The sequence below is a fragment of the Castor canadensis genome, chromosome 10, assembly GCF_047511655.1.
Source record: "Castor canadensis chromosome 10, mCasCan1.hap1v2, whole genome shotgun sequence".
Lineage (NCBI taxonomy): Eukaryota > Metazoa > Chordata > Mammalia > Rodentia > Castoridae > Castor > Castor canadensis.
In genome coordinates, this window is record NC_133395.1 from 9,361,867 (window position 1) to 10,259,420 (window position 897,554).

Consider the following 897,554-nt stretch of genomic DNA (forward strand, 5'->3'; position numbering starts at 1 on the left):
TGTCAACTCCCTGTATAGCTATCCTTATCTCAACCAGCAAAAACCCTTGTTCCGTCCTGTTATTGCTTATACTCTCTCTACAACAAAATTAGAAATAAGGACAAAATAGTTTCTGCTGGGTATTGAGGGGGTGGGGGGAGGAGGGAGGGGGCAGAGTGAGTGGTAAGGGAGGGGGTGGGGGCAGGGGGGAGAAATGAACCAAGCCTTGTATGCACATATGAATAATAAAAGAAAAAGGAAAAAAAAAAGAAATAAAATCAGTCAGAACTTTGATCTAGGACTTCTCAGAATAAACATCTAAAATAAATGTCTCCTGCCTAAGCCTCCCAGTCTATAGACTAACACAATTGGTGTCATGCAGACAGAGCTGAAATCTAGGGACTCAGAGACAAATTTCCTCACAGTCCCACAGGCTTGCCAAATTCTAATGTGCTGGCTGGCTCAATGCCAGAAATAAAATCATCAAACATGAATGATATAGATTTGAAAGCATTTTTAATAAGCAGTACAATTAATCCTCAAATACATTAGTTTTAGATCAGTGGTCTATTCTGCTTTGGGTTGAATGCCACTCAATGCTGACTTTTGTATTTTAAGATAAATATTCCTTATGTGCAAGAGGTGAAATTTGGTAGATTGGAGAGATGCAGAGCTTGAGAAGAGATGCTCATACAAAGAATTTAATTTCTTCAGTGGTGAGCACTCAGTTTTAAAGAAATGACAGCTAACTTTCAAATATCAATATCATGATCTGAACCCTATGGCTGAACTTCAAGATTCATGTTGGCAAATTAATTGGAAAATACTTACATTATTTAAATAGATGCTCTTTTGCCACTTGAGTACCTTAATGTATAGAGACATTCTGTGAAAGCCAAATAATACTTACTTATTTATTATATGAACTACATGAAATACACCAGACTCTAATTTTTTATCCACAGAAAGAGCTGGGGATGTTTTGCAATCCTTTTTGTTTTAGGATGTTTTTTCTTTCATCTCTTCCCTAAATTTCTATTACAAGATTTGTTAATTTTTATTTTTATCTGATTTAGTAGTCATAGACTCAAGGAACGTGCTAAGCAATATCACTGACAATAAGTCTAGACAAACTGGCACTCCCTGAGGATGTTTTGGTAATTGTGAATATGTATTATAACTTTTAAATATTAGCACTGAGAAAAATAAATTTCTTGAATTTATGCAGAGATGCCATTGCAAGTTTCATTCCTATGCTATTTGCTTTCAGTGCATTGACTATATTTCACAAGACCTTAGATTGCTACGGTAAGTGGGATGAAGCTGAACTAGGTGGGCCTTTGAAATGTAGAGGTTGAACTTATGCAAAGCCTTTTACAAAGAAGTAATAAAACTATTATTATACATAGAAAGAATAAAGAAGGAACTATTCAGTACAACCTAAAAAATCTTAATATTAATATGACTTTAGCAAGATCCCTGAATTTAAGGTGGATATACCCAAAAAATTAAAATTAATTTAGTAAATAATACTCTTTTCAATAGTAGGAGAAATTTCACCCATCTCGGAAGAAATCTAATAAAAAATGTGCAAAATGTTCACATATCCTACTAAAAGGTTCATGAGATACTAAATAGAGGAATACACTATATTCATGTAACTGAAGATTCAATATTGTAAACTTGTCAATTATACATGAAAACATGAAATTTAATGGAAATATCTCCCCCAAACCTCAATATACTTCTCTTTCTTTTTTTGTTTTTTGGTATTGGGTTTGTACTCAGAGCCTACACCTTGAGCCACTCCACCAGCCCCTTTATGTGTTGGGTTTTTTTGAGATAGGGTCTCCTGAACTATTTGCTTAGGCTGGCTTCGAACCATCATCCTCTGATCTCTGTCTCCTGAATCCCAACATATTTTTAAATGAAATGCTCAGGCTGATTCTAAAATTTATATGGAAATATGCAGGAGCAAGTATAGTCAAGGCAATCCAAAATAATAAAACTAGAGGAATTGTGTTATACTTCCAGAAATCAAGCTATGTTAAAAAATAGCAATTAAGCAAAGTGATCCTTGGTGCGATGACCAACAAATTTATAACAGGAAAAAAGTACAGAATCAAAAACCCATTACAGCAGTAGAACAATCGGCTCTATTATTACTGATTTATGAGAAAATATCAGTATCTTACAATAAAGATAAACGAGTCAATTGTATATACATGTTGGAAAAAATATAGATTGATCCCTATATCACACCATACACAAAAATCAATTTCAGATTGACTGCAAACCTAAGTGTAGCAGGTAAAATAAAAAAGTTTTCTAAATAGAACATAGGAAAACATCTTTATGAAGTTGGTATAGGGAAAAATTTTTAAATAGGACAGGAGAAGCAATAACTATGAAGAAAAATACAAACTATAATAATAGTAAGAACTTTTGTACAAGAACTTACTCTTAACCCATCTACATATGAAGATAATATAGTGCAGTGTACCGTAAGCTTCTGTATCATAGGGGAGCAGAGAACTAGAGAAAGAATAAATAATGGGGGTGGGGTTAATCTGATTAAAGCAGATATATATGTGTCTGAAATGCCAAAGTAAAATCCCCTTGGGCCATCAGTATACACTTTAAAAAATGAAAGATGGAATGTAAAACAGGAGCTTTCCAAGGGTAAGTACAAGTGGGAGGGGGAGGGTATAAGGAAGGGTGAAGCAGGGCAAATATGGTACATGTATTATGAATTCACATGTGAAAACAGAATATTGAAACTGCTGAAATTGCCCTAAGAAGGGGGGATGGGAGATGAGGGAGAATGGTGGAGGGGGTGAATCTAATTAAGATATATTGTAAGCACATATGTAGCTATCATAGTGTACCCCCCTGCACAACTGCCACATGCAAATAAAAAAGAACTCATCCTCAAGAGAATGAAAAGTCAACCAACACAGTTACACCTGTACCCACACCCAGGAGTAACACATTCAGTGTCTTTCAAAAGAGATATGCAAGAACATTCTCACTGGTACTAATTGTAATAGCACAAAACAAGAAGCGATCCCAAAAAGCCATCAAAAGAAAAATGAATACATTTTCCTATATTCACACAGTGGAACAGAATATAGTAATGATAAGGAAAAATTATAACTAAGTCTCTATGAACATTTAGATGAATTTCATAAACTAAAATATTCAAAAGAGAATAAAATAATCACAAATAGCACATTCTGTGTGATTTCAGTTATAGAAACATTAAAAACAAGCAAAATTAATCTATATTAATATGAGAGGAGATGTTTTACTTCAGGGAAGCGATGGGAAGATGGTGTCTGAGTGTGCTTGTTCCTTCTTGCTTTGCGTGCAGGTGACACAGCTGTATAGAAGATTTGAAAATTCACTGGACAACTGTGAAGCAAGCACATTTCTTTGCTTTGTTTTGCTTTTAATTAAAATTTGAAAACAAAAACCAGCCCATCAAACATGAAGAAAATGTCAGCTGGGCATGCTATACACCTGTAATCTCAACTACTCAAGAGACTGACACAGAGGATCACAAGTTCAAGGCCAACCTGGGCAACATAGTGAGAGCTGTCTCAATAATATTTACAGAAGAAAGAAGAAAGGAGAAGGAAGAGAACAGAGGGAGGAAGAATAGAATGGGAAGGAGAAGCTGGGGAGAGGAGGAGGAGAGGAGAAAGAGGAAGCAGAAGAAGAAGCCCTTAAAACTTCAAATAAATCTTGGTGTTCACACAGTAATACTCCTTTGTCTTCCATCTGTGTTCTAAAATGCTCACTCGTTGAATCGTGAAGAGTTTTACACAGATTTACTGTGCTTTTCACTCCAATATTTTTTAAAAAATCATAACTATTTAATAATCTAAGTCAAAAATGACAAACTTAAGAGTTCTCACTAATGTCACACTACACATAAATGAGATAATCTGAAATTCCAAGGAAAGGAAAAGGTTACGTGTGATCTAACTAGATAGAAAGAAGAATTTATGTTGAAATTGAAACTCTTCGTTGTACAGATCACCAATAATTATTTTAAATACAAACATTTTAATTGCCATCAGCAGTATCATGCAAATTGACTTCAAAACTTGTAAGATAAATTTGAAGGATGTGTTGTTGAAATTTATAAATTTAGCTATCTTTCAATTTACTCAATACTCTTTTGAAGTGTGCTGACTCAAGATTTAGAGAATTCTCTTAGCTTGAAAGACATAATTTTGAAACTGATATGCATTCATTTCAAAATTGCATTACTTTTTTTTTTTTGTGGTATCTGGGTTTGAACTCAAGGCCTCATGCTTGCTTGAGCCACTTGGCCAATCCTGAACTCAATTCTTATAAAGAAATTCCAGCCAGTTTTGTCAATGTGAGTAAGAATATCAAGGGAAGAGTTTTCTTTGGCAATTTGGTCACTGGAAAATTTAAAGTATATTTTGAGTATATTTACGACAATTTTATGAAATTTTAGCATTTTAACAGAGATACACTATAAGTCTAAAATTCATACTGGATTTTGAAGACAGTACAAAAATATCCTAAAATACCTCATTAATGACAATATATTGGTTCAGATAAATTTCACCATTTAATTTTTTCTTTTAAAATATTACCACTAAGGTTTTATTAGCATACATTAATAGCATAAGGGGATTTCATAATGATAATTCCATGGATGTGTACAAGGTACTTTAACGAATGTGTAACTTATGTTATATTTTGTTGGACACTGATGATATAGATAATTTTTATGACAGTGTTAAAAGAATGAACCTAACTGACTTTCAATATTCAATTCACCCAACTACTATATAATATACTATTTTTCTTCAGTGTCCATGGAACATTTACCAAAATAGAATAAATTCTGGGCCAAAAAGTCACTCATAACATAATTCAAATGATTTGATTATGTTAAGATTTTTTCACTGACCACAGAGAAATTGAAGATAGAAATGAGCATTGAGAAAAGAGACAACCCCATATGCCTGACTATTAACCAACATGCATAGCAAAAAAACAGGGGTCAAAGAAGGAGTAACAAGATGAGCTAGCAATGTTTTAATTGAATAAAAATATGACATCAAAACCTATAGGATGTAGCTGAAGCAGCCCTTAACTGGAAATTTATGATCATAAATGCATATATTAGAAAGGTCAGTAGTCTAAACTTCTTGCTCAGAAATTGAGAAAAAGAACACCAAATCAAATCCAAAGACAGGTGAATGAAGATAGGAGGACAAATCATAAAAATTAAAAATAGACCAACAATAATTATAACCAATGAAAAACAAAAGTTAGGAGATTAATAAAATTAATCTCTGGTAAGAATGATTCCTTAAAAATGATCAAACTTAAATTACATTATCAGGAATAAAAAGGGGATATCATTGTTAATCTTTTTAACGTTTTTATTAGTATACAATAGTTGTACAGAGGGCTTCACTGTGACATACCCATATCTGTGTACAATCTACCCTGGTTTGTTTCATCCCTTCCATTATTCTTCCTCTTTCCTGTCTTAAAATGACTGACAAGTGTTGATATTTCATATTCATACATGTGCAAAAATACCTCAATCATATTGACTCCCTCCCCTCCCCTCCTATACCACCATCCCCTTAATATCTCTGTTTTGCATTCCTATCCTTTATTGTTTGTCTGTTCATTGTTAAGTGGGTAGAGATATTAAAACCCTAAGACGAATTTTTCTTTACTTTTACAGTATAAAGGTTTGAACTCATGGGCTTGTGCTTGCTATGCAGACACTCTGCCAGTTGAGCCATTCCATCTGTCCTAAAAAAATCCCAAATGTGTATATTTTAAATATACTTATGCCAATTCAGTTAGATAACATAAAAAGTCCCTTAAAAATATAACAAAACTGACATAAGAAGTAGACAATTTCAAGTATTCTGTACTTTTTAAAGAAATTGAAGGTATAATTATACAATGTATACATATATCTATATGCCACATATATGAGTACAATTTTATATTTCTTATGCTTAGAAAATTAAATTTAAAAAAAAAAACCTTTCCACAAAGAAAAATACCAATTCAGATGGCATTGCTGGTGAATTTTTCTGAGCATTTAAAAGAAGTAATATTAATCTTACACAAACTCTTTTAGAGAAGAATAAAAGAGAGCTCACTGTAATTATTTAACCTAATACAATAAAATTACAAGATGGTGCTTCATTAAACATTAAGGACTTCTGGTAATTAAAATCCACCCTTGGAAACTGAAAAAAGCAAATTTTAGATTGAGAGAAAGTATTGGCAATACACACACACAACAAAAGTTGTGTACCCACAATAAAAGACTTCCATACATCAATAAGAGAAAGAAAACCTAATTTAAAAAACAGCCAAATAACTTGAAGAGCTATCTTATAATGAAGACCTGCAAATAGATAATAAGCTTATGATAAAATGATAACCATGACTGCTTGCCTGGAAATACAAAACAAAAGTACAATGAAGCACCACTGTACCAGAATGTCTAAAATAAAAGAGAAAATTTCAGTATTGGTGAGAATGTAAAGAAACTGTAACTCTTTTTATGCTCTTTGTGGGAGCACAAGTTTTCAGTCATTTTGAAAAGTTGAATATGCAGCTAACCTATAGTTCAGTTGCCTACCCAAAGAAAGTCAGTTGCTACGTCCATCCAGAAATGAAGGCTGTGTATACTTCAGACCTGGAAACTAAACTAAAGTCCATCCATAACAGTGGGAAAGCAAATTGTGATAAGGTCAACTATGGATAGATGGATAGACAGTGACGAAAATAATTCACCAGCAGTACATGTAGCAATACACTTGGGTCTCACAGACACTATGTTGAGCAAACAATGCCATACACAGAATGGTTCCATTAGATATAGAATGTCAAGTAACCCGTGGTAAAAAATAAAATAGGGGTGGATGTGGATGTGAAGAGGAAGTGCACCAGGCCCTTTTTGAAGTTCTGCAAATCTTCTCTATTGTGTGTGTGTGATGGATGCCCAAATACAGACAAATGTAAAATAATCACTTTCTTTTTTAAGCTCATATACTTCTTTGTGTGTTATACCCCTGATTTTAAAAAACAAAGATGAGGAGAGTAACCATGAACAATTTTGGAGACCGAAAATATGGAAAATGTTAATAAAAACATTTTTATTCCCAGTCTCTGCCATTTACATAGAAATTGCAGCATGTTTTCTCCAGTTTTAGTATTTCTTCTATTCCATACAGTGTCTCTTAAAATCCAGGTGCTTTTACAGTAAAATGACCCTCCCCTTTTTTTGGAGTCAGTTTTTTTTCTCCAGATCTCCTTCCAATTATGGATTCATTGGGCCACCAAAGAAAAGTCCTGCTCACTCCATTTCTTCATTATTTTCATTCTGAAGCTTTCCTGCCATGTTACCCCAAGTCCTGAGTCAGCTTGTATCCCTCCCATACTCAGAAGACTCCTGGCTCAAAGACACAAGACAGTAAAGCATAAAAGGAGTAAGGGCTATGGAGTATGACCACTCGTGTGATATTTTGGTACTATTGCATAATGGATAGGATTTTGTAAGTGAGTACCTTCTCCAATTTCTTTGAGAACTGAGTTCCTTCAGTTATAAAATATCTTACCATTTCATAGTTATCATGAAATGTCACAACTTATACCCATCAGAGTGCTTGATATGTATTAAGTGCTCAGTAACTATTAACTATTGCTACCTAACATTTGATTTTGATTTGAGCAAGATAAAACTGAGGATATTCACTAAGTAGATCCAAGACTTACAGTTCAGGGGGTGCATTTGTTAGGCTTTGGGACTATCATGGATTCTATGTGGCACAGACCATGGCCCTACAGATTAAAAATAAGGCCACAATCACATGGTTCCTTAAAAATGCTCTCAATAACCAAGGCAATACTGTGTTTTCTGAAGAAAAGAGAGAGTTTGTTCCCTAATTTTGTGTTATACTGTGTAACATGTGGCTCAAAGTATACTTACTTGCTATGTGCTACAAAAGTATACTCACTGGCTGTGTACCACATTGGACAAGTTACTTAGCTTCTCTGTGCCTCAATTTTCCTATTTGCAAAATGAAGATTATAAGAGCACCTACCTCATGAGGTTTCAGTGAGAAGAGCTAGCAAAAATTCAGGCCCCACTAAATCTATTTATTATCATCTTTGTTATTGTTATCATCACATTTTGTGGTGGTAACATCCCACTTTGCAAATTTCTCTTTTCTGTACCCCAAGAATCAGTCTCTGCATCACCGAGACTTCTCTGTCCTCTGCCTTCAGTTGAGTTTGGTAATAGAGTTAGCATGTGAAGAACAGGGGGCAGAGGAGGAAAATCAGGACATTTTTTTCCATATGTCCTCTTTGGTCCTCCAGTTTGGTCACCAAGAGCTGATGATGTCACACTCTTCTTCCGTTATTCTGTCTCTCCCAGAAATATTATGCCCCCATTTCACCACGTTAACAGAAGAGTGGAAGCAGTTTCCCATTGTTGCTCTTGTTTGGGGGACTTCATCATTTGTTCATGTTACTAAAAATCTCTTTAATAAATTCTCATTGGTTAAACTTTTCTGAATAGAACTGACCTCTTACTGAGATTTTTCTTTTTATGAAAATAGAAAAATAAAACTGACCTGGTGTCCTCATTTTATTCTCCAGATTCAGCCAAGAGTCTATGGAAATTTGGCCATACTCTATCAATTTCCTCTTACTGTATTCAAAGATCACAATCCTTCTGAACTGATTCATGTTATGAACACTTCTTTAAACGTAGGTTTCCTTGGTCTTTTGGACACTTCTCAAGGGGCTTCTTGGTCCAGCAGTATATAACATAGGCAAGAAGGCCAAACATTGAGTGCTCTGTGCAAAATAGAAAACAGACTCCTCTGGCTAGACGAATTAGAAAAAAAGGCAACTTTCCTAGGTTAACCAATCAGAAAAAGAATACACTTTGGGATGACCAAGTAGAAAAATGTACTATTTTGAAGGACTAATTAGAAAAGGACAGCCTCTGGGGTGACCCAATCAGAAAAAAGATGCCCTTTCTAGTCTAGACAACTCTCTCTTTACCAGGATACTGGTTTGGCAAATGGAGAGCAAGCTGCATTTTAGTCTTAAGGCCATCTGGATCATCTGGTGCTTTAAAGCTTCAGTGTTCAGGGTTAAACAATGATGTTTTGCTGCAAATGGGGTGGGGTGAGTCTTACTCCTTATATTCTGAAAAATAGAATGGAAACATTTATGGGTTTTTAAAATTCGATTGTGTCTTTTTCTTCCAAAGTGTTCTTGATATTTTAGTTCCTATTGCTGTTAATATTTCATTGGATAATTTGATAAAATATGGGATAAGTTTTGTCCCAAAAATATATTAAGTAACTTTAAGTTGAATTTAACACTGTTTCATGTGATTCTGCATTGAGGACCATAACTTTCCATTTTCCACTACCTGAAAGTATTTGAAAATCTTTCTTTAAAATATTAGCTTAATTAATAGAACAGGTATTAGATTCATCTTCCTAATGGACTGTTAAAACAGATTCATCCAAAAACTTGAGGATAGCTATATAAATCATTGATTATATAAAATATATACAAAAATGCTAATGTATATCAAAATTTGACTAATATGTATTGATTAACAGAAATGATTGATATTAACATTAACACATAATTTTGTGTATTTTTATTCCAGTTTTACCTAAATCATAAATATATAAAATATAACCTGAAATATTAACCTGTACATGCTTGATGAATTAATTTTGCATTTTGTCATATTGATTCTAAAAATTAAAACTATTAATGCTAAGTAGTAGTCATACTGAGCCATTACACATCTGTGTACGTATTCTGTTACTCATTTCATGTAGGCAAATAGTAAAGTAAAATTACCTTATTGTCCAGGTGCCAATGACGCATTAAACCAAATTGATGTCAAGTATTTTCACAGTTGCACAGACAGCAATTCAATTAGGTGCACTTAAATCTAAAATATTGTGTATGTTTACAAGGATGTATGTTGATGTGAAATAGGACTTGGTTCTCATAATGTAATCTTCAGATTCTAAATTTGTGTGGAAATTAAATATTTAGGACATGAATAACAAAATACATGTATGACTGGGATTATTAGGCCTCTGGATTAAACAAGTTAAATAACCTTAATTTTTTAACTCTGGAAGCTTATGGTCTTTGGAGTATAAATTCTTTTCAAGCTGATATTTTTCTGCCTTTTTTTGTAACCTAAATCAAAAAATATGTGACTTTTTTTTTGGAGATTGCAAGTCTCACATTAATTTTGATAAATTGTTTTATAAATGACATATTTTAACTTTATGTCAGGAACTTTCAGTTTATAGGTCAAATAATTATGTGGAGTTGAATTTGAGTCTATAAACCCCCCTTTTTGAGGAAATAGAAGAAATAAGTCCAACTAAGTCATTGTTATTAAATTTAGTGTGAAGTGAAGCATGATACAGATTCTACTTGATTGTCCCCAAAAAAGTGGTCTGTTACAACCCCATGCTGGGTGCTCAGCAAACTCTCGTGGAACTGTTTGCATGTGTACGGGGTGGGATAAAACACATGGACAGTGCACTGGAGGTCTCATTGTCGTACTAGGTGTTTAGGTATCAGCAATGCAATTCAAATTCTTTATCAATAAGTCACCTATAATAGCTTTGAACCTGGTCAGAAAAGCAGTATGTACTGTATCTACTTGAGATCAGTCCAGAAAACTGAAGCTCTTTGATGTCTTCTGGTTTTAGTGTTTCAAAGTAGGAATTGGGGACTTAGAACTATTGGAAAAGTAGGCAAGAGAAAGTCAAAGAAACCCTCACAATCCCAACCCAAAGCCCTGAAAAATGGATGCTGTCAAGAGTTGGTAGGGGGAATAGCTGGAATTCTTAGGAATTTTAGTCTGCAGCAACAAAGTGTGGGTTCTTAAGGACATGCCGGGAATCCATAGTGCATCCTACACTGGCCGGCAGCTGTGTTCAAAGAGTAAGGACTTCTCCTTCTCTCCTGTCACCCAAATCTTACTTGAGTCTCTCTTGTTGGGGAGACCTAACCTGAAGCCATACAGATGACATACTCTGTTAAATCTTTTCTTAATTTTTTCCAGTGAGCCTGGAACAGGGTGTTGGTGGTAGTGGTGGTGGGCTGACTACAGGAAGGTCATCATATAGAAGAATGTTCTTCTGTGCAGGCACATAAATTTTATAAACTATTATCCAGAGTAAACATTCTAAGTTATAGAACAAATACGCCTTTCCACAAATTGAGAAGTTTCAGTGGACACATTTCTCCTGTAAATTTAAAATGATAGACCAGAAGTTGTTCTACTCAGTAGCTACAGAAATGAAGGAACTGGATTCTAGGTACAGAAAAATGTAGTCTCTCCTTAGAATAGTTCAAATCATTTTGAAAATGATGTTGAGCTGGGGACATACTTCCTTAGAATAAGGCATAAATTTTGGGGGGTAAATAGGGAGAAAGTAGAGAATAATTTGAAGTAGTCTGTAAAAGTTATCATTGCTTTTAGTTTTAGTTAAGATATTATTTCATATTAAAAAGTGTAGCACATTGAAGGTTAATACATTTATTAATAGGAAGTATGGAATATAAAGATCGAGAGACATTGGTGTAATGGACCATTTGTACATAGATCCTCAAATATTAACTCCTACCTGCTCTAGAGATTATGAAAAGGACTCCTCTGAGTTCTTGTAGGTCTGGACAAGGAATCAGGGCTTTATTGTCAGTCATTGCTCTCTGATCTGAGATAACGTTAATTTCAGTGAGAAATGAAGCCTTGTGGCACATTACCAAGAGACACTCATATTTCTGAGGGCTCAAGGGGATTCATCTGCTTTTTTCCTGCTTCTATTGGCAGGTTCTTCACAATTTTATCATCATATTCTCTGAACATAAAATGAACAAAGAGAGGAAGTTTTCTTACACTATTTTGGGGGTCAAAAGAGATGATAGTTGTGCCTCTTTCTCCCACTTCTGAGATCAGGTGCAATTAAGAAAAATGGTCATATGAGTTAGGAAGATGGACGTAAAACTATTGGTTATACTGCTGATAATTTGTTTGAGGGAAGGAAATTTGACCCATAGAAAAGAACTGGAAGCTACAGTGACGATCTGAACCCTGTTTTCCCTCTCTCAGCTTGATTTTCACCAGAAAACAAAGATTCCAGTACAGGTAACTTATTTGAGAGAAAATACAGGAAAGAGGAGAGGGCCAATAACATGGTGATAAACTAACCACTAACCCCAGTGGAGACCGTGTCTGAATTCCACAGGGAGGTTCTAGGAAAGTCTATAAAACACATGCTTCATCATTATCCCTCCCAAGAGGCAAGAAAGCTAGAGTACTTGGTGGGGAAATTCTCCTAGCGAGTGTTAATTACCGGGCTTTCCTGTCATAGAGAACTTCTGTGGCTTGAACAAAAATCTCTGAGGCTCAGGAATGGACATACCGACAGCTGGAGGTCAACCAATGCACGCAAAGAGAAAGAGGAGGAAGGGTCTGTGGAGGGCACTGATGTCTGTCACAAGCCTGCAGAGTGTTTAAAGAGACACTGGTCTTCAGACCTGCTTCTAGAAGGGAAGCTGTAGGCTCTGCACTGACCAATGCTTCCCACATGAAGAAGAATGGGAAGTCTGAAAACTTTTTGTAAATAGACATATTACAAAGATAGCGAGAGAAGAAGGGTTTTTTTTTTTTGTTTGTTTTTGGTTTTTTTTTTTATATATAGCAGTAGCAGTTTCACTGAGCATGAGAGAATGAGAGAATATGAGTGAAAGCAGGAAAAGCACACTCCCCAGGAAAGGGGGGAGCAGGCTCTGAGCAACATGGCTTAAGAGCAGTACCTGTAGCTCAAGAGCATCAGTGCCTTGGTTTGGATGGGTATTTACATCAATGTCAGCAAGGGGAGGAGAGAAGAAGGGTTTTGGTCATGTAAGTCCATGAGTCATTCCCCTTCCTTGAGAGGGTAGGAAGAGCAGACAGAGGGATTGAAGGGAACTTCTCAGACTGTCCTCTCGGTAGAGAGGAATAAAGGTTTTTTATGCTATGGGTCAATGTAGGAATATGGGGAGGAAAAACAGGGTACGAAGGACTAGGACCAGAATGTGAGATTTAGAATTATGACTTAAAAAGTGATAATTATTATTATCACCAACAGTAGGAAAGGAATACATGTGCAAACAACAAAAGGCTTCATATTTTTGAAAGAAGTTTACAAGGCAATGTAAATAGACATGGAGGTCCTTGTATACACCTTGGTCTTCTTGGTGGCACTGGGGTTTGAACTCAACAGTTTATGCTTGCTTGGCAGGTGCTTTACCACACCAACCCATGTTAGTCTTCTTCTTCTATGTTTATAACCAACTCCTCAATCACTTTCTTCCTTGCTCTTCTTCTTTTTCTAGTGATCAAGGCATTTTCATCAAGAGCCCTAAGATATGAATTGCCATAGGTTATAGCTGATGGACCACGGGCAGGGCAGAGAAGGAGAGAAGTAAGATTCTAGAGTGAAAAAGTTTGCACTGGTGTTGAGGATAACCAAGGGTGGTTTGCAAGAGGAAGTAAAGAAATAAGTAGATGCCACAGTTAAGGGAAAAAAGAATGGAAGACTGTGGATAAAGCCATCGGTTATGTGGTATATATGTCTCTTCCTTATGCTTTTAAAATAAACACCCCAAATACGTGTGTAGTTATTAATATAAGGCCAATTCATAAGATATAAAAGAAGATAAACTGTTGCAACAAGTTCATACAAAATACAGTGGCTATGACTGTAGTTCATGGATTATGGAGTGCTTGTGTACCTCCAAAATCCTTATGGTGAAACCAAATGCCCAGTGTGACAGCATGGAGAGGCAGGTTCTTTAGGAGGTGACAAGGTCATGAGAGTGGAACCCTCATGGATGGGATTAGAGAAGAGGCCAGGGTAACTCACTGTCACCTTCTACTCTGTGAGGAGACAGCTAGAAGGCATTGTTTATGTGGGAGCAAGCCCTCAACAGATGCTCAATTTGCTGGCACCTTGATCTTGGGCTTCCTAGTCTATAGAATTGTAAGAAATAAATTTCTGATGTTTATGTGTTACCTAGTTTTTTGCCAAGACAAGCTAAAATAAGATAAAAGTTTCTTTTTCTGTCATCTAACCATTGTGGAGTAAGGTAGTCATTCTGGTTGGATAAGTAGTTCTGTCCAAGCACCCAGGATTCTTTTATCTTCACATTCTTGGTAGGTGATCCCATCCTTGCCGTCAAAGCTGCTCATGCCACCACTTTCTAGCTCACAGAAAGGATGGAAGAGGAAAGTGAAAGGCAAGCCACTTCCTTCAAAGGATGCGAGGAGGAACTTGAACATGTCACTTCTGTGCAATCTCCCTAGTCAGATCTAGTTATATGAGCAGACATAACTATAATGGGGTTGGAAATTATGGTCGCTATTTGGGAACTCACATGTCCTTCCAAAATTGTGATAGAAAGGATGAAATGGAAGAGTGACAATTGGGAACAAAGATGTAAAAAAAAAAAAGAAAACATGCTGAGATAGTTTCACAGATTTTTGTTGGCTAATCTGAAAATTTTACAAGTCCTATGTTAGAATAAAATGTATTATCTTATTGTGTCATGAAATTCTGCTCACTATACTTACATTTAGGTTTGTTTACTGAAGGTAAGTTTAATTTTTAAATGAAATTGACTATGAGTACTGGTTTAATTTGCTTTAGTCTCATAAAGACATTGTCTTTTAATTTTTAAAAAACTAATGTACTACAGATTTTACTGTCAACTCTTACAGTTTTAGTGAGGATTTCTTTATTTTTACGTACATCCATTTTAAAATTTGCATTTCTTTTCTGTTTTCATGTAATATTGATTTGAATAGAGAGTAGCAAAACAAACATTATAACGTCTTCCAGAATGAAATTTAAATAATAGTCTAGAATTCAGGTCAACAAAATAATTATCTGTGAATCAGCCCTGATCTGAGATGGAGGTCTCCCCAAACCTGAGCTAACACCTAGGCCATCTTTGGTCTTTACTGTGTCCGTAAAAATCTGGTTCAGGGTCACGACCTAGTATTCAACGCAGAATTCTGTATAATCACTTTCACAAAGTAGATGCTCAATTAATATTGGTTGAACGATTGAATTAGGCCCACCAGAGCTCATCAGAAATTGTGGGTCCTTTGGACCAAAAAGAAACCCAAATTGATGCTAGTAATCTCTTCCATATAAAAATAATGCTTTTTTGATATTTGCTTAGGGAAGTGAATAACAACCTATGTAGCATAGGTAAATAATGTACCAGTAAGTACAAGAAATGTGGAAATATCAAAATTTCATACATGATAAAAATGATTTCTCCTTCTTTTAAACAGAATAAAATATAACAATTCATAAAATACAGCAACTAACACAATGCCTGGTATAATAGATTCTCAATAAGTACTAGTCATAAGTGATTACCTTTCATGTTATTCCTTAGGTCACAGGACAAAGAAATGGCAAACTTTTTTTTAAAGCATTTTGCAATTGACTGTTTTTTTTTCCATTTTTATTAGGATATATTCATTGTACAGGGGGGATTCATTGTGACAATTCTAAATAGACTTACAGTGAATGTTGGTTAGATCACCCCAACCATCTCCCTCCAAACTCCCCCAAACCCCTCCCTGTCCCACTTCAAGCATTTGCAAGAGGTTTCATTGCTCTGTGTCATATATGTGTAAGAAGCCCATCAACCATAATTGCCTTACCTAGAAATAACAAGTTTTCTACCAACAGGTAGCAATGCAGACCATAGCTTTCTGGCAGTCATTCTTTATTTTAATAGGGAGCAAATTTACTTCCACATTGTAGAGAAGAGAGTGGAATTTGGATTCTAAGAAAAGCTAGCTGAGAAATACTCTTTATACAGACAGCATATAAAAAGATCCAATGATTACAGAACATCTCCCCAAATTTTACTCTATTTGTGAAATGCCCCAGGGAACTCAGCAAGCTTTTTCAGAACCTTAGAGCCTGGTGAGTTCCAAAGACTTTGGTGAATATCTTTTCTTCAGCTGTTTCTCTAGCATTTGTCAGTGGTAAATGTATTAGGATATTCTGGAACCCCCTAGAGGACACCAGAATGTTATAGAAGCAGCATATGGTATCTGTCTCTGATTGATATAAAAAATTATTTCCTAATTATTTGGCAGTGCTATCTTACTTTTCCTCTTGGAAAAAGAATTCTACTTTTCTTATTTTTTGTCCATAGTAAGTCATTTGACATTAAATTCATGTATTCCCTCTTTCTTTAATTCCCAGACTTCTCAGGATTGCAGTTAATCTTAGTAATATCTTCAAGCCATATGACATAGTTCTTTTGACATGCAGAAAGAATCCTGATGGCTTTCCAATTTCTTTAATAGAAAGCACTTTTAAAAAATTCTTCCTCTATCTTAATGTAAAATTCACTAACATTTCCCTAAAGGTCAGGATATTTGCTGTAAATTTTTGTATCTCGAAATATGTTTCCACTATTGGAACACTCTGGGGGTGCGAAAATTGTTTATTACACTTTTATTTTTTATTAACTGATAATTAGGAAGTTTATTTTTAAAAATCAGTGTCTTCCATCCATCCTCAAATACGTAAATCTACATCTATTATTTATAAAATAGCTTGATATACCATGCAGTAGCGGTAGTAATTTTAATTTTTTTAAAAAAATTGACCTGAATGTAAATGTATATTTTAAAGTTAGAATTAATTTTATGTTAATTTTCCTATTAAAATTGGCATAACTTTAATTCATTCACCTAAAGAGAGTGAGAGCAGTCAATTTCATTCCTAACTCCTCAGCTCACAAATATGATTAAATGCAAATTTTTATGAATTTAGGGTTTGAGGAACAAACTATTATTCTTCCCAATGGTGGTATATTGCATTTTTCCCCCAAATAAAAACAAATCAACATCTCTGCCCCAATCTTTTGATTTTTGGGGATAAGTAGAAATCTGGGTTATGAAAACACTGTGCTCATTTTGTTGAGTTGCATTGTAGAGTGGGTGATATGCAGGGATGAGAAGTAAAGGAAAAGTGAATTTAGTGTTTCTTCAATTAATGGGAGCAGAAACAAGCAACTGCTTAGGGTATGGTTTAAATCAGGGTGTTTTCTACTCAAAAATTTATTTCAAAATAGTGCATTGTCTGTCTCAAAAAGGCATAAACTTTCTCCTGTACATATGACTGTCCCCACAAAAACACAGTTTGCTATGTAGATTTTAGTGGCTGTCCTTTTAACAGACTGGTTCTAGAAATACATATTTGCCATACATCCAGTTTCTATATTTCAAACAGCACCTTAAGTAGGATTCAGGTAATAAGAGTTAAAGGAACTTGAGTTGTCCTTAATGTTTGAGTTGCTCCACATGTAGCTTTTGCAAATGGAACTGTATGAAGTGGTATTAAACTCCCGATTCTCTTCCTCCCCCCCACCCCCACTTGCATTAAGGTTCGCTCATCATAATTGTTAATTTTCCTTTTCAAAATTCACTTTGAACAGAAGGCTGTTAGACTGGCTCCAAGAGCAAGCAGCAGGCCTCCCGGAGGCCGGTGGGGAAGGGAGAGGGTCTCGCGGGGGCCCTGGCCTAGCCGGGCGGGCGGGGAGCCCTGGGGGGCCGGCCCGAGACTGCAGTGCCTGCGCCCTCCCCGGGCTGGTGGAAGCACCTCACTGGTGACGGGCCTGGGCACGTGGCTACGTCATGGAAAGCCAGTCTTTTCAATGCAAACTTCAACTCCTCCTCCTCCTGCCAATGCCTGTAACTCACATCCGAGGCTGGGCGAGGAACCCGGAGCGGAGATCTTCCCCATGCTCACGGTGGCGGCTGGAGGCTGCAAGAGTGAGAGCAAGGAGGAAGGGGATTTGTGGCGCTCTTTACCTACTACGAGACTGACCCAGGGAGGGGGCACCTACGTTGGCACCTTTTCTTCGTCGTGACTGAGAACTGCAGGTTCAACCCCATGCCACTGAGCTCCGGCGATTGATTATAAAAAAAAAAGAAAAGAAAAAAAAAAAAGAAAAAAAATCTCGACACTGGGAGGCTCTGTCTTCGGCTGTCAGATCCAATCTCGGAGGTGGCATTGGTGTGTGAGTGTGTGCGGTGGTGCTTTTTTTTCTTTTCTTTTTATTATTTTCTTTTTTTTCTTTCTTTCTTTCTTTCCTTTTTTTTTTTTCTTTCTCTCCTAGGGTCTACACAATGGCAGTCTTCTCTCAGTAAGATGAATCCTGGTTTGCCTTCTGCAGATCCACCCATCCTCATAGCGACCAAGTAAAAGGCTATGGTTTTCTCTTTGGGGATCTTTTGTGCATTACTGTTCTCCCTGGTTAGTTTTGGTCTCAGTTGGGATTTCTTTGCTTTTTTGTTTGGCTTCATGCTGAAAAAGGATTTTTTTCGCCCCCAACCTTTTGCTTATCATCTGGTGATGATCAAAGGGGAATAAATCATTCACCCTGGCCGAGAAAAAATCACTGAGAAGTCTCAAAGAAACATACCACGTGAGGGGAAAAAACTGGGAGAAGATCCGGAAAATTATCGTTTTTCCTATGGTAAAACCGGTGCCCCTCTTCAGGAGAACTGATTTCAAATTATTATTATGCAACCACAAGGATCTCTTCTTTCTCAGGGTGTCTAAGCTGCTAGATTGCTTTTCGCCCAAATCAATGTGGTTTCTTTGGAACATTTTCAGCAAAGGAACGCATATGCTGCAGTGTCTTTGTGGCAAGAGTCTTAAGAAAAACAAGAACCCAACTGGTAAGCAAAACATGCATCCTGTTCTGTTTTTCCTCGTAATAACCTGTCTGTTGCTCATCCAGCTAGATCTGCAGTTCTGCCATGCAGGAAGGCAGGGAAGCAAACCAGTAAGCAGGACAGTGTTGCATATAGAGGTGTTGCATCAATAAACAAGTAGCAGCTGGATCTGCGCCTGTGAACCCGAAAACCATGATCAGCATCTCTTGATTGTGACACGATCTATCACTAGGAGGGAGGAGGAAACTTTTACTCCCCTCCACCCCCCCCCCCCAATGTATTTGGTTGCCCGTTTTTGGTTGGGATATGGAAGGGCTATAGCTTAAGGTTGTGCCCGAGGCAGCTGGAGCTTCGGTAGTTGCCAGGAGAAAGAACGGCGAGCTCTTCTTACTTCTGCTGCTCGTTGGGGACTAGCCCTAGACTTTCTGATCACCTTGCACATATTCGCCACCCATCACCTTTACCAGAGTAACAGCGGCCCCCTCCCTGGCGGCCCCGCTCGGTCAGCCCCCGCCTCTTCCCCGGTCTAGCTCTGGGGCCCAAGTATTAACTCATTCCCCTTGTCTGCCTCTGACACATCCTGCTGCTAGGGAGGCTTGAGCCGGGTTCCTGCCTGGAGGGAACCCCGGGCCGAGGAGACAAGCCCGACCCCTCTAGTACATGGCATTTCGACACCCCCCGCCCCGCCACCACCACCGCTTTCAAAAAGAGTGTCAAAACGCTGCGTGCGGGTCCCACAGGGGCATGGGGGGTAGGGGATGAGGCGGGCGATCTTGAGCCCCATTCCAAAGGGCTCCAGCAGTGAAACTTGCAGTGCATTACATAAGAAATGCAAATAAATGTATGTGATTCGGGGAACCGGGTCCAAGGGTTCACTTGCCCGCGACTTAAGTCTAGGTTTTTTTGGGGGCGGTGGCAGAGCCTTGTGCGAGCAACCCGGGGGCGGCCAGGCCGGAGGGCGGCGTGGTGGTGGTGGCCGAGGAGGCTGGGCGCAGCCTTTCCTGGAACCGTGCGCTCTGTCTGTTGAGGGTGTGTAGCATCCCCTGGCAGGGTTCAGGCTGGGGAGGGTCCCGGGGCAGCTGTTTGTGTCTGGAGCTGTGTCGGGAGGAGGGGCGGGGGACCAGCCGTCCTGCGGTAGCAGCCCGGGCAGGAGCTGGAGGCTCCAGAAGCCGGCACTGCGGTGCGGTAGATCACGGCTCTCCAAGGCCGCCTGACACCCCGAGCTCAGTCGGGGGCCACACTGGCACCCGGAGCCCCCACGGCTGGGCAGCAAGTGGCTGCTCGCTCCCGGCCGTGGAGCTCTGCAAATGCAACGCTGCTGGAGTGCGCGCTCCAAGGGGGCGGCCGCCTGCGGGCGCAGCAGGAGCCGAGGAGGAGCAGGAGCGGTGGTGGGCGGGGATGGAGGCAGTGGGTGTGGAGGCTGAGCACCCTTGGCGGCCGCCACTTCTGCTGCAAAGCGGAAAGTGCGAGTCGGTAGACTGTCCAGAAGGCAGGTGCTAGCGTGCGTGAGACTTGAGGGTGGCGATCGAGGTTCTGGTTGTGGTCTTTGGCTGCCCAGTACTCTGTGCCTCTGTCCTGGATCCCTTGTCCCTGTGTCTCACCATCCTCCTCCTCCTAACCCTGTCCTTTTACCCTTCTCTGGCTTAACTCCTCAGCATTAAGCAACTCTGAAATGGGAGCGCCATGCTGGAAATTACCAAGTGGACAGCGCGGTCACCTTTCCATCCGCATTTATAATTCAGTTCTGAGGTATACCCCAACCCCAGGCATCCCACCAACCCTTGCTGATGCCTGGTTCATACAAACTAACCTACCTTGCAACACTGTCTCATGGCCCTGGATGAAGTCCCTTTTCACAAGACTTCCCAAAGTGGCACAGGCCAAGGACTGCTTTTGGCGGGGGAGGGGTTACTACTTCAGGCAGTAAAAATAGTGACTGTTTAGAGCCTTCTATGGAAAGATTTAACTCCTTTTTGGGAAAGGAATACTAGAAAAGCAGTTTTTTAGAAAAGATTTGGCCATTTGTTTAGGGACCTTGAAGTCAGTCCTTCCGTAGTACTGGGGAGTAGGTAATAACTCAGCAAGAATAAAAAAGTTTCTTTTCAGGCCTTTATTTTTTGGTAAAGAATTTTGTCCAAAACACCAATTGCCCCCTGTACAGGATTCAAGCTTCTTATTACACTTCCTCCATTCCATCCACTTTACTCTCTCCTTGAAATAGTTACTCCCCCCCTTCCATGGTGTTTTGGAAGGTGTTAAACAAATGATCATCTATTTTTAGAGCAATTTATTTGAATGCTAAAGTACTTGTGTATGAAGTGGTGGATTAACTCGAGGTGTGTCTGTCAACATCACCAACTTCTCTAATAGCATAGCTAAGTCTCAGATTGCCAAAGATTAGAGTTCCAATTTGGGATTGGAACATTTAGTAGATTTTTGAAAAATATGACATTAGTGTGTCACACTGTTTATCTCAGCTTCTAAAAGTTTTGGTGTTTTAAGCTTGAATCAAATTCCGGCCTAGCCATTTCTTTCAGTATTGTACTTGGTGAGTTCCACTCTAGTTTTGCTATTAACAGGAAGCCTACAATCTTTTGCTGTTTTTTTTTCTTTTAATCCCAAGATAGCAGTACAACTAAGAAGTTAACTGGGTAATTAAAATAAAATAAAGACTTAAATCCTCTTAACTGTTAAAACCAAAAAGAAACAGACTGACTACTACCTATTATGTTATTTTAAATTTAAAGAGGACAATTAACTAGTTTCAAACTAAAAAGCTTGGTAGTATACTTTGAAGTACCAGTGAATTTGGTGTAAATCACTTCTTATTATTTCATAGATAAATATGAATCTTCCCTCCTAATCTCCATAAATTATGAATTAATTTATTGACTAGTCTCAGTTCTTTAAATTGTTGGAAAGTGCAGGTAGTGTGCAGATAGTTTGGTCAAAGGTTCCTGGAAGGAATTTCAAAGCAGGTTGGAGTGAAAATAAGCAGACAACAGAGGTGTGAATTTAAGGGTGAAGTTTATTTATCTACCTAGAAGCTTTAAGTTAGCTCCATAGTACATAGTGTTTTGTAGCTGTTTTTATGTAAAGTTTAATGGAAAACAACATACAGAATGTGTTTATACTATACATACTCTTAAAAAAATAAACTGCAATAGCATAAAAATCCTGAATATAAACTAAATTTACTATTTTCATAAAAATGACCAATATCTCACAGTACAGTCAACATCAGAGATCACACACAGGAGCACAAGCACATGTAATACTTCATGTCCTACTTCCCGCTACTTTCCTAGCAGAGCAATAGCTGTACATTTAGAATAAATGTTACTGCATGAGTCATGCAAGGTGACTGTATTTTAGGCAGTCATTAAATAGGGAAGATTAAGTCAAGGCTCCTCTTTCTCCCGGAGGAGGCGTGGTATGTTTCTTTGAACCAGTATGGTAGTTGGGACTGATCAGTGTATGTAACAGGCTGGTTTAGGATTTAATCTAGGTCACGGCTCTTAAAGCAAAGGGTGATGAGGAATGAAACATGGTTGAAAAAGAAAGTCCAAAAGAAAGGTCATGTCATTGCTGTCTCTTCAGACACATGATATAAAGCAAGCAAAGGAAGATAGGGACTCTCAAATTCGTCCGCCCAGTAAACCACAAGCAGAACCGCCCCAAACCTCCTTACTCTGCTACAATTTTGGAAAGCATGGATTTCCATTTATTGTGGATTTGCAAAGCATGGATTTCCTTTTATTGTGATTTATGATAAATCTCAATCTACAAGAGAACTTTATTGAGGTCAAGTGTCAGGTGCAAGGAGGGTATGTTCAAAGCAGATGCCCTAGACCTAATTCTGCAGAGCACATCAAGAGCATCTCACAAGCTCTTGACTCTGAGTGTCTCCTTTTCTGAACTCAGTCTCTTCTGCCTTGCAACTCTGCACGGGGTTTGGGAAGATCCACTAGCAGTGACTATTTCCTACTGCTCTTCTTTTGCTTTTCACTAAGTGGTATACCCAAAATATTTGGAACACCACTATTGCTCATTTAAATATACATTGTTTTTGAAAGGTACTTGCTTTACATCTAGGGCAGACATAATGTTTTGAAGTGAGAAAATAGGGAGAAAGAGATGGAAAAAAAAGGGAGTAAGCACTTTTTATTCCTTCTTCAGAGACTGCCAGCCATTCTAGAGCTGTAGTTCCTGTAGAACCCAGTGAGCCACAAATGGAACACAAGCTCTACACTTCTAAACACTTATGTCACAACCTAAGACATCAAATTCAGATAATATGCGTGGAACATCAAACAGATGTAAGGTTCTTTTCTGACATGCTTGGCTTTGGAGTGGGATTCTGTGTAAGATGAGTTGGCCTTGGACTCCATCCAGGAGGCTTTAGTTACTGAGGTAGCCAAATAAATTGTGTAGAACAATGCTACTTCACCAACCAAAGGATGCCATTTTAGATAGGCTTCCAGGTATTGACTTTTCCTTTATAATAGCTGATATCCTAGTTAACAGGTGTAAAATTCAATGCATAATAATCTAAGCTTTAACAATGAAGATGACTTTGGCTTATATGCAGTCTGTTCTTATCTTAAGACAGTGTCCTTGTTCAAATGATACACTGTTTTCAGAAGGGGTGAAAACTTCTTCTATACCACAATTCATGTTTCCCACCATGAACCATTCCTTTAAAATATTCAAACACAGCCTTCCATGTTTTAGCAATACAAACACTGGAGACGTCTGTAAAGTGTTTTTATATATATGGTAACAAGGACAACAAACAATGTTTTCACTCCTTTGCACATTTTGGCATCCTACTTCACTCAGATTGACTCAAAAGTTGTCTATAAATATGTCCATTTCTCAAAATGGAAGTATTTATTCCAAAGTTTCTTATGCCTTAAGGGGAAACAATTGGGATACTTAGCAGTATAGCAGGAACGATTCCATTAAATTTAAACCAGTCATTGCATTGTGAGTATATTTTTAATAAAATCTTTGAGTTCCAGTCTTGGGGAATTGTCCGTCAGGGAAATATCTGCTTACCTGTAGACCTACCTGTCTAGTGGACATCTGCCTGTTCATTGCTGTGGTCTGTGTTGTGTTCTTTTTTCTAGTTTGTGTACCAAGCATCAGATTTAGTTGTGTTAGCATATAACCTTTTGAAAGACAAGGAGATTTCTCAGTTCCTCAATGTATCTCTCACGATGCAATACCATTTTCCTATGTGCTTTTGAAGGAACTATATGCTGTATTTCTCTAGTTGCTACAAAATAATGTTTTTGATTTGGTCAGAATGTAAAAGTTAGGATGATGAAGGGAAGTGAAAAGGAGGAACTCTTCGCACTTCCTAAACATGACGGCAAAAAGAAAGGAATACAGGTTTTACAGACAACATTGAAGTTTTGTTTGTTTAATCAAGTAACATCATATAAGGAAGTCACCTACTGCCCTTATCATCATCTTCTGACAAAAACTCACTTTCTCTTTTTTTTTTTTTTGGCAGTACTAGGGTTTGAACTCAGGGCCTCATGCTTGGTAAGCAGGTGCTCTACTACTTGAGCCACTCCACCAGTTCTACGATTTATCTTCAATATATTTTAGAAAAATGAATAGTAAAAAGTAGGTGTTTCTAAAAAAGTGAACTGTGGGACTATGAAAGTGGCAGTTTCACACATTTTTACTTAAGTTCATTTAATGTGCACTCCTTTTCTATAGGGCCAACTAAGAATTTGATTTCTAAATGATAAAAATCAAAGAAGGAAAAGGAACATCAGTCCTCACTTCCGGCTCTTCACTCGCCAAAACAGGCGACCCGAAATCCCTTACAACATTTTATACTCCCCTAAATCTGGAAACCTGGGGCCTGCAATCTATTCTTAACACCGAAAACCTTCCTTGAACATACAACCGCTGTGGGGCCAGCTGCATCTCCTCCTCTGGCATTTGGCCATGAATAAAACCACACATGCTAGGCACTGCTGGTTTCGCATCTGTCCGACCCTTGGACCCTTGATTCTTGTCCTCTTCTCTCGTGGGCTCCTTCCCCTGGAGATGGCTGGTGGCCGCCTCGTGGCCCGCTTCTGTGGGCGGTGCGGGACGTAAAGGCCGCCTGACTCCCGTCCCTGGCAGGGGCGGCCTTGCCCTCACAACCGTGTTCTTTCGCAGTTTTAGAAGCGGTCATTGCCCAGCTTCTCGGCTCTGCGCTCCGTGACCAACCATCCCTCTTCCTCCCTCCGGGAGTCAGGTTAACAGGTGGAGGGCGGAGGCCGCTGTGCCTCGGAGCGGGAGGCGCAGCTGTGTCGGGTGCACAAAGTTTGGCGGGAGCCCAGGGCTGGGCGGAGGTCCCCGGTTTCCCGAGAACGTCACTCACTGGTTTTCTGCAAACCAGGCGCGGGCCAACGCCGCAGCTCTCGCGCTGCTCCCAGCACCGAGCCCTTGGTACCGTGGCCTAAGCTGATGCCGGGGACAAGCAGGCGAGGGACCTGGTGGCCAGGGACCCCTGCCCCGCCGCCGCCGCCGTCCTTGGTCGCGGGGACCCGCTCCCAGCGCCTTCCCGCCTCGGAGGGCTGGGGCTCCGCCACGCAATGCGGCGGAAGCGGCCCGGTAGAGCCGCCGTAGCGCGGGGTTTCCGTTGCTGCGGAGATGACCTCTGACCCTGGGGGCGTGTCTAGTGGGCCGGCCGCCGGCGCAGCCGTTGCTATGGGAACCACGGCGGCCGGAAGCCGAGGCGCCGGAGTCCCGGGCGCGCTGGCGGGACGTGTGGCTCCGCTGGCGGCCGTGCTGGGAGCCCGGGCTCTGGTGGTTACGGCGCACCTGCCGCCTGAAGGGTTGGGAAGGAGGGCTGGTCCCCGCACATGGCCGCCTCCCACCGGCTCCCCGGCGCCTGCTCTGGTGCTCCGGCTGACTTCCAAAGAGAGGGCTCCGCAGGAAGGAGCTGGAGTCGCCGGACTGGGACCGGAGGAGCTGAGTCCTGGTCCCAGTGTTCCCACTTGTCACTAGGAGATGGCAGGCAGGTTGCTGTAGTTTCCTGGGCTTCAGTCTTCTCCGCTGCAAGAAGATGGGTGCTGGTTAGAATAACCTTAGGTCAGCCCCAGCTCTGAGGTTGATTTCTGTAACTGTCACACCTATCCCTCGACCCCAAGCTTTTCCTGTGTCTCCCCTGGTCTAGGTGGACCGTGTTCTGAAGTTGTAGTCTGCAATCAGAGACTATCAGACATAGAGGACCACCGTGAGGATCACGAACAACCTGCTCTTTTTGCGAGCAGGACACCTCCTTCCTTCTGGAGGACTGGAGGAAGTGACTTCCCATAACGGGCTCTGGAAATGCAGGCGCAAACCCAGGCACAAGCACGCGTGGCAGCTTTGAGCCTTGAGGGAAGAAACACTTGTTTTACTTAATGACACTATGGAGAGATCCTCATGCATTTATTTCATCGAGTTGGTGCTGAAATAGATGGCATTCATATATATCCATTATATTCCCCCCAAAGGTTTTTTCCTTAGCAGTTTTGAGGGGTGGTGTATCTATCTACACTGGCTTGCTGTTCCTTCGGTTATCTTTGGGCCACTGGGAAAAATCACTTAAGCTTTAAATACTTTTTATAGCCTCATTTGTAAATTAAGAAGTAGAAAAAGGTTATTTTCAGAGCCTATTTTAATTCTGAAATTTATGAAGTCAGTCTTTGCAGGCCACATGTTCTTTGTCAAATGTTAGTGACTATAATCTCTTTTTAAACTTACTTAACACTTAAAAAGTGCCGCTGATGCTGAAGGTGCAGGGTGAAGAAGACTTCTTCCCTCAAGGGTTTTTCAAGAAAGGAGCTGGATTGGTTCTGATGGTGTGATTTGTGCTATTGACCGTAGATGGAGGAAAGCGCTTTAGGGCCAAACAAGAGGCCATGGAAGTCTTGCTGGAGGGAATAAAGCTGAGTCATGAAGACTAACTGTGAGTTAGGCACATGGGAAAGGTATTGGACAGCCTGCAAGAGGAGACAACCGTATACTTTAAGCTTTGGGGTGTGATCGAATGGTGCATACTAAGAACTGCAAGTACAAATGAAGAACAGTAGGGTTTTGTAGGCAGTGGCACGTGGTAGAATTAGAAGGAAGTCAAGAACAGGTCATATGTTCTGCGTGGCATGATCAGATTTATTCTTTAGACAACTGTTGTGGTATGATATGGATAACAGCTTTGAGTCAGGCAAGACTGAAGGTAGGAAGGCCATAGAAGAAGTAACTGAATTAGTGAGACAGATGAGGTGGAAAATGAGGTGCCCCTGAGGAAATGGAGTCTAAGACCCAACTTGAATTCAGAAAGGAAGTGGAAGGAAGAGTCTAGAATTTTCTTCCTGTAGATTTTTAATTTGGACAACTCCTGTTGGTGCTCTAATCCTTGGCCTTTTGTCAATAATATATCCTTTTCCTTGAACTATGGAGTTAAGATTTCTGGAGTGTCCATATTGAGAAGCTGAGAGGAAACTTTTAAGAACAAATCAGAAACTTTGACAAGTTTCTAGTTCTAGATTGAAATTTAAATATTTCTAAGAGACTTGCACTAGAACAAAGTGTTTATTTTTCTTGACTTCATCTGAAAATCCTTAAGGATGGAAAAATGCTATTTACAATTAAGATAAGTCAAAATATCGTTTTATGATTATATTCATTTCTTTGTCAATAGCAGATGTTTTTGTGTATAATACTTTGTTCAGTTTGAGGAGTCAAGCAGCACAGTTAAAAGCTAAGTTTGCAGATTTACTATTCAGGTCTGCCAAAACAAGAGAAGGAAGTGTGAACTTTTTGAATTTACATATGTAAGTGTACACCTGCTTTTTAGATAAGAATGAATGTAATTGTAATTAAAATGCCTCCCCCCCCAACATTTTGTTGCCTGCACAATTACAGTGGGTCACTGAAGTGTGTGCTAACCTCTTCTGCGGTGCTGCCTCTTAGATAAAGTGTAGCTTGGGTGGGAGGGATTGTCATTTCCATTCTTCCTACTTCCTGTGTGCAACACGCAGCATGCTATTGTTGTACTTAAAAAACTGAGAAATGTGAATATAAGAAGGCCTAAAGACCAAAAGTAATAGCACTTAATTGTGACATTTTTTTAACAGCCACTTACAGTCTAAAACTCATCTTTAGTTGTATTACTTTTGTGTGGCAGGTGTTGTAATACTTAAGCAAAGAAACTGCCCTGTTTGCTAGGAGACCTGAGTCAGCTTCCTAATTAAACAATCAAGAGTCACTGTCATTCTGCCTTCATGTTTTATTGTTGGACAGATTGAAAGCAGTGACCCAGTATGTTCACATTTCCTCCTTTGTCATCAAATAACTTGCCATTATGACTTTCATTAACTTAATTATTTGTTCTTTTACATTAAAATATTTTCCACTGACATGATAATTAAGTGAAGTAAAATTCCTTTATCTCAGACAAATAATAACGTATGTTAAATGTAGAAAATTCTTTTAAAAGTTTATTTAACTGATCATTAAAACATAGAAATTATACATCATAATGAAGCATCAGGTGATGTTTTGATGAATTTATTCATTGTGTAATAACTTTGGAAATGTTTTATTGGAATGGATACTAAATACTAGAAATATCCTAATGATGCAGTAACAGTTTGATGTAGGGTGTCTTGATCTAGTTTCTGTTGCTATAACAATACCTGAGAGTGGGTAATTTAAAACAAATGCAGGCACTGACATCTGTCAACATCTGGTGAAGTTCTCTTGCTGCACCACAACATGGCGGAAGGTGTCATGTCATGAGGAAGAGCAAGGTAGCCGGAGAGCTCATTTTATAACAGGCTACCTCTTTACAAAGGCAGAGCCTTCTTAACTGTATCACCTCTTAAAGGGTTCACCATCCAACAATGGCAATTAAATTTCCACCTGAGTTTCTGAGTGACAAACCATATTCAAACCAAAGTGTTGGGTAAAAGTTTTTTTGCATCGTTACTGCTTCTGGTTTTATCTTTCCTATATAAATGTCCTTTTAAAATACTGGGAAAAATTTTAATGACACAGTGCTGAGGTGGTTGTGGTACATTTGTGGCATATATGCCTTTGCATTGGGACACTAACCAGCAACATATATGCTACAGATGGAGCACGGCCTGACCCACAGAGCCAGCTCCCCCACCACTGAGAATTCATCTGTGTTGTCCTGCTCTAGATTTCCTCCTCTCACATACTTCCTTTGTCACGTCTTTCAAGAGTTTTGTCATGACTTTACTTTTTATACAAAGTCAGGATTAATTCTCAATTGGCTTCTCAACTTTTGTATTCAGTACATTGGAGAAATAGGCAAAAAACACCAAAACAGTGGTCTTCTCCTATCGAGAAGTTGATGGACAGATCTGTCTGAACTTGAAACATACCTAAGTGACATCACTTGGCTTAATTTTTTTCTTTCTGTACTTCAAATTAAAATGTAAAAGAACTGTGATGTGGATCTATTGTCCCATTAGATTAAGTAATGAAATGATTTGGGGACTATTATAAATAAACATCCCATTAATGGGAAACTACTTTTCTCATTAATGAATACACAATAAACATTAGATTTGTAAAATGCATTACTCTTGCTTTAACAGAAATATTCTGAATTATTTTGAGTCGTGAGTTACCACTCTTTATGCTATAAATAGGTAATAATCGCAATTACGTTTTAGAAAATGCTTTCTACATACTAGGCACTCTACTTATATTACCTGATCTAATCACCAGAACCACGGGTAGGAACTTCTGTTATAGTTGTCTAGAAAACTATGGAGCCAAGCATTGAAAGGTTAAGGAAGTTGCTTTAGAGTCCCCAGCTGGCAATCGAAAGATCTGGGAACCCACCCAAATAATCTTATTCCATCTTAGATACCTTTAATCCCTACATTGCAGCTGCCTCTTCAAAAGGGTGTCAACAGCATGCATGTGAGACTCATCAATATCTGTATTTTTGTGAATCATTTTGACCTGAAACTTAAAAGGACTGCAACATTTCAATGTTTAAATGTCTAGAATTTTTAAGGCTTTCTTATTAAGAGGTGGTTTATATACATTAAAATGCACAGTTCCTAACTTCATTGTTTGATGCATTTTGACAATCATGGGCATCATTGTGACCATGAACCCAATCAAGGTATAGAACATTTACACCACCCCAGATAGGTGCTTTCGTTTCCCACCCAGGCCCTTCGTAAGAGGCCTCCCGATTTCTCTCTCCTTAGCTTGCTATAAAGCTGAAACCAGAGTTTTGAACCCAAGGCCTAAACTGCTGGGATTACACATGTCAGGTCTGGCCACTTGCCCCTATATGCCAAATAGAGACATGGTGAAGGGCCCAAGAAATGCCATGGGAAGAGGCAAAGTAAGCACTCAGTCCTTCTTCAGCTATTTTGGGGGTACAGACATGAACTTTAGCTGTAAATAGACAATTAGTGGCAGGGGGAAAAAGGTATGTATAGTTAAACAGTCCACTTACAGGTGTTTTCCAATGGGGCCTGGTTAACCATTATCTCAGTCCTTGTTCTTCAGGGGTTCTGGAGAAGTTGCTATCCCTGTCATCACTTGACTGGAGCAGTCTGGTTCCCAGGACAGGATTACTTCTGCTCTAGGATGTAGCCCCATCATTATAGGTAATGGTCCTGATTTGGAGGACTGATCTGTCTTGCAAGGCTCTGCTGTTCCTTTGGGGTATTGCTTCAGTCCCTTGTCATAAAGACATTATTAGTTCTGTGCTTCCTTGATTCCAAGGTGTCTACAGGGTAGAATGGCTCAGAGCAAAGGACAATAGGTACAAAATGGAGACAGAGATGCCAGTATTTTTTCCTGTTTTTAGTTAATTTGTGTGCCCAAGTAAGGAGTCAGTGCTTTTCAGCAAAGGCAGTTTAAGCACCTCTCACAGAACCTCACATCATTCAATCATGAAATCCTCATACTTTTGAATGTGTTTCTTTCAATCAACATATTTCTTTTGTTGATGTAAAACATAGCTCTTGCTCCAAAGGGCAAAACAGGACAGTTTGTTCTGAGCCAAAAATAAGTGATCAAGGCCCTGGAGCAGCAATTCAGGTTACCCTAAATAACCTGCTGCACTTGGAAGAGGTTGTATGAACTTTTATAGTCACAGAACAGAAGAAAGTTGTAGACCAACACATTTCCCAATACATCAGGTGGGTAGGCTACAGCAGAGCATGGAAATGCCTTTGATAGGTTACAGATGTTACAACATTTTTAGCATTATGACTGGAGAAGGCTAGTGATGTGCTAAGTTTAACAATACATTCCAAAAGTTTTACCTGGTAGTCACAGGGTGTTAGATCAGATACATAAATTAATAGTAAATGGCTTTTAGTAACATCGAGAAGTTGTCACAAACTAACCAAGTTTCAAGGTTTACAGAGTTTGCTAGCCTGTCACAGTTACACAGAGGCTGGTAGAGAACAGGAGACCTCTGGGTCAGAGACAAAGGACCTTCTTACCGAGGGCATAGCAGGCAGCGTGAGCTTCATGTTCTCATCAGTTCATCTTGTTCCCCCAAATCCCTCAGGGGCAATGCCTAGCAGCCCAGTAGATGTTAGTACACAGTAGATTTGTGTCACAGCTGAGGAAATGAGTTTGGGAAATCCCCAATCTTTCAAGGGGCTTCTAGCAAAGCTGCCTAATCTTTGCTCTGCAGGGAGACATTATAGTTATTATCCTGGTCAGGAAACAAATGTGCCCTCTAACCCTGAAGGAGAAAATATCCCTAGATTCCAATGTTGTTTGCTATGCAAATATTTTTACAAAGATAGTCTGGTACAAAAGCTGTTACAAGACATGCAGAAATGCCAAGGGTAAGTTGTCATTTAAATCTATTTCTGCAAGGCAACTCTTTCTTCCTGCTCTGTGACTCTCAGTAGTGCCACACCAGTCTCATTGCTCCAAAAATGCACTTCATCTTTAGCAAAATATGTTTTAGAAGTTGTTTTAAAAATGATCCTGAAGTATTGTGATGATAGACAATATACAATCCTATATGATAGAATAATCAGCATTTATTTACTAAATAAATACATAATCCTTTGTGGTAACACTTAAATAATGAAAATGTGTTTTAGTACATGTTAATTTTTGGGAGAGATTTAAAATATTTTATATTGGTCCTTGACCTGTAACTCCTTCAGCTAAATGTGCATAGTCTGAAAGTCTGGCAGAAGGGTTAGACAAGAGGGGTAAAAATTAGTGAATTGGAGAATATTTCCAAAAAGGGAAATGAGATGATTGAGAATTGTAAGATTACAGTTGGAAAGTGTAATTGAGGTAACTGATTGTGGGGAGGGATAGTATTATTTTGTAATAACAAAGAAATTAGATGAAATGTACTTCTGTCAATTGGAGATGGGAAACAAGAGCTTGGGTAAAAGGATGGTTCTGGGTGTTTAATATGAGCAGGAGGAAAATGGCTCATGGAAGGCATATATTGAACATTAATTACAGAACAGGAAGGGCTCTGCTTCCTCTGAGCTTGGAACGATGGATGAAATAAGGAGGTGTAAATGAGATATGTAGGACTCATTGTAGTCTCTGCAAAGGCTCATGGGAAAATGACCTCAATCTACACTTCGAAGTCATGGATGATTTGTTGAGAATGTGAGATAGGAAATGCAGCTAGTGGCTACATTTATGTCCTTAGTTACATGTAGTTGACAAAGGATGAGCATGTGTTGTTTTCTTACATAATTTGAGGCCATGTTCCTAACTCTGGTGCCTTTCTTGGCTTTTTAAGTAAGGGCAGAATGGCTTTCAATACTTTCTTCCAGGTATGGTACTGAACCACTATGCATTAAGTACTCTTCTAGACAGTAACTTATTTCCCTGCAAGATGATGTTTTCTAGTGAAACACCATGACTGTCATAGGTATTTGGATGCAAGGAACTAACTTTTCACCAATTTGGACCACTTCCCCCCCCCCCCTTTCTGGAATTGGGAACTGAACTCAGGCCTTCCTGTATGCTAGAAAACCCTCTACCAGTTAAGTCAGACCCCTATCAGGAATTCTAAGATGCTGCTTTGGCTTCAGTAGTGGAAGCTCTCTACCAGTTAAGTTACACCCTTCGCAGCAATTCTAAGGTGCTGCTTTGGGCTTCAGTAGTGGTAGGTCATATGTTTTCATGACCCTTGCTGATCATTGCTTAGTGGAGACGTGCATTAAAAAACAGTTTACTAAAAGTACAGGGTTTGTAAAGGAATGTCTTTCTACTCTCTTCTGTTTTAAAATTTAAACCGTATTTTAGGGGATCAGTATCTTAGACCTGGATGTTTTAGCAATTGAGCAGATTTTAGGGAAGATAATTTCTATTAAAATCAGAGCAATTAACTTATTAATGGCCATTCAAAATTTATGAAAAATGTAACTCAAAATGCTTTATAATTAGTAGTTGCAACTTTTTTTAAACTTTAGTGCTGGGTCCTTACTAGAGGTCGTAATTTCTAACACTGGTATCTATATCTGTCTGTCTGTCGATCGATCTATCTATCATCAATCATTTATGCTATCTCCACAAGCATAATTCATGCAAGAAGAGGAAGGGACTTATTTTTAGGTGGTGATGGCAGCAGTAGTCAAACTTGTGGGAGCCAACTGGCAGCTTCAACCTGACTTCTGAATTCTGTTGCTTCAATGGGTGACTGAATAGTGATTTGCAAATTAGGGTAAAGGCAATAGACACCTGCCCAACACCAAAGGTCTGAATGCTGCAGCATTAAGGAAGCTATCTGAATGTTTTGCATTAGCATATCTTTGAATAAAGAGTGAAATGTACACCCTTCACATAAGGAGATGACACTTCAGAATCACAGCTCAGTTTGTGTCATATGGATATGCACACATTTTCTCACCCAGTCTTGGTGCTCACTAACTTGTATTTGTGAGAGCTTGGGGGAGGAAATTTAATGTTGTTCTGTTGCCTCTGTGACTTAATCTTCCTCTTTCTCTTGTTTTTTTTTTTTTTTGTACTGGAGTTTGAACTCAGGACTTGTGCTTATAAGGCAAGCATTCTACTATTTGAGTCATGCCCCCAGTCTTTTTTGCTTTTAGCTATTTTTTTTGAAAGTGTCTCCCATTTTTGCCCAGACTGGTCTTGGCCTGTGATCTTCCTATTTATGCCTCCTGTCACTCACGGTTTTTTGTTGAAATTAGGTCTTGCTGTCTTTTGCCTGGGCTAGCCTTCAACTTCAAGCCTCTTCCTCTCCACCTCCCAAGCACTTTCCTCTCCTACTCCTACTAGCCAAAGCATAGGAACCATCGTCCATCTCTATGCATTTGCATAGTAGCTTTTGCCTAACCATGCCTTTCATTTCATTGTCATAGTTTTAATATAAGACCAATCCTTGATCATTCATCTCCCATTCTTTAAATTTTATAATTGATAGCGGTACTTTTAAATCACATCATGTATTTTTTAGGAACTATTCTTACCATTTTCCACCTTAAAATTAGGAGAAAATTAAGGAAAATAATAGAAGTTTGCACTGCCAATAAACCTGCCAATATAGGTGCAAGGCAGTTAAAAAAATTGCAGAAAAGTGATTTTCAGGTAAAAATACATTATATTTATTTCCTAGTTGTTATATAACATTATGGCAATATGTCTATATTTTGAACTACTAAATAGTAAAATACAACTTTATCACAGCATCTCACAGATTAAGGTGTGGTTTGAACTTCTCCAATGTTAAGGGCAAATACTAAGCAAGTTGAGTATATTTATGGGTATGTATGTACACTAGTCATTTAGTTTGTGGCTAAATCTTGGATGTTTGTGCTCTTTCCCCATCTGTTGGCTATTAGAGATTTTTACCCAAGGGAGCCATTGAGGAAGGGCTCATATTAACAGTAATTTGAATGCAGAAAGAAAATGCTCAGAAGTAGGCTCAGTACAAAAATAATATTTTATGTGTTTAAATTCATTATTTTGAAATTGAAAAATTATTTAATATTAACACTGGTTCATTTTTTATGGCTTTCAGGTAATTTTGGTGAGTTTTTTTGTTGTTTTTGTTTTTACTCCTGGCTGGTTGATCGAGATTATTTTATAGTAAAGTTTAGCTGAAGAGGGCTACATCAAAGGATATAATAACCGAATAAGATACTATAAGTATGTTTAATTCCTTTATCAGTCTTATTAGTCAGCATCTTGGTTACTGATATTTATGGGTTGATATAGTATAAGCAGCACATGAACTTCTGAAAAATAAGTAACTCAACAAGTTAAGAGCTGGAATTTCCAAATACACCATGTATCTAAATTACACTATAGTTTCTTCTACAGATATCAGTGTTGTCTGCTGTCATTCTCTTATATACTGACAGGTATTAGAAGAAAGCAGAAAATAAGACATGGAATCAAAATATGCAACCAAAAGTGCTTTTCTGAACAACTTTTGGTAGCCTTGTCTATGTATGGTCATCACAGGGTTCCCACATGTGGTTCATATGATAATAGTTGCCTTTTTTTTTTTTACATTATAATATCCTAAAGACTGCTATGATTATTTCCTATCTCCTTGTTAATCAATTTTAAAGAATAAAGAGCAAAAAAACCTTCTGGTTTAATGCTAACCTGATTTTTTTTGATGATTTTCTTTTAGTTTCATTTTAGCAAATTGAATAGGAAGGAAGACGATAACAGCTGTGGTTATCTTCTTTATCTTTTTTATTCATTTATTCATATGTGCATTGTTTGGGTCATTTCTCCCCCACTACCCTTACCCTCTCCCTCTCCCCCCAAAAGATCTTCTTTAAATCAATCACCTTATGGTTGCTTTGGGAACTAATCTCTGATTTGATTAGAAGTGATATTTTAATAAAACAAGCAAAATGTGTAGATTTGTGGTGTGTATCTGCAAGGGTAACAGTTAACTGGCTCTTTTCTGGTTAATTCTGTAGGATACGGTAATCTCACAGAGTGATCTTTCATTTCTATGACTATGGTGCTATAGGACCCAAGAAGAGGGCACAGAAGACTTTCTTGTCTTCAGACAGAGTCATGGAGAACAATTAGTAGTTAGTCAGGTGGGATAGGCACTTGGTAATCTTTTTTTTTTCTTCCTTCTTTTATTAGTGTGTGTTAATTGCACAAAATGACAGGTTTCATTGTGACATTTTTATACATGCATACAATGTACTTTGGTCATATTCACCTCCCATAGTACCCTCTCTGATTTTTTAAGGAACAGAAAACAGTGTACTTTAGGCTATGGATCTTGAGAGCGTGTTATGAGTATAAGGAATATATAGTATAATACAATAGACCATTTTCTCATTTCCTGCATATTAAGGATAATTTTCTCATGTCTAGTATACTCTTTTATTTTCAATAGTAGGGTTTGAATTCAGCCTTGTGCTAGCTGAGCTGGTACTCCATCACTTGAGCTATGCCCCCATACCTCTAGTGCACTTTCATGAGTAATGCTTTCCTGCCCAAAAGTTGTACCTTCCTAATTTCTTTATATCTAAAGAAATAATACCACAAATAAAGAAAAGCATTATTAAAAGAATATATTTTAATTATATATAAAGATAAATGTTGACAAACATTGGACATTTTTCATGAACAAAGTACATGAGCAGTATCTTGCAACAGATCATGCATGGGAGGGATGGGACATGATGATTGAGAGCTCATGGTTTAGATTTGAGCATCTGAGGATTGGTCCCCTTTGAAAAAAGATACTAGATTTTTGTAACATTTTCAACACACAATCCCATTCTGTATAGTTGGTTCAAAACTCAACACTTACTGAGTTCCTTCTACAGGAAGAACAGTGCACTTGGCATGGATGACACATAAATCACACAGGCGGGTAGTCATTCTAGAGGGATAGAGAATATTGGAAGGTTGGATAAGGTAGACGGGTTGCTGGAGTGGTCAGTCCTGGAGGTAAAGAAGCATTATTGGTACAGATGAAGGAATAAGCTGATCAATCCTCCTTCCCTTTTTCTCTCCCACTTCTTTTCCAACCATGTCATTGAAGATAAATTAATGTGTTCACTTTCTGTCACTACAACAAATACTTGAGACAATCAGCTTATAAAGAGAAAAGGTTTATTTTGACTCACAGTTTGGCAGGTTCAGTTGATGATTGGTTGGACTCCTTGCTTTGGGGACTATGGTGAGGCAGCACATCACAGCAGAAGTACATGGTGGGGCAAAACTGCTGGGATCATGACCAGAACATGATAAAAGAAAGAAAAAGGGATATTTTAAGGTCCGACTATCTTCTTTCTGTGGATGCCCAAGACCTAAACACCATGCCCACTGATCTCAAGACCACCTGTTAGGCGTCATCTCTTAAAGGTTCCACCATCTCCCAGTAGTGCCTTCCTAGGGACTAAGCCTTTAGAACTTGAACTGTTGGAGGAAACAAAGATCCAAACTATAGCAGTTGGATACATTTTATGTTAAAAAGTACAATGAGAACAGTAATAGTTGTAAAATAAGCCATGATCAGAAATTTGTTTATTATTGCACAAGGTGTACTGATAATGTCCTTGGAGTTTGCCCATGTGAGCTACCCCCCCAACCCTTTTTTGCTCTTTTAAATTTGCTTGTTTGACTATAAATAAAATATTTACCCAACGAATAATAACATTTTCTGTTCTATGAAAAATCTAAAATAGTATGTGCTATAATTATAATATTATTGCGGTCAGATTTCTCAAATCAATATTGCATTCTAAATCTCATTTTTATTAACAGCTTTATTGATATATAATTCATATAACATAAAATCCACCATTTTAAGGTATTCGATAGTTTTAATATATTCACATAATTGTACACTGATTACCACCACCTAATTTTAGAACATTTGTAAAAGGAAAGTCCATACTTATCCACAGTGACTATGTGATACTATATTTACATCTAATTTATTTAGATTTACTGGTGATTCAGTGAAGATTAGTATTCATCAGGAGATATAAGTTATACTTCTTTTAGTTCATTCTCATTCACTTATTGAGTCTCTGATATAGAACTTAAGCACTCCTTTTTTTTATTCATTCTTTCATATGTGCATATATTGTTTGGGCCATTTCTCCCCCTGCCTCCCGCCCCTTTTCTTTCCTTCCCACCACCCCCTGGCTTCCAGGCAGAACCTGTTCTGCTCTCTTCTCCAATTTTGTTGAAGAGAAGACATAAGCAATAATAAGAAAGATAAAGCATTTTTGCTAGTTGAGATAAGGATAGCTATACAGAGAGATTCCTAGCATTGCTTCCATGCACAAGCGTGTTACAACCCAAATTGGTTCATCTCTACCTGACCTTTTCACTAGTTCCCTGTCACCTTCCCATATTGACCTCTGTTGCTTTAAAGTTTCTGTATTAGCTCCTCTGCCATGGGGACATCAAACACTTTCAAATTTTGGGTTTCCTACCTATCCCCATACCTCTCATATGTGCTCTCCCCTTAGCGTGTGACCCAAGTCCAACAACATTGCTGCTTTTGCCCTAGATCTAAAGTCTGCATATGAGGGAGAACATACAATTTTTGGCCTTCTGAGCCTGGCTAACCTCCATTTCCTTGTGAATGATAAGATTTCATTCTTCATGACTGAGTAAAATTCCATTGTGTATAGATACCACATTTTCTTAATCCATTCATCAGTAGTGCGGCATCTTGACTGTTTCCATAACTTGGTTATTGTGAATAGTGCTGCAATAAACATGGGTGTGCAGGTGCCTCTGGAGTAACCTGAGACCCATTCCTTTGCGTATATCCCCAGGAGTGGGATTGCTGAATTGTATGGCAGATCTATGTTTAGATTTTTAAGAAGCCTCCATATTTTTTTTCCAGAGTGGTTGCACTAGCTTGTGTTCCCACCAGCAATGTACGAGGGTTCCTTTTTCCCCACGTCTTCGCCAACACCTGTTGGTGGTGTTTTTGATGATGGCTATTCTAAGAGGGGTGAGGTGGAATCTTAGTGTGGTTTTAATTTGCATTTCCTTTATGCCCAGAGATGGTGAGCATTTTTTCATGTTTTTTTTTGCCATTTGGATTTCTTCTTTTGAAAAAGTTCTGTTTAGTTCAGTTGCCCATTTCTTTTTTGGTTCATTGATTTGGGGAGAGTTTAGTTTTTTGAGTTCCCTGTATATTCTGGTTATCAGTCCTTTGTTTGATGTATGGGTGGCAAATATTTTCTCCCACTCTGTGGGTGGTCTCTTCAGTTTAGAGACCATTTCTTTTGTTGTGCAGAAGCTTCTTAATTTTATGAAGTGCCATTTGTCCATCCTTTCTCTTAGTTGCTGAGCTACTGGTGTTCTATTGAAGAAGTCCTTGTCTATATGTATTACTTTCAGAGTATTCCCTGCTCTTTCCTGTACTAAGTTCAGAATTTTGGGCCTGATATTAGGGTCCTTGATCCATTTTGAGTTGATACTAGTATAGGGTGGTAAACATGAATCTAGTTTCAGCTTTTTGCAGACAGATACCATGTTTCCCAGCAACATTTGTTGAAGAGGCTGTCTTTTTCTCCATCATAGGTTTTTGGTGCCTTTGTCAAAAATAAGGTGGATATAGCTGTGTGGATTCATTTCCAGGTCCTCTGTTCTGTTTCACTGGTCTTCATGTCTGTTTTTGTGCCAGTACCACACTGTTTTTATTGCTATTGCTTTGTAATATAGTTTGAAGTCAGGTATTGTGATACCTCCAGTGTTGTTCTTTTTACTGAGTATTGCCTTGGCTATTCTTGGTCTCTTGTGTTTTGAAATGAACTTTACAGTAGATTTTTCAATCTCTGTGATGAATGTCATTGGAATTTTGATGTGAATTATATTAAACATATAGATTGCTTTTGGTAGTATAGCCATTTTTACTATGTTGATTCTATCAATCCATGAGCACGGGAGATCTTTCCACTTTCTGTAGTCTTCCTCGATCTCTTTCTTCAGGGGTTTGTAGTTGTCCTTGTAGAGGTCATTCACATCCTTTGTGAAGTTTACTCGTAGGTATTTCACTTTTTTTGAGGTTATTGTAAATGGAATTTTTTCCATATATTCTTTCTAAGTTTGTTCGTTATTGGTGTATAGAAAAGCTAACGATTTTGTAAGTTGATTTTGTATCCTGCCACCTTGCTGTAGCTGTTTATGGTGTCTAGGAGTTTTTGAGGATAGTATTTTGAGTCTTTACAATATAGGATCATTTCGTTTGCAAATAAGGATATTTTGACAGTTTCTTTTCCTATTTGTATTCCTTTTATTTCTTCTTCTTGCCTAATTGCTCTGGCTAGGAATTCCAGTACTCAGTTGAGTACAAATGAGGATAGTGGGCACCCTTGTCTCATTCCTCATTAAGTATGATGTTGGCTGTAGGTTTGTCATAAATAGCCTTTACAATGTTGAGGTACATTCCTTCTATTCCTAGTTTTCTTAGAGCTTTTATCATGAAGTGGTGTTGGATCTTATCAAAGGCTTTTTCTGCATCCATTAAGATGATCAAGTGGTTTTTATCTTTGCTTCTATTAATGTGCTGCATTACATTTATAGATTTGCATATGTTGAACCACACCTGCATCCCTGGGATGAGGCTGACTTGGTCATGAGGAATGATTTTTCTGATATGTTATTGGATTCGTTTTGCCATATTTTATTGAGGATTTTTGCATCAATGTTCATTAAGGAGATTCACCTACAGTTCTCCTTTTTGGAGGTGTCTTTGTCTGGTTTTGGGATAAGTGTAATACTGGCTTCAAAAAGTGAGTTAGGCAGTGTTCCTTCCCTTTGTATTTCATGGAAAAGTTTAAGGAGAGTTGGTATTAGTTCTTTAAAGGTCAGATAGAATTCAGCAGAATATCCATCAGGCCCTGGACTTTTCTTTTTTGGCAGACTTTATTGCTGCTTCAATTTCATTTTGTGTTATAGATCTAGTCAGGTGATTAATATCCTCTTGGTTCAATTTTGGGTAGTCTTATGTATCTAGAAATTTGTCCATTTCTTTAAGATTTTCAAATTTATTGGAATATAGGTTCTCAAAGTGGTTTCTGATGATTCCCTGGATTTCCATGGTGTTTGTTGTTATCTCCCCTTTTGCATTTCTGATTTTACTGATTTGGGTTTTTTCTCTCCTCGTTTTGGTCAGGTTTGCCAGGGGTCTGTCAATCTTGCTTATTTCTTCAAAGAAACAGCTTTTTGTTTTGTTGATTCTTTGGGTGGTTTTTGTTTGTTTCTATTTCATTAATTTCAGCCCTTATTTTTATTATTTCTCTCCTTCTTCTTGTTTTGGGTTTTGCTTGTTCTTGTTTTTCTAGGAGTTTGAGATGTAGCATTAGGTCATTGATTTGAGATCTTTCTGACCTTTTAATATATGCACTCATGGCTATAAACTTTTCTCTTAGGACTGCTTTGCTGTGTCCCATAGGTTCTGGTAGGTTGTGTTTTCATTTTCATTAACTTCCAGGAAACTTTTACTTTCCTCTTTTATTTCATCAATGACCCATTGACCATTGAGCAATGTGTTGTTCAGCTTCCAATTGTTTGCTTGTTTTCTACTGTTGTTTTTGTTGTCAAGTTCTAGTTTTAATGCATTGTGATCAGACAGAATGCATGGGATTATTTCTGTTTTCTTATATTTGCTGAGGTTTGCTTTGTGCCCTAAGATATGATCAATTTTGGAGAATGTTCCATGGGCTACTGAGAAGAATGTATATTGTGCAGAATTTGGATGAAATATTCTATAGACATCAGCTAGGTCCATTCATCTATGGTGTGATTTAGTTCTAAAATTTCTTAATTGATTTTTTGTTTGAATGATCTATCTATTGATGATAGGGGGTATTAAAGTCTCCCACTACCACTGTGTTGTAGTCTACATATGCTTTTAGGCCCTTCAGACTATGTTTGATGAAATTGGGTGCACTCATGTTGGGTGCATATAGGTTGATAATTTTTATTTCCTTTTGGTGTATTTCACCTTTTATTAGTATGGAGTGTCCTCTTTATCTTATTTGATCCATGTAAGTTTGAAGTCTATTTTGTCCGAGATAAGTATTGGTACCCCTGCCTGTTTTCGAGGGCCATTGGCTTGGTATATCTTCTTCCAGCCTTTCACCCTCAGCCAGTGCTTATTGCTGTCAATGAGATGGGGCCTCCTGTAGGCAGCAGATTGTTGGATCTTCCTTTTTAATCCAGTTTGCGAATTGGTGTCTTTTGATGGGGGAGTTAATTCCATTAACATTCGGTGTTAGTATTGATAGGCATGTGGTGGTTCCTGTCATTGAGTTGTTTTTTTTTGTTTAAGGGTTTGATTGTGTGCAGCTGAATCAATGTTACTCTCTGATTCCTTGTCTTTTCTTCTGTGGTTTGGTATTGCCTGTCCTTTCTTGGTTTTGTTTGCTTTCACTTTCTGTGTGCAGAATTCCTTGAAGAATCTTTTGTAGTGGTGGCTTGGTGGTCATATATTGTTCTAATTTCTGTTTATCACGGAAGACTTTTATTGCTCCACCTATTTTGAATGATAGTGGGTAGAGTATCCTCGGGTTGAAGTTATTTTCATTCAGTGTGCAGAATACCTCACTCCAGGGTCTTCTTACTTTTAAGGTTACTGTAGAGAAATCTGTGATTTTAATGGGTTTACCTTTTTATGTTATTTGGTTTTTCTCTCTTACAGCCTTCAGTGTTCTTTTTCTATTCTGTGTGCTTGTTGTTTTAATGATAATATGTCTTGGGGTAGTTCTATTTTGGTCAAGTCTGTTTGGTGTCCTGGAGGCTTCCTGTACCTGAATGGGCATAGCTTTCTCTAAATTTCAGAAATGTTCTGTTATTATTTTGTTGAATATATTACAAATTCCTTTTACTTGCACCTCTTCTTCTTCAATGCCCATGATTCTCAGGTTTGGTGTTTTGATTTAGTCGGATAGTTCTTGCATATTCCTTTCATAGGTCTTGAGTTGTTTGACTCATAGCTCTTTAGTTTTTTCTTTAATTTCCATTTCATGTTCAAATTCTGATATTCTGTCTTCTGTTTGTTCTAGTCTGTTGGAGTGGCTTTCCATTGTGTTTTTTATTTGTGTTTCATTCTTTTTTCTGAGGTTTTCCATATCATGGATCACTTCCTCTATAATATTTTCAGTTTTCATCTTTAATTCATTTCTCTCTCCATTTGTGATGTTCTCTGTTTCACTTTTGTGTTTATTTAGGGCTCCTATGAGTTCATTTATTTGTTTCTGTGTCTTCTCATATTCTTTATTTTTGTTGTCTTGGAATTTCTTGAGTGCCTCTTGTACATTTTGGTTAATGATATCTAGTAACATCTCCATGAAATTCTCAGTGATTACTTGCAGGATTTCTTCTTTCAGATTGTTCTTGTGGGCTTCATTGGGTTCCTTGGTGTGGTTTACCTTTGTTTTGTTGGAGTCTGTTACTGGGTATCTCTTTTCTTCATTTCCTTCTGAATCCTGTATTAAATTATTTTTGGGGGGAGATTATTTTTCCTCTTCCCATCGCTCAACTTGGTACTGTGCAACTGTGTTCTTGATAGGCTATTGGTGGTATCAGTCACCTATTTTCTTTCCCTTGATTTAATTTTGTTTTGTGTGTGTGTTGAGTTTTAGGTTAGTGTATGTATGCTATTTCTGTCCCTGGTCTGTGTGTAATTTAGTATTAGCTAACTCACAATAGTAAAACTAACAAAACAAAGAAAGAAAAAAAATAGAAAACCAAAGAAATCAATAGGGAGAGGTGGACAAACACATACAGACAAACAGGGAAAAAAAACAAACAAAAAAGAAACACATAAAAAAATTCCAGGTTTAGGAACAATAGAATTTCATTCTTAGTATTTCTGGTGTTACTCCTTCAGCATCCAGTCCTGGTGTTGGTATTTAAGCAGAGGCTCTGTCTTAGTCTCACCAGGTGGTTGGGGAGACTCACCAGTTTTTTTTTTTCCCCTGTCTTTCAGTGGCAGCTGCTTAGTCAGCTCCTCCCTCAGTGAGGTGTGGCAGTTTGAGTTTGTATGTTGTCTTCAGGTTCTGGAAAACAGCTCTGTAACCCACCAGCCATCCTGCTTTGGAGTTGGGTTTTTGCTATGTTGGTTTTATTGGGGGCTTGTTTCTTTGCCTTGTCCCCTTTCTATGGGACAAGGTCAGAGGTCTGTCAGCTGGCTCCCTGCTATCAGCATGTTATGCTCATTTGCTGATTGTTTTCCAATTTTGCAGTGCCATTTGACTTTGGATGTTGCTCACTGGCTCAGGAGATGAGCTTTGTGGACTGCTCTCTGCCCTATTTCAGGCAGTGACTTATCACCTGCCCACTGTCAGCCCTTCTGCCTTTCCAGTCTTTGTTTACTGAAAGTTCACATGGAGATCAGCTCCTTGCTCCTCCCCCCTTCTCCAGTGTGCTTACAACACTCCTCCCCCACATGTTCCTTTTCAGTTCCTTGTTAATTCAGTCTTTTTTTTTTTTTTGCCTGGGGCAAGGGGGTCAGTCTGTCCAGGGAGCTATGCTGGTTTATCCCAGGGGTGGCTGTGGGGATATCGCATGATGCTTATTGGTTCACCTGTTGGTCTGCTGGATGTCTCCCAAGCAGGTTTGGAGCCAGTGTCTGGCAGTGTGGGAGCCCTCCTGTTTTCTCAGTGTAACATGACGTGGAGAAGCTTTGTGTGGGCTGGGGGTTCAGGGTGTCAAAGTTTTGATTCTTCTTGGTGCTTTTTTTCTGCCAAGTGTGGCTCCAGCGTCTCAGCAAGATTTTTGATTTATGGAGCTCATGCTGTCTGCTTCTGCACTCTAGTTGCCATCTTGGATCTTCCTCTTAAGCATTCCTTGATATGAATGTTATCCAAAGTTGTAACAGAACAAAGTCTTCTGCTGAAGGTTTCTGCACCTTGTTAAAACTCATTTTATTATCCAGGAGAATAAAGCTGTGCTAGGAAAATAGGTACAACCTCTCTGGAGGCAGGTAGATATTCATAGGCCAGTCGCCTAAACTCAAACCCTGAAAGTGGCAGGTAACTAGATAGGAAAATCTTGGGTGTGAGCCTTTAAGTTGCTAGATATAATTAGGAATTTGGAGCAGGTTGGGAGCTGAGAGGTTGGCATTCATATGTTAAATTTTAAATTGAAAATATGTATATGCTAGATTATCCCTTCAATGATACTGCATGTTGACTTCCTTTGTGTTATATCCAAATATTCAATTACCTTTTATTTAAACATCGCAGCCTTACTTTGACTGTGCTCTAGGGGAATTATGAGAAGGGATGTTTACCTTTGCTGGAGTCCAATATTGCATTCACAGTAGTGCCAATGTTCTTCTGAAGCCCTCATTAGTGAGGTATCCAAAGGGGAGGAAGAATCTCAGGAGATACGAGTAAGGCTATAAGAATCCTGGCTGGCTTTCCAGTGAAATCCTTGGAGGATCTTGGTTTTGTTTTCTTAAGGAATGTGGCAGTTTTTCTCTCCAAGGTAAATGTTTTTGTTTCAAGACATCAAAAAAATTTCTTGTCAATTACATTGCAAGAGAAGAGTAGCATTGTGTCAGATGACTTTTGCTTCACCTTTCTAATTTACTTACTATCTCGGTAAAAGTAAAGTAGTTGGCTCCCAAAGTTTAGAAAAGGGTATGATTGTTAACATGAGACTGTTAGCCTGTTAGTGTACTTTGTTTTGCCATAATATATATATGCACATTTAACATCCATAGACATATAGTACATGTTTGACTATTGAGTTCTGAGTGTACATATATGTAGGGTATGTGTGTGTGCACCTGTGTGTGCAAATTCACATTCCCTAAATGTAAATCAGAGAATTAGGCACAGAGATGTCTTTTTGCTTTATTTTTTATTGCCTGTGTCAGAAATGTTTAGTGACATCTAGCAGATATACAAAATGAATACAGTTAGAACAAGTTTGATTTTCTTGAATATAAGGATATTTTCATTAATTTGCATATCTACAACCTAAACTTAGATGTATAGCTAAAAGCACATATAACCATTTTAATAGTGGTTTTTGATGATGCTGTCATAATGTTGAAAAATATATTTAAAAATCTGAATTTTTATTTGCCTAGATATTTATCTTTAACAGAAAATGCTTTCCAGAACAACAACAAGAAGAATCTTTTATTTTTATTTTTTTATTATTCATATGTGCATACAAGGCTTGGTTCATTTCTCCCCCCTGCCCCCACCCCCTCCCATACCACCCACTCCCTCCCCCTCTCCCCCCCCCAATACCCAGCAGAAACTATTTTGCCCTTATCTCTAATTTTGTTGAAGAGAGAGTGTAAGCAATAATAGGAAGGAACAAGTGTTTTTGCTGGTTGAGATAAGGATAACTATACAGGGAGTTGACTCACATTGATTTCCTGTGCGTGTGTGTTACCTTCTAGGTTAATTCTTTTTGATCTAACCTTTTCTCTAGTTCCTGGTCCCCTTTTCCTATTGGCCTCAGTTGCTTTTAAGGTATCTGCTTTAGTTTCTCTGCATTAAGGGCTACAAATGCTAGCTAATGTTTTAGGTGTCTTACCTATCCTCACCCCTCCCTTGTGTGCTCTTGCTTTTATCATGTGCTCCAAGTCCAATCCCCTAACAACAGGAGTCTTAATCTTCTATGTCCTCCTTCATACTACAGATGAGTCTCCTGGGTGTAACTCTATCCAGATGCTTGTGTCTTTTGTCTTGTGCTGGTCCAAATGTCCTCAGTCCTGTTGATCTAGATAAGCTGGTTTTGTGTGGTCCTGCCTGTAGGTCACTAAATGTCCCTGTCTTCTTATTTCCTTCCTTGGACAGTTACTATTAATATTTGTATGTTTAAAAATAATTTTTATGCTATTAATTTTCTTACTGATTAGGAGATAAGTGTATGAACTTTGGAGTTAAAGATTAAAATTCTAGTATTGTAAATGTGCTTCAGATGTGTTTTTGGTTGTTTTGTCTTTGGTAGTAGAAGTGAGAATTCTCCTTTATATATTTGTAGTTATGTAGAACAGCTCATGCAAAACCTTACATGTAAACATTTATTTATCAATTCTTTTTTTTCCTATTTTCTTGTCAGAAACAATGTTAGTTTCTTTCCTTTATTCTCAGGTAAGAGAATGATGCTAAAATCAGTGATTTTTATTAACAGAATATTTAAAAATATTTTCCTATAGCTAGTGCTATAGGGTGACTACATATTTTTTATTTTTAAGTAATTAATTTTTTAAAGAAAAGTTTTAACTTCACAGCAGAACTGAGAGTAAAGTATACAGATTTCCTGTATGCTTTTCCTAACACATACATAGCCTTCCCCCATTATCAGCAACCCCCAGAGCATTCCATCTGTTAAAAGCGATGAACCTACACTGAAACATAATTATCACTCAGAGTCCATAGTTTACATTAGGGTTCCTTCTTGGTGTTGTATGCTCTATGACTTTGGACAAATGTACCCACCATTACATTGAAACTAATGTCTAAGTAAAGGCTGAAAGTGGACACATTTAGAGGCCAAGGAAAGCTAGTTCTCTTGCTGAGCCTCATTTTATACTTTACAAAGCTAACCAGTTTTTTACTTGTGAGCTCTTAGGATTGAAAGGAGCCTAGAACATTTTGTATTTTGTGTGGTCCTAGTGGGACTGGCTGCAAGCAAACAGTTTTCCTCATTATTCTTGAGATTTTAAAGAACATTTTCAAATATTTCTACTGTCAGAATATTAGTGTTTCTGCTTTTCTTACATGTATTGTGAAGTTGGGTACTAGTTACATATATACACCAAACATATTTAAAATTCTAGGCTTTTTCAACATACACATTTCTTTTATTATCATCCTTAATTGCTTTCACCTAACAGTAATCACCTCAGAGGCTTTGAGGTAAACTTTGTGGGTCTTTGCCATTCTCTGATGCTTTTCACCCTAGTTATGAATGGATGGAGTACATTTTAAAGCAACCATTTTGCATTATGGTTCTCTTATCTAATGAGAGATGTGCCTTTACTTCTTTGGATTTAAAAGAATCTCATTTGAGGCTTTGAACTGTATTATGCAGTTGGGCTTTTTATTTCTTTTCACAATTCCCTCCCTTCCCTTACTTTCTTCTTAGTTGTGCCATTGGTAATTCTCACCTGCACACTGCAAATAGTCTGTCTGCCAGTTTTTATTATTCGTGCAAATTATAGCCCTTTCCTTTATTCTTACTTGATGACTTAGGGCTCTGCATTTCTTTCTTTTCCTTTGGGGGGGGAAATGTTGCTGAGATATTTGAAGTCTAGTTTGAATTTGCCTCTTTCAAAGGTCTTGTGGGAACACTCTGCTCCCTAAATAAGCAGAGGCAGTACTCTGTGAGCACACTTCTCACTCCAGCTTCAGGTCACTGGGGCTGTGTTTTGCTGCCCTGTTCCAGCACACTTGCTTTATGGAGAAACAGGAGTGAAAAACATTTTGTGACTATCTTCCTTCATTTTATTGCGTGACTCAGTTAGTTGTTGGAGCCTTTCCCTACCTGCCTGGCTTGTTCCTCACTCCTTTTTTTTTAATTTTTATTTTATTCATATGTGTATACAATGATTGGGTCATTTCTCCTCCCTTCCCCCTATCCCCTCCCTTAACCCCCCCCCCACCTGCCCTTACCCCTCGCTACCCGGCAGAAACTATTTTGCCCTTATCTCTAATTTTGTTGAAGAGAGAGTATAAGCAATAATAGGAAGGACCAAAGGTTTTTGCTAGTTGAGATAAGGATAGCTATACAGGGAGTTGATTTGCATTGATTTCCTGTACATGTGTGTTACCTTCTAAGTTAATTTTTCTTGAACTAACCTTTTCTTTCTTTTTTTTTTTTTTTTTGCTAGACCCTCTTCTTTTTTATTTCATTTTATTTTTATTTTATTTTTCATATGTGCATACAAGGTTTGGGTCATTTCTCCCCCCTGCCCCCAACCCCTCCCTTACCACCCACTCCGCCCCCTCCCTTGCCCCCCCAATACCCAGCAGAAACTATTTTGCCCTTATTTCTAATTTTGTTGTAGAGACAGTATAAGCAATAATAGGAAGGAACAAGGGTTTTTGCTGGTTGAGATAAGGATAGCTATACAGGGCATTGACTCACATTAATTTCCTGTGCGTGTGTGTTACCTTCTAGGTTAATTCTTTTTGATCTAACCTTTTCTCTGGTTCCTGGTCCCCTTTTCCTATTGGCCTCAGTTGCTTTAAGGTATCTGCTTTAGTTTCTCTGCGTTAAGGGCAACAAATGCTAGCTAATGTTTTAGGTGTCTTACCTATCCTCACCCCTCCCTTGTGTGCTCTCGCTTTTATCATGTGCTCAAAGTTCAATCCCATTGTTGTGTTTGCCCTTGATCTAATGTCCACATATGAGGGAGAACATACGATTTTTGGTCTTTTGGGCCAGGCTAACCTCACTCAGAATGATGCTGAACTAACCTTTTCTCTAGTTCCTTGTCCCCTTCTCCTATTGGCCTCAGTAGCTTTAAAGTATCTGCTTTAGTTTCTCTGCTTTGAGGGCAACAAATGCTATCTAGTTTTTTGGGTGTCTTACCTATCCTCACCCCTCCCTTGTGTGCTCTCGCTTTATCATGTGATCAAAGTCCAATCCCCTTATTCCTCACTCCTAATATCTCAGCAGGTCGGGGCTTCTGGTGGATACTTACTACTTAGGAGTGACAAGGAATAATAATAATAAAATAATATAATACTAAACTCCTCTTTTTCTTGAGAATGCTATCAGAAAACATGCAATCCAAATGTGCTCAGAAAATTAGTGCAGGTGAAGATATGATTTAAAATGTCAGTCATGTAATTAAATAATTTCCTATTGAATATTAATTATAAAAGCTTTAGCTGAAGCTATAGGATTTGGAGTGTATTAAGTTTTACTTAAAGAAATAAAACCCAACTGCAAAATAAAGAGTTCAAAGCTACACATGAGATTGTTTTGAATCCAATGAAGTAAAGGAGCAAGAAACTCTTATTAGCTAGCAGAGCAGTGATATAAAAAGTTGTCTTAAAATGTGCTTCACTTATAACCAGGTTAAAAAGCATCAAAGAATGGAATATTTAATATTCCTTGAATATTTAGAATTCTGTTGTATTGCTTTTTTCCAGGAGAGGCTGTGGGTGAGGAAAAATATCTTTTTTTTTTAATTGTTGTGCTGGTGGGAGTATATTGTGGCATTTGCAAAAGTTCTTACAATATATCAAATATATCACACTAGAATTCACCCCCTCCACCATTCTTCTTTATTCTCCTGTCCCCCCCATTCCTGGAATAGTTTTAACAGGTATCATTTTTCCACTTACTCTACATGTATACACAGTATTTACACCATATTCACCCACCCATGCCCTTTCAAAACCCCTCCTCTGCCCTCCCACTAGTACCAATCCACCCCCAGACAGGACCTGTTCAGCTCTCCTGTTCTCTGATTTTGTAACAGAAAAAAAAAAGATGTTTTTGTTTGTTTCAGATAGCTACACAGGGAGTTTCCTTGTGACATTTGCATGATTATAATCTGAATTAGTTCTTGTCTCCTATTTTTCTCTATCTATTTTAGTCCCCTTCTTATAGTGATTTCAACAGGTTTAAAAATTCTGTATTCATTCTTGTATAGCGAGTACATCAATCATATTCACCTTAACTTTCTCCTTTTACCCTCCTTCTCTCATGTGTGACCTCCCCTTAGCATGACCTGTTTTACATAGTATTGCTGTATTTGTATTAGTTCTGTATTCTCTATATGAGAGAAAACATGCAGCATTTTGGCCTTCTGAACCTGACTAACTTCACTTAAGATGATGTTCTTCAGTTCTATCCATTTATCTGCAAATGACAAAATTTCATTCTTCTTTGTGGCTGAATAAAATCTATTGTATATAAATGCCACGTTTTCTTAATCCATTCTTCAGTAGTTCAGCACCTTGGCTGTTTCCATAGCTTATTCACAATAACGAATAATGCTGCAATAAACATGGGTGTGCAGGTGTATTTGTTGTAATCTTTCTTACAGTCCTTCAGGTATATCCTTAGGAGTGAAATTGCTGGATCATATGGCAGTTCTATTTTTAGTTTTTTGAGGTGTCTCCAGACTGTTTTCCACAGTAGTTTTACTAATTTACATTCATACCAGCAGTGTATGAAGGTTCTTTTTTCCCCGCATCCTCACTAACATTTGTTGTCATTTGTGTTCTTGATGGTAGCCATTCTAACAGGAATGAGGTAGAATGTTAACATAGTTTTGATTGCATTTCCTTTATGGCCAGGGATGTTGAACATTTCTTCATGTGTTTTGGCCATTTGGACTTACAGGAAAAAATATCTTAAGAGACTTGTACACTAGGCAGTTGTCTACCCTACTCAGAAGAGAGCCTGGCCTAACTAAAGACATGGTGGCACCAGCAGTGTTTTGTGTAAAAGTGAAACTTAAGAAAGAATGAGTTAATATTGGCATAGGGTGATAAACATGGATCTAGTTTCAGTTTTTTGCAGACTGCTAACCAGTTTTCCCAGCAGTTTTTGTTGAAGAAGCTGTCTTTTCTCCATCATATATTTTTAGCTCCTTTGTCAAAGATAAGTTGGTTATAGTTGTGTGGTTTCATATCCAGGTCCTCTATTCTGTTTCACTGGTCTTCATGTCTGTTTTTGTGCCAGTACCACACTGTTTTTATTGCTATTGCTTTGTAATATAGTTTGAAGTCAGGTATTGTGATACCTCCAGTGTTGTTCTTTTTACTGAGTATTGCCTTGGCTATTCGTGGCCTCCTGTGTTTCCAAATAAATTTAACAGTTGATTTTTCAATCTCTTTGATGAATGTCATCGGGATTTTGATGGGAATTGGACTTTGATCACATGATAAAGCGAGAGCACACAAGGGAGGTATGAGGATAGGTAAGACATCCAAAAAACTAGATAGCATTTGTTGCCCTCAATGCAGAGAAACTAATGCAGATACTTTAAAGTGACAGAGGCCAATAGGATAAGGGGACCAGGAATAGAGAAAAGATTAGTTCAAGAAGAATTAATTTGGAAGGTAACACACATGTACAGGAAAGCAATGTGAGTCAACTCCCTGTATAGCTATCCTTATCTCAACTAGCAAAAACCCTTGGACCTTCCTATTATTGCTTATACTCTCTCTTCAACAAAATTAGAGATAAGGGCAAAATAGTTTCTGCCTGGAAGTGAGGGAGTGGGGCAGGGAGAAAGAGGGCGTGGGGTAGGTAAGGGAGGGGGTGGGAGGAAGAGGGGAGAAATGACCCAAACATTGTATGCACATATGAATAAAAGAAAAAAAAAGAAATAATGAGGGCACAGAAAGGAAAGCAAGTGAAGAGAAAAGAGCACAGAACAGGGTCCTTGGAACATTTAATGAACTAATGGGCCCAGACAGGCATTTTGGTTGAGAGCAGAACCATTGTTCTGTTGATATAAGTGTGAGAAATGAACTCAGGCTACTACAGCTTCAGAATTCATAGATTCTTTTTTTCATTTCTGTCAGATTTGAAATCAATGAAGAGAGAAGATTATTTAAAGTTAAGATACATTAGCACATCTTGTTCTTTTGGTCATGATTTTTGTCTTTATATGTATAGTTTTTAATCTGTTGAACTTTTTAAGAAGCAAAACTAAAAAAGTGATAGATTTTTTTATTGGCATTTTATTTGCTAATTTGAGGTTGGCTTCCCTAAAGACTAAGAATTGGTTAACTTGTTTGAAAGAAAGTCAGGTTTATGTTTTCCATTACTGGAATTTGAAAGACAATCATAATGTAGAAAGTATACTAAAAAATTGTAGCTTCCCACATAAGCAACCTTATTGTCTGAATTTCAAGTGTTTATTTTACTTCACTTAGAATTGTTTTGTTTTTCATTTATAAAGATTTCCCCTAGTCTTCTGAGTTGTGTCAAAGAGATGCCTTCCGAGACATTAATCTATTCTCCAAAGTCTTATCCCTTCAGCTAACACACTTTTTATTTATATCACACTATATGCTAGCTCTGATTTGATCATAGCTGTGATTTGTACACTCACTAAAATGAGGGGACAAGGAACACAAAACATTTTAATCCTGCCTCCAGCTGAACATCATTCCCCTGGATGGATCCTGCATGTAGTTCTGAAGATTAACTAAGTAAACATGAATGTAGATTTCATTTATGCAAGGGTACTACTTTTTTTTTTTGTCAGAATGTGTGACTTTTCCTATTACTCTCTGTTTCTGGTTCCATTTGGATATAGACAGCTGAAATGACTGGCCAGATGTGGCTCATTTAGCCAAAAAGTCTTCCTTGAACTCTGGTTCTATTACATCGCTCTGCCTTTCTAAATAATGCTTTGTTTAGATTAAATAAGCAAATAAAAACGTTAAGTTGTCTGAAATAGAACTTAGCAAATGAAATGTTTATTAACATTCATATCTTGAATATTCTGTATAATCAGCATAATTCACTAGAAGCTTGTATTTTGGGGAAATTGATTCAATGTATTAGGAATTTAGTTAAAATTGCATAAACTACCAATATATCTTGACTCACTTTAGAATATTTCACTTTAGTTCTTGATTGACAAAATCTTTAGGTGGGATTGATTTGACTTTATGTAACAAAATTCTTTGTAGTAAAAGTTTAATGAGGCTAAATAATCTTAAATACCTACTTACTCATATATATTCATGTATGTACTTATAAAAAGAATTATGTGTGTCTGCATTATGGCTCTTCACTCTTGAGCATAGACTTTGTTTTATTAGTATAAATTAATTGTACACAGGGGTTTTATTGTGATATTTCCATACATACATATAACTGAACATAATCTCTCAAATGAACCATATGCACTCAGGTTTCAAATGTACTCCCTTACTTTTGTATTAGAACCATATATGCCTAAAAAGTTGTCAGTTCCAGCAAGATCTGAGGTTCTGGCTAATTCATCATTGAATGTTCAAAAAAACCAATAGGAGTGTTTTTCAGGTAGTAGATACTCAGTAGATATTTAAAAATTGAATTGGTCAAATTCTTTAATTTTGATATCTCTCCAGTATGTAATCAGAACCCACTGAAGAAGTGTAATCTAGGAAAAGTACGACTGCAATAATTTATTCTTAATTTGCACATCTAAAGAAACTTCAGGTCTGGTCTATTGTGAATCATAGCAAAATTGACATGGAAGGTCAAACACAGAGTCACCGAGTTGGAAGTTCACTGAAGGTCGTAGATCACAACTTTCCAGCGAAGGCTTGAGTTCTTTCTGCAGTAGTTATTTTCAGTCTCAGCCATATATTAGAATGACTTAGGAAGTTAAAAAAGTCCCAGTGCTTAGGCATCATGCTAGTCCGATTGAATGAGAATCCCCTGGGTTGGAACCCAAGCTTTCGCATTTTTTAGTTTTCCTTTGGTGACCTGTGTGATTCCAGTGTGTAGTGCAGGTTAGGAGCAATTGTTCTATAAAATCTATGAAGCATTTCCCAGATTGATTGAACTCCTTTGGAGATGAGCACCTTACTAACAAAGTTAGCCTTGTGTTACTTCATTTATTGACATAGTAACTTAATTATAAGAGTGTTTAAATTATAAACTGGTTAAATCACATAACAAAATTAAGCTCACCAGTTTGTTACTCAGTTGTAGATAAACAACTCTGAAGAGTGACATTTCAATTTGAATTATTTTCTTTGAAGTAGTATGCAGCACCTTTGAATGAATTCCAAAATATTGATCTGAAAAATCACTTCAACATTTTCAAATTTTACTTTAGCATCAATCAAGTTATTTGGTGGGACTCAGAAGAACATTTTTACTCTATCTTAGAGAAATATAATCATTTTATTTTTCAGGACCCAGGAAAACAGAGAAGTGATGGACAGATTATCTTTGTTTTTACCTGTACCTTAATTTAACTTCCAGCATTTATGGTTAAAATTTAGTTGGGGTTCTTTGGTAATGTACCGTCTTCTTAGGAAAGTGATGTATCAGGTAGGAAATGTCAAAATAAAGAACTTAGGGCAATAGAGAAGGTTTGGCTTTTTAAAGCTCTGATTTTGGAGAAGAATTTTTGCAGAGGCTGAATGTAAACATTATACCCAAATAAACAAACCTATATCCTTGCATAGGAAATTATCTTTCCTGAGACCATCTACTTCAATGCCAACTATTTTGAGCAAATTTGCATTTCCTCTAGTACTTTAGTAGAATACTGTTAGAAAAAGTCAATATACAACATCATTGTTTTATGTTGAAGCTCTGTAGCCAGACAGACCTAAATTTGAGATTCACCTCCATCTCTCCTCATGTGTGGTTTTGAGAAAATTATAATTTGTCTAAACTTCAGTTTTCCTATTTGCAAAGCAGACGTAATACATATATCTTATATGGATATTATGATTGTTCAATGGTAATAAAGGCTGTAAAATTTCACAATAGCCCCTGGGTTTTAGGAAGTGCTCATGAGCGTAAACTGAGTATTGGGTTGGTACATCTCCAGCATTGTTGGGCAAAGAACAAGGCTTATAAAATATTTTAAGAGAGTAGCAAGACAAAATCCTGAGGATAGTTCTGTGGAGAGCATTATCTTTACTGTCCTTTATAAAAAAAATACAACTATTCTCAGACTTGATCTTGAGTTGTGCCTTTACCAATTTGAGTTTCCTACTGAGAGTCCTAATGCCATCTCACATGTGGAGGGAAAGGTCTTTTTAAGGTTACAGAGCATAAGAGATGGTTGAGGCCCTTCTAGGGTATCAAAAAGCCTGATGGTGGCATGGGTCAACTAACACCTTATAGCATCTCCTTATTGCTGGTCTCCTTGCCTGCAGCCTCCACAGTTGCCAGATAAAGTAAAGGACATTATTTAAATTTGAATTTCAGATGAATAACTCATTTTTAGTAAGCATGCCCCCAGTATTGTATAGGACTTGGTTATAAAAAAAAATTATTAATTATTTACCTGAAATTCAATTTTAAGTGAGAATCTTGTTGATTGCTTATTTTTGTTTTATTTTTTTTAAATCTGGCAATGCCAGCTACATGTTAATATTTTGGATTAAATGTTAGGCAGATTGTGTCATAAAGTGCTATTATTTTTGAATAAAGTAGAGACAAGTACTGCTTAAATAAGTGAAAAGGCTAAATTATATTAAAATAGCATCATTTGTTGAAGCATTGTAAGTTTAATTTTAGAAATTCATACTAATAAACAAAATTAGACAATAAGGGCCCAGATAGAAACATTTACCTATTTCTCCAATACCAAGAACTTAAGTGCATCCTGAACCTGAGTCTCTCCCAACTACATACTTAGAACATATTAAAGCGAATATATGATAGCATAAGTATATCCTATTTTAAGAAAGTCTTAGTAATAAGGGTTAAAGTGTGAAAACCTAAAACTTGAATGTGGTTGATGTGCTTACTGTAGAGGAGTGAATACAGTAATCTTAAACTGGCAGAGGCCACTATGGGAAGGGTACCAGGAAGTAGTGAAGAGGTCTGGCAGAGATGAACCAATGTGGGTTGTAATACATGTATGAATGGTAACAACACTAGGAATCTCACTGTATAGCTATCTTTATCTCAAACTGGCAAAAACACTATGTTTTTCTTATTATTGCTTATGTTTTCTCTTCAACAAAGTTGGAGAACAAGAGGGTGGAATAGGTTCTGCCCAGAATTGGGGGGAAGGTGGCCCAAATGTAAACACATATAAGTAAATATAAAAATGACAAAATAAAATTAAAAAACATGTTATGGACTTTTATTTGCATATATTTTATAGGTATTTTAATGTAACAATTTCTGAATGCTTTTTAACACATTGGATTCTCCCTTGAACTCTTGAAATGCTTATTTGGTTTTTATTCATTCACATTAACTAAGCATCTTCTGTGTACCAAAAGTCATGCTTGGTACTGAGGATGTAAAAATAAAGAACTGAATATCTTTCCCTGTGGGGTTTATGGTATATCTTGGAATTGAATATAATATTGACATTATAATGCAATATAGCAAAAATTGCAACAATAAAATGAATTGCTTTTAAATCCACAAAAAGAATAGCATGAAGAAGGCCTCACTGAAGATTTCATGTATGAAGTTGGTTTCCTAGGATGAATAGAAATTTGCCTGGTAAGAAGAGAGGAGAAAGAGAAATAATAAAAATAACTAAATAATAAATAATAATAAAATAACAAAAATAAAATAATACAAACCAAACTAAATCCAGAACACAGTGTCACAATCTGTGAAAGAACCTGGTACAACTTGGAAATACCAAATGGCAGGTGGAGAGTACATCTTTGTACTTGGTTGTGAAGTTTAAAGCAGTAAGAGGAGTCTCTGAACAGCACTTACAGCAGATGGTGGGTTTTGATTTCATTGCATCATCACCTCAGCTGGTTTTGAAGTAATACTGAGGTTTTACATCAGTGAGACCTAATTGTTTATTTCAGGAATATACCTGGAATATGGAACATGAAAAGGAAGGTGGCCAGAAGTTGTTTATGACATATGCAAGATGACAAGAGAAAGAGAGCAGTTTTACTAGAAGTAGAGAGAGCTTGAATTTGCAAGTTAGAATTAACAGGATTTAAGCACCCTCTCCTCCTCCATTGATTCTGCAGCGCAGAAAGTGTGAGTGTAAGAGATGGTGAGAGAGAGAGAGAGAGAGAGAGAGAGTGTGTGTGTGCTTACAAGGTTATTCCCCAAAGGCCTTAACATCATTTGAGGCAGGAGTCATCTAACAATATTCAATAAATTCTTACTAAGTTTAAACAAGAAACACAAACTGTGTAAGATGGAGCATATTTCTATGTTTCTACCTCATTATTATTTTGATGAATCTATTAGCTACTACAGGAATGACACAGGATGTGTAGTGACAAATCCATTTTTCATCCCACTTTGTAAAATAATCCAGGTGTCTGATACATAATTATCTTACCAAATTAACCTTTGTCTTTAGTAACTTCTGTCTTGTAATAGTGATCATTTACCTTAAAATGTAATTATCTATAGCTCTTTTAATTTTTTTATTGTGTCAGTAGAGTTGTTCTTCTTATTTTACAGTTAAAGAATTCAATGCCAGGGAATCTGAGATAGACCAAGTTGTGGACTTTGAGTTTACGGTTGTACTTTGGAGCTCAGTTCTTGAATCATAAAACCCGAGACAAAGAAACAACAGTGATGCTGACAGGATTTTCAGGTTCCAAGAAGAGTATTACTTTATGTAGAACACAATTAATGTATTAATTATTGCATAAATTATATATTCTGAGGCTTTATTTTTCCATATTTTTTAAAACTTTCATGACATTTAATACTGATTTAAACTGCTATTGTCAGTTCAGTTTTATGTGGGTGCATGAAGGTAGGCACAACATTTGATGAGGTTTTGGGTGAGGTCTGCAAGCACACCCAGACTCTAAGGCAGCAGTACTTAACCTGAACAGGTGAAGAGTCACAGGGCCAGGTGTAGGGTTGGTGTGACACTGTCTGCAGCAGTATTCTGTGTCACCATGACTCAGCACCACTCACACACTGATTCCACAGCACAGGGAGCACACAGGAGAGCAGAGCTGGGCTGTCAGGTGGCAGTTCATTGCAGACACCGTCCCTGTATTCTCAACATGGCTAATCTCTCATTTCCCTTTGTCTTTGGCCACAGTGGGGGTAGTAATTTATTTTCTCACTTCTGCTGAGGAGAGGGAGAACAGGAAAATGTATACTGTTCTACTTGTCTGAGCTGCAGTGGGTGTGATGGCCATTGCTGAGAGCCCTTCACTGAAGATAGTGACAGAAGCCTTAATTGTCAGGAGCCTTCATGTGGCTTCAAAGCCCCATTCCAGCATCTCCTAATAGCCTTCGGCTGTGAGACCTGGGCAGGTAATATGGACCAACTGATTCTAGGGTTGACATCATATAACTCATTTTTTAACAAAGTACAGATAGGATGTACGAGTCTGTTGATTTAGAGCTCATGACACATTGGTGGTGAAATCTCTCTGGAGCGCACCTTGTGGAACAGTGTAATGACTGTTGGCACACAAACAGCTAGATTCTCTTAAAGAAATATAATTCCCTTTACTGTCTCTTACTCATCATATTCACTGAAAGGATCCAGTTATACTTCAGCTTTTATGTTGTCGAGTTTAGAGACCACACAGGTATCTTGCACAGTTCTCCTTGTGGGATAAAAGACCTGATTGAACAAGGTTGTAATTTTGGTCTTTCAATGTCAACATTATAAAGAAGTTGAACTGCATTTTCTTTATATGTAAAAGATAATGACTAATACAGAAGTCATTGAATTATTATTAGGAATGGTAAATCTTTTAGTTGAACTATTATTTCTATCACGTAGCTGAATTTTGTCTTAGGTAGAAAGCACGGTTTTTTTTTTTCCCCAGTGTTGGGCGTCAAATCCAGGGCCTCACAAATGCAAGAGAAGTATACTTTACTACTGAGCTACATCCTCCTAGCTATGCGGGAGGCCATAGGTAGTAGGATCATGGTCAGAGGCAGAAACAAAATATTTTTTCAGGAACGATCAAATGAGTCCCGTCTATCAGCTTCCTAGGGAAGTTGAGATTTGAATGTTGAAGTGGAGCACCACTGGGCTGAAAAAGACCTTCTTAGCCACCCATGGTCACAATTCAAGGAGAGGAAAACCCCCCTGAATATTTATTGAATATTTGTTAGCTCTTTACTATGTAGTATGAATTTTCACTTTTTTTTTATACTGGGGTTTAAACTCAGTGCCTTGTGCTTGCCTCTATCACATGAGCCCTGCCCCTAGTCCATCCATCATGTACTTTACTTCCTTTACTTTTGAAAGAAATTCTGATAGTTAAGTATTTTTCTGATTTTTTTGCTAATGAGGAAATGGACTGTGTTGATCATCAGAAAGTGATGATCACCAATCATGGTTTATTTTGCATTAGGAACTTAACAGATTTTTTTCATTTTATTTTCAAAATAAATATTCTTTTATATATGTGAGTTAAAATAAAGTAGGTTATACCATGCCAATGAACAGACTCAATATTACCATGGCCTAATAAAATAAAGGTTTATTTTCTGGAAATAGTTCCCTCTGGTGCCAGGTGACTTTCCTAGGCAATTCCTTCCTGTGGTTACTTGCAGTTAAGGCCAATGGAAATACCACCACCCTGTAGTTTCACCATTTGGTTGTTGCATAGGGAAATGCAACAGGAGACTAGCACATGGGTTTTTAAGGCCTCAGTGTGGAACTCATGCTTTCCCTCACAGTCTTTTGACCAGAGCGCTAGCCACATGGACCCACTCCACTGTAAATAGCACATACTTGGTAGTTGGTAGATTTAATTCTTAAATGTAGGTCACTTTAGGGCCAGGCATTGTGGTGCATACCTGTATCTCAACTACTCAGGAGGCAGAGGTAAAGGATTGTGGTCCCAGGTCAGGGAGAACTTTTTCAAAAAAACTAAATACAAAAGTACTTGGGTGTGCCCTGAGATCAAGCCTATCTTCAGTACTTCTAAAAAATTAGGTCACTCAGAATATAAAGTAGCTCTTTATGCTCTGCAGCCCCTTCTCCTAGGAGTTTTATCTGGACCTATGGCAGCCACTCTGCAGGATGGCTCCTGTGATCTGGTCTTCCAATATTCATGCCCTTGCATAGTTCTCTCCTTCCCTCTGGATGGATGACCTATGCAACGAATATAGTACTGCAGAAATAACGGTGTGACTTCTGAGCCCAGGTCATGAATGACAGTGGTTTGCTTTCTGTTGGATCAATTGCTCTGGGGAAAGCCAGCTGTTATTATGTGAGGACACTAGAGAAGCCCTGTGGAGCTCCCCCATGGCAAGGAGCTGAAGTCTCCTGCCAACACTCGGCCAATGTGCCATTTATGAGAGTGAGTCATCTTGAAAGTAGAGGCATCAACCACATGCCCCTTTGGATGACTGAGCCCAGGCCAATGCCTGCCTAGCCAGCTCCTGAGAGCCGGCCACAGATACTCATCTAAGCTGCTCCCAAATAATTCTTGACCTAAGAAACTGTGTAAGATCATAAGTGTTTAGTACTGTTTTAAGTGGATGAGCTTTGAGATAATTTGTTATATGTTGTTATAGTTTAGCATCTTATGTGTCCCCCTAAGGCCCATGTCTTGGAGGCAGGGACCCCAGGAAGGCACTATTGGGAGGTGGTGGAATCTTTGAGAGGTAGGGGCCTAGTGGAAAGTAAGATATGGGTGGCATGTCCTTGAAAGGGGGTGTAGGATTCTGATCCTCTTCACTACCTCTCTTGCTTCCTGGCTACGAGGCAGAGGTTTTGCTCTGTCATGCACTCATGATGTACTGCTTCACCACAGGCCAGGGCCAATTGACGAGGGACTGAAATTTTTAGATCTGTGAGTCAAAATAACCTTTTCCCTCTTTATAAATTGATTATCTGAGGTATTTGGTATGGAGATGGAAAGCTGACTAACAAGTGTGAGAATGAATAATAATACTGGTCTTTTTTGATTTCTTTCTTTGTGTTTTCCTCTCTACTCTGGTGCTCTCCATTTATGGCAAAGTTTTAAAATTAGCACAGTACTACTTTATAATGGGGTTATATCAGTTCCAATAATCTAAGTTACCCTAAGTTGAAAAGGCATTTCACACATCATGGCTTAGCCATGCTTACCTTAAACTTGGTCAGAGTAATTACATTAGTCCATAGTTGGGGAAAATAATCTAATGCAAAGCACGTTTTTTAATAGTGTTGAATCTCATGTAATTTGTTAAAAGCAATACGGAAAGTGAAAAACAGAATGGTTATATTAGTATGTTTTCATGTTACTGTAAAGTCAGAAAATCCTAAATCAAACCCTCAAACCACCTGTAGTATTTTACAAATTTTAGTTGAATAAGCCTTATTCACTTTATTCTAGTAGCTCTAGGCCAAATTTGTATTTTTTTTGTACTAAAAATGACATACGTTACTAATTTAGAAGAGAGAAATTTTGCTGTTTATTTTCCAGCAAATGTGTACTTTTCTATTTTAAAACATTACCTGTTTCTCTGTATTTCATATTTCAAATTACATTGTGACATTTTGAGAAAGAACAAGCCATGGACATTTTTATTTACAGTCTGTTGCTGGAAAGAAGACAATACAGAAATGACTGCTTGTTTCTTGGTGATGAGGACTGTTTTCGGTGTTCCAGTGATTCTGTTTCAATGACTCTGAAGCAGGATAGGATAGAGAAAAAGCAGAATCCTGTTGTGTAGCACAGACAGCCACAAGGATCCTCGCTACCACTGGCACCATGATGGACAAAGATGTTCACCAAGTCCGCCCATGGATCAGAATTGCATCCTGTAACCAGAGCTAAGCCTTAGGCTGACTTCCCCAAAGCCATGGAGTGGCTTCTGGTCACCAAGGCAGTGCATGCATATTGTGGGGTTACTTTTACCTTCTCTATAAGTTGTACCAAAAATCCATTTAAGTTCTTTAATTTGTACCATTCCTTCAAATAAAGATATTTGGTACCCAGCTAAAAAAAATAAAAAATTAAAAAAAAGAAAGAATTGCATCCTGAATGCCATGCCTCAGCATTGCTGCACAATGATCTTGGATTATTAAAGAACACATTATGTTTACAAATAATGAGTTTCTGAAATACTATAAATCGATCTCCTGAAGACTGTTGGGATATATATTTACATATTGTGCTTTTAAGTTTTTAAATCATTCATGTTTTACTCTTAACATGCAAACCTTCAGAAATGGGCTCTAAGCTAGGGATTCTTGTATTTCTCAGGGTACCATGAGGGGAAGTATGGGTTTAAGCAAGCTGTTGCTAGAGTCAACTGTCTATGAACTCCAGTAAAAGGCAACAGGATACTATTTCTATTCCATTTAACATTTTCATTATATCTGTTTCAAAATCTTTGCTGTCCTGTTAAGATATAATTTTCATAGCAAAAACCTTTTTATTGGCTACTCATGGCCATTTGTTCCCTTCCTCCATTAGCAAATACTCTTTACATAGGGCACACTCCTAATTTTCTATCTTAGCTTAAATTGTCAATGACATAAAGAATGTCATTTGTATGGAACAATACATTATTGACAGCTACCTCATAGAAACAAAGGTAAGTCAAGAGAATAATAAGGAGTATATATCATATTTGCACATATAAATGTAAAAAACACAGGCATATGAATATATCCACTTACGACAGTGTATGTTTATAACATGTTGGAGGAAGCAGTGCTTCCAAGGAAGAATGAGGTTCAGACATGAGGATCTTAGCAAGGTGGGTGGACAATGAGAACTGATGAGAAGAAGTATTAAAGGAGCATCAAACAGATTTTAGGAGACAAAGGAAAACAATGGGTCAAGTACACTCCAAGGTTTCTATTTACAAGACATAATTTAACTTGCATAGGAAATATAATTATAAATGTTGATATACATAAGAATTTTTATTAATAGAACCAAGAGTGGTAATAACAACAGGAATTATGATCTCCATTTTATAAATGAGAAAGCCTGGCCCAGATTTTCTTTTTTCAGTGCTGGGGTTGAATTTTTTGTGCTTGCTAGGTAGCTGCTCTACTGCTTGAGCCACTCCTCCAGCCCTTTTTGCTCTGGTAACTTAAAAAATAGGGCCTTGCTTTGTGCCCAGGCCAACCTGGTCCTTGATCCCCTTATTTATGCTTCCTGCTACAGCTGGGATGACAGGTGTATGTCACTATGCCCAGAGTTTTCTTTTGAGGGATGGCCTTGTGAACTTTTTTGTGTGGGCTTCCTGGAACTATGATCCTCATGATCTCAAGCTCCCTTGTAGCTGGGTGACAGGAGTTCACCAATGTACCCAGCTCTTAGGTAAGTTGGAGGTCTTGTTCACTTTTTGCAGGCTGGCTTTGAGCCATGAGCCTTCCAGTCTCAGCCTCCTGAGTATGTAGGATTAAAGGCTTCACAATTAATAAAGGACAAAACTAGGATTTGGATCTGGGTTCTGATTGCAGAAATACTTGGGGATCTCCCCGTTTTCCTCAGCTGTGTGGTCAACACATGGACTTCTGGGGTCCATGAAGTGCTAACTGTCATGTACCTGTGTGAATTTTCCTCACTAGAGGACCCAGACTTTGAGATCCTCAAAGGGTGAAAACTTACAGAGTTTATGGACTGTCCTATTCTTTGGTGACTGCCTGACTCTCCTGACGAAAAGGATGATGAGGTGGGAGGGGCTGGCCTACTTAATAATTAGATCATGGAAAGTGCATTGCCAGAATGGAAGGATCCAGTGGAGTGAAGAATTCTGATTGTGGACCAAGGAAAAATAGTAAGAGATTAGAATTTAGATAACTTTTCAAAGAATTTTTATGTGCATTTACAAAAGTTCTTACAATATATCATACTTGAATTCACCTCTTGGAATTTAGGATCCCTTTTTAAGGGAACAATTGATTTGAGTTTGGCTAGCTCTGCATCCCAGTTAGGAAAACAGGTCAGACTTGGCCACATAGATGTAATGATTAAGCAATGCACTTGTGCCTCATCCATGTACACAGGGTTTCTAGCTTATTTGGACATTTCTACCATAAACATAGAGTTTTATTCTGCTTACACTGATGACAGATTGCTGAGTAGCTGAATGGAGAAGTGTGAAGAGTGTGGTTTCTAACCACTGGTTGTGGTGCTGAGAAGGGTATAGTGGAGGATGGGGATCTTTTGTTGAAACTAGCTTAGACTTTGTTATCAAGGGTAGGTCTCTGCCATTTTGAAATTGAAAGTCAGATCCATTTATAGCCTTTCAATTGATACCATTCCTTTTTTTCTCAGGGGTAATAAAGAGAAAAGCACTCTTAAGCATGAAATAGTAAAAAAATTAAAGTGGTAGGACTGGACTCTGAAACTATCTGAACAAATTTAGCCTATGGAAGAATTTGTCTTTTGTTTAAATGATTGTGAAAATGCTTGCTACTTTCTTATGTTGAAGTGAGGTCACTGTGAGGTTCTGGACTATTCTCGAAAGTTTGAAATCATGAAAACAATTCTGTATGAAAGTGATGTGTAAAGTGTCCCTGGTTACTCCTAACTTCCAGCATGGCACCTTGGAAAATGTCACACAGCACAACTGTTTTTGATCCCTTGAATGTTTGCGAAGGAAACCAGAGTCATCACCTCATTACAGATGTGGTAATTAATTTTAAAAGTTGAGAGCAGAGTTCAGTGATACTGAGAGCATCTTCCCTATTACAACACAGTAGCAATAACACAATTTTAAATCTACTGTTATTGACGTGGATATCTAAATAATCTAAATTGTTTGCTTAGCTCTGTCACTGTTTGAGGTGGAGACAAGGAAGATGAAAGTGTGTTTCAGGGATGAGATAATCACATGTGACCTTCCTTCAAGAAAAGACCCACAGAGAGGCTCTTGTCAGAATCCTGCAAGGCACTGAGTTCCATTCTTCTCAAAAACGGAAGTATCTGTTTAATACTAAACACGAGAGTAAAGTATCTTGCTTATAAATTTGTGGGCTGAATAGAGAAGAAATCAAACTGCTCAAAATGGAGACAGGACAAATAAAGAGCTGCTGAAAGGTGTCGTAAGATGATAGAGACATAATGTTAAAATGTAGAGGAATAGGCCTGGTGTGGGGAATCAATGCCAGCAATCCTAGCTACTTGGAAGGCCATAGGTAGGATTGAGGTCTGAAGCCAATCCCTGGGGAAAACAAAAAACAAATACCTTACCTCCCCTAAACCCTGCCCGAAAAATAACCAAAGCAAGAAAAAGTGTGTATGGGGGGATGAAGCATAACTAAAGGGTTAGTGTGCCTGTTTTGTGAGAGGCCCTGAGTTCAAATCTCAGTATTTACTCCCCAAAATTACATATATTGAGTATATATACATATATATATATATATAATATTTTCTTCAGTTCAAGGAGATGTCTTTTATCCTTTTGGAGTAATAGTGAACATCAGTCATAATGGCAGTGTCATGCTATGGGAAAAGAAGGCATTGGTAGCAGATTGTGGTGGAGATGCATTTGAAAGTGTAGTGTTCTAACCAAGCATGTACAGAACTTGCCTTTTAGTCCTTTACAGTTTGCTAAGCTCTTTTATCATTTATTTTCTCACCCAAATAGGCTGCAGTCCTATTTCTGATTTCCCAGTTGACCATGTGAAATACAAAAAAACTGCCAAGTTTCCCAGAATCACTGTTTTCTTAGAAATTAAGAAAATTAACAAGTGGGTTTTTTCCCAAGTGAACAAAAACATGTTTCTACCTAAATAAATTAGCTACTGCAATGACTGAAGGCCCTAACTAATGGATGTAAATACTGAGCAAGTTGACCATTTCCTTTGAACTTTGGAGTATGTTAATTTTATGTATCGTTGTAAGAGTTTGGTGCAAAATTACACTTCAATTTCTCTGATACTTTAATGTTTTTTCTCTCACATCTATTTCTTTAAACAACCATCTTTATTGGGTTTTACATTAGCACAGTGGAGCATTATTAAAGTTAAATCAATTTATAGTAGATTGAGAAGCAGTATGGCTTAATTAAAGCATGCTCATTGTTTTAATTATTTTTCCTATGGAAAGTAAATCATTTTCTTTTTCAACACTTCAAAAAGGTAATATTTTTAACATGGATTTAATTAACATAATACAATAAAAATAACACAACTAAAATACAATTAAAATAATATAATTAAAAATAATTCAGTATTATTTTAATCTGGCTTTTAAAATTTTACACTATAATGTAGTTATTCAAAATTTGAAGTTTTCATATACTTGTACGGACTTTAAAAATGACTGTCAAAATGAGATGCTTTTTCTTTCTTTTGCCTTTAAATGAAATAATGGTGTGGGATTTCTGTTCTCAAGGAACTTGTAATTTGATGGAGAACAGAGACACAAACGCGTTTGTTAAACATATAAGTGCGGTGTTAACAAAATGCTATTGTACATAGAGGCAGAACAGCGGATTTTACTTGCAGGCAGCTTTCAGCCCCTGTACTCCTCCTTCTGTATTGCAGTCACCCTGTTGCTGCTTGCTTCTGCATTCAGATGAACAAAGCCCCATGACTTCTGCTAGGTGTTTAACCTCTCAGGGCAGAAGCATTCTTATTTATCCCCTTATATCCAGTCCTCATATCATATATGCTTATTTAAATGCTCACTGAATTCAGTTTGGTGCACAGAAGTTAGAAGGTAATAGGAAGCATTTAGCAAATGAGATAATATTCAGGGAGGGTGATAAAAGAATAGAAGAAAGATGAGGACAAAAGTTCATCGAGCCCCAGTTCAATCATGAAGGAAAAAATGCTGATGTAGCATTGGGAGTGACTAGCTGTGGAGCAGGAGTGGTAAACACAGGCCAAAAGTATAAAGGTCTTGACTCTCATGGTCATCAATTTACACTGTTCTGGAAACAATCATACCAGACCAGCTGGGACCAGAAAGAAGGCCCTGACAGGGTCCAGATGAGAGTAGATGAAGTCCTCAGCCAAGCCAATGGACATGGAAATCCAGAAAAAGACAGTGAAGCTTGGCAGAGCCTGGGGCCCTGATACCATGAATCTGTCGTGTCAGCCCTGTACTGCTTAGCTGTAGACTCTGATTTGAGAGAGAAAAAAAATTCTTATTTAAACTAATACTAGCTTCTCTATTACATCATTTAAAATTATAAGGTAACTAATCAAAGATAGCCAGTCAGTTTGAGAAATGTGGAATCTGAGTTTGCTTCAAGTGTCTAGTGTTCACAATTGCATTCAAAAGGAAAGGCAAAATTTTAGAAATGAATTCCACATAAAAATTCATAGTTGAAGCCATGAGAACCAGTGGCTCATGCCTGCAATCCTAACTACTTGAGAGGCAGAGATCATGAGGATCCAGGGCAAATAGTTCATGAGGCCCTATTTTGAAAATACCCAACACTAAAAAGGGTGGGTAGAGTGGCTCAAGTGGTAGAGTGCCTGCCCAGTAAGTGTGAGGCCCTGAGTTCAAATCCCACTTACCCTCCCACCCCTGCCAAAAAAAAAGACTTCTCAGGAAGAAAGAATAAAGCCGGAAGAGCAGAGAGCTGAACGATGAAGGAGAATATCAGCACTTAAAGCGTGGGCAAATAAAGGGGTGTACAAAGGGTACAGAGAAAGAATAGTCTGGTAAAGGAAGCAGGATTTCAAGGAGCAGTGACTGCTACTGTCCATTGCTACAGAACATTCAAGAAGAATGAAGATTGTGAAGAGGCACTGTATTGGGGTCACAGGGGACACAGATCTCAGAGGCAGTAGTTTCAGTCCAAGTTGGTGGGTAGAAGTTAGTTCATGATGAGTTACTACAGAGTAAATATGAAGTAGTTTTGGATACAAAGAGAGAGTATTGTAATCTCACAGTTTTTAAACTAAAGGAAAATTCTGGGTCATAGTAACCAGAGGCTATCAGAGGTCTTAGCCTTGGATCCTGGTTTGAACAAGCCAGTAGAAGACATTTTAGGGTCAATTGTGGGGAAGGGGAGAATCAGAATATGACTGGCCACTAGAAAATACCAAGAAACTTATTTATTTCTGAGTATGATAATGTTAATTTGAACAGGTAGGAGAATATTATCAAAAATTCATTTCAAATAATTTGGAGGTAAAATGTTCTAGTGGCCATAATTTACTTTAAAATGTCTCAAAATACAAAAAGCACAGAGATTAAGAAGAGAACACCCACAGAGTGGGAGAAAATATTTGCCAATTATACATCAGACAAAAGACTGATAACCAGAATATACAGGGAACTTAAAAAACTAAATTCTCCCAAAACTAATGAACCAATAAAGAAATGGGCATGTGAACTAAACAGAACTTTCTCAAAAGAAGAAATTCAAATGGCCAGAAAACACATGAAAAAATGCTCACCATCTCTAGCAATAAAGGAAATGCAAATTAAAACCACACTAAGATTCCACCTCACCCCTGTTAGAATAGCCATCATCAGCAACACCACCAACAACAGGTGTTGGCGAGGATGCGGGGAAAAAGGAACCCTCTTACACTGTTGGTGGGAATGTAGACTAGTACAACCACTCTGGAAAAAAATTTGGAGGCTACTTAAAAAGCTGGACATCGATCTACCATTTGATCCAGCAATACCACTCTTGGGGATATACCCAAAAGACTGTTACTCCAGAGGCACCTGCACATCCATGTTTATTGCGGCACTATTCACAATAGCCAAGTTATGGAAACAGCCAAGATGCCCCAGCACTGACGAATGGATTAAGAAAATGTGGTATCTATACACAATGGAATTTTATGCAGCCATGAAGAAGAACGAAATGTTATCATTCGCTGGTAAATGGATGGAATTGGAGAACATCATTCTGAGTGAGGTTAGCCTGGCCCAAAAGACCAAAAATCGTATGTTCTCCCTCATATGTGGACATTAGATCAAGGGCAAACACAACAAGGGGATTGGACTATGAGCACATGATAAAAGCGAGAGCACACAAGGGAGGGGTAAGGATAGGTAAGACACCTAAAAAACTAGCTAGCATTTGTTGCCCTTAATGCAGAGAAACTAAAGCAGATACCTTAAAGCAACTGAGGCCAATAGGAAAAGGGGACCAGGAACTAGAGAAAAGGTTAGATTAAAAAGAATTAACCTAGAAGGTAACACCCATGCACAGGAAATCAATGTGAGTCAATGCCCTGTATAGCTATCCTTATCTCAACCAGCAAAACCCCTTGTTCTTTCCTATTATTGCTTATACTCTCTCTACAACAAAATTAGAGATAAGGGCAAAATAGTTTCTGCTGGGTATTGAGGGGTGGAGAGGGAGGGGGTGGAGTGGGTGGTAAGGGAGGGGGTGGGGGCAGGGGGGAGAAATAAACCAAGCCTTGTATGCACATATGAATAAAAAAAGAAAAATGAAAAAAAAAAAAAAAAAGAAGAGATGGAACTTTTCATGGTTTCCACTCAGATCTGTAAGTAAGAGCAGAAACCTGAGTTAACTGTTGAATGTTTAGTTACTCTCTAGTGAGCCGATTGCTCCTTCAATGCCTTAAGTTGCTTCCTACAAGTAAAGAACAGTCAGTGAAAGAAATCAGGTCCTGTCGGTTAGTTGTCTTAAAGTTTCTTGTAATTTCTAGAATGCATCTAACTTCTTAGATAATTTTTCAAAGGTTTTAAAGAACATAAAACAAATCATGACCACAATCAAATTTCTCCATTTACTTCTCCATATTTTATTTAATTATCTCTGGAGATGAGGAATCCAAAGCTCAAATAATTAATGTTATTTCAAGTCCCAGATAAGAGTTGAAAAATCACATCAAAACCATCTGATTCCAGTGTCTTTTCTACTACTTACAATGGTGCTTTCAGATTTAGTTGACTAATAAGTTGGAAAGGTAATAAAACCTTAGTGTATGAACAGACCTTGGAGGCATCTCTCTCCCATCTCCTCTTGCCTCAGCTTCCCAGCTGTTGTCCTCCATGGCTCATATGGCTGAATTGGATATCACTGTTGATACCAGGATCCTCAGCTTCACTTTCTAGTTCTGCTGGCAGTGAGACCCATAATGTAATGTATTAGAAAGAGTCATATTGTCCTGAGTCCCAGCCTTTCCCACTGTTTGTCCTCACTCTCCTCTTCCCTTGCTCCCCTGGTCCTTTGAACAGGGGTTTTGTCATGGTCCCCATTCTGTAGTCAGCCTCAAATTCTCATCACCTCTTAAGATGACTGCCTTGTCCTAAATCCCACCTTGCTCATACCTAATGTTATGCTAAGATCTTTAACTTTGCTTTACCTGGGCATTGATGACATCAGCATACCTTTGGAAATGATATTTTTATTCAAAATCCAGTCTGCTATGTATATTCTATATGCTAAAGCATTTTCTCCATTATACTTAGGTCCCAGAAAAAAAAAACTGTAAATTTAGAAAAACAAGTGATTCCCCTGGAGGACAGCTGTGTTTTTAAACATAAGGTTAATTTTAGTTAGTTTCTTTTCTAAACAACTGTAGCAGCTTCCAATGGATTTATGTTTAGACTTTCAGAAAGTTAAAGGCAGTAAATTTTATTTTTCTCACTCCACTTAATGCAGAAGTTTCATTTCATAGGAGAATTTCACTGAGGTTTGAAGGATTAGAATGAAGTTTTATTTGGAACAGCAGCTTGCAACTTTAACTAAACTATTGAATATTTTCAGATGCACAGTTATCAACTTCCAACTCATATTACTTTGGCTGAGGGAAACAGTGATAAAAGAGTTGCCTAGTATTAGAAAGAGATGCAAAAGTGAAAACTAGCAAGAGGTATAGGAATGCACATTTCCATTGTATGTGGACTACATCATCAAAATGTGAGAAGAACTATCTGTCTTAAAAAGTATGAGAATGTGGAGAGGAAGACCCAGGTACAACAGCAGTTTACATGTCTGTTTAATGTATGTAAATCACATTTTCATTATGTTTGGCACATACAAGGTAAATATAATCATGTCTGAATTTGACTAATAAAAATTTTTGTACAGATCAACTAGCATTCATTATATACCTGTATCTCAGATGAACATTTACATTTGAAAAAGGAAATATTATCTGAATTCTTTTCAGTACCTCCATTATTGTGTTAGCTTTCCATTGCTGTGACAAAATTCCTGAGATAATCAATTTAGAAAGACAAAAGGTTTATCTTGGCTCATAGTTTCAGAAGTTTCAGTCTAGACTGGGAAGTAGTGAAGAGGTCTGGCAGAGATGAATCAATTTGGGTTGTAATATACATATGCATGGAAGCAACGCTAGGAATCTCTCTGTATAGCTATCCTTATCTCAACTAGCAAACATGCTATGTCTTTCTTATTATTGCTTATGTCTTCTCTCCAACAAAATTGGAGAAAAGGGCAGAACAGGTTCTGCCTTGGAAGTGAGGGAGGTGGAGGGGACAGTGAGGAGGCAGGGGAGAAATGGCCCAAACAATGTATGCATATATGAATAAATAAAAAAAAAGAAGTTTCAGGCTATGAGAAGTACTGCTTTTGGACAACCGAGATGAGTTGCCTTGCTCTGAGGTGGGAGCTTGTGGTAGAGCAAAGCTACTCACCTCATGGCAGCCAGGAAGTGAGAGAGAAGGAAGAAGAAGGAGCCAGGATTCTAATATCCTAACTTCTTTCCATTAGGCTACAGCTCTTAAAGATTCTACCACCTCCCAATACCAGCACAGGCTGGGAATCAAGTTTTCAACACACAGGGCTTTGGAGGACAGTTATTCAAACCCTCACAGTTATAATTAGCACAAACTGATATATGTTAAGAATTGTGTTTTGTGGTCTGTTTTTGTGTCAGGAAGTAATATAAACATTTGTCAAAACCTGTTGCTTTTTTCAGGTGACTAAAAACACACACACATACACAATGCTGCCAGTAGATACTCTGATAACCTCAAATTATAAATGAGTTAGTCTTGACAGCTCATACACAGTCCCCACTGTATCCCTAATCTTACTTTGTTAGCACCGGAGTGTATTCACCCCTCCTGGCGAGATAGTATACAGTTAAATGTTATAAGTTAGGAAATCTCATTCGATTGGGAAATAAAATCCTTGTCATTACGATGGTGTCAATGTCTACTAAGTTTCAAAAACTAGTATAAGATGGCCTTTGGCAAAGGTTATGCACAGTAATGACAGAGAAATCCTTTGTTTCACATACCAAGTCCAATAAGGTTCAATTTAATGATTTTTGAATTTTTCAATGACATGAAAGTGATACATGATAAGTAGTAACCATACTTCAATTTTGTGATTAATTCTCACTATGTACTCTAGGCTTGCCTTGAACTCATGATCCTTATTCCTTAATCTCTCAGGTTGTTGGGATTATAGGTGTATATTACTGTGCTGGGCTTAAAAGGTACACAAATGCATATTTTTTGCAATAGTGGGCATCAACCCAGGTCCTCCTGCATGCTAGGCAAGTACTCTACTTCTAGGCCACATTTTCAGCTCTTGTAGTTCAAATTTTGAATTTTGATTTGTTCCCAGACCTCTGCTATGTGGTGGGACACTCTGGAGAAGCTGGGCTGCAGCTTCCATTCAGCCATGTGACCCCGAGGTGCAGCCCACACACTGCAGGGTACTGAGCTGTGATGCAGTGCTGAGCTGTGATGTCTGGGAAGTTATGTATGCAATGTAGATTAGATTCATGTTGCCTTCACCTTACAATGAGTTGATCAGGAATGAACCCCATTGTAAGTCAAAGAGTACCTGTAATGTATGTATTCCTGTACATATATACCATATATGCATATATGAGCCAAGTTTTTATTAATATTTCATATTTCTACCGGTTTACGTGGAATCACTATTTTCAAAACACCAAGGCCTTTAAGAGTTATATTAAATGATCATTTTCAAAGGCAAATAACCACTTTAATTTTTTAAATATGTGGGTCAAATTTTGCCCATTAGAACTAAGATTTTCCTGATGTGAAATACTCCTGTCAACGTGGAAATAATTTAGGTTCCCATTGGTGGAAACTCCTTTGATCCTAATATCTCTACTTATACAATTGTTTGGCAGGTAATTTCTGGTATAATTACCATGCACCAATGGACATGTACATCTTCTGAAAACAATAAGCTGGACCTTGAGGTCTTTTTTTTTTAAAAAACAGCAGATTAATCTGATTAAGACACGACATAAATTAATTATAAGTATGAAAGGGCATACAGTACACCATGTTTATGAAGAAGACAATATTAAGTACATTTTGTATTTAAATCAACCTATAAACTCAATTTAATTCAATCAAATATTTCTCCTAAAATTCACATGAAACACAAAGATGTTGGCAAACCTAAGATGATTTTTAGAAACAAAAATTAAGAGGGGCTATTCACACCTCTGGCTAGAGAATATGTTAAGACACAAAAATCACAAGATATTTACCAAACATGGATGTATTTGATTATATCAAAACTCAGAACTACAAACAATATTAAAGATCAGTAAAAAGAAATATTATCCAAACATACAAAGAATTCTTGGAATTCAGTAATTAAAATATACTAATCCAATTGTAAAAATAGAAGAAAAGTATTTGGCAAATGACAAATGCTAAGTAAATATATAAAAAGTCACTCGACCTCAATAACAGTCATGAAATTTCTGATTGAAAACATAGGGCAGTAATTTTCATTCATCAAGTCAAATCAAGTCTGATAGTATAAAATGCTAGTGAGACTGTGAGAAAGAGGAATATCCATATACTCGCATGGAAACAAACGCTGGCACAGCCGTGGCAGAGGGTGGTTGTACCAGTTTACCTGGTAAATCGTTATGATAAAAATATCACATAAGAATTTTTTTCAAAAAAGATTTATATATAAATACAGATTGAATTTACCAAAATAACAAATTACAAAAAGCAAATAAAATACATAAACATTGATCTGGAGCATAGATGATATATGTATATGTATTTTGTTTTGTTTTTCATAAAGGAATGGAAAAAGAAAAGTAATAGAATTTGCCTCATTTTCTCCAAGATTAGATTTGTGGGAAGTCTAGCTGAATCTATAGTGTTTCACTCAAGAGAAAAAAACAGTAAAAGCAGTTTATGATAAAATATTAACATTTGTCAATACTAGATGAACAAAAAGTAGGAGATGGTATATTATTCATTCCCATCCATTCTTCTTTAAAATGTCTTAAAGCTTTAAAAAAATCAATGTTTGCATAATAAGCAGTAGTGATAGGGAAAAATAATTAAAGAAATCTTTGGTCATCTCAGATACAAAAGCAGAAAAACAAATCATAAGTCACTTGGTTGGGGAATCTGCCTTTCTTGTCAGATACAGCCTGGAGATATCTAGATTTTCTTTTTTATAGGAAACATAAATTAAAATGACTTAAGCTTTAAAAAAGAGAGAGACAGACTTTTGTTGGTTTCCCTCATATAACTCCCATCTGAAATATTTGTTTTTTTTTTAATTTTATTATTCATATGTGCATAAAAGGCTTGGTTCATTTCTCCCCCCTGCCCCCACCCCCTCCCTTACCACCCACTCCACCCCTCCCGCTCCCCCCCCTCAATACCCAGCAGAAACTATTTTGCCCTTATTTCTAACTTTGTTGTAGAGAGAGTATAAGCAATAACAGGAAGGAACAAGGGGTTTTGCTGGTTGAGATAAGGATAGCTATACAGGGCATTGACTCACATTGATTTCCTGTGCGTGTGTGTTACCTTCTATGTTAATTCTTTTTGATCTAACCTTTTCTCTAGTTCCTAGTCCCCTTTTCCTATTGGGTGCATGTTTCTGTCTGAACTTGGCCAGTCCAAAACATTTATAAAGTGGATCCAATCAGTTAGTCCATTTTCAGTAATACCAGCCCCCACGGTCTACTCATATAGAGACAAGAACACTAGCAAAAAGTGACACTTATTAAACACTTGTGTTTCAGGCACTGCTCTGAGCATTTCATCAGCACTAACTCATTCAAACACTTCAATGTTCCTATCACTGGGCATGTTTTGCAGGCTATAGAACTGAAGCACAAAGAAATAACTTGCTCTAAGTCCCCAAGCTAATAGCTGGTGGGTGCAGGATTTGAATTTGAGTACCCTGACTGCAGAACATTCTGTTTTAACTGCTACATTGAGTTGCTTTCTTTGCAGAGAGAATAAGACTTCTAGAATTAAACTCTGTATCTATTTCTGGATACTTGTCTACTGCTATTGTTAGAACTTCTCTGTATCCTGACAGAGTAGACCTGTCAGAATAGACCAGTGGGTACCACCTCAGAGGCTCTGCAGTATGTGTGCAGGTGTGGTCCTGATCTTCATGGATGAGATCTTACGTGTACATAATGAAGAGTCATTATACCTAAGGATTGCATGCTGTAAGTATGATGTACAGTTCATGCTCTTGGAGGCACACACCTGGTGGCCTTGATGGTATATGAGGAATCTTCTAGGGGTAAGAATTAGGGCACTGCCCTTTAAAATATTATAATGAAAGAAGTCTATGTTAACATCAAACAGCTCAGGTTTGTGATTTAAAGAATATACCTGGACCTTGCTTCTCTACCACTTCCTAGAGATAAGTATTATTTTTAATAGTAAGAACAGAACTTTCCAGATATTTAAGATCTACAGATATGAACTTTATTCTCTCTCTCCATATATATATATGTATATATATATATATGTATACATTAGAGTAAAATTATACTTTACATTTTGTTCTGATATATTTTTTCACTTAATAAACTATAAATATCTTTCTCTTTCCATTTCAGAAGTCCATGTCAGGATATTGATACTTAGTTCATTTTTTAAAAAATAGTTGCTGAGTATTCCATCATATGAATCTTTTCCATATAAATCATAAAATGAATGGCAATTAAAGTAATAAAATAATTATTCAATTGGTCTCTTCCTATAGAAAATTGGGTTGTTCCACAATGGTGTGATTCAGTGGGACACTGGACAGTGTGACCTGGTTTTTCTGTATATAGAGCCATTTAGCAAATTTTCAAGGTTTCCCATTAGTCACAACAGATTTTATGTAACATACAACTTTCTGGTGGGGAAACTTAACAAACTCTACATGGCTAATACAGTTAATTTATTGATTACCCCTCACTATACTTTTGCCAGGCAGCAGGTAGGAATTGCTTTTCTGAATAGTATGCTTTTAAAGATTAGGCAAATACAAAGGCTCTGAAGTTCTAGGTTTATGTCTGATTGCTTCAGATTTATTCCTCTCATGGAAGAAACTCTTCCCTCTTATTGAAGGTTACATGATTGGGTTTAAAAACATCTCACTTTTAATGGAGCAAAGAGTTGTGTTAAGGAAGAGGAAGAGGGAATATTTTCTGGATATAGCTTTATGATTTATTCTACTGAGATAGCCAAGATGTTTCAATTGCTTCTCAGCGAGGAGATTAAAGTCTCCTTTCTTGGACCTTTGTTGAAATATTCATTACTTTCTTTTTCTCTGGTTTTCCTCTTATACATCTGTTATAACCTAGTATTAGATAGTCAAACTATTTTGTGCAAAGTTCTAAATATAATAATCCCTAGCAAGTGACTTCTAAGTAGCATTACAATTGATGTCCACAAGAGGTGGAGACTTTGTGCTAACTCAACTGTCACTCTACCTGTGCAAAGTGGCCTGAGACCTTAATGGCATAGGTTGTTACCTGAGAGGGAGCAAAACTCTTAAGAACTGAATTAATTGTAAAATAATTTGTTTTGTATTATTTTATTGAATTGGCATGAATACTTTCTATAGATTTTATAAAAATTAATCTTAAGAAATAACTAGTGTAAATGAATTCAAATGTGTTCCATTTAAAGTACATTGAATGAGATTTTTGGCTTACACTGTCAATATATTATAACTTTATAACAATGGCAGTATATCACTTACAATTTATTCCTTCTACAGAAAAATTCATGTTGTCTAAATTTGGTGGGACATGCAAATTATGTTAGTTTGGGTAGTGATTTCACATCTCCTTCCTGTCTCATAAAAGGCTGGAAGGGGGTGGTCAGAATCAAGCACTTCCTCTTTATTGAAGCTCAACTCCCACCAGTGATGAATATATAACTTTCCAGGAATCCCCCCCTGGGAGAGGCCTCAACAAGACAGCAGCACCCTGTATAGTTTATACTTAACTCACCCACTTAACTTATTCTTTGGGATGTGTCACTAGAATCCAAGCAACTTTAGACAGAGGCCTTTGGTATTATGGTTTCACTAATACCTGTGAAATACTATAATATGTACATTTCATTGAACATTGTGTTGATGGGATTTAAAATGCCAAATACATTTATTCCTTTGTTGTGAACTCTGTAAGTCCATGCTTTGTTAGAATCTATGTTAGAAAACATGTTAGTTTATTGTTCTGTTATTATTGCAGCATTCTGCTTCTTTCTTCATTCACCTGTCATTCAACAAACTTTATTCCGTCCCTTAGAGCAGTAGGTGGTCTTAGACTTTGGGAATACAAAGATGGAAAAGGCATGAATCTATTTCTCAAGGCTGTGGCAAAGGAAAAGAGTTACATTATAGTGAGAAAAATATGTAGGACTATGGATCAGGATGGCACTCAGAAGGATGGGATCAGCAGTGGCTGGGATGTGAGGAGAGGTAAAGCAAGCTTTTACAGATAAGGTAACCTTTAAGCTAGGTCTTGAAGGATGAGCAGGTTTTGCAAATAAGTGAGAAGGAAAAGACTTTCTCTCTAAAGAACAATAGGCACAGAGGTATGTAGCCAACACAATATGTCAGGAGAATTGCAAATGATTCTTTCAACAATGTTGGTGAAGTATATAAACTTCACATGGTTGTGGAGTTGGGCTAAGAGTGGGAAGAAAGTAGAAAGACATCAAAGTAGAATGAAGTCAAAATAGGCCTTGAATAACTATGAAAATGAATTTAGACTCTGTCTGGTGGTAGAAATGGAAACCAAGGAAGAATTTGAAATAAATGCCTAGCATAATTAGAAAAAAACCCTTTAGTTGTAATGTGAAGAAAGGATTTGAAGGGTCAGGAATGTGGGAAGGGAACAGGCAATTAAGAGCTGCTTGCAATCAATAGTCCAAGTGGGAGGTGATGAGGTCCAGAAAGTGGGGATGGATTGAAGAGGTCCAGCTACTTTGCAAGAAAGTAAAGTGGGAGTGAATTGGTGATTGACTCAATATAGAGAGAGTGGAGGTGGGAGTGGGAAGCATGAATTTAGTGGAATTGTACCCAGACATGGATAGAATGGAGAGAATAGTTGCTCTTGGTTTAGGACATTTTGAGTTTGAGGTCAAAGTTTGCTATTGGATATATGTGTCAGAGGCTAGGAGAGGGGCCTGAGTGAGGCACAGTTCTGGAGTGATCACAGTTAGCTGGTACTGAAGCCCTGGGAGGTGATGAGACCACCTGGGAAAGCACTTCAGATGAGAAGAGGACCATACACAGAACTTTGCATGACATCAGTAGTGAAGACTTGGATGGTGAAGGAGAGCCAGCAAAGAATTCACTTGAGAAAGAGAAGAACAAGCAGTATGTCAGCAAACTGAATGTTGTTATTTTTCATGTCCCTCTGCTGTCATGGGTTTTGTCTGACATTTTTTCATGTGGGTCAAGTATACCTTCCTATTAGGTATGTTGATTTTCTTTTTAGATGTCATGGTTCTGCTCCTCATGAACTATTCCTTGGATTCCAGTTGTTTCAGACAAGACACTTTACAGTGTAGGCTACATTCTTGCATGTGGCATTGATAGAGGAGGAAAACAATCTGAATTCTTTTGGTTCTAGGCACCTTCTTTTCTTTCAGGACAGCACAGATATGTAAAGGGATTGAGAAGGAGAGGTGGGAATTAGAGCAATCTGTTATGAGAGAGAATATTGACAGAGGAAAATATTATCTTCTGAAGACTGATTGTTCTCTTACTAACTGTATCTTATAGAAGCCCTGGATTACTGTGGCTGATGGTGGACTTGTACTTGTGTATGAGTAAATGTAGATAAGATTTATAAGCTGTTAAAGCAACTTGTATCTTTAGTAGCTAAAATTTCCTTTAGATTTTCATTGGTGAATCATGTAATCTTTTATTTTCTATAGAATACTGTAGATATCCTATAGTTCCAAGTTTTGGAGGTGTTTGTGTGTGTGTGTATGTATAAAATGGGAGCTTAAAAGCTGCTTTTACTGAGAAACATGGTTTCCTTACTTGTGCTCTTGAATTAACTGAAGGTAGGTTAAAAGCTAGGCATTCCAGCCCCCATTATTCATCTGTGTCTTTTCTCTAAGCTATTCTTTCTGCAGTTATTTTACAATCACCTTGGGTTTCAGAAGTGTTATGGCTAGCATGTTTACAAGGAAGGATGGAGAAAACTGCCCCCAAAGGAAGGGAATATTTTCTAATGGTGAAATCTATGAACTTGTAGCTTTCAACAAGTGTTGAACGAGTCTCAATAACATGTGATAGTACTTGGCGACTTCCCGACCATAGTCATACATTATCTCCCTTTCCACTTTGTTTTAAGCATTTGCTTGCAAATAGATTGCAGAACATATTTCTCTATGGAAATAATGTGTCCTAAGTAGAACTTGCATTCAAGACTTGCTTAATGTGGTGCTTTGAAATATGTCCAGAAATTCTTCAACACATCCTTCAAATGGTGGAACTAATTCTTCTCCCTTTAGCTTGGGCTGGATTTAGTGACTGACTTACTTTTAATGAGTAGAAAAGAGAAGGAGGAGAAGGAAAAAACAGCAGAAATGACTGAGTGTGATTTTGGAGACTGGATGACAAAGTGCAGCTTGACTCCCTTTCTTCCTTTTCTCCTGGGTTCATTCACTGGGGAGAAGCCAGCTGTCATGTCTGAAGGATGCTCAGGCAGTCTGTGGAAAGGCCCGCAAGGTGGCAAATGAAGGATCCTGCCAGAAGCCCTGTGAGTGAGCCACGTCAGAAGGGGATCCTCTGTGTCAAGCCTGGAGATGACTGCTATGCCAGTTGATAACCCAACATCACCCTCATGACAGACTCACCCAGAAGCAATTGTTATAATTGTTATGCTTTATTATTAATTGTTGTTATTCTCTTACTGTACCTAAATTTTAAATTTTATCATCAGTTTATATGTGTTGGAAAAATAGTATATATAGGGTTTGGTACTATCCATGGTTTTAGGCATTCCCTGTGCTCAGGGAACATATTCCTATAGAAAAGGGGAGTGTTGCTGTACTTTATACAAAATCAGGATCTTTTTGGACTCATGTATTAAAGAAATATGAAGAAAGATTGAGAAGTGAGGAAGAGTGGTTTTCCTAATGCAAGAGTTGGGAGAGAAGTGGAAAGAAGAAGGGATTAAAGAGAAGTCTGAAGTAGAAGTTTGGGAGCCCAGGAGCTGTCAGGGACAGAAGGAGCAGAGTATGGCACATGGGATGGAAAGGAGCAAAAGTGGTGCTGATGCAAAATTTTCAACCTCAGATGAGGAGAATCTTGCTGAAGCAAGTTAGGTTGGATTGACCTTGAATGTGGTGAGAGGGAAGCAGTGGCTACTGAAGGTTCGAATGTAGAAGGTGTATATAAGTTGAGTGTGCATTTGAGGGAAATGTCTGTGAAATACAGTGGGATCTTATGCTTCTCTTTACCTTGTTTATGTAAACTTTGTTATTCCTGCCTGGCTTCTTTTGAATTCCCGTATCTTTGCTTTATACCAGAGTACCTGGAAGGTTGTCAACTGCCTGTTGGCCCCCACATGTGTTCTGTATAAAGGCCATGACAGGCAGCTTGATTTTTGCTATAACTTACTGTCCAGATAAGTTCTGCAACTTGCTAAGGGAGATATGTTAACTACCCAGAGACAGGAAAATAGCAGTGGTAAAATGAACCATGTTCAGAATTTCTGCTTGGGCTGGAAATGTAGAGATGCAATCTGCCAATATTCCAAATGAGCTCTAATGATAATGTTTAGAATGCTTGGAGGTTCTTTCTGTAAGTACTTTGGAGAGGTGATTTTTTTCTCCTTTTGGCAGAAACATACATTTTATTTATTTTTATTTTATTGTTTTTACATTTACTCACATGTGTATACATTGTTTGGGCCACCTTCCCTGCCCACCACCCCACTTCTGGGCTGAACCTCTTCCACCCTCTTGTTTTCTGATTTTGTTGAAGAGAAATCATAAGAGATAATAAGAAAGGCATAGTGTTTTTGCTAGTTGAGATAAAAACAGCTATACAGACAGATTTCTAGCATTGCTTCCATGCACATGTGTATTACAACCCACATTGGTTCATCTCTACCAGGTGGAGACATGAATTTTTGAGGATGGATGGTTTTGGTAGCATTTGGGGGCAGCCTCTGTGTTCAGATGAAAATGATCACTGATAAATTAACAGCTATGTGCTATCATATAGCACTTGGGTAAATATGGTATCAATTCATCAATAATAAATGTTGTCACATGTATGTGTTGTAATAGGTTACCATAGCCCATAGTCACTCTGGTCTCCTTTTTCTTCTTGGTGTGTATTTGAAGGTAGCAGGTCATAATTGTGTGTATTTGCTTTGTTTTTTTTTCTTTCTCTTCATATTTTTTTTTACTCTGAAATAGGAAAATAGAATCTAGCATTTCTATAAGACTACTGATTAGTGAAAATAGAACTTGTAAAATACTTTACAGACTTGTTATCCCATGATCTCCATCTGGTACTCAGAATTTGTACTTAGACCTGTGGGTTCATAATTGTTATATTTAGGTACAACGAAGGAACCAAACGTGTTTAGGGTTTTAAACTTTCTCCCGAGAAAAATTCAGCTCTCAGCTTCCTGACTTTGAAAGTTCTATTGATAAAAATTTAAAAGTGAAAACTATTTCTGTAGAGACAGGTATTTTTATTATCTTTGTGGAACTAAAATTTATAGATTTTATGACTCCCCACCAAGTGGCATTATTATGGAAATGTTCTTAATGTGTTTGTGCAACATGTTCAAGTCAAAAAGATAAACTAAGAACATGACATCTATTCGCTTTGGGGATTTTTAAGTAATGAAAATGAATGTTACTTTCATTTTTTGATCTGGACAATGCAGCTCAGAGGGCTGTGTCACCTAAGAAAAGTCACATGTGATTAAGTTGACTAGATGGAGGGCAGATATGGAAAGCTTTGTGTAGAAAGGGAAATTGACTTTATCAATGGAACCACGATTTTTAAAGTATTAGTGGAATCAATTTTGGCTGGGGGAATGGAGAAGCCCATAGATTTTGTCTGATGTGATTCCGCACCCCCTCCTCCCCAGGCAACTGACATCAGTCATGGTTTCTTAATAGCAACACTACTGACATTTTGAGCTGTGGAGTTCTTTATCATGGGGGCAGTTGTCCTGTGAATTGGACACTGTTTAGCAGTGTCCTCTACCTAACAGACACTATTAGTCCCATGGCAGCTTTTCAGTTTTGGCAAGCAAAAATGTCTCCCACTTTGACATATGCTCTCCAAGGGGCATAATTCCCAAAACTGAGAACCAGTGGTCTGGATAAGGCCATTGGGAGGCGTTATCTTAGGGTAGAAACGTGGTTTAAGTTTATAGCAAAAGAGGATTGCTTTGTAAGAAGTACCATTTTGCAAAAGAAATGTAAAAAAGTTTGGAGAGAAATGAATGATTTTCCAATGAGGCCCCCATGCAGACCCCTCTTCTCAGGTAATCACTCAGCCCTTGGTGGGTGTCTCCTTAAGTTTTCTGGAACCTTTTATCTTCTACAGTAGTGGTTTCCAAACAAATGTATGTCAGAATCACCTGGAGAGCTCATTAAAATACAGACTATGGGTAACCAAAGTTTCTAATCCCATAAAACTGAGGCAAGGCCTGAGAAAGACTTTGAATTTCTTCTTAGTTCCAGGTGATGCTTATTCATCTCAAAGAGACCACATTTTGAGAACCACTGTTCTAGAAGTACCTGTGACACTATTTGATGTTGGCCCTTTCTTCAGTATCTCTGTGGTTCTCTTTATGTTCTGACTTGCTACCCTTACTTGTTACATTTGTTCTTACTTTTTAATGTTTGCATTTCTTGCTGCCTGTGGTCCTTGGTTGTCTTCCTTAATTCCCATTTTATACTAATGGATGAAGGGAAAATGCCTCTTTTTTTCATTTTTTCTTTCATTGGGTGTATTTTTTCTGTGCTTCAGCATGTGTGAGACTCAGTGTTCCTCATACTGTGTCCTTTACAGCTGCCTGTCTTAAGAAACCTGTTCCCTAAGGGTGGGCTATCTAAATGCACCATACTTGTCAATCATTTTGGGTTATTGAGCATTTTATATGCTGTTTTGACAATAGTAACATATTTTTAGTAAATATATCTGACATTCAGAGCCTCTTCTGAGCTATAACTAATTTCTTGGAACTCATTTTTCTATAGGGGACATTTGAATTATTTTACATAAATGTATAATTTTACACTTGCCCACATCAAAGCTTATCTGTGAATTTCTTGCCCACTCGCACATCCTCGTGTGATGTCCTTATCAGATTGCTTTTCATTACCCAAAAATGCATACTTAGAGTTATGTAGATTCTAGACATATTGCTGTATCCTATCTTCTATCTTAGTTCCTAAAATGATTTTTAATGGCTATAGATTGACCCTTGTTTATGTTTTTATGTGTCCATTTCCTTTGATGCAAGTTCCTAAAGAACCCCCTATCTGTGACAAGACAGAATCACATTCTAATTTTTGGTCAAAAGTAGACTATTTCCTCTCTTATGCCACCTGTTTTCCGTGAGCCTGATTATCCTTAAAGAGGTGACCCTGGTAAATCATCTGGTAGTTTGTCACTCTGGATCTTGCAGCATATTCACTTTGGGTGTGTTTTGTGGCCAGAGCCCTTTGGTTTGCAAGCCCTGTTAGGAATGATGGCTCTTTATGCGACAGTGAGCATGGAATTCATTGATTTCTGCAACAGGCTCGCCCTCTCTGCACACTGTGAAGTCATCTTCTGTCTTTGCAAGCTGGGTGACCTCTTTGCCGAGGTCACCTGGCTTCAGGTGTTCACCTCACTACCCTGTAAGGTATTACAGGGTCTTCCATGACACCCAGCCAAACCACCATGCCAGGTGTTCTTCCTTTGCAGGACATGATGCATAGTGTAGTAATTATTTGTAATAGTCTGGTGAACCACTCACTGGTCTGTGAGTTCTGTGAGGACAGTGACCATTTCTTGGGCCTTTGTAAGTCATTGATGTCAAGCATAAAGGTGGCACCTGGAAAGACCTCAATATTTAATGACTGGTGGGTCCATTTAACCTATGTGCTCTTTTGAATAACACTAAAAAAAAAATAAATAAAAAACCCCTGCTTCTAAACTTTCCTATGTTGACCGCCATGGTCACATCTCTCCTTTATTTTCCCCCATTGTTTTTAACAGTCTCTAAGCTCTTCTCAGTTTCTTAGCTTTGCTTTAGAGGACATTCATCTGCAGACCTTGTAACACTCTGGCTACCCACTTTTGGATGTTCTATTGCATACAGTGCTCTGGAAATCGCACAAAAACAAGGAAGTTTTCTCTTCCTATTCAGGTACAGTCCCTCTCTAGAATACCTCAGGACTACTTTAATGATTTTGGCACCTGAGAAACAATGCTGATTCATGCTACAATTCTAATTAATGTTATTGCCTCAGGTTTTCTCATGATGTACTTTAATTATACCAGCAATATATGATCATTATAAAAAAACTAGAAATTCAAATAAAAAACAATTTAAAATCACTAAATAAAGCCATACATCATCCAGAAACACCCAGTGTTAAAATTTTATAACCTGAAAGAATTTTCCCATGAGCCACGTATATTTTTATGTGTGCAAAGATATGCACAGATTATATGTAATATGTATGTGTATATGTATATGTGTATATACCGTGAGTGTGTATATACACAGAGATATATTGCGTATCTGTATACTGTCATATGTTATGATATCTCTTTATGCCTGTAACATAGCTCTATTCTGCTTTGGGAAGCAATGTAGCATAGTGCTTAAGAGTTTAGGATTTGAATTTAGCTTGACTGGGTTTTATATTCATTACTTCATAGCTGTTCGACTTGGGATGTGTTGCTTATACTTTTGAAGCTATAATTGCAGAGTTATTTATAGTTAGTTATATAATTATTTAGTACATAGAGTTACATAGTTATATAACATTCAAATAACTATATAACTTTCCACTTTATGGGTATACTTATTTACAACATCTTTAAAATAGCTCTTCTTCACACTATAATTTAATTTTTTGAATTCTAAATCTGATATTTATAGTTTTATCTTATTGATTTCAACCCAATATTTATGGTGTTGGCATAATTCTGAAATATATTTCAATCTTTGCCTCTTGGATCTGTTTTCATACACAAATTTGGTAAACAGACACTTGATCCAAATTATAGAGAGAAGTGTTAAATGTAGTAAGTGTAATAGAAGCCTGCTTGTCACACCATAACATGTCCCATTGTTATCATTATACTACATTCCCCCATTGTCCTAGGGATATTAATTCACTACTAACCAATGCACTGTGCTTAAGGTTATTAATTGGTGGTTAATTGATATTCACTTGGATAGATTCAATATAGACAGACTGGATAGCTTGGATATATACTCCTGATAATGTCTGTCACTAGTCCCAAGGCAGAGCTAGAGAAATCCATCCAGACATCCTGATAATAAGAATACCTTTGCAGCATTCTCAAATCTATCTTTCCAGTAAGAGTTTTATAAATGTAAATGTGGTTGAGTTGGTATGATAAGTTTTTAGTGAATGCATATGAACTCCTGAGGATTTCACATTTTCTTAATAATCTAGGAGATATTAACATTGTCTAATATCATTATGCCTCAAATAAAGCAAAATCCATAGCAACACATCCATACTGGCATACAAGAAGACCGGTTTCAGTTTTTTACTTCAGGAAGGAGTGGGGAGAAAGGTATACTTTGGAGGGAGAAAGGAAAGAATGGGGAGAAAAGATAGGTTGAGAATATGTAATTTTTATTTGCTTCATTATTTTTCTCTTGGGACAACACTGGGTCTCAAAAAAGAAAGGAAGGATATGACAAAATAGTGTCATGTTTAATAAAATCACAATAGCATGAGGTAAATATACATATATTCTGCCCTTATATACTGTAACATGGGGGTTTGTTATTTTTTGTTCACTTGAGGTGGTTCACTCTATGCATGATAATTACTATTATTAAAATAATAACACTTAAATAATATTGTCATTTCCAAAACACTGTTTTCTTTATTAACTTTTTTGATTCTTCAGAACACCTCTATTGATTGGTAGAATATCTCTCAAAGGCAAAAAATACATGGAAAGATTTTCCTCAGAGGCTCATTGCAAGTTAGAAGTAAAACTAAGATCGTAAAACAGAGGCTATACTACTAACATTCTCACATTGAATTCAGTAAAATGTCCCCTCACTCTATTCTAGGAGAGTAAGACAGGCACATGCATTGGTTCTAGATGAACACCCAGGACCCTCAACCCCATCAGTTTCACAGCCTATCTCCCCCAGCTCTTCATTCCACACCTCATGTCCCAGAAACATTAGTTTCTACACTAATTGCACCAGTGTTTCATGCCTTGGACCATACAGATCTACTTAAATAAGACTCATTGCACTTATCTTAACCTAAAAAAGTACTTACTCCTGTATCAGACTGTAACTCCTTCTTTGATCCTGGTATGCATGGCTGTCTTAGGTCTTCATCTTGCAAAGCATTTGGTATTGTACTTGACATGACAGTGATTCCTTCATGTGTGTCTTCCTACTTTGCTATGATTTCTTTGTACATCCAGAGGCTAACATGAGTGAGTGCTCAAATACTGAGAACATGGGCCAAGCTGATAGGCTTTGTCGAAAAGAATATGTGATCAAAACCCAAGTCAATGTACAAATAAACACTCTTGGACAGTATTCTATTTAGAGAGAAATTCAGTTTGATTTTTGCTAATATGTACAATTTTCAAGTAATTGCTCTAGTAATACACATTGTTTATGTTGTTATACATCTAATTAGTGTTTTGCTTAAGTCAGCAAACAAGGACATTTTTTATCCATAAGCAACATGTGTTACAATCTCAGTGGCTAATTGGTTTAGTAAGTTGCTTTGGGGAAGTGATTCTATTTAAATACAGATTCCTTGAGAAGTTGGAGGAATCTTAAATAGGAACTATAGATGTCTGACATCCATCTTTCTTTTTATAACATTCTGACATCTAAGTGATTGAACTTAGTTTTTAATAGGTATGAGGAATTTAAAAATATTATAGCCACAGGATAATGTATTCATGGAGAATCATTTAATAAGTGATGAATTTTATTCTTTTCTGTTTTGGTAGATGTAGAAAAAGGTATGTGGATTACTACTGCTAACTTAATAATTTTACTGATAACTAAGGACAGCTCTCACTGTGAATTATATAATCAGCTTAAAAAGCACTCCATATTCTTTCTGTGACAAAATATGAAAAACAAGACAGAAAATATGGTTATTAGAGATTTTTTTCCCTGCAAAAGCTTCACCATGTTGTATTTAATAGTGCAGTCTGAGAAAGACTGGGTTAGAATGATCAAAAACATTGCTCAAGAAACATATCTTAATGCCAGCCCCAAGTGGCTTTTCTTTTTCTTGCTAAGGAAATCTAACAGGATATTAAAAAACTTATTAACCTTCAAAATATGTTTAGATTCTTTTATGCTTCTATAGCGGCAATATGAATGTAAGGGCTATGTTTAGTTGAAGGGTTGACCAATAGAATTTGTAGAAAAAGGTCACTTAAATTTAGTTTGAAAGCTAACACTCTCATATGACTATCTAATATCATACCTCCAAAGCATTCTTCATGCAGGTGGTTATCTTTCTACAATCAAATCTGATTATGTGACTTATCTGCATGGAGATCTGCAGTGGTAGAACCACTGCATCTTAGCTTGGTAGATCAGGTCCTACCTGAACAGGCCTTGGACATTTTCCCTTGAAACAGCTCTGGAGCTGAAAGGAGTAGCTCACAGTGCCTGGGACAACACAGCCCTTGGCTCTTTACTATTATTGTGCAGTCAGCTTTGTCTGTGTGGAATGTATGGTCTCTGTTCACTCCCCTGGAATTGATCACTCCCTCCTTTATCTTCATAATCTGCCCCATATCACAGCTCTTTCAAGCCATTCCTCACAGTTTGTGTGTTCAGTTACTTCTTCCCTCCAAGAGTCCAAGCTCTTGCCATCTCTGTGTGGTGATTACCTCGTGGTGGGCCTTGACTGGCACTGGGCTGAACAGATTTATAAATGGATTCACTGATACTTGAGAGACATGTTGAATGTGTCTATTCTCAGAAACAGTATCCTCCATAAAAGTGTTGCTAGAAATTTCAAAATACATTGTCTCTCTTTTGGGATGTTTCACTGAGCTTTTCTTGTTATACTTTCTGATTTTGTATGAATGTGTAGTTGAAAATATTGCAGATTAGTAGCAACACTTAGATTCTTTCAGCAGAACACACTTTTGAAAAGAAGACCAACATAGCAAAATTCTCAATTTTGACCTTTAGAATAACAAAAAAACAAAAACACCATGTAAATGGCCTTCTGAAATGGGCCCATTGACCCATTTTGAATGAGTTTGGGATTTATCAGAGAGAAAATATGGAAAAGGCATTGCTATTTTTAGCTCGATTCCTAAGGATGGCTTCCTTATGACTATTTAGGGTAATTCTATGTTACTTTGTTATCACTACTCTTGATTACTGGATTATTGTTTGACTTACTTAAATTATTTAAAGTCATGTATTAGCAGGCTAGGTGTTATATATAGCTACAGACTTAGTCATTGTCTGGAAGTTTAAGAGTAACTACTGAAGTAGATGCTGTTCAATTTTGTCCATCTTCCTTTTTTTTTTTTTAACCTTCATTCAAATTAAAAAAACAGAAGCCCAGAATGTTAAGTAACTTAGGTAGGATTTCATGGCAAAATTCAGAGAAGTACAAAACCTCATGCAAAGCATTTCCAAAATATCTCCTTTGCCTTTTGTACTGGAGTCCTTTCCTGTGGACTTTAATGGAGGCACTATTTTGGAGAGACCAGGCTTGGGGCTGGGAATAATACCACAGCTCATTTTCATTGCGTCTGTTGCCCCCCCTTTGCAGAACATGAATAATTAGCCTTCAGTGAACTGAGAGACAAGGCATAAAACTGCCTTGTAAATTTTAGATACTGTCTTAGAAATATCAGAAAATACTGAGTTTCTACTTGAATCAGCAGAAACTTTGACTAGGTGAGTGAATATTCCCAGCCTGTGATTACTTTTGTTAGCAAGACTTTTGCTTTCCTAGTTTATGAGACCCCACATTGAGCAGGTTCAGTTTGAATGACAACATGGAGCTATGGCTATACTAACAACAGAGGCAAGGGAGAGAAAATAACTCAGAGAAAAAATGCAAATCGTCTTGGGAGTCCTGTCTAAATATGTCCACACACCTGTCCCTGCATGGCACCTCTCTGGTATTCTTCCTCAATAGGTCAATGATTGTTGCCAGATGGCTTTAATCATTTTGCAATTTTGAATTAAAAAAAGAAGCAAGACCATATTTGCATGTAAGCATTCTGTCTTTTATTCACAGAAAGGACATGAAAAGTGCTTGAAAAATGCCCCATCATGGAAACTTGTAGGATGGTAGCCATCTCAATCATAAAATTATTTCAAACAGAAGCTTTGCCAGCCTTCTTGTTTGGAGCTTATAATAGGGACAGTAAAAGGGTGGAGAAGGGGGAAAGAATAGTCTTAAATTACATATCGGCAGCACTTTAATGGAAGGAACTATATATATATTTGTATCCATCAAAGCTTACTATTATCTTAAACACACAATCGGCACCTTAAACTGTTTGTTGAATGAGTGACTGGTTGGATGGATACTGATGGATGGAGTTTGTAAATCTAATTTATGTCATTGTGAATGACACAGGATCTCTAAATTAAATTTGTCTCCTCAAAGTGGAATGCTTTTTGATTGGCATAAATAAAAGAATTTTTCTCTTATTGTTTTCTGGTCTCATATGAAAACATTTTCTCCTCTCTGTAAAGCACTCCACCTTTATTCTGGATTACATCCCACTCCACTTCTTTGGGACCTTTCTTGATCCCTAACTTTCCTAGTTACTGTACCTCATGAGGCCCCTTGAAGGTGTGGGAGGTACCTAGTGACCTCTCTTCTTCTTAATTCCCTTCTAGCTTGGCTCAGACTCTTTAAGGATGGATAGCCCAGGTGAAAATGGAAGCAATAATACTCCTTGGCAAGGTGGCTTTGAATATTTGGGCTGGGCATAATTGATAAGTGGTTTCTTTAACTGTGATGACTTTTCTTTTGACAAGTATCAAAAACAAAATTTTGTTTCTCTCCAGGGTTGGGAAATCTTTCTTTTTCCCTTTTGCTTTTTAAAATTTTTGTCTCAAAGGCACAGCAAAAGCATACCTCTCTATGAAGCTTCTCATGGTTACTCTACCCTACTGATAATTAATGCATATTTAGTTTTCTTGTATTATGTATTATATGTATTATAAAACATTTTATTTAAAAAAAATCAACATCTAATTCAGTTCTGAGTGCCTAGTATTTAATTAATTAATACTTCTGATTAACCAAACCATTCTACACACCTGCTCTTTTAAGTCAATCTGATTGCCATTTGCCATTTGATTAGATTCTGGATGCCTACAAAAGTACATTCATCTTGGCAATTTAATGGATTACCCTGTCTTCTAATAACTAAAATAGCCTTAGCTATCTTAATAAGAAATGTTTTGGGTTTTTACTACTACCTTCTTGATTCACGTATTGATTTTAAGGTTTGTTTGTTGGACACTTTACTATATTCTTTTTCACATATAAAAGGCCATCCTAGCTGCAAATTATTGTTTCAGAATTAGGAAACATGGTTGTTAGACAGAACGAGTGATGAGCTAATAGTGCATCTTGGTTGTAGATGCTATGATATTTTAACTTCTTTGGGGTGTGTGTGTGTGTTTCTGTGAACATGCATACTGGAAGAAGGATGTAAAGACAAAGGATTGCTAACTTTCCTATATGTAGCTCAAAGGAGAAGCTACACTGTTGTTTTTCTCTCTGTCAAACAAAGATACATTTCCACATGAAAGTAATTAGGTTGGGGGCATGGCTCAAATAGTAGAGCACCTGCCTAGCAAGCATGAGGTCCTGAGTTCAAACCCCAATACTGCTAAAATAAATAAATCCGTAAGTAAATATAAATCAGTCCTTAAAAAGAAAAGCAATTGCTTCCAGTTCCAAACTACATGGCTTCCCTCTAAGATATTTATGAGAATGGCAAATGAAGTGGGGGGTGGGGCAATTCCAGTAGAATTAGCAAGAAATTCAAGGCCTTAAGTGGACAGAATAATAAATTAACTGAATTTTTTGGAATTTTTTCTAAGTCTAAGACATGCTAGGGATCTGAAGATATTATTGGTTTTTTGTCCTCCCCATTTTAGTGATTTAAACAGATCCAAGTGCTTTTGAAATTCTAACAACCTTTTATCTAAAATCCAAGTAGACTCTTTCATTGGAGAGTCATTAATCCTACCTACCAACTTAGTAAAAATGGAAAAGGACTTTGGCACTTTCCTTTTCTATTCTTGTTTACTGTGAGCTATGCAGTTCATGCTATCATGTCAGAAATGTCTTTAACCTTTTCATGTGGGACCCTTTATTTCTAGAATCTGACTTTCTCTCTGTCATGACTTCTCTGGAAAGGGGAATCTATGACATCACATGTCTAAAAATTTCTTTATTCCACCCTCATACTGGATTGGTAATTTTGTCTGGTGTAAAATTATAGAATAAAAGTTATTTTAAAAAAAGTTTGACGGTATCACTGCATTGTCTTCTAGCTTCCAATGTTATCAATAACAGATGTGATACTACCTTTTCCAAATTTTTGTATGGGACCGTCTTTTTTGTTCCACCACTCAAATTTTTAAGTATATGATGTGAATCAGTATTGATTTTGTCAGACATTTTCAACAACTTTCTTATTTGGAGTCTCACTTCTGTTACTTACAAGAAATGTTCTTGTATTCTGCCTTTGATAATTTCCATAGAGAGTGTTTTGTTTGGTGTTTCTTGATTAAACCACTATTTGTTGGCATTTGGATTTGCATCCTTTTTGTTTAAGTCCTGCCTTTGTGTTTTTGTTCCTCTTTGGTACAAAATTTCTTGTTTTTATCTTGTAAGTCTCTGAGTAGATTAAAAAGTTTCCATGTTCACATTTTTAATTTTGAAGAAGTCTTTCTGATTCATGGATATAATATCCTATATTATTGATAATATTAATTCTAGATATTTTGACATTTCATTTTTCTTTCTTTTTCTTCCTATTTCATTCTCTTTTTTTAATTTAGAGACTTTTCTCAAACGTGGTAATTCTTGCTTGTCTCTTCACCTTCATACTAAAACACTGTCAGGTAGATTTGTGAGAAAGTTACCATTGATCAGTTTTTCTGTGACCAGCCAGGTCAGTTTTGGTTGGGATGTCAACCCAAATGTCAGTATGTGCTCATTTCCCATCAGTCTCTCCAGAGTATGACCTTCCTACCTCCTTTTAGGGAGGGATAAACCTAGCTTCTGCCCTCCTAGAGCTGGGCAAGAGAAGGGGCATGCTGTGTCCATGCTTTCTGGACCTTACCTTCCAGTGTCCCTGAGGTCTTTGAGTTTTGAGAGCATGCTCAGTTTATCCACAGAATGTTTCTTGACATTCTGTGGGACTGAGGCGTGGATAATCATATAATAGGTTATGATGGAGTAGGAATGTGGGGAAATAAATGGTCCTTATAGAGACTTTAAATATATGTCCCTGTGATACTGGATTATTGATCCTGAGTTCATGTCTGGGCAAAGTCAATGATTAAAGATGCCAGACCAGGATTGAAGAGTAAAGTAAAACAAGGTTTATTGAAAGGACAGCAAAAGTTCCCAGCACAGGAGGGGTTTAGGGAACTAAGCTGTGGTATAGCTGGAATCTAGGAGGAATATAGGGTTCTGCTTGACTTAGGTCCACCTATTCTGCCTTGAAACTATGTTTGTGATTGGATGTAATCTAGTTGACTTCCCACTGATGTCTACTACCTGGTCACTCCCATCCTTATTGAACTCCACATTCTAAGAGGGTCTGTCAGCTGGTCCTGGGCTTGAGGCCCAACATTTATACTTTGTAGCTACTTTTTGTTATCTTCATGAGAGGTTTGCTGTTTTACTTTTCTGTGGTGCCTGCTTCTCAGGTCTCTGTAGATGTTTGTTTTCAAAGATGCCTCCCTGTCTCCCTTATCTAAGATAAAGGCAGCTGCATTTAATTATCTTGGTGAGAGGCCTGCTGTTTTACTTCTTTGAAGTAAAGGCATGCTCCTTAGATATTTACTTTTAAAGATGACTTCCTGTTTCTCTTATCTAAGACAAAGTCACTTTTGTTATTTGCTCCCCTCACATTGTTTCTTAGTTTTCTCACTCCAGGTTATTCTTCCCTTATGTGGTAGCTTCTAACTCCTGAAGTTTTTTTAGGCTCACAGGGGTATAATGGAGCAAATGTCACAGGTGTCTTCTTTCAGTAGGTACTTGGGCTTTAACTCTTTTCTACTAAGTATTTCTTTCTTTTCTCTTTTTCCAGTGCTGGGATTGAGCCCAGGGTCTTGTGCATGTTAAGAAAGTGCAGTACTCTATTAACTATTTTGTTTCTTGGTTGGAGTAGGATTTGGGTTATGTCTGCTAAAATTACTTGACCTTAAAGTTCTATTCTTGTTGAGAAGTCTTGTGGTTATATATATATATATATAACAGCAGTAGACTGAACCAAACAGTCCATATGGAAATTATTAAAGAATGAGGAAATGAAGGCTAACATGGTGCATTAATGTATCTATGATGTATTTATTCTTTCTCTTTCTCTAATACCTTTGGAGATTGTCCAAGTAGAATTGGGAGCCTAATAGTAAAGGGAGACACATAAACTAAGAGATGTAAAATATTAACAAGTCACCATGAATTAGTTTTCATGCAAAAGACCTATAAAGAATAGGATGTGTATATGCACTGATGGGAAAGTAGGGTCAGGTAGAGGGTGTGTAGAAGAGGAAAAAAGCAGAAGATGTGAGGATGGTTCTAGCATTGTGGCTTCTAATCAGAGAGGGTGCTTCCAGGTCCCTTTAGGTCTTAGTGTGGATTAAAAACAGTTGCTCACTGAGGGCTGAGTGGTATGATAACAACACATTTGCCAAAATGGCCCTAGATTCCAGAAATGTCCTTTTTATCATCTGGGTTTTCAGCAAGATCTAGAGTATTCTTCACAAAGTTGTCTCAAAGATAACTACCAATGCAAGACACATTTTAGGAGACAAAAAACCAAATTTAAAATACCTTTCAAAGCCAAATTACTTCCTGTTGAGTTCTCCAATACTGTGAATATAACATGAAGGTAGAATTCTATTCACAAAAGCTGTATAGGAATGCATGCCTTTATCCCAACCTCATTTGTTGTGATTGGCAGTTCTCTGTGATAGATCATGAAACTTTGTGAAACAGGGTGATGTTGAGGCAAAAGAGAACATCTCCTTTGGTTTTATTTCACTGAGCAAAGCTACATGACACCACTGTTTCTGAAGAGTGGCGGTCATTAGCATGCATTGCTGCAGACAGCGTTTGTGACTGCAGCTATTTAGGGGCATCTGAGAACTGAGTTTGAAGGGACACTAATATTCCACTAGGGAAGCACTGAGCGTGAAGTCTTCTGAGGTTGGCAGGTTATTTGCAATGTGCATTTCTACTGAATCACCAGATCTACCCACCTGCATTACTATAGGCTGAGATGTTCAACTCAAGATTTGCCTAGGGAAATCAACTTAAAAAAAGAAATTGTGCCAGCACCAATCTATGACTTGATTAGCCCTGGCTGCTAAAAGAGCAACTGAGTGGGTGGGTTGCCTGGGCTGGGTCTTCTTGTTCACCTCAGGTGGCTCTTTCACAGGGCTGGAGCACACCCCTTTGACATCATCTTTTTGTGTTTGGAGAGACTGGGACTGAACAGATGGCCTCGATATGGTCTCTCATGACTACCAAGCATGCCAAGCAGACAGATGAGTGATCTGGCTTGTTCTTTCTCTTTTAAATTGCTGTCAGCTAGGGAAAAGTGGTGAAAATAAATCAATGGCTCCCTCCTCCAGACCCAGCATGTACCTTTCAGTCATCAAAATAAGCAACATCCTGTGGCAGCTGTTGGGTGATTTCTCTGGTAGGAAGAGCCCTTCACACACTGGAGATTCATGTAACAAATGATCGTGTCATGTCTCAGAAAGGATACTTTTTTTTTTTTTTGGCCAGGGACCAAATGTTGGCACTGAATGGACAGTAGCAGGTTTACAGGGAGTGTTGTTTATTCAATCCCAGATGCTTTGCGTCCTTGGACACTGGGTTCAGAATTTGTGGTAACTGGTTGGTAACTGTTTACATCTCCAATCAGGAATCATAAACAGGAACCCTGCTGAATAACTTTGTCAGCACCTTTGTGTACCTTCTGTACCAAAACCCAGGGCCCTCTTCTTGAGTGACACCCATGGCTTTTCTCTAAACAAAACAAAAAAACAAAACAAAACCTTATAGCAAGGGGCTCAGTTTAAGATGAATGCATAAGCTTGAACTTTTGTTTAATCTTCAGATAACAGGTTGAGGCTGGGATGGACTGTTTCATGGCCCAGTGTCCTTTTATGTAGTATAAGACCCCTCCTACCTTGCTTACAAATCTATGACTCATAGTCTGAGAGACACAAAATGATTTTCCTGTTATAAATCATGGACGTTTGACAGGTTTTCAAACTGTAAACATTTTACATATGTGAGAGCCATGTTGGGTTAAGATAGAAGGGAAATTTTACTTTATGGAATGAATTTTAAATACATATGCATATATATGTATTTATATATAAATCAAGAGGTTTTTCAATTTTGGAAGTTTCATATGGCCCGTGGGTGGCCTGTTGGATATCCCAAGACTTACTTAGTGCAATATGATAATCTATATCCCAAATTTTACATAGCTTAACGCATAGGATTTGTAATGTTTCTAGAAATGCAATGTATAGAAATACCTTTGAAAGCATTCTGTGTTGTAAGAAGCTTTCAGTTAATTCTCATTAGTTAGCTAGAAGAGTCATAAGGTAGTCAGGTCCAGGAGTTATAAGTCAGACTTCAGGTCTTATTTTTGATTTGGTTATGACTGAATTTTTTCTTGAGAAATGTCACTTACCATGTCTCTTCAATGATGACAAAATAAAGCTGTGTAATTTGCAAGGCTGGCTCGGAGGGGTTTCTTTTATAAATGTTAACAAATGTATAAGTAAAAATTTTTATTAATGACTGAAACACTTAGACCTGTCAAGAAAGATGGTAACATTTCAGCCAGCCCTCAAGAGAAGACAGGTCTGCTGTGAGTTAGTCATCCTCAGTGGATGATGTATTTGAGGACATGATGCACAGAAGTTGAATTTCTAAAAAAAATGTTGGTGAAGCTCTTTTTGGAGGAATCATGGATTGCAGCCTTACATTCTGGGAAAATGGAATTTTCCCTCAGTTCTACAAATGTGGCAGAAGGGATCTTCACTATTTTGTATTCGGATTCTCATTAATGTTTCATACACACACACACACACACACACATACACACAGTGTCAATAAAATCTGTGATAATTGAGAATCTTATTTAGATTTAAGATACATTTAAAATATTAACATATCATGACATCTCAAAAATGAGCATTTTACTTCTAGTATTTTATTTCTGCATTTTTTGGGGGGGAGATGAATATTCAACTACTTGCTTATGCATACATTTTAAAAAATATTATTTTCTATATATTGAAATAGAATGTGACCTTTAGGCTCCCAGGGATAGCCCTGGGAGTTTTAGCAAAAAAATCTTAAAGTTGTGTCTTGTCCTTCTACCCTTACAATTTATAATTCCAGCTAACATGCCTTAAAGTAGTGGACCCTACTGTAGACTCTCATATGAAGTACAAAAATGAAGAAAATGAGACCAAAGAGGTGAAGTAACTTATCCAAGGAAAGATTGAGCAGAGCCATGACCAGAATTCAGGCAATTGTACTCCTGATTCAGTTCTTACACAAATATTTACTGTGTTGGGTACTGTGCTGGTTGCTAGTTCTGTGTCCTTTCTATTCTATTATGCTGCCTGCTGTCTCTGCTGTGGGAGATTTGCGGTATGGAAGCTACTTTCCTTCCTAGGGAAGCATTTTCTCAAGGCCCAGTCTTTTCATATAAATTCAGTGGACTTCCTCAGTGTCCTCATTCATAGAGTGAAGCTGCTGGTGACCAATTCCAAATTTTCATATCTCTACCATTCTTTCATCAACAGACATGAACAATGCATTTGAGTTCTGAAGATCCTGTGTTGTGTGTTTCATGAAACACAGAAAGCTGTGTTCAGAAAGCTGTGTTTTAGTTATTTTTGCTTCCTCTCTTTATTTCTTAAAGATGACATGAGAAATAATTCTATAAAGCCCTTTGGTGATACAAGGTTCAGACAAAGGAGTCAGTTATTTGAATTGGATGATTGTGAATCTGTGAAGCATCCAATAACCATAATGATTGTATGTGCTTTACTGGGTGTGTGTACCACATATTAGTAGCATTGTGAACTATCATTTTCAAGGCCCAACACAATAATGGAGCAAAGGTTTAATTAAGAAATGCAAGACAATTATGCACGTATGTGATGGAGTTAAACAATATTTTCAACATCAGCTCCTGGCGTTGGGATTATACCAACATTTGTATTAAATTATAAGGTGGAATTAGTCGTTGGGATCTTGGGATAATAAAATATTAGAGAAAGAATGGAGTAGTTTTGGATATAATCCTTGTAAATAGTTATGCCTTTTGACCTGGGATAATGTCAAGGTGGCCATCACTTTGCTAGTTGTTTGCTATATTCCCAGGATTTTTCTGACTGCTTTACAAATAGAATTTTGAGTATTGTTTGAATGATTTTTATGACATAGCTCATTATCCACATTTTACAGCACAGAGAGGTTAAATGATGTATCCAAGAACCTAAAGCTACTATTCAAATGGAGGATGGTTGATTCCAAAGCCTTCATGTTAATAATGTACCTTCCTATAATTAATCCACTAATTCTTCCTTCACCACGTATTTATTGGCATTTTAGTGTCTTAGATGCCAGGAAAGTAGCAGATGAGATAGTAAGCAAGTAATCCTAATCTCATGAAGCTTATAGTGGTGATGATAAGTGAAATGTATGGGATATCACATTCTGTCATCCTTATAGCTCCAACTCCTTAGCAGAATCACAAAATGGAATATACATAGCAGAAATGAGTGAAGATCCCTAGGATGTCTGGAGCAAAGGCATGAGCAGAGGCATAAGTGAATTGGGATTGAAACCCTACTGGAGGTGGTTTTACAAAACAACTGGGAGGAGAGGAATAGGAGAGAGTATTAGAGACTGCTCTTTGGAGTCTGGTAGCAAAACATTGATCCTATATAAGAAAGTATGGGATTTTTTATTTTTTTATTTTTAAAGATTTTAGATAGCATAGCATGATTGATAGATAAATGGTAATGGTATATAAGAAAAGGAAACTTGATGATGCAAGAGAGAGAGGTAAGAACTGCTACACCACTGTTCTTGAGTAGATGAGGTAGAACAGGACCCAACACAAAGTGGAGAACTTGGTGTTAGAGAGGAACAGAAAATTGGTTCACTGTAATAGGAGTGAAGGCAAAAGGTAGGAGCACAGATGCTGGTAGGTGATGAGATGAACTTGTGCACATTCTCTTCTGATTACTTCTATGTTCTCATTTGAAAAGCAAAATCAGATCTTGAGCACAGAGTGTGGATGGAGGAGGCAGCACTGGAAATCTGAAAAGGAATATAGAATTGTCCTTCAGAAAAGCATTAGAATGGCAGAGCACAACTCTGTGGTCTCCTTACCTGTCAGCATTGAGACTTCCTTGGGTCAGCTGCTGTGTGTTCAGAGCAAGAATGTGCTCATGGATTCAGGGGAGTGAGCATGCTGCTCAAGTCAGGCTCAGAAAACTCAGAGAAGCTAGGGGAAAAGGTGGCTTTCACTGTGGTCAGGGTTTTGCTGGAAGAATGTATTAAAGAGATAAAAATGATATAATTTGAGCTGAGTGGTTGGGAAGTAAGGATATAAAGGGGTAGGGTGAGGGGTCGCAGGAAAGGTGATGAGATCAGTGGGTCATAATCATGGTAGGGTCAAGCGTGAGAGAATGAGGCAAAAACAGAAGGTGGTGGTCAGAGAGTAGGCTATTTGATAATAAGGTAATTCATGATAGCAAATCTTCTTGGACAACTGAGGTGGAATAGAGGACACCTTGGAGGGAAGGCTCAAGGACCTGAAAGGCCACCTTAACTGGAAAGGGAAACCACCAAGAACCATTTTGGCTGTTCTTAGAGAGATTGATGGTGAGCTAACAGCTTAAGAACTCCAGTGAGAGAAAGAAGGACTTAGCAGGTGATTGCCGAAGCAGCAGGTTGGTGATAGGTTTTGATGGAATGAGAACCACTCACAGAACCCAGGAGCTAGGTTCTTTTCAGAGGGGGAAGGAAGAGTTGCTCTGTCTAAGAGAGACAAGAAACACATTATTAACCTTGCTTTTCGCACCATCATTTTGGCAGTGTGGTGAGAAAAGCAACCTCACTCATGGGGCTAAGAAGAACTTGAATCCTAAGAGGAGAGCTAAGAGGGCCTTAGCTTTGCAGCAAAAAGTGGAAGGCAAGAGTCAGAGAAACTGAGCAAACAAGGAGTTGTGCTAAAAGGCCATGAGCTTGGTAAAATACAGTGGAAGAGCTTTGGGAGTTGGTGGATGGGGCCAGAGAAGAGGATGTGTGTTGATAGTCTGAGAATGAAGGAATGAACTAGAACTGCACCAGGCTTCTTAAAAATGGAAAGTAAACTTAGCCTTGATAGTCTCTAGGCAGATAGTGGTGGGAAAGCTGGGTGTGAGGAGGGGAGAGGAGGGTGGGAGGCTTGTCAAGACCACAAAGGTTTCAAATGATGGTATTACTTTTACCAGGAACACCAAGCTATCTGGAATGTTCTTCTAGCTCCTAGGATATGAGCAGTGTTAAATTTTAAATTAGACAAGATGTTTATACTTACAAACTCATTTTCTTTATTTGTGAGAATGCTCAATTATGGAACCTGGGATATTTTTCCCCTTGACAGTCTGTTATCACTCCTCCTTCATGTACACACTACACAGCTAGTATAAGCATCTACATTGCATCAGGAAGTTGCATCAATGCTTTCAGTGATGGAGTGGGAAGGAGCTACATGGATGGTTGCAGTCCTTACATGGAGGAGTTTTCAGTCTAGAAGGGTAGAAAGATATTCTAGTGAATGCCTACAGGGAGGAGAGAAGCCTGTGGCAGTGCTGTGATTGCAGTAAGGAGCAAGCTGGTGATAGGCTTAGGGGAATGCTTAGCCATCAGTACTTGAGAGCTGGCGTGTGTGTGTGTGTGTGTGTGTGTGTGTGTGTGTGTGTGTGTTTCAGATCAGTTTTCCTAGAAATACAGAAGATAGAACATCTTATCTAGAGAACCGAGTTCATCCATTTTAGCCAGCTCATGAACAGAATTTTACAATATCTGTGAAGAATTTGATTTCTATCAAATCTCCCTTTAATTGCAGAAGGGGGAATGAAGGAGAGGAGACCATTTGTGCTCTGGTTTGACCTTCATTTTTTTTTTCCTGTAGTAGTGGAAAGGAATGGGATCCCTACCCTCCCTGCTCCCCCAGGGTTACAGTTTCTCAGATCTCATCTTACTATTTCTATTTGTTCTAAATCTTTTGGTTGATCCTTTCAGTTCCCATTATGTTGCCTTCTGTTTATAAAGTATTTTCTTCTAGAAATGAGCCTGTTCTTGATTATCTCTCCTTTCAGGATAATAGTGCAGTTATCTCCTGCTAGATAAAAGAGACTTAGGTGAGGGATTTGGCAACCTGGCTAACTTCATTTATTTGAATTAAAGCAATATTTGGAGTTGGAGGAATTTGACACATATTTTCACATAACACATATTTTCTGTGGCATCACGGCTTGATGTAAGAGCTCATATAAAGCAATTTAAATCAGCACTGATTTTTAAGTGATTTTATGTTGCTCTGAGACTCTCCTTGTCCTTTGTGTCCTCTAAGTAGTTTGAACCTTGTGTCCTGACAAATGTATTGTAAAACAGGCAAATGTGAGTTGTGTATATTCTTTATATTAGCATCACTGTTAGTTGAGACAGGTACTTAAATGGTTTGTGCCATTTTGGAGGACTAGAAAGCCAATCCTGGTACTTTTGAAATTTATTTTGATGAGGAGATGAGCACAGGTGAAATGTGAGCACAGATTCTGGGAGGCTAGTTATATATCTAGGTAACTCTTTCGTTTTGAGATTTTGGATTTTTGCAGTGCTTGTCCTGGACTAGTCCTAGCTCTTTTTCTGGTTTTAACATGTGAGCTGAATGGAACCTTCCATTCAGGTATACCTTCTATAGGGTGTAATTGGGTTATCTTGACTTTTTGTGCCATTCATATTCTACTGATATGTAACTTCAATAGTTTAGTTTTATGGACCTTATTTTTCATTCATAATCCACGGGACACTGGAAAATTTGTTTTCTTCGCATGCATTTTTTTGACTTTTTATCACTTTCCTTTTAAATTAATTAATGAATATTAATTAATTAATTGTGTAGAAGTAGCCCAGCAGATTTTAAAGTGCCTTATATCAATTTGAGCTATTTTCTTGTGTGCATGTTTATTCTGTCACCACAACCCCTCTTAATAACCAACTTAAGAATAGACACATGCTTCTTTCTTCCTTTAGTGATAAAGAAAGGGTGCCAAATATTTATGCTATTCACTATGTATTTATCAATCATTACCTTGTCTCATGAAAATAGTTCACAAGGCTAAGGAAAGCATAAGAAGGGAGGTCAGCATTCTTCATTCGATTTATTTAAACTGAACTTATACTATGGAATAAGTCTCTACTGAGTTTGGCTCAAATATTACTGATAGTTTCATTCCTATTGTGCAGTTTGTAGCTATAGGATGTTGAATGGAGTTAAAAAGTTTGGCTGCCGTGTTTCAGTAGAGAAATTTCTTATCTCTAATTGCTTTCATTTGACATTTTGATTATTGCTCCTTGTTTCTCATTCTGTTTGCAGCTAGTTATTATTTGAAATTAGGCTTCAAAGCTTGAATTGAATAATAGTCATAGAGATAGTGATTCATCTCACATTTCAATCACATAAATAATAGACACTGTACGTTTTTCTTTTTCTGTTAAGAATGCCCAGCCAGAAACAAGCACAAATCCTGTTCTGTTTGTTTGACTTTTCAGCATCACCTGTGTTCATTGGAGCAAGTGTAAAAAAAATTAATAGCATTTAAATTTATTGAACAGAGATTTTTGTTTGTTTACATCAATGCGCTCACATGCACCCAGGGTACCTCAATGAACAGATGGACAAAAACAAAACAAAAAATGTTTCTTCACTGAGCTTATATTCAGCTTGGGGTAAGCAAAGGAAACAGACAAAATTAAAAATAAGCATGGTAGATAAATACACTAGATGATGTGATAGAGGTTGGTAGAGTCAGGAGAAAAAATAGAGGAGGGTGGGGAGGGGGGAATCAGAATGCTTAGGCCAGGGTGAAGTTGCAAATTTAAACTATAAATAGTAAAATCAGTGCAGGCTTCTTGAAGCACAGTTTGAGGTGAAGGCATTTCCCATGACACGATGTGTTCACGGTGGTAGCAGGGTATCAGAGCCACACCAGCATGCTCATGGATAGACGAGCCACGTGGACAAGAGGGTGAAGGAGGAGACAAAATCAAATGGAAGTGATCATCCAAAGGAATCGTTTGCCTTTGAATGGCCCAAAATAGTATTGCAAGGGCTGTTGATATTGTTTCTTATCAATAGTAAGAGAAAAAATTCTTTTCATAGTCATATTTTTCTAAAAGTGGTCATTTTCTTCTGTTAATGACTTTGGTCTGACTTCTGATTGGATGCTCTGCTCCTTTTCAAAATTCTTTGAATAACAGGTTTGATTAAAATTTAATGTAATCTTCTTAGTTTTCCCTTGGGCTCCTTTATTCTTTGCTCTTGTGGGGTGATGTTTTGTAGTTGTTTGTGGAAATCTGGCCTCATCTCTTCCCTCTAAGTTCTTTCCATTTCTTTTCAGTATTTTCTTTTTGATGTACAAGGATCTCTCCTTCTTTTTAAAATTTTTAAATCTTACAACTCTGCTACACTGAGCTTTTGTGTTTACAATATTGGATTGAGAATCACGGTAATGTTTTGAAAGTTCAACTTTGACCATTTCTAAAATTATCAACAGAAATAAATAATATCAATTTGTGGTTGGCAGGCAATATGATATGGTTTACGAGGATAGGTTTTAATGAGTTATTACTAAATGTGTTAATATGTGTGTTTTGCTCAGAACACACAGAATTTCTTATATAAAATGCAGCATTTGTTTTTAATAAAGAAAGAAGACTGTGAATGAGCAAGACACTTTCACCCAATTAGTTCGGTTTCCCTGCATGTAAAACAGAGGAAGTAAAGATTTTACACACTTGTAATTATTGGAGGTCATACATACATGCGTCCAACTCATGTGGCAGCTGGCACTCATGTGGTGGGCTGGTATTTACTGAGGTTCTGCTCTGTTCCAGCCATTTTGCCAATGGTTTTGCTTCTGTGATCTGAACTGGTCCTTGTATGCACACGTGATGTTTCCAAGAGAGAAGAAATCTCAGTGTTGTTCACTGCTGCATCCTAATGCAGAGCATAGTACTCAGTAGGTGATAGGCACTGAATACATATTAATTAAATGAGTGAACATAAATGCCCACTTCTCAGATGAAAAAACTGAGGTTTGGTGAGATTATACAAATGACTCAAGAGGACACATGCAGTAAATCGTGCTGCAGATTGAGCACAGTTAGTCTGATTCCAGAGCCGGAACTCTCAACTACAACACCAGTAGGCTCTTATTAGTGCTGTGTGGGAGCACCAGAGAGACGGCTCTAACTTCATTCCTTAACTCCACAGATCCTCTTCTCTATTTTTATTTTAAGGTGAGGGTATGGTGCTTTGCACACTGAATTTAGTAGATAGGATTATTGTCCATGGTTGTAAAAACATTATCACATCTTATTTCCCCTATAATATCAGAAAATAAAACATCACAGTGTTTCAGCACATGTGCATGTGGTCACATGTACCATCAGACACACAGCAGCATACATACACACAGACATGCATGCACTGGATGCTCACTGGGATCCTTTGAAGGGTCAGCAGATATATAAATTTTGTAACATACCGTTAAGCAGTAGTTTGAGGCCTGGTGAAATAATTGCTGATGTGGACTAAATTAATAACAAGTGAATAAGGAACAAATTAATCTCAGAACCTTAACTTGAATCCCCCAAAGAATGGCATTTCATTGCTACTGGGAGGTTAGTGTTTGTTATTCCAGTTTTTCCTGATTGATAGAATATTGATTGTTGTACATTGTGTATCTTTTTGAATGCTCAAAAGTTAAAAAAATAGAAGGAAGTCTGGTATGACCTTACTGTTTATATTCACAAAGAAGTCAATGAAGTTTTTAAAAAGAAAGGACTCTTGGTATAAAACTAATCTGGATTAATAATATATGATTTCAATTTGACTCTAAGGTTTTAAATGGTGAAACCGGGCTTTTTTGTATTTATTTGCTAGATAACACATAGAAATTATAAAATGGACTTTGTAATGGTATTTAATTACTTCTTCAGTGACAAAGACAGACAGCAAAAGAGACGGGTTAATGAAGTACAGAAACTATATTTTTATAAATTTGTTATAAGTGCATATGGTCTTGATTTAATTTGTGACTCAGAATTCCAGATGTTGTCATATCTGTGTTTAATGCAGCTCAAAAGATCTCAAACTGTTGTGGAACAATTTTCTTAGTACTTTTAGCAAACCAGAATGTGTCAAATTCTGAGACAGTATTAACAATAATAGTTGTTGCAGCAACTATTCTAACTTTGCACATGAGTAAAAAATAGAAAAGCATCATTGAATTCAATATTAACCAAATTTATGTTATGGACAGAAGCCACAGGACTTCTTTTTCTCCTGTGCGCTGTTTGTCAGTTTCAGAAATGCTGTCAAAGGGGTCAATTTGGGAGAAAAGCAAGGACCAAAGAGGTCACTGAAGAACATTTCTTTAGTTTTTATCTTTTTTTTTTGTTCTAATATAATGGGATGAAAATTTCTTTTAAGTGTGATCAATAGGGAAGAGGTAGAGATTAGAAAGAATGAGAATGGATGCATTCTTTAATAAATGTGTGGAATCAGGACATGTTACAATGTATATTTTAAGGATGATTTATATGCTTTTTAGTATGATTCTACAAATGCATTCCATTCTCTGAAATTATCATGTTTCCATGTTGGCTTGTGTTTGACATTATTTTTGCAGTTAGTTATGATAATTTTACTAAAAGGGAATTATGCAGGGGCAGGGAGTGAGATATTGAGCAAAAACTTATTTATTTACACATATGAGTAAGTTCAAATTTTAGTGAAAGTGTTAGATTTTTCTTTTCTCCTAAGATTATGAGCATTTCAAGACACCAATCAGTAGTCACTGAACTACTCGATCTTTGTTAAGGTCAATGACTCAATGCCAGCCACTAAAATCACAGCAGTTATAGGATCCCCAAAACCTCATGGGTACATTATGCATTGGTATCATGTGATGGACAGGCCCAATGTGTTTTCCCTACCCAATAGTAGTCAACACAGTCCTGTGCTCTGAGCCAAAGCATTTTTTAAAAATTTTTTAAATTATTCATCTGTGCATACAATGCTTGGGTCATTTCTCCCCCCTCCACCCACCCCCTCCCTTACCACCCACTCAGCCCCCTTCCTCTCCCCCACACCCCCTCAATACCCAGCAGAAACTATTTTGCCCTTATCTCTAATTTTGTTGTAGAGAGCGTATAAGCAATAACAGGAAGGAACAAGGGTTTTTGCTGGTTGAGATAAGGATAGCTATACAGGGAGTTGACTCACATTGATTTCCTGTGCGTGGGTGTTACCTTCTAGGTCAATTCTTCTTGATCTAACCTTTTCTCTAGTTCCTGGTCCCCTTCTCCTATTGGCCCCAGTTGCTTTAAGGTATCTGCTTTGAGCCAAAGCATTTTTATCGACACCCTCCAAATACCATCTTGAGCCTCAGTCTTGTAGAGGGTGCTTTAAGCACTTGCGGCTTAATGTTAGAAAGTCTCAAGTAGTAAGCCACTGAGTTTACTGCTCAACAAGTTCATGGCAATCCCCTGCACATCTTGGTGTGATATTTAGAAAGCAATATGTAGGTGTGTTTAGTAAAGTACTGCTTCAGCTCTTACTAGAAGGCATATCTCCTGCCCATTAGGTTTTCATTCCAGTGAGTAGTGAAAGGTGCCATCCTTTCTGTGCTTCAGTGTTTGAATGCTTCTCTCCGATCCTGCCTCTCTTAGGCTTAATTGATTCCTCTCTGGGCCAGACCATCCTGGATCTAACTGAAGAAATTTAGTTTGGGCTGAAAAAAGGTCACTTTGAAACTTTGGGCTTGAGAACAAAATGTGAGGTTATTGGGGGAGTGGTCAATGTAAATTAATTTGAGCTAATTAACCAGGATGAAACATGCTTCTGTATTAGTTATAAAATCACAAACTACTAAGAATTTAGAGACAAATTACATTAGCTGGTGCTAATGGCTTTCAGCCAGATGTGGAATTTACCTTTGTTGTGTTCCAATGTCCTGCTCAGTTTAGAAAACACGTTAAGGGCCATCAAACTTAGCACATTTTGGCAGTTGTTCAAATGTTCAGTCACCTTCATTTCAACAATCTCACATACATGTATATACTTTTGCAATATAAAAAATAGAAAAGTCCAACAGTAGCATTTATTAAAGATTTCCATTTACTAATACTTCAAGATTCATTAATAAGTGAAAATTATAGTTAATAATGAACTTGAGAGGTATTATTTTTCAAGTTTATTAAAAATTTATATTACATGTAGTTTCAGTGTTAAATACATATTTTTTGCATTGTAATTCTTTAAAAATTGATAATTATACATAACTCCACTTATGAAGTTATATGATAACTCCAAGTTAACAAAAAAAATTATCATCTCATTTATCTGATGCTAGAGAAATTAAAACAGTACATCTAACTTGGATTTCAGCTTTCTTTGTCTTCTCTCTGTCTTTCTTGGATATGTCTATCTATCCATCCATCCATCCATCCATCCATCCATCTATGTAGTTATCATAGTCTACTTAACCTTCTTGTTAACATTGAATCAAGGAATATTAGAAGTATAGGTTTCAATTTTGTCATTTTATTGATGAAAAACTATGACCCACAGCAAGGAAGTCATATAGCTGTTGGACAGTCAAGGAGAGAATGTAGCTTGGCATCCAGACTTGCAAATTGATACACTTAGCTTTACAGCTGGTCTTATATGAATCAGAAATTCTATCACTTTTAAATGGTCTAAAATTTCTCTGAATTTGCACTGTACCAACTATCCTGGTAATGAATTGACCCTTGTTCTATAAAGGCTGTTTAGACTGTGGCTTACTTGTCCCACATGAAGTCTATTTTATGTAAAGTTTGTAAGAATTCCATGTGGAACTGACAGGGGAATAGGAAATAAGGTCTCACTCCTTTAGAGTTCACAAAGAACCCCTATCCCTTTATCATATTTTGATAAAAATATTCCCAGATTTTTAGCATTGAATGTGACATTAGGTTTGTAGTCCAACTTCAGGGGTTCCATTTGTCAGGTCCAGCCACTCACCTCTATGATGCCAAATAAAGAGATGATTAATGGTGAAGGACAGAGAAAGGAGGTTTATTATGTGAGGTGGGCAGCTGGGGGAGGAGGCAAAGTAAGCATCTCAGCTCATCTTTGGAATAGAAATGTGAACTTTAGGTTTACGCAGACAAAGGATTTGGGTTAAGGGCAAAAGGTATGTATAATTATTAAACAGTCCTGGTCAGAGTATGTCCTGGTTGGTCATCAGCTCAGTCCTGTTTTGGTTTTTTCTGTGTGTGTGTGTGGTGGGGGGTTGGATTCCAGAGATGATATTATTGCTGTCATCTCTCGAGGGGACCAATCTAGTCAGGATAAGCAAGTCATTGTTACCTTGCAGGTAGTCTGTCCTGAAAAGGTTCTATTGTTCCTTTGGGAGAGCAGTTTCTGCTATACTTTGTTGTAAAGATGTTTTCCGTCCTTCCTGATTCCAAGGTTGCTGCATAAAGAATGGCTTAGGGCAAATACAGATACAAAATGGAGACAGAGGTGCTTTTCTCCTGGCTTTAGTTAATTTATGGACCCAAGTAAGCAGTCAGTGCTTTTAGCAATAGTAGTTTCTAAGTACTATTAGAAATATAGGCACACTCGGGGGGCAAGTTCATATAGGCTTGGGGTATGTAGGTGAATAGAAGATGCTAGTTGGATGATTCTCTCTGTGTGTCCATGCTTGTCTGTGCAGATTTCCTCTCAAAGATCACATACTTACATCAGGAGCACTGCCCTTTGTCTCTGTCTCCAGCATCTAATTGTGAACAAGAAATCCAATCACTTTTCTTTAAGATTACTTGAGGGAATGAGTTTGCCAAAGAGGAAATGGGCATGGGAAAGCTGAGTGGGGCACAGAAGAGGAACTTGGTCTATTCACCATTTTCTGTTGGATAGCTCCAGACTTCTGCAAAGGCAATTACAGGACAACTCCAGAGCAGTGCCAACTGGATGGATGCTGGGAATGTACCCGGAGTATCTTAGGGTCAGCAGGGGTCCATCTTGTCTGAACACAGGTGGCCCAAAACTTTTACCCTGCATTTGTTACTTTTGCTGACCCCTGAGCCTCAAAAGTATCATTTTATTTTTATAGTTCACAAGGTGCTTTCACACAATCTCTTTTATGTTCATACTTTGGGTAGTAGAAATCATTCCTTCTATTTCTCATTATTGGCAGGACTGGAACTCAAACCAAGGACTTCTGAACAACTCTCAAAGCATTATTCTGTGAGGTGCTCTGCAATTGTTTTGGAAGCACACACACACACACACACACACACACACACACGTATGTATGCACTCAGAGGGACATGCATGCATTTTGAAGGTAAAAGCCGTACAGATGTGTCTGTCCACAGACACACTTCATTAGGTATATCAAAAATAGCCTCAACAATGTGCTTCATGAACTTGGAAGCTATATTTCAATGGCAATTTTTGGGTATCAGCAAAGTGGTTTTCATTAATTATACATATAGACTGACATACACCTATATATGTACGTGTACATATAGCATTTGGCACATCTATTTCTACATCTGTGTCTACATCTCTATGTGATGTATATCTATACCTGATCTATATCATTATCTATATATCAATCACTATCCTCAGTTCATGTCCTAATTGTACTACAGAAGATGGACAGAGGCCATGAAACATAAGCTTAGAGCTAATTGTTTCAAAGTCGACGAAGAATACAGGTAACCTGTCATTCGATGAGATTACTTAGAAAGCTCCTATACATCTAGGACTTTCCTGACCTTGCTTACATTTCAGTAGCAATGACATCCCATCACAGCTACATTTGTCTTGCAGCAGAGACAACAAAATTGTTTTATCTTCTCACTTCATGGTCCATGTGTTCACTATTATTCCTCACCCTGGCTGTCCTTGCTGCAGTGATGCTCAGCTGTGCCATGTCTCTGCAGTGTGCTTTGGGGGATGAGTCTCAGTGAGGATGAGTGACGTAACTAAGCTTATGAGGTGGGAGGTTCAGCACTTACAGGACCTTGTTGCCAGGTTTTTGCTTTTGTGTGCAGAGTCTGCATGGTGTTGCATGAGGTTCCCGATGGCGTTTGAGCTCCTGAGCTGAGCAGGAGGCGTGCTCCTCAGTCCAAGCATGCAGTTTCTAACCTTTGCCAACTATGATTAGACATGTAATTGTGCAGCTGAATTTAGTCTACCATTTGCATATGTAATTAATTATAATATAGTTAGTTCTCTCTGGGCTCCCTTTCCTATAAATTGAATTACTCAGGGACTGTTAGATGACACTAAAGTCTTTTTTAAAAGTACATGTGACATTTTGAAGGATAAAACTAAGTGCCATTTATAGCACTCCAACTTCAAATTCAGAGCCTTCTGCTATGATCAGAGAATGAGGAGGGCCTCAGTCTTTTAGGATGCAGCTCAGAAAGCTTTCTACAGCATCAGCTTCTCTTCTCAACAGGGTTCCGTGTTCAATGGTGATCATGAAAATCACATCACCCCAAACCAGAAAGGATCACTCTTTTGTGCATGCATTTATTTAACACATGTGTGTTTTGTACCCATTATTATGTGCTGTCTTAGTATGTCATTCCTACTGTTGTAGGTTGAATTGTGTCCCTTCAAAATTCATGTGCTGGTGTCCTACCTCCCATTATGTCAGAATATGACTGTATTTGGAAATTGGGTTGTTATAGATGTAATTAGTTAAGATGAAGTCATATGGGACCTTAATCCAAATGTGACTGTGTCCTTATACAAAGGTAAATTTGGACACAGGCACACACACAAGAGGAAAACTACATGCAGATGGCAGAGATCAAGGTAATGTTTCTATAAGCCAAGGAATGTCAGAGATTGGAAATTACTCACCAGAAGCTAGGAAGAGGCATGGATCAGATGTTGTCTCACAGCCCTCCGAAAGAATCAATTCTGCCAGCTCCTTAATCTCAGACTTCCAGCTTGCCGAGTTGTGAGACAATAAATTTCTGTCTTTTGAGCCACTCAGTTGATGGTACTTTGTTATGGAGGCCCTAGCAAAGCAACACATCTGAGTACCCAGTTTGGGTGGGGTGAGGCATTCTAAGGCTGAGGATTAGGGTCAGGATCCTCTCTCACTGACAACTCACACAACACCCAGAATCTCCTTTTGTGGATAGAGTCCAAACGGCACTCTGGTAATTCCCAGTGGTTCAAGGCTTCCCCACTTCTGGGCCCTGCATGCCTAAAGGTGTGCTGGGGAATTTATCTTTTCAGCCTCCAAGGAGAGACCCAGGTTACTGAAAATGCCAAATGCTGCTAACAATTCTTAGGTAGGACAGATGATAAAATAATGGAGGAACATTTGAAAAATCAAAAGTCAAGCATGATTGGGTTCCATTTTGCTTTCCAGACAGCCAGGGTTCAGGACAGCATTAGACTTCTATGTTGCAGTGGTCTGCAGTCTTAAAAATATTGTGGAAAGGGAAGATTTATCTGCATCCAGAAAATATACTTTAAATAGGGCAGTTTAGTGGAAGGAGCTGGCAGGAACTGCGAAAAGGTTTCCACTTGGTCAAACCTGAATTTGCAGCCTGGCTGCTGCCCAGGCAGTGTGTGGGAGTGGATAGGAAGTCAGTCAAGCAGTGGAAGGAGGGCCAGGAAGGCCAGTGGTGGTCACAATAGTGGAAGATAGATAGGGTGGGATACTGTTCCCCAGTAGTGAAGGAGGTGGTAGGTTCTGCCCACATGGGGAAAGGTATGCAGTTCTAAACTTCCTATGTTTGCTCACTCCTCCTGGACACTCTGAGAGTGTGGTCCTATGTTTTGTGCAGAAAAAAAGGTTTGGAAACCAGCACATCTCAAAGCTATAGAGAAAAAGTATAGTCATTTATATTGAGGTGATTTCACTTGTAACAGGGAGAAAAGAGAGAAAAACCAAGAGAAAGAATGAGACAGTCTCACATCCTTCTTAAGTGTCCATTGGTTCCTCATCTGCATTTGCATTTAAATTCCTTTTGCATCATTTTCCTAATAATTATTCCATTATACAGAGCACAGGTAGGAATAAAGGAATAACAAAGGAATATAACTTGCTGAATCAACGTTGTAAAGTTTTTACATTGCTCAAACACTTTACTTACAAGAAAGATCTTAAGAATCTTCCTTAAACCTATTTATTATTCTTACTTTAGTCACAAACTGATGAGCGGTGTCATGTAATCCCATGTCTTATTGCAGATTAGATGTCATGAGGTTAGGGAAGAACAGGCCCCAGTCTGCTGAAGGCCGACTGACGTCAGCAAGGTACCCGCTCTATGACAGTCTCAAAAGGTAAATGAGCGCAGGAGATGAATTAATGGGCCCACAAAACAATAAGCAGTCGCTATCCTATGGCAGATCCTCATACATAGGAGTTATCCTACCATACTCCATCATCCCAAATGACGGTGTAACATTGATGATCGTGATGATGGCTTGGGGAAAGGATTATTACCTTATTATAAGCTCTCAGATACCTCAGGGCTTGTATGATTAGCCTTAAAAAAGCAAGTAAAAAAATCTGATGCTTAGTGAGGCCCGCAAGGCATCTAAACAAGAGAGCAAATTCTATAATATCATGGCAGAAAATCACATATACATATTTTTACTATTTCTGGCAATTTGTAATTGTATTTTGCTTTGTCTTAAGTGGTTCTCAGTGTTCAAATGCGTTTAATTTCATAGTGAGCATGAGTGATCCATGACATTTTTCCATGTTTGTTCCTCTATCACATGGAAACAAATGTGTTGGAATGCCTGTGACGATGGTGTTGGAGTGATAACTTTGAATATGGTTTGACTTACTATAAACACATTATTGGCAAATTTTATGTTTTACCAGTTACCAGTCACATTGCTTTTGACATGCTGTACAATTTTTGTAACATAATAGTAACTCATGAAGATATGATTGAGTACTGTGGCTAAAGGGTCAAGGGTTCAGGATTTAAGAGAGTGAAATTTCTTCTCCAGGCACCAAACTTACTGTTCTGTTTGTTTCTGGTACATCTCAGTCCCCTGGGTTTAATTTGGGATCCCAAAGGGCCTCTTAGTTTAACCCCTTACCTCTTGGTAGGGCATATTTTCCGTAAGCAGATGTACTGCCTCGTGTGCTTTATTCTTCTCTGAGCATTGTAGCAGTGGGATTGCATGCTGTTTATTATGCACCTAAGTAGTTATGTCCTAGTTTCTGCTCTCTCACAGTGCTGATATATTCATGAAAGTGTAATGTAAAATACATCAGGTTTTTTTTTTTTATCCTGGGATATTGTAAAAGGGAGTAATGGGCTAGAAAGGTAAGAAAAGGGAATTAAAACTCCAATAAATCTGTGTTAGACTCACTGCCTGGCTGCATTTGAGGTCTTACCTAGTTTATTTCAGGCCTGGGGTGCTCCCCAAGATACATAGGACCCAAGGTAATGTATTTTAGAGGCAATGGTATCGGGAACAGAAACTTCCAACTGCAGTTTTGATATGCTAGGGGATCCTCAACTCTTTCAAGAGGGATTACAAAGTAGCTCAAAAGAAAATACATTTTAAGTTTCTTTAATATAAAGGAGTAGATGCCATTGAGGCCACTTTTCTACAGGGGTGGAATTTGACCCGGACTGAGTTAAGTCTCAGACATTTAGATACCAGTGGCTCACAGAGCCAGCCACCAGCAAACATAGTCAAGTAAAACAGTCCTGGGAAAATGCAGTGCAGTGTTACAGGTTCTACTTCCAGGATAGGGTTTGTGGAAGTGCTGGCTCTTGAACTTTAGGCGGGATATCAGGGGAGAGATCTAGTCTTTGCTCAGTCAGGCTGCTGGCTTGGAGATACCTTAGAACTGGCCACTTGTATCTATGTAAGTTTGGCTAACTCTTAGGACAATCTGTGCCTCTTTTTGAAATATCCTTTTGGCAAAAGAGGGAATAACAGGTTTTGTAACATTTTTTTCTTTCTACTCATTTCTTTGATTTATTTATTAGCAAATACATGTGTTTATGTGTGTATTATATATAATATCCATACGATGTACACATGTATGTACCATATGTTAAAACATATACATATGTACTAACATATGTATGTGTGCACATTTGTATGTGTATATGTACATATGCATATCACATATATTTTGTAATATGTCTATGTATATTATATGATAAATACATTACATATCATATGCAAACATATACCTGATTATAGATATTATATCATATACATTTATAGTTTTCTTGCTAAAGCTATAAGAAATGGATCAACAAACACTATATTTATTCCAGTGTGTGGCAGGTGTGACTAAAGACTTGCTTATAGACCCTAGTAAGAAATCCACAACAGTTAATACACGAGACAATTTTTTTCTGATACCAGAAATTAACTTGTAGAATAAAAATAGCAACTCTCATTGACATTGTTGAGAAAGTGGTTGTAATTTGTTTATTTGTATGCTCAAGTATTTGCTGAGTGCCTACTATGAATAATTGCTTTGTGATAATAAAATACCATGGTAATATAACAAGGCTGCCAGCTCTCTGAGACCAGGGATGATTTCTTATGAATTGTTGGATCCTTGGACCTGGTACACGTCCTGGAAAATATAAACATCATATATGTTTGGTTGGTTGAAGTAATCTGTCCTGTGAAGACACATGGACATAGTCCTTTTAGTTTAGTTCAGGAAATGTGTACAGTTCAACTGAGGATACACTCAGAAGGAGCTAGTATGGAAAAAATGTTTTGGGCCATTGGTGGAAAGAGAAGACAGTTCCAACTGAGTAAAACACGATGATTCATATGTGGATATACTTTATTGATGGCTTCAATTTGCAGAATTCTTACATCAGGCAAATCTCAATATTGCTAATTGACTGATTCAAGATAGATTTTCTATTATTGTACAAGCAGTAGAAAGAAATGTCTGCTCTCTTATTTTCCAATTGACCTCTCAGAAAATGAGCCATATCTTCTCAGTATGTAATACTTTGTGAAGATGGCTTGCAGGGCTCACGGAGTGCTTAAGTGCATTGGTAAATGGAAAATTTTGAATAAACATTTGTTAGTATTGGCTGGGTCTGCCCATCTTAATCTGGCAGACACCTTATAAAATTGCTACACTTTCTGTCTGAGTGATGGAAAACAAGTTTGGTAATTTCAGAGAAACGGTATTCAATAAATTATTTAATTGTTGGCTTTTAAAGCTTATTTTATTTCTCTATCTTGAATACCCATGAGTTACTTTGTAGGGATTTGGAGAGGGGATGTTTGGGTGATGCTAATTCTTCCATTTGAACTGTTGAAGAACTCATAGGGGTGGATAACTATGAATAATTTTCTGTGGAGCATAACCTGAAGGGTGTTTATGAATACCTGCTTTATTTTCATTTTATTTATTTATTTTATTTGTTATCATTTTTTAAGACAGGGTCTTTAGCAGGCCTCAAACTTATGATCCTTCTTCCTCAGCTTCTTGAGTGCAGGGATTGGGGCATGTGTCACCACATCCAGCATGAATATCTTCTTTAATTAAAAGAAAATGTTGATCATAGATTCTTGTTCTTTCTCTAGAGACGACCTTCCTTCAGTGTATTGAAAGTGTATTCCTTTCCTAATAAACTTTACTATAATCATTTAAAAACATTAAAAAAATCATTTAAAAAGAGAAAATGTTATTTATCTTTGGGTTGGAGATGGAAATAGACTTTTTTTTTTCCCTTTGGTGTTGATACTACAGGTTGAACTCAGGGCCTTGTGCTTGCTAGGCAGGTACTCTACTACTTGAGTAACTCCACTATCCCAGAAATAAACATTATTGATGTCACTGTTATTAATTTAAAAATCTATTAAAATCAAGAATTTGAACTGTTTTGATTCCCTTCCCCTCAAGGTGTAACTGGTGTATTTCCGAGAGAACGACTGAAGTCCCTGTTTGGGTCACCATTGGCAGTTTCTACACTAACTTTCTTAACATTTCCTATGACACTGGAGCCCTTTCAAGAGTAATAATGTGAATTCTCATATACCTTTCCCTGTGATCAAAATGCCCTTACCCCTCTCCACGGATACACGCCTGCTTATCTTTCAAGATTGAGCTCAAATGTTACCTTCTAAGACTCAGACAGATTCTGAGACCTCCACTTTGGTTGTAATTTATAAAAAGCCAGGCACACAATTATAATTTAACTATGGATATGCCAGCCTTCCCTGCCTGGGAGTTCTTTCTGGCTCAGGGTTGTGTTACAGTGAGTACCTTCAAGGCCCAGGGCCATGTTCTTAGGGCTTAACTCATTGTTGAATTGATTGTTGGACAGATGAATGTGAACCTTGCCTTTTCTTATTCCTTGGAGGAGTACAGGTCTGCTGATGCTCTGAAGGTTCTCAGCTGTCCTTGAACTAGATTTCCTCCTGGTCAGAGGCTCCAGAAGGGCAGGCTGGCCTGCAAACCTGCTGGCAGAGAAGGACGACTTCCTTGTCATTCTGTAGGTTTCACATCCTTTTTGCCCCACCTGACTTTTCATACAGCCCCCGAGTCACTTCCGAGGGGAGTGCTACACTGAAGGGACATGTATGGTTGAGGACAGACCAGAACCAGTGCTCAGACATTAGGGTTAGTTTCTGTGTTTCCTACACGTTTCTGAGGACATGGTTGATAGCAGAAAATAATCAGCAAGAGCATCCTTCTTAGGAAGCTTTCAAACCTGTGCCCTGAAAAGAACAATAAACCTCCTTTCCTTATAAATAATCACTCATATTTTTCCTTAGGGCTGACACTGAGTATCTCTAGTCATTTAAGCCACCACGGGTAATTGCTAACAGAGCTGAATTAATAGTGCAGTGATATAATAGGGATAGGACTTTGGGTAGATTTGATTAACTTATAGAATAGAGATATTTTAAACCATTGGCCCAAGTGTTGTTCCTATCCATTCTTTTAAGTAAAAAATTTTGAGTGACCTTGGATAATCATTTGATTTCCCTATTGGTAAAACAGTGATGAATATGGGCCTTTAAAGTCTGTTAGGAGAGTTGAGACTAAATCGATGAGCCTTTTTAAAGATATGAGTATTGTCATGATGGAATTTATTGATGTAAATTTTTCTCACTTTTATTTAACTGAACAAGGAGGGTTTACCTTTCTTTTCTGGGCCTTGCTCATTGCTCTTTAGGTAATATAATGGGAACTTAGGAGTACAAAAGAGAGGACAGTAGTGGTTTTGTAAATCATGGCCAACCATGAAGAGGATAGAATTCTTTACTTAGCAGATGAGAAACTGAAAGTCAGAGTACATAACACCAGTTTTTAACAGCATAGCCAAACTAAATCTCAGGTCACTTGGTTCCCAAATTCAAATTTTATTAACCTGTAAATATGAAAGAGTAAATTGTGTGAGATAAATTAAACAAATGTTGGAAAATATGAGACCCTAGTAATATCTAAATACTTATTTCTGTTAGGCTTCCATCAACATTTGCAAGAGATTTTTTAGTGTAACAGAGTTTTCTGTTTATTATTACTTTATTTGTTAAATGTGATACATCTTTTGTGTTTCTAAGACATCTTCAAAGAAGGGGACAACTTGGTTTGCCCTCACCTTTGATCATGGGTATTTGAGAAGATGGTAGCTGTCACTGAGGAGAACTCCATGTTTTGTTCATTTAAAACACTGTCTTAGTGCTACACTATTGTTTTCTTAAAATGCTTTGCTTTGCCTGACTCTGAATCTCTTCTGCTTACTTTCCACTGCTCCCCTCACCTTTCCACAGATGTTTTTGGTTATTGGTAGTATGATAGCATTCCTTTAGTGGTAGTGTTTTTTCACAGCACCAACCTGCTCCTCCTGCACGAGGTGACTTTAAAACCAGCCAGACTCAACTATGGGAAGCAGCAGGGACACTTGCCAGCAGATGTAGCCACCATCCTTTCCTGGGAGCATCATTGACAAAACCTAATTTTGCTTTAAAGAGTTCACACAGAAAATACATTTTCTTCAGCATTAATCAGATAACTGCACCAAGTAGATCATAAAGCTGCTCAACTCTCTGGAGCTCAGAAACCAGGGCACAAGAAACTCCGATTGCAGTGTGATCTGTTCATGACCTTGTTAGACAGATCATCTCAGGTCTCCCTCAGGGGTCTGTTTTCAGGTGCACCTTTTCTCTCACCCTGAAGAAATAACCTCTTCCTTTGGGCCACATGGAATGTAGTGAATGGCAGAACACTAAATGAGAGTGCAATCAGAGCAGCTAGAGTCCTTAGAGGGCTGGCCAAATCTGTTTTGAATTGCGTGTGTGTGTAAAATGTATGTGTGTACACTTGTGTGTAAACATGAAGGGAAGTGGGCCATATGGGACACAGTTGGAGATGGAGGTAATGTTGGCATCCTGGAAGGACACAGACTAGAATTAGGTCATGCCCTCGATGCAGCTCTCAGCTCCTAAAGATGAGACCCTGGCAGTCACTTCCCACCCCCAACAGGGAACAATCTGGTCTGGAATCTGACTCCAAATGATTGGTTCACTACTGAGACCAGGGGCATTAGACCTGGAGGCCAAGCTTCCTTCTTCTGGACTTTGGCACCTAATACCTTATATGTAGAGGGAGGGGTAGTCAAACACCACACACACACACACACACACACACACACACACACACACAGAGTCAGACAAAGATGGAAAGGAAGTTTTATTTATTGCTTTCCTCTCTCCTGACCCAGAAAGACACTTTTCTGTTCATTATGGCACAAACTCTTGCTGACAGATGCAACAGAGATGCACATTAAAGCTCAGATCATGCACAAAGAGAAACAACTCCATTCTAATTTGAAGAGTAAATTCTCTTCCCCTTTAATATCTATCATCTCCATTTATTCCACTTTTCAAGTTCTGGGATTCTTTGTGTTAGAACTTTTCATTTTAAATAGTTGTAAGTCAAGTAAAGAAAAAGAAAAACAAAAGAACTTTACATAAGAAAAGGGGAAAAGATTGTGTGTCTTTTGTGTCTGGATATGTGTGCTTCACTTTAACCAAACAAATAGGGCAAGGATAAAAGTACCTCTAGTTTTCCCTTCTTTTCATCCCCTCAGCTTGTTAATGTTGAATCCCTTCTTTAACTTTTTACAAGACTCTTCTCTAAAATTTACCCAACCCAAAGCTACACCATTTAAAGGAAAATTGATGCCAGAATCATAGGACTCAAAGGAAGCAAGCCATCTCACTTTATAGGGAAAGAAAATAAGTCCTAAGGCGGTGAAGCAACAACTTAGAGTCATGCAGAAGTGTTTGTGGACTGTGAGTGCCTTGTATATTTTGTGAGTGGTATCTTTTTGCAGGGGTGAAAAATTAAAGGTCATGGAAATGCTAACAATTGTTTGCATACAGAATTTGCTATATTCAAATTTAACTGGATCAAGAGTAATTGAGATTCAACAACTGAACCAAACCAACTTCATCCTGTGATGAAGATTCAGGGAGGTTCCTGTCATCACACATGAAGAAGGAGGGAAAATTCAACAAAACAAAATCCCCCTCCACCTACAAAATAGGAAATGTGCTCTAAGAAGATTGTTATTTGACTGTAGAATTTTCCTTAGCATAATCTTTTTAGTGGGTGAATTTTTAACTGATCCTTCTTTTGCAATTTTGTAATAGATAACACTAATTTTTAACATACTGTTTACTGAGCAATTCAGTGCTTGTAGTATTTCTACAGTTTACTACTGAATTTGTATTCTCCTGACTCTATGCTTTGTGCCCAAACTGCACAATCCTTTTGTGTAAGAGACATCACTTATGGGAATAAAATGCAACTTTCTCCTCTCTTTAATTCTTTCCTAGCAGAATCTATGAAGAATTCCTTCTGCTCTTTGGTACTGCAGAGTGGGCAATGAAACTGCCTTTCCCTGGGTCAGCTAGTGCAGGCTGAGAGTCCTATCATTTCAAATAGTTAATCACATGCTATTACTTAGTTGATAATCACATTGGGGTTTGGAAAGGTGCCAGGGCCTCCCTTATGCACGGAGAGAAAAGTGGTAGCATTTCCAGGTGTGCTATGTGCTCAGTGAGTTTGGTGCAGTGCAGCAAGCTTGTGTAATAGGAACATGCTGATTGGCTCGTTGCTCCAGTTGAAGGAGTGGGAAGAGCTGGCTCCTTGCTGTGCGAGGTGCTGTGTGTGTATTATATGCATGTATGCATTTGTGTGGGTGCCTGTTTACTTTCTTTTAAATCTCATTAACCAAGTGTCAAGTACATCTGCCATTACACACTTAGCAAGGTTACTATTTATGGTGTCCCATTTTTATTCAGGTCTTGGAAAACTCACTACATATTTGCTCTTTTCTTCAGGGTTTATTTTTAAAAGAAATATTACTACATACATGAATGGCCCTGGGTTGGCTGTTGGCCATCGTCTGCCCCTGGTACTACCCTACATGCTAGGCCCCACACCAGTTCCGGTGCCTAACACCTGTCCAGAAAACTGCCTGAATCTAATATCTCCCTCATGTGAAGGCACATTGGCAGATTTCAAAGAGTAGAATCACAGAAATCAGAATGAGGAAGCTATTTGACATTTTGTAGACCAGTCCTTCTGTTTTATAAGTGAGGAAAAGGAGGCAGATAGGTGAAGTGACTTGTTCAGGTCAGGTAGAAAGAGTCCAGCTAGAAACTGGGTCTGCTGACTTAGTTCAATTCTTTGTTCTGATACTATTGCATTGTTATTTTTAGAATATTATGATAAGTTGATTGAATCTTTCATGCCCCCCTGACATATCCTATAGGTTTCTTTAGAGCCAAGATTGTTACCCAAGAAATCATTGAAGCTCTTTCCACTTCTCTTGAAAATTATAATCAATATACTTAGAGAAATGATGTCTGTTTGGATGCTTGTGAATTCTTGATATATGATCTACATATTATAGGTGCCTGATAAGTGTTGAGTCAGTTTTGTAATCAGGATTGTATTTGAATTGAAAAGGGTGAAGGTGAATGAACATTTTTGGTTTTTTTGGCGGTATTGGAGCTTTAACTCAGGACCTACACCTTGAGCCATTCTGCCAGTCCTCTTTTGTAAAGGGTGTTTTTGAGATAGTGTCTCATGAACCGTTTGCCTGGGATGGCTTTGAACCGTGATCCTCCCGATCTCTGCCTCCTAAGTAGTTGGGATTACAGGAATGAGCCACTGGCACCTGGCTGAATCTTTTTATAGTTAGGTATAAATATTCCAAGTTTCCCAGTTGGCATTTTTGCAGTTTACTCCACTGCAAAGATCTGATTTGGCTCAGATCTCTGTTTGGAGGGTTTTTAACTGAACTATTCCTCTGACACAAGGCCATCCTCATGCAGTTGTACATTTGTGCCATTGGTCCAGCTTTGCTGGACTTCTCTCGATCACACTGGACAATGGGAGAACTGTTTGAAGTCAGTTCTAACCTTAGTTGCACTGTGTGACCATTGTGACACCAAGAAAGTTACAAAACTTCTTGGCTCATCTGCAAAATGGGATGCTCTTGGACATTAGTGCACTAATGAATGGGATGTACTTGGTCCTGTATCTGAATGCCGTGTCCCATAAATTCCTGTTTCTATGAGCAGCTGCTGCAGGGTTGATTACTGTCTGCATGACCTTCCTTGCTTGTGTCGTCTGGGTCTTGGTTTCTTATCTGTGAAATGGAGATGGAAATGACACACTACATGTAAAGTGCTTAGGAAGTCTATCACCTACAGCCATACATTTACATATGCTCAAAAAACTAGCAATATTGCTATGTAAATCACTTGGCACAATAATAGTACACATGGTATGTCTTCAAGAAATAGTACCTCTTGTTATTGCTACTTTTACTCCTTCTTCCTTTTTAGAACTAGTTCATAAAGATAAGTGGCATCATAGTAGCAACATTTATAAGTCTTGCATAATGTTTAGTTTTATAAGTTCAGGTTATTAAGTCCATTATTGTATATCCATCTTTAATAAGAAAACCAGAACACACTGGTGTTTTCATTTCCTAGTACTGCTATAACAAATTACCACAAATCAAGTGGCTTAAAATAACAGAAATGTGTTACCTTACAATTCTGTATGTCAGAAGACTCATAAGGGTCTCATCTGACTAAAATCAAGGTGTCAGAAATCTGTGGCACTTTCTGGAAGGTCTAGGTGACAGTTTATTTCCCAGTCCTTTGGATGTTGGCATACAGTTCCATGTGGTTGCCAGACCAAGTCTTCATTTCCTTGCTGGCTATCAGCTGGGGACACTGCTTATTCCCAGAAGCCTCTCTCCTACCCTTCAAGTAGGTTCTGATACCTAAGAACCAGCAAGAGAGCCTCAAATCCAGCCCCAACTAATTCTCTTAGGCCACTGCCAAAAATATGCTCTGCTTTTAAGGCCTCCCAGGATTAGATAAGAGCCACCTTGATCAAGCAGGAACTCTCCCCATTTCAAGGTCCTTAACCTAATCACACCTGTAGAGTCTTCTTTGCCATGTATGATAACATATACAAAATTAGCACATAGACACATTTGCAGGGAGTGGGCATTATTTTGTGTACCATGGTAAGAATACCAACAAACTACCAAAATAACTCTGCCCTACGAGCCTGATGGGTTATAGACGTTCAAATGAAGTATACTATGAACTCCAAATGTCATTGTTCCAAAAGTGAGAAATCCTGAATGTTGTAAGAAGACACATGCTACTTTCTCTGCTCCTGCTTTTGATCTGATGGGCCCAAGACATATTTATTTGTTGATTATTCTTTTAGCAGTATTTTCAGCACTCAGTCTCATCTTATGGAAGCTGGACTTTTGTGGGGTAGAGTCCTCTATCTCACAGGTGACCTTCAAGTTCAAAGGTCGTTTTCATAAAATAATTTTCTGTTGTGCCCTGTTCAGTTGATCTGTCCCCTACTTCTTTTCAGAATATGTCTCTTAATAATAATATATTTTCTTTTCTTTGAGTCTGTTTAGGTGTATACCTGTGGTGTGAACTGAATACAAGCTCCTCCACAGCTAGGATTCTTCTTTCCATCCTCCCACCTTCCCTCCATCCCTCTCTTCTTCCTTTTCTTCACTTCCTTTCTTTCTCTCTTTCTGTTTTTTTTTGAAGTTTTAGCAAGGATTTATTTTAGTATAATGGAATAAAGAAGGAAGAAGTGTGTGGGGAGGGAAGGGAGAAACATTTTCTGCTGCTCATGCAGAAGATGAGAGTTAAGACACCCAGGATTGTTTCCTGAAGTGTTTTGTGTCCTGAGAGCCTAATGCAATACCTGACAGAAGATAAGCATGCCATGTGTATTGGTTGGGTTTTAGTGCACTGGTTAGAAAATGAGTATTTGTCTAATCTGCCACTCACCAGTTATCTATTGGCCAAACACAAGATGCAAAACTTATGGCCAGAGGCAGAGCCATAAATAGACACAGTTCTGCCCCCTGGGGGTTTACAGCCTAATTTCTAGGGATACGTCTCTGACAAAATGAGGTGTACATCCCTCAGGAGGAGATGAATGCTAAAAGCTTTATTTGAGGGCAGGACAGGCCATTGAAATTATTTAACTTTTATCTCCTAAATGTTTCCCGAGAGCTACAAAGAGAAGCCAAAATTATTTCAGATATTCTGTCTCAGTTTCAGATTTATAACCCTATTTCCTATAATGTGTGTGATATTAAGACCAGAGTAAATACTGATGATATTAGGGGCCTCTCTAAGTTGGGCACCTACCATTTCACCTGTTTACTTATAAATCTGAATACCGATTGCAATTGGCCATTTGTGCACTTAGCTTGGGTCACTTTCTTTAACATCACTTCGAGGAGGATGTGGTTAAATCAGGGAAGAACAGGATTCATGAAGACTGAGTGAACTCATTTGTGGAATGGCTATGTTCAGAGTTCTAATAGGCTTCTTATAGCAAACTTGTATTTACATAAGAAAGTACAATGCAGATCTAATTACAATGCCTTTCTGGTATTAACACCAACTTTTCAACCTTAGGCAAGTATTTCTGTCTTGATCCTGATAGAGCTATTTTATTTTATAGTCATGGCCTGACCCTCATCTTTCAGCTTCTGCATTGTACATCTGTTTTTATCCCAGATAATGCACATATGAATGGTAATTATTATATTTTAAACCACAGCTGCTGCCTTTGCAGCCAAAAATTATATTTCTTAATGTTTTTCAGAGTTCAAAGTTCAAGCTCTGTTTTCCAGAGTTTAGGCTATTTGTGCTATTACACAAATCTATGGAAATGCTGATAATTGAGGTTCTAATGGAGGTCAGTAAAAGACAACTGTCTTTGAGAAAATCTGTAATTAAAATGATAAGTTTTGTAAAAGGACAAGTTCTTATTTATCTATCTTATATTTTCAATGCTAAGTTGAATTTTTATACAATTTTTATCATTTTAAGGTTTGTGGATTTAGGTTTACTTCCCTTACAATGAATTAAAACATTTTGGTTGTGTGTGTGTGTGCATGTGTGTGCGTGTGTGTGTGTTTGAGACAGAGTAGCCCAGGTTGGCCTCCAACTTGGGATCCTCCCGAGTGTTAGGATCACAGGCATGACCACCACGTCTGTCTTACAATGCATTTTGTGTGCACATTGTTTTAATTATTTTTTGCTGCAAGAATGAACACTTATCTGTTCACATAATTTCTGTGGGTGAGGAATTCAGCAGTGTCTTAACCTGGCGGGTCTGGCTCAATGTCTTTCCTGAGGAGCAGTTAACTATAGGTTGCCTGGTTTGGGTGGCTAGCAGGTTGGTTCTGGTTGTGGCAGCATGCCTGAGTTCCTTGTGAAGTGGACTTCTCCATAGGCCTGCACTGGGGTTCTCATGGCATGATCTAAAATGGGTCAGGAAGCTATCCCAAAGTCCTGTGTAGCTTCATCTCAGGAGCAAGATTCATCAGGAGCAGACCATCAATGCATGTGAATGCATGGAGGTGTGAATCGTCACTCTTAAAGCCTGTCTATCATCACTTAATTTTCTTTCTTGCTTCTTAAGTCTGTCTGGCTGAGTAATGCTGATTGTACTTACTTAGAAAATATAATTAAATTTCCTTAAGCTGGAAGAGAGACCCATGTTAGGTAAGCATCAGGAGTCAGTAGCACAGAGGGTTCATACCACTGGAAATAGTAGGGCAGGATTCGGAATCAGAGCAGCAGCAGGAATCTGGGTCAGGAAGACAGGTCCAGAACAAAGCAGATTCTGAACCAAGTGGTATCTCAGGCTGCTGCCTCCTTTGAGCAAGGGAGTTGGTTGGGTTTGGGAGGAAGACAAGCCTGTAGAGAATGGGTCTCAGAGAAGAGAGCAAGACATAATCTCTGCGGGTAAATGTGGTACCTAGCAATCTGTTAGTTATCATTCAGTGTTTTACCTACCGTGTGGACTTTGATGTTTTTAATGACACTAATTGGATATGCTTAGGTGATTTATAAAACAACAAACTGTTGGGGAAAGCATGACTTGACTGTCTGTCTCAAGTCCACCTTGAACGTGCTATGGCTGTGGGGCATTCTGTCAGTTACTGCACCACCTGTAGCCTTCCTTGCCTCTTCTGTAAAATCAGGGATCAAAAGAACACCCAACAGGATTATTGTGAGGGTTTAGTCACGTGTAAGACATTTAATGAACCACATGAGTACAGAGCACAGTCTAAGTTAGCTTATATATATATATATATATTTCAATATAACCATTTACTTGACAATTACTTATTGGTTTCCTTTTATGTACCAGGCATATTTTGGGGATTTGGGAAACAGAAGTGAAAAAACAGTCAAAACCCCCATCCTCATGGTGTGGTGTTTATAAAGTAAGAACAGAAATATAGAGTACATTAAAATGACGAAAGATTCTATAGAGAAAATAAAACGGAATGATGGAGTGAGTGATGAAGCTGTAGAATGACTGCTGCTTTATAGGCTGATTGAGGGACTCTTCACTGACAGCTGCCTGGAGGACTATAAGGAGGTGTGCATGAGTCTGGATAAGACCTTCCAGTCAAAGAGGGACCAAGTACAAAGGTCCCAAGGTGGTAAAATGCTTGATGTTTGGCGAATACGTCAGGAGTCCACCTTGGATAGAACAGAGTGTGTGAGGGACAAAGTGGTACAGGATGATGTCAGAGAGGCGGTGGGTGATCAGTTCACTTAGGGTTTTGTAGGTCATAGTGCGGAGTTTGCCTTTAATTTCTGAGGGGTAGGAAGATACTGGATGATTTTGATAGAGGTATACATGAGCCGAGTTGTTTTTTATAAGGATCATTGTGACAATTGCATTGGAATAGATACCTGGGCTAGAGTTAAAATCTAATACTTAAAAAAATCTAATAATTTAAAAATAGTCCAAGCACAAAATGATGGTTGCTTGATCCAGGGTGGTTTTGGCAGAGGTAAGAGGAAAAGAGGTCAGATTCTGGATGTATATTTAGAGCAGAGTCAAGAAGAACTTCAATTTTTCTTTTTCAGGTTTTGGCTTGAGCAACTGGAAAGATGGCATTATTACTTGTTGGGATGGGAAAGTTTGTGGGAAGACATCTGGGTCTTTGGTCAGAAGTCTGGTTTCAGACTTGCTAAGTATGAGAAGCAAAAGAGACACCCAGGTGGAGGTGGTGAGTATGCAGTTGGGTTTCTGAGTCTAGAATTTAGAGGATAGGGTAAAGTTTGTAGAATTAAATTTGGGATTTGTTAGAACTTTATTTAAGTCGGACTAGCTTTTCCTTGTCTCTGTGACGAAACATATCAGAAAAATAATAACTGAAGGGAGGAAAGATTTATTTTAGAGGTTTCAGTTGAAGACTGACTGGCTCTCCTGCTCCTGGGCTGTGGTGAGGCAGAGTATCATGGCCAGGAGCTTCTGGAGGAGCAGAGATGCTCATCATGGTGGCTGGGAAGATGAGAGAGAGGAAGAGAGAGAGGGGGAGAGAGAAGCTAGAGACAAGATACAATAAGCCCACCTTAGTCATAGATATGTTATATATGGTTTTGATCAAGCACAGTCAAAAAAATAAATAAATAAAAAAAAGAAAATTCAAGAACAAAATTTTAAATTCCTGCACCTGCCTTAAGCCGTTCAGTTGATGTGAGAAGTTCTATCAGCCCCACATTATCATCAGTTGTGTATAAATTGTGTGATCTCAGTGTTTCCCTGCCCTGAATTTTACAAAACTCCGCCTCCCAAAAAACAAATGGTGCCTGAAAATCATGGCAAAAGTAAATGTGCTTAATGTGATAGAAAATGAAAATTTTAGATTTGTTGAAATGTGACGGGTCTCTAGTGGAAGCTGACTGCGTTATGGGAAACACGAATCAAGCATCTTCGGTACAGCACTGACCTCTGCATGCTGAGTAGCTGTAGGTTTTTATCAATGGCGGTCTCCTTGTAAGCTTATACCATGGGTACCAGAACTCATCAACAGATTAATATGCTGATGAGGTTAGTGCTCTCCTGTACTAATCACCTCTCAGTATGCCACCATCTGGGAACCAAGCCTTCAACACATGAGCCTTTTGGGGGTCACTTCATGTATAAGCCATAATGTAGTTGAATTCACAGCTCTATCTGGGGCGTCAGTGTAGCTAGGAAAAAGGAGCCACTGGCCTGCCGCTGTTTACTGCACAGGGACTTAAAGGGGGACTGGACCCCTCATGGAAGGACCAAGAAAGCATAGTTCCTGAAGCCACATGAAAGATTTATTTTGGCTCACAGTTTTAGAGGTTAAGGAAGAGGAAAAGAGTAATTATATTAAACGCTGCTGATTGCTCCAGTGAGATAATGACTGAGATCAGCCACTAATACATCTCCACCATGGTGAAAGAGTTGCTCCCATCCACCTCTGCAGAAAGCAATGAAAAATGCTGATAAGATATTTTTGAACCTTTTTGAATTCTCCTTGAGTTGGCAAGAAAGCAAGGAGAAAAATTGCTATGGAGATACTCTTGAGTAGGCAGCATGCAAAAGGCTCTGGGTACAGGTGCAAGAGGTGGCCTTATATGAAAGTTTGGATATTTCAGCAAAAGCAACAGAAAGGCACCCTGTCTAGGTACAGACACAGTTTGATAAGATCTGGTAGTGGGACTGTGTTACTGTCCATATGATTTCTTTTTTCTCAGCAAAATCAGCAGTAAAGCAGGGCTTTGGTGGGTGTAAGAACTGGAGTTTTGAGAAGAAAGGAGGTATCAGACATCTCTGGGAATATTGTCAGATGGTCTTCCAGCCCCAAAGGCCCACTTGAGGCAAATAATTATGGATTTTAAGGGAAGTCAGTCAGTAATGCGTAGGGTTTTCTGAATTCTGTTTACCTCTATGTGTATGCAGATGTAGAGTAGGTTTTGACTATGGGTGAGGGGTTACGTAAGGCAAGATGAGAGGGCCAGAGGGAAGTAAAGGGACTCAGAAGTCAAACCCTCTGTTTTTCTACTTTGTCATTGATTACATTTCTACCTTCTCTATGAATTTACATTTAGCTCTCTCTCCCTCAATTGTTTATGAACTCACCTTACTGTTCAATGTCTATAGCAGAATTTTTTTTCTCCAAAGTAGGAAATCAATAACAGTCAATTGAGTTGTGTTTTCATGTTTTTCTTAGTCATTCTACAACAGTTATACTATGTGAAATTTTATCGAAAACTCCTTTTTTAAAAAAGGCAGCTTCCTATAAATATGTATAAGAAAACTATTCTGTTCCAAAATGTCATTTTGATTATAAATGTATCTGCAAAGCTGAGGTAAATTAAAATTTTAACAATGTGATCAGTTAAGTGGATGGATGAAACAAAATATTTCAATAGAAGATTTGGCTTAAACTATTTGATTTGACTGTCTATATTTCATCAAAATGACCTAATGCTTGCCAATTTCCCATTTTACTTTCAGGAAAATCTAAATGAAAAAACCAATTACCTTTCTTTCTTTAAGGTAATTTCTTTTTTTTTTTTTATTTGAGTCTTTAATCCATTTTGAGTTGATTTTTATAACTGATGAGAGATGGGGGTCTGGTTCCTTTATCTGCATGTGGATATGTGATTTTTCCTAGCACCATTTATTGAAAAGAGTATCCTTTTTCCATTAATGCTCTTAGAACCCTTGCTCTTTCTACTACCTTTGTTCTTAGTATAAGGTAATTTCTTTATAATGCTTATCCATTTGAAATTTTGTTTAGCTTAGGTGAATAGGTTTTGGAAGGAGTTGGTGGGGTCAGGAAGAGAACATGGAATATTTAAAATAGCTCAGGGATCAGTGATTGGAAAATGACCTCTAAAACTATACCCTCGTGTGTGATTATACCTACCATAAAATACTGAACAAATAAAACCACTGTCTTGAGGAACAGTAAGAAATAAATTGAATCAACAAGTATGTATTGCGTATCTTCCTGTGCCGGTGACTGTAGGTTCTGAGCAACAGCTATCAAACCGACATACAAATAATCAAAAGTAAGATTCTTGTTATTGTGGAATTTAAAATCAAATGAATTTGTTAATTAGAACCTTTGTGGACTTAGCATGGGTACACTGATGAGACATGTAGGGTCAGGGTCAGACATGAAGATTATAAAGATCATTCAGAAGTTTTGATCTTGAATCACCGAGAAGATGACGTTGGCATTGACCAATGTAGGAAATACAAGAGGGCTGTAGAGCCCAGGAAGAGGTGCTGACTTAGACGTTGAGTAAGTAAATGTTGAAGGTACATGCAGGGTGTGTACAGACATTTTTTTGGAAATATCTAGTAGGGGTTAGGTGAGATTCAAGGCATAGAAAACAATTAGTATGAGAAGAAGTCAGGAAAGTGTGTGACAGTGCTACAGTTTTCAGGTGGGGGGAGGGAAGTTTTGAAGAAGCCACAAGAAGGCTTATAAAAAACAGGAGTTACAAGCCAGTTTTTAAGGACAAAGAATGGTGGTTGTTGTTCATTTAAGAGAAAATCATATTTTATATTCATATATGTAATTGATTCCAAGGTTTGAATGTGAGGTTTGCATTTTCTTCACACAGCAAATTTGAAATTATATGAGTTTGCAGCAGAAAATAGAAATATACTCTAAAATTGCAATTTCAGTGATAGAACATGTAACTTTAAAATATCAATAAATAAAAATAAATGTAAAACACATGAAAGATGGAATATATTCATAAATACAAGTTCATTTTGGGATAAGGCCAGTGAACTTTTAAAGGGTCAACTCATTTTGTTTTGTTTAGTGTATGTGATTTTATCTACCTGATGCTCCTAACATATGTCTGGGAGATACTCACATTTTATGTTACCCCAGGTGCTGTATTCTCAGAATTTAACCTTCTGCTGGCCCAGGAAATTTCACCTGTGCTGTCCAACTCTTTGGGTCTGCCTTTTTCTTTGTGTTGTGCTTTTAGTCTCAGGGAGAATACTCATAGGAAGCAAAGAAGAGGAAAGAGAGAAGAGACCTGTGTTAGCCTGAGGTTTTGCTTCCCTTCACTCACCTTGCTATCTATCTCCCTTCCTCCCCACTTTCCACTGAGTTATCCCACCTTCCCTGTGGAAAGTGGGAAATGCTGGGTGCAGGTGGAAATGCAGCCAGCCCCAGTGGTTCTTGTTCTATTTTATTTTCCTCTTGACCCCTTGCCTCCTTGCCAACCTGTACTCCTGGCAATGGGTTGCTCACGTTGGAAATGTAAACAGTTCAGACAAACCTGTGCACAAACTGAACATTATCCTAACATTTAAACATGCCCACTACTTAATCCTAAATGCATTGATTTCCGATTCTTTGTACTGTTTTATATTCTTAAGGGATAGTTGCCATCCACTTCAACCCTTCTGCATTTGATTCTGAAGTATATTTTTATATGTTCTATTTAAAATTTACTCCTCAGAAGTATTTTCCAGAGTGAAGCATACTAATTTTTATGGGGATTATTTGTGTGTGTGTGTGTGTGTGTGTGTGTGTGTGTGTGTGTGTGTACAGCTAAATTTGTAAATAACCATTTTAATTCCATTACTTGTATCTTTGGAGCATCTTGCTCTCCTTTTGCTTAGAAAATTTGAACAGCTTGATGCTATTAAACTTTGATCAGAATGAGTTTTCTACTCATGTAGAAGGAAATAGCTTTGTCACTGTCATTGAGAAAGGTGGATTCTGTTGGTGAAGGTAAAGTACGTCTTGGAGATCTTGCTTTCAACATGAGATAAGGAACAGGTTCACACTGAGGGTAATCCATTTGGTACAGAATTTGTTACCTAGAAGCCCAGAGAAAAACAGAACACATTTATTCAGTTTTCATCTCCGCTCCTACTTAGAATACTTTCAGAATAGAGTCACTTAATCTTAAGGAAATTATGTTGTTTTCTTAGACACTGAATATAAAAGATGTTTTTCTGCTCTTTTGTTTTTGGGGATTTTTTCCTACAGCTTCCACCTGGCATATTACACCGTTCATCTAAGAAGCCACTTTAACAAGTTTGCTTCTCATAAGCAGCACAGTATAATTAGGCAATCACCCTTGTGTCTAGAGTCCACCAGGGAAAAGAGGTGACAGAATTGCACAATGGGTTCATTATGAAACGGTGCAAAATAAAAATCTGAACTTACCAAATGAAGGTATGTTGGAAAAAAGCATTCTGTGAGATATTATTGCACAGGAGAGAAACAAAGATCATCTTCAATAGAATATCTTTGTTCGTCAGTTGGGATCAATAGTAATTTGTTAATTGGAAAGAAACTAACAAAAAGGAAGTAAAGCATGGCAATTATTAAAAATAATGCACAAATGCCTTAAATATTCTATTTCACATTAAATATGTAAATACATCAATACTTTGAGGTTGCTCCATGCTGTGGTCTTTGATGATGGTAGAATTGATTGTAGTTCCTGCAGAATCACACCCATGGTCTGTAATTTCTAACAGTCTTTAAATGGAACTTAAAGGACACAAGCAAAGCCAGTGCCAATCATCCCCCTTCACCTCCTCCTCTTTCTTCTTCTTCTTTGTACTACTGTAGTTTAGACTCAAGGCCTCGTGCTTACTAGGCAGGAACCACACTTCCAACCGAAATCCTTCTTGATACTTTCCTGACATTTTCTTCCAGTCTTCATGGTATAAGAAAATACAGATTCAACCAAATATTTCTAGCCATTTGCATTTATCAAGTTTTCCCAAATCACTTTATCTATTTTTCATAGAAATAACAACTTTCCTTTGCAATTAGGTTTGTCATTTCAAGAATAATGAAATTACAGAATTAAAATAACAAGTACAATTCGTGTAAACAGGACTGGGAGCGTGTGTTGGTAAGAACAGAAGAAGACATCCCCACCTCTAGGCCTGCTTTCTATGGCCACTACCATATTGTTGTATAAGACAGAAGAGTAAAAATAGGTTTGGTCAACTAAATTATTCTGGTACATAGAAATCATGAAAACAGAAGGAATAAAGTTTTATTGTAATAAATTTCTTATTTCAGAGTTATTTTAGGTTTATGGGACCATTTCAAAGATAGTGCAGAGTGCCCATTATATACTACACAAGTCTTCCCTCACTCAGTCTCTTACATAGCACTGCTGTGTTTGTCCCAACCAATACTGATGCATCATTACCAACCAAAGTTTGTACTTTTGTTAGGATTCCATTAGCTTTTTTTTTTTAACTAATATCTTTTTTCTATTCTAGGAGCCAATATATGATGCCATGTTACATTTAGTTGTTTATCTCCTTGGGGTCCTTCAGACTGACAGTTTGCAAACTTTCCTTGATTTTTTTGGGCTTGACAGCCATGAAGCTCCCTGGTCAAGTATTTTTGAGATTATTCCTCAATTTTTGTTTGTCTGATATTTTCCTCCTTATTAGACTGTGATTGCAGGCTCGTGGGGAGGAAGGTTTCAGAGGTAGACTGTCATTCTTCACATCACATCGAGATCATCTGCCTGAGGTAGTGTAATCCTTTCTCTATTGTAAACTTACTCTAATGTTTGGTTGTTTTTGATTAATTGATTCTACTAGGCAGACCACCTAAGAGAAGCTCTATGCTTAAATGATTTTTATAGTGGGATGGTTTACAACTCTGAAATAGGAACATGTAAATTCTTTAACCATGCTGTCTCCATGATGGATTTCAATAATTTGGCTTATTTATGAGAATTTTGTGAATAGTTGAGCAAAAGTGCACTTAATGTCACCTTAGTGCTGCTGCTGCTGCTGCTGCTGCTGAATTCCACTTTCCTGTGTTGTTCATGTTTCTTGAGCTTTAATATCTAGTTGAAGGTATGACAGACTCCAAAGTTGCTTTTTTGGCAATAGTTTGGAGGATAACGGAGTACTATAGCACAATTGTGCTTTTGCAGTTGTGTTTTTTAGGATTTCAAGTTCAAGACTGAAATATACAATTCCTTGGTTCCATTTTATTTGAATCTGTGCTTAGCATTTTGATGGCAATTAATTTTTTTCTTATTCCTTTTAAATGCAGTTAACAAAATTTACTAGATAATTGCCTTGCAATATATCAGCAGATGACCAAGGCCAATCCAATGCCCATGAGACCATTGCCCTGTCCTATAGGCTAGCCCCAGATGAAAGTAATTCCAATATAATGCAAATAGGGTTTTGTGCATGAAGCTAAAAATCACAATAGCTCATACTCTTATACTTTACAGAAGAAGTATAGTATAAAACTTAAGAAAAAAATTTAATAGAGAGCCAGACTCCTACACAATGTGAATCTATTGGAAAAAATGTAATTTAGAACATAAAGAGATCTCTAAAACTCAGAGACCATCTGTTGTCTTTGTATGCCTGGGAGACATGATGAGGATGGCACACAAGCTTCTTTTTTTACCTACGTTTCTGTAAAGGGGTATGAAAATTTCACTTTAAAACTGAAACTCACTTACCTTATTTAAATAATAGTGATTTTCTAATACCCACAAAGGGATAGTAATAAGTTCTATGGTTTAAACACAGTCTTTGGTTACTAATACAAATGAAAAACCAAGTCAATTCTCTTGCTTTTCTCTTTTGGGGTCCAAAAGGACTTCATTTCTTGAGTCTATCTTGGGTGAATATGGAAGTCCTGCACCTGTTTCCTCAATATCTACATCATTTAGGTAGTCAGTGTGAACTTAACACAGAGTTGTAAAGGGGAAAACATCTTGCTGCCCACTTAGGCATTATTTTATTGTTTCTATGCTGTTGTTTGGTTCTCTGCCCATTGCCAAGGTACTTGCTTCCACTGAAACCATTGTATGAAGCAACATGGTTTGGGGAGAGCAGTGTAGAACTATGCAGATGCCCTAGAGAGGAAACCCTAGGACTTGATCCTTGTTTCTCTCCTAAACTTTTCTTCTGTGATCCCAGGCCAGATACTCTCCTCCAATTCTCAGTGTGGTGACAGAGGATGAGGGGACAAGTATGACTACCTTGCTACCTTTAAAAAGGTGGCTTTAGGATCCAGTATGTACTGATTGTGCAACTGTATTATAAACCATATACTGCTGTCAGTCAAAGGGAAAGAAAGAATTCCTGGCTGCTAAGGGTGAGGAACACCTGTAACAGCCAGGAGCCCTTTTTGTTTATACCATGAACTATTAGTACATGGTAGTTTGAAGATGTACTCTATTCATAACAAAAAAGTGGATAAAAATGCTTGGACATCTTTAAGGCCCAAGCTTTGATTACAAATACACTTCAGTGGTATCAGGATCCAGGAGAATTACACATAACCATTAGGTGCCTGATTGGGGATGTGACTTGAGTGGTAGAGCACCTGTCTAGAAAGTACAAGGCCCTGGGTTCAAACCCTAGTACCACTCAAAAAACAACAGATGCCTAGTTGAAATTAATTACAATGATTCAGAACCCAATATAGAAAAGTGGAAAGTAGATAACATTGTTTTAGGGTTCTTTCTATCTTCAAAGTCCTGCACATATTCAATTTAAAGTAAACCAGTTATCTGAGTGACTTGGCAAATACCTCTAATCCTGGCTGCTTAGGAGGTGGGGAATGATGATCATAATTCTGGCTAGTCTGGGCAAAATCAGGAGACCTTATCTGAAAAACAACTAAGTAAAAGGATGGGGTACGGTTCAAGTGGTAGAACCCTGGCTTGCCTTAGCATGAGGCTCTGAGTTCAATCCCCAATATTGCAAAAAGCAAAACAAAACAATAAAATCATTTACCTAAAGCAGCCCACAGGCTAATGAGAAAAAGACATACAAATAGGTATTTTGAAGTGTTTTGAATAGTAATATACTCACATGTAAGTTATTTTAGCCTTCAGGGTAAGAACATTAACACAGAGTTTACTCTGGAACAGTCATTGTCCTTTATTCTGTGCTGACTCATTTAATTCTCATAGGATCCTTAGTTGGTAGAAAGGAACTGAGGCACAGTAAGATGTCATTTGATAGAGGTTATATAGGTGGATTCAGGGTATCCAGAACTTGGAAAAAAAAGCAACCCAACTGTAAATGCTAAAGAAAAACTGAAATAGCAAGACATTACCAATGCAGTCGGGGGATAAAAAGCTATTTTGGCAACAGGAAGATTAAGTGGAAGTAAGAACAAGAAATGCCAAAGTATAAGACAGGGAATTCCATGGGACTGAAGGCATGTCCTGGAATTAGTACTTGTAATGTATTTTTAAGTGTAATATAGCTCATTGCTAATATTTAAATTTTTTGAATAAGGCAGTTTAAGTAGCTTTATCATTTTTTTAATATCCCAGAGAAAGACCAGTGGATGCCAAACATTAAACCAGAGAACGGGCCTAACTATTATTTTAAGAAAAATTAATTGTTGAAAATTAACAGGAAAGATGGTTGATGGTATTTGAGTAAATATGATTTCTCATTGACTTGAGTTTGTTAGTTGTACCAAATCATTCATAGATTTATGCTCTGGGATTTTGACTAGAGAAACCACTTGTGTTATGATTACATAAAAATTGTTATGTTCCATTTGTTAATAACTTTTGCCTGGTGTTTTGGATGTTATGTACTTATTTTTTCATATTTCAGCTTTCAACAGTTCTACCCTTGAATACTCATGAAAAATTGCAGTACCTATGACAGGTTGCATGATTTTTTTCCCCCTCTGTGCACTCAATTTGTGTATTATTGTATCATATGACATTTTGAATCAAGGGCTGCTGGTCCCAAGCTGCTATCAGCCGCTGATGCCAAAAATATTCATTATAACACTTCTCAGCCAGCATGCAAGCGAGAGCACGTCACATCACAGTGGCAGAATTTACAGGCATTGTTCTTTTCTTTTTTCACGTATTATACAGCCAAAAGAATGCAAAACAAAGGAGGATTTATTAGAAAATAATACTGGGGTAAAAAGTGATAAAACATGAGATGAATTTTTTGTGAAATTCAGAATTTCACTAGAGATACCTTCTCAGAGGGCTTTTTTTTTCCTTCTCTTTTCCTGAATGTTTTCTAAGCAGTATTTTTTTTCAGTCTTGATTACATGAAGGTGCAAACTGCTTACACATCTGGAAATAAGCAACACCTTCAACAGAGAACCAGAAGGCTAAAGGTGCATGCTGGTGTATGCCGTCCCTTTGTGTTAACATGCTGATCAGGAAAAAGGCAGTACTCAAGGCAGCCAGAAGAAGAATAAAAGACTTTGTTTACTAAGGGAGGACAACAAGCAATTAATAAATAAGGTTTATCGTCTTCTAAGATGGGAGACTGCTGAGCTAGCAATATTGGAACAATTGCATCTAAACTAATTCCATTTACAAAGTGAGCTGAGACTTGGAAGCCAGCTGACAAGATGCCAGGAAACATCACGACACAGAGGAGAGAACTTTCAGGGACAATTTTAAATACCTGAACTCTCCCTGTCACCATCTTTTCCAGAGGAGGAAGCGTAGAGACTTTAGGTTGGGGAGGAAGAATAGATATGGATACCAGGCAAGGGAACATGTGGTTGGTGAGAAAAGCTGTATTGTGCTGATTCTCTTTCTATTCCCTGAAAACCTAGGTGGGGGAATGATTTTGCTTCTCTTCCTCACTGATCCTGGAGAGAATGAGCAAAGGGCAGGAGTTGGACAAAGCCAATCTTTACTTCATCTTAGTGAATCCATGCTGAGTGCTCTTAAAACTGTAGGTTCTGGACACAGTGATGTGACCTTAGTCTAAAAGAAAGGACAACACAGGCCAGATTGGATGGAGTCAGGACCATTGGGTGGTAGTGTTCGAAAGAGATGCCCAGCCCTGTCACTGACTCTCACTGTTGTCTTTAATTTCACCAGCTTCTTGTTGCTACCTGGGTGGACTCCATAGTCCTCATGAGTATCCTCAAGTCCATTGTTGAATGTGAAGTGGTTTCCTTTTTCTGTCATATGATGTTTTGCTAACTTTTCCATGGAGATCAGAAGGACTCACCCAAACCTTAAAGGGAAAGCTAAGAACTCATGTTTATTAAGCATCTAGGCAGTGCTGAGACTGTAAAGCCCTTCTCTATGAGAACCCAGAATAAACTGGTATCCATGCTCATGTCTTAAAAATGTAATTATCTAGTCTTACCCTAAAAAACTGTTGAAGATACAGATATCACATTTTCCTATTACGTCTGAAATTTTGGAAGAAATTTTCTGAGAGATTTACCTTTAAGAAAAACAATACATTAAAATCTCCTGTTTTCATCAGACTTTGAAATGTCCATATTTATTTTGTTCTAAAGTGTAAATTAGGAAAGGTTTGGAATGTGACTTTTTTAAACTCTGAGTTTCTGTCAATTTATTAAAATTCATAACAAACAGCCCTTTATTAACAAGAAAACCTCACAAAACAGGAACTTTCTCTAGTGGAATGTTATCAAGGCAGTTTCAAAGATCTCAGAATTTCTGGGATGTCAAAAGGCAGAAGAGGGAAGTTTTAGGTTCATATTGACCACTGATTCATGTGAAGTAATTAAGCACAATCCAGAAGGACAAATCTGCACTGGCTCTGGTCAGCTGGTCCTTCTGCAGGAGCTGGGATTGGGCAAGAAGGAACTCCAGGTCACAGACAAGGCTGGCTGAAAGACAGATAATTATGGAGTCAGCATTAAGGTGCTGACTCACTGCAGTGATGCTGAAGTATTTCTCTCCTCTTTTAAATCCCTCCATATTTCCTAGGTAGAGATGACTGAGTGAGCACAAGGTGGTCAGGCAGGAGGAGCAGCTGTGGTCCCATAATCTTATTTTAGGTGGTCAAAACTGGAATGTCACATGACCCATTGTGTTTTTTCAGGTGCACAGAAGATGCTGCTGGTGTGTGAGCTTTGTCTTTTTTGCTAGCCTCATTCTTAGGATCCTGTTTCATTCCATTTGAGCCTCTGAAATTCTTCCCTTTCTTTCCCCTGGATAACTTGGGATCATGGCAGGCAATCTCAGTTGGTGAATGGGATTTTGTGATTTTAAAACATTTTATTTATCAACCTGTCTGTTTTAATTTATGGCAATATAGTTATTTTGGCAAGTGGTATACATGTGTCTGGCACACACATCAAGAAACAAATTCTATTGGGGTTCTCTTGGCACCACTGTGTAAAATCATACACTTTTTCTCCCAAGGCTTCTGAAATGCTAGCAAGTTCCTCTCGTTATTCCACCAAGAACTTGAAATGCAATTTCCTTGCTCTGAAGGTAGTATCAAGCCTCATGCAGAAAACGCTCAAGATGATATTTGTAAAGATAGTTTCAAACAAGAAAATGTTTAGTTTTACCTGGTAATTGTGACTCACATAGGAATGTAGATAATTTATATGGTTATTTTGAGTAAGTTAAATAATGTGAAGTTTGTGGCTGAAAAGTTAAAATCTATATCAATTATGCTTTATAAGAAACATCTTTTTATTGCTTTTAGAGTCACATACAGGAAAGCATGCCGCTTACTACATGTAAAATGTTATTACTCAATTTTAATACTTTGTTTTGATTTTTTATGTGCAATGATAAAGTAAAAAAGAATAAGGTTGTTTTCAAAATGTTATGGTATATACTATACATTTGATTTCTGCAGCATTGTACCTTTCTCTCAAGGATAATTACAGACTGTGTAGTTTTGCATAGATCCATAATGCAGTTCTCATCAAAAGAAGATTACTCTCTGTTGCAAAATGGTGTGTCATTTTGAAGGTACAGTAGAGGTGGCAAAAACTGGTGACAATCATCTAGGGTGAATATGTCTATCTGATTGAAAGGAAAGATTGGGGAGGGACAAGACAATAAAACTACTCTGGAAAAGGAGACAGTGAGTCTTGGACCTTCCTTCCAGACCTAAGCTGAAGACCACAGCCAAGTCTTACAAATGCAGAGTACACAGTGCTACACTGAGGCCTGGGCTCAGGCACAGCATTAAAATTTAATGAAATAATTGGAAGTTGGCACCAGAACAAAGTAAATAAGGTCTAGAGAGCCAGAAGTGAGGGGCTACTGACTGTTGAGTTTAGAGACTGTGCTGGGCAGGTAGCAGCAAAGACAATTTCAGTAATGTGCAGTGTGGCTTATTCATTGTGCTAGTCTGCCTACGCTGCAATAAAAAATACCATACAACACAAATTTATCTGACATGGGTATAGAGGCCAAGTAGTCTAAGATCAAGGGACTGGCAGCCTGAGTATCTGTTAAAAGCCCACAAGTATACAGATATACCTTCTTGCAGTGTTCCCACATGGTAGAAGTGGTCAACTAATTCTCTGGAGTTCTTTTAAATGAGATTAGTCTCATTTGCACAGTTCCCCCCATCATGGCCAAATCACCTCCTACCGGCCCAGAGTCTTGATACTATCCCCTTGGGGTAAAGATTTCAATATATGGGGGAGGAGCAGGCATGAGCATTCCGCTCATTGCAATATTTGACTGATTTAACTGAATTTTCCTTTGACAATTAAGTCATTTTCCAAACATCCTGAAATAAATAGAAATAATTGTCCTCTTTAAGGGCACATTTTGACTTCACTAATGGTACAGAGAGGAAGATAAAGAAGGTAAAGGGAGGGAGACAAAAGGTACCAATAAATTCACTCACATATAAATAAGCTAACCAGGGTATTAAGAGAACCAAAAATAGTTTGCAGTAATTCATCCAATAAACATGTTTTGAGTGACTTCAACATTTAGATCACTGTTTAGGCCTGAGTCTATGCTGTCACTGAAGGATAGCAGAGAATCTGTTCTTGTCTTAAATGGGTTAATGCAGAGTTAGCAAACTCTACCACCTGTTTTTGTATAGCCCATTGTTAAGACTAAAAAAAAACACAAAAAACAAAAGAAGACTGATATTTTGTGACACATGAACAGTTATAAGAATTTAAGTTAGGTGTATAGACACTGAAAGAAAATTTTGTTAGAATATAGACATGCTCCATTTTGTGTATATTACCTGTTTCCATGTTACAATGGCTAACCTGAATAGTTCCAGGAGAGGGCTGTTGGTCCACAAGGGTTAAAAATATTTAACATCAGCACCTTTACCAAAAGAGTTTGTCAGTGGATTTTCTACGGGGTTAGAAAGCCATTAATCCGATGATCACACCATTAAAATTACACATGCTGGGCAAGAATGATGTGTAAGTATGTGAGCATGCATAATGAGACACAGAAATGTAGTGGAGGCATTAAGACCGTTGTCACTTTCTGTGGGCTGACAAGAGACCATACTCAAAGAGTGGTGAACAAATTGTAATGCAGATGTAATTCAGTAATGCCAAGGGTTGTGGAGTTTCTAACTGAACCTGACTGTTCTAGTGTTGAAGATTTTGTAAGGCAAGGGGCAAGGAATAAGTTCCACATTGTCATTCACCAACATGACACTTGTTGGTACTGCAAATGAAGACAAAAACAAAAGCAAACAAACAAAACCCAGACATTTTCTCATAGTATAGAGAAAAATGTCAAAGAAAACAAACTTTTAAAACTGAGAAAAGACACCACCTGTCCAAACGTATGAAATCATAGAAATGTATTTTACTCCACCAGTAAATAAAAGGGTACATTTTGTGTCATGAGGTATCTATTTAAATTTTAATTATAATAATACTTTTCTTCTGAAAGTTTCAAAGCACTTGTTTTGTTTAAATTCTCTGAACATTATTATGGAAGAGCAAAGAATATGAATCTTTTATTCGGTCTTTAGAACTAATACAACCTGAACCTTTGAATGAGTTTTCCTGATAATTATTGAAAATAAAAGGATGTGTGAAAAGAAAAACTTCACTTAATTATATTCATACATTTGCAATGGGCTTCAGTTTGCAGTATTGTATACACACAATTGCTTTAATGCGCTTTCCTGATCATGATTGTGAGAAATAAAAAAGCTTGATAAGATAATTGTTTCAGAGTGGTATTGATATAAATAAAATGTCAGAGTGGTATAGAAGAGCCTTTGAACTTTTTGGTTCTAGACAGATACAACTTCAAAGACTACTCTATCCTTTGATGCAAGTATTTTTTATCATCCATCCTCAAAAGATTTCAGTTCATTTGTGTTTCTTCAAAAGACTCTTATTTATTCATCCATCAAACAATTATCAAGGGTCAGCTGTGTGCCAGGCACAGTGTCTGATTCTTGGAAAAACAAAGCAATTAAAGAGGGGTCATATAGGCTCAAATAGTGGGGTGGAGAGACCAAGGTCTGCTGGCCAAACAATTATTCTCTCAAACATAAGTCTTTGTAATGGAGTGAAGAGTTTAGTGCAGAAGTAAATAGAGTAACATTTCTATAACAACAGTCATTTTTAATTTCTCATTAAATTCCATCTGATTTATTTTCATTGTGTCTTCTTAGGCCATTTATATTAAAAGCAAGAGAACATTTTAAAAATTAAGCGTTCACTATTCTAAGTTTGATCAAGTAAACTATTATTGTAGAGATATGAATTGTCACGTAATCTGTCCTACTGTTCTGGGCTGAAATTTAAATAAAACACAAGCAGAAAACATTATCTACTTGAAAATAAGCCTGGTTTCAAATAGAAATGTTTTCACATAGAATTATCCCCATGTCGTGCTTAATCTTAATCCTTGGCTTGTTGGATTGAGACATGCCTGGATTAATGAAGCATTCCTCTGGTTATGTCTATAAGGGAATTTTCAGAGAGGCTTGATTGAGGGGAAAACACTTGCTCTGAAGTTGGGTAGCATCATCCAGTAGGCTGGAGACCAAATGGAGTACAGGCAGGAGGAGGAAGCCAGCTAGGGTAGGCATTCTCTTCCTGTTGTCATAATGTGCCATGCCCTCCCCACCATGGTGGACTGAAACCTCTGAAACCACAAGCCAAAATAGATCCTTCCTCTTCTTAAGTTCTTTGCTCAAGTATTTGGCCATAGCAACATAAAATTGACTAACACATGCCAAAATTGCTTGTCTATTTTTTAGCAGATCCTATGAAGCAGATATGTTAATTAATAGTGATTACATCCTAAACACTGCCATAAACTAAGGTGGCTCTGATACCTAGTCCCAGTCACATTTAGTTTCACACTCACAGTGTAACACCAGGTATAGTATATGCAAAGGTACTCTATGCATACACAGATTTACAGAAAGGTCAAAGAAAAGCCCAAACATATTGATGCAAGGAATTCTAGTTTTGAGTTTCTAGTCTTCTTACTGATAGCTCTCACTATTAAAACTCCAATTTCTCAGTTATTGTCAGCTATATGTCAAAGATATGGCAGATTGATCAGGGATAAGAGATGGTCTCAAGGGCTCCAGGGAAGAAGGAAAATATTTGACTTCTTTAGAAATGAATCCCTGCTCTTGTGTCCACAGTGCGGATTTGAAGGATTACAAATACAAATGGACACATTGTATTATTCATTTTAAACAAGTTCCAAATTATGATTGTGATATTTTGTTTTAATGCCACAAACAATTTCTGACCTATCAGGGAAGTAGTTAATTAAAAAAGATTTCCTGAGCACTTTTTTGTATTACAAATAATGGTTAGATGGCGTCCCTTGATATATTCATTTCACAAATACCCTTTGGATGTGCAAGCCTGTATGAGTTAGAGGAGAAGCCATACTGCATAACCAATGGCTTCTGTGGAGTTCCAGGTGAGATACTTATGCAGAAAAACAGAAATGTGTCAATGAACTATGTGACTGAGTGAAATACACAGACAATCGATGCCGTAGGTATTTCAGTATTTAGGAGGGGAGAGGATTGTGTGAAGAGGTGGAACTTGATCAGTGCCCACATGATTGGCAAGCTTTGTGTGGCAGGACCTCGCTTCAAGGGAGGGCAGGTGTGGGGAGAGAAAACGCAGTGGAGAGAGGAAATGCTCCTCTTGTTCTTTCATGAGAGATGGCATGGACACATCTGGTGAGAACGCACAACGATTTCTTAGCAACCCTGGCCCCTCAATTTAAAAATATTAGTTGGTGAGATTACTTAATTCCATCCACAGGTTGGTGCCTGTCTTAAACTGAGAGGCCAATTTTTCTCTTTGTCAGAGAATGTTTTAGAACATGGGTCAGAGACATAGACTCGAGTTCATTTTCCTCCTTTTGATATTAGTTTGTCTTGGAACCATGCTCCATGAAGGGGATCTTATTCTTGGTCCTTGTCTATCTTGTAATAATCCCAGCAACTATTCTACTACTCTTTTCTTTGTCTCTATATTTCATTTATAAGGTGGGAATAAAAAATAATACCTACTTGATTGAAACTTTTAAGTGTTTAGTGTATTTAGAAAAGTGTTAGGTACTAGTTAAGTACTATAGAAATATTAAAGGTCATCAAAGTTAGGCTAGTTCACAAAGATTTAGATTATCTCTTAAGTGACAAATAGATCCAAAAGAAAAGAGAGTGTGTGAAGAAAAATCTTCAGAAATTTTGGAATTCGGTGCTCTCTCAAATAGTTTGATATAAAAATAAAGAGGAATTCAGGGCAAAGATGTAGGTTCTTAATTCTTAGTGTAGCCTTTCAGATTATTGAAGAACAGGCTTAATGTCAACAGGCTAGTTGACAAGGGTCAACTAGCATTATTTCAGCCATGGTTATTTCATCCTCATTCCTGATATATATGCATGGAAATCATTCCAAGTAGGTTAATTTTCTATATCTTTTATTATCTCTAGAAAAGCAGCTCCAAGAATATATTTCATATTATACGCAAATATTCTGGAAATTCTTCTTAATGAAGTAATGAACTCCATTATTAAAGGAGCATATATAACCAAAAGGATAGAATTAATTCATTCACCATGAACATTCATCATACTAATAAAGTGATTATTAGGGAGGTAAGAATATTGTCATGTGCTCTATAAAATTTTGCCTGAAATTATGAAGATATAACTAGATGAGTTCTTACAATTATAACTTCTAAATGAATAACCATATTCAATTATGCGATCCTCCAAGATTTATTGTACTTTTTTCATTATTTCTTTTATGGATTTGGTGGCCCACATTCTCCTTTATGCAACATATAAATAATATATAGAGCTCAAACAAAGTGGTGTGTGAGAGAAGAAACAGAAAGCGAAAGAGAGAAAAGCTGTACTCAAACATTGGATTCTTTGCAGTAAGAGACAGTGTTTTTGTTTTTATTCACCAGTTAGCAAGAAATGCCAACTGATTTTCAAAGTAGCATTGTTGGCATCATAAACATAAACCAGTGTGTAAGTTAAATATCCTTGCTGAAGTGCTTCAGTTTTGTTTGTCATTTTATTGAGATATACATTTATCAAACTCAAATGTGTTCCTGAATTTGTATCACTCTGAAACGAATACTGAACGTTTCTTAAAATTTTAGAGCAGAAAAATATTTTATAGAGCATCTAGCCTAATTCCATTACGTTTAAAGTTAGAAATTATAGTGAGAGGTCCTTGCACTGTTTATTCCCCGAGTATTCATATTGTGCAAAGGTTATACTTGAGCCATGGGATAGTTTGCTAAACCATTTTTTTCCAATAGGACTTTGCCACATTTATAATTTCACTGGATTCTATCTTATTTATCCAACTGTACTCAAATATTCCCTTGGCCAGTACATTTTATTGAGGACTTAATCATAATTCTTTCACAGGAGAAGTGAATAGAGTAGGATAGTCTTCAGAGTTTTTTTTTTCTTTTATTCATATGTGCATACAATGTTTGGGTCATTTCTCCCCCTCCCCCCACCCCCTCTCTTACCTATCCCACACCCTCCCTCTCCCTCCCTACCCCCTTGCTACCAAGCAGAAACTATTTTGCCCTTATCTCTAATTTTGTTGAAGAGAGACTATAAGAAGTAATAGGAAGGAACAAGGGTTTTTGCTGGCTGAGATAGGATAACTATACAGGGAGTTGACTCGCATTGATTTCCTGTACATGTGTGTTACCTTCTAAATTAATTCTTCTTGAACTAACTTTTTCTCTAGTTCCTGGTCCCCTTCTCCTATTGGCCTCAGTTGCTTTAAAGTATCTGCATTAGTTTCTCTGCATTGAGGGCAACAAATGCTATCTAGTTTTTTGGGTGTCTTAATATGATTATGAAACATTTGACATTTGGAGATGTTTTGGTATGCTATCTGAAATATGCTTTAGTATGTGTGAGATATGTTTCTTAGGCTTTGAAATGAAACCCAAGGTATCAGCCTATTCCAGAAAACTCTTCAGAAAGGAAAAAGCATCTGTTTATTACAATATTTCCTGAAATCCCAGTGCCAGTAATGTATCTGCAACACCTACGCTTCACTATTTTTTCTAGAAAGAGAGAAGGTTAAAGATCATCTAGTAATAATATCTCTTTTTTTCAAGTGAAAATAAGTGCCAACCATGATTGAATACCTACGGCATGCTGAAATCTATATGCATTACTCCATTTGCCCCATAACAGTACTGCAAGGTGCAGAGGTTATTTGCATTTGCAGAGGAAATGAGACCTGGAAATTGAAAAGTGGAGCAATTAACTGACCAGCCCAGTGTTACACAGCCTGTGAGTGGCAGACCTGAATTTAAGGGTTAAGGAATGAAGTAAATTATTCAATGTCATTTAATGTTTCCCTTTGGTAATCAAACATTAGAGAAAAGTGATTTCAATTTTAGTTTTTCAGTGTAGAATGGTTGAAGTGGATAATGAGTTCAGAAAAATGGTTTAATGTAAATCTTTGAAAATCCATATTTTAAAATACTTTAATAAAAGAATTTTCTTAGGATGATTAGAATCTACAGTAAAATCTGAAAAATGGGGAAATGGAATTCATGGCAAATTACTGTTTTTCAGTGTGAACTTTTGGATAGGTTTCCTGGTGAGACAATCCTCTCTTAGTTCACTCCATATGCATTCTTCATAATCTTATTCACATTTGTTCTTTAGAACAAAATGGGTTTTATAGCAGAGACACTACTGCTTCTCCTTTCTTTTGTAGTAAGAGAGAGTGTAAGCTGAGTACATGGCCATGTCTTTTGTAGCTAGTAGTGGTCATGCAATCCGGTCATGGTAATGGGATATGTGGGAAGAACTTCTAGTACGTTTGCTTAAAACAGAAGGTGTAGTTTGTCTTTCTTCTCTTGTTTCCACTAAGTAGAACATGAGTGTGAAGACCAGAACCAGAGCAGTCATCTTAAGACATCAAATTAAAATTGCCTCTTGAGGACTTCAGAGCAAAAAGATAAAAGGAACTTGGTCCTTCATGCCAGCAGTCACATACCGGCCTTGGGCTACTTACAAGCTCTAAAAGAAAGAGATAATTGGCTATCTTTTTTGGAAACACTACCATTTTTATATAGCAATATCTTGAAAAAAGGGAACTGTAGATAAGAATTTTTTGTTATATTTACCTGAACAACGTTAGCTAGATTTCTTTTTATTGCACGACTTCTCAGAGCTTTTATTATATGAGAGTTTCTAATAGTAGATTATGAAAGTTATATTTTAAATGAGGCATCCTGTGGACTTGCGTATGCAGAGTGCATTTGGAGAACTGCAACTTCAGGAAGCCCAATTTTAGGAAGTTTTTAGTGGTTGAGCTTAAGATAAATGCTGAGCCATGAAGAAGAACGAAATGTTATCATTCTCTGGTAAATGGATAGAATTGGAGAACATCATTCTGAGTGAGGTTAGCCTGGCCCAAAAGACCAAAAATCGTATGTTCTCCCTCATATGTGGACATTAGATCAAAGGCAAACATAACAAGGGGATTGGACTTTTAGCACATGATAAAAGCAAGAGCACACAAGGGAGGGGTGAGGATAGGTAAGACACCTAAAAAATTAGCTAGCATTTGTTGCCCTTAACGCAGAGAAACTAAAGCAGATACCTTAAAAACAACTGAGGCCAATAGGAAAAGGGGAACAGGTACTAGAGAAAAGGTGAGATCAAAAAGAATTAACCTAGAAGGTAACACCCACACACAGGAAATCAATGTGAGTCAATGCCCTGTATAGCTATCCTTATCTCAACCAGCAAAAACCCTTGTTCCTTCCTATTATTGCTTATACTCTCTCTACAACAAAATTAGAAATAAGAGCAAAATAGTTTCTGCTGGGTATTGAGGGGGTGGGGGGGGAGAGGGAGGGGGTGGAGTGGGTGGTAAGGGAGGGGGTGGGGGCAGGGGGGAGAAATGACCCAAGCCTTGTATGCACATATGAATAATAAAATAATAAAAAAAAAGTAAGCACACTGGAGTGGGGAGGGGGCTGAGGGGAAGAGATGATGGGGGCAATATAAATAATGCACAATGTAAAAAAAATAAATAAATGCTGAGGGTAGGTGGTGTGGGCAGGAGGAAGTTGTGGTCTTGAGAGCCATCCAACATATCAAGATGCGTATCTGTAAGAGGAAAAAAATCAATTAGTATTATATTTACCCAGCTAATTATAGTAAGACAGATGGAATAATTTCTAAATAAAGAAGTGGTTTGAGTTGTTTATGTGATAAGCTATAAGAAAATAGGAGGAGGGGCAAGGATACTATCCAGGGCATCCTCTGAATTTACATACAGGTGGGACTTTTGAGTCAATGTATGGCTAGAAGACGGTACTTAAATTTCAGTACAAAGGTATGATTTTGTTTCTTTGGTATAGTTGTGAGTGGTGCCTGGTGGAGGCAGGATAAATCTTCATCTGGTCGTCCCTTCCTGCCACCAATGTTTGGGAATACAGATAGCTTGTTATTTGACATCTCTTCCATTACTCTGGGCTCTCTGTGCACCTCACAGGGTAGTCGAGCTATCAGTGGGCTTTGCAGTTTTCACGTAACACATCTCCTCAGGTCACTCTCCTCTGTTTAAAACAATATATACAGGTATTTTCCTAAACAAAGACAGTTCTCTCCTTCAGGGAAATGCTGGTGCCAGCTGTTAAAATGACATTGCCCCCTAACCTGCTACATAATTTTTTAAAGATAAATATGTTATTTATTCTTTAGTGGCTGACATGTCTGGATTATGTTGAAATAATTGCCTATTTTTCCTGCCGCATGTGGTCTGAGTAAAGACTATTATTGGAGCAGAGTGAAAAAAGGAAATAATAATAATTATTTAATATGTACAGAGCTGCATCCACAATGTGTGTAAATGTGCTTATAATTGTGTACCATATATAAAGCCTCTTTCCTGACAAATTAAGTCATACACAGGATGTAGTAGTGTTAGACTCGGTCTGTGAGCACGGTGCCCCAGGTCAGCATCGTGTGCGGAAGGAGATCCAGGAGGCTTCTTGGTGGGGTGGGTTGCCCACAGCGTTCACAGGGCCCCGGTACATTTCAAATGGAGTTTCCAAAGGAACAAGACATTGATAGATGTTTATAAGAGCTTACACTTTTCGACTGTGCTGTTTCCAAGTAGGGTTTCGTTTTTACTTATTTGCTTTTTTGAGGGAGCAAAGCTGATGAGCAAAATGACATGTACATTAGGCACTGTGCCATTTGCTTTGTATGTGGCATTTGACTTCATCCTCCTGGTAATGCTGAGAGATAGGTTACTGACCCTTTTTCAGGTTAGAAATGTGGCACTAAAAGAGGTGAGCATGTATTATTCTATGATTATGCCTACAAACGGATTCAGCTCTGGTCTGATTACCCCATGATCAGAACATGAGGATCGCAATTCTCCATTATTCACTTCTTGAATTTAAGACTTTGTATTCTAGGCTTTCCTTGAAAAATATGGTCACAGTGTTTTGTAATTCTACAAGAGGAGGAGTAAGACAAATGTCACTGGGAAGGGGGAAGCTGTTTCAATGAAAGAGTTGAGTCACTATAACTATTGTCCTCCATAGGATTTTTTTCTATTTATTAACTAACTCCATCAGTATTCCTGTTCTTCCATGCTACTTAAAAATGTGAATTATATTAAAACAGCATGCCTAAAAAATATGTGCTCTTATCCTTTAGAGAAATGATACACTTAAATAATTCAGAGCAGGGGCCTAAGTGTCACACGCCTGGCTTCCAATGACCTACCCATCCTGTCCTAACCATGGGATCCCAGAAACACTGTAGTGGGTTTTCTATGGCTTAGTTCTCTCTTCTCTTTAAAGATGATAGAACATAGTAATAGCACTAGCTCATGAAATTATTATGAAGATTAAAATGTGTAAATATGTGGAATGTGTTTCGAATGGCATGTGGCATATATATTTTATAAATTGTATAGTATAATTTAAACTCATTGAAATATTGTAAGTTGATGAGGGTCAGCAGTCAATAGTGATAAAGACCCTCACATAATAACTCAAAGTTGGAACACTAAGAAGAAAACCTTGACAACTGAACTGATTAAGCATAACATCTACATTGAGTTAAAATTTTGGTAATTGTAGTATTATTTTAATAGCCAAAAGATGGAAATGATCTGAACCTCTAACATAGAAAAGTAGTCAAAGTGATAAACTTATATATATGAGGGTGACTACCAAAATGTCTTTCCCACATAACAATACCATGTAAATATATTATGTGGAAAGGAAGAAAACAGTGCACAAACCTAATGAAATCTATTATCTATCTATCTATGTATTTATGTGTCTATTTATCTATCATCCATCTGTCCATCCATCAAGCCATCTACTCACCTGCTCATCCAACCCCACATTCTCACATGTAGGACTGGAAGGAAATAGAGCTGTATGTTAACAATAATTTCTTACTAGAGTGTATGAATATTTTAAAATTTTTTACTATCAGTTTTCCTCCATGAATTTTCAATGCTTTTACAATCATAAAATAAAATTGAAATTAAAAAAGTGAATCCTATCAGTATATGTCACTGAATAAATAATGCATATTGTCACATCTTCTTCATGTGAAGCGACCACCCAGAGTCTTGAGACACTCCGTGTTTACATTTTATCATTACACTCTGAGCAGATGGCACTAGACCTTCTATATCTGGTAGAATTTGATTTTTTATTTCACAATTGCTATTTGCTTTCAATCATTTTTGCTTCAGACTTAACAAATGAACATTAAGATTGCAGCAGAGAATAATTTTTCAGAGTAATACATACTCTGGAGTTCTGGGAAGTATTTTTTTCTTACACAGAATGTTTGTAGAGTAAAACTTACTTGTAGGGTCATGTGCTTAAAGTGCTGAGTTTGACAGTAACTTTATTTTCTGAGGGAATGATGCATTTTAAACCTATACTCAGTCACCCCTTGCGTAATCTGCCCAGTCAGCTGGTTAGATGCATTAGCTCATAACAGAATAACTTTGGAAATGGCTATAGTCAATGTCAATACATACCACTGTTTTGTTCCTTCTTATCTTAGAAGTTGCCTTTCTAAAATTTTTAACTTGTTTGCTGCTTAGCCTATAATGAGCAAACTCTGAGCCTTGGGAGCTGGCTGCCAATTATCTCTGTAATTCTGCACAAGTGTTTTTTACCTCACCAGTACTGGTTGTTTTTCATCTATGAACAGAACCCTTAGCCTGTGGCTCAGGTAGCCTCTGTTGATGGGCTGTGGATGTCAGTGGAATCACCTGAAAGATTTCAGCTGCATTTTGTGCTGTTTTGTTAGAATTTGATTATAGAACCTGGTAGCAGAGTCATTTCAGCTGAATGAAGGTCAGGCTCTCACCTTTGCTGCTTTTCTTAATGGGGCTTCTCAAAGACCACTGTAGATCAAGAGAAGCGTTCAATTTAAGGCTTGCATTTGGGCTGGTGTATGTCTGAGCCAATCATTCTGCAAAGTGAAATGACTGTGTGATTCCAAGTGTGCATAATTTGTAGTCCAAAGGGGTTAATAGTGACCTGGTCAGCGATATTAAGGATGCAAATTAAACAAATATACACATGCAATTAGATCAGTTCTGTAAGTAGGCTAAGAACACACTGGTGTGAAGGAGAACTTCATGGTCTCACTGTAGTGGAGTCAATATGTCTCAAAGATGGAATGAAAAAGCAGTAAAATTAATGAAAAAGGCAGAGCTCAGAATTCAGCTGTCTTCTTTTTTTTCCCTCAGTGCAATCCATTAAATGACTGAGGTTATGGAAGGTCCTTCCTCTTCCTCTCCCTGGGCTGTTTCTCAGCAGGATAATGTAAGGCGACAGAAAAGAGCCAAGGGCTGGCCTTGATCCCAACTGGGGAGCCTCCAGGGCCCTCCACCCCTGGGAATAGAAGGGTTGAACTAGTAGGTCCAGTTCATGAGGAACATTCTAAATAACCCCAGTGACATGGGACCAAACATTTGCCATTCCTACATGTTAGGGAGGGATTCTTTCTACTGGACATTTCCCAGAGAATTGACAGGTAAAGGTGATAGTGGGGAATTCTCTCCTTTAGGACAGTAACCTGTTTTTTTCTAAGCTTCAAATAACTTTCAGCTTAAGTCTAACTTGAGAATTAACCAGGAATGTATAAATTTAAAGCAACAAGACATTGTATTGTTTAAATGCAGAATATAAGGTCAATAATGATTTCTAAAATAGATTTTCTTGGCAGTAATTCTAAAATAGATTTTCATTAATCATTATCTTTTCATTGTCCAGAGTCTGTTTAGAAATAAGGTAAGTAAAATTGACTAGATTCTGGTAATGTGGCAGTTGATAAAATTAAGGTACAAAATATGTGGACAGATAAAAGAATTGAAATTAAAAATGGAGAAATGGAGGCAAATAGTAACTCTTCATATGCTGAGATGCTTATGACAAGCAACCTGGGCTTCATAATTTGTACTTCTTGGCGTCCATTAATTTAATAATTAGTGACCATCAGCATAGGTACTCATACACATGCTACTGAATTAGTGACAACTATACTCTCCTACTACTAATGGCAGCACTAAGACCTTCTAGTTGACAATTTTAAATGTCACACATGTAACTAAACACATCATTCATGTATTTCTGGTTGCTTACATAAGCTATTGCTTTAATTAAAGAACTCTAAAAATCTTCAAGGCCCAAACACATACATCTCTACAGTGCTTCAGAAGGAAGACTATGTCATGACAGGTATGTGTTTCTGAGGCAAGTTGCATAATGCAGCAAGGGCTTCAAAACTCTTTTTAAAAGGAAAAAGTTCTTTGAACTGACAGTGAATAAACAGTCATATCAGAGCTACCGAATTTTTGTTTGATGGCCTATATCGAATACAATAAACTACAAGAAACATTCTTTACTCTAAATATGTCACATTTTGGAAAAGATTCCAAGAGCTCTTTCTGAAGTGTTTTTGATTTCAGCAATGATGAACTATTGGTGTTCATCTACAAGCTAGGCAGATAAAATTTCCAGAAATCTCTAGTTAGTATTAGTATTATTCAGTAGTTAAGTTAAGTCACTGTTACTGAGACCTCATGTATGCAATGATGCTCACTTATATTATCTCACACATTCTCAGGTTAGTTCGTGCCACCTTTTTATAATGGAAAAATGAAGTCTCAGACTGAGAAATTTGCTGAAACCCATTCCATGGGGTCCGACTCCAGAGATTATAGTCATTTCATATCCTATAATACTTCTTAAAAATAGTATGTACCTTTGCACAGTAGAAAAAGAGTAGCTTAAAATGTATGATGTGAATTTTTGTTTGTTGGTTTCTTACTGTTTACTGTTCTTAAATTCAGTTTAAGATTGCTGCTTTTATAGATATCATCAGTCAGTAGTCTCATTCTGTCTTGTATCTATACTTCATGTCTAATTAGGCTTTTTTTGCTACTTGGAAGGCTTTTGGAGCGAATTAAATTGGAGTTAGAGCAGTGTGTAGAGCTAGGCAGAAGAGGAACTTGGGGAGGGATATTTCCTTTAAGAATCCTGAATCCTTTAGACTCAGTACTCCCAGGACAAGACTTTAGGATTATCATTGCTGTTCTAAAGTCTACAAATTCATAGGAACAAAAGTCTGAGATTCAAATTCTGTATCTAGTATTTGTTGCAAGATCTATATAAGCCATTGTGCTTTTTGGTAGGTTATTTCCCAATGAAAAGCCTTCATGTCTGAAAACTTAGCTCATTATGCTTAATGTTTACCTCCTTTACTTGTAAAACATTTCAAAAGTTATTTTTAATGTAAGAATTAATAGAGGAATTCCTTTAGTTTTAAATGAAAAAATTTAAAGGTTATGAAAAAGTGCAGTACCCCCAGTACAGACATTGTGATTTAAATTATTCATTACACAGTATTTTTGCATATTTAAAAATACCAAGAATGACCTTTTGCAGTTTTAGAGTGGCAAAAGAGAGAGGTTGTGTCAAGAGGCAGCTGGGGATATTCTGCAGGACATTATAGGAATGTAGGTGGGAGTGAGAGGAAAATAGTTAATCTCAGACATAACAGCACTCTGGAGAAAATGCTTCAAATGTATGCTGAGATTTGGTCACAGGCAGCCCAGAAAGTCAACAAATGTTTAATTATTGTAGCATTTATAGATATTTATGAGTTGGTTGCTATCACCATTATTTAAAATTTTATTAAATAACAATGAACAAAAACTTCACACAGAGCACAAAGTATATGAACTAGTCATGATTTCTATATTTCACAGCTGAGACGCAAAGGAGAATATGCCAAGTGAGACATTACCAGAATATGGGTTAAATCAGTGTATTGCAACATTTGTTCTGTGAAACACCAAAGGTTTTTTAGTGTATACTCTTTGGCAGATTTAAATCTCTAAATAAAATTCATTCTTTAAAAAAGAAGGATTAGACATATAAGTGTTAATCAGAATTTTTAGCAACATTGGAAAAATTGGCATTTAAATATTTTTACTTACTGGTCAGGCGAATTTTGCTAAACATACCATTAAAAAATCCAAGCAAATAGGGCTGGGGGCTCTAGCATGCATGCTGCCCAGGGTTCAATCCCCACCACCACATGGACAATCCCCCTTCCTCCACCAATGCAAGTAAGTAAATTTGATCCAAACAAGTATTCATTTACTGCTTGAATGAATTATTGTAGTAGGTGTGTGTGTAGGAAGGGCAAATAAATAACTGATACAATTCCAGGTCCATTAGAAAGAAACTTGTTTTTTAGCTAGCATGTACATGATTGCTTTAGATCCATGTAGTATTTCTGTGGCTTTTAGCAAACTAAGCCTTTCTGACTCTCAGAAGTACAGGGGAACATGATGGGATCCATTTTTTTATAGCAATTATATATTTGGGGTATTGTTGTATTGAGTACCCTAAGTGGATATTTAAAGAGAATGTATGATAAAGGGAAGGGAACAACGAAGTGCGGCACCCCTCACTCGTGTAGACAGGTATGAGTTCAGGACCAATGATGGATGTGGTATTGATTGCTTTACTTTGTACCAGATACTTTTCACAAAGCACACACAGTACAATTCTTGACAAAACCCCTTAGGTATTATTTCACCATTTTTCATCTGATAAAGTGAATCTTGAGAAACTGGATAATTTGCTAACGATCCCATAGTTACAAGTGGCAGGAACTGGGTTTGGATTCAAATCATGCCTTGACCAGACTTGATATCGTATTATGCAATAATCAGATGTTTAGGATGAAGTGGGAAAAGCAAAAGTGAGAAAAAAAGCAGAGAAAGAAACAGTTAGTGAAAAGAGTTGTCAAAACTGGACCTGCAGAAAAAGAAAAGAAAGTCAAAGGTGTTTAAGAGGAGAAAGTATTTACTATGAATTGGGAATATAGCTTGATCATCAAGAAAACATTAAAAATCACTGTTTTCTGCCTATTAATTTCAGGTGTCCTAAATTAGTACACACAGACTATCTGTTGCTAAAATTAAGTTTTAGAATGTAACTCTTTTTTTACTTCATTCTTTAGATCTCAAAATTTACCTTTCAGCTAGCAGAATATTTATTTTTAGCGTGTGGCACACAAATGCCTTTAGTGACTCTGGCAGTTGGCCATTCTAAATCTTATGGAAGACAAACATCTGAACAGGTGGTGAGTCTTCAGATTTCCTCTGGTGAAGGCTGTGCCCAGGGAAGGAAATTACATGTTGTAGATTATTTCTCTACCATGCTGCTATTTCTTCTTCTCACGAATTCTATTTCCTATAAACACCATTAGCTGACGGATCAGTGCTTGGCTATTATTAACTAGATTAGGTATATTTTTTTGTGTCCCTGTCCAAAAGTCACTCAGCATGGTTTGAACCACACCATATGTCCAGCGTTGCTAGGTTTTTGTCCAAATGATGCAGTGCAGCAAAGTCTCACATATTCCCTTCAGCTAAGGAGAAAGTCTTTGTCTTTTTCTAAGGAAAGACATCTCATATCACACTGGTTTTTGTCTCATGATAAATAAAAAGGTAGCTTCAACAGTAGCAACTTAAAACCTGCTTTATTTGCAAAAATTTCCTTCCTTGGACTTATGAAATGGATTGTTTTATTAACTCAAAACACATTAAAAATAGTCTTAAAAATCTAATTAAGCCAGGGATGGTGGTACCTACTTTTAATCCCAGGAATTTGGGAGGTTGCAGCAGGAGGATTGGGAGTTCAAGGACAACCTCAGCTACACAGAGGAACCCTGTCTCAAAAGAAAAATTCTTATTGATGAATTTCTCCCTTTGCTTTAAAATGAGATGCATAGAGTACGGTGCTACTGGTGAGTAATGATGAAATAATCTGGTCCCTGTCCTTAAGGATCAGTCTCCTAGACTCACGTGTGGTTTATCTACAAAATTGCTGGTCAGGCCTTGGCTCACAGGCTTCATCATAACCCAGAAGCTCTAAATGCATGAAGTCCATCCATGTTTTAAAGATTGCCAATGTGGTAACTTGATTTGCCCAAGAAACTCATAGTCTCCTTCCTTATGTCTGGACAGCATTCTCTATTACATAATTTAAACTCATTCTTTCTAATACTGTTAATAATGAAAATTGATACATTTTTATATAATAACCCACCTAATATAAAAAATAGAATTATACTTTGGTTTTCCTAGAAGAACCTCATGCTCTCCATGCTGAGAGACATTTTCAGAGCTAATGAAGGAAAGGACTGTGTTTTGCAATTGTAGTCTCTTCCTAATCTTGTCATTTGTGATGTGTTCATGGAAATTGCCTTCACATGGATCTGGTTGTTCTCCTCATAACATTTGAGGCTTTTGGTTTTCCTGATGCATCGTTTTTCATTTTAATGCATATTGGTGCTTAACAAATCCTTTGTTGCCTGTTTCAGATTACATTTTTCTTTATTAGACTTAATTATTTTAATTCCTTTTTCTCATTTCAGTGTTTTTGAAACATTAAATAAGAAAGTTGTTTCTCCAGATTGGTAATTGTTAGGTGATAAGCTACAAAATCGAACATTTATCCCAGCACATAAATGACACCTCTATCTTCTCAGTGATGTGTTCGATATTATTCTTGTGATGAAAGCAGATAAAATTGGTTGCCATGGTGAGTTTTTCATTAAACTTATTACAGGACGAGTCAGGCTTTTGATGTAAATATTTTTCTTAATTTGTTTCTGTTTAAATAATACAGCATGTCTTCCCCCATATAGTTTAGTAATCTAATTTAAAGGTTTATTGCTATAAATTTTAAGATGACATCTGGAGGCTTTGTTTATTTTCAATTTAAATGATTTCAATGATAAAATTAACATATTCACTGTAAATGTCTGAAACAAGAAATAAAATTCTTTTCATATCATTTCCCATTTCATTTATTAAAACCTTTATTGAGATTTTATATACATTTGTACATATGATTCAGAAATTTTCCTGTATATACAATATATGTGTGTAAAATGTGATATTACTCACATAGTCTTTACATAATATCTATATTTTGTTTTTACTTAAATGATATTACAGAATAATATTCTTCAGTGTTACCATTTAATAAAATAATCATGCAAAACTTTTGGGGGCAGTCAGTGTTAGGTCATCCTTGTTGTTTCTTGGTGGTCTGTCTCTAGTCCTTAAAGCGTGAGCCAGAGAAACCAGTTCCTACAAAGAGCTGGGACCTTTGTAGGGTGGCAGGGACGTTATGCTGAAGAAGGGACACTGGGTCAGTCCTCAGAGGGCTCACACTCTTGTGCCTTTACTGATACTATTATATTCAGTTTATCGCTGTTGCACCATTTTTTTCTCTTAATGATTTAATTCTATTTCTATCTTTCCAAAGATTTCAGAAATGTATTTTGTTTGATTCTGATATCATAGAAAGCTGTAATAGTCCATGACTTATTGCTTTCCTTTCTATTTTTACCTAAGTTGACTGTTTTGTTTTTATACTTTCTGAGGCATAAAAATACGTCAGCTGAACCAACCAGTTTTGTTTTTCTTTCTTTTTTTGTAGTACTGGGGTTTGAACTCAGGACCTACACCTTGAGCCATTCCACAAGCCCTTTTTTGTGATAGGTTTTTCAAGAGGATCTTGCAAACTATTTGCCCAGGCTGGCTTCAAACTGAGATTAAACTGGGATTACAGAAGTGAGCCTCTGGAGCCCAGCAGTAATTTTCTTAATATCATAAGTAATACCTTTTAGCAATTCACTTTTTCTAATTTCTGCCTACCTTGAAAAATGAGAGAACTGCTATGCTTACATTTTCATTTATTCCCTAATTTCAGTTTTTTTGCACAGTGATTTTTATAGAATCAAGGATGATAGCATTTGTTCTTTACCCATAATTCTTACAATTCTTTAGATCTAGGTTTTCATTTGTATTGATTCAGCAGGAGCATTCACCCTTCATATAGCACACATATTTTTATTTAAAACTTATTGGACATACACATATATGAATGATATATGTTTTTTAAAAGAATAGTGCATTTCTAATGTACTGAATGTTCATATGTTTTTGGGGTGTTCAAAAATTATTTTTTGTCTATATGCTTAACTGAAAATTCTTGGCTGAGTATAAAATTTAAGGCTTATATCTTTTTCTACTAGAATTTTGTAGGCATTTTTCAACCATTTTGATCATTGGAAGTTGGTGCGGCAATGTCTAACACCTGTCTGAAAAGCTCCTTGTTTGTTTTCCTTAGACCACATGGTCTAGGCAGAGCGTTAGGAGCTAGAGGCACAGGGTGAACAAATTTCAGACGCCATCATTGAGAAAATCCCAGACTAGGGCATGGTCAAGGTCAAATCAATCCCATGACTCATGGCATCATTTTGACCCAGTAGCTTGGAATGCAAAGTTCACCATTTGCTTTAAAGTTCATTAACTTCACCTGGATTTTCATTCTTAGTATTCTACATAGTTTCTTTGTAAACAGAGTGTGACTGATCTTGTTTTTTATTTTAAGAAAAATTTCTGTTTTCTTTGAAATTTTTTTCTGTTCCTTTTTTGATTCCTTCAGGAATATCAATTTTTAACATTTGCTTTTTGTCTTTTGTACTATTATTTTTTTCCAAGGAGTTTATATGCTCACTCATACATCCACATACACACATATACACATACGCACATATTTGTTTTGTGTCACTTGCTTCTCAAGGTTTATGTTTCTTACCCATTTCAGCAGTGTATGTTCGACTATTCTCTCTTTCAAATATAGTTCTCATCTAAAAATGATTGTATTAATGTTTTCAATTTCCTTCTTGGCATTCACAACTGAAATTCAGAGTTCACTTTTTATTCCTGCTGCCTTTGGTCCCTCTTGTCAAATTCTTTACCCAGAATCCATATTCCATATTCAGTCGTTAAAAGTGTTATGCAATATAAGTTTGCTTTTGTTTTTGGGGGCAATTCGTTCCTGAAATGTAGTATTTATGTGATTTTTTTCCCTCTCTCTTTTCTGTTTTCTCTCTTTGAGTTCTTACAGAGATTATGCTTATTGTTATTGGGCATTTAGATCACATATTTTGTTCTATAATTTACTTTTTGTCACTGCTCTGATGCATTTTGTTAGCAACTACAAGGACGGACATTTTCCTCTCTTCTCTCCTCCTAGCTCCGTATTGGCAGTAGAAGTCTCAGTGGGAGACAATAGAGATTATCCATTGTATCACACATATTTAGTTCTGCCTTCTTCTCTTTTGGGAAGGCTGAGACTTTTTTGAACTATCAGTTACTTTTAATAAATCTGTATCTTGGTCAAGATATGGAGACATGAATTGTCCAGTGTCTTTTCTCATTTGGTACCAATTACTTTGCATTTTTCAATAATCTTTTTTATTTTTCTTATGAGGTTATTATAGCTTCCTAATATTGCAATTGTAATTTTACCTTATTTTTAATTATTTTCAGCAATTTTTATAAGTGATAATGCGAGAAATGAACATCTTTTCTTATATTTTTTCTCCAGAAATCTCCATTAGTATGCTATAATAGAGTAATCAGAGTATTTAATTGAAAAATATTTGTTTGGTTCAAATAAAAACATTTTTCAGTATTTTCAATAGTTCTTAAAGTATTTCAATTACTAGGGATAACAATATTTGTGTTGAATATATTCTGGATTCTAATTTTGACTTCTTTACCTACCAGCTGTGATTCTTCTATTTAGTCATTTAATTCTTAAGTCTTAAGAGGATAAAAATCCTACTTATTTCACAAGGCTATTTTTGGACAGTCAAACAGAGTGAGATATATAAAAGTTTGTAATGCTACCAATTCCAGTGTGTCAGGTACAGTCAATATTTACATCTTAATATGGAAACAAAATCCAAGTGATGGTTAATAGAGGAAAATTTGATTTTTTGCTTTGAGTTATCTCCTGATGAACTCCTATTTTTTTACTATGTATTATGTAGACATACTCAACTATATATAAGTGAGTTTGTCATGCTGCTATTCTCCATTCTCAATGCCCTGTGTGTTTGCTGTTCCCCCATCCTCACCTTACCCTATGTTTGCTAAAAGAGATAGAGAACCTTCCAGCTATTTGTGAGCACTTGCAAAACTGAAATGCAGTTGGAGAGAACTGCAATGGAGTTGGGAGTTTATACCAGGAAGATCCAATATTTGCTTATAAGAAAAAGTAGTTGCCAACTACAGGATTTCATTTTGGAGAGAGGTTTTGATCAAGGGTAAAATGAGAGAGGAAGAGAGCAGCCAGGGCAAAAATCCAGAATATTATTTCAGAGTCCATAAAAATACATTGAGACTAAGTTACTAATACTGATAAGTAAAAAAAAAAAAAGCAAACTGTTTGGTATATTTTTTACAAAAGTTGGTACAAAATGAGAATATTGGCATTCATAGTCTCATAACCTCTCTAATATGCATGCACAATAGATATTATCTCTATTTGGGTGCTCTTTATGGTTTTTTGCAGTAAAGAAGAAAACATATAACTCTTAGCACTCTTGTATTAGTTGCTTTTCTTATCACTGTGACAATACACCTGATTGAAATAACCCAAGGGAGGAAAGGTTTATTTTGGTTTAAGATTTCACAGGTGTCAATCCATTATTCTAGTAGGACATAGTGCAGCAGAGCACTTCACATCATGGACAGGAAGCAGAAATAGAGACAGAGGGGGCTAGAGCAAGATACAGTCCCCAAGAATACATTCCTCAGTGACTACTTCCTCCAACTAGGCCTCACCTCCTATATTCTGCCACCTTCTAACAATGGCATGTATTAGGACTTCATCAAGGTATGAATCCTCATGATCTAATCATCTCTGGAAATGCCTAACAAACATACCCAAAGGCATGCTTTACTAATCTCCTAGGTGTTTCTCAATGTCATCCAGTTGACAAGCCATTAGGACTGAGCATGGTGACACACACCTGTGAAACCCCAGCTAATTAGGAAGCATAGGTAGGAGGATCATGATCCCAGGCTGGATCTGAGAAAATTCTGAAAAATAAATTAAGCTAAAAAGAACTAGGGGCATGGCTCAAGTGGTAGAGCAAATGAATAGCAAATGTGAGACCATGAATTCAAACCCCAGTACCACCAAAAATCCACTATCACCATTCTTTTCCTCAAATTATAATATCACATAAATTTTCACTGTTCACTGCTCCATTTCCTTGTCTTTAAGGTGAGATAAATCCACCTTACTTAACCTCAAAGGAGTATCTATCAATTTGCTATTTAAAAATAAATCACTGACTTCTAAGATGATATGAGATGAAAGCATCCATAAAACACAGGTAAAAACGAACCACTTAGGGGTTCATAGAAAGGCCAAAAATACCCAGGAAAAATGTGTTATTTCCTCAATAAATGAGAGTCCACTACCTAACAATGTTTACCTGTAAATAGGTGCTCAATTTTGGCTTCATTTGGCTATATTGAATTATTATTATATGATATAACAAATGACTGTGGAGTTTTCTTAGAGCTATATTTACATAAAAAGGAGAATGATGGAGCAGGAATATTCAATCTGCTCCATATTGTAAGAACTTATGTAAATGTCACAATGTACCCCCAGTACAACAATAATAAAAAATTTTAAAAAGATAAAATAAAATACAATGCCTATGATTGAAGACCAAAAAAGAATCTATCACAAACACTCACCCTGATAGGATTTTTAGAAAGACTATCTGAAATAAACAGCTGCCTATGTAGAAATAGCCTGGCAGAAAGGGCCAGACAGTGATAGGAATTGCAGAATGACTTCCCTTTTTAAAGCTCTTCACAGGACAAGGTGAGCAGGGAATAAAAGAAGACTTTTTTTCTGGTTTGATCATGAAAGGGAAAGCCAAGCAAGAGTAGGTAGAAAACAATGACCTGAATTTTCATTTCCACTGTTGACATGATTGCTTCCAACAGTCTTCAATGTGTTTTACCTAAGCATTTGATCTTAAGCATTTATGTTTATTTTTAATGTAAAAATTTTAAATGCTTCATCTTCAGCATTTATGAAATTAAAAAGTGCAACTATTTTATGCATGACCCGTGAAGAAAAGCTTTTTCCAACAAAGTAATAGGGAAGACAACCTCTGTCCTAAATGTTCCACCTAGGCCTCAAGCCCCAGCTGGTGCAGAATGAAAGCAGGAGCCCACTGCTTCTAGGGAGAATCACATAGCCAAAGGCTGGAGAGCTGATATGGGCAACCACCTTCCTTGACTCCTAATACCATCGCCAATGAAGCCATTCAGCTCATCCATGAATCATTTTGAATCATCACAACAAAGAGGCCGTGGGCAAAAAGCCTCCTATTTATCTCTAGCTCAATAAAACTTGCTAGTTACCCTCTATTTTTAGGGTGATAATCTTTTTCTTTATTTGAAATGCAATAGGAAAAATCATTTTGTGTCTAAATCATTATGCAATTGAAAATAGACCAGGGCTAATTTGAATTCTAGGAATATGCAAAGTTGATAGCCACCCTTGTTAGGAAGGAACCATTTTGTTATTATTTTTGAGGCCTTCTGTCATCTTCCCTTCCCTAGATTGGGAAAAAGAGGGTAGTATAATGGGTTATTTTGGAATATGCAAGACGTGCTGATGAGCTGTAATTACACAGTGACATCTTGGGAATTGCTCTTTGGAGGCTGCTTCCAGCTAATCTATAATTCTTTAAAGATGCTGCATTCACATTGGTTTTCATTTACTTTCATTAAAAGTGGGAGCACTGCTATTGGTTTAAATACCTCAAAAGTTTTTCTCTTCAACATGTTTGCAGCTGAGCTAAGACTTCTCCCGATGGCCAAGAAGCTAAAGGTAAAGCTCCTTAAGTATTCTCCAGAACCCTCTAATTCTCCTTGCAAAACTTCTTCTTTGGTTTTGGTGCTTCATTGGTCTTCGCATAAAACAGAATGAATTTGACTAGCAGAGGTAGGTGGATTGATGTCATTTTCCCCAGATACTGATCTGAAGTCAAAGTGTATGAATTTGTCTACATAAAACAACTTAAAATTGTCATTTTTCAGATATCTGAGTGTCATTGCCAGTAAATAACTGACAATTTTGGGGAAGAGGCAGGGAAAAAGCTACCACAACAGTGGCACCATGAAGACTCCTAGGGATAGGCCTCTCATCCCTCTGACGAGTCAGGAAATCTCTCTGCTGAGGCATGTGGTACCACTGTGTTATCCAGACAAAGGAAGGGTAAGGAAGTGTGCTGTGGGCAGAGGAACTGCAATCTATCAGCATGGAGGTGAGAGAACAGGACATTTGGGACTACTGGTAGTTGCTGGGTAGGATGAAGGGCTCCAAAGGCTCATTCAGTCCATTTCCAGAGTGTCTTAAAATATGGGGAGTTATTTTCCTCTCAATTCTGTCCATTTTGCTTTCTGGCATCCTTTTTTTGTTGTTTTGCTTTGTGACTACATAGCCTAGGTTGGCCTAAAACTCAAGATCCTCCTGGCCTCTGCCTCCCTAGTGTCAGATTACAGACATGTGTCATGATACTAGGCAACATTCCAGCATCTTTCAGTGCAGTGAACACAAGTCATTGTGATGGGGGAATGTTGTAGCTTTACTTATCATTTTGTATATTGTAGTGAGTTGGGGAAGCTGCTGAAGGACTGCAGAGAAATTCAAAACATGGCAATTGCTGATACTCCCTTTGGACGTATCACGAAAGCTCAGCACAGAGCAGATCAGGAGAGCCTGGCAGACAGCATGCTGGCTTAGAGAATCACTTGGATCTGCACTTGCTCAGTCTTCATCAGATACTGAAACAATCTTAATGATTTCCAGAAAGTGTAGTTGGGGTTCCAAAACTGATGGTGGACTGATCTATGTTTTATTTGAGGTAAGTTGATATTTCATATTTACTTGAAATATAAATAACTGAGGATTTGGATGTCAGTTATCCATTCAAAAGACAATTAGACTTCAAACATGTCTTTTAAGATTTATGTAAAGTCATTCTCCTCATCTTTCTTCTCTCCCTCTCCTCTTACTTTTCTTCTTTCTTCTCTCCCTCTCCCCCCTTCTCCCTCTCTCCTGAAGATCAAGAGCTTCTTCTGTGACTTGTTCTTAAACAATATGCAAATCATGGATATTCTGAAGAATCAGACAGAAGGGAATCCTTGAGAATGTGGGTAACAGCTTCTCCCATCCAGTGAGGTCTACAGAGACAGTATTTATATTTATGTTTTAAAAAGATGCTCCCCCCAATACAGTAAGAAGAAAGAAAAAGGAGAGAGAGAAAGAGAGAGAGAGAGAGAGGGAGAGAGAGAGAGAGAGAGAGAGAGAGAGAGAGAGAGAGAGAGAGAGAAAGAGAGAAAGAAAGAAAAAGAAAATGGCTAAAAAGAAAAAGAAATGACTACAAGAAAAATACCACTGGAACCAGAAACAAGTTCCTAGTTCTGGCATCATATCAGCCTACCTATGAGGCATCTTAGACACACTATTTTATCTATAACATAATATTTGGATTGTGTAAGATATTCAGTGTTTTACCATTAGTGTTCTATAATACTAATTTCATTTGTTTATTTATGTAACAAACACTTGTGGAGAAAATCTAGAGGTTCCAGGTGCTATGCTGGTTTCCAGTTAAGCTCTACCTTCAAAGGACAAAGAGCTGGTGAGGGGAGAACTTGCACAGGAGAGATGCATCCAGACATAAACAAACACATGAAAGAAGATGCAGGGGGATATGTGTTAGGAGATCGGTGTACACAGCAGCTACAAAGACAAGGAGTGTCACCTAACAGAGTCACTGGAACATCCAGGCTACATAAAAGGAAGTTTTCACAAGGAAAAGGAAGTTAGTTAACACAATTCATTAAAGTTACCTAGGTGGAGAGGTGGGAAAACATGCTCACAGAGGGAAGTACCGTCTATTTGGGGAAGTCAGTCTGCTGTCCAGGTCATGTGTGCTGATGGGTGGTAGAAGTGACACCAGAGAGGCCAAACCCCACTCAGCCTGGCATGCTATGCTTTGGATCATATCTGGAATATGTGAGGGAGCCACTGACATCTTCTCCACTGGATATGAGACACTTATATTCACATTGCAGGACAATCTTTTTGTGCTTTGGTTGCTGTCTTTAGAAAATGAGCAGATGATTGAGATGGTTGCTAACTTTTCAGATCATGTTCTCTTTTGAGCATAGAAAATGCTCTTTGGAAAAATGCACACCCAGGTACAAGTATACATAAAATTGCCAGGATCATAAAGGAAACTGATGCCAACATTCATCTGTGGATCACAGGTGAATCAATGCCCAGCCATAACATTCTATGTTTAGTTTCTTATTAGTTTGACTTCAAAGGTATATGTCCCAAACCTGGTGGACTGATCCCGATAGTTTCACACTATTGCTTGTGTGCTCCTCCATTCAGTTAATGAAATTTCCAGCTCATCTCTCACAAGTTCATGTGTAGACCCTCTGGCATTACTCACAACACAGAATAGATGGAATAAATAATTCATTGAGACAGCTGCCACTCCAGGGAGCTCATACTCAGGGCATGTTGGGTGTCATTCATCTGCTGCCACCTGCCACCATGTTCTTCTCATATGCTTCCAGTCCTCACAATGAAGGTACAGGGGGACCAGAGATGGCCACTAAAGAAAGGATTTGGCATTCAATACCCAAGCAAGCAGGCCAGTGTCCAGAAAGGTACTTAAAGGGATATAAGATAGAGTGCCTGAGCTGAGAGTAGCGTAAGGAAGGGAAGGGGTGAAGGCGCACTACTTGTGGCTGACTGGCCTCCTCACCTTACCCCAGGAGGTGGTGCAGGAGACACAGATAATACAACTCATGCATGGGCTGAGGTTGCTGCTCTCAGCTAGAAGCATAACTGGTGACAATCAAGTGGTCTTGGATACTTATAATTAATGTATATACATTTTTATTACTGTTTAATTTCAATTGCATTTTCTAAAGCCTACTTTCTGTGCTAGAATTGATCAAGCATGCCTTGAGGTATCATGATAAGAGATGGTTTCAAGGAAGCAGGCATGGGTGTATCCTGGTTACAGTCCCAGACAGGCTTACGCAATCACAAGATTAGCTCTAAAATATTAGGTGAAGTGAGTGATATTTTCCTCTCTGCAGGAGTATGGTCTTAACTCCAGTAGAAGCATAGTGAATCTGGTGGTAGCAGCAGGTGTTCTCCCAGTGGAAGTTCTAAAGCAGAAGAAAGGTTGTTTTCCTTTATTAAATTGCACCCCCAGCAGAATTCCTTAATCAGATAATTAGTTAAAACCTACACAAAAAAATAACATTTCTTTGTGATCTTGCCTCATTTACAAGCAATAGTAAATCATTAGTAGGATTGCACATGGTAGTCAGTCTTATTTCCTCTTTTATAACTTGAATTTATTTCCTTAAATGGATAGCTTCCCCTCTAACCCTGGTTTATTTCCCTTCTCTTTGGACTGTATGTGTGTGAGTGTTTGTATGTTTATTGACTGTCTGTAGCTTAATAAAAATTTCTCATCACTCTATTTAATACTGAAAGATGGCTGAACATTTCATCCTGGTTTTCCATTCAATGTCTTTCAAATTGTTCTCAAATTTAATCAGAATGAGTAGCAATGGGAGTTATAGACTATAAAAGAATCAATTGAGATGAAAAGGGAAATTCTGAAGTGCCTTATACTATTTACTGATTGACAAGAGCCAAATTATTCAGTTTTGATAAGCAGATTTAGGACTGAGAAAAATGATCAGAATTAAAGAGGTTTAGACTTTGTACTCTTGTTTCAAAGCAGAAGTCATTATGGTAAATTTAATTGGAACTCTCTCAACTGATCAATGACTTAGCAGTACCACCTAGCTATTTTTCTGAAAAGGCCTATTAACAATTAATTTAAAATAAAGCAAGTTGATATGAAGTGTCAGTAGCATGCAATTTGTCACATTTTCTCCAGGCCTCAAGCTACACCAATGGCTCTCAAATGGGAGCATTCATTCCCTACAGGACACTCGGCAATGTGTACACATTTATATTATTGTCACAATTGGAGGATGGCTTCTAAGGGGGAGAGGACAGCATTGTTGCTAAGCCGCCTACCATGCCTAGGACACCCTGCTTCCACCAGAGAGAGAAATATCCAGCCTCAAAATGTCAATAGAGCCAATATCGAGAATCCCTGAGCTGTAGCAACTGCTATGACCAGATGTCAGGAGTCCCTCACTCATATCCTCAAACAGAGATCTGTCTATTGGAGACTTCTGGTCATCAGAAGTCCTTAGATCCTTAGAAATCCTTAGAAATCTTAATGAAGTATAAAATGGTTACTGGTTTGGGATTCTTTTGATTGATAAGAGGTTCTGGAGCTCTCCTGCAGGTTCTCACGTACCCCACTGTAAGGATCCTGGTTTAGCCTCTTGGATTCACCTCTCACTTATTTCTAGTCATCAGCTTAGGACCAATCTAGAGCTTCAGTTGACTCCCCAGGCTGACTTGACTCCTTCCAGAATTTTGGGGCAATTCTAAAATGCTTCCAAACACCCTGAATTGTGATCTGTGCCAAGGACATTTACCATGAAACTAACCAAAGTATTAGCTGGATTATGAAGGCACTTATTCGTGGTATGGTTTTGGAAGTCTGGCATCATTAATTTCATTAATGTTCTCCAATAATGGAGGAATTAACCATTGCCAACATGGTTACCCTTGCCCTTTATTACTGAGGGTGCAAATTCCTATTGCTCTTCAATGATATTAATGCATGCTGTGTTTTATAGCCTACCTTCCACCTGACCTACATAATATGAAGCTGGGGAAAGAATCTACACCTTATTTACTTGAGTGTGGGATCACATCAAGGGCATGGAATTCTCTTTCTCCGGGTTACTTCTAATCACAAGGGCTGTAGATTTAAGAGGCTTATATGATATTTATTTGTGCAATTTACAAAGCTTTCACCCCATTTATTTTAAGAACTCCTAAGCCTGCAAATAAATCATTACTATCATCCTATTGCATTGACAAAGAAACTGAAATTCAGGAAAGATATCCAGTACTTACGTAATAGAACCAGAAACAAAATACTGTTTCTTCCCCCAAAACTACTTAGTTCCCTCCTCTTGCAAAGCTAGATTTACTTTGTTGACCTCAGTCTTAGAGGTACCTGCACACTAATCCCTAGGTTGCATTCTGATTTGGCATTCTCAAAGCAACCTATGTTGAGCAAGTGCCTTATCTTTTCTGTTATGTTGTAAAATGTGCAAAATACCTTTCCCAGCTCTCTTCTTTCCAAACCTGGTCCAGACAGATTGCATTAGCCCTGAAGATGTTCAGGTGTCTGGGGTCAGTAATAGATTGTGAGTGGGTATAACATTATATTGATTTAATTAAATTTATCCATTTGTGGTCATAAGCACTGTAAGCTGAGATGTAGAGGAACAAAGAAAATGGGTTTTAAAATTAGAGATAAGGGCAAAACAGTTTATGCTCGGAAGTGAGGGAGTGGGGGGAGAGGGAAGGGGTGGGGGAAAAGTGGGGAGAAGCGGGGGGAAATGACCCAAACATTGTATGCACTTATGAATAAAAGAAATAAAATAAATTAAAAAAAAAGAAAATGGGTTTTGTGGGTGAATATATTTCATATCAAATTTATCAATGATACTTAAATAGTGGTGTACTTTTGGCAATAAAATTATTTGAGGATTAAATTAGCCTTGGTATAATTTAGATTTGGTAATATTATTTGGAGGATGAGAAAGAAAAGTCTAAAAAGAACTATGCAAAGGGACTGGCATATGACCTTCACCAAAGCAACAGGCCTGTTGGGTTGTTACCAGACCCAAGGGTACCTGGGGATGAATTTGGGCAAGGTACATTCTCTGACCACTAAATAAATATCCTTAAATATATTTTGGAGGATAGAGACCTATTGATGGTGCACATATCTACAGCAATGCTTTTTAATGAAAAAACATTACTCAGAAAACTATTTGGGCGATACCAGGATTCACAAAGCAAGCAGACTTCTTCATCACAGGAATTTTTAGGAAAGTTAATATGTTAACATCCATCCTGGATCCCCAGGAGAGAAGCAATACTGTGTAACCTCTGCCACACTCGTATATAAACTCACGACTGAAACTTAACTCCATTCTGCCTACCTGGTCCCTTTACACATTTGGTGGGGGATGACCTACTTTTTTCTGGGAAGCTCTTTGGATCATATTTGATCATATTTGATCACTTTCAGATGATAATACTCCACTTGCTATAGTAAAGACTGATTCCAGAAAATATATAGTATACTATATAGTAACTAAAGTTCCAAACAAGTACATTAACTAAATCTTGGACTTCTCACAGGTCAGAAATGGCTCATATTGGAAGCCTGTGTCCCAGGGAAGGGTGGCTGTCGTCTTCTTGCTTGCTTTCTCCTTTTGGCCACTGCCATCAAGCCCCCTGGTTGGGTAGGGTGTAGATAGGTTTCATTCTGTTGCACTCTCTCTCATATTGGCTGATGTCAAATCTTCTCCCTTCTCTACTGGTGTGCTTTTAGAGGCTTCCTCTCCTCCACTCCCTTTGCTAGTCTTCCTATCCCTCTTGGAAATCTCATTCATTGTCATAGATGCTTTTAAATCTTCATCATCAAGCATTGACTTGTGCCCTCCATTTACATGTCTTCCACAAACATTTCATGGTTCTACATAGATGCCCCCATATCTCAAACTCCATAAATCTCAAATTAAACTGTTTCTTTTTCAGGGCATTCCTTCCTGGACTCCCTTCATCCATCACTGACACCATTTTCCTTCTGTCCATCTGGGCACAAACTTCTGGAATATGGACTTCTTCTGTATCTTTGTTGTAGATGCAATCAGTCATCAAGCCACAATGGTCCTTTCCTTTTCATGTTTTTTTCATCCTTCCTTCTGTTACCTGAATTGATCAATCATTTCTTATATCAGTTTTAGACTTGTCTTTACATTGTTATCTGCCTCCATTTTTTCTTTCTATATTCAATGTGTTCTTCATATTTCACCTGAAGTCAACTTAAAATACAGCTTCAATTCTATAAATACCTAGTTTAAAATGAATGTATTTTCACTGAATAATTTATATATTGCCCCAAATTTACTTAGTTCTTTACACAAATGCTTGAGTCAGACTGGGCTCCACTTTTCTGTTGGCACTTTATAAAAATGGACTTCATCATGACATCATATTTCAGATATTACCCTCTCTTTCCTCCCAACTGGTCCCTTTTCCCTTCCCAACTAGTCCTCCTTCTACTTTCCTGTCTTTTTTATCCCTTAAATCTAGATTCAGCATGTGAGGGAAAACGTGAAATTTGCTTTTCTAAGTCTGGCTTTTTTAGCTTATCATGATCTCCAGTTTCGTCCATTCCTCTGCAAATGACATAATTTCATTCTTCAAGGTTAAATGAAACTCCATTGTGTATTTCTTTGTGTATCTGTTGATAGGAATCCAAGCTGATTACATAAATGGCCTCCACATTTTTTATGATTTTTTTTGTCTTTTGGAAGTATTAGGTTTTGAACTCAGAGCCTGTATTGCTAAGCAGGCACTCTACCACTTGAGCCACACTCCCCCCACCAACCCTTTTTGCTTTAGTTATTTTTTGGATAGGAGCTTGTGTTTTTACCTAGAGCAAGCCTCAGACTGTGATCCTCCTACATATGCCTCCCATGTAGCTGGGGTTACAGATGCATACCACCACTCCCAATGGTTTGTTGAGACAGGGTCTTGCTAACTTTTTTTCCTGAGTTGGCCTTGAACCATCATCTTCCCCAGGTCTACTTCCCAAGTAGCTGGGATTACAGGCATACGCCACCATGCCTGGCTTGGTCTCCACATTTTACACTGAACACATTGTGTCCGTTTCCCTCTTGCTGGAATCTTCAATATCTCAAAGAAAGACTTGTGTACTCTAAACTTCTGCAAAATGCCTATCTGCATCATTGCCTTATTTTATCTTTTTCCTCATTCTATTTTGTCGTTAAAGTAGTACACAGTGATAATTTTTGAGCGTCTACAAGATGGAGACAGTGGTTTCTTCTTCTTCATGTATTCCATAGTTTTGAATGCAGTGCTGTGCAAACATTAAAGTAATTTAATGTTGATCGAGTGAAACATAATAGAGACAGCCATAAATTGTCTAACAAGCCTGGATATGAAATTTCCTATTTCCCTCCACAGATAATGAGGATTTACACCAGACTTTGCTCTGCCCTTTGCATTAGTGTCAGCTCCATCTCTGTTAAGTGCTTCTGCATGTGTGTGGATATCACTTAAGTATTTCCATTATGTTTGCAAACCACTCACCTTGATCTTCAAAAGTTGACCCAGATATGTTTGTGTAGCATTGTTTGCTTTCCTGTGTTTATTCAGCATTAAGAGTTAGTGTAATTTGAAAATCTTAGCATTATCATGGCTGGTAATGTAGTGATCACTTGCTTTGCAATTCTCATATATGGTATGACTATTATTAAATTTTCTGAGAAAAAATGAATTCTGGGAATAAATTTCCCTTTAGCCTGGTAGATATTTTGGCCAAGTGACGACCTTTTTGTGCTTGGTTTCTACGACAAGGGAAAATGAAAGTATTCCCCTATCACATTATCTGTTTTAAAAAGAACAGAATAAAAGGACATAGTTACTATGGTTCATGTACTGTGTTCAACTGCAGGTAAAAGTTTTAATTTATAGGTAGGGAAAATGAAGGGATGCAGTTTTCATTAATTGTAAGTTCCTGTATTTTTAAATCAGACACAATGTGTCTGTCTTGCACATGACACAGTCATGACATTTTAAATATATGTATCAGTTATTATTTGCTTTTTAGATGATAGTCAAGCCTCTCACACATGTAGTTGTGCTTATTAGATGACATAATTCTGTCAGATACTCATTTAGCCCAGTGAAGAATCCAGTGTACAGTGAATCTGGTTAATTATTATCACATATACAATCATTTTTCATAAGGTCCATATAAGAATAAAAAAACTACATGACATTATATCAAAATATTAGTGACAGTTGAATTAGACATAGTATATGATTTTCTGCCTCTAAGATGTCATTAATATTTAAATCATTCTTTCCCTATTTAGCAACATTTCTATTGAATTCCTCTTTTATGTCAGACACTAAGACCTACTCATTCAAATGTGGATAAGACTACAGGGGAAACTGCATTTCAAAAACACTGACCATAAATGCTTTAAAACAAATTTCCAGTAATCATTCTCTAACGTTTTCTGATAGCAGTGTGTGATTTACATCTGCTATAGGCGTGGCAGGAGACCCCCACATGATTCTTTTGTAAGTTCTTATGCTTACCTCCTCAGGGAGGCAGTTCAAATGTATCATGCCTTTTCTAGCTATGACTCAATAACTCATTCAAGCTTCGGTGGGCAATTGATGTCATTTGGGATCATTTAAAGAAGGGGCACACATACAAGGCTGACTTGTCTACTGGATGAGATTTCTGAAGAAAAGATGAGATAAAAATAATCTCTACTGCCATTCCATAAACAGTGGGCAACTGCTTTGCTTTTCTTTTGACATTGATTAGAGATAGCTGGTAGTTTCCACATTTTATGTAATATGGACAAATTGGTGGTTTTTCTACTACATTATTGAAGGGCTATTATCGTGAAGTTACTTCATTCTCTGTGCCCTTATGTGTGTTCACAGAAACAGGTGTTTCTTCCTTGGATAGTCACAATAATGAATCAGTCTTTAGGGTCTTTACTGAGTACAAAACTTGGTCTCATTCACTGTGTTGAATCAGGCACATTTTATTGTTACTTTTAATACCTTTTATTTGTGAAGAAGATGTGTTTGCTTTATAAAACCACTCATAATCAAATAATCAATGTGTGATCAAGTGCCACCTAATTTTCACCTAGTTAAACATTCAGCTTGCTGCAAACAACAGCACAAAAAGCCTAAAAATCTTGAGGTAATTCACAGATAATTAAAATCTGTATGAGTATATACATATAATATTAAGAGAAAATTTTTTCATTCAAAATGCTATTCCCCCTCTTCCAATTGTGTGTGAACTGGTCAAAGAACAGTACTTGGGAAACCAGAGAGGTTGTGAGAAGCCCATGAGAAGAACCAGTCAAACCCCTATGCATCAAGGATGAGGTTTCACCTCACATCCAACTTTCAAGTTACACGGTCAACAAGGAAGAACTCAGTACCAGTACAGAATGTAAAAGCACAGATTTCAGACAGAGCTACTGTGCCCCACAAATGCCAAGAAAATATAATTCTAGAATAATCAGTATTAGTTTGGACACCTGGAGAATGCAAAACTCCTCAGTAGAATTCTTACTTAAAACAAGAATTTAGGGAAAACTTTGAAGCAATTGCAGGCAAAGAAGTAGAATTTACTAAATGTAACAATGAGGGACTTTGAAGGAGAAAACATTCCAGCACTTAACACCTGCATTGAGACAGAAAGACATCCTCAAGAGCACTGGCTGAGTCTAGACAACCTGACGGGAGGAAACTGAGTGGGACCAAAGTGAAGGAGTCCTTATCAATACAGTTGCCAAAGCAGTTTTAGCTGTGTTTGAGTGCAAAGGGCTGCTCTTTTAGCTGCTGCATAACTGTGTTCATTAATTGCAGTACTAATAACCGAGGCATATAGTAACTACCTGTTTGCTGGCAGTTCATTGTTATCATAACCTCGCTAAAGACATTATGCTACCAGCTATCGCATGGCCAGGTGCTCATTTTGCATTCATTATACTGCCTTAAGACTAAGAGGAATTAAGAAACATGTCCCAAGTCACACTGAATCAGTTGTGAAATCTTGAATTTGAACCGTATTCTGCCTGACTACTTTGCATTTTACCACGTTGACATCCTCAACTTACTTTTTAGCAGTAGTTGGTCCTTCCCCTATTGCTAGTTTTAGTTAAATAATTTAATTGTATTTTATTATAAATAAATGTCAGGCCTAGATGTTTATTTGTTGCCAGTGAACTGGGTCTCAAAAATTAATCTGTTTTGAAGTTAATTTTTGGAATACCAAAAGGTCATAATTCAAATGGAATTACTGCCGGGAAAGGCAGTATTCTAAAAAGCAGAATTTGGTTGAATGAATTGATTTCTTCTGTATTGCTGCAAACAACAGCAGTGAGAAAGGCTGAGCTATGCCAAAAAAGCCCCAGGTGTCAGTCACTTAAAGAAGGTAGAATTCTATTTTCCCCTTGTGTTATAGCACAATTTAGCTTCATAGGATATATCTCTGCTTTGTGATATCATTCAGAGACCCAGGGTCATTCTATATTGATGCTGTACTACTCTTTAGGTCTTCGTCCTTGTCTCCATCGGCATTGATGGGTCACTTCTAGATCTCTCTTCTAGTTAATGGGAAAGTGAAAAAGAATAGTTGAGAGCATGACAAAGGTTTCATGGCCAAGGTGTGGATGTGGTATGCATCATTTCCATCCATTTTTACTAATAGGAACTCAGCCCACAGGATCACGCCTAACAACAAAGGAAGCTGGGAAATACTGTCTCCAGCTGTGTACCCAGGTGCCTACAGCAAGAATACAGAACTGACTTTGAGGGGATACTAGCAGTCTACCTATCATTTGAAAAGACATTACACTAAAAAAATAGGATTTCCAAGAAAAATACTGGGACCAGAGCAAAGATATATAAAGTTGATATATTCAGAAAGGGTGATACCATGTGTTACAGATCAAATGTGTATCCTAGACAGCAAGTGTTGGAAACTTAGTCTCCAATACAATAGTATTGAGAAACAAAGCCTGATAAGAGGTAATTAGTATGAGGTAATTAGTATGAGGACCTTCACTAGTGGACTCATGCCATTATTGGGGGAGTACATTTGTTTTCTTCTCTCTCTTTCCTTCTCTTTGCCCATTCACCATGGGATGACACAGCAAGAAGGCCCTTGCCAAATGCTGGTCCTAATCTTTGACTTCTCAGTCTCCAGAAACGTGAGCCATAAGTTTGTGTCTAATTTAAATGACTCGTTCAGATATTTTGTTTCAGTGGCTCAGATGGACTAAGACACCATATCACTTCATGGCATAGTCAGGTCTTGGCTCATCCTATGAGTCAGAGTCCTTTTGTCATAATTACGAGCTTAAGTATAATTTAAATGGAATATTTTCCCAAATGCCTGAAGAACACTAGAGAAGGAGGGAATAGGAGTGGAATCACCTGGGGTCTTTGTGAGTTAATGACTTAGGCAATTTACAAATCTTTTATATGAGTTTTATTTAATTTTAGCCTTGAAAAGTAGGTTATTCTGGTGATATTCATTATACAAATGTTTTATACTCCAAATTCAGGCCAATAAGTGGAAGGAATAGTGGTTCCTTCCCATAATAAGAAGCCATTGTACCTTTCACTACCCACATTTTGGGGTCTTAAGACCTGAAGAGGTCATTTAATTTATTTTCCATTTTCTTTGTTGCCAAGAACAAAGATTCTTTAAATCTTAAATACAGAGCTAGCAGAACTTGCATGCCTTGTAGAAAATTATTTCCTAACTAAAAATAAGACTTCCTGGCAGGAACTATTTGCTGGATCAGAGCTTTAGGGCTTTTCATTGGCAAAACTTTGTCTCCAGTGGTTTGTCTCTTCTTATTGTACTCTAAACAAACTCTTCCTTTCTTCATTAAGTGGACAGTTCTGAAGGTAATCAGAGGACAGGATTGCTGCTACTCATGCAAAGGATTTTTTAATAATGAAAAAAGAGACTATCTTGATGTCAAAGTTCTTGAGCCCAAATTAGCAAAGCAGGTGCACAGATCATATTTTTCTCTGAAGCATAACTCCAGGGGGATTCTGAGCTGTTTTTGGTAGTTGTCCCAGTTCCTTTGACTGAAACTCAACAAAGAAATATGAATCTTTTAACTTTATTGTTGTTTCTTCTAAAGAAACAACGGTGGGGCAAAAGCAGGCTACTGTGTTTGGCTACATGTGCTGTATGGAGCATGATTCCAGGACAATCTGATAAGTGAAGGTATCAAATGACCCCTAATTTATTTATTAGAGTAATAGGGTCTGGAATTTGGTATTATGTTCCTTTTTTCACAGGATAACTCAAACATGTTTGTAATCCATCCTTTCTTTGAGAAAGGTTTCAAAAAAGCAGAAATTAGGTTGCCGCTGACATAGATTCTTCTAGCTGAGATGTCCAAGTGTGCCCTTCCTCTACAACTTTCAAATCATCCACTTTATCACTTATCCAGTGGAAAATACACATACTAATTATTTTAATTTATATTTTCCTGATCACTGGTAAGGTGGGGCATCTTTACTAAGGGGTAAATAGGTTTATTGAGTATTTTCTTTCCTCTCCATAAAAATTCTTTTCAGAACTCTTATTTTATATATTGAGTTGTTTCTTTTTCTGTTAATGATTTGCAGATGTGCATGCTATGGACTTAATCACTCTCCTACTGTTTATTTTGATACTATTTCACCTAATCACAGGTAAAAATTAATCTTTTATATTGTTTCTCCTGATTGTATTTTTTCCAGTACTGTTTATACTCACAGTCCTCCTGGAATTTACTTGTGTTTTTCTCTGGAGCCACTTCTCTTCCATCCACTGTAGCCATTTTCCCTGACAACATTTATTTCATGGGTAGTAGCTGTGGAAAACTGAGACTGTGGTGTTTGAACTCTCAAACTGTGTGCCTTTCATGATGCTACTCTGTAAAAGAGAAGACTGGAAACTAAATGTAGCGGGAAACAGAAAATTGGCTTATTATTTCTTAAAGATCAGAATTCACTAGAAAATATTTTTCTAACATTGAGCAATGTTTCAGAAAGGTAGTAAGGAAAAGCATGCTTTGCAGAGTGCAGACAAATATTTATTACATAAGGTATGAAAGGGAAAAGCTTCTGTTTTGTAGTATAGAGAGTGGCAGAGATAACAGAATGGCATTAATTGGTCAAAGGCTTTATATTCCATCTTGAATTATGATCACTATACGTAGAGATATTTTATCTGTACCCTCTGTTCCCTCTAAGCTCCTGTTCATAATCTTGCTGAGATTTATGTATGCTTTCTATAAGGAGGATTTTCTCCTTGTATGATGCTAATAAAAAAAATGTAATAATGCAGGTGCAAAGAGATAGCCAGAATTTTTGGTACTATCCTTAAGATGGGTTGTGCTGGGAAGTGGTAAAGGAATTGTGTTACAGTTTCCACCATAAAATAGCTCATTTTGGAAGTGCTCCTTTTAAAGAATGAGTCTTTTTCTTATCAGAATAAACATCGTGAAAGTGTATTTTAGGTTTTCATTGGAAGTGTATTTTGGGTTTTCATCCTAATGGCATCATTTTGGATGATTTCCCCACTGCCATCAATGCTTTTTAAAGGCATATGGTTTTACGTTTTGTGTTGAAGGAAAGGCTTTCTTGTCCTCTGTGTGGAAGGTGGATTGTTCTGAGGGGGTAAATCAAAAATAATTAAGAGAATGTTGTGGGGAGCTCAGTGAGAAAAGTAAATGCTAAGTTATAAAAGTACAGGAAGGGGTATCTAGGTTTTCTTAGTCATTTGGTAGCTCAAATCATTTGCTGTAAATTCTGGAATTCAAGGGGCTCACTTTTGGTTAGGGGCCTTCTTTTGTAATCTCTCTCTCTCTCTATATATATATATACATATATAGATAGATAGATATAGATACATACACACACACACACACACACACACACACACATATATATACATACAAACATGTACATAGGTGTGTATAAAACTTGCAGGAAATCAATGTGGGGGTCAAATGAATAGTCAATGCTTAATGAATATGCCTCATTTAGCAGCTTAGCCAGCCTCACTCAAATCCCAAAGCTGAAAATTGGTCGCATTCCTCCACACACTTTGCTCCTAGGTGTGCTCCCTGGGCAACAGCACAACTCGTGCTGAGTGCTTGCTAGGAAAACCCCACCAAGACCTAGGGAGTCAGAATCTGCGTGGTTTTTGAGGCAAATGTTGTGAAACACTATTCTGCAGTATCAATAGAGCACAAAAAGGTTGGACCTTAATTTTTACTCTCTCTAGGCTCATCTAATAAATGGTATATCAGATATTTCTTTGAACAGAACAAAACAAGGGAAAAAACCACTAAGAAACCAATGAAACAAACAAAAAACAACCTCCAAAAGCAGTTTGGCCAGAGTATGATAAATGGTAAAATGCGTGCAGTGACCAGGTAAGAGAAATTCGTTCACTGCAATTGCTGCTTGGGGCTTTGCAGTCTTGGCAGACTTGAGCTGGAAGTCTGGCTCTGTGACTTACCAGTTTTGATATCACAAGTTATTTATTTCCTTCACCTCAGCCAGACGTAAAGCTCTCATTCTCAGTCCCCCAGTCTTTCGTCTCCACTGTAATTTTACTACATTGAGTGGAGAAACAGTAAGGTTCATGGGTGTATAGAGTGATGTCCAATCATGTCTTCTTCTCAGTAACTTCTATTTCATTTTGTATATATTGCATTTTAAGGGCAGAAATATAAACCAGACACATTAAAAAAAAGAACAAGGGGAAAGGGAAATCTTTGTAAAATCCCTATTACATTGTTTTAATAGTTTAACATTAATAAATCTCGAATTACATTATTAAGTCTCCAGCTAATTTGCTCTAGAAATGAATCAATGGTCCTGGCTGTCTGCCATATCACCATCTATACTTCTAGTCTGACTTCAGTCAGTATGGGAAAAATTTCTGGTGCAAATATGATCCTCTGAACCACTGACAAATTTTAAATACATCATTCTGAACTTTATGTTTAGGTCATTAACATCGTAAAGAAAGGCAAAGGGAAGTTCACTTCCTTTCTGAAATAGCATCTGATGGAGATGTGACCTACGTAAATGACTTTAATTGAAAAAAACACAGTGCCAAATGCGCTGATGAAGTGTACATTTTGTGTACTTTAGAACAACACTCCAGAAAATAAAGACGAGCTATGAGAGAAAGGGTGCAGGTAGAAAGATAGGCCATATAAGGTAGTACAGAAGATGGAAACATGCTTTATAGTCTGTACATTTTAATTTGCTCTGGTAACAGGCTCTAACCTGTTTTATCTTGATTTTTGGCATTGGTCCTTGGTATTTGTTGATCACTGGATTAACCTTCCTTTCATTCTCCTGAAGCTGTCCCTTCACATCTTCTTGTTAAACTACTTCTTCAATAGACTTCACAGTATTTTGACTCAGAGCAGCCTTTTACAATACAAATTGCTTATGTCCCAATTATTTCATTTAGTAAGCATGTCGATTTAGTTAAAAGACAAATTTAATGATGATAAAGAAAATGTAGCCTTTTAAGCACATGCTGGGTACATAAGTGGTAATTAACCAGGTTTGGGAAGAATATAAATAACTGTATAATTAAAACTTAAGTAAATCTTAAAAACGTGATTATTGTGTGGTTATATGTGTCCCTACTACCAGTTTAGAATAAATTCCAGGGTGCTGGTTTACTCCATTGGATATGTTCCAAAACTGCACGTGAATCTATAATACTATAGTAAATCAAGTCACTTCTCTGCTGAGTTCAACATTTTATATTTAAAGGATGTTTTAGATTTTTTATGTTAGATTGACAATTATTCATTAATTTACAGAAGCTTATAGGGTTTTCAGGGGTTATTTCTATACAGTAAATTTTTTCCTTGAAAGCCTGAAGACATCCTATGAACCTTATTTAATTTGTAGCCTAGATTGCTTAAAAATTTTTGGTAATCAGGAAATTGATTTTTTTTTTAAAGCTGTAGTTGAACCTGGGTTGAAATCTTTCTCTCTGAAGGGTAAAAACTCTAGATTGTTTTTTCCTTGCTACCTGTTAAATTGTGACACCCACCATTTCTCACAGGGTGGAGGCATTCTATTTGCTGGGACCAGAGTGTTCAGGAACCTCTTCTCTGTGATGTAATGCAGGGTGGTCACCCAAGAGGGAAGGAGAAGGAGAGGGAGAGGGAGAGGGAGGGGGAGGGGGAGGGGGAGGGGGGAGGGGGAGGGGGAGGGAGAGGGGAGAGAGAGTCCTCAAGAAGTGTCATGGCATTCCTACAGCCTGCCTTGTCATCCACAGACTGGAAAAAAAAAGTTGTTCTCCCACTACCTTTTGTATACCTCACTCAGCTTCAGTTCTCCACCAGGCATTCATACTGCACAGAGGTCCTGGTGAGCACCTGCCTAGCTCTGCAGCTGCAAGTGGCATGCATGCGTGTGGGGGAGGCCTGTGTGATTCCTCCAGCAGGGCTCTTCTTCCTACAGCCCAGAGCTTTTTGAGTGATGCCTGGTATGCTTGCCACTAATCACTACTCTTCTATGGGGTCAGGCTTTTTGTGTAGTTTACAATAAAGAAAAGAACCCACTTCCTGTGAGAATTCTTAGTCTACCTGCCCAATGGGTGAGCAAGCACTGATGACGTGTGGTTCCCTGCAGGCAGAATTCTACCTGATGGTGAGGCAAGATTTTCCTTCTGGGGAGGCCTGTCATGTTAGGCCATTGAGAATTATTTTTTCCTAATTCACATCTGTAATCTGATGATCTAAAACTTTAAAGATGGGGTCCTGTGTCAAAACATCCAGTTACTTGAAGAGAAAGTGTGTTTTACCAGCTAAGAAGCAGGGATCAAGATATCAGAAAGATAAGCAAGTGTTCTTCATTGTTCTAATCCTTTTTGGTCATCAGTTTAGAAGGTGTTTATTATATGGTTTTGCATATCCTTAAGCAGTTCTTCTCAAACCGTAAGGCCACACACAAATCCCCAAGGGATTTTAATTTCCCCGTGGGAAATTAAATGATTCCTGGTAGGGTTTGGGGGTCTTCATACCTAGCAAATTCCCAAGTGACCTGGTCACGACTGGCCCATAGACCAAATTCTGAGTAGCAAAGACCAAAAGCAAAGAATTTTCAGTGAGTAATTGTATTTGGTTGTTTTGATAGCTGAGTGGAGATTAGATCTATGAATTATTCATAATATTTAATTTATTCATTTGTAAAACTTTAATGACATTCTGGAACTTTAATATTATCTTGCACGGTTAGTAAGTCATATTATTTAGTGATTAAGCAGTGCAGAAAAGTAGGAATAAATACTGAAATATAATTCCCAAAGGAATAAATGCTGCCAAATAATTTTTTGATTCCTCTTTTAGAAACTCACTGAGCATATATATAATAGAACTGGTGAATAAACCAAATTTATTTTTCACTTTTTTATTATCAGACTATTGCTGTACTGGGGGCACATTGTAACATTAACAAAAGTGCTTACAAAATTTCTTAGTGAAATTCATCCATCCATCATTCTTCTTTATCCTCCCTCCCCCCATTCCTGGAACAGTTTCAACAGGTCTCATTTTTCCATTTTTATACATGAATACATAATATTTCTACCATATTTAGCCTCCTACACCCTTTCCTTATATCCTCCCCACTCACACTGGTGCCAACCCCCCATACAGGACCTGCTTTACCTCCCTGTCTTCTGTTTTTGAAAAAAAGACATTTTTGTTTATATAAGAGATCTATACAGAGTTTCATCATGACATTTCCATGTATGTGTACATTGTATCCCAAATGTGAATAAACCAAATTTATGAGTCAGATAATTTCAAATGATACATTGATTTGGCCAGATAAGTTAGATCTTGGTTTGGGGCGAGACTATCTCAGCATGAATGTGGACAGACTAGTATATTCTATGTGATTCATAGACACTGATACACGTGGAACAGAGATCAAGTTCCTTAGATAGTCATAAGATTGTGCTTCTTCCAAACGGTGCTTTAAAGTATCACCCACTCCTTCAGTCTTTTCTACACACTATTTCTCTGCTTTCAAAAAGTAAATGTGATTCTAGGATCCAATGTCTAAAATTTCATATACAGCACTGGGGAGATATCAGATGTTTGACTTTTATGAGCTCATATGTAATTTATTAATACTGTATTTAATGTAGCTGACATACAAATATATGTGCATATATCAATAAAATGTTACAGAACTTGAGAGAATAATCCTGAGCTCTTTGAAGAAAGTAACATAATATTTCAGAAAAAAAATGTCAAAAATCACCCACTATCTTAAAATTGTTTTATTTTTAATTGTGGTAAATACATGCACCATAAATTTGCCATGGTATTTTTAAATGTGCAGTTCCGTGGTATTAGTACTTTCATGTTGTTGTATGATTCCAACCACCATCAATCTCTAGAGTACCCATGCTCTGTGCCCATTGCACAACTTCCTTTTCCCTTCCCCACAGCCACTGGAAACCGCCACTGTACTGTCTGTCTGTCTCTCTATCTCACGTAAGTGGAAAAATATCTACTATTTAATATCCAGATGCTGAAGAGCATGGTTTATTTAGCAGTTGAAGACAGGTATTTAAAATTTTAATAGGAAATCAATTAAACTGACTATCTTTTTTTTACAATAATATGGTTTTAAACTCAGGGCCTTGTGCTTGCTAGACAAGCATTCTACTACTTGAGCCACACTTTCAGCCCTTTTGCCTTAGTTTATTTTTCTGATAGAGAGTCTCATGTTTTTTGCTAAGTCCAGACTCTGACCGAGATCCTCCTAGCTATACTTCATAAAGAGCTGGTATTGCAGGTGCGAGCCACTGTGCTCAGCCCAAACTAAAACTTTATATTAGTATAAAATATAAAAGTAATTTTACAAGCTGGGCGCCAGTGGTTTAGGCCTTTATTCCTTGCTACTTGGGAGCTAAGATTGGAAGAACCACATTTTGGTGCCAGTTCAGGCAAAGTTCATGAGACCCCATCTCCAAAATAACCAGAGCAAAATAGACTGTAGGGTGTGGCTTAAGTGGTAGAGAGCCTGCTTTATGAGTGCCTGCTTTACAAGCATGAAGCCCTGAGTTCAAACTCCAGTCCCAACAATATATATATATACATATATATGTATATATAAACAATTTTACAGTGTTTCTTAATATTCATATATAAGCAAGTTTTGACCTATTTCATGTGACATGTGTTAAATAACATTTATCTTTAAAGTAGTTTTAAGGAGAAACATGAATGGAAAATTTCAAAGGACAGTCCATCAAGTTCATTTTTGTGACTAAATGTATGTCAAAGTAATGCTAAAATTTGTCAAGAGCAAATCCAAAGTACTCTCATGACTGAGAATTTAGAATGCTTACATTTGTTCATAAAGATCAACTGGTTAATTATTCATAGTTTTGTGTTCTATTTCTATATGTCAAAATAGAAAGAAGGGCTCAGGTTAATATTTGAAAGCAGTATTCTGAAAGTAGCACACTACTGGTAGCTTTTATTTTTAATAAATGATAAACCAAATTGGATGTGATAGGCACAGAGTGTTCACTTACTATTACTTGTTTTTAAAGTTGTTGTGCTATTACTTAGGTAAAGTTGATATATGAATGTCAAAATTGTTTTTATTCTTCCTATCAGTCTGAATCTTTTTTTAAAATAAATTTTTTTTCTTTTCTTTTATTATTCATATGTGCATACAAGGCTTAGGTCATTTCTCCCCCCTGCCCCCACCCCCTCCCTTACCACCCACTCCGCCCCCTCCCTCTCCCCTCCACCCCCTCAATACCCAGCAGAAACTATTTTGCCCTTATTTCTAATTTTGTTGTAGAGAGAGTATAAGCAATAATAGGAAGGAACAAGGGTTTTTGCTGGCTGAGATAAGGATAGCTATACAGGGAGTTGACTCACATTAATTTCCTGTGCATGTGTGTTACCTTCTAGGTTAATTCTTTTTGATCTAACCTTTTCTCTAGTTCCTGGTCCCCTTTTCCTATTGGCCTCAGTTGCTTTTAAGGTATCTGCTTTAGTTTCTCTGCGTTAAGGGCAAAAATGCTAGCTAATTTTTTAGGTGTCTTACCTATCCTCATATCTCCCTTGTGTGCTCTCGCTTTTATCATGTGGTCAAAGTCCAATCCCCTTGTTGTGTTTGCCCTTGATCTAATGTCCACATATGGGGGAGAACATACGATTTTTGGTCTTTTGGGCCAGGCTAACCTCACTCAGAATGATGTTCTCCAATTCCATCCATTTACCAGCGAATGATCACATTTCGTTCTTCTTCATGGCTGCATAAAATTCCATTGTGTCTAGATACCACATTTTCTTAATCCATTCTTCAGTGGTGGGCATCTTGGCTGTTTCCATAACTTGGCTAGGATATATTCATGATATGGGGGGATTCATTGTGACAATTCCAATTAGACATAGATTGTGCATTGGTTACATTGCCCCCATCATCTCTCCTCCTCAGCCCCCTTCCCACTCTACTTAAAGCAACTGTAAGAGGTTTTCTAGTTCTGTTTCATATAGGTATATGGAGTCTATCTACCATATACTGTCACCTTAATCTCTTCTTCCTTCACCCTCCCCCCTCCCACTAGTACCCCCCCAGGCACACACTGTACCTATTTTACAGTCCTGGTTTTCATAGTTAATATTTGAGTTGACACTCAGAGGATGTCTCAGTGTATGCCCTCTGTGGACGTGCTTTACTTTGGTCTGTTCAATCCTTTAGAACACTCTCCCTTACCCATTTACCTTCAACCCACTGTTTTTCAACATCTTTCAATGTACATTCTTGTATCCTCTACCTTCACATCTTGTGGTATGGGATATTACTACTGCTCTATAATTCTCTTTTCCTTTCCCTCTTTCCCCACTTTCCATAGAGTAGTTACACTGTTATAAACATGTTCTATAAATGATTATGTTTATTTTCGTGTATATGTTTATCTTTGGATCTATCTTCCATGTATAAGAGAAAACATGCATCTTTTGTGTTTCTGATCCTGGCTAACTTCACTTAACATGATGTCCTCTGATTGCATCCATTTACCTTCAAGCCCCATGTCATTATTCTTTGTGGCTGAGTAATGCTCCATGTGTATATATACCATAAATTCATGATGCATTCATCAGTTGCAGGGCATCTGGATTGTTTCCAGAGTTTGGCTGTTGTGACTAGTGCCACAATGAACATTCGTGTGCAGGTGTCTCTGCTGTATCCTGTTTTACGTTCTTTTGGGTAGATGCCCAGGAGTGGTATCACAGGATCATATGGCAGTTCTATATTTAGTTTTTTGAAGAATCCCCATACTATTTTCCATAATGGTTGCACTAATTTGCATTCCCACCAGCAGTGTATAAGGGCTCCTGTTTTGCTACATCCTTACCAGCATTTGTTGTTTTTGTCCTTGATTCTGGCCATTCTAACTGGAGTGAGTTGAAATCTAAGTGTTGTTTTGATTTTATATCTCTTTTATAACCAGGGAAGTTGAACACTTCTTCATCTATTTACTGGCCATTTGTACCACTTCCTTTGAGAATTCCCTATTTAATTCATGTGTCCATTTCTTCATTGGGTTGTTGATTCTTTGGGGGCTGAGTTTTTTGATTTCCCTGTAGATTCTGGATATTAGATCCTTATAGGATGAGTAGCTGGCAAAGATTTTCTCTGTACTTCCTACTGCTTCTTGGAGTTGTTTCAAAGTTTCTGGCCTTATATTAAGGTCTTTGATCACTTTGAATTGATTGTGGTACAGGATGAAAGACAGGGATCTAGTTTCAGTTGTCTACTTATGGATATCCAGTTTTCCCAGCAGCATTTGTTGAAGAGGCTGTCTCTTCTCCATTGTGTGTTTTGGACTCATTTGTCGAAGATCAGTTGGCTATAGATGCGTGGGTTTTTGTCTGGATACTCTATTCCGATCCATTGGTCTTCCTGTCTGTTTTTGTGCCAATGCCTTGCTGTTTTTATTGTTATGGCTCTGTAGTAGAGTTTAAAGTCTGGTATCATGGTGCCTCCAGTATTGGACTTTTTGCTCAGAATTGCTTTGGCTATTCAAGGTATTTTGTGTTTCCATATGTACTTCACAATTGATTTTTCTATTTCTGTGCAAAATGTCATTGGAATTTTGAGAGAGGTTGCGTTGAACATGTATGGCCATTTTTCCCAATGTTGATTCTACCAATCCATGAACGTGGAAGGTCTTTTCATCTTCTGGGGTCTTCTTCAATTTCTCTTTTGGTTTATAGTTTTCATTAAAAAGTTCTTTGGTTCTTTTGTTAAATTTATCCTGAGATGGTTTATTGTTTTGGGGGCTATTGTAAATGGGATTATTTCCCCGATTTCTTTCTCAGTCTGTGCATTGTTGGTGTATAGAAAAGCTACTAATTTCTGTACATAATTTTGTATCCTGCTACTTTGCTGAAAGTTCAGGCTGAATCTTAAAATCACTGTGACCTTTTCTGTCTGCCTTTATTCATTTAATAACTGAAGTTTAATTGTTTCGGTACTGGAGATGGAACTTGGGTGCCTAATAAATCACACCCTAGTCCTTTTGTGTTTAGTCTGTTTTTCATTTAGAGTCTTGTACTTCTGCCTGGGCTGGCCTCAGACTGCAATCCTCCTTCCTCTACCTCCCAAGTAGCTGGGATTACCAGTGTGCAGAATCACACCTGGATTTTTAATTTAAAAAATGTAAACATAGTGTTAATTGCTTTACTCACCTTAGTTATGGTATATAATTTTGGATATTTTGATGTAAAATATCTTGGGCTTCACTTACTCAGTTTCACATTGACAGAAGTCTTCCTCTCTCTGTTACTTCAAAACAAGTTGGGGAAAGGCTTAGGAAAAAAAATCTGTATATGAGCCAAAGAAAACAATAATTGCATATAGTTCACACTTTAGTCTTAGAACATGTTTTTCTATCAAAATTAATAACAAGTAATTACAGTACTAATGTTTACTGACCATTTATTATGTGCCAGAATTTTTCCATATATTCATTTATTTAGTGCTTAAAATTGTCTTGTGAGCTTGAAAGTAGTGTTATACTTACAACACAGTAAATAAATAGAGGTTTAGAAAGCAGAGGTAATTTTCCAGAAAGAAGTAAGGTGAAGTATCTGAATTAGCCTGTTCTTCTAACATCAGTGGACTGCTGAGAGTTTCTTTTCCTGCAATCTGTCCAGCAGGTCCTCATGAGTAAAGAGATAACCTCCTGTCAGGAGGCATGATGTGCTGTCTGGCTGTTTTGTCAATTATTGAATCTGTAAGAAGTATCATAATTCCAAAGCAGCATAATTAGGATATTCATGTCATAAATCCCAAGCATCATGCCTTTCAGTTCTTTAATTCTATCTGTGGAGATGTCTTATCTCATAAACTCTGCCTTGTGCTCCAGCATTAAACTTTCTCATCTGTTAATATTATTATCTCCTTTTCTGCAGCTGGCTCCTCTCCTGGCACTGCTGTTCACAAAGAATATTTTCCTAGCTTCACAGGGTATGAAAAAGCCAGAGAGATTACTTGTTTAAAAAAAAGATAAAAATGTACAATAAGGTGCTGATCTTATGTGATCTTGATAAAATGTTGATTTGCAGACTGTCATTCTATGTGCAGTTTGCTTGCCATTCATTTAAAATTCAGGGCTTTAAAAATATCCATATATTCTACCACATATTAAATCTGTATCTGAGAGAGGGCAAAAGAGACAAGTACCTTAATCTACCAGATTAGCATACATGAAAATATGACATTACATAAGGTTAGAAGTGTGGCTCCAGTGGTACAGCACCTGTCTACCATGCATGAGGCCCAGAGTTCAAATGTCAGTAAAACCAAAATAATCATGGTATTACAGAAGAGAAGAAGTGAAATAGTTTAGAACCAGGGTAAAGATCAGTTAGAGATGAATCAACTTGGGTTGTAACACATGTGTACATGAAAGCAATGCTAGGAATCTTTCTGTATAGCTATCCTTGACTCAACTAGCAAAAATGCTTTGTCTTCCTTATTATGCTTGTGTCTTTTCTTCAACAAAATTAGTGATAAAGGCAGAACAGGTTCGTCTGGAAGTGAGGGGGGGAATGGGAGGGGAGGAGAGAGGAGAAATGACCCAAACAATGATTGCTCATGTGAATAAATGAATAATAAAAAAAAAGAATTTGTTTTAAATCAAGATATGCAAGGTCAGATTCCATCTTCTCCACTTGCTACCTCTGAGACCTTGAGCAAGTCATTTGAGATCTTTAACACTGGGTTCACAGGTGAATGATAACTTCTTACTTCCTACTTTGACTTGCGTATTTGTAAGACACTTATAAAACATGATTTTATCCATTTTAGCTATACATTTATTTAATGTTTCAACTAGCATTGCAAATCTTTTTCAATGCTCTGTGAAACAATTACATTGTATTACAAATAAATGCTCAGAGTGTTCCCATCTTCTCAATCTTTCACTAATTTAGAGATATTAGGGGTTTTCAGGAATAACCAACACAAGTCCTTTTTTTTTTCTCTCCTTCAAAATGGGAGGAAGTGAAGGTAGGAAACAAAAGGGTATTAGAAAGAAGTCATTAGAAGAAAGAAGATTAAATTCAGTAGAATTTTCAGTTTAAAATCAATCCAAAATATATTTGAGACTGTGCTTAAAAATACACTTAACCATGGAGGAGGCTTTGTATTTTAGTGTTTAGCTTGCAAAGGTCAGAGGTGTGCTATGTTTAGAAGAACACGTAGCAGGCTCTCAAGAGGCTCTCTCTTCTATAGTCAGTAAAATGTGAGCCCCAGATTCAAGCTTTGGCACTTATTTACTGTGCGATAAGGGGAGTGGGGTTTCCTTCATTTATTTAAGCTGCAGTTTTCATTTCTGTGAAATGAGTGTTATAATAGCTAAATCCCTGGGTTTATCTTGAAGATAAAACTGAGTAACATTAACAAAAACCCTTAGTAGAGGATCTGGTCCATTTTCAGGGGTCAGTGAGTCCAGATATCATGACAATATGATAGATGGGTAAACCAATAGATGGATGGATAGATAGATAGACAGACAGACAGATAGACACTGTTTTCAATCCCAGGCATTACATAGGAACTAGGCAATTCTAATTTTAGAAGTCACTTAATGGCTTTGAGTAGGTGTAGAGGACAAAGGCCACGTTCAGTGTCAGATTGGAGAGGACCCTACTGAGAATTTGATTTAATCAGTGTTCTACTAGTTTTTCTTTCACCATTTCCTAAATGGTATCCTTATCATGTTAATGAATTTTTTTAAATTTAAGCTATTGTTAAGCATTTGTATTTGTAGAGAAGTAAAACTCTCTACCATAACTAGAGATCAAGAGAGCAGTAAAGTTAGCATCCCCCATTTGGGGAGGAAAAATATCTTGGAAATAGGCAAAAGTGCCATGAAAGCACATTTCCATTGCATCGTTTGCAGTTAGTAAACATGGGGGTGCTGGTGAACTATATGCTCATTAAGACAAGTTACCTGTTACTCAATGAGGAGTGGAGGTGGTCTGTGCAGAGTTTTCCTTTGTGAAGATGTTTCAAGTAAAGAAATCTGGAAGTGTATGCAAGTCAAAAGTGTGATACATACAATATATGATGTAAAACAAAGACGGATGGTTTATGTGGTTGAGCAGACAAGAAGCCAGATGGTGAGTATGCCTGACTGAATGGCACCCAAGACAAGAAGCCACCCACCTGTTATTCTGAGAACACAATAGGCAGAATCAGAGACTTTCCCACCCCCTTCATTCTCTTATTTTTCATACTCAATGTTTCTATATTACTGGTCTTTATTATTCTAGGTTGCAATAATACAAAAAATATTGTTTTATTACTTGATAAGTATTAGTAAAGCTTGGAGGTAGAAGGAGATATGTGTCTGATGAATGTATGTCCAGTGGATAGATTTGTATGATGTAGACTGGTACTGTGGTACTACAAATTTGTGATTATATTTGCAAACAAGGATACCTACTACATGTAAGACATTGTGATAACTATCATGTGGGGAATAGGGGGGAACTAAAAACAAAAAATATTGTTTCTACCCTAAGAAAGATTATAAGTAGAGGAAGAAGACTCAATATAGAAGTATAATAAAAGCAGGTGCCAAAAATTGGTGTGATTAATTTTGACTGGAAGAGAGTTTTACTGAAGAAGACAGTCAAGGAGCACTCTGGGGAATGAACAGGTAGATCTCCACTGATAGGTGAGTAGACCAGAATATTCTAAGTAGAAAAAGAAACCTTTCATGAGGAAAGACAGTGTCTGCTAGCCCTGAGGAGCAGCCAGGAGCGACCACAGGGCAGGATTCCCTAGTCATGGAAGGGGAAGTGGATATTGGCAGGCCTTGGATATTATTCCAATAAAGCAGGCTTTATTACGAGAAAATGGAGATCTGTTGAATACTGAAGTGGGAGGGAGATGGCTGGAGCTAGGCTTTAGGCAATATGACTTTAATATAAGCTTCAGGAGTTTGAAATGGTAAAATATAAGAAAACTGGCTCTTAAATGTGTATTGGAAGAGGGAGTGTGAGAATGTGGATTGAACTGTGATTCATGGACATCAAGTGTGAAAACAGGTGCCCTTCACTAAGATAAGGAGAGCAGAAAGAGAAAAGAGCTAGGAAGGAGCAGAGGAATGAGAATAGCTGTGTGGTTTAAGCCAAAGATCATTAAATTTATTATCTGGTGGCTCTTCATGATGAGATGTGCAGATAGCATTAGAAATGGGGATTTGATGTAGGGAGCTCGAGGATCATTGGAGTCAAAGTGGTAACTATAAGTATGAGAGGAGGTGATGATGTCTGAGGAGATCAGGTACCATGAGAACAAAAAAGGCTAAAAACTGAAAGAAAAAAAGGTAGATTTCAGAGATGAGAATAGAATTTATAAAAGGAAACTGAACAATGTTCAGAGACATAAGAGGAAAATCAGAAAGAAGCATTGTTGCAGAAGTATTGCAGCTGAAGTGTTGAGGAACATTTCACAATTATTACATTCCAAAATATTACCTGTTGTCAAAAAATTGAATAGGATAAAAACCAAGAGAATATTGAAATAGACATTACTAGACAGTAGTAAGAATAGTTTCAAGTAGATACGTGGGATAAATTTAAGGTGAATATAACTAGCTATTATTTATTGAGCCCTTTTTTTTCTACCCGGTCTATTAACTCAAATCCTCACAATACTACAATGAAATAGGACTCATTTTTCGTCCATTTTTTCAGCAAAGGAAACTGAGGCATGGAAAAGTTAAATAGCTTCTTCAAGAACATATAGCCAGGACTGGGGGATATAGCTCAGTAGCAAAGAACTTGCCTAGCAGATGTAAGGCCCTGGAGTCAAACCCCAACACCACAAAACAACAACCACAAAAGAAATCAGGTGTGGTGGTACACTCCTGTAATTTCAGTTACTTGGGAGGTGGAGCTAGGAAGATTGTGAGCCAACACTGACCTGGGCAAAAGTACTTCTTCCTACCTGAAAAACAAATTAAAAGCAAAAGGGTGGGGGAATGACTCAAGTGGTAGAGCCCTTGCTCCGCAATGGTGAGGCCCTGAGTTCAATCCCCAATTTCTCAGACATACAAAAAAGCCAAAACAAAAAACCCCAAAAGTGTCAGAGCCCATTTTTTAAACATTAAGTATAGGAACTTGGAATGAGAAGTCAGGTGCAGCACTGGAAGGTGTACTGAATGGGGACGGCCAGTCAGGTGCTTCCCAATGAGAACATAAGGGCAGAGTACAATCTACAGGATGTCAGCTGGACAGAATCTGTAGAAGTGAACAGGAACTTCAAATGGAGCTGGAAAGACATTTCCAGAGTTGTGCTCACAGTTGAAATGCACAAAGATGGGCCCACAGGCTCAACTCTGGGACTGTCTTAAAGATAGTTGCCTCAAATATTCATTACTACTTGTAAATGCCATAAGCGAAAAAAAAAAAAATCCATGACAACGTCTTCAAGGGAAATAGGATTTGCTTTATTATCCAAATGTTCATTTCTTCACCATAGCTCCAAGAACTAGTCTGGCTTATAAACAACAAGAAAAACCTGAAGAGAAACATTGTTTCCTGACTCGAGAATCAAAACAATTTTTATAAATGCTTTGAATCACTCTTTTAGCTGTAATTTTCCTCCATCCTGAACACATACTCTCAGGGAGACTGATATTATCTAGTTAGAGGTGCAAAACGAAAATTCCAAGTTGGATGTCTCTAGCGTAAGTTTAGTGTTTGAAATAAATCTTTGAACTGATGGAGAAGCATGCTGTTTGCATTCATAAGAATTTATTTTCTCTGGCTCATCATAAAATAATGGAAAATAAAATAAGGGTTTGAAAGGGCTTGACATAATTAGCCTGTCCAAAGTGCCCACACATCTAGTCTAGCCCGGAATGAGTGCAGAGTTAAAACTTGAGGCAAAGTTACTGCATCTTCATGTGTGGAGGTGTGTGGACTTGCTGGGGATTTACGGGAAGGCAGGGTCAGAGGAAGTCTTTAAAGACAGAGGGTGTCTCCATGGGGGCTGAAGGGATCAGTGAGGAGAAGATGGTGAGGGAAAAATATCGAGGACATGGAGAACATGTTAAAATTGAGTTAAAACATTTCCTTTCCAGGTCATCTTTTTTTTTTTCCTCTTTGGCAGGCACTGGGGTTGAAAGTCAGGGCTTCATGATTGCGAAGCAGGTACTTTACCGCTTGAGTCACTCTGCCAGCTCCCTCCAGGTCTTGTAAGATACCAATAATTATTGATCAATAAGATATTTACTTCAAGGGGATAAAACTAAAACTAATGTTTGAGCAACTGTAACATATCCTCTGTCTGATGGAGACATATTTCATGGTGTAGCTTGATTTGATGCAGAGACAGCAGAAGACTTACAGCAGCTATCTAATAGTTTAGATAGTGAAGCGATCTAAAGTCCACCTGGTGTACATCACACAATTTCCTATCTAAAAATACAGTCTTTGGCAATGCTTGGGGGTGCTTTGTAAAAATTAATTTTTGTTTCAGTTGGAAAGGAGCCTGGATGTTGCCTTTTCTTTATCCTAGGACCACCAGCGGAAATGATGAATGGGGTCCATTAAATTGACATGTCACCATTTGAGTGTATTATGTTCTGGTACACTGAAGAGTCAACACCTTTGTAACCCTGAACATAGTGCAACTGAAATTATTCATTATTTATGGAAAGAGCTCTCCTCTAGAGATTCCACCAAAGGACTGATTCTGAAATTATGTTAAATTTGAAATTTCTTTACAAAATGTCTGGAGCCTGCCAAGACGATGAGACAGGGAGCATCCTTCATCTAAGGGCTGTGGTAATGTCCAGTAACGTACAAGAGCATTTTAGAGATATATTTTCTATATTCCATTGTTTCTATTAAGAATAATAGGGAAAAGTTATAGGATGCCAGTAACTTTGATAATATTTTGCAACCAAATATCCTTGTTGGTGTAAATATGTTTATATATGAAAAGAAAAGCCAGATAATAAAAAAAGAATCCTTTCTGAGACTGTAGAAACTTCCCTATCCCCATTCTAATTAATCTGTAAATCAATCCAAGCCTTTTTCATTGAGTTATTCTATCACTTACAATAGAATGAAATATCATAAACATTCTGCAATGTATAATATTCTATAATGAAGTATCAAAAACCTTCATACAATCTATTTTTTTATTCATTTATTCACATGGGCATACATTGTTTGGGTCATTTCCCCCCCCCGCCCCCCTCCCCTCAGTTCCAGGCCAATCCTGTTCTGCCCTTACCACTAATTTTTTTGAAGAAAAGACACAAACATAATAAGGAAGACAAAGCATTTTTGTTAGTTGAGTTAAAGATAGCTACACAGAAATATTCCTAGCATTGCTTTCATGTACAAATATGTTACAACCCAGGTTGATTCATCTCGAACTGATCTTTGCACTGGTTCCTGATCCCCTTCTCATGATAACCTCTGTAGTTTTAAGGTTTCTGTATTAGTTCCTCTGGAGTGGGGACATCAAACGCTTTCATGTTTTGGGTTTTCTACCTATTCCTATATCTCCCATATGTGCTCTCCTCTTGTCATGTGATCCCAGTCCAACCACATTGCTGCATTTGCCCTAGATCTAATGTCCATGTATGAGGGAGAACATATGATTTTTGGTCTTCTGAGCCTGGATGACCTCGGTCAGAATGATGTTCTCCAGTTCCATCCATTTACCTGCAAATGATAAGATTTCATTCTTTTTCATGGCTGAGTAAAATTCCATTGTGTACAAGTACCACATTTTCTTGATCCATTCGTCAGTGGTGGGGCATCTTGGTTGTTTTCATAACTTGGCTATTGTGAATAGCACTGCAATAAACATGGATGTGCAGGTGCCTCTGGAGTGACCTGTGTTGTATTCCTTTGGGTATTATCCCCAGGAGTGGGATTGCTGGATCATATGGCAGATCTATGTTTAGATTTTTAAGAAGTCTCCAAATTTTTTTCCAGAGTGGTTGCACCAGCTTGCATTCCCACCAGCAGTGTACAAGGGTTCCTTTTTCCCCACATCCTCCCCAACACCTGTTGTTGGTGGTGTTGCTAATGATGGCTATTCTAACAGGTGAGGTGGAATCTTAGTGTGGTTTTGGTTTGCATTTCCTTTATTGCTAGAGATGGTGAGCATTTTTTCATGTGTTTTTTGGCCATTTGAATTTCTTCTTTTGAGAAAGTTCTGTTTAGTTCAATTGCCCATTTCTTAATTGGTTCATCGATTTTAGGAGAGTTTAGTTTCTTAAGTTCCCTGTATATTCTGGTTATCAGTCCCTTGTCTGATATATAGCTGGCAAATATTTTCTCCCACTCTGTGGGTGGTCTCTTCAGTTTAGAGACCATTTCTTTTGTTGTGCAGAAGCTTTTTAAGTTTATGAAGTCCCATTTATTTATTCTTTGTCTTAGTTGCTGGGCTGCTGGGGTTCTATCGAGGAAGTCTTTGCTTATACTTATTAGTTCCAGAGTGTTTCCTGCTCCTTCCTGTAGTAAGTTCAAAGTTTCAGGTCTGATATTTAAGTCCTTGGTCCATTTTGAGTTGATACTAGTACAGGGTGATAGACATGGATCTAGTTTCAGTTTCTTGCAGATGGGTAACCACTTTTCCCAGCAACATTTGTTGAAGAGACTGTCTTTTCTCCATCTTATATTCTGGGCAATTTTGTCAAAAATGAGGTGGGTATAGTTGTGTGGTTTCATATCCAGGTCCTGTATTCTGTTCCACTGGTCTTCATGTCTGTTTTTATTGCTATTGCTTTGCAATATAGTTTGAAGTTGGGTTTTGTGATGCCTCCAGCATTGCTTTTTTTGCTGAGTATTGCCTTGGCTATTCACGGTCTCTTGTGTTTCCAAATGAACTTTAGGGTAGATTTTTCAATCTCTGTGATGAATGTCATTGGGATTTTGATGGGAATTGCATTAAACATGTAGATTGCTTTTGGTATTATAGTCATTTTTACTATGTTGATTCCACCAATCCATGAGCACGGGAGATCTTTCCATCTTCTATAGTCTTCCTCGATCTCTTTCTTCAGGGGTTTGTAATTCTCCTCGTAGTGGTCATCATACAGTATATTCATAGGTGATGCTGGTGAATCACAGAGCAAAATTTAGAATGGATATGAGTATAAATTGAAACAGATAGGGTACATGTGAATTATGACAGCAGACTGAAAAGGTAGGGTAAGACCCTGATGACTTTTAAATATGTAAAATAAGGTAAAACTTGTTTGAAAGGCACGAACCACAGTATATGTCTATCACCATGCAGACAAGAAAGGCAGAGGAAAATTATTAAATTTATTTCAGAGTTAGACAAGAGGGCCCTCACAAGATTCTAATACCTTTTAGATGATATTTAAACCACAAACTGATAAGAATTTTTGCTGTAGTACCAGGAACAGCATTTGAAACAGAATTAATTTAGAAGGCATAAAATCTACAAATTATTTTGATCCCCTTTGGACCTCTAGTAACTATGGCAGTTTTCCCTGTGGAACTGAAAAGCTCCTGATTTCTACACATTGTCCTCTAGCCCTCCAAACCCTGTGTTCCTCCATCTGGTCACTGATGTTGCTTCCACTGAGACCCCAACCATATCTGGAATGCATCCTTACCCCCTACCCATGCCAAATTTTTGGTGAAGTTGTAAATTTTTGGCTTTAGTATTTTTCTAGGATGGTTTTTCTCAAGATAATTTGAAACCTATATTTGGAACTGTAGCAAATGAGGTTTTAAACAAAGTGAAAGCTAGCATATTCCAGGACAGTTGTACTGACCCAGATAGCATCGGATAGATGATGAAGGTCTTCTGCTGAGCTGCTTTCTGCATAGTTCCCTAAAACATGACTTTAATATGGCTTCTCCATTTTCTCCAAAGTGGGGTTTTGGGCTACACTTGGGGAAGACTGGACCTGGAGTTTGGAAGGCTATCAGCACTGTGGACTGCACAGATGCCTAAGGGAATGTATCTGTTTCTGATGCTATGTTTCAAGAACGCTGTGAGAGTTGTGTTCCTTGAGCATGACGATTTGATGCTCAGGGTGTGACTGAGTTTCACAATACGTGAATGCTATTGGTATGGAGGAGGGAGAGTTTGAAAATCTACAAATAATTCCACAATTGTATTAGTTGTTACTGTGCATCCAAATGTGTTATTGCAAAAGATGAAGGTATCTCTTCAGCCGTGATTAAAAACTCCCAGTGTCTATAAATTAAAATGATTTAGGACAATCAGCCAACACATATATTAGATACCGACTGTGTTCTAGTTAGTACTGAAAATACAACCACAAGATGCAAACATTCTACCTCCAAGGAACTTATAGTCAGGAAAGCAAGCAGTGATATAAAATTATTAAATAATAATTCAAAATATGACATGTTTAATTAACATAGATCTATATTTTTAGTTGGACTTCAACCACAACTAACTTTTCATCCCATTTCTTTGTAAATTATCTTGTAGTTCAAGAACTTATGGTGATATGTTCACTTAGAATTCATTTTCCTTCTATGATATCATCCACATTCACCCATATCTCAACTGTGTATTTGGAAAGGTAGAAATGGCTGTGTGCATGTTTCTATTAAGTGCAGTCTCCTTTGTATTCATTTGTGTATTTTGCTCTGTATCTTGCTCCTGTCCTCTCTTGATTCTTAGCTCCTAGAGGGCTTAGTTCATTTCTTTTGGGCCCTTTCATTAGAGCAGAAGTAGACAACAGGTTCAGAGCTAATATGTTATCAAATGCACTTGTTCTTTTACTCTGTGTTCTTAAAACAAGTATATTTTCCCTAATTTAGTATTCCTCCTTTGTTCTTGGTGGCTTTGAGTTCATTAGATTATGAAGTCTGATTTATTTCATAGAATTCCCATCTGAAAAAGTCAGTTCATTCCCACATTTTGTTTTCTTATAATAAGAAGTGCTTTCATAATGCAATTTCATTAAAATCACATGGGCATGTTTGTAAAATTCTTAATTTTACCTGTTGGCACTGTAAAGGTGTTTAGAGTTAATTGGACATCAAAGACCAAGGATTCACATAGAAGAGTCTTTCAGAGAATTTGTTGTATGTCTGCTCTCCTTCTGGGATGGACGTCATGGCTACCGTATCCCATTTATGGAGTGCTGTCAGACTGTTGTTCACTTTGATGCTTATTGTCACAAACCTCCTGTGTAGTGCATCTCTTAATTTTTCAGATAAGAAGAGGAGTATCAGGGAGGTTAAATGGTTTTTCCAAAATTGTGCAGCCAAAGAGGGGCATGAACATTTCAGTTCCAGGCTCACTCCTCCTGCAGGCACAAATAACTCATGGAGTTAACACATATTCCTGAGCTCTCAGATGTGTGTGTACCATGAGTCATACATTACACATGAGTAAGGGGCTCTTGATAGCAAGAAAGATACAGCAATGAACAGAACATGCTTTTGGAAAATATATGAAAACATTCGCCATTTTAGAGCAACAAATACCAAATATTTTGCTTTTGTGCATTAGACAGGGAAGTCTAACTAAGGAGGGCTATAGCAATATTTCAGTCATTTCTAGGGACTTGGACTGTGTTTTATCAAGTGCCACAGGTAGAAACATTTCCAGCACCTTCAAACTTCTGGATATTTAGCTTTTTCCTTAGATTTTTGCATCTGTTTATAGAAATGACTAAAATAAAATATACAATTTGGGGTTCTATGTGTGGATCTAGTGTTTGTCCTGTTGATGACTAAAAGTAAAGATTTTTAGGATTTTTTTCTTCATAATCTATCTGCCTCATGAATTTATACACTTTTATTTCCCTTCTTAAATGACAAAATATAACCCCTTTATACAATTAATATATGCTGATAAAAATTAAAAAATAGAATCACTAACCTAAGATTAAACTTAGGATCCTTTCTTAAGTAAAAACGACTTTTATTGTCTATGCAGCTTTGGGTCACAGGAGCAGAGAATTTTAAGATTTATAATGAACAAATATAAAAGAAATGTTAAAAATGTGATTTTATTTCAACTTTCAGATTTTATGGAAGGAAATAGAAATCCAGAAATGTGAGGTCACCTGCTAAAAGCTGTACATTTATGGTTTGAATGTGACATTTGCTATGCAAACACTATAGTGATAAAAATTAAATTAAGCTATATCAACCAAGCTATACAGTAATAAGCCCCAGGGTCAGGTTCAGTGAATAAATATATTTTTTGTGTGGTACTGAGGCCTTGCTTTTGCAAGGGTTCTACTACTTGAGCCACACCCCAAGTCCTTTCTGTTTTAGTTTATTTTTCAGATAGGATCTCTCACATCTGTCTGTTCCTCTAACCTCCATCCTTCTAACTCTACTTTTTGTGTAACTGGGATTACAGGTATGTGTACTTTGCCTAACCCTAAATACTTCTTAAGAAACTCTGAATGCGGTCTGGTTTAAAAGCAAAAATTATTGGCTCTGCTATGATCATTTTATATAATCCAGAGTTGTGAGTTGCAAGTGGGGCTTAAGATGCATTAACAAGTATATTTTAATATTAATTTCAACAGCTGAAGACTGCCAGAAACGGTAAGCCAGCCTTATAATTCCAGGAGGAAATTAATAAGTAAGCATTATATATATATCTCTTCCTGAAGCTTCTCTGTTTTCCTTCCATGACTGAGAATATTATATATCCAAATTCTAGACCAATCCCTACAAATTCTGAAACCTCAACTCCACAAGAACTTTAATATGATTTGAAATGGAAGAATGACACTTGACAGAGCATGGACTAATATCATTAATTAGGGTTAATTATAATTAATTATTATTTAATAATTATTTTATAAAATAAAATATTATTTTGTATTATTTTATAATTATTAATTATAATTAATTAGGATATTAATTATCATTAATATCCTGCTGTCTCTGGGATAACCACTGCAAGGAAGGAGCAGTCCTACTACCCAGTAGGAGTCCATGGGAAGACTCCCTAGATGTTGGTAGTATATAAAGCACCCAAGGAAAAGCCCAGGGGTAAGAAATTGTCCTATATCTTATCAGTACAGCTGGTTTGAGGCAAGGAAAATGCTGGTAATGAAGGGTGTTTGGAATATTATGCAGGTTACAAAAAGTAATGTGTTAATCACAAATTTTCTAAATGAAAAGGGCAATTTATTATCTCAGGTTTGTAAAATAAAGAGAAAAAATCTCCATGTTTACATTTTTACATACTCATATACCTGCCTCGTGTATGTCAATATATTTTATGAGCAAGCAACAAGATATGGAGAAACCACACCAACAAATAACCTTTGAGAGGAGGCCACTGATGTTCATGGGAAAAGTGAAAAAGAAAGCTGAGAGTCATGGTGTCCTAGCTTTATTTCATGTCTTTTTAAGGTAGAAGTGAGCTTTAACTCTGAGTACTTGGATGTTTGCCTTATTATATTTCCTTCCTTTAAAATTTCTTGCATTAACTAGAACATTCTGAGCTCTCTAAAATTCAACCAGTTAAATTTTCAAACCAAAACGTGTTCTCTGACCTCTAATTCTAATGTGCTCCAGGAAGCACTGAATAGGTCAGATATGGGTTTGGCAGTCCCTTTTCTCCTCTGGTGAAGTGCCATTCTGGTGTGGTTAAAGCGTTGGGTCTCAGTATTATTTGCTAAATGAGTCCAATGAGAGAAATCGCTACTTCCTGGGCAGTCGTTTTCTATTCAAGTAGAAATCTGGGTTTGAGGAGAAAGCTAGGGATTTGAAGAGAGATCTTACTTCAAGGTGGGATTCATTCCCCCCAAGAATCAATTTGCATTTGCAGAGCTGGGCAAAGCATAGTTGGTGATGGTCCAAAAGCAGATGGTACTAGAAAAAAATATGGAACACATGAAAACTAGGAAGAGTTCCTTCTCGAAACAGGGTCAGAATTTTGCTTTTTAGGGGAATTTTCTAAATCATTTTAAGTACTAAATTTTAGATATTATTATTACTATTATTATTTACTGTGCAGTATTGGCTTACTCTTCACAATGGTGGTTGTGATGAGTGACCCTGAACCTCATCTTTGTTCTCCTTGGCTTTCACAGCTGACTGTTATCAGCATTCCCCATCAGCACCTCAGTAAGGGCCCATCCCCAATTGCCAGAGGAACTCATAGCTGTTGAGGCTGATTGCCTGTTGCTCTTTCTGTGAAGCTGTGTAAGAGAGGGGTGTCTTCTGACATACCTATGAACTGCCTTTCTCTTTCTGAGTCAACACTTTTTGCCCGTGACTTTCATGTTTGCTACCATCCTGCTACTTAAATGCTAATTTAAACACATAGAGTAGGCTTTTATTTGATTCTCATTAATTGAATGAAATGTGATTTCTTAACTACTGAAATGTATATTCATCTCATTTTTAGCAAATGATCTCTTAACATTCAAAAATGAATTTTTAGCTAACAGGTTGAAGTACTCTCTACACAATGGTTATGACACTGAAGTTGGACTCGGAAGTTTCTAAATTGCAATTTTCCTTAAAACAGAAATATGCTGCTATTAAGATTTTAAGAGTCCTTCCTCCTTGGAAGAAGATACCAATCTCTCTCTCTCTCTCTCTCTCTCTCTCTCTCTCATTTTTAGTTCCAAAGCATCTTAGAATTGTAGTCCTCTAAAGTGGTCTTCAGAGAGCACATTTTCTCCTCAGGGAAATTAGTGGTTAGCTCATGAAATTTTAAATTTCCATTGTATTAAATATGTTCATCATTGAATTTTGCTTTTACTCTTACTGAAATGTGTTGGCTCCATTACTTAGAATACAGTGTGTAAAGTGATGATAAAGGCTTCCATATAATGTTTGCTATTGCTCCTAATTCTTTACATATGCTTCCTCAATCCATTAGGAATATATGATTGTCCCTACTTGAAGGATGAGTAAACAGGGTTTGAGGAAATCTGAATGACTTGGTAAGGTCACCAGGTGAGTAGTTGGCAAGGCCTGTTCTGTCTGGTTCAGTGGTGTGGATTTCCTGAAATTCATCCCCCAATCTCTCAGAGCCCATCACAGATTGAGCTTCCATTTTGACAGACAGACAGTAGCAGAGAACACCCTGTGTCTCCCAGCAGTGGGAGCTCTCCTTTCTTCTCTTGCCAGGCTTACGTAGGCTTTCTGGTTTTTCTTACTCCTACCACTTAACTTTATGTTCCATTTAGTCTCTTGGCTCATTTCTATAAATATTCTTTTACTTCTCTTGTGGCTTCAGTTCACATTTTTGGGTCTATCTGGACCTCCATCTCTGACTTTTCTTTCTCCCACTCCATCTGCTCCAGGTACTTGAAAATTACAATGTCAATTCCAGCTCAACACTCAGCGAGAACAGAAGAGGAGACGTGTCTAAAATAATAGAGCATCCCTATTCCACTTCCTCAGAAATAAGAATCATCAAGCAAGTTTAGTTGAATATCACATTTATGACACTATGCTTAGAAAAGTAGAGTTTGAGATGATCCAAAAACCCAGAGACTTCTTTTAAAAGAGTATCATCTCAAGAAGAACATGGATGTTCTAATCAGTTTTATAAGCAGCCTGACTGCATACACAGGAACACCAACAGTGGCTAAAGGGCTTAGGTTCAAGATTAATGTGTGTTGGTTTTATCTGGATGTTGGGGCCACACATGGCTTAGTTAGAAAGGTTTTATTTAGGCATGGGGGCAAGACAGGATTTTTATTGGAGACCATCAGCTGTTTAAAAGAACTCTTTTTACCTTTTCTGAGTTTGGAGCCAATTTGCCTGAAACATATGTTACATTTATATTTTATTTTTAAGAAGTATAGAGAACAAAATAAAGAAGTAAAAAGCAGCACCAGTTTCTGCTTAAGAGCCTATTTTTAAAAAGCTGGAATCAAATCAGTGAACTTTATGTACACATGTTATATTATCAGTCATCCTAACTCAAAGTCAGGAGATACTGACACATTCAGTTGCCAGGAGCAGGCTGACCTCAGAGTCTCTCTTCTCCACCTGTGGTACCTCAGCCTCAGTTTCCCTACAGTTAGACCAAAGGAACAGGGAGCAATTAACCTGTCAGTGTCTCCCATTTTTAGCACATTATAATTTGCATATGAGCCAAAAATGAAATAAACTGTAAGATATTAAACTTAATTTTCCTAGAAAAGTGAATAGTGATCTACCTTTTCTTCACAGAATGTGGGTGGTGACATTCAGTTGGCACTAAAAAAGAATATCTGTTTCCCACTCCTTTGTTCACAGGTGAGTTGTTCTTTCAGGATCTATGGGAAAGCTTCAAGCTGATGAGTAAAATGGTCTTTCCATACCAAATATGAACAAGTCAGGCAAGAGAGAACACCTAGAATTCACTTTCTCAGTCCTCACACTATTAGCATTTGGGGGCTGGGTAATTCTTTGTTTGGGGGACTGTTTTGTCAGTGTCAGAGGGTTAGCAACACCCCCTGGCCTTTACCCACCAGTTGTCAGGAGAAGCACTGAAGTTACAGCAACCAAAAATGTTTCTAGCAGTAGGCAACTGTTCCCTGGGGGAGAGGAGTAAAGTTGCTCCCAATTGAGATCCTTGATCTAGAAATATACATTGTAAATAGTGAACTTAATAATAGCTTAGTGGGAAGAGAACATTCCAGATGGTTTCTTGGCTTCAGCAGGGAGTGACAAGGGTTGGAACTAAATGGTATTCCAGGGAGTATGACTCTAAATGATGAATATAACCAACCTAATGAGTGTTATATTTATTGTATGATGACCAGTTTGCTCATACAGTTTCAGAGAAGGCTATACATTCATCTTTGGATTACCTAATGATTTATTCCCAGGAAAGAAAACACACACACACAATTTTTATTTTTAAGGTTTTGATTCTTAAATGAGGAGTAAGATCCTCAAGTTAAAAAATCTAAGGAGACAATGAACTGACTCTCTATCGTTGCTTCAAACTAAACAGAAATTTTCCTACTGTCAGCACCTCATCATTTGGTAGTAAGTAATTAAAGGATGAGCAAGTCAGGAGAGTAGAAGGATCTTCTCCTGGGATGGCAGTAAGTGATGCTGTTAATATTGCCAGGTGCAAGAAACTCAAATATTAGAAATTACATATTGCAATTCAAGACAGTGGAAGGAAGGTCAGGGTGAGACTGGTATTCTGCAGTGGGTAGACCCAATGGTTGTTTCACAGCTTGTTGGTCACTCCAGGAGAGGGGTCGTATTGCAACCCGAGTTCTGAGTGATGAGCTGAATTCTTACCTGGAGGTTCTGTCAGGTGAAAGGCACCATCAGTCTTCTTCCTTTCTCAGGCTGGGGCATTTCAGACATTGCCTATTAGTGCCACACCCTGAAACGTCTCCTAATTAAAGGCAATGGATAGAATTACAGGCTCTTGTTCACTAGTACATCATGGCTACACACAGAGGTCTTTGGGGCCTAGGGCGTACAGGGCAGTGCTCTCTAAGTTGGTGACTGGCAGGTAGAAACAAACACTGTTGAACTTGCTTGTTGGGAAAGAAGGATGAAGAATACTTGTTGAGTCTATTTCATCTTACTTATCAGTGCCAGCCTCTGATTTGTTACCTTCCTCATTAATATCGACAACAACAATTATTATCTAAACAAATATAGTATTTCAGAGTTTCCAGAGAACTTTCTCCTTTGGGCTGTGATTATTAGCAGATACTCCAACAGATTCTTAACTTTACAATCACTTGAATCTTTTTTCTGCACAACTGAAAATTGATCTGGCATATGTGCTCCATGATACATCTCTTATATCTATCCTTTCAATGATTCTTTGATCTAGCCCCAGTCCTGCCAACAGCTAGGAAGTGTAAAGTGCTTTGAGAATCACAAGCAAAAAGAAAATGCTAGGAGGAGTGATGTTATTTTCTAAGTACCAGGTTCTAAACTCTTTCATTTATATTTTTTCCCCAGGGTGAATTACTGTATTAACATATGGTACTTCTTAATGGAAAAGAAGTAAGGCTCTGTTAATATTTCTGCTGTTTCTGAAAGGTAATGGCAGAATTCCCTGGACACTTCATTTAATGTGCACAGATCCTTAAATTGCAAAGCAGGCTCAGGAGATGCTGGCTGCAGGCAGGAACCGCCTGCTGAGCAGGCTGCTTTAGAGTCCTCTTCTAAGAAATATCTATCTTTGTACTATTTCTTTCAAGGTGTTGAATAATTTCAAAAGTGGCAGTTGCAAAAATATGTAAAAAAAAAAAAAAAAAGCTGACAGCTGGCAGCATTCAGCTTACTTTTCTGTCCCTTTCCTTGAAAGCTAAGTGTGTTTTGCACTGTGCAGGGGAGTCGAGTTTCAGACTTTATTTGGATTTAGGCAAATCCTAGAGTCTGTTTAGAATAAAGACCAGAGTGATGCATTTTGCGAACCTTGTTTGGTAGTATGGGTAAAGGCCCATCTATCTTCAATGGCTGACGTGTTAAGATAGCTGCTCTTGACAGGGTATATGCTTATTTTGAAGGGGAAGATAGTTGTTTTCATTCCCTAGTGTTCATTCTTATAATTAGTTCTTGTTAATGTGATAATAATGTCAGAACCACAATTCTTTGTTTTCGTCATTTAATGCATATTTTCAAAGCTGAGTCCAGAGTTGTTATTTGTAACTCTCATTGAATCAAGAGAAGGAGAAGGCCTCAGCAACAGAGCTTAAAGGTGGGGGGAGAGGAAGGCAGATGCAGAAATGCCGGAAACCATACTGGATGGACAGCACCACTGAGGGAGGGATCACAGCACCTTTGGAGCTTTCAAGTGGGGTGGGGGAATCCAGGGTTAGGTATGCTTTGAGATCCCCACGATAAGTTTTGGGGTCTTCACTGCATTTCCGTGAATTTGAGGGATGCTCTAGGTTGAGACTCCTTCCATTTGCTTATAGAATAGGAAGCAAGTTGGCCAATGTTAGTGCTTTAAGAAAAACGCATGATATTAAGCAAACAAACAACAAATTTTGGAGGAGACCTAGGACTGCTGAGAAACAAGTCAGTGGGAACTGATGAGAAAAAAAAAGTGCACTTGGGAAAGTAGCTGAGGAGCTGGTTAGGGAATCAGAAGCAGGGCCATCTGTGCACTCCCTAGCATTCTTCCATGAAAGAAAACGTAGAGGAAGGTGCTCTCAGGAACACCCCAGGAAATAACTGAGTAACAGGGAAAAGGAAGTTTAAGCAGGATCAGACAGCTTGACTTAGAATAATAATTTTGGATGGAAATGTGGAAAATTAGGCAAAATCAAGCACACATCAAGAAATAGTAATAACCAAAGGAATTCTCAAAATTGAAGTCCTACTTATGAAAATCAGTCTAACTTGTATCCCCAGCTGGTGGTCACCTGAGACATTTTTCTGTCAGTTTCTAGGCTGTTTTTGGTAAGTTTTCTGAAGTGTGAATAAAGTCGTGTATATCTTCATTGATTTTTAGGTTGTTTTGAAATAGTGTTTAAAAGAGCACCAAATTTCATTAAACAATATTGAATGAAATATAAAGTCAATTTGAGATAAAGGTCACAATTTTTCCAAGCCTACCTGGTGGCACTTGGGGTCCACTGTGTTTTGTTATATTTAGGTGGCAATAGAGTTACTAAGCAGGTCAATTTGTATGGGATTTTTGTCCCTTAAATTCTAACTTCCAAAGAGCTTACAGCTATTTGAATCAAAATGGCAGATGAAAAATAATCTTTGGAAACAATAAGGGAGTCATAGGAACATAAATTCTGATTAGAATGAAGGGAGTAAGTAGACTTACAGTAAGGATGGAGTGTTCTTTCAAATGTTCGATGCAATAGAATGAGAGAGTGAACTTACAGAAGTAGATGGAGAGCCCCAAGAGGCTCACCAAGTTGTGCTAGTGAGTGCTTTTCTCCTGTGGAGCCTCTCTTATGGTGGAAAAATTCCAAATGATTTTATAATGTCCATTTTAGCATTACAATCATATTTTTCTTCTCTCCTTCCCTCCCTCTCTTCCTCCCTCCCTTCCTCCCTTCCTTCAATAGGACAAGGGGAGGAAGGAGAGGGAGAGAGAGAGAAGAGAGAGAGAGAGAGAGAGAGAGAGAGAGAGAGAGAGAGAGAGAGAGAGAGAGAGAGAGAAGAGAAGGTAATAATAAAGACAGGAGGGACAGTAACAAAAATAAACAAAAGTAGCCCCACTGGTACAGAGGTCTCATCTTACTAGGCACTGTCTGCACTGTCTACCTCCTAAGGCAAGAGATGCAGAATTAAAATTAAAAATACTGAAGTTACTCAGGAGGCAGAGGCAAATAGTTCACGAGACCCTCTCTTGAAAAACACTTTGCAGAAAAGGGATTGTGGAGTGGCTCAAGGTATAGGCTGTGAGTTCAAACCCCAGTACCACAAAAAAAAAAAAAGTCATAAAAAAAGAGCTGGTGGAGTGGCTCAAGCTGTAGGCCCTGTATTCCAACCCTAATACTGCAAAAAGAAAAAAAAATACTGAATTGTTTGGGCATACACTGTGATTAGGACCTGACTACACTTGTTTTGATTTGATACGATGCAAGAAAATAAACTTCTTTTTGAATTTGATCACATACCAAACCCTCATTTTCAAACCATTTCTCTCCCAGGTTGTTTTAATGTGATCAGTTTTAATCCCTTCACCATGCTGAGGAAGAATTTTTTATGGGGGGATTATTAGGTTTGAATTCCAGTTTAAGTGCTCTACCACTTGAGCCATGCCCCCACCCCTTTTTGCTTTAGTTTATTTTTCAGAAAGAGTCACTCACCTTTGCCTGTGTCAGCCTTGGACCATGATCCTCTGTCCTCCTCCTCCTGCATAGCTGGGATTACAGATGAACCACCACACCCACTTTGTTTTTTAAAATGGAATCTTGCTAACTTTGTGCTCTGGCTGAACTTCAGTCTTCCCATCACTGCCTTTCAAATAGCTGGGATTACAGGTGTTTGTGTGCTGCCACGCCTGGTCCCTGAGCAGGATTCTTAAAATGCTTCCTTGACATTTCGTTAAGCATATTTGCATTGGTAGTTCTAACATGTCAGTATAGATTTGGGCTGGTCATTTTTTTCTAGCGTTTGTGGTATTAAATACCTGTATTCATCATGAAGACTATGGTTGAAAATACAAGCCATCCTTGATAAACACTCAGTTTGAGTATTTCCTACTGAGTCAATAGCATTTGGTTATACCTTGGTTTCTCCACCTTTCTCTCCAGTGTGAGAAACAGGCTAAACTTGAGTGTGTAATACATCCAAGTATGGGGAAGCACACTTTTTAATTGTGAGAGGGTCAGACAGGGAAGGTCTGTAAAACAGGTGCTCTTTAAATTCTTCCTTTCATAGTGCTGAACCCCAAAATAAATTTGAAAAATCTATCTCCTTATTCATTATTAAATGAATCCTAATATTAATATATATGTTTAAGTACACAATTCCAAATTATGTAATTTTTAAAGAAAATGTTTCCATTTGATAATGAAAGTGTTTCATCTCTTTTTTAAGAGTATGTGGCACGTTTGGGAAGTAGAGACTTGCTAATCGCCACTCGCCATTTTAAAAATACAAGAAAAATCTCTTCTTAAGATTGGGAAATTTCCAATCTTCTCCTATTTTCCATAAGCTTATATTGTCATCAATTCTTTCACAGAATTTAAAGTAGTAGAATTACATTCCAAAGTCTTATATTGATCATGCTTTTATACTATATAATAAAAATACTTACATTACTTTAAAAATACTATTTTTTCAGGAGTGGAGGCATGGCACAACCAGCAGAGTGCTTGCCTAGCAAGTGCAAGGATCAAAGTTCAAACCCCAGTACCGCCAGAAAACTACTTTTTCAGAATTAGGTTTTCATTAGAATCATTGTCAAAACAACATAATTTCAGATTTCGATGATTAATAAACATAAAAGTAAAATTTTTAAAAAATGCTTTTCTTGGTGAAATGAATGGTATATTAAAAATCCAAGAACTTCATCTATCTGGAGTTAATATGATTTATTGCTGGAATGAGAAAAACCCCACTATTAATGCCATTTTAAATTTTCATTTTTATAGTTGAAGTGCAGAGTACATTTTTTCAAATAGATGCATTCATGTAAAAAAGATTTATCTGTCCTTCCTGTTTACTCTCTCTTCTGTTCAGTAGATGCTTATTTTTCATTTACTAGGTACCCTTAGATTATTTTAGGTCTTAATGTTTGACAAGTCAAAATTTTACTTGACTGTGCTATAATGTTCTTCCCAGATCCTTCTGTCAGGTCAGAAGTTTCACCTCTGGATGGGAGAAGGTAAGAAAATGAGCCATTGGTGGCTTCCAGCTTCTCCCCTCAGTAGGATTTGTGCTAAGCCCTAGGAAACTGCCTGGGCCAAGGTCAAGCCTGCAGCCCACAGCCAACGTCCAGCTGGTACAGGGGTAGAAAGGCTAGCTTCAACCAGGGTCAAGACTGAAAGGTCCCACTGCTTTTAGTGCTCCCTGTAGAATTGGCCTGAGGCATCCATGGTTACTATATCTAGGGCTCAACATTCCCTCTGCCCAGCCTGCCTGTCTCACATCTTTGCAGGTGTGTTCCTGGGAGCTCCTCTTATCCTTCCCGTTGTCTCAGAGTTTGCTCCCAAGAAACTCATTGTAAAACATCCTTTTACCAAATTGCATATCAGATGTGAGAGTCTCCTGAAGGTGGGGGGAAAAATTCACTCTAATGTGTGCAGAAACTATATCATGTGTTCTTTATATAAGTGACTTTCGTGCTTATTTTGGGTGGGTTTTTTTGTGGTATTTACGGTACGAAATGTCTATATTCAGCAGTGAGACAGTAATTGAAAATATGATATACACTCTTCTTAAACATTCTTCTTGAATTTTCCCAAATAAGTCAATAACATTTTGATTATGCCTGGGTTATTCACCCTTCCTTCCGGTGTGAGAAGTGGGCTAAACTTTGACTGTGCAATATATTCAAGTTTAATAGCTTCATGGATCCTTGACTGAAAATGCCTCAATGAAAGCGATGTTAGGGTTGAAGGTTTGCTAACAGGGAGCACATGCACAAACACACATATTCCTAATAGCATGGAGCCAAGGGAAAAGGCAAACACAGTTCATGAATAATGCAGAATTTTGCTGTTTATGTCATTTCCATCTGTTGTGTGTTTGGTATTTATGATATTCACAAGATAAACTGATAAGAGTGTGTGATCTGCTAATATGTATATTTTTAAAAGCTTTAATTACTGTTTTTATGGTAGAATGATGCCATGTACTCCAGGGATATGAGAATTAGAAAATAAAACAGACCATATAAACACTGCCGAACACCCAGGCTTTTGATCTTTAATTGAGTGATGCTTGGCCTGTGTCTTACCACAGTCCAGAACCTTCCAGTGCTGGCCAGTGTTGGCTTCCAATGACTGGCTCGATGACAAAGGAGAAGTTGAGAGTATGAGTCTGTCTTTCCCTGACACCTTCCCCCAGCTCTGCCTTTCAATGGCAGTGTGAGTCAGTTGAATGAGGGGGACTACTTTTCTGCTTTCAAATGGAAATTATCTTGGAAATGAAAGTTTTAATGAAATGAAAGTCCCTAGAGAAAGCAATTGAAAAACACATTTTCCTTCTCCAGAAACCAAAGCACAATCCCCCAGAAAGACATTTGGTTTATGATTTATTGATTACCCAAGTAGATGAGCTTTAGTGAAAGTAGTGTGAATGGAGGAACTGGTTTCTTCTATGACTGGCTAAAAAAAAAATTACCAGTTCACTGTGTGGCTGAGACAGAAGTCATTTAACTTCTTTGAACTTCACTGATGTAATTAGAAAAGTGCACAGTTTGGTCTGGATGACTTCCAACATCATTTCACTACAGAAGTCTTCAAAAATCTTAAATATTCATGAATTTTGCTGTTCAAACATTTGCCTTGGGCTGTTATTCATGGTTTGTGGTACTGAAGATTGAACCCAGACCCTCGCATATGCTAAGCAAGTGCTCTACCACTTGAGCCATTCCTCTAGTCCTTCAGTTTTTATTTTGTGTTTGAGGCAGGGTCTGACTAGTGTCCTTGGGGCTGGTCTGGAACTCATGAACGTCTTGTCTCCTCCTCCCAAGTAGCTGGGATTACAGACATGCACTGCCACACGTGGCATCAGCTGTTATATCTGAGAGACCTTCTAGGTCCATGGGCACTTTCTGACTTTTTTTTTTTTTTTTAAAAAGAACAGAAATATAAAACAGAACAAAAACCTTTTCTCTTTCTTCTTTCTTAAGGAAAATTGGGAAAGATGTTGCAAAAACTGTCAATATGTCCTTGTTATTTTTTTTCCATATCAGTATTTTTTAAATGCTTCTCATATTATTTGATTCCTAACTTTTGGAAAAAGTTTCTAAATAGCCATGGTCTTTATTTTCATTTTAAGCTTTATTGTGGTTTGGGGTAGTCTGTTAATGTCGCTCAGCCTGGTCTCTAACTCAAGCTCCACCTGCCCCTTTCTCCCAAGTGCTGGGATTACAAGCATACTCCACCATGCCTTGCTGGCTTTCTCCACCTTTTCATAAGCCAAGAACTTTTCAATTTACTTGTTTTTCAAATTCGGTTTTCTTTTTTTGACTTTGTTTTGATACTTGTCCTAAGTGTAGACATTTTGATGTGTACAATGGTTTCTGAGGTGTCTTCTCATTAACCAAACTGAGAAAATGTTAAATCCAAAGTGCTGGAAGGAAATATTTGTTTCTGACTGTTTTGTCAAGTACAAATTTTTAGGCATTTGACCTTTGGGTTTTTAATGGTGTGGTCAGATATGAGACGGGCCCAAAATATTTCTCCCACCTGGCCTGGAATTTCAGTACATACTATTGCCTTTGGTCTGACACCATCGTCTTTGAAGAAGCAAACAGGCTAGAGTCGTGTGTGTGTGTGTGTGTGTGTGTGTGTGTGTGTGTGTGTGTTGAAGTTTCACTGTTGTGAATGAGTTAAATGCTTTGTTTCTACTTAAATTGGCTTAGCCTGGAATCATCACAGCAATAATCCATTGCATTTCCTCACAACAGGAAGGGTCTTTAGCTGCTTTCTGGAGGCATCAATGTCCAGAGAGTGGTCCATGTCCCCCAGCTGGATACTCTGGTGGGCGCTGCTCCTCACGGCTTCTAGTATGAGATTGCCAGACACACACTCCATTTTGAATCTGCTTCTCTAAGTTTTTCAACAAACTGTGGAGGCTGTGGGGAAAGTGGGAACAGTTGATCTGTGGAGATTTCTTAATATCTCGCAGCCTTTCCTTGGGAAGAGATGTCGATATGATTTCATGGTTATTTCCTTTTTGAAGACATTGCATGACTTTTCCAGTCTAGTGCTCTCCATTTTGGGGCTCTTTCCCTTTGGAAAATAAATGCCAGGTTAACAATTTTTTTCGTGGAACTTATAACCCTCTTCCCCTGCAAATTGAGATCAGGGACCATATGTTACATTTTGAATCTCCCAAGCCTGATACATATTACATATATGATATTCAGTGTCTACATACAGCATCTCCATGTACTTTTGTTGACTATGCCTTGTTTTATGTTAAACATTTCATGTGAATCATTGTATTTAGTCTTTATATTAATTATGTAAGGTAGATAATAGAAATAACCTGCGCTTTATGGAGGGAAAAATCCAGGCTTACAGAGGTTAAATGGCTCACTTGGGTCAGCACACATGTGTTCATGCGTGCACACGCACATGCACATATACACACAAGCCATATGCCAAAGCCTTTCTTCTCTCTCTTTGGCCCTGTAAGCAGAGAGAAGAAAGCTATTCCCAGATTTCTTAAAGATGGGTCTGAAGGTTTATGTGTAGAAGTGATGAAGATTTCCACTTGAATTTCATCCATTTTTTCCCGAAAATACAAAATCAACTTAGCTTGTACCTAGACATTTCACCTCTTATAGAATATGCCTCCTCTACCTTATTCTATCATAGTAGTCTTGGTCATATAATAACCTAGGCTTTGTTCTGCTAAAATCAGACTTGTTCCTTTATCTACCCTAATATTTTACTTTAAAGATTCCTCCCCCAAGCAAATAAAAATACTTGAGCCTTTACCAGTCATATGATCGGCACTACAGCATCCTTGCTCTATCTGACTCCTGTTTGTGCTTCTCTGATCACTACAGTGAGGCTTGGCACAGAAGGGCAGTTGTACAGAGTGAGATGGGAGGTGGTTTCAGTTCCTTCAATCTGAATATAAACTGAGATGGGGCAGGACGGGTATAGCAGGGAGGGCAGGTCTTCCACTTGGGAAAATGGACTTTGTGGACTATTGGCCAGGTGTTTCTGGACATCCATAAGATATTGTGAGGAGCAGACAAACTTGGCTGAAAAACGCAAAAGCAACTGACCCCTCGTTTTACCTAGGTAATATCAACTCTGATTGAAGCTGAGTCAAATCAGTTTTGGACATAGTTGCCATGGATTCAATGTGCCCTGCTCTAATTAGATACTTTTAATTGGTGCACAAAATAAAAAATCTACAGTGTTCTGCAAGACTAGAGCCCTCCCCCATATACAGCGGCTGACCATACAATCTTTTCCAAGAGTATAGTTAATCTAGTTGTTCTGACAGAAGCCACTCACCTAATTAAAGGAAAAGTGCAAGTAGGTAACAATTAAGCCTTAATTAGCAGTTCTTTCCAATTGTACAGTCAAATTTTAATGGGGGGGGGTGAACGGTCTCATTGAATTAAATTGTATTTGCACTAATGCAAATTGGTGTCAGAACTTGTGTTAATTGGGAGAAAAAAATAAGGAATTGAAACCTCATTCCAAAACAAAACATGACACCTCAGGAAGTACACTTAAAAGCAAAGTGGAAATGTGTTTAACATCAGCTGACTTAATATAATTTTAATTTTTCTTAATATAAATATCCCAGATTTGATACTGCTAGATTTTAAATATAAAAAAAAATAATGGAATTCTACTAATTTCTTCCTAGGGTCTTATTTTGTATTAAAGCCCATAAGTTATGTAATTTACTTTCAAAGTAGTAATAGATACATCTCACTAAATTGTAGCTAGAGAATATAAGGAAAAAGAGGGTCTCTTGTGTGATGGACTTGGATCACCCAGTGACTCTCATTTTAATACTGTCCTGAAGTTATTCCACATTTTAATTTTCTTATTAAAATTATACCAAAAACTGCATATATATCAATTCAAGATTTATAACTATATTTAAAAAACAAATTCTCTTTGGTCAACCACTAGCTTTCTGGGGGCTATTTTGCTTCATCAGTTGTTGATATCTACTTGGAAGATGCAAACTAATTTATTGCAATATTTGCATAAGCAAAACATAATTGAGGAGGCAAATTTAGTTCTATCAAAACAAAGGAAAGCACAGACTCAGCTTTGAGGCTCCGCATAATTACTCTGGGTGGGTCTACTACCTTACATGCTGTAACTCTTCCACGATTGGACACAAGTAAAGCCTTTTTTGGTGATTCGTTATCTGTGGTGACATCGAAAGGATTCAAGGAGGCTGTGGAAATCCTAATTACTTAAGAAGAACCCTGTTACTTCCTTCCCTTCCACCTCCTAGGTCATTTTGGATGGGGCATTAAACTTAAAATATTCTGAATCTGAGGTCTTTTCTTGCTAGTGGTTAGAATAATGCCATAGAGTTCAGAAATGGAAATATTTGTTGGATCATCTACTATTTGACAATACCACTTCTGTGCAAATGCTTTTGAGGTTCTGGAATGAAGAGTGAAAAAAAAAGTAGTAACTCTAAATACATGGGGTTCAACCTTTCCTCAGATTATTATGCCCTCAGTATGCAGCTTGTAAGGTCAGCAGTGGCAATAAGACTAGATAAATCTGAAGTCTGTGCAAGGCTAAGTAGGATTTTCCCTAGATACAGTAGCTTATGATCTGGCATCAGCAGAATGTTTGCCATGTAGTGTCAACAACAGGCTACTGGTGATGGGAGATGATCTGTTGTTCCTCCTCCTGCCCTGTGGCCATCATGTTGGTTCCTGGCATTCCTGTGTGTAGTACAATGCCATGACCTTGCTTCTTCCTAATGAGCCCCCTTTCCTTGCAGAATGAGAACAAGCGTTACCAACTTCTGCATCTCCCCTGCTTATCAATGTCAGCATCCTGACAGACATTTTGCAGGAACTCACTGTTATGAGGATCACAGTTTTCCCATTGAGTTAGCTTATGGGAAGCACAGCTGTCCTTCACTGGTAATGGAAATAGGAACAGGCTAGCCTTTAGTTTCAATCCTCACCTCTCCCTAGATATTTTCCCTCCTTATTAATTTCAGTATCACAACTACACCAGTTTAATATTTTTAAAACATTCCCCCTTCCATTTTCTACATCTTGTCTATGTCATGTTCAGTACTCCATCACTTAACTCATGGATTATTCAAGCTTTAGCACCCTCTACACTCTTGCTAAAAAATCAGGTGTGCATGTCCAAAGGAAATTTCATCACCTGCTCCAGAAAGGATCTTTGATAAAGCAACAGAAGAATTGAGGTTGAGGACTCTGTGTACCTCAGATACTTTTTTTTCAAACATTGTCTATTCTAAAGGAATCTAAATTTGTGGGGATAGGAAAAAGATGACAGCTCTTTTCTTTTGTACAAGGGTGCCATTTTCTCTTTTTTCTCTGTGAATTGCTCACAGATATATTTCAATAATTTCTTAAGCATCTTTATTGTTCTTTTCTGACTCCCACCATATTCTCTGTGCTTGTCAAGTTGGGGGATATTTATATAGTGATGGATTTAAAAACTAAGTGATGTTTGCTAGCATTTGGACATTGTCCACCAGATCTTAAATTTCAACATTCTCATTTTAAACTTCAAGTAGACTTTTGATAAAGAAGACATTAAGTTTTTTTAATATATGGTCTTCTTAATGATGTTGTTTATATCTGCCTGCCCACATCTTCAAGTGCTCAGGGCTGTTTTGAATTGCAATGACACACTCCAAATGTAGTTGACACTCCACCTACTTGGTGCTATCCACAAACAAGGACTGCATTTTTCTGAATGTCATTAGTAAAAATTAAGTCCAATTCAACAAGGATGATGCTGAAAGAATAGCCTGGGTTGAAAAAAAATTAATGAGAATTTGGCAATATACAATTACGGAGGACTTGTTGCCTGGTTCCTACTGATGTTTCTTTAGTCACCACAGATTTCTAATGTGTACTATGGAATAAGGATTTTTTTTCTAGGAGTCTTGGAAACATTTACATTCAAGTACTTGCTGGCCATTCTTTTTTGTTTATAGCACTATGCTAGAACCTGAGAAGAAGGGTATCAGTGAAAGAGGTTTCCACTCTCTAGCAACTAAGATCTAGATGAGGAAGCAAATTATACATATTTAAACCAGTTAAGTAATAGGAATGTTTGGGGATTGAGCTCAATGTTTTGGGCTTGGTAAGCAAGTACTCTGTCATTTGAGCCATATCTGCAGTACTTTTTGTTTTATAGATAGGATCTTTTGCTAACTTTGCTCAATCCTTCTGTCTCTGCTTCCTGAGTAGCTGAAATTACAGTTGTGCACTAGCATGCTTAGCCCAGGAATGATTCTTTGCTCTTTAGAGTATTTTTATTATTATTGTCGTGCTGGGTGGGGATACATTGGAGTATTTGCAAAGAATCTTACAATGTGTCAAATATATTATACTTGAATTCAGTTCCTCCACTGCTCTCCTTCATCCTCTCTCTTCCATTCCAGGAACAGTCTCAACAGCTATCATTTTTGCATTTACTTACATGTGTATACATTATTTGGACCACCTCCTCTTATCTTCCCCCACCCCTCCGCCTTCAGGCAGAACCTGTTCCACCCTCTTGTTCTCTGATTTTGTAGAAGAAAAAAATAAAGATGAGAAAAACATGATGTTTTTGTTAGTTTGAGATAAAGATGGCTATATAGGGAGATTCTTTGTGTTGTTTCCATGAACATGTGTATTACAACCCAAATTGGTTCATCTCAACCAGATCTCTTCACTGCTCCCAAGTCCCCTTCTCATCGTGGCCTCTGCCAATTTAAGATTACTATACTCATTCCTATCCAGTGAGCACATCAACCACCTTCAAGTTTTTGGTTTCCTTCCCTTCCCCTATCCCTCCTGAGCGGTCTTCCCTTAGCGTGTGACCCATGTCCAATAACATTACTGCATTTGTCTTAGATATATAATCTGCATGAGAGGGAGAACATATGATTTTTGGCCTTCTGAGTCTGGCTAACTTCACTTAAGATGATGTTCTCCAGTTAGAGTATTTGATTAAATGAAATCATACATGAAATTATATGTACATAAACATTTACAGGTATCCATGTATATATGTGTGTATATTCACAAATTCATTTCATCTTTACAGCAACCCTATAAGGCAGATGGTAATGATCCCACATCACAAGTACAAACACTGAGGCTACATGACATTAAATAAAATTGCAAGTAACACAAGGATTTCAGCATTAGCCTCTGGATCCCAAGCCATGTGGTCTTTCTGGTAGATCTTGAATTCTTTTCTTATACCAGGACAGAGATGAGCCCCCACAGTGTAATATAACCAGAAAAGGCTATACAGAACTTGCTTGGAGGAAGTGGGGCTGAAGGAGAATCTTGGGCAGGGCTGCCTGGATGGGGAGGGGGCATGCACGTGGAGGAGGAGGAAGAACATGCCTTACTGAAGGTTTCAGTAAGGATATGGATATTATTTTGGTGTATGGGGTATGTGAATGTGAAGAATATGTGAGTTTGTATTTTTTTTCTTAAGGATTGGATTACAACAGGAAGTTCATGAAAAAATCAACACATTTGAGGGTAGAGTGGAGACTCTGTGGGGTGGGTTATAGCATTGCAACAGAGAGATGACCTGCAGGATTTTTGCACCCTCCCAGCCTGAAATGCTGAACATGAACTACGGAAGCTGAAGAGAAGAAGCCTTCTGGCTTCTAGCGTCAGGAATGGGAATTCTAACTCCATCTCTCCCACTTTCATCACCTAAAGAGCTGGTATCCTCAGGAGACATAATAATACCTGCTTCACTGTGTTGTTCTGAAGATAAACAAAATAATCCACATAAGTCTTACCTTAACCCGATACGTACCATTTATAAAACACTCACTAAATGTAAGCAATTTCTTCTATCATCAATCTATCATACATTCAGAGTAAAGTGATAAGAGACATTTACAAGTAAAATCTTGCATGAAAATGTTTTAATTCCTTGCAGGAAAAATGCTGTCTTAAACCAAGACACAAGGTTGTTTCATCTAAGAAACCTCCATTACCTGCCTACTCTGTGGATAAGATTTATTTTACTTTGGATGGACAATTTCTACCCTCATGTAATATCAGTGAGTCATGGCAAGCAATAAATGTGAGAACCACCTACACATCTTTACAAACCTTAAAAACTATGTAGTAGTGGAATAATCGTGCTCTGTGTTCTGATTGTATCAGCTTGAGCCGGTTGTTTGTGTATTTCAGAACCTTTGTCACCAGGGCGACATTTAGCTGTAAGAGGGTACATGGGGCTTCCTTGAGACTGTCTCGGTTTTAGAGCTTGGTAGAGTGAGAAGTAAACACTGAATTTTTACCCAGTGAGCTTAAATGTTTTAACCCTATGGAAAGGTGTGATGCCCAATATCTGCTCCATGTATTCATTAGGAAGGTGGGGAAAATTCCACTCATTCCATAGGGCTGGTATTTTAATGATCCTTCAAAGCATTTGAATAATCAAATCACTCAGACAGATTTTCCTCTCAATATTTACATGATAGTCAGTTCCAAGAGCAAGATTTTAAAAATCCAAAAGGAAATAGAATTTGTCAGGTGGAGCAGAAACCGTTGGTCCCCAGAAGAAGAAACTAAAATTACCACACCCCCATGTTCCCACTAAGAACTATGCCCTGTTCAGTGTCAGCCTGAATTGCCTGGCCACATTTCTCAGTCTGGTCTCCTACTTCTTACAGGCAATTCTAGGAGTAAGCAGTTGCCAGCAGAATGAAATTTGGCAGAAGCAGAATGGAGGCCCACAGGCTGCAGTATCCACTCTTTGAATCATTATCAGCGAGTAGTCATCCTCTTTAGTGGACTACAAAGTGTGGAAGTGTTGTATTTTGCGTTGGTATGCACTGGGCTGTCCTGGAGTTGTAAACTGGAAGTCACCTTATATGCCAGCACAGTCTAACTTTGTCTTTCAGCTGGGCCAGGAGACCCCTAGCCTCAGAATACCATCTCATTCTTTTGGTTCTTGTCTAGCAGCGCTGGTAACGCATGATTGTGAAATGTTCCCACCAGGGACTTAGACTCGATACTCATTGTAGAAGGACCAATAATTGGTTTAGGGAGGACGTAATAAAACTTCAGTAGGAAAACTAAAGAAGGTTAATTTGCGTCAATTGCAAATGAATACCTGTTCTTAAGGTTGACTAGAGTATTTTTTTTAATTATTGTTGTACTAGGGGTACATTCTGACATTTACAAAGTTCTTATAATTATCATAGTGGAATTCACCCCCTCAATCATTCTCTTTGATCCCCCCATTCCTGGAATAGTTTCAACAGGCCTCATTTTCCCATTTACATGCATGTGTACATAATATTCCCACCATATTCACCCTCTTACACCCTTTCCTTACATCCTCCCCCATCACACTGGTACCATCCCCCCCAGGACCTGTTTTGTCTTCCTGTTCTCCAATTTTGTGAAAAAAAATGACATTTTTGTTTGTTAAAATAGCTATATAGGGTGTTTCATTGTGACATTTCCATGTATATATGTCTTATAACCCAAATTGGTTCATTCACAACTGTGATCCTGAGGAGCTCTCCTAGTGTGTACCATTCTCAGAAACAGGTCTTTTTCTTCCATTTTTCCTCATCATTGAGCCCTCTAGTCTATATCTTGCTTTAAGTTTACGCTGTAAGGGCAGGAGAAACAAAATCTGTGCTCACTTTAGTCTTTACAAGGATAACCTACTAGTAAACATTGTTTTAGTTTCTACCAGTATGGAGAAGAGGGGCTGGGTGTGGGGCTGGGGTGAGGAAGGAAGAGGTGCTGATCAAAGGGTACTAAGCTTTGATTAGATGGGAGGAATAAACTTTAGTGATCTATTGCCCATATGGTGACTATAATAAAGAATAATGCGTATCACCCTATACCAAGATTAACTCAAAATGGATCAAGGATCTTAATATCAGACCACAAACTCTAAAGTTGATACAGGAAAGAGTAGGAAATACTCTGGAGTTAGTAGGTATAGGTAAGAACTTTCTCAACGAAACCTCAGCAGCACAGCAACTAAGAGATAGCATAGATAAATGGGACCTCATAAAGCTAAAAAGCTTCTGTTCGTCAAAAGAAATGGTCTCTAAACTGAAGAGACCACCCACAGAGTGGGAGAAAATATTTGCCAACTATACATCAGACAAAGGACTGATAACCAGAATATATAGGGAACTTAAAAAACTAAATTCTCCCAAAACTAATGAACCAATAAAGAAATGGGCAAGTGAACTAAACAGAACTTTCTCAAAAGAAGAAATTCAAATGGCCAAAAAACACATGAAAAAATGCTCACCATCTCTAGCAATAATGGAAATGCAAATTAAAACCACGCTAAGATTCCACCTCACCCCTGTTAGAATAACCATCATCAGCAACACCACCAACAACAGGTGCTGGCGAGGCTGCGGGGAAAAAGGAACCCTCTTACACTGTTGGTGGGAATGTAAACTAGTACAACCACTCTGGAAAAAAATTTGGAGGCTACTTAAAAAGCTAGACATCGATCTACCATTTGATCCAGCAATACCACTCTTGGGGATATACCCAAAAGACTGTGACACAGGTTACTCCAGAGGCACCTGCACACCCATGTTTATTGCGGCACTATTCACAATAGCCAAGTTATGGAAACAGCCAAGATGCCCCACCACTGACGAATGGATTAAGAAAATGTGGTGTCTATACGCAATGGAATTTTATGCAGCCATGAAGAAGAACAAAATGTTATCATTCGCTGGTAAATGGATGGAATTGGAGAGCATCATTCTGAGTGAGGTTAGCCTGGCCCAAAAGACCAAAAATCGTATGTTCTCCCTCATATGTGGACATTAGATCAAGGGCAAACACAACAATGGGATTGGACTATGAGCACATGATAAAAGCAAGAGCACACAAGGGAGGGGTGAGGATAGGTAAGACACCTAAAAAATTAGCTAGCATTTGTTGCCCTTAACGCAGAGAAACTAAAGCAGATACCTTAAAAGCAACTGAGGCTAATAGGAGAAGGGGACCAGGAACTAGAGAAAAGGTGAGATCAAAAAGAATTAACCTAGAAGGTAACACCCACGCACAGGAAATCAGTGTGAGTCAACTCCCTGTATAGCTATCCTTATCTCAAACCAGCAAAAACCCTTGTTCCTTCCTGTTATTGCTTATACTCTCTCTACAACAAAATTAGAAATAAGGGCAAAATAGTTTCTGCTGGGTATTGAGGGGGTGGGGGGGAGAGGGAGGGGACAGAGTGGGTGGTAAGGGAGGGGGTGGGGGCAGGGGGGAGAAATGATCCAAGCCTTGTATGCACATATGAATAATAAAAGAAAAAAAAAGAATGAAGAATGCATAGGGTTTTTTTCAAAATTACTAAAAGAGTAGCTTATGTTTTCACCACAGAAAGCAATATGCATATTGAGGAGATGGATTTTTTAACTAGCCTGATTTAATCCTTATTATAAACATGTATCATTATCACATTGTATTACACAAATATATAATTATTTGTCAATTAAAAATAAAATAAAAAACCCAAATGACAAATCCCTTCTTTTTCTTGGATAGAGACTTCATTAGAAACTCTCCAGGTCCAGGCTGATTGAGATCCCTGAGGACAGAGACACTGGGAATGGATAGTTCTTCTTCCTCCAGTCTTTTTCCTTGAGTCCACATTTATTTACAAATGACTCTTTTCTCCTGCCCCTGCCCACTTCTGTGGCTGTTCTGGGGAAAATAGCCAGTGCCTAGAAGCCACAAGTCCAGGACACTTAACTCAATATGATACGGTTAGCTTTGTTTCAAATTAAAATCAGAACCAGTAATGTCTTAATTCTCTTGTCTAGACAATTGTCACGGCTATAAATTATCATCATAATAGCCACTGGATGATTTCTAATGACCTTAGCAAAACACTATTTGCCAATCTTATAACCTTCAGAACATGCTTTTTAGTTTATCCTAATTGATCTATTAAGAGGCGATACCCCCTGCTTCCTCCCTCCAAAGTGACATTTGTAGATTTAATTCCTTACTTGTTGCTAATACTATCTGTAATCTCACTGCTGATCTAATTCTGTCTTCTGTCTGTCTGCAACAAATTTAATCAGAACAATCATTAACCCAATGCTATGTTCTTTTGTGTGTATGTTCTAGACCATGGCTATTGTGTGTATAGACTCTTGGTATTGACCTTCCTAAGTGATTGACAGCTGTTTATGTACATTTGGGGCAGGGTAGGGATGAAAGTGCATAGCACAGGCTACTAAGAAGTGTGTGCAAGCACGAGTGTAAATGAAATCTTTCAACCAAGAACTTGGAGTTCAAAATGTTCAGAAGATAGCCTTGTCCACAGAGTACATAAGCAGAGTCTTTAAGCCAATCTGAATAAGGAACCATTCACTTTGAATGTGTGGGGCCACTAAGTACATAGAAGTTTAGCTAATGTCTCAACTGCCTATCCCGAATTTCCCGTGTGTTGTCAGTGATAATGGTGGTCAGGATGACACAGGCTAAGACACTCAGAAGATAGAAAGCAGACATCAAAGGCTATGAAGAAGATGTCTAAAATCCTGATGGCGGACTTGACTCTTTTGTCTGGGGAACTTACATTCATCCTTTGTGTCACTTCCTCTTCTTTTACCAATGCACCTTGCACATCTCTCTCCATTACAAGCTTCTTTTACTGGATAACAATTTTTATCTGCTGTCTTCCTATCAGCAACATGTGATCTCAATTAACTAGGACATTATGACTGCTAATGGCTAAGAAATCAAAAGATTCCAGGATAGATTTTGTCTTTACTACATTATTTTCCTAGCTGGGAAATTTTCAGCAGGTTTCTCTGCCTCTTTAAGCTTGCTTGATTCCTTCTTCTGAAGACCTGGGATAGTGTTAGTATCTTCTTCACAAGATTATTGTTAACTGATCTTAGCTAACATGACAGTGGACATTTCCTATAAGTGGAATCGTGCAAGATGTGGCCTTTTGTGTCTGCCTTTCATGTGACATTAGGCATCTGGAAAGCAGTACAAGGTTCACCTAGGGTGTATAAATAATTTATTTTTATGGCTGAATAATATTCCATTCATTGTATACAATTTAGCTATTTATCAAGTGACAGACATTTTGGTTTCCCTTGTGTTTTGTCTTTTACGAATAATACTGCTATGAATATTTATATGCAAGTTTTTGTGTGGGCATATGTTTTTAATTATTTGGGGTAAAGTCTTTTATATTTTCATCAGCAGTGTATGAGAATTTCTGTTTCTTCATATCCTCTCTAACAGTATTGTCTGGTTTTTTTTTACTGTAACCACCTTATGAGAGTAAAGTATATGTCACTGTGGTTTTGGTTTGCATTTCTGTGATATTTAGTGATGTTGGGCATCTCTTCATGTTTATACTGATTATTTCTTTATCATTTTTGGAGAAATACATATATTTAAATCCTTTTTTACATTTTCACTTTGGTTGTTTGTCTTTTTATTGTTGGGATTATATAAGTTCTTATTACAGTCTTGACAAAAGACCTCCACATATATAGTTTTGTTAATGTTTTCTATAACTGTATGAAGAGAGGTCTTTTCACTTTTACAATGAAAGTGAAGCACACAGCCTTTAATTTTGATGAACTCCAGCACACGTACCATTGTCTTTCGAGAGCACTATTGTTTGGTGTCATACTTAAGAAACCATTGCCATCCAAGGATATGAACTGGTAGCTCTGATTTCTTTTAAGAGTTTTCTAGTTCTGGCTTTTACATTTTGTTTTTTATGCCCTTTGAGTTTTTATTTTTGCATAAGATATGAGGTAAGGGTCCAACTTCATTCTTTGGCATGTGGATAGCCATTTATCCAAAGACCATATGTTGAAGGAACTATTCATCTTCATTGACTTGTCTTGGCACCCTTGTTGAAAATCAATTGACCATAAATGTTAGGGTTTATTCTTGGCTCTCAATTATATTCCATGGATTTATATGTCTCTACTTATGCCAGTACCAGACTATGACAATCACTTTAGCTTTGTAGTTCATTTCAAAATCAGGAAAGGTATGTTCACCAACTGTTGTTTTTCAAGATTGAGTTTGTTATTTTTGGTCTTTTTCATTTGGATAAGAGTTTTAGGATCAACATCGATTTATGCAAGGAAACCAGGTTGGATTTTCATCCAGATTTTATGGAGTCTGTAGATCAGTGTAGGATTATTATCATCTTAATAACATAATATCTTCTGATTTGTGGAAATAAGATGCATTTCTTACAATGATATGTAATAAACTTTAGTGTACAATTTCTACACTTTTGTTAACTATGTTCATAAATGTGTTACTCTTTATGATTCTATTTTAAATAAGTTTTCTTTTTAAATTCAGCTTTTCATTGCTATTGCATAGAATCACAATTAATTTTAAATAGAAATTTTACATCCTGCAACCTTGCTGAATGTATTATAATAGATTCTTAATGGATTCTGTATGATTTTCTACACATAAGATTTTATCATCTATGGACAGAAATGGTTTTACTTCCTTATTTGTAATCTAAGATGCTATTTGTTTATTTATTTTTCTTGCCTGATTGCACGGGCGAGGACCTATAGTGCAATGTTGAATGGAGGTGCTGAGAGTGGGTGTCCTTATTTTAGGGGATGGAAAGCGTCTCATCTTTCACCATTCAGCATGAGAATGTGTTTTTCCCCCCTCTGCCAAGTTGAAGAGGCTTTTTATTTCTGTTTTGTAGAGTGTTTTATAAACATTAAAAGATGTTATATTTTTGTCAAATATTTTTCTCTCTATTGAGATTATCATGTGTTTTTGTCCTTTATTCTTTATAATTTAAAGCTGCATTCTTGACAGTTGCTCTGAGGATTGCAATTATTGTCTCAGCAGTCTTATTCTGGACAATACTGACTTAACGCTTGTAGTATACAAAACATTGCTTCTATAAAGCTCCATCTTCTTCACCTTCTTTTTGTTTTTATTCATTATAAGTAAAATACTGATGTAAGTCCATTAACATAGTTTTAAAGTTATTGCTTTGCACAGTTATATTTTTAATAGAACAGAGTTATAAACCAAAAGTACTTTAATTTTGTCTTTTATACTTACTATATTATTAACTATAATTGTAATAATGGTAACAATAATGGTTATTTAACATTTTTCATGTGGATTCTACTTATTGTCTAGTTTTTGTTTTTTTTTTCCTTGAAGAAATACATTTAATATTTCCTTTTTTTTTTTTTTGTGATACTGGGGTTTGAACTCAGGGCCTACACCTTGAGTCACTCCACCAGCCCTTTTTTGTGAAGGGTTTTTTGAGATAGGGCCTCATGGAATTATTTCCTGGGTTATTGTTTAAACCATCCACTCTATGGTACTTTATAATGACCTACTAAGTCTGAGCAACCTAAGACAAACTCTATGTATAGCTCATTCACCAAAATTTTCCTATAAGATGTTTGGTCACTTTCTTATTTTCCCCTACTCTAATAGCTGCTTCAGGCAGCCATAATGTTGAATAGTTACTACCGATTAATTTTAATATGTGTCCTGGGGAAAGGTTATTTACAGAAGTGATCTCTGAGCCAGATCGGGTGAAGACAAGCCCTGCTAGTGTAGGTTTGTAGGAAACTATGAAGTTTAGCAAATAGTAACATCTAGTAATGGTATGTGTGTAGGAGGGGAAGAGGGCATCCAAACCTGTTTTGCTTTCTCTAGTGGCCCATAGGCTGCTAGTTTTATGGCTGTGTCTTTCATGTTTGCAAAGCTCTTGATTCTCAACGCTATTCTGGATCTGGGGACAGACATGGTAGGGTGAGTTACAATACAACAAGGCTCAGTGCTTTCATAGAGATTTAGCTATTTTTCTAACAGCCCTTGGAGTCTTCTTGTTAGGTAATTTCTAGAATTCCTAAAATGTTGATTTTGGTAATATTGCTAGTGTTCTCATTGTCACCATGGAGTAGATATCTGGATATTCGGAGGGGGTGTGTGTGTGTGTGTGTGGTGTGAACTCACAGCCTCATGCTTTACCTCTTCAGCTACACCCTCAGCCCTGGAGAGGTTTTTACTTCTATATTCTGCAGTGCTACTCTACCTAATTAGTTTTTTAACAGTATATTTAGTAGAGTTTGTGTTGTTTTTTCCAACAATGTTTTCCTTTTCTGGTCAAATGAAGTTGAGTTTGAACTGATCCCACCCTCAGATGCAGGAATAGCTATCTGGGTTTTAACCTAGTGTCTTCAATCTTGACACTATTAAAATTTTGGGTCCAATTATTCTGTGTCATGTGGAGATGTCCAGTACATTGTAGGATCTTTAACAATGTCTCTAGACTTGACTACATCAGCCATGAAGTCTACAAAGTAGTCCAGACATTGCCTGTGTGTCTTGCTTGAGAATCACTGTCCCAAGTACATTAATACAGTGTCATCTTTCTGACATAAAGATGCTTTTTTTCCCTGAAACACATGATAATTCTCAGACTCAGGAATGGAAGAATGAAGGTGTAACCAATTCAAACCAAGGAATTGCAACAGAAGGTTGTTGGAAATGGCTGAAGGAAAAATTTCTGTCCTTCTCATTCTGGGATGCATTGTGTGAGGATGTGAAATCCACAAGGTATCCAGCTTTCGCACGGAGCTAAAATGGTACATGAGGTGTGCATGACACTTAGTGCAAGTTCATTATCATTATTACAATTCAGATTGGGCCTTTTTTCTTCACATGAAGTCTATTTTAATTAATATCTTTGAACTTAAAGGTGTCATTGAATTATAGTAGATTCTACCTCCATAATATCTCTCTCAAATCCATTACCGTATTTTTATCAGTTCAACTCCCAACTTCCCATTTTACCTCTTAAGTAATTGGCGAATTGGAACACTTTTCATGCAATTCTGTTAAGCTTATCACTGGCGATACTCCATTCATTATCACTAAAGGTGTTATCTGTTTTGTAAGCTGTCATTCATGAAGCGTTCTCTCTAGGTTTTACTTCTGGCCTTTTCAGGTCATTTGGCCATCCTGTTGCAGAAGTTTCAAGGTTTCTTTACTGTCTGCACACTAAATCATTATTTCAGCCTGTTTTTCAATTTGACAAGAACCAACTTTTCAAACTCATCAATCAACCTTCACTTTTCCTCCACAATCTAAACTTTAAAGGAGAATGGTCACCGTTCTTAGAGTAGATTTGAAATTTTTTGTCTATATTCATTTTTTATGTTATTTCTGGCTATTAAAGTAGCAATTATATTGAAAAGAGGCAGCCTTTCTTTAGAACTAGCCTTGTATCAGATGGTGTGCATTATCTCATGTAATTCTCCAAACAAAAAACAAAAACATTAGGTACTGCTATTTGGCCTTCTGGCACTAGAATGATCTGAGGATCACATAGATAATAAAAAAACTGGCGATTAAACTCAGATTTTTCCATTTGTCCATTTTTTTTGTTCTTAGCCACAGTAATACCTTGCTTTCACTTTGCTCAACTTTGTTGTCTCTCTTCTATCATTCTGTTGCAATTCTGCTTTTTTTTTTTCTAGTCAATACTTAACCAGGAAACATGTCCTGTTCTCTTAATCAAGAAAATATCTTTCCCCTCTTTGGTCTTTCACTGACCCCAATATGATGCCTGAGATATCATGATAGATGATCAATGTATGTTTTAAATTAAGGAGACAGACTAATAAAACCTGGAGCTGATGTAACTTTTATTTCACAATCGTTAAATTGAATGAATTGCTGAAAATTCAGGAGATCAGACTGCTGGATGTCTCTTTCCTTTTTTTGCTTCCTTTATGTAGACCATAGGTAAGTAAGTAAGAACAAAACATGAAAGATTCTACTTTCATTTGAAAGTATTATTCATGTGAAAGTAGAATTCATTATGTGGAATGGCCATGACTTTCTGTGTTAACCACACAAGTAATAAAGCCAGGGTGTCTATTTATTTTGCAGTTAATAAAGGAAAAGGGCCTGTCTTAGTTGTTTTCAAGTGTATTCAGAATTTCCAGCTCAGCAATTGGCTAGTAACTGTGGCTTTCCTTACACGGAGGAGCTGTTTTATAAACTATCAGTTTGAAAACATCCATTCTAATGGTATGTCTGTTTTTGTCCATTCCAAAATGTGCATGGTTTTTAAGAAGAGCAGGGACACACAGGAGCACTAAGGTGGAGAGGAGGGAAAGAAGCCAGCCAAGAGAGGACAAAGGGCAACGATGTGCACTTAATCCCATGAAGTGTGAGAGTTGCCAACCCAGGGACGCGGTTGCTGGTGCTTTGGTGTGAGATAGCAACATTAGTCAGTTATTTAGATTTAGCCAAACTCTGGCACCCCACAGGTTCTGTTCAAGTCAGGAGTTCCGTGATGTACTTCACAAGAAAACTTTTCAAACTGTTTGCAATTACAGCATGATGTAGATAATAGCATTCCCCAACAAGAGCATATGAACATTTTCTCATTTCTTTAAACTGTGTGTTCCCCAAGAAAATGATCAATTTCAGAATTACATTTGTACTTCAGACAGAAAACAGTAATGGAGGCATATATCTCATGATATTTTTGTATCACATATTTTGCTGGGATTGATGTTCTGATTAGCATGGAGTAGTGGTGTTTATTTATCATAGGTTAATGAGAAAAGACTAGTTATGTCCTCCCTATGTAAGTCAGGTATTTCCTGTGTGTTCTTGATAAGCAGAGCACATGTATAGATCAGGCATGTGCCTGTTTGTGCTCCATACATGAACTACATGCATCATGCGAGTGAAAATTTCATGAAAATTGAAGTATAGACAAATGTTGAGAAAATTCTGGTTATTGACATGTCAATATTTACATATGCACAGGTACCATTACTTTCTTCAAAACAATGTGATCCTTACTGTTAATGTTACTGTTTTCACTTTATTTTTGTTTATAATTTATTATTTGATTTTTAGCTTTATTGTAAAAGAACCATAAGAATAAGCATGCGGGTTATATCTCACAGTATTACTATGAAAATAATTTGTCTACATTGGCAGTTAGTAAGAAGACTGTAATCCTTTATTTTCCATTACTAAGTTGGAAAGAAACTGTACCATTCTATCTTAAAGTATAAGTAAGTCCTAAGTAAGTATTGACTCCAGTAAGCTATTTTAGAAAAAGTACTGTTTCCATTACCCAGTGAAATATTAAGTCTACCAATGTCAGTACTCCATTTATTACAGTAACCGTTACCTGCTTTATAAATCGTCAACTCCAGTTATTTGAATCACATATTCTTTTACTTACAAAAAAATCATACAGTGTTAATCTGCTAAGGCTGAGAGCTTTCTACAGAGCAGCCACCAGAGTTTTCTTTCAATATTTTCTTCATTTGAACGAATGCAGCATGTCAACAGAGTGGAGAGCCTCAGCCTTTTCCCCTCTTTTGCTGTAAAGGAGTTAAAGTAGTAACCTTCATAACATCATGCCATTTCACCATTTGTTCTCTCCTGTCATCACAAATCATGCTGCAAGGGTGGGGTCAACTCACTTTCATGCTGGACAAGTATGGAGGTCAAGTGGTTCAGAGAATTGTCCTTATCCTGTATCTCATAGGTCCCATTCCAAGCACAGGTGCTCTGACTTCAAACCTTAGGTTCCCTTAACTTCATCATGTGCTTTTCTAAATTAAATGTAAACATTGTCTAGGGAAAATATAATATTACCTCATATGGAAATCTTTAAAAGTTAATTTTAATATACCTGGTATGCCTCGTGTGAATATATGCACATATGTGCATATAATAGATATGTAAGGATTTAGATAAGACAGTACTGTAAGACAGATCTTTTAAAATTGTGTTAAAATATGAAAATCAGAATATGAAAGTCAAGTAACAGAGTGAAAAAGCAAAGGAGTTAATAAATTCTCAAAAGATCTTGGCTCAAATAGTTAACATAGTATACATTTTTGCCCTTTTCCTGATGTTGGAAGAAGAGGTTAAGATTAAAACTTTTATAGTTCAATGAAAATTTTTGGTAGAGAGAGCACTTCAACCTTAATCACAACTTTTATTAGTGATAAAATAACTTTACACATTATCTCAGTAGACAGAATATAAGCTAGGTGTTTTTCTGAAGTATTAATTCCACTATAATCTATTTGATTAAAATGTCTGAAAATGAAAAATGCCACACTACGGGGCATATAATTCGAAGAAAGGTTTAGACAGTTTCTTTTCCTAGAAATGGCTCCCTCTTTAAGAATTTGTGCTACTCTCTCTTTAACTTCTTTCCTACTGTCTCATGGCTTTTTGAACATCAAGGTGGTATAAATAAAATTATTTTTCCCTGGACATCTTGTTACTTTTCTTCACATAGACATAAAGCCTGAGATCTATGAAAGAAAACATGAGAACAGCTTGCTTTCATCTTGGTTTTTCTTAGTTTTTAATTATTTAAGCTTAATGTTCTTTTCTGAACTTGAAGATGATGTATGAACTTTGTAAAGCATTTGGAAAAAATGAGAAGAATCAGGAAATGTGTGCTCATAATTACTGATTTTTAAAAAAAATTAGCTTTTATGAGAACATATACTTTATTACTTGACATTTTTAATGTGATTAAAAACTTCCATCTTCAATGTCTACTAAGTATTTCACCATGTGTAAATACTCTGGCTCATTTAATTACATCCTAACATTGAACGGGGGTGATTTCCAATTTCTTACTGTTACAAGACCTCTCTACCTGACTTGTATGGGCTTTTGGCATATCTTCTATGAAAGTTTCTAGGAAAAACTAACAGACCAAAAGATAATTTTTCTAAATAATTTTGATAAATATTGCTTTCCAAACTTATGGCCACTTAGCATTCCATCAGTAAATGTCTGAGTGAGCTTCTTTCACTGTTTTCCTTTTTTCATGTGATAGGCAAACATTGCATCACATTGACTTAATTTGCATTATTCAAAACAATGAACTTGTTTTTGTTGTATTTACTAGTCATTTATTCTCTTCTATTGAAACTTTTCCAAATTATCCTCCTACCTCTGCATCATCATTTATTACCACTCAAAATACAGAATAATGCAGATAAAAGAAACAGAGTTGAGTTGAGCATGGTCAACTCCTCGTGACACATGAAAATCTGAATAGTTAAGGAGACTGGATTGGAGCTAGTCTCTTAGATAATCAGTGACATGCACATCTGTATCTCCTGCCTATCTTGATTTTTCTCTCACTCTGCATTCTACTTTTGTCTTCCATTGTTCCATGCATCTTTCTTCATTATTTTGTTCTATTCTCAAATTAATATTTGTGACGTCCTTGTAGCTCTTGGATTTAGCGATGATGGAAGTAGAGACTGCAGCAATACCACTGCAAGTGAGAGAATCTAGTGAAAACTGTGGTAATAAAATTTCATGATCAAACTCCATGAGGAGCCCCAGATATCCCAGGTATGACTTGCATGAGAACTGGAGTAAACTCAATGCTCACTTTTTCTCCAGTTTCATCCGATGTGCTTTTATCCACCTGTTCACTTGTCGCATTTTCACTGTCCACACCTCTGTATCTAGGATTATAACAGGGTCTTCATTCCTCAGTCCCTTCTAAGACTGAACCTAGCAGCTCAGCAAGAGAGCTACAAGGCTAAATGTTCTTTTCATTGTCTTCTCTACATTAACTTTAGCCCCTCCAAAGACATGCATATTTAAATTTTTCTGAGTACCTTGTATGATAAGATAGCTTGGTGTGCTTTCTGTCAGTCCTCATGACAATACCATAAAGGAGATGCTGTGATCCTTACTTTACGTCTGAGCTCCAGGAAACTGCTCCTTACATGTGTGAGACTTTCCCCACCTCACTTCTACCCTCACTGTGTAGCTAAGAAAAACAGTGGGTTTTATCTAAGTCTATCTGACTCTGTAGTCCATGCATGGCCTCTCTGCTATATTTCTTTGCCTATTTGTCCAAGAGTGGGAGCACCTCAGCTTGTGCACCCCCCAGATGGACTCATGTGGGTGGTGCAGTGGAGTAGGAAGCAGATGTTAAAAGTACCTTCCATTCTGACCACAAATATCTGCGTTCACAGAGGCTCAGGGACACGTGTGGGTTTCCTGCTCCCAGCATGTAGTAGACACTTAATAACTATTTATTATTACTGAATGAAAGATGCTTTCATTAAGCAACTATGCCTTCTCACATAAAAGCTGGGTTAAGTCCTCTGCAGGACAGGGACAGTCTGGTGAGGCTGGTCCCATTTTAATGACTCAGCTCTTCTTCAGCAATTCATTTCTGCCCTCTTAACTTTCTGATCTTCAAAATGAGGCTACCAAAATCCAAGTGGAGTGATTAAGATGAATAAGTTTTGAGCTTGTTGAACACACGATTAACAAGTAGGAACAATGTGTTATTTAACTTTACCAGTAACCCGAATCAGAATTTCTGAGTTCTAAAGAAATCCTGTCAGGAATGAATTTTGAACATAGTATAGACAAGTCTCATTTCTCAAATAGGAAATTATTTATTTTCCTGGTCTTGTTCGTTCCTGTCACATTTGTGACTTTCCTACAGTGCTACACAGAGCCAGTGCTATAACCCTACCGGCCCTGGTAGGGATGGGTGGGTGGGTTGGAAGTGGGTGGAGTCCTACTCATCTCCCTGGGCTGAGTGGGTTCTCCTGGGGTTCTGCAAACATTCATCCATCCTTGCCTTTGTTCCAAGTTGTCTGCTATCTTACTCCAATGCTACACTTACATGTAGCTGCTGTCCCAACTTCACAGTAGTGGCACATTGAAAACTGCTCTAATAAAATTTAGGAATGAATAAATACAGTCATAGTAAAAATAGCTATGCTTCCTTTAATTCTTTTTTAAATTTGTTTTATTCATATGTGTAAACAATGTTTGGATCATTTCTCCCCCCTTCCCCATGCCCCCTCCTTCTTACCAGGCAGAAACTATTTTGCCCTCATCTCTAATTTTGTTGGCGAGAGAGTATAAGCGATAATAAGAAGGACCAAGGGTTTTTGCTAGTTGAGATAAGGATAGCTATACTCACATAACTTTCCTGTACATATGTGTTACATTCTAAATTAATTCTTCTTGAACTAACCTTTTCTATAGTTCCTGGTCCCCTTCTCCTACTGGCCTCTGTTTCTTTACAGTTTCTGCATTAGTTCCTTTGCATTGAGGACATCAAATGCTATCTTGTTTTTTTGGGGTTTCTTGCCTATCCTCACACCTCCCTGTGTGCTCTTGCCTCATCATGTGATCAAAGTCCAATCCCCTTGTTGTGTTTGCCCTTGATCTAATGTCCACATATGAGGGAGAACATACTAGTTTTGGTCTTCTGGGCCTGGCTAACCTCACTCAGAATGATGTTTTCCAATTCCATCCATTACCAGCGAATGATAACATTTTGTTCTTCTTCATGGCTGCATAAAATTCCATTGTGTATAGATACCACATTTTCTTAATCCATTCGTCAGTGGTGGGGCATCTTGGCTGTCCGTAACTTGGCTATTGTGAATAGTGCTGCAATAAACATGGGTGTGCAGGTGCCTCTGGAGTAACCTGTGTCACAGTCTTTTGGGTATATTCCCAAGAGTGGTATTGCTGGATCATATGGCAGATCTATGTTTAGATTTTTAAGAAGCCTCCAAATTTTTTTCCAGTGTGGTTGTACTAGTTTGCATTCCCACCAGCAGTGTAAGAGGGTTCCTTTTTCCCCGCATCCTCGCCAACACCTGTTGTTGGTGGTGTTTCTAATGATGGCTATTCTAACAGGGGTGAGGTGGAATCTTAGTGTGGTTTTAATTTGCATTTCCTTTATTGCTAGAGATGGTGAGCATTTTTTCATGTGTTTTTTGCCATTTGAATTTCTTCTTTTGAGAAAGTTCTGTTTAGTTCACTTGTCCATTTCTTTATTGGTTCATTAATTTTGGGAGAGTTTAGTTTTTGAGTTCCCTATATATTCTGGTTATCAGTCCTTTGTCTGATGTGTAGTTGGCAAATATTTTCTCCCACTCTGTGGGTGGTCTTTTCAGTTTAGAGACCATTTCTTTTGTTGAGCAGAAGCTTTTTAGTTTTATGAAGTCCCATTTGTCTATGCTATCTCTTAGTTGCTGAGCTGCTGGGGTTCCATTGAGAAAGTCCTTGCCTATACCTATTAGTTCCAGAGTGTTTCCTACTCTTTCCTGTACCACCTTTAGAGTTTGGGGTCTGATATTAAGGTTCTTGATCCATTTTGAGTTAATACTGGTATTGGTTGATATACATGGATCTAGTTTCAGTTTTTCGCAAATTGCTAACCAGTTTTCCCAGCAGTTTTTGTTGAAGAGGCTGTCTTTTAATTCTTTTAGAGGTACAACAACTATACCACTCTTTATAATCAATCTGCTTCCCTAAATTTCGTAAACCAAATTTGGTAAGAAAAATTTACGAATAAAAGATTGCTTTATCTTTTTAACAAATTTGAAACTTGCTAACACTTTTAAACCAGAGGTCAAAAAACTTTGGCTTGGCAAGGAAGCACACACCTGTAATTGCAGCTGCTTAGGAGGTAGAGATGATAGGAGTTCTAGGCTAACCAAGCAATGTTGGGGAAACCTTATCTGGGAAACAAAATAAAAATAAAAAATTCTGAGGGTGATTCAGGTGGTAGAGTATTTGTCTGGCAGGGCCTTGGTTTAACTCCTAGTAAACAACAACAAAAGAAAACTCTTTTTCTGAAAAAGCCAAGTAGTAAATATTTTAGAGTTCGTGGGCCAAGAGGCAAAGTTGAAGATATTATTTTTTAAATAAAACACATTTCCACAGATTTTGATGAAATTATAGTCATAGTAATAATGACAACTGAGAGCAAAATTTTTATTTTTCTTGTAACATAAGCCTATTTTAATAGCTTTTTATTATAGCCATAACAAACTCGTCAACCTAGTGACTTATATCATATAAATGCATTGTTTTATAATATCATACTGGAGGTCAATGGTCCAAAACAGGTCTCAGTGGACTGAAGTGATGGTGTTGGAGAGCTCTCTTCCTTCTGAGCCTCCAGGTAGAGTCTGTTTTCCTGCCCCTTCCAGATGCTCAGATACCCTGCACTCTGCAGCCCATGCTCCCTTCCTCTGTACTCAAGGCCAGTGTCATAGCATCTCTCTAAACCCAAGGCTATCATGATTTTTCCTTCTTCTCTACAACCTGGGAATGTCATCCATTTTTTAGGATCCATGTGATTATAGTGAGTTCACCTGGAATCCAGGCTAATCTTCACAACTCAGGATCCATGAATTAGTTTCCCAGGGCTGCGATAACAAAGCACTAAAAAATGGGTGGCAAGTTCTGGTGGCTAAAAATCCATAATCAAGGTCCCAATCTCTGAGATACTGGGTAGAATCCTTCCTTTCATGTCTAGCTTATGGCTGAGCCACTTCACCCCTTGCATTCCTGGACTTGCACTTGTGTTGCTCCCATCTCTGCTGGTGCCATCACATATGGTACTCCCCTCTTTGTGTGTGTCTTTGTCCCTTCTTCTCTTCCTACAAGGACATAGTTATCGTGGGTTAGAATCCCCTTATGACCTCATTTTAACTCAATTACATCTGCAAAGACCCTATTTCCAATTAAGTCTTATTCACAAGTGTCACAGGGATTAGGCCTTTGACATAGTAGGGACATAGTCCAGCCCCTAACAGTATAACCATAAGGTTATAATTTTAGCTACATCTTCCAAATTTCTTTTATCATGTGTCATATTTATAGTTTCTGGCAATTAGGGCTTGGATATCTTCAAGGTTTTCTGTCTATTGCTTCTACTTAAGAACATTGGGATTCTTTTTTACTGTTTTTTTTTTCTTTTTTTTGAGATAGCATTCCATTTAACTGAGATTTGGAGTAACATTCCCTACCATCAAATTGATTTCAAGTCTGGAAAGTCATTCTTAGCTTTGGATCATACAAAAACAGAGAGACAGATTTGTCCTAAGGGCTATAGCTCACTGACTCTTCCTCAAAAACCTAGTAAAGTGTTACAAGAAATGCCAATTTATATGATCTAAGCATGATTTTAAAAATGTATTAAAATTAGTCCCAGTTGAGTTGGAATACATATGTGGGAGTGAACCACACAATAAAACAGACACTTTGGAGAAATTGGTAAAAAGTTTGCCAGATTTAGGAGTCATAATTTATCATTTATTTATTTCAAAGGAATGGTAGTATTCCCCGGTAAGTATATTTGTTGCTTGGGTACCATGAACAACACAGAAACAGAATTTCATATACGATGCATGTACATTCTTCCCAGACAATTGGTATAAGCAGGAAAAATATTTCCAGACTTCATACTTGGGAAAATACCACCTAATTGGCAAAACATGTATCTTTTATCTAGCTCATTTTAATCGATAGTGACAAATTTCACTATTTGTGCAGAATTGCAGTATGGAAGTGAAAGAAAACTGTCCTAATGATTAACTCTCATACTGTAAACAGAAAAACATCATCAATTTCAAACAGTGTTTCTTTTAAATAAAGAAATTATATCTGCTGACATTTAACTGGGTAGTCCATGGTCTTGCCTAAGAAGTCAATGCTAACCTTTCTCTTGATTGATTTCCACAGAAACTCTCTGATTGTCTGAAATGCATTTGGATTTTTTTTCACACTAACAATAAAATGTGAAAACAGGCAGATCTAATCAGGAGCATAAGTGGTTAGGTAGAGATCAGAAATGATCATATTTATAAATCTGATTAGTTTTCATTGGCAAATATATTTTAGAATTCATATGATATAAAGAAACTGAGTAGCTAAAGATTTTTGGAAAACAAATTGGACTATGGTCTGCTCCATCCTGTGATAAAATTATCTTGTGGGAAGAATTCTATTAAAATTTTAGTTATATATTTGAGCTCCTTTTCATTTATTATTAAGCCTTACCTCTTGGAAATTAACACATAACAGTGGTTAAGAACATTTTCTTTGGAGCTAGACAGACTGGTATAAATCCCAGATCTAACACTTCCTAAAAGATCACTTCAAAAGTTCAATTTATTTCTCTGTGAAGTGTCTTGAAATGAAGTCCTAAGTAGAAAGTGTTTTGGAGAGTTCTTGGTACATAACGGGCATTATTATGTGAATGCTGTTCATTTATTCAATATTGATGATGGTGGTGGTGGTGCTAATTTGGTAGCTGGTATTCCTGAACCAATCTGTTAAGGAACATGGAAGGCTAGGGCTAGCAGAAGATTGTGTGCTCCAAAGCCCATTAAGAGGTGAACAGGTGTTCAAAGACCCCAGCTTTTCGTGGAAACACTTGCATCAGGACTGAGGAGAGCAGGTGACAGGGATAGATCATCATCTGTTGGGCTAGAGAATGCTGGGGAGGAAGAGGCAGAGACAGGTCGTTGGCAGTTACAACAGTTATTTCTTGGGAAAAATAGGGTATTTTGCTGTGGTATCTACCTTCCCACTTCCCTCCCTCCTTCCTTCCTTCCTTTCTTTTTTCCTTTCTTCTTTTTTTTTGAGACAGGTGTGTGTCACTACACCTAGCTATCTACACATTTCTTTACCTATTCTAACTTGCTGAAATCCAAGTATGAGTGGGACTTCATGTTACAACTCAACTTCTGTGTTACTTGGTATATGGTTGCATTGTTGCTGCAGGCTGTGTGACTAAATTCTGTTCTGCAAGCTGCCTTTGGGATTTCTTGTAGCTTTCTTTCCCCCAAGGGATATATAATGCCATGATTACAAAAGTGGATCAGATAAAATCTTTGCATTAGATTTTAAACTATAATGGTAAATGCAATTTGAAATTAAAGTTAAAGTAACCATAGTGAATATTCAGTGGTTATATTGGAGAACCAGGGAATTGCAGTATTGGTGACCTAAATCAGCAAAGCCACTTTTTAGTAGCCATTGGGGTAATGCTTTACAGGGCTAGAGGATTCTGATTCAGGTTAGAGAGTTTTAGCTTTTCAGCTGCCTAAATCATAATGGTGTTTGTGCATTTCCCATCGGCAGTGGCTGGTCTCTTTCCTTCCCAATCCTCATTTCATTCCCTCTTTATTCTGCCTCTGCTGAAGCAGAGCAGAGGTAGTGGGATTTGGGCATTCTAGCTATCACGAATCTGAGCTAGGGAGAGGCAATGGCATTTGGGAAACTGGTCATGAAGACTTTGGCCCTACATTTGTGCTGGAGATGAGGGTGTGATATTTCAGACTGCTGGTTTGAGATGTCCATGGGAGGTGCTGTGTGTGATGCGATTGGGCACGCATGGGGCATGAGTTGAGAGAGACAGGTGCAATGGGCTGATAATCACGGGCTAATATGATGGCTTGTGATATTTTTATATGTCCCTGTTGGGGGTATAGTTAATGATCTGTGTATTTTCTTTAACAATAGATTTAAAAGAGTGTGGTGAAGTCAGATTTTAGATAGACATCATGAAATGAACTTTTTCTGAGATGTGAGAGCCTTTTCATTACAATGTCTTCTGTGTCACACTTGACTTAAATAGCTCTTGGTAATAAATTCCCCTTTGCATGAATGCAGGATTTCAATGAGTCATAAAGTTACTGAGAAATCACTTAAGCAGGCCATGAGAATTTGGGGTTTTTTTCTCCTATAGATCACTTGCTATTAAAACAGTGTTGCATAGATTTGGTGCAGACAACATCAGATGCAAAATCAAAAATCAGAGGTGCTACAAAAAAGCAGTAGACATTGTGCCACATATTAATTGAAAAAGCCAATGATTTTCCTTCAGGGAAATGCACATTGAGCATTATTCTATGTGTAAAAGGAGCAGTTTGCAACCTAAAGAAATGACAGTCATACCAGAAGGTTGTAGAAAGGACCTCGGGGCTAAACTCTCATGCCATATGAATTTAGCTTGGTTCTTGTCAAACACTAGGTGGCTATTCGCTTCAGCTGTGGCTATCCTCTCTTCACTATGAATGAATGGGGAAACAATCCCATCAATTTTCTATCAAATTTAAATCTCCCAAATTAATTTGTTTCGTTAATGAAGGTTAAGCTTTGGAAAGACTTGTTTCCATTGAAGTCGAAGTGTGTGCTTTTGATCTGAGTTAAAGTATTTGTCCATAATTCACTATGAAATTATTTATGCACCACTCAGCCTTTGTCCATTGGTGTTCTTACAAAGCAGTAATTGCTCTGGCCTTAGCTGGTTGACTCTTCTTTTTTGAAGACATATGGTAAACACTGGACTAAAAATGAGAGTATGGTCAATAAATTTTAAGTTTGTGCAAGTTTTTGAAGTATAATCAGCATATGAAAGCTGCATATACTTAATGTATACATTTTTATGAGTTTGTACAGATGCATCAACCCTGAAACCATAACCACAACCAAGCTAATAAGCATATTCATTGCCTCCAAAAGTTTCCCTTTGCCTTCTTGTTTTTTGTTTGCTTGTTTTCCTATTGTTTTTCTGTTGTAGAAGCCAGCATGAGATCTACCCACTCAACAAATTTTTAAGTACACAATGCACTATTCTTAACTGTAGGCACAGCAGATCTTTCAGACCTCCTCATCTCATAACTGAAACTTTATGCCCATTCCAAAACAATTTCTCACTTCCCTCTACCCCTAGTCCCTCTCAACCACCTTTTCTATTCTCTCTTTCTGAGTCAGACTCTTTTGAGTTGTCTTTATTATCTTCGCTATTGTGAATAATGCTTCAATGAACATGAATGAGGGTGAGATATCTCTTCAAGATGACTGATTCCATTTCCCTTGGTTTATCCCCAGTAGCAGGATTGCTGGATCTTAGAGCAGTATTATGTTTAAGTTTTTGAGAAATTGCCATGTTATTTTCCATAGTGGTTCCACCATTTTACATTTCTACCAACAGTTCACAAGGATTCCAATTTTTACACATCCTTGCCAATGCTTTGTCTTTGGGGTTTTTGATACTGGCCATCCTAACAGGTGTGAGGATATAGCTCATGGTGAGCTTGATTTGCATTTCCCTGATGAGCAGTGATGTTTTGAGTGCCTTTTTATATATCTGTTGGCTATTTGGACATCTTTTATGGGGGAAATGTCTTGTTGGGTCCTTTGCTCATTTTTAAATCAAGTTATTTGTCTTTTTTCCCATTGTAGGTATATATACATACATACCTACATATACATATACATATACATATATATATATATATATATATATATGTATATGTATATATATAATGTTAGCTATTAGGCCCTTTTCAGATGCATGGTTTGCAAGTATTTTCTTCAGTAGTTTGCATTTTCATTCTGTGGATTGGTTCTTCTGCTGTGTGGAAGTTTTTAGTTTGATGCAGCCATGCTTGTCTATTTTTGTTTTTATTTTCTGTACTTTTGGTGTCATACCCAAGAGGTCATTGCCAAGATCAATGCCAAAAAGATTTTTTTCCTGTTTTCTTCTTGAGATCTACTTCATGTATTTTTTAAAATATTTGCTCTACATTGCTTCAAATATTGTAGAGGTTTTTTTTTTTTTTGCAAGTATATGATTACATTTGAATATGAGATGCTTTGGATTAGGTAGAACCAATTGATAAAGTATTGTCTGGGCTGGTATATAGCTGGTAGGCTCCAATTCATCTGTCTTGGCTCTTCACAGCCAGCAGAAGGCCTGTTAGGTTTTCACGTCTACTTGGTGTTGAATATATTAAACATCACCCACACTTGTCAAATGACCTATCAAGAGTCTAACAGTCCAATGAAACTTTAAGACCATATGACAGTTTCCTACCTGGGTTTCTGGGACCCTCTCTTATTGCCTTATATTAGCGAGATGATCTGTAGCTCCAGATGGAAAGTACAGTGGATTTGATGGGAAAAAGTATCTGTCTTAGGGAAGCAAGCAGGACTTTTAAGACTGAAGTCCCCCAGTGTGGTCTGAGCACATGTGATCCCTGCAGCATGGTAGCATCCCGAGTGTTACTCCGACTACAGAGATGAGTTCTAGTGCCTCATGGGTCACAGTTCCGGGCCAGCTAGGGCAGAAACTTAGCAGGACCCCATCTCAATTTCTAACCCAAGCATGGTGGCGCACACCTATGATCTCAGCTGCACAGGATGCCATAGTTAGAATGATATCAGTCTGAGACCCACCGTAAGTAAAAATGAGAGACCTTACCTTAATAATAACTAAAGCTAAAAAAGGCTGGAGGTGTGGCTCAAGTGGTAGACCTCCTGCCTAGCAAGTATGAGGTCCTGAGTTCAAATCCGAATACAACCAAAAAAAAAGCCAGTCGTACGAGGTGCTTTGTGAACATTTTTACACAATCACCAAGTTTCTCTAATTGATTTAGGTCCAGTTGTGAGTGGAGTGAGTGAAAAATGTTCATCTTCAAATTACTGCACAGACCCTATGCTACCCTTAGTCCTCTGCTTTTCTCCATCAGCATGTCTCAAATTTATCCATTCAGTCTTGCCTTCTTTTTCTTGTCCCCAGCCTCGCCCTCCCCAGAGACTCTTCTAAGGGTTTGTAATTATGGGCATACTAATAAAATAGTATTGAAGGAAGATAGTTCCATGATAAACTAGAGAGAGACTTTAAAAAAGCAGATTTATTTTAAATCATTAGTAAGAATTTATTTAATATCTATTTTTTCTTCCTGGAATTCAACAAAAGAATATTGTAGTATGTGTTAGAAACATATAAGTTTAATTTTAAAGGTAGTTAGACTTTTCTGCAAAGTTTACTTTGAAGTCTTTAAAAATATACAGTGTCCCAAAATAACAACAGAAATCTGAAAGATTTGTGATTCTGTTTGCTGACAAGTAATTGGAGTATGGGCAATGCCAAATCCATGAATGTGTGAGGATAGCTTGTGGTGTTTCTCAGTAGGATACGATTTTCTTAAAAATAAAAACTCATCTTAAAAATGATTTACTGACTTGGTAACATAAATTTTTTCCAATAAGGATCTTTTTTACCCAACAAAACATAAAATTATTTTCAGAATAATAGAATGGACTTTCTTTTGAAGAACTACTTGTGGCTTGCAATGGTTTTACATTTTGTGTACAAAGAATAAAATAGATTTCAAGAATCGAATGAGAAATGAAGGATACTAAAACTCCAGGGTTTTATTTTTTGTTACTTCATATGATAGAAAGAAAGATAAGCTTTTTATCTCTTCACAGAAAAATTTCCCCACTATGTTAAGCAAACATTAACCTATATGTAGAGTTCATTTGAAGAAGCCTGATGTTAAAAGCTGCATTATTCTTTGTTCTTTCTGATGAATGTAAGTACTTAAGTGTCTAGATTTTTTAAAGATATTGGCAACAAGCCTGTTTCTGGAATGCTTTCCCTGAAAATCTTTAATTCGGTCATTACTGATCTGCTGTTCTAAGGAAGTGGTATGAGTCTGAGAGCTGACTATCCGTCTTGTAAGAATGACAAAGAAACAGCACATCCTAAATGTTGGTCTAGAAGTGAGGGATGTGACTGACATATGTTTGTTACGTATTTCTTACAAATGCCCATGTCCACATTGTGCCAAATTTTATGTTTATTACCCAGTTTATAATTATTTTTGAGCTATAGGATGTTTCCTTTTTGTTAAAATAACTTTAGCAAAGCCAAACACTTTTAAAATTCCTCCTTCCATTTTTAAAAATCCCATTGTTATTTTTTTTTAAACAATGTTTTGGATTGTTTTGTGTACTCTCCTAAGCTTCATGAGTTATTCACATGAAGCCTTTGGCATGAAAAATTGTTGAAAATGTAGATACAAAGAAAGCAGAAGTTAAAGCAGAAAAATATTAGAAGATGTAGATATGGATTAGCTCCTTGAAGCAGACAACATAAAACTGCTGATACTTTTGACCATCAAAGAGATTTTTTTCCTTTGGTTTTCATGGTCTGGAAGAATATACTGCTGGGTAGCTTAATTTCATTGGAGGTTTTTTTGTTTGTTTTGTTTTTTAGCAAACCATTTTGAAAGAACATCTTGGGTCATCTATTGCTTTACGTGGACAAAATTAACTTATGTTCTTGGTAATTGTTGGTCTTTTAAATTGCAACATTGAACTGATTATTAAAAATACTTTTGTGATGAGATGTGTTTAGAAATATACCGTGCTTCTTCTGTTGCATTTGTCAGTAAATGACTCTCTATAAGTTGGACCAGGACAGCCATTTGCTTGGATAGAGGACAGAAACAGTAACTTTACTGTAAAATAAGGAACGGCAGGGAAAGGAGGAAGAGGAGGAAAAAGAGGAGGAGAAGAAACTATTTCAGCAGGGAGTAGGTATTTGTCCACGGGTTATTCTGCCTGAGGATCTCTGCTGTGTCTTCCCTGGGACTCTGCAGGGTTTGGTTGGCCTCATCTGCTTTTAGACAACCACCTTACCTGGCTTAGCTGAGGACAGAGGAGTTGCATTAACTATGTGGTCTTACTGATGCCCTCAGTTAGAATCAGAAGCCAAGAGGGGCAGCCTTAGAGCCAAGGGTAAGAGGAAAAAATAGCTTGACATCCTCATTTCTTATTCCCTGGATCATCCCTCCTCTCATTCCTCCTCCTACCATCCCCCTCCCTCCCTCCCTCCCTAAGTCCTGTCCTTTCTTCCTTCCTTTGAATTGCAAAACTGACTCCAACCCCAAGAACACTGTTATGGTCGCAGAAAAATAAGCATGTCGTGCTATGTTCTGCCTAAATCAATTTTAAGGCAAACCTCCTCCATGGTAAAATATTAATGTGTTAAATAAATGACATGTGAGTCCATGGCTTATTATACAGCAGGTCAGAAATAAGAAATCCAACTATTATCATGCTGTGCACTGGGTTTATACAAGGCAATTTCTTAAAGTAGTTTTTAGTTCCTGCAGACTGTCTCACACATTAATCAAAGGGTAGCTGTGCTCCAAAACCGCAGCTTAGGCTCAGTAAACTTGCACTGATGCAGCCACAAGAAAAAAATTAATTGCCCTGATGCCATCTTCCCCTACATTTGAGAGGGCTTATCAAATATGTGCTCATTGCTTCTGAAAATAAAATGAAAGTAGTTTCTGGCTCCTTTACTCAGTTTTCCTCTCTTTTCATTTTTGTATGACAAATATGGCAGCTGTTTTTTTGTTTTGTTTTGTTTGTTTCTTTGCTTGTTTTACCATGAAAACAAATATATCTCTTTTTATTTTAGTTTTTTTTTTCTGTCCTTTATGTTGTGGCTTTAGTTTAGCAGAAGGATGATAACTGTTATTCAGGTTGATTTGCAGATAGGAACATTTCTATTGCCACATTAAACCTGAATTTTCAGAACATGTTTTGCACAAGTTCCTTGGAGTGTGAAGTCCTCCTTTAGGAGCATTTTTTTTTTAGGAAGAAACAAGATCGATTAAACCAGAAGCCTCCAATTCGACATTTAAAAGGAATGCCGTCCACAAAAGGAAAAGTGATATGCTGTGGAAAATTGGGTCGCATAAAAAAAAGAGAAAAAAAGCCCATATACCTGCTCACAGTGTACCAAGCTGTGTCATAATTAGCAATAGTGTCAAAGGAAAGGACATGTGATAGGAAGTTTCCTGAAAGCTGAGGGAAAAGAGAATCAGCATGGTTTCCATTGTATGTATTCATAGCTGATTTTGAAGCCAATATTATTTATATTTTAATTTACCAATATTAGTTATATCTTAATTTACCGATATTATTTGTATCTTATCAGGTCTCATGCCCATGAAAATATAACATGCATCATTAAAATTAGAAGACTATTTATAAACTAAGGGACAGATGATCTTCCTTTTAATGCATATATAGATGGCATTTAAATCGATGATCTGTAGGAGACAAACTAGGGAATAAATTTGTGATGACTATACAGTGTGAGTGTGACCTCAAAGTTTCAGGACAGATGGTGATTTATACCATTGTATCATTGTTGATTAAAACTTGAACATGTATGCAGGCACAGGTCTCCCTGGTCCTGGTGACTACCATGCATTCCTTTCTCAGTTGAGCTTTGCTGCTTTGCTGCCTTAGTTGGCTTAATTCTGCCCAGTCATTTAAAAACATATTTTGTCTTTGCCTGTGTATTCAGGCAAGCCTTGATACATAAGGGATAGATACAAAACTAGGGCTGTCATGGCATTTTTCAGTGTGAGAGTTCATCAGAGTTCTAGGAGATAGGTCTTGTAAATATTTTTTGTTATTATTATTTTATTATTCATATGTGCATACAAGGCTTAGGTCATTTCTCCCCCCTGCTCCCACCCCCTCCCTTACCACCCACTCCGTCCCCTCCCTCTCCCCCACACCCCCTCAATACCCAGCAGAAACTATTTTGCCCTTATTTCTAATTTTGTTGTAGAGAGAGTATAAGCAACAATAGGAAGGAACAAGGGTTTTTGCTGGTTGAGATAAGGATAGCTATACAGGGAGTTGACTCACATTAATTTCCTGTGCATGGGTGTTACCTTCTAGGTTAATTCTTTTTGATCTACCCTTTTCTCTAGTTCCTGGTCCCCTTTTCCTATTGGCCTCAGTTGCTTTAAGGTATCTGCTTTAGTTTCTCTGCGTTAAGGGCAACAAATGCTAGCTAGTTTTTTAGGTGTCTTACCTATCCTCACCCCTCCCATGTGTGCTCTTGCTTTTATCATGTGCTCAAAGTCCAATCCCATTGTTGTGTTAAATGTCTACGCAGCTTACTGAGCACTCACTGACTTGACACCAAGCGGGGAAGAGGGACCACAAAAAGGAAGTATTAGACTCAATCCTAGGTTTTAGGACTTTGTAACTCTGGTGGTTTAAGATGTGACCTATCCTTCCTTATATGTTATTTTGTTTTCTGTATTCTTCCAAGTAAAAGATGAAGAAATCGAACTTTACAAAAGCAGGGTGAGTGACTGATTGATTCATTGATCTCCCTTCAGTGAGTTCATTCATTTAACAACTGTTTCTTGAACACACCTGTACTATGAACAAACTCCATGTACTAAGAAGGTAATGGTGAGCAAAACAGCATCCCAGCACTCCTGAACCTCACAGTCTTCTGGAGAGAGGATCATTAATTAAAGATACACTCAACTGAACATCTTAAATAGTTAAGAGCTTGGAAGGAATGTTTAGGAAGCTAAGAATGGATGTGGTGATAGATGAACTGGCATAGTGTGTTGTGACACAGATCTTGATGTATGAGTGCAATTTTTTTAGGTACTGAAGATTTGACTTTTTTGCCTGGTTCTCACTTTGATTTTTTTCTTCATTCCCCTGGAATTGTTGACACTAAAGTAGTAAATACCTTCTAGTTATACCGTAATCTGTAGTACTATGCAGACATAAACGTTCATGCTTAAAGGAATATAGTGGAAGGTTTGCTTCATATATCTCCCATAGTCTGTGTGAAAAACGTGAAATATATGTCTTGGGTTTTGAATTTTATTGACAGAGATTTTATTGAAAGAGATTTAGTGATTACATACACTAAAAAGCCATGACAGAAAAGGAAAGAAAATTAAATTAGAGATCCTGTATGTGTGTGTGTGTGTGTGTGTGTGTGTGTGATACCTCATTTATTTATTTACTGTTAGGGATTCACCTCAAGAATTATGACATATATCTCATTTTCTCTTATAAGTTGAATCTTCCTTTGGCATATTCAGCATCTTTCAAACCATATTTTTTAAAAAGACCTGGTATGCCAGTTTCTAATGCCTTAATGAGGATCCTCTAATGAATTTTTCAAAACTCAAGGCTTATAAAGGAAATGCAAATTAAAACCACACTAAGATTCCACCTCACTCCTGTTAAAATAGCCATCATTAGCAACACCACCAACAACAGGTGTTGGCGAGGATGCGGGGAAAAAGGAACCCTCTTACACTGTTGGTGAGAATGTAAACTAGTACAACCACTCTGGAAAAAAATTTGGAGGCTACTTAAAAAGCTAGACATCGATCTACCATTTGATCCAGCAATACCACTCTTGGGGATATACCCAAAAGACTGTGACACAGGTTACTCCAGAGGCACCTGCACACCCATGTTTATTGCAGCACTATTCACAATAACCAAGTTATGGAAACAGCCAAGATGCCCCACCACCGACAAATGGATTAAGAAAATGTGTTATTTATACACAATGGAATTTTATGCAGCCATGAAGAAGAATGAAATGTTATCATTCGCAGGTAAATGGATGGAATTGGAGAACATCATTCTGAGTGAGGTTAGCCTGGCCCAAAAGACCAAAAATCGTATGTTCTCCTTCATATGTGGACATTAGATCAAGGGCAAACACAACAAGGGGCTTGGACTTTGATCACATGATAAGTGAGAGCACACAAGGGAGGGGTGAGGATAGGTAAGACACCCAAAAAACTAGATAGCATTTGTTGCCCTCAAAGCAGAGAAACTAAAGCAGATACTTTAAAGCTACTGAGGCCAATAGGAGAAGGGGACCAGGAACTAGAGAAAAGGTTAGTTCAAGAAGAATTAACTTAGAAGGTAACACACATGCACAGGAAATCAATGTGAGTCAAATCCCTGTATAGCTATCCTTATCTCAACTAGCAAAAACCCTTAGTCCTTCCTATTACTGCTTATACTCTCTCTTCAACAAAATTAGAGATAAGGGCAAAATAGTTTCCGCCTGGTAGCAAGGGGTAAGGGGGGGTAAGGGAAAGAGGGGGCTTAAGGGAGGGGGTGGGGGGAAGGGGGGAGAAATGACCCAAACATTGTATGCACATGTGAATAAAATAAAAATTAAAAACAAAACAAAACTCAAGGCTTTCTGGGAATAAAATACCATGTGTAGACAGTTGTTAACTCAATGGATTCAGTGTATTGCTTATTTTACAGGCTTCCAATTTGCTAACTATTCAGATAGAGAAATAAAGTGAAAAATTAATCCAGGTTGAATGATTCATATAGATACACAGAATTATTCTCCTATGTTAGTATCTTTTTAATTTAATGTATAACTATTGAATGTATTGGTTGGATTTTAGTAATGGTAATTTAAAGAAAATAGTTTGTGCATGCATGTAAAAAATCCAGTCACCAGTGGCTACTTCCTTGTGACTTTGAACAATCTTATGTTTTAATTCAAGGGAAATTCTGGTCTGGAATTTGGACCATGTTGATTGTAATAGGGGAAACCTGAGGTAACCAATAATTTGCTCTTACCAGCTACTTAGTGCCCAGCTTCTGTTATTCTTCACTTTTTTGCAATATCTTTTTCACATAAATTAAATTCTTGATATTCATGATAGTTATTCTTTAAAGTCACCAAAATCATTAAATCAGAAAATACTAAACCATTATACATAAGGGAGATACAGGATTAGGTTCTTGTGAGCATCTGGTCATAACATTTTCTTCAATCAATCAATACACAACCTTGTTTTATATGAAGTGTTGATTTATTAGTATTGAAGTCATGAACAAGTACACATGAATTTTCTCCATAATGCATTTCATAGTCTTCTATGCTTAGGAACACTGGATAAAACTTCAATATTATGGTTAGTGCCATTTTAAACAGCAAAACTACTAAGAAAAAGCACTAAAACTAAACAATATGAAATTAAATAGACCCTCAAAAGACACTTGGTTACTGTTTGCATGCTGAAATAATAAGGCACAGCATCACTTTTGTTGACCTCAGCTTCAAATGTGCACATTTTTCAGGTGACTGAAAATTGTCTCCATTTTGCTTATGTCTGCTAATGACTGAGAAACACAAGTATTGATTCGAAATTGCAGATAAATTTAGTGAGTGGGAAAATTTGCAAACACAGAATCCACAAATTATGGGACTCGACTACATCTTTTTTTGTGTGTGTGTGGCAGTACTGGGGTTTAAACTCACACATCCTAAACTGGTGTTTTACAATTTAAGCCATGCCTCCAGCATCTCCCTTTTTTAATCTATTCTTACCATCTTCATTTTGATCTAAGTCCCATCTTTCATCTCTTGTTGCAAATTTTCCTCACTATTCTGTCTAAACCTTATCTCTTCACTTGCTTTTATGTTGTCACTACCCTTCTCAAAGTTTGACTTTTAAAATGAAATAGAATGTTATCCAGGCATTCCAGGACTCTCAGATTCTAATTTTTTTTCTCATTTCATATCTTAATTCTCCTAGGCTAGCAATGACCAGTAGAAATTTCTGCAGTGGAGTATTCTGCAGGAGTATTCACTATCTGCACTGAGTTATCCACATTGCTGTTGAGTGCTTGAGCCATTGCCTGCTAAAGTATTATAGGTGTTGAACAGTGTAACAATAGCCACCTTTTAAGAATGATCTGCTCGTTGTGTCCCAAAGATGATGCACAAAGTTCCCATTTCTTGCACATGTTCACATCACTTTTCCCTCTCCTTGTCCCCCATCTTGATCTTAATCACTTACCCTCTTATCATCCCTCTTATCATTCCACAATCCATGACCCATCCTCTCTAGAAGGAAGGGTACTTATGCTTTCTGAATTCCCAAGGTATTTTTTGTTATTGATTAATGTTATCTCTACCTAACATGATTGCAAAGTCTCTAAAGGCAAAAACTAGTGAGAAGTAAGCAGTGTCTAATATCCAAGTAGATGTCCAATAAATATTGATTAATCTATGGATTATTCAACAAATATTTATTGATTGACTGCTTTTTCCACTGCTCATCTTTACAACCTTGGAAAATCATGCCTAAGACCCTGGTGCTTACTAGATCCTTCTGCTGTATATGGAGGATGAATAGTGAAATTCCTATCTGGGAAAACATGACTTATTACATAAAATTTTGTACTTGGTATATCAGATCTCTTTGCTAGAGGATAATTTATAAAATAAAAGGAGAGAGGCTATGATAGCCATAAACCATCCAGTAACACTTATCTCCATAGATGTAATTTATCTATGAAAGGTCATTAATAGAACTGTGCAGGAAACACTTAGAAGTATTTATATTTACTGAGAGTTTCACTGTGAATTTACCACTTGTGCCTTTTAAGAAATGAAATAAACATTTCACATATTCAAGGAAACTGTTATGAATTTCTCCATATGAAATATGTGATGTGCTTTTATAGCATAGTAATTTATTTTAGAGACATTTTCGAGTTAAGTATGTCTCTCCAGGAACTGGAAATATCATTCATCTTCTTCATTGTCTTTCCCAGTAAGCCACATACAAATTAGAGAAACGCCACGAGCCATTGTTATTCACCAGTGGAAAATCACCCAGTCTAATAACATCCTCCTAAAAAATGTCTTTAATGAGCATATAGTGGGAAGAAGGTGACAGTTTCTCATACACAAGTCTGGGGCACATTTCCAACAGCAAAACCCAGTGAACCATTTCAACAACTTCTTGGATAACTTACCATCTCTACCATTTCCGTTTTTAAATCAAAGTTCATACCCAGTTAACACATGGAAATGCACATGTCTGGTCCTACTTGGAGATTTCAGAAACTTTGTTGGTTCTGAAGATCAACAGAGCTGTCCAGTAAGGCACTCAATATTACGAATATTATAAACTTGGTACCAGTGCACTCTTTTTTTTTTTTTTTTTTTTTTTTTTTTTTATTTATTTTATTTTTTTTATTTTTTTTTTTTCATTTTTCTTTTATTATTCATATGTGCATACAAGGCTTGGTTCATTTCTCCCCCCTGCCCCCACTCCCTCCCTTACCACCCACTCCGCCCCCTCCCGCTCCCCCCCTCAATACCCAGCAGAAACTATTTTGCCCTTATCTCTAATTTTGTTGTAGAGAGAGTATAAGCAATAATAGGAAGGAACAAGGGGTTTTGTTGGTTGAGATAAGGATAGCTATACAGGGCATTGACTCACATTGATTTCCTGTGTGTGGGTGTTACCTTCTAGGTTAATTCTTTTTGATCTAACCTTTTCTCTAGTTCCTGGTCCCCTTTTCCTATTGGCCTCATTTGCTTTAAGGTATCTGCTTTAGTTTCTCTGCGTTAAGGGCAACAAATGCTAGCTAGTTTTTTAGGTGTCTTACCTATCCGCACCCCTCCCTTGTGTGCTCTCGCTTTTATCATGTGCTCATAGTCCAATCCCCTTGTTGTGTTTGCCCTTGATCTAATGTCCACATATGAGGGAGAACATACGATTTTTGGTCTTTTGAGCCAGGCTAACCTCACTCAGAATGATGTTCTCCAATTCCATCCATTTACCAGCGAATGATAACATTTCGTTCTTCTTCATGGCTGCATAAAATTCCATTGTGTATAGATACCACATTTTCTTAATCCATTCGTCAGTGCTGGGACATCTTGGCTGTTTCCATAACTTGGCTATTGTGAATAGTGCCGCAATAAACATGGATGTGCAGGTGCCTCTGGAGTAACAGTCTTTTGGGTATATCCCCAAGAGTGGTACCAGTGCACTCTTGATTCAACACTTTGTGATGCTTTTCGTGCTGCAAAGTACTCACTTAATAAGCCTGTATATTAGACTCCATCTCCTTGCATCTCATATAAAGAGCTAATTTTTAATGTAATGTTTATTTATTAATTGCTTTGGAAATTTGCTCCATGGGCTTTATAATTCCAAGGACCAGAATAGCTCATGGTGGCTTTCGCCAAGAATCTGTTTTTTTCTAAAAGCTTTCTTTTCAATTGCTTTCCAGTAAATAAATTCCTGCGATCCATTCTTATAATTCATCATAAAATGACTAAAATAGCAGCCTTTGTTCAGCCTGTGACCAAGAGACTCTGAAACTTCAGTTGCCATCTGAAGCAGCATTGTTTAGAAGCATTCTGCCAACCAACTCCCCACTGGCTTCTAGTTGGGGAATCTGTAACTGAGTCTAGGCCCTTCTCCTAGCATCTCTCAAAACCCAAAGCAGAACACACCTTAAAAAGCTTGTTAATTGATAAGATGTCTCCAGGTGTCAGATTCTTGTTTCATGCTACTTTTGCACTTAGATTCTAAGGTACAGAAATGCTTGCTGTGATGCTTCTTGAACCACAACTGCTTGCCTTTAGGATGAAGGAAAAAAGATAAGATTATGATTTTTCTTGAAAGGAATATTAAAATCAATATCCAGTTTGGTGGGCCATAGATGGTAGAATCTAAAGAAGAGTCAGGGATGCTGGGAGGCACCAGGTCTCCCAGGCCAGATTTCTTGCATGGGGAATCTTAAAGGAGCTCCTACATGTGCTTCCTTTGACTTCCTACAAGGACCAACAAAGAAAGAACCAAAAATGCACCTTCTAAAATTTCTTTCTTAAAGGCTCAGTATTAGAGCCTAGGGGAGCAAGGAAGAAGAAGGTGTGCTAGGGGTAGAACATCCTGTAGAGGGAGATCAATGCCTTTAAAACAGAGACCAGAGGGAAGTATTAAACTGACCCATACTAAGATTTAATGACAGATTACTCTGCACAGCAGGGAAAGACAATTTGGCATAGCATATTTAAGAATATTGAAAAAACTGACACTGTTTCAATGGCACATATCATTGGATGACACTTTTATATACAGGTTATAAATGGTAATTTTCTTGGTATCTGACAGAGAAAACTGTTAATCGTAAGATTTCTTACAGAGATAATTTAAAAGAAGAAGTAAAACCTTAATAGAAATTCAGGCAATGCTGATCGTATATTGTAATTTGTAACTTCATTAATCAAATGTGGTGAAATTCTACTAGGGGTCAGTTATCATGCAAGGTGCTTGGCATACAAAATAAATAAGGTAGGCTTTTGTAGAGCAGTAAGTACACAATTATGCTACAATTTGGTGAGTAAGAGTACAGACTGCCAAAAGGGGGATATGCCTCTGATTTTATTGCTGATAAGTCTTCAAAAATTCTAAAATGCCATGGTAGGTTTTGTTACCTGCAAACCCATTTAAGCTATAGTAAATGGGAGCTCTACCAAACATTTCTCAGTTCTGTCCTCTACACTAACTTTGGGTTATTTCTTTTATCCCTTTTCCCTGTTTTGAGAAAACCTACTTATCCTGAAGCCAATACTGTAAAGTTTCCTTGCCTTTAAATTTGGTTCACTTCATTAGGTATTACGTTTACCACATTGAGTTGTGGCTACTTTTTTCATATTGAAGTATATGTGAACTCCTTGAATTTCATTAATAATGGTAAATAATATATTTTTGATTGCTAATGAATAATTTATAGTAGATTTTGATTCTACAAAATAAGTTACAAATCAATTCATAGCTCTCCAAATCCAAGTTTTGAAGGCTCAAAATGGAGGCACTGGTTAAGTTCAAAGTTTTAGCTGTATTTAACTTCCTGTAATCCTCCCTGGACACTTATAGAACAGGAGCTAGGAGCATAGATAGTGAAATTAAAAACAAGAGACAAATTTTGTCTTTGACTCTTATTTCCTCAAACATTGCTTTAGTTTCTTCCTTCTAGCAAGAATAAAGAAAACAATGCTTATCTCAAAGAATTTCTGTAAGAATTATACAAAGCAATATTTATACATTCATAATAGAGTGCCCAGATATAGTAAGAGATTATTAAGTCTTAGTTGTTATAATTGCTTCTATGATTATTTGTGATTACTCTTTTCTCTCATTCTCTGAGATAGATGAGTTTCCAACTAGAGAAAGGAGAAATAGAGCCATTGGAGTGCTTTGGTTTGCAAGTGTGAGCCCCTGCCCTTTTCCTCACCCTACCAGTACCATAAACAAAGAAAAAAATAGAAGGCTTTACAAGATTTAAAACTCTTCTCTACATAGTGGTAAACTCATTCCTTTAAAAAGTGCCTAGTACTCCTATTATGGAAATGCAAGTTTCATTTAAATGTGGATTTGGGCTGATTGTTAAAATTTTGAAATATATATTCAAGAGCTTAAGACAGAATTTGTTTTCAGGAAAATTAGCAGAAAGCTATAGAAAATGAAGTTAGTCTTCCAGAAATATATTGCGAACCAAAATTCCTCTCAAAACAGTAATTGTTTGCAGTAGCATTTTACTTACTGTATCTCATTTGTTCCATATAAAACCTGTAAAATAGACTGCTCTAAGATTATTAAAACTCTAGTGCTTATGAAAAAGTGATCCTGAAAGAAGGTAAGCAATTTTCCCAAGAGCATTCAAGGAGCAAATGGTGGACTTGTGGGTATAATCTGGACTTTATGATCCAAGAATCCAGTTCTTTCTATTCCTATAATTTGCTGTTATTATATGGATCAACTGCCATTATTGTTATTTCAAAGAAAAACACATAGCATATTGGAGGTGTCCACATATAAAATTCTAGCTCTTTCTTGTTCACCATCCACAGAGCAGCACCTAACCTTGGCAGTTATTTCCCTTCTCTATGATATCCTTTCTCCTCTGGACTGTTGATCTTTAGAAAAGCTTTGTCTTATTTGAGATAATGCTGAATTCAGCTAATCACTTCATTATATAGGAGAAACTCAGGTTAATATACCTGGATATAAATAGACCATGGCCTCTCAGCTTGCAGCAGCTGCAAAGAAGCTGTGCACTGCCTGATGTGAGCAGGGACCTGGGCTTGTATAGTGTAGGAGGAGAATGAAGTCACGTAGAAAGTCAAAAAGTGAATTCCCAAGCAGCCAAAAACAGACCTCTTGAGCAGCCCCCTCACATCTTTTAAAATTAAATGTTCAGCAGAACTTGAAACATTACTAGATTAACATGTCAATACATTTTTCACATCACTGCACAAAGGTAAGCTCCAAGAATAAAATGTACTGTTTAGGCATTTTTTTAACAGATAAAAAAATTATAGGTAAAAGCAGAACATGGCATAACTCTAAAAAGATCTTTCTATTTTGGAATTGAGATTTTAGTTATTCATGGGATCCAGATCTGAGCTCTAACAAATTCCTTGATGCCAGTATCTAGTTAAGGAAGTCAGTATAGGCTGAACTGGGCTCCCCCAAAATTCATATGTCATAGTCTTAACTCCTAGATTCCAAACTGTGTTTGGATGTAGGGTAATTACAGAGGTGATTAAGTTAAAGCAGGTTATCAAAATGGGGCTTAATCCAGTTTGACTGGTGTCATTATAAGAAGAGCTGATGACAAACACATGCAGAAAGTGAACCATGTGGACACACAGGATGAAGAGGACCATTTAGAAGTCAAGGAGAGAGCCTCAGTAGAAGCAAACCTTGATGTTGGGCTTTAATGTCTCAATTGAGACAAAATAAATCTCTGTTGTTTAATCTGCCCAACCCATGGCACTTTGTTATAGCAACCCTGGCAGATTCATACAACCCTGAAGCTTTCATGGTACTGTGAGTTCTTGCCAGTTCTTAAATTTCCAGAGAAATGATGGTATGGTCATTGGCAATGATGAGCTGGCCTCTCTAAGTAAAACCACCGTTTTCAGAGGCAGAGAACCAGCCTTTGTTTCCATAAGTGTGGGGAAGGATGAAATACCGTAAAGATCTGCTCTGTTGTACTTTATATTGTGTGGTGTGAAAAAAAATGGCAACTAGGGAGTAAAGATTTACTTGAAGATTCTGTGAGCTGTGTGAACTTAAACTTCCTGAGTACTTTCTCATTAGTTAAAAATGGGCTAATAAGGTAGTGTTAGGTATTTCTGAGATGTAAGTGAACTGATAGCTATGAAAACTGTGTCACAAATAAACTATGTAAGTTACATAAGTGTTACATAAAACTATGAGTGATTATTCCACTTGGACCCTTTACTTGAAGGTTAAAGTTGAACTAGAGGCATTTTGTGGTACTGGTGTTTGAACTCAGGACTTACACTTGCTTAGGTAGGTGCTGTACCACTTGCGCCACTCCACCAGCCCTGAACTAGAGGCATTTGAAGCTTAACTTATCTTCAGCATATGATTTCACATTGATGTGGATGCACCCTTGTCTTTTGTGGAGAGCTTGTTAAATAAGGTATAAGAAGATAGTGGAAGCCTCCCAGCAAAGGTGAGAAAATGGGTCATTGCCTTGCTTTGGGTGAGCTGGGTCCCTCAGCATCCTGTAATCAACATAGCTCACAGCTCTGATTTCCCTTTGGATTTAAGCTTTCTCTATGACACATACAGTCCTTATGGTATGAAAAAAATCAAAGAACTTGAAAATTAGCACCAGGATGATCTATCTGTTGATGTTATAGCACAATAAAATCCCCAAAGCCTTGAAGTTTCCTAGTAACATTTCTTCTTTTGTTCTATCACACAATAGGGAAAAAATTTAAAAGTAATAGTTCACTGAAAATCTTTTAAAATGCAAAAGAGCTTTAAAAAAGCGTAATCCTCCTGATCTTATCACCTACTGGTAATGTGTCAGTTTCTGTTAAATTTCCAACATAAAGTCTTTGCTAAATGGCAAACTTCCATCAGGCCAGAGTTCCATCAGCTTTGGCATTAATTTGTTGTGGGGATGCTTTGCAGGTGCTTTACATCCACTTCTGCTCTCTATGTACAAGATGTCAGTGGATTCTTCTCTCCAAGCTCTGACTACCATAAAGGCCTCCAAGTTGCCAAATATTCCTGGGTGGGAAAAATCACCCAGATCTGAGCAGCATGGTCCTAGAATGAAGGACCGATGTTTGAGGCTTCTAAAACAGTATGAGATGAATAGGTTGCTGCCGAGATGAGAAAAAAAATCTTTATTCATCCTTCAGTCCTTATCTTCCTATGTCCCTGCTGAGAAACATTTTTTGTTTTTCTTAAGTCAGGAGAATAGAGAATGATAAGGCAAATATGATCAGAAAGCCAGCCTGAAGGGAGACTCATGACTTGGGAGAATCTAAGTGAAAATGGTGAGCATGTGAAAAACCTGGAGCCGATGTTTCCATGCTTGGGGAAATAATGGACCAATTTACATTGGTGTAGTCTTTTATACACACTAAATTCTTCTATAAGTTCTGCCACATAGTTGTCATCTCTACTACATACATATCACAAGATTTTCTGTTGTTATTTGAAAAACTACAGACTAATAAACACTATTCTAAACTACTAAAGAATCCTTAGACTGTAGACACCCAGCCACATCTCTGTCATTAATGATGAGCTCTGTGACTTATGAAAATGCTGAAGAATTTGCTGTGGTCATGTAGCTGGTTGAACAGGGACCAGAACTTAGTTCTGTGCTCCCTGATCAATGCTTTTACTATTTCATATTGCCCAAACCACAGTAGTATTTCCCCTCAATTCATGTAAGATGGGTCCAGGCACACTGTTAATAATACTAGATCATCTACACACGTGCTTACATATATGAGGATTTTTGTCTTTGAGTTAATTAATAAGCTTCTTTTCCACAAGGAGAACTGTCCTATTATTGCTAAATAGGGAGTGTACCACAAGAGCCAGTGATTGTCTATAATCCTCCATAAAGGAAAGAACAGATGGCTAAAAGAAATAGTCATCAGCATAGGGCCCCCGTTATTACTCCAATCCTTAGCTTGAGTTACAAAGCTGAGATCTGACCTGGTTGCTTGTGCTGTCTTATTTCCATCCATTTACCTTGTCCTGCCTTACCTCTATGCCTTTGTTCCTACCACTTCATGCAACTCCCCCCTCTAATCCAAGTTGAAAGTCTCCTTTTTAACAAATTTCAAATCCAATTTCCTTTTGAATACTTCCCACTCACTTGTCACTATCGTAATATTGTACCTTGAATCTCTGTAGTGGTTTCCAGAGTGCACTTCATGGAGTGATAGGTCAGAGATGGGCTCTAAGATGTAGTGTGTCTTTGGAAAGAGTGGATGGGGATGGGAATGTCTTCAATCCCTCATGGCTCATGCATAGGTTTTTAATAAAGACAATAAGAGGTGCTGTAGTACAGAGACCTGTTTGACTTCCTTAAGGAAGATTAAGATTTTATGTGCATCCAGAGAACATTTGTTCTTATTTGTCAAAGAACCTAATGCTTCATAGAATTTACCATAGGAGACACCATTTTATAGGAATGAGTCCTTCAAATATTTATTTATAATTACTTTGATAAGTAAAAAAATAACTACATTCATTATTTTAACATAATTGAACATTATTTGATACTAATCATATTACCTCAGTTGTCTTAATTAATGACCTATTACCAAACCATTTCTATTTGACCAAATTACGTTATTATTAGTAGTGAAAGAATCCAGATGTCACAGTTGGTGCATAACCTGACACGTAATTTTTACTCAGTAAATGTGCAGTTTCCGGTGTCACTTTGATCAATTAATCCACATCCTAATAGATATCAAAATGTGTGTGGGTACACATGTGCAGCATAGAGGTACACTGTATATTCAAAGAATCTGCTGGTCATTGTTCACAAAGAGGTTCACCACTAGATTCCAATTTAGGATCTAATTCAGATAACCAATGAGTGATTATTTGTTTAAATAGTATCGTAAAAATAGAATATACACAAGACTTTGTTTTAAAACTCAATGCCTAATACAAATTCTACTCTCTAACTCTGTATATTACTATGATATTTTTCAAAAAAGCAACATTGATCCTAATTGCAAGATTTAAAAGGCACATAAAAATGCAATATTAAAAATTCAATTAAAAATTTTTGTTTATAATCAGTATGACAAAGTGATTCTGTTTTTCTTTTTTGCAAAAGTAATTCTGATTGCCTAATAAAATTCTCAGTTTGAAAGTTAAAAATGATTTGGTTCTCCCCCCTCCACAATTATGTTGAACTTAAGTGTAAGATTTTAGAGAGCAATTGGACATTATAGGCATTTTCTGTACAGTAACACTTGCATTTTTCTTTTTTTTGGTGGCACTGGAGTTTGAACTCTGGGTCTATGTGCTTGCTAGGCAGGTGCTCTTGGTGCTTGAACCACTCTGCCAGCCCCTGACATTTTCATTTTTGACACAGTGACTATTGACACATTATCTATTATAGCCTAGGAGGTTCTATGCTTGGCAAAACACTTTAATTCAGATTTATTAAATAAAGATTTTTCAAAAAATTGCATACCTTCCAGGTATGAAAAAATTGGTACATTTTGAACATTCACCAAGGTTTGAAGAGTAATTATTATTTATGTTGTATGTGCTCTTAAGACAGTCTCTGTAAGCCTGGCCTAGCATTCAGATTAGACTAAATACTGCATTCTTTTTCCTTATTAAACGTCACTAACAGAACCATTTTTTCCATGTAAAATCCTCCTAATGGGGCAAGCACAAGACCACAGACCAGAAGTGAAGTTTGGTTCTTTTGGTCCCTTTTGGTTTTTTTCTTACTGCTCCCTGCTTCAGTTAATCTGTCAGAGAAACCACCCCCATGCCAAAAGCCTCTTGGCTCCAGTGCTGGAATATTTGCATTTCAAAAGTCTAAATGGGTACTACAAAAAAAAAAAGCATTTTTGACATGTATAGGAAAGATGCCTTCGTTGGTATCACATGAGCTCTTGGGAAGTTGGCATTGTTTTACAGAACACATTCCTAACCAGGATCAGGCACATGGAAATGCTACATAAAAGACTGACACTATAAATATATCCACTTGCATATTTATAAGGCCTGGACTGTTTTCACAAGCTCCTGAATCTTAACTGGTCAACCTCAGAGTAGAAAAAAATCTGACTGAGAGTTCAGAAAACTGGATTGGAATCCTCTCAGCTACTTCCAGACTCATCTTGGGCCAGTGAGTCCATCCTGATTCTTATTTTCTACATCTGCTAGGGAAGAATTTTGATTCTTTTCAACAAATAATGGATTCTTTTCAATAAATAACTTGTCTAAGTGTGTTCTAAAGTAATTCAGCAAAATACTTTATATCCAATAAATAATGCCACAATTCAATCTGGAGTATTGGTATTATATAAGCCACAAACTGTGGGCAGAAGCTAAAATGGAATCAAAGGTTGATAATTAAGCTTTCATTAGTACTATGGACTTTATTCCTTTTCCAAATGGCCTGTTATTTTCCTCGTGGTTTAGTTTATACATTCCATTTTCACTAATGCTCTTTATGAATGAGTCAGACCATGAGGACTGTTTTGAAAGAATATTCTCTTTATTGAAACTCATACTTTTGCTTGTTTAATTAACTGTAGATAGTCATCTGCAGGATTTTTATGTTTTCTAAGTAGCATGGTGTATCACAAGGAATGATGGTCTGGGAGTTGAGATTAAGGCTGGAGTTTTTTTGTTTTTTTTTTTAACTGACACAAATTTATTTGGTACATGGGAAATTCTCAGAAAATAATTAAAATGAGGTGTCACCAGATTTTTTATTTTCATTTTCTTCAAATTTAGAATGAAAATGGAAAGAGGGGATGGAGAGACAGGAAGTATGCAAGTAAATAAGAGCTCTAGTTAGTAAATTATGTTGTTGCTAGTCGGTTAAGAAGTGTGCTCTTGCTGGGAACCGGTGGCTGTAATCCTAGCTACTTAGCAGGCAGACATCAGGAGGATCACAGTTTGAAGACAGCCCGAGCAAACAGTTCTTGAGACCTTATGTTGAAAAAACCCATTACAAAAAAAGGGCTGGTGGAGTGGCTCAAGTTATAGGCCCTGAGGTTCAAACCCCAGTACTGCAAAAAAAAAAAAAAAAGTGTGATCTTGTGAGAAAATGACCCTCAGAACTTTATGGGGGAAAAATCATATAAAAGGAGAAAATAAACATGAATCCAAAGCAGTAACCACATTAATTAGGTATATGTGTATATTAGTTAGGTGCATGGCGGGAAAACAACTGGTCTTTTCCAAGAATAGATTTCCTCTTACACACATAAGTCATACTTGACTTCTTTCCTAATGAGTATTATCTTTCTGTATAAAAATAATTTCCAAAGAGGTCAGATAGAGATGAATCAATTTGGGTTGTAATACACTTGTGCATGGAAGCAACACTAGGAATCTCTCTGTATAGCTATCCTTATCTCAACTAGCAAAAATGCTATGTCTTTCTTATTATTGTTTATGTGTATACTTCAAGAAAATTGGAGAGGAGGGTAGAACAGGTTCTGCCTGGAAGCGAGGGGAAGTAGGCGGGAGAGGGAAGGGGCAGGGGACAGGGGGGAGAAATGGCCCAAACAATGTATGCACATATGAATAAATGAATTAAAAAATAATTTCCAAACTAAGAAAGACAGAAACCAGAGGACTTGACTCCTATATGGGCAGAAATATTTACTTTGTAAGACAAAATAACTCAAGATCACAATACACAGCAGTTATTTATTCAGATACTTGAAAAGGTCAATGATGGAAAAAATAGGTTTATCATGAGAGTTTATATTAATTAGATTTATTTTACCTTTTAAAAAAGTGCTGCCTCTAGGTTATCCTAGCCAGATATAGAATAGTTCATGACACATGCAGTACTTCATATACTACAATAGACACAGCCATTAGACAATGATTGACACTCGGGAGGAAATTCAGCAGTAGTAAGGTGACTTGTTTATTTAAACTAAAAATATTGAAAATATACAAATTGTTTTTCTTTTTTTTTTTTCTTTTATTACTCATATGTGCATACAAGGCTTGGGTCATTTCTCGCCCCTGCCCTCACCCCCTCCCTTACCACCCATTCCGCCCCCTCCCTCTCCCCCCAACCCCCTCAATAAAGGCCGGAGTTTTGATGCAATCAGTGAAGACTACACTGCTGTTCATTGGCTCAGCTTACTGGGACTCATGTTTTCACTTCAAGAGTGATGGGAAAGAATATCTTTTAGCTATGATATTTATGATATTTGTTACTCTATGATGGATTCATATGCGCAATCTCTAAAGTATTTTTTGTACAAACTGGGGGATTAGTGAAATATTACTGTACTTAAGTTATCTTGCCCATTTCAAGCATAGAAAAGGGGACAATTTTGTTATTATTATTATTGCATGAGCAAATTGGGCTGTCATGTTATATAAATGCTTATCTTAGAACTATGTGGCTTTGTTGCTCATTCTACAAAATGCTTTGTCAGCCATTAAAATCAACAAACTGACTTCTTCAGAGTCCTGTCACAAGCTATTAGAATCAGTTTCAGGTAACAAATCCTACACATGAATGACATGTTATACTGAAAGGTAAAATAAAACAGAACAAAACTCTTTTACCCCCTCTGATATGGATAGCCAACATGTGGTAGTGAATTCCAACAAGCAATAAGGAAGAATTTTATGAATGATAGGAACAAGATTTTCAAAATACAGAAGTTCTAGAGTAATTTTCTTGAGTAATTTGCTTTACTTGTTAGAGTGCTAATGGGTTTAAATTGCTCTTTTATGACATACACCATGTTTTTGTTTACCTCATGCACAATCTTTGGATTTTAAATAAAGCACTCTTGAAAAATTAAGAATGATTTTACAAGAATGGTTTCTAGTTTCTTTTTTTCATAGCAAATGTGAAATTATTTATTAAAAAATGTAATAATTGCATACATCTCTAAATACTCTCTGCTCTGCCTTTTGGTTGAATTTCTAAATGTATCAACATAACCAAATACACTGATTGATATTATTAATGTACCAATGTTTCATGAGATGTCTTTTGAGACTAATGTAGCTCTTGGGAAAGAACACATATATCATTTGTTATTTATGCATACCCTAAAAACTACAGAGATTTTTCTGTATAAAGACTGCTACTAACTGGTTCTATTGAAGGAAAGTACATATTTAGAATAGAGAGGGGTCATATGATTTATCATACTTTAATATGGAAAAATCAGAAAACCTAACTAAATTTTGCTTAAATATGAGAAAGTATGGAGGTAGGAAAATTCTAGAGTTGGTTAATTCAGCAAATCAATTACATTCATCTAGGTTCTATTTTTTTCCAAGCCACCATGGTAGATTGGCTTCTGACCTCACAGTTTCAAGATGGCTTCAGAAGATTGAGATGTCATTCAGCAATGTCCAAAGCACCCTTCATCCCTTGTGGGCTTTCTCACATATATCTCTGACCAGAATCATGTCCTATGCCAGTCATTGACAAGGAAAACCACTGGCCATGATTATCATAACTTAATTAAGATTTTCACATAGTAATGCCAAGAAGAGTTCAACCTCCTCCAAGTATATGATTTAAACTCTCACCCACGATATCTTGAACAAAACTGAGTTTCAGCTAAAATTGAAGAAAGGAGATAATGGGTGATAGAAACCAGGATCCTCTGTCACAGGAGTCAAATAGGAATGTTTATTTTGGAATTTATGCATCAAATAGTACCAGAAAATTACTTGATAGTCCTTCTATATTCATTTTGCTTAAAAATAGGTAGATAGAATCATAAGTGAAAAGATGAATAGATAATTCATTATTAAAATGATTTAACTTCTTACTTAGATCATATGTTTACAATATGATTTCCATTGTTTCAGTTGAAAATTATTTGAAGAGCATGTACTTTTGATGTTGCATGCTATCAAAAGGATGAGCCAAATGTATTTCATTGTGCATTTTGCAGAAGTTAGAAAGTATTATTAGGGTGAATGTTATGTTTAGGAATACATGTGGCTTATCTACAATGCTTAGGTGGGCGTGGAAAAGTGGAAGTAGAAACTGACATCACTCCCTGTTGACCTCCAGTAACCATAAAGGCAACATTTATTATCTTACCTAGAGTTTTCAAATGGCACCTCAAAAAATAATAAAAAGGTATGGAAATGCTTCATGGGATCTGCTAACACTGTGCTTGAACTTATTTTTAAACATATATTAAAATCCATTACAGCTACAATAAATATTATATATTGATGTATATCAAATTTTAACATGCCAGAAATCAAAAACTTGTGCTGCAAGTTAATGTTACTTCATACATGACTGCCTATAGTTAATTTCCTTATAAAGTGTGATTAATTGTAAAAGTTCTGTTTCTACACTCTTCTCACTCTTCTTAATTTAGGCTTGCACATGTTCATTATGTAACATAGCACATTTGCTACTGCAGATACACCCTACCTAACCGAATGCAGGGCAAGGCTCAGGAACCATATGGCATCGCATAGCCCCGGCATACACGAAGAAAGTATTACAACTTAGATAGCTATGTGCTTATTTAAGAGTGTAGGTACCTTTTTTATATGAGGATATATCTGTTTGTTAGGTCTGCCATAACAAGTTACCATAGACGAGATGACTTAAATAATGGAAAACTCTTTCTCCCCGTTCTGGAGTTTGGAAGCTTAAGGCTCAGGCTCTAGCTTCATGAAAATGTTGCTTTCTTCTTGTGTCCTCACATAGTGAGGGAGAAGAGACAAGCTTTCCATGCTCCTCAGATGGGCACCCATTCCATCCTGAGAGTCCCCTACTGTTGAGTCTGTGTATCTCCTATCTCTTCCCAAAGCACATGTAGCCCCCACTGGAAGGTAGGCATCAAAGAGAGTTTTGGTGACATGTAGATATTTGTCCACACTACCTGGTAAAGTTTCGCTCAATGATAAATGCTGTGATAGTTCAATTTCTAGACAAAAATACCCTATCACTCTTCTCTCAGGCTCCTGAATCAGTATAATTGATAGGTGTTTTGATTGCCTGGCAAACTGTTAACAATGATTACCATTTACAACTACTTACTTGAATGATTTGGTTTTTTTTCAATTCTCTACATTTAAGGTATAATATACAAATAAAATGGAGGAACACATGGAAGAAAAGCTGTAGCTATTTCAAATTTTTGTACAAATATGGATGCTTTTCAGTTACTTTATAGTTATTATTTATCACAATAATTTATATCAATAAAACATAACTAATCCTTTCATGTAGTTCTTTATCTATGATTTCCTTTGAATGACAGTTCAATGTAAAAATCTTGATCTAATTAAATGTTTTAGAAGGAAAAATGGAGAATTAAGGATGTAATAGAACCATTCAGAGATTAGGCTATAAAAAAAACTGGTTTAGATTAATTTATTCCTTAATCATAACACTCATGTGTGTAATGTTATTGTTTTAAGACTTCAGAGCATGCCTCATGATAATCTGGACTAGAACTTTGTAGGAAACTATATAATTATAAACACTGCCATCATGAATAGCAGGGTAGATGCTTAGGTGGCCTATGGAATCGAATCCATAAGCTCAGACGCTCCAGGTGTGACAACCAAGACAAACCAAAGAAGTACAAACACCACCCAGGCTAGATATTGAAGGATCTGGGAGGAACATGCTTCTCTCTTACTGGCTGGTCCCTGCTGCCTACTGCACACTCACCTCTCATCTTCTACTTCTTATGTGATTTGGCAGCAAAGTCGATCTCAAGTCGTTCCTCCTCTTGTTTTGCTAGATTCATCCTAAACACTCCCAGTGCATGCATCCTTATCTCCACGTGGGGTTCACTCTACCGAAAATAAAGTCATTTCATTTTGTCTTTTCCTTTGCAAAAGTCTGTGACATAGTCTCTTTGGGGTTAAAATAATTTGAAGTCAATTTGACTATACCAAGTCAGTAGAAACATGAGTTAAAGCTTCTGGATTCTCAAATCCAGGAACTATTAGGAAAATACAGACTTCCTTTTGTCTCTGTCCAGTGGGCTGATACACTCGAAAATTAAGCGGAAAGATAAAAACCATGTGTGATTTTGTTTTTTGTGGGAGAGAGCAATTTGGATGGTAATAATAAGTTCCAGAATTTTTCATCATACTCTTCATAGTTTCTCTCAAAGGGTTGTTAACATTTCAATTTGCTAATTACTATTATATTTATTAATATATATAAAACCATATGTATCATATACACATGTATGCAAGTTAAAAAAAGCTGTGCAGGAGGAGTAATAGCTCTTTTATCACGTGCAAACCGTTTCCTCAGCCCTTAAACATGTGAAAATCATTAATTCTAAAGAAATCCTACAGGACAAACTTGAAAGCATTTGATGGAGGGGCTCTACTTTCAGGCTCATGTTTTAGAATAAGGTATTTCTTGAAAAGGATACTTACTGCTACTCAGATGCCATCAATGGGAAGACAAGTAGCTATCAGTGTCCTTACTGCCATTTCCTGTGCACTTGTTCACGTGTGGCAATGACCTGGCACAGCATCTCAGGTAGACATCAGGGCAAGAGTGACAAACTCTGGATCAGGAAAGAACAAGTTTCCACCAAAAGAAAACATTCACAGAAAGATCAGATTTATTTCTGCAGAAGGCATGCACTAAATTTTTAGAGCACTTTAAAAAGAATAAAAAATATGATTTAAAAAATGTTGCAAGGAATTAAGCTGACTGTGAAAAATGTATAGCTCCTGGTATATAACTTTAAAATTTTCATTTAACATAAATATCAATAAAATGAACTATGTATATTGATCAAGATGTTTAAGGCATTAAAAGCTACCGAGTTGTCAGTTTTATTTGATTCACTGCAGCGTTTTCACTTTCATCACTGAAGTCAGATAATGCTGTTTGCCTAACTACCCTTTCTCTACCTTTAAAGGCAACTCTGCAAGCTTTGCACTCTGTTTTAGTTTTATTTCCAGTACAGCGATTGGCTCTAGAAAGGCTGTGTTTCTTGTAAAATACTGAAAACAAATTGAAGGGAGAGATCAAACCTGACTATAGTTATTAGTCCTTGTCAGACACCCAGAGTGACAAGATTAGGAACTGTTTGCTTATTCTGGAGAAGTTTTTTTTCTTTCTTTCTTTTTAAGGAGTAAAGCAGCTGTTGAAGATGGAGGTACTCTGTAAGCGTGACTCAGACACAGTACTGTGTGAAGACAGCAACCAAACCATATCCTATTTTTACCACAGTGCTACATTTGCTAAGAGATGCAATATATACCTGATATTTACAAGTCATACAATCAGTTTCGTGAACTGTTTTGTGCTTGATGATTTTAGAAGAAAATTGCTCCAAATATTCTAATTGTGGTTTATACAAGCACGAAGACTTTTGTTAAGTTGTGTTATTTTGTCATGTTGCTGAGCAGTATTTTATGTGTTGGTCTGTCTTTTTTTTTTTTTTTTTGGCGGCACCTGGGTTTGAACTCAGGGTCCCACACTTGGTTGGCAGGTGCTCTTACCACTTGAGTCATTCCACCACCTCTGGTCTATCCTTCAATAACCATTTAACTTTACTAATTTTATTTACATCTGAATTCTTATGAGTCACTGATATTTCTCATTCCTTTCAAGCACGCATAGCTCTTTTTTTTTTTTTGAGAGATTTAGAGAGGGAACAGAACAAAATGGTATGTGGGTAAGTAAGAATGTGTTTTGATTTTTCTTCTCAGATTTAGAGAAAACATGCATATCTATGTAGCTTAACTCAGCAACCATTCCAAATAGGGAATTTGATCATTTTCAAAGTTCTTTTCCCCAAAACCAGCCTTATTTGTGCCCTCTAGTGGTTGATGCATAAACTTATGCAGTAAGCCAGAAAGAGCTGACATTTTTTTGCTTTTGGTACATAGTGATTCAGCATCCAATACCTAAATACTAATGTTAGCCCCTATGTATTCTTAGACAAAAATGTTACATAATTCAACTTAACATATCGTCCAAATATACCAAAATTGTATATTGACAAATTAAGCCCACCCAATACTTACACAGCTAGGTAAAGTTCCTTATGATTTTTTATGGTCCATTTGTCCAGCAAAATGCTGTTAATATTTGAGGAAAATAAGCACATTTTCTATAAAGGCATTTTCTCATCTTAGAATCTGTTTTATGAAAACCTTTCTAAACTGCTGCATTAGTCTACAAATTATTTCTTGTTTGATATCAAGAAGTATCATTACAAAGCTACATGAAATAGATTAGCTTGTTTATCATACCAAGAATTAATGATAGAAAACTCCCAAATAGAGATGAATCCTGGTTTAAAGGCCTCACTACACAGCTATAGGATTGGTACCTAATTCTTTTTCCTCCTCCTAAAATCGCCACTGCCTTCATTGGATACATATGTTTTCTTATATGACCAAAGTTCATAGGAACCAGGCATGGTCTCCTTATCCAGTCCAAACTGATTAGGAAGTTCCCTTAGGATTTTTGAAACTAAATCTGAGAAAGAGAGTGAATCCATTTCTAATATCTCAAGCCCTACAATACATATATCTTTGGAACTTTCGGTGTCCAAGTTCACTGTTAGGTTTTAGTAAGAGAAACTTAGCAAAAGATACAAGAAACATTTTGGTGGCGTTCAGATCCCTGGTTTCTGTCTCTTCTGACATACAGTGTTCTAGCCTTTCTAGCTCTACTTTTCTGTTGTTTGGTTATTTAAGTCATCCTTGGATTTGATAATCCAATAAATTCTAACTTTGCTTAGAGTAATTTGAGTTTGAATTTGGTTTCTTTCATTTTTTTTCCTAAACTAACACAAAATTATTATAGTGTATGCTGTCTAGTTTCTTAAAATTTTTCATGGCCAAATTTACAAATGGAGCATTGACTGAGAGGTTAAAGGCAGGGTTTCTGCTCATATGGTAGTCAGTTCCCCTCACGAAATTACAACTATTTTCATATTCTTTGTGAGTTAATAAGTATAGTTTCTGTTATTTCTCCCCTCTTTAAAAGTATCATGTCTCTTTCCTTAAATGCCGTGACTCTTTCTTCTTTCTCACTCTCTTTTATCAAAACTTGGTATAGCAAATTACAAGCAACTTAGTTCACGCATAGCAATGTGTTATCTCTTCCAGATAATTTTCAGCCTTTTGCCTCTCAAACTGTGGAATGATAATGGCGCTGGGATTTAAACTCAGGGCCTACACCTTGAGCCACCCCACCAGCCCTTTTTTTGTGATGGGTTTTTTTGAGATAAGGTCTTGTGAACTATTTGCCTGGGTTGGCTTTGAACTGCAATCCTCCTGATGTCTGTTTCCTGAGTAGATAGGATTACAGGTGTGAGCCACCAGTGCTTGGCAACTTTGTCTTTTTTGAAGTAATTTTGAAAGGAAAAATGGGAGAGGAAAAGTATGAAAATCCCTGGATAAGCTGAACACTCATTTCTTTTCCTCTAAAATAAGCCAACATCTAACATCATATCTAGTTTACAGAAAACATTTGATATATTTTGTGGTGAAATGTTATAGCAAAATGTTAGAATTCATAATCTACTATATGTTATGTACTGGGCAGTCATTGCATTTTTAATTTTTACAACTTTTAAAGGTTCCCATAATTATTCCATTATAAGCAAGTGAAGTTGGAGAGTTTTCCAAGACCACACAGTTTATAGATGTTCTGCTGTCTCCAAATATTTACACTCTGTCACCATTTATAATCAAACATGGATAAGTGATCACTTTAAAAGGTCTTGAAGAGTTTTATGGAAGGCTGCCACCATAAACTTGATAGCACTTTAAGACGTGTACATAATGAAATTTGTGTGAAATTTTCAATCTCACTGTTCATTATGAGACAACTATATTAGAATGAAATTTTTAAGTGTATTAGACTCTCTTGGGAAGCATGCCATGCTTACCCTGGCTTGGTTTATAGTAGGTTCTTGAGCTGAGAGAGAGAATGGATGAATTAGTTCAGTGGCTATCCTGCCTTATGTACCAATCTGCAGGAAATTTTTTGGATAGAAACCTCCGATGTTTCCCTGTTTCCTCACACAACTCACTATGATTTGTTGTCTCACTCCTCTTAAGTGTAGCCTCTGACTCAAGAATAAGAACCTGTTCTAGGTCCATTTCCTTCCATCCTTGACTAGAACTGTCTCTTATTTTCTTCCACTTGGCAATAATCAAGCTCCCATTCAAGAGGCTTGGGACATATGAGGGGATGAAAGGGAATAATCTCTCTGGATTAATAGTTCATTTTATCATCTGATCACGTTGCCAAGCATTTGGCATATTTGATTGCTAATCTTCACACTAACCCTACAAGGCATTTTTCCATTTTGTAGATGAGGAAACTAAGACTCAGAGAAGTTATGAGCTCTTAAATTCTTCTAACCTCCAACGTGGAAGAACCAAGACTCATATTAGGACTGTTGAATTTAGAGATTGTATTATTTTGCCAATGGTAACCACCTCTGCCTTCCAAAAGACCACAGGGACACTTTGATGCATTGTATCAATATAAGCCCGGTGTCAGAGGGAATTCTTATATTAGACAATAAGAACTGCAACATTGGTCTTAAATGTGTATTGTGAGTAGGACCAGGCATATAGTAGCATATATCTGTAATCCCAGCGTTCTGGATGCTGGGGCAGGAAGATCACAAATTTGAGGCCAGCCAGCTACATACAGAACTCTTATAAAACAATGTGTATAGTGATCAATAATTAAAAAGTACATGGTACTTGGGAAAATTTGAGGCTTTAAGTTTGATCATAGATCCCAGGACAATTGTATTTAAAACACCGAAAGGTAGTTTCATTGTGTAAAGACAATAAAATTATAGTTATTTATGTAAGCTACTAACCACATACGAACATCTTGTACCATAAATACGCTCATAGAATGCCACAAACCATTCTTGGACTTGTTGCTTTCAGTCAGTACCCTTTGAAGTATGCCTGGCTACTCCTCTTCAGGAGCAAATAGCATCCTTCTCCTCTGCCCTCTCAGGACCCTGAAGGGCTGTCTCAGATAATGAGGTGATGGAGCATCCTCTCTTCACACCCAGCAACCCACTGGGAACAACCCCTACTGTTGTCACTCTTAGTCACGGATGACAGGCACCCAGCTCTGTACTGTGCTTCCACCGTGAACACGTGGGCTCTTCTTAATTCGTACATCACAACCAACAAGGAGAAATTGTGCAAGTGTCTGGTGCTAATGGGGCCAACAGAAAGGACAATATGCAGCTTTTGTCTTATCAGGCTTCCTTTCTCACCTTAGAATTTGTGTCTATATGGCACATGACAGCACAATCCGTGCAATAGGAAACTCTTACTCTGCCTGTAAGGAGTCTTCAATACATCAGCGTCTAAGTCATCCCAAAATCCCAAACTTAGGACAAGTGTTTTCCTACCCATCACCCTACCTAAGCCCACCTCCTGGGTTACCATCTCTTAGCCCGTTCACACCTCTCATTGATCGACAATGAGACCATCATTTCTTTCAGACCAAGCTTCAACCACTTGAAAGATAGGACTTGACCTCTGGCCTTAACACAATAGTGTCACAATAGTGAAATATCTATACATTTTCTAAGGCCGGGTTACCACATCTAAAAGGTACATATATATTATGAGGGACAGATGTTTGAAGAGAGATTGCTTCAGGATTACTACGTTGTTCACACTGGAAAAATAATATGAAATCAAGTTTATTAAGGAGTGCCTGCTAGACAGTAAGTGCTGAAGGAATGATTGTGTGACTGCCTATCTTACGTACCACTCAGGGAAGCAACAGCCCTGCATCAGCATCAAAACTCGGCATAGTTTAGAAGTGACCTCATTGCTGCTTCTAAAATATGATGGGCAGAATGGCCTAGTTTCAGATGCTAACCATTGTCACACATTTTGTACATGCTAGCTAAGCAATCTAATGTACCAGCTTTCACCCTTGCCTTGATAAAACCTCCGCATCTGCTCCATTAGACAAATATGGCCCTGAATCAGTATTTTATTTTTATGTGGAATAAGCCAAACATATATATGAGCTACCTGATAACAAATATGGAGACAGATAATTACCTTTTTTTGCTAACTGGAAACAGTAAATTTTAATACTAATATTAATTATTATTTTGGATTATTTCACATAGTCAAGCCCGTGGGCTCACTTTATCAATCTCAGGTTTTTTTTTTTTTTTTTTAGAATTTGTTTATTTAATCTGTGGGCTGCTTTATAGTTAGGCATGCTGCCTATGTTGATCCTAGGAGAGTTAATTCTTCCTAGAGGACTACTCTGGTTGCTATAGTGCCTTTTGTAATTAAAGCTTTTTGAATAATGGAGCCCGTTTTCAAAGCAATGTTGTGGGTATGTTGGAGCTGATTATTTTTTGTGGACTTTTTTTTGTGGTTAATATGACAGGCAGAATAGCATAGCAATCACGAAGTCAAACTTGTAATGAGAATAACTGAGGTCAAGCTTCAGCTTTGCCACCTGATGTGGCACTTAAAACTCTATGCCTCAGTTTACTAATCTATAAAATATGAAAAATAAAGTAATAACAACTTCACACAGGTGCTGCGAGGATTATATGATTTAAAACTCATAAAGTTTAAACTAGTCTTTGTAGTCTAATAAACATATAGATATCAGCTATCAATTTCTGCATCCAGATATGAATGGCATTTTTATTGTGAAGGCACAAAATGTCATATAATGAGTACTGAAGCTAAAAATCTCTCATTAGTTAAAGAGTTCTGGGTTACACTATGATTTATTTCATGTTTGGAGACCTTGCTTCTTTGGGGGGAATACTCTATAGCTTTGATAAGTAAGGTAAATAAAAAATTTATAGTCAAACTGTTACTTAAAATCCCACTGGGATTAAATTTGAAATCTCACATGTAGAAAAATTCTGTTTACAGTCTTCCAAATATACACTCTATCATCAAAAGCCCTAGTATCTTGTTCATTTTTAACTGCCTTCATGCTACTTGTAATAAAAACAACCAATTAAAGGAGTATTTAATGAAAATTCTGAACTTAACTTAGAGAAAGTTTCTCCTAATTGCTTTCCTGCAAATGTGGCATTTATCCAAATGGCTTGCAGAAACTAAATGTTGCTATGCTTTCTCCCAGTGCAACAGGACTTAGTTTTGCTAAATAGCTTGGTAGTTGATTCAGTTGTGATATAGGAAGAGATTTAAAGGTAGACAATGCCACATTTATCAAGAGAGGTATCACATTTTTCTGGTGTGTGTGTGTAGATAGCTTCTAGGAATTTTCTTCCTTGGCTTGATAAAGAAACTGGGCCTGAGGATACCTTAAATATGTTTGAGCTTAAGAATCTAGAAATGATCTATTTGTACCAGCAGAGATTTATTTTAGCTTAATTTAAAAATCCTGAGTTTAAGCCACTTTGTAAGTGGATAACCAATAAGTATTTAATTTTAAATTCATCCACTTCTAGATGCTATTCATTCTTCACTGTGTTACTGTGTTTCAGCACAGCGCCCCAAATAACCATTATCAATTAGTCCAATTTGTCACTTGAGAGGAAATCTGTTGCTCACATTTTTTCTGCTTATTTTTCTCTAATTTTCCATGTCAACATTATTACTATTATTAATGTTATCATATGCAAAGATGCAGTTCCTAAGACAGGCTGAATAATGTTTGTTGCCTGTAATTATTTTCATTACTGACACCCATGGAGTGTACATATTTGCCTGTGTGGGAATGGATGCCAGTCATAGCACCATATTCCATGGACTCTACTTTTTTATCTCAAGTGAGATGACATATGCCTAACTCATTCTCTTGAGAACATTGAGGAAAACCTCAGAGATCTGATCAAGCAGTGCTATTTGGTGTAGAGAGGGTCCTCTTTCCTAAGCTTTGGAAAGACTAAGGAGGCATGAAAGGCAGGATTGAATTAACTCAGAGCTTGGACTTAACATGGTTCTCTCTCATAGATTGTGGCCTTCTTTGCAATGCATGGCACCTGCATTTTTTTATTTGTGTTTGATACTCAGTGTGTACCTCAATGTCTTGTGCCAGGTATGTAAACAATGTATGTGTTTTAATGTAGTAAACACTGCGTAAGAAGAAGTAAGATGACAAAATAAACTGAAGATGTTTTGCTTATTACTTTTAGTTTGTATTGTCTCAGACATTTGCTTGATTTGTGTTTCTTTCAGAAAGAGATCAAAGACAGTGAAGTGTGTCAGTTTTCCAAGAATAGACAGCTGGGAAACATATCAAATGTTCACTCCCTATGCAATCAGACCAGGGTCCCAGTAGGGCATTAACCTCCACATGACAGAGGCCAGGAGTTCTAAGCAAGGCAGTTCATGGCGAACTCTGTTATATAATAAATACAACTAAAAGTGTGCCAAAATGAAACTGTTTGCTATGTAATACACCTTGTTTAAATCCATTGTTAGTTACAACTAATTGATCAAAATTGTTGAGACTTTTTTTGCATAGAAAAAGTAGTAGTTTGAACTCAGGGCCTAACACTTGCTTAGCAGGTGCTCTACCACTTGAGGCTCTCCTGCAGCCCTTATTATGTTGGCTATTAGTTCATTTTCCTGACCAGCATGGACTGCAATTCTCTTGTTTGTGTGTGTACCTACATAGAGGGAATGACAAGAAGACAGCATTGTGCCTAGCCATTGGTTGAGATTGGGTCTCATGAATTTTTTCCCTGGGTTGGCCTCAAACTACAATCCTCCTGATCTCTGCCTCTCAAGTAGCTGGGATTACAGGTTTGAGCCACAGTGCCAGGTCTTGTGAAGACTGTTTTAACTAGATTTTCAACTCAACACATCATGATTGATCGGCAAGAATGAATATTTTTAACTTTCCTGGGAAATACTACCTTCTCAATTTTCATTTATGTATGTCCTTCATATATTATTCTCTACAGTAGTTATTTTCCATTTACCATATATGTATATATATGTAATATATATAGTCTTCTGTAGTTACATATATTTTTATAATACATATACAACATACACACATTATGGAGAACTAATATGACATGGTATAAATTTTAGCCCATTTCAATAAGACTTCTGCAAAGTTAAAGAGTTAATTCCCTTTTATTTATTACAGTGTGAACAACCTTTCATATATACCTTTTATGTGTACACTTGTTTAATTAGCAGAAGCTACTCCAACCTGATCATCATTATTCTAAATTTTATGTAATAATTATGATCAAAGAGTATACCTTGTCAGATCAAACTCACTGCAGACATACAATCAGAATAGTAAAAATAATTTTTTAAAATAAGGCTTCCATTAAAATGTTATAGTGCTGTGTTGGTGGGAAGTTGTTGATGAAAGTAAATGAGTTGAGGGTAAAAAATTATGGTCAGCAATATATTCCAAGTATAATTAGAAACATTGGAATAGAGCCTTTTGATGGTTTTGATAGCAGAGATTTCAAAGCTCCCCACTGGCTGTGTTTTCAGGGATAAATGCAACTGTTCAGATGGATATGTATTCAGGTCAGCAAAACACCTGAAAGTCTTTTAATAGTTCTACACAATGTTCAGTAGTCCATTTTAGATTTACATAATGGGGAAGTAATGTTATCTAAGGTCAAAAGTAAACCCTCTTAAAAAAACAAAAAACATGCTTATAACTTTTGTCCTTCTGTTATTATTTTAAATTTTCAAAATTTTAAATTGGTATGTATTAATCGTACATATTTATTGGGCTACTGTGTGATAATTCAGTGCATGTATGGAATGTTTAATGAGGAAATGAGGGTAGTTTAAAGGAATACATTCCTAATTTCTGTGTATCTTCATCTGTTTGCCTTTTGTTCCATATACCTTTTCAGTTTGAACTTCAGACTGAAATAATCATGCTTAAAATTTAATACGATATTAAAAAGGGGCTTTTCAGGCTTCCAAATCTCTCTCCTTTCTCTCTCTCTCTCTCTCTCTTTCTCTTATGATTATTTTCTCCTGTTATATACACTATCTGCTAGTGCAGCAGTTCAGTGTCTTCTACAGTTCCTCCTCATGATGGATTCTGGGCAGAAAGACAACCATAGCAAACACTTCCACCATGCCTCCTGTTGAATATGGTGAAAATATCTCTGGGTCACGCACACATGAGTGAGAACACTCTATATTAAGGCAAACGTATCTTAATTTAATAAATCCTGCCCATCTGACCCAGAATGGCTGCACAACCTTGTATCTGCAAGCACTTTAGAGTTCTTGAGCCCCTATGCCTTTATTTACAGAGGTTGATATTGACTTTCCTGATTTCTACCGTTTTGATGGTACTAATGTGTTACTTCATTTTTCTCATTGTAATTCATGTTTCTGTGATTACCACACAGAATTTAGTATTTAGTTCTGTTTTTTGTACTGAAAGAAACATGAGACAAGAAGTGGAATATAATCTAATGGTGCCTAGTGCGTGTCTGAAGATCAGAAGCACAAAACAAATTAGGTAGCAATCTTTATGACAGTCAGAATTATAGGATTTTAAGGTATAATATTAATCCAAATTGCATTTGACCAAGGCTTCATAAAGGAATGAGGTTTGAATGGATTTCTTTGGAATTATTTTGAGAAAATACATTATTGCAGGCCTAATAACATGAATGAGATCATGAGGAAGAGAAAGAGTTTACCATACATCTGGAGCAGTGAAAAGACCGAGGGGAGGGCAGAGGATCACTGTGTGAGCTAATCTTTAAGAAGTAAGGAGAAATCCATATTACAAAGAGAACTGAAACTTTAGTTTGGGATAATAGTAAACATTAGGAGTGCTATGGTTTCTTGAGGTAACGAGCCTCAGTTCAGAGAGAAATTTAATGTGCTCTACCTCTTTGGTTTGAAACTACAACTTGTCTACATGATGGGTTTCATAACTTGTGTAGAATATATTTCAAAAGTACCAAGAGTGCCAGCCTTGTATCCCAATTTGTCAGCTGCTTATTTTCAGCAAAGATTTAATCTTCATTGCCTGCTGTCTTGGGCACAAACATGGGGAGAGGCAAAGGAGGGAATTCAGGTCTATTTGGGGACACAAGCAACATGTCAGTTGATTTTCGCTTTTAACTTAAACTAGCTGAAAGTTACCTCTTAAGACGTGTTGGCTTTTCACAATCCAAGAATGTACCTGGTTTTGCTGTGTTTCTTCATTTGATAGTTCTAGCTAACAAGCAGGAAGATGAAGCATACATAATTCATTACTCTGGGGGCACCCTTTATCCTTTCCATAGCCTTTCTGGGAAATAAATCAAAGAATTATCAGTGTAATTATAGTCTGCAAATATAGTAGATTTCATCCCCAAGGCTAGCAAGGGTCTGTCCTTCTCTTATAGAAGCATTAATATCCTATACACTCCAGTTTTTGGAATTCACTTTAGCAACTTAGATCAAGACAGGTGGACGTGATGTTTGGGTATTATCTTAGGGCATTTGACTTTTCCTTATACTTTATTTTCCTTTAAACTCTGTTTCCCTTGCTTCTTACCTATGCTAGGTAAAATAGTGGTTAACCAAATATGTATGATCTATTTCCCCAAACTTTTGAGTATGCTCTGTTACATGGTAAAGGAGAATTAAATTGTCAGATAGAATTAATGTTGCTTATCTGTTGTCCTGAAAATAAGGAAGTTATTCTGGATTACTCAAATGGGCCCAATGTAACAATGAGGAAGAAGGAGGCAAAAGAGGCCAGAGTGAGGCAATGTGTGCAGGAGATGGCCCACAAATACTGGAGAAAGGTGGAGTAAAGAGACATAACCCAAAATACAGACAACATTTGGAAGCTGGAAAAGGCAAGAAAATGTTTTTTCTACAGTGAGCAGGAGAACGATGAGTCTCCTCACACCTTCACTTTAGCCCAGAGAGACCCATTTTGGATTTTTAGTTTGTGGTAATTTATTTCAGGAATAAGAGAAAACTAAGACAAATATTCTATTGCTCTATGGAACCCAAGTAGAATGTGTTCTATAATCCAGTAGATCTGAAGTGAGGAACTCCAGGTTAGCAGATTGTGTCTTAATTCTTCAAAAGTAATTACTCATTGTACACATTGTTCTGCCATCTTCCCAAAGAACAACTAACATGTATAGATTATAAGGGATTGAGGGATGGAAAAACTCATTAATATACATTCCTTTATTAGTGCCAAATAAACTATTCAGAAAACTATTCAAGTACTGCAATTTTAATATCAATAATCTCTCCAGGTTTGGGTAAAAGGGGATAATTTATGCCAGGTTCAATGCTGTTCCACTACATGGAATTCTTCAAGGAGTTATAGAATTATATCACAATGAAATTATTAATGAACTGCTCTTCTTAATCATTGTCCCCAGAAATAAATTCAACATGAAGTGAACAAAGTACTTAAATGGAAGTTGCACTTTTCAAATTGTAAGAGAACTCAGCATTGAAATATAAAGCTGCCTGTGGCCAAAGCCATTACCATTGACCTCTTTCAACCAAAAGCAGGTCTTTTTTTTTTTTTCATTTTTCTTTTATTATTCATATGTGCATACAAGGCTTGGTTCATTTCTCCCCCCAACCCCCGTCTTTTTGACACACATCCACCAGGGATCCTGAGAACCAACTTCATGTTTTCTGTATTTCTCTTTATCTTTTAGATGCTATGAATTTTCCCAAGGGGGAATGAGGGTGAGGTTTTCTGAAATCAGCATTCACCCTGGTGTGAGTGATATTAAAAAGCCCAGTAAGTTTGATTTGTTGGAACTAATTCAAATTTCCTTTCAGGAGAGCATGGGTTCAGTGTCAGGTAGGAATTGCAGGAACTGCTTTAGTTTCTGTTAACATTAGCACCTCAGAGAACAGGAATGTCTCCTGCCTCTGCTTGGCCAGCTTCTTACAGAGACTGGAGTTCCTGCATGCCTGGCCCACTTTGTGAGATAGTGTTAATGATGATAAAAATAATAGTTGCTAAGGACTACTGAGCTCTTAGTATGGGCTACTTCAAGGGGTCTTCCCTCTTAACACTTATGAGTTAAGTGTCCCTATAATCATCCTTTTTACAGATGAGGAAATTGAGGCATGTAGAAGTCAAGCAACTATTGTAGTTTCCTGTATTAGTAGAAGGTAGAGTCAGGATTTGATGTGGGGTGATATAGAATAGACTGCATGGTGGTGGACTCTGCCTCTGTGTGGGAGCTGAGGTCAGCAGTACTCACTATGATTTCTTTTCTCCTGGTGAGGTGCAGGTGCTTCCTCCTCACTGAAACTGGGTAGGAAGAATAAGCTCAGGCAGAACCAACAAGTAAGCTCTGTTTGCTTGTGCTGTCATTTACAGTCACAGTCATGTGATAACTGACAACTGAGACCACATAATGTAACAGGATAGAAGACTCTTTGTTATTTTGATTTATAGCTGTGTCAACACTCTCATTATAAGAACCATTCATTTGTTTATTTAATTTAGTTTCTTCTTCTTTTGAGCCATTGGCACGGCTACCAACATTTCATGAACTTACCACTTGTAAAAGAAAGGTTAGAATTTTGTCAAATTAAATGGTTTTAAAATATTTGTGACTCTCTGGTTGATTTTTAAATTTTTTAATTTTCTTTTTGAATTAGCATACATCAATAATATGAGGGAATTTCACTGTGATAATTCTATATATGTATACAGTATACTTTGAACAAATCTACTCACTCTTATAAAATTTTATTTCTATACCCCTTTTTAAGCAGTGTTTAGTGGGTTTCATTATGGTTCTAAGTGTGGAGAAAAATTATGCTAACTTTTGTCTGATTTTCCTCCCTTATGATAAATAGTTATTACAGAATGAGTTAACATCATGGATTTTGCATTTGGGCAAGTGTAGAGTTGAAGCCTTCCTTTACAACATAATAGGGTGTGTCCTTAGGCAAGTCCTTTGATTTTTCTAAGACTTGGTTCACACTTCATCTAGAAAGTAGAAATGAAAATAATAGCTCATAAATTTTTTGAGAAGTTAAGCTAATGCATATAAAACATTTGGTTTCATGCTGAGTACAAAGACATTAATTCAGAAGTAATTTTATTTATAATTGATCTCAATTTTTATTTATCTTTCTCCTTCTAAAACAAGTAGACTTTCATTTAAGAGAGAATGTAAGTTTATATGTATGAAATGGTCACAGTATTATACATTTTGAGGAGCAATGGGGCAGACAGCCTGGTATAATGACAGCACTGAGCAAGTCATCAGCAAGTGATACTTAGAGCATGAACTCTTCTGTTGTGATTCATCTAGTCACTAGGACCTTGATTCTACCTGTAAGTAACAGAATTCAAATTTTCTTTAGGTATTCATAGAGACAGGATTTACTTTCTAATCCTGATTTTTGTTACTTGATTTTTGTTAGCCTCCATTTATCTCACTGGCAAAATTGGGTTAATGAGGATAACAACTGCACAAAGTTGCTGAGAAGATAAGACAGGATGCTGGCAAATGGAAAGTGCACAATAGAGTTTAAGCACTTATATGAATTTGTTATTATTGATATTTTTAAATAAATTTTTATTGTCTAAATTTGAAGTATGGTGGTATGATTTAAAATTTTGACAGTTCCTCAAAAAATTAAAGCTAGAATTCCATGTGACCTGACAACTGCAATTGTAGGTAATAACCAGAAGAACTGAAATTAGGAAATAAACTGATATTTGTACACCAGTTAACATTGCTCATAATGACCAAACTATAGAAGCTACCTACTCTCTATCAAAACATGAATGAATAAGTGAAATGTGGTCTCCACACAAAATAGAGTATTATGCTGGGCACTGGTGATGCCTGTAATCCTAGCTACTCAGGAGGCCAATATTGGGAAGATCATGGTTCTGGGCCAACCAGGGAAAATGATTTGAGAGACCTCATCTGCAAAATAACCAGCATAAAATGGACTAGAAGTTTGGCTCCAGTGGAAGAGTGCCTGCTTTGTAAGTGTGAATCCCTGAGTTCCAACCACACTACCTCACAAAAACTAGAATATTATACAAATTGTAACAAGGAATGAAGTTCCAACCTGTGCTTCCATGTGAATGACCCCTGAAGATATTATGCTAAGTGAAATAATCCAGGCACAAAATGACAAATATTTTGTGATTACACATATATGAAGTTCCTTGGAGAGGAAAAGTCATACAGATTCAAAAGGGTGTTAGAGGATTCCAGCAGCATGGAAGTCAAGAGAATTGGGAGTTATTTTTTAATGGGTACAGATTTTATGTTTGGGGTGATGGAAAGTTTTGGAAAAACTAGTGGTTTTTCCAAATGGTTGCACATTTTGAATGTGATTAATACTTCTGGGTAGTACAGTTAAAAATGGCTGTTCTGGAGAGAGAGGGAAGAACAACGTCTCTTTGACTTGGGTAACCAAGTGGATGGCAGCACTAATCCATTCTATGGGTAAAACTGACTTTCCTTTGGTGTTAATTTTTTTGATTTCAAGGAATACCAAAAAATCTGTTCATATAGAAATTTGGCCTTTTCTCCCTGACTTAATAGGGGGATATTCCATTTTCTTGTGCTTTTGCTACAACTGAATTCCAATTATGCCTCAATCTTCCCCTCCTGTCAGGTATTATAATGTGGGTCAAGTGTGGCTCAAGTGGTAGAGACCTGCCTAGCAAGTGTGAGAATTTGAGTTCAAATCCCAGTACTACCCCAAAATATGAGAATTATAATGATTTCCACTTGATGATAGAAATTAACAATTGATACTCTATAAAACCCCATCTTATTTCACATTCTATAAATTATATCTTCTTTAAATTCCTAAATCTTTTGTCTTAGATCCACATTTCTCAGTTCATAGTAACTTTTCCACTTTTCTCTTAGTAATCCAGTTAATACTGTCAAATGGAGCATCTTGTTAAATTTTGGCAATTATTAATCAATGCTACTTTCTATCCTTCCCTCCCTTTTTAGTACATTCTTTGTTTCCCTGAGTTTACATGAAGATGAACAGTTCTCACTCTTCTTTTCATGATCAAATTCCCTTTATGCCTCCCTTCTTTTTTATTTATATTCTATTGCTTTTGCCTGGATTTTGGAGAATATCTTTTACACATATGTAAGTCTACATCTAATTCTGAACATTGCATTCTAAAGAAGTGCTGGAATATGGTATGGCAGTATTTTTATTAGCTAAGGTCACTTAAGTGTGGTTCTAAGCTCAAAACATTTCAATTTTAAAGACTCCTCATAAGTGACTATTGTTATTTTCTCATGCCTTTTATGTGCAGGGTCTTAGCTCTTTAAAAATAAATCCTCTCCTAGTCTCAAAGAGCTTAAAATGTAGTTGGAGGGGCATGAGACCACCCACAAATCACCTAGCTTTGACACCAGCTACATCTATCACATAAACTCCTTTAAAGAAGTGGAGCATACAGATTGATGATTATTATTCCCTTTTGGTCTATTTCCCCTTTTATTAGTATGGAATGTCCTTCTTTATCTCGTTTGATCAATGTTGGTTTGAAGTCTACTTTGTCAGAGATCAGTATTGCTACTCCTGCATGTTTTCGGGGGCCATTGTCTTGGTAAATCTTCTTCCAGCCTTTCATCCTAAGCCTATGCTTATTTCTGTCAGTGAGATGGGTCTCCTGTAAGCAACAAATTGTTGGATCTTCCTTTTTAGTCCATTTTGTCAAGCGGTGCCTTTTGATGGGTGAATTAAGTCCATTAACATTAAGCGTTAGTACTGATGGGTATGTGGTGATTCCTGCCATTTAGTTGTCTTAGTTGTTTGAAGGTTTGATTGTGTGTACCTAAGTTGAGGTTACTCTCTACTTTCTTGCTTTTTCTTTTCCTGTGGTTTGGTGCTGCCTGTCTTTTCATGGTTATGTTGGGTTTCACTTTCTGTGTGCAGAATCCCTTGCAGAATCTTTTGTAGTGGTGGTTTTGTGGTCACATATTGTTTTAATTTTTGCTTATCATGGAAGACTTTTATTGCTCCATCTATTTTGAATGATAGTTTTGCTGGGTAGAGTATCCTGGGGTTGAAGTTATTTTCATTCAGTGCCTGGAAGATCTCACCCCACGCTCTTCTTGCTTTTAATGTTTCTGTTGAGAAGTCTGCTGTGATTTTGATGGGTTTACCTTTGTATGTTACTTGTTTTTTCTCTCTTACAGCCTTCAATATTCTTTCCTTAGTTTCTGAACTTGTTGTTTTAATGATGATATGTCGTGGAGTATTTCTATTTTGATCTGGTCTGTTTGGTGTCCTGGAGGCCTCTTGCATCTGTATGGGAATATCTTTCTCTAGATTTGGGAAATTTTCCATTATTATTTTGTTAGATATATTACGCATTCCCTTCGCTTGCACCTCTTCTCCTTCTTCGATGCCCATGATTCTCAAGTTTGGTCTTTTGATGGAGTCAGTGAGTTCTTGCATTTTCTTTTCACAGGTCTTGAGTTGTTTAATTAATAGTTCTTTGGTTTTTCCTTTAATTACCATTTCATCTTCAAGTTCTGAGATTCTGTCTTCTATTTGTTATATTCTACTGGATTGGCCTAAACTAGATCTATGTATATCACCCTATACCAAGATTAACTCAAAATGGATCAAGGATCTTAATATCAGACCACAAACTCTAAAGTTGATACAGGAAAGAGTAGGAAATACTCTGGAGTTAGTAGGTATAGGTAAGAACTTTCTCAACGAAACCCCAGCAGCACAGCAACTAAGAGATAGCATAGATAAATGGGACCTCATAAAGCTAAAAAGCTTCTGTTCATCAAAAGAAATGGTCTCTAAACTGAAGAGAACACCCACAGAGTGGGAGAAAATATTTACCAACTATACATCAGACAAAGGACTGATAACCAGAATATATAGGGAACTTAAAAAACTAAATTCTCCCAAAACTAATGAACCAATAAAGAAATGGGCAAGTGAACTAAACAGAACTTTCTCAAAAGAAGAAATTCAAATGGCCAAAAAACACATGAAAAATGCTCACTATCTCTAGCAATAAAGGAAATGCAAATTAAAACCACGCTAAGATTCCACCTCACCCCTGTTAGAATAGCCATCATCAGCAACACCACCACCAACAGGTGTTGGTGAGGATGTGGGGAAAAAGGAACCCTCTTACACTGCTGGTGGGAATGTAAACTAGTACAACCACTCTGGAAAAAAATTTGGAGGCTACTTAAAAAGCTAGACATCAATCTACCATTTGATCCAGCAATACCAATCTTGGGGATATACCCAAAAGACTGTGACACAGGTTACTGCAGAGGCACCTGCACACCCATGTTTATTGCAGCACTATTCACAATAGCCAAGTTATGGAAACAGCCAAGATGCCCCACTATTGACGAATGGATCAAGAAAGTGTGGTATCTATACACAATGGAATTTTATGCAGCCGTGAAGAAGAACGAAATGTTATCATTCGCTGGTAAATGGATGGAATTGGAGAACATCATTCTGAGTGAGGTTAGCCTGGTCCAAAAGACCAAAAATCGTATGTTCTCCCTCATATGTGGACATTAGATCAAGGGCAAACATAACAATGGGATTGGACTATGAGCACATGATAAAAGCGAGAGCACACAAGGGAGGGGTGAGGATAGGTAAGACACCTAAAAAATTAGCTAGCATTCGTTGCCCTTAACGCAGAGAAACTAAAGCAGATACCTTAAAAGCAACTGAGGCCAATAGGAAAAGGGGACCAGGAACTAGAGAAAAGGTTAGATCAAAAAGAATTAACCTAGAAGGTAACACCCACGCACAGGAAATCAATGTGAGTCAATGCCCTGTATAGCTATCCTTATCTCAACCAGCAAAAACCCTTGTTCCTTCCTATTATTGCTTATACTCTCTCTACAACAAAATTAGAAATAAGGGCAAAATAATTTCTGCTGGGTATTGAGGGGGTTGGGGGGGAGAGGGAGGGGGCGGAGTGGGTGATAAGGGTAGGGGATGGGGCAGGGGGAAGAAATGACCCAAGCCTTGTATGCACATATGAATAATAAAAGAAAAAAAAACAGGATCCTATTGCTAGCAACTAAGAAAAAAAAAAAGAAGTGGAGCAATATGAACTAGAAAAGTAATGGGAATTATGGGAAAATTGAAGGATCATATGTAAGGAGTTTGAAAGCTTCATATTGTTTAAATTTAGAAAATTGAGTAAAGGCTTAATCATTCGTGTTTTAAGAAATATTTACCACCATATCTCTTCTTTCTATTCTGAACATAGTGTGTCTCAAGAAAAAAGTTGTTACTTAATCTTCATCTTTATAATAAATTCCTCTAGCAGCAGCATTGTATGCATTTTAATTGCTCTAATGTTTTTCTCTAATATTTTATATCCGAACTTAATTTAATTATTGATTAACCTTGCATTCTCCCTCCTACCATCTTTGTAATTTTTCTTAGGAAAGTGCTTATAAAAATATAGCTTTTTATCAACTAGAAGCAAACATGGCCAGCTTTCATATGACCTAGAACTTTTGTTCCAGGCTTGATTTGATAACTTGCAACAAGTTTCTTTACCTTTCAGTGCTTTGGTTTTGGTGTACCTATTGATAAGCTGTATAATATGGAGGTGTCTTCTTCATTAGTTCATTTTATCTATCTATCTATGATCTGTCTATTATCTATCATCTCTCCATTGTCTATCAACTATATATCTCATACCTACTGATAAACAACATTATATGGATTTCCCCATTAGTTCATTCTTACCATCTATGTGTCTATTATCTACCATTCTAACTCATCATCTCTCTGTCTGTAAATTCTTAATAAATTTTTTTCATCTTAGGAACAAATCCCAATTAATCCTTTGGTTGGTCAGTGAAGCATCTCGGCCAAGTAAATTTTATGGATGACTTAGCACCATTTGTAGACAGAGGGCAGGCTTTGCAACCAGACAGCTTTTGTTCAAACCACTTGCCACTTCTGTGGCCTGAGGTAATTTTGTTAAGCTTTCTCTTTAGAGTCAATTTAATGGAAAAAATATGAGTTTCTACCTCATAGAGTTATTTGGGAGAGCAAATGCTTTAATAAATATGAACTATTATATGGAATATTTGGAACAAATGGAGCATTTAAATCCTCAACCAGTATTTGCTATTATTAGAAACATTTATTTCAAAATTAATTTTAATGCAAGACCAAATTTTCACTTTTCTGTCAGAGGAAATACAACCTAGGGGATACAACTAACTTATTCTATTATGATCAAAATGCTTATAAAAAGCTGTGTTTTAATTTTTAGCAATGTAAAATTCTGTCAAGTAATCAAGTAATACAAAGCCTGAAAAATGTCTGTTGGCTTTAACAATAAGGTAAAGACAGGTATTTTGGAGGGAAATCCCTGGAAAGGGAACTGGGTATTTCCCCAGAGAACAGGTGGAAAAATTCGCCATACATAGTAAGATATTCCTGTTGTCAGGATGTCTGTCAAAGAGGACTAACAGATGTGGGTAAAAGTGAAGCAGAAACTTGTTGGCAGAAAGCCATTTGATAAAAGTTTAAAATGCCCCTAACAAACACAAGAATCTAAGTTCAATTGTCAGAACTGCCCCCTCCCTCCAAAAAAAATCTGAGGCCTACTGGAAGTCTGAGAGGAGACTAGTAATGGGTGGAATGTGATTAGGGTTCTAAGAAAATGAAATTTGAAGAGCCTTAGAACACCAAGGAAGAATTCCAGCTAGGACTAGAAGCTGTGCTACCAATATGTGTATAATCAGTAGGTATAAAAAAAAATACCAGCCTGATAACACTGCTGGGAAACCAGCAATTTCCTCAACAAATGAAATTCCTTAGTGTGTTGGATAACATTTTGCTTGGGTGAACATGTGAATAAAATAAGTTGCTTTTTAATTTGTTGCTTCTAAATACAAACTATCTCAGATGAATACAACCCATGACTCTAATATATCCTGTTGGACGTGTTGCAACTACAAACAATATTTCAGTCCTTTATGGTTTTCCCATTTAGACTTGGTCAATTTACATTTTGTTTCACTCAACTGAAATGTTATTTCTGAATGCCAAAATAAAGTCCCCTTAGCAGAAAGCAGCTTCCTTAGGCTACCCCTCAAAGCTACACTGATATTTTTGCTTATCTTAGATAACTTGAATCCATGTTTAATTGCATTTAAACCAGATGAAACAAATCTTTGATTAGGAGCCCGATGACATTTGCATTCCATTAGCTGTACTCTAAACATAAATGTTTCTTATTACATTTCACCTTCAATTCAAAGACATGCTCCCCAGTCTTATAGGAATATTTGGGCATATATAACTTAGGTACTTTAGACTATTTTCATAGCAAACCACAAGAGTATATAAATTAATATAAGAAGATATTTCACCAGATATTTTAAAACTATAACACATAGCTTCCAGCAACAAAATTTGATGACAAGAAAACTAAATTAAAAAGTTTCCAAGGCCTAAAAATTTTCCTATTATAATTATTACTAGTAAAAAAACATTCATCAAAGTAGTATCCTTTTTCAACATATTTAGTAAGTGTTAGTATAAAAGCTACATTTTTCTAGTATGCATGTCTTACTGGGATTGATGAAGAATGGTGACAAATATGGTCCCTTGGAAAAGGGAGACTTATCAAACCAAAATATTTTTAGTTACTCCTTGACAAGAGTTTTCACCCCCAGGCAATGGATTCCCCATCCCCAGTAAGATTCATGGTCAGGCATACTTTTCCTCCTGTACTTCACTTTTCCTGTGAAGTAGAAGACTATTGACAGAGAAGAGGACAAGTGGCAACAGGTTTGGAACCAGTACAAGACCTGCAGGACAGTGCTGTCTCAGGCAGAACTATGTTAGACTGGAGTTCACAGCAAGGCTGAGAACTTGGAATCTGATCCCTTAAACTCTGCTGAGGACCTTGGAAAGTTCTTCATGGTAGATAATACCATGTTATGTTGTTGAGTAGTCTGTCAATGCTCAGATTTTGCAATGCTAAGTAGGTCTTTGAAAAGCCACATTTTACCAGAGTTCTAGAAGCCTTGGAGGAGTTGGTGAGACAGGACATCTGGGAAAACCCAACTGGGCTGCTTCCAAACATATTTTCACCAAAATGGTGAAACCCCTGCTATTGAACTAAGTGTATCCACTTCACTCGGTTCTGCTGCATTCCAGCTATTGAATCCCCAAGACAAAGGTTTTCTTTTTCAAACTGCTGACATACTGAAATCATAATGTCAATGATAATGACATGTTTAATTCATAATCATGACCTCACAGCTGTACTTTGGATTCTCACTATACCAGTTTTCTGGTCTCTTCACTGTTCTAAGTCTTTTTTACTCAGTTGACTACTGCTTTGCTTAGTGCTAGGGTTTCTCATGTATTGCAGTTTCCTTGAGGAATGTCTTTGTGATAGGATTTTGTTTAACCTTGTGTTAAAAAGCACTTAATAGTGAGTTGAAGAAGTAAACCCTCCAGGAAGGCACCTGAAGACTTTATTCAGGAACTCTGAGGAGTTGTCTGTTCTGTCCAGACATGTCAGAATCTAGCAAGGTTGGGTGGCAGGAAGGTGAAGCATGAAGGCAGGGAGAAGGCACAAACCTGGATATACATCATTATCCCACAGAAGTTCATTAGCAGTGCTGATATCCAAGTCTTACCCTGGCTAACTGGAATCTCCAGGGGTAGGCCTAGCAGCTGTAATTTTTCTTTTATGATGAAAACATTCAAACATAGAAAAAGTTGAAAATTGAAACAATATACCTCCATATTCTCTAGGCAGCTTCCACATTTTTTAGCCTTTTCTTCTTATAGGTGTGTAGGCTCACATGCATGGAAGTGCACACACATTTACATATAAAACAAGCATGTATATTGACTAAGGATGCAGTCAAGATTCATGCATTGCACTTAGTTATGTACCTCTCCCAATGTAAAACTATCTCTGGTTCTCCCTCTCCTCAGTCAGTAATATTGTCTGTTTAAAAGATGCAGCCACTTGTCTTATAAAGTACTTAAGGTTGATCTGTGTACTTGCTCTGAGTTTTAATTGATTTGTTCCCATCTTCTATATTCTCTAGAACAAGGAAGTTAACTCTAAATGCTTGGTTAGATTCAGCTTAATCATATTTGACAAGAATGCCTCCTGGATGATGCTGTGGACTTCCTATCCAGCACAGTCCTATGACATCACTGTTACTGCTACTGAAGGTGATGATGGCCAGATCTCCCTGGAATAAAGACCTTCCTGTCTAATCACAATGATCTCCTGAATCAGCTAACTGTGTTATTGAATTTACTAGGAGATGTATTAGTTAATTTGTAATTCTAGCATTTCCTTACCTTTACTAGCTATCAAAGAACTACACTTACTCCAAAAGCATAATTATCTTTTTTGAATACCAGTTTTCAGAGTAAGGATTATATAACAGTTATATCCAGTGGTTTCGACTGAGATTTTTTTAATTTACTTTCCTTGGAATAACTGAGAATTTATTTTTTATTTAGTCTACATTTAATAAACAAATATAACATTGTTTTTTGCTTTTCCAAATTTGCAAAGTGGCAGTCCCTATAAGCACACTTGTAGGTCCTTCTGAAAAGCTTTGTTGATGTGGGAGTCATTACTTGCATTCTGCACAAGCTGTTTTGAGCTTCTCTTAAACTTCATAAAATCAATGGACTGCCATTTATCTAAAAAGCCCAGGTCCCTTGAAGGGTGGAGTAACATCTTATAGCCAATACCTGAGTGATAAATTTCTCATGGCTACTGTAATATTATTGTTCCTAGAACCTTTAACTTGTTAACATCTTAAAAACTTAGTTTTAAATCAAAATCTAATAGTTCAATTCAACAGTATTTTCTTAAATTACTTGCTTGCTTATTTCTCTTTTTTAAACATTAACATCTTCGTTTCAAGTAACAATATATTTACTCCATTTATTCTATAATATAAATACAATAATTCAAAAATTACAACTTCAACATTACTTTTAACAATAAATCTATTGCTAAATCTCACATTAGATTTTCTTTTGTCTTCAATACATACATTGAATTCTATCTTCACTTGAAATAATTATGTTGATTTGTGATTTGTTACCAATTTGGCATATGGTTTTATATTCATTTATCATGTTTTATGTTTCCAGTATGTAAAGTATATACCTGACTCAAAGTCAAAATTATATTAAATAGTCTACAGAGCATTATAATTTTTTCCCTATCCTGTTTACCCCACTTCTGCTTCACCATCAGTACCCACCTGGATTATACTGCCACTGCTTTGCTATGCAAAGTTAAATACACTGATTTAAACATTTAAAAATTTTTCTTTCTGTTCATAGAAAAGGAATGTACTATATACTTTTTTTCTAATCTCCCTTAAAACAGGAGCACTCCGATAATGGAATCTTTCTTCATCCTTTTCTCTGGCTGCAGAAGGAACAGATGTGCCATAATTTCTTTAGCCAGTACCCTAGGGATGAGCATTGAGCTGTTTCCAGACATTTGCTATCACAAACAATGTCTCCTTATGCATATGCTATTTTACACTTCTTGAGATAGCTCTTTAGGTTTCATTTTTACTGAGTCTAAATATTTTTAAATACTCTACAAGATCTTCTAATAGGAAGCTGGGTTGAGGATTCCAGCGATAAAGTTTAGGATTATGAACTGAATGACATACATACTCTGCAGTTAGGACCACCACAGAGAAGCTTATGTGCCATTCACACCAACGGGACAAAGCGTGGTGTGAATCAGGAGTGTAGGACTGCTTGACATGCAAATATGAATAAGAGTAGTTAGTACAGGTAAAGGGAAAAGCAAAGAGAAAAGAAAGTAGAAAACTCAGGTTGGTACCTGCAAAGACTTGTGCCAACCACCAGCACCAACACAACAAAACCTACAGAAAACAAATAGGCAGGTATGGTGAGTAGACATACAAATGAGTAGTTCCAAACAGCTGAAAAGGACCTCTGGACTAAAACAAAAAGTAGGTTTTGCTAGAAAACTCTTTCCCTTAAGAAAGTGCCCAACCCTTCAGCCCAGCTAGCAGCTGCCCAGGCAAGGCCAATAGCTATGTGTCCTTGTCTTCCTGTTTCTTGGAGTAAAGGGATAGGTAGGAAAGATTTCAAATGTGGCTGCACAGTAGGATCTTCCACTGGGCTTTAACAAATATAGCGAGGAGATTCTGAATTTATTAAATGTAGGTATAGGCCTGAGTATAGGCCTGGATGTGTGTATTTTGAAAACGTTCCAATAGTGACACTCACTCAAGCTTTGGTAGACTTGTTGCAGAATGGTTACATGTCCATAAATGAATTATAATTAAGATGCTCTAGCAACAGCTATCCTTAACAGTGAATAATCCCTAGGGGTTTCTGTGGTTTAAGGAAGCATTCTACTTATGCTTTGCCCTGTCCCTTCATGACATTTCTACAGAGATTGATCAATTTCCCATCCCTGAAAGATGTACATCTGCCAAAGAGGGAGTGGTGGACATGTAGCGAAAGCAACGAAGAGATGTCCTGGCTGAGGGTCCCACTGAATACAGCATCAAACCAAATGAAAGATGGTTCCTTTCTCAAATTGATTCTGCTCTTTTCATCATTACATCAGCAAATTTAGGTCAGATGGGCTCTAGTTTAGCCTTCAATGGAGAGGCATGGTTTGTTCATGTAACTTTGGTTCTTATTACCAAGTACTTGTCTTTACATCTGTTCATGGGGTTAATTGAAGTAGCAGTTTAAAAAACAATCAAAATAATTGTACGCTACAGAGTAGCAGCTCCTGGCAGTAAAGTAGATGATAAATGTTGGATCTTTCCTGTAGAATTATGAGCTGCTTTTACAAAATTGCAAAAGCTATGTCTTACAGGGCCTTATGTCCTCAGTCTTTAGAGTTCTGGACATGAACTTGGAAGAGCTCAGTGAGAGAACCCTGAGACAATTGCTCAAACTTAATCAATCAGTGTATCTGTCTGTAATGAATAGGATATACCTACCCTGAAGATTGTTTTTATGACTATCAGAAGTTAAAATGTAAAGTAGAGAAATTATAAAGTACTGCTGGTGTTTTGAAATAAAATAATTTATAAATTAATTTACTATTATCATTATTAAGGATTTTATTAGTGTAACCCAGAACCATTACTATTTAATCATGTCATCTCCCAAGATAATTTGAGAAACCATTTTATTTGTTCCAAGCACCAACTCTCATTCTTCATTGGACCACAAGAACCCTTAAGGAGAGTGCTGTGGTGTTAATTCTCTGGCAATTAGGGAAAACTACCAGAGTAACCTTCCTTTGTCAAAGACATGCAGACATCAGTTCTTGGAAAATATCCCTGAAAGGGGAAACCACAGAGATACGAAAAAGGCACTGACACTATCTCCCAGAACATGGAAGAAAATAACATAAAATATAACTTAAAATTTAAATGGGACTTTTGTTGATGTATAAGAGGAGTAAGAAGGTAAAGTATTATTTCCATGTGAATAGAAATGGGTGCATGAAGGAAAACAAAAAAGGAAACCTGTAACTATGTAAGCCCTGGGTGAAGAGGAGCTGACTGGGCAAGGTTAGGAAGAAAATGGAGCCAGCTTGAAACTTTCCTTGGAAGCTTGGGTGACGTGGGAGATGAGGGGAGAGAAGACTGTAAGCTGAGAATCACTGTGACAAGTGTCTATGAGTGACATTTAGAAGTCAATGAAAGACTAGATTGGCAAACTTGTTCTGTAAGTGCAATTTAGTAAATCTCAGCTTTTTCATGCTCCATGAAAGCAGCCCTAGGCAGAATACATAATAATGAAAATTTATGTCACAAGATTGTGGATTCTGATGCATATCTATTGGATCTATTCATTTGTCTCTAATTTTATTTATGTTAGTCATACGTTAATTGACAATGTAATATTTTGCATTCTCAAAAGAATACTTATAGGCAATTTTATAGTTCCTGTTTTTTAAAAAATATTGTTTATAAATTTTTAAAAATAAACAATTAGATTTTATATATTTTTACTGTGCAACATATTTTAATATATGCATGCATTGTGAAATAGCTAAATCAATGTTAACTGCTAATTGATATATGTATTGCCTCTATTCTCTTAGAAAATTTCAAGTATACAATGCTTTGTTATTACTATAGTCACCATGTTTTACAATGAATTCTTGAACTTATTCTTCCTGTCTAAATGAATATTTGGTCAACATTACCCTTGCCCAAACCCTCAGTAACTATTATTCTACTCTCTTTCTGTGGTTTTGGTTTAAAATCTTGATTTTTAACTTTAGATTAATTGAGTTTGAATCAAAGCTATTTGAGGTTAAACATAGTGGAAAGTCTCTAAACACTGTAATATTTTTGAGTGTATGATGAAAGACCTTCTCCCTAGAAAAGTGTGTGCATGGGTGTGTTCATGGGTATAAGCCTAGGTTCAATTTCAAGTGTTCACAAATCATCCATAGATTTCAGCTGAAAGCCTCTGTTTGAAGTTTTGTCCCATTTAGTGATCTAAAAGATGAGCCATTGAGAGGTCACTGACATTATACCCACAAAAGAATAAACATAGTGTAAAACAATATTGTGTTAAGTTGCAATACCTTATTATGTTATATTCTGAGTCATGTAAGCATTATTTAAAGCTAACATGAGATTTTTCTTTAACATCTTTTGGACCTGTTTGTTTCTTGGTTTATTAGGCAAGTCAGAGTAAAAAATTATGTCTCTAAGAATGGAAAAACTACACCTATGAACAAAGATTACTTAATTAAATGGGCAATTTTACATGCATAATCCTATACATAAAGTTATACACACACTTATGCATCTATGCATGTGTATCTGTCTACACATATAGATTTAAGCATACACTTAAGCACTGGGGAGATTAAGATATAGAACCTATCTTCAAGGGCTAAGAATCTTTACAATAAGCAGACAAGTGTATTAGAATGGTTCACATCTAATCTGATTCCAGTTTTGATTCTTTAAACACAAATCTCTTCTTTTCTGTAATTTCCAATATTTTTCTTGCTTGACCAAGTTCTCTGCTTTCCAGATGCAGTGTTAGAAGTACAAATACCTGTAAGACATGACCTTGTGAGGCAAATCACTGAGAAGCAGATGCATGAGGCTAACTCTCTTTTCTGTTATACTAATTAGGAAAATTTGGGTGGTTCATAAAGAACAAGGTTTCATGAATAATATAATGTTGATGGCATGGAAAGAAAATAATTTCCATTCTGATTTCCTCTAATTGATATAATAGATAAAACAAAAAATCAATCCAGAGCACAAAGATAATTTTTATCATTTTCAAAGAAGAAAAAATCACATAAATGATGTAATCTCTATATAATAAGTTCATATTTAATGATTACTTAATGAATTTTATGTAATGCAATTCAATTTAATCCCATTATTTAGTCTAAAAATTTATAAATGCCATGAAGAAATATTATAAAATATAATTACATAATCCTTTAAAGCCATTGAGAATATTTTATATGTATGTATATATATATAAAATGAATTCTCAAATGAGATAAAATGTCTTTATGATAACAATAAAAAATAAGTCTATCTTTGCACATGTCCTGTAGTTTCTGTGTGATATGTCCTTGCTCAGGCAGTTCCATCTGCCTGTAATGCTGTCCTTTTCTTCTTGGACTTCAGAACCATACCATCCAAAGAAAGTCCAAATGCCAGCTACTTACATTCTTCCATGAGCTATACTATAGATGAATTTCTTTGAATGGTTATATGAACTACTTGGGTTGTCTTTAGTACAGGTATAAGCCTCTTGACTATTTTTTCTCATTTGCAAATAGCACTTACTTTAAAGGGTTATGTTCAGAGTTTAAGTAAAGATGACGTTAGTATGCAGTTAACTATTTACTAACTAAAAATCATAGTGTATTTCCTCTACATTCTTCAGAAACCACACAAGCATAGTGCTAGTTTCTCTTAAACTAGCTTTGTAAGAAACATGCAAAGCTATTCATGAAGATAGGTAGAAATGTTTGTGTTCAACCATTTATCTACCTTGTGATCATGCTCTTTAAGGGTAAAGATTTTTCAGTTATTAAGACTGATTTGTTGTTAGATTTTTTATATTCTTAGCAGTACATGCAAATTAGTATGGGTATTTTAGTCTCAATCACTGAGCACCATATTGATTTACTGAACATAAAATAATCAAGCTAAATGTTATTGTATAAAGGAAAACATTTATCTTGGAAAAAAAATTTTGAAGTTAAACCATTTTTTAGTTCCTTTTTGTGTTCCAATGTAAAAATCTTTGATCTATTTGAATGTAGAGACTGTGTAACTAATGATGACCTGAAATACTTGACCATTATCAGTGAGTGACTATTGAGTATGTAAAATATTGATCGTTATATGTTGCAATATAGTAGCACTTGGCAGTAATTAATAGATAATGATATTGATTATTTAAAACAAAACACATTAAGCATTTAATCCACTATCTCATGAGATTCACCCTACCTATCTTTTGAGTGTACTAAAAGGCTCGCCCATAAAATGACAGGCAGTTCCTACTTAATTTTTTTTTCTCCTTAAAAAACTACTGGTTCTGAATCACTGAATGCATTGCAAGAACAATGTGTCAGCCAAACCCTGCTGGAAGAACAAAAAAAATGAAATGGGCTTTGCGTCCCTCTTAGCTATATTTAACATGGTACTCTTTCATACATTTAGAAAGCTACTTTTCAACAGTGCAGAAAACCCTCCACTAAAGATTCTGATTATCAGGGATAAAAATGCCTAGAGATGCCTTAGAATTTCTAGCAATTAGGAATTCATAAACATTTATAACCAAACTAGACCTTTTTGCCATCTTGTCAAATATTGGAAAAGGCTTGAAAATGGAATGAAATAGGTCAGTGGTTCCTCATGAAAAATTTTAATTGTCTCCAACAGAGGTCAACCATGGTCAATTAAATGATCAGGGGAAAACGCCTAATTATTCCTTTAGACCTACTTAATCTTGGCAGTAATTTTCTCTTAAAAAATAAAGATTTTTATCTAAAACAGTGGTAAAATACTTCATTTTCAGTCAAAATGTGGTATTCTAACCTCCAGATCAGGACACTCTGCCTTCAGGACACAATCATTAGTTTACTGATGTTAAGAAATGAGCGAAGTATCCCCAGTTCTCTAAATTCCTTAGCAGATGCCTCTCAAACAAAGCAGCAGGGCAGCGGTGTTGTGGAGCAGAAATTGACATTTTCCTTGCATATGTTTTATCTTGCTGCACACCCTGCATCGGTTTGGACAGAGTCCTTGCTGTAACCTAATTTGGATTCTGAGAATGTGTTTTAATTTTGATTTTACATGTACATATCCCTTCGTGCTTGTAAATAGTGCATTGTGTTACAGATTGTCATTTCAGGGGCCTTTGTGATAGTGGTAGTAGAAGCTGAAAAATCACCTTGTAGGTCATATCCCCAGCCCTTTCCAGATAGGGTCTCATAATTTTGCCCAAACTGGCCTTGGACCATGATCCTCTGCCTCCCAAGTATCTGGGATTACAGGCTTGCACCACCATACCCAGCTTGCTATTCCTTTCATTATTGAAACCTTTTTGCAACTTCAGTATGAATCCTGAACCTAGCTCATAGTAAAATCTTGTTAGTATAATGATAATGGCTGGCTTAAGGGAAAGAACAGAATTAGAAGACCCTTGTCTTCACCCTTAATGAAGACAAATACATTGTTTTGTAGCTTTAGCTCAGGCATCCCCTGCTCGATGTCCTTTTTGGAGGCGTGGATGTGGAAGTTGGGGAAGGAGAATTACAGGGATGGAAAGCAGTAAGTATAAAGTGGTGAAAGGGAAATCCTGAAGGAGGGAGTTGAAAAAATAAGACTGAGCCTCAACCCCAGTCACTAACTTGCTACATGACCAGGGTGAAATTCCCAGATCTTAATAATGCAGAACAACCCTTGTGACACTAATAATTCTTGATTCTTGGTGGTTGGTGGTATTAACCTGTGGCAGACACAGTTCAATGCAGAGGAGAATAGGATCTAAAGTCCCTGAAGAAGGTGTCACTTGGACTCAGTGTATATACACATGGACCACTTGAAGACTTTGTTACAATGCAGATTCTCCTGGAGGAGATCTGGCCAGGCTTCATAATTGCCCTTCTAGAGAGTTCCCAAGTGCAGTGGCCAGTCCTCTAAAAACTGGTGGTAACCAAGTGTGGAAGGGGATAGAGACATGATTTGGCTTATAACTTGAGGTACTCTACACCTTTAGAAAAACAGAACATGGATTTGGTTAATAACAAACAAAATCTTATTAGTATCCTTTCAAGGCATAGAGAATTGGCATCTTGATTTCACAAAAATGGTTGAAATGCTTACAGTACATCTTAAGGCAAGTCTTTTCCTCTCATTCTGTAAGGTGTGTGACCTAAAATCTTGTGGCTATGTTCATTAGCCTCTGAAAATGCTGAGGATTTTTGCTTCTAGAACTTTCATTTTCTTCTTGAGGATAGATATTTTTAGCAGATTCTTATCTGGGAGCCCATGATTTACCACTGGTATCTATTCTTTTGCTTTACCAAGAGTTAAAATCAGGGATCTTACTTCTTCTTTGCATCCCCTGTTGTTTCTGCACACCTCCCCTCAGCAAATTTTCTCAGATTTTTAAGGCTGGCAAGTCACTAGAGCTTCAACAGCATCTCTGAAAACTGCACTTTTTTGATAAATAGAATTTTGCCAGGCAGATTTTACAGAGGTTCCCTGGTAATGTAAATCTTTCCCTACAGTTCTTTCCTCCTGGATTGCAGTGGAGCTGGGGCTTGCCGGCTTGGGAGCTGGCCAAAGTATCCCTAAGTGTGTATGAGGATGAAGGACGATCGCTCTGAGATTCCACAAAGACAGTGTCCCAGGAGGGCCAGTTGATGAGGATTGGGGGGCAAGGAGGTCAGGGTGTGAGTTATGTCTCTGCCACTATGTGACTCTGAGCATCAGCTACTGTACCTGTGAAATGGAGTACCAATTACCATGCCACTCACACACAGGGTTAGAAGGATACCATGGGAATTTCATATGAAAGTCAACATATACCCCAATTATCTATTGGTGTAAGGAGTTGAGTTGCATGGGAGTTTCTGCCATTCACTGCTTTGACAGTCCGTGGCAAGGCAAGGCTCCCTAAGGTCTTGATTAATCATCAAGGCTGATCAAATCATGGGTAAAATCCTGACTCAAAAGAGGCTAGGCAATAGCTCCCACTACTCAGCTTTGCTGCTTACAACAAAGAAGCGGGATACTTTCCCACTTCAGTGTCATGATGAAATATAGTTCTCCACAAACAATATTTTCCTTTTCCTGTTTTCCATTACCATTTGGTTCCAAATAATCAGTTTGTTAAGTCTCAAATTGGTAGTCACTGAGAATGGTAAAAATCTAACTTCTCACTCCATTAAATATCTTGGTAGCTTTTGGCAAGAAAATGGCTTTTGTTGTCATTTTCTCTTATACTTTGCTCATGTTCTTATGATTTAGAGTTTTCTCAGATTGGCTTACTGAGAGCACCAGGCAACAGCTAATATATGTGTTATCATTTGTGAAAAATTTATCACTCATGTCAAGTTAATTAGATCAGTTTAAAGTAGGGGTTGTCTTTTATCCCTCAAAAATTGCTCATTATCATAAATATTTGGCTACTTATTTCTGTTGGAGGCTGTCTTTCATAAAACAAATATTCATAGAATAGTAAGTTAGCACTCCTAAGCAAGGTATGTTACAACCTGATTCTTATTTATCTACAGATTGTTAGCCTTTTTTAGGCAGTTTGGGTAAAGATAAACCAAAGTATGTTTGAGATATGAGTGGGTACAGTCTATTTGCTTTAAAAAAAAACTATGTCATTACTTTAGTGCTTGGCAATTAAATAGGGCTTAAATGTGAATGCCCCATGTTTTGTGAAGTATGTCCATCTGTTTGCTCATCTTTTCTCATGGGTCTCTACATTCAGAGGGAATTCTTTGTTTACCATATCATATTCTATTGGTACACAAAACAGTTATAGGGAAAGGGCCAACTATAGTTGTATTCACTGAATATTTTGTCATGTTTCTAAGTAACAATTTTCTGGATAAAAGATCATTATTCAGGAGTTCAAGAAGAAATATGATAGATTAAGCTGAACTGAGAAAAGGGATATGAAGGACCACCTGGCATAGAGGAAATAAGACTGTGATGTGTGATCTTGGGCAAGCCACTTTACCTTTGTAAGTTGTAGGTCACCCAGCTTTAAGATATGGAATACACAGTTCTTGGATGTGTTTTACAAAGTTTAATGAGGGTATATTAGAGGTCTGCAGTGTATGCTTCCTTTACATGATATGTCAATGAGGTTGCTTTAAATTGGAAGATAACTTATCTCCAAGACACAGCTCATCTCTTGCAGAACCCCACCAAAGAGTCCCAGATAGAAAATATTTTGTTACTGATGCTTGGACCCTTATTTCTGATCTTCAGTCGTCTACATTTCTGTTACTACAGATGAGCCTTCTTTCTGCACTTCATATGCTGTTTGGACAGGTTAAGCTGTATGAAAGCACCGCCACGCCTCTGTAGTCAGGAATTTGCCACTATTGCAAACTTGACTTGAATGATAACCCCCTTCCTCACCTCACCTGCAGGGCTTGGCAGGTTGCTGAATATTGGAGAATGGTTCTGCTCTTGTGTTAATGATCATGGCCTTCAGAAGGGAGGGGCTACCAGGCACTGGTCGTCTTCAACCTGGATACAACAATGAGCTTGACTTGTAGAGGTCCTGACTCTGGGTCATACCTTTCTCTTATGATGCATTCTCTCTCATGAGATGAGTAAAACCTGGCTTTTATCTTCTCCTTCAAACTTCTTCCCATTTTGTCAAATTGTTCATATTTGTTCAAGCCTTGAAACTTGAGTCCAATGTTGGTTTTCTTCAGAAGGCTCTGAAATACCTATATAAATCTGTGGTTGAGAATAAATGTTCTAGGGAGAGGATTTGCCCTAGATGTATCTAAATATCAAATCTCATGTTGCTAGGGTCTTACTAAAATAATAACTTGTCTTATTACTTTACTTTTTTATTATTCTTACTAAATTACCTTAGTAAGAATTTTCTTGAAAAAATATTAAGAATATTTATCATCAAATATAATACTAATAAAAGTATGCATTTATGCACAAGCAATTTGATAACAATAGGACATCTTATTAATAGATACAAAATTGCACTGTTGAGGTATTTTCAGAGAACTGGGAAGAAATTGGGTTTTGGACAAGCCAGATTTAAATCCTTGCTTACCAATGCTCATTATGTGACACTGAGTAAGCCACTTATCTTTTTATGTTAGCCGAGAAAAAGGGGCCAGTAAGAATGTTCTAAGAATTAGATGATACAGTGTGTGTGACATAATAGATGCTTAATAAGTTGGAGCCACTTTTATTTGTCAGTGACAATCTAGTTCTAGGAAATCATGCATGGTCAACAGGCAGACGACTGAGGACTTGAGCAAGTGGATGTGGAGATGTTTGGAGGACAGTGTTTAGCAGAGCAACTGCACACTGTTTCTCTATGCATAAATACCCCATTTTGCAAGCATTTTGCTATTTTGTCCTTTTTCTACTAACTTCGGTCCTCATAAATGACATAGTTCTTTTTCTTTTCCACTCCATTTATCTTCCCTCTGTGTACATTACTATTCTCCCTGCAAAAACAGTATGTCTTTGGGGCTATGTAAATATGATATATGTAGAAGGCCATTGTCTGAGAATGTGTATAGCTAAGAAAAATAATTCTATCATGTGTCAAAACTATAAGGTGGCTACCTCAGAGCCTTGGTCCTCAATGTTATATCCATTTTCTTTTCATAGTGGTCTCCTTTCAACCTGATCTATCTGTCATACCTTTCTAAGAAAACTAAAAGAAAAACATCTGTCCTTTACATCTAAATGTATACCCAGGTCAATCTGTTTCCTCTTCTCTCAATGTTTGTATTTTGAAGTCTAAGTTTAATTTAGTGTAAAAGGTTTTGCCCTTGTTAAAGACATTTTAGGCAGCAGGCCAATTGGAAGAAACCTGGGAAGGAGGATAACCTTTTCTGACCCAGGAGCACACTAACCAATGTCTGGGATAGGTGCCTTCCAAAATGAGGAGGTACAGCACTCCCTCGTCCTACACCAGGATTTCATTCGCCCTTTGTTTCTGACATCCTCTACTCTAAGTTGCTTTTAATAATAACATTTTTAACCTCTCCTGTTTTCTGAACAAATTCTTGCTTGTGTCATTATTCAGCATCTACTCTCATCAAACCAATTATGATCCACAGTGTATTTGTATAAATATTTCAATAGAATGCAGCAGGAGTGACTTATTAATTGCTGTCAGTAGAATATTGTTGAGAACTGTTACATACTGCCTTTAGCAGAACCACAACAAACTTACCTATGAATTGTTTAAGATAAATGCACACTGGATTCTGAAGAATTTGCTTAGAAAAAAAGTGATGGATCTTTTATTTGTAAAGGCTAAATCATAGGAGAGTATCTAGGTATATCAGTCATATCATTCTAAACATAAATACACAGGGTCATGACTTTCTGGAAATGGGGAACTAAACAAAAAAGCAAACTGGTGACAGACTCAGGGAGCATGAGGCGGGAAAGAAGCTCTTATTTATTATTGATGGTGGTATGCAGAGCCAGCTAGTGGGGTTTTGAGGTGACTTCATCAAATGTGCAGAATGACAGCAGATCTAATCACAGGAGTCCAGGTAATGCTGGGGATGGAGGAGGCTGCCCTGGAAGAGCCTGAGCAACACATGACTAAAGATGTATTTCAGGCTGCACTGCGAGTCACTGTAGCCAGTAAGCATCCCTGTCCCCGGCTCCAGCTAACACTCAGCATTTTTCCTTTGGGTGACTGCTCCTCAAGACAAATGGGATTAAGGCTTTGGCTCACAGTTTACACACCAGTGTGCTCTGCAGTCCTCAGTAGTGAGGTTTACACACTCAGCACTTGTTTTGCTTTGCTTCTTTCACATCGCTCCAGCTCTGTTCGCACAAAGCAGCTTCAAACACTCCTCAGAGTATTGTTTGACAGATGCGCTCCAGGCCAAAAACAACTTCCCTGTGAAGGAGGAGAGGCTGATGATTTGCAAATAGGAAAAGAGCAAAGCCTTTCAATCATTTTACACCTCCCGCGAGTTTTTGACGTCGACAGTTTGGCTCTCAGCTTCCACGTTACTTTTGTGCATGAGACCGGTTGAGTTAGTCTAAGATTCTGGGCTCTTAGCCACTTGGGTCATAACGAATATGTCTAAGTGTCAAATCTGTTCAGGAGAGAGAACTGCTGCCTGCTTAAGAAGGCATGATAAATACGTCTGATTTGGTACAAGGATCCAGTAGACAAAAGGATTCATTAAGTTTACCGTAAATGTGTCTGGAAACATATCGGGAAACTATTCATCCCAGACAGGCCCATTGGGGGCAGTAGATTTCTAACAGTCTTGAGCCAAATGGTTTTGTTGTATGGCATCACTGGAAATTTGGGAAAATGTTGAATTCTGGACCCTCCTGCTCTAAAGCCTCAGACATTTAGGATAAGAGGCGCATGAATCTATTTTGAAAGGAGCATGCTGACAATTTAGTCTGGCATGGTGAGCACAGTGAAGTAAGGAAAGTTGTCCTGGGCAGTTTGTGGCAACTACCTGGAATTTTGGATTTCCATGTGGAAGGAAGTTTTTCAAGAATACAGTGAGGGAAAAGATTGTGCTCTGAAGTAGTTTGCTTGAGGCAGACAAAAGCCATTCTTTGCAGATATGTAAGGGAGACTATGTAAGGACAGACTATGCACAAATAGGCGATTCTAGACAGGGGCCTGCGGCAGACCAAAATTAGTCTAGCTTAGAATCTCTCCCACCATGATTTCTTATGTTCTGAAGTTCCTATTATCCTGGGACGGACTGGCTTATCCTTGGTCCTGTTTGCCTTTTCCTAGCTGCCTATGAAGTGTACATTCCCTAGTTAGTTGCATTTCATGCTATTCCTCTCTCTGGAAGAGTAAGCCAGGCATGTTAAATAGAAGAGTGAAATCCAGAAGCTGGGGCTGAAACCTCATACACGGAAAAGTCAAGTACAATCTCTGATTCTCTCCTAATCCTGAGGTATTAGTTGTTCTTATGGAAGTTGATTTTTCTAAGGTTTCAAGCTAGGGGACCATGATCCAAGTTCGTTTTTAGAATTAAAAAGGAAACCACTACTAAACACCAGGATGACAGGTTTAAGTCAGGACTGCCCTTGGTATAGCAGGAAGTTGATTACTCAATTCAAAAGGTCCAATTCCCAAGTCTACTGTGGTTAGGGTTTCACAATTTAGATACCTCATCTCTTCATTTGGACAGAAGTTTAAACTGACCAGCAGCACTTATAATTTTTTTTCAGCTGACTATCCCTGCTCTGTAAAACCTGTCATGTATTGAGTCGATCTTTGTTAAAACCCCTCGTTGTTTCCATTTAGTCTAATAACTCTTCTTTGATATACAAATGAATGTATCTCAACTATAATAATTCATAATATGATAGGAAAGAGAATCTCCTACTTATGCCAAAGAAGTAAAGAGAAATGTGCAGTTTTTATTCAAATATAAATCTGTATCCAGGCAATAGATTTTCTGAGTGAAATGCATGCGTATATCACAAGTGTGCGTTCTCTCCTGACTCCACTCACAGTTCTAGGGCTCCCTAACCCTAACCTTATGACATCATGCTACATCCTAATTTGCCAAACCTTTACTAGACAGCATCTTTTCTATGATTCAGAATCACTATTTTTCTTTTTCCTTTCTGTTCTCAAAGCTTAGCTGCCTCTCTGTTGTTATGTGGTAGAGCCCTGCAGAATAATTAGATTGATAATCGTATTTCTTTTGGTATCTAATGTAGCTCTACTTAGGCAATTACAAATTAGTATGCATTAATATTATTGTTAACTAATATATGCTTTGTTCTTATTTCTTTCTTATTAAAATTACCATGTTATACTGACTTTAAAATGAGTTTTCTGAGGGTAACACCATTATATTTTTCTTAGTGTGTTAGACTTTTCAGACAAACTATCATCATTCCTATTTGGATTTTCAAACTTTTGTCAAGTGCTAAGAAGTCTGAGGAGAGACTCTGACAGAGTGGAAGGCCAATGGTGGGACTTGTTTCCCACCTCAGTTCACAGAGGAAGGTGCCTCTGCTGCTCTGGACTTACTTGATAAAGTGCTATGGATTAGGTGTCCTTCACCCAAAATGCTTGGGAGCAGAAGTGTTTTGGATTTGGAATTTCATATTTTTGGGGGGTAATTTGGAACATTTTAACATATATATTTACATATATAATGAAATATCTTAGAGATGGTGCCCAAGTATAAACATAAAATTCATTTTTGTTTAACATATACCTTATGCTTATAGCTAGCAGGTAATTTTATACAATATTTTTAGTGGGCCTGTATTTTGACTGTGGCCCATTACAATGAGGGCAAGTGTGGAATTTCCTACTTATGGTGCTCAAAAAAAATTTAAATATTAAAGCAGTTTTGGATTTCAGAGTTTTAGATTTGACTTGCTCAACCTGTGCTCTAAGACATGACTTTAGAGGTCATGGAGGCAGCTTGGGTGCCCCTGATAGAAACAGTGTCTGAGTACTTGGTGGGAAGAAGGCAAGAGTCTTCAGACATCCAGCAGTGCAAATGCATGAGACCATCCCACATGAGGAATCTTTCCATGTTTCACCTGGCTATCTTTTACATAAAAACATAAAAATGCTTTTTACCACTTTAACAAATGTGATGAGCTTCCTAGGAATAAATCTACATCATAAAAAAGGGGAGACTATGGGTTTTTTTTTTGTTCATTGAATATGTTCTCAAGGGTTGTTTATCACTTTGTTTGTTTTGAGACAAGGTTTTGCTATGTAGTCCAGGTTGGCCTCGAACTCAAGATCCTCCTTCTACCTCTCACGTGCTGAGTGCTGAGATTATGGGGATGCACCACCATGTGTAGCTTAAGTTTTACTTCTTTCTTTTGTTTTTGTAGTACTAAGGATTGAACTCAGGACCTTGCACATGTGAGGCAAGTTCTCTACCACTGCACTATATCCCCAGTAATTCACCATTCTTGAAAATAGCATCATCATTGGCAAGGTTACTGGTGACTTTCCAATCACCAATATGTAATCACTGTATTGGTAACAGTCATATTTGTGATGATTTTATGTGCATGTATAAACTTATTTATTACTTATTTCAAATAAGAACCAGTGTTGACACTCTTTAGTATATGTAGCAGTCAGGGGTCACTCGGGACAGAAATGATAAGTCATTTGAGTAGAGAAAACTTAATATAAAGAGTTCTTAATTAGTGAACAGTTGTCACTGGTATGTTAAGAGGTGAAAAGGAATTAGCAACTTCACGAAGTGGCTATTACCACTGGAGGTGAGGGAGCAAAGGGAAAAACTTGACTCAGGGACTAGGGATTTTCAGGGTTCCAGCCCAGTGACAGTGACAGAAAGCATGGCATGGAAGAGTGAGTTTAGAAGGCACATGGAGGAAGTCCCATGTATACCATCTCTATGGTGGACTCTGAGTGACCACCATGGTAGGGCACGGGCTTTTTATAACAGTCATTTTCAAAAGACAGTATTCCCAGTTGAGGAGGTTCTGCAACAGTTAAGCACTCTGTGGTGGGTTACACACACACTGTATTTACTCACAACAACTGCTAGGTAGTAGATACCATCCACATTTTATAGGGTGATCACTGACTTCAGACAACTTAGAATATTTACCTAAGTTCACATGGCCAGCTATTGAGAGATCACAGCTCCACACTGCCTGTTTCCATGACTTGAAGTCACTTTTGCTCTGTTTTCAAATAGTAATGCTGATATTTGACCTATTATTTATGTTGGCTTATTTTTGCAAGCCATACAATTATTTTTCAACAGTGATTAGTTGAAAAATTCAATAAATCCATAATATAAATGCCTAATAGAAGTTGCAATTTTGGGAAATGCATGTTTATATATTGTAAGTGTATCTATAACAAATTTTTGCTGTAATGAAAATTTTCAAGTTGATTCATTTTGTTATCAATCTAGTTTTTCTAAAGTCCATCATGTAGATAGAAGAGTTTGTGACCTACCAGTAAAAGACACTTCTTTAATAGGATCTTTTTCCATTTTAGTTTTAGATATGACAAATGGAATTTCACAACACAAAAGAAAAAGAGACAAGGACTTTTGAAAGATATTTCTTTCCAGAGGTTTTTCAAGCACAAACCCTGAACACAAAACAGAGGGCACTTTAATATCTCAGAAAAGAAAAGAACTACTTGGAAGATAAAACCAGGAATTAAAGTGAACCAAATCAATTATATGATTGATAAGTACTTGTCTCAGCCACTCAGGAAATCAGACTTTTCAAAACCACCATGGTTTTCTATTTCTATGTCCTAAAATTCAATGGTGCAGATTATCTTTGAAGCCTTGATGTCATGAGGAACATTCTGTTCATAGCCACCTTTGAAACACTGTGTCATTGTTGACAGAGGGGACTTTCATAGCTGATGGCTAAATGTAAACTTCCTTGATGGTAAAAGCCAGGGAAATTGGCACCCTTAGGTAGCAACATTGATTAGCAACACACTCTTCTGCTGGCTGTTAAATTTAGGGAGCTCATAAAAGTACTAATGTCGATGTTCAACAGATCATTTTATTCATGTGTTCTATGTGTACTAATGTTCCTTGTTGGCACTTTGCATGGCAAGAAAGGAAATACATTTTACTGAAAAGACAGTTATTACATTTGAGCTTTGCTTCCTTCTGTCCAAAATATCAGATAGTAGGTTAAATGTCAGCCAGTGCCCTCTTCTGGGTAGAATGAGATGCATTTGCAGACCTTATCCATCCTATTTATATACTGGGCAAAGCAATTTCTCCTTGACCTCAGAGAATGGAAAAAAATTGATAACAGAATGTAAATTAGTTATATCCTGTGTAAAAGATACACTGTACTAGAATGCAGACAAATGTTTAAAACATATTACCTCTGTAGTTTTTCTTCCACTCTTGAATGCTTCATTCTAAAATTTGATTTTCTTCTAAATTCTATACCTATAAGACAGAAAAATAGATTTAAAAAATATTTTCAACTAGAGTTTTAGTTACAGTTGAACCAAAAAATCTTCCTTTTACAGAAATTTGATCTTGAAATCCTATCAACTAGGTACAATTTTTATTAGTACTTCTGTTCCCTACATGAATCAAGAACTGTAGCTACTTTATATGGCAATTATGGGGACTAAGTGAATATATTATTGTTTTCATGCCAGACCTATGACAGCAATTTCTACAATATCTGCTGTGATAAAAATTTGTATGATACAAACACATGTCTCTTCATATAAAGTGTCCAAATTAGAAAAAAAATGACTCCAGATTTATATTTATATTGTATATAAGTATAATATAAATATATATTTCTAAATGTTAGATTATAGAATTCCACAACTATATTTTTACCAATTAAGACATGTTTACATTTTCCAGTTGTGTATTTTAAATACCTTTATGGACTGACTGACTTATCAAGAAGGAAAGACTGCAGTGAGGTTTTTTTTACCATAAAGCTTATGAAACATTTGTGTTATAAATATTATTTGATACCTTGAAGGATGAAAAAAGACTCCATTTGGTATATCTAGTTTCATAAACTTCTAAGGTATGCAAGTGGCACATTTTGACAGTAACTTGTTTTTGAATGCATAATACATAGATATATGTCACTGTGAGATTCATTTTCATTAATATGAAATAAATAATTCTCTCTGATTATCAAATTTGCCATTTGTATTACTCTCCCATCTTGGTAGTGATCATTTTAAAAGTAATTTTTATTAAATTACAGAACTTCTAAAACTATACAAATGTCAGACAAGATAACTTAGTTTCTGATGGATTACAGGTAGACAATTGAGTGCCTTTGTTAACTGTGTATCAAAAAGAAATGAACCAAACAAGAAAGCAAAGTGAAAATATGATTTTGTCATATGACACAAATTTTTTCTTACGTAAGACAAGATAATAATTTTAAATGGGTTAGTAGTGAGTTCTAAAAAGTGAAAATAAGATTTTGTCATATGACACAAGCTTTTTCTTATGTAAGACAAGATAACAATTTTAAATGGGTTAGTAATGAGTTCTAAATGGGAGAACTAACATAAAGTGAGTTCTCAGTATACATCATTGTCAATGTAAAAATAATTACAAGCATATGGAAAAGCAGGAAAGCCATGGGCTTTGAAGTGAGACAAACATCTGCATAAATGTCATCTCCTGTATCTATTTCTGAAATTCACATTTCCTACCTGTAAGACAACTGTGCTGATGTGTACAAAATGGTTAGCGTGGTATCTGACCCATAAAAACTGTGCAGTGAGTAAACAAACAAACAAACAAACAAACAAAACTTCTGTTTGCTTTTCTTGGGACTGGGGTTTGAACTCAGGGCTTCACACTTGCAAAGCAAGCACTCTACTGCTTGAGTCACACCTCTGGTCCAAAAACAATGACAAGTTCTAATATCATTTTTACGTATTACCACTTTGAGCCAGGCCCTGCATTGAGAGCTACAATCTCTACTATTTTTTAACTTGCTCCACTTGTTTTTTATTGTAGCAAAACACACATAACATAAAATTAAGTACAGTTCAGAAGTGTTAACTATATTCACAGTATTATGAAACACAGTTGTACCTTTTTCACCTTGCAAAAATACTCCACTAATACTACCCTGAAGCCCCAAGAAAGTTTTCTTTATTTTCTCTGCCTTAAGAAAAGTTTCTAATGTGCATTTCATAATAGGGTACACAAAAGCAAATCTGGTGTAATTTTCCATTTGCTGTAGTCAAGCTTTACTTCTTACAGCTTTCAGTCAAAGTAGATGCGAGGAAGCTTGCCCTAGGTCATCATTACATTGCTTCAGTTCTCTTTCCTTCTTTTCTTGATGCTTAACTCGGACTGTGTGCTACTTTGGGCTATCCAGATCTTCGATCTTCAAGGTTCATCGTAATAAAAAAGTTCCTGAACTGTACAATGACCTTTTATAACTCTAATCCCATTAATTTTGTCATTTCTGTGTCCTATTTCCTGAGCTAACTAATCTGATGAGCTAAATTATGACAGGGCTATTTTTTAATTTGCCTCTCAAAGATGGTTTCTTCTGCCTCAAATCCTATGAATCAGGCATTTAGAGGATCCTCCAGGTAACATAGAAGGTCAGCAAAGAAGTCTTTGGGGTACTGGTTCTCATTTTATCCCATATCATAGGGATCATAGCTGCCTTCTTAGCATTTACCAGTTGAGGGATTATGAGAAAGGGAATTTTCATTTCAGGACTGCTCTCAAATTCAGTGAACTTGCATTAAATACAGTCCCTTGAACATAAAGAGAGCTGGATGACAGTTGCTCAGATCTTCCTCATCAGAGCACATGAGTGTCTGCATGCACACACAGGAGGCTGGGGGCTGGAGAGAGAGCACAAGAGAGAAATAAATTTAGCTTTAGTCTTAATAGAGTTGAATTTAATGAGAAAAGTGTGTGGGGAGTATATGACACAACGTGGGCAGAGGAGAGGTGGTAAATGTTAAGACCAATTATACCACTTGTTCACTTCCTTTGTTTAACTTTGCTTTGTCTCATATTTGGTTAATAGTAATTCCTATGAGAATTTCAAGTACCAAAAGGTAGCTACTAGGAATTTTGTAGGAGCTTTCCATTTAAAGAATAGGCCAGAAATTGTAATAGTAGCAGGGATTGGGAATCAATATTAAGGAGAGTTTGGAGGAACCATTTCTGACAGTTTAGCTCTTTGTGATAAGTACCATCACAGAATTTCACTAAACAAAGTAAACATCCAACATGCTAATGAGAGCGCACACCTGGGCAAGGAGGCTGTCCTCCTGCAAAATTTACTACCATGTGCCGATTATAATTGGAAAGTATCTGGGGAGTACGTCTGCAAAGCATTTGCTCCCTCCGTCCCATGATTGCCTCCATTGCTTCCTGCTTCCTTTGATTATATATAACTCATACCATTATTATGATGATACTTTGCTCTCAGTGCCAGAGCAGACCTGAGTTTTGTGCCCTGTCCTGAAATGATCAGCAGATAGGCATTGTAATTAAAGCCATAGACAAGGCTTCTGCTTGAATCTGTGTTAGAAAATGAAAGGAAAGTACAAACATATGAAAGTTAGGAAATAGTAGAAATAGGAAAGTTAAGAACAGTAGGAAAGTTAAGTCAAGTATCTCTTCATTGTTTCAACAAAAATTTGCCACAATTTAGTTCTTGGTGCTGAGGATAATCTATATTCATAGATTTATGAACCCAAAAAGACTAAAACAACTTAGCAACATGGGATTTATGTTCTAGTCAGGGAGAAAAATCACAACAAATAAGATCAATGTAGAATATATTTTTAAATATTAGGTAAAATACAAAGGAAAACGATTAATACAGTTAGGGTTTAGGGGAGGTGAGAGGAAGCTGCAATTTTAAGTAAAGTAAACCTTATGGAAGAAATGATATTTAAGTAAATATTTGGAGGTCAGGAGGGAGTTCTCATAAATATGAGGAAAGAGCCTCCTGGGATGTGAGGACATCCTGAGCAAAGACTCCAAGATGGAATGTGATTTATGTGGAAAACATAGCCAGTTCCTAGAGTAGAAAAGTAGAAGACGAACTCTGAAAGGTAAGAGAGACAAATCCAATAGGGTCTTTAAGGCTATGATAGGAATTCTGGCTTTTAGATTAAATGAAATGAAAAATTACTTATTGCATGAGCTTGAGCAATGAGTTGAGAATTTGCCAAATCTTTTAAAAGGCTGCAGAGTTGAGAGTAGACCAAAGGAAACCAAAGGGGGTGAGGACAGTGTACAGTACTTGCAAAGCATGTGTAATGTTCTGGATTCAATCTACCTGTGTGGGGGAGGAGGGATGGAATAAAAAAGGAAAAAAAAAACAGTAATTTCAGACCAGGAAGCTTTTTTGGTAATCCAGATAAAAGATGATGGAAGCTTGGGGTATTGACGACAATGAGTAACCCTGATATATTTGAAGATAGGGCAGACAGAATCTGTGGATGAATTAGGGGTGATATTGATAGAAAGGGATCAAGAATGACTCCATTTCTTGTCTTAAACAGATGCAACATTGTTGAAAGTGGATGAAGGAATCATGTCAAGTGACTGTACAGGAAAATTGGTTCACTTGAATTGTTTGAGTTGCTGAGGTGCCCTCCAAGAAATGGCCCATTAATTTGAGTTTAGAATATTTTACTTATTATTCAAGGCACAAAAACTTCTGCATCTATTTTCTTACTGAATGTTGACCTTGTTTTCATTTTTTCCTCTCTCGGTTTTGAATTGTATAGGATTTAAAAGCTATCATGTAAATAGCCATGTATCTATTTTTGTTACTGTTATTGACATTCTGGTTTTGACTCTGTTTCTGAGACTGATGAGAAGTAGTCTTTGGGAAGACGAAGGAAAGTCATTTGACAAATGGCAGTTCTACATTGTCTGTTATTTCAGAGTTCTTTTCCATAATGAACACTGCTAATAAGAGAAGACATGGCTTCACGTTTTTCATAATGCTAAAAGAAGTTTTGTTGGAGGACTGCTGCATTCTGACAACTGTACATTGCAATGTTGGTTTCCCTTTTAAGTTCTTTGTCTGAGACGATAGCATTTATCTGCATTAAAACCTCTTTAGAGTGTTGTTCACAAAATGTTATAGTCTTAAATCTTTTGTTCTTTTTCCATTTTGAAACCACATCGTAATTTTGCTAGTGATAATTCTAAATATAGCTTCTTTATAGTCATGTCATAAGGGGTAAATTCAAACATCCTAGAATTATTAGTTTCCCTGTTTATTTTGGCTGCTTGAATAATTATAGCTAATTTTAAGGAAACCAGTGTTACTTGGAGATTTTAGTTGAAAGAAAAATAGCATCATTATGATTTCATTTATAGAAATTAAATCTGAAACATTAGAATTATACACTTAGCTCATTCTAGTTTTGCCTTTACAATTTTTACTATTTATATTCTTAATTAGTATGTAGGTGTGTATAATACTACATGAAAATTTAGGTACATTTTCATAATTAGGTGTTATCCCTACATAATAAGAGTTTGTAGAAAGTAATTTTATTCAGCTTTTAAAAAGAAAATTATGTAATTTCCAAGAACTGGAGATTATCATGTTAAGTGAAGTAAGTTAGACTCAGAAAGACAAACACCACATTTTATTTAATATATAGAGTCTAGATTTTAAAAAGAGATATGAAAGTAGAAGGGATCTATTTAAGGAAAAGGAAGGGAACCAGTGAGTGGGGAGACAAGAGAAGGTATGAGGGAGTGAATAAGATTAAGGAGCATTGAAATGTCATGATGAAATCCACTAGCTTGTACAATAAAAATATTTAAAAAGAAGGGGAAAAGTCTACAGTTTACACGGATTCCCTAAAATTCCTCCTCACTAGTTGATGTTTGAGTTCTATAATAAGAATACTATTCCTTTTCCTGAAATCTTCAGTATATTTTTTCAGACTTCTAACTGAGATCTTCAAGGGTCTGAATCATAAGGCAAGATGAAGTAAAGGTTTTGCTTTGGCTGAATTTGTGGACAAGAAGAGCAATAATTTGACTTTAGCTAAATAGCAGGTAAGACCTTTCTGATCCTCATGCACATTGATTCAGATTCTTTTGAAAGCTTTTTTTATTTACATGATTTACTATTTTTCTTCCTGCTATTTCAATCTTCAGTAAGAAAATAGATGCATAAATCCTTGTGCCTTGAATGATAAGTTCAAAATATTTTAATGATTTTTGGAAAGTTAGAATAAGGTTTCAGGCAGAATAAAGTCATTTAGAACATCTCAGCAGCTCTCTTCCAAGGGGATGGGTCATTGACTCAGAGCCGGGAAGACAGTCATGTTCTCCTTGATCATGGATGCCTAGTGGCTTCCCCTCGGAGTTTTACTGATAACTTTCTGACTCTCTAACTTTCTGCTGAGAGGAAATGTTATTTTGTCTTCAATTCAATAGCACAATATGATAAATCTAGTAGATACACTTTTTGAAAATGTGGGCAAATTAGATTACCCCAGACATGATGAACTCTTCCAGAACCAAGCTACTTCTCCATTCTGCTGTCTGTACATTGAGAATTCGTTCTGGAGGGAGGAGGCTGTGTAGACAGAATGTTAAAAATTACCCCTTCAGGTCATAAGCACCTAGGACATTTTAAACAGTGGTTTAGTTTTCCCAAATATTGTACACATTAGGAATGCAGATGGTTACATTTTGGAAGAAAATGGTGTTCAGAATGGAAAGAGTCATGCTTAAATGTGCTAGTCTTAGAAGAAAAACAGCTAGCAAGGGAGTCAGAGGTCACAGGGTAAGACAACATTTAGAGGAAGATCCCAGCAGACTCATCTGAAAGGCTGTTCAAGACTTGTCCATGATAATAGCAGCACAAAACCTGAGAATCATTCTTGACACGTTGGTTTTTATCGCTCTCTGTGGACATTTCAAAACATATCCAGAATGTGACATCTGCTCATATATACATGGCTGTACTTCCAGTCCAATCCTACCATCTTCTGGATTATTCCCAAAGCTTCCTAACTGTCTGTACCCTTCCCTCTGGCATTTTGTTCTCAACCCAGAAACCTGAGTGTGCCTGTTCAAGCCCAAGTCAGACAGTATCTCCTTGACAAAAATACTTCCCAAGTCATGGAGAATGAAAGACAGAGGCCTGTGATCTACTTCTTCACTTCATTCGTGCCCAGTGCTTCACCAAATTCATCTCATGGCTTTCTTGTCTTTTCTCACTCTGCTCAGCTGTGATGGTCTGCTGGCAAGTGCTTCTCTTGATTCTGCTTCCAAACTACTTTCATTACAGTTATCTATGTGCAACTCCTGCTACATCCATTAAGTCTTTGCTCAAAGGCCACCTTCACAATGAGGATTCCTGTGGTACACTATAGCAATTATGTCCCTTTTATCACCATTGAATCTATTATATTTTGACATATCCATGTGTATGTGTGTATACATTGTCTGTATATGCATGTCTAATATATACATATATAGAGAATCTGTTCCCTCTCAAAGAATGTCAAATTCCTGAAGACGGAATGTTTTGTATGTTTTTTTTCTTTCCACTGCTATCCCCCAGCACTAAGAACAGTGTCTAGAACATAACAGATGCTTAATAAATATTAATTGGTCAATGAATAAATTACTTTTGTTTTTAGTATGATTTTTTTCTGGGGAAAAATGTGCCAATCCCTCTTTCCATGGTTCTTGAAAGTTCAGATTTAATCTAATTTCATTTTTCAAAGCAGAAATTTAAAATGTTGATTTATCAAAAACAGTAAGTGCTAAGGAAGGAAGAATTTCATATATGAGAAGATTCTCTGTTCTTTCCTCATTGTATGTTTTTGGCACTTTTGTTGAAAATCAATTGACCACAATTGGCCAATGTACTTGTTTCAACATCAATCCCATGCTGTTTTGATTATCATAGCATTGTAATATGTTTTGCATTCAAACAGTATGATGTCCCTAGCTTTGTTTTTGTCTGCTTTTTGATTAAGACAAGACTGCTTTGGCTATTTGTGCTTGCAAATTTAGGATGAATTTTTCTAGGTCTGTGGAGAATATCATTGGAATTTTGGTAGGGATTGCATTAAATCTCTAGTTCACTTTATGTAGGACATTTTACAACATTAATTCTTCCTGCTTATTAACACAGGAAATCTTTCCATTTCTTTGTGCCATCTTCAATTTATTTCTTCACTGCTTTATAGTTGTCAGTGTAAAAATGTTTCCCTTCCCTAGTTAAATTTATTCCCAAGTAATTTTTTAGATATTGTAAATTGTCTCATTTTCTTGATTTCATTTTTGGATTGTTTGCTATCACTGTGCAGAAATACTACTGATTTTTGAATGTTGGTTTTGTGTCCTGAAATTAATTGAATTCACTTACTAGTTCTAATAGATTTTTAAGAGTCTTTTAGGGTTTCCTATATATAAGATCATGTTTTCTACAAACAGGGACAATTTTAACTTCTTTTCCAAATGAGATACTTTTAATTTCTTTTTCTTGACTAATTATTCTGGTAAGGACTTCCAGTATCGTGCTGAAGAGAAGTAGAGAGACTGGATTTCCTTGTCTTTAATCTGAACCTAGAGGAAAAGGCTGTGAACATTTTACCATTGAGTATGATGTTAGCTGTGGGTTTGTGTCATGCAGTCTTTGTTATACTGAGGTGCATTCTTCTGTATATAATTTGTTAAACATTTTCATCTTAAAAGGATGTGGAATTCTGTCAAGTGCTTTTTCCTGCACCTACTGAGATGACCATATGTTTTGTTCTGTTAATGTGGAATACCATATTTGCAGATCTGTGTTTGTTGAGCTATTCTTGCATCCTTGGTATTAATCCCACTTGATTAAAGTGAATGATGCTTTACTGTGCTGTTGAACTCACTTTGCTGGAGTTTGCTGGGGATTTTGCATCAGGAATATTGGCCTCTCATATTCTTCTCTTGTCACTGCCTTGTCCAGACTTGTTATCACAGTAATTGGTCTTTTAAAGTGAATAGAAGTATTCCCTCTTCTCTAATTTCCCTCTTATGCAACACTTTTTAAAGATGTGGACTAAATAGGCCTTATTTACTATTGTGTTTTCAGTGGCTAACACTCCTGTCACATATTAGATATTAAAGACTTGTTGAATCAATGATCACATTTCACCACATGTCAAAATCCTAAAGTCACAATCTAGGATAATACCCCTCAGGTAAGGGGTTGAGTGAAAAATAAGACTTCTTCCAGCTGAAAATAAAACTTTAGTTAGCTGAAATTCTCAGACTTTGTTGGAGTACGAGGCAGAGAATTAGGTTGAGAGAATGAAACAAATAATTATCCTGCTTTTGGAAACAAGTGCTTTGGGGGTCTTTCCTTGGCTCTAGGAAATTATTCATCCTTTTCAGATCAGGGCCTTCATCAAGATGGGGTACCACTCATGCTCTGAGCAAGGAAAAGAAAAGCTCACTAGATGGAATCTCAGAGATGAAGAGCCAGTTTTCAGAGGTGCGAGCACTGTTGAGTGAATGAACAAGGGATGAGACATGCCCAGAGACCACCAAAAGTGAGAATCTTCTAATCCCTATGTCTAAAGGAAAGCATTAGCAGAGCCCAGTGAGTGCTGGCACTGCAGGAAGGGTCTCCCTTATGGGAGCAGTAATCTGAGAGGAACGGAGTCACTGTCACACCAGGGATAGGACAGTACAGGGAAGAAATCCCCCAATCTGTCCCTCACTGTACTCTGCTCCTTCAACTGTCTCTAATCTCCAAAATCAAGTAGAACTGAAGGGCAAGAAAGCCAGCTCTGTACAGACCCATAGGACTCACTGCACATCCTCCTCTAGCAAAGAGAAGAAAGAGAAATAGAGAAGCATAGTGGATGAGATTAAGAGTGGACAAATAGAGTATAGCGCAGAGAATCAAATAGCTTTTTATTCAGAACTTTTAGCTGCATACTTTTTCACCCATGGAGAAGATGCCCAGGTTTTATCAGGAAACACACATTAAGTGAGTGAATGGATAGAAAGATCTTTCCTACAAAAGAAAGACAGCCTAAAATAATGACCATTGATTATGCTCATCATAGAATTTAATAATACAAAAAATAATCTACTAGGAAATCATGTCTCAGAGATAACTCTATGGGAGATATTGATATATGTGCTTATGTGGTTGAAATCATGTTGTAATATGCTTTTTTCTTTGAACATGTCATTATGAGGCTTTTCCTAGTAGTCAACTACTTTTGAAAACATGATTTTAGTATGTATGTGTTATTTGAATATATACTTGCCAGAATGAATATAATTATTGTGTCATTTTAAACAGCTTAATTCTTTAAAAACTGTATACAACTGTCATCAACATCCCTGTGCATATCCATAATATTTTCATGGTTCTGATTACTTAGCATGATTTCCTTGATATGGAATTACTAAAGCAAAACTATGAAAATGCTCAGACTTTTAATGCCAATTTTTTTCATAAAGTAACAACATATATCAATAAAATGGAGACTAACCTCCTTGTGTATTTACCATAATTAAATATTTTTTATATCTTTCACCAACTTTCTAGGACAAATAAAAAATTTGTAGTGTATGTATTAATGTTTAATTAATTGGTGCGTATCCAAATTATGTCCTTTTGATGTTTTGCTGTTGCAATATGCATCTTACTGATCTTTAAAGACTTTATCTAATAACGATAACAACATTTTTCATATTTATAGCTTACTAGTATTTTTCCTTTTATACTTTTCCTTTCATTTATAGTTAGAATGCATGATGTGGTCACACATATATTTATTAATACAATTTTTCTTTTTTATTTTGTCTTCTTTTTTGGTGCTGGGATCTAATACAGGCCCTCACACATGCTAGGCAAGTTCTCTACCAATGACCTACATCCCAACCGTGATGCATCTTTTCTTGCATTACTTTGCTTAAACATTTACCTTTTTAACAATTAGAACTTACTCTGGAAAAAGGCTTGAAACAAGTGATAACCTTAATTTCCTATTTCACTGGTGGCCTTTGGAAAAGAATCTTGAGGAAATGTGTTCCATCTATTAACTGATAATCAGGGCTTGGGGTATTTGGATTGTTCAAACAATCTACCATTAATATTCTGAAAGAAAAGTGATGTGTGTGCACATTGAATGATCAGATTAGAGACTTATTGAATTGTATCTTTACAATAAATTTTTATAAGTAAATTATTTAAAAAAAACATTTCTTAACAATAATCTATATTCATTGGCAAAACTTTAGAACAATACTTAAAATATTAATTTGCTTTATGTGTAAAAAGATTACATATACTTTATAGGAATTTTGATTATAAATAATACTAAAAGAATCTAGAATTTTATGACATATTTCCATAAATTTCCTTTGTCTTTCTTTTTCCTATTAATTTTTACATAGTTTCATTAATTTTTAGATATATGCTATATAGTTCAACTATAAATACAGATTTTTAAACTTTGGATTGCAGGTATATTCATGGCCCTTTGAAAGAAAGTTATTCTAGTTGATAGTTATTGCTTTTTCTACTTACCATAAAAAATTTGGCCAATTAATAAAAGGGTTCAGGAAGCAATTAGTCATGGATTATAAATGTATTAACTTTTCTCTTGCAGCAAAATTGACAAAAATGTTTCTCTGCAGCTTAAAAAAGGGAAAATGTGTTTCTTGGCACAGCACTTCAATCATGTATAAATGTTAGGTTTCATTAGCTATTACTGGAATAGAACAAAACTTGTGATTATTTTAACCCACTTCCAAAGGTGGTACTCAATTTCACACGAACTCTGTGATAAAGGACAAGGTTTGATACATGGTATGCACTGGAGTAGGTGTGGATGAATAAAAAGGACAAGTTGGGAAGTGATTCAAGCTTGAATGCTAGTCACTAGCTCAATCTACTTGATAACCCAATAAATGACTGACTTTGGAATGTGAACCAAGGAAAGAAAAACAAGAGTTTTGCATATTGGAGGCAAAAATTAATGTCCCCTGGCTAGGTGGAGACAGCTGATATGGTATATTTTCTACATTTGCATTTCTTTGTCTTTAGATGGGGTGTAAACTCTCTGGTTTGCCACAAATATCTCCACTTGACTGCTTTCCTTCAGCCAATTTACACTTTGATATTACTAGCTTTCTTCCAGTAAGACATTTGATTTTGAGACTTCAATTTACAACTTCTATTTTCCTATTCCCTAAGTTCTCTGATTTTATTTTTCAATTATCTGAGTGAGATTTCAGGTAATTTTTTCAAGAAGTGTCAATGAATGATATGTAGGTCAGCCCTTGTTTATCTAAAAACATCTTTTTGTTTTCCTCACATCTTAAAGCAGCTTGGCTGTGGGGAAATTAATGATTTATAAAAGTTTTTTTTCCTTAAATGGCACATGTCATCACTGTCCTATAAAAGCTGACTGAAAGTGCTGTTAGGGTTTTGGGGGAGGAATATAATTAAGTTTGTTTACAGATTGCATGGCGCTGTAGCAAATGATTCCCATCCGTTCAGAAGCATTTCTTTCCTCAGGCTTTGGATTAGTACTTGTTTTGAAGATCACTAATGGATCCTATGGATGTGAAGAATATCTTTCTCTCCACCCTTTATAGCTTCTGGGGGAAGATTCAGTGACTCATGAGTTAATCCTACTCTTACCTGTCTCCAGTGAGGATGAGGATGGCAATTTTGCATTCACAAACTCAGATCCAATGGTCTTTCTCCCATCTGTCTCTGCATCTTATTCTAATATCTTTATTCTTTTCCTTTTCCTGTGTTATGGTTCCTATTCTTCTTTCACAAAGACAGTGTTCATCTGTATCCTTACGAGGCTCCATGGCAGCCCTGTGCTCTGCCTCTGTATTCTTATGCTTTCCTCTAGTTCTGAAGAAGTGTTCATGGAACCATGGTGTTATATTCTCCACCTTCTTTATGTTGGGTGGGGGAAACAGTTCTGGTCTCATTCATGCTTTTCCCAGTAACAAGTCTGTTTGCAGAACGTAATTCTCATAACTCCTACAGAAGGTTTTCATCTGTTATTATTTTTCAGGACTAAAATTTATCTTCCTTATCCTTATTGCCCAAATCTCTCTGTAGTTTCATCTTGAATAATAAAAATTAGAAACAACTTCCACAGTATTATTACCTAGTAGGTACCTTCTGAAGAGAGATGAAGACTAGAGAAAGATAGGATGTGTCTGTGTTTAGTTATGTGCCACTGGTGTACAAAACAGTAGAAAACTACAATTCATGTGATACAGAATGGGGGAAGTAAGCGAATTCCTCTCTAATACATCTAGAAAAATTGCTCATACGAAAGTGCACAAGAAAGACAGTAATGAATCAGTTTACTGTTGTTTTTGGAGGACATTTTTTGCTCTGTTATTGAATCTTGACATGATGATTATTTAAAAAATATCAAGAAGGAGGAGTAAAAGTGGAACAAAATAGTAATCAGAGGGAGACCAGTAGAAAGCAAAAAAGGAGGCAAGTTATATATCAGATAGATTAGGATCATTAATTTAAAATGGAATATCCCCTGAAGGTGGCTGGAGCTACAGATCATCAACCCCAAACTACCCTAGTACACATCTCACAGCATGTATAATGGAAAAGTTGCTTTGGCCATTTTTTCTTTGTTTACCCACAAAGACACTATTTAAACATCCCCTACAATTTTCATCGGCTCTCTCGCTTTAGTTGTTATGCTATTATTTTGCCACCCACTCTCTGCAAACAAGTACTTCCAATGTCAGCAAATAACTCTTGGGTTTTTCTTTCTTTTTTTTTCCTCTCCTAGTGTCTACCTATGACATAGAGAGGAAGTAGACTGCGTGATTTTGCTGCCAGTGTATGTTCGCTATTATTTATCTGAATGCTAAAGTTGTAAGATGTTTGCCTTTCCCTCAGATTATCTTTGAAAAGTCCTCAGTGATTTCTTTTCTAGCCAGTAAGGTCACACTTCATAGTTAGAGAACAGTTACCAAGTTGAGTTAACATCTGAGTATGTGATTTGTCTTTATGGTGCTATTCAGGAGGAAGGATATGACAATGTAGGTCTTTGTATTGCATATAACAGAAGAAAAACTAAAATCTTATTTTAGAATGGTTTATTTCACACATATATATCCTATTTGTCTTGTTTTCTGTGAAATTTTCCTAGGTTCTTTCCTTTGTCAAAATATTGCTGTTAGAGTTTAAATAGATGTTTCTCACGCAATCACTTAAACCTGGTGTTGAAAGAGTGGAAACTCAGTAGTTTTTCATTGGATAATGAAAGCATCTCATATTATTCACCACTATTATCAATTCTAAATTATCCTCATGATGTGAAATAACTGAAAAATGGTGTTTCTGTGAGGCAAAATTCTGGTTCTCATTTGTGGATATGTAGCTGGATGATCGTGCATGCACCCTTCCTCCCAACTAAACATCTGTACTGATAAAATGAGAGAATGAACTAGGTGATTTCCAAGTGGTCTTTAGACAATCCTAGGACTTGGAAGAAATCCAAATCTCACAGGCATGTTGTTTGTTTTATGAAAATTTCAGTTGGAAAAAAACCACAATAGGAAGAAAGGTGTGATTTCACATTGAGCTCAGGTATGCTCAGGAGACATTTCTAGAAGAGAGGTGGAGACAAAAGTTTTGGTTGTCAAGTGTTAAGAATGTGGTGAGAAGGCAAGTTAAGGTCAGGCTGTGCAGAGCTTTGAGCATAATTTTTCCTGTAAGCCACAGGAAGCCATGCATCAGAGAAGGCATATTTCATGACTAAAGTAAAAAGCTAGGGGCAATGTAGATGGGAGGAATTGGAGACAAGGAACACTGACCTGGAAGAGTCTGCAAGTGTCTTATGATGAAGTGATGAGTATACCACCAGAGAGGGACAGGGATTCTGCCACCAGAGAGAGATTCTTAATTGAAGCCTTCAGAAATAATTATGGAGTTAGTTTGAGAAAAACTAACTTGGACTCAGGACCAATAAGGAGAGAGATGTATGATAAGAGGAATATATCCTTGTAGAAACTGGATACACTGAATGTATCATTTAAAAATCCAAAAGCATATTGTAGGGAATACACGCTGTCACTTACTTGGCCCCATACACAAATAATAGAGCTAGTAATCATGAATCCAAACAAGGGATCTATATTCTATGGTGAAATACTCACACATGTCAGTGTCCTTACTGTTTTCTGTCTTTGGTAAAATTGTATTGTTATTGATAAGGTGATTTTACTGCTCCTTCTATTTTTAGAGTGCCCAATTCATTTTAAGTTGAAAATTAAGAACTTGATGCAAATTAGATGTCAAAAAAGCAATAGCTTTTTAGGTTGTTATCAAATCACATGCCACAGTAACAATGACAAAGAACTCTCAGAACACAGCAAAGCTCTTATTAGACATCGAACTAAGATTAATTTTTCAAGTAAAGTCACTATTATGAATTAGCCATCTATTTTAAATTTGGAGCATTCCACCATTATAATTAGTATGGATTCATAACACATTAATAACCCCCTGCTTAAAATCAGAGCATATTTTAAGCCAAATGTTATTATTAATGTATTAAGTGTATTCTTGTGTGCTGACACTCTTAACTAGCTATATCTAAAACGTAGTTAAATAGAATCAAGAGACATGTCTTCTAGTCAAGATCTTCATTGAAAGTGACTTCATGAACAAGCTGAGCACTGTTACAACATTAAATATCCTTGTTAATGATTAAGATGATTGATGGTTTATTATTCATCACACTGCTTGGTGATTTGTTAAATTTCTGGTCAAATCATAATGATTCCAAGCATTTCTTATTTATTGTTCTGCTTATGCATTTTTGTCTTGTTTTTCTGAGTCTGGGTCAAGCAATGTAATTCCTGGGTGAGGAGGAAGCAGCATTTCCATGCTGGAAATTTCTAGTTGTTCAATCTCCTTTCTCCTTCACATGAAATCCATCCAGGCCTAGCAGATGAAGATGAATCTAGCATCTGAGCACAAGCTGGTTATCTCAATAATGATATTATCTGGAACACAGGATGGGGCTTAAACTTTTAGAACTGTGTTTCGTGGAAACATCAGTTTTAAAGAGAGAATGACATAATATCCACTGACACTTGAATAGAAATTAGTATTCGATCGTCTTTATGCTTCACATGTTATTAACAGACTCAATTATGCACAAGAATTGTTTGCTATATAATATGCCTCAATTCCTAATGCAACCAATTATTTTCACTTCATATTTTCTCCATGAATATATAGTTTTATTAAGTTTTACATATACCTTTTTTTTGCAATGTGCATAGTAGAATTCATATTTTTTTTTCTTTTGAAATCTTTAAAAGACTTTCTTGAAGGACATCAATTTGTATTAAATGTGATGAAAATGTAACAGAGAAGTGGACATTTTCTGACACCAGAATCTGTGTGTTCATATGTCACATTCTTGATATGAATCTAAATAATACATCTCCTTTAAAATGTTAAGAATCAGAGGAGAGGGTGAGTTCATGTGTGATACATTTGATACATTGTAAGAACTTTTGCAAATACTCCAGTGCACCCCCACCCAGCACATCAATAAAAAATGCTAACAAAAAATATTAAGGAGCATTAAGTCACTTCTAAGCCCAGCCCATATTTGAATCACATTGTCTTTGGACCTGTCACCAAAAACAGGTGAGAGTTAAAACCTCTTTCAGCCACTAATAACTATGGCTCACTTTGCACATGTCTTCAGCGCACAAGCAATTTTTTAGTTATGTTAAATTTTTTATAATTTTTGTAATTATGTTATATAATTATGTTATGATTTTATAATTATGTTAGCGATCAGGTCAGTGTACTCGAACTCAGAACTTGCCTGAACATAGTTGTTTCTGGATCTGATTGTCTCAATGACACTTTATTTATAGGTCTTCAGTGTTGACTCTGACTTCTGAAAAGTTGTAGTATTTTTCCGTGAAGAAGTAATGTCCCCCTTTGGCACTTCGCTTATTTTCTGAGACCAATCATAAATATCTTTCCTCTAAAACCATTACTTAGATGATACAATTCTCAACATCCTTCTGCTAGTCTGGATGTTGGGGTAAATTAAATGTCCTTAAACAGTTAACTATAGAAGGAAGAAGAATGACTTTTAGAAGAATGACTTCAGTTTGGGTTATACGTTATTTACATCTATTTCATCCACACCAATTAAGTGAGAATGTCACAGAAGCTACTTGCATTTGGATGTATCATCAATACCAATGCTATGTGAAGTCATTGAGTGGTACAAGATCATGCAGTGAACATAGTGAGATGAGAAAACTAAGAAAGGACCCTGAGACTACACTATATTTCAGGGGTTGCTGGATAGAATAAAAGGCCAAATTAAGATATAAGATATAATTAAAACAAAAGTATGATTATACCAAGAGTGTATGCTTCCTTTAAGTGATATGGGCAATATGAAAAGCATTAAAAAAAAGTAAAACTGAAGTCCCCTATGACCTGGTGGACTAGACACACCCAAATTAAGAAATATTTTTGGTTATTTCACAGGGTAACGGAATGAAGGTACATTCTTGTGGTAGCATAGCATCTGTCTTCACGAATGTTAATTTTCTTTTTAGTTGATAGGGAAGGTATTCTTGATTTCTTTGGCAGTTCGGTATCATAAACCATGTGAGAGGTCTAGATAACAAAGCACATAAGAGGCATGTCAGCTAAAATAATGTGTGATCCTGCATTGAATTCTGAGTCTGATAAACCAGCAATAATAGACATTTTGGGACAAATTAGAATAAGAATTGGTATTTGATGGTGTAAGAATTCATTGAAATGGAGATGTGGCTATTCTTAATTGAAAAATAATTGCAAAACTTATGTGTTATCTTGTCCTGAAAAAATTCACATACACACGGATTTTTGTCGATGGGAATGTTAGGCTGAGAGGTAATAGTGGCTCACTCTAACATGACTTGTTTTCTGCCTTTTCTGTATCTGCCTTTCTTTTTCTTTAATTCATTTATTCACATGTGCATACATTGTTGGGGCCATTTTTCCCCTCGTCCCTCCTCCCCTCCCTTTCCCTTCCACCCACCTCGCTTCCAGGCAGAATCTGTTCTGCCCTTATCTCTAATTTTGTTGAAGAGAAGATATAAGCAATAATAAGAAAGACAAAGTGTTTTTGCTAGTTGAGATAAGGATAGTTATACAAAGAGATTCCTAGCATTCCTAGCATTGTTTCCATGTACAAATGTGTTACATCCCAAGTTGATTCATCTCTAACTGACCTTTTCACTAGTTCCTGATCCCCTTCTCATATTGACCTCTTTTGCTTTAAGGTTTCTGTGTAAGTTCCTCTGCAGTGGGGACATCAAACACTTTCATGTTTTGGGTTTCTTACCTATCCCCATACCTCCCATATGTGCTTTCCCCTTATGATGTGACCCAAGTCCAACCACATTGCTGCATTTGCCCTAGATCTAAAGTCCGCATATGAGGGAGAATATACAATTTTTGGTTCTGAGCCAGGCTAACCTCGCTCAGAATGATGTTCTCCAGTTCCATCCATTTACTTGCGAATGACAAGATTTCATTCTTCTTCATGGCTGAGTAAAATTCCATTGTGTATAAATACCACATTTTCTTGATCCATTCGTCAGTAGTGGGGCATCCTGGCTGTTTCCATAACTTGGCTATTGTGAATAGTGCTGCAATAAACATGGGTGTGCAGGTGCCTCTGGAGTAACCTGTGTTGTGTTCCTTTGGGTATATCCCCAGGAGTGGGATTGCTGGATCATATGACAGATCTATATTTAGATTTTTAAGAAGTCTCCAAATTTTTTTCCAGAGTGGTTGTACTAGTTTACATTCCCACCAGCAGTGTAAGAGGGTTCCATTTTTCCTACATCCTCACCAACACCTGATGCTAGTGGTGGTTTTGATGATGGCTATTCTAACAGAGGTGAGGTGGAATCTTAGTGTGGTTTTAATTTGCATTTCCTTTATGGCTAGAGATGGTGAGCATTTTTTCATGTGTCTTTTGGCCATTTGAATTTCTTCTTTTGAGAAATTTCTGTTGAGTTCAGTTGCCCATTTCTTTATTGGTTCATTGATTTTGGGAGAGTTTAGTTTTTTAAGTTCCCTGTATATTCTGGATATAAGTGCTTTAATGTATAGCTGGAAAATATTTTCTCCCACTCTGTGGGTGGTCTCTTCAATTTAGAGACCATTTCTTTTGTTGTGCAGAAGCTTTTTAGTTTTATGAAGCCCCATTTGTCCATCCTTTCTCTTAGTTGCTGAGCTGCTGGGGTTCTATTGAGGAAGTCTTTGCCTAAATCTATTACTTCCAGAGTGTTTCCTGTTCTTTCCTGTACCAACTTCAGAGTTTGGGGTCTGGTATTAAGGTCCTTGATCCATTTTGAGTTGATACTAGTACAGGGTGATAAACATGGATCTAGTTTCAGTTTTTTGCAGATGGATAACCACTTTTCCCAACAACATTAATTGAAGAGGCTGTCTTTTATCCATTGTATATTTTTAGTGCTTTGGTCGAAAATAAGCTGGTTATAGTTGTGTGGATTCATATCCAGGTCCTCTATTCTGGTCCACTGATCTTCATGTCTGTTTTTGTGCCAGTACCATGCTGTTTTTATTGCTATTGCTTTGTAATATAGTTTAAAGTCTGGTATTGTGATACCTCCTGCATTACTCTTTTTGCTAAGTATTGCCTTGGCTATTCGCAGTCTCTTGTGTTTCCAAATGAACTTTAGGGTAGATTTTTCAATCTCTGAGATGAATGTCATTGGGATTTTGATGGGAGTTGCATTAAACATGTAGATTGCTTTTGGTACTATAGTCATTTTTACTATGTTGATTCTACCAATCCATGAGCACGGGAGATCTTCCCATCTTCTGTACTCTGCCTTGATCTCTTTCTTCAGGAGTTTGTAATTCTCCTTGTAGAGGTCATTCACATCCTTTGTTAAATTTACTCCTAGGTATTTGAATTTTTGAGGCTGTTGTAAATGGAATTGTTTCCATATATTCTTTTTCAGTTTGTTCGTTATTGGTGTATAGAAAAGCTGGTGATTTCTGTAAGTTGATTTTGTATCCTGCCACATTGCTGTAGCTCTACCCAAAACATCTAGGAGTTTTTGGGTAGAGTTTTTTGGGTCTTTAAGGTATAGAATATCATCTGCAAATAGGGATATTTTGACAGTTTCTTTAACTATTTGTATTCCTTTTATTTCTTCTTCTTGCCTAATTGCTCTGGCTAGGAATTCCAGTACAATGTTGAATAGCAGTGGAGATAGTGGGCACCCTTGTCTTGCTCCTGATTTTAGGGCAAATGGTTTCAGTTTTTCACCATTAAGTATGATGTTGGCTGTAGGTTTGTCATATATAGCCTTTACAATGTTGAGGTACTTTCCTTCTATTCTTAGTTTTCTTAGAGCTTTTATCGTGCAATGGTGTTGGATCTTATCAAAGGCTTTTTCTGCATCTATTGAGATGATCAAGTGGTTTTTGCCTTTGTTTCTGTTAATGTGGTTTATTACATTTATTGATTTTCGTGTGTTGAACCACCCCTGCGTTCCTGGGATGAAGCCTACTTGGTCATGGTGAATGATCTTTTTGATGTGTTGCTGAATTCGGTTTGCCATTATTTTATTGAGGATTTTTGCATCAATGTTCATTAAGGAGATTGTCCTACAGTTCTCCCTTTTGGAGGTGTCTTTGCCTGGTTTTGGGATAAGTGCAATACTGTCTTCATAAAATGAGTTAGTCAGTTTTCCTTCCCTTTCTATTTCATGGAACAGTTTAAGGAGGGTTGGTATTAGTTCTTCTTTAAAGATCTGATGGAATTCAACAGAGAATCGATCAAGTCCTGGACTTTTCTTTTTTGGTAGACTTTTGCTGCTTCAATTTCATGTCATGTTATAGATCTATTCAGGTGATGAATATCCTCTTGGTTCAATTTTGGATGGTCATAAGTATCTAGAAATTTGTCCATTTCTTCAAGATTTTCAAATTTATTAGAATATAGGTTCTCAAAGTAGTCTCTGATGATTTCCTGGATTTCTGTGGTGTTTGTTGTTATCTCTCTTTTGATTTTACTGATTTGGGTTTTTTTCTCTCCTCATTTTAGTCAGGTTTGCCAGGGGTCTGTCAATCTTATTTATTTTTTTAAACAGTCAAATTTTGTGTCTTTGATTCTTGGTATTTTTGTTTGTTTGTTTCTATTTCATTGATTTTGACCCTTATTTTTATTATTTCTCTCCTTTCTGCTTTTTTTGGGATTTGCTTGTTCTTGTTTTTCTAGTAGTTTGAGATGAAGCATTAAATCATTGATTTGGGATCTTTCTGTCCTTTTAATATATGCACTCATGGCTATAAACTTTCCTCTTAAGATTGCCTTTGCTGTGTCCCATAGGTTCTGGTAGGTCATGTTTTCATTTTCATTAGCTTCCAGGAACCTTTTAATTTCCTCTTTTATTTCATCAATAACCCATTGATCATTGAGCAATGTATTGTTCAGATTCCAATTGTTTGCATGTTTTTTACTAGTGTTTTTGTTGTTGAGTTCTAGTTTTAATGCATTGTGATCTGATAGAATGCATGGGATTGTTTCTATTTTCTTATATTTGCTGAGGCTTGCTTTGTGCCCTATATGATCAATTTTTTAGACGGTCCCATGGGCTGCTGAGAAGAATGTATATTGTGCAGAAGTTGGATGAAGTATTCTGTAGACATCAGCTTCTGCCTACCTTTCTTTTTTTTTCTTTTTTTAAAGTTTTTTCTTTTTTGTTGTTTCTTAACTTTTTTTTTCTTTTATTATTCATATGTGCATACAAGGCTTGGTTCATTTCTCCTCCCTGCCCCCACCCCCTCCCTTACCACCCACTCCGCCCCCTCCCTCTGACCCCCCACCCCCTCAATACCCAGCAGAAACTATTTTGCCCTTATTTCTAATTTTGTTGAAGAGAGAGTATAAGCAATAATAGGAAGGAACAAGGGTTTTTGCTGGTTGAGATAAGGATAGCTATACAGGGCATTGACTCACATTGATTTCCTGTGCGTGGGTGTTACCTTCTAGGTTAATTCTTTTTGATCTAACTTTTCTCTAGTTCCTGGTCCCCTTTTTCTATTGGCCTCAGTTGCTTTTAAGGTATCTGCTTTAGTTTCTCTGCGTTAAGGGCAACAAATGCTAGCTAATTTTTTAGGTGTCTTACCTATCCTCACCCCTCCCTTGTGTGCTAAAGCTTTTATCATGTGCTCAAAGTCCAATCCCATTGTTGTGTTTGCCCTTGATCTAATGTCCACATATGAGGGAGAACATACGATTTTTGGTCTTTTGGGCCAGGCTAACCTCACTCAGAATGATGTTCTCCAATTCTATCCATTTACCAGCGAATGATAACATTTTGTTCTTCTTCATGGCTGCATAAAATTCCATTGTGTCTAGATACCACATTTTCTTAATCCATTCATCAGTGGTGGGGCATCTTGGCTGTTTCCATAACTTGGCTATTGTGAATAGTGCCGCAATAAACATGGGTGTGCAGGTCTGCCTACCTTTCTATAATGTCAACATACTGTATTTTTTAAAAAGAGTATCAGTCTTACTTTTTAAAAGAAAGAATAATACATATTGATAAGTTCATAGGCCCATGTAAAACCCCTGATGAACATGTAAGCAGCCAATCTTCCTCCAGAAAGGAAAAGGACACGCAGACAAACTTTTAATAATTATCTGATAAAAATAGGTTAGAACTGCTGCAGAAATTCATGCACATGTTTTCTGAGTGACTGGCACACAACTAGATTTTATTTTTGCATTATGCAGTTTCCATATATGTGTCAAGGAAATGATTAAAAAGCCAGGAATTGTATTTTCTGCATTTGACTAAAATCTCTGTTTTTATTAATAACAACTGAATTAATATAAGCTGGATTCATTTTGTGATACTGTAATTTCTCCATGTGCTGAACCACAAGATTACCCTCTTCATCATTAATCAGATTTGTAATTCGTGGAAGCCTGTAAAAATCCTCCAAGAAAAATCACATTACTTTATTGTTATCTCTTGCCACCAGCTCAGAACATGGACTTTGCCTAGCACATGTTCAAAGTAGATGGTCATAATGTCTATGATGATTTTGTTATTTTTATTAAGGTACTGAAAATATTAATCCAAGATCTAAAATACTCCATTAATTAAACTGGGATGTACTCCTTACATTATAGTGTAACCATTCATCTGTTTATTTATTCATTCACTCATTCAAACATTATGTATGCCACAAATAGGTATTTACAACATTGCACTGGCCACTGACAATACAAGGTTAAGATAGATAAGAAACCAGTCCATATATATTCTAGTTAGTGGTGTCATATGTAAATAAATTTATATGGATATAATATTATTATTAATAAGAAAATTGCTCTTTAAGTGTGGGTCCTGAAACAGGAGTACAAATTTAGACCCACATAAAGAGCTAAAGTTACAAATCAAATTCACATAGTGTTGACTGAAATATATTCTCCTAAATTGATAAATGAGAAGATTTTAAAATATGCATAAAACTATGAGATTTGTATAACTAAGTTAGCAAAATATTAAAGGTGAACAAATTTAGTTGCTTATATTTGTTTGTCATATTTCTGTGTTAAAGGGTCAGTGTTCTTGTACTGATAAGTTAATAAAAACATTTTAAAACAATTATATCATTTCTTTTTAGAATACATTTTTCTTGCTTTCACTTCAGCAAAATTGTTAAGTGTGCATAATAAAAAAGTCACCTAATTTGTATTTTCTTGGCATCAGTGGTCTAAAGGATAATTTTTATTATGTCATCATAAGTAAGAGTCAAAATAAAAGTTTGAATAATTTTAAAATTTTACACAATTTCCTAAATAATTGTTTTTCTGAGATATTAAGTTAAAAATTTTAAATTACCTATTATATTAAAAGGGAAAGCTAAAATATTTTTAAAATTTAAACCTGTGTTATCTATTGTTATAAATGTAACATAATGTTCATTTTAGTTTACAATGTCTATATTATATTGCATAAATATATTATTATATATAACTCAATATTAGCTAGTTATGAGGCAAAGAGGACCATGCCTTACCTGTTTCAGCTAGACCTCCTACTAGTACAGAAATTTAGAACTAAAGTTATTATTTTTTTTTGTATTACAGAATGTTTCTTAGTTGCAATGTGCAAAGGTTGCATAGTGTACATTAAGGAGTACTGAGGAACCACAGATGAGAACATGAAGAGAAGCAAGAAAATGTACACTTACACATGGGGAAAACGCTGTTCTATTATGTAGCTATCTACTGAATTCATTATCTCTGAGAGTAAGGATGTGACCAAGTAATTAATGTGTCTTTCTCGTGTCTAAAGCACTCAAGCCCTCGGACTCCAAAGAACTGCCATCTCTGACTTAAGTGGTGGCTCAACCTAACTTTACACCACTTGGATGGAAAGTAGCCTTTGTTTTCAGCACAAACACCTTCAGAAGTATTTCTTTGGGCCTGAATGAAAGCAGTCACAAAAGCAGGTTATTGGAATAGGATCCTGATAGAGATTGGCAAATTTTCTTGTTAAGGGCCAAATAGTTTTGGTTTTTCAGCCAGTAGAATTTCTAAGGACTACCCAGCTCTGTCGCTGTAGTGGAAAAGCAGCTTTATGCGGTGTGTAAATGAATGGCTGTGGTTATGTCTCAAGAAAGCCACACCCATTTAGTTTTTTCAAGAACAGGCAGGCCAATCTATCCCCCAACATGTGGTTTGCCCCTCCCTGGGCTGTGCTGTGCCCTGACTGAAGACTGGATTCTGTGTGGACAGTCATCCATGTGTTCTTTCATAAATGTTATGGATGGGGTTTCTAAATGCTAGCAGGTGGGGGAGGAAAGTGGTCCTGCTATCTAGTTCTAAGGGAGGCTATGCTAGTCAGACAAAGCAAAAAATTCAGATTTTATTCTAGTAGAACCAAAAGCCCTTGGAGGGCATTCATTAGGCATAAGGTATTATCTTAGCTGTGTTTTAAAAAGATTCCACTGATGGCAAAGTACCGAGAAAACTGAGGAAAAGAAAAGACAAGAGTTTAGTTCTTCTAGGGGAAAGCAATAGGTGTTTCACAGAGCCACTGATACTTGACCTGGTTCACAAATTGTGATCTGGCGGTCATTGAGTCAGGGAAAGGTATTTCAGACAAAAGGAACACAGGGAACAGTATGTGCAAAAGCAGGGAACCAAAAGGGACTCAACGTATACTAGAGACTAAAAAAATTCAAACCAACTAGAAAAACATGTATATGAAGTATACAGCTTAAAATAAGACTAAAAAGCTAGGTTGGATCCTTGGATCCTTGTCCTACAAATGGGGCAATGAGCAGTGAGAAAGAATCAAGGAACTGGCAAAATTTTGGGGTGAGCAAGGAAGATTTTATTGCTAGCTAGAAGACTAGGGCTGCAGGGTGGATAATGAACTGGAATGGGAGGACAATAACTCAAAAAGACACTGATGAGAACTGAAATCAAGGCATGGGTGTGGGAACAGAAAAGGGAGAGCTGATTTCAGAAGATACTGTGGAAACAACACTGATGAAACTTGGTGATTGGTTTTCATTTTATGTTGGGGATGAGGTAAAAGGAGGGATGATGCTGATAACCACTTAGGGAAGCACCAGCACTTTTCTCCTTTTTGGGGGAGGCAGAAAAAGCAGAAGATGAAAGAAACATAGTGACTTCTAGATACCCTAAGTTGAATTTGTGTTGGAATCTCTAGGTGCAAGGTAGAAAATAACAGATGTGGAAATATTTGAGAATTGGCAGAGAAAGGGTGGTAGTTAATGCCACCAAAAGACTGGGAGAAACCAAAGATAGTTCAAAGACCAAGAAGAAAACAGAGAATGGCAGTCTCACTAGCATTAGCCACTGAGAGATGGACAGGGAGGAGAAAATGGACACTTCCTAGTCCTACAAGTAATTCTGTGGTTCCAGTGTGCTTTCCTTATTACCTTACAAGGGAGACCGCCAACCAGAGATGTAGGAGTAGCTCCCTAACAATACTAAATAGCTTTAGTTAAGTGTAATTTAAATGTATAGTCCACAAATGATATCCATTATAAAAGGGAAACTAAAATTCCAGGAAAGAACACTTTTAAATAGACTAATTTAAAAAATATTACATGGAAATAGGTTATGTCCTACCACAAAGGTATGGTTAGTAAGTTACAGCCTTCCCATATTATAGTTAACTCTTATTTCTCAAAATGTAATCTACTCTTTAAGTTACATTTTTAAAAAGTAGCTCAATATTCCCTTATATAAGTCATCTTTTCCAGACTCCATGGACTAGTTTTATTGTGTAAAGAACTTCCCTTAAGGTGTGCATGTGCGACAGGGGGTTGGGGGTGAGGAGGGATGCTTGCTGTGTGGTTTCACCCATTGAGGATACCAGTTGTGTCTTTGTACACAAACGCAGAGGTCATGGTCAATGAACATTGCAGCGATCTTATAAATGGCCCATTTATTTTCCTCTTAACACATTTGAGTCATCTACTCAGCCTTGAAAAGAAATAAGATACCTTAGACATTGCCTTTCTCTCTCTCTCCTCTCTCTCTCTCTCTCTCTCTCTCCTCACACTCTCTCTCTCTGTTCTCTTCTTCCCTTGAAAATAGTATAGCAAGTCTCATCAACACACTAATGGGACAACATCTGTATTAATTTTCTAGGAAGAATGTCATAAGACTGTGCCAAAACCAGGCTGAATCAACTAAAAATGATTATTTTAGTTCTGGAATCTAGTAATCTGAAATCAAGATGTCAACAGGATTGATTGCTCCTGAAATTGTGAGACAGAATATGTTCTTTGCCTGCCCCCAAGATTCACTGATTGGCTGGCAATTTTAAGGGTCCTTGGCTTGTAGATGCCTTTCCCCAGCCTCTCCCTTTATATTCACATGACATCTTGTGTGTGTGTGTGTCTAAATCTTCCCTTTTTTAAGGATGCTAGACATAATGAATCAGGGGACATCCCCAATATCATCCCAGCTTACTTTAACTAATTATATCTTCATTGTCCTCATTTCCAAATAAGATCACATTCTAAATCTCTAACTCACTGGGATTCAGAACTTCAGCATGTGAATTTTAAGGGTACATAATGCAAACCACAATGCACAGGCGACAAAACAATGCATATTTAACGATTTGCACTTTTTATTTAATCCTCTGTCTCCTAGTGTTTTTTGTTTGTTTGTTTGTTTGTAATTGAAAACATTATAAGAAGACTCATCCAAAACAGAAAACAGGATTTCAGAGTGCCTGTGAAGTCCAGTGGCATTGGGTCAAGACTGGCTCTCTATCCTAGGACAATGATTTCAAAGTTAACAAGAAACTGGATTTCCAGATTCATTTAGGTGGAGAAAGAGCAAATTTATTGACTCATTAAACTCAAGAATGTGGAGGTTAAAAAAAAAGACATTGGTTTGTGCAAGTCAAAGTTTGTGCCTTTTATTTTATATAGTCCACAAAGATTTATTGATGTTTGAGATTAACATGTTCTTCAAATTATATTGTTTTTTTCTTCTAAAATATTTTTATCTTAGGGATGACCACAGTTTCTTTAAGGGTTGATTTTTACATTATTTTTTCAGGATACACAAGGTTTGCTTTTTTATCTTCTATCATAATTTTCCCCTTTCTTTAAATTTAACTTTATTCTCCCATTGTCAGCTGAAAGAAAGCAATATCAAAGACTTCTTTGTGAGGGAGGGAATTTATTTAGATTTGAATAATTATTATGGCATGTCAGAGGAATTGGCGTTGGAATCCAGTGTAATGAATAGGAACACCTTTTCATACATAGCCAGTAAAACAAAGATTTAAAAATATTATGAACGTGCTCACGTAAGGATAATCTTGGTTCTGGAATTAGATGCAAGCTATGCCTGTTAGGAGGGATCAAAGGCCACTGCCACTCCCTCTTGTCAGGATCTTCCCATTGGATTGTCCACCCTCTGTCACCGTGGTGCAGTGTCGTTGCTCCCAGCTAACACCCTGTTGGTGCATGGTATTGCCCAGGCAGGAAGAGTGGTAGAAAGTAGTTCGGATTTGAAATGAGAAGATCATCAGAGGAGTTAGACGTGATAATGAGCAAGTCACCAAACCTTTCAGCCTTATGTGACCAAGTTCATAGATGGAGATTATGATCTATCTATCAATGTTCTTGTGAGCATAAAACACAGGAAACCAAAATGGAAGATATAACAATGAAAGACAGTTACTATATTCTAATCTGCAGCATATCAGACACTGCACATTGCTTTTCAGGCATCCATCATAACGCCATAAGATTTTCACAGCAACCATGCAGTGCTTGTGTTTAATAATATCCCCATTACTGAGGAGAGAAAAATAAGACTGATTACCATGCCCAATGTCACAACAGCTTATATGTGACAGAGTCAGGTTACAACGGCCATGGTTTTCCAGATTTTCTGTATAAACAGTTTGCACTAGGCCATTCCAACAAAACATCTGATTCTGTGAGCCTAAAGTAAATCACTTCATGGTTATAAATTCTTAATCTCTTCAGAGTAAACTTTAATTAAAATGAGAAAATTTACATCAGTTGTTGCTTCTAAAGAGACATATTTTCTTTGTTTTCCTTTTTTCTTGGTGCTGGGGATTTGAACCCAGGGCCTCAGGTTCCTAGGCAAATGATCTACCTCTTGAACCATGATCTCAGTCTTTTGGTTGTATTGTTGTTTTGAGATAGGATTTCACTATGTTTTCCATGGCTAGCTTCATACTGCAATCCTCCTGCTTCCAAGTAATTGGGATGATAGGCAAGTCATACCACACCCAACCCAAGTTCTTTTCCTATAAATATATCAGTTTTGCTTCTATATAGAAAGTCAAAAAAAGACATGGGTTTAACTTTCTTTTTTATTGCTGAAAAATGCTAATAAATAGGGTATTTAAAATATTTCAGTATTTATTCTATACTGAATAGGCCAGGGAAGAAAAAATTAGTATCTCCAAAAATCTTTTGAGCACAAACAATTAAAATAAGAATCTTTGAAGTTTGCAATTTCAGAACTATTCTTAAAATAAACAAAAGATGTGAAACTTCCAAGATGTGTGTGTATTTGTGTATTTGTGAGTATAAGCAAGGCACACTTTTCCAATGATTTTTTTTATGTTATCTATATAAATTTCACTTTCAAATTTCTCATTTAAATGTCTCATCATTATCTTCTTATCAAGAAAAAGCATAATACTTCATGGTTTTGAGATTTGAATTTTGAATTCTGAGTATAGTTATAAAATTCATAGCAAGACTTGCATGTGTTTGGGTCTTTGATTGTTATAAAGTATCATACTCAGAACATTTTTATGCTAAGATGTAACTCTAATCTAACACTTTCCCAGTAAATTCATTTGATAAGGTAGTTGGGTGGCCTAATTAATATTTTTCCTAAATAACTATGGTAGTGGCAGCATGGAGAGATCTGAGTTATTGAGGTAGCATCATCTATTCTGAACTAAATTATTGATGTAGAATTCATACTTCAAGTCCTGCATATATGTACAGTTACATTTTAAATAATTCTCACTTGCTGATGGTAGAAAAGAAATTAAGGCTTCCAATCTATCAACCTGTGCTTTCAAAAACTATCTGAAGAAGAGATAAAGTAGTTTTAGAAAAACCTTACAAGCTATTCCTGAAAATATTGATTGTCATTGCAGTGTTCACAATTTGTTAGTCATGCTCTTTAAGGGAGAAACAATGAAAGCAAAATGGTAGCATAATAAAATAATGCATTAAAATGAGAAATGAAGATCAATAAGTAAGATACCAAATTTAAACATCAGCATCTATGCTGACTTTTCATATTTTCAGCATTAACAGTCCTGATCTTTGTAGTTCTTCATATTTAATTCATGTTCCTATGAAATAGTAATAATTGTGAGAGCTATTCCATTAGTATTTTTAAAGCATACTAAAAATATTTCCTGATAATACATATTAGCTTTTACTAATCATTACAGACAAATGTACATTGTGGATACAGTTAAACCCAGTGCACTTAGGTTTAAAATTCTGTTGCACGAATATATCTTTCTCACGTTAATAATTTTAGCATGAACATTTTTCCAGAAATAAGCTTCTATGAAATGACTAGAGAGGCTTGTGAAGAAGTACTTAAGGGGTTGGGTAGCTGGACAATTGGGGTCTCCTGATCAGGACAGGATAAAAGGTATGGATTTTTTTTCTTATGAATAGAGTACAGGGCAGATGAATGGTTAAATACTGACATTAGCAGAGATGGTTTGTGAGAAGGGAAAAGGCTGTGATCATTTAGTGACTGCTGAGTGATCAGCCTCCAATGGAATGGAGAATGTGTGTTTCAACCTTCATTGTTTGCCATTACCCACCGTGATTGTTAGATCAGACCCTTCTATACAAATGCCACTTTAATGCTGCAGTACCTCCAAGTGGCAGCCAGACTGACTCTTCTAGAGGCCAAGAGCAAAGGTTTTGAGATTAAATTGAGATGCTCGGCTCACGTACTTTATTTGTTCAGTTTGAAACATGCTACCAGCATCACTGGGAAGAGATACAGTTATTCCCTATCTTATACTGTGTCAAACATCACCTATTATTACTGATCAGATACACGTAATGTGTGGTTCTTCCTTTCTAATAATCTCTGTGTACGATGTACTGTGTTCTGCATCCCCATTATATGCCCCGGCAGGGATCTTTTTATTCATTGACAGCTTGCTAAGAAGTCTTCAAGATGGGTATCTCAGTTGCAGTCTAGCAATCAGCACTGGGGAAATGAGGTCCATTGTGTTTTCTTTACATGTTAACTGAATCCTTCTAGCTCAGCCTCTTGTGTATTTTGCATATTTTCATTACTCCTTAGGAAATTCTGAAACATAATGTTTATGGAAGAGATCATTCCTGTTCTGGGGCATCCTGGGAGAATTGAGAGTTCTGTGTATTTACATATGATTAAGTCTGTGGTTACTGTCTTTTATCTGTACAGCAACTTTTCTTTGAATCATTCCTAGGGATTCACATTTAGCTGATGCTTGAACAATTTCAGTCTCTCTATATGCTCACCCAGCTGCTTGATTGGAAGCATCTGAGATGATTCTTAGAACTTCGTGCTCTGGTGTACGTTTTCACAAAGTAAATTGAACATCAGAATTGCCAGATAAATGAAAAAGTCAAATGACAGTTTTTGAGGATAGCTTAACTGACATGGATGAGGAATGTCAGTGAGGTTATAGCCAGATTTTTGTCACATCTGCCACTGTGCTCTTATACAACATGACAAGAACTGGGCACTTTATTTACAGGACATTTAGAGGGGGTCAGAATATATTAGTGATATTTCTTCAGTAGACCTAGAATATTTTGCTTGACAAGCATTCATCAATATTTTCACTGACTAAAGGTGACCTGCATGTACCTGATCAAATACAGTGGTTGTGATTTTGGCATGTGAAAGTGATAGGGGACAGTGTATTTCTTGCTTCACCTAGAATGCTGGATGGTAATTGGAGGTGCACTCATTTCCTTAAAGTGTCTCATGCAACAACTAAATAGCTTTGAAGGATCATAGGATTGGAAATAATTTATGTGTTGGTCACTTTAAGACCAGGCTAACTCAAATCTTCCAGTCTTCTCATGTCACCCAAAAGCTACAGAAAATGTTATGCATGTGCATCTTTAAAGGGAGGGGAGAGTTTTTTATTCATTCCCTTTTCAATATTATCAAATATCTGAAAAGCAGTTACTGCTCTAGGATGAACATTTAGCAGAAGTTTTTATGAACTACTACTTATTTACGTATTTCTTTCTTCCAAAAATTAAAGGAGTTAATGTGATTGGTTTAGTAAAAGCAGTTGTCATAGCTCCAATCTCTTTTGGCAGTTGGGAAGATTACAGAAGTGTATTAGTTATCTTCTCTTGAATAATTAGTAATTAGTGAAGCAGTGTCAATAGGAGGAGGTGAGCTCCTGTGCAAGTCGAGACTCCTTCAGAAGGCTACTCAAGTGAATTCCCTGCTGAGCCACAGGGGTATCAGTTTCCAGTCAGCTTAGCCCAGAAGAGACTCTGAGGAAAGCACAAGTCTTTTGGAGGTGACCCCATGAGAGTGGAAGGCTTCAAAATCAATTAGCACAGGGGCCACATTCACTCTGCCTTGACCTTAGCTTTCATATTATAGTGTCATTTCTATCCACTCTTAGCATCTCAGAATTAAAGCTTAATAGAACACAAGCCCTGGAAGCTCAGAGGTTGTGTAATAAACCTCTGGTGCTATATTACACAAGGACAGGGCAACAGTGCGACAACAGAGGGGTGGTAAGAAGTGGCAGCTGCACTGATGTCCAATAGTCATTTGTTTTTCATTCATTCCGAACTTTTTCTAAAAAGCATCTACCGCATATTAGGCCTCGTTACTGATTTTAGGAATATAGCACTGAATAAAAGTGGTAAAAATCCTTTTTCTGTTGTAATTTATACTTCAGCTATTGGAAACATGCTTCTTAGCCTTATGTTTAAATGCAAGAATAGACAAGGGAACAATAATTATGACCTCCTGAATTCACTGAGCTAGACTGCAGTGACTAACAAGTGAGAAGGAGATGAGTGAACTGCACTAATTCCTTAGTAGTCAGATGAACTAGCACACATTTCACAGGCTAGTGTCACGCATGGAAGTGCCCATTTCACTAAGTGATACCATATTTTTATTAGCAGGCCTGTCAGCTGTCATGCAGATGCAGACTACCTTGTCATCATCTTTTATTGGACTTGTGGGCTCCTGTCATGTGCTAGGTCATAGGTGAACCAGAATTTATGTGAAAAATAGATTATATCTTTTAGAGAAATGTTGTATACAAAAGAAAATGACTCATGAAGAAAACTTTTCTCTTCTTTGGATATGTTTATATTTTAATGCTTTTTTTGTATTGGGTATGAGATGAGCTCCCCAGTTGAGCTTTGGCTGACCTGTCAGGAGATTAAGGTGTGCATCCTTGAAACTCATTGAAATTGTTTAAAAAGGGAGGTGGAGAAACAAGAAAGTAGAAGAAGGGGTAAATCTGATCAAAGTACATTTTATTACAATGAAGTCCCTTTATAAAATTAATATATGCTAATAAAAAAGAAAATAAAAGCACAAAAAATACTGCCACCAAATAGATATATTTTAAAGTGAAGGATTGTCCTACACACTGAACAATTGATTACTTGTCATACTCTGACTTTCAAATTCCCTGCCATGCTTCAAGTAGAGGAAAGACTTGTTAATAATAATAAAATCAAATTCTTTTAAAACACATAAACAAAGTGATTTTGTACAGTTTAATATATGCTGAATTTTAAATAACATACCTATCATGTAAATTAGAAGCAAATGCTATTTTTGTTGAAAGCTTTATCAAGAGTTCACCATTTTTAGTATTGCATCAAATTATAAATATTTGCACAGCAAAGGAAACAATTAACAGTGAAGAAAAAGTCTAAAGAATGGGAGAAAATCTTTTCCAGCTATTCTTCTGACAGAGGATTGCTTTCTACAATATCTAAAGAGTGTAAAAAATTGAACAACCAAAGCACAAATAATCCAATCAACAAATGGGAAAATGAACAAAACACTTCTCAAAAGAAGAAGTACAAATGAGCAACAACTCTATGAACAAATATTCAACATCTTTAGCCATCAGGCAAATACAAATCAAAACTATATTTAGAGCCCAATGCAACCCACTCAGAATGGCTATCATCAAATATACACAACATAAAAATGCTGATGAGGATGTGAGGAAAATCCTTAAACACAGTTGGAGGGGATGTAAATTAGTGCTACATTATAGGAATCAGGATGGAGTTTCCTTAAAAACAAGCAAGTAGAACTACCATATGATCCAGGAATCAAAGTCGGAATGCAAAAGGTAACTGCATGCCCATTTTTCATGGCACTATTCACAACAGACAAGTTATAGAATCAGCCTTGGTACCCATCAATGGATGGATAAATAAGGAAAATGTGGTATATATACCCAAAGAAAGATTATTCGTCCATGAAGAAGGACAAAATCATGTCATTTGCAAGGAAAATGAATGGATCTGGAGATCATCATAGTAGGTGAAATAAGCCAGACTCAGAAATACAGGTAACACATGTTTTCTCTTAAATGCAGAATCTGTTGGGGACAAAACAATGACATGAAAGTAGAAGGCAGACTATTAGAAAAGATGAAAGGAAGTGGGGAGGGAAGGCAAGAACGACAAGGAATGAACACGATCCAAATATACGAATATGCATTTATTTAATGAAAACAATGAAATCCAATATTCTGTGTGATTAATATTCACTAATAGGGAATCTAAAAAAAAGCCCAGCATTTTGAAAAATTTTATCCAGATAACCACACAATAGAACATACATGTATCAACTTTAATTTGCAACTATCACAGTCACAATGATTCTCCAAACAGATTATAAACTTATGATTTCACTCCTTATTTTCTAAAGTCAGTGTTATTACTTTAGGACACGTAGCTTAAGAGGAATTGTTTCTTCCAGCGTAGTCATGCTCGATCATTTATAGATTGAGATATCCTTTCCTTTTAAATAAATATTCATTTATTTCTCCTTCACATGTATAACTAAGGCATTATGTTGAATTTTTGAAAATACAATTGTGAGGGAAAGTTGTATGACTTTTTTTTAAATCAGAAAATTGGAACAATATATAATATTTGATTTTAAAAGGAGTTGCTGGGTCTACTAAATTAGGAACCACAGCCTTAAGGGGAGGGGCTCAATTCACTCCTCATTTGTTGAACACCTGCTGGGATTGGTAGTGTGGTTCAGAAAACATTGTCTCAGCCTCAGCAAGGACACCAATCTATGGTAGGATAAGAGAGAGGGGGCAGTTTTTATTACCAAGGATAGGCAATAAGAGAGGTGGTCTTAAATCTTAATGAAAAACCAGTCTTGTCATAGACTTCATGGAATGAGCACCATGTAAACTGATAAAATGAAGAGTCACTGGATCCTATGGAACCAGCAGGTGAGGTGAGGATTACAATTTTTGAGTTACATCTGAGTTGACTACCTAGAAAGAAGACCAAATGACCAAAAGGGCACACTGTAGCTTTTCAGTTGCATGTGTTGGCCATGTTTGCAGAATTTTCACGATTTAAACAAGCTGAAACAGAGTCAAGAGTTTAGTACATAGACAGTCAACACATATTGACTATTTATATGTGCAATCTATCCTTTGTAATATATCATTTCCCCAGTGTTTCACTGCATTTTTTTGAAGTAGTTTTGATTACTTACATTTTACAGATGTGTCATCAGGGCTCACTAAGATAAAGTGATGTTAGAGTCTTTGTTACTCTTTCTATAGAAACTACCATTGTGGAAATACAAAGTTTTCTAAAATTCTTGACAGTAAATCTGTCAATTTGTCAAGGATTTAATCAGCACCCTCTCTGTGAAAGGCATTGTATATTTGGAAATGTGAAAGACACCAAGACAAGTGTAATTATTCTCTGTGCCCACAGAGAGTAAAACGTGAGATCATATGGAAGAAAGATTTGATCACAGAAATTATAGGGCATAGTATAAAAAGCTCAACAGCACAGAGAAAAACAATATACTAGGAAGCCGAGGAGCAAGAGAGAAAATTTTAGGGTAACATAGTTTCAGACAGAGATGATCCTAATTTAAAATGGCTTAAGTAAGAGATAAGATTTTGATAAGACTGAGACTATAAGTTTCAGATGAAATTTTCAGAGGTCAGTAGTATGGATTGACTTTGAAACCCCTCACATGACAGGCATGCCAGAAGAGGAAGAGGCTCCCAGTGGAGGGCTGTGTGTAGCTGGGTAATGTAGATTGAAGCAGTGCTAGAGTTAGGGGGCTCCAGAGTCCACGAGCACGAGGGATTTCTCTGATGGGGAAACCACCCAAAAAAGTAAATCGGAAAATACAGCATTCTCTTTCCAGGAAATAAGAGACTTATGAGTTGTGTTATGCCCCAAAAAGATATATTGAGAACCTAACTTGTCATTATTGTTATTTTTTTATTGAACTCAGGGCCTCACACATGCTAGGCAGGTACTCTGCAACTGAAGCCATTCCCCGCCGCCCAACCATTTTGTACAAAGAAAACCCCTAACTGTTGTAGACTAGCCTCAAACTCAAGGCAATCCTTCTGCCTCCGTCTCCTGAGTAGTTGTGATTACAGGAATGTGCAACCAAGTTTGGCTCTTGAAGTCCTAAACTTCTAGTATCTCTTGATACAGCCTTTCAGTCTTTGTAGATGTAACCAAGTTAAGATGAAATCATTACAATAGCCATAATCTAATGTTACTGAAGTTTTATAAGAAGAGGGAAATGTGGACAGAGACCCACTGAGAACACGGTGTGATGACAGAAGCAGAGGTTGGACTCAGGCTGCACAAACCAAAGAACACCAAGCATTGCAAGCAAACACCTGAAGTGAGGAGAGAGTCAAGGGATGGATTCTGCCTCAGATCTCCAGAACCAAGTTGCTTACACTTTGATTTTGAGCTTCACCTCCAGAACTGAGACAGTAAATTTCTGTTTCTCCGAGCCACTGTTTGTGACCTTTTGTTCCAGGAGCACTGGGAAACCCATACAAGGACTATGAAATTTTTCTTCTGTCAGACAAGATATTACCACATGGATTCTATTTCTTTCTGTCTGCTTTGCAAAAGGAAAAGTTTGTTATCTTAAAACAGGAGAACAAAAGAGAAAATAAGAGTGATTCAGAAAGTTTCTGTTTCATTAATGAGAGCAACCAGAGTAGATAAAATATGCGAGGGTGTGGGTGAGAGAACGAACTTTGAAATTGAACAGACTTGAATTTAAGTTCTAGTTTTGCTACTTTACCATGGAGGGACCAACCTGTGTCATTTACCTGAGTTTTGCCCCATTCTCTATTAAATGATGAGTTTAAAAGGAGCTATCTGAAGTTTCTGGTGAAAGAACAAAGTAAAAACCATCCATGCAAGAGAATATCGCACCTAAGGTTGTACACACTGAACAACTGACAACCAACAATACTTATGGTAGTAACTGCACTAGCAAATGGGACAGGAAAGCTTTTTCTAGAACTCATGTAAAAGCTACAGGACCGGCTGCTATGGACCGGATGGAAAACAGACAAAATTTTGGTTGATTTAAAGTGACATTTGTTGAACCCATGTTATCCAAGATAAATGGAATGGAAGTTTTTGGTTCACATTGCAAGAATCAGGAAATTCGAGATTGTAGGGAAAATGGCTACTATAACTGTTCTCACTGCTCACTGGCAAATGTCCTTCACATTGGTTTATGGGGTTTTGCATGGCCTAGGAGCTGGACCTCAATCTGCTCTACTTTTATGAGGATAATTCTAGGGCAAAGATCAACTTAAAAATTTCTCAAAATGGCTGTAGGTACTAAGAACAAATATTCTATTCTAAAACAGACTGTTGTGCTAAGTGATACTATTTCCTTTCCATTTTGGAATGAAAGAAATTAGGAAACTTTCAGTGGTAGCTGATCAAAACCATTGGAATTTGTTTTGAGAATGAATTTATGGTCATATCATCCAGTAGAGGCAGTTCTAAACTTGGATTGTGCATCACCTTGTGCAGAATACCAAGGTCTTCCTGTGACTCCAAGCCTACAAGTATTTAATTGGCTTCTCAGTCATCTCTCTAGCTCTACCTTATCACCTTTTACACCTCACCTCCTCTTATATTTATGAAAAAAATCAATTTTATTCATGTTTTTGTCTCACTCACATTGTCTTTCATGGCTTGTTTGCTTAAAGCATGGAGGAATCAATTGTTTGGTATAAAGTGATCATGATGGAGTTCCTGTCATAACAGCTACATGGGAGGCTGAGATTGGAGAAGTTTCATTCCAGGCCTGCCCAGGCAAAAAGAAAGTTTGCAAAACCCCATCTCAACAGAAACAGCTAGGTATGGTGGCACAACTGTCATCTCAGCTATGGTGGGAAGCATAAAATAGGAGTATCATAGTCCAGGCTGGCCTGGGTACAAAGTGAAACTTTATCTCAAAAATAACCAGAGCAAAAAAATGGGCTGGAGGCATGACTCAAGTGGTAGAGTGCCTGCCTAAGCAGCACAAAGCCCTGACTTCAAATATCAGTACCTCAATAAAGAAAAGAAAATGGTTTGATGTAATAGAAGGGATATTTACTCTTTTTTGAGAGTTACATAAATGAGGTGACTTGTTGGACAAGTAGGGTGTGAACAAATCAGTGAGAAAATGAATGTCTCCATGTTTTATCTCCAGTGTGAATGAAAGTCAGCAATGCAGCACATGTGAAAATGTAGGCAAAGGTCCAGTGACAGCTGTTGATTGACTGACTGTCCTGGCACAACCTGGGGCTTGGTGCAGTAACCCCCCAAGTCAGTGGTGGTAAAATCAACAGCTCCTTCATGGGTAGTGTCCATGTCTATGTCAAGGTCACACATACCTGTTCACTCATGTACAGTTCAGAGCCCAAGTGTGAGCCTAGTGAGAACTAGATGGGAAGTTGCTGATCTGAGCTGTAAGATGCTTCAAGACAGGACAGATGAGCCAAGGTTTCTGAAGCCCTTCTCGTTTCTTTGAACTCAGCTTCATCCAAACACATGGCTGCAAATAAAAAGTAAGCAAACAATACAAAAAGGGAGCCATGCATTTTTCTTTGCCTCCTCTTCTTGTGTCCAGCTCAATGTCAGCTTGAATACCCTTAGAACCTTAATTCTGACATAGATTTTGTAACAGGTTCATATACTAGGATACATGGCATCAGAAGCCCCGCCCCCCCACCTGCCGACTTCTCCATATTGTATCAATTTCTTGGAATGCTTCAAAGTTTCCATACAAGCTTCATTATCAGTAGATAATAATGTGACAGGTGAGTAGAACACAGAAGATGGAGTCAACACCCAGAGCCCAAATCCCGGCCCAGGTACTTGACTTATATATGAGAACCTTAGTTAATTCATCTGTAAAATGGAACAATGGTGACCTCAGAAGCTTGTGAGTATTAAATGGCCTGGTACCATACACAGACTGTAGTAGGTGCTATAGAGCAATGTGCTCAGTTTCCCTAGAGCAGCTTCTGTGCAGCGATCCTGTTCCTTGTAACGAACAGCATCAGAACTGGATGAGGCAGGTCAATTGAGAGGTGTAAATAAAGGGTCACTTCCTGTTTTTAATTAAAATATGATTCTTCACTTACTATGACTATTTTCACTAATTTTTATTCTTATAAATATGGTATTAGAATACTACCTTGATTAATGAGTTTTTTGGCACTCTATGAAACTTTGTGCACTACAGCCCTAGTAAGGGGAGGAGATGGGGGAAAGTTGCTTTTCCTTATTTCACAGACAGAAAAGTGTACATGTGACTAATACAGCTGCCAGCATCCTGTTTGTTAAATAGCCAGGATTTAGGCTATTTATGTAGCCTAAGGTATATATACAAAGCAACTGCCCCACAGCTAAGCTTTTAACTCCTCAGAGCTTTCAGTCATTGTTCTCCCCACAGCAATGGGAAACACTGTGTCTCCATCAGATGTTCCCACTGACTTATAACAGGATGACTTGTCACGCTTCACTGAGTCAGCTCTATCTTATTAAGTTGCATCCCCGAGTCCTGGGCTACTGGAGGTGCGGTCTCTAGGAAAATGAGTTGTAGTTTCTGCATTAACATTCTCTCCTTTTGTGTCTGCTGCCACAGTACGCAATCATCTCCTTTCCTGCTGTTAGATAAAATAGTGCATCGATCCCAGAAAGAAGGAAAACACAGCTGTAGAAGTCATGGCAGAAGCGCTGCTTGCATTTTTCTCCGAGGTGTGGGCCTCACTTTTCTGGGCTCATTCTCCTGAGATGCAACATTCTGCTATGAATGGCTTTTCAGGAAGATGGCATGTATGGGCCCCAATTCCCTATACTGCACATCTCTATGCTGGTGAACAGAGCTCATAGAAGTGTTGGTTTCAACTGCATTGAGTTGCAATTGTGAAATTATTTCAATGTCTGTGTTTTGTGGACTTCAAATGACTCTGAATAAAAAAGACTTAAAATTGATATAAATGCCTTGGAAGCAGTGAGTGTTCTTGCTGAATAGTTGTTGCGTGTTAATATAGTAAGTGCCAGGTTCTGGTCTCCCTTCTTAATCATACGTTTTAGCACGATTAGCCCAGATCTTGTCCTGAGAGGGTCTTTACAAATCAGGAGAAAGTAATGCAGAGGTGAAAAACCTAAGTGTATAATCCCTTTTAGTCCCCCTGATTTTGATGGTGGCATTGCTTGTGTGTGTGTGTGTGTGCAGGTGTGTGTGCGTGTTGTGTGTAGGCTGAAATATTGATTTGGATTGATATGTTAAACTTAGTGTTTTGTTAAAATACAGAGTGTTTCTTTTGCTCCAGCATAAACCTTCCTTCATTAAGAACCCCTTTAACCATTCACTTCTCACAGTGATCCTGTTACAGACCGATTCTATTTCATTTGTATTCTATTGTATGACTTGCTACTGTTTGGCACACTGTAGTTTTACATGGTTAGTTATAGTCAGATGTGATTCAAAATGTTCTGAAAGTCAGAATATGCTTGAAATGATAATATAAATTCTGGACAGACTATAAATGCTAATGTGGTTTTCATGGGAAGAGACCCCAACTTTTAAAGTCTAGGCATATACTTATCACAGATTTTTCTAGTGAAAGAAAAAATTCCAGAAATTCAAGTGAGGTCTTCATTGTTATCATTAAGTTTATTTTTTTGAAGAATTTTGGCCATAATTTGGCCTCTATGACCTCCTTTTTATGGTTCCTTCTTCTGTAGATTTCATAAAGAGAACTCCCAGGAAATAAAATGGCTGGTTGGAAGGGAAGCTCCGTGGAGAGATGAATAGCACACATCTGGGATTTTTCATGTCTTCTCTTAGGACCTTTCCTTGTGGATGACCTCAGCATGATGCCCTAGTGATTTCTTTGTGATAATGCACCTCCAAGGAACAGCATTGTATGAGAGAGGAACAGGCAGTTAGTGGCAGTCTGTCCTAAGCTTAGATTCTCACCAAACTGTGCAATGCTTTTATATACCAGTGACCCACACAGTGCAGCCCTAAAGGGATATAATCATTAAAGGTCACACACCAAATGCAACTATGCAAATATATATATATATATATATATATATATATGTATACATATATTCAAAATACTATATATATTATTCAAAATATCTCAAAGTCTCGTTGGTTTTCTCCCCACACAACTGCCTTCCTGGACTATGACTGCTCTCTCACCTTTCTTCCAAGGTTTTGGTCCTTTTTTTCTTTAAAACTCCTCCCCCCTCACCCCTTTGCCCCTCCTTTGTTTCCTTTCTTTTCCTATTTCTTTCTGGTTTTTAGACACAGCATACTAGTCACATAAATCAGTGCCTACCCTGGGGAGAAGAAAGAAGAGGCTGAAGGTCACCAAACAGAAATCAAATTTAGTGGTCTATGGAAAGGAAAGAGTTGCATTGCAGGAACGTTTATTCTGCCTTAGCAGAACACTCCCAGTGGGCAGGGGCCAGTTGCTTGTGTGAAGGGAGGTGGATCTGTGGACCAGCAGAAGTTTTGGGGTCAGGCATCAGTTCTTTCACTTATTATAGGGAGAACAACATATTTATAACCTTTACAATGACATTATAAATTCCACTCCCCTTCCCCATCATATTTGTCATTCTGCTGCTTGGAAGCTAATGAATAGATTTATAATGTTAGCAATGTACAGCAGATTGTGCGAATTTCATTGCTAGTCAAAAGAACTTTGATGAACAAATGAATAAAATCCTCATTATCACTCTTCTTTAAATTGGTGCTTCATTCCTTAAATACTCTATGAACATAATTTTATTACAGATTGTGCATTCATTTTGCCTTAAGAAAATAAATTTCTAAAGGTCACATAAGACCCATTCATGAGCTGACAATTGTTCAAAATGGAGCACCAATATTTATATGGCTATGCTTCTTTATTTTGATGTTTTATGCCTTCATTGTATTTTTTCTGGGATTCTAGCCATAATTCAATCAAATAAGAAAATACAGTTTTTCAGTCTCTAATCTGGAGGAATATTTACATTTTAATCTCATAACAAGCTAAAAGTGTCAAAATTTACCAAGCTCTTAGGAATTTGAGAATAAGAAGAGGCACTTTTAATGAAGAAAGTGTGGGCTTCATAGTAACTGAGAGCTGAGGTTTGATCCCAGCACTAGCTCTACAAATGTGGCAAATTACTTAAAATTTCTGAGCCTCAAGTATCATAAGTGCACAAGAATGCTTACTTCATTATGAGGAACAAATGATGCTTAGTATGCTACTAAATGCATTCATTCTAATATAGCAAAATAGAAAATACTCTCTTTGAATTTCACATCCCAGGCCTACAGTTAAAAAAGATTCAAAATGAATGTGTGGAAGGGGAGGAAAATTAACCAGCAGATACGTTCTTTGTGGGTGGTTACATAATATGACAATGCACAAAACACTTGGTAAATCATAAATGTAAAACATGAACATTTTTGCCACTTATGATTTTTATGTAACTGTGCAGGAGGCACGGAAACCAATTTTATTTTGACTTATGTTACAAAGCTGTTACCAAACACCCTGTGCTTAAGTCAGGGTTCATGTGGAGATAGTAATGCCTCGTGCATTTCTGTGTAATATGGATCTTAATTTTTTCCTGCAAGATCAGAATTACAGTATGATTGCACTGAAATTCACACAACACGTTCATTTATACCACATTTTTGATGGAGACTAGCCTCAGGGGTCTGGGTGGCAGTGGGAAGGAAGGTAAAATCGTTACTTAAAGTGAAGGAATGTCAGCAAGGGAGGTAGCTTCAGGGACATTTGTACCTGCTTCTGCCATCCTCACCTTTCCTTCTTGCTACCCCAATGATCCTGTGCAGGACTCAGCCTAGCGTGTGAGTAGCAAGACAGGTGATCAAACCAAGACCTCAGTGAAGTTGGATGTCTGCACTCTCCTTGAAATGGTTTTATATTACTCTTCAAGATTTTACAGAGGATCATAAACCATCTTAAGACCCTTTTTCTGGGTTGGAACCATGGCATTTGTGTTAACCTTTCACCTGAATTAATTTATTCTAGTCCTCTATCATTCCCTGGTGACTATCCCATGTTCACTGCCCTCCTTGTGCCTTGTCATTTCTGTCTGTTGAAGGTTGGTGGATTGGAGGCAGCTTTTTCATGATGAGGTTACACAGAGCCATGCTGCAGAGACTGTGGCCTGTGGTTTCTCCGTCTTACCACTGAAAGCATATGAGGGCATGTTCTCCCTAGGATCCTGATTCTATGAACCCTAGGATATCTCAGTTAGAGAAGTATATTAATTTTTTTTAACCACCAAGAAGACTTTATAAAGTCAAGGTATATTTTTATTGACCTCCAGACAAAATTATCCATATGTTTCCTTTTACTAAAGTGTTTCATTTTTCATAAGAATTTTGGTGCTGAATAAATAATGGTATTATGAGTCAAAACCCTTCATCCAGTTGATTTAGTGTTACTGAAAATTATATTGTATAGTTGACACATAATTCTCTCTACATCTAAATGAGAAGAGTCCATAATCAATATATCTATTGACTACTTCTCCTGCAGTATCATAAGCATTATGATGATAAGAAAAATCATTTATTTGTTGCTTACTTCCATCTTCCTAGCATTCAACATGGAGCTTAATTCTAAGTGAGGCTCATTATATGTCAAATAATTTAACGAGCTGAGCAATCTAGAGCTTTCTCCACCATTACTATTAAATAGCAGTCCTTGATTCCCAAAGAAAATATCAATTCTGTGTCCATTTTGGCCACTATTTTAAGTGGATAATTAGTGGAAGCAGAGAATGAGAAAAATTATAAATCATACTATTTCAAAGATTTTCATTTATTTCTTTTATAAAATCTCAAAATAAAATATATAACTCTATCTTCTGTTGTTTAAAATCATAGGATGAAGAGTTACAGGGGAGAGTTGGGATCTTATTGTTTAACGTTACTTAAGCTTTGAGTTTTTTGTAACGACACAATTCATGTCAGTCAACTACATGGTATCATAGTGACTCAAGTTGTTTCATTTCTCAAAATGCGTTAAAATATTTTGTTTCATTAGAACTAGTGTAAAGTGCAATATTTGTGATAGAAGTATTTGATAGAGGAATGCTTCATTTCCATATTGCTTCTTCACTTTACTATTGAAAATAACTATTAAAATAGAGAGCATATATTTTATACTTCCTGATATTCATGACTTTAACTTGTATGAGGAATGAATATTTTAAACTAACTGCCTTCTCCCTGGGCCCCAGAACTTGTCACAACTCATATTAACCAAGCTTCTGTTGCAGGTTCCCAATGCTTCAACAGTCAGCTGAGCCCTGCAAGTCCTTGGAAGGAAAGCTTGTGTCATTTCACCAGTTTATTCGACCAAGAACTGAACATAGTCAGAGCAGACCTGTTTAAGGGGGAATTTATAAATATGACAAGATAATGATGAGATGGGAGGTGTTTTGCATACTGAGTTCTTATTATTAAATGAAAAGTATCTTATGCATAACAACTGCACATTAACCAAATGAGCCTTTTAGACATAAGAACATCTGTTCTTAAGTAGATCTGGCACTGGCTATGAAAAAAGACACAAATGCAGACCAACAAAAGAGTTCTATCCTGCTCCCTTCTTTAATGTGTTCGTTAGTTGATATTTCCCAAGCCAGTGAAGTTACCAGGTGTGCCATGACAATCGTGGCAACATTGTTTATATGTAAATCAGGCATGTGTGGTTTTTGCACTGATGAGCTGTGGATTTCTAGTGTGCACAGATAGTACATTCTGCTTGGCCTTGTCTTCAGGTGAGTGCTCTTTCCCCTATAGAAAGGGAAGCTACATTTTTGTCCATAGAGCTGAAATCTAACAAAACAATATACTTACTAAGCTGGGGAGAGAGCCTATTGCTGGGTAGAAGATTTATAATCTGGGAAGCTGTTACCAAAATAATTTATTCTATGATTTTTTTTATGCATCCCAGTTTCTCCTTAGTCAATCTTTGTTTACTCTAAGATAAGCTTAAGAAACAACAACAAATAAAATCCCCAAATGTGAAGACTTAAGAACCATGAAAAAGACTGATTTTTGCAATGTTTTTCTCAATTCATGGAGCATTTTCTTTTATGTGGTGAAGAAGTCTAACCTTGTGGTAAGGAGGAAGCATTTGATAATTACTTTAGTAAGTTCAGACTACTACCCCAAAGATGGCATGAATGGATAGCGTATAAACACAAGAGATCTGTTTCTCATCATTCTGAAGGCTCAAAAACTCACCATCAAGTTAACAACAGATTTTCTGTCTAAAGAGGGCTTTCTGGTTCATAAATGGTGCCTTCTCATTGGGTCCCCATATGCTGCAAGGGGAGAATGAGCCCCACGAGCCACTTTTACGAAGGCATCAACCCCTCATGACCTCATCATCTCCAAAGGTCCCATCCTTTCATGCACCTCTGAATCACTTGTGTGATCAGATTTCAAAATATGAATATTTGGGTAGCACAAACATTCAAACCATAGCAAGGAGGAAGGGAGGAGGAGAGAAAAGGCATCAACATAGCTGTCCTTTGAAAGACACTTTCCTTTTCTTCTTTCCTTTTGGGGTGATCGAATAGTGACAGGTAGCCAAGTTGTGTTGTACCGTAGAGAACAGCTATGAGAGAATTTTAAGTGTGTTTGAGGTCATGTCATATTAACTCAAGACACAGAACTTATCAAAAATTTTGCCAAGTAAATGGTGATGAATAATCAGAGAACATAAACTCCTATTAATTTTTCTATTGAAAGAATAAGCATCCCTAAGATTGTAACAATCTCCTTGGTGACACAAAAACAGCAACAAGAATGTTACTATAGATTATAATGTCAGTCTTGAAGAAGGTGATCCACTAGCTTCACACACACACACACACATACAGAGAGAGAGCTGAATTCCATCTGAATGTCAAACTACTCTTTAAAAAGATATGGGCAACAAATAAGATTATAAAGTTAAGTAGAGAATGGATAGTTTAAAAAATGCGATAACCAGACCAAACATGGTGGTACACATCTGTAACCCCAGCTACTTTGAAGGTCAAGATAGGGAGGATTATAATTTGAAGCTAATTTTGGCAAAAAGTTAGTAAGATACCATCTCAACCAACAAGGTGGACATGGTTGTTCACATCTGTAATCCAGCTACAGAGGAAGAATAAATAGGAGGATTACAATACAAGGCTGATTCCAGACAAAAGACATGAACTCTTTTCTGAAAAAACAAAAAGCAAAAAAGGACTAAGGGCATGGCTCTATTGGCCGTGTGCTTGACTAGCAAGTGTGGGGCCCTGAGTTCAAACCCTAGTACCACCAAAAACATAAATGAGGTCAAAAGTTAAAATTTTCAGAAACTCTAGTATAGATTTGCCATTCTTCACAGCTTCGTGAAAACCCACTTGCCACTTTAACTTCTTTTAAATGAGTGAAATGGGAAATTTGGGGAGGGAGAGTTACTCGAGATAGTGGCAACCTTTGGAAGATAGTGTTAGTAATGATAATTTGTTATGGTTTTATGTGTTTGACTATATAGATGTGGTTAAAATTATTTTACTGGTAAGCTAGAGGCTGTGGATCCCACCTATAATCCTAGCTCATTGGAAGGTAGAAATTGAGAGGATTGTGGTTCAAGGACAGCCAGAGCAAAATGTTTGTGAGACCCCATCTCAACCAATAAAAGTAGACATTGTGGTGTGTGCCTGTCATCCCAGTTATGGGTAAAGGGTAAATAGAGGGATGAAGGTCCAGGCAGGCCCAGGCATAAATGCAAGGCCTTTGAAAAATATCTAAAGCAAAAAAAGGAGTGGGGGCTTGGCTCAATGGTAGAGCACCTGCCTAGTAAGTGCAAGGACCTAAGTTCAAATCCAGTACTGCCAAACAGAGAAAAAAATATACATAATGCAAACACTAAATCTTTACTTTGTGTTGTGACAAGTCTTTACATAGTATCCAAAATCATATAAAGCTTTTATACAAAGATTTTCTCTTTTTTACAATGTAAAATGGAACTTAACATATATTTTATTTGAATATTATTATATTATTATAATTCTTACCATTTTAAATGAATGATTCCTTTGCCTTTCATTTGCATATTAAATTGAGCAAATTTACTTACTACCTGAGGCTGGATCATTCATTATGTTCTCTGAGTTTCCTCCCATTAATTGATAATTCAGTAGGCTTCATGCCAGTTCAGAAAGACTTGATTCCCCTGAGCAGATGGAGTGAGGGAAGAATAAAATAGCAACTAGAAAGAGGTTGGTATTGCTCCCTTTGAGAGAGTTACCTCATTATTTCAATTGGGTGGAATTCCTTGCTCTTAAGATCTGAAAGGAATGTATGTGGATTTTTCAAGAAACACTTCCAACTGTACCTACTTTGCTAAAACAGATGAGTTCTGGCACCAGAAAGGTATCATGTTTGTCTGTCATTTTTTAGAGTGCCAGGAAGGCAACCCACTGTGCATCCTCTGAAGCTTGGAGGGCTTTTCCTTTACCCTAAGCCAGTCATCCTCAGAAATTATCCACATCCAAAACCAGCTGTTCTCTGGCACAGCCTACTCTCCCTCCAGGCTTCTTGTTTCTCTTCGCATACTAGGACCATTATTCTACAAGCCTTCTTTGGAGCTCCATGTTCTCTGGCCCCTTATTTTCTCTTTGTTTTCTTATGTGTCACCTCAGTGACCTTCAGGTCAATGCCTGAAGCTAGCCTTATGCTGAACATTTGCATTTCACAGCAACATTCCAACTGTGTAGCCATACAGTTCATTTTCAGCATTTCTGACATCATCTGCCAAATGCTATAAAGTCACCAACACTGGGGCCAACTTCAACTTTGAGTGCTACCCAAAGTCCTCCCATTTCTCTAGGCATCTTTTTATTTTGGGAGGTCAGCACTAGGGTTTGAACTCAGGGCCTCATGCTTTCAAGGTAGGTGCTCTTACCACTTGAGTCACTCCTTTTTTGTGATTGGTTTTTTCGAGATAGGCTCTTGCAACCTATTTTCCTGGGGCTGGCTTCAAACCACATTCTTCCTGATCTCTCCCTCCTGAGTAGCTAGGATTATAAATGTAAACCACTGGCCCCAGCTCTCTAGGCATCTTTCCTGCCCTGCAAATATCTGATCTCTCCCCTATTCTCTGTATCACTCTTACTTCCTAAAGAATTTTTAAAAATTTTCTCAACTTTCCACTACCAAAGCTGTGATGTTAGATACATCTGAACCACACTCATATCCCCTCTTCAGTAAGCCCCTTCCCTACACACTTCCTCCAAATTCCATGCCTTTCTTAAGAAATTCCAAGAGTGTACTTACATTATTTGTCATCAGTGGCATCACACTTTATAAAAACTTACGAGTATTTTTAGATAATGCAGTCTTTCATGCTTTTATTTTATTTTTGCTGTAGCCAAATACCTAACAAAAGTGGGATTATTCTTTCTTTTTGAGTTAAATGTCATCTCCAACTGGAGGCATCTACAACGTTGCACCTGCAGTGGAAAATGTGATGACCTTCCTTCTGGACAAGAATACAAGACCAGCTCTCATCCTTTAGTAACAGAAGATCATTCTGTCTCTCCTAGCTCTGGTATTTGAAGAGTGTGGTTGTTACATAAACAACAGAACATACACATTCAGTACAAGTACACCATGGAGAATTCGAACCCCTGTGCCATCACTTACACTTACATGATTTTAAACATGATATGACTTCTCCAAGGGAGAGGCAGGACTGAAGGCTTATCCAGGGAAAACTGGAATGGTTGTCCCTGGTGGTAACTGGGTGAGGCAGACAACATTCTGTGGAACAGGAAACTCAGGATCCAGAAAGTCTGGATAGCAAAGGAGCTGGTGGCCAGGCACATGGATGTCCTGGTTCTGCCTGGAAAGAGAGTCAGCAGAACCAGATTCTTCAGGGTTATAGATCAGCAGCAAAGGCTTCACAAGCCCTACTGGTTGTTAAGGTAAAAGATACTGGTGTCATCTTGTGAAGGAGGGTTGTATGGACTCCAATTTGCTTGGAGCTCTAGAAGATGACCTGGAATGGGTTAGAATGTGAGAACAGGGTTTGACCAACTAAATACATTCTCAAAATTTGTCATGACTATGTCAGGTTGTCCCATCACAAATCTAGCATGCTGTCATAGTGCCTTGCAAAATGTCTTCACTGATAAAATACTTAGAATCTGACCATCTTATATTCGGAGGAATGATGCATAAGGAGGCATTTGAATGTGGTAAATTATAATGATGATGCATTATATTCATCTTTAGCTAGGCATGGGAGTCATTGAGGATATTTGTAAAACTTGCATGTTCGAGTCCCATTCTTGAAGGTTCTGTTTACCTCAGCATTTCTGGAATGCTATCTGGTAGCTTTTACTTCTTTGAGCTCCACTGTGATTCAGACATACCACATCTAAAAAAGAGCTGCCACATTTGAATATATTGCTCTCTGTGTTACCTGGTTGAAAACCTGGATGATACAGTTCATCCCATAACCTGGGCTTAGGGATTTGTGTAGACTTGGATCCCACAATAAAAACTCCTAGGAAAATCATCTTAGCTCTTCCACACTATTCCTTGTTTCTTTTAAGTGGCCTTGTTTGGTTTTCTATTTTTTTAATTTTAAATATTTGTTTTACATTACATTTTGAATTTCAAAACCTTTTCAAATTATCCTGTTAGCAGGTTAGTTAAAATTTCTAATTACATGTAGTCATGCATATTGTAATGTGGGAATATTGGGAGTTTTTTCACTTCCCAAACCTCCATTTTCTCATCTGTAAGAGAGAAATTATATAAACTAAAACTGAACTGCCTTCTCGGGTCATTTTGGTGATTAAATGAATGGAAATATTTAAAATGGTGCCTTGGCTTTTGTTGGCCACTCAAATGTTAGTTGTTATTCATGAAAATAATGCATTTGGTTTTCTTTTATTGAGTAGAAATATTATTTATGCCAAAATCCTCATAATTGTCTTGCAAGGGAATTTTGGAATGGGGGGCTGATAGTTCTGTATTCTGTCACTCCATTTTGATGACTAATGATGTATCAAATTTGAGAGAATACTTCTATTTCTTTTAGTGGTTTTTTTAACCTTAGCATACTGCTTACTGAGAATGCTATTGAAGCTGAAAAGTTAAGCATGAACTAAGACTATATTCAACATCTGTAGGGGAAGAGATGCAAACTGTGTGTTTTTTTAGGCAATTTTTTTCCATTTAGGTAACAGCATGCATTGGGCTTTTAATTTTATTAAGACTGTTGCTTTAGATTCTTTGGAAAAATAGCACAGAAGGGAAGGGTATTGTTCCTGTCATCACCTCCTCCAGGCCTTGACCTTGTGAGGAACTTACAATCTGGATGTGACACTGATGCATGGCCTCCACATTTGATGTGAATGAAAGAATTTGTGGCAATCAGTCTACGTGCCACATCCAGGAACAAAAATTTAACAGCCTATCACAAATTCCTTTCAAGGGAATCTATCTTTAATGGCTTCTATGTATACCATTGGTAGAGGAGAGCAATTAATGTATAATTAGCAGATCATGTTTTTATTGCTAATCTTATAGGTGATTGATATTTGAATTTGTTCTATGAATTCTTGGCATCCATGCCTTTGTACTTACTGGGCTTGTGAGATTAGCAGGTTAAATATTCACACAGTGTTACAACTGCAGAAATGTTTACTGTCTATCAGAGCAGGGAAAGAATAAGTGTGTGGTGAATAAAAGTGGCTAGAAATGTAAACAAAGTAGCCTTTAAGGCTGTGCTGGGATGCAGCAGCAAGCAACCCAGAATAGCCATCTCTCACAGACTACAGGTAGGAGCCCTTGACATAGACACAGTACTCAATCATACTAAGCATTTATGTTGTTATGGATGGAATTATGTTCGCCCCCCAAAAATTCATAGGTTGAAGCCTCACCCCAAAGTGACTGTGAATAGCCAAAGCCTTGAAAGAAGTAAATAACTTTAAGTGAGGACATAAGGGTGGGACTTTTGTCCAAAAGGATTAATGCCCTTGCAAAGAAGAAGAAATTCTGGAGCTCCTTGCTGTCCCCTCCCCTGATGGGTACACAGGAGTGTATGTGGATAGAAAGCAGCTGTCCACATGGCAGGAGAAAGGCCTCAGCAGATACCAACCCTGCCGTTCCTTAATCTTGGCTTTCCAACATTCAGAACTGTGAGAAAATAAGTTGCTGTTTAAGTTAAAATGGGGGGAAAAGAAGAAAGAAATATAAACAAAGTTCACATTTTGCTGCTGTTCCTCATTATAAATTTTAGCAGAAAAAATTAATTTCACTTTTAATGGATCTGGACTTCACTCAAATCATATACAAATTATGTTTCTTCATTCTTATTTCCTTTTCACTACTTTGAAGCATGACAATTATACTTTTAAGGAAATCTTATTTCATTTATTGTATTTCTAAGCTGTTCTATGCTATGATATAATCATTTACCTTGTGAAATGAATTATTATAGGCTAGAAAATGGAGGTCTTATGGTTTTTAAACATGAATAAGCTCTTTTTGTATCTTGAAGGTTCAAATTATCAACTTCTATGACTGAGAAAATAGCTGAAAGTTTGGGTTAGCTAAGCAGAGAACTCAGTCAATGAGTTTATCATGATGTATATAATGTGTGGACAATCTCCATGATTTATTGGATATTTTTTCACACTTAGCTACCTAGATAAAATTTTTTGTAATAAAATTCATTGTTAATTAAGGGATGGGTTCTTCAAGGGATCTTGATGTTCACTTTGGGAAATGGTGTACATCATCTCTCTCTCTCTCTTTCTCGCTCTCATTTTATGTTACCTTCCTTTCTCCCTTTCCTCTTCCTCCATCTCCTTCTGTTCCTCCCCCTCCTGCTCTTCCCCTTCCTTCTCTTCTTCTCCCTCTCTTTGTCCTTCCTTCAATGTTTCATAATAGACCTTAGTATACTAAAAAATTTGAAAACTACTGCAATTTGAATAAAATTGTTATTTTTATTTAAAACATCATGTTTTTAGTGATTAAGGATTTTTTGTATAAATTACAGATTTTGCATTCATATATTTTCTTCCTAATCCATGATTTATCCAGGAATAGAGAATGTAACTACATTTATAACTTCTGATATGACTTTATTGCCTAGTAGAACAATGTTCTGGGAGACAGCAGCTATTTCCAGCTGTCCTCTTTTAGGGCTGGTTTTATTATAGGTCATGATGAGAATGCTAAAGATTCATAAGAAACCAACTTAATACTTGCAACAATATTTTGTATTCTTGTTATGGCTTTCAAAGTATATTTGGGTATATGATCTCATTTTGTTCTCCAAAATACCCTATGATATTATCATTCCTACTTTACAGACCATAGCACTCACGCTCAAAGGATAAGGGGGCATTAGTGAGGATGTGCACCTAATGACAGCTGTACTAGCTGGGATACAGCACTTTCTAACACAGGGATCCCATGAGTATATTCACAAAAGAGAAGGTCTTACTGCAAAATTCCAGTACCTCCTCTCTTTCCTGATCACTTTCATTGCAAGAATGGAATATACCCTTTAAATTATGGCTGATTATAATCAATCTATACCTAAGTGATGCTATACTGGATATCATAGAGTTGTTAAATTGGTGTAAAGAGAGTTTTGAGATTAGCATGGACTTTTTAAATGTTTACCACTTGTTTTCCTCTTGCCAGTCATATGTTCAGGTAGTAGGGGTTGTGATTCAAAACTTAGACTATGAAGCCAGACTTCCCAGATTCAAATCCTGGCTCCACCATCTAGTTTTTTACATTAGGTATATTGCCTTAACTACTCTGTGTACAAATTGTATTTAAAATAAGGATTTTATAGATTCTTAAAATCCTTGCAAAGATTATTGGTACATTAAAAGTACCTGGCATATAGAAAGCATTCAATAAATATTAGCTATTATCTTTCTTTATATACTTTCTATTGAGAATTCTCTTTCTAAACCTAATTTGGCTCCTTACAAACTGTTAGACTAAATCCTGTCACCTCTCCATTCATAGAGACAAAATGTTGGTTTGACACAATTGTTCTCAGGATAAAACTAAATGACACATGTGACATCATGTAGTATGTAATAGGGGACAATGAAATAAATAGATGTCAGGAGTAACTCCTTTCTAAGCCTTGTACTTCTGCAGCAAGTTTGAGAGGGAAGATGGTTAAGGAAGAAAATTGTACATCATATTTAAGTTGTCAAATTGTGCTGCTGATGGATTCTATAATCCACAAATTGTGCAACTCCCTTGGGTTTAAGAATCTGTTTGCTTATAATTTCATGTTTCAGTGGAGGATTTCAAAAAGCTCCCTAGCAAGACAGCAGATAGTTTGTGAGCATCTCAGAATTTGTAACAAAAACTTAAAATATTATTTGAGAGTGTTCCCTTCCAAGAAAATGATTCCTAGAAAAAAACTAAAACATGTAATTAGTAATATTTCTTTAAATCTTTGGATTCTTGACCTTTATTTAAGTGGTTTCCCAAGACAAGCTTACGATTAGCCAAGTTTTTACAAATTAAAGTTTAACACATCTTGATAGGAAATCAAACATGTGAAAGCTGCCAGGGCTTTTCATCTTTACATGCTTTCCTTCACCATCTTCTTCCCTTCTTCTCCTGCATCTCCTTCTTCTCCCTGTGTGTGATTACATTTTAGCATCTGTATTCTTCAACTAAAAGGAATGATAAAATACTTTGAAGAGGTAATGATCACACCTGTAGCATCATTAATACCTCAACTTGCATCAGATCAGTGGTTGATTACTTGACATCACTTTGCATCATGAGCAGAGATGGGCTTAATATGGGGCCCAGGTACCCAAATGAAGCAAATTTCATGCAAGTGAAATAAGGAAGAGGATGTGCCTTGGTGGAGCTCTTCCTCACAAGCCCCCACCTTAGCATGACTCCTCTCCTTGCTCTTCCCAGCTTAATTTGGTCAAATTCTGAAAGCTCATGACTTTAGTTTTCATCTATTTAATGTTTTATTTTATTTGCTATTAAGATTATTTCATTTCAGTGTAAAGAAAATCTGCTGTAAAACACCCTGATTGTACACTCCCTTTTATCAATTGCTTCATTTCTGTCTGGCTATATCCTGCCAGTGACTGAAATGACTTAGACAACTAGCCTTGGCCGGAGGGTGTGTCTGAACCCTCTGTGTGTAGACAACATAATCCAGAGACGATTTCCCCACAGACCTGGACAAGGGCCTTTATAGAGATCCAGATAAGTATCATAGAGTTGCTACAGGTTGTCCTGTTAGCATCAAATACTTCAGTTTCGTTTTCCAAACCAAGGCACGAAGAGTGAGAAATATTATTCTGACCGTGAAAATTAAATTTTTATACTATTCATAGAACTGTGCAGCTGATTCCCTGGTAGTTTCTTCATTCTGTTCTTCTCTCATTTCTACCAGGCACTCTCAGGTCACTGGGTAGGAAAACTGAGTAAAAAATTCAAGACTGAATGTGATACCTTCCCCATTGGCAGCACAAGTGATCATCACTATTTTCCATCTGTCCCTGGCTAAACCTAGAAAAATCTCAACAACCAATATTATTTTGGGTTGCAAAGAGCAATAACTACATTACCACAAATTACCATTCCCACATGAAGCCATGAGTGATAGCTGGAGCTGGATGATTTGCCTCATCTGTCATTTGGGTAAACAGTTCTCCACTTAATTCAAGTGTGGAAAAATATTGCCTTGTTTAATGGGTGAATTGGAGATAGGTGTTTATAAAATCATGGTAAACAGACATACCACTGCAGACAATGCTCTGACAAAACTTTGTACTGCTGTGATTTTTCCAGAAACTCTTCAATGGTTTGCCACTACCTAGATGGCAAAGCATTTTTAGAAAACATTTTTTTCTTTCATTTTTCTTTTATTATTCATATGTGCATACAAGGATTGGTTCATTTCTCCCCACTGCCCCCACCCCCTCCCTTACCACCCACTCCGCCCCCTCCCTCTCCACCCCCCAATACCCAGCAGAAACTATTTTGCCCTTATTTCTAATTTTGTTGTAGAGAGAGTATAAGCAATAATAAGAAGGAACAAGGGTTTTTGCTGGTTGAGATAAGGATAGCTATACAGGGCATTGACTCACATTGATTTCCTGTGCGTGGGTGTTACCTTCTAGGTTAATTCTTTTTGGTCTAACCTTTTCTCTAGTACCTGTTCCCCTTTTCCTATTGGCCTCAGTTGCTTTAAAGTATCTGCTTTAGTTTCTCTGCGTTAAGGGCAACAAATGCTAGCTAGTTTTTTAGGTGTCTTACCTATCCTCACCACTCCCTTGTGTGCTCTCGCTTTTATCATGTGCTCATAGTCCAATCCCCTTGTTGTGTTTGCCCTTGATCTAATGTCCACATATGAGGGAGAACATATGATTTTTGGTTTTTTGAGCCAGGCTAACCTCACTCAGAATGATGTTCTCCAATTCCATCCATTTACCAGCGAATGATAACATTTCGTTCTTCTTCATGGCTGCATAAAATTCCATTGTGTATAGATACCACATTTTCTTAATCCATTCATCAGTGGTGGGACATCTTGGCTGTTTCCATAACTTGCCTATTGTGAATAGCGCCGCAATAAACATGGATGTGCAGGTGCCTCTGGAGTAACCTGTGTCACAGTCTTTTGGGTATATCCCCAAGAGTTGTATTGCTGGATCAAATGGTAGATCGATGTCCAGCTTTTTAAGTAGCCTCCAAATTTTTTTCCAGAGTGGTTGTACTAGTCTACATTCCCACCAACAGTGTAAGAGGGTTCCTTTTTCCCCGCATCCTCGCCAACACCTGTTGTTGGTGGTGTTGCTGATGATGGTTATTCTAACAGGGGTGAGGTGGAATCTTAGCGTGGTTTTAATTTGCATTTCCTTTATTGCTAGAGATGGTGAGCATTTAGAAAACATTTTGAAATGATGCACATGTTTGCTTGGGCTGGCCTTTGAGCTCTATGGCTGAGATAAGTATTTGTGAAGCATTTGGAAACTGTACACTTAAGTTTTTGCTCTCATGTGTGTAAGAAAAAACAAGGAGTGTGGGTGAAGGTTTTTGAACACTTGGGGTGAATTTTATTGTAGGCTCCATGAGAAAAGAATTAAAATATATTACCATAGTAATTTTATTCTACACAGTGCTTAGTAGAATATCAGAAAAAATTAGGCAATTGATAAAATATTTTTATAACAATACCATCCTAAATGATTCTCAAAAGAATAAAATATAACAAAGACAATATCTTTTGAGTTTTTCAAATAACATTCCCATGGAGATAGGATTCTCAGCTTCTCATAAAGGGCACATCACTAAAATAATACATGAAAATGAACAATGGTATTATTAAAATAGAAAACCTAGTCTAAGCATATTCACTTCTTAAATTTTAACATATTCTGATTTATTTAAGCAATCGTGAGAATAAAAACCTATTTCGGTTTTCTTTAGCATAATTTTTTCCCACATCCTCTTCTTCCTCATTCCTACCCACAGATGATTGAAACTGAGCAAGTGGTTGTCACTCTGATGTATTATCCATTATTTCTTATCTCCCACTGTTCCATCCTGTCTTGGATGCATTATGTACAGTACAGTACTCTGGCAAGGAGAGCATCATAATTTTTATGTTTATTCTGCTGAAGAGAAAGCTGAAATTAAGAGAAGTTAACATTCAAATATTAGTGGTGGTAAGCAGTAGTAAAGCTAGGTTTTGTACTTAAGTCTCCTTGATTTTAAAACCTAGCATTTTTTGAGAAACTGAACTATAATCATATTCCAGTATCTCATTTAGCATTGATAACAAAAGAAGTTTAATAAATGCTTATTTTGTAAATAAACAAATGCACTTGACTTTGCTTTCATAAAACATAAATACACTCTGCTTTTCTTCTCTGTTTACGTCTAAGAACAGGACGTAGATTCTGGGCAGAACCGGTTAGACTCAGTTGTGCTACCTAATATGTGTGTCTCTGTATTCTGAAATGTGGGCCAAATTGGGCCACAACTGCACTGGAGGCTCCTTCCCACTCTGCAGGAATTACCACTGCTTTCATGCACCAGAGACATATGCTACCATTTTAATGGTTTGGTTTAATGGCTTCAGATTAACCTTATTTTCTGTTTCAAGCGTGTTATATAATATAAACCCACTGTGAGAGAATGTTCTGTTTCTAAGCTAAAGTGAGGAGTTATGCTATTTCAACCATGTACTTAGTAAAAAAGAGAATGGTTCATTTAACGTGTGAAAGTAACTAAATAAGGCCCAGAGGTAGCACCAGAGCCATCTTCTTTTCCTTTTACTGGTGGAAGACATGACTTTCCTCCATTTCAACTTGGATAATTTTTCATTACATGAACTTCAATAGTTTTGGGATAATGAAATTTTGAGGTCAACTCTGGCAGGGTTTTATAAAGATTTGGAAAGGATTAGTGTTTTTTGAATTGCCTCTGTCTGTCTTTAGAAAGTTTGGATAGTAAGCTCTATATTACTAAGGTGTATTGCGTGTGTGGTGGAAGGAGAAGAAAAGAGAAGAGGAGGTATGTATTACTTTATATTATTTCTTTTAAAAATCTGGTAACTACTCCATAGTTCACCAAATCATAAATGAATTGTATCTTTTGTTAAAAATATTAACATATTAGGATGTTAAAACAAGACAGAAATATTTTTAAGAGATAGTACTCAATTCTGAGGATGGGTAGGTAAATTTAAGCTCATATGCTGGAGGTAGATGTTTAAATTGATGGAGAGTTTTTAAAAGTCAATTTTTAAAAATGTTTATAAAAGCATGTATTTTGACTCAACTTTTTATTTTCCAATTCATATCCTAATTGAATAATTCATAACGTGTACAGATATCCCAAATATATTGATTACAATGCATAATGAAACTACAAATTCATGTATATCAAACTCATAAAAAATTCTAACCACTTGACAATAAGAGATTGGTCAGAAAGTTTACAAATAGAATGGAATACTATTTATCCAACAAACATGATGCTGTAAATTATCTATCTAATATCTTTTTTTCTGTTGATCTGGAAAGAGGCTTATGATATGCTATGTAATAGAAAGGGATTATAAATGTGACCTTAGCTATGAACTTAGAGCACACATTCATAAATGTGCATGGTAAAATCTGAAATAACATACAAAGCACTAAAAATGTAAAAGTATTTTTAATCTGTATTTTCTGGGTTTTTTTCCAAGAATATGAATGGCTTTTATATTAAAGGAGAATCTTTTTTTTGTAATTCTCTCAACATGCCAAAGATGTTGGCCTGAAGTTTTAGTTTTATGTGAGTCATAAACAATGAGGTATATTTGATCCTCACTGAGGATGCAATATGGATTTAAAATTGCTCAGATTAGAACCTAAAAGAGAAATAATATTAGACAAATGATTGCTTCTCAATCTTTTCCACCTGCCGATTGTGATGTGTTGTGATTGTATATCAGTCCCTGGTCATAAAAATCCCTACTGAAAATGTGTTTGATTTATATTAAGTAGATTAGCTCCCATAGCGAGTTCAAGAGAGCCTTTACACCCACACTCATACTTCCTTTGTTCAAGAGAGCAAAGTATCACATAGAAAAAACCTGGAAAGGCACCAATCATCCTGCTATTTAAAGACAGTCAGCTACTTGAGTGTCTTATGGAAAACAAGACACATACATGTCTGAACACCAGTATCTTCATACATTTCCCGTGCCACATATCAGGTCTTTCTAGCATGTGTCCTATAACACAAAGTTTAACAGAAAGACGTATTTAACCCCAAAACATAAAAATGTCTAAGGAAGTGAAAAATAACTTGATTATGTTCTGAGGTTGTTCATCAAGTGGACAGTCAGCAGAAATGACCTTAATAACAATGGAGTGATTTGGAGAGGTCTTTTGCACTTGGGAAAGAAGAAATTAGTAACCTTGGGCAATGAAGAGTGGATCAATACGTTTGCCAGGCAGATAGATCAGAAGATCATTCTAGAGTTTTCAGCTACAAAAGGTTTACCTCAGTCTCAGCAGCTGGTGAATGCACAGAAAATTTTTGGAAGTATTATTTTCATTTTTATGAACATGTATCTGTTATACACAGGAGTTTCTTTATGATGTTGTATCCACACATGCATACAATGGACCCCATCAAACCCATCCCTCTATCACTCCCTCTTGTTCTGGAACATAGTCAAAGGTTTCATTGTTCTATTTTCATACATGCGTATAGAATACTTCAACAGTATTCAACTCCTACCCTCTCCTTCACCTCCCTTCCCACTGGTACCCACCCCACAAAAACAGTACCTGTTTTACATGCCTGTCATTCAGTTTTAAGAACTATATTCTGCAGATGAGAAAGAACAAGTGGTATTTGTCTTTCTCTGTCTGGGTTATTTTGCTTAACATGATGGTCTCACGTTACATCCATTTCCTTGCAAATGACATAATTTCACTCTTCTGTATGGCAATATAATCCTCCATTGTGTATATATACCACAATTTGTTTATCCATTCATTGGGTGATGAGCACCTAGACTGATTCTGTATTTTGGCTATTACAAATAGTGCTGCTATGAACATGGGAATGCAGGTACCTCAACTATATGTTGACTTATTGTCCATCAAATATATGCCGTGATCCTATGGTAGCTCCACCTTCAGTTTTTGAAGGAACCTCCATACCGATTCCATAGGGGCTGCACTAATTTATGTTCCCATCAGCAGTGCTTAAGTGTCCCCTCCTCCACATTCTCACCAGCATTTGTTGTTTGTTTTCTTGATGATAGCCATGCTGACTGGGGTGAGATGGAACCTCAATGATGTTTTGATTTGCATTTCTTTTATATCTAATAATGTTTAGTATTTCTTCATACATATCTCTTAGCATTTGTATTTCTTCTTTTGAAAACTGTCTATTCAATTAATTTGGCCATTTATTAATTGGATTAGTCACTGTTTTGGTTTTTAATTTTTGGACCTCTTCATATAATCTGTATTTTAATCCTTTTAGACACAAAGCAATTAGATGAAGAGTGATCACATGTTGTTCTTCAAATTTTCTCTTGGTGGTCATGAGAGAATTGTCTAAGAAAGTAGAATTAGAGGATATCTAAACTTCTAGAAAACCGATATTCCATTTGTTTGTGATAATTTCTACCCGAATTCTGATAGGTATTCAGGAGATTGGATAACTGATTTGTCATCTGTAGTCTGCTTTCATCTCCACCTTTATCCTCAGTGAGATTTAAGTTTTTTATTTATACCCAGTTCCCTGATGTCTTTTTCTTCATCTGCTCTAGTTTATTCTAATGAATACAAGATGTCTTGGAGAACAGTAGAACCTCATTATAGCTTTCTCATTATATTAACTTAAACATATCACAGAGAACTGTGTCCTTGGAACTTTACAATACATAGGGAAAGGTCAATAACCCCAAGTCATTATTTTGATGAAAACTACAGACATTGTCATAGCTCTGCCCACTTCCAAGTAAGCTCTCAACAGAGATGAACTCCTTGCCATTTCATTGCAGCACAATTTGATTGATAGGAAGTCTGATTACCATTTGAGGGAGTTAGAAAATAGAAGTGATTCACAGACTCCCTGAATATCACTCTGCCGGGTAGTGTCAGAGCATGCATGGGAACTCCCCTCACCATCCTTACTCTTGGTAAGCAGCTTTTGGCTAACTAGAAGTTCAGAACCATACTTATAATTCTACACTCTGCACACTTTTCATTTTATCCCATCTCTTGCATCAATATTATATGTATATACCTGTTTTTTGATTATTGAATATATTTCCCTCAAAGGAAAACTCATTAATAATGTCTCAAACTTGTTTAATCATATACTGCTATTTATATTCAGTTTATACCACCTTATGATTCAGAGGGAATAAGACTTGAGATTGTCATTATTCATAAAACCCCCTTACTTCCTGTTCTTTCCTTCCACATCTTCTATAACAAATATGGAAGACCACGGAACTAACATAACTGCACCTGGAATTATACATAAAATTTTTGTTTATAAAACTGTCATTTCCTTTGTTTTCTGGAAAGTGGACTTCTTTCTGACCTTTTGGAATTTAGCAACACGCTCAGAAATAAGATTTTGTGATTCATGTTCAAGACCTTGGTATTTTCCAAGGCTTTTGGCTATTGATTTTGGCTTATTTCTGGTATTAAAAAGGTACAATGTACTTCAAAATCCAGTGTGACTACTTTAACTTTGTTTCTATGTTTGGCTAGAATAACAGGGAGTCACCTTTTATAAAAGGTAGGTAATTTCTACAAATTTCTGTGGCATCAATGACATTTGTAAAATTAGCTTGCCCTTCAGGGTTTGTTACATAATCATAACAGAGAAAAAGAAGTGGCCCATACTGAGGCAGAGTTTCACCAAATCTGCATCCTTGTTACCTGGATGACTTACTCTGAACTCCTCCAGCACATACTGCCCTTATCAGTGACTATTTTGTTTAATTTTGACTGTCAACTTGATTGGAATAAGAAACACCTATAGGTGTGTCTGTGGGAGCATTTCCAGAGAGGATTAGTTCTGACCTAATGAATAGGTAAACCCCTTGGTGGATTCATAACATATGACATTATAGATGCGAAAAGGTGTTGCCTAGTTGGAGTCAGTAGGTCACTGGAGACATATCTTTGGGGAATACATCTTTCCCTGGCCCCTTCCTGTATTCTCTTTCTCTACCTGCTGTCTGCCATGATGTGAACTGCTCTGCTCCACTTCACCTCCCTGTCACAATGGACTGTAACCAATAACCAAGAAACTGAGGCAAAATAAAAAATTCCCCCCCTTGAGTTGTTCTAAGGTATATTATTCATACTGACACAAAATTAACTAATACATTGATTGACAATTAAGAAGAGCTACTTGTTATTAATAATCTTCCTCAAATGCCTTATTTATGGATTTTCTCTTTATAATTCCATGCGGGTAGATTTTATTTTGCTAATAAGATTTTTTAATAAAAATTTAGGAGAGAAATTATTTCAGGGTTACAGAAAATTAGAATGTATGGCTCCTAAACATACCCTCCCCTTTGTTAACATTTTCTCTAATAAGACTTTACACTTCTTGACAACAATGTCTGTTTATCTCTAGAGCCTCTGATAGCATGAGAACTTATTTTGCATCTAGTATTTGTCCAGTGGGTTTCGTGAAATTGGGAGTGGTAGGGCCAGGTATGGTGACATATACCTGTAATCCCAGCTACTGTGGAGGGAAGAGATTAAGAAGATCGCAGTTCAAGGCCAACCTGGAGAAAAATGTAATGAGACCCATCTCCACCAACAAGCTGGGCATGGTGGCATGAGCATGTAATCTCAGCTATATAGGAGGCCATAGATAAGAAGATTGTGGTCTGATGCTGGCCCCCAGGAACAACTCGAGAGCCTATCTAAAAAATAACTAAAGCATAAAAGGGCTGGGCATGTGGCTCAAGTGGTAGCAAGAGCAAGGGCTTGAGTTCAAACCAAGAGTACCACCAAGAGTAAGAAAAAAGAAGAAGAAGGAAAAGGAGAAGAACTTTGGGGTAGACAGAGTGCAGAAGCACGTTTTAGCTCTTATGTACAGATAAATAAGAACAGTGGTTATATTGTTTACATTTGATGCAATCACCTAATATAATTGTAATTCAGGAATAAGCTATCATTTAAGTTTTCTTATGTTTTTCCCAAGTGATTACAATGGTGACTTGTTTTGCCAAGGTTTTACTTATTTAACTTGGAAATGCTTGAGGCCAACGTTGATCCTTTTCTCCAAGTTAATTTTCAATTGCCTCAGGAATTATATTTCAGGAATTACTGGTACTTAATTCATGTATCATATTAAGTTGATATATTTTAAAGCGAGTTACATAAGATGAATTATGTCACTGCACTTTTTCCCCTTTTGCTAAGTGACAAGATGACCTTGTAAAGATGTGTCACCCAATTTCCTTTTTCAGATGACTGAAATTCCTAGAGGTCATCTCTGTAATATTTTATTTATGTGACCATGTCAACTAGATAGGGTATGTGTGATGTGCACTGGACTTCAAAAACCAATCAGAAAAACATACACAGCTTATTGGAGAGCTCAGTGAACTGACATTATTCCTGTTAAGTGTAAAGAGAGATGGAAAGCAATAAAACCTTGAAGGCTATGCTACATTGAGATGTGCTGAACAGTGCTGGCATTGAACAGAGAAAGCTCTGCTAGTTTAAAAGCTGTATTTGCATAGAGAATGTTGTAATTGAAAAGCAAAATAGACATTTCTTGGGCTCATTTGCATTTGATTATTTATCCATGTAGATGTTTTTACAACAGCATCACAAACAGGATATGAGAACTGAAATGAAGTCCCCTCTGTGGAAAGTAGATGGTAAAGCAAAATGTGCACAATTTGTATTAAATTTTGAATTTTTTCCTTAGAATAAATCCCAGGAATAAATCAATGCCCAAATATCCAAAATGCCACCCATTTCCTGACATTCCTAATGCAGTCTCTTCTTTGGAACAGAGTTGATGCTCCCTATAGATGTCTGTATCTTGACAGGCAAATTAGCCGTGACAATTACTGAGGGGTGAGATAACCCCACATCCAAATGCAGGAGTTAATCAGGTTAATCGTTCTTGGAGGGATGATAAGATGAGCTAGGCTGTTATGGAGAGAAAGCATCTCCAATGTTGGCAGACATTTGTTTCAGTAGAGATTAGGTTGCTTTGTTGCTTGTATGGGACACTTTGGCTACAGGTCATTGGTTCCAACAGGAGGCTTCAGGTCAAACTTCTATACCTGCTAGGCCTGAGTCCATAGGACAGTGAACCTCATACAGCCCAGATCAATCTTATGAAGCAACTGTGTTCTGTTCCTTTGCTGAGTCCTACAAACAACATTCTGAAGTCACTCATCTCTCCCCAAACATAACCAGACTGATAGAAAATGTTGAGATCATTTCTGATCCTTTTCTAATAAAATCCTATTAGAAATTCTCTTCCTTTCCCTCTCTGCTGAAGGCACTGGATGCCTTTATCTTCTAACCTGACAGAACAATACTGTTTTATTTTTATTCTTTTGCTTGAATAATGCTATTCAACATGGAAAGTCAGGGTACAGTTCTCTTGCTTGTATTCTTCTGACTGTGGGGACTACACAGTTAACACTCTGGGAGAGCTATGAGAAAGTAGAGGAGAAATTTGGGACAACAAAAAAGCACCAGACAGTGAGTTGAAAGGCTAGGTCTCATCTCCATCTGATTAGTAACCGGATGGCAACCACTGTTCACTGGCTAAATTTAATGTCTGTTTATTCTGGCTCTGCATATGGACATTAAAAGTGTTCTGAAACTCTACTTGTTCCAGTTAGAGGTTATCATTTTTGAAACCAGAAGAAAGCTGGCAAAAAAGAATGGTCAAGCATTGGTCCTTTGTGCATTTCTTTGCATTAGGTGAATTTTCTATGAAAATTGCTCCCATGCTTACTTTTAAAAGAAGGGAAAGAAAGCTAACCCTTTACAACTAAAACTGGTATTTGGTTAAACCCTCTTTGCTGTAACAAGGCTTGCCTATGGCTTAGAGTCTAAAAATATGAATGTTCTCAGTTTAGCCCCCCAGCAAAGAGACATGGTTCCTCAATCAGCTCATCCCCTCCATCCCTGTCTACCATCAAACACACAAACTCCCACATCTGTAACGCTCTCAGCTGTATCAAGTTTATTCCAACTCCTCAAAGTTAATCTATATTTTTACATTAAAATTTTTATTTTTTCATTGAAGCAGTCAGTATTAAAATAGGTATGTGGAGTCACATTTATTTCCTTGGAATTTATAAGGAACACTCCATTCACTGTGCATTTCATGGACAGCTCTAAGTAATGCATTCGATAGAATGGTTCTTTCAATTGGGCAAAAACTCCTGCCAAGAAAGCTTTAGTTTGTCACACTTGACCAAATAATCAGGTGATTCAGTGTTGCAGATGTCAATGCTTCTATTTTTGTCTACAAATACATTAATTTCCAAGTGTGACTGTTCATATAGCACATTAAAGCAAGTGTTTATATTAAACTTTGGAGGCTTACATCTATCCATTTCCAAGTTTGTCATTCTTTGGATTTGCTATTTATTCCAGGAAACAGGATCTCATCTGTTGGGTTTATTACTTTAATGTAATTATCAATTTGATCTTCATCAAATTGGAAATTTGATTTACTATTCCATGGCAATAACAGTCATCAGTATTTTGCAATTCAGACTGGGAACACTTTCCAATGGATATTTTCTAGGAAGTTGTGCTGGTATTCCTAATCCCCTGATAAGGTTTTAACAAAGAAGGTACAACGGCTGTAAAATACTAGGAAGTAAAGTGCAATAGTGACAAGTGATAGTCTGGCTAATGTTAGAGCTATTTCTGGGATTTTTTTAAAGTGTCCTTTGACTAAAAGGCCAAGTCTTCTGTTGGCCAACACGTCCCACTTAGGTTGGACAGCATTCAGCGTTTTCACAAAGAATTTCAAATTTTCCATTCTATCATACTTCTTTTTGGTTGAAGAGAAAGTCTAGTTAACATCACCCACTCAATGGTAGAACCCTCCTCTTACACTTCCTCTGGGAGCATATTTTATAATTTTTTCATCAGATGCAGGTTACTTTCCTATCAAAGAGTAATCTTTGCACACATGTCAGAAAGACACACCCTTTCTACATCTAAGTCTACTATGATTGCAAGTGAAAAAAATCTGTTATTTTACGACTGTGTTGTTTTACATTGCAATTTCTTAAAAGCATCTCAGCCTCAATAGGAAAACATTTCTTTGACTATCTTCCACTATTAACCATCTTTCTCAGTTTTAGGAAGTGATGTCTAATTTTTATTGGATTAATAAGTTTCTAAATCAGTAAAGCACACCTCTGGGTGTATCTTTGAAGGCATTTCCTGAGCGGATTAGATCATGAGAGCTCTGATCGAATGAATGGATTAGTCTTTTGATAAATTCATAATACGATGGAATTATTGGGAGGTGGTAAAAAGTAGGAGGTGGAGTTCCTATTGGAAGAAGTCATTGGAGATGTATCTTTGGGAACAACATCTCTTCTTAGCCTCTTCCTATATTCCCCTTTTCTGCTTCCTGACTTCCAATATGTGGGCTGCTCTGCTCTGCCATGTTCTCCCTACCATGATGGTCTATAACCTCTGAAACTGTGACCCAAAATAAGTAATCCTCCCTCGAGTTCTTTCTGACAGGTATTTTGCTCACAGCTATGCAAAAAGGAACTAATACACAGTAAGATACAACAGGTGTACGGGGGGAAGGGCAGAAATAAAAAATAAAAAGGACTCATTGTATCTTTAAGTAGAACAGAGTCTGGGAGGAAGTCATGGCCTGTGATAAACAATGACGGTCAGTACAGTCCTGCTAATTATACTGTCATCAGTACTGGAGTCTTCCAGTGGAGGTGTAGATAGAAGAGTTGGCTGTAGTCCGCTATTACTTGTAAGACTGATCTTTACAATGAAGATCAGGCATTAGAATCTCCATGATCCAGTATATCAACCATATCAGTGATCCAGATATCTCTGAGCTGAATTTTTGCTAGCTTTTCTGTCAAAAGTTTTCTTAAATAAGATTCCATCATTTAAAAGTTTCTTCCCTGGATTTTATCCCTCTTTTGAAGCCAGTTATTATGCTTAGGATGACTTTCCTTATTTCTAATCATAAAAGAGCATATTGAGAACGTTTTTACTGGGTTCTTTTCTGAGAATTGTTCTTTTGTGTCTTTAAAAGATGAAATTAAAATATTTTGGCCATGGGTTCATCGAAATGTTTCCAACTTATTTTTAATTGTATTGATTCTGCTGCTCTATATAAATAATCAAAACTTAATACTGTTTGTTTCTTCTTGTTTCTGTGACATCATATCTTTTGCTATTTTTTCTCTTTTCCTGACTCTATTTTTCATTCCAGCCCTATATAGTGAGTGGCTCACTATATAGTGAGCCTTGAAATTCTGTTCTAGTCTCTTAGCCCTTTATGAGTTCCTTAACTCACTAGTCTCTGTAAGTAGGTAGTAGTCCAGCCCTCCTCTCTAGCCATAGCATTTTGCATATGGTTTAGGGAGGTCACAGACATTTCCACTGGAACGTTCTGTCACAGCCACATCATAGCATTGTGTAATGGAGCCCTTGGATCCTCTGAGATCAGAGGTGTAATGATCAGGTAAGCCAAGAGCACAATGAACATTTGCCTTTGGGGACACTGAGCAGAGATAGCTGGAGTCAGGGGTGAATATCTGGGGAGAGAGGAGTCAGGGAAAATGGGAAGAAAGTCAAAATCAATGGGTCAGAAAAGGCCTGCTAATAATATTGGCTCACAGAGATACATATTTCTTATCCAGCTGTTTTGCTCTTATAATTACAGAGCTCATATGTATTTTTTAAGAACATACAGAAATCATAGAAAGTACAACCAAGGCACTAATTTTACTTGCAAAATCTCCACCTAAAGTTAATGGTCATTAGTATTCCATAATATACTTTCTGTATATCCTTGTTACATTTACAAGTATTTGCATTAGAATATAACTATGTTTTATAACCTGCTTTTCAAACAATATATCAAAAGTATTTTTACACACTGTGAAATATTCTACAGTATGATTTTTTAATGGATATTCTGTTTTGTCTTATAGGAGTTATATAATTTATTTAGCAAACTCCTTATTGTTGAATGTTTGTGTTAAGAATGACTTTTGAGAAATCCAAGAATTCATTTTTGTGATCTATAGAGACTCTTCCACTGAGCTGATCCTGAGTGCAAAGGTGGAGGAGACACAGTTTGACCCACTAACAGAAAAATAGCTCCAAGTCAGAAGATAAGGTTTTCACACTTCATTTATCATCTACATGACTGGATATGTTAGCTCATATTTCTGGGATTATTTTCCTTACCTACAAAATTAGGGTCTTGAGTTAGTTTACCTTTCAGGGTTTTTCAGCTCTGACATTTTAGAATTCTTAGTTAATATATAAGGAATGTTAGCTGTGAAGCTTTCAATTCTTATGGAAGCCCAGAAATGTGAACTCAGAGCAAAGCTCCTAAACTCTGAATTTGTAAAACACCTGCTCACATAAGGATTCTGCTCTTCCCCCTTTCCCTCTTCTCCATCTCTCATAGGCAGATACTGCCACCATGAAAAGTTACTCTGCAAAATAGTTTGGTGCTTATAGAAAAGAAAATCTATGTAAGATGAAAATGAAATAAAGAAGCCATAAAATCATAAGCAGCTTTGTGTCAGGTGATACTGGAGTCCCTGCCTACCACTCTGGGGCTCCCTGTTCTGTAAATCACTCTACACATTGCTACATTATTTTCCATTTTCTTTGACTCTTATCCAGAAATTCAATTAAATATGTACAGATTCTGTTAGAGTTTTTCATCTCTTGCAAACCTACATCACCTTTGATGAAGAGTTAAAGGCTCATGTTCTTTGTTAATGAAATGTCAAATTATAACATGAATACTGTAACTGCCTGTATAACAAAGCTGAGATATTCTCATTGGTTGTTTCCTAAATTATGCTATCTTCCCTTCCTACGTGTTTCTCTCACTCCATATTCTGAGAAGTATCCTTGAAATCACTTAATAAATTATATAAAGCTCTAGAATAATAGGGTAAAATTTTTGCTTTGTGGACATTTTGGAAAGTATTTTGAAAAACAAATAAATAAATGTGAAGGTAATAAGCACAGACTGTGACGCAGGCAATGACAGGACAACCTGTGCTGCCAATGTCTGTAATTTTATAGGATCCATGTTCCTGTCTATCACTTACCCCTGGGACACAAAGGTACAGAGAGGCCCAAAGCCACACAGCCCACCTGGGATTTAAACTACATCCTGGCCACCACAATCCTGTATATGAATTAAATGGGAGCATCTAACCCTCGCTCACATATGAAGATTTTCAGTGCATGAGGGTGAAGTGGAGGATTGTCTGAAAGTCTTGCATAGCCACTGTCAAATTTCAGAAATCCTTCAGAATGATGAAACAAAAACTCCAGCAAATAAACAGCAAACTTCTAGATCTGCTTTTAATCTAATACAATTTCATATATCTAGGGTGACCATGGTCCCTTTGATGGTCCTGTTTGTTACCAATTAGTACAGCACTTAGTATTAATGTCTCCTTCAGAAGTGTTCTGATTTATCTTATAAATAATAGTATCCCTGTATTTATCTTTAGTTTTTACAATCTGTGTGGACTTAGGCCAGAAGTCAAAAAGAACCCATACATGCCTGCTACTTGGAAGACAGAGATCAGGAGAATGGCAGTTCTAGTACAGCCTGGGCAAAAAGTTAGTGATACCTTGTCTCAACCAACAATCCAGGTGAGGTGACTCACATCTGATATTCCAACTACTGGGAGACATAGGTAGAAGATCTCAGTTTAATGTTGATGTGGGCAAAAATTCAAAACCCTATCTGATGACTAAATAAAAGTGAAAAGGGCTGAGGTGTGGCTCCATTGGTAGAGCATCTGCCTAGCAAGTGTGAAGCTCTGAGTTCAAACCCTGTACTGCCAAGGAAAGGGGGAGGGGTGGAATGAGGCAAGATATCACCTTAAAGAAATTCACAAGGCCTTACACAGCATCATTCACAAGGAAACCAACAACCTGTGATAGTGTCCTCGTGTTGTCCTTACGGGAACTACAAGTCATATGGTACATTCTCCTAGCAAGACTTTTTATTGCTTTCTATTATGTCCTCAGCAGTCTTTTAATGCAAATTACTGTTTCTGAGCAGTGTAATATAACTGAATGAAATGGAGTGTCATACTTTCATCCAATTAACAAATCAGCAGAGATCTTGAGTATGAAAGAGTTCTAGGTATTTTAAGAGTAGGTTATATCCAGGATTCTTGCTAAGTGAGTAGATTTTAGCTGCTCTTGTCATATCTAAGATAAAAAGGTCATGATATAGAATGATGCATGTGTTAATTTGCTTACCTATCTTAACTGTTTTGCCATCTGCAGGTATCCCATACATCATGGTACAAACCTTAAATAAATACAATAAGTATTATTCCAAAAATAAAATAAAGGAAACATTTTAGATATAGATTAGAAAACTGAAATCCTTATAGACTCTTCTCTTTGGAGCCCACTCTTGCATCACCAAGATACTGAAACATCTAAGTTCCCTAATTAGGTGGACTTCTCTCATGTCTCTGCTGTGATTTCATCATAGCTTATAATGCATTGGTTCTCAGCATTTGCTCTTCATTATCACTTGGGTGCTCTCTAGAAATTTAAAGTTTTGGAACCATCCCAAATCTACTGAATCAGGCCTTCTAAGCCTAGGGTCCAGCCATCTGTTCTAAAAAGTAATTCCTGTCAAGCTAAGGTTAAAAAAAATACTATTGCTGTGTCAAGTAACTATCACATCAGTTGACTCTGTGAGTTCTAGCAATTAGAATTTTATTTAAATTTAGTAAATAAGAAAGGACATGGTTGTCCTATGATTGAGAGTTACACATGTCATCATCAACTTGAGAATTCTTTAAACAAGGATGTCTGATAGCTCCAAGTCCAAAACAAAGGGTGCATCCATTCATTTCATTTTTATTTAGAGCCCAATGCATAGTGAACACTGTTCTAGAAGCCATTGGTACAGCTACTAGCAAACCAAAGGCCCTGTTCTTATGGAATAGTTTGTTTTTCTACTCAGGGAAGAGAGACAATGAACAATAATCCCATGCATTCATGTTGCGTAGTGTATGACAAGAAGTGTTAGAATGTGCTGTGGAGCTGAGTAAAAGTAGACAATACCTGGGTGAGAGCACCACTAAGTCATCAGAGACAATGTAAGTGTAGTTAAGGGGTGAGTTCTGCAGATAGATACCTGGTATGCACTTGGTTCAGGACACTACAGGTGCAAACACTTTGAGGCAGGAAAATGCTAGGCATCATAAAAAAATTCCTTCTTCATAATCAAAATGCTGTCAGGTTCTGTTGGTTTGTTTTGTATTTGGGAGGTGGAAAAAAATTGTTCCTTGTAATAGTAATTACAAGCTGTACACACCTTCCTCATGTTCACTCATAAGTGTGGAAAGAATGGTAGTGGAAACCTTAAAGATGCTTGACTACTCAGGTTATAGGAGTGCTTTCAGTTATAGACCACCAGTTTCTAACCCACATGCAAACTAGATTTGTGAGTTGGCTATAACATGAACTCATGAGGCTCAGCTCTTTATTCTTAGATCTGCTCCTCTGTGTGTTCCATTTCAGAGGCAAGATTTCAACCATGAAAGAAACCCAAGCTATCTTTGATCTCATCTTGTCTACTACCTTCACCTAACCCAAGTTTGTCAATTATATCTCCTAAAATATTTCTGTGACTATGTCCTCTCTTTTTTCTAATTTTCTACATGAATTACTCTCAAAGCCCCCTAACTAGTATCCTTGTCATCAGTCTCTAAATCCTCTATTATCTACTAGGGTCTAATTCCAAAATCATAAGCATTAGTCACAACCACTCTCAGAAGAGTTCTCTATCCACAAGATGCTCAAGTCCAGTCTATCGTGCACTAAAACCAAGTTCCTTCAAATTCTTCTTCCCAAACTACTTTTTCATTCTCATGTCCTGTACAATTCATACCAGTTTAGAATCCACAGATGCTGACCCTTTCATATTTCAAGGCCTGGTTGAAATGTCAGCTTTGAGTCCCATGAGGAATGTCATGATTGTACAACTAGAGAGGATTGGTATTCTCTGCTCCTACTGTGGCAAGTTATTTTCAGCTAGTACACAGACTTGTATTAAAAATTAGATGTTGACTTCTCTGTTACCCCTCATTAGATTCTGATCTATCTGGAGTAAGGAATCAGCTTTAGTCATTGCTATATCTCTTCAATTCTTATAAAAATGTGAACCACTTAATATGTGTAAAATTGTTTTCAATTAAGTACTGAAAGTTGACAGCATTTATGTTATAAATACCTGAGTTAGCCCTTCCTTACTCAGAATATTTGACTCATCGTATCATCCTTGCTCCACTACAGCTGGAAAACAATTATCTTCTTTTCAAAACAATGAAGCCAAGTGCTGGTGGATCATGCCTATAATTCTAATTACTTGAGAGGTTGAGATCTGGAGAATCATAGTTCAAGACCAGTCCAGGCAAATAGTTTGCAAGACCCCATCTCCAAAATAACCATGCCAAAATGTACTAGAGACATAACAAACAGTAGAACACCTACATTGCAAGCACAAAGCCCCAAGTTCAAACCCCAGTCCCACCAAACACAAAAAATAAACAAAACAACACCACCAAAAAACCCCTACTGAATTACTATTTCTGAATTGTAGTAACTGAGATCTTTTACTTTCCCTAAAACAGAACCTTTTGTTTTGTTTCATTTTGTCTTGTTTTTTGTTTAGGTCCATGCTGCTTAGAGAAATTCCACATAAATCCATCTTATATTGAATAAAACACAAAAAACCCAACCACACACAGGCAAAATTCTTCCAAAGGATGATGAAACAGCAAATAAGCTAAATCAGGCATTCAATGATGTTTTAGAAAATTGCTGCTCTTCACATATTTTTATGAACCATTTACACATGACAGCTGATAGCAGACATTAGAATTCTCAGTTTAACCAGCAGATGTTCCATTCAAATTGCAATAATTATTCTTATCTTGTGATTACTATACCAGCACAAAGGATTTAAAGAGGAAAGATAGGTGTTTAGAATAACCTTGCAGTTTGATCATCCATCTTTTAAGGTGCCATACCTAATTACGCAACATAATTCATGACAGTTCCACAACAGTTCTTTTAATCATGTTGAGAATATACTGTAGCGAGCAGCCGTATTTCATAGTACAAGGAAATTGACTCAGAGGGCTTAGTTGTTCAATAAGGAATAGAAAGAGATATAATTGTAAATTTAGTAAAACGTGTTTATTAGCTCATTTTTAATTTAACATGCTACTAATTTTATTTCCTGCAGTTCCTATAAACTTCAAATTGCTTCTCATTACACAATTATACTACATAGGAAGTAAAACAAAAATTGCACAATTGTGATTTATGAGTTTGTGACCTGTAGCTGATTATTTGGTAGTCTCTTGAGGCCCAAATCAACTTATAATGGCATTCAGGAAATTGGAGTAAAAACAAGCAGCAGTATCAAACACAACTCTTGTTATTTGTAAATCTAAAAAACAGGTATCATTCAGATCATTGGCAAAAGTCCTCTGCCTTACCACAAAGGATACCCTAAACATTAGAATAAAGATCTTTATCAAGAACTTTAGTGTAAACCCTATTCTCCAACACATGAACTAACCAAGTCATTAGTTGATTAGTTGACAATAACTAATCAAGTCATTCATTTCTCCAACCTTTTTTTTTATCATTTTTTGAGCATATAGGAACTTGAAGGAGCCATACACTAAATACCATAAAACCATCACTTAGGTTCAGTAATTACTGAATTTTGTTCTATTTACTTTATTTCTTTAATCATTTATCATTATCATGGAAAAAAATGAATGAATGAATTTCTTAATGTCTTCTAATGTCCACATCAAGGCCATATCAATCTTTTCTCAACTTACCAACGTCTTTGAAAGCTTTTCTTTTCTTCTTTTTCTCCCCCATTATTTGTCTGCCTTCTCTGATTTTAACTGGGCTTTCTCTAAGATCCCATTTCTTTCCTACTTGAGATTATTAATTGCATTTTTTCTAAAATAATAAAGTGATTGTCCAGGAGTTTGTAATACACATTTACAATTAATGTAAATTCACTTTAAAACAGTACCACACCACTTCATGTGTCTATTTGTAAACACCTCATATTTTGTTGCCCAAAATATTTTTAACAAAACATTATCTGTCAAATCAATTAAGGTACTGCAACAACTAATAGATTTTATTTTACTTTCACGTGCTATTTCTTTAATGCTCTTCATTCAGATCCAAGTTCATCACTTCTGTTATTTTCTTCCTCTCTTAGAGATTCTTTTCACATGTCTTGTAAGGCAGGTCTACTGGTAAAAAATTCTCTCAATTTTTGTTTGCCAAAAATCTATGCCTCCTTCAAAAATGAAGGATATTTTTGGATACAGAACTGTAGGTGATGGTTATTTGTTGTCCTTTTGCCACTTGAAATATTTCATTCTATTCTCTTCTTACCTGTATGCTTTTTAAAGAAAAGTCTGATGAATTTGTAACCTGGCTTCTCTGTAAACAAGATTTGAGTTCCTTTGACTTCTTTTAAGGTTTTCTGTTTGTCTTTGATTTTCTGCAGGTTGAGTATGATATGCACAGTGGTAGATATTTTATCCTGCTTAGTGTCTTCCATAATGTCTGGATCTGTGGTTTGTAATAAATTATTAAATTTGGAAAATTCTCAGCTTAGTGTTATGTCAAATATTTATCCTATTTCTTCCTTCTTTCGGTATTCAAAAAATGTGTATGCTGCACTTTTTGTAATTATACCACAGTTTGTGATATTCGCCTGCTTCCCCTCCTCCCCCCATTCAATTTTCCTCTATGCGTCTCACTTTGGAAAGCTTCTATTGACTTGTTTTTAAGCTTAAAGATTCTTTTCTTAGCCATGTCAACTTTTCTGAGGAACCTCTCAAAGGCATCCCTCATTTCTGTCTCAACTTCCTTTTAAAAAAAAAATTATTTCTGGCATTTTCTTTGGTTCTTTCTGTTTATATTTCCCAACTATTCCTGAATCTTGCCTGTGTTTTTCCATTAGATTCTTAGAAGAGCAAAGTTACTATTAAATAATTATTTTAAATTCCTGATTACCCCAAATTTTCTGCTACATCTGAGTTGAATTCTGATTTTTGTTTTGATATTTGAAACTGGTGAGTGTGTGTGTGTGCGTGCATGCTTTCCTTTTTTGCCCTTTATTGTTATAAAATTTTGGGTTGAAAGTAGATATGATGTATTGGGTAGAAGGAATTAAAATAAATACCCCACAAATGTGAGGTTCTATGTTTATCTAGGTAGGAGTTAGGTGGCATTTGCTATAATTGCCTTAGAGAGTAAAATTTCTTCAACTGTGTTTATGTTTGTCTCCCCTATTATCTTTGGATTTTCCAAGAGATTCCTTCTCAAAAGGTCTCTGAGGCTTGTAGTTCTTCCATTTGTAATTCCTTGTTTTTATATAGGAACTGTAGTCCTATGGTGATAAAATATCTGAGTAGAAGAATGATTCTGTAGTCTTACCCTTAGGGCTTTGATTGGTGAGCAAGATCTTCTGCTATGTGACATTTACAAGTATTCAGTAATCTGAGAAGGGTAAAAGTGGCTGTCATTGGGTATTTACCTTCCTCCACATGAGTTATGCTATGATAAAATAGTTTTCCTAAGTGCAGAAATTGTTAAGGAGAACCAAGAGTTTTCTATGCATTTTGAAAATGGTTCCTTTTTCCTTCTCCCTTCTTAAAGCACAGGGAATTTTCTCTGAGAACCTGGTGAAGCTCTTTGAGGTATCAGAGTGGAGGTTCCTTCCCTTAGGAGAACCCACTTCCTCGGGGTTTTTAATTATCATGCTACTCCATACTGAAATTCCTGTTATTCATCAATTATAGCTTAAAGGTTCCTATTGGCACTGCTTCAATCTATAGGATTCTGGTCCTGAGTGTCTTCTCCCAATAAGCTATGATTCTCTGTACTCACCTTTCTCCATAGTTTTGAAGAATATTGAATTTTATAGTAATTCATACCTCAATGAAGTTATTTTAAAAGTATATGTTGAATATAGGACTAGTCCTGAAAAATTAATCTACAAAATACACAAAACAAAATTTTTGAACTGCAGGGTTAAGAATTGCTTTAATGTTTGTAGGAATATTTCAGTATTGTTCCTTTTTTACTTAAATTCAGATTTTATTCTGTTGTATGGATGTTGATTCTACTTGTTTCCTTTATTGCTCATTGTAACTTTGAGAAGGGTGTTTTATTATTCTAAAGCTACATGAGAAAAACTGAGACTCCAAGAAGAGTGTTACTTAAGATCACTAGACTAACAAGTTGGGATTGATTTTAACCATTTTCTTTGGTTATACTGTCATTTGTAGTTACTTAATGATGTCGATCCTCTCCCACTCCTACAATTCAAATTGTCTAAGTCAGAATTCCTAAAGAACTATGAACAACTCACCCCAGAGTCCCACACAAATGAAGTGACAAAGATGATTAAGGTCAATTGCCACTCAAAGTCAAACAAACTTCAAGTGGTTGGTAAACTGAGTTTTTAGTACAGAGTAGGACATAGAAAATTTAATTCAAATAAAAATTAAACACATTAAAGTTTTGATAGCTATTCATCCTAAATTATTTCAAATGGTTAAAAATCACACACTCACTTTCTTAAGCACACAGGCCTATGCCACTAAGCCCTGAATCAAGCTTCTAGTTCAAGGATAGCAAGTAGATTTCAACTTGATGGGGATCAGTGCAATCAATCTGTAGTGACTGCCTGTAGAAGCTCTCTCTGTGAAGAACTGTGAGTCTAAAAGAGGTTTGTAATCCATGAACTTTATCTGCTGCATTTGGGAAGTAGAAAGTGGTAGTTACCAGGTCCAGGCTTTTCCATCCATACTCTGATTGAGGCCCCTTTTGTGAAATGTGGACAAAGATTGGATTTGAATGCTTCCTGTTTATGTGCTGAGTTTTGACACATATTTTATGAGCACCAGAATACATATGATTTTGGAAAGTTATTCCCAAAAAATTGACAAATGTGTTTGGAAGAAACTGTAAGACACAGCTCTCTTAGGGGTAATGTATTAATCTTACAATAAATTGAGCTTGTGTTTGGAATGAGTAATGGAAAGAACTTGGCAAAAAATTATAACTAGAAGTTCTTGGTAAAATAACTTCAGGATGATGTCCAAAAGGATAAAAACAAAGGGTGCTATGCGATATTTAATTAACTGTGCTGTACCAGAGAACCCAGTTAAAGCTCTCTATCTGTTATTTTGGGAGAAATCATAAGGTTTGTTTGCCTGTTTGCCCTACAGCTTAACACTAAGACATTTATTAATTAAATTAATAAATCTATGAATCTAATTGATGTATTTTTAAACTTCAAATGAACTATATATTTACGTATAAGAATGCATGCTTATGTGACATAATCTATGAAAGCTTTTAAAGGAATAGTTATGGGATTTTATGGACCTGTTAATTATCTCTGTCTAATGAATTAAAGAAATAGTTCCTGTGAAATTGACTAAGAATATTCCAGAATTTGTTTAGTAGAACATAATGTAACATGATATAGCAAACTAAATGTATATAATTCTTCTTTAAAAATCAATGTAACTTTCTGTAATCTTTCAGAAAAATGAGAACTCGTGTAATTATTTTCTATGTAGGGTATGAATATGGAAGATACAAGATTACACTTGACAATTTTATTTGAGAATTGAAACTTTCAGTGATTACAAACTAAAATAACAACTTTCTATACATTTCAAATAATGAAGTTTACAAATAACCGTATATCCCTAACAGAGAGGACAATGAATTACCTGATTATTTAAAGCTATATTGTTCAGTCATTTATAGTTCTTTTGAAAAAAGCATATCTTAGGTGAAATAAGTGATTATTAGAAGATCATTTCTAAATTACTGTGATTAAAAGACTGAGTAAGACTGGCAAGAGTTATCTAAAGAGCTTTTCTCAATCAACCAAATGAAAATTCAGGAGTTTGTCTGATACTTGGGAATCAGATCCAATGTAATATATCCAGGTCCTTGAAAGCAGTGATATTTTATCTCAGAGTTTAAAGAATTCAGGCACAAGTTGCTCTCTATGGGTAAAAAACATTTAATTGTGTTGCATTGAATGTATGGTGAAATGGTTCTTCATTTAGCCCTGTCCATGATATTAGCTACCCTTTCTTCTTTTCTCTATTTTTATTTTTCTTTCTCTCTCACTCTTTTATTGTCTTTCTCTCACTAAGACTAATTTCCACTGATTTTGATCACCACTTGCTTCCATTTTTGCTGCAGCTAACTAATACTCTAAGTTATCTGTCTTTGCTTAATAACTCAGAAACTTGACACCTTCCTAAATCTAAATTTCATTTTTCTATAAAATTTAGTATCTTTAAGAGATTTACTTATGGCTTATTAAGCAAGAAATATTTTTTCCATATGTTTCATTTATGGTTCTGAAGTAGGAATGAAAAAAAATAGAGCTATGCATTCAACATTTAACAAATGTTAATCAGTTCATGAGTTCCAGGCTTGGTGATATATCCATGAACATGAAAAAATATACCCCTGTCCTTGTGATTGCACGCTCTGGCAGAGGGAGAGGATCAGTTTGACAATGAATCAGCTAACGTATACTGTGAATTTGCCTTAAACACATAGAAAGATTTAAATATCGTGTCCAAATTGGTTAATTCAGTGAATTTTACTGAACACTCACATTCCAGGCACTGCTCTAGGTTCTGAGGATAAATGTGTAAAACAAAAGCAGATGAAATCATTGTCTCATTGACCAATATACTAGTAGAAGGATACAAAAATTAACTAATGAAAACATAAATTTGTAAAATTGCATGCTAACTCTTGCTATGAATAATTAAATCAGGGAAGATAAGAAGAGAGATAAACTAAAACTTTTAAGTTATGATAGTGAGGAATGGTTTCTCTGCCAATGGGACATTTGGGCAGAAACAAAAAAAAAGTGAAGAAGTAAGAGGGGCAGATATCTTGAGAGGGAGCAAGCCAGACAGAGGCAGATACTGCAAGCATGAGCAACTTGGTGTATTTGAGGAAGGGCAGGGAGCTCAGTGCTAGGAGCAGAAGACTGTTGGGAGATACCCAGCACGTTGGTGTCATGGTGAGAACGTGGGTTTTTACCCTGGTTGGGATGGGTGTTATCACCCATCCTTCTATTTTTAATAGAAGGATGATATACTTGAAATTATATTTTAGAAGGAAGAAGGTACTATGTTGAAGTTAGATTGTAGAAGAGAAGAGTAGAATTAAGTGCAATATTTAAGGAATTATATAATCTAAGCCAGAGATGGTACGGTCTTGGAGTAGGCTGGCAGCAGTTGAAGTAGTGAGAAGGGATTAAGTCCTAGATAAATTATGAAGGCAGAGTAAACAGAATTTCATGAAGGATTGGAGTGTGTGTGTGTGTGTGTGTGCTATAGGCAAGGGACAGAAAGAGACACACAAAGACAAAGGTGTCTCTAAACTTGGCGACCTGAGAATCTGAAAAGCCGATATTGGCACTTAGAGAAATGAGAGATATTAAAAAAATAGATGACTTTTGGGGGAAGAATGTTGAGAGTTTAGTTTTAGAGGTTTAACACATCTGTTAGACATTCAATAAACATTTCTCAAAATACAGATGGATAGTTAATGTGTTTTCTGAGAGTATCTCAAAGATGTTACTTGCTTCTGAACTGTGAGCTAGGTTTGCCTTTATAAAAATAATTTCCATGCTTTTCTTAAACATTCTTAGAAATCCAGCAATGAAGACATAACAAAAAGACCTATTTGAGTCATTGTTTTCCTTCTTTATTTGAGCCAGAACATTCTTTTTTGTGGGGGGTTTCTGTGAACATTGAACCAAACACTTTATCGTGAAAAGATATTAATAATTCTTGTGTTGGAGTGCTACAGATTCAGTAAGGAGAAAAAAAATGAATTATTATCATTTGAAAGCTCTTCGGTACATGTTGTCAAGAACTAGAATGGACCAGTAGGAAATCAGAAAACATTTTTTTTTTCCAGAAAAGGAGGCAAAGAAGACATACACTGTTAAGCTTATTCACTACTTGCTTTTAAGGGAAAGTGCTCATGAAAGCTACAGAAATATGAGCAATATCTAGAATGATCCTACTTTGCCCAGATAACAATAGCTAGTTATTCTGTTAATAGACCTGAATGATTGTCAACTTAACTTTTAAAAAAACAAGAAGTTTTAAGTATCGAATTAGGTATTTTTCTCTAGGCAAAGTTAATTTCCTACTCTTGGAATTGCATTTGTCTCTGCTTCATCTGTTTTCTGAGTATACATAAATCAGTCGTTATGAATCAGGATGTAAAACCTAAGCTTAGGTAGCAGCTGGGTGTCTTCTGCACCAAACAAATTTGGTAGGAAGAGTGAAAACAGCAGAGCCTATTAAGTAGCTGTTTTGACAAAACTTTGGAGAAAATGAGAAATTGTTTATCATTTTATTTTACTTTGAAATATTTAAACTGCATTAAAGTCCCTATGCTTACTCAGCTTATATTTTGAGTAATTTTTATTGTCAACTGAATAGTAATGACTATTGAAAAAAAAAAAAAAAACCTGTGCCTAGCATTTTACAGGATGTCATTTGGTCCTTTTTGGTGCTGCAAAAAGGACCAGAGATAAAGATGAAAGCCACATATTTTTCATGTTTCTTCATCTGAGCCACAGACTTTTTTCAACAAAGTAAAAGCTATTACTCTGGTAAATGTTCTCGTACCATGAAGGACAGCACTAATGCATTTGGAATATGTCATCTATGATTAATGCTGATGATTCAGTGAAACACAGCAAGACACTGAAATAATGAGATTTTTCTGCATTTTAGGAATGCAATCATTTTAACACATGGTCTGTAGTATATTTTATTGAATGTGTTCATTTATTTTTGATTTTTAAGTTATTTAACATGATAACATAATGAGTTCTGTGAAAATAAAATATACATGTCGTTCTTTTTCTAAATAGAAATCACATGAAGATATTGGACTTTAATCAACTTATTCATTTAAACTAATTTAGAAAACGCTAGTAGTAGATTGAGGACTCCCTCTATACCTTAAGCATCTATCTAGGGCTAAAGCCATTTTAGAAGGTTATAAAGAAACCTATAATCTGCCTCTATAGGAATAAAAACTGCCTTGTAATGCAAATTTTGGAGATAATTTTGATATCATTGCACTACTAATATGGCTTATTAATGCAGTTGTTTTTACCTTTTAGGTGTTTATCTTTCCTAATCCTGCAAAATCACAGACCTTAAACCATAGCCTAAATGAAACTTACATAATTTTAGATTTTTAAGCACATTTTTGTTTCTTTGCTATAGATTATACAGAATCTACCATGATTCTGTATACATGCTGCCTACATGGATATAACTAATATTTTTATAACTCAAGCCCATCTCCAAGAATATTACTTTTCTTAAAATTTTGCCAACATGTGTCTTCAATTCAATTTAGTTGCCATGGTTTGTTTTCAGTTCGAGTGTTTATCTTTGGAGAATACAGAGAGGCCTCTAAAATGGCCTCTACCTGTGGGAGCATCAAATGTTGTAGGTGTTAATGATTTTGATGGATTTAAAACCCATATTATTTAGCTTTAGTTAAATAACAATGCTGTAACATAGAACAGAGTAAATTCTTTCTTTAGTATCCTTTGAAATGCAGTTGGAAATAAGTTCTGGTAATATATTTGATTCATTCATATCTAAACAAATTTGAGAGAAGAGTAATTCCATGGAGTTCCCCATCTTATTGGACATATACAAGGTAGCTTTTTAAAAAGAAAGTTTTTAAAACCTTGGTTTACTTATATTTTTAATATTCAAGGTAACAAGAGATGCAATACAGAAAAGACACAAAACTGAATACAATCACAGTGCCAAACTTGAGCCTTATTTGCAGGCACTTATGGAATCAATCTAGAGGACAATCAGGTGTTTGAGCACCTATTACGTAGTCGTTACTTGGCGTATATTGGTTTGTTTAGTCCCCACAGCATGATATTACCTCTGTTATGTGGGTGGATGAGCGGGCCAAATGAGAAGCTTACTGATGTGTGCAAATTCATAAGAATAAATGGCAAATCTGGACTTTGAATTGAGATCTCTCTGACTCCAAAGTGTAGATGGGCACCTGTGACCAAGCAGTAAGCCCAGATCATTAAGAAATGCTAACACCTGTGTGGCCGCCAGCCTTTAAGCTCTCCTCTTACTGGAATCCCAGCTGGTGAAGCAGTTTCACATGGATGAGAGGCAGCTAGATACTGGCAGAGCCTGATCCTTACCCAAGCCAACATCCTTGTTTGACTTTTTGGGTAGTTGATGTGTGCCCAGTAATGACTTAGGGTGGCTCTGGGATGAATCTTTTGAAGCATGCATTCTATTAGTGTGGCCTCAGGGCTCTCCTGGGACAATATAAGGACAATATCTTTGGATCATAGAGATAAAATATTCCAAAACATGGGGCAACTATCCCCAAGAAAACAAGGAGAACTTCCCCCAGAAAATACATTTGACTCAGTCTTGCTATCTTAGTGGGTAGCTTTGGGGCTAATAATAAAGATTATTCACTGCTTATTATATTCATTACTTACTACATTATTGTACTTCTAACAGGGATTACATTTTAAATATTTAAAATTTGCTTGTAACTGGTGTTTGCAAATTGCCCAAAAGCTTAAATATCAAGGTATAGAATTAGAAATATTTTAATGGTTAAAGGATGGAATATGTCACAAAGACAGTTCAATATTTAGTGGAAGCTCTTACAATCCTGAAATAAAGATATAAAATTAACTCTGTGGTATATGTTAATTCTGTTTTCAAGAATACTGAATGACATGGTACTGGCTTGGAGAAATATAGGATTACAAATGATTCTAGGTAATAAGTAGCTACACACAAATTTACATCCCAACAAGTTAGATCTGAAAACCAAGTTATTATCACTCTAAAGAAACAATACAGAAACAACCCCTCTTACTGACTATTGACATTATTCAATAGATATGTTGTTTGGGGCATCTGTGTTGTTTGTATTCATGAGGACTTTTGAGTAGTAAGTTTATGTGTAGAGGAGCACTGCTGCATTTCACTGAGTCTAGTGTGTCATGTCTCTGAAGCACAGTTACCCCTCCATATCTGTGGGTTCTGCACCTGTGAATTTAATCAGCCCCTGATGAAGTGCACCTGTATTAAACACATACAAACTTCACTAAACAAAACGATATATGACCTATTTATAGATTTATCTGGTATTAGGTGTTAAAACTAATCTGGAGATGATTTTAAATATATGAGAGGGTGTCATAGGTTATGATAGTACCATGCCATTTCATATGAGATTTGAGCATCCATAGATTTTTGATGTCTTCTGGCACTCTTGGCATCAATTTCCCATGGACACTGAGGGCTAACTATACCATGGTTTTGCACAAGAAGATATTCTTTCCAGTTTTCCCATATGTTTGCTGAAAACTTAACTTGGTTAAAATAACTCAAATGCATTAGAGACTCCTACATATTTTTCCACGATAGTTTGATCAGACAATAAATAAGTTTTTAATTTGTCTAGTTTGTCTTTCTGTTCTTGAGGAGAGGGCAAAATAAGATACTTCAAAAAAATGAGTATAGGGCTTTGTTTCTCTATAACACAGGTTCTTAGATTTTTTTTTCTGAGATCCCAGCATGAATAGCTCCAAAACATGTTTAAAATGCAAATTTGCACTTTTAGATAGTCTATGAATTGTTGTGATATATTTTTAAAGAATATTATGCAAGTTAGACATGCATATAAAAGATGTTAACTTTTAATTTATCACTCTGCAGGGTGCCAAGGTGTATACACTCTAATTCTCTTTTATGATTCTATCTTATACTGTGGCACATTTTTAAACATTTCATACTGCTAAAACTTAATACTTAGAGAATGAATTTAATTTTTAAAATAATTAAATACCTTTAGATCTAAATTAGATGTATGAAATGGAAAGAGATCATTTTAAAAACACCTGTTAATTAGAAATATGTATTTGATATGTTCAATAACATGGATGGAGCAAAATTTTCTCAATCTGTTGAACCAGAAGAATTAGTCTGGTCTCTTTGAAACTGCTCTTCCACCATAGCTATGGCTAGCAACACATTTCTAAAGGATATTTTTTGAATGCCAAATTTTAGGGTCACTCTATTGATTGGGGAAATTAGAGGAATCAGTGGTTTCCCTGACCATTAACAGTGAATGCACTGGACACTGACAGGGTATTCATTACCCTATAATATACTATTTCCTTTCCAATCATCCTTTTCTGTTTTTCCTAAGATATCCTGAAGAGGAAGTAGAAATGATCTTGGTAGCAAGTCTATAGAACTGCAGGTGAGTATTATAAAGGCTGAATTGCTAACTTGGCTTAATGTCTTTACCATATCCTTTTGGCTATTTGGCCAATGAGTAGCTAGTTTGTCCCCTGTTTGGCCAAGAGTCTAAGGAGTGTGGCTTGTTAGTTTTTTGAGGAGGCTTTCTAATCTTCAATGGCTTCCCAAAGACCACAATAGAACTATGCTTGAGAATCAATGATTCTTTCTCCCACCTTAACACAATTTTGAGTTAATCTTTTTCATTATGGCAATTTTCTATCGTGTTTTTCATCTTCTGCTCTTTCTTGACAGTGCTTGCTTGCTTCACTATAGTGTTGGTCAGGCCCCAGCTCCTTCCTTCTCTGTCTCATGTTATCATAGTCCACTTGGTTTGCTATAGCAAAATATCACAGATTAGGGATAGTTTATGAATAGCAGAGATTTATTTACTTCATTCTGGAGACTAGGAAATCCAAGATTGGGGTTCTGGCAAATTCAGCACCCCGGGAGGGCCCATTTCTTGGTTCATAGAAGGTACCTTCTTTATTGTGCTCTCACACAGTGGAAGGGACAAGGCAGTCTGTGGAGCCCCTTCTACATAGGCATGACTCTCATTGATGAGCTCTCTGGCTTCATGACTTAAATATCTCTCCATGACCCTACTTCTTAATACCATCACATGGTAACTTAAGTATCAATATACAATTTTTTGGCAGGGAATGCAAACATTCAGACAATGAATTAAATCAGTTGGTTCCAAAAACTGTCATTGTCTTTAGGTCCTTCCTTCGGAGTTCTGTTCATTTCTGAGCAACGTAGATGCAACATTAGGAATTTTACTTTAATGCCTACCTCTCACTGAGGCTTGCTGACACTTTTTCAGGAGAGAGGTCATATAAGAAGATCCCTTGATTATTGCAGAAAATATATTGGAAGATATTGGGGCCCAAAAAGAAAATTTTAGAGAAGTAGCCATTTCTTAAACGTCCTATAATTTTTTGATGAATCAAAGTCTACATACAGACATCATTCATCATTTCCTTATCAAATGCTTTGTAGTAGAAACCCAACCAAAATCATGTGCTGCTGTAGTTACTCTAATGAATAATATTATAAAACCAACCCCTATATCCATGTAAGTCAAATGAAATATATATCCATAGAGTAAAGGTGACTTTGACAACTTAAAATATTAGAAGAATCTACCTCATTTTTTGTAATTTTATTTATTAAATTAGACTTCATTGTATATTTATCAGTCCATGAAGTAACAGGTTGTTTCTTCTATTTTCCAGGAAAATCTCTGTCACTGTTAGGTGTGTCATGATAAAGAGTGAGAACTGGCCTTTACAGAGCTGGGGAATAAACTACTGTTCTCAAAAAAGGGCTAGCTCATCCTCTAGAAGTACTGTTGTAATTCTTGTACCACAGTACCCCTTGGTGCCTGACAAGAGCTAATTTATGTGTTTTAACAGAGATGCTCAGAAAGTACATCTGGCATTTGGTAGAATTATTGTTTTTCATGAGTGTGTAATGAATTCAGATGATATTAGCAGCACAGTAATATGAGATGCATTCTTGTTTGGTTTTATACTTACCCTATTTTAATGCTTAAAAAAACCCATTTGGCATTTAATTTGAAAGCCAGCCCTTTATTTTTTTAACAACATATGCAAATGACCACATTTTTTATCATTTGCCTTGGCCTTTAAAAAGCAATGGCAAACATGTCTTTTATAACAGCGTTTACTGGGTGTTGTTTAGTGGCACTTCTAGCTCCATGCAGTTATAAAACCAGAAGGTAGGATGAGATGTCAGCTTTACTATGTAGATGAGACAGAGACAATTAAAAGAGTATCATTATAGTAGGATAGAAATGTCAAGGAAATGCCACATCAGATAACCCCATTCTTTACAGATTATGGGTAAGTGGAAAACTTCATTAGCAAGACAAAAACAGCAAGGAAATTCTACGTGGAAAATGCAACTCCATTAAAAGGAGAGGTTTGCCTGTTACAGGTAGAAGTTTGCACTAAACAGAATGGTTTAAAAGGATCAAAAAACACCCCAACTTTCATTAGCCTCTTTAAATTTCCCTTTGTTTTTTGCAAGATGTATATATGGAGGGTTAATTGTGGAGCCCTAGAAAAATGAAATTATTATAATAAAAGCTGGCTTGGCTGATTTTTCTTTCAAATGAAAACTTGAATTTACTAGTGTTTTCTGTTGGGAAGATGATATTGTAATCTTTTCATATCAGAAACTGGGTTGTTTTATCAACATTATTGAAGTTTCCAGTTAGCTAATGTTTAGTTGACCTTATGATTTAGTAAGCATGTAAGCTGTATAAAGAGCAAGTTCATTGTGTAACTCTATCTAGGGTTGCTTGTAGCTTTTATATGAGGTCATGCTATCTTCATTTCAAAGATGTCTTAACTATGAAAACCTGCATTTCTTTTTGCAAGCACTGCAGTAAAAACTGAGTACTACATAAAAAAACAATGAGAAATAGGAGCTGAGGGAGGCATGGTGTCCAGTCTGACTCCAAGACTCAAGAATTGTGCAGTACCCAATACAAGTCATATCCTATTTGTATCTGTGGTCATGAATGAGATAAAATATTACTGTATTATTTTTGTCAATTGGCTACTAAATTTTTATGACATCAATGCTTATTAAATTGCTAGGGCATAATTATTTAATTAATGTAATTGCTATGTATTCCTTTTGGCCTAAATATAGTGCAAAAGCTATTGAGATACTAAAAGTGCTATAAATGAAGAAAGTTTGGGAATAAATGGATCATTCTCATTTTGAACTGGTCAATTAGCTTCCATTCTTTGACACTTCAACAACCAGGTCAGCAAATTAATGCAATCAAAAACCTAATTATGTACTGTCCATTTTTCTGTCTTCTATATTTAATGGATGAAAGGTTCATTGTTCTGAGCACTAATTATCACCCTGGACTTTAGACAGGCAGGTGCTCAGGGTTCCAGATGCTGTATTTATCAGGTCTTCAGGCTCACATGTGGCTGAGCAGGGCTGTTGACATGAGCATGTTTTAGGATAATATTATCAGGCTTCTACTTCATCTAGCTGGCTTTTGTTTGTCCTATCACAAAATAGGACACATTAATGGAGGGACCACTGGCTTTAGAAAACCTGTGTTAGGATTTTAGTTTCAACACCAGTATTTTTAGTTTTTTTTTTTTTTTATTCTACTAAATTACCTCTCTAATGCACCTTTGGTGTGAAAAGAAGCCAGGAAGACCTATGCCTTAGTGTGAAAGACTTATCAAAATGCCTGGCACATGACAGGGACTTTGAACACCATCAATACACCCACTTATAATGTAGCCCTTATGGGACTCATCTGTGCACAATCCCGTGGAGACTAAAGCCATGTGGTGAGAACATATTCTGTCTTCAAGAAGCTACAGCATGTAATAGAGAGTGCTGGACTACGGTTAAATAATGAGGGCAGAAAGTGGAGATCACACTAATGGAGGCTTTCAATAAAGTGAGAATAGAGGAGCCAAGAGTTGTTTCTGAAGGAAAGTAATGGGCAGCACTTTTTGGAGGAGATTGCATCCACAGTGTGGTTTCAGGTGTGAAGGGTTTACCAGGCAAAGGTGGGGTTGAAGGCACATGGGATGGAGGGAATAGGTCAGCAGGGCTCATGGCTGAGAGAAGGGGCAGGGTAGACAGCAGGCCAGGACTGATTTCAGCACAGTTGAGGCAGAAGAAAGAAGGCAAGAAAAGTCTGGAATATAGCTGGAACAAGATGGGGTCAGTGTGCATCATGATTTCCTCACTATATTTTCTGGAAATTGAGATACTCATTATTATTTTCTGGAAATTGGCCTTGATTCTGCAGTTGAGGATTTTGAGCTGAGCCAGCTAAGGCTTCAGTAATTGCAGAAAGTGATCGCCCAGAAAGGGTGGGCAAGAAGCCAGGAACACATCAATAAACGCCTCCCTCATTATTTTGTCTTTTCTCATCTTCTTTGCTTATTATTTTCCTCTCTGCTTTTCAGCCTAACCTCCTACCCCTGTATTTAAGCTTATTTCTCACACACATATATTTCTTATTTTTCAGCTTTTAGCTCAAGAAGTTTGGCTTCTTTACTCATCCTACTCAATTAAAAAGTTCTTATTTCTAGCCTGGGCCTGCACACATCCACTCATTCAACAGGAATTTATTACTGTGATCTTGGACTTGTGAATTATCCAAAGAAATATTGGAGGGATACTGCATGCTGTTCATAAGTTTTTCTTTTTTTTTCCACTGCTGAGGGGATTGCTCTTTAATGAGTCAGTCAGGAAGAATTTGTGCCTAGCACCATTGTGAATGGCTGTACAAGGTCTGGAGAATATTATTCCAACAGGGACCATGCCTACAGAATATGATGGAATGGCAGACCCTGGCATTGTGCAATGTGAAGTCCCTGATCCACACAGTGGCTGTATATTGCACAGGGTAATTTAGATTAAAATACCTTGATGTGGCATTTCAGTTTAATATAAGTATACAACTTTGACAACTTGACAACTAGCTTGTTTATTTCTGTATTCCCTATGTCTGGGTATAGACCTATCTCTTTTGACTATGTCATAGATGCTACAAAACCCCAAATGGATTAACAAGCTACATATTATATATTAAACTTTAGCATTGTCAGTACTATAGTATTCAATGATTGTAGTGAATGACACTGAATGAAATACTTTATTCTAATAAGCAAAAATAAAAATTCAGACCTTTAAAGGAATATCTAGGGAAGGAACTAAAACCCATAACTAGCAAATGAACTGAACAATCACCACCAAATGGGGACTTTTTTACCAAGCTTTAAAGGGAAAGTGAAATAATTATGTGGCAGAGAAGGATATCTCCAAGCCAACTCATTATTTCATAAAATATTTATCTTTGTTAGTGGTCTAAAGTTTTCCTTTGAAAGAATGGATATATTTTATTTCAGAGTATTAGAACATTTCCATGACTATCACCTCCGTAGGAAGAGGCTAACTTTTAAAAAATTCCTGTGTATTATTCAGTTCCTATTATGTACCAAGCCAGCTGGTTCAACAATTTCTCAAGAATTTTAAACCACAGAAATAAAATAAAAATGAAGTACATTTTGTGATATAATTTTCCTGACAAAACATTTTTCTCTGAGCCAAAAATGCTGTGTAACTTTAAAGACACTGAACTGAATTAAAACTTAATTTTGCATAGAGAATTTCTGTAGGCCCCATTAGGTAACTGGAGACATCACCAAAGAGCACTATAAAATCAAAGTTATTTTCTCATCTAGGATCCTAGGAGCACGTATTCGATTAATCTAAAATGTCACTCAAGGGATCCTCTAGACAGAGCAAATGTTAAGATAATCTCGAAATGTTTTTTGCACAAGAACAAAATATATTGCTATGGGGTTCAGGGTGTAGTTCAGTGGTAGAGTACATGGTTAGCCTGTGAAAGGCCCTGGGTTTGATCCTTAATATCAGAAAAATAAAATGTGTACAGAAGGCAACTACTCCTAATCATATACTAGGAACAAAATGAATTGAATAAATATTCTCTAGTGTTCTAAAGAGAATCTGAGTTCAAAGATTTGAGTTCAAGGTCTAGAAGCACCATGCATTGTCTCCACTAAGAATTGACAGTATGTAGCCTCTGTGAGCCTCAGTTCCCTCATTACTGAACTGTGAGGCCCAAATGTGTTCCCTCAGGTTTAATAGCCAATGGAGAGAAGTGGAAAATGCTGCCAAATAACTGTAATTTATTTCGAATATACTAGAAGATCAAGACAGGTTAAGAGATTATTATGGGACAAATGACAACAAGGGCAAAAGAAAAGGGATCCAAAATACCCTGACCCATGAGCAATGAATGTCTGTTACGTGAATGGATAATGAAAACAAAAGAACACACCTGATGGTGATCTTTGTCAGGATGTGATGTGCTGTAAGCGCTAGAACAACAGAACAAACTTCTGCTCAGTCCCCACTTCCTCTTCCAGTCATCATAACTCATTTTTAAGCAAGTAAAGATTCCTTTTATTTTCTTATGCCTATTTAGCGTTCCTTTTTTACTCCAGGCATCAAATTTTCACATAAAAGATAGCATAAACCAAAATTTAAAACAGATAAATGTGTGCCAATGTTTAATTGGGGATGAAAAATAGTCATAAAAATGCTTACATGGATGAAGTGTATATAGTGATGTAAGAAATGAGGAGATAGAACCATTATCCTATTGCATGGGAACTACTCCTTTTACCCGTATTCCTTCACTGAAGTGAAAGTGAATGTTTAGAAGGCACTAGGGACCTTCAAAAGCTGTGGTGTTTTGGATTCACTTGTGACTATTCAAGTGAGAATACTCAGAAATACTAGGTTATCCACAACCCAGGACCAGATGCAATTGATTAGCTATTTGTTGACATGCCAGAACTTTCTAAGTGCTATGATGAGCTAAGTATTGGTAAAGGTAGCCATGAAGATTTGGGTAGTTCTTCCCTACACAAAAGAAGATTCATGACTCTTTCTAAGACATGGGTCCATTGTCCAGACTTTTCCCACTTTCTCTTCCATCTTCAGTCTCCTCATCTTTCAACTGGTGAGGTCTGTGCTAACTTCAAGCTCCAGGTGTGTCCTTTCCTTCTGTCCTTCTGTGCAGACAAAAGAAATCCTAAATTGAAATTATGGATGGAAAGAAATATGAGTATAACATAAAACAAACAACCCTTCCCAAAAAACTGTATACACATGTATACAAATAGAAAAATGATACCTGCTGAAACTATTCCAGAAATGGGGGGAAGGGGAAATAAAGGAGAATGATGGAGGGGGTGAATTCAACTATGATATATTTGATCTATTGTACAAACGTTTGTAAATGCCACAATGTACCCCTAACCAGCACAACTATAAAAAAAAAAAAAAAACCTGGTTACAAAAAATCTACCTACAGAAATTAGTGTCCCAGCACTGCAAAAAAAAAGAAGAAAAGAAAGAAATCCTGACCCAAGAGTATCCTCCCTATTCCTGAGCTCCCAGATAAGTTCAACTCAAACAATGTCTAGATCAAAACAGTCTGTTGATAAAAAGAACAAATGAAAGAGGAATAAAGGGACTGTGAGAGAAAATATAGTTTAGTATTGGTGTGCCCCGACTCTTCTGTTGTTGGTTAATTCTTAAACATACAATACTAGATGTCTCAAGCTGCAAAATCTTCCTGAACATTTTCTTGTAAAAAACATGTCTGGTAATTGTTATGAGAAAAAGGGTTTTGTGTACCAACAGTTATAATATTTTATTACTGTTGGTTAAGTTGTAAGGAAATCAAGTAAATGATTTTCAGACTCTTGTCAGGTTTATGATGACAGCCTAATAAATTAGATATAGCCATGACATCACAATTTCCCCTTTATTCATTTGCATTAATCTATCTTCATTTCTGAGACAATGTTTATCACTTATTGTTGCACTTTCCCCATGTGAGTAACAGAGATTGGTTGTAGAATGTAATTAATTATAGCTTTTCCTCCAAGTCATCAATCTTAGCTAGTAAAATGCAGACAATTCTTTTAAATGTTGAAAAAGAGCTGCAAATTCAAAATATGATCATTGGCCCAGTGACTCTTTTCATTCAAGTTATAGGTGAGCTTCCAACTCAAAATAAAGGAAATGTTATCTCCTGACACCAGTGTGTCCAAGCCATCACCCATTTTGTCCCAACAATATTCATGTATCATATTTTCCTCTATCTGATAAGGCAGCCAGAATTTATTGGGCTTTTAATGTGTTGATGGCATGTGATAAGTATTGTGGAAGAGTCATATGAGATGCAAAGTCATCAGGAACAAAGACATGGTCCCTATCCACAAAGACTGTTCAGTATCATAGAGATGGTAAGGCACAGAGGCATAAAAATCTCAATATTTATGGTCTGTATAAAAGTAACTTTGACTTAGAAGAGGCTACGAAAAGACACTTGAAGAGCAGATTTGTTTACTGATGATGTCTAGTGTTTCTATTGTTTTTCTTGCAATTTTTGCACATTATTCATAAGGAATTAGAGGTTCTCCCATACCATGTAAATGTTCTTACCACATGACCTTGAAATAACATGCTTTTTCCCTACTGCAGAAACTGATATCCGTACTTATTTAGATTAAATTTTTAACTTTCTCATAGTCACCAGGAAAATACTATGGAGCCTGTCAAGTAAATATAAGGCAGTAGTTCTCAAACTTTGTGTTTTCATGGATTATCTGAGAACAGCTAAAAATGACTTTAGACATTCTTATGCACTAGAATCCCCCACCCTTGGATACCACTCTGATTCAGCCCTGGAAAGTTGAATTTTAAGATGCATTCCAACTCTCCTGGGAACAGAGACGAGACATCACAGGATAACTTACATCACCATATGTCTTTGTGTTGTGTGTTATCGTCACAAGGATGACACTGGGCTCCGATTCTTTTCTATTTTGTTTTCTGCTCTGAGAACAGGTGGCAGATGCTGCTGTAAGACAGGATGGAAGCCCCCAGTTGTTTTTCATGGGTTGATAGTCTTAGTTCCCACTTTCATAGATCAGATCGGAAATCTGTATAGCAACTTTCTGTTAAACATCATTCCTAGAAATATGTTTGCATTTCATATTCAGTTGTGGGACACACATTTATTAGTAGAAATAATAAGGATTTAGTCAAATAAGAGATTCAAGCCTTTAAATACCCATATAAAAATAAAATATTTCTAAAGCTAAAAAGCCATTGGGACAGTACATTTCATCCCAAGAGAGGAAATCTATAATTTAATATTTTAATAAATTAACCAAAATTAAAACTTATTTCCTAATTATCGGATGCTGTTTATAAGCCTATAAGCCAGATATCTAACTTTTACTCTTATTATTTTGCTGGTGAATGATTGTAGTTCTAAGATGGTCATGTTTCATGATAAATTCCCTTGATTTAAAAATAAATCATGTGTATTAAGCTATGGTATAGATGAAGTTTTCGTTATTACAACTTATTATTGTTTTGTATTTTGTCTCTTCTTAAACAAAGTATATCAATTGTTTTTTACCTATATATTATACTATCCTACTTTAAAATGAAATTTGTTGCACTCTTGCAAATATAAAAATTCCATATATATATATGTCTCAGGTTTTTTTACAATTGAAATTTCTCTGCATTTGAGTGATTGTCACAGTACATGGAGTACAGTAGGTGGTAATTAAATTTTTGTTGTATTACAATGAAGCAAATCATTATTACATTCATTATTTGCACAGAATGAGTTTGGTGGTGCTACCTAAGCCAGCATGCATGGCCAAGAACAACTTTATTTACACAGGAGGGTGACAGAGAAACAACTCATCCCTATCATTGGTTCCTTGAAAGGCATGGCCAGATGTTCAGGCATTTTGGTGCAGGAAAATGGAGAGCTACTACATAGTTTTGGTTTTGAGTGTATCTTAGAATAGAAGGAACTTTAGGCAGAGGAGGAAAAGTTAGAAAATCATTAGTTTATGATCTGGGGTAGAAAAAGTGTGAAAAAGAGACCCAGAAATGTTAAAATTAGAGGGACAACTTGGAAAAATGAAGACAGTAGAGAAAGAAGGAAACAGATCACCCTGCTGCACTTAGCAAGAACACAGAAATTTAAGCAAAGAAGGAATGAAAGGGCAAGGAAGTACCTAGATACATAAAATGTGGAATTGACATTCCTGTCATAGAGAAATCACAGTTGCAATGACACAGCAGTATGAAGCAATTGTCATATGATCTAGGTCGGTTGGAGCAAGGGTCATTCACAATGGAGTGTCCACACTGAGAGTCAACATGAGAATGCCATTGCACAAGGTCCTGCCAGTAACCAGGACACTTTGAATGGCTTTAAACACAAGAAACATGATAATATCTGAAGTTAGGAGAGAAGTGATGGAAGAGTTAGAAGGAAGATTGTTGTAATAACAGTTAATGCTTATCTTCCATTTCTATGAACAAGTTGCTATGTCAAGTAGTTTCTGCATATTAACCTAATCTTCATAGAAAATAACACAGTGAGTACTGCTCGGAAGAGGGAGGTGAGGCACAATGAGATTAAGTGACTTGACAGTGATTACACAGGTGTCAGGGAGCAGAGCCTAATTCAAATCCAGAAGCCTGGCTTCCGTATTTCCCCAACAGGGCATCAAGAAGGAAAGCACATGTTATATACAACTGTGATCACGAGGTCATCAGAAATCTTATATTCAAAATATGGGTAATTTAACTGGAGCTATTTGAAAATTATATTAGAAGTCTTTATAATTTATTTTGTTATTTTAAGAACAATGATCTTTGTTGTTTCCCAAATTGATCTTTGATAAATTTCTCTATATCCCTTTTTCAGTAAGTTTTTTTTAATTTACTATTGAGTGCCTTTGATTTCCATCACAACTTAGGTATTTTGTGGAATACTGGCCCACAAATTAGGTTATTTCATGTTTTCAGATAAAAATTGTAATCTGATTAAAGATGGAAAAAATTAAACATTGATTTAAAGAAAATTCTCAAAGTCAATCTACATGCTTACCAAATAATCAGTTTAAATACATGTTGAATTTAAAAGAAACACCTTTGAGTTGAGGCAAGAGAAACTTGAATTGTGTCAGTTAATAAATATACTTGATAATTTGACCTTTTAAGTCCAGTAAACCTTAACTTCTTTGCTGTAACAAAGATTAAAAGACATAACTAGTTTAGCTAAGGTTAATAAATGAACTTAAATTTACCTCTCAGAATTTTAATACTAATACAGCAATTTGAAACTTCAGCTCCAAATTCAATTCAGCAAATACTGATTAAATTTTTATCATACATGAGACTGAGAGCTGGTCAGTCACCAGGGAAAAGGGAGATAGAGGTGACATGACTAAATTCTCAAGGAGTTTCCAGAGCTAGTGAAGAGGGAAAAAAGTACATAAGTAACTGCAGTGCAACATTTAAACTACTCTAGATTAAATGTTGAAAATGAAGTATAAACAAAGCATCAAGGAGAAAGTGATAGGTCTTAATTGCAGAAATCAGAGAAACTTCCTTATAGAACTTAACGAGTTTAATGATAAACTGTATTCTAATAGTCAGGAGTTGCAGGAAAGTTGAATTAATAGCTCAGCACATACAGAGCTGTGAAAATACAGAGCACATTGAAAGAAGTACAAGTCATCCAATGGGTTGGATATGGCACTCAAAACCCCAACACCAGGTCCAGAAAGATATTCAGCATCACACTGAAATTGCCAATGCCCCTCAGACAATGACCACCACAAGTCTCATTCCTATAGGGTGCAATAAGGGAGAACATACAGCATAGGGAACTGTGGAGGATCTCAATAAAATGGTACTAGAAGGAGCTAGTTAAGGGCTTTGAGCTTCACTTGAGGAAGGGTCTAAACAATGGGGAATGTGATCTAGAGATGGTGCTATCAGAAGGTGAGAGAGGTCTATGACTGAGTGACTCCACGGAGGGGAATGGGGAAGGAGAAGTGAGTACCTCTATAAGGTACTCACACTTGCCAATTTCGGTCAAGAGAGGGTATTTGGTTTTTTTTTTTTTTTTCTGGTAGCACGGTGGCCTTGATTTTGTCATTGATTAGGAAAAACTATGAAGTGCCCTTTCTTTGTCTCTTTTCATAATAGTCTAGTGTAACTTTCACCTGAGGTATATGTTCTGTGAAGTTGTTTATGCACAAGAGGATATCTGAGTGCCAGGCTAGCTTCTTTAGGACAGTAATATTCAGCACATCAGTAGTTCATGCATCTACTCCTAGATACTCAGCAGGCAGAGATCAAGAGGATAGCTGTTTAGAGCCAGAGAGGGCAAATAGTTTGTGAGACCCTCTTTTGAAAATACCAAACACAAAATAAAGGGCTTGGGGAGTGGTTCAAGTGGTAGAGTATGTGCCTACCAAGAATTAATTCCCAAGTTCAAACCCCAGTACCACCAAAAATGGATAAATAAAAAAATAAATAAAAGACAGGAATATTTTGTTTTTTCCTTCCTTCATCAAGACTTATAATAGTACTCTGTAAGTAATGAGAACTATGGAAGACTTGTGAGTTAAGAAGCATTCTGACTTCATTTTTCCTTGAGGTGCAGCAAGGAAAGTAGGGCAAAGATAAAGACCAGGCATCTCTTGCAATAATTCAGACAACAAATACGGGGTTCAAACCACACTGAACATTCAGAGGCACACTTGGAGTACAGCAGGTATATGATGGTCTGGGACTCAGAAGTGTATCAGAAAGAAAGGAAACAAGGGTTCTGATAAAACTATTTTACATCTTCAAGTTCCCTGCCAACACTGGGAGCTGCCAATCACAGGTCACTTTTGGTTAACCTTTTTCCTTTAAGTTCATGAACAGCATTGCTTCTGAAGGAATGGTAAGGCCTTATTTTATAAATTGTCAATACTGCCGACATAAAACATGATTTCAGGAAACTCTGAATTTGGAGAAATTCTCAAATTCCATGAAAGCCATATGGAAAAACAGTATTTTCCCAAATATAGATGTTCAGGTAAGAATTGTTTTGGGATATTAATAAGGCCATAGGCATGGTCTTATTAGCCATATTTTAATTTGTGATTTTGGATTTATTTGCATTTTCATTACATGTCACTTAGCACATGTAGTCATGTATGGTAACTGTTAAGGGACCAGTTATATGGTACAATTCTCTGTGGAGTTGAGTCTCATGTTTTGGGCATATAAACACATAGTAGGTCTGTGTAAATGGAGAATGGCTATCTGGTTATGAGACAATGGGATACAGGGAAAGGTTGAGCTCTAAATCTGAATAAACTGAAAGGGATGGTTCTAATTTATAGCTGTTCAAAGACTGACATGCAGATGAGCTACTTGGAGGTCTTGTTAAGATGTAGATTCTGACCTAGTAGATCAGATGAAACTGAGCTTCTATGTTTCTAACCAGTCATTGAATGATACATTACTGCTGGTTGGAGACACTTTGAGTGGCAGGCAGTTTGTCTTGGTACATAGTTTATTGACTATTTAAAACTCTGTGAGCCCTGTTTTAATTTCTCCTAAGGTTTTCTTCTCCTCCTGTCTTTGGCTAATATATGTGGTTTCTCTTCCTTATTTTCTTCTATTCTCACCTCTGCTTTCTTTGCCTCAAAAGAGAAATCTTAATAAATTCACTTACTTCTGTATTTTATGTAAAAAACATACCTAAGTTTTGAAATTAAGACAAGAGAGGTACAGCACTCAAGGGACATGGGCCAAGAGCTCTTTCTTTTATGTTCTATCTAGCATTGTACTTGTCACATGCAAGTGAAAATTGGTGTACCTGGAACCATTTCCATTCACAAAGCAATTCTTGAGTATATTTCTACATATTATCTTAATGATCTTAAATATTTTTATTACGTTTAGCTATGGTCTTAGTCTCACAATTAAATATGTCATTGTAGTAGAATTTAAATTTTCTACATCTGAAATAGAATAATGAAAACCATGGGAGGAGAAGAGAGAGGGAGAAGAAGAGGGAGGGAAGGAGGGGGGAAGGGAGGGGAAGGGAGAGAGAATGATAATAAAATACTTATTCTGAGAGCAACTCAGCAGGCTGTTGCTTTATAGTCTTGAAACTTGGCAATAAAAACATTTTTCTTTTTTTTTGGTAAATTGAATAATATATGAAGTTCCCAGGGATCTTCTCATTTAAACACCACCAAACAGTGGCTTCTTTTGCAAATCAAACAATACTTATAAAAGTTACTCTGTATTATGTTTTGCCATTTTAATAGCTGGTGGATATTACATTTTTGCCTATCAACTCTGCAGATATACAGGTTGGGCTTCACTGTCATTTGTATTTTGTTGAAAACTCAGGCTCAGAACTAAGGTGAATCCCTCCTTTGAGTCTTGCAGATGAGGAGTGGAATCAATAATAAATGTCCAGGCTCTTAATAAACTCCACCAACTGGAATGATTAATTCTTAATATAACTATTGGGTGAATTCAGACTTTCCTCTGCTTGCTTTAAGGAATATCCACTACCATAACATAACTACCTGAAATAAGAAAGGATTTGCACAATAATATGAAATGCTGAATGTGTGTGTGTGTCTGTGTGTTTCAATACTCATATTAACAATGCAATTTACCACATGAATTTGTGAACCAATAAGCCTTTTGCTCTATCTTGGTAGAGATTTTTCATGTAGCATTTCTCTTATGTCTTAGAAGCTGGTGGAATTAACTTGTTCCCTCAGGAAGTTTCAGGACTGTAGAGGAAAAATGACATGTTAGGAGATGATGAAGTTACAATTTTATCACAGATAACTTTATTCTTCCTTACATTTCCCTCTGGGTCTTCACCAATGAACCTATTTGCCAAATATTTGAATGAAAAAGAAAATATAGAACTTGGTTCTTACCCTTCCACATTGTCTGAATAGTGGGAGGCAGCAACTATCTTTGACTTAAGTGTCAAAGTGAGGCTTATTTGTGTGTAAAAATTCAGTTAACGAATAAAAGTTAACTTTGGTGATGAATAGCTATTCACGCAATTTTGCCTTAGTCCAAATACGTCTTTCCTGTTATGTTGGAGCAAACGGTCTTGATTCTGTAGCAATAAAGGCCATATAGTTGCATTTACCATAGAAAATATTATTCTGAAATGAACTGTCCACATGGCTTCTGCCATGTGTTGGACATTCATATCTCACCCCTCCTCTCAAGTGTCTTGAACTTGAAGGTCTCGTGCAATGTACATGTGAAACACTGTCCACTGTTACAACACATATAAATTTAAATACAGACATATTTCATTGAAAGAAAGCAGAGAATAAATCTCTTTGAACAATAATTATCGTGACTTCATGAGCTTATTTCCTTGCTTCAAAAATTGAACTCCATTGTAGTTTCACAAAAAACCCAGCTTATCCATGGCTGAGAAAGCAGGTCATAAAACATAGTCACAGTCATGAAGGCTGTGGGCCCACTGACTGTGAGAATAATTGAAGCCACCTAGACTAGCATTTTAGAAGTTAAACTTAATTGCAGTATAGAATGGTTTCTGGGCAATTGCCTACCCATTCAAGGCCATTCCTTAAAGTGAGTCTCATGTGGAAAATAACATTGGAGTATTGTTGTAATTTTCAGGCATCTAAAATGAAAGTGATCAGGCTGAAATGAACTTTAAGATTATCAATTCTAGATTGCTAGATCTACCTACAGCCTCCAACATGGAGTGACCCATTACCTCTGTCCCAATTCAGAGTCCTCTGAACAGGTTTTGTTCAAATGAAGGAACTAAGAACACTGAGCCACAGCAAGTACGATTCTTTTATTTTTTTATTCTGGCAAAAGTACTCTTCATTTCAGATTTAATTTGAAGAATAGAGGGTGATTAGTCAATAGAGGCCAAATTAGCTAGTTTATTCCTCTTGCTGAAACACTCTCCTACAGACTAGACATATTAGCTGAGAATCTGTCACTATGCCCAGTACTGATTTCCTTCAGCCTGTGAACTTCAATAGCTGTTAGAAGTTGATGTCTGCTTACCTCAAATGTTTTGTCTGTGGTCTACACATGGGCAAACACACCCCTGCCTATTCACATACACACACACCATGAATTCTAAGCTTTGCAGAGTTTCCTCAGAGACCATAAAAACACAACTGAGTTACTTATGTTTTATATGTTAGACTCTGCCATAACATTTTATGGAAGAAAGTGGCCTACAGCTAAGAAGTATATAAACCACTAGCCTGTTTCGTATTCATTTTTTCAGTTTCTTGCAGATATAAATTATAATTCATTTTTTTTTCTACTGCCAGCTACTCCCCAGTGCCTCATACATCGTTGATGCCCAATAAATATTTACAGACTGACTAATTTTACTGGCCAAATCAAATCAAGTTCAGACCCAGTCAGGTTTTCCTATGGTGCAAAAAGATTAGGTCATCTGCTTCCCTAATGATTAGATGACACATTCAATTTTATGGAAATGTTTTCAATACTAAACATTGAATAGTGAAACCTAATCCAACCTTGCATTCATCTGCTTCTTCAAAACATTAGAAGAGGACCTGTTTGTTGTCAAATCCACAGTAAATAACTTTGCAATGTAAGTACTTTAGGCTGCATAAAGTATTAGAACAATCTCTAGTTACTTATTCAACGTAATAATAATTTTCTGGTTGAGATATAGACAAAGGGTGATGGATGTTTTGAGCTAAGATATATATCAATAGGTTGGTAAAAATTTGGAAATCTATCAACTGATCAAAAAATGTTTCATAGCATCCTGGACAATGAAGAAGAGACAGGGCCTTTGGAAGAGAGGGGGCCTGGGAGTGAATGTGACATCACCTAGGTGGGGTACAGGAGTCACTGTCACTTTGCTGCCACATCCATCTCTGTTGGATCAGAACAGTGCCCAGATCTCTGGCTAGGTTGGATTGACGCTCATGTTCATTTGAGTTGAGAGAGAGTTGACAAGTGTGTACAGGAGGTGGAATGAATTTTTAAAAACACAGAAAAAAATCAAGCGAAATAAAACTTTGTGCACAGATGAATACGAAGAAACGATGATTTGCAATCTGCTGAAACCTGACAGGTGAAGGTAGAAAAGGGGGGCCTGAAATGATGACTAACTCCTCAAAGTGACAGAGAACATTTTTGACTCATGAAATTGCTACTCAAGCAACTCTGGCCAAATATTAACGGGTGGTTACAAAATGGTTTAGCTGCAAAATTTTATGTGATAATTTTTTAAATTTATTATAATTCACTTATCAGAAATGGTTTAGGAATAGTGTAGGTGAGATTTTAGTGCTAGGTTTTCTGGGGTGTCGTTTTGCATCATTTACCAAGACTGGATAGCATCATACAGAGGTGTTTTTCCTTCTGACAACAGTGACTCAGGGGACTGCTTGATGAGGCAAACAGCCTTTGAGAGAGCTGGGAAGCCTTGCTGTTTAGTCTCTACTTCAGATTCAGCAGCTGAGAGGGTCTACACCCACCTCTATACTCAGGCATGGGTGCTCTATAGAGGCTTTATTACTTATTAAAATAATAAAAATACCTTTTCATTATCTTTATAATGAAAAGTCTTATAATGAAAAGTCTTATAGTCTTCAAAATAATAATATTTTAAAGGGTCAGTTTTATAAAATCACAAATATTGAAGTAGAAATAAAGGCAAATACCTTTTAGACAATTCTTCTACATGGTACAGTAAGAAATTTTATCTTCTCTAGTGAACTTCTATTTGGCTATCCGTCTCTGGATGATATTTTGTAAGGCTGTGTTACTCCTGTCTGTTCTGAAAAACACGAATGTTTCTTGACACGTTAGGGGAAATATTTAATGAGAATTTTGGATTTATTATTCCTATGTAACAGACTAATAATCTGGGACAAAACAGGCTTTACTTGGATTTTTTGTGTATGTGTGTCTTTCTGATGATGCCGAAAGAAGAGGAAATAAATTAACAAAAGAGGAAAGGGGAAGAATCATGAGGACAGTGAGAGTCATGGGTTAAAGAAAGATCTACAATTAAAGGAGAGTCTAAAGAAGCCCTTTTTTCAGAGTTTATCTTAATGCACAACAAATAGGAACATCTGAAAATCATACAGTAGGGAAATAAGCAAATGATGAATTCATAGTGAGGATATTGAAGACTGTCCCGACTCTACTCTTCAGACTGTTGTTACACTGTGGGCAAGGTATCACCCCGCCTTACATTTTCTTTCTACCAAGGATTGTAACCCATAATTTGCATGATTATTGTAAAGATAAATGAAAAATGCATGAAATATCTTCCCATATTTAATATTGGACCTAACAAATGTTAACGGAATCTAATTACATTTACCATAGTTGTGAAACACACATTACCAGACAAAATGGAGTAATTTTATTAATGTAATTAGAAAACTCTATGATATAAACAGTAGATTCAATATGTTAACAATTGTCAAATAATAAGTGATTCAAAGAAATTTAGCATGTATTCTCCCTCAAGCACTAACAAATTTAAGTGAGAATTGGAAAAAGTTAGAATAGTCTGAGTTATTAATATTCTTAACAACAATAATGATAAATAAATAATTATGATGCACCCTATTGCTGGGAGGACATGGTCACATAATTTATCAATGGGATCTCTATATGGAATTCTTGTTAAAAACTCATTATTTGGAAATCATACTAATTGCATACCAATGATGTGTGGAGTCTTGAAATTGAACTAGTTTGAAAACCAACAATCTCAAGCATTCATGACACAGATGAGAAAACGTTGATGCTCATTTCACAGAAAGGAAACTTTGGAAATATTGTTTGAGTATAATTCCTCTATCTTGTTCCTTAGTGTTTCCAAGCTCCTGAAGTTCATTTAAACATAAAAGCAGTGATTTATCTCCTAATATAATTTTTTAAATTATTCACTTTACAGATTATAATTGAGTAGCAGAAAACTTAGAAAATGAATTAAAGTCTTTCCCCTTCCTATTTCTACTGCAGTAGTCTATCCTCTTCTTAGACTGGTAAAGACTCAACTTACACTCATATTGTTAATGATACCTTTTTATTAGTGTAACCATGTGCAATGCATGCATCAGATTAGATTAGAATAACTAGGTGGCTACAAAAAGTACCTATTAGGTACTTTTGCATTTTTCTTAATAAATGATGATATATCAAACTGTAAGATCTTGTATGATATGACCTCAAGTTGCTGCTTACCCTATATTCCTTTGTAGTATATATTTCTTCAAAACTCCACACTGTTGCTTTAGCTATGCACTTTAGTTAGACTCCTTATCCTTCACTTCCGCTTTAACCCAGCACATATATATTTTACATATTGAGACCCACTTAACTTTCAAACCACAGCTCATCTCTTTTCTCCAGAGTATGGGAGCATTTCAGTCAGGCACAACTCCTTTCTCTTTCTGCTAGCATACCATTTTTTCAGCTTAGCCATTTTAATTCACCATTGTTTTTCCATTTATACAGACCTGTTTTTCGTTTGTTTGAAAACTAAAAGACAAGAGTTAAATAATTGGATTATCTGTTTAACGTGAGAATCAATCTGAAAAGTTAAAATTGACATTGACATTCAAAAGCAAAGCCTGCTGACAGCAGCCGTTTCTTAACTAACTTTTCCTTTTAAACAAGAGGTATTTTGAGGTTGTTACCACACAAAAGGTGTTTCTGAGAGGCTGGTTCAATGATCCTAACTTGTTTGACATTACATTTGACAGATAATTCAAATTCTAGTTTAATATTTCTTAAGCACTTCCCTCTAGGTGTAGTGTTTAGAGACAGGTTATTGAAAGACAGTAAAAGGCATACTTCTACCAATAAAGACTTCACTAATTAAGGAAGAAGATGAAAGTGGCACAAAACACAAGAAAATACAGTATTTCTGCTCCTGGAGGAGGTCTTCAGTTGAGCCTTTCATGGATTGCTAATGCTACATTGTAATCACACCCAGAAAATACCAAAGTGTGTCCATTAGGATGCATTCAGTGACAATTACCAGAGTGACCCCAAGTTCTAATAACTTAATTTATAAATATATATTGAGTTATTGGATTTGTTTGTTTAATTTGGAATGTCTGGAGAGAGGTCATGATAAGCTCGTTCAGTGGCTCAGTAATGACTTAGAAACTCAGGCTTTTCCTACCTTCACTGGGTACCTCATAAGTACAGGATGACTTCCACAGCTCCATCTCTTATATATAACAATGTCTCAAGCAGAAAGGAAGAGGCTGAGTAGAAATGGGTTGTCATTTTATCAAGGAGGAAAACTTTAAAAAAAAATAAAAAATTTTTGCAGCATTGCTCCAATTTACTCCCTTCCCATTGACTAAGAATTAGGTCCTATAGTTGCACATACCTGTAAGGAAAACAGATGAAATGAGTCCCTAGAAAAGGGAGGTGAGTGAATATAGTTATTTAGAAAACTGTTTCAGTCCTTGACTTTGAACACATTACCACAGAGAATAAAGAGGTTTTCTAACAAAAATAGATGGAGTGCTATTCTATGAAAACTTTGTCTGCCAGACCAAGCAACTCAAAACACTTTGCTAACTCTTCTTTAGGCCTTTCAGTAGGTTTATATCTTTCTGGGGAAAATGTAGGCATTTAAGAATGTGTGGGCTCCTTTAAGTCCCTAGGGCAACAATGAAAGGGCATGCATTTCTAAGCACTAATGTGCCTTGACTGAATTTTTCTGTGTACTTTTGAGCACTTACTAAATTAATAGTATTTGTAAACAGCATTCATTTACTAAATAGTACCCTAGTGGCCCCCAAAGACCTACTAATGCAGTCCTTAAGTGAGCAGGCCACACAGAAGCAGCTGTGCAAGGCACTCAGGGTGAATACTAAGATAAGGCTGCCCACCAGTCCTAATCAGAACTGTGTCATCCCTGAAACTCGTGCTAGACAGGTATTGCCTGAAGGACTAGGGTAGTTTCAAGTTATTACTAGGAAAGGCTTCTGGCAGAGAAAAATGTTGGGCCACTGTGTTAGTTACTTTCGTGTCACTGTGACAGATACCTGATATAAACAACTTAAGGAAGGAAGAATCTATTTTCTGCACAGCCTCAGAGGCTTTGTTCAAAATGGAAGGGAGGGTATGATGGACTAGAGATGTTTAACTCATGACTGCTAGGAAAGCAGAGCAAACCCAGGAAGATGCCAGGGCAAGATGCGTCCTTCCAAGACTATTTCCTCCAACTTGGCCTCATTTTCTACCACTTCCCAAAAGTCTATTCGAATTTTGAATTCACCGATGCATTAAACAATTAAGACAGAGACTTCATGATCCAATCATCTCTGGAAAAGTCCTCAGACACACCCAGAGGTGGGCTTTTCCAATCTCCTAGGTGCTGCTCAGTGCAAGCAAGTTGACCATCAATATTAACCATCATAGCAACCTTCTAAATTTATGCAGAATTGAGTCACCTCAATGCAAGGTCCAGTGGTCATTTCACAGAGAAGAAACTGCTGTACAGACATATCAAGCTAAATGTAAAACAGAACACATGGTGAAGGATGAAGGAGGAGCAGACCATTATTTTGCAGCCCATCATAGGATTCATCTAACTGTCCCCCAACACACATACGAATGGAAAAAAGAAAGAATCCACCTTCTCTCTTTGAATCTTCAAATTTGTGAAAAGAAAGCCATCACAATCACTTGAAATGGACTTAGTGTACAGAGTACTGAGGTTAAAAAACAGAACAAATCCCAAAATGTTTGCAAAGTTGGAGAGAATTATGTTCATATTTCAAATTTTCAGAGCAAGTTAGAACTGGCTCGTGTCCTAGTCTAAGAATATTTGATGATTGTGTTAGGTTTAAACTTTCTGCAAATATGAACACAGAGTATCAAACTCCTCTTTGTTTTGTTGTATTTTGCTTTTTTTAAGGAAAGAAGAACACTATCTTTTGCTTCTTTGTCATTAATGAGGCTTGCACATTGGAAACTCATTTAATATCATTGTTAATGAACTCATTTTAATATCTGTATTTGTGATTAAGCCAATTTCATTAGCAAGACCTAGAAGTCTGCCCTTTTGATAGTGAAACTGTTGTGCAGCTGTGCAAAATACGTCAGCTTCTTCTTCCCTCCCCTCCCCTTTCCTTTCTCTACTCTTCTTTCTCCCCCCCCCTCTCTCTTTCTGTCTCTGTCTCCCTATCTCTCATTTTCTCACTTCTTTTCTCTCTCTCTTAGTGTTTTCTAAAGAGTTGTTTAGTAACATAATCCTCAAGGTGTCATATGTTAAGCAATGAAACCTAAGATATTTTCAAATTCATTTGGATAAATAACTACTCATAGTAAAAAAGTAAAGTCCAATAGTAATATATATGTATAATATATATTCTCCAAAGATGTGACTTTGTCTTGGCTTTGTATAGACTTTTACTGTGCATCCTTTCTAAATTCTAGCATATTTGAAGAAATATCTTGAACACAACTCTAAAAAGTAAACAAAAGATAAGATGGTAGTAGAAATGGGCTATTGGCACCACTACTTTCAGCAAAACGCTTCTTTGTTTAAAACATGAAGTTAAAATTTTATTTGAGTTAACTTTCTTTAATTGCTCTGGAAAAAACTTTCCTATTTAAAAGTCTCTTTTCCATAATTATTTTGTATTATTATTGTTATTATTATTGCCTTCTACATGCTACTTTGATTTTGGGAAATGACTCATTCTTAAAGGAAAAATCATTTGTAGAATGGTTAAAGGATCTCAGTGCTAAGTGATGAAAAACTCTGGTCATGAGTTATTCCTGGATGTAATATATAATAACCTCATAGGATGCAATATAGAAAAACATTTGTAAAGTTAACTCTCTAGACAATGTAACAGTGTTAAACCACAAAAGACAACATCTAACTGTTCACAGCAACTCTCATCAGAGCTGTATTTCACATGAGTGCAACTGCTTTGTAAGGAGGGATGCCCTTGAGATTAGGAAAAGCCCATGTGCTGAAGTCAGGTGTGTGGAAGTGAGGTCAAGGACAGTAATGGATGGTGTTCCAACACACTTTGGCGCTGTCTCTGCAGATGAATGGAAAAGCCATTGTTCTTAAGGCAGAATAGTGAGCTAGAATCTGCATTTTAGAAAATTTGCTCTTTCAGTTTTGTAGATGAAGAATTGGGGTGGGAGGCGGGATAGAAAGGGTACCTGAGCAATAAAGAATGAAGAAAACCAATGAAGTTTTACTCAATAGCATTTAGATCAGAGGTCAGCAAAAGACCTGAGAATAAATGTGTTAGGCTTATGTGCTGTCTGTCATAACTGTTCCAGTCTGTGTTGTGATATGAAAACAAGTAAACAAATGGGCATGACTGTGTTCAACTTAAACTTTATTAAAACAGATGTCAGGCCAGATTTGGCCTGAGGATCATAGTTTGTCAGTTCCTGAATTAGACTATTAGATATTCATTAAAGATTAAAACTCAGTTACCATATTAAAACTTACTATTTATACCCATGTTCACTGCACATTACTCACAGCAGCTAAAAGGTAAAAGGTACTCAACTCTCCATAAACAGATAAATCGATTAGCAAACTCGGTATAAACACACAATAGAAAATCATTCAATCATAAAAAGGAAAGAAATTCTGGCTCATGTTACAGCATGGATGAATCTTGAGGATGTTATGCTAAGTGAAACAAGCCAGTCAGAAGAGAACAAATTCTGTATCCTTTCCCTTATATAGGATGCCCAGAGGCCAAAGTCAGAGAGGTAGAAAGTAGAATGATGTGTTCCAAGGGATAGGGTTATAGAGAGTGGATGGGTTAGTGGGCACAGAGTTTCAGTTTTGCAAGATGCAAAAAGTTCTAAAGATAAACCATATTGGTGGATGCACGCAACGTGAATGGGTTTAGTGCTACTAAATTGTGCACTTAAAAATAATTGCAATGGTAAATTTTATCTTATGTATATTTTAATTAAAAATAAGATCAAATGAAAGGGCCAACCTCTATTTACTATTGCTCTCTTCCAGTTCTATCATATACTGACTGTTGTCACAGGTACCCACAATCAGTGCAGCACGTGGGCTGAGACCTCTGTTGTCAGATTGGATGTGTTTTGACAGCAATTACAGAGATCTTAAACCTAATTGGAAAACGGGATGAGAAAACTGGTTATTTAACAGTCAGTCAGTCCAGGGGGCATGTGATTGACAGGCAGATTCAGTAGCCCAACTGTGTTTTTAAATGTTACACTCACACCTGCCCATTTCCCTGGTCTGTAATTGGCTTCCTCCCTCCTTTAACTGGCAGCAAAATGATGACAATCATCCCTGACATCCAAAACCATTACACTAATATTAAGGAGGAAATGAGAGTGTCTCTTCCTAGGACTACTCAGGAGTGAAATCTCTTTTCCCCAGTCCCCTGAGTTCCCTGGCTGGGATTAGGTCATGTGGCTGATGTAAATTCTGCCACTGTTGGGATGCATAAAACTGAGCCAGATTAATCCCATGAATTTGGGGCATGGGGTCATTTCCTGAAGTGCTTGGCTGCCTGAGCTAAGGGTAAAAACCTGGAAAATATTAAATTTGATTTGGGGAGAGAGGAATATAGTTTGTGAAGAGTGAGGTTTGCACAGGAAGAAGGCAAAACATAATATGGAGGTCCTTTGGAAGATTGGGACAATCATTTCTGGGGATGTGTTGAGTCGGGCATTGTGAGAGCATCTTTTATTACCTCATTTAATCTGCAGGAAGACTGTGGAATAGAAATTCTCCTTTCTAATAGATGAAGGAAACTGAACTAGGTGTGGCTAAGGACTCTTTCCCTTTGACTTCAAAGTCTGTGCTCTTTCTGAGAGCCAGGGTTCAAAGGCAGCCTCTTATTCTCCAGCGGGAATTCTTAGCCTCGCACTGTTAACATCTTGACCTAAATCGTTCTGTGTTGAGTTTTCCTGAGCATTATAGCATGTTTAGATGTTTATAAGCATCCGTGAATTATGCCACCTGTATGCGAATAGCACCCCTGTCCCTGTTGGGCTAACCAAAGACGTCTCCCAACCTTGCTAAATGACTCAGGTTGAGAACCACTCGTCTACATCAATGTGTCCGCACCATGCTGCTCTGATTATCTGCCATGCAGCAATTCACAAGCTAGTATGCAGGAGAAGGCATATGTAGTTAAGGACAAAGCAGGAGCTTATTATATGGATAATCATTAGAGGACCCAGAAGAAAGATGAGAGTGAGTTTAAGAGCATCAGCCTTCCATGAGACTATCTAGATTCAAGATTCAGATTCAATATTCATTAACTGTCACTTATGGGCTTGTTATTGATGTTCTATGCCTCAGTTTCCTCATCTGTAAAATGGGAATAATAATACCTACTGGACAGAAAGTAAATGCCCAACTCTGCAAGCTGAGCCCTCCTGTGGTAATAGGGTAGAAGTGGGGAGTGAGTGATTTTGTATTTTGAGCCCATTCCTGATTTTCATTAGCTCTGCAGGTTGATTTACATAATGTTTGCCCCAAGGGCAGGAGCTTGTATTTCTGGCCTCATTAAGGAAGGAATAGCTGTTCTATGTGGCTATTTTCTGGATGGATATTAAACAAATAACACCTTACCTGATTGTGCAAGCATAACCAAAGCTTTTAGTTCCAGTCTGTCCTGGGAGAGCTACAGAAACAAAGACATCAGTGCAGGAGTTCTTGGTGACTGTCCAGTTTAGGTATTTCATTTATAGACAGGAGATGACCAAGATCAAAGAAAACTGATGGTCTGCCTAAGGTTGCAGAGTGAGATCCTAAAAAGCCAGTACTGAGACCTAAGCCAAGGATTGTCAGTTCAGTGTGTTTCTTGCTCCAATTGTCAGCACTTTCTTGGGGCGACATCTTTTGAAGATGCACAGCACACACTTGAGAGTGCTGATGACTAGATACTCTGCAGCTGATCGATATGCTCTGAAATTTACAAACCAAAATCAAATGAGTAGTACATTTTTAAATAGAATTGTTAATTTCTTAATAATCTTTGGATGTCCAAGATGAACATTGGTATTTTTTCTAAAATTTGCTTTATTATTTTTCCAGAATACTTGCCTTTGTTTCTGATGTCTGCTCTGTTTAAGGGAATAAAGAGCAGGCTTTGCTGGAGACAAAGCAGGCTTTTCCCTCATCCCTCCATAGTAATATCTAGAGTAACAGTGTCCACTGCTGGCAAATCAGATAATTGCACCACACTTTACTCAGCAGCTGTGTGTGTAGATAACTCTTTGCCTTCACTAAAAAACATTTCCAGGAAGGAGTTTTAAGGCAGGCAATCCAAAGGAATACTGTTTTGGCTTTAAAAAAAAATGTCAGTTTTGTATGAGTCCAATAATTGATTAGTTGTTGGTAATCAATGTGCCTCAACAAACCTAGGAATACAGCATAGTAACAATTCCTATTGTGAAATAATTGAGGTTTAAAATATTAAAAGATTAGAAAATACAATTTTACACAGAGAAGTTCATATTTAGTGCTACCACATAAGCAAAATCAGTGAACTCCTTCTGATAGTGTTACTGATACTATTATCATTTAGAACAATAATCTACCGAAAATTTACCTGGGCTTGTTCTTTGGGGAACATTCATCATAGGTTTGGAAAAGGAAGATTAGAAAACTATTTGAATGGGATTTATCCCCTAAATTTAATCAAAATATTTAAAGTCACTTCAATTTCTTAAACATTTGAAGCAGTTTTTGTAATCTAAGAATTTATTTTATTTAAGTGGACACTTGAATAAGAGCTTAATTAGAAATTTCTTCTTTTCCAAGATTCCCACATACTTTAGAAAAGCTCCTGGGTTCAATGCCAGAAGCAGGCAGCAGAGGGCCCAGCAAATTTAACTTATAAATGGCAAAAACTAGAGTTTCTTTGTCAAAGAAAGAAAATCAGGAAACATGGATAAAATGGTTTTATCATGTTCCTATAATTTATGGAAATCTATAAGTAGCAATTTATTCTAGTTATCAAAAAAAAAACAGCTTGGATCGTCAAGTGGTAGTGTGGAATTCCAGTGTTGATGGGCTTTGAGATTGGGTAATTACAGCTTCAGCAGCAAGCATACATCTGCGAAGACTTTGCATATTGATGAAGGTTGTTAAATTATATGGAAATGCTATGGCCTGGTCTCTGCTCAGTCTGCTCTTGCCTTGTGATGAATCTTAATTTTTGAGACTTGGAGCTGTTGGATCACATGCACTAGGACTGGGTAAGCTGATAACATAAATACCCACAATTTTACTGCTATTAGTTCATGAGTTTATTCTCTGGTGACTCTTCAGGGCTTTGCTTGATCTGCCTGACCAAGTTCTGTCCCTCTCTAAGTCTTAGAGCCTCCCAATGGGAGTCCCATCTCCCTGAGGGCTTAATCTGTTTTTAGCATATTCTGTATCCATTTCCTTCTTCCAGATCTTCCCACATGCAAATATGATCCCCAGGTTTTCTTATGCATTTATCCATTTTTTTCTTTTAACAAATATTTATTGAATTTTACTCTGTGCCGGCATGGGCATGGATGCCTCTCTGAGGAGGTGGGATTGGAGAGGGAACCTGAATGACAGGAAAGTGTAGGCCCTATGGACTACTTCAGGTAGTAAAAAGCAATTTGCGCAAAATTGCTTCAAGGCAGCACAAGCATTTCATGTCTGAAGAATGGAAAGTAGGCCACCCTGTCTCCCTGTGCTGTTTTGCATTCCACCTTGAAAAGGACAGGTGACCGCAGGAATGTTTCTCTTTCCTCTCCCACTGGAGAACTGCAGCTCTACCATGTGCCTGCCTGTCTTTCTGTCTCCTTCATCGCTGCCTCCCATGTGCTTCCAGAGGAAGAGATGACCGCATTTGGGAGACCTCTGAGCCACCCTTTTAAAATGCCCCGCTGCACTTTCTCCTAAGTAGGAAAACCTTCTATTTAGGCACCCTGAATACTGAACTGCTCACTAGCCAACCCAATACATAGATATGACTATCTATTTACTGCAAAGAAGGGTCTTAATCAACATCATTCAAGTCCCCCAATTTGCAAGTGCAAAGAGGGGAGAGAATTGGCCAAAGATACCCTGCCAATTTAAGGAGGAAAGAGAACTAAGGAATTCTGCTTCCACTCCAGACTGTTTGAATGACCCTGTTCTGTCTGCTATTTTATATCCCTTTGCAGAGGTCTATTTTTCTCCCCAACCACTCTTTGGCCCTCTCCTCTGGGATCTCCTGGTTCTTTTACTTTCTGACCCTTATATTTACCCTATTTCTTTCTCAAGCATGACATTTCTTCTAATAGGAGTTTTTGGAGGCCCTTGGCTGCAAATACTTTTCCAGAGAAAAAAAAGATAAAATATGAATAGTGAAGTTACACGTGTATTTGTATGTGTGAATCTGTCTGTGTGTATGTGTGTGTGTGTGAATCTGTGTGTGTGTGTATGTGTGTGTGTGAATCTGTGTGTGTGTGTATGTGTGTGTGTGTGAATGTGTGTGTGTGAATCTGTGTGTGTGTGAATCTGTGTGTGTGTGAATCTGTGTGTGTATGTGTGTGTGAATCTGTGTGTGTGTTTGTGTGTGTGTATGTGTGTGTGTGTATGTGTAATCCTTTTCCTGGTGAGATCATTTCAGACAGATAACTGTTAAACAAAAACAGTGGCATTTGTAGTCTATGAATCAGGAAGAAGGCAGAAGGTAGAATAATGTATTATCAGTGCATCATGAGATCTTTACAAATCTTAGTGCTCAAGATGAGAATCTAACCAAAACCAATGGTACATTTTAAAATCCTGCATTACTCCAACCCCCTGGGACCTTTCTGTCCTACTTGTAAGTTCTTCATTCAACTTGGGTCAAGATGGGAGTTGAGCTGATAAGCTCAACTCAGAGAGGAATGCTTTAACTCTTGGGGCCAGGGAAAGTCAGACCAAAATTAAGTAGGGAATGGACTGGTTACAGCTGACTAAAACCGTTTTTAATCATCACTTAAATGAGTTTGTATATAATGCTACTGTTAATAACTTAAAATCTATTTCCAGGAAGACTAGAGAAACCCTGCCACTAATACTCAGAAAAAAAAAAATCAAACCCAGAACATCTATGAAATTTGCAGGATAGCATAAGAAAAGTTAAAGATTAATATAGAACCTGGAACTCATCAGGCTCTATTCACTCATCAAACATCCAATATTTTACCATGGCCTTATCAAGCCATTCTAACATTGCAAATGTGCTAGCTCTATGGCAGGGCTACTTAACTTAACCCTTGAAATTCTGAGCTGGCTGGAAAGGACTGACTTACCTAATGTACAACGCTCAGCAGCATCTCTGGCCTGTACCCACTAGGTGCCAGTATCACCCATCACTTCATTCCCTAGTTGTGGTAACTAGACAGATGTCTCCAGACATTGCCAGACATCCCCTGGGTGACAAAATTTATCCCCAGAGAACCATTGCTCCTTGCTGAAGGCACTCCATTTTCTCTAAAGAATGTCTGATTATGCATCCCATATAATTCCAGAAAAGGATTTAAAGAAACTGATAAGGGACAAAAGTGCTCTTTGGTAGAGTTTTCAGTTTATGACTAAAGATAAAACGAAAGAGAGACAGGCACATATCAGACATCTAGGCTGAGGATAGCAATTATGTTTAAAGAAGACATTTACCTTTGGGATTCCAATGGGTTAAATTTAAAATGAGGGTAGATTACATCATTCTTACTAACTGACAAATTGGAAAAGTAGATACTAGTTTTGTTTGTTTCGTGGATGAAACACAGGGCCTCATGAATGATAGATAAGCTAGCATCTATTATTGAGCCACACCTCTGGTTCTGGATATTAGTTTTATATGATTGAAACTTTCTCCTTGGCCAGGATTATATTGGGACACAAAAGGCACAAGGATATTTTAGTAGCAATTGTTATTAGGAACTAAATTTTCTTCTGGTGTTCATTTCTAAGAAGAGTCTAAGAGATAAAAGCAGAAGGAATAATTGTAAACATTAATTTTATGCAGATAATTTCATCAGAATTAATTTTAACAGTACTTGCAAAACAGAAGTACTTGCATTCCTGGCAAATATAGGACAGGGCACTCTTTGTGTCGTCAGCTTCTTTGTTGTATAATTGTCAGCAAACGCTGACAGTGGTACCTGCCTGCAAGGGGCAGTGGACTTGGTCTCCAAGTCCAAATGGTGAAGTCCTAAATGAAAGGTTGGTGCGTTGACTGTGGTTGTACCTATTGTTGTCATCACAGAGGTTCCATTGTTGGCAGTGTGCTTTAAGGGTTTGTCCTCAGTGGCACCTTGTCTGAAAGCCTATATGAAGCAAGTACTTGTCTGAGTGTTTTCTCATGAATGAAAGCAACTTCTTAAAATTTTGACAGGAAGGCAAGTTCATTTTTACATAATGTATTGATTTGCCAGGGTTACCCTAAACAATCTGAGCAGCTTAAAGAACAGAAATTGTTATTATTATTATTTTTTTTATAGATGATGGGGCTTGAAGGCCAAGATCAAAGTATCTTGGGTACCGGTTTCTTCAGAGGTCTCTTCTTGGCTGCCTTCTCCCTGTATCTTACATGGTCTCCCTGTGTTGTCACTCCTTGGTGCCTCTTTGTGTGTCTAGATTTCCACCAAAACGTACACTGTTGGATTGAATTAGTGGCCACCCAAATGACCTTATTTTAACTTAATCATCTTGTCTCCAAATTCCTCATGTTCTGAGGTAATAAGGTTAGAGTTTCAACATACGCATTTGTAAGGAAGATGTAATTCAGCCCACAACAAACAGCTTGCACATTAATACCAATAAGTAAGGAATTATTCTAACACATTCATTACCCTTAATTAGTTCCATTAAACCAAACAGGGTCATAGATTTAAAGAGAAAATGTTACCCGCAGTTGACAGTGGATTTGAATACTTCTCAAATATTTTTTAGGGCTGAGGTTTGGAGGTGCTGTGACAAATTAAAATGCCATCCTTTTTATGCCTGTTTCATAAATATGTGAGTTGTATAAAACACAGACTTCATCCTGCGGGTGTTTCAGACTCCCCCTTCAATCTGATGTTTTTGAGCTGATTTGTTTCTATGCAGTCATAGATTTTTCTATCTGAAAAAAGAATATATATTTACCTTTAGCCCACAAAGGGTAATTTGAGGCTCTCTAGCTTCTGATTGGCTTGCAATCTGATCATATTTTCTAGTTCATTTAATCTTCCATTGACTGTATGTGCCAACTATTGCAAGGAAGACAGTGAATAATTAATAGGACTTGCTTTGCACTGGAAAACAGGAGAAATAGACAAGAGAACTATAGGAAGAGTGCACTGAGCTCCCTGAGGATGGCTTTCTGGTACTGACTTGGAATGGTGGTCCAATATTCTGGATCTTTTGGGCCAAACAATAATTCAAACACTTTAACCTGTGATCCCTACAAACTTGAAATTTCCCTGAAATGCCAACATTTTGATATACACAGTCATCCACCACTTGCTATTAGAAGGCTGATATTGGTGACTGGTTTCTCTGATTTGGGTTCTGGAATTTGTGGCAACTATTACACTGCATTGTGAGGTGAAGCATCGCCCTTAGGGTCTATGGAAACTAGAAGCAGCACAAGTGCATCACTATAAGTCAACCCCTATCATGTAATCGCTAACAAATTAGCTGTGGAATTCTTTTCATTCCTTTACCACATAGATATCCAGAGCCTTCATTACTTGGCTACTAGAGCAGTTTCCACCTGGCCTCAGCAGACTGCAAATGTCATGACCTTACAGCATATTCACTTTCCTCATCAGGAGAATGGAAGTGAGAGTTCCCCTGCATGAAGTTATCTCAAGAATTAAATGAGATAATATATGCCAGAAGCCTGCTACTGCTACTCAGTAGATGTTAGTGTATGAATGTTGTTTCAGATAATAGGAAGACCTTTCTACCATCACTTTCAATATTTTCTCCTTTCATTGACTTGCACAGGGCTACCAACATTTATGCTTTTGAGATAACACACCATGTCTAAAATTCTCTTAAAAATTAAAGCATCTTACTCAAGCAGGAAAAGGTAATGGATTTAATGCCTTCTAAAAGGAATTGGTCACAGTGATTAGAAGGTAACTTAGAAGTCTTGTGGAGAAAAGAGACAATGTTCTGTGTGTATGTGTGCGTGTGTGTGTGTGTGTGTGTTGGATAGGTTGGAATTGGGTTTAGATTAGCTGGAGACTCAGAGGCACACAACTGGAGTGCTAGTAGAATGTGAGGTGTCAACCTTGCTTGCTAGTTGGTGAGTGATCCACACTGGTTAACAGAGGGACTGAAGCCAGGGCCCAGGATCTAAGTATGCAGGTGTCACCCCAAAGTATAGAAAGAAAGATGCTGTCTCTCATCAGCTCACTCACAATTTGCCTCTGCCTAATTTTAGAAAGGGATAAGCTTCTTATTATCATTTCAACTTTAGTATGAAATATTTTTTCTTGGGAATAATTTCCCTTCTTTTCCTTGACTTCAATGTACTATATCTAAGGCCTCATAATCTCCTTTTGTATCTCTGTGAGCCTAAAACAAGTTAGCAAGATTAATAAATTTTAGAAATCTGTGCTACACACTTGCACCTATAGATAACAATACTGCAGTGCCCACTTGGAAATCTACTGAGGGCAGATCTCATGTTAAGTGTTCTTACCACAATAAAATATTTTAAAAGCTGAAAACAGAAAGCCCAGCTAGAATTGAGCTGCCATTGAAACACTTTGGACCATGGAACTATCCCACCAGGGACAATCAGTCTGAGGCTGGACAAGATTGTATCCCTCAGCCTTATCAACATCAGAGGGTCTCTTGTGTGGCTAATGGTGGTGCTGAAGGTGGATGTCATGGACTTCCAGAGCGTCATTTTGTGCTGAAATTTGGCACAGGATGACTTTCTAATTTGAGTGGAGGCTTTTGATTTGATGCTCATTGGAGATCATGTTGTTTATTTTTTAGTACCACTTTATTGAGGTACTAAAGATACAAAGTAAAATGCAACTAACTTAGATGTGCAGCTCAGTGAATTGTGGCAAATGCATACAGCCTGTAGCCATTACCAAGATCAAGGCAAAAGATATTTCAGCACCCCAGAAACTTCTCTCTTGATGTTTTCCGGCTGAACCTGCCACCTCAGACATAAAGACTCTTCTGATATCTTTAGATAATACATACCTTCCATTTTTAAAATAGAATCATGATTCTGCTCTTTTGTGTCAAGTTTCTCAACTACTCAGTCTAATATTTTTTAAGTTTATTCTTGTTGTTGTGTATACCAGTGATTATTTTATTTACTGGCAAGTAATACTAAAATATGTGAATATACCACCATTTGTTTTTCCTTCTCTTGTTGATGGACACAGGTTGTTTCCTTCTGCTGTGTTTTGAAAGACCAGTTGTTACCACATACCATGCAGCTTGGTAACTGCTTTCTGATGTTGCAAAAATCATATTTATTTACCAATTTAAGATCTTCCATCTTAGGGATCCCTGTTTCATTCAAGGTCTACTTCATGCCTTTGGTGATTTATGTAATTATAAGTTTGAAACTAGCAAATATTTAAAATGTTTCTTATCTTTCCATTATTTCTTGGTGATTAGAAAAGTCATCACTTGAGAAATATTAGCCAAGTTAAATATGGGAATTTATAATTTCATGCTTTGCCAACAATTATAATAAAAATTAAATTGTGAAATCCAGGTTTGTTTCTCGCTCTGAACAATGTGTGCCTGTACATTGCTTAATGACAAGTTCTGAGAAGTGTGTCATTAGGTGATTCTGTTGTGTGTGACCATCATAGAGTGAGTGTATGAACATATGGTTATTTGGCAAGTCAGTTGTTCCTCGTGGCCCTTTGATGCAGTCAGCACAACATATATTGGGTGTCTGCCATCATGACATGCCATGCTGTTTTACAGAAAATATATGCTTTTATAAATAGAAGGAACATACTCTAATGATAAAAGCATAGAACAGTAAATACATAAATCAGCAATGTAATCATGTATTATTAAAATTATATCTCTCACTGGACATAACTGTGTTTGCTGTTCTCCTGTGTGGTTGGCAGGGCAGTAGGTGTGCTTGCACCATCACTACAGACATGCGAGTAATTCTTTTGTCATGATGCTTTTCATGAAAACCACAGTGTTACTAAGCATTGGGAAATTTCAGCTTCATTCTGATCTGATGGGACCATCATTGTATTTGAGATCCACCACTGACCAAAACCTCATTATGTAGCACATGTCCATATATTTGCATCAGATTTCATACACGTGCATGTATATTTATGGATACAAAAGCAATGATAATATTTAGACTAATATTAAGCCACTTAAATTGATTATGATATGTAAAATTTGAGTCACAAATAAGAAAAATAGACTAGTATGTTATTAATAACATTAGTTCAATCTAACTCAACAAACATGCATTTGCAAGAGACAATTCAAAAGTCTTGTACTGGAGAATTTCTTATTTATTGCTATGCAAGCACTTGTTCAAAGAGAATGGGAAATCAGAGTGGGTACAGGAAAAATGGTATTGGTCGTTTTGCTTAGCTTTGTTTGAAGGTGTTTTGAGGGATTAAAATAATTCAGGTTTGATAACAGAGTACTATGTGAAATATTACTAATGTAGTTAACGACAAGCCAGTCATTTCCATGTCATGATTAATGAAGAGAGATGGAGATGGACACATTAGCAATTTATGGCTAAAAGAAGATATATTTATTTGGTGTACTGGAGTTTGAACTCAGGGTCTTGCACTTGATAGGCAGGCACTGTATCACTTGAGCCATGATCCTCGCCCTTTTTGCTTTTTTATTTTTTGTGGTACTGGGGCTTGAACTCAGGGCCTACACCTTAAGCCACTTCACCAGCCTCTTTTTTGTAATGGGCTTTTTTTTTAAGACAGGGTCTTGTGATCTATTTGCCTGAGCTGGCTTCGAACTACGATCCTCCTGATCTCTGCCTTCTGAGTAGCTAGGATTACAGGTGTGAGCCACTGGCAACCAGCCCAGCCCTTTTTGCTTTTAATTATTTGTCAGAGAGAGTCTTACTTTCTGCTTGAAGCCAGCCTCAGACCACAGTCATTTTACCATGCCTCCCACATATCTGGGATTACAGATGTACAGTCACATGACCAGCTTGTTTGTTGAGATGAGCTCTTGCTAACCTTTTGCCCAGGCTGTCCTCAAACCATGAACCTTCTGATCTCTGTCTCCCAAGTAGCTGAGACTACAGGCATGAACCACTGTGCTTGGCAAAGAGGATATTTATACATAGGATCACACACACATACACACACACAAACACACACAGAGACATTTGAGAGTCTTCTAAAATATTTCCTTCATGATTCTAATAAGCAGCTCTTTGGAGCTCTACTGGATTCAAAGAATAAACGAATTTATAATAGGAAATGATATGAAGAAGACTTAGGGTGCAAAGGGCCAAGTTCAGATGAGATCGGGTGCATTCAGGGTGGTATGGCTGTAGACGTAGGGCCAAGATCAAAATGAGTCCATAGTGCTCGTCAGGCACTTTGTACAGTGACAGGAGCAAATCCATGGAAATCTTATTTATCACTGAAGTATGCGTTTCAGATGGGGTGCTTTAACATGGTCATCAGTACCCTGTCCAGCTTGTCCAGAGGACATGAATCTTTCAATATTATCCCAAAGCTAGTCATTGAATGGCTTCTTGGGGCCAAGCAGGATGCTAGGCTCTGAGAAAAGAAGGAAGAAGGCAAAGTCCCTGAGTCAGTAAAACTGAAAAGCTCCATCATCTTTCAAAATGTAGTGGAGGAGAAGAAAGAAGAACAAGCAGTCTAAAGATTTTAAGAGGACTGGGATAAGTGAAACCTCACTTTGATGTTTCCTAGTGTTTGTGACTTGAGGGAATATTTTAGTGTGCATTTTGAGTGCAAAAGAACAGCAATATGAACTACACATAAGTTGCCAGTGAAACATTCTAGAAACAAAACAGTTGTACAGACTCAGAGCTGAGACAAGACAGTGGATGCAAAGACCTAGGAAGTCAAGGACAAGGAAGAACAAAGAAGGGAAGATGGAAAAGGTCCCTTTGAATGCCAGACACTAGCTGAGAAAACCTGCAAGCTTGTATGTCCTTGACATACAAATATTACTGAACAGTTCTAAAACAAAGGGACAGAATTAAACAGAAGGGTGTGGTTTTAGCCAAATGTTCAAAGATTCCCATGTGGATGAGGAGAAAATATTTTGCCTCAATGAGTATTGTGAAGTGAGGAATGACTAGATATTTTGGAAAATAAAGCTTTGGGCCTGATTCTGAAAAGGGAATTCTAAAATTGAAGCTATCTGAAAGAGAAGGGTGACTGTCAGGTGCCAAGCCACTGATGTATTCAAGTGAAAAGCAAGCAACTCTCTACAGGGTTGTTATAACAGAGCAGGATTAGGTGGTGGTAAGACCAATTTCTACGGAAATTTTGAGCAGAAGAGTAACAGGGTCTCAGAAACTCTGCGTGGAAGCAGTTACTTTTATTTCTGACAGATCTGTAGAGTTTAGCAATATTACTTTATTTCTCTCTCTCTCTCTCTCTCCCTCTGTGTGTGTGTGTGTGTGTGTGTGTTTTAACCTATACTGATTATACAAGGACTGTTTCAGTGTGAAATAAGTTTTATTTGAAGAAAATAAGATCAATCTGTTGGTAACAACTAGCCCAGGGAAGGAAATGGGGTACACTAAACAAGTGACCATATCCTTCTAAGCTGAAGAGTAGACCACCCAATGATGGTGCAGCCGCACAGGGAGCACCATGAACCTGAGCATTCTAGTGGTGGAAGTTTATTTCTGTGCTTATCAATACTGTCCTAATCCCATAAGTGTGACAGAAATAAAATGGAGCATATTCACCTAGAAGCCAAGGTACAGGCACACAGACAGCAATGTTGTAATGCAGGAAATTAGTTTTGCTCTTTCTGACATCAGACCTTGTCTCCCAACCCATGATTATATCACTCATTTCTCCAAAAAGCTATTCTGAAGGATGTCTCAAAAGCTACAACTTTGATTTCTTAAGGTTAAATTTTTGTATCATTTTGTTGTTTATTTCTGGTTTGTTTTCCTTAGAATCACCTTGTCAGAACAGTCATATCTTATATCTCTGAAAGCACAAAGGGCAAAGGAAAGATTTCAGTGTTTAAGAATTTTCAATGGATAGTTTTGATACAAAATAAGTAAAATACTCTCTGACATTAAAAAGATAATATGATCAGATAAAGTTTAGGAGAAAAACCCTTCTAATTAGCTAATGAATATCCACAGCTCACTCCTCAGCAATGCTTTATATATGTGTTGCCCTCTTCTATATTTTCTAAAGCAGCATGGCTGTTAAAAAAGTCAACATTTTATGATAAGGAGATAAAATTACTTCACACTGATAAATAATACTTTTACTTTTCTTGTAGTCTATGTCTCTCTCTCTCCTTGCTCTCTCTCTCTCTCTCTCTCTCTCTTTCCCCAAGTCCAAATACAAATACACACGCATACACAGACAGAGAGAGAGAGAGAGAGAGAACATTCATATATATATATATATATATATATATATATATATATGCAATCTAGGTACATTTTAACTACAATGCATGTATCTCAAATTCTAAAAGTATGAGGGAAGATCAACCTGAGAAGCGCTAAGATTACATGAAAATATCCACTTAAGTAAGTGGATCTCATTGATCTTATTACTAATTTTTATGGCAAAACATGGTTCCCCAAGAATAGTTTCATATGGATTTTCTTTCTCCGAAGCCGTATCATAATTTGGGGTCTCTCTCACTCGACATTGTCTGTTTGGAATCCCCAGCCACCCCTTGTCTACCTGGTGAGTACCTCCCATCTTTTAAATCTTAGCTGTAAGTGGTATTGCTTCCATGAACTCTTCCCTGATCCAGACCAGGGAGAACTGACTCTGCACTGTTTTTGCACAGCTCTACACCCAGAGTCTAACACAGTCACACATAACCATCTTTCCCACTCTACTGACAAGTGAAATCATTCTTTATTGCTTGAATATGGTTCTAGGGATGGAGAGTACTCATTGTTCTTGATTAAATGATTTAATGAAAAGATGAATAAAATGAGGATTCAGCATATAAAGCAATATATTTGCCTTTATTAAAATAACCTTTTTATGAGCATATTGCTTGAGGGGGGCCTACTTTGCAAACATCGGGTGTAATAATTCAGAGACACCTCAAATTATGTTTAATAGGGAGGAAAGATAGCTGTGTTCCAGAAATGCTCTGGAGGGTATGCAGTGATCACTCTCCTAGAGTATACCCAAAGATCTTCTAAGAAGTACAGAGAGGTGACAGGGAGACCCTCACACACGCAAGACGTTAGGAGGGTGGAACTCCAGCCTGGAGCTTCTTCCAGTGAATGGCGTGACCTTTGCAAATTAATTAACCTGCGTGGACCTAAGTTGAGAAGTAGACTTATAAAATACTGTTACTATATCAGATTGTCTCCAACTTCTTGTCAACCTATTAAAGGTAGGGAATAATATTATACTATGGTGGATTAAAATTTCAATTCAGAATCATTCATAATTAATAATGAAAAATGAAATAAGATTCTGATGCACAGTGATTTTTCATGTTTATTAAAATCAGACATGACACAGACATACATACACACAATTCCAGAATGCTTTATTTATTACATTAAAATTTGCAATTTTATTAGTTTTCAGTAATTTCAATAGAAAAAATGGCCTTGAATTAGTACATTAGTAATTAGTTACTGAAATATGACTTTCTTTTCAGCCTCATTATTATCAAGGAAGCAGAGAGCTGAGGTTCAGGTGATAGTGGTCCTTGTCTTTTGCACTTCATTCCCTTTTATTAAAATTTTAGAACAAAACACGGACAGTGTCATCTCCACTTCCTCCTATATCCAGAGTATCTGAGCTTAGAGTCTGAAGACCTGTACCACTCCTCAGCCTTCTTCTAGTGATCTAACTGAAACAGCAGCTTATTTTAGAGAGGTATTATTTTGTAGAGCTTGTGAAAATCCCTAGTATTACCTGGGATAAGAAAGGGAGATGAGACCAAGAGGTTTTACATCAAAATGTGGTTTTACCAGTGGGTAGACATTCAAAGGGATCTGGAGTCCAGCACCTCATCCTATTCTTTTCTTATCTTCTCCATCACTTTGACAAATGCTGACTATGTACCTAGGTGTGCCTGGCTCAGGTGAGACAGAGCCCCAGAAGTCAGTGATCTGAGCAGGGAAGGCTGTGAGTGGTTGGGGCCTAAAGGAAGATCCTCAGAGGCAGAGGAGTTGGGCATTGGTGGGTATGAATATACTGAGGGAAGGAAGGATGACCCTTTGAAATGCCATAAATGGGCACTGGAGAGTCTTGAAAACAAGACCCCCCCCCCAAAAAAAGGGCTGGGAATCAGGACACCTGCACTTCAGGTATCTGCTTTGATTCACATACTAGGAGGTAAGGGTTAAAATGTAAACTTTATAATGCAAAAATATGTTATGCTACAGTCTACTGTTTGTAGCCCAAAATCTCTGGCATCAATGAATCTGAAACTTGTCCTGCCAGAAGTAAATCTCTTGAGAGATTCTCTAAGCCCATTTTATGGAGAAATGAACACAAGCTGTAAGCATGGCCAAGTGTCTTCTCCCTAGTGCAGCTGAAGGCATCGATGCAGTATCTTAGGAAGAAAATTCTTTTTGGACAGTTCATCCCTGCTTGCTGCTTGCTTCAACTATCTCATATACGTATGAAATGTATATATGTGTTAAATGTATATGTAAAAGAAAACTTATAAAGTAGAATAACTGATATTCTTGACTCCCGGCCAGAGACTTTTTTAGCAATTGGATACTCTTCATCTATCAGACAGTTTCAGCTGTCTATGAAGATTCAGGACCCAGAGGAAGGTTGAGAGAATAACAACACAGAAAGGACCAAGAGGGCACAGGAGTGAGCAAGGGAAATTTAGGGAGCTGGTCTTCTTCTAAGGCCATGAAATTTGTTTATTTAAAAAGTCCACCTGGTGTTTTTTGACTGAAATTCTTATTTCTCCCTGTTCATGTAAAACTCTGAGAAATATTTTTTGATTCCATTAAAAATCTTTCACTTCAATGATAGCTTTCATTTGTATCAGTGTCAAACTACATGGTTAAGGCAACTTCTTACCTAAGAAACTAGGCTAAATTTCTGAGACAGAAGAACAGTTATCTAGTATTCTCCTTACATAAAAAAAAAAAGAAAAAACAAAAATGGAATGGGGAAAAAGACTTTCAAGATCGATTTTCTTCATTTAGTGATAGCCTTAGGCCCTAAATCTCATTTTGTAGAGCAACACGTCTACCTTTAGTTTTATTTAGCTCCATTCTATGGCCCTAATTTCATGAAAGCCATGTCATAAACTCAAGAAATTAAATTTTTCATGGATTTATGTGGGATTTAGAAAATACATTCTCACAAGCCACAGGGGAGCATAATGGTTCTGTTTTCCCAATTGCTGAGAATTGCTGAACCTTTTTCTTCTGAGAGATGCAATAATTAAAGCCATAAGATATTCTGGCAAGCAGGTGGTACCAGAGTCCAGCAAATGATTATGTGTCTTTCTGAGCAGGGAGTAGAGCAACTAGGGAGTAGTCAGAGATTGAATCAAATAAACAGCTGGTATTAAAAAAAATTATACTGGTAGACTCTCTTTTTAAAAGTGATACTCTTGTTCTGTCCATAATAGTGGGATTGAGTGGATGACTATCAATTGCTGGGCAGAGTTCTATTTCCATATATTTTAGGTCTGAGTAGGTGTGAATAATATCAGTCTACAATATCTCCCAAAGATTCCCACATTCTTGTCTCTGTAATTTGTGAATATGTTAATTTGTATGGTAAAAGAAACTTTGCAGAAGTGGTTCTGTTAAAGATCTTGAGTTGTTGATCCTGAATTACCTGTTTATGCCTAATGAAATCACTGTGGTCCTTATAAGACAGAGGCAGGAGATTAAGAGTCAGTAGTAGGAAATGTGACAGTGGAATCAAGAGTTTGGGGTGATGCAAGTGATGGCCCATGAGTCATAGAATAAAGGTGGCCTCTGGAAGGATTATTTTTAAAGCAAGAAAGTGGATTATTTCTTCAAAGCCTCCAGAAGGCTGTATTGATATCTTGACTTAATCCAGTGATGGTGATTTGGAACTTCCTACCTCCAGAACTGTAAGAAGAAAAAAAAAATGTGGCATTTTTGTTACAAAAGCATTAGAAAACTCATACTGCAGATTGTGAAAAGACTCAGGAGGATAATTTAAGCATCTATTTTTTTTTTCAGTGCTTTCATACAAAGTAGTAAGTAGGCTCAGGAATAAGGTCTCATTTTATAATTATAACACTTTCTGAGTACATGTATTTTGGAAATTACGTTCACATTCTTCTTTCAACTGTAGATTATAAGATCAGAAACAGACTAATAGCAACTTTGCCTGAACCCCGAGGCTTCTGGTGTTTAGCTAGATTTCCTAGGACCCTGTATGCTAAAGAGTTCTAGGGATCAGAGTCTGCAGGGTATTACTTAGAAAGACAGGCAGAGAGTGTTTGGAGGACTGTACAACATACTAATCCCCAATGCACTTACAGTTCATATACGTAAAGTACATATACAGTGGATTTTACCTCAACTGTAACTTTTCAGTCACTAAATTGTGCCAAAAAATATGATAGAAAAACTATCATGTGAAATTATTCTTTTAAAAAGGTGGAAAAGTTACACCAAAACCTTGAAGATGTTTTTATTTATCTCTTATTATATTCCAGAGTTTTCTCTGTGAATATGCATTACTTTTAAATCAGGACATATAGCATTGGATGTTGTATGTTCATTCTTTCTTTGCTTCCCTCTACAGCTGTGGGTTTTTATTCTTGTCTATCCTTATCTTAACTAGCAAAAATGCTCTGTCTTTCTTATTATGCTTATGTCTTCTCTTCAACAAAATTAGAGATAAGGGCAGAACAGGTTCTGCCTGGAAGTGAGGGGGGGTGGGGGGCAGAGGGAGGGGACGGGGGTCAGGGGGGAGAAATATCCCAAACAATGTATGCACATGTGAATAAATGAATAAAAAAATTTAAAAATTCAATGAAAACTGTAAACGTTGATGCCATAAAAGTGCATATGTATACTCTTTTTAGCATAAACTTCAAGGAGAATCATAGATCATCTTAAACCCATTAACGAAGGTGACAAGAGTCCTTGCTTTCCATATGAGCACCCCTATTCTATACCGGATGGTGTGATTAGATTTCTAATAGCTGACTTCTGGGTAGAAAAAGCATGAGCTTGTGATCCGGTCCTTCTGCTTCCTAGGGCTTAATTCTCTGACTGAAATATATCCTCTAATTTATTACTAATTCCACTTAAACACTATGTAGAAAAATTTTTTCCATTTTCATTGACACATAATAACTATATGTATCATTTAATACACATAAACATTTTAATACGTGGATACAATGTGTAATGATCAAGTCAGGGTAATTAACATTTCTATCTCATTGCATGTTTATGATTTCCTTGCATTTGGATCTCTTGAACTCCTTTTTGTAGCTTTTCAAAAAATATAAGTAGATTGTTGTAAATTATAATCATCCTTCTACACTGTAGAACACTCAACTTATTCCTGCTCTCTTAGTTTTGGTATCCATTACCTAACCTCTCTCTATTTGTATCCCTACTACTGCTGCTAGTTTCTAGTAATAACTCTTCAAAACTTTTCTTCATTGAGATCAACATTTTTGGCTTCCAAAATTGAGTGAGAACACATAATACTTATCTTTCTGTGTTCAGCTTGTTTCATTTGACATAATGCCTTATAGTTCCATCCATTTTGCCATAAATAGCATGATTTCACTTTTTTGTATGACTGGTTAATATTTCACTGTGCATATGTACTGTATTTTATTTATTCATTCATCTTCTAATGCATAAAACTGCACATGTACACATTTTAGTATAAACTCCCCATACTTAGGTTATTGTTACGAGTGTGCAGTAAATGAGAGTGCAGGTAACTCTTTGATATGCAAATTTCATTTCCTTTGGATGAATACTCAGAAGTGGGATAGCTGGATGATTTGGAAATAATAGTTTTAATTTTTTGAGGATCTTCCACACTGTTCTCCATAATAGTTGCACTAATTTATAATCCTACCACAGTGTATTGAGTTCCTTTTCTCTATTTGTTATTGTTCTCTTTTTTGATGGTAGTTATTCTGACCGGGCTGAGATAATTTACCATTGTAGTTTTCATGTGTATTTCCCTGGTGACTAGTAATGTTGAACCCTTTTCATGTACTTATTGATAATTTATCTTATAGATAATTTATGTCTATTCTTATCATTTTTCCATTTCTAATCTAATTATTTAGACTTTTGCTGCTGCGTTTTTGATTTTCTTATATATTCTGTGTAAAACTACCTACTTTCATAAGTCGGTAATGGAATAGGATTATAATAAGCACTGAACTGGAAGTTCAAGGACCATTTTTCTATGGAAATTGCCAATACTTCATAATTATCTTTGACATAATCAGAAACTTGGTTGCATGATTTGTGTGACTATAAATGTATGTGTGCTGATGATTATATGTAGTTAACCAATATATACTAAGTGCAAATAAGACAACCTCAATCTAGAACACTTAATTCATGTGAAAGTGTTCTCTTAGTAATCATTCAATAAAACGATTATAGTGATTAATATATAGAAGATAGTATCATTGGGCACACACAGTCTTTGCATTGAGCTTATAAAAGAACATTTATTCATCAAAATTTTGAGAAAATTGCATATTTTTTCTGTTGATAGAATCAATAGTCTTCAAAGTCTACTGATCTCATTAAAATTGATATTATTATCATCAATGTAAAATTTAGAATAAGGAAAGGTACATTAATAGCCACAGCTCTGAAATAAATGCTATGTGCATTTTCAAATCACTTTAATATAGAAAGCTGGAATCACTAAGAATATTTCTTCCAACTTATTAGCCAGATTTTAAAAATACACTAGATTTGTAAAGCTAAGCCATCTGTTAGCATCAAGCTGGTATCGCTTCTATAGGGAAAAATGTTCACAAGTTTTTAGTATCAATAATTTTCACTTTTTCTTTGTTGAATCAAAATATTAAGCAACAATTACATTCCTTCCAGGTTTTTTAAATAGATGGAAATCTGTTGCCTACCAGAAATAAATACATCCAGGAAAATTAATCAACAAGGGTGTTGCACCATTAATGCAATCACTTAATTCTGGATAATCTAAAGTCCTTTACTATTCCTTTAGGTTATCCTTCAAATCTAAAATAAAGGTCAAAGACACTATCATAGAAAAATGTGACTTTTGAACTTACTGAGTTCTTAGACATTCAGTCTAAGAACTAGTTGGAAATTGGTCTCAAGTGCATATTAAGATCACTATTTCATCTTCCAGATGCATGAAAAAAATGAAAAGGGATCTCAATATTAAGTACATTTCAAGCTGTAACTCATACATTTTTAAACAGAAACCATTTATCTGGAACAGAAGCTAAACACAAATACCAGTATACCCTTTCTATTCCTGTTCAAGCTCAATCTAAATTAGTTTACAATAATTTGATTGTGAAAAAATAATGTTGGATCTTCATACTTTATCCTCAAACTAGGGAATGTTTAAGAATTTAGATCAGTACAGTAGAACATGCCTAAATTCCAGCTACATGGGATGCAGAAGTAAGGAGCATCTTGGTCTGAAAAATAAACTGAACCCAAAAGTCTGGAGGCATGGTCAAGTGGTAGAATGCCCGTCTAGCAAGCACAAGGCCCTGAGTTCAACCCCTAGTACTGCCAAAAAAATTTTTCAAAAGAGAGTTGAAATATGTTGTGTGTGTGTGTATATATATATATATATATATATATATATATATATATAGTATGTATATATGAATGAACCATATATATAGTGTATTTCATTATATATTATATATAATGAAACCAGAGAGGAGTAGGAGGGAGGAGGGTTAAAGAAATATAATAGAGGGAGTGAACATATTCAAAGTACACTCTATGCATCTATGTAATTATCACCTCTGTGTATACCAATGAAAATAGTAAAAATAAAATTAAAAAGTGATTGGCACAAAGGAAGCCATGTGACAAAGTGGAGTGAGTCACTTGATAAATTTGGGGGGTTGAATTAACATCTGTGGAAATGGAAAAGTAGGTATATTGTTAGTCTGAAAAAATGAGGTGAAAAAATTTAATATAGACATCAATGCACAAAATACATTCTTTGGGTTTTTTAAAAGAAGAATGAAAAACAATTTTTTCACATTTTTAGTAACTCATACAAAAACTTATCTATTTGGAACTCAAGCAGTTTATATAAAATCACTTAGAACATGAAAACCCAGAAGGCAAAGGAGAAAAAAACTGGTCAAATAATGAAATCAATACCAATAAGGAAACTCTTGTTTTTATACTCTTCTCCACCATAGCCATTTATGTTGGCATTTATAGATAATTCTATCTGGTTTCAAATTCTGTGATGGATTGGATGCAGCATATTTGAAAAGGTACAAATTATCAATTTGTCAATATGCAACCTGAAAGCAAGAGAGAATCCATGGTGTGTGTGGGGAGTGGGGACTGAGTTACAGTGATCAATAGTAAGGTCCTCTCACATCCAAAGGGAATCAGTCTGACATGCTTCCCAAAGCCCTCCTATCATTCAGAACTCAAACTACATATCATGTCCTGTTGAGCCCAAACCGTCAGGCAAAAATAAAAATACTCTGTCTATTCCATTTATGAGGCTGAGACTGTGTGCTCCAAGTGGAATTTCAGATATCTTGGTGCTTAAAGAGATAAAGAACCAGGAGGTGATTCATCCTTGTCAACCTAGACTAAGCAGGATTTTCCGTTCTTCTTACTTGGTATTAATTGTCTGTCTGTCCATGTATCCAACTCTTAATCTTTCAATAAACAAGTATTTATTGAGCACTGACTCTGCCTGGCACTACTTTAAACACTAGGTATGTGTCAGTAAACATAGAGACAAAATCTGTATGCTTACAGGCTTATATTTTGAAAGAGGAAAGCAGGCCAACTAAACAAGAGAAATGTATAGAAATTTTAAAAGCTTTAAGCACTGTGGGGATGCAGAAAGCAAGAAAGCAAGAAGGGACTGTCTGAATTTAGGGGTTGTGACATTGAAAAGCTTTGTGAGTAAACGTGGAAGCAAAGACTTGATAAAGGTGAAAGTCAGATAAAACAGAAAGTATAAAACTCTTGCCATAGGAGCATACCAGGCAGGTTGAGGGACAGAAAGCAACAAGAGAAGAAAGAGTAATCGAAATGACGTCAGAGAACAGTTGAAGGCAGAGGTGAAGCACAAATCATATGGGATGTTGTAGACCACTGTGAAGACTGTGGTTTTTGTTGAGGTATAGGATTTGTGATATAACCTAATTTTCACCTTCAACACTGTGGGCATATAAAAAGAGGATGGTAGATCTGGTAGCAGTAGAGATAGAGACAGTGATCATGTTGGATATATTTTGAAAATAAGTTGAATAGACCTTGTACCAGAAGATGTGGGGTATTAAAGAAAGAAAGATACTAGCAAGATATCAAAGTTTTTGACCTGAGGAAGAAAAAAGAATGGAGTTGTCATTCCAGAGATGAGAAAGACTAGAGTGCATGTTTAAAAAGGAAGAAAAGTAGTTAAGTCTTGGTGTTGTTAACTCGGAGAAAGCAATTGTACATCTTTGTAGGGATGTCAGTCTAGCTTTCTCACTCAATTAACAAATAGTCAGTGTTAATGTAGATATTGTGAATGTATTTAGAAGGGACACTGGATTGGACATTAGTTCAAGATGGTGATGGGGTGAGTACTGAAAAGGCTTTCCAGAGATATCAATGCTGTAAACTAAGCCAGGCTGTAAACTTCATGGGGGCAGAGCCCACAACTCTCTTCACTTGAATTTTTTTAATTTAAAAATCTCTTGGCTCATCTACTACTATTTTTGACATATAGACAACATGATCATTGACTAAATGAATGTAAGTGGTATAAGTTCAGTGACTACTAATATTTACTATCTATTGAATTTCAGTTGTGTGCTTGAAGTATTTAATATAAAGTTTCTCATTTGCTTCTCATAGTAATCTTGTTGTATTATGATAATTTTATAGAGGAAGAAACTGAGGCTTAGCCATACATAGTCAAACTTCTGTTACTCTTACTCCAAGTATGGATTTAGCTACTGCTTTAAATTATAAAAATAAGTGGGAGAAAGGGGCGGTGTAATTGTTCCAGACTGAGGAAACAATATAAGCAAAGTTGGAAGTCCAATGAGACAATCGCATGTTTTGGAAATCTTCAAGCACCATGAAGTAATGAGGTAGTAGACTAATTGCTGTCCAAAGAACTTTTTTTTGTGGCTTCTTGGATGTAGAGCCCATGCCTCCAGTCCTGAGCTCATGCTGTTATGGCACATTGTACTTTTAGAAATAGTTTCCCATAGGCACTTCTAACAATTCCTGAGAGGTAGGGTAATGTTTTGACTTGTTTAGACTTGGACTTCTTTCACTAAAACTTAATTTCTTTTGCTTCTATTTAACATCTTGTTATATTGTGGGGTGAGGGTATGTACATGGGGATACATATATTTTGATACTGAAAAATCATGGAGGTTGGAAAAGAAGACCATGTACGAGGTAATAAGGATGGCTGACATTTGTTGACACTTAGGATGGCCTAGCCCTGTACTAGCATCTTTATAGTCACCAGAATTGAACAGACTCTGTTATCTCTTATTTAAGAAATGGAGAGATTGAATCTAAGAGAAACTAAAGCAACCAGGAAGTTGCACAGTCAAGAAGTCAACCAAGAGAGTCTGAAATCAGAATTCAGACATCTAACAGCTTGGTCAGGAACTACACTACCTGGTCAGCCTGGTCAATTCTTTCTTTTCCTCCCTCCCTCCCTCCCTTTCTTCCTCCTCCTTTCTCCTCCTCCTCCTCCTCCTCCTCCTCCTCCTCCTCCTCCTCCTCCTCCTCCTCCTCCTTCTTCTTCTTCTTCTTCTTCTTCTTCTTCTTCTTCTTCTTCTTCTTCCTTCTTCTTTTCTCTCTCTCTCTCCCCCCCTTCCTCCTTCTTATGTCTCTATAAAGTCCATGGTGAAATGAACAACACTGAGGAGACTCTCATGAGTAAGAAGTTCTTTTGTGCATTATAGTAACGTTTGGACTTGTGTTCACCGGCTCTGAATCGGGTTTCACTCTAGTTCTGCACTCTCTTTTATCACAGATTAAGACAGCAGATGGCTCTCTTGCATTTTCTTTCACTTATCTCTGTAAACAACTAAACAGTGTTTGAGGGAGGTAAAAGGAAAAACGCAGGAATTAAGCTAAAAGATCTCGGTTATCCCTTTTCCAAGCTTCCTTAAAATAAGAAACCACATACAGTAAAAATGACCGCTTGAGGTCTGTGAAATTCAGAGTCTGAATCGACATCCAGAGACTGGGGAGTCAGCTCCAGGCACTGCGCCAGGGGTCAGAAGGCATCAAGGAAAGAAGCGGAGTATTTCTCGTTTATCGAAAAGCAGAAAAGCTGGAGCTCCAAGGTGTGTTATTAATGTCAGTAGAAGCTGTGAGGATTAATTTCCTTTCCATCCGGAGGGGGAAAAAAAAGGAGCGAAAAAAAAAAAAAAAACACCTGCTTTTAAGGAAGGTGAGTGTCAAGAGACCCTGGACTGTGCTCTCAGAGCTGCCTTGGGGCAGGTCGCTGTCCGCGGTGCTACATTCCTGTAAGGTCACCAATCCAAGAAAGGAGGGGCCTGAAGAAGCCACAAAGTGACCTCCCTACTTAATACCCCAATTCAAAGATTTGGGAGAACGACTGCAGTGTAAGCAAATGCCTAGAAAGAAAACAATTAACACAGTTATAATAACAAGAAGCTTAATCTCACTCTTCAAATTAATATAGTTGCTACATAACAAAAAACCTTTAAAATCTTCAGAACAAACTAGATGTGTTGATTGGTGGAGTTGTGGTTACTGGTACTTAACATTTATTTCTTTGAAAACAATCACTACCAAAAGCTTTAGACAAACCTGTTTGTTTTAATCAGCAAATCATTCTGAAATTCCAAACTAGAACTTTTGAATTGTCCAAATGTCTTCTCTTTAACAATGAAAGCCAGGATTTAGGAGTGTCCAGTACAACTTTTTTTCCAGTGAATTAGGAAAAAGCAGATAGATGTCAGTAGACATGTGCATCTCTCTATAGATGGCCTTTCCTTTTTAGGCAGGAGCATGGCAACACAACATGAATATACACTTACTAAAAATGGAAGGACAAGCCAGGCATGGCAGTGCACACTTGTAATCCCAGCACTTAAGAGGCTGAGGCAGGAGGATCTGGAGTTTGAGGCCAGCCTGGGCTGCCATAGAAAGACTGTGTCAGAAAAATCCAAAACAAAATATAAAAGGGAAGAACAAAGAAATATGTAACAGAGGGCTAGCAGAGTGGATCAAGTGGTAGCATCTGCCTAGCAAGCACAAGGCCCTGAAATCAAACCCCAGTACCACTAAAAAAGAAGAACTATGAAACAGAAAGTGGTAAAGCTAGCGTGCCCTTTGCCTCACTTTTACTAATCATAGGTGATTAGGGAGTAAATTTTGGGCAAAATAACTCTGGCACATTTCTCTTAATAACTGTAGGATTGTGTAGATGTAACAGCAAAGTGGTGAAAATAAACTTACAAAGTATGTTTTTTAATATTAAATATGGTATACCTCACCATAAAGCCAATCTTATCTGCATTAGTTCCAAATCTTCACACTCCCATTAAATTAAATTCTCTGCCCCAAAGAGACTTGTTAGTAAATACGGAGTGGGTGTAATGAATAGCAACCTAGCAAAGCAGTACAGCTTACTTGGAGAGGTAGTGAATAAGTTATGTAGAGCAGGTGTCCAGCCTCCCTGTAATCAGCCCTGGACTGCACTTGTCCCACCTGCTTAGTGGAGAGTCTTTGTGGTACTTCCTGTTTATTCTATTCCCGAGACAAAGAGAAAGTCTGTTTGGGTTCAGAAGTCTCCCATGGCTGCCAGCACAGTACAGCTTCCCTTCTAGTTTACAGCAGTAACGGGTGAAGACTTTAACAAACCTCTCAGTTACCAAATGAGTTTTCTATCTCTGCCTTCACTGGTTTGTGAGATGTCCATTTTTTGCATTCCTTTTCCTTTGCCTTCTTGTGAGGACAGGCAAAACAGAATACAGGGGAGAGAAAAAAAGTAGGAAGCCTTCAGCAAAACCTACACTTGGTTCTGTCACTCGGCGTATCCTAGATACGATGGGTTGTATTCATCCAAGCATGAAATGCTTCTCTCCCAACCTCTTTTTTTTTCCAGGTTCCCTCCACTCTCTCTTTTCCTCCTTGGACCTTCAAATTTTTCAGCTACCCAAGAGACAACACTGTCAGGTCATAGTGAGTAAACTGAAGGGAGGAGGCAGTAGCTGTTATGTTTAAATTTCAGATACAGTCCATGTGGCTTTGCTCCCTGACAGAGCTTTTCTAACCAGGGACGCCAAAAGAAAGCAGCTCACTTTGGAGTTGTCCTCAGTCTAGCTGCTTTTTGCTGTCATTAAAATACTGTGACACCCTTTCTCCCACCCACCATCCCTGATAATTCTGCACTGACTTCTTCAATATTCTCCTGCTGGTTGTCCTATCTAGCCGCTGGCTGTTTTGTACTGCTGCAGTGGCTGTCATCTCTTCCAAGTGCTGTGGAGCAGATTTGGGAATGGGCATTTCAATATCATAGCATAACATCTTTCTTCCCCCCGCTTGCTTCTTTTGGCTCCTTGTTGCCGGTTCAAAGATGAGAAGCCTACCCTTCCAGACAACAGAAGGGAGAGTCCAGCAAGTTTGAGTGGACTAGATGAGGAGTGGAGACATCTCCTTCCTCCGGACACACTCTCCTTCTGCCTCCTCTTGGGGTTAGGGGGGCTTTGGTGGAAAAGGACTAGCCTGAGAGCAGAAAGCACCTTCCCCTCCAACTGCTGCGTAGAGTTTCCGTGGACCAGGAACCACGTTAAGACCGAGAAGCCCCAGCTATGCCGCGGCAGCCTGGGAAACCAGAGAGTGTCTTCTAAGAAAAACGCATAGCTATTCCTTCAATCCACCCGCTGCTCAGCCTCTTGGCACCCCACCCCCTGCAATCCGTTTTAGGTTTATCATTATTATTATTATTTGAAGTCATTGTTATATATACTTTCTTTCTGAAGAGATACATAGGAGGGGACCACCTAGGTGGTGGGGGTGTAGTGGGGTGGGAACGGAGCGCTTTGATTAGAGATCTCGGGGGAAAGATTGCTCTCTCCAGATGCTGATTTCCAAAGCACTTGACAATCACGGGCAGAAGCCGAAAGCGGGCGGCAGCGGCGGCACCTGCCCGGGGGCAGCTCAAGCCCGGCGCTGAGACCTGCCCACCGCGCCTGGGACCGACAGACGCGCAGAGAGGCACTACCGGGACCTGCTCTCCATCCAGTGCCCAGGAAGGAAGCAGCCGGCTCTACCTCCCTCCTGGGAAGCCGGCCGGACAAGAAGGCAGAGCTTGTGGCGGTGGCGACCCTTGAGAGGGCTTCAGAGACGCAGGGTGACCAGCAGCGCCTGCAGCTGCCCTCCCGCTCTCCACTCCGACGCGACCGGGCGGCGGCGGCCACGACCTCCAGCTCCCCGGGTTTGGCCGGCTGCGCCCCGGGCGCATCTGCGCGCCTGGCCCCGCGCTCGGCGACCGACAGGGCGATGGGTCCTAGGCGGGACTGAGCGTCCTCCCCTCCCTCCCCACCTCGCCAGACCGCCCCTCCCTCCGCTCCCCCCAGGGCGAGCGGCGGTCTGCGCCGCCCCTTCCTTTTCTGGTGCCCCCCAGCTCCCCTTCCTTCTGTCCCCTCCCTCCCCCGGACCCATTCCCTGGGCCACCATGGCCGCGGCCATCGCTAGCGGCTTGATCCGCCAGAAGCGGCAGGCGCGGGAGCAGCACTGGGACCGGCCGTCTGCCAGCAGGAGGCGGAGCAGCCCCAGCAAGAATCGCGGGCTCTGCAACGGCAACCTGGTGGATATCTTCTCCAAAGTGCGCATCTTCGGCCTCAAGAAGCGCAGGTTGCGGCGCCAAGGTCTGTGTGGGTCACTGTGGGAAGGTGCTCCGCGGATTTCCCGGTTCCCAGCCTGATGGAGCTGATTCGGGTCCCCTCCCTCCTGCCCTCCTCGCCTTTCTGTCCATCCCACCCCAACCCCCTAGTCTCCCTCCTGAGCGCCCCAGCGCCTTCCACCGGGAGCTGGGAATCTCTCTCCAGCAACCTGTAGCCGCTGGGAACTCAGCCCGCCAAGAGCCCGCAAGTTGGCCGGCTCCTCGCTGGTCGGCTCTTGCCCTCGGTGTCGCTTGGGGCTCTAGCAAAGCTGTTTCTACACTGAGACTTGTAGGGTCCCAGGAGCACAGAGCCTGGCCCTACAACGCTGGCGGAGAGGCTTCCTTCCTGCAAGCCTGGGGTCGTGCTCACTGCTCCCTGTCTGATTTGAGGTGTCAGGGATGTCTGTGTCTTGCTTTCCTTGGCCTCTCTGATCTCCTAAAACCTCCTTGGTTCACAGACCTTGGCGAAATGCCCTGATCCCCAGCCCGGGATGGTATGAGAAGTGAAAGACAGGGGTGTGTAAACTAAGGACTAGTTAGAGTGTAATTTACTAGAAAGCTGGTTAGCGGGCAGCACTGAGCGCTCTGAAGACCCTCAGCCAAATCTTGGGATGGGGACAGGGACATAGTGAGTCCCAAGAAGAATAAGCCTGAATGGGGAGGCAAATGGGAGAAATATAAATCTCTAAAATGTGTCAGTTTTAGTTGAAAACCAATGAATTGCCTGAACTAAAGCAAGTAGTTGCTACATAAAGATGACTGGATTATTATTATTATTGTTATTATTATTACTATTATTAGAAACAACTAGAGCCCACGCGACCGACCTTCTTTCCCTGCCTCTAAAATGTCAGGGTCTGAGAAGGCAGCTCACTCAGGAGATGGAGCTCAGCCACGGTGTCCCTCTCTCTCTGCTTCTCTCCCCATCTACTTGCTATGGGTGGTGGTTTTTAGGAGAGGAGGTGTTCTAAAACAGAAAAGGGGACTGATTGCTTTTCATAACCAAAGTGTGCTTGGCAGGAAACAGAAAAGAACATATTTATGTTAATGGGAGTATATGTTTGCCCAGCACATTATATTGTCGTACCCAGCTGTGTTTGTTTTAAATGCCCTGTTGTTCTAAAGAAGCATATGCGAAGGGTGTGTTTCTGTGTGGAGTGTGTGTGTACATTTACAAATTTATGATCGGAAGTGTCAATCCTCATGTTTTAAAAGACTAACCCTAAATATTTAAAAAGGACAATAGCTCATGGTTACAATAAGATATTAGAGATACCTTGCTCTTATTATCAAGCTTAAAAGGCAACATCTGAGAAATCTCAGAGTGAACATTCTAAGGAAAATAAAATTATATAAATGTAACAGGAGAAACTTTTGGATGCAGAATGTGGGGACAGGATTTTTCAAACTAGTGTACAAGCTATTAAGAAAAATGACTTTATATTTTTCACTTTGGCCTAGAGTTTTGCCAGCACACCTTGTATTATGAGAATATGTGGACTGCTCTGATCATGTAATGTACATGATAATACACACTGAGTGTCCCATTATCATGACTGAAGTCATTTGCTTCTCCCCATCTTTCATCAAACAGATCATCTTTTAAGCTAATTTTCAACACAGAGATCTCTGATTTTGAATTCTTTTAAAATTAAATTAATTTATTCTCTTCTAAATAGGCTTATTTTAGTGAAGCAATGAGTAAAAGTGATTGTGTATATTCTTTAAACCTATAAAAGAAGAGTATTTTACAAATATGGACAATCAATCTTGTGTGCCATTTTGGGTGAAGAAGGAGGATTTGTTTTACACCTAATAAATTTTAAGAGGGTTTTACTTTTTATAGTATAAAAAAATAGCTAAGCTGCCTAATGGTCAATTTCTCTGCTTTCAGCCTTGACTGCTTTCTTGATATTCATGAATTGGAGATGATACACATGCCTCAGTGGTCTGTAAGAAAACTATATTTGGAGTCATTTTCCTACCTTGTTTTTGGTGGGAAAATAGAAGAGAAAGTAGGTGAGAAGGAAATTTCATCAGAATTTTTTCATATTTCTTCATTTAGGAAAATGTGTCCCTTAGTGAAGAAAAATATAGATACAGCTCTTGAGTATCATAAAGGAATTCACTTATTAGTATTATTAATTTTAAGCAAAACAAATATTAAAGCATATTATGTAAATTATGTATAAACATCTAATATGCTCTTTATTATTATATATAATTATATATAATTATTTTATTAAATAATTTTTGAGGGTGATATAACACATATTTACCTTTTTCTTACACTCTTTGCATTGGAGCTGCCTCCAGGAAACTTTTAAGATCTGAATTGTCAATAACCTTTATATATCTTTATATTTGAAAATCATTAATTTGACAAATAAGTATTGAAAATTAGCAATGTGTCATGACCTACTGCAATTTTTAGATTGGTGAACAGAACTTCTTATCACAGTGAAGTTCCTCCTGTCATGGAGCCCACAAACATGGGGCAGAAAGTCACTGGACACAGGAAGGAAACCAGTAAGAAATTACCAAATTTAAAGTTCTGTAGACTTGTAAAGGCAGAGCGCAGCAAAGTTCAGAGCTTGGTGTGGAGAGGGTTCTAAGGAGATGGAGTCAGGGAGATCCACACTGACATCCACAGGTGGAGGAGTGGCATCGGAGAAGCATACAGAAAGGTTTAAGAGCAGGTAGGAAGGGAAAGGTGTGTGCAAAGACCTGCAGTGGGAAAAATCTTAGCCCATTTGGAGAATCAAAAGAAGTATAGAAATCTGAAGCACACTGTCAAGTAGAATACATGGTGACATGTTTTGACTTGCTCTTGTATGAAGGACAACGTTTGCAAGATGGCTACTAGTGATGGTAGAGGGTGCTGTGACTCTATCCCACATTTGCAGCTTCATTTCCCTCTACGCATCCCCTACTTCCATAGATTCAAAATTCAATTTAGTATCACTTGAAGTAACTATATGCTTCCAAATCCCTGTACTGTTCATGTGTGTGTGTGTTTATACTGTGTGCTGGTAATCTTTCCTCACTTCTAAATTCACCTGTTGAAAATATTTCCATGTCTGAAAGCTCTGAGGAAATGCCATCTCCTCTCACAAGCCTCCCTTCATTGTACAGAATTAAAAGTAATATCCTTCAGTGGCATTTGATAACTTATTGTTCTTGTTTCTACCTGATAATAACTATTCAACACACATCTTCACTTGACTGTGTTTAAGAAGCAAAGTCTGGATTTTCTGTATCTTCTTAAGTTCTCAAATCTTGATAGAATGTTGTCTGGGCCATTGGTGCTCATCAATGCCCTTGAATTGTAGTGAAATAAGGAAGGTCAACAGGTCCAAATCTCAAAAAAATGTGTCCTTGAATCTAAGTGCTCTAAATAGATCATGTTAGAACTAAAGATACTTTCCAAATCTTTAAGTCTTTTTATTTTTCCTAAGTAAATGCCTATAATTTGTCCTTTTAAAAAAGAGATTAGAAAGTGAGGACATATTTGAGTGTTGTTAACAAGAAAACAAGAATACAACCAACCTCAATTTATGGTTTATACAATATATGAAAATACATATTTAGATGCTATGTTACTAAAGAAAGTAGAATACACAGGAAATTCACAGTTTGCAAATAGCTTTATTATTTGGAATCTTAACATAAATGAACAGTAAAACAAAAGGAGAATGCAATCATGCATAATGAAAATTTAGTCATAAAATGGTTGCATTTATAGTATGAATTTTTAAATCAAAATACCCTTTCAAAATCTTGGCGTGGTTAACACAATTATTTTTTCAATTTGCTTTTTATTTTTTGCTATTGTCATAGGAGCCACGAAATTCTGTACCATGCATGTGGGTGTGTGGGTTTCTTACAAACATATCTTACCTAAAATAAATTAAAGGATGTCATCAAAAATAGGGAATGAAAAATGAGCTACTAAAATGTGCTTTCAGAGTTATCTATAATGTAAAAATAAGACATGTCTGTACATTTACATGGACAAAATTAATTTACTCCAAGATGATAGTGAAACCCATCAGTTTCCTAAGAAATGAGGTGTCCTCCTTTCTTACAAGGTACTGTGTAAGGAAAATAATGGATGGTAAATAATGAAATGACCACTAGTATTTGTGTGTGCTACTGTATCACAGCCTTACCAGGTGCACACAATACGAAGAACACATGCTCATTTTAGCTGCTTATGTTAAACTAAAGCAAGGTATTTACCCCTCTAAAGCACATTGCTTTTTTTTTGGAAGTGTTTTGTTTATTTGCTTCTTCTTTATCGTGTTTATTTTGTTGTAGTGGTTATTGTCTGCTTTTGAAGAACTTGTGAGTTTTCCTTTTGACAATACCTGTTGCTAGCTTTTTAATCATCAGAGTTCTATTTTTTTGTAAGTTGTATTATGATTAGATAAACTTATACTGTTTCTAAATTGAAATTTATAGCTGTCTTTTAAAATAGGGACTATCTTACAATGCAATTTCTAAGTAAGAAACCTGGTGAAATATTACTGAGTGGGTGTATTAAACGATGTTATAGACAAAAAAGTATACATTGTTTGTTTATATATCCTTTCCTTGTGATTTGTTCTGCTATGAACATTTCATATTTGCCATAGTTTCTAAAAGTGGTTAATACTTCAGTGATATAATAAATTTTAAAATGGTGGTGTTAAAAAAGTGTAAAATAACTTACTTGGTTAGGTTAGTTTGTTTTGTGTTGAGTTACAGTCATAGATTGGGTCGAGTTTACACATACCTAAAAAGTAGTTAATACTTCCTGGCCAGCTGTCTGGTGAAGAAATCCTTCCATTCATTTTAAGAAATACAAATTTGTTTTAGTTTTCATTTTTTCAACTAAATTTATTTTTATAACTAATACACAAAACATTAAAATGTACATATTTAAAGTGTACCATGTGGTATTTTAATACATATATACATTGTGTAGTGTTTATCAAATTAAACATACCTAATTCCTCCAAATGCTTATCATTTCTTTATGGTGAAAATGTTCAAAAATCCTTTCTAGTAGCTTTTTGAAATTCAAGGTATACTGGCATTATCTATAGTCATATAGCACACCAGAGCATCACACTCTTATTGAACTGAAACCTACCAACCATTATTCAACCTTCCCCAAACCCTCCCTCCCTGCTACCCTCTGGTAACCACCATTCTACTCTCAAATTCTGTGAGAGCAACACCTTTTATCCCTGCATGAGTGAGATCATGTGGTACTTGACTTTCTGTGCCTGACTTATTTCAATTACCATAATAACATCCAGTTTCATCCATGTTGTCATAAATGACAAGAATTCATTCTTTTTATGACTGAAATATATTCCATTGTACATATGTACCATATTTTTTCATCCATTCCTTAGGTGATGGATATCATAGATTGGTTTCCATTTTTTGACTATTGTGAACAGTACAGCAATAAGCAAGGGAATGAAGATGTCTCTTCCATTCTTTCTAATGTTACTTTGAGAACAGTTCCTCTTCTAAACTAAATGTGAAACTACCCTTGCTCCTCACATAAAAGTCTACTACATTTTATTTACTTATCTTTTTTTAAAAAATAGCAAAAACATGGGCTGAGGACATAGCTGTGGTGGTTGAGAATCTGCCTAGCAAATATGAGGCCCTGAGTTCAAAACCCCAGTACCACAAAAAAAGTCAGTAAAAATAGCAGAAATTGGCAGGGAAAATTTTTTAAATTTGATTTATTGACTTAGTTCTAGATTTCTAGTTTTCTTTTTAAAATATACCTTATATTAACTTCTTCCCAAATAATGAGAAACTTTTAACCATAAAGGACTGTGATATTTAGATCACATAAATTGCATATGCTTTTTTGGATATTGTTATTTTAACACCCAGATGCTAAAGAAAAAGCTCATAATGGTAAGCTCACATATGGAAGAGACCATTTTAGAGAAGTTAACACAATTTAAAGCCAATCACAGTTTTGGCACAATTGGGAAACACTTCGTTTAGTCATTTGATTTATAATGTTCCCATTCTTCATTTTGAGAAACTCAGATCACATGACTGCGCCATCTTTTGCTATTTACTTTTTCCTGGGATGAGAGAGTAGCAGGAATTGCTGTGTATCTAGACACCGTTTCTAAGCTACATTTTGACAGTTTCTTCCTTGCCATTCAGAGGAATTTCTCCTTTCATGAGGTTGTTTCATTTTGTGAAATACTTTTTGTGGAATGTGTGTTTCACCTTATGTGTTTAATATTAATATTGGGATTATGAAGCACTCATTGGTGTGATCATAGGTGTTAACCAGTTAAGAGTCAGGGCCTCACTTTGTTCCTGCATACAACTAACACTTACCAAATACTTGTTGAGTAAGTGAAAGATTCTGTGTTCTCCAGAACAATGTAGCAGTCAAGAGTGACAGTTAAGATTATTGCACACATAGCAATGGCTATAACTGGTGGGGTACTTATTACTGTGTAACATCTACCTATATGATGCATGTTCTGTGTCTATTAAGTCACAACAAACCTATGTGATAGGTGTACTATACTGTGTGTCCACATCCACTAATACACTAACTTGTCCATTAGTGGATAAAACTAGCATTAACTATCTATTCACTTTAAAACTGAGGTATCTGAGACAAACAAACAAAAAAATCCACTAAATGCTCGTTTATGTAATTTTAATGAGTGGAGAAAGGAATTTTTAACCCAGGGTAGTAAGCTGACTGTAAAGTCAGTGCTCCTGGCCAGTGTCGATTCTTTATTGCCATGTATACTGTTTCATTATCATAGCTAGTTGAGATTCATCACCAATACACACCCAAGAAACTGAAGCTCAAAAAGTTGCAGTTTTACCCAAAGATTCACACCTAGCAAGTGACACAAGTGGTATTCAAGAGTCTGCCTAGCTGTAAATCCTCTATCTTCCCAACTATGTTACAATCTTTCCTTTATTTATGACCTTGTAACTCTTCTTAAATGGAAGTCAGATAACTCATAGAGTAAAATGATTTGCTTAATATATGCATCTGTTGATGAGATGAATAGTATCCAGTTACTGTTGTTATTATAATGGTAATCTAATTACAATTATTGTAATAGTATATTATTATTTAAAATCAAGGATGTAAGAAAGTTTACCCAAAGCTAGAGAGAGATTGGTTTGTAAATTTTAGGAAAAGCAAAAACTAAAATTCCTGTGTTTTAAGTCACATTGATCTGAAAAGAACTACCTGAAGTGTTTTAAGTATTATGTATTGAATTTTATGTTAAGTATTTCATTACTTTTTCTTGTTTTCTTTATTGTTATTATTATTATTATTATTATTACTATACTGGGGTACATTGTGATCATTAGCTTTTAATTGTCCTGTAGTATATATTTTAAATATTTTTCATTTCTAATGGCATGACTTATTGGCTTTATTCTTTATTGGACTTATTGTATATTTAAAAAATGAAGCAAATCACCAAGGTTATAGGATCACAAATTAAATATGAAAATTACAGACTGTTAGATGTCTCAATATTGTGTATTTCCCTGTATTTTAATTAGTAACATTGGCTCATTGTCCTTTTCTAATGAAGTATTATATCTTATTCTTAATCTAATGCTAGAAAAACATTATGTAGTACAGTCTAACTTATTTGTATATTGCATTATTCACTTCATGGAAATTGCACACAGATGAGCATTTGATCCAGGGCCTCCCTTACAATCCAATTGTATGCTATTTGGAAGTGTTTTATTGACTTGTATTCCCTGGATCTTCTTTCCTTGTTACCTTACTAACATGATAAAGTAACTGGGTAATTGAATCGCCCACCTACTTTGTAGGAACCTAATTTGTGCCTACATCTACCCAGTTGATTTTGACTAAAGAAAACATACAGGACCTGAATTGGTTCTACTTCAAATTCAGTCAATAACCTCAAGTGGTCCCTGTGTACATTTAAAACAATTCTATTTCCACTTAGCCAAATATGTTTCTTATATACTTTCTTTGCAAACTTCTTATAACTTCCCCCATCCTCCCTCTCAATGATGACCTTTCTTTTTCTTTGAAAAATCACTAGAAATAATAAGAACTAAGTTTTCACATGCTCCACAAAGACTTCTAGAAACCTATCTAAAAATCATCCATTTATTCATCTTTTTCATGCTGAACAAAGGGATGAACTCATAGTGCTCCAATCTAAGTCAAGTCCTCCTCAAGTTGAGCAGTGTGTTCTTTCTTATCTAAGTCATCAATCCAATCACTTTTCTGTCTCTTCTGCACCATAAAATTTTCACACCCTACTTTATTATTCTCATCAGCATATAAATATGTAATATATCCCATCATAAAAAAGTATCTTCTCTTGATCATGCATTCCTCTCAAGCTATTGAATCAATTGTCTAAAACTGTTTGAAAGAGACATCTCCAACTTCCCTTCTCACATTTTCTTTTGCACACTTTCTAATCAGTTATTGTTTGGCTATTGTCAAGTAACTGTTGAACTGCTGGTGATCAAACCCAGGTGCGTGTTCTCAGCCTTTATCCCTACTTTTATAACATGAGGCATTCAAATTTTCCCAATGAATTTGTATTTCTTACTATCATGAAATAAAATTAGCATCACAGTACTTTTAACTTAACAAAAAAGAATCCTTTATTTGATGACATTTTCATACTTATGATATATCTAGATTTCAAATTGAGTATGTTAATAGGTTAGCTATTGTCATCAAGTGACATGGTATTTCACCCAACACTTCTGGCACTTAGTTCTTACTTGGTAACCATTAGAAGGCAATGCTTGGTGTTTCCTTTTGTGGTAAGCATATGTGTGGATTGAGTGACCTGTCTCCATAATACAGAGAGAAAATTCTGAATGGTCTTTCTAAGAATGTCTTTAATTCTTTTGTCTTTATATTAAAAAAAGGATTTGTCATCTTCAAATATTTCAAATTCTTTAATTACTATCATAGCAAGTAATATTTGCAAATTAAAATATTGAGTAGTCCACTTAATGACATATCAAATTCAAACATTACATAGCATAAGTAGTATAAACTTATGAAGGATTATTTCACAGTTTATTTTCTGTTTGTGGAATGCTTTCATTGATATAGTTACCTTTTTTTGCATCCCAGAAACTTTAAGTAATGTTACTATGTTCTCTTCTGGGGCCTTTGTTGGTAGTGGGGTTTGAACTCAGGGCTTTGCATTTGTGAGGCAGGTGCTCTACGGTTTGAGCCATGCCTCCAGCCCTCTGCTGTCCTCTTCTGCACTAATCTAGTATATAGAAATATGTTATTATGAGCTCCAGTGACAAAATTTAGGTAACATTTTTACATTTCTGTTTTCGATTTTTTAAGTTTTATTTCCTGTCAGAATAACAAAGGGTTCCTAAGCTAGTTTAAATGGTGTAGAGCTTGCAACTGGCTTGTAGGAATTCCGTTGCAGACAGAGTTCTATTATTTCTTCTGTTAGATCCTCCAGGAGTGATGGGCAAGGATTGGGTTCAGTCACTAATACACAGACATAGTATCTTTTCTCTGGAAACGCTTGAATGCTGGTGGCTAGGTAGCTATTGACTTATTTATTTCCTCTAAAATCCAACAATTCATTCTCTACCTTTTGAAATGGTCTCTAAAACAGTCAAGAATTGCATTGCTTAATATCTTTTTATTCTACCACATGCCTCATTTTATCTCTCTAAATTTCTGTAAGTAATTCCTGCCTATCCTTGGATACATCATGCCCTTTAAATATTTGTTCATGGCTTTTTTATCCTTCTTACCATTTGGCCCAACTTACAATTGTTTAACTCTATTTATCTTTCTGCATAAGTAAATGCCACCAGCTCCTTAATCATTTATGTGGCTTAGATTGTTCAATAATTATCTCATCCTTATTCCAGAAAATGAGATGACTGCTGTTTTCATGAACTGAATTTCATGCAGAGGCCTGACTTGGTGGAGAAAGAACTGAATGCATCTGCTCTCTCCCTTCTCTCTGGGGTGGAGACTGACTTGAATGAAAGGATGAGGGAATTGGACAAATCTATCTGTACAAGGCAGAGTTGTTCTCTTGGCTTTGTGCCTGACAAATTTCAGGAAAATGTAGGGAAAGTAACCAAACATCTTTACCGTATCTGCTAGGCTTAGCAGTGCTAATTCTCATAATTCAACTCATAATTCTCCCATCACAGGAGGTAGGTGGTGTTATTTTCATTTTCCTGGATGAAGGACTCATTCTTGGCGGAGGTAGTACTGGAACACAGATCTGCTAGATGCAGGGTGCACGGCCTTATAATGAACTCAGTAGACACCAAATGATAATAGTGGTCAACATTATATTACAGTTTTTGTAGATTCAGCCTTGAATGTCAACCACAACATCTACTGCCCACTCCTCCGGGTTCATGATGAGGGAACATGGATGGGTACTGCTCCATCGCTTTGACCAGTGATGTGGCAGAAGATATGATAAATGTGTTGTAGAGAAATGCCGTCTCTGGCTCTTATCACCTTTTCCATTTCTTTCCACTGCATGGGATGCCAGATCAGATTAACAAGCTGTCCGGGATTAGCTAAGCCTAGACACAGCCATTCTATTATCTCTTCAACTTTATCTTTGGACTAATCCATCAGAAAGCATGTGACAATGTTGGAGTTTCCTGTAACACAAGGAGCATTTCATGTTCATCCAGCTTTTATTTTCTTCATATAAGGCCTTTGTATTTTTGAAAATTATAAATGTTACAAAGGTTGCTGAAACTTCAATAATACAGCACTAATGAGCAAAGGTTTCCTGTTCCCACACTGCTGAGCTGATGCAATTATTATCATTATGAATGTCTCTGGATTCCAGACATCCCCAAAAGTGTTGTAATTTTTTACTTTCTGAGTGGATTATTGGTGTAGAGTGAAGCAAAACCAATATCCATAGTAAATAGTAAATGTTTGTACCAACAAATCAGTCTGAAGGTAAAATTTTCCTTCTTGTGAGTGCTTTTCTTTTACTCCGTGACAGTAGGAGATAATTTCATTATGCTTGCCCTAGGTAAGCATACATATTCTTGGATGGTGACTTAAAAATAACACTTTCCAACATTGCAGTTTTTAAATACTAACTGAAGTATCATTGCAGTTGGTTGACCTCATGCTATTTGCTGCTGTTCCTTTCTTTCATTTCTTTTTTTTTTAATGTTCTATAGAATTTTTATTGTTATCTTCTAAGGTAGGCCCATTGATCTTTTCCCTTATAAACTAAATGTAATAAAATACCCAGATCTTTCCTGCACTGTCTGTCATGGCTTTCTAACTTCTACCACTGCCCTTACCACAGCCCAATAATCCACAAACAACTGTCCACTCTGGATCAATGGATCCTAGTAGGCAGTCTGGATACAGGCACAAGAGACTCTAGGCCTCACACTGCCACAAACTGGCTGGAAACTTGTGAATATGAGGGGAGTTCTATTCAATAGGCAGGTTGGACAAGTGTTTCAAGCCTTAAATTCTTCTTTTGCTACTTCTTTAGAATCTCTCCTGAGCTCTGTCTTAGAGAAATGAGATAGAGCTTTGCCACAGGGTAACACCTTACATAAAAAGGTTGTGAAGAGAGCAAAACAGTCCTCTTGATCTAGTCTCAGTGTCTGTCACCTTCCCCTGAACCAGACCCCATCTTTTCATAGTTCCCCAGCCCTTGTGCCTTAGGATTTGTTCTGACTCCATACTTTGTGCTGAGTGCTCATCAAAACAGCCCGAAAATAATTATTTGATTAGTCCTGTGTATGTGTATGCATATGTGTGTGTGTGTATGTGTATATAAGCTAAACAATCTATAAACTAAACAACTATCTCAACTATTGACATATATTGTTCAGATTGAGACAGTTGTTGCTAATGCTTTTCTTATCTGTGTGTGTGTGTGTGTGTGTGTGTGTGTATAAAGAACAATTATGTGAAGCATGCTGTGTGAAACAGGTAAGACATGAGATATATAAAAAAAAAAACAACCAAGTACTAAGTTTAACTCCATATTTATAGAATTGAATTTGTTGTAACAAGACCTTCCAACTCCCCATTTACTCACCTGTCACTCTTTGGACATGTAAAGGTAGCAATTCTTTTACAGTCACAGATATGAATATTAAGACAGAAAACACAAAGAAGCAAAAAGTCAATTGAGTGCCTCCCAGTATTTATAGAACTCAATTCTTCCAGACAACTTTGTTTGCTTTACCTTAGCAAGCCTCCTTATATTCTTCTAGGATTAAAATCTGTGCAGGATATTTTAAGAATTTATAATCTGTGTAACAAGAGCCAGTCACACTAGGTGCCAAGTTGAAAACCATGTGAAGGAAATAACGTTTTAATGAGGAAATATGGAAATGATGGCAATCTTGGGAAAAGAATGATCACATACCCAACACTTACCGTATACACATACACACACAACATTCATCACACACACACACGCATGTACACACACATACACACAACTACTCTAATGAATGCCAAAGTGCCTCAGAAGACTTTCACATTTTCAGTTGGAAATCCTGCTAAGTAATATTGAGCATATCTCCCCAAGGAATTCCTAACAAGTTCCTCAAGAACCACTAGCAGGCATCTGAAGAGACTGATGAAGAAAAGTCATATAGATGGCAGTATTGGAAGGGCACTGGACCTTAAACCCTTCAGATTGGCAGCTGCAGCAAGCTTTCTTTGGAAGAGAAGGAGAAGTGCTATATAAGCGAGTTATTAAAATTAGTCAACATGGGACTCAAGCCCCTGGATTTATATTAAAAGAAGGCCAGACTAATGTGTTTCTGGTCAGCAATCAGCCAGTGAAACTTCAGATTCTCAAAACCATGATGGGATTTAGAAAAACATCCCTTGGTAAAAGTCTCGGTAAATGGCAATTTTCCTAGTGAATAAAGTAATTATAAGTCAAGAGGAGTCCTTTATGGCTTCAGGGAGTTATTCTGTGGTTATGAGCACTCACATCCAAGGTGATTGATTCTATTTAGAGTGCATTACACACAGGTGTTTGATTACACATACTGATTTAATATTGGCTGTATTAATACTGGCTGAAAGGATCATATTTCATGAGGAAAAATGGGGATGGTCCATCCTCTGCATATCTTCAATGGGATTTAAAGTTGCAGTTAAGAAACCACATAACATGGAAATGTGATAATGAACCTCCTTACTTTGTATAATTAATACATGATAGTAAAAATGTAAAGTAACAAACTCATCCAAAAATATAAAATAAACTTAATAATAAATAAAAAAGAAAACATATAATGCAAAAAGGAATTTCAGATACTTATCTGTTGGATTTGTTCTTAAGAAATATAGGAGCCCCTTTCATTCAGATATTTCTGGACACCACAAGTAAGCCTTAAATTGACACATTAGCATGTACTTTATTTTTCCTTTTGGTGCTGGAGACTATAAGCAGGACCTGGAGCAGTTACTATCCAGAAGTTAAAAAGAGGGCAGAACAAAAGGACAGAAAATATAAAAAGGGAGAGAGAAACCTCTAAAATTCCAACCAACAGCCAAAATTCTTGAGGATAGGGACCATGCATACTTTTATATGCATTCCTCTGGCAGAGTGGCTCTATGTATCTTTTCCTCTGTATTTCTTTTTGTTTGTTTGTTTGTTTTGAACAATCTGAGCTGGTAAAGCTGAGATACTCCTATTGTTACAAGTAAAAATAAGATAATCAATATTATAGCTCCTAACACTTTACCATTATCTGTGTTGAACTTCACAAAAATCTTGACTGCAGTGATTTTATCACACTATGTGTGTAAGCCTCCAACTCATCAGAAGGGTTACATTAAATATGTGCATTTTCTATACTAATTATAACTCTATAATGCTTTAAAAAAACTTTAATGTAGACAATATTATCTTAATTTTTCAGGCAAAACAGTAGAAATGTATGGATGTTCAGTAATTTTTCTTGGGCCATATAGATTTTCCACGCAATATTAGTAATAGGGTTGCAGTTCTGTATTTTGAGATTCCTAGAGCAAGAGTCCATTATGATGAGAAAACCTTCTTCCGTGAAGTTTGTGAACCCCTAAAGGAAAATATGCAGAGGACCAGATTCAAGAACCTTCTTCCCAATCTAGAATGTTGTCACTTGGAAGTGGGAGGAAGATGCTAAGAGTGGTGACTTTACTTCACCTTTTCCCATCCCTTTCTCTTACATGTAGCTATTTAAGAGTGAGCAATTTCACTCTGTTTTCCTTTCTTTTTCGTGATACTAGAGTTTGAATGCAGGGAGTGACACTTGCTAGGCAGGAACTCTACCACTTCAGCCATACTCCAGCCCTTTTTGCTTTAGTTATTTTTTTTGGGTAGGTTTTGTGTTTTTACCCAGGCTGGCCTTGGACTGCCAACCTGCTACCTCCTCCTCCCCAACAGCTGGGAATACAGCTGTGCATCATCCTGCCCAGCTTGTTGGTCAAGATGGGATCTCGCTTTTTCCTGGGATAGCCATGAACCACAATCCTTCTAATTTCTGCATCCTGAGTAGCTAGAAATGTAGGCATGTGCCACCACTCCTGGCAATTTCACTCCATTTAAAAAATGTATCTTCATATTGTCTTGTTCTGCAGAGTTTGCAAGGCCAAGAAGTCCAGGAAACAACCTAACGGAATAAATGCTCTTCCCTAACAGTTGGGGAACATTATTTGTTCTCTTTTTTGACAATCTCAGCTTTTTTTTTTAAATAAAGGCATTTATTATTTTTTTTATTAGAAATCCACCTCAATATTTCTTATGCAAAACTACAATTGAAGATGTGGAATACTTCAGGAAGTCTGTTAAATGATCTATATAGTGAAGATATGAGCATGCCATCAGATTCTGTTTCATAAATTTTATAGCAGGCTCTGCATACAAAATTCTGTTTAAAAAAGCATTCTTGCAGTATAATGTGCATGCTTAAAAGTACATAAATTACATTCAACATAGTGAATTTTCACAAAGTGAAAATTCTATGCTTGTGCAAAGACTACCTAGACAAACATTAGAACATGGCTAGGTCCTCAGAAAACTCACTCACTCCCGTTTCAATCAACAAACATTGAAGATCAGTGCTCTCTTCACATCTGACACAATATATTAGTTTAGCATGATTGAAACTTTATATAGATGATATCATTCAGTATGTACTCTGGATCTGGCTTCTTTTCCTTAGTAGTGTACTTGGGGATTCATTCATGTAATCGCTGGTCATATTTCATCAGGTCTGTAGTGATACCCCCTTTTTCCTGATATTAATAACTTAAGGTTTTCTCTTATGTGTTACATTTTAAAATCTTTTGCAAGGAAGCCACTTTGGCTTAGTTGAGTTTTTCTATTATATTTTTGTATGTTATATAAATTCCTGTTCTTTAATATTATTTTTCCTCTTTTATAACAACGAAATTTGCTTTTTTTTAAAACTTCCTAAGAGTAAAAATTGTAAGCCCATTGATTTTAACTTGTTGAGGAATTTTAGCATGTGTATGATTTACCTATAGCCATGGATTTAGCTGCATAATACAGCACTGTTCTATGATATTTTAATTTTTATTTAGTAAAATCTTCCAGTTCCCACACGACTTCTTCTATTGATGGTTACTTAGAAATTCTTGGTCAGTTGAAACATATTTAGGAATTATCTAGCTAATTCTTAAAAAAAAAAGTCACTAGATTTCAAAGTTAAATCTAATCAGAGAGCAAGTGAAATATGCAGATTGAAAATGTTCTTAATTCTTAATTGCAACATTTAATGTGTGACAATTACATCAAGTTTGTTAATTATTTCTGGTGTTTTTAAATTTTCTAGTGTTTTTTAAAATTTATTTTCTTGTCTCTACTTTTGTTAGTTCCAAGACACCTGTATTAAAATTTTCTCACTAAGATTGTGGGTTTTTTTAATGTTCTTTAGTTCTGACAATCTTGGCTTTCATTTGTCATAGGTCAACATAAAATCATCATATTTCTAGTATATATGCCTCTTATGATAACATCTTGCTTATTGCTTTGATATTTACTTTGCTATTAGTATAATAACACCAGATTTCTTTGGTTTGGTGTTTTCAAGTGAGTATTTTTCACAATTCTAACTGTCTTTTTAGGTGGTACCAGGATTTGAATTCAAGGCTTCATACTCCACCTTGAGCTACACATTCAGCCCTACAACCTCAACTTTTCTGTCTCCTTATATTTAAAGCAAACATCTTGTAAGCATGGGGTTATTTGATGTTGTTTTAAATCCATTCTGAAAATCTTTGTCTTTTAATTGTATTGTTTAGTATACTTGAGATTAAATCTGCCATCTTAATATACATTTTCTGTTTGCCCATCCTCTTCCTTTTAGCTTTGTTTTTTTTCGTATGATTTTTTAAGAAAAATCAAAAGTGGTTTTATTGATTCATTTTCTACCATTACTAGCTTGTGGTTTATAAACCCACTCACTACCAAATGTTTTGAAATTACCCAAGGTATTAGCACATTTAATGCTGACTTAATGGAGTCTAGTATGAATTGAATACCTTACACCTTTTAAGACAGTAATAGGGCCTTAGTATACTTTCTCAACTAATCTCTCTGAACTTTTGCTCCTCAATACCATGTTTTAAAAATTTCTAACTGTACTAAAAGTCATCGAGTAGTTTTATTGTTTGCACTCAATATTTGTTTAGATATTTACTCTTTCCATTGCTCTTCCACTCTTTTGCTTTTGAAAATTCAGCTGTTATTTTATTGTTGTTCATTTGCAGTTAATGTGTGTTTGTTTTAGTATCTGCTTTTATCTTTTATTTCAGTAATTTTATTATGCTGTGTCTAGGTGTGGATTTATTTGAATTCATCTTGTAGGAGGTTTGCAGCTCATTCTAACTCTGGGATGGAAGGTTCTATGCCAGCTCCAGAAAGTGTTACTTGACCATACACTCAGTTCCATCTTCTTAGACTTCAGTTAAATTTATCTTAGTCATTTTCATTATGTGCACATGTTTTAATACTCATTTCTAAATTTTGTACACTTTTATGCTTTGTGCTTTAATATGGTTATTTTCAAATGAATTATTTCCAAGTTATTATATTTTCTCTTCTTTTGACATTGAACTCACTAATCAAATTTTACAGAGTAATATTCGTTCAGCTTTAGAACTCCTATTTGGTTATTTCCATTCTTTGCTTAGATCTCCAACATTTTGGGGGCGTTTCTTAAATGTATTCATTGTAGTTGTTGTAATGTCTGTACCTACGGTCTCACATTTGGACCACCTATACATCTGTTTCTATGTTCCTCTCTTGGTTCTTTTGTACTTTCATTATGGATTTTGGTATTTTTTATTAGGTGTTGTACATTTTGGGTAGAAAAGCAAAGAATTTTCAATGGTTTTTATCTTCCTTGGGGAAGATTTTATTTTCTTTTAGCCAGGTATCTAAAGTAGGAATATAAAATACTAATTTATTCTAGTATGAGATATGTTTGATGCTGGTTTTCAGGGGTGTGTGTGTATTAGCTTGTTTGTTTCTAGTTTGGGTTTTGGCTAGTATTTAGCTTTAAAAGGTTTCCAACAAAGAGTCTGGATTCTTACCAAGGCTATTCTAAACTACAACTTTTGTCTCATTTCTGTGGACTGTCAAAAGCAAATACAATTTTCGTCTTTATGCCTTCCTATACTTTTGAAACAGCAATTTCTTAAGATAGTGACATGGAATATGGTGCCCACTTCAGTGGGTTTTCCTTTTTATCTGAGCATTGGTCCCTCAAGTTCTATTTGCTTTGGGAGCTCTCCAGTATTCTATGACATTTATTTTTGCTTCTTTTCTTGCTTTTTAGAGTCGCTAGATTTTATACTTGGTGGGAGAGTCAGTCTTATATTGATTAGTTGTTTATAACTAAAAGTGAATTTGCTTTCCTAATTTTAAGTCATAACTTCCAGAAAATGGCTATTAGGAAAAATCTTCTTTTTTGGTCCCTATTTCTTGAATACAGAAAGAAAATCAATATCATAACCAAAGTTGAGAGAGTTTTTGTGGTATGTAGGTCATGACCAAGTCTTCAGCTTCAATTTTTTAAGGAAATCATTTGGAGTTTTAGGAAGACAATTATTGGCCAGATTTTTATTTGATTTGATCTTTTGGGAAGCATCTACTAATTATAGCCATATTCAGTTCTAAAATCTAATGAAATCTGGGGCAAAAAAATAAATTTTTTATTAATAATCATTTCTGGATAATTATCTTTTGTGTATTATGTGTTTTGTGCCATTGTGCTGCTGGTACTGCCGGCTGAGATTATTTTAAGCCTTTTGTGCTCTGTTGTAAAAATTGGGTTATTTTTTTCCTCTTCAAGTACATTTCCTGGCAGTTGCTAACAGCAACAAAGTTTGGAGATTATCAACACCCCCTTCCAGAATGTTAAAAAAAACACCTGTGAGCTTACCTGAGAAATGCAGTATAAGAATTTTGCCCAAGCTTCTGAAGTTTATAAGCAAGAGGAAATGGCAGATCTCTGTTGGAGGCTAGTACAACTCTGGGCAACAGGTTTGTTCTAAACCCACACACCCACGAGGAACTGGAACAGTCTTGAGAAGAAATGAAGCATTCTCACTTGAATCTTGTGGCACCCTGAGCTACCTGAGTCTTGTTGAGCTCTTTCCCAATAGTGCTGTGTGCTCGTGGAGCAGTAACTCAGTTTCTCCAATCTTCAGTATTCTTATTTTTCTTTTCTCACAAGTAGGACTCAAATAGGAAAAGCATGTGAGAGTGTTTTGTATGTTGTCAGACTACATACATATATCACAAGGTGGACGTCCCTAGAATGTATGCAACTAGTTCAGACCATCCATTCATCATAACTTTCTCTATTTCACACATCACATCATCTCCCCTTGCATATCAGGTTTCTAATTTCATGTACAGAAATATTAATATAAATAAGTTTGAAAATCTAGGTTGAGATTTATTTCCACATTTCTAATTTTTATTTGAACTATATCTTCCCTAGAAGGAGTTTCAAAAATAATCAGTTCAACCAACTTATTTTATAGATAAAGATATAGATAAGGCTCCCAAAAGTCAATTCTCCTCTTATGATCTCTTGGTCAGTCATTGACACAACCAGATAAAATTGAATTCTCCTAATTTTCTTTGATGATATACTGTGCTGTGATGCAGCACCAAGTCATTTCAGATAAAGTACACACAATGTAGATGTGTCAACCCACATGCACACATATATACTTAGGCACACACAAAAAAATACATTTCCCCAGGCTGCGAGAAAAGAACTGAATGCATTTCTTATCTCTTCTTCCATCTCATAGAGACAGGAAAGAATGGATTTCTTTCACTGCAATTCTTCTGTTGAGGGTATTAATAACTTCTTGGAATATTTAACTGCCTTCCAGCTAGCATATTTCTCTCCATTGTGGTATTACATTATGAGTTCAAATAGTAGAACCTATAGTGTGTAAATATGATCCGTGAAACAGTTAAGAAACAGAGTCAATGAACAGCAATGAAAATGGAATAAGAAGCACTGGAATTTGGGCAAATATAATTAAGAAAAGACACAGCACCTAAGTGTTAATGTGATCATTTGTACTCAAAGGTGCAGGAAAGATTGACTGGAAAAAACCAAGCTATTTTGTTGAGACTTCCTTGATGTCATGAACACAAAATAAGAAAAAATGTTCAGGGACCATGATCTTTCCATTTTAACAAGAAATAATGTTTTCCGCTAGCTTCCATACTCTGCAAATGGGAATGGATATTCTTAGGGAAACCAAGCCATATATGGGTATGAAAACACATAGAGCATACCTTTGTGTAGCATCGATATTAGTTATGGTAAATGTCTAAAATATTTTACAATAAGTACAGACATGTTATTGAGTAGAATACAAATGTCACAATTGTCAGGTAGAATACAAGATTCCAAAAACCCCCATTACTGGGTGTTGTTTGAGGCTCCATCCCTCAAACTCACCAGTGAACATGACCACTTACCTCCCTGGACCATCAAAAGTAAAGATATCTGAGAATCACTGGAGCGTTTGCATTATAGAATGTGTGTAGGCCCCTAGATAATTCCTACCAATCTTTCCCTCTACTTTTATGTCTTATTAAAATCAAACGTCAGGAGTTGCCTTTTCTAGTTCTTATTTTAAAAATGTAGGAAATTGACTTTCTGCAAAATGATGTATTCTAATTTGCTAAAGTGACTTCCCTTGGGAAGCTACATGTGTACTCCAGTGACCAGTTAATGAAAATAATTATTACATCTGGGTTTTTAAGATTTTACCATTTTTAAGGATTCCTTGCATAGCATGAGATATCAGTGTTAATATCCAGAATAAGTACAAGACATTTTATGCATAAAATCACTTTGAATAAATGAACAGGAGCAAGAAATAAAGGCTAAAAACAGAAACAAGTCATAAAATGCTTCTCCTGATAGAATTATACACTGGAATAGATGTCCTTACTTTGTATTTGCAAAGGATGCAAGGTATTTGAACAGAAATTAAATGATCAGACTTCAAAAAATGTTGAAAAGCCAGTGGCTTCCTTATAACAATGTACTTTGTAAAAAAGTAAAGTAATCCTTCTCAAGCAGTCATTAGGAAATTAATGATGTATTAAATCTCTGATGTATATAGTCACATCAAAATTATGATAAAAAGAAGTTCACATAGAGTCTGATTTAAAGAAATATAGAGTTAGATATTAATATTAACTAAGTTCCCAAAGCTAAATTATCCAAGATATATTAAGGAAATAATTTTACTTGAAGTCACAGTGTTAATGGTTTGAAACAAATCTCTGTATTATATAAATTATTGTGGCCTTAAAAGGAAGAGATTTTATAAAATATTTTACTTCGTTGTCTAAGGTTAGAGTAGAATTTTTTTTTCCATTTCCATACTAGTTTTTTAATGAACCAAATGCAAATTGTGCTGAAAATGCAAAACCAAAGATGGGATGACTGGTGCTAGAGTAAGATGGTACAATGTACTCAACAGTTTTAATTACTAACACCATTGTTAAGTGGAACTGTTCATCTTTTTTTTTTTTCATGCTAAGGGATCTTTTTTATTCTTTAGTGGCTTAAAGGAGAAAATTTATTATGTTATAGATATCACTGCACTAGGTTCAAGGTGTCAGAAGGGCACATTTCTTTCTAGGAAGGTCCAGTGGAAAACCCATTCCTTTACCCTTTCCCCCTTCCACCTGCATTCCTTGGCACCTAGCCCCTGCCTCCTACTTCAATCAGCACCTTCACTTCATCCTGATAATGACTCCATAGCCATATCTCATTTTTACTTTCCTTGTAAGAACCCTGCAATTACACTGGGACCAGTCAGTAATTCACAGTAGTCTCACTAGTCGTGGTTCTTAACTTCTTCCTGTATGAAAAGGCTCTTTGGCCATGTAATGTAACATGCTTACTGGTATCAGGAATTAGCATGTGGGCAACTTTGGGGAGCCATTATTCTACCCACCACAACTAGATGGTCACACAAAGAGATAAGCATACTGTAACACAGTTAATGCATGATGCAGGCTGGCTTCATGCAGCTCCAGGTACAGGGGTAAGAAATTCCTGTGAGAGGAGATAACAGATGGAGAGTTGATGACAGGGTGAATAGGAAACAGCCACTTGAAGAGATATGGAGGCTGGCTGTACACAGCAGGCAACCAATACAGGGAGTAAGCCTCTGTTAAAATGCATCCCATCATTTCTGGCTCTTGCATTGGTCTTACAACTATGTATTTACCACAGTCCCAGTGCTCTCATCTCAGAAAAAGTCTGTGCAACCTACAGCATGATCACAGGGATGATATTTTAATGGTACCAGACCCAACAGTTCTGTGACCAGAGTTCTACTCTATCATCTACATAGGACCCTGCCATTTGCTGGCTTGAATTCATCCAGCCACCACACTCTCAGGATGCAACTCCTTTCAAACAGTATTAGCAGCTCTCTTAAGATATGGGCACTTGCCACCTTTTCTAGCCTCATTCCTTGATTGTGTTCCTCATTCCTTTAAAATCCTACGTGAGATTTATAGCATCCTGTTATGCTAGTTGGCAGGTATTTTTATGTCCACTTTACAAAGAAATCTGAGAAACTGTGGCTTACCTCAAACTACCCAGCTCACAAGTGAGTCAGCTCCAGTGTTTTCCCCACTGTGCTATAGGGAGGCAGCCTACTGCCAAACATTAGATTTTGTTCCTGGAGATTTCAGGATGAAATTGGGAACTAACTACCTCCTTGTTTTTTGCAAATTCATTTTCCCTTCAGGTAGTTAACACTAGGTTGGAGTATCTTGGCGGCATGGTAGTGAGTCATAAGTTTAATTCCTTTCACTTCACGTGTTCAATGGCCCTTGTAATTTTAAAGCACAAGGGATTTCCTCTCTGCTGTTGAGGGAATTATCACGTTAAGAATGTCTTCATCTTAATTAGGTTTTTCTAGGCATTTCTGATGCCCAAATAATATATGTGGCTAAATGGTGAACAATAAGGGTAAGGATCACTTTCCTTTGTTTCTAAAACACTTTCTGAAGAACGTACAAAGACAGCTTATGTAGAAATATTCATATCAAAAGTCTTTATGCAATATGTGACACTTCAGAAGAAAGTAAGAGCTCACACAGGGGACATATTTTTAAAAACAAAAATAGTGCTTCTTTTGCATTTTTGCATTGAGTTGTCCATTTCTTATTATTTTCTTTTTCTTGCCTAAATGCTAGGTATCTTAAATTTTAGGCAACAATTATTACTATAATTATAACTTATTCTGTTAGAACTGTCAAGTAGTTGGATGGTTTTTTCTTTGTGTATGTTTCAATCTCCGTCCTGCCGACATACACTCTCTGATTTCTGATATTTCCCATCTTAAACTTGTCACAGAAGGCTCTGTGACTGGTAGAGTAAAATAATGCTCTATAGTTATTTAGTATTACACCCAGCAGCTTTGAAAAATAGACATCAAAGCCTAGATTTACAAGTTATTAAGTGTGTCAATATTGTCAGTTTCCTTATTGGCTTAAGTCTATCTGTCTATCTATCTATCATCATCTATCTATCCATATTGATTTGTATGTTTTCCTGGAGATGTCCTGTCATGTTTATAAAATTCTTAGTAGGGCACTTGGTGCACAGCAATAGCTAAATGATGGCTGTCATGGTTATTATCCTTACTTTACCATTACCATTGCTTCTAGGACAGTACAGAGAAGTGCATAAGGCCTGGAGAGGGAAGAATGCATTCCCATATAATTTCTAGGACTGAGGGCACTTTTTAGAAGGAGACAGCTACGAATTATTCTTATGGGGTCCTATGTGAACACTGGAAGGCAAGGTGACCCATCTGAAAAGGAAGCATCTGGAATCAGGTCATTTCCACACAGTTGGGGAAAGGACAGGCTGAGCACATTGTGACAGCCCAGGTGTCTGGAATGTGGTCACAGGAGGAACTCTTGTAGAAGAGACACAAAACAGAAGGTAGTGAATCTCCCCATGCAAAATAACCACCTCACTATATTATTGTTGCCAATTCCACTGGATATTTGGAGATTAAGAATTCTAATTTGAGTTCCCATAAAAGAAGTAGTGAAAATAAATGGCCAAAGAGGAAAATGTGACTTCATCTTAGCCTCAACTAAGTTCCAAATTAGGTTCTCAATCCACTGTATGCCTTATCTCATTCAGAGGTCCTCCCTTAATTTAGTGACCCTGACTTCTTTTCAGACATTTTCCCTTGTCTTTTTATAGATGAGAAAACAGTCTCCTGAAATGTTAGGCTCCTTATTCAACTCATCACACTGTTGAGTCAGCAACTAATTCCACCTTTCCTCTACTTGAAGTTCTTTTTCCTTTGGCCCCAAGTTCTCATCTTGCTGTGGTCAGATCTGTAGATGTCTGAGCAGGGCACTAGGATATACCTGAGTCCCATGGGCCTGGACTTTGCTATTCCTGGTATCACCAGGACGGTGCTTGGTACCAGGACCCCCTTTGATCTCTGTGTTTTCAGCAATGCACAGAAGTGTAAATTCTGTACTCTGACTGGGAAACATTTTGTTCCAACTCTGAGGCTATGTAGGAGTATTATTACAATCAGCATCATCATAACCTCTTTTATGCTGTCCTCCCTGAGATTTGAAAGTTTCCTTTAAGCTTTAATTGTATTTAAAGTTCTGCCTTCTGGAGTGACCTTATGGATATATCTTATTTTCATGTGGGAGCTGGGATGAGCTGCAGACAGCACGTGGTCCTTTCTTTACACTGGGAAACAAAGCAGACACAAAGGTCTCAGGAAATTCCTGAGCAGTCAGCATTAGTCTGTTTCCCTGAATGCTGTTTTCTCAGCTGATGCTGTTTGCACATGGAGCTGGTTGGTACCCCACAGACGTGCATGTCTTATGACACAAACAAAGCCATCATACAAGAATGCTCCAAACCTCCTAGAAAAGCTCTGGAATCTGTACACTAGCATTTCCCATCTTATGTTTAGGCCTTGGCATAAGTCACACTTTGCATCATAACTTCACTGTAACATTTCTCATTCTAGAGAATCAATGCCTCTTGTCTTGCTTTTTCTTTTGCATTGTACTGTTTATGTACACTAAATTTTAGAACTTAACAAAGATAATTTGTTAACATCTCCAAATAAGTGTTTCTTGACAGGGAAGATGAGAGACCATTTCACAAGGAGGGGGATAGTGAGGCTGGACCTTGATATAGGCCATATTTTGGCAGGTACGGAGACATAGGAGATAGTTTGGGTAATGATATATATTACGCATAAAAGGAACTATGCATAGGCAAAGAGCACCACAACACAGAGGTAGAACCCCAAAACACATAAAATTCAGAGTTAAATTTACATCTCACTAACTGGTAATTTGGAGGCAAATTATGTGTGTTCTCAGATACAGGTTTTCATTATATTTTATATGAATTAGGTTACAAATACAAATATTGTGCACTGAAAGTTCTGAGGTCAGATTAGCACATTGCTTTTGAAATGCTGTTTGCAGTTTATTTCCCAATGTATACATGGATAGATTTCTTCAAGTGAGTTTCCATAAGCACCTGAGTGTGTTGTTTCTATTTATTTGTACATCTCATGATTAAACTTGAGAATATAATTCATCTAAACTTTAAGTCTAGAAAATATATTATAGTAATTACATTGAAACAGAAAGTTGAGATTAAATTCATTTCTTCAAATATTTTAGTACATGAGAAAAGACAGCAGCTAACTGGGGAAGTGGGAGTTACAGATCAGATTTTCCCCCATCTTTAGCTTTTAAAATGAAGCTAGTACAATCTCTAAATTGTAATAGTGATAATGATAGTTAAACTTTTTGAATCAACAATCTCTGTATTAAACCTACTAGACATGCCTTAGCAAAATACCACAGACTGGAGAGGCTTACACAACAGACATGTTTTCTCATACTTCTGGATTAGAAGTCCAAGATCAAGGTGTTGCCACAATGGTTTCTTCTGGATCCTCTCTCCATGGTCTGTAGATGACTGTCTTCCTCTTATGTTCTCACATTGACTTCTTCTGAGATTATTTGTGTTCTAATCTTCTTTTAGGAGATATTAGATATTAAGTCAAGAACCTCACTAAAGACCTCATTAATGATCTTTTTAAAGTCCCCATTTCCAATACAATCCCATTCTGAAGTACTGCCAATTAAGGCTTCAACCTGTGGCTTTTGGGGTGACGCTATCCAGCCTCCCTTTGAGGCTCTCACACCGTTGTACATAAGTAGGTAGAGACACATTTTTAAGAAGTATTGGCATACGTTACGAGGTAACTGGAAAAGAAGGGGTCTTCTAAATTTACCTGCCTTTCAGGCAATTGTGAATTGTTAATTTATTGAGCTGCATGAACACATTTCAGAAAAAAAAATGTTGACAGAGAATTAAAGCTTTGTTGTTTTCTATTAATGATCTTGTTACATATTCTGCCATCATGAAGCAAGAGTAAGCTTGATTAAAAAATTACTTAAATTAATCCCCTGTAGAAATGACAGCAGGAGTCATCTGCCATCACCTAAAAGTCACAGAAATTCTTAGTGTATCCCACTGTACTTTAAATTTCACATACATGTGTGTGCATGTGTACACAAACACTCACACATGCATACACACGCGCGCGCGCGCGCACACACACAGAATGTTAACAGCCGCAATGGAAAAATATCAGAAATTTTGGATTTGGAAATCTGGAAATACAATCAAGTACACTTCTCAGATTAAAACTTCAAATTTTATTTTATCAAACATTAGTTGGGTAAAGAACAATAGTTTATTCCCATCACCATTTAACAGTTTTCTCTAAAATGTGGCTTTGGCAGGTGACTTTTTAATTAAGAGGAATTAGATAAAGCATGTTCTCTCTCTCCAGTGCCTAACAAATTTCACATAGCTTAAAGCCGCGGGCAGACTACCACCTATCTTGCCTACCATAAACCCCAAGCCCTCCACGCCATTGTTTCAATCAAGATGTCTTCAGAAAATACATTGGACTTTCCGCCATGAGAACATCTCCTTACCTGGCCAGCCCCTGTCTCATTCAATCTTTACCCTGGTCATCTCTGATCCAGCTTATGCAACCTTGCATTAACTACCTGGGCTAGAATGGCCAGTTTTTAGCATTTATGAATGCACCATGCACTTTACAGTTATCTGTAAAGGATAGCCACCTTCCTTTGACCAGAAGCAGTATATAAATGAATGCTTAAGAATTTTTAAATTTTGGATTTGATTTCTGCTTAATCCAGTTTCATTTTCCATAAAGCTGTAGACTACTAGGCAAGCACTCTACACTGAGCAAAGATGTAGATTCCTTATTATGAAACTGCCTTAAAATTCCTAGCAGATTTGCATCTTAGCATGTGGTTTTTGCAAAATGTTTGGATTAAATGAAAGTTTAATTGTTTTTCATACACATGTATTAAAGAATCAAATTAAGATTTAAAAACTAGTAAAAATGTTAGAATTCCAAAACTCTATTATAAAAAATGGGCACAGGTATATAAAAATTAAGCAGTATTTCAGAATACAGTGTTTTAAGTGTTGCATTTCATGTTCCCCTTGCTATTCCTCACCATGGAAAGCAAGACTCCTTGTGTCTGGCTGAAAACCTTCTAGACTGTGTCCTTCCCAGATCCTGGCTCCCCTGGCCTTATTGGTTCTCCAGAACTATGATATTTGCAGATGCCTTTGGCACACCACGTATAGAACAGAAAGTCTTTTGGATAAAGGGAACCTCATGCACTAAACACAGAAAAAAAATGAATGTAAAAGTACAGAAGCCCGAAAGACAAGACAGTAAGTAGTTACCTGTGCCACTTCTAAAGAAATGTGCCAGCATATTCTCTCAGAGCAGTGCCTTTCCTGGAACATTTTTCCCTTTTCAGAAACTAAAAGTATGGATCTGATGCCAAAGTACAAAATATGAATTCAATATAAGCAAAGGAAATAAAGACGCAGGATTCAAATGTATGTCAGAAGGGGTAGAATGATTCTGTTTCTAAATAACTCCCAGTGCTCCTCATTCCTCCCAGTCTGCACGTCTGAAAACATGTCCAAGCAGTAGAGCTGATTATTAAATCGGTGCCCTGTAATTATGTAGAGTTAAAACAAAAAATTAAAATGCACAATTGAAACACAAAAAATGAAATACAAAAAAATAAAGTCAAAACACATGATCTAATGCAAATTTTCAGCCAGATTTGAGTAGATTTAATTCTTTTTAAAGCAGGTCTGGCTTGTCTACAGTTCTCCATCTCACAGTTTGCTTTAAGAGGTATCAAAACATTCTCAAACTTTCAACTGCTACAGATTTCCATATTTTTACATTTTTTTCTCTAATAAGCAAGGTCTGTTTTCCTGGAACAGCTTGGAAACTATTTCTCCCTCTTCTCATTCACTCTTCCTTCCTTACTAACTACTCATGGCCCAGCTCCTAGGAAGGGGGAAAAAGAGACCGGTTCATGCATATGTGTGAGGGTTGGTGTGTCTGAATGTGTGTATGCGTGTGTGTATGTGCGTGTAAGGGGCATAGGGAGCGAGCAAGTAGGGAAGCAGTGTTCCAAGCACCTCAAATGGTGATGGACTTCCACTTTTAAATAAAGCCTGCTTTTTTCTTACATTAGTTTTCATCTTTAGATAATTTTTTTTCAAAGCAAGCTTGAAATTTGAGCATGCAGTGCAGCAATTCTTCACCCAATTCCTTTAGGAGATAACCATCCAAATTCTTCTGGAATGCTTTCAGGGCCAGGAAACTCATTACTTTTGGAAGAGTTGGCTCTTCCTTTCTCCAGACAGCTAAGAGGGTTGGACATTTCTCCATCTTTATTAACTCACTTGATCACACATTTATCATGTATTTCTTGAGTGTCCACTACATGACAGGCTTTATTTTAGACACTTGGAATCTAGCAATGACCAAAGAGATAACAATCATTCCCCTTTATTTATGCCCGATCTTGATATCACTGTATGTGTTTGTCCTAATTCTGTCTTCTGAAGCAATGCTAAACAATTCTATTCTCTCTCTTCATGACAGGCCCACAAATGTCAGCAGATATCATTTCATTGTCTTCCAAATGAACATTTCTAATACACGTTTTCCAAGACCCACCATGTCAGTCACCCTAATCTGTCCATGTCACTCCCTGTATGTTTCCAGTAGTCCCATGTGATCTGGGAATTCTGGCATCCTACTGCAAAGCAGAGCTGAGTGGTACATGATCTGGCTGGAGGGGCCAGACTAGCTCCCTCATTTCCTTATTGTGTTGTTCTTGGGCAAATGACATAGTGGCACTGTGCTTCAGTTTCCTTATCTTTAAAGTGAGACTAACCATGTACCGTCCTTCAAAAGTTGCTGTGAGTACTAAATGAGATAACACAAACAAAGCAGAATAGTTTCTGGACCAAAAGTAGGTGTGCAGAAAATAATAGCTATTATTCTTGTTACTGTTTATTTAATGTTGGTTATGCATTTTCTGTTTATGTAGCCTCATTGTGTTAGGGTCTATATTACTGTGTTGGCTTACTTAGGTGGGGAACAATTGACAGCAATCCACTTTGGCTATAAATTCCTTTTAGCTCCTAATAAAGAGCCTGGGACAAAGTAGATGCTGAACAAATGCCTGCTAAAATGAGCACAGTAAATATCTTGGTATTGAAATTATCCATAAACAGAATGTGGGAAGAATTTCTCCTCTTATTTTCCAGTAGGAACTGATCTGTCTCCTTAGCTGTGTTATACAGTTTTAGTGATTGATGTACCATGAAGGATTTGTTGAGGCAATTTTTATGAAGTGCCATTCACTTTAAACCTTATAAAATAAGAATGGTGGAGTGGCCTCACTTCCTGATAATAAAACATGCAAAAGCTTTGGGTTATCAATATACATATACCTGGTCACAACTCACCTCCAAATTCAATACCAAATTCTAAATCATCCTCTGTGGAATCCTCACATTGATTTCTAGGAGGTTTTTTTTTGTTTTCTCTCTCTCTCTCTTCAAAGCTTCCAGCTTAAATATTTGTACTTTCTCATTAAAAGTGTCTATGTCTTCTTTGGAGTATAGATATCTCAGAATGCCTTCACTTTCCTCCTCCTTACCTTGCTGGTCAGGTGGTTTTTTAGGGAACAGCATTTTTAACAAGAGTTTCTATCACTCCTATATCCCAGAAGCAGCAGGAAGATTGATGTCTGGGAGAAAACCTTAGTGGGAAGCAGAGCACAGATGCCTGTACCTTTCTTCCATGGAAACAGACTTAAAGTAGTTATCAGTACCAATTCTAGCTATCCATATAGCCAGTTTTATCCACTAAGCAGAAGTTTCTGAGTAGTTCTAGACTGAAACTAGAAAAATGATGTCTATATCTGCTTTGAAGTAGTTCCTCAAATGTATGAGCCTTGCCCGAAGGACTATACCAATTGTTTCTTGTTATGTCCTTAAATTCATCTATTGTCTTGTTTATTTTCTTGGCAAAATGCATCTAGGGATAGGCTTACTGACCTTAAAGGAAATGTGCACTAAAACATTAACCATTTTCATGTTCTTCCCCCACATTCCCAGTTTACTGCTATATACTTGCTCTTAAGAAAACTAATACAACTGCACATCTGCTGTAATTCATATTTTCATGTTTAATGTGATATCCTGTTTGCAATATAACTTTCATCGAAAGGCTTTTGGTAGTGATTTTTATTAAATAATAATGCACTTCAATTTCAATGAGTACCCTTGACTCTTTAATATCATACTTTTGTCATGCTTATCCTATATTTCAGACAATGCATTAGCTGGAGAACAAATTAAAACAGTCTGCTATAGGTCTGACTGGCTGTGAAAATTCTATGAATGAGTGAAATAGTGATTTTTCAGATTCTTTAAATTTAGAGAACTCCATTTCTAGTTTCTGAACAATGTGAATCAGACTATGTAGTAATTTAGCTGAGTACCTTAAATTTATGTATTAAATTTAAAATATAATACTGTAAGCCTTAGACATTTTTCTATATTCTTATTGATTTTCTGTCTATTTTTATATGTCATTTGGGAGCATAGAGTTGAACTTTTTAACTATAATCTCAAATTTTTCTATTTCTCTTTTCAGTTCTCTCAGTTTTTACCTCAATTTGAAGCTATAAATGGATGAATAACTGTCCAGGATTGTCATGCACTCTTGATAAATTAACTTTGTCTTATGAGTTGATTCCTTTTGTTATAAAATCTGCTTTGTCCTTTATTAATATGGTTTGAGTATTAGCATGGTATATTGTTTTCTATACTTTATATAATTTCCAAATTTTATGCACACACACATATATAATCCTTATTAAATATAATACTATGTATGCACTCATGTACCATATAACATTGTTTCTGTTGATGGGTTGCATCATCTACTGATGGTGGTGACATAAGATTGTATCTCCTGGTGACATTGCAGCCATCTTAGTTTGTACACATTCAGATGTTCACATAGTGATGAAATCATTTAAAATGGATTTCTCAAAATGTAGCCGCATCATCGTGACACATGACTACAGCGCTATGCAGTATACACATATACCTGTATATGTATGGCACCATCACCATGTTCAGAATTCCAAATTGCTCCATCACCCCAAGAGCTTCCTTGAGCACCTTGGTATTCCTTACACTTGCAACCTCCTGCCCTTCTATCCCTTCAAGAATATCTAGTCACACATTCTGTTTTTGTCCTTATATACCAGTTTACATTTTACATAATAAATGAACATAATAATGCAGTGAGAATGAATTTATTCAGCACAATTATTTTGCATTCATTCATTTTGTTGCTTCTATCAATAGTTCATTCACATTATGCTTAGTAGTTTCCCATTGTATGAATAAATCACAGTGCATTCATCCATTCATCTGCTAAATGGACAATAGGGTTTTTTCTGATTTTGACTATTACAAACAAAGCTGAGATAAATGTGCATATATATGGTTTTACATGACCATATGCTTTTATGTATAATGAATAAATACCTAGGAGTGGAATGGCTGATCATGGCTGGGTTATTACTGGACTTTTTCATAATCTTCAAGAAGTTTTCTAAAGTGGTTATAACATCTTATATTCCTGCCATCAGTCTATACAACTTCCAGTTTATCCATATCCTTGCCAAAAATCAATATGATCATTCTTTTTCATTTTAATCTTTCCAGTAGTATGTGTAAAAAATATGCTTTTAATTTTAATCTCATTAATGACTAGTGATGTTGAGTTTTTCGTGTACTTCTTGTCATCCGTATATATCATCTGGTAAAATTTTTCACAATTATTTACCCCTTTATTTAATTGTGATCTTTATTTCTTATCATTAAGTTTGAAGCCTTTCTAGAAGAGGGTACACACTTTTAGCTATCTAGAAAACATATCAATACCTTCACTCAGTCTGTAGCTTGTATTTATATCTCTTTTCAAAGAGATGTTTGTCTTTTGATGAAGTTCAGTTTATCAATATTTTCTTCAATGGATCATGTTTTTGTGTCATATCTAAGAAATGAGACAGGTTACATAATTCCAAAAGCCTAGGGAAAAATGAAAACATCGGGTGTGTTGTAGAACAATGATTAAGACTTTCTACAAGGGGTCAGGAGAGCACTTCCAAGTATGAGGTCTTTCTAATATTTGTAGTGTGGATTTCAGTATATACTACACATTTCCATTTCCATTCCAATATTTGTACTATTTTTGTCGTGCATTTTACTTTTACATATGTTAAAGATCTCACTGTATGCTGTTACTATGTTGCTAAAACAGTCTACTTTAAAAGATATAGATAATAAAAATATGTATGCATTGACTTGTGCATTTTATCATCTCCAGGGCTTTTGGTTTAGATTCATGTCATTCCTCATCCCTAAAGAACTTGTTAAAATATTTCTTGGCATGGAGGCTTGCTGGTGGCACATTCCTTCTGTTCTGTCTGTTTGAAAACATCTTCATGTTACCTTGGTTTTGGATGATGTTTCTGTTGGGTTTAGAATTTGGGGACAGCATTGTTACTTTTTTTCCATTTACTAAATGTATTTCCATTGACTTCTTGCTTGAGTCATTGCAAATAACAAAAGTACTTTATATGCATGTATGAAAACTAGAATAATTAAAATTGTTTTAAAATGGAGGAACAGAAGCTAAGAAATAGTAATAGAGGGGATGAATTTGATCAAAGTGAATGATCTGCATGTGTGGAAATATTGCTATGATATTAGTTTGTACAGTTAATATAATTTAAGAATGAAAATGAAAACAAAACAAGAAAGAAGTCGGCTGCCTTTCTGACCCTTATATGTAAAGGACCTCTGCAATAAAGTATCTCTCCCTCCTTAGCACTATTTTGAGAACTTTGTTATGTGCCTTGTAATAGTTCTCCTTTATTTTTCTTTTTTCTTTCTTTTCTTTTATTGTGGTACTGGGATTTGAACTCAAGGTCTACACCTTGAGCCACTCTACCAGCCCTGTTTTATGAGGGTTTTTTTCTTTTTTTATCTTGCAATATTTTATTTTGTTTACAATACACTTTCCAATATGTGATCTTATTTAATCTTCACAGTATCCATGGATGAAACAAGCAATTGTTTGGCTCATATTGATGCCTTTTAAAGTCTCAGAAGCATTACTTAGCCAAGATCACAAGGTTATTAAGTTGTTTACAGGAAGAACCCAATGTGACTTACAATGTAACAGTTGCATTTTTATGAGTTTTTATAATACATTTTTATTAGGATATATTCATTATACAGGGGGTGATTCATAGTGACAATTCTGATTAGACTTTTATTGTACGTTATTTATGTTGTCCCCATCGTCTCTCCCCCTCAACTCCCTCCCTACCTCATCTAAAGCAATTGCAAGAGGTTTCTTAGTTCTGTTTCATATAAGTTTATGAAGTTCATCTATCATATACCGTCACCTTAATCTCCTTTCTTCACCCTCTTCCCCCAAATACCCCCCCACATATTCCCCCACACAAACTGTACCTATTTTACAGTCTTTGCTTTTGTTATTAATATTTAAGCTGATGTTCAAAGGGGTGTCTCAATGTATGCACACTGTGGGTGTGCTTATATGATGCAGTGATATCCGTCCTGGGCATCTTCTCAAAGGAACATAAGACAGGATACAGTAAAGAAAACTGACACCAATGTTCATCGCAGCACCATTCACAATAACCAAGCTTTGGAAACAACCCAGGTGCCCTACAATTGATGAGTGGACCAAAAAACTGTGGCATATATATATATATACACAAAATATATATATATATACATATATATACACAATGCCATAAGGAATAATGACATGTGATTTGAAGGTAAATGTTTGCAATTGGAGGACATCAAGTTAAGTGAAGTAAGCCAGAATCAGAAACACAAAAGCCACATGTTTCTCTCATACATGGAAGACAGATCCAAACATAAACATATATACAAAAACAGGCATGATAATATACAAACCCAGGTCTAGAACATGTTCGTAACAGTGGAACTTCTCTATGGAACTTGGGGAAAGGGAAAGGAAAAGAAAATGATAGAGCATCAGTAATATTGCATAATATAATATAATATAATATAATGTGTGAAGGCAGAGGATATAAGGATGTGTATTGAAAGCTGTTGAAAATGGGGTGTGGGAAGTAAAGGGATAAGGGAGAGTAATGGAAGGGGTTGAACAGACCAAAGTAAAGTACACTCACCGTGAAGGGTTTTTTCAAGATAGGGTCTTGAGAACTATTTGCCCAGCTGGCTTCGAACAGTGATTCTCCTGATCTCTGCTTCCTGAATAGCTAGGATTACAGGCGTGAAACATTGGCGCCTGGCCTTGTCCTTATCTTTGAGCTTATTGAGTTACTCAAATCTTTGTACTTATAGTTTTTATCAATTTGGGCAATTTTCAGCCACCATTTCTTCAATTACTTTTTTCTTTCTTGTCTTCTTGATATCCTTATCAGAAGACTCTAATTAAATTTACCTCATTACTTGAAGTTATCCCCAGTCTCCCTGAGGCTCTGCTTTGTTTTCATTTTTTAAATTACCCTTTTCTCTGGGTTTCATTTCTACTGCTATGCCTTCAAGTTCAGTATTCCTTTTTTGCAATTATAATCTGCCATTAATCTCATCTAGCATATTTTTCCAGTTCACAGATTGTAGTTTTGTTTTTATCTCTGTAAGCAACTTTTGGACCAATATTATACTAACTCTGTACTGTACTTTCAGTGTATGGAATACAGTTATGCAGTGTTTGAACTTCTTATCTAACAATCTTACATCTAGGTCAGTTCTCATGTAGTAATTCTTCTTCTTTTATGAATCATCCCTCCCTGTAACTTTGCAAAATTGTAATTTTTTATTGGATTCTAAATATTTGAATTTTATCTTTTTTGGGTGCGAGATATTTTTGGAGTCCTCCAAATATGTTTGAGCTTGTTCTGAAATGCATTTAAGTTACTTGGAAACAGTGGCTTATTTTAGATATTAATTTTAAGATTTGGCAGGTAAGACAGAATCAGAAATCAGACTAATTTTCCACCACCTATTGAGACAAGACCCTTATTTGTACTCTACTCATTGCCCCATGAGTTGTGATGTTTTCAGTCTGGATCAATGGCTCCCATTTCTGTGTGTCTGAGGCAGACACTCTCTCATTGCTCTTTTCCCAGCTGTGAGTAGCTTGTTTCCTCACATGCAATTGCTTATTAATACCCAGGAGAATACTCTAGGGGACCCCCTGCAGACTTTCTCTCCTGTTAAGTCCTCTATATGCTACTTTTGTTTTTTCTGGATTCTTGGTTCCAACTGCTCAATTTAGAGAACCTGCCAAGCTCCTCCTGAGTGTCCTCTTCTTCCACCACTGAAATCTAGATTACTGGAATCTAATCTCTCACAAGGTTTTAAATTCAAGCAAGAGGAGGACTCATCTGTTTTGCTTCCCTATCTCTCAGAGACCAATGCTTTCATTTCTGATGTTCAGCGTCCTGCAGCATTCAGTTCATCAGGTCTTTGGGTTCCTCCACTCCATGGTCAGAAAGAAGTTGCTTAGTCTTTTAAAGAAAGTTGGATAATTATTATGTTCTTAGATTGTAGTTTATGGTTCATGTAAGAGTCACACTTTTTAACTTAGTTCCAGAATTAACATTTTTCATTATGTTATTTGATTATAAAATACTAGCTAATATTGATAAGGTTCTTAGGCTTTTGCTAGTCAGTTACACTCGACTAGCCTTGATTTTTATGAAGAGCATGTAATAAGCACAATTAATATTGCTCATATAATTATATTTTTACAATAAAATGTATAAATGCCTTTTATGTTGTAAAAGAAAAGGAACTATTAAAGTGAATGGATGTGATTTTGACCACCTATGTGTCAAAATAAAAAAAAATTTCTCTCCTACTCTGCTCTTTTATTCTTTCTCTCTCTCCCTCTCTCTATTTCTCTTTCTCTCTCCTCTTTGTGTGAGTTCTGATAAGGTACATAATTTAGACGTAGAACTTGCAAGCATTTCAAGATGGTACAGTTTTCTTTCAGGATTAGCCATCCCAAAGAAGGTCTGTAGCCACTATTTTCTGAATGGTTTTCTTAATACCAAGTCCTATGATAAGGAAACAGAAAGAATGTTGTCACTAAATATTTGCAGGCTGGTTGAATAAGCATGGAACATTCTGGTTTATTTAACCAAAAAACTCTTAGTATGCTTATAGCAAAAATATTACTAAGAATTTGAACACTGTATCAGGAATCTTATCTGAAAATGACAGTAGTGACACAAAGTCCAAAATGTATATCTATATCTAGAATTTAAAAATAACATTTAAATTACAATTAAACTGAAATATTTTATATTGTACTCTGCATGACAATTGCACTTGAAAATTTGAATAAAATGCCTAGCAACTCACTTAACCATGTAGGAAATATTTATGCTGTCATGTAGTTGGCAGCACAAATCCTCTGCGTATTTGTGCTAATATAAGGAGAATACATAAAAGTTCTTGAAAGTAATCTTAAGTGTCTTTTAGAACTTGCTGTCATTGACTATTAACAGGGAATTCAAAGATGAGTAATGTGCCTGTCTGTGAACGCTGCATATCCTGACTGATTGAAGCAACAGCAAACTGAAGGAGACAGAGCATAACACTCTTGCATTTGCACTTGGGTGTTTTAGCACGGCACACGTAGAATCACTCAGAAACTAGGGATACCTGGCATACTATGCATCCAGGACAGTCTTCTTGAAATGTAGTAATAAAGAGGGGTTCATTTTCTGAATGCTGTTACTGCAGGACACATTATCTTTTTACTGAAATGTGCATAAGAATTTTGTATATTTTCTTCTTTTCCAATTACACAATTAACTTAAAATAGGTAATTATAATTTAGAAGGAATATAAGAATGCCAAGCACAAAATTTTTCTTTTATCATTATTTTCTTTTTTTCATTATTTGTAAGTAATAAGCAAGGTGTAACAATAGAGCTAATACTTTGACCATTTTATTCTCCAATTTTTGTGCTGTTGGGATCCGTAGGAGTTCTAATATATCTTCAGTATGTTAAGATTTTGCAATTAGAGAATCCTGTTAAGAAATGGTGTTGGTAAAGAATGATGTTATAGCAGAGCTCCAAATAATTACTTCCTTCTGGGACTTTTAGATGTTGGATGTTTAAGGAGCTAGTGAGAATTAAACTCTGGAATCTTGAAATACCACTGTTGGGTCCGCTCCTTGGATGTGTTAAGGATTCTGGCTGCCTGTCTTCCATTTAATAAGCTCTTCAAACACTTTCCCCCAAAAGGGTTGTAGCCAATATTTTCTTAATATAATTTATCAAGCAGGAATTAGTTTTCTCGTAATTACTTTTTTGGGGGAAAAACATTTACAATTATTGGTATTTCATTTCCAACCCACAATTAACCTTATCTCAAACATGTTCTTTTACTTTGTCTCTCAAATAAGATATAAAAACAATGCATTTTGCCTTGAAATCCATTTAGGGCTTTTCAAGATCCTCTTAAAAATAGACAGGAAGTGAATTCAATTCATTAAATTTGTGTTGAGCATCTCTCCTGTGTAAATTACAGTGGCAGGCTGTTTTGAGCAACAGGATGGGTATCTCAAGGGATTTGTAATATATTTCGGGGGAGAAAGGCCTGTAAACCCACTAATTTAACACACTAAATTAAAGCCATTTTATATGTCCTCCCCAGATCCCTTTAATCAACAGCATAGAGATGGAAGGGTGTGATACCTTTTCTTACCTATCATGGGGTCATGGCCAACACATAACAAAAGATAGCTTAACAAGAGAAAAGCATAACCTATTCATTCAATCAAAACTTTATGTGCTGTGGGAGCTTTCAGAATTGAAGACGTAAAGACTTAGGGAAAAGTGTCTATTTTATGTTCCGTGAAGGTGGGACGGCCGTGTAGCAAGCCATGTGATTGGGCAAAGCATTGCTATCTAACGGAAACTGAGGTGACTCCCAAAAGCACATTCTTTTTGGCCTCTACATAGCATTCCGTCTTCCTGGATTTGGGGTAGGATCCCTCTAGACTGAGGGTCCTCAAGGGAGAGGGAAGAAAATGACCTTTTTAGGTTTTTGGTCTTGCTTTGGGAGAATGTAGTTCTGAGTGTCTCTGGCCCACTTTTGGGAAGAGAAGTTCTGGTTTCTGTGACTCACGTTGAGTAAGTAAGTGGACTGAGAGACAGAAGGACAAGAGAAGGGCAGAGACAACCTGCCCTGAGAACTTCCAACATCCTTTAGTTCAGATGGTGGGATGATTACTCACTCTACTAAAGTGCCCTGCTAGGGTATTGTATTCTGAGTTCTGAAAACAGCATGTTCTTTGAGGACAAAACCCTTTTCTTTAATTTTTTATTTTTCTATATAATCTTCGATCCCTAGTGTGTGCAGGTTTGGGATTCTGAAGGGCAGAGCATGGTGGAAAACTTGCTGTCAGTGTAAGCCACAGTTAGAAATGAACTCACACAGCACCGCATCAGACTGAGGAGTGGGATCACTCTGGAATGGTTGGATCACAGTTCTGAGAGGATGGGGTTCTTGAGGTAACTCTGGGTCAGTTCACAGAGGAAACTGAATGTCATCCAAGGGATAAGCAGAAAGACTTAGCAGATTTTCTCAGGTCTTTAGTTTTAGTATCATTTTCCTTAGTATCCTTACCCCACCCCTTTTTTCTCAGCCCTTTGGAAGAGCTCCTGGGCTTGGTTTATTTTTATGGTTGGATTATATGATAATTTATAGCTCTGGGAAAACTATTCACAATACTATTTTCTACTTCTAGTAGTGCCAAAATCTAATTAGATCTGCCGTACTTTCCATAAAAATATATATTCTAAAAGTTGTTTTTACCCTGTAAAAATGTGTATTTTTATAGCTAATAAAAGACATATAAGAATTTATTCTGATATCCAATTAGTACCAAGATTTATATATACATATATACAATACCTATGATATGATACATTAATGTATTTGCTATATAAAATATATGCCATATCACTCATTTTCCAATTTAAATAATGCTTATACATCACTTCATGGTTTGTCCTGACTTCTCCTTTGTCAATCTGCACATTGCATGAAAACAACTTATGACAGTGATTGATTTAATTGAACCCACTTCTGAGAGAGTGATTGTTTTAATTAAAAATTTGGGGCATTTTTCCCCTGTATCTGAAGGCAGTTGGACTGATTTGCATTTCTTTCAGCTCTGAGTGTTGAGGATAATCTATTATGAAACACTTTTCTTCCTGTGCATACACATTAGCGTTCATTATTTCCATTTTAATTAATAACAGCAAGCACAGTTAGCACAGTTTCATGCAAAGACCATCTTCAAAACATTTTTAGTAAAAAGAACTGGCATGGTAAATAGAAAATAAAAGACAAAACTGTGGGAAAGGACAAAGAAGAGAGACTCAGTTATATTTTCTTAAGCAAAGTAGATATTCTGAATACATAAACTGTTTTACAAGAGAATAAAGAGCTCCAGCATTTTGGAAGTTGAAAAGTATTTTGAGATTGTCTTACTAGCTGGCTAAAATTTGGATATAGGACTTCATATATTTATTCATGTTTCAATTATTATTTGGGACCTGATTGGTAAGAGTCTTGGGATACACGAACACAAAAAGCAAAAAAATTTACTAAAGGAATATCATACAAGCCTTCTTACCCCATTAATTTAATGAAAAACATAAGTATGTACCTAAATGTAAGTTTGTTTCACAGATGTAATATTCTCCCTGTTTTATATTTGAAGGCATGTGTTTAAAGGTAAGAGTCTGTTGTTATCATAACTGATATATTATTACAGATTGTCCTAATATTTTGAGACTCTTGGATAACTTCATGATAGATCTGAAAAAAAATCTTCATTTACTTTGTTACCTTCTTGTGTTCCATTTTAACCACATAATAGGACAGAATATATTTGTTTTTGCTGATTTTATTAACTACCACCTTCAATCTAGATTATCTCTGTGGGATTTGTCCCCCCTTCAGCCATCCAAACTTTAATTAAACTAGGTAATATAACTTGTAAATCCACTTCACTAGGAACACATAAACTTCAACATACGGCAAAGCATCCAGTGGGAAGGTCTGACAGAGGCAAGGATCCCTGTGTCAGCACTTCACAATTATAGGGTGCACCAACCTGCCTCAGGTGTCTCAAAGACTCGATGTAACATGTGACAGCCTGAAGACACCGATGTCAATCCATGTGTTAAATAAATAGCCAAGACTGATTTCATTCTCATTTTGAAAAATGATAAACAAATAGCAAGTTGACTATTGTGTCTTTGCCACCTTTTATGCTCCCTGTTTAGGGAGAGACACCCTACTTTGGCTGCCATAGTTTTGAAAGCATCTGACTTTATGGTGGTTACTCATGAGGGTCCCATCCATGCTAGCAATTATGGAAGATTTTCTTGGCCTTTCTTTGACAAGTTTTCTTTCACAGTGTCATGAAATACCAGGTAGGTGAGTTGTCCAGCACATGTTACACTAAAGTTGAGATTTGTCGTGAAGTGAGGGAGTGAAGTGTCAAACCCTCTCATTCTTTGTAGATGTGGGAACTTTGTCACATTTTGCCTAATAAAGACTCACATAACTGATGTGAGTTTTTTCTCCATAATTTTTTTCCTGTTATGATTATTAACTTGAACACTTCTGACATTAGGTAAAAGTTTTTGTTTTATTTTGCTGTGTTTTCATCTTGGAAAGAATGACTTTAAGCTATAAATAGTGACATTACACTATGCTAGTTTTATAAGCAATGAAGGGTCATATTGAGTGTGCCCAAAAATAAACTAATAAATGGAATTTTTAAAAATTTGGACCATTTATGGTATAATAATGTTTTCAGATTCTGTGCATATGACTTCAATGTTATTTATAAGTTTATATGAAGTTTACTCATTCTTCACCAAAGTCATTAATAGATTATGTTAAAATCTTTGCATTTCAGTATAACCTTAGTATGCCTTCATTATAAAACTCAAGTGTCTCAGCAGCTAGGAGAAAGGATGGACAAATGGGACTATATGAAATTAAAAAGCTTCACAACAAAAGAAATGGTCTCTAAATTGAAGAGGCCACCTACAAAATGGGAGAAAATCTTGCTAGCTATACATCAGACAAGAGACTGATAAACAGACTACACAGGGAGCTCAAAAAACTAAAGTCCCCAAAAATCAATGACCCAATAAAGAAATAGGCAACTGAACTAAACAGAACTTTTTCAAAGGAAGAATTCCAAATGACTACAAATCACAGAAAAAAAATTTCACCATCCCTGGCCATAAAGGAAATGTAGATTAAAACCACACTAAGATTCCAACTCACTTCACTTAGAATAGCTACCATCAAGAACACTACCAACAACAAATGTTGACGAGGACGCAGGGAAAAAGGAACCCTCATACTCTACTGGTGGGAATGTAAGCTTGTGCGACCACTCTGGAAAACAATATGGAGGCTGCCATATGATCCAGTAATACCACTCCTAGGGATGTACCTGAAAGAATGTGACTCAGGTTATTACAAAGGCACCTGCACACCCATGTTTATTGCAATACTAGTCACAATAGCCAAGCTATGCAAACAGCCAAGGTGCCCCACAACCAATGAATGGATTAAGAAAATGTGGTACTTATTCACAATGGAATTTCATTCAGCCACAAAGAATGAAATTTTGACATTCACAGATAAATGGATGGAACTGGAGAACAGTATCTTAAGTGAAGTTAGCCAAGCTCAGAAGGCCAAAACTCACATGTTCTCCCTCATATGTGGATTATAGACCTAAAACAAATGCACAAATACTATTGGACCTGGGTTACACATTAAGAGGAGACCGCACATGGGAGGAATAGGGAAAGGAAAGGAAAGCAAAAACTTGAAAGCAGTTGATGTGCTCACTGTAGAGGGGTGAATATAGCAATCTTAAACTGCCCAGAGGTCACTATGGGAAGGGGAGTAGGGAGTAGTGAAGAGGTCTGGTAGAGATGAACCAATGTGGGTTGTAATGCATGTCTGCACAGAAACAACACAAGGAATCTCTCTGTATAGCTATCTTTATCTCAAAAGCCATGTTTTTCTAATTATCTTTTGTGTTTTCTTTTACAAAATCTGAGAACAAGAGGGTAGAACACCCAGAGGTGGGGGGTGTGGGGGCAGTGACCCACATAATGTATACACATGTAAGTATATGCAAAAACAATAAAATAAAAAAAAAGTAAATAATAAAAATTTGAAAAATAAATATTTCAATTATTATCAAAACACAGCATATTCTACATTTTGATGTATTCATTCCTATCTACTTTTTTCCTAATTGATAATGCTTTTACATCATCGTGCTTCATATACACATAACTACTGTTAGGATTTACACAAAGCTTTACAATGCTTAGGATTTATCTTTAAGTTAAAGGTCTGGAAAGTGCAAATACCTGTCAATTGGGGACACTTTTAAGCCTTTACTGGAATTGCCATCTTGAGTTTTCATGCTGTTGTTCCAGTTTTGACACTTACCAGCAAAATATAAAATTACTTAATATTTTACTATCCCCTGGTCAGTATTCAGTTAACAAATATTTAATATACAGCTTCTGTTTTTCTGGATCCTGGAGACATAAGGTGAACAGTATCACACATTTTCATTTTTCTTCATGAATCTTACAGTCCAGGTTGTAAAGCAGACATTAATTATATAATTATACAGATATAGAATTATAATCATGAATGATAAAAGTGAACATCTGTTTAATAGCAGTGGTAGATGCATGGGTATACACTGTAGTGTTTTCTATACTTTTTAATTATTTAAATGCTTCAAAATAAAATAATTTTGATGTTTAACAAATAAATTAAACCTATGATGACACCATAAAAGCATCTAAAGGAGGAATTTGTCCTTGCTTGAGGTGTCAGGAAAGTGTCCCTGAGGAAGTGAAGTATTGATTGCCCAGCTTGGGAAGGAGGAAAAAGCTAACTAGGCAAAGATGTGTGCAAGTGGTGCATTCTTGAGCAGGTGTGCTGGGGCATTTTTACGCAGGTGTATTTGAGACAGCTAAGGTAAAGGGGACAGGATAAATGTGCAAGGTTGTGAATTGCTTGTAAGATACCTAGGTGATGCTCCAGGAAAAGGTTGGGGAAGGGGGGATAGTCATAAACAGGTCAACAGAAAGGATGAAGCCTAATGATGTGGAATGTATACATAATGTGTACATAACACATGGGATATTCACAGTGAAATAGTAAAAGGAAGAAGAGTGAGGAGCACTGTGGAGAAACAGCCTTACAAACTGGACAGCTCACTAGGCGAAAGACAACACAAGCATCATGTCCAGGGGACCAATGCTATTCATGGAAAGGGTAAAGTCAGGTAGAAACTCCTTTTGGCTGGAGTTGGTGGTGGGACAGTGACAGTGATACTGCAGGGGATTTAGACTAACCATACTGAATTTGCAATTTGTGTGAGGCCTTCACAGAGTAGAAATTTATGGGTAATGTGGCCAATGATAAAGTAGGATGTATTTTAGAAACAACTTTTAAGAACTTTGATCCTTTCTAACCCTTGTGTTATGACTTTGTATCATACATTCACCTCTGTGTATACAAGATTTGGGTTCAGGCACGACTGTGGCTAATCTTTGAAATTTTAGGGTTTTTATTTTTGCCTTTGTTATTGTTTTTAAACAGATTGGCTTACATTTCATTGTAAGTTCCTAAGAGGTTTTAGTTTAATTGTTCAATTTATGAAGGCCACATATCCTGGCTGTTATGTGGGCAGGACCCAGCACTCTGTACTCATGTTCAGCCTAGTCTTATGCTATTAGGTATGTACCCTTTGTCAGATGACCTAATTGCTCTGTATTGATTTCTCATCCTCAAAATTGATTCCTGTTAAGTAGAATTATACTGGTGAGTCAATGGATTAACCATAGTATTTTCTGAGAATAGTGGCTGGCACCTAAGAAGAATACAATATTGTCCTATTTTTAAAAATAAAAATAGCATGTAATGTGAAACTAGATAAATCAAACTAATTTGCCTTTTTTTTAAATGCAAAGGGAGCCCCCAAACAGACCTTTGTGCTTTATTTTTACTCTGTCAGCAGAAATGAGGCATGGACTCTTGTGATCTAGTTAGCTTCACTCCAAAAGTGCTAGCTAAAACACAGCATTATTTAAACATAACCAATGTCTGCACATGAAGGTTGCACAGTAAAGTTGTCAGTCTCTAAAACTCTCTGTATGTCTTCATGGCAATCCAGCAATTTGCCCCCACTTTGTTGCTTGTGTTTTCTTCTCTCCTGTGCTCCCTATTTTTAAAGAAGAGCAAAAGTAAGATCCAAAAAACTCAGGAAAGAAGTCTTCAGTAGATAGAGTTGATAGCCACTCTTACTGGGTGATGAGCAGATGAAGGCACAATAGTAATTTTTTTCACTGGTGCACATCTTTAAAATTATGTGATTTTGAATACTAAAGAGCAAAGAATATATGCAATACTATCCCAATAATCATTTAGGCGTGTCTTTTTAAAATCCTAGTCTTTTAAGAGCATTTATCTGGTGATGTGTAAGTCACACTGATGTGATATGGTATTGTTTATACTTTGTTTTCCAGAGGGTTTTTTCCCTAGTATCATACCATTATTGAAGCAAATGTGTTCAGTGTAGTTGACATTCATAGAAACAGTTACTGACATTCTTTTTTGTGTCTCAAGGACTAATCCAAAGCCCAAGTTTATTCTATTTTGGGTAGCTTTGCATTTCTGCATGTACATTATTTGTGTTCAACTGTTTGCAAGTCTGTAGTTATTACAGAGGCCGGGTTTCACCATTCAGTAGCATCCTACTGTTTGGAAAGCATGATCATATTTGCATGTCCCCTTCAGCCATTGTAGAGAGAAGCCAGTCACCATGGCAAGGATTATGATGCCTCACTCCTATCTACTGATTAGGATGGTCTTTGAAAAGCCACATGCAAATATTTATTTTCAAGGATACAGCTGGCTCTTTGGGAAGCAAGGTTACTAGGGGAGTTTCTTTTACTATGAATCATCAAATGAGAAGTCTAAGACATGTGATTCCTCTTTTGTTATGATAGCTTTCACTGCCCTCTACTTCATGCTTGTTGATCAAGAATCAGATTATGATTCTGGGTGTAGTGGTTAAGGCCTATAATCCCACCTATTCAAGATCTCAGCTAGAGGCCAGATAGACAAACTTAGCTCAAAATCCTATCTGAAAAACAAATAAAAGCAAAAAAACTGGGGGCATAGCTCAAGTGGCAGAGGATCTGAGTTCAAGCCCCAGAACTGTAAAAAAGGAAAAAGAAGAATTAGATTCCATATTGTATAATTTGACTGTCCTTTTCATTTATACAAATTAATAGTGTTTGTCTGTTCATTCTAGCTTGTCCAGAGTACTGCCTCAGAGCGAGCTCCCTGCGTAGGTTTGTGGTTTGGATTTGATTATGTTTCTTTTTGGTTTTGGTGTGACTGGCTTACAAATGTGAAGCACCCGCCCTTCCACAGGGCACCCCCAGCCCTTCTGTGTAGTTGGTTTGCTTCTGTGCCTCACTCTGACTTCAAAAGTGGAGCCATCCACCTTCATGTGGCTCGTGTCTGAACACCACAGGTCCTTCTATTCAAGTTAGGGGGACATTCTTCAAATTGGAGCTTTTCTAAGGATTTGTATGAAATCCATTCAGGGGTTGTCAATTTAACGAAAAGGAAAACTCCATGTAAAAGCCCTTAAGAAAGTTTCTTAGAGTCACAGCTCTGCAGAACTCCTGAACTGCTATCCTGAATGGCAAGTATCAGGTTGTATTAATTATAGTTTACATAATAATTAAATTAATAGCTTAATTAGTTTGATAGTTTGAATAAAGAATTGAAACGTACATAAATTAGTTCCATAAAATACAACAGTGAGCATTTCCTTTAGCTTTGATTAAGATTGAGTTTTCATTGTTAAAGCACAGATGACTCTGGGAGACATAAAATAAATGTGGTATTACTACAAAGTGTCCTCTTACTTCTGGAAAAGAAAGATAAAGAAACAGAAAAGAAAAATAATAACTCTATGTTGACACATTGTGAGGCTTATGATTACTGTGTTTGTCTTTCAGATCCCCAGCTCAAGGGCATAGTGACCAGGTTATATTGCAGGCAAGGCTACTACTTGCAAATGCACCCTGATGGAGCTCTCGATGGAACCAAGGATGACAGCACTAATTCTAGTAAGTGACAACTTCAGGCTGCCAGTTGACTAACTTGGGAAAGATATCCTCATAGAGATACACTTGCAAATACCTGGTTATGTTGGTTTATTTTTACAAAAATTAGACACCAGTATGCCATTTCTAACTTTACCAAGACCATGTGGTTGACAATACTAATGCAGGAGCAAAATAACCCTGTGTGTTCAGGACAAGTATAAGTCAATAGTTTTGCTTATTTCACACAGTTGTCATGCCCAGAAAATTATTGTTTCTTTTAATTTCATTATCATAAAAGTCATGTAAATATACTAGTATATTGAAATGAAAACCAGTAACATGTTCTCTCTGAATGTATTTTTATTAGTTTATTAATGAAAATCATTAATTATCATAAATTAATCATTACTAATGATTAACTTAAGAGCTATAAGGATTAAATTGTTTCAAATAACAGAAATGTAATTTTTCAATTTTTTTGTATTTTATAAGAAATAATAAGAAAGATGTCTTTCTTATAGAGAGGAAATGCAGGCTATGTACCTAAATGCATTGTACATAGTAATGTTTAACTACATTACAGAATTGGGTCTGTGATAATATATTTTATTAAAAATTTTAATACCTGTCTTCCTTTTACTATTTCTTTATATTTAACTTTTCTTTATTTGATCTGTCTGGTGATCTCCTTACTCAACTGTTTTCCTTTACTGTCACTTGACTCCTTCCAATTTAGTATTAGTTCTAAAGTAGACACAGTTTTTACTGCTACAGTCAGTGAAACAAAAATTGCTGCTTTCTTAGAAACATATAATCAAATGAAATATCCATAGTACATCAGGAATAGATGTGAATATTCCCATCCATTGTTTATTTATTCTTTATAAAACATCATTCCATAAAAAGAAGGGAGGATTTAAATACACATAATAAAATTATAGGCACCCCTTGTTTTAAAGTCTAGTAATGAAATTTTCAGTAATAGATTTTGAGTCATTAATGCTGTAAAGTATTAAAGTATTCTACCTTTACACTTGATGTTTCTATACAAAAAATCAATATCTTCCCAATCATTGTGTTTACTTTTATAAATTTTGGTCATTGCTTCACTTTTTAATTTTCCTTCAATTTTTTTTTATTTTTCCTTATTTGCATTTTCCTTCTTTTCAATATTTAATGTTTTATATTATATCTTCCTTCTTATTTTAAAAATACTCCCTAATTTATTCATGGGCTCATTTTTTGCCTTATAGTCTCTTTTTATTTAGGAAAAGAGAAGATTAAAAATAAGGCACATGAAATAGAGAAGACTTTTTTTTACAACCTATGTCGAACATTGTTTATTTGTTGGGATTTTGTTATTAGGGTGGACCTATTTAAATGATCAATACTTGACCATCTTTGACCTACAAAAGATGTCAGTTTCTTATGGTTCAAATTTAATTCCTATTTATCTGCTCATTCTCTTTTCCCATCCATAATGCTTTACCCATTCTTTGACCAAAAGACATTTCCTGTTCCTTATATCATATAGTTATGGCGAGGCTCATGGAGCATAGAGATAAATTCCAGTACCTTCAAAGTTCTCTGATTGTCTTTGGACGGAGTCTCATTGAACATGAGAACTAGTTTTCCGTGGCTTCTCACTGTATGAGCTGAAATCTTTAGAGAATAGTGTCATCCATATTATGACAAAAAACTGTTTCAAAACTACTGCTGCAAGAAAATGCTGCTTCGTGGGACTACTTAGAAAAGGCTGTTATTCAAACAAGGTTTTATGAATTTTCTCTAGCTTTGCTCTTTCTTTTGGGGGTCTGTAGGGGCTAAGGCCAAACAACCTGATTGCCTTTAATGATAAGAGTTAATGTCACATTTAGATGTCTCAAAAAGATACTATCTTGTAAAAGCTTTACACTTGAATCAGTAGCACAGTAACGTCTAGATTATGAAAGTGCAGGTGTCGACAGTGTATACATACACACAAAGTTGGGTCTGAAGATTATCAAAGACTAAACTGTAAGCCTCACTTACTGAACAGTACTCTACCTTCTGTCTTATAAATGCCTGTGGCATATTCCTTCTGTCTTGTATCTATACTGGAAGGAGCAAAAAACACTGGGCAACTCTTCACAGGCCCTCTATTCCCCTGAACACGGTTGAGGAGCAGTCCTAAGAAGAACACAAGAGAGGAGCCCCAGCCTAAGAGCAAATCAGAAAAGACTCACAGAGGCCCCACTGAAGGGACTTGAATTCCTATGCAACAGTCTTGTCCATAGCTTCTTTTCTTCTGCTTATTTTGCATTTTATATGCAGTGTAAGCCAGTTAGGTCAGTTTTGTTACCATTTCAATTATTTGCAAAGATGTTTAAAGACTGAAACAAAGGTTCTCCTCTCAGAATAGTATTCATATTGTGGGACTTAAAATGTAATAAAAATTTGCAGGGTTATAGTGAACCTGTAAAAGAAATGGGAATTGCTAATTAACTCCTCTTTTGTGTACTGTTACCCTTTTAAGTTGAAAACCATCTTTTTTAGGGTAAACTTTAAGGTTGTTTTTCCTCTGGCGAATTATGGTAGTCTTTTGAACCTTAGGGCAATTGTTAGCAATGAAATGAATATTTTTTCAGAAATAGGACTACGCATTAAATATGCTGACTTGTCCATACTGACATAGCACTTGAATTTAGCAACTTTTTATCATGAGGGAATCTTCCAAGTACAAGTTAATGTATATTCCCTAATTAAAATATAGCCCTTTTAATTTAAGGAGGGTATGATATAATAATTCATAAATGCTTCCTTTTTAATAATTTCCTGACCACAAGCCAAGGATTATTCATCCACAAATAGAAAAAAATGAGAAATAACCTAAACTCACCCCTAAAGTCACCAAATAACAAAACTGAACCCTTGAACCTTCAAATCTTTATGATTTGAGTTCAGTGAATATCCCACTAAATACAACATTATTTAGGAAGAAAAATTGGTAGCACCCTGCTAAGCTGCCTTTTGTCTAAAATTTTAGAGTTAAGAAGAGGTAAAAGGGGAAATTGCCTAGTAAACCTTGATACCCTGTCTTCCAGGGTTTCAGACTGAGACCTAGAGATCTCTGGGAAGGAAAAAATGAATAGGAAGTCATTGATGATGAGTAAATGGTCCAAGTGGAAAAGATCCTGTAGCAACTTGATTGCTTACCAGTGGTTGCCATGCTCTCTAGACAGCTCCATGAAAGGAAGGGAGCGCCCATGTTGCTTCCTTGCCACACTCATTTCCAGAAGTATAAATTCCTTTAACATTTTGCTAAGTGTCAGCATTACCACAACTTCAGCATTTACTAAGGAGTGGCTTTTCCTTCCTTCTAGTGTGCCTTTGGATATGCTAGGGATTCTTTTCTGTGTTCTCAAATCGTATCTCCATTACCAAACTTAATAGATACCACAAGCCAGATACAATCATATAGATAACAATACACTAATAACTACGGCATTGTTAAAACCTCACAAATAATTCCTCTCACCCTGGAAATGCTCAACCTGGTAACGTGATGTGCAAAAATTTGTGACCCCACCACACGGGTTTTAGAATGTCAGTTCTCACTTAGACTGCATATTAGGAACTTTAAAAAAATCCTTATGTCCTGAATCTACCCTCAGGGATTCTGATTTAGTTGGTCTGAGGTTGGGCCCGGCAAATTTTTGTTTTGGTACACAGACAGTTTTAATGCTCAGCTAGGGTTAAAAAAAAATCACTGTTGTATGGAGAATAGAATATTGCACAGGATAAACACAGTCATGGGAACATCTTCATTATTCCTGCTCCTCTAGGCTTTGTGACATTGCTTTATAATTTAAAATTCAGAGAGTGGAAAAAATAAGGTCTTAATTAATGCATCTGTGATTTAACTAGCACCTCAGACCCATCATGGTTAACTCCAAAGGTCCTCCACACTACAGTGTTCTGTGGATCCTCTATTTATTATCATTCTATGAATTACAATAATATATTTTATAATTCAGATCCCTATCCCACCTGGAAAAATAGTACAGTTTTTAGTACAGTTATTTTTAAATTATCTTTTAGAACTTTCCCATATCACATTACTTTGATGAGTTCATGATTCACTCACCTTCTAAAATTATATGAACTACTGTACGAAATATATGGCACTCACAAGTACTATAAGTGTATGATTAAAGTAATGAGGTTTGAATTGGTGAGGCTAGATAGGTCATATAGACAGGCATATGATTATGTCTTTATCTCAAAATATTGCATAACAATCAGGAAATAAATAAAATCAGAATTTGTCCTATGGTACCCTTTCGAAATATAAGAGAGATGGAATTGTAGACAAGAGGAAACATGGTCTTCTCCCACAAAGAAAGAACACTGATAGTTACAAAGGCAAGGCACCTCCTAGTATTCAACAATGCTACATCATATTTAAAATTAAATCATAGAAATGAGAAAATAAAACCCTCTTTCTTCCATAAAGGTATCATAATCTCCCAGAATCCTATAGAAGACAGTCCAATGTTAGTTGTAAAGTAAAAACTAATATCCAACTAACCACACATTCATACCCCAGGCATTCTTCCTGGAGTAATTATCCTGCTATTTTCCTTTCATTATTTGTGAGGCACAGACATCTTCTGATCTTGGGAACAGTAACATGTAATCATTGGAAGAGAGGGTGTAGCTTTCTCCTGCCTGTGAAGAGAAAACATGTCCTTGAGAAAAAAATAGAGCATGAATATAAGTTGGTTTTTAATTATGCACTGAGTAGACTCAGAATGAAGTCACAATTGCCCACAACTGTCAAGGCATGTGTCCTTTGTGAAACAGATGAACACCAGAAGTTAAGATGTTTTATTTACACATATACACCAGTATCTTAGTGTCTTCAATGCCTGTTCTGGCCTTGTGCTATTGCTTAAAATTAGATTTGAGTTAAGAAGGGCTTGAGTGGGGGCATATAACCTCTATGTGGATAATTAACAATTCTCTTTTAAATGCATCTATAGATCCTATACCTTAAAGAACCAAAAAACTCTACTCAGAAGCTCCTAGACAGCATCAATAGCTATAGCAAGGTAGCAGGATATAAAATCAACATAGAAAAATCATTAGCATTTCTATACACTAATAATGAACAAATGGAGAAAGAATATATGAAAACAATTCCATTTACAATAGCTTCAAAAAAAAATCAAATACCTAGGTGTAAACCTAACAAAGGATGTGAACGATCTCTACAAGGAAAACTATAAACTTCTGAAGAAAGAGACTGAGGAAGACTATAGAAAGTGGAGAGATCTCCCATGCTCATGGATTGGTAGAATCAACGTAGTAAAAATGTCTATGCTCCTAAAGTAATCTACATGTTTAATGCAATTTCCATCCAATTCCAATGACATTCATTAAAGAGATTGAAAAATCTACCGTTAAATGTATATGGAAACACAAGAGGCCATGAATAGCCAAGGCAATACTCAGTCAAAAGAACAAAGCTGGAGGTATCACGATACCCGACTTCAAACTATATTACAAAACAATAACAATAAAAACAGCATGGTACTGGCACAAAAACAGACATGAAGACCAGTGGAACAGAATAGAGGACCCAGATATGAAGCCACAAAACTATAACCAACTTGTCTTTGACAAAGGAGCTAAAAATATACGATGGAGAAAAGACAGCCTCTTCAACAAAAACTGCTGGGAAAACTGGTTAGCAGTCTGCAAAAAACTGAAACTAGATCCATGTATATCACCCTATACCAATATTAACTCAAAATGGATCAAGGATCTTAATATCAGACCACAAACTCTAAAGTTGATACAGGAAAGACTAGGAAATACTCTGGAGGTAGTAGGTATAGGTAAGAACTTTCTCAATGGAACCCCAGCAGCACAGCAACTAAGAGATAGCATAGATAAATGGGACTTCATAAAACTAAAAAGCTTCTGTTCATCAAAAGAAATGGTCTCTAAACTGAAGAGAACACCCACAGAGTGGGAAAAAATATTTGCCAGCTATACATCAGACAAAGGACTGATAACCAGAATATATAGGGAACTTAAAAAACTAAATTCTCCCAAAACTAATGAATCAATAAAGAAATGAGCAAGTGAACTAAACAGAACTTTCTCAAAAAAGAAATTCAAATGGCCAAAAAACACATGAAAAAATGCTCACCATCTCTAGCAATAAAGGAAATGCAAATTAAAACCACACTAAGATTCCACCTCACCCCTGTTAGAATAGCCATCAGTAGCAACACCACCAACAACAGGTGTTGGCGAGGATGAGGGGAAAAAGGAACCCTCTTACACTGCTGGTGGGAATGTAAAGTAGTACAACCAGTACTAGTTTTTTGCCAGGACTGGAAAAAAATCTGGAGGCTACTTAAAAAGCTAAACATTGATCTACCATTTGATCCAGCAATACCACTCTTGGGGATATACCCAAAAGACTGTGACACAGGTTACTCCAGAGGCACCTGCACACCCATGTTTATTGCAGCACTATTATGGAAACAGCCAAGATGCCCCACTACTGATGAATGGATTAAGAAAATGTGGTATCTATACACAATGGAATTTTATGCAGCCATGAAGAACGAAATGTTATCATTCGCTGGTAAATGGATGGAATTGGAGAACATCATTCTGAGTGAGGTTAGCCTGGCCCAAAAGACCAAAAATCGTATGTTCTCCCTCATATGTGGACATTAGATCAAGGGCAAACACAACAAGGGGATTGGACTTTGATCACATGATAAAGTGAGAGCACACAAGGGAGGGATGAGGATAGGTAAGACACCTAAAAAACTAAACTAAAGCAGATACTTTAAAGCAACTGAGGCCAATAGGAGAAGGGGACCAGGAACTAGAGAAAAGGTTAGTTCAAGAAGAATTAACCTAGAAGGTAACACACATGCACAGGAAGTCAATGCAAGTCAACTCCCTGTATAGCTATCCTTATCTCAACTAGCAAAAACCCTTGGTCCTTCCTATTGTTGCTTATACTCTCTCTACAACAAAATTAGAGATAAGGGCAAAATAGTTTCTGCCGGGTATCGAGGGGGTGGGGGAGTAAGGGAGGGGGTGGAGGAAGGGGGAGAAATGACCCAAACATTGTATGCACATATGAATAAAAAATAAAGAAAGAAAAATAAATGCATCTATAACAAAATCTCCAACATCGTCAAGTAGGTATCATAAGAATGGTATTAGAAGACACGACTCTCACCGTGTGACACTGCCATGGAAATTCATGACAGTGGTAGTAAGATTTAAAAGTACCAGTTTTAACATTACTGTTCTACTGTGTAAAATATATGGTAATACTTCATTAGCAAGGGAATAAACAAAACATGGAAACACAAATGCTTCTTATCAATTAGGTGGGTAACATTGAGCACTTTGCCTTTTTCATTTTTACTCACAGTTTTATAAAATATTAACAAAGAAAATTGTGTTACTAAAAGGTGCATGTCATTCAGTTTGATTAGTTCTTCCCAAAGTTAGCCCATTGGCTGGTGTCCACCTTCTCTTGACTTTGCTTAGCAAAGTTTTGCAAAAGAAATTTAGTTTTGGAATTACCTTTTTAACTTCTGGCATATAGAACATTGCAGTAGCAATTCACAGCTTCTATATGAAAAAATAAGAATCAGCATTTAACTTGGACTTTTCAAACTCTCTTCTTGAGAATCTGCACAGCTGATTCCTTCTGGAATGTAATGGCGTCTGAGACTGTGATACTGGAACCATGTTACAGGCTTGGTTGTGTTTATTAGTCCCTCAGTCTTCAGTATGCTGTAGGCAAGACTGCTAAGCAGATTTACAAATGAAAGCTGAAGTGCTAATTTTGCCCATGGCAGAAACTTCTTCATTATAAAAAGAAATTAAAGTTCTTTAATGAGAACTTCTTAGATAAAGATGATGTTTCTTAAAAGAAGAAAAAACGTTATTGCAATCAATGCTTTGCTTCTTCCTGCCCACTCATGACGGACTACGTTTATCATTGCAGCACTGTTCAACCTCATCCCAGTGGGACTGCGAGTTGTTGCCATCCAGGGAGTGAAGACAGGGTTGTATATAGCCATGAATGGAGAAGGTTACCTCTACCCATCAGTAAGTAACATGACAAAAGTCTTGGCTACCTGTTCAGTGTTTGTACAACAGCAGCAACAACAACAAAAATCAAAAGTCCAATCTACTGAGTCTACCATTTTTGTATTAGTATTTGGTCTTTATTAGAATATGGTAGGAGCTGTTTTATTAGTCACCAGTTTGATAATATGAATATATCTAAAGGAAGAAAAATTTTGACTTGTGCATTTATCATATGAACTGTGTGTCTACCATATTTTTAAAAAATGACAGCGTGTACAGAAAATAATATTGAAAGAGGTAGTGTTAATATAGGCTTTTTATCTTTATTTAGAAATACATTTGATTTGTCTTAGAGAATTTCTTGTAATTTTTAAAAAATTCCATGGATTTTTTTAAATAAGTGATTTTTAATTGATAGAATAGTTGTGAATATTTAGAGGGTATGATGTGATATTTTGATCTCTATATATGTCATAGAAAGATTCAGTCCAGCAGATTAACATATCCATCCATCGTCTCACCAATATTAATTTTTTATAGTGAGAATGTTAAAAATCTGTTATCAATTGTGAAATATACATTATTATTAAGATAGTCATCATGCAGGAAAATTGATTGCTGAAATTTATTCTTTCAGTCTAACTGAAACTTTCTACCCTTCTAGTAACTGTGGATTGAACCAGGGCCTTGCATTTGCTACCTGAGCACTTTGCCACTTTAGCTATGCTCCCAGTCCTTTGGTTTTTATTTTTGTTTTTGAGATGGGGTTTCACTAACTTTGCTCTAACTAGCTTCAAATTCACAATCCTCCTGCCTTCACCTCCTCAGTGGCTTGAATTACAGGTGTGTACCATCAAGCTTGGCCACTTTCTACACTTCAATCAACACCTTGTCTTTGACCACCCCTTCTTCTATCTCTCAGTCTCTGCTAACTACCTTTCTAGTCTATAGCAATGAGATTTATGGTTTTTGATTCCATGTAGAGTGTATGATCTCACTTATATGTGGAATCTAAAATGTTTAGTCTTCAAAAAGAGACATTTAATGTGAAAACTAAAGGAGAAAAGAGGAGAGTACAGTTGTCCCTCCTTCTCTGTGGGAGCTTGGTTCCAGGATCCCCCATGGGTACCAAAATCTGTGGATTTCAAGTCCTTTTCATAAAATGGCATAGTATTTGCAGGTAACTATACAAATCTTCTTACATGCTTTAAATCATCATTCAATTACTTGTAATTCTAATGTGATAGGAAGCTATGTGAGCACTTGTTACACTGTATTGTTTAGGGAATCATGGCAAGATTAAGTCTGCACGTGTTTGATGCCAGCACAACTTCTTTTGAGTATTCTTGGTTGGTCTGATTAGTTGAATCCATAGATGTTGAACCTCTGGAAAGAGATAGCCAGCTATATCTGTTTTAAAAATAAGAATTCATATAGATTAAATTTTGGACTGGAAAATATTTATAATTTTAATGCACATGTTTCAGGCAAGTCTAAGCATGACTTTTTGTTTCACTTTAATATTTATTAGAAGTTTAGCACTTTTCTAACCACATAGTCTATACTGGAATATTTCTATTTACAAAAAAATCTCATTTAGATATACTATATCCATATATTGTAATACAGTTAGAATTTGTTTCTTTTGCTGGTCCAAACAATAAGCTCTTAAATGAAGGTGCTTCTTTCTAAAATTCCTTAAGCATAAATTGATAGATTAAAGTTGTAAGCATTTTAAATGTATTCTTCTTTGAATTCACTTTTCATGTTCATATAAATTCTTTACAAGTCTGATGTTATTCAATATCACCAATGAGAATAGCTGTGTGTAAGCATAAACTCATATATATGAGTATTTGTGTATATAAATCTTGTATATATTACACAGAATCTTTGGGGCCTTCCATGAAATGTGATCTACTTTCCTCAGCAAATCTGGGAATCCCTGTCAAAAAGAAATGAGATTGGAGCTGTGAATTCCCCTCATGTTGAGACTAAAGACAGCAGAATCCTTATCTAAGATCCCTGAAGGGTGTTCCTGCTCAGAGAACTAGGTCTTAAATTCTGCAAATTGCATTCTGCTGCTGCAGATGAAGCCGTAGCACGTTGTGAGCAAGAGCAAGCTAGAATTTCTTTCCAACATCCCACTTAGAAAACACCAGTATGGATAAAGCTCATTCTCTATAGATGACACATTTCAGATGGAATTCAATTTTACTGATTTGACACTTTTTTTCTGTCATTTTGTTTCTTTACTTTTCCCTCAAGTAACCTTTGAGAATTCAAATTACTAGATACCAGATCCCCCATAGCCTCTACTTCGTTCTTTCTTTTGGTAATTTAACACATGGTTGAGCTCTGGTATGTATGCTTTTGGGGGGGGGTGGATATTTGTTTTATCATTTTGCCTCTGAGGGAGATGATTTTCTGTTTTTTTCTCATGAGATTATAAATTTATACCATTCTTCTTTAAAGATAGGGTATATCATCTTAAGTATGTGTCTTAGCCTAGAATGAAATTAAGGTATGTATAGCACAGTCTAAGCAGAAGTGGAAGGGCACTGCCTTGCCTAGCTTAGTTCTGTGCGTGTTATGTGTGACTTCCCAGCCCTGGCATCAGATCTCATGAAGGAACTGTGGCACCTGTGCAGGCATGCTAGTAATAATTTCAGCTTCTTACTTGATTCATTTTCTTCTTCTGGTTCTCTGATACTTGGTCTCTGGGCCCCACATGGTAACTTGATTCTCTGACTTACAAATCTTGACACTGTGCTTGAACCCAAGATCTGGTCCTGGATGCTATTCACCCTGCCCATCCTAGGAACTCTCCTCTGCCCATGTGATGACTTTAGCATCCTCAGTCATCTTCCAGGAAAAGGACCTGAATAAAAACTCAGAGTAATTTCAATTATTTGCTAATGTTCCATAGTTAAAGTGCTCTGTTTATGTTGATGTAATAAAATTTGAGCTTCAAATATTTCAGCATGAAGAATATTCATGGTTATTTATTCCATAATAAGTTACTGAGAGCTTAGTAAAGCAAGGATACAGAGTACAATATAACAATTATTTACTATATAATAATAGCCATATTTATGTAATATAGCAGTATTTGTTCACTCTGCTTAGACTATTCCAAGCATGAATTTGCTCCTCCCAAACACCATTCCAAAAGCAAGTACAATTCGAGATGATGAACAGACAGCTTAAGGGTCTGCCCCAAGTTGCCCAGGTAGCAGGTAGAAAAGATAGGAGGTAAGCATAGTTAGTCTGACTCAGGAGCTTACATTTTTAACTGCTTTACTGTACTGTTTCCATGTGCCAGACATTTTCATAATACAGTCTCACACCTACTCTAATAAGAAGCTACAAACACATGGTGATGTAATTAAAACCTTCAGGGGATAGTTCCCTGACAAATAAACTTCATTTCAGAGCAATTATTTAGAAGAATAATTTGAAATATAAGTGTTTCATTTGGAGATTTTGAGTTAAAAAAAGTCACAAAAAAACATATTTGTTGGAGGATAGTTCTATAATATATAGTGAATACTTTCTGGAACTCAAATAAAGTTCATTCTTGAACTTTATTGCATTTAACATTTGAGCTTAAAAAATTTAAAAGCCATGGCAAAAATCTTTAGCCCATCTTAGAAGCTTTGAATTGAGATGAGTAAAAATTTCAAAATAACAGCTCTTAGTCAAGCTCAGATCTAATAAATTAATGAAGATTTAATCTGGGAAAGTGAGTAATCTGTTTTTTGTAGAATACACTAGTGTCTAATATGGAGCAGAATTTGATGGAGAATCGATAGACTTTCCATAAAATAGGTCAAAGTGAATTCTATTCAATGAAAATTATACTAGTGATGTGGCTCCAGGGGTATATTTCTCTATTTCTGTTTGAGGAAGCAACTCACAGAGCCCCTTGCCATCCAAATGAAAATATTCAATGTGTCAGATATTGGTCTCTGGGTGACCAATAAAAGTTATCTTGATTGGAATTTCAATAACTGCATTTTTCTTGCTAAAAACATTTGTTTGCTGTGGAATCTTCAACATGACAATAGTTATTTCTTTTGTACTTATAAGGGTTGTAATATATTATTTGATAAGAGTCTCAAGAGAGTTAATATCACATGTAAACCATTTGCTTGAAGATGTGGTACAAGCTGCAAGGTCATAGAACAGAAACTGACAAATTTTGTTCAAGAATTAGTCAGCATAAACCAAGCACAGTGGCTCACGCCTGTAATCTTAGCTGCTAGGGAGGCTGAGTTTGGGAGACTCATGGTTTGAGGCCAGTCTGGGGAAAATGTTTAGGAGATGCCTTCTCAACCAATGACTGGGCATAGTGGTGCATGCCTATCATTCCATCTATAGCAGGAATTATAAATAGAGGAATTTGGTCCAGGTTGGCCCAGGCAAAAAGCAAAACCCTATCTCAAAAATAGACAGAGCAAAAAGGGCTGGAGGTATGGCTCAGTGGTAAAGTGTCTGCTTAGCAAGTGAGTTCAAACCCCAGTACCACTGAAGAAAAAAAAAGTATCAGTGAGTTTAAAACGATATTTAGGAAAAAAAAGTGTGTTTTAACCAACTATAAACTATGTATAGTGTGGAGTCGTTTTGTTTTGTTTTTCAAAAACTTTGAAAGGCTAAGAAAACCCCCTTTGGAAAGCCAAGGGTTAGAATGATAATTCCAAACACTAAAGAAAACCTTGGGACTGGAGGCTTGGCTCAAGCGGAAGAGCACCTGCTTTTCAAGAACAAAGCCCTGAGTTCAAACCCCAGTCCCACAACAAAAGAAAAAGAAAAACTTGGAGTGAAAACTTGTTAAACAGCATTCTTCTTCTGGGCAAGGAAGAAATAGTTGAAATCAGAGTGTGCTTCTGATAAGGAGAAGAATAAGGAGAAGAGAAGGAATAAAGGAAAGGCACCTGATAGTACAGTAGACAAAGCCTGAACTTTTAATTTAGAGTATCTGGTTCCCTGATCCACAACCAATGCCTGGGTTACAGTTGCCTGGTATCCCTGTTCTGGTTCAGCTTTCATGGGATGCTGGTGTTAATTTGGGAGTTTACAATTCTGTTTTTAGTTTGATTGATTTTTCTGAATGATGATGTAGAAATTTTGACAAAATACATTTTTCATTATTTTGACATTTGTAATAGTATTATTTTCCTGATGGTACTATAAATGTTTCTGTTAGCCATATACTAGTAGATGTTCATGTTCTCCTGAAATTAAGGTCCTGAGTCTCCTAAGCTGTTGTTTTAAGTGGAGGGAAAACTGATCAGTTTTCATGTAGATTTTTTACATGAATCAAGGAAATTCACGGGTACAGTGTTTTGCAAATAACATGGCTCCAATCACATGGGAAGACAAATGTAGATCCCTTGGGTCAATCTTTAGATATTTCAGTTCAGTGGGTCAGATGGAAGTCCCAGGAATCTGTAGTTTAATAAGTATCTCCCTCCCTTGCTCCATCTGGTGATTCAAAAGTTGATATTCTACCCATCACCAACCAACACAAGCACTGCAGTGGTCCGTGGGGGATGTGATGTTGACTCTTGATCAAAGTGGTAAGACTGTCGGTGAAGAAGCCTTGAGCTGGGACCTACAGTCTTCAGTATGTCCATGGTGACTCCATTCCTGAATTTTTATTAACCTTATTTCCACATGTATGCTTTCTTTGTTTCTGGGCTTGGAAACATTAGTGTCTGGTACCTCTGAGCTAAGGGGCCATAAAAGATGAGAGATGTGTGAAAGTGTTTTCTATAGCATTGTATGAAGAACTGCATGGCTGTCTGCTTATAGAGGTCATGGCTTACTCTTGTATGACTGGCTCAGAACAAGGCCAGTTGTGATGCTTTTCACTGATGAAACAACATCCAGAAAGAGGAGAGGGTTGGATAGAGAAAGACACTGTATTTGGTTTTGGAACTGCTTGATTTACACACCAAGAACATCCAGTGGATGATGATGATCTCATTTATCTTGGGAGAATGGATCAAGGCCAACTGCCATATTATGTAGGATATGCAGATAGAATTGTTCTGTGACCTGTGGTACTTATTTTCCTTTTCTTTCTGCTTCTGAGACAAAGATGAAGAAATGGGATCGATGGTGGTCATAGTAAAGTAAGATACCAGAAGGAGCTTTATCAAATAACCCTACTTATTGGAAAAGCTTTCTAGTATATTTTACTTGATTCTTAAGTACATAGAATTTATAGAAACAATTTTGGATGATAAGGTAGAGAACGAGCTGATTTTAATCCTGAACTTGTACCCTTATGGAAAATAATGCTAATACATAAGAGAAGAATATCTAGTCTTCAGATCCATTCATAGTGGTTCACTAACCTTAACCTACATAAGACTTACTCAGGTGGCCTTGTAAATATCAGATCTCAGAACACTGATGCAGCAGATTCCCAGAACCAATGCAAAGATTTGGACATGCTTCCAGAATAACAAGTTTCAACTTGTATCCCAGACATTTTTGGACCGAGTATCTATAGGAGTATACTTTGATGAACACAGGACTCCATCATTGTCTCACAACCCACAGCAGACTGTCAGTGTCAACAAAACTGAGTTGCTTTGATAATTAATGCTTTTTAGATTTTTTTGAAAATACAGATATCTATATTTAGTAAATTGTTCATTTTCTCCAGTCCTTTACTTCCTCTGTGACTTGATTTTGTTTCTATCTAAGCAGGATATTCCCACACAAGTCCCATTTGGGAGGAGAATGAACTTCCTTCTCCTTCTTTCACTGGGAGACCAGCATGTCTCTTGGGACAGCACAATGCAGAGCCTCCCTTTGAGCTCCCTTTACTCAAATTCTGTATGGAGAGAGGTTTGATTCCATATGAGCCCACCATTACACAACATCTTACCTATACCTACAACCATAATTTCTATTTAACAAAAGTAGACATTAAAAGTTCAACACATATATGGTGAACTCAAAAGGATCTTCAAGACATATGTGGAAAACGATTTTAACTCATTGTAATCACATATATATTCAATAGATATATGAATGAGAGAGAAAGACTGAAAAGTTAAATTCTCAGAATGGATTAAAGGATTAATTTACTTATTTAGCAACATTAATTGTGTATCTCAATTGAGAGTTAATGTACTAGATGTTCTGGAGTTTCAAATTTAAGTGAAAAATTATGGTCTTCTAACAAACAAAACAAAGTATTAGCAGAGAAACTATGTCTGTTTATTTCTCAAGTTAGAATCAAAGAAAAGTGCTTACTTGCACAGTACTTTATTGATATTCCATATCTGCATCTTAACCTGGCCATGTTTGCACTAGTGAGGTGATTGGTAATGTTGTCTTCAACTTCATGAGAATCCTGGTGCTAAAAATAACCCTGATTTCCAGACGTGTTGCCATCACTTAAACTTGAATATTTTAAAGCAAGTGAATGAATGGTGATAATGAGAGACAGGGCTTTATTATTTCTACCTGTTAAAATGACATGAAATACTCGTTTCTTTCTTTCTTTTCAGTGTCAAGAAAATGTCATACATTTCACTCTGTTGTTTACATTTTTATCCTGATTTTTTCTGGAGTGAAAACTTTATAAAATACTATAAATACAGTATTTTAGTTAACCAAAATATTCAGAAATTTTGCCTGTATTTGTCAAAGGTATATAGTAGGTGGTTAAAGGAAATTTTGTATGTAAGGAATTTTAAAGATGATCTAAATGATTGAGCCCTAAAATGGTAGATGAAACAATATTTAGGATTTAATCATCTTTTCTTGCTCTCCCTACATCACAAAAAATTGCAAAAAAAACCAATCCTACATTTATGTCACGAGTATACTATACAATGAGTGACAAATCAACTTTAGCATTAAAACAGTCCTAAATAGCTACCAAAATTTGGAAAAATTGTGCTCTTTAATAATTATTTGTATGTGTTGGAGGCCTCACAATTAAAACTAACACAGTGTTTTTTCTCAAGTTAATTTAATATTGTTTTCTTTCCAATTTCAGAAAGTTATTTACCATCCTACTTCTGGGAATAGGTTATCTGGCAGGTACTCTGAAAACTCTAAGCTCCTAGCAGGAGTTAAGTATTTTTCTCAGCATCATTGATGCATCTCAAATCATTTGTAACCTTAAATCTTAGTCACTTTGGCATTAACAAGATAAAAATAATTTTAAAATTCACAAAATATTTTAAACTCCTCTTTGTTTTGTCCAGAGAAAGAACTGTAGAAATAACTCTTAAATAACCAAACTGGCTGTCCTCCTTCATTTATTAAATACTAAACACTGGCAAAATTATTCCCTTAATGATAATTTTTATTGATTCCTCTTCTTTGTGCTCCCTGGGTATTTCTACTGATTTTTAAATTCTAGTATTATTGATAGAGTAGCAAATTAAAATAATTTATTTGACTGAACATATTGGCTGCATTTCCATTCTAACATTATCTATTAGTCAACATTGATCCAGCACACAGTATGACCTAAAAAAAAATGATGGAAAAGACAACACAGCCATAGCCTCACAGAACTTGCACTATCTATAGATGTGAGCTCCAAAGACATTGCATTTTAACTGGAAAAGGCATATTGTGCTCTGAGCCACTTAGAGGTTTGCTGAATGTTGGTTGTTGGTTGTTAGACGACTCACTCACTTTGGAACTCAATTTTATGAGAAGGTACACAATGCACTTATCAGCAGGACATATTAGATCTCATAAAAGTGCTATCTGGAGTTCAATGTTGGTTTTAAGATCTGATCACTGTATTAAGTGAAGAGAGATGAGTCACATGTTATTAAGCATGCCCCAGCCATGCAAAGGCAGCATAATTTCTTGCTATTTACTGTTCAAATAGCAGTAGAGATAGAATGGGAACAAGACATTTTTATGAGGCTTTGGAATCACTATATTTTGGTACTCTGATAAGATGGAGATATTTTATTTGGTTATTAATTCTGGTTCTTGGCCATTATTTAGCAGTCTGGTACTGCAGGCAAATAGGTCACACTATTTTACTTTACTTTTAAGCTGGCACATCTAGTACCTAATAGTACCAACCTGATAAATGGTGAGTATAGGTTTATGTAATAAGAAAAGCATTTATTGATGCTACAGAACAAATTAACTGGATATGCCCTTCATGAGGGTGTGATAACATAAGGTTTAAAGGGTTGAACCTCAATGACTCCCTATGAATGTGAACTTCTCCAGTGACCTCATTTGTCTTTCACCTATGGACAAATCATAACATTGTTTCAACTGCTTATACATTAGGCTCGTGTCTGTCAAAGCACATTTCCTCTGTGAGTGATCCTACCATTGTGGTTTCTCAATATTGGTCATCTGCGCTGTGAATCAGAGAGATTTACAGTGTGTCTATAAATCAGTATGTCTCCTGATTATAGATACTGAAGAATAAAACTGGCACATGATGACATTGGACCTTGAGAATTGCATATTTATTGTGGTATTGAGAAATAACTGTTTTATTAGAAGCCATGTAAAATGCTCACATTACAATGCTTCAAATTAATTTGCAAGCATAATCTCAGTAATCGAGATTATGTTAAATAGTAAAAGAATGGCTAAAATATATAACTCTGAAAGATGTCATATTATTTGTTTTATTGCATTTATTTAAATATTGCTATTTTAACATTTTGCTTCTTATTTTATAAGCATATATTATTATCAACAGTAGAATGGAAATTTTTGGTGTTAAGAATAACCACTTGTCATTTCCTGAAAAAGATTCTCTTTCTTACCATATATAGTAATGAATAAATAGTATAAATTATATAATTCTGCCTACTTCTCAAAGTTTGCTAATATGACTAACTCTAAATTATTTTATTTCAATATCAATTAGATATTTTAGCAATATTAATAACAAAATCTAATTACAAACTGTTTGAAAGTTTTGTATACAGTTTTTAACTGGTGACCAGGTAAAAGGAATTCTCTTTATGCCCATGGAGAAATAAACTCTAATGTGAAATAGCACATTAAAATAAAGGAGGAGATTATTAAGAAATTGTTCCACGGGTGCCATAAATGGCTTAGCTATTTTCCTAATGCAATTTGAGTCATTTGAAAGACTATTTTATAGAGTTAGCGAAACCAAATGAATACCTGGGAGAAATAGCAGCAAGCCTTTATTTAATTTAAAATTGCATTACACAAGAAGGGTTGTATATTGAAATGGGTAGATAGAAGAATTACCTTGGGCAATAGTTCCTCTGTGTTTATATTTTTAAAAGTCAAATACCTTGTAGGAATTGGAATGAAGACAAAGCTCATATTAATTTTTATGCATCATTTATTCAATGACAACAACCAGAAAAAAGATAAAAGAAAGAAAGAAAACCAAATCAGAAAAACATAGTTGTTTAAATGCACAGGAAGTTCTGTTGCACTTTGGTTTTCTGAATTAGAAAAACCCGTCCTAACTTAATCTTATGCTTCATGTTCAGTCCTTAAGGCCAATTATAAATTCCTCAGCATTAGTAATCATTAGTAACCAAAATATGATGCAATTTAAAAATGTTATGAAGACTAACATCATTAAACATTATGTTTATAATAGTTGTCAGGGGAAAATGGCAAAGTATGGCTCATTGCAACATGCAATTTCAATGGATAGATACTCCACTTGTTTTCTGTACAGGAGTCTTGCCCAGGGATCTGCTAAGCCACCTCATATTAGGCAATGATTTATGTCTACTAATTGATACACAAGTAGAACATCACCATTCTACAACAAAGGGTTCTTGAATTGTATTTTGTGGTTATGTCAGTGAATCTGGTGCTTCAGAATAATTTTTGGCTTTATAATAATTGGTAGCACCTGAGGTGATTTAACATTTGAGGCAGTAATGATAAGGACAGCATGATAAAGATGAAGACACATAATGTCTAAGCTTGGCAAATGCATGGAATGTAAAGCCCCAGAGTCATTTTAATGTATTGATAAATCATTCTTGTTAATTGCACTTCAAAATGAGTTTGTTAAGGGTAGTTCTGTAACCTGAAGTGATCATACCCATATGCGTACTGGGGAAAAGTTGAGTTATTTTACATGTGTAGTGTGTGTGTGCATTTCTGCATAACATTTATTTTAATGTTATATTAGTATGTATGAACATACTAAGATTTTTTCTGCATAGCAAAAAAGGTACACATATAAGAGTTAATGTTCTGATATGTATATGTAGGAAATTTTCTTCTCTCAGTCTTACTTGTAAAGCATTCTAAAAGGAATCTTTAGAACTATGGTACAAGATCTATAATTCACATTTCCTGTTATTTTTAATTCTTTAAAGAATGAGGAAATGTTTAATTTTTTAAACAAATGCTGAACTGCAAGGTGAATAGTTATAATGGGGGAAAATTACCCAGTCCAGAAGACTGAATGCTCAATAAACATGACATACCCCATCAGCAAAATGAAGGACTAAAACCATGTGATTATTTCAATAGATACAGAAAAGGCATTTGATAAGATTCAATATTCTCCATCATAAAAATGCTGAACAAGTTAGATATAGAAGGAATATACCTCAACATAATAAAGGACATACAAAATGAGGAAAAAAGGTCTGGAAAAAGTGTGTAGAAATTTAACCAAAGACAGGGATGGATTCTACAAAGAAAACTATGAAATATTGATGGAAGAAATTGAAGACAACACCAAAGAAATGGAAAGACCCCATATTCATGAATTGGAAAAATCAATATTGTTAAAATGTCCATTCTACCCAAGGCTTTTTACGTATTCAATGCAATCCCCATAAAAATAGCAAGGACATTCTTCACAGAACTAGGAAAAGAAATTCTAAAATTTATATGGAACCACAGAAAACACTGAATAGCTAAAACAATCTTGAATAGAAAGAATAAAGTCGGAAGCATTACACCAACTGACTTCAAAATATACTACAAAACTGTAGTTATCACAACAACATGGTGTTGACATTAAAACAGACACAGACCAATGAAATAAATCACAGAGCCTAGAAGTAAGCCTAACACAAAAACAGCTAGCTGATTTTCACCAAAGGCATGCATGAGAGAAATGAGAGCATTGTCAATAAGTGGTGTGGGAAAAATTAGATATCCACATTTAGAAGAATAGAATACACTCCTATACCTCAACCAGTTACAACTCAAAATGGATTAAAGAGTTAAATTTAAGACCTGAAACTATAAAACTACTAGAAAAAACATGGGAAACACTTTAGGACATTGGATGGGCAAGAATATTTTGGAAATAGATTTCCAAAACAAGAAAACAAAAGCAAAAATAGACAAACAGGATTACATCAAACTAAACAGCTTCTTCATAGCAAAAGAAACAATCACTACAGGTAAAAGGGTAAAAGGCAACCTACAGAATGGCATAAAATATTTAAATCCTATGCATCTGACAAAGAGTTAATATCCAGGATCTATGAGGAACTCAACAGACTCAATAATAAAAAGCCAAATAACTTAATTTAAAAATGGGGAATAGACTAAATAGACATTACTCAAAAGAAGATATACCCCTTAGAGTATTTTGTTGAAGTGTTGCTTTAATTTTTTCTTCTAAAATATCCATTTGTCATAAAATATACAATTAAATGCTATTTGGGCATTTTTTCTCTTTTTAAAATGTCTGAAAATATATTTAGGGGAATATAATCCTTAGATTTAAAGAGTTGGTTTTGAAATAGTTTCTAAAATGCCCTTGGAAAAAACAAAATAAAAGATATACAAATCATCAACAAGTATATGAAAAAGATGCTCAAAATAACTAATCAGTATGAATATTAATCTTGATTTTCCACTTGTTTGGGTAGAGAAATTCCCAAGAGATTAGTAAAGCATACCTCTGGGTGTGTCTGTGAGGACATTTCCAGACACCATATGCTCTTTAGGGCTCTGACTTAATAAATGGTTTAATTCACTAATGTATTCAAATTTAGAATAGACAATTGGGAGATGATGGAATTTTGGAAGGCAGAGCTTAGTTTGATGAAGTAGGTCACTGGGACCATGTCCTTGAGAGATACATCTTTCTCTGGCCACTTCCTGTTATTGTTCTGCTCAGCTTCCTGGCACTGCACTGCCACAGGCCCACTGCCAGGATGGACTAAAACCCTCTGAAACCATGAGCTAAAACAAATCCTTCCTCCTTTAAGTTATTTATGTCATGTTGGTCACAGTGACACAAAATTAATTAACAGAACCAGGGAAATGCAAATCAAAACCCAATGTGTTATCATCTTACTCCAGTAAGAATGACTATTACAGAAAGACAAAAGTCAGTAAGGGCTGACTGTGATCTGAAGAAAAGGGAATACTTGCACACTGTTAGTGGGAGTGCAAATTAACAGAGCCATATGGAAAATAATATGGAGGGACCCCAGAAATTACCAATAGAAATAACATATGATCTAGCATTCCCACAGCTGGGTATATATATTTAAAGGAAATGAAATTGGTCTGTCACCAAGATATCTGCATTACCATTTTTATTGCAGCACTATTCAAAATATCCAAGAGGTGGAAACCACCAAAGTATCCACCAATGGATGGATGGACAAAGAAACTGTGGTGCGTATACCCAATGAAATACTATTCAGCCATAATGGAAGAATAAAATCCACTTGGATGGAACTGGAGATCTTTATGTTAAAGTGAAATAAGCCAGGTACAAAAAGGCAAATTTCACAGAATTTCACTCATACAAAATATTAAAAAGTTAATCTCATAGAAGTTGAGTGTGGAACAGTGTCTACTAGAGGCAGGGGAAAGTGAGGGATAGAAAAGTTTGATCAATGGGTAACTAAGTTACAATTAGACAGAGCAGAAGTTCTGGTGCTATTGCACAGTAGGGTGACTATAGATACAATAATGACCTTGATATTTCAAAAAAGTAGCAGAAAGGATTTAGTGTTTTCACCAAAAGAAAATAAGTGTTTGAGGAACTATATATATTAAGCCTGATTTAAACAATACATAATGTGTGCATATATCAAAGCATTACATGATGTCACATGAACATGTACAATTTTTACATATCAGATAAAATTAAATTTAAAAATAATCAGATAATAAATTTATTTTGAAACAAAATAAAAACCAAAAGAACCACATTAATAGTCATTAAAGTCACTAGTCATCATTATAGCTTTTAATTTCCTTACTGTGGTCATTAATTTAAGAAACTTAGAACGAGAGCTGGCTGGTATTGCTACCAGCACTAATTTAAGCATTTGGACCTTGTGGGTGACCTTGAGAACTTTGAGTGACATTTTTATAACCTGATGATGACATTTGAAATGCTTTCTGAGAAATAGATGAAACCCTCAATTATGTTTTGTTTAATCTTCAGATGTGGTTATGTTCGGGAAGGATGGTAGCAATTAATGACATTAGGTCAGTAAACATTGCCGTGCCTATTGTATCCACATGAAGCAAGAGTCAGAATCCCAGCAGCTGTGCAGTTGGCCTGGTGGGCACAGTGCCAGTGGCTGAATTTTCCTTCTGCCATGCTTCTTTTATCACCAAGAGGCCTCAGTGAAGAAACAGTGACTTCGTAGGGAATTAAAGGATGCTTTTCTTATTCTCTTCTATATGCTCCAGAACTATACTTAGAAATTCTGAGAAGACCAAAACTAAGATAATTGCAATGGCATTTATACTTATGTATGAGTGTGATGTACTTTTAATAATCTCAAATAAAGGTTACATTCAAATATAAGGTTCTCTAAAATAGTTCTCACACTATTTGATATTTGTAAGACATCTGTCAATGTAGCCAGCATAACAGTTTCTAACATTGTATTTGCTTGCATTAAGAATGTATCTCAGACGTAGTGCAGTGCAATATAAAATAGACAGTTTAATGGAATTTGACTTATATTATATGGCAGTTATTTTAAATATTCTTCAGAAATAACAAATGTTATGGTGGTGCAGAGATGTTTGAGACTGAATTCAAAATTGAGCCATCAATGCATACAAGCAGAGCATTTTGAAGTCATGTGATGAGTTTGAAACAAAAATAATAAAGAAGCTTTTTCTTTTGATAAGGGAAAAGTATATACAAGGGACATTTGAACATGAGTCCACAATATTTTTATCTCCCACAGTATGTACTTGTGAGGGCCATAATGTATGGGATATTCTAAAATTTATATGCATAAATTTATCATATGTACGCATCATCATTGCTTTCACTGGAAAGAAAAATTGAAAGTGGCTGTCCCTCTCTTTCTTTGCCACTCCCAAAGGGTTGAAGAAGGAGACACTTCCCAAAGAACCAGGTGACAATAGGGTGATAGGAACAGCATCTTGGAAATAGAAGCCAGATCTTGATCCTGTATACTTCTCATAATTACTTTGATCACATTTCCTATCCTGCCTGTTCTCTGCACTTTTTCGAGATCACAGTAGTCAGCAACCATCCTTTCTTTCTTTCTTTTCTCCTTTTTTATTATTGTGCTGGGTGGAGGTACACTGTGGCATTTACAAAAGTTATTACAATGTATCAAATATATCATACTTGGGTTTACCCCCTCCACCATTCTCCTGGAGCAGTTCCAGCAGGTCTCATTTTTCCATTTACATGCATGTGTACACAGCATTTACACAATATTCACCCTCCCATGCCCTTTTCCACCTCTCCCCCTCCCACTGGTACCACCCAACCTCCCAGGCAGAACCTGCTCCACACTCCTGTTCTCTAACTTTGTCAATGAAAAAAATGACATTTTTGTTTGTTTAAGACAGCTACACATGGAGTTTCCTTGTGACATTTCCATGTATTATAACCCAAATTGCTTCATCTCCTCTATTTTTCATCTTTCTACCTTAGTCCTCTTCTTATGGTAGCTTCAAACATCCTTTCATTGTGTCTCTTAGGCACTAGGACCGTAGTGGCCCTAAGTTCTGAATATTCTGAACTAATAGCACTAATTCTATAGGACCTTCTGAAAAAAATTAATTTCTTTACTATACTCATTAAGAAACTTTGATTGTAAGTGTACTTTGCTTTAATTACTGGTACTTAAAATGGTCACCTAAATGGCATTGTGAGTATCATATGAGCATAATCAAGAACTTGATATTTTATGCACTATGCTCTCTGGTACTTAAAATATTTAAATGACTATGCATTAAACAAAGCACATGTTTGCATGTGCTACTGGAAAAATGGATGTTTATTACCATGAGTCATTTCCATGTGAGACTTGGGTCCTAATAGGGGGAGAATGAGGAGTTTTGATATCAAACGTTTAGCTGTATATCTTTGGATTGTTGGGATTCCTGAGCCCTATGAAAGACATCTACATTATGAGATTGTCATAAAACTTAAACAAACAAAATATACATTGGGGAATGACCGTGTGAGAACACAGTGGGACTAAAACCACCTGTAAACCCAGGAGAGCAGACATAGAAGTCCACAATCCTGCTGGCACCCAGATCTTGGACTTCCAGCCTGCAGAACTCATCCCACTGTGCCATCAGGCTGGCCTCAAACTCATGACTTTCCTTCCTCAGCCTCTGGACAATTATTTTATTGTGATTTGATTTTTATAAACCAAAATATGCTCAGTTCTGAGAATCAGAAAAGTAGGATAGCTGACAAGCAGCCACATCCCTCTGCTGAAGAACAGCCCTCATCTATGATCAGTTGATCATTCTAAGCCTTTTACCTTTGGTCACATGTTCACAGAGGAATGATAAGGAATGGCAAGACAGACAGACAATTTTTATTAAAATTCAATCATATTCTGCATTCTGTTATTAACAAAAGCAGCAGCATCAATTTTAATTTAACAGAAGAAATCAGAAATGAAATTAAAGGAAAAAACAAATTAAAGAATTAATGGCTATATATAAAAGTACTTGTCCCATAATGCACACTAAGGGTTATGACTGCAGACAGTTACATATGCAAAGGATGTTTTTGTCTGTGTTGACATTGTCATTTCATTGACATTTCCTTTTTCCATTGGGAATTTTTTTCTTTTCTCCATTTGGGATTTGAGTTTATATGGAATTCTACTTACATATTTAATTTGGAAAAGTCTACAGCTGTTGGAATTTTGGCATTCATGTTATCCCTCCTCTTACTTTTATGATTGAGGATATCCCAGAGATGCAGAATGGATTCCCCAAGTTCACACCATTATTTAATGAAAGAGATGGAGTCAGACCTAGACTCCTGATTCCCAGCAAGTCTATTTTAAGGGCTTGAATTACCTCTTAGCCATGTATCTGTTTGACAGGCACAGGATTCTTTATCACCTCCCCAAAGGTAGGCAGAAAACACCTATACCTCACTTAGCCACATTGATGTTCAGTAATCACTTCTCATATTTCTCTATCTTGTGTCTTATAAGCAAGTCAGAAATTTTATACAAATAGCATGAAAGTAGTTGTAAAAGATGCTGCAGGATTATCTAAGCATAATCAGGGTACATCTTATATATCAGGGTTTTCTTCCTGGAGAAGAAAGCTAGATCTTGACTTTCATAGTTCACCGCAGCTACCCCGTGGCCTCAGAAATCTTGAGTCAGAGGCCCTACTGCTTTTATTCACAAACACTTGCACATGTTTATCAGGAATAATGGAAGAAAACTGAGGAGTGAATGCAAAATTGAGGAACAAAAATGTTCCTCAGTTTCATAAAGTTTTAAAAAAAGAAATATCAGATTTTGCTATTTGTAAGCACTTGGGTTTCAGATTGCTGGTTATGATTTTGTACCCCTCACAATGCTCCCCAAACTCCTTTTCCCATTCTAAATGTTGAACATATGCCTGTAGTAGTGGAAATATTCAAAGTTGCTATTCCTTGAAAGTACAGATGTGTGAATATGTTTTTCCACAACAGAGACAGGAAGAAAAGCAAAACTAGTGGCACATGGCAATACCAAATAATTGACATTACATAAAAATCCTAGCTTGAGCCAAGTACTGGGAGAACTGAAAAAGGAAGGGAGAGAGGGAAAGAGAACAAAGGCTATAGAAACAAGAGAAAGGAGATGGAAGGAAAAATTCTAATAATTTGTATGCATGAATTATTCCAAAATTTATTTCTTTTTTCCAGTTAGTTTACAAAGTAAAGAGACTATGAACATTTGGAGGAATTTCTGTGTGAGTTTCCTTTATTTAAATCCCAAACTAACCTTGTTCTTTATTTTTTATTTTTCATATCTTCAAACTTATAGGAGAGTTGTTTAAAAATATACCATTCATTCAGGTTCAATAATTGTTTAATGTTTTGCTACATTTACCAATACCTCTCCCACTCCCTTTATATTATTATCATTTTATTGAATAGATAGAATAAGAATCTGCTTGGTCACTGCTCCATCCCCAAGCAGCCTTTCTGTGTTTTTCCTCTCTTTTCTTTAACTAGAGGCTGGAAAATCCATCCATAGTTCTTGATTCACAAATCCTCTAAAATATGGAACAATTTAGAATCCCATTTTTATTGAAGAAGAGTGTTCATTTTTGGAGTTACTCCCTTAGCTTCCTCCTACCTCCGTTTTTCAAACTTCAATTATTATATGACACATTTCAAGATTTTTGAAACATGACACTTTGCTAACTAGAATACAAGGGAAAGACAAGTGGAATTGGAGTCTGTAGACTTGTATTCTAATTCTGTGGTATGTTACTTTAATGTTCTAATTCTTTGTTTGCTCTTTTGGTAAGTCACTCAAGTATTATAAAAGGTAAAATTCAGCTCTCAAAAGGCTGAGGATTGTGAATTCAAGGCAAGCCTGGGCTATATAACAAGATCCTGTATCAAAAACCCAAAACAAACAAAAGAGGTAAAATGCCTGCCTTCTCTAACAGGATTAAGGAAAAGATAAAATGATATAATACATATAAATATCCTTCATTTCCCTGATTATTTTCTTTAAAATGTGGTTAAGTCTTCCAAGAGTTATTAAACAGTTGCTTCCCCAAATGAAATGTTACACTTAGAAGACTATAGTAATTATCTGTCTAAACCGTTTTGGAAACTCTAAATGAAGATTAATATTCCCTTCTTCCTTTGGCAAATATACAAGTTTTTCTACCACATGCACTTCTGGCTGATTATATTGCTCTTCTAAAGACAAGATAGACCACATATTATTCATACTGTATTTCTTTACCTCAATTCTTTCTACTTTATGTCCTCATTTAAACTGTTTTCTGTGTGTGACTAGGAAATGCTTTAACTCTTTTAGTAAGCTTTAAATTTCACTGAATTCTCTCAGCCTGAAATAAGTAGAATTGTGCTTTTTATAACGTGAGACTCTATAAAAGAGATTTCTTTCTAAAATGAACTCTGATATTCCTCAGTAACTGTAGCGTTGAGGATACGTTGACAAGACCTGGGGTTTGGAAGGATGGAAATAGCTACTTCATTCATCTTGTAGTGTGGCATAAAGTTTTTATCAGAAACTTGGTTACCATCAGTGACCCATTCCCTGGGTAGTTATCATGTGTGTGTCTATGGACAAAGATACACTTAATCACAGACATACATGACACCTTAGTAACAAACAGAAACACGGATAGAGTTCTCTCATTTTTTCAATCAGTAACTTAATATTGCATTTGTTTCCATGACTGAAAATATTTTTGATCCAAAGAAAAAGAGAGAAATTATTCTTAATTTTAACATTTAAAATGACCCTTGAGTTCATTTTAGGAAAAGAGAGTTGACATAGGTTAAGTGTCAATACTCAGGAACTAAGAGGATTTTGAAAGGCATTCATTTGTCTGAAATCAGAGGCTCCATCCCCCAACAGTGATGGCAGAGATATGAAGCTGCTGTTGCTTTTTATAGTATTCTCGATCTTTATCATCCCACATTGAGTGTTTCTTCCTTATTTCTAATTTAAATTCTAATATTGTTGTCTAAGGAGGCCATTTTTTTTTGCTGTGTTTAAAAGCTAACTGTCGGAGTGTTGAATTTTAGAAATAAGAAGAACATGAAGGCATAATGTCTCAACTTCTTTCAGTTTAGAGAGGAAAAACAAAAACAAAACAAAACTGAGGACTAAGAATGAGGAAAGTATTAAAAGACCCCATGGAAAAGGGAGGTCTGGAATCATAATTTTCCATTATATCACATGAGTTCTTCCCCTAGTTAACTACTATGGAAAATATACCTGCCAGATGTTGTCTTTCCAATGCCCTTCTGTCTTCCCACATACTTCTTTGCTAATGCTAACTTTGATCCTCCACTGACTGAGCTCAATGCCTCTTGCACACTTTTGAAGTCACTGAGGATTTGACCAAGGTTGAAGACATTTATATGATAAATGAAGAACCAGTCATTCTGGCTACGTTGATATGTATGCATTAAGTGTGTCAATTCAGCATTGTAAAATCAGTGTTGGGTAAGCTGAAGCTATCCTGTGTGCCTTGTGAGTCGTTCTGCACCTCAGAGCCAGCACCACTAAAGAAATCAATTAGATTAAATTCCAATTTAATTTAGGCAAAAATGCAGTGGGTTGAGGGTGTAGTCAGTGTGGACTGCACGCTTTCTGTTCCAGAGGAAGAGTTGGTTTATGTAGGTGGAAAATGCCTGCCTTTTTAGTAGATCTTATTTTGCTCACATGCTACTGAGTAATTCACAAATTTTTCTAGTTTTCTGAGTTTCATATAGTCTAATGAGTTTTAAAGAGAGCTGAAATAACCTTTGTTATGTAATATTCCAATTAACAAAGTGACAATGACTGTAGGAAAGAAAATCTGGAATTTTTGGTCAAAATCTCTTCTTTTCTTTTTAATGGATTTTCATTTCAGTTCACTTCACTGGTAGACCTGGTGATCTCTTTATTTCATGCCTACAGTTATAATTACTGTCTTTCTGTTAACATGAAATTACTTTTACTTTGTCATTGAAATAACCTTTAAAGAGGTGCCATAAAATCACATCCTAGGTGTTCTAAAACTAGAAAAAATAGAGATATAGTATTAGTAAATATAGTCTAAGTAAAATTAAACTAAAAAATTGTGCAGTGTTCTAAGGAGAACTTTTTATTGCTTGTACAAATTTATTTATTTGGAAATTAATTTATTTAATTTGTGTATAAGATTTGAAAGAGAGTATAACTTCATAGTGATGATTATTTTTGTACAGTTTTTTTATTATTATTATTAATTTATTCACATGTATGTACATTGTTTGGGTCATTTCTCCCCCCTGCCCTCCTACCCTACCTTTTTCCCTCCTCCCCCCTCACTTCCAGGCAGAACCTGTTCTGCCCTTACCTCTAATTTTGTTGAAGAGAAGACATAAGCAATAATAAGAAAGACAAAGCATTTTTGCTAGTTGAGATAAGGATAGCTATACAGAGAGATTCTTAGCATTTCTTCCATGTACAAATATGTTACAACCCAAGTTGATTCATCTCTAACTGATCTTTACACTGGTTCCTGATCCCCTTCTCATGTTGACCTCTGTCACTTTAAGGTTTCTGTATTAGTTCCTCTGGAGTGGGGACATCAAATGCTTTCATGTTTTGGGTTTTCTACCTATCCCCATATCTCCCTTTGTCATGTGACCCAAGTCCAACAACATTACTGTATTTGCCCTAGATCTAAAGTCTGCATATGAGGGAGAACATATGATTTTGGTCTTCTGAGCTAATATGTATCCTATATCAAATCCTTAAAATGGCCATTTTTTCACCTCACCTGGAGAAGAAAAATTTATTTTTGTGTAAACTAAATGTATTTTTTTACGTTGGTAGTTTTAAAAACTTAATTTATCCAATTATGATATGTTTTTGAATCTTTGTGATAGGGATCATCTATTTTAAAAAGCTACCACAGCTCTGCTCACATTTTGTTGGAGAAATAGCAACGTTACAAAGAAAACACTAATATTTAAGTTGGTAATCTGTGTGTAATATGAGGAAAGTGTTCGTGAACATTCATTGCTTTCATTATATCTACCATTTAATATAGTTCTGCTATAATGGAATTATAATTATTTTCATCCTATTTGATGTATATATGACAATCAGGTAAATTTCTGGATACTCAGAAAAAATGAATGAAATATTAATATTTTATGTAAATGGCAATGAAAAAAATCAAGAAGAAAAGTATGTATTAGTTCAGCTTAACTCCTTACAAATTTTAAAGTGGAGAAAAACAGGCAATTATAGTTCAACACATTTATATTTTTCTTTCTGCTAAAGCCTTTTTGCAAATTTCTACATTTTTGTAATTTCATTAATTTTTTTTCTAAGTGCTGGTAAAATTTAAAGTAGTCATACTGCAGGTAAAACCCATTTTATTGCATTCAACTTTAATGCATTGTTTTTGCAGATAATGTGTTTTTATTGAAGATTTGTGGCAATCCTGTGTCCAGCAGGCCTGTCAGCATCATTTTTTCCAACAGGGTGCTCACTTTGTGTCTTTGTCATGTTTTGGTAATTCTTGGAATATTTCAAGATTTTTCAAAATTATTTTTCGTTATCTCTGATCAGTTATCTTTGTTGATATGATTAAATTGTTTGGGGAACCATAAACTGCATCTGTATAAGACAACAAACTTAATTGATAAATATTGTGTGTATGCGTGTATATGACTCCTCAACCTACTGGTTATTTCTCCTTCCCTCTTCCTCTCTGTAGGCCTTCTTAGTCCCCAGGACACGGCAATGTTAAAACTAGGACAATTTATAACCCTACAGTGCCCCCAAGGATTCAAGTAAAGGGAAGAGTTGCGTGTCTCTCAATTTAAATGAAAATCTCACAATAATTAAGCTTTATAAGAAAGGCACGTTGAAAGCTCAGATAGACTAAGAGCTAGGCCTCTTTTGTCAAGCAGTTAGCCAAGTTGTGAATGTAAAGCACAGTTATTTGAGGAAATTAAAATTTTACTCCACCAAATGCATGAATGATTAGAAAATGAAGTGGTCTTCTTATTGATATGGAAGAAAATATAGTGGTCAAGAAAGATCAAAGGAACAACAACATTCCTGTAAGCCCAAGCTCATTGAGAGCAAGGCCATCTCTCCTGAAGCTAATTCTCATTCACCATTCTAAAAATGAAGGCACCCTTAGTACCTAGTAATTATACTAAACCCATTCTACCTGTGTTCTGTGAATGGATCACAAAAGCCTGGATTATAGTACATCTATTTACAACATGATTTAGTGAATATTTTAAGTGCAACGTTGGGCTTATAGCTTAGAAAACTACAGCTGTCATAGATAGTGATTCCTCTGACGAATCTGGGAAAGATAAATGGAAAATCTTCTGGAAAAGAGTCATTCTACGTAATGTGATCTTCTAATAGGAGGAGGCCAAAATGGCAACCTTTATGGATGACTTTGAGGGGTCAATTACTTCAGTGAAGGAAGTAACTTCATATGTGGTGGGAATAGGGACAGAACTAGAATTAGAAGTAAAGACTAAAGATGTGACCAATTGCTGCAATCTTGTGATAAAACTTTTGATTAATGAGGATTTGTTTCTACTGATAAGCAAAGATAGTGTATCTACAAATAGGATCTACCGGTAAAGGTGCTATATACATGGTTGAAATGACCAGAAACGATTTACAATATGAAATAGATCAGTTGACAAAGCAGCATTAGGGTTTGAGAGGATCAGCTCCTCTTTTGGAAAGGAGTTTTACCGTGGGTAAATGCTATCAAATAGCATCTCAGGCTGTAGAGAGAATTTTTCTAAAAGGAAGACTCAATAGATGCAGAAAACTTCATTGCTATCTTAGTTTAAGAAATTGCTATTCCACACCAACCTTCAGCAAGCACCACCCATATCAGTCAGGAGCCATCAACATCAAAGCAAGATCCTACACCAGCAAAGCCATTATGATGATCGTTAACATTTTAGTAATATTTTAAAAGTAAGGGATGTATACTTTCAGACAAAGTGCTATTGCACACTTAATAGACTCCAGTATAATGTAAGCATAACTTCTATATGCACTGGGGAAAACCAAAAAATTCTTGTAGCTCTCTTTATTGTGATATTTGCTTTACTGTAGTGGTCTGGAACAGAACCTGCAATATCTCTGAGATGTGCCTGTATTCATACTAGAAATAAGGTAAGAAGACACAACTTTGGATTGTATATTTTTGTATACATTCATTCTTGATCCTATATTTTATTAGGTATTTTTGAATTTTCAGTTCAATATTAGACATCATGATATCACTATTAGTGAATTACATACACCAAGCAAATTATATACAACCCCTATTATGTAAGGTTGTTTTACACAAAATTTCAAGCAAGATGCATACAGCAATAAGTAGAAAAAAATCACAATTAAGCAAATTGTTGGTACTTGGACGGGTTATGTTCACTTTCCATATGATTACTGTTTGACTGATCTCTGCCACCCCAACCACCATAGGGTAGAGTGAAGACTCTTTCTTTGGGCTGGAGATGTGGCTCAAGTGGTAGAGATCCTACTAAGCAAGCAGGAGGCTTGAGTTCAAATGCCAGTCTCTCCCCCAGCACACAAAAAAAGACTCTTCCCTTGAATTCAAAACTTTCTGTCACCCTAACCTACGAAGTCTTCCCCCAGCCCCTTATGACATTCTGAAAAAAAAGTATGAATTTTTTCTCCTTTTTCAATATGCATAACACTTATCTTACTTTCTTAATGGGCTTAATGCTATTCTTTATTTGCAAAAAAAAGCATTTGATAGTAAGTCCAGATTCTTTATTATCTTATCATTTTTACATCCACCTCCTCTTTCTTATCCCTAATTTTTTCCTGTTTCCCTCAGTGTGCCTTCATTATGGTCTCTGGGCTTTCCACTGTCTCCAAGTCCTTGAAAGTTTTGACCAGTGGATATTTTGAAGTTTACCATTCACCTTTCCATTTGTCTTTGTAAATCACTATAGTACTTCTGTTCTGTGCCAGCAGAAATCCTCCTTTTCCAGATGCTGTAATTAAAGGTATTTTTCTCCCCAACCTTTCATATCAGAGCAGAACTGTTGTTTTGCAAGTTCTGTGCAAACGAAGATTTATTAAGCAAATCATTTATGTCTATGATTAGAAATGGTTCCAACATGCAAACAAAGGCTATGATAACTGCTCTGATGATTACTAAAAAATCCAATGAATTTCCAATTTTCACCTAACATTAAACTTGTCAAGAGACTTTGCTTTCACCAGTGAAGCCACGATGTTAGTTACAACTGACGTAGTCCATTTTCTTAGCTCAGATGTCTAAGAATATCCCCAAACTCTAAATGCTTATTTAGTTAATGACTTTCTTTGAAATGTATTACATTCTCATTTTCTGATTATTTTCTGCATTGCTGCCACGACATAACAATTGCAGTGTGAGTACTAGTAGATACATGGCATGGTGATAAATATCTCATATGACAAGTAAATTCCTTCTGGGCTGAGAGCTCCCACTTCAAGTACATCATGGAGACTTACTGTTATTCTATCACACACCAGAAAGGATTAGATTAAATTTAAGAAAGATTTTTCTGGATCTAAATCCATGCTGGAAGTTTCTGCATTGCCTGAGCACATAAGGGAGTTGTTTTCTGAAATTTGCAGGATGGTGTTCTAGATTTCTCACATCATGAGTTGGTGCTTCTAGTCAGTTGATTTAGATTTGCCAAAGGATGTTCAAGTACATTCAAGTACCTCCACAGAACTACCTCCCAACAGAAAGCTGACCATGACATAGGTAAATTAGAGTCTTTTTAAAACTAAAGTTAATTGGAGTGTACACTGAGAATGTGTTAAATGATTACATTTATCTCTTCACATTTGGGAATTATAAAAGGAGAAAAGCATAATCGTGCGTTGGTGGTTAGGTTCTTCCACAGAGCAAAGATTTAAAAATCAGAAGACACTAAGCCACACTGCAAGAGATCTGTGAAAGATGATTAAGTGTATGGGCAAATAAAATGCCAGAGCTTTTTAAAATGAGCTTTAAATTAGATTCTTTATTCAGCAAGGCTCCAAAGTGAAGAGGTTTTTAAGGGACGTGATGTTCTTCTGTATGATCTTCCAAACAATTTCAAGAAATAATGTCTTTTAGCGAGATTAAGAATGTAACAAACAATCTTTTGGGAAACTCAGTCCATGTACAGTGATAAAAATGTCAAAAATCAGTGATTATACTAGTGTTGCCATGTGTCTGGCCTTCCTTATTCTAGTAAACTCCCCAAATGGCCAGCAATGCAAGAGTCAACTTTCTATTTTGTCCTAATTTCAAAGATGTTTTATTTTAGAGGAATCGGTTTGTGTCCTAATGTTTACAGTAACAGAGGACACATGAAAGACTTTTTGTTGTTAAAGAACTTATGTCTTTGAAACTAACTCTGTCCCTTAATAGTCACTTTATTTATTTTATTTTTCTCATCCTGTCTATGGTAAGTCTTTTCAATATGACACAATAGGTTAGTTTTGAAAGTCTTTTATTAGGGCTCCTTCCTTCTCATAATAATTCAAATGTAAAAGATATACATTAACTTTCATTGATTTTATTTGTAAGCCTATGTAATAGTAAGTCCCTTGGACTTTGTTCATGTAATTTATTCTGTTTCAATGTCCTCACTTCTCTCTCTCTAGGCTGCCATTCATTGACTCTCTCAGGAAGGCTTCCATTCATTGACCATGGATTGTGGCCAAGGCTATCTTCATTGACCCCCTAAGAGCTGAAATACTCAACCATGTATTTTCACCCTTACCATTTCCCAGTAAAATAAGATTCTTTTGACAGCCATTTTCTTGCTGCAGAGTAGTTTAAGCATTTCTACCCAAGCATTCAGGATTACTTAGCACTTGGCTTTTGGAACATGTTTTTACATTAATTCACTCGTCTTCCCTTCTGGGTCTGAATTTGACCTGGTGAAGTCATCAGTCTTCTGCCCAACAACTACTTTTGCCTATTTTCTCATGGCAGAGAGAATTATTTGAAAAGGAACAAGAGAAATTTGATAACTAACAGAGCTTAATTGCTTTTCCCCTATTACATTGCATCTGAGGTTCCTCAGAAAAGGTTACATATAAGCCTGAAACTACACCAAATGAACAAAAACTCTATAATTGAGTTACCACTAACAGATCATAACATTACCAATGAAACCTTGAAATATTTAAAATTTAATACAAAATTATGTGCATAATTAGTTTTATCCTACATAGAAGTCAGGTGGTTTGCATAAATGATTGTCTAGTAATTATTCTTTTTACATGAAAGAGTGAATGCCAGCAATCTGTTGTAGAAAAGGTGGGAAGGGGAAGAGCAGATCTGAGTAAAAGAAAAATGCTTGCATTTGTAATTCAGAGGCACTCAGATAATACAAATATCACATTGGTCCAACAGAAAGTTTAATAAGTGATTCAGAATGAGAAGCGACCAAAAGATAGTTTGTGAGAAAAGAAGTTATGAGACAGTGACGAACCTGTAACTGCTATGAGGTCAACCATAAATTTCCTTCTTCCTAATTCTAGGCACACTCTTGGACTGCTTTCCAGCTCTGAAGACATTTCTTACTACTGGTCTTAGATTTTGTGGCTCCCTACGGAAGATGCTGCATTTGTTTGAGTTTAACAGGATGGGCTATTGTATTGTGTATGTTTAGTATCATATACGTATGCTTACTAGTAAATTATGTTAGAAGACAAAACTATTATTACTAAAATCTACCTAAAATGCACTAACTCATGGCTCCTTTGACTTGGCCGGCAGTTTAGTTTCTAGAAAAAGGAAATCCAGATATATCTTTGACTTGGACACTAGTGAGGGAGTACAAAAGAGATTATCCTTTTCTGTCCAATTGGTAGCATATTGGGATCTGTTTTGGTAAACCGCTCCCATATTCATGTTTCCAGAGTATTCTGTAGGGTAAAATCATACAGAGATAAAATAAGCAATCTAATAGTTACTTAGTAGTTACTTTCTTGTTTAATATGGCACATAGGATTTTTTTTTAAGTCAAGGGATAACTATTACCCATGGCAAAAGTATCAATTTTCATCTTAAATACCAATGGGATACGTATCTCCATATATAATTTAGAATTTTCTGACTTCATAGGTTCACATAGGAAAATATGATTAGCACATTATATTTACTGAGGAGGACTTTTTCACTTAAGTTCCGTATTCAAAATTATAAACAGTCTAATATTTGACAGTGTGGACTCCTCATTACCTGGAATCTTTGAAAATAATTGCCCTGATAGTGATATTTTAGTACCAGTCCATCTTAGAGAGAAAAAATAAAACTGCTAAATTATGGTTAGAGAATTTTGTAAAGCATAGTGAAAACATGTGCTCCTGATTCCATCTCAATACATAAGTTTGGAATAGTTAAGGAATAAAAGAAATGCTTTAAGCTACCTTATGGGAAAATGCTCTGTGGTGTGCTCTTAATTACCCATGTGTTGTTTGGTTGCCATACATATGTAAAACGTGACATTGATTACTTCACATGAAATATTTAAATATAAGTAGCAATTCCTTTGATCTAAATCTATGCTTCTAGTCAGTATTATTTCAATCATATTCTTCTGTGCATTTTAAAAATATCAATTTGTAAATGTAGATGTTGTAGCTATCAAGTCTACAAGCTGTCACATTGCTAGAAATCATGTCATTATACTCAGGGGTAAGAGAGTTATTAAACATCACTGAAAAGACATTCATAAATATTTTTAAATAGCGATGGCAAAATAATTGACATTTAAGATGCTTAGTTTAAATAATTGAGAAATAAGGAAAGACAAATTGTCTTTAAATAATAAAATAAGTTATATAAAATTATGAAGTATTCCTCCATAATGTATTTTAAATGAGGGGGAAATTACACATATAAAATGACCGTATTGATTTTTATGAATTGAGTACCATAAACTACAGAAACTGCAAATTATTTCACAATTTAAAACAAAGTTAGAATCCTTTTAAAATAGAAATAGTATTTCTTCTAGATAAGCAAATTTGAAATAGCAGACGGGATCCACTTTACACTGGAATTAACTGAAATAATAGTTACATTTCAGGACATTTTGTCATTGCCAGAAAGAGATTAAGGTTTAACCATACTTCAATAATGTCTTACTGGGCACTGAATTATAATAATTTATTAAGCTGTCATTGTTAAGGGGACACAAAAACATGCAGTCATTTTTGCTGAGCAGAATAGATTTTATTTTTTGCCTTCTCTGTTTAAGAAGGCAGGTTCTACACTTAATTTTATGAGTATATTTTCACATCTTTTGTGCTAATTTTAAGCAGTGGATTTCAGACTTGACTACAACTTAGGCAACTTCTAAATTATAATGACGTCTGTGGTTCTGGTATAATGATTAGGAAGGGGTATAAAAATCTGTGCTAATAATTTTCAAAGCTGCCTAGATGATTGTAATTGAAAGCCTGAGGTTTATCTACCTATGACTCTAACAGTAGACAAATAGAAGAAAAAAAAAACCCTTTGTGGAAAATATAGGTTTTTGCTTGTTGTCCCTTGGAAATATCACCTGGATATTATTTACTCATCAATTTCCTCATTATTTGGGAGTTTTAGGTAAAAAAAACATGTGCTCTAGTTGCTGCTTCTCATGAAAACCTGTGGGTTTTTTTTTCAGTTTCCTTGGGAGGTCAAGTTCATATTATTAACAAAGTTTATTTATGCGAGGATTTTATTTTTTTGTCACTTTGTACAATGCTAGAACTTTTTGTTTACTTACCTTAAATCTTTATAAAAAAAAAAGTTAAAAAGTACTTTCTTCTCAGAAGAGTTCTTTTTTTTTATTTTTTTATTATTCATATGTGTATACAAGGCTTGGGTCATTTCTCTCCCTGCCCCCAACCCCTCCCTTACCACCCACTCCATCCCCTCCTTCTCCCCCCCACCCCCTTGATACCCAGCAGAAACTATTTTGCCCTTATCTCTAATTTTGTTGAAGAGAGAGTATAAACAATAATAGGAAGGAACCCTTTAAGGGTTTTTGCTAGTTGAGATAAGGATAGCTATACAGGGAGTTGACTCACATTAATTTCCTGTGCATGTGTGTTACCTTCTAGGTTAATTCTTTTTGATCTAACCTTTTCTCTAGTTCCTGGTCCCCTCCTCCTATCGGCCTCAGTTGCTTTTAAGGTACTCAGAAGAGTTCTTATGAAGGTTATTTCCAAGTGACCAAAATTCTTTGCATAAGCACTCATTAGTTCTACCAGCAATTCTCTTTCAAATATGCATTTTAATCTTTGGATAGTGATTTTAGCTTCAGGCTTCATGCTGAACACCCAAAAGAGCAGCCGGGGATTGCAGGGAGCCCTCTCTGTCTCCAGGTCACCTCCTAGGAAGAGCAGAAGATCAGAGAACAAAGCTCCTGAGAGCTTCAGAAAGCTACAGGGTCAGAGAGAAGCCCCCTCCCCATTGTTCTTCTTAATATGAACAGCATTGGGAAGAAGTTCCTATCAAGGATTATAATATTTCAGAATATATAGAAGATCGTGAAAGTGAATGTTATGTGGGTTTCTTTCTTTTAGGAAGTTTGATGTTGGGCCCTAAACGTAGGGGTATAGGCCCAGGAATCTTGTTAGAAAGTTGTCTTTCTTGGAAGAATTTCACAAAATCAACATAAAAGCTTTTAACACACCATTGTTGTTAGGCATATGTTTCTCTTCCTGTGGGAAAGCCCTGAAACATTCGTAATGATACCCATCACTTACACAACACATGTGATGTATCAAACACTCTCACAGGTGCCTCACATGAACTTCTCATTTCATTCTCATCTGTGCAGAATCTGGACTTAATACAGTCGAGCAAGTGGCAGTGCACAGCTGGAATTTAAACTCAGTGTGTCCACATATTTTAAAAGCTCAGGTCTATTATAGGTGACAAATCTGACAGATAATGAGAAAGGTACTGGAAAACTAATAAAAATAAACATATTCACTTTAAAAAGTGACCAAAATTACCTTCTTACCAATCTCTGCAGAGTGCTCAAAAGCTTGTGCGTTTGGACAAAGCTGTTTGCTCAGGATCTCCACGTGTGTAATACAGCAACTCACTTTGGAACCTACGGCCAACCTGCGCCTATTTTTATCTTTGTATTTGAACTACAGAAGAAGCCATCAAAAGAATCATATTTATTATTAAGTTGTGGCAACTTAGAGTCAACCAATAAAACTGGCAGTGTAAGAACAAATAACTGCAAATGTCATGTAAATAACATTCAGGGAAATTAAGATAAAGACACAGTAGCTTGTCCATAAGGGTAGCAAAAATTAATCACTGAAACATACTTACTTGCAATCACCCAGTGTCAACAAGTTTGTGAGGAAATGGGCCCCCTCGGGTATTCCTTACAGAAAAATAAATTGCTGTATTTTTAGAGTGAGTTTGTCAATTTCTATTTTTCATTTTAAATATGGATAACCTTTGATTTAATATCTTATTGCAAAGAAGTAGTTGTAAAGAATAAAAGTGAAAAACAATTGGAATTTCTGGTTACCAAACATTGACTTCTAGAGCAAAATCTGTCAGTAGCATGAATGTCAATAAAGTTAGTTTGCCTATACTGTGGGATGTCATGTAGCAATTATAAAGAATGAGTTATATCACTTTGGCTTGAAAAAGTACATTAAAATTTACTTTAGTGTAGTTACGTATAAAAATACTTTGTAACTTATTCAGAACAAATACATTTGCATCTAATTCTGAGCTAATTCTTAAAAAGCTCGGTTCCTCCCCAAAAACTTTCTGATTTAATTGCTTTGGGGGTACAGTCTAGTTAGTCATTAGGATTTTTTGTTTTAATTTTTAAGTTACTACATAAAATTGTACTTATTTGTGGAGTTCTATGTGATGCTCTGATACACTTTACATTGCGTAATGTTCCTATCAGTAAAAACCTCCTCAAGAAATTTTCATGTACTGCAAAATTTGTGAGGCACTGATTTAAATCTTAACCCCATCTATTGAATTACACTGTCTAGATAAATGTGGGATCTTTGCTGTTCATTTTCAGAAGAAGGTGAGATGGTGCTTATGCACACTAAACTTTGATAGCCACAGGTTTTAGGGTATGATTTTCTTTTCCCAAGAAAATTTGAGTCTGCTATTAAACTCTGCTGTTCTTATTTCCATGGATTTATTCTTATTTAAACACCATCTATATTTATTCTCTATGTGTCAATTCAAGTACATACTAGGTATTCTTAGAGTTGCTACTGGCTCTTCCATTTGAATCAAGGTAATGTGATAGAGCAGATGAGCTTTGTAATTTGACAAAATTATAAAAATTAAATTAACTAAAATTAATTTAAGCTTATTAAATAGCTTAGCAATGGCAAATTAAATATTATGGAAGGGCATTGGTGAGTATGTTGAACTTGATCAGAAAGCTTGTTAAATCTAATCTCAAAAGTTACTTGGGATCTAGCCTTGGGTTTTTCAACTAAGCATTTCTCATATGTGACTTGGTAGTTTTAATAACTACCTCTTAGGATGTGTTTTGAATAAAGCAATGATACACTTAAGTACTCTGCAATCTGTGAAGTGCTTCACAACTTTTAGGTGTAGCTGTGTCTATGTGGAATGAAGAACTTTCATGTATGAGGTCACCTAAATTGCAAAAATCTGTGATTCTCACTTGGATATACCCAATACATATTTGTAAACTCCAAAGGATTTGACTTATAGAAGGTTTCCAAAGTATGATCTTGATCGATTATGAGGGAATTGAAGGATTAATTTAGTGTGGATCCCTGTTCCAGCACCAGGAGTTTTATATTCCTTCTATATTTCCTTGGTTTTTTTTTTTTTATGTTTTCTTTTTCTGATGAGGGAAGTGAGAGAAATTTTTTGTTCTTTCTTGGTTCATCTGTTGGCTGTTCAGGTCTGTTATAATGAGGAAAACTGTTAGAATAACTTTTCAAAAGCATTAAAAACTTTAAAATAATTCCTAGTACAATGCATATTATTAAAAATGGGTAGTGATTTAAATGAGATCATTTAAATTAAATGTGAATTTTATGTAGCATTTCTGTTCAAAACTTACCCTAAAACATGTAATGGTAAAATGATTGATTTTATTTTAAAATATGATAAAGAGCAATGATTCAGTTTTCACAAAGAACATTGGAAGGCTGTAGTTGAACACTTTCTGTAAACTTTTTTGAAAAGTGAGATTGATCTAGGTTAGAATGTAAAAGGTACTATCTGGAAATAATTGAGAAATATTCCCAGGGTTTGTAGTATAGTCACAGTGATTTGCATTAATATTCACTGCATGTTTTTAAATATGCACTGTGATTTTTATTGATAAAGGATGTAAGATCAGCTATCTTAGAATAAAAAAGTTATGAACCATTAGCACAAGGTTTGCTGGAATTTCATGGGTTGTTTGTCAAATATAAAATTTCTTTATTATAAAACACATAAAGGTTCACACAGTCCCCATAAATGCAACCTGCCAGTATTTCACAGAACTATTTAATGTACCTGATTTTTTCAGTCAGAAGGAAGAAAAGAAGGAAGGAAGGGAGGGAAGAAGGAAGGAAGGGAAGGAGAAGGAAAGAAAGAGAAAGAAAGAAAGAAAAAAAGAAAGAAGCAAGAATGTGGATGCCTGTTATAGGTAGTTTAACTTAGTAGCTAATTAAGATTGGGTCAATATCACAGGCAACCTCCAACTGAGTAACAATAAGTATCCATAAAATTTTAAAAATATGCTTATGTAGGCAATTTTTATACTTAGAATATAGCAGCACAGACAAGTAATGAGAATGTGAAATAAAAAATTAGCCAGAAGACAGGATTGGATGTTGGGTGAGTATCTGTGGAAAATTGCCTACAGAAAGAGAGAGAGAGAGAGAGAAACAGATTTTAAATATTTATTCTTTATTTTTATCATATAATATTTGTATGGGGGATACATTATGATATTTGCATATTATAATATCTTAATTAGATTTACCCCTGTCATCAGTCTCCCTCATCTCTCCATCTCTCCTCTCCCCTTCTTAGAACAATTCAATTGGTTTTATTATTCTATTTTCATACATGAATACAAAATGCATCCACCGTTTTCAACCTACCGCACTCTATATGCCCTTTCCCCTCCCACTGGTACCCACTCTCTGAAAGGACCTGTTTTTCCTTCCTAGCCTTCATTTTTTAAAAGTGTGTATTGATGGTCCAAGGGAGTTTTGCCTTGGTATTTTAGACATGTATATATTGTTTTTAATCAGATTAACATCCCCCCTTTACTTACTCCTTCTCTGTCTCCATGCTCCCCTATTACTCAACAGGTTACAGTTCACTACGCTACATTATCCTCAGACATAGGTAGAATGTGTCAATGTTTTTTCCTCTCCCACCTCCTATAGTCCCCTCAGACAAACTCACTAACAGTCTTGCTCTCTCTCTCTCTCTCTTTACACACACACACACACACACACACACACACACACCTCAGAAATCTAAGTGGATACAACATACTTTTTCATCTTCAGAAATGTTTATTGCTAATCCCAAAGCATCAATCTAAATATTTGAGGCTTTCATGTATTAAAACAATAAGAGAAGCTGAATATGGTTTATCATAAGTAATTTCAAGTGTAATACATTTTCTTTGTCATGATTTACATTTTTTTTTCTTGCTCCAAGTATTTATATGTCCTCATAGTTAAGCTTTCTCCTTGTGGAACCAGCATTAAATATTTTCTGCCTAGTCCATATGCAGCTTGGCAAATATGAATAATCTCTAAGAATTTTTACATATTTACTTTGGCTTGATTAAGATTAGTAAGAAACTTGGGATGCCCAATTAGCTTAACAAGTGTATTTGGGACCCTAACATACTCTCACTCATATCTACTTATTTGTGGCTCAATCATCTATCAGACATAGAAAGGTAGAATTACATCCATGTGGTTCTTCAGTTGGGAGTGGAGAATTAAGAGTTCTGTTTTTCTCTCTCTTATAAGTCCTACTTTTTCATGAATGATACACAGTCTTCTTATTTTCATGTTGAAAGGAATAGCACATACCACTTGCCACTTAGTACATAAAAACGGATGTGTGGAAGAATCGTTGGCTTTGTTTCCTTCATTTAATGATCCAATGCTGCATTAATGAGAAGGTTATATCTTTTATCATGTTTTGCCTATCTATGGCTTTGAACCACCATATATTAGCATTCCCTTTGTTTATGGTTTCACTTGGAATGCCTCATTGTATTTGTGGATAGAGACGTCTTCAAGGGACCTACATCCATCCCCAAATGCTTAGATTATACCAAGGATTTGATGCAAATGTGAAAAGTATCCAGAAATCAACATGATAATGATAACAGGCCATTGCTTTGTAAAGTTAATGAATTTTGTGAAACAAGAGAGAGTCTATATCTGATAAGGATGTGTTACCCAAAGCTCAAAATCTGTTAGGAGCATTTTAACATTTCACTTCAAGTTCTACTGTTTCTCCTTTTTAAACCCATATGCTGTATTCTCTCTTGGAAGTAATTGTTTGGATCATTAGGGGAGTATAATATTATTTGTTTGAGAAATGAGTAAGGAAAAGGTGTTCTCTTGTGCGTGACACTATGTATAAATTAGGACTTTGATCTTGTTTGGGTAGAACATTTCATTATTTTGTGTCAGGATATAACAAAATGCATTCATCTTAGGAGGTTTCTTAACTTCTGCATTTAGGATAAGTTTAGTTACTCCAAGTCTACAATTAAGCAACAAGACACAACAGGCTTTGTATTTTAATGGAAATTGGGAAGGTACTGAATTGGAATTAAACAAGAGGAGATAAAGAATGATTTAAAGATTAAAACTGCTTGCAGACTATTCAACAGCAAGCAAATGGGCTAAAATTCATAGATAGATAAATATATAGGCATAGATAGATAGATAAATATGGAGATGATGGAGTCTTTAGGAGGTAGTGTTTAATGGGAATTCTTCAAGTCATTGAGAGCATACCCTTGAAGAGAATAGTGGGACCCCTGGACATTCTTCTTCCTCGGTTTTGCTTCCTGGCCAAGTGGCTCAGTACTTTTGCTCCACCATGCACTCCTTTCATGATATGCTACCTGGCCAAAAGCAACAGAGCCATTTGATCTGTAACCTCCACAACTGTGAGCCAAAATAAACCTTTTCTTTTTATGAGTCAATTATCTCTGGAATTTTGTTACATGAAGCTAACCAACACACCAAGCATTGAGTAGTTTATGCTCATAACAACTATTCAGTCAGCACTATTGAAAATGTGTCTTAAATTGACTTCCCACTCACTTTGTTTTCCTCACAAGTTAAGAAAAAATATATAAAAGAGCAATGGAGTTGTTAAATACCTGTCTTTTTACAGGCATTTATCACACAAAATCCTCCCATATGAAAAGAATTTTTGTATCAAAACTAGCATCATGGCTGCATTGGTACTTTAAAAAACAAGTATGCTTTCAATGTGGTGCGTATTGTAAAGGTGTAGAAGGGTCTGTGTACTGTTCGTACCTCCTCCCTTCACTAACCTGAGCAGCCATCTTGAGCAAAAGTAAAGACTAAAAAATGTCAGCTGAGTTGCTTGGAGCAGTGAAGTGATCCCTGATCATAATCAGCCTTCCCTAACTGTGCTTGCTTCATAAAAGTTGTACCCAAAAGATCAAAATCATAGCTAATCCACTTACACAGAATGGAGCAGAATCTGAGTCAACCACAGGAGAACAGACACATCCACACGTTCTTTACAGATATGCAAATTCTGAGCCCTTTTATGAACAATTCATATCTATCTTCTTTATCTTAATTTTTGTGATATAAACTTATCCCATACCACTCCCAAAACCTTCTTTCAAAAACTCTTACAGCTCCTCATCTAATTACTTTTTACAAGGCCATGTCTTTCCTCTCCCATGATATCATTATCATGGATCCGTGTTCCCATATGCAGAATGTGCTAATGAAGGAAGAGTAGAAGGACTCAGACTCAGCTTCCATCTTAATTCACCTTGCCCTTAATTCACCTTTCTGTCCTTTGATTCCCTCAATTCCTGTGGTTGAAAAATGCCAGCTGACTATCCTTTCTCTTCTTGTTTTGTCTCTTCCTCTCAAAGTCTAGATGACTTTAAAAATTTCTTCAGAAATGACTAGCTTAGCTCTCTCTTTAGTAAAAAGACTTCTGTTTCATTTAATATTTGGAATTGCTTATTTGATTAATATAGTCTGTATTAGTTTCCTGTGACTACTGTAACAAACATGCTCACTTGGTAGATAAAACAACCAACATTGATTCTCTCAGCTTTTTAAACCAAAAAGTCTGATACCAGTTTCAGGGAGCTAGAATCAGGGCGTTTGCAGTACACACTCCCTCCAGGGAATACAGAGAGGAGTCTGTTTCTTGTCTCTTTTAGTTTTTGGCGATTTCTGGTTTCCCCTGACCTGTGGCCACATCCATTCAATCTCCGCCTTTTGGTCGCATTAATGCCTGCTCATCTGGGTATGTGTAGTCTTTCCTTCTGCCTCTTTCCTGCAAGGATACATATGTAACAGAACTGACATCCAGATAATAAAGGGTAATCTCCCAATATCAAGATCTTTAATGCAATCCCATTTTCAAAGCTCCTTTTTCCTTAAAAAGTAACATTTGTAGGTCTAGAGATTAAGATATATCATCTTTGGTGGTCCTGATTCATCCTATTATATGACCTATTAAACACTATCATGCCCAACTTTGGATATTTAATTTCTAGCAAGCTTTCTTTACTATCCTTGAAGTTTTATTATTCCCCTATAATCTTATCGATTTTACTCTAGTGCAACTATTTCTGCCTGTTTGAGTGTTGCAGAATGTATGATAATTGACCTTATTTTAACTCAGGAATTGATCTTCCAACTTTTCTAGCTCATTAACAGGTGAACTGAAGCAAAGATCATGAAGGTAATTGCATAGTAATTGAATGAATAAATTCTCAAATGCAGAACATCTTTCAGTTGCCAAAGGTATTTGATATCTCCTGGAAAAATCTTACCTTTCAGTGGCTTAGGATGCCAACTTGGTTTCAGACGTGTAGAATCTCTGTATGTGTATGGCAGAGTCCCCAAATCTAGGAACACTGAATTAGCCTGTGTTTCAACAACAGGAAATATTAAAAAAGCATTTTGTAGAAGGTGCAACTGAAAAAATATCCTTTAGCCCCCTCTGGTGAGAATTCAGTAATATCTATCTATCTGTCTATGTATCTATATTTCTATCTATCTACTTATCTATCATCTATTTATCTACCTATCTTACTGTATGTCTAGTGTTTTTCTGAATGCTTGGCACTTATGATTTCATTTAATTCTCTCAAAACCACATCAGAATAATGCCTTTGTAAGACACGCACATACTAATTCCTGACCTGTGACTATGTTACCTTACATGGCAAAAGAAACTACCCACCATATGTAATTAAGTTAGGGACCTTGAGATGAGATCACTCCAAGTCATCTCAGCAGATCAAATACTTATAAGGACAAGAGTTCTTAAAAGCAGAAAAGAAAGGCAGAAGTGGTCAGAGTGAAGTAGTGTGATAGGACCCAGCTGCCATTACTGGTTTTGGTGTTGGAGCTTATAGAAGCTGCAAACTTAAAAGGCAGTTTCTCCACCTCAAGTCCCCAAAAAGGAAACATAGCTCTGCCAATCCCATGATTTTAGCAAGGAGGCCAGACCTTTACACTGTGAAAATGAAAGGTAAATTTGCATTGTTTCAAGCCTGTGTCTTATGTTATAGTGCTAATAAGAGATGAATACAGATAGTGACCATTTTTCCCACTTTACAAATTTATGAAAAGGTGTTTCAGAGAGTATAAGTGACTTGTGTAGAGTCAGACAGCTAAGAAGTAGTAGAGCTGAGTTCAAACTCAGGTAGTCTGCTTCTAGTGATAATGTTCTAAAGCTCATATTGTTTTGCCTCTTCACCTATCTACATCCAAGAACCAATCTGTCCAAGATGGAACCACTTGCTGCAGCTGTAAAATTCTGGTCCATGAGGTACTCACACTTCTAAGGCACTTGACGAATGATGGAACATCTCCAGTAGCTGTTATTGCTGACATAAAATCTCTTTGCTTCTTCTCCTTTCTATCCTTCATCAGAGCTCTTTTTTTACTGCTGCCTCCTCCCCCAATCTGTAGATAACTGTAGGAAAAATAATATCTACCAAGAAGTAAATGGTGGAAATAATTGCTGACCTGTTCTCACCCAGTGCCGATGCTATAATAAAAAATACCAAGGTTGTGAAATCTGTAGACTTGGTTTGATCCTAAGGCATGGATGGTACTTACCAGCTTATAGATCACAGGAACATCACCTAACCTATGAGCCTCATTTACAAGACCTGCAAAAGAGCACTAAGATCTTACCTCATATATTCTTATGAGGACTAAATAGGGTAAGCTACTGAGCTCCCTTTAGCAATAGTTCTCTTACATGCCAAAGTTCTGTCACTAGGACCATTGCTGCTTTCTAAGTAGAGCTGTGGTGCCTGCGATGAAGCAGTGGCTCTATAGAAGCCTGAGAAAGCACAAATCTGGAAGTATAGTATTACCGTTTTATTTTTTTCTTGACATCATGGTCATAATTTTAGAAAAGACTCTTATAGCTATCTACTAATTGAGAAAGAGTGATTAGTGCTAGTGCTTAGTTTAGATGAAAATTTATTGTATTACTGAGTTTGGTACTATCTGAAAGTTCAGGCACCCACTGGGAGCAGGGATCTTGGAATGTATCTTCCACAGACAAGGTGGAGCTACCATATTTTCTTTAGCTCTAGGTCATCAGTTTCCCTAATAAACCATGGATTTGTCATAATGATGCTGGAAATGGGTTTTAGCTAGGGTAGATTCATTTTGCTCCCAGCTCCAGAATGGTTGAATAATGATGGTTTTGAAGTGTGTTGTGATGCTGATTGGTCAATGTACTCTTACAGGGAACAAGAGAAACACAATTCACTACTTTTTAAACCACTGTTAAAACTCTTGTTTTCAGGCCCTCACTGTTTATAATTATGCAATTTTTATTCTCTCTTGTCATGGTTGGTGCTTATTTGTAAATTAAACACAGGAGGAACCTATGCAACACCTTATGATATTGCACAGAACTGATTTCACACAAATTCAAGTTGATATCACTCTGCTCCTTGACACCTGCCTTTGAAAGGTGCCTCCCCCACAGGGATGTGCAATAACCAGGCTGGCTGTGAGCCAGCTGGTTTCTTTTCAGTTCATTTGTGTTTCTGCAAACACTTTTGGATGGTAATAATATTATCTTTTGATTCTGTTTTTATCTCCTGGATGTCAATGTTCACCTGCATGAGATCTATCTCCCAGTCCAGGGATAAACTGAAAAAGTTTGAATTCAGAAGAGATAGGAACCCAGCACTTACAGACTGAGAGGCAGAAACCACAAATGAGTTCCCTGACCTTGACTTAGATTACCATCAGGAGTTTCTATTACCTACTGGGACACTGGTAATAAGTTTCTAATGAGAAGACAGGGAAGGTGGGAGAGAGCCAGGATGGAGCTGGACAGTTCTCTTTGCTTTCTTTTCCTGCACACATAATATAAAAATAAATGCAACCAAAGCAAATCAGGAGAGTTTTGTTTTTTAATGTGTTCCTTCTGTTTTAAAGCAAAAGATATTTTTATCTCCACCCAGCAAGCATAATTGGTATAAAATTAGAGCATGTACAGAATTGAATTAATCCATGAATTAAACCCATCCATTTGGAATATAATGGTTATTATGGGTCTAATCTAAACATCATTGTTGGCCATGTGGTTTGTGCAGCTCAGTGCTGGATGAACACTAAGGATACAGGATGTCCTGTCAGTCTTCAGCTTGGAAATGTCATGATGATATCATTGATTATTAGGTAAACTCAGAAACAGTTATTATAAGGCATGCTTTTTCTCATCTCCTTGGCAAAAAAAAAAGTCTTTTATTTTTAAAGTCTTTGAAATAGCTCTAAGAACTGTTTGAGAGTTAATGAGTGTCCTAGCATGACAGAAACAGTTATCAGGGGTGATAACTGCCTTTTCAAAGGCTTGGAGGCAGGATCTGCTGAGTATATTCAATTCTCAATGAGCAGTCTTACAGAAACAATTTACTGAACTAAATTTAAATCAGCCATGTAGAAGCAAACCTATTGGTATTTTGAACACACTGAGATAAGCAAATTGCCATGTAGTAGGCAGCACAATGACTGTATTAAAACAATTGGAAATCATCTCATCTGGCCTGTTGTCCTTTTCAAAAGAGTCAGAATAATGCACATGAAAAAACATGTGCATGCATGTATACATATATATTATATATATTATTTGTAATACGTAACTATTTATTTGAACTAGTTATACATGTGATCAAAGAATAAAAGGATAGTTTTCATAATTCAAACATGACACTGAAATCTGTATCTTGATATTTCTAAAGTAAGTAAACCAGTGTTCTCTTTGTACAAATATGTAATATACAATATTACACACATACATATATATGTATATATATAATCCAAATTTGAAAGTGACTTGCTTAAATTCAGTTGTAATTACTCAGGCTAATGCCGCTAAGTCATTGAAGATAGGAAGGTTTCTTATTACATAGTAAAGCTCTACATTAGCATGATTGGTCAATTAAAGTAAAGTGTAACACTGTGATTTAGTTTTATTCTAAGGGAACAATGAATATTCATTCATGTTTCATAATTATGGTTTCAATGAATGGTCTTAATTCATGGACAGTCTATGCTGTGAGAAAGCCTAGGTTAAAAAATACCATTTTCATTCTCAAGCACTTGTTTATAATAAACCTCAAAAATAACTGGAACAATGAATTCCACTGGATGCTTTCAGTGGTATTTTTCCACATATATTTTAGAAAAACACTTACTCTTTCTTGAGATAAAAGTACAAAAAGCATTTACAAGAGAGTTTAAGAAAACAAATTAAATGGCTTTAAGTAAAATACATTTTAGAATGTAAAGAAAATTTTTATTAAATTTGGAATGCCAAGCTTCTGGATCAGTAGGCGCTTAGTATAACATTTTTTGTGATTTTTTTTGCAGATATGTCCTTATATTTTGTATTTTGAAAATTCATTTATTTAGTGAATATTTACATTTTTCTCAACATGGTTTCACAATGACTACATCACCATAACATCGCAGTATTGTATATGCTCCTTAATATTTTTAAAATATGTTCACCCCCTCTTATTACATTGCCCCCTTATTAAACAGCATCTGGTGTGTTTCATTATGTTGTTTTCATAACTATACTTATAAAATGCCTCAAACCTCTTTACTCCCCCTCCTGGTATGCTCTCTTCTTTTGTGGATTCCCTCCAATAATCCCCCTTTAATATTCATGTCCCATTTTCTTCATTATTATTATTATTATTATCATTTTAGACCTAGTTTTCACATATGAGTGAAAATAGGCAATATTTGGCTTTTTGAGCTTTACTTCTTTTTCTCAATATGATTGATCCTTATATTTCTTAAAACTTGAATATTTATTAATGCAACAGTGTTCTCTCGGTATCAGCCATTTACACTTTAAATGTTATAGTCATTTCCTACTGCTGCACCAAGCCTATTTTTAAAATATGATATTTATTTGCTTTTATTTTTACTGACACAAAAAACAGAACTATTTTTGTCTCGCTTAAGAATGTCAATTCATTTTTTCCTTTCTTGCAAGTAGAATTTACTGTTTTAACAAATGTTCATAACAATAGACTACTTCTGCCTCTATGGTATCTTTTGTTAGTAGTTAGTACTGGGAATCTTGGGGCAATGGGTTGTTTCCAAAACAACAACACTTTGCAGTGCTACTTATTAATCAAGCCAGAGAGCAAGTTCTGCTCTGCACCAGTCTATGAGAACCTCACCAAGCTAACATTATATATGTTGCAGGAATATTTATAGATGAGGCCATTAGCTTAATACTTTATACATACTTTTAAATGTACCCCAAGTCTAGAATAATTCAAAACTAATTAGTTATATCAATTGTCAAACTTACTTATCTGGCATCAAATTATGTATACCATTTGAGCCAAAATTACCAATTGATAGATTTATTACTTAAGAAAATGAAACTTTTCTATTTATTTTATTTTTTAAAAATTATAGCAGGATTCTGTGTTCTTTCCATTTAATATATTACATTTTCATGAAAAATAGAGAACATTGTACATGGGCTATGGGAAGTTTGAGGTGATAATTGCTGACTGCTGTAAAGGAAATACTAACTAGCCAATAGTTTGAACTACTGGCTAGTTAATAGGTAGAACTATCTCATTGATGATTGGCTTATGTTATGGTTACTTAAAATTTGATTGAGGTTAAAGTGGGTTTTAGTGATAAGATGGGCACATAAATCAAATAAGATCCAGCCTAGTAAATTTCTGTGGAATGAGCCTCAGAGTAAAGCTTCATTGCTAGATGCTCCTGGGAGACAGGAAGAATTCTGAGGTAAGAGTATTAAGTTATCACAACACTGAGAGAATGGAAGAAAAGACTGAATGATGAAAATATTCATGACTCTATCTTATAACTAAAAATAAAATTCTTTTCTAATTTCTTGAAATACATATTTTATATTCTATTTCTTTTCAAAAGGGAAAAGAAACAGCTTAATGATGGGCATAATTTACATATATATGCATTTATCTCATAAAAACTGGATTATGATTTGGCAAATAGTGTGTGTTACAAATATATGACAAACATATTGTGTAAATGAATAGCATGACCTTATAAACCAATTTTTAGAGGACTCCTTGTATTGCCTTTTAGGGATATATGTGGTATGACTCTTATTTTTAGAATTTTATCTTCATATCAAGAAATGTCAAATTCATCTCCCTTACAGTTCTTACAAGATGCATCTAATCTGATTCAGGTACCATACTTCATATAAGAGTGGATTATCCTACAAGACTAACTATGGTGATTGTCATTATGCTACAATATCTCACAATATCTACCTGGGGGTTGTATAAGCCCCACATATTCAGTGGTGAGTTGGACAAGAATGCCCTCTATTTCAGACACTAACTACAAATACTGGTCTTTAGAACTTCTGACCAACTGGCTATAAGTCATACCTCCTCCTTGGATTCAGTCACTTGTCTACAAGGGCTTACAGAATCTTTGAAACACTTTACTATGATGCTTATTTATTATCTGGAAAAAAATTTGGAGGCTTCTTAAAAATCTAAACATAGATCTGCCATATGATCCAGCAATCCCACTCCTGCGGATATATCCAAAGGAATGCAACACAGGTTACTCCAGAGGCACCTGCACACCCATGTTTATTGCAGCACTATTCACAATAGCCAAGTTATGGCAACAACCAAGATACCCACTACTGATGAATGGACAAGAAAATGTGGTATTTATACAAAATGGAGTTTTACTCAGCCATGAAGAAGAATGAAATTTTATCATTTGCAAGTAAATGGATGGAACTGGAGAACATCATTCTGAGTGAGGTTAGCCAGACTCAGAAGACCAGAAATCATTGTTCTCCCTCATATGTGGACTTTAGATCTAGGGCAAATACAGCAATGTTGTTGGACTTGGATCACATGACAAGGGGAGAGCACATATGGGAGATATGGGGATAGGTAGAAAACCTAAAACATGAAAGCATTCGATGTTCCCACTCTAGAGGATCTAATACAGAAACCTTAAAATGACAGAGGTCAACATGAGAAGGGGATCAGGAACCAGTGTAAAGATCAGTTAGAGATGAATCAACCTGAGCTGTAACACATTTGTACATGAAAGCAATGCTAGGAATATTTCTGTATAGCTGTCCTTCTCTCAACTAGCAAAAACGCTATGTCTTTCTTATTATTGCTTATGTCTACTCTTCAACACAACTGGAGAAAAACACAGAACAGGTTCTCCCTGGAAGTGAGGGGGCAAGGGGAGAGATGGTGGGGGCAGAGGACAGGGGTAAAATGACCCAAACAATGTACACACATGTGAATAAATGAATAATATAAATAAATAAATAAAATGAAGGACATACAAGGAATACACATGAATAGTCAAATGAAGTCATGCATAAGGTGAGATTTTGAGGGCTCCCTGACGTAGGAGTTTCTGTCTCGTATATCATTGATGTAGGAATTGAGCTGCACTGCCCTCCATTGTACAGATGCACTCTGCAACATGTAAACTCTCCAAATCATCTTGGCTGAAACCTGCATCCCTCCAATCACATGATTGGTTCCCAGAGCAACCAGTCTCCATCATGAAGTTGTCTAGTAGCTCTCCCACCATCAGTCATCTAAACTCTACACACCCCTTTGGACATTCCAAGGGTTTTAGGAAATATGTGATGACACAAAACTGGGAATAAAACCAAACATATCTCTTATTATAAGTCATAGTACCATAATCCTAAAATTATTTTATGATGCTACTATCAAAAATTCATTTACTATAGAAGAACATGACATAGTAATATTAAAATCAAACTCAAGTAGTGACATCATCTCAAAAAAGAGAGATAGGGTGAAGAAATAGATGTTGAAGAGACTATCTCTGAGCAAACTGATGAACAAAACTTAATTCAAGGTCAAAGAAGATTGATCAAAACTCAGGAAACCTCAAGGAAGGTAAGTACAAAGAATATCAAATATCAGCTCATCATATTCAAATTGTTGAAAGCCAAAATAAAGAGGAATTTCTAAAAATTTCTCCTGCAAAAAAAAGGCATCCCCAAAAGAAAGTATAAATCCAAAAGAGAAAGGAAAGTCAACATTAAGTATTAGAGATAAATCTAACTAAAATATCCTATGCCTCAGCACTGAAGAACGACACACACATCATTGAAAGACATTAGTGAAGAATCAAATACATATAAACAAATGTTTTTGCCCTAAATTTGAAGATCCAATATTGATAAGATATGATACCTCACTAAATTAAACTCAAAATTCATTAGGAGCAAAATGAACATCTTGGGAGTTTTAAAATAGAAATTATAAGGTGATTCCAAAATTTATATGGAAATGCCAGTAATATTAAGAACAAATAAGGACTTAGCCTCTCAGATCTGAAGACTTCCTATGAATATGTTGGAATAAGACAGTTTGTGCTTTTGGGACAAGTATAAACAAATTCAATAGTGTAATAGGCTATTGATCTTAAAAACTGGCAAGTGTATGGTTTCCTGACTTATGATAAAGTCACCACTACAATTCAGTGGGAATGGGATAGTCTTCAATAAAAATATTCTGTACTAACAGTTCATCCATATGAGGAAAATTATCTGTATTTTCATTATATTTATCCATATATGCAAATATGAAATGTAGTCATAGACCTAAATGCAAAAAGGAAAACAATTCTAAAAAACAGCATCAATGACTATATTGGTGTCTTACAAATAAACAAAGTTTTCTTTGAGTAAATAAAATGTAGTAACTACTTAAGAAATGATTGTAGAAAGAAAAAAAGAAAATGAGACATTTTTGCTTTTTTGAGGTAAAGGTAGCTACACAGGGAGTTTCCTTGCGATATTACTTGTGATGTATTATAACCCCAAATAGTTAATCTCCTCTATTTTTTTTCATTCCACCTTAGCCCTTTCTTATGGTGGTTTCAGCCAGCTTAAGAATTCTGTGTTCATTCCTGTATAGACAGTATATCAATCATATCATCTTCCTAGTTTCCTTCTTTTACTCTACACCTCTCCCTTAGTGTCACCCTAACTGGTCACCCCTTAGTGTGACCAGTTTTTCATGATGCTGCTGTATTTGTATTAGGTCCATATTCCACATATGAGAACAGGAGGGCAGAATAGGCCCTGCCTGGCGAGAGGTGGGGTAGTACCAGGAGGCGGGGAGAAGTGGCAGGGAAAGGAGGTAGGAGGGCGATTATGTGCAAAAATGTATACCCATGTGTGTAAATGCAAAAATGATACCTCTTGGAACAATTCCAGGAGTGGGGAGAGGGGGGATAAAGGAGTGCAGTGGAGGGGTGAACTCAAGTATGATATACTTGATGCACTGTAAAAACCTTTGTAAATGCCACAATGTACCCCCACTCAGCACAACAATAAAAAGAGTTTTCTTGAAGCATTGATTCAGTTGATAGAAATGTCCTTTCCTGCTTGATATTGATGTGAAAGGCTCCCTGTGGCAATAAAATAATGTTAATTTAGAATTAAAAAAAGAGAAAGAAATGGTTGATTGGAGCTGGAGGTTTGGCTTAAGTGGTAGAGCATCTGTCTAGCAAGTACTATCAAGAAAAACAACAACAAAAAAATCTGATCATCCAACGTTGTCAAACCTAAGAATTTCTGTTCAGTAAAAAACAGAATTGTGATCATGAAAAACAAGCACAGTCTGGTATAAGATATTCATAATACTTATAGCTGACAAAGAGCTCTTGCCCAAAATATAGGGAGAACTCTCTCCTACGAAACAATATTGCAAAAGACTGACAAGTAACTTAAACATGGGCAAATAAATTGAAACACTTCAGGGAAAAGTATAGCCAATTAGCTTATGGAACAGTGCTGAACATAATTACTCATCAGAAAAAAATATTAAAATTACAAAGTACTATCTCTGGACTCCAGAAAGAATCACTAAAATCAAAATGACCGAGAATAGCCAGAGTGAGCAATAATGTAGAACAGAAAAAATAACAAACATACATTACCATTGGACGTCAGTTGATAAAATGGTTTATGAAGACATTTTGGCAAAGTTTGTTAATGTCAAACTTCGGTATACATTAAAGCATAACACATCCACTTCCGGGTATGCAGACAAGAAAGATGAATGCTTGTTTCTGCTAAAATGACATGTCCAAGAATGTTAGTATAACAGATCAAACTGGAGTGGATTAAATGTCCATCAGTAGGAGAAATGCATAAATGAATTTAAATCTGTTCCTCCCATGGTATAGTACATAGAAATGAAACTAGATGTGCTACTGATACACAGAAGAACTTAGATGGGTCTCACAGACATCGCACAGAGCAAAGAAGCAGATACTAAAGAATACATGTATTACTGGATCAAATGGTAGATCGATGTCCAGCTTTTTAAGTAGCCTCCAAATTTTTTTCCAGAGTGGTTGTACTAGTTTACATTCCCACCAACAGTGTAAGAGGGTTCCTTTTTCCCCGCATCCTCGCCAACACCTGTTGTTGGCGGTGTTGCTGATGATGGCTATTCTAACAGGGGTGAGGTGGAATCTTAGCGTGGTTTTAATTTGCATTTCCTTTATTGCTAGAGATGGTGAGCATTTTTTCATGTGTTTTCTGGCCATTTGAATTTCTTCTTTTGAGAAAGTTCTGTTTAGTTCACTTGCCCATTTCTTTATTGGTTCATTAGTTTTGGGAGAATTTAGTTTTTTAAGTTCCCTGTATATTCTGGTTATCAGTCCTTTGTCTGATGTATAATTGGCAAATATTTTCTCCCACTCTGTGGGTGTTCTCTTCAGTTTAGAGACCATTTCTTTTGATGAACAGAAGCTTTTTAGTTTTATGAGGTCCCATTTATCTATGCTATCTCTTAGTTGCTGTGCTGCTGGGGTTTCATTGAGAAAGTTCTTACCTATACCTACTAACTCCAGAGTATTTCCTACTCTTTCTTGTATCAACTTAAGAGTTTGGGGTCTGATATTAAGATCCTTGATCCATTTTGAGTTAATCTTGGTATAGGGTGATATACATGGATCTAGTTTCAGTTTTTTGCAGACTGCTAACCAGTTTTCCCAGCAGTTTTTGTTGAAGAGGCTGCTATTTCTCCATCGTATATTTTTAGCTCCTTTGTCAAAGATAAGTTGCTCATAGTTGTGTGGCTTCATATCTGGATCCTCTATTCTGTTCCACTGGTCTTCATGTCTGTTTTTGTGCCATACCATGCTGTTTTTATTGTTATTGCTTTGTAATATAGTTTGAAGTCAGGTATTGTGATTTAGGTGTCTTACCTATCCTCACCCCTCCCTTGTGTGCTCTCGCGTTTATCATGTGCTCATAGTCCAATCCACTTGTTGTGTTTGCCCTTGATCTAATGTCCACATATGAGGGAGAACATACGATTTTTGGTCTTTTGGGCCAGGCTAACCTCACTCAGAATGATGTTCTCCAGTTCCATCCATTTACCAGCGAATGATAACATTTCGTTCTTCTTCATGGCTGCATAGAATTCCGTTGTGTATAGATACCACATTTTCTTAATCCATTCGTCTGTGCTGGGGCATCTTGGCTGTTTCCATAACTTGGCTATGTGTTGCCCTTAATGCAGAGAAACTAAAGCAGATACCTTAAAAGCAACTGAGGCCAATAGGAAAAGGGGAACAGGTACTAGAGAAAAGGTTAGATCAAAAAGAATTAACCTAGAAGGTAACACCCACGCACAGGAAATCAATGTGAGTCAATGCCCTGTATAGCTATCCTTATCTCAACCAGCAAAACCCCTTGTTCCTTCCTATTAATGCTTATACTGTCTCTACAACAAAATTAGAGATAAGGGGAAAATAGTTTCTGCTGGGTATTGAGGAGGGGGAGCGGGAGGGGGTGGAGTGGGTGGTAAGGGAGGGGGTGGGGGCAGGGGGGAGAAATGAACCAAGCCTTGTATGCACATATGAATAATAAAAGAAAAAAAAAAGTTAAAAGGACACAAACCTACCTAGAAAAAAAAAAAAGAATACATGTTGAATGAGCAAGATACATGACACTGGAACGTAGATGATAGAGGCCACATGGTGGTTATCTTTAGAGAGAGAATACTGATTAGGAGGAAGGATAAGTGTTTGCTAAAAGTGTTTTACTTATTGAGGTGGTATCAGTGTGTATGTGCATTGTAGCTAGGCTATGAACTTAATGTTTGAGAACTTTAATAAGTGTAAGTTATACTTTAATTGGAACAGAAAAAAGAAGGTGTCAGCATAACTTTATAAAAGCTCTTTCTGTGTCCCTTTTCACAATCATGTTTGTATTATGATAGATATTTCCTCTCCTTACATGATAAAAAAATGACAAGGGTATTTTGACAAGCTTTTAGTATGGGAAACTCAGTGCTTTTTTAATTCAAATTTAACATTTCTTCTTATATGTGAATTATGGATTTGCTATACTATTTGGCTTAGACTCACAAGTTTAACATGAAAGCTAAATTTCCACTTGGATATGTTATTTTTTGGTCCCATTGTACTAGTTTAATTTTATTGTTAACCAATACTTATTCAAACATCTTTTCCATCATTTTAATTATACAAATATTAAAGAACTGATCTATTCACCTTTGGTGTTGTACATAAAGAAACTTTCTTTTAAATAGCATGTCTGTTGAAATTTCTTATTTTCTTATACAATCTTGTTACAGAACACAGCATCTTTTATTGATCTAATGTGTTTTGTCAAGCATCAGAAACATTTGGTTCATTGATATATTGCTACTGCCTTTTCTCTGACATTTTATATCCTTTGGGGCCAAAGGGCAACTCTCCTAGGCATGTCCCTTGCTAGCTTTTTATCAGTGTAATTAATTTTCATCTTAAATCTTTTCACCTGCTGTCAGTCAAGAAATAGCTAAGCACAGCTGATCTGTCAAAAGTTTATGGGTCTGACGACAAAAGCGTGGAGTTGAGACTCAAGCATCATCCTTTTTTCTGATACTAGCCTGTGCCATGGAATACCTGCCAGTCACATGAATCAGGGAGGTCCTGTCCTCAGAGGGGCATGGGAATGTACTAAGTGAAGGTAGGTTCAAGTTCTGATAAGGAAGACATAAAGACATGCTTTCTCTCTTATCATAGTGGTTTTAGCTGATCTATCATCTGTCTTCATAACCCTTCTAAAAGTCCAAATACTGATGGCTTTGGGGATGAATAATGAGAGATAAAGGAAAGGGGAAGTATCTTCATTTTACTCCAGAAATAAAATCACAGAGTTGATGGTGATACAGTCATTTTGAAATAACCTAAATGACTCAATTTTACATCCCAACTTTAAATATCAAAATTGTATGGCATTATTGCTTTTCTATTTATTTGCAAGCTAGGTTTTCTTTTAAGTTATCAACAAGTAGAAAATAATGACAAAAGATAGCTATCTCTTTAATGAAATATGGACTTTCTCCTTTTTACATCAAGTTGGTGGACCCATCTTTGTTACAAGACATTCTACTGCCACACCTGGTGGTGATAATGGACCACTTTACTGATATATGCTGCCTTCTGGGTCTCTTCATTGTCTATTTGATTTTTTCATGAGAAAAATAACTAACTTATAAATGAAAGGATCTTAGCTGTATCACTCTATCTGTCTCCCTCACCAACATCACCGTTTTTTGACTTCTCCAGACATTTTAATTCATCATAAACTAACTTAATATCTCAATTAATGTAAAGGTTACATGGTATTAGATGATTTTCCTAAACTGAGCTTTGGTTTTCTCTCTTCTAAGTTTCCGACAAATAGTCCCTATATCATAGGCCAAGTAAAAGGAATAAATGGATGCAAAGCATTCAGCAAAGGGTAAATGCTTAACAAATAGCTTACTCTCAGTTTGGGAGACTTTTTGATGTGTAACTGCTATTGAGGGCCCAGGCTGTACGTTGGGAGGTTAGATTTACATGAAGAGAGCTGAAGAAATATCCAGGAGTAACAGGTAGATAATGTGTAGATGAGCTTAGTCTGAGAATAAAAATCCTGTTCCTAATATCACATCAGGTAAGCGCAGGGTGACACAGGCTTTTGCTCTTGTTTATTATAACTATTAATGCATATTAATTATACTTATTACAAAGTTTCACTGAGACATTTCCATGTTATGTCACAGTGAAACCCACTAATATGTGTATATCACGATTGTATCTACCTATCCATCACTCTCTCTTAGTTCTCCCCCCGCTCCGCCCCCAATTGCATTTCCATAGTAGTCCCTTCATTACTTTCAGGTCATCTTTTTTTATTCTAATTCCCACAAATGATAGAAAACATGCCATATTTGTCTTTTTGGGGTCCCACTTGTTTTGTTTAACATCCATTTTTCTGCCATAAGTAAATGCAAATCAAAACTACATTGAGATTCCATCTCACCCCAGCCAGAGTGGCTCTCCTCAAGGAAATAAGCAACAACAAATGCTGGCAGGGATGAGAGGCCAAAGGATCCCTTATACTTTGTTTGTGGGACTATAAATTACTGCAGCCACTATGAAAAACAATTTGAAAGTTTCTCAAAAAACTGGAAGCAGAACTACTGTATGATCTAACTAAACCACTCCTGAACACATACGTGAAGGAAAAAATGACAGCATATGGTAGAGATATCAGCACATCCATGTTTGTTATGGCACTATTCACAATAGCCCAGCTATGGGATCACAGAATTTTTAAGGTTCCTGACTTGCCTCCTTTCATAAGATAAACCATTTTTTTTAACAAATCTTAATTTGATTGCTTTTCTCTTTGAAAGCTTATAAACTCTTTTGGAATGGTCAGATATATAATTAATTAAACTGTGGTGGATTGTTATTCTACATACTTATTACTGTGTGTTAATAAAACTCTCCAAACTATTTAAACACTTGAAAGTATAGTTGTGATGCCAGAAGAAACCATGAGGATTTCAAATTAATGTCTCAGTTGTGGCAGGTGTTCCCCATTGGTTTCAGTCTTGCACCAGCTAGCAGCAGTGCATATGTGATGCATACTCTCCCTGTCCCCAATAGGCCTTTGACTATTATAAGAAAGTGGGAGGTTTAGAAGAAGCTGGGGAAGAAGCTTACCAAGTATAGCCCATGCTGCTGAGGGAAGGCTTGTTTTGTTAGGCATCCTAGCTCAGGTCCTTTGGAATGGCCTGTGCTGATGCAAAAATGTATTGACTGTTTAAGAAGGATTTCTTTATCCAAATTGCTGAGCTTGGGTTTGGTCCAAGAAAATTTCCATCTAAAGAAGTTTTAAGAAAACAAGAAGCAAAAATTATCTCATTCCTGACAGTCTGACACAGAATATTCTTAGTGAATCCAAGCTTCACTAAGCTTTTGAAGGTTTCATGTGTCAGCACAAATTTTCCCCTCAGTTAAAAGCTGAAAACAAGAGCATCTTCAAGTCATGGTTCATGTCTTAGTCACCTTAACTTTCCAAGAGCTTTGCACACAGTTCCAAGTGTATACTAAGCTCTGAACAGAAGCATCTTGACTGAGTGAATAAATGAGCAAGTGATTGAAGAATGATGAGATAACCTCCAATTCGTCTGCATCATCTCTGTTCTGTCTACATGATACATAGCAGCTAAATTCTTCCCATGTGTTTCTCTTGATTTGATCACTAAAGCCCTAGTTGATAATCCTCTGTGGACCAGAGGGTAATGATATTTCTCAGACTATTACTTTTTTGTGAGGTGAATTTTACTCATGTTCTCTGTTTTATATATAATCTCACATTCAGGCAGGAGCTAGATCTTGGTGGCATCCAGAATGTTAATTAAATTTACAGGAAACAATTGTGGAGTATAACTTTACAGAGCAGCCTTACCCAGAACTTCAAACGCTACATTTCACCTCTTTTCCTCATTTCTTACCAGTAAATAATAAAAATTGAATTGAAATGAAGAATAAAAGTTTAGTTTAAGGGAGATACTGAAAAAACAGCAATAGCCTTAGTCAGAAAGAAATTACGCACTTGAAGATATATTGGATAGAAAGAATATAATTGTGCTGCTTGTGCCTTGCTCTTCTATGCAATTTTTTTATTTATGAGAAGTACCGAATAAGCATTTAATGTCTAAATTTAAGGCAAAGTTCATATTTGAGTTCTACTTAGGTTATTTTTTCTTTATTTCTTTATGTTGGGGCACTTCAAAGCTTCTTTGGTTAATTAACTAATTAATTAATTAATTGGAAGAAAATTTTCATATTTATTATTAAAGTGAAGAACCAGGAAAAGGAAAGAGGTGCTTTCCAAAAAGCCAATTACAAAAGGGAGAGAGTGTAGCCTACACATGTCACTATCTGGTGCTCATTGAGAAACCAGAACCCCCATTCTGGGAGATGATAATCCAGGATCAGTTCCAGCTATTTTGGGAAATAGCTAGAAATGTAAGTTCTCAGAACATCCTGACAAGAATGCTCTAGCAATCTTCTTACAAAATTAAGGGGCAAGAGAGATGTGGCCTTAAATATTTTTTTGAAAATGATTGTATATAGCTTTTAAAATCTGCCTGTTTAGTCAAAATTGTTCAAAGAAGTTGAGTTTAGCAAAGTCATAATTACACTTAGTATGACAATAGAGGAAATTTTCCCATTGTTAACAGTGATTAGCTTTGTTACATAGAAATATAGTGACTTCAAAGTATATTTCCTATATGTGAATATGTATAATTTTATGTTCTAATAAAAACAAATGCTATAAGTGATATTTTGGATTTTCCTATATTTTAATCTAGAGTTTTGTAATCAAGCATCTAGACAATAGAATAACACTTATTATGAGAGTACAAGAAGGTTAATGAAATACACAAATAGCATGCTTTTCTTTATTAAAATATGTAAAAATCATGCTGAGATGGACTGAATTTTTTCTAGTTAAAGTAAAATATTATCTAGGATCTGTAATTTTTTTCTGGTCTCTAGAGCAATAGGCTTTTCATGTAATTTTGTTTTATTAAGCAATTAGATCAAAACAGTGACCTAGGTGACTATATTTTAGGGAATAAGTATATGTTAGGTTATTTGTTAACCAATGGTGTACTTTTACTTTTGGGTGAATTTTAAATCCCTGTCTTTCACCACAGGTAAGGAAAAGAGGAGGTTCCAAAAGTCAGAGATAACTGTCAAATGAAATTTTTAAATCTTAAGTCTCCCTTTAGATTTCAAGTAAACCTACTTTTTATAGCATTAACACTGCTACCAGAATGATCAGGGTTTAAATACACCTGTGTTAATTTAGATATGTGGCCAGCTTAGCCTATGCCTTCTCTTGCTCATAACCCACTGCCCACCTGTCAGCACCATACCCTGCAGTTTCTTCTTCCTGTCACCCTTGACTTTTGCACATCCAAGCACTCAGAACCACCTGGATTTTTTTGGTTTGGTTTTTCTTTTTTTGATAAAGTGCTAAGGTAAAATTTACATGAGGGAGTATTACCCTACTGGCTGAACCTCTTCCTCTAGTTACAACTGTTTAGCACCTCTAGGGGAGCTGACAAGCAGATAATCACACCACTTTTAAGTCATTGGAGGGAAACAGTCATTGATGATGTCTATTACCTGGTTTCAAATACACTGCAAAAGTGTATGTAACCTGCTTTTTAAAAATATTTTCAGTAGTTCTCAAAATATAAAGTTAAGGGCAGTCTCAAGTGCCCAGTAACTTCAGATTCATGAAGGAATCCCAGGTGGGCATCAATGACCTATTGGATAACCTGTGATTAGTCCTCTGGAGGTGCCATGTGATTTACTCAATGAGCACTCTGTAAAGACCTACCTGTGGTCACTCTTAGGAAACACATCTTTTATCTTAAAATTTACTCTTGAGTGTCTTCCTTTCACTGCCTTTCACAAATATCTGCCATTTGCTTCCCGGATTCATTTCACTCCACCCTTCTTTCTCACCTCACCAACCCAATTATTGGAATTTTTCCCAAGGATGCTTGATGTAGACTTCCACTTTTTTTTCCTGTCCATCACCCCATATATCAGAATGCAGCTCTAGTAGCAGTCACTGGTTCTCTATTGCTCACATAGATTACACAATCCCATTCTTTCCCCCACGTTACAGCAGGGGCTCTCTCTCCTCATGCAAATTTTCCACTTTACTGGCACAAAATGTGTGTATTGCTGGAATAACCACCAAGGACACTAATAAATCTATTTAAGTCTTTCATTTTTGTTTTATTTTTTACTTACATATTACTTTTAAATCAAAACCATTTTTGTAAGAATACAAAGACTTACATGCAAATGTTCATACAACATTATTAAAATAATAATCCCAACACTAGGAAAAAACAAATGTCTATCACTTGGAGAATTGATAAACCAAATGTGGCATATAAACTGAATGCAATACTTACCTATTGATTTGCATTGGTGCACCTGAAAAACATCATGGTACACTAAAAAAGGTAAGAACAAAACATTAAACTTGTGTGGTTACATAGATAAGAAATTTCCATAAATGACACAATTATAAGTACAAAACTAGATCTCTACTTATCTAGAGTCAGAGATAGAAGTGGAAATTGACTGTAAAGAATCAGGAAAAAAATTTAGGGATGATGGAAGTGTCCTATAACAGAACTGGAGTTATGAGTATTTTAATGTATAAATTTACCAAAATTCATTAATTGTGCCCGTAAGGGGAAAATTGTGGTATTGAAGTTATGCTTCAATAAAGGTGCTAAAATTCATAAAACCATACTTTATGCAGTGCCATTCCAATATATTTTTTAATTAAATTCTCCTTGCTCTTGACTTCTTTTATTCTTTGGCTACTGTTCTTGGGACATGATGTCTTAAACTTTAATGTGCATATGAATCGCTTGTAGGTCTGTTTTTAAATGGGATTCTGATGCAGTACTTGTGGGGTGGGAAATGGGATTCTGCACTTCTAACCAACTTGTAGGCTATGTTCTGGGAATCACACTGTGTCAAGTAAATGTTTAGTTATCATCTCCATTTGCTGAGCCTGTAGGAGTTACTTGACTTCTCCTGTAAATAAGTTGAAACAGGTAAAGTTTCATCCAATGGCTACAGGATAGAAAGAACCTGTGGACTGAATAAATTCTTTAGAGCATATTGGTTCTAGGTCCTTTGACCTTTAAAATGTTTGTTGCTACCTTGCACTGCTTTCAGTGGCCATTGAAATTCAGCCCAGCAGTTGTTCTAGTTCATTCTATCCCCTGTCAAAGGGCTGTTGGTAACATGGTTTTAGGCACAAGTGTCTCTAGAAGAAAGAGCCCTGAGGAAGCAGCTTACATACACAAACTTTTCCTTTAGAGGCAATGCAATTCAAATATTTGATGCTTTTATTTTTAAATGAATCTAATTCTGCAAGATTTTATTCTAGGTCATGAATGTCTTTTTTTTGTCCTACCTAAATACTGTTTTAGGTTCAAAAATCATGGGTATTGTAAGTGGTGATTATTTTAGTCAGTCTGTGTAGCCAAAACAAAATACTTGAGGCCAGTTAATTTATTAAAAAGCAGAAATTTGTTGTTTACAGTTCTGGAGGCTTGAAAGTACAAGATGAAGACATCAGCATTTGGTGTCTGGTAAGGTCCTTTATGCTTCATCTTTATATGGTGGAAGGGGCAAAAAGAGCAAAGGGGACAAATATTGTGTTGTTACATGGAGGAAACTCACTCCTTCAAGCCTTCTGTAAGTGTCCTTGTACCATCCACGAGGGCTCAGACATCATTACTTCATCACCTCCTAATGTCTCACATTTACAATTAAGTTTCAACACAGGAACATTAAGGCATGCATTCAGACCATTCCAGTAACTTAGACAGCATTCTGGCAGAAAAGACGCTGGCCTGAAATTTAGATGACCTAAATACAAGCAAAGGGTCTGTTGCTCCCTGCATTGCAGGTGAGGATGCTATCATCTCTCGGATTCTTTTTGCCCTGAACTTCACCTTTCTGGAAGTCTTTTGAAGCCTTCGACTCCATGCAAAAATTATGAAATATACACAAGCATGTAGGCTTGCTAAAGAAAGTATATATATTATATATATAATATATATATTTTATATTTTGAAATACAGTTTTCAAAATATAAAAAAGGTACAGTGATACATGTGCCTTTAGAAATTAACACTTTAAATAAGATCTATTGGCAAATCTAATTTGGCAAGTATAAATGTTTTGAGATCTCTGCAACAACTAAATATAATATGGAAATACTTGTATTTCTATTGAGACAAAACTTTTAGGTGATTTGCTGCTTATTTTCACAATTGAATGAAATGCTAAAGTTCAGTAAGAGACTAATGGAAATAAAGATTGATTGTTTCACATTTTAGTTTGCAAATCCTCTGAATTCTATTTGCTGACAGCTTGCGAGCCTGTGGTTCCCAGATTAAAAACATCTGCACTAGAAACTCTCCAAGATTCAAAATTTAGCAGTTAACTGACAGTGATTTGAGTCATGATTTAAAGTTGCTAATCCTGTAACTTTTTTAAGTAATTTAGAATGCTGTAGAGTTGTGTAACTGGTTAGTGACAAAACTTTTGGAACCACTCTGATAGTTTGGGGGACTCTTTTTCATATTAAGAAAATTAAATAGCTGACATTTGTTTGATTTTTCTTTGAATATATAATTCCAACACTAACAAACTTACTTGTTTGAGATTTTCAAAGGTAAAAACTAAACAATAAACTCAGTATTTAGATCAATCATTTCATTTTACAGATAAAAAAGTGAGACTGATTAAAGCAATAATATTCCAATATGCGTGTATTAGAATAATCACAATCTAGAATTTTGAAAAAAATGCTGGTAAGGTTGTGCAGCAGTGGGTATTCTCAGTCATTGCTGGTAAAGATACAAAATTTTATAGCCACTGTGGAAGACAGTTTGGCAGTTAAACCTATCTTCCATTATGTTCCTCAGTATCTACCCAAAGGAGCTGAAAATAAATGTTCCCATAAAAATCTGCACACAGATGTTGGTAGCAGCTTTACCCATAATTGCCAAAACTTAGAAGCAACCAACATGTACTTCAGTAAGCATATGCATGAACAAGCTATGTACTTCCACACAATGGAATACTATTCATCACTAAAAGATAATGAGTTATTGAGCCATGAAAAGACATGGAGGAACTCTAAATGCATATTACTTAGTACAAGAAGTCAATCTGAAAATTGTACAAACTACATGACTCCAACTGCGTGTCATTGTAGGAAAGAGGGTTGTTGAAAGAAAGAGTAGATAAAGGCCAGAGAATTTTTAAGGCAGTAAAAATATCTCTGTGTGATATAGTAATGGTGGCACATGCCATTTTATATCTATGCAGACCTACAAAAAGTACAACACTAAGACTGAACTCTAATATAAACCATGGACTTTAGGTGATGATGTATCTGTGTAGGTTCTGGTGGGGATGTTGATAGTGGAGGATACTACAAATGTGTAGAAGCAGGAGTATGTAGGAAATCTCCATTACCTTACTCATTTTGCTGTTAATCTAAATCCTCTCTAAAAATATAAAAATTGTTCTTTTAAATAATAAGTAAAGCTTACAAATACCAAATGTCATGCATAAGTCATGGGCTATGCTTTTCCAGTTTTACCCTGCAGCATCTCATCACAAAGAGGACAGGACTGAGAAGTTTCTCTGCAAATCCAAGGTCAGAAATCTTTGAAAGAACAGAAAACATTTTGGAAACCATAAAATAAGGCTCCTCTTTGTAGGAATGAAATATGAGCCAACCCAAAGAAAAATCTCTCTTGAAAATTGGCCATTGACACGATGTTCTGAGCAGGTTTGCAATGCAAGGAGGAGGCTGTAAGACAGAGATGGAACAGAGCCATGAGGAAAGACAGCTGAGGGATGTGGAAGACTGGGATAAGGAGATAGTAATCTGACTTCGTGTCAACTGAGTACATTGCTAAACTGCATGGCAGGCTAGCAGTGGTGTGGCAGTAGTGCTCAATTGTGAGAAAAGCACGCCTCATCTAATGCAATGAACATTATATACTGTGAGTCATGGTATCAGCCATTTCAAATAAATTATAACAAGAATGGAGCTGTGACTATTAAACATATATCTTTAGGAGTTAATGCTAAGATGAGATTTGAAATTATGTCATAGTACAAATGTGTCCAGTGTCCAAAGGCTGCTAATCTGTAAATGTTATAGGATTAGCTGGGCACCACTGGATCACGCCTGTGGTCTTGGCTACTTGGAAGGCTAAAATCAGGAGGATTGGAGCTCAAGGTCAGCCTGAGCAAGTAGTCCCAAAAATAACCAGAGCAAAATGGTTTGGAGGTATGGCTCAAGCAGTCACCCAACACACACATGAAAATTAAAGGATTAATAAAAGCTCAGTATACACATTCATATTTCAAGAAGCTGACAATCTGAAGTCTAGCTCTTTATTCAGTTTCCATCTATGCCAATCCACTAGCTGATTATCTAGTTGTGTGACCTTGAGAGTCCTGTCCTCATTAAGATGTTGATCATCTCTAAGAAACCTTTTAGGCTTGTGTGAGAACTAAATGAGCTTTTGTATAGCTGGTGCCTTTGGATTGACAGCTGTCAATCAGCTCCATGACCCACATAGATACAAGTTAATCTGTATGATCTTCAGTGACTGCAAAGCTTAAGGGTCCTACACAAATTTGGATAAACTTTTCATGCTCTGTCATAATGAAATTTTTTAATCCACCATGCATTGAAACTGGGTCTTTTGCCCCAGATTCAGAGTGTTCTGAGCTTTTTACTGTTTTTCTGTAAGTCTCTACCTATTTAGCTTTGTTAGCTTGGCTTATCTCAATTGTTACCTGTTTAACGATTATAAATTTTGATGTTTTTAGATTTTTTTCTTGGCATTTTATTGTTTTTAATGCTATTATGAATGGGATTGTTTTCCTGATTTCTTTCTCAGCCTTTTCATTATGGGTATATAGAAAAACTACTGAATTTTGTATGTTGATTTTATACCCTGCTGCAAAAGTGTTTATCAGATCTAAGTTTTCTTTTTTTGGTGGAGTCCATAAGATATTTTAAGAATATTATCATGTCATCTTCAAATAGGAGTAGTTTGACTTCTTCCTTTTCTGTTTCTATTCCTTTTATTTTGTTCTCTTACTGACGTGGCTAATTCATACACTACATTGAATGAATAGAGACAGTGGATACCCTTCACTAGTTCCTGACTTTAGAAGAAATAGTTTCAGGTTTCCCTTGTTAAATATGTTGTTGATGCTGACTATAGGTTTGTCTTATATAGGCTTTTCTATGTTGGGGTATGTTTCTTCTGCTCTTAATTCCTTCAGGTCTTAAGGATGATGAATTTTGTCAGGCTTTTTCTGCATCTATTGAGATGATCACATGGTTTTTATTCTTTATTTTTGTTTTGTGCTTTATTTTATTTGCTGATTTCTGTATGTCGAACATCTTTGCATCCCTAGAATTAAACCAGCTTGGTCATCGTGTATGAGCTTTCAAAGTGTTGTTGAATTCGATTTGCAAGCATTTTCTTGAGAATTTTCACAATTATCTTCTTCAAGGAAATGATTCTGTAGTTTTCTTTTTGTTGTTCCCTTATCTGGTTCGTAGGTATAGAGATAATACTGGTTTCATAGAATGATTTTGGTAGCAATTTTTCCCATTCTACTTTATGTAAAAGTTTGAGGAGCATTTGTACTAGTTCCTTAGAAAGTCTAGTAGAATTCAACAGTGAATCCTTTTGATTCTGGGATTTTCTTTGTTGCAGATCACTTGATCTATGAGTTACTATTTGCTATTTTTTAAATCTTCATTCATCAATAAATATGAACTTATTTCACTCACTCAATGAGCATATTCTTTAGTTCCTAGACACAAAGCACAATACTAAACTTTGTAAGGGATAGCAATGTACAACATGTCTCTTTCTTATTAGCCTTTATGTGCAGCTCCTTCAACTACTTTACCCTTTAAACCATTACATCATCCAGTCAGAATAGACTGTGTGTGTCTGCTGACACAAATTGGATCTGGGCTATGCCAGTATTATACAGAATATCGCTCCAGATAAAACCCAGATGAAGGCTTGAGATTTCAGCATTTTTCTTACTTCAGTGACATATTATTGTGAAAGTTAAAATGGTAATCATAAAATTGTAAGCTCCAAGATAATTGAAATACTCCTTAGAGCAGCAAGTGACAATCTTTCTAACCACCCCTATTTAAATCTGTAATTCTAGCTACTTTCTTTCCATTTGTTCCTTCATTTGCAAGTGATATGCAATAGGCATACTTTTCTGATTTTAGAAAACATACATATATATTTAAATTATATATATATGAATTATATATAAAATTATAAATACATATATCTTTGAATATATATTTAGCAATGATTTTCCCTGACCCAAGAACCATGTGTTCCTACACATAGCATGGTCCTTTCTTCTCTTCATATTATAGAATGCCATAGTGGAGAAATGATGCTTCAGTCAAGAACCCAACATAGCAAAATGCACATGCATACCAAAGAGAATTAAAGATCTTGCTTGTTAGGAAATAGAAAAATAAATATGAGCATCATAGGGCTTTGGTACCTTTTAGCTTTCAGAAAGAACACTCAAAGTGAGTAATCTTCATCCAATCAAAAAGAAACTATAATGCTAGGACTCTTGGGCTCCTATTTTTCTACTAGAGCACAAAGTGGAGATTCTGCTCAGTAGGATTAGTGACTGGGAGCATTTATACATTTATGCGTTTACTCAAGAAATAAGTTAAAATACTTATGAGATTTTAGTTCTCAACAAATGGAATAGGAACAAATAGTGGCTACATATTGGGAACTGATGGAAATTATTATTTTGTGTTCTGAATTTGTGACTGCTCCACTAAACCTGGTGTGCTGTCTGGACTGAACTTGGGTAAAGTTCTAACATTCTTATCTTCATTTAATTCCTCTGTTCTACTTGTGGCATCCCTTTCATTTTTCTTTATACTCTTCCCTGCCTCTTCTATCTGATTTTAGTGGGCTATATTAGGCTGAATAGAAGCTTGCATGAAAAATTGTAAGTGGATTTTATTCCAGAGAAAGGAAAAGAATCTTCCTGATAGTTTTTCAGTGTGACCATTTCTAATTTGAGAAGATCTGTCACTATGATAGAACCCAGGATTTGTGTGTGTGTGTGTGTGTGTGTGTGTGTGTGTGTGTGACTGTGGTTTCAACTCAGGACTTCATGCTTATAAAGCAGGCACTCTACTACTTGAGCCACACCTCCAATCCATTTTGGCCTGGTTATTTTTAGAAATGGGGCTCTTGAACTATTTGCTTGGGTTGGTATCAAACCTTGATCTTCCTGTTCTTAGCCTTCCACATAGTTAGGAACCTCCAGTGCCTAGTGAACCCAGGTATTTTTTAGGAACAGTAGTCTTTGCTCCCCCAAACACAACATTGTTGGCTACTTTCACTTTAAGAATGTTATTAATGATTTTATTATTGTTAAAAAAAGGAGTCCAGACTTGTTTTATTTTAATACTTTAATAACATTTTCAGGATGCTATAATGCAATTTTGTAAATTATTACATTCCAGTAATTAAATGATACTATTAAGCTTGACTTTTTAAAAATTTGTGTCCCTTTGAAAAACATATGATTTGTTATTGTCTCTGACATTTATCAAATATTTAATTACCTTATAAATCTCAGATATCCAGATGTTCTTTAATTACTTTTGTTGATATTTTGACTTGAAATGAAAATTATAATTAATAGTACACTGTGTGTGTGTGTGTGTGTGTGTGTGTGTGTGTCTGTAATGCATGGAATAAAATGAAGTATATAAGTGTTACATAAAATAATTTTACAAGGGATAAACATTTTGATATATCCAGACAGTTAATTAGCATCCTATAAGGAAGTTGTTGTATGCTTTGTAAATAAGATATATGCCGTAAAGTTTATTATAAATAACTTTTGTGAGTGTAGATATACATATGCAGTATATTAATGTTGGTACACATATTTATATACCTGAATGATACATGAATTTTATATATTTATATGCTGATACCTATTTATATATTATACAACTTTATATACATTGGTTATATATGCCATGTATATATTTAATATACATTAATAAGACTTATGAGCATGTGTATTTATATATATAGACATTTTATATACATGTGTTTTATATGATTTATCAGTATATGTAGCTTTAATATACACAACTTAAAAACTCATACATTTACCTTGCTTTAGGTGATTCTTTCTTTTGTTTGTTTGTTTGTTTTTCTTTTTGAGAAAAGCTCTCACTATGTCGATCAGGCTGGCCCCAAACTCAAGACTTTCCTGTCTCTACTTCCCAAATGCTGGAATTAGAGGTTTGTACCACCACACCTGCCACTAAAGTGGATTTTATAGCTACATTTAGGCTGTACTGTTTTGAAATATTTTTATTCTAGTCTTCTTTGATTTGGATTGTTTTTACATTGACTTCATATATAATTGCAATTTTATAGAATAAGTTCAACTGACCTACAATTTTGAGATGGGCGAAATTTAATAACTGTTGTACACTGCCTGTCTGTGCAATTTTGGCAGCAAAGTTGATCATTCAGAATTACTCAGACAGAGAAGGGTCTTGCTCAGCCATGTTTGTAACTGGCAGAGGCTGGAAGCTCTGACTGGCACACAGATCTGTAACAACTCCACAAGAAGACACTATTGCAAGTTTGTTCTCTTCATTGGCCCATTATTGCTCCCAGGACTGCCTGCCTGGATTTATGCATCTGACATTGGGTAAAAAGTTTGTGTTTCTTACTTTGAGGAAGCAGCAATAAGCACAAATTCCAAACCCTCTGGAACCAAATTATAGCTGTTGATAACTTTTATATTTCTGAAGTTTATAAAATACAGCCAGTATTAATAGAAATTTCTGTAACTTTTTAGACATACTGATTTTTAATGATAAATATCCTTGTTGACCTCGCCTGATGTTCAAGGTCTTCTAATCAAGGCAACCACTTGGACCGCTGGTTTTACTTACTGAGGCAAATGAATCTTGTCTCTCTAAGGCCCCCCTGGTAAGGCAAATATGTGAGACTGCCCCTGCCCCTACTGTCTTATTGTGACAGTCATAGACATTATATCCTGCTTGTGTCAAAAAAATTTAAAAACAGCTAATGTAATATCCTACTAGAATAGAAATATTGGAGTACTTTCAAATTTAAAAATATATATTTTGACATGTAAATTCTGAAGCATATGCCCACAAGAAGATATATGGATATGTTTCTACCAAAACCGAGATCTCTTTAAATGAAAACAGTAAATGCAGATGAATGTAGGTATATTGCATTGAGTACAAAGGTACCAGTAATGGGAGCACCATCAAAGATGCAATTTTCTTCTATCTTAAATAATTTTTGGTTGGTTGAATAAAATGAAAGATGGTATTTCTTTAATTATTATGGGCATTATATTTTATAATGACTTACTTATGCATTTATTAATGTATGATATATAAGTATGTGTGTCTGTCTGCATATGCATATATGCACATATGTATGCATAAAGTGTAGTTACAATTTAGGTCTAGGTCACTTTAATTTGTTCCCACATGATTTTATGTGTATTTGTGCTTATTTATGATGAACGGAATTGTGATTTAAGAGCAGGTATATATAATTAGGGCTTTCATCTACACAAGTGTCCTGTGGGCACTGAAAACTCACCCAGGATGTAGAATAATTCCTTCTTACGCATGGGACTCTCTCACCCACAGGGAGGCACGGTATCTGTGGCTTCTGTATCCCAAATGCCAGTGGCACTTTACAAACCAACAAATGTGAGACTACATTGTTATTTCTCCTAATTATCATCATTGTGGATTTTCTGACCCTACTTCATTCTAACACTTCTGTATAGTCTGCAATTTACTTTAATCTGGCTCCCACTATTTTCTCACTCATCTATCCCAAACTCAAAGAACTGTAGTAAAAAAAGATTCTCACTAAGATGCTCAAGGACTGCAAGTTGATAAATGTTCGTTATGTCTGGCTTTTAAGAAACCTTAGACGAGGATTTCCCACCTCAGCCACCACAACAGCCTTCTTGTTAGCAGAGTTCTGATGCTTTTCTAAGTAATCTTTAAATAGTGTGCTTCCTTAGGGCTTGATCCTAGGCCCTTTCTAAATCTTCTTTAACTCTTTCCATGATTTAAATTTGCAACTAAGTGCAAGTGGATTCTATATTAGTAGTTCTAGTTTAGATCTGTCTTCTGATCTCAAAACCTGTACATTAACTCGACTTCCAACTCAAAAGTTCCAAAATGCAGTAAGTCTGAGGCTGAATTCACATTCTTCTGCCATAAACTTGGATTCTTCTCATGTTTTCTGGTTTGGTCAATGTAGCTTTTGCCCAATTCCTTGTATCACAAGTCTAGTACCATCCAGGCACACTAGGAGATCTTATAGTCAACCTATTACCAAGTTCTGTGCATCCTCCCACTTACATCCATTTAATACTCTCTATTCTACCATCCACATGGTGGTCTATCAAAGTTATCCTCTATTCTTACCAGGGTCAGAATGGCAAACTCATTCTTAACCTGGCTTTCAAGTGCTCTCACTTCTTCTAGCTACCCACTCCAAATGGGTTGGTTGGAGTGAGCTTTCAATAACACCCACATTACCCCATTTTTCCCTCTCTCTTTCTTTGACACATTAGAGCAGGGATTTGCAGGATATGATGCTGGGCCCAAACCTGTACCATCTCCGAGATTTGTAAATAAAATTCTACTGAGACACAGCCATGTTCATTTGTTCATGTAGTATCTGTGGCTGCTTTCAAGTGACAGCTGCAGGGCAGAGTAGCTGCAAAGAAAAGTGTATGTCTCACAAGACTCAAATATTTTCTATTTTGTCTTCTTAAGGAACAAGTTTTCCAACTCTTGCCTTAAGCACATATTAAATATGGGATAAACAATTCATTGATTGTTTGTATCATTTTCTCCAAATACAGTATAAGGATCCTTGCTGAATGGGTCCTGAGACTCTAAGTGGCCTTTTACAAGTTTCCTTGTAGGGAAAGACCTTAGACTCCATTCAGACTTTGTGTTCTGTTCAGACTTCAATCAAGTGAAGAAAAAAACTATGCATTGAGCACCAATGATAAAAGAGCTCAAAAAAGAGTTATTTGAGGTGGCTTTCAAGTGTGTGCTCTTCTGAGCCAGCTTCTGTCTAACTGTCCTTCACTCGGTCATTTGCTTCTGGCTTCCAGTTTTGACATTCTTTTCAAAGGGAATGCCAGTGTATTATGTGATATTTTCTAAAATGGTTTAATAGACCATCCTCAGGGTGAATTCATTATTAAGTTAATATTTCTGAAGGTTCAGGATGTTCTGTCTTTTGATTGTTATTGTACAAGGTTTTCTACAAAGATGCTGACTCTGTAGCCACAGCTCTCTACAAGGAAGGATGCATAGTCCAAGCAGCTGAGCTGCACTTTGTCAGGTTGTCTTGCCACCAATTCAACATGTGCCAATTGAGAGTGCACAGACACCCACGCTTTAGGGACTGTTGATCAATTTGATTTCATTTTGAAAGCAGATACCTGTTTTATAGATGGAAGGGATTTTTTACTATTATGGTCAGGAGAAGGATTAGGATCAGTTGCTTTCTGTGGATATATTAGGACCAAATTTTCAGACTAATACAAAGAACCGTTTTGGGTTTAGTACATTTTATAATTATTTTAATATACATTCTTAGTTCAATTATTACATTCATATATTATTCATATATAAACTTTTATTAACAGTTTTACTTATTAAATTTACAGAATACATATCAATTCCATTTGAGTTTACATTTCTAAGTAGTTTTTGAGGGAGGAAATAGTATTTAAAATATAAATTACTTAAGGATATGTTGCTCTGAAAACCACTTAAAAAATAAATGAGATAAGGGAGTGTAACAGAGGGGGCTGAACTGACCAAAGGGAAGTACCACTCACAGCAGGGATACATCAAGAAACCCCTTCAAACACTGACTTTGGAATTAATAATGAAAGGCTGAAAAATAGGTACAGTGAGGGGGTACTTGTAGGAGAAGGGAGGGTGAATGGAGGAGATGAAGGTGAGGGAATATGGGTGGTGGTCTTCATATACATATAAGAAACAGAATAATGAAACCTTTTGCAATTGCTTTAAGTGGGGTAGGGAGGGGTTGGGCTGGGAAATGATAGAGCAATCTAACCAATGTACAACGTAAGGCTATTCAGAATTGTCACAATGAATCCTTCCTATAGGAATGACTATAACCTGATAAAAATGGGGAAAAAAAGAAAAAGAAAAGAAAAAGCAAATGGCGAATAGTCCTATAGGAAAATAAAATTAATATTTAACCCATGATGATTTTCCAGGTACTTAAGACTCTGGTTGTGTGTGAAAATTCTAAAGTATTAGCTCATTAAAATACAAAACCATTTTATATAAAATTTACCTGAAAGGTCATCCACTTGCCTAAACTAGATCTAAGGCTGATAAAAATCCATATACAGCCTTCTGCATGTGTTATCATATCATGCTCACTGTAATTTCCATGAAATCCTTCCTGTGGCCATATGAAAGACCACTTTGAGGCATTAACCTCCTCTTGGGTTATTCTTTTTATGCATTTTATAAAGGCCTTACTTCCTAACGTCAATTGTATCACTGTCCTCTCACTGATCTTTTCCTTTGAGTAGTCTTCTTAAGAATAGTTAGAACCATTCTAAGAATAGTTACTTTGGGAAGAGAATGGAAAGTGGGCTTCCAGGTGAGCAGAATCAACACTCTTACATGCAAAGAGAGAAAAAGGAATGAATACTGCAGAATCCCACATATATACTATATATTTATAAATTTCTCCAAAAGAGTTGACTTCTCAGTGTTTCTGTCTGTGACACACATTATTCAAATTGACCTGAAGCCATGTTTCTCTGCCTTAAATCTTTTTTTTTTCCCAATACCAAAACTATACAGAGCAGTCCTTTGTGGCAGCAACTGCCCAGCAGTACATTAGCCTTCTCTGCTCACAGGCACCATTTGCTTATCAGGAGAACAACAGCAGAGTGTGCAAAGGAGAAAAGGAGCTTCTGAGACAACACATCAATGTCACACAAAGGCATTGATGTGACTTCTCTATCCTTTGGGCTCCTAGATCCTATGAAACTTCAGATATGAGAGACAAAAGGGATATCAGAAAGAACAGCATGAATTTGAAATGAGAAACATCAGACAGGGCAAAAAGTGTCCATCTTTCCTTCTCTGAATGGACTCAAGTAAAAGTTGTCAAATAGCACTGAAATTTAAATAGAAGCAGACCAATTCTGTACACTAAAAATTCACAGGAAGTCACTTGTATACAATAAATAGTTATTTTATGAGTACCATATATGTACAAGACAATCTTTACTTCAGATGAACACAATGCCCAATGATTAATGCTTTAATTTTATACTTGTCTAATAGCAGAATATTATAGTTTTATTAACAGTACTTTAAAATTGCAGTTCACATATAATTTTGCAAATGTCAAATCAAGGTTAAAGATTATTCTTTCTCTTTGTTTTTTACAGCCCACAGTCATAAGTCTAACACACCCACACGCAAACACAGACATACACACACAAACACACCATTCTACCTAGTCCCATAGCTCAGTTACTTATATAGGCACATATATGAATAGTCTTCTCTTAGATGAAGGGAAACAAACTCATGGTCCCACACAGACCTTAAAATGGTAAGTTGGAAAATGCATACAATTTAAAAATTGCATTAGCTTGTTCTTAAAAAGATTGTCCATTACCTTATGGGCATTTTCAATTTTAACTCCCCTCTACCCACTAAATAAAAATGAATATTTAGACATGTGAGATGTGAAATAGTGCTATTCAAAGTTCAGCTCAGATTTTTTTTTGCTCACCTATTATTTTCTGCACCATATAAGTTGCAATGTCAATAAAGTCAACTATGACCCAATAGAAGTGAATTATCTTAATGTCAAAGTGTTTCATCTGAGGATATTTTGCAGATCAAAGGCTGAGATAAAACCAGCGAATTTCCCAGGGTGTTTCTGGAACATGCATCCTTTATTAAAAACTGAATTCCTGCACCCTTATTTGTTGGCTTTCCACAACAGCAAGAAATGTCCCTGAAATTAAATTGTTTGCTACATGCTCTTAACATGTTTTATTTTTATTGCTATTCTAGGAAAATGTATGAAAAAGATGTTGAGCCTGGGATTTGTCTGTTGTTGTTTAATAGAAAAACAGCCTTTTCAATTCAGCTTTTTTTCCTTCACCATAAAAAAAGAATCCCTTAATAACCAAATATGAAAAAGAAAAATATATCATTCAACAGCACTAAGAAGAGATAAAAAGGAAGACATGGCAGACTTCAGCTTATCTGGGGGCAGCAAATGCTATTAGCAAACACTTTCATAATTTAAAACCTTACCATTTACTGATAACCATCATGAATTTTCCTTTTTCTTCATTGCCTTATAGTTTTATGTCTTGGAATTAAAAAAAACACATTTTGTAAAAACTTCAAGGCAATGAAAAGATTATTGGTTTTTTGAAAGACTCCTAATTTTCAAAATGCCCTTTTGCTAATGACTTTAAATATCTATATTTCCACTGAATATAAAAACAGACACACACACACACACACACCACAAACAAATGACAATCACTTTCACTTATCTCCAAGATTGAAAATCTTCACTTTTCTTTGGTCAGTTAATAGATTTTAATAATGAAGAGATGGAGTAAAATATTTTTTGTAAAATAATTATGTACATCGAAAATCAGCTGCTGAAATCAAAACCTGGGTATATTCTTTCTTGATTAATCAACTCCAATAAATATTTGTTCAGATAATTTTTGCTGTAGTTCCCCCCACCATTTATATTTTGTAGATATTTTATGAGAAACTTGACCACTTACTGATCTATAATATTCCAGTCACCAACACTTCACAAAAGAGTGATCATTATATGTGACAAATTGATCATTTCATTAACTTTTATCCACTGAGTAATAATTGAGGAGCTATAGCAAAAGAGTTGTGCTAGGTACCCTGTCCAGAAAAATGGCCACAACCCATGTACCCCAGTGTCATGCAATCTAGAAAAAAATGAAATAAAAATCAAAACCACAAACCTTTAAACATAAGGTAGCATGGAGTATGTTCCAAATCAAGAAAAATACATCCAATAAACTTATCTGTAAAGAACCAGAAACTGTGTCTCCTATTGTGAGGTGGATTTTATTATCTTAATTTTAGAGTTGAGAAAATTAAGGTTTGGAATAATGGTCATGTTCCAAAGATCAATGAACTAGTAAACAGCAGAGTTGGGAATGGATCTGATATTCGTGTTCTAGTTCCAAGCTCTGCAGCACAGAGAAGAAAAGACTTAGTTATGCCTGGAGATTTGGATTTGGAAAGACTTGAATGAGGAGACATAGACTATCCTGGACTCACAAAGTGGATCAGTAGCTTGAATGTTCTTAAAAGAAAGGATCAGCAGTGAGGATGTATTAGTCTGCAAGAGCTGCTGTAACAAATTACAGCTGAGTAGCTTAAACAGGCTGAAAGTCTGAGGTCATGGTGTTGGCAGAGTTGGTACCTTCTGAGGTCTCTCTCCTTGCCTTACAGGTGGCTGTTTTCTCCCTGGGTGCTTACATAGCTTACCCTCTGCTTTTGTGACCATGTCCAAATCTCTTATTATTATTAAGACACCAGTCACATTGAATTAGGAACCATCCTTAATGACTTCTTCAATGAACCTATCACCAATTATAGTCACATTCTGAAGTACCAGGAGTTATTTCAACATATGAATATGGGGTGGGGAGCACCCCTCTGAGCCCATTATGGAGGTAAAAAGTCACCAGACACTAGACACAGGGTGTGGGGTCTATACACTCCCGGTGGCAGCTCAAACTGAAATCTATAGCAAAGTAGACAGGGGTCAGATAGTAGGTGAGCACCAAGATGAAAAGAGAAAGGTGAGGCAGGACCAGTGGAAGGGTCTTGATGGCTTTAGCAAAGCATTTTACCTAAAGAATAGTCTCAGGTTCTTACTAAGAAATGATAAATTAGAGTTAAAACAAAGTGAATTTTGGCAACAGTTTTGACAGAGACATAATCTTAACTAAAAAACATAACCTCTTAACGGAACATTATATTTTACAACTTCTAAAGATATTGTTAGTTATTTTTCTAGGAATGTTTATTGTTTTTGAACATTTATGCTATATTATTTGAACATATATAAAATAACTTTTTAGTAAAATTATGGGATTATATTCAGCATCCCAATGAAATTTACTTTATGTAAACTAGCTTATACTTAGCATTTCCCTCAACTCAGTAATATTTTAAGATAAAAGTCACATGATGATCAACAGACAACAAATCTTGGTGAGGATGTGGGGAAAAGGGAACCCATGTACACTGTTGGTTGGAAGGTAAATTAGTATAGCCTTTATGTAAATTAGTATGGTGGATCCTCAGAAATATAAAAATAAGACTACCATATGATCAGGCAATCCACTCTTAAGTATATATCCAATGGAAATGAAATCAGTATATTGAAGAGACGTTTGTACTCCCGTGTTACTATGGGATTACAGAGCTATTTCTATACTTACTAAAATACTATTTAATGATTTCTGTATATAGAAAAATCCAATTTTGATGGACCTCGTGTTCATCACACACAAAACATATGCAAATTTATTCCAGTGTATTACAAGTTTTGTCTATTCTCACATTGCATATGGTAATTGGTTTTGCATCCTGAGAAGTAATTCCAGTTTGGATCATGTTTTTGGGTAAACATCTTCATGGATTTGTCCCTCTAGTCTGCTTCTGTTTGCTTTGTGCAGCTTCTAACTGATATTAAGCTGGTATTTATATTTTCACTTTCTACTTCTGATGGTTCAGGAATATGAAAGCAAAACAGAAAGAAGCGTTTACTGCCGTGGTCCCATTCCTCCAGGATAAGAATTTGGCTAGGAGAAGCAAACCTCAGGTATTTACCAGATTCAGTTTCCCACTTCTACATCCCAGGGGCTCAAAAAGAAAAATAATTGCCAAGTGGAGAAGAGTTTTAATAAAAACACTTTTTTATTTTTTTTCTTTAAGAATACACTTCTTGAATAGTCCTGAAAGAGCTTTCTCTCTTCTTAGAGCTCTACAGTCAATAACGATTTAAAAGATGGAAATATTAATTAGCATGATTTAATCATTAGCTTTTTATACACATATTGAAATGTCCCACTGTTCCAGATTAACATGTGAAACTTTACATGGTAATCAAACAATTTTTTTAATTGCAAATTATAAAACACCATGTGATCTTGGTTAAGTTAAGACCAACAATAAGAACAGCAGTTTAGGGCAGCATTTGACAAACTGGCTGTTGGCTAACCCTGGTTCACACAAATGAAGTATTACAGGACATGGTCACACCATTTATGTCCTTGAGCACTGTCTGTAACTGCTCTGGCTGAGGTAAGTAATGAATGCAGAGGATTCAGAACTTGAATTACTATCTGGCCATTTACTCTGGTTTAGGGTACTGGCACGTGTCACTGTACATATTCTAATGTGTGACAATAAAGATTTCATTGCATTCATGCAGTACATTTTTCTCAAATAATACCAACAGTAAAAAATGTAATTCTAAAAACTTTCATCAGCTTGCAGATTTTAGTTGACTTTCTCATATTAAGGAAACACCTACATTTATAGAATAAGATGTTTTAGAAGCTCTCTGGTTTATAGGAAACAGTATAAATATATGACCATTTCAGTACATTTCCAGTAATAAAAATACACATTGTTATTGTGAAGTTGTCAACTTTTCCATATTAGAAAACCTAGCTGACTATAACATAGGTTGATTTGGGATGTTTGTTGGTTTGTTTGTTTATTTCCTTCTGCTAGGTGACTCTAAACCCCAGAGACTCAAAAATGAGGAACAGAATAGAACTTTCAGGTTTTGAAGTGCTGGTAAAGCCTAGAAATGCTGTCCACCTATCAGTTCATGTGTCAAAATGCTTGTTACTTGGCACTGGGGAAACAAGCCACAGGCCGCTCCTTTTATATACATTGTCAATGTCTGTTTGCACCATGTATCCATTCATCTTCCTCACTTCTCATCGAGACCATGAACTAGTAACTGGGTGAGTCGAAGCCCCTTAGGCTTCTCATGTCTCTTAGGAGAAATCTCACCAGTAGGAGCACTCTGCAGTGTATGGTACCTGACTGTAGACCACATCAGATGCATTCCCTCAAAGATTTAAGAAGTAGAGAGAGTAAGGGAAGACTGAACAGTGGGAGGGATGACTGGAGACTTACACAGAGAACACAGATCTGGCAGAAATATTTAGTGCTTGTCAGCAGGAAACAGAGATAGAGAGTGGAAGAGAGGACGGGGGGAAGAAGGGGAGAGGATCACAGAGGTAGGAAGAGGAGAAGGGAGGAAAGAGGGAGAGAGGAAAGAGAGAAGGAGAAAAAAGAAGGGAGAGAGGAACAAATATGGTAGAGAGAGAGGAAGCAAGGAAAGAAACTGAGTCAGAAGAATGAAAGGATAACTATGGTCCAGCCAACTTCATCCACTTCTGTGGAGATAAGTAACTCCTCGAGTTTCTGAGTGTCATTGAAAGGGTGTGTGTGTGTGTGTGTGTGTGTGTGTGTGTGTGCATGTGGCAGACAGAGTTACAATTCTTCCAAAGGTATCTGCCCATCTCATATACCTCTATGTATATTTGCAAGAAATCCCATAATATGCAACAGAGCTACAAACACTGAAGTCCCACAGAACACATAGTTAACTGTAATTTTCCAAATAAAATATGGAGGCAATGAATCACAAAACAACACTGTTTATAGTTTAGCAAAAGATCTCAAACTTAAATTTCCCAAGGCCAAGGTCAAAGGTGAGTGAGTCTTGGTATGGGAAACAAAAGGCAGTAGCAGTGACCAGAGTGAAGCAGCTCCAGAAGACTGTTGTGTCAAAGCCTATACTGTAGGACAAAATTGCTAAATCTTTTGATTTTTCAAGAGAAGCTAGACATAATTTTGAGTTCTCCTGGTTTTTAAATATAAGGTCAATTGATTTTAAAAAGAGAGCCACCATGAGGAGAAAAGAAAATATTCATGTTTCATTTTGTTGCCCTCTTACAATGACAGCGTGTGCTGTGCCTAAATCAATAACTCTCTTCCATAATTTTCCCCTTCACAGAAATGGCCTGGATGCCATGAAATGTCAAGTGAGATCTCACTGTGTTTGCTAGAATCTCTCTCTCTCTCTCTCTCTCTCTCTCTCTCTCTCTCTTTCTCCCTCTCCCTCCTTCCAAGGCCCGTAGATATAAGTAAGACAGCCAATGATGAGTTGTGACATGGATGCTATGCATCAGTTGTCAGCCTGAGTGAAGAGCTGTCATTATGTACCAGAAATCACTTTGAAACCTCTTTGCTTTATTTCCTGTTTTTTCAACAGTCTGAAGTAAGGGTAGAGTCTGGGTGTGGACCAGGGCTGTTTAACTCCCATGTAAGGATTTCATATGACAATGAGAAAATAGCATTAGTTCACTGTTATTCATTGGTAATCATTTTGTCGTGCCCCCCAAATCTGGTTTTCTTCTTAAACTTTGCACTGTCAATAAAGTAGTTTCTTTTTTTAATATGATTGCCTGCAAAAATTATAGGTGCTTTACTGTGACCATCTTTATTTACATTTTAATTTCTTATATGTCACGAAGACCAAATTCAAGTTCAATAATATTTTCTATTAACCTTTGTTGGATAGTACGTTTAGTTTCACTCACTCTCAAGGGAAAGTCAGTACTACTTTAATTTTATGTTTAAATAGCCAATATAGAAATACATCCAGCTGGCCATTGAAGACCAGGGGAACTTTACTTTTCAAGTAGAATCTCCAGATGAATGAGCAATACTCAGTGATTTTGTTTCCTTAATCTTCTAACAGTTGTCCAACTGTTAACACTTTGGGTCTCAGTGAACATTTATAATCTTTACTCGAAATTGGCCATAAAAATGTTGAAAATTAACAATAATAAGTGGAAGACATATAGTAAATAAGGTCAATGATCTTGACTGGAGCCTAGAGTTTTAGAATTCTGCCATTTAACAAGGCCAATCATACCATTCTGTGGCAGGAGGTCATGGAAGTTTCCTCACTAGTAATAATCCCTTTGCTGGTAAGGAGGACTTGTAGAAAGGAATTATAAATAAGGTGAGCAACAAGAAAATTTGAGTGGTTGTGTGAGTGCTTCTAAAAGCACTTGCACAAAACTTTTATTGAACAACTGTTCCCTGTAGTCAACTTTAATGTGGGGAATTTCAGAGGAATGAGATGAGGTTTTTGAGCTTACAAAAATTGTAATTTAGATTTGGAGAAGGGTTATGGAAATGAGAAAAGAGCAAAACTCTCAGCTCCTTAAGGCTAGAGGAATATATACTACATATTATATGCTACACATGTTAATCTATGCCATGTATGGTATATACTTAACATACTATATTAAATCTCAACACTTCACATCTCAAAATATTGATGCTGCCAATTTTGTGTTCCTGCTTATAGCCTCTTACAGCACATTCCATTTGATATGCACAATGGTTTTTTGTAGTCATGCCATTCCCCTATGGAACAAGCAGGGGCACAAGTTTTGAGAGATTTCGTGTTTATCTAAGGACAACAGACAGAGACAGAGAGGGCCAGAATGGAGCTCAGGATTTCTTTGTATACCTACTGTTCCTTCTTAGTTACCCACAGGAATATCTAGCTCTTGTGTTGCTCATAGCAAATATTTCTCCTGAATGCTTTTACAATCCCTTTCTTTATCTGGCTCATGACTGAACAAAATAAAAATAGTATGTACTTTCTAATATAGGCACATATAGGTACTTGGCACAAACATCACTACCAAATGCACATTATTGTTGATACCTATGAAAACAAATGTGACAGATTGTAGATACTCTAAAGAAAGACAACTAATTACTTTTATCTAATCCTTTATCAATATTTATGAAAAATGTGAGCCAATGTTCAGATGGACCTAAATAACATTGGATTCTTATTTAAAATTCTCATTCTCAAGCCCAAAACTATTTAACCAATATTTCTGTGCTAGGACCCATAAATAAGCCTTTTAACATTTTCCCCAAAAGGTATCATCAATTTTTCCAAAAGGTATTATAATTACACCAATATCTGAAAACAAGATCTAGCTAATGATATTTAGATGCCTCATATATAAGCAGTGTTTTTAATTTATATTTAATTATGGAGAATGCAATATAGTTAAACAGAAATTAATAAAACCAGTAGTACCTCTACTCAAATTCTTGTTACTTTCACCCAAATATGGTTGACTATGCTTCATAAATTAAGAGTGGCCACTTTCTTACATGTTTTTTGCAATTAATTGTATTGGGAATATTATAAAAAGGAAGGAACTCCTGGGTTATAAAATGAAAAAAAAAGATGTAAAGTGGGTAGCAGAGAGTGAAAGGAGGTTAATATATAGTAAATGAAGCTTAGTAAAAGTGAGATTTAGGGAAAATTAGTAGGTTAGAATATAGGTAAATAACTGAAATTATTATAATATTTGATTGTGGACATAGGTCCCAGGAGGTAGAACATATGGGCCACAAAATCAGTGTGATACTTCACATCTGCTTGAAAGCTGAAGACAAGGGGGGGAGCCTGTCCCAACAGTGTGTATTATTCCCAATAAAGACAAAAATGTAAAGGCATTTCATTGAAGTGTTGAGATTCTGAAAACTGTTTGATTATCAAAAGAAGACAATTTTCAATATATAGTCTTTATTATCTTAACATTTATGCATACATTATTATTTTTATTTAATGAATTCTTTATTTCTCCTCAAGAAACAAAAGTACTATCTATAAGGACTGTCATATATTCATTGAAATCTTTGGCTTCTCACATAGTTTTAGAATCTTAAGCCCCAAAGATATTTTTAATTTTCTGGAATCTTCTGAATTGGAGAACAATAAAACCAGTGCAAGATAGCTTGAGCTTTAAATTTTAAAGTGATTCAAATGACTAGAGAAGACTTTGGAATATTTCCCTGAGTCAACTTGGTGATGACTGGAGAATCTATGAGAAGTTTTAGGAGGAGAGAATCTGATCTCAGAGAGTGAAAGGCATTGTTTTCCAAGTGAATTGAAAGTTAGGATTTGAGGTGGGAAATGAATACCATGTCTTATAAGACTATCCTGGAGGTCAGACACTAGGAATGAGGGTTCTTGGAAGCCCCAAAAAAGCTTATGCTTGGACCTTGAAACCTTTGAGGGAAGAAAGACCTCTTATGGGTTTCAGAATTACATGCCTGCAGATGCAGAAAGGAATGGGAATGACGGGAGCCATCAAAATGAGAATTGGGGCAAGGCGTGGTTATGCGTGCCCCACAACCATAGCTGTATTCCTAGCTATGTGGGAGGCAAAGGTAGGAGGATCATGGTCCAAGGCTGGCCCCATGTAAAAATGTGATCCTATACAGCACCTGCCAAGCAAGCATAAGGCCCTAAGTTCAAACCCCAGTACTGCCTCCCCTAAAATGAGCACTTATTTCTTAACTAAGTCAGACATTGTTAATTTTTGACATTGAAAAATTAGAATGAAAACAGTTCTGCACATGTTCAAATACACCAGAATGAAGAAGTAGGAGAGTCTGAGATCAAAGATCTCTGTGAATCACAGTGGTAAACAACTCATAAAGGAAGACGTATATGGGGAAAGGGAAATCAAGTCATTGGTTCTTCTGTGGGAAGAAGGAACAGAATCTCATGATAGTCAGAATATGCATGCGTGTAGTCAAAATGTGCAAAGAATGACTATGGAATAGGTTTATCATTAATCGGGACACATTCAGGGAAAAGAAAAGGTGAAGAAATATGCCCACACAGCCCATGTAAGTCTGGTGATGCCTCCAGAACTGAAGATCAGATCCTTCTGTTTAATATTGCAAACATAAAGTAGGGAATCACATAGAAAATGCACTCTGAAAAATCAAATTAAGTGTCTGTCTCTCCTCCCCTTGTTTTGGTTTTGAACTTGATCACATTCAAAGTAAACAAGGAAAGCAAGCATGTAATGTCCAGGTCACATTAAAGGATCGATTCTGTCTCTCTGATAGCAACATGCTTTGGGTGCATAATCAGTTAAGTAGTCCAGCATTCTGTCTTAGGACTGTTGCTTTTTTATTTCACTGGCAGATATCTCTGAATTTTTCTTGGTACTTACTTACACATGTGTAGATTTCCTGGAGGGAGGATGGTGATTACAGTCCCTCAATTAATTTTCCCATTCGGAGTCCTAATTACCAGTTAATTGCTTTAATCTGGCAGAGAGTCCTGGACAGGAAATCCGAAGGCAGACATTTCAGCAACCTCAAATTAGCTGGGTGGTTTTCCCCAAGTCATAGAGACATGAGAGTGCCTGCACTGTAAGCATACTAACAGAATCACCCCAGTGATCTTAGAAAAAACATGAAAAGGTAAGTGGAAACTGCAGAGAATTTCTGTGTTTTAAACTTCTCTGTGGGCAGAGGTGAGTAATGGGGTGAAAAGAAACACCAAACCCATTAACAATCCCACACAGTGTGAGGTCGCAGAGTAAGGGCATTGGAAGTGTGGATGGATGGAGGCTGTGAGGTATCTAGGGAGGACAGAGAGAGGACAGGATGTCTCAGTATGAAAAGCAGACAGACGTGCTCTGAGAAGAGGTAGTCAGTCATCTAAAAGCACAGCAAGTTTCTACTGAGAACCATTGTGGGGTATGCATTCAGGAAAGAGACCTGCTGCAGGTGTCATTCTTTTTCCAAAGGGATTATAACCCTGTGGGAAAGCAGATGAGTAAATGTGCAAATAGATACGGCATTCTGAACACTGTAGTAATGGTAAATGCACAGAGTTTAAGAATGTATGGGAAGGGCAATGAATTAGATTTGAGGTATAAACACAGTGGGTCCTCCATTTATTCATTCAACAATAATTAAAATGAACAATGATAGTACCATATGGCTTTCAAGGTACAATTGCATAGATTCTAGCTTTGTTTTTTGCAAAAGTATTAGAAAGTTAGGGAAAATCTCATTGACTTAATTTTATAATATACACTGGTATGTTGAAGGCTATACCATTAGTTAGTAGGAGGAGTGATGTCACATCTTCTGAATTATTGTCCAGTGCTTCCATATGTTTGTTCTATATTTTGCATAATCACTTGGAAAATGCAGGACAGAAGTAGCTTTGGATTTTGGCTTTTAGAGATAACTTAGTGTACTGAAGGCAAAACAATTGTGTATACTGAAAGGTGGGACAGGATTGATGGCAACGTGGCATGTTCATGACTGACTTTCCTGACTTGTGTGTTCACAAAATCCATGAACACAGTTGATTTTCTTTTAATGTTCTTAAAAGACACATATACCATCAGCCTCACAGAAGCCTATATAAATGTTATGTGGTTTAATAGTTGACAAATATAGGAAGAAACCCAAAAACAAGACAAATTGGGAAAATAAAAATATTTATGGGCCAAATTGTGTTCCCTCGGTACCAAATCCTTATGTTCTTCAACATAACTAACTCTTGGCATGATGTTATTTGGAGATAAAACCTTTAAAATAATTCAATAGAATTAGGTAATAGGGTATCCCTAATCTGGTCTGACCAATGTCCTTATAAGAAGAGGAAATTAAGATGCAGACATATACAGAGGGAGGACTTGTGGACACAGAGAAAGTACAGCCATCTAGAAGTGGAGGTGAGAGGCCTCAGCCAGGACCAGCCTTGCTGACCCCTTGATTTTGGCCTTTGGGTCTCTAGAGCTGAAAGAGCATATATTTCTGTGTTTTAAGCTACTCCGTCTGTGGTACTTTGTTATGGCAGCCCTGACAGATTAGTACAAAAGTATCTTATTTCCTGTTGAGGGCTGGTAGAACTCTGTATGTAAATAGAGTCTTTGCCTACATGAAATCCTTGCCTTTGTAGAAAAAAGGAAGAAAACAAACAGGAGTTCATGATCAGAAACATATTTTGTGAGGACAGTACTTCTATACTCCTGTGACATGGGGTAAGAGACACCCTCTGAGCCGTAAGCTAACACCTGGTTATCAACTCTTCAGGCCTTTGATCATGGTTCTGAGCAGCCCATCCTCTTCCATTGGTGCAGAGTAAGAGTGACATCCAGTGGCCGGTTACATCAGCCAGGCTCCCAGACAGGGAGTATGCAGGATGCTCAGATAGTGCTTTAGGAGCACTGATGAATTTTCTGTTCAGTGCAGCTCTTGGTAAGTATTAATGAAACTTGAGCAAACAGTTATATTGCTGTATGTCTTAAACATAGAGAGTAGGGTTCCCAAGTATCATTATTAGACATTAGGAATACATTAATAGCAAAAAAGTAAAACTATAAATTGGCTTAGTCTTTAAGACATCTTACACTTGATTCTCTCTACCTCATAGAAAAGCTCCAGAAATGACTTAGGGAAGGAGTATGAAGCCCTTTTAACAAATAATTACTATGGAGCCACCCTCATTGATAAAGAAATAGGTTGCATGTATGCCATGCATCTTAAAATTACATATGTCAGCTTATAGTACCTCATCACTAAATTAATGTCAAAAATGGGTGAAAAGAACATTTAAAGCTGAAAAACCTACACATCAAACTTTCCAGCACTCAGAATTAGTATTGTTTTACCTTACACATTTTCACTGATTCTGCCTCCATTTTTAGCCTGCAAGGGAAACTGGACTTTGAAATTTTGGATATTTAAAGAGAAACTGTCATCATCAACTGGGTGAAATGTGTGTTACAAAGCAGGAAGAAGGGATGATCCTTGCCTAGTTTATGTATCTCTATGTAATTCAAAAATTTAAAAAGCAAAGATATAAAGATACATAAGTTCATATCCCTGTGTACATTGCATGTGCATATTAGGAAGAGGTATACTCACTTGCAGGATGTAATGATTGTCCTTCTTGCTCTGCTCAAGTAAGAAGACTATCCAGAAGGTATTAGGGAAAACAGATGCAGATGTGAGGTCAGTTTTTCCCTCTTCATGGGTAACAGTGTGAAAACAGCTAGAGGTGACCCTGAGAGATATTCGTGAAATAGGTAGCTGGAGCTCATACTGAACATTTTAGACCTTGTCAGCCCACTGTCACAGCCCATCCCAGCATCTGGTACCCCTGTCCTGAAACACTGGTCTCCTACATTGTGTGTGCAATATATAATTATGTGAGGGGTGTCTTTATTTTGCACCAAAGCAAAAATCCACTCTGAATTATTCAACACTGTATATCTATTGTCTTAAACAATCCAAGACACAGCAAGTGTTTAATAAATATCTGTTGACCCTGAGAAGCCAGAAGGAAAAGTGAGAAGTGAAGAAAAAGAGGACTAGGCAGAATAGAAAAAAATTGATGGGCAATGGAAACTAGCATTCAGCACATGGTACAATTCAGGCATTGAGATGATTAATGAATCTTCAGAATGGCATCAATTACATATTACACAAGAGTAAAGTCTAAGTGGAAGAAAAAGTAAGTCAGAGAGTAAACAAGAAAAATGCTCCCTGGAACACAAATTGTTAATGGTGTCTCCTAGGATCGAGCAATGTGGCAATCCAATCAGAAATGCTTTGAGAAGGTGGCTCAGAAGCTGAACCTTGAGGGATCTGAATGAATTGAGAGTCGGCACTGTATTCCAAAGAGTGGTCAGAGTGCAGACAGAGTCCTGGCAACAAAAAATGAATTAAACATTTTTAGAAGACTTCCTTGACCTAGAGAATATAAAGGAATAGAAGAAGTTAATGATGAAAATGCACATTGGGACCATAGTGTAGATGACCCCTTCCAAGTTATAGTTTTCAAACTTTGAGCAGTGAGCATTGTTTTTTTGATAGAACTTTAAGGGATATTAATTTGGCACTAATGTACCAGAGGTATTCTCATAGCCAGACATGGGAAACAGAGCAATTAAAAAGCTATTATAATAATCCAGGTACAAGTCCACATGGACTTGAAATGTGATATTGGCAATGGGAATAGTAAGGATAAGATGAGTATGAGATACAGACATAACTTAAGCAAGAATTGATAGAACATAATGAATTTTTGATTAAGTAGTTAAATGTAGCTAATCCTGCATGCTTGAACTATGATCTCAGTGGAAGAAAAAAATCAGGACAAAAAGCCAGTTGAGGACATAGAGAAATATTGACTTTGTTTGGATACATGATGGCAGAAACCCAAAGTGAGGAGGTTCATTAGACATTCAGAGACAGGGCTGGAATTCAAATGGAAGGTCCCTCATAGAAATACAGGAAAAAAAAAAAAAGCAATGAGTTCTCTATGACCCAAAAGAACAAATACTGAATCTTAAGGATGACTAAACTCAGGATAAGTTGGAAAAGAAGGATAGCCAGAGAAGAATTAAAAATGTTATATTTATTGATTCAATTGCTGGTTTTGTTCTCTGCCTACATGAACACTTACTTAATTAGTAGTTCTCTTTATCATAGCTTCTGAATCATTTACCTTGCAGTATTAACTACTTAACTGAAATTTTAAAAAGTCTATAAGTCTCTCCAAATTTCTTTTAATCTTGTTTTATATCCATGCTATGTCTAGACAAAATTACCAAATTTGGAGTTTAAAAACAAAACTGAAATTCTAGCCATCACTTGCTACGTGAATTCAGAAAGTTTCAATTGAGAAAGTTTCTGAAGTTCTAAAATTAGAGGCTTTAGCCATAAAATGATGAGAAAAGATATTCTGCAATTTTTTAATAATTAAATATCAAAATGCAAATAAAGAGACTTGGTTAGGCCTTTGTCAAGTTCAGTAAATGTCAATCCCTGACTCTTCTCTATTTTCTTAGAGGATGCAACATAGACAAGTCTACTATGCAATATTTATGCATCATACTCATTTGCTCATTGAGTCTTTGAGTTTCTGTCATGATCAGGCACAGTTCTAGATGCCAAGGACACTGAAAAAGAGACAGTCTTGTCCTGAGGTCATAGACTAGTGGGAGAAAAAGAAAATTAAAAAAATAAATTAAAATTACATACTTATATTCAGGCAGTGATAAATGCATTGAAGGAGAGCAAAGCAGAAAAAGAGAATAACAAGATTTGTGGGGGAGTATCTGTGCTTTAGATGTGATGCTCAAGTACACAAGACTTGAATGAAATGAGAGAAAGAGATAGTCATGGAAGAATGACAGGGAAAGGAAAACAGACCAAAGAGCATGGGTGATATCTTGAGATGGCAAACATAAGGATTAGCAACAGGCCAACCAGGGTGGATGAAAAGTGGCCTGAGCAAGGACCAGACTAGAGGTCAGAGCTGAGGGCAGTAGTAAGATCACCCCTGTGTAAGTGTGATGGGAAGTGACTGTGTTCAAGTGAAGGTAGCATGGCCAGCTTTGGAGGAAACTTTGCATTTATAAATTCAGGTAAAGAAATGGTCACTAGACTTCTACACAGTGCTTTTTCACACCTCCCATTTCTTCCCCTCCTCAGTTGCCTATATATATACATACTGTGCTGTGAATTCATTCATAGGCAAACTACAAAGACACTTCAATGTTCAAAGGACAAGAAAAAAGAAAGCACTCTCTTAAAAGATTTAGGAAGGTTTTACTTAAATAAGAAAAGTAAACAACAACAACAAAAAATGTCAAAGGCACCAGATCTTTTCCTTGCCCCAGTCAAATTTTCAAAAAGAAAATGTTATTATTTAGAATAAGTCATTATATAGAATAAGTCACAGAAGAATTTGCCTTCCTGTTTAAGAACAAAAGTAGGAAAGACTTTAAGTTGTAGATTGGCATCTGCATAATGAATCCTGTTTTTAAAAAAATGATGCTAAAATTTCTTAGGAAAAAAAAACCAAAAACCTAGAGCATATGGTGCTTCACAAGTGCCTGCTGTAACATCATAAAATCAACAGCAATATTTCTGGCTGCTAAGACACTGTGAACAGCTACCTCCAAAAGATAGAGGGAAGCTAAGGAATGGGGGACGCCTTTCTAACTCCACATGCTTTGTAGTATTTTACGACTTGTTTATCCTTAAGTGCAACAGTAGCTCAACTGAAATAATTTCTTGCTAATGATTTGATGTACCCCATCTTAATTTCAAATAATAAGTATTACATAATAACCACTCCCACCCTCTCCTCATCCCCAACCATTCAAGATACTGAAGCCCATGTTCACTGAGATTAAGAGAATTTCCTGGCACAGCTCAGTGAACAAGTGCCTAAACCAAGACATGAAGTAAGTGCATTGGTTTCCAAAGTCTATGCTCTTTGTTTCTTATCATAAAACATCATAGTAGGAGATTCTTCAGGATATTATACTTATTAAAAGTTAAGAAATGCTACCTTGAGTTAGTCTAAGAAAAAGTTACCAGAGAAGCAAGTAGCTTGTAGAGTTTATTTCATTGCTCTACCACAGGTTATTCATAGCTAGAAAAGAAGGTGTCACACTCTCCTTTTGAAAATATAATAGTCAATTCGAATTGCCATTGGGACACATCAAATAAGTCAAATTACCATTGAACATCAAAGGAACATATTAAGATAATGATAATAATGTTTTCAGTGCAATATTCAGATTAATAGTTTAAACCCAAAGGATTTGTAAGTTCAGAGTAGATGCATGCAAATTGATTGATGTAGGTTTTTTGAGTGGTTTTATTTTTTCTGAGAAATATTTAAGAAGCATTTTGAAATGGAATTAAAATTAAAATTTTTATCTCAAAATATTATGAAGGCATATTTTCCCCTTAATTATCATTTCTTTGAAATGATTATTAGTCACTGGAAAAGATTGGAAAAAATGAGGTATTTCACCATTAGGCTTTCACCATTAGGTTTGCATTTTTTTAGTGCTAGGGATTGAATTCAGGGCTTGTTTGCTAAGCAGGTCATCTACCACTTGAACCATGCCCCATCCTTTGGCTTCTAGTTTGCTTTTCAAATAGGGTTTTGTGCTTTTGCCTGGGCTGGCCTTACAATGTTCTGCTACCTCTGCATCCCAAGTACCAGGGTGTAGTGTGTACCACCACCCTTGACCTGCCATTTTTTTAATTGTAATGAAACTATGTTCTGACCTCTAAATTATGAAGGAAGTTTTCTTATTGTTGATACATACAAATAACATCTGTATCTGCCACCGTCTCTGGCTCTTTCAAGTGATTCTTTAACCTTTCAAGGTTAAAAAGCAACCTGATGCTTTGACATCCTCTGCGACTTTTTAAATCATTTTTTGTTAATTAACAGATCTCAGTAGAAAAGAGGTAGAATGTAACTAATCCTTGGTTGTTGGGCATATTTATGAAGACAGAGGAATTTACAAATTGCTTTCAGATATTTTAAAAGAAACAAAAAGTAGAAGTTGTTTTATTTAAAAATTGCAATTTGTGTCTCTTGCATATTCACACGTTTACATGAACACACACAAGCACATTCGCAACCCTTAGAACAGTCTCTAGACACTTGAGAGAGAAGGGAGAAGGGGAGGGTGTGGAAGTAACTCAGTGACAGAGCACTTGCCTAGCATGCAAAAGGACCTAGGTTCAATAGCCAACACCACAAAAATATAAATAAAGAGGAGAGTTTGTGTGGGCTGAAAAAAGTTCAGCTTTAAAGACAGAGGAGAACTTAATGGGACCTTGAGGAGGACAAGCACTTGCTAATAGGGCTCAAGGGACAAGTAGGATGCTGCATTTAGGAAACACAGCACAGGTGAAAACAATGACACCGGAAGCAGTCATATGTGCTGAGAGCATTGCATGTGCTGGCCAGCAAGGCCAGTGGAGCTGGTAGGCTCTGTGGGGGTGGGGTAGAAGATACAGGAAAGAGTAGGAAATACTCTGGAGTTAGTAGGTATAGGTAAGAACTTTCTCAATGAAACCCCAGCAGCACAGCAACTAAGAGATAGCATAGATAAATGGGACTTCATAAAGCTAAAAAACTCTGTTCATCAAAAGAAATGGTCTCTAAACTGAAGAGAACACCCACAGAGTGGGAGAAAATATTTGCCAGCTATACATGAGACAAAGGACTGATAACCAGAATATATAGGGAACTTAAAAATCTAAATTCTCCCAAAACTAATGAACCAATAAAGAAATGGGCAAGTGAACTAAACAGAACTTTCTCAAAAGAAGAAATTCAAATGGCCAAAAAACACATGAAAAAATGCTCACCATCTCTAGCAATAAAGGAAATGCAAATTAAAACCACGCTAAGATTCCACCTCACCCCTGTTAGAATAGCCATCATCAGCAACACCACTAACAACAGGTGTTGGCGAGGATGCGGGGAAAAAGGAACCCTCTTACACTGTTGGTGGGAATGTAGACTAGTACAACCACTCTGGAAAAAAATTTGGAGGCTACTTAAAAAGCTAGACATTGATCTACCATTTGATCCAGCAATACCACTCTTGGGGATATACCCAAAAGACTGTTACTCCAGAGGCACCTGCACACCCATGTTTATTGTGGCACTATTCACAATAGCCAAGTTATGGAAACAGCCAAGATGCCCCACCACTGACGAATGGATTAAGAAAATGTGGTATCTATACACAGTGGAATTTTATGCAGCCATGAAGAAGAACGAAATGTTATTATTCGCTGGTAAATGGATGGAATTGGAGAACATCATTCTGAGTGAGGTTAGCCTGGCCCAAAAGACCAAAAATCGTATGTTCTCCCTCATATGTGGACATTAGATCAAGGGCAAACACAAGGGGATTGGACTATGAGCACATGATAAAAGCGAGAGCACACAAGGGAGGGATAAGGATAGGTAAGACACCTAAAAAGCTAGCTAGCATTTGTTGCCCTTAACGCAGAGAAACTAAAGCAGATACCTTAAAAGCAACTGAGGCCAATAGGAAAAGGGGACCAGGAACTAGAGAAAAGGTGAGATCAAAAAGAATTAACCTAGAAGGTAACACCCACGCACAGGAAATCAATGTGAGTCAATGCCCTGTATAGCTATCCTTATCTCAACCAGCAAAAACCCTTGTTCCTTCCTATTATTGCTTATACTCTCTCTACAACAAAATTAGAAATAAGGTCAAAATAGTTTCTGCTGGGTATTGAGGGGGGGGAGAGGGAGGGGGCGGAGTGGGTGGTAAGGGAGGGGGTGGGGGCAGGGGGGAGAAATGAACCAAGCCTTGTATGCACATATGAATAATAAAAGAAAAATGAAAAAAAAAAGTTAATGTAATGCCACCTAAGTGGGTATTATTAAAAAAAAAAAAAAAGAGCACTGGCAACAAGCTGACTGAAGTGAGTTGATAAGGATCAAGATTGTTCTAAAAGGTCCTTCACACAGGAAAACCACTGTGGCAGGGCACTGTTTGGTCCCATGGTGTGTGTGGTATTAGCATGAGGGGGACTACAGCCTAGCCTAGATGCTAGCAACAGGCATCTTTTGATGAGAAAGAGTCTAGCAATATTTCAAAGGAAAGACCAATGGATTGAACTCTATTTGAGCACTGGTATAGACAGACAATTCCAATTAGATAGAAAAACACATTATAAGCACCTCCAATGTAAATCGTTTGGCAGCCTAGACTTTCCTTTGCCTCATTTACTGAAGCAAGAATCAACCATCTGATTTATCAGTCGCTGTCACCACACAGCTCAAGGACATGCTTCCGTCCACATGTCTAATCACAGTTTCATTGCAGGAGACATACAGTTTTCCCCGCTGGGGCTCTAAAGGGCATTTGAGGTTTGGAGGAAGTTTAAAATCTCTCTTTCTCTAACCTTGAGATTAAATTAAAGTTATTTTAGACTCCAAACTTTCTCCTGCACATAGTAGATAATTAATGTAATTGAAAAAGATTTGAATCCCAGATGTTTATGCATTTGTGATCCAAAAAGCCTCCCTTGAGGGAGCCATTCTCATTTGCAGTTAGAGACACAATGGAGAGGCAGCCTCAGAGCAAGCAAACAGTGTCAGTTAAATTCAGATGTCAAGCCTGGCTTTTGGTGACAGCCCTGGAGTGTAACATGGTTATGCCAGGTCTCACATCAGCTTATGAATTTTGCCAATTAGGTTGTCACAAAGACTGCCTCATGAAGGCTGGCATCTTAATGAATACCACTCTGAATGACTATCCCTACTTTCTTCACTCATGACAGACCAAAATCTTTACATAACAAAGGGAATTTCTTCTGACTCCCATCTAGAGATGTGTCAGTGGAAGAGGGGCTACAAACAGGGGTGTTATGAGACAGAAATTTAGAAGCCAGAGAGATAAGACAAATACTAAATGTTTCCCAAAAGTCCTATCTCCTAATACCACCACCTTGGTGATGAGGATTTCGACATAAGAATTAGAAGAAAAAACTTTCTGACTGTAGCACTATAGGAAACCTGAATATACAAAACATACCCCTTTTGGAAATGGCTATAATTAAGGGCCAAAGAACAAAGGTCTTTGGGAATTGATTAACCCATAAGAGTGCAGCCTCATAAATGAGATTAGTGACTTTATTTTAAAAAAAAAAAGAAGCCAGAGAGAAATTTCTTGTACCTTCCATTGTTTGAGGACACAGAAGGCACTATGTCTGAACCAGAAGCCTTCATCAAACACTGAATTTGCCTCTGCCTTGATCTTGGACTTCTCAACTTTCAGAAGTGTAAAAAATACATTCCTGCTGTTTATAAGACACCCAATTCATAGCATTTTGTTATAGTTGTCCAAAAAGACTAAGACTGTGTAATAAGAATTACCAGAGGACCCTGAAATGTAGCTTTAGAATGTGTTGCAGGTGACCAGACTGCACACAGGGATGTGCTTTTGAAAAAGTGTTATTCAGTGGCTGGTTTTACTTCTGCTCCTGTTAGCTTTCCATGACTCCAACCAGAATGATGGCCTTCTTCATTGTGAAGGGCTCAGCTTGGAACCTGAGGCCCCACACTGATCTGCATGTATTAGGAGAGGATTTAATGTATTACCTTGAACTGAAAACTGAGTCCCTGTGTGGCAAGCTTCAGGAGAAAATGAAGGCTAGTTAATGCCCATATGCTACCTGCATTGCCCTAGAGAAACGCATCCTAACAACTATGGCTTTGAGTTAAGATGTCTATAATAACACCACACGGTTTTCATTTTTGTGTTCTACCTTTCCAGAGCCACATTCTAAATTTTAATATTTTCACATTCTGTCTGATTAGCTGACAAACACAGTTAAATGACAAGCTTTTACTCAGAGAGAGATAATGCAGAGAGAAAACTGCCCTCTGACATTTCCACTGATGATGGGGAGACCTGTGTCTAATTTTCATCTACATTAATGGAACTTTCAAATGTGTCCTGTGAATAAAAAATGGAATTATGGAAGGTAGTTGCTGCTGCTGGACTGCTTTTTAATTTCAGAGCCCTGCAAAATGCTTTCCTGAATTTTTCTACTCCTTGGAAAACCATTCCTATATTTCATAATTACTCTCAGAAATACAGTATTTCTAATTGAGAAGGCTGTGTATGTTGCTGGAACATTCCAGCTCATGTGTATAATTGGTTGCAATGAATAATTTTGAAGGGTAAAATGTGTTTCCCCTTGGATAAGTAACTATTAATATCAAATGAATGCACATTTGCATCAAAGCATCAGGGGAAGCACAGCTCTCTTACCATTCTATCTTCCTTTCATCTATGTACTTCTAGGCAATCCTTTGGGCATAATTGCACTTTTTCCCAAGGATCCTTCATCTTCCCTTAAGGCTTCCACTCTGCTACACTAATCTACACAGACACAGGGAAATAACTCTGAGTGCATCTTTGTTCTTTCCTAAGATATGTTGCTTAAATGTAAGAGAAAACTAAACTACTTGGCGACCACACACACACACACACACACCAGCGCCTCTCAGAATTTCTTCTTCACAGACTGTGTTTTCTCCTTATGGTGAAGTTGATATGATTCCATTTATAAAAATAGCAGCTATTTAAATGGGAAGAGGTTTCCCGCCCATCATCTTGGAGCCAAGTGTTTTTCTAAAACATACATTCTTTTTCTTTTTTAGCAGAGAAGACAGACTCTAAATGGATTCAAGTTTCATCAGATGTATAAGAGTTTTCCATGTGTTATTGTATTAAGTTCCCATAAGTGTCAAATGAAAATAAGTGAATTAAGAACTGTTCTATGTAATTCCTTTACATATGTTTGTATATATTTCATGAATAAGCTTTATTTATACAAACTGACATGTTTGTGAATCTACGCTTTTATTTATTTTGTATATAGAATTTCATATAGTGATTTTTTTTGAGGAAGGTGGGAGGTGTAGGCAATATAAATTGCTGCTTAAAGTCTGCTTTCTCCACTTCTCAGAAGCAAAAAGAGGAGCTTGTATCTCTTCTTTCTAGTCCTTTCAAATCTCACTTATTTGTTGCCACCTAGCTTACACTCATAGACCTGCCATTGGATATGAACTTCATGCTTAAATATTCAGTGGAAGATTCCCTCTCTTTAAACATTTCCACCAATAACTATGTCATAGTGTGGCCAGAGAGAGGGTAGGAGTTGTGGTAGGCAGGGCTTCAGCATTATCTCCTTCAGATCCAAGGTCACACTGAATATAAGCAGAAGCTAAGTAAAGCATTGAGTTCAGTGAATGATAAAGTGGGCTTCTTCAAGTGAAATTCCCTACACTTAGGTATAGGTAAGAACTTTCTCAATGAAACCCCAGCAGCACAGCAACTAAGAGATAGCATAGATAAATGGGACCTCATAAAACTAAAAAGCTTCTGTTCATCAAAAGAAATGGTCTCTAAACTGAAGAGAACACCCACAGAGTGGGAGAAAATATTTGCCAATTATACATCAGACAAAGGACTGATAACCAGAATATATAGGGAACTTAAAAAACTAAATTCTCCCAAAACTAATGAACCAATAAAGAAATGGGCATGTGAACTAAACAGAACTTTCTCAAAAGAAGAAATTCACATGGCCAGAAAACACATGAAAAAATGCTCACCATCTCTAGCAATAAAGGAAATGCAAATTAAAACCACACTAAGATTCCACCTCACCCCTGTTAGAATAGCCATCATCAGCAACACCACCAACAACAGGTGTTGGCGAGGATGCGGGGAAAAAGGAACCCTCTTACACTGTTGGTGGGAATGTAGACTAGTACAACCACTCTGGAAAAAAATTTGGAGGCTACTTAAAAAGGTAGACATCGATCTACCATTTGATCCAGCAATACCACTCTTGGGGATATACCCAAAAGACTGTTACTCCAGAGGCACCTGCACATCCATGTTTATTGCGGCACTATTCACAATAGCCAAGTTATGGAAACAGCCAAGATGCCCCAGCACTGACGAATGGATTAAGAAAATGTGGTATCTATACACAATGGAATTCTATGCAGCCATGAAGAAGAACGAAATGTTATCATTCGCTGGTAAATGGATGGAATTGGAGAACATCATTCTGAGTGAGGTTAGCCTGGCTCAAAAAACCAAAAATCGTATGTTCTCCCTCATATGCGGACATTAGATCAAGGGCAAACACAACAAGGGGATTGGACTTTGAGCACATGATAAAAGCGAGAGCACACAAGGGAGGGGTGAGGATAGGTAAGACACCTAAAAAATTAGCTAGCATTTGTTGCCCTTAACGCAGAGAAACTAAAGCAGATACCTTAAAGCAACTGAGGCCAATAGGAAAAGGGGAACAGGTACTAGAGAAAAGGTGAGATCAAAAAGAATTAACCTAGAAGGTAACACCCACGCACAGGAAATCAATGTGAGTCAATGCTCTGTATAGCTATCCTTATCTCAACCAGCAAAACCCCTTGTTCCTTCCTATTATTGCTTATACTCTCTCTACAACAAAATTAGAGATAAGGGCAAAATAGTTTCTGCTGGGTATTGAGGGGGGGGAGCGGGAGGGGGTGGAGTGGGTGGTAAGGGAGGGGGTGGGGGCAGTGGGGAGAAATGAACCAAGCCTTGTATGCACATATGAATAATAAAAGAAAAATGAAAAAATATATATATATATATTTGCAAAAAAAAAAAGAAGTGAGTTTCTTCACTTCTAATAATAAAAAAAAAAAAAAAAGAAATTTCCTACACTTTCCTGACTCTACTACCAACGTGCTCTCGTCTTTTAGCCTCTCCAATGAGAAAATCTAGAGTCTAAGTTGGTTTCCACAACTAGAACAAGAATTACAAAAATACATTCTAATTATTACAGACACTGTCCTTACACTGAGACACATTTGTCTGGCCTAATTGGCCCAACCACTTTTCTGGAACAAGATGGGGATCCAAAATCATTTAAATAAAGTATTCCTTCAAATATTTGGAGACAACTATAATATTCTACTAGTCTTAGCTTTCCCAGTTAAATTATTTCTGTTTATTTAAGCCTTCTAGGTAGCTTTATTAATAACAGTAGTAATTGCTTAATGTCTATAATACTTCAGCATATCTAAAGAGTTTTTTTGTTTTACATTCACAGCAATAACTGTGGGTTCTTAATATTAGAAATGGGGAAATTGTGGCTCAGAGACATAAGTAACATGCCTTAATAATTGATTCAGCAAGTGCTTATTGAGTGTCTATTGTGTGCTGGGCACAGTTCAATAGCTTGGATATCGGAAGACATACAACAAGAATGAAGCTGCTTTCTCAGTTTTTATGCTCTATTGAAAGAGGCATATTTCTTTAAAAAATCATCACAAATGCTACTCAGATTATAGTCACAACTGTGTCAGAATTAGGATTTGACACAAGTCTGCCTCCAAACCAAACTCACAGAGGCTATTGCCATCGCTGCAATAGACACTCCACTTGTATTAATGACACCTATTTAAATCAGTCTCTTGGCAACCAGTGCTGTTGGCATAAGTCCTTCTCAAGTTATACCCTCTCCATTGCATAAGTGTAAAATTACTGGGCGTCTATGTCTTACATGGTGAATTTGGAGGAAAACTTTACACCAATTTCCACCAAATTTTGTTATCCTATTTTTTTTTTTGTCATTACTTGTACCTGCCAACCACCTTTTAAACTTTTATGTCATCCCTAACACACTAGCACTTCCTCTCAGCTTTTTCTGCAAGATGTATTATGTCCACATGGAAAAAAAAAATCCACAAGCATTTGGTATGAAAGAAAGAGCATCATACATCTGTCATTAGCTATAAATTAGATTTCCTATCACCTACGTGACCTTGAGCAGATAACATCCTCTCACACAGCTTCTGATTACTCATCTGTGAAATGAAGAAATGGGGCTGGAGAATTTCTAAGGGATTCCCCTGCATTAGAAGTTTCTTGATCCAGTATGCTTTAATGTGTTATGCTGACTTTTAAAATCCTTTTCTTGTGAGTGTGAAGAGAAGAAAATGCAGAACACACATTTATAAGACTGACAAACATCACCTCCTGCCCCACTGATGGAAGGAAACAAAGCAGCCAACACTGGCCTGAAAGCCATACAAAATGGACAGAGAAATTTAACAGTTCCCAAACCTTGTCTTAAGCTAAAGGAATGGCTCTGTTAAGTCCCTCATAGTCTCTGTTGCTCTTCTCATATTTTTTAATATTTAGAAGCTAAAATTATACATAACTAATATATAACTAAACCAAATTAGTTACTTAGAAATAGTCCATAATTTAGGGACTCTAATGAATTCTCTATTTTCCCTTTACGCAGGAAAATTATTTTTGATTCTATAAACAGTACCCCTTAGGCTTCTTCCAAAATTTTGCCTAGTAAAACAGAAATTTGATTTCATAACTTAAAGCTACAATTTATTTTTGTCTTAGAGCTTCTACAATCTGTGGGCTTTTCTTTCTTAATATTTCACTGTCACATAGCATATCGGTTTTACATCAGTTCTATTTTGGTTGTGTTATGTGCTATAATTTATTCCTGTCATTGTCTTAAACTTACTAATTAGAGAGAATTCAAACTTAATTAATAGCAAATTTCATCCACTCTCAGCTAGGAATAAATGGGAAGTAATTTTAAAAACAAAAACCATTTTACCGTGAGAGATGAGAAAATAGAGAAAGCACCTCCCCAAAATGGCATGAATCATTTCTCCTATATGGAAAGTTCTGCTGTGATAACTGTGGCTTAAAACATATGACACAAAATGCATGTCTATATAGAAAAATATTGGAAATACTTTGTTTCTCCATTCAAAGATGACTTGATGCCCAAACTGTGCTTACTTTTTAAAGAGACAACAATGAATTGGTTTTTAGATTGCATAGTTTAAAAAGTCCTCTGACACTTTTCGGTTTCTTAGTTCTTTGAAGCATTTTCTGGTAATTGTAGCCATGTTGTCTTTGATCTAGGAAGCTTCTCCAGTGTCATGTATTAGTCACCTTTCATTACTGTAAAAAAATACCTGAGGTAATCAACTTATCAAGAGAAAAGGTTTATTTTAGCTTACTTTTTTAGAGGTTTCAGTTCATGATTGGTTAGTTACATTGCTTTTCAGCCCATGGTGAGATAGGACATCTTGGGGAGAGCCTATGGTTTAAGAAAGTCACTCATCTAATGGCCAGAGAGGAAAAGAAGAGAAGAGGAACAAGCCAGGGTCCCACATGCCCCCAATGACCTAAGACCACCCACAGGACTCCACATCTTAAAAGATTCAGTTCCTCCCAATAGCACCCCAGTCTAGGGATAAGCCCTTTAACAGATGGCCCTTTGAGGGACATTAAGGGTGCAAACTAAATCACATAATAAGCACAATGATATGTGACAAGCTCCAACCTTGCATTTTCTTTCTTAGAAGTCTGAAAGGCTGCTGTACATAAATATCTTGCAATATTTACTGTATTTTTACCAAAATGTGTCAATTAACAACAGCAAATAAGGTCTTGTGACAGTATTATTGTTTTATACATTATATGCACAAGAGGTACATATAAGCTCTCAAATTTAAGAGAAAATTTTAGACACTCTCCTGTAAGTTACATATTTTTATTTTGGAAATCATTAAAGTGTATTTTTAAAAATGAACAAGAGGGCAGAACAGGTTCTGCCTGGAGGCGGAGAGGGAAGGGGGAGCGATGGCCCAAATAATATACTCACATGTAAACAGATGTTAAAACGATAAAGTAAAACTAAAAAATAAAAAATAGTTACAACCATATATATAGACTCCCCAAAATTCTATCAAATTCAAATTGAGAAAACTTCAAAGAGTTTTGCCTGAATGGTAAAACTGTTATCTCAGTCCATTCCTTAAATTTATAAATCAGAAAACCAGCCCATATATTATCTATTGTAGATCAAATAAATATTCAATACTGCACTAGCCCTAATTGAGTAAACACTCAGACATTTGTCTAAAATCCAAAGTTCTTTGTAAGTACAATTTCACTGAAGCTTTTGATGTCATGTTCAAAGTCTTCATTTTGATAACGTAACTACACATATTAGTAAAATTGGTCCACATACATCATAATTATCTACTAATGCTTTTACCCTGTTTTCTAGATGGGGTATAATGAAAAGAAATCTTCTCTCAGGTCAATATTCAGAAAAGAGAAAAAGGCCATTTCTCACATTAAATAATTAAAACTTTGCAACATAGTAAATTAACCTTTCAGCATGTGTGTTTTCAGCCTCAGGGTATTTCCTGAGATTTTTTTTTTTTTAACCCACTCCATGCACATAGAGGTAGAATGCTAATGCCCTAATAAAATGGCTATCAAGTGGAGAGAATTCGGAAGGGACTTGACAAGGTTTTCCTAGTGAGGAGGTCTGAAGTGCCATGCTAGCTTGCAACAAGATGTCCTTCTGCACCATAGCAACATGTGGGCTGTTTTAATGTGGTCTTCATGTAGCTTTAAATCCACGTCTTTTCCCAGTGTATGGCATATATTTTCCCCAGTCAGTTCTGTGGCATTATTTTACTTAATCAAGTTCTGAGAGCAATGCAACAAATCTAGTACTCAAGTGTTACTAATGAGGTTGGTTATAAATGCAGTGTGTTCTATCCTTCTCCAAATCAGTAAACAATTTTAGAAGCATATCATTGCATATATAAACATTATGTTAATCCACTTGTTTTTTTATGTTTTTACTTGCTATTATAAACTATATAAATTAATACTAGCAACTTATCAATATATGTTTCATATTTCTTTCTTGTTCTGAACTTAGAGAAACTTTATAAAGAAGAAAATTGAGGAGTATGTTTTGTCTTATTAATAACTTAAATGCTTTAATCCAGATTAAGTAATGGGGCTAACACCAGTATTTTAGGCTATATGTTTATTTTATTAATTATGGAGTGAAATCTAACTTGCTCTGCACTATCCATACATTTTTTGAAAGAATCCCACTTACTATACACTATATTTAAGTTTAAATGTTTGAGTTCATTTTTAATTGTTTTACTAAAATACACTGGGACAAAATGAAAATGCAAATATGTAGCAAACACAAGGAAATTACTACTACTGTTTATTGTTAATGTAGCTCACACATTAGCCTCAATGACAAATGATACAAACTACTATCACAACTGAAGAAAAATCCACAGGAATAAAAAGTTGAATCCAAATGTACTTTTAAGATGACCTCAAGCTGGTCGCTGTGGCTCATACCTGTAATCCTAGCTACTCAAGAGGCAGAGATCAGGAGGATGGGGTTCAAGGCCAGCCTAGGCAAATAGTTTGTAAGACCCTATCTCGAAAAAGACCCATCACAAAAAAGGGCTGATGGAGCAGTTCAAGGTGAGGCTCAAGGTATAGGCCCTGAGTTCAAACTCCAGCACTGAAAAAAAAAAAGAAGACCTTATATTTTAGTGCACTTTTAGGTCCATATTAAAACTAAGAAGAAAGTAGAGATACTTCCCATATACAGTGCACTAACTCTTTAGCTCAAGTTCAAGGAACTGACATATTGACAATACTGACTCTTCCCATCCATGAAGATGGAATATCTCTCCAATTATTTTTTTCTTTTTGATTTCTTTCCCTTTTCTAGAGTTTTATAGTTTTCCTCATATAGGTCTTGAACATATTTTGGTGTGTTTTTTTAATGATTGAGACAGTCTTATTGCAGCATAATATTTTTAAGGAAATATGATTCTAAAAGAGCATTTTATCTTACATGAAGTTGTAAACTTCCCTGTTGACAACATAATACTTGTATGTTGTTGACTTATCATGGTTTCCTTTATGTCAGGTTGGGTTTCGTTTCTGCTTTTTGTTGTTGTTATTTTTTCAGTATCATGGTAGGATTTGAACTCAGGGCCTTGTGCTTGCTAGGCAAGTGCTCTACCACTTGAGCCATGCCTCCAATCAGACACTATTGTTTTTAAAACTGAAATAATGACTGGAGGCATGGCTAAGCAGTAGAGTACTTGCTAAGCAAGCACAAAGCCCTGAGTTCAAACCCCAGTACTGCCAAAAAAGAATCAAAAAAAATGCTCTTCTCTAAACTATGTAAACAATAAAATAATTATATAAGCAGCAAAGACAAAAATGAAAGAGCTATTTCAAGCTGCAAAAATATATTCTTTGCTTTGTTCTCAAAATACTTCATTTGTACAAAAAGATAATGTAAAAAAAAGTGCTATAATAATTTCTGAACATATATTATTATAATAATAATGATAATATATAGTCAAAGTAACCTTTTTTTTCCTGTTTTAATTGGAGTGTCTAATTACCTGTTTTATTCTGGAGAGTTTTTCCCCAATAGAGTAGTATGTATGGTGATTCCTGTTTCACTTTTGCCTTTAAATTCTTATCCCCTTACTTCAACCACTCTGGCTGAACCACTTTCTCTATCCCAATCTTCGATCTGCTCAGCCCCTAGCAATGAGATATTGCTCTTCTGATGCAGGTCACATTCTGTTATCTTTGATCTTCCCCATTTCTATTGCAATCATGATGAGTTAAAATATAGCATAAGTTTATAAAAGAGTTTTAGTAAAACATAAGTGCAAATTTAGAGCTTATTCCTGGATCTTATTTGCATTATCAACTTGTGCCTTCAGAAGTTATTTCACATTCTTTGCTTCAGTATATCTGCTTTGAGTAAAGCTTTGCTCTGTATTGGTAGTTTTCATTCTGTGCTACACTCCTGCAACTCTGGAGTGCTTAAAAAAAAAAGTTTGATTTAGGATCATACCAGACCAATTAAATCAGAATCTCTGGGGGCTGGCATTCTGGCATCAGTACTTGCGGCAGATCCCCTGGTGATTCTCAGAGGCACTGGAGGTGGCAAACCACAGCTTTATACAATGGAACAGGCTGCTCCTTTATAAATATTAATCACCGTGTATATTAATTCATCATTACATAGATGGCAAGAAGAAATTTTAGAACAAAGGGATAAGGGGCCTGCAATAATTTAGGCTGGTGATCTCTTACTTTAGTTTTTACTGTTATTTTTATCTTCTAGCAATACAAATTATGGCTAAACAGACAAAAATATAGAACAGTGATAAATTTTATTTACAGCCTGATTAAGTAAAGACTGTTATGTTTTATACTGAAAGATTACACTTTTAAGTCTTAATATTCTTACATAGGATCATTTCTAGAGAGAAACTGAAAGGAGTTCTTAAGCCTTGCTTTAGTTTTCTAGGGCTGCTGTGAAAAGTCACTATGAAATTGGTGGCTTAAAACAATGAAAATTTATTTCTCAGTTTAGAAAGTCAGACATTTGAATGTGTGGGAGGGGAGAGTTGGTTCTCTCTGAAGGTTCTGGTTGAGTTGTTGTTGGTTGTCTTTGGATGTCTTTGGCTTGTAGATGAGTCACATAAATATCTTTTTCTACCTTCACATGGCCTTCTCCTCTGTGTGTCTTTGCCTCTGTCTTCTCTTCTTTCTAGAAGGAAACAAGTGATGAGTTTTAATCCAGGATGACTTATTATAACTTAACTAATTGCATCTGCAAAGACCATACTTCCAAACAAAGTCATAGTCTGAGATCCAGGTGGACCTGAATTGGGTAGAGCACTATTGAGCTCAGGACAGTAGTTATATTGTTTGATTTCTCCACAGCTGCAAATGCTATTCAAAACACCTCCAAGAACTCTGTCCTGTGTCCTGTGTTTATTTCACATTTTTGGTTTACTTCCATCATATTGTTCCTAAAAATGTATTGCAAGACTCCACCTTGTGCCTATTCCTTACTACATTATGTGAAATTCTAGATGGCAGGGGAGTGAGTTATTCTAGTGTATATGTGAATATTTGACCCATTTTTTTTTGGCTTACACAAGCCTTCTATAAGCAGAGAAGAAAAAAAGAAAGGAAGAAGAAAAAGAAAGAATGTGAGGTCACTCAACTACACGTTCCAGTAAGGCCTCCCCATTCATTAGCATCATCAGGAAACATGCATGCATCTTGAATTAGTGAATCTCTACAATTTATTATTTATTGGTATTTCTTATCCATATTAAACATCTTACATAGGAAGATACCATGCCAACTCGTACAGCTTTGGCTTATAAAATTATAGGTTAGGATCATTGACTATTGAGGCCTCAGTGTTTTGAAAGTGTAATCTCCATAGATATGTGCAGGATATAAAAGGCTTCTCCATATGAACAAAAGGAATTGTTTTATATGCTGATCAGCTTCTTTGATCTTCTGTTCCACAAATTATGAATCTGTCTGTAAGGTGAAATACTTACCTGACAAATAGAGCTTTTATCAGTGGGAAGGTATAACTTAGGTCAATTATGAGACTTCACCTAATCAAATGATTTACCTTCACATCTCACTACAAGCTTTTGTTCTTTTCTAGCACAATCTGAAAGTAACAGCAAAATACCTTTTATACCACTGCTATCCCAATTCTTGCAACCCATAGAGTCATACATAACTTTTTGGGCCAAGTAAGAGTCTGCATTTCATTGGCATTTCCATGAAATGTTCAAGTTTTCTTCCCTTTCCTTTTCCTTTTGTGTGAGTCTTTCAGTGGTCAATTCAATTTTCATTAACTGCAACCTCCTCCTACTGAGCTATGAAGCAGGGAAGGAAAAAAAAGAGTAGAATTAGGAAAAGGAAGACATGTTCTGGAGCGGGGAGTAATGTGTAGATCGATCTCTGTTCAATCACAGTGATCTAAGTCATTCTTTTCTACTGCTTCCATATATAGGTTGTCAAATAAATGAACACAATCGAAATGGAACAAGGAGAATTGTTTACGCACAAAATAACTATGCTGTATTGGGTATAGGAGTAAAGGACTCTTGGACTCCAGTGATTTTCATATGAAAACAGTTGAATTACTAACAGTTAATAGTATATTAAAATGGTTATTACCATTAAAAGTCAAATTCAACTCCATATAAGTTTTAAAAGTTGGTTGCTTTTTAATAAAAGTAACTTGAGATTATGTAGAAATAATTAAATAATGCACTTGAAATTTTTTTGGCTTTTTTGCTCCTCTTGTTCTAAACTATGGAGAACAGTCGTTCTCAATCTGGTATGATTTTGCCTCCTCCAGGGCACTTTAGGCAATGTATGGAGATGATTTTGGTTGTCACAACTTGGAAGGTGCAGGGTGTGCTACCTCCTGGATAGAGATCAGGGATGCCCCTAAACCTGTAATACATGGGGTAGTCCCACAACAAAGATCTACCTGGCTCAAAATGTCAGTCATGCCAACATTGAGAAATTGCTTAAGCAGGAATACGAATAACAGAATGAAGAAGCCACTCTCAAGCTAGTGAATCTGATCTTGCTGATTGTTGCCCTCTTTTGGTAACATTTGCCAGTTACAGGACTTTTGTAAATGAAGAGTCAAGGTGGTGTTAGAAGTTTTCAGTTTTCCCTCTCATTCACTCTGCTTTACACCTCAGATAATCAAGTGTGTAACTGCCACCATTTGCTTGACAATTGTAGAACACTTTCTCACCTATTATCACATTTCATCTTCAAGGTCCTGTGAAGTAGTTGGGGCAGGTGCTGAAATCTTCATATGCAAATCAGAGAACTAAGCTTGGAGGCAGATAGCTTAGAGACCTAAGGTGGAGGAAGACTGGAGGGGGGCAGACCATAGGAATTGTCCTCAGCTTCAGGTAAGAAGAGGGTACATTGCCTGCAAAGTGTTACATAATAATAATAGTCAATATAATAAAACCAACTAACATGTACTGTGCTTTTTGTTATGCTGACAATTCTAAACAATGTCACTGATGAAAATGTCACTATGCTACATGGGGCAAATTTCTCACTAGCTCCTCCCACATTTCTTGGCCATTGTTCTGGGGAGATTAGTGCTTCACTTCAAATTAAAACTAGATTGGGAAGAGTAATGCATAGAAAGGACCAAATTCCACATCTGATGTAGCCTACCATAAGCTCCTTCACCATTTCAATCTCAATGTCATCATTTAAGTATTATGCCTTTTTTGGGAAAGAACAATGAGGCCCTTAAAATACTGGTAAATCCTATAAATTGAGCAGATTACATACTCACAGTGATTGTTCCATCTAGCTGGGTGAATGACATTTTGACACCTATCAGTGATACTGACTTCCTGCTGGCCTCACCACTACTGGAGATAATTGCCTGAAGACTTATGGGTCTCTGATTTTGTTATAGGTAAAATGGTGCTTATACCTGTAATCACAGTTCCCTGGGCAATGCTTTCCACTTTACTCTTTATTCTAATTCTAACCCCACCTGACCCAGTAGGCCAGAGTACTTACTTCTGTGCACAGAAGTGTATAGGGCACACTTCCACATACCCTGAATTTGACTTTTCTTGTGATGAAGAAAAGAAATGGCAGTTAGTAGTCTGAAAGATGCCCTTGACCTTTCCATATTGGGACTGATGTCTTGAGGCTGGAGTCCAGTGTGTGTTTGGTGCAGCATTAAAAGATACTCCCTATGGCGGTGTCAGAGCACACTGGAAAACAACTCACTGACTAGCATGAGATCATATCTCAGGGCAAGAAGAAAAATGTGACCTGGCAGGAGGCAGGGTTTGACATGATACAGATTTGGAAAAATAAAATGTGACAATTGCTAAGCCCATTCAATTCAATAAGAACTGGCACACTCAGGTTCCCAACAGGTATTTGATATTGAACTGTAAAGAGTATTGGTAAACTAACTGTGCTGACAGCTGTGGTTATCTCCATTCATCTAGGGGACTACATAAAACAGTGCCCCATGGGCCAGCTGTTTGACACATTGTTTTATTTTTTCAGCCACATTATATAAATACTCAGAACAACAGCACCTGCCTGGTTTATTAGTGTATTATATATATTACTTATAGTTATTTTTCTATTAGTCTTTCAATGAACAGAGCAAAGCAAATGGAGTGCAAGGAACAATTGTGTCTATACATGCTTTTCTTGAATATGATGCTCCTAACAAAAAATTGTGTATGCATAATAAATTTGTGAGTTTTTTTTTGAAGGATCTCAAATTTGGTCTGAAAGTGTGGATTTTCCACAATAGAGTTAAAAGAGTTCATTGAAAAATTTATCCAGTTGGTGGCAAATATCATCAATTATAAGCTTAGGACATGCTATTTCATATTATTGCATTACTGGCTAAGTTTTAGTGCAGTGCTCTGTGACTTAACTTTCTTTCTCATAGGCATACATCCCTACAAACTTTTTCAAGACGTTCTTAACAGGGCTGCTAGAAACCAGATAAAAATGGTCAACCATTTGGATTTGGCTTCACCAAGTTCAACCATATCCTCTAGATATGAAAGAGCCCATGATACTTCCAGCAGGGTGAAGTGCCTGGCAGTGTTTGCAACACAGATCGGCAATACACACTGGTTTTTGTTCAAAATGTCAAATTAAATCAGCAGAATGAAAAAAGACTGAAGTTGACTGGCTTATCCTAAATTCTAACTCCTTGATAGTCCCTCTCTCACTGACTCTTCTGGTGGTTTATTTTCCCAGTGATGGAAGCCTTTGATTTTGATTTAAGTCATTGAATTATTAGCTAAATTCTTGTAGAGATATGCTCACCAGATATTGCTGCCAGTGAGTAAATAAAGGGGATTTTTCATTGCTGAGAATTTGACCAACAAACTTTAAGAAGTGTTTCTCTGTGATCAGCCTTCTTGCTTGCTTCAGAATACTAAAACGAGACTTGTAGACTAGGGCTTGTATATGTTCCGAGCTTTGATCTTTCCTCAAGGTGACCAATGGAGAGTTATCTCAATTTTCTGGCACTACCACCAATTTTTACAAAACCATAAATGATCACATATTATAGTTGTTCCTGTAAAGTTGAAAACTTGTAAACAAATAAACACTTGCTGGATTTAATACTATGGAAACTAGAAATTATATCATTAAATACAAAGTGAAACTAAACATAATATTATCACTCACTATTTGTTGTTGGTATAATTTTAAAGAAAAGTCCTAACATTCTTTTAAGTAATTGTTTTGACCAAAAAAACCAAATCTGACACAGAAGAATATTAGTTCTCTGTTACCCTGATTTTTAGTGTTTTCCTTCATTCTTTTTTAATTTTATGAAAATGAATCATTGCATTATTTTAGTTTTTAATTTTTTTAAATCATTTTTACATTTACTCACATGTATATACATTGTTTGAGCCACCTCCACCCACTTCCAGGCAAAACCTGTTCTACACTCTTGTTCTCTGATTTTGTTGAAGAGAAAACATAAGAGATAATAAGAAAGACATAGCGTTTTGGTTAGTTTGAGATAAAGATATCTATACAGAGAGATTCCTAGCATTGCTTCCATGCACTTGTGTGTTGCAACCCACATTGGTTCATCTTTGCCAGACCTCTTCACTACTTCCTGGTCCCCTTCCCATAGTGGCCTCTGCCAGTTTAATATTACTATATTCACTCCTCTACAGTTAGCACACCAACCACATTCAAGTTTTGGGTTTCCTTCCCTTTCCCTATTCCTCCTGTGCACATTCTCCCATTAATGTGTGACCCATGTCCAATAATATTACTGCATTTGTTTTATGTCTATAATCTGCATTGAGGGAGAACATGTGGTTTTTGGCTTTCTGAGCCTGGCTAACTTTGCTTAAGATGATGTTCTCTGGTTCTATCCATTTACATGGGAATGACAAATTTTTATTCTTCTTGGAGGCTGAATACAATTCCATTGTGTAGAGATACCATGTTTTCTTAATCCTTTCTTCGGTAGTGGGGCATCTTGGCTGTTTCTATAACTTGGCTATTGTGAATAGCACTGCAATAAACATGGGTGTGCAGGTACCTTTGCAGTAACCTGAGTTGCATTCCTTAAGATATATCCCTAGGAGTGGGATTGCTGGATCATATGGCAAATCTATTTTTAGTTTTTAAAGGAGACTCCCATTTTGTTTTCCAAAGTGATTGTACTAGCTTACATTCCCACCAGCAGTGTATCAGGGCTCCTATTTCCCCACATCCTCACCAACATTTGTTGTTGGTGATGTTTTTGATGTTAGCTATTTGTGAGGTGGAATCTTAGTGTGGGTTTGATTTGCATTTCCTTTATGGTCAAGGATGGTGAGCATTTTTTCATGTGTTTTTTGGCTTCCTTCATTTTTAAAATGAATATATAAAATATGCATTTACATTCATGGATAATAGTCATAACTTTTCTTCAATGAATTTTGAAGAATTGGGTTTATGATTCTATTGTTAACAAGAATCTCGAACAGAGACACAAGACACCAAGACTCTTCAAGAAACAGTATTTATTAGTTTGCTGGCAATGGCTCAGCAGCTTCACATCCAAAGCCTGAGCCCCGAGAACAAAGGGGTCTCACTTTATACACCCTTGCAAGCAGGTTACAGAAACAAAGAGCAAGGTTTACCCCATATATGGTTGCATGCAGCTCTACTGGCTACTTCACCCAGTGTTATGTGAACTTTTTTATGTTTAGATTCTTTAGTTTTATCTCCCTGCTGTGCCATCCCCTCCCCGCTGCTACATTATCAGAACACAGACTTGCTTGTTTCTTTTCTGGCCCTCCTCCCTGCTTCATTATTTCCCCCTTTGATTCTCTGACACACCTAGGGCCAAAGAACATCATCTTGTTTTAGGGATTTGTATTTTCATAGCATCATTATATGGGTAGCTGTTTTTTTGGGTTTTTTTTCTTTTTTAATCAATAATGGCCTCTATAATGGTCCTGATGGATCACAGTACCAAAGGAACCAGGCAGGGTAGCATCAAACATGCTCCCAAGACAAGGCCTATTCCTCTGCTTTCTATTACAAATGTAGCCTGTATTGTCTTTTTTATTCTGGGACTTTTAGTATCGCTTACTGGCAACCTTGCAAACCTGGGAAGTATATGAACCAATGTAACACTCGACCTGTTGGTGGGTGGACGATACAAAGTATGGCTGTGTGGAGGTCCCAACAATGGCTCTCTTACCACATTTAGTACATCGGGAAACCTTGCAAAGGCCAACCCACAAGGTAAGAGTTCAAGTGTGTAGAGGAGAGCAGGGGGCGGGTGCATCCCATGTTTGAGCTTCTGCCCTGTGTAGACTAGTCAGCTTCAGGAGTGACTAGAGCAGGGCTGTTGTTCTGTTGTTCATGGTCCCCTGTTGTCTCCTGGGAACAGGGTCCTGCTAAGGAAGGGCGCAGGCATTCTGGAGGGTGATCTTGCATGGTGAGGCTGGTCAGGGATGTTCTCCCACTTGGGAAAAGCTGGCTTTACTCAGCTGGTGGATCCAGGGAGCAATTTTTGCTACTTTAGCTGCAGCTGGGATAGACAAGATAACCACAAAAGGGCCCCTCCAAGCGGGTTTTAATGTTTGAACATTTTATGTTTTTACCCAGACAGTATTTTGGTTTTTTTACTGAGTAGAATTACCATGGCAACAATATATTATCAGTATACATGTCCAAGAAAATACATTATTTAAAAACACCAGTTTTAGAGCCAGTAAAAATAGCCATTTTGTCTCTATTTAAGTAGAAGACCCTGTCTAAAGAATATGAGTTTGTGTTTGGAAGGGCTTTAATGCCAGATAGCCACACATATAAGAGCCATTTCTTTTTTTTTTTTTTTCATTTTTCTTTTATTATTCATATGTGCATACAAGGCTTGGTTCATTTCTCCCCCCTGCACCCACCCCCTCCCTTACCACCCACTCCACCCCCTCCCGCTCCCCCCCCTCAATACCCAGCAGAAACTATTTTGCCCTTATCTCTAATTTTGTTGTAGAGAGAGTATAAGCAATAATAGGAAGGAACAAGGGGTTTTGCTGGTTGAGATAAGGATAGCTATACAGGGCATTGACTCACATTGATTTCCTGTGCATGGGTGTTACCTCCTAGGTTAATTCTTTTTGATCTAACCTTTTCTCTAGTACCTGTTCCCCTTTTCCTATTGGCCTCAGTTGCTTTAAGGTATCTGCTTTAGTTTCTCTGCATTAAGGGCAACAAATGCTAGCTAGTTTTTTAGGTGTCTTACCTATCCTCACCCCTCCCTTGTGTGCTCTTGCTTTTATCATGTAAGAGCCATTTCTTTAATCCTCTTATCCTTGGTTATTTTTGAGAGGTCTGGCACGAGTAACTCCATTTGAACTTTGATGGCATTCCCCCCTGTATCCAAACTGCTTGTCTCTGAGCAGTCTCCTCTGAAGATCTGTCTTCATCCAAGTACTAAAGCCAGCCAAACCATGCTTAGCTTTCCAGACCAGACAAGATTGGGCGCGCTCAGGGTGGTGTGACTATAGACTGAAGATTTTTCTCAATTGGTCATTTTCTTCCCTCATTGTGAGGATTTGTTATTCTCTGGATTTTTGATTTTGTTTGGTCTGGTCCCACGCTGGGGGTGAAGTAACAAGCAGATCAGGTGTCAGTCAGTGCCAATTAGACCCTTCCAGCCAAATTTAAGCAAGAAAGAGGCATAGAAGGAATGGCTCTTAGGCAGTGGGCTTCTAGACAAGGACCATACAAAACAAAATCCAACAAAAGCAGATGTCTAAAAAGCTAACCAGGTTGACACATAAGCACTAACTAGAGTCATTTTTTATGGACATCATTGCAAATGCCCCAGAAGGATCAGAACTCTAATGACAAAAACTTTAAAAAGCCATGTTTAAAATTCTGATGTACAATTTAGCAACTAACAGAACAGTATATCAGTACCATTAACTTTTTGTTACTGTGTTTATCTAAATTTTGTATTTTAGAAGGCTTGATGTACTTGAAAAATATAAATATGCTTCATATACAGGAACCAGCCACTGCATCACAGCTCTATAGAAGTTATATATACATATTATAAGTTTAGTTGTTGCTTTTGAAGTAAAACCTTGGATTTTTTTCTTCATCAGTTGGGGGGTAGGGAGAACAGTGTCAGTGACCCCAAATAGCCCAGTCACAGACACATATAGGGTACCAACTGCATTTGAATCACCCAAGACATCAGTTGATTAACCATGAGGTCATCTAGAAAATTTTACATAAACCAACTCTTAAATGAACTTTTATTTAGTTGTGACTCAGTTACCTCAGTAGTCAAAACCCTGACAAAAATCACCAGAGAAATATTGATGGGGACGAAGTGTTGAGTTAAAAAACCTAATGGCCAAGAAACATGGGTCAGATGTTGATAAGGGTTCACATCCCAGATTGTTGACATTAAAAAGTGGCTCATGACATACAGCAGGACATGACATACAGCAGTCAGTGGAGCTCCCCTAAAATAACAGGCCCGATCTGGCCATCCCACACCAAAAATTCCTTCCACCTGCCATGTGGAAGGGGTGGGACTAACATCTCCACTCTGTTGACTCCAATGAAAACTGGAGGTCTTGACCTCCAGTGTAGTGCTCCTTTAAAAGTTTTTTTTCTTTCTCTTATCTGGAAGGTGCACTTTGACTTTGTTTTTTCACTTTGCTTCATGTAAGTAAATCTGTCTCAACCCTCATATCAGTGCAGCAGCAGTCCTTGTGCTCAACTGCCTCTGTCTCTCTGTGTTTTAATAAACTCTTGTTGTCTTGATAAATATGTGGATTAACCTGTAGCATCAAAAATTCCTGACAGTTATTTTGACAAAACAAAAACTGTCTTAAATAGTTTTTTTGTAAATGTTATCAAGAATAATATAATATGTTTAAGATATAAGCCTTGTTATTATAAGCTTAGAGAATTAAGTTTTAGTTTAACATCAGTACATTAAATTTTGACCTTGCAAAACCTTTAATGTAACTGGATTTTAGTCAACTCAATCACTTACATACGCATTTGTAAGCTCCATCTTTTTATAACAACTTACTTTGTACCTTTATGATAACTTATTTTATATCCCCTGGGGGAGCTTGTCTTTATCTTTTTGTTTATTTAAAAGTATTTTTTAACCTATTATTTTTAAAAACCATATCCTTAATACTGTATATATATATATATATATATATATATATATATGCTTTTTTTTACTTGTTGAAAATAACATAAAGCCTTTTAACTTAGAACCTTATATTTGTATGAAAAAACCAGAAAGAAAACAACCTTAACATTATTTCTTGTATAAAAACAATTTATAGAAAGCTCATTTGTTAAAAGACCCATGTATTATAAAAGAGAATTAAATCCCAGATTTTATTTATGACAGATTGAAACAGGCTAAGGTCATTTTTTTTAACTACCCATATTTTAAGATTCTTGCAGCAGGCTATAGCCCCCACACTTATCCTTTCTTTATTTCTCCCTCTCCTCCTCCCCTCCCCAGTCAGAGTGTTAACCCCTGAATGTCTGCATCCTAGTGAGACCTTATTGAAATAAGCTGATTCAGGGATTCACATCCAAAGGCTGAGCCCCAAGAACAAAGGGTCTCACCTTATATACCCTTGCAAGCAAGTTACAGAAGCAAAGAGCAAGGTTTAACCTATGCATAGTTGCATGCAACTCTATTGGCTACTTCACCCCAGTGCTAAGTTCTTCTTAAACATTTAGAAAGTTAAGACCTTCTTCACGTTTAGATTCTCTAAAGTTTTATCTCCTGCCATGCCATCCCCTCCCCCCAGCTACATTATCAGAACACATACTTGCTTGTTTCCTTTTTTGGCCCTCTCCCTGCTACACTAGCACCACATTTGTTTCAATAAATAATGAAAAATCAGGTGATAAGGCTGAAATGTTTGTATTGCAGGAAGTAGGACAGAGAGATCACATATTTGCCTAAAGAGTTAGTTTATATAATTCTTACCTTAATCATTTTTATTGTTGTGCTGGGAAGGGCTACACTGTGGCATTTACAATAATTCTTACAATGTCTCAAAGATATCATACTTGAATTCACCCTCTACTTCATTTTCCTTTATCCTCTCCTCCTCCCACCCTCCCAAATCCTGGAATAGTGTCAACAGGTATCATTTTTCCGTTTACATACATGTGAATTCAGTATTTGCACTATATTCACCTTCCCACATCCTTTCCCCACCTCCTCCTCCCTCTGACTAGTCTAACCTTCCACCCCAAAAGGATCTTTCCACACTCCTGTTCTCTAATTTTGTAAAAGAAAAATAATGACATTTTTGTTGTTTGAGACAGCTACACAGGGAGTTTTCTTGTGCCATTTCCATGTACATATGTACTATAACCCAAATTGGTTCATTTCCTCTATTTTTCTTCTTTCTACCTTAGTCCCCTTCTTATGGTGACTTCCACAGATTTAAAAATTCTATATTCATTCTTGTATAGAGATTATATCAACCATATTCACCTTCTTGATTTGCTTCTTTTTCCCTCCCCCCAGTATGTGACCTCTCCATTAGCGTGACTTGAAGGGCAATGATTTTCTAAGACACCAAGTAATGAAATAGATTTCACAAGTACTGTGCCAATTCTAAATATTTTCTTTGTAAAACAAGAATTTATAATCCAGATTGAGAGATGAAACACACATAACCACACTCAGAATATGGCCAGTCTAATTGTAATGAAATTCTAAGAACCGCTGTTGGGAAAACACAGAGAACTGTTCATTATAGTTGGGATATTGTAGAGTGATTCACAGAGTAGGTGGCACTGGAGGTGAAATGAGAGGGTGTTTCAGATGGATGGAAATATGGTAATGAGAAATTACCTTGTGCTGTGACTGGAGTGTGAAGTAGGTTAGAAAGAATTGAAAAAAATAATTGTACCAGGCAATTAACATGGAACAGATGCTCAATAAGCCCTCGATAGCATTTACATGAATAACTGGATGGATGTGATTGGTTAAGCCATTTTCAGCATGTTACATATCAAGACAGAGTTAAGTTGTGGGAGCCATTGATGGCTTTTGGCCAACTGAACTGCATAAACAGTGATTTAAGCACCCTCTTAAAAGTGCACCTTATGCTTACTTTCATCAATTCTGACACCACTTCAATTCTTATGACAGTCTTTGTGACTCAGAAAATTATGTGCATAGGCAACATTTGTCCATAGGTATCAATAGGGTATTAAGTCACGAAATAAGCAGAGGTCTTGCACAAAAAGCTGTTTTCACAGAGAGTGGAAGCTAGACAAGAAGCCATAAACATAAAGTAAGCATGTTGTATTTCCCAGAAAATGCTTCCAAAGAATTTAATAGAAATAGTCTCACCTTTCATTCTCAGGTGCTGGCTCATATTTCACTCAGGTTTGTTTCTGTCAAAAGTAGTTCCCTGCATGGACACTTGGCTACCCTGCATTGTCTAAAACATAGATTTTTCTCTTTAGTGGCTAGTACTGTACTCTGTCCAAAAAAAAAAATGGAGACACCTCTACTTTTTATAGGCTCAGGAGTTAGTATTAGATGAGACATGAAATTTCTCTGTCAGTTGGGAAATCCTTTTTCCTCTTAGGAGTTTATTGAATTATTTAGCTGCTACTAAGTTTAGCTTATAAAAAGAAATGGAAGCAGTCTCTGAAATTTTCAGGCCAATCCTTTTACCTCTGTAGAAAAGGGCGAGGTAATAAATCTAATCCTCTTTCCTTCACAGTGATAGCTCCTATGTAAGGGCAATTATAAGACTAAATAGGATGGGATCTTGAGGACTGAGAAGTGCTGAAGCAAGTGATCTTTGTGTCCTCCCTCTTAATTTTACAGCGGAGAAAACTGAGGCTCAAAAGATCAAATAATTTTCCCACAAGTAACCATCAGAGAGGTCAGAAATAAAATTAAATAATTTTCCCACAAGTAACCATCAGAGAGGTCAGAAATAAAATTAAAATAGGTGAAACAATTATTTATTGACTGGTGTGAACTGTCTCTCCAATCTAGGGATCAGAGGTGAAAAACTATAGGATGCCTCTAATCCCAGCTGCTTGGGAGGTGGAAATAGGAAGATCATGGTTCAAGGCCAGTCTAGACAAAATGAGAGAGCCTATCTCAAAGAACGGGCTGGGTGTGGTGATGCACACATTTGTAATCCTAGCAACATGGGAGGGATAGGTAGGAGGATCACAATTCAAGGCCAGCTCCGGGGTGGAAAAGCAAGAAACTCTGCCTGAAAAATTAACCAAGACATGTCTCAAGTGGAAAAACCCTTGCTTAGCAAGCATGGAGCCCTGAGTTTAAACTCCAATATCCCTTCCCCCCAAAAAGAATTATACAAACATGTTGCCAGGGTAGTGGACATTCAATCTATATAAATGCTGCCCAGCCAGAGGCAGTCGGCATGTCATGTGCCAGTGTTTCCATTTCTGCTGGCCACTCTCAACCTACTGATATCATCACAATTTTTCATCATCCTAGTCCTTTAGATTGGCCCTACAACTTCATCTACACCATGGTATCTCAAGACACCTGTTAAACCTTTAAGTCAGAGCATCTCAAAGCACGTTGGAATGCCCCCTATGAAGAGTTATCATTCATGGCTATAAAAGTACACTCCTCTGCTCTCAACCCAGAACTGCTCAAGGAATATCTGTGGATCTGAGCGAGAGAAGCACATGGGATTTTGAGAACCACTTGATCTATAGTGAGGGTCACTGTGTATGTTTCTGTAGAATATCACATCCTCTGACCAACTCCTTCAACTTATCACCATCTAAGAACTAGAAAATTAGATCCAGAAAAGAGAGGAAGTTTTATCTTTAGATTTCCAAGTACAAAGCTTATGCATTTAGTTGTTACTCTCTTTATCATACCTATTTGCATCTGCAGCTAGTCTGCCATGCTGTACAAAAGCACAAAAATAAAATATATTACGTTTTTACTTGGACTCATCATCACCATGCTGAAGGAATTTGTTGGGAAAGTCAAATATGCATTCTAACTTGGAGTGTTGGCTTTCAAAGTATGGTTCTCCAGACAAGCTGTGTCAGCATCCCCTGGGAACTTGTCAGAAATGCTTAGTCTCACCCACTCTATCCCAGTCTTATGCCATGGCTAGCTCTTTACAAATTCTGATGCTTGCTGCAGGTTAAGAACTGCCACTCTAAGAGTCCATTCCCACGCCTGTTATCCTTTCCATTGTCATTACAAAACCAAGACAATACACAAAGAAGTATTTTGCCCAAGGTAAGTAAGTGTTCAATAAATAATAAAGGTGCTACTAAACCTAGACTTCAAGGCTGCTGTAACTTTCTAATTGCTTAATTTTAATTGGTCCATAGGTTGCCTTTAATACAAAAAGCCATGGTAGAAAGAAGTACTAGAAGGGGTCCAGTTGTTATAAAAATTGTGATACTTGATGAGGAAAAGGAAGTTTATGTTTATTTTCCTTTTTTTGCACATAGGTCTGTCCAGGTTATCTATTTTTCTACTGTCATTTAATGCCATTTGAAGATTTATTTACTGGTGACTTAAACATGACATTAATAAGCTTAGTGGGTCTTTAAATTTCTTAATTCCAGTTTCTTGGGGTGAAATACAATAATCTGTACTCTTCATCCTTGACACCCAGATACAAATGCCTGACTGCTGGTTATGTATTTCATTTCAAAGCCAATCTTTTTGAGACTCGAAGGCATGGCAAGTGTTTCTTCTCCAAGATACTGAGAATTAAGTCTGATATATGTATCAACCCCACTAGAGGGTGACCTTTACCTAAATCCTGGTGCCCATAAACCAAGGGCATCCTTGCAGCCATCTTGAGATTGGATTGTATGGCTATTTACTCAAGGTGAGGGAGTGCTACATAGTGACTCACACCTGGCAACTTCCTACTTCCAAATAACCTAGTCTAGTCATCTGATAGGGACACTTAGGATGACATTGTGGTATATTCTCTGTATTTTTAGTAAAAATCTTTTATTAACAAGTGTAAGTCATAATCTGCTTCAATTCTAATTTCCAAATATATTTTCTGTCCTACACTCCCCCCCCAAAAAAATACACAACCAAAAACATGAAAAAAGAAAATCCTGTCCTTGTTTTATAAAAATAGGAAACAAGAGGCCATAGGACTTTGTTAAATTCTATTTGGTGATTTGGAAATAAGACCAACATATTCTCTAGATACCAAAACACAAGAATGTAATCAAAATGTTCACACTGTGATCTGAGAGCTTTGTTTGGATCAAACCCTACAACCAATGGTTGCTCTTGCATAGCTGAGTGTTAAGAAGTAAAATATTGGTTAATGTCATAATAATAACTCCCCTAAAATTTCTCAGACATTAGAATTCAATGTTATTTTAAAAGACATTTCAGTAAATATCTTTTGTAGCATTTAAAAGTAATTCAACATTTTCTTAACAGTGTCAATATAAGCAGCATTTACAAATGCTGGATGCTTTATATACTAATTTCCTGTGTTTTCTAAATACGGTTTTTACTAATTTTTAACAGGAAAAATCTGAGCTTTTTAGGCTAGTGTCAATTGTATGAAGCACTTGTAGGTTGTAGTGATACTTGCTTTTTTTTTCTTACATCATTTTAAAGACTCTTTCTAGAACATAGAATAGTTATTCCACCAACAAGAAAACCAATGAGCCTCATGCAAAATAAGACTATAGTCAGTAATTTGAGTTCTCAGATACAAATGATTTGCATCTTATTCTGCTTTATAAAACAAGAAAATACTATGTAATAAAATGCATTTGTATTAAAACACAAAGAAAGATTTTATTTGACTTGATTTAATGAAAATTATTTTTTAACTTGCATCTAAGTTCATGAGATCAGATTGCCTTTGGAGAGAAGCAAGTCTTTCTTTGAAGGATGGGTGGTTTTCGTCATTATTTTATTCTCAAAGCAACAGATCACAGCCTGAATTGAAACCTTTATTCCCTCAAAACTAAGCCTGCTGTGCTTTCATATTAAAATCGTTTCTGTGTACAATGGCGCATGCTTCTGTATAGATTTGGTCAGGCTACTCTAATGACATTTACAACTCTCAGGACTTCATGAATTATTTACCTGAGAACATTGACTTTTATGCTAAGGATTACATATTTTCCATAAATTAAACAATTTCCATTTTAAAACTCCAGAAGACATTCTTGAAAACTGTATGTGGGTTATGTATAAGCATATTCACAACCATGCCAGCCTGAGGGTGATAATGTAGCAAAACTCTCCTTCGTAAATTAGCTAGAAGAGGAATCCACAATTTAATTACTTCTTGAGGCAGCCATCCATACTTTCCCTCAAATTATAAATGAAGCATATGACTAAAACACCTAATTGTCTATCTGCTGAGGTGAAGCAGGTCTTGTGCATATGGAGAGCAGCTTGTCAGTGTTTTCAGTTCTCTCTCCAGGTTAAGATCAACTTGCTCCAGTTTTTCTGAATTCCTTGAAAGTTAAGGCTTCACTTATTTATGATTAGCCAACTGTCTTGACTCTTTGTTTTTAACATAGAGGTAGAGAAGCAACTGGCAGTCATCAGAAAGTCAGGAGAGAGAAAGACAATTAGGAGAGAGAGAGTTAGGGTGAGAACTGTCAAGTCTTATTTTATTCTTACCCTAATCATCTTTCTGAGGAAATGAAGATATCTTTAGCTATTTTGAATATTAGTAGAGTGTATTCCCTGTATGTTTGTAGAAGTTAATATGTACATACGTTTTATTCATTTCCATTTTCTTCAAAGAGTGCTGAAGTGGCGTATAAATACTCTACTTGGACAGAAAGATATCATTTTATTTAACTTCCATTTCTTTGGGGAAGTATATTCTACTTAGCATTTTAACTCTAGTTCATGCTTAAATGAGAATACTGATTTTTTTCCTTCAAGTTTAAGATCTCTTGATTGTGATTAGTAATATTTTGAATTTTCAGTGCCTCCATTTATAGAAGGGAAATCACAGGCCCTATCATATTACTTTTATTTTAAGAAGACACAACATTTTTAATCATTAGAACAAAGATGTACTATGTGGATTAGATGCATCAGGACAATGTAGTAGGAAGGGTAGCAGGGCAAAGAGCCCTCTGGGCAGGGCTCTGTCATAATTCTTGGCAACACAGAAGACGTAGGCAGCCTTTTCTCTGCTATGTGTTTTGCCTCATGCATGGCTACAGTAGGCAGGAGGAGGCACACAGATGCAGTTGTGCCTGATCACCTGCCATCTGCACTGAATTGCTGACCTGGACTAGCCCCTATGAGCCTCAGCAGCAAGGAGACCCTGAGTATCTGACGCATTTAAATCCAGGGAAGCAGAGAATCAGCTGAGGAGGCACCCAACACATTTCTAAGTCAGAATGACAGTAGCATTCATCCTCAGACAAGGACAATTTTAGGAGTACGTGTAATCTAGCTTGTACAAAACACAAAGAAACTGGGCTACTCCAGGCACACTGGCATATTTGGTCACCAGATTTCCTTACCTTCTCCAAACATGGCTGCCTGTCTGACATTTGGACCTCTTACGTTTGCCAGGAAGTCCTCTACCTACATTTGGGATATGTAAGGGAATAAAACATAGATATTAGCCCTCATGGAGATTTCATGACAGTGGAAAATAAGCAAAAAAAATGTAAATAGTAATTAAATTGTATTGCATCAGGAAATAAAGAATAAGGAGAGCAGGGTAAGTAAGTCCTGGGAAAATGATAAGGAGATTGCAGTATCAAGTAGAGGCAAAGAGTAAGCAAAGCAGAGAACCTAAGGTATGAGACTGTCTGGTGTGCATGAGTCCCTGGGAAGCTACTGAGGCTGGAAGGAATGAAGGAAGGAGACAGTGGTAGGAGGTGAGGTCCAGAATGAAAGGGAAGGTAATCAGATCACATAGAGTCCTCTGGCCACTCCAGGGTTTTTGTCTCTTGCACTGAATGCAGTGAAAGCTGTCATAGTTTGCCATGTGTCTGATAAGCACATCAGAAAGTGAAATAATTGTCCGCTCATTTTGATGACCAAGTTGAATGATGGAGGAGAAACCTCACTGTTTTTTTTTTTTGTGGGCGAGATATACATTTGATTTGGCCTCAAGTTTATCCTTTATTGGAAATCGTTTGTTTTAAATTTTTTTTCTATAAAATGATGTTATATATCTGTTTTCTTCTAGAGATTGTCTCTAATCAGTGCCTTTGGTGAATTCATGTATGATATATTTGATACATTGTAAGAACCTGTGTAAATGCCACAATGTACCCCTACACATCACAATAATAAAGGAAATAAAATAAAAGGAATTTCAGGAAGAAAAAAATAAATAAAATATATACTAGACCAGGACTCACATTCTCCTTTGCAGGTTATTTGAGACCAATTTCTGACCAATACAGAGGAAAATAGAAAGTAAAACCAAATAACAGAAAATAATCCAAATATATACCACACACTTAACTTTGGAATATCTACCCACCACCTACAAAAATTAAAGAGGGGCATGTGAACTCATGTGTTTGCTTAGATTGAGAGTGGTACCAGTGTGTCTATCCTGAGCACTCTCCAGGTCATAATGGGGTGGAAAAAGTGAAGAGGGAGGGCACCAAGCATCCCTCTGTATTAGAGAACATGTGTGGGCCTCCACATATATTCCAAACCCAAATTACTGACAACATAGGTTCTCCTGAAATCCTTGGATAACAGGTCAATGATCTATGACCCCACTGCTTTTATACACTATAAAAGCTAAGAATAATTTTAAAACTTTTAGTGAATATAAAAATCAAAAGAATATTAATGTTTTACAGCACAAAAATTGTATAGAATTCAATTTTCAGTGTTGATAAATATGATTTTATTGGAATTCAGCCGCACCTATTCATTTAAAGTGTCATTTGTGGCAGCTTTTATTCCACAACACACCTGAGTTGTTCTGGCAGAGACCACATGGTCCACAAAAACTTAAAATCTTTCTGGTTCTGTCCAGAAGGAAGTTGGGCAACCTCTCACCTGGATAATCCAAGTGAACTTTTTTGCCATTTTTGTGCTGTGTCTCTAGCCAATTAGGCTGTTAATATCTACTTCCCTGGTAACTTCTGTATATTACATAATAGCATTATATTCCAGTGACTTTTGAGCAAAGAAATCAATTTAATATCAATTAATTTTAATGCTTAATTAAATTATTTATTTGAAATAGTGACCAAGGAACTATTTAGAAAGGAGAGTAAAAAATATTTCTGTGGTTGAATGAGTGCCTCTCTATGACATTCTGGTTTATGGAACACTTGAGATAACAGACAGACATCATCACCAAGATCTATTTAGAGAAAGTTCGTACCTAGTGAGCACATGGCCATAATTTTTAACAATGAAAATGTTTCCTTTCTGACAGGGAAAAAAACTTGTTACAAGTTTTGTGAAAGCATGAGTGGTTCTGATTTTAGCTACATAATAGAATTCTTCCTGCTTGTGTCTATAGTGGGAATAGTAGTAAGTATACAATCCAGGAAGAGCGATATACCTGATAGAAATGCACACAGGAATCATAATCCTACAAATCATAAGTAAGAATAGTTTAATTAAATTTTCAGCAATAAAAATTGCAAATCACAAAATCCAAGTGGACAAAGGCAATATTTAGAAACAAAATAAAAATGGATTAAAATCCCTTTTGTTACAATTCAAATTGCAGTCCAAATAAATAGATAGGTAGACAGATATAGACATACATGTGTGTATACATATGCATTTATGCATATTTGTACATGCAATTATATATGATTATACATGGCATACATGCATACACATAAGTTTGTATAATTATAAATGCACAGATATATAATTTTATATATACATATAATATGTGTACCACATACAAGTGTTTCAAATAGATGAGATACAAAGAAATCATACCTTAAATAACTTATCACTCACACATTTTTAAAATATTGCAAGAGAAAGATAAAGTTTAGTTTAATTTAATGATACCTAAATTCAAAAATAATTTCTTCTTCCTCAAAAACAGAATCCCACTTTCACTAGGGATCCACATGCCCAGATCCTGGAAATTAATAAGGCTTGGTTTGAATATTAAGCTATACACTCATCATTATGGCCCCATTTCACTTAACCAGCAAGACGTGGTCTTGTACCCTAGTGATGACCACTAAAATAAATGATAACTTCTATTAGGAAGCCTCTGAGAAAATATTTCATCCTGATAAAAATGAGGCAGCTCTTTTTCCACTTTCCCTTTTCCATTCTGTAGGGATGCTGCTTTGTGAAAATGTGATTAGAGCTACATCAGCTCTTACATGAAAGAAAGTCACCTACATTCAGAATGGCAGAGTGAGAAGAGAGAGAGCAGCAGCCTTGAAGAAATCAGAGGCACTGGTGCAGCCTCAGAAACTTTAGTCTCTGAAGATATTTTACATGAAAGGATTCAATTTCTGCTGTTTAGGCCAGTTCAATTTAGCTAGTCTATTCCTGGTAGTTGAAAGTATTTGAAAATAAGTATTCATGTATGTTTATTTGCACATACATAATTACATATGTATATGAATGTGTATATTGGCCCATATATAATACTTTGACTGACTTCCCAAGTTCTTTTAGTGATTCATACAAGTGATAATTTTTATGTCATTGCTCATAATATTAAGTTTGTTTGCTATTTTCTGCATGTAAATTCTTATTCTTTAGTTTCCTATGCAACTGACTATAACATTTGTATTGAATTATTTGAGCACTTACTTAACCAAATTCTATTTCCTTTTTACTTCTTTAGTCAACAGTCCATGTGGCCATTGAGAGTATAAATATACAAATGTGGTTTTCAATATTGTTCCTAGTTAAGCAAAAACAAATGCTTCAGATTTCTATTTTCTCTTTAATAGCTGAAACTTCTTTAATTACACATTTCATTAGAAATTTACCGATAGGAGTTAAAGTATATCAAGTGGATAATTAAATAATAGAATATATAATGGCAAATTCTGCTCAGTCTTTTATAATTGGATTATCTTAATGAGTCAACATGAATATTATTAACTTTCTACATCAAGCTGGAAAAAGGTCTTCAGAATCTTATTCTCAACGTTCAGATAATCTCAGAGGAATCTGGCCATGGATTGAGTTGCTTTGCTTTTTTAATTCTTAAAGAAGGTTTCCATATTTCAGTAAAATGAAGGAATCTCATGAATGTTAACCTCAGCAAGCCCCAATAAGAATATAAAGGGTCCCATCAGCAAACATTTTCTGTAAAGGGCTAGATTAATAATGTATTCTGGTCATGGTCTCATGGTTCCAGTTGCTACCTTAGCTGTGGTGGCAGCTCAAAAGAAGCCTAAGAAAAATGTATCAATGAACTTGGCTGTGTTCCAATAAAACTTTATTTAAACAAACAGATGGTCTCTTGAATTTGACCTGGAGACTATAGTTTGCTTCTCTCTTATCTAGAGGTTCTATTTTTAGTTCATCAACCTGGGCCTTCATATATTGTCCATGAGAACTGTATCTCATGTTCATGAGAATTGCTCATGAGAACCTACGTGTCTTCCTAGATGCATAACTACAGAGAATTCCCAGCATGGAATTCATTAAGACATCAAGGGGGCAGCCTGTGCAGAGCCTGTAATACCTCTGCCTTCAGACTAAAATCTTCTTCCATGTTGAGTCATCCATTTAAAAAATATCCAAAATGAAACTTTTTAAGATCAATTTGGGGTTCATAGGAAAGTTGAATAGAAAGCACAGTGGACTTCAGACTACTTTGTGTTTACTATCACACAATCTCTCTAAAAAGAAGCAAGAGAAGGAAAATCATCTGTTTCTTTACTTAGTCACTTAGAGCAGGAACCTTAATTAGACTCTCTAGGGGCAAGTGAACATATTAAGATTATCCTCAACATCCTATAAGTACAAATATTTTTTCTGGAGAAAGCACCATTGGACCAGAGAGAGTTTGAGTAGCTTTGAATAATAAAGGCTGGCTGTCTAGACAGGTGAGCAGGGAGAATGTTGGCTGGTGACTTAGGGCATAGGTTTTCTGTCTCTGTGTGCTTGCACATCACTACTTGAGAGTTTCAATCTTAATCCAATATCCTAGCTACTTTAAAGGTAGAGATAGGGAGGATCACAGTTCACATCCAGCATGGGCAAAAAGTTAGCAATAGCCTATCTTAAAGAAAAAGCCTGGCATATAGTCCTGCATGTATGTAATGGCAGCTATGGGGGAAAATAAGTAGGAGGATTGTGGCCCAAGGCCATAGGCGAAAAGCACCAGGCCTTATCTGAAAAAATTTAAAAAGGTCTTGAGGAGTAGCTGAAATGGTAGAATGCTTATCTAGCAAGCAGTAGGCCCTGAATTCAAACTCCAGTACTGCTAAGACCAAAAAAAAAGAAATGCATCAAATTTATCTCTATAAGCAAGAGTCTTCCTGTTCCTATTTGTAGAATTTCATCATTGATAAACAGATCTTAATTCTTGTTCATCTCCCTCACAATTACATGAATTCTTAGATGTTATTAAGATTTTCTTCATCCTTAGTCTTTTGATAACTAACACTTAGTGAGTACACACTATGCACCAAAAATTACTCATTCTCACAAATCCAATCATTCTTTGCAGATAAGTATTTTATTTTGGAGGCTAAGTGACTTTTCCAAGATCATCCTTAGTAAGATGCCAGAGTGGGTCTGGAAAAAAATTTGGTGGCTGCTTAAAAAGCTAAACATTGATCTACCATTTGGTCCAGCAATACCACTCTTGGGGATATACCCAAAAGACTGTGACACAGGTTACTCCAGAGGCACCTGCACACCCATGTTTATTGCAGTGCTATTCACAATAGCCAAGTTATGGAAACAGCCAAGATGCCCCACCACTGACGAATGGATTAAGAAAGTGTGGTATCTATACACAATGGAATTTTATGCAGCCATGAAGAAGAACGAAATGTTATCATTCGCTGGTAAATGGATGGAATTGGAGAACATCATTCTGAGTGAGGTTAGCCTGGCCCAAAAGACCAAAAACCATATGTTCTCCCTCATATGCGGACATTAGATCAAGGGCAAACACAACAAGGGGATTGGACTTTGAGCACATGATAAAAGCGAGAGCACACAAGGGAGGGGTGAGGATAAGTAAGACACCTAAAAAACTAGCTAGCATTTTTGCCCTTAATGCAGAGAAACTAAAGCAGATACCTTAAAAGCAACTGAGGCCAATAGGAAAAGGGGAACAGGAACTAGAGAAAAGGTTAGATCAAAAAGAATTAGCCTAGCAGGTAACACACACACACAGGAAATCAATGTGAGTCAATGCCCTGTATAGCTATCCTTATCTCAACCAGCAAAAACCCTTGTTCCTTCCTATTATTGTTTATACTCTCTCTACAACAAAATTAAAGATGATGGCAAAATAGTTTCTGCTGGGTATTGAGGGGGTAGGGGGGAGAGGGAGGGGGTGGCGTGGGTGGTAAGGGAGGGGGTGGGGGCAGGGGGGAGAAATGGCCCAAGCCTTGTATGCACATATGAATAATAAAACAATTAAAAAAAAAGATGCCAGAGTGGGGAAAAAAAAAACATAGATCTATTTAGTTTTCAAATCTTCGATCTCTTAAAATGAAGTAATTTATTTTCACCACACAATCTCCAAAATGTTTTCCCTAAAGGAATTATCTGCTAAATGCTCTGGGTCTCTTGACTGCATCAGTTGTAAAAAGACCTATTGTATGTCTATCAGCCGCGGTCCATGACCACTGGCCTTTCATCTCTTACTCTCTGTCCTCTCCCTTCTCTCTGAGGAATTCATATATGGTGGTCTCTAATTCTCTGACCCCATGGCTTATTTAGTTGTTCTTCTCAGCATGTTTATATACTCATGCTAAGTGCAGCACCTCAGAGACTACTCAGTTCCCCAAGGGTCACTTCTGGAGGCCATGTGACAAGGTATACCGATACCTGTGGATTGGATTTAAATTTTCCTCTTTAGAGGGCCCCATAGCAGTTGGTCTTTTTAGTTGCAACAGCAAATTGGACTCATGAAGTGAATACAGAACTAATTTATGAAACCATGTCTAAATGTTGACACAATTCTGCTTGAAATTTAAATGTGGCAAGTATAGGATCAAAGTATATATGTTAATGAAAGTCAGGGGAGTGCAGTGATGGTGTTCTTTTTCTTTCTTACTGAAATAAAATGTGAAAATAACAGCCATCTTTTATTTTTATTGGCATACAGTAGTTGTATAAAATAAAGGTTTCATTATGACATTTCCATACATGTACACAATGTGTTTCAATCATATTCATCCCATCACCCTTTCTTGTCCTCTCATCTCAATGGGTCCCTTCCCACAAAAAACTATCTTCCTACTTGCACTGCATTTTTATAAAACTCTGGATTCTGCGTATGACAGAAAACATGATATTTGTTTGAGCCTGGCTTATTTAACTTATCGAGATCTCCAGTTTCCTGCAAATGACATAATTTCATTTTTTTACAGCTGAATAATACTCTATTGTGTATATGTACAACATTTTCATTACCCATTCATCTATTGATTGGCACCTAAGCCTACATGATAACTTTTTATTGTGAGTAGTGCCACAATAAACACTAGTGTGCAGGTATCTCCATTGTATACTGACTTTGAGTCTTTCAGGTGTATACACAGGAATGGAACAGTAATATCAATTTTTGTCCTACTTTTAGCTTCTTAAGGAACCCCCATACAGAATTCCACAGTGGTTGCACTAATTTACATTCCCAATAGCAGCTCTGTTTGTTTGGGGGTGCATACTATGCTGTGAACTTGAAGTCTTGCACTTGTTAGACAGGAACTCTACCACTTGAGCCTCTCCCATATCCCTATTTTACTTTAGTTATTTTTCAGATGGGTCCTAAACATTTTATCCAGGACTGTGATCCTACATATACCTACCAAATAGCTGGAATTACAGACATGTGGCACCATCCCTGACATGTTTGTTGAAATTGGAAATCACTGAATTTTTGTCTATGCTAGCCTTGAACCATAATCCAGCTGATCTCTTCTTCCTGTGCAGCTGGGATTACAGTGGTACACTACCATGCCTGGTCCCTGTTGTTTGTTTTCTGGATGACTGTCATTCTGACTGGGTGGAGATGGAATCTCAACATCATATTTGATTTGCATTTCCTTTATGGCCAAAGATGTTGGATCCTTCTTCATACATTTATCAACCAGCATGTTTATTTGCCCATTTATTGATTGGATCATTCTTTTGGTGTTTTTGAGTTCTTTATATATTCTAGATATTAATACCCTGTTGGATGAACAGCTGGCAAAGATTTCTTCCCATTCTGCAGGCTGTCTTTTCACTCTAATAATTGTTTTCTTTGATGTGCAGAAGCTTTTTAATTTGGTGCAATCCAGATTAAGAGCAATTTGTGTTGCTCTTATTTCCTGAACTATTGGTGTTCTGTTCAGAAAGTTTTTGCCTGTGCTGACATCTACAAGTGTTTCCCTAGTAGGTTCAAAGTTTCAGGTCTTACATTAAGATTTTTGACCCAAGTAAGTCTGTCTGAGGGGACAACAGGGAGAGGGAAGAGGAAAAAGAATGATAGAAAATAATATTTAAATGCATTGCATTTGTATATAAAGATAGCACAATGTAATAGGGCAATAGAGAAAGAGTAACAAAGGGAGTTAATCTGATTAAAGTATGATGTATACATGTGTGAAATACCAAGCCAAAACTGCCTTGAACAATCAATGTACACTTAAAAAAATGAAGGACAAGAAGGTAAAACAGGTCCTGTCTAGGTGTGGATACCTGTGGGAGGGGGAGGTAATGGGGGGGCACTTTGTATACGTATATGAAAGCATATGAAAATGAAACAATGAAACCTATTGAAATTGTTCTAAGAAGGGGGAAAGGAAGATGAGGGATAATAATGGAGGGAGTGAATCTAATCAGGATATATTATGAGCACATACGTGGGTGTCACAATATATCCCCCCAGTACAATAATTATGTTAATAAATTTAAAAATCTTGGATCCATTTTGCATTGATTTCTGTACTGGTTGAGAGACAAGGGTCTAGTTTCAGCCTTCTATATGAGGATATCCAGTTTTCCCAACACCATTTGTTGAAGAGGCTGCTTTTCTCCAACATGTGCTTTTAGTGCCTTTGTTCACACTCAGATGAAAATAGCCGTGTAGGTTTATTTCTCGGTCTTCTATTCTCTTCTGTTTGTCCACTTACCTGTTTTTATACCAGTACTATGCTATGTTTGCTTACAATGGCTCTGCAGTATAATTTGAAATTGAGTATTATGATTCCTACAGTATTCTTTTCTCCTCAGGATTACTTTGGCTACTGAGGGTCTTTTGTGCTTCCATATGACTCATATGTAGGATTTTTTTCTATTTCTGGGAAGAATGTCACTGGAATTTTGTTGGGAATTGTAGCGATTTTGTAACTTACTTTCAATGGTAAATGCTTTGTCATAATATTAATTCAGCTAGTTCATGAAGATGGAAGTCTTTCCAGATGGAAAGATGAAATTTTTTTCTTCTTCAATTTCATTTTTCAGTGTTTTATTGTTTTCATTGTAGAAGTCCTTCACCTTCTTGGTTAGGTTTATTCCTAGGTATTTATTTTGAGGCTATTGCCAATGGAATTTTTTCCTCATTTCTTTCTCAACATGTTTGTTATTGCTATATACAAAACCTACTGATTTTTGCATATTGCTGTATTCTGCTACTTTGGTGCTAGTTTATCAGATCTTATAGTTTTCTGGTGGAGTCTTTAGGTCTTTTAAGTATAGGATCATACAATCTGCAAATAGTGATAACAACTTGACTTCTGTCTTTTCTGTTGGTATCCCTTTTATTTTTTTTCTCTTGCTCATTTCTATGGCTAAGAATTCAAGCACTGTACTAAGTGAGGTGGAGAAAGTAGACACCCTTGTCTCTTTCCTGGTTTTATAGAAAGTGTTCTCAGTTTTTTCCCATTTAGTACAATGTTGGTCCTTGGTTGGTCATATATAGCCTTTATTATGTTGAGATCTGATCCTTGGATTTTTCATTTCATCAAAGTTTTTGTCATGAAGTAACAGTTGAATTTTGTCAAAGGTTTTTTCTTCATCTATTGAGTTGAGCATGTGATTTTTGTCACTGATCCTATGTATGTAATGTATTACATTTATTGATTTGGATATGTTGAGCCCTCCTTACCTTCCTGGATTGAAAACATCTTGACCATAGTATATTATCTTTTTAATGTGTTGTTGAATATGTTTTGTAAGTATTTTAATGAAGATATTTTCATCTATGTTAATCAAGGAAATTGGTCCCCAGTTTCTTTTTTATTGCAGTTTCTATAGTTTCTCTTGCTATTCATTTCAGTTTCCTGGGACTACACTGATTTTCATAGTGGTCACTCACTTAACCAGTTCAGAGGTGGAGGCCTTTGGGGTTTGGAGACATAAAAATCCATGTTCTGCTCTCCCTGGCTTAAAGGCTTGACTGGAAGAGCTAATCTAAGATGATTTCCCTAGAAGAGCAGGGGACCCCTACTCTGATGTCTGCTTGCTGCACATTACACAGATCTCCCATCTTAAACTTTAATTTTGTGGAGTACTAGTTTGCATAACTGTAGAGCTCCCCAAGTCTTTCCTTTTCTCACAACCACATTTTCATTTTTTTTCATTTATTTAGTGAGACAATTGAACTCAGGGCTTCATGCTTGCAAAACTTCCACCACTTGAACTACATTTCCAGTCCATTTTGCTCTGGTTATTTTTAGAAATGGAGTCTCATGAACTGTTTCCCCAGGCTGGCCTCAAACTGTGATCCTCCCAATTTTAGTCTCCCAAGTAGATAGTAGATGTGAGTCACTGGTGCCAAGCGCTGTAATCATATTTTTAAAGGCTCAGGTAAATTCATGAATGATGGATATGATAATAGTGATTGAAAAACCAAGTATCCTGGAGGGCTACCTCTAACCTTTTACCCTTAACATTAGTGAGAGTAATCATATCTTATATATTATTCCAAAAAAAGCCACAAATTTTACTTCTTTTGGCAATTTTCAGGCTATTTGCTTATGGGTTTAGCAGATTCACTGATTGGGAATAGAACTGCTTCCTGCTATACTAAGGTTTATGTTTTTATTTGCTACTTGCTGTTAGTAAGCTAAGAGTTTACTATTATCATAATGCTTATGACAGGAACCTTTTGTAAACTTTTCTTTCCTTAGCTATTGTCCTCTTGTTTTAGTGGTGGTCTGGGAACCTTTTTGTTTGCTGACTGGGATTTTATTCTTTAGATAAAAACCATAGAAAATTTAAAGAAATCAGTCTCCCCAATTTCCAGTCCTTTCTATTTCAACTTCATTTGTTTTTCAAAAAATAATATTTACTCAACTATGATTTTTCTTTGTTTTAGGAATACATAGATCTTTAGAACTAATCTGGAATTTAAAAAAAAGAATACCACCAGAAAAGCAGAGTACTTAAGAAAAAATTAAACATAACATTGTGGAAATTTTCTCTATGGATATTTGAAATAATATTTCATAAAAGGACAGAAAACATGAGGTAAATTTATGTTACACACTTCAGCTTTATTTTGCCCATGAATACAAAGCTGCAGGATTTGACCTTTCAGAAACAGCAGTGAACACATCCTAAATGTCACCTAGCTCCACAAGCAAGAATCCTCCACAGTGCGTTTGACACTCCTTGCCCCTACACTGCCACATACACTCACGTGCACTCACTCTTTGACCTCTCAAGTGTTTCTCCAACCATCCAGTATGTCTTCCTATTTCCACTGCCGATGCACTGGCCCACACAACAGTGTCTTCTGCCTGGGGTTGCAATAGACTGCTAGAATTCTTGTAAGTGGTTTTACTCTCTTCAATTCTTCACACTTTGACAAGAGTAGTATTTCCAAGTTTGTACTGGATTGTGACATGCTTCTGTTTGAAAACGTTTAATGTCTTTTCATTGCTTTTAGAGAAAGGCTAAAACCCAAAACAAAGCTTAACCTTGTTTGGATCAAGCCTAAGACCCAAATCCCAACTCGCTATTCACAACTTTGCACTCTGCATTCTGATTTTACAGTTTGCTTTTTGTCTTTCAAATCTTCTGTCCCTGCCTCTGGGCCTTTTTTGCACGTGATGTCACCTTTTCCAGGAATATTCTTCACCCTGCTCTTAACCTAAATAGCTCATACTGGTGTTTCATAATTATTGCAAAATTATTTGTGTATATGTGTTTCAATAAAATTTTGTTTGAAAAACCAGGTGGCAAGCCAGACATAGTTCATGAACTATAGTTTGCTACCTGCTGATCTAACTCAGTGATGATTAGTTCTTCATAGTCAATGAAATATTTCTTCAAATAAATATTAGGGGATGAAACTGAAAATACTGGATGAAGAGTTGCTCTAATTGAAATAGTTTGAATGCAGCCACCTTCTGCTGAATCATGCATATAAGCAAATATTAGATTTGTTCATATATATTTCACAGTTTAAGATCTGCTATATGGGAAGTTTCATTTTTTGACTATTTAATTAAGGACTGACCTGCCCTCAGCAAACCTACACTACTTCCATTTTAGGTGTAACCCAAGACTTCCTAAGATGGACTATGCTATTTTTTCAAATTGTTTGAAATTAATTAATTAAAATTTTTGAGGAAATCTATCAAACGCTCTAAAATTTTCACATTTTGTTTTCTTCCTCTACTAAGTGCTGAGACTTTTCTGACAGGCTTTTGTTAGAAATGATGAGAAGAATACAGTGTGTATCCTTTCTTCTCATAGAGCGCAAATGACAATTATTCTAGTTCTCCTTTGAAGAAATGTCTGATCTTAACAGAGGGAAATAAAGTTCAAATCAAATAGTTCTTTTTCTTTGTTATCTGTTGAGATCCTGTAACCATTACCAACTAAGGAGTTACTTCATTTTTTTATACTTTCTAATATAGAATATTTTTAATATTCAATGTTTTTTAGTTGCCTGAGCTACTTAAACGTCTATGCTTATTTTAAAATACCCATCCTTTGATAAAATTTCTTTCTCCTCTGAATTTGACTTCTTCTCATTTCACCAAAGTTAAATATTTCTACAAGTTTTAGTATGATCAATTACTGCCTCCTGTGATCCTCTAATATTCAGAGGCAATGATTTGCAATTCATTCAGCTATTTTGGGGGGTTTTACTGCTGTATCTTTTACTTATACCATTGTTGTTATATATTTTATTTTGCTATTCTGTTATTTCCATTATGCTTCATTTCAGATATGATCCAGGACTTCCTAATATGAATTAAGTAGATTTCACTCTAGGTAGCATTACTGGTAGCTAGATCAGTAATAGGTAATTATGCTGCTATAATTTTATAAATATGATTTATAAAATCATATTTATATGATTCAATCATATATGAAATATTCAATCATATATTTTATTTGTTTTCCTATTGGCTTATTTTTACTTTTTCTGTTTAAAATAATTTTATGTCTATAGTTATCAATTTTCTCTTTTTGCATACGTGAGGGAGTGTTATTATGTAACTATGCCCATTCAATAAACTTTGTTACTATTATTTTAGTGGATATACTCATCTCAGAATTTAATGCCTTTGTTTCCAAACTCACTAGGTTGGGCTTGTTTGTACGTTCTCCTAGAAATCACTACCTTTCTTAGTAGAGCTTGTCTTATTTTGTAATGATACGATCATTTGTGTAAGCAACTGTCTCCCTTTAAGAGAGAACAGAGTATATCAACTTAATCTCATTGCAACATTTCAAGGGCAACAATGATGACTCCCACATACTATGAGTTCACTAAATCTTTTTTGGATAAATGAACGTGTGAATTTTAGATTTCATTAATCACAGAATAAATGAAAATTTGTTTCCATGTATATACAGTACTAAAATTCTCCAATTTATAATCTAATATCTGGGACTGGTTTAGTATTTGTAATGGTAGACTTTCTAACCAATTTTAATAGTCATTTTATAATCTCACACTCTCAGCCAACAAACTGGAAAGTAAGATAATATAATTCCTTCATTCTTATAAACTTTCATAACATGAAAATAAATCAGTGCTAGCTTAGAGGAAATTAAACCTATAGCAAATTTAGCTTTAATGGCTATCTTCATTTAGTTGGAGCTATTTAATCAAGAGATTGACATTCTCCCCTTCTCAGTGGTCTTTTTTCCCCAAAGGGTATTGCCTGTCTTCCTGGGTTCCTGGCCTCTCTTCAGTGTTTAATGCTTGCCCTTTTATGTTAACCTTTCAAATTATCAAACAAATTGTTACCAAAATCTGGGGAATCTTGACCAAAGTGTTCCTAGCTAATAAAGTAAAATTAAGAGGAAAAAAGCCTTCAGGGTTTCATTTCAGCATTACCTCAGCTTCCTCAGCATTCTACACATTAGTGTTGGTGATTCTTATCACATGCTCAACTCTCACGTAATCCAGGAGGATGATATATTTGATGTGTTGAAAAGAATTAAACCCTTTTCATTTGGATCATATTTTTAACACTACCATTAATAAATATTTACTAAGTAGCAGATGTATGTGAAGTATCACATGAATAGAAATAAAAGCATCAAAGTCCATTGTTTATATTAGTGACCTCCCCACTAAGATGTAAAACCACTATGTATGACATGGGGCTGCTTCTACTTTTCTTCCTAAAGCATTTTACAGCATGTTTGGATCCAATAAAAACATACATAAAGAGTCTTAGAAAATCGACATCTCATATAGAAATTATTGTGACTTGATGAATATGGCATTTTAGGAGTATTGCAGAAAGTACTTATAGTTTCTTCATTTTTCTAGGGAAGTTTGCATTTGAAAGAAGATATTTTGATCCTTTTGTTTTACTTCACTTATTTCGTATTTATACACATAGATGATTTTGATTGGGTCAGATTTTATTAGGGAAAGCCCACAATAAATACACTTAATACAATAAAGTTTTATGAAAGGTCAAATTTAAAATGAGGTTTAAAGAAAGAAGGTATGTTTGACAAACACAGACAAGACTAGTGAGAGACACAGGTGTAGTTGATAGAATAAAATAAAATACAATCAGACAGTTAAGTGGAGGGACAGGTGGATGAAAACAATTACATACTCATTCATAGACTTTAGCAGTGTAACAGCCACTGGGTAGTGATTTTTCTCCAAAACATATCATTTTGAAATTTTCAAAGTGTGCCATTTTGTATGCAATTACTCGAGATGAAAGAATGGGCTGAGAAGGGCAAGAAGATAAAAGACAACATTGATAAAAGAAGATGAAGCAACCAGACTAGGTCTTGGTGGAACATGGCATGATATTAAATTGAAATTTAATATTAATTTAATAATAAATAATAAATTTAATATAGTCCTAGCTATATTAACTAAAAACATCTTATTTTAAACAGCAAATTCTTTTCTTGTTCTGGCTAACAAACATTCTAGTACAATGAATTAAAAATGTGACATTTCTGTCTAGTTAGGAATAAAAGACTCGAATATTCTCTGCAGCATGTGTTCAGTTCGGGGAAGTCTTGACTGTAGCTCCTTCACTTCCACACCCAAGATAACCATCACCAGCCACAGTAGCCATGTGGTCACTAAATGCTAAGAACATGGGCTTTTAGTATATTTTTCTTCCAAAGGCCTTGAATCTCTTAATTGTGTACTCTCATTTCCTAAATTATACATAACTTTATTTCTTTCTTCTATTTTTGGTGTGTGCAGTCTAAAAAATTTAGACCAGATTGACCATTGCACCAGGTCAAATCCAACACTCATGAAATGTTAGGTAAAAATAATGAAAAAAGGTCAGAAAATAAAAGCAAAGATTGATAATCTTTTGAAATAATTAATCTAAATGGGTCGCATAATCTTTTTAAGCCTCTTTGATGATCTTCCTGCCTGTTGTTCAGCTGCGTTACTCCATTTGAGTTGCTTTTAGAGCCATACGGGGATGAGAAGAGGAAAAATTAGTGATTCGGAGCTCATGCCATAGACTGGATGGGCTAGGATCAAAAACCTGCTCAACCAAACAAATTCTCATCAAGATAATGAATATTAGCATCATAGTTTGTTAAAGGGAAGGCAATGAGACAATGTATGTAAAACACATACCATTGTGATTTGTTTATGTTAATAAGTGTTCATAATTACTAATTCTCACATTCCTTTAGTTAGACATACATTCGCTTCCATGGTGGTCTGCTTGGATACTAAATGTAATAGAGCACTATCCAAATATAATACAATACTGTCCTTCAGACGATCTATGGAGAAGGGCAGTGTTTTTTTTTTTTAAAGATTTTCCAATCTTTTGCACAGAGATAATGTCATAAAATGTAATACAATTCAGTTACTAGAAAAAAAAATTTTTTAAACACAAAAGAACAAACTCAGTTTTTATTTTCATATTTAACAGATAATTTAAAAAGTCCTCTGTCAAACTTTTAAGAGTTTATGTGTTTTTCCTGCATTTCAGTGCTTGTTTTACTGCAAATGGGAATTGTAATTTATAGGCACAGATCTGTGGACCATGTTAGATATCACTATTATAGAGACTATATTATAGAGACTTATTACTTTCCTTTTAAATGAAATATATCTCCATTTTTAAAATTTTCAAAAGTTCATTGATATTGTCATTATATACATATGGCTTAATGGGATATCATAACAGAAGCACAAATCACTAAATGGATGAAAAGTCCTTGAAAAGGTTGCTGAGGCAGTGCTAATGATCTGCCTTGGAGACACCACTAATCTCTACTTTGATACCTTTGGGTGTTTTTTAGACAAAGAAACTCTGTACATCACTGTGTACATCTGTTATCTGGTGACATTATTCACTCAGGTGGTCCAGAAAAAATAAATTAAACTCTTTCAGCACTTTTTCTTGATTTTGTAACATACATTCAGTGAGATTTATGTTTATGAGTTATTTATATTTTTCTTTCAGGACAAAGTCCTCTGTAACTAGTGTATATCCCTACATATGTCAGAGAAGTGTACCATTGGGGACCTAAGGGGCAAGAAACACATTTGATACAAGAGCTCAAGTTGAACTCACACCATCACCCACTATGATACCCTCAACCCATCCCAGCCCTTTGATGGGGGATTTAAGACATTCGTGTTTTTCTAAGGGGATCTCTGGCTGCAGATAAAGGCTAACCCAATTTTTACTGTTCTGTTTTTTTGATCAGTAGGAAGGAAACAGTGTGTATAGGTTGGGTGAAAGGGAAGAGAGATTTATTTTGCATGCTCATATATTCTCTGATTACTTTTTTAAAAAATTCTTTTGAGAATAAACTTTTTCTCTCTACATTTTTGCTCACTTCAATAATACTTATTTCTTCACAGAAATGTGTCACCTCTGTCAGTGTGATCCCCATCTATATTTTTCCATATATAGGAATAGATGTAGCTAATAGTCAACAATGTAACACATATAGCTTCTGCTTAACTGAATAAGTAATTCAGGTGAATTTATAATTGTATCAGTTATCAAGTGCCTTCATGATAACATATAACAAACAACCACAAAACTTGACATATGACGTTTACATTGCCGAAGCATCGAAAGTCAAGTGGGCCTGGCTAAGTTGTCTCTAGTTCTTGGCAGGAATTGGTCACATGTATGGGAATTGGCTAGTTTAATTGGAGCCACTTGACTCTGCTTCATAGGTCTCTCTGCTTCAGCCAAGCCATTCCCTCATTCTCCCATGGTAGTGGAGCAGGCACAAGAGAGAGGAGCAGACAATGCCCACTGAACAAGTGCTTGTGGAGTTTCCACTTTCTCCATCTTAGCTTGTAATGAGAGGACACTAGTTGCCATTAGTTTGGGACAATGGGATGAAGAAATGGGACCAATTTTATAACCACTCATATATTTAAAAATCATTTCGATGGAATAACAAAATGAGAAGAGTTAAGTAGTTATATTTATCTTGGTGAAAATAAAAACACTTGAACAATTTACTTAACTTCTCTAAATCTCAATTTCTTCATTTCTGAAGTGGAGATAATAATAAGTGTACTAATCCCATACAGTTATAAGGAGTGCTAAATTATTTGGTTGTGTAAACTGCAATAATGGCTGATATAAAGTTATACACAATTAAAGTGTTAACATAGTTACTAATTAGTAATGTTGGAGCAGTCACTCTTGAATACTGACAAATGTGTGAAAATGATATATAGTTGCCTCAATACTTTCTTAAGCACATTTAATTTGTGATTTTTTTTGCTAATATTTATAGCACTAGAGCATCTGTTCATATTATAAAATTATAATTTGGGGAATTTATACATGTCTATATTCCAGAGAAACAGATTTAACATTATAGTTCCAGTTGGAACATATTTTTATTTATGAATTTAAAACTTCTCACTTATAGATGAGCTATAAATACTTCAGATTTTTGTGTCCATTTTCTTGCTTTTGTAAATTTTGTATTAACTCTAAGAAATGGATAGAAAACTAATGCATCAGGCTAATTTAATTGGAATTTCTCAAACTGTAATGATCACTTGTTCCTTTGTTCTGTATGGTAGTGAGAACATGTGGCCGTGCTTCCCACACTTGACTGGTCATCAGATCACTCAGGATCTTGTGAAAATGCAGATGATTATTCTAGAGGTTAGATCTGCAATACTACTGGACCCAGAAGACCACATTTTAAACATATAACATATACATTTATAATCCTTATGTGTATTTAAATATTATAGATGTAGTTATATTTTACATATTTTAAATATGTAATATATATTTATATTATAGCATTTATATTGCATAAATTAGATATTAAATCAAATCAATTATTTATTTATTTTTAGTCATTAAAATAAATATATCATACAATATATAAAATAGAAAACCAAAAGAAAAATACAATATTTAGTAAATAATTAGTATATTTAATGATGCATTCATCTCTAAATGTTAAGTAACATCTTTACTAACGAAAGCTTTCATTTGTCATTTTGTTTCCTTGGAAACAACTTGAATAAAAGCATTGGCCCTATAAATATAATTATTTATGGAGCCTGCTTTGTTGCCGAGAACATACTTAAACTCACTGGGTCCTGTTATCAAATCAAAGCTGTCTCTCAGACACATGAGGAATTACGTGTTTAAATTACATACACAATTTGTTTAAGGTACACACAAAATTTACTATTTTTCTCCTCTGCAATATTAAGCACATTCCAATATTATAAATTTTTCATTATATAGAACTCCAAATCAATATTAAGCACATTCCAATATTATAAATTTTTCATTATATAGAACTCCAAATAATAAAATATATTAGTCAACTTAATTCTCCATTTTTGAGAATAAACTATAAATATTTTCTATTTCAAACTCCATGACACTAAAATCTTTATAACTTATCCACTTTCTCTATCTTAGCTTGTAGTGAGAGGATGCTGAAGATTACATACTAGCTGCATTTCTTTTGAAAGAACCCAGTGGTATCACAACAGTTATCATTAAAAGTCATAATTCCTTTGTAAAAGGGGAGGAGATGAAGGAGATTGAGATAAATCTCTGCTGACCTCATGTTAACCTTCAGTAAACCACATCTCCAAAAAGTAGAAGAGAATTCATCTTAAATATATCATTAGGATTCCCATCTAGACTGTGTCTAACTTGAAACCTGTTAAGAATAAAAAACAACTTTGTTGCTGATAACAACTAACATTTGACTTGGAATTTTTGACTCAATGTAGCTTATAAATATATAGTATACAATTTAATTTATAGATTACAAATTATTTCTCACTTCGATTTGTTACTACTTCCTCAGTGATTTGTTACTACTTCCTAAGTAAGAACTTAGAACTTGGGCTTCCTCCTTCAGTTTAATCCTTAAGAGAACACTACTGGGTCATCATTGAGAAAGGGATGGGTGTTTTGATGACTGTGGAAAATATTAATAGCTAGTATTTATCTTGTATTAATTATGTGCTATTTTCTACTATATATTATAATTTCTCAATTCTCTCTTTTTAATCTATTTTAGAATTGCCATATAGTCTAAGAAATGTTGTAAAATTGTCAGAATGTCCCTCTTTTAATTTTCCTTTTGAAATGGTGGGGGTGGACAAACCTGGAGGTATTAACAAAACTTAATTTTCACTTATTCTTAGATCACATGATCTAAGATACTAGTCAGATGGCATTTGTGGGCTATTAAGTACTACTATTGGAAGCCAGGGTCACAGGAGAACATACAGACTTTTCCAAGGCTCAAACTGTATGAAAATTCTTATTAAAATCTTATGTGTTTGTGCCAGGCACCACTGGCTCATGCCTGTAATCTTAGCTACTCAGGAGGCAGAGAGCAGGAGGATCTTGGTTCCAAGTCAGCCCTGGCAAATAGTTGATGAGACCCTATCTAGAAAAAAATTCATCAAAAGAAAAAAGGGTTGGTGGAGTAGCTCAAGCAGTAGGAACACCTGCCTAGTAAGCATAAGGCCCTGAGTTCAAACCCTAGTCCTGCCAAAAATTCAAAACAAAGCAATGTTTTATGTTTGCATACATGAAAATACGTGTAATGTAAGTTTAATATTGGGAACATTTACCTTCTTGGGAATTTAATGTTGTATTAATAACTCTTCCCTTAATTACTTAAGTGGAAAAATCCTCAAATTTTACCTTAAATGAGGGTTGGCAAACTTCCTTGGCAAAAGATTATCTCCAGGAAGGTATTTAGGAAAGGGAAGATTTCCCAGATAGAAGAGGAGAACACTGTACTTCGTTTTCCAAGCCCACTGTGACCTTCCAGGAATTCAGAAAAATGACAAAATGAATTTTGAAGTTATTCTGGGATAAGGCACACAAGGTAGCAGGGCAGCAGAAATGTATTTAGTGTAGGAAGACAAAGCAGGGTACAAGGAAAGAAAAAGAATAAGCTAGCAGCACCTTCTGATAATCAGAAGTGTGGAGAAGAGGGCTTCAGCAGTTGTGTTCATTTCTGGGAATTTATGTCCTCTAACTGTTCATCAGGATGTATGGTCACCTGGCAACTTCCCAATTATCCTGTTTGATATTATTTTAAAAACATTTTTATTAGTGAGTGATAGTTACACAGGGAGTTTTGTTGTGACATTTCCATATATATATATATACTATATATATATAGTATACCTGTTAGGTTCATCCCTGCATTATTCTCCCTCTTCTTCCAATCTTCTTAAATGACTTTGACAGGTTTCAGTGTTTCTTATTTATGTATAGACAGTACTTCAACCATATTCACCTCCTTTACCCTCTTCATTTATCTTCCCCTACTTGCTATCGCCCTCCCCTTCACATCACCTGTTTTATATTCCTGTCCTTCACTGGGGTCTGTTCATTTTTCAGTGATGTTTTACCTTGGTATTTTAACTGTAAATATAGGGTACTTTAATCAGTCAAATGCCTTCTGTTACTCTTCCTTACCCTTTCTCTCTACCCTCTACTGTCACTCAAGCCTGGAGACAAAGAGTCTGGGTCAGCCCTACAACCAAGGAGTCTTTTGACATTTAGGGCCATTGTAGCTCATTTAACATCTAAAAGAAAGGAAAGGATCATGGAAAGAATGGAGTCTGTGCAATCTTGAGTCCTTGATTCAGTTTCTTGCTGTTCTATTGATTTTTCAGCCTTATTTTCTGATTCTGTCTCAGTTCTCGAACCTGGCTTAATTTTTGAAATATTTCCTAATTTTCCTGTCACTTTAGCCTAGCCATCCTGCCTCAGAACCATATAGAACATTCTTTAGGGTTTGTGGGCGATAGGATCTCTGTCTCAGCTGTTCATCTCTGAATCTTGTAGCATGAATGCAGTCACTGCAAACAATATGTGACCTTGTAGAGGGTGCCTGTCTTTCAGTAAGATATATTTACAAAAACAGGTAGGTGTGAGCTGGTTTTGGCTTGAGGGCCACAGTTACCCTGACTACTAGGTTAGATTCTCAAGGTCACTTTCTGTGATGAGGTTGTGGTTCTGCCAAATCATCTGGATTCATGGCTAATGCATTCCATATGAGTTCTGGAACATGGGTCCTATCTTCCCTGCATTCTCTCTTTTTATTCTGAACCCAGAAGTCTATCTTTGTACATGCAAATGGCCCATCAGGGTGTTTTCCTAAACAAAGACATTTCCCAGAGAAGAGGAATTCTGCTGCTACTGTTAAGATAATAAGTACACCACAGATGGTGCTTTCATTTCAACAACCACCACAACATAAAAGGGGATATGAAATTTCTGTTTTAATTGTGATGGGTTTTTTTTCCTATTCTATGGTTTGATGATTTAGTTTGGCATTGGTGCAAATTAATACTTAAGCTTCTGCTGGAATTCAGCTGTTGGTTTTATTGTTGAGGTGGTGGGTAGTTCTAAATATAGGCAAGCAAGAGGAGAAGGCACATCAAATTCTTTATCTATTGCATTTTGGCAGTTTCGAAGAGTTTATATTTAAGCCTAAATTTAAATAAGCCTTCTTGTATTATCACTGCCAGCTTTAAAGAGGTTTGCTGTCACAATCACTGTATTAGTCAATCGTATAAATAAAAGGTGTACATTAGAGCTGCACTGTTGAGCAACCTAGGGTCCCTTCTTTTCTTCTTTCTTTTCTCACCACTCTCTATTGGAGGTCTCACATTTCAGGCTCACAGGATTCATTTCAGCCCTTTGGCCCACTCAATATTAAGGTAAAAAATCTAAGAAATAGTTGCAACTGTTAAAAGGAGATTTTGTGTAGAAACCTGTATTTCTCACTTCCTTTGAAAAATCAGATCTACTAAAGACCCATGGATTTGTATTTTCGCATGAGACAGTTGCTTCTTTACCATGGTTTCCACCACTCTCTGTCTTCCCAGCACAGAGCCTGAATAGGGAGCCATTTATTCTCATCATGATTGTGCCAGCTTGCTTCACTCCTGTATCTGCCTGGTCATTACAGGCCTTTGTAGTTGTGGCTCCAGTTGTACACATGAGCTCTGAGGAGCTCATCAATTACAATTATTTCAAGTTCTACCTATTGCACTTTTTCAATTCTATCTGTCTCCCTACAAAAGCTCAGATACAAAACTATGGTAGTTTTTACTGTCAAAAGCATTTTTCTTTATTTTGGTCAATGTCACTTTTATAGGTCCTTTGCAAGGAAATACCTTTGAGACATTTGTTAAAAGGGAAAGGAAATATTTTCTCTCTTAAATAATATTTTTTAGCATGTTGTCTTTCTCCTTTTATTCTGCCTACCAGAAATTTCAGAAGTCAATACTGTGTCATAATTCTGGTAATATTTTTTCCTTTCTTTGTATTCTATTTATTATATTAATTCTATTAAAGTAAACACACATATACATATTCTATAAACAACTTTGTAGTCCATTTTGCAAGATTGGGAATCATACACCAGAATTTTTACTTGTTAAATCCATCTTCCACATTGACAACAGATTTGTATTTATAAAATACTAATCAGGCCATATTGTCACTCCCCTGCTTATCCAGAGTTCCACATGTCTTCCTCTCAATTTCAAAAGATCTAATTAGATCCTTCATTGCATTTCTTCTACCTACCTTTCCATTCCTGTCATTCTCTACTTCTGCCCCACAATGTCTGTATCTCATCATAAACCAATAATAATTCTCCAGTGCACCATGGCATTTCCCATCTCTTGTCTTTCATAATACCATTTATTCCACCTATAACACATCTAATATTTTAAATGTAACAAATATTACAATATTTAAATGAAAACAATGCCTAATTTTATTTTTTTGGTATATTTGATGGTGAGCCCAACATTTGGTGTAAAACTTGCTTATTGACTAAGGATTTAGTTGATTTTTGATTGGCTGAAATCTTCATAGAATTGAAATAACTGATGGTAGGAGTATTTTTTACTATAAATAATGGAGAATCTATTTCAGAATAATTATTGAATGCTTTTTGTATGTCCTGCTCTTCTAACATGTTTTAATTCACTCAATCTTTCCAACTACCTTTTTATCCTATAATTTTTATCCTCATTTTAGAGAACTGAAACTTGTAGAGATTAAGCAATTTCTGTAAAGACACACAGCTAGTAATGAATGGGACCTTGGCTGCATTTTGGAGGTCTGGCTCCACAAATGGTGTTCATCTGCTCCATTGCCTTCCATTTTTATTTTGAAAGTATATTTATCACTTATGACAACAAATAAATTGGTAACTAACCCCAACTTTCTTTAGTTCTATCAGTTCTCCTGAGATTGCTGGTGATATTTGGAACTCCAATCTTTGAGGAATAAAGTTTTTGAAAAATCTTGAGATAATGTATTAGACAATAGCATCTTTGAAAGTAGCATATATTTATGTCCATGCACATTAACTATGTAGCCAGGAATAAAGATGTCCAAAAATGTACCACCTGTCTTCACTATTACTGTGAAGGTAGTGGTTCTCAGTTATGGAAAATAAAAGAATCACCTATTTGTGAAGTCTCAGATGTAGCTCAAAAAAGGGCTATGTAATTGACTTAAAATTTTAAGATACATCTCAAAGATGTACTTTAGATGTTCTTAAGGCAGCCACTAAAAATAAATTACTTCTTCCACATCAAGACTCTCCTCTTTCACATTCAACTGAGTCCATTCAGAGTGGAGACAGCACATTCCCAACTGGCTGATTGTGTTGTGAGCTGCCTATACCATATTTGTACCTCATGACAATGGTGATCGGATAAGAATGGAATTAGATGACCCTATGCATCCACATAGAGCTGGAGGTCCTAGTATGCATAAATAAAAGATGGGAACCAGTAATTCCCTCACTAATGTGAGCCAGGCTATAGACAGAGCTCTGATATCTCCAAAGGCAAGTGCCAGCAACCCTGACCTCCAATGAGTGACCTACTAGGCCAACTCCTCCCATCCCACTTCTAGCTGGTTTTGAAATAGACTCTAACTAATAGATAGTATGCTTGAATGCCTTGATTGGCCTCAACAAAAAGACAAGTGACATACCAAAGTTTAATCTATTAGTCCTAAAAGGTATAGTTTCAAACAATATGATATTATTTTTAATCTCTTGGAGATGAGACAGATTTATAGAATTTCATTTTGTTTTCCTGACCACTAAATGTGTGAAAATACACTATTTTGTCATCTTTCCTGTGAGGCACGGCTTGGACATAGATTCAGTGATGTTATCACTTATAAGAGAAAGAACTAATAGGAGGCTAAATAGAGAGATGGAATCTAGTGGAAGACCAAGACATTCATTTGGGTGAGATATTATTCAAACTTGAAGCAGCTTTGTGTTTAAGAAATGAATATCTATGCAAAGCCTTTTGTGAAGGGCTAGCTTTGTCTGTTGGCTACTTTAATGTCATTATATTGATCACTGTATCGGTCATTTGCCATTTACAAAATCCATTTCCCCTTGGAAAACTCTTAAGTGAATTAGCTAAAGTTATGGAGCATGCTGAATAGGTTGTATCCTGGAGAAGACAGCATTTGCTGATTCATATCTATCAGAAATATAGAAAGAAATTTTCTACATGCAATTATGGCACACTCCTTATTAGAATTAGCATAATTCAACTTTTAAAGACATTTTTAGCTCCCAAATGATGTCTTTTTCTAATGTGTATTGAAGATATAGTGTTTTAAAAGAAAAGAAAACTGACTTTCTGCAATAGTAAATTCTATTCAAGTGAAATGAAAATCTTGTGTATATTTTGAGTGCAGTGATATTTTTAAAAAGCTCAATAACCATTAAGTTCTATTTTACATCTGTGTTTCATATATTTACAGAATAGCACAGTGTTGACACTAACTAAAACAGCTAGGAAAACTAGCTAAGTGTCTTCTATAGTCTGTAACTAGGAAGACTGAATTTTAAAGTCTATCAGAAATGCATATGGGGGCAGGTATGGTGGTTTGTGCCTATAATCCCAGATATCTTAGACTGAGACAGAAGCATCAGTCTAAGGCCAGCCTAGGCAAAAACATGAAACTCTATTTGAAAAATAAACTAAACCAAAGTGCTGAGGAGCGTGGCATAAGTGGTAGAGGCCCTGAGTTCTAACCCCAGTACTGTCAAAACAACCACCACAACAAAAACCACATGTGTGCATTTTTATGAATATGCATGTCATCATAGTCACCATTATTCATTTCAAAATGAGAATTTTTACAAATATATAAAATAATCTGTGAATATTTGTGATATTAATGATAATTCTACATAGTAAACTTTGTGTTACCAACCAATGCACATCACGGCATAGAGCCTAACAGTATTTAATACACTAGTTTCTTTCTAAAAGTGAGGACAACTTTTGATGTTCACCTTCAAGAATTCCAACAGGGCTCCAAGCCAGGAAATTAGGTAATTATTTTCAGCTCCTGTCACTATGACCATCTAACATGACACCTGGTCTCAGCTGGTCATACAGTCGGCTTAGTCAGCCCTTTGGCTAGCTTGCATGCCAGCTAATTGTTTTCATTTCTAGCTGAGGTTAGTTTGTTTCTTTGTAGGAAAAATGTAATACTCTATAATACCAGTGATCCCAATAATAATGGCAAGTAGCAGAGGATCACATGATTGTCCCTGTGGAAATATGTAGAATAGATCACAAAATGAAAACAGTTTCATTTACTTTCTTGTGATTATATGACACTACCTTAATGCTTCTTGTCTGATTATACTGTGATTGAATTTAAGTGAAAGTCTTCTATGTTTGTTGAAGACATCTATACTTTTGTATATATATAAATGCGGATATACCAGATTCTTCTTAACCATTTTGTATTGAGAAGAATTTATGGACAATTATTGTGTCCAGGAAGAGGGATATCTTGGTTTCATCCCCTGATACTTTTATCACGTTGGAAGAATTTCTGGAAGACAAATAGAAACACTGAAAATCCAATTCATACCCTTAACTTTCTTCTCTTCTCTTAATAGGAACTTTTTACCCCTGAATGCAAGTTTAAAGAGTCTGTCTTTGAAAACTATTATGTAATCTACTCATCCATGCTGTATAGACAACAGGAATCTGGTAGAGCCTGGTTTTTGGGATTAAATAAGGAAGGGCAAGCTATGAAGGGAAACAGAGTAAAGAAAACCAAACCAGCAGCTCATTTTCTACCGAAGCCATTGGAAGGTGAGTGTTATGTGTGCTTTGTGCATTATCCTTATCTGACTTATTTCATATTCTGTTTCCACATTGATAAGTCTGCCATGGCTACAAGGAACCTTCCTTAAAGTGATAGAAATGCCTTTTCTCTTGATTGGAAGTGTGTTTATACAGTTGTCTACTTAAGTTGTTCATTTTAGCTTTGTTGGGCTACAGGTGTAGGTCAGTGGCTGAGTATGTTCTTAGCATGTGCAGGACCCTGGATTTTTAATCCCTACCACCAAGGAATAAGAACAGTAGATTTGTACCCTTTATTCTAATGTCACAAATCCTTGTTGCCCCCAAACACTCTAATCTCTAAGTAATTTTGGCCAATTAATAGAAAAAAATGAAGTCTGTAATGATATTACAAATATGTGATGATAACTGTATTAGAAAATACAAGCTTTGCATATGGAATCAAAAGTATTTTCTCATTTTGATGTTATCTGGGTAAAATGACCTGTGAATTATTATAATTATTGAAAATAAAGTGATAATAACTTGACCCTTGAAGAACTAGTTGATGTTACATACCTTCTTATAAACTGCATAAATTATTTTTTACTAAGCTATTTTTCTTTAAATAAAATAATTTATTTGCACTCATCTGTAAAAAAAAGAAAGCTTTCCCATTTGCTTTGATTAGATCCCACGGCTCAGACTACAACATTTTGTCAATTAATTAGAAACATTTGTACCTTGCACATTAGTGATCCTGCCAGAAAGGTCATTTACTTTTATCTGTGTAACATTTGTTTAAGAACTACAAAAAAATTATGTTGAGGGTGTTTGAAAGTGTTTTCTAAGGGAACAAATGAGAAAGTGAAGAAAGAACAAGACTCTGAGTTCAGAGTCCCTCAGGTCAACAAAAACAGCTTCCCGGGCTAAAAGAACCAAGGGCCTACCAGGAACTTATATAGGTGCAGGCAGTGGTTACTTATATGGTCACAGAAAAACCAAGCTGGGAGGGAGTAGGTGATCCACAATGGATGTCTTACATTAGTCTCAAGACTACACTATTTTTTTTTTAAGTGGGGACTCCAAAGAGATTTTTTTAATGTGGTTATGATGATTAATATTTACCTTATTAGAAACTTAAACCTGTAAGATGGTTTTGTGGCTTTTAATTTCTAGTTTGAAATTTGTGATAATTATTGGTTTTTTGAAAGCTCCTTATATCTACATTTAAAATAATTTAATTCCTTTTTCTTCAACCTGACTGTTTTCAATGAGACAAATTCAGTAGTTTTACAACACTATTGACAGAGATTCTCCTTGATTAAATTTAGACTCTGTAGCCCTCTACCTTGGTATCTGTTATGTCTGGTCTGCATTGTCCAGGTGTAGAAAGAACATTGCTATGCCAGAATCTCCCACCCTTAGAATCTGAACACCCCTGATATCCTATCAAGTCATTATCTCCCACCATTGATATCTCTGAACTGCTTATCAGAATTCTCATCCTTGATGTTTCCTTTCAGGTCTATTTTCACCCACTAACCTCAATCTTGCCCCTGGGCTGGGAGTCCCCACCAGGTTGTGCTGTATTCAGAATGGAGCCTGGTTTTATACTGAGGTCTACTCTATTGCAGTCATTTTTTAAAAAATAAAACCTGCTTCTACTACTTTAAAAAATGTTTTCTATCCAGATAATTTTGTTTGCTCTTTCAGAGATGGTCAAATATACAAGATCTGAAAAAATACTTTAAGAAACCTTAGTCAGTGCAGTTTGCATTTTCTTTTATATTTCTACAAGAAAGTCTTAGCCATCAAGACAAAATGCATTGATCTTGTAAGGCAAATTTCCTATATAGGAATGGGATAACATGAAATTTTGAACAGTCAATGCATCATTATCTCTGAATATATAAATAAAGTTTTAGTTTGTCTAAAATTGGAAAAGCCATACTTGCTTGATTAATGTTACCTTCATAATCTCAATGATGTTAGCTTCCCATCACCATTAAATTCATCTCTCAAATGATTCACTGAAGCCCAAACAATTCGCTACCAGGAAAAATTATTCCAAAGTCTGAAATAAGAGTGAATGATTCTCATTCTGTGGAAGCTCAGAAAGCAAATGAGACTAGAAAGAACATAGATGTTTCTCTATTCCTTCCAAAGAATACATCCACGGTATGAGCTTATTGCTTCCAGGGAATGGTGATGCAATTCCATCATGCTTGCAAATATTCGAATGCAAATTAAAAATTAATAAAAAGCAGCTCATACTAACTCTACAAAGACCTTGGTGCATTTTCCACCTTGCTTTGTCTCTTTTCACTAATTGTACATTTTGAATATAGACGAGAATTGTGTAAATCTCTAAGACCTCTTATATGCATGAATGTAATGAAAACAACATGGGCTCTTATGGCACTTAACTGTGGTAAAATTTGAAGGCCAGTTATTTTATACATCCGATAGGCAATAGCTGCGATTCTAATGGTGTGGTATAATATATCGTGTGGTATTTCAATCTTATGTTGAACTGTTGTGTGTGCGTTTTGTGTATGTATATGCATGAGTAAGACAGAAACAGCATGTTTTCAAATAATTCGTGCACTAAAGTACTCTAAACATACAAGAGAGTGGACACTGAAATCACAGGGGTTATCACATAGTTTACTTGGTAGAGGAAAATTAATTTCAAACTTGCAAAATCCATATGGGAAGTAAATTATATAACTAGAAATGTTAGGACAAAGTAGATACTCAATTATTATTACTCTACAGCATTGGTGTTCCTTATACAATGTCACTTCACAGATAATCAAAGTCAAGGCTTTAATGTTATTATCTCCTATTTTAATTAATACGAAAATGAAATCTTGGAATGTGCTTCAAGGATATGGATTAGTTTCTTTTACTACATTATTAAGTCCTTTAATATAAGCCTGAATGCACATTTGAATTTTGAAGTATGTGAGCTGTTGAAAAATCCCATGATGCACTGATGCAAAGGTAAGATTCTACCTGCACACAAGGAAGATACATATAATAGGTCTTCCTAACTTAACACAAGGGCTCTTCATAAAATGCCTTAACCCTTTCAAAACCTAGGCAGCTCTACTGCACTTACATTTCTGATAGCAGATGACTTTAACTCAACAAGCTTTTCCCAAGTATTGAATACTCTTTACTCTTAAATGTCCTTTCCCAGAACTCACTAAAATCATTTTCTGCAAAACCACATGAACTTTGGTGATACCATGTACCATCTGGTCATCTACCATTAGAGAATTCCTCAGCCTTTTCTCAGTCATCAGTCTCAGTTGCTGTGTCTCCATTCTGTCCTTCTGCCCTACATGAATCAATTATTAGATTTTTAATAATATGCCAGAAATTGAGGCATAAAAATATGTTACCTGCAGTTGTTTAAGGATCTCTTTCCATGATTGTGGGAAAGAAAATCAAAACAGTATTCTCTAGAAGACCCTGGCTGGACCGGAGGTATGACTCAAGTAGTAGACTGCCTGCTTTGCAAGTATGAAGCTTTAAATTCAAACCCCAATCCCACAAAAAAAATAAATAAATTTTAAAAAAAAGTTAAGTCAGGAAGGCCCTGTCTAAATGCAAGGGAGTTCTTCGTTATTGCTTTGTGTGGCTTTGAAGTTGACACTAATGTGACTATCTTGCCTTGGAACCACTTGAGAGAAAAATAATTTAATGATACAGAGTGCAAATACCTCAGCTCAAAAAAATGAAGTGGATTGAGTATTTCAAAGGTTGATACTAGTGTGCAGTGGAAGGGACGTCTGAATTTTCCTTTCTAGACAGAGAAGTAGAGCAAATGCTTGTCCTCCTGTACTTTGTGTGTGTATATGTGTGTTTTATATTATAGGCCAACAAAGAGGACATAGCTCCCACTTAAACCTTTTTCTTCTAAACAAAGACTCATATGTGTGCACTCGTATACTTATTTTAGGTATATAAACCAGAGAATGTGTTGAAAGTGACTTCCTCTGTTACTGCCTTAAAACTGGAGTCCTTTGTCCGTGGGAATGTGTTCATCAGGGAAAACAGAAACTGGACAGTTGCTGAAGTCTGTACATGTAAGAAGAGCGATTCTTGCAAATAACCAAGTAATGTCTCCTTTTCCTCCTCCTTTCTCCGCATCACTAGTTGCCATGTACCGAGAACCATCTTTGCATGACGTTGGTGAAACGGTCCCGAAGGCTGGGGTGACACCAAGTAAAAGCACAAGCGCGTCTGCAATAATGAATGGAGGCAAACCAGTCAACAAGAGCAAGACCACATAGCCAGATCCTCACAGGTGTTGTGACTTACTCCCTGAGCACAGTTGAGTGATTTATCCTTACAGACCTTCTGGCTCCCGGGGCTGATGAGCAGCAGAGAAAGCAAGCTGATGCTTGCCCTTTGCTGTCTCAGAACTTCTTCGTTGCAAGTGGATAGATCTCAACCTGTGGGCCCCCCACAACAAGAAGACACCTGGACAACCAGCTAACTCAGACCATGGAATGCCCTACCAGATATGGAATGCCTTTTTAATATCTTTTCTGTGACTGTGACACTCCATGTGAATGACATACTTCACAAGTACACTCGATACCTTGCCTGCTGACAGCTACCCATAATCCTTTTGAGTCCTGTTTCCACGAAATCCATGTGTTTAAGTTCAATTTTGTAGCACACAAATAATATTGAGTAATTTCTAGTTAGACGCTGTAAACCTGTGCTATTATGGATTTCTCTTCCCGTTTTTACAGGGCTGCTCGCTCCACTGTCTGTGACCTTTTGCAGTGATTGTGTTCCTCTAAATCTTAAATGTTGCAGTTGGCTTAGATTGGAGAGCAATCAAGGAATCAGGAAGCCTTCTAAACCTATTATTACAAATTGCATCTATAAAGATTAAGGTGGTTGTCTCTGGCTCACATTACTGATTAAACACACATATACACTCTATCTAGTAGCAGATACTGGGCTCCCAAGGTCGCTGTTGCCTGGGTGGGACAAGGGTCAAACACAGACATGGGAAGCTCTCTACAGTAAGTGTTTGACACCCCTTCTAGTTTCTTTGTGCGTGTGTGTTTTATACATATCACAAGCTTACTGGTAATGGTAACATTTGCCTTGCCCAGCGAGCAAGACCCACTGGTTTTTGAGAAAGTGGGTCCAAAGAATTCTGTAGGCCTTGTGGGCCTGATTAAGGTTCATTTTTCATCTATTAGTCCTCATTATTGGAAAAAAAAAGGAAAAATCAATCATTACAACCTACAAGAAATGTGCTACCTAAATCCATTTGTGTTCCACTCCTTCCTTCCTGTTTTTAATGAACCAAATCTACATTGTTCCCTTTTGAGCTGCGTTCCACTCATACTCAGCCAAGCATGGGCAAGGCGGCTGTTGAGTTCTTTTCTGCAGCAGCAATGCAAACGTTAGTTATAAATTAGACTTTAATATTTTTGGTGTTTAATGACAAGTTTTTAAACTGGACATACGAGGAAAAATATTTTTTTTAGCTCAGCATGCTGAGTCTGGTACTGTGGATCTCACCAGTACATACCTCTAACTCAGCTTTTGGGGGCCCATGTTGGCTGGTGGCTGAGTTAGAGGTGCCTTGCCATGATCTCAGACTACCCTCTGTCGAATATTCTAGATAAAAATAAAGCAAACCAACACTCTCAAACATCAAGTTTTTGGGCCATTTGATTTATTTGCTTTGTTTTATTTTGCTCATTTAATTTCCTTTTGGATTGGATACTACTAAACTCTGAGCTTGGGGAAGGCAACTACTAAGACAGGCCATGAATCGTTGACCATACAGTAGAGATTCCACACAAAATATTCAATATTGGATATAAAGAGCTTCAAAATGTTTCATACTAAACTGTTTGGAAATATATTTGTTAACTCTGTGTACACTTAATAAAATTCAGTGTTTTCTTCTCAGAAGAGTTGAGACCAAAGTGAACCTCATTTAAAGAACACACTTGCTGGTGGTATCAATGCACTGGCCTCTTGTTGTATTTCCATGTGGAATGATGACCCCATTGCCACTTATCCCCATCTGCAATGTATTTACTGGGAAATTATTTTGTCACTGCTTTCATAAATCTCCATGACAGCCCTTGCCCAGCATTTAAAAATTTTGGCCTGCTTAGCTGATAAAAGTTTCAGTATAAATTTAACTGTCTATGCTTACTTCCTTTTCATATTGGATTCCATTTTAATAAATAAAAAGTTAGCATAACGTTTGAGTAGATTTATTGTTCATAATGCTAAATTACAACACTGCAACATGGTTCCTTTGATCATTCTTGGTTTGGTATTATGCTATTCTAAAGGCTATTGTTTTTAGGAAGAGAAAATACATATTAGACTCCATTAACCAATTATTTAAGGATGACATATATCCCATAATATGTGGTAAACTATGAATAACTTATAATTCCAGTTATGTACGCTTATAGACACTGCTTACACCACTAACCACACACACACACACACACACACACACAGACACACACACTCCCCAAACAACCCCATTTGTTTTTTGATAATCAACCCTACTCGAGCCCTACTTGAGGTTTCTTTCTCTCCTGCAAGCCTGCATATTGGTTAAAATTAAGACGAGATTTATTTTTGTAAATGACTGGGATTTATGTAAATGTGTATCTCTGCTCTGTTTTTAAGGGTTGTCTATAAGGGCATTTATCTCTATGAGTGGATGTCATAACACTTTCTTCTAGTGTGTGTTTAGACATGTTGCGGAGGGGTCCTTGTTGTTTGTGCTTTAGTTAGACCACTTTTGTGTCTGGTCTCACCTGTTGCATGGGACGAGGACAGCACTGATGAACTGCATGTAGTGGGACCTGTATATCCAGAATTGTTGGTATGTATTACTTGATCCACATACAAGAGTTTGTCTGCATTGTACAGTTTCTGTGTTTATTATCATTTGTTGTATTTATAAATACAACATATTGAATAAATATTTATATGAAGGCATATGAAAAATATCAAACCACTTTATGTAACAAAATAGCATTGTATCATCCCCACATATAGAAATGTCATGTAAATAAGTTGGTAAACTCAATTTCCCCTTTTACCATGCCAAAGAAAATTTTAGCTCTTTGATGATACCTCTCTTGCTATTCTTCCAGGATAAGACTTCACTATTTATTTTCCCTCAGAAGTTAAGTTTGCTCTTAATTAAAGTACAGTCTGTCATTATTGATGTTCTGTATAGTAAATCTGATGGAATTCATTTGTATTCAAAACCGTGTGTTTTGTACCTCCATGTACATATGTCCATTGTGTTAAGTTTCAATAAGAGCCCATTCTTTCTGCATGCATATCTGGTGTGGGAGGGTTACTTCTATTGATTTGTCATGGCAGCCAATTGCTTTGCCCATCCCTTAACAATGCTCAGAAATGTTAAGTCTTTTGATTTTGAGTGATATTATTATTGTTTTCTAGTAAGTTTATTTTCTAAAATTCACTACTACTTTATTTGAAAAAAGTTATAGAAGACATGAAAATAGTCTACCTTCTGTAAAAAAAAAAAGCATCATTTCATCATAAATTCTGGAGAATTTTCAGATCCATGCTCTAAACATTTGTTTGTTCAGTGTTTGGAGTAGGAATGACAAAGGACATCCACAATGGGCCCAATCTGCTCCAGTCCTTCTAGCTGCTCTCTCTGTGAGTAAGCAGAGTTTCTTTGTCAAACCTAGACACTTGCTTAATGCTTAAGACATTAAAACAGCTTTTATTTTTTTTCAGGATGACCAATATCAGATTTGGTTCTCTTAACAAAAACATACAACAAAAGCTGTCTTATTCTGTAAGTTAGACATGCATAATTTCATTTGAAGTTTCTCCCTAATATTGCAGAGATGATTAATGTCTTATAACTCCTTAAGAAGGAGTAACAAGATTGACTAAGATTCAGTTTAGAAGGAGGTGTAATAATTAAGATATATTTTAAATTTTATTTTAGAAAATGGATATAGCCAGGGTAAAAAATTTTAGACTAAATGTTCAGTTATTTTCCAAATACAGGCATCACCACATTCAGAATGTAAATCAGGTTGTTTAGGAGTAAAATACATCCATAACTTAGGTTTCTTAGCTAATAAGGTGACAAAGAAGGCCAGGTGATGCTCTAGAATACAGGGTAGACTTTTGAAATTGTGATAGTTGAGTCTGCAGACTAAGGCTGAGTTACATTTTGGTTTTGTTACTGGTTTTTATTCAAAGTCTGATGATTCCTAGCAGAGGTTGTGTTTGCATTTCAGCTGGTGGAAGTCATTCCTTCCAAGATGCTGTTAGAAATAGATGAACTCAGAAGCCAAAAACTTAGTAGGTATAATGGTTCTCTTCTTGTGCTTGAGGACTTTAGTTGACTTCTGTGAGTGCTGTGAAGGAATTCCTCTGTAATACTTTGCCAAGCAAGCAGTGTGAGTGCCACCACACCAGTAAACATGTTGCATTGTGTCCAGTTGACATTGGTCCAACTGTGATGTTTAAAAAACATGAACAATATTTGCTTATTTTCTCCCATCCCTAACAAATGTGATCTTGCCCTTTGTTAAAGAGGGAGTTTCTCTTAGTCACAGAACCAAAAGTCAAGACACAAAATCATATTCAAGAAAGTCATAACTAGTATTTTCATGTCATTTTGCTTATTTTTTCCAGTGTCAAACATATTTATTCAATCACTTCTTTATAGTTATATTAATGTGGTATTGCTAGAGTCCAAACTCACACAGATACAGACACACACACACACACACACACCTGTCATAGAAAAAGCATTCATTAGAGTTTAGGTACCATGTGACCTAATATGGGGATTTTATTTCTACAATTTGTAATTCAAGGAGCTTCAGAATATGACTAACTAGAATTTATTTTCATCTTTGTTCAAAAATCAGGACAAATCGCATTTTGAGCTCTACGGAATAATAATTTCTCCAAATCTAACCTTTTTAGAAGGCTGAAATGCAAGGATATTTTTGATGCTTTCGTTATGTGAAAATATAAAGAGAACAACACTTTTGCTGTAGTTGCCATTGATGAAAAGGAAGAATATAGAGAGAATTATAAGAAAAGTATGTCTCACCTAAGGTTATACATAGGGCCATAGGGAATTACAGGTAATTTCACTGGGAAGAGTTAGGCAAGCTACTATCCAACTGTGAGCGAAAGTCAGCCCTAATCTATTTTTGTATTCTGAGTCTGGGAGCTCAGAATGTTTTTTTTTTTTACAGTTTTGAAATATTAAATACAAATAATCAAAGAAGAATATGCTACAGAAATGTATGTAGCCCAAATACATTTCTAAATATTCCCAGTCCTTTATAGAAACCCGGGCCCTGCAGTAGGGGAGCCTGAAGGTCATTTGTAGCACAATGGGGAGGTAGCTCAATGAATTCAAGTGTTTGTGCATCATCAAATAAGTAATGAAATGGCTACTAAATAATTATAACAGGTTTGTTTGAGGCTGAAAATGTTTATGTAGAGGAAAGGAAAGAATATCTGTACTATTTCTTGGCTACATACATCTCCCTCATTTTACAAAACTGATTCATCAATTACCATATACAGGAAGATAAATACAACCAATATGGTTGCCCACCTTAATCTCAGGCTAGAGATAACACTTTTATAAATCTGTCAAATTATGAGAACATTATTAATTCTGTAAAAGCAGTATCAGTTAAATATTCAAATAATTTTCAATATTAAATTTTTAAGTAAGTAACACAGTGGATGCATATTTTTCTTATTTTTGGTTATTCCACTTACAATGTCCAAGTCATAATGCTAGAATAATTGCATCATTAACACAAAACTTCCAAGTAAATTTTTTCATCTTAAAACATACAGCAGTCATTTTGCTATGTTAGTTTAGAATTTTACAAAATAACTCACATTTAGAAAAGAAAGGTGTTTTTCTAGCTCTAAATAACTAAAGGTTACCTAAAATAGTGTGTGTAAGTAAATCTAATGATATATATACATATTTAAGGGAAGTCAAGTACTACACATTTTCATAATTCAATGTGAATTTCATATAGTAAAATTTTGTCATTAAGAAAGTAAAAATTTTATTCCTATCACTGAATTAATAGTTGCAATTTCTACTTAAATCATGTCTAGATTTTTAGGCCTTCTGAGCTTTTGAGAAGGGTGCCATCTTTTTTTTTGTATATCCCTGCTGTTCCATAGGAAAAAAGAGAATATTGTGGGGGAACAAATGCATATTTCAGGCTCATCATATTTCAAAGCAGATTTTATCTTTTCAAAAGGCCTCACTATGGGGATAATTTAAGTAGTGAAGTATCTGGCTTCTTATACATGTAACCCCTGACTCATTTTTACAACGTGGTCTCTTACATATAAGAACTTAAAGTGGATATTCTTGAATAACAATTTATTTTTGTTGTTTATGTTAATGATCAGTAGGTAAATATATATTGACACAGAGTATAAACAACTTTTTTATTAAAAATGTTAAATTGTACATTTTTTATTATTTCTTCCTTTATCTTAAGCGACTCTTCTGAGTTTAAAGTGAGATCAGACAAAGCCTAATGGCTAAAAATGACCAATCCTTTCCCTTCTGAAGCACTCATGATCTAGTGATCCCACCAACCCAAGATCATACCTCTGTCTTTGTCTTCAATGTCCCCATATGGAAATGCTGAGTCATTTGTAATCCTAGAAAAATCTGGTGAATTTATGTGAAAATGGCTCTTTTCCTTGGATTCTAATATGATATTGCTGGTGCAGGAATTAGATTTCTAAAAAACATGCAATCTAGTACTTTTCTACTCCAGCACCAATGACCGGAGTCAGAAAATTATTTGTTGTGGGGGCTGTCCTATGAATTGTGGGGTGTTTAGCATCTCTACCTACTAGGTGCCTGTAGTACACCCCCCTACTCCACCCAGTGTGACAATCAAAATTTTCTGTAGACATGACCAAATGTCTTCTGAGTGGCAAAGTTGCCCTCATTGAGAACTAACGATGTTAGTTACAGAAGAAAAATTCTTTATAATGTCATTTACAATATAATTTGCTTAACTCATTTCTAATGGGTACCCAGTTTTCATTCAGTCAGAAATAGAAAAAACATACAATAGTCTGTCAAATCTGTCCTAGTGGCGATTACACATGGTTTCCTCTGCTTTTCTATGTTCTAAAGTGATCCAGAAAAATAAGAATCCAGTCCTCTCCCATGGAATCATTAAGGATATTCGGTGCCAAGCCAGATTTCACATGCATTTCCATTCCATCCATCCCAGCATTCACAGTTTCCACAGCTACATATTCCATTTCCTGTAACAAAATACACATGGGGATCATGATCAGGCTATATCATTAAAGTATGCTATTTTAAGCTATAAATGTCCATAAGAAAACCGCATTTATCCTCTCTAAATTTTCTTATTGTGCAATGATATTATTGCATTTTATAAAGCAGCTGAGAGAAATCTCATCTTTCAATTAATGGCATCTATTTGGTGCCATGATCTGTGAATTAAATTGCTACCATCCTGTATCACTCAGCTGGGATATCATGTCACAGTTCTATTTTCCTTTGGAGAACAAATTATAAATGACTAATGAATTAATACTGAAAAACATAAAGGTCCTTGACATAACATGAAGCAGGCCAGATAGTCAGCTAGAAGAGAACACTTGAATAGTAGGGATGGACTAACGGTGGCAATACAGATATTAATTTTTTACCTTTTGCTAGAAATTAAGAGATCGAATCTACATGTCTTTATTTCCCCCATAACTTGTTTAAACAAATATGTTTTATAATAACTTATTAGGGCTCCAAAAATTAGGTATCAGTAGATTACACATCTCAACCACTTTCATACCTTGCTCCTACCTCTTCCTCCTCATGCAATAGAAATATCCATTCGGTTCTCTGAAAGCAACCAACACACCAACTAATGGCACCTGGGTTCTCCTTGAAATAATGGTCTGTTTCCTACACCATAACCAAAATAGGATGGTTGTCTCTATTTAGTATAAGCCTCATTTGTGTTATTTCATAGGGTCAGTTACCTTGTGGAAGTTTCCCAGTAATCATATGATCTGGCTCCATTCTTTTGCATTTTTCTTTGCCTAGAAATAATGTTAGTGTCTATTCACAAATGTCCACTTCCTATTTCAGTTATCTCAGATTAATAGTTATCCTTGATTATATGGAGCTGTCCTGTTTGCTGGGTGTTATTTGGCTCTATTGTAATGTGACACAGAACAACTACAGTAGCTCAATACTGCACCTGTGCAAATGAGACCATCATGCTTGTCACAGTCTCTGTCATCACAGTCGCAGAATTCCCCTGAAATAAACCACTCTTCGGCAGAACAAATGCACTTCCCACAATGACAAGAACCTGAAATCACAAAGAGCATTACTCACTGTCACCATATAACTAAAGGTTTTCATGCAGAATAGGATATCGTAGACATACTGACAATAGGCTTCTAATAACCTATCTTCCAAAGGTAGAAGTTTATTGAATAGCTGGTTTCTCAGAGGGGAGCTTTACTTACTGTAATTCATAAAGGTCATCCAGGAAAGCCTTCATTATGGATCTAGACAGTTGCAATTAGCCTTGAGCAAATGTTCCCTGGCCCAGTCTCGTTGAAATGTCAATGCGAACAAAATGTGGCTGATTCTTATAGATGGGCTCCCAGAAAGGTGTTCAAAAATAGGTGGGTTTTTTTTTTTCACTTTTTTTCAAGTTGAATCATGTTTGTAAAGTGCCTGTTCTTTAAAGGAACCCAATAGTAAATTCTATTAAATGAGGGTACAATGTATAACTAAAATAACTACTAAATTTTAAGCTCGTCATTTTGGATGTTTGTTTACATGGTTTTCTTAAAGTAGGGACATATACACACAACTGCATATAGAGTGGCTAATTAAGGTGCTAAAAATGCACACATAATCACTCTTGTATGTTTGACTTATCTGACTTCGTCATCAGGATTCCCTACCATAATCAGGGATGTCCAATTTACTCCAAATATCTTCAGTCCCTTTTCCCAACACTTTACTGATTTCTCCTCTTTTTACCTCCTACCTAATCGAAAAAGTATTTGGCCATTAAGATGTTTTGGATTACTAAGAATTTTTTTAAAATCAAAGAAAATATGAGACATATCACGTTCCAAGGAGGACAAAGTTGTCTCAATCTAAACATCTTTCAGGAGAGAATAAAAAAAAGTCTTCTTGTGGTAAAACTGCTTCCACTACAGCAAGGAAGACAAAAAAAATTCTAAAGAATTTCCCCTTCCATTTCTTTAATTATTCTTTCCAAAAGCAATTTCCTTTTACCAAAGGAAATTTTCAGTTCAAAAATCACCTTGACAGAATGTGAAGTAGCAAAAGTATTTTGACAGATTTAACAAAATCCAAACTTGGCAAGCTCAAAATATATTTGAGGGGAGAAGGAATCAATCATGAGTGCTTCTACTGAAACATAGTGACTGAAAAATAATTGAAAACCTGAGAAAATGGAGATTAGGAAACCTGTGGGTTGGGGTAACAGAATTATATTTACCATGTGGATCATAAAAGAATTCAAGCTAATGTGTCCCAATATTAAGTGCCCTGTGGTATTCATATCATGGAAACCTGTATATGATTTTTAGTTGAAAGAATTCTCAATGACCAAATCAAACTTGTACCATTCTTTGTCACGAATCTCAATCTCAATAGTGTAGTAAGAATTATATTGTGAGAATTGTTTTTCCTTTATTTTTGATTTCTTGTTTAAATGAAGCATACATTCAGTCTTAACTTGTTTTCTGAAGAGTCTTTGTTAATTTGCAGGTACTTCATTAATGTACAAGCCATCTTTCAGTTCTGATGAGTGACTGACAGCCTGATGGTTGCTTGAGAACTTGGAAGCTGGCCCTCTAGGGCAAACAGCAAGGGATAGGGTCTCATTTTAGTTTAATCAAGATACAGTGTTTCCTTATTTTAGATATTTATTTATCAAGACTTTCAAATTTCTAGGCATGAACATGTTCAACACTCAACTGCCTGTTTAACAAATGGTTAGTAATATATCTGCCAACAAGGAAAACATGGCCCATGACATTGGCTATCAGAGAGGTTTCTTCAGAAGGCACCATATTTAGTGTTTTATTTTCATAAGTGGAAGAAGACTATTTGGAGAACTTGACCATTTTTAGTTGTTTCTAAAATAGTATCTCCCTTGCACAGCAAATGTATTTTTACAATAGAAATAAATGATTTTATATGTCCATGATATTCATAAATTATACTTTTTTCTTTCACAATTCATGAAAGAATTTCATATTTCATCTTCCAACTTATCCCCTAGTCCTGAAACTATTTTACTCACTACTCTAGCTCCTGATATGCTCAATTTTAGGCCACAGCAGGTATGTTCCTAAAACTGGTAAGCTCAGCTAAAGTTTATATGGTGTGTACTGATAAGAATATTTGATGAGTAGATTCCAGTTACAGAGTCTATGAGTCACAAAACACTTAGAATAAAGAGTAAGGATTGCTTTTGTATGTGCCATGGAACAGTAGCTTTTCTCAGTCATCATTTTCCCAGCCATGTTCTTCCCTGTATGTCAATACTCAATGCATCTTAGAGATAGGAAATTCTTCTGTTGCTTGTATAACTAGGAATATCATAGCATGTGATAATAACACAGTATGAACAGTTATTAGGACCTATTATAGCACCTTTCTTGTAGAGTGCTCTGGCTGTTAACCATCAATAACCAATAACAAGGATGGATCAACCCTCTCTGGAAAGGGAAACTTTTAGAGAGAAGATTTTATCTAAGACATAGACTACCTGACTACCCAGAGGTCAGAAATTGTTCAACTCAGCTGGCTGGTATCCATTCACCCCCAGAGACCCAGCCCCAAATGAGGAGCAGTTAACCCATCTTGCCAGAAGCTCTAGGGTGGTAAGGTCACAACCACAATTGTTTTCTTTCTCAATGTAAAGACCCTTAAGAATGTTCCTATCTCCCTCTGTGTTTTTTGCTGGCATCCACCCCTGGAGAATCACCCACATTTCCTCACATGTCTTCAGAGCATCCTTAAGACTTAAGAAGGGGAAAGAAATGAACTTATTCAGCCTTCAAATATGAGACCAGAAGACCAGAGAGGATAAGGGAATTGCATAGGACCACATAGGCAATAATCAACAGTTAATATAAGATTTCCATTGATTTGATCGACACCCTAGCTATCTGCTTATCTGTGATGTCTCTCACAGCAAACACTTTCACATAATTTCAGAAATGAACTGTTTGTTTCTGCAGATTTCAACAGACAGCCATATTGAATGAAGCAACCAGAACACTGGGCTGAAGCACAGCTTTCACCCATTCTCTTTTCCTGTGGGACCAGGAGCTGGGTGGGTGAGAGATAGGACAGTGAGTGGGTATACTCTGGACTTACTGGATGATTTAGGACCAAATGAGTGTCACTGTGAAGATTTAAGGAGACATTTAATGATGTATGTTTATAGCCATTGCCACATAACAACATCTGTGAGAATATTAGAGATGATTACTCAGATCTAGGTTGAAGTTATTAAGGTAAAAATGTTGCAATGTCATCCTGGATCCAAATAAATAAATCCCCAAATAAACAAACAAACAAAATCTTATGAATATTCCACAAAGGTAGCTAAATATAGGGGAGATCTGGCCACTAAGCTCATCTCTCTTGGTTATTTACTAAAACAATTTGAGCCCAAGGGCAAGGCACCTTTGTTAGTTGCCCAATTCCATTACTAATGTTAGACTTTCTTTTTCTTTCATCATGCCTGACAAAATGCTGCAACTCAACATCCCAGCAGGCAGTTTTCACTACTGTACTAATGACTCCATCTGTTATGAAGGTCACAACAATGTATCTTGTTTTAAATTTTTCTATGGAGTGATTTATTGTCTTGGCTATAAATTTGTAAAGAAATAAAATGCTATTTCTTCATCGTCTCCTGAGGTGACAGCTTTATTCACAGTTCATGGCATGTGCACATTTCAGACATCATTTTGGTGGGTATGTGTTGCTGAGTACACACCATGGTTATCGCAGGACCTGGGCTCACACCTGTCCCATAATCAGAAGAAAAAGGGCTGGATATCTTTCGTGATCATAGGATGAGGGATTTTCACTTACAAATTTGAAAAAAAAATTATGCATAATTCAAACAAGTTCATGACACTCAGATATTCATAGTTCCAGTCAAATGCTTTGAACAGCTTTCTCTTTTCAGTCACCATGTTGAAATACTGTGGTCTACTTCATGAGGCTGTTTTTTGTTTCTCAGGGCAGGACGTGGGATGATGCTTCTCATAGGGACCAAAAACAATTGCTACATCCCTGAAACAGACACAGTTGCATGATCTTAGTGCATAATCTAGCACTGATGTCCCTAGAATTGGAGGAAAGAAAGAAGCCCTCAACTAACTGCTGCCTGTCCCTACTGTGCATGGAAGCATAGAGCCTTGGGGCAGTCTTTACTACTCAAATTTACCAGAATTTGAAGCCTCTAAAGCATTCTACCCACTGAGGGATAAACATTTAGACAAATATGCTTTCAACCCTTCCTTGATCCTTGGATATACTTACAGCACTCATACAACTTGGAAAGGCATTAACTGGAGAGACATTTTTGGTTTTATTTTATTTGAGGCAATACCTTTAGGTCGCTATTTAATCAACTTTTTTTTTTTTTTTTTGCATTTTCTTCATTTATGATGGTAAAAAGTAAAAACCTTCCCTTAAACTCTAATGAATTTAGCAGGAACTTTTATTCCTTCAAAAGAAACCACTTTTTATATGAAAGTCAGTTTAGGATGTGGATTGTTATTCACTACACTGGTGAGTATAGTTTTGTGTTTTCTTGCTGTACTTACAATTGGACAGGACTTAGAAAACACCAGGTGATAGACAATTTTAATAACTTAATAAGATGTTTAGTAAACACAAACACATGTACGCAATGGATGGTTTTAAAAATAAACAAATACAAATAAGCACACTATGTTTTAGTATGAATGGGGTCCTCATTTGATACAGTTTTGTGAAAAGCCTATATCCTTAAGATCTAAGGATAAGGATATAAGGATAATGGCCTTCCAGTGAAAAGGCCATTAAGGAAAACCATGCAAGCTAATATCTAAATTTTAAAGCTCTGATTGGAATTATGTTCATAATAAACAATCTAAACCAGGAAATTTAAACACTGCCCTATGATCTGATAACACCTCTTTCTTCCTTCTATTTTTCTCTCACAGGTTAATTTCATTCCCCCCTTCCTAAAGTTCTTTATTAATCACTTCCTCTCCAATTCCTTGCCATTGTCTCTTCCTTTTAACTTCCCTGTCCTCTTTTTTTGATTCTTTTTGTTTGTTTGTTTTTGTAGCAAGGGAGGTAATAGAGTTTATTAAAAGTTATAGAAAAAGTTACAAACAGTCATGATGATGGGCCAGGTATGAAACAGAAGCAGAGAAAAAAAAGCCTTTTTTGATTCTTCCAACACAGCTTGAAACCAAAGCTGGTGTTTCAGGGAGCAGCAATCTCTGAGAATAGAATTGGTGCAAGGTTTGTTTGGAGCTTGTGATTAGATAGAATCTAACAGGAGAATAAACAGAGGGAACAAAGTGCTTGCTTTAAATTCATTTGAGTGCTACCTGCCTGCTGAAATGACATTAGGTTGAAGGTATGATTACTTGTCTGAGTGTACTATAAGGAGAAGTCTGGAACACAAAATTCCTGGAAACCAAGGACACAGCTGCCTATTAAATGATCACATTCATATCTGTTTTCAGTTTCCCCCCAGGCACCAGTAGTCAGAGCAACCATCTGCTTTTCTGTCTGAAGTTATGTCAAAAAACTTCTTTCAATTGTGCCTTGTGTGATGAAAACACATTACCCATAGGACATCCTGCTCCATGAGGTTTCTTTCATAGGCCATGTGGCATCACTAGGGTGTCATAGAGCACTACTCAGTGTCTCAGGTATACATTTCCTTTCTTGTGTCCTTTGCACAAAGGGATCATGTGTTTAACCTGCCCCAGAATCAGTGTTAGGGGTCAATGGAGCTTCAGCTAGAGCAGTACCATGTCTGAAGGGGGTGCAGAGTCTGTTCTACAAGGCGGTGATGAGCTAAGAAGAGAGCTGGGACACTCCAAACTTCCAGCTCTATGAAGATCAACTCCCAACATGCCAGGAGAATCCTTAGGCTTAGGCACCAGCAAGGTGGACAATGGTATCCCTTAAACATGTAATATGTGCCAAGATAGCAGAATATAAAAGTGCCTTCAAGAACATTATACATTCATAATCTTTACTCAGGAAAAATCTGCCTTGGGTTTCCTTTTGTGTGTGTATAGAGGAAGGAAAAAGGGATTTGCTTGTTCCTCAAATCTGTTTCTGTGATAAGTGTTTGACTGGCTTGCTGACTCCTTTTCAGTCAGTTTGCAGGACATAACTATTCTTTGCAAGTTTCATTTTCCTTTTTCATTTTATCTTTCTATATATTAAGTCACAAAAGCTTTCTTGGAAAAATTGGTGATTTTCAGACCAAAGAAAACTGCAGAATTGAGACTTATACTCTTTTTTCCTTCTTCATGGAACTAAATATTTAGTCACTTTTTCTGTTTTCCTCACACACCCTCTCCTTCCCTTTTCTACATACACTTCTTAGAAGTTCCAAGAATCATATGGTTGTCACTTTTCTATAATTCTCAACTGCTATTTCAGAGGTGACCTCAGCAATCATCCCCTTTTTTCCCTGGTTTTTGGTCTGTTCAGTACCCAGAATGTTGTGGTTCTAATTCTTTATAGTTATCCATTCTATTCCTTTTGGCCACAACTTTGAACACAAGTGGCTGATGATGTTTTTTTGCATAAGTTTCTCTCATATATTTCATTATCTTACACCAAAAACCTCCCATAGTTAATGTTCAAGCTCCAAGTTTGGCACCAGGCAGAGCAGAGTGGCTTTCTTCCACACTAAAATCAGTCTGCTACTTGCTGTTCTACAAGCCATGTGTCAGAACAGGAATCTAATCCAGGCTCCGGCAGAGATACTCACCCTTCCCCGAGCACAGTATGCCATCTGCTGATTCACACAGACTCTTGCTTTGTTCTTCTGTCATGTTGCACTTCCGTGGATGTTGGCAGAGTTTGCCAAACCATCCTCTCTCACAAACGCAATGACCACAGGAACATGTGCCGCGGCCTGCGAAGCAACCATAGGACAGAGAAGGGGCAAGAGGAGGAGATGGGTAAAAACAAAACAAAACAGTGAAATTGGAGTATTTAAGGAAGAAATGTACAAACCGTAGGGTCTAATCTCCCAAATACTCTTTCCTTTTATACATAGTCAATTTGACATGTCATTGTTTAAAAGAATGTCACAACAGAGATCTAGTTTAGCATGATAAATCTGAATGTCTCATAGGAGATGGGCTTGAGAGAAACACTGAAATAATTTAAGATGGAATTACGCCATCCTTATTTGAAACAGAATACTTCCTCATTTGCATTTTATCAGTATGGAGTCTCAGTGCTATTCTTCACTGTGCATACCATGATACCCAGACCAATTTGTAAGGCTACGCACGTAACCATTATGTGAAGCACTGATAAGTTGCTCTCTTACGGCTTGCTAATAAAAACAAAAGACATTCGGTATTACTTTACCTCTGTAACTTCTACTAAGAACAGATAGAAGTATAAGTAGTGATGTTTCTCTACTAGTGTATAGAAGTTAAAAACAACCCTGGACTTGAATTCACATTTGTCTTTGTTTTTGTTTGTTTCTGACATTGGTTTCTGGTTTTTGAGATGTTTATCCTTTGGCATATGATCAACGTTGTGTTTGTGACAGTTTTACATGGCATATATACCTGTTTGCTTGCTCACTGCCCACATTCCACTAGGTTGCATGATTTTCCAATTTAATTTCTTGTTTTCACTCAGTGCTTTATCCCTTTTCCTGATATGTGCACTATCTAACAGCCTGACTTCTGTGACTCAGTTATTTACCTAAAAAAGATTTCCTGAAGATCTATTATGAAGAGTACTTTTGCTAGGTTCTAGGGGACATAAAATCAAACGTGATGGACATCGTGATCCCTGTTCTTCTCCCAGGGACATGTGTCATTTCCATCCATACTGACCAGCTTGTCTTGAGCTGCTGACACTATCTCATTCTCTCTCTCTTTCTCTCTCTCTCTCTCTCTTTCTCTGGGCAGTACTGGGATGTGAACTCAGGGTCTTGCACTTGCTAGGCAAGTCTTCTACCACTTGAGCCATGCTCTCAATCCTTTTAACTTATTTTTCAGATAGGGCCTAACAGTTTTTGTCTAGGGCTGGCCTCAGATCATGATCCTCCTGCCTATTCCTCCCATGTACCTGGAATTATAGACAAATACCACAAGATCCAGCTTATTTGTTGAGGTGGGGTCTCACTAACTTTTTGCCTAGGCCTTGAACCACAATCTTCCCCATCTAGGCTTTCCTAGTGGCTAAGATTACAGGCCTGTACCACCATGCCTGGTCCTCCATACTCTCTTACCCATTTTCTCTGGCAGGACTTACTGGAGTAAACCTTGTTCCATCTGTTCCCCATACTCATCTCTACCCAAGGAGGGATTAATAGCCAATTCTTAATTACTCTCAGTTAATCATTCTAAGTGATTTAACATGATCACCCATGAATCCACATAGCAGTTTTCTGTAACACATGACTTCTGAAAGTTAATGGAAATCAAAAAGGAGATAAATTCAAGAGACAACTCTGTTTACAAGCCTATTTCCAGCAGCCTCTTCCTATCCATGTAGCTGTGCATGAAACTTAATCTCACCACACTCTTTAAGTCTGGTATTATCCCCATCCCACAGTCCGGAAACTGTGCATCAAGTCACAAAAGTTCCACCACACAGAATCAAAAGTTGACTTGTTTCCTTGGATTGCAATGTCCACCCATCTTCCATTATGTCACACTGCTTGTAGATTTCATTTTAGAAAATGAGACATCTAGCAGATTTTTCTTAATCTCTAAGTTTTCAACTGTTTCATCATTTGAAGGGATGTACTTGACATTCATGGACACTTTTCCCTTAAAAGTCTTGCTCTGACTGTTTTTCATGATACTGGACTCTCCTTGCCCCTTTAACAATTGTATTTTATCTCTACTCTTCTACTTGTTTTTCTGATGTGATAAATACAGATATCCCCCACTGTCGATCTTGAATCGTCTTCATTTACTTCTCTATAATCGCTGCCCTGAAAAACTCATCAAATCATGGGATTTCTAACCAAAATGGCTGTTTCCAGTCTCTAAGTCCTGGGCTCCATTCCTGTGATTCCAAGCCTTGAGTTCAATTAGCATCCTAATTAATTTTTCCAGACCTACATAGATAATTTTCTTTCCAAAAGCCAATTACATAAGCAACTCTTCTGTATTTCTCATGTCCTTCAAAGACACAACTCTACTTCCACCAGTTCAAAATGTTTCAGATAACATCAGTTATCAAGTGCTGTTGAAACTGTCTGCAACATTTCCAGTTATCACCATCATAAACCTATGAGAAACCTACCCACCATGTCTCTCAACATTTTTCCTCACAACCCTCTACAGCACAGCTCAACTCACATCACAACCTTCACCTCTGCTCCTACATGACTGCCTAATGCTTACGGCATGAAATTCACCAATCTTTTGTTATATTTTATGTTCTTGAAAAATAGAGCCCCAACATGCTTTTCTGATCTTCATCCTTCTCTTTTCCCTTTCACCAAATTGACTCATTGCTCCCTATACATTTCTCAAATATTTCTGACCTCATGCCATTGATGAATTAGGAGCTTCTTCCCTACTCTATACATTCAGGTTCTGCTTAATTTCCAAATCTCAGAAAAAGTCACTACCCCTCTGTGAAGATGTTCCTAATACCCAAAAGTGGAATTCATTGCCACTCCCCTGAACTTTTTTTCCTTTCTTTCTTTTTGATATGTGTGTGGTGTTGGGGAGAGAACTTAGGGTCTTGCACATGGTAGGCTAGTGCTCTACCACTGAACTACTTCCCCAGTCCTCTCTAAGTTACTATACTATTTTATCTTTCACCTTCTTATAGAAGATGCATCGTACTTTCTAATTAGTAGTTATTTGCCAATGACCATTTCTTTTTTTTTTTTTTAACTGTTGTGCTGGTGGCATTTACAAAAGTTCTTACAATAGATCAAATATATCATACTTGAATTCACCCTTTCCACTGCTCTCCTGTATTCCTCACTCCCCCTATTCCTGGAATAGTTTCAACAGATGTCATTTTTTCATTTACATGACATATGCACCATATTCACCCTTCTCTCCCCTTTCCCCGCCACCTCCCCCATCCCACTGGTGCCAACTTTTCTCCCTGGGCAGGACCTGTTCCATCCTCCTGCTCTCCGATTTTGTAGAAGAAAAAAGAGAACAGAAAAAAAGTACATTTTTGGTTGTTTAAGATAAAGATAGCTACACAGGGAGTTTCCTTGTGATATTTCAGTGTATACGTGTATTATAACCCCAACTGGTTCATCTCCTCTATTTTTCTTCATTCTATCTTAGTCCCTTTTTTATGGTGGTTTCAGCTGGTTTAAGAATGTGTTTTACATATAGGATACTGTGGCCTAAAGATGTGAAGATGTGAATCAAGTTAATAATTTTTTACATAATAAATTAGTTTTTACTCCATAAAAAGAATTCTATATTCATAGAATTGTGTATGAGTGTATCAACCATATTCATCTTCTTAGTTTCCCTCTTTTACCCTACCCCTCTCAAATGTGACCTCCCCTTAGTGTGACCAGTTTTTCATAATATTGCTGTATTTGTATTAGGTCTCTATTCCACATATGAGGGGAAAAAATGCTATTTTTGGCCTTCTGAGCCTGGCTAACTTCACTTAAGATGATGTTCTCCAGTTCCATCCACTTACCTGCAGGTGCCAAAATTTCATTCTTCTTTTTGGCTGAGTAAAATTCCATTGTAGATAAACACTACATTTTTTAAATACATTCATCAGTAGTGGGGCATCTTGTTGTTTCCATAGCTGGCTATTATGAATAGCGCTGCAACAAACATGGGTGTACAGGTGTCTTTGTTGTTTCCTGACCTACATTCCTTCAGGTATATCCCTATGAGTGGTACTGCTGGATCATATGACAGTTCTATTTTTAGGTTTTTGAGGAGACTCCTACTGTTTTCTATAGCGGTTGTACTAATTTACATTGCCACCAGGGAGGTGCCTTCCTTCCCCCCCACCCCCACATCCTCACCATTTATTGTTGTTTGTGGTAGCTATCTTGATGGTAGTTATTCTAAGGTGAGTGAGGTGGAATCTTAACGTGGTTTTGATTTGTACTTCCTTTATGGCCAGGGACAGTGAGCATTTTTTCATATTTTTTTTAGCCATTTGGACTTCTTCCTTTGGGAAGGCTCAGTTCAGTTCATTGGCTCATTTCTTCACTGGGTCATTGATTTTGGGGGAGTTTAGTTTTTTGAGTTCCCTGTATATTCTGCTTATCAGTCCCTTGTCTAAAGTATAGCTGGCAAAGATTTTCTCCCATTCTGTGGGCAGTCTCTTCAATTTAGAAACCACTTTTTTTGTTATGCAGAAACATTTTAATTTTATGTCCTCCCATTTGTCAATCCTTTCTCTTAGTTGCTGAGCCATTTGCATTCTACTAAGGAAGTCTTTGCTTTTGCCTATTGCTTCCAGAGTATTCCCTGCTGTTTCCTGAACTAGCTTCAAAGTTTCAGGTTGATATTAAGGTCCTCAATCCACTTTGAGTTGATACTTGTGCAGGGTGAAAGACATGGGCCTAGTTTCGGTTTTCTGCAGGCAGATGTCCAGTTTTCCCAGTAACATTTGATGAAGATGCTGTTTTTTCTCCATTGTATGTTTTTGTTGCCTTTGTCAAAAATTAGGTGAGTGTAACTACTGCATGGTTTTGTATCTAGGTCTTCTATTCTGTTCCACTGGTCTTCATAGATGTTTTTGTGCCAGTCAGTACCATGCTGCTTTTTATTGCTATGGCTCTGTAGTATAGTTTGAATTCAGGTATTGCAATACCTCCAGCATTGCTCTTTGTACTCAGTATTGTCTTGGCTATTCATGGTCTTTTGTGATTCCAGATGAACTTTAGAGTTGACTTTTCAGTCTCTGTGATTAATGTCATTGGAATTTTGATGGAAATTGCATTGAAAATATACATTGCTTTTGGTAGTACAGCCATTTTCACTATGTTGATTCTACCAATCCATTAGCATGGGAGATCTTTCCATCTTCTGTAGTCTTCTTCAATATCTTTCTTCAATGGTTTGTAGTTTTCCTTGTAAATGTCATTGACATCCTTGGTTAAGTTTATTCTGAAGTATTTGATTTTTTTTTTTTGAGGCTATTGAAAATGGAATTGTATTCCTGTATTCTTTCTTAATCTATTCATTGTTGGTGTATAGAAAAGCTACTGAATTTTGAAAATTTGACTTTGTATCCTGCTACTTTGCTAAAGCTATTTATGGTGTCTAGGAGTCTTACAATGGAGTTTTTCTGGCCTTTTAGGTATAAGATCATGTCATCTGCAAACAGGGATAGTTTGACTTCTTCCTTATCTAGTTGTATTCCTTTGATTTCTTCTTCCTGTCTTAATGCTGTAACTAGGAATTCCAAGACTATGCTGAATAGGAGTGGAGAAAGTGTACACCCTTGTCTCATTCCTGACATTAAAGGAAATGGTTTCAGTTTTTCCCCATTAAGTATGATGTTGGATATGGGCTTGTCATATATAGCTTTTATTGTGCTGAGGTACATTTCTTCTATTCCTGTTTCATCAGAGCTTTTATCATGAAAGGATGTTGAATTTTATCAAATGCTTTTTCTCCACCTATTGAGTTGATCAAGTAGTTTTTGGTTTTGCTTCTGTTAATATGCTGTATTACATTTAATGGTTTTCTTATGTTGAACCATCCCTGCATCCCTAGGATGAAGCCAACTCAGTCAAGGTGTATGATCTTTTGGACATGCCGTTGAATTAACTTTGCCATTATTTTATTGAGGATTTTGCATCTATGTTCATTAAAGAGATTTGCCTGAAATTTTCTTTTATTGTTGTGTCCTTCTCCAGTTTTGGGATGAATGTAATACTGGCTTCGTAGAATGAGTCTGGCAGTGTTCATTCCCTTTCTATTTTGTGGAAAAGTTTAAGGAGTGTTGGTATTAGTTCTTCTTTAAAGGTCTGGACTTTTTTTGGTGGGGGGAGACTATCACTGCTTCAATTTCATTGCACGTTATCAAATGACTATTTCTTGATTGTGAATTCCTTGAGGGTAGAAATTGGTTCTGATTCAGTACTATAGTTTATTGTACCAAACACACTGACTTAGACACAGTGGATCCTAAAAAATCACATATAGGAAACTGAGGTTATCTTTATCAAAATATCTTCTCATTCTCTCCTTCACAAATCCAAACAGAGAATCCTAAGCTAATTCTAGGGCATTCTTATAAGACACCTGGTAAATGTTGTTGAAGGGCAATAGACAGCTCTTGAATTTCCATTTTATTTCTACTTTCTGTAGAGTAGAGCCAACTTAGAGAGTGGATACCCTCTAAGGGCTATCTACTCAACTAATAGTTTAAACATGAAGTATATCTTGACTTCTCCTTCAAAACTAAAGTTCACATAAATACAGTTCTTAATAAGTTAAATAAAAAGTTTTCCATCTTTGGAGGCAGAAAATTCAGGGTGCCAAAAGGTAAAAAAATACAACAACAACAACAAAAAACAGAGCCATGGACTTCTCTTTCTGAGCCCTGGACTGGTAATAATAGATAACAACTGACATAATTGGTGTCATGTGATCTCTAGTGCAGAGGAATTTATTCTACCTTTTGAGTCAGCATATGATTGAGAATGAGTAAATAGCTCCTCATAACAAGTAATATAATATGAAATTTATATGCAAGAAAGTAGGAGATCATTTTCCATTTGTTAGCTCATTTAGTTCATCTTTCCATAAAGTTAAGTTGGCAACTAGGCGATTGCCTAATTGTCAAAATGCAAAGGCATTTAAAAGTTTTGATTTGCTGTTTATGTGACTTCTCTTTACTTAACATTAAAAACAACTTTCAATAATCTCTTCTTTAAAAAATATATTTAGTCATCTATTCAAGAAGTAGTGTACACCAGTGTTTTTTGTATTATTTTAACAGTTTAGATATAATTTTGAGTAAAGCAGGTATTTGGCCCTGTTTCTATGGTGACTTCTAGGAAAGAAAACAAGTACCAGCAACAAATATATTTTGGTTATAGAAGACTAAAAGAGTATGCTACTGTAATCAATAATAAGAAGACTGCTAATGAGGGTGGTCAGAGAAGGGCTCAGTGACACTAAAAATTAAGAAAGAGTCAGGCAGCCAATGTTCTAGGCATAGAGTCTAGAAAATCTAAGGAAAAGTCAATGGCACAAGAAAGAACTTGGCATGTTACAGGCAGTGAATGACAATGTGTTTGAAGAAAAATGAATTTAAAATGGAATAAGTAGGCCAGGCATGGTAGCACATGACTGCAATCCTAGTTACTTGGAAAGTGGGGATAGTAGGATTTTAGCCCAAGCAAAAGCACAAGAACCTTCTTGAAAACTAAAAAGCAAAAAGGGGCGGGGGAAGACTCAAGTGGTAGAACACTTGCTTAGCAAATGCAAGACCCTGAATTCAAACCCCAGTACTGCCAAAACAAGAGAAATAAATAAAGTAAAAAAGTAGGAGAGACATTCAGGACTTAGCAGGTATCAAACTGTTTATTTTTGATGATACTTATTCTAAGAGAAATGATAAATGGCAGAGGTTTTCAGCAAGAGAATGACGTGATATAATTAACAATTTGCAAATTTGTTTGGCAACTGAGTGGGATTCAAGTGCATTGAGGTGAAGCGAATTTGGAGAAAGTGAGAAAGCCACTGTAACCCTCCAATGAAAAGTGATAGAGGTGTGAAGTAGGAGGTGGCAGTCAGACAAGTGAATGGAGATCTATTTTGGTAGTAGAACTTATGCCTGTGGGACAGGCTTTTGGATTGGATATGGAAGGAGAAGGAAAGAAGGGACTGGTTTTCTGGCAGAAAAATGAGAACCACCATGCTACTTATCAAATGTGGAAACTGTGGGAGGAAGAGATTGAGGGCAGCAAACTGGTTCAGTTTTGACCCTCCAGTGTTTGAGACCCTTAAGACACTAAGCTGCAAAGTCAAGTAAGGAGTCTGTACAGCAGACAGATCTGGGCTGGGCACTAGAGGTACACATGGAGTTTCCAACAGTAGATGGCATTTAGAGCTTTAGACGTGAATAAGCCCACTCAGGGAGAAATGCCTTGGGAAATTTGAATACTGAGGGGTAGGTTATAAGAAGAGAAGTCAGACAAGTAGCAAAAAACAAGTAAAGAAGGAGGAAAATAATAAAGGGAGAGTATCCCAGAAAATAAGTCTAGTGAGTGCGATGTTTCTGAAAATCTGAGTTAAAAAATAAGATCACTGAAGTAGTTTCAGACAGCTTTTCTCTGACTTATACTTCACTTATGCCTATACAGTGGATCACCAAGATCGGGTAGAACTCTTGGAGAATCATCAGTATGTACCATTCATTGAGAACAACCATTCTGCTAATGGCTAAAGTGGCAGTGATAGCATCTTCATAGAACAGATCATTATAGAATGATACAATAAGAGAAAATAAGCCTGATGGGCCAATTGTGGCCTACTAAATCTGTCTTCACCTGATTTCTCACATCTTCATACAAGTGAGTAATTTTCCAAATGCAGAATGCCACTCAGCTTCTCCCAACATACTGACATCCTTGCATCTGGCACCAGCACTGTCAAAATTTGTTTTTCTTCTCATTGTCTTCCCTTCTCCTGAACCAAAACATTCAGCCCTTGACTTGCATTGCCTGGAATAATACAATAGTCACTAGCCAGAGGAGATAATTTCAATTTATTAAAATTAAGCAAAATTTAATAATCAGTTTCTCCAGTCCTGTTGGTCACATTTCAAGTACCAATAGTCACATTTTGATCCATGGCTACTGTGATAAGTAATGAAGATACAGGTGACACTCCTGTCTTCTTTGACAGTTGTACTGCATAGTGCTACTCTAGGTAATGACTTTTTCCAGTGAAATTCTTTGGCTCTGAGGCACTTTTCCTTTAAACACTGCAATGATATTCTCATTTAGAAAACTGACCTATAAATGGATGGAGATCCATTAGTTCAAATACTAAATACTGCTTAACCCAATATCCTTATCTCTTTCTTAATCTTGAGAACCCTCAATTTTTTCAGGGAAGTGATAATATGAAAGTGTTTGATTACCTTGGCTTCTTTTGACTTAAAGGAGCTTGTACAACATAGTTCTAATGCATAAGTAATAAGAGAAAATCTCCTGGTGAGGTTTCTAGGAAACAACTGTTTACCAGAGGGATGGGGCAAACTCAGCCAGCATGTAGCCTTTTTTCCCCTTTGCCTTCCCATTTCTTCTTTGCTGGAAGATGGACACAATTGGAGTTATCAATGAGTATGAAAAAAGTCATATTTTTAGAGATGAGCAGAGCAGAAGTGAAAACAAAGTGGGTCAGGGATGCAGATGCTGTTCAAGCGGTCACCTCACCATCTATCACCAGAGTAACAAACTGCAAACTTATTACTTGTGTGACTCATGTTCAGCCAAACACAGTTTGAACTGATATAGTCACAAATTCAGAAAAGAGTTTTGTGATTTTTAGCTGTAATTTGGAGATAACTCCTGCTGCTGTACTATCTTTGGCCTGACTGAGCTCTGTAAGGTCTTCCTCTTTCACACTATGAGAAATCCAGCAGTGCCCTGGAGTCACTGAATTCACACACTCAGGCTGCCTGGTTTCTTCCAACTGCATCTATGAACCAAAGAACTCCCTGAGGAAAAGTGAACTGATTATGTATTAAAAGGTGGTTCCTCATTATCCTTTCTTGCTTCTAAATTGGACTCATGGGTAGATATTTCAGGAGCACAGGGAAAAGAAGCAAAGTAATAAACAGTCTATTTCTTATTCTTATCCTAGATATATGGAATGCAGGACAGAAGTCTCTGATTAAGCTTATATTTGGCTAAACCAAGTAAAAATGCATAAGCCAACATGTGAATATATTTTCTTTATGGAATCTTAAAATTATATATCACTGTAAATGGATAAATCTTAGGAACTATCACTCTAGACAAAGCATTTTTCAATAGTGAATTATTTGATAAGAAATCCAATTATTTGATAAGAAATCCAGCTGTATACATTTTTGTTGTTAATAAAAATATTTAGAGAGTCTACATAGGTCTAGGTGATTGAACATGACTCACAAACAAGCTAATTAAATGAAGAATGGTCTTACTTCACACTGATACTCTTTTTGCCAGTCATTTTCACAGCTCTTTTTGAAGTTATAATTTTGGTGTAATCAAAACTGAACTGCTTAAAATTATGAAATTAGTTATATTCACCTTCAGGTACAATTGCTAATTTATCCCAACCCACTAGAATTGGCTTAATCATCTTTAGTTTTATTGTTAGGAAGGTGGATAAACAATGTTGGCTCTTGGTTCTTTTGTGCCTGCTGAGTAGGTAGATTTATGGATGTTTTTGGTTTTACTTGTTTGCTTGCTGAAATGCTCAAACAGTCCTAACTTTGGAACCAGGAACCACATTTTGCTCTCTGGCCACACACTGTACATGCAGAGTTCTAACCCATTTCTCCAAGTGAGAAGCTATAGAAACTACGGAGCAAGGGATGGTAGCAAATGAGAAAATTACCAAATCCGTGATTCTCTATTTTGTTCTCTGAAGCCAAATGTAGCTCCTGTGTTTCACACTTTCACATTAGTAAGATTTGTTCATCACTGGCTGCCAATGATGGGTTTCAGCTAATTACTTTAGAAAAACTAGCTGCCACTCCTTCCCTGAGGTATAGAACTGCTGACTGTACAATTCCAACTTCTTTCCAAAACACTTTGTAACTCGTGTTTCCAGCTACACAAAGCCGATGTGTTGCTCCGTCCCATTGTGGAGATGGCCATGTCAATCTTTTACTTTCCATTACAGATTTAGGCCACTCTTTGAAAGTCCACTTGGTACAAAGGGCCAGGAACATTTTTTTCTTATGTCTCATTCTTACAATAAAACTAAAAGGTGGGCATTATTCTTATTGAACACGTAAGTAAGTCAAGGCAGAGAAGTCAAATAACCTGCTCACATTTCTACAAGTTGGAAATAGAACCAGAATTCAAATCCTGGTATATTTGAATATGAAATTCAAATGGATCTTGCTACACGACAGTGCCTCATTTAGCTCAAAAGAAAATCATTACTCCACTCAAATCTTGTAGGAAAAAATACAGATAAGTCTATGCACATGTGCACATTAATGCAACTGAGCATACTAACAGAATGTGGATTTCCTCCAGACAAATTATCAAAATATACCAGAATATCATTGAACCTAGATTTGAGAAGAGAAAACCTAGAATGAAATACAACAAAATGTCATCAGATATTGTTTTTGGGTGATCTGTTAATGGGTGATTTTTATTTTTTTTTCCTCTGCATATTTTTAGTTTTCTAAATGCTGAAAAGGAAAACATTAATTTAAAAAGAATTTTAAAATCCTGACATCTAAAGATTTATAACATATAATAATGGAGGCAAAGTACTTTATATTAAAAATAACACATGAGTAAATACATATTTCCCATGGTCTGGTTCAAGAGCAACTTAGGAAAAGCTGCGGATGCAAGAAAATGAAATGCATTTCTTCAACATAACAAATATTTTTTTCAACTCTGCTTTTGATCAGACTTCCCAGGCCTAAAATGTTCTTCACATCTAATTCCCAGAAATCCAGATATAAGCCTTTGGAGGTTCAAATCAAATGCAACTCCAACTTGAAGAATTCTCTGATCTGAAAATGTAAAATCTTTCCATTTCTCTTTCTCCTTAATTTATTTCTGATTCTGTTAATTCATAATTTATTTAAAGGAATTTTTTTATCCTAAGTTTAAAAATACAATAACTTAATGGAGAGAGAGGGGGACAAGGATGGAGGGGAATACAGATTTATTACATCCATGTACACACTTGAAGCAAAGAGGCAAAGGAACGCTTACAGCACAACATAATGTCTTCATACCATGTGAACATGTTGCCATACAAAGGAAATATAAAGTAGTTTCAGAAAGTCTTCCAAAAGAGATGACTTAGAAGCACAATGGGAGAATGGCAGAGTATTTCAGAAGGAGAAGATAGGAACAGAACATCAGGTAAAAGGAACAGAAAAACAATACATCCAAGTTTCTTGATGTCTGTGGCCCTTCGTGAAAAAAAGTTTCTTTCTTTCCCCAATAAATGGAGACAACTGGTATAAAACAAGCATAATCTCTTCTGCCCATGAAATAAATTGCTCAACATAGAAACTTAAGATTCAAGCTTGATTCTACCATGCTGTGCACTAACATCATTCAATCATGAATTTATGTAAATGTTTCTTATACTCTGAGGCAGGGTGGGGAGTGGGATCATCAGGTTCAATGAAGCATTCACAAACTGAAAGGATTAGTTGACAGTTGACACTAGTATCTTAGAAGGGTGTAGGACAGGAGCCATACCTAGCCAACAGGGCAGATCAGACATCAGGCTTTCTGCTTCTTGGGAGAGCCTGCAGCAGCTCATGAGGATAACAACTCAGATAATTTTCTGGGGTTGGCCCATATGCATGGAGAAAAGATGCACATTACACAGATGTTGAAGCCTCTATATCTTAAAACAAGCCTCACACCCAACAGGAACCAGTCTCCCCTGATTCTTTACCAATAGCTTTCAGGGGCCCACACAGGGCATGTTATTGGCAGAGTTACAGGATTTATGGAAGTGAAAAACAAAGAATTCCATCATCCATTTATAGTTTATTTATAATCCCCCTAGTCTAGTTGAAATTTATCAGCTCTTGGTCAGTATTATCAGGAACAAGGTTGCCTGGTAACATTGGCATATCCCATCTTCTTCTGTTTCCAGAGAAGCAGAGCTGGGAGCTTAACAGAGTTGGAGTCCCTTACAGCAGAGTGAAGGGTTTTGCCAGCCTGTTGTCCACATTGCTGTGATACTTTCTCCAAACATCCCAATGTCTCCATCTCTACTGTCCTCTGTCTAACTAAAGCATCTCATCTCTCATCAGGAGTAATCTCCTAAAATTCATAGTCACCAACCTACATCTACCACTCATAGTACTTCACGTAACAGCCAAGGCACTTTTTAAAAAATTGCAATTCTGTTATTGCCTATTTAACTTCTTTTTTGGTTTTCCATTGCTCTTTGAGTAAAGCTCCAAGTTATTAAGATGATTTACAAAATGTGTCACATTCTTCTCACCTCTGCTTTCCAATCCAAAGCCACACAGCATTTCTCTATAGTCTTCAAATATGTTACCCTCACCCTTTCCCCATTTTGTCAGCATACATTGCTCTCTGACTGCTGTATCACACTTCCGGGCCCCCCTTCACCTGGGTAAGCTCTATGCATCTTGTTACTCCTAAGGGTGGTTGTAACATGTAGTAAAGCACAGCATCTGCATTACAGAGTTGTTAACCAGACACCAAGGAATTGGAGGAGTGTTCCTTAGCCTCCAGTTTGTTAAATTACCTAATTATATAACTCATTCTCCCCTTTCTGATTATTCATCTCTTTGTCATTCTTCTGTCAGTGTCAACCTGTCAAACTCAAATATAAACTCTAAGAGAGCAGATATCTGTCCTCTTGCTCCTACTGAATTTCCAGGGCTGGCAAATTGTAAGTCCTTAAAAAATATTTGCTGATTGGGTGAAGAAACAAATGACCAACATTTGGAGGATGATGCAACTGTGCATCATTTGAAGGAATTTACATGTTGAAGTGTTTAATTAGAAATTGAAAATGAGAATCAGAAGCCAAGAAGGGTATTGATGCTAAGAAATCATTTTGGGAAACACTGACCTAAAGATGAAAGCAGAAGAGATTGCTATTACTCTAGAACACCAAAAAGACAGAAAAGTCAGCCCCAAACCCATTTCAAGGAAGTGCTAAAATGTACTGACAATCCAGGGGAAATGAGCAAGGGAAAGAAATAAAGTAATCCACAAGAAACATGAGAAGAAATAGAATGTAACATGTACCTGAGGCCTAAGGAGGGAAACATTTGGTGGGAGCTTCATGAAGTAGCTAAAACCCTATGCTAAAAAGTGATGGTCATGTGGACTGAGCCCTAAAACTGCCCATGAGCTACTAGCTAACTATGATTAGGAACTCAGGTAGAGTCACTGATGTGGAATGGTTAGAGACAGAGCAAGTTTCCATGGGTTTAAAACTGACCTAAGAGAAATGCAAACATGCAAGTCAAAGGAAATGATATAAAAGCAGTAAAAAAAAACCTTGAAGATATGTGTGTGTTTGAGGGGTAGCAGGGGGCCTTATGTGGGATAAATGTGTAATAAGTATTTGCTGATTTAATTACTATTATATGCTATTTGTGTGATAGGACAGATATACCAAAAAAGGAGAGAATTTTTTTTGTGTGTGTGATGGAGGGTATTTTTAGATAGACTAAGAAATACGGTAACTTTGGCAATGCATGTTACGGCTTGAGGGATCTTTGTAATCATGCTCCTCTGAGCTTGGACAGATCCACAGAAAGTTTTCCACAGTAGGTGCACTGCTGAGCAGGAGCCATTGGAACTACTCCTGAGATGGATGCTCACGGCTGTTTTGACCCATAGCTCAGCATTAAGTCCTTCTCTTCAGAAAGACTGCTTCATGCAAGGAGGACAGAAAGGAGAATCATCCCTGCCATCCAAAGTTGTAGATCAAACCGGCTTAGATCTGAAGAAATGGCCTCGTTCACTCTTTGTATATGTATACAATAGTGATTACCTAAAACAGATGACACATCTATGACAGGTACTGTCCTAAGTACTTCATACACATCAACTCATTTAATCTCACAACAATCCCACAAAAGAGGTGCTATCATTATTATTCTATAGATAAGAAACTGAGGCTATGTAAATTTCCTGAGACCATATGGGTGGTAATTGGTGGAAGCAAAGGTGAATCCAAGATCTACTGCCCCATTCTACCATTTAAACAATGTTTTTAAACATTAACTACATTGAAGTAAATGTTTATGAAAGCCATGGGAACTTGTGATCTCTTAATCAGCTGCTGTGCTGTGTTGGATATTTTAGTACTCAAATTGCTACAAATTGAAATATGTTCCACAATAGAGCATCTCCTATATTTACTTTTCAAAGAACAGTTGAGACCTAGGAGGAATTCAATACTGTAACAGCCAAGGTCTATATAATCCCTTTCATAAAGCCATAATCAGAACATAGAGAAATTGAAAACACATTACCTTTAATAACTTCCTTAAATAACAACCTGAAATGAAGTGCAATGCTAAAGTGAGAGACACTGTTCAACTGTCCAGTGGAGTTTAACGTAAATTATAGTTTTCATTAATCCCAGAATTTGCATTCTCTTGCAAATTCACCTTTTTGGTAAAAATAATTTGTAACACCAGTGTCAATACTCATAGAGCTATTCTAGATACTTGAGAACACATATAGAATGGTGAAAAACACTGAGTTGCATGAGACTCATAACCAGCTAAGGTCAAGGAAGGTCAGGCTCTACCTTCCTGTTTCAGCTATTCTATAGAAAAAAGTATCCTTCACATGGTCTATTTAGTGCTATATTTTTTTGTCTTGGTGACTTTAATGTTTCAAATGGTTCCAAAGTGTAGTATTGAAGAACTTTCCAATGTTCCTAAGTGTTAGAAGACTGTGATGTGCCTTACCAAAAAAAAAAAAAAAAAAATTCTTGGGTTAGAGTTCATAGTGCTGTTTGCCTTATGTTCCAGGTTAATGCATCAATTATATACTAAATGAGGAGTCTTTAAACAGAAATGTAAACTGAACAAAGTTGTATGTTGAATGATTGGTGAAAATATTGTGACCAAAGGCAATAACCCAACCTCTAAATTAACAACCTAACCCCAAAATTCCCTTAGGAATGATGATTCAATATTTGTTAATTCAGTGCTCAGGGTTACCTTTTTGAACATAACTACCACAAATAATAAGAACTGACTGTACCTTGAGGAGGAATCCCAGAGGCAATCCCAACTTGCCTGTGCAAGCTGACAAATCAGATGTAGCATCTCTAGCATTATATTATTACTTATGATGAACACGACCATGCCATTGTGAAAACATCTCTGCCTCCACCACATTTCCCTCTCCAAGCAATAGGACTCAGTGGGATGTACAAAGATGTAAACATAAGCCCAAGACAGAATTTGTGGCAGAGCATAAAGCTCTGAGCTGTGACCTCAGTAGTTATCTTAAGTGAACCTGGGGAAGCAGGAGACAGTAAGCAAATCAAATACTGTTATCTATAAATAATCTTTTAAAACATTGGTATCATCCTAGTCCCACAACTCTCAAGGACTTCATTAGAATATCAAGTACTTTTCACAAATGATAACATACATTTCCAAGGGAAATTACTAAGACTTGTTTCCTTACAAACTTGAAGAATGTTCAGAGATCTTTGAACTGATACAAGGTTTTAAATAAAATTTAAAGTATGAAATCAAATTAATGTATGATTTCTTAGAGTTAGTCATTAAAACAAAAGAAAAAGCAAACTAGAAATTAATCTGATTATGGCAATCAAAGATGCTCTGCATATCTGACCACTATTTACCTGCTTCTAGCAGGAGGGACCTCTTCCTTGTGTATAGGAACAGCAGCGATACCCTAAACAAAACTTAAAATGGGTTCATCTTCTGATGGTGAAGTTACGTGGCATCACCTATATTGAGAAAAGTAGCCCTTTGAAAAATATTCTCTAAGTGTGTGAATAAGAATCTCCTAAATTTTATCAAGGTTTTGACAGGATAAGGTGGATCAGCATGTCTATAGCTGTTATCTAATCTATTACATCCTGTATAAAGGCAGAGAGAGGAAGGTATGGTTCACAAAATCTAGATAGTGTTCAAATAATAAGAATATGCCCAACTGGGCATAGTGGTGCACACTTGTAATTCTAGCACTTAGAAGGCTGAGGCAAGAGGATAAAGAATTCCAGACTGGCCTGGGCTATGTAATGAGTCTCTGCCTCAAAAAACAAAAAAAGAATTAAATAAAAACTGCAAAAAATATGCTGAGGTGTCTGCTGCTTCACTATCCAGAATACCTGATACAGAAAGTGGTGTTCCTTTGGAAACTACATTGTGGCAGCTGCAGGTGGGCCCATTGATATCCCTTCAACCTTACCATTTTGGAGACTTCAGCTGGCACCATCTTGGGTTCCTGCAGGAAGATTTTCACCCTCCACAGCAGCCTGCTCTGATCATACACCTGTGAGGCATGCAGATGTGGCAGGGGAATAAATGCCTTTTCAAAAGCAGGTGTTAGCAACAAGTGATGGATCTGTAAGAACCGTATGTTTTACATAGCACCCAGAGTTTCATCCTGTGTTCTGGGATGAAGCTCTTGTTGACCCTAGCAGTGACTTTGACTACACCACTTTTATCAGCTGTCTTCTCTTTCCTGCCATGCCTTCAGCTTTCCCACCAGCATTTCCTTCACTTTTCAAATAAATGACAACAGATATATATCTCAGAGTCTGATTTACCTTTGCTTCCCTACAAAGAGTTATAATATCCAGGGCAACTCCATTTCTTATTGTAAATTGAGTGATTGCAACTCTGGTTTATACAGTGGTATTTTACTACTTTGGTTCATGGAACTCTCTTCTCCCTGGGACACAAGCAGCTCTGTGTAGATGGACAACATGCAGAGCTGAGAATTAATCAAATAATATCACTCTATAAGATGTTGTAACACTTATCCAATTAGCATCTGATCTCATTGACATGGACACATGCTTGTTTTTAATTTTGATTTCCTCCTCAAAGTTGGACATAAAGAGAAAAATCATGGAAGAAAAACATAGAATTTAATGGATATAAAAATATAACACATAGATGGGGTGAATTTGATCAAAGTACATTATATATGAGTTGTAAGTATCACAGTGAAACCCCTTTGTACAATTAAATTATGGCAATAAAATTTTTATAAAGATATAACATGTTTCTATAAAATCAACCACTTCAAGTTACCAATGATGTTGGCCAAGGAGACCCACATGAGGTCTCCTTGTGTGTCAGAGACAGGACAATGATAGTAAGAGTGGACTCAGGTGTGTAGGACTTTCCAGGTGCTGGACAGACTTTATATACATATTGTTGTGAGAGTCAAATGAATTTATAAATACTAAGTCCCTTAACAACAAAAATACTTATAATTTACGTAGACATTTCCAACAACAAACACCAGTGAAAGGAAGATTTAACCTTAAAATAATAGAAACATAATGTGAACAACTCAATATCACTCTGGAGAAAACCACTGCATAGGGAAAGATCAGTGAATTGAACTTCAAAGCTCAAATCTTGGTTCTGTATTTTTTTTAGCTAGGATATTAATTTCTCCAACTTCATTCCATTTTTTCATTTGTGAAATGAAGAGAGAAGAAATGCTGTCTTAGAACAACAGTTATTTAAAAGGGCTTTCCCCATGGCTTACAGGGAAAGAAGAAAATATTTTTAGTCAAATTGCAAAAATCTAAGTTTTACAATAGATTAGAAACAGAACAAATTATTGAGATAGGTAGGTAAATAGAAAGACAGACAGGTGGATAGATAGATGATAGAGAGAAAGCAGAGATGTCAGATAGATGGCAGAGATACACGGTTCCCTAGTCTTCTATACATAGGATATATATTTTGAGGGTTTTTTTCATAATAAATGCACTACATTAATTATCTTGGAGAGATATAATTATAGTCATTTCATGTGTTTCCATGTCTAATTCACTTCAATTCTATTGAACACCTAGAAGGAACTGCAGCCCCATTCATCAATCTCTACAATTTGAAGTGTTTCAAAATTGAAATATGAGGCTGGACACAGATAGATCTGTAATCCCAGCTACTCAGGTGGCAGAGATTGGGAGGATTGCAGTTCTGAGGCCAGCCTGGGCAAAAAGTTAGTGAGACTTCCCTATCTCAACAAAAAGCTTACAATTCCAGTTGTGCAGGAAGCATAGGTAGGAAAACTGATGTCGAAAGCCTTCCCCAGGCAAAAACACAAGACCCTGTCTGAAAAATAACCGAAGCTAAAGAAAAGAGCTTGGGGTATGGCTGAAGTGGTAGAATAGGTGCTAGTAACTGTAAGACCCTGAGTTTAGATGACAGTGCTGCCAAAAAAAAAAAAAAAAAAGAAGACTGAAATACAGGAAAATTTCTGACTCCCATCCCTTCCTCTGGATGATGTCGAGGTCACATTCCGTTTCCGGGACTTTCATTTTTGCAACTTTGCCAACTACTCTCTTCCCACCTCAGTCTTTCTCTGGGTAGTTTCTGACTGAGAGCCATCAGCCTGTAACTTTTGTACTTCAATTTAGAGCGCAGCGTTTTTCAAGGTTTTGGGTAACAACTGCGTCTCCCGTCCATGCTTGTGAGTAAAGCGATGAAAATCACATGAAGTGCTGACTTGCCGCAAAGCCTGTCACAGCTGGGAGACCCTGAACTTGATCTCTCAGTGAGCGCCCTGTGTGCTTGCACCGACCCCTGCACCAGGAGCTCAAGGAAATAAAGGTCGTGACAAACCTAATTGTGCATTGCTTTTAGGTCTAAAGGCATATTGGTGTTTGCTGCCCTTCTGTGTGAGGCAATCTAGAAAGCACAAGCAGAGTGAGAGGCCGCGAACGGTTACCACCTCCGCAGACCACGCCGTCCAGGTCCTCACAGCGCCGGTCGTCGCACTCGCAGACCTTGCCGTACACCCTGCCGTCGCCCGGAGGGTAGCAAGTGCACGCTCCACATTCGCATTTACCTGGAGTGTACCAAGAAAGAAGGAGGTGTGAGGCCCGGCAGCCTGAGACAGGGAGCAAGCTCAGCGTTACACACTGTTAAATTAATCCCAGCTACGTCTGAAGGTCAAGCACAGACGTCAAGGTCAGGACGTACAGTGACAGTGGGTGGCTCAGAAGTCACACGTGTGTCTTACTCTACTTTTTGTTTCACTCATCTGTGAAGAGTAATTCAATTATGAAACTCGCGGGCTATTTTGTAGTCAATTTAGTTTAATGGTACCATGTAAAATTGAATCGGTTTATGTATTTTGGCCTAATTCAGCATAACGTGGTCATTTTTAAATTATTTTTTAATTTTGGGTGGAACCGCACATATGAAAAAATGTTCCTAAACACAGTGTGATATTTTAGTGATTATTTGTGGTTAATCTCGTAGTTCCTGAACTCACTTTAACATGGAACATTATGTCAAAAGACATGACCCCAAAATATTATTTTAACTTAAAATTTAAAAGTGCAAACATTTTTGGGAATGAGTTTGGGTACACTTAGGAAATCCCTGAAATACTAAGATTATAATGATTTTTGTCATTATTTATTTAGCTGTAACTATGTTGCAAACATTGTAATTCCTTGATTACATCATTTTGTTTTTATAACCACACATTGGGTAGCATTATTACTACCATTTTACAGAACAGGAAATTGAGATATATTAAGGCTAAGTGACTATTCATGGTGAACCACCTAGTTAGGAATAAAATTAAAATTCACATTAATTCTCATTAACACTAAAGCTTGTGTACCTAACCATTAAGCCACGTTGCATGCACCCCAGTGCACTCACAACACAGCATCACAAGGCTACACAAGAAAGAATATTCCTTTTATCTTCAGAATTGTACTGGCCTGCCAAAAATCAGCTGGGTGTCAGTGCTCCAAGACATCTGTTACTCTCTGTCATCAGCCCAACCATCATAATTACACACCCACTGAAATGACCCTAAGATGCTTCAGGGCTGACCCTGCAATGCTGTTAGTCATTCTCTTGCAGCACTTGTATTTTGTTAAAGAAATCTGTAGTTAGTAGATGATGGAGGAAAGAAAAATTAGTATTTAGAATCATATAATTTCAGAGCTGTAATTACAGATAATCTAAAGTAGTCATTCATAATCTTTCTGGCAGAAGTAGTGGGACCAGCATCCCTGTGAGAATAACAATAAAGTAGTATTGTTCTGACTGCCCCTGGACAAATCTTTCTTTCTTCTTGGAGGGGTTTCATTTTCAGCAAGTGGCAGTGGCCCCTCTCCAATAATATTCCTTCTTCTTGCCCTTTGGTGGCCTGAATAGGGACCCACTGGAGGCTCTTGGTGCAGTGAACAGTGACTGTCCAGAGCAGCTGAACTCAGCACACAGAAGCAACATTCATGAGAACAGCAGCAAAGACTGATGCCAAGCGATGCCTGGCCTTCCCAGGCTGCTACAGGGGCTGATGGTCCAAACTGGCATTCGGAGCCTGAATTCTTTTTGGTTTCCAATTAATGAAATTGGTTTCTGCTGTTTGCAATCAACAACCTTAACTAGGGGAAGGCATAGTACAGGGTGCACAGATAATGGTCACAAGCTACAAAATTTTAGTTAGACAAGGAGTGAGTTCAAAGGATCTGTTGTACATCATGGAGACTATAGTTAATACTAATGCATTATATTTTGAAAAATCACTGAAAAAGTAGATTTTCATGTTCTTACCACAAAATATTGGTAAGCATGGGTGGTAACACATGTCTTAATCAGCTTGATTTAATCTCTCTATAATGTATACATATTTTAAAACTTCATGTTGTATACAACATGAAGTATATACAATTTTTATCTGCCAACTTAAAATTTTAATTTAATAAAAAAGGAGCTTAGTTGGTAGGGATCTCTCCCTAGAAAAATATATAAGTACAATTTTTTGGTAAAATGTTAGAAGAATACATGACTTCCCTCTATTTATGTAATTGATGAGGAAAGTCAAGCATGCTTAGGCTAAATGATTTACCTAAAGCCAGCTAACTACATACTAGTTTTCTCAGAGCACAAACCATCTAACCATATTGGTGGGTGGACTTCTGAATTATTCCAATAATGAAATCTGTGGAGAAAAAGAGCCAAACTCAGTGTCATTTGGCTAGTCCACTGTTTTCAACAGACAAATGTGGGAAACCACTATTGTCAATCACATTATTCCATGTGTAACTGGTTATGCAATCCCAGTTAGAGATAGGATCCATTTTTACATTTCATATCACATTCATTTCTGATGAGAAATTTATTCACATTTTAAGTAATTTTCCTGAATCTGCAGTATAAGCTTCTGCGCCTCTTTAGGAAAGATGAAATGAATGTTGGCATCTGCTTCCATTTTCAACAGTGTCTCTCAAGTATATCTTGCATAAAGTTGGAGAGTAAAGTGTTAATATCCTGTCCATACTTTAAAAAATATTATTTTGTATTTCAGCTCAGCTTCTGTCACTACCAACTTTGGTTCAGACAGTGTCATGTAACAGCCAGGTAATTTTTCAATAATCCTTCAAGGTCCTTAGTAAATGTCACCAAATCCATATACTTGCAGCCTCTTACACAACCTCACAAGTACAGCAAAATTATCTGTAGTTAATGTGTCTTAATAAGGTTCTGAATAGGTATTTATCAAGTGGATTCCTTAAACAATAATCATTGAAAATGGGTTACTTATATTCACACAATATAGAGCTTTACCAACAAAACTTTAATTTGAAATAGTGGGTCTTTCAGAAAAAATATGTATTTCCAATTTGAATGCCCTCATTTGTGTTTCCCAAAATTAGATCAATTAAACATATCCCACAGCAAACTCATCATCTTAATTCACTAAACTACTTCTTTCCTTGGCCGTTTATCTGGGAGAATGTCACCATAATCCAATCTGACACTAAGTCTGAAAAACACTTATGTTCTTTTTACTTAGCTATTCTCCTTTCAATTTGAAATTTCAGAAAAATCTCCTTTTTTGAAACATACACATGATAATGTTATTCCCTTGCATAAGTCCTACTGACCTACTGGTCCTATTTGACCTTCCAGGAAAAGATTAAATTTTGCACACTTGGTTTAACTTACCTTATCAGGCACATAGCCATTGATCTCTGTGCACTCAAGTTAGAACTTTTGCCTATGTACCTATTTCTTCCCTTTCTTATTCATTTTACCATCTCCTCTGTGAAATTCTACCAGTGTTCATTTAAGAGCCCACTCTAACCTAAGCTCTCCTATGAAAACTTCTTTGCCAATCTTGCTTGGTTACTTGGCAGAATCTCTCCCTCTCAATCATAGTACTTTGTCCACACCACTAGTAGAACTGAGTACAAATATTTTACTAGGTGTCAATGCCCAAACCCTATTATAAACAGTAAGATGTTCATGATCCTAAGCAAGAGTGACTTTTGTATTTTGTTAGCAGTCAGCAAAGCTTTCCATTGATTAAACAGGAAGACACTAACATACAGACTTATTATCTCTTTCTTTTTTTTGGTGAGACTGGGGTTTGAACTCAGGGCTTCATGCTTACAATCTCCTCCCTTTATTTGCTAAATAATTGTATATTTGATGATTGTTTAATGTTACGGAGATATGACTATGGCTTCACAAGTGACTGTAAACCAAGAAATTTGTAAGACAATTTAGGAACAGAGGAAAAGGATGATGAAAATAAGAATGTGTGAAAAATTAATTCAACCACATCATCAGTAATACTTAAAACTTATCCTAAACTTGCACTATATTAAGTATGCCTCTGCCCACCAAGTTTTTATAACACAGGTAATCTTTAAGCACATAAAAAAATCAGTCTAAAGATACCTTTTGTAAAAGACAGAAATCCCTATAAACTATGTTTTAAGGTTTATTATCCCTAGCAAAAATAATAATGAACTAAGCAGATATATAGAAGCTCAGATAAAATAAAAATCAATTAAAACAGATTTTAATTACATATTTCACATTTGACCCTTCACTTATGTAAAATGCTGGGAAAAGTCTAAGAAAGACATTGACAAAATACACAATTTGTAACTGTGTGCCCAGCTAATCATTTTAATAAATAAAATACATTTCACTTAATTTAAATATCCTTAGTGTAAATTTATACTTCTTTCAAAGATCACTATATATTGCCTTAAAATACATTTTCTGTAAGAACTAAATTAGAATTAAAAACCTAATTCACCTGATACAAAATATTTCTTATATGAAATTCAACAAATATTTATTAAGATTCCATTTTGTGCAGAATACTTGATTGGATGTGGGAGTATACTACTGAACAAGTTATGTGTCTGAAATTTCTGACTCTCCATAGAGCTTATCTCATTTCATTAGGTATTAAGTACACATAAAATTGTTGGAGAATGATTATCTCACCGAACAAATTCTTTTTCCCACCAATATTATTGACTTCATAATAAAATTAATATTAGTCCAAAATTAATACTGTTATTAATACATGAAAGGTCAAAATATAATTATTTTATAAAATATAATGCTGCTAATATTTTGCAGGGCATACTGTCTCTCTCTTTAACCTTAGACCTAATTATATATATTAGTATTTAAAATCTGAAAGTCATTCATTAGGAAAGGAAGCTTAAGATTTCTGAATATTATGAACATTTTTGAACAATATGACATTCACTGACTGTTTTCTATATGAAAATAACTCTGGCAATAAACTCTTCTCTGGGTTTATTAAGTAATCATAATTTGCATATTTGTTACTACCCAGTACTAACCTTACCTATATAGATCATGACATCCTCTCCTAGAAACAACACACTGCCTTCAAGAATCATCAGAACATAATGTGTGACAAGTATATTACATCACGTTTTTCTCTCTAAATGAGTAGCATATGGAAAGGATTAAATAACAAGGCAGTTATAAAAGGAAGCAGGGGAAGGAGGAGGAGGAGGAAGAAGAATATTAACTGCACCTGCCTCATGGTAATCTGAGAAAGCAAGTTTAATGGTTGTGGTTGGAGAGGTATAATGTAAAAGTTATATAAAACACATAGTGACAAAGAGAAAGAACACTGGGCTGTGAAAGTGTATCCACACAGTTCAATTCACAGCAAACATCTCAAAAAGGTGTATGTAGGAAGGGAAGATAAGAAAAATAGAGGGGTGAATGTCAACAAAGCATATTATATACATGAGATATATGCATATTGTACAATTAATGTCCACTAATAAAAATGTGAAAAGAAGTTTTTATTTTTCTTATAACTCCATTCTCATATCAGCCCACTGCAATTGTCCTGAGACACCATCTAAGATGGTCTTCAGTGACTCAACCCAGGGGCCAACTTTCTGTACATTTTATGTAACCTCCCAGAAACCACTGAAAGTCAACCCTTCCACCTTTTGAAAGCACATTCTTCCATTGGCTATTGTTAGTACTCTGCTTACTGTTTCTGCTCAGACTATTTTGCTGGCTTTTCATCCTTATAGTAATATTGAATTTTGGATTGTCCCAAGGCCAAGCCCTCAATCTTCTCTTATCTGTACTTCTCCAAATCTTGTCTTACCCCATGGTTTCAACAATTGTCTCACGTGATGAAGACTCTCAAATGTATCATTGACCCAGACCCATCCCATGAGGGCAGACTGCTCTGTAAAATTGATTTAAAAATAATTCAAATATAATAGTCCAACAGGGGAGTGATCTCAGTCACAAATGATAAACATGCTTACAATAAGAAATGTGTTTTAAGTGCAACTTAATAAAAATTACAAAATAAAGTAGAGAAAGAGCTATTAGTCTTAGCAGATGGTTTGTTTTTATATGCAAGATAAAAATTGCAATTATATTAAAAATAATAAAATATTTTAGAAAGGCATCTGGAAAAAACAGAAAGGGATAAATTTTTATGTACTAATAATAACCCAATCTAATATAATGGAAAATTGCTTCATGTATAAGAATATTAGCAACACAAAATAAATGAACATACACTGAATTACACTATAAAGTCACATGGAGGTCATAAGCAAAGATTGATAATTTTAAAAAGGAATTGAACAGGAAGAAAATATCAGATTCTTTTTCCTGAATTAATACATTAAGTGAATATAGTTTTGATTATTAAAAGTGTTTATTGGTTGCCATATGCCAAACATAATCAAAAAGTCAATTGCATATTTTATTCAACAAATAAAAGTGAAGCAACATCATATGTTCTTCTATTTTGTTGAAATACCAATAACCCCTAAATTGACCTGTGCTTTCAATCAATCATAATCAAAATCTTACTAGGACATCTGTAAATATTGAAAGCCAATTCTAGTATTTATACAAAAATGAAAATGGAGAGATGTCTAGAAACATTGCTTTAATAATGTGCTTTATTAACACTTTGCAGGTGTTAATCTGTGGTAGAGGAGGTTAAGGTTAATTTTCTAAAACTGATATAAGGTTAACTATGTGAAGTGGTGAAGGTGACAACATTCACTTTTCAGGCAATATATCCCTTCCTCCTTCTCTCTTTTCCCTCCTATTCCCTTTTTGGTTCACCACTCCCTCCCTTGCCCCGGCAGCAACAGCTCTCCCCATTACACGCACACACACACACACACACACACACACACACACACAATTTCCACCCTTTACACTCACAGTGAAGTATTCAGATAGGTAACACTAACTTCCTTGAAACTGTACAACACAGAAAACATGTATGTATTCTTGGATCAGGAACAAGCTGAGCAGAATTCATCAGTCTTGAATTTTAGCCTTAATCTGATCTCTGATCGGTCAACTGACATGTTGTGGATATCCACTATTGGTTAAATATTGTACCAGATACAGAAGATACAATATTAAGAAGGATGCTGAAACACTGTCAGTAGTCAGGATAATAAAGCTAAAACACATAAGCACACACAGACTTCAGGATGAGAGAAAGTTTGTAGAGGCACGGGTTGAGTCTTAAAGGTTTTAGTCAAGTGTTAGGAAGGGAACAGATGCAATTAAAAACATGGACTCCCACTTTAAATAGAGCTGGACTTTAATCTTGGTATCTGTCAATGAATGTGATTCTTTAGAAGAGCAAGTTACATCTCATTATCATGGCATAATAATAATAATAATAATAATGCCTATAATATAGTATTATCTTAAAGGCTAAAAAGATGTAATGCCTACAAAGTACATAACACAGAGCCTGTGTGAGCAACTGCTCAATAACGATTAAATATTATCATTGTCCTTATTTATATTATTATCACATTATATTATCATTATTTATATTTTTAAGCACATGCTGTGAGATTAAGATTTTAATTACTCAGATAAAGTTTATTCATTTCCTTTCTCATTTAATCTTTCTATAAAAACAAAAAAAAATGTATCTTCTGATCCTGAATGAGATTATCTAAGAAGAGCATTGTATCATCAAATGCACCTGCCAGTGTGGTAACAGCAGGCACACTCTTTATGACCTTATTTTTTTCATTTTTTTAAATGGTAAGCCCCATACTTTCAGTACATGCTCAATGGTTGGAGAGTAATTAGAGGCTCACATAAAACAGAAAAGAGATTAGCACTTTACTAACATAGTCCTGCTTTGCTTAAAATAATAGGTTTACCATAGCAACCTGATTGCACTAGAAAAAGCGTCTGTCAAATGCATCCTAAGTTCCTTTGAAATTTCTGTGAGAAGGAATTAAACACTCGAGAACTATAATATTCTGTACCATTTCATCTAAGGGCAATTTTTTTTTGGGAGAATTGAGTAGTCTTGCTTCAAAAATTTGAAAGTAAAGAGGAGCCCTCACCTTCCATTTCAAAACAGGCAGTGAAACCTCCTGCAATTCAAGCCACAATGACATTACACATTCATTGTTCCTGACTTTAAAATACAAATAAATGTCAGTCCTTCCATTTGTGCTTTCTTATCACACAAGAATGACAGCAATCAATCATGGACTATGTGAGGAAATTAGACATGTAAACAAATGCTGTACAAATCTAAGTTACTGTGCCTGCCCTAGAGAGTCTAAAATTGAAAACAGGAAGACCTCACTCATCTCTAAGTTTTCCAAGGCATCAAGCCAAACACCACAGAGGAGGCTTTTTAATCATCCAAATTAGATCATCTCATTATTTCAATCTTAAGATAGTTTCTAAAGCAACACTAAAATTACTTGATTCCTTTTCTTTCTAACAAAAATCCCATAAATTAAGTAGTAATAACATGGTACAAAAGTAACTCTGAAACTGGCAGGTTCAAGGTTAAAATATCAGTCAATGATTGAGGTAGGAAATGCAGAGGTACTTAACCTCTTAATCATTACAGACCACCATGAAGCAGCCAGTACAATTTAAAATATCTTGTCCCATTGTTCTATCTAGGACTTAAAAGCAGTGGGTTGAACAAAAGTCATTAAAGTGGGCATTTTTATCTTGTTCTACATTAAAGAGAAAAAGCTTTCAGTTTTTCCCTATTCTGTAAAGTGTTGGCTGTTGGTTTATTGTAAGTGGTCTTTATTATGTTGAGGTATGTTTCTTTTGTACTTCCCATTTGTTCAGCATTTTTATCAGGAAGAGATGTGGAACAGATGCCTTTTTCTGCATCTATTAAGATGAACATATGCTTTGTATCCTTCATTTTAATGATGTGATACATCACATTTATTGATTTGTGTATATTAAACTATCTTTGCATCACTGAGTTGAATTCCATTTGACTATGGTGAATGTCTTTTTAACATGATTTGGGGCTTTGTTTCTTAGTATTTTGTTGATTTTTATGTCTAGTTCATCAGAGATATTGTCCTAATTTTTCTTTTTTCATTGTGTACTTATCTGATTTTGGTATTAGTGTAATGCTGGCTCACAGCCTGTGTTAGAAAAAATGCTCTCTCTTCTATTTTTTTTTTTTTGAGATATTTAAGGAGATTATACTAGTTCTATAAATGTTTCATAGGACACACCAGTGAAATCATCAGATCCTGGACTTTTTGTGATGGGAAAGTTTTTACTACTGATTCCATCTTGTTACTTGTGATAAGGTTTTCTATTTCTTCATGGTTCAATCTTTGTAAGGTATTTACGACCAGGGATTTGTCCATTTCTTTTAGGTTATCAAACTTATTGGTGTATGGTTGTTCAAAGCAAACTCTATTTATCCTTGGTGTTTTTGTGGTGTCAGCTGGAATAGCTCCTTTTTTGTCTCTGATTTTATTTATTTGAGTCTTCTTTCTCTAATTCTAAGTATTTGCTTATTTTGAACACAGAGGCCAAAGCTTTACTTAGTTATGCTAACAACTTGCCTGTTTACTTATCTCTTTGTTCCAGGAATCTTTTAAGTTACTGTATTCTTTAACTGCTGTAGTCCATTGATTAGGCATCTGGAAGTGTCCTGCTTCAGAAACAAGATTTTGAGTTTCTGCACACATAAGACTTATAAACCTTGATTATCCTTGGTATTGACTTTAATCATTCCATTATGGGCCATAAATAATCACAAACAACTACAACTTACCATGAAAATACTCTATGGGAGGCATGGCAAAGGGTAGACAGACAGCAAATGCTATTCACCAGTGGTAAAGGGTGCTGTGATGGTTGTGATGAGATTAATGTTTTTATAAGGAGCGTTTCTTGAGGATGAGTTTATCTGGACAAAGGAGGAATAGTATGAACTCAGATCTGAGTCACTTTTAGATTCTTGGTTTTGACACCTCAAAAAAATTAAAAACTGTGAGTTAACAGATATGTCACTTCCTTAATACACTTTTCAGTGCTAATTAAACTGATTCAAAACAAGTTTGGGATTTCTTCCCAAATCAAGTATAATTAGCAAACATATTTTATAAGCTGCATAATGCAATCAATAAAAATAAATGATAAATTTTGCATATATAATAAACAGGTTAACCTTTTAAAATTAAGGGAAAATTCATCATGAAGCAATATTTTTGTACTGATAACTGATTTTTATTGCTCTTGTTTCTGACTCCACCAACAAATGATTTTCCCAGATTGTAAAACACTAGCAAGCCATATAGTCCTAGTGGAGGCCACTCAGGTCCAGACAGAGGAAGAAAAAGAAAAAAACAAAAACACTCACCAGCAAAACTCTAGCAGTTGTGGTGGTGTGGGATGGTATGGGTCCTTACTGTGGGCAACCATGTATCTGAGGCAGAGTCACACTTTAAAAATATTATTTAGAGGTTGGTATCTCTAAATACAGTCTATCCTTATATTGGCATCCTCTTTTTTTCTTTTTTAAGCTAACTTGACCACCTATCTAGGAGCCACAAACCTGAGGTTTTCTTTCAGGTTTTGAGGAATCCAGGATGTGGTGGCTGTCTGCAGTCCTCCATCTCGTCCCTCAGTCTCCCAAACCATTAGAAAGAACATCGCGTAGGCATACACGAGAATTTATATGTGTATGTGAATATGCACATGCAAATTTGATGATGTTGGAACTTGCCCTCAAAAAGTTCACATCAAAAAGTTCTTTGGTCGTCAAATCTGCTTTTGAATATTTAAATTATTTCAAGATAAAAATAATTCATAATTAAAAAATATACAAGTAGAACTCTATACATAATTTGTCCATGTAGCTAAACTGTATTTAAAAGACAAGATCTTATCAATATTTATGTAAACAACTACCTTTTTCCCCACTCTGGGGAAACATTCTTTAGCATCATTCTTAAATCTCAGCATTTAAGCCATTTTGTCACTAATGCTCTTAAGCATACACCAAGCCTGGTAATTGTGCAGCTGAAAATGCCCAAAACCCCAAAATCTTAAAATAGAAGCATGTGGTAAACTTGTTCTCATGCCTTAAGGTAGGAAGCAGACTTGATGCAGTGATTAAAGTGGGCCAAGCATCATAATTTCAGTCAGAGCCCCATTTTGGACAAATCTTTGCTTATTAAAGATTATTTTCCTGTTTGTTACACACTGAGATTGACTAGGTGAATTCTAAACCGTCACTAACACAATCAGAGTGAATCACAAAGTTACAACAAATGTAACTATCAGTCTTATTTTCTAGTAAAATGTTCTCAATGGGTCTGGTCAAGTTGTGCAATTTGTTAAACTCTGATGGCTGCAATCATGGCATTATTTGCATTTTTTTCTCAAAGACTATTTACTCTTACAATGCAAATATAAAAATTATACTACTTTAGTCAACTTCTATTTAGATATGGAATTATCATCTCACATCACAAATACCCAATTCTTTGTGGTGCCCTATGAATCAATTTCTTTTCTAGAGAAATGAAGATAATAATTTCTTGCCATTGACTATTAGGTCAGTACAGAAATAATAGAATTTATTGGAACATATGAAAATATAGATTCTTGAAAACTATATGGTAGTGCATACTTTCTGTAAAGTCAAAAAAGAGTACTTAAAAATGATGGAAACAATGAAGATGAGGTGGTGCAGGCCCGTAATCCCAACACTAGGGAGGCAGAGCAGGACACCGAAAGTTGAAGGCCATCCTGGGTTACACAGTGAGATCCTGCTTCAATAAAAACCTAAAACAAAGTCTGGAAACAGTTCAGAAACTACAGGAAGACAGATGAGACATCTTTGACCATCTTTTTCATTATCCGGAGATAATTAAACACTGAGCCATAAGAAAGACCAGAGACACTTTTACAGAAAAACTTAGTTACAAAAAAAGAAGCAAAACCCTGAGGGATACTCAAATGAATGCTCTACCGTCTTTAGATCCTACCAGATAAGAGGAGACATTCTTAGTCAGAATATAAAACAAACAGTGGAAGCAATGGAGGAAAAGATGATAATGTGCTTCCCATTCAGGGAGGGAAGAAAGGAGGTGGTGTTGGTAGAGAGAAAACCTCCAATGCATGTGATTCTCTGTCTCTATTGGCAATGGAAATATGCCAGAAAAATAGACGCAGCTCCTTCAGAGAAGCTACCACGTTTCCCCTGCTGGAGAAAATGGATGATAAATGGTTCTTTTCTTGAAATAAAACCTGAGCTTAATTTGGGTCCCATTATATTATGAGATAAATTGTGCTGTGTGTGTCTCTCATTCAAATCTTCAATAAAAATCAAAGGACTTAAATATGGAAGAACAAAAACAAAATGAAACAAAAAAATTACATGTAAATGTTAGTTGTCAAAAACGTTCATGCTTTTGTTGGAAAAGCAATGTCTTCCTTGAAGGTAACAGGAAATTGCAAGGAACTTGTAATATTGGCTCTTGGTGAAATGACTTTTGCTTTCACCTGATGGTTATCAAAAGCAATAGACTATTCAATCAACCCAAACAATAACAGTTAACATCACTACTACAAAAGCTATTCAGGCAATGAAATGAAGGTAATAAAAGAGAACAAAGAAGGCTAAGTGATTAGATGCTTTAAACAATGATAACTCTATATCACACAAAAAGCAGTGGTGGAGGGGCTCTGATTACCGTTGGTCTTGAATCTTCCTTGGTTTAAGTGCATCTGATTGCCTGAGAGTCCAAAGGATGTATTACTTGTCCATGATGTGCTATGTAATGAGTCACTGCTTTAGATTCACTGGGGATTTTCATTTTCAGATTACGGTTTTTTTCAGTAAGAAAATGGTAACTACTTTGTGGAAATATAATTAATAAACAGTCTGTCTAGACCTATTCTCTTCTAAATCTCAGTTATTCATCCTCCACTTTAACTTTCAACTTTGTTTATTTTTTGGTGTGGAGATGTGTTTTATTTCATTTTGTTTTGTTTGTTTGTTTGATGCAGTGTCACTCTATAGCTTAAACTGGCCTCAAACTCAAGATCTTTCTGAGATTATAGACTCACACCACACCCAACTAGGATGTGATTTTAAATGTGAGGTTTTACCAACTGTCACTTTTTGAATTAGTATTACACAAGATATAGCACAATGAAGAGTACAATATATGGGCTTTAGCTTCCAGCAATAGGAAGATCACATAATATATTGTATCTAAAATACTTTCATTACTGGGTTTGCAAGAAGTAATGCAATTCTTCAAAGAAACTCAAAAATAGAAAACTGTAAGCTGAAACAAGAGCAACAAACCGTCAGCTCACCTGACAGATGTCCTGAGGATAAAAGTTCATATGGGCATTTCAAGCTAATGGTGGAACAGATGAATCTGACGCTACTTGAGTATGCTGTAGACCCTGAAAAAATGGCTAGCGAGGTCCAAGATCAGTAATTTTCCTCTCAAAAACTACCCCAAGTCTTCACTGAAGGAAAGTGTGCTTAAATTAAGCTCCAAGATTTTCCAGCATTTAGGATAAACTATACATAAGTTCACAAAGACCAACAAATACACACAAGAAAGCAAACCACTGCGAGCGAAGGTCAGTAAAATCAACATTTTTTTTAGCTCTTTGTGCCTTACACAGCACATCATCTAATTACCCTTCTTGTCATCTTTCTCCCTTGACTACATTTGCTATAGTTGTTTTAACATCTGTTAATCTCAGTAACTGGGTCATTTACGAATCTATTCCTATTGTGTGATGTTGTTTCCCTAAGTCTTTTTCTCATTTCTTTGATCAGATGTCAGAAATCGTATGTGGAAAGATTATAAACCCTCTGGATGATATTATTTCCCCCAAAATAGGTTGCCTCTTGGAATCAGAGCAGTACTTCTCAATTGTAGACAAGCCTCCCCCAATCCCAAGGGATATATGGCAGGGTCCTGAAACACTGTTACATAAAGCAATGGAGAGAGATGCTCTTGGCATCTGGTGGGTGGAATGGAGGGATGTCACTACACATCCTACGATGTAGAGAACAGTCCCCTCAAGAATTAATTATCAGGCCCCAAATATTAATTGTACTGCTATTGAGAACCCCTATGATGGATGAGAGCAGGTCACCTTGGTTAATCCAATCAGTGACTGAGCTCACCTGAAGCTCAGTTATCTCTTGTTTACCCTTCCTTCCTCAGAGGTTCAAACAGGTAACATTTGCATACACACACGCACACACACACACGCATGTGCACATGTACATGCTCACAACAACTACTTCACCAGACCTCCTCTTCATCTTGTAACTGGTCATTTTCATTCCTTCTAAGAACATCCCTTCCAACCCTGTACATCATCACCACTTCAAGCATGGATGAGATGTGATTATGATATTTAAGATAAAAACTTGGTAGTTCTTTAGTCTAAGAAGTATTGACTGCTACAAAATATGCCTAAATAATATTTAGGCTTCCCATTTCATTCAGTGATTTCATTCAGTGCTTACAAAGATCATTAGTACTTTTATGCTATTTTTCCAGGACTCCCATCCACTATTCATTTTTTAGTGTATCCTTCTATCATCCTCTAAAAAATTACTTGTCTATTTGTCAAATCAAAAAATAATACAAAGCATAAAAACCCATAAACAGACATATGTATTCATGCACTAAAATTACTGAATGATTTTTATCTTTTAAATTATGACTTAACTGATTAAAAAAAAATTATCAAACCAATACATAAATAATATTAAAGCAATACAAGGTCACTGTAAATTTTAAAACCCATATGTATAAGGTGGAAAATTCCTTTTATTAAATTTAGCTCCTGAGACAAATATTGTTAATATGTCAATGAATTTCCGTCTAGTCTTTTTATTTATACCTATGTTTGCATATATGAGTAAATAATGCAATTATAATGAATAATGAGGAGCACTTTGAAATGGTTTATTTTCATTAAGATCATTCTATTAACAGCCATTTTCATGACCCAAATTGAAGCTAGACTTAACACCATAATATGAAATTATTTCTTTGAAAGGAGCAGATAATTCTGGCATCAGCCCAAACATCTTCTGTACACACTTTAATTCTTCTGCTGACAGAATTTAAAGCACGCATGGATTTACTTAAAGCTTGGCTAACTGGCCATTGTCTCATATTACAGGAGAATGCTAGTTTACTCACTTACGTCAGTATGTAGGCCACCTTTTGCAGAGAAAAGAAATCTTCCTACGGTAGCCTTTTTAAACTGTTCATGAACTCTCAAAAACGGGCTTCCTTCTCTTGTATGCTACCCTAGGGATGAAAATTGTGTGGATCAAGTTACTCTTATTTTGCTCCTTAGGACTCTACTAATGCTAGATTACTAGAAAAACATTTGTTCTCTGCTTTATTATTTGTAGAGAGAAGTATTAATATTCATCCAGCCATTCTAGGTATTGTAAAGACACAGAAGGTGAATGTCTAAAATTTAAATCAAACAGAGTAATGGGAAAGAATGTCACACACCAGTAGAAATTCTAATTTTAAAAGAAAAAAAATCTCAAAAATGTTTGTAATTATGAAAACAAACAAAAAAAACCACACTATTATGGTTTATATAAGTTTAGCTAATACGTAAGGGAAGTCAAATATAACAATAAAAATAAAAAATGGGAACCACAGTATCATGCAGAATTGGCCTAAGAAGCCATCATAATTTTTGGTTTATGGTCAGGTGAGAAAGCAGATGAAATCCCACCCTGAGTATATGTGTTACCATCAGACCATTTTCTTAGGGTTTGCATATCATCAATTCAGCAGACATGGGACATATTTGATAAAAGCTTAAAAGAATGAAGTTAAATGGAATACTAACAATAAACCATTTTAAGAAGAAAAATAATGAATTTTGAGTTACTTGAATTAAAAACTATGATATGCTGGACTGAAGCATGACTGTAAAATTACATTTACATTTAAATTTAAAACATCATGCCAATATATCAGCCTTACTGTGTTTAAGACCAAGTCAAGCCATTTTTCCTCTCTGCACTTGGGCTAGTCTTCTATAGTGACAGTGTGGGGAATGTAATTTAACAAACTTAAACAACACTATCAAGTTAAGGAAGAGTCTGTATATACACCCAAGATATATTTTTTCATGAAAAGAAAAATAAGTAAGTACAGAGGATGATAGAGAACTACAATAAAAGTACTGAAATACTCTCAAAGGACATGTTCAATAAAGGTAAAGAAAATATTGCCACCTCTTACAAATCAATTAGAATATGAGTGGACCTGGAAAAGCACAGTGTTAATTGGTGACTCTTACATTTCTACATGGAACTATGTCATATTATTTGAGCATTAAGGCACTGCCAACAGCCACGTGCAGCAATCCATGGAAAAAGATATTCATTATACCAGCTAGGTCGGAGACCCCAATGTGACATACCAGTAAGAGGCTGTGGCTGTCTGATTTAAAAATGAAGAAGCAATTAGATGCTAGTGGTAAGAGAGAATGCCTTAAATTTAATTGAAGAAATAAAGACTAGCAGAATAAGCTTCCTAGAAAAGGGAAATTGAAAGTTGGGTTTACAGACATAGAGATACAAAGAAGCAGAGAAGGGGGAAATATAAAGTTTTCCCTGCATTTTTTCCTTATACACCAGGAGGCTCTCAATTCCTATCCTGTTGTTTCTCTGAATTATCAATTCTTTAGTTACATATGTGGGACTAAGAAAAGAATTACAACAGGAATTTGCATTTCCTGAGGATAAGTTATTAGTGCATTAATTTGGCTAAATTTATCTTGTCTACCACCTCACTTTTTGCTACAATTACATATGCATGTCTGGCAACTGCTTTTTGCAATATGTCCACTCCTCCCACATTAGAAAATAAATGAGAGCGTCAACACCTATTCTATGCCATCAGTCTAGTCACAATTCAGCAATGTATCAAGATTCCAAGAAGGGTGCTTCCATGGATTGTTTTCCCCTTATTGTCAAGAGACCTGCCTCCACGGCATACTTGGCTTTTAAGCAAGTTACTCATTCCTTGCATCACTTTCACCTCAGTCATCTTCAGAAATCCACACTCACAGATCATATGCCATTGAAGGAAAATGCATAGCTGTTCTGCTTCATGCCTCATGTCTCCATTTCCTGTGCACTCCATGGAGCTGAGTCTGTCATTGCCAGTTCATCTACATCCATGTACTCTTTTCAGAGTACACGGTATATTGCTCTAGTTGCAATATACCTGCTCTAGAAGACTCCTTTGATCCCTTCTTCCTAGTTTCCTTTGTGGTCTCTCTTCCAAGACTCCTAACTTTTGTTGGTACAGACTCCTAATTATTGTTTGTATCAAAGTTTGCCCACAGCTTTTCAAACTCACACTCTCTTTCTACATGGTCTTGTCAAGTCTCAGACTTTCATACCCATCTGTAACAAATACACAAACTCAGAATTTTCCTCTTACTTCCAAACTTGTGTACTATTCAACTCTGTACTTTTATCATATACAAATCAAACTTAATCTGATCAAAAGAAAGCTATTGATTCACCCATACTACCACCTAAAACTATTTCTGAAAGTCTTCCTTTTTTCTGAAAATTACATCAATATATGCTCAGTAACTAAGACCAAGAAACCACTCTTCTCTGTCACTCGTATTGCAAATCATTTTTTCATTCATATTTGCAAATCTATTTTGGTAAAATAGACTTCGAATAAGAACAAATGTACCATCTCCACTGCTCCTAGTGTGAATACCCACCTCGTTCCTGAGTCCTGTCATATGTATGAGTTGATCCTCATCCTCACTTTTGCCTCAGTAGATCACTAGATGCCTTTCACCACTGCAGCCAGAGTGAGCTTTCAGAGGAAAGAAAAACATGCTAGCATCTGCCCCTCCTTAAAAACTTCACTGATTTAGAATAAAATTGGGCTGTCATGTAGTTCCAGTGGTACAGCTCCTGCCTAGCAAATGCAAGGCCCTGAGTTCAAACCACAGTACCTCACCCCAGAAGGTAATTGCATATAACTTATAATAAAATAAAAGGTGGGCTCCAGAAGCCCATGTGGTCGGTCTCTGAACAAAATCTGAACCCAATTCTCGCTACTCTACAGCTTCAAGCCTTATATTCTGAACACAGTAGTCCTTTTGTAAGTTAACCTGAAAATTTAGGGCCTTTGTACTTGATGTTTCTTTTACTTGTAAAGTAGAAGAAGGAGACTCACTGTCACCTCATTGGCTTCACAGTTCTTATGTCCTTTGAGAAAAGCCTTCTCTATCACTCATATTCATTTCTTATCATATCACCATGGTCCACGATTGCACTGACCAGTATCAGGTATTATCTTGATATCTATTTACATATTTTTGAAACCCATTCCTTCCTCAATTAAAATATATGCTTCTTAAAGTCAAAGATTCTATCTGTCTTGAGCATCAATGCATCTCACATGTGTTCAACATATATTTGTTAACTAATTTTTGTTAATTCATTCTGGCAGTGTTTTTGGCATTTCATTTGCTCTTCCTATAGTCAAGGACATGCTGATATTCACCTGGATGCTCCATCTTCCTCCTCTTTACAAGAGTAACAGACTTTTATATCATGATAATGGTTTAGTCATTTAACAACTCAAGTTTTTTATTCAGTTAAGATCACTATATTGGTTAACTTTAGGGTATCTCTTACCTCAAGTATTGTATACATCTCTGAGGGAATATTTCTCGAACCTTGTCATAATTCTCCCCACCTAGGAGTTTATACGGTTAAATAGCTAACAGCATACTCATAGAGGAGTAGACATTCACTGATATCTTCAGTCTCTTCAGAAACTTGAATTTTTACACATGTGAATTCTTGGGCTGGAATTCCTAAAAATGTCCTGGGACCACATTCTGGAACTCTGTGTCCTACAGAAAATCGGCTTCCTGGAAACAGTTGAGTGACTGTGAACATTGACCTAGCTCCCTAACATGTTGCTAAGTACTTCCTGCCCACTGTTTGCTTTCTTCTGCAGCATGATCCTAAGAGAGACTCTGTTTTGATCCCCATTTTGCAGATGAGACCCATGGACTTACAAAGTCATACAGCCAAAAAATGGAGTTGAGATTTGATACAATTTCTTGCTTATGCAAAAACATATTGAAAGCATAGATACTATTTAGTCTTTATTTTGGACAAATGCCAAAGATAACTACTTAATATACATCAGTTAGAATAATTGTATTTATGCTTTCAAAATGAAATAAGATCATGATAGACAAAAATGACTGTTAATCTAGGGGAGGTTCTAGGGAAATGTCTAATAGAAACATCCAAGTATCTACAATTACTTACAGGGGAAACACCTTCATATCACTTCTTTACAAACACATTTGCAAACTAAGTGGTTCATTTAAAAAAAGCCAACCCAATGATTCTTCTTAAAGGAAATAAAACTAAGCACATCTAATACTATTAGTAAGTCTCAGATAACATAAAGCCATGTGCTGGGCATTAACTACATTTACTGTAATAATAAAGCTTTTGGGCATGTGAGGAGCTGATGAGAAAGCTGAGACTCAACAGTGCTGTACACACAGAGGGCATGCATTTTTAGAAAAACAGTAAACTGTGTCTCTTGCTGTCAATGTTCTCACTGCTCCTCTCGCACCTGACACTGAATTGGGCAGAGTAGAGAAAAAATCCTGTACATTACAATACAGTATGATAAGAATGAGATAAATGCCATTCAGGAACAGAGCCCTGGGTCTCAACCTTCATGGCTTCTAGGAACAGTGACACCATGAATGAGCTGAAGTCAGCCTAAGTGGGTTTGGTAGAGAAATAGAATCTGGACTTGGCCTCAAGGCTTAATAAACTTTAAGGTGGAAAGTTAGAAAATCAAATTTGGATTTTGGCAAGATGAACTTGAAAGCAATTTGGAGAATGCATAAATCAAAGTACACAGGAAGTGTAATAGGTTGACCTGTAAGACAAGTAGAGAGGTTCTTAGAGCAATAGAATCAAGGAGCAATGACCTGTGCTAAGGTTGTGCAGAGGTGTGCACAGGACCAGACATTACCTCATTTGACTGGAAGAGACAGTGTCTGAACAGGTATAAATTCCTATAAGAAATGTTTCCATCCCTGAAGCCATAACCTTGAGAATATTTTTTAAAGCCTTTTTCTAAATTCTAAAGGTAATCAAACAATCCACTCAATGTTTTCAAACATTTGTTTGGGGAAGCTACTTACATTGACCTTATTCTTTAATTGAGAAAGGCAGAAATAGTTATGTAGAAAAATAAATATTTCATATAATTTTTTACATAAATAAGTACCAATAAAGTTGTTGATTTTTGGACATTATTGTATACTCTCTTCATAAATCACATAAAAAACATCCACCCCTTTTGTTTTGAATGATTTCTCAGTTCACAGCTATCTCATTTCAGAGTTTACCATAAAATATGAATCAGAAAAACAGATGTTTTCAGATTTGAATTTCAATAAAAGTTGAAAACCTATGAACAAGAAAAGTGAGCAGATGTTCAAAAGTCAACAAGATTCTTAAACTAAAATTGTCCATTTATTAATTCACATGTATATGTCTCTTTATTAAGAGATGCATGTTAATCATAATTATAATTATGGCCTTTCTTCATAATCTTTGAGTTCTTCTGTAGTTGTCACATAGTTCTAGCATTTTAATTTTTAACAGCATTCATTTATAATGTGGCTATGGAGAAGGTTGAAAATCATGAATGCATGACTCAAAGAATTTTCATAGTGAATAGATCCATGTATCACTCAAAAATGAAGAAATGCAATGTTCCCAGCACCCCCAGATGTTCCTTTTCTGCCCCCATCAACTCTAAAAAGTAACTACTAACCTAGATTCTATTAATGTAGATCAGTTTTTTAAATTTATGTAAATAAAATCACATAGCATATACTCTTTTATGTCTAGCATTCTTGCCAGGGTAAACTATACAGGTGAATTTTTCTTCTGTTTTTGTTTTCTAGAAATAGTCTAAATTCATCCAATAATTTTAATGGCTCGCCTGAAATGATTTTGGAGATGTATATTAATGGCTATCTTCTTTTATATTCATTATGTCATTTTATAATTTTCTTGCATTTTTGTACCAAGTTTACCAAAACAAGCAGCAGAAGTGGTACCATTAGGCATCCATGTCTTTTCAAATCTTGTCTTGTTCCATTTCTCAGGAAAAAGCTTTAAATCTTTTATCATTAAATATGTCTTTCTTTTTTTTAATAAGTTATCACTTAGTAAATTCAATACACTGTAAAATCCACTGCTTGCATTCTCAATACATTATATTAACTATTTCATTCTTAAATTGGTTATAAATATCTGTTGAAATTCTACATTTTGCCATTTGTTTTCTTAAACACCAATCACACATATCTTATAATTCCAACATTTTTATCATCTGTGGATATGTTCCTATTATCTATATTTCTTCATGAACTTATTTGGTTGTTGTATGCTTTGTCTGTTTGGGCATATTGTTATTGAATTTAGGATATTGTGAAGGCTCTGGATGGTGTGAAAATTATCTTGAAATAATTGATCCTATTCTCTGGCAGGCCCTAAAATTAGGTGAAGATTCCCCAAGTCCCAACATTGGCCATCTGGCTCTCAGTAGGCTGCAGTCTTTGCTAGAACTTGTCGGTCTTTGATGCACCAACTCTTCTCTAAGCCTCATTGAGAAATAAGATCCATGTTCCTTGAAATTCAGTGTTAAAATTTAATTTGCGTTTTCCAAGTATCACAAGATTCTCTGAAGTTCTGATCAGTTCATTAGTCACTTCCTAGTAGAGATGTCTAATTATTTTGCACTTCATGAATTGACAAATATCCTGGGGAGAAAACTAGGGTAGATAGAGTATTTGTTTCACTTTCTTGCACCTTCCTTGTGTCCCAGGTCATGACACCTCAAGTGCTGGTAGCTTTGGCAGTCTCAACCTTCCCTATTTTCAGTCCATCATTGCAAAACCCCAGACAGGTCTAATAGCTTCTCTTCTTACAGCCAAGACCTCAGCTGGTATTCTAAGGTTTTTATACATCACAAGGTAAATACTGGCCAATGCTCGAGGGCAAGGCATTGCATACACTATAAAGTTCATATGAAATTAGTGGTTTTTTTGTATGAAATCATGGCTCCTCCAGTCCTGGCTGCCTCAACGGTATTCCAGATCTTCAGTATTTGGTATTTCATCCAGCTTTTCTCATTGTCATTGGCAGTAGCATTAGGTCTACTAGAACTATTTCATCATAGTAAGAAGAGAACTCTGTATTAACTTTTAAAATGTGTTTACACATTTAAATTTTTTCAGCATATAGACTCTTATATTGGATTACAAGTAAATTATGAACAAAGTTTTTCCATCACAAAGAATTTTGAAAATGGAAAACATTAATTGTGGTAACTATTTATTATCCCTGAATTAATTACTGTAGGTTAATTGACTTCTATAATTATGGTAAACAAAAGACTAAAAAGTATTCTTGTGATCATGTGACATTTCTGCTATCATTTGTTCTAGACATTGGCTTTTTACTCTGGTTTCTCTTCAAATAGTATAAATCTTTCGCCTTTTCTAGACATTGACTTCAACTATTTCAGTGGATCATAAACATTATGCTAGCCAAGATACTTAATCACGTTTTCATGATTCAATTAATATATATTCACTGCATAAATTTACAAAATAAAAAAAGAAGGAAACAAATGCAATCTGAATTTCACAACTCAAAAGTATAATATAATTTGGGCTTCTTTATTTCTCCTCTTTCTTTTGAGCTGATTTTATATAAAGCATAATACTTATATAAGGCATAAAACTTAAGGACCTCTTTTGAATCTTATTTATTTTACTTATTATATGATGAACTCTATTCATATCTTTCACTGTCCTTTGAAAAGTTCTTCAAGTTCTTTTATTTCACTTTAGTGTGGTTAAACCATTTCATACTGTTATTAGATATTTAGGTTGTTTTCCCTTTTCCCACATTTAGGGTTAAAATTGAAAAGACTATCTTTATGTATAAAAGCCTTTGCAATATCTCAGTATTTGCTTAGGTACAGCCTTTTAATGAAACTGTTGTGTGAAGAGGTAGAGATATTAAGTATACTTAATTCACACTGACAAGTTACTGCATAAATATACTAAGTCAAAGCAAATTCCTCATAGTGAATCTTTATAAACACTGAACATGATTAAAAAAAAAGTCTTCCAATTTATATGTAAAATGTTTAAATGTCAAGCCAGGAATGGTGATATATGCCTATAATTCCAGCACTCGGGGGTCTGAGACAGGAGGATGGCAAATTTGAGCTTAGAGTGGGCTACAAAGAAGACCCTGTCTCAAAATAACAACAACAAAAAGTTTAAACTTCCATATTAATAGAACATTTTTATATACATTACTTTTTCACCTTTTGGTAAATTAAAATCCTTCAGTCATTCATTTTACATAATTTGTATCTTCCATATAATTTTTAGGCTTTTTCACATTAAAATTTTTTTCTACTGATCTACAACAAAGTGAAATAATTACACGTCTCTAAAGAGAGTGCCAATTACCATACTAGAGCTTTATTCATACAGAAGCTCAGTGGAGAGGTAGAATGTAGGAGAACTTGGTGCACTCCACCAAAAGGCATGCTGTCCTCCCAGCGGTGCTTACGGGTCACACTATGGTGGACACAAGGAAAGAGCAGAGGGTACTAGGAGAACGTGGTGCACTGCACTGAGAGAGAGCTGTCCCTCACACAGCGCATACGGTTCACGCCATGGTGGGCATAAGGAAACAGTGAAGAGTACAAACAAATGAAACACATCCACCTCGTGGAGAGTGAAGGACACTATCCACCAATCTGTTCTCGAGTACATACTCAATGGCATTAATCAGGTATTAAATGCATTCAGTATGCAGGAGAGCATCCTATTGCTGCAGCCAAATGAGAGACTGCTCCTGGAATCAAGTGGAAGACTGTTTCAGTTGGAGGAAAAGAAAGATTTTTACTATCAAAGGCTAGGATTTACCCTCATTTTCATTATCATAAAATGAAAAGGAATCATCCCAGCAAATAAAATAGAAGAAATGTTAACATAAAACACATTTCCCAAACCTCAATTTCAGTATCCATGAGTGAGGGAAGAGCCTGTATCCCTCCTGTATAAGACAGTCTCAGGCTATGAATTTTGAAGTGGCTCATCCCTGAGCTAGTACTCTTCACTTCTGAATGCCTGAGACCTGAGTCCCTGTCTCACTGACATGGTTGCTTTCAAGCTCAAATCAGATAAGGTTTGTATAAAGAGACTGCAATCTATACACCAAGGTGTTATAACTTAAATTCCCTGACAGAGAGAAATGTGACTGAGGATGCTAGTTGCTTACACTAGTTTAGTCTATTATTTCTTATGAATAAAACTTCTATTTTATTCAAATTTGCAATATAACCAAATAAAAAGATCTACTCCAAGGCTCACTCACAGGTCTGCATGTCTGGCATCCTGTCTAATACAACGTAAATCAGTGAAGTAGAATGAGAAAGATGCAATAGCTGCTGACTGGGTTACTAAATCAGTTCCTTTAAAGTCACTAAATTCTTTACTTACAAAGCAAGAGACTATTCCTTTGTCCTTAGTATTTCACCTTCTTCCTTCCTAGGATACAGGCTAGAGACGAGAGTCCCAAGAGCTATCTTGAGAGCATGAGGGAAATTATGCTTCCACCTAAGACCCACAGAAGTACAGCAAGCCTGGGCCCCCGACAACATGGCAGAGTTCTCACACCAGCCCTGTCCTCCCTACTTCCATACTCCTGCAAAATGAGACCTCCCTCAAAATTTGTGCAAGTTCTTATTTGATTGGGACAAGGGGTGTCTGTTAATCAAAGCCAAAAGTTAATTCTCAATGGGTCCAATCCTCTGTGTATTCATTTAACTACCTGATCTCCACATTTCTCTGCAGACTCTCCACTTTGATTACAGCCTTGTTCTATGTAAAATCCTTCTATCTGCAACTTACTACATTTTCTTTCCCAGAATCTAGTGCTTAAGACATTACATGAATTAAAATTCCTTCTTATTTGTACAGTCTAATATTTTTATAGGGTACTTTGTATTATCTAATTTGTTCCCTTCTTTGTCAATTGCTTATTTATGTAAATGAGTAAACACTACTCATCTAAGGAATTACTGGGTTTTTATTAAATAGAAAATCAGAGACATGGTTATGTTCTGAACATTTTGTAAGAGTTACAAGTACATTTTATACAAGATGCAAATTGACCTATAAAGACAATGTTGATTTCCAAGTAGTTACTGAATCCTTAAAAGAGAAAATCTTATTTTGAAGGTTTAAACTTTTTTTAAATGTGAATTTGGTGAATTTTAGTTTCCCTGAAGCAACTCATTATGGGTACAAAGAAGCGAGAAATCAAAGGATATCCTACTTAAGTTTCTTTGAGGCTCCACTCATATCCATATGTACCACAGTTGTTTGCCACTGCTATATCTTTAGTAGGTATTAGACATTACTTCTTTTTTTAGTAGATCTACTTTTAGACAATACTTCTGATATTTAGTATCTTTGTTTTCCTCTCCATTAATATCATTCATTTTCCAAATGCAATGAAAATGATAGACTTAAGTCCAACCATCTCCCTTTAGTTTACACATAAAAATCCATAGTTTTGCATGTAGGGGAGAAAGAACAAATTCAGATGTTTGCAGCAAACAAACCTGCAAATGAAGTGAGTAAAAGTACCAAGTGATTATCTTACTCTCTGACTCCAACTGACACTTGAGAACAACTGGTGGGTGCCACTAATGTTTATTTAAAGAAGCCACAAGGAGTATGAAGGCAACAAAGCAAGGCATGTGTCTTTCCCAGAGACAGTCACTGCTCAGTGAAGGTGGCATGGCCATCAGAATCTGGGCTATGTCATTATGGTTTTCAGTTTCAATTCAGAGTAGTACTCATAACTCTCCTTTATATACACGTGTTCAATTCTGTTGCCATGTAGGACTCTAGTCCAAGTAAAGCCTAGACATTTCTTTATATAAACCATGTTCTGTTACCATGTGAGACTTCATTCCAACTTTATCCCACGTTGTAATAAAATCCAACATGAAAACAGAGTGGATGACATAAATAGACTACAGAAAACACTGGAGGAGCTTAAGAAAGCATCAGCTCAATGCCTTTATTGTACGGGGAATAAAGAAAAGTATATTGAGAAAAATGTATATCTTTCACCTTATTCATGAACTTACAGGTTATTAAACTAATGCATTTATTCAATAACTGTCTTTTCACACTATGTACTCAGATATGTTTTCCATCATTCCTTCATTGTATACAAACACATTGAGCTTCTAACCTTTGTCAGATATTATAAAATTCAAAAGATAAAGATATAGCAATAGCAAACCCCTGCCACTGGCTTGTTTACATTCTAGTTGGAAAGAAAGATTGGTATATACATACGAAACAACTAAGGAACAATAAAATATACTGTAGGACAAAAATGATTTCTAATAAAGTCCTGCAGTGGAAATTTCAAAACATTTAGCTTTAGGAAAACTACTTGGTAACAAAATGAATGCTGATACTAAATAAAGGAAATAATGGTAGAATTTTTTTCATTTTTTCAATTAGCCAGTTATCAGCTTTTCTTGGAACACCATAGTACTTTACGTGCCATAGGCATAAAACCACAGAGTAAAAAACAAAATTATGCATTATTTTATAATTTCTATTTTAAAAGGTAAGAGACTTATAGAAATAAAAAAATTCAAGGAAGTTAAAAAATGCTGTGGAAAAGTATACACAAGCTAAAGGGTACATGGAGAAAGGGCATTGTGCAACCTGTGTTTAGTGTCTATGACTTCACATTGTCCTAAAGTGTTTTCCCTAATGACTTGATTTAACTTTAACCTTATAAAACTTGTATGTGAGCAAATAAAAATTTTACCACAAATAATTGATTTCACATAGTGTATTACTTTTTTGTGAGTAAAGTGGGAGAGTTTATTGAGGTTGAAAAGTAGCAAAGTGTAGAGCTCCCAGACCTGGGAGGGGGTCCCAAGAGAGGATGCCCTTATTTTTTAAATTTTGAAAAACAAGTAATAAGTTTAATACTTAAAACCTGAATGCTATATTCTCTGAGATAAGAACTTTCTCAAAAAGAATAGAGTACACTGATTTCCATGGAGTAGTTGTCTTTCTGAAAGTTGATTCAAAAATTAGTGTGTGAAGTTCCTGCCTGTAAGTATAATCATTTTCACTTGTGAATATGAGCAGAGAAGATTATAAGCTGTCAAGAATTTCCAGAGCTTTTGCCCGTGACAGAATGATGGTCCACATGCTGTATTTAAAAGCCCAGCTGAATGGATAAAAATAGTATTTAACTTTCATAGTCATTATGAGCTGAAACAATGTATTGAACCCTTCAATCAGGAAAGGAAACAAAAGATGGGAAATGGGTGAATGACTCATTTCTTCATGTGTTGTCTACATAGTGCTATCCTGATAATTGGATGATCTGAAGTTTAAATGAAATTGCATTAATGCATTTTAAAGGAGAGACAACCACAAAATATTTTAAACACAAAAACAAAATGCTGTAAAAAGCTGAAAGAATCCAATGAAACAACATACTATAATTAGAAGCACACACTTTGTACATGATGTAGAAGAATAAAAGCACACCAAAATAAATTAAAAATAAAAGGAAAAAAGTCTTCCTTATACCTAAAATCCTCAATTGAAAATTTGCATCTATTCAGTGTAGTAAAATATTTTGTTTTAGAATAAATATTAAAAGTAAATATATAATACCTTTTAAAAATATTTTAAGACTGGAGGCATGGTTCAAGGGGTGAACTACTTGTCTAGCAAGTAAACCCAGTATCATCAAAAATAGAGTACTTGAAAGGATAAAAATTTTAGGAATATTGATGGGTTATAATTTAAATAATTGACTTGATCATATTTCAAGTGAAATAATTTAGAGATTACTCACTCAACTCCAAATGACAATAAAATAGGTATATTTTTGATTCTAGTAAAACATTTACCAGTACCTTCAAATATCAATTATTCAAGAAATTTTATACCATGAATTTCAGAACAAAAGAAAGTTTGGGTTTAGGATTAAGTTGGCCATGAGTAGAAAATGTGATATAGAAATCTCTAGAAGATTACTGAAATTCTTTTAAAGTGTGTCACTTTTCTACTCCTAAATAAGAGGTTTAAACAAAATACTACTAATCCTTTCTTCTAAATGTGAACATTCATTTGAGGTCTTGATTTCCAAAAGGAAGGCTGATTTTTTAGATGTGGGGTCCTAGGGGAGGGGCACAGGTAGGAGATAGGCTATCAGGAACTTAGAGGAAATCTTTTGCTCTAAAACAAATTATCTCTTGTATATGACACTGAGTTATGTCTATTCTCTTTTTTCTTGTCGGTTGTTTTTTTTTAGTGTTTCAAAGAATTAGCAATAAATACAAATCAGTTTTCTAAAACATGTAACACCATGACTCACTTGATTATTGAAAGACCAAATTGCATTTTACTCAAAGCAAATTACTAAACAAAAAAGATCCATTTTGGTCTTTCTTTTGCATTTCATAGTTAAGTATTCCAAATAATAGCTAGGGGTTTTTTGAGAAGATTAGCAAATAAGCCTGATATATGCCAAGCAGTGTGTCAATTCATTTAATCCTCAGGTGACACCAAAAGGTGACAGGATCTGCTTTTCCTTTTGTTTTTCAAATGTTGTCCCAAAAGGGCAGCAGCAACTTGTATACATACTATGTAGCAATCACAAACATGGTACTTTTGCTTTTGTATGGCATTAAATTATATTTCACTACATGAAATTACATTTCATTCCTACTGAATTGTCTACAAAATAATGTCATCAACTTTGAATTGGGAGAACTGAGCTTCAAAAGGGTGAGGACATACTTTCATCCAATCTGTTTTTTTATTTATTTGTTTTTGTTGGCAGGGCTGGGATTTGAACTCAGGGCCTCACACTTGCTAGGCAGGCACTCTAAAACTTAAGATACTCCACCAGCCCTCACCTAACCTTTCAATACACTCTGAAATTGTGTATGATGACATGTAAAACATTATTTGGCAATTTTTACTAGAGATCCTTTCTTCTATCCTTACATTAGTGTTTGGTAATATATTTATAGTGCACTACAAATATTCCTTTCATATAGGACTTTATTCTACTTTATAAGGGTGTACTTTTCATAACTATAATAATAAAATGGGCAACACACATGAGGATCTATTTGTTGTACATCTAAACCTTAACTGCACAAAATCAACTCAATTCGATTATGAGCTATTAAGTGTTTTCAGATTTATATAGATATCAACAAAGTCAGACAATTGGGAAAGTATAGTGTTGATTCCCAGGAAATTTATTTGCCTATACCAAATAGCCAGATTTCACTGTGTACAGGGATAGGGGTAAAGTGGTATTTGGTTACACCATGTTTGTGTGATATAACCAATATCACAACAATTAATGACCTTAAAATCATTATTCCTGTGAATTTGACTTTTCTGCCCCATCACTGATTTGATTTCAAAGCAAATACATGAACTTATGCATCTGAAAGGATTTCATTGTAAATGCATGCTTGCACACAAGCATGTCTTTATGTCTAGATAAAATAAGCATTGAATTTTTGCAGTTTTAAATTATTTTACTTGAAAATATTATCTCTAAATCACTGAAAATACCTATGTATATTGAAAATTTGGCTTTAGGAAAATCTACCCTGTACCACTTTGATATATCATCCAGTTTTGTTATTTCTGGTAATAAACTCTTTATGACTATGAAAAAGAAATTGTCTAATTAATATGCAAGGATTTCTAGACTCAGTAGAATTAAATTTCAGACTTAGTGAAAAGCTAATCTCAGAATTAAGTGAATGTGATTATTTAATTATATTATACATGAAATTTATCTAATTAAATTCCTTCATAAACTGTATTTGACAGTTTGAAGAAATGGTGAAATATTTGAGAAAGCAGTCCTAAATGACTAGACCAGTAGCTTCCCTATCTTTCCTCTTATAACAACTTTACTACAAACTTTCCTATCTTAAAGAGAAAGAATCTTATATTGCATATCCCTCACTCAAACAAACCCGCTCAGCACAAACATTGGATGTGAGGGCCTTGACCCTATTTCCTGTGAATTTTTCATTTACTATCTCATAATCAGTCATAATACCAATGAGCTATCAAATTACTTTGCTGTTTTAGTCAACTAAACACTTCTTAAATACCCTGAATATTGGAGTCTACCCCCTTTTTCACATTCACACATCAAAATTTTAACCTAACACTCCAAAAAAGCTGGTTACATTATACTCATAGTTTTGCAAAGTAGTGATTTTTTTAACTGGAAGTTAATGACATTTTATTGACTTTCAATGGAAAAAGCAATTCTGGTGAATCATATTCTATGGTTGAATTGACTTTTCCCATTAAGCAAAATAATGTCATTATAAAGATACAATAAAATTAATCAATACCTTTTCTAGTTTTGCATAATCTTATTTATTTTTATTTCATGAGTTCATGCTTTATCATACCAAGGTAAAACTAAAAGAAATCTATTTCCAGTATTAGTAGACAACTTGCTAAAAACCTTAATTTCTTTCCTCTAATTTGAGAAAAAAATCTATCCAATAGAATTTTTGTGATGACTAATGAAAATAACATACATTAGTACTCTGATTCAACACTTGGCATCAAACAAAAGGCATGGACTATTTGCCAATCTTCTGTAGATTTTCCTATAATAACCTCAACATCTCACTGACATACAGTAAAAAGACAGTGATTTTTAACTAAGGCTACATGATAGCTGCAACTCTTCTCCACATAATTTTCTCATGCAGCTGTGACACACTATTCTTACAATGGAGGGAAAGAACAAGAGGGTTGAGAAAGACAAGAGGGCTCTCATAGCTTCTGCTCGTAAGTGTCCTACTCACATTCCACTAGTATTTTCTTGGCAAGACAACTCAGAGGGCTACGCTTTTGTTGGGGGTAGGGAATATATTGTTCTCCACCCCTCCCACTTCACACAACAACATAAGTCACATGACAATATGCAGAGAAAGAAGGCTTGGGCACAAAAATAAAACCCACCATGCCATATCACCTATTTTAACAAACCAATGCCATGGCCTAGTAACATACACTTTGGGGAACTTTCATGCCTGATCATTTAGGAGTTTCTGAATAACAATATGTGAGCCCTCCTTGATCTAGTTTATCATTTCATTATTGCTTCTCCTCAGGCTAGTAGAGATGAAAAGTCATTTTTGACCATAAGCAGATACTTGTGTTAGTATGGTTCCTAAAGTAGCTTTAAATAATTTAGATAGTAGTCAGATCAGTGATATGCCTCAAAGGGCAGGACTCAGTAGAAGACACAGCATAATCTGATATTCATATACTCTTTGAAATATAAATTGTGGAATAAACTATTCTTTCAGCAAATCTACTGTTAATCCAGAGAGACCATCATCCAGTAGTTCTCATCAGTTCCCAGCCCAGCAACACATGGGAATTTATTAGAAATGAAAATTTGCATGCTTGGGAAGTGTAACTGCGGGCTGAACTTGGTCATGATTCAGGAGGTCTCTTCTCAATCATCACTCAGAAGAATAGCATTCCTATTTTAAAATTTGGCAACCTATCAATCTCTTTCAAGAAAAATTCAGGCAGAAAAGAAAATACATATCTTTGCTTCCAAATTAGTTACTTTTTGATGAATGGATATAAAATAAAAGGTACCTAAATGAACTTATATTATTGTATACACCAGTAATTTCTTTATTTTTACTGTCAAGAAGTATTCCACTTTAAGAATTACCATCACTTACTGCCCCAGCACTATTTTTTTGCAAACATCTCTTTTGGGTTCAGATCTAGGAGGCATTGTTGGGGTATGGAATAGGTGTATACCTCTTTCAAAGCCAGTGTTCCATTTTATATTCCCAACAGCAGAATGTGAGAGTTCCAGGCTTCTAAACCACACCAATGAACTAATTCTTTAACTTTCTCCATTCTGATAGCTACTCAGAGATAACTTACTAGGTTTTTTATCTTCTCTGAGCATGACATTTAGCAACTTTCCATGTGTTTACTGACTAATCATCTTATCAAGCCCTTTTCTTATGTAATTGGACTTTCTTTTTATAATTGAGCAATAAAAGTTGCTTATACAATTTAAGTGCATCTTGTCATATGTATTGAGACTATTTTATCTCATGTGTTACCTTCTTTTTCATTTTCTTAATAGTGTCTTTTTGATAAGTGGACATTTATTGTGTTTAATATGAGGAAGTTCAATTTATCAATTTGTTTTTATGGGTTGTGCAAGAATCTTGTGCCCTTTTAAAATGTTGTTCTAATTCAAGGTAACAAAAATATTGTCCCCTATTTTCTTCTAGACTCTTTAAAAATTAATTTTTACACTGGGTTATTGGGTTGTATATGGTGAGTGATGAGGATGTATTCATTCTTCCTCAAACATTGGTCCCGTTGTGTCAGCACCATTCACTGGAAAGGTTTCCACTTCTCTTTATCTTGCCTTGGAGACTAGTAGTAGCTGCAGAGATCCTGATTACTTTTTTTAATATATGTTTTGGGGTAAATTTAAAAATGAAGAAACTTCATATCACAGTGCAAATGACTACTTGCCAGTAACTACAGCAAAGAATTTCTCATCATATTTATCAACTATTAGATCTTTTTAACCTTTTGTGATCAAATATTATAACAAACTAGCTGTGTGAGGTGTTTCATTGGGAAAAAGTTCTAGGACAAATTACTTTAAGGAGATATTGGGCTGGACAGAGAAAGGGTTTTCTTACCACAGAATGTACCAGAGACTTTAAACAATGGGAGTTGTACATCTCTAGAGAAAGTGATCAACAAAACTTTGAGAGAGGCTGCAAATTAACATAGTCCAGTTAGAGAAAATATCTACTTCTGAGACTATTTCTAGGGATTAGTACCAGTGGGAGGGAGGAGGACATAAGGAAAGGGTGTAAGAGGGTGAATATAGTGGAAATATTATGTACACATGTAAGTAAATAGAAAAATGAGACCTATTGAAACTATTCCAGGAATGAGGGAGGGGGGGATAAAGAATTATGATGGAGGAGGTGAAATCAACTATGATAATAAGAACTTTTGTAAATGTCACACTTTATCTCTAGTACAATAATAATTTAAAACAACAAAAATAAAACATTTTAAGAAAAGGTTTTTTTGTTTTTATTGATTGCAATAAAAGAGCTTCAATCAAATAACAACAAAGCCATTGAGAGAGAGGTGGAGAGAGAAAGAGAGAGCCAACCAATATTTAGAGGGAACAGATGAAAAGAAGTAGCAAAGAAAGTAAAAACGAACTTGTTAAACTAAATTTTCCATTGAAAACAATAAAGAGAAGCACTTACAAGCACTGATTCAGCTGAGACAAGGAACAGAAATGTGACCATATTTCCAAAAATGCAGATGATAATGGATGCAGAATTATTCAACCTAAGGATTATGGAGTCTTCCATAGGAAGAGACAAACTGAACAGCATGAGAAGTGAGGTTCAAAGAATCACTGAAGTACACATTTGTGCTTAAGACCAGATGTTGGTGTAAAGCTAAAAACAACCTCCCGTATCCCATGGAAAGATCAATTTAAAAAGATTCACAAACTAACAGAATTTAAACATACAGAGGGGAAATAAATGAAGGTCACTCATAGCAGAACATATTTCTTAAAATTAAAACACCAGAAGAAAATGAAGGAGTTAGAGATGAAATACTGCATTGAAAATACTGGTCCTAAAGGCAAATTGGTGTTCCTGTGTAGAGATGGTAGAAAAATGTTCTTAGAAATTCAGTTTCAGAAAATCAACTGCCCAAAAAAAATTCTTGAAAAATTTGTTTCAAAATGCACAGCCAAAAATGGAAACAAAGAGTCTCAGAAATATAAAGGAGTGTAAAATGGGTTAGTTAAAAGCAGCATAATCATTACCTGTTAAGTGTAAATTTTAATGATGATTATAAATATGGTACATACCCAATAAAAATGTCAGAATTAATGCCTGAACTGTAAGTGCTTATACTTATATTTTGAACACTAAAAATCAAAAGTTACAATAATTTGCAATGCATACAGATTAGAGAAAACAGATGATGCTAAATGTGTCATTAATAGATGAAAGATAAATGATATCATTTAATTTGAAAACTTTATAGCTGCAAAAGATACAAACAATATTTTAATTAGCATAAGGCAACCACTAGAAAAAATAAAAATATTTGTTTTCAAAGTGCTGCAGATTAATACTTACAAAATGTGTTTCACACAGGAATTTAAAAAACATAGAAAATAAAAAATGGCACGAATGAAACATAAAGCAAGTTGGCAGGAATAAAATCATACATATCAGTTATAGTAAATTAAAATAGTTTAATCCCCACCTATTTAGAAAGATTTACAGATTTAATGAAAAATTAAACAAAAATCATACATCTAAGTATTTAATACTCAAGGGGCATATCTGACTCAAAAGAATGAAGAAGAATAAAGGTAAAAGGGTGGACAAGGATTTATCAAACACATGGAAGAGACTGATGGTATAAATTTCAGACTCCATATAATTTAACACAAAATCAAATTAAATAAGAGGGTCCTATGATTTTGATCTCCTATCATTTTAATGTTAATGGCTATATGAAATCCTGAAATTTAACTCAGTCCATAAAATGTGTTAGAAACAAAGTGAGAAATTGATTGCTGATGTAAGAAAAAGCAGTCTTGTCTTTCCATCTCTGGTAGGTAAAATCCAAGCAGAATAATGGACTTGAACAGAATAATTCATAGGGATAATTTATTAAACATGAAAATTTTGCTCCTACTGTAACCAACCTTTTAAAATATCCATAAAACACTTAAAAATTGATGTAATATATGAACATAGATCACACAAAACATTGAAATATCAAGAGAATGAAAAGACAAGGCACAAATAGAAAGAAAATCTCTGTGGAAGATATACCTGATAAGAATGATGGAGGTGAATTCAAGTATGTTATCTTTTATGTACTGTAAGAACTTTTGTAAATGCCACAATATACTCCCAGCACAATATAAAAAAGACTGATACCTAAAGTATTCAAACAATACTTAAAACCCAATGATAAAAATAGGCCCAAGATGGTAGATATACATAGGACAAAAAAGAATATGAATCTGTGCTTTGTAATATATGTCATCAGGGAAATGTAAATTAAAATAATGAGACACCACTACACATACCTATTAAGAGTGGCCAATATCCAGAGTACTGTCAACACCAAATCCTGGCAAAGATGGAACAGTAGAAAATTTCATTCATCGATGATGCGAATGCAAAATCATGCAGCCACTTTTGAAGACCCTTTGGTGGTTTCACAAAACTAACAATCCTCCCACCATGCTCTGTAATATTTATGAAAGAGATTGAAAATTTGCAACCACACAAAAACTTGCACACAGATGTTTATATCAGCTTTATTTATAATTGCTAAACTATGGAAGAAACCTACATGCTCATCATTAGGAAAGTCGATATACAAACAACTGTGGCCAATTCAGGCAATGCAATATTATTCACTACTTAAAAATAAATGATCAAACATGAAAACACATTGAAGAAACTTAACTGCATATTACTAAGTGAAAAAAAGTCAACCAGAAAAGGGTACACAAGACTCCAACTATATGACAGTCTTAGATAAAACTGTGACAACATTGGCAAAGTCAGTGATTGTCAGTGGGATGGAGGAGGAAAGAATGAACAGGGTAAGCTCAGGGGGCATTAGGGCACTGATCTATATGATGTAATCATGGTAGGTATATGTTAAAAGACGTGTGTTCAAACACATAGAATTTTCAAAAACACTAAAAATGAGCCCTATTGTAAACTAGGCTGGTGATAACGATATGTCAGTGTAAGCTCATGGATTGGCACAAATGGACCACTTAGTGGGAGATGGGATTGATGAGAATAGTTACGCATATGTAGGAGAAGGGGGAATGGCACTTTCTGGACTTTCTGCTCAATATTTCTGCCAACTTGAAATTGCTCTAAAAATAAGGTCTACTGAATAAAACATTGAAATGTCCTAATATATGATTTCTGCAAGCATTATTCCATGATCATAATAGCATAAACTTGAAGGAAATGTCAAAAAATGTAAATTTAAATGAAAGAGGAATCCTATAAATCAGGCATTACTTTGAGAAACAGATGGAAAAGAAAGTAAAATATAAAACCTGCCACAGAGATTAATGGAACAGAAAACTCCAATACTTAATCCTCATTTAATCCTAACAAGTGTTTTAATTCTTATTTGCAGACAAGATAAAAGAGACTCTGAAAGGTTAAGTACCCTATGCAAAGTCACGCAGCCTATAAGCAGCAGAGTCAGAGCTTCTCCTAGACCTCTGCCTCCCATTCCAGGTGATCAATAAAGCACATTGCTGCTACTGAAAAATTGACATCATAGTTGGGAAGGATTTAATTGCCCAATCCCTTGACTCTAAGATTATGTTTTTCATATCTTAAAGTTTCTGAAGTTTGGACACATCTCAAAATGGTTTCTTAGAAAGAATAGATGCATTTCCATAGTCTGGAAATAGGAAATTGCCATCAGTGGAAAACATTACTGATTATATTTTTCTCCTCAGTTGAAATATTGACTTTAGTATGCACAGTTGGGTTTTAATTTAAATTCAAATCCTTCATTTGTATTTGATACCTTTACAAAATATTGAAACAAAAAATGGTTACATGTGACTTTGCAGGACCATTTTCACAAAAAAAGTGACCATGAGAGACAAAAGCAAAGTGAGGCAGTGACAAATAGTAGAAACTGCCAGGGCTCCTGGAATACACGGTGTTCTTTATTTTCAGTTTTGCTTTTATTTTTGTTTTTGTGGTGCTAGCAATAGAACCAGGGCCTTGAGCGTGTGAGGCACATGCTCTGCCTCTGAGCTCAGCCCCAGACATTCCTGGTGCTTGTGCGGATAGGTGAGAGACATATGACTGGTTCGTCACAAGGACTATCAGCCAAGAAACAATGCTGACCTGTCATTAACCAACTGGTAAGTTTATCTGGGAAAAATTATTATTCACTTACAATCATATTTTATAAAAATCAAAATGCCTAAAAATTTTTCTTATTCTTTTCTATGCAATAAAATTATAGATTCATTTTCAAAGTACTTAATGGATCAAGGAGTATGAGAAAGGTTATAAAAATTTATGTATTGTGTCACATATTTTAAAATAGTAAACATTTTCAGAAAAATTTGCAGACACTGACCATGAAGAAAAGTCTTAAATTTTCTTTTGTGATAGATAGTAGAATCAAATATTTTCTGCTTGTAACTTATCTTTCAATGTGGACATTGAAATGTAGCACTCCTTTTTCTTCTTCCACATCTGTTACTCAGGTATTGGCAACTGGCATGCTTTATAGTTAAATGTCTTAAATCTGAGAAATAGGTTGTGTTCTGCATGTTGGGACATGACAGCACTTTTTCTAAGCCACCAGAGTCCATTGAAAGGTCTCTGTTTCAGTTTGGATCTTAAATGTCCTCCAAAAGCCCCTGTGCTGAAGGTGTGGTTCCCAGGGTGATATGACTGGGAGGTGGTGGAATCTTTAAAAGGTGGGGCCTAAATGGGAGGTCTTTAGAAGTCGTGAGGAAGGGTTGTGGCACCTGGCCCTTTTCTTTTTTTTCCTTTTGATTCCTGGACATGAGGTGAATTTTGCTCTGCCACAAGTTCCCTGCCATTGCCATATGGCACACACACAAGTTGCCTAGAGGCAATGGATCAACCTGATCATGGACTGGAGCCACTAGAACCATGAGACAAAATAAAACATTTCTCTTCACAACTTATAAACATCTTGGATATTTGTTAGAGTTATGGAAAGCTGATTAACACAGTACTCATCCATTTCTTTCTGTTTCCAAGGTCTGTTTATGATTATTTTGGTGAATACTCCAACTTGAATTGATTTTATTAGAGTGGTGATATTAAAGCACCCAGACTAAGATATTACTTTCATTTTTACCAATAGTCAAGTAATTAAAGTTACCAACAAAAGTAACATATGAGCATGATAAAATTAATTAAATTTATTTTTCAAGATTTGGTTTCTGGTTTTTGATGTTGAAATCCATGTTATGTCTCTTTTAGGGTCTGCTCAAAATGCTAAATTGAAATACTACCTAATGATGGAGAGCCATTTAAAATACATTTCCTGGCATCTGCAACAATAAATGTAACTTTTTAAATAAAAGGAAACTTCATTTTTAAATATCAATGTCTAATATATAAATATCAATTTTATTTTTGCATGTTAAACAAATTCAGAACTAAGTTTATCACCAACATATTTCTTACAAGTTTAAGTTTCCTGTAAAATTTTATTTTTTATTTTGGAAGATGGCAGTAGTATTTGGCTTTATTGAATTCAGATATGAGACTTTCATGATGATCTTACATATGTGTTTTCATAGAATGGAGTATAAGCGGTAGCATATGAACAGAGTGATTGAGATTTCATGTAGTTACATGAGAGGAAATAATACTTCTTTTAAAATATGCCAAAATATCAAAAAATATACTTCTTAATTTATTTTCACTATTTTCTTTTAGGATGTCATAAGGACACTTTCTATATTTCCCTTTTGCATCTGTCATTGAAGCCAGGAATGTCAGTTTCCTCATCATAGTATGAGAAAATTCTCGACCTTTAACACTGCTTTGTATTTTCACATGTTCTCCAAAGCAGTCTTTATCACTTACCAAAGGACTCAAAGTCTTCACTCTTATAAGCAGAAGTGAAATATAAAAGTAACGTTTACAATGCAAATTCTGATTAAGTGTGTTGAGGGTGGGTGTAAAAATCTGCATTTTAATATGGTACTGATACTGCTCGTTCAAAGACCACGGTTTGAGTAGCACAGATCTGATGGTTAAGAAGACAGGTATAGATGTTCAGGTCAACCATGTAACAGCCAGGCAATCCTTGCATAAATCATTCCCCTGAGTTCTAGTTTCTTCCTGAGTAAAATGAGAGTGTCTAACTCACATTTTTTTACATGCTATAGAATTAGTGAAAAATTTATGTGAAGTCCTTAGAACAGTGTCTACCACATTATAAGGGCTCAATAAAAGTTAGCTCTTGCTTTACTGTCTATAGAGTTGGGTCAGGTGATCTCTGCCAAAACAGTATTCAGACATCTACAGATGAAACAATGCCATGACCTGGAAAAAAATTCAGCCTGACATCTTACATGCTATTGGCTGGCTGACTTTTCATGGAGAAAAACAAAGACATATTAAGTCATAATTAGCAAGAATATAGTTAACTTAGAATGTGAGGTGCATCTTAAAGAATCTAAACATTTATAATAGCAGTTCTTCGATGGCTAAAATCTGTGTCAAGAGTGTTTTCTAAGCCAATCTGTACACAGCAGAACCCTTGTCACTGGGCTCATTTCTGTCATTTTCTGACACCAGTTCTCCATCAAGCATGATGATTAAACCTACAACTTTTCCTTTGGTAAAACAAGAAAGGTAATCAGCAGGCTGTAGCTGCATCACCAGAAGAGGTCTCTTGCTTTACAAATAAATATGCTGCCTTTGCCTCTGCATTTATCTACTAGCAGGGGACCATTGTGCAGTGACAATATTCTGTTTCAGAAGCATTGGCTCTGAATAATCACCTGCTTCTTCTCCCCTTGGAATGCTGTACCAGCAGACCCTCCATGAATTTGGTATATGGCAGGATTTACAGATTGCACATTATTGCTGTAAAAATATAATTTTCCACCACTACAAAAATGGAGATGAACGTTAGCCCCATTGCACTCTGTGCTGCAGTTCAGTTCATTTGGAGCTGACTGATGGGGAAGGTGCCCCTTTCTTTCCTCAACACTTATCCACTAAGGAAATCTGTGGGTGGCATCAGTTTGTTGCATGGACTAGAATTTGAAGGGAAAGGAAATCTCTGAATCTGGACTCTCCACCTTGATTCTCAGGAGAGTCACCAACTTCATAGGAATAAAATGCAGTGGGGTTGCTAGTCATGTATGGGGACTGGGCAAAGTGAAAGCACAGATGCTCATTGAATTCTTCTCTCTTACTTTATTCCACTTCACTTTGCTCTTGGTGTCAATGCATGACCAACCCTAGGTAAATCTGTTTCATGAGCCCTGTCTCATGCATCTTCCATGGACAAGGGCTTCACTGCCTTTGGAGTTAAAGACTCTTTTTAAATGCTTTCAGGTTAACATTTCAAGCCTCAGATCAGGGGAAATAAAAAAGAATCCTAGTTACTGGAGTATAGAATATAAATATTTATTTAGAGAGGAGTGGCTAGCAGAAAATGTGATTCGAGAAGCAATAGTACTTACTTTCACTAAGGTTTTTACATTTGGACAATATGAAAAATAAAAACAGCAAGCCCTCCATCTTATTCTATGTGAAAGTATTCACAGATCCTTGCTAATTAAAATTATATATATATATATATATATATATATGACATTTACCTATAGCAAGGTAAAGCCCAACAAGCCTAGCTTTCTTGTCATGCCACAAAGCCACATTTCTATGATATCTACAGGAACACTGGGAATCTGGGTCAATCTGTAAAATCACTACCTTGGATACATATATTGCTATTTTAAATAGAAAGGGGGCATCTGTTAGCTGGTCCAATGGGATGCTTACCAAATTTGTTCCTTTGGTATTTTATGCAATCAGGTATTTAAAGTAAGCCAAGGAAGATTGAAAATATTTCATGACCAGACTATTGACAACACTATTCTGATGATCTGGTCCACTATGAAGGAGAAAGTTTGTATGGTAATTGTCCATTTGTAAGGTCATGCATCTCCTCTTAAATCTGTGTGTGAGGGTTAACTGCACTTGCAAGCCATAACTTTACATCTTTGGAACTACAGTTACTCCAGATGAACCCATTACTTATCCTCAGGTGGTCAACAAAAACCCCAGATTTTGTAAAGTTATAGGACCGTCTTATTCAGGAATCAACATGTGAACCACACAAGAATGTGCATTTATACACCTTTTATGAAGATAATGACATGATATTTCTCTATAGGGAATAAGAAACAATAGAGAACTATACATCAGATATTTGGGTAGGAACTAGAGACTAATTTCAATATAAAAATACAAGACTGGACTTCAATTCACATGTTTTTGACATTGAAAGAGATTAGTAGATCATTATTAACCTAGACTATCTAGGAGGTTACCTCTGAAAAGCTCTTAAAATTTCTAATCATAAACTTAATGTTATCTAGCTCTATCAGAGGATCAAGCTAAATTAACAAGCAACGGATTGCATATTGTGTTAATTTCTTTTGAAATTTGTGGTGAATTACTTTTAGTAAGAAAGATTAAACATACAATTAAAAGAATAACATCCATCTTAATAATAAGTTAATAAGTCAGGGATTTGGAAGCATCACATATTTTAATGAATAAAATTTTGTTTGTAAAATGTCAATACTGTCTATTCTCAACTAGAGAAAAAAGTATAAATCATGAAAAACACATATATTATCTATAATTGACTTTGGCATTATGTTATAAATTCAGGAAAATACAAACACACACATGCATATCACACACACACACACACACACACACACACACACACACACATCCTCACCTGGTTTCAGATTCAATTTTCTTTTCACCTTCCAGTTCAATGCTAGAAAACCTAGAACTAAACCCATAGGATGTAGACCTGTATTAAATGAGATAAGTATTTTCCATTCATAGCTCTCCAATTACATAAGAACCTATGACGTGAGCCTGTTTCTGGACCACTTTTACATGATCATTTATTTAAAAGAGGACACACAAGATTTATCCTCATGCTTATGGTCATTTAGTTGTTACTGCTCTTTACTCAGAGCCAAGCAACTTCTAGATTCTAAATTCTAGAAATACTAAGAAATCATCACTGCTCAACGTGCTGACAATGAGAGTGATCAACATAAGCAAATAATTACAGAAAGCAGAATACGTGCAAAAATGAAGTGTGCCCAGATTTAGTTGTACCGTGGCAGAGAATATAGACTGATAGAGATTTATTAGCTGTCCAGGGATGAGATTAGGCAAGCACTTAGCACAGTGCCTTACATTCTACTATTACTCATTAAACCTTCAATCTTATATTAGAGACACTGCATAAGAACAAAGATTTAATCATGCAGATTTTTTTGCATATGGGGAAAGTTAATTCAATCACCATGTAAGCCTCTAATGCACACCTAGGCAGTATGTGGGCAAAGGAAACACAAGAAGTGAAACATAACCTTTGTTTGCTTACTTACAAACACTGCCAAAGATATACGAAAACAGTTCCTCCCATTTCTTTTCGTCCTATTCTCTTTGCTCTCAACCAGCCTCTGCCCTTGACCTGAGGGTGCACATCTTCACCTACAACTATGCTGCCTCTGGCTTATTTCCTTGTCTGATCCAGGATTTAGGGGTAATCCACCAGACTTTTCCACTTCCTTACTTCAATTTTCCCTCAAGCCTTAATTTGTCATTGCCAACACTCTCATTCCCTTTTGACTAAGATAAAGTTCTGCCTTTTCCCAAGAGAAGTCTTGGTAACAAAAAAAAAAAAAACATGCTTTCTTTTTCTATTATCTTCATTTCAATGCTTTGAGAATAGAAATCGCCTGGTGCCAAAGCCTGTGGAGAGATGGACAGAGCATTTTAAAGATGGAATAAGGACACTAAAGTGTGGGAACGCTATTTGATGAGTATGCAAGCTCATTTCAGGTTTAACATGGATCTGCAGTGGATCAGCTTCCTATTCCTTTTTAAGTGAGAAAAAAATAGGAAGGCTCTAACTCTAAATTTCTATAACAAAAATAATCTAGCTTTTTATGATCTGTAAAACTAGGTCTCAAGTTTTTTATTTCATTTTTCTGGAATTTCTATCTTCAAGGGGCTCAGGTGAGAAGGGACCTTCTATATGACAAATAAAAATAGGAAAACTGATGCCCTGGGCTAGACATTTCAGATTGTTTTTAAAGAACTGTATTGGGAAACTGATAACGTGACAAATTATCTCTAACTCCTTACATGCTCGGGGAGAGGAAACATGTCTGAGCTGCAAGGCACCTACCTGTCCTAAAGCTATGCACCTAAAGAGGTATTTTCTTGTCAAAACTTCAGAAACATGATTGAAATTAGCATCACCATTCTGCCAGGACACAAATGTGTCACCAGTTCTTTGGTAAACCACCATAAACAGTTACAGATGTACTCTTACCTTTGTACAATGATAGAAAGAAGATCTGAGCCACCCTACCTGTTCTCCAGTCACAAATGGTTGGCTTGGTCTTCTGGAGAAAGGTCAATTAATGACAGTTCAAACCTCACTGTTATCTTCTTTGGGGAAAACCCCATGTGAGTATAAATCTTTGAAGAGACAGAGGCACATTTACCATGGAGCTAAAAACAATTTATTTTCAGATTTATTTGCTAGTTAGGGTCTTTTCCATGACAGTACTTGCCTACAAGTAGATGGCATATATTTTAAAAAATAATACATTTTGACTGCACTTATTATTACTATTGTGTCTTTCTGTGGCTCTAGGAATATTCATATGACTCTTTGGGTCATGATAGTTTTAAGAGTTCAACACATAACATTGTATGTATTCTATAATGCTCAGCACACATTTGGAAAGTTGAGAAGAAACAAGCTTTGAAGGGTACAGAGCCACTGACAAAGATGTATAAAATTATAATTATGTCATATCTGGAACTTGTGATGTTTATGGTATCTGTTTGCTTTAAAATATTATAATTATTGTCAATTGACTTCATCCTAATTCAGTATTCACCCTAACTTTATACTTGTCATTTTAAATTCATTTTAAAATGGATTCCTAAAATGTAAGACCTACAACATTCAAATATACTAGTTTACCTTAGATAAAGATGTGTACCCAGATGTGTGCAATATGAAATTACATTAGAGAAGCAGGAAAAATTCAGACAATAACACAAATATTTTATAATTATATCCATGGCATCAAAACAGAAATGATGGAATAATGATGAATATTGTGCTTGATGGGAATGCCTTCCACAGAAATCAATGTATCAAGACTATAATAAATGCAGAATACATCATAAGAACTTAAATAACTACAAAGAGTAACAAACTTGTTTTTAAAAGTAGTTTCCATTATTTTAAAATAATGCAAGAAGAAAATTACACTTCAGTGAATCTATGTGTATTCATGTATTTGAAATACTAACAGTAAGAGAAATAATCTTTTAACATTCTCTTTTAGATTATATAGTCTTTTAAAACTACAAATATATGATTCACTCAGAATAAAGTCTGCTTTATATTCTGGTAAAGATGCCAAAGACTAATTCCAAAGATCACCAATTTCCTATTGCTGCTGAAGTAAACTACTCTGTGTCTAAAACAGCACAAATTTGTTACATGAAGTTGTATAGATTAGAAGCCTGAACTAGCCTTACTGGACTAACATCAGACCATCAGCAGGACTATGTTCTCTCTGGAGGCTCTAGGGGTGAATCTGTTTTCCTTGCTTTCTCAAGCTTCTAGATGTTGCCTGCACTCCTTGGCTTTTAGCTCTCTTGCTGTCTTCAATGTCAGCAACAGCAGGTTGAGGCCTTCTCATGTTGAGTCAGCTTCTGACTCATCTTTCTCCTTTAACATGCATAAGGACCTTTGTAATCATACTGGGCCACCCAAACATTTCAGTGTAATCTCCTGATTAGCAATCACAATTCCTCTTCGGCAATTGCTTTGTCCTATATTGCTGTCCTTTAACTACAAATCTAAAAATAAGATACATATTATCCTTCCTACACCAAGAAGGTGCTACATGCAATCAGAGATTCTCAGGGTCCATGGTAACCTGAGTGTGTTTGTAAACAGTAAAAACTGTCTGCTCAGAGTAGCTCTTCTTTGAGCTCTTACAGTCTTACATTCACCACTACAGCTTTGATCCAAGGGAGCCAACTTTAATTCCCCATTATCCTTCTGTTTAAGCACAGTTATTGGCTCAAAATTTATTATTTGGTACAAGTTAAACCAATCAGAGTTTTTACCTAAAAAAAAAATTTTTTTTTGAGATTCCAGGGAAGGGCATCTTACCTTGCCTGGTCAGGGCATAATAAAACTCGGAAGGATGGTAAATGCCATATCCCTTCTGAAAGAAATATCCTTGTGGCTTGCAAGATTACAATTAAATTGCTGGCAGAGGCAAAAGTGTATGTGCCAGGCACCACAGTGTATGTGATTGTATGTATGTATGTGTGAGTGCAGGATGGAAAGAACTAGAGAGACTGATGAGAAGTTCTTTAAATCTCTTTACTATTCATCCCAAAGTCATTTTTCCCTGGTTTCTTGGTTTAAAAGCACATAAATCATTTCCTTCTTTCTAGTTGTTTGAATTGGGACTCTGCCATTTTCATCCAAAAGACGCTTAACTAAAATTGATGCTGTGTAATTTTGTTATATGCTCAGCACTGTAATTAATGACAAAACAATTAAAAACATAATCAAGGAAGCTAGAGTTCCTCCAAGTCATAGAAATAAAAGAACAGCTCTTAATACATCCCAAACTGACCCTGCTGTGTCTTACCATGACTCTGGTCTATAGGAGACATCAATCATGGTCTCTTGAATACTTTCCAAGTTTATTTTACATTAACCAAAAAACAGCAAATATTCTCATTGAACATCACTTCTCTTAGTATAGCATTAGAAACCAAGTTTGGGAATTCAACCAGGAGCTATAAGGAACATGTGCAGAGAGAAATAAAATAACAGCTGCCCAAATTATTTCACTAAAGTATCAGGGAGATCCTTTTGTTAGTTTATATTGCCAGTGTAATTAATCAAATTGAATGAATGAATAGCTAAATAGATACATGATGAACAAATAACTGTTAACCCAGCAGATAGGCCCTTAATCATCCACTATCAGTGACCAACTGGTAGTGACTGACATGTCAGTCAGTCTTCACCACTGCTTCCTAAGCTTATGTGCTATACCACACTGCTTGAAGTTTTCTCTGATACTTTAGCTCTCTCCCACACATTTCCAAGATTCATATAGATAAAACAAAGTTAAAACAATAATAATATGGTTCTCTGAGTTTAATTAGAAATAAATTTACACTGGCTAATTCTGCAGCTATATAGGAATCACAAATCACTAATCCTGTTTCGTTTTAAATTTTTATATTTCTTAATAAAAGATCTTATTTTTATTTAATGAGATGGGTCTTCTTAAAACAATTCCAAGAGAAACTGGATTGGCATAAAATTAAGCTCCTTTCCCTTCTTGTTCCTATATTCTTGTTATCTCTAGAATGTCAGGTTATACTCTAATCAACCTTTAATAATCCAAATGGAGACTCCTCTCATAAGTAGACACTAAAACCTAATGCAGTATAGAATAAGTGACCTTTTCTGAGAACAAAAAAGAAATGGATATTTTCCTCTGCTTAAATTTGGCTTGTGTTTCCAATTATGCTAATAAAAAATAGTAGTGACAAATTTTCCTGACATGGGACTTACTCTATTTTTTGCATCCTAAATTTGAATATTGTGAATATATTTTAAAAGCAGAATCAAACTACATATAAGACTAGACATCATGAGATATTTCCATGCTTGATTCTTACTTGAATACTAACTCATCTTCTAAACTATATAGTATGTAATTAAGTTTATATAATTCAAAAAATGTTCCTTAATAATCTTCTGTGACATTTAAGTTTCTGGGTTTATGCTGTGATTTCTAAATCATTGTCAGCTTTGGTTAGTGTGACATTAGTGAGCCCTTTTAGAATCAGGACAAAGAAGCTAGCCTTCTTCATGAAGAGAGAGCTCTTCATGTCTGGGGGTTTGTACCAGTAGGAGGGAGAGGATGTAGAATGGTGAATGCTTTGGAAATATTATGTGCATGTATGAAAATGGAAAAATGAGACATGGTGAAGCTATTTCAGGAAATGGGGGAAGGAAGGATAGAGGAGAATGATGGAGGGGGTGAATTCAACTATTATATATTTTAAGAACTTTTGTAAATGTCACAAAGTACTGCCAGTACAATAAAAATAAGCATATAAATAAGTAAATAAGGAGAAGGAAATTTGGACAAAGGGAAGGGCAAGGTGACAACTGGGTGAAGGTAGAGGTAGATGTCAAAGTAATGTTCCCACTAGCCAAGAAGTTAGAAAAAGCAAGAAAGGCTTCTCCTCAGACCCTGTGGAGAAATCAAGGTCATTTTCAAACCGTAGTTTCACACTTACCATCTCCCCATGACTGTTGAATAAGTTTCTATTGTTTTAAGCCACCAAGTTTATGGTCACATATTTCAGCAGTTTTAGAAATATCATATTAGGGTGAAGTGTGTTGGGGTAGACATCAGCTACAGCTCAGGGGGAAAGTGCACTTTGGAGATAGGCTTCTCCCAGAGAAGATGAGCATGAACAGGTTTGTGGAAGGGCATCTGAGGACAGACATGGCTTCCTCAAGGACATATCCTAGCACTGGTCCTTTGGAGCATGCACAGTGATTTTGCTGCTTCCCTTAAATAGGCTAATTGCTGCCCTGAGCACACACAATATTTCTCAACAGTGTCTCATTGTATAGTTTCTATAAAAGCCCAACCAAAATATGGTTATGAAGCAGCCAATCCTCAGCAAAACAGCCAATCAAATGGACATTCTGGGCAGTGAAAAGACCCTAGGGAGATAATTCCAATCATTTGGACACTTATTTGATTAAATCACGGAAAATGTGCTCAAATTGGGCTTACTCAGAGCCATCCAGAAAAATCTTAGTTTCATTAACAAGGCAAAAAATAAAACCCAAATGTATTTCTGAAATAACACCTTTTCTGGATTCTTTGATAATGTATCAACCCAGCCCAATTATCTCCTATATGGTACAAAATAACCCATTGTCCTGCATGATGGTCTCTCTCTCTCTCTCTGCCCTTCCATCCCCCCTTCCTCCCCATCTTACTTTCCCCTGACTCACTTCTTTCCTACCTATTCAACAGAGCAATGGGAAAAGGCCCCATATGACAGTAAGTTTTGTGCAACTTTGAAGCACTCCCTTAAGGCCTGTTTGTTCAATGGGAAGTAGGGCAAAAACGACAGCATCCATCTTCTTACAGCAGGACTGTGCCCACTGCAAAACTCTGCAGAGCAGTGATTCTTAATGGGACTGTACAGAAGAATAACCTTGGAGCTTTTAAAATCCCTGATGCCCAGGCCACACAGCAAGAACTATTAAATCAGGTAAGAACTTGGCATGAGTATTTTAAAAACACTTCTGCAAAATATAAGTGTCCTCATCTCCTCTATGAATTCTGTAAGAAAAGAGCTCACCTGACCTAGATCTTCCAGAAGACTTCTATTACTTGAATCTGGAATTTGTATAAACTATTTTTTCCATTTCTTCTGATCATCTTTACTTATTTTTTCCTTTGGTCCCTTCCAATACTCAAATTTGGTCAAATATGACCTCTGCAGAGAGTTCCACTGACCACCATACCTAGGGCAGCCCCAAACTCCACCTTAATCACTCTGTCATATTATCTTGATTTCCTTCAATTATTTGCTTTTTGGTTTAATGTTTTCCCAAACCCTCTAGACTTCAATTGCTTTATTATTGTATCTTCAGTACCTAGAATGGCTCTGGGCACACAGTAGGATCCTAATAAATATATGTTGAGAGGATGGATGAAGGAATGAATGAATGATGATCTCATTTTCTGTGTTAAATTCTATATCCTTGATGTCATTGACATGTCATCTACTTGAACCCTTGTAACCCTTATGATTGAATACATTAAAGTTTATAAGGAAATTTCATATATATTATCTCAATTGCCATTCACAACAATATCTTATAGGAAACAGCAGTTATTATAATATCATTTTATAGATAACAAAATTGAAGGCCAAAAAAAGTTAAAAAAAAAATTCTCCAGGGTCACACAAACACTACGCAGTGAACCTACTTTGTGAGTATGTTATAGTGCCTTGTGGCCACCTCTGCATTCCTGTCCCATCTGAGGCACATGCCCTCACAGTTGGAAACAGGCTGATTAGATAAGACAACAATTGCTGAAGTAAGGCACAGTAATGGGAGCATGATCAAGTCTCTCTATCTAAACAGGAACTGAAGCCCATCGACAGTGTTTCCAGGGACCATACAAGTAACTAGCTGGAGTAGCTGACACTTGTGAATAGGGTAGCACACACTCGTTCTGTCCCACCCTGGTGCAGACTTCTAACTCCTCCAAGGTCTTATTTAAAATATTACTTGAAGATTGCAATCCCTTTGTATTTCTCTCTTTTTGAAGTAGAATTATCCAGAAGAATTTGTCTAGACTCAAGCATGAATTATGCCACTTGGGTGTTGCTACTGCCTCTTCTATAATTACAATAAACTACACCCCAGAGCATAACTTCTGCAATTCTGCCTCTTCATCACTATAATTCAACAGTAACATTAACCATATCCAGCCTTCCAGCAGAACAATCAAATGGAGCATTGTAAGCAACCTCTCCAAGCACCATATATTCTATATTGTCTACTGCAAAATATAGGTCATTGGGAAGAAAACCTGGTAAGGCAGTTAACATTCTTGTAAAGGACTTTTTACATGACCTCAAAATATTTGCTGTTTCATTCCTGGGACTATCCAAGTCTTAAATGCCTCACAATTGTACTATGCCAGACCATTTGGTATTACTTACAGCCCCCACATGGCATGAATATTTTGAAAAGCAAAGAGGCTAAAATTATTTAGAAACTGCAACAGGAAGCCAAAAAATGCTACCTTTCCCCTTTATCCAAATGAAAGGCATCTAATGAGAAATAAATATTTATGCAGAAGCAAATTTCATCCCTCCTAATTGACATATTTCAAATGAAAGTTTGCCATACTGAAGAATATATTACTCTGTGCTCAAAACAGACACCTGGTAGAAAGCAGAGACTGGAAGCATGAGTGTGTGAGTCACATGGTTCTCATGAGGAAGAGTCAGCTCTGGGTCCTCCTAATTAGACTTCAAGTCTCCTGTGAAAGCAGTCAAAAGTGATAGGCTAGGAGTCCAAGAGAGAAAATATACTGTCAATAAGTCCAAATGAAACAGAGCACAGAGTCAAGCTCACTTACTAGAGAGAGATGAAAGGAAATTGAAGCAAACTTATGGTGCTAATTTCAAAGTCACAGATGCAAGTTTTTCTATTACTTTAACCTGTGACTTTCTGGATTCCCCATCCGGCTAGTGACAGAACCCAGATTAAGTCAGGGTCTGCTCACCCTCATACCAATGACCAATTTGTCATTTAAGTGTTAATAATACATATCCATGTTCAATATCTTCCTAATACTACTTTCTAAATAACAATGTGATTGGTAAAAACAGTTGTCATTTTATTGATTTGCTGATATGGATGACTGAACGAAACAATTTTGGATTTGTGCTGCTTTCTCACTTTCTGTCGGTAAATAGGTAAACATGATTTGACATGCAGAAGGAGGAAGAAAGACGTATGAGAGGATGCTACAGTATGTGTCTAGTTTATGGAAAGACTTAGACTTTGGTAACTTTAGTTAGTTATATTTGGCATTTCAGCAATAACACAATAGTATTAAGCAAAGATAACCTGGTGCTTCTATGACATCATTTAAATCTGAAATTATAATGGGTGTCCTTACTAACAATCTCATAAGAAAATTAGAAAGAGAAAACTCTGCAAAGAGCTTGTTTTTCCTGACTCAACTCTATTACAACACTGGGAGGGCAGTAGTTGGCAAGAGACAAATTGGTTCCTGGACTGTCACCTGCCACATTCATATTCTTTACTTGTTATCATATGTGAGTTTGCTTCCTGATCTCTACACAAATTAAACCCTTAGTCAACATTTTTGCCCATGTTCTTCCCTCTACCTAGAATATCCTATTTCTAAATCATTACCTTCCTAATGTTACCCAACCCTATAGATTCGATTCTAGCTTCACTCAGTTCATAAAGCCACATTTGCACCCAAATAGAACAAATACAATATTCTTTTTCTAACTTTCAAAACACTCAATTTTTTCCCAGCGCATTGTCACATTTATCACAAATGCTTAGCACAGGGGTAAGCAAAATTTTTCTGTAAGGGCTTTATAGTAAATATTTAAGGTTTTGTGGCTTATACACTCTCTCTGTGGCAACTACTCAACTTTGTTAAATCACTTCAAGAAAGCAGCCATAGGTAAACATGTGAGTGTGGCTGTGCTCCAATAAAACTTTATTTATAAAAAACAGAAGGTTGCCCTACTAGCCCTGGTTCCCTGACTCCTGGCTCAGCACAGAAACAAATGGTGGGGTGCTCAATAAATTTTAGATTACCTAGATTTGATGAGCAACATAATTTATGAAAATATGATGCATATTTCTTATGTATATTGTGAGCACACAGTGTATTGGATTTCTGCATTGATTTTGCCTTTATACCACAATAGTTGGGCTATTAATTTTTAATAACATCTTGTGTGTCAAAAAGGGAGAATCATAAGGTTCTGATCAGCTATATGACCTAAAACTTAAACAAAGTGATGGCACTCTGCTCACTGATTTTTTTTCAATTAAAAATAATATCTGTTATGGTTACTGATGCCATGGTGATGATGATTGATAAGCAGAGGAGATTTGTTACCCACTAAAATATATGGTTCACCTATTTATATTGAATAAAATCAGGTAAATAGCTTCTAGAGATCCACACTACTTTCTTCACTAAGATATTAGTGTTTTAATACAAATAAATACATAATTGTAGTAACAAAATTGTCATAGTTGTCATGCATTTCATTTTAAGCTTGCTTAAAGAAATTGTGATTGAATTCCTGTCCAATTTTCTATTTTATTTTCAAATAGATTTTGACACTGTTTGTTGCAGTCTTTACAAGGAAGTTTTCTTAGCCAAAGAATTTAACTGGTTTTCAATTTACCACATAAAATGATGCAGAATGTAATAAAAAATGTCTGTTTATTTGGATCAATTCCTATCTTTGATACAAAATATTCTGTTGCCATAGATAAAACATTTATGCAAGGTTACTGACTGGATCACATACAAAAATACTCCCTCTGACTTACTTGATAGTGACACAATTTTATGGACAAAGACTAGAAAAATCTCAAGTAATTAAAAGTATCATGTTTGTTATATGTTCATTGAATTCTTTTACATCACCTTTAAAATACACAAAATTATTAAATTTCATTTCTGAATTTATTCTTTTATTCTGTTCTATTGAATATACAACTATCAAGTCGAAACGCAAGATAAAGCAATAAAGTAAGTCACATAAGTAATTATGCATTGGAAAGGGGAACCCTTGAAAAATCACTCGGTCTCCTACTAAACATGACTCTTTTCTATTTTATTTAGTAATTCCTGTAAATGTATGCAAATTATGCCTTTGGTAATTTTAGTAAATGATGCTTTATCATACCATTGAGAGATTTAATGCTGGATTTAATCAAAATCTTCAAATAGATCACCAGTTCTGGGCATCTAAGTGTTTGGCCCTCTTTGTGGGAAGACACGATATCCCAACAGAGAAGTATAGATACATCATGAAGACTCAGAGGAAGGATACTAAAGGAGCCCCCCCTTTAGTTCTCCTCAGAACCCAATCTTTTTGCTTCAGGTTTTGTGAAATTTAGGATGTACATACAGTTTAAGACATACTAATGAGTTTTTCTGAGTACATAAAAAGTAATAAACAGGCCCTTCTCTTCCTAGATACCATATTATATGGATCACTACATGATAACAGAGCATATAAAAGCCAAAGTAGTGATTACTGCAAGTTCAAAACATGTTCAAAGATGCATGGACCCTCCCTAGTGATCCAAAACTGAATTCTTATCATGTAATGTCTGTAACAATGTCCAGACTTTGACTTCTGACCATGATTCATCAATTCATTTATATTTCTTGACATTTGGTGTACACCAAAAGCACCAAGTATAGAACCATTCTTCCTGGATAAGGAGTATACAAGTTAATTTAGCAGGGCCATTTCTTCCTCTTCTTTGGCTAAGGTCTATAAAAACTAGGTTTGAAATGCCACAATTTAGTGTGTGACTATTCCAGAGGCTTTGGCTCTCACAGACATAGCACATCAACAAGGACACTTAAATAGAGGAAGACTGAATCAAACTTCCTTTCTCCAAGTGCTGCTGGAAGAACACACTAGGGTTCCCTATCACTTGACCACTCGGTGCACTTCCTACTGCAGCAAATTTACAATAAGACAGTTAATTAGGCCACAGAGGATTTTAAAAATATAATCAAAATCACAACATGTGGTATGGTGCTTAATTGAAAATGTTTGGAGGACTTCCAATATTATAATTTTCTCTCATTCAAAATAAATAACATCTCTGTAAACATGAATAAGAAAAGTAAAGACTCAGTAGTTCAAAACCACACAATTAAAAAACAACAACAACTATGCATCATGGAAACTGTCCTGATAAATAAGCCAAGAAAATCTGAAGATGTGCTTTGCAATAAAAGGCAGAGATAAATTATGACTTCAATTGAAAAATATACAGATGGTGGGAATTTGGCCTGCTATTATTCTTTGAAAGTATGTTCCTAGGTAAGAAAATTGAAAAAGATCACTTAATTCATTAATTAAAGCATACTAATTAATAAAAATGGTTTCCATTTTCAAAAACTTACAATAATCAATAACTAGCTTTAACTGATCATTTTTCCTTCATTCCATACCTTCTCATATAGGGATGTATGGTTATGTGTGATTGAGAATCTGAAACATATGCCATAGTTGTAACAACAAGTCTGATGAAAGAAAGCCAAAGGGCACAGAGGACAGGCAAAAGCACACAAAACTGAGATACTAAGCAAAAAGATGACCAAGACACAAGGACGATGATCAAAGAAGGCAGCTACTGGAAACCCAACTTTATGAATAGGAATGCCTATAGACAAAAACTTATTTTGATGATTAGAGAAGTCAATGAAAAGAATTTGATAAATGGCAAAAAACTTAAAATACAAAGAGCAAAATACATCCAGAAGGGCTGATTGTCTAAATTGTCACTATTGGTGGGTGAAGAAAACCTTTCTTATGTTCCTGGTAGGAGGTGTTGGTGCAATTTTTCTAGGGGATAAGATTTAATCTATTTTTATTCATTTAGATGTATGCATTTCATGCCCAAGAATTAATGCTATGGATTTGTGAACAGTTCTGCTGCAAGACTGCAAATTATGGCATTGAATAAAGTAGGAAGCAATATAGATTTCTAAGATAAGAAGATAAGCTAAATTATTTTTGCTATAATCATATAATAGAAATTCTATGCAACTATAATGATTTTGCAGAATTATATTTCAACAGTGAAATATATTTCATATTATTTAGCAAATTAATATAATAAAAGAACCAATAAATTGTCTAAAACAACTCTGGAATCAGAAGCCCTGTGTTAAGAGTTTATATTAATATTTGCACCTCTGGAACTTACTATGTAAGAAAGAAAGCTGCTAAGGTTTTCAGTTAATTTTTCTGTAAAAAGAATAATTATATTTCTTCTTACTTCATTGTGTTTCAGGGAAATTAAAAAGAAAATGTATTTGATGTTCTTATCATTTTATGTGTTATAAGCCCACAAGAATGTTTTTATAAGAGCATGATTACTTCATTTGTAAAGAACACATGTGCTTATATATATTGTGGTTTAGATATTGATAACAAGAACACGTAGTTATAAACCTCAAGCATTTCCCTGCTTACCTTTTCAAGTGTATATGTGAAGTTTGTTTTGTTTGCTTGTCTGTTTGCTTTGTAGTAAATATATTCTCTAAATTTTGAACGTGAAAGAGAGTATCAGTTGGAGTTCTGATGCAATAATAAATACCCCAAATTTCAGTTACTCCAAACAGCAAAAGTTTATTTTTCATGCAGTTTACACATCATTGGGAGATCAGCAGAGTTTTCTGCTAACCATTCCCATTTCAAGACTCAACCAAAGGGATTGGTGCCTATCTCCAGCACCACAAATTCTCCAACAAGAGGGAGACAGGGAACAAAAACCCTTCCCTGCCTCCTGAAGCTTCCACTCAAAAGTGACATGCATCACTTTTGCTAGTAGTTTTGGTTACACTCAAATTCATGCACAGAGCCCCAGTCATAATGAAGCTGTATTATTATGTCAAGAAGAGCTTAAAAGTAATGAATATCCTATCACAAGCCACTGTTAGTTTTTAAGCAGAACATTCATATGAGAATTAAGGAAGGTGGTTCTGCATTCCAACTCCCAAGAGCAGAATTAGGATAAATATGTTTATATCTACATTGACTATGGAAGATACATCTATTCAAATCAAATGATGTCTGTAAGTAATAATGAAAAGTAATAAAAAATTGCAGGGCTAATAGAGAACTTAAGAAAACTTGTAAGTTATTCTCCTGCCCTCCAGACATAATATCCCACTAGTCGTCACCAGTAGAAGCAAGTAATCTAATTTAATTTCCAGTGGGGAAATGGTTTCACCTGGCCCCTAAGGAACATCCTACCAGGAGATTTTTTTTCCTCAGCTGGTGAGCCGATGAGGCTCTCAGGCTTGCAAACTGATGGGGCTTGTAATTGCTTTCTTCACTCATGTAACCACAGCTGCACTGTTCATTCAAAAATTACAGAACTAATCCTTTAAGTTTTCATATTGGATGTTTGCTTCAAAACATCCAGTGCCAACGAGTCTGCAGACGTAGCTCCACAGGAAAGCAAAGGTCTCTGGCCATTGGTCTGAGCACAAGATTCACTGTCATAAATCTTGGGTTTTCATTAGCAAAAAACAATTTTGTTATGGTTCCCTGAGAGATTGCTTCACCCATCAATATCTCCACTTCTCTGTTAAGGAGACTAGTGAAGCTTATTGTTTATTTGAAAGTACTTCTAGAGGCTCAATTGAATTTATTATTTTTAAGTCACAGTCATATTCATGGATTCAACATCTTTCCAATAAAATATATTTTAAATATACTCCATTGCTTTAAAACAGTAGCTAAATAGTGACTCTTGAGAAAGATGGGACACCAAAGTGTGTTTGATGATCAAGCCTAGTTAGAGTTTAATAAAGACTGATATGTATAAGTCCACAATAACTGTCTTGAACTCGTGTTATATATTAAAATTTTAGTTGGGTATGGTGGCACAACTGTAATATCAGCGACTTGCAAAGGCAGAGGTAGGAGGATCATGGCCTGAAGGAAGCCTGCACGAAAGTTAGCATGAAACCTTTCTGAAAAACAAACTAATATCAAAAGCACTTGGGTGTGGTACAAGTGGAAGAGTACTTGAAGAGTGTGAGTCCCTGAGTTCAATCCCTAGTATCACTAAAAAAAAAGAAAAACTTAGATAATTGAAAAGCCATTGGTACACGTATGCAGTAAGTCTGTCTTATTCACAGATTTAATACACCTAGTTTTGAACAAAATGGTCAATAATAATAATAATAAAACAAAACAACTTTCAAAACAAAACAAATTCCCATGTGTGCATGATACGGTTCAATGGATACAAAGAAACATCTATGTTACCCTCAGTTGTGCTTGAATCTTTGTGTAATTTGCTGAGTGTTTTCTTGACCTTACTTTTGTGAAAAAAGCAAATGGTGCCCCAAAAGCAACATAAAAGTAAATGTGTTTAATTGAAGTGATCAAGTGTAACTTTGAGATTTGTTGAAAGGCATCCAGTCTTTAGTGGAAGCTGTGCGGTGTTATGGGAAAAATGAGTCAAACACCTGCAGCACAGCACTGAATTCTATGTGGCTGAGAATGTGTGGTGTTTATGCAACGGTCTCCTTGGAGCTGTAGACCTGAAGATACCCAGGGTCTACTATATATTTAAGTGAGGTCTAATGTTTGCAAGATATTTTATGTGCTTTTCTCATTTTCCTGTTATATAATTTGTTATTTTAACCTGAAAATATGAAAGCATTTATAAATTTTGTTCCAGGTTTTTTGGTTTGAAATAATAACCACATGTCCGATTGACTTCTCCCAGTAACAAAATCATGTAAGATTTTAATAATTGCAGAATGCAAGTCCCTTCACCTAAACAGTGTTTTAGGATTTCCTATGTCCCTGTACTTTACCACTTAAGAAAATAAGAAAAATCATTATATCTTAATTTTTTTTATAAAGTAAAATATTTGGAAAAAGATTCTCAAGAACATAACTTATTTTGGTATTAGTTATTTCTTTCTTTCCCAAAGTTTTCAATTTAGAATGGATTTGTCCTTGTATTATAACATAGTTCTGAAAAGTTGAACTGATTTTTTTAGGTAAGAAGGTACACTAATTAGCTCCTATGTCCATTCTTTTTCACATGGACACAACAAAGGTCTTTGTACATGCAAAACAGTAACACCAATTTTTTGCTGTAGATTATTAGTGTGGGTAAATAACAGTAGTACTAAATTTTTAACTTTTGATACTTTAAAAGAATGACAGGCTTCCTAAGTACCCTATGACAATATATTAATGTAAATGTAACAGTGGTGTCTATACAGGTTATTAATAAAATTCAGGGATAGTCAGAAGTAGTTCTAAAATCAAAAAATACTTCAAAATCAAAATACTTCAACCCATATCATATTTTTAATACTACCTGATCCTATTTATGATCATTAAAGTATTACACTTGAGAAAATACCTATGGTACATAAAATCTTGGAAACTTTGTGGAGTTTTCTACACAAAGAAGACTACAAGTAATTGAAAAGAGCATAATAAGTAATTACAAGGATCTGGAAAAGCCAGAAGCACCATAATAATGGTAGGAATGTAAAGACAAGACTTTAAAGCCAGTCTTGCAATACCTCAAAAAAGTTGAACATGAAAATATCACATGGCTCAACAGTTCTACTCATAAATGTGCACTCAGAACAAATTAGAACATATGCTCATATGAAAACTTATCCATGAAAGCTCAAAGCAGCATTATTCACAATGACCAGAAAGAAGAAACCAACCAATTGTCCAAATGTCCGTCAGTTGAAAAATGGAGAAATAACTGTACTATACACATACTGTGGAATATTATTTAGCCATAAAAATGATGTGACACATGCCACCACATTGGTAAATCTTGAAAACATAATGCTGATTTAAAAAAACAGACACAATACTACACGTTTTATAATTCTACTTATGTGAAATATCCAGAATAGGTGGCTCCACAGACAGAATGTACATTAGTGAATTCTAGGAGTTGGAGACAAGAGAATAGGGAGTGACTGCTACAGGGTACAGGGCTTCTTCCTAGGATGATAAAAATTTTCTAGCTTAGTCCTGACTGTTGTATAATTCTCTGACTACATTTAAAACGTTGAGTTTTTAAACACCTGAGAAGGTGAAATTTTGTGCTGTGAGAATTTTATCTTATAAAAAGTACCATTTAAAACTAATTTCTGACCTACCGCTCAAGTAAAAGAAATCCTTCTCCTTTTCCTCATTCTTGAACAAAATTTGCAATAACTTCAATGGTTAGTTCCTCTGAAAGACATTTCATATTAACTTTGATATTCTTGTGTGAGAAATGAATTCCTATTTCTTTACTTGATAAATCAAAAAGAATGGCACCATTCTTCCTCTAAATAAATAATTCCTTCTCCTGAAGTTTGTACCAATTTGGTAGCAAGAGCAAACCCGAGGCTACATATCTTCTAAAAATGGCAGAACTGATCCATGGCTGTCTGATTATACTATGCTTTTTCAAAAACTGACAATCTCCCCAAAATAATGGTATTGGGTTTCACAAATGTCACTGGACAATTAGATAGTCTCACTCAAAATGCTGTAAGCAAACATCTAAAATGTGCTTTCTGTGTTTTTAATGTAACTTCGAGCTGAATAAACTGAACTGAACAGATCTCAAAGGTAAAGTAGACTGGCAGTGTGTGTGTGTGTGTGTGTGCATATGTGTGTGGTGTATGTATGTGAGAGAGAGAGAGAGAGAAACTGACTTTCTCCTGATACTTTGACTCATCAGAAATGGGCTTGTTATCAGTTCTGAAAAGAATAGTCTTCCCTCACTCAGAAATCACAACTATCTATTACATAAGGCACATGTGAACTGAATTCATTTTGAATGATACTTTTGGTAGCAGTGACAAGTCCCAGGAACCTCACTCACCCCTTCCAGAGCAGGGCAGATCAGCACTTCCCTGACACTTCTTGATGCTCTCCTCAGAGGATAGCGGGCAAGAGCGTGGGTGCTCACACTTCTTCCCATACCAGCCTGCTTTGCAATCACATCTTCCACAATTGCACTGCCCATGACCTTCACAAGAAGAAAAGGAAAAAATATGTACATGAGGATAATGAAGTCAGAATTAGTTTCAAGTTCCCATTCTAAAAGAGCATGTCAAAAATGAGTCAGAATCTTAATTAACAATATAAAACATGAAGGCAGAGGTACAAGAAATGATAAACAGAAACTCAAACAATATATGGCCACCAAGCCACCATTATGTAAGATTCTACAAGGAATTCTGCATACAGAAGATGAAAGCAAACAAAACCACAAGAGGATAGGAAATATTAAACCACAGGAGAAAAAAAGACAACTAATCAGAAAGTAGCATTGATTTGGCTGCACACACTCAAATACTTAACAAAAATAACTAGATGGTAGGAATCACCAGATACCTATCAATATTAACTCTGAATGTCAATGGACTCCCCCATTAAAAGACACCATTTGACAAACTGGATTAAAAAGGAAGATCCAAAAATCTGTTGCTTACAAAAGACCCATCTTATAAACACTGGTTAGGGTGAAAGGCTGGAAGAAGATTTACCAAGTTAATGTCCCCCCAAAAAGGGCAGGACTAGCAATATTTATATTAGACAAAGTAGACTTCAAACTTATATTGTCAAGCGAGACAAAGAAGGTCACTTCATACTAAGAAAAAGAGCATGTTACAATAGTTATCATCAAGAACACCACCAACAACAAATGTTGGTGAGGATGCGGGCAAAAAGGAACACTCATACACTGTTGGTGGGAATTTAAGCTACTACAACCACTTTGGAAACAATATGGAGACTTCTTTAAAAACTAAACATAGATTTGCCATATGATCCAGCAATACCACTCCTAGGGATACACCCAAAGGAATGGGAGTCAGGTTATCACAAAGACACCTGCACACCCATGTTTATTTCAGCACTATTCACAATAGCCAAAGTATGGAAACAGCCAAGATGCCCCTACCAATGAAAATGTGGTATTTGAAGAGAGATCCAAGATGGCAACTAGGGTGTAGAAGCAGACAGTGTGAGCTCCATGAGTCCAAAACCTTGCTGAGATGCTGGAGCCACACTGGGTGGAAATAAAACAGTAAGGAGAATTGAAGCTCCGACACCCTAAACCCTAGCCTGTGGAAAGCTTCTCCATGCCACGTTACACTGAGAAAACAGGAAGTCTGTCATGCTGCCAGATGCTGGCTCCAACCTGCTTGGGAGATATTTGGCAGACCAACAGGTAAGCACCAAAAGATACACAGTATTTCCCCAGCCACTCCTAGGAAAAACCAGCATAGCTCCTTAGGCAGACTGACCCACCCTGCAAAGAAAAAAAAACTGAACAAGAAACAAGGACCTGAAAACTAACACACAGCAGAGGGGCAGAGTTGCTGAAAGCACACCAGAGAAGGGGGGAGGACAAGGAGCTGATCTCCATGCAAACTTTCAGTAAACAAAGGCTAGAAAGACAGAAGGGCTTACAGAGGGAGGGTGATAAGCCGCTGCCTAAAATAGGACAGATAGCGGTCAACAAAACTCATCTCCTGAGCCAGTGAACAACATCCATAGTCAAACAACACTGAAAAATTGAAAAATAATCAGCAAACCATCACAACATGCTGATAGCAGGGGGCCAGCTGATGGGTCACTGACCTTGCTCCAGAGAAAGGGGGCAAGGCAAAGAAACAAGCCCCCAGTAATCAAGCACAGTGAAAATCCAACTCCAAAGCAAGACAGCTGGTGGGCTGAAGAGCTGATTCTGGAATCTGAGGACAACAAACAAACTTAAACTGCCACACCCCACTGAGGGAGGAGCTGACCAAGCAGCTGCCTCTGAAAGACAGAAGAAAAAAAACAACTATCCAACCACCTGGCAAGACTACAACAGACCTTCTGCTTAAATACTAACACCAGGATTGGATGGTGGAGGAGTAACACCAGAACTTGTAAGACTGAAATTCTGTTGTTCCTGAATGTAGAATTTTTGTTTGTTTGTTCTGTTTCTTGTTTGTTTGTACATCTCTCCACATTGATTTCTTTGGGTTTGGTTTTGTTTTGTTAGTTTTACTATTCTGAATTAACAAATACTAAATTACACTGAGACCAGGGACAGAAATAACACACACACACACAATTAGCTAAAACCCAACACAGCCACAAAACAAAATTAAATCAAGGGAAATAAAACAGGTGACTGAAACCACCAACTAGCCTATTAAGAACATAGTTGCACAGTACCAAGTGGAAGGATGGGAAGACAAAAAAGGGATGGAAACCATTCTCCCCCTCCAAAAAAAAAATAATTTAATATAGGATTCAGAGGGAAATGAAGAAAATGGATACCCAGTTCCAGACTCCAACAAAACAAAGATGAAAGACACCAAGGAACCCAACGATGCCCACAAGAACACTCTGAAAGAAGAAATCCTGCAAGTAATCAATGAGAAACTCATGGAGATGTTACTAGACATGGTTAACCAAAAGGTACAAGAGGCACTCCACAAATTTCAAGGCACCAAAAATAAAGAATATGAGAAGACACAGAAACAAATAAATGAACTCATAGGAGCCCCAAATAAACACCAACAAGAAACAGAGAATACCATAAACAGAGAGATAAATGAATTAAAGATGAAAATAGACAATATTAAGAGGAAGTGACCCATGACATGGAAAAACCTCAGAAAAAAAGAATGAAACAAAAACACAAAACACAATGGAAGGCCACTCCAGCAGACTAGAACAAGCAGAAGACAGAATCTCAGACCTCAACGGTAAAATGGAAATTAAAGGAAAAGCTGAAGAGCTATTAGTCAAATAACTCAAGACCTGTGAAAGGAATATACAAGAACTCACTGACTCCATCAAAACACCAAACCTGAGAATCGTGGGCACTGAAGAAAGAGAAGACAGCTCCTTGGATTAAGAGTCGGGCTTCATTGGGTGCGTTTAAGAAATAGAACGGGAGAGATGTAGGGAGCAGATTTTGAGAAGCCTATGAGAACTTGACAGCCCCCAGCAGCAGAAGGAAGTGAGCACACCTATGCCTAATAATCTGCAGGCTGGGATGGCACAGCCTCCAGCTGCAGAAGGGGACAAGGGCAAAATGCAGCACAGCTGCTTTTCCTAAGATGTTTAAGTCCAGAGAGTAGCAATCGCAGGTTCCTCCTGTTCCTGATAACTACAATGTCATGCCCCCCCCAAAATTGCTGTTCTACTTTCTTGTTTGCCACTCTATATAATAAAGTTGCTGGAGGTGGATGAGGTTGTTGTGTGTCTCCACCAGAGTGCCCAGCCCATGTGATCCCAGCTTTCTGCATGTTTGTCTTCTCTTTTGTCCTTCTTTAATCTCCTGTTGCTCCCAGTTAAGTTTCTAGGACAAGCTCACCCAGGCCATGAGAGAACAGGTCTAGTAGAGATGAACGAATGTGGGTTTCAATACATAAATGCATGGAAGCAATGCTAGGATTCTCTTTGTATAGCTGTCTTTATCTCAAACTAGCAAAAACTCTATGTCTTTCTTATTATCTCTTATGTTTTCTCTTCAACAAAATTGGAGAAGAAAAGGGCAGAACAAGTTCTCCCCAGAAGTAGGAGGAGAAAGTGACCAAAACAATGTATACACATGTGAGTAAATGTAAAACTGATAAAATATTAAAATGAAATAAAAGATAAAAGGGCAATACATGAAAAGGAAATAACAATTATCAACCTATATGCACCCAATGTTAGTGCACTCAACTTCATCAAACATACACTTAAGGACTCAAAAGCACATATAGAACCAAAAACAGTAGTAATGGGAGACTTTAATACCTCTCTTTCACCAATAGAGAGGTTATCCAGGCAAAAAAATCAACAAAGAAATACTAGAACTAAATGACACCATAAATCAAATGGACTTAACTGATGTCTACAGAATATTTCATCTGGCAACATCACAATAAACAATTCTTATCAGCAGCCCATAGAAATTTCTCCAAAATAGACCATATCTTAGCACACAAAGCAAGCCTCAACAAATATAAGAAAATTAAAATAAGTCCCTGCATTCTATCTGATTGCAACACAATAAAACTAGAACTCAACAACAAAAACAATAATAGAAAACATGCAAACAACTGGAAGCTGAACAACACATCATTCAATGATCAGTGGGTCATTGATGAAATAAAAGAGGAAATTAAAAAGTTCCTGGAAGTTAATGAAAATGAAAACACAACCTACCGGAACCTATGGGACACAGTAAAGGCAGTCCTAAGAGGAAGGTTTATAGCCATGAGTGCATACATTAAAAGAACAGAAAGATCTCAAATAAACAACCTAATGCTACATCTCAAACTCCTAGATAAACAAGAACAAGCAAAACCCAAAACAAGCAGAAGAAGAGAAATAATAAAAATAAGGGCCAAAATTAATGAAATAGAGACAAAAAAAAATACAAAGAATCAATGAAACAAAAAGCTGGTTCTTTGAAAAAATAAACAATATTGACAAACCCCTGGCAAGCCTGACTAAAATGAGGAGGGAAAAGAACCGATTAGTAAAATAAAAAATGAAAAAGGGGAGATAACAACAAACACCAAGGAAATCCAGGGACTCATCAGGGACTACTTTGAGAAACAATATTCTAATAAATTGGACAATCTTGAAGAATGAACATATTTCTGCATACTTATGACCATCCAAAACTGAACCAAGAGGATATTAACCACCTAAACAGATCCATAACATGCAATGAAATTGAAGCAGCAATAAACAGTCTCCCAAAAAGGAAAAGTCCAGGACCTGATGGATTCTCTGCTAAACTGTACAAGACATTTAAAGAACTAATACCAACACTCCTTAAACTTTTCCATGAAATAGAAAGGAAAGGAACATTTTTCTCAAATTTTTAAACAACTGATTTATAGAAAAGCAATAAGTACAAATAAGATGGTTTAGCAGGGCTATACACTTGAATCTATCAAATTCCATATTTGTATGATTATATTAGTCTGCTGGGACCTAAAAGGAGTCTGATGGATTTGGCAATTAATTCATGTGAAGAAGAGCCACAGGAAATAGAAAAAATAGAATAGATATTAAAAAAATAGAATTTTCAAGCAGAATTTTTTCTTTCTAATGAAATATTCAACTGATCTATGTTTTTGGAGGTCCCACAACCATAGAAAACTTGGGGACTAAAAATGACAAAAGCAATGAAATCTAGAATTCAGAAGAGGTTGAGCTTTATTCTTCTAGTTTACCTGAACTATAACTTACAAATAAAAACTGTACAAACTTAAAGTACATGACATAATGCTTTAGTATACATAAACAAATCGTGGACTGACTACCACAATCAATCTAATTAACATATTTTAATTTTGCACTGTTACTTTTGTGTGTCTGTACATGTGTGTGATAAGAATACTTAAATTGAGATCTACCCTACTCACAGACTTTAAGTATACAATACACTGTTACCAGATACAGTCACCATGCACTACACATTGCGTCTCCAGGACTCACTCATCTTATAACTTGGTAAGTTGGCATGCTTTGACCAGTGTCTCCCCATTCCCTTAAATCCTCAAACCCTAGTAACTGCCATTCTTCTGGAAGTCTAACTTTTAGATTACATACACCAAAAAGTGAAGCCACATAGCATTTACCTTTGTGTGTCAGGCTTATTTCACAAAGCCTAATGTCCTCCAAGCTCATCCATGATTTTTCTAATGACAGGATTTTCTTCTTGCAGAATACTATTCCAACCTATCCAGTTACCACATTTACTTTACCTGTTCATCAACAGACATTTAAGTTGTTTCTATATCTTGGCTATTTTGAAATATGTCTCATGGAACATGGGAATGCTAATATCTCTTTGAGGCAGTGATTTTATTTCTTTTAGGTATACACCCAGAAATCTCTAGATCATATTGTACTTTTATTTTTATTTTTAAATTTCAGGAACTTCGATAATATTTTCTATAATGCTTATACCAATTTATATTCCCATGAACAAAGAATAAGAATCCAACATTTGTCTTCTAACTTTTTGATAATGGTCATCCTAATAGGGATGATGTGTTATTGTATTGTGGTTTTGATTTGCATTTTCCTGTTGATCACTGATGTTAAACACTTTTTCACATACCTTTGGCCACTTGCATAATTTCTCCGGAAAAAAATGTCTGTTTGGATCTATTACTTTTTTTTAAGTTGGGTTACTTGATTTTTTGCTACCAATTTGCATGAGTTCCTTACATATTTTGGGTATTAATCCCTTATTGAATACACAGTTTGTAAATCTTCTCTCTCATTCCATACATTACCTTTTCATTTTCTGATGGTTTCTTTTGCTGTTACAGAAACTTGTTAGTTTGATGTAGTTCTCCTTATTTATTTTTCCTTTTATTGTCTGTGTTTCTGGAGTCACACCCAAAAAGTCACTGGCAAGACCAATGTCATAGAGCCTTTCTCCTATGCCTTCTCAAAGTGTCTTACAGCTTTGGGACGTAGGTTTTCAGTCCATTCCGAGTGACTTTTGACTATGATGGAAGATAAGGATCCAATTTTCTCCATATGTGGGTATTGGACTTTCCCATGACCATTTATTGAAGAGACTGTTCTTTTTTTATATTGCCTATTTTGGATGCTTTTGTTAAAGATTAGTTGGTACTCAATAAATGGGCTTACTTCTGGACTTTCTCTTCTGTTCCACTGGTTTAGTCTCTGTTTTTATGCTAGTACCATGCTGATTTATTACTGTAGTTTTGTAATATAATTTCAAGAACTTTGTGATTCCATACAAATTTTTTTCTGTGAAAAATACCATGGGAATTTTGATGGAGATTAAATCTGTAAACTGCATTAAGTTGAAAAGACCTATAGATATTGATTTTTCATCTCCAACAACATGGAAAATTTTCCCATTTACTTTTCCTTCAGTTTCTTTTACTAATGTTTCATAGTTTTCAGTGTATACTTCATTTCCATTTACTTTTTACCAAGCACTACACACATAGCCTAGAGACCTAATTGTAGTTCACAATCCTTAACAACCAGCTTTGTGTGTGCAAGAGATCACGAAATGTATTAGATTCCTTGAAATATGGACACAAAGTTTGTAAAGAGCTATAATGAGCAGTGTATGATAAAGCAAAAATCAACTCATATTATCAAACAGTAGGTTCGACTCCTGGGTTCTGCTGCCTACAAAAGTTCAGTTTCTTCATTTTTTAGCAGGACAACAATACATTATCTATTGAGACATTCCTTATATATCTTAAATAATACATAAAAATAAGCTATTGCTATTTTTATACATTTGAGCCCACACATGGAGAGAAAGACAGGACAATTTTCCTTAGGTTTTCCTCAATTCCTAATAAATAACCAGATACTTGTCATTACAGATGTAAAAACACAAAAGAATTTTAAAGGAAGTAAAGTAGCACTTTTTAAAGGTCTATCAAGCAACATGCTAAGAGGTGAAAACGCATACTGTTCTGTCTATGGCATCTGATCTAATGTATAACATACAATATGAAAATTGGCCATCTGTGAAAACTGGCTCCTTTTATAAACATTACCTGAGATGTCTAAGTTCATCTTCTGAGCATAAAGAAATTGGACAGCACACATCTGTAGAAGCTTTTAAAATCAACTATTAACCTGGCTCATTAAGGGGTAAAGCATAAAATTATAGGTCAAAGTAGAATCACATATTAGGGATCATTGACTGCAAATTTCTTATTAAATCCTAAATTCAATTCAATGAACATTTGTGAGTACCTACTATGTAATGGAGTCTATTCAATAAGTTGCTGTCATCATTAACCTTTTGCCTTAGAGCTTATCATTTTAAAGGGGAAATTGATTGTTAATAAATAAGTATGACATGGATATGATCATTTAGACTTTCCAATATAAGAATTTTAATTGTAATTATTTTTACTTATTAGCAATCATATCTTGCACATTTTTTGGTTCTCTGGCTTTTTGCCGTGTACCTGAGCTTAAGAAGTTCCCATTCTTCTTCCCAGCCATCTTGTTAAGTTAGGACAAATTTTGTAAACAGTACTACCTTGGAAATGCATACATAAATAACAGTGCTTAAAACAAAAACCTTTCACATTTAAAGTACAATCAATTCTGCTGTTTTATAGAAACAGAGGACTTTAAAATACTTGAAGACAGGAAGTTTCATTTCAGGGAAAGTTAGATTTGTCAGGAGGACACTGGACAAAGTACAGAACACACTGCTGTATGTAGAAGAGTAGTTGACATTCTAACAGTAAAATTATAAATAAATAAATAAACAGTTAGACTGAAGGATGAAAAGCTTCTGTACTCTTAAAAGTAGAAAACACCTGCAAAAGTTAGTGTGAAATATCTAGCAGGTGAAAATGACAAGGAATCCCTAACCACCCAAGAGGATACCACTTGCCACTGTGCCCACCTGAATTCATGGACAGTGACACATACTCCATAGGGTTCCTACCCCTTAACAAGCAGAAAGAAACAGAAGGCTTGGGGACAAAGGCAGATGCAGAAAGAAAGCAAGGCCCTAGGAAAGAAAATTCAGGTTGTAGAGATGGAACATGAGTTTAGAGCAATCATTATTTTCTACCTGAGGTTCACTTATATACCAACACTTAAAAATTATTATGGTGAAATGAAATAAGTCCCAAAGATGATCAGAATTTATTAAGAAGAGATTCTTAGGGCTAGAATATGATCCAGTTAATATCAAAGGAAGTCATATTAACTCCAGAGCTGTACTATAGAAGAGAGAAAAAATACAGATGCTCTAAACCTGGAAGAAGTATCTGGGAATTCTTTGTCTTTTAGCCCTCATATTTGTTTCTGTTTTCTTGTATATTTTCCATCATCAGTTTTTCTGGGAGTGGGGGGAGCAGAGGTTTCAGCTCTTACACCACTATTTCCTGTGTAGTTGATGCACCATCACAAACATTGCCAAGGATTACTCCAAAACTTCATGCTTCACCTCCCAGCACTACCAGCTAAGCAAATCTGGGAGGAACACTATAACATGTCTTCACTTTTGCTACGAGTGTGGTGACCTGTGTTTCCTTCCTCAGCCTAGTATCTCAGCCCTTGTTTTACATAACAAAACCCTTTCAATTACCTACTTGCAGTGGACTGTTTACACATGTCTGTGGGTTCTTGATGTAACAGTGACTGTGATTGAGGAATGAAAGGCTTTGTCTCTAAATACAAAGTAACAAAATGGGAGAATATTGTGTAATCCAGGTTGTCTACCCATTTTCTTCAAAGCGTCCACTTACGTATCTTTTGTACTTTACCATCAGGATTTCATATCCACTGGACAAGTTCAAGTTGAGAAAAGCAGGGGCATTACTACAACAGGGGTAACATAAGTAAACCATCTAAAAGAAATGAAGTTCTTGATAGTTAATGAACATATGATAACACATGTAAGTGATGAAATAATGACACAGGATGTTTTCCAAAGGTTTCATCATTTGGAGAAAGTAGAATTTCCTAAGTCAAATATCTCAATGGAGATCACAATAGCAAATATAAGTCATAGAGAAAGGCCAGTCTATTAATCTGGCTGGCTTGTAATGAAAAATGGTATTAACAATGGCACTGCCTAATTTAAGTACTTATTAGAGATGATGGATAGAAGTAAAAACATAAATACAACTTGTAATGACAAATTATATCCTATGTCTTCCTCTTTTGAATTTAAATTATTTTATTGAAAAAGTAATACATGCTAACTTTAGACATCATAGAAGATACAAATAGGAAAATGAAAGCAAACCATAAATACATGTTCCCCAAATTTTCTATGTAACTATAAATGTGACATAGATTCATATGTAACTATATATGCTTTATATTTTATACTGTAATTTGTAACATCACTGACATTTAATGATGTCAATGTTCCTTTGTAACCATGTACCACATAATAACCATACATATCTATTTTTGACAATGAATATAAATTTACATACTATTTAAAATTATTGCATATTTCTTTATATGAACACATCAAAATTTACCTTTTCCTCTGTTTAACATTTAGGTTATTTGAGCAGTTTGTGATTATAATGACACTGCAATAAACACCCTTTATATTCTTGATTTATTTATCTCTTCAAATAAATTCTTTGAAGAGAAAATGCTGGTCCCGAGGATACACACATATAAACTTAAAAAAAATTCTCTCAAAGAAGTCTGCACCAATTTACACTCTATCCTGCAGTGGTTTTATGTGCTTTATTTTCCCATATTCTCACTGGATTGTATACAAAAAACAAATGTGCCAATTCGAAGACAAGATAGGTCATCATTTTTCTTCATTGAACTTCTAAGTTGGAACTTTCTCTGAGCTTGCTACTGGCCATTTGTTTCTTTTTCCTTCTATGACTTGTTTACTCTTCTTCTTTTTTCTATTGGGATTTTGGTCTTCTTTATTTTTCTTTCTTTTCTTTTTGAAGCACAGTTTTTTTTTCAATTAATTTATTGTGCAAAATGATGGGTTTCATTATGACATCCCCAAACATGGATATAATGTACTTATTCATCCCTCTCACCCTCCCATTTTCCAATTCCCCTACTCCCCCCTCCCCAATAGCCTTCTGGTTAGGTCATGTCTGTTTGTTTGTTTGCTTGTATTTATGGATCTAGATTCTGCATTTGAGAGAAAAGATGCAGTATTTGTCCTTCTAAGTCTTGCTTATTTTGTTTAATGTGATGCTCTTCTGTACCATTCATTTTCTACAAATGACATAAGTTCATTCTCTTTTTTGCCTTAAATTTTTGTGTAATTGGAGTTTGAACTCATATCCTTGCTACTGGGCAGGTGCTTTGAGACCTGAGCCACATCCCCTGCCCATTTTTGGTTGAGTTACTTTTCATACAGGCATTTTTGTCTGGGGCTGCCTTTTAATCTCTGGTGTTGTTAAGATTACAGGTGCTTACCACCACTGCTCAGCTGATTGATTCAGATGGGGTCTTCATAATATTTGCTTGGGTTGGCCTCAAACCATGGATCCTCCCCAAACTCTGCCTCTAAGTATTAGAATTACAAGTATGAGCCACTGCACCAGGCAAATTTCATTCTTCTTTTTTTTAAGTTGTTGTGCTGGGTGGGGATACATTGTGGCAATTACAAAAGTTCTTACAATGTATCAAATATATCACACTTGAATTCACCCCCTCTACCGCTCTTCTTTATCCCTCCCATCCCCATTCCTGGAATGGTTCTAACAGGTATCGTTTTTGCAACTACATACATGTGTAAACATTTTTTGTACTGTATTTACCCTCCTACCCCCTTTCCCCACCACCTCCCCCTCCCACTGGTACCAACACCATTCCCCTCCTTCAGCAGGACCTATTCTGCCCTCCTGTTCTCCAATTTTGTAGAAGAAAAAAGAAAAAATGACATTTTTCCTTGTTTAGGATAAAGGTAACTACACAGGGAGTCTCCTTGTTATATTTCCATGTGTATATGTGCTATAACCCCAATTGGTTCATCTCCTCTATTTTTCTTCATTTTTACCTTAGGCCCTTTCTTGTAGTGGTTTCAGTCAGTTTAAGAATTCTATGTTCATTCTTGTATAGAGAGTAAATTGACCATATTCATCTTCTTAGTTTCCTTCTTTTACCCTACCTCCTTATCATAGGCAGTTTTTCCTAACATTGCTGTATTTGTATTAGGTCTATATTCCACATATATGAGAGAACGTGGCTTTTGGCCCTCTGAGCCAGGCTAACTTCGCTGAAGATGATGTTATCTAGTTCCATCCAATACCTGCAAATGACAAAATTTCATTCTTTTTTATGACTGAGTAAAATTCCATCACATACAATCCATTCATCAGTAGTGGGGCATCTTGGCTGTTTCCATAGCTTAGCTACTGTGAATAGTGCTGCAATAAACATGAGTGCGCAGGTGCCTTTGTTGTAGCCTAATTCACATTCCTTCAGGTATATCCCTAGGAGTTATCCTGTATCTTTAAGAACTTGAATCTCATGATGTCAAAATAAATTTCAGCATGTTAGAGACTCTACTCTTAAATAATACTGTCCACTTCGTACAAAATTCTTTATGATATTTAATCTAAAGACAGAAAATCACTTGGAAGTTCTAAGTGTTGAAGCAGGATTCTGAAGCAGGAAGTGAGCCTGTCAGAGAAGATAGGAAATTATGAAATGGAATTATAATTTCTTCTTCTGCAGTTACTATCTTGTCAATTCCAATATAAAAGTTATGCCAAAGAGAGAGAGAAGGAATTATTTAGTAGGGATAAAATCAAGAAGATGCAAATGCCTGGTTTTGATTAAGAAGAGTTTAGGAATGAAAAGATATACTTATCATTATAACCCTTTACACTGCCCTAACATATTATATCAGGGTCTTTTATGAATAATAGTGAAAAAAGCATAAAAAAGAAGTTAGAAGACATTTGTCTTTGATTTAAATGTGCCACTCTCTTTTCTGGGTATCATCTAAATTTAATTTATGTTTCAAATAGAGAGAAGTAGAAGAAGGAAATTTTACCACATTGCTCTGAAATATAATGCTTCCAAGCTACTTTGTCAAATCTGTGCATATTTCAAGCTGGTAGGAGTTACACTCATAGCTTCTAGCAAGTATTCTTTAAACTGCATACACAGAGCACCAACCAAATAGAGACAAAAGATACAGAATGTTGTTGTTCATCTTTGGTCTCAAACATCAGAAGAATTCAAGCATAAGAACTGTTTTCAAAAGACTGTGTCTACACTAGTAGACAAACACACACACACAGAGCAATGGAAGAGGGGACAGTGCTCAGTGTTGTCATAGTACACCTTCTGTGCATGGGACTGAAGTCTCACCTACAACATATGCACAAGAGGGTTGGCAGCATGACCAGTTATCAAGCAGCACCATGGCCACACTGGCAAGGTAGCAACCACAGACTCTTGGGCTATTTTAAGACGGGTGTTGACACCAAAATACAGTTTTTAATTGCAATTACTGTGCTCTTTGAGTTAGACTACCTAAACTCTAGAAATATCAGGCCAGGAAAAAATTTAGTTGAATCTACTCCAAACAAACACTTTTCTGCTGAAAAGGATATTTATTTTTAAGTAATCAAATAATGCCCTCGAATGAAAATCTAATGTTTACAAGTAGCTGCTTACCAAATATCATGAAGATCATCAACAAGGAAAAACTTCAGGGAATGAATTCATTTTAACAAGGTTTTAATTTTTTAAAAAAACTATTCAATATATTGATTTTTCTTTTAAGACATTGTTAACAAAATATACTTAACCATTCCCCTCAGTTATTTTCCTTAATGCTTTGGTAATCCACAATGACAAACTCCCATTTAATAAAGTTCTATCAAATGATCACATTTTCTAAACTAATGAAACACTCAACCAAGAGTATTCTTATATTTTCATCATTTTAGTAGGCAGGGAAGATAAAGATAAAGCTGAAAGATAAAGTTTAAGGTCACACTGCAGCACATTTTTCCAATTATGGGATTTAGGGAACTAGACCAGGGTGGTAAACAGCCATCAGTAATAAAGGAATTTTTTCAGAATTAGGAAAGAAATTGAGTGCAACAAACAGAACAATTTGTGCACTCTAGGATTTGGTGGCATCCCCCAGTCAATGTATCATGATCAAATATTTTCAACAGTATCTTTTCAAAGAGGTGTGTGTGTGTGTGTGTGTATGCATGAGTCATATTTGTTTGTAGATGAATGAACATACACAAATACTGGTGCTGAACAACAGCAAGGAATGAAAGACGAAATAAGTAAAACCAACTAATTTTGAGGGAGGCACTATGTTTTAGTATATGTGTACCCCTGTACACATAGTGTACTAGCAACAAAATACTTACATTTGAGTACACCATTGATTAGATGTGGATAGAGTGGGAATGAATGAATAAAATGAGAACATCAATTAAAAGTATCAACTTAAACTAACCTACAAAGAGATTTCCCATGGACTTAAATAAGACCAAAATTCCCAGGATGGCAATAACAGGAGCCAAAAATAAAATTTCATTTCATCTGAGCCTTATTACATTCCAGCCTTGCAAGAGTTGGTAGAAAACATTGAGGTAGTTGGGTTTCTTCTGTCTCATAACACAAAAGTATTAACATACTCAATAGCCAATTTATGGCACCCTTCCTACAGAGTAACTTAGAGTGATAATTGCAAACCTGTGAAGTCTAACAACTCTCTAAGCATAATATACAGAATTCCACAGATTTAGTGGAGAAATCCTCCAGAGATTGATGCCTGCCTCAGATTGTCACGCTATTCAGAAAAGCTTAGTCCTAAAAGAATTTTGAGCATCTAGAGGATAGCTCTTCTTCACCAAAATAACTAAACTTGAACAGTATTATTTGCCTCACCTGGAGATTAAATTACATGAGTACTTAGTGTAGATGTATTTTCAGATGCTATTTAATGGCAGGTGAGCCTTGTCAAGCTTCTTAGTTCTTTCAAAATTGTTTCCTTTTCTGTTAAATGTAGGTAACAATGTCTTCCTCCCTGAGTAAGTACAAAAGTAAAGCTGGAATGAGGTGTATGAAAGAACACAGTAAGGGTCTGACAGAATAGAATCTCTGTTAATGTTTCTTCTTTCTTAAATTCCTCGTCCTAAGTGTGGGAGCCATACTGTGGTAGACTAGTCACATTCAACCCACTTCAACTAATGAAAAATAAAATCACAATTACAGATCGGTGTCTTATTGACCAAATCACAGCTGATTGCCCTGTCACTTCTTCCCATCTCTGTCTACCCCCATGGCATGGAGGCTACATATAAAGGATGAAGCATTCTCTCCCCAAATGTTCTCCTGATAAATTCAACAGCCATGCAGTCAGAACTGCTCTGTTGCCTACTATTCTCCAGGATCTCATTGGATAGGGAAGAAGGAAAATGTGAGGAAGAGATAACTAGGGCAGAAGGCAGATGCAGAAGTTATTAGATTCTAGGGAGATCTCCTTAAAGACATGTTACTTGTTTAATGTACAGGACTGGTTTCGAAATATTACTAAATTACGAAGTTGATAAAGATGTCAACTGTGGTGTCATCAACCATCTTTACCTCCCTGCTTTTTGACCATAAATTGTTACTAATTTTGAATTTTTCAAACCTACCCAAAAATGAGATCCAAGATCAGAATCATGGATCTAACAAGGTAAGAACATATTCATCTTTTAAAAAAATTGGTACTATAACCACATGTCATAAATTTATAGTTTCTATATATAACTTGATTATCCCTTTTATTTTCTCATTTCAAATTGTGTGAATTCATGTTTATCTCCAGAAAAAATTTTGTATGACATTCTTAACTGGTATTTCCTGAAGCCCAATATAGTTTTAACAATCTCTCTAAGCTTACAACTAACTCTAAACTCATGTTCAGATCTCACTCGTCTATTCAACAGGCTGGAAAACATATGAACTTTGACTTTCCATTGGTCTTCTATGCTCACAATATCTATAACCTATTTTGTTAATTTTCTTCTCTATTCCCCTCTTGAATAAATGGCTCTGACATTTGCCCAAATAACCAAACTGGAAACTGGATGACAATACCATTAGTCTCCCTTAAACGATCATGAACTCCTTATCACCTTTAGAACAACGCTTGGTTCTGCAGCAAGGTCAAAAACTCCAGTTGTTTCTCACCAGTTTAACCTTTCACAGTCCCCTTCCGTCCTAGTACATTCTGGTGATTTCAAACTGATTCTCATACCGTGAACAGATCACTTCCCTCCAGGTTTTCTCTCAAGGATGCCTTCCTCATGTTTCATTACCTGAAAGCCTGCCTTTTAAGGCAGAACCCCATGAGATGGTGATCCAATAGTATCCTGCAATGTATGAACCACACAACAAAACCTCTGTGAACAGCCACATCACCCCAATTAAAATGCCAAACAAACACATCGCCCAACATCCTCAACATATGTTTGTCTGATAAAAGCTGCTCAATAGTCGTTGGTCCTTTTATTGTCACTGTGCTGGTAATGACAGTAATGAAACACTCACATATATAATAGTAGAATAATCCCCTCAAAAGAACAGTGCTCCCAGAATGTTCAGGAAATCCTCTGGCACACAAAGGATTATCAAAAGAGGGAAATCCTTCTGGATAGGGAAGTTCTACCAACAGGCTGCCTTCAGCCTGTGAAGTTAGACAGTCATGATTAAAAGGAGAAGCTCTTTATATCCATTTGCTGGCAAACTTTACAGGAGATCAGTGGAAATTTTTATCTGTTTACATGCATCAACCAAATAGTTAGGACTAAAGAGATCTATATATGCATATGTCTCTGCCTTTCGGATTGTCAAACATAACTGGACTGAAAGTCCACAGCTCTATTTTTACTGAATGACACTCTTTAGATAACTGTGTTTTTCTTCACAATTACACAGTCTAGCTTTATCTATCCTTTTCTTTGCATTTAGGTTGCAAGCTCCAAAAAGTCAAGAACCATGTTTGTCTCTTTCATGGAAGCCCAAAACAGACCCTAGCAAATAGTATCTACTCCATACATATGTACAGTATAAGATTTCCAAATCCATTAATCAATATTCAATTCTAGACTATATTATAGAATAACTTTGGTATAAACCCTGTCAAATAGTTAATGCATAAAAATATTCCTGGGAACTGTTTTATTCTAAATTTTGTAATATGATACTGTAGTCAGCTGAATAGGTTGATTGTTAGTTTTATGTGGAGTTGAGCAGATATTTGGAGCTAATGGTTCTCTTTGGTGAAGAATTAGACTAATTTTAAGAGAGTGAGTGGGCTTTCATCTCAAGCCTTTGCCAAATGTATGAATTCTCTGGCACTTTCTCAAGTTACTAGTGAGAACACTGCAAATATCGAATGTTTTAGAATGCACATTCAGTTTCGTTCACAATGTCTATAAGAACTAGCATGAATCTGGATAATAAGGACATGAATATCTTGTTATTTAAAAATAGGAATTAGGAGCAATCTTACCTGAACAGAAGTCATCAGAATATCGGTCATAGACAGCTCTGCAGTCCCTTTCGTCACACTCACATGTGTCCCCATGAATATCTCCCCAGTCACCAGTCGGATCAACATCATGACAAGAACATTCACCGCACACACAAGTCCCTAGATGGGGAAAAGAATTGTATAGGGTCCCAGTCAAGGAAAACCATGAAAGAAAGTATCTCACATGTTGCTTTTGTTTTCTGTTGCTTCCTTTATATTTGGAAAATCTACATATTCAGGTTAAAATGTCATTAAAAGGAAAAACACCATCTGAAATTGATAGCAGAGATTCCTTAATAAATAAACAAAAGTTATCTATAATTATGTGATTGTGGGATATGCCATTTGCATTGTGTTAGTTTCTCTTAAAGATAGTAAAAAAAACCACCAACAACAAAAAGATAATACGAAAATAATTGACATGACATATCATTTTTGGTCCCAAGAAGCTTACATCTATTTGACAAATAAATGCTAAGGAAAGAGAAATTAGCAAACACTAAAAGTATGAGTACTAACATCTTATAAACTAGGATGTAAATGCTATGAGTTTAGGGAAGAAGGACTAACTGTGGGCTGGAATAATCAGAGGAGGCAATCTGGGTACACAGAGAAAAGGAAATGTAATTGGAGACATCAGAAGTACAACCTGAGGGCACTGAAGAAATTGAGAAGGGTGGTGATGGATGAGGGGACCCTGAGGTGCACCTGAAGAGGATTAAGTAAGTTCCTTAGTTTCCTGCATCAGATGGTCCAGGTGACAGAGTGTGTTGGAGATTGAGCTGAGAGTTGTAACCTTGGTCACTGGAAGATTTTTGTAGGAAAATGCCTCATTGCAAATCATATTTACTTTGCATGGGCTATCTGTAATTCTCTTAAGGGCAACCAGCTAATCATTTGGGAAGAAAATAAAGTTAGATCTCTTTCTCACCTCTTTGCATCAAAGTAAGTAGTTGGATTAAAGATTTAAATGTACAAAATAAAACCACAGAAAATGAACAAAATTGCTTTTTATTCAAAAAATCCAAAGCAGAATTATTAAAAGGAAAAAAAATAGACTTAACTACATAAAAATTTGGGTTGGGACCAAAATACCATTACCCCCCCAAAAAAACTTAAAAAAAACTGAAACAGGTATATGCATGTAAAAGACAAAGAGCATTTTCACAAACATAGAAATGACTTTGGGGAGTCAAAAAATAAAGGTTAAATATAACTAAAGCAAAATAGGCAAAGGCAAAAAACAACAGAAAATGTTGTGGAGTAGTAGTGATCCACAAGAAAAGCTCACCACTAAGCATTTTGATATTACTGAGGATTGCAGGCAACAGGTGTTCAGAGCAATAGTAAATCAGAGTTTTTAGATGATAGATTGTCTCAGATGAGGAAGAATGCTAGTACCCAGGGCTGGTGAGGGTGTGGGATAATGGCACTCTCCTGTTCTGAAGTAGAGTACAAGATGATACAACTTCCTGGGTGGAAAACTCACAATATGTACTTTTTAGACATTCATTATTATTTACAGTAACAGTCCACTTTAATTAATGTATCCCACAGAAAGAAAAAATCAGAAAGTCCCTGTTAATGAACATAAAATGTGATTGTATTTATGTTATTAAGAAACTACTAGTGGCCCAAAGATCAGTCAATGAGGAATTAGTAATGTCATGTGTGTATCACGGAGTAGGTCATTCAGAGTAATAATCAGTTTTTTGCTTTGGAGCACAAAAAGATAGGGGGAAAAATCAAATTAAAAATCATTGTGTAGTATGATTCAATTTTATTCAATCAATTTTTTGAGATAAGAGTCATGTTATAAAGGCCAGACTCGCTTCACACTTGTGATCCTCCAGCCTCAGTCTCCAGAGTCCTGGGATTACAGGCATGCATTACCATGCTAGATGTATGATTCAATTTGTGTTTGGTTAAGAAATTACAGGGACAGGAGGAATCACACAAATAAATTTAAATAAATAAATAGCTGAAAGGTCATGTACCAAAATGTAAAGGAAGTTATATCAGGATATTAAGATTGTGAGTCATTTTCTTTTTTAATTATATTCTATGTTCTATAATCTGAATTTAAAAACAGTGAATACACATTGCTTTCATAGCAGTATAAATGGCATAGGAGACAGGCACCACCAGGCATGCAGCTCTGATGAAGACGTAGCTTCTCTGGCTGGTGTGAAACTGTAACTGATCCATGTGGGCAGCAGAGTCCATTTAGCCCATCACCAAATACTTACATCTGCAGCATTGTTTTCTTGACCCCAATATTTGGGCTAAAAAAGGAAAACAAGGTAGGTGTGTGCAAGGATCTCTCTTCTACCTAGGTAACCAGTGATAAGGAAGTGGTACCCTCCGAGAAAACAAATTCATCTCAGAGCCCTGCTCTCCTACACCCATGACATTCCCAGCTAAGAACCCCACAAACACAAGCCTCTTCCCATTTCACCTCTACCAGACTGCAAATGAGAATGTCCCAAGCATGGGGGAGAATGGGGCAGGACTGTTGGTAAGTGGTCCTGTGTGCATTTCAGAAGGATACCTGCTCCTCACAGCCCACACAACTTGGTACAGAGCTGACCACAATCCATGCCCAATCAATTCCACTTTCCTCCTCTCTTGATTCAACATCTAAATGGTTATCTTTCATGGTTGTACAGGTCATACATTGACAAAATGATGCCTGTGGACTACTGACTACAAAGGACTTAAGCAGAAAAGAGTCCTTATGTGTTAGAAGGAAACACAAAGTAGGTTAGTATGATATATATTAGGATACAAAGGAGAATTTTCATGATTTTTTTTTGTTTCAAGTTCAGGACTTTTGCTTTCCTTTTTCTGCAGACAGATGTGGCTCATCTTACTCTTCTATGTCAAATTTTAAGAGGTCTTACGTTAAGGCTTTCCACGTGAACATCATCTAGTAAAATGAATCAGTTATTCCTTTATAGAAATGGAGATGAAATTTATCCACCTATTTAAATTTTTGCAACTGTATAGAAGGAAACATCAAGTAGACAATGAAAACCCAGCATAGCTCCCTTTTATCTATCTTCAGAGCAGACAAAGGGGAAACTAACAGCTATTTTCCAGTATTTTAAAAAACTATCTACACTTTTATTTTATATCAAGGTTAACTGACTTTAAATTATATTCTATCAATTCAACGTAAAATCCTGCTTAAGGTCAGTCTAAATTCCATGTGCCTATTTGCTCATAGTTTCTATATCTGATGCATTCAGTTCCAAACTTTACATATAGAAGTTAAATGCACCTATATCAATTCTATATTTCAGCCAAGACTTCCATTACTCATAATTAAGACATGAGGGTTTTCTGAATGCTCTCTGGATAATTAGATGCTCATATGTTGATGGTTCTGTTAGTCAAGAGACATTTAGCAGAAGTATCTACAAGAATTGCCTTTTAACTGTACTGTGCCATTTCTGGATGGCTGCCAAAGAAATTCCTGTCCCTATGTTAACTATTTGCTCAGCAAAGCTTAAAGAACGACAGCAACTGTCCTATCTTTCTGTTTTCTACTCAGTAATGAACAAGAAAGGGAAGCTTGTTGGTATGGTAAACACTGATTTACATCAAAGTAAATGGTTATAAAAGATGACTCCCTCCCACACTAGAGGAAATACAGAGAGGAAGAGCGTGAACAATTAGGAGCTTTGTTGGTCTCCCCATTGTGTGGAAGTGTGCATGAGTGACACACCTCTGTTGCTGCAGATCCGGCCGTCTGGAGAGGTGCATCGCCGCTTGCTGTCCCAGGGCGTGATGTCGCACTGGAATTCACATTTATCTCCATGCCAACCAGCCTCGCAGTAACAGTTTCCACAGTAACACTTCCCATGGCCTTTACCCAAAAGAATTTTATACGGTGAGGAAAAAAGCAACCTTTCAAAGCAGCGTTAACTTTCTACCTCTTCATGATCACTTTCACCTTTGAAAATAACAAGAGGTCTCTGTCCATTTCTTAAAATAATCAAATTATACAGTTTTCTCCAAAAACATTAGAGTTGTGTTTGCACCTGCATAATTATACAAGGAAAGCAAGCCAATGTGTTGATTAGCTTGCCCTACACAGGAAGCTGATTCAAATGAAAGCATTTTTAAAGAAATGACATGAATGACTGTGAAAGTCTATTACTTTGCTCTCTCAAATATATGCATCAAACTCAGATGTGTATAAGCATTTATTCTAAGGATGTTTCTTAAATTAGTTACTCAAATCACTTATTTGGAACTGACTACTGTGAAAGCAACAGTTCGCATTTACTTAAATAAACAGTATTAATAACTAGACCATTTTTAAACCGGAGGAAATAATCCATCTTTTCATTCAACTGTGTCCCACAAGCTGTTGTGTTCCACCACGTGGAACAGAGGTTCTCAGCTAAGTCAATGTTTAGTCCTGATTTATAGCAATAAAAAACAGTGGACTCTTGGTCTTATCATCAAATTCTTACTGTAGTGTCAAGGGAGTATAAATGATAGGTAAGGGTGCCCATCATTTGGGGCCCAGATGCTACACTTTCAGCTCCTACCTCTCCACAAACTGTTATTTGCTCATTTGCGTGTCCCACCCATCCGTCTATAATAAACTATCGTATCACTACATCCTCCACTCAAGTCTAACCAGCCCTGTACAAATTCCCAAAAGATGACATTTACCCAAAAATTCACTTCTTGTGTCCACTCTTGTTAATAGTTACACCATCCAAGTATGAACTAATGTCCTTCTTCATGTTTTAGTTTGTAGACTAGTTTTTCTGTTTTATCAGAGTTTATTTTATGAGTTGATAGCTAAAATATTTGTTCTTCCAACTCTCTACTGCTTCAGCCATAATTACAAACAGCCTATGGTAAAATTACTGTGAGGCTATTTTTCAATTGCTTTATAGCATGTGTTTCATTCTAACATTATGGCACCTTTGGCCAATGTCAAAAGCATTAGTACGGTCTGTGGAGCTCACATAAGAAGAGGAAAGTATAATAAAATATTCTGGTCTCCTAGGTCATTCATGTCTTGATGAGACTTCCATCAAGAGACAGAGAGAGAGATTTAGACAAAGACTGCTATAGAGAAATAGAGAGAGAGAGACTCGTGCACATCATGGCATGTTTTCTGTCTAAATGAACTGCAATTGGAGTACCACTCCCTAACTTCATAGACAATGACCATTTCTGCAATGAATTCTTACATTAATTTGCTCACTAACTGAGAAGATTTGTGGGTGTGCGTGTGTATGTATGTATGTTGGCATGTGTGTTTTATCCTGGTAGGATATACAGCTAGGAGACAAGAGAGCAAGGATCAAGCAAATCTAATGAAAGAATATCCCTGCAACTCTACAGCAAGACTGGGAAAGCAACAATGTCATCAAAGGGGCAGCTTGTCATATGCTGTTGATGCTTTCTCAGGATCATTTGGTTTCTTCTGGCCATGTCTGTCCTTGATCCAGGGAAAATACTTTTCTGAAACCACTCTTTCTACATTTGGACCAGAATAACATGGATTAGGTTCCTGGTAGAGAGGAGCAAAATGTAAGTTCTATAATAGCAAAGAATAATTGACCTATCTGAAACTATTCTCACTGCTCCCTACTTGTATTTTGCTGTGCCAGTAGAGGCTGAAAATGGAAATTATGGGCCAAGGCTTAGGAGTAGAAAAGGAAATTATGGATGGTGAGGAACTCCAGACTCCTGGGCACTGATACAATTCTGAAATGTGTGGGTTCAGGAACATAGTCCTTAGTGTCAGATAGACACAAGTTTCAATTCTATTATAATGGATGGAATGAAACTGTCTAAGTTACCCAACTCACAGTTTCCACATCTGTCTGTGTGAATAAAGTTCTAGGGTAATTCTTACCCTGCAGCAATGCTGCGAGATTTAACACAATCAATGCAAAGGACTTACTGTAGCACTCAGTACTAGGAAACATGCAAGAATTGGTACAACAGAAAAATGGATTGAGTAATGGTGGTATATACCGCTGTGGAAAATGTCATATAAGTATAGGGAATTAAGTTCTAAGCTAATAATCCTATTGACTTCAGTGTCCCCCATAGGACATAAGACTATCTAAAGGTGTCTGATTTAGAAAAAGAATGAAATTAAAACATACCATTAAGAAAGGAGGAGAAAAAAGACAGTAAAATAGTGACTAAGGTGAGCAAAACTGATGACTTCCCAGTAGGACAACTTCAGAGCTGTGTAACTGGCCTGTTGCCATAATTCTGTACCTCTCCTCCAGGGACAATCCAGTTTTGCATTTAAAAAGTACTTGTCTGCTCAGAGTGCCTTAGACTAACCTTACTTTTGTGAAGTGCTTTCCTCATAAACATAGGCTCAAATTGACATAGTAAATCAATGCAGAAATTTACATAAAGATAAAAATAAAATGAAATAGGCAAAAAAATGGTTACTTTTGTTAATTTCCATGATTGATATACATACCTCCACATATTTCTTCTGTTTCATCATCTATACATTCTCTATCATCACATTCACAAAATTTACCATAAATGAGTCCATTTCCATCTGAATTATCACACTTACACCTGCCACAGTGACATGTACCTAAACCATTGAAATAGAGAAAAATCAATACATGCATATAAATTATAATTAACGACATTTTATCCTGTTTCTTTTAAGAGGATAGACAATTCAAATCAATTTAATATTCTAATTATGCACTTCAGTGGGTGTGATTAGGTGGAGAATAAGCTACTCCTTTTTGAGATTATCATGCCGCAGTGATTATATTTTATATCTCACAGCTATTATTGTTGACCTCTAATAGTTTAATGAATGTAAGTGTGCCCTCTCCAAGTACAGAGCTACTGTGTACATGTCCCTCCAAGTAATGCATCAATAAATATCTTCTGATTACACCTGTGTCTGAAGTGAACCAGAGCAGAAAATTCTAAGCTCTGAGAGTGTAGTAACCTCGCTTATCTTTCATGCCAGTATTTATTCATTGTTTTGCACAATGTTTGAACATTCTATTTATATAAGACATATTTTTGGAAATAATTCATTAGCAAATGCTAATGAAAAACTTATATGTCCCTATTATTTTAATATCCTCAGAATTAACTGATACCCTTGCTCTGATGATGATTAGGACCACAGTGGGTTTTCTTAGGCATGGGTTCCTGGAACTTCAACAGAATCTGAAGGCAGCTTGGAGGGATACAGAGACACTAGAGTCATCTGGTCTACCACAAGCCACATGCACATCCAAGTCTGAAGATTTGGCTATATTCCCCAAGAGTAATTTCACTGACAGTCAATATTGCACTCTAATGATATTGAGGAGATAGGATAACTACTCTTTAATATATATATTTTTTACACACACATGCATATATATTATATATATAATATATATATTCAATTTTTAATTGATATGGCAATTACCAGGCAAAAAGTATAACTATCAGCCACCAGATACTACCCTAGACTCTAGAAACCTAATAGACAACCAAGGCAACCATAATCCTTCTCTCAGAGATTTATGTGAGAAGAAATTAATGTGTTAAAATAAACAGAGAAGTGCAAAGTGTTGCAGAAGCACATAGCAAGTAGAGTTGGTTGAGATCTGGAGGTCAAACCAAGAGTCCCTGAAGAAATAGCTGAAAACTGAGAGCCAAGCTGAAAAAAATTTGAGAAGAGAAATTAGATGGTATAGAGGCTTGGTTCCAGCAAAAGAAAACAGAAAATGCCCAGTGGTAGAAGAAGATATAAAAGGGGAACAAATCAAAGAGGTTTAGAGTATGTAAAATAATGCAAAATGTGTCATGAAATGAATAAGGCAACTAAAATGGCAGTTTATGGAGGTCTCATAGGTCATGTTAAAGACTTCCAGCTTCAATCCAAGAATGAGAATGTTCTCAGCAAGGGATCATGTGACCATCTGTACATCAAAGTTCCCTGGTTCTCTTGTGGAGAATGAGCTGAAATGAGGTGAAGGTGGATATAAGTAAATGAGAGAAGAGGTGGCTACATTTGTCTGCAGGAAAGACCATAGAGGCTGGATGGGGAGTGACAGTGAGTATAGAAAGGACAAACATATTAAGGAATATTTCAGGAGAAAGAATAGACAGCATTTGGTGGCCAGTTGGGTGTGAGGGATAAGGGATGGAGAGGAAACAAAGATGATACTTGGCTTCAGTGTCAGAGTACTGGCAATTTTGTGTGTGGTACTCTGAAAAAAGCAATAGGCTTTGTATTAAGGTAGACTTACAGTCAAGATTTTAATCCTCACCATCTATGAGTTTTTGAGATTTTCATTACTTTCACCTCTAATTCTCAGGTTCCTATTTGCAAATAATCTCTAGTTCATTAGGTGCCTGTGGGAACCAAGAGGTAAGTATATAACTCAGTCGTCACTCTAAACACACTGCTGCATCTTGTGTAAGGAGGCTTTCAGACAAATTTGAGTTCTTCACCTTCTTCTATTGAAATATTAAGTATATTAATAATATTTCAAATATTTTTCTTGAGATTTATCTTAATTTGTGGACCCTGATAATGTCCTCATTGTCATGCTTTCTGCATGATTCTGTCACCCAGATCACTTGTAATATGCGGAAGTGTTTCAATCATAGGTAACTATAAATGGTGATTTTATGAATTCTGCAGTTGTTATTTTCTACCTGGAGAATACTCATATGAATTTGATTTTTATGAGACTTCGTTTTCTTCTCTTTTTTCTGAAACTATTTTAATTCATAATAGTTATTTGATATCTAATGCTATGGTGTTGCTTCATCTACTTTTTCTCTAATTATCACCCTTCTTTTTTATTTTCACATCTTCTCATTCTATCTCTCAACCACGCACATATTTAGTCATTCAACTTTTTAGTGACCTATGATGTTATTAACAAAGTGCTGTAGCAGATAAAAAGATGAAGATAATTAAGTAAATCATAGATTAATAAGAAAAAATATAGCTAATGCAAGTATATGTATTGATACATAACTATTTATTCTAAAACCATATATACTGCATTTAAATATATGTATATGCATACATGTATATGTATATAACCAGAAGATGCACACACAAAGATATCTGCAATAGATTTGTGGCAAAGGCTAGATAGAAATTATAACCCTCAGTGTGGCTCTGGGAAGGAGGAAAGGCACAAGTTCTTGAATTGGTACCTGATAAATGGTATAGAATTCAATCCAGTGGGCATGAGAAAAGGTTTTTAATGTTGAGGAAAATGGCTAGATTTAGAAAAAAACAATGAAATAATAAAAGTCTAGCTTGAGTTTGGATAAAGTGTAGGTTGCATGCAGGTAGCAGAGATCAAGAATATTGGTTAAGGAACTTGATATGGTTTGAAAGTAGAGAGTAACTTGGTTAGGGCTATGTACAAAAAAGTTGAAGAAGTTGTTTTTCTGGAAAGATGGGTTGAAACAACCTCTGTCTCCAAATTCTACAACTCTTCAGTGACATCTCCCACTGCCGAGCTCGTTCTCATCCACACATGTGAGCCATTCCTGTCTGGTGTGGGAAGTTTACAACGCTCAAAGACTTCCTGTCTCACCATACAGCAGAATTCACAACTGAGCCTCTAAAATATGGCATATGGAAACCCAGGCAAATGTGACAGACTCCTGTGTTCATGCTGTGTCATACTGCTTCTTTTTCTTGGTTGCCAGTCAATTCACTTTCTACAATTGGTTTTCTGCCTTACACTAGATTATTTTAGTTCTGTTTTCTCATACTGCTTATTATAACTGGCTCTTTCTAGGATGACTTATCAGACTGGAACAAAAATCTACACCCCAGGCCAAGGCACTGGAGCCTCACCTCACTCTGTACATTGTGACTTTACTGGGTCCCTTAATAGTTAGCTTCTGGAACTCTTTGGTTTCTAGCTCCATCTCATGGAGCCCTATGCCATTTTGCCACCTCTTTCCCTTCAGTTTCGACTGATTTCAAAGAACTATATCATGAAAAGAGAAAGAGTAATTGACAGAAGCCATAGGATAATGCAATTTGAAAGGAGTAGTCATGAATTAGGCTGGTGAAAATAGATATTAGAAGAAAGACAAATGAGAATGAAATTGCCAAAGTAAATATGAAAAGATTAGACATTGAGAACAAAGTGAAAAAGAAAAGATATAACATTGAGTTTTGGTCCTCCAGCAATCTTACTCCTGATAATTTACTTTGAAGACACACCTCCACAGATATGAAAATATGGATGATGGGCCAGATCATTCCATGTATTTTTATTTGCAATTTCAAAATACTGGAAACTCTAAATGACTGATCAGTCTAAGAAACTGATAGAATAAATGATGTAATATACATAGAATTCATTACTATGCCTTTGAGAAAGGAATGAGAAAGATTTCCATGAGCTGATATGGAGTGAATTCCAAGGGAAAATGTTGGGTGGCAAAGGAAAATTGTTAAAAGCATAGTGTGCTATCACTTGTACATAAGGAGAAAAAAATCACACACACACACACACACACACACACACATAATTACAAAAGGAAGCTCATACACAGATGAAACAGAAAACACCAAAGCTGATTGTCTATAAAGCTGAGAGTAACAGCATAGATGGATTCTATCTTAATAAGACAGTGATGATTCCCAGAGTTTGCTTTTTGCAGTTTTGACTTTTAAAAACATGTTTGTGTTCTATACATTACAAAATATATAAGAATATTAATGAACATAGGAAGGAAGGGAAAAAACCCTGAAACAGACGATAATCTGAAACAAATAAATTCACGTGTATTTCAAATGAGTACCATAACCACTCTACAGGGGAGAAGATAAGAGGAATGCAAACAATTTGTGAATAGAGTATTTGGCTATATTCCCTGATCTTGGGCATGATTAGGGTGGCGTGAAGGTGCAGAGGAGTAGATTGCAAACAGCTTGCGGTTTTTTTGATAAATTTGTTTTGTATTGCTGTATGAAGCACTTCTAAAAATAATTTAGATGTAATATGGGATTAATAAAATCAGTAAATATATCACACAAGTACAAATTGAGCAACATTTTTATTTTTAAAAAATGAGCCAGGGATAATAATTTTCAAAACTATCAATGATATAAGACCACAGACTATGGAAATAATCCAGATTAAATGAAGCTGTATCTAGATTAGATTCTATAAGGACAGATAAAATGTCATAAAGGATATTATTGAACCATTTGAAAACTGAATTATGGATGGCAGATAACATAAAACTATCAATGTTTAAGAAAAGACAGAAGGTACATATATCTTTAAAATGTGTTTTATATTTTATCAAATGCTTTATCTATTGTCTATCAAGATGATTCTGATATTATCTCCTTTAAGATATGTTAATTTGGTGAATCACATTCTTTAATAGTAAAGCATGTTCAGATTCCTTGATTAATCGTTATTTTATTATAAAGTAGTTTGTTTCATACCTGAATTTTATTTGCAAAAAAGTAAATTAATTAAAACAAAGGATTTAAATCCAAAATACAATCCAAGTCTTACTATTGAATAAATTTGAAAAGAATGAGCTCTTTCAATATGAAAGAGACTATAGGGTGTGTGTTGTATGTGTTTGTGTGTGTGTCTTGGTGGTGGTGGGAGCTATGAATTGAAGGTAAAGAAATCTACCAGGAGGAAAGAAAAGATTGCAGTGTGAAGAGAAGTGAGGAGAGAGCATCATGACACAGAAAGTGACCTGACTCTTCAGACCATCTGTTCTGGCCTCTGATAAATCGTGTCATACTTTGTTCTGGGAATGGCCCTGATTTCTGGTAGCAAAACACCATGATAGCTTAATCTACACCAACTGATTCATTGCAATCAGACTGTGGAAAAGTCCTAGTTCTGCTTGCAGAAGGGGGAAGCTATTTGCTCACATTGTCAAATTCTCACCTTTCCATGCTGAGCAATGGCTCACATCCCTGGATTTACATTAGGATTACTCTGAGAGCTAGCTTAAAAGCCAACTGAGTCCAGGTCATGTTTCAAAAAAATTGAAGCAGAGCCTCTGGGATAGGATGTTTTATTACTTTCCCTTTGGAATTTTCACATTCCATCATGGTTGGGGAAAGCCAACTTTAAATCTCCAGTGTCCAAAGGCTGATTACTTATTTATAGTAACATTGCCTAAATACAATTGAAATATAAATTGGAGCAGTTTTATTTTATATGGTTTTGCTAATTATCTTTAACAGCTTCTCTGTAATTCTCTAAAAGATGGTTTTAAATGACTTCTATGAAACACAAAATATTTTGGTCAAACAAAAAAGCCTGCGGTCACTATATTCTTCATATCTTATACATCTGAAATTTCCATCAAATTAAGAAAGTTTTTGTTCTGTTTGATGCTAAGGTGTATATTCAAAGCACCCTTGATCTGTAACAAAAAATAATTAAGTCAGTTATATAAATTCTTTTGAAAGATTTAATGCAGCATTCAAAATCATGATTCCCAATTTACATAACATGTTGTCCAGTGTTGTTTACAGTGAATATCCTGCTAGAAGGAGGCATTTGAAACAGCTAGAGAGTATCAAACTTGCCAGTCTTAGCAAGATGACATTTTTTCACTATTCATTTATTTGAATTTCATTTCTAAAAACATACTCAAAAGTAGTCTCACTCAGAGGTTCAACATTTCTCCATGCCTAAGTATTTCCATTAAAAAAAAACCAAGATTTTATTATTTCACTTAAGAATTTCTATAAGATAACATTCTTACCTGCATTAGAGCAGATAATATCTTGAGAATTCTTGCACATTTGGTTGCTTTTTTTCTTGGTCAGGTCACAGTTCATCGGGTACTGGCAAGCATCCCCAAACCATCCTATGTCACATTTGCACTTGCCACAGTCACAAGTGCCATGACCTGAGGAGTCAACAACATCCAGTGAGACTCAAATTGTTTTTCCAAGGAAATTTCTATTGTGACAAAAACACTTAAGAGTAGTGGTGGCTCAAGACTGAGGTAAAATAAACTCTAATACATGTATCTCACAGTGACCGAGGGATAATGCTATTACAAGGTATAATGTAACATGAGATTTTCATTTCAATAATCAACTTTAATAAATGATTGTACAAACTTTAAATCAGTTTATAGAGACATCAGGATAATATACTAGAAGCCTAATAAACCACGTAGTCAAAAATTTCAGCACTTGCAAAGTAAAAATCCACCTGGTACTGCAGCATTTAAGACAAATAGCAGTGGAAATTGTTTCTATTTAACTGTGCTTTATAACATCTACAACCACAAGCCCTGAATAAGGAATCTTACTTGAAACTCCACAAAACTAAACTAAACTGGCTTCATATTTATTTGAATTAAATCTGTAGTGAAATTTTATGGCTATATTAAATATCACCATGGGAAAAGATTGGCATAAAGAGTAGGTGTATATTTTGTTTCTTAATGAGGAAATTTGGTTCAAGAATCAAAAGGATAAAAGCCATAACCATATAATTGCATAGATGTTTCTTAATCTTTAATGTTTTCAATCATCATTTTGCTTTTAGGTGATGTGGTTTATATGGTTATGATCATCAACATTATTAAGTTTTACCTGATGAAGCCTACTAATGTTTCATTCACTATACATTAGTCTGAGACAAGTACAAAACATGTATGATACTTGACTGTTCTCCCCAAAGAACTGACAAACTTCAAAGTCAAGGCTAATACACAAAGCCTTATCATCAACCTGCAATATAGTCTATGACCTATAGGATTAATACAGAAAACTTTCTGGACTTCTTGACCTTTAATTGGGCCTTAAAAGTTAAGCAGAGTCTGAAGGGGTTGTACGGAGTGTATTCTTATACATTCAAGATAATTATAGTTTGTTTTAATGTGTGAAGTTCATAGACCACATGGAATGGCATCATTGATCTAGCACCAACTGCCATTTGATGCAGAAGCCAAAATCCACAGGATGAGATCCAGATGATCAGCCAGAACACATGGCTCAGAGGCTGCCTGGCTGGGAATGTCAGCAGAGCTTGAATCTATAATTGCTGCAGCTTTAAAAGTCCTCTTCATGTGGTCCAGACCATGTAAATGTTTCTATTTCTGTTCCATTTGTCAAATTAGTTAGTCTATCTTACAGACAAAACCTTTTCAAAAACCCTATTGAAATTCAATTTGTTCATTGTACATTACTCTGCAAAATTGGTTGTATCACTGATTTTATTTAATTTTTGGGTTTTTTTTTCCTTTATTGTTGTGATGAGTGGGGGTATGCAGTGGCATTTACACAGGTTCTTACAATTTATCAAATATAGCATACATGAATTCACCTCCTCTACCATTCCCCTTCATTCTCTCACAACCCCGATTCCTGGAGTAGTTTCAGCAGGTACCATTTTTGCATTTACTTCATGTGTACACACTTTTTGCACCGTATTCACCCTCCTACCCTGTCTTCCCAACACCTCCCTCTTCCTGCTGGTGTCTTTGACCCCACATGGTATCATTTACAAGCACAAAAGATCACACTGGTCAACCATCCAGTCTATTTATAAAAGATTTTATAAATAGACAAGTCAAATTCTTGAAGCAACTATGTCTCTTCCTGTAAATTAAGTACCTTAGAAACTGTATGACTCGTTTTTAGTAACATTAATGTGTTCGCTTGACCCACATGATATTGTCCCTCTTGTCAGTTGAGTATCAGCTGTTTCCAACGGTTAATCCCAATGAAAAAGCTCCATAACAATAGCAAAGGACACAGACATTATTTAGAAGATAAATAATTATGGTATTAGTGATTTGCTGACTCATTTGCTATGTCCCATTAAATAAGACACAGGTTTATACCCTAACCTAAGGTAGATATAGTGGCAATGGCAATATTTTTGTTGATCAAAGGCAAAATTTTTAAGGGAGATGGGATTGCTAATAGGGGGAAAATTAAAGGAATTGCGTATAGGATAGAGAGACTTTTTCATCCCAAAAGGATTCAGTGAGGCATCAGCAGAAGCCATATTCTTGGGGGCTTACTCCCCACTGATTTGGCAGACTTCAAGGAATTAGCTTCCTGTACTAATATCTTTGTGGCAAGGTAATTTCCATTACAATGTCCACATTATGGCTTCAGAAAAGGACCTCACATTTCAAAATAACTTATCCCTTATGTATTAGTTTCCCAAGACTGCCATAATACTTACCACAAACTTTGTGGCTGAAAACAGAAATCTGCTCCTTGCATAGATAAGAAAGTAAGAAACCTGAAATCATAGTATCATCATATTGGTTCCGTCTGGAGACTCTGAGGGAGAAACTGTTCAATGCCTTTGTCAAACTAATGGTGAGTGTCAGCAATCTTTAGCATTGCTAGGCTTGGGGCAAGGCAACCCCAGTGCTTTCTTTTCTCTCCTGTCCTCTTCTCCCCTCCTCTTCCCTCCTCTCTCCTCTCCTCTCCCTCTCCCTATACTCTTCCTCACCTTCTCCCAGTCTCTGCTCAGGGTGCCCTGCTCTCTGTGTCTTTGTCTTTACCTCATGGTAAGTACACAAGCCATTGGATTTAGAGCTCATCCTACTTCAATTCGATCTTCAAAACCCTATTTCAAGACAAGGTCACATTTATATGTATCAGGTGTTAGGACTTCACACATGTTTATAGGAAATACAGCACCAGTTACAGACAGAGATCTCTACCCATCTTTATTCAACCTCAAATTCAAATAAAAGATGGAGGCACTCTTCTCTTGAATATTAAGACAAACTGCCTCACAACTCTTCCAGTCCCTCCCCTCTCCTACTCCTTCCATAATAGTTACTCCTTCATCACTACTTTAGTTTAGAAATGTGGACACTGTCATGACCTGAGGTGAGGCCAGATCTGAAAGAGTTTAGCAACTTTGTGATGGAAAGCTCTAAGTCCTGAGCACTTCAGTCTAGAAAAAGAGAGGCCATTTCTAGAGGTCCAGGTGGCCATACTCTCTTGGTTTCTCAGACATCTTACCTCCCTCCCACTATGATAACAGATCACTGGAGAACCAAAGCAGGACCCCTAAACCAGAACACGGCTCCAATTGCCCAGCTCTAAGGGTGGCCTTTGCTGGCACCATATTACATGAATACTGTGCCAAAAATGCATTCTCCAGAAAGGTGACTGTCTGTAAATACCATTCCTGCTGTTTCTTTTCCAGATAACTCAATTTCCACAACTATGAAATGTAGTCTTAAAATGAACAATCCAACATGCTTGGAAATAAATCTGTTGACCTTTAAATAAGTTCCCAAGGAATCAAGGGAAAACAAACACACAAGATAAAATGTTAGAGAAAAGCAAAAAAACTCCCCCACCAAATCAGTGGGGATGAAAAAGTAAAAGGCTACCGTTACTGCCTCCAGCCATGGGAAAAGGAAGACAAGTCACAGTGGAGTGCAAAATCAAGATTTTAGTCCCCTTTCCAGGTAAGATTGCAGAGTCCTCATCAGCTTTTTCCCAGGTGAGCTTATGATTTCACCCTCTACTGATGAAGAATAAAATGTCATAGCAGCTCTACCATTACCACATGATCCCTTTCATCTGGACAATGCAAAGGCGCTAACCTTCTCCAGGCACTAGTGACCAGTCCCAGGGAACGATGGAGGAAAAGTTGATGCTTTTTATACTTGAAATAAACTGCTTCCAAATGAAAAGAAAGATTTATTAACATTGAAGAATTGAATATATTTACATATGCCAATGAAAAATAATTGCACTTTTCCCCACCAAATATAAGAAAGAAAAAAAAAGGATGAAAGATGTAGCACTTAACTATCTCCTCAAACTCTGACATTTTGTATAGAAATAAAATGCCAAGTTAATGTATTTATTAAATAGCTGTACACCTGTGACTTCAAAGTCTCATGAAACCTAAAAAAAAGGTGAAAAACTTAGGACTGAGTGATGTAGCTCAGTGATAGAGTACTTCCCTAGAATGCTCACACCTCGAGTCCGACCCTCCTTTGCTCCCAAAAAAATGAAAAGTAGCCAGATGAAGATAAAGAAGCAAGTGGATGTAAGTAGTAGGCTTAGATGAAGGTACAGGTGTAGAAAAGGTGTAGATGTAGATATATAGATGTTGATAAACCTATTTCTGATGGTATAGATATGATGTGGATACAGGTGTAGAGATATCCTATAGGAATCTTATCTAATAATAAACATCTCCCTGTCACACAATGCCACCATCTAGATGTAAACTTCCTTTGTCATAACAAGGGTTAGGTAGTAGGAATAAAGTACCCCAAGTGCAGGCTATAGGGAAGCACATGGCCCATAAATATTTTAACACAATAATAAAACTTATCAAATGTCATCTGTCTTTTATTGTCAACAGTGATTTTAACCAATGTTAGTAATAAAATACATAAAATACTCCTCCCTCCCAAAAAAAAGCAACTAAATGGGCTGTAGGCAAAATATAAGACTAGTATAACATACAAACATCGACTACCTTATGTGAACAGATTTATAATCTGGGTATTGTTACGATGGTTGTTCTTTCTAATTTAGACCAAAGATTTAATGCAATCCCGTTAAAATGTCTGAAAGCTTTTTTGTAGATATCAACATGCTGATTCCAAAATTTCTCTAGAAACCAAAAGCAATCTTGAGAGCCAAAATAATTTTTAAAAGAACAGTGCAGAATTTTTATATACCCTTCATTCAGCATCCTCTTCTGTTAATCAGTTACATAGCCACAGTACAACGATCAAAACTAAAAAAATCACATTGTTCTTTTAAAAAGTATTTTAGCCAGTTATTATTATAGCCCATATGGTTGTTAAGTATCAAGAGTACTTATTTATATTTTTACATGTTTTCTTGCAGATTGAATTGCATCTGCTGGGGTTTTTTTTGTTTTGTTTGTTTTTTTACTGAGAATTACTGTGTCTATACTCCTTAAGACATATTGGTATATAATTTTTCTTTATTGTAATATATTTGTCTAATTATAGTATAAGGAAAATGTTGGACTAACAAAATGATTTGGAATGATGCCCAATTTTCTGTTTTTTGAAACAGGTTATATGGAATCAGTATTATATTTTCCTTAAAAGTTTGGTAGAAAAAATTTCTAGTGAAATCATTTCAGCCTATTATTGTCTTTTTAAAATACTTAACTATGATTCAATTTCTTTTAGCAATATTGGGATATTCTGGTTATCTATTTCTTTCATACTGTATTTTCTTGACTGAGTCTTTCAAGGAATTGACCCATTTGAGTTGTTGCATTTATTATTGGCATAGAGTTTTCATAATATAAGCCTATCAACATTTTGACATCTACTGTGTTGGTTATTATATAGGCTATTTCATGCTGATTTTGGCAATTTTTGTCTTCCTGTACTTTTCTTTTTTTTGGTTGATCTGTGTAGGATTCTATCAATCGTATTGATAGTTTCAAATAACAAGCTTCTGATCTCATTGATTTTCTTTATTGCTTTTCTCTTCATGAAGTCCATTAATTTCTTCTCTAGACTTTATTATTCATGCCATCTCCATATTTTCAGTTTAATTATGTCTTTTTTTTCCAGGGTTGAGGTAAAATTAATTTTAAATCTTTCTTCTATTCAATTATACACTTTTTAATGCTGTGAATTTTTCTCTAGGTGATACTTTCACCTACCTTCCACAAATTTTATAATGTATTTTTATTTTCACTTAGATTTCCTCTTTGATCTATGCATCATAGTGTATATTGTTTAAATTTCAATTATTTAGAGATTTGTCAGAACATTTCTATAGTATTTAGTTTAATTCCATTATGATTTAATACTATGGTTTCTAGTCTTTCAGATTTGCAAAGACTTATTTTATTGTAAGGAGTGACCTATTGTGTTTAATTTGTCTTGTATACTTTGAAAGAGCATGTATTCTGCTCTTCTGTGAAGGTGTTCTATAAATGCCAATTAGGTCAAGTTGATAACAGTTTTGGTCAGGTTTTGTTTATTTCCTCATTAATTTTCTGTCTACTTGTTCTGCCAATCACTAAGAAGGAAGCATTCAACTACATTTGTGGACTTTTTTCTCCTTTCAGTTCTGTCACGTTTCCCAATATATTTGAAGTGCTACGCTAAGTGCATACACAGCTTGAATTGTAAACTTCTTTATTATGTAATGTCCCTCTGTGTACTTGATATTATTCCTTGTCCTGAAGTTTACTTTGGCTAATATCAGCATAAGTCTTCCAGCTTTCATTTGACTGGTACTTTAATGGAATCTTTTTTTTCTGTGTCTCCAATCTTGTTTTTCTGTGTCTGTCTTATCCAATGTGATAATCTTTGTTTTTTAACTGAGTATTTAGAGAGATCATATTTTATATGATTTTTCATATTGTTAGATACATGTCTACCACTGTTTTAACTAGCTTCGTTTGTTCTTTGTTTTCACCTTTTGTACCTTTCTTTATATTTTATTAGTTGAGCGTAAATTATGGTTCTATTTTATTTTCCCTTTTAGAGTGGTTATGGTGGTTGCTTAGATTTATATTATAGGTCTTTTTGTTTGTTTGTTTGTTTTGTTTTCAACAAAGGATTCATAGTCCAGAGCCCAGGCAGCCCTCAAACTTGCTATGTACTACAGGTTGGCTTTGAACTCAAAATCCTCCTGCCTCAGCCTCCCAAGAACTGGGATTATAGGCATAAACCAGCACTCCCAGATTGTATTATACATCTTTAATCAGTCAGAGTCCACTTTCAAATAATATATTACATCATATGTGATTTTAAGAACTTAAAACATTAAATTGTTAATTCTTCCCTCCCAACCTTCATGACATTTTACTTTTGCATAAACATTCAGCATTTATCATAAACATATAAAATCTTGCTTTTATTCTTATATTAGACAGTTATCTTTCATAACTAAATAAGGTAAATATGAATGTCAATTTTCCTTAATTTATTTCAGTCTCATTGCTCCTCATCTGTTTGTGTAGACCCAGATTTATGTCTAGTGTCTTATTCCTTTTGTCTAAAGAACTTCCTTTACAGTTCTTTAAAGTAGGCCTGCTGTGATTAATATCCTTATAAAAAATCCTTCTTTTTGATTGTTGAAATATACTTGTGCTGAATATAATCATCAAAAAATGTTAACATTTTTCCATTCTGCCCTTTAAAGATGTCATTCCATTTTCCTCTTTCTTCTATGGTTTCTGACAGGAAGTCTCCTGTAGTAATTATTTTTATTCCTCAGAATTTAATGTGTCTTTTCCTTCTGTGACTCCCTCTAAGATTTTCTGTTTGTCCTTGTGTTTAGGAAATTGAATATGACAGATCTGCCTATTGTGAGTGTGGGAGTTCTTTGTTATTTATCAATGTTGAATTTTTTAAGTTTTTTCTATCCTTTCCCCCTAGGTACCATGGGTACTCAAGGGTGCCCTAGACGGACAGAGCTTACTCTCATTCATCCAAAAGTCAAAGAGTTTATTCTATAGGGAAGCAAACCATGTGTCTGGGAAGCTTCATAACTGTCCAGAGGGGATGCTATTCTCCTTCCTGACAGCTTCACTCCATGGATTGCTATTAGAAGCTCTCTTTACTTTTTCTATGAGAGCTCAGGGGATGTGAGAGAAAAGTATAAACCATCTCAAATTCTGCAGTACCCAGGAGCTACCGGTACATTCACCAGGGCAAACCTGGCCTCCACCAATTGCCTGTCACCCTACTTCTCAGGACCTGGTTATGTCTGCTCAGTGACGCCAATGCTCATTTCTCATCTCTTGCTCTCTTCCTGCCTATTCCCAGATTTTGAGCCTGTTCTTTTTCCTTTGATATCAGATGAATTAGAGAACACATAGGAATTTGCAGTTTGGCCCACTTTTCTCTGATGTAAGGAAAGGAACAATACTTTCTAGCTCTTTGCATCCCTAAATGGAAACCAGAATTTTACACTCACTTTGGGAATAAGTTTGTGAAAGGTACAGAATAATTGGAGCTTGAATTCCCAAATCCTACAATGGTACATAGCTCTATATTGGTATAATATGTGTGAAATAAACAATGATAGACCAGAGATTATTTAAAAAATGAGAATTACTTGAATTAGTTCAACTATTCTGTCACCCTTAATAATTACTTAGAATGCTTATTTTAAATTTCTAAATAGCACACTGAGTGTGTAATTTTGAGGTTAAGTACAATTTTTCTTAATGTATATTTAAATGAAGTTTAGCAATATGTTTAAAAATTAAAATGCACTCCTCTACTGACATTGTTATTTGCTTTGAAACTAAAGAACAGAGCAAATAATTCTACTTATTAATCTTTCCATGATTTCTACTGAAAACAATTTATCATAATGAGAATGGATGTTAAAAAGTAATTCTCTTCTGTTATCAAATAAATGAGGTGTTCTATTCCTAGAACGTCACAGTAAACTGAAGCAGATGTTTTAATCTGAGCACTTAACTTGTCAGCTAAAAACCATTTGCTTTTTTTAAACGTGTAAATTCCCAAGACTTATATTGAGTGCTATCTTCCAGTGATTCAAGCATGATTACTTAATAATGGATACACTCAACTTTCTCCTACTCTTTTCCAGCCACTATTGATTCTTCAGCCTTTTTTAGTGATTAAAAAAAATAAGAATTAACTATGCTACACCCAGAATTCTAAGAATGTGAAAGGATTCATTATTTAGTATTATAATTATTTCAGTTTGAAATAGAAACGTGGCCATTTTCAGGACAAAGGCACCTGTCCTTGATTTGCTTCTAAAGCTAACAAAAGATGACCTCTAAGATATTTCTGCTTTTCACTTTTAAGAACATTTCAATATGAACAATGGAAGAATTCCATGTGGAAAGTCTATTGCTTAGAAATTAAATGATTTCAATTTTAGTCCTGCCTGGACATTGACAAGCCATGTGATCATGATTAGGAAAACGGAAAAGAAGGAAGAAGAGCAAGAAAGTAATAATTATTAGCTTCTGGGGCTATGGTAAGTATGCAGGTTAGTCTGTTTAATTGTCATAATGAGCCAATGAGACAGATTTTGTAACTGTATTTTGCAAATAAGAGGACTAAGGATCACTATTTAAGTAACTTGCTCTAGATCACTTATCTTATGAGCTCAAAAGCTCTGTTTTTCCCATTACAGCCAACACCATCTCTTTAGTTCTAGTGAACTATGGACTTGAGACTGGAAAGAGCCCTTTGCTCTGGGAAGGGTGCTGTGAGAAAGAGCTGTGGACTTGGAGCTCAACAGCACTGGTGTTCTTGCTGCTCTCTTTGGAACTCACGTGCCCAGTTATAGTACTCAAAATCCTTGGTGAAAGCACTCTAATAGTAAAGCATTCAAACTTTGTCATTTTTGACTAAATCATGCCAAAACTAGTAAATACAAGTACATAGGAATCTAATCACCTAATTTCATTAGATCTCATTGTAGTCAATCTGAAAAATTAAGAGGTTAGTCTGAATAACTCCAAGATTCCATTTATCTGGAAAATCCTATACTGCAGACTCAGTTCTTTTATTTTTCTCATGATAAAGAAAAATAATCTCTTCAAATGGAGCACTCACCATCATAAAACAGGCAGAGGTAGACATCAAGACATTGAGTAACTGTTAATCATGTTCACTACTAAAAACAATCATAAAAGAGTCAAAATTCTATTTGCCATCAAAATACTTTAGTCTCTGATATGTTTATTTTGAGTGTGGGTTAGTTATTGCTAAAATTGGAGGCTTAAAATAGAAATTTTGGTAACCTGAATTTGAAAGGTAAATATATATATTATAGTGAAGCAAGACACAATATTAGTAAATATTAATATTTACTGAACTTAGTAAATTTCATAAAATTGAACATATAATTGTATCAAATTCATGCAAGCATAATACAAGCACACACACATACACAAAAACATGCACATAAAATACCAACATATAAGCATTAGTTTTAGGATTTGGGAAACATCTAGGTGTTAGTACAGATTCTTTCACACCTAGCTTTGTACATTTTAGCAGGTTATAGTTAGTCTTTTAATTCTTCTGGCCTCATTTGAGGAACTGGAAAAATAAAAAATATATCTGAGCTCAGTACTTCTCAAGGGACACAGGGAATATCTCTTTAAGTGAGTATTACAATTATCCTACCCAGTCCCATTTCATCCACACAAGCCCTAGGAAGCTGGTGTCTGTGTCTCTACTTGAAAATCCATGGCAGTAAGAGTACTGTAGCTATAGCTCAAGTGTTTTGAGGTGGGAAAGAGAAGAAGACCATGGGATTGGAGGACAGAATTCTCAATTCTGGTTTGCCCTTTTTAGTTTCTAAGATTCTATTTATCAGAAATCTTTGCAGGGATCCTTTCACCTTCTGTTTCAACAAAGCAGTCCTCACTTTCTTTGGTTTGTTCCTTGGCCTTGTAATTTCTGTTGGGGCATTTTTATTCAAGACCTTCTGTTAGTACCAAACATACCATATAACAGAACTATTCAAACCTTAGAAACATAATATCCACCAATAATATTTATAAATCAATGGAAGAACTTTGTCAAACTGGAATGTAAGAATCTCAGAATGATGTAACCAAGATAAAAGAAATCTCAGTTTTATTGAAAAGATGAAATTGCACAATCACTCCTTGCTCCTTCTTCACTGTGGATAAATACATGTATCAAGGACCCTGGTTAAATGGAAATATTAGGGCCCATACTACTCCAGCATGACCTCATCTTAAAGAACCACAGCTGCAATGGCCCTCCTTCCATGTAGCCATGACCACCTATAAAGAAAGCATTTGGAGACCAAGTTACCTTAACATAGCTATCCTGATAATTACAATAGAAATCTGAATGTAACTGAAGAAGTAATTTTGCAGAATAAAAATTGAATATTAAGTGCAAATTCTGAGTTATGTTTTTCCCACTCTCATATGACAAACCACACACACACACACACACACACACACAGAAAATCTCTAATCAAATACTAATATTGCTTCTGGGTTATAGAGACATGCAATTTTCCTCGAGGAGGTCTATATTTCACAAAACTAATAAGCAAACCTATTAATAAGTTAATTCAATAACCAATTGAAACTGGATAGCAATTTAAAGACTTGACAGTGCTACTCGATGTGGTAACAAATATATGTGCAATTCAATACATGCATACATTCATGTTTGTGTGTTGCCCGATGGTGTTTTTCTTTAATGTTCCTAAAATTTGACCACACTCATAGTAGATCTTGGAATCAGCTGCCTTTGAAAAAGCAACAAAAATATAGAAAACAGCAAAAAGTTCATATCTTTTCGTTTTGTAACATCAGAGCAAAGACTATCATACTGATAGTTCCCAAAACAGTGCTCTTCATTTGGAGAATGCAGTAGAAAACATTAGAATTAATGTCAATCATGATTTTGGTTTTATCTTTAAAAACATTTGTTTTGTACATTTTATGTTTGCAATATATTGATAAATCATAAATGAATATGCACATGTATGGATAAATTCCATTTTGATGTATAATCAAAGGAATTTTGAGATGACTGGCTTAAGCATAAATTTGGAAAATTGTGAGAAAGATTGTATTACTTAATCTAGGTGGTGGAGACAAAGTATTAATACTTTAACTATTTTTTGCTTTATGACAATACTGACACAGTATGAGAGGTCCACAGAGGAGGTATGAATTGTATGGGTCTCCAGGAAAACACTCTATCTTCTGCTCACCTCAATGGGGTGGAGTGTAACACAGAGATAGTGTTAGAGATCCAATCTGCATGATCCTTGGGAAGATTTGCAAATATTTTCAGAACCAGCTTGGAACACTTTCCATAGTATAGAAGTAACTACTAAGGCCACAAGTAACTGACATAGGATGCCTAGCATCCTGCAGACCCAGCAAGGTGCAAAAGGGCAACCTTGATTTATTTTTTAAAAGAGATGGATGTTACCTGAAAAAGGAGTATGTGCCATCACAAGGACTACTGACCACCAAACAAATGAGAAATACACATGTGGTAGCACAAAAAGATACTAATACCAGAAGTGCTGGCTCTCAGCACTTAGGAGGCTGAAGCAGGTGGATGGAGAGTTCAAGGTCAGGCTGGACAACATATAAAGTCCCTGTTAAGAGAGGAGAGAGAGAGAGAGAAAGAGAAGGAGGGACAAAGGGAGGGATGGAGGTAGGGAAGGGAGGAAAGGGAGGGTGGGAGGGAGGGACAGAGGGAGGAGAAAAGAAACTAGAGGAACTAGATCTACATTTAAACAGAAATAGAGAGATTTCCAAGGTCCCTATGTTTCCACTGCCCTTATTTCTTGACTCCAGGGGAAAGCCCAAACTCACTCAGGATACACCCTGAGTGGAGTGAATAATAGAATGCACTGTGACTTTCACAAGTTTATGTATTGAAATCCTAACCTTATTTGGAAATAGAACCTTGAAGATCTAATTAGGGAAGACAAGGTGATGTTGCATTACAGTAAGCCCTTACTCCAGCATGGGTGGTGTCTTTATTAAAAGAGGAAATCTGCATGCCAAAGATTGCCACAAACCACAGAGCCTCAGGAGAGAGGCCAAGATGAGACCCTCCCACAGGCCTTAGAAGGAATCAACCCTGCCAGCACCTTGATCTCAGGTGGTCCAAGAACTGTGAGACAAAGTGATTTCTGTAGTTTAAACCATTCAGTTTGTGGTACTTCATTACAGTAGCCCTAGCAAACTCATATAGAGCTCAAGGTACAATTTAAGAGAATTATGAGAAAATGGAGATATGTGGCTTCAAAAAATAATCACCATCTGTTGACATATTCACAATATTATAATCCATATGCTTAAGAGATAACTTCATAAATGACAGCTAAAGGTTACCTACACCTCAGGGGAATTATCAAATCCAAATGTTGTGCAGTCATACCCAGGGTCATCCTGAAGATCACATTAGAAGGTAAAAAGTTTATATTTATCTTTGTTAATTTGTGTTTAAAATCAGAAGGAAAAAATGCAATACTACTTATGCAATCACCACAAAAAAGACAAAAATGACTACCTGTGGTGTATCTTTCTAATCATTATTCTTGTGATTCCTCAAAGAATAAACTTTGTTTCCTAGAAAACAAGACCAACTTTGTTTGAAAACAAAGCCAAGCCTTTCCTATCAATTAACATTGGCATTACAAGTTCCAGAGGGCTGTATGTAACCCCGTCCCACACAAAGCTTACATACTATGCCTGAGAGTCAGTCAGACTTTTGATAGACCGGACGGTTTTTTAATGTATCTTAACTAAACCTCTGTAATGGCTAAATCAAAATATTATCTGCAATTACCTTATGACCAATGAATGTTATGATCAATCAATTCTTTGGAACTCTATTCTCTCCCCACCCAACTAAAAAAGGAGCAGATGGCTACAATTTATTTTTTCCTTCCTCTCAGTTCAAAGTTTAACATAAAACATAAAACATTTATGTTTTGAGTTAACTTTACTGCAAAGCCTCTAATTGAGATGACTTTTCTATTAACTGTAAATCCCTAGGGTCCCTCTACTATAAGCTGTTACAAAAAGGGCAGTTAGTGAAATTTATTGACAGCTTGGTTGTTTTGACTTAAAAAAAATCAAATCAAAACAAAATCATTCCCTGTATGTTAAAAAAGACTTCAAGGCATGAGTGTTTCTATAACACAAAATCAGCCATGAGAAAAAAAATATTTCTGCAATTGGCATGGTGACTAAATTGAGCTCATTACTATCCTTAAAACTTTTTTGTCACTTATGAAGTATTTCACAAAATTCAAAAAGCACTTTATGGACAACATACGTATTTTAAAAGTAATTCTTGCTTTTGATTATCTTAAAAAAAAAAACCTAGATCAGTAGATAGAAAAATTAAATTGGGAATAAAGCCCTAAGGGAGAAATGTTTTTAAGGATATAACACTCTGTCCTTCTGTTCTATCCCCCTAACTCTTGAGGAGTAAAATCTGGACATAGTTTATTCAGCAAGTAAAGCTCTTTGAGAAATTACGTATCTGTGGAAAAGAAAGACAAATTGTACTGAAGTGTGTATTTACTTATTTATTTTATTCATTTATGCACATATGCACACATTGTTTGGGTCATTTCTCCCTCCTGCCCCCGACCCACCCTCCTCCCCTCCCCCTTCCCCCCTCCCTTCCACGCAGAACCTGTTCTGCTCTTTTCTCCAGTTCAGTTGAAGAGTAGAAATCAACAATAATAAGAAAGACACAGCATTTTTGCTAGTTGAGAGGACAGCTATACAGAGAGAGTCCTAGCACTGTTTTCATGTACAAATATGTTACAACCCAGGTTGATTCATCTCTAACTGATCTTTACACTGGTTCCTGATCCCCTTCTTGTGTTGAGTTCTGTCAGTTTAAGGTTTTTGTATTAATTCCTCTGGAGTGGGAACATCAAATGCTTTCATGTTTTGGGTTTTCTATCTAACCCTGTACCTCCCGTATATGTTCTCCCCTTGTCATGTAACCCAAGTCCTACAACATTGCTGTATTTGCTCTAGATCTAAAGACGGCATATGAGGGAGAACATACAATTTTGGGTCTTCTGAGTCTGGCTAACCTCACTCAGAATGATATTCTCCAGTTCTATTCATTTACTTGCAAATGATAAGATTTCATTTTTTGAAGTGTGCATTTAGATGACCCAAAAGGAAAGGGAAAGTTGCTCTAGTCACCAGTGCACTCCAGTGTTCAGAAACCATTGAAAGCCAAGGCACTTCTTGAAATGGAGAAGAGTGTGGGAACATTGTAGTCTTTCCTTAGAGAAAAACAGATATATTCACATGCAAATATGATCAGTTTTAATTTTTTCAACTCCTGTTCAAGGTGCCCTCCTTGGTCTTGAGTCATGAGCTATGCATTCCCCCATAGTGAAAGACCATAGATAAGATTGATGACAACCTTTCCCTATTTTTACATGTCAAATTCATCTCATTTGAAATCATTCCGAAAAAAAATCATTCTCAATAATGTATCTTAACTTCTTTTTGCACCTCACACCAACATTGCCTTTGGAAAATAGCTCTACCAATTTTAGAGTGCATAAAATAAATACATGTTAAACTTCTGAGTTGCAAATAACTTTGATTCTCAAAATGGCATAAAAAATAGAAAATTCATTTATAGAAGAGGAAATTTTTGGTGAAAGTTTTTAGGTAATTTATGTAAACATTTAAATAATCCCTCAAATCACTTGCTGGCCCTGGAGCCACTTCACTTCCTGTCCCTTCCTCTTACCTTGCTCCTCTCCACATTGCCTCCTTTCTCCAGTTCTGGAGTTTATGTCCAGGTCTATTCCTTACAAGGAGCCTTGATTTCTTTGCCTTCCGGTTCATTGAGGGCCCTAATTTTTTTTTTTCTCTCTCTCTCTTTCTTTCTGTATTTGAACCCCAGCTGTATTTCCCCTTATATCATCAAATTGATCAAATGCCTCCTGTTCTTTAAAAAGTCTCTCTGCAAACACATGCCCCATCTTTTAGTCTCTTTTCCAATCCAATCCTCCCCTTCTTACTCAAATCTTCAAAAAGTGCAGTTTTTACTTCTACCTTTTATTTACAATCAGATTTCAATCCCACCATTCTCCTGACATTTTTCTAACCAAGATGACTAATGTGCTTTTTTATTGCTTAATTCCACTGACATTTAGATTCTTATCTGACTGGTTGCTGCTTATCCCCTGACATCTCCTCTGTCTCCCATCTTCCTGTCCTCCTCTGCATTCTCACCCCCCTCCATCATGCCTACAGACAGTGGCAGCAGCCCATACACTTCACCACATCTCAAAAAGAGTGAATTTGATCAAAGGAAGACTACATTTCCAGTGAAGACAGAGTTCACTAAACCAAAAGATAGTCATTGTATTACTGTATCACATTAAACTTTAAGCAGGATTGACCTATGTTTTTTTTTTAATTTTTTATTATTCATTTATTCACATGTGCGTATATTGTTTGGGTCCTTTCTCCCCCCTCCCCCACCATCTATGTTTTATTATGCTTCATTTTTTGGCCTGGTGTCCAGTAAACAATAGAAACTCAGAAAGAAAGCTCTGCTGATTATAGGAAATATTAAAAAATTAAAAGCCACAATTCCTTTGCATATCCAAATATCCAGTTTTCAAGAAAATGTTCAACCTCTCACATGTACACATTTGTCATTTTTCTGAAATTTAGGAATATACCACACATGCTGTTCTGAGGCATGGTTTATTTTTCTGCTGAAAATATATATTAGAGAACTTTCATCAAGAGCTGTGAATGGAGACTGAGATTAGATTTTACACTCCTTTCACACTGATGAATCAGCCTGCTCCAGTTTCGTGCATTCTAGAAGGACACATGAGACTCTTGGGTCAGTGTCAAAGGACCTTATTATGCATAGCAAGAACTATAACTGCAGCATCAACATGAGACAGGTATCAGAGCTCCAGTTCCCAGGGGGCAACCCAGTGAGGATGAGTAGGCCTGCACATGCACGGGGTTGTGTTATAGGAAAGGAATCCAAGGTCGGGGGATCCTTACTGTTTGATAGTGAGCAGTAAATACACTGAACTTTGCCCCAGAAGGAAGCATTATTTTGTTATAGTAGACAATAAACAACTTTTTTTTTGCTCCTGTGTAAGACTATCTGTCTTCCAAAGCTGTCTGTATATAAATATCCATTACAAGATAGTCTGGAACAAAAGCATCAGTTCCTGTGTTGACAAAATGTATGAAACATGAGAAAGCCACAGAGAACTTTCTTCCAATACCAATTCACACCAATATCTCAGCCTGCGGAGGTCTACTTTATTGTTTCTAATAAATGCATAATGTTCCACAGTATACAGCTGTGATAACTTAGCAATCATTTATTGACATGTATTTAACTAGACTTTGATCATTTACCACTACAAATAAAGCTGTCACAAGTCTCTTACATGTGAAACTTTGTGTAGCATGGGGGATGAATTATTGTTAGTGGAATGTATGGATGAAAAGGGCATGAATATCATCACAATTTCAATATATAGAAACAGATTTGTTTCCAGTAGATATATCAAATAGACTCCCACAAACAATGTGTCAGGAAGCACTTGCCTATGGATATGTAACAGAATATTATCAAATAATCATTATCGATCTGACCTCTAAAAGGTACACTGAATATTCTCACTGACAAGTGTCTATATGAAGAAGATTCAACATATATTCATTGGTTTATCGATCACTCTGTATGACAAAAAGTATTTTATTTTACTACAACTTCCTAATTGTATTTTTGCCTATTTTCTATTGGATAGTCAGAAATTTTCACAGTTTTATAAGCATTAGATTTTATAAGTTAGAGAACTCAGTCTTTATTTTCACTATATTACAGTTTTTTCTATGTTATTTATATTTTGACTTTATAAATGTTATTTTCCATAAAAATTTAATTTTATAGAATCAGAATTATTAATTATTTCCTTTATGAATTCCAAGTTTGGGAAGCACACCAAGTTTCCCACACTCATAAATTATACGATTAGGTTCTCTCAGGCTTTCTTCTTGAAAGATTGATTTTATGTGTAAATCTGGAAATCTTTCAGTGTAAGAAGGTAAGTCTTCACATTTATTTTTCCATGTGGCTAGACAGGTTTTGAGACACCAAAACAAGTGATTTCTTTTTCATTGACTTAAAATAGTAGCTTTCTCAAATACTATATTCCTAGTATATATCTTTTTTGTTTTCTATGTAATCTTACATGGTTATACTTGTCAGTTTATGTTTGAATACCAAACCATTTTAAATGCCTAAATGTAATAAAGTATTTTTAAGTAAGCGGTAGCCCTTGGGATCCTCTTGTATTCTTTGTTTTTAGTTTTTATTTTTAGATTAAAAATTTTAACTCCAAAATAAATATTGGGCTTCTTGAAGAGGAAAGTTAATTACATTAAACATAAATCTAGGTTAAATTTGCAGATATATTTTATTTCTAGTTTAAAATTTAAAACAAAGTGCCACTTTAAAAAAACTATTATTGCCTATACGAATCATTTTTAGATAGGTATTTTGTTTAAAATATATAATAAGATCTGCATCAAAGTAATGATAAATAACTTTTTCTTAGGCTTAGTTATTTTGTTTGCATTTATATATAAAACAATGTTTTAAATGTTGGTTAAATTTTATCAAGTGACTTAAAACTCTATGTAAATGCCTCAGCATTTTCCAGGTTGATCTCTTAATATGATAAATGATATTAAAAGATGTGAGGGTAAAATCTGATTTCCCTTTCATGTACAGTCACCATGTACATGCCACCATTTCTATTTACTAATATAGTATTTAAAAGTTAATGGAAATCTGACATACTGAGAAAAACAAATATCATATATTCTCTCTCATATGTGAATACAGAACCAAAAAAATTAATGACATGAGCATAAAATGGAGACTATTTGGGGAGGGGGAAATGGGAGGGGGAGGGTGAAAAGAGAAGATGACATGCAAGGGGCGATTAAGCATGTATGAAAACAGAATAATGAAACCTTTAAAAAGTTTTAAAGGGTGGGGAGGGGTGATAACAAAAGGGTAATAGAGGGGTGAATTCAATTAAAGTACATATATGCATGTATGGAAATTTCACAATGAATCCCCTTTAAGTGATGGATATATGCTAATAATATATTTTAAAAAGAAACGTGTAGTGATCCAGTGAGTTTGGAACAAAGTTTGGTAATGCCATATTTGGGTGCACTGTTACTGTTTGGCACCCAAAGAATAAACTGGAAATTTTCCTTCTATTTCTTCATTCTAAACTAATTTAAGACCCGGACATATCTTTCACTGTGAAACACTTTGTCTTCTTTTAAGCATTTGGGAGGAACAGAATTTCTAAAAATTTTAAATTATAAATACAGTGCACAGGACCTACTATTAGACTTTGTTTCAGCACTTCTTGTGTTCACTCTGGAAAATATTTCTAGAAAACTATCCTTTTCCACCAGGCTTTAATATGTATACACATAAATGTTATTTTGTTCAACATTATCAGATCCTTTCGCATATGTTTAAAGGATTTTAAGGGAAAATGTCTTTTTAAAGACTTTTATTACTAAAGAAGAAATAACATAATGAAATCAAGCTTTAAATTAAAAAACTAAAGAAGATCATAAAATGATAAATGCTAGGAAAGAATAAAGGATTCATTCAAGACAAAAGAGAAATTAATAAACTATAAAACAATCATACAAAAATAAGTGAGTCCAATAGATTCAACAGCTAGGAAAGTGGCAAATCTTTAGCTATCATAAGAAATACGGAGGAAAAAAGATTTTCACAAAACAAGAAAAATGAAAAAAAAATCAACAAAGTCAAAAAAAGAAAAATCAGTAAGCACATAAAAGACACATAAAGTTATGTTTATGCATACAAATTTCTGATACTCAGAATTTCCCTTTTCTCTTTGCATATAAATAATACAGGGGGATACATTTGTGACATTTGCATAATATAACATTGTGTCACAGTGTAACTTAATTAGATTCACTCACTCCATTGTTCTCCCTCATCCTCCCTCTCCCCTCTCCTTAGAACAATTTCAACAGGTTTCATTGTTCTATTTTCATCCACCAATACAAAACGTATCCGCCATATTTGCCCTCCACCCCCTCTGCTAAGCCTCACAGTGGAGCCCAGCTCTCCACAGGACAGCTTTGTCTTCCGCCCTTCACATTTATGTGTACATTGATTGTTCACAGGAGCTTCACCTTGGTATTTCAGTCATGTATACACTGTGCTTTAATCAGATTGATCCTGGTAGTGTGCAGTTTTAATTGACTTTCTCTTATTGTAGGGTTCTGAGAGGTTTTTTTAATTTATAATAAATAATAATTTTTTTTCTAATTTGTTACTTTATTTTTTAAATTGTAGAAAACTACTGATAATATATTATTAAATGTTATTATTTCAGTGATACTGGGGTTTGAACTCAGGGCCTTGTGCTTGCTATAGCACTTGAGCCACTCCCCCAGCCCTTTTTTCTTTTTAGACAGGGTCTTGCTTTTCCTTAGGATAGCACTGGACCAGGATCTTCCTACATATACCTTCCATGTAGCAGAGATTAAAGATGTGTCCATCATGCCTAACTTGTTCTTTGAGATAGGGTCATGCTAAGTTTTTTTCCCTGACTGGCCTTAAAACACAATCCTCCTATCTCTACCTCTCAAGTAGCTGGGATTACAGACATGAGCAACTGCACAAAATCTAAAGTGTTCTTTTCCTTTCACATTCTTACACTCTTTTTACTTCATTTGCTAGCATTTGTAGTAAAAAAAGACAAGATTGTAAACATCTTCATCTCATTCCTGATAGTGAATATTTCTATTTCTATTTGAGTTCAATTAATAAATACCTGAGAAATTGATAGATTCATCCAAATTTTCAATCATGCTAGACAAAGATTGCTCACTGTATTTTTAAATCTATGCTGATCCTGGAATTAATATATGCAGTTCATTAAAGCATTATATTTCTGGGAACTTCTTGGTTTGTGTCTTCATTTGTTTTTATGTCATTTGTTGTTTTTCATTTTTGTTTGTTTTTTGGTTTTCCTTGTCAGTTTGTTTTTTGGTTTTCCTTGATTGCAGATGCAGGAAGATTGACTGGTTTCCAAAGACTTAACATTTGACTTTCTTCAATCTTTCTGTTATTTTGATTTGTTTCATTAACTTTCTGTCTTTTTCCTCTACAAGGAAAACTATACACTTCTGAAGAAAGAGATTGAGGAAGACTATAGAAAGTGGAGAGATCTCCCATGCTCATGGATTGGTAGAATCAACATAGTAAAAATGTTGATACTCCCTAAAGTAATCTACATGTTTAATGCAATTCCCATCAAAATTCCAGTGACATTCATTAGAGATTGAAAAATCTACCATGAAATTTATATGGAAACACAAGAGGCCATGAATAGCCAAGGCAATACTCAGTCAAAAGAACAATGCAGGAGTTATCACAATACCTGACTTCAAACTATATTACAAAGCAATAACAATAAAAACAGCATGGTACTGGCTCAAAAACAGACATGAAGACCAGTGGAACAGAACAGAGGACCAAGATATGAAGCCACACAACTATAACCAACTTGTCTTTGACAAAGGAGCTAAAAATATACGATGGAGAAATAGCAGCCTCTTCAACAAAAACTGCTGGGAAAACTGGTTAGCAGTCTGCAAAAAACTGAAACTAGACCCATGTATATCACCCTATACCAAGATTAACTCAAAATGGATCAAGGATCTTAATATCAGACCCCAAACTCTTAAGTTGATACAGGAAAGAGTGGAAATACTCTGGAGTTAGTAGGTATAGGTAAGAACTTTCTCAATGAAACCCCAGCAGCACAGCAACTAAGAGATAGCATAGATAAATGGGACCTCATAAAGCTAAAAAGCTTCTGTTCATCAAAAGAAATGGTCTCTAAACTGAAGAGAACACCCACAGAGTGGGAAAAAATATTTGCCAGCTATACATCAGACAAAGGACTGATAACCAGAATATATAGGGAACTTAAAAAACTAAATTCTCCCAAAACTAATGAACCAATAAAGAAATGGGCACATGAACTAAACAGAACTTTCTCAAAAGAGGAAATTCAAATGGCCAGAAAACACATGAAAAAATGCTCACCATCTCTAGCAATAAAAGAAATGCAAATTAAAACCACGCTAAGATTCCACCTCACCCCTGTTAGAATAGCCATCATCAGCAACACCACTAACAACAGGTGTTGGCGAGGATGTGGGGAAAAAGGAACCCTCTTACACTGTTGGTGGGAATGTAAACTAGTACAACCACTCTGGAAAAAAATTTGGAGGCTACTTAAAAAGCTAGACATCGATCTACCGTTTGATCCAGTAATACCACTCTTGGGGATATACCCAAAAGACTGTTACTCCAGAGGCACCTGCACACCCATGTTTATTGTGGCACTATTCACAATAGCCAAGTTATGGAAACAGCCAAGATGCCCCAGCACTGACGAATGGATTAAGAAAATGTGGTATCTATAAACATTTTATTTTTAAATTGGATACTGAAAAGTTTTATTTTTTGTTTCATTTTTCTGTGTGAATTGTTTTCGTTACACAATATTGTGAACACAAAAAGTATATATAAAATTTACATATGGTTTAAAACCCAACACTGAAATGAAAATCTTTGTATTCACCATGCAGATAATGAAAAGATTATCACAAGAAATATTGAAGCTCCTTGTTACCAATGTACTTGCACACACAAACCTGCATTTTATGCATTTTACTTACTTTTCTTTGTAGATGCATACATTTCTATAAAAGTATGCTTCAGCCTCACATATTTTCTAATATTTACGAAGGAAGTATACTTTATGAACTCTGTCAGAGAATATTTTAATTTTTATTGTAACATTTTATGCAAGATTATATTTGTAAGATTCATTCAGTTTGTTATAGCTGTTTTATTTATGTTTACTTCGATATATATTGTTATATGATTTTTTTTAAAAAAGATTCTTCTGCTGTTGGACTTTGGGACTGTCAACACCAAGAATTTGATGATAAACAGATGTAATGTTCAAAATATTTAACAACTAAGGGTGATCAATGTGAACACGTGACAGCCCAGATGTCCACTGTTGTGTTCTGTCTTCACTCTCATTTTTGGATTATAGACAGGTCCAAGGGTGCTGGAGGAAGGTCTACCATGATAAAAAGTCTTGAGGATCTTGGACAACTTGAGGGAACACCTTTTTACTAATAGCCAGAGAAGTCTTCCAGTATTAACCACTGCTATAATTTAATCCACACATACCAGCTGAAATCACCCAGACAATAAGCATTCTTGAATATAATCAAGTTCCAGGTCTCTGATTTACTTTTCTCTATAGTGCTATACAGCGAAAATGTTAGCTTGGTGAGAACCAAAACAGTTGTGTCTTTTTAACTAACTGCAATGCCTAGGAAAGGTGTTTCTTAAAGGTACTCATTGGTTACTTCCCTGATTGAAATTTCCACTCTAGTAGTTTCTCCAAGAGATGCTATAATCAATATATTCTTTTAGTTCTTGGATGTTTGAAAATACTTCCTCTGTGTGTGTATATGTATACCTATGTAAACATATATAGGTGTACATATGATTGATGGCATGTGATTTTCCCTGAACAGATTGGGTTTTTTTTTTATTCTTTATGTTTTTCTGGTTCCCCCATGTGATGCTTTATCTTTCAATCCCACTAACTTTTATGACATAAGATTTCACTACTGGTTGTTCTGAATTTTTTTTCTGTGACACATTTTCCCCTTCCTATACACTGCACATTTCCAACAAAGTAATCTTGAGTTACATCTCTGAAAATCATTCTGTTCCATATTTTCTGTTCACTTCTGTAGGTACCATGGTTATATTTATGTTTGTGTTCATTTTTCCTTCTTCATATATCATTTTCTCTCCAATCCTTTGTATAATGCTTGGTTATTTTTAACATTTTCCCCTAATATCCTGAAGCTTGTGTTCCTTATCCCTGATTGCCCTGGGAAGAGCTATTCTTTTCTCTATACTCTTGTCATATTTGCATTTTTCTCCTATACATGCCCCCAAAGATTGCAAGTTCATTTTATGATTTTAGAGGCAGGCCCAGCATAAACCTTGAAGCTCTGGGCTCTGTAACTACCGCTGGTGCACACACGCCCAGCACATAGTACTGCTGTGTGAACATAAACAATATATTTACCCTCCCTATTTATGTCAGAATGTTCACTGGCTAGAAAGCAATAGTGCTTGCATTGCAGAGTTTCACAAGAATTAAATAAGATGGTAATTGTAAAGGGCTTAACAGTGTTTGCTATGCAATAAAGACATTACAAGTATTTGTTAAGTACTTCCTTAAAACAGAAATTTCTCTCTATATTCTTGCAGTTTACTCCATGACTATTTGTGGCATCTGTTCTTTCAGCTCTCTTTTATTAGTGCATAATAATGGGTTTCGTTGTGACATTTTCATATACAAACACACACACACACACACACACACACACACAGAAGCACCTCACCACCCCCTCCCACCTGTCACTGGTCCCCTTCTTACTCCCTACAATACATCCATTAGTTTCTTGTAGAGAAATTTTCCTTTGAATTTAGTAGCATAAAGAATGGTCATTATTTTTTATCAGCTTCACAATAGGATCATTCAGGTGCTGATTTTTATTGGAAATTTGCTTATTATATTCATGTTCTGTATTTCCTTCTTGTATTTTTTCCACAGGTCTTATGACAATTTTTTCATTAGTATTCATCACTGAATTAAAAGAATTTTTCTGAAACAATTGTTTGAAAGGATAGTGTGGAGATGGACCAATAAGTGAACTTTTTTAGAAATATTACTTGCACATATGTGTAAATATTTTAATACCAATTTGTAAAAGTAAGTTTGATTACTCAAATATTATAATGCATAAGTTTAACAGATACGGTCATGATGTCCTCTAAAATTGCTGTAAGCAATTTGTTTCCACCAACAACTAAGTCCCTGCTGTTTCTCGACTTGCTTTTGTTTATGCATTTCCTCTACTTGAAATGCAGCTTGACCCTCAACAGAAAGAAGACCCTGTCCCAGGTTCCCAATGTACCAGCATGCACATCCACTACTTTGCTTGTCTAAACTGGTGTCTTCTTCAGGACAAGGATTGTGTCTTTGTTTTATTTATCTTTTGTACATAGGCAATTCACAGGCATACTGTAATTGCAAAAATATGTTTGATAAATATTAAAAGATGAAGGCAGCTTAAAATTGCTTGCGCAGGAGCACACCACAATTAAATAGCCAAAGTACAATATGAATTAATTTCTTCTTTCTACAAATCATACCTTTTCAATACAACTTTCCTTAGTTATAACAATGCAAATTAAAAGACCCAAGTACATCTAGGTGAAAAACCTGCTTGACATACTTCAAACTCTAATTATCCTTCAAATAACTCTTGCAAATCATTCTTATTCATCCTAATCCTAGCAATATTAATAACTCTTGCAAATCATTCTTATTCATCCTAATCCTAGCAATATTATGGTGAATGTTTTGCATAGTCGTGAATAACAAGCTTTAATTCGTATCAGACTTTAAATCTTGACCCAAATACAGTGGCTATGTAAGCAGAGACTGACATAGGATTATTAAACCTTAATAAAATATTGCATAATTATTTGATTAGCTGCAACTAATCAATTGTAGAAAACTGTGAGTGAAAAGCAACTGCTCTTCAAGCCAACACTCCCTTGGTTTTGTTTTATAACAAAGACATATACTGACTTCAGAGTCTATTCTAATGTGAAAGTGGCTGGGAGTTAGTTGATTATAGTAATTTTGTAGGAATCCCAATGACAACTCTAATTCTCTGGGAAAGAAAGAGAATGTTTTGGCTTTATATGAAAAACAATGTTTTAAAATTAGTAATTTAGTTTAATTAGGATTATTGAATTAACCTTGGATCTAGCAAATTTAATGAAATTATAATGGTTTTCCACATTGAGTAAAATAAACCTCCCAGCAATCAAAATTTAAACTTTTCTATCAACTTTTACCAAAGCCATTCTGTGAGCAACAATGTCCCTAAACTGTTACATATTATCAGGCTTAATGGTTAAACTCAAAAACCTTCCTTTGGAAAGTTAAGTTTTTCTAAAGATTAAGTTTCATACAGAACTATTTAATCAAATGCACTTCTGATACTCAAGACACATATACTATTTTAAATATTGCCTAAGATCTTTGGCCAAGATTTGTTTTAGTTCTTGTTCTTCTTTGCAAATAAAGACAAAGAACAGTGTGAGCACCTGTCTTTGACTGCTAATACAGTGTCTGGGGCAGTCTAAGCTGATTTAATTTTTGTGTCAGGGCTGATAATGCAAAATTGGGCTACAATATAAGGAACTTCATGTGTTTCAGAAGACTGATCATGGAATGTGAGAGGAGGTACCACTTTTGACATTGTCATTTCTATGTCCTCACAAATGTTTGATCAGAGTCAGGGAGATAAACATTGGATCCCAAAATAAGTTTGTTTTCATCATAGACAAAAACATCTCCTCAAAGTGAAGAAAAGAATATCTATGTATCAAAAATGTTTTACATAGATAATTCTATGTTTCTATTTATCACTTAAAAGTAAATTTGATTAAAAATAGTGTATTATATGCCATTGATTTAAATATTTAAGGTCATTGTTACTTGAATATACACAAATATCATTTGTCCTAGTTATTTTCCAGGGAAATAACAACTGTATTAATATGAGATCATAATAAATTAACTTGACAGAAATCATTATCTATGTTTAAGGTCTTATCTGATGGTGAGATAATGACAGGAAAATAATAGAGGACTTTCATCAATTTACTCAAAAGTTTTTTTTGAAGCAAATAAGGTTAAACAATGACAACAAGAAAGGATGAAATTAACATTCATTGAATCCACTTTATGGCTAGGTACTTGACATTAATTACCACAATGAATTATTCCTCACAATATTCTGAGTTGAGAATGAGAAAGCAGACATTTAGCCCAGGAAGAACAATTGACTTAAATCCCTAATCATACAGTTGGATTACCTACTCATACTCTTTTCTTTTTTTATTGTTGAGCTGGATGGGGGTACATTTTAGCATTTGCAAAGGTTCTTACATTGTATCAAATATATCATATTTGAAGTCACCCTCTCCACTGCTCTCCTTCATCCCCCACCCCTGAGTCCTGGAACAGTTTCAACCGGTAGGGTATCATATCTGCATTTACATTATTTGCACCTTATTTTCTCCACCACCTCTCCTCTCTCACAAGTGCCAATCCCACCCACCCCAAACCTGTTCTACCTTCCTGTTCTCCGATATTGTAGAAGAAAAAACGTAAAAGATAAAAAGAGTTTGAGTTAAGGATAGCTACACAGAGAGTTTCTTTGTACTGTTTCCATGAATATACGCATTACAACTCCAACTGGTTCATCTCTTCCAGTCCTCTTTACTCCTCCCTAGTCTACTTCCCTTGGTGGCCTCTGTCAGGTTAAGATTTCTGTATTCATTCTTATGCAGTGAGCACATCAATCACAGTCAAGTTTTTGGTTTCCTTCCTTTGCCCTGTCCCTCCTGTGCATGGCCTCCCCTTAATGTGACCCCTGTCCTGCAATATTGCTGCTTCTGTTTTAGGTCTATAGTCCACACATGAGGGAGAACATGTGACTTTTGGCCTTCTGAGGCTGAATAACTTCACTGAGGATGATGTTCTCCAGTTCCATCCACTTATCTGCGAATGATAAAGTTTCATTCTTCTTTGTGGCTGAGTAAAATCCAATTACTCTTGACTTTGTCTTTTCTACCACACTTCTCAGATTCAACAATCTCTCTCAATTTTACCTCTTTCCAGCTTAACTTTCAAACAAGTCTATGGTTCCATAGTTAGTTGTTTAAATATTATGTTATTTAATTTTGTTATTTTGTTATGATCTTTATGTTATTATGATCTTTGCGAGATTATTTATGTTAGAGAATATGGGTGTTGTTTTATGTGTTTCCTCTTCTGGAAACTGAATGTCTCTGGAAGGTAAAAACAAAATGCCACTTTGTTCTAGCCGCAAGTCTGGCTTTGGAGAAGGATGGGCAGCAGATATTATTCTTAGAGGAAATGAGTTTAATCCGGTCTTCTAGTTATTTATTTACTAGGCAGAGTCCTTTCAAACAAAGAACTGCCAACCCTCCCCAGATATCTATATTTAAGGACAAGGAAATAAGTTGCAGGCCAAATATAAAACCTATTGCAACAGGCTAAAATAAAGATTTAAGCATGAGAAATATAATTTAGAAACTCTATCCTGACACAAATTAAGCCAACTGTCAATGTTTGATTTATACTTCCTAACAGGCATTTGAAAAATATTCATCTTGAACTTTTAGTAGAATGACCATAAAGAAGGACTTTTAATTGGGAAATCATACAAGGAAAATGTTGTTTTTATGTCTCTCTACGGAAGTTTTGAAGAGTTCAGCTGTCTTTGAATTGCTTAAGAACATCTAGGGACATGTTGTGGTTGTAATTATTTATGACACTGATGACTATTAGTGTTGACATATTTTAAATCCTGGAAAAATGTGTTAGGTGCTGAGAAGAACTCTTAATTTATTCTTAAGGAAAGAGCCTGGACCTAAATAAAGTCTAGAGAAAGCTTCCACAGATTGAAGCTCTGAACCAGCTTAAATTCTTGCAAATTAAAGAAAGCCTAGAAAAATATCTCCTGTGATGGTTTTCATAAGGGCTCAATGGTGTTTAAAAGGAGGCTGAAAGTTCAAACTAAAGTAATCTGACCAGGATGTCTCTGCCAACTAACATTGCACTCTCCAGATAACTCCAAGCATTCTCAGGCGAGCCTCAGAGCTCTGCAAACAGGTGGTGCTGTCCTGGGAAGTTGTGGAAATTTAAATGGCAGGTAGGTCACTGGGGGCTAGTTTCTGAAGGTTATTCCTGGTCCTGGGTTACTCCACTTCTCTGCTGCTTGTCTGCATTTCCCTTCCTCCATCCACAAGCAATTCAGCAGTGGACCATAACTATTCCATTACTTCTTGAACTCACTCTTTGCAAAGTTCAAAATGACATCTGTGCTGCAGATTCAAGTACAATAGTGTCTAATTGCACTGAGTCAAGTAGAATGCTATTGACCTCTGCTTTCGAAATTTTTTCTTTGAAAAATTGGCAGTCTTCCTTTACACTACTAATCCTGAATACTCTGCAGTATCTGACTCTTTTATTGAAATTAAACTTTAGAATCAGAATCTCCAAATATCGACTGCAAAATCTCTCCTTCATCCAAATATTGCTCCTATCATATTAGTTTCAGAACATCAGTAATGAACAAGACTCCACGTTTGGGTTTTCCTTTAACTTCTAATCAAAAGGTTTTATTTTTTAAATTTTTTTTCATTTATTTATATGTGCATACAATGTTTGGTCATTTCTCCCCCCTCCCCCCACCTCCTCCCTCTTCCACCCACCCCCTCGCTTCCAGGCAGAAACTGTTCTGCCCTTATCTCTAATTTTGTTGAAGAGAGAGAATAAATAATAAGAAGAAGGACAAAGGGTTTTTGCTAGTTGAGATAAGGATAGCTATACAGGGAGATTCCTAGCAATCCTTCCATGTACATATGTGTTACATTCTAAGTTGATTCTTCTTGAACTGACCTTTTCTCTAGTTTCTTCAAAAAGTTTTAATTATTACATTTAACATTCATTTAACATCAGACATAGGGAAAAATATAGATTATGGATCCAGATTATGTTTTTCAAGTTCATGAACAATGTATGAAGTGCCTTCTGGAAAAATATAAGAAATCTCTTAACAATTTTAAATCAGCTTCTAAGATTAGTCAGAAAATATTTTCTACAAACACCATGCGGAGTTTCAGGTGGGACCAATGTGACAGGTAGACCTAAATAAAGGGTTGTAAAGGAGGTGATGTGTCACCTGAGTGATTTTCTTCCTGTAATGTTGTGGCAACCTGCCTGCTAGCACTAACCTATGCTAGCAGAAGTGGGCCTTGCTCTACCATGAACCTGAGGGGAAAACCAGTGTCAATTCACAAGGACAAATACAGAGCAGGGTCACTACAGAAATAGCCAGAGGAGGAACTAAGGGATTGGTGTTCCTGCATCACAATGTCAATTTTGAAATTTGGCCACAAAGACTTTTAATGATATGATTAACATAATTAAAGTGTTAGTCAACTTTCAATGTACTCTTGTGACCCTAGAAGTGAAGATGCTATTGATCCTTGGCCTAAGCTCAGCTGGGTATTGAGTTTGATATCTAGCCATGGGGAGATGATGCCCAATTATGTATTGTTAATTTCACTTTTCATGGGAGTTTTTAAATTTTCTACTTCAAATAATCCTGGGTCTGTTTAATTGCATGTCTTTGAATAACCATTTAATAAAAATTCGACATAATGTTAAGCGTTAGGACCTAATGCTCAGGTTTGCACTGATAACTGTAGGCATCCTTATGATAGTGAAATACTATAATTAGCATTAATTATTTCAGTCAATCTTTTTACTTCATTTGAACAGAGCTATGCAAAACCAAACATTTTTCTGCATCATGTTTTTACTATTTTTATCCTAATATAAATCAAAACATTTTTGCAAAGTACACTTTAGAATTGTTTTCTATGTTATACTCTCACTTAACAATTTCATGTTCAGAAGAGACTTTCATTTATTCAACTGCTTTCCTTTCCTGCCTCTAATCATGAGTACCAGGGACTAACCAGGACTTCACCAACAGACAGATATTTAGAAAATCTTCAGCAGACTCACTTATGACCTGTGGAGTACACGTTTTAGAAAGGAACATTAATATACAATTATCATCTAAAACCATGGATTCTGAATTCCAAAAATATATGTTAAAATACATCAGAAGTTGCTAAAATTTATTTAAGTATCTAGAAAGAATACTTCTGAACTTGATGGTTGCAACTAATAAAACACCACATATCAAATAATGTATTGAATAGTTACTCTGAATGCTCTTTAAATATAAATTTGCTTCTTAGGTAAGTAAAGAATTACTAAAAATTATTTTGTGTACCTATTTACTTCTGTGGTTATGAAAATACAATCAGTAGCACCAACATCATTAAAAAATAGTATCTCCTCAAATAACTTACTTCCAGAGAATGATTTGGGAAAATTAGTTCCTTCTATAGAAGTGTGAACCTCATTTTATATATACACCTTATTTGACTAGAATGATGGAAGGCGAATAAAATAGAATGAAACCTTTGAGAAAAATCAAAATCACTAACAAAAGCCTTAAATTTGTACTACATAGATTCTTAACACAACTGTTAAGTGAATGGATGTGCCATGTCCCAGACACCAACAGTCCCTGTTTCTCAGTGCACATGTGATTCTAACAATTTGCAAAAAAATTAAAAACCCTGCTCAGTAATCTTGACTTCACATTATATTGTTATATGCTCATTTTTATTTCTCATCCTTTCTGGGGTATTGCTTTAAAATAGCACAATATCCATACCACAAAAGTAGGAGGACTTCAGAAAATATTCAACTGAATAACTAAATGAATATTAATGATCATCCAAAACTTAAACCAAAACTTTAAGTTACAGGATGATAATTTCAGCCCAGGGGAGGAGGAGTTGAAATAGCAGAGCCCTGAAGTGGATCGCCTAAACACTGTTCATTTTCTCCTACTGCGTAACATTTAAAGTCACTTTTTAATTACATGTAATATTGAAGACCTCTGATTGGAACCAACTAAATACCATTTACACATTTCAGTTGAGTTTAATGAACTTGGCCGTCATTTAAAGTTTATCCCATATGCCTCTAAAAGTTTATTTACAGAATGAATTGCAACTCCTCTTATAGGGCAAAAAGAAAAGCAAAGCAAAAAGCAGGTATGCCTGCAACCCTGTAATGCAAAGACGCAGGAGGTAGAGGCAGGAGGACACTGAGTTTGAGGCTGGCCTGGGCTACACAGTGAAACCCTGTCAAAATAACAAGAAAAGAAGGAAAGTAAAGGGAAAGGAGAAAGGGAAGGGAAGGGAAGGAAAAGAGCAGAAACCTCAGGGTATCTTAAAGTATGTGACTTGACTTAATGGACTCCTTATGACATTCATTCAGCTGTATAAGATACTTTGATTGCATTCACTCCCCTCGCCAATATTCCCTCACCTGCTGTCCTCTTTCTATTCCCTGACAACTTCACTTCTACTTTTATGGTTTTTTCTTTCTTTTTTTTAGACACACCCATGACAGAAACCATGTGGTACTTGTCTTTATGAGTTTTTGTGTGTTTGTAACAGCCAGTCTGTGCTTTTTACATTCAAAGGTTACTTTTATTGGCTTAAAGGTTCTTCCCTGGATTATTTTAACTATGTTACTTTATTTTCTTCTAGAATAAAGAAATGCTGCACAGAATTCTTGGTGATAACAGTGGTTTTGTTTATGTCACTTACTGTTTTCCAGGATGTTTTTCTTCTTCTTTGTATTCTAGTAGCTTTATTTGACTGTATCTTGTTCTTACTGATTCTGGTCAATATTTTAAGAAATTTGGTAAGCTCTTTCAACATATAGTTTTAAATCTTTCTCTTCTCTTTTTCACTCCAGAATCTTTTCCTCAAATTACTACTTTTAGTTTCTGTTCTGTGCCTTGCATTTTTGCTTCCTCTTAGGAATCCCAATTGTCTGTACTTCAGAACATCTTTATACAGATTCTGTTTACCACTTTCTATCAAATCCTTTTGGTCTCTTCCTGTATTTCTTTCTCATTCTCATTTTTTCTACTTTTTAGGTGGTTTCTCTTAAGGTATTTTTTTAAACCAAGTGTTGACAAGGACCAGAGTAACTGAAACTCTCACACATTTTGGTGGTTATGTAAAATAGTTTGATAGTTTCTCATAAAGTTAAACAGTTCCTGTGTGCTTATTCAAAAGAAATAAAATCCATGCTTATATGAAGACCAGGGAACAAATGCACCTCAGTGTTTTATTTATAGTATCACTAATTGAAAAGAACTCAAGCAACCACTAACAGTTGAATAGAAAACAAATAGTAATGTACTACTACTTGCAACAACATAGAAACATTTCAAAAGCATTCAGAATTGATTTCAAAATATTATAGACTATATGATTTCTTTGATGTTAAGTAGTAGAAGATACAAACTACCTCTAGTGACAAAAAAAATAGCTTGGTAGCTGCCCACGGGAGAGAATGACAGACCAGGGCTGATGGTGGGAGAGAACAGCAGACCAGGCAGTTGGAAATACTTTCTGAGATTATGCACTTGTTTTATGTCTTGATTGTGATGATGTCATTGGTAAATATTTATTAAAAATTTCCCAAACTGTATCTTTTTTGTATGGGTACAATTCATTGAATTAAAATTTTATCTCGTTCACATTAAAAGTTCTATTTTACAAAAAAATCATTAGAAAAGGGTACTTGTGGGAGGGTAAACAAAGGAGATTAAAGTGAGGGAATACAGTTGAAGAACTTCATGTACTTATACAAAATAGAACAATGAACCCTTTTGCAATTGCTTTAAGTGGGGAGGTGAGGGGGTCGAAGGGAAGAGATGGTGGGGGCAATCTAACCAAAGTACAATGTAAGCCTATTTGGAATTTTAACAATGACACCCCACCCCATACAACAAATATATTCCTAATTTAAAAAAAATATTAAAAAAGCAAAATAACAATCTCTTTGTAGTTTATGTGACATATGATTTATGTAATAAAAATAATCATAATTAAGTTTACTCTTTGCCAACAAAATATAGCCCTAAAAACACAAGTTCTACTAAATGAAAAAAAATACAAATTTTTGTACAGGTTTTATGTTATTTCTCAAAATTTCACAGTGAAGTCATTCTAATAATATATTTGCCACTCAATTAATATAGGATGTTAGATACTTCTTAACACATGAAAAATAAAAATCACATTGATTTAAGTTTAAAGCTATACATTTATCAATTTGAGAAATGCATATAATTTGGAATTATTTATAAACATCCATTCAATTATTCATTTGTTTATTAAATAAATAAGTTAAATTTTTGGAGTGAATCCTGTCAATCCAAGAAAATAATACAGCAAATATTCCTATTTATTTATTTGTTTGTTTGTTATTTTTGCTTCTAAGATAATAGTCTTTGAATTTTGGGGGAAATACCCTATGATGCCCCATAACTCAATAAAGTAAAAGTAGAAAAAAAAGATAATACTAAATGGAGTGTATAAATTTTATTGATCTAGGCTATAAAAAGGAACTAGTTTTTAAAATATTTGGGTAACAATGAGGCAGTTTATTTTAAATTTGATATTATATGATTTTAGTAAACATTTTTCTTAGGTGTGATTATGATATTGTGTTGGTGGTATAAGAGAATATTTTTAGAAGGTACTAGCTGAATTATTTGGATGTAGAGTGAAACAATGTCTGCAACTTATCAAATTGCTCTGAAAAATATAAGTAGACAATAAATACATGAAGACAGAAGATAGACATATAACAATGTATAGGAAAAATGCAGTTGTTAAAGTGAGATGTTAAATGTGTCTGTGTTTTTCTTTGAAATTAACAGTTTATCTCAAAATTTCATAATGAAAGGTTGAAAATTAACAAGGAGAAAAAGTTCATTGAAAACAAGTGAAACAAAATAAAAGGTAATAAAATTTTTAAGAAGAGAAAAGGGGAAAAAAAACAAAGGGAGATTGCCAGAAGGACACTTGGACAAGCTAAATAAGAAAGCCACAACAGTGGGACAACACAAATACTTAAACTATTACTAAACAGAATGATGAAACCCATTAAAATTACAAAAAATAAAGGAGAAGAGGGGGAACAAGAAAGAAATAGAGGGATGAATATAATCAAAGCATGTATGGAAATATCACAATGTACAATTATTATATGCTAGGAAAAAAGATTTTTGAAAGAGCATGTTCAATGTGTGTGAAAACTGACAGATAGTGCTAAACACTGATAAATATTCTTAAAATTTTACTAGAGCAAGAGTAGGGTATGTTGGCATTGCTTGTAAACCCAGATTCTTGGGAGGTGGAAGGAGGAGATCTTGGTCCAAGGCCTATTTAAGGAAAAGAACAAGACCCTATCTGGAAAAAAATTAAAAGCAAAGCTATAGTAGCATGGCTCATGTGGAAGAATGCTTGCCTAGCAAGTGCTAAGCCCTGATTTCAATCCCCAGTAAAAAATATTGCTAGAACATAGGAATCTTTGACATAACAGGAAAAAAGACCAACCTGCTTACTCATAAGAATGGAAATCAAGGAGGTGTTCAGTGTCTGAACAGCAATAGTCAATGTCAGACAAGCACAGAATAACAGTGTAGAGTGCTTGCAGAGAGACAGTGTAGCCAACCATAGAGTAAGGTTAAAAGAAATTGAAAAATGGTTCTGAACGCACACTAAAACTGAGATCATTGCTCTTAATTGCTACTTTGAAACACCTGAACTTCACCAACAAAATGCTTCCTGGAGAACTGAGGGGATAAGTTGTGTCACTGGTGATTTCTTTTTGCTCTGGGCACCTTATTGATTTGATCTTCCTCCCATGATGACTAAGTGTATGTGAAGTGCCATTTGTCACATTGTTCCAGTTCTCACTTGGCCCCAAATGCCAATTTCTCTAGGGAACTTCTACTCCATAACCATAGATTCCAAACACTTCATGACAGTAAAAGCCTACTCTTCCCATAACAATTTTAATAATCTCTACAACATGCTCTATGATATATGATAATATATTAAATATATCTGTATCTATCGATATTTATAACTGTTCATCCATCTAGTTCCATTGCTGATTTTCCAATTTCAAAACAGAAAGAAACCCCAAACTAGCTTGAGCTCCAGAGGTCATATTGTCACAGTTTTAAGTAAAATGCTTGCATTTGGAACAATAATTCAAAGACAAAAGTGAAACAGTCCTCTTGATATGAAACAATCAAAGTAATGGTAAGATTTTTTGAAGAGTGAAAAAAAATAAGCACACCAGAAATATTGGTACACAGACACACATACATATGTATATGAAAACATAAAATTCATTGCTTAACTGGCACTGGTTTGGAAAAATATGAAGAAGGTAGTCTCAAGATTCTGTATATATCATGAAACAATAAAAATAAAAAATGTGTTGATCAAAAAATAATCAATGAACATACAAGTCCAAAAAAAAGCGATCTTTAAATTTAGTGTATGGCAATGACATCATGTCAAATTCAAAGAAAAGAAAGAGCTCTTACTACATTCTAAAAAAATGAAGTTACCTATCCACCACACACATTTCACAAGGTGAGAATTCATAAATAGGTAAAGCCAACATTTTAAGAACAAAATGGGCAAAAAATATGAGCAGGCAATTCTGAGTTCAATGAACTTCAAATGGCAAATGAATAATTTAAAAAACACTGTACCTCATTAATATTAGGTGAAATGAAGATCAAATAGCTGAGTATAATTTTTAAATATAAGATTAATAAGGTTTTTAAAAAAAAATAAACTCAAGATTCAGTAAGAGTTTGGAAAGATGAGTACTCACATACACTGTTGGTGATTTCTCAAATTGGACTCTTATTTTGAAGGCCAATTTGGCAAGACACTCCAAAATTTCCTTGGATTTCCCTGAGATCCAACAAAACCACATGCACTGTCACAAAGAGGTATGTGTTAAGGCATGTATGAGAGTAAAGATCACAATATTGGCGATGTTATCAATGACACACTATCGTTTTTAACATTATATGCTGTGGGATACAGTCATTGTTTCACCCATCATATTCAGTTCTTCAGGAAGACTTGTTAGCAATATTTCCAAAACATGCCCCCAACTATCTACTACTCAGCATGTCTATGACTACCATTGTCCTCTCTCCCCACATCTCAGTCTTTTGATTAATTACAACAATGATCTCTAAAACTGTCCACTTTCATTCTTCTCTCTTTCCTCACAGAGTCCATTCTCCACATAGAAGGGAAAGTTATAGACTAAAAACAAATCAGATCATATTGCAGCATACTCTTGCTTAAAGCCTTTATCTCCAGAGATTCTTGTGAGGTAACACAAATTCCCGACCCTAGAAAAGGGTCCTATCTTACTCTAGGAATCTTCAATTCTACTCCAGCCCCACTAGCCTTGCTCCTATGCCTCAAACTCTCCATGCTTGGCTTGCATCAGGGCCTCCAAGTTTGCCTGCTTTCTGCATGGAATGCTTCAAATCTTAGTGTGGCTGGATCATTTTCATAATTTGTTTTTCAGTGAAAACAGCATTGCCTCAGAGAAATCTGGCCAGATCAGCCAATCTGAAGTGGCTTGTCTTGCCAAAGTCAGTATCCCTGGATTGAAATTTCTCATAGCATCTGTCTTTCTCTGAAATTCCTTTGCTAATTATCTTCTTTATTCTTTGCCCTCCTGATCTAAAATGTGAGCTTGATGAGGGCAGGGACTTGGTTCATTAGTATAAGTTAATCTATAGAACAGTGCCTATAACATGTTACATCAGTCTTTATTGATTCATACATATCAAATATATATATGTGTACATATATGTATATCCAATATAATGTCATATATATTAAAGATACAGATCTACCAAGACATATATAGATGTTGAACAATGAACCTAAAAAAAACCACAAAATTTGTATGTATACAAGTATATACATATTTAAACATGTATATACATATGTAAATAAAAGTGTATATATACTTAAACTATAATGATTAGTGGGGTAAACATGAAATTAATTCACTTCTGTGATGAAAAATAAAATCAGGTACCATTGTTTAAAGAGGATTTTAGCTTTATAATATTCTAATATTACACAGTGAGAATGATTTTGTGTGTATGCATATCATCTACATAAAGAAATAATAAATGAAATAGAGTAGCATAAAATATCACTGATTACAGTCACCTCTTCCTTCTAAGGGAGTGATGCATTTTTCTTTTATCATATAAAATATATATAAAATATGATAGGATTCAGACTACATCTGAACCAATGAAACAGCAAAAAAGAAAAAAGAAAAAAAGACCTACTTTTTTTTTTCTAGTTGATGTAAAAGATACATCTGCTTTTGCTGAGTAACCTTGAGACAGAATAAGTAGTCAGAAAAGGAGCTTATGTAAATGTAGATTTGAGCCAATTTCATTTTAATTATAATAGATAAGATGATCCCAATTGACTTTGTATAGGACACATATTTTTTCACAACAAAATCCTTTCTTCAAACAGTTCAGCCAATTGTAATTAACAGTTAATCAAACTTTGAGAATAATACTCAAGCAGTTGGGAATAAGTACCAAACTATAAAAGTCTATTAACCCCCATACAAATTGCCAAAAGAATATTACCCCTAATGTCAACTCATTCCAGTCTACATAATATAATATTTCATTTTTGAATAGTAAAGTCTGTATATGAACATATTTCAACATAATACAAGAAAAAATTTCCACTTCCTAAATCTGCTTAAAATGTACTTAGCATCCACTCCCATGTTCACAAAAGTTTGGACAATCACTTTAAAAACACATTGCATAAAACTAGTTATAGGTATTTAGCTTATTCATTTGTTCTTTAACTCAACAAATATTAAAATGGAGTGCCAAAAATGTGCTAGGTTTTTTTAAGTACTTCAAAGAATGATGGTTACATATCTGTGATACCTGTCTTGAAATACTATACTCTAGTAGTGAAGACATATTAATCAAGTGATTATACAAACATAAATTTGTGTCTATCAGTGAAGATAAGCATAGAAGGTCAATTGGTCTAATTACCACTAATATCTTTCCCAAAAATGTGGTATAACCATTTTTGTTGACAGTCTATCTAACCCTGCTGTCATAGTTTAAGTATTTTATTCAAAAATAATTGTGAAAAAGAAAGAGTGAGAACACATTGAGTTCCACAATCTGTCTCTCACCAATAAAAGAATTGGATTATTTCTTTTATAAAGTGTACTATGATGAGACAATGTGAGATAACTACATATAATCTGAAGCACATCACCAATGACATTAATTGTACTTTAAACGATAACTTATGCTTTTAGTGGGAAGAATTTCCAGCAAAGGAGCCATGGTTCCCTTCTTTAAAATTTCTGCAGAACAAGTTATTTAACTAGAAGTACAGTGGAGAGCTGGTTAAAGAAAATGAAAACTGTTGTTTTCCCCCTTGATCTCATTAGGAAGGCATCTATTAATCACACTTAGCTGAAAATGGTTCTGTCACTTTCTCTCTTTCACCCACACTGGACCAGGGAATGACAACTCATTTGGCCACAGCCCATAGTTCTCCCAGCTGTCACGTTCTGTCTTACCACAGTAAACATGGTCTGAGGAGCAGTAAGTAAAGCTGGTGGAAGAGTCTTTGTGGTCCACACAGCAGTTGCCCAGGGCAGCCTGGATGGCTAGCCCTCACACAAGCTGGCTCTGAATCACTAGAAGTGACATACACTGACTCTGGGATGGAGTTTAGGATTACTGTGATGGAGCAACACATGAGCACTTGATGTTATTTTCTTCTGACAGTCAGAAACCTACTAGAAACTGTCTGATGTGCAACCATTTTAAGTTCAAAGTGTTGTCAAGAGAATAAAATAAGCAATCTTAAATGTGAACAACACATACTCCTCTAGTGAATAAGCAAAGTGTTTAGTTTTGACATTTTGGAAGTCACCTGCATTAATAACAACTCTGTGGTTTTCTAATGTGAACAACAAGCAGTCTTAGGTTTTCATTACTCCAGAGCAGAAGATTCACTGCCACTAATGGTACATAGGATTTTTGTCACAATATGCTATCTAGAGAGTAAAATCTCATTAATTTGACATTCAGTTAGCAAAAACACTTTCAGCTTCCAATACAGTGGGTGGTAAGCTGCAGTCAGGACAGCATCCCAAGCCAACTTTGAGCTGAGCTCTCGTAGAGAGCACTCTCAGGTTTGCCAAGGAGAGAAAGTCATGGGAGGAATGAAAAGGCTATTTTGTTTGATATCCAGGCTTGGCCTTCTCTTATGAATAGGTAATTTGGGGTCACTTACAGGTGACTGAAACACTTCCAGCAATAAAAGCAATTTCCTGAGAAATCTTAGATCTAGGACTAGATATTTATTTCAAGGAGAAAAGAGGTAGGATGACTTATTCCACAGAGCACAGAGTAAGTTTTCTTAAAGCAGCATCATTTCCATTTAGTTTAATTTTTAGCTAGCACAAAATTTCTGACTGATCCAGGAAAAAATCTTGTAATGAGAAAAGAATGCACATCAAGATATATCTGTGCCCTAGCACTGATTTGTCTACAGCTAGCTAACCAACTGTTCCTTTCTCCTTTGAAGATTTTCTTTGGTTTTCCTTACCAGGGGCTATTCCATCACTACTCACTGCTCCTTGCTCTTTGTCATTTATCAGCCTAAATGGAAAACCAAAAAATATCTTCCTGTGTCTGGGATTAAGGCTGCTCAATTCCAATTTTTCATTATGTTCATTAAATGCAGATGTCATGAGTTGCAAGGAGTCCTGACTTGCTCTTGGCATGATAGAAAGGGGATGCAGTAATTAGCTGCATGGAGCACATACTCAGGAAATATTTGCTGACTCAATAAACCTCTGTTAGTGTTACGCTTAAGGTAACCACCGTCGTTTTTTCTTATTGTACTCTAAAACTTGATTGATGGGTGTCCCAGTTTCAAGTCTTCCTGCCTCTCACAAAACAGTTGTCCCTGTTTATCTTTGTAAATGACCGTTCTGACGAAGGTGAATTCCTTCTCAAATGGCATCAATGGCTCTTCACAGCTGACTCCAGTTCCTCCATGACATGTGTTAGGGTAACAGAAATTGCAATCTCCAGGGCTGAAACAATGGAGGTCAACTGGATGGAATAGTGACTGCTTTTCTTCTTCCTCTCCTCCCCCTCTTTTCCTCCCCCCTTCTTCTTCCTTTCCTCCTCTTGTGAACTCTTCTGGATGGAAAGTAAATGGTCTATAAACCCTTTTATTGTTGTTGATGAGGTCTCACTTTGTAGCCCAGACTGGCCTCAAACTCAAGATCCTCCTGATTCAGCCTCCAGAGTGCCCCTATTATAGGTGTGCGCCACCCTACCCTATTGATATAAGGCCTTTAAGGAGACTAATTGAGGTCATAAAGTGGAGTCCAAATCTGATTGGATTGGTGTCCTTTCAAGAAAAGAAAGACATCAGAGCTCTCAGGCTCTCCATGTGCACAGAGTAAGTGAGGACCTGGTAAGAAGATGCCATCTGCAAGCCAAGGAGAGAGGCCGCAGCACAAAGCAATCCTGACAGTACCTTGACCTTGACCTTGAACTCAAGCCTCCTCAACTGTAAGAAAAATTAGTTTCTCTTGTTTAAGCCAAACAAATAAAAAAAAATTAAAGGCAAGTAAATAGTCTAGAGGGGCAGCTGTAATAGCACGAGTTCAAGGTTTGTGATTGTATGTGAGCTCATACTCTGTCAGGAAGGGTCAGGAGATTCCTCCATGTTTCTGTGGGGTCATATGAGAAAAAAGAGCTCTCCTACTGCTCTTGGTAGAGAAGCAGGCATCCCTGCCCAGGCCTTTGGCTTGCTTCAATGAGACTGTGAAACTCTGCTTCGTCCTCTGTCCCCACCCATTGTTCGCCTGACTTCTTCCCCTACTGCTCTTCCTCACCCTCTCCAGCCCAATTCCAGTGATCTCTGTTCTGTTCCTCAACTACAAAAGCAAAATCCTTGGCATTTGCAGGTCTTGCCTAGCTTCTTTCTTCAAAGTGCAGTCCCCCAACCAGCTCAATAGAACCCACTCCTCTTTCCTGTGTAATTTTTCTGCTGCATTTATCTCCATCTAGTACATTTTGTCTTTCACTCCTTTTCTTGTTTAATGTCTTTTCCCCATATTACAAGAAAGACACAGAGGAAGAGAGACTCATCAACTGTAGGTGCTGCTGTGTCCTCCGTTTCTAGAACAATGCCTGGAAATGAAAGAATTAAAGTGTGGATGGGTGAGAAATATCTTTGCCATATTATCCCCAAACACAGCTCTTATATGATCAAAGTTTTGTTCTTTTGTGTCTACTCTGAGTTTATAAATGTGATACAAATTTTCCCATTCTAGCACTTTTAGCATCCTCTCATATCATATTTTATTTCTGCCAAAATCCTATCTCTTGAGTAGCATTTTGATTTAAGACAGGAAGAATATGCCAGACCTGTCTACAGGAAGTGAATTGACTCCTTTATCATTCTATTCATCACTTATCATCACCATTTCCTTTTCAGGTCTTTCCCACCTATATGTTGGGAAGCACATCTTGTCCTCTGATAGCTGTGTACTCAACTTCTGCAGGCCTCACAGACTTGTGATGTGCCAGCACATCATCTTCTCTTGGCATCTCAGAAAATCCCCTGCATTCTTAGCGCACACATGCTTTCCTTTCAGTTCCAGTGAGGTAGCCTTGCAATGTCTCATATCCTGTACAATTCCCCGGGACGTGAGCAGGATGTGCTGGGCAGAGCAGAACATGATTACGTGCTGTTTCCTCCACAGAATTATGGCAACTGTAGAAAGATGGAAGTTGACACAGGACTTGGCATGTTTCCTATATGAACGATTTACTTCGTTAATTTTTATCTCTTAAGAAAACTGGGTTCCTTCCATAATTTGCATTCATGTCAAGGGCTTGGGCTGAAACTTTCCAACTGCAAGATCCCAAAAAACCAATAAATGTTGCTAGGTTAGCACCACTGCTAATGGTGGGTTTAAAAAGAAGACAATGTCACCTGGAGTTTTGATCTTACTAAATCACTGATTCTAATACTTAGTTGATGTTCACAAAAATTCATTGGTATTATTGAATCTGTGGGAGGTTAAGGTTTTTCTTTTATCTTTTTTTTTTATTGGCAGTAGTAGGGTTTGAACTCAGGGCCCTGTACTTGCCAGGCAGGAGTTCTACCACTTGAGCCACATCCTCAGTGCTCATATTATTTTTGATAGAAAATATGATAATGTAGAAAGAGAAGTACACAGAAAAAAGACATGGAAATTTGAGCCCAAATTCTATGTAATCTGCAGCAAATTCCTTGATTTTATTACTAATAACATAAGCTTGATATTTAAATTCTTTCCTCAATCCTTAAACTGTTCCACAAAATAGAAAGGGAAGGAAAACTGCCTAACACCTTTTATGAAGCCAGTATTACACTTATCCCAAAACCAGGCAAAGACACCTCCAAAAAGGAGAACTATAGGCCAATCTCCTTAATGAACATTGATACAAAAATCCTCAACAAAATAATGGCAAACCGAATTCAACAACACATCAAAAAGATCATTCACCACGACCAAGTAGGCTTCATCCCAGGGATGCAGGGGTGGTTCAACATACGAAAATCAATAAACGTAATAAACCACATTAACAGAAGCAAAGACAAAAACCACTTGATCATCTCAATAGATGCAGAAAAAGCCTTTGACAAGATCGAACACCATTTCATGATAAAAGCTCTAAGAAAACTAGGAATACAAGGAAAGTTCCTCAACATTATAAAAGCTATATATGACAAATCTACAGCCAGCATTATACTTAATGGAGAAAAACTGAAACCATTCCCTCTAAAATCAGGAACCAGACAAGGATGCCCACTATCTCCATTCCTATTCTACGTAGTACTGGAATTCCTAGCCAGAGCAATTAGGCAAGAAGAAGGAATAAAAGGAATACAAATAGATAAATAAACTGTCAAAATATCCCTATTTGTAGATGACATGATCCTATACCTTAAAGACCTAAAAAACTCTACTCAGAAGCTTCTAGACATCATCAATAGCTACAGCAAGGTAGCAGGATATAAAATCAACATAGAAAAATCATTAACATTTCTATACACTAATAATGAGCAAACTGAAAAAGAATGTATGAAAACAATTCCATTTACAGTAGCCTCAAAAAAAATCAAATACCTAGGTGTAAACCTAACAAAAGACATGAATGACCTCTACAAGGAAAACTATACACTTCTCAAGAAAGAGATTGAGGAAGACTATAGAAAGTGGAGAGATCTCCCATGCTCATGGATTGGTAGAATCAACATAGTAAAAATGTTGATACTCCCAAAAGTAATCTACATGTTTCATGCAATTCCCATCAAAATTCCAATGACATTCATTAAACAGATTGAAAAATCTGCCATTAAATTTATATGGAAACACAAGAGGCCACAAATAGCCAAGGCAATACTCAGTCAAAAGAACAATGCAGGAGGTATCACAATACCCGACTTCAGACTATATTACAAAGCAATAACAATAAAAACAGCATGGTACTGGCAAAAAAACAGACATGAAGACCAGTGGAACAGAATAGAGGACCCAGATATGAAGCCACACAACTATAACCAACTTGTCTTTGACAAAGGAGCTAAAAATATACGATGGAGAAATAGAAGCCTCTTCAACAAAAACTGCGGGGAAAACTAGTTAGTAGTCAGCAAAAAACTGAAACTAGATCCATGTATATCACCCTATACCAATATTAACTCAAAATGGATCAAGGATCTTAGTATCAGACCACAAACTCTAAAGTTAATACAGGAAAGAGTAGGAAATACTCTGGAGTTAGTAGGTATAGGTAAGAACTCTCTCAACGAAACCCCAGCAGCACAGCAACTAAGAGATAGCATAGATAAATGGGACCTCATAAAACTAAAAGCTTCTGTTCATCAAAAGAAATGGTCTCTAAACTGAAGAGAACACCCACAGAGTGGGAGAAAATATTTGCCAGCTATACATCAGACAAAGGACTGATAACCAGAATATACAGGGAACTTAAAAAATTAAATTCTCCCAAAACTAATGAACCAATAAAGAAATGGGCAAGTGAACTAAACAGAATTTTCTCAAAAGAAGAAATTCAAATGGCCAAAAAGCACATGAAAAAATGCTCACCATCTCTAGCAATAAAGGAAATGCAAATTAAAACCACACTAAGATTCCACCTCACCCCTGTTAGAATAGCCATCAATAGCAACACCACCAACAACAGGTATTGGCCAGGATGCGGGGAAAAAGGAACCCTCTTACACTGCTGGTGGGAATGTAAACTAGTACAACCACTCTGGAAAAAAATTTGGAGGCTACTTAAAAAGCTAAACATTGATCTACCATTTGATCCAGCAATACCACTCTTGGGGATATACCCAAAAGACTATGACACAGGTTACTCCAGAGGCACCTGCATACCCATGTTTATTGCGGCACTATTCACAATAGCCAAGTTATGGAAACAGCCAAGATGCCCCAGCACTGACGAATGGATTAAGAAAATGTGGTATCTATACACAATGGAATTTTATGCAGCCATGAAGAAGAACGAAATGTTATCATTTGCTGGTAAATGGTTGGAATTGGAGATCATTCTGAGTGAGGTTAGCCTGGCCCAAAAGACCAAAAATCGTATGTTCTCCTCATATGCGGACATTACATCAAGGGCAAACAGAACAAGGGGACTAGACTTTGAGCAAATGATAAAAGCAAGAGCACACAAGGGAGGGGTGAGGATAGGTAAGACACCTAAAAAGCTAGCTAGCATTTGTTGCCCTTAACGCAGAGAAACTAAAGCAGATACCTGAAAAGCAACTGAGGCCAATAGGAAAAGGGGACCAGGAACTAGAGAAAAGGTTAGATCAAAAAGAATTAACCTAGAAGGTAACACACATGCGCAGGAAATTAATGTGAGTCAACTCCCTGTATAGCTATCCTTATCTCAACCAGCAAAAACCCTTGTTCCTTCCTATCATGGCTTATACTCTCTCTACAACAAAATTAGAGATAAGGGCAAAATAGTTTCGGCTGGATATTGAGGGGGTGGAGGGGAGAGGGAGGGGACGGAGTGGGTGGTAAGGGAGGGGGTGGGGACAGGGGGGAGAAATGACCCAAGCCTTGTATGCACATATGAATAATAAAACAATAATAAATAAATAAATTATTTCCTCAAAATGCATGTGCGCATGCTCATCTAAGATCACTTACACTGCCCCCTGCCCAGAAATCACTGAACAAACACATGACTTTATTAACAGTACGTGAGGTATTTCTACCTCTGAGTAAATCATGACTTGACACCTGGGACGCCAAGTGGAAATGAAGTCCTCCTTTTGTCCCACTTGCTACATGGGCACATCAGTAGCACAAGATCACCATCATCACAGTCATTTTCATCAGCTTCTGACTGTTATTCAGAGCAGGAATTCTGCACAGATGTCTCATTAATCCTAAAACCAATCATAGAAAATAGCTGCTCATACAGTCTTATTAATCTTAAAATAACCAGATAAATAACTGTTACTATTTACTATTTGTATTTAGAAAGGAAAAACTCAATAGTGTAGCCAGATCATTATTGTTAGGAATTGAATTTTCATGCGTCCATTTCCAAAGTTTGTATTCATTCCCTTTACTCAGAAAGTGACAGAAACAGAGAGGATGAAAGCAAAGTGGGGAGGGAGGAGAGCCACTTGCCATATGGCTACTTAAATTTAAGATAATTAAGATATTAAAATTAAATTTTCAATTGTTTATTTGCACTGTCTTCATTTCAAGTGCTCAACAGGCTACCATATTGAATAGTCCAAATAAGACCATTTCCACCACTGCACATAGTTCAAGCAGGCAGCTCTGGGTTAGACTGTGGTCACCTCATTATAGCACATTATGTCTGACATGAGTATCAAAAATCTTTGTGTGGAGAGCTCAGTACCACTTTTCACATCACCTTTGAATGTTTGTTTCTAAGATGTTTCTAAGTTTCCTTTGATAATCGTATGAGTTCTAACACATTTATTTTTAGTGCATACCATTAATTTTATTTAAGTTCAATACTGTTAGGAAAAGGGATATTTTACTCTGTGTACCCATATACACTCATACTTGTATTTACAGTAATCAGGTTCAAACATCAAGAGCCACCTTCAATTTGTATGTCTCAATATAGTAAAGAGCATAGTGCAAGTCTTAACTGTGAATAACTACCTAAGTAAATTTGGATGAATGACTTGAGAAGTTTTCCTCATCTGTCAAATGGAGATAAAATAGCAAGCATCCCATGAGACTACTGGATCAAACAAGATGATATTAATAGGCAATGCTTAAATCTAATGTGGTATCCAGTGCACAAGCAAACAAACAATGCAAAATGTTGTTATAATAAATAATAGTCCCATAAATGTCACTGGTATTTGATTTGCACTTTGTAAAGCAGAATTATATTTTTAAGTCTAATATTAAGCAGACCTGGAGAATCCCTAAGACAAACTGAGAAGATACATTCGATAATGGTAATAACCAATAAACTGCTCTTCTTCTCCCCTTGAATTGGCTTCAAGTGCTCACTAAAACAATTAATCCAAATCAATAATGAAGGTCAGGTTGTGAATGGCAAGCAGGATAGCAAATTAATACAGATGCATGGAGATGGTATTTTACACATGATTCATACTGTTTAGACAGATGACAAAAGTACCAGAGGAAAAAAGAGACAAATTAAATTTATCCAGCAAAACAATTTGGAGTAGAACAATTCAATTAATGTGCTTTTAGTGATAATGTTTAATCAAACCATCTCATGCTAAAAAAGTTACTTCAGGAATAAAGGTATGATGGCATGGTTCTGTATAGATTAAAAGGGAATTTATAGGCTTTCAGCTACAAAAGAAGACATTGGTTTTGCTGGCTAAGAGCCTCAGTTTAACGATCAGTTAGTTCCTTTCTGAACACTTGCATTTGAGGTCACATTATCTAAGGAACAGTAAACACATAGTCATTTTCCCAAATGTGGGAAAGACCAGAGAGCAATGCTGAAGAAAAAGCCCTTCAAGAATAGTAAAGGGACGGTATTTCAGGTACCAAGGAGAACCAGTACCCTACCAAAAGATGGATGTGTTGTTCAGCAAGGCTGGTTTAAACAGCAACCCAGGACAGAGCCGTCTCTAGCCCCACATCTAGGCACTTCAGCACCCTGTCCACACCTTGATCTTCCTGCAATCTTAGGGAAAGAAAGTCCTACTCTCCTCAACACTGGTTGAATTGACTCCAAACAACCTGTACTTCTTGAACATCTGGATCTGTAGATAGATCCCACTACCTCTGTCAGGTTGTGGGATCTGTTTTGTCAGTATTAGTTTATAAGACAGTAATTCTTAAACTTGTCTCCAAGTCAGTCAGACACCAGTGGCTCATGTCTATGATCCTAGCTACTTGGAGGCAGAGATCAGGAGAATCGCTGTTCAAAACCAGCCCAAGCGAGCAGTATGGGAGACCCTATCTTAAAATACCCAACACAAAATAGGGCTGGCAGAGTGGCTCCAGTGGTAGAGTGGCTGCCTAGCAAGTGCGAGCCCTCGAGTTCAAACACCAGTACTGAAAAAAAAAAACCTCCTGATGTCTGGTTCCAAGTCATTCTGATATAGTTGGCCTGTAAGGTAATCATAGCATTAGGAATTAAACAGCACCCCCACACCCAATGAAAGTAATGTTCAGTAGTGTTCAGCCAAGATAGAGTCCCAGTACTCTAAGAACACTTTATACTTCATTTCTTGTTAAAAGTCCTAAAGTCCTGGGGAAAATAGTGACATACGTTCACAATTTGATAAAGGGAGGTCATCAGGCCCAATGGGTGGCTATAGGAACATGAATTTATGTGGGATTTAAGAGCTGGCGTGCGGGTCCTCTCTATATCCCTGTCTCTCCATCCTGGGATTTTAGTTTTGTAATCTTTTGCTTGAAGTGTAAATATCAAGTACTTCTTGGGGCAGAAAGAGGCAAGTCAAGTTTGGCATCTCTTCAAGTAGTTCCTTTCCTCTCATACCCAGAATGAGTGAGGAGAAAAGCCACATTTCTCCCCTGTGACCAAGGAGGTTTAATCTCACCTCAGCTGCAAGAATATTAGCCATAGAAACCTTTGCAAATAGATGTCAGGAGAAGCTTCTGAGCCAAAGTTCATTGTATGCCAATTTGATTTCACATATTCCAAATGGTAAACACACACAATCACAGCAGTGTCTAAATAGCCTGAACTGCAGAATTGAAATAATTATTCAAACTCCCAAATCACTTTGCATGAAATCATTTGGATAGATCAATTAAAATATTTTCAAATAGTGTTAGTCCTAATTAATAGAAGCTTAAAAATAGTATTACCATGAGCAAAGATATTCCTGAATGAAATCAATATAACTCAGAATTTTTTTTAATTTTTACTTCAAAGACTTCCACGAATAACATAAAATAAATACAATTCTGGGCCGGGTGTGGTGGTTTATGCCTACAATCTCAGCTACTTTGGAGGCAGAGATAGGAAAGCTGCAGTTCAAGGCCAGCCAAGCAAAAACTAGTGAAGCCCTGTCTGAAAAACAAGCTGAGATATGGGCATGGTGGCACAGAGGTAGGAGAACAGTGGTTCAAGGCCAGCCCAAGCAGGAGACCCAATCTGAAAAACAAACTAAAGCAAAAAGGGCTGGGGGGATCACCTAAGTAGTACAGCATTACTTACCTAGCAAGCTCAATTCCCAGTACTGCCAATAAATAAATATGAAACAAACCAACAGTTATCTTGTGGGCTATGACAGCATCCAGTCACTGTCAAAACTGGGTTTTTTAAAAATCTGTTCTTTTGCTTATACATGTTTTGAATTAGAGATTAGTTAGGAATTCCAACACGGTGGATTTCTTTGAGCAGACATGGAATGCAAACACTTGGTGAACATTTTCAAAACCCCAGTGAATCATGGGAAAAAGCTGGACTAGATTTGTTACTATTTGACAAATGAACTCTTTCTGAGTCCTAAAACAGATTTTACACTATGGTAATTTTATATCCTTTTTGTGCTTCATTTAAACATGGCAATCTACATTCAAAAGACTGGAATGCTTTTTAATCACTATTGTGTCACAGAGAAAAAGTAATGGTAGGAAGAGAGAATTCAAAACAGAAAGCCTGTGCTGAGAAACGCCATTTTAAAAACACACGCAAAACAGAATTCAAAACATTTCTTTAAAACTATTTCAATAAATGCAAGATGCACCAAAATTAGCTCTATTTTTTATTCTTTTTCTCAAAAGAAAAGCACAATCAATAATTGTCAGACCAGAAGAACATAATGGATAAAAAGAACAGATTGTTTTATTTTCTTCTGTAGCACAATATTTCAGTCTTATAGACAAAAAGGCAGCATCTAGATGTGGGTGTATAATTGAGTTAATCAGGCCCTCCATGTTGTTATTCTCTCTGATGCACATTAAATGCAGAAATAATAAGTAATGTATTCTAGAAAAGTCATTGGAAAAGGGAGCATAGTTAAACACCATCATCAGCTGCAATGATAAGTGAATTGTGGTTTAAAGCACTTCACAGAGAAGATCAATCTGATGACTCATTTGAAATGTTTCACCTGGATTCAGACTTCCTAAAGATTCTTGTTTTTGAAGTTTGTTCAGCTGTGAATTATAACATTTCCATTAACTTCAGTACCTACCCTCTCCACCATGGCAGAAACACACCACATACATAAACACTACAGACAGTAGCTGGGTTGTCAAAGCCAGACAATTTTGATCAGTAAAAGAGACAAACGGAAGTTGCCTTTGCAGCTTCTATAAACATGTGAGTTTCTCTAAAAACTGGGACTGGATTTCAACTAACATAGCCCAACAAAAGTCAGCAGAAAGACCCATAAAGGAAGCACTCTTTCCTCTCTAGGGAAATATCCGTAGTTTATGACATTATGCCTCTCACCACCAACACCCACTTAGAAAAGCCCTACTGTCTTGTTCTATAAAGTTTTGAATTACATCAAAAAAAAAAAAAAAAAAAGCTGGGCTTACAAAAATACCTTCAGTTTCAATTAAGGATTATTTATATACCTTGTTCGTGATTAAAAAAATAATAAGCTCCCCTGACTAAAATTGGCTATATTTATAAATGATTGATATTGGTTCACTTTTGCTAATGTCAACACTTAAAATATGGAGTCACCAATTATAAGGTATTATAAGTCTGCATGTCATTTCCTCTAGAAACAAACATAAAAACAACCACATATTTAATTACTTTGTTTTAGCAAGAGTTCAGTTTCTCAAGTTTGCTCATTGAACGTATTTTACATAAGAGCACAGTGGTTTTGAAATTCATTCCCCCTAGATAAGTATATCATAAATCCCTATAATAGTTTTCATTCAATTGCGAACTCCATACTAGTTGCACTTACATTTTAATGGTTAGATGAAAGGAATATGGGAGCCCTCTGGTGGCCAATATTAAAGTGCTCTTTAGTACAGCCCAAATTCCCCTAGCCTTGGGGCAATCGGGAGCAAAGGTGAATGGGAGGAATGGCAGTCATTGGGTTTCCATTAGGTGAGGGTGCATACCACACTATTTGTCTTCCAGCTGTCTGGGTAATTTACTCAGTGACCATTTCTTGATCAAGGTTAAGCATTCCTACACAAGGGATATCAAAGGAACTGAAATCCATGTACTAAACAGGGGTGGTTTTGATAAGAATAAGGGGAGAAAAGTAGAAATTTTATAACATTAGCAGATGTAATTATTAATAGTTAATTTATCATAACATAAATATTTGTCTTATTAATATCTTCATGACACAAGTAACATTAAGGAAAAATGAGAGTTTAGGAAACAAATTAACTACCCCAAACGATTTCAAACTAAAAATATGTGATTCATTAAATAATACCGTGGTGTCCTAAACAGGCATGCATCCACAAAACTGATTATTTTTCCCCCGAGGGAGTTATTTATACACCATGGGCTATTAAGTCATATCAATTTCAGTGATGAAACTTAGCAAGTTTTTAACAGATGCTGACATTTGGACCTCTTTCAAATGAAGTTTCCTCTCTCTAATAGAGATTAATGTGTACCTAGTTATTAAGTTTGTATAAACCAATCAACATATCTCCTTACGCAATGTGAGAAGATGTGGTTGCATACAATGGAATATTTAGAATATAGGTTATTTTGTCTCCAATTTTAGAGTGGATCCCAATTTATATATCATCCCATCAAAACACAGAGCATCTTTAAATTTTAGAAATATTTTAAATCTCACAATACAAAGGAGCAATTAATGTTGCAGAAAATATTACCATTTAGGACATTAATTTCATGTGATTAAGTTCTCATTAAAAACTGAATTCTATATATGTGCATTTATATATATGTATGCATTTCATTCACAGTTATGGCAGAAAAATAAAAATAATCCTACATTAATCATTAATAATTTGTGCTTTGAAGTCAGAAGTTTTTATTGCATGTAAGATATTTTCCAAGATCATTTAAACCTAGAGTATTATTAGTTCAAAATAATTACTGCAGATGTGAATAATGCATCCTTATTAAGAATTCATTACTTGTAGGTCAATTTTAGAACTTGATTTCACAGGGTCAATGGTTCTTCATTAATTTGAAGTATAATTATGAATGACCATATTAAAAGCTTTAGACTTACAAGACAATCATAAAGGCAGAGAAATTCTAGTTACACTCCAAATGCTAATTTTGATTAATAAAAATAATTTTGAGGGGGGTCTATGCTTTCTCCTTTAAAAGTATAACATTCTTTTGAAGACATAATAAGAAATTGGGAGGAAATGTTTGGTGTCTTCTCATCACCATCACATCATCACAAGGAATTAATGTGCTTAAAATTTAATGTGCACAAGAATGACTTGAGTGGCTTACTGGATTCCTGGCTCCCGTACCCACAATTCTGACTCAGTGAGTTTCCTGTGTGTCTTCCTTATGCTACCCAGCTGCGTACCCACCAGAATTTCTAGTATCACATTTATAGCATGTCTCACATTTGTTACATCTGGAGGGCATTTGCTATATAGCATGAAATGTATTCTTCGTCATTGTTATAGCCTCCATATCCTTCCATATACTCCCTCCATATCATGTTATTCCAAAATACTTGTTACATGAAAGAATGCGAGACTTAGTGAAGGAAGAAGTCTCAGACAAGGCAAATTCACCAGCACAAACAAAAGTATTTCCTGTCACATAAATGGGCAAGGCATCAAACCACTGCTTTGTTCTAGTTCAGGAAACACCCAACAGGCTTCATACTGTGTTCAGGTGGAATATATTCTGAATCCCAGCTTCAGAGAAGGTGGCTCAGATTTGGGATTTGGATGGGGCCCTGACACACAAGTCAGCTTTAATGAAGGTAATCATAGATGAGAAGTCGTGTGCTTCACAGCATTCAGAGAAGAAAAGGGGTCCTCTGCCCTCTCCAGTTCTCAAAACAAAGGACTGTTCATCTCCCAGGCAGGGGCCCTTGTGCTCATTCACAACCTATGACTAATAGCCCCACAATCCACAGTTTGGATGCTGTGTTTATGTGAGAACCATATACAATGCTGAAAAAACCTCACATTCCATCAAAATTACTAATCCATTTGTTCACTTCTTCTCATGAGAGCTAGGCATGAATCTTACAAAGGAATAAACCCAAACTCCACATTTCTAAATTTGAAATAAAATGCAGAAAATGTAAATTCTTAAGTGGAGAGAAACCTTAAGCAGAAAAGGAAACAGAAGTTTCATGAATGTTGAGTGGCCTGGAGAAGACCCAGTGATGGAGGAGCAAGAGTGGATCCAGAATGGGAAAGAAAGGGACTACAAGCTGAAATAGGCAAGAAGTGACTACTGAGTCACCCAAACAACAGGAGGAAGAGTAGAGCAGATAACCAAACACATGGCAGGTGGACGGGCTTTGACTTGGGCTTGCAGGTAAAATGATTTATATGAGAAGAGTAGGAAAACTGTAAGGAATATAAAATCCACAAGAAAACATATGACTATTAGTCAGAAGTAGGTATTACTTCAAACTCCCTTTGGTATTTTTATCAGTGATCCTTAATAAAAATAGTCCGTGAAGAAAGAAGTACAAGAAGTAGCATACCAGTTCCTGAAACATGATCATAATTTCAAACAAGAGTGAAAATGTTTGAACTAGGCTGTGGACTGAGAAAGAACCATGCTTTTTTGCATGTCTAAGAGAAGGGATTCTCCCTACATCAGGAGGAATGTTTGACTTCCTTTTCTATTGCAGATAACAAATCACCACAGACATCCCTGCTTAACACAGCAGCCACTTCGTGTCTCACAAGTCTGTAGATCAGAAGTCTGGACACAGCTTAGCTGGGTTCACTGCTCAGTGATGACGTCAAGGTGAACATCTGGCTACATTCTCATCTGAAGACTCAGACAGGGAAGGTTCCACTGCCAAGCTCCTTCAAGTCGTTGATGGAATTAACTTCCTAGTGACTGCAGCTTTATGGAAACTTTCTTCTTCAAAGACAGGAAAGGAGGAAAAGAGCCTCTGCAAGCTTTGAATCTCTAACTCTAGGCAAGACTTGGACCTTCCTCTAAAAGGCTTACCTGATTAGGTCTGCTTCACACACACATTCTCCCTTTTGATTAGCTTAAAGACAACAGGCTAGGGACTAAACACACCTGCAAAATCTCTTCACCTTTGCATGTAAATTAACGAAATCACTAAAGTGACATCCCATCACTCTTGTCCTATTCCACTGGTTAAGTGCAAGCCCCAGTTTCTGTTCAAGATAAAGGGATTGGACAAGGGCATGGTTCCCTTCAGGTGGGCAAGGTCCTTCAGAGTGTGCTGTTCTACCTTACATTCAAATGTTATCCACTCAAGCATACTCACTTATAATTGCTAAATATGGGGACCCATACTTTCTGCAAATTAAAATCATCTCCCATTCTATCCCTAGAAATTTTTCAAAATAGAATAAGAGAGAATAATTATTCCAAAATAAAGCATATAAATGAGGAGAATTGGGAGATGAGTTTACTTCATTTTTTCTAGTTTCCTTTGTTCTCTCAAAGTCATAGCCTACATCTCAGTAGGCACAATGTTATTGTTAAATTATATGATAATAACCAATCACAACATTAAGATGTAGTTGACAATGTTAAAATAATTCATAATTTGAAATTTATCAGGGAGTTAACAACAGGAAATGTGAGTGTTTTTCAAAGAGATTAGGCCAAGGCGTTCTGTTGACAGGTTAAAACTTTAAAGGAATCTGACACTGAGGAAGACTGACTTCATGCTGTGATAATATGAAAATTCTCCCATTCATCCTTGCTTATGGGAAGTCACTGGGATCACTTTCAGATTGGCACTTAGGTTCATGTACAAACCTCACCATCTAATGACAATGACACTATCCAGGAACAGATAATCTTGAAACTATCACAACATGTGCAAAAGAACCCAGGTCTGATGGTGCCATTTCACTTAGAACATGGATATAATATTAGTTTATATTTGTGAAAAATGTTGAAGTGAAAGATGTGTATTTGAATGTGATTTTCAGATTTGTTTAACAGAAATTAAGATATAAGAACTTGAGCTTTTAAAATTTTTCCATACTTATTTTATTTGTCTTTATTGACATGTAATGTTTGCACATATTTATAGAATACAGGATGAAAACTCAATGTATGCTACATGGTAATGATCAAATCAGAGTGATTGGTCCTTGTTTTTTTATGACATATGTTTGATTCCTTAGTCAGTGTTTTCTATTACCTACTATTATAAGCCATTTTGAAAATTATGAAAAAAGAGAATTATTAAAATCCCTTAAGGTATGATTTACTAAAATAAATTTGATAAAGGAAATATCTCAAAGAGTGAAATATACATTGAATACATTATTTTGAATACATTACTATTCAAAATAATCAAGATATATCAAATAATCAAAAAAATAGAACATCTGCCATCAGGATGAAGATTTTCTTAAGAATGAAAGCAGTCACAAAGGAAAGAATCAGTTGACTCAACCATATAGACATGAACACAGCAATGTAAATTTTATTCAAAAGAACATGATCCAATAAGAACATCTATAATATAATAAAACTTAATAAATATTTATAAAGGGAAGATACCGTCTAAACGTCAAAGGGAAAATAAGCAAAGATTTAAACATGGAAATATCAGTCAGGGCCAGTGACGATTTCAGATGGGAACTCCATAAACTGGCAAGAAAGCTAACGAGAGCAGCATGCTTCTGCAGCAGTTAGGCAAGTGCAGGAGCTATGATGGTCCATGCCAACCCATTCAATAATGCCTTTTTTTTAACCTACCCTAAGAAAATTTTCCGATTGACTTTTGGGAAAAGACACTCATCATTGCAATTCTTAAGGAGGTATATCAGAAAAAATTAAATCATAGCTCTTTTTAAATCAATCATATTGCAATATGTATTAAATATGTAAAGCCCTAACAAAGTGTTAGGTACTAGTGATACATTAATAAATAAGCAAACTTATTTCCTGCACACATAGAGTATTAGTAGAATATACAGTTAAGAGACATAAATAATTACAGACTGTTAGAAATGTTACAAAGAAAATTGACTGAGTAGTAAAATAGAGTGTATAAAGCCTGTGTGTGTCAATGAACAGGTGAGGTCTGTCTTTGGAAGTGACTTTTGAACTTACACTTAAAATATTGTAGTGGGTCAGTTGTGTGACCAGCTCTAGGAAGAGTGCTCTGGATAGAAGGAAATAAAATTACTGCAAAGATTAGTTTACAGGAAGAGTTTGGGCATTAATGTCTACATTTCCCAAACTACCTTGCAGGCAACTCCCCACATAAGCCCTAAGTTTTAAGAAAGAGAATAAATAGGATCAAAGTGAAGTTATTTCCAAAATCTCAGTCCTAAAATCACTTCCTTCAGTTTTTCCCTTGGGATCATGAGCTTGCTACAAAGATTTTTTTGTCTGAAAAAATTAGCTATAGAGAATTGTAGTAATGATGTAAACAAAACTAGAAAGACCTATGGAAAAGAGCTAATAGTTCCCTAAAGTAGATGAAATTGTGAGTGGTTTTCTGTCTCTCTTACTCTCTCACACACACATATATATTTAAATATTGAGAGTTTTTTTTTTATATAAAGCATTTTAGAAACAAATATTATTTGAAGTGGAATAATTAGTAAGGAAGAATTAGTCATTTGTCCAATGCAATCATGAAAGTAAAAACATTTATCTGAAAGTCATTTCCTTCCCTCATGCAGAAAAGCTCAGCTCTTCCAATCACAGCTTCAAGCTCCCTGAACAAACAGCTCTCTTTAAAATCCATAATCCTGAGAAATTGGAAGCATATCATTTTTTTCATATCACACCAGGAAATCAGTTCAGAGTCAAAAAAATCTTAGGAGACAACAATTTTACATGTCACACAAGTCAAAGGAAATAAAAAATCAAGTGCAAGTGAGAGGAAAAAAGGAAAAGAGGTCTTTAAGCTGAAGCAAATTTTATCTCAGTTACAAAGTCTTCCCCATGTTTCCTGGAGAGTCAAGAAATTCTCTTGGTTTAAAATGTTCTATGCAGCCTGAAGGTCAAAAACAGATGGAGGGTATGGAGGACGCACAAGGCCACATCTCGGCAGTGTCTGCCTAAACATGCCGTTTGTCCACTGATCACCTGTTACTTCACTCTGAACATTTGACACATCTATCAAGCATTCCAGTACCTGATACCATGTGGTTGTCCACAGTTGCTAAGACTCCAGAATTTATCCTAGAATGAACAAGTTATAGCACTGTAGTCACCATATTTTAGTTTTGTTTTCAACAATCAAGAAAGTTTAACATTTCTTCTGTTCAATGTCACAGATGCTACATAAAAGTAGAAAGATATGCCTCCTGGTAGTTTGTCCCACATCAAACCCAGGTCTAAAATTCAACACATCAGGAATGTCTTCTTTAGCTCAGCAGTGCATTATCACATTTTAGGACATCAGAAGCATTTGCAGATGTCCTTAGGTTAGTTCCACATTGAGCACATTGCAGTAGGCTCATCGTCAAAGGAACATTCACTTGGTAGGAAAATCCAACTTTACAGAAGCAGCTGAGTCTCTTGATAATAGAGCTCTTTCTCCTGTCACTGCTGCAGTCATCCTGTGACTGACAGACAAGCAGCCACAAAAGCGGACTCAGATGCTGTTGTTAGGCTGCCCAAGCAGCTCTCAATCTACAGGCCTAGTTCCAGCAGATTCACTTTTTTTTCTGTTGTCAGGTTTGTCAGTTTTAACATTTCCAAAGAATTAGAAAGCTGCCCCCCAAATTTGCCCATATCCACTAATAGACAAGCTAGTTTATGCAGGGCTACCATTACTCCTGTAAGTGTAAGCAGAAGAGGACAAGGAAGTCAACCATAGAGCCTTCTTCAGAGCTAAAGAAAGCCTTGAGATTGTTAGCTTACAGGGTAGGTAAAATCTCAGAATCTTCACAGTTCTTTCTACTATTGATTTGTCACCAAATCCAGTAACTGGCATATACTAAAGCTTGCCATTAATACTGAACAAAATAATGAAAGTTTTAATTGTTGTCACTCCCCTATATCCTCCCAACAGAGCTAGTCACAACCCATTTAAGGTGCCCAGGGCAAACAGATCACTGTTATTTTCAAATATTTCATTTGAAATAGGATCAAAGTGAAGTTATTTCCAAAATCTCAGTCCTAAAAATCACTTCCTTCAGTTTTTCCCTTGGGATCATGAGCTTGCTACAAAGATTTTTTTGTCTGAAAAAATTAGCTATAGAGAATTATAGAAATGATGTAAACAAAACTAGAAAGACCTATGGAAAAGAGCTAATAGTTCCCTAAAGTAGATGAAACTACTTATTTATTTACTTACTACTCATTTATTTGCTTACTTATATCTTCTGCTAGACTACAAGCTCTTAGAGGACATGGGCACCAAGTATACAGTAGGCACCCAAGAATTGATAATGAAGTTGGCAAAAATACAATTTATGTGCACACTTCTACTACATGGACCTTTCTGTTCTTGAGTGCTCAAGCAAATGGCTTACAATACAGCACAAATATCCTTTTAGACAATTCTACTGACAGTCCATCTCACAGTGGAGAAACCCCATTCAAGTACATTTCCTTTGTGTGAATGCACACACTGTTAATTTTGGCCTTTTGTGAAGGTCTCAGCTTTAAATGTTTATAATAAATAAGCAGGCAAGCTTGAGAGTGGGTAACAGCTTAAAGCACAGCGTGGACACCCCAAAGCCTCAATATTAAACACTTCATGGAGAGATGACCTGCTGAACGTTCTATTTTGCCCTTAACTTACTTCACTTAGGCAGAATTATCCCTAATTGTACAAAAAGGCTCGAAGATGATGTTTTTTTCCCTTGACATTATGTGACGATGTCATTTTCTCCAAGTATAGTTCAATGCACATTGGAAGAATTTTCCGGGTATATTTTTCTCCTTAAAACACAAACAAGACAGAAGAATCAACTACCAAAGCAAGTTAAGACAGTGAGCCCATCAGTCAGTTATCATTTGCTGGGGACTGTTTTGGCTTCCTTAAAGTATCTTCCTGCAAAATAGGTAAAAAAGGCTTCCGGGTAATATGTGATGTTCATGAAACATTTCTAACTTCACTATTTATTTTACTAATACCTTGTAATGTAAAATATATATGCAAGATGTACTTAGATTTACATATCTAAAATACAATAAATCTAAAATAGATTTCTATATCTAAAATAAAAATAAATGGTAAATATAAACTTAAGAATTTGAAATAAGAGTATTTTGATATTCTTGATTAATACTTTGACACATATATATGTATATGTATATGTCAAATATAATATATATATGTCAGCACTGGGGTTTGAACTCAGGGCCTCAGGCTTGCTAGGCAGGCGCTCTAACTCTTGAGCCACTCCACCAGCCATTTTTCTGTGATGGGTTTTTTCAAGATAGGGTCTCTTGAACTATTTGTCCTGGTCTGGCTTCGAACCATGATCCTCCTGATCTCTGTCTCCTGAGTAGCTAGGATTGTAGGCATGAGCCATTGGCACCAGGCAACATAGATATTTTTAATGCATAGAATATTTGGTTTATTATCAGTTCACGGTATTCTAGCTGTATATAAAGTTTCAATTCACTCTTACTTCATGGAATAAGAAGTGGATTTTTAATTCTCAAAGCAAACCCAAATTGCAATATAAAATAATAATAAGGAGCTCTGTCTGGAAGGTCAGATTATCACTTTCCAATCCCTCCCTGGACTGTGACTTTATGAGAACATGACTTCTTTCCATCCATATCATGTCTTCAGCAGCACAATTTAAGTACTGAAAGGAAGAAGTTTTTATCATAAAATGATACTGTTTAAATGGATCTATATCCACCATCATGCTTTTGACAGCCCTCCTAGGAATAAGTCTTTATAGAGTGAAATAATTTTTATTATTTCAGCATTTAGCAAAAATATGTTTTCTTTTAGTCAATTTTTAATTCCTTTCATCTTGTACAGATTAGGGGGCATGCCCGTATTTCAGTCCCAGTCTGGGTTTTTCTGGAATCCTTCCTTACTTTATAAAGTCACATTACCTTAAGATGACCATTGGAGTTGGAGCACTAACTTTAGGTTTTACAGAAAGGCAGATCTGACCATTCCAGTGGCCACTATGCTTCCAGTGGCCACTTGCCCCAGCATATCATGCAGTGCTCCTAAGTTACTGTTTGCTCTGATGCCCAGCAAGTATGTTCCACCATCTTTAGGAGCATAGGACAGTCTTAGAGGTCATTTATCACTTCTGCATTTTAGCTGCTAAGGCTGAGAGAAGATTCATCCCTTTTAGGGACTAAAAGACTCCCAAAAAACCAATTCTCTCATTTTATAGTAGTTCCTTATTTTTGAGAAATTTGGGCTGTATTCTCCCAGAGGCTGTGTTGGAGGTCATTTCAGAGCTGTCCATCAGTGTCACTTTCAAAGACTAACTCTGCTAACCATGATAAACACTGCATGGACCTAGCCCAAGGGCAAGCTCCTGACCCACCCAGCAGTCCTTGCTTGATCCCAGCCCCAAGATAGAAACATGTTCTATTTCCTTCATTATTTCAGAATACTCTTTCCCATCTCCCAAACTTGCCTTTCAGTTCAAATTCTTGTTGCCATGCCCTCCACAGGCCAAGTGATCCATTTTGTAGGGTAGAAAACATGAGAACCCCTATGTATCCCCCTAACTGAATGGTCAGGTGGATAAGCACCTCAGCCCTAAGCCCCAACTTCAAATAGTCTTAGAAACAGAAGGCTCACATATTTTAATAAAATGCACAACCAGATTTCTTCAGGTGCACTGGACCTTTCTGCCTAAAGACTTTTACTTCTCTAAGTTTCACTGACTAGAAAGATCCAGGGGGACTTTAAAATTTATTACTTCACATTTCTTTTGCCAAATATGACATCTGGTTGATGGAAAATAGCACTTGCCTCAAATTTTGTGCCATTTGAACAAACTGCTATCAAATTAATGACATTTTATTGGGTACACATAAAATAAGTTTCCAGGAACACTGCATTTGAATTAGAGGAAATAAGTTATCAGAGGGTGCAACTGTAGATGGAGAGGTACAACAGAAAATTACTGTGGACCAATCCGTCTTGCTCATTCTCTCTCCTCTCTTTGGGAATCTCTTGCATGGAAAAGGAACATCCCAAATCATGCTTTTGCTTTCTAACTCAGCCACTGTGAGCCTAAAATCAAGCATATGAGAATTCAGAGAAAAAGAGCCTCTGACATTTTTACTACTAGCATTTCCATTGCAGTATGTTTGCACGAAGTATAAACGTTGTAGAAACACAGATCGTGATTTTTTTTACATTCATCTTCATCATCATCAACATAAGAAATTAAACATTAAAAGTTATCAATAAAATTTTATTTAGTTAGTAAATACACCAAGTGGGCTATCTTTACCAAATTAAGCAGAGCAGCCATTTCAGTAACAGCTTTTGAAAATGATTTTGTAAACCGGGAGAATCAAATGTGGTTGGAATGATGTCTTGTTACCTAAGATGGTGTTCTAAATATTTCAGATGAAAGAGAAAAGACTTATCTGTGCCAGGTACTCTGAAATGCTTGCTGAAGGACTGAATAAATGAATGAAGGAATAGGTACCCAGATAATTTTTTTTTAAAGGACAGAGTGGAGTCAAATTTAAGAGGGGACACAGAATGGCCCAGCAGAGACTTCAATTGTTTTGACTATAAGCAGTGGACATAAGATTTCAACCTTCTGGGTGACTCATTATACCATTATAACCTAATCTGTGTTTTATTTACTAATACAAAACTTTTTAAAATAGAGAATAAAAGTTACTTATTTACATAAAATTAAAGACTTTTTAATAGTTTTAAATGTTTATGATACATCTAGTAAGACAAAAATTTGTCAAAGAGCACTAGTTTCAAGAGACTGTGTACTTACACATTTGAAATACATTTGATCCTACACCCAGATGTCTCCTAGGGAACCAATACATGATCTTGCTGTGTTTTTTTCTATGTATCCCTTGTTTCCACTAATATGACCAGACCCAGGCAGCCTTTTCTGGTTAGGCAGGTCACTCAAGTATTTGGGGAGAAGGATGTATGAAGAGTATGCTGAATGTAACTGGCTTACATTTAATCCTCTGCCACTCAGCTTCTTCATCTTTATAAGGGATTTCCTAATATTAACTCAAGCTACTTTTGGAAACTGGTTGGGCACCAAATGCCCCACCAGCCATAGCATTCTCATTACTGGTTCAAAAGTTAATACATTAGAACAGACTGGAGAAATATTGAACTCAGGGGAGCACAATGAACAGTGCAATATATTTTGTAAGAGAATCTCACTGGAAGATAAAGACTTTACAAATCCGTCAACCAGAAATCCTAAGTGGCTGAGGACTTTAAGGGCTATTGAGGAGCATTTGATTCCCTGAAATCATAATTTGCTGTGGTTTCCTTGCTGAGTAATATCTAAGAGCCGTTTGTCTTTTCACAAGGTTTCATCTTGGTCTCCTGAAATCAATATATTTTAAATGAAGTTGTCAGTCCCAGACAGCTGAATCCTCAGTGGAAAAGCTCTCCTTTGATTTTGCCTAGAAACTGAATCACTGGAAAAGTGACAGGGCACAACATGCCACAACTGTTGCATCCCAGCAGGCCACGGAAAGTGGAGGATGAGCTGGCAGAATAAGGAGAGCAGCAGCAGCAGTGGATTAAGGAACCACTCACTAACCAGGCTCCCCCACTGCTGTGGGTGTGCTATAGCAAAGCGTGATTCAGGGAATCTCAGATGGCTGGATCAGCAGTTATGGAAGAAGAACTTATTTCCATCTTCTCATTTCATCCTTCCTTTCCTCAAGAACAGTAATATAATTTAGGATACTCTAATTCTTCCTGGACAAGTAACAAAACCTTAGTTCAGGTAGGACAGGCCTAAGGCATCAAGTCATTCTACCCACAGTGAAACAAAGTAAGAGATATGTCATAAGACTCATCACAACTACCAAAAAATAGATCACTTTACTGTTACATATAACTTTTGGTTATCATTTTTTAGTGAGGTTATATACATTGTCAGTGACTCCAGCAGGGTAATAAACTCAGGGTAGGATTCCAAACTTGGTTTGTTTTTGTCCTGAAAGAGTACAAGACCCTTCTTAGAAGCTTGAATATTGAAGTTGACTTTGATCTATCTGATAGACACAGGTTCAGAGGACTTAAACATGTATCAAAAGAGTTTAGATTTATTTGTTTGGAAAAAGCTGTTTGAAGACTGTAAAATGCTATCTCCTGCCAGGATGCTCTCCTGCATCTATGACTGATTACATAAAAATAACTATGGGAATGGTGTAATTGAGTGGTTGTTAACCAGCCCACAAGCTATCCCCCTTTCCAATGGCTAAATCTGCCTGATTTCTCCTTACTTCTGAGAAATTTGGGAGGATTAAGTAACTTGTGATTTTTAAATTCTATATAATTTGAAAAAATAATAGTTTCATAAGAATTTTCTGTCAGTTGGTTAAAATTCAGACAGAACATTAAGTTCCTTAGAAGAAGGGATTCACACAAACATAATAATACAGCAAAGAGCAGCATGATATGCTTTAATTGCATCCCTATAAATGAAATTTTTATTTACAATATTGATCAGCAGGAATTCTACTATATTAAACTCTGTTACAAGAGGAACTCCAATGGAATTTGTGCATAACTATTCAAGAAAACAATTTAAAAGAGACACACCATGACACATTTCGTTTGACTTTTTTCTAGTTAGTTGAAGCAGACAATGATCAAAAATTATCTTATTTTAATCAAATAAAGTATATTTTGAATTTATAATTGTCCCTTGATATATGAAGGGGATTAGTTCCTGGACCCACAGAGAGTACAAAAACTCACAATACTCAAGTGTCTTAAATAAAATGGCATAGTTTTTGTTTATAACATGTGCACATCCTCCTGTATACTTTAAATCATCTTTACCTATAATGCTTAATCCAATATAAATGTTACATAAGTAGTTACACTGTACTAAATAAGAAATAGAAGCAAGGAAAAAAGTCTGTACATTGCTCAATACAAATGTAAATATCTTCCAATTATTTTGCATTTGAATTGGTTGGCTCAACAGATGCAGACTGTACTGTTTTCCTGAGACCACAAAGAATACAAAGGACAAGTGGGGCAGCTTTGATGAGCAAATCTGATGCTGCAGGACAAAACTGTAGTCTACAGAAGCAGTAGGAGGTGACTTGGGACCATGGGAGCTGTGAAGGGAACTCTGTACCAGCTAGTGGCCATGCCATGAAAGCCAAACTGAGAGAAAGAAGCTGAAGAGCCAAAGAACAGAAGCTGGAACTCTAGCAGGTAGAATGTACTCAAGGTGCAAGCCTGTCTTGGACCAAATCAGGAAGCTCAGGCATCCAAGCCCTGAACCACCACCTCTTTCTTTTACACTTTTCCACAAAGACTATCATAAAAAATTCAAATACAAAAATACTGTTCCTTTTTAAAGTCAGGGTCATCCATTATTGACTCCTATGGGGCTACCTGATTACAAAGAGAAAAATGAATTGCCAAAGTTTGTTCATTTCTAAGTGACTCACACTAAGGGGACAAGGAAAATATGAGAAGTGTCTTGCCCAAGACAGAAGTGGCAACTCTAGATTTCTTCTCTTGTTCTTTTGATCAAGTTTCAAAATTGAGTCAGGACACTTTATAGTGCAAGTTGGGGGAAGATTAATATAAAGAAAAGAATATTTGAGTGCCAGCAAGCAATCTTCTTTCTCAAACAAAAAACCAAGACACTTAAAACCCTGTACCTCCTTCTGCTGCAAAGCAATCACTATCGCAGCCATTTAAGCTTATGGTACAATATATTTTGCACTAAATACTTGTGTAATTGTAAATATTTAGACACATGACAGGAAGTGACAAAGTTAATAGTGGTACACAAGCAGCAATTTCCAGCAGTGGCTGGTCTTTAATAAATGGGAAAAGGTCGCATACCATGAACAAAGGACATAGAGTAAATGCAGGCATCTGAAGCTCTCTCTCTCTCTCTCTCTCTCTCTCTCTCTCTCTCTCTTTCTCTGTCTCTCTCCCCAGATAGTTAGGGAACAACCGGTAGGAAGTTAAAGACACAAACAGTGCAGACCAAGACTGCTGGAGGAGGACATGTCAAAAACAAGATGAGACCCCCATCTGTGGATATTCTTGCTACTAGGCTCAAGGAGGTAGGATTGGAGGGTTAATAAACTGACTCATATATCATACAAGTAAACAAGAACACACCTGAATAAATTACTTATATCACCTATATATTTTTAACTGAATTATATCTCACCTCATAACTAATTCTTTTATTTTTGTATAACCTTAAATCCTAGATGAACAGAAATTACTTGAATCCTAAATTAATCCCATGAGATAGCTCTAGACATAAGCCAGCACAAATATCATCCCTTTCCGAATGTCCTGGGTAAGCAAATCAGTTTGTGAAGGTATTTCACTGATAAATTGCATACAGAATAATAACTGCAATGCATCTCACTATGAAAAAATAAGCACATATTTCTACTCTAAGACACACCATCATGTAAGATTATCCCAGCAGTCTGAGATATGCATCTTACTTTAGAAGTTAAAAATATAAAGCTTATTCACATTTGCAAATGAAAAACACTGACCATTAATAAGCAAGAGACCAAGAGACTCCTCACCAGCCTGTGTGGAAACTCAGGCCAGACACTGGAATTTGAAAGGAAATGTAAGTTGACAATGGAGACAGGTCCTGACAGAAGCTATACAAAGTCTCAATAGAGAGTTTTCTTTTTTCTACTACCAAATTAAAACAAAAAAAGTACAACAAAATTTTTAAGTGAAGGATTCATATAATAAATTCTATCCTCCATGCCAGGAGTACCAAATCATAAGACTGAATGGAAAACCTTACTTACTGAAATTCTACCACAGAACCAGATGCTACTATTGGAAAAACACTCTAATCAGAGGTTGGCATCAAAATCCCCCGACCTCCACTGACACTGTCCAAGTATCAAGCCCTGGAGAAGGAGCACTCATCTTTGAACCTGACAGCAGGGAATTTTGCTCTTGCCTCAAATGAAAAAAAAAAATCATCTCAGCTGAATTCCTTAGGGAAGAAGAGATGAATGCTAACTTTTTTAAGCACTCTTCAACATCAGACTCAATTTCCAAGTAGTCTTTCCCTAGAGACCACTTGGATACCCTCAGGGGGCTGCCCTGAAGGAGAGCTGTGTGGTCACCCAGGAAGTGGGGAACAATGAGCATCCAGCTCATGAGGACAGGTACCAGGCCACTTGGAACATTGGAGCACCTTCATGCAGGAATGCCATGCAGTCAGTTTAAGTTGAAATCATACACCAAGTGGAACCAAATTTTGTCTTTCAGTTCCAGCTTTACTTTTTGACTACTGTGACCAATTACAGAGAGCTTTCCAGCTCAGTGTCTTCCTGGCTTAAATGCTCTGACCCAACCTGACAAGAAAAATTGACATTGCAATTACACATTTTATGGAGGACGTAGCTAGAAGGGGAAACACAATTTCATCTCCTTGTGCCTAAAGTTGGTTCTGTCCCCTGCCATGCATGTAACTGGAACCAGGTTTCCAAAACTCTTGGGAGTCTATGTTCTAGACGTAAGACTTAGGGACTCAAAAAACATTTACCTATAAAGAATAAAATGAGGAGTAAAATAACATATTTGTAGTATTTATCATAGTGACTTGCACATTTGTAGTGGCCAGTTCATGCTAGTTATAATAATGACCATGACTACTGAATTGTCAGGTAAAGTCACTTACAGAGCCAGAGGCCTCATTCTTGCTTCTTGCATCCTGCATGACAAGTTTCCCTCTCTTCTCTTCTTCCAAGTGGGAAGGCCTCACTCCCCAGGCTGCCTGGGTTTTAGACCTTCCCTGCACCACGACCACACCCAGCCATACACAGAGTCCTGCTTATCTCTACATTTTTAATGACACCTTTGTTCAAGATACAGCAGGATGCCATCATTAAAGTGTCTGCTAAATGAGAGTGAAGGATGTGGGAAGAGACTTCTGCTATAGTTAGGTTATGTTACCCAAAAGTCCACAAGTTTAAAAGCTTGAACTCCACGGTGATGCTATGGGAAGGCAAGAGAAACTTTAAGCAGTAAGGTCTAGTGAGAGGTCTTTAAGTCAGTGGAGATATTATGGGACTCCAGTTCCTTTCTCTAATTTCTTTACAGTTTCCTGGCTATAAGGTGAGTAGTTAAGCCCTCTCCCACCATGATGTTCTGCCTCACAACAAGTCTAAAAACAATGAGCCAATCAATCATGGATTGGAACCTCCAAAACTCTGAGACAATATAAACCATTCCTGCTTATAAGCTGATTATTTCAGATATTTGTTATAGTACGGAAAGCTAACACAAGAACCTTACCTCAGTATCGGGAAAGGGGGTACAGTTATATGGGAATTAATATTCTACACAATGTTCTCTTCCAAATGTGTGGATTTTTGATCATGATAACTATCACAAGAAAGAACAATGAGAAGAGGGAAACTGAGGATGGTATGAATAAAAAGATGCAAGTTTTTAAGTGAAAATCAAAGCCATTGATACTGATTATGGATGCTTGGAGATGAAAACAATGAAATGAGAAGAGGAAAGATTTAAAAATAGGTTTTTCTCTGGAAAAGTAAACTTAATCACAGCCATTCATTGTCAGCCACTTATCATTCATGCCTAATCATTCAGCACAAGCACAGCTATGTGTGTTGTTAAATATTAAAATACAGAACTGGATTTTCAAGCTTAAAGAGACTTTTGAGACCATTGAGGTCAAACCACTCCTGTCACCACCAGGGAGTTTAAAATTTGAGGCATTAACTAATTTTCTGATGATCACAGAGCTGTGCTCTGGCAGAGGAACCCTGCCCAAGTCTCCTGATTACCAGTCCAGAGTGCAGTAACTATGGACACTCTGAAGATTAGCTACCTTCAGAACAAAGTGGCTTTGACTTGAGCATGAAATTCCATCTGTTGTTCTGAAACAGAAACAGCTTTTCAACACTGAATTCAACGTATTATTTTTCAGATATTAGCAAGTCATACAAGTGGACATATATTCTGTGAGAAACATTAACTCTGGAATAGTAGACTGAAAAATAAATATTTGGGGGGAAGACATAAGGAAATATTTCTGTGTAGATAAATTGTGGAAATTGAGGCTGGTAGGGGAAATGAAAGAATATTAAGAAAGCCAACATAAGACAAAAAAAGCTTTTAAAATGTCCCATTTTGTTGTGTAAGACAATGTAAGATACAAGATACTAACTTTTACCTCAATGAACTATCTTTACTGAAATCACTGTATTTCTTCTCTCTGGAGATAAAGGAAAGCTGTGCTCATTATATCAACTTTCTAAGTTTAGCTATCCAAGTTGGAAAGCTTATTCTAACCATGTCCTCCTTGGGAGCTCCAAGTAAAGCTCTCTGCTGACCCTCTTGTACCTTTCCTATCAAAACCCACCCTTAGGTGAGGAGGCCCTTCACACAGTATGATTTGAGATACACCACAGATCATGTCTAAAACATCTTCCCTCTGCTGATTATCTCTGTGCAAAAATGTGGGTATCCAGAAGATTCATATATAAGCAGCAATACCACTGTGGAGAAGCAGTGTCCATGCATGGATTAAGTCTCAGGGGTTGGTGGTGTGCAAAAGTTGAACCTTTCAAGGATGGGATAAAGATAGGACTTTCTCACAAGAAAGCTCTAGTGTGGGAACAGAGAGTCACGCCAGGGGAAAGGTGGTTAGGGTTCTGTCTCTGAGAGGGATGCGTCACTTGTGCAGGGACTGTGAAACGAATGTGAGCTGGTTAGACAAGTTGCTGCCACCATTTCCACCACTTCTATAACAAATACTGGAGCTTTCATCCACTCACTATTCTTGCTGCTATGTATCTTGGAACCTCTCTAAAGTCAAAAGTTTTTCTAAACATTTAATTTGGAATATATAGTTAACTTTACCATAAGGACTGAAAATAGTTGGTACTTCCTATGCTGTCACTGATCAATTTACAGACCTGACCTCCCGGTTGAGAAGGATTCAAAGCCCTCCCTGGTGGCTGAAGAAAGAAAGTCATGGGAAACAGAGAAGCAGGGCACTTCTGTCAGGTAAGCACCAGCTCTCTTCAAGCTGATGCACTCCTGTTCCCTGACGGTATTGATCATCCTAGTGCAATAATGGCATACTATGAACCAGTATTACTTGCAGAAAAGCTTAAGTATAGAAAGAGTACTTATAATTTCACCAACATATTACTATTAGTATTTCTCAGAGTTTTTGTCTTTTTACATACATACATTTCATGGCAGAAAGCAGAGTGGATATACAGCAGTGTAATTGGATTTTGAAACTTCTTTATCATATTTCCATATACTAAGTCTTTATATCTGCCATTTTAATAATGGCTACAAATTATCAGATCAAGTTATAGTCTTTAATTTACTTCATTCTATTCCATAAACTATTTACCTACAAACTTTTGCTATTATTGTGAAACCTCAAGTGTATAGCATTTTTCTTCTTCTGGATTATTTCCTTAGGATAAATTTCTAGAAGACAGCTCATTGGATCTAAGACTAGAACTCTGTATGTGAAAAAAGTGTATAGAAAGAATATGTAATAATATAAGACATTATATATTTTAAATATACTTATTCATATAGAGATGCATATGTACATATTTCTATAAAGTTATATAAACTGACTCTAGTGTTATATTTTAGCTCCTTTAAATTTTTAATAGAAAATACATTTTTTCAATGGGTAAAATTTCCCCATTTATTTTTTTTTTTAATTATTGTTCTGGGTAGGGATACATTATGGTATTTACAAAAGTTCTTACAATAAATCAAATATATCATACTTGAATTCGCACCTTCCACAACTGTCCCTTATCCCCCATTCCTGCAATAGTTTCAATAGATATCATTTTTCTATTTACATACATATTTTACACTATATTCACCTTTCTACACCCTTTCTACACCCCCTCCCCTTCCCACTGACTTTTTAAAAGAATCATCTACTAACCAAGAAGACAGAAAGAGGAACTGAAGAATAAATTAATGATCACCAAAACTTCAATGCTATCATTGATCTATAGTTTGAAAGCAAATTTCATCTGAACTATGAGCTAATTTTGAGATTTCGGGAAACCTCTCTGGGTTTCAATGCATTTATTGAAAACAAAATAAAGCAAATGGGAATCTTTCTAAATCCCCTACTTGTGTTTGGCTCTCCATTAGTATGCAGTGTTACTTTATCACACCAATAAAGACATGCTATATATTGTGTTAATCACAATAAGTGGTTTATAAGTGACATGTCCCCTCAAAATACCTAAACAGGACTCTTTACTCCCATTTCCTGCATGGGGAACAGGAAATGTTTCTCCCTTTTTTTCCCATTTCTCTCCACTGTTCCCCTGTTATACTAAATTACTTTCCTAATAAACTTTACTATTATTTTTACTACAAAAAATAGCTGAGCAGTGGGATATTTAGGTAAATGATATTGAAAGGACAAACCTAAGTTTGCACTCCTGGGTTAAATACAAAGAAACACAATTAGTTAAAATGCCCGTATCAATCTATCCTAGCAAATCTCTTAAATGGATCTGAGCTTAGAAACTAGCAACAGATAGCAACATACTTTGCACAAAGCCAAGTTTCCTATAACCTTGAAATTCTAAAAGGTCCCCAAAGAAGAAAAATCAGATAGACTCGTCTCTGAGATATTCCTCAAGACAGATGAAGCTAATGCACTTGTGTCAAAAGAAGGAAAATGAGATCGATGTTCTATGGGCTCAGGTCTCCTGGGGGGAAGGACATATTGCCATCAGGCCTGTAGAATAAATCTTTAGGCAAATGGGAGACCAGATGGGAGAGAGTCCTGGCAGAATGTAAAGGTGCTGGAGGTACAGCATGCATAACACTCGGGAGGAGAGCTGCTGTCAGCTAAAGCACTCTGGGATGAGGGGGAGCTTGACACAGATGTGATTTTCCCACCACAGACGACAAGAATGAATGAAGAATGCGATCTTAGTTCCAGACTCTCAAAACACATTTACTGTAATATTAAGTGTCATAACGAGTATGTGACCTGAGGAAACCTATTTAATAGGAAATGGCTTTATTCCTTCCTAAAAGTATTACTGTCGATATTTCCTTAAAAGTTTCTCCAGCCTTCCTGAGGTTCAGCAGCCTTCCACAAATCTTTGAGATAAAGGTGGAAAATGAAAAGGAAAGTGCTCCATTTCTGCCAGTTGAGAAAGTCAGTCAGCTCAACCAGTCCTTTACTTTGGAACTACTAGAGATTTTCTCAGCTCTAGGTATCACCTCCAACAAAAAACCACTAGGTTGATTTGAAATTTGTTCATTCTATAAAAATCTGTAATTTACACTTCCTCTTCTACCTGTTCACCTATTTATTTATTTAATAATCTTCATAGAGAAGGAAGAAAGACAAAGCAAAGAGAGAACAGAGGAGCTGAAGCAGAGGCCCAGACCCACAGGCATGAATCTCACCACTCATTGTGTTTTTAGGTATTCAACACGGCACTGCCCAGCTCCATCTTCATTTTCAATTCAATAAAAGCTGCCACAAGAAACCTGAACAGGAAATTAGTATCCAGTGTAAATTATAAAAAGCCCCTAAAAACTGCAATAAAGTGTGTCCGCTCCACTGAACCAAATGGATTTCTAGTCTCTAAAAGCAACCCTATTTATTCCACTTCCCTTTTCTCAAAAAGTCACATCATCTCCTAAATGAATAACTAACTGTAAAGCGTGATTACAAATGCAATCACCTATCTATGTGAAGCATTTGAAATTCCAAACGAAAGAGCTACATATAGTCCAGATTCTTCTATGAGAAAACAACATCCATCCAGATTACTCAGACATTGTCATCTTGTAAATCAGTTTAAGACCAAGTCAAATATTTAAAGTCATGAAAAGAATATGTGCCATTAGAAAGCAGCAGTGTACAATAGAAGAACTGTTAAAACTAGAGTTGAAACCTGGACACTACCATAACTTACCTAACCTGAAAGTCCCTTCCAATGTAACCATCTGAATAAAACTTCAGAATTTAGACCTGCCGTATGAACCTTCTCTTTGTAAGAAATCAAAAACCTGGGTTAATTTGGTAGCTGTCCACTTTATAGCATAATTTTTGTAGCAATGGTGATAGTGAGATGGTCAAAGAAAAGAGCGTGTGGTGGGAGGTGCTAGAACGTGAGCAAGAACTGCACCATTTCATGACCCTTCAGAAGAACAGTGTGGCTGCAAAGTCAAAAGGAAACAAAAGCATCTTATTTAGGCAAAGACAGAGAATCAGACAGAGTTTCATTAAGGACAGAATTACTAACAATAATTTACAGAGTTGTAAATTAGAGTTATATAAGCAGTTAAAATTATATAGGAGAAAATTCATCATAACCTTAGAAAATGATTCTTATATTCTTTTAACCAATTGGTCCACCCAGAAACCAAGAAAGATTTTTAACTGGAAAGATGACAGCATGTCACTTACTATTAACAACAGCACTAGTAAGAAGAAGAAATTTTAGAAGGACTTTTTTTTTCCTGCACTGGAGATTGAACTCAGGCCCTCCACTTGAGCTATGCTTCCAGCCTTTTTTGCTTTAGGTTTCCTTCCCCACCCCACCCCTATCGTAAGGTCTTGAGCTTTTTCCATGGGTACACCTCAGACTTTCATCCTCCAACTTCCACCACCTACATAGCTAGGATTACAGGTGGGAGTTCCCCATGCCTGGCCCTAGAAGTTCTTTACTAAATGTCAACAAGTATCTTTGGCATTTGAGCAACCGTAGGAATTCCCATCAATAGAAAAATCTGCCTCTTCTCTATAAATCTGTCAGACCAAAATTGAAGCCAGGAAATAAACAGAGCAAGAACTGTTGCATGTGGTTTGACCTACATGTGTTTGGCTAAGCATAGTCCATATGTTTACTTCTAGTTTAACCTCTTCACATTTCTAGCTTCACATTCTTCTGCAACCACAACATCCCAAGAAACCAATTCCTCTCAATCCTCAAGACCCAGCTCAAAGGGCATCTCCTGTATCTTAATCCCAAACAGAACTGTGAGCACTCTTGTGCATACTCCCTGTGTGTACTCCTCATACTTTTGTAGATTTTATTGGCCTTGTTGTCATTGGCTTCAGGGTTGGACTGCTCTTTGTTGTTTAAGGGAACTTTGCATATACATATTAAGTGTGTATTAGTCAGCTTAGACTACTGTAGCAAAAATACTATAGACTGGGTGACTTTAAGCAACAGATGTTTCTCTCACACAGCTCTGGAGGCTGGAGAATCTAAGAATGGAGATGCCAGTTCTTAGAGATTCAGTTCTTGGAGGGGTCCCTCTTCCTGCTTGCAGATGGCCACCTTCTTGCTGCACCTTCACATGGCAGAGAAAGTATCCCTTCTTCTTCTTAGATCAATAGACCCATCATGGAATTCCACACTCATGACCTCATCTCAACCTAACTGCCTCCCAAAGGCCCTGTCACAAAACACCATCACACTGGGGATTAGGGTTTCAACACATGAGTCCTGAAAGGACACATTCAACCTTTTATAAAATGCCAACTAAATAGAGTAAAAAAACCCACAATTTATCCTTATTAAATGTTTCTATCACTATAACTAAGCCAGTGAGACAAAGTCTAAAATAAAAACATTTTGTTTTTCCCCTTGTTCTAAAAGCTAGCAATCATCACACCAGACCTTTAGTCCATCTCTCAGTGGTTTCCATTTTTTCACGAATGAGTCACACAAACAGCTAATTTATCAGTGTACATCAGTATTATGGTGTCCTTTGACAGTAAAGAACTTATCCTTAGCAGGACATTCAGGCTTTTACCTCTAGTGTGAAAAATGAAATTTCCCTAACTCAGAGTCTTTGCTCTTATTTCCTGAATGGGAAACAGAAAATGTTTCTCTCTTTTTCTCTACTCCTCTCCCACCTTGTCTATGCTTTATCCTGTTATACTAAAATAAATCTTTGCCAAAACTTCACAAAAAAAAATTTCCCTAGCTCCTTTCTTTCAGAATGGATCTCACTAAAAAGCATGGTATCCTAACATTATTTACATTCATACTTTTAAGAAAACTAATTTTTTTGTGATGGATGCTATTATGTTGACTTACATTTACAAAGAATTATTCTGCGCAGTATTGTTCAGGTGTGGTAATTCATTTAAAATATTCTCCAAATTTTGCCTTCCCTTGTGAAAGTTCACCTTATATTTTCTCTGCAGTCTCCATTAGAACTTATGAAGTGATTCCACTCTTCAGATAAGAAAGAAACACTTAGGAGAAGGAGAACAACCTACCTAGTAATGCACAGCCAAGGCAGCACTTATCTCTCTACAAAATTGCTCTTACTCTGAATCTGATATGTATTCAACTATATCAGTTGGCCTTTCCAAATTACATACCAAGGCATTGAAGGGGAACTAAATACATATTGAGCCCTCCCTGTATTGCATCTGCTAATAGATGAGGAAGGGCTCCATAAAAATTTAATGGGCATGATGGGGGAAAACTCATTTCAAAGCTGTAAACAGCTTATGTCTCAAAGGAAGTAGAATCTGATGCCTTCTTTGGAATGTGACTTGATTTATTTTTTAAAAACCACCTGACTCATCCATTCATCCTTCTATGCGTTGTTCATCCATCTATCTCTCCTTTATTTATGACAGAATGTCGGAGCTTTATGAAATAAAGTTTTACTTATGCACAATTGTAATAGCCTTTTAATCTTTATCTTGACATGATAAGTGCTGTGAGCACAGTATACAGCCACTCATGGCATCTACACTTAAAGATGTAGCTTGGAAATTTAACAGATCAACTTTCCTCCTTTGGAGATAGTAGCATTAGAAGATTCATCTAGGCAGAGGTAAAGTAACCCCACCTCCCAGTTTCTTTGATGCTGAAGCACCTTGCATAGTCTGCTATCAGAAAATAGCCGTGAGCAACAGCTTCTAGGCCAATTCTGTGGGGTTCAAACAAAGTGGCTTCTTGACAACACCAAAAGATGTAAAGGAATAGCCACAAATTAAAGGAAAGGAATATAACTCACTTTATTTCAGAATTAAGAACCTAATATTGATATGACTTTAACATCTCTAATCTCATCATTTACAAAAAAAAAAAAATCCTGTAAAGAAAATACACTACTATTGCTGTTGCCAAAACATACCAAAGCATATCCCAAAGGTTGCAGGCAGATCCCCTGAATAATACATGGTGTGCTTAGCACCATATCTGGGCACATGCCAGGTGCACAGTAAGTAAAATATTCTACTAATCTGCCTCGATCTTCAGTTGAGTGAAGGACACAGGCTCCAGCAGCTTGCATAGTTTCACTCCCTGTGTGGTTAAGAGTTGGCTAAGGTCTTTCTGGTCCCAAAGTCTGTGACCAAGAAACTGTCCCAGTACCAATTCCTGAAAACATTCATTTTACTCCCTTCAGAGAAATGGACATTGGGTACTAAACAGGCAAATGTTCTTAACCTACTTAAAAGTAAAGAAATGAACCCTTATAGCCATAAACCCTTCTAAGCCAAGATGGGATCAGTTAAGTAAACATGTCAAGCTAAAAATTATACTCCCTTTAAAATGATAATAATGTGCACATTTCTTTGAAAAGGCCAATTTGAGTGCAGCCTAACTTGACATTGTATATTCTCCCAAATCTCAGCTAAAGCTGGCCCCCTGGTTGGGAAAGCTTAAATTATGTACTCCAAACATCCCCTGGGAAATAGCATCTCCATTAACTGAGAGTCCCAATCATTCCCATCTCCTCCTGTCCCTTCTTAGCACAAGAAAGGCCCACTTGTTCTCCTCCTCACAAACCCAGGATTTTATCAGCACTGCCTCCTCACCCTAGCCTCTCTGCATGGCTATATGCAGCCACTCCCTCTGTGCCAATTCCACAGGGAGCACAAGCCCAGTTAACCCTTAACCCATGTTACTAGGCTCCATTTGTATTAGGGAGGTTAACCTTTCATTCTGAGTTTAATAAACTGAGGCAAATAATGCCTACATTTGGAGACTGGATATACTTCCATGAGTTCCCCACATTCAGTTCCTTGAAATTGTAACAATGACTTATTTTAGGCCAGGGTGTTGACAATGTACCAGAGCATGGAAATCACTAGGTACCCTGCTTAAATCTACACATTTATGGATGCACTTCTCCAGGAAACAGTCTTAGGAGGATATATTCCACAAAAATACCTGATCATTATTTTGCTGACCAAACTTGGAATAGATAACTTTGGGGCATCAGTGGTTTGGGCCACCTATATGTCCCTGAGACAATTTAACTATAGATCAATATGTTTAATGTAAAAGAATTATTTATTCAAATGCAATTGGTTGCCAGTTTTATCTAAAACTTCATAGCCAGCATTTCAATAATTAAAATCTATTTTTAAATTGTAATTTTCTCTTTTTAGTGACATTGGTGTAAACCTCCAACACAGGCCTTACATTTTAACAAGTTGGTAACTAATGTGGCAAGTTTGGTAGTATTTTAGGTCGCAGAACAAAGACAAGCTGTTATCAGCAGGCTCCATATAATTTCCTGTGTTCCTAAACTTCTCCCACAACTATTCTGGCATGACTTAAAATAAGCTAGAGCAATTTGACAGGATCACAACACCTGCCTTGCAGCTATAACCAAATATTTCTCTTGTGAAATTTCATTCATATCATGCTACATGTGGGCATTTTTATCCAATAAAGATAACAGTGATGAAAAGTAAGATAAGTTATAAAAATCACTGTGAGCAAGCAATGGAACAGATACAAGGTTTGCAAAGTTTTATGAAGAAAATTTTATTATTATCAAATAGGAGCCTTGAGAGTGTTTGTAGATACTTCTTTATGTGTTTTTAGAACTCTTCTCACTTGGCTAATGCAACAAATTTCATTAACAAAGAAGCTGACATTTAAGAACTATGGGATAGTCTTTTGCATGTAAAATTAAACCAAGTAAAATGTGGATTTTACAGTGCTAGACAAACATGGGTTGACTGAACACATGATGACCTATAGCTACAGAGATTAGGAATTATCAATAATGATCAAAAATGCTGTGATTTCCAATACTAAATATCACATTCAAATAGCATTATAAAGTTTTAATGCTGAAAAGGGTCTAGACTTTTAAAATACGGAACTCATGTTGCTGATCTGCACTATTTACCATTTTCTCCTATTTCTCAAATACTCTACACTTACACAGTAACCAATGCTCATGTTTCTACTCTAATATCCCTTGTCATTGTATGGTCTCTTATTTCTGTCACATTCTTTCCCTCTTGTAACTGGACTACAAAAAAAGAAAAACTTTTCAGCAGTAAAGTAACCTGCTTGCATACTGGCCACTTTTTCTGCTTGTTAATTAAACTGACATTTTTTCCCTCTTTGTCTACATATGGAAGAGTCCAAGGTGATCCCCCTTTACTCTTCAATTAATCCAGGTATCTTCTATATCTTATCACTCTCTGACCACCAGAGAAGTCAACCTGTCAGTCAAGACACACAGCTGCAGAGATGTGACACCAAGGCACCTGGAGTACCATGGCCAGTGCCTTTTCTGGGATGTGCACTTTATCAAGTATTCAAACAGAGCCCCTGGACTTCCCTTTAAAAAGCAGACATTTTCTCTCAGAAGTGGGATGACAGAGCTTTGAAAAGTTGATTCTCCCTGTCCTCCTCATAATAATAACCTTAATGATGAATATAAACCTCACTTCCTTTTCCTGAAAACCCTGCTCTCACAACTTGTGAGGTGGCATTGAGGCCAGGGGACCAGCTTTCCGGTAACACTCTGACCTTCTCTTTTAAAGAGACACAAATAACAGAGAAATAATACTGTGTATTTACCCACACAGTTATCATTTCTAGTCCTCTACATTCCCTTGCGTAGATTTTTATTTCTGCTTGATGTCATCCTCATTCTGTCCTCTCACATTTCTTATGGGATGAGTCAGCTGACAGTGATTTTTTCAGCCTTTATAAGTCTGAAAAGGTCTTCTACTTCAGCCACACCACCAGTCCATTTTGCTGTGATTATTTTGGAGAAGGGTCTTAAGAACTGTTTGCCTAAGCTGGCCTCAAACATTAATCCTCCCTATCAGCCTTCCAAGTAGCAAGGATTACAGATGTGAGCCACTGGCACCTGAGTGAAAAAGTCTTTCTTTTTTTTATACAAAAATTTTTACTAGGATATATTCATTATGGGGGAGATTCGAAGTGACAATTCCAATCAGACTTATATTACACACTATTTACATTTTCCCCCATCATCTCTCTCCTTTAACTCCTCCTCTACCCCACTTAAAGCAATTGCAAGAGGTTTCTTAGTTCTGTTTCACATAGGCATATGAAGTCTATCAACCATATACCATCACCCTAACCCCTCCTTCACCTCCACCCTCCCACAAGTACACCCTCCACACACACACACACTCTGCCAATTTTATAGTCCTGGTTTTCTTTATTAATATTTAAGTTGACATTCAAAAGGGTGTCCCAATGTGTGCCCTCTGTGGGTGTAATTTACTTTGGGCTGTTTAATCCCTTTAATTGCTCTCCCTTACCCCTTTACCTCCCACCCCCCATTTTTCAACAGCTTTCATCCTCTTTTCCTTTCCCTCCCCACTGAGTTCCATAGAGAAGTTCCACTGCTATGAACATGTTCTACGTCTCAGTTTGTACATGATCATGCTTGTTTTTGTGGATATGTTTATCTTTGGATCTATCTTCCTCTTCCATGTATGAGAGAAAACACGCAGCTTTTGTGTTTCTGATCCTGGCTAACTTCACTTAACATGATGTCCTTTATTTCATATTTGTTTTTGAAAAAATTTCACTAAGCATAAACTTTCAGGTTTACATTATTTTTCTTTAGACTTTGCAGATATTTTCTTCGTTGTCTGACAGATCTGCTGTCACCTTGTACTTGTTCCTCTGTGTAAGATACACTTTTTCTAGCTGCTTTTGAAGATTTTCTCCTCATCACTAATTTTGAGCAATTTGATCATGATTGCCTCCATGAACTTTCTTCAGATTTGCTAAACCTTTAAGTTTCCCGAACTTCTTGTGCTTGTGAGTATATCGTGTTCATTAAATTTGAAATGTTTTCAGCCAATATTTCTTCAAATATTTTACCTGCTCCTGACCTTACTCAGAGACTAAATCATACACAATTTTTTTAATTGTTTCACAGCTAACTGGTACTTTATTTTTCTCAAAAAATGTTCTGTTTTTGTTTTCATTTGCACATTGTAGAATGCTATGTCTTCAGATTCACTAACTTTTTCTTCTGTGATGTAAATCTGCCCTTACTTGATTATAGTCTTTTTTATCATGTCAGATGTTGTAGTGGTCACAGTCAGAAATTCAACTTAGGCCAAGTGCCAACACTGGAATTCAAAAATGGCTAAGAATTTTAAAGAGCTAAAGAAAACATGACTTTTCAAATAGAAAAAAAAACCTGTATATATAAATGAAACTAAATCTATGGTATGGAATACATGAAAACAGGAAACAATGTCTTTAGCTCTAGGAAGTTTTTAATTCACCTATGATTTACTGGAGTATTAGAGGAGATTTTTTTAAAGGTGTATAGATTTTTATCTGTCTATTGTAGCCATGAAAAAAACATAAAGTTCAAAAAACTACTAGAAGCAAATTAACTAAAATGTTGCTTCTAGAGATTTCCCAAATTTCTTTATGTACTTTTGGTATTTTCAAAAATATGTACAATATCTTAATATATAATATATAATAATATATAATTATTATATATATATATTTATTATATATTAATATATATTATATATATAATATATATATCTAATTATATATATATTATATAATATATATTATATATATATTATAATATATAATTAGATTTTCAAAAAAGAACAAATATGCCACTTACAAACAGAATGGTAAATGAACCGAACCATGGTGGAGTTTTTTAGAACAAAAATATCTTGCATTAGGGTTTTCCATTCACGAACTCCTGTTGTACCTGATATGTGAAACATTCATCCTCTGTATGGAACAGAGGATTTTTTATTTAGTCTTAGCTTCCTTTGTGAAAAGGGAGTGAAAGACATAGTAAAGATTATAGAATGGATGACAAGAGAATCTAAGCAGAAGATTTCACATTTGTGTGCATTTCTATGTTCCCACTTCAAGTAGACAAATGGGTTAATGATCCTTTAAGTATTTTAATGATGACAAAGTCTACCATTTAAAGAATATGTGAAAGCAATAAGTTTGGCTTTCAAAAATATGTGATAACTTTCAGATTACAGTGAAGGAAATATCTTCTTTATATTAAAAAGGAAATAAGTTTTTTAGAAGACAATGTGTAAATATATTTTATTTTATTATTTTTTAAACACCATATCCAAATATCTCCAGTAGAAGTATTGTCATCAAGACTGAGGGATTATAATGTCTTTGAAGGTAGTAGGGACATGTAAAATGGAAGTATTCGTTTTCCATGAAAGTGAACATTTTTCTCATTCTTCAGTCAAGTTACTGGTTCTTACAGAATCTCTAAATTATTTTTTTTTTCCTCAATAGCTTCAATTAAATGAAGTTTGCTTTGGGGTTCTCTACTGAAATGACTGACTCTTTGGTAAGTGTATAACACATTGTTGTGAACACCCTGGAGGTCAGGAGGCATAGAGGAAATATAGGAAGAGGCCTGGGCAGGATAAAGTCCCAGAGGACATGCCCACATGAACTCTTTCTTCCAACTAGGCCCCACCTCCTGCCTTTCATCACCTCCCAATAATGCCATAATATTATGAACCCATCAAGGAATTCACCCATTCATTTATATCAGAACCCGCATAATCTAATCTTCTCTGGAAATGACATCATAGATGTTCCTAGAGGGGTGCTCTACTGATCTCCTAGGTGTTTCTCAATCCAATCAAGTTGACAACTAATATTAGCCATCACATTGTCCTACATCCTTTTATCCTTTGGGGGGCACTGTCCGCACATGAGGTTGATTTCAATCCTGGGGTGTACTTGGTGGGGGGAGGGAACATAACTATGTTAAGCCAATTAGAGCATCCTATTTAATCAGCATTGTGACTGGATCAGGATAGAGATGCTCCCTCAGTCAGGCTGCCAGGGACATGCAAACTCAATTTCTCTGCCCACTGGGCAGGATGCTGTGATGATAGTTAGTAAAGCTGTCATTGACTACCATGGGAAGATAGAGATGTGGCAACCCCAGGGGGTAGCAAAGTCCACACTTAAATCCTTTGAGCCCTAAGTTGATTTATTCCCAAAGATGGACTTAATCCTTGACTAGTGTTTCTAAAATTTTCCTAAGTATCAAAACAACCTAGAGGGCTTGCTAACACACAGCTTGCAGAGACCATAGTCAAAATTTCTGATACAATGAGTCTGGGACTGGGAATTCACATTTCTGACAAATCCCCAGTTAATCTGATGTGCTGGGTTAAGACGCACATGTTAGGAATCATTGTCCTACATATGTCAATAAAGTGGGCCACTGAATTGTTTTTTGGGTTTTTTTGGCAGACTCAGTGGCTCACGTTTGAAATCCTAACTACTAGGGAGGTAGAGACTCTCCTCGTGGTTAGAGGACAGCTTGGGCAAAAAAGTAAGCAAGACCCTCTCTCATCCAATAGCTGAGTATGGTGTCACATGCCTGTGAGCTCAGCTACACTACATGGGAGGCATATGTAGGAGGACTGAGGTTTAGGCCACCTGGGGAAAAAAAATATGAGACCCTATCTGAAAAATAACTGACGCCAAAAGGACTGGGGATGTGGCTTAAGTGTAGAGTACCTGTATAGCTAGCAATAAACACTGAGTTCAAACACCAGTACCACCAAAAAAAAAAAAAGCATGTTTTCTCTTCTTAAGCACACTAATGTTAAGTTTTACATTATTTGGAGTTAAAAGTATTCTACCTGATAAACCAATGAGTATCTGAAAGACACTTGCCCCCACCCGATGAGTCTGAATTACTTTACTTTGGTACCCATATATTTAAAAGTTATAAACAGCATAAATATTACCACATTTCCATGTGATTATAATATGGAACCCATACAAATAGTTAAGATTTTTCCCACTTTATATGTGCTACAATTAAACTTATCACATCTGATAATCAAATATTGGAGGTACATGAACAAACAAATTCTTAGATTTCTCTTCCATATAAAAGAAAATAGACTTTTCTAGTGTTTTTATGAAGAATTTTATTACTGGTGAATTTAAATTGAAGCTAGTTTTACATAATGATTTTTTTAAATTTTTTATTAGGATATATTTGTTGTACAGGGGAGATTCATTGTGACAATTCCAAATAGGCTTGTACATTGGTTAGATCACTCCCACCATGTATCTCTCGCTACCCCCCCCACCCTGCCCCACTTAACACTGTTGCAAGAGGTTTCTTTGTTCTATTTCATATAAGCATATGAACTCCACCATACTCCCTTACCTTAACCTTCTTCCTTTACCCTTTACCTTCCCATATGAACCCTACACACACACACACACACTGTACCTATTTTGCACTCTTGTCTTTCATTATTAATATCTAAGTTGACATTCAAAGGGGTTTCTCAATGTATCCCCACTGTGAGTATACTTTATTTTGATCTATTCAACCCCTTCCATTGCTCTCTCTTACCCCTTTACCTTCTACCATCCCCAAACCATTTTTCAACACCTTTCAATACATATCCTTATATCCTCTACCTTCACAGATGTTAGGTTTTATTATAATGATGATGTTCTTTCATTCTCTTTTCCTTTCCCTCCTTCCCTGAGTTCCATAGAATAGTTCCACCATTACAAAAATATTCTACATATGAGTTTGCATATTATCATGCTTGTTTTTGTGTACATGTTTATCTGTTGGATCTATCTTCAACCTATCAAAGAAAACATACAGACTTTGTCTTTCTGAGGTTAGCTTACTTAACTTAACATGATATTCTCCAATTGTATCCATTAACCTTCAAACCACATGGTGTCATTATTTCCTATGTCTGAGTAATACTCCATTGTGTGTAATACTTCATTTTCTTATCCATTCATCAGTTGTGAGGCATCTGGGTTGTTTACAGAACTTGGCTATTGTGAATAGTGCTGCAATGATCATTGGTGTACAGGTGTCTCTACTGTATCCTGACCTTTATTCCTTCAGGTAGATGCCCAAGAGCAATATCACCGGATCAGAGAGCAGTTCTACGTTTAGCTTTTTGAGGAATCTCCATACTGCTTTCCATTATGGTTGTACTAAATTGTCTTCCCACCAATAATGTGTAAGGGCTCCTGTTTTTCCACATCCTTGCCAGCATTTGTTGTTGTTTTTGTCCTTGAATATGGCCATTCTAACTGGGTGAGATGAAATCTCAGTGTACTTTTGATTTCAATCTATTTAATAGCCAGGAAAGTTGAACACTTCATGTATTTGTTAGCCATTTATAACCCTTCCTTTGAGAATTTCCTATTTAATTCATGTGCCCACTTCATTGGGATATTGGTTCTTTGGGAGTTGAGTTTTTTGAGTTTCCTGTAGATTCTGGATATTAGTCCTTTATCAGATGGATAGCGGGCAAAGATTTTCTCCATTCTGTAGGCAGTCTCTTAAATCTAGTGACTGTTTGTTTTGTTTTGGGGTTTTTTGTTTTGTTTTGTTTTGTTTTGTTTTGTTTCGTTTGCTGTGCAGAAACTTTTTAGTTTGATACAGTCCCATTTGCTCATTCTTTAGATGCCGAGCCCTTTGAGTTCTATTTAGGAAGTTGTTCCCTATACCTATAAGCTTCAATGTATTTCCTACTACTTCCTGCAGTTGTTTCAAAGTTTCAGCCTTACATTATGGTCCTCGATCCACTTTGAATTGATATTGGTACAGGGTGAGAGATGGAGATCTCGTTTCAGTCTTCTTCATGTGGATATCCAGTTTCCCCAGCAACATTTGTTAAAGAGGCTATCTTCTCCTTTGCCAAAGATCAGTTGATTATAGCTATGTGGGTTTATGTCTGGATCTTCTATTCTAATCCATTGGTCTTCATATCTGTTTTCATGCCAGTACCATGTTGTTTTTATTGTTATGGCTCTGTAGTATAGTTTAACTAGGGAATTATGATACTTTCAACATTGGACTTTTTGCTGAAAGTTGCTTTGGCTATTCAAGGTCTTTTGTGTTTCCATATATATTTCTCTGTGAAGAATGTTATTGGAATTTTGATAGGGATTACATTAAACATGTAGATTGCTTTTGTTAGTATAGCCATTTTTATAATGTTGATTCTACCAATCCAGGGCATGGGAGATCTTTCCACCTTCTGATGTCTTCTTCAATTCCTTTCTTCAGCAGTTTAAAGTTTTCCTTGAAAAGGTCTTTGGTTTCCTTCATTAAAATTGTTCCAAGGCACTGAATTTTTTGAAGCTATTGTAAATGAGATTATTTCCCAGATTTCTTTCTCAGTCTGTTCATTATTGGTATATAAGAAGGCTACGGATTTCTATATATTAATTTTATATCTTGCTACCTCACCAAAAGAGTTTATGATTTCTAAAAGTTTTTGGTGGAGTTTTTAGGGTCTTAGGTATAGGATCTTGTCATCTTCAAATAGGGATAGTTTGACTTCTTCCTTTCCTATTTGAATTCCTTTCATTTTTTGCTCTTGTATTATTCTTCTGGCTAGGAACTCCAAAACTACATTGGAGTGGGGACAGTGGACATCCCTGTCTCATTTCTGACTTTAGCAGGAATGGTTTCAGTTGTTCTTCATTTAGAATAATGTTGGCTATAGGATTGTCATATATAGTCTTTATTATGTTAAGGGACAGTCCTTCTATTCCTAGTTTCCTCAAAGCTTTTATCATGAAAGAATGTTGAATTTTGTCAAAGGCTTTTTCTGCACCTAATGAGAGGATCATGTGGTTTTTGTCCTTGCTTCTGTTTATATGCTGTATTACATTTACAGATTTTCATGTATTGAACCATCCTTGCATCTCTGGAATGAAACTGACTTGGTCATGGTGTATGATCTTTTGATGTGTTGATGAATTCTGTTTTCCAGTATTTTGCTGAGAATCTTTGTATCTATGTTCCTCAAAGTTATTGGTCAGTAATTCTCTTTTTTGTTACATTTTTATTGGGTTTTGGAATGAGTGAAATACTGACTTCATAGAATGAGTTTGGTAGTGTTTCTTCTCTTTCTATTTCCTAGAAAAGTTTGAGGGATATTGGCATTAGTTCTTCTTTACAGGTTTGGTAGAACTCAGCTGTGAATCCATGAGGTTCTGGGCTCTTCTTTATAGGGTGGCCCTTTATTATTACTTAAATCTCATTGCTTGTTATAAGTCTACTTAGGTGGTTAAATACTTTGTTGGACCAATTTTGGTTGGTTATATGCATCAAGAAATATTCCACTTCATCTAGATTTTCCAGTTTACTTGAATATAAGTTTTCCAAGTACTCTCTAATGATCCTCTGGATTTCATTAGTATTTGTGGTTATGTCCCCATGTTCATCTTTGATTTTATTAATTTGGTCTTTTCCCTCCTCTATTTTGTCAGGTTAGCTAAAGATTTCTTAATCTTGTTAATCTTTTGAAAGAAACACTCTTTTGTTTAACTGATTCTTTGTATAGTTTTTTGCTCTCAATTTCATGGATCTTGGCCCTGATCTTTATTTCTCTCCATCTGCTAGTTGGTGGTTTGGTTTGTTCTTGTTTTTCTGGGAGCTTAAGGTGCATCATTAGGTTGTATATTTGAGAGGTCTCTGGATTTTTTAATGTTGGCAGCTATAGCTATAAGCTTTCCCCTTACCACAGCTTTTAATGCATCCCACAGATCCTGGTAAGTTGTATTTTCATTTTCATTTAATTCTAGCAACTTTTTAAATTCTTCCCTTATTTTTTCAGTCACGCACCAGTCATTCAGCAGTGTGTTGTTCAGTCTCCATGTGTTTGAATATTTTCTGTGGTTCCTACTGTTATTGAGGTCTACTTTCATTCTGTTGTGATCTGATATGATACAGGGGGTTATTTCATTTTCTTAAATTTGTTGAGACTTGCTTTGTGCCCTAAAATACAATACATTTTGCAGAAAGTTCCATGAGTTGCAGAAAAGAATGTGTATTGCATGGTGGTTGGGTGAAATACTCTGCAGATGTCCATTTAGTCTATGTATGAATTAGTTCTGAAGTTTCTTTGTTGATTTTTTGGTCTGGATTACCTATCAATTTGTGTCAGTGGGGTATTCAGGTCTCCCCTTATTACTATGTTGGGGTCTCTCTGTGTTTTTCAGTCCACTGGTGTATTTTTTAATGTAGTTGGGTGGCCCTATATGTTAAGAATTGTAATTCTTTTTTTTGTATTATTGGGGTTTAAATTCAGGGCCTACACCTTAAGCCATTCCACCAGACCTTTTTCATTATGGGTTTTTATGAGATAGGGTCTTGCCCAGGATGGGCTTCAAACCATGATACTCCTGATCTCTGCCTCCTGAGTAGCTAGGATTACAGACATGAGCTACCAGCACCCAGTTGATATTTTCTCTTGATGAATTGTTCCTTTAATTAATACAAAGTGACTTTCATTGTCTCTTTGGATTGATTTTCATCCAAAGTCTACTTTGTCAGATATAAATATAGCTACTTCTGCCTATTTATGGGGTCCATTTGCTTGGAAAATCTTTTTCCACCCTTTGATTCTAAGCCAATTTTTGTTTCTCTCAGTGAGATGTGTTTCTTTGTAAACAACACCTGGTTGGTCTTGTTTTTTTAACACAACTTGCTATTCTATGTCTTTTGATTGGGGCATTGAGGCCATTAACATTCAGTTTAGTATTGAGAGGCGTGGGTGTTTCCAGTCATTTTTATTCCTCTGATGTTTACCCTTCCCCTAGTCCTGTTTACTAGTCTTCTTGGTCAAAAGGGTTGCATCTTCCTGTCTAACTCTAATTTCTTCTTCAGTGTGTAAGAGCCCTTTAAGTATTTTCTGCTGTGCTGGTTTGGTGATTATAAATTCCTTTAGTTTTTGCCTGTTAGGAAGGATTGTTTTGCTAAATAAACTTGTCTAGGTTACCAGATATTTTCTTTTGGACCTGAAATATGTCTTTCCATGATCTTCTTGCATTTAGAGTATTGTTAATATGATGCTACTTAAGATATGGTAAAAAAAATACTGGTGTGAAGAGTTGCAACTTGCAGTATTACTAATGTGCAACCTATAATTTCATTTCTCATCCATCTTTTCAGCCCCAGTGGGACATAGTAGCCTACATCACAGGGGTGATAGTACACTAGACAACAACTAATAAAAATATTACCTTAAAGAACTAGAGACATATATTGATACAATATTTAAGAGTAAACTAATTTCAGAGAATTAGTTTTAATTTTCAAGAATTAAAACTATCTGAAATCATTTCAGCTCCTACCCATGCCCATTATATGGTAAATTGGCCATCTTTGGGAGTTGATGTGTTCTTTGGCTATCACATGCCACTTCAAAACTGCTATTTTATGAACAATTGCTCCTCATTTTTTGACCCTTAAAGTATTACCTTCTCAATTTCCTACTTCTGGCCCTAACATATCCCCCTCCACTCTTCCAGCTGGAAGACATTAAAAGTTTTTAATCAAGAATGAGGTTAGATATTTTTAAGCAGCAGTACTTACCACAAAAGTGAGGAAAAAGTTTTGTAGACAATCAGGATTTAACCATTTAATTTTGAATCATCAAGAGACCCAGATTCCTCTGGGATAAGGTGGAGCAGAAGGAGTTGCAGAACTTGCAATATTTGAAAGCCAGAATGATCATAATATTTCATATTTACTAAATTTCAGTCTTGTCACTACCTCCCTACCCCAATTCCCAATTAGTATCAATTCTACAATATCATAATTTTTCTAACATTGTTCTGTATTTTTTATTTATACAGCCACCAATATAATTTAAAATATTATTAGTTTTTCCCATTGGCTATGAGAATAACTTTCTAACTGATCTTTCCATTTGAAGCTTTTCATTTTCCTTTATCCTAATAACAATACTCAGAAGTTTCTATCAGGAAAAGCTAATTCTTTTTTTACATTGCCTTCCAGGGCCTGCTCACAGTCTTTCCTCCTCCTCTTTCTCCTTCTTCTTTTAAACATTGAAAGGCTGTTTCTATTTTTCTCCATAGGTGCCTTCTTGAAAACACCCCTAAAAGAGTTCATTGACCTAAACAAGCTAAAATGGTGTTCATGATGTCCTTACCTTAAGATGGTCTCACTTTCTCTTCTAACTAGAATACCAGTTAATACCATGCTCATTGTCAGAGCTCAAATGCTTCATGTACAAAGCACTTTGTACCTCTTTAATGCTACATTATGTTATGTCATAAACCCAATAAGTTTCCCAAGAACAAGAATCACACATTTTAATCTTTATGACCCCTACTGCTACCAATGCAGTGTCTTATTCCTAGTAGTCAACAGATAGCTATTGATTCAACAAACAATACAATAATTATATACCTGAAGCATAAATCTGTACACTGTATATCTGCATACAAATCCCAGGCTCTGTCTATCAGAAAGCAGTCACTTTTTAGAATTTCAGTTCTTAAAGACCATGCCTATTTTATAAGGATAACCTTTCAAATAATTACACACATATTTTTGTCAAAACTACCTATAAACATGTAGACTTTCAATCAAACTGTGTTTTAAATCTCATAATTAATGAAACTGTATGGAAAAATAAATCCCTAAAGTATCTGCTGTTTCTCATTAGATAAAGAGAAGCATACTCTGCATTAAATGAATGAACTGCATGATCATATGGCCAGTTAGTTTTCAATAGTTGACTGGCCAACCAGCTAACATAAGCTATGCCATTTACATTTTCCTTTCTTCTCAAGTGATATGATGTCTATGTTGCTTAAAAATGTGAAAAACAACAATCTGAATAATTCTTAATATGTTCACTGATTCCAATGTTTTTTTGAAATTGTCAGAAGAAACTCTAAAAGTAAATTTTTAAACAAACTAAACACATCATTCTCCATAAAATATTCTTTTAAGGTAGGAATAAAAGTGTGGAAATTAAAGACGTAACTTAATGAACAATGCCTAGATAGCTTACTGAATACACATCAGGAAAAAACAACTTTTGAATGTGGCTCTGAGGTGTATCAATAATTGCTTTGCATTTCACTGCTGTGCTTGTGGGTTAGAGCCCACATTTCACTAGGATCAGCTGGAAGGTGCATAAATGACTAATCAGGCATACTTAAGTGCAGCGTCTTTCAGCTTACAGGATATTCAGCTATATTTAAGGAACTTATTTTTATGAGACAGATATGAATTCCTTTGTGAATTACCTTTGGGTGTAACTTTGCTTTTTAAAAAAATTGATCATGACTCTTCACAAAAATCCTTAAAATGCCAATGTAATTTACTATCTAATTAAGACAGTTACATTTACAATAAAAATAACATTTCCAAATTAAATGTAAATATCAATTAGATATTCACGATTCCTTCTATCGACCATTTCGTGGTATATTCGAGTACCTATGCTAAATCCTGTGGTGGGTGGAAGTATAACTCAAACCATGTCACTATGCCAAGCACTGGCCCAGTGACTCCTTTTGCCCACTGATGTGAAGGCTGGAAAGTGCAAGTCACTGGTTCTGAGTCAGAGCTTGGAGAGTCCTGGAGTGAGTTCTCTTGCCCCAGTACTCCTCTCATCCACCATGATGAAGCAACTTCTGAAGAGCATGAGAACCACATGGGCAGACCTGAACCCAGCCTGCACCGTGGAAACCAGCTGCAAGGAAGCTGAACTGCACACCCAACAGAGAGGAATAAACATTTGTTTGTTTTTTAACAAGCAGTGAGTTTTGGGGTAGTTTATAATGCAGCATTCTTGCAACAATAACAATAAAGTCCTGAGAGAGAACATTAGAGAAAATAAGGTATTATTTCTGATCCTGAGGAGTAAACACATTACTAAAATGACATGGAAATGGCTTGATAATAACATTGACCAAATGAGTAGGAGTAGCTGCTCCTGACCACTTCCTACTTGCCTGGGACTTGGTGAGTTCTTATACTCTCTATAACACTATGAGATGAGGAAACAAGACACAGGAAGCTAATTTACATCCCAAATTCAGAGCTCAGAATGGGCAGAGCCAACTTTTGTACCCAGGCAGTTTTTTTTCAATGTCCTCCACACTATTCTGCCTCCTGAATTTTCACATATGAAAATGGTATTTAATTATTGTAGATTAATATTGCATGTGACAATTCAAAGTTGCAGAAGAGATTAATATTTCTTATGCATCTGTTACCTGGTGGCACTGTGCTGATGATGGTATAACCTAATAACAGTTTTTGTTTGTTTGTTTGTTTTTATTCATATGTGCATACAATGTTTGGGTCATTTCTCCCCACTTACCCCCGCCCCCTCCCTTACCTCCCCCTTACCCTCTCTTACTCCCCCCGCCCCATCCCTTACCCCCTCTAACACCTCACTACCAGGCAGAAAGTATTTTGCCCTTATTTCTAATTTTGTTGAAGAGAGAGTATAAGCACTAATAGGAAGGAACAAGGGTTTTTGCTGGTTGAGATAAGGATAGCTATACAGGGAGTTGACTCACATTCATTTCCTGTGTGTGTGTGTTACCTTCTAGGTCAATTCTTCTTGATCTAACCTTTTCTCTAGTTCCTGGTCCCCTTCTCCTATTGGCCTCAGTTGCTTTAAAGTATCTGCTTTAGTTTCTCTGCGTTGAGGGCAACAAATGCTATCTAGTTTTTTGGGTGTCTTACCTATCCTCACACCTCCCTTGTGTGCTCTCGCTTTTATCATGTGACCAAAGTCCAATCCCCTTGTTGTGTTTGCCCTTGATCTAATGTCCGCATATGAGGGAGAACACATGATTTTTGGTCTTTTGGGCCAGGCTAACCTCACTCAGAATAATGTTCTCCAATTCTGTCCATTTACCAGCAAATGATAACATTTCGTTCTTCTTCATGGCTGCATAAAATTCCATTGTGTATAAATACCACATTTTCTTAATCCATTCGTCAGTGGTGGGGCATCTTGGCTGTTTCCATAACTTGGCTATTGTGAATACAGCTGCAATAAACATGGGTGTGCAGGTGCCTCTGGAGTAACCTGTGTCACAGTCTTTTGGGTATATCTCCAAGAGTGCTATTGCGATCATATGGTAGATCTATGTTTAGATTTTTAAGAAGACTCCAAATTATTTTCCAGAGTGGTTGCACTTGCTTGCATTCCCACCAACAGTGTAAGAGGGTTCCTTTTCCCCCGCATCCTCTCCAACACCTGTTGTTGGTGGTGTTGCTACTGATGGCTATTCTAACAGGGGTGAGGTGGAATCTTAGTGTGGTTTTAATTTGCATTTCCTTTATTGCTAGAGATGGTGAGCATTTTTTCATGTGTTTTTTGGCCATTTGAATTTCTTCTTTTGAGAAAGTTCTGTTTAGTTCACTTGCCCATTTCTTTATTGGTTCCTTAATTTTGGGAGAATTTAGTTTTTTGAGTTCCCTATACATTCTGGTTTTCATTTCAGTCCTTTGTCTGATGTATAGCTGGCAGGTATTTTCTCCCACTCTGTGGGTGCTCTCTTCAGTTTAGAGACCATTTCTTCTATTGAGCAGAAGATTTTTAGCTTTATGAAGTCCCATTTATCTATGCTATCTCTTAGTTGCTGTGCTGCTGGGGTTTCGTTGAGAAAGTTCTTACCTATACCTACTAACTCCAGAGTATTTCCTACTCTTTCCTGTACCAGCTTTAAGTTTGGGATCTGATATTAATATCCTCAATCCATTTTGAGTTAATATTGGCATAGGGTGATATACATGGATCTAGTTTCAGTTTTTTGCTGACTGGTAACCAGTTTTCCCCACAGCTTTTGTTGAAGAGGCTGTCTTTTCTCCATCATATATTTTTAGTGCCTTTGTCAAAGACAAGTTGGTTATAGTTGTGTGGCTTCATATCTGGGTTCTCTATTCTGTTCCACTGGTCTTCATGTCTGTTTTTTTGCCAGTACCATGCTGTTTTTATTGTTATTGCTTTGTAATATAGTTTGAAGTCAGGTATTGTGATACCTCCAGCATTGTTCTTTTGACTGAGTATTGCCTTGGCTATTCGTGGCCTCTTTTGTTTCCATATAAATTTAACGGTAGATTTTTCAATCTCTTTAATGAATGTCATTGGAATTTTGATGGGAATTGCATTAAACATGTAGATTACTTTTGGGAGTATCGACATTTTTACTATGTTGATTCTACCAATCCATGAGCATGGGAGCTCTCTCCACTTTCTATAGTCTTCCTCAATCTCTTTCTTCAGAAGTTTATAGTTTTCTAATAACAGTTTTGATGTCAGGCAATATGTGATCTTAAATATTTCGTTTAATCTTTCTCATGGCTACCCTACCACAGATTTATTTTGATAATTTAACATCATGCAAGAGGTTATTTAGAACAATCCTAAATAAGTGTTAACTGTATTACAATTGCCTTATTTCAAATTCAGACTGTATTATCATTACTTTCTTTCTAATTTATACTTAGCTTATTGGATACATTGTTGTAACTAAACTACTTTTTAAAGTATATACAACATAATGTCGCCCTCCTAGAAAAGGAATTTGTTTTCTGGAGTATTTCTATTCTCTTTGAAATACCCCTATATTATACATCACTCATCAGTTGTTCTTCAATGTCATGATTCTCTTTCTTGGTAGCCTGACTCTTCCATATACAGAACAACAGAGGCTATTATGGGTATTGATCACTATACAGCTAAAAGATTAATTCCAAGATACAAAAATAGTATTTTATTATGTTAACAGTTGGGAAATTAAGGACGAACACCATGTTTACTTTGTAGAATATTAATGCCTATGTCACAATACCATGCAGACCACTGGGAATTCGCTTAATACAGTGCTCCCTGGGTATCTTTAAGACTAGTTCCAGGAACCTCAATGAATCAAAAATCTGCAGATAAACAAATCCCATAGATAAAGTGATGTAGCATTTGCATATAACCTATAAATACTTTTTTGTATTGCTTAAATCATCTCTAGATTACCTATATGTCAAGACAATACAATGTCAATGACATGTAAATAGTTGTTATACGTTATTGTTTAGGGAATCATGACCAAAAAAGTCTGTACATTTCAATACAGATTCAATTTTCCTTAATATTTTTGAACCACAGTTGGTTAAATTCATAGATGTGGAACTTGCAGAGGCAAGGGGCAGTCTGTAATTATGAGAGTTCTTAAATTCCTCAAAGAGAATGGAGTTTTAAAGGTAAGTTGAAGGTCACAGTAATGATGAACTGTACTAAAACAAAATCCTCCTGCTGCGGTAGTGAAGCCAGAAGTCACTGGCTTCAGCTCCTGGTGCCTTCAGGTGGCTCCTCTACCACCATCAAGGCTTAATGGGATGCTAAGACATTCCCATCTTCCTCTATACATCTTTATAAAAGACATTTATTAGATGCTGACTTAATTTAACTTAACTGAGGCCAAGAGAAGTTAAGTCACTTACAAAAGATCACACAGCAAGAACAAAAGAGAGAAAAAAAATCTTGCAGTTTTTATTCCCAATTCTTAAGTATTTTACCAGAACTGTCTGCCTCCATGTTTCCATCCTATTTAAGCCTGCCCACTCAGCTTTCCCAAGGGAAAGATTACTGAATCCAATAAAGGCTACATTAGTAGCAGAGAGTGCTCTGTTAGTTGTGTCTTAAAATTCTGCATCTTGCATGCCAGCAGGGAAATTCAAAACACAAAGTGAGTAAATTTCAGTAATCCTGAGCAGGTTGATGATTGACATATGTGGGAAGTGCTTAAAGCCTTCATATCATCTCCAAGGCATAAAGCAAAGTTTCATGATGATCAGTCAAAATTGTTCAGTTTCCTACAGATGTTCATCCCTCACTCTGCATTTCCATTGCTTTACACTGTTTTCATCTGAAAAGGCTATACATGTATTAAAAATTTCATGACTTTGAATTTCTGGATTTCATTTTATGAATACATTAATATTATAAGACCAAAACAGAGTCTCTAATGTGACTTATTCATAAAAGCCAAAAATATATGACACAAAGTGACAAAAGTTAATATCCATGGAAATAACAAATACATAGATTCAACTCCCCTGCCTATCTTTTCTTTTATGCACAAGGAAATTACAGGTTGTAAGTTTTTCCAGTTGCTGAGTCAGGAAGATCAGTCTTGCTTGGAAAATAGTTGAGACTAAATGCAATCACTCTAAGAACTTCAATTACAGCTGAGAAAATACTCTTGCTTGGTGTGAAAGTAATTTTGTCCCAGTAATTTCTGTTACCTTGATTTCTTTTGACATTAAATTCAGAAGGTATTCTGCCTTTCACAGAATTTAAGTTCTTTCACAGTATTTAAGTCTTTTTGTGCACTTGCTGACACAACACGAATGAGAATCAAAATCTGATTATCCAAGATAAAATCAAGAGAAGTTTTATATTTAACTGTAGAAATGATGTCTCTTAAAAGTATTTCTTCATTTCAGTTCTACAAAATTTCATGCAAATAGCTTCCCTAAATAAGTGGTGGTTTCAGGAAATCTTTTGTATTATGCTTGAAGGTAAGTAGTCTATTGATTTTAGGACAGACAAATTTCTTCTCAGGGATACTTTAGCATGATAGTTGGAGAATAATCATTTTGACTACTTCTTAAAAGTTATTTGGAAAGTTGAGTGAATTCACATGTATAGAAATATTTTCCAGAAAAAAAAACCATATAAGTTGATTATTTTTCACTATTCTTTTGTTTTATTAATGAAGAATTAAATTTAAGGTTCAAATCTATTCAAGTAGGATATTTAGGGAATTTTATCCACTACATCAAATATTTTCTTTCATGAAACAAATGAATTATTTTCGGGTCAAGACTACTCTCAGAGCTTATATAACTAATGGTGTTGACCAAGAAAATAAAAATCTGTAATTTGTCTTTTGTATTTTGGAGAGGAAAAAGCTTAAATGACCAACTCATTTTGTTTAGAAAAATAACTAGTTTTGTCTAACAATTCTGCACAGCAGAAAATGATAACTTTGAAAGAGCAGTAATGATCAATTAGGAAATGTATTTACCATTCGATTTTCTGATTTTGGCTCCTTACTCTCTCCCTTTGCCTTAGTCACAAGTGTATAGTTAATGCCATGGCATAAAAGAGTTTTTAAGCAAGTCTCAAACTCGTTGACCTCCTTAAAAAAATTTTAGCCTGCTTTTCTCTAGGAAATTTCCTGATAAAATAATGGAACAGGAAACTTGGGAGGGTAACTATTCACTCTGAATAATTTGGTATTTGAAGCAAGGACCCTGCACACACAATTACGAGAATGAGGCTTTTAGCAGAGGTACTTATTTTCCTGCACAAGTCAAGCCTGAGGTAGTACAAGGTCAAGGCAGTCCATACCCTTATAAAGCTCTTACTTTACTTTTCCTATTATAAAGCCGCCATTCTTCTATCCAGCCTTAAGTAAGATGGTTTTGAGAAAACAGAAGAATGAGTCCTATTACAAAATATAGTTTCTTATGTGCCAGGAAATGTGATTCTTGAAAAGACAAAGCACTCTTTTTCCAAAGAAAATGAGATTTGCAACCTTCTTCCAGCTCCCTATTTTATCAATCTAAAAGTTAATGGAAAATAGCTTGAGAATTTACCCAAGAAGAGGCCTGAAAACACCTCAGGAAATCCCTGTCACCCTCACTCCAAGCAGTACTAGATTCCTCTACCTCCCTAGACCTGGTCCTTGCCCTTGAATCCCAGACCAGCCTTGGAAACTAAGTTTCCCAAAGGACAAGGGCTTCGGATCATCCAGTTCCACTGAACTCTCTTTACCAAGATCAGCAGTGTATGAAGACACTTTTATTAATACTTCTGTATGACTGGGGACTCCTTTGTGCAGATCTGGTGGACCAACCCTCTCTAGTGGAAATGTCTACATGCACATCCAAAAGCCAGGGTACTAGAGAGCTAACTGCACCTCTGTGTAGGCATATGTGTGCTATGCATCTAGTTTTAAATCAGAGTTTGAAATAAGCATGTTCTCCTATATCAAAAACAAAACATATAGCAATAACACAAAATGGAGATCAGCAGAATTCACTAATAGCTTAATAAGCCAAATATATCCATACTATGGAACATTATATACCTACTAAACATATAAACTTGGAAGTTTTTTGGGTTTTTTTTCTTTTTTTAATTTTCTATTTTCCATTTTATTTTAATTCATTTTTATATATAGATATTACTTTCATTTACTTATTTTTTATTTTTTTTATCTTTGATTTTCAATCCTCTCTCTGTCTCTCTAATGTCTGTTCAGCTTTCGATTAGTACACTAACACTCCCTGTTTATACCTTTGAAACTCTCTTGTCTGATACCTTGTTCTGCTTTCTCCCTCTTGTCTGTATATTTCTTTTCCCCTTTTCTTTAACTTCTTGCTTTCCATCTCAGCTCACTCTTCCATTCTAAATATTACCATTGTTATTATTACAAGCTAGAAAATACTTAATTACACACAGTACAGGGACAGTAACAACATCAAGGACAATGACGGGAAGACAGAAAAAACAGGGAAACCAGTTTCCCCACAGCAAAAAATTAGTACAGGAACCAGAGGGGAATGAAGAGAACAGAAACTCAGAGCCAGACTCCAACAAAATGAAGATAAACTATGCCAAAGGACCCAATGAAGCCCACAAGAATAATTTAAAAGAAGACATACTACAAGTACTCAATGAGAATTTTATAGAGATGATACTGGATAGGGTCAACCAAAATGTACAGGAGACACTCAAGAAATTCCAAGACAATAAAAATAGAGAATTTGAAAAAGCAAAAGAAGAAATAAAGGAAACCATAGAAGCACTGTATAAACACCAAAGTGAAAGAGAGAACACAATGAATAAATGGATAAATGAACTCAGGACAAAAATAGACAACAATAAAGAAGAAAACTGCCAGGATATGGAAAACCTCAGAAAAAAGAACGAAACAGAACTGCAAAACAAAACGGAAGGCCAATCCAGCAGAATAGAACAAACAGAAGACAGAATCTCAGAACTTGAAGATGAAATGGTAATTAAAGGAAAAACTGAAGAACTATTAATTAAACAACTCAAGACCTATGAAAAGAAAATGCAAGAACTCACTGACTCCATCAAAAGACCAAACTTGAGAATCATGGGCATCGAAGAAGGAGAAGAGGTGCAAGCGAAGGGAATGCGTAATATATTCAACAAAATAATAATGGAAAATTTCCCAAATCTAGAGAAAGATATTCCCATACAAATGCAAGAGGCCTCCAGGACACCAAACAGATCAGATCAAAATAGAACTACTCCATGACATATCATCATTAAAACAACAAGTTCAGAAACTAAGGAAAGAATATTGAAGGCTGTAAGAGAGAAAAAACAAGTAACATACAAAGGTAAACCCATCAAAATCACAGCAGACTTCTCAACAGAAACATTAAAAGCAAGAAGAGCGTGGGGTGAGATCTTCCGGGCACTGAATGAAAATAACTTCAACCCCAGGATACTCTATCCAGCAAAGCTATCATTCAAAATAGATGGAGCAATAAAAGTCTTCCATGATAAGCAGAAACTAAAACAATATGTGACCACAAAGCCACCATTACAAAAGATTCTGCAAGGGATCCTGCACACAGAAAGTGAAACCCAACTTAACCATGCAAAGGCAGGCAGCACCAAACCACAGGATAAGAAAAAGCAAGACAGTAGAGAGTAACATCAAGTTAGGTACACACACTCAAACCTTCAAACAACTAAGACAACTAAATGGCAGGAATCACCACATACCCATCAGTACTAACACTTAATGTTAATGGACTTAATTCACCCATCAAAAGACACCGTTTGACAAAATGGATTAAAAAAGAAGATCCAACAATTTGTTGCTTACAGGAGACCCATCTCACCAACAGAAATAAGCATATGCTTAGGATGAAAGGCTGGAAGAAGATTTACCAAGCCAATGGTCCCCCAAAACAGGCAGGAGTAGCAATACTTATCTCTGACAAAGTAGACTTCAAACCTACATTGATCAAACGAGATAAAGAAGGACATTCCATACTAATAAAAGGGGAAATAGACCAAAAGGAAATAATAATCATCAATCTGTACGCACCCAATGTCAACGCACCCAATTTCATCAAACATACCCTGAAAGACCTAAAAGCATATATAAACGGCAACACAGTGGTTGTGGGAGACTTTAATACTCCATTATCATCAATAGATAGGTCATCCAAACAAAAACTCAATAAAGAAATCCAAGAACTAAAATATGCAATAGATCAAGTGGACCTAGTAGATGTCTACAGAACATTTCATCCAACCTCTACACAATATACATTCTTCTCAGCAGCCCATGGAACCTTCTTCAAAATAGATCATATCCTAGGGCACAAAGCAAGCCTCAGCAAATATAAGAAAATAGAAATTATACCGTGCATACTATCTGACCACAATGCAGTAAAAGTAGAACTCAACAACAAAAGTAAAGACAAAAAACATGCAAACAGCTGGAAACTAAATAACTCATTACTTAATGAAGAGTGGATCATCGATGCAATAAAAGAGGAAATTAAAAAGTTCCTGGAAGTCAATGAAAATGAAAACACGACCTACCGGAACCTATGGGACACAGCTAAGGCAGTCTTGAGAGGAAAGTTTATAGCCATGAGTGCATATATTAAAAAGATTGAAAGATCCCAAATCAATGACCTAATGATACATCTCAAACTCCTAGAAAAACAAGAACAAGCAAATCCCAAAACAAATAGAAGGAGAGAAATAATAAAAATAAGAGCTGAAATCAACGAAATAGAAACCAAAAAAACCATACAAAGAATTAATGAAACAAAAAGTTGGTTCTTTGAAAAAATAAACAAGATTGATAGACCCCTGGCAAACCTGACTAAAATGAGGAGAGGAAAAACCCAAATTAGTAGAATCAGGAATGCAAAAGGGGAGATAACAACAAACACCATGGAAGTCCAGGAAATCATCAGAGACTACTTTGAGAACCTATATTCAAATAAATTTGAAAATCTTAAAGAAATGAACAGATTTCTAGATACATATGATCATCCAAAACTGAACCAAGAGGAAATTAATCACCTGAATAGACCTATAACACAAAATGAAATTGAAGCAGCAATCAAGAGTCTCCCCAAAAAGAAAAGTCCAGGACCTGATGGATTCTCTGCTGAATTCTATCAGACCTTTAAAGAAGAACTGATACCAACCCTCCTTAAACTGTTTCATGAAATAGAAAGGGAAGGAAAACTGCCAAACACATTTTATGAAGCCAGTATTACACTTATCCCAAAACCAGGCAAAGACACCTCCAAAAAGGAGAACTATAGGCCAATCTCCTTAATGAACATTGATGCAAAAATCCTCAATAAAATGATGGCAAACCAAATTCAGCAACCATCAAAAAGATTATTCACCACGACCAAGTAGGCTTCATCCCAGGGATGCAGGAGTGGTTCAACATATGAAAATCAATAAACGTAATAAACCACATTAACAGAAGCAAAGACAAAAACCACTTGATCATCTCAATAGATGCAGAAAAAGCCTTTGATAAGATCCAACATCATTTCATGATAAAAGCTCTAAGAAAACTAGGAATAGAAGGAAAGTTCCTCAACATTATAAAAGCTATATATGACAAACCTACAGCCAGCATTATACTTAACGGAGAAAAATTAAAACCATTCCCTCTAAAATCAGGAACCAGACAAGGATGCCCACTATCTCCACTCCTATTCAACATAGTACTGGAATTCCTAGCCAGAGCAATTAGGCAAGAAGAAGGAATAAAAGGAATACAAATAGGTAAAGAAACTGTCAAAATATCCCTATTTGCAGACGACATGATCCTATACCTTAAAGACCCAAAAAACTCTACTCAGAAGCTTCTAGACATCATCAATAGCTATAGCAAGGTAGCAGGATATAAAATCAACATAGAAAAATCATTAGCATTTCTATACACTAATAATGAACAAACTGAAAAAGAATATATGAAAACAATTCCATTTACAGTAGCCTCAAAAAAAATCAAATACCTAGGTGTAAACCTAACAAAAGTTGTGAAAGACCTCTACAAGGAAAACTATACACTTCTGAAGAAAGAGATTGAGGAAGACTATAGAAAGTGGAGAGATCTCCCATGCTCATGGATTGGTAGAATCAACATAGTAAAAATGTCGATACTCCCCAAAGTAATCTACATGTTTAATGCAATTCCCATCAAAATTCCAAAGACATTCATTAAAGAGATTGAAAAATCTACTGTTAAATTTATATGGAAACACAAGAGGCCATGAATAGCCAAGGCAATACTCAGTCAAAAGAACAATGCAGGAGGTATCACAATACCTGACTTCAAACTATATTACAAAGCAATAACAATAAAAACAGCATGGTACTGGCACAAAAACAGACATGAAGACCAGTGGAACACAATAGAAGATCCAGATATGAAGCCACACAACTATAAGCAACTTATCTTTGACAAAGGAGCTAAAAATATACGATGGAGAAATAGCAGCCTCTTCAACAAAAACTGCTGGGAAAACTGGTTAGCAGTCTGCAAAAAACTGAAACTAGATCCATGTATATCACCCTATACCAACATTAACTCAAAATGGATCAAGGATCTTAATATCAGACCCCAAACTCTTAAGTTGATACAAGAAAGAGTAGGAAATACTCTGGAGTTAGTAGGTATAGGTAAGAACTTTCTCAATGAAACCCCAGCAGCACAGCAACTAAGAGATAGCATAGATAAATGGGACCTCATAAAACTAAAAAGCTTCTGTTCATCAAAAGAAATGGTCTCTAAACTGAAGAGAACACCCACAGAGTGGGAGAAAATATTTGCCAACTATACATCAGACAAAGGACTGATAACCAGAATATACAGGGAAATTAAAAAACTAAATTCTCCCAAAACTAATGAACCAATAAAGAAATGGGCATGTGAACTAAATAGAACTTTCTCAAAAGAAGAAATTCAAATGGCCAAAAAACACATGAAAAAATGGTCACCATCTCTAGCAATAAAGGAAATGCAAATTAAAACCACACTAAGATTCCACCTCATCCCTGTTAGAATAGCCATCATCAGCAACACCACCACCAACAGGTGTTGGTGAGGATGCGGGGAAAAAGGAACCTTCTTACACTGTTGGTGGGAATGTAGACTGGTACAACCACTCTGGAAAAAAATCTGGAGGCTACTTAAAAAGCTGGACATCGATCTACCATTTGATCCAGCAATACCACTCTTGGGGATATACCCAAAAGACTGTGACACAGGTTACTCCAGAGGCACCTGCACACCCATGTTTATTGCAGCACTATTCACAATAGCCAAGTTATGGAAACAGCCAAGATGTCCCACCACTGACGAATGGATTAAGAAAATGTGCTATCTATACACAGTGGAATTTTATGCAGCCATGAAGAATGAAATGTTATCATTCGCTGGTAAATGGATGGAATTGGAGAACATCATTCTGAGTGAGGTTAGCCTGGCTCAAAAATCAAAAATCGTATGTTCTCCCTCATATGTGGACATTAGATCAAGGGCAAACACAACAAGGGGATTGGACTATGAGCACATGATAAAAGCGAGAGCACACAAGGAAGGGGTGAGGATAGGTAAGACACCTAAAAAACTAGCTAGCATTTGTTGCCCTTAACGCAGAGAAACTAAAGCAGATACCTTAAAGCAACTGAGGCCAATAGGAAAAGGGGAACAGGTACTAGAGAAAAGGTGAGATCAAAAAGAATTAACCTAGAAGGTAACACACACGCACAGGAAATCAATGTGAGTCAATGCCCTGTATAGCTATCCTTATCTCAACCAGCAAAAACCCTTGTTCCTTCCTATTATTGCTTATACTCTCTCTACAACAAAATTAGAAATAAGGGCAAAATAGTTTCTGCTGGGTATTGGGGGGGGAGAGGGAGGGGGTGGTGTGGGTGGTAAGGGAGGGGGTGGGGGCAGTGGGGAGAAATGAACCAATCCTTGTATGCACATATGAATAATAAAAGAAAAATGAAAAAAAAAATTCTTTTTCATATTTATTATTAAACTAGAATGAGGGCCACGTTAAATTCTTAATGAATAAGAGCAAGAGAAAGGGAAAGGAAAGACCAGCATGTGTGTATTTGTGGTTGTATATATGTGCATATTTATGATGCGTATTTTTATAAGCATGAGAAAGTATGAACGTATACACCCAAGACTTATCCTGATCAACTTCAGGATCTATGACTGAGAATAGGACTAGAAAGAGCTGTATTCAAGCATAGAGTCTTCCCTAGAGGTGCATCAGCGTAGCGTTTAAGCTTTGAATGCTTGATCTTTGAGCAGATTTAGAATATGTCTTCTGCGTGCAATGCAGCCCCACTGTATTGACTTTTTCTTTATTTGTCTAAACTTACAAACAAATTCATAGATACTTACTGTGTATAACATGATGTTTTGAAGTATATATCTGTTGTGGATTAGTTAAATATAGCTAGCTAAATATTCAATGTCTTACATGGTTATCATTTTAACATCCCCACTCATGTCTACCTGTGTTGCTTGACTTTTTAGAGAAAATGTGCACTGTTTTCAGAAGTTTTAGATATCCACATAAATTAAACATTTTAAATATTTAAATAAGTATGTGGTTTTTGTACTCTGGGAATTTAATTTCAGTAACCAGACTTTTAAATTATGCCACTATCTCACAGAAACAGTAACTTCATAAAAACAATGTATATGTGTGTATACATATATATATGTATATATATATACATGGCCTAATATTGAAAATATGAACAGATCTAGGAAACTTACACACATCCCTGGTCACTTAGTCACTAGTATGTATAATTAAAGCAATATAATTACATCACCAATTTTCCTTAGAATTACCCGCTTAGAGACTGGAAGTTTAATGATATATCTGACATTTGGAGTGATAGCTACGTGCCAGTTAGTCTATAATTCTATTATTATTCTAGTTATTCTATTAAGTTTTATGCATACTTTCTCCTTTAAACTTTGCAATAATCCTCTCCAGGGGGTTATTATGCCCCATTTTAGAGATGAGCAAACAGTCTTGCAGAATTTACCCAAAATGATGACATCCACAGAGCAAGTCAACTGGCAAGGGACCCAGCCCCCATTGGTCTCATGAGCTTAATCTCTGACACTGTGTCTAGTGTATGTCTTCTATTCTAATATACTTGAACTTTTTGACTAACCATCATTACATAGGATTTGATTTAGCTGCCAATAACAGAAATCTCCAAAGTAACAGGGCCTTTAACAAGGTAAAACTTATTCTTCATGTGTGCAAAAGCAGTCCTGAGTTGGGCAACTTAAGTACAGTGTGGGAGCTCCATAGGGCTTCCAAGAAGCCAGATGCCTGTCTTGTGGCTAAACCATCCTTGTGCATAACAACTATGTGTGTCTCTTGATTCAAAGAGGCTGCTGAGGCTACTGGTGCCTTCTAAATATATTCTTCAATACATTTTGGGGCATGATGCCTAAACTGACATCCTGTGTCTCTGGGTATCATAAACCATCCAACAGCCGCTCAGTTCTCTGAGCCTCAGGCACAGGTTGCTACATCTGACCTTATGACCCACCATGCTCGCCATGGCTTTGAAGTGAATGACAAACACCATAGCAGAGGACAGCCCTCATGTGGGTCTTGTATTGGAGGATTTTCTGTGTGAAACAGGAAGAGAAGTGGACAGCAAGTCACACCTCCAAGAAAGTCACTCTCTGTCACCCTCCCTCCCCACCACACACACACCTCTTCCTACATGTCTTTAGTCAAAATAGGAGAGGGGCATATCCAGTCTAGTAGGAAGAACTCCAGTGACTTATTAGTCACTCATATGCAGAAGGCATGCTATCATCCCCATTTTGTATGGTCACTATTCTCTCGGTTATAAGAGCCATCCGAGTTACACACCAGTACTCCACAGTTTTCAGACATTAAACCCAGGCAACTGCTGACCAAGAAGTTTCTTTTCTGATTGACACCAGAAACCTTGTGTTCTTTATCAGAACAGTGTAGGAAAGCCTGGGACCAGAGGGATTAGATCATGTAGATAACTTCTGGACAGAAGAAGGCTCAGCCCTTGCTTGATGGAGTCTAAGAACAGCAGGTGTGCTCAGAAACAGAACCTCTCCTTTGCTATTCATAAGTACAACATACCCTACACTTTATAGGAAAGTGACTATGCCAGGAAGTCTTCAAAGGTGTCCACACCCTTGATCCTGGAATCTGTAAACAGATTACTGCACATGGCAAAAGGGACTTTTCCAATGTGATTAAAGTTATGCATCTCAAACATTACCCTGTATTATTTAGGGTCCAATCTAATCACATGATTCCTTAAAAGCAAAGAACCTTTCCAGACTGTGGTGAGATGCTGCTGTGACAATGAAGAAGACAATGGAGAGATGGCAGCATGAGAAGGCTTTGACACTCTTTCCCTGGTTCTGAGATGGGGGCAGTGGGTAGATGGAAGGACTGGAGAGAGACCTTTGGGACACAAGGAGGACCGGACTGAAAGCTGGCAGAGAAACAAGGACCTAGGACATAAAACTACAAAGAACTAACTTCTCTCAACACCAAATAACCAGAAAACAGATATCCTCTTGGAGTTTCTGAAAAGGGCAGAGCCTGTCAACACCTTAGCCCTGGCAGACCCCGGTCAACCTTCTAACTTGCCGAACTATAAGAAAATACACTTGTGTTGTTTAAGCCACAAGGCTTATAGTAATTTGTTATATCAACAGAAAACAAATTCAAGGGCAATATACATCATATGGGAAAATGTCTTGTCTTACTTCATAGCTCATTGGATGGAAAGTTCTCCAGAAAAAGGCCCTCCTGAGGGTTCTCTGCTCCCATGATATTACTCATTCACTTCAAAGCCATGATGGACACTGTGACCCCACAGGGGTTGCAGGTTAGATATAACAATCTATGTCTGAGCTCCAGAGAGCTGAGGAGTTTTGGGGTATTTTATGATACAAGAGACATGAGGTATCAGTTTTGGCATCATGTCCCAAAATATATTGAAGACTTTTTAGAAATCTATGAAGGAGGTACAAGCTTTGCAAATTTAAAAGATGCCACACAAATAAGTTTGTTTCCATATATTTTGTGAAAAATTTATCTAAAAACTAACAGCTGAAAGTGTCACCTTGATACCATTTGATCTAAACACCATAATGTTATAAAATGTCAATTGCCATGGATGATCAAGGTGAAGGTGCTGGGTTCTCCAAGATAGAGCTGCAGAGAGGTGCCCACCTTTACCAATAAAACTGAAAAAAAATGGTGTGGTGTCTTGCATTTCCTTTTACAATGAAAACTTTAACTTTTATGTATTGCTAGGGTGAGACAGATGCATTTATCCAAAATATATGTATCTAAGAGGGTAAAACCCCCAAAGAGGTTCAAGACCTATTGGTGAAAAACTCCTGAATGTGTTTTCCAAAACACCAAGCAATGCTAAAACTATGACAAATAGGAAATAAAAGAAGGCAAAGTGGAAAAAGTGTCTGGCCAATGCACTGCTTTACTTGAGGAGAGAGAAGTGCTCCATGCCTCTGCCCTTAGGGACATGGAATGGGGGTGGCAGAAGGGAAGAGGCTGAACCCAAGGGGGTCTATACAGAGGCAAAAGAGTTGGTAAATAAGGCAGGATTAGAAAGAAATGAAAGAAAGAAATGAAGAAAAGAAAATAGAAAATGACTAAGAAAGGAAAAACCAAATAATCATTGGAAGGAAATTACTCAATCATCTAAGAGAAAATGGAACCAAGGGGAAAAGAAGGTCTAAAAGTGTTCAGACAGGCCATGAAGAGTTAGAAAGTTCAGTGCCATGACTCTTCATTTCCATGCCAGTTACTTAACAGTGTAGCAGTCAGAAATAACTGCGAGGAAAAAAGACTCCTATTTATACATTAGGGGTACTTCAATGTATTTATACTGCTTATTTAAGCATACAAACCAATGCTTATAAGAATGTTTTACACATCATCTGAATAAATGTATAAATCATATGAATCTTAAATACATTTGTACATAAATATAGAAATTTCCCTAAATACATACATTATATAAGGCTTCTCATATCAATAAGGGTGTTGTTCCAAAAAAAGACATTACATTTCAGAAAAATCAAACAGCTGACTCAAGGTTAATAACACAAGCAAGTTAACCCAAATTAACACTTCAGACAAGATTCTGATCCAGCCAAGATGTGTTGATCAATAAAGTACAGAATCAGACTCAGCTAGTAATAATTCTTCATTTTACAATTCTAGGTACGCATATGTATTCTTGATTAAGGATTGTAAGTCATTGATTAGGGGGTGTTTAGCCCTTTCTCCTGGCTTTATTCCATTGATCCTATCACACTCCTAGTTACTCAGGCCAATAAATTCAGCATCAATTTCAATTCATCTTACTCATCCTTGGGTATGATGTCATATTGATTCTACTTTCAAACACCTTTTAAAATCCATTTTAATTCTGTGCTGCTCTCTCTTTGCTGGAGTATAAATGTACGCAGGACCTAAAATGAGCTCTTCCCCATCAAGGTCTAACTCCAGCCTGCCATGCCCTTGGGCACCGTATGACTTCTCAGGAATCAGAGCACAAACCATCAATCTATATTCAAGACCTCAATAGCTGCTAGGTGCTGCTTAAGGGAACACAAACTTTGCATTCAAGTTCAAGACTTTTCATAATATGTTCAACTTTAAATCTTGACAGATCTTCTCCTACTTTCTCCATAGCACTAAGATGTAGTTAAGCTAACTCCATGACCTTCTGTACTCCCCAGTGTGCCACGCTTTCCTGCCCTGAAACCTTTACTTAGAATTCCAACAGTCTACCTTTCGGATTAAAAATTGCCTTATCCTTAAGGTTTTAAGTCACTACCCCTTTTTAAAGAACTTTAAATCATGTTATTTAATCCTGCCTCAATTGAATCCTCCTAGAAATGCAAAGGAATTATATCCTGCACTATAGTATAGATTCTTGGTATTTTCCTTTGGCTCCCTCCTCAATAGTGAGCTGTCAAGTTGTCACATCTTCCCATCCCCTTACACAGCAGAGAGCCTACCAAATGCGCAGTACTTCATAAGTTTTGCCAAATTGAATTCAATTAGCCATTCCCGATTACTAAAACTGAAATCTTTGAAGTGACATATTTCAAAAGCAATTTGAAAAGACTTTTAAGAAATCAGCATTTTATTTAAGTATAATCATAGCTGTTCCTTGGGTTACCCAGAGGTGCTTTGGAAATACCAACTAAAAGCTTATTTTCATGCAATGAAACATGTTGTATTCTCAAAGACATACTTCACCAAAATTAGCTTATTTCTTAACAGAACATCACAACCACAGGAACAGACCTTTGTTCTATAGCAGTGGATGGAAGATTCATGTGCCATGAACAGTGGACATGAACTTTTTTTAATACAAACACAATCACCTTCTACCAGCTCAAAATAAGTAAGTATGTTCTTTATGATTCATAGTATAAGAATCCCAAAAGCTTACACTCTAAAAGGGTACAGCATATCTAATACAGCTGCTCTCAGGCTGGGCCAAAATAACTGTCCTTGCTTGACCTTTTGGGTCTTAAATCAGTAACAGGTCCAGATTACATGCAGAAAAGTAAACTGTTGTCCTTACATCAAAATTCTCAATAAGCACAAGGCTATCTATAGTTCTATTTATTTATCTCTCTATCCATCTGTCCATCCATCTACCCATGCATACAGTCCAGCCTTTGTGCATCTCTATGATGATGTTATCTTATACATGCATGCATTAATAGTGAGCACTAGCTTTGTGTCTCCCATTATTCTATGGTAAACAAAGTAGTTACTGTTAATATTCCCATTGTACAGATAAAGAAATCAAGGCTCCAGATGTTTAAGTAACTGCTCAAGTTAACACAGCTGGAGTGACTGGATTTGAATCCTGCAAATTTTGCCTTAACTTCCATACATTTAAGCAGTTTATTACATACTACCAATCAGGACTCAGTTCTCTTCATGGAGGCAGAGAGATCTCTGGAAGTTACTCTACTTCTGGAAGAGACCTACAGGGACTTATTAGAAACAAAGGCCCGGGTGTATATCAAAACAGAAAAGCATCTATGTGTCTATACTAGTTGTGAAATTGGAACTCTTTCTTGAAAATGGCATGGAGACACTAAATCTGAAGTGCAGAACAAGCCAGCCAACTGGCAGGGCAGCCTATAGTCTGTGTGTAAGGATCTCTTCCAGGCCTGGCAAACATGGTCAGAGTACTTACAGGGGCAGATTCTGCACAAGACCCCACAGAGAAGCCTCAACAGGCATCAATGGGCAAAGTGAGAATGGCAAATGAACACAAGTATTTCACTCAAAGTTGAACTTGCAAGAAGCATTTTGCCCTATATAGAAATTCAAGCAACCAAACATAACCAGTTATGACTCAGTACAGCATTCACTATTAGGAAGGAAGGAATGTAGTGACTAAAATGTTATGAGTAAACAACAAATCCCTTTCCATGGGAGGAGAAAAGTCTCCAGATCCCACTGCATTCCTCTGCACAGTTTCCCAGCAAAGCGCCCTCAGGTCCTCGGTCCTCCGCAAGGCTGCTGATCAGGCGGCACTCAGCCATCCAGCTCTAGCTTTTCCCTCTAAAGGCTGCATCCCGCTGCTTTCTTTTCTAATGAAACAACAGTACAAAAAGCCCTAGAAATTATGTTCAAAACTCACAATATTAAAGAGGCCTTGCCAAAGGCAAGAAAATCCACAGAGGCTGGCTAATAGTTGCATTTGGTATGAAGAATTAGATGAAGTTTAGCTTTCATTCCAAGGAGTTAACCTTAATAATTCTGTAGCTTTGTGGAGCTGATGACATTAAAATCACAAGTTGTGGCATCTATAGGAAGGGGCAGCAGTCTTTGCAGGGCTTCCCAAAACAACCAGGTAGACAGGCACACCTGTGCCCCTCTGATTACTTGTAGGGATACTTTTTTTCCCCACTGCCAAACAGTCTGCAAACTCTTACAGTGTACTCCTGGGCCCAGGTGCCAAGGAAAAACATTTTACTATAAACTTACTTCTGATCTCTCTGTGTTAGTCTTGGACATTTTAGTCTTAGCTCTATCAAGGGTAAAGTAAGTTGCTATTTTTTCCCTACTAATTTGCCAAACCCCTACTTGGAATGCACTATGTTGTGGTTTTACTAACAGAGTTTCTGTACGGGTCACAATGAGCTAACTGAGGCTGTTGGCCTGGACTGAATGACACATTTACATGAAACTGGTAAAGAGGTTAAAGCTTCTCTACCAAGAAATTTCCTGACAGTTTCCAATATCAGAACTTGAATCACTTCTTAAAAATGTGCAAGGGAAACAAATGATTTTTTCACTCCACCCTTAAAAAATACCAACTTTCACCACAGCTCAAAAATTCAGGCAGCTAAAACAATACACAAACTATTGCTTCTAAGTAAATAGGCGCCTACTTTTTCTTCTGCCACCATTTTTCTGATGTGCACCCTTCTCCGTGAGCTGCACCCTGTGCATGAAAGGGAAAATCAGAGTTCAAAAACACATTAGGATCTGCCCCACTGGGATCGAGGAAAACTGGGTCCCCCTCTGTTGGCTAAGTGAAAATAAAACAAATATTATGGTTAACATTCTTGATGAAGGGTAGGTGAGCTCAGCAAAATGAGTCCATTTGTGAGGACGTTGGAGGATTTAGTGTGTGATAAGCAGCAGAGAGGCAAGAGGATTAGAACTAAGTGAATGAATCTTACAAAGATTATTTCCACTTAAGTTTGGACCCCAGGGGAGGAAGAAGTATCGTGATAGGTGATGCCAGTATTGACTAGCAAAGGCACTGACACCTGAGACCTGCAATAACTTCCTTGCCATTTACCTGAGGGCAGGTGCATCCCCGCCCATCACGGTCCTAGAAAGCAGCAGAAATCCCACAAGGGACAGACAGCGCCGCCGCCTTACCTGCGCAGGTGTTCCCGTCGTAGGTCTCGCACACCCACTCGTGGCACTCACACAGGGGCCCGAAGTAGGTGCCCGGCTCCGTCACGTGACAGATGCAAACCCCGCAGTCGCACCGACCCCGGCCGTGGCATAGGGCGCCCCCTGGGGGCTGCCCAGGTGCGCGGCACCTGCGCTCCGACTCGGCCCGGGACAGCCTGCAGGGGGCGCCTGACCAGCTTCTGCGTGGGGCGACAAAGACAGCATCCAAGCCAGTCAGACACAGACAGACACACTGCCCTTTCCTTCCTGGGGCCCCGTGTACTCCCCGGTGTCCAGCCGCCCATGGATAGGAAGCCTGCGGCGTCACAGATCTCTGGGGACCAAAATGCTCCCAGGAAATGCTGTGTTTTTCCCAAACAGGCAGATACCACTCACTTGAGAAGTGCCCACGACCTTCTTCCAAGTGGACTGAGACAACCCAGCCCTGCCCCTTGGGGGATTGTCACTGAGTCTTAAATGCACATGTAGATTAAATGCAAATTAATCCAACATAAGGTACTTGACTCAGTTTCTTCTCTCTCCCTCTCTTTTTCTTCTCTCTCTCTCTCTCTCTCTCTCTCTCTCTCTCTCTCTCTCTCTCTCTCTCTCACTCTCCTACTACTATCTGAAGGTAAGAGGGAAGTTATACTGTAAAAGAGAAATGAATCTATAGGCAAAGTTAAGCATACTTGATAGCATAAGGCACAACGTTTTTTAAATTTGCATTAAGCAGTCTCCTGACTCTACTTTTTAAAAAGTTGAGCTTAGCAGCTGCGGTACACCTCAATGTCTCTTTGAGAATGTAATGCAAAAGCAATGCAGATTCCAGGTAGCTTCTCTTGGGAAACAGAAATAACACTGCCTCATAAGCTAGGGGATGATACAGGATCCATAAATACATCTTAACTTCTGGCAGAAACTCCTCCTGATATGTATTTGCAGAAGGAGAAATGACATTTTTATTCCATGATTTTATTTTTTCCAAAGAAACAGCGAAAAGAACAGACATGAAGCCGTACCCAGAGTAGATAATGGGGAAAAGAAGAGGCACCGGTTGAAAACAGTTTATCCCATGTCCAACTTGGTAACTGCTCTTGGCTTAGGACAGCCATCCACACAAAGCAATGCAGGTCCGTCTCAAACAGTAACACATCCAACTTACCTCAGAGATGGGGAGAAGCTCTGGGGAACAGCTGACAACCCAGCGAAGAGAAGGGAGGACACCAGCAGCAAGAAGTTCCTGATGCCCGGAGGATGCATGCTGAGCTCCCTCAGGGCAGCTGCACTTCTGCAAGGTGGGGGTCTGAGGAGGCGGCAGGAGGGAGAGGGAGCCACCAGCAGATGGCCAGGCAGACGGACCCACGGACACCCGGGATTGCAGGTCCCGGGCTCCTGCCGAAGTCGCAATTGCGTGGATGAGCAGCCTGCAAGGATTTGGGCAGCGGCGCTGCTCTGGGCGGGGTGCTGGTGCCAAACCCCTCGAGTGGAGCGTCTAGGCAGGGAAGTAATTAGAAACAGTTGTACAAGCAGATGGTTTATTTTGACATTAAAAAATGTGTCCTGTTCACAGATTTGAGAAAATCATTTCTTTCTTCAACTACAGGCCCCAGAAATATTTCACAAGAGAATATTCGGGTTGGATGATATTAAAGGAATTATTAAAATAACCCCCAAGTCGTGAAAAGATAGGGGGAGGCGCCTGGCAATAAGTGTAAACACTTGGTTAGGGACTCACTTCCACCACAGGCTTTTAAAGCAGATGCCTAATTTGAGGTATGAGTGATGGGGGTGGGGGACAAGCAAAACCAGGAAACACAACTTTTTCTTGTTTCAAACTACGGATATTTTATTTCTTAAATCTCTAAAAAGTGTATTATGCTTCCAAGTGGCTCAGGCCAGCTGCTTATCACACCACGTTTTTTTCCTGACTTGGACAGTTCAAATTGTAGTTGTCCCAGATTCACCCCGTTCTCCACGTATCAAGTATGAGGAAACAAAATTAAATATCTACTTCCAGTATGACTTGTACTGAAGAAACTCAACATTGTTTCTTAATCACCTGCTGGGTGCCAGTCACTTATTTTTATTTTTAATTGTGACAATAACCACGGGCTTATTATTACTTGCACTACTACCAGGTACCAGAGTCTGTGCCAGATGAAAGTGGCACAGAGTACTAAGGAGGCTTGATCCCTCCTCAGAATGCAGTGAGCTAGCAAGACATCAATCCACACACACACACACACACACACACACACACACACACACACACCACGGACAGATGAAAAGTTACTTCCTGGTTAGACACAAGCACCTGTTTGCATCTAAGAAGAGGGCATTTGAGCTAAAAGCTGAAGGAAGACTAAAATGAAATTGGATGGTCATAGGGAGGAGGTGAAAGAGAGTGGGGGCGCATTCTGATTTTTATTCTCAGTTTAAAGATGAAGAAAGTGAGAGCCAAAAGATGAACCAACCGCTCAAAGTCACAGGGAAGTTAAAGCGGGATTTGAGCTAAAATTTGTGGGACCCCCAAAGCACATGTATTGTCATAGGCCGTGTGGCCATCTGAAAAAGTGTATAAAGAGGTGTGTGGCAGAAAGAGAGCAGTGTATATCAAGAGATGCTTCACAGGGCTTTTGTCTCAAAAGAAAATTCTGGGGTCTTGGTACCCAGAGTGTGTCTTAGAAGGAAGGACATGGGCTCCAGGTTGATAGGTTCCCTGGTCACATAAACTACTCCTTCCCCAAGGCAGGGTGTGTTTGAAGGAGGGACACAATGACAGCTCAGCAATTCAGAGACAGTGTGGCCTATGGATGAGCAGCATCAAAATCACTTGGGAACTTGTTAGAAATGCAAATTCTCAGGCTCCTCTCCCAGATCTACTGGATCACAGGGAACATTTAAATATTCCAGTGATGTATCTCAATGGTAGAGTGTTTGCTTAGCACGCACAAGCCCCTGGGTTTGAGCCCCAGCACCATAAAAAAAGGAAAGAAAAAAATAAATAATATTCTCAGAACCTATTTGCATGAAAGAATTAGAAAAGTCTTGAGAAGCTCAGGGGTGAGGCTGAAGGCGGCTGAATCTAATAGCAGTAACTTCAATCCTAGTACAACTTCTAGGGTTACATTCCTTCCTACCCACATGTGCTACTATGAGAATGTAGGGACAGGCTCTTTTGCCAACGGCTAGAAACCTTGCTGACTAAAAGAATATGGGAATAGTAAAAGAGACATTAATCTCAAAGCCTGACAAGGAATTTCCAGTGAAAGCATGAGAGCCTTAATAAATGAGTCATGTCTTGTTTATTTTTTGAGGGAAAACAGAATCACTGTAAAATAGGGACCTGATATTTGAACATTTCTTTCATGGATTAGAATGATATCTTAGTCTATGGTATCCAAGGAATATTACCTTTACATTTGCTATGAGGTAAAGACAGACTGAGAATTGAAATGTTTGGATCATTATGTTACTGTGTTTTAGAAATAATATTCCCAGCAAGTTGAAAAAGTTATATTGTGTCTGATCTAGTAACTTGGTAGGAAGTCTTAGATCCATAGAAACTCTACCAAAATAAAAGAATAGCTTTAAAATTTTTAATAATTGTTTCCCTGCTGAACTACCAAATGCTTTGGAAATACCTACTACCTCCCCTCTACTAGTTTGAAGAAGCTCCAGAACACATGCGCAGGACACCTTGAGTTCTTCATTTTTCCTGACTGTGAAGACCCCATGTCAGTTCAGGAGACACAGCACTGAGCTGGATACACAAGGAACTGGTGTATGTGGACCCAGACTCAAAGAGATTGAAAATGTCTTAGTTCTTGAATGCAGACCTTAATTTCAATGACTACAAAAATCATAAAATTACAGGTTTCAAGAGAACTTTTTTTAAGGCTTCTTGTTTAAAATAAAATTTCTTGGCCACAAACAACATACCTGCCAAGTTATTAGATAGATTTGGTGCGAAAACAAAAGTAAGGGTTGCACACCCTTTTCTGAGAGCTGCTCTACAGTCTTCACCCCTTGGATCCAAGTCTACTACAAAAGGTCATTTAATATAATATCCTGGTCACTAGGCTTGATTCAAACATTTGAAGACATATTAATGTTTTCCTCTGTCCTATTATTCTCAAAATAATTCTACACTTCTTAAAGATAAGCCTTCACATTTCCTTTACCTGTTCCTTGTATATTTTAACTTCAAGCCTCCATTGCTCTAACTTTCTGAGTGTTTTTGTTTTGTCTGATATGAATGCCTTTTGTAAAGTATGAGCAACACAATTGAGATTGTTAAAGGAAGTGTTGGCGTACAAAATCAGTGCTTTCAGCATACCTGTTTCACACACTATGTTTCTAGTAACAAAACTGAAGATCACATTGTGTTTTTTGATTTCCACAATGCCCCAATTATGGGCAGGTACAAGTGTATTTTCCATAGAATACAAACTTGTCTTTGTTTAATTTCACCTCATCTCAGCTCTTTTATCCAGACAGTAAAAATCACTGTGGATACATATTTCATATTTCTTCCACACTCCCAAAAGTAAATATGATGAGGACACTTCTGTATCATTAGCCAAATAATTCACAAAGTAATTGGAAAAGCTGGTCCAAGGACCACATTTAGGTAAAATCTTCCTCCAAGACAGTCACAGTCTCTTAATCAGAACAGCCTGAATGCAAAACCCTGCTACTTACTAGGGGGTTGAGTTGGCTGGCATCAGCCTATTTCCTCTCTCTATTCACAAGATTATGAAAAACCCATCTGATACCTTACCATTCCTAGTTTAACAGGTAAAACACATACTTTCACACCTTTTCTGCCATGATGGAAAACATTGCCCAATATATATCATCAGCTCAATATGTATTATGCGTGAATAAATTAGCTTAAAATGACACACAGTGTGAATAATACATTTATGCAGGTGACAGTGTGGATTCTGGATCCATCGTCAGATGACATTTATGGCCTTTCTATTCTCCCAAACTCATTATGAGTTCAACCTGAATCCATGTAATGCAGGGTCTCTTCCTATATTGCCAATTTTTGTTAAATAAATCATGGTTACCTAATCGCTGATCCCTGTAGCCACCACTGAGGGTTATCTCCAGTTCCTCTTGACAATTCATCTGGACGGCCCAGAAACCCTCTGAATCGTGTTTATTCTATGACCTAGTGATCTACCCTTCAGCTACGACATCTGTACTTCAGGTCTTCATCTTAAATCTGTGCACTATTGCCATTGCCTTCTAACTGGTCTCCCTAAGTACATTTTCATACTTTTTTCTACCCTTACCCTGCTCCTTAGAAGATCTTTCTAGCATACAAATTTCATCACCTCTATCCCTAATGAAAAATTTTTAATAGTTCACAATTGTTTGTAACATACATTTAAAATAGGCCATACATTTGTGTGAGATACTTTAGGTCTGGACTCTGCCTATCTACATAGTTGATGTTGCCATGCTCCACCCAGATCCTTGCTCCCAGAGTGCACTTGCTGACCCCCTAGCCGCTGATGGCTCATAGCCATACCCTATGCACCAGGGAACAGGCTCACAAAAGGTTGGCCACTTAGACTCAAAAGAACCTCTACTATGAACTTCCAATAGTGATCACATCCTTAAGACCCTCCCATTGTAAATTGTAGCATGGACAGTTCTCTCACTGTGCTTCAGGGAAAACACAGAAAAGACTCAATAAAACTAAGGCAGCAAGATTTGTGAGATGTGAAGTTGAAAAGATAAAAGTCTTTTGAGGAGCAAGTTGATTCTAGATTTCTGCCCACACCTCATTCAGGGGGAATTACCTCTTTCCCAACCTTGTTGGATAAAATACTCTACACCCAGAAGCACTGAATACTGCAGAGGTCAGTATGGAAGTCAATAGGAATTAAGTGAAAAATGCACCCTCAAAAAATAACAATCCAGTCCTTTCCCTCTCTGGACTAAGCCAGTCTTATGATCCTTTGATGATGATTAGTTATTAGTTTTTAGAAAACAGAATATATACCTGGGTACAAAAACAACCAATACCCTCTATAAAGGGGGTTGGTACCAGTAGGAAGGAGAAAGATATAAGGAAAGGGTGTAAGAGGGTGAATGTGGTGTAAATATCATGTAGTCATGTATGAAAATGGAAAAATGAGAGCTGTTGAAACTGTTCCAGGAATGGGGGGTGGGGAGGATAAAGGATAATGATGGAGGAGGTGAATTCAACTATAATAGATTGTAAGAACTTTTATAAATGTCACAATGTACCTCCAGTACAACAATAATATGACAATAAAAATATAAATAACCAAAATCAAAACAAAGTAAAAAAATTTTTTCACTAGAGCACTTACAGAATATACAAATTCAAAGTAAAAAATGCTTTCAGAAATTAAATTATAAATTATATTGAGATTAAATACAATAATTTATATGAGCAATATAATATTAAGAAGTGAACATTAAAGTTCTGAGATGAACACCATTATAAAATAAATTCTGAAAACAAAGAAAAAAGAAAAACAACCAATGTATGTGAATGTGGATATTTGAAGTTCACATAAAGAAAAACCCAACTATGGTAAAGCCCACCCTCACTGGGTCCTGCTAGCATGCTCTGAATTCACACTCAGACCTTCAGCACCTTATCTCTTAATGAAAAGATCACTAAGAATTATTAGACACCAGAGGATCAAGAAGATCATCCTAATGAAAGGAAGAAATAATACAAGTCAGCAATTAAACAAATAAATGGAATTCAAAGGATATAAACAACAGGAGACAAATTAAATTAAAGAAGATTATAATCCCCCTCCATGGAGAGCTCAGAAGATCTGGACTTATAAGAATATGCTACCATAAGACAGGACAATGAAAAAGAAGTGAAATGTCCATAAAAATTAGTTATATAATAGGTGGAAAGAATCACTAAAAAGGATTAAAAAACCAAATTGGAAGAAGTCTAGAAAATAAAGCCAAATCAAGAGATAAATAAAGATCAAAAAATCAGATGCCTGATCTGTGAGTCAACATCCAACTAACAGGAGTCTCAGGAATGAAAAAAAGGAAAAAAACAAATAAAGAGGGTAAAATTATTGAAGGAAAATTTCCCCAAATCATGTCCCCTGAGTTCTCCTATTGGAAAGTCCCATTTCTCACTCAGGAAAATGAATAAAAATTATGTAAATCATGACACATCATGGTGAAACTTCAGGACAACAGGTAAGAGAAATTCCTTAAAACTTCCAGAAAGAAAACAAAGTTCACATACAGAAAAGCAGTAACAAGAATGGTATTTGTTTGTGTTACTGGCAATGTTGGAAGCAATTTTTCAAAATTCTGATTGATAATGATTTTCAGCTCCTGGTTCTATTTCCAAATCACATGTTAATTAAATCCATTTCAGATAAATTTGTTTGTAAAACTGCTTCACCCAGCTCTCCTCATGAGAAGCTCATAGAAGATCTGATTTACTATTGCAAGGTCAAAAAATCAAGAAAGAGAAGATACAGAATCCAGGAAATAGGATATAACTCAGAAGCTGTGTACCCACAGTTTCAGATCAACACTCATCAATTAATGGACTCTCCATGCAAACATTCTCATTTTATAGGGGCTAAAATGTAAACCAAAGGTGGCAAATTTCCCAAGACCTAGGCAGGAAATGACTAGAAATCCTGTTTCTCCATTTCTACAGTCATGAGCTTCCCTTTACCTTTTGGGTTCTAAATTCTTTTTAGGCCCTGCTCTTTTTCTACTTAAGACTCATTTAGACTTAATCTCCTTTCTTTTATTTTAAAGGAATGCAACTCAGAGGAAATGTTTCATTGTGATGTATTAAGCATTGTTATTATGATTTCTCTTGTTCTTTCTTCAGGAGCATATGATGTTTAGTCTGCTCCTATCTTCTCCAAGAACTCATCTGAGGCTAGGGGAGGTAGTAAATGTGAACCAAAACAACAATTCTCCTTGTTCACCAAAAATTAGATGAACGAACCAGGCTTGGTGCTGCAATCCCACATTCTTGGTAGGCAGAGGCAAGAGGATCATAGTCTGAGGACAGCCTAGGAAAATGAAGGAGACCCTGTCTAAAAAAAAAAAGACTGGAGGGACTGGAGGTATGGTTCAAGTGGTTCAAGTGCCTAGCAAATGCAAGGCCCTAAATTCAATCTCCAGAAGTATAAAAAAAAAAAGATGTGGATAAAAATGTCCCTAGGACTAAAAGAGATTAAACAATCCTATGCAATCCTTTTGATTCTTGATTTTGTGTTTTGAGTTTTTGTTTTTGTTTTTTTTTTTTTTTGTCCTAAATGGACTAACACAATTTGAGTTGGTCATTCTGAAGGAATTTTGGTACAGTATCAGGTGTTTCAAACAAAATGAGGGTTGTGAGTCTCTGCTTTATAAATTCACCTGTCACAAGACACTTGTCATAAAGAAAGGTCACCTCAGACCTCAAATACCTCAAAAGTGTAAGCATTTATCAGCAAGCACACAAGAACAGTCATATAACTCACTTGGAAAGTTAATCTCTTTGTCTCTCTCTCTCTCTCTCTCTCTCTCTCTCTCTCTCTCTCTCTCTCTCTTTCTCTCTCTCTCTCTCTCTCTCTCTCTCTCTCTCGCTCGCTCTCGCTCTCTCCTCCCTCACTCCCTCTCTCTGTCTTTAAGTAGCCAACCTAAGATTTTTGCAGAAGCTTCCTTCTGAGTCCTCTGAGACATTGTCAGTGGTGTTTGACCACCCATGAACACTGTGGGATCAACAAATCTGTTGCTGTCAAGATCATGGTGAAGAGAGTCAGAAACCATAGCCACCAGGCCCCATTTACCTCAAAGCTGGCAAAACTGATGAGCTGGATGGTTTTACACTTCACTTATACAGAGGTATCACTCTAAGCCAACCTCTGATCTGAAACCCACACACATTCTACCAGTTATAAACTGCTGTAGATATTCATTAGTGTAATAAAGAACAGCTAAGGTGTGAAGCAAGTAAGCTTCAATGGATTTACACATGTACTTCACTCCATGTGCTGAAGCATTTCAAAATGCATCACCGCCTTCCTTTCTTTCTTCCTTCCTTCCTTCCTTCCTTTCCTCCTTCCTTCTTTCCCCTCCCCCTCCCTCTCTTCCTTTTCCCTTTCCTCCTTCCTTCTTTCCTTCTTTCTTCCCCCCCTCTTTTTTATTTACTTGCCAAATCCTGTAAAGTCTTGCATAATTGAGTTCATCTGCCCCTCTAAACTCCTCTTACGGTACTCTTTCCCTTACTGCACTCCAACCACTTATCATCTTTCTATTTCTCACATGCTCCTAGAATATTCTAGGCTTGCTCTTTGCCAAAGTGCTGCTTTGCAAGGATTTCTCTTCCCCAAATCATTCATTAGCTGGCTTCTCCTCAAATTCCACCTCCTCAGAGAGACCATCAGTGATTACCCAGTCTAAAGCCACACCCATGCCTAGAACATGTTTTATTTTCTTGAAGCTTTTACCAGGAACTAACAGCATTGTTTGCATTTATTTACCTACTTGCATATAATCTAGCCTCTCTACACACACACACACACACACACACACACGCACATTTCACTGCAAGTTCCACGAGAGCTAGAAGCTTTCCTTTCCTGTTCTTTGCTGTAACATTTATACTTTGCACAGAGTGGAATCTCAACAAATATTTTCTGTGTGAATAAATGAATGAATGACTTTTTAAAGTTTGATATGCCTTATTAAAATCAACTATATGATTCACCATGTATTTCAAGGTTAATGGAAAGAAGGAATGAATACAGACATAAAATAAATTTAGGTAACTAAAATGTGAAAATCAGTAAGAAAATTCTATTTATCATGAAAAAAGCAAGAAAGCCAATCTCAAGTTAGATAATTAAGAGCACATACTGAACTACATGTATGTGTGACATCAATTGTTTAAAATCACTTAGAGTCAGATTTGAAGTTAAAAAAAAATCTCAATTTTACCCAATACCTACTTGGCTAATATTTTCAGCCAAAGGTGCTTACCAGGTTCTCAAATAGCAAAGTCCACACCAAAGCATTCAAGAAGGCTAAATATTCCCAGGAAGCAATAAAAATAAGTTTGTATTTCCAAGAAAAAGGATTTTGCAGCTGGGCCAGAGCTGTGGAATAAAAAGCTGTATAGTTAACAACTTTTCCAGAAGTAAATGCAGGACCAAAGGACATTTTCCTTCCCACATGGTAAAAACACCTGGAAATATTAAGAGTCTCTGGGATCAGAAACATTTCTTCACTCTTCTGACTATTTTTGCAGTTCTAGTTGACATGGAAGGGGATTTTTAGGGAAAGAAATCTAGAAGTAATTTTCATTGACATCAGGGTAAAAAAAATTTATCACTTAAATATTATGTTATCCTAAATACAGTTAATTCTTGGCTGTTAAGCAATTGGTAAACCAGGAGGACATAATCAGGAGCAGACGAAAAGAGAACCCTGGCCTCTTTATTGAGATATGACTTTCATTCCTGGCTTTGTCTCTCACTAGCTCCAGACCTTGGCTGGCCTCCTTCACCTGCTAAATTTCAGCTTCCAAAACAGCAGGGTTGAAGGGAACATTGGTTCTCTCTGATGTTAAACTTACATGGTTATATTTTCTTTGTGCATTTGTCCAAAGTCTTCTAGTAATAAGGGGGAAATAGGGCCTCTCAGCTTCCTCCTCATCAAAGCACAATCTATCTTTGTGTGGAGTGTATCACACATTGTCCTTCCTGGTTTACAAATTTTGTTCACTGCCATTTCCATTATTTTTCCAGGTGTGAGTAAGATTCATTCTATATCCTCATATACACACATATAAGAGCCAGGAATGGTAGAAATTAGTATTTACTCTTCTGCTAATAGGCATTCATATAAAGTTATTTTGTCTAAGTTTCTAGAAGTTAAAAGTGTATCCATTCATGTCTATTTTTGTTTGAACTCTGAGCCAAGGCCTTGTTGCACTGTCTGATCCACTAAAATTATAATAAGGAACTGTGGTCCCCTCAGACTTCTCCTCACTTAAGCACTACTCAGGTTTGCAACTTTTATTCACTGCCTTTCCATTATTTTGCCATTATTTCAGCTGTAAGATCCATTCTACATTAAACATGGATTATGCAGATGAAGGCAGATGCCAGGCAGATTTTGGACCAAGGTCAGAGGCAGGAGGCTTTATTCTGAGCATCTGAGACACCAATAATTGCTAAGAATTGTAGTCACGCTGTAAGACACGATGTCAAAGCTGAACCTATTTGCATAATAATATGCAACTTATAAAGCTGAAATTATAGGTTAAAATACACTAAGTGCACTTGGGTAGAATTTGTTCAACTGGACAACTTGCCATAAACATTGTCTTATTGTCAGCAAAAGTTCTTCATTTTCATAAACAGTAATTCAGTCATAGGAAATTTTATTTAGTATAAATCTGGTAATAGTCTAGATAAATTACTGTGAATAAGAGATTGATTCATTTGCTTTAAGAAAAGGGAGAGGGAGATAAATGAGACCAAAAACCAAACAGAGGATTAACTAAGCAGCTGAGCTAGAACAGAGTGCCAGAGCCACTTCCAGGAGAGACCTGATGGTGTCATGTGTACAGTCAATTAGTTCTTTTCCTCTCTTTTGCTCCAACCCTGGCAACCTATAAATTACACTAGCCTTTCAAGCTCTAGTTGAAATGGTCCAACAACTTGATCCTTTGTTAATTTAGTCTCTAAGTCATTCATTGTAGAGTCAGTTGAAGCTTTGCATTCAACAGGTCTTGAAACCTAAATATTCTTAGTCATGTACTGGTGTATTGAAAGACTATTTAATACAGTGGAAATAACAAGTTCATTGTTTTGTATTTGCCATTTTCAATGCGAATTGCACAGTTTATAATTATGTGGATATAAAAGGAGGGATAGCACACCGTCCTTTTGGTTAATGATGAAATTGTAGCATAAAACAAGAAGATATTGATTAAATGATTTAACCTCTAGTTTTTATTTTTGATGTGTTTATTCTTCCAAAGAATTATTTGTAATGATTCAATACCTAAATTCCTTAATAGTGGTAGAACAGCAATGTAGAAATCAAGTCCATTCACTTTCATTGAGGTTTCTGATGTATCAATCACATAGTTTATCAAATATAACCATATATCATTTTATGTACCATGGAGAAAGAAAAAATGTAGTCAACTAAGCTATGACATATGTTCTTATCAGTTAGATCTTTACTTTTAAGGCATTCTGGCTTATTTAGGAGTATATTTTTATCATCTATCATATAAATAAAAGGGAAGACACAAGTGAAATGTGTTGGTTGAGATAATCCCAAAGCATCTTTGGAGGATCCAATTATTCCCTTTTTGACCTGGAATGGTATGATTACATTTTGCATACAACGTCATCCTCAGTCAATAAGTGTTCATGTTTTACTTAAAGTCTATAAAAGAAGTTAGATCCTTTTAGTGATGAGTTCTTTGTATGTTTGCATAGCTGATCAATTTTTGATTCCAACATCTACCTGAATCACCATGGCCCACTCCTGTTCAATGCATTCATTTATTTTCCAAGTGACCACTCTGCTACTGTCTCTTGGATTTTATTCCAATGTCCTGATGATACTTCTTCAGGTTTCAAGGTCAGACCATTGGATATTTGTGCATCCTCCTGATTGCCTTCACCAACAGAGATCACCACATGCCAATAATTGCTATGGATGATATTTTGTGTTACTTAACTCTGACACAATGAAACTATCATGAGCATTAAAATCAGAAAAATAAACCAACATAATAATCTAGTAAATTCCCAGGAAGCCATTTGTGCCTAAAGTCAGTTACTTCTTTTGAACAGAATTGGCCTTAGGTCAGAAAGAACATAAAATTTATTTTATGTTCCTCTCAGTTACTTCTTTCTCCTTTCTTGCTACCTGCTCTTGGGTAATTCAATTTCCTTTGGTTAAGCTTGAACATTGAATCAGCCCCATACCTTTCTTTTAGCAACATGAACCTGCCTGAAATCATTCTGTTATTAACTCAAAAGTTATTTAGCAGGAATCCAGGAGATACTATTAAAAACAATACCGGGCTTGAGACACAAGGAGAACAGCCCAGAAAATCTTCCTCATAATCTCTCTCATGTCTCATGATTACAAAGGTTTCCTACTCCATTCCCACAGTCAGTGGTACGTTCCTCACATCCCTCCGTCATTTCTGACATGTTGTAGAAATAAAGTTGTGTCACTTAGAATTCCCTTCAGAAAAGCACCTGTTAACCAGTTAAGGTGAGCATTGTAGGCTAGAAACCACCAGCTGTTAGCCCTTTCAGGGACTCTCTCAGCTTTTCAGTGATAGTCATGTTACTCTCAAGATGACTTGTCACATACTAGATTAGTCACTGGTGAGAGGGTCCAGCAGTTTCTTAAGGGCAATCATGGGTCAAGAGCTTTCCATGGGGCTGGTACAGAAGCATTGTCAGAGAGCAAAGTAGTCAGGTGGTTCTTCTGTATGTTCTGCCTTTTTCCCTTTCTCTTTCCTAACTGTTACTCCCAGCAGACCTTCTGTGCTCTGAATCTACCACAATATTTCCTTTGCAATCTGCAAAATTTTTCCTTATTCACCCACTTGAAATGGCCTCTTTTCTCCTCCATGTACTTAAACCTCCATACTTTTAAAGACCAAGTCCAACACTTTACACAAGTCTGTTCACTATTCTTCACCCCATATGGAAATCTCAACTTAAGTTGGACTTAAAAGGCAGCCATTTAATTGACTCTTGCATCCTACTGTTACCACATTGTCAGAGACAGTTGTATTTTTCCAGCATCTTGAAGGCATCCTCCATTAGCAGGAAACATCACTGGTCTTCCAAGTTCTCTTTGGGTTCACAGTTTGTGTTGATACAGGTGGAATAAACAGCTTTGGTGTATTTTCAAAGACCAGCTCTCATAGGTCTTCAGGACACTGCTGCCAGACATTGGGACCACTTGAGGGGAGTTGAAATTGCCTAGATTTTTATTTTTATTCTTCCACCCTCCTCACTTGCCCTTGTAAACCTGTTAACGAAGGACAGTTGGGTAAAAATCCAGGAAATTTGCCTTAAGTTTAAACAACTGTGAGATGTAAATTATAATCTTAAAATCCCACACACAATTGTCCTAAACCCTACTCTCTGTGGATCTTATGCCTAAGGTTACACAGTTGCTTGCTTTCCTCACCCCACTTCCTTCTTTTTCTACTTCTGTGTTGGTATCTAATGGAAACATATGTTTTAAAACTAATTACACACAAATATTTATCTCTTAGTCTGCTTCTGGGTACTTCAAACTATGATAACATACTAAGTAATAAAACCATTACTTAAATTTAGTCCATAAATTTAGTAACATAGATTCAATATAGTAACTGTTTGATGCTAGAACAACACAAAAATGTTAATAATTTTATTTTGTTATATAGCATCATGAAAATTTATAGATAATGCACTTTAGAAAATTATTTTCACTGAAGATTTTTATGTAAGAAAAATAACAATATTTGTATATGATTTAGTTATCACTTTTCTTGGAAGTAGAAGATGAATTCAATGGTCTCTCAAGGCTTTTTCAAGTCCTATAATGTGAGGCTGTTTTGAAGATTAATGAGGACATGCTCATTCAACATCATCTTCTGTTTTGTTTTTACACTAAAATAGAAACCCTAGATTCCCTGGTGGTTTCATAATTAGATATTATCAGGGCTGTGTTTTAAGATTGAGTTTTGATCAGGGAATGGAAAATTTTCAGTAGCTAATATAAAAATACTTGTGTCTCTCACCAAAAATGCCCATTGTATCAAAGGGAGCAACTTTCACACAAAGCATTTAAATCTTGAATAATTGAATTTCTAAACTAATTGGTATTGGGTTAATTCATTAAATAAACACTGATTGAGCAGCTTACTGGATAACAAAGTAAAAGAAGACAAAATAGAAGATAAAAAGCTTATAAAGTTAAGTTATTCTTTTTAAGGGGCTCAAAATAAAAAAACCTAAGTTTTTGTAAATAGTTACTATAAAAGACAGTATTGAATGAGGAAGAAACCCAAATTTACCCATTGAAAAATTTTAATGTAGAAAAATATATCAGCTGAATAAATGTTTCCCATATCTTTCACAAATTTTTCCCAACTATATTTACTCTTTAATAGTCTTAGAATCATATGTTTTGATTAATTCCAGCTGTAAACCAACTTTTATTTCAAAATTAATTGTGTATGTTACAGTTGGAGTCTATGAAGTTTTGGAAGTATACCACAAAGCATATAGAGAGGATCCTTTCACTTCTGAACCTACTTCCAAATGCCTTAGTCATTTCCTCCCAGAATGATACATTTTCTCTCTACTCTTCTTTCCTATACTTAGATATCTTCCATAAGCAGAAGTATTGAGTTCTAGGAAGTCTGTGCCACTATGAGATTCATGGAGTTTAGAAAGTCACATGGCTCTAACTTAACCTTCTCAAATTATATAATATATATACATATATATACACATATGTATATACTGTGCACACTGTACATGCATATAATGTATCTTGTATACATTATATATAAGAAATATATATCTCATATACATCTTATATATACATTATATATATAATATACATTATATATATATAAGATATACATAGCAGTCGAATATATTGAAAAGCCTGAAGAAAATTTGTTATTTGAGCTTAATGAACTTTCTCAGAGGAAGCATTGCTATGATCATAGAGAATTTGAAGATTTTGTTTTACTGTCCAGGCTGACCTACAAGCCCTGGAAAAGCAGATGGCATGTTCATTACTTCACTCACACAACTGAATAAGTCTAGGAAAAAATATGCCTGTCTCACGTAAAATTCATGACCAGTCATCTTAAGTGGTTTCTTAAGACTTCCAGTAACTGAGCCCATATTTTCCTAGTGAAGCCACTCCTCCACTTGATTGTTGCATAACTTGTTTGCCCTCCAACCTTCAATACATCCTTTCTCGATCCTCAACCTCATTTGATAAGTTTCTTCCTATTTCACTGAAGTAAAATGAATTCCATTAGAAGATAACTTCTATAAGCTCATGCTTCAGAGGTCCTGTCTTACAGACTTTGCACTTCACTTTCTTGCCTGTTAATGTGTGCCAGTCTTTCTCTCTCCATTGTATCCTATTCCACTCCTCTGCACAAGCACAATGTTCTAACCATTCTGTCTTTTATGCACTAAGTTTTCCATATAGATAAGTTCAACATAAAATATACTATTGTGTCTCCCATCTTTGAAGGAAATCTTCAGGCTACATGTGTGGCTCAAATATACAGAGCTTGCTTAGCAAGTGCAAAGCCCTGAGTGAGTCAAGCCACAATACTTCCAAACAGGAAAGAGAAGAGAAGGGAAGGGAACAGAAGAGGATGAGAAGAGGGAAGGAAGAGAGGAAGAGGAGAGGAGGAAGGAATGAAAGAAGGAAGGAAGGAAGGAAGGAAGAACGAAAGAAAGGAAGGAAGGGGAGAGGAGGAAGGAAGGAATGAAGGAACAAAGGAGGGAGGGAAGGAGGGAGAAAGGGAGGGAGGGAAGGAAGGAAGAAAGGAAAGTGAGAGGGAGGAAAGGAAGGAAGGAGGGAGGGAGGGAGGGAGGGAGGGAGAAAGTAAGGAAGGAATTGCTTTTGACACCCATCTTCCTTCAACTCCCACACCATTTCTCTCCTGTTTATAACAAAAATTCTTGAAAGGCACATATCTCTATTTTCCTCTCCTTGGTGTGTAAATGACTGTGGGGCTCAGGCTCAGCCTTCTACCACATCTCTTTTATGTTGTCACATGGAAAAGAAACTTCCTGGGTGGAAGTTTCTTTAAATACCATATTTATGGCAAAGAACCCTAGATTTATAACTCTGGCTACTCTCTGTGACATATATTATCCATGATTGATATTATGTATTATTATATGATACATCACAAATGCTGCTCAGAGTTCTTTTGAAGGTCCAATAGCCATAAAAAAACTTTACATGTCCAAAATCTAACCTTAGTTATCTCCCCTACCCCACACATAAGCCAGTTGCTCTTTCAGTCCTTCCCATCTAAATAAATAGTAAATCCACTTTTCCAGAGGCTCAGGTGCAAAACATAGGCCCTCCTTGAAGACCAGGTTTTTAAATGACCCACAAGCCCTCATAACACAAGCACTCACACCTTGCCTCTATTTCGGCTCTTATTCTTCTCTTCCTTGATCACCATACTCCAGACACTTTGAGCTCTTTTCTCTTCCTCAGAGCTGTCACACTTCACTTCAAGCCCTGGGCACTTTATGCTCTTTCACCAGCTATTCCTTTTCTCTAAACCTGGCAGACTCCCTTTCTTTAAAAGCATATAAAGTTATTTATTATTTTTAAAGAATATGAAATATACAAAGGTGACAAAATTATCTTTTCTGCTTATAACATAGGCCAGGCTATTTATTTTATTTCACCTAATATGTACCTCTAAATTTTATTTGCAACACTTGGCTCATGGGGTACATCCCACTGCTGGTAATTTGGAGCCTAATAAAAGATGGTCTAAACACTGTTTCACAACACAATAAGTCTCCAGGTGGGGAAATTTCAGGTTTATTTCATAAGCTCACTAATGACATCATGGTGCTTCTTCCTATGTTTTTGCCCCATCATCGTCAGGCTATTAGTTTTGGTTCAGATTTGTTCCTTCATAGTCACCAGATGGCTAGGTCAAGTCTAGACTTCCCCACAATTTCTTACATTTTTTATTGGACTGAAATGTGCCACAGGCCTATTTCTAACGTAACTACAGTAGATAGAAATGGAATTTACCAATTGCCAATTGGAGTGGATGACTAGTCCTTGCACAGAGCACATGCTAAGATAAGAAAGAACTAAGTAGACAGGTAACAAATAGTTTTTACTGGTATGTTTAAAGGGAATTTTGGATAGGAGCAACCACAAAACCTGTGAAATTGTCAGTATCAGATCATGTTTCTCCTGTAGATAAATGTAGATAAATTCTCCAAATTTGTATTCAACAGAAATCAACAAATATTTGTTGAGTGTTGCTCTTTGTGACTCCCATTCTAAGTTTGGGGGACACCAAAATGAGCAAAATAGGCCCAAATGATTGCTCAAAAGTAAGCTGAAAACTTTTTTCTTCAAAGTACACTTTACTTCTGATAATCTTTATCTATTACAGGAATGAAATCTCCCAGAAATTTCTTCTGTGGACACATTTCACCATAACTCCAT

General features: G+C 36.4%; 2 protein-coding genes and 1 long non-coding RNA gene across 6 annotated transcripts; 2 read left to right on the forward strand and 1 right to left on the reverse strand.

The window, feature by feature from the left end:
* The first annotated feature begins 17,801 nt into the window (after positions 1–17,801).
* Positions 17,802–656,368, forward strand: Fgf14 (fibroblast growth factor 14). Of its 3 annotated transcripts, none has more exons than XM_020175278.2 (5): positions 17,802–18,835; positions 488,854–488,964; positions 496,979–497,082; positions 640,153–640,351; positions 644,492–656,368. In XM_020175278.2, exons 1-5 carry the CDS (start codon positions 18,628–18,630, stop codon positions 644,626–644,628), a joined length of 759 nt encoding a protein of 252 aa, XP_020030867.1. In that variant the 5' UTR covers positions 17,802–18,627; the 3' UTR covers positions 644,629–656,368. The 3 variants fall into 3 exon arrangements, with proteins under 3 accessions (XP_020030867.1, XP_020030868.1, XP_073899132.1); XM_020175279.2 differs by lacking the exon at positions 17,802–18,835 and adding an exon at positions 442,195–442,541; XM_074043031.1 differs by lacking the exon at positions 17,802–18,835 and adding an exon at positions 487,863–488,175.
* LOC141411428 (uncharacterized) lies at positions 75,001–132,920 on the forward strand. The gene is made up of 2 exons (XR_012436156.1): positions 75,001–129,287; positions 129,490–132,920. It is a non-coding gene; the product is annotated as an uncharacterized lncRNA (long non-coding RNA).
* On the reverse strand, positions 650,829–880,753 carry Itgbl1 (integrin subunit beta like 1). Of its 2 annotated transcripts, XM_020175283.2 has the most exons (11): positions 880,450–880,752; positions 879,270–879,487; positions 768,600–768,746; positions 762,319–762,441; positions 759,571–759,711; positions 755,820–755,960; positions 738,672–738,818; positions 679,327–679,443; positions 659,476–659,622; positions 652,648–652,761; positions 650,829–651,682 (listed from the first exon to the last, which is right to left on the reverse strand). In XM_020175283.2, exons 1-11 carry the CDS (start codon positions 880,545–880,547, stop codon positions 651,591–651,593), a joined length of 1,485 nt encoding a protein of 494 aa, XP_020030872.1. In that variant the 5' UTR covers positions 880,548–880,752; the 3' UTR covers positions 650,829–651,590. The 2 variants fall into 2 exon arrangements, with proteins under 2 accessions (XP_020030872.1, XP_073899131.1); XM_074043030.1 differs by lacking the exon at positions 738,672–738,818 and having other exon boundaries at positions 880,450–880,753.
* Between the last annotated feature and the right edge of the window lie 16,801 nt (positions 880,754–897,554).

Bases quoted from the DNA above. Each gene is read 5' to 3' on its own strand.
- Itgbl1 (XM_020175283.2), bottom strand. From the start codon at position 880,547: ATGCATCCTCCGGGCATCAGGAACTTCTTGCTGCTGGTGTCCTCCCTT. The intron at 768,747-879,269 runs GTAAGGCGGCGG...TTGACTCCTCAG, and splicing joins CGACGGGAACACCTGCGCAG to GTCATGGCACTTGTGACTGT. The intron at 759,712-762,318 runs GTATGTATATCA...TTTTGGGTAAAG, and splicing joins AACAGAAGAAATATGTGGAG to GCCATGGGAAGTGTTACTGT.
- Fgf14 (XM_020175278.2), top strand. From the start codon at position 18,628: ATGGTAAAACCGGTGCCCCTCTTCAGGAGAACTGATTTCAAATTATTA. The intron at 488,965-496,978 runs GTAAGTGACAAC...TTATCATTGCAG, and splicing joins GGATGACAGCACTAATTCTA to CACTGTTCAACCTCATCCCA. The intron at 640,352-644,491 runs GTGAGTGTTATG...CCGCATCACTAG, and splicing joins TCTACCGAAGCCATTGGAAG to TTGCCATGTACCGAGAACCA.